At 38.3% G+C, this 1,153,433-nt stretch overlaps 1 protein-coding gene across 1 annotated transcript; it reads left to right on the top strand.

Moving 5' to 3' along the window:
* The first annotated feature begins 564,655 nt into the window (after positions 1 to 564,655).
* PTPRT (protein tyrosine phosphatase receptor type T) lies at positions 564,656 to 1,106,570 on the top strand. The gene is made up of 29 exons (XM_058177805.1): positions 564,656 to 564,770; positions 646,457 to 646,728; positions 651,571 to 651,652; positions 659,483 to 659,598; positions 661,614 to 661,788; positions 760,945 to 761,238; positions 903,435 to 903,544; positions 940,414 to 940,615; positions 942,036 to 942,138; positions 967,039 to 967,312; positions 971,959 to 971,995; positions 997,362 to 997,497; positions 1,027,291 to 1,027,436; positions 1,028,166 to 1,028,168; positions 1,037,766 to 1,037,953; positions 1,048,869 to 1,048,956; positions 1,060,605 to 1,060,681; positions 1,063,437 to 1,063,473; positions 1,066,120 to 1,066,217; positions 1,069,994 to 1,070,110; positions 1,078,498 to 1,078,652; positions 1,081,617 to 1,081,752; positions 1,083,180 to 1,083,329; positions 1,091,781 to 1,091,954; positions 1,096,237 to 1,096,368; positions 1,097,129 to 1,097,254; positions 1,100,640 to 1,100,803; positions 1,103,571 to 1,103,706; positions 1,106,442 to 1,106,570. The coding sequence occupies exons 1-29, from the start codon at positions 564,749 to 564,751 to the stop codon at positions 1,106,493 to 1,106,495; spliced, it is 3,804 nt and encodes a 1,267-aa protein (XP_058033788.1). The 5' UTR covers positions 564,656 to 564,748; the 3' UTR covers positions 1,106,496 to 1,106,570.
* Positions 1,106,571 to 1,153,433: the final 46,863 nt, after the last annotated feature.

Here is a 1,153,433-nt window from a genome sequence, read left to right as displayed (position 1 = left end):
TCCACAAAGCATCTCCCGTCCGACCGGCCGGCGAAGAAACTGGACCACCGGTTCATCGGTCCGTTCCCCGTCGAGGCGGTCATCAATCCAGTGGCCTACCGGCTGACCCTGCCACGTTCCATGCGGATCCATCCCGTCTTCCATCGGTCCTTGCTGGTCCCTGAGGCCCCGCCGTCTCCCCTCCGGCGCCAACGAGGACGGGGTGGAGGAGTACGAGGTGCACAGCATACGCGACTCCCGCTGGCTGAAGGGGCGCTTCCAATACCTGGTTGCGTGGCAAGGGTACGGGACCGAGTTCACCTGGGTCAACGCCTCTGACGTCCACGCCCCGGACCTGGTGCGGGCCTTCCACGAGCAGAACCCGGCCCGACCGCATCCCGATCGTCAGCCCCGGGGGAAGGGCCCTGCGGTGAGGGATAGTGTTGTGTCTTGCCTGCCCTCAGAGCAGCCGGGGCCTTCTTATCTGCTCCCGAACACGGAGGAATGTATGCCTCCCGGCCCCAGTCCTGGCTCCATGCCCAGACAAACTGCAGAAGAAGGAGCACCTCCCGGCCCCAGCCCTGACTCCATGCCCAGGCAAACGGAGCAACTAGACCCCTCCCCCTCCCCCACAGCATGTGAGCCTGAGGAAGGTCAATTGCCAACAGCTGCAGACTGGAGTGACCCTCGCTTCAGAAGAATTGATAGGTGGCGGCGACAGAAGGAAGGGAGGGGCAGGCCTGGATAAGTGCTGAGTCATGGAGCCACACCTCATGGCCTATATAAAGGATCTGCTTTCTGGCATTCTCTGAGTCAGGCAAAGTCTAACATATCTTGCTGAAGTCACTTTCTGGTCTCCTGCCTGCTCTGAGGACTTTGCTAGGACTTTGGGCAGAGCTGCAGAGGCAAGCCTGATTCGGATTTCCCTGACCCGGCCGTCAGCGGAGGAGTGGGACACGACAATCCCTGTCCTAATATTCCCTTTTTACTTACTTTTTTCATGTATCCAAATTATGTTTATACTTTTATCTGTTATCTTATATATGATTGACAAATAAATAAATAAATAAATAAATAGTGAAGTGGTTAAGTTAGGAAGAGGCAGACTAAACCTTTCTGTTTTCAAAATACGATGTGTTTTATGCTATGTTATCTAGTCTGCAAAAATTCGGACAACCAATAGATGACAAAGGAATACAGAAAAGACATTGTTGCTCTCCAATGGCCCTCTGTATTTGTGCAGCCCAGATCTTATAACCTTAGTACAATGTTTGTCACACTTTTTCTACTGTAGATCAGCAAATAAAAGACTGGAATATATGAGGATATACTGCATTTGTATGCAGTGGTGGGATTCAAATTTTTCTACCACTGGTTCTGTAGGTGTGGCTTGGTGGGCGTGGCTTGATGGGGCGGCACCTTGCTGTGATTGACATCAAGTTGGTAATACCCACTCAGTCACATGACCTCCATCAAGCCAAAGCCACCAAGCCATGCCCACAGAACTGGCAGAAAAAGCAGCTCCTGGGGCCTGTCCCTTTACGGTCCCCCCTCCCCCTGCGTCGAAGTACCTTAAAGGGACACCTCAGTCCAGCTGCCTTCCGAGCAGCTCTGCTGTGATGCCATCCCTCCAGTGCAGTGGGCAGAGGCTCCAACTGGGGCCTCGGGGAATGGCATCTCCCTGGGCCCCGACCCAAGATGAAAGGCAAGCAGGCGGCATGCTGACTTTTGGTGAGCAGGGTGGGCAAGGTGCGGAGGCAAGGCAACAGGAGGAGCAAATTAAGGATAAATTACAAATTGCAAAAGCTAGGTTGGGCCGCATGGTGAAGGCAACATATGTAGGGAGGGGTGGGGCGGGGGTGGGCAGGGCGAGCAGGTGGGCGGGTGGGTGGGGGTGGGGCCAGCCAGAGATGGTATTTGCTGGTTTGGTGAACCAGTTAAAATTTCTGCTACTAGTTTTCCCAACCAAATTGGCTGAATACCACTTCTGTGTGTATGCCTTCCCATCTGTTATTTTAAATGTCTTTTTAAATTAAATTAAATTTTCTACCCCAAAATATTATCCCATATTAAGTGCTTATTTACCATCTGGTGCAAGCAGAGGCAGTCAATAGTTTTCATTTGGCCAGCTGAGTATTGGTGAATGTGAGGAGGCAGGAGACTGACACAAGGAACAAATTCTGGCGAATAAATATAGGGTGGTTGCAGAAGACTCCCTGATGAACTTCAATGGACCACTAATGGTTCATGAATTCTGGAGAATCACCACTCTAGTATTTTTTCCTCTTGATTAGAACTCTTCTGCATAATTCCAAAATTAGAAATAAGACACCCTATATTGAATAGAGTGAACTTCTAGCTATGTGTCTATGCAGTTGTTACAAGCATAGAATGAAGGTATTCAGTCTAACTGAAAGCGGCTTAAACATGTATCCTGTCATAATGCCTATATAGGTAGTCTTTGACTTACAACAGTTCATTTAGTCACTGTTCAAAGTTACAACGGTACTGAAAAAAAGTGACTTATGACCATTTTTCAACACTTACAACCTTTGTAGCATCCCCACGATCATGTGATCAAAATTCAGATGCTTGGCAATTGGTTCATACTTGTGACAGTTGCTGTGTCCCAAGGTCATGTGATCACGTCTGGCAACCTGTTGACAAGCAAAATCAATGGGGAAGCCAGATTCATTTAACAACCATGTTACTAAATTGTCAACTGCAATGGTTCCTTAACAACTGTGGTAAGAAATGTCATAAAATGAGGCAAAACTCACTTTTTTTTAATTCGCATTTATATCCCGCCCTTCTCCGAAGACTCAGGGCGGCTTACACTATGTTAGCAATAGTCTTCATCCTATTTGTATATTTATATACAAAGTCAACTTATTGCCCACAACAATCTGGGTCCTCATTTTACCTACCTTATTAAGGATGGAAGGCTGAGTCAACCTTGGGCCTGGTGGGACTAGAACCTGCAGTAATTGCAGGCAGCTGTGTTAATAACAGACTGCATTAGTCTGTTGAGCCACAAGAGGCCCAATAACAATAACTTAACAATGTCTCACTTAACAGAAATTTTGGGCTCAATTGTCATAAGTCGAGGCCTACCTATTGAACATTATAATTGTTGCTGATGTGCATTGATAGTTGTAATCTTTTATTTTTCTAATATTTTGTTTGATTTTCTGCAATATTTAAGGCATCAAGCTAGAAATCAGGAGACTGTGAGTTCTAGTCCCACCTTAAGCACAAAGCCAGCTGCAGGTTCTTGGGCCAGTCACTTCCTCTCAGTCCTAGGAAGAAGGCAATGGCGAACCACTTCTGTGAAAAACCTGGCTAAGAAAACTGCAAGGACTTGTCCAGGCAGACTCCAAGAAACAGACATGTTTGAACAGCAACAACAAAAACATTTAGCTTATCTATATTTCTTTCTTATTTGTTTCTCTACCTATGATGATAGAATTGCTACTATTGTATATGGTTATTATAAATGTTTGTAAAATGCTATTCTTTGGCATTTTTATCAAACTTATTCAAGAAAGAAGACCTGTGAAATAATATAATTGTTTTCATGCCAGGTAGGAGATGTTAACAACAACAACAACAACAACAACATCTTAGTAATGGTAAGTAAAGGTCATAGTGATTAGACAGCAATCAGAGCACAGGTGTATGTCTATATCCTAAACCAGTGATGGCAAACCTTTTAGGCACAGAGTGCCCAAACTGGAATGCACGTGTGTGCACATTCCAGAGTGCCAGAAACACAACAACCAGCTGGCTGGTGCACATGCACACCCCGGAAACCCAACAACCAGCTGGCTGAGCGGGGGCAATGGCGCATGTGCCCAAGGAGAGGGCTCTGCGTGCCATCTCTGGCATGCCTGCCATAAATTCACCATCACAGTCCTAAGCATATACTTTAATTTTCCCAATGGGTTTATCAGTAGAATGTACAAATGATCAATAAAATATTATTATATCATAATAATTTCAACAAGATGGAGAAGTATTGTCCTAGAATAGAATAGAATATCAGAGTTGGAAGGGACCTTGGAGGTCTTCCAGTCCAACCCCCCTCCTAGGCAGGAAACCCTACACCACTTCAGACAAATGGTTATCCAACATCTTCTTAAAAACTTCCAGTGTTGGAGCATTCAACAACTTCTGGAGGCAAATTGTTCCACTGATTAATTGTTCTAACTGTCAGGAAATTTCTCCTTAGTTCTAAGTTGCTTCTTTCCTTGATTAGTTTCCACTAATGCTTCTTGTCCTAATATAGGGTTAGAATTATATGTCAGCAATAATAAATTTATTACTCATTATATTTTTAAAATATCGAACTCCTGATCTGGATGCACGGCAGGTGAAGGATAATGATTAGAACATTCATGGTTGATAGTCTGAATATAAATTTAGATCAGAGCCTTTTCCTATTCATATGATTATCCATGACCTCTGCAGTTGGGGAAGAAATGCCTATTTCTAAATGAACAGGCATGAGGTCTTTGCATGGAAATGAAGAAATCCTGCTTCAGGCTTCAGATTTATTCATAGATGAACATCCATAGAATCAGATAGACTATTGGTCAGCCAATTTAGCTTGAACCCCGAGGCACATAATTTTAGGTGATTATTGGGAATTGTAAAAAGGGAATTTTCTGTATTTCTGGAGAGTCTTTGAGTATTAGGGATCAAATCATAATCAGAAGAAGTTTCTGAAGAGTTACAGGACTAAAAAGAGATCAGTGCTGCAGACCCAAAGACAATGCTTTAATAACAGACCATGGCAACCTTCATTAAAATGCAAAAGGTACCTATAGTCTCCCCCACCCCCCAAATAGGATTTGTCTAGTATGATACTTAGCATTGCCTAATGGTATTCATCACTAGGACTTAAGAAAGAAAATAGGATAATGATTATGACCATGCTGGGACAAGCAGGTAATCCCACTGTAGGAAGGTCAACGGGGAATGTTGGTAAAAGCAGCATTTCCTGATAGCAATTCCAGGCCTTTGGAATGGCCTCTCACTTGAGGTTAGAATTGCTTCTACTTTGACCACCATCTTCCAGAAGATGTTGAAGACTGAGCTAACCTTCTTTGATTGATGTTTTGCATTTTTACTTCTTTTTCATGCTTGTGTTTTTTCTTTATTGTAATTGTAAGCTAATGAGAATCAGTTGGATTATAGCAAGGTAAAAATTTAACTAACAGACAAATATATAAGTTTTGATTGGTTCTTTCTAAATATTTTTTAAAAATAGATTAAAACAAAACAAAACAGCAAATTCATTGAAAAGGAAGCATTTCACTATTTTCCTTTATGGGATCAATACCTTCTAGTGAAGATTTTCGGTAGTCTGTTACCATTTTTTATACTAATATTTATGTTCACACAAATGACACAGTATTTATAAAGTACAGACAATCTTTTAGACATTTTTTTTCTCAAATTGTTTTTAGCATTTGGTTGTTGAATACCTACAATATTTCCTCTAACCTCCATTTCCAGACCAAAAAACAGAATATTTCTTATTTTAATTAGGTTACAACTGAATGGGAAAACAAATATGTTGAGCAAGACATAAAATCATAAACAAGATTACAAGAAATTCTGGGTAATTTATAGCCTGGTATGCATGGCAGTCTAGTTAGTATCTACCCTGTTTTCCCCCAAATAAGACATCCTCTAATAATAAGCCCAGTCGGGCTTTTGAGCAAATGGCGATAAGACCAAACGCTTATTTCAGGGTTCAAAAAAATATAAGACAGTGTTTTATTTTTGGGGAAACACGGTGCCAATTGGTAAATAATATTGCATTAAAACCAAATAATCAGTGTCAAAAGGTTATTTGAATAATGTCTTTAATAAAGCACTGAGGTAATGTAAGGTTAAATTCACAACAGGTTTTGCTGTGCATTTTGCATCAGTTACTATATTATGGAACACTTTTATTTGAGTTTCTCATCACATGGCCCAAGCAAGGGAAAAATGAAATCCTACAAGGATAATGAGATAAATATTTATAATCAACATATTTTACTTATTTGCAAATGTGAAACTTTTGAATACCAGTAGAGGGTGCCCTAAACCAAAAGTAAGGACGACATCTGAAAAAATACATACGAATCACCATATATAATCACAGTGAGTCAGTCCTTTTTTAAAACCATATACAATGTATGTTCTGTTCTGCCTCTTATTAAGAGGTGAATTTATAAATAATATGTATTTTGATTTTCACAGTGCAGTTATAAAACCCTTCCCTTTCAAACTCAATGGAACAAATCTCAAGGTAAGTGGAGATTGAATTGCAAGCTTTACATTGAGAAAAAAAAGCTAGAAATAATTGTGATGGAGAAATAATCCAAATCAGGGGTCTCCAACCTTGGCAACTTTAAGCCAGCTTTGCTGAGGGATTCTGGGAGCTGAAGTCCACAAGTCTTAAAGTTGCCAAGATTAGAGACCCCTGATCTAAATCAAGGCAAGAAGCAGAAGACTCTTGGTTAAATGCAGCCAAAATCAGTACCATGGACAGCACCAATTCATTTTCCTGGCTGAGAGTTTCTTTTACCGAAAAAACATGAAAAATTAAATCCAGTGCAAACTTTATGTGCACAATTAGTTGACTAACATGGTCACCTCTGTCCTTTTGAATATTTTGCCGGGCTATTAAAACACTTTGATCTGAATTACTAGCTCCAATTTCTTTAGAGGTTAGCAATGCAGGAAAAAAGGGCCAGCAGTGAGAGAATGGAAGTTCTGTTAGGAATGTGAGTGAAAAATAGAATTTGGTGGTCTTGCACTGGAACTTCTATCCACAATTTATAAAATTAATGGGAGAGCTTCCAGCTAATTTGTGGCAAAAATTACTTGAAAACTACAGCCCAAACCTAAAATAAAATAATCCCATTTACTTTGGTTTAATTTATGAAGGTTACTTTCAAATTTAAAAAGCAAATTTTAAATTGCCTTTCATAAGAATCATTTTTTTAAAAATCAATTTTTTAAAAATCAATTTTTAAAAAAAACAAAATTTTGGCTCTGATTGAAAATGGATTTGCTGCCGGTCAACATATTTTGCATGGTAGGGTGGAGAGTTGTATGAAAACAATGGGCAAGGGCACCCAAATAAAGCTTGCAACTCAGATTTTCTTTTTTGAAAAAGCATGTAATTCTATTCACATATACCCCTTTCACACATCAAATTCACCCCCATGTCTTCCCGTCATCTTCACCTTATTCTCATTCACATTTCGCATCTCATTTTTACATTCATATTTCCCCATGCAAACATTTCATTCACCTGGGAAAAGTCACCTGCATTCAATTAAGCCTAGGAAAGCAACTATTAGTCTACCAACAAGACAGCCATTTGAAGCCTGTCTGAAGAAGAGAGTGAATATTTAAGCTGATGGTAATCATAAAGATTATATTTGCCTGAGACACTGAATCACACATTAACCGAGTGCATTTTAATAAAGGTGTTAGTAAATCTGCCTGAGCGGTTATTTTATTTTCCATATTCCAGGAGTACCCCAAATTGGATTTATTTTAAAAAAAGATTAACCATGGGTGAACACATCATATGAGCACATGTTCCTAAACATGATGAGAAAACCTGAATTCTGATGTCACTTTGCAAGCTTCAATTCACTTCCTTCCTTCGTACCTGAGTCACAATATTTCATATATATGTAAAGGGCAGAGTTTGTATCACAATGTCAGCTAAAGAAAGGGAGTTAGGGAAGAAGATTATGAGCAATGGTATGTGCAGAAAACAACAGTGATGACAAAATGACATATGCATGATGATACCATGATACAAATGCCACCACTTTCTATTTGTGATGTCTGAGGCAAGTAAACCATGGCATTTGTGTGATGAAGTTGACACACGTGTCATCATTTATCCTTCATGCTAATTAGTCAAATGGGAAGTTGTGAGGGTTGCATTTGACACACAAGCTAAGAAAAAAATGTCACAAACAAGTATTCTTAGAAGATCCTGGCTAAGTAATAGTCTCTTTTAAACAAACCAGAGTCTGCAACCATTATTTCCTTAATAGTAATTACATTGTGGCAATGTAAACCCAGCATAACTACACATTACATCATATCTAATATTTTTTCATGAAGTTCAGAAGTCTCATTGCAACTTCACAATAAACCTTGTAAGTAAAATAACATTATAAAGTTATCTTGACTCTGAAGAATGACTGGATTGAATCCAAAATGTATAAATTAGAGTAGATTAGTATTAGAGTACATGCTTGAATAAGAAGATCATGCTATGTTGATGTAATAGCAAGTCCAGCTAAAAGGCTGATGTGGATCCTTTCTTCTCCGTTGCATTTTGTGATTTTCCCAGCCCAGCTCTTATTGAAGTGAGAGTAATCTTTCTATTCCTGAAAGCTGCAAGATTTTTTCTGTGATTTTAAACTCCAATACATGTCAACGTATAACTGGGCATTTAACTTTGAACAGATTCAAATTTACGAAGACCTTGGAAAACATGCTTTATGGCTTATAAATCACCTTGGGCTATTGTAAAACATCATGCCAGCCCCTCCACAACCACATGACTGCATTCTGGGTACTTGACAAGCTGTTTGCGCTTATAACTGGTTGCCAAGAACTCACAGTTGCCCATGATTATCTGATAGCTATTTGCAATCTTTTTTGCCAGCTTTCCCAGAAAGTCAGTGAGGAAGCCGGCAGGGAAGGTTGCAATTTGCTGCTGCCTACTAAGAAGTTCCCCTTTTGCCTCTGGGGGCTGGCTGAAAGAGCTGTCTGCTAAGTGGAGCTCATGCCCTCTGCCAGGGTGCAGAAATGGTGCTCAGATCCCAAGGACTTTTAGCCTTCAGAACAATAGTTGTAGGGAGACTGGAAAGCTAGTTAATACCTCTGTTTTGAAGATTTCTAGCCTTCACAGTGATCATATTTGCTAGCTTTCTGGCCTTCATAAACTGATTGCTAGCATAGAATAGAATAGCAGAGTTGGAAGGGACCTTGGAGGTCTTCTTGTCCAATCCCTTGCTTAGGCAGGAAACTCTACACCACTTCAGACAAATGGTTATCCAACATCATCTTAAAAACTTCGAGTGTTGGAGCATTCACAACTTCTGCAGGCAAGTTGTTCCACTGATTAATTGCTCTGACTGTCAGGAAATTTCTCCTTAGTTCTAAGTTGCTTCTCTCCTTGATCCTCATGACAGTTTGGAAAATCCCTTCTTTGAATCATGCAATTTGGAGAAGGAGCTTTTCCATGATTTAAGAATTGCACCTGCCTGCAGGATGGTGCAAGGCAGCCTCAGTAAGAAGGCCACACTTTCCATTGGGTGGATGTGTGCCCACAGCTACAGAAAAAGGCAAAGGTAAGTGGCCTTCTGGGAATGGTGGGTCTAGGAGAGGGCCCTCTTTCCAGTGCTCTGCTTAATGACCCTTTTGATCACTTTAGTGACTGCAGCTAGGAAAGCTGGGATTGCAGTCACTGAGCAAAGTGGTCACATGGGTGTCTCCATAGCTTTGTTAAATGACTTAAATTCTGGTCTCAGTTGTGGTCATAAGTTGAGGACTATCTGTATGATTGAAAAAGAAACTGTGTAAGATTAGAATGTTATTCTTCAGGCAAGTTCAGCTGTTGGTGATGCCTATATATTTTTCATGCCTTCTGGAATGCTTCCTTTGTTACGGTATTGCCTAGACTATACTTCTGCTTTTCTCTGGTGGTTTCCAGGTAGGTACTTACCAGGGGTGAAATGCTACCGGTTCGGGTTGGTTTGTCCAAACTGGTAGTAAAAAATGCTACAGGTTCCCTCGAACCAGTAGTAAAAAAATGCTTAAAAAAAAGTAAAAAAAAGTTCCGACAATCAGCTGTGCGACAATCAGTTGTGTTGCGTGCATTTGGCGCGCATACGCGTGAAGTGAACTGGTAATAGACTTCAGAGCATTTCACCCCGGTACTTACCAGCCCAACTTAAGTTCCAAACCTAGACAAAACTTGCTCTGATAAATTACAGGTAGTCCTTGACTTACAACAGTTCATTTAGTGACCATTTGCTCTTATAACAGCACTGGAAAAGGTGACTTATGATCATTTTTCACACTTATGACCCTTGCAGCACCCCCATGGTCATGTGATCAAAATGACTATGCTTGGCAACTGACTCATATTTATGATGGTTACAGTGTCCAGGGGTCATGTGATCCCCTTTTGTGATCTTCTGATAAGTAAAGTCAATGGGAAAGCCAGATTCACTTAACAACCATGTTGTTACTATGTTACTAACCTGACAACTGCAGTGAATCACTTAAAAGATTGTGAAAAGAAAGGCTGTAAAAATGGGGAAAACTCACTTAACAAATGTCTCACTTAGCAACAGAAATTTTGGGTTCAATTCAAGGGTGATATGCTCCTGGTTCGGACCTGATTGCCCGATCCGGTAGTGATGGCGGCAGGTGGTTCGGAGAACCGATAGCAAAAATCCCTGCCCCCCACAATGCCCAGCTGAGCCGTGCGATCATCAGGGTTTTTTGTTTTTTTTAACTTTTAAAAGCATTTTTTCTTTGGCTGAAAAAATGCTTTTAAAAGTAAAAAAAAAACAACCCTCTGATGATTGCGTGGCTCAGCTGGGATTGTCAGAACTCTTTTTTTCCTCTGGCGATCCCAGCTGAGTTGCCTGACCCTTTAAAAGCATGTTTTCTACAAGCTCTTTGGCTGAAGAGGTTGTAGAAAAAATGTTTTTAAAAGATTCTGGTGATCAGGCAACTCAGCTGGGATCGTCAGAACCCTTTAAAAGCTTTTTTTCCTCTGGTGATCCCAGCTGAGTTGCCTGATTATCAGAACCCTTTACAAGCATGTTTTTGTCGTGTCCCACTCCTCCTCTGACGGCCGGGTCAGGGAAGTCTGTGTCAAGCGTGGCCACAAGCTTCTGCAGCTTTGCCAAAGTTCTGTCAGAGTTCTCAGGGCAGGCAGGAGTCCAAGATGTGACTTCAGCAATCCAAATTAGACTTTGCATGACTCAAAGAATGCCAGAAACCAGATCCTTTATATAGACCATGGGGTGTGGCTCCATGACTCAGCACTTATCCAGGCCTGCCCCTCCCTTCCTTTTGCTGACGTCACCTCTCCATTCTCCAGAAGCGTGGATCCGTCCACCCTCCAGCTGCCGGCAATTCCAGCTCGTGACTGGCTTCATGCTCCTCATGTTCACATGCTGTGGGGGAGGGGTTTATTTGCTCGGTCTGTCCGGGCATGGTGCCAGGACTGGGGGCTGGAGGCATGCCAGGCCGTTCGTCTGCGCTATCAGTCCCTGGCTGAGATAACAGGAGATGAGAGGGGCCCAGCTGCGGAGAGGGGGCGGGTGAGGCACAACAGTTTTCTACAAGCTCTTCAACCAAAGAGGTTGTAGAAAAAATGCTTTTAAAAGTAAAAAACAAAAAAGTTGGCCACGCCCACACAGTCACATTACACCCCCTACCAAGCCATGCCCACAAAACTGGTAGTAACAAATTTTACATTTCAGCCCTGGTTCAATTGTAGTCCTAAGCCAAGGACTGCCTGTAGTTATTTGTTTAGTCTAGTCAAAATAAAACTTTCTCTTTCTCTCTCTTTCTGTGGGTGTATAAAATAACTAATGTAAAATAAAAGAGAACTTAGAAAAAAACCAGAAAAGGAACCCCCATAACACAGGGGGATGTTTCTATTTTTCTATAATATAGGAATAACTAATATTGGTATAGATAACTACAGTTCAGTCTTAAAACATCAAATTAATCTTAGACCACATGGAATTATAAATTCTGATCTTACCTTTCCACAAATAAAAAAACCAGATCAAAGGCTGGGAGTTGTCAAATTTCATTGAGCCAACTTTCAGAATCTGATCTGCATGTATCCTTTCATGAATGTCTAATCACTTTTCTTTCAACATTCCAGGCAAAAGTAAGTAGACATATTCCGATTTTGGAGGTGGTAATTTAACAATGTAGTGACATCTTTAACCTTAGCTTTCTTTGAAGTATCTGACCCACCATAAAACATAACAAAAAGGAACTATGCATAACCACAACATATCTACTACAGTGCTTTCCAATTTATTATGTCTCCCCTAAAAGTAAGGAAGATAGTCAACTTTTTATTGTCATTCACTGGAATGTCCAACCAACCTAAATAAGCTTTTTTTGTTGTAGAATTTATCTGGCTTTCAAACTGTAAGGAATATATTTAGTGCTCTAACTAATCATCTAGTACTTACAGAATCACAGAATTTCAGGGCTGGAAAGGACCTTGGAGGTCTTCTAGTTCAATCTCCTGCCCATGGCAGAGACCTTATTCCATCCTGATTGTCCAGTCTTTGTAACCTGTCCAGCAATGTACCCACTACTCCTGGAGGCAACTGTTTCATTGATTAATTACTCTTACAGTCAGGAAATTTCTCCATAGTTCTAGTTTGGATCTCTATTTATTGAGCTTCCACCCATTGCTTCCTGTCCCGCCCTCAGGTGCTTTGGGGAACAAGTCTACTCCCTCTTCTTTGTGGCAGGACCCTCAAGTACTGTAAGACAGTTATTAGAATAGAATAACAGAGTTGGAAGGGACCTTGGAGGCCTTCTAGTCCAACCCCCTGCTTAGGCAGGAAATCCTACACCACTTCAGACAAATGGTTATCCAACATCTTGAAAACTTCCAGTGTTGGAGCATTCACAACTTCTGGAGGCAAATTGTTTCACTAATTGATTGCTCTAACTGTCAGGAAATTTCTCCTTAGTTCTAAGTTGCTTCTCTCCTTGATTAGTTTCCACTCATTGCTTCTTGTCCTTCCCTCAGGTGCTTTAGAGAATACTCTGACTCCCTCTTCTTTGTGGCACCACAATCCTTCTCTTTGTTATTATGTTACCACAGTCCTTCTCTTTGTTAGGCTAGATATACCTAATTCTCTTAGCTGTCCCTCACATGGTTTATCCTTCAGATCTCTTATCTTTATTGCTCTTCTCTGCACTCTTTCCAGGGTCTCAACAAAGACTAGTGATCCAACATCAAGGGCTGTAATTGTAATCAAAACAGAAAGAAACAACAAACTAAGAAGACCTACTCCTGCTGTGTTATGACTTTAAAACCATAAATATGGCTTTTTAAAAATTTATTTTGTAAAGAAAGCAGTTTCTTGGCTTCTGTTTTCCATGTAAAGCTCCTAATAAATGTAGGAATAAATCTTCACAATCCTGCTGGGTGTTGGCACTGCAGATGGTGAGAGCTATTGCCAGTGTTACAATTGCAAGATGAATGGTAATTAGGCATTTAAAGCAACAAAAAAGTTCACAAAACAGGGAATACTTGTATCATTCATCACACTCATGTGATCTCATTCCATATGATAATGAATAATAAGAGTAATAAATGCCTAATGTGTTGAAAAATAGATTTTACTGAATAATTAGAGTTTCAGTATCATGAGAAGTTCAAAGCTGGGATGGGAAGGAAGAGATATGTGGCTATTTATGAAATGTATCATGTAATAAACAACAGGCATGTGATATTTTATACCCCCTATAGGTAAATAGTGGTTTTTATAGGGCCATATTAATTGAAAGCAAAATGAAGGAAAAATTAACTCCTTGAATGTACAGTTTTGAATTGAAATTAGAACCCTATTGCTACTGTTTACATTTGAAATCTCCCATTCTTCTGCATCATATCTAGTAAGGTTATAGTCAGACTTGACAATTGCTAAAAGAGGTTATGCCAACAAATTGTGGCTGAGCAAAATTTGTCCTGTGAAAAAAGGTGATGTAAGATAGTGTACAAATATTGTGGCTTTGAGTATTTCAAACTTCAAAGGCTATGTCAGAAAAGATTATCATGATCCAGAAGATAAAGTGTTCCCAATAAGGTTTCACCAATTTATAATAGGGAGAAAGAATTGCAACCCACCCCCAAAGTATTGATTTGTTCAATTTGTATCTTATCTTTCCCCAGGAACACTTGTACTAGTACATAGAGCATTCCTCTTGTTCCTATCAGCACAAAAGCTCCATGGATAGGTTAGCTGATAGGTACAAAGCTCTACAATTAGATATCATTGACCAGGCTTGCTAAAATTGTTGGGAGTTTTTGTTCAGCAGTATCTGGAACTGATAGATACCATATCCTTGATATATCTCAGCATTCAAATGAGATCTTGGAATTTCTTATGAGCTATCATACTTCTTATGACATTTAGAGCTTCTTATAACATTTAGAACATTAAAACTAATATCTCATAGTGTCCAAAACTGAAGTTATAAAGTGAGTTGCTTTGAACCTAGGTCACTCCAGTCCATATTCTTCTTTTAGACAATGACACTCTAAGCAAACCTCAAAAGGTAGTCTCAGTAATCCTATTTTCCAGTAGGCTTCTAAGCGTCCAGATATTCTTGTGATAAGTGAAGAAATGTGTTTGGTAAAAAAAAACATTTAATATCATACAGTAGATGTTCTGGTGCCCTTCAGTTGTGACCCAGCTTGTTAAAGGAATACAATGCTATCCTGCTGGAGAGCTATTTCCCCACCTAGCTAAACCACAGAGTAACTTCTTCTTGACATAGTACACTTCCATTTTATTATTCAGTATCCCAGATACAAGTAGTCCTTGCTGAACAACCAGGCAGTGAGCATTCAAATTTATGATGGAGCCCCACCCCCCAATGACTTATGTCCCAGTTTTAGAGTTCTGACTGGTGCATATCACCTCATAGTCACATGACCACATTTTGAGTGCTTGGGAATCACTTCATCTTTATGGCTGGTCACAGCATTCCAAGGTCACATAACCATGATTCATGATGTTTTTGGCTGGTTTCCAGCCTTTTCGGACAATTTCCAGCAAAAAATGTCCACAGGAATATATTGATTTGCTCATCAATCATTTGCTTAATGATTACTGTGTTCATTTAATAACCATGGCATTCCCTTAATGACTGCTGCAAAGGAAGTCATAACATCAGGTTAATCATGTGAGTGCCTAGACTTACAGCTGCCATGCCTTTGAGGAAAAATCCTGGCGCCATTACAATCATAGTTTGAGGTCTAACTTTAGTTGTTCAACCATCAGCACATTTGGATCACATAAAAAGGAGGGATAGAGGTAATCATTATCTGCACACCAGTGGTGGGTTTCAATTTTTTTTACTGCCGGTTCTGTGGGTGTGGGTTGGTAGGTGTGGCATGGCTTGGTGGGTGTGGCTTGATGGACGTGCAGGATACTGCAAAATCTCCATTCCCATCCCACTCCAGGGGAAGGATACTGCAAAATCTCCATTTCCTCCCAATCAGCTGGGATTTGGGAGGCAGAGAATAGATAGGGGCGGGGCCAGTCAAAATTTTTACTACCGGTTCTCCGAACTACTCAAAATTTCTACTACTAGTTCTCCAGAGCTGGTCAGAACCTGCTGAAACCCACCTCTGGGAAGGTTACTGCAAAATCCCTATTTCCTCCTGATCAGCTGGGACTTGGGAGGCAGAGAACAGATGGGGGCAGGGCCAGTCAGAATTTTTACTAGTGGTTCTCTGAACTACTCAAAATTTATGCTACCACCAATGAAATAGTTAAATTGTTTTCCAGAATTTAACTATCTCCGGTAAGTTCATCCAAGTGACCTTACTGAGTTTACATATGGGCAGCTCTTAATCCATGGTCCCTGAAAGTGATTGTTCTCTTCCCTGTTTCTTCTCATTAATGGAGGAGATGAAGGATTTTAGTCTCTATCCTGACCATCGAGGTTCAAAAATCACTGATTTCCCCCATTGCTAGTTTTACATTAGAAACAGTAATTACTTCTGCATCGAGTCCTCTGATAATTACCATAGGGGAGCAAACTTGATGAACGTTACTGGTGAGCTTTTAACCCTCCCTATAGTATCCCTTGGAATAAAAAATTCTTTCCTTTGCAGCAACTGTATCCTTGTGTCTGTATGTGTGTGCCGATCTGTGCCGTTGAATAGATGCTGTGTTATAGCTTCATCCATCAGCTTCACCTACTTGTGAACTCCCACAAAGAGTCTTCTATTTATATGGTCGCATGGCGTGAAATTCAGCAGTAAGAAGATTACATTATGAGCTTATCTATTCTTTCCTAATTAACCATACTTAAAAAAAACAACCCACCTCTGGAGAAACAGGATAAAGACAGAGCACACCATTATATATTTCAACCACTCTGGCCAGTTGGGAGGAAGACTTCTTCATAGGAACTCAATTAAAGCTTTTCCCTCTAATTATTATCTAATTGAAAATGAGAAACATTAAGCCTTCTTCCCTTTTAGTGCTATTGATATATTCCATGTTGTGCTTTTTAAAGATATAGTTCTCTGTTCTCAGATACAGCAGATGGCAGCATCTAACTATTTTGGCTAATCCCAGAAGGTGAGGCAGGTTGGGCCTGGTTATTACTCAAGGACTTTTGTTGCTGTTTACCTTTCCCAAATTTACGATTAGATTCAGGGACCCGGATCTGGATCCTTTGCATATAAATCAAATGCTCTTTCACTGAACTACAGGCCTTTTTTAAAGATACGCAATGTAGGGCAAGATCTTATTAAGATCTTATTATCTTATTATCTTCCAAGGGATTATGGATCGATTTTTCTAAATCATTTTCTAATATGTCAACTACTGCAATATATATATATGTATGTGCACATCATGAAGATTGAAATAATATAACTTTCTGTGTGGTTACAATCACTTTTGAGACTGCTCACAAGATGGCGATGTTGCATTAGATTATCTGTATCTTTGTTGCAGCAGTAAGAAAATAAAACCTAATAGATTAAATAGTCTATTGAACTACGTTTCTGTTTGGTTCAAAAAAGAAGAGTGAATCTAAGGCTCTGATGAGCTCTCTAATTGCAGGAATGTGTGCACTAATAATTTAATAAGTAGACATGTGCAAAGTGCCTCTCTTTCATGCAGTGAATCCCAATATGGTTGCAGTCTAAATTAGACAGTGTCTACTATTGAACAGAAGGAGTGACTAGACAGGCCCAGTCCCTGGTGAAACCACATCTTGAACTGTCTCAAGTGTTAATCTATCGCTATTCCAAGAACATTCCAGAGTTCTGGTTAATGTTAATACATCTCCCTTATCCATTGTCTCCCTTTCTTATACTTTATTCAGTCTTGTCAAAGTATGTAATAGTTATCTCAAAGGAGAATGTGCTTGCTGATTATGAGCTCAAAAGAGCTGTCAACTCCTGTTTGGTTCAAGATAGATTGGAAATATGCAGGTACATTCCAATCTTTAACTATCTCAATGAATCTGGGAATTATACTAGCGCAGCCAAAGTTTTGAGTTTAAAATTCTTGTCCCAGGCTGTGCAGAGGAGGCACTGCTGCCAAGGAGAAGGAAATCTGTTAGAATATAGCAATAGCATCTAGACTTGTATACCGCTTTACAGTGCTTTACAGCCCTCTCTAAGCCGTTTTACAGAGTCAGCTTATTGCCCCCAACAATTTGGTCCTCATTTTACCCACCTCGGAAGAATGGAAGGCTGAGTCAACCTTGAACCTGGTGGGATTTGAAATGCCAAATTGCAGGAGGCCAGCAGTCAGCAGAAGTAGCCTACAGTACTGCACTCTAACCACGGCTCTTCATGAAGTACATATCTACATATCATGAAATAATAGGAATAGAATAGAATCATAGGGCTGGATGGGATCTTGGAAATCTTCTAGCCTAACCTCCTGCCTAAGCCATGAGTTCTTAAACCATCCTGAACAAATAAACATCCAATCTTTTCAATCTTGCACCCAGCAAGAAATTCCCAACAGCTCTGATAATTTCACAAAATAAACCCAATATTATGCAGCGAAAATCACTATTTCCTACACTGCGATTTTTCTCTCTACTCTTTTTTGTATGCAAGGAAAAACAACAGCATTGTTTCCACAAAGGACTCTTTTATGCCTGAACCTATTGCAGATGAATGTCTCCCAGGGGTGAAATCCAGCAGGTTTTGACAGGTTCAGGAGAACCGGTAGCGGAAATTTCGAGTAGTTCGGAGAACCAGCAAATACCACCTCTGGTTGGCTCCAGAATAGGGTGGGAATGGAGATTTTGCAAAATCCTTCCCCCAGGAGTGGGGAGGGAATGGAGATTTTGTACTATCCTTTCCCTGCTACACCCACTAAACCATGCCCACCAAGCCCCACCAGGTCCACCAAGCCACGCCCACAGAACCGGTAGTAAAAGAAATTGGATTTCACCAATGATGTCTCCCTATTGACTATAGCAAGCAAGTCATTATATTGGCAGCTTCCTCTGCAAAAGGAAAATGTCTCTCCTGCAACCAAAGCCAAAATGGTCATGAAGGAGTCTGGAGAGCCTTCAGTTCCCCATGGAAGTTGGGCAGATCCTAAAATCATTAGGATAACAATTGATAATTATCACAGCCCATATCCTTCTTAAGGCTTTCACCAGGAAAAAAAGAAAACAGTTATTTTAAAACTAGAGCAACTAAGCTGCCTCTGAGGTGAGTAGGGAGTGGAACAAAGGCAGTGCCATGAGGGATGTGCTCTTTAACAAAAGTTAAAGGCATCTTCAGGCTTCAGCGAGAGGCTGAACATGAGCCCAGAGTCAGCACCTCTGCTAAGCCATTTTTCTGTAAGTAAGACACGATTATGTTCTGTAGAATGGCTTGTCTGGTGTATAATTAATTTCCCCTCCAAATGTGAACTTTCTGAAAAGTCCTAAATTAATATTTGGCCTTAATCAGTACTGGTGAGATTACAGATATATATTACAATGCTACCATATTTTAAAATACTTTTTGAAACCTTTGGAAGTGGTGTGTTAAATATTCTAATGTAGAACTGTCCAGGGAAAAGGAGATGGAAAAGAAATGATATTCTTTCTAGAATGATATTCTTTCTAGTCGGTTATCTGTGTCAGGGGTCTCCAACCTTTGCAACTTTAAGACTTGTGGACTTCAACTCCCAGAGTTCCTCAGCCAGCAAAGCTCCAGCTCTGGGAGTTGAAGTCCACAAGTCTTAAAGTTGCTAAGGTTGGAGATCCCTGATCTGTGTGAGAAGGAAGCTGAGGAATGCATTTGGAGAAAGCTGCTGTAGCTGGGCAGGAAAACTTCCCACCCTCACTTCCCCAAGGCTCAGCTCATGCTTTTTCTCAAAGAGTCATTACAAGTTTACAGTCATAGACTTGCAGAGGAGATGGGTCCTTGTCGTGTCCCACTCCTCCGCTGACGACCAGGTCAGGGAAATCGAATCAGGCGTGCCTCTGCAGCTCTGCCAAAGTCCTAGCAAAGTTCTCAAGGCAGGCAGGAGACCAGAAAGTGACTTCAGCAAGATATGTTAGACTTTGCCTGACTCAGAGAATGCCAGAAAGCAGATCCTTTATATAGGCCATGGGGTGTGGCTCCATGACTCAGCACTTATCCAGGCCTGCCCCTCCCTTCCTTCTGTCGCCGCCACCTATCAATTCTTCTGAAGCGAGGGTCACTCCAGTCTGCAGCTGTTGGTAATTGACCTTCCTCAGGCTCACATGCTGTGGGGGAGGGGGAGGGGTCTAGTTGCTCCGTTTGCCTGGGCATGGAGCCAGAGCTGGGGGCTGGAGGTACTTCTTCCTCCTCAGCCTGTCTGGGCATGGAGCCAGGGCTGGGGCCGGGAGGCATACTAGGACGTTCCTCAGCGTTCGGAAGCAGATAAGAAGGCCCTGGCTGCGGTGAAAGCAGACGAGACACAACAGTCCTTTACAATTTACTCATGAGCATCCATGCTGGCATTCCAGTTGTCTGGCTAATCGAGTCACAAAATAAGGAACATGCCAGCAACTCCAGGCATCCTCATCTCACCCAGGCCTTTAATCTACAAAAAGTGTGGGTTTGTAAGAGAAAAGCTGCGGCACAACTGAAGAACTAATCGTGGCCTGGGAACAGGCCGCGGCTGGAGCTTTGGACTGTGTCGTGCTTTTGCGGCCTCTGACCCGGCGCAGGTCTCAACCAGCTCCTTGGTTCTCCAAGGAGCTGAGAGAGATGAAATGCTGGAGAAGATGCCTAGAGAGTGCCTGGAGATCCAGTCGTTCTGAGGCTGACCGGACACTAGTTAGGTCCTATAGTAGGATATACCTAGTGGCATTGAGGGATGTGAAGCGTTCTTACATTTCCTCCCTCATTGCATCGGCAGATAACCACCCGGCCGCCTGTTTCAGATGACCCGCTCTCTTCTTCAACAGGAGGGGCGGGAGGACCCATTACAAGGGCGTGCCGAGGAGTTTAACGGTTATCTATACGATAAAATCGTTCAGCTTCGGGATGGATTGGATCAAAATTGGGTAGATCCAGGCGAGAGTTTCGAGACCCGTCTTGTTGAGACTGTTTGGGATAGTTTTGACCCTGTGACTCCTGAGGACATGGACAGGTTGCTGGGGAGGTTGAATGCCACCACATGTTTACTGGACCCGTGCCCCTCTGGTTGGTGCTGGCCACGCAGGAGGTGACACGAGGCTGGCTCCGGGGAATTACAAATGCTTCTTTGTGGGAGGGGGTCTTTCCCGCTGCCTTGAAAGAGGCGGTGGTGAGACCTCTTCTCAAGAAGCCTTCCCTGGACCCAGCTGTTTTAGGAAATTACTGTCCAGTCTCCAACCTTCGTTTTACGGCGAAGGTTGTAGAGAGTGCGGTGGCACGTCAATTACCCCAGTACCTGGATGAAACTGTCTATCTAGACCCATTCCAGTCCGGCTTCCAGCCCGGATACAGTACTGAGACGGCTTTGGTTGCGTTGGTGGATGATCTCTGGAGGGCCAGGGATAAGGGTTACTCCTCTGCCCTGGTCCTATTAGACCTCTCAGTGGCTTTCGATACCATCGACCATGGTATCCTGCTGCGCCGGTTGGAGGGTTTGGGAGTGGGAGGCACCATTTATTGGTGGTTCTCCTCCTACCTCTCTGACCGGACGCAGACGGTGTTGACAGGGGGGCAGAGATCGACTCCGAGGTGCCTCATGTGTGGGGTGCCGCAGGGATCAATTCTCTCGCCCCTCCTGTTCAACATCTATATGAAGCCGCTGGGCGAGATCATCAGTGGTTTTGGGGTGAGGTACCAACTGTACACTGATGATACGCAGCTGTACTTTTCCACCCCAGGCCACCCCAACGAAGCTATCGAAGTGCTGTCCCGGTGTTTGGAAGCCGTACGGGTCTGGATGGGGAGGAACAGGCTCAAGCTTAATCCCTCCAAGACGGAGTGGCTGTGGATGCCGGCACCCCGGTACAGTCAGCTGCAGATGCGGCTGTCTGTTGGGGGCGAGTCATTGGCCCCGATGGAAAGGGTGCGCAACTTGGGCGTGCTCCTGGATGGGCGGTTGTCCTTTGAAGACCATTTGACGACCATCTCCAGGAGAGCTTTTTATCAGGTTTGCCTGATCCGCCAGTTGCGTCCCTTCCTGGGCCGGGATGCCCTATGCACGGTCACTCATGCTCTTGTTACCTCTCGCTTGGACTATTGCAATGCTCTCTACATGGGGCTCCCCTTGAAGAGCACCTGGAGACTTCAGTTAGTCCAGAATGCGGCTGCGCAGGTTATTGAGGGAGCAGTTTGGAGCTCCCATGTAACACCTATCCTGCGCAGACTGCACTGGCTACTGTTGTCTTCCGGGTGTGCTTCAAGGTATTGGTTACTACCTTTAAAGTGCTCCATGGCTTAGGACCGGGATACTTACGGGACCGTCTACTGCTGTCCTCTATCTCCCAACGACCAGTGCGTTCTCACAGAGAGGGACTCCTTAGGGTGCCGGCAGCCAAACAATGTCGACTGGCGGCCCCCAGGGGGAGGGCCTTCTCTGTGGGGGCTCCTACCCTGTGGAACGAACTTCCCCTGGGACTTCGACAACTATCTGACCTTAGGACCTTTCGCCGCGAACTTAAAACCTATTTATTCCGCCTTCCTGGACTGGCTTGATTTTTAAAAATTTTAATTTGATTTTATGGGTTTTAAATTTTTGTCAATTTTATAGGGTGTTATTGTATTTTAAATTTGGCCATTTGAATAAGTTTTTTAAGGGTTGTTTTTAGTATTGTATGTATTGTTCCTTTTGTATTTTATTCTGGCTGTTCACCACCCTGAGTCCTTCGGGAGAAGGGCGGTATACAAATTAAAATATTATTATTATTTATTATTATTAAAGATTAAGAACATAGAATGTAGAATAATAGAGTCTGAAAGGACCTTGAGGGTCTTCTGGTCTAAACCCCTGCTTGAGCAGGAGACCCTATACCACTGATGGCCGTCATGTGCCAAAAGCGGGGGGAGTGTGGGAGGTTGCGTGCGCATGTGCCCACACTATAATTCAATGTGCCCCCCCATGCATGCATGACACCCCCGCTTTTGGCATGCAATGGCCTTGTAGGCCTGTTTTTACCCTCCCCAGGCTCCAGAGGCTTTCTAGGAGCTTGGGGAGGGCAAAAATGGCCTTCCCCACCCCTCAGAGGCCCTCCGGAGGCGGGAAACAGCCCAATTGCCAACTTCTGGTGGGACTGGAAGGCCTGTTTTTCATTCTCCCCAGGCTCCAGAGGCTTTCTAGAAACCTGGGGAGCTTGAAAATGGCCTTCTCCACCCCCCTGGAGGCCCTAGAAAGGCCCTGGAGCTGAGCTAGGGCAGTGCTTGCATGCCCACCGATATGGCTCTGTGTGCCACCTGTGGCATGCAAGCCATAGGTTCGCTATCACGACCCTATACCATTTCAGTTAAATGATTGTCCAGTCTCTTTTTGAAAGCCGCCAGTGAAGGAGCATCTTCTGAAAGTAAGTTGTTCCATTGGTTGACCGAAGGGTAAGAGGACATCAACCAGATGAAAAGGGTAGTAACTTGTGGATTTACAACCTATTATAGACAAGCAAGAGAGATATTAATCAATTACCAGGGTCACAAGTTATGTTAAAGGGTAGTATGATTCTTGCTTGGAGCCTGACTTACATCTTGAAGCAATCAGAAGAAAACGCCATACTGAGGTAGCACCTAATCCCAACAAGAACTTTCAGAAGGAGACAAAGGTTGAATGCTTTATAAATTTTAAGGCTTCTTTTATAAGGACACCAACCTGCAAAGCTTAGGAAGATGGATAACAGGAATGGGGTGTGCTACAATAAAGTAGTTTATATGATTATTGTCTTATGTTGTGCTGTGTCCAGTTGAAAAACAAAGACCCTCATATGACCCTAGACTTTTCCATTTGCATCTAGTTATGACAAACCTTAACAATATTTTCTGCCATAGCTTCATGATTTTCTCCATCTCATTCCCAGCTTAAAAGCAATACAAGCATAAGTATTTCCTATCTGCATAAGTATTAAAATATTTTTTTCTTATTCCAGTATCATCTAAGGACAGCTTCATGATATCTAAAGTTAGTTAAGATATGTTCACACTTTAGCTTAGATGGAAATCAGGTTTCTGCATTGATTTTTAAAAAAAAAAATAAGCAGCAAGGTCAGGATGGGATTGGTAATGGGGACAGCAAATGTCATACCAGCATAATTTTCTGTGGATTAAGGAAGGATGGAGTGCTTTTCAACTTAATATTGGGAAAGCTCTTAACTTCCTTACACCTAATCTTCTTACTAAAGGCAATACTTGAATATTCAAGTCAAAAAGCATAATTCATGATCCTCATTAGTTTTCCAGTTTGACAAATACCATTCTTAGACTTGAATAACATCTGAGATTTCAATCCCGATGCATAACGAATGCCATATATGTCAATAGTAACAAAGATATCCTAGAACTAGGTGAGTCAATAGAGCTTGACTCAAGCTGGTCTTTATAACTATGACATGTAAACCTCTTTTGTATATTGCTCCAGTGGTGTTCTAGAACCACTGCTTCAGTGGCTCATTTGTTATCTATTTTCTTGCGCTGCTTTGATAAATGATTATTAGTTCTTAGGTTAGCAATGTGGGATTCAATACTGCTGACATCCATTTTGAAAGGAGTAACTTTTCTCTATTTAACAAGCTTTAATTTTTCTCCAGTCTAAAACTTCTGACAATGACTGTCACCTTCACGCTGATATAAAATAAAGCATTTGGAAAATCAGTTTCAAGTGCTATGCAAGGACAAATGTTTCTTTAGATAAAAAATATAGTTTAACATTAAAGACTTACTTATTTTAAATGGACAATATCTGCAAGTCTTTCAAGACACAAAACACAAGCGTTTTGGGGAAAAAAATCTTTCCTTGTATCAACAATTACTGCCAAATTCATACCATTTCAGAAAAAGATCAGGTATCCCTGCTAACTTCTGGTTTGCAGTATCTAGAAATATCTAATTGATCCATTTTTATTTAAATAGTAATTAAAAATACCACAGCAAGATATGTAATATACTGATAACTTGGAAATATGGCATCTCTAAAACAAAGAGCCCCATTGGATTTAACCAAAGGAAGGCAGGCAGGCAGGCAGGCAGGCAGGCTAGTTTGATGTCTTTGAGACAGTCACTTTCTCTCAGCTCTAGGAAGAAGACAATGGCAAATCAGTTGACCTGGATGCATGAAAGAAAGGGAAAGAAAGGAAAGGAAAGGAAAAGAAAGGAAAGGAAAGGAAAGGAAAAGAGCCAGTTGGTCTAATGCAGTGATGGCAAACCTTTTTGGCACCGAGTGCCAAAAATGTTGCGCAGAAACATGTCAGGGCTGTACTCCAGAAAAGCCGAATTTCCAGGTTCTAGCATGCATGTGCGCCCGATGATCAGCTAGCCAATGTGCATGTGCAGGCCGGTTTTCTGCACTGTCGTGCACATGAAGGAATTGCGCTCTGGAAAAGCTGAACTTCTGGGTTCTGGTGCACATGCGCACCCGAAAATCAGCTGAATGGCATACATGCGCACATCAGTTTTCGCCACTGCCACATGCACAAGGGACAGCTGATCGTCACATGAGCATGTGTGCCAGAAACCCGGAAGACAAACAAGCAAGGCTGCGCGTGCCTGGTGACATGGCTTTGTGTGCCACTTTGGGCATGTGTGCCGTAGGTTCACCATCACGGGTCTAATGGTTAAGGCACTAGGCTAGAATTCTAGTCCCATCTTAGCTATGAAAGCCGGCTGGGTGACTTTGGACCAGTCACTCTCTCTCAGTCTAACTCATCTCACAATTTTGTTGTGGGGAAAACAGGAGGAGGAAGGCATGTTAGATATGTTAATCACCTTGAGTTATTTATAAAAATAATAAAGGTGGGATAGCAGTAGCAGTAGCACTTAAACTTATATACTGCTTTACAGTGCTTTAAAGCCCTCTCTAAGCGTTTTACAGAGTCAGCATATTGCCCCCAACAAACTGGGTGCTCATTTTACCCACCTCGGAAGGATGGAAGGCTGAGTCAACCTTGAGCCTGGTGAGAGTTGAACTGCCAAATTGCAGGCAACTGGCACTCAGCAGAAGTAGCCAGCAGTACTGCACTCAGCGCCACTTTGGGATGAAAGAAAATTAGGAATAAAAATAGGAAATAGGACATGGTGTCAGATAGAGAAAGCAAGCAATCAGAATAAAGTGATATTACAAAAAGAAAGAATGGCTGGACGGAGGCAAATTTTAATCTACCTCCATTTATTCCCCCCCCTCCCCCTTAAAAATCAGTGAGGCTGTAAATAGAGAAGACTTTTTACAGAAAACAAATTATCCATCTTTGGGATAGGTTTACATTTTTGGTAAGAGACCAGCCTTAAATTATTCCCTTTTCATAAATAAAAGCAAATTTCCATAGAATCTCTTTAAAGGTCTGTTAGCTCAACATTTTGATTCTGATTAAGCTGCCTTTTGAAAACTTACAAGGCAGTAGGGATTGATTACTATCAGACTGTATTACAGAATCTAAATTAAAATTATAGTATAAGTCTTAAATTATGATTCTTTCATTTTATTTATATTCTGCTTATTCTGTAATTCTCTCTCTCTCTAGAGCCTGGAGTCTTCCTTTCAGAAACCTGTTCATCCATATGGATTTTATTTGCATTTTGGGTAAAAAAGTTAAAAAATTATTAGTCCATGCAGTTTTTTGTAGCTGTGAAATAATGAAATCTTGTAGAACCTTTTAATTCTACAAAACTATGATTGGTTCAGTGACTAAGACGCTGAGCTTGTCGATCGAAAGGTCGGCAATTCAGCGGCTCAAATCCCTAATGCCGCATAACAGAGTGAGCTCCTGTTACTTGTCCCAGCTTCTGCCAACCTAGCAGTTTGAAAGCATGTAAAAAATGCAAGTAGAAAAATAGGGACCACCTTTGGTTGGAAGGTAACAGCGTTCTGTGCGCCTTTGGAGTTCAGTCATGCCGGCCACGTGACCATCTTTGGAGAGCATTGGCTCTTCGGCTTTGAAACGGAGATGAGCACTGCCCCATTAGAGTCGGGAATGACTAGCACATATGTGCGAGGGGAACCTTTACCTTTACCTTATGATTTGATATTACACTTTGATGGATGTAAAAATCAATTCATTGGATAGCAGTTAATTTTATGCCAACTTTGTTCTGACTTGTTCTTGGGAAAATATATCTAGCATCTTTGTTCTATTTTTTAAGGGTCACATTCCATGGAATTACTTGCACTTGCTAAGGGTAGTTCTATGATGAAAACTTTGCTAAGCTTGCAATCCTGCTAAAAGATAATCTGACTACCTTTCTAATAGTTCCCCTTTCATTTTCAGCTTTCATACAAAGAAATGAAAAAAGAAAAGAGCCAGTTTGCTATAGTGGTTAAGGTGCTGGCCTAGAACCCAGGAGATAGTGAGTTCTAGTCCCATTTTAGTCTTGAAAGCCAGCTGGGTGATCCTGGCCTAGTCATTCTCTCTCAGCCCAACTCATCTCACAGAGTTATTGTTGTGAGGGAAATAAGAGGAGAAAGAATATTAAGTTTGTTTTCTGCCTTGAGTTACTTATAAAAGTAATAAAGGTAGGAAAAACCTAATAAAATAATAAATGAATGCCCTCTTTATGAAAACACTACTTCTGCAAGTGCTTCTGCATAATTATTTTAAAAAGAAAATTCACCTGAAATATGTTTTAAATGTCTTCACCTTTTCCAAGCTGATTGATATAACTGAACAATAAAAGAAACACTGCAGACTTTCTTATATTAATTTGGAAGAAGTCACCCATGGAAATATAACTGATGCTTGTAGGGCAACTTGATTGTTTGCTCCGTAACTTTATGAATCTCTTGTGCTAATAAGTGCTTTCCTAAATTTACATAAAATATATATTGCAAAGCTCCTAAAATTTTATAAAATTTTAGATCTATATTGTTGCTTTAAAATGAAGTAAATTTAATTAATGTGGCATTGTGTGAAATTATGTCCCCCCCACCCCTAGTCTATACTACTTTGAATTTTTGGACTTCGGGTGAGCTGCTTAAGACTTGGTTGTTCTCTTAGGCCAGGGGTCTCCAACCTTGGTCCCTTTAAGACTTGTGGACTTCAACTCCCAGAGTTCCTCAGCCAGGGACCAAGGTTGGAGACCCTGACCTAGGCCTTTGTGGATGATGATGGTTGAGCCTCTTTGGTTTTTTAAAAAAAATATTCTGTTTTCTTCTCAATTGTATTCTTTTCCCCCTGGCATATGTTGATTTGTTTTATAGATACATGTTTTATAGATACCTTGATATATATTGATTTGTTTTATAGATTTTAATTTAAATCTGGGCTGCTGAAAGTTGCTATACTGTCAGGTAACCTTGAAACCGAAATAATCTATCAATCAGCCTTGTGGCATCACCAAATCTAACACATTAATTGTGGCATATGTTGCATATGTGCATATATGTTGCATAGGTGGCAAATCTCCTTTCATCTGCTGGCTGACTTACATATGTTTTGTTATGAATATTTATTTCAGTTTTTTTTTAAACGAATAAGGTGTTAAACAAACACATCTGAAGCCCTTAAGAATGATGTATAGCTTGAAAATTAAATAGCAAACACCAAAAGCATAACACCAAAAGTAGCTCTTGCTTCATTGAGCCATCTCTTGAGGCCTCCTCCACATATCATTTCCATGTCTTTGACCATTCCATATATTTTGCCATTGCAGGGGCCATGTACTAATATAGCTGTATGAACAACTCTACATTAGCAAAAAGTTAGGAAAAGAAAGTTTTAGAAATTCACACAAATGCCATCATAAATGGCTAAATATAAGGTTGATGCATTGATATAATTTTGATCTCTTGGTTTCATAGATTTTTATTTTTATTTTTCCTCCAAAACTTTAGGGTGGCTTACATGGGGATTACTTAAAAAAAATCCTGTAAATTAAGCTTGGCTGAGAGACAGGGATTGCCTGAAGTTACCCATTCTATTTCCACATCTGAGAGTAAACCTGAACCTGGATCTGCCCAACCTAGTTAAAGAATATTATGCCATACTGGCTCCAAAAGAGCCATGGTGATGCAGTGGTTAGAATGCAGTATTGCAGGTTAATTCTGTTGACTGCCAGCAGTTCGATTCTCACTGGATCAAGGTTGATCCATCCTTCTATCTTTCTGAGTTTGGTCAAATGAGGACCCAGATTGTTGTGGGCAATATGATGACTCTGTAAACTGCTTGCTTAAAAGTCTTGCTTAAAAGTCTGTGCTGACCAATTGGCCCCCATCTTCACCCATATTTTCAATAAATCACTAGAGATGTGTTATGTTCCTTCTTGCTTCAAACGCTCTACCATCATCCCAGTGCCGAAGAAGCCCACCATCAAGGAACTGAATGACTACAGACCAGTTGCTTTAACATCTGTAGTCATGAAAACCTTTGAAAGGCTAGTGCTTTCCTACCTGAAAATCATCACGGATCCGCTGTTAGACCCCTTGCAATTTGCATACCGAGCAAATAGATCAACAGATGATGCTGTTAATATGGCTCTGCACTACATCCTACAACATCTTGAGTCTCCAAAGACCTATGCAAGGGTCCTTTTTGTAGACTTTAGTTCAGCATTCAATACCATCATTCCAGACATTCTTCTAACTAAGCTAAACCAGCTACAGGTACCGGAACAGACTTGTAAGTTGATCACAAGCTTCCTAACAAACAGGAAGCAGCAGGTGAAGCTAAGCAAGATCACATCAAATACCTGTACAATTAGCACAGGGGCCCCCCAAGGCTGTGTACTCTCCCCACTTCTCTTCTCTCTGTATACCAATGACTGCATCTCCAATGATCCATCTGTTAAGCTACTGAAGTTCACAGATGACACATTGGTCTCATTCGAGACAATGACGAATCCGCATATAGACGAGAGGTCGAACGACTAGCCTTGTGGTGCAACCAAAACAATCTGGAACTGAACACACTCAAAACCGTATAAATGGTGGTAGACTTTAGGAGAAACCCTTCCATACTTCCACCTCTCACAATACTTGACAGCACAGTATCAACAGTAGAAACCTTCAAATTTCTAGGTTCTATCATATCGCAAGATCTCAAATGGACAGCTAACATCAAAAACATCATTAAAAAAGGACAACAAAGAATGTTCTTTCTGCGCCAACTCAGTAAGCTCAAACTGCCCAAGGAGCTGCTGATCCAATTCTACAGAGGAATTATTGAGTCTGTCATTTGCACCTCTATAACTGTCTGGTTCGGTTCTGCAACCCAACAAGAAAAACACAGACTTCAGAGGATAATTAGAACTGCAGAAAAAATAATTGCTACCAACCTGCCTTCCATTGAGGACCTGTATACTGCACGAATCAAGAAGAGGGCCGTGAAAATATTTGCAGATCCCTCGCATCCTGGACATAAACTGTTTCAACTCCTACCCTCAAAACGACGCTATAGAGCACTGCACACCAGAACAACTAGACACAAGAACAGTTTTTTCCCGAAGGCCATCACTCTGCTAAACAAATAATTCCATCAACACTGTCAGACTATTAACTGAATCTGCACTACTATTAATCGTCTCATAGTTCCCATCACCAATCTCTTTCCACTTATGACTGTATGACTATAACTTGTTGCTGGCAATCCTTATGATTTATATTGATATATTGACCATCAATTGTGTTGTAAATGTTGTACCTTGATGAACGTATCTTTTCTTTTATGTACACTGAGAGCATATGCACCAAGACAAATTCCTTGTGTGTCCAATCACACTTGGCCAATAAAATTCTATTCTATTCTATTCTATTCTAAAATTCTTCTTAGAGAGGGCTGTAAAGCACTGTGAAGTGGTATATAAGTGCTATTGCTATTGCTAAACCCAGCGATCTTAACCATTTGCCAGATTCTTATGGCCAATGCCATAGTGCAGGACTAGCATTACCAGCAAAAGAGAACATATGTAGCTCAGAGTTGAACTGTGGAGTCCTTGGTGCTCTATGAACTTGGTTGTTTTCATGGACACATTTTTTAACCAAGTGCTAGCATCATTTACGATATGTACCAGTAGAACTCATCGGGGCTGATCTTCTCGTTTCTTTCCCAATGCCTGCTGCTGCTTTTATACAATGGAACCAACACCACTGTATTATCTGTCTATTCATTTCTCTCCTGCAGCCCCATCGGATAAGCTCACTTACAATAAAATCTGATAGTTGCTTAGCCTGAAGCTCTATTTCTGATCCACTGCCATGAAAGCTTACATATATGTGAGAGTATAAGTCTAGTGACTATAGGTTCAGTAGGACTTTAGTTTCAGTTCATGTGAAGTGTTAATACTGCTTTATAATGCCTTGGTAAGACCACGCTTGGAATACTGCATCCAATTTTGGTCACCACAATGTAAAAAAGATGTTGAGGCTCTAGAAAGAGTTCAGAGATAATTCCATCAACACTGTCAGACTATTTACTGAATCTGCACTACTATTAATCGTCTCATAGTTCCCATCACCAATCTCTTTCCACTTATGACTGTATGAAGATGATTAGGATGATCAAATTTCCTGAGAGTTAGAACCATTAATCAGTGGAACAACTTGCCTCCAGAAGTTGTGAATGCTCCAACACTGGAAGTTTTTAAGAAGACATTGGATTACTATTTGTCTGAAATGGTGCAGTGTTTCCTGCCTAAGCAGGGGGTTGGACTACAAGACCTCCAAGGTCCCTTCCAACTCTGTTATTCTATTCTATTCCTTAACTCAAAACTGATTCTGAGTGAAATTTGCATATATATATACCATAGATAATTGTAAAGAATGAATTTTTTTCTAGATATTTTCAAAGATTTCATGACTCATGAATATAGTGTGGATTCAAAATAATATAAGGAACTAAGTTACATAGCAGGGAATCTATGCATCTGAAGAATTGTTTCAGACCTTCAGCAATATGTGAAAGAAGACAAAAGTGAGTCTAGAAGATGGAAAGTAGAAAGTACACCAGAAATTATAGGTTTGTCCTTTCCTTCCTGCAATTCTGAAGCAAGCTTTGGTTAAATGCAAATTACAAACATGTGTACAGTTAAGTGATGGATTATAGACACATTGAATAAAAGGGTCAGAACCGCAGCACCCTCAAAAAGCATGAGGTAGCTCATTCTGGGAATTAGATAAAATATTTTGTAATCTGATTCCTTACCATGTGGAACTCCTGAACAGTATGGAAAGAGTTAAATTCTAACAAAATTCTTCAGAAGAAAAGTTTAGGCTGTATTTTATTACAATTACATACTTTTAGGAAGCGAATCCAAACTGCTAACCATTCTGAGATTCAAACATCACTGCTAGCAGAAAATTACTTTCCACTTCAAAGACGTATTAGTAATGATGGGTTTGTGTTCAAAGTCATTTTTGGTTCAAGTTAACATATAACTCTTAAAATGTCTGAGCATTGCTGCAGGTATATGAGGTCCTTTGATCACTCTGGGAACATTAAATTCTGTGTTCATTTCAAAAATTTCTTCCCTCTTTTTTTCCTCTATGACCATTTTCTGCATTTTCCCGAGAAAGAGGATAAGATTCTTGATCGATGCTGAAATTGTCACAAATTGGAGTAATAAACAATAGGTCTGTTGGTCTTAGAGTGAATAGTTTGCCACCTTTTTTCCTCTTCAGTATTAAATTACATGATCACAATTTATCCCTCTGGAAATGAAACACATACTTCTTGTGAGGACTAACAGGGGTTGAGGAATCTAGAACAATTTTTTTGCAGAAGGAAGCTGTTCAATATTGTAAAGCCATAGCTTTATTAGATTATCTGGAACTTCACGTGAAAGTTTATTGAACTTTTACCCAATCTTTATGGTGTAAAGCTATTCATTTTCACATTGTTTGGACATTGTTTGGCAGAATTTCATGTTTAGAGATCGTTCATGTCTGAAAGTAAAAACGAGAACATACACGAGCACATAATAGATTTAAACTTAAAGTGAACCGCTCCAATTTTGATTGTAGAAAATATGACTTCAGTAACAGAGTTGTTAATGCCTGGAATGCACTACCTGACTCTGTGATCTCATCCCAAAATCCTCAAAACTTTAACCAAAGACTGTCTACTGTTGACCTCACCCTGTTCCTAAAAGGTCTGTAAGGGGCGTGCATAAGAGCACCAGCGTGCCTACCATTCCTGTCCTAATGTTCCCTTTGGCTGTATTCAATTTGTGTGGTTATTTCATGCTTATACTTACATATATTGTTGTGTTTAACAAAATAAATAAATAAATAAAAATAAAATCCGAAGGCAACCTAGTATATTTAAAGTATAATGACCTATAAAGATGTGAAGTGATTGTAAAGGTTGCATTTGGAGTATAATTCAATGAGATTTAAGTCAGATTTGTATTTTTAGGAAAGAAAATGGTTTAGAATATGGAGAAACTTTGAAAAGAAGTATCAAATAACTTAAACTCCAATTGAATTTTTGATATAAGTAGGAAAAACATTGAAAATATATATTTACTCACGCTTAAAACTTCTTGGCTTTTCTTGAAGGCTGGAGCTGCATTTGTTTTCTGCTGTGTGAAATGCACCTGACATAGGTATATATTTTTAGAAGGGATACTTAATCCTCAGGAGGTATGATCCGAGATTTACATCAGCAATCCTGTGGCAAACAAACGTCACTTCACCAACTGAGCATCTTCTGCTAATTCTGGGATCTGTGTAATATACTCCTCCTAAAACTGTAGCTCTTGGCATTTTAACACTAATATCTTCACACTTACTTGCATAGTGGTAAGAAATATCAATGCCTTTAAAAATGCATCTCTCAAAATTCGAATGCTCAAATCTTGAAAAAGTAGCAGGTCTTTGAAAAAGTGGAAGAAACCAAAGCTTGTCAGGAAAATAGAAACTACACAGTTTGGAAACATAGCTATGAAGGCACTGTTTAGAGAAAGAAAGCAGCTGATAACTGATGCTGGGATAAGCATTTGTTAGTTGCAAAGTTGTGTCCAACCCATCGCGACCCCATGAACAATGTTCCTCTAGGTCTTCCTGTCCTCTACCATCCTCTGGAGTCCATTTAAACTCACACTTACTGCTTCAGTGACTCCATCCAGCCATCTCATTCTCTGTCGTCCCCTTCTTCTTTTGCCCTCAATCTTTCCCAGCATTAAGCTCTTCTCCAGGGAGTCCTTCCTTCTTATTAGGTGGCCAAAGTATTTCAGTTTCATCTTCAGGACCTGGCCTTCTAAAGAGCAGTCAGGGTTGATCTCCTCTAGGACTAACGCCTTGCAGTCCAAGGGACTCGGAGGAGTCTTCTCCAGCACCAGAGTTCAAAGGCCTCAATTCTTTGGCGCTCAGCCTTTCTTATGATCCAACTTTCAGAGCCTGAACTTCCACATATTTCACAGGGATAAACATAGTGGAGTCATATTAAACAGGTGCTTTTTACAGTCCTATAAACTATTCATTCATAGGTACTTTGCACGTGACAGATTTTAATTGTGCTTCTCGACCCATTTCTGAGTGAGACAAATGTGTCTTTTCAAATATATTCATTAAAAAAACACACCAGTATTGGCTGCAGCTTCTTGCTGATGGTATATTTTAAGGGCTTGTGTTCTTTTTCTGAACAGATTCCAAATGAAACCATAACCTAAATCTCTTTTATGACATAACAGTTTTAAATACAATTTAAATTAAATCATAGTTTTCCTTTTTCTTCTTCTCTCCCCCTATTATGTCCTCCCTTTTCCTATCAGGCTTTAAGGTCTCATGGAATCTGTACTACTACAGAATGATTGAAAGCCTGAAAAACCTTGTCAGTCAACAGGAGAGCTGATTTGCCATGACCAGCTTATCAAGTACTTAGGAGGCAAGGGCTTGGCAGCACAAAGAAACAAAGGCCAATGACTTAATAGCCAGCTATGAAACCCCCCCTCCCAATCAACTACTAAAAAGCCTCACAGAACCAGGCATTATATAAATATCACACACAGAATAATCCAAAGCACACAGTCTGCTAGAGAGAAATACCCTGAAGATGGGCTCCACCATGAGTCCAAAAGCTTGGAAGACTAAACATTTGGTCCTGGTGACCGACCCAGATTGGATCCTGAAACATTATCCTGGGACACCTATATTTGCCTTCATTCGTATAGTATTACATGTTTCATTATAAATCTAGATTTGCCCTTTCTGCAATGGGAAAAATACCTTTGAGATAATGTAAACAAGTAAGAATATATATTATGAGAAAAGGTTACTTTGAATTCAAAATAAGCTCAGATATTCATAATTTTATGGATGTTATGATATCATTTGAATCTGAAGACCAGATAGACCAGGGGTGTCAAACTTGCAGCCCATAGGCTGAATGCATCACACACTGGCCACACCCACCCCCGGTTTAGCAAAGGGGGAAAAAAGTCATGATACATCATGTGACAATGACGTGACATCGCGAGTTTGACTCCCGTGAGATTGACTAGTGATCTGGAACATAGCAGACAATCAAACAGCTAAGGTAAACATGAAGCTGTTCAGCTTCAGTTTCTTTCAGTTTCTGAGTGACCTAGATCTAGGCCACAAGAGGCAGAAGTGGCCAGTTCAACTGGAGAGAGATGGCACTAGTATCTCCCTTACGGAAGCCAAGCAACAATTGGGGCTATGTAAGAACAATCTCTGGGGTTCTTTTGTTGGAAACAATTTTCTTGTTTCAGGCCTGCAATCCTGCTCTAAACACCCTCTTGTTCTTCGACCTGCATTTTGGAGGAATTCTTTGGATCCCAGAATTCTGGATTGCTTGGACTACTTTCAAGTACCTACGAAGCACTCTGCTGGCAGCTGACAAACTGTTCAAGTAAAAGATAGATAAAATCTCTTTGAACTCCCAAGTCTGAATCACTCTTTGTCTAAACACTTGCATTAGTACATAGCAGTAAAGGCTCATGGGCTTGTCATTACCTTGCTTTGAGTTTGCACCGACTTCCATAATACTACAAAGTAAAAAAGGCTTTAGCCATCTTATTGGAACCAAAATAGATGGAACTGATCAGAAGGGCATTCTGACTTGTGTGACAATTGGTATGAATATTTTTGTAATCAGAATATAGAACTTAGAGGATAGCACTTGAATTCAAAATAAATAGGAGAAAAAGAAAGGCTTCACTTACTTAGCAATGTCAACGACATTTATTTTTATCTAGGTGAAAATAAGAAACATAAAAGCAGTATTGTTGTTGATGTCTACTATTGACAAAACCAGGAATATACATATATATGTTTTCTAAAACATGATCAATCTTTCAAAAGGGCACAAAATACTCACATTTCATGAGTATAACATTATTTACATTTAAATTACTAGGACTGTGTGAAGTTTCAGAAGTGGCTTCACCATACAAATTATTTCTTCAAGTCATCTTTACAAAACAACACATTCTTTGCTTTTTAAGGTGAAAAATAGCCAGTGCCTTGCTTCACTGCATGTTTTTCCAAACCCCTCAGTGAGTTGTTTTGGTAGTTGGAAGAGCTATTGGAAGAAAAGGAGAAATTTTGCACATGTTCATTACATTTGTAGATGCCTTTTTAGGCTTCAAAACTGCCAGATGAGCAACTCAAAGCAGGCCCAAAGTACCTTGCTGAGAGAGCTACATTAGCCCCTGATACAAATGGAAGCAGCGGGAACTTTGGTGCTGGAATTTTTGCTATTGAAGGGGAGGAAAACTGAATGTACTTGAACCTCTGTCTCAGATATTAAAAAAGTGAATGGTCATAAACTCAGAGGTGTGACAGAGTTCCTTGGTAGAGGAGCTAATGGGAAAAGGAAAGTAAGTAAGTATTTTGGGAATTTCTAAACAAGAAGATTCTAAAATCAGAATTGCAAACAAGTAAATAAATAAAAGAGAGCAGAAGAAACCAATGTAATTGTTTAAAAACAAAACAAAACATTAGAAAGGATATTAATAAAAGTTGAAGAAAGGGTCAGGTCACCATGAAAGTATATAACTCTTTAATCTCAGCTTTCTGTACTTTTGTCTCTCAACATGATTCTGCTAGTGAGATCATCCACTTGTTTGGAATCAGGTATCACCAATACGCAGATGATACCCAGTTATACATCTTGGACTCACAGCTACTGCTTGAGAATCAGGTGGCAGCAGTGGCTAAGAAGATACTTGCATGGATCTGACTTTTATACCAATTATACCACTTACCTGGAATGGGAGCAGAGGTGGTGTTTAGCTGGTTCAGACCAGTTCAAGTGAACCGGTAGCATTGATCTATGGTAAGAATATATGAAACTCGCTGCTGAGTGGGAATCTTAAGCCCAACAACAACAGTTTATTTTGATTGGGATTTTTTCCATTATTTTCTTTTGAAAGCTATCCCCGCAAATCGTAATGAGGTAAAATTTGACAAGAAAAGGGAGACATAGTTAGCTTCTGTTTTGATTCTGTATTTTCTCGAAGTATATGCATCTCAGAGGGCTATATCTGTCCATCCCTCCTCTTTTTTTCTTTCTGCTCTGATTAGCACTCAAGGCAACTACCAAATATCTCAAACAAAAATAGTATATAAAAAGTTTAAAATATAAATTAGCAGGAAAATAAATACAGCCCACCTCCCAACTTTAAAAGCCCAGTTGAATGAAATGATTGAGACTACCATCTTAAGTTACTGAAGAGATTTGTAGATGGCCTGGCCTGTATACTTTCTTTCAAACATTTTGGAGAATGAGTGAAGGATCAGATGATTATTAAAACAAGGCAAAAATTGATCCATTTATGGTACTCAAATGGGCAGCAGAACTTAAAGGTTAAAATATTAATGGTTTCATTCATTAAAATGACTACTATGGTAGCTTTATTTATTCACCTTGACAAACTCACTATAGCAGTGTTTCTTAATGTTGGCCACTTGAAGATGTATGGAACTTCAATTGAAGAGGTTGACACAACTTCAGGAGAACAAGGTAGAGAAACACTACTGTACAACATTAGAGTATGAGCAGGTCAAGACACTATATTCAACCAAACAATGGTTTAAAAAACTGGTTGGCATTAAATTTAAATATAGGCAGTGACTTGCTTTGTAGATATGCAGCTGTCAAATCACACAAATGAGGTGCTTTGCTTCATGGAGGCTGCACAATTCATCTTGTTGAGATACTTCACAACACTCTAATAGCTGCCTGTAACATTTTCACCAACTGGAAGACACTTCTTTTTATGCAGAGCCGTTATAAACATTCATTTAATTCATAGATTAGGTTAGGAACTCTTGAAGGGCTAATGTGTTTGTTTTTGTAAAATGATGTCAGGTGAGAATATTAGAACTGACCCCCACCACTTACTTCATCTTCCTTGCTGATTGTTTATTAGCAGCAATTATTTCCTGAGTTGTTTTTGATATCACCACTGCTGATACAGTACACGTTTCATCTAAAAAAAGACCAGCTCTGAAATTTAGATAAAGCCATTGGCCTATTTTGGTAGCATTTCAATATTTGGGTGCATATGATCTGAAAGGAATGGGAGTTTAAGGAAATACTAATCAGAGAGTGATTATTTTGTCAACTTAGCTAATGGCCTAGTTACATACCGCTTGTTTGGAAATTGTAAAATGAAGGTTTGAAAGGAAAGCTTTAAGAAATTCTGCCAGTTATTTGGAATCTGTAATCCTGAGCTGTGAAGGGATCTGGTTTTATAAGACAAGAAACAAATCCTCATCAGAGCCAAGTGTTTGTTGTATCCAAGTGTGAGGGAGGACAAGATAAGTAAATCATAAATGTTGCATGGGACTGGAAAGTTAATGCTTTAGTTGCAAAAAAATAAGGGCCAGCAGTGAATTTTTATTTACAATCAACATGTTTCGTATGTGATAATTTAATATATTTACACTCAAACACTTTGGAATTTATTCACATAGAACTAATCTGATATATGCATAATGTATTAAAATGAATACGCATTCCTGAGGGGTTTAATTCTATTTTTAGAGACTTCTAATAGTTATAAGACAAAGGTAACATGAACTATAATATGAATAATGGTATGTAACTATAATATTTTATCTCATTAGGATCTGTGTAGTAATGTCATATTGAGTTGTTTACGTATGTGGATCATCCCTATATAGAAAGTGGTTCCTCATTCCCAATGGAACATTTACCAATATTAATGTTTTCAGATATTTGGACAATATAAAAATATAAAATTTAATTACATTAAAAATTACAAAGACTATGTAGAACCAGTTTGGTATAATAGATAGGGCATCAGGCTAGAAACTGGGAGACTGTGAGTTCTAGTCCTGCCTTTGGCATGAAGTCAGCTGGTTCAATCACCCCTAAAAAGGGGGCAGTGGCAAAAAAATAATAATACATAAGACTAAATCATTCTTTTCAAGAAGAAAAGTAATTGCTTCCAACACATTGCTTTTTATGCTTGTAGACATAAATAACTCAACATAACTTTCTATGCATTTTAATAGAAATGGAAAAGTAGAACCAGGATGAATATCTTCCAAGGTATAAAGTTTGTCATAAACATAAAAAACTTCCTATAAAATTACTACCTTGTAATGTACTATCAATATTCGTGCCACTGAAAGGTAAATGCTGAGGTCAAGGAGAAAGGCTTTCTAAAGTTGATATAAGGTATATTACTATGTTGTTATTGTGGAGTACAAAATACTTCATCCAGACAAATCTTGTGTCTTTCCGCTCCAACTGTACTGAGGGGGTACAAAGTTTCCATTTACAGTTTAGGACAAATTATGATTGGTTCTTGACTTAAACTCAGAAAATGTTTAATAAAACATTTGTTTATAACATATTTTATGTGACCACCCAACTCAAACAATGTGAGTGGTGTACAAAAATTATCAATAATGAACACAAATCACAAAGAAAAACAAGCCATAGAATTAAAAACCAACAAAAAGAATAAACTGGTAATCAGAAGTAATGTACACCATACTTCATCTGATTGGGACACATAATAACATAGAGCAGGGGTCCCCAACCTTTTTTGTTCCACATACTGGTGGCTTTGGCTTTGGCTGTTTCTTTGGGGGGCGGGGATGGTTTCACACATGCAATCGAAATCCCAAGCATGTGCAAATGAAGCTTCATGCACTCGCCTGCTGTTTCAGTGGCCTGGTTCCCAATGGGCCACGGACTGGTAGCTGGAGGTGTGGCTGGGGCTGGGGACCCCTGACACGTAGAGCATTATGACCCCAGCTGCCAAACAATAATATTTTCTTTGTTTTAAACTAGGAACCAAAATTTTAAGTCTTCTTTAAAGGACGGGAAATATAAGAAAGACTCTGTTAGTTTCTGTTCATAATATAAGCTGCATTTGGTTGATGTGATAACAGCTATGAATTGTGCATGTGTTTTTCCCCCAAGTATTGTTTGAAAATAGATAGCCTGTATTTAAACAATAGCCTGAATATTTCTGCAATCCACAGGGTTAATTTATTACCTCTTAGAGTTGAAAGGCTTTCTAGTCCAACTCTTACCCAGGGCAGAAATCCTCATATCACTCCAGACAAACTGTTGTTTGACTTGTGTTTGCAGGAAATGTGATATCCTAAAGGTGAAAAGAAAAACAACAATAGTAAAAATCAAAAGGGATAAGCTTTTGTGTATCATAGTCCCACTGCATCAGATGTTTGGAATATAGCACTGCATATATCCCATGTGGTTGACCATGACTAATGAAACATTTTGCAGTAATAAATTATAATCCAGAGCTAAATTTCAATGATTCTTACTTCAAGTAAAGAATGCTATTGACAAATTGCATGGCACTTATATTAGAAGTATCAAGGTCTGAGGTACTTCCAGACTGAAAGGATTAGCTGGTGGCATCACAATTGCCTAGAGGGAAACCAGTAGTGGGTTTAAAATCCTGTCGCTACCTGTTCACTCATGGGTATGTGCGTGCTTGCACATGTGACACTTCTGTGCATGTGCAGAGAGGTCCGGATAGGTGGGCGGAGCCTCTCACCACTGCTTCTGCTGGTTTACCCTAACCGGGGCAAACTGGTAGCACCCTACCACTGGGGGACACCTAGTTGTGGCCTCCTTTCATCTTCCCATCAGGAGCTCACTTTCCCAAAGGAAAGGAGCTCACTCTGCCCCATGGCCTCACTCAGGTCTCAAACGTGGGCTTGCTAACCTTCACCCAGTATCTTAACCATGCAAGCCACTATACCCCTTGATTGACAAATTAAAGGCATACTTTCCTCAGGTTATATTAGGATTTTCTGGATAATGCTCTAGCTGTAGTTTGCTTAGACTTCATTTAATAAACGGGACCATGCTTTCCTCTGTGAGCAAAAGGATCAATGTGGAATGGAGGTCCCACTTCCAGATGGATTTGTAGTTGGCTAAAAGTATAGTACTTAATGGATCTATCAGAGGTGGTATTCAGCAGGTTCTTACCAGTTCTGGAGAACCGATAGCAGAAATTTTGAGTAGTTCAGAGAACCGGTAAATACCACGTCTCACTGGCCCCACCCCCATCTATTCTCTGCCTCCCGAGTCCCAGCTGATCAGGAGGAAATGGGGATTTTGCAGTAACCTTCCCCTGGAGTGGGCTGGGAATGGAGATTTTATAGTATCCTTCCCCTGCCACATCCACTAAGCCATTCCCACCAAGCCAAGCCATGCCCACCAAACCACGCCCACAGAACCGGTAGTAAAAAAAAAAATGACTCCCACCACTGGGATCTATGTTTATACAGGCAGAGCTATGAAATGGTATTCATAGCTCAGATGCTGTCCTGAGATCAATTCTCTTTAACCTTTTCATGAATGACTTAGATAAGGGGATAGAAGGAATGGCCATTACATTTGTAGATGACACAAAATGATGGAATTGCCAACACCTGAGAAAACAAATGTTCAAAAAGATCTCAATCATCTTGATTATTGGTCTCTATCCAACAATTGTTAAAATTAGCAATTGCTATTGGTTGATTAATAAATGATTAATAAAATTTTGCCTATATATGTTGTCATCTTTGCAGACTCAATGGAATTTGAGTTTTTGGAACTTTTATTCAAGCAAGTAAAAAGCCCACTTTTAACTCTAGTGTCTTTTGTTCAATCAATGGGAAATATACAACAGCTGTGGCCTCAAATGGCAACAATAAAAAGAGGATAAAAGATAACCATGGAGGAATGAGTATTGGGGATAGTTTTAAAATGTTGCTATTTTTGTCCCCAATTCAATATTTAAAAACTTTAGTTATTCTGACATATTCCAACAATATATTTTGCTTTTGCTTCGATATCCATGTATTTTAGCAATAATAAATAGAACATTAAGTATTCATTTGTGTGCCATTCTTCATTATAAAGCACACCAGTATATCTTATGTGATTATCTAATGACTAGCTTTCTGTCTTTTTCTTACTCTGCTTAGCATATGGCACATCACCAAAATTGCTTTGGGTCTTCTGCCTAAAAATACTACTAAAATATAGCTTGACTCATAAACCCACATTAAAAGCTGAATATTAGTGTCTTTTCAAAAATGAACAGTACTTTGTTTAGTATAGTTCATATTCTAAACTAAAAATAGATAAATCCATAAGGTGAAAAATGGAACTATGATTGTGCTGTGATGTATAATAAATGGACAATAAATTTTAATTATTATTCTCAGAATCATAAATTCATAAAGTTAGAAGGAGCCAGTTAGGCATCTGAGTCCAACACTCTGTTCAGTTCAATAATACAAATTAAAGGATTTCTGACAGATGGCTACCTAGCCTCTGCTTGAAATCATCCAATAACTGTATGAACACGTCCAACATATCCACCACTGCTCCAAGTAATTGATTCTCCTGTCAAATTGATCATATTTGTTTTTAACTGAAATTTATAAGGTTGCCCAACTCTTAGTAGCCGAACAGGATGCAAAAACAGAAGAAGATTTGACCATAAGTAAAGGAAAATAAATCTGCTGCAGGTATACTAAAAATTGTATAAATACATTATCAGATGCTGTAGGTCAAGGGTGTCAAACTTGCATCATCATGGTGTCATCACGTGACTGATCACAACTTTTTCCCCCTTCGCGAAACCGGGCATGGTGTTGCCAATGCGTGATGCATCCAGCCCGCAGGCTGTGAGTTTGACATTCCTGCTGTAGGAGAACGCAAGAAACAGGAAAAGGAGGAGAAAGCTCATATGGCTATTGCCATCTCATAGTAGGATACTTTATATCAAATTACCTTGCTGATCAATATAGTTGGCTATACTGATCATTAGCAGTTCTCAAGCGATTCAGAGACAGGTTTTTAGAATATAAGCCCTGTGTCTTAGCTTTATACCTTTCCTTACACCTAGCTTCATGTTAAATCTTGCTCAGTATTGTAGATTGTCTGTGGTTGGCTGTAGGGGTAGGTTTCAAACATTTTAGCAAGGGGTTCTCTGCCCAGTTGCTGGGTGGGTGTGGCCATGATGAGTGCAGCCTAGTCATCCTCCTGCACCACAGCATGGAGTGGGTGTTTTTGCCCCCCTGGGCTTGGAGGCTTTCCTTGAACCTCTGGGAGGGCAAAAACGGCTTCTCCAGACTCTGGAGGCCCTCTGGAGGCTGGAAACGGCCTTCCTGAACTTCCGGAAGGCCCATTTTTTGCCCTCCCTGAGCCTCCACGCATGCCCTGCACTTACCTGCATCCAAAACGGGTCGCGTGGGGACTCCTGGGAAGGGCAGGGCAGGTGGGCGGGGCCAGCCAGTTTGGGGGTTCTCCGCACAGAATCTTAGCTAGAGGTTCTCCTAAACCCCTGCGAATCCCCAGCAGCCCACCCCTGGTTGGCTGGCATTTCATAAGCATCTACCACACACTAGCAAATTCTACCCAACATTTATCTGAAGTTTGACAGCCCTGCTGTATGATTAATGTATGGGACTCAGAGCACACTGATTCTGTGAGCACTTTCGGGATGGGCAGAAAAACATTGTTGCTTATATAGACGTATACCATGAGGGACTTTATACAATAGGAGATAACCAGCACCTTGAATTACACCAGCACCTTGCTAGTACCCAATATAGCTTTCATAGCAAGAGTTTACATGAGCATACCAAGGCACACCCTGCTTGGCTTATCCTATTTTGGACCAACTATAGCTTTTGAGTGGTATTCAAGGGCAGCCCATATATAGAGTGTGCAATGCATGTTGGGAAGATTTTTCTAACATTTGGTCAGAATTTGCCACAAGCCAATGTGGTATAATGATTACACTGTTAGAAATACCCAAGTTTTACTCCATGGAAACTCACTGAGTGACTATGGGCTGGTCATTGTCTTTTGGCCAATGTCACTCAGGTTGTATTCTTGTGGGATACATAGAAGGAAGAAATACAGTATACTGTATTATCCATTTTATATAAATTTTATGTCATTAAGTCTTCCCTCTATCAAGTCATAAAACTATTGAAGATTGAAGGATCCAGAACTGAACTTTATGATTTTTGTCCACAATTAAACAACCATAAATATTATATGCATTGGAAGGAGAATAGTATTTACATATTTTTATCATTTATGCAAATAGCACAAATATTTGATCTATTGCACAATCTTTCTACTTTTCAAATGTTTGGATCAGCCTCTTTCTATATAATTCTCTGGCAACCAATAGTTTCATGCCATTGCAGAATTATTTAGCTGAAGTGCAATAACCGATATGATATAATTAGTGAAATATCTGTCATCATAAATGAGGTTTATGGGTGGAGTGTTATTTGGATATGAAAAACTCTGGGTCATATTGTATCTTTTGGTTATAAATGTCATTAAGCTATTTAATTTAATCAGAAGATCATTACCTTCCTCTTGTCTTTCAAAAGTCTCACCAGATAATTGAGATGAGATACTATTTGAACTAGTCTGACTTCCCAGCTAAGGAAGAACTATAATTTCAGGAAGGAAAAGTATATGTTGAATATTATTTAAAATATTAATACCCTATGGGACGCGGTGGCTCAGTGGCTAAGACGCTAAGCTTGTTAATCAAAAGGTCAGCAGTTTAGTGGTTCGAATCCCTAGTGCCATGTGACGGGGTGAGCTCCCGTTACTTGTCCCAGCTTTGAAAGCATGTAAAAATGCAAGTAGAAAAATAGGGACCACCTTTGGTGGGAAGGTAACAGTGTTCTGTGAGCCTTTGGCATTTAGTCATGCTGGCCATATGACCACTGAGACATCTTTGGACAGCGCTGGCTCTTCAGCTTTGAAACGGAGATGAACATCGCCCCCTAGAGTTGGGAACGACAAGCAGATATGTGCGAGGGAAGCCTTTACCTTATTAATACCCTGTTAATTTTCTTCCTCTTTGTCTATGAACTTCTGGACCTGTTGTGACCCAGGTTCCTGGACCCAGACTCCTGGACTCGGATGATTCAGAAAGTGAGGGAGAAGACCTGGCAAGCCCTGCTTCTCTTGGGCCCTCTCCCTCCCTGGCACCCACTCAAAGGGAGGAGGAGGGGCCGGCAAGGCCTGATTCTCTCGAGCCTTCTTCTGATTTGGCAATGCCCCAAGAACAGTTTTGGAGTGATGCAAGACTGTGCAGACGTGACCGGCGTGCGCAGCAGAGGAAGCGTTGGGATAAAGGCAAGGAATGATGGTCATGCAGTGACATCTGCAGAGACTATAAATAGGAGGCGGGACTTCCTGGTTTTTTGTCTTGGACAAAGCAATGAATTTGCATGGGCAAACTGTATTAATGGAGGGAAGAATATATTCGTGAGTAATTCTGGCCTTATCTATAATTTCCTCGTTATCTCCAGAAACTTGGCAGGCCCGTGGGTAGACGTGGCCAGGACATTTATCTATGTAAATAAAGTAGAAAAGAAGGCCTTTGACTGACTCTTTGTTGGGAGTATTGGGGGAGGGAAACAGAACAGGACCCTTTGACTACAATTAATCCTTATGATACAGGAAAAGGTACATCATTCCACCTCCCTGTCCATTGTTTTATATACAGGATATCTTCACTGCCCCCTTTCTCTTATTTTCTTTCTTTTTTGACCTTTGCCTCTCCACTACTCCAATCGTGATCTAACTATCTAATACAGGTTGGCACTTCTGTCATTTTCTTTTTCATACTTCTTCTACTGAACTTCTGTTTCCCAAAGTCAAGCCAAGGTCTCCAAATGTCCATTGGTTGGGTTTTTCTTCTTTGCCTTTCCCATTGGCATATTTTCATTGCATTGTTCTGCCATAACATCCAACTTTTTTTTTCTGAAGTACTTGTTGTTGCCACTTTTGGGGTTGTCTTTGGGATGCATAGTTTTAAATGGTCCAGATATAAGTTCTTCTTTTCACATTGATCCTGCTATTTTAATTCCTACATAACAAAAGTTTCTGTATAACTTTCAGACAACAATATAAATGTCAGCTGGAGGCCATCTTTTTCTTTGGATCTTCAGGGCTGCCACATTTAGTGCTGTGGGAAATTGGGCGGGGGGATTGCATGGAGTTGCAGAGATATCTAGCATAATATGCTTTTCTCTGGGAGTCAAGGACATCATGCTCTGCACCTGGAGTGGCATGACTGGGAGGCATCTCCAGTTGGGACATTGTATTGATTGGACCATATGATGGACATGTGGGTGCAGGGGAAGGGGCTTGGACTTTCTTTTGAGTGGGGAAAACCTGGAAGCTTTCAGATTTGGGTTTTCCCAGATGTGCTAATATGACATCTCTAATAAAATGGAACTTTGAGAAACTTCAAGCCTTGGAGTCTTCTTTAGTTGAGGGTGTTACTTGGAACTCTGACATTAAATGTAGGTATCCTTCTTGTCAGATTAGCTGCTGTAGTGGAGTGTTGTTGGTTATTTTGGCTTCTTTTAATTTTTAATTCATTATTATATGTATATCAACAACTGTTTAATGTAGAAAAAATGAAAACTTTTAAAAATAAAAACTGATATAAAATGAATTATAGAGCAGTATATACGTATCATTCAATATAGAGTCATGGTGGCACAGTAGTTAGAATGTTGTATTGCAAGCTAACTCACTGCTCACTGTAGGATAGTGATGGCTAACCCTTTTGTCGTCCTGTCCCGAAAACGTGCATGCCGGCACCCATAATGCAATGTGTGCATGATGCCCCCCCATGTGCCACAGCCCCTGCGCATGAGCACATGAACCCCCTGCGCTCCCCCGTGCCACATTTTAGGCCTAGCAGGCCTCCCTACAGCCTCCTGGGACCAAAAATAGGCTGTGCAGGGGGTGATGTGCCACACACCCACACGCTCCCCCACCCCTTGCACCTGCGCGCACGATTACACACATAGGTGCACATCTCCTGCATGAGCCCCGCCCCTGCTCATGTGCAGCAGATACTTGAAAATCAGCTGGCCAATGGGAAGCGTGTGCGTATGCACGGTGGAGCTAAGCTGGGGCAACGGCTCGCGTGCCCACAGAGAAGGCTCTGCATGCCACCTCTGGAACGCATGCCATAGGTTCACCATTTTATTTATTTATTTATTTTGTCACAACAATATATGTAACATTATATGTAACATATGTAACATATGTCTTTTAAACATCATTGGTTGATTAGACTGGCTCAGAGGAGTAACATATGTTATATATGAGGAGTAACATATGTTATATATGTAACATATGTAACATATGTCTTTTAAACATCATTGGTTGATTAGACTGGCTCAGAGGAGAGTGACTGATTCGACTGGGTGTCATCTGGGTGTCATCTGGGTGTCATCTGGGTGTCATCTGGACCTAGGACGAGTGGTGGCCGCTGGGTTTGGAGATGGAGTAGCGGCCCCATGGAGCCCTAGATGTCCGCGGTCCGTCCTGCCAGCCTGAGAGCCCGTTCTGCTGTGGTTGACATCTTGACCGGCTTCGATGGGCTGCTTACCGTACTTTTTGATATGCGAAGATTTTCAACTGCGGACCTTCTTGCCCTGCGAGATTCCCCTCTCTCGCAGGTTTGGCCCTCCACACTACCGAGGCCCACCTTGAGGACGGGTTTTGGAACCCCGAGTTGGCATGCTAAATCCAGGAGACTTAGGGATTTTAACTAATTGTTTTAATAGATTTTTAAGGGAGTTTTAATGGGGATTTTAAGGGGAGGGATTTTAAGGGGTGGGAGGGTAGGGGCGGGTGTTGGGGAAACCCGCGGGTGGGAGTTTTAATGGAAATTTTAAGGGGAGGAAACCGGCGGGTTTGGGTTGGGGTGGGTGGGAGGGTTAGGGTGGGTGATGGGGTAGCCCGTCGGGAGGAAACCAGTTCCAGCGCATGCTCGTGGCGACTATCAAATGGGTTCGGAGGTTATGAAGTGTGTTCCTTTGTGTGAGGTGAGTCCATCTGCACGGTAAGTGGGAGGGGCAGATATGGCGGAAGGGGATCGCATCGGTTTAGGGGTCAGCGTTCGATGTATACAGGCGATCGCGTGCCCGATCCCCTGACTTCTCCGTTCCCGGATGGTCAAGACCCTCAGAGCCTGGGCCTTCGTCTGATGTTATGCAACGCACGGTCCGTGGCCAATAAGGCCCCCCTAATACATGATCTGATTCAGGGGGGTGCCGCGGATATTATAGGCGTTACGGAGACCTGGTTGGGCACTGGAGGCGTGCCCTGGTTGAGATGTGCCCACGGGTTTCCGTGCATTCCATCAGCCGAGGCCCAGGGTAGGGGTGGGGGTGGCAGTTGGTATTAAAGAGAGTCTAGAGCCGAGGGAGACCACTGTACCTCAGATCGCCGGGTGTGAATCCCTCTTTGTGAGGTGGGGTCATAGATGTCAGATGGGCTTGCTGATCGCGTACCTGGCTCCTTGCTGCGTGACAGCCGCCCTGCCCGAGCTCCTGGAGGTGCTTGCCGGGGTGGCAGTGGAGACCCCCAGACTTTTAGTCATGGGGGACTTTAACTTGCCATCTGCTGGCTCGTCATCGACAGTAGCTCGGGAGTTCATGGCCTCCATGACGGCCCTGGACCTGACTCAAGTAGTGGATGGCCCTACTCACATTGGGGGAGGCACACTGGACCTGATTTTTATCTCTGGTCAGTGGTTGAAGGATCTGGACTTGGGAGATATAGTCACAGAGCCTTTGTCATGGTCAGATCACTCTCTCCTTCGCCTGGACTTTCTGACCGCTACCCAACACCGCAGGGAGACGGAACCATTACGTTGGTACCGTCCCAGGCGCCTGATGGACCCAGAGAGGTTCCGGACGGAGCTTGGGCCATTCCCTGAGGGTCTGGCTCACGGCACGGCAGAGGAACTAGCTGCAGCCTGGGAACGGGCTGCGGCTGGGGCTTTAGACCGTGTCGTGCCTCTGCGGCCTCTGACCCGGCGCAGATCCCAACCGGCTCCCTGGTTCTCCGAGGAGCTGAGGGGGATGAAACGCCGGAGAAGACGCCTAGAGAGTTCTTGGAGGTCCAGCCGTTCAGAGGCTGATCGGACACTAGTTAGATCCTATACTAGGACCTACCTAGTGGCACTGAGGGAAGCGAGGCGTTGCTACGCCTCCTCCCTCATTGCGTCGGCAGATAACCGCCCAGCTGCCCTGTTTCGGGTGGCCCGCTCCCTCCTTCACCAGGGGGAGCGGGATGACCCGTTGCAGGGACGTGCTGAGGAGTTTAACGGTTATCTATACGATAAAATCGTTCAGCTTCGGGACGGTCTGGACCAAAATTGCGACGATTCAGATGAAGCGTCTGAGGGTGGTCTTGGTGACATTTTCTGGGATGAGTTTGACCCTGTGGCTCCCGAGGACATGGACAGGTTGTTGGGTAGGCTGAATGCCACCACGTGTTTACTGGACCCGTGCCCCTCCTGGCTGGTGCTGGCCACTCAGGAGGTGACACGAGGCTGGCTCCAGGGGATTACGAGCGCTTCCTTGTTGGAGGGAGTCTTTCCGGCCGCCTTGAAAGAGGCGGTGGTGAGGCCCCTCCTCAAGAAGCCTTCCCTGGACCCGGCTGTTTTGGGTAATTATCGTCCGGTCTCCAACCTTCGCTTCGCGGCGAAGGTTGTAGAGAGTATGGTGGCATATCAGTTTCCCCTGCACCTGGAGGAAACTGTCTATCTAGACCCGTTCCAGTCCGGCTTCCGGCACGGTTACAGCACTGAGACGGCTTTGGTCGCGTTGGTGGATGATCTCTGGAGGGTCAGGGATAGGGGTTGTTCCTCTGCCCTGGTCCTATTAGACCTCTCAGCAGCTTTCGATACCATCGACCATGGTATCCTGCTGCGCCGGTTGGAGGGATTGGGAGTGAGAGGCACCGTTTATCGGTGGTTCTCCTCCTATCTCTCCGACCGGTCGCAGACGGTGTTGGCGGGGGGGCAGAGGTCGACCCCGCGGCGCCTCACTTGGGTGCCGCAGGGGTCGATTCTCTCGCCCCTTCTGTTCAACATCTACATGAAGCCGCTGGGTGAGATCATCAGTGGCTTCGGTGTGAGGTACCAGCTCACCAGCTGATGACACCCAGCTGTACTTCTCCACACCGGGCCACCCCAATGAAGCTATCGAAGTGCTGTCCCGGTGTCTGGAAGCCGTACGGGTCTGGATGGGGAGAAACAGGCTCAAGCTCAATCCCTCCAAGACGGAGTGGCTGTGGATGCCGGCATCCCGGTACAGTCAGCTGAGTCCACGGCTGACTGTTGGGAGCGAGTCATTGGCCCCGATGGAGAGGGTGCGCAACTTGGGCGTTCTCCTGGATGAACGGCTGTCTTTTGAAGACCACCTGGCGGCCGTCTCCAGGAGAGCTTTCCACCAGGTTCGCCTGGTGCGCCAGCTGCGCCCCTTTCTAGACCGGGATGCCTTATGCACAGTCACTCACGCCCTTGTGACGTCTCGTCTGGATTACTGCAATGCTCTCTACATGGGGCTCCCCTTGAGGGGCATCCGGAGGCTTCAGTTAGTCCAGAATGCAGCTGCGCGGGTGATAGAGGGAGCCCCTCGTGGCTCCCACGTGACACCTATCCTGCGCAGGCTGCACTGGCTACCTGTGGCCTTCCGGGTGCGCTTCAAGGTGTTGGTGAACGTCTTCAAAGCGCTCCATGGCATAGGGCCGGGCTATCTACGGGACCGCCTGCTGCTACCGAATACCTCTCACCGACCCGTGCGCTCTCACAGAGAGGGACTCCTCAGGGTGCCGTCGGCGCGACAGTGTCGTCTGGCGACGCCCAGGGGAAGGGCCTTCTCTGTGGGGGCTCCCGCCCTCTGGAACGAACTCCCCCCAGGACTCCGTCAACTTCCGGACCTCCGAACCTTTCGTCGCGAGCTTAAAACTCACCTATTCATCTGCGCTGGACTGGGTTAGTTTTTAAACTTATGGGTTTTTAATGGGTTTTATTCTAAATTTTAATCATGGCCAATTCAATAAGTTTTTTAATTATATTTTAATCGTATGTATATTGTATTATTTTGTATTTTTACCAGGCTGTGAACCGCCCTGAGTCCTTCGGGAGAAGGGCGGTATAAAAATTTAAATAATAATAATAAATAAATAATAAATAAATAACTATCATACAGAAAGGTTATATAGTATATAAAGGTATAAGCATATATATATATTTGTTTTCTGAGGTTTTCACGGGTGTTTGTATATAGGTCTTTGGTTGTTCGGGTTTTCTCCCGTGTAAAATTGGAAGTGTCTTGGCGACGTTTGATAAGTCTCATTCGTCATCTTCAGGCTTCAGCTTCGTGCTTCTGGGAGCAATGTGTGATCGCAGCTGTTTCTTCCTTTTAACTGCTAGTGTGGGTTTGAACTGATTGGGTGGGAGCTTGGCTGTGCTCTGATTGGATGGGGGTTTTTCTGTGCTCTGATTGGCTGGGGGTGTGTCCTGTGTTGGTGGGGGCTTGGTTGTGCTCAGTCTAATCTGTGCTGCAGGGGGATTTGAGCTGGTGAGCTGCACTGCTGCTGTTTGGCTTCGTGTTCGTGGTCGTGCTACATCTTCGTAGTTATATATATATATATATATATATATAAAAGAAAAACAATAGGACAGGAACGATAGGCATGTTTGTGCGCTTATGCATGCCCCTTATGGTCCTCTTAGGAATGGGGTGAGGTCAATAGTAGAAAGTTTTTGGTTAAAGCTTTTAGGATTATGAGAAGAGACCACAGAGTCAGGTAAAGTATTCCAAGCACTGATGATTCTGTTACAGAAGTCATATTTTCTGCAATCTAGATTAAAGCGGTTGACATTAAGTTTAAATCTATTGGTTGCTCTTGTATTATTGCAATTAAAGCTGAAGTACCATCATGGCTCTAGGAGTTCGATTCTGAGTGTCTCAAGGTTAACTCAGCCTTCCATCCTTCCAAAGTTGGTAAATGAGGACCCAGATTGTTGGGGGCAATATGTTGAATCTGTAAACCATTTAGAGAGGACTGTAAAGCACCGTGAAGTGGTATTCATTCTAAATGCTATTGCTATTGCTATTCTGCTGGCCTTTGGCAAGTGGTTGCCTCTCCATCTAGTTTCTCCTGACTGAATTTTTTAAACCTCTTAAACCTCCTAAAGTTTTTACAAGCATATCCTAAATAGATTTGATGAGATCCTATCTTAAAGTTTCTGTCAGGCTTGGGCCTTTGTGTTCTTATTTGATTTCTATGTCTTTAAATATTGAAAATTCTCCCATGAAATCATCTCAAATTACAAATCTTTTGGAGGAGGCACTCCTTGATACTATTATCTTTGAGTTTAGGCCAGGTAGTTTGCACAAAGGGTTAACAGTTCCACTCATGGGAGACATCTAATATTTCATTGATCCCTTCTTAGCTCAATAACTAGGCTCACAAAAAAATTATAGGACATGAAACAGAAGGAAAGATGTAAGTATTGTAGAGCAACCTGCTAGTTTAGGATTGATAGTTTATGAGCTGTGGCGGCACAGTTTTTAGAGTGCAGTACTGCAGGCTACTTCTGCTGAGTGCCAGTTGCCTGCAATTTGGCAGTTCAACTCTCACCAGGCTCAAGGTTGATTCAGCCTTCCATCCTTCCGAGGTGGGTAAAATGAAGACCCGAATTGTTGGGGGCAATATGCTGACTCTGTAGACCACTTAGAGAGATCTTTCAAGTACTATAAAGTGATATATAAGTAAGTGTTATTGCAATTATACATTATCCTATTTCTATTACTTTCCCTTTTCTCGAAAATGTTTTTAGCTCTGAAGCTGGAAAGGTTATTTGGCAGCAGTGGGATTCAGCCGGTTTGGACTGGTTTGGGTGAGCCAGCAGTGGTGATCTGTGGGTGGGCCTGCTCATCTGCCCCCCCGCCCCCCTGCCCTGGTGCTATGCCGTCCTATTTAGCCACATTTTCAAAGCCTTGCATATGCAAGCAAGCCGCATGCATTAGCAAAGTGCATGCACGGAAGGCCAAATTTTTGGTGCTGGGCAAACCGGTTGTTAAATTATGTGAAGCCCACCTCTGGTAGTTGGGCAGGGGTGGTGGTTACCTTATAAAACCAACAAGAAAAATAGAGGAATCCTGAAACTTCTGGGAGATAAGGTAGATGGTATTTCTAAGCACATAATTCATTACTGTAAATAATTATGACCCATTTGTAGTTCTGTAGCCTTCAAACCAAGCTTAACATTCCTCGATCGATGCCTTGTTGCTAGCTATGAATTAAAAATTCTATCAAGGATAATGTTCATGCAGTGTGAAATCTCACTCCAAAATAGATCCTTGGGTGATACATCTGTGATGAGCTGTTTTAAAGAGGGAACGGTACGTCTCAAAGATTTTTCAAGCAATGGGGAGGCAGAAATACTTTGAGATAATACCCTGCTAAATCAATAGCCAGACATCACAACCTTAATCTCATATAACAATTTTGCTATGCAAGCAGAACACTCTGAATAAAGATTTTATAACAAGCAAACATTTGGAGAGAAGTGAAAAAAAGATCTCACTGAAAGGTGTTATAACTGAGCTGAGCTGATATGAGAGGAATGGGAAAGTTTTGTAAGCAATCAATATAAAATCTAAATTCCTGCAAACATTTTTTTAAACTTTGTCGGGTCTTTTGTCATTAATTTTGGTGATTGCTTTCATACATGCTTTAGGTTGCATGCATCTGTATTTCTGGTGTATTTTATAATTTTTAACTAAGAAGAATCACCTGTACTGGGATTAGCTAATTGCAAGTAATAAAATTCTGAAACTGATATATGTTAAGAAACACACATACACTTCACTTTAAAAAATGATTTGGAATGTTGCCTAAAATTCTAATTCGAGGCTGTTATGATTATGAGAGTTATTTATCTCATTCCCATTTTCTCAATAAAATGAACTCCTTACACGAAGTTTGATGTATGTAGAAAGGTTCACTACTAAACTTTTATTAGATGCTAAGTGTGGGGGCTAAATCACCTTCCCCTGATAGATTGGTTTCCCGCTTTGAAGCTGCAGTTGCAATTCACTAATGCAACTTGCCACTGAAACGTGATGGAATGTAATATCTCCCCAGTTTGGTGATATTTTGTTTGTTCATTGTTGAAATGTTTATTTTAAAATTCTTTGAAAGCTTTGAGTTTGGAATTATGTCAGTGTTTTCCATTTTGTTACATTTTGTTGCCGAATTACTAATTCTAATCCTTCCAGCTGTTTGATCAGAATTGTCCTCAGTGTATTGTACTAAGATAAACATCATCCTTGACTTGAAAACAACTGGTCTACCTGCCTAGCATATCTCATCATAGAGAATTTTCAGAGAAAAGATTCTTGGAACTTCTAATTATTGAGATGATTAGGGGAAAAACTGAAAAGGAACTTTTAAGACAATAAATGATATAGCTACCTGTGGTCACATGGTTCCTGTTTATCTTGTGGTTATGGGGATTTTCCTTTGTCTGAAAGCAGAACAAGCAATGCCTCTATTACTAATTTATCTTTCTCTACTAATTCTAGTAAAGGGGACACATTTTTGAACAGGGTTATGGCAGCTATCCATATGATTGCTGCTATACTATAGTCACTGAATCTTCTAACCATGTTGACATCTTAATCATAGACTCCTGCTTGAATCCAGCCCACTGATAGGACATTCCCACTGTGTTAATTCCAAAAGAATATTTTCAATGGAGCTTATTCATATGGAGAGATATTATCCAAGCTGGCAATCATCTTGTAAAGCTGAATAAACCACTCTAAAATGCTGACTCACTTGGAAGGACTTATTTTTCTCATAGTTCCAAATAAAATAGGGGCATTATTTTATGACATATAGTATTTTATACAAGTGGAATTTGTTTCTAGTTGACTGGGTTTTGAGTTAGACAATGATTTTTCCAGGTTCCCAGCTAATCAAAATGTTGCATTCTTGTAATCTGGTTGTCATAGCGTAGAGATAAATAATAAATATCTTCACACATTCTGAGCAAGCAGAATATACATAGAAAGCAGAAAACAACCATAGTTTTCCAGGTTTTTGATCACATAAAGGACTTGGATATATTGTTACAATCTGGTGAAAGTCAAGTTGGAGATGGTTTTAGTTGATAAGCTATTACTCTTCTCATAACCCAACAAGAAAGACACAGACTTCAGAGGATAATTAGAACTGCAGAAAAAATAATTGCTACCAACCTGCCTTCCATTGAGGACCTGTATACTGCACGAATCAAGAAGAGGGCTGTGAAAATATTTACAGATCCCTCACATCCAGGACATAAACTGTTTCAACTCCTACCCTCAAAACGATGCTATAGAGCACTGCACACCAGAACAACTAGACACAAGAACAGTTTTTTCCCGAAGGCCATCACTCTGCTAAACAAATAATTCCATCAACACTGTCAAACTATTTACTGAATCTGCACTACTATTAATCTTCTCATCGTTCCCATCACCAATCTCCTTCCATTTATGACTGTATGACTGTAACTTTGTTGCTGGCAATCCTTATGATTTATATTGATATATTGACCATCAATTGTGTTGTAAATGTTGTACCTTGATGAACGTATCTTTTCTTTTATGCACACTGAGAGCATATGCATCAAGACAAATTCCTTGTGTGTCCAATCACACTTGGCCAATAAAAAATTCTATTCTATTCTATTCTATTCTATTCTATTCTATTCTATTCTATTCTATTCTATTCTATTCTATTCTATTCTATTCTATTCTAATCTAATCTAATCTAATCTAATCTAATCTAATCTATTCTATATATTTTATTTTATTTTGTTTATGTCTTGTCATTGATATCCACCATCAATGAAACATAAAAAGCCACTAAATGCATAAATATTAACATCTTAAAACAAGACCAAAATTCTGATTTCAATGCATACTTTTTAATCTCTTTATAAAAGTGACGTGGACAGGAATATGTCTGTAATGTGGATGCAGTTTAGGAGATTGTCTCCTTCTCCATGTTTGAAAAATAGATCTCAAAAAGTAAGAATTTTCTAAAGAGGGCTTCTCCTGAAGATTTTAGTATCTAGAGAGTTTAGGAAGAAGATATCTTAAATAGGCGAAGATGTTTAAAACACTGCAAGCAGTGTTCAGTTAGTGACCACTCATTTAGTGACCATTCAAAGTGACGGCAGTATTGAGTGAGTGGTACTTAGGACTAAATGAGTGGTACTTAGGTACTTGTCATTAAAGTTTTGGCTGTCCCAGCACCACTGTGGTCATGTGATTGCAATATGAGTGTCTGGCAACTGATGTGTAGTTATGACAATTGTAGCATCATTGTCAAGGGCTGGGGAAATCAGGAGATTCAGGCAGTTCAAAGATGTATAAAGAGTATAAAGATGTATTGCGAGCTTAAGCTCTCTACAAGAATATGAGCAACCAGCAATCACAGGAGATAAGAGAAGCATACAAGGTGGGCTAGACTTAGATCACTTGCGGGCATGAAGGGACTCATGACTTATGATGCATTTGACCCCTCCCTCAGGCTCATCCTACAATTGTCCTGTGATTGCCATTTGCTTCCCTGCTGGCTTCCCACAAATAAAATCAATGGGGAAGCTGGTAGGGAAGATGGCAAGTCAATCTTGTAAATTGTTCCTCCTGCCATTTTTTTCCATAGCACGTGTCTATCCCCAGAAAACGCCTCACCTGTCTGCCTGCTCACACTTATGCCTTCTCATTGGCTGCACCAAAGCAGCCACCTGCATGCCCTCCCACATTCTATAGCAAACTCCCTGCACAGTTATACTTGTGCCATGAGAGCCACCTGTGTGTCCTCCTGCACTCCCCAGTCGCTACCCACCAATTGTCTGAGCTTATGCTGCACTAAGGCAGCCATCTGCTTGCCCTCCAGCATTCTGCAGCACTCTCTGCCCAGCTGTTCTCATACCTCAATAGTAACCCCTCCGCCGGCCACACTCATTTGCTTAGTGATGGAAATTTCGATCCCAATTACCATTGTTAAGCAAGACTACCTGTAAAGAAATAAATCTTGAACTAATACCACCTGGAAAATAATGATCACAATCACTGGGGGGGGGGGGGTTCAGGCATGACTATAACATGGTCCGAATATCATGAACTAGATATTTTGGACATATGATGCAAAGACAGATATCCCTTGAGAAGTCCATAATGTAGGACAAAGTAGAATAAAAGGAAAGGAAAGGAAAGGGGGGAAAAAGGAAAAGAAAAGAAAATGATGACCAGCAGCAAGGTGGAAGTACTCAGTTACAATAGAGATGAATAAACCTGAGGGGCCAGGTTGGGGATGGATAGCTCTGGGGAAGGTCTATCAATATGGTCACTAAGAGTTGATACCACCTTGATGGCACACAATCAAATCATATGCTAGATAGCACTACTAGCATATGCTACTTATCACATTTTGCACCAAAGAGCTTTCCAGACACTCTTAGCTCTATGCAAACCACATTGTACCAACCATACCTGCCACTTGGCATGTCTTCAAATCAAAAAGCAGAAGGGAGAACATTTACAATATGTTAAAATTCTCACTTTCACCCAAGCTACCTAGTATATCTTTGATTAGATGTTCAACTTTTGCCACTTACAACTGTTAGCAGAGGATCTCCTTGCTTAGTCTCTCATTTGCAATCATTCATACAAAGATCTATTCATTTTATATTCCTTTAAAATTAATCAAAACATGAAACCTGCACTGTTTTTTTGTTTACCTATTCCTTTGAATGGGACAATTATTTTTATAATAACTGATATTGTTAAGCTTTCCATGAGTAGAGCATGATAAGGGGACGATGATGTTATTATCGTATTATTTGTTGCTTTTCCTGGTAGCTCTTTCTTCAGAACAAATACAAAGAGAAATGATTACTTTAAAAAAAATCAATTGAGTTTCAGCTGAATGGAGCCATCTTGGCTTATTTTTTAAATGAACATTTATTCTCAAACAGCAAAAAGTACCATCTTTCATAGTTATATTTTAAGGATAGAGTAGGGATACATTTATGAGTCAAAATGAAAATACATGAACCATGTATGAGGGAAACCCAAATAATTCTGCCTCCTGTCATTACTTAAAAATGGCAGTTTTGAGAACAAAGCCTTTTGAAATGCACAAAGGAGCAGAACTAGGCAAATAAAGAAAGCAATTTCTCCACTTCATACTTAGCAGTCAATTATAGAAAAAGCTAAATAAATAATAGTAGTATGATGTTATCTTTGTCTTTATTGAAAGAATCCAAAGTTCTTTTAATTTAGTAGCAACAGCTGATGTTCTGGCTATAGGAACCTGTCACAAAAGTATGGCATATTTTAGGCTGTCAACCTATCCATCCAGGGAAGTAAGGCCATTTGAAGCCCTTCCTTCAGAGAAGCAAACAAAGAATTGCACTGTAATTCTGCAAAATTACTGTATGCTCATAGTGAAGCAAGGCCAATCTGTTTGCTAGGCTGGCTAACACAAAGCTTTGTTGAGAACAAAGCTGGCATAAATAGAGTTTCTGGAATGCTGCTCTCACATATCTTCTTGAAGCATTGCTTTGAAAAAAATATGAACCAGTAAGGTCCAGTTAGATGAACAGTGAAAAAAGTACAAAGCAAAATTTCACCCCAATGGCCAAACTGGTTATTGTAGAACAAGCATTTACCAGACCTAGTTCTTCTCAAACATAATGTGCATGATATGTTATAAATATGAAGGATCTTCCTTTTTAAAATAAAATAAAATAATAAAGGAATTAGGATCCTTCTAGTTCACATTAAGATCCTGATGCTCTATCTGTCTATCAGGAACATATCAGATTTTCTATGCTGGCTACCATTCTTTTGCCAGTTGTCTTCTTTTGATATATTTTTCTTCATAAAAGTGAGGATTTTATGCAGCAATGGCACAGAGTGGATTTGAGCTGCATCTTCGCGACATCCCACATTTACCACTGAATGGTGATCCAATTCAATCAAAATCGAGCTGGATGGGACCTTGGAGGTCAGCTAGTCCAACCCCCTGCTCAAGCAGAAGAACCTATTTCAGATAGGTGGCTAGCCAGTCTTTTCTTAAAAACCTCCAATGACAAAGCACCTACAACTTCTGAAGGCAAGCTATTCCACTGGTTAATTGTCCTCGCTTTTAGGAAGGTTCTCCTTAATTTCAGGTTGCTTCTCTCCTTGATTAGTTTCCATCCATTGTTTCTGGTCTTGCATTCTGGTACTTTGGAAAATGAGTTGACTACCACTGGCAGCCCCTCAAGTACTGGAACACTGCTATTATTCACCCCAGTCCTTCTTTTCTCTAGACTGGCCATACCCAATTCTTGCAATCATTCTTCATATGTTTTTGTCTCTGGACCCTTAATCATCTTAGTTACTCTTTGTACTTTTTCCAAAGTTTCAGCATCTTTTTTGTAATGTAGTGACCAAAATGGCGCCGACGAAGGCTGCCTCAGTGAAATGCTCTCTAATTGTTTCTTTATTTCTAATTGTTCTCTGTGACTCACTACGGATTTTCTACTCACGAGACCATCTGCTAAAAATTAAGGAACATTTCTTTAAGGAGCAGCTTTCTTTAATCTCACCCCCGCCTGTCTTTACAAACACGGAGGAGATTCTAACACAGGAGGAGGCAATTCCCACGGAGCCATGGATGCAAAAACATGCAAAAAACCAAATGACGGAAACGAAGGAAAAGCGGTAAGCGATCTGGGATCTTAAACAGATTAAGAAGTCGCATTAAAACTCCTCTGCCTTCAATTTTCCTAACAAATATATGCTCACTTGCAAATAAGATGAATGAAATACTCCTCTTAAACAAATACTATTCTAAAACTGGATGCAGTATTCCAGGTATGGTCTTACTACAGCTTTATAAAGCGGTGCCAATACTTCATGTTATTTTGATTCTATGCCTCTGTTTATACAACCAAGTATTGCATTAGCTTTTTTGGCTTCTTCTGCACTGCTGGCTCATGTTTAAGTGATCATCCACTAGGATTCTAATATCCCTCTCACAGTGTTTTTGAGCCAGGTTTTGCCTAATCTGTGCTTTTGGTTTTTCCTGCCTAGGTGTAAAACCTTGCTTTTCTCCACATTAAATTTCATGTAGTTGGTTAGGGCCTATTGTTCAAGTCTGTTAAGATCTTTTTGGATCCTGAGCTTGTCTTCTGGGGTGTTGGCTATTCTTGCTAGCTAAGTGTCATCTGCAAATTTGATGAGTTCTCCTTCTAATCCCTCATCTAAGTCATTTATGACTATATTGAAGCGTACTGGGCCTAAGACATAACCTTGTGGTACCCCACTGCTTACTTTCTTACATGATACAAAAGGAGAATTAATATTCCAAAATGTTTTAACTTGCCCTGTGTTCATGAGGAGAGAAGAAGTAAAATTCCGATAAGAAATAATGCTGTAAGGGTTTTGCCAGTGTGAGCAGTTCTAGAGCTGAAGAGAATGGTGAGAAGCGAAGAGTTCAGCAATGAGATGAGTGCTAGGGTTAGAATTAGCTCTTTCCAACTATTCGTCCACCACTAGATGGTGCTGTCATTTTGTGTTTCTCTTTACATGTTGCTGTAGCAAGATAAACAGTTCTGAATGTTTATAACACTGAAATTGGGATTGATATATATGCCAAAGGTTCATAATTTGCAAGACTAGCAATTTTGGAGAGGTATCAGTGGGTGCGTAGCTTATGCTACATAACCAGAAGGGCTTAGAATAGAGCAAATGTGGTTTTCTCATAACGATCTAATGTTATTGGCTGAAATTATTTATAAACACACAATGGGCGGGTGGGGGGGAGCCTGAAATTTTTGCTTAAACATTCTGTTACCTGCTAAACATTGTTTTCTCATTTTTGCAGATGCTGATTCTTGAGGAAAACTCCCTTACAACTTCCTCTCAAAATATATTTTGATAATATTTAATGACATACCTTAAGTTTGCCATCAATGCCTCCAAAATGTTTCTTCAGCTACACACACATTCCAGTCATAATATGCTGCATATTTCTTACTGTGATCTATATGGCTCTTTTTTTGAAGAACTTCTTGAATTGGTCATACAGATTTGCAATATATCTCACAGAACAGAACAGAACAGAACAGAACAGAACAGAACAGAATAGAATAGAATTCTTTATTGGCCAAGTGTGATTGGACACACAAGGAATTTATCTTGGTGCATATGCTCTCAGTGTACATAAAAGAAAAGAGAACATTCGTCAAGAATCATAAGGTACAACACTTAATGATAGTCATAGGGTACAAATAAGCAATCAAATCGTATTAGGAAACAGTCAATATAAATCTTAAGGATACCAGCAACAAGGTTACAGTCATACAGTCATAAGTGGAAGGAGATGGGTGATAGGAATGATGAGAAGATTAATAGTAATGCAGACTTAGTAACTAGTTTGACAGTGTTGAGGGAATTATTTGTTTAGCAGAGTGATGGCCTTCGGGAAAAAACTGTTCTTGTGTCTGGTTGTTCTGGTGGGCAGTGCTCTATCGTGTGGTTTTGAGGGTAGGAGTTGAAACAATTTATGTCCAGGATGCGAGAGGTCTGTAAATATTTTCACAGCCCTTTTTTTGACTCGTGCAGTATACATGTCCTCAATGGAAGGTAGGTTGGTAGTAACTGTTTTTTGGATTTTCTCAAATTTTGTACAACTTTGTAATTGAATATTATCAAAGATCCTAATGATATGGCTTGATTGGTGGAATCCAGAGTTTTGGAAATGATTTTATAATCTAATAAAGGAGAATATTTGTTGCTCAGGGTTGATAGGAGGGGTCCTTGGTGCTCTCTGAGCTTGCTTCTGTTCTTGAAGACGTTTCATTATCCAAACTAGGTAACATCATCGGTGCTTAGCAAGAACACTGCAAGAAAACAAGCAAAATCTGTCTGATTTTTATAGGGAAGGGCCAGTTCTCTCACAGCTGATCTTAGATAATCCTTTAATTGAATTAATTGCTTTATGAAGATAATAGCTTTTTCAAATTAGCACATTACAAGTTGGATGACAAGCACCAAATCCTTTCCCAAAAGCTGTGAATTCAGGTATGTTAGCTAGATAAATTTTCTTGCTGACTGATTTCCAATCAGGATTCTTGATATTTGGACTAGACTAGCTCTGTTTGGGTAACATCCTCTAATTTATTTATTTATTTGATTTGCTGTATCTCTAATTTTCTACAGTAGTATGTAGTCAAAATTTAACCTTCTACAGTTTTCTTCCCAGAGAAAATCTGTTAAGAAAAAAATTTCTTACTAATTTTCTTACCAGTTTTACCTGAAAAAATTCATCCCCCTCCTCCATACTAACTGAAGAATGTCTTCTGGATTAGCCACAAGTTTACAAGTTCGTTGATATTTGCAAAGAACTCTTACAGTTAGCGAAACGGGACTTTTGCAGTGTTGAGTCTCTTCTATTCAAAAGGTTGCTGTTATCAGCAAAGAAACTCATATTGTTTCTACACATTCAATCAATTATTTATCAGATGACTTTGTCTGTGTAGGTGGGGGTGGGATGGACAGGTTTCCTGGACACTCTGTAACAGTGATAGTAAACCTATGGCTCCTTGCCCAAGGAGAAAAATCACTAGATGATCACATAATATAGTTGGTTCTGTACTGTGCCAATTTTTATATGTGAGGGCAAATTATTGAATATCTTTCTAAAACTTCTAGACACCTTTTCTAAAGTTTAAATAATCTCTTTAGGTTGCAGGCCTTTAAGTTACAGGACAGGGGCCATATGTCCATTATCTTGTTCTAAAGAACAAAGTAATGTATAAAGTATCCTTATTTGGGAATTTCTTTCTGTCCTTTAATCTCCTGCTTAAAAGAGCCTTTTCTTCGCAACTAATGCTCAAATGACCCAGGTTTGAATGACCTTTATTAAATCATGGTTTGGAACCAAATCCTGTATGTGTTGTAATGATAATATGAAAACCTTTGTAGACTAAAAGTACATTATACCAAGAGTGTCATATATAAGCAACCCCTGTGCCTTTGTAATGTGCCTGGCTCCCTAGGCATTTCAAGAATATATGAAATGAAACTTCTGCACTTTTCCTTGCACTAATTGAATTTCAGTCCATAACATTTACAGACATTAAGAGACAGACAATATAATTATCTTTTTTTTCCTACTCTCAGTTATTTTTTCACTCTCTATTTTAAAATTCATTGTATTGTGTCTTTTTATAGATGTTTGAATAAATCTTTTGTTAACTTATGAAATATTATTCCAAGTACAGAAAGAACACAGGAATAAAAGCCTTTAAGAGATACTCGATGAAGTTTTCTGAGTTTCTCTTTATTCAGTTAAAATAATATGGACTTCTCTAAGTTTGCTAGCATTTCTCCCTTCAAAAAGAATTGACTTTGCTATCAAGAGCTGACAAATATTTTCAATAGGAGATGATGCCTTAGCTCATCTTTCTTTCTTTTGTCCCTTTCTACACTGACTTATAATGCAAAATTCAGCAAATGCTCAACACATTTATTTTTTAAATCTTCCCCCCCCCCAAAGTATGAATATGTACAGGATAAATAGGCAATCCTTGCTTAGCAAACACAATTGGGACCAGCAACGGATCGCTAAAACCCTGTGACTGTGAATCCTAACCCTCACTTCCCTTTTGGTCATTATGCAAATCCTTTAAACCAGGGGTCTCCAACCTTGTCAACTTTAAGACTTGTGGACTTCAACTGGCTGAGGGACACTGGGAGTTGAAGTCCACAAGTCTTAAAGTTGACAAGGTTGGAGACTCCTGCTTTAAGCAACATTACAAGACTGCGACTTGCGATTTTACTTCCATGTTCTCCATTAATTTTTGAAAATTGGTTGCGAAGCATTCAAATGGTGATCATGTGACCACAGGGCACTGTGATGGGTTGTAAAGTTGTGCCAGTTGAAAAGTGCTTAAATTGTGATCATATCATAAACAATTTGGTTTCAGAAAAAAATTATCATATAATTTACAACTTCTTCACTGCAAAAATATATGGACTACAAATCTTGATCAAGGCAAAGCAATAGATGCAATTTATATAGACTTCTGTAAAACTTTTGACTCAGTGGTACATAATAAACTTCTCCTAAAACTAAAATCCTACGGCATCTCAGGACCCCTCCACAATTGGATAACAGATTTCCTGTCAAACAGACAACAAGTGGTCAAAATTGGCAGTGCTCTACAAATCCTGTTCCTGTCAATAGCGGCGTTCCCCAAGGCAGCGTTCTTGGACCAACACTCTTCATATTATACATTAATGATCTCTGTGACCATATTAAAAGTAATTGTGTTCTCTTTGCTGATGATGTCAAACTATTTAACACCACCAATACAGATACCCTTCAAAAGAATTGACTTTGCTATCAAGAGCTGACAAATATTTTCAATAGGAGATGATGCCTTAGCTCATCTTTCTTTCTTTTGTCCCTTTCTACACTGACTTATAATGCAAAATTCAGCAAATGCTCAACACATTTATTTTTTAAATCTTCCCCCCCCAAAGTATGAATATGTACAGGATAAATAGGCAATCCTTGCTTAGCAAACACAATTGGGACCAGCAACGGATTGCTAAAACCCTGTGACTGTGAATCCTAACCCTCACTTCCCTTTTGGTCATTATGCAAATCCTTTAAGCAGGGGTCTCCAACCTTGTCAACTTTAAGACTTGTGGACTTCAACTGGCTGAGGGACACTGGGAGTTGAAGTCCACAAGTCTTAAAGTTGACAAGGTTGGAGACTCCTGCTTTAAGCAACATTACAAGACTGCGACTTGCGATTTTACTTCCATGTTCTCCATTAATTCTTGAAAATTGGTTGCGAAGCATTCAAATGGTGATCATGTGACCACAGGGCACTGTGATGGGTTGTAAAGTTGTGCCAGTTGAAAAGTGCTTAAATTGTGATCGTATCATAAACAATTTGGTTTCAGAAAAAAATTATCATATAATTTACAACTTCTTCACTGCAAAAATATATGGACTACAAATCTTGATCAAGGCAAAGCAATAGATGCAATTTATATAGACTTCTGTAAAACTTTTGACTCAGTGGTACATAATAAACTTCTCCTAAAACTAAAATCCTACGGCATCTCAGGACCCCTCCACAATTGGATAACAGATTTCCTGTCAAACAGACAACAAGTGGTCAAAATTGGCAGTGCTCTACAAATCCTGTTCCTGTCAATAGCGGCGTTCCCCAAGGCAGCGTTCTTGGACCAACACTCTTCATATTATACATTAATGATCTCTGTGACCATATTAAAAGTAATTGTGTTCTCTTTGCTGATGATGTCAAACTATTTAACACCACCAATACAGATACCCTTCAAAAAGACCTTGACTTTGTGTCAGAATGGTCAAAAACTTGGCAACTCCAAATCTCAACCAGCAAATGCTCTGTCTTACACATTGGAAAAAAGAATCTGAACACTAAATACAAGCTCGATGGACATTACCTTAAAGATGACCCGCACCCTGTTAAAGACCTTGGAGTTTTCATATCAAATGATCTAAGTGCCAAAGCCCACTGCAACTACATCGCAAAAAAGGCTTTAAGAATTGTAAACCTAATTTTGCATAGCTTCTTATCCAGAAACACTACACTACTAACCAGAGCATATAAAACATTTGCTAGACCAATTCTTGAATACAGCTCGTCTGTCTGGAACCCATACCTCATTTCAGACATTAATACAATTGAATGTGTCCAGAAATATTTTACAAGAAGAGTTCTCCGCTCCTCTGATTACAACAAAATACCTTATGCCACCAGACTTGAAATCCTGGGTTTAGAAAACTTAGAACTCCGCTGCCTTCGACATGACCTGAGTTTAACTCATAGAATCATCTATTACAATGTCCTTCCTGTTGAAGACTACTTCAGCTTCAATTGCAACAATACACGAGCACACAATAGATTTAAGCTTAATGTTAACCGCTCCAATCTTGATTGCAGAAAATATGATTTCAATAACAGAGTTGTTAATACTTGGATTACACTACCAGACTCTGTGGTCTCTTTCCAAAATCCCCAAAGCTTTAACCAAAAACTGTCTACTATTGACCTCACCCCATTCCTAAGAGGTCTGTAAGGGGTGTGCATAAGAACACAAGCATGCCTACCGTTCCTGTCCTAATGTTCCCTTTCATTATATCCAATTAATATAGTTATTACATACTTATGATTATATATATGCTTATATATCGTATAGTTATTTCATGCTTATGCTTATATATACTGCTGTGACAAATAAATAAATAAATAAATAAATAAATAAATAAATAAATAACTGCAGGGTGCTGCAATGGTCCTGAATGGGAAGATTGGTCACAAAGCTTTTTTTAAATGGTGTTATAAATTCGAATGTCATTAAATACTATGGTATGTGGGACATGGTGGCTCAGTGGCTAAGATGCTGAGTTTGTCGATCGAAAGGTTGGCAGTTCAGCGGTTCGAATCCCTAGTGTCTCATAACGGGGTGAGCTCCCATTACTTGTCCCAGCTTCTGCCAACCTAGCAGTTCGAAAGCATGTAAAAAATGCAAGAAGACAAATAGAGACCACCTTTGGTGGGAAGGTAACAGCATTCCGTGCGAATTTGGCATTTGGTCATGCTGGCCACATAACCTTGGAGATGTCCTTGGACAGCGCTGGCTCTTCGGCTTTGAAACAGAGATGAGCACCACCCCCTAGAGTCAGGAACGACTAGCTCATATGTCCGAAGGGAACCTTTACCTTTACCTATATGGCAATGCTCTTGGGAAATTGGGTCCAGAGATGCTGCATAGGGAATGGTCATAGAGATGCTGCATAGAAAAGAGACAGCATAGTTCTCAGCTGGATAGTGGGAGGGGCAAGAGGCTCAGAAGAGACCTTCCCTATTTTCTCATGGTATAAAGAAAAAAGGTACTTTCAGACTTGCAACATTCTACTAATGCAGTCTTACTATAAAGTAGAATAAGGTACTGGTAAGGTTGACATTAAACAAGTAAGCAAGGACTAACTGTATCTACATATAATACTAAATTTCGGTTTCTTAACTAAAGCTTGTGATTTCTTAGATTATACATACTGCTAAGTCTTAATCGGTATGTAGCAATGCCACAAGCAAATTAATAATCTGCATTGTGGTCTGAATGTGGATAAAGTAGTTTATAATGCGGAGTTGTGCTTGGTGAATTCCTGTTACCCACCCCAGCTCCTAGCAACCTAGCAGTTGAAAAGCATACAAATGCAAGTAGATAAATAGGTACTACTTTGGCAGGAAGGTTATTGCATTCCATATTTTCATGCTGGCCATATGATGATGGAAATATCTCTCAAATAAGACAAGCTCCTTTGACTGAGAATTAGAGATGAGCACCACCCCTTGAGTCAGTCACACCTGGGCAGGGGAAACCTTTAAACCTCTTTTTTTTCTGTTGATGAACAGTACGGCTGTAAAGGTGTCCATGGATGTGGTTTAAGGGAATAATTCTTGAATGTAGCGAGTAATTCTCATATGTAGATTTCTAATAAATACAGCTGAAAGTGTGATGACCTGGGGCATGGCACAGAGGCAACACAGTCATCTGACAGTTCAAACCGCCCCTTTATTGCCCCAAATGTTTCCAAACACTCCCACATTTCTGACAAGTCCCAGAACAAAGTGATGATCCCCCCCCACACCTCCAGCAGCCTCTGGCTTGCAAGTAGTCCAGCACAATGCTGTGAGCACAATGGCTACAAAACAAGAAATCCAGCAGGGCAAGGGAATAAGTCAATTAGTCCAGGAAGCAAAGGAATAAGGCAATTAATCTAGGAGGCAAGAAATAAAGCAAGAAATCCAGGAAATGTCCAACATCAGCAATGGCACACAACACTTCATGAATTCAGTATTTGTTCCTGACAAATGCCCCTCCCCACAGTGTCTTTTTAGGTCTCAGTCCCTAGGTGTGCCTTGTGAAGAGGGGAAGGGTTCTCTCCTTCCGAGTAGTCGGGTCAGACTATGCTGTTTCCACTTTCTCTTCACTCTCTGTGCTTGAGAATTAGGAGGGGGTGGTCCTTGCTCATCACCTGAGCTCTGTCTCTCACGCTTAGCTTCTCTTGGTCATCCTGCTCCCATTCCTCCCTGCCTACAAGCCGTCCCAATCCTGAAAGGCCCTGCTCCTCCCCATATTCCTCCAAAGCCAACGAAGTGGCCCCCTCGATTTTCATCAGTTTCAGTTCCAGCTCGTCTTCCTCCACAGATTCAGGCTCTGAGGGGGGCATGACGGAAAGAGTTAAAAGTTGAATTCTTATCTCTTTAACGAATGCAACCTCAACATGTCTGGCTAAGGAAGAGTGCCCTACATCATTGGACTACTTCAATCTTATAGGATGACATTGCTTCAAGAGTATTGTTTAATAAAAAATGGAACCATTGATAAATTATGTATTTCAATTAATTTTTATGGGGGTAATCAAGGAAGATCTAGGATCAATATTGTGTAGGTGAATGTTAAATTGTGTGGCCACTTGATGGTCATCTGGGAGAGAATAAGTTCTCTAGTAGCAATTGACTCAAAGTAGAGTAAAATGCAAACAGAAATTCACTGAATAAATATTAAGGGACTTAAAGAAGAAGATATATATCAATCAACATCATTTCATGAGTCTTTGGGTCTGAACCAAGGTTCCATGTGCCTGAGATTTTTTCCATCTTTTTATACTTTTCTTAATGGACAGGAAATCTAAACAAAACCTGGAGATGATTTGGTAATATATCTCATCACTAATTTGATCACAACATCAAAGTTATTTTAAGGAAGATAACACCTTGCAGTGATCTGATGATACCTTGTCTATAAGTTGGGAACTGACCTTCTGTCAAAATATATTTTTATCAGAAACATTGTACAAGACAGCCATTCACTGTCATCACTGCAAATGTTAGATTGGAGAACATATGTTCTCTTCTTATGTTTTAATTGCTATAAGTAGGAATATAGCTACAAGGTTCAAAAGCGAGAGTGATTTGCAACACAATGATGCAATCCACAAAGCTTGTTAAGTAATTCTAAGGACTCATGTGGAGGACTTCACAATACAAAATTGCTAAATTATGTACAAGTTGCTAAGTTACCCTTTTTGAATAGTTATAATCATAGGTGTGGAGAGAGAAAACAATGGCCCATGTCACTCTTTCCTCATCAATGTTCTACAATGCTACTACATAAATCTAGCTTCTTTTATATACTAGATTCAATCTATTGATTGTTTACATCTCTGGTGCACAATTTGAGACTCCAAGACTGCATGTGGTCCCATAGAGCACTTTTGGAACATCTCCAAAATTTATAATTTTCATCTTATAGAAGGAGAAAATTATGCAGGATAGAAGGATGAGTCACATCAATAGCACTATTTTAAATTAATTCCAGTCTACTTGTACATAGAATTAAATTTAGATAATTGTCCTATCTCAATCTATACTTTTGTTTGTGGTCCAGCTTAGAACTCAAAGGTCAAAGGATGTTATCAGTATAAAAAACCTGCACTGCTCTGCGCCACACGATGATATTAATTTAAGCCAGCTGAAGAATTCTGGGAGTTGAACTCCCCATGTCTCAACCTTGCCAAGTTCATGAAGCCCTGCTGTAGGCTCTTGCAGTAGTCAATATACACATGACATATCTTGAACAATTACAGTAGCTTGGAAATACACATTAAAAATGCTACATATCTAGATGTATTTATTTGCATTTGATTCTTGATACTATCACACTCTGAACTTAGGGTCCCTTTTTTTTTTAAAGCAAAGCCAAGGAAAAGTTTTTGGCACGAAGTGAAAATGCATTTCCGTATGTATGATGAATATTTGCTGCCAACAGAGGCTTGTTAACATTGTCAGACTGAAACATCACCGTGCCAATTCAGTGGCAAAATAAAATTAAGACACTATTAGACTGTGCAGAGCACACAAAAATGTTGATGTGAAAGTGAGGCTACTTGGCATTCCTTCTACAATATTAAAATAGATAGCTGGTGAAGGGTAGCATTTGAAGTATACATGGAATGTATTTTTCTTTGCCAAGCATTACAATCAGTCATGCAATTTGTGAGTGTATAAGCTGTCATGATGCAATGTAGTTTTACAAATCTGTTAAATTTTTCTACATTTCAAATAACCATTTTCTACTGCATTGTCTCAGTCCTTCTCCCTGTTTTAGCATACCAAATGGAGACCTGTATAACAACCAGTCCCCACTGCCAATGGACTGGTTTACCTTGTTAGATTACTTCCTAAACAAATAAAATGTCAATGACCCTCCCCTCAAGCTTGCTCCTTTTGCCACCTATACCCACAAAGTACTATCTTTATGTAATTTATTGTTATGTATTTTCTTCAAAGTACTAGACCTCCATAGATCTTTGCCATGTTAAATCTGGTTCTATCATCCTACTGCCAGTGGTGGGTTGCTACTGGTTTGCACCAGATTAGGTGAACCGGTAGCGGCGGATGCTTCTATGCATGCGCAGAAGTGCCATGCACGCGCTCATGCAAAGAAGTGCCACACATGAGTGTGAACGCAGGCATGAGCAAACCAGTAGCAACGGGATTTGGAACCCGCCCCTGCCTACTGCCCATATCTCCATGTTACTGGTGGTCAGCTGGCAGCTATATCTATCATGTTAACTCAGAGACTTGATGTGCACTGCCTTATGCAGCTTCTGCAACTTTTACAGAATTGTTTTGCTAGGAGCCATGGTGGCACAGTGGTTAGAGTGCAGTACTGTAGGCTACTTCTGCTGACTGGCCGCTGCCAGGAGTTCGTCAGTTCGCGGTTCAAGGATGACTTAGCTTTCCATCCTTCCAAGGTTGATAAAATGAGGACCCAGTTTGTTGAGGGCAATATGCTGACTCTGTAAAACCACTTAGAGAGGGGTGGAAAGGACTGTGAAGCGGTATATAAATCTAAGTGCTATTGTTATTGCTATCTGCACAGATGCTCCAAAGATGCTCACCAACTAAAGAAAGGCTCTACTAGCTATTGACTGCTTTCTATATTCTTTCTCTCAGGCAAATAATCATTCATTCATTCAGTCATTCATTCAGGTAGGTACTACCTGACTCCAGACTAACTCTGAGTCAGAATGTAGCAAACAGGAAAAAATTACAAGGTTTATAATGTTCTTGTTCACCTCCAATTCTCATCATTTTTATTTTATTTTATTTAAATCCAACTGTTTAATCAACCACAAACATCTAGCAAAATCAGCAACATTCAGGGTCTTACAATTCAACTGTTAGCTTGTAGTATACTTTGATTTAACCCACATTCCAAGAAACCACCAGCAGCCAAAAACATTCATGTTGTATTCCTAATGAGGATCAACTCACTGCTTCACGCCATCTGAATTAGATTAATTTTAACCAAGGTAGGAATAAATAAATTTTCCTGCTCTTTTTGTTTATTCTAAAATGGGATTATTCTATCCTGCATGCCGCTCTTCTTGAATTACTGTATAGTGTAGGGCTGTGATATCATTTGAATACAATAAGAGGCTTAGTCTGTCTAGATACACTTTCTTCCTTATATGCCCATCAATTTAAAATATTTTACAAGAAAAAATATGGATAAAGTGAAAAAGGATTTGCTATGCTACTTCTGACTACAAAATAAGGGGGGGGGGGTCATCCATGAAGGGATGCAAAACAGTTGATGAGTCCTGAAGCTGAAAGAGTGAAGAGCTTGTCTGCTTGTTTGATACCCAAACTTCTTTCTCTTTTAACTGACTAAATAGGAAAACAAAGAAATAAACAAACAAAACTGGTATCCATGTGTCCCTCACCATTAAAATCAGATCTCTTTCTCTATCTTACCCCCCCACCTCTCTGAATCCACGAATTTTGGTGGCTTCCAGTGATTTTAACCTACCCTGGAGAAGAAGGAAAGGTCCAGCTTCATACCTAAACTAGAAGACTGGCTGGAACACTGAAGGGAGCACGGAGCATGAGATAAAGTCTTTCCCTTGGAATAGAAAGTCTAGGAACTTAACTAAAAAAAATGTTGGAGGAAGTAATCCTTGAACAATGTTTGCAAGTCCATCAAAGTTAATTCAGGTTTTGGTTCAGGAAAATCAGTCTGACTTAAAACAATAGATGAAATCTAGCACTGCTTGGAAGATGAAGAGTTTTGCAGGCAGGTTTCTGAACCTGGCATGTTTCCTAGAGCCAGGAATGGAACTTCTACAAAGGAAACCCAACAAAGCCGCATTATGTAGCAGTTCCAGAAAAGGGGGAAATTAAAAGAACCCCAAAGGGGAGTAGCAAGGAAAGGAAGAAAAGAACCTTATATTGTAGTTTTGGTTAGCCAAATTACTTTGCTATCTCCAAGTCCTCTACATTAGCTCTTCATCAAAATTCCCAAAAGAAAAAGGGAATGATACCCACAGAAGCCAGTGAAGAAAACACAAAAGTTTTTTGGATATTGGCGGTTGAAAGAATATTAAGTCACATCTAGCAAAAAAGAACTTTTAATATGAATTCAGAGGTCATCAGTAGTGTTGGGAGAGAAGTTCCAAGACTGAATGCTGGGTTCAAATCTCAGGGAAAAAGCAGAAAATGACTGTGGGTATTGTAGAAGAAGTGCCTTTTCAGTAATTATTGAAGCTAATATCCCAATTTGTGAGCAAATGATTCCTGGAAATCCTATACTGCAAGACAAGCAGGGAGAAGAACTAACTTAGTTAACCAGAAGGAAATAAGGCAGCTTAAAAATAAGGTGAAACAAGAGAGGAAGGAGGAACATGCACAAACAAATGCAGAAGCCAAAGTCTGCGTTGACATCCAGGGTCTAGGTGTGTTTCTTTGTTTTACCTCTGTGTGTTTGACAAAGAATTGTACACTTGCTAATTCTTCTGATTTGTGTGCAAACAGTTGGCTCTTTTTTCTACAGTGTTGTATGTTCTTCCCTCGGTAACAACTTTTCTTTGAAAGATACAAGACTGGATGCATATTACCATCAAACTTTTGCATTAACACTGCTTTCAACATCATATCAGAGGCATCAATCTGTAAAGCAAATGGAAGGTTAAAGTACAGTGTCAAGATTGAGAGAAATCATTATGCTTTTATATTCTATTTTGGCCAGATTCCACCAATTTTACATTTCTGTTGCAAAGCCAAGGACACTGGAAAACTGGAACATGTCCAGAGGACAACAAGTAAAATGGTAAGGGCCCTGGAAGGAAAAACTTAGAGCATGTTTCATCTGGAAAGGAGACAATTACAGGGAGGCTTGATAAATGTTACCTTTCAGTATTGGAAGGGGTGCCTTGTAGAAGACAGGAAAGAATTGTTTATAGTTGTTTTAGACAGAAAAATAATTAGTGGGTTTAGAAGATAAGCAAAGAGATTTTGATTTAATAGCTGGAAAAAAATAATCCTAACTTTAAGAGTTATTCAATAATGAAGAGACTCTTTTGAGAGGTGGTTGTCTTTTCTTTGCTGAATGTATTTAAGTAGAAGTTGGATGACCATCTGTTGGAGGGGAAGTTGTTCCAGAGTTGGGAGTAATGGCAGAGAAGGTCTCTTCCTTCTCTGATTCTGCCAGTCAGAGTTCTTTAATTAATGGGATCTGCAAAATATCTTGCTGCCTGCTGGGTGGGGAAGGTTGATATCATTGAGAAGAGATGGTTTCTCAAGAAACCTGGTCCCAAGGACTTTAAAGGTGATAACCAGCAGTTTGAATTGGACTTGGAAGCAGTTCACAGAGCAGAGGAGTCACTTGCATGACTCTAGGGATACGAAAAACTGCTCATGCCAATGCATTCGGCACTAGATGTAGCTTCTGGAAACTCTTCAATAATAGCCTCATGTTTCCCACCTAAGATGGCGCCGACGAAGGCTGCCTCGGTGAAATGCTCTCTAATTGTTTCTTTATTTCTAATTGTTCACTGTGACTCACTACGGATTTCCTACTCACGAGACCATCTGCTAAAAATTAAGGAACATTTCTTTAAGGAGCAGCTTTCTTTAATCTCACCCCCGCCTGTCTTTACAAACACGGAGGAGATTCTAACACAGGAGGAGGCAATTCCCACGGAGCCATGGATTACTAAAAAAACCAAACGACGGAAACGAAGGAAACGAGGTAAAAGATCTGGGATCTTAATCAAGCTAAGAACTCGCACTAAAACTCCTCTGCCTTCAATTTTCCTAACAAATATACGCTCACTTGCAAAAAAGATGGATGAAATACTCCTCTTAAACAAATACTATTCTGATTTTCGCAATTCAGCAGTCCTATGCTTCTCTGAAACCTGGTTAAATGAATCCATTGAAAATAGCAGCCTGAACATTCCAGGATTTCAAATTGAACGATCAGACAGGGTTCCAGAAACATCTGGTAAAAGAAAGGAGGAGGCTTATGCATATATATTAATTCAACCTGGTGTCAAGATTTTAACATAATTTACAAATTCTGTGACAACAATTTAGAGACTCTAATTATCAACTGCAAACCTTACTATTCGCCTCGTGAATTTTCCTCATTTCTTCTAATTGCTGTTTATGTCCCACCACAAGCCTGTGTAAACGAGGCATTACGAACTCTAGCTGACCAAATCATGGAGGCTGAAGCCAAACACCCTGATTCACTGGCCATTGTTTTGGGAGATCTAAACAAGGCAAACTTAAGGAAAGAACTACCAAAATACTTTCAGCATGTCAATTGTCCCACCAGAGGCAAGAATACTCTAGACCACTGCTACACAACACTAAAAGATGCCTATCGGTCTTTACCACGTGCAGCTGTAGGACACTCTGATCATTGCATGATTCACCTTGTACCTGCTTACAGGCAAAGACTTAAAGCCATAAAACCAATAATTAAATCAGTGAAAACCTGGACGGAGGAATCAGAATTAAAGCTACAGGCATGTTTTGACTGCACTGATTGGAATATTTTAAAGATACCTCTGCAGACCTGGATGAACTCACAGATACTGTAACATCATATGTCAGCTTCTGTGAAGACCTATGTGTACCTACAAGGAACTTGCGAATACACAGTAATAACAAACCTTGGTTTACACCTAAACTTAAGCAGCTACGACATTCCAAAGAGGAAGCCTACAGAAAAGGTGATAAAATGCTGTACAATCAGGCCAGAAATGCACTAACAAGGAGATAAGAGCAGCAAAAGAAGCTACTCTGAAAAGCTAAAGAATCAATTTTCAGCAAATGAACCAGCAAACATGTGGAAAACTCTTAAAAATATCACCGCTATGGCAAACCTCCTTCCCAGGCTGAAGGTAATCAACAACTGGCAGATGACCTGAATGAGTTTTACTGCAGGTTTGAAAGGAAACTACAGCCACCTATCTCCACAACCCCATCTCAGACACACCAACAACAGCCAAGCCTCCTACAACTGACCCCATTTCATTGGGTTCACAACCCCTAGTGATCACAGAAAAGGAAGTGCAGGACCTATTTCACAGACAAAAGCCAGGAAAAGCTCCAGGCCCAGACAAGATAACTCCTTCTTGCTTAAAAGTCTGTGCTGACCAATTGGCCCCATCTTCACCCATATTTTCAATAAATCACTAGAGATGTGCTATGTTCCTTCTTGCTTCAAACGCCTACCATCATCCCAGTGCCAAGAAGCCCACCATCAAGGAACTGAATGACTACAGACCAGTTGCTCTAACACCTGTAGTCATGAAAACCTTTGAAAGGCTAGTGCTTTCCTACCTGAAAACCATCACGAATCCGCTTTTAGACCCCTTGCAATTTGCATACCGAGCAAATAGATCAACAGATGATGCTGTTAATATGGCTCTGCACTACATCCTACAACATCTTGGGTCTCCAAAGACCTATGCAAGGGTCCTTTTTGTTGACTTTAGTTCAGCATTCAATACCATCATTCCAGACATTCTTCTAACTAAGCTAAACCAGCTACAGGTACCGGAACAGACTTGTAAGTGGATCACAAGCTTCCTAACAAACAGGAAGCAGCAGGTGAAGCTAAGCAAGATCACATCAAATACCTGTACAATTAGCACAGGGCCCCCCCAAGGCTGTGTGCTCTCCCCAGTTCTCTTCTCTCTGTATACCAATGACTGCATCTCCAATGATCCATTTGTTAAGCTACTGAAGTTCGCAGATGACACAACAGTGATTGGTCTCATTCGAGACAATGACGAATCCGCATATAGACGAGAGGTCGAACGACTAGCCTTGTGGTGCAACCAAAACAATCTGGAACTGAACACACTCAAAACCGTAGAAATGGTGGTAGATTTTAGGAAAAACCCTTCCATACTTCCACCTCTCACAATACTTGACAACACAGTATCAACAGTAGAAACCTTCAAATTTCTGGGTTCTATCATATCGCAAGATCTCAAATGGACAGCTAACATCAAAACATCATTAAAAAAGGACAACAAAGAATGTTCTTTCTGCGCCAACTCAGTAAGCTCAAACTGCCCAAGGAGCTGCTGATCCAATTCTACAGAGGAATTATTGAGTCTGTCATTTGCACCTCTATAACTGTCTGGTTCGGTTCTGCAACCCAACAAGAAAAACACAGACTTCAGAGGATAATTAGAACTGCAGAAGCAATAATTGCTACCAACTTGCCTTCCATTGAGGACCTGTATACTGCACGAATCAAGAAGAGGGCCGTGAAAATATTTGCAGATCCCTCGCATCCTGGACATAAACTGTTTCAACTCCTACCCTCAAAACGACGCTATAGAGCACTGCACACCAGAACAACTAGACACAAGAACAGTTTTTTCCCGAAGGCCATCACTCTGCTAAACAAATAATTCCCTCAACACTGTCAGACTATTTACTGAATCTGCACTACTGTTGATCGTTTCATGGTTCCCATCACCAATCTCTTTCCACTTGTGACTGTATGACTGTAACTTGTTGCTGGCAATCCTTATGATTTATGTTGATATATTGATCATCAATTGTGTTGTAAATGTTGTGCCTTGATGAACGTATCTTTTCTTTTATGTACACTGAGAGCATATGCACCAAGACAAATTCCTTGTGTGTCCAATCACACTTGGCCAATAAAAATTCTATTCTATTCTATTCTATTCTATTCTACAGTGCATTGTAATAATCCATACAGGGGATGAGCACAGCATGAGTGACTGAAAGAGAACTTCACAATCCAGGAAAGGGTATAACTGATGCACAACACAAAGCTGAGTAAAGCGCTTCCTAGTTAGAAGCAGGAGTTGTGAGTCTAGGAGGACCTTTAGATTATCAGGAGGATCTCTAGATTACCAAGTCTAGCTGGGATAGTGCAACCCAATGCAAGACCAAAGATAGTAATCCCCAGATACAGAGGAGCCTCCTACATACAGCCACTCCATCTTACTTCAGTTTGTTTCCCATATTAGTTCCTATAGTAACTGCCTTAAAGTACATTCATTTGAAAAGTTTTATCAGGAATTCAGATTAAGATAAGGATCAAGGATGAAGCCCGCAACTAAGGATAATAAAAGAAGAAGACTGTCAGAAAAATGAAAAATATTTATATCCTGCCTTTATTATTTTTTATAAACAACTTAAGGTGGTAAACATATTCAATACTCCTTCCTCGTCTGATTTTTTCCACAATAACAATTCTGTGAGGTAGGATGGGCTGAGACAAAGTAACTGGCTCAAAGTTACCCAACCACCTTCATTTCTAAGTTGTTCCTGTTTCTAGCCTGGTGCCTTAACCACTAGACCAAACTGGCTGTAAAACCAGTTTGATAAATCAACTTTAAAACATCAGAATCACAGGACTGATGATGTACCAGATCTAGAACATCTTATTCTACATGTTATATTTGGAATTATAGACCCAATAAAATATGTTATAATACTCAATGTGAGAAAGAATGATAAATATATCTGTCTTTCGTTCTGCTTTATAGACAAAATTTTCAGAAAATAATTTTGTTCCTACCTAATTTTAAGTGAAAAGTTTTCCTCTTACTATATTTTGGATTGTCACTGGTAATAATACAAGAACCTTACTATAAAATGGCTTTTTGTTTGTACCTTTCAGTATAAACACATCAGTTTAAGCAGGAAGAGCTCCAGGATCAGGTGGAAATTTAACATCTATTTTTGCAATGGAAAATTGTTTGCTTAGTCTGAGGTAATTCTTATAGTGAGATAGCACATGGCTGTATTTCCCCTTTCCTCTCTTCAAAACTTGTTAACAGATACAGTATGTTTAATATGCAGTATATAGTCAAAAACTGACTTCACTAGCAAGAATGAGATTCAGCCAATGTTTGGGTGGACTTGGCAAAGATCCACAGATAGCAGCTGTTATGAGAATGATTCAGTCTGTCTGATGATGATTATGGATTTGAGTAGGAAGATGCAGCTATGACTGAGTTTTCTTTATCATTGCCTAATTCTTTACCATTGGTTTTGGGGCTTGGGAACAACAGAGACCAAGCCAGGACCCTCAAAACCTCCCCCAAATCTAATGACAATACCTTTGAGGCATTCATTGAATCTGTAATCCCTTCTAATTTATTTATTTTCATTTCTATATTAAAATATAATTCTTACAAGCTTCTACACAAGACAGCTTGCCTACTTTACCCAGTTCCTGGAGGGAGTAACATGAGATAGCTCTGAACTCTGAATTTATATTGTAGCAAGAAAACAAAAGGGCCAAAATATGGTCATCTACAAGAAACAAGTAAGAGCTAAAATGGCTGCAGGATAAATATATGGAATATGACTAGGGACTTCCAGTCATTACTGGTTGCCATCTGAGTGGTAATATTTTTTACTCTGGCAATATTAAAAAATCATGCTCTCTTCATGTAAAATCTGTACATTCATACCTTTTCCTAATTTTGGAGATAACCCAAGTGATTGCCTGATGATTTTGAAGATAAAATAAAGGGATGGAGTGTGTATTGCTATATTGAACACAGGCTTTTCTAAAGTTGTTATAAAAAATGAGTTGATGGTGTTTTAGTCTGGGAGATGGATGCAATTTTTGCTTAAAAAAATCTCCTTTGATCTCCCACCTTCCCATAAATTTCTGTTCCAACTTCGTAAATTGAATTCCAGCTTTCACGACAGCTACATCACACAATCTTGAAGTCTGCCTCTTATGAACTTTGGATTTTACTCTGATTGCAGTGAATAAACCTTGCAGATTTTTTTCGTTGCAAATACAATTTAAAGTGGATCAATCTCAGTGGAAAAATGTGGGTGCCAATTTTAACTGTTCCTATAGCAGGCCCGTTGTGGAAGAGTGTCAGAGACTGGTTTCATTCTTAAATAAACATTACTCCCCATTCCCAGATGCACAATGCTACAATATCAAATCTAGAGGAAGGATTTGCCTCTTATCTAGGAATATGCCAATTATTTAGAAATGCTGATTAAAACTGTAAAGGACACACAGATATCAATTCATTCCTAAACATGGCTGAAATCACTCCAAAGAGTCAGATATTCCTTGTCTATTTCAGTGATGCTGAGGCAGACAGGTAGGAAACAAGCAACTATCACCCCAATTCTCTAATGTTTATGTTTTGGGCATTTATATTTGTGGGCAGAGGTCCTTACTTTAGGCATCCTGGCCCTTTCCTAATCAGCCACTGCTTTACAACTGATAGATCTACTATCTTTACATCAATCTGACCTTCAAACTATGCTGTCGTATTAACTTTTTGGAATCTACACACTCCTGTTAAGTGAAGTTGTTTCCACAATGCCTTTCTGTTAAATGTGCAGCAGTAATTACATTTGGTACACTTGAAAGGTATTTCATTACTGAATAGTTTCTTGTAGGGGACTTTGTCTCTATGTATGACTCACAATATTTCAAACTGCTCTGTTCATTGCTTTTGGTACATGAAGTGATATGTGAGAAAGACCTTGAAAGATGGGACCAAGAAATGCTGCATAGGGAACACAGATAAGTGAGGGCATTGCCTGCAGCTGCATAATGGATACAGAAAAAGTCTCAGAAGGATCCTCCCAAGTTTCTCAGGCTGCAAAGGAGATGGATGGCAGGAGTTTTGTACTTTCAGACTTGCAACATTTTGTTAATGTAGCTATACGATAAAATTGAATTAGCTCATGTTTTCTGTCTGGTCTACCTGGGAAGGCTAACATCAATTTTGTAAGTCTAAAAGTATGAAACAGAGTTGGCTTGCTGTCAGGGTTCTGACAGAAGCCCTAATTAAATCATGAGCCTCGAGCCAAGCTTCAAAAGAAATCTAGTTATTTATTAGGAGCTCCATGTTGGCACGTTCCCAAATGAAGCCAACTCTGACCCCATGCAATTTATGGCCCTAATCATGAACCTGTTCCCCCCTCCCCCACAGAGTGTGTCATCAATCACATTCACCAATGGAGCAATTGCATGGGTTGTAGAGATCACTCCCCTCTGGCTGTTGTGGGTAACCCTGGGAGACAGCCTTAAGAAAGATATGTCTGGAATGTGTTCCTGTCTTTGGCTGCCGTACTGCTTCGTCGGTCTCCCATCCCCCTTGCTTATGGCAACTCGAGAGCAGGCCAGGGATGCTTTGTGAGTTGACACTCTTGCTATCCCCTATATAGCATGAGAAGCTAGGGAAGGTTTCTTCTGTTTCTCTGCTCATTATACAGTGGTAGACCATGCCCTCTCTTATGTGACTGTTCCCTAGGCAGCATTTCTTTGCTCATTTTTCAAGATATTCCTCGCCTACTATTGCGTTACATGTACTTTTTTTATATAGCATGTTTGTTTTTACAAAACTTTGGACATTAAAAATGGTGGGGCATGCTAGATACCTTATTACTTGGCATTAACATTTGTTCAATCCTAGCATAGCCATATTGCAATTTAAAGCTTTGGTTTACAAATAACTAATTTTCATGATCAGGAAGTAGGATTCAGGTAATAGAGATACTAAATCAAATTTGTGGCTTTAATGAGAGGAAGATACATTATGAGAACATGATCATTACAGCACCATGCACCCAACATGTTCCCACTTGCATCGTATTTAAAATTTGGCATAAGATCAACTTAATGAAAAGCAACACGAACAAAGACAGTAAGAGGCTGTTTAATCCTACTTAAGCAAAAGTCATTTATCTTCTAGGATGTGATGGTGTTACAAAATAGTTCTTCAAGAACTGATGAAACTGTAGAGATAAGTCACTGGGGAGGTCTTTTTGATCTTTTTCATGCAAATTGTTGGACTTTGCATCTTCACATACTGAATTTCTCTGGAATAGGAATGAGTATGTTAGTTAGCCCTGCCTATTTCTTTACAATTGATTCTCATTGCTAGATGTTCACTCAATGAAACTGACAATTGGCGGTTTTTTAAATTTCAGAGGAAAGGAGGAAGCAGAGATCAAAATTCTATTTTAGTTTAATCTTCTGCCTGTACCTGCATTAAAGGTATATTCATTATCATTCTTTATATCCCACCCCCAAATTGAGTTCTTGCAATTTACTGCATGAGTCAATAGAATGAAAAAAACACTCATTGTATTTATGGGCAGAAAAGCCATAGGCTTTCACAATAGTTCAAAGTGCCGCTGTTTCCATGCCAATAATATTTTTTGAAAAAAAAAATCACACAAAATATTTAGTAGAAAAATATTTTAGAGATATTTGATATTTTTCAGCATTCCCCCCCCAAAATATTAATGTATTTCAATCTTACAAAAGAAAATGAAGTGAAAGATCTGAAGGAGAATTGCTTTCTGATTTGCTCTATAAACTATTTAAAATATGTAATCCAGGTCAAGTTTGCAAGAATCCACAAAGAATGGATCTATCTATCTCTATTATGTGCTTGAAAGTGCATCTCATTTATCTTCTGTTAATTTAGAGTAATATCCTTACTGAATTGCACATGAGAGATTTCTTTTTGGGATTCATGAATAAGAATTGATAGATAAAATACATGACGTTGACATCATAGTCTGAAGGCTTCTCTGAAACCTGGTTAAATGAATCAATTGAAAATAGCAGCCTGAACATTCCAGGATTTCAAATTGAACGATCAGACAGGATTCCAGAAACATCTGGTAAAAAGAAAGGAAGAGGCTTATGCCTATATATTAGCAGAAACTGGTGTCAAGATTTTAAAATAATTTACAAATTCTGTGACAACAATTTAGAGACTCTAATTATCAACTGCAAACCTTACTATTCGCCTCGTGAATTTTCCTCATTTCTTCTAATTGCTGTTTATGTCCCACCACAAGCCTGTGTAAACAAGGCATTACGAACTCTAGCTGACCAAATCATGGAGGCTGAAGCCAAACACCCTGATTCACTGGCCATTGTTTTGGGAGATCTAAACAAGGCAAACTTAAGGAAAGAGCTACCAAAATACTTTCAGCATGTCAATTGTCCCACCAGAGGCAAGAATACTCTAGACCATTGCTACACAACACTAAAAGATGCCTATCGGTCTTTACCACGTGCAGCTGTAGGACACTCTGATCATTGCATGATGCACCTTGTACCTGCTTACAGGCAAAGTCTTAAAGCCACAAAACCAATAATTAAATCAGTGAAAACCTGGACGGAGGAATCAGAATTAAAGCTACAGGCATGTTTTGACTGCACTGATTGGAATATTTTTAAAGATACCTCTGCAGACCTGGATGAACTCACAGATACTGTAACATCATATGTCAGCTTCTGTGAAGACCTATGTGTACCTACAAGGAACTTGCAAATACACAGTAACAACAAACCTTGGTTTACACCTAAACTTAAGCAGCTACGACATTCCAAAGAGGAAGCCTACAGAAAAGGTGATAAAATGCTGTACAATCAGGCCAGAAATGCACTAACAAGGGAGATAAGAGCAGCAAAAAGAAGCTACTCTGAAAAGCTAAAGAATCAGTTTTCAGCAAATGAACCAGCAAACATGTGGAAAACTCTTAAAAATATCACCGGCTATGGCAAACCTCCTTCCCAGGCTGAAGGTAATCAACAACTGGCAGATGACCTGAATGAGTTTTACTGCAGGTTTGAAAGGAAACTACAGCCACCTATCTCCACAACCCCCATCTCAGACACACCAACAACAGCCTCTTACAACTGACCCCATTTCATTGGGTTCACAACCCCTAGTGATCACAGAAAAGGAAGTGCAGGACCTATTTCACAGACAAAAGCCAGGAAAAGCTCCAGGCCCAGACAAGATAACTCCTTCTTGCTTAAAAGTCTGTGCTGACCAATTGGCCCCCATCTTCACCCATATTTTCAATAAATCACTAGAGATTGGTTATGTTCCTTCTTGCTTCAAACGCTCTACCATCATCCCAGTGCCGAAGAAGCCCACCATCAAGGAACTGAATGACTACAGACCAGTTGCTTTAACATCTGTAGTCATGAAAACCTTTGAAAGGCTAGTGCTTTCCTACCTGAAAACCATCACGGATCCGCTGTTAGACCCCTTGCAATTTGCATACCGAGCAAATAGATCAACAGATGATGCTGTTAATATGGCTCTGCACTACATCCTACAACATCTTGAGTCTCCAAAGACCTATGCAAGGGTCCTTTTTGTAGACTTTAGTTCAGCATTCAATACCATCATTCCAGACATTCTTCTAACTAAGCTAAACCAGCTACAGGTACCGGAACAGACTTGTAAGTGGATCACAAGCTTCCTAACAAACAGGAAGCAGCAGGTGAAGCTAAGCAAGATCACATCAAATACCTGTACAATTAGCACAGGGGCCCCCAAGGCTGTGTGCTCTCCCCACTTCTCTTCTCTCTGTATACCAATGACTGCATCTCCAATGATCCATCTGTTAAGCTACTGAAGTTCGCAGATGACACAACAGTGATTGGTCTCATTCGAGACAATGACGAATCCGCATATAGACGAGAGGTCGAACGACTAGCCTTGTGGTGCAACCAAAACAATCTGGAACTGAACACACTCAAAACCGTAGAAATGGTGGTAGACTTTAGGAGAAACCCTTCCATACTTCCACCTCTCACAATACTTGACAACACAGTATCAACAGTAGAAACCTTCAAATTTCTGGGTTCTATCATATCGCAAGATCTCAAATGGACAGCTAAAACATCATTAAAAAAGGACAACAAAGAATGTTCTTTCTGCGCCAACTCAGTAAGCTCAAACTGCCCAAGGAGCTGCTGATCCAGTTCTACAGAGGAATTATTGAGTCTGTCATTTGCACCTCTATAACTGTCTGGTTCGGTTCTGCAACCCAACAAGAAAAACACAGACTTCAGAGGATAATTAGAACTGCAGAAAAAATAATTGCTACCAACCTGCCTTCCATTGAGGACCTGTATACTGCACGAATCAAGAAGAGGGCCGTGAAAATATTTGCAGATCCCTCGCATCCTGGACATAAACTGTTTCAACTCCTACCCTCAAAACGACGCTATAGAGCACTGCACACCAGAACAACTAGACACAAGAACAGTTTTTTCCCGAAGGCCATCACTCTGCTAAACAAATAATTCCCTCAACACTGTCAGACTATTTACTGAATCTGCACTACTATTAATCGTTTCATAGTTCCCATCACCAATCTCTTTCCACTTATGACTGTATGACTATAACTTGTTGCTGGCAATCCTTATGATTTATATTGATATATTGACCATCAATTGTGTTGTAAATGTTGTACCTTGATGAACGTATCTTTTCTTTTATGTACACTGAGAGCATATGCACCAAGACAAGTTCCTTGTGTGTCCAATCACACTTGGCCAATAAAATTCTATTCTAATGAAAAGCAAGGTAGAGAAAAAAGAGGGAAGTAGGTTTAAAGTGCCAATCAAAAAACAAAAACAAAAACAAACCATCCCTAGGAGGGAGATGTCCTAGGCCCCCAAGGTATAGGGCATAATTTTCATCAGATAATTACACCAGTTGTCTATGAGAGGTGTGTCCAAACTTGGCAACTTTAAGACTTGTGGACTTCAACTCCCAGAATTCCTCAACCAGCTTTGCTCCCAATTCTGGGAGTTGAAGTCCACAAGTCTTAAAGTTGACAAGTTTGGACACTCCTGCTCTATGATGTTCACAAATCTACCCGGAGTGCCCAATTTTCTATGCATGATTTTTTTCTACATATCAATCATATCACCATGAAGCCATCTGCCTCTAGCTTTAGAAAGTCTTATCCTTGTGCTTTAACATAAATATTTAGCAAAATCCTGCCCTTTTTAGAGTTACAGAATCCCTAGATCATTGATATTATTCTGCTCAAATAAGTAAGAGACAATGATAGAATTCTTGTCTGATCTTGAAAGTTTATATGTTTTAGTTGGCCAATTTATAAAGGGCATTTCATATGAGATGATAGTTGTGAATTACAAAACATCATCTGGGAATGGGAACAAAACAACAATATCAGATTCCTGCTCCTGGCAAGATAAGTTTTTTTTAAAAAAAAAACCATATTCTGCAACTTCTTTAAGATTTATCATGAAGCAGTGCCTATAAATTGTGCCCAAACTGAAGCATTGCTTTTCTTAAGAAAAAAACATTAGGCATTACATATCTTACATTCATTTTACATCTATGATTTAAAAAAACGAATGTATTACATTTTTCTTTTTACAAGAACCCTTGTTCTTATAGTTCAGCTTTCATATCCTTTGCTAAGTTATCAATAATAAATTGCACATAATAAATGGGCTGTGTTATTTGTTCAGCATAACAGGTGAACAAATTGTATTGCTATTGAATTAAACCAATGGTCTGCTTGAAGAAAGAAAGAATAGGGAACTGAAAGAGAGAAAGCGGTGCAGAGAAATTGATGCAAACAGGCAACTTTTTTTAAATTCACATTTATATCCTGCCCTTCTCCGAAGACTCAGGGCAGCTTACAGTGTGTAAGGCAATAGTCTCATTCTATTTGTATATTTACAAAGTCAACTTACTGCCCCCCCAACAATCTGGGTCCTCATTTTACCTACCTTATAAAGGATGGAAGGCTGAGTCAACCTTGGATCTGGTGGGACTAGAACCTGCAGTAATTGCAGGCAGCTTTGTTTTAATAACAGGCTTCTTACAGCCTGAGCCACACCACGGCAATACCGATAATACACATTTTTTGTTATGAGTTTTTCCAAGTGGGCTGATTTGGGATTTCCAAGGCAGCTTTCCAAGGTGGTGGAAAGTTATTCTCTGCAGAAAAAAAAAATACTAAGCTCGTTATCCTGATAAAGCCATATATTCTGTGATAAGTATTAGTTTTCAGTTGATAGATAACTTTATAACCTCATAACTTTAAGTAATACATTAAAATGCATAATTTTAAGAAATATTGCTCAGCTACTGTATAGAAAGATGGAGCAACACCACATTTTACTAGCACTGATATTACCTAGTTGGAAAATGAAACATTTGCAAGCAATAAGCCATGCACAGAGAACACCAAGGACTAAATGTAAAGCTCATAATAACTATGAGTAAATATGAATTCTCATGCATACCACCACAAATGGTTTGGTGGTTATGGATTTTTATAAAAAGACAGACATAAATATTATCCTCACCCCTGTTCAGCCTAACATGTTTTGTTTTTACAAAAAGACTTGGAAACCTGAAGGGATTGGAATTGGTTGAGAACCCTGCTGAATTGCTAATAACCACTGCCATCTGTAAGATGTAGGAATGCTCTGAAAACTCATTAGTTTTAAGAAATTTCCTCTGTGTCAACTTGCATCCTTGAAGAGGAACACTGTTTTTTTTCCCTTTTCAAATTAAACTGAACCCAATGAGGGCTGCCTCTTTAGTGTGTTAGAAACTTCTAATATACTTCTATTTCTTCTGTAATTTCCACTCTGATTTTCCTAATAGTTTTGAAGCCTCCTGATAGGACATCAGAGACCACTGGTGATTCCTGGACCATGCTTTAAAAACTTCTGTCCTCTTTTGTCCTCTAGGGTTCCCAATAGCTGTGTAACAGAAAAGCCTGGGCAACACACATACTTTATGAAAACTGGATTCTTTTATGCCTTGTATTGTGGACGGCTTCAGCCAAGCTGATGTAGGGTGACCAAGTCTGCTCAAAAAGAGCTGTGACTAAAAAAACAAGATAAAATTATAAGAATGCTTGTAAGAATTCAGATTAGTATAGTGAAGGCATAATATGTAGTGTAGTGATTAATGTTCTAGGCTTAGATCATGGAAATTAAGTTTAAAACCTGATAGAACTATAGGGATAGTTTGTGCCCACATTCTATTTCACTAGGCCATTTTACCTCACTGCCTTATTATTGGGAGGATAAAGGAAGAGGTACTGACGAACATCACGCTGGCTCTCAAGAGATAAGTGGAACATAAGTGCAAAAATCAATACAGAAATACAATGCAGCAATTCTTACGTTTAAAGCACAGTACACAAAGCAGTTGCATTGCATTTATAGGAATGTTGATTGATTTTGTTCATTATTTGTAGGGAGTCTTATGGTGTTTATTATAGGTAGTCTATTATTTATTATTATGTTATACTACAGAAAGCTTAAATGTCACTTTATGCTAGTCTGACTGGATTTGGGAGCAGGTAGATAATTAGAAACTAATCAAATTATATTCAGGTACAAATCTCTCTGTGTATTTAAGCTTTAAGAAAAAGAAAGTCACACCACTTCAGCGGAAAACTCAAATTTTCTTAGGAGGCTTTCAGATTCAAATGAAAGTTCCAACCAGAGAAAAAAAAGTTAAACAAAGAAATGGATTTCTGGAAGAGAGAATTATTTTTTCAGCTAAGAAATAATAATAAAAAAATAGAATTGTCTGGCTGTCCATTTAGGGAGAGAAAGACTAAAAGTCTAGTAGTAGAAGAAATTCATCAGCGAGCCCACTATCATCTTTTACTTCTTGGTGACATAAGCATGGTCTCCTATTATTTAGCTGTATTTTACTGCAGTTCTTCTGAATTAATTTCTAAACACCATTGATCACTAGCTTTTAAAAATTCTCATTGGCAACTGATTATGCCTTAAGGCTTATCCATTAAAACTATTGCTATATTGATGAATTGTTAAGCCATAAATTCATTAATTTCTTTGATCCTCTGCTCTTCAACTTGTTTTCTTGTATCAAGATTTTCTTATAAATAACTAAAACTTAAATATATCTGCTTTCATTGTCTTTTTTTGGGGGGAAGCCATAGTTATACCCTTATTTAATTCCTGAGGTTGGACTGCACATTTCACTGGAACCTCGCAAACTTTTTTTAAGTTAGAAATTGAAGAAAGGCATGCTATAATTAAAAGCATATGGCAATTATCACCCAGCTGTTGTCATTGAAATGTAGCTAAGTAATGTCAACTTTTAAAGCTACTGAGGTCAAATCAAGTCACATGTATTTCTATATATTAAAATAAACTTTGTTTTTGTGGGGTAAGCTACTTTATAAGAATTAAATACAAAAATTATACAATTCAGAATGTACAGTTCTTACCTAAAAGGCAAGAACACATCATTAAAAATATTGAACAATTGCAATGTAAATTCTTCTTACAATTGCTTTTATGTATGGTTTTATAAATTTAAACTGGGGAAAAAAGACAACTACCTCCTATCTTGATTCACCTGTATGACCTTGTCTGGTTCTTGACTTTAAAGCAGCATCTCACTTATAGTCTGTCTTTAAGATTTATTGTCCATTAAACCTTTATATAAATTTATTCCCATATTAGCTTTTATTCTTACAACATTGCACATTTTAGTCAGATACAGAGAAAAGAATTGTATGGAATTGTAGAGTATCTTGGGCTCAATGGTGTGTTAGAGCTGTCTTGCACTAGATCACAAGACTCTATTGTTTCTGGAATTTTGTGACCCAGTTGACATTAGAAGAGAGCCTCCATGGCTAGTACACCAAACACTACATTTGGAATACTAGCCATGATATGTTCTTGCCTTTTAGGTAAGAATCATACATTTTGAATATGTATGTATTTATGTATGTATGTATGTATGTATGTCTTGGCATATTCGGGTCTTCTCCCGTGTAAGGTTGAGAGTATCTTGGTGACGTTTCGACGAGGTCTCACTCATCATCTTCAGACTGGTGCTTTCTGCTTCGTGCTTCTTCTTCTTCTTTTTTTGCTCACAGAAGCACGAAACCGAAAGCACCAGCCTGAAGATGATGAGTGAGACCTCGTCGAAACGTCGCCAAGATACCCTCAACCTTACACGAGAGAAGACCCAAATATGCCAAGACCTACATACCTATACCTGTGAAAACCTACAAAAACAAATATATATATATATATATATATGTATGTATGTATGTATGTATGTATGTATATGTATATGTATTTGTTTTCTTTTTACGCGGGAGAAAACCCGAATAACCAAAGACCTACTATGTATGTATATGTATATATATATATATATATATATATATATATATATATATATATATATATATATATATATATATATGTCTTTAGTTATTTGGGTTTTCTCACAGAAATTGGAAGTATCTTGGCAAGACACTTCCAATTTTACGCGGGAGAAAACCTGAATAATCAAAGACCTACATAAAAACACCCGCGAAAACCTCAGAAAACATATATATATATATGTAGGTTTTTGGTTATTCGGTTTTCTCAGCGTAAATTGGAAGTGTCTTGGTGACGTTTGATGAAGTCTCATTCGTCATCTTCAGGCTTCAGCTTCGTGCTTCTGGGAGCAATGTTTCTCGTGCCTCTGGGAGCAATGTTTTTCGTGCTTCTGGGAGCATTGCTCCCAGAAGCACGAAGCTGAAGCCTGAAGATGACGAATGAGACTTCGTCGAAACGTCGCCAAGACACTTCCAATTTTACGCGGGAGAAAATCCAAATAACCAAAGACCTACATACAATATATATAGTTTAGCTATTATAAAGTGGTATAGTGCAGCAATGGCAATGGAACTGGCAGAGCTGATTCTGAAGTATTTCATAGCACATTGTGACCCATTTTTAAATTAACACTAGGAAGAGCGGCTGCCTAGACAAGTTACTCTTCCTTTTTCCTGTTGCAAATTGTGAGATAATAAACTTTCTGCTCTAACCGCAGTTAGAGAATTAGTTCCCACTTTTGTCATTCATGATATACAGTACCTACATTCAAAGTTGTGAAGGATTCTCCTCTCTGTTTGCTTAGATAAAATATTGGGATAAAATATTGGCTATTTGGTTGAAAGTGGAGGAAGGTAAGGGTTTGCATGGCTTTCTTTAGAGAATAGACAGGTCATCTCTTCACCACAGGATTCTTTAAAACAATAGTTGGTTCAAACATTAGTCCGATTAATTGGTCTTTTGTCCAGAGCCAGCTAATGCATTCACTTTGATTTCCAGGAGTAGTAATTGTTTTTTTTAAATCCCATAGGATCCATAAAGCAACATATTGATTCAGGCGAAACATCACTAGCCCTTGTCTCTGTCCCATATCTTTTCTTACACTAATAAAATTAATCTTTAAAGAGGCACTTAACTTTGAAAGAAGCCCTTCTTTTTGAAGAGTCTTCAAAATGCAGCATAGCTCTCTTGCTAAGAAACAACCCTCCTCTGAGGACTCATTTCTAATGTCAGTCTTAATGGTTTGAATGTACCTTCTATACATGGACAAAGTCTCTTCTGATCAGTTACAAGAAGTGCCTGGACAGTTTTCTGCATGCGCACAATGCCTCTTCTGGCTATTGGAATCTCCATTAGGGCTTTGAGTTAAATGTTATTCCTCACTGAGGAGAAATATGTTGTTTCTTTACCTTAAACAGGCAGGATCAAATTACTTTTGTGGCCTGAAGTGCCTCACTGAGGTAAAGCCAAGATGACTTGCACAGCCCCAGAGACTAACTCTTTGAAGCAAAGTTTCAAAAGTACTGAGATAATTGGATTCATGGTCTGCTTGATCTAAGCCAGATTCTTATACCTCCATAGGTTCTTCTAAAAAACAAATCAAATGAAATGGATTCAATGTTTTCTATAGTTAGCTTATTTCACACTGAAACCAACCTTCCTTTAGTTTTGGACTGGGTGTTAATCTAGACTTAATCACTCTGGTTCATAAGATAGATAATTATATGGAGTGTAATGTATCTTTAAGAGTTGGGAGGGAAAACTGAGCGGGAAAAAAGCACGTTGCTGATTGGTTGAAGCCACCGGCTAAACTGTATTTAAAGAGAGGTTTTTCCGAGCACTGGTGCTGGGTTCACCATATAGTAAAGAGCTGTTGTCACTATCCTGGTCTCCTGCCTCGTTATTGCCCGAATCTAACACTGGCGACGAAGGTGGGATCTCGAGGCTAGGAGCGCCAGGAAAAAGCTGAATTCACCAGGAAGACGCGAACCCAGCAAACAAGGGGCGGAAAGCAGCGATGTCCAGCTACACACCACCAGCGCCATTCGACCCAGCTAAGGAAAAATGGGGGTCATACATGGCTCGTTTCGAGTGTTTCCTCGAGGCGAACGAACTTCAGGGAGTCTCAGACAACAGGAAGTGAGCGTATTTCCTGAGCCACTGCGGTCCAGAGGTTTTCGACACCGCAGAATCGTTGGCGGAGCCAACGCCGGTACAATCGGTGCCGTGGCAGACTCTACAGACCGTATTGAAAGCCCATTATGCACCAACGCCGTCCAAGTATGTGCAACGGTACGAATTCAGGGAGCGTAGGCAGCAAGAGGGCGAGTCCATCAGCGTATACATGGCAGCCCTGAGGAAAGCCACAAACCATTGCGAGTACCGAGACTTGGAAGAGGCATTGCTGGAGCAACTCATTCGTGGGGTCAGGGACATCCGTTTGCGACGGCGGCTGCTGTCCAAAAGCAACTTGACGCTGGCAAACGCTTTGGATGAAGCCAGGGCTCATGAGATGTCTACCCAAGCGGCGGAAACCCTACAAAAGCAGGTCGCACCAACGGCTGGTGCGAAATCAACCCCGGTCCACAATGAAGAGGTCCAGGCCGAGTCGGACGGTGAGGAGGAGGAAGGAGTCTTCCACACCGGGAGGCCGGAGAAAGAAGACCGGGGTGACTGCACGAGTTGTGGAGGGCAACACCAACGACAACAATGCAAATTTAAGGATGCGACTTGTCGGCGGTGCGAAAGGAAGGGGCACATAGCACAGGTCTGTCGAGCACCCCAACCTTCCGCCAAAATTCAAACCGACCAATCAGAGCGCTGGAACGCGGCGGCCCGTGATTGGTCAATTCAAAAAGGCGCGGTTGAATCAGACTGCCGTGAGAGTGGGTCACGCAGCAACACGCCTAGAGAAAAAAATCTTTACGAAAACAAAGATTGAGGGGGTGCCGTGCCGATTGGAGGTGGACACCGGCTCAGCGATCACGATCATGTCCTGGGACACTCTCGTGAAAGCCTTACCCGCCATCGCAAAGCGCAAGCTGAAAACACAGAAATTAAAGGTACAAGACTACCAAGGGAATCGCATCCCTGTTCGAGGGTAACGTCCGTCCACGTCAGTATGGACAATACAAGAAAACTCTGCCCATCACCATAGTCGATGGGACCCTGCCAAGCTTGTTGGGACTGGACTGGTTCCGAGCATTGGGCATGGGAGTGACTGGAATCTTCAGAAACGAAGTCAACCTCAAAGACGCACTCATGAAGGAATTTGGGGACGTTTTCAGAGACTGCCTGGGCAAGTACACGGGGACCCCTATTTCTTTTAACTTAGACCCACAAGTTGCCCTATTCGCTTAAAGGCTAGGAGGGTCCCGTTAGCCCTAAAGCCCAGGATTGACCGGGAACTGGACAAGCTAGTAAACCAGGGAATTCTAGTGCCAGTTGACCATGCTAAGTGGGAGACCCTATAGTCACCCCAGTCAAACCGGACGGGTCGGTCCGGATTTGCGCTGACTACAAGGCAACGCTTAACAAAGCGTTGCAAAGAGTGCTTACCCGTCCGGTGGTACAGCACTTACTGCACTCAATGGGGCAAGGGCAGGTTTTGCCAAGCTAGACTTGGCCCAAGCCTATCAACAGCTGCCTGTAGATAGCAGCACAGCCGAGCGCAGACAATTGTGACTCACAGAGGGCTTTTAAGTGTACCCGGTTACAGTTTGGGGTTAGTGTGGCTCCAGGGTTATTTCAGAACCTAATGGAGCGGCTATTGCAGGGACTACCAGGGTGGTACCATACTTTGACGATGTACTGGTATCCGCTGAGAATCTAGAGGAATTAGGGTAAGGCTGCGAAAAGTTTTGGGCATTTTCCGGTCTGCGGTCTCAAAGTTAAACTGAACAAATGCCAGATCGGGGTTGAATCTGTGGAATTCCTGGGCTACGGATAGACAGGGAAGGATTCACCCCACTGAAAGCAAGGTACGGGCCATCAGGAAGGCCCCGGTTCCAAAGAACAAAACAGAGTTACAGGCATTCTTAGGTCTGGTCAACTTCTACGTATTTTTAAAAATAAGGCAACAGTAGCCGAGCCGCTGCATAAATTACTAGCAAAGACAGCTGCATGGTCTTGGGGAAAGGCGGAAGCTAGGGCATTGAAGGGGTAAAGAATCTCCTATCTAGCGATAGCCTCCTTATTCAATACAATGGCACGCTGCCATTAGTGTTAAGCTGCGATGCATCTCCCTATGGGGTGGGGCTGTGCTCAGCCACAGGTTGCCAAATGGCACAGAAGCCCCTATTGCATATTACTCCCGAACCATGTCATCAGCTGAAAGGAATTATAGCCAGCTTGATAAGGAAGCCTTGGCTATAGTCTCCGGAGTAAAGAAATTCCATGAATATGTATTTGGTCGTGATTTGAAATCATCACGGACCATAGACCTTGCTAGGCCTGTTGGCAGGCGACCGCCCAACGCCCGTGGCACTCGCCCAGACTGACCCGATGGACTATCTTCCTGGCAGCGTATTCTTACAAATTACTACACCGGCCAGGAAAGGAATTAGGGCATGCAGACGCCTGAGCAGATGCCCGTTACCAGAGACTATCAAGACCCCACTCCGGGGACACCAGTTCTGCTAATTGACTCTTTGGACTCTGGCCCAGTCACATCCAAAGAGGTGGCTCGGGCTTCGTACAAGGACATTACAATAAGGACTGTAATTGGTTGGGTACAAGAGGTTGGCCCGCTGCGCGGGCGGCGTTTTAAAGAGTTTGTAAAAAACGGGGAACTCTCAGCTCAAGGGGTGCCTGCTATGGGGGATCGAGTGGTGATCCCGGAGAAATTGAGGAAAAGGTATTGGAGCTCCTTCATGAGGCCACCCAGGGATCGTGAGAATGAAGGGTCTAGCGAGAAGCTATGTGTGGTGGCCCTTAATGGACATGGAAATTGCTGAAAGGGTAGGCAAATGCCAGGCCTGCCAGGAGTCCAGACCACTACCCCCAACGGCCCCGATTCGGGAGTGGGAGAAACCCCAGGGTCCCTGGTCTAGGATCCATATCGACTTTGCCGGCCCGTTCCACGGCCAAACCTTCTTGGTAATAGTCGATGCCTACTCCAAATGGCTGGAAATCATTCTCATGAGATCCATGACAGCCGAGGCCGTGATTTCAGTCCTATGGCACCTATTCGTAACCCACAGGTTGCCCGACATTTTAGTCTCCGATAACGGCCCACAATTCACGGCAACCCAGTTTGAGGGGTACTTGGCAGAGGAGGGCATCCGGCATGTCCTCTCGGCGCCGTTCCACCCTGCGACGAACGGCCTTGCAGAACGTTTCGTTCGGAGCGCAAAGTAAGCGTTGTCCAGAATCAGGCCAGGCGACTGGCAAACAAAAATCGATACCTTCCTAGCCGTCCAACACAGAACCCCCTGTGTAACAACTGGCCGAAGCCCGGCAGAGCTATTGATGGGTCGAAAGCTTAGGTGCCCACTAGACCGCTTAAACCCAAACTACACACCAGACGGTTACAAAGGGACACATGGTAAAACAAGAGGGATGGCAGTAGGCGACCTAGTATGGGCACACAACTACAGCGAGGGTCCGACCTGGGTAACAGGAAAAATCCTAGAGGTAACAGGACCCAAATCATACCTAGTAGAGATAGAGGATGGCCGGGTATGGAAGCGACACATAGACCAAATAAGGAAACGAATAACCGGTAAATCAGAAACAGACGAAACAGGCCCTGACTACCCAATGTTTGAATCCACAGCTGACTCAAACCCGGGGACAACGCGGAACTTATCTGAGTTCCAAGAGGTCCAGCGACACCAACCGGTTCCTCCCGAAGACAGCAGGGACGACTCTGCAAATAATCCAGGGCCGGATGGCCTGGAGGAGGAGCTGAGAGAAACAGGCAGTCCCGCCGGTCAGCTCGACTCACTCCCAGAAAATGAATTGCGCAGGTCCGAAAGAGTCAGGAGACGGCCAGTCTACTTGCGGGATTACGTTGGAAAATAAGATGCTAATATTGGTAAAGTGTTTTCTGGGAGGGAAGGAGTGTAATGTATCTTTAAGAGTTGGGAGGGAAAACTGAGCGGGAAAAAAGCACGTTGCTGATTGGTTGAAGCCACCGGCTAAACTGTATTTAAAGAGAGGTTTTTCCGAGCACTGGTGCTGGGTTCACCATATAGTAAAGAGCTGTTGTCACTATCCTGGTCTCCTGCCTCGTTATTGCCCGAATCTAACATGTATCATGACTGGACACTGTAAATTAATAAGACAGAAATGTTTCTGAAAAAAAACAACACCAAGCAAATTAGATTGGTAAGATCCCTTTAGGAAGAACTATTGCAATGCAATAAACCAAGCCCTCCAGTCATCAGTATATAGCTGTGATGGTGAATTTATGGCATGCCAGCCATCACCCACTGCTCTTCCATGTTCTGGCACACTCATGCATGCTGGCCATCTGGTCTTCACACACTCATGCTTGCCAAAAACTGGAAGACCAGGTGACCAGCGTGCATGTGCATGCTAGAAACTGAAAAGTTGGCTTCCTGGCACACACGCTCTTCCGGTTTCCGGCACTCCTGTGCGTGTGCGCCAGGAGCTGCTCTTCCAGTTTCTGGCGCTCCTGTGCGGATGCACCAGGGAGCTGCTCTTCCGGTTTCTGGTGGTTCCCCCCGTGTGTGCTCTCCCATTTCGGCACTGGTGCCGAAAAGGTTCGCCAACACTGGTATATAGTATTGTAAAAATATTTTTTTAAGGATACTGGCATATAAAAGTGAACAGCCATTTAAGAAAATTATTTAATAATTACTTTACAAATCTTTTTTTTTGCTAAATTTCCAAAAATAGGATTCAACCATTTTAATTTATAACCATTGCATCTGTGTTTAGATAATTAGTAAAGTAAAGGAAGTAAAGGAAGTAAAGATAATTCCACTTTCTGTTCATTCTTGCAAAATCATTAAATGCAAGATTTTTCTTACCTGCAATTATTGCAAGTACACTTACTTCAATAATCTAGGAATAGATGGAGGGCTTCCTGCATCATTTGATTGCTCCATTTCTCAGACCTTGGAAAAATGAGCTACATAGACCAATCAATGTTTCCCCCCCACTCCTCATCACACCACTGGTGCCAAGAATCAGGATTTACAAGGAAGGAAGATGCATGGGGAAACACCAGCCCAGAAGTCTGTTATCCCTCTTTTTTTTCAATATGAAGAGAAACTAGAGTATATAATCCTGTTTTGTAATCATTTCACCAGGTCAAGGGTTCATTCTATTGGATTTCATAACCTTGGTGCTTCCTCCAATTCTTGACATTGTACAATCTGAATGGAAACTTTGTCCTGTTCCAAATGTCTGCATCATAAACCACCACTTAGTAGATAGAGAATTTCCTGCTTCGGCAGTCTTTATTATGTTCTCTCATTGTGGTGTCTTGTTCTGGGTTTTTTAAATTGCTTAAAATCCCTCATTGCTCGTTAGCATTGTGAGGAATAGCTTTTATATGGCCGCATATTAAACAAATAAAAGACATTTGGGGGATTTAAAATCACCTCCAGCTGCTTGAAATTTACACTTTAAACTTTTTTCTCCCTTCTTCTTCTTCTTTTAAAGCAAAGTTTATTTATTTATTTGTTTGTTTGTTTGGATTCATATACCTACTATAGTGGGAAATGAGGTTATTAAAATATACTGGCTAAATGAGACCAGCAGAAAGTTTATTAGCCATGTCCTGCTCACAGTGTGAAGCACTTCGAATGTTTTTTGACATGTCTTAGAAGGAGCTTGCTTCCAGATTCTCTCTAGGCCAAAGTTTATGAGGCAAAGAACATTTTCTTTTGATACACCATGGGGAATTTAAGTCTTTATTTTGATTTAGAACAATCTCCTTTAAAGGAGACTAATTGTTAAAGAATCTGGGGCTAGGGCTTTAGATTTGTTAGGTGCAAGTTGTCTGGATCATATATTGCCTTGGGTATGTACTGTATAAATATATGCATGGATTTATTGTTTTGCTGAATTGATTTTGCTATCATTTTCCTTGTCAAATGACATTTCTGTGCTGTGCTGTGCTATGCTACAAATTCTGTTCATGCTTGAAAGCCATTTATTTGGAGAAAGTTGTACTACTACATTAATATGAAGCCATCATTAGCAGCACAAATAGACATCATAAAATACATTCTGTCACAAAATTGTGTTCTATCAAGGAGCAGGTTGTTTCTGCCATAATATTGCTTTGGCTTTAGTTGTTCCAATAAGAAGTATATCAAATTGGATCTCTGTCCTCCCACAAAGTGGGCCTATTGGTCCTTCCCCATGACAAATAAACTGCCAATTTGCTATAGTAGTTAAAGTGCTACTCTAAAAACCAAGAGACTGTGAGTTCTAGTCTTCCCTTAAGCATGAAGCCAGTTGGGTGACATTGGGCCAGTCATTATGTCTCAGTCCTAGGAAAAAGGCAAAGGCAATCTACTTCTGAAATCTTGCCAAGAAAATGCAGACACTACTCCCAGCAATTTCTAAGAATCAACACTGACTCAAAGGTGCGTGCATGCTCACACACATATATACACTATACATATGTATATTATATCACAAGATCAAGTTATTTTACATTATTACAGTAATTGTTATTTATCTCCCAATACACCTGGATAGAATCATTTGATGTTTACATTATTTCCTAGGAATTGTGTTTTTTGGCAGAAGTATTTTATATTCAGGTTGGTTGAATTCCATTTTAATACAGATCAATAAGTATAGTTTATATTATTTGAATCAGACATGGCTATTAATTATTACTAATGGTTATAATTCCATTCTATATTTTCTTAGCAATTTTAGCATAAAAAATTGCAGCAGCTTCAGGTTTGGTTTAAGAGCAGAACTATAGAAATGATATTGTATCGTGGTCTGAATAATTCAGATATATTGTACATTTTAACTAGTTAAAAAAATCCAGTGTTTTCTAACTTTCCAGAACTCCTAGAATTCTGAGACGAGTCAATCCCTATATCATTATCTATCTCCTTTACTGTTGGCATTCTTTGGTTCATGTCTTGACTGTGCAATGATTCCAAAGTAGAGTTTGTTACTCAACTCACTCACTGTTATCCTCTAAGTGGATATTAGCTGCACCGAATTGTTCATTTCCACTTTGCACTTTTTTTCCGCTCGCATTTCCATACAAACACCTTGGAAACTTCTCAGGTGACCTATTTTCTCTCCAGTTACTCCTCCTTTATCAACTTGTTTCTCTTTTCTTCATCCCAAAGGGATCATTCTCTTTAAAAAATAGATATATTGGTTCATTCTTTCTCCCCTGCCTATCTATATGTTGATTTTCTGCACTGTTTCCTTCTTCTCTTAGAGATTCAATAAAAATGAGTCTATTTGAATCATCCATTCAGTTAGACTTTTATAAACTTGTGGATTCTGTTAGAAAGATCTTCAAAGAGCTCGGATTGGATTCTTACATCCAGTACTCCCCTCCCCGCGTGCGCGTGCGCGCACACACACACACACACACACACCAGCTTTTCCTCCTGAGACAACACATTATAAATTAGAATCAGTTTGTGCATAGTAATAGAGCTACTGATTTAGTCTCAAACTAAATTTTTGCAGTAAGCAGAAATATTTGACAGAAAATGACAAGGAGACTGCAGCAGGTATACATGTTGGGTAACAATTAAGTAGTCCTTTCTGCCTGCTCCTAGTCCCTGATCTAGATTTTATGATTATTAGGTTCTGACTTTTTGGAAACACAATTTAATATTTATTTGAAACTGCTGGCTGAAGTGATCAGGTGGCTTGGGATGAGCTATCATTAATATGCAGATTATACTCAGTTATATTGTATATCTCCATCCTAGGCCTGTTGAGTAATGCAATGGATGTCCTGTCCCAGTGTCTGAAGGGTGTAGAGCAGGGGTGTCCAAACTTGGCAACTTTAAGACTTGAGGACTTCAACTCCCAGAATTCCTCAGTCAGCAAAGCAAAGCTGGTTGAGGAATTCTAGGAGTTGAAGTCTACAAGTCTTAAAGTTGCCAAGTTTGGACACCTCTGTCATAGAGCAACTGGTGTAATTATATGATGAAAATTATGCCCTATACCTTGGGGCAGTGGTGGGATTCAGCCAGTTCACACCAATTCTGGGAGTTGAAATCCACAAGTCTTAAAGTTGCCAAGTTTGGACATCCCTGGTGTAGAGGCTTGGATGGGGCACAGGCAAGATGGAGTGACATTAGGTATTTAGTCTTCCTGGTAATATGATTCTTCCAGCTTTGGTCCTGGATGGAGTATCACTTCCCTAGACAGGCCCATTACATAATCTAGGGGTCCTCTTGGACTTGTGGTTCCTCCTTGAAGAGCAAATGGCAGCTGTAACTACAAGGAGCTTTGCATACCTTCAAGTTATGCATTAGTTATACCCATTCCTGGAATTAGCAGCTTTGCTCAGAGTCACTTATGCCCTTGTTACTGTAAGAAAAGTAATGGTAGAACCTCAGAGCACAATTAAAAGAGGGATCAACCTAGAATCTCTATATAGCCACAGGTGAACTAAGTCCACTCCCCACTTGAATTCCACTGACCCGTATCTAACTCCAAGCAGGTGTTAACTGTTAATTAAGAAGATTCCTATGCATGATTAGCAATACATCAGTTTAATTTGACTTTTAGTTGTGGATTTGGTCTTTGCACCTGACAATTATCTCTTGTTTGAACTACTGTAATATGTACCACATGGGATTGTCCTTGAAGAGCATTTGGAAACTGGGGCAAAATGTGGCTGCACTGGTAGTTAATGGTGCCATTTATATGACAAAAGTAATACCACTATTACAGGAACTGCACTGGTTGTTGATGTGTTTCCGTGTACAACATTGATTATTACCTTTAAAGTCCTACATAATTTGGAACCAGGTTTACCTAAGGATTATTTCATTCCACTTGTTTCAACCTGTCCAATTTGGTCTAATAGGCCGGGGATGCTGCAGGCCCCAAAGGGTCCCATTATTATGTATATAGAAAGAAAGCAAAGCTAACTGAGGAACTCTGGGAGTTGAAGTCCACTAGATTTAAAAGAGCCAAGTTTGCAGACCCCTGGTCTAGTTCACAGGTGTCAAACTTGTGATGTCATGTTGTCATCATGTGATATATCACAACTTCCCCGGGGGTGGGCATGGCCAGTGCATGGCCTGTGGGCTGCGAGTTTGACACCCCTGGTCTAGTTGGTTAGATCAGGCACCAGGATGATCTTTGGGTCAATCACTCTTTCAGCTGAACCCACCTCACAGAGTGGTTATTGTGGGGAAAATAAGAGGAGGTATTAGGTATATTCACAGCCTTGAGTCTATAGAAAATAATACAAGAGAAGAAAAAGGAATAAAATTAAAAATACTATCCAATAGGAAGTGTAAAATGTTCAATTATTATACACAAAGCTAGTCTGGTATACTCTGAGGCAGTGGTGAAATCCAATGTTTTTTACTACTGGTTCTGTGGGCTTGGTTTGGTGGACATGGTGTGGCTTGGTGGCCGTGGCTTGGTGAGAGTGGCAGGGGAAGGATACTGCAAGATTTCCATTCCCTTCACACTCTAGGGGAAGGATATTGCAAAATCCCAATTCCCTCCACACTCCTGGGGGGAAGGATATTGTAAAATCTCCATTCCCACCCCACTCTGGGGTCAGCCAGAGGTTGTATTTTCCAGTTCTCCGAACTACTCAAATTTTCCACTATCGGTTCTCCAGAATCTGTCAGAACCTGCTGGATTTCACCCCTCCTTTGTGGGAATGTAAGGGCTAGTTATATTTAATTTACAAAATAGCAGAAAGGAAAAGAAAGAAAATTTAACTTTTAGAATTTGTTTCATTCTATTATAAATGATTTTCCAAAAAAATAAATAAATACTGAACTTTACAAATTACCCATAATTTTAAAAAATATAATCCAACCTGATGATGACATTTTTAGAGAACAAACTGTCCACATTTGCAGTAAAACATACCAACTTTCTCTGTTTATAAGATTTAGTGTGATTTTAGTTTTGTCTTCAGCTGAAATCTCTTTGCGCATCAATTATTATACTAAATTCTGCCTTAATTATAAAATCTTTTTAAATTTGTTTGGTTCCTACATCATGTTTTAACTTATAAATAAGACCTAGCAAATGGACTATTCCTGCTTTTTGATATGAAAACAAACACTTGCTCTGCTAAAATCCCAAACTACAACAGAAGAAAACACATATGCTGTTAACCATTCACAGTTAATTAAAACATAGGAACCCTAGGAAATAAAAAAGAGAAGATAGTCACACATATGGTCAGTGAGCATATATCACCCTCACTTCCCACCAATGAGATCTGCAATGACATTTTCTTATCCTGTGTAGGAAACAAATGCTCATGAACACTATGGAAAATAAAAAATAATTGTTGGAAATTTTCAGGATGAGTGATTGGTGCAGTATGTACCAAGAAAAGATGCTACCCTAGGGAAAAAACAACTTAATCTATAATAGTTTTTGTTTTTGCACTTGTTTTATAGGAAAAAAGTCTTAGAAAAATTTAGTCAGCATACACACACACACACACACACACACACACACACACACAATTATTGTCATCACCATCATCATCCACCACCATCATCATATTAAACTGTCTAATATGGGAATGTAGAATGGGAACAAAATCTTGTAGAGATGATCCCAATGCAATAATGAGCACCTAAGAATTCAGTGAAATATATGTAGTAGTAGAAGAATAGCTGAAGTCACCCTTATTGAATTTAATTTCATTTTAACATATTGTTACGTTACTGAGCTATTATCTCCAGTGTGCTTGGAGAATAAATTACATGGAAGCCTTTCTTTTTGACCTTTGACATCAATACATGGCATGGATTGATTCCAAATCTTTGGCATGGCTATTAAATTATAGCAGTGAACAAACCTTTTTAGAAATGAAAAATAGTTTTGGAGCTTTGACCTTTTACATTTCAATTCACAGAGCACCTTTTATAAATGGAAAACGTTGATCAAAATCCAGTTACTTTAATTTGCTACACTGTCCTTTTTAAACTTAACCAATACATTATATATTCTTGCCTACAAATGCTTGGGATCTCCATACTAAATTTTGCCTGAAAGTGAAAATGAATGTGTATGACAAATATATTCTTCCTGCTAGAGATAAACATATCTAATTATTTCATGAAATTATACAAGTTCATGCTGTTCCCTTTTCATATCAGTTTGTGACATTTATAAACTCCATATGCATTTGATACACATTTCTATGTATATAGAGATTCATATTTATATCTGCATACTTTCCCCCAATATACTCATTTATGCACGTACTGTATTTTGATAAGATAACAGCATCACAAAATCAGAAGAAATTTAAAAATAAGAAGAATTTGCAAATGAAATCAGTTGTATTTATTTGTGAACCAAATTTTTTTCTTTATTCCTATTTATTATGTACGATGATGGCATGTGCCACTTAAATAAAATTCATAAGGATACTAAGATAATATTAAGACAATGAATAGTAAATGTTTTTCTGATAGATATAATACTGTTAAAAAAAAGATTTCAACTCATAAAAGTGATTCATTGAGTCTAAATAAATACCTTTGATGATTATTCAGTAATTATGGATTCTCATGATTATGCTGCTAATATAATAAGTTTTATGATAACTAAATAGGATGTAGTTTTTTGTAGCTAGAGATGTTCAAAATGTTTTGCAATCCGTTTATTCATAGGTCTATTGATTCATGAAACTATTCCATCCAATTTCCACAATAACCTATTAACTAAAAACTATGCATGCAAATTTGCTTTATTTTTTATGTTAATACTGTGCTTGAGAATGTTGGTACAAAATTTGGATAAATTTGAAAATAGAAACTCTGTTCTATTTCTCATATTTATCCAGGAAATATGAATATGTCAGTTTACTTTAAAATAATGATGAATTTCTTCTGCATTACAGCTGTAACTCTAATCAGACTTAACTGGAAGTAAGCCCAGCTGAATTCAGTCAGTTGTCAGCTTTGGAAGCCATACTAGGCTGAAGGCTTCCACACGCTGCCACTTTCTCCGGTGTGGGAAAGTAGGAGATGGGGGGTGAGGGTACAAGGGGCTATTAGACCGACTTTGACATGCCGGTCAAAGTCAGGCTGGCTAACATCTGGAGGAGGAGTGGCCGGAGTGATGCTTCAACATGGGACAGTTAAAGATTGGAACATGTGACCGGCAGAGGGGTCATGAGGGTGGAGATTTTGGAGGGAGGAACCCGAATCCCCAGTTTCGGTTTTCATCCAACTGTGCCAGTTTCTCATGCTAGTAAAAGAACTTTGAAAGATGTTGGCTTCGGAGTCTTTTCTGCAGGAGGGGTTTTCCGGAATGCTGACACTTTATTTCTTTGTAAATATATTGCAGCATGTATATTTAATGAAAGTAGTTTCATGGAATCATAAAATGTAAGAATTGGAAGGGATCTTGGGAATAAACTTGTCCAACTCCTTGCCCATTTCAGGAATCCATTACTAGATTATGTCCATAGATGGTCACCTATTTTTCTTTTAAATATTTCTAAAGAAAGAACTTCTGTTCTATTGCTGAACAGCTCTTACCATTATGACATTCTTCTTCATGTCAGTCAAAATCTGCTTCATCTTAATTTAACCCATTGTGCTTGCTTTGTTTTCTCAAACAACACTGCAGAAATTCACCTCATTTTTTACTTGACAGTCTTCCCCAAGTCTTCTCTTCTTCCATCTTAAACATAGGCAGTACTGCTAATTGTTTCTTGCATATTTTTTTCTTTCCAGCTGTTTTCCAGCTCTGGATATGCTTTGATTGCCTAGTGGTTAAGGACCAGTCTAGAAGGCAAGAGACTGCGAGTTCCAGTTCTAATTCCTCAGACATGAAAGCTGGCTTGGTAACCTTGGATGACCAGTCACACACTCTCAGCCCAACCTACCTCACAAAATATTTGTTGTGGGGAAAATAGGAGGAGGAAGGAGGATTTTATTTGCCATCTTGAATTATTTGTGAAAATAATAAAGGGGGAAAGTAACTAAGTAAGTAGGTAGATAGGTAGATTGAGGACCTGTATACTGCACGAATCAAGAAGAGGGCCGTGAAAATATTTGCAGATCCCTCGCATCCTGGACAGAAACTGTTTCAACTCCTACCCTCAAAACGACGCTATAGAGCACTGCACACCAGAACAACTAGACACAAGAACAGTTTTTCCCCGAAGGCCATCATTCTGCTAAACAAATAATTCCCTCAACACTGTCAGACTATTTACTGAATCTGCACTACTATTAATCGTTTCATAGTTCCCATCACCAATCTCTTTCCACTTATGACTGTATGACTATAACTTGTTGCTGGCAATCCTTATGATTTATATTGATATATCGACCATCAATTGTGTTGTAAATGTTGTACCTTGATGAACGTATCTTTTCTTTTATGTACACTGAGAACATATGCACCAAGACAAATTCCTTGTGTGTCCAATCACACTTGGCCAATAAAAATTCTATTCTATTCTATTCTATTCTATTCTATTCTATTCTATTCTATTCTATTCTATTCTATTCTATTCTATTCTATTCTATTCTAGATAGGTGGATGGATGAATGGATGGACGAATGGACTGATGGATGGATTAGGGGTTCCTGGTGTTCTCTGAGCTTGCTTGCTTTCTTACAGACATTTCATTACCCAAAATCTGTAACATTATCAGTACTAGTCACTAACACTGGTGATGTTACCTAGTTTGGGTAATGAAATGTCTGCAAGAAAACAAGCAAGATCAGATAACACCAAGGACCCTTCATTTTAACCCTGAGCTACAAATATTCTCCTTTGCTAGATGATAGATACCCTTCTTAAAATGCAATGTCCAGAATAGAAAACAGTGCCCCAGTATGATTTGATCAAACAGAAGAAAGAAGAAAAAACGATTTCACTTTACCTTGACATATATGTTTATGGATGCAGCCTACAATTGTGTTTGCCTTTTTCAGCTGGCTCACCCTGTTGGCTTTTGTTCAACTGTGTGAACCGTCAAGACGGTCCACCAAGATGCTAAGATGCAAGGTTGCTGCCCAGTATGTTCTTGCCCATTCTATATTCAGGCTTTTGATTTTTCTTACTCAATACTGGACTTTGCTTTTGTCCTCTTGCAATTCATCTTGCTAGTTTCTGTCCATTATTCCAGCTCATCAAGATTTGTAGAGAATATGGATGGTAACCTTGAAGGACAGACAAAAGATCCATTAATGATCAAATAAATGAAGCTTGAGCGTACAGCAAGAAAGAGATTTATGAAAATGCCTCAGACAGTCTCTTCTGCCCAATTCACATGGATATAAATGAGGGACAAGGGAAAGCTCATTCAGATTTGCAAGATTCTGTTACTATAGCTCTTTTAATAAAAGTAACTTGAGGCTTTTGTGGTGTCTGTTATTTAGTCTGCCCTGCCTTATGGATTATGCTTGACAAGATTGCCCTGAATTTACCCCTTATAGACTTTTTGCATGAAATAGAAAAATGCACTTTTTATTTATTATTAAAAAGGGAGAAATAGAAAAAGCTAGATTATTATGTAATCATAAAGTAAGAGATAACTTTCTAGCTTCAGTTATAACTTTCTATAGTTATGTTTGCTGCAAAGGAAATTTCTTTTTATCTCTTTTTCCTTTTTTCCCTGCACTTTTGTCTTTTTCTGTTTTTTTATTCAGCATTAGTATTTGTTAGTGTTTGTTTTCTTTTTAAAACTTTTAATAAAATTTATAAATGAGCCTCTGGTGGTTCAGCAGACTAAGTCTGTCTGTTATTAACACAGCTGCTTGCAATTACTGCAAGTTCAAGTCCCACCAGGCCCAAGGTTGACTCAGCCTTCCATCCTTTATAAGGTAGGTAAAATGAGGACCCAGATTGTTGGGGGGCAATAAAAGTTGACTTTGTATATAAATATACAAATGGATGAAGACTATTGCTTAACACAGTGTAAGCAGCCCTGAGTCTTCGGAGAAGGGCGGGATATAAATTCAAATAAAAAAAAATAAAATAAATAAAATAAAAAAGAGAGACTGTCCTGAATTTAATACTGTCATCCCCCTCTTTATTTTTTGAAGTCTGCATATTTTTCTATGTTGTGTTAGCCATCAAGAATAATTTGTGGTGGGATGTAAATGAAATAAATAAATATATAGAATGGGCATAATAAATAGCACTAAAATGTTGGAGAGATAATTTTGATATTTGTCGGTAATTTTATTATTTCATATGGAGTTTATCATTTATTGCTTATCTAGCTGGTTTGTGTATATATTTGGATATTTTTTGTTGATTATAATAAGGCAGTTATACTTACGTGGTCTAATAAGGTGCTTGCGGAAATGTTTGTATTTGGAAATATTGCTCAGGATTTGAGAAACAGATACCCAGTTTGGTGTAGTGCTTAAGGTATTAGTACTTAAGGGATTATGGTAGAAACCAGGGGACCATGGGTTCTAGTCCCTCCTTAGACTCAAAGCCAGCTGGGTGACCTTGGGCCAGTCACTGTCTCTCAGACCTAGGAAGGAGGCAATAGCAAACCATTTCTGAAAAACCTTGGCAAGAAAACTGCAGCGATTTGTCCAGTCTGTGAAAATTGTGACAATCAGATATGATTAAGAGGGAAAAAAGGGAAATAAATAAGTTGTCAGCACAACTCCTGAGCCTGAGGTGCCCTGGGAATTAAGCCTCAATTTCTTTTACTCAGTTTGCCATCAGAAAAGCTGAATTTGTGTTAGGTGTGTCAGGAAATTGTTATTTGCCTAACTAGTTGGCCAGGCAATATATAAACTAACTATGTATGTTTGTAGAAAGGCATGATATTGTTTTAAGGCTGTGCTGCATCATGGAAGCATCCTGATTGGTTGAGCTCTGTAGCCATTGTATAAAAGGACTACTAAATTATGGCTTGTGGGGAATCTACAGGGACGCTACCTGATGACATGCTGCAACTGTATATTTGAGCTTTATGATCGTTGCTTGATCATGGCTAGTTACTGATTCCTCAAGATACTGACTGTTGTGAATTGAACTGTGTTTTGCTGAACTGAAAGAAGACCTTGTTTGTTGTGCAAGTCTACGTTGGTAAGAAGACTTGATATTTGTAACATCCCTGACTGGCTTTATATGTGTATGACCTGGACATTTTTGTACTATGTCTTTGCCTTTTCCCTAAAAGTAAAGGAATATCAAACCCCAGTTTGTCTGCAAGTGACTGTTATTGTATACAACCAGTCTCAGTCGTTTTCATGCATAGGGTACTCTGCTCAACAGTCCATAACCTTGGTTGTGAACCCAGATTACCTTAACATGGTGATGGAGAGTTGGACCTTTTTTCTAGCAAAGAGATCCCTCTAAACTGAATTTAGAGATAAATTTATAGAGGAGATTTAATTTATACTAGTGAATGTATAACTTCACAAACATATTGTTGTGACCCAGGCCCAAATAGGGAGTAGTAAACTCAGTCAGTTTAAAAACAAATAAACTTTATTAGAACAGTTGAGAATTAACTCATTCTCAGCATAGTCCAAACTAAATCAAAGCAAATTCTTCCCAACACAATTCCTCAGTCTTATTACCAACCTTGGTCTTAATTAGGCAAACTGCCAAAGGCCTTTCTTGCCAAAAGTTCAAAAGCAGAAGATGCCTATAAGAAACAAATGCAGCAAGACAAAGCTATCAACATTGTTTTCCGGCAAAGAGCCCAAACGCTGTTGCTGGTCTTTTAAGCCTTATGGGAGGGGCCAATCATCTCTTAGCCCTACTCCCGAGTCGTCCTCTTTGCTTTAGCTACTCTTGCCTTCTGGCAGCTCTTCTCATGCATGCATTAGGAACAGGCTCCTCCTGTTCCTCTGCCTCACTAGTGTCAGCCTCTGGAATCTCTGGAGTCTCCACATAACTCCCTGATGGCCCTGGCCTCCCTTCTGCCTCCGACGCAGAGCCCTCATCCAGGCCTTCCCCAGCCTCCAGGACAGACCCATGTTTTTCCTCAGCCTCTTCACTGTCTGACTCTGTTGCCAGGTCTGCAGGCTGCTGGCATACCACAACACATATGAGGTTTGGATAAGAAGATGTAACTGGAGACCCTGCCCTGCCCATAATTTTCTTGTATAGTACTGCTCTCTTCTCAACCTTCTCCAGAAGCTTCCATATATATGTGCTTGAATGCAAGAATAATATTTCATGTGGTTTCAGACCTATTTTATTTGTGATTGTATGAAGCTTTCTTGCTTTCTAGGGAATGCACGTTACATGTTCAGATGTCTTTGCTCAGTATAAAATACCTGAAAAAAAAGGAAGCATTGAAGCATACGGATGTAAAACATGGAACCAACATGCATTGCTTTATAAATTCATACAATTTAGCCTTCATATTTTCACAAAAAATAATGTGTAGAGTAGAGATATGGAATCGGGTAAACAGGAATAGCTAACTTCCTTCACATTTCTCCTACAAAAAAAATAAAAAATCTTAGAAACTTCTAATGCCTTTCAATGTGAAAAAAAATTCTCAATCATACCGAACTCCTCTATCTAGAACAAGTCCATTAAAAAGCAACATAGAAAATGTTCTCATTTCAAAGCAAGCCAATTTTCCCCTCCATTTATTCAGCTCAAAAGAAGCTAAAATGCAGCGATCAGTTTCAATACATTTTGAATTCTACAAGAGCACAAGATAATATCAATATGCTGGGTTGACTAAGATATATTTCCTAAAGAAAAAACAACAACAACTAAAAAACAGTCTTAGCAGCTGGTGCCACCAATCCAAAATTTATTTTACAAATTAAGACCTTATAATCATATATGCCTTCTAAAATGGAGAGTTTCTAGAAAATATATGTTTATTCATAATTATGTTTACACTTGTATCTGTTATCAAATACGTGCTTGACGAAATAAATAAAATTATATATATATATATATATATATGTATGTATGTCTTTGGTTATTCGGGTTTTCTCCCACGTAAAATTGGAAGTGTCTTGGTGACGCTTCAACAAAGTCAAGGAAATTTGTCAAGGAATTTGTCAATTCCTTTGTCAAGGAAATTTCTCCTAGAAGCACGAAGCTGTAAACGAAGCGGGTTACTTACGGGATCACCTACTGCCACCAACAGCCTCCCATCGGCCTGTGCGCTCCCATAGAGAGGGCCTCCTTAGGGTGCCATCAGTTAAACAATGTTGACTGGCGACCCCCAGGAGGCGGGCCTTCTCTGTGGGGGCCCCTGCCCTTTGGAATTAGTTGCCTCCGGGGTTGCGCGAACTCCCCGACCTCCGAACGTTCAAACGCGAGCTCAAGACTTTGTTATTTCATCGGGCAGGGCTAGCCTAACGAAACTTTTAAATTGGGGTTTTAGAATGGTTTTATGTTAGTTTTTAATTTGATTTGGCCAAATTTTTAGAATCGTTTTTTTAATAAGCTTTTAATGTTTGTTTATGTTTATGTTTTTATCTTTGGCTGTAAACCACCCTGAGTCCTTCGGGAGAAGGGCGGTATAAAAATCCAATAAATAAATAAATAAATAAAATAAATAAATAAACACCCGGCCTGAAGATGACGAATGGGACTTCGTCGAAACGTCGCCAAGACACTTCCAATTTTACGCGGGAGAAAACCCGAATAACCAAAGACCTACATACAAACACCCGCAAAAACCTCAGAATATATATAAATATATAAATATACAAATATATATATATATATATATATATATATATATATATATACTCTCACAAAATCCAAGTTTAGTTCTAAATTATATAGCACAGTAAACCTCAGATTAATTGATTATTTGTGTTGTGATCCGCTCTCTTGTGCAGAGGGAACACAGATCACTTCTCATCTCCAAAATATAACCTGGGCTTATTTCAGTGGTGGAATTCAATTTATTTTTACTCCCGGTTCTGTGGATGTGGCTTAGTGGGCATGGCAGGGGAAGAATATTGCAAAATCTCCATTCCCACCCCATTCCAGGGGAAGGATACTGCAAAATCCCAATTCCCTCCCCACTCCTGGGGGAAGGATATTGCAAAATCTCCATTCCTACCCCACTCTGGGGCCAGCCAGCGGTGGTATTTGTTGGTTCTCTGAATTACTGAAAAATTCCACTACCGGTTCTCCAGAACCTGTCAGAACCTGCTGAATAGCACCCCTGGCTTGTTTTTAGGTATAATAACTCTAATAGAAACAAAAGGAGATATCTAATGACTGGAGCATACACTTGGGGCAGGAAATGGTTAGCATTGTTTTAAAATTGCCCTGCTGCTCTCTTCATCAGAAATAATGGGGGTGTTGTTCTAAAAATACCTTAATTGGATAAATGTATTCACTGAGATTTCACTTCTGGGTTGTAAGTAATGAATCTATTACATACTTGTTAAATCTCATTTGTTAAATAATTGCCATTTAGTATTTTAATATGCAGTATGTATCCAATGAAATCCCAATGAAATCTTTTATTTCCTCAGTCAGAACATTTCACACTCTCCAGATGATTCATTGAGGAAATGAAGTTATCATCAAAAAGAATCCCAAGCATGACTTTTCTTGTAGCAGTTAAGGAGAGAACAGTACCATTCTGCTAATACCATTAAATGTACTTGTATAATTAGACAGCATAATCTGTACTATTCTGCTGCCCTCATATTTTACTTACACCATCAACCCTTTACTTCAAGAATTCCTTTGTCAAGGAAACATTCTTAGGTCATCCATGTAGAATAATAGAGTTGGAAGGGACCTTGAAGGTCTTCTAATCCAACCCCCTGCTTAGGCAGAAACCCCCATACCATTTCAGACAAATGGTTATCCAATATCTTCTTAAAAACTTCCAGTATTGGAACATTCACAACTTCTGGCGGCAAGTTGTTCCACTAACTAATTGTTCTAAATGTCAGAAAATTTCTCCTTAGTTCTAGGTTGCTTCTCTCCTTGATTGGTTTCCATCCATTGCTTCTTGTCCTGCCTTCAGGTGCTTTAGAGAATAGGTTGACTCCCTCTTCTTTGTGGCAGCCCCTGAGATATTGGAACACTGCTTATCATGCCACCCTTAGTTCCTCTTTTCATTAAACTAGACATACCCAATTCCAGCAATTGTTCTTTTTATGTTTTAGCTTCCAGTCCCCTAATCATCTTTGTTGCTTTTCTCTGCACTTTTTCTAGAGTCTCAACATCTCGTTTTTACACTGTGGTGATCAAAACTGGATGCAGTATTTCAAGTGTGGCCTTACCAAGGCATTATAAAGCGGTATTAACACTTCATGTTATCTTGATCCTGTCCCTCTGTTAATGCAGTCTAGAACTGTGTTATCTTTTTTGGCAGCTGCAGCACACTGCTGGCTCATATTTAAGTGATTGTCCATTAGGACTCCAAGATCTGTCTCACAGTTACTACTATTGAGCAAGGTGCCACATATACTGTACCTATGGATGTTAGTATCTATGTCTAGGAATCTGCACAATGTTTGGAATAGGAGCTTTTCTGTTCCTTCAACATTTAGAGATCTTTCAGATGCATAATATAAAAAGTGAGATAATACCTTGGGCATATTAGTAAAATATTCCTAAACTGAACTCTAATCCTCATTTCAGGTTCACTAATATGTTTAGAAATTAATGCACTTCAAAATATTAAAAGAAGTAGCAGGAATATACTTCTCACAAAGTAGAAAAAGAAGGAGTTGATATACTCAAATATATAGCAAAGCTAGACAACCTAGTGCAAAGCTGGCTGAGGAACTCTGGGAGTTGAAGTCCACAAGTCTTAAAGGGACCAAGGTTGGAGATCCCTGATCTAGTGCTCTCCAGATCTGTGTGACTACAGGACTCAATATGCTTCGCCAGAAACTTAATTCTTCGGGACGGTCTGGACCAAAACTGGGTAGTTTCGGGCGAGGTGACGGAGGCTAGTCTTGTTGAGACCATCTGGGAGGAGTTTGACCCTGTGGCTCCCGAGGACATGGACAGGTTGCTGGGGCGGCTGAATGCCACCACATGTTTATTGGACCCGTGTCCCTCCTGGTTGGTGCTGGCCACCCGGGAGGTTACACGAGGCTGGCTCCAGGGGATTGTTAACGCTTCTCTGAGGGAGGGTGTTGTTCCCACCGCCTTGAAAGAGGCAGTGGTGAGACCCCTCCTCAAGAAGCCTTCCCTGGACCCAGCTGTTTTGAGTAACTATCGTCCAGTCTCCAACCTTCGCTTTGTGGCGAAGGTTGTTGAGAGTGTGGTGGCACACCAGTTACCCCAGTACCTGGATGAATCTGTCTATCTAGACCCGTTCCAGTCCGGTTTCCGACCGGGTACAGCACTGAGACAGCTTTGGTCGCATTGGTGGATGACCTCTGGAGGGCCCGGGATAGAGGTTATTCCTCTGCCCTGGTTCTCCTTGATCTCTCAGCGGCTTTTGATACCATCGACCATGGTATCCTGCTGCGACGGTTGGGGGGATTGGGTGTGTACTTTGGTGGTTCTCATCCTATCTCTCCGACCGATCGCAGACGGTGTTGGCAGGGGGGCAGAGGTCGACCTCGAGGCGCCTCCTTTGTGGGGTGCCACAGGGGTCGGTTCTCTCGCCTCTCCTGTTCAACATCTATATGAAGCCGCTGGGCGAGGTCATCAGTGGTTTTGGGGTGAGTTATCAACTGTACGCGGATGACACCCAGCTGTACATTTCCACCCCTGACCACCCCAATGAAGCTGTTGAAGTGTTGTCTCGGTGTGTGGAGGCCGTACGGGTCTGGATGGGGAGAAACAGGCTCAAGCTCAACCCCTCCAAGACTGAGTGGCTGTGGATGCCGGCATCCCGGTACAGTCAGCTGACTGTTGGAGGCGAATCATTGGCCCCAATGGAGAGGGTGCGCAATTTGGGGGTTCTCCTGGATGGACGGTTGTCCTTTGAAGATCATTTGGCGACCGTCTCCAGGAGAGCTTTTTACCAGGTTCGCCTGGTCCACCAGTTGCGCCCCTTTCTAGACCGGGATGCCTTATGCACGGTCACTCATGCCCTCGTCACTTCTCGCCTGGACTACTGTAACGCTCTCTACATGGGGCTCCCCTTGAGGTGCACCCGGAGACTTCAGTTAGTTCAGAATGCAGCCGCGCGGGTGATAGAGGGAGCCACTCGTGGCTCCCATATAACACCGATCCTGCGCAGGCTGCACTGGCTACCTGTGGTTTTCCGAGTGCACTTCAAGGTGTTGGTTACCACCTTTAAAGCGCTCCATGGCATAGGACCGGGATATCTTCGGGACCGCCTTCTGTTACCACATGCCTCCCACCGACCGGTACGCTCTCATAGAGAGGGCCTCCTCAGGGTGCCGTCAGCCAGACAATGCAGGCTGGCGACCCCCAGGGGGAGAGCCTTCTCTGTGGGGGCACCTACCCTCTGGAATGAGCTTCCCCCAGGACTTCGACAACTTCCAGACCTCCGGACTTTTCGCCGCGAGCTTAAAACATATCTATTCTTTCGAGCAGGACTGGCTTAATAGGGTTTTAAATATGGATTTTATTGGGGTTTATTTTATATTTTGTATTGTATTTTAAATTTAGGCTATTGGAATAAGTTTTTTATAATATTGTTTTTATTGAATGTATTGTCTTTATTTTATCTGCCTGTTCACCGCCCTGAGTCCTCCGGGAGAAGGGCGGTATACAAATTAAATTATTATTATTATTATTATTATTATATTATTAATTGGAATTCAAGTAATATTGTAGAATTAATTTTATGGTTGAGAGAAAAAATGAAATGAACTTTTTTTTATCACAACATTAATAAAAGCTGACCACCATTACTCTAAGTCTAACATTGTTTTGTTGTTGTTATTATTATGAGCTACTCAGAGTTTGGTACAAGATGGGTAGCTATATAAATGTTTTAAACGAACCAATAAACAAAAAACAAATTAGTGCAAAATAGCTGGGTAACAAGATAGGACAAACAATTTCTTGGAGAATTAGGTCCACTGGAATAGTTAATCATTCTATAGATCAGTATAGGTTCAGTTTACCTGCTTTGTATCATTGTTCAATAGCTATTAACCTTCTTTTTTGTGTGATTCTTAATGATGATATTTGGGGTCTTTCAGTGGGAGGAATGGAACATATTAGGTTAGTAATAAAAACACAGAATTTACATATACTGAAGACAGCTGGATGTGGATAAATAGCTACATGATAATTATACTGGAAAGAAAAAGAACCCTAATGGAAGAAGATTTAGAAAAAGGTTTGTTTATGAATAGAGATTGAAGCGTCTAGAAGAATGTGCTGTAGTGCCCACAGGTGGAAACACTCCCTCCCTCCCTCTTTCTCTCTTTTGTATTTCTGAATAATTAATCAACATTTACAATGACTTCAGTGAAGCTCTCAAAAGTATTTTACAGAATCTAATTAATAACTCTCGGAGCTCTACCTGGAAGCCCACTTTATTTAATCTATTGGGTTTACTGAAGTAGGTTTTAAGTAAACTCTTAAAAAAAAAAAGAAAACAACCAAAGCACTGGGATTTCAAAGTCTTAAGGAAAGGAAGTGAAATATTCCAAATAAGCAAACTGATCCAGGCCAGGTATATGCAAGAGCAAAACCAAAAATGCCAGCATAGGCAAATGCAGCAGACATTAGAAAAGATATCCTTAATGAGTCTAGTTTCTGAAATTCCAACTGGCTACATTATTTGTTTCCCAATTTACTGATTTTATAATATTTTACAATCTACTTGCAAATATACTTTGTTTGCATCTTATTTTTTCCCTTTGCTTTCATCTTAATCTCAGTGGATCAGCAGGTTCTACTTAATTCAGTTTTGTTAAGGCGCTCAAGGAATGTTTGAAAAGGAAGGGATGTCGAACTTGTTATCTTGATTACATAAGTTGTATGTTATTTAATTCACATGATTTGTTCAGTAATAACTTTCCTTTGGTCTATGAGAATATAATTGGGGGAATTGGGGGAAGAAATATTTCAGCATTTGAGGTTGAGTCATAGTCCTTAAATATGGAATTTGCCATCTTAAGAAGAGTTTTGCAATTTTGGCTTGGAATATAACAAAGAAGATAATCCTATTCAACTGGCTATAACGTCATCCTTCTGATTTTGAGGAATGGATCCAGGAAATTATGCTCTAAAATGAGAAAATTGCTATAAACCTCAACAACTGAATTAATTTTATATAGACATTTGCATTTATTTTATGGATTTTTGTTCATTTGTTTATTTCATTTAACTTCCTTTACTTTTTCTTTCCTTCAGTGATTTATTTGTATCCCATTTTTATTATTTTTACAAATAATTTAAGGCAGTGGTGAAATCCAATTTTTTTTACTACCGGTTCTGGGGGTGTGGCTTGGTGGGCGTGGCTTGGTGGGTGTAGCAGGGGAAGGATACTGCAAAATCTCCATTCCCTCCCCACTCCTGGGGGAAAGATATTGTAAAATCTCCATTCCCACCCCACTCTGGGGCCAGCCAGTTCTCTGCTGGTTCTCTGAGGCCAGCCAGTTCTCTGCTGGTTCTCTGAACTACTCAAAATTTTTGCTACCAGTTCTCCTGAACCTGTCAGAATCTATTGCATTTCACCCCTGATTTAAGGAAACAAATGCACCTTCCACCTCCTATTGTTCCCACAACAATGACCCTGTAAGGTGAGAGAGTGACAGGCCCAAGGTCACCCAGCTGGCTTTCATGGCTAAAGTGGGACTTGAACTCCTGGCCTCTCGCTTGCTAGCCTAGACCACTAGATCACCATCACCACCATCATCAGCTCCTTTAACAAACCCATAATCCTTGCTGGGTGGAGTCTGGGCAACTGAAGGGTGCTGAGTTTTTACTGTCCGGATGCCCTTCCTGTCGCCAATGCGGAGTTATATTCAGCAGATATATTCTCAACATGCTAGATATATTCCCAGAGAGATAAATCTCTCTCTCTATCTAGGATCGAACTCATAGCCACCTGATTGTGAGGCGAGAGCTCCACCTCTAGACCACTGCACCACTTGTCTTAACTACTAGGGTGTAATAATGTATTTTCTTTTTGTTTGTTTGTTGCAAAAAAAGTAAAAAAGCAAAAAAAGTAATAATAATAATAAAAAAAAAACCTACTAGACCCATGATGGCGAACCTATGGCACGCATGCCACAGGTGGCACGTGTAGCCATATCGGTGGGCAAGTGAACTCACCTCCAGCACACATGTGCGCACTGGCCAGCTGATTTTTGGGCCTTCTGGGCCCACTAGAAGTAGGAAACAGGGTGTTTCCTGCCTTCAGAGGGCCTCCGGGGAGGGGGGAGGCCGTTTTTGGCTTCCCTGGGCTCCTAGAAAGGCTCTGGAACCTGGGGAGAGGAAAAATTGGGCCTACTGGGCCCATCGGGCCCGGAGCACCATGCCTGGAGCATGGGGGAGCATAGGGGAGGTCATGCGTACATGTGCGGGGGCGGGGTGCATAAAATTATAGGTGTGGGCACTTGCGCACCCAACCTCCATGCTCCCCCAAAGTTAGCCATCAATGCACTAGACCAAACCGGCTAATTTAATAAGTGTAGGGTTGTTGTTTTTTAACTTTTGTATTTCACTATTTCTTTAAAAAACCAGAGAGATTCTTTATGCACATGAAAGCCCACTGGAGTGTAATGAATATTTATAATTTTAGATCTTAAAAAGATAATAAACCTTATTTTTATTTTGAATATGATTTATTCAGTATAATATATGCTTCCTATTCAGAAAAGTCAACTCCAGCTTGTTGATCATTCTATTCAAGATGCCCATAGATGTTATTACTCAGTTTCACTCTCTTGCTAAGAAGAATACGGGAGAGAAGAGGAAAAGAAAGAGGGATAAATCTCAAGGGGAAAGGGTATATTAAAATTCAAAACGGAGCTGGAAGGAAATGTACCATAAAAATTTTACTTAAAAGAAGCTGAAAAAAAGAAAGCGGTAAAGAAAAAAAAAAGCAAGATGGTCTTAAACAAAATCATTGCTCTTTCCTTCTAACACTTGAAAGATTAATATAACATACGATTGCTAATTATTTCATACTTCCAGTGGGGTTTATATTAAAGAAAAAACATGTCAGATTAAGGTCTAACAATACATGTCTTCTCAGAATCCCTTTATCTTTGTGCAGATAAAGTGGCCAATATATTTCCCAGTAGAAACCTATTCTGAACATGATAGTCTTTTGGAGTCTATGGAGTAGGTTAAGTCCATACAAAGAAAAAGTCAGGAGACAAAGTTCATTATAGAACAGAAAAAGTGTACTTACTAACAAAAAAAATACTCCAAGTAAATGAAGGAAACAATGCACAATACAACAATTACTAGCAATTATGCCATGGAGATGCTGTGGGTCATTACGCCTCTCCATGTCAACTACGATACAGTCTTAGAATAGAATGAATGAGCTGGAAGGGACCTTGGAGGTTTTCTAGTCCAGCCCCCGGCTCAAGCAGGAGAACCTATACCATTTTAGATAAGTGAGTATCTAGACTCTTCTTTAAAGCATCCAGTGGTGGAGCTTCTTGAAGAAGATGGTGTTGCAGCAATAATAGAGAAAACGCAGGAAAAATGCCCACAATGGTATGGGCATGTCAAACAATCAGCACCCTATATTGTCGCCTGCATTGCTTACCACTTTAACACCAATGGCAAACATGTGCCATTGCAAAGCAAAGATGGCAGGACACAACTGATGTGCACAGGAAGATCACCCAGTTGCACCTGTTTGCTGCTTTTGATTGCATGAAATGCCGTTGGTTAATCTGAAAAGTGGACTCTTTCCTTTGGGAAAATGCAAAGAAGAAGAAAATAATGTTTAGTGAGTTTTGATATCCCAAACCAATTTATGCATGCTAAGTTTTAAATTTCAGTAATATAATATAATCCAATACTCTAGCTGACCAGATTATGGAGGCTGAAGCCAAATACCTCAATTCATTGGCCATTATTATGGGAGATTTAAACAAAGCAAACTTAAGGAAAGAGCTACCAAAATACTTTCAGCAAGACAATTTTCCCACTAGAGGCAAGAATACTTTAGACCATTGCTGCACAACACTAAAAAATGCTTATCGGTCCTTACCACGAGCAGCTGTGGAACATTCTGATCATTGCATGATTCACCTTGTATTTGCTTACAGGCAGACTTAAAACCACAAAACCAACAATTAAATCAGTGAAGACTTGGACTGAGGAGGCAAAGTTAAAACTATAGGCCTGCTTGACTGCATTGATTGGAATATTTTTGAAAGTATCTCTGCAGACTTAGATGAACTCACAGATACTGTAATACTGTATGTCAGCTTCTGTGAAGACCTATGTGTACCGACCAGGAACTTGCAAATATACAGTAACAACAAACCTTGGTTCACAGCTAACTTAAGCAGCTATGTCGTTCTGAAGAGGAAGCCTGTAGAAAAGGTGATAAAATTCTCTACAATCAGGCCAGAAATGAGATCAGAGCAGCAAAAAGAAGCTACTCTGAAAAGCTAAAGAATCAGTTTTCAACAAATGAAACAGCAAACGTGGAAAACTTAAAAATATCACCGGTTACGGCAAACCTCCTTCCCAGGCTGAAGGAAATCGACAACTGGCAGATGACCTGAACTGTTTTACTGCAGGTTTGAAAGGAAACTACAGCCACCTATCTCCACAACCCCCATCTCAGACACACTAACAACAGCCAAGCCTCCTACAACTGACCCCATCTCAGACACATCAACAACAGGTTTACGCCAAATACCTGACCTTCGGACTTTTCGCCGCGAACTGAAGACACACCTTTTTATCCGCGCGGGGCTGGCTTAAATTGAATTTTAAATGTCAAATTTTATTAATTTTAAATGGGGTTTTTTAGTGTATGGTAAATTTTTAAATTGTCAGGCTAATTTAAATAAGTTTTTTAAATTGCATTTTAATTGTATTTTGTATTGTTTGTTTTATTCTGCCTGAGTCCTTTGGGAGAAGGGCGGTATAAAAATCAAATAAATAAAATAAATAAATAAATAATAAATAAACAGCCAAACCTCCTACAATTGACCCCATCCCATTGGCTTCACAACCCCTAGTGAACACAGAAAAGAAAGTGCAAGACCTATTTCACAGACAAAAGCCAGGAAAAGCTCCAGGCTCAGACAAGATAACTCCTTCTTGCTTAAAAGTCTGTGCTGATCAATTGGCCCCCATCTTCACCCATATCTTCAATAAATTGCTAGAGATGTGCTATGTTCTTTCTTGCTTCAAACGCTTTTTCATCCCAGTGCCGAAGAAGCCCACCATCAAGGAACTGAATGACTACAGACTACTTGCTCTAACATCTGTAGTTATGAAAACCTTTGAAAGGCTAGTGCTGTCTCACTTGAAAACCATCACGGATCCGCTGTTAGACCCCATGCAATTTGCATACCGAGCAAATAGATCAACAGATGATGTTGTTAATATGGCTCTGCACTATATTCTACAACACCTTGAATCTCCAAAGACCTATGCAAGGGTCCTCTTTGTAGACTTTAGTTCAGCATACAACACCATCATTCCAGACATTCTTCAAACTAAGCTAAATCAGCTAGCGGTACCTGAACTCACTTGTAAATGGATCATAAGCTTCCTAACAGACAGGAAGCAGCAGGTGAAGCTAAGCAGAATCACATCAGATACCTGTACAATTAGCACAGGGACCTCATGAGGCTTTGTGCTCTCTCCACTTCTCTTCCCTCTATATACCAATGACTGCATCTCAAATGATCCATCTGCTAACTACTTAAGTTTTCAGATGACACAACAGTGATCGGTCAATGATGAATCCGCATACAGATGAGAGGTTGAACAACTAGCCTCGTGGTGCGACCAGAACAATCTGGAACTTAACACACTCAAAACCATAGAAATGGTGGACTTTAGGAGAAACTCTCTCATACTACCACCTCTTTCAATACTAGACAACACAGTATCAGCAGTAAAGACCTTCAAATTTCTAGGTTCTAGCGTATTTCATGACCTAAAATGGACAGCTAACATCAAAAATGTCATCAAAAAAGCACAATAAAGAAATGTTCTTTCAACGCCAACTTAGAAAGCTCAAACTGCCCAAGGAGCTGCTGATACAATTCTACAGAAGAATTATTGAGTCTGTCATCTGCAGCTCTGTAACTGTCTGGTTTGGTTCTGAAACCCAACAAGACACGGACTTCAGAGGATAATTAGAACTGCAGAAAAAACAGTTATTACCAACCTGCCTTCCATTGAGGACCTGTATACTGCACGAATCAAAAAGAAGGCTGTGAAAATATTTATAGACCCCTCACATCCTGGACGTAAACAGTTTCAACTCCTACTCTCAAAATGACACTATAGAGCACTGCACACCTGAACAACTAGATACAAGAACAGTTTTTTCCCGAACGCCATCACTCCGCTAAACAAATAATTCCCTCAACACTGTCAAACTATGTACTAAGTCTGCACTACTATTAATCTTCTCGTCATTCTGATCACCCATCTCCTCCCACTTATGACTGAATGACTATAAACTTGTTGCTGGTATCCTTAAGATTTATATTGACTGTTTCCCTATGACTATCATTATGTGTTGTACCTTATGATTCTTGATGAATGTATCTTTTCTTTTATGTACACCAAGAGCGTATGCACCAAGATAAATTCCTTTTGTGTCCAATCACACTTGGCCAATAAAGAATTCTATTCTATTCTATTCTATTCTATTCTATTCTATTCTATTCTATTCTATTCTATTCTATTCTATTCTATTCTATTCTATTCTATTCTATTCTACCAGTTTATGTGTAATTTTACCCACACTAAAGAGAACAGCTGAGAGGAGTCGAAAAAGGGGTAAGGAAGATAAAGCATTCTGTCTATTGTCACTTCTTTCTGGTATTGAATTGATAATTTTCATGTGTGAATTCATAGCGTGTATGTGCTACCATAGGACTACTGTGTGGTATGCCTGCATTCATGACATAACTGTGAAAGACATTTGGAAAACTGCCCCAAATACTTTTTATCTGTTGAACTCTTGACCTGAGCCAAATGAGTTTGTTGTGTATTGTGTCTAAATTAGGATTTTGCCTACAAACATTTTGTTATCAGAAATCTATATGGGAGTTGTGAATAATTAGTAAAATTAGCCTGCTTCCATCTTCCAATTTTTGGAAAGGTAGAATATCTGACTGGCTGGCTGATGCAATACCAAAATAGTGAAGGTTTTAAATATATGAAAGATATTTGTCTGTATAGTATGGTCAATTGTAGCTTGTGATAAAAAGTCTTAAATCAGGTGAAAAGTTTTCTAAAAAGAAATGGAGATTTTATGTGCTAATGTTTTGTGCTAATATTGGCCACTAATATATTTAGAGGGATGAACATTCTGATGATTATTATTGATGAATCGAAACCAAATAAAATGTAGAACTAGATTGTACAGATCATTATGATGGGACAATGATGGGACAATGATTGAGACTCCCATTAGATTAATTTGTCATATTAAATTCAAGGGTCATTACTAACAGGATGTAGTTTGGATTCAGTTCAGTGTGATTCAGGCTCACAAAACAGCACACTTTCCCTGGATAAATCTGAAGAAAAAAATAACTGTAGGAGTAGCTTTTCCCTCTAGTTCAGATCAAAAGCTCATACATATTTTGCATTTCAGAATGAAACCATTATGGCTTGCCCTTTAGAAATAATATCCACAGGCAAATGAATCTCAAAGTGTTCAGTTGAAATCAATTTCAATGCATCTTTTTAAATACTCTTCCCCAATATAAATTGGATTTGAACTTGTTAATTTTTTAAAGCCGTTTTGCTCTATGGTATTACCTCAAGCTTGAAATACCCATTTCTTTATCTCTCTCTTCAAAAACCCTTACTAAAACTAAGGTGTTGCTATCATGTGAATATATGTATTTTTAAGCAACGAAAAGCCATATATTTATTCGACCGAAAATCTTATGCATTAATGGTTGAATATCTGGAAAGATATTTATTTGGCTGAAGTTATTCTTCATATTATTAACCATGCATGTTTATACTGATTTAACCAGCAGCATATCTATTTACTGTCATTATGCATAACAGAAACATTTTTCTATAATCGCTTGGCATTAAAGCATCTCATCCTGGTCATGGGTTTGAACAAAATCATCCCTTCTGAAGATGGCAGGGGTATCTTTATTTGCACAGCATTTTCAAAATAGAATGCTGAAGTTTATTTTCCAGAGAAAAAGGAAAGAGTCCTACCTCTTACTTCATTAATGCATTGGATGCTTCTGGGCAGCATCTGTGTTGAAACATTGTCATTTGAAAAGATTTACTGAAAGAGGAGTAGATGTGAAATAAAGGAATTGTCTAACTGTTTCTCAACCTTTAGTTATGTAGAAAAACAATGGTCTAATCATTGTGATGGGTCTTACAAGTTGGTCACTGCCATTTCTGCTCATTGGACTAAACCAGGGATCAGCAACCTGTGGCTCTGGAACCACAGCTGGCTCTTTGGGCCCTCTGCTGTGGCTCACTGTCAGGTGATCCCACCACTGGCTGGGCCCTCACCGTCCCCTCCCAGTCATTTCTTGCCTGGCCTGAGAAGGTAAGGGTGACAATGGGGGATGGAGAAGCGGCCATGGCAGAGACAGAGAGATATAGAGAGAGGGCAGGGGGGGGGAAGAGTGAGGGAGGGGAGAGAGAGAGATATGTCAAAAGAATTTTGTGGTTCCCAGTGTTTTTTAATAACTGGTTCTCTGCCCTAATAACCAGCTGGGGGTGTGTCATGTGACTAGTGGAAGTGAGTGACATTGAGTTGGCCATGCCCACCCAGGTTTTGTTGCTCCCAGTGTTTTCTTTTCTGTGGGAAACAGGTCCGAATGGCTCTTTGAGTATTTAAGGTTGCAGACCCCTGTACTAAACCTATATCCAAACTCCAAGATGAGTAGGGAACAGAATTTCATTTATTCTGGGTAGAATGAATGTTTGCTCTGTTCTAGTCCTCCACAAAACTCCTATCTCCACCTTTGACTTTGAGACCTCAGTGTGTTGCAAGTGTCGGTGGTTAGCAGACCTACCATAAAAGCGGGGGGGGGGGAAATCACAGCTTTTATGTAAAACAACAAATTTGGGAGGGCCCCAGATTGGACCATTTTCAGTTACTCAAACAACGGTATCTTAGGAGAGGTGGTGAGACCTTGGGACAGAGAATTTTTGGTGTGTTATATGATCCGTCATAACTTTCTACTTTCTTAAGAGAATAAATTGCAACTCTCTAAGGAAGTGGCAAGATTATTCTCAACCACCACCTTTTACTGTAACTCATATATCTGAAATTTGCTATTAACATGCCTTACAATAAAAACCATTTTCACTGCACAGTTCATGACATTCTATCTTGAATTAGGTACTTAAAAAAAGTAGCCGAAAAACCTTGTGCAATTTTGATGATATTTAGAATTCAACATCTCCCTATCTACTAATCTACTTATGAAAAAAAAAAGCTCTTCAAATCAATTGTGAAGGAATGCAATTCAAAAATCTTTAGAATAAATACACATGCTGTCATAATCCTTTTTGCAAATGTTGTCCTGTACCAATAAACTTTTCTAAAAAATTTCAATGTCATGTGTTGTGATGCTAAAATACCACAGAATAAGGGTTGGGGTTTTTTTGGGGGGGGGAATATTGAAAAAAGAGCTTTATTCTTATCACTCTCATCTGTTTGGGGAATAAGCTAAACAAACAACCATAAATAAATTACTTGCAAGATGTTTATCTCATGGTAAAATAGTTTCCATAGAGGATAAAATTTTTCTTTCTCTGTATGAATCCTACTCCTTTTAACATTCATCACACATATCACATGTATACACATAAAAGGGGTAGAATGTCAGTCCATCAACTGCACCCATGCTTTCACATGGTTTACTTTCCCTGCAGAAGCCCCTCTGGGGACTTAAATGAAGTTGAAGTGCGCAACATCTGAATATTGCTTAGCAATAGCACATAGATTTATATACCGCTTTACAGCCCTCTCTAAGCTGTTTACAGAGTCAGCATATTCAGAGGTAGGATTCACTTACCTTCCCTACCGGTTTGCAAATGTGAGCACATGTGTCACCTCTGCGCATGCGCATGGCCTTCTGTTCATGCGCAGTAGTTGTGCATTACATCTGGGCAGGTGGGCGGAGCCCCTACTGGTTCACATGATCTGGAGAGAGCCGGCTGAATCCCACCACCGACATATTGCCCCCAGCAACTTGGAAGGATGGAAGGCTGAGTCAGCCTTGAGCCTGGTGAGATTTGAACTGCCAAATTGCAGTCAAACCAGCAGTCAGCAGAAGTAGCCTGCAGTACTGCATTCTAACCACTGCACCACCATGGCTCATATGGTATAAAATAGAGGAAAACTTCTCCAGTTTTTCCCCAAGCATACTTACATTAACAATCATTGGTGGGTGTTTTTATTTTTTGGGAAAAGTTGTTCAATTGGGTCAGGCAACAACTTGAAACTATAGGACTGGACTCATATTGCTATTGCTATATTGTTGCGCTAATCACAATGGCTGAAAATTAATTCCAAACAACCTCTTCAAAGGAAAAGAATTAAACTCCCTGACCCAATCCTGCCTTGTATGGCACTGAGCCTCAAGCTATTTTGCATGACCACCTCACTCTGAATGCAGTACCAATAAAAGGTTAACACCTCCTCCCACCCAGGTCTTTTGAAATATGTACTCTAACTCCATTTTGAACTTTCCATGGGGAAAAATAAAAAAGAAGAAAGTGTCTTTCAATTAAAACATCAATATGTTATACCACTATGGAGAAATTATATGAAAAACCACCACCAGGAAAATACTGGTAGTATCTCCGATGACCTAAGTGTTCAGATATAGACAATGAGCATAGCACAAATAATCAGCTCTGCAGCCGTGGCTGACCTTATCAAATGCCAATATAAAAATAGTATTGCATCTTGTTTCAATTATGCACTATACTAGAATGTACAAGAATGCTCCTGCTTCCTCTTGTTATTTATAAATTTCTATTTCATTGCAAGCTGTAATGCACTCCAGACTGAACATTTCTAAGGAATGATTGTAATTCACTGATGGTTAATCACTTGGCCTTTGGCCTTGTGTCTTATAATTCCATTTGACATGTCCTATAATTACTACTTGGAGAGTTTTATTACTTAATTATCCTATCAGCGACTGCAATTTAACATGCCATCAATCTCCTCCAACCACCTCTTTCAGCCCACAAACAAATCCTTACTCTCCATTAAGGCTTCTCCACAACTTTACCGCATCAAAATGCACCATAAAGCTTTGTTTTGATTTGGAGATTTCCCTTAAGAAGTAATTTTATTTAAATTCTTTTCCCCCTTATTTCTCTTGCAGTTCTTCGATTTGTTTCTAGAGCAGAGTTACAAGTGCTTCAAAGTTGTATGAAACGGCGGCCACTCTTCCTCCTTTTAAATATGTTTCCTTCAAAACAAGTTAGGAACCCATCAGACAAGATGTTGGCTTGTTTGAACACCTGCTTGATAGTTCATGGACTGCTTACAGAAGATGAACTAACCCATTGAATCAATTGCTAATCCTGGAGAACCAATAAACATTTGCAGGCATGATATCAAAACAGGAATAGTATGCTTATTGTTTTCTTAAAAGACAGTGGTCAAGATGCTATTTGCTGCTTTGTTTTGCATTAATATGTAGTATGTCTCTCTCTCTCTCTGTGTATGGGAGAGTCAGTGAATACAGGTAGTCCTTGATTTATGACCAAAATTGAGCCCAACATTTTTGTTGCTAAGTGAAACATTAAATGAGTTATGCCTCATTTTACGTTCTTTCTTACCACAGTTGTTAAGTGAATCACTGTGGCTCTTAAGTTAACAGGGATATTAAATGAATCTGGTTTCCCCATTGATTTCGCTGGTCAGAAGGCAGGGGGGGTATTCGCTTACCTTCACTACCAGTTTGCAAATGTGAGCGCCCCCGCTTGCTCGCTTGGCTTGCACGCACCACTTCCATGCATGCGCAGGAACCTCCGTGCATGCATAGATCATCAAAAACGGGACGTGATGACATCTGGGCAGGTGGGTGGAGTCTCTTGCTGCCGCCGCTGCCGATTTACCTGAACTGGATAGAACTGTCTGAATACCACCACTGTCAAAAGGTCTCAGAAGCTGATCACATGACCCCCATGAGGCAGTTGCCAAGCATCTGAATTTTGATCACCTGACCATGGGGATGCTGCCACAAGTCATAAATGTGAAAAAAAACCTCATAAGTCACATTTTCAGTGCCATTGTAACTTTGAATGGTCACAAAATGAACTGTCGGGGACTACCTGTAGTAATTCACCGATTTTACTATTGTATTTGTTAAGTATTTAGCCTGGCCATTTTGTCTTTAACATACGACTGAGCGTTGTACAATTAGCAATCTGAAGAAATATTTTTTTTTTAATTCCAGGACCTTACATTTCCCAAAATGTAAAAATATCAACATCTACAGTGGATTGTTTTTCGATGAAAGTAATGTGATCCCCAAAAATGGGACTATTCTACAGCAATGGCGCCTACTTAGTGGAGTTCAGTAAGTTTATTTATTTATTAAGCACATGGTCCCTCATCTCACAAAAAGTGACTCTGGGGAGATAATATAACTGCAATATATAAAAATAATCATTATAAAAATATAAAGGTTATTACAGATAGTCCTTGACTTGCAACTGTTGCAACGTTTAATGGCGTTCAAAGTTACAACGGAACTGAAAAATGTGGCGTATGGCCATTTTTAAGTTACAATCTTTGCAGCATCCCCATGATCATGTGATCAAAATTCAGTCGCTTGGCAGTTGGGTCATATTTATGACCATTGCGGTGTCCCAAGGTCATGTGATCACCTTTTGCAACCTTCTCAAAAGCAAAGTCCATGGGGAAGCCAGATTCACTTAACAACCGTGTTACTAACTTATAAACTGCAATGATTCACTTAACAATTGAGGCAAGAGAGGTCGTAAAATGGGGCAAATGTTTCACTAAACAGCAGAAATTTTGGGCTCAATTGTGGTCGTAAATCAAGGACTACTTGTATTATTAAAAAGAAAACAGAAACACCTGTAGAAAATCTAAAAATACACAAACACTTTGAGAGAGTAAAGCAATCAACCACCGTGGAGCCATTTAATGGTCTTTTTGGTTTCTGGAGTGCCATGGTTATATTTCCCGCATTTTCTAGATATATTTTTAAACATTTTAACTAACCTAGCAGGTGGTAGATGCCATCTAAGAAACATTTTATTGCTTTATACGAAGTTGCCATTGTTAATTTATACTTCCTTTCCCATAATTTTTGTCATTTCTCTAGTTCTATGTTGTAGCCAAAGTTTCCCCTCCCCCCGTTGTACTGTTGTGTCTTTTATTTGTTCATGTTCCATTTTCAAATTTAGTAAGAAATTATATACCTTCTTAATTAATTTTTCATCAGAATTCAACAATTCCTGAATTTTGATCATGTGACCATGGGGATGCTGCAGTGATCATTTAAGTGTGAAAAACGGTTATAAGTCACTTTTTTTTGCTGCCATTATAACTCTGAACAAACTTTGTAAGTCTAGGACTACCTATACCTGTACTTATGCTACAACATGTGTGGCTTCTGGGGTTTATGGTTGAATTTATATGGTTCCTAAGATTTGTCACCATAACCTAACCAAAACAAGTACTTAATTTTCTGTTAAAAAAACTCAATATTCACTATCACCACTAAAATGTTTTCTTTTTTTAACATAACATAATGGGTAAGTAGACACACGATAAAGATACAAAATTAAGAACAGAATTGAAAACATTGTCAACCCTGGTTCCCCCCCTCCCTTTTCACATGATTTGGGATAAAAAAAACCTTTCTGGGATAAAAATATTAATCCTATAAATACCAAATTGAACTGCAATCACCATAAAAACATTTCAGTAAACATCTTCAATGCAATTACTTTATATACATGTAATTTTCGAAGGAGAAATTGATTAAGTTTTGATTAAGAAACTGGCAGTTATGTGCGCTCCTAGAAAAAGACATTACGCATTTACTTCACGAGCTGCATGGGATGTCAGTTTGGTTCTGGGTCTAATTCAAGGTGCTGGTTTTAAGGCCCTTCATGCCATGGAACCAGGCTAATTCAAAGTGCTGGTTTTAAGGCTCTTTGTGCCATAGGACCAGGCTAATTCAAGGTGCTGGTTTTAAGGCCCTTCTAGGGATCATCTTTCCTCAATTACATCAGCCCATCCCATTAAATTTGGACAGAGAAGTCAGAAGTCATGCTGCAGGTATCATCTTCTAGGGACTTAGATTCAGTGGGTTCCAGGAGGTGGATCTTCTCTGCCGCAGCTGACTGTTGGGGGCGAGTTATTGGCCCCAAAGGAGGGAGTGCGCAACTTGGGTGTTCTCCTGGATGCACGGCTGTCGTTTGAAGATCATTTGGCGGCCGTCTCCAGGAGACCCTTTCACCAGGTTCGCCTGGTTCGCCAGTTGCGCCCCTTCCTTGATCGGGATGCCCTATGCACAGTCACTCATGCTCTTGTTACCTCCTGCCTGGATTATTGCAATGCTCTCTACATGGGGCTCCCCTTGAGATGCACTCGGAGGCTTCAGTTGGTCCAGAATGCAGCTGCGCGGGTGATAGAGGGAGTCTCACATAGCTCCCATGTGACACCTCTCCTGCGCAGACTGCACTGGCTTCCTGTTGCCTTTCTGGTGCATTTCAAGGTTTTGGTTACCACCTTTAAAGCGCTCCATGGCTTGGGACTTGGGTACTTATGGGACCGCCTGCTGTTACCTCATGCCTCCCACCGACCCATACGCTCACACAGAGAGGGCCTTCTCAGGGTGCCGTCCGCCAGACAATGTCGGCTGGCGGCCCCCAGGGGAAGATCCTTCTCTGTGGGGGCCCCTACTCTTTGGAATGAACTTCCCCCTGGTTTACGTCAAATACCTGACCTTCAGACTTTTCGCCGCGAACTGAAAACATATCTGTTTGTTTGTGCGGGGCTTTCTTAAATTGTCTAGTTTTAAATTTTAAATTTCTTTTTAGTTTTAACTTGGGGTCTTTTAGATTTTTAACTATTTTAATTTCGGCCACACTGTATAATAAGTTTTTTAATTTATTTTAACTGTACATTGTTTCTTTTTTACTTTGGCTGTACACCGCCCTGAGTCCTTCGGGAGAAGGGCAGTTTATAAATCTAATAAAATAAATAAATAAATATATAATAAATGGCACTATCCATAAGGGCTGGTCCTCTGTCATAATTGGGACATAGAAAAGACCTCTCTAGCAGACAAATAGGAGAGGAGATTGTTTCTAAGCTAACATGGGCCTACAGTAAGTAGAGCTTTAAAAGCCATTATCAACACTTTGAATTGAACCTGGGCACAAATTCTAAACCAGTTGTAGTTTCCAATGTCCCTTCAAAGTTGGGCCAAAAAAACTAATTACAACAACATTGCAATTAGGTAGTTTGACTGTAGCTAAGGCATGTGCTAGATCTGAATATATCAATAACGAGTGCAGTTGCTATGCACTAGATAAAGACCTTTCTGGCTTGAGCTATCACATAAACTCCTGGTGCAAAAGAGGATTCAAAAATATTCGTAAACATTCTACATCAATTCTACAACATTACCTGAACCTTCAAGAGATTGGAAGCAAGGCAGAATAAAAGGCAAGGAGAGCACCATTCAACTCCCTGCAGCAGCCACTCACCAAGATTCCTTCCACTGTTCACTACCGTTGTTATGGCTGAACCCTGTTCTCTCTATCAGACATAATCCACTTCTGTTTATTTGTTTATTTACTGAAGAGTCTATAATACTTCTATCCAGAAAGAATTTTAAGTGGTTTCTTACTAAAATAAAAAAGCAATTTAATGAAAACATTATAACAGTAAGAAATTGTACAATCATAAACAAAAGTTACTAAGAAATACATTAAAGCCACCAGGCACCAAAACATCCAAATAAAAACCAAGGTGAGTGCTTTAGTTTATATTAGATTCCCTCCAGGGCTTCCTTTAAAAGCCAATTTTAAAAAGGGTGAGTCCTTGGTATTTCCTGAGCTTGGTTATTTGTTTGCAGAATTTTCATTACCCAAGAAGGTAAAATCATCAGCAAAAATGATTTTGGAATTTGTTACTTGTTTATATATAGTAGCTTGCCCTGCCAGTTTTGTTCCTTTCCAAGAAATTATCCTAAAATGCATCAGGGTGAGGTCTAGTTTGATGTCAGGCAATAAATTATTTCAAAAATAAGGAGCTGCAGCAGATGACACTTGATTCCTTGGGTACTATAGATGAGAATTCTTAACTGAACGGATCTGAAATAAGTCTGTTTTGCTTGATCTTATTGGACAGGCAAAAACTACTGGAAGTGCACCATCCCATAGATGTACAGGCCCTAAGAAACCAGCACTTTAAATTGAACTTGGAAACTGTTACTTGGGAGAAATTTAGGATTCCCATAATCCTAAAGATACATTCATCTTTTCTTTTATGTACACTGAGAGCATATGCACCAAGACAAATTCCTTGTGTGTCCAATAACACTTGGCCAATAAAGAAATCTATTCTATTCTATTCTTCTATTCTATTATTCTAGCAGCTGCATCTTGGACCAGTTGAAGCTCCCACAATGACAGGTAATTAAGATATGAGTGACAGTGGAAATTCCTACCAATTTAGGTTGTAACTGGTTGCAACTGGCACTCCAGATGTAACTGTGCAAAAGAAATCTTATCATAGTTGCCATATGATTTTCAAGGAGGAGCTGTGAATCCCAATAGGACTCTCAAGTTACATATGACCTCAGCACTTCCTTCCTTAAATCCATTCAGAATGTCTTTAATTTGTAAAACTTTGGGGTTGAATTATGCAAAGCATGCCCAAATTACTTCTCAGTTATTCACATTAAAAGGTGGCCTTAGAAAGCCTCCAGTAAGCATTATTTTTGTTCTTTTCTTCAAGCACCAGGTGGTCCAAAGGGAACAAAGTCAATTTGAGAAGAAGTCCACTCAAAATAATAGACCCTTTGTTAAAGATTTATAAAAGAAAAAGCTTTGGCTAATCCCTAGGTGATTTTCAGCTGCAATCTCAAATAATCATCTGAGTGATGAAAGATTTATCTGAACAGAGGTAGACCAATACCTTTTACTCTGACATCCTGTGCGCGTTTACTTGGAAACAATGTCCAGCAATATTCATCTAAATCTATGCAAGATTGAAATGTGTGTGAATTTCAGAAGCAGAATGCCTTTTCTCCCAAACTTTTGAGATTTTTATAGTAGTGACTTGAGATGCATGTTGTTTTTATCTAAGCTGATTCCATTCTACTTTATAATTTTGCTTTTGCCTTTTTTGAACTTATTCTACTCAAAGATGAACAAGAACAATACCAATAGTTTATTAATTGATAAGATAACAAGAATGATACCATACAGCATTCTTAGCAATAACTATTAGTTTATGGATATTACAGAAGGTACCTAGCCAAATTATGGTGCATAAGGCAAACTAGTGGAAACAATATTTGTCACTGTCTTCTGTTTTTCACATTCTTAAAAAATAAATGAACACGAATGAAAAACTTTCTTTCTGCTTTTCTCAGATAAATTTAATTGGGAGGATGCTGAACTGGTTAGACCCTTAGATCAATCCTATTTTGCAGTTTTTATTTAAAAAGCAATTTGTGAAGAATTTTTAAAAATTCAATTTTTGGGAATAATGATTGAATAAAAGCTACCCTCTGGCTTACAATGTAAGAAAGTTAGACTATGAGAAAATGGAAGAAGGAATAGCAAAGCAAAAGAAAAAAAGCAAAATAAAGCAATAAGCGAAAAGCAGGGAGATTCTTAAGAAAGTATATGTGTTTTCAGATACTGCTAAAGAAGCACTAAGAAAAAAGGAGTGAAATTAGTTTTATAGAAGAGCAGAAAGGAGAAAGAAAAAACAGGAGGACCCAAAGTAACTCCCAGTGAAGCATTCATTTTCCAAATTAGAGTTAAAAGAATGAATAAGAACATTTAGAAGTGAAAAAAAAATCTGCGTCTGCATTTAGAGCACACAAAAGAGAAATCCATAACAATGTGTTGTCAATGACCTCTTGAGGAGGAAGTGCACCATTACTTCCTTAAGAGCTAGTGGGACTGTCCCATTTCCCAAGGTAAACTTGGTCACTACCCAGACCCAATCACATGTCCGCTCAGATGCTTCTGCACATGCGCAGAAGTGTCCCCTGTGCACGCACGAGTGAACCAGTAGCGACGGAATTTGGAACCCCCCTGCACTGGTTCTACCTTAATGCTGTCATTCGATGCAGAGTGAATCTGAACAGCTTTATCTATAAGATGCACTGCAGATTCCTGTAATAGAATGTGTGGATGACATTGGAAAATGAAGGAAAAAAGATGCTGCCTAGGGAAAAATTACATAGAAAATAGAGTTGGACTGGACCTCAGAAGTCTTCTAATCCAACCCTTTGTTCAGCCAGGTGATCCTATATTATTTCAGACAAATCTTTCTGTTTGAAAGCCTCCAGAGATGTAGCACCCACAACGTCTAAAGGCAAGATACTCCATTGGTTGATTGCTCTCACCATTAGGAAATTTCATCTTCTAGGTTCTAGGTTGCTTCTCTCCTTGGTTAGTTTCCATCTATTGTTTTTTGTTTGCCTTTTGGTGCCTTCGAAAATAGTTTGACCCCCCTCATCTTTGTAGGAGCCCCATAAATATTGGAACAGTGCCATCATGTCACCCCTAGTCCTTCTTTTCATTAGACTAGACATACCCAATTCATATAACTGTTCTTTGTATGTTTTAGCCCCTAATAATCACTTTGTCCTCTTCAACACCCTTAGTTCCTCAATAAACCACAGAGAGTTCTGGGATCTATGGCTGCAGAGAAGTTGTTTAGGCATGATCCAATCCAAAGGGACAGCTTCTCTTCCAATCCAGGAGGCCACTAAGGCTTTCTGGATCATACAGTAACATATAATCCAGGTAGCCTGAATTAACCCCAAGCCACCTTTGGAACCCAATTAAGTCCATCAACCATTGGGAGATGGGCAGAACTAATAGGCCAGCTTCACTGGGGGAGGAGAGGTTTGTGTCAGATAAATAGAAGCTCACCTGGGACTGAAGTGACCATGATAGGAGAGAAATCAATATTTTCCCCAAATGCAGAACACCTTGTCACTGCTCTGACAGAAAAAATCCTACTATTGCAGGATCCTATCTGGGTCAGTCACATTATCCTGGGACACATATATTCGCCTTCATTTGTGATCACTACAAACTTGCGCTTTCCACCACAAACCTCTGTCCATCCAACAACAGAGCCTGTGAATATGGGGAGTCTCTCGTTTCTCCAGCCCAAAAAGGAGGCAAAATGGTAAATGAGAATACAGAGAGACGCAGCCACCAGACCCAAGTTGAAAGTGGTGCCTTGCAGTAGTGGGTTGTCCCCAGTTCGGACTGATTCTATAGAACCGGTAGTAACACCGGGAGGCTTTGCCCAGTGACCCAAACGTCATCAAAACTCTTCTGCTCATGTGCAGAAGAGCGCATGCGGGCACAATGCGAACCGGTAGTAAATGTAAGTAGAACCCACCCCTGGTGCCTTGGCCCATCTTTGAATCTATTGCAGTCCACTCACTAGTTCCCAAATGCCCTCTGATGTTAGTTCCCATATCGCCTCTGCCGCCTTTGTTGTCACTATTCTGCAGCTCACCATCTCTGCGTCAGTCAGCTTGGGGTTTAATTTAAAATTCCCCCACTGAATGAATAAAGATTGCAGTTTAATCAACTTCTCTTTAATTTTCTATGTGCAAATTACTAATCATTCCCTTTAGGGCCACAATTTGTTCATGGTAAAAGCTAAGATGAGACACTGCTTTGTATGCCTTAATGTATTTGGCATATTTAATTAAGTATGTGCAATGCATGATACATCTAATTGTGTTTGGTGAACATGGCACATGTATTTATTAATGCTGATTTACCTCCTTTTTCTTGAAATTTCAGTGGAGAGAAAAGAATATTGAATCGAAGATTCTTAATAGATACCTAGAACAAATAAATAAACGATAATTGCCATTGGAAGGCTCCATTTTATAGCCTTCAATTTACATACACATTCTTAAGAGTATATTTAAGATAATTTGCATTCATAAGATCAGGTTGTATCAGAAAATAACCACCTGTTTTGACAAAATCATCTGATTCTCATCAAACTGATTTGCAATAGAAAATGAGTTTTTCAAAAACATGGGGGTGGGGGGGAAGGGGAGAAGAGAGAAATACAAATGTTATGGGGGAAAGTAAAACCACAGTTTATTTTTTGATTAATATCTGCTCAAGGTCATTCACGCAATTCTGTTAGTCAATAATAATCAGATTAGTGTGATGTATTATTCAGTATTTATAGTGGCAAATTTATCATAACAGCTGTAAAGTAAATTGGAATTGCCTTTCCTATTCTCTGGCTGCTGCTTGGTGTTGACATACAAATGAGATGTGTCTCTAAAAGGTGTAGGTGAAACATGCTTAAGCCAGGAAAAGGGATTTTAATTCCTTAGGGGATGCTGTGTTAACAGAATCTAATTCTTTTTTTAACTAATTAATAGTCACCTGCATAAGTTCCAAAGAACTTTAAAGTTAAGACCAAATTAAGGAAATAATTATTAAAAATTGAATATCTAAAGAGGTTGAACATAAAACTATTTAGGATTTACCACAATGTAGCAAATATAAAATATTCTTGTTTGTCAAAAACTTTTTTGCAGATTTGTGCAGTCATGAAATATTACCCATGGCTTCTATTAAAATAGAATTTTAATAGGGATAGATTCAAGAGCATGTGAAGTGTTAATACCACTTTGTAATGTCTTGGATGCATGTGGATTATGCATCCAGCTTTGGTTGCCACAATACAAAAAAGATGTTGAGACTCTAGAAAGAGTGCAGAGAAGAGCAACAAATATGATTAGGGGACTGTAGGCTAAAACATATAAAGAACGGTTGCTGGAATTGTGTATGTCTAGGTTAATGAAAAGAAGGAATAGGGTAACGTGATAGCAGTGTTCCAATAGCTACGGAAAGGGTACACAAAGAAGAGGGAGTCAACCTATTCTCCAAAACACCTGAAGGCAGGACAAGAAGCAATGGATGGAAACTAATCAAGGAGGGAAGCAACCTAGAACTAAGGAGAAATTTCCTGACAGAACAATTAATCAGTGGAATGACTTGCCTCTAGAAGTTGTGAATGCTCCAACACTGGAAGTTTTTAAAAAGAGATTGGACAACCATTACCTGAATAGTATATAGGGTTTCTTGCTTGAGCAGCGGGCTGGACTAGAAGTTTCCCAAAGTCCCTTCCCATTCTGTTATTCTGTTAATATCCTGTTATATATTGCATTTATATATTTAAAAGATTTGTATCACCACCTATCTAAAAACACAACTTTGGGTAGCTCACAACAATACCAAAACTCGTATCTATAAAAATATTAAAATATAAAACTATAAAACTGGTATATTAATGGATGTCTTTGATTTATTAATTTTATCATGTTTTTCATGCCAAGTCTAGGAAAAATAAAGTTTGAATTTGAGACATAATGTTTAAGGTTATACACAACCTTGCAGAATTGCTTGTAGAAAATAATACAGGGATGAATAGGCAGTTGCTACCTATATATCTCAACTTCCAGGCAGTTATTACTTAGAATGTGTTTCACCATCACAAATTCTACATAAAGATCTCCTAACATGCATCAACCTCTTTGCCCTATTTAGTTATTCATTCAGTATAGCAAACACAATGATTCTTGATAGAAGGAGGAATCATGGAACGGGGGTTGGGAGTGGGTGGGGTTGAAAATTGGGATGGGAGGCTAACTGCCTTTCTGTAGTAATGATACCAATTTTTTAAAAAATGCAATCACTTACCATTGGATTGGATTAGTGCTCATTACAGTAGTGCAAAAGTGCAAAGCTATATCTTATGATTAAAGATCAATGGGTTAGATTTTTACATTTAAAGTAACCATTAAAAGATAAAATTATTTTCTCTACTTTCCCTTCATACTATATCCCAAAAAAATAAAATAAAAATAAAATTAGGTCATTTCTGAGGATTTTTTTTTCCCAATGCGAGGAGTGATAGTAACATTGAGAGTAGAAATGCCAAAGATTGCCCTTGTCTGAGTCTCTTATTTAGTCTGCTTTGGAAATAACTTGTAAGGAATAAAGAAAATGCACAAACCACTGCATAAGAATAAAGAATTAGTAGCCACTTTGTTTCCCCCAAATGCTTAAAGTTACATTGATAGAGTCAAGATCATAACATCTGTGAATAGATTTAAAGGATACGGCTTATCTCCTATTTTAATCCTGCTAATTTGATTATTGGATCTAAGTGCTATTGCCACTAAGTGCTATTGCTTAGCTTCCATAGTTAAATGGCATAGCAAAGGTGATAAAGAAAAATCCTACTTGATATCTCATAAAATCTGAATCATACCTCTTCAATCACATCTGTGACTTAGTTGATCCTTAAATATGTTCAACCATCTTACAGAAACTAACCCCAAATTTATATATAATCAAGATTGGTTTTTAAAATTATATTTCCACAGAATTAAAGGCTTTAGGTATATCTAAAGGTGGCACAGTGATTAGGGTGCAGCACTTCTGTGACTGCTGGCCGCCTGCAATTTGGCAGTTCAAATCCCACCAGGCTCCAGGTTGACTCAGACTTTCATCCTTCCAAGGTCGGTAAAATGAGGACCCAGATTGTTGGGGGCAATATGCTGATTCTGTAAACCACTTAGAGAGGGCTGTAAAACATTTTAAAGCAGTATACATATAAGTCTAAGTGCTATTGCTATTGCTTTCTAAAGAACATGGGGCAATTAATTTTACTAATTTGTATAATAGATAATCGTTTCTTGATAAGGGTAGATATATTATGGTTTGGAAGCCAGATTGATCCATATGAATGTTTTTTACTATCACCATTTTTAATTGGTTTCTGTGCATTAATACCTTCCTTTCCTTCTCCCTCTCTCTTTAAAAAGCACCCTATTCCCTTATTCCTGTTCCACACCTTCATATACAACCTCTCTATCCTTCAATCCCATTAGACTTATGGGAGATTGCAGAGGAACCCTTTCATATCCTAAGGGGGAGGAAGTTGAGATTTTTTCATGCCCTCATTGGTGAATAAACTTCCAAATTTAATTACAATAGTTACCTACATTATTATTTTATTTAATTCTTTACTCTTTTTATTTAACTTCCTCTTTTCTCCCTTCCCCTACCCCAGGGGTGTCAAATTCTATTTCATTGAGGGCCGCATTAGGGTTGTGTTTGACTTCAGGGGGTCGTGGTGGGCATAACAGCTCAACAGGGGTGAAATCTAAAAATTTTCCCGACCGGTTCTGTGGGCGTGGCTTAATTGGTGGGCGTGGCTTGGTGGTCAGATGACTGGGTGGGCATGGCCAATAACAATAAGTAATAAAAATAATAAACAGAGTATACAAAACAATAAGAGGTACCAAAAACCAACTTTCACACTTTATACACATACAACACAACACAACTGACTCACACACAATGTAAAAGCAGCTGCACTTCACCCAAAAAGGCCCCTGCAAGAAGCAGGAACCTCACGCTTTCACACTTTACACACACACAATACAACACAATTCACACACACACACACACACACAAAATGCCACATACAGCTTTGTGAGATTTTGTGTTTGTGTAGTTAGAGTGAAACACTATAAAAACACACCAAATCTCAGAAAGCTGCACAAATATTTTATTTTATTATTTTATTTATTTATTTATTTAGATCAGAGGTCTCCAACCTTAGTAACTTTAAGGTTTGTGGACTTCAACTCCCAGAGTTCCTCAGCCAGCAAAGCAGGCAGATTCAGTTGCTCACGAGGAGATGGATTTTAGGCAGGCATAGTCAGTCGCAAGCTGATGCAACTGATTACAGTAGCTGAAGTAACACATGGCTTTGTCAGCCCAAAAGGAGCAATAATTATAGGTAAGTGAGGAGGGGGCATTGGGTGAGCATGGGTGAGCATGGGTGAGCATGGGTGGGGGATCTTGTAAGTGGGTGCTGTTAAAAATGATTTTAAAAGCCTGCGAGGATCAGGAAACTGATCTGGGATCGGCTGAAGAGCTTGTAGAAAACATATTTTTTAAGGTTCTGGTGATAAGGAACTCAGCTAGGATTGCCAGAGGAGCCTTTTAAAACTTTTTTTTTACAACCTCTTCGGCCGAAGAGGTTGTTAAAAATTTTTTTTTAAAGGGTTCTGCCAATCTCAGCTGAGCCGCGGGATCCTCAAAGGCTTTTTTTTTTTACTTTTAAAGGCATGTTTTTGGCTGAAGAAAAACTGCTTTTAAAAGTAAAAAAAACCCAAAAACCTCTGCTGATGGTGCAGCTCAGCAGAGGCAGGGGGCAGGGCCAGGGATTTTTGCTACCGGTCTTCCGAACCACCAGCCGCCATTGCTACCGGATCAGGTGAGCCGATCCGTACCGGGAGCATTTCACCCTTGCAGCTCAATATTAATCCTGTTGGGAGCGTTCTGCCAATGAAAAAGGACTCCTGAGCTCCATTTTTGGCTGCCATGGCCTCCTGCAACCTTCTGCCAGTAAAAACAGAGCTCGGGAGGGCTATGTGTGGTCCACCCAAGCTCCAGTTTTACTGGCAGAGGGTTGCAGGAGGCCGTGGCAGCCAAAAACGGAGCTCAGGAGCCCATTTTCTCTGGCAGAAGCACCACGGGCTGGTCCTTTACTGTTTCCAGGGTGGCCCCGTGGGCCAGATCTAAGTACTCTTGGGCCAGATTCAGCCCATGGGCCTTGAGTTTGACACCTTTGCCCTACACTTAAAAATTCACAAAGATTAATACCATCCATTTCTTTGACTCCACAGCTCAGTGTTGCATTCTTATACAATTTTCAGCTTGTGTTTGAGCCTTCTTTCTACACGTACAGAAGTGACAAGTCACAGATTTCTTCCTTCATCCCTAGTTAAAGAGGTCTATCAACAAGTTGCGCATCTAGAAAGAACTTTTTATTCTTGTGGCATAAAAACAATTAATTTGAAAGGGAATCCTTACTTGTATTGAATCGCCTTTGGTGTAAGTTTTTCTTTCCATTGTTTGAATTTCTTTCTTCCCTGCAATACAATATAGCTACACTGATATCTTGGAAAAAGAACATTTTCTCATGTTCTCATTTAATCGCTTCCAATTCACATGACTTCCTCACAATTTTATCTTTTATGTTGAATTAAAAATCTGACCCAGTCTCTGCACGTTTTTAGGAGGGCAAACTCAGTGTAGCCAGCACTTTCAGTTTCTTTATCTGTTAAGTTCAAATCGAAGCTCAGGTCATTAATTTTAGAAATGAGATAAGTAGTTAGATTGGCTATTCCAGTTTTCCTTGACACTCCTTTGATCCTTAAGTTAATTCTCCTGCTACTGTCTTGTAAATCTGCCTACTCAATCTTTATTTCAGAAATACTCTTTTAAGCCTTGCCTATCTCTAAAATATTGTTTGCAACCATATCATATACTTTGCTGGCAACCTGAGTTATATCTGCTATTTGCAGTGACACTTTCTTAATTTTTTTTATTCATTTGCTCATACATACCTGCCAAGTCTTTAGTTACTCCCACAGCATGTTTAAAACTATGTTGATAAGGTAAGTATAGACCTGATATATTTCTTTTATTTTTGGGAGGAAAACTTACAGAGCTGCCTATAGAGCGTGTGCTCATGGCGACTCTAGGTGACTTACAGAAAATAAACACACAATGTAGAAAAAATAAAAATAATAAAAAATAAAATAACAAGATAATAATAAAATAATAACCAACCACTCAAATAACCAACATACACTCAAATCAGCCATTTAATGGGCTCCATCCCACTCAACATTAAGAAAACGAAGATCATGACATTCGGCCCTCTCAATTCCTGGCAAATAGATGGGGAAGAAATGAGGTAGTGACAGATTTATTTTCCTGGGCTCCAAGATCTCCCCACTGCAGATGGGGACTGCAGCCAAGAAATTAAAAGATGCTTGCTCCTGGGGAGGAAAGCTATGGCAAATCTAGACAGAATACTAAAAAGCAGAGACATCACACTGCCAACAAAAGTACTATGGTTTTCCCAGTTGCAATGTATGGCTGTGAAAGTTGGACCATAAGGAAGGCTGAGCACCAAAGAATTGAGGCCTTTGAACTCTGGTGCTGGAGAAGACTCCTGTGAGTCCCTTGGACTGCAAGGCGAACAAACTGGTCAGTCCTAGAGGAGATCAAACCTGACTGCTCTTTAGAAGGCCAGGTCCTGAAGATGAAAGTCAAATACTTTGGCCACCTAATGAGAAGGAAGGACTCATTGGAGAAGAGCTTAATGCTGGGAATGATTGAGGGCAAAAGAAGAAAGGGACGACAGAGAACGAGGTGGCTGGATGGAGTCACTGTAGCAGTTGGCATGAGATTAAATGGATGGGTTGAACATGACAACAACAATCCCACTCTGGGTTCCCAGGCCTGCTGGCAAAACCACATCTTCAGAGCTTTCCAGAAGAGTGTCTAATTTCTGGAGGGATGATGTCCCAGAAGGAGGGAGTGACCATGGAGAAGGCCCTTGTTAAGTAGTATCAATAGTAATTTATTCTGGCCAATAAAGTTTTTTGATTTTAGTATACCCTATTGTTGTGTTTCCATAGGGCTTCAAGTGGATAAATTTTAATTCAGTATGAAAAAACTCATGCGAGTTGAGATAAACTGGTCTAAAACTTGCAATTGGCTAAGACTTCATACTTATGCGTCAATAAACAGATTTTGGAATTTATGAAATTGTATAATGAATACTTTAATGGGGTAGATAAAGGTTTGGAATAAAAGTGATTTTAAAGCAAAGTCACTGCCCTTTAACAGCGTAATTAATTTCAAACAGATTCGATGAACTCTTATAGCATCTTATCAGAAGTTATGCAAGTTTTATAAAATGTGATATGGAAGAAAGAAGCTAATTCTTTTTTACTTGCATTAGGATATAAGCAACTCTCTGATGGACTGAAAAGTATTTTAAATACCATAAATACAGGCTTGCGGATTAACTTCTAACAGATCCAGGCAAGTGAAGCTGCTCATTAGAGTATCTAATTTCTTGGTCCTGCTCTATTTAATAATGACATTAATATTCTGGAAAAAGAAAGTCAATGGTATATTAATCAAACTCACAAATCATTTTAAAAATGGAGTAGAGTTACAAACACCTGTGGGGACAGATATATGAGAGAAGGATCTATAATGAATGGACATATTATAGAACATCACATAGAGTTATTTGTCCTGGAAAGGTGATTCTGACTTACATTTCTGAATTTGTAATTCAGCAAAGAATAAGGGCTTATCCTTAGTTTGTTTGGGAAGCAATGAACTATACTTAATTTTTTTTAAAGACAGCAGGTAAAAAAGAGTAGCTGGATGAATTTTATGGTATCACTGGTGTTTACAGAATTCAGTTACTGATATCAAAATCCTACTTGGAAGGATATGTTTGCTTTTTACTTTATTTTTTGAGGGCATCTGTTCAAAGAGAGAGCCAGTTTAATGTAGTAGTTAAGCTATCAGGGTAGAAATAGGAAGAAATCATTCCAGTTCTATCTTAGGCATGAAGCCAACTTAGATGACCCTGGGCTAGTCACTCTGTTTCAATTCTAGAAAGGCAATAGTAAAGGCAACACCCTCCTCTAAAAAACAAAACAAAAACACCCAATAGACCTTTAAGGACTTGTCCAGACAATCGGGAGTAAACACTGCTTGAAGGTCTCTCACCTCATTTCAAATGTTCAAGGAGCAATCTTTTCTTTCTTCTGCATCCTGATTATGGGTTGTCAGAAAAGAGGAAGAACGTGGGTCCACCACTGGGGGAGATGAGGTCCTGCCAGCTTCTGTTCATTGGTATTGGCTCAGCACTAGATTATTCTTGAAGACAACGTGGCCCTCAGCTGAAAAAAAATTGATGCAAGGGGGAAAAAATCTATTCTATGGCAACTTGGAGTTGTTAGAGGTTGAACCAGGGGTGGGCTGCTGGGGGTTCTAAGGGGTTCACATGAACCTCTAGCTAAGTTTCTGTGCAGTTTGGAGAACCCCCAAATCCAACTCCTGGCTGCCCTGCCCACCCCACCCTGTCCCTCCTAGGAGTCCCCACACGGCCTGTTTTGGATGCAGGTAAGTGCAGGGCGCACACGGAGGCTCAGGGAGGGTGAAAAATGGGCCTATCGGAAGTTTGGGAAGTCCGGAAATGGGCCCATTTCTTACCTCCAGAGGGCCTCTGGAGCCTGGGGAGGCCGTTTTCTCCCTCCCAGAGGCTTGAGGAAAGCCTCTGGAGCCTGGGGAGGGCAAAAAGCCCCCCCCCCTGTGGTGCAGGAGGCAACTAGGCCATGCTCATCATGGCCATGCCCATGGAACTCTGTTCTCTGGACAGAGAATCCCTTGCTAAAATTTTTAAAGCCCACCCCTGGGTTGAACCCTAAGTCCTTTGGTATGCAAAGGGTCTGTTCTACCTTTATCACTGGACTATGGCTTTTCCCATTGTTCTTGGTTTATGAATATAAGTACCTCCTTTAAATCAGAAGTTTATTACTATACATAGATAATACGGTACTATTCTTTGTGTATCCTATGAATCCTATGACATTTTAATAGTAAATTATTAAAACAAAAGGATATTCGATTTGCTAAGTAATTTGTTTTACCAGGAAGAAAATTGGAAGCTGCAGAAAAATGATTATGAAAGATTAAAATGCTGTAGTGGAGCTGAGTGATAGAATATGAATTATTATTTTTTCTCCTGCACAACTATATGTGCTATTATAAGTTTTTAAATTATAAAGCTAACAACTTAGAAAATTAAATCTTTGGGGCTCAAAAACATATAAGCCACATTAAATATGGTTCAAGGAGAACTAAAATTTAGCTGCAAATATATTATACAGAATTAAAGAACAGGCAGCTAGTGAAATTGTTTGTAAATGTTATTGACTTTAAATTTTATTTGAATTAGCTTTGTCTATTTTAGCAATCTCTCCACTGGAGACAATGATTTCTTTCAAATTTATTATATGCTAATCAAATTTGGTGTCCTGATCTTCACTCAGATCCAACAGAAAAATGCAGCTCAAAGTATCTTTCAATATGGTTGTGTATATCTTTGTGTGCAGACTTTTTAAACATTAGATATTAGCTTGTACCAAGTGCTATTGCCTATACAGCATGATTCATCTTACTTGTTTTCCATCTATCTACATGTGATGTGATGTGTGTGTGTGTGTGTGTGTGTATGTATGCAGGTATATATATGTATGTGTGTGTGTGTGTTTATGTACATATATATATATAACCAGGTTCGAATCCCAGAAGGGTATGAGAAGTTGATGAGAGCTAAATAGCTTAAAATAGATTTATATTAGTCTCCTTTATTTCTTTGTCATTTTGACACAAAATGGTTTGTCATGAAAGTGACTGCCCTGGAGGGCTCCTGGATGGGGGCTGAAAGGTGAAAGGGAAGCAGTATACTCTCTCCCATATTTGGGTAGACTAGGTTGCTTCGATAGGAAAAAAACAAACCCATTTGAGATATATCCAGTAGTGGGATTCAAGTAATTTAACAACCAGTTCTCTGCCCTAATGATTTCTTCCAACAACCAGTTTGCCAAACTGCTCAGATAGTTAACAACCGGTTCTCCCGAAGTGGTGCGAACTGGCTGAATCCCACCACTGGATATCTCTCTCTCTCTCTCTCTCTCCCCCCCTCTATATATGTATATATATATATATTGAGAAGTTGTTGAATTGTGAATTGCAAACAAAGTTGTGAATAATTTTAGCTATTTTAACTTACTTCAGGAATATCTGCAAAATAGCACATGTACAAGAAACTTGATGCATGTTCAAAACAAAAACATGGTTAGGAATTAAAATTTTGGTACTGAATCTAGTTCTTTGAAACCTGCAAGCAAGACAAATGTTCATCAATAAATATTCTAGCAAGGTAATTATCTGTTTCTAAAATTCTTGACTGAATTGTAAATATGCATTATCTTTGATACTGAAATTTCACACATCTTAAAATTGTCAAGTTTGAAAAACCCTGATCTAAAGACAGATTTTGAACGTCCTTCATGGAAAATCTGCATCTTTCTATCCCTAGTATGGAGGGAGGGGATGAAGAAATAGAAGAAAGTATTCTATTCTTCCCATAGAAAGCAGACTAGAGAGTGGAAGTAAACCTTGGGTCATCTAGTTTTCACACAAAAGCAGAGTGCAGTTGAAGAGAGGAACTAAAAGGGAATCCCTGAATTGCTCTCACTAGTTCTAGGGTTCTTAATGATCAACAGAATAGAATACACCAAGAATGAATGCTCCCCAAACTGTAGCTCAAGCAAACAATGCATTGAGCCCACAAGGGATGTTATTCCCTTATTACTTGCTAACTATGCATAATCCAATAATTTCTGATGAAATTAGATAGTGAGCATTCTAAAATAGCTAATCGGAATGATAGCTCAACTTTTCATAATATTAATTGAAACTAAATTTATGTGCAATTTTCTAACATCATCCTTCATGTGCTATTTTTATTAAATATATATATTAATTTATAGTGGAATAGTAGTCTAACAAAAGTAGGGGTGGGGGGTGGGGGGGACCAGCCAGTTTCTTTTCTAACTAGATTAGACTATGTACTTAGATCTGACTGTGAAATGACTAGAAATTGGATGCTCTCATATGACATTGATAAGATTTACTGCCTATAAATCTGTTCAGAATTAGATTAGGTGTAATCTTCTTATTTTCTGATGCAGCACTCATTTAAAAAATAACTAGTTTTTTTAATTGAAGATGCACTGATAAACCTATTAAAATGGACTCCTGTTAAAATGACTCTGAAATGCTTGCTTTTGAGCAAGTTGGCAGAAAAGTCTGCATGATTACTATGAGACATGGAAAAATGGAAAGGACAAATTGAAAATGTCATATTAACCTCACTGGAAATGGTAAAACCAGGTGTTACAGGCACCAAAACCATATAGTTATTCAAACTAAGATATTATTCTTAGGCTGAGTTTATCCAGAATGGATAATGAAGCTGGCTTATTCTTAAATACCCCATCATGAATCATGAACTTATAATTGTGAAGCTACTACAAACTTTATCTTTAGGAGTGCATATTCTCAGAAGAGACACACATGTGACTGAAAGAGGATTCAGTTTAAATATTGAGAAAGAAATAGCATCCCATTGTATTCTGCTAAGAGAACCAAATAGACGTTCACAAGCTGGACTATGTCAACATGAAAGGTAAACTCTTTAGGTCAGACGGTAGCCAATGAGCTACTGGGGAGTAGCGGGGAGCAAGAATGAGGAGCATAGATAATTATGATATGCCTGGATTGAAACCAGAAAGTTATCTAGTTGCTGATGTAGCTGAAAGAATGTTGGAACATGCAAAGAACTACAGAGATGATCCAGAGACAATCCTGGAGAAGATATGTGACAGGAGTTATGTCAAAGCATGAATCAAACATAGCAAAGGGAAATTGTGGCAACAGAGAAATGTATTTACTAAATACATGCATACATGCATAATACAAGCTTATCAGTGACTGCATGGGTATTGACTCTTCAGAATTAGATAAATGGCATGCTTTATGGTAGAGGATGAATGACTAAATAGTAAGCCTGCCAACTTTAGGAGCACAGCTCCATAAAGAGCCAAAGATGGTAGTATCCTTGGAAGTGTAAGATTTTGAATTAACAGCCATTTCCATCTTGCTTGAATTGAGGCTGAGCCCCTCTTTCCTCATCTGAACCTGGCAACCAGCAAACATCACATGTTGGTATATGGAGCGACATCATCTGATTTATTTATTTATTTTTAAAATTGCTGCTAGTATGTAGACTAGTGGTTCCCAACCTTTTTTGGCCACGCCCCACCTAAGCATCTCTAAAATCCTGATGCCTCCCCATGCAGGGGTGAAATCCAGCAGGTTGTGACAGGTTCTGGAGAACTGATAGTGGAAATGTTGAGCAGTTCAGAGAACAGGCAGCAAAAATTATGAGTAGTTCGGAGAACCGGCAAATACCACCTCTACTGGTCCCAGAGTGGGGTGGGAATGGAGATTTTGCAATATCCTTCCCCTGCCATGCCTACCAAGCCACACCATGCCCAGCAAGCCCCGCCCACAGAACTGGTAGTAAAAAAAATGGATTTCACTACTGCCCCCTTGACATATAATTCTTATTTTACTCAAAAAGTGAACTCTACTCATGCAGAGGAAGCCTAAAAGGCCATTCACTTTGTTTAAACAAGGTTCAAATTGCCCCCATTAAAAATCAAATTGTCCCCCTGTGGGATGTGGACCCCATGTTGGGAACCACTGATGTAGATTTATGTAGCTGGATGTCCTACAGAATAGGCAACTGGATGCTATTCTGAATAGCATCCAGTTGAAATACTATCCAGTTGAAATACTATTCCCAAATGGTGGCTGGGGCTGTATATAGGAGGTCCCAATAAAAAAGAATATCTGTAGCTCAGGATTGGACTGTGGAATCCTTGGTGCTGTCTAAGCTTATTTGTTTGCTTATAGATGTTTTATTACTTGACATGGAAACATCAGTGCTGGTAAATGTGGGTTTGCTTCTTGTTTATATGCAGCAACGTGTCTGCCAATGTTGTGGGAGTGTGGTTGAAGTCCAAAATATCTGGAGGACATCTGGTTGCCTTCTGTTGTCCCACATACAGCATAAGTTGTCAAACAAATTTTGTTATGGAATAGAAAAGAAAGATCTCAATAAAGTCTGAACCACAAGTTTTCTATTTATAACGGTCTGTGACACATACTGTGAAAACCTAACAGCAATTACCCCATTAACACATTTACTATCTCCTATTATATCCTATCTCCCTATTAACACTACAGTTCCTAAGATTTTTTTTTCTTTTTGTCTCCTATGGCAGTGCTAGAAAATAGTCTCATTTCTTTACACGTAGCATTTCATGTGCATTGATGTTGTTCCATGCAGAAGTGATAATATGATAATAGTTTCCTGAGTACAAATATCTTTTCAGAATTCTGTGTACAAGATCTTATACCCTTCAGTTTAAATTTTGCCAGTACATCTGTCTTCTTTAATATAACCCATGTATTTGAAAAGAATAATTCATGATCTATTCTATAATCTTCACTTGGGAGTGGTTGGCTGACTAGATTTGCCTTTGCCATCTTCAATTAAATGTTATACAGTCTATCTGATTCTCATATTATCCGATGCCCTGATGTATAGTCTGCATTTAAGTTACTTTAAGCAATTACTGGTAATAGAATTCTCTTTGCAAACCTTTGCTAAAATATCTTCTAATTTTTGCACTGATTTGAATATACCATCAAGTCGCTGTCAACTCCTAGTGACCACATAGGCAGATTTTGTCCATGATAATCTGTCCTTAACTGGTCTTTCAGAATTTCTAATGTCCTCTTAACCACTGTAATTGAGTCTATCTACTTTCCCCTGTGGGACACGGTGGCTCAGTGGCTAAGATGGTGAGTTTGTCAATTGAAAGGTTGGCAGTTCAGCGGTTCGAATCCCTTGTGCTGCATAATGGGGTGAGCTTCCGTTACTTGTCCCAGCTTCTGCCAACCTAGCAGTTCGAAAGCATGTAAAAAATGCAAGTAGAAAAATAGGGACCCCCTTTGGTGGGAAGGTAACAGCGTTCCATGCACCTTTGGCGTTGAGTAATGCGGGCCAGATGACCATGGAGACGTCTTCGGACAGCGCTGGCTCTTCAGCTTTGAAACCGAGATGAGCATCACCCCCTAGAATCAGGACCGACTAGCACATATGTGTGAGGGGAACCTTTACCTTTACCTTTACTTTCCCCTGCATTAGAGCCTTCTCCAGAGCGGTGGATCTTCATATGCGTCTGAAGTAGAATAATTTAAACCTAGCCTTTTGTGCCTCAAGTGAAAACTGTGGGTTGATCAAGTGAAAACTTAGGGTGTCAACGCTTAAGCTGGCCTGACTGAAGCTATCTTGGAGCTTCAGTGTTGCCACACTGGAGCTGAGAGATAGGGAGGGGGGATTAGAGATAGTTGGGGCTGTGTAGTCAAAACAAAATACTTTCTCTTGGGAACCAAGGACGTTCTCACACCTGGCCAGAGGATGGAGAATTGATGTCACCTAACCAGTGGATGCTGCCTTGATTGGGCCATGTGACTGATTGTTTGGAACTGGGGGGAAAACTTTCACTTTTAACTAGGTGAAAACCATGGGACCCTCCAGAGTTGGTTTTCATCAGATATGTTCCAATATGATATTTCCAATAAAGCTATTCTTTGAGGAATCTACCTGCCTGGAGTCTCTGCTTGCAAAGGATCTATTACTTGGAACCCTGACACTGGGTTGAGTGAAGAAGCTTCTTGGATGAGAAGTGAAATGTTTTTAAAAGAAAAACCAGAAAGGCTTGAAAAAGCACCTTTGGGACCACCATGACCTGGATGACTGCGAATCTCCAGACTCATCTGGGTTGATCTGTTTGATGAACCATTTGTTTGTTTTCTTGATTGTTCAATCAATGAACATCATCAAGTCCCGGGTACTTACGGGACCTCATGCCTCCCACCGACCCGTACGCTCACACAGAGAGGGTCTTCTCAGGGTGCCGTTCGCCAAACAATGTCAGCTGGCGGCCCCCAGGGGTAGGGCCTTCTCTGCTGGAGCTCCTACGCTTTGGAACGAACTTCCCCCTGGTTTACGCCAAGTGCCTGATCTTCGGACTTTTCGCCGTGAGCTGAAAACGCATTTATTTATCCAAGCGGGACTGGATTAAAAGTTTTACTTAATTTTAACTGGGGTTAGTTATTAATTTTTAGGTAATGGGGTTTTATCATTTTAATTGTAATTTTAAATTTTGGCCTATTTAAAAAAGTTTTTTAATTAATGTTTTACCTTGTATGATATTTGTATTTTATCGGGCTGTAAACCGCCCTGAGTCCTTCGGGAGATAGGGCGATATAAAAATTTGATTAAATAAATAAATAAATAAATAAATAAATAAATAAATAAATAAATAAATAAATGAATGATATTCTCAGGAATTTTTTCTAGCTCCAAAGTTCAAAAATGACCATGATAGGTGAAAAAGACATGGGAACAGAAGTGACATCCAACTTTCTTCTAAGAGTACTCACTTGTCAATCTCCAATGTGCCTCAGCCACCTCACCAAGGTCACGTTCTCATCCTACCCTCACTACCCACTGCCATTAAGAGATGTCAGATTTCAGCTTCTGTTCCAAAGCAGCTAATTGCTATTCACCCATTGAGTCTTGCCATCAACTGTTTGGGTAGAGGGACCAGAGGGCTGCAGAAAAGAAGGTGGGAATAAGGCTCTCCAATCTTCCCCTGCACCACACAACTTATGGAAGTATCTATTGTAATGTCCTTCCTGTTAAAGACTACTTCAGCTTTAATTGCAATAATACAAGAGCAACCAATAGATTTAAACTTAATGTTAACCGCTTTAATCTAGATTGCAGAAAATATGACTTCTGTAACAGAACCATCAGTGCTTGGAACACATTACCTGACTCTGTGGTCTCTTCCCATAATCCCAAAAGCTTTAATCAAAAACTTTCTACTATTGACCTCACCTCATTCCTAAGAGGACCATAAGGGACATGCATAAGAGCACAAACATGCCTACCGTTCCTGTCCTATTGTTTTTCTTTTTTTTCTTCATATATATATATATGCTTATACCACCTCATATATATGTTTATATACTATATAATCTTTTTGTGTGATGCCTACTGTATATATATTGTTGTGACAAATAAATAAATATATAAATATAATATATAAGTTGAAGTAAAGCTGAACAGCTTCTTCAAATTTCATTCCCATGGGAATAACTGATACTGGCATTCTGTAACTTAGTCCACCTTTTTTTTTTAATTTACATTTATATCCTGCCCTTCTCCAAAGACTCAGGGCAGCTTACATTGTGTAAGGCAATAGTCTCATTCTATTTGTATATTTATATATAAAGTCAACTTATTGCCCCCCCAACAATCTGGGTCCTCATTTTACCTACCTTATAAAGGATGGAAGGCTGAGTCAACCTTGGGCCTGGTGGGACTCGAGCCTGCAGTAAATGCAAGCAGCTGTGTTTAATAACAGGCTTCTTACAGCTGAGCCACACCGCGTTATCTTGAGTTATCTTGGTTCAGTAATTGTTGCCCTATACCAGTGATGGCTACCCTTTTTTGGACCAAGAGCCCAAAGTGCACCTGAACCCCAAAATGCAATGCGCTTGCAGGCCCCTGCACATGCGTGCACTCCCCCCACACATGAGACGTGAAGACCATCTGGCTGGCAGGAGGTGTGCATGCATGTGCAGCAGAGCTGAATTGGGGCGATGGCTAGCGTGCCATCAGAGAGAGTGCTGCATGCCACCTCTGACACGTGTGCCATAGGTTTGCCATCATGGCCCTATACCTTCCAATTTCACCCAAATGAAGACTACAAAAACAAAAAAACCAGACATGAGAATTTTAACAGTACATAAAATTTTGCAAATCTTGAATTCATCTCGAATTCTTTGAGAACTGTCACTAATCTTCATCTATGCCACAACGAAGTTTTATGATGAGAGGCTTCTAGTTCCCCTATATTGGAGTTGCCATTTCCCCCCTGAAAATATGTGGGTTTGTTTGAAACTGGTGACATTAAAAAAAAAAGACTTAAAGGGAATGAGGAAGCCATTCAAACCTCTGAGAAAATTGCACTACTAATCATATTTCCATAAGCAGCTCTCTGTAGCATTACAGTCACACAGAATATTTATAATTTGGTTTATGTGAGCTACAGTTTAAGTTGGAGAAAATTGGTTTCCTTTTCAAAATGTCATGTTTCTCATTTCCCTTTCTAAATTTCAGGCTGATTCAAGCTCTTATCAGACTTTAAATCACTTGAAAACACAGTCCGTAATTAAAATGCAGCAAATCTGCATGAATCAATGTAAGTTTTTTATTTGTTCTAAAACACTTTTAAGTGAAGCTGAAAGCCTGTTCAAATGTGATATAATGAACATGAATACAAATGAAGTATGTGGTGTGTGAGTCTAGGAAGGAGAAAGCAAATGAGTGGGTGGCAGAAATTTGTGTGTGTGTGCTTGTGTGCCTCTGCTTGTTTGTGTAAGTAGCAAATAAATTGCAGATAGAGAGAATGGTTTTGTGCATTGGGAGCTAACTCTGTTACCTACAGTAGGAAGTATAAGAAGTAATTAAGTCTTTAAACACTTATCTAAGAAATGTGTGAAATAAGGAAATAAGATTATGATAGGGCGAATGTGTGACATCTTGAAAGTAAACCCATTGACTTGATTGGGATTTATTCTCAAATAAACGTCTTTGTCCACAGGTTTAAGTAGGTATATTTAATACCACTAAAATGCCTTCTAGTTTTGCCTTCTGGTATCTATTCTCCAAAGCATAAAAATACAAGATAAGAACCAATGAATGGAAACTAATCAAGGAGAGAAGCAACCTAGAACTGAGAAGAAATTTCGTAACGGTGAGAACAATTAACCAGTGGAATTTCAGGAGTTGTGGGTGCTCCATCACTGGAAGTTTTCAAAAAGAGACTGGACAACCACTCACCTGGAATGGTGTAGGGTCTCTTGCTTGAGCAGGGAGTTGGACTAGAAGACTTCCAATATTCCTTGGAATCTTATTATTCTGTTAAATAGATGCAATTAAATTTCTGTAGAAGGTGCCTCCTCCCAGAACAGCATAGCTTACCATCTATATTTCCATTCAGCAACTTCTGGATACTTTCATATAAAGAAAATGTTTTGCCTAGTTCTGCTGCTTTTAAGCTGAAGGGTGTTAATGTTTGTGTTAGATTTCCATTGTTATTGGCTGTTCCTTAAAATTGTTTTAACACTTGCCATTTGCTTTAGCTCTGCATTCTGAATAGCACAGTGGCATTTTTTTAAACAAAAGAATGAGTCAAGAATCATTTTGGGAATTAAATTGGCAGAAATTACTCATTGTCTCATTTTCAGGTGTTCTGGTATTTAATTTTCTGTTGGTTTTTTTTTGATAGCAATGATGGAACTCCTCATTTAATGGAGGAAAAATCACTCAACTATCTGGGATATTGTACTCATAATATGATAGATATGATGGCAGTTCCATTTGTGTAACTAGTAGCTATGAGACATTTGTACATCCTAGGATGTAGAAAATGAAAGTTAGCTCCTTATATTTAGCCATGACCTCAAAAGAAATAACCTCTTAGGCCTAATACACATATTGTACTGTTTTTCAGGCTTCTTGTCACTGTTGTAAATGGCATTCATTTATTAGTACCTATACTCGTTTGAAATACTATGCAAGGTATATGTGTCTAAGGACTGATTAAATGTTCTGTAGAAAGTTACACCCACCCCTCTCCTAGAAGAATGAAATAGTCTAGGAAATATTAAAAAGACAGAATATTATACCTCCTTGGATGAGAAAAGGAAAAACATGCTCTTGGAAAGCAGCCCCCCACCTTTGTTAATAGCTCCAGAAAGGCTGGGCCAGTTTATCTGCAACAGGAAAGACCTTCAATCTCAGGACATAATAGGATTAGCCCTCTACCCATTTCACCACATGACACCTGAGAAGATTACATCACCCAGCAAGACTCAACCAAGCCTGGGACTCAAGACAACCTACAAAGTTACCCCGCATAAATCCATGGAAGTCTGACAACCAATCAGGGTACATTTCTTGCCACAGGAACAGGAAGGAAGTTCAAAACCCAACAGAGGGTATAAATCTCTCTCACTCTCTCACCCATGTGCTCATTTTTGCCCAGGACCCAAAAAATCCATGTGGTCCTATCCACCATTAAACCATATTTCCAAACAGCTTCCATATTTCCAGTGTCTTTCTCCCCACTTGGAACTGAACCCAGATGGACATTTTTTCCAACTGTTCCAAAATACAAATAAAAATGCATGTTCAACTAAGAAAGCAGTGGTTTAGTTTGCTTTTTTTTTAAAAAAAAAATCTGAATTAGCCTATGTGGGGAAGGATGTTATTTATGAATAACAGTATAAATATAAATCAATTGTATAATAAAATCTAGAATTGTTAATACTTATATTAAAAGAAAAATCTACTGGGAAGAAAGGTAAAATGAGAAAAAGTAGGATATAAAAATATTGAAGTTGCAAAGCAAGAGAAAAAGTTTGCCTAGAAAAAAAATTACCAGGAACCTTGTAACTTTTCTTTTAGGCCATTTTTTAAGCGCAGGGTTTAACTGTGGAGTCCTTGGTGGCCTCTGAACCTTTATGATGTTGATGATGTTACCTGATCAGGTAATGAAATGTCTGCAAGCACACAACCAAAGTCAGAGACCACCAAGGACTCCCCAGTTAATTGATTTATAGCAAGCTAGATCATACAGAAAAGAGGACTGCACAGAGTGCTGGTTTTTGTGCCGTGTTCATGGGAAATGTTCACATATCTGATAAAAATGACTATCAACTGATATCATCTGGTTTGATACTCACTTTGCAAGCTGTTGGGCTCTTTCTCAGGGGTCTCCAACCTTGGCAACTTTAAGACTTGTGGACTTCAACTCCCAGAGTTCCTTAGCCAGCGTGGCTGGCTGAGGAACTCTGGGAGTTGAAGTCCACAAGTCTTAAAGTTGCCAAGGTTGGAGACTCCTACTCTATCTTATTCTGCCATATGCATGATTTCTGATCTCCTTGTGGCTGCTCTGTGTTATAGGACCAAATGAATTTGCATATATGCAGCCCAACCAAAAGATTTGTGTACTCCTTGAAAAATTAACTTGCATATACAGTATAGGCAATTTTTAATCATTTTTCTAGCCTGATATATTCTTCTTTTAAATGCTTTGGAATTCAAATATTACACATTCATCATAATAGGTACCAAAACAATTCAATGTTTATAGCAATTTTGAAAAAGCCTTTTATTGCCCTCTTAGGAGTTCTGGTGTTTATAGCAGGTGTGTAGCTGACAGTATTAAAGATTCACATACTTCTATTTAAATAGGAAAAATACACCTTTGTTTCAGTGTAGAACAAAATAAAGGGAACTTCTACCAGCAACTTTCAATGTTAATGTATTTTTAAAAAACTTTTCCGTGCAAGCAGAATACTTCTTGCATGGAGAGGTATAGGATTTTTTAGGTTGATAGTTCTCTTTTTTTAAAAAAATTTATAGCCAAAAGATCTCAAAACAAGTTACAAATATAATATAAATTTGACATTAGATAAAACAGTTTAACAAATACACATTTAATATATATTACATAATTCTGTGGTTCTGGATGTTTTAAATTAGCCCTAATAATTTAACATTGGTAACCAAGTTTTCTTATTTATCTACCAAACATTGGTTGATAGTTCCATCCATTATGTTGGAAAGGAATGCTTTTCCAAAAAATTAATTTTCCTTTTCTCCTAGAAATAATCAGAGTTATCTTTGGCAGTCCCATGCTTTAAAGTGAACCAGCATTTTTAACAATGGTTTATTTGGAGAGTTACTCTGATTCATATTCAGTTTGGGCTTCATGCATTAGCTGAACTTGGAAACTATTTCACATTAGTTGAGGTGGAAAATTTTAATTCCAGTTAAATAGTTCCTTCATTTAAATATGTTTCAAACACTGGAAATGACTATTATGCATCCCATGGACTGCAAAAATAACAAAGAAGCCCTAGAACAAACTTCACTAAAAATATCACTTGAAGCCAAGTTCACCAAACAGAGGGTGTCATGCTTTGGCTACGTCATGAGAGATGACTCCCTCAAAAAGTCAATCATGCTGGGAGTGATCAGCAGAAAAAGAAGGGGCCACCTTAGTACCTATTGGCTGGACACTATAAAAGATAACTATGCGATGACCATGGCGGATCTGAAGGACACAGTGCAAGACAGAGGGGCATGAAAAGCGCTGATCCAGTGGTGGGATTCAGCCAGTTCACACCAGTTCAGGTGAACCAGTTGTTAAAATCCCCAGCCCTACTATCAAAGTGGATCCTGGGCACTGCGCTGCAATGGAGAAATGGGCAATGGAGCAACCAGCATGGAGGAAGGAGAAGGCCACTTTCTCTGTTTCTTCTCCTGCTTCTCCTTCCTGCTCCATTGCCCATTTCTCTAATGCAGTGCAGTGCAGCATCCAGGATCCACTTTGATAGAGGGAAGGGGTGGGGGAGATCAGTATGGGTATATTATGCATCTTTGATAAAAAGTAGGATTAAAACAAATAATTTCAATTTTATCAAAAAAGAAATCAATGAAAACAAAGCCATTAACTTGAGGTGGACGGGTAGTTAAGAGATATGAAATATAATATAATAAAATAAAATAACTAATTTTGTTTATTTTTATTTATTTTATTTATTTATAATTACATTTCTATACCGCACCATCTCCTGAAGGACTCAGGGTGGTGTACAGCCAATATTAAAATACACACACCAATATAATATAAATATAATAAATAAACACTATTTAAAAACAATTAAAAACAAATATTTAGTGGCAGAATCACTAAAATGGTCAAAGACCGATTAAAACCCATTAAAATTTCGTTAAAATACGTACTTAGGCTAGTCCCGCTCGGTGAAATAATAAAGTCTTCAGTTCACGTTTGAAGGCCCGGAGGTCGGGAGTTGGCGTAACCCCGGAGGTAGCTCGTTCCATAGGGCTGGTGCTGCCACAGAGAAGGCCCTCCCCCTGGGGGCCGCCAACCTACATTGCTTGGTTGACGGCACCCTGAGGAGGCCCGCTCTGTGGGAGCGCACAGGTCGTTGGGAGGCAATCAGTGGCAGAAGGCGGTCTCGCAAATACCCCGGTCCTAAGCCATGGAGCGCTTTGAAGGTGGTAACCAGCACCTTGAATTGCACCCGGAAGGCTACCGGCAGCCAGTGCAGGCCACGCAGGATGGGTGTTATATGGGAGCAACGCGGTGCCCCCTCTATCACATCAACATGAAAAGATGTTGATAAAATGCTTATATTCTTTCTAAGATGAGGAAATAGATGGAGAAGTTTTCAGATGCATAAGCCCAGTTGTGCACAGTATATAGTATGTTATGAAGAATTAATGTTGTGTTATATAAAAAAAAACTTAAAATAGTTCTTTCTGTGCCACCTTTGTTATATGAAAATGAGAAGTGAATATGCCGCGGAGAATATAAAAATATATTGAGTACAATGGAAATGGGTTACTTCAGAAGCATGTGAAGGACAAGAAAAAAGAGGGTCAAGAATGACTATGTGTTGAATAAATATGGACTGAATATAAAAGTGAATAACCAGTACAGAAGAATGTTGATGCTGTTGTTCACGCAGAGAGAATAAATAAGGAACAAAACAAAAACATAATGAAACAATGAAAGGGTCGAGAAGGAGAATTCTGAAAAAGTTATGATAAGATGGATTTGATGAGATCTTCAAAGGTAAAAGGTTTAAAGAAAAAAATACCACGTATGAAACATGATGGAAGAAACTAGGATGATAAACAACATTTGTGAGGATAGAAAAATATAGGGAGATATAATGAATGGTGTTGATGAAAACTAGGATAAATTATCTTTCCTTTTTATGCATTTTTCAAACATTTACTTTCTTTGACTTATTAATTTGTACTTTTTGTTCTCTGCAACAATGTTGTTTACCCTGAAAGAGATGAGTGATAGGTACTTAGATATAATTTTAATTCAAGAGAGGAAAGCAATAACACAAACTTAGTCAGGTTCATGAAGAATGACATCTTAATGACTATAACGATCAGAAATAGTTAAAGCAATGGTTTTTCCAGTGATAACATATAGATGTGAAAGCTGGACACAGAGAAAGATTAGATGCCTTCAAATAGTGTTTTTGGAGATAGTTTCTAATACTGTCAGGAACTGCAAGAAGAACCAATCAATCAGGCTAGCACCATGGTGGATTAACCTCCTGTGATGACAATCAGCAAATGGAAATTCACACACTTTTACACATGATATAAAAATTATGACAAACTAAATATTATTTATGCTTGGCAAGGCTGAGGGAAGTTAATAAAGGAGAATGTAACCAATAAGATGGGTAAGCAGGATCTAAAGGTTTACCCAAATGTGCTTTGAAAACCTACAAGCTATGACTAGAGATGGGTAGTAACAGCAAGTATTTGCCATCCACATAGCTGTTAGAAGTTGAACTTGATTCAGTGATAGTTAACTGTTACAGGTAATCCTTAATTTATGACCATTAATTTTAATAATGGTTTGAAATTATGATGGTGCTGAAAAAGTAACATATAACCTATCCTTGAAGTTACAATTACCACATAGAATAGAAGAGAAGAGAAGAGAAGAGAAGAGAATAGAATAGAATTTTTTATTGGCCAAGTGCGATTGGACACACAAGGAATTTGTCTTGGTGCATATGCTCTCAGTGTACATAAAAGAAAAGATACCTTCCTCAAGGTACAACATTTACAACACAAATGATGGTCAATATATCAATATAAATCATAAGGATTACCAGCAGCAAAGTTACAGTCATACAGTCATAAGTGGAAAAAGATTGGTGATGGGAACGATGAGAAGATTAATAGTAGTGCAGATTTAGTAAATAGTTTGACAGTGTTGAGGGAATTATTTGTTTGCAGAGTGATGGCCTTTGGGAAAAAACTGTTCTTGTATCTAGTTGTTCAGGTGTGCAGTGCTCTATAGTGTCATTTTGAGGGTAGGAGTTGAAACTGTTTATGTCTAGGATGTGAGGGGTCTATAAATATTTTCACAGCCTTCTTTTTGATTCGTGCAGTATACAGGTCCTCAATGGAAGGCAGGTTGGTAATAACTGTTTTTTTCTGCAGTTCTAATTATCCTCTGAAGTCTGTGTTTTTCTTGTTTGGTTGCAGAACTGAACCAGACAGTTATAGAGGTGCAAATGACAGACTCAATAATTCCTCTGTAGAATTGGATCAGCAGCTCCTTGGGCAGTTTGAGCTTACTGAGTTGGCGTAGAAAGAACATTCTTTGTTGTCCTTTTTTAATGATGTTTTTGATGTTAGCTGTCCATTTGAGATCTTGCGATATGATAGAACCTAGAAATTTAAAGGTTTCTACTGTTGATACTGTGTTGTCTAGTATTGTGAGAGGTGGAAGTATGGAAGGTTTCTCCTAAAGTCTACCACCATTTCTACGGTTTTGAGTGTGTTCAGTTCCAGATTGTTTTGGTCGCATCACAAGGCTAGTCGTTCGACCTCTATTCTATTCTATTCTAAAAAACAAACAAACAAACAACCACATCATAGTCACATGATAGCAATTTGGGTGCTTGGCAACTGGCTTGCATTTACAATGGTTGCAAATACGATTTCAACAACAGAGTGGTCAACACCTGGAATGCACTACCTGACTCTGTGGTTTCTTCCCCTAACCCCCAAAACTTTAACTTTAGACTGTCCACTGTAGACCTCACCCCATTTCTAAGAGGTCTGTAAGGGACGTGCTTAAGCGTACCAGTGTGCCTACCATCCCTGTCCTAATGTTCCCTTTTATTCATATCCATTTCATGTATTCGTAATTATGTTTACACTTGTATCTGTTATCAAATACATGCTTGACAAAATACATAAATAAATAAAAATAAATAAATAAAACTTCTTGCAGTCATGTGATTGCAATTTGTGAAAAGCCAATGGAGGAAGCTGAATTTGCTTAATGACCATGTGATTCCCTACACAACTGCATTATCCATTTAACAACCCCAGCGATTCATTTAATGGCTATAGTAAAAGTGGTTGTAAAATTGGGTCTGGTCTGGTACATGATGACTTGCTTAATGACTGAAATTCTGATCTCAATTGTGGTTTTACTTCAAAGGCTACCCGATAGATAGATAGATAGATAGATAGATGATAGATAGATAGATAGATAGATAGATAGATAGATAGATAGAGAGATAGATAGATAGATGATAGATAGAATTTTATTGGCAAAATGTAATTGGACCCTCAAGGGATTTGTCTTTGGTGCATATGCTCTCAGGGTACAGAAAAAAACAAGATACACTCATCAAGAATCATAGGGCACAACACCCAATGACAGTCATAGGGTACAATAAGCAATCAAATCATATTAGGAAACAATCAATATCAATATAAATCTCAAGGATATAAACAACAAAGTTACAGTCATGCAGTCTTAAGTGGGAGGAGATGGGCAACAGGAACGATGAGAATACCAATAGCAATAGTAATGCAGCCTAATGTGAATTGTTTGAAAGTGTTGAGGGAATTATTTGTTTAGCAGAGTGATGGCATTCGGGAAAAAATTGTTCTTGTACCTAGTTGTCTTGGTATGCAGTGCTCTATAGCGTCGTTTTGAGGGTAGGAGTTGAATATATCAGATCAACCAATGTTCAGAGGGGATAGCAATAAGATTAGACTTCAGGTGCCTGCCTATTTATTGGAATTCAAATCCTGCTATGAGTAAAAAGTATAAGAGATTTCTGATTTATCCTGATGGAGTGTCAAACCATTTCATCACTCTTATCTTTGAGTGGAAAGGCATAAATGGCAAGGTATAGAGGAGTGGAAATTATTGCTTTACTAGCTAGTGCTTCACTTTAACCTGAATTCTGGAGATTCAAGCATCTCTTTGGTACCAAAAGATCTGTAAAAATTTCCAGAATACATAAACTTTATGATAATAAAATTCTATCATCATAGTAGTTGAATACCCGTGCTCTGCTATGAAACTATGCGATCGGGCTTGATAAATTGACACTTAGAGTTTGAAAATTAATGAGTAGTTATTATCGGCCTATCCTCCCCCTTCTCTCCCTCAGGCTGCCCCGTAGATCCTCTCCACTCCCCTTCTCTCCCTCAGGCTGGCCCCATAGATCTTCTCCTCTCTCCTTCTCTCCCTCAGGCTTGGCCCATAGATCCTCTCCTATCCCTTTCTCTTCCTCAGGCTAGCCCCATAAATCCTCTCCACTCTCCTTCTTTCCCTCAGGCTGGCCCCATAGATCTTCTCCTCTCTCCTTCTCTCCCTCAGGCTTGGCCCATAGATCCTCTCCTATCCCTTTCTCTTCCTCAGGCTAGCCCCATAGATCCTCTCCACTCCCCTCCTCTCCCTCAGGCTGGCCCCATAAATCCTCTCCACTCTCCTTCTTTCCCTCAGGCTGGCCCCATAGATCCTCTCCTATCCCCTTCTCTCCCTCAGGTTTTCTAACCCCTTGTCTCCATGAGGCTGGCCCCACAGAAGCCTGTCCTATGCTATGCCATTCTCTCCAGAATTATTTTCAAGTTGGGAGGGGAGTAGAGGGTCTACTATTTAGCATCAGAGTGTGTTATAATAATATAGGAAATACTAATGCTCTGATGGTCATTTTGAAAAATCCTTTCTTAGTGAGCACCTAGAAGCCAAGAGGAACATATCTGGCAAATTTCAAGTTTGTAGGCTTTACGGTTCTGGAGATTTCATGATTAATGCATGAGTGGTTTTCACTTTTATATATATATATATATATATATATATATATATATATATATATATATATATATATTATATATATATATATATATATATGAAATCCCATGCACCGCCTGCCCCACCACATACATTGGACAAACCAACAGAAGAATAAGTGCACGCATTGAAGAACACAAGAACTCAGTCAAAAAAGAGGAACCAACTTCTTCCCTGGTCCAACACCTTAAAGCCACAGGACACGATATTGACTTTAAAAAGACCAGAACTATCGCCAAAACTGAACACTTTAACAACAGAATAATCAGAGAAGCCATCGAGATAGAAAAACACCCACACAGCATGAACAAACGAGATGATACCTCCCGCCTACCAGCCATTTGGAAACCCGCCCTTATTGACAAACGAGTCCCTAACACGAGGAATGACACCAGACCCACACTCACGAGGTCCACACAGGATGTCACCACCGCACATCCACCCAGAAAGCAGACCCAAACCCACACTGATCAGGAAGCACGACCAAGGACCAGAAGCCAGACCGCAGCTGCAACATTAGCCATTTCAAACCCCTCCAATCCATACATGCAGCAGACAGACACCCACTACGAAGATGTAGCACGACCACAAACACGAAGCCAAACAAAGCAATGCAACTCACCAGCTCAAATCCCCCTGCAACTCAGATTAATCTGAGCACAACCAAGCCCCCACCCAAACAGGACACACGCCCATCCAATCAGAGCACAAAAAAACCCATCCAATCAGAGCACAGCCAAGCTCCCACCCAATCAGCTCAAACCCCCACTAGCAGTTAAAAAGGAAGAAACAGCTGCAATCACACATTGCTCCCAGAAGCACGAAGCTGAAGTCTGAAGATGACGAATGAGACTTCGTCGAAACGTCGCCAAGACACTTCCAATTTTACGCGGGAGAAAACCCGAATAACCAAAGACCTACATATATATATATATATATATATTTATATAATAAATATAATAATAATAATAATAATAAATTATATATATATATATTAAATCAGATTAATTATCAATGTTTACTAGGCATTATTTTCTGACAACAGTTTTAGTTTAGAAATCCCTAGCTTTGCAGAAATTCAGTTGAGATGCAAGGGTTAATTGCTCTGATATTTTTAAATTAAAAATAATCATGAGATAACTATGCTTCATTCTACTTTCTTATGCTCCTGCATTCTAAAGAAGATAGTAGTGCTGATATAATCAGGACTGAGCTTTGTTTTCTCTATGCCCAGATACATTCATATTTATTTATTTATTTATTTATTTATTTGTTTGTTTGTTTGTTTGTTTGTTTGTTTGTTTGTTTGTTTGTCAAGCATGTACAAGATAGCAGATATGAATATGAACATGGACATGAAAGAAGGAAATGAATACAAATAAATGGCGACAGTAGGACAGGGATGGTGGGCACGCTGGTACACTTATGCATGCCCCTTTTAAGGACCTCCTAGGAATGGAGTCCATGGTAGACAGTTGAAGGTTGAACTTTGAGAGTTTGAGGATGTAACAATAACCCCAAGATTATGCTAATTTAAGTACAATATATTTCTATCAATCTATTTTATAGTTGAGTAAACTGCTAGAATTTCATTTATATTTTGGTTTATTTTCCCTTTTCAAAAGTCAGTTTTACAGCTCCTTAAATTGTTGAGTACCTTAGATGCTGCAGATCATTCCTGGAAATGTAGCAATGGTGGGAACTAATTCCTCAATATATGTAGGGGATGGAGATTATAGTGCCCATTCTTATTATAAACACAACATCTGCCTTATTCTGAATCACATCATTGGTCTGCCTAAACTGGAATATCGTACAATTGGAAGCAGTCCCCCAGGATCTAAAAGATTTTTTTCAATTTTCCTTGGAGGTTCCAGAACCCAGAACTAAGGAGAAATTTCCTGACAGTTAGAACAATTAATCAGTGGAACAACTTGCCTTCAGAAGTTGTGAATGCTCCAACACTGGAAGTTTTAAAGAAGATATTGGATAACCATTCATCTGAAGTGGTGTAGGGTTTTCTGCCTAAGCAAGGGGTTTGACTAGAAGACCTCCAAGATCTTTTCCAACTCTGTTATTCTGTTTTCTGTTTTCTAAGATTGAACTAAGTTTCTTCACTCCTTTAAAGGAAGCACTTCTCTAGTAGTCTACACTTCCTCTATGTATCATGGGTATTGTCAGGACTGAAAGATTCATTTTTCAAGTAAATAATTTTGTGCTGTGCTGTGGGGTTTTCTTGATCATGAACATTGTAATACGATTCATAGATTCGTAAAAGCAAAGAAGTGCTTTGACCTCACGCAACAGTGGCACCCTCTCTGCTATTCATTAAAGCTTGAAGGCCCTTTTTCAGGTTTCTGGATGAACCCACAGCAAAAAAGATGTGTCTACTTTAATGAATTGAACTGTTAAAGCAAGGCAACTTTAAATCAACTTTTGAAGCAACCACATCTTTTCTCAGGCTTGCACAAAAGACTGAAAAAAGACATTGATGCTCTAACAAATAAACAGCAGAGGGGTGGGTAGACTTGTACTTGTGTGAGGACCAAGCATTTCTCTTAAATTATTTTCAAGGCATTCACAGTGTTAATGTTCACTACGAGCCACAGTGGCTCACATAGTAAGACACTGGGCCCTGCACACTGCTGAGGTCAGCAGCTTGGCGGTTAGATTCCGGTGAGCGAATAAACTGCTGAAGGGACAAGAAAGGAGCCTCCCCCAATTGCCTACCAGCATTCAGGCATCCCGTGGGTAAAGATAACACCATCCAAAAAAATTCCTTTCACAGAGGCAGCCAACCACCTCGGTGATCCCTGGCTACTATGTGCCATAAGCTAAATAAATAAATAACCAAAGAAGAGAAGAGAAAATGGTCATTTGCAAGTCAGAAACTGGTTGTCCTCCTTAGGTGTCAGATATTATTCAGAACGCAATTTTTCTCAATAGACTAGTTTTTCAACAGTAGGAAGAATGGTTGAAAGAGAATTGAGGGAGGGGACAAGCTAAAACTCCCTAACCCAAATTACATCTTCCTAGGGAAAACAAAGCAACGTCTTAGCTTCCCGATGTCAGATCAGGCAACTGCCCTCTCTACAAAGCACTAAAACTAAAACTGACAGCTCAGTCATAAAAACATTTAGAGGGCCAAAAATGTTATTTAAGGTGGTAAAAGATAATGGTTCTGGGAAAGCAAAGCAACTTCCAGTAGGAAAAAAAAAACATGTTCACATAATACTGACTCTTTATCCTTTCAACACTACTACTGCCTTTCCAGTCCAGCCTCATTACCTCATAGGTGCACATTAATAGCTACACTGATCTCTCTAGGCACAAGATGCACTATATCAAATTAAATAGCTGGTGCTATATCTAATCACATGCATATTCTAATTTTTCTAAAAAAAGGACTATAACCCCATTTTTTAAAAAGCCTTTAGAAGAACTTGGGCTTCAATGCAATGTGTCGTGGTCTTCGGTTCCAATATATAGTACCTCTGAAATAATTCTACTGCAAGACACATAAAGAGCTAATGAGATCAGAGGTATCCACAGAATCAAAGACTTTCATTAAAATGATGAAAGCAATGTTACAACATTGCAATGCAAGCACTGGCTCTTTCATGTACGTATGTGATGCAACTGCTACTTTGTAATTTGCCCCCCACTTCTCTTGTGAATACTGCTAGATTAAATAATAATAGACTTGCATGGATGAATTGACTATAAAACTATACTATAACACTTATAACCCATTTAATTTTATATATTAAAATGAAATTATTCTCTCCCTCTACCCAAGCATTTACCTATAGAATCAGAACTGCAAACATAAAATAAATAGGCCTTTCAGTTCAGGTTTACCTGTGGCTGAATGCTGGCTCATTGGGCAAAGTAATTAAATAGCACTGCTGAAATAATTATAATGATTAAGGAACATTGGTATTTCTTATTTGATTATTCTCTTTTTTTTAAGGATTTATATAAGCTGATTTCTTTTGTGAGGCTCATTCTTAATAGCAAGCACAATATACAGAGTGAAGTTCTTTAGTTAGTTAGCTTAGCAGAACTAAATATCTTGACTTACTTGACATTAAAAAGCACCAATTACCAGCCCTTATCACAGAATACAATGTCCAAAGTGGAAATGATTACAAGGTTATTATTCAGAGATTTTTTCTGAGAAATCATTTAAAATAGGATATTGGTGTTAACTGCCAGAAAAGGAAAGTAGTGATACTTTAGACAAAATTTTATTTCCTGGATGCTTCCTTTATTACACTGGCTACATGTGAATAGCAGGAAAATGGTTCCTTTTCTGTTCCAGAACTTGGAACAAAGCTAGGTGCAAATGGCCTTTTGAGAGTTTCATCAAACTTGGGTGCAAATATTTGCATAGATGCTTCTCCAAAGGGATGGAGAAATTCCCCACCAACTTTCTCAGGGGCAGAAGTCCTTTTCTAATGGAAACAATAGCACACCTATGGCGAAACCAATGGAAGAAGTTGCTGGGTGACTTTGGGTCAGTCATTCTCATTCCAAATCACTTCAAAGGGTTGTTATTTTAGTAAAAACAGCAGGAAGGAGTAAGAGATGTATGATTTTACCATTTCATTTAGGGGTGGGTACTACTTACCTTTACTATTGATTTGCAATGGGATTGCACATGCACCCTCGCTTTGCTCGCTCACAGGGTAAGCTTCTGTGCATGCTCAGAAGCTTCTGCACATGTGCAGATCACCTATGATTATATCTAGGACAGTGGATGGAGCCTCCCGCTGGTTTTACTACCGGTTCTTGTGAATCGGTCTGAACCAGGGGCAAGCCACCACTGATTTCAATGTTGTATCATTATGGCAGTGTTAATTTAGTACAATGGTGTCAAAGTCGCATCGTCATAGTTGCATCATGTGACGTATTGTGACTTTCCCCCCCTTTGCTAAAATGGGCATGGGCGTGGCCAGTGTGTGACGCATCCCGACCACAAGCCATGAGTTTGACAGCCCTTATTTAGTATGTTGATTACTCTATTTCAGTTTCTTTTGTGTTTTTAATGATGTGGTATTTTCCCCACCTATGGTGAGGAATTCTAGGAGTTGAAGTCCTTAACCTTAGAAAACTTGGAATTCCGTCGCCTTCGACAAGACCTAAGTTTAACTCACAGAATCATTTATTGTAATGTCCTTCCTGTTAAAGACTACTTTAGCTTTAATTGCGATAATACTAGAGCAACGAATAGATTTAAACTTAATGTCAACCGCTTTAATCTAGATTGCAGAAAATATGACTTCTGTAACAGAATCATCAGTGCTTGGAATACTTTACCTGACTCTGTGGTCTCTTCCCATAATCCTAAAAGCTTTAACCAAAAACTTTCTATTATTGATCTCACCTCATTCCTAAGAGGACAATAAGGGGCGTGCATAAGCGCACAAACGTGCCTACCGTTCCTGTCCTATTGTTTTTCTTTTCTTCTTCCTATATATATATATATATATATATATGCTTATACCTCCTTATATTTACTCATATATGTGTTTATATATTATATAATCTTTTTATATGATACCTACATATATTGTTGTGACAAAATAAATAAAATAAAAAAATAAAAATAAAAACCTTAAAGTGGTTGAAATTGAGACTGCTCTATATTAAGTCACCATGAAAAATCAGAGCATAAAATAAACTGAAACAAATGCTGGGCAGGGATTCAACAATTTCTTGCCTTATGAATGTGGTATTAGGGCTTATAAAAGAAGAGAACGTATTTAGCTATTGCAATGAATTTTGTTGTAGTTATTGCTATTTTAGATGGTAGAGAGGAACCCGTAAAGTTTTGCATCCTGGGACAATTAGTCTTGACTTGATTGAAATGATTGGAGACAAAATATAAGCTATATAAATTTGACAAATAAATAAAATAAGATATCCCTGGGGATTCTGATTTTGGCTTCTTCACTGATTTAAGAATGCATTTAAAGAAACAGATGGTGATTTCCCCCTCATAGTTCTTATATGTTTTGGGGGCATTCTTTTTATTTACTTATCTGTCTCAGACCGTTCTTCTCATGCTTCTGTTTGTTTGTCTTTTTAAAGAGTGAAGCCATGCATGCTATTATTTTTGTGAAGGTTTGAATTACCAAATAGTGGCGGTAAAGATAACAAAGAGATTTGACTTCTGCAGGTATAAAAATAGGTGCATTAAAAATGACTTTAGCATTTCCACACATACAATCTAAAACCACATTAACTCTGCTGGAATTTATCTCTGCTCCAAAACTAATGAAAAAGGAATTAGAAAGCCTCTATGGGAAAGAAAGGGGAGGGCTATGTGGACCTCAACTGAAATTAAAGCAACAAGTTCCAGTTAATATATGAGCTCAGCTACACCATTGTAAAAGCATTTTTCATTCCATTTTCAATGTATGTAATTAATTATTACATTTTATCTTCCTTGGCTTCACTCTCGCTATACTGCACAGACCAATAGCTCGCATTCAAAGACTCAAGCTGGCAAAATGAATATATAAGTCTCCATAATAGAAAATTTCTATCCACTTGATGTTACCAGACTAATAATTAAGAACTAATTGGAAGATATTAATAGTTATAAGCACAACGTTAGCACTAGCATTGACTAAATGCAGCTGAAGCTTCTCTCTGAATTTGGGAAATTTATTGCCTTTCTTTCCTTCCATCTTTCTTTGGGGGATGTAATTGGAATTATAATTTTTATTGCTTGTGGGCTATCAGATCATTTATTGCTATGCATCCCTTGATAAAAACAGAAGATTAAAATGTCACCTATACTTTTTAAAAGCCAAAACTAAATAAAAAGAACTTTTCCTTTGCATCCATTTACAGATGATTTTTTTATACTACTGAGTTTTCAGAAAAGTAGGGTTTAACAATAATGTACTACCCTACATTTTTCTATCATGTGCTTTATACTATGATAGTTTACATTATTTTAAAAGTAAATTTGTGTAAAAAGAACTTTTCATGGGAATCTTTTTTTTTTAAATAGTTGTTTTTCCAGGAAGTTCCCCATTCAGATCCACAATTTAAATTTCTTGATGTGACTTTTTCTCCTTTGTAATATTGTATGTATTCCATAAAGATTTTTTTATATTATTACTGTTGTACAAGAATTTTTATATACCAGGTAAAACAAGATAAAGATCTTAAGCAGTAGAATTAAAAAAAAAAGATCAATTTGTAAGACTTAGAAAGGTTGACAATATAGGCTGAGTTGTATTGATAATATTGGATCGGACATATTACTTTTCTGGCCTAATATAAAAGAATTTATTATTTCAAAAGAACTTTTTCAAGATTCTTTGAAGAAAGATAACTTGTGTCCTTTCCCCACCATTCCCTCCTTCAATTCAGTGTAGTGATTCAGATGCTGGACTAGACCAGGCTCCAGACCATAGAAAACCATAGAAAGTCACTCAGTGGTTCTCTGTTTTCCCATGAACTTACTGTATAGGGTAGTTGTAGAGTACAACTGGAAAAGGGAAGGTTATATTCATTATCTTGAGCTTTGGGAGAAAAAGTGGGATATAAATCTAACAAACATATTAATATAAATTACTTAAAGGGAGTAATAAATTCTTTCATGCCAATATGGCAGTAAGTATATCAAATGTAATTGCACTGATCTTATATAACAAGCTGTACACCCAAAGGAAACAACTTTCAGACAATATGCAAAATTGCTTACATGAGAATTGCTGATTTGGAATAATTGCTCCAGGTTTAGACTGGTTCACATAATTGGTCCTGTCAATTCGCAATGCATCCCTGGCCTGCCATAGGCAAGGGAGATGGGAAAACAAAGTTTGCAGCTGCAACGAGGGAGCACTCCAGTCAAAACTAAAAGCACATTCCAGCCATCTCTCTGTCAAGGCAGGGGTGAAATGCTCCCGGTTCGGACCGGCTCTGCTGATCCGGTAGCGATGGTGGCTGCTGGTTTGGAGGACCGGTAGCAAAAATCCCTGGCCCCGCCCCCTGCCCCTGCTGAGCCGCACCATCAGCAGAGGTTTTTTTTTTTTTTTTTACTTTTAAAAGCAGTTTTTCTTCAGCCAAAACATGCCTTTAAAAGTAAAAAAAAAACAACCTCTGATGATTGCGGGGCTGAGCAGAGATCATCAAAACCCTTTAAAAGTTTTTTTAAAAAAACACGCTTTAGCTGAAGGGAAAAGAAAAAAGAAAAAAAAGAGGTTTTAAAAGCCTCCTCTGGCAATCCCAGAGGAGTTTCCTGATCCTCACAGGCTTTTAAACTCACTTTTTAACAGCCCCCACTTACAAGAGCCCCCATCCATGCCCAGCCAATTCTCCCTCCTCACTTACCTATAATTACTGCTCCTTTCGGGCTGGCAACGGCATGCTTTTCTTCAGCTACTGATTACAGCTTGCTTTGACTTCCTGCTTTGCTGAATGAGGAGCTCTGGGAGTTGAAGTCCACAAACTAAATTACTAAGGTTGGGGACCCCTTATCTAAAAAAATAAATAAAAATAATAAAATAAAATATTTGTGCAGCTTTCTGAGATTTGGTGTGTTTCTGTAGTGTTTCACTCTAACTACACAAACACACAAAATCTCACAAAGCTGTATGTGGCATTGTGTGTGTGTGTGTGTGTGTGTGAGTCAGTTGTGTTGTGTGTGTGTAAAGTGTGAAAGTGTGAGGTTCCTGCTTGTTGCAGGGGCCATTTTGGGTGAAGTGCAGCTGCTTTTACATTGTGTGTGAATCAGTTGTGTTGTATTGTGTGTGTGTAAAGTGCGAAAGTTGGTTTTTGGTACCTCTTATTGTTTTGTATACCTTATTTATTATTTTTATTATTTATTGTTATTGGCCACGCCCACCAGTCATCTGACCACCAAGCCACGCCCACCAATTAAGCCACACCCACAGAACTGGTAGGGAAAATTTTTAGATTTCACCCCTGTGTCAAGGCCATATCTGCAGTTACCCAGAGTGGCTGGTGGGAGTGATTTCTACAACCCACGAAATTGCTTGGCTGGAGAATGTGACTGATGACACACCTTGGGGAGAGGGGGAAACAGGGTCAGAGCCTGATGTAAATTAAGTGGGGTCAGAGTTGGCTTCACTTGGAACATGCCGACATGATGCTTTTAATAAATAACTGGATTTCTTTTGAAGCTTGGCTCGAGGCTCATAATTTAATTAGGGCATTGGTTGGAACCCTGACAGGTTTATTAAAAGTAGTACACCAGAACCTTCCTAGAGTGACAATTTTATACTTCTAGAATAGCATTAAAAAAGATAATTACTTTTACTACTATAATTACATTACTACTAGATAAAGTAGAAAAATGTGGGTTAGACAGCACCACCACCAGATGGATTCGTAACTGGTTGACCAACCGCACTCAACGTGTAGTCCTCAACGGAACTACATCCACATGGAGGGAAGTATGCAGTGGAGTACCCCAAGGCTCTGTTTTAGGCCCAGTACTCTTCAACATCTTCATCAATGACTTGGACGAGGGGATAGATGGAGAACTCATCAAATTTGCAGATGACACCAAGCTGGCAGGAATAGCCAACACTCCAGAAGATAGGCTCAAGTTACAGAAAGATCTTGACAGACTTGAACATTGGGCGCTATCTAACAAAATGAAATTCAACAGTGAAAAAAGTAAGGTTCTACATTTAGGCCAAAAAAACAAAATGCACCAGTACCGTATATGTGGTACCTTGCTCAATAGTAGTACCTGTGAGAGGGATCTTGGAGTCCTAGTGGATAACCATTTAGATATGAGCCAGCAGTGTGCAGCAGCTGTTAAAAAAGCCAACACAGTTCTGGGCTGCATAAACAGAGGGATAGAATCAAGATCATGTGAAGTGTTAGTACCACTTTATAATGCCTTGGTAAGGCCACACTTGGAATATTGCATCCAGTTTTGGTGCCACGATGTAAAAAGATGTTGAGACTCTAGAAAGAGTGCAGAGAAGAGCAACAAAGATGATTAGGGACTGGAGGATAAAACATATGAAGAACGGTTGCAGGAACTGGGTATGTCTAGTTTAACAAAAGAAGGACTAGGGAGACATGATAGCAGTGTTCCAATATCTCAGGGGCTGCCACAGAGAAGTGGGAGTTGGGCTGTTCTCCAGAGCACCTGAGGGTAGAACAAGAAGCAATGGGTGGAAACTGATCAAGGAAAGAAGCAACTTAGAACTAAGGAGAAATTTCCTGACAGTTAGAACAATTAATCAGTGGAACGACTTGCCTGCAGAAGTTGTGAATGCTCCAACACTGGAAATTTTAAAGAAAATGTTGGATAACCATCTGACTGAGATGGTGTAGGGTTTCCTGCCTGGGCAGGGGGTTGCACTAGAAGGCCTCCAAGGTCCCTTCCAACTCTGATGTTATGTTATGTTATGTTATGTTATGTTATGTTATGTTATGTTATGTTATGTTATGTTATGTTATGTTATGTTATGTTATGTTATGTTATGTTATGTTATGTTATGTTAAGAACTGATTTTGATATCCATCAGGGTAATATGTCTTGAAAACTGAATATGCATCAAAGGTTCTGCTGCTAGGCAGGGTAATATAGATACCGATGGTTCTTAGTGAACAACTTACTTGTAAGTCTGCAGATAACATCGAGTATTCTTAATGCATTTGTTTGTTCAGCAAGATCTTGGTTTTCTAATAATCATACTCAAATGTTTGAGAACTAAGGTGAATTTTTCAAAGTACACGGAGGGACTTTGTGAAGAAATTCAGATATAAAAGCCTATTCTTTGGCATACTTGAGATTCTAATGAAGGAAAGCAACAAATCTCCAAACATTTTGTTGAGAAAAGTAAGTGCTCTTGAGAGATGAAGGTGTACAATTATAAACTCTTGCATGGATAACTGAATATAAGAGCAACAATTACTGCAATTTGTTAGGCACGTTTTGCAGATATATTGATGTAATACATTATGCCACATTTTATCTTGTCTTTATCTAAAAATTCCTGAAAATCTCTGCATTTCCCCCAAAAAGTTAATTGTTCACACAATGGTAAGAGAGAGAAAAAAACATTCAAAACATTACTATTGCCCAAGAGGAAAAGGCAGACTTGCACCTCAATGCAGTGTGCTTTAAATTTTCTAAAGTTGTCAAACATTGTTACGGCTCTGTATTGTCACATTAAACTCACATTCTACAAAATGCAATAAAAATGCTAATATTTATATAACAACAACAACAACAACAACAACAGAGTTAGAAGGGACCTTGGAGGTCTTCTAGTCCAACCCCCTGCCCAGGCAGGAAACCCTACACCATTTCAGACAAATGGTTATCCAACATTTTCTTAAAAATTTCCAGTGTTGGAGCATTTACAGCTTCTGCACGCAAGTTGTTCCACTGATTAATTGTTCTAACTGTCAGGAAATTTCTCCTTAGTTCTAAGTTGCATCTCTCCTTGATTAGTTTCCACCCATTGCTTCTTGTTCTACCCTCAGGTGCTTTGGAGAATAGTTTGACTCCCTCTTCTTTGTGGCAACCCCTGAGATATTGGAACACTGCTATCATGCCTCCCCTAGTCCTTCTTTTCATTAAACTAGGCATACCGAGTTCTTGCAACCGTTCTTCATATGTTTTAGCCTCCAGTCCCCTAATCATCTTTGTTGCTCTTCTCTGCACTCTTTCTAGAGTCTCAACATCTTTTTTACATCGTGGCAACCAAAACTGAATGCAATATTTCAAGTGTGGCCTCACCAAGGCATTATAAAGTGGATTTAACACTTCACGTGATCTTGATTCTATCCCTCTGTTTATGCAGCCCAGAACTGTGTTGGCTTTTTTGGCAGCTGCTGCACACTGCTGACTCATATCTAAATGATTGTCCACTAGGACTCCAAGATCTGTCTCACAGTTACTACTATTGAGCAAGGTACCACATATCCAGTACCTGTGCATTTTGTTTTTTTGGCCTAAATGTAGAACCTTACTTTTTTCACTGTTGGATTTCATTTTGTTAGATAGCGCCCAATGTTCTAGTCTGTCAAGATCTTTCTGTATCTTGAGCCTATCTTTTGGAATGTTGGCTATTCCTGCCAGCTTGGTGTCATCTGCAAATTTGGTGAGTTCCCCATTTATCCCCTCGTCCAAGTCATTGATGAAGATGTTGAAGAGTATTGGGGCTAAAACAGAGCCTTTCAAATAACATTCACAATTATGTTCTCCCTCCTTGAAAATGTGAATTATTTCATAGACCATGCTGATAGTTTCGAGGGAACCATTATACAACAATTTAGTTAGGGAATCCTTTATAGTAGTGGTGCACAGCCTGTAGTCCTTAGTCTATTGTCAAAGGAACAAGTCAGAACATTGGTGAAGACTTTTTGTTCCTTCCCAGCAGCCACTTGATTGGGAGAATAAAATTTGTACTGGAGGAAGAAGAATGTCCTATAGAGAGAATGGATGTCCTACTGTGATTTGACTCTGCCTCTTCCTAACTTCAACCTTGTCTACCATAGAAGCTCCATTGTGATTGTTGCTGAGATCAGTCATGCAGCCCTTGGAAGAAAATAAAATTTGCTATTTCTGTTTTAGCATTATGGTGATTAAATGACCTGGGTTACATTAGTCAAAGAAAGAGGTTTTTGTTGTTGTTACTACTGTTGCAGCAGTCTGTACAAAGGCTAATTTGCAGCTGAGAAGAATTTCCAACACTCTATTAGCAAATTAAATTCCCACATAAAAATAAGTATCCACTTATTTCAACTGTATAATATGCCTTTGCGTTAAAGTAGAATTGGGGGTTGGTACATGGATTTGTTCTCATTTGTTCTCTGTTATGGTGACATACTTATTGGTCCCTGTTCTGGACAAACATCCAAATGCAAATTAAGAAAGAAGCATTTCTTAAATGAGCGTTACCTAAGCTGTTTCTTCACCCTTGAAAGTAAATTTAGAACATAAATGAATGCATTTGGCTCTGTGGGTTGCCATGGCTGCAACAAAGATTTTCTAAATGTGGGAGATTGTATAATCAGCAAGGAAGATTATTGTCATATTATAAACAGTGTCGGCCATATACAGAATTTTACTTTTACTTCCTAAAGACCAGATTACACTAGGAATCTGATGCTAGGATGCAGCATGGAAACACCTGCTTTTATACTTGGATTTTGTAACACAAGCTGACAATCTATCATACTGCCCAGAAATAGTCTAACTGTTCACACTTCAGTGATATCCCATGAGTAAACTCCTTTCATGAGTCTTTTCAGATTGGAATATATAGTTTGCCAGGAATATTTAAAACTTACACACCTTCTATATCTGTTAGTGTATCTCCTGTGTCCATATCTTCTATTTTATGTTCTATCTCGGGGTGTCAAACTCAAGGCCTGCGGTGGGCCAGATTCGGCCCATGGAGTGCTTAGATATGACTTGTGGGCCAGCCTGGAAATATCAAAGGTCCCTGTGTGGCCCATTTTTAGCCTCAATGGCCTCCTGCAGCCCGCTACTGGCTGAAAACAGGCTGCACGGATGCCCCATGTGGCCCTTGTGTGGCCCATTTGAGGCCGGCAGACGGCTGCAGGAGGTTTGGATTAGACTGGATTACAATTATGTGGCCTCAGGTAAGTGCCTGATCTGGATAGAAAACAAGCAACATCTTAAAATAATACTACAGATTAATGCTGGATTTTACATACTGTAGGTCCATTTAATCTACAATAAGCAATCTATAATTGACATCCATTTCTATTTGCTATACTGGAAATTTACCTCTGATGTTAGATCTTGTTGTATCATGTTATTTATGCTATTGCATTTTTAATATTAGTTAAATAATAAAAATACAATAGTATAAATAGCTTTTCTGCCTGGAAAAGCAATTTACTATTAAACAATGGGGTATAAATTTAGAAATAAAAAGTTTAGTGGAGTAAACTAATAAGTAATAAATGTTTGCCTTTTCTGGTAGAAAAGATAGGAAAATGGTTAAAGAACTGTGGAAAGAAAGAAGATAAGGGGAAAAATGCATCTTTTTTAAAAATATTTTTTTTATTTTTTAACAACAAACAAACAAACATAAAAATCTCGTCAAACCAATTACAGTGCATTGGTGGGGTGCTTACATATCTTCTTGTGCAGTTTCAAAATAAACATCTCTTTCATACATCTGTCTTACATTGTCCAGGTCTCTTACTCAATCAATTTTTAATTAAACAGTAGTATTTTTTCTGATAACATTATTCATTCCATTCTCCTAAATTAGTTTAATTCAAATTACTTCTCTTAATCTTGACCTCTTTTTAAAAAAAAAATATTTTCTAACATGTCTTTCCTTCTAACCAGTGATAAAATAGATCCCATATTTTATAATATAAATTATCTTCTTGTTCTCTAATTTCAAATGTCAATTTGCTCATCTCTGCACATTCCATCATCTTTCTAATAATTTCATCTTGCGAAGGTAATTTCTCATTTTTCCCAATTTTTAGCAAATACAATCTTGGTTGCTGTAATAATATTCACAATCAAATATTTTAAATCTCTAGTATATATTTCAGGTATAATTCCCAACAAGAAAACTTCTAGCTTAAAGTCTATATGTTTTTTGATCATTTTCTCCAACCATGTGTGTATTTTAGTCCAATATCTTTTCATTTCAACACATGTCCACCACATATGGTAATATGATCCAGGTATCTGATGACACTTCCAACATTGGAAAAATGCATCTTGAGCCTGTGTCAAACACCCACCATGGCCTCACCCACTATGACCACACTCACCCCGCCACACACACACACACACACGGCCCTCCAAGGTCAAACACAACCTTGATGTGTCCCTCAATGAAATCGAGTTTGACACCCCTGTTCCAGTGGCGGGTTGCTCCTAGTTCTGTTTGGTTCTATAGAACTGGTAGTAAAAGCGGTGGGAGGCTCTGCCCACCCGCCCAGATGTGATAACTGACGATCTGCACATGCGTGTGCTCCTGTTGTGAACTGGTAGCAAAGGTAAGTAGAACCCACACTTGCCCCATTCTATATCTTCCAGATTTATTTTTAAATCTGTATCTTCTATGCTGATATCATCCTTATCTATCAGCAGTATGCATCTCTGCCATCTCCAACAATAACATAATCTCAAAAACCATTTAAAAACACAAAAAAGGTGAGAGTTTCAGATTGAAAAATTGGGAAATAAACTTTTGAAGTTATTTTTTAACTGTGTTGGACAAGTTTTAAAATAAGGTGTGTATTTGTAGACAAGATGTTGGGTCATTTCAAACTAGGGGGTGGTGTTGCATTTGAGATTAGAGCTGGCAATGTAATTTGAGGGTTTGAGCCTTTGAGGGCCCAATCTGGATATAATCCTCTGTAATATGTGTAAATTGTTATGTGTCCTCACCAGCTCTTGGGCATTGATAAATGGCTTTGCTCAATTTATGTTCTTTAAAGGTGATACTATTGTCTGAACATTTTGATGCCAATAGGTTGGATGGCAGGGATGGTTATCTTTCTCTAGGCATTGCTGCACAACTGTAGGGATTTCACACATCAGCCTCACAAAGCTGATCCTGGTATCGATCAATAGACCCATTAATCGGAGCCACTTGTGTTTTTTTCACCTCCAACAGTTTCTGGTACAATAAACTTACAGCAAAGATACAGTTCAGCACTAAGTGACAAAGAGAAATGGACTGTGTAACTATGGGTATCAAGCACAGAAGAAAATGTCTGTTGCTAGCACAACAATTATATTAAAAACATTAAGGTTGTGCAAGGAAATTTAGTTAGGAGAGAATGATATGCAGCTCAGTGCAATATCTGATAGGCAATGGAGGGAACTGCTTCAAACTTTTATTGAATTTCCAGGTTTTATTGCCACCCACCTCTTTCCAAATACAATTTAATGTACATCTGAGTGAGAATCTAGCAGTTTTTGTAGAGGAAGACGGAAATAAAAATGTACTAGCTTAAGTTGGAAATCAACACTGCTCTGCAGTACAAAAGTTCAGGATCAAATTCTCCAGACTTTGAATTATTCTGAGATGTAATCAAGAAGACCACCCTGATACCATCTGCATTGCACAAAATAGTAGCAATCATCAGGCATACATCAAAATAAATAAATAAATAAATCTTTGATTGTTGAATTAATTCCACAGGATTAGTAGTAGTAACATGGCTCCATAGAAGATAGATCTGATCAACTTTGGGAATTATTTGAGTCTGTAATTGTGGAAAACAAGCACACAAAAAAGTTTCTTATTACTGACATTGAGCTCTGTAGTAGCAGGAATAAAAATTCTGCATTTACAGTATGCTTTCTATGCATTATTTTTTTACCTTAATCTTTCTTCTGCCAGCTGTTATGAATATTAGAAATTGTCTTTTATCTGGTGGTAGAAACAAGAAAGTCTTGTTCCATTTGTTTCTTCTTAGCTGTATTTAAGATTCTTTTGACACTTTTTGTATGAACTATTTCAATCTGCTAAATCAGTATAAAACAAAACTTCCTTGCTTTGGAAGTGATTCAGAGGAATGCTTTAGACCTTCCACGAACATTCTCCACTATTTATTAAAGCATAGACATTTTTTAAAATTTGCACATAAGCTTATAAAAATATTTTCCTGCTTTAATGAACTGAATAATTAAAGTAATGTATCTTTGATGCATTTTTAAAGCAACCACACTTTTTTCACTGTTATAGAATAGAATAGAATTTTTTATTGGCCAAGTGTGATTGGACAAACAAGGAATTTGTCTTGGTGCATATGCTCTCAGTGTACATAAAAGAAAAGATACGTTCATCAAGGTACAACATTTACAACACAATTGATGATCAATATATCAATATAAATCATAAGGATTGCCAGCAACAAGTTATAGTCATACAGTCATAAGTGGAAAGAGATTGGTGATGGGAACTATGAAACGATTAATAGTAGTGCAGATTCAGTAAATAGTCTGACAGTGTTGAGGGGATTATTTGTTTAGCAGAGTGATGGCCTTTGGGAAAAAACTGTTCTTGTGTCTAGTTGTTCTGGTGTGCAGTGCTCTATAGCGTCGTTTTGAGGGTAGGAGTTGAAACAGTTTATGTCCAGGATGCGAGGGATCTGCAAATATTTTCACGGCCCTCTTCTTGATTCGTGCAGTATACAGGTCCTCAATGGAAGGCAAGTTGGTAGCAATTATTTTTCTGCAGTTCTAATTATCCTCTGAAGTCTGTGTTTTCTTGTTGGGTTGCAGAACCGAACCAGACAGTTATAGAGGTGCAAATGACAGACTCAATAATTCCTCTGTAGAATTGGATCAGCAGCTCCTTGGGCAGTTTGAGCTTACTGAGTTGGCGCAGAAAGAACATTTTTTGTTGTCCTTTTTTAATGATGTTTTTGATGTTGGCTGTCCATTTGAGATCTTGCGATATGATAGAACCCAGAAATTTGAAGGTTTCTACTGTTGATACTGTGTTGTCAAGTATTGTGAGAGGTGGAAGTATGGAAGGGTTTTTCCTAAAGTCTACCACCATTTCTACGGTTTTGAGTATGTTCAGTTCCAGATTGTTTTGGTTGCACCACAAGGCTAGTCGTTCGACCTCTCGTCTATATGCGGATTCGTCATTGTCTCGAATGAGACCAATCACTGTTGTGTCATCTGCGAACTTCAGTAGCTTAACAAATGGATCATTGGAGATGCAGTCATTGGTATACAGAGAGAAGGGAAGTGGGGAGAGCACACAGCCTTGGGGGCCCCTGTGCTAATTGTACAGGTATTTGATGTGATCTTGCTTAGCTTCACCTGCTGCTTCCTGTTTGTTAGGAAGCTTGTGATCCACTTACAAGTCTGTTCCGGTACCTGTAGCTGGTTTAGCTTAGTTAGAAGAATGTCTGGAATGATGGTATTGAATGCTGAACTAAAGTCTACAAAAGGACCCTTGCATAGGTCTTTGGAGACTCAAGATGTTGTAGGATGTAGTGCAGAGCCATATTAACAGCATCATCTGTTGATCTATTTGCTCGGTATGCAAATTGCAAGGGTCTAACAGCGGATCCGTGATGGTTTTCAGGTAGGAAAGCACTAGCCTTTCAAAGGTTTTCATGACTACAGATGTTAGAGCAACTGGTCTGTAGTCATTCAGTTCCTTGATGGTGGGCTTCTTGGCACTGGGATGATGGTAGGCGTTTGAAGCAAGAAGGAACATAGCACATCTTTAGTGATTTATTGAAGATATGGGTGAAGATGGGGCCAATTGGTCAGCACAGACTTTTAAGCAAGAAGGAGTTATCTTGTCTGGGTCTGGAGCTTTTCCTGGCTTTTGTCTGTGAAATAGGTCCTGCACTTCCTTTTCTGTGATCACTAGGGGTTGTGAACCCAATGAAATGGGGTCAGTTGTAGGAGGCTTGGCTGTTGTTGGTGTGTCTGAGACGGGGGTTGTGGAGATAGGTGGCTGTAGTTTCCTTTCAAACCTGCAGTAAAACTCATTCAGGTCATCTGCCAGTTGTTGATTACCTTCAGCCTGGGAAGGAGGTTTGCCATAGCCGGTGATATTTTTAAGAGTTTTCCACATGTTTGCTGGTTCATTTGCTGAAAATTGATTCTTTAGCTTTTCAGAGTAGCTTCTTTTTGCTGCTCTTATCTCCCTTGTTAGTGCATTTCTGGCCTGATTGTACAGCATTTTATCACCTTTTCTGTAGGCTTCCTCTTTGGAATGTCGTAGCTGCTTAAGTTTAGGTGTAAACCAAGGTTTGTTATTACTGTGTATTCGCAAGTTCCTTGTAGGTACACATAGGTCTTCACAGAAGCTGACATATGATGTTACAGTATCTGTGAGTTCATCCAGGTCTGCAGAGGTATCTTTAAAAATATTCCAATCAGTGCAGTCAAAACATGCCTGTAGCTTTAATTCTGATTCCTCCGTCCAGGTTTTCACTGATTTAATTATTGGTTTTATGGCTTTAAGTCTTTGCCTGTAAGCAGGTACAAGGTGAATCATGCAATGATCAGAGTGTCCTACAGCTGCACGTGGTAAAGACCGATAGGCATCTTTTAGTGTTGTGTAGCAGTGGTCTAGAGTATTCTTGCCTCTGGTGGGACAATTGACATGCTGAAAGTATTTTGGTAGTTCTTTCCTTAAGTTTGCCTTGTTTAGATCTCCCAAAACAATGGCCAGTGAATCAGGGTGTTTGGCTTCAGCCTCCATGATTTGGTCAGCTAGAGTTCGTAATGCCTCGTTTACACAGGCTTGTGGTGGGACATAAACAGCAATTAGAAGAAATGAGGAAAATTCACGAGGCGAATAGTAAGGTTTGCAGTTGATAATTAGAGTCTCTAAATTGTTGTCACAGAATTTGTAAATTATGTTAATTATGTAAATTATGTTATGCTTTAACAGGCAGCATAATGTTGTGTTGTTTGCACGTGCCCAAGTCCAAAGCACTTCTGAATCATTTTTAAGTGTGTATAGACTTAACAAGCATGCAAAGAATATAAAAAAAGACTACACAACAGCACATGTCAAAAGGATAAAAAAATAATGTAAGTCAGTTTTCTCCAATATGGCACTCTCCAGATAAGTTTGAAAACAACAACCCACCCCCCAAAAGTGTTAATATATTACCTTGCATTCCTGGAAGAAAGTCAGGGTATACATCAAATAAGTAAACAAACATATAAACTATGATTCAGTTTAAAGCGTTGTCCTGGGTGGTTTATGGTGTGGAGGTAAATAAGTTCTGCATCATGACATTGCCACATAAACTCCACCCTTTTCACACTTACATCACAATATTGGACACACGTACACAAACGATGAAGATGGCATCAAAATGCACTTTTCATCATTTTGATGAAATCTTGGAGCTGCAGATACTTCTGCATTCTTCTTTTACTGCTGTTACTTCGATTGATATACTGCTTTTCATAGGGAAATGAAAATGGGGAGTGGGGGAGTTTTATAAAAGATTAAAAACACAAAAACAAAAAATCTAAATCTAGCAGTACAGCAATAAAGAAGAGAGATTACTGTAGCATCACATTTGAGGCCATATTGGAATCCGACAAGACAAATGTTGTCTATCTTTTATTATGCATGTGAAGGCCATCCCTGGTAGCTTTCCCCACAATATTACAATGTCTCTCAAACCTTGCCCTTGTATCCATGAGTCTGATGAATATGGGATCTATGCAAGGGTGCAATTCAGCAGGTTCTGACAGGTTCTGGAGAGCCACTAGCGAAAATTTTGAGTAGTTTGGAGAACCGGCAAATACCACCTCTGGCTGTCCCCAGAGTGGGGAGGGAATGGGGATTTTATAGTATCCTTCCCCTGGAGTGGCGTGGGAATGGAGATTTTACAGTATCCGTCCACTGCCATGCCCACCAAGGCACACCATTCGCACCAAGCCATGCCAACAGAACCGTTAGTAAAAAAAAAATGAATTCCACCACTGGATCTATGCTCAAATACTTGCAGTCACATCCAACTCTCTGTGTGTCTGTATCTGTCTTTGTCTCCATGTGTGGTCAAAAAAGGATTTCTGAAAGGATGAATTTGATACTTAGGCAGTGAATCCTACTTTTAAAATCTTATATCCAGGCCATGTTTCTAATGGAAAATGAGCACCAGGAGTAGGGCAAACAGATGTAGGGCCATTCTTCTTCCTTATGTACTGATTTGTCACTAGTTGTTCTATCCGTGAATACAGAACAATTGTTGATACCATCTTGCTTCATATGGAGGTGTGTGCTTGATAATCAATTTCCAGTTTTCAACCCAATAATCAAGGCTAGACCTACCATTAACCACAGCAAGGCTACTTCAAGTGATATAGATAGATGGATGATATAAAGGAAGCTATAGAGATATGAGCGAGGGAGAAAGGAATGATGGCAATAAGGTATTGGAGAGCAATGTGGGCTACACAGTGTGGGCAGTAGTGGGTTCCACTTACCTTCGCTACTGGCTCGGAATTGGGAGTGTACATGCATGTCTGTGATGACATCCAGGCGAAGCCTTCTTCTGCCACGACTGCCGGTTCGCCTCAGTCTAAGAGGTTGAGTAAGGGGCATTCATAAGAGCACAAATGTGCCTACCATTCCTATCCTATTGTTTCCTTTCGTTATATCCAGTTAATATAGTTATTCAAATATATGCTTATATATTGTATAATTATTTCATGCGTATGCTTATATATACTGTGTGACAAAATAAATAAATAAATAAAATAAATAAAACCCACCACTAAGTGTGGCCCTGCAGCTCTTAAAATTGTCTAAAACCCTTTCCTGCAATTCACATTGCAGTTCTATTACCAGTGTAGCTGTAAAACTCAGTTCCCAATCTGGTCAAACTTTAGTCTATAGAATGAGAAATCATAATTTTGCCTTTCATCTCAGATAGTAAAATATCTTCCAAACGTTCATCGGTTACCAAAGGATCTATTTATTGTAGGTTTAAGAGACAAGACAGATGAAATTTCTTTTGCACATTTCTCTGTTTCAAGAACAGAGTTGCTGCTTGAGTGAGGAGGAGATAGAATACATGTCAGGGGTGGGAAACCATTATTTCAATGTGCAGAAGAAATTTTACCTGGCAATTTTACTTGGCTGTTGAACTGAGATGCATCATTCAAGTGAGATTGTTTATTCTAAGTAATATTCTACAGTCTATTATAGATAACAGAGTTTTAGAGCACGTAGATGACAAAACATATTTCACACCTCAGGGACATATTTAGTAGTTTGTTTCCTAGTAAAAAAGCAAGCTTGCAATGGATTTTTGCAGTTACAGTAGTAAATTTGTAGCTAATCATCTTTTTGCTTTCAGGAGAAAAGGTGTTTGGGATCTGGTTCAAATATAAATAACCATCCACATCTAATTCATAAAAATTCTAAAGAAAAATCCATGGTTCTTGGACTATCAGATCCAAGCTATAAAAATCCGGGTAACTAATACATGGCAGGAATGGTATGAATTATAGAGCAGCAATTTTGTGGAAAGCTCCAAATGAGGAAGATTACTTTGACAGAGATAGATTAAATTGTTATAAAAGTGAAGTGGAGAAAAACAAGCTCAAGTTCAAAACCAACAGAAAGCTATTCAGACAAATATCTCCCTAATTCACATGGATATAAAAAGCAGCAGCAGCAGCAGCAGCACAACACAATCAAGAATTTGTTATAATAACCACTCTCAGTAAAGGTAGTAATGGTAACAGAGTTGGAAGGGACCTTGGAGGTCATCTAGTCCAACCCCCTGCTCTCGCAGGAGACCTGTACTAGGGGTTTGAACCGCCAAACTGCTGACCTTTCTGATCGACAAGCTCAGTGTCTTAGCCACTGAGCCACCTAGTCAGGCAGTCTTAGCCTTCCTTTTGTAGTTCATTTGTGGTTTGATCTACCTGGTAAGACTGGTACCAGGTTTTCCACCCATTTCTCATATGTGAATCTTACGTATTTTGTTGAAGCAGTTGATAATATATTTCTGATGCTGAAGTGATCTTATTCATTCCAGTCCCTTCATTATTTTAATGTAACTATTTCATCTAATGGGATTGCCCTTGACTGATTAAATATCTTACAATATATGGTCGGAAAGCAGGATTAAATTCTTTAAACTCAGATTGCAGGGTCCATCATCTTGGTCTCTTGGTCAACAAGAGAACATGCACATATAAAGCCTATAATGAACATATGTTTATATTATGGGGAAAAAAGCATCCTTTTTTAAGAATGAAGAGATTTTTGGGTCCCTGTGATTTTAAAGTATCAATGAACATGTACAATTAATGATTGTAACTCAAGAATAAAGAAGATAATTCGTTACCTATTATTGCAAAATTCAGAGAATAAATTATTCTAGAATTAGTGTAGAAATCCACAGGATTATGTGTAAGCTTTTAAATCATCTAGAACTCCTCATCAAGTATTAGTAGGATACTAATAAAGTATCCCTATTAATAAAGGGAGAAGGAAAAAGATGTAGTTGAGTTGTATCTAGGGGTGTTTTGCAGTGGAGGTGGGTACAGACTTGAATTTTAATCTAGTTCCTCTCTACTTCTGTTTTTAATCTAGCAAGGAAGGAATTTATTTTTATGATTTATAGCAATGGATTTTTTTTTTAAAAAAATTTCAGTCAAGATTATTTAAAAAAAAAATCAAACTGCAATAGTTAGGTGATGTCTGAAAACTTCTATCTTGATAAAGGGTTCTAGCATGCTATTTTGTATCTTTCGGTGGGCCCTAATAAAAGTTTCGCCTAATATGGATTGTAATTTATTTACTATTGTTGCTTAATATTTAAAGCGATAAAGGATAATCAGCTGTACATATCTCTGAGATGTTATTGGTACCGTATTTTTTGGAGTATAAGATGCACCTTTTTCTCCCAAAAAAAAGGGTGAAAATCTGGGTGCATCTTATACTCTGAATTTAGCCCCACCAAGCTTCTCAAACGGAGATTTCAGAGGCTGAAAAAAACATCAGAAATGAAGCTTCAGCAAAAAAGCCCCCAAACAGAGCTCCAGAGGCTTTTTTTATGAAGCTGTTTCGGAGGCTTTCAGAGGCAGAATTTTTTTTTTCTGAAACGGAATTTCAGAAGTTTCAGAGGCAGAAAAAAAAAGCAAAAAAAAGAAAAAGAAAAAGCAAGGCACAGAACTCACAACCAAGGAACCTGTTGCTAAAATTCATCTCTGGGAACAGCTAATTAGGGATATTCCGGGAGGCTGATCTACCTGCCAATCAGCTTTTTTCTTATTTTCATCCCCAAAAACTAAGGTGCGTCTTATACTCCGAAAAATACGGTAACTTATTATTTATTTATTCTCATGTTGAGCAGAGCATATCAAGAAGTGCTATGCAAAGCCTTTGGATGAACAGTTAAGACAAGGGGTGTTTTTACAACTATGCCTCTGCAAAGCTTGCGTGATGGCTTCCAAGCTGTCTATGGCTTATTTATTTATTTATTTATTTATTTATTATATTTGTATACCGCCCTTCTCCTGAAGGACTCAGGGCGGTTCACAGCCAATAAAAAACACAATACATAGAATACAAATTAAAAACTATATAAAAAACTGATTCCAGAGGATTCCAGAGGACAGGCAACTTTTCTGCTGGGATCATCATTAGGATGTGCAAGTCTTGAGCAGTCTGTGGAGTGATTCAATGTAGTGATTAAATATTCCCTGTAGACCTTCCCCATCAACGGAATAGTGTCAGAGGGTGAAGGAGTGCAGTTATGGTGTGTGTCCTCATTATTTTTCCTTATGAGTACTTGTAAAGGACAAGGGAGCTAGGCCTTTGTCAGCTGTAGCACTGAGTCTAAGGATAGCCTCCCAAGAAAGGTTTGTCAGGACCCATCTTTGCCCATTGTTAAAATGGTTTATAAAACTATTTTATTCTGGCAACCATTTGAGTCAACGACAGATCTGTATTTATTTTTATGCTGCTGCTACTATAATTTTTTAATGAGGAGGTTTTTTAAGGTATTTTATGGTCATTTGCTTCTGCTGGGTTGTTAGGCTTGTTTTTAATGATACACTGTGATTTATATTTTTATTCGTAAATGGCCCTAATTTAGAAAAAGCTGCCTTGAATCAGAGAAAGGTGGAATATAAATACCCAAGCAAGCCACCAAATCATATGCATTATGAAGAAAGTGACATAAGAGGGCTCTAATTTGCCTGAAATTTACATAGACACTTAGACATTTAGAAATGACTGTTATAAATATATCTGATCACAGTGGAAAAACAAATGACCAAGGGTATGGTCGGCTCCCTGCCCAGCCTATTGTCCAGCTGTGAAATGGTGAAAGTCACCCTTGAAGATTCATGTGTGCTAATTTCATGCTTCTTCATTTGTAAACCAGGCTTGGAGTACACAGTGGAAACTTGCTAACAGAAGACTTTTCTGAAAATCTTTCCAAGGACAACTACCTGGCTGCCCTATTCTTCAGAAACAGCAGGAGGAAAACATCTGTAGGCTCCCGTGCACAACTAGGGGCTGTTGTGAAGGAAGTTCAACTAGCTCTGTGATGGTGCCCTCTCTGTGGGCATGTGAGCTGTCACCCCAGTTCAGCTCTGCCGCACGTGCGCACGTGCCTCCCGCCGGCCAGTCGGTCATCGGGACTTTGTCATACATGTGCAGGAAGTATGCAGGGGGCATGCATGCACGTGTGGGGCATGTACGAGGGCTCGCACATGCATGTGCAGGGGGCAGGTGCAGGGGGGCACATGTGCATTACATTTTGGGTGTGTGTGCACGCGGTTTGGGCACTCGGTCCAGAAAAGGTTAGCCATCACTGAACTATCTCATTCCAACTGCATCCTCACCATTGCAAATTTGCATGTCATTTTATATTACCAATGTAATTGACCCTGAGTATTGTTTCTCACTATTCAAAGAGAGAAAGGCAAAGAGAAAGATGAAATTTAGCAGTTCTGTAGGGAAAAAAAACATAATTAGTTTTATAAACCATCATTCTTTCATGAATAAAGGATGGCACAGAATTGATGGAGCTTCCTAGAAGAACAACCCTAAAAGGACGATAGCACACACAGCCACACACATACTGGTGCATAATATATTATAAAGGTGTATTTTAAAACTCAATTCAGAGGATTTTAGGAGAGGAATTAAAGTCAGAAAAAGTCAAAATTCATTTGTTGGGGGCAGGTCCCACTATTGTGTTTTACACCTTGTAACGCATAGAATTTGGGATTGTGTGATGCACACTTCTGTATAAAAGATTGAGATAATATCAAGATAAAGTTAATAGTGAAATAAACTAATAAGTTTAATCCATGCCTGCCTACAAAGAAGAAGAAATGAGGCATCATCAAGTACATGAATCGTAAGAAGACATGTGATCTGGATTCTCTAAAATCAAAATAAGGCAAGGGAAGGCAAGGAAAGCAAAGGCAAGGGAAGAGAGAAGGAAGGAGCAAAGAAGAAGGAAAAGGAAGGAGGAAGGAAGGAAATAAGGGGGAGGGAGGGAAGGAAGGAAGATTTCTAATGCTTACTGCCAGCTTCATCAAGGAAATTCAAGGGAAAGCCATCAGAAAGTCAGAAATCACTCCTATTCCCACTTAGTTTGGGCTGCATGTGATCATTCTGTTTCTCTGTTTAGATAAGGAAGGAAAGATGAGAGGGAATGAAAGAATGGAAGAAGGAAAGCTTATATATCCATCTTAACTATTGCTCCCCAGTGCATGCCTTTTCCAGTCTTCCAGACCTGCACTGCAACTCCAGGCTCTTCCTGATCCATATACCAGTAACACCTCTCCTGTGCCCTTAAACAACTTCCCAATCTGCATCCCCCTATGCTCCCTTATTCTGTGCCCCACCTGTCAGAGCAACATACCTACCTGCTTGCCTTGGTCTTGCAACTTCCTGCTGGCTTCCCCAATGGCTTTTTCTCAGTAAGATTCCCATAAATAAAATAAAAGGGAAATCTAGCAGGAATTCTAGGGAGGCAGGAAGGAGATTTCCTATGCTCCCTGCTAGCTTCTTATAGGAAGATGGTTGTAACTGACCTTCCAATGTCTTTTTTTCTCTCATCATGAATCACTGTATTACTTCAATGTTATTGTTGTGACTCTGGCCCCCGAGCCTGTCCTCATGGAGGAGGATGACTCTGAGAGTGATGGGGAGGAGCCGACAAGGCCTCCCTCCCCAGGACCCTCCTCTCTGGCACTGCCCCAGGTTCCAGCTGCAGGCCAGGAGGAGGAGCTAACAAGGCCTCCTTCTCCCGGACCGTCCTCCTCCCTGGCAATGCCTCAGGTTCCAGCTGCTGAAGATAAATCTTGGATTGACCTGAGGCAGCGACGAAAAGATAAGCATGCACAGCAAAGGAAGAGGTGTGGCAGGCCCAGAGATTGCTGAGTCACTGGGCCACACCCCACAGGGGATAGAAGTGGGTGGAGTTGCCATCTGGCCCTTGTGACGGACAAAAAGCTACCAAGTGTGAACTGCAGATCGGTCGTTTGGGTGTTAAAAGGCCTGGACTGTGCAAAGGATTTTTCTGTGAGCTCTTGGCAACAGATTTTGGACATGTGGACTTCTGTCTCCGTAAGAGATAAGGAACTCAGAACTTGGCAGGCCTTTGCACTGTCGCTGCCAAGTCTGTCACCCACTACAGAAAGTCAGGTCTGTTGTAAATATAAAGGACTGTGAGACATGCATCTCTGCATCTTCTCTGTGAGGTGGGGAGGGGGACAGAACAGTTTTGATCAATATTAAAATTTCACATATATCCATACTTTTCCAAAGATAAGACTGGGTCTTATTTTCTTTTGGGCCCCAAAGTAAGCACTAGGACTTATTTTTGGGAGGTGTCTAATGTTTTCCATGTATGGGACCCCCACTTCTTCTGCTTGCTTGTGGTAGGGCAGGAAGCTGAATGGTGTGTTAGTGCCACCACCATGAAGCGGCTTACCTCGGGCCCCCGCAGCCAGGCCATCCACACCCCGATACCTGCCTCTACTCATGGCCACTACTCTACTCATGGCCACGAGTAAGCAGAAGAAGTGGGCTGGTGGCCACGTGGGCTCCTGCTGCACATGGCTGGTGTGGGGACAATAGGGCAGCTCCATTAGCCTGAGCTTAATGGCAGCAGCATCTCAAGCAACCAGACAGAATGGGCAGCCGACTGGGCTGCATAGGTGCTCACATAGGGCTTGTTTTCAGAGTAGGAGTTATATTAGGTGCATAAGCTAGGTCTTATTTTTGGTATAAGTTTTATTTTTGGGGAAATGGATATTAATATTACAGCATGTAGTGTCAAGTACAACTATGACGGGGTTGAACTGCAGAGTCTTTAATGCTCTCTGAGTTTGGTTGTTTACTTGTAATAACCACATACCAAATTCATTATCTAATTAGGTAAGTGTAGACTCCGCTTAAGCACGGCTGTTGTTAAAAAGTTAAATGTTGCTGTATTTTAATTGGGTAAGAGGAAGCAGTGCTCTACACATTGGTCAAGACCATAATTGCAGATGTACCATGCATTGATGCAGAATTGTTGGCCCACAATTGATTTGGATCAGTTGTTAGATTGCATGATGCAATAAGGAACATGGATTGGGAAATGATCAAGGTTGTTGTGTTTTCCTATATTTAGTTAAGATAGAAAAAGAGATGGAGAAATTTTACGATAGGCGGTAATTTCCATAGCATAAGAAATTACTGTTGGAAAATGCTGTCAAAATATGTATGAACCCAATGGTAAGAAAATGTGATACACTCAGCAAACAGGTGTTAAGCTCTGTTCAGATATTTATTTATGACTAATCTGAAACCCAAGGAACTATTATAATTTTAGAGCTTTAGAAAACAAGTTAGTTTAATCAAAGAACATTCTGTTCAGAGGCCGCTATGTGTATATAAAACTCCAGCAATTCTGCTTGACGAGTCATCATTGCTTAAGAACATGTCTCTTTTATAACCCTGTATATTTGAGGTGTGAGGCATGCTGATTTCTCACTTGACACTCCCAGAACTTTGAACATACATTCGTCAGAGAAAAAGTGATCTGTGCAATTTGTGGTTTTATAACTTCCAGAGAGAATAGATAGAAAACTTTATAGATTTCAAAATACAAAATTACCAGTCTTCTTTCATACCTGGCATCCTAAACAGATAGCATCCCAGCTGATGAAAGCTGATGAAAGCTGCACATCTAATTTTCTTTGTCCTCTAAGTACTCCATAGAGTGACAGATAAACTAATAGTAAAGTAAATATCCCAGAGCACTTTCAATTTAATGGCTATTGAGCATGATCATGATATTACAAGTTAGAGAAGAATGGGGTAGGCACAAATGTTACCAAGTAAAGGCAAGTAAATATGATAAACTGGAGAAGTCCATATACAGAACCAACAAAATGCATACTTTGACAGCATCAGTAACTGAAGAAAATTCCATGCAAGATGTTTAAAAGGCACAGAAAATAAATAGCTCATTATATATGTGTGTGTGTTTGTGTGTGTGTATATATATTTATATATATAAATATAAAATTGCTATTATATATATAAAGTAAAGTGAAAAATTATCCGAGAAAAATTATCTTAAGTCTTAGCATTAGCATATTTTGTAATTTGTGCCAGAATTAAGATTAAGATAGGATTTCAAGTACAATTTTGTAAGTTGCGAGCCCATTTGTTTAAATGCACGTAACAGTCTTTGAATGATGTCAGGTTCTATCCTGATATGGGTAAACTGAACTTCACTTTCTTACAGCACATCTTTCTAGAAGCTTTGGTACTATAAATAAGAAAGGTTAGCATGCTCCACTTCCTTTATAGCTTTTGCATGGTTTAAAAGATGCATTTTGAAATTTACACAGGGCTAAAACCCCAAAACAAAAGAAACCTAAACCTCAAATCCTTATAGATTGCTTGAGTTTGATTGCTCTAGATTCTTCATGATATGATACGTGCAGAAATTTGTATTGACCAGATCTTTTACTCCATAGCTAATTACTGGCATTATGATGAGCAAGTTATTGGGACCGGGATGTGGATCATATTGCTGAATTTAATCTGCTATTTGAATGACTACTGGCATATACAAGCTTTCCAGCCTGTTAGAAATCAAACAAATACTTTCTTACATGAAAATTGTAGTTTGTTTCCTCCACAGTTCGTCATTTATACTTCTACCTGTCTTTGCCTTTTTATGATACATTCACAAATAGTAAGATAAAAGGATGCCAATATGTTAAAATTCTCCAAGAATCTACTTAGGAAGAAAAAAACATGTGATATGATCCAGGAGCGGGTTTCAAAACCAGTCACTACTGGTTTGCTCGTGGGTGCACGCACACTCATGTGCTTGTGCCATGCTTCTGAGCATGCACAGAAGCATGCGGGCAGGTGGGTGGAGCATAGCTCCTCCGCCGCTACCGGTTCACCTGATCTGGGATGAACTGGTAACAACTGATATGATCTGAGGTCTGAAATTCCACAGGTTTAGCTTCATTGTGAGAGCAATATTCCCTAATATTTTAGAGAATTTATTTAAAAAAAACAAGGAGAAGAATACATGGGTAAAAGGTTTCTAATAGAAAGTTGAAAGACTAAAAGACAGGAGGCTGAATTCTTTAATATCCTACAAAGTTGAATGAAAAGTATCGCCTTTATAATAAGTTTAAACAGAAGATTTTAATAAATTAAACAGAAAATTAATCCTTCAGATAAGCTCTGTTGTCTCATTTACCTTTCCAAGTAATTAACACCATTCACTGAAACATAACAATAAACAATCTTTTTAAAGTTGTAAAACAAAAAAACTTCACAAATTTTGTCTTTTCAACCATATCCTGACAGTTCTTTCCACTTTTTCATTTAAATCATAGAGATCCTCAGGAAGCCATTCTTTCAGCTTGGCGATAAAGGCAGTCACATGGTGCCAAGTCTGAACTGAACATTGGAGTGTGTAGTCCAGTGAATTATGGAGGCGTTTTTCTGAGCTGCTTTCAAATGCTACCTTGTGGTGTTGATCTTAAAAAAATGCTTTAGCTACTTTTGCCTAGGTAACAGTTCCTTCATATCTCTGTTGAAGTTATCTTTCTTAGAGGGCTAGATTGTTATATTGCTTCTGTGCTTTCTGCTGCTTAGCTATTGTTCAAATTTTGAGTTTCTGCAATGTAATCTCTGAGTTGATAGTGGTACCAAGTTCAAGAATATCTATGTTTTGTTGTTCCTGGTCATCCACTTTGTTCTTGGTCACATAAATCAGCTCTTCCTGGTTCACCACCTTTATAATTTTTTGTTCGTGGCTCAGCACAGTATTCATATTAGCATAGCCATCATCGTAACTGAGATACATCCAGCAGTGAATTTCAGTTGGAGGGATTCCTTTGATACCCAAAAGTTCAATTATAAGACACCGCTTTAAACACACTGATGAATTCTTACTGCAAGCTTCCATTGCACAAACAATAGCAACACAATCTTTTCTCACAGCAACCTCCTGCCAATGTAAGTTGCTGAACAGTTGCAAAGAACAGTTGCTGAAGAATATGTAAAAGCTTCTAGGGTGTCAATAAAGCCATGTGTTGGTGACTTATAATGTTGGAGGCATTATTTTCTTTCAGCCATTGATGTCTTTATCAACATCATTTTAAAATTAAAAGGAAAATGAATGTCACTGAAATAAATCAAGATAAAGAGCATATAGTCACATCTCATATAATGTTGTGCCAGTTTTCATCTTTTGTGGATAAGTCATTTTCAGTGCTGCATTTTAACTTCTAGAAGTCTGGATAATGCTTTATATGCCCGATTAAAAATTAATCCTCAAAAAATAGTGCTACAATAATTTGTGAAGAATACTTTTGTTACAATTGTAGTTGAGTCAATGTATTGATCACCAGGAATTTAGGAATTTCATTTGCCTTAGGACCAATGAGCCCCATCATATATCCAGGGCTTGGATAGGACATCATAAAATACTAATCCATTTGAATATAATAGCTTATATGATTTATTGAACAAATGTGGTTAATAGCAACTTAGATTTTCATAAATCCATTCGAAAAGATTCTAACCGCTTGGTCTAAAACTTGGCAACTCCAAATCTCAACCAGCAAATGCTCAGTCTTACATATTGGAAAAAAGAACCCAAACACTAAGTACATGCTTGATGGACATTACCTTACAGATGACCCCCACCCTGTTAAAGACCTTGGAGTTTTCATATCAAATGATCTGAGTGCCAAAGCCCACTGCAACTACATAGCAAAAAAGGGTCTAAGAGTTGTAAACCTAATCTTGCGTAGCTTCTTTTCCAACAACACTACACTACTAATCAGAGCATATAAAACATTTGCTAGGCCAATCCTTGAATACAGCTTGCCTGTCGGGAACCCACACCACATCTCACCACAATACAATTGAAGGTGTCCAGAAATATTTTACAAGAAGAGTTCTCCACTCCTCTGAAAACCTAAGTTTAACTCATAGAATCATCTATTATAATGTCCTTCCTGTTAGAGACTACTTCAGCTTCAATTACAATAATACAAGAGCAACCAATAGATTTAAACTTAATGTTAACCGCTTCAATCTAGATTGCAGAAAATATAACTTCTGTAACAGAGTTATCAGTGCTTGGAACACATTACCTGACTTTGTGGTCTCTTCTCATAATCCCAAAAGCTTTAACCAAAAACTTTTTACTATTGACCTCACCTCATTCCTAAAAGGGATGACTATAAGGGGCGCGAGTAAGAGCACAAACGTGCCTACCGTTCCTGTCCTATTGTTTTTTTATTCTTATACATATATGCTTATACTTCCTCATATTTCCTCATATATATATGTTTATATATATATATAACCATTTTGTGTGATGTTTATGTATATTGTTGTGACAAAAATAAATAAATAAAATAAATAAATCCACTTCTAACTAGGGAATGCATGTTAGTCATGTTAGACTTTTACATATATAACTGTTTTACGACAAAGAGTTAAAGAAGAGTTTCACTTGTATCTCAGTTTTGCACTATTGAAAAATTTGCACAAATATTCACATAGAAATTGGTACATGTTTTCTTGCATATCAATACATACTTCCATATGTAATTTTTCTAAATATACATATTTTTACATACCTTTTCCCAGTACAGTGTGATTTGGTTGGCGCTTTTCCTAAATATGCATATTTCTGAATATAAAATATATATGTGTTAATTATTCCATATTTTTAAAGTTATATATTCTACTAAATGCTTCTGATCTTTCAAATAGAGCTGTTACTTCCAAAAATTCAATCAATCTCACAGTTACGTGACCATAGTTCAAAGTTACCTGGATCCAGATGCTTCAAGAGTGCTGATAGTTCATTATCATTAAATCAGATTTGGATTGGCAACTCTTCAAATAGGAGAAATAATATTTCAAACAGAAAATGATCTTCAGCAAATTATCATACACCATCCTGTTAATTGATTTATTATTACTGTAGTATCTTTGAAGATTCATATTTGAGTGCTTTGTAAAGGTCTATAATCCACAATCCCACCATTCATATCTCTCAGCTACGATGCATAAATCCACACTTTTCCCAAATGCAAAGTACACGATGTTCAATTCAAGAATGTCTGGGCTTTGCTAGCAGTGTTTACTTTTAACCAGTAGATGGCGCTAGTTGATATCAACCAATTCTTCCTGCTTTTTTTTTTATTAAGATATTTTTAATGCAAAGAAATACCAAAAAAGCTATTAGGACATTCAGTCATCCTGTTTCAGAGCAAACAAAGAGTAACCAATGAAAAGACTGTATAATATATAAAAAAATGAACGATAGGAAGTTTAAAATTTGGAAGTTGCTTTAAAAAAACTTTTTGTCTAACTGCTTCCTGTCCTTACTCTTAGGTTTAGGACAGTGGTTATCAATCTTTTTTTCACCATTTAAATACCTTTTGTGGCCATGGACCTTGGCCATGGACCACCAAGACTTAACTGAAGATTTCAATCATACCATTTCTTTAAGCCTTCGTGGATCACCAGAGGACTGTGGACCAGAGGTGGGTTTCATCAGGTTCTGACCAGTTCTGGAGAACTGGTAGTGGAAATTTTGAGTAGTTCGGAGAACCTGTAGTAAAAGTTCTGACTGGCCCCGGCCCCATCTATTCTCTGCCTCCCAAGTCCCAGCTGATTGGAAGGAAATGGGGATTTTGCAGTATCCTTCTCCCAGAGAGTGGTGGGAATGGAGATTTTACAGTATCCTTCCCCTGCCACGCCCACTAAGCCACGCCTACCAAGCCATGCCACACCCACCAAGCCACATCCACAGAACAGGTAATAAAAAAATTTGAAACCCACCACTGCTACGGACCACAAGTTGAGTTGAGTTGAGTTGAGTTTATTGTCATTGCACATAGTACAATGAAATTAAATACTGTCTTCAGTGTACATGATAACTATAAAAATAAAAACACAAACATACATCCTTTACATTCTATATAATTGAAATTGAAAACCCGATATTGCACTATACCATAGAATTCATTATGGTTATTGCCCTGGGATAGAAGCTGTTTTTCAGCCTATTTGTCCTTGTTTTTATTATCCTGTACCGTCTGCCAGATGGTAATAGTTAAAAAAGAGGGTGCCCAGGATGAGATGGACTAGAGCATTGATGCAAAATCTTTTGCTCCTCCTAAACATTCTTGAACTAGAATACTGGACATTGCAGCCTTATGTGACTTTTGCTATTAGCAAAGAGAATTAGTTACAAAAGGAAAGTGGGTGATTTTGAGTTCTAGTCACCATAGGCATAAAAGCCAGCTGGGTGACTTTGGTCCACTTACTATCTCTCAGCCCAGCTCACCTCACAAGGTTTTTGTTGTGGGGAAATGGGGAGGAGGAAGAACTATTAGATATGTTCACCACCTTGAATTACTTATAAAAATAATAAAGGTGGGATAAAAAATACATAGAATTTTTTAAAAAACTGTTACTATTCAAATACCCATTTTTCACTTTCTTATGCAATCACATTTAAATCTAGGAAATTCCCCCTTAAGTTTTTTTCAGGGGACAGAATGGTGAACAACAGTAGAAATAAACAAAAAAGAAGCAAAATGCAATTTAGAACTTTATTTAAGAATATATTTGATAAAAATTCAACAGTAAATGAAAACCAATTTAGGGACTAAATTTATTAGTTTTAATATTTATTTTGTTGTGATTACTCTTAAGAGTCAAACTAAAGTTAATGAAGCTGCAGATTTCAACTGAATGGGCAACTCAATGGATGGTTTGATGACAGATAGAAGGTTAAGGATAAGGCAGGGAAGTAGGAACGGAGAGTCCCGGATAGATACCATTAAAGTAGCACCTGATTAAAGTCCTCTAGCTCAGCCCCCCAAACCCAGTTTTCTTATACTTTCTTGAAATTCAGGTTGTACATCTTGTGTCTTGAATCAGGAGATTTGAATTTGTGGTCAGCATCAGCAGCAAACTCTGTCATCTCAGAATTCATTCAAATATATTGCACAACTAGCTACAGTGCTATCTTGTATGTGAGTTTCAGATATATGTTTATCAGCTTCTTCTTATCTGTCCATCTCAGACTATTGTCTATGCCTCACCTTACAAAATTATTTTGCTTATGTCTGATCTTCAGCTGCTTAGCAGGATGTTCTATACTGAAATGCCCCATATTTTACTCCCTATACTTTACAGCAAACTGATAAACAAGTTAGCAGCAGGCTTTTATTAAGTGTATACTTACTCTTTTAATTCATTGCCATTACATTTAATACAATTGAATAATTGTGGAGTCCTTGGTGCTCATTGAGCTGGGTTGTTTGCTTGTGGATGTTTCATTACTTGATTAGGTAACATCAACATGAAGAAAACAACATGAAGAACATCAACACAAATAAAACAAGAACATACTATTTCCCCTGGATAGCCTCATCCACAGAAGACACAACAGCAATTAGAAATGTAAGTCTATCAAAATATGATCCACATTAACTAAGTGCTCCAGGACTAAAGTAAAACCTAATGTCCTACAAGAGGAACTTCATAAAAACATTATTCAGATTAGTACAAACACACTGCAGCAGTCCAGAATACTGTCTTTACAACATCTTCCAGCAAGATAGATACCTATACAAGTTTATTAAAAAGTGCCTGACAATTCAACCACTACAGCATAACCATCACAGACTGTGAAAAGGATAACACTACCATATATCAAAAAAATCTAAAAAAACAACCAACTATTGCAATCACATGGCATCATCATAGTATACAAACCAACTAAAGCACTCCAAATGATGTCAAGCAAACAAAAAGACAGAGTAGCCCATGAAGTTCAAAAAAAGGAATCATCTACATACAGCATACAGTGTCACAGTATGTTATAGTAAGGACTGTAACAGCTGGTTCGGACCAGTTCAGGTGAACTGGATGCTAATTTTACATCTTTACAAGTTGCAAGGACTGGCTGGCCCCTTTCACCCTGCCCCTTGCAGCCCATTTTGGATGTCAGGTAAGTGCAGAGCCTGCATGGAGGCTCTGGGAGAGCAAAAAACGGGCCTCCGGAAAGTTCTGGAAGTCTGGAAAAGAGCCTGTTTCTGGCCTCTGGAGGGCCTCCGGAGCTCGGGGGAGACCGTTTTCACCCTCCCGAAGGCTCGAGCAAAGCTTCTGGAGCCTGGGATGGGCAAAAATGCCTCCCAACCATGGTGCAGGAGGCTGAGTAGGCCACACCCACCATGGCCATGCCTACCCAGCAATCAGGCAGAGAACCAGTTGCTAAAATTTTTGAATCCCACCCCTGGTAACAACCACTATATAGGATAGACAGGCAAAAGACTAGCAGAGTGCATTCATGAACACAAACTAGCAGTCAGAAAACATGATTAAAACTCCTTAATCGCACATGGACAACCTCAACTACAATTTCAAATGGGGAACTGTGAGCGTCCTAGGCCAACCTAATCAAAAAATGCTAGGGAATTCCCGGAAGCATAACAATGCTAGGGAATGCTAGGGAATGCTAGGGAATTCCGGGAATTCCCCTACAAACCAATCATCAATAGACACATAGAGATAAACCACATTTACATACCATTTAAAAGAGTGAAAGAAAAAAGCTAATAAAACAGAAAGAAAGGACACATCTTCTTTAGCAGCCTATATGCCAATAAGCAAGGATTAATAGCAAAAATCAAGCAGAAATCAAGAAACTACCAAGGAGAAGTCTGCACCCACCCAACCCCGCAACACTTGTAGGACAAGCTACTGGATATAAACATAAATCCCACACACTCTCTAGCACTGATGATGTTATGTAGTTGGGTAATGAAACATCTATAAGCAAACAACCAAGCACAGAGAGCACCAAGGACTCCACAGTTCAACAATGAGCTACATATAATGCAAAATTCACATATTAACCCACATAATGCACATATTAGGTCAAGATAGAATACAGCTTATGAAGTTGTATTTAGATTGCATCAAGACACAGAACGTCAATAAAAACCGATAACATGCAGTGTGCATGCATCTTGCATTTTTTCCCCAAAAACATAGTGACATCTAATTCACAGGTCACCCAATGAGCTTCATAGCTGAACACAGATTTGAACCCAACTCTCCTGAATCCAATTCAACTTCTTTAGCCTTTATCACATACTTTCTCACCTCCAGGCAGAGTTTTTACAATAGTGGAGTAATGGGATAATGGTGTTAAGTTACAGCAAGGAAAGGAAATCAATATACCAATTTACAGCAACTGAACCAAAATTGCAAACTACGTTATCACCCAATGCCAGCAAATGTGATTAGGCTGTATAACTATATGACCTACTGACCACTTTGGAAGGGGGCTTATCTTGATGGAACATGAAAAGTGAAGTCTGGTTAAGGGACCATGGGGCTAGCCCCATTCCTTGATTGTAGAACACCACCATTTCCAAGCTGCTTAAGTGAGATGTACAGTGTAGAAATGTGATAACAAACAAACAAAAAGTACCCCACAGTTGTTTGAGAAGAAAGTCTGAAGGGGCTTAGATCTTTGCTTATAACACAGGGTCAGGAATTCTTGATTGGCTATTGGAGCTAAAACTAAAAAACTAAAATGAGATGCATTCAGTTGTTTGGGTTACGAATTATCCTCAGTGCCACTCAGAGGTGGGTTTCACATAATTTTACCACCGGTTTGGCCTGCAGCAAAAATGTGAGTGCGCGCTTGCGCATGCTTACTTTGCTCACACACACACACACGCGCATCCATGCATGTCCATGCACCTTCCGTGCATGTGCGCAGTCTTCCCCCCATGAATGCAGTCTTCCGTGCATGCATGCGCTTTGCTTGTGTGCACAGCTTGCACGCATGCACATGGCTTAGAAAATGTGTCTAAATAGGACAGCATAGCACCAAGTCGGGTGGGGGGGCACCCTATCCACAGGTCGCCACTACCAGTTCGCCTGAACCGCTCCGAACCAGCTGAATATCACCACTGGTGCCACTCAGTACTACGGTAGCAGCCTAATTTTAATCATGGTTTGATACAAGAGATCTGTGCCTCCCCAGGCTGCCTGTTCTATAGCAAAAGGAAGAAGGGTTGGGTGGGGGAGAAGGAAGAAAGTAATAAAAAGAAAAAGAAGGGGTATGGGAAAGAATCTAGTGTTTCTTTATTTCTAGCTCTGATGCTACCCACTGTTTATCTCAGCCCCAATCATCCTGTGCACGTTCTCCTCCCAAGCTATTTCCTTGCATCCTACATCTTGAAGAAATGTGTGCACTTCTGCAGAAAGAGAATGAAAAAAACCCATGAACAGTCATCCTTATTCTGTTCAACCTGATTTAACACAACTCAATTTGCTTTGTTGAACTATAAGAGTCCTTAACTGGCAAGGCTCTGCTGATTGTTTATCTTGATTCAGTGCCAATTGAAATAGCTACTCTATTTGTCTCCCCTGTCTAGTCTTTAATATAACACAAATACACCCTGCTTCAGTCAGACTCACGTTGGTCAACACTGAGTGCTAATTGGTGGAACCACTTAGTTGCCAAGCTCAAAATTATGCAGTGCAATCAAGATGCATAGATCTCTGTGCTTCAGTTTAATAAATTGTGGAAAAGCTTAGGGAGTGGTAAGGTTATGAAAAGAAATGGTGATGATCATAAGCTATGTTTACATGATAATTTTTCAGAGTTCTGAAGGCAGCATATTGATGAGTACAGTCCATATATTCAATTTCTCACTCCTGCTGCTATTTCTGATCAAACAGATATGGTAGTTTTTCAAAGCACAACAAAATTTTGAAAAAAACAAATAAACCCTTTTTGGACAAATAACTGGAATGGAAAGAAAAAAAAACATGGCTACCCCCCGGACTTCGTCAGCTTTCGGACCTTCGGACCTTCCGCCGCGGGCTTAAAACATACCTATTTAATTGTGCAGGACTGGGCTAGATTTTAAATTTATGGGTTTTAATTGGGTTTTTGTTTTATATTTTAATAACGGGCTTATAGAATAAGTTTTTTAATTGTTTTTATATTGTATTTATGTGTTTATGTGTTTTTTAAGTGCCTGTAAACCGCCCTGAGTCCTTCGGGAGATAGGGCGGTATATAAATATGATTAATAAATAAATAAAATAAATATGAGATTTGATACTGTGCTAAATCAAAAATTTAAAGGAACACGCCTCCCCCCATTTAAAAGTTGTCTAATTTTTCCGTGTTACCAATCTCACACTGTCTTATGGTACGTCATCTGTGGTCGCTACCGGTTCACCCTGGATCACGTGATCCGGTAGTGGCGGTGATGGGAGGCTCTGCCCACCCGCCCAGATGCTTCTGCACATGCGCATAAGCTTCTGTGCATGTGTAGAAGTGTTGTGCATGCGCAAGCGCACACGTGTGAACTGGTAGCAAACTAAATTGAAACCCACAGCTGCATGACATGTCAGAATGCTAAAATCTTGTGAGATTTTGTAAACTTGGAAAAGGTAGAAAATAGATAGATGATAGATAGATAGATAGATAGATAGATAAATGATAGATGAAGATAGATAGATAGATAGATAGATAGATGATAGATAGATAGATAGATAGATAGATAGATAGATAGATAGATAGATAGATAGATAGATAGATAGACAGACAGACAGAAAGACAGAAAGACACCAGTAGATAGATGATGACCAGGATGTTATATTTCTTTTAATACTATATTTGATCCCCTCTGAAATTCTTCCAACTCTGATTATTCATTCTGTCAAGTCTAAATTGACTAACCTCCTATATATTCTTTAGCCCTCTAAAGGGCTGGAATGAAAAAACCTGGAATTGAATATTAGGTATATAAAATTAATATGTTTTATTAAAAGGCCAAAGTAGTCTCTTTGTTATCATGAAATGGGCATAGTTACGCTTATGTCCATAATTCTTCTGGATTACACTGCTCACTGCATTTTAGGAAAAGTTACATAAAACCTGCACATTGTAGGGTAAGTTTTATTAATCATGCTATGCGTTAGAGATTAGTTGCTGCAAGGGGAAAAATCCCTAGTGGAAAGTTATGTGGAAAAGAATATTGATTAGAGAAAAGTTCTCTAGAAAAAAATGGATAAGGTGATTCTCATGTAAAAAAAAATGACATTAGTTTGGGATTTATGTTAAAACATATGCATACATTCAACACCAATTGAGTATCCAATATCCGAATTGGATACCTTCCAGTTTGTAATTTGCCAAGCTAGAATATTGTCAGAGCATATGTTAGAGCTTCTCATGGAATGGATTTAGGTAGCAGTGAAATCTGAACTGGTTTGCCAAGGGTTCGCTGGCTGCACATGCGTGCCGTGCGCCAAGTGCGCATTGTGTGCGTGTATGTGCAGTGCGCACCAAATGCCCTCTGCACACACACACACACACACACACTACACAACAAAAGGAGGCTTGGGAAGGTAAATAGAACGGGGGGGGGGAATCAGCTGTGGTGTGCGAGCTTAGGAACCTTTTAAAAACTTTTTAAAAACATATTTACTACCGGTTTTCTGGAACTGGTTGTTAAAAATGCTTTAAAAAGTAAAAAAAAAAGTTCCAACAATCGTGCGTCACTCAACTGATCTTCAGAACTTTTTTTAAAAAAAATTGTACTACCGGTTCAGCGAACCAGTAGCATTTTTTACTACCGGTTTTGGGCAAAGCGACCTAAACCGGTAACATTTCACCCCTGGATTTAGGATATCCAAACAATTCTTTGCAACTTATTAAAAGAAATGTTAAATTGGAATGTAAATTGGAATGAGTTGTCCTAAAGTTATGCCTCTTAAAACAATACAAAAGGTCATTCATAGTGCTTAGTTAAAATAGAATAGAACAGAATTTTTTATTGGCCAAGTGATTGGACACACAAAGAATTTGTCTTGGTGCATGTGCTCTCAGTGTACATAAAAGAAAAGATACTTTCATCAAGGTACAACACTTACACTTAATGATAGTCATAGGCTACAAATAAGTTCTGGATAATATAGCAATAGCAATAGCACCAGTGGTGGGATTCAGCCAGTTCACACCACTTCGGGAGAACCGGTTGTTAATTTTCTAAGCAGTTTGACAAACTGGTTGTTGAAAAAAATCATTAGGGCAGAGAACCGGTTGTTAAATTACTTGAATCCCACCACTGAATAGCACTTAGACTTATATACCATTTTACAGTGCTTTACATACCTCTTTAAGCAGTTTTCAGAGTCAGCATATTGCCCCCAACAATCTTGGTCCTCATTTTACCCACCTTGGAAAAAGGGAAGGCTGAGTCAACCCTGAGCCTGGTGAGATTTGAACTTCCTTCCTTCCTTCCTTCCTTCCTTCCTTCCTTCCTTCCTTCCTTCCTTCCTTCCTTCCTTCCTTCCTTCCTTCCCTCCCTCCCTCCTTCCCTCCCTCCCTCCCTCCCTCCTTGGATTAAATAAGTAGAAAAAGGAGAACAGAAGCCAAAATGTATGGTTGTTTTTCACTAATACCTCAGTTGCCCTTGATCTCAAGTATAACAAAAAAGAACAACATCCATGGTTATCCGATGGAACAATGCTAAGAATATACTGGTAACAATAGGCTAAAATGAACCATAAATGAACCATATATGAATATGGCTCAGTGACAGTATCATGGAACACATAATGTTCATTTCTTCATTTTAACTGGGTTCCTATCTTTTTTTTCCTCTCTTCTTGCCTTGCACAATCTTTTCTTTCTTCCTTTATTTAGCAGAGCATTGTGGTTTGTTTCCTTTCCTAATTCTTATGCAATAGAAAGACTCTTGCAGTAGGCCAGCAAAAGTCAGTCTTTCTTTCTGACCACTACCTCCCAGTCCATCTTTTCTGGTCAAGCCTTGCTCCCTGTTGCTCCTGCTCATAGAAATTATGCCTCTTTGATAGTAGCACCCACTTCAGAGTATCAGCAGGAAATCCGCAAGAATAGCACTAAATAGAGTATGAGACTTTATGGCCCAGTTGACTTTCTGATTCCAAGAGAACTGCCAAAATGGGCTGAGAGCCACTGTGTCACTGCACTTCTTGGAGCACTTCCTACCAGTGGTGAAATGCAGCCGGTTCTATCCAGCTCAGGCAAACCGGTAGTGTCAGAGGCGGGAAGCTCCGCCCACCTGCTCAGACATCACGTCCCGTTTTTGATTCTTTGTTCTGCACATGCACAGAGATGTCGTGTGAATCGGTAGCGAAGGTAAGTGGATTACAACCCTGCTTTCTATGTCCTAGTTTGCATATCATCAAGATAGACCAGCACTTGGCATAACTTCTTAATCCATGAGCAGTGGAATAATGGATCATCATCCCCAGAGGAAACAGCTTTAGAGAAAATGATAATAAGAAAATCTGCAAAGGGATCAAAATTTACATTATTCACAAATTGCTGAGTTGGGCAAAATCAAAAAAGTGTCTTGGGAAATCTGAAAGGCTAACATATTTGAGGTTTTTATGGAGTGCATTCACTTTTGCACAGTTGAGATCTGCAAAAGCTCATATATAAAGTATTTGTTTGTTTGTAAGGTGCCACAAGACTTTCTGATTTGTAATTTTACATTAAAAAAATGGCAGTCTAAAATGGATTGAGAATTCTGGACTTTTGTACCAGAACTATTGAAACTAATCTATGGCTTTCACATAGAAATGTGATTGTAGATGGCTTTTTGAATAAACGCAAGTGTTTAAAAAATAATTCACATTTATTTTAAATGATAATAATAGAAATAATTGGAGGTTATTGGGAGCTTACTTAAACTTTTTTAAATGAACAAATTCTCACTGTTTTAAACCTATTGATTGGTGCTGGAAGGATGTCTTAGCATGTCTTTCTTTCATTCCCTATTGTATTTCATTACCATATTCTATTTGCTTTTGCAGTCTTACTAATAATATTACTCTAATATAATAGTAATAACAATTGCCAATGTGTGGAGTGAGACCACAGTTCAAATTTCCAGAGAAACACCTTCAAAAGGCTCTTTCTTCACAACTTAGTATTTCCAACTCTTCGTATTGGTCACCTGCTTCTTAAACAGAATCTGATTTTTGCAGCTGGCTTCTTTTACCACTATTAGTAGACAAATGACAAAGGTCTTTGTGGTGGCTGGGTGACAAATGTTCTTCTCAGCCAGTTTCTTATCCTTAGAAAATTGAAGAGGAGAATTCATTTATCAAGAACTGAAGGTAACTTTTTGCCTCTATCTTAGCTCTTGAGTGCTTCTAATTCACAGCTATTTCCTTTCATCATCAGCTCTTTCTAAAATGATCCAGACCCTGCCGAGTGAGCCAATAGGTGCTTATTTCCTGCAATATTTCGATAATCACACAGAGGAGTTCTGTTCCGAAGAATGTTGATTGAAAGCCTGCTTGTATGATTGTTGACTTCAAAATGTCTAATTAGTGAAGCACTTTGTGGACAATTTGCGGCACAAAGCCAGTGCTTTCTGTTGTTGCTGTTGTTGCTGTTGACCTTATCGATTATATAAATTAACTCTCTCGCCAGCATGTATTTTGTTGTTTTGCTTTGTTTTGATTTACTTATGAAAATGGACAAGATGCAATTTGTGCAGCCTCCTCTACAAGTATTTTACATTTAGTTCCAGGGCCATAATGAAAAACAACTGCAAACTTATATTTGCATATCACTTCCTAGGCCAAAGCACCTGAAGTCATTTATATTAACGGGAAAAATAGAAATAGAAGTATTTCTCATTTGTTTATTTATTATATAAGAAATTGGAGTAGAAATAGAAAGAACCGAGAATGAGTTTGGGGTAGTGGTTAAGATAGCAGACCGTGAGTGAGTGCTAGTCCCACATTAAGGACAAAGCCGGATGACCTTGGGATAATCACTTTTAGTAAGCCCTAGGTAGAAGGAACTTGCAAACCATTTCTGAAAAACTTTGCCAAGAAAACTACAGAGATTTGTCCAGGCAATCTCTGAGAACTGTACACAATTAAATTGAAGGGGGGAAAAAATCCTTAAAGTAGTATAAAATAACCAGTAATTTAAAATGTCCTCTCAGGCCAAGCAACGCACACATCAACTATGCTTTAGGTTCACTGGCTGCCTACGGCCAGTATAAGGCAGGAGTCCTCAAACTTTTTAAACAGGGGGCCAACTCACGGTCCCTCAGACTGTTGGGGGGCCTGGACTAGCCAGGTGGATGTGGCTAGGTGGTCATGTGACTGGGTGGTCATGGCCAATTTTATAATATATAATATAATATAACAACAGAGTTGGAAGGGACCTTGGAGGCCTTCTAGTCCAACCCCCTGCCCAGGCAGGAAACCCTACACCATCTCAGTCAGATGGCTATCCAACATTTTCTTAAAAATTTCCAGTGTTGGAGCATTCACAACTTCTGCAGGCAAGTCGTTCCACTTATTAATTGTTCTAACTGTCAGGAAATTTCTCCTTAGTTCTAAGTTGCTTCTCTCCTTGATTAGTTTCCACCCATTGCTTCTTGTTCTACCCTCAGGTGCTTTGGAGAACAGCCCGACTCCCTCTTCTTTGTGGCAACCCCTGAGATATTGGAACACTGCTATCATGTCTCCCCTAGTCCTTCTTTTTATTAAACTAGACATACCCAGTTCCTGCAACCGTTCTTCATATGTTTTAGCCTCCAGTCCCCTAATCATCTTTGTTGCTCTTCTCTGCACTCTTTCTAGAGTCTCAACATCTTTTTTACATCGTGGCGACCAAAACTGGATGCAATATTCCAAGTGTGGCCTTACCAAGGCATTATAAAATGGCACTAACACTTCACGTGATCTTGATTCTATCCCTCTGTTTATGCAGCCCAGAACTGTGTTGGCTTTTTTAGCAGCTGCTGCACACTGCTGGCTCATATCTAAATGGTTATCCACTATATACTACTATTGAGCAAGGTACCACATATACGGTACCTGTGCGTTTTGGTTTTTTTGCTTAAATGTAGAACCTTACTTTTTTCACTGTTGAATTTCATTGAAATTCAACAGTGAATTCATTCACTGTTCAATTTCATTCAACAATTTAGCCATCCATTAAACAATACACACAAATTAAACTTTAATTTGTTTTGCTCCTGGGGGTGTTTTATTTGCTTTTGTCTGTATGTTGCTCTTTTGGTTGACTTTTCTTTTTACTAGATCATTTTTAAGTTGTTTAGGAATCTAGTGTTCCATTTTCAGGAAACCCAGTTTTGCAGCAATTCTTCTCAGCCCCAAGGATCTTACAATCAACAAGTCTCTCTCTCTCTCCCCCCACCCCTGCCTTCCCATTTCTCTGTCTCTCTCTGTGTCTTTTTGGCCTCCCCAACCTTCAAAAGCATTCTGCCTGCCTCTAGTAGGATTCTGCCTTACCTTCCAGTTCCAGCTCACAGGTCTCGTGAAGATAAGTCCTACGCCCAGTTGAAGGGTGGGGGCGAGTGGGTGGGTGGGGTGATGTGGGTGGTGCAGCCTCGTGATCCCATGCAGGCCAGATTAATGGCTTCAGCGGGCCATATCTGGCCGTGGGCCGTAGTTTGAGGACCCCTGGTATAAGGTATATTTGCACTCTTCAAAGACTCAAGAATTGAGTATGATGATTGGTGTTGAGGGTAGGATGTTTGTGTATGAGCAAAATCAGGTCAGAATGTGTGTGAGAGGCATAGGACTAGCCATATACCGGGAATCAGCAACCTTTTCTATCACATGAAATTACACAATGACCTGTCCGTTTACCCAAGCCAAAATCTGGTGAGATTGTAAAGTCTCACAAGATTGTAGAAGTGTACTGCAAGATTGTAAAAAAATTCACAAAAATTCTCCCTCACCCTTTCCATCTCCCTCTCCTTCTCCCCCCTCCCTCCCTCTCTTTCCCTATTCCAATTATTAACCAAGTTGAAACATATATGTTGGCACTGTGGTTTCATTAAAGCATAAATTATTCTGATTCAAGTTACAGCACTATAACACAATGTCTTACATTTTGGAGAGTTTGATGTCCTATATTGTGGCAATCCAATGTCTTCTTCCATCAATAAAGACATCACTGAAAATTAGTGCTTTGCTATTTTCCTTTCTGAAACTCTAGATGCCAGAATGAAGAATACAAAAACACATATCTTTGATCTCCAAGACTTGCTGAATCAGCCAACTCATGCAAGTTGTCTCATGATCTCTGAAAGTTTGCATAAACAACAACTAGGGATTATATTGTGCAAACAAAGATGTTTGAATGTGATAAAGCACTCTGAAACCTGAAATTATTTAAACAAACCTTGGTCCCATTCACACCATGAACTAGGGAAACAATATTTATCAAGTGGCAAAGACAAGAATTGGCAGGTTAAAAAAGGGTCTATGTGTGTGAAGAGATTTCTGCTTTGAAGTGAAATGATAAATGGCAGGTATGATTCCGACATTTTATCAGGCAACACACATTATAGTAATGACTGCAAGGCTTAAAGGGTTTGAATTATGAGAAAGTATTAGAAGAATTATATATGCTTGAGAAAATTCAAATAAAATCTAAACTAGAACATGCCATAACAATTCTATTTCGCCTGCTGAATCCCAATGTTTGTCTCAGAGTCCTGAAAATACCAGCATTTGTTTTAAATGTGCAAGTTTCTAGCTGTTATCATCATGAAGAATATATCAAGGATATTCAGAGAATAAGTTTAATATGAGTATACTGTATTCCATAGTGTAAGAAAGGGTCAGCCAGGTTCCTGAAGAAACCAGTTTGTGTCCAGGAAGTTATAAAAGTTAAGAAAAAATTTTAGGAGAAAAAAAATTAGTCTCTGTCGCAAAATGTATATAATGATAATAAGACATATAAGGAAGAAAAGAGAAATTTATGCTTCTGCCCCCCCCCCAAAAAAAAACTAGAAGGAGAAGAATAAGGAAATATAAAACATTGTCAACAAGGAGTAAGGGGATATTCAGGAAAGCGTTAGAGTTTGCAGAGAAAATGAATGGATTATGTGCATCTTTTTTCGTTTCAGAGAATGTAAGAAAGGTGTTGCATGATTGCATGATTTTTGCAAATAGGATAGACAACTAAGGAAAATTGAAACAATAAAGGAAGATATTCCTAAACATTTTGAAAGACCACAGTAACAAATCACTGGAGCCTAATGTCCTTCTAGCAAATATATATATATATTTTTCTCAAATTGGACTCTCTGCCAAGGGATTGGAAGACAGACAATGTGGCAGCATTTTTTTTTTAAAAAAAATACCCAGATGAAAATATATGCCAGTCTGTTCAATTTTGGGGCAAATTGGTAGAAATGGTAATCAAATAAATCATATGGTTTGGGTCCTGTCATCTGAGGGATCATCTGCCTGGTCTACATGTTTCAGCTGACATAATATGCTGCATGTTCCTATCGCTTGGAATTTAAAGGAAAATAGGATGGAAATGTCCTTTTTGATTGCTGTCCCAATCATTGGGAATAGATATCCCTCAAAGAAAGGATAGGTTCTTCCTTTTGACATTCAGGAGGAAACTCAAAACAATATTTTTCACCAGGCCTCTAGATTTTTACCTATTTGGGAAATAAATTTTATTTAGTTATTTATTTATTTCGCTGCAATTGCACCTTTTATGGTTTTATTTGTTGTTATTTATTGTGAACTATCCAGAGCCAAATGACTGTAACAGGAAAACGAAAGGGAAATGGAGAGAGAGAAAAGAGAAGGAGAGGGAGAGAGAGAGGGAGAAAGAAGGAGAGAGAGAGACAGGGCAACAGGGCAACAGGGCAACAGGGCAACAGGGAGGGAGAGGGAGAGGGAGAGGGAGATATTTAGAATAATATACTTCTGATACCAGGGTTTCTCAACCTTGGCAACTTTAGATGTATGGACTTCAACTCCCAGAATTTTTCTAGCTGCATTGCCTCTGGGAGTTCAGGTCCACACATCTTAAAGTTTCCAAGGTTGGAAACACTGTCTGACATAATCTGTAATTCAGTGTTGGGTTTCAATTTTTTTTACTACCGGTTCTGTGGGTGTGGCTTGGTGGGTGTGGCATGGCTTGGTGGGCATGGTTTAGTGGGTGTGGCAGGAGAAGGATACTGTAAATTATCCATTCCCACCCCACTCCAGGGAAAGGATACTGTAAAATATTCATTCTGTCCCCAATCTAGAGGAAGGTTACTACAAAATCCCGATTTCTTCCCAACCAGCTGGGACTTGGGAAGCAGAGAATAGATGGGGTTGGGACCAGTCAGAATTTTTACTACCGGTTCTCTGAACTACTCAAAATTTCTGCTACCAGTTCTCCAGAATTGGTCAGAACCTGTTGAAACCCACTTCTGCTGTAATTAACCTGTAGGATTCATTCCAATAATTTGGATAGGTTTTTAAAAGTGGATTGGACAAATTGATGGAGGAATGAGTTAATTGTGATGCTCAGTGTCACCTCTGGATTGGAAGCTGCATGCAGTGGATACCCAGGAAGAACGAAGGGAGAAAGGAATGTTTCTATCTCATCCCTGGGGGCATCCCAGGGACATCCTTCTGTCTGCTATGAGAAACAAAATGCTGAACTAAGATGGGCTTTGGCACAATTCAGTAGAGTTATTCTGACATCCTTATGCAAATTATTAAAAGTAATAAAAATCTTGAGCTAAGTGGCTAGATATGGGAATGTTTCCAGATATAATGTATATACTATTAAGTGTATTATAATGTCTATACAATTAAGTGTATAATTTCCCACTTGGAAATCTTTATCACTAGGAGTTTATTGTGAATAATTTGGAACTGTTTTATAATATGGGTATCTAACTGATATCTGGAGATTCAGTGTTTAATACATTTGCTTTTAATTGTCTAAGTTGGTCCTTAGTTGATTAGGCAGCAGATTTTTCTAAAACAATTTAAAATAAGTAGTTATAAAATGCAAGGGGCCATCAAGATGCCATCATTAAAAAATTTAAAAACTATTTCTTCTCATCTAGGAGGGAATACTAATTAGTCCGTTATATATAACCAAAACAAGCATTGCTTCTTGATTTAGAAATATAGACAAATTTATTTCAGGGCAAATAGTTACTTACACATTATTTATCACATTTCTAAAATGCTTAGTAATTAATGTTCTTTGTATTTCAACAGACAATTTCAAATAGAAAAGAAAAGCTGTGTCAGAATAGAAAATATAGATATGGATGGAATCTACTTTTCCACTGTAGAACAGATGTTTCAAATTAAAGTGAAACACATACAGTATGATTAAAGCTACAGTGATACCATGGTACTTGTTAATTGCTTCTGGAAGATACTACAAGTACTAAAAATGATGATTGTCAAACAAACCATGTGACTTACCACCTTACCCTTTGTTTCGGCCGAGAAGGTCTTCCTGTTTGTCCTTTTCTTATGTCAGTGACCTTCTCATCATGGCTGACTTACTATTTCCCCTCTGCAGCCATCCCCCTTTTCCAGGGGTGCTATTCAGCAGGTTCTGACAGATTCTGGAGAACCGGTAGTGGAAATTTTGAGTAGTTCGGAGAACCGGCAAATACCACCTCTGGCTGGCCCTAGAATGGGGTGGGAATAGAGATTTTGCAATATCCTTCCCCCAGAAGTGGTGAAGGAATTGGGATTTTGCAGTATCCTTCCCATAGAGTGGGGTAAAAACAGAGATTTTGCAGTACCCTTCCCCTGCCATGCCCACCAAGCCACACCCACCAAGCCACACCCACAGAACCAGTAGTAAAAAATTCGAATTCCACCACTGCCCTCTTTCTTTTATGCAAATATCCTTGGCAGATCAGTTCCCTGTCATCTTCATGGCCATCCCCCTTTTTCTATTGCGGTGCATCTAGTACCAAATAAACAACAAGTACTAGGACAACATTTTCACGTCAAAATGCATCAATATCAAATTCGATGAATTTTGAAGCAGTTTAAAACCACAGTGTGAGGTTTGACCATATCCCTATTGCGTCTTCGTCTTAGTTTTGGCTGAGGGGAAGGGAGAGATGTGGCCCTTTTCTGTCCTAGTTTTTCTAGATATACTGTATAAAGTACTAAAACTTTTGACCGAGCAAAATAGTCCATCATAGGGAAACATTTTCTGAACCAAGGTACCTGAGATGGATGAACATATAGAATGTACACAAAATCCAAGACTCATCATTCCCAAGAGAATGGGGCTCTTCATGTTGCTGGCTACTGCTGGGCTGTTGAGCTGCTGCTGCAGCCAGATGATCTTCATTTTCAACATTCTATGACAGTTTCCCAGCCAGTCTCATAATCCCTTTCTCCCTCTGCCACCCAGCAGCTGCCACTTACCTGTCTGCTAAAAAGGGGAAAGGAAGGAGGGAGAAATAGGTAGAGAGGGATAAAAAGGGAGGAAGGAATCCCATAATTCCTGTTCTGGCCCATGCCCTCCCCACAGAGTCCAGTTTTGTGCTATCCTCCTAACTTGCATAGTACCTCTTGCTTATCCCCATGTACCCTCTTGACTTGCACCACCACCCATAAGACTTCCCAGAGCATGCAGGACCTCCTGGGCATCTCCATGTACTCTTCCTGTTCCATCCCCCTACAACATCCCTGACCTGCATGGCACCTCTTACATACCATGAGAGAGCTGAGGTGGTGCAGTGGTAGAAAGCAGTATTACAGGCTAACTCTGCCCACTGCCAGGAGTTTGATCTTGACTGGCGCAAGGTTGACTCAGTCTTCCAACTTTCAGTAAAATGAGGACCCAGATAGTTGGGGGTATTATGCTGACTATGGGGACACTTAGAGAGGGATGTAAAGCACCATGAAGCAGTGTATAAATCTAAGTGCTGTTGCTATACGCCTAAGCACCCTAGGCACCCTTCCCTACCTGCACCCTCCACACACCCTCTCTGCCGCACACAGCCCCAGTACCACTATATACCCTTCTTGACCAATGCCCACTCCATGGACCATACTTTACCCACACAGCTCCTCTCAATCTGTGACCCCCCCACACTTCCTGATTCACATATTGTCCCCTGCACATCTCTACACTGCATCTTTTACTCACACTGACATACTCTTTCTGACCATGTAACACCTCTCATGCACCCCAGGTACAATTCCTGACCTGCACCTTATGCACCCCTTCAGTTCCTTCCTACCCAACCACTTATCTACCTGTTGGTCTTGGACCTGCAACTTTCCTCACTGACATTCTGCATGCAAACTTTCCACAAGCAATGAAAATGGTGTGAGGGGGAGATGGATGGATGGATGGATGGATGGATGGAAGGAAGGAAGGAAGGAAGGAAGGAAGGAAGGAAGGAAGGAAGAATTCTGATGTTCCATGACAGTTTTCACAATGGGGAAACTGAGAGACAATCAGAAGTCACTTCTGCTTATACTGAATTTTTTTGCCCATCTATGGCCATTCTAGGGGACACAGTGGCTCAGGGGCTAGGAAGTTGAGCTTGTCAATCGAAAGGTCGGCAGCTCGGAGATTCGAATCCCTAGTGCTGCCATGTAACGGGGTGAGCTCCCGTTACTTGTCCCAGCTTCTGCCCACCTAGCAGTTTCAAAAGCACGTAAAAATGCAAGTAGAAAAAATAGGGACCACCTCTGGTGGGAAGGTAACAGCGTTCTGTGCGCCTTTGGTGTTGAGTCATGCCAGCCACATGACCACGGAGACGTCTTCGGACAGCGCTGGCTCTTCGGCTTTGAAACAGAGATGAGCACCGCCCCCTAGAGTCGGCAACGACTAGCACGTATGTGCGAGGCGAACCTTTACCTTTACCTTTATGGCCATTCTATTTCTCAGCTTAGGAAAGAAAATATCTCTGAAATATCTCTGAACTCAACAGGGCATGAGTTCTTCTTACAGTGTGATATGCAGACATGGGACAGTACCTGAAGTGGACAGAACAGTTACATTTTGTAATTGCAGCCTATAATGGCATTCCTTGTTTTAAAATCCACATTACATTGCTGATGTTTATTCAGTTTGCAATCAACTGCTATTCTAAATTCTTATTCACAGGTTTCCATGGCAGTTACTTGTCACTGTTATGTGCCATTCTGTTACTTTCAGTTCATTTCCCTAAAACTATCAAGATCACTCTGAAATTTATTTCTGTGTTCTAGGAGGTGATCCCATCCATTTTTGTGTCATTGGCAAATTTAATAAAATTCCCTCCATCTGTTAATCAAAGCCATGACTAAAAATATTGAAGGCTCCGTGACTATTCCTTTTGATGTACTCTTGATATTGCTTTCCAACTTGATGGGAAACTATTAATGAGCCCCTTTGATTACAATTTTCAAACTAACTATGTATCCATTAAATTGTCATGACATGCAGCTCAAACTTAGCAAGTTTGCTTATTAACAAGCTATGGGGTAGAGTTTTAAATTACTGCAGTTGCAATGGAGTCAGTACAGCCAGTTCTTACATATTTACCAGCACACTACTGAAGCTATCTATCAAGTATTAATTTTACTCTAGTAAGATCAGTTCTTGGCAAATCGATGCTGAATTCTGATAATTACAATGTTTTCAAGCTGTTCAAGGTTCAATATTCTATTATTTGTTCTAGAACTTTCCTAGGTATTGATTGATATCCAATTGGTTGCCTGCAGGTTGTTGGCTTTCCTCCATTATGAACATAGGAACAACATTTTCCATTCTCCAATATATCTGGCATCTCTCATGTTCGTCAGGATTTCTCAGAGATAATATATAAAGTTTCAACAAGAACATTGATTAGTTCTTTCAGTAACTTACAATGCTCTCCATATAGTCCTAGAAATATAAACTCAGTCAACATAAAGAAGTATTCCCTGACTCTATTTCTACCACCACAAATTTTAGTCAAGCTTTTCATAATGTTTTAGTGAACACCTTTGTTTATTAGAAAAAAATGCAACCCAATAAAGGTATGTAGCTCTCTTTTTTTATACCTATTAATATTTTGCCATACTAATTGAACACTAATTTGTTTGTTTGTTTTCATTTTATTGCAGTATACCTAGAGAAATATATCTTTTTCATATTATCAGCATCTTTTGCTTGTCTTTACTCACTTTGAGCATTTGCTTTCTTGATGCCAGGCCTACAGTTCCAGAATATTTACCTGCACTCTTTATTTTTGATCTCTTTTTTCTATTCCAATATGGGTTTCTGTTGTTCTTGTTGTTACAATCCTCACTAAACTGAAGTAAAGGTCTAGCAGCCAGTACAAAAGTTCTGGAAAGAAATTTACAGTATCCAATTTTCCTGTGCCAATTCTTTTTAGATGTTTGACGTCACTTTCTGTGAGCTTTCAGTCACGTTTGAAGCAAGCACATGCCCCAAAATTCTTCACAGCCATGATCGTGCCTTAGTAGATAATCAAAGGCTGCCCATTTCCAAGGGTTGCTTCCTGAACCTGCCTAGGTCTTAACATAACATAACATAACATAACATAACATAACATAACATAACATAACATAACATAACATAACATAACATAACATAACATAACATAACATAACATAACATAACATAACATAACATAACATAACATAACATAACATAACATCAGAGTTGGAAGGGACCTTGGAGGCCTTCTAGTCCAACCCCCTGCTCAGTCAGATGGTTATCCAACATTTTCTTAAAAATTTCCAGTGTTGGAGCATTCACAACTTCTGAAGGCAAGTCGTTCCACTTATTAATTGTTCTAACTGTCAGGAAATTTCTCCTTAGTTCTAAGTTGCTTCTTTCTTTGATCAGTTTCCACCCATTGCTTCTTGTTCTACCCTCAGGTGCTTTGGAAAACAGCCCGACTCCCTCTTCTTTGTGGCAGCCCCTGAGATATTGGAACACAGCTATCATGTCTTCCAATCATGTCTTCCAGGTCTTAGTATAGTGCATCCAGGGTTTCTGAGGCCAACTTGAGGTTAGCCAGTCTGCAGTCCAGGCTATTTAGTATTTTTGAAATTGCGCACAATGAGCCCTGGGACTCCTACTAATAAGACCATCAGTGCAACATATTCAGCCTCACTGGGCAACTGGGGAACATCATTTGTGAGGCACAATCAGGGTTTGGGGTGTTTTTTTTGGGGGGGGGCTTCCCACAATATGTTGGCAACTGGTTTATATTTGTAATGGCTGCAATGTCCTGAGGTCCTGAGGTCACCTTTTGTGACCCTCTGTCAAACGAAGTCAGTGGGGAAGCCAGATTCACTTAACAATTGTGTTATTAACAACTGCAGTGATTTACTTAATAACTGACACAAGAAAAGTCATAAAATGAGGCAAAACTCACTTAACAACTTTTTCACTTAGCAACAGAAATTTTGGGCTTAGTTGTGATCATAACTACCTGCATTTTCTTCATTGTATTTTACTTATCTCCTTCTTCAGGAACTTCCATACTTTCCAATATATAAAGTATACAGTGACAACCAAAGGTGATAATTAGACAATGAAAAGGATCCAAAAGCCATGTCTTTATGATTTTTCTAAAGATAAGCAGAGTTGGGGCCCGTCATATATAGAGGGAGGGGAAGAAAGAGATAATTTCAGAGAACTGGGCAGATGCTGAAAAGGGATTCAGAATTATCCTGAGTTTATAAAAAAATCTGCTTTTTTAAAAATCTAAAGTTGACTATTGATTTATTTATTATTTAAACTTTTATACCGCCCTTCTCCGAGGACTCAGGGTGGTGTACAATACAAATAAAATACAGATACCAGAGCAGTTAAAATACAATATACCGTATATACTCGAGTATAAGCCGAGTTTTTCAGCACGTTTTTTGTGCTGAAAAACGTCCCCTCGGCTTATACTCGGGTCTATATGGCTTATACTCGAGTTTTTTTTTTTTTAAGCCCCTCGGCTTATACTCGAGTATATACGGCTTATACTCGAGTTTTGTTTTTTTTTCCTTTTTTTCACATTTTACCGGACGGGGCAGGGAAGCCCTGCCGGTGCAGTGAGAGGGCGGGGCGGGGGAGCCGCCAGCCTTCTCAGCTGAGGGAGGGAGGGTTTCCCCAACCGGTAGGTGCCTCATTTCCCACCCTCGGCTTATACTCGAGTCCCCAGTTTACCCCAGTTTTTGGGGTAAAATTGGGGACCTCGGCTTATACTCGGATCGGCTTATATTCGAGTATATACGGTAGTTAAAAAACTGATTCAATAAGCAATAATTAAAAATGGAAGTATAAAAGTCTAAAAATTTTAAAACCCCACTAAAAACCTCAATTAAAATCATTAGGCCAGCCCTGCTTGATGAAACAAGAAAGTTTTGAGCTCTCGTTTAAAGGTCCGAAGATCGGGGAGAAGACGTAGCCCCACAGGCAATTCATTCCAGAAGGTCGGAGCCCCCACAGAGAATGCCCGTCCCCTGGGGGCCGCCAGCCGACACTGTTTGGCCGACGGCACCCCAAGGAGGCCCTCCCTGTGAGCGCGCACTGGACAATGGGAGGCTGTTGCCGGCAGTAGGCGGTCCCGTAAGTACCCCGGTCCCATGCCATGGAGCGCTTTAAAGGTGATAACCAGGACCTTGAATCGCACCCGGAAGACCACTGGCAACCAATGCAGTCTGCGCAGCAGAGGTGTTATGTGGGAGCTATGTGACACTCCCTCTATCCCCCGTGCAGCCACATTCTGCACCAGCTGGAGCCTCCTGGTGCTCTTCAAGGGGAGCCCCATGTAGAGAGCATTGCAGTAATCCAGGCGGGAGGTAACGAGGGCATGAGTGACTGTGCACAGAGAGTCCCGGTCAAGGAAGGGGCGCAACTGGTGGATCAGGCGAACCTAATAAAAAGCTCCCCTGGCGACGGCTGTCAAATTATCTTCTAGAGACAGCCGGACATCCAGGAGAACGCCTAAGTTGCGCACCGATTCCCTGGGGGCCAACGATTCGCCCCCCCGAGTCAGAGATGGAATTAGCTGACTGTGCCGGGATGCTGGTATCCACAGCCACTCCGTCTTGGATGGGTTGAGTCAAAGTCTGTTCATCCCCATGACTATGTTCAGTTTTAGTTCTAATTCCTCACAGTAAATCGCCAATTATATTTTCTTGATTTATATAGCTTACTTGCATTTTCTTTGCAGTTAGGGATCTGCCTTCATGTCTATTTTGCAGTGTTTTCTTCCCAGGATCTATTTTATCTGCAAAAGCTTGAAAAGTTATGTCTTAGTTGCAGTGACGCAGAGTATCTTCTATATGTCTTACTTCTAGTTGATGCTCTTATCCACTGGGTATTACACTCACTTTCTTATATAGAAAGTGGCTTCCACTGACATTTCCTCTTGTAGACTGAATCTTTGAAAAGATAACTCCTTATCCTTTCTCATCAGTTGAAGTGTGTCTGTTGTTGCTTCAGTTTTTGATCTTTTTTTTCTTCAAGGACTACTATGAGCTTGCATTTGCCGCAAATATATTCCAACTTGTTTTGGGGCAGGAAGATAAACATTGTGCATGTACTGGAGATTACAGTTGCATACTCCTCTCTATTCATCTTATTTTTGCTTCTTAGGGCATAGACACCATCACTATTTCTTCTTGTTTGCTCCTCATCTCTCAGCTGAGCCAATATAAATTCTTGAATGGCAGATAAAAATGGTATGGTTTCTGCCTTAAATTCTCCCCTATAATTCCCCTGGAAAATTCTTATTAGCTACACCTGTTTACTCAGTTAGTATGTGAATAGTGAGTATTCCCACAATTCCTCCCAAATAAATTTTGAAGCACTAAGAGAACAAGAAAAATACCCCTCTTCCCCCAAAAGAGCAAAAGTATATTTTTAGAAACCAGAAGAAACACATCAGTACCATATTAATCAGGATACAAACAATGTGCATTTAATGTACTTATGCTCTGAAAAGTCTATGAATAAGAGTTTTACAAATAAGAAATTTGTAAAAAGATAACAAAGCAGTATGTAATATAAGCCACTGTCCAGTCCAATAACTTGTATCATTCTACTGATGTAGGTTGAAAAAAGATGCATTTGAGATAGCTGTTGTGAACAAATAATTCATTTCAGAATTTAAAGCAAGCCCAGATGGCATTTTACTCCTTTAATCACTTTTGATTCATCAAATCTGTTTAACAACTCACATTGCTGAGGTCCAAATTCCTGCCGCTTCTTCCAGTGACTATTCCTTGTGCTTCAAGTATTCTCATTTAGTCATCTGAAACAATTCACATTTATAATGCTGTGAGCCCAAATAATATGAAGAATAGTTTATTAGACACTTTGACATTTACGTATTGCTTTTTACACCCAGGAGACTGCCAGGAAAAATCAAATTTGTATGTCTCTTCTCATTTGTAGTGCAGCTAAGTAGAGATTATCAAAATTATGATCAGTGATAGAACTCCAAAAATACTTCCTCTTGAGCAAACGGGTGATATTAGTCTGTCAGATGTCATTCAAAAAACATCATTTCCAGAAGCTACTTGACACATCTTCAACTCTTAAACCCATTTGGAATATTTTCCCTGTAATGTATGTTTCTAACCTACTGTAAAAGTAGAATTGCCAGTTGATTAAAATAAACTATTAAACTAAGAATGAATTGTTCTTCTGATTTTAACCACCACCCATAATTTAAAGAACAATGTGATCTACAGAAATTAACAGCAGAAAGCTTTTTAAGCTTTTTGAAAATAAGTTGAACCACTAATTCTACAAATTAAGGTACTGTAAAATTACAGGTACAAAATTGGCAATCCAAACTACAAACAAATATAACAAAGAAATATATCAAAAATGTCATAATTATTTAACTCAGTTATTAGTTAACTTCCCCAATCCATTGTATATATATAATTTTCTGGTGTTCTGTTCAATGTTGGCCACAGTTTTGAATGAGCAAAGAATTCAGCTCTATGGGAATGAAAAGAAAAGCTTCGCTGCTGCTTGCATTAGTTCATGGAGTTTGAATCTTCTAAAACTCATAGCTACAGTAGGTGGTCTCTGCTAAGCTTCATGCTTTATAAGATATGCAACAAGCAGAATGAATAAAAGTCTGAATATGTGGAGGAAATTAGGTCTGGCCTTGAGAAAGAAGGGAGAGAGGTAAAAGAATGTTCAGCCCCGAGATGGTAAAAAGTATGAGAAATAGACTGGAACATTCCTGCCTTGACCTTGTTGTGCTTGGACAGAGTTTCAAACTTCTTTTAACATACCCTGCAGCAATAAAGTAACACCAGTCACTCAGGGTCACCTTGAATCACAGGATGAGTGGCAAATAAATTTGATAAACAAGCAAACATTCCTGGAATCCTAGTAATGTCTGTTTCTGGACCTGGTCTCCTTTGAAAGACTGATATAAGCAAATTAGATTGTCTTTTCTAGGAGTTGAAGAAAAAAGACGTGACAAACAACAAGAATGGCATTGAAGATGAAGGACTGTTAGTGTTTGCTGACAGGAGTTTTTTTTCAATGGTGGAAGTATTTCTGCCCGGTATAGTTCAGAATATCTCAACTGATGAAAACAGCTTTGTCTTTTTGTCTTTCTCAGAAACTTGAGGAAAAAAAAGATATAGGTGCTTTAAAGAGGTGTTGCATTTATGCACTCTTGTTTCAAAGCACCACTTCTGAATCCCTTTTTCAAAGTTGCACACAAAATCATAAGTAAATTTTCTGCCAGATATTTATTTTATTAAAATCCTTGTTTCATGTTAATTTCTCTAATCCTTTGAGATGATCTTCTAGTATTCCCCAAGCTTTTATTTCATAAGTGATCAAAATTAAATAAATTGTAATAATTGTTTCTTGATTATCTCTTATAATTACCACCAAGAGAGTGAATATGAAGCTGTTAGATCCTGAATACATACTTTTACTAAATCTGTTTAGGTCAACAAGCCATGGTTTATATGGTGGTCTTCTGATATACTCCATAATGAGCTGAGAAACTAATTCAGAAAGATACTTGTTTTTAGGTACAGAAATTCACTGAAGGCATCAAAGCAGTGTCATAGATACAAAAGTCCATCCATCATGCATGTTTAAGAACTATCAATAGATTGTGGACAAGGCAAGGAAGAAGGAACCTGCAGCCATAGAGACTGATGAGCATAGAATATGAATGTGTAAATTTGTATGAGACCCAGACCCCAGTGTGTCTCTCTCTCTCTCTCTCTCTCTCTCTCTGTGTGTGTGTGTGTGTGAGAGAGAGAGAGACAGAGACAGAGACAGAGACACAGACAGAGACAGAGAGATAGAGAGATAGAGAGAGGAGGAGAGGGAGGGAGGGAGGAAGAGATTATGATATATATGTATACACACACAGTGTTTGTATACACACACACACACAGATGTATGTATGTGTATCTCTCTCTCCCTCTCTCTCTCTCTCTCTCTCTCTCTCTCTCTCTCTCTCTCTCTCTCTCTAGATATAGATATAGATATAGATATGAAGATGTCTAATGGCTTCTGCCTTTCTCATGTTCTACCATATATTGCAAATCCTATTCCTTTTTTGCCTCCTTGTTTTTGTATCAACCTTCTCTGGCCCCTTATATTTTGGCCATAGGTCTTAGAATCCTTAAAACTGTCTACTTACTTTGTGAATTACTTTGAATTTATAGTGGGGGATTATCTTCCTCGTTTGATTTGTGTTAAGTTTGGGTATTGACGAGGCAGGAGACCAGGTTAGTGACAACAGCTCTTTAATATAGTGTGACCCAGCAAAACTCTGGAGAAAAACCTCTCCTTATATACACTTCAGCCAGAGGCTGCATCCAATCAGAAACGAGATACTTCCTGCCTAAAACTCCCGCCAAAACTTACAGTAATACATTACACTCCTTCCCTCCCAGAAGGCACTTTGCCAATATTTACATATTACTTCTCTACGTAGTCCCGCAGGTACGTGGGGCGTCTCCTGACTCTCCCGGACCTGCGCAATTCACTTTCTGGAGTTGAGTCGAGCTTGCCGGAGGGGCTTTTCGTTCCTCTGAGCTCCTCCTCCCGGCCATCCGGCCCTGGATTATTTGCCGGCTCGGACCTGCTGTCCTCTAGAGGGACCGGAGGGTGTCGCTGGACTTCGCCTGACTCAGATAAGTCTCTGTTTGGTTCTACGCTTTCTGTTTGTTCTCGGCTCCAGTCAGCTGTGGGGTTAATTAAATCATAGTCAGGGCTGGTCTCGCCTAATTCTGCCTTATCGCTCAATCTGTTTCTTAATTGATCTATGTGGCGCCTCAAACTCTGCCATCGCCTATTTCCACTAGGTAAGATTTGGGGCCCGTTTGTCTATGACTATCCCCTCTTCCAGCTTGGGCCGTCGCTGTAATTATGTGCCCACACTGAGTCTCCTATGTTTAATTCCCGGATTCTATCTGGTTTTGTTTTGAACCCGTCCTGTCGTAGTTCGGTGTAGCCGGTCTAGTGGGCACCGTAGCTTCCGCCCCATTAATAGCTCGGCTGGGCTGCGGCGGTGGCCACACAGGGGTCCTGTGTTGACGGTTAGGAATGCGTCGATGTGTGCCTGCCAATCGCCGGGCCGCTTCGTGATAGCGCTTCTTCGCACTCCGAACAAAGCGTTCAGCAAGGCCGTTCGACGCAGGGTGGAACGGCGCTGAGAGGGCATGTCGGATGCCCTCTTCAGCCAGGTACCCTTCAAATAATGCTGCGGTGAACTGTGGGCGTTATCGGACACGAGGGTGTCCGGTAGCCCGTGCGTGGCGAAAAGGTGTTTTAGTGCTGCAATGACAGCTCCGCGGTTGTGGATTTCATTAAGATGATCTCCAGCCATTTGGAGAATGCATCCACCACAATTAGAAATGTTTGGCCGTGGAAGGGCCGCAAAATCAATGTGTATGCGGGACCAAGGGCCTTGGGGTTTCTCCCACTCCAACACTGGGGCCGTGGGTGGTAGTGGTCTGGATTCCTGACATACCTGGCATCGCCAACCCTGTCACCGATTTCCTGTCCATTAGGGGCCACCAAACATAGCTCCTGGCTAGCCCCTTCATCCTTACAATTCCTGGGTGACCCTCATGCAGTAGTTCCAGGACTTTTTTTCTCAGCTTCTCTGGAACTACCACCCTATCCCCCCAGAGCAGGCACCCCCCTTGCACAGACAAATCCCCTCTTTTCTTTGCAAACTCTCTAAAACGGTCGGCCCGCGCAGCGGCCATCCCTTGAACCCACCCGATTACAGTTCTTAAAACAATGTCCCGGTAGGAGGCCCGAGCCACTTCCTGCGATGTGACTGGGCCAGAGTCCCAAGAGTCAATTAGTAGAACGGGGGTGCCCGGAGTAGGGTCCTCGATTTCCCCGGGCAATGGGCATCTGCTCAATGCGTCCGCATGCCCCAGCTCTTTCCAGGTCGATGCTGCAGTTTGTAAGAGTAGGCAGCCAGAAAATAGTCCATCTGGTCAGCCGGGTGATAGTGCCACTGGCGTTGGCGGTCGCCAGCCAGTAATCCCAATAGCGGTCTGTGGTCAGTGATAATTTCAAAGTCTCCCAAAACGTATTCGTGAAATTTTTCACCCTGACACTATTGCGAGAGCCTCCCTATCTAGCTGGCTGTAATTCCTCTCAGCCGGGACATCGCTCGTGAATAGAACGCTATAGGGGCTTCAGTGCCGCTTTGGGAGTCTGTGGCTAAGTACAGCTCCTACTCCATAGGGGACGATCACAAACCAATACTAACGGCAGTCTGTTGTTGTATTGTATTAACAGGCTATCGCTTGATAGCAAACTTTTACTGCCTCAAATGCCCTATTCTCTGACTTCCCCACGACCAAGCAGTGTTTTTCCAAGCAACTTATGCAGCGGTTCAGCAACGGTTGCCTTGTCTTTTAAAAACACGGCGTAAAGTTTACCAGACCCAGGAAAGCCTGGAGTTCTGTCTTGTTTTTGGGTGCTGGGGCTCTCTTTATCGCCTTGACTTTGCTCTCAGTGGGGTGAATCCTTTTTGTCTATTCTATAGCCCAAAATTCAACAGATTCGACCCTATCTGACACTTGCTTGCTTTGACTTTTAATCCTGCCGCCCTAAAAATTGCCAAAACTTTCCTTAACCGCTTCCCCAGTTCTCTTAAATCTTCCCCTGATACCAACACATCATCGAAATAGGGTACGACTCCCGGTAACCCTTGTAGGAGCCGCTCCATCAAATTTTGGAATAGCCCCGGGGCCACACTCACCCGAACTGAACCGGGGTGCACTTAAAGGCACCCCGGTGCGTTACAATGGTCTGGGCTTCAGCTGTGCTAGCATCTACGGGTAGCTGTTGGTACGCTTGTGCCAAGTCTAATTTGGCGAAAACTTGTCCGTGCCCTAGTGAGTGCAATAAGTGTTGCACTACTGGAACTGGGTAGGCGCTCTTTTGCAATGCTTTGTTCAAGGTAGCCTTGTAATCAGCGCAAATTCTTATGGACCCGTCTGGTTTTATAGGGGTGACGATTGGCGTCTCCCATTTGGCATGGTCAACTGGCACTAGTATCCCCTGGCTGACTAATTTATCTAACTCTTTGTCGATCTTAGGTTTGAGTGCAAAGGAACCCTCCTTGCCTTTAACCTAATGGGAGCTATTTGGGGTCTAAATTGAAGGAGATAGGGGTCCCTTGTACTTGCCTAAACGGTCCTCGAATACGTCTGCGAATTCCTCCATTAGGGCGTTTTGCAGGTTGCATCCGCTCGGTGGGCGCCAGTCACCCCATTCCCAACGCCTGAACCAGTCTAGCCCCAGCAAGCTTGGCAAGGTTCCTCGACTAACGTGATGGGCAGGGTCTTTTCGTATGTCCCGTACTTGACCTCGACGGTCGTTGTCCTCGAACAGGGATGCGGTTGCCCTGGTAATCCTGCACCCGGGCCGTTGTTTCTGTAGCTTGCGCTTTGCGATGTGCGGCAAGGCTTTCACAAAAGTGTCCCAGGACATGATTGTGATAGCTGATCCTGTGTCTACTTCCAGTCGGCACGGTACGCCTTCAATTGTCGGGTTTGTGAAGATCTTTTCTTCGATGCGGTAGCTGCGTGGTCTATGGTAACAGTCATTCGGTTTGACTTCGCGCTCTTTCTTTCCTGGCCAATCGCGGTCGCCTCGCCGATCTCGCGCTCTGATTGGCTGGTTTGAAATTTCGGCGGAATGTGGGGTTTGCATCTCTGACTCAGAGCCGCTCTGATTGGCCGGTTTGAATTTTCGCGGAAGGTTGGGGTGCTCGGCAGACTTGAGCCAGGTGCCCTTCCTTTCACACCGCCGCAAATGGCGCCCTGAACTTACATCTTTGGCGCTGATGTCGCCCGCAACTTCCGCATTCCTCCGGTCTTCCTTGTCGATTTTCCGTGTAGTGGACTTCTTCCTCCTCTTCGCTGGTTGACTCACGATAGGTTTCTTCGTGGTGGACTGTGCTCGGCTTTGCGCCCGCCATCGGCGTGAGTCGCTTTTGTAAGGTGTCTGCTGCATGGTTGGACATCTCATGGGCTCTGGCTTCGTCCAGAGCGTTTGCCAATGTCAGGTTGCTCTTGGCTAGCAACCGTCTCCTCAAACGGATGTCTCTGACCCCCCGTATAAGTTGTTCCAGCAGCTCTTCGTCCAGATCGCGGTACTCGCAATGCTTGGAGGCTTGTCTCAGGGCTGCCATGTAGTCGCTGATAGACTCGCCTTCTTGTTGCCTCGCTCCCCAAACTCGCATCCGAACGATTTGGACGGGCTGGTGCGAGTGATTCTTCAGGAGGGTCTGAAGGGTCTGCCACGACACGGAGTGTGGCGGTGTTGGCTCCGCTAGGGCTTCTGCGACGGGGATGACTGCGGACCCACAGTGGCTTATGAAGTAAGCCCGTTTGCGGTTGTCGGAGACTCCCTGTAGCTCGTTTGCCTCCAGGAAACTTTCGAAACGGGTCAAATATATTCCCCATGTCTCCTGGGCAGGGTCAAACGGAGTGGGTGGCGTGTAGCCGGTCATCGCTGCATTCGCTATCACCTTGCTGGGTTTGATTCTCGTAGTGAGTTCAGCTCTGTTCTGGTGCTCTGCCTCAAGATCCCACCTTCGTCGCCAATGTTAAGTTTGGGTATTGACGAGGCAGGAGACCAGGTTAGTGACAACAGCTCTTTAATATAGTGTGACCCAGCAAAACTCTGGAGAAAAACCTCTCCTTATATACACTTCAGCCAGAGGCTGCATCCAATCAGAAACGAGATACTTCCCGCCTAAAACTCCCGCCAAAACTTACAGTAATACATTACAATTTGTCTCTAATGCACCAATCATTACTGTGCCTTTTAACATGTCCTCATTGGAGATTATATTTCTGTTTGCTTGTGGAGGTTTTGGCGTTTTGCTGTCAGCTTCTTTTGCGGCAGAAGAAGGCTCAGAAATTTTTCCAGGGGCTTTAGAGACTTGGATAAGGAGTAACTGGTGTTTCTTTTTTTCTGGAAAGAAGCTAAAGGAAAAAGCTGAAGAGAAAGAAACACTACCAGAATCATATTTTTTTATCACAAAAGACTCTGACAAAAAGCTAACATGTACTTTCCTTGTATAGAATCTTTGCTGGTCTAGAAATAAATAAGAAAGTATAAACTCAGTAAATTGATATCTTGGCACTCAACTTCTCTGAAACTCATCAATTTGATATTCAACACATTTTGACTTGAAAATTTTATCCCAGTACTCATTGTTTGTTTGGTGCTCAATGCCCAAGTTAGATCTTGGTGTTGACTGCCTTGTTACATTATTCCTTATGGAAAAAAAATATTTAGTATCATTATTTTTGGCACTCATCACGTTTCCTGAAACCAATTAATGATGAGGATACTATACTGTATAGCTGTGATGGTGTACCAATGGCAAGCATGCCACAGGTGGCACGTAGCACTTTCTCTGTGGGCACGCGAGCAATCGCCCCAGTTCAGCTCTGTCACACCACGTGCCAGCTGGTAGTTGAGTCTCTGCTGCACATGTGTGGTGGGGGCGGAGGCACATGTATGGGGCGTGCATGCGTGGGGGGCAGGAAGCATGCAGGGAGTGCCCATGTGGAGGGCGGGGAGCGCAGGCAGGGGGGTGGGGAGCATACAGGGGACCACGCATGCATGCACAGAGATGGGGCACAGGCATGGGGACCATGTACACATTGCATTTTGGGGGTTCGGCGGCATGAATGCGTATTTGCACTCGCATGCATGCGCTTTGTGCACTCAATCCGGAAAAGGTTAGCCATCACTGCTGTATAGTATAGACTTATTTGAGATCTTGGCTATGCTTGGCTATATTTGCAATTATTATTTTTACTTAAAAAGGCAAGGAAGATAATTCTAAATGTTTCTTTATTCAATCAGGCTAATAGAAAGCCAATTCACACCAGAAAGAGTGCAATATAGAATAGAACTAAATAAAATGAAATAGGGCTGGGGAGATGTCAGATTAATAGGCTTGTAAAATGAGCTAAATAGAAAATTGAAGAGTTGAAAAGACCAGCATTCACTCAGTGTTTGGCAATCAACTATCACTTATATTGACTAGTAAATATTTACTGTATATTCATTTGCATGGTTAATACATGCATACAATTAACCTATTTGAAGAAAAGTTGTTATGTTATAGATAATTTATCTATAAAATAAAATATGACGTGATGGGCTCCATAAACTTAATATTTATGCATATTAATGTACTACTATGTAAGGAATCACTGATTAACAAATGTGTATCAAGACTCCTTGTTAATTAAATGACATTTAACAGTAAAAGATAATCAGACTCAGAGAAATGATACAGGTTTGATATTCTGCTGCCATTAGTAAAGTCAGATGTAACACCACAGATTCCCCAGCCTCCAGGAGTCAGAACTAGAAGGAATCTCATCGACAAAGCATCAGTGGCATTCAAAATTTGACAAAGAACAGAAATAAAAATTAATCTATTCCATATCCAGATAGATTTGTGATGAGCTTGTTTACCCTCAGGCTACTGTCAAACTCAGACAAATGGTACATGATGGAGGATGTATATATCCTGTCGGAAGAAAAAAATATAATAATTTGTAAGAATTTGTGAAGTGTTATATATTTGGGCAAGAAGAATCTGTGAGTGCAAATCATCCTTGCTTCTAAGCTCTGGTGAGATCTTTCGTGGGCCATTTTTTCATAGCCCAACTTGCGACCTAAGATTCAAGCTGCTTTCAAAACACGCTTAACTTGTAGTGATATCTGAACATGTCCATGCATGTTTCTTGGCAAATCTGTGTGAATGATTTGTCACAGCATTTTATGGGATTTTTATTTTTTTTACTTTCCTATCTAGCCCTTTCTAACCCTAGGGCCATGATGGTGAACCTATGGCATGCATGTCACATCAGTGGGCACATGAGCTCAGCTCCGCACCAGCCAGCTGATTTTTGGGCCTTCTGGACCCACCAGAAGTAGGGAAACAGGCTGTTTCTTGCCTCCGGAGGGCCTGGGGTGGTGGTGGGAAAGGTGAAAGCCTCTCTAGGAGTCTCTGGAGGCTGGGAACAGCAAAAAACTTCACTTCCTGTCCAGCCAGAAATTGGGAAACGGGCCATTTTTGGGCTCCGGAGGGCTCCGGGGGGGAAAGGAAGGCCGTTTTTGCCCTTCCCAGACTCATAGATAGGCTCTGGAGCCTGGTGAGAGAAAAAACGGGCCTAACGGGCCATCAGCTGCTAGAAGCGGGGGGGGGGAGGGGTCGCACATGCATGCATGGAGCACAAAGAATTATGGATGTGGGCACGCGTGTGTGCAACCTCTCCATCCCCCCTCCTGGCACGCAATGGCAAAAAGGTTAGCCTTCAGTGCCCTAGGGTCTCCCATTCAAGAATTAACCACACTGTGCTTAACTTTCATCTGAGAGAAAAAGTGATTGTGATGGTAAAATAAAATAATTATATATGCTAGCATAAAAGCCTTGGAAGAATAATGGAACAAACTTTTATAAATAAAATGCTTGTATTTTTAGTAGTTGGAAATTAAATATTTGGTAGCTTAATTTTAGTAAGTTGTTGAAAGATGGGAGGCAGGAACATTCCTATCAGGCTTAGGAATCTGGTCTGTTGTCTCAAAACCGTTCCAAAATATTATTCATCTTTGAAGACCTCAATAAATTGTTCTGAACATATATTTCTTTTCATATATGTTGTCTTCATTCATGAGGACTACAAACATGTAAAGATGGTGTCTCTAAGAAGTCTTAGGCTTAATTGTAAAATGTATGGAAAGGTGGTTAGTTTGTTAGTGGTTAGTTAGATTAGGCTTTAAGGGTATTGAAAAAAAGTTGTGATACTGACATTAATGGAAACAAACAGAAACGGAATGTACAATGTTTCTAGGCTGAGAATATTGTTTTAGTCAGTTTTATAAATAGTTTTAATTAAAATATTAGGTGCCTGAAGGGCAGACCTGTAAACAAAACTCAGCCTCTGAGTATATATCTCTGATTATTGGGAACATGGACAATCCACTACTGTACTTCTACGACAGTGTTTCTTAACCTTGTAAACTTGAAGATATGTGGACTTCAAATTCCAAAAATCCAGAAATCCGCAGCCAACCTTGGGGAATTCCCTCCCACACATTTTCAAGCTGCCAAGGTTGAGAAACACTGCTCTGGGGGTTCTTCTAAATATGACTCAGATTGGAGTCAACATAGTATAAGCCAATGTATCAATTTTGGTGATCTTTCAAGAATTATTTTCAAAACATTATAGTACAGAAGCAAAACCCCCAATGTCGATTTCTATTATTTTTCATCACTTAAAGCAGGCCCTTTTTCAACTACTCTCTGATTGTACTGAATTATAATTCCCATCAGTCCAAGAAAAACTGTGACAAGTGAAACACCCACAGAAAATGATACATGGTTTATCAATGTATCTCAGTAACAATGGCAAAAACAAAAGCAATCCCACATTGTTGTCTTAATTTATTGCAGCTCATCCTCATCATCCCCCTTTCACCTGTCACTTCATTTATCACAATGATCTTTGCATCATTTTAGGCTTTTTCAGGATAGATAGCAATATAGGACTCAGGTGTCAGTTGCTAGTGAACAATTAATTGGTCATATTCTTGGACTTAGTAGAAATCTTCAGATAAGAAACCTCTTGGATGTTATTTGAGAACATATGCCAGTCAAAGGGGTGAATCAATTTCTTTGGGAAATGTATCTTTTGTATACTTGGAGATATAGCAAAGGAGGCTAAAACACATGAAGAACACACGAAGAACACTTGCAGGAAATGAATATGTCTAGTTTGATGAAAAGAAGGACTATGGGTCATGATACTGTGTTCCAATATCTAAGGAGCTGCCACAAAAAAGAGGGGGTCAACTTATTTTCCAAAGCACTTGAAGGCAAGACAATAAGCAATGGATGGAAATTAATCAAGAAGAGAAGCAACCTAGAATGAAGGAGAAATTTCCTGACAGTTAAAACAATTAACCAGTTGAACAACTTGCCTCTAGAAGTTGTGAATGCTTCAACACTGGACCTTGTTAAAAAGTGATTAAACAACCATTTGTCTGAAATGGTATAGGGTTGAGCAGGGGGTTGGACTGGAAGATAAATAAATAAATAACAAATTTAAATGACAAAATAAATAAATAAAATAAAATAAATAAATCTCCAAGGTCCTTTCCAACTCTTGTTATTCTGTTAAAAGTAGGCAGATACGATTAGATCAGTAAAGCTCTGTTTTCCCATTCCATGGATTTCTGTACCATCTTTTACCCAATATCTATTTGCTGAAAGGAATAAAGAGAAATATTTATGCTTCAGATTATATGTGGTGAATATATCAAGAGGGATATATTTCCTGCTGGGCATATTTGTAACTGTCAGACATGAAGGAAAGGTAGAGGAGAGAGAAGAAAAACAGAAGAGAGATGTTTTGTTTTGATCATTTTAGGTTTGTGATTGAGTAATGCTGTGTCTTTTCAGGTAGATGAATACAACCTCCTTGAGCATCCTTCCATCTGGACAAAGTAAGCTGTAAACTATCTCTGATAACTGATACTTTTGTTTGTGGAAAAGGAAAACCATAGTATAAAGAAAATGGGGGGAAAAGGCATTTTGGTGGCAGCAACAGCCCCCTTTACTATGTCAGGATGATCTCTTTAGCATGCCCACGACTGACAGCTATAAAGTGCTGTTTCTTGGCTCTTTTTGTTTTTTTGGGAAAAGAGGCATACATTTTATGTCCTGCAAAATTGCACAACCAGCAACTTGGCAAAAATTATTGAATTCAAAATAATGATCATCACCGCTCTTGTGATTAATGTGCCCTCTGAACAGTTCCCTCTTTTTTTTTTATCTCTTTCTGCTTTGTACTGATGTTCCTCATTTGAAGGAAATCTCTCTAGGCCTGAAGGATATTTGGAAACAGCTGATGAGGCCTATAATGAGGATTTCAATCTTTAAGTCTCTGATCTGAAATTAGACATATGTCCTGGTGTGTTGACATTAATTCGCCCTGTTGTAGCTGCTAAAGGTTTTTTCCTGGAGTCTTTTAATAGAATTTGCAGGGCAGATAGCTGGTCTGTTGAAACAGGAACTGGCAAGAGGGAGAAGAAGAGTTTGCTGAGAAAGCATTATTCCAAAGGTTAATTTAAAACTGCTTCACTTGTCAAAGCTTTTCTATTTTGATGCTTCCAGCCTTGATATTGCAAATATATTACTATACAGTCAGAAAATGGATTAGGCCATGGTTCTTTTTTCTCCTGGTAATAAGACATGTTCCAATATTCTGTTACTTACAAAAGAAATATAATTTGATAGTGAGGTATGACTATACTCATCAAGAGGACTCCACATTCTTTCCTTCTAATCTTAAGATTCAAGGTGACCTCCTTTAAAAACATTTTGTTTTGACTCTTAAAAGTATAATCAGACAAATAAAATGGACTCTTTAGGCCAGAAATATTTTTAAAAGCACCAGTTCATCATCTGAAAACAAGCAGGTGAGAGGAGCATCATCTTTCACTCCCTCAGCAACTTTAAGATATGTGAACATCAACTCCCAGAATTCCCCAGTCAGCTAAAGTTCACTTATCTTAAAGTTGCTGAGGTTGTGAAGCACTGATCTAAGCCCTGCCTGAATTTAAAATACCTAGGATTTTTGAAAGACCGCAGAAGTGGCATGCAATAAGGTTTAACTGGATGGGTAGAAGGAAATCAAATGAAGTGTGAGGTTTAGGCACTTAAGTTATTATTATTCTTTATCATTAAAATAAAAGCAATAACATTTAACTCAAGATTGCTTTTCAGTGGGTTTATGGCCATTCTAGAATTAAATGAGCAGATTTGTGCAGGGCTGGATTAAACTATGCTGAGTGCTTAAACTATATGATGCTTGAAGCTCTATAACATTAAAAAAATATGACAAATGAATAGTAAGAATAGAAAAAATAAAGGCTGATTTTAATACACATACTGTATACTGTATATACTTGGTAAGGTACAATGAAAAATTAAGAATCTAAAATGAAATATCGTGAGATAGTCTGGCAGGTTGCAAGCTACAAAGACAGACAAAGACTACAAGCTACAAAGACAGGGCTCCTCCACACAGTCTACTACACATGGTAGAAAAATTCCTGCTCATTATTTATGGAGAATGTGTCCTCACAATGGAACCCCCAGCTCATGAGAAGCTGAGGCATTGAAGGCATACCAAGATGTTCAGGCTGAAAATGAAGCCTTCCCATCATCTGAATAATCTGCGGTTTATGGAGCAGGAGGAAGCTTAAGATGATCCAGTAAGAGACAACTATGTGATTAATCATATGTGGCCAGGTAGATCTGCTGTGGGTATCTCATTCCATATAGTCTCTCGGCTCATTGCCTGCTTTGGACTACCGTTTTGGATGCAAGGAAGGGGTATTAGAGCTGTGAAGCCACTTACTTCTTCTTCTCTTTTAAAATAGGTTAGCTAATTATTTAAATTAAGAAGCACAGAAACTAGTAAATCCATTCTTGGCGGAAGAAAATAGTTCAATCAGAATAGAGCTGGAAGCGACCTTGGAGGTTTTCTAGTCCAGGGGTCTCCAACCTTGGTCCCTTTAAGACTTGTGGACTTCAACTCTCAGAGTTCCTCAGCCAGCTTTGCTGGCTGAGGGACTCTGGGAGTTGAAGTCCACAAGTCTTAAAGGGACTAAGGTTGGAGACCCCTGTTCTAGTCCAACCCCGTGCTCAAGCAGGAGACCATATTCAATTTCAGACAGATGGCTGTCCAGTATTTTCTTAAAAATGTCCAGTGATGAAGCACCTATGACTTCTAAAGGCAAGCTGTTCCACTGGTTAGTTATTCTCACTGTTAGGAAATTTCTCCTTAATTCCAGGTTGCTTCTCTCCTTGATTAGTTTCCAATCATTGTTTTTTGTTTTGCCTTCTGTTGCTTTGGAAAATAAGTTGATCCCCATTTCTTTGTGGTGGCCCCTCAAATTCTAGAACACTGCTATCATGTCACCCCTAGTCCTTCTTTTCACTAGACTAAGGTAAAGGTAAGGGTTCCCCTGGCACATACGTGCTAGTTGTTGCTGACTCTAGGGGGCGGTGCTCATCTCTGTTTCAAAGCCGAAGAGCCAGCGCTGTCCGAAGACGTCTCCGTGGTCATGTGGCCGGCATGACTCAACGCCAAAGGTGCACGGAACACTGTTACCTTCCCACCAAAGGTGGCCCCTATTTTTTCTACTTGCATTTTTATGTGCTTTCGAAACTGCTAGGTTGGCAGAAGCTGGGACAAGTAACGGGACCTCACTCCATTACACGGCAGCACTAGGGATTCGAACCGCCGAGCTGCCGACCTTTCGATTGATAAGCTCAACGTCCTAGCCCCTGAGCCACCGCGTCCCTCTTTTCACTAGACTAGCCATACCCAATTCCTGCAACCATTCTTCATATGTTTTTGTCTCCAGTTTTGGCATACAGTTTTGTGTTTCAGTAGACCTGTGGCAGGGATTTTCAACAGTGCCTGGGATTTTCAACAGTGCCTGTTGCTCAGGAGAACACTGTTATATATGTATATGGGAATGCATGCTAGTTATTACTTATTTGGGTTTTGGGATTTCTTTTATTTATTGAGTTATTGAGATGTATTCTGTGTTTTCGGGGGAGCTGCACCAAGGGAGGCTCATTCAATTTCATTGTACACATGTTGTACTTTGACAATAAAGGTTTGATTTGATTTGATTTTGATTTGATTCCCTTTTCAATGTCAGTTCCTTCACAAGGAAGAAACCAGGTATCAAGCATGGTTCAATATACAGGTGGATTCTCTTTTTCTCCTACTCTTTGGAATTATAAGAGTTATATGTGTGTTGTGACTTGATACAAGAATCAGCAAAGTGATTTCTGAAACTGCAGTTCTTCAACAATACTTATGCAACAACTTGATCTTACACACTCAAATCTGGATGATCACAAGATGGTAGCAAGGAGATAGAAAGAATGTTAACTCTGTTGCCACCTAGTGGTTTTCTAGTTGATAGATCAATATCATTTTATAGAAATTAGTGGAGGTATCTGACAACACACCACCACAAATATGTCTTTCATACACAGCTTTAAAACCTTTCCTGAACTTTGGCTCTAAGAATGCAGCAGTTTCATCTGAGCTGCATAGATCTAAATGACCACCACCTTGCAATTAAAAGAGACCAAGCCTTTGCTGCCATCTGCTGGTTATTAGGTTGATGCTGAAAGTCTTTAGAACTTAGAATAATAGAAAAGATACTGATGGTATGGAGCATACAAACACCACATTGGCACATATTTGGTATGGCATTGTCAGTGGCTTTGTCTTGCACTTGGCGATGTCTTGGTAATGGTATAAGCCACATCGCTGGCTTATAAATGCCATGAAGAGAAGGAGTTTTTGAATGGACAACATCAGAGCCTGGTTCCCCCTTCCAGTTATGAATTAAGGGCAAGCTGTGTGTCAGTGTGATTTATGCTGACACGACTTCTTCTTGTCTGTAGGATGTGGAACACCTTGCAAAGCAAAAGCATGGATGCCCCCCCCCCAATGAGCAATCAATGTAGCCAAAGGGATGAATATTGCTCAGACCTCCTAGCCCCTCATTCTCATAGAGGAAAAAAAAAAGCTTTGTTATTTTGAAACTAGAAGCAGAACTTTGGGGAATGAAAATAAGACATTGTTCTGCCTGACCTGGGGATGGGGGGAGGGGGTACCATCTCCCTAATAACTCTGAGAAAATTCAGATTTATCCCTGGAGGCCAGAGAAGACTGAGGGGAAGAATAATATTTCATTATTTACTTAGATTTAAGGGAAAGCTGACTCCAGACAACTCTGAGTGGCTTATAATTAAAATAAGAAAATGCACATACAAACACTAAGGAAAAAAAAAAGAACTGTGCACATCCAGGAAACCCGTGCTAAACAAAAACAACCAGCAGGCTTGATGCTCAGGACTTTCCTTTGGGATTCAGCTTACTTTAAAAACAACAACAACAACAGTCAAATGCTTTAGGCAGAAGCTGTGTTACATTTTACTTTGTTGTTTGTGTTAAGTCCAATATTTGTTACATCTTTTTTATACTTAGTATAAAAAAGTAGTGGTTATGTGTTTTACAACAGCCTTGAGTCATGTATCAAGCACATTCCAGAAGATCAAGTATTTTCCTCTTTAAAAATCTTCTGATAACAGTAACAACAACATAATCAGAGACAGAGAAATATGATTAATGCAATATTGTATTTGTAGCAATACATTATCAGTTGAGGTTTTTTTTTAGAAAAACACAATTTAAAATATTTTCTTTTGGGGTTTTGAGAAAGCCACATCTGTGAGGGTATTGTAAAAAAAGAGGCTTTGAAGTTTAAAACTTTCTATGTGCTTAGTGAAAAAAAAAACTTTTTGGGTTGTATTGTCTAAAGTTCATATCTGATCTATTTCAGCAATGAAAATCAGCTGAACTGAACTGATCATTAAAGGTAGGCACAAAAGTACCACAATACCACTTCTACTTTTGGAAGAGTTAGCTTAATTTTACTTTTGATGACAACTTCTGATGGAATAAATGCCCTTATTTTGATCATATTGTATGTTATAAGCATAGAAATGGGCATATCCTCAGGAAGATTAGTACTAACTTCCTCAGAATGTTATTATTTTGTTAAAGTTTTATACTTCCATCCCATCAGTTGATTTTCTATGGCATCTGAATCATTCCAAACTAAAAAGGAAGGAAGGAAGGAAGGAAGGAAGGAAGGAAGGAAGGAAGGAAGGAAGGAAGGAAGGAGAAACTCTGTTCTTCAAATTGATTTTAGGTACACCAAGGTAAAGATAAAGGTTCCCCTCACACATATATGCTAGTCATTCCCGACTCTAGGGGGTGATGCTCATCTCTGTTTCAAAGCTGAAGAGCCAGCGCTGTCCGAAGACATCTCCGTGATCCTGTGGTCGGCATGATTCAATGCCAAAGGCACACAGAACGCTGTTACCTTCCCACAAAAGTGGGAAAATTCCCACAATTTTTCTACTTGCATTTTTTACGTGCTTTTGAACTGCTAGCTTTGCAGAAGCTGGGACAAGTAACGGGAGCATTATGCAGCACTAGGGATTCGAACCGCTGAACTGCCGACCTTTCAATTGACAAGCTCAGCGTCTTATCCACTGAGCCACTGAGTCCCTAACAGCTGCACCAAACACACAGATACAAAAGGACTTCATTCAAAAGTTGTCCTTTGTAGAAAGCCTTCCATCAGCAACAGCATCCTTGGCTTACTTTTTAATTTTTAAAAAAAAAATTAATTACTCTCTTCTTTTTATTCCTACATTTGTACTCTTCATGAGGTAGATTTACTTTCAACTGAATGACATCAAAACACTATTGAGTTTCTTTCAGGAAATGAGAGAATGATGTTCACATATCTCAGGCCACATAGGGATCCTGTAAAGTCTTGCTGATCTTCTGGAATAGACCTAACAAATGACTTTAGCACAAACACAAACTCTTAATTCCTGCATTTAGTCCTCAAGAATGTCAGCTTATCTTCTTGTGTCACATTTTTCACTCCCAGTAGTCTAAATATGAGTAAGAATTTTAATAATCAAATTCTTCTCAGCTATCATTTAAGTCAGGGGTCCTCAAACTTGGCAACTTTAAGACTTGTGGACTTCAACTCCCAGAATTCTCCAGCCAGCATAGCTGGAAAATTCTGGGAGTTGACATAGCTGGCTGGAGAATTCTGGGAATTGAAGTCCACAAGTCTTAAAGCTGCCAAGTTTGAAGACCTCTGATTTAAGGGGTCTTTGCTTTTTGTTCTCCTTAGTATAGGATGTTTTGGTACTATGCAATACAGGTCCCAAAAATATTTGAATACTACTTAGCATTTTTGTAGAGACAAATAAAAATGTGTATATTTGTTGTATAACAGCAAAATAAATTACTGCATCTAGGAAGTCATCAACCTAAGCATGCCGGGCAAGATATAGTAAATGTCTAACACATGAAAAATGAATGAATGTGTGTGTTTTCCCCAATTTTTTGCTGCATGCCTTTATAGCTTAGTATGCTAGTAGCATTATCATATAACCATACTGCACTTACTGGAGTCAATTTTATGTTCCTTATATAGATAAATCATATTGGTCATATTTTCCCTACTAGGCTTTTCTAATTCAAGGAGAGTATTCAAAGAAAGTATTCAAAGGCAAAATTGTCTTTAAGAGATATTCTTACAAGAGTAGTCAGCTGATCTATATGAGAAACGTCTGGTACAGAGTCAACAAACGGAAGTATCCTATTTTTCTCAAATTCTGCAAAACTGATTATATCGCTTTTTAAACATAACTGGGACGAGTTCTTTACAGTTTCTTTTGGGGCTGCAATGCAGCTATACATTAATTTATTTTTCTAGATCAAGGGTGTCAAAATGGCGGTCCATGGGCCAGATGTGTCACGTGCAGGCCACGCCCACCACAGGTCTGTGAATGGGGAAAATGTCATGAAATGTCATGTGATGGCAATGTGATGCCGCAAGTTTCACACCAGTATCCTAGATCATTTGGAAATGAAACCATATTCAGAAACCCCTTTCCAATTTTTTTAGATCTTCTGCTTTGGCCCCAGTGCTGGCCTGATGTTCTGCCTTGATCATGTATAGAGTGGGCCATGATTGGTGGAGCTCCCTGCTTATTTTGGTTATGGGGGACGATTGCGTTCCTTCTGGTGAGGGTGGTCCTATTTGTACGGTAAGTGGGAGGGGCAGATATGGCGGAAGTGAGGACTCGCATCGTTTTTTGGGGGGGCGCGCTCGATGTTTGAAGGCGATCGCACGCCCCGATCCCTCAGACTTCTCCCGATCCCCGGATGGTCAAGACCCTCAGAGCCTGGGCCTCTGACTGATGTTGTGCAACGCACGGTCTGTGGTTAACAAGGCCCCCCTAATATATGATCTTATCCAGGGGGGTTCCGCGGACCTTATGGGCGTTACAGAAACCTGGTTGGGCACAGAAGGGGGCGTGCCCCTTGTTGAAATGTGCCCACCGGGTTTCTGAGCATTCCATCAGCCGAGGGCCCAGGGTAGGGGTTGGGGGGTGGCGGTTGTTATTAAGGAGAGTCTAGAGCTGAGGGAGACCACTGTACCTCAGATTGCTGGCTGCGAATCCCTCTTTGTGAGGTGGGGTCATAGGTGTCAGATGGGCTTGTTTGTAACGTACCTGGCTCCTTGCTGCGTGACAGCAGCCTTGCCCGAGCTCCTGGAGGTGCTTGCTGGAGTGGCAGTTAAGACCCCCAGACTTATGGTCATGGGGGACTTTAACTTGCCATCGACCAGCATGTCATTGACAGCAACTCGGGAGTTCATGGCTTCCATGACGGCCTTGGACCTGACTCAAGTAGTTAATGGCCTTACTCACATTGGGGGAGGCACGCTGGACCTGATTTTTATCTCTGGTCAGTGGTTGAAGGATCTGGACTTGAGGGATTTAGTCACTGAACCTTTGTCATGGTCAGATCACTCCCTCCTTCACCTGGACTTTCTGACCACCACTCAACACCGCAGGGAGACGGAACCAATACGTTGGTTCCGTCCCAGGCGCCAGATGGACCCGGAGAGGTTCCGGACGGAGCTTGGGCCGTTTCCTGAGGGTCTGGCTCACGGCACGGCTGAGGAACTAGTTGCGGCTTGGGAATTGGCCGCGACTGGGGCTTTAGACTGTGTTGTGCCTTTGCGGCCTCTGACCCGGCGTAGGTCTCAACCAGCTCCTTGGTTTTCCGAGGAGCTGAGGGAGATGAAACGCCGGAGAAGACGCCTAGAGAGTTCTTGGAGGTCCAGTCGTTCGGAGGCTGATCGGACACTAGTTAGGTCATATAATAGGACCTACCTAGTGGCATTGAGGGAAGTGAGACGTTGTTACGTCTCCTCCCTCATTGCATCGGCAGATAACCGCCCAGCCGCCCTGTTTCGGGTGACTCGTTCTCTCCTTCAACAGGGGGAGCGGGATGACCCGTTACAGGGACATGCCGAGGAGTTTAGTGGTTATCTATACGATAAAATCGTTCAGATTCGGGATGGTCTGGATCAAAATTGGGTGGATCCAGGTGAGATGTCGGAGAGCTGTCTTGTTGAGACTGTTTGGGATGAGTTTGACCCTGTGGCTCCCGAGGACATGGACAGGTTACTGGGGAGGTTGAATGCCACCACATGTTTACTGGACCCGTGCCCCTCCTGGTTGGTACTGGCCACGCAGAAGGTGACACGAGGCTGGCTCCAGGGGATAACGAATGCTTCTTTGTTGGAGGGGATCTTTCCGGCCGCCTTGAAAGAGGTGGTGGTGAGACCTCTCCTCAATAAGCCTTCCCTGGACCCAGCTGTATTAGGTAATTATCGTCCGGTCTCCAACCTTCGCTTTGTGGCGAAGGTTGTAGAGAGTGTGGTGGCATGTCAATTACCCCATACCTGGATGAAACTGTCTATCTAGACCCGTTCCAGTCCGGCTTTCGGCCCGGATACAGCACTGAGACGGCTTTGGTCGCGTTGGTTGATAATCTCTGGAGGGCCAGGGATAGGGGTTATTCCTCTGCCTTGGTCCTATTAGACCTCTCAGCGGCTTTTGATACCATCGACCATGGTATCTTGCTGCACCGATTGGAGGGATTGGGAGTGGGAGGCACTGGTTATCGGTGGTTCTCCTCCTATCTCTCTGATCGGTCGCAGACGGTGTTGACGGGAGGGCAGAGGTCGACCCCGAGGCGCCTTACTTGTGGGGTACCGCAGGGGTCAATTCTCTCGCCCCTCTGTTCAACATCTATATGAAGCCGCTGGGTGAGATCATCAGTGGTTTCGGTGTGAGGTACCAACTGTACGCTGATGATACTCAGCTGTACTTTTCCACACCGGGCCACCCCAACGAAGCTATCAAAGTGCTGTCCCGGTGTCTGGAGGCCGTACGGGTCTGGATGGGGAGAAACAGGCTCAAACTCAATCCCTCCAAGACAGAGTGGTTGTGGATGCCGGCACCCCGGTACAGTCAGCTGCAGCCGCGGCTGACAGTTGGGGGTGAGTCATTGGCCCCAATGGAGAGGGTGCGCAACCTGGGCGTTCTCCTGGATGGACAGCTGTCTTTTGAAGACCATTTGACGGCCGTCTCCAGGAGAGCTTTTTACCAGGTTCGCCTGGTTTGCCAGTTGCGCCCGGGATGCCCTATGTATGGGATGCCCTATGCACGGTAGACCAGGATGCCCTATGCATGGTCACTCATGCTCTTGTGACATCTCGTCTGGATTACTGCAATGCTCTCTACATGGGGTTCCCCTTGAAGAGCACCCGGAGGCTCCAGTTGGTCCAGAATGCGGCTGCGTGGGTGATAGAGGGAGCCCCACGTGGCTCCCATGTGACACCTCTCCTGCGCAGACTGCACTGGCTACCTGTGGCCTTTCGGGTGCGCTTCAAGGTTTTGGTAACTATCTTCAAAGCGCTCCATGGCATAGGGCCGGGTTACCTATGGGACCGTCTGCTGCCACCGATTGCCTCCCACTGACCCGTGCGCTCTCACAGGGAGGGACTCCTCAGGGTGCCGTCAGCCAGGCAGTGCCGACTGGCGACACCCAGGGGAAGGGCTTTTTCTGTGGGGGCTCCCACCTTCTGGAACGAACTTCCCCCAGGACTTCGTCAACTTCCTGACCTTCGAACCTTTCGCCGCAAGCTTAAGACACATCTATTTATTTGCGCAGGACTGGACTAGAATTTTAAATTTTAAATTTGGTTTTAACGGGGTTTTATTATTTTTATCGCAATTTTTTAATATTCGGCCTTATTTAATGTTTTTTAATTGGTGTTTTATTTTGTATTTATATGTATGTTTTTATTAGGCTGTAAACCGCCCTGAATCCCTCGGGAGATAGGGCGGTATAAAAATGTGATTAAATAAATAAATAAATAAAATAAATATTTATCCCTCCCATTTATGAGTAAAACAAGAATCAGGCACTTTTCTTTCTGGAGTGGATCTTTCAGGACTTGTGTGAGGGTTGACTGAAGTTATCTTGAAGGTTGAATCATTGCAAGTGGATTAATTTTAAATTAATCCAGTTGCAATGACAACTTCCAGACAATTCTACCTGGATGACTGAGGATCTTCACTGACAACAAGGACCTGTGGTTTTCACTACAAGACCTTTGTCTGAACCTACTTTTGTTGATTTGTCCTTGCATTTGATACTTTCCTGTTTTCTTACCTGTGGACAGGTAAAAAAAAAAAGACACCACAGTTTTGCATTTTTTCAGTCATTTGGGCAAGAAGCAGAAAGTAGCAGAATTCTTGTCAATTTCATTTATGTGTGTGTGTGTGTGTGTGTGTGTGTGTGTGTGTGTGTGTGTGTGTGTGTGGGCATATTTGGGTCTTTTCCTGTGTAAGGTTGAGAGTATCTTGGCGACATTTCAACGAGGTCTCACTCATCATCTTCAGGCTGGTGCTTTCGGCTTCGTGCTTTTGCACGAATATACACATACATACATACACACACACACAACACACAAACATACATACGTATTGTTATAGCTCCAGCCCCCCCTCGGGCCTGGCCCCCTGCCAGAAAGTGACTCAGAAAGTGAGAGGGAAGGGCCGTCAGGGCTCCCCTCTGCAGGGCCGGCCTCTCTGGCTCAGCTCCAGGAGCCAGAGGCAGGCCAGGTGGAGGAGGTGACGAGGCCTCTGTCTCCTGTATCTCCCCCCGCCCAAGCAACGCTTCCAGACCCAGCTGTGGACAATCAGTCCTGGTTAGATCCCAGGTTTCATAGACAAGAGAGGCAGGAACAACAAAAGAAGGGGTGGGGCAGGCCTAGAGAGTGCCGAGTCACGGAGCCACAACCCACAGAGTATAAAAGCAGAAGGGGCTGCTCTACTACTTCATGACAGACAAAACAAACTGACTGGAGAAAACTTAACATAACATAACATAACATAACATCAGAGTTGGAAGGGACCTTGGAGGCCTTCTAGTCCAACCCCCTGCCCAGGCAGGAAACCCTACACCATCTCAGTCAGATGGTTATCCAACATTTTCTTAAAAATTTCCAGTGTTGGAGCATTCACAACTTCTGCAGGCAAGTCGTTCCACTTATTAATTGTTCTAACTGTCAGGAAATTTCTCCTTAGTTCTAAGTTGCTTCTTTCTTTGATCAGTTTCCACCCATTGCTTCTTGTTCTACCCTCAGGTGCTTTGGAGAACAGCCCGACTCCCTCTTCTTTGTGGCAGCCCCTGAGATATTGGAACACTGCTATCATGTCTCCCATAGTCCTTCTTTTTGTTAAACTAGACATACCCAGTTCCTGCAACCGTTCTTCATATGTTTTATCCTCCAGTCCCCTAATCATCTTTGTTGCTCTTCTCTGCACTTGAGCTGAACTATTGAACTTGAGCTGAACTATTTGACTGAGCATTTGGCCTGGATTGCCATTTGTTCCTGACTTCCTGGTTGCTCCAGTAACGAGCTTCTGTGACGCCGGCATCAGGGAAGATAAAGAAAACCTTGGCAGACGATCACTGGTTTGCTGCCAGAGCTGATAGCTGCTGTGGACTAAATTGCTGGCTAATTAATAATAATAATAATAATAATAATAATAATAATAATAATAATAATAATAATAATAATAATAATAATAATAATAATAATATTTTAATTTGTATACCGCCCTTCTCCCGAAGGACTCAGGGCGGTGAACAGGCAGATAAAATATAAATACACACAATAATTAAAAACATCCCTTAAAAAACTAATTTAAATGCCCAAAATGTTAAAAAACGTACTCCCCGTAAAATCACAAAATTAAAAAAACCCATCCAATAAAAATAAAAATCAGGCTAGTCCAGCCATACGAAATAAATAAGTTTTAAGTTCGCGGCAAAAGGTCCTAAGGTCAGGTAATTGTCGAAGTCCGAGGGGAAGTTCGTTCCACAATTGAGTCAGTTCATGTGTTTCCTGGACTGAGGTGGGGGGGACAGAACATGTATACACGAATATACACATACATACACACACACACACACACACACACACACACATACACACAGAGAGAGAGAGAGAGAGAGAGAGAGCTTGAGAAGGATTCCATGGATGAGAATCCTCAAGGGGAAAACAACTCAAGAAGCTTGGGAAATTTTGAAAAGTGAGATTATAGAGCCCAGTCTAGCACAATACCAATGAGGAAGTAAAATAATAGATCTCAAAAGAAACCAGCATGGATGCATAAAGAACTATCTGACAAATTGAAAGGCAAAAAGGACAAGTATAAAAAGTGGAAAGAGGGGCAAATAACTAAAGCAGAATATCAGCAAATAGCCCGAGCCTGTAAAGATGAAGTGAGGAAAGCTAAGGCTCACAATGAACAAAGGCTAGCGGCAAAAGTAAAAAATAACAAAAAAAGCTTCTTCCAACATGTTAAAAACAAGAAAAAAGTCAAGGAAACAATTGGCCCATTGCTGGGAGAAAGTGGCAAGAAGGTGACAAGCAACAGGGAGAAAGCGGATCTACTTAACTCATTTTTTGCATCTGTCTTTACACAAAAGGAAAAAACAATCCAACCTATCAAAAACGGCACCACAAAAAACAGATTAGGAATACAAGTTAAAATAGGGGGGGAAATGGTAAGTGAACATCTGTCTACCCTAGACGAGTTCAAATCACCAGGACCAGATGGATTACACCCCAAGGTTCTGAAGGAACTGGCAGATGAAATTCAGAACCACTGAACTATATCTTTCAAAGATCCTGGAGCACAGGGGAACTGCCAGAGGACTGATGTAGTTCCCATCTTCAAAAAAGGAAAAAAAAAAACAGATCCAGAAAACTACAGACCTCTCAGCCTAACCTCAATACCAGGGAAGATTCTGGAAAAGATAATCAAGCAACGAATCACCAAACACCTAGAAGCAAACAAAGTAATAACCAAAAGCCAACATGGGTTTGTCAAAAATAGATCATGTCAGACTAATCTCATTGCATTTTTTGACAAAGTGACAAAATTAGTGGACCAGAGGAATGCTGTCGATACAATTTACTTGGACTTCAGTAAAGCATTTGATAAAGTAGACCATAACCTACTACTAGATAAAGTAGAAAAATGTTGGTTAGAAAGCACCACCACCAGATGGATTTGTAACTGGCTGACCAACCGCACTTAATGTGTAGTCCTCAACAGAACTACATCCACATGGAGGGAAGTATGCAGTGGAGTACCCCAAGGCTCTGTTTTAGGCCCGGTACTCTTCAACATCTTCATCAATGACTTGGACGAGAGGATAGATGGGGAACTCATCAAATTTGCAGATGACACCAAGCTGGCAGGAATAGCCAACACTCCAGAAGATAGGCTCAAGATACAGAAAGATCTTGACAGACTAGAACATTGGGCGCTATCTAACAAAATGAAATTCAACAGTGAAAAAAGTAAGGTTCTAATTTAGGCCAAAAAACAAAAAAACAAAATGCACAGGTACCGTATATGTGGTACCTTGCTCAATAGTAGTAACTGTGAGAGGGATCTTGGACTCCTAGTGGACAACCATTTAGATATGAACTAGCAGTATGCAGTAGCTACCAAAAAAGCCAACACAGTTCTGGGCTGCATAAACAGAGGGATAGAATCAAGATCACGTGAAGTGTTAATACCACTTTATAATGCCTTGGTAAGGCCACCCTTGGAATATTGCATTCAGTTTTGGTCGCCACGATGTAAAAAAGATGTTGAGACTCTAGAAAGAGTGCAGAGAAGAGCAACAAAGATGATAGGGGACTGGAGGCTAAAACATATGAAGAACGGTTGCAGGAACTCGGTATGTCTAGTTTAATGAAAAGAAGGACTAGGGGAGACATGATAGCAGTGTTCCAATATCTCAGGGGTTGCCACAAAGAAGAGGGAGTCACACTATTCTCCAAAGCACCTGAGGGTAGAACAAGAAGCAATGGGTGGAAACTAATCAAGGAGAGAAGCAACTTAGAAGTAAGGAGAAATTTCCTGACAGTGGTCTTTGGTTGTTCGGGTTTTCTCCCGTGTAAAATTGGAAGTGTCTTGGCGATGTTTCGATGAAGTCTCATTCGTCATCTTCAGGCTTCAGCTTCGTGCTTCTGGGAGCATATGTATATGTAGCCTATATATATGTAGGTCTTTGGTTATTCAGGTTTTCTCCCGCATAAAACGTCGCCAAGACACTTCCAATTTTACGTGGGAGAAAACCCGAATAACCAAAGACCTACACACACACACACACACACACACACACACACACACACACACACACACATATATATGCAGGTTTAGCTATTGTATACTTCCATCTCTGAGCAGAGTAGTGTATTTCAACCTTTCAGTGGTGGATTCTGTAAAAAAAAAAAGCTTTGAAGGACAGTGGCCAATGACTTGAAGGAAAGACATGCTGCTGTTAAAGTTCAGAATGGTCAGTTGAAATACAGGTGTTTGTTTACAATGAAATGTAGCACAGCAGGTGAATTTGTCAGCATTGCTTGTGTTGGCACAAAGAAATAAACACTATTTGATGCACAGCAAGAAAAATTGGAGGAAGTTTTCTTCCCAGTGTCCTGGAAACAAGAAAAGGAGGATGTTGCACATGATCAGTGGCCTTCTGGGATAAGCGGACCAGCCCGTAGATGAATATGAATAATTTCTACTTTCTAAGAGTCATTTAACTGTTTTTAAAAAGTCAGCCAAGATTACCTTTAATATTATATAATACCATGTTTCCCCAAAAATAAGACCTTGTCTTATATTTTTTTGAACCCTGAAATAAGCGCTTGGCCTTATTGCCATGCGCTCAAAAGCCCGATTGGGCTTATTATCAGCGGATGTCTTATTTTGGGGGAAAACAGGGTAGCAATTCATTCCCGATTGCTCCAGATGAACTGGCTGGCACTCTGCACTTCTGCCAATCTATAGTGTCTTTCAAGCCATCTAAACTTACTTGCCAGAGTTGCTTAATACAAATCCTGGTTTGGCCTTATGGCTAGATCAGAGTATTGGGAGCAAACACTGAGCCAAATGATTTACCTTACACATATCACAAAATGAAGGGATTTCCCTAACCAACATTCCTAATTAAAGGCTCATGTGAGTTAAAACCCTGACAAGCAATTGGTGCTTGAGTTTTGAAGACTAGAAAGTTCATTGATTTGCCTAGATACAAAACATCTCTCTATTTACAGTGAGGATGCTTTTCTTAATGTTCCACTTGAGTTTCTTTCTTGCCATACATTGATACAAACAAGGAAATCAATAGATTAGTTACTGAATAGCTAATGTTCCACCTTAGAAACAGGAATGGAAAGCATTGATGAAATCTCCGAATCTGATCATACGAAATGTGCCCAAGAGGTATTCATTCATGTGACCAAGAGGTAATTATGCTGAAATCTCCTCTTTTAAGACATAAAAACAGGCAAGATCTCATTTTTGCTCTTTTTATTACTCTGAGTTTAATACAGACTGAAGGATTTTCCCAAAGCAAAAATCATGCAATTTCAACAGATTTGAACATTAGGTATGATGTAAAGGCAAAGTCAGAAGTTGCCGTGTAAAATAGTTATTAATAAATAGCCCTTCGGCTTGAAGTTAACTTCACTAAATATTGTCATTTAATTTTTTTATCTCTTAGCAACAAGATACCAAAGTGTTCCTGCTTGAAACAGATATAGAAAAAGGGAAATAACTTCCTTTCAATATAGGTGGAATAAAATGGTAACAATTATAAGGGAATCATTTTGATACAGCAGTGTTCAGCCCTTGAGATTGTCCTGAATCAGACACAGGTAGCATTCAGGAATGTTCTGAAATCCAGTTTGGTGTAGTAGTGAAATCCAGTTTGGTGTAGCGCGGGTGATAGAGGGAGCCCCTCGTGGCTCCCGAGTGACACCTATCCTGCGCAGGCTGCACTGGCTACCTGTGGCCTTCCGGGTGCGCTTCAAGGTGTTGGTGAACGTCTTTAAAGCGCTCCATGGCATAGGGCCGGGTTACTTACGGGACCGCCTGCTGCTACCGAATACCTCTCACCGACCCGTGCGCTCTCACAGAGAGGGACTCCTCAGGGTGCCGTCGGCGCGACAGTGTCGTCTGGCGACACCCAGGGGAAGGGCCTTCTCTGTGGGGGCTCCCGCCCTCTGGAACGAACTCCCCCCAGGACTTCGTCAACTTCCGGACCTCCGAACCTTTCGCCGCGAGCTCAAAACTTACTTATTTATCTGCGCTGGACTGGGTTAGTTTTTTAAGTTATGGGTTTTTAATGGGTTTTATCTCCAAATTTTAATTGTGGCCAATTTAAATAAGTTTTTTACTAGTATTTTAATTGTATTTATAATGTATTGTGCATTTTTTACCTGGCTGTGAACCGCCCTGAGTCCTTCGGGAGAAGGGCGGTATACAAATTTAAATAATAAATAAATAAATAAATAAGGTGCTGGCCTTGGCACCAGGCGACTGTAAGTTCTAGCTCTGATTTAGGCCTGAAAGCTGGCTGGGTGACTTTGAGTAAGTTACTCTTTCTCAACCCAACCAACCTCACAGGCTTGTTGTTATGGTGAAAATAAAAAGAGGAAGGAGTATTTTTTTTAATTTGCATTTATATCCTGCCCTTCTCCGAAGACTCAGGGCAGCTTACACTATGTCAAGCAATAGTCTTCATCCATTTGTATATTATATACAAAGTCAACTTATTGCCCCCAACAAACTGGGTCCTCATTTTACCTACCTTATAAAGGATGGAAGGCTGAGTCAACCTTGGGCCCGGTGGGACCTGAACCTGCAGTAATTGCAAGCAGCTGCTGTTAATAACAGACTGCATTAGTCTGTTGAGCCACCAGAGGCCCTATTATGTATGTTCACTACCTTGAGTTATTTTTAAACCTGTGCTCCATTGGGTCATTGTTAGAGAAATATTTCCTTATCTAAACAGAGAAACAGAATCACCCAGAATGACCATGGGTGGGCAAAAAAGCAGTGGGAGCAGGAGTGACTTCCTGCTGGCTTTCCAATTGAGTTTCCTTGTGGAAAACTAGCAGAAGCCATGAGAAATCTCCTTTCCTTTCCTTTCCTTTCCTTTCCTTTCCTTTCCTTTCCTTTCCTTTCCTTTCCTTTCCTTTCCTTCCCTTCCCTTCCCTTCTCTTCCCTTCTCTTCCCTTCCCTTCCCTTCCCTTCCCTTCTCTTCCCTTCCTTCTCCCTCTTCCTTCTCACAGACAGATACAGTAGGTGACTGCTGGTGGGTGGTAGAGAGAGTGAGGGATGGCAAATGCTTATGGACCGTTGAAAAGAAAAATTACATGACCATAGCAGATGCCCAGCAATGCAGCAGCAGCCAGTAGCATAAAGCAAACCCCAACCTCTCCAAATTTCATTCCTGCCACATGTTGAACACGTTCTCTATATTAGTCTATCTGAGGTACCTTTGTTCAAAAATTGTTGCCCGATGACGCACCATTTCACCCATTTAAAGGTCATGGCAATGAAAGCTTTAGTTGGGAAATAAATAAATAAATAAATATTGGCATGGCTGCTTTATTGTGGAAAAATAGACTGATGTTTCAAATCAAGGTTAATAAGCTTTTTTCTTCTTCTATTACTGCTGTATTTTTCTTTTTTCTATATCGCTGATTTCTTGTAAAAAGTCAAATTTTGCATTCAGATGCCATAACTTCACCCCTGGGGCTTTTCATAATGTTATGAATGCTTCCTGAATAATTATTAGCATACATACTTGCTTTTGATTTTTACAGCACCTTTTCATTTTCTATTTGAGGGAGGTTAAAGTGCAGATTTTATATTTTCACTAGAACACGTCAGGAAACCTGGACTTGTATGCAATGTGTGTGTGTGTGTGTGTTTGTGTGTAGGAAAAGTTGTATTACCTGCATGACACATATTCACACATTTTTTTCTCACAATAAAATGATCATCAAATAGGTGTTGACATTAAAATACATTATTCCTACATGGTGTGAATACTTTGTACTATTATTTGATGATAATTAATTGCTACTAGGACAGACAACCTAAAAACAGTGTGAAAGCTTTTAGTTCTATTAACTTCTCGTTCAAAAGGGGACTTTAAAAAAAAGGATATAAATAACTGTAAGACTAACCTGTTAAATTTTCCATAGAGTACGGGCAACATTTCAAATTAGAGGCAAAAGAAGGGACTGTTTTCCATTTCCCAGTGACACAGTAGATGTTCAGAACCCATAAATGCTGGGGTGATCTATAAAGTTAAATGGAGCTTTATGCTTGAAGAAAGATGGAATTAAACATGATGTGTTGTAAAATTCCCAGTGATGATCAAAGCTCATGCCTTGCTATTTTCTTCTTGAAACTGTGGGAAGCCAGAAGGAATCTTTGGCTTTCTATGTCAACACATTATCCTTTCTCTTCTCCTTAGCACTCTAACCTTTCTTGATCAGATGGAGAGAAGGAAATTATCATAAGGAAAACCAGACATGCAGATAGAATCTGATGAAAAATTACCCTGGAAGTGGGATTTTTAGTAGCTTAAAACTGAATTGGATGAGCTAAGGAACAAATCTCACCTCTTCTATCAGATATGTATTATGGAATCAATACTTCATGGAAAGTGGGCAATATTTAGCCAATTTTTTTTTCTGATGCTGGATGGACTTTGTTCTCTTTCCCCCTCTCCCAGTAAATTTAATAGGACACAAAATATCTACACCTTTCTGAAGCTGATTCACCATAAATCCTAACCATAAGATATTGTTGGGATTGAAGGTGCTCTGAATCTAGCAGAAATGAAACTTTTCTGGCCAAATTTTCAGAATACAAAAGACCTTGATGGCACAGTGGTTAAAATGCAGTATTGCAGGCAAACTCTGATCACAGCCTGGAGTTTGATCCTGACTGACTCAAGGTTGATTCAGCCTTCCATCCTTTCAAGGTCAGTACAATGAGGAGCCAGATTGTGAGGAGCAATATGCAATCCATCCAGCGAATGCTATAAAGTGCAATGGAGCCGTATATAAGCTTACATGCTAAATGCTATACTCAGTTTTGAGGTCTTCCTAAAGCACTGGGAATTCAGGGCAGCTGGCCCCTATTCTGAGTGAATTCCTTTCTGCTTCTATAGATCACACTTGGCCAATAAAAATTCTATTCTATTCTATTCTAGATGAAAGACTGTGGATCCCACCAATCTCTGAAAAACAGACTAGGGGGTATTTCTATATTGTTTATATCATATTGTTTATGTCTTCGCTGGGGTCTGATGAACACTGAGTAATGGGATGCAATCAGCATAGTGAATCTTTTCAGGGTACACTTTAAATTTACTTCTAAAAGACATATCTTAATTAGACTTTGGAAATCATTCTTGTAAGAAAATGAGAAAGGATAAACCTCTTCTCTTCAGTATGGCAATCAACTTAGAGGGAACTGTAGGACAATGTAACCTGCAAATTGAGAAATTGACATTGCTTGCAAAAGTCTTATACCATGGACTTCTGATTGATCATCTGTTAAATAACTTTGTTCTTTTAATTTTACTGTTTTAGAACAGCGTCTGGTTACAAATATCATTTAAGAAAAGTAAAGATGAAAATTACAATTTCTGGGTTCCATATAGAGGGTGGGTCTTTCCTTTTGTAGCTGAATATGCCTGCAAAGAATGCACAGTTTAGTGGATTTTGTGGACTGTCCACCAACTAAGACCCACTTTTACTCAATTCCTTCCATAACAATCTGGGTCCTCATTTTACGCACCTCGGAAGGATGGAAGGCTGAGTCAACCTTGAGCCAGTGAGATTTGAACTGCTGAACTGCAACTAGCAGTTGAAGTAATCTGCAGTACTGTACTCTAACTACCTTGGCTCTTATATATATAGAAGGGGATGTCTTTCTTACATATACTGCATAGTTCATTCATTCTTGATAGATACACATTCAAATATGTACATGAATACATATATCTGCTTTCAAAGAAGTATACATATGAATACATATGTATACCTCTTTGAAAGCAAATATACTGCTAAAGCACTTAAACTCTATAACAATGTCATATGTCTGCTACTTTAGCAGATAAAGGCAAATGAAACCCCTTATATGTTTTCTGAGATAGAACTCTAGGAGATAATTATGGGTTTTGCCCCATGCAATGCCAAAGCTATCCAAATTAAAAGAGCAATTGCTGGGCTTGGTACTGTATATATTTATGAACCAATTATATTGCTCTTTCCAAATAACGCAATTATGAGCACAGAGCAAGTCTGCTGAGGACTCATTTACCATCTTATTTCCTTCCTCACAAATCCCTCAAAGAAGGTAAAGCTACCTCTTTTTATTGGCTGTGATTTGGATTTAATGACTCTTATCTCCTCCTCCTCTCTTTCCTTTAGGTCACCATGCGCATGTCCTTGCTATCAATTTTTCTCTTTTATTATCCACATCTGTGAAATTCTTAGGTGCTGTATTTTTTTTAACAGTGTAGAAACTAATCCAATATAATCAGGAAGTAAGCAGTAGTATTTTTTATACGAAGCACTGACATTTCAGAACACCTGTCTCTGTTTCTAACTCAGCCAGGGGCTAAAATGTGCAGGTCATTTTGAGTGAATCTTAGCATATTCTAAGGGTCACAAACCAGAAGTGAGTCCAAAAGACCCACTTAGCTTTGATTTCATGACCCCTCCACATGTGCCGTTTGCACCACTCTCAGACGGGCTTTGTGTCCATGTGCCCATATTAAGATAACCCAATTAACATAAAAAACCAAGGAACTTTGGCTTCTGTTGTGGTACAAATGAAATTGCTGGGAATCCAGCTGCCAACATGAAAGCTAGAAATTACCTGTCAGAGGTAATTTCCAATCGATGTGATTTTCTGATGTACCCCAATTCCTGACTTTTTCCTCCCTATATATGATAAACCACAGTAATGCCACAATGTCTTTGCATCATTCCTATAAATTTGAGCAAAGGACAGCATTGCTATTACCTTCTCAACAATCAGATTGTTCTCCCACCCATCTCTAAACCTCTGTGAAAAATGCAGCAGAAAGGATGAACTTCCCTATTTAGACAAACGGAGGGACCTCAGGTCAGCTTATGCAAAGTTTCCCGTATGAGAAGAATTGCAAGCTTCTCTAGAAATTATTCCAAAAGTTTAAGAAGTGAACATAGCTCCTGTGTACAAATGCCATCTTTCATTTATGAAAGGCAATGCCCTTTATTTTTAATAAATTTCTACATAAAATTTCTTCAAGATTTTTTCTTAATTCCAGTTGAGGAGTCCCAGACTATCAACAATTGTCTTCCTGTCAATATATTTTTGGAGAGTCTTATTTTTATCTTCCTTTTCTATAAATTATTCAGATGAAAGGAACATCGTTGAAGCGATGGAAAATCACTGCAGTTTATTTTCCCAGGAAAATCACCGATGGCTGAAACACATACAATGACATTAAAGTTTGAAATGTGATCTTATTTCAGATGTCAAGGAATGTTTGTTGGAATGTGTGATATATCTGTTTTGGAAAAAGTGATAGAGAGCCAGTTTGGTGTAGTGGTAAATGCCAGGGTTCCAAGTAACACCCCCAACGAAAGAAAACTCCAAGGCTTGAGTTTCCTCAAAGTTCTATTTTATTAGAGATGTCATATTGGTACATAGAATAGAATAGAATAAGATTTTTTTATTGGCAAGTGTGATTGGACACATAAGGACACATAAGTTTCCTCAAAGTTCTATTTTATTAGAGATGTCATATTGGTACATAGAATAGAATAGAATAAGATTTTTTTATTGGCAAGTGTGATTGGACACATAAGGAATTTGTCTTGGTGCATGTGCTCTTGTGTACATAAAAAAAAAGATACGTTCATCAAGAATTCTAAAGTACCACACTTAATGATAGTCATAGGGTACAAATAAGCAATCACATCTGGGAAAACCCGAATCTGAAAGTTTCCAGGTTTTCCCCACCCAAAGGAAAGTTCAAGTCCCTCCCAACACCCACTCCATCACATTGTCCAATCAAAGCACAGTCCCAACTGGAGATGCCTCCCAGTTCCAGCTGTCCAGGTGCAGGGCAAGATGTCCTTGACTCTGAGAAAGGAATATTATTATGACTGTATATCACCCCTGCTCCATACAATCCCCCCTCCCAGTTTCCCACCGTAGTAAATGTTGCAGGCTAAAGATCGAATGAAAAAGATGGCTTACAGGTCTGACAGTAAAGGCAACAGCCTAGAAACCAGGAGACTGTGAGTTCTAGCCCTGCCTTTGGCATGATGGCAGCTAGATGACCTTGGGCCACTCTTTCTCTCTTAGCCTGAGAAGGAGGCAATAGTAAACCACTTCTGTAATCTTGACAAGAAAACTGCAGTTGCCTGGAGTCAACAATGACTATTCATATTGTACAAGTGTCTTCATCAGTATATTTGTATACTTTTATAATAAGCATAAGATGTAAGGGAGATTATTTTTTCTTCTTTCTTTCTTTTTTTAACTTTTTTAATTTAAACATTATTTTATTAAAATATATAAATAAAACCAGTGTTCACCGATTTGGTGGAAATATAAATAAAACAAAGGATTTGGGGCGAGGTGTGACCTTGAGGGTGCCAGCAATTCGGTTTCAAACACAGGAAAAGAGGCATCAGCCATCTTTGTGACCAGTTCAAAAAATAAACACAGCAGCAATTTTCTTTCTTCCAGATCAAGGGCCCTCTTCCCCCATTCCAGGGTGGTTAAGGCTCAAGGCTACAGGGAACAATAACAGTAGGACAACATAAGCCGCACTTCTGATTCATGAAATGACTTTATGAGACCCTGTTGAGCTGGATTGCAGGTGAGAGAGACTTTCTTGTTCTGGTTGCCCTGGAAACCTTGGCTTAACTGACCTTAACAAAAATGTCTCTCTCTCTCTCCCCTCCTCTCTACTTCTCTCTGTGTGAGTTGGGAATGGGGAGAGACTGAATAGGAATATAAAGGAGCAGTCCATAAGTGCATGATATAGTGTGTGTGTGTGCGCGCGTTGGAGCACTTAAACTTTCTTGAGGATGCAAAGGGGAGAAATTTGGCTTGATAGGGAAAGAAAACATTCTAGCTTGTCTATAAAACATGCTATTGCATAACCCAAATTAATTCAATGCAGTACCACAATTGCAGGGTCTTGGTGGCTACTTAAAATCAATAAGAATTGTATTTGGTTATAAATAAGTTGGTCTTTTTAAAAAAAATATCCCTGAAGGATATGCACTTTTTAACTAGGGCTAAAAGATATATATCCTGAAAGAATACGAGTGACCATTAGAAGGTAGCAAAGAGCTAGTTTTTCTGAGGTTTTGCAGTGCAGACCACATAACTGTGGTTGTTTCCTCCCCTCCCAAACTTGGCAACCTTTAAGATGTGTGGACTTCAACTTACTGAATCCTGGCCTAGCTTCATCTTTTGGGCCCTGCTAGCCAATAATACCAGAAAAAGCAAAAGGACACTGTGAAACCTATTTCTAGGCTGGAAAAATCCAAGAACCATCTGAATATGGATAAAGAAATACCTTTACCTAGATTTCTCCCATCTTCCGCCGTGTCATGCATTTGCAATCTAGAAATTCACGTAGAAATTGATGTAAGCATGCAATGAGTGTGGCTTGGGACATTACTATTTTAACACTTTAAGATTATAAAAAACTGCATTAGCCATTTTCAGCCATACTATACAGCTGGAAACAAAGTGGTATAATTTGGCACATTTCTAACTTTCAAGCTTTCCAAGATCCTCTAGCATTTTCCCCCTTCAATATTAATATATACTTTGCAAACATTTTACCAATCGCTTTTATGATCTGATAATTATTCTATAAATAGTACAACTTTGCCATTAGAATTGTATTTCATGAAGTACAAATGAATTGTCATTTTTGTGTCTGAACGTTTCAATTCTGAAGCTGTATGTTCACATTTGAGTGACAATTGTTTACGATTGTAGGTTGTAGATTTATTTCTTAGCACATATTGTTACAGGTTTTTTTTACTCTACTAGTTTTTGGTTGTGTTACAATTTCTCTGAGATTTATTTCATATATTATATACAGCTCACATTCATAATGGAACTTTCCTGATATATATTATATAGTAGAGATTAATCAAAATATTTATTTGCAATTGTATGAAAATATAAAATGTAGAATGCTCTAAGGAAAAAAACACACACATGTACTACAAAATAGCTGTATTAATGGTATTTGAACTACCATTGCTCAGATATATCCTAATTTCTTCTCTTCTGTCTGGAAACAGACTTTTAACTCAAACAATGTTTTTCCCAAGAGAAGGATACAGAATCACTGCTTTCTTTTTACTGTATTCACAAAGTGCTTCTTCTGCCTAGTGGATTTACAAAGAAATCATTCCTGTGTCTGCTCCCTCAGGATTAAACTGTATACCATGGCATTTCAGAAAATAATGCAAATCTCTTCTTTATAGCAATTGCTAGAGTTGTTGACTAGACTGGGACACACACATGTACCTCTTGTTCAAGGACTTATGTTCTAATTTGGAAAACTCTTTGAATGAAGAGTTGGAGAAGATTGTATGACCAAGACTCAACTTGCATCTAAGCAATCCTTAATTCAAATATTGTATTCATTTGAAAGATAATATCTACAGCTCAGGTTGATCTGTCCATAGTGCTCTCTGAGTTTGGCTGGTTTCTTGTGGACATTTCATTACCCAACTAGGTAACATCTTCAGTGTTGATATTTCAAGATCTCCACTCAGTTCTCTTTGCTACATCAGGACTTGAATGTATATGTTTCTTGCATTTTCTGTGCATCAGAAAAGTATAACGGAAGGGATCAGAGGCAGGAAAAAAAAGAGGATGGCTGTTTGCAAAACTACAGATGAAATGCACACAAAGCCTTTTGCAGTTGATTAGAAGAGAAACTAAGTATAGACAAAGGGATTGCATTCTCACTGCTCCAATCCTCCCAGATCAGAACATGTGCATAGAGGCACACAGGCATACTGTATACAGTGGTACCTTGGTACTCAAGTGCTTTGAAACTCATCGAATTTGGTATTGCATTAATACATCAATGCATTTTGACATGAAAATTTTGTCCCAGTACTCATTGTTTGTTTGGTATTCAACGCACAAACTAGAACTTGTTGGTGTTGGCTACTGTGTAGCTCACTACATCATTCCTTATGGGAAAAATTTGTTTGGTATTCATTGCACCTCCTGGAACCAATTAATGATGAGTACCAAGGTACAACTGAATTTTAGTGTTCACATGCATTAACAGTATACCATGGTTTCTGTAAAATAAAGAGTACATACCATAGATTCTTATCCCATAGTGAGAATCATTGGGGGCAGTTCTGGTAGGTGAGAAGTATCATAATTTGAATAATTAATTGCTTTTAATTTATCACCATGTTAGGATTAAGTATTTATCTACCCTTTATTTTCCTCTGTAGAATAATGGGTACAGTCTATTAGAGAATGAATCTATTTGGACACATTTTATACATTGTGAACATATTGAGCCCAGGATCGTTCAGTTTCCTGGGGCCTCAAGGAACAAATGCAAAAGAGAAATGAGTTAACATAATTATTATGCAGTTGGAACAACTGTTATAACTCCCGTTTTGCCACTGCCTTAACAGAAGAAGAAACATCTTACTCAGTTTGTTTGTTGTATATCTGTTTAGGGACTTGTCCGAATGGTTAAGACCTTCAAATATGTGGCTTCAGAAGACAAGGATGCCCTTGGATGTATCCAGCCTTTCTTTCTCAGATGTCCATTCTCGCCTTAGGGAATAATAGGATCTGTACACACTCTAGAAAAAATAAATATCTTGCAATCAGAAGCTCTGATTAACTCTCTGCTTCCATGAAGAGAGTTATTTGAGTTATTTGAATTCATATTCAAATGAACCTTTCTCTTTGCAATTTGCTATTCAGGGATCAGGGATTTGATTGGATGGAGTCAGAATCTTTGCCCCTTTGTATCTTGATAGAAGTGCCTTTTGAACAGTTTTTATAATTGTACACATATCCATAACTGTTTCTGGCTCCCACTGGAAAATATCTACAAAATAGATTCTTAGGTCTGTGAACTGGCAAACAAGATGCCTAGCAGCCAAGCAATAATTTGTAATTCTGGTTCTAAAAACAGCTTTTAGCTCTCTTAACAGACCTGCCATATCTCTATGGAACTGGGATTGGTTAGGAGAGCTGAGCTGCATATATGAGGAGTAAGTACAGAGTGCATACTTTTTACACACATATTGAATTGATACTAGTTTTCCCTATGGTGCTGTTTCCGTACATTGTTGTTTGAGAAGGGATGAAGCTACAACATTTGATTTCTTTCCAGCAAACTGTGAAATATCTGTACAAACTTACAAAGTTGCAGCTGTAGTGGAAAATACGGAACCCATCCATCTGTAATAGAATTTAGGTGCCATCAGAATGCCATCTGTTAATAATTTATGTTCAAAAGGAAGCCCTACTCATGTTCCTTAATCTTCTGACAAATCACATTTGATTATTTACTGCACTGGCTTAGCATTAAAAGGATTGTGCTACACTGAGATATGAATGGAGAGGATAGAGTGGTTATCATTAATGGCATAAACATAATATTCATATTATCTCTCAAACCTTAATTAGTTCCATTAGAAAAAGGAATATGGAGATGCTTCTTTGCGTTGAGTTCTGTCAACAGCAATTTTATTTTATTTTTCTTTGTTGGTTTTAAGAGCCCAGATTAAATTTTTTGAAATAGATGGATGAAGGAAGATCTAAATTCCAGTCATCTAATAATTTAATCCAATCAATCACTCTAACCTTCTTCAGGTATTAAGCATCATCTTGTAAAGCTGTAGCTGGAAGCAGGCCTGGAAGCACTTGGAAAAACTCATAACAAAATCCAAGAACTGAAAAGAAGTAATTATTTGGGGAAAGATAATGAAAGCATTGCTGAAAAAAATTAAATTGACTAAGTATTTTCATAAATTAAAAAAAAAACACCACTAACCCAATTTCTAGAAATATGGTTCAAATCCCCCTCTGTTTACTTTTCATTCCAACTTAAGTAATGGATACTTGGCCCTCAGTTTTATCAAGCAGGTTTACTGCCATCTATCCTTCGTTTTTACAAAGATCAATTTATTCTTAACATTTTTTAAAACTGACAAATTAAGAACTTTCAGCCATCTCATCTGATGGATTTTTGTGTCCAACTCAGGTACTCTTGCCAAGCTTTTACACAATGAGAAGTACCCCATTTGATTTAAAAAAACTCATTTTCCATTATTAATGTCCTTGTTACAGATGTTTGATTTGTTAAACACATAGAAGGAAATGAAACTGGTAATAACAAACAGTACTGTTTTTCCAGCAAATCAGACAAAAGTGTTAGGTCATTGTTTGAGCTCATTAATGGCCCACATAAGAGTATTTTAAAGAAGTTTAATCCTGATGAAATGGATTTACTAGAGGCAGAAGGTTCTAAGCCAAGGAATCCATTTAAACGGGATAATACTTTGTTGGAAAGCTCATATTTACACCCTGGGAATTTTCCTTGATCCAATTTTTCTATTGGGAGTTTTCAGCCAACTCAGACTAATATGGCCACCTTGATCATCCTGGAGAACACAAGCAGTGACCCATGCTGCGATGATTTAGGTGACAATAATATACCATTTTATACTTTATTTAGATGATAAAAATATGCTACTTCAAACCATTAAGTAATTTGTTGCAAAAATAGTGTATATATATTTTTTTGAATAGATAAAATAAGTTATGTTTTGTCCACAGGGCTGTCCCCAAACATGGTTTAGAAACTTAAAATCTAAATATGGCAGCTGGTACATATCTTGGTCATCAGTTTACTTCCAAGCTCATTATTGATGTGAATAATTAGGAGACAAGAGGGCTCCTTTCTAATAGAGGCTAAAGATAACTGATCAGACAGTCAGATGGATATCCATCTGGAACTTTATGAAGGCAAAAGGATCAAGCTCCCTTTAAACGTGCCCTCTTATTTCTTATAAATGTCTGAAAGGAGCCCGTGATAAAATTAGCTATTATTGCTATTGCTCGAGATCTTGTGATGAGGGTATGCAGTCCTAAATGAGACAGGAAATGCACTTTGTTCTCACCGTTAGAATTTTTATCAGTTTGATAGCTGCATGCAAAGAGTTATATAGGTATCTCTTGTCACACTGGTAAGACATTTGGTGAAAATATATAAAGGGCAGATATCTTAGGAAACCGGTGTGGCTATTGGGATGTTCTTGGTGCTGTACCTACCTGAATATTCTTATTCTAAGTTTCAATCAAACCCAACTGTGGCTAGAAAGGTTGTAAAATTAAGTGAAAAACTCACTTAACAAGTGTCTCACTTAACAACAGAAATTTTGGGCTCCGTTGTGATCGTAAGTCGAAAACTACCTGTATTATATTTATATTTTCACTACCACAGCTGAAAAATGAATTTGATTAGAGATATATAATTAGGGACACGGTGCCTTAGAGGGACATGGTGGCTTAGTTGGTAAGACGTTGAGCTGGTCGATCGAAAGGTTGGCAGTTCAGTGGTTCGAATCCCTAGTGCCGCGTAATGGGGTGAGCTTCCATTACTTGTCCCAGCTTCTGCCAACCTAGCAGTTCGAAAGCATGTAAAAAATGCAAGTAGAAAAATAGGGACCACCTTTGGTGGGAAGGTAACAGCGTTCTGTGCTCCTTTGGCATTGAGTCATGCCAGCCACAACCACGGAGATGTCTTCTGACAGCGCTGGCTCTTTGGCTTTGAAACGGAGATGAGCACCGCCCCTTTGAGTCAGGAACGACTAGCACGTATGTGCAAGGGGAACCTTTACCTTTACCTATATAATTAGGTCAAAAGAGATATTATCACTCCTTTCCCCAAGTATCAGTTTTAAGTTACAAAACTAAAATAGATCCTCCTAGTTTACTTGACTCAATTAACTTTAATGCATTATGGGATAAAATTCATAACAGTTGACTCTAAAAAGTCTAATCTTTGAAGACTCTGTCTATCATATCTTATGGTTCATTTTTAAATAAATGTCATTCCATTTTGTTGGAGAACAGCATGTTGCAAAGATATTGCTTTCACTGTTTTTGTCTGAATTTTTAATTTTATGTAAATGCCTTTAGGGTTTTCTTTTATTTTTTGGGCTAGAAACCTGCCTCAGAAGCAACTTTAGCTGATTATTCAGTTATATGCATCTTTTTCAGACTTTACAGCTTCCCCTGATTTGTTCCTTTGTTTTCTATTTTTGAAACAGAGAAGAATCACACCTTTTTGTAAATGACTTCCTTTAGTTAGATTCTCACTCACATGCTTTGGAAAAAGAAAAAAACTCGGCTGCTTTAAAATCTGCTAAAATTATCTAAAAATGGTTGCCTCAAGAAAATCATTGCATTTCACACCATATGTGGCAGCATAAGAAACATGTCACCTTCAGTTAATCAACCTTGTTCGTCCTCTGTTAAGGGCTAGGTTTGAACCTGTGTGTGGTTCCCATAAGAATCTATTTTTAGTTTTAGTGCCGAACCTAAGACAAATACAATTAAGTGAGAAATTCCAGGAACAGAGGCAATGGTGCTAGGGATTTGCAAGTCTGCTTATGGCTATTTATAGTAATACATTCCTCCAAGGCTTTCCATTTCTAAAATATTTATCATTTACTAGAAAATGATCTCTAAAAAAAATGGCCCTGGCTGCATCTTTAGAGAAGATTAACTAACTAGTATGAGTCTGTAGTGTGTCCAATTTGATCAGAAGCTGAATATCCTGCCATCATTCCTCCCCCTTATACGGAATTAAAAATATGGTTTTCCTTTCCACCCACAAAAAGGAACTAAATAACTTGCTGGTGTCCCCACTCCCCCACAAATCCACATATGGCCTATATGTATTTATATATTGTCTAATGGTTTGCCAAAACACTTTTTCCCTGCGAAAGGTGGGAGGGAGGAAGTAATTGGATAGTTAACATAGCAGCAAGTCTGCATTCAAATATCCCTGAGCTGGGTGGTTGAGTCCCATATCTGCATTCCAAAATGTTCCCACGGCTATGACTCTCTGGTGTGCTGTTAAACTTCTGAGAAGGAGGGTGAAAAAGAACATACCTTAGCAATGTATGTGGGACACAAGAAGATCATTGCAAAAGATTAAATGAAGCCAGATATTTGCAGGATGGTGCTATGCTTTGGAAATAATTTAGAAAATGAAGCTTAGAAGCACTCAGGAGCAGTCACTCTTTTACCAGGATTAAAGGTAAAGATAAAGTTCCCCTCACACATATGTGCTAGTTGTTCCTGACTCTAGTGGGCAGTGCTCATCCCTTTTTCAAAGCCAAAGAGCTAGTGCTGTCCGCAGATGTCTCTGTGGTCATGTGGCCGGATGACTAAATGCCAAAGGGGCACAGAATGCTGTTACCTTCCCACCAAAGGTGGTCCCTATTTTTTTATGTGCTTTTGAACTGTTAGGTTGGCAGAAGCTGGGACAAGTAACAGGAGCTCACCCCATTACATGGCACTAGGGATTCGAACCGCTGAACTGCCGACCTTTTGATCAACAAGCTCAACAAGATTGACAAGCCTACCAGGATTACACAACTATTTTTTACAATTGCCAAATAATTCTGGAAAAAGACACAGCTGCTTTAAAAAGCTACACACAGGTGTTGCATTCATATTCCCATAGGCTTGGAAGGAGGTTTTGGGAACTGAATCTAAAGCATTTTGCAGTCTTAATTTGTAGTTCCAAAGTACAAACACATCAACTTGATCTTGATATATCCATCTGAAATTTAACAACTGCAAATAATAATAAACATTCATCACAATTAATGTTAAAGTTATCTGTACCAAATACAGGTAGTTCTTGCCTTACAACTGTTCATTTAGTGACTGTTTGAAGTTACAACAGCACTGAAAAAAGTGATTTAGATTTAGTGACTTACGACTATTGCAACATCTCCGTGGTCATGTGATTTACATTTGGATGCTTGACAACTGGTTCATATTTATCACAGTTGTAGTGTCCCAGGTCATGTGATCCCCTTTTGCAACCTTCCAACAAGCAAAGTCAATGGGGAAGCCAGATTCACTTAACAATCGTATTACTATCTTAACAACTATGGTGATTCACTTAACAAATGTGGCAAGAAAAGTCGTAAAAATGAGGCAAAACTCACTTAACAATTTCTCACTGAGCAACATACATTTTGGGCTCAGTTGTGGTTGTAGGTTTAGGATTACCTGTATATTAATAAAGGGCACTTTCATATTTCAGAATAAAGGATAGGTTTACCAGTGGAATAGAATATAAAGGTAAAGGTAAAGGTTCCCCTTGCACATACGTGCTAGTCGTTGCCGACTCTAGGCGGTGGTGCTCATCTCCGTTTCAAAGCCGAAGAGCCAGCGCTGTCCAAAGACGTCTCCGTGGTCATGTGGCCGGCATGACTCAATGCCAAAGGCGCATGGAACGCTGTTACCTTCCCACCAAAGGTGGTCCCTATTTTTTCTACTTGCATTTTTACGTACTTTCGAAACGAGAGCTCACCCCATTACATGGCAGCACTAGGGATTCGAACCACTGAGCTGCCGACCTTTCGATCGACAAGCTCAACATCCTCGCCCCTGAGCCACTGGCCCTGGAATAGAATATACATTGATATTAAAATAAATGGAAAATTGCAGTTTTAAGGAACACATTTCCAAGCCATTTTTCAACCCAACCTAATTAGATGATTAGGAAGTGTACAATGACAAAATGGTTTTCAGTACCTATCTGGTTTAATATACATACCTGGTCATTATTTGTCTCTCATAAAATTTTATAATAAGGTAGCAATAGCAATAGCAATTAGACTCATATACTACTTCACAGTGCTTTACAGTCTTCTCTAAGCAATTTACAGAGTCATATTGTCCCCGGCAATCTGGGACCTCATTGTACTGACCTTGGAAGGATGGAAGGCTGAGTTAACGCTGAGCTTGGTGAGATTCAATCTGCCAAATTACAGGCAGTTGGCAGCCAGCAGAAGTAGCTTGCAGTACTGCATTCTAACCACTGCACCACTGTGGCACTTCATAAGAAAAAAGACATTTTCACAAACTCACCTGTGATTTCTATTATGTGCGGTGTGAGATAATCATGGGAAACTGATAAGATTAGAGAGTAGCAGAAAAAGTATTTACGTGTATTGGCAATTGTTGTTCTGAGATTACACAAAGGTAAAAGGTAGTCCCTATGGATTTTACTCTGCCAGTGCTCATCTCTTTTTCAAGGCCATTGAGCCAGTGCTTCAGAAGACATTTCCATGGTCACATGGATGGCATGACATCACAGAGCGCTGTTTCTTTCCCACTGAAGTGGTACCTATTTATCTACTTGCATTTGCATGCATTTATACTGCTAAATTGGCAGGAACTGGTGTGAGGATTGAAGTTCATCCCATCGTGTAATTGCTGAGCCATTGCCCTTGAGATTATAGAATTAGATCTTTAGGAAATCCCTGTTCTAATTTTTTCAAATTCCCATCCATAAATGTGTATAGTCCAATATTTTGTATAATAAAGCTCAGGAGTGCTATTCCTTCCAAATATTACTTAGTGGCCTCAGATGCAGAGGTTTTGTAGAAATTGATGACTATTTAATACAACTCAACAGGTCTGTAAATTTAATCCAGAATAGATATCAGAATTATTTAAAGAAGAATAGGGCAATGGTTATTCTGTAGGAAATACTTCAGCAGTAAAGTCACGATAAAAAGATTTCTTGATAGACAATATCAACATAATTTTTGTCTAGTCAAGTCAATGTATTCCAGTAATAAATGTTAAAGCTCTTTTTTTATCGGCTTACTGTAATCATAAAGTATGCTGGTTAAGTGGTTAAAGCCCATAGATGATTAGCAATAATTGGACTGAATTGCTTGCCCATTCCTATTGGAACAACTTTTATCTGATGATGGTAGCTGAAAGTCAGCCATATTAAACTGCTTTTACAGTCCTAAAACATTGCAGCATTGAGGTACAAAGGAACATACTAAATGTAACTTAGAGTGCTACAATTGGTTATCCTTTGGCGTATGACAACCCTTGCTTGTTGTAAATGCCATTCCATTAAATTATGGTCCTATACTCCTTTCTCTACACTGATTATTGTTTGTTTGTGTTATTAAAGAAATCCTATTATAGTGGCAAGGGATGTTTAAGCCATTTGTTAGCTAAATAGATCACGTATGTGGCAGCCCTTCTTGTAAAATGATAGGATTTCAGTTCGTAGATATCTGTTATTAACCATGGTAGAGCAAAAATATTGAAATGTGTATTGTCTCATACATGATGAGAAAAACTCCATAGTTTTGTCATATTGTGACATCACATGCACACAAGTATCCAAAGATGGAAATCTCAACACATCTTCTATTTCTTGTTCATCTTTACCCTCTTCCTGCAGATGCCTGTGAGTGAGCAGTTTTGCAGCAAAGAAAAAAAACCAGACTCAAACAAATGGAAATAGTTCCAACAAGAAGTTTTAAAAAGTGCTTGGCAGAAGAATCTATAGCACATATTAATGTTTTCTTTCTGTAATGAGCTTATGTCAAAAAACGGTGTAAACAACTGCTATGAATTAACTCCCCTTTTTCCAAATCTGTAAAACTACAATTCAAGTTGAAGTTTTTATGTGTTACAACAGTATATTTAATGAAAACAGCTATGCTTAAGAATTATCATGTTATGGGAGAGAAAACAAAGACTGAAATGGTGTACAATCTGTGAAGAGAAATGTTAACCATATTTCAGCAAAAATGATACTCAACTTTTTTAATATATGAAAACTGTCAATATCCATAGTAAGAATGAATAACAATGGAACTGTTCTTTCAATTTCATGCGAAGTAAAGAGGAGAAAAACCAAAATTAGAATGAAAGAGTGCTGTTCCCCTTTATTTGAAGAATCTCTTCAAATTGCATTTGATTATAATTTAAAGCATAGCAAGAATTATTCTTCCTAGTGGATAAAACGCATGCTTTAATTTGAGTACCATTGATGCATAAATTTAGGTGACCTTGTTCCAGTTATGTAGTTACATAACTGAAAATATCTTGGCAAAAATTAAATATATCAGGAAATAAATATAAATAATGTTGTGAGCAAAGAAAAATAAATGTAAACTCTTCCTGATTTAGCTTAAATTTGCCTAAGCTGATAGGATTGGATTATCTGACAGATAATCGATCAAAATCAATGAGACTTACATAATTGGCTCTACCATTAGAAAGGATGAGGCAGTCACTTCATGATAATTTAAGTCCCATTGATTTCAGTTGTCCAGTCTAAATATGACTGAGTCTTGATTCAATACATAGCCTCGGGCAGAATGATAGCAGAGACAGATGACTCAGGTTTTAACTACTAATTTTCCATTACAAATCCTTCTTGACATTATGGTTGTTTCAAATTATTAAAAAGTGTTAAGCGTTCTCAGGAGACAATGAGAAAAATTAAAAATTCTTATAATATGTTGATTCTCTTCTCTATGTAGGTGTTAGATCATATAATAAGATAAAAAATAAAATATGGGTTTGGGAGCCCATATGTTCCTTTACCGTCTCTAGTCAAATGACACACAGTCATGTGAATTCTATTTCTTCTGAACTCATGGATTCACTTCCATATGGTAGCTATTTCTTGATTTTTCTTTTCTTACCGCTTTTATTCTGGAGAAGCACTTGGCGCAATTACTGTTCATATAATCTCACTTCTGTTCCAATTCATAGAATATTTGTGGAATTAAGCGCATCAGTATTCGCAAGCGCAAATACTGAGTGCAAGATCAGCTCAGATGCCACTTTTTTCTTTTCAACAATAATGGCTGGGGAGATGTTTCTAGATACACATCGGCAAGATATGAACACAATGGCTTTGCAGTATTGTGTTTCATCCCAAGTCCTCCCCTAAAGCAGGGTTCTCCAACCTTGACAACTTTAAGACTTGTGGACTTCAACTCCCAGAGTTCCTCAGCCAGCCAAAGGGAATGTTGTAAATGGCATAAAAAATTGTTCAAAAACATTAGGTCCAACAGCTCCTTGAAGAGGGGTTGCATCACAAACTGGAACAATCTCTTGAGACAATGAATTTACTACTGCATAAATCCAAACACACATCACCTATTAATATTTATGATTGGTTTCTGTCTGGTCTACCCTGAAAAGCATGATGAAGGACTAGTGGTGGTATTACTATCATATCACAAATGTCAAAATAAAAAGCCAGATAAAGTCTGTGACCTCCAGTGTGTTTGGATCCTTAATACTTGGTTGCCATTTATTTATTTATTTATTAATCATATTTATATACCGCCCTATCTCCCGAAGGACTCAGGGCGGTTCACAGGCAAATAAAAACACATAAATACAGATTAAAATAACAATTAAAAAAACTTATTCTAAAAGGCTGAATGTTTAAAAACAATAAAAAATTAAAAACCCATTTAAAACCAATAAATTTAAAATCTAATCCAGTCCTGCGCAGATGAATAAGTGTGTTTTAAGCTCGCGACGGAAGGTTCGGAGGTCCGGAAGTTGACGAAGTCCTGGGGGTAGTTCGTTCCAGAGGGTGGGAGCCCCCACAGAGAAGGCCCTTCCCCTGGGCGTCGCCAGACGACACTGCCTCGCTGACGGCACCCTGAGGAGTCCCTCTCTGTGAGAGCGCACGGGTCGGTGAGAGGTATTCGGTAGCAGTAGGCGGTCCCGTAAATAACCCGGCCCTATGCCATGGAGCGCTTTGAAGGTGGTTACCAAGACCTTGAAGCGCACCCGGAAGGCCACAGGTAGCCAGTGCAGTCTGCGCAGGATAGGTGTCATACGGGAGCCACGAAGGGCTCCCTCTATCACCCGTGCAGCCGCATTCTGGACTAACTGCAGCCTCTGGATGCCCTTCAAGGGGAGCCCCATGTAGAGAGCATTGCAGTAATCCAGGCGAGACGTCACGAGGGCGTGAGTGACCGTGCATAGGGCATCCCGGTCTAGAAAGGGGCGCAACTGGCGCACCAGGCGAACCTGGTAGAACGCTCTCCTGGAGACGGCCGTCAAATGATCTTCCAGAGACAGCCGTTCATCCAGGAGGACGCCCAAGTTGCGCACCCTCTCCATCGGGGCCAATGACTCGCCTCCAACAGTCAGCCGTGGACTCAGCTGACTGTACCGGGATGCCGGCATCCACAGCCACTCTGTCTTGGAGGGATTGAGCTTGAGCCTGTTTCTCCCCATCCAGACCCGTACGGCTTCCAGACACCGGGACAGCACTTCGTTGGGGTGGCCCGGTGTGGAAAAGTACAGCTGGGTGTCATCCGCTTACAGCTGGTACCTCACACCGAAGCCACTGATGATCTCACCCAGCGGCTTCATATAGATGTTGAACAGAAGGGGCGAGAGAATCGACCCCTGCGGCACCCCACAAGTGAGGCACCTCGGAGCCGACCTCTGCCCCCCTGTCAACACCGTCTGCGACCGATCGGAGAGATAGGAGGAGAACCACCGATAAACGGTGCCTCCCACTCCCAATCCCTCCAACCGGCGCAGCAGGATACCATGGTCGATGGTATCGAAAGCCGCTGAGAGGTCTAATAGGACCAGGGCAGAGGAACAACCCCTATCCCTGGCCCTCCAGAGATCATCCACCAACGCGACCAAAGCCGTCTCCGTGCTGTAACCGGGCCGGAAACCGGACTGGAACGGGTCTAGATAGACAGTTTCATCCAGGTGTAAGGGAAACTGATATGCCACCATACTCTCTACAACCTTCGCCGCGAAGCGAAGGTTGGAGACCGGACGATAATTACCTAAAACAGCCGGGTCCAGGGAAGGCTTCTTGAGAGGGGCCTCACCACCGCCTCTTTCAAGGCGGTCGGAAAGACACCCTCCACCAAAGAAGCACTCGTAATCGCCTGGAGCCAGCCTCGTGTCACCTCCTGAGTGGCCAGCACCAGCCAGGAGGGGCACGGGTCCAGTAAACACGTGGTGGCATTCAACCTACCCAACAACCTGTCCATGTCCTCGGGAGCCACAGGGTCAAACTCATCCCAAACAATATCACCAAGACCACCCTCAGACGTCTCACCTGAGTCACCGCAATTTTGGTCCAAACCGTCCCGAAGCTGAACGATTTTATCGTATAGATAACCGTTAAACTCCTCAGCACGTCCCTGCAACGGGTCATCCGTTGACCCTGAAAGAGGGCTCAAAGATCTCAAAATTGAACAGCCCTCTCTCAGCAGAGAGAGAGGGATACAACATCATTTGGGACTAAGAACTAGGCAAAATTAGGACCTGGTTAACTCCAGCACCTTACCATAGAACAAGGGTCTCCAACCTTGACAACTTTAAGACTTGTGGACTTCAACTCTAGAGCGATTACTAGTGATTACTAGTGATTACTAGTTTTTTTTAAGCTGCAACAGACTCCAGGCTGCATGAGGGCAAGTTAAAATCCCTGAGAATCATTGTTGCTCTTTTCTGCATTCTTCCAGAGTCTTTTTTATAATATGGTGACCAAAACTGGATGCAATATTCTAAGTGTGGTCTTCCTAAGGCTATATAAAGCTGTACTAATACTTCATGTGATATTCATTCTATCCCTCTGTTAATGCAAGCTAGGATTAAATTGGCTTTTTTTCCAGTTGCTGCCACATAGTTGGCTCATATTTAAGTGATTGTCCACTAGGACTCCCTCTTACAGTTACGGTACTGCTATTGAGCTAGGTTTCACCTAATATGTAGTTGTATATTTGATTTTTTTTTTGCTAAATGTAAAACCTTACTTTTCCCTACATTGAATTTTATTTTGTTAGACAAGGTCCATCTCAAGTCTGTTGAGAGAATAATATGGATCTTGAGCCTATCTTCTGGAGTGTCCTGAGAACCATCTAAACCCCATGTTCAGCCAACCAGCCAACTGCCTTCTGCCCACCAATGGTTCATAGATTCATCCCTACCTTATTTATGCTCTAGCACCATCAACAGATTTGAGGGGCCTCTTGTGGCTCAACAGGCTAATGCAGTCTGTTATTAACACAGCTGCCTGCAATTATAATTACTGCAGGTTCGAGTCCCACCAGGCCCAAGGTTGACTCAGCCTTCCATCCTTTATAAGGTAGGTAAAATGAGGACCCAGATTGTTGTGGGGGCAATACAAGTTGACTTTGTATATAATATACAAATGGATGAGACTATTGCCTTACACAATGTAAGCCGCCCTGAGTCTTCGGAGAAGGGTGGGATATAAATTCAAAAAAGAAAAAAGAAGAAAAGAAAGAAAGGGAGCCAGGTTGATGTGAAGGGTGTCCAAACATATCATATTTTCACTCCACATGTTTGTTATATCCCTTGCTAGTCACAATCCCAGTGGATTTAGAAACTAGTGTACTCCTGATTCAATCCAATAATACTGAACCAGGGCAAGATTCTTCCAAAGACTAGTTATGTAAAAAGCCCTTAAAGCAGTTCAGCAAGTCAATTCTATAACTAGTTAAAGGAAAAGTATCTTTCAGAATGGCATCATCAGGCAAGAACCACATTCCATCTATACAAGGCCAACAGTTAGGTCTCTATGGAGATTCTTGCATCCAGGTCATGGTTGTCCCAAAGATGCTTTTTTTCAAGAGGCAACTGGACTTCCTTGTTTTTCTTTGAAAACATTTCACTTCTCATCCAACAAGCTCCTTTAGCTCTGACTGGATGGTAAGGAATGGAAGGATTTATATTCCTTGCAGATAGTTGGCCATTTACTTTCTTTTAGAGAGTCATTGAGGCCACATGGAGGTTCATCTGTTTCCCCAGGGTCACCTGAATAGTGCAAGAAGGTGCAGCCTTCTTGAAACTGCTGAAAGTACTGTGTTGTACACTGGAGATAGATGAGTGTACAGTGAACATCTGTTGAGAGAGGGCTGTCCATATATTGGACAGAAAGGACCTCTGGTCTGAAAGAGGGGTCAAAGATCTCAAAATTGAATAGCCCTCTCTCAGCAGAGAGAGAGGGATACAACATCATTTGGGACTAAGAACTAGGCAAAATTAGGACCTGGTTAACTCCAGCACCTTACCATAGAACAAGGGTCTCCAACCTTGACAACTTTAAGACTTGTGGACTTCAACTCTCAGAGCTCCTCGGCCAGCTTTGCTGGCCGAGGAGCTCTGGGAGTTGAAGTCCACAAATCTTAAAGTTGTCAAGGTTGGAGACCTCTGCCATAGAACCACCAATAATGTCTTGTTTCCATAGAAGAAGTTCGCTACGAACACAAGCCTTTATGCCACCACAGCTCCTCCCATTTGTCCATGGGGCTTGGAGAGGTAAGATTTACAACACTCTCCCCTCCGTCACTTCTACTTATAATTATGGTTTTTCAAAATTAATGTGGATTTAAGTAATATTTAAATATAGCTTTAGAAACCAATAGAGGCTGCTTTTGAGGAAATGCAGAAAGCAAGGAAGCAAGTGAACAAATCATATTAACGATGGCATTTAAAAAGCAGTCATTTTTAAAGATTATTTTCTCTACACACAAAAGAAAAAAAACTAGCAAGTTTAAGAGATTATTAGAAACCTACAGAAAAAGTTGGCTTTTTGTGTAGATGCCAATGTCACTGCCATTTTTTTTAAAAAAAAATTAAAATGTGACTCCTATGAAATCTTTTATCAAATTATTTTTGTAATATTCATTTCTAGTAGCAATTAAAGCAAGCTCTTCTCGTACATTTCTTGACACTGATTTCCCAATGAAGTGCTTCTTCTGACTGATGTCTCATAATTTTCCAGAATGTAAAATGTATTGTTTTGCAGACCATCTGTTATAAAATAAGGAAAGAGGATGTAAATTCTCTTGCGCTAATAAATATTTGCATTTAATTAAGGAATTTGGGTGATGACATACTATTTATTATGTGGCTCCTAACTGTGAAATATTAAAGATGAAGAATAATTATCAGCAAATATAAAAAACCAAAGAGAAGAATGTATTTTCTCCCAGGTGAATCATCACATCTTGAACTAGCTTTTGCAAGACTAAAATATCAAAGGAAAACATCTACACTGCAGGCATATCTTTAGGATGACATAGGAAGACTATTTTTAAGAGTTATTTTTTCATTGACATTTTTGGCTAACAATACATATTCATAAAAGTTGGTTCTATACAGCAAAGTATTTCAGTTATGTAGGAAGAATCCATAGTAGTGCTTGTTTAACAACCGGCCACCTAAAAGCAGTTCAAAGTTTATGACAGATGCCTTCCCCAAAGTTGCTTATGACCCATTCTCAAAATTATAACTGCCACACACTGGTTACTTGATCACATTTTTGGCACTTGGCAACTGGCACACATTTACAACCAGTTGCAGCATCCTGCAGTGACATTACCCTGATTTGCAACATTTTATGCTGTTTTCTGGTTATTTGTTACCAAATGTCATGTTTATAGGAGTAGAACTGGGATGTCAAACTTGAATTGTCATGGTGGTGTCACATGACGTACCATGACTTTTTTCCCCTTTGCTAAACTGGGTGTGGGTGTGGCCAGCGTGTGACATCTCTGGGCTGCGGGCTGCGAGTTTGACAGTCCTGGAGTAGAAGGTTGACTCTTGTAATATAAAGTTACTGTTATAGTTTAGTTAAAGTTAAAGTTATAGTAATTAGTATTAATTCATGTTGAATTCATCAATTCAAGAGTAATTCTACCACTATTACTATCACACTATTTTATAGTTTGTTTCAAATTTTGCCTTGGCATGTCCTAGGACAGTGTTGGCAAACCTTTTCAGCACCAAGTACCGAAATGGGAACACATCTGCGCATGGCCAAAACTGAAAATAGCAGCTGCCCGGTGTGCACCTGCTTCTGGTGCTCCCACACATGTGAAGACCAGTTGGCCGGTGTGCCAGAACCTGGAAGAGCAACTGGCAACCACTTGCGTGCCATAGGTTTGCCATCACAGTCCTAGGATATGCTACTTTTCGTCTTTGCTATTTGTCTCTCACATTTCTCTGATCTTTCTGCCTATTCATGATCAGGCAAGATGCTCAGGTCCCTGTCGAAGAGTCTCTAGAGCACCACAAAGGGCCCAGAGGGTATAATAAGAATCTTATGATAGTGAGAGGATGAGAAGTAGATTTGGAAACCCAAGGGATAAACTTTGAAGATAAAGACAGACAATACTGGCTTTGGACATCCTACCTTAAGATGAACTTTTTGAGTATAGTTCAGTTGTGGGTCTAGGTTTAAGATTTAAATGTAGTGCATTCCTTGGCTTCTAATGTTCAAATGGGAGAGGAATGTTATTCTTTATTTCACTCTCCTCTCTGTTCAGCCCAAATGGTTTGAAAAAGCAGCCTGCATTGATTGATGCTTCTATTCTGCAATATCGATCCGATGTGCTGAAAGCAGTCAAATAAAATAAGATAGTATTTGGTTTGCTTCAGATTGAAAAATTCATCTCTGGTAACCTTTTACTGATCAGCTCTTCCTGCATTATATTTAGCTCCTTTGGTCTGGTCTGACATTAAAATGTCAAGAGCCTATTCTAAAAGTGTACGGTTATGTTAATTAAAATCCATTTAATATTTTGGCCAACCTATCTGTCTAAAAAAATCTTATTGCTATGATTTTCAATTATATTTCAATTTAATAACATCAGAAGCAATATAAATAAAAAAATGTAAAACTTCATTGTTTGTAATATTCCAGTGATGGCTAATCTTTTCCGGACCGAATGCCCATAGCGCGCCCACACGTGCCAGCAACCCCAAAATGCAATGCGTGTACCCCTGTGCATTCATCCTGTTGCTGTCCGTGCATGCAAGCAAGCACCCCTGAATGTGCCCCTCCCCTCATCCATGCATGCGTGGCCCCCCATGTATGCACATACGCCCCCCGCATGTGCCCCAGTGCATGCACCCCACCCCTGCATGCACCCCGCCCTGCCCCATGCACATGCATGCATAGCATCCCTGCACACACTGCCCCCTACACATGGGCAGCAGAGACCTGAAGACCAGTGGGCTGGTGGGAGGCACACATGTATACATGGCAGAGCTGAACTGGAGCGACAACTCGCGTGCCCAAAGAGAGGGCACTGCATGCCACCTCTGGCACATGTGCCATAGGTTTGCCATCACGGTAATATACCAACCCCCATTATTCATAATTTATTTTCCTGCATTTTATACAAAATTGCTGTCCCCAATGCTTATTCTAGTGACAGATAGTGACAGTATAATTGCAGTGAAATCCCTGGCACAATTTAACTGATTGAACTTACTTCTTATTAGTTGTAATGGAAAAGTGTCACTGTGCACGATGCATTCATTAAATGCACAGAGAACAGAATACCATGGCCTGGCTGTGTGTTACACTGACCATGCTTATGTACAGTGATAAGTACAATTAACACTTTCATTAGCAATCCTGACAGTGTGAACAAATAAACGTATTATTATATTTCTTTAAAATTCAGGAAGAAGGAGGCTTAGTCTACAAAGGTGTAGCCATTGAGGATTAGGCCAGTGTAAATTTATCCTTCCCAATACATTTTATAAATACTGGTTTATACAATATATCTTATGTGGTACAGAAATAAAAGGATAAAAATGGATAAATCAACATACAAGGAAATAGGCTCATTGGATTAAGGAAAGAAAAGTGTTGCTGCATCGAAATGCATATGAGCTGTGAGAACTCAGAACTGTGCTTTGCAAGATTTACTCATATTTCATTCCACATTTTCCATGAATCTAAAATGAAACTCTTTTTGAAACAACCAGAAAGGGGCTATTAAAAAATGGACATCTGCATTCTGAGTGAATCAGAGCTGAGCTGTTTACATTAGGTACCTACAGGAAAAACTCTCCTCCATTACAAATTATTATTTTATTATATTGATATTACGTATATAATAAATAATAAATATGGTATGATGCAAAGAATACTTCATGAAATAAAGTAAATAAAAAGATACTAGCTGGATACAGTAGAATTTTATGCTGTATAAATAAGAAATTGTTAAAACTCTGAAGGTTTCAATAAGCGAAAAATTTAAAGATAAGAAAAAAAATGTTGATATCAATATTAAATAAGTAGTAACTTACAGCTGATGCCAGGCAATTATTTCTGAGGAACTGTCATATTGTTTGAAATGTAGGACAAAACAGTAAAATGGTTTTGCTTTGGATATGATACCCAAAATGTCTCCATGCTAACCTTGCCAAAGATTGTATATAGCAGGGGTGTCAAACTCGATTTAATTGAGGGCCACATCAGGGTTGTATTTGACCTAGTGGGGTGCGTGAGGGTGGCCAGGGGAACATGGCCAGCTTGTTGTCACTTATGTTAGGAGGTACCTGTGCTGGCCTGAGCGCTCTGCCAGCGAAAACGGGCTCCCAAGTGCCATTTTCAGCTGGACAGCCTTCTGTAACCCTCTGCCAGAGAAAATGGCCCTGCACGCGGCCCTCCTGAACTCTGTTTTTACTGGCAGAGGAACCATGGGCTGGTCATTCACTGTTTCCAGGGTGGCCCTGTGGGCCAGATCTAAGCACCCCGAGGGCTGAATTTGCTCGCTGGCCTTGAGTTTGATACCCCAGGTATATAGAAACTATTAGCTATGATGACCATTTAGAACTTCTAGATCAAGCATGTCTCTGAATATCAAGATATGGAATGGGATAATAGGGAGCCCTTCTCCTTTCAAACACTGCTATGTAAACTTCCTGGGTGCATTTGGACGGTTGGTGTAAGAAACAGAACAGTGGCCTAGATAAGTATATAATCTGATCCAGCTGATTTTTTTTAAAATTTTCTAATACGTAATATGAAAATTACTCTTTGAGATGGCATATTATTGTGCATTTTCTACTAGTCACAGTCAAAAATGGTAAGTTCACGCTCATTATATAATTGCACACTTACCCTGGTGAGAAATAAACAGGGTGTTGCTGCAGTGAACTATTTCCATATCTCAAAGCCAATTCAGACTTCTGGCAATGCTTGTTACCCATATTCTGAGCAGGCAAACATTTTTGCTTATAATAATGGTCTAGTTTAGCAGCTTAAGAAAAGCTTTTGAAAAAGTATTCCTATTCCTTCTCTTCACTAAATGCACACAGGCCATTATCTTGCTTACTTCTGTTATGTTTATTGCTGAAAGGTAATTGTTTTGCCTGCTTTAATTGGTTTTCTTCTTTTACAATAGGAGCTTAAAACATTTGATGTCCCTGAAAAGCTTTTAACATTTTTTTTACAGCATTCTACAGAAATTTTAAATCTAAATTAATCCTTAATAAATCTGGGTGGGAAACACTGATAAATTTGGATAGAGAAATCCCAGCAACTACTTTGGCATACTGATTGCATCTTATTTTCTCTGTCAATGTGGTAAGATGTATTTTATTGACTTCAAAGTATAGCCTTCCTCTGTGATTTGCTCACAATTCTCACATTAGTTCATACATACGACTCTCTCGCTCTGTATCTCTCTATCATTCTCTCTCTCTCTCTGTCCCTCTCTCTCTCTCATCTGTCTGTTTATCTCTCTCTCTCTCTCTCTCTCTCTCTCTCTCTCTCTCTCTCTCTCTCCCACCATCTATATCTATTCATCTATCAATACAGTATTGTATACATGTTTTGGGGATAGACAGGGATTATCAAACAAAGAGTTTTCTTTTTAAATACATTATTTCCACTGTGACGTTAGCAGACAAAACCAGTAAATGCCAGTATTTTCAGTGCCTATATTACACTTTTGTTTTAAGATATTGTTGAAAATGGCTGGGAATTATTGCAGGAGGTATAAGTGAACATCAGATAAGTACTGCTATAGCAGATTGGGTTATGTGATTTCACATGAAAGAAGAAATGTGATGCCTTCCTCATTAAACAATGCAAGAGATAAAATTGCTTTACTTCTGTTTTACTTCTTATCAGCTAGATCAATGTTCTTTATCTCTTGTAACAGAAAAATAAATGTCTACAAGCCTTAACTGATCCTCTCATCCATGATACACTAAAATTAACATTGCTGATTTCCTATGTCCATCAATTTCTGTAACTAAAGTGTGGGATTATCTATAATCCATGTTACAGAAATATGGCTAAGGCTTTAGGAGGATTGATGAAGTGGCGATGGAAAATGGTATGTAACACTGTTATGCAAACTAATTTTTGCTTCTCTATTCTGGAGAAGTAAACTATACCTGCTCTTATTCTGATCAAAGAAATGATAAGGAGGATGAAAGGAAGAGAGTAGGAACCATAACAGCTGTCAGCTTTGGAAGCCATATTAGGCCGGAAGCTTCTGAGCTGCCACTTTCTCATGTGTGGGAAAGTAGGTGGGTGGATTTAGACATAATAGCATTCTTTCTGTTGGTCAAGATCAGGGCGATCCTGAATCTGGAGAAGAACTGGTCGGAATGCTGTCTGGAGATGGGATGGAAGGTGATTGGAGCATGTGATCGACTGAGGAGTGAGAGGATGGTTTGGGAGGTTTTGATTGACTGAGGGAAAACCCAGACCTCTCAGATTTGGGTTTTCCCAGATGTGCCAGTTTACCTATGCTACTAAATGGAACTTTGAAAAATGCTTGCTTCAGAGTTTTTACTTGGAGTTGGGGAGTTTTCTGGAATGCTGACAATAGCTGCTTTTCTATTTCATTATAATGTCCTTCTTATCAGAATTTCTATATATTCTTTCCTCATCATTTCCATATATTTTAGGACCACTGCTCTTTGATATTTTAGAATGCATATGGAAAACTATACAGCAGGCTATCCTTTTCAAGAACCTGTGCTTAATGAATTGAAGTTAAGAGTTCTTGGAAGTATCACTTTCAACAGTGTGTTGTTGCACTGTTGAAGCCCAGTTTTGCCAAAACATAAGATGAGATAAAAATGGATGGGAATGTCAATTTTTTTTAGAAATTATATCTATAAGATGTTAAAATCTACTGAATAGGTAGCTGTTGAAACTCACATAGATAATATATCAAATATATTCCATTTGTAGATTTGAGAATGAAGCCTTTGTAGCTCTATTCTAAATGATAGATCATATTTTGTGGTGGGCAATACTGGGGGAAAAAAACAGCTGGCAGAAATCCAGCCTTAATTCTCAATATTAATCCAATAGATAAATTTCAATAAAATCCTATCCCAAACTAGAGTTTAGAAATAGAATTTATATAACTTTCATACTTTAAAAATTTGTCACTGTGTCAGTGACAGGAATATGTGGATATATTTAAGTGATCCTTGGAATCTGAGTCTTGGAATCCAGTGCAAAAATGAATTGGTTATCATATTACATTTGATCTTCCTGAACAGGTGGCCTTGTGAGAGTTAGAAGAGAGTTATCTAATTGGATTCTGAAAAATTGTTTTTAGAACACTATAGTATTCAGGGTATTATCTCCAGAATGAGTACAAAATACATATCCTTATATGGCCAGGTATGACAAATTGCTACATGATATATGTAGTCAAAAGATGCGAAAGGTCAAGAGCCAGTTTGGTGTAATGGTTAAGGTAATAGGATAGAAACCTTGAAGAGTGTGAGTCCTGCCTTATATAAAGCCAGATGAGTGATTTAGCCAAATCACACTTCCTCTACTCTAGGAAGAAGGAAATGACAAACCATTCCCAAAAAACCTTGTCAAGAAAACTGCAGGGATTAATCTAGGCAATCACCAGGATTCATAAACTGATTCAAAAGCATCATCATCATCAAAGAGATGGAATGGAATCTGAATCTTGAAATGGAGTGGGTCATTCAGAACAGATTTAGGTTAGCATAAATCAAAAGAAAATTCATTCAGTATTAGGTACAATAAAATCAGATTGCTTACTGAAAGCACTAATAATGAAGCTAATGCTTAAATATTTTGAAGCTGTTTAGATATTATACAAAGGTGAGACTAATTGTGAAAATTCCTGTTGCCTTGGAAAATTGAAGATAATTAAAAAGATGTCAAAATATGACATGGTAGCTAGGCACTGTCGTTGGTTGCATAAGCGTAAGCTTACAAGAATTCAGAGAAGCAGATGCTAATAGTTCTGGAATAATATCCATTTGGTCATGAAGAATAAGAAGAAAGAAAATAGCTGTTCTTTGCTTTTTATTTTTCACACACAAATAAAATTGGACAGCAACAAAACGCTTATTGCTCTGCTAGTCACATACAGGGCCAAATATATCTCTTTTTGCAAATTCTCATAGCTCCATATATAGATCTGCATGATATATCATGCAGATATTTTGAGAATACAACTCCTGAAAAGAACATTACTGTACATGCCATGTCTATGGAGATTCTTAGTCATCGAGGTCATGGTTGTCCCAAAAGTGCTTTTTCAAGAGGCAACTGGACTTTTTGGTTTTTCTTTGAAGATATTTCACTTCTCATTCAAGAAGCTTTTTTAGTTTCTACAGTTTCCTCTTGAAAAAGCATCTTTGAGATTACATGCATGGAATATAATGATTCAATTTGATCCTCAACTTGTTCCTTCAAGTCTTGCAACAATGCCTCAATTACCACTACAATTAAACCCTGCTGCTAATTCGCCACCTTTTCTTCTTTCCTTCTACCTTTCAGAATTATAAATCTCTCAGGAGAACTGGATCTTTGTATAAAGTGTCCCAAATGTGATGATTTGAATCTTGCCAATTGTACCTCAGGTGAAAACTGGATTTGTTTCTATGATCCATTTGTTTCTTCTTGGCTATCTCAGGAGTCTTCTTCAATACAAAGTGTTTTATACTATCCTTATATCTTGCTTCTTCAAAACTCAGTGGTTCAGTTCTAGAGAGAGTCAAAAAGAAAACCAGGCCTGAACAAAATCATTGGCTGTCTTTACCCTTGTTGGTAAAGACATATCATGGCATCTAAATCTTTTTCCCTGGATTTCATAGCTACTCTGCTAACTACTAGTCTTCACTGCTGCTCCATTACTGTTGATAGATAATTAAAGAGCAGCAGCTAATCATCACTTCAATATACACCTTGTCAGTTTTAAGATCAATTGCTGCACTTGTTTTAATTTGTTTGCTCATTTATATGTACTGTAATTTTAGTCCCTTTTTTCACCCTGCTAGCAAAATAAACCTGGCAGCACACCAAAGTCCTATATTTTTTTCATTAATGTTTCAATTTCCTCTAACAGGTTCTCCAAAACTATCATTAGTTCATCTAATTTATAGGTTTCTTTTTAAATCTTAACTCCTATAATTTTCTCACCTAGTCTTATGTCTCTATTCAACAGCTTAGAACTAAACCCAACAAGAGTGTAAACAGTGGACATCCTTGTCCTGTCAGTTTTTGAATCTCATTAGGTTTTGTTAGTTCTCCATTAACAATTATTTGTGCTTTCTGTGAGATATAAATTGATCTTATCCATTTAATAAAATTATCTCCAAGATTCATATTTCAGAATTCCAAAGAAGAAAAACGAATTCAATTTGTCAAAGGCTTTCTCTGCATCTAAGAATATCAGTGCAACTTACTTTTAAATTTACATTAATTTTTATGAATTTTCATGTAATTTATTGTTGTTCTGTCAAGTATACTATCACTAGACAAGTCTAGGCGTATCCATGAGAATTTCTCTTGGAGAAAAAGAATACGAAGGATTTATAAACTATATTTAAATTTACAATACAATGTAGAAAAAAAATAAATTCAGAAATTATATTGTAACTTGAATATAACAGTTATTAAGGCACCTAAATATTAATACATCAATGAATATATTTCTTGTCATGGTGTAGAGTGAAACAATAATTAGGGCAGCATGATTAATTTTTCAGAATTATATAAACTTTATCAGCAGCCCCAAGATGTGAGCAAAAGCTCTAAGTTTACTGGAATAATGGAAACAATAAATTATAGTTCAGTAGAAACTCTTAATGTTAAAGAATTAAGACTACTGGAAGCCACTGAAGAAAATAGATATATCTCAACAACTTCTATTGTGCCCATAGAAACTAGAAAGCCCTACTGGTCAGTAAATGGAATATCACAGTTCTTGTAAATTGTAAATTGATATTTTGAGAGTTGAGTATACTATTCTTGTTGTCTTTTGCAAGATGAACTAGAAGAAATGGGCCAGGATCATCTGAAAACTCATAAGTGAATTGGTTTTAATGTACCAATTCAAAAAGGCTAAGATAGAGTTATCTATAAATAAAGGGGCCATTCAGAACATTTGAAACATGACTGCTTTTTATTCATCTACTACGGTTAGATGAAAATAAATTTTATCATCAACTTTTCTTTCTGCTGTGCTTGAGGCAAAGAATGAATGAAAGCAAACAGTTTTTTTTCTTTTAGAAACGTCATCTGCTTCAACAGGCATTTATAAACGTCTGGATAATGTTTAAAACTAAAAATAAGATCTATTCTTTAACTGTGTTTTTATTATATTTTATATTCTTATTGTGAAGCTATATTTTAAGGACACACATTTTTCATCTTATTATTTAGTCCATCATTACTGCTTTTGCCTGGGATATACTGCTGAAAATGTGTCTGTTCCCTGAGATGTTCTCTGTGCATGAATGATATTGATGAAACAAAATAATCCTAGAACAATGTAAAGGGAGAAGAGTATAAAAAGAATCAAAATATAATTTTTAATGCTATGCCAACCATTTAGATGGGCACTTAGTAGTGGTAGTTTAGTGTTAGTAACACTTCAGTGTTCAGAACACTGAAGTAGCCACAAAGGATTTGAAGACTGGTAACACTAAGATTTTGATGTGGCTGTCACTTGAATGTAGAATTAGCAGAAATGCTTATCCAAATTGCACATGTTTACAGTTATAGCACCAGCCAAAATACATAGGCCTCATTGGCCATAATTTCCACCTATTGTTCCTTGACTTCAGAAGGATGACCAAGTCATGAACCTTATAAGCACTATGTGCTTAGAGCTCAAAATATTGTTAGAGACCTCACATGCCCACTTCACGGTTTGTTTCTGGTGCTCACCTCTGGGAGGAGGTTTCAAAGTATCTAAAGCAGGACTACTAGATTCTGTAACAGCTTTGTTCCTTATGCCATCTGTCTTGTAAACTCGCAGGATTCTTTTTTTTCACCATGTATATGTATACATTTGAACTAAACTGTGATGTTTCTCTGTGTCATATATGGTTATGTGGTTATCTTTTGAGAGCTGAATGAAATGAAATTTCATTTTAATGTATGCTGATTCGTCTATATTTAAACTGACAATAAAAATTCTATTCTATTCTATTCTATTCTATTCTATTCTATTCTATTCTATTCTATTCTATTCTTTCTATTCTATTCCATTCCATTCTCTAATGGGTAATACTTGCTTGTCTAACAGTCATATAATTTACTGACTGTAATCAGCTGTCCATAACTGGGCATTTTAGCACTCGATTTTTATCATTTGTTGTGAAATGTTTTGGAGTAACATTTCACAACAAAACAGGATGACTTGACTGTTTATATTTGACTATCAGGATTCTTTGAGATACCTAGTTTGGATCTTTCTAGCGCTTTGTGAATTATTTAAATAAGCCTAATGGCAAACCTCCAACCCAGGGGTGAAATGCTACCAGTTCGGTCCGGTTCGCCTGAACCGGTAGTAAAAAATGTAAAAAAAAAAAGTTCTGATGATCAACTGAGTGATGCGCGATCATCAGAATTTTTTTAAAAAAAACTTTTTAGGCATTTCTGGTTTCTCTGGAGCCAGTAGTAAAAATGCTTTAAAAAAAATCGCGTGCCACAGCTGATCACCCCCCCCACCCCGTGCACTGTTCTATTTACTCCATGCCTCCTTTTGGCATGCACTGCATGCATGTACCTTACATTTGGTGCATGGTGGGCACTGCGCATGCATGTGCACAGCACGCATGCACAGCCAGCGAACCGGTAGTAAACTGGTTCAGATTTCACCACTGCTCCAACTAATGAGTCTCCCATTCTTGCAACAAGAAATCACATCTCGTTTTATTAGTTGTAGCAACTGTGCATAAATGCAGACAGCATATAGAGTTACAAGAATATTTTTAAACCACACTTAGCTACTGAATTCAATGGTATTAAACCACATTTTGTCCCAGTAGAGAGGTTTGCTGAAAGCTAACAATCTATCCTTCTCCCTCTCTGTCATACTCAATTGACTGATCACCATTTAAACAAGCCAACATTCCCTTCCCTTACTACATATCCAAAGGCAACAGCATTTTCTCATTCTGCTGTTGAATCCCTTCAGTCTGATCGAGTCCACCTCTGTTTTCCTCGCGTCTCTTTCTGGACTCATGCAAGCTTTAATTCTTCCCAGTTGATTTACTGGGTGATTTGGTTTGCCTGCTGTTTAAAACCTTCTGTTTCTCTCTTTCCATTGCTGAGCGTTAGAAACCAGTTCTTGCTAATCCTATGAATCACCAAACTGCTTTTTTCTTCCCTGCTGGCTTCGAAGAATGGAACCCCGCTGGGTTGGATACTGCAGAGGGAAAAGTTTCCATCCTTTATTTTGTGCATATTCATGAGTGGTTTTTCTTTTTCTCTTGGGTCAGATGAAGAAAAGACTACCCAGCACTGACTTTTAGCACCTATCTTTTTTTAGATTATCCTTTTATTTTCATTGTCTAGCTTTGACATCAGGCTAAGTTTCTGCTCTCATGTCATCATCCCTCCTCCCCCAAAACCCACCTAGTCTTTTCTTACATCTAGTGCCATAGATCATTTTTACACCTTTCTTAAATCCTGAGCTTTATTTCTTCCTTGGGGAAAGGTCTTCTCGTGCATTTGAGGTCTTTGAGCTCTTCACTGGATCTGCTATTTCTAACAGCAGACACTTTATCACCTCCTTTAATCTGTATCACCCTTTACACCTGTGAAGATTTTATGATCTCCGATCCTTTAAACAGCAGCTGTGTACTCATTTTGCAACCAGGATTTATTTTTTCACATATCCTCCTACTAACTTGCATCCAACTTTAATCCTTTAATTATTCCTCCATTCTAATGAAGCCAGTTGGATTGTAGGTGCATGCCAAAATTGTGTTGTGCATCATTTTGTTTCATCCAAATACTAACCAGATTGGACCCTACTTAGTTTTTGTGACTAGTCAAATTAATACATTCTCTCTGTGTGTTTGCATAAGGAGAAAAACCCATAGGCATCTTTTCTAAAGCACCTTCTATGTGCTTTTGAGAGTTGAGGTACATAGTTACACGCCCAAAGGATTCTGTCAGATTTTCATTTTAAGAAAATCATCTGCAAAGAGAAATATGTGAGGTACTTTAATTACTGCTGTTTAAAAATAAAGGTAAACAGATCCAGGCAAATCTTTAATATCTTCAGCCTGTATTCATCAACCCCTTTGGAATAGCTCTCTGGAATGTGCAGTACTTCCCTTCAAAGAGCTTTGGAATGCTGCACCATTTTGATCCAAATGTTAAAAAGCACAACAGTGCATGCACAGAGTCCCATTTGTTTTGGAACCAGAGCACAAGGCCCCAATGTAGATTGTGGCCTCCTGGACAGGCCTAATATTTGCCAGAATATTTAAATGTCTGGCTTGTTGTTTCTTTGCTGATTTACTGACTCTGTTCTTGGTTGACTCCTTAATGACTTGTTTTTGTTAAATGATGAATGTTTTTAGCATTTTAATTTTTTGTCCACATTGAATTAATGTGCATTTCTTTGACTTATGTTGACACTTTTTTGGGGGATAGGTCTGCAGAAAAGTAGCTTGTAAAATATTCAAATGACTGAGGGGTTTATTTATTTTTTGTGTTGCAGTGGAATTTTCAGGGTTGATACAATATAGGAAGCTAACACAGCCTAATGCCATCCAATCATATAGCTCAGTCTAACTCATAGCAACACTCCAGGGGTTTGGAGAATAATCCTTCTCAGTCCTGCCTGGAGGTGCCAGGAATAATGCAAAAGCTGCGTTTCATGAATCAGTTACAGTCATGTCCCTTTTGCTACTCTGCTTTTCAATCATCCCATCTGCGGGAAACTTCCAGCTTCAGTTCATCTCCATAATAAACGCTATGCATCTAGTATGGAATTCTTGAATGTTGAATTAGATTCACAGGGCAAGGAGATTAGGAGAGGTCATTTGAACATAAGTTTATGGGATACTTTGGAAACTGTATTTCAATGAAGGATGAAATAAATCATCCTTTAATGAAATGACTTTCATTTATACAAATGGCATAGCGGAATGGAATAGGGAATCTTGCTCACCCTTATTTCTATTTTCTTTTCTGAATATTAGACATCATTCTCATCCATTCCCATTTTCTTTTAATTGGGAATTCTGGGGATTGAAGCAGGCATCTCTGTGTGAAAAATGTGTGCTCAGTCACATCAATACCACTCCTTATGTAACAATTGATTGCTCATCCTTCCTAATTTCAAAGGATATATATGAATTTATTTCTGTTTTGTATTAGGTTGGTAGTACTACAACATAGTAGCATAAAATGTGGCTGGTTAAGTTGGAAGTTCAGTACATTATACAAGTTTGGACAACTTGCTAATATATCTTTTAACCAATGATAAATTAAGGCATAGGCTAATGCAGGGCTGGTGTTCACTTACCTTTGCTACCGGTTCGCAAATGTGAGCGCACGTGCCACCTCCGCAAATGCGCAGGGCCTTCTGTGCATGCGCAGAGCATCAAAAATAGGACATGATGACAGCCAGGGGGGTGGATGGAGCCTTCTACAGCCGCAATTACCAGTTTGCCCGAACTGGATAGAACCAGATGAATACCACTACTGGGCTAATGTGATATATAAGCCACGGTTTGAATTTTACCTTCAATTTTACCTTCTTTACCCATGTGTAAAGGTTGGTGTTATGTATTAAGGTTGTACCTTTAAATATTTGAGCGGGAAATCAGCACGTTGCTGATTGGTCAAAACCCCCAACAGAACTGTATAAAGGAGAGGGTTTTCGCCCAGCCTGTTGCTGGGTTCACCCTATATTAAAGAGCTGTTGTCACTACCCTGGTCTCCAGCCTCGTTACTTCCCGAACTTAACATTGGCGACGAAGGTGGGATCTCGAGGCTAAGGAGAACCAGAACCGAGCTGAAGCACGATAGTTCCGAACCCAGCAAACTCAGGGCAGAAACGCGGAAATGGCAAACACGCCACCCGCACCGTACAACCCGGTCAAGGAGAAATGGGGAACGTATATGACCCGTTTCGAAAGCTTTCTAGAAGCCAACGAACTACAGGGGATCCCTGATAACCGCAAACGGGCTTACTTCCTAAGCCATTGTGGGCCGGAGGTCATCGAGATTGCGGAAGCCCTGGCAGAGCCAACGCCGATACAATCGGTATCGTGGCCGACTCTGCAGACTTTGCTGAAGAACCATTTCGCGCCGGCCCAAATACGTGCAGCGGTTTGAATTGGAGAACGAGACAGATGGAGGGCGAGTCCATCGGTGACTACATGGCCGCTTTAAGAAGAGCGCCCAAGGACTGCGGATACGAGACCCAGACGAGGTGCTACTCGAGCAACTCATCCGAGGGGTCAAGGACATCCGTCACGGCGACGGCTGCTAGCAAGAGCAACCTGACATTAGCCAACGCCTGGACGAAGCCAGAGCACATGAAATGTCTATTAAAGCAGCAGAGACCCTGCAAAAGCCTCTTCAATCCAAGGCGGCGCAAAGCCAACGCCAGTACACCAGGAGGAGATTCAGTCCGAATCCGACGGTGAGGCGAGGATGAGGAAGGGGTCTGCCGGACCGAGAAACGCGACACTGAGGACCGTGACGGCGCGGAAGCTGCGGAGGGCAGCACCAGCGCCAACGCTGCAGGTTTAAAGACGCAACATGCCGGCGGTGTGGGAAGAAAGGGCACTTAGCTCAGGTTTGCAGAGCGCCCAACCTTCCCGCCGAAAATTCAAATCGCCAATCAAAACGCTGAACCGGAAAGGCGGCCCGCGATTGGTTCAAACAAGAAAGGCGAAGTCTAACCAAACGACTGTCATTATAGGTCATACCAACCAAAGTGGAAAGAAGATCTTCACAAAGCCCAAGATAGAGGGAGTACGGTGCAGGCTTGAAGTAGACACGGATCAGCGATCACCATCATGTCCTGGGACACTCTGGCGAAGTCGCTGCCGTCCGTCGCAAGCGCCACCTGCAAGCACAACGGCTACGAGTGCACGACTACCAGGGAATCGATCCCTGTTCGAGGGACCACCTCCGTCCGAGTCGAGTACGGTCCATAAAAAGACCCTGCCCATCACGATCGTCAAGGAACTCTGCCCAGTCTGTTGGGACTAGACTGGTTTCGTGCCCTGGGCATGGGAGTGACTGGCATCTACAGAAGTGACTGTAACCTGAAAGACATTCTCTTTAACGAGTTCAAGATGTCTTCAAGGACTGCCTGGGCAAGTACAAGGGACCCCTATTTCCTTCAACTTAGACCCCAGGTAGCCCCCATTAGGCTTAAGGCGAGGAGAGTCCTTTGCCCTAAAACCAAAATTGATAAGGAGCTGGACAAGCTCATAAATCAGGGATTTTGGTGCCAGTCGATCACGCAGTGGAGACGCCAATCGTCACCCCATAAAACCGGACGGGTCAATTAGAATTTGCGCTGACTACAAGGCGACGCTTAACAAAGCCTTACAGAAAAGCGCTTACCCGGTTCCCGTGGTGCAACACTTATTGCACTCTTGGGGCAAGGGCAAGTCTTTGCGAAGTTAGACTTGGCCCAAGCCTACCAGCAACTGCCCGTAGACGCCCGCACAGCCAAGCCCAAACGATTGTAACGCACAGGGGGCCTTCAAGTGCACCCGATTGCAATTTGGGGTCAGTGTGGCACCAGGGCTGTTCCAAAACCTGATGGAACGACTACTGCAGGGCTCCCAGGGTAGTTCCTACTGATGATGTCCTAATTTCAGGGAAAACATGGAGGAATTGGGGAGCGTTAAGAAAGGTCTTGAGCATTTTCCGACAGCCGGATTAAAAGTCAAGACAAACAAATGCCAGATAGGGTCGAATCCGTCGATTTCTTGGGCTACCGGATAGACAAGAAAGGAATTCACCCTACTGAGAGCAAGGTTAAGGCAATTAGGAAGGCTCCAGCGCCCAAAAACAAAGCAGAGCTGCAGGCATTCCTGGATTGGTTAATTTTTACGCGTCTTTTTAAAGAACAAAGCAACCGCTATGGAACCGCTGCATAGGCTCTTAGGAAAAATACTGTTTGGTCTTGGGGAAAGTCAGAAAATAGGGCTTTTGAAGCAGTAAAGAACCTGCTCTCAAGTGATAGCCTGCTCATCCAATATCACGACTCATTACCCCTAGTGTTGGTTTCATGGCGCCTCCTTATGGGGTGGGGCTGTACTCAGCCATAGACTTCAAACGGCACAGAAGCCCCTATAGCTTCTATTCGAGAACGATGTCCTCCCAGAGAGGAACTACAGCCAATTAGACAAAGAAGCACTAGCCATTGTGTCAGGGGTCAAGAAATTCCACGAGTATGTATTTGGGCGGAATTTCAAATCGTGACTGACCACAGACCGCTACTAGGATACTGGCTGGCGACGCCCAACGCCTGTGGCACTTTCGCCACGATTGACCCGATGGACTATATTCTTAGCCGCTTATTCATACAAGCTGCAACATCGACCAGGAAAAGAAGTGGGCATGCAGACGCGGCCGATGCCCACTACCTGGGGGCGATCAAGACCCCACCCGGGACACCCATCCTACTTATTGACTCTTGACTCTGGCCCAGTCACATCTAAGGAAGTGGCTCGGCATCATACCGACATTGTGTTAAGGACTGTACTTGGGTACAGAGAGGGTGTCATGCGCCGGGCGAAAGGTTCAAAGAATTTGTTAAAAACGAGATGAGCTCTCGCTCAAGGGGTGTCTGTTATGCGGTGATCGTGTAATAATTCCTGAAAAGTTAAGGGGAAAGGTATTGGACCTCCTCCACGAGGGTCACCCAGGGATCGTCAGGATGAAGGGGTTAGCCAGAAGCTATGTATGGTGGCCACTCATGGACGCAGAGATTGCTGAGAGGGTAGGGAAATGCCAGGCTTGCCAAGAGTCCAGACCTCTACCCCCAACGGCCCCAGTCAGGGAATGGGAAAAGCCCCAAGGGCCCTGGTCAAGAATCCACATTGATTTTGCTGGCCCTTTTCACGGCCAAACATTCCTAATAGTTGTGGATGCATTTTCTAAATGGTTGGAGATCATACTCATGAAATCCACCACGTCAAGCAGTAATCGCAACCCTGCGCCACCTATTCGCAACTCACGGGTTGCCGGACACTCTGGTGTCCGACAATGGGCCCCACCACGGCAGCCCAGTTTGAAGAATACCTGGCAGAGGAAGGCATCCGACATGCCCTCTCTGCGCCTTTCCACCCCGCGCCGAATGGTTTTGCAGAGCGCCCGTCCGAGCGCTAAGGAGGCATTGTCCAGGCTCAAGCCAGGTGACTGGCAAACAAAAATAGACTTTTCCTAGCCATCCAGCACAGAACCCCAAGCACGGCCACTGGGAAAAGCCCAGCCGAATTGCTAATGGGACGGAAACTCCGTGCCCACTTGACCGCTTGAATCCCCATTACACACCAGAGGGTTACAAGGAAACTAGAAAAGACAAGGAAATGAGCATAGGCGACCGGGTGTGGGCTCGAAACTATGGGGACGGCCCTAGTTGGCTCACAGGACAAATAATTAAAGTAACTGGCCCAAAATCATACGTGGTAGAGCTACCAGACAACCGAGTGTGGAGGCGCCACATAGATCAGTTAAGGAAACGAATAACTGACCAAACTGAACCAAATGAAACATATCATGACCAATACCAATTTGAATCCACAGCTGACAATGACCCGGGAGGCGCAAGACTTAGCTGAGGTCCCAGAGTTCCAGCGACGCCATCAGGTTCCCGAGGGAAGCAGCAGGAAAATTCAAAAGTAATCCAAGGCCGGATGGCCAAGAAAAGAGTCGGCCAATAATCCGGAGCCCGTTGGCCCAGAGAAAGAGCTGGGAGGAGAAAACAGCCTCCGACCAGCTCAAAACACCACCCAGAACTGAACCGCGAGGTCAGAAAGGACTAGGAGACGCCCAGGTTATTTGCGTGACTACGTCGAAAAATAACATGTAAATATTTATGTAAATAGAGGCAAAGTGTTTTCTGGGAGGGGAGGAGTGTTATGTATTAAGGTTGTACCTTTAAATATTTGAGCGGGAAATCAGCACGTTGCTGATTGGTCAAAACCCCCAACAGAACTGTATAAAAGGAGAGGGTTTTCGCCCAGCCTGTTGCTGGGTTCACCCTATATTAAAGAGCTGTTGTCACTACCCTGGTCTCCAGCCTCGTTACTTCCCGAACTTAACAGTTGGCATTTGTTAATACTGATTATTGCCATGCTTTTATGAGGGTGATTCAAATACTATATAAGTATAAAAAAATATGACAAAACCTTTTGATCCATGCCTGCTTGGCTTTTGTGATTTGTATTAGCATTCATTTTAACTCTGTGAATGCACAGAGTTTAAGAAATTCCAATGTGGTTTCCTATTGGTATGGAGGAATTAATTAAAAGAAATTTACTTTCTCAGCTGCAAAAGCTTTACCAGGATTTAATCTGGATCTCATAGGCAATCATTTTGTCTACTTGAACAAATGCCAATCTGGTTTTTAGCTGTATCTCTCAGAGCCATCTTTCCTTCAAACACCCCTTTATGCAGTACTTAGTCAACTCTTGGACATTACCCAAAGAAGGTTCTTTTTATGCTCTTTTTCTTTGTTTAACTAGCTTTAATTTTAGAGGGACAGTGATACTATTCCTATAACTTTGCAGGCATAGCTGAACATATGAAATGGCTATGAGATAAGAAACATCTTTCAGACCATTTATTTCTACCTAAGGGTATATTTCTTTCAGAAACAGCTAATAAGCTTTCTCTTAGCCACATGTTCTTTATTTGGCTTCAGAAGCTCAGCTTTCTGAGTTTAATTGGCAAAAGCAAGTTCACACGAAGATAATTTAAGAAGGATTGTGCATGACTATAACTATTCTGGACTACAGTAAAGCAGTATGTGCTTTCACGGACAATAGAAAATAGCAGAACACAGCATTATCACATAAGCAATGCAGAATAGATCCAGAGGTTTGGATAGCTCACATTTGTGGATAGTGTGATAATCTACAGTAACCAGGCAACATCAGGAATTGGCAGGCAAAGTAAGGGTTAGGGTAGGTTTTTTCTCTCTTAAAAACTTGTTAAATGTATTTAAGGGCTTATGAAACCATTGGCATACATTGTTCTTAAAAATGGCAAAAAATGCCTTTAGTCCCAGACCTAGTGTTATTTTTTGGGGCGAGGGGTGAGGGCAGTGTTTGTGTGATTTAATGGCTGCTTTTAGTCTAGACTACCTTGCTTTGTTTTATCTAATTGTGTCTAATTTTAATTTAACATTATATTTTGTAAGCCATCCAGAATCCTGGGAGCGGGTGGCTATAATAAATTTTAGTGGAATGAATGAATGAATGAATGAATGAATGAATGAATAAATAAATAAATAAATAAATAAATAAATAAATAAATAAGTTTTAGTAAAATAAATACACCATCAGTTTTATACAGGACTGACTTCTGCAACCTGGTCATGTCAAGATGAGTGGACTTCAATTCTCTACTCACACATGTGGATATTATCCAACTTGGAGAACTCTGATGTTAAGCATTTTATGGTGCAAAGAGGTACTATGTGTTAAGTTTTTATATTCATGTCTAATTCTTTAAAGGAATGTTCTTTCTTCTGCTTGGCCTCTTGATTGACTAATGTGGAATCAATCTTGATGGACAGATAAAAATGTGAGTCCTCCAAGAGCCATTTGGAAATTGTGGCGTTCCCATCCATGACACATTTGACTTTGCTTCAGTGATTATATTATGGCACTGTTTCTCAATCTTAACAACTTTAAGATGTGTGGACTTCAACTTCCAGAATTCCCCAGCCAATCATCTTAAAGTTGTTAAGATGAGAAACACTGTAGTAGATTTTGTTCTTGGGGGGGTCAAAGTATGTGAAACACAGTAATGTACATAAGAATAGGCTAAGCAGACAGAGTTATGGTACAATTTAAATGGAAAATAAATTATTTTAAGAAATACAATACAACAAAATACCTTATGCCACCAGACTTGAAATCCTGGGCTTAGAAAATTTAGAACTACGCCGCCTTCGACATGACCTGAGTTTAACTCATAGAATAATCTATTACAATGTCCTTCCTGTTGAAGACTACTTCAGCTTCAATTGCAACAATACATGAGCACACAATAGATTTAAGCTTAATGTTAACCGCTCCAATCTTGACTACAGAAAATATGACTTCAGTAACAGAGCTGTTAATGCTTGGAATAAACTACCTGACTCTGCGGTCTCTTCCCAAAATCCCCAAAGCTTCAACCAAAAACTGTCTACTATTGACCTCACCCCATTTGTAAGAGATCTGTAAGGGGCGTTCATAAGAGCACAAGCGTGCCTACCGTTCCTGTCCTATTGTTTCCTTTTGTTATATCCAATTAATATAGTTATTACATACTCATACTTATATATATGCTTATATATTGTATAGTTATTACATGCTTATGCTTATATATACTGTGTGACAAAATAAATAAATAAATAAATAAATACATAAATAAATAAATAGAAAAGGTTAGTATTTCTGACTTCTCATATTTATCTAGAGATTGGTAGCATCAGTGAGAGTACTTCTCATGTTTTCAACATATCACTTCTGATTCTGTTATTCATCACCCTTGAGTGACATTTGCTGTAAATCGCATGAGTCACATGGACCATATGTTCATATTTTCTGCACTCATGTGTGTTTAGCAGGTAGTCATGAATTCTCAATACTTCAAGGGATAACAGAGAGGAAATAATCTACTAACTAGCATTTGGTTTATTCACAAAGTCAAGATTCACAAAGTCAAAGTCAAAAAAACTTACAACTCCGTCGACTTCTACATGACCTGTGTTTAACACACAAAATCATCTATTGCAATATCCTTCCTATAAAAGACTACTTCAGCTTCAATCGCAATATTACAAGAGCAAAAAATAGATTCAAGCTAAATGTCAACCGCTTCAAACTTGATTGCAGAAAATATGACTTCTGTAATAGAGTTGTTAATGCTTGGAACTCATTACCTGACTCCATAGTGTCCACTCAAAATCCTAAAATCTTCAACCAAAAACTGTCTACTATTGACCTCACCCCATTTCTAAGAGGACTATAAGGGGCGTGCATAAGAGCACAAAAGTGCCTACCATTCCTGTCCTATTGTTCCCTTCATTATATAAAATTAATATAGTTGATGCATATTTTTTTTACTTATATATATATATATATTTTCTTCAAGATATGTTGTTTTATCTATGACAATTGTTTGTGTATACTGTTGTGACAAAAAGAAATTTTAAAAAAAAGATAAACGGTATCTGGTTCTTTAGGTGAATCTTACAACTGAAGGAAAAACTTGATCAACAAAAGCAGAATCCCCTCAGAAACATAATTTTACCTACCCCAAATTGCTTCTTGTTATGATGCTGATTGTTTTCAGTCCTGCTTTGAACAGAGCAAGGCATTAGGGAATATAGGAATGCGCATGGACACCACTGACATAATCCAGTGAGAAATTAATTAGTCACTGTTTGCAGTGTTGCTTTGATAAAAGGTACCAAAAACTGTAAAATATTATTATACAAACAGCCCACATGGAAATATTGTGTATATAGTTGAGTGATTTTTACTGATTTACATATTTCTCATATATTTAGCTATAAAGGCTGGGTAAACTAAGATTTAAAACACTTAACATAATTTTAGCCAGATAAATTATGCACCTAGAATATTTTACCAGTAAATTTTCATCCCTTTTGTGTTTATGAGTTGCCTCTGAAAAGGCTTTTCAATTTTTATGAGTTTATCCATTATTCATGGAGATTTGATAATATTTTGGACAAACTTCTTATAGAATAGAATAGAATAGAATTTTATTGGCCAAGTGTGATTGGACACACAAGGAATTTGTCTTGGTGCATATGCTCTCAGTGTTACATAAAAGAAAAGATACGTTCATCAAGGTACAACATTTACAACACAATTGATGATCAATATATCAATATAAATCATAAGGATTGCCAGCAACAAGTTATAGTCATACAGTCATAAGTGGAAAGAGATTGGTGATGGGAGCTATGAAACGATTAATAGTAGTGCAGATTCAGTAAATAGTCTGACAGTGTTGAGGGAATTATTTGTTTAGCAGAGTGATGGCCTTCGGGAAAAAACTGTTCTTGTGTCTAGTTGTTCTGGTGTGCAGTGCTCTATAGCGTCGTTTTGAGGGTAGGAGTTGAAACAGTTTATGTCCAGGATGCGAGGGATCTGCAAATATTTTCACGGCCCTCTTCTTGATTCGTGCAGTATACAGGTCCTCAATGGAAGGCAAGTTGGTAGCAATTATTTTTCTGCAGTTCTAATTATCCTCTGAAGTCTGTGTTTTTCTTGTTGGGTTGCAGAACCGAACCAGACAGTTATAGAGGTGCAAATGACAGACTCAATAATTCCTCTGTAGAATTGGATCAGCAGCTCCTTGGGCAGTTTGAGCTTACTGAGTTGGCGCAGAAAGAACATTCTTTATTGTCCTTTTTAATGATGTTTTTGATGTTAGCTGTCCATTTGAGATCTTGCGATATGATAGAACCCAGAAATTTGAAGGTTTCTACTGTTGATACTGTGTTGTCAAGTATTGTGAGAGGTGGAAGTATGGAAGGGTTTTTCCTAAAGTCTACCACCATTTCTACGGTTTTGAGTGTGTTCAGTTCCAGATTGTTTTGGTTGCACCACAAGGCTAGTCGTATGACCTCTCGTCTATATGCGGATTCGTCATTGTCTCGAATGAGACCAATCACTGTTGTGTCATCTGCGAACTTCAGTAGCTTAACAAATGGATCATTGGAGATGCAGTCATTGGTATAGAGAAAAGAGAAGTGGGGAGAGCACACAGCCTTGGGGGGCCCCTGTGCTAATTGTACAGGTATTTGATGTGATCTTGCTTAGCTTCACCTGCTGCTTCCTGTTTGTTAGGAAGCTTGTGATCCACTTACAAGTCTGTTCCGGTACCTGTAGCTGGTTTAGCTTAGTTAGAAGAATGTCTGGAATGATGGTATTGAATGCTGAACTAAAGTCTACAAAAAGGACCCTTGCATAGGTCTTTGGAGACTCAAGATGTTGTAGGATGTAGTGCAGAGCCATATTAACAGCATCATCTGTTGATCTATTTGCTCGGTATGCAAATTGCAAGGGGTCTAAGAGCGGATTCGTGATGGTTTTCAGGTAGGAAAGCACTAGCCTTTCAAAGGTTTTCATGACTACAGATGTTAGAGCAACTGGTCTGTAGTCATTCAGTTCCTTGATGGTGGGCTTCTTGGCACTGGGATGATGGTAGAGCGTTTGAAGCAAGAAGGAACATAGCACATCTCTAGTGATTTATTGAAAATATGGGTGAAGATGGGGGCCAATTGGTCAGCACAGACTTTTAAGCAAGAAGGAGTTATCTTGTCTGGGCCTGGAGCTTTTCCTGGCTTTTGTCTGTGAAATAGGTCCTGCACTTCCTTTTCTGTGATCACTAGGGGTTGTGAACCCAATGAAATGGGGTCAGTTGTAGGAGGCTTGGCTGTTGTTGGTGTGTCTGAGATGGGGGTTGTGGAGATAGGTGGCTGTAGTTTCCTTTCAAACCTGCAGTAAAACTCATTCAGGTCATCTGCCAGTTGTTGATTACCTTCAGCCTGGGAAGGAGGTTTGCCATAGCCGGTGATATTTTTAAGAGTTTTCCACATGTTTGCTGGTTCATTTGCTGAAAATTGATTCTTTATGTGTCCACGTTTAAGTCCATTTATAGCCAAAGAATTGTAGCAACCTATTTCTATCAGGTATTATTAGCTTCATTGTGGGAATGTTTCTGGTCTGTTTTCTGGCTTCTCATCAGATATACTAACTGAATCTGGTGAGTGTGTGTGTGTGTGTGTGTGTGTGTGTGTGTGTGTGAGACATAATTGGTATTCTATTTTGCTCTTCAGCAAAAAGGAGAATCTTAAAAACTACTTATTGAAGATGACTTTATACACAATAATATCCCCTGAAATTATTTTAAATTATCCATTTGTTGACTATTCAGGCAGCTAGACCAAAGGACAAACCTTGCCAATGTTACTCAGAGCAACACAATTTTCAGTGCTTAAACTTTCTGGACTACCAAGGAGGGAAAAAAGTTTGTCAGTAGAAATCCTTCTGGACTACAAAATAAGTTGTACAGAAGCTGCAGTAAGATTCCCAGATTTTAGTCATCTCTTTTCATTATTTGAATCAAGTTAAAATGTATACAGCACTCATTATAAGTCTTTTTTTTTTTTGCTGCTGTTTTTCTCTGATGGAAGCCATTGCCCCCATGATCTCTCTGATTATTTAAAGGTATACAGTTCTGCAAAAATTAAATTTCATATTCTAATAGTACAAATTAGCCCAATTTATCCATAAAAACAGCCATTTCCTTTTATAATATTTTCAGGTCATTTCTTTGCTTGGGTGTTACAAAACTTTGCATTCCATAAAACTAAAACTGGCGAAAATATATGAATGTTGGATGATCAAAATAGTGAAATATTTCATTTGTAGTTGAATGAGAGTTTTTAGAATGGGCATAACCATTTAATAATGATTCTGTCCTTATTTGCTAAAACTAATTGTTAATGTAAAATACATTGTAGAACATAATGTTAATAATATAAACATAATAAAAATATGAAAAATAAAATAAAAATAAATAATGTGCAAGGACCATTGTGTAATGATCATGGCCTTAGAAAACCATATCTTTTTTTAAAGCTTGTCATAATTTTAATTACAGCCTATCAGGCTAAACAAAATCAGAGACAAATGCCTCTTACCTGGTTCTGTTCAAATTCTAGATGATAAAATTCAAACAATAAGCATGCTGTAGTCTAAGACAGATCTTGCTAGCTAGGTCCTTGAAGATACAGTCTTCAGTCTGTCTAGTGGTTCCTGAGAACTGTGGGAGTTCACATATCTGGAGAATATCCAGGATATAGACAGATGGTGAAACAAAACCACAGGTAAATCTAAAAAGGTCTTTACATGTGTGTAGCACAACCTCTATTCTGGCCTATTGATTTCTCTAGATTGCGGCTGCTATAGACTCTGTTCCTGCGGCGATCAAGGAATCACAACAGATCAGTTACTCTCTGTGTAAAATTGAAAGGATAGTGGGGAATGGAAGATCCTGTCAGAGCTGAAGAAGCTTCTTGGATGAGAAGCAAAATGTCTTCAAAAACAATAACAGCAAGAAAGTCCAGTTGCCTCCTGCAAAAAAACACCTTTAGGACAACCATGACTGAGAATCTCTACAGAAACTTGACTACCATTACAGAGGATGAGATAGAGAGTCTTACTGAAAGGGTTTCTTTTACCATTGGTAATCTTTGGCTTTTATTTCAAATATTTGGTCATTTGTTCTGGGCCTTTCTCCTTTTTTAAAAATTAAATTTGATGGCAACAGCCATTTTTTCTCAAACTGCTAGCATTGAATGTAAAAACCTGGCATAGGTCACTCTGTGGTGGATCATCTATACACTTGAGAACTGTCACCAAAAGACTTATATTGATATAAGCATGATTTCACAGTAAACTATCACACAAAGTAGTTCTGAAATAGCAACTTGGAAAATCTGTCCATGCTGCAATTCACTACCTGGTATAGTATAATAATTTTGCATAAAATATGCTCAATTTTTAAAATTTAGGTTCATTCATGATCTTTAGATGACAAGCAAATATGCTTAGTATACTCCACCTAAATGTAACTATTTTAATCTTTATTATAATGATAACTGGGAATAATACAAATAATGACCATTTTGAACAGCTTCTTTGAGAATTCTAAATCTTGGTGGTTATTTTTTTAAGAAATAGGGAATTTATGTCGTGGGTTAGATAATATTAGGCTTTATTTATTTATTTTTATTTATTATTTACATTTCTATACCGCCCTTCTCCCGAAGGACTCAGGGCGGTTCACAGCCAAATAAAATACACAATAATGTTACAATATAAACACAATTAAAATACAATTAAAAAACTTATTCAATTGGGCCGAAATTAAAAATTTAGAATAAATAATAAAAACCCAATTAAAACCCAAAAATTAAAAAAACTAACCCAGTCCTGCGCAGATGAATAAATGCGTTTTAAGCTCGCGACGAAAGGTTTGGAGGTCCGGAAGTTGACGGAGTCCCGGGGGGAGTTCGTTCCAGAGGGCGGGAGCCCCCACAGAGAAGGCCCTTCCCCTGGGCGTCGCCAGACGACACTGACGCGCCGACGGCACCCTGAGGAGTCCCTCTCTGTGAGAGCGCACGGGTCGGTGGGAGGTATTCGGTAGCAGTAGGCGGTCCCGTAAATAGCCCGGCCCTATGCCATGGGCGCTTTGAAGGCGTTCACCAAAACCTTGAAGCGCACCGGAAGGCCACAGGTAGCCAGTGCAGTCTGCGCAGGATAGGTGTCACGGGAGCCACAAGGCTCCTCTATCACCCGCGCAGCCGCGTTCTGGACTAACTGAAGCCTCCGGATGCCCCTCAAGGGGAGCCCCATGTAGAGAGCATTGCAGTAATCCAGACAAGACGTCACGAGGGCGTGAGTGACTGTGCACAAGGCATCCCGGTCTAGAAAGGGGCGCAGCTGGCGCACCAGGCGAACCTGGTGGAAAGCTCTCCTGGAGACGGCCGTCAGGTGGTCTTCAAAAGACAGCTGTTCATCCAGGAGAATGCCCAAGTTGCGCACCCTCTCCATCGGGGCCAATGACTCGCTCCCAACAGTCAGCCGTGGACTCAGCTGACTGTACTGGGATGCCGGCATCCACAGCCACTCCGTCTTGGAGGGATTGAGCTTGAGCCTGTTTCTCCCCACCCAGACCCGTACGGCCTCCAAGCACCGGGACAACACTTCGATAGCTTCGTTGGGGTGGCCCGGTGTGGAAAAGTACAGCTGGGTGTCATCAGCGTACAGCTGGTACCTCACACCGAAGCCACTGATGATCTCACCCAGCGGCTTCATATAGATGTTGAACAGAAGGGGCGAGAGAATCGACCCCTGCGGCACCCCACAAGTGAGGCGCCACGGAGTCGACCTCTGCCCCCCCCGTCAACACCGTCTGCGACTGGTCGGAGAGATAGGAGGAGAACCACCGATAAACGGTGCCTCTCACTCCCAGTCCCTCCAACCGGTGCAGCAGGATACCATGGCTTCTTATTAGGGTGGTGACTGCTAGTCTTTCTGCCCATCAAATTTTAATTTTTATAAAGAATTTTCCTTTAATTCTTAGAAAAGGGAAAGCTAGCAAGCTGTAGATACAAGTATTTAACATTATATTTATTTGTAGGAAGCCTGGTGGGACTTACAGAACTTCCATAAGCCTTCTCAGAAAATAAACATAGCTAGCAGTGTGGTCCATCAGCCCATAAAATTGGAAATTTGTCCATCAGCCCATAAAAAGACAACATTAAATGGAGGTGGTACATAGTCTCTCTGAGGGCTAGAATGGCTGTAAAGGCATTTCAATCACTTTGTCTTTTTATTTGTTTTTGTTTTACTTTTTGCAGAGGAGGGAGCTATTAAATAGTCACGCTATCCTCGCACCCACTTTACAAACAGAACTCTCCCTAGACCAGATTTTTGAAATACGGATTCCCAGTATTTTAAAAGTATACCTTAAAAAAACCCTAACTATCTCCATTCTAGTTCTTGTGGAAAAAAATAACAACACAGAGCTGAAAACGTTTGATGGACTGGTTAGGTATATAATTATTTGATATACCATCTGTTTGAATGGGAATTCATTTTGAATATACCTCTGTATAAACTTGCAACTTAAAAAAAAGTTTTCTGGACAAGTTTTCCATAGCAGGTGCAAGGAAAGAGGAGAAGCAATACCAATGTCTCACCAATCTTCTTTGGAATGGCATCAAGTGTTGCATTATTTTACACAGAAATATTCTCCTTGAGAATCTGTACTTCACAGATCCTTGCGGTATATGGTTTCTGGCTTAAAGACTTCTTAGTGCACAGTCAAGCTGAGTGAATGAAACAGCTGTGCCCATATGGAAGATGGTGTACACATGATTGTTCTCATTGATTTTCTTGACTACCTACCTCTTAAAAATGTATTAGGCCTAATTGCTGTAAATGATTTTAGAACTCTCTAAGAAAAATGAGCCTGGAGTTTGCCCTGAGAAGAACTGCATGTAGAGATCAGGTCTCTGTTGGCTGAAGGCTTAAGAAAGCAGATCAGACCTTTTTGCCTGAAGATATTGCACATAAATTCCCCTTCATGTCATTTAGCTATTGATATGAGAGCTGAAGATTTTCCTTCAGAATAAAGAAGGAATACATTTCTAATTTATCCCAACACAGCAAGAGAAATGGAAACAACAAAGAGGAGAAGATATGCATAGCTACTTGAAATGAATCCTGTCTTTAAATCCTGCTACTTTCATGATACTTACTATTGTCATTAAAAGAAAACGAAATAACAATCAGCATTGTGAAAAAGAAATTCAGAAATTATCATATATTTCCTGCTGATAACTATTCAAGTATTTTGCTCAATGTAGTTAATAGGATTTAATGATGAGGCCTTTGAAACCTGCAGATAATTCAATATTCATGGTAAATATATCAGTAAGCTTCATAAGACAGATCAAACCAGACTAGTCTGCTTAATAATTTACTGATACAGGTAACAAGGAGAATGTGAAATTAAGTTTAAAATATTTTGTTAACAAATCAAAGAAAAAAACCTTTTTTTAAAAAAATAAATAACCTTAAACATTATTATAGTTTCCAGTATAGCTTCGTGGCATTACTGGCTTGTCTTTTAACACTTGGGGCAGCAGAAGTCAAGGAACAAAACTTTCAAAGCCCTGTTCATATAAATTCCAGAGCATTTCTGATTTCAAACAGCCTTGCATAATCATTGCCTTTGCCAAGCATCTTTATTTACATCTCTCCCTTTGCAAGTGTAAAAATTCATAAACTTGATAGGATTGAATTAATATGCAATTGTAGTTAAAAGAAAAAGCAACTCAAAGACAAAAAAGGACTAATATCCTATCCCCTAACCTGTGTCTGTTATTTTAGCAGTTGCCTTCCTCCTTACTATTTTCTCCAGGCTTCTCCAGATAAGCACTGCTATCCTGAAAATAAAAGATGGTAATGTTGCTACCTTCTAGCATCTTTTACTATATTTTATCGATAATCATCTCATCATCTGTGGTAACATGGGCAGCCAATAAATTTAATAAATAAATTTTCAGACATAAACTAATTGAATATTAAAGTGGGACTCTGGAATCATGGGGCCTCAAGAATGTAAATACTTAAAAAAAAGTTTGGAATATGCAGTAATATATATAAGGCACAACAACTTTTCAGATTGTTAAAGCAGCCAGGTTCTTGTGGCTGATTCAGACCCTATTCTGGCTTCTTTGAAGGGAATGTGCATGAATACAGTAGCTGTCACTATAACGTTATTGGTGTTGCTATGTAATTATCATATTATTGAGGCTATCGAATTTTGTTTGGGGTATTTCTGTGAATGAGAATGTATTAAATACTGGGTATGTAAGTTTCACTCAAGGTGTCCACAGAGGTAAGAAAGTTTGTTTCTGTCTGCAAAATTTTTCGTTTCTGTCGGAGTTATGCAGCATGTGGAAAAGAATCAGAATGAAGAAGAAAAAAGAAGGATCTGAATAAAGGGTTTTTAAAACAGCAGCTAATTCCTGGGTGAAGGTGGCAATGGATGTGACCCATAGCATTCCAGTAGAAAAAACAATATTAGGAGGTGGTAGCACTAGTCATGTCATGAGGAACTGCTTAAACCTTTGGAAGGCCTTCAAGCACATAGGAATGGTACATTCAGAATTTAGACATGGTGAACATCCTGCTTGGTCTCTTTTAGAACTCTCTAAGAAAATGAGCCTGGAGTTTGCCCTGAGAAGAACTGCATGTAGAGATCAGGTCTCTGTTGGCTGAAGGCTTAAGAAAGCAGATCAGACCTTTTTGCCTGAAGATATTGCACATAAATTCCCCTTCATGTCATTTAGCTATTGATATGAGAGCTGAAGATTTTCCTTCAGAATAAAGAAGGAATACATTTCTAATTTATCCCAACACAGCAAGAGAAATGGAAACAACAAAGAGGAGAAGATATGCATAGCTACTTGAAATGAATCCTGTCTTTAAATCCTGCTACTTTCATGATACTTACTATTGTCATTAAAAGAAAACGAAATAACAATCAGCATTGTGAAAAAGAAATTCAGAAATTATCATATATTTCCTGCTGATAACTATTCAAGTATTTTGCTCAATGTAGTTAATAGGATTTAATGATGAGGCCTTTGAAACCTGCAGATAATTCAATATTCATGGTAAATATATCAGTAAGCTTCATAAGACAGATCAAACCAGACTAGTCTGCTTAATAATTTACTGATACAGGTAACAAGGAGAATGTGAAATTAAGTTTAAAATATTTTGTTAACAAATCAAAGAAAAAACCTTTTTAAAAAATAAATAAATTTTCAGACATAAACTAATTGAATATTAAAGTGGGACTCTGGAATCATGGGGCCTCAAGAATGTAAATACTTAAAAAAGTTTTCTGGACAAGTTTTCCATAGCAGGTGCAAGGAAAGAGGAGAAGATATGCATAGCTACTTGAAATGAATCCTGTCTTTAAATCCTGCTACTTTCATGATACTTACTATTGTCATTAAAAGAAAACGAAATAACAATCAGCATTGTGAAAAAGAAATTCAGAAATTATCATATATTTCCTGCTGATAACTATTCAAGTATTTTGCTCAATGTAGTTAATAGGATTTAATGATGAGGCCTTTGAAACCTGCAGATAATTCAATATTCATGGTAAATATATCAGTAAGCTTCATAAGACAGATCAAACCAGACTAGTCTGCTTAATAATTTACTGATACAGGTAACAAGGAGAATGTGAAATTAAGTTTAAAATATTTTGTTAACAAATCAAAGAAAAAAACCTTTTTTTAAAAAAATAAATAACCTTAAACATTATTATAGTTTCCAGTATAGCTTCGTGGCATTACTGGCTTGTCTTTTAACACTTGGGGCAGCAGAAGTCAAGGAACAAAACTTTCAAAGCCCTGTTCATATAAATTCCAGAGCATTTCTGATTTCAAACAGCCTTGCATAATCATTGCCTTTGCCAAGCATCTTTATTTACATCTCTCCCTTTGCAAGTGTAAAAATTCATAAACTTGATAGGATTGAATTAATATGCAATTGTAGTTAAAAGAAAAAGCAACTCCAAAGACAAAAAAAAAGGACTAATATCCTATCCCCTAACCTGTGTCTGTTATTTTAGCAGTTGCCTTCCTCCTTACTATTTTCTCCAGGCTTCTCCAGATAAGCACTGCTATCCTGAAAATAAAAGATGGTAATGTTGCTACCTTCTAGCATCTTTTACTATATTTTATCGATAATCATCTCATCATCTGTGGTAACATGGGCAGCCAATAAATTTAATAAATAAATTTTCAGACATAAACTAATTGAATATTAAAGTGGGACTCTGGAATCATGGGGCCTCAAGAATGTAAATACTTAAAAAAAAGTTTGGAATATGCAGTAATATATATAAGGCACAACAACTTTTCAGATTGTTAAAGCAGCCAGGTTCTTGTGGCTGATTCAGACCCTATTCTGGCTTCTTTGAAGGGAATGTGCATGAATACAGTAGCTGTCACTATAACGTTATTGGTGTTGCTATGTAATTATCATATTATTGAGGCTATCGAATTTTGTTTGGGGTATTTCTGTGAATGAGAATGTATTAAATACTGGGTATGTAAGTTTCACTCAAGGTGTCCACAGAGGTAAGAAAGTTTGTTTCTGTCTGCAAAATTTTTCGTTTCTGTCGGAGTTATGCAGCATGTGGAAAAGAATCAGAATGAAGAAGAAAAAAGAAGGATCTGAATAAAGGGTTTTTAAAACAGCAGCTAATTCCTGGGTGAAGGTGGCAATGGATGTGACCCATAGCATTCCAGTAGAAAAAACAATATTAGGAGGTGGTAGCACTAGTCATGTCATGAGGAACTGCTTAAACCTTTTGGAAGGCCTTCAAGCACATAGGAATGGTACATTCAGAATTTAGACATGGTGAACATCCTGCTTGGTCTCTTTTAGAACTCTTGAATCCTGGACATCTTGAGTCTTCATTGTTTTTATTTAAGAGGTAAGCTATGGGGAGAAGAGTGATTATGTTTTGTGGTGATAAACTTTTAAAATTTTCTTTACATAATAGGATGAAAGGAAAAATGACATTTTTCCCCTTTTCCTTTTCCTCTTTTACACTTTTTTCCTTTATAGTTTTTGCTTGCATTTTTGTAGTTTGTGTTGGCTTTTATTCTCTCATTTATAATTCTTAATAAAAAATAATTTAAAAAGGAAAAAGAGAGAATTCAGGGAGCCTGGGGAGGAAGAAATAATGAGAAACAGAAGAGAAAGGCTCATCAAAAGTGAATCAAGCATTTTACAATGACTAGGCAGTGAGGTTTTAACTGCCAAGGCTGCCAAAAGATGGAACAGGCCAACAACTGATACAAGCAAAGCCATTTGAGGCCAACCTGATTGGTATGAAAAAATAAAGCTTTTGCAATTATGTTTCCTCCCTGCCTTTCATGAAGTCTCCACAGCAAGATGAGCCTTAACAATGATGGATATTTCTTATCATGCTAGTAACCATTATAGCTACACTCACTGAGATAATAAGGGTAATCAAAACTCATGCTTCAGGGCATAAACTGATTGCTTCAGGGGATCAAGAAAAAAAACTATTTCCTCTTCACTTAGAGCATTGCATATTAATATTATAGAACTATCTTGCTTATTCCCTCTGAAGCATTACTGAATGCTAGAAATGAGTATTTCACTGAACCAGATAAAAAAATAATAATAATCCTATATTGGTGACAAACATGCAAATCCTCCCGTTTTTTTTAAAGAGACTAGAAATTCTCCATATTTAAAATACAAAATACCTTAGAAGTTTTTGCTAAAGGAAGATGGTGTAGTGTTTTATGATATTGTTGACATATTATTGTTTTGTACTACATTTTATTTAGTAGTCATATGTATAGGCTTGCCCATCTCACAGACAACTGGACCGCCAAACCCCAAACCCTCCAAAATAATTGAACAAGTTCAAATCCAACATCAGTCCAGATATATGCAATTAAAAACATTGTATGATATTGTAATAGGAAGAGAACTATATCAACTCCACAATAACCAAATTGAATTTTAGATTTTTCTCAAGAACTGACTTTGCAGCAAAGACCTTTTGATTTTTAGGGACAAGTAAGAAAAGAGAACAATTTTTGGTGAGTATCTGCCAAAAAGCAATGGACTGTTTTAAATTTTGCTCATGTTTTATAAGAGCTATTATGTTTATAGTTTTTCATTATTAGATTTGTGGACTGTCTAGTGTTGTGTAATTATGGTGATATACAAACCCTGGAAAGAAAGAAAAAAATTTAAGAATATACGGTTATTTATACCTAATGCACAAAAGAATTTATCAACGACAATGCATGGTTTTTTATTCTGTAGTTTCATGTTTTCTATTGATATAAAAATATATTAACTGACATAATCAGGGAAAATTTAATTGAATACAACATGCAACATCCTATCTAATTACCAGGATCAATACTGAATTAAAGCTCTTGTAGTTCAAAATATTGACAGTTGAATGCCAATTGAAGATTACAAGAAAATAATAGTAATATTGAGTCTACCAAACTGTATTGTCCAATATAGAAGCTCAAGTTCAGATTCATCTATGATATTCCTATATTTTAGATTTTATTTATTTATATCCTACCTTTATTATTTTTACAAATAACTCAAGGCAGCGAACATATCCACCACACCCTTGACCAGGGGTGAAATCCAGCAGGTTCTGACAGGTTCTGGAGAACTGGTGGCAGAAATTTTGAGCAGTTCAGAGAACCAGAAAATACCATCTCTGGTTGGCCCCAGAGTGGGGTTGGAATGGAGATTTTGCAATATCTTTCTTCTGGAGTGAGATGGGAATGGAGATTTTGCAGTATCCTTCCACTGCCACACCCACCAAGCCATGCCCACAGAGCTGGTAATAAAAAAAATTTGGATTTCACCACTGGCCTTGACCTCTTATTTTCCCCACAACAATCTTATGAGACAAGCTGGGCTGACAGACAGTGGATACTCCAGCTGTATTCCATGGCTAATGCGAGACTAGAACTCATGGTCTCCGGATTTCTACTCTGGTGCCTTAATTACTGCACCAAACTGGCTCTCCTCTGGCTTCATCTGTCATGATCAATGTATTTGCATATAAGAATTAAAACAATAACAATGTTAATAACAATAATATCAACATTGGTCGTGGGTTTTTATAAAAATATATTGGAAACACAGCTAAGTATACTTAATACTTAAAGCAAAAGTAGCAGCAAATAATGCTGCTACCTTTGCTGAGCTGCTAAGCTTCAGTGAAAAATGGATGAACCTGAAAAATTCTTTGTCAATTTATATTTTTAATTTTTTTTTAAAAAAAGATACAGTTACTTTTTAAAAACAACAATCATACATTCCGGAAATGTATATTAAATTGCTGTAATGACTCCTCCAGTGGTGGGATTCAAATTTTTTTTACTACGGATTCTGTGGGCATGACTTGGTGGGCATGGCATGGCTTAGTGGGTGTGGCTTAGTGGGCGTGGCAGGGGAAGGATACTGCAAAATTTCCATTCCCTCCCCACTCCAGGGGAAGGATACTGCAAAATCCTCATTTCCTTCCAATCAGCTGGGACTCGAGAGGCAGAGAATAGATGGGGGCAGGGCCAGTCAGAGGTGGTATTTACCGGTTCTCCAAATTACTCAAAAGTTCCACTACCACCTCTGGACTCCCCTAGACGATTCCACGGATACCTGTTTAGATGTCAGCTTGGAAGAGGATGAATGAACCAGTTCTTGGCATGTCAGGAGCTGAGTTAATTGATGGGTCTGAGCAGCCATCTGGAAGTGATTTGGCTGAGGCTCCTGCTGGGGAAAGCATGCAGTTACAGACTGTCAGTGAGGAGGAGGAGGACCTGCCTTCTTCACCTGATCCAAGATCACATAGGGCAGAGAAAAGGCAGGAGCAGAGAAGGTCAGCCAGACTACTTGAGAGGATTGCCCTTCTTGATGGGTTGCACCGATACTGGCTATTTAGCACAGCAGACAGATGGAGGCGTTGCTGAGAACAGCATGTTTATTTCCTAGCTGTGTGTTTTCTGACATTGTGATTCCTGCCTTGCTTTGGATTTATACTGTGCCTTCACTTGAATCTTGCTATGGAAACGAGACTTTTCTTGACACATGAGCTCTCTTGTGTTGTGGCTTTAAGTTTGCCTGGTGGATTTATTTTGTTTGAGAAACTTTCAAGTGCTTTGTGAACTCTTTGACCATTGGTCTGTGGACTAACATTGGGCTGTTCATGATTGGACTTAATTGGGACAGTTCTGGGGTTTTTTTGGTGAGGGGAATTGCTGGGGAATATTAATAAACTCACTAAACCACAGTTAAGTTTGTGTGTGAGTAAGTGGGGCAGCACAATTGCCCTTTTGTAATAAAAAAAAACACATTATCTGCTATCAAATCATGTGAACTCTTATCAATCACATAGATTTTTTCTATGATGATCTATTGCTAATTGGTTTTTTTAAAGTCTTCCAAGGGTGCATTTATTGCAACTGTATCTGAGTCCATCATCTGACTGTTGATTCTCCTCTTTTTCTCTTTCCTTCAGGAGTGGGCTGTTCAGGCTTCCCAGGGGTTTGGGAGAACCTCTAGTTAAGATTCTGTGCAGTTTGGAGAATCCCCAAATCCCACTCCTGGCTGGCCCCACCCCGCCCACCCTGCCCCTCCAGGAGTGCCCACGCAGCCTGTTTTGGATGCAGGTAAGTGCTGGGCATGTGTGGAGACTCAGGGAGTGTGAAAAACTACTGGAAGTTTGGGAAGGCCAGAAATGGGCCCGTTTCTGGCCTCCAGAGGGCCTCCGGAGCCTGGGGAAGCCATTTTTGCCCCCCCCCAGAGCCTTGAGGAAAGCCTCTGGAGCCCGGGGAGGGGGAAAACGCCCTCCCCTGCTGTGGTGCAGAAGGCCAACTAGGCCACACCCACCATGGCCACACCCACCCAGCAACCGGGCAAAGAACCCCCTTGCTAAAATTTTTGAAGCCTGCCCACCCCTGGTTTCCTTCCACCTTTCCCAATCCATGACTTCTCCAAAAAGCCGGATCTTTGCCTAATGAGTCCAAAGTAGGATAATTTGAGCCTGGTTATTTGTACCTTAATTAAGTTGCACTTGTGAATTTATATAAGAAAAATATGTATCGGAAAAAACACATAAAAGGAGGTGAAGCAAGGGAAGTTTGTAAAATAAAGACATAGCGAGAGAGTTTATATTTCAAATACCACTTATGGGAAAATTGTGCACAAAAACCTCACGTGGGATGGAAAGCTGTACACAACAGATGTGGAGTTTTTAAAAGTTCATTAAAAATCCTGATAGGTTAGAATATCATTCACTAATGCTGACAGTAAAACCAGCAGAATTTTTACTGATCCATATGTTCCCAAGTAATTGCAGTTCAAACCAACAAAATAAAAACAGATTAAATCCCCCTAACATGAAGTTTCATCACAGTTAAATAATCAGTTCCTGACTCAAATACCAATAGAGTATGAAGATTTTGAGTGAATGGTAATTACTAATCTATATCTTTTTTATTATTGTTAAATAGACTGCCTACTGATTTGGCATATCAATAAGGTTCACATGAAAGGTATTTTATATTCTTAAAATCTTGATTTTTTTTCTTCTGTTTAAGCTCATAAATTTCCACAAAATGAGGCTCAACAGGTTCCGTCAATCAACAAAGGTATTATAATAAAACCCTTAGATATCATCCCTTAGATACACAAAGTACAGATCACTGACAATCCATGTCTTCTTAACCATCCCATTCAGAGGTGGTATTCAGCAGGTTCTGGCCAGTTCTGGAGAACTGGTAGTAGAAATTTTGAGTAGTTCAGTGAACTGGTAAATACCACCTCTGACTGGCCCCACCCCCATCTATTGTCTGCCTCCCGAGTCTCAGCTGATCGGGAGGAAATGGAGATTTTACATTAACCTTCCCCTGCCACGCCCACCAAGCCATCCCCACAAAACCAGTAGTAAAATTTTTTGAATTCCACCACTGATCCCATTCTGTTAACTTTTGTTCTTCAACTATGTCCAAAAGGATTGACTTAGCTCTGAATGTTCTGACTTTCACATAAAGCAGTTGAATCTATTTCCCCCTTTGTTGTTATAAAGATGAATTTAAAATTGCCCTTCTTGAATTACGCATGCATAGGGTCTTAATTTCTCCCTGGACAAGAAAATTAAGGAAAATCTTATGTAGAAGACCAGTGCCAAAATGTCAGCATCTCTTAGCAATTTTATATTGCAGCTTGATTTTTAAAAAGCAGCTGGTATCTATATATTTGCTGGCTGTTAGCTCCAAATTTGCTGACAAATCAAAAAGAAAAGACTGAAAGGAGACATACCATCATTTGGAAGAGAGGTTGGGAAAAAAGCAGATGTCATTTTGCTACTTTATTGGCAACTGGATGCTATTTAGGCTACCACATATTTCTGAGCTATTTATCCATGGCTAATGATACCAGTTAGGGAGTCTAGGCATTGACACTGAACAAATCTGAAAAATATCAGGTCAGGGAACATTACAGTAACTTGATACAATATAAAAGTAGGTGGAATCTCTGTCTATTTACAGACCCCTCACATCCTGGACATAAACTGTTTCAACTCCTACTCTCAAAACGACGTTATAGAGCACTGCACACCAGAACAACTAGACACAAGAACAGTTTTTTTCCCCAAATGCAATCACTCTGCTAAACAAATAATTCCCACAACACTGTCAAACTATTTACTAGATCTGCACTACTATAAATCTTCTCATCGTTCCCATCACCCATCTCCTTCCACTTATGACTGTATGACTGTAACTTTGTTGCTTGTATCCTTATGATTTAATTATTGATATTGATTGTTTCCTGATTTCTTATTTGTACCCTATGACTATCATTGTGTTGTACCTTGTGATTCTTGATGAGCGTATCTTTTCTGTTATGTACACCGAGAGCATTCCTTGTGTGTCCAATCACATCTGGCCAATAAAAAAAATTCAATTCAATTCAATTCAATTCAATTCAATTCAATTCAATTCAATTCTATTCTATTCTATTCTATTCTATTCTATTCTACATGGGGGTTTGATTTCATATTGAGGGATTTGTGTGTTTGTGTGTGTGTGTTTGTTTATTTGCCCAAAAGAACTGTAGAGAAGACAGGACTCATTTAAAATTGTATTATTTGAAGAACATAATTCTCCTTAATTACTATCATCAATGGTTGAGCTTTTCAATCTGCATCTGGTTTCTTCTTTGTTGGTCATCAGAAGAACAGCAATTTGGTGCAAGGAATGTGACTTAATCTTCACTGTTAATAGGATCCAGAAAATTGAGGATGCATGACTCTTATAAATATCTATTATCTATCTATTATATATATATATAAATGGCTGTGTGTGCATGCGTGTGGGTGTGTATGTTCCAACATAACTCTGGAATGCCTTGAGCAGTTTCAACTGAACTCTGTACACACTTACTCTCTGGGGAAAAAAAACTGTGGGAGTAAGGGCCGGGATAGCTCAGGCAATAGAGAAGCCTGTTATTAGAACACAAAAGCCTGCAATTACTGCAGGTTCGAGCCCGGCCCAAGGTTGACTCAGCCTTCCACCCTTTATAAGGTAGGTAAAATGAGGACCCAGATTGTTGGGGGGGCAATAAGTTGACTTTGTAAAAAAAATATACAAATAGAATGAGACTATTGCCTTATACATTGTAAGCCGCCCTGAGTCTTCGGAGAAGGGCGGGGTATAAATGTAAACAAAAAAAAAAAAAGACACCCCTAACACCTCTCGGGGTATGTGTTCTGTTAAGATACAGTTTGTTGTGCCTTAAAATGGCTGCTACTGTACTGCCTTAAAATGGCTGCTACTGTACAGCACAGTTGAATTGCCATGGTAATGGCGTCACAGTACTCCACTAAAGGGCTCCCTCTGGTAAGGGGGAAAATCCAACATTAGAAATTAGGTTTAGTCCTGACATTTTCAACAAGGCTTTGATTATTCTTGAGGACAAATGTATGGCCATGATCAGTAAAACATTACAGTAATTCAGGCTGATTGCACCACTATGAGACTGACACATATCTGTACCTCACACAATTACATATGAGAAAAGAACTACAATATCGAACAGCTTAGTGCATATATCATGGATAAGAAGCCACTTATAAATCAAGATCAGAAAAAAGCATACCAAATGATCATGGATCAGCTAGCAAAACAACAAGGTGGTATCATATTACTTCATGCTTCTGGGGCCACAGGGAAAGCATTTTTTAACTAATTTAATTCTCGCCAAAATCAGGGCTCAGGGTAAAGTTGCTCTTCTGTCTAATGCAGGATTGGGATAAATAAATACCTGGGCAACGCCGGGTTATCAGCTAGTAATATAATAAAATACTCCAAATGTACATAGCAGAACATTGCATAGCAATGAAAGGAAACTGTAAAAATATAAACAGAAACATCCTAACAAATCTGCAATTGAAGGAGTGGGCAGATTGCTAATAAACAATTGTGGTCTTTGTAACTCTTCTACAATAACAAATCTTAATAGAACTATATTCTATACTAATAGAAAGAATTGCAGTTATAATAATGAACTGACTTGACTTTTTTAACTGTTCTCTGTTTTGCAATTGGATGAGATTTGATCATATAGAAAATAGGATAAAATGTGCAAATCATGGCTTGAGACAAGATAAGACCTGTCTCAGGGATATGGAGAAGGAGGGGAAACAGGGGGTATTAGGTTTCTTTGAGAGCATAAATAACTAATGAACAAACACTCTTCATCTTCCCACATGTCAAAATATAATCATCACAGGGTACATTCAACAGAATATAAATGGATTTCCAATTTCCCCAATGATTTCCTCTCTCTCTCAGGCACATATTTATTCTCTAGAGCAGAGTTTCTCAGTCTTGGCAACTTTAAGATGTGTGGACAAGAGAATTCTGGGACTTGAAGTCCACACATCTTAAAGTTACTAAGGTTGAGAAATCCTGCTTTAGGGAATTGCCCAAAGTTATGGAAGACAGTACAGGGGAAAGAGATGAACACTATGAGCACCCTTGATGCTAATATTGGGATAATGTAATAAGGAGCTATCCTATACTTGACAGCAGGTTTATGGGAGTAAACTCCCAGGTAGATGGAATGCAGAAGTAGTATACAGATGCAGTTGTTATTACCAGCCACGAAACAGTTGTTGTTAGACAATCACAGATGTTTTTTATTAAAGTCTTTTAAAATAAAACTTTCATCCCCACTATAGAGGAAGTTTCCTCCTGCCTATTCATTTATTGAAGAAGCAATCCTTGTTTTCACATTACTAAGAATATTAAGGAGAAAATACATTAACCAGCTGCAATATGCAATTGTGTTGTTGTTTTTTCAAATAATGGGTACAAGCAAAATTAGTCCCTTTGTAGAAAATCCACATAGTATAAGCCACTTATCTTCTTCCTGAATTTTTTTTTTTTAATAGTTTGGCTTTGTTACTGTGTGGAATTTTTACCTGGTGTATATATCTATATACTCATCATAGGAGATACATTGGGAGGGCTGGAAAAAGTTGGTGACGTACTCCAGTACTATCACTAAAAGTTTATGAAAGCTTCTCAAAGAATAGTTCCAAAATGATCCTGAAAAGTGAGATGTCTTAATCCAGAAGTTTCTAAGAATGCTGCTGGGAAAAACTTGCAATGTGCTATGAATAATCTAGGAAAAATAGATGGAAAAGGAAAAACCATTGGGCAACCTGAATGTTGATGAAGCTTATGACACCCCCCCCCCATCTATGCTGATAGAAAAAGAACAAGATTTGCACATGGAACATATGAAGGATGAACCGTGAGAAACTATATAACAACCCCCACCCCACCCCACCCAAAATGGCAAGAATTGAATTAGTCATTTTTGGTGTCAGAGAGCACCCAATTACAAGATCCAATCTGGATTGGTCCCTGGGACTAGAGATTCAGTCTTCTGAGCTTTCAGACTCGTGCTGAAGCTATTCTGGTAGAGAGATGTTCCCTGAGGATGGGCTTCAACACAAAAGCTCAGAAATATCAGAAATCCTGAACCTCTGGTCCTGATGACAGACCCAGATCGGATCCTGCAGCATTAACCTGAGATTCATATATTTGCCTACATTCACCCAGAAATGTGTTTCAAGAAAGAAAGAAGGAAGGAATAAAAATATTTTTTCAAAAGAAAACACTCAAATTGCTGAACCGAGAACCAAGGCTTAAGCTATCAGTAACACAGATAAGTCAGATGGCTTAGCAGGGAATATGAGGAAAATGACTAAAATGAGGATTGCAAAGAAATGGAGGAGAGAACTGAAAAGGACACATTTGAGATATTTTGTTCTAATAACAAAAATTCAGACATCATTCACTGCAGGCAATAAGGGGTGAAGACAGAAAAGTACTCTGTGATAAGGAGAAAATCAAAAATAGATGGAAAAAAATACACTAAGGAATTCAATGCAATTACTAATATACTTCAACCATGAAACAAACAGAAATCTGAAGCAGAGCTAGGTGTATTAGAAGATAAGGTAATCCGGACATAAAAACAGCTGCCGAAAAGAAAATTCCTGGAACCCATGGCACATCATCAGAATTGACTAAATCCAAATCAAAAGTAACAATTGCAACTTTATATAAAAGATGGGACTCCAATGAGTATCTGAAAGTTTACAAAGAATCCATGTTCACCTCAATCTCAAAGAAAAGCAACACAAAAGATTCCTCCATACACCGCAAAGTATCTGTGGTATAACGTATTAGCAAAATTTTGTTGAAAATCATACAGGGAAAAGACTTTACTGACATACAGATCAAGAAAAAAAACAAGGCCCTTGAGACCACATTGCAAATATTGGTTGGTTGTGGAACAAACATATGAATGTAAAAAGATGTATATTTATGCTTCGTTCACTATATCAAAGCCTTTGTGCTCAACATAAAAAAATGTGGATGTACCTGAAAGAAATGGGCAGCACTTAACTCATTTAATAAAATCACTCTATAACAATTAAGAGGGCATTTACAGAGACACAGCCTGGTTTAAGATTAGAAAAAGTGTATGGTAAGGCTTGTATCACCATGTCTATTCAGTTTACAGTATGTACAGAGGCCGTTTTGATGAATCATAACTGAAAGCCAAAAGTCCAATAAAACTTAGAGGCAGAAACATTAACAGTTTGAGATAGACAGATGACACCTGCATGGCAAAAAATGAAGAATATATAAAACTTATCCTAAAAGTCAAATGGGAAAATGAAAAGTCTAGATTCCAGCTATTATTCCAGCTGTAATAGTGGAATACTTTATCTTATTCCTGAGATTAATCTTTTCTGGTTCTGAATTAGTCTGTTTACTTGAGAGGTAAATGTGCTTGTTCTTGATTGGTTGGTCAACATTTAATTTTTTTTCCAGGGTCTGACTCTCTCTTCTCACTAGTTAGACTGACAAGTTAGTTGATTGTCAGATCAGGTTCAGTTTTATCTCTTTTGTGTCTGAATTTCTTGGGATTAGGTTTTTTTGTCACTAAAGCTTGAACAGCTAAGACTCAAGTTATGTCGAATATTGTTTAGATATTTTTGAATAAGTAGACTTGAACAGGTTCATTTGTTGTAACAATGCAGGAAGGACCCTGCTTAGGTTGCACAGAAGTTTCAGAACACCTTCTTAATATCTGTTTTAATTCTTTTCCAATTTGCTATATTGTTAATTGCCATACATGTCATTTTTCTTTGGTTGAAAGATAGGTCTGAAATCCACTTTTGCAGCACCCATTTTCCTCCTACCCAGATCTTAAATGTATAACGATTGGATGGACTACATGTAGAGTCACAGAGTAGATTCTCCTAGAAAATGCTCCTTCCTTCCTAGAAGTATGTTCTATAGGCATCCTTCAGTCTCGAAAGACTATGGTATCGTGCTCTGGAAACAGCATCTAGTGTGGCTAAAAAGGGCAATTCAAGAGTGACAATCCCTTCCACACTGAGGGCAGATACATTCTGTCCCCTGCCCAGCCACCAGATTTCGCTGGTTCCGGGACTGCCTCTTTGCCTCAGCCTGCTGAACAAATGTCTCTTTGAGTTGGAGAAGGCCATACTTCTCCTAGAAGCATAAGCAGCATACAATTACACCAATTAAATGCATGTATTGGTCCAGTAAGGACAATGGAACAATTCCTAGTCACTTCAATAGTTTCATCAGTTGCCTACTTCCAAAGGCTGTATTAATTGGTTCAATGGCTTGCCATCCTTATGATTTATATTGATATATTGATCATCAATTGTGTTGTAAATGTTGTACCTTGACGAACGTATCTTTTCTTTTATGTACACTGAGAGCATATGCACCAAGACAAATTCCTTGTGTGTCCAATCACACTTGGCCAATAAAATTCTATTCTATTCTATTCTATTTGTATTTCCATTTTTTCCCCTTTCAGGTTCTTGAATGGGAAGATTTGGTAAAAATAATGGTTGTGGCCACTGCCACCAGATTAAAGTAAGGAATATATAAGGCAATATATAAGGGAAAGGAGCAGCTGATGCATACACTACAAATAATTAAGTTTTAATTGTTTGCTGCCCAGAGTAACTGGTTTGAGAGGTGGGCCTATATAAATTGAATAAAATAAATTAAATTAAACACAAATATGTTGCCTGCCCTTCAAGTCTGGATGCATTGGAGTCCATATTCTCCCAACAGAGGAGTAATCTCTTTACTCCATAATCGGTGGGAAAAAATTCTAGTAGCAGCTGTGTAAATCTTACAAGCTGATGACAATGTTTTTAATAGTTTCCTCAGCTTTAGCCAACAATCAGAACTGGGCCGGGAATTCTGACACTGTGCCAGAAACAAGATTATCACTTGAGCACCAAGTGAGAAATTGGCATTATTCAAACAACAAGTTTACTCATGGTTAATTGGACCACAGTTATTTCATTGACTATATTTATATAACATAATGGCTGTATTTGCACAATACAACTACTTATGGTTAATCAAACCATATTTTATTCAGTCTTATTTTCTGGGTTTTCATGGAACCACTGAAGCACAAAATAACCATATGAACACCAGGCTAAGGTAAATACTGTATGGCTAGTTTGTGGTTCAGCATATCATGTGAACACACCCCCTGCGTCTGATTAAGATGTAGCCTATTATGTATCCAAGTCCTCAGTAGTCTCTTCCCCTACCTGCTCTGGCCTTACACCTAACAGCAGACATTAATTTTTGTGTCCACAGCGTCTTTTTTCAGTGTGATCCACCTGTATTAATTTCTGTCTATTGTTTCAGGCACTTCTTTTCCATTGTTATTATCTTAATAACAAAGAATGTTCTTTCTGCGCCAACTCAGTAAGCTCAAACTGCCCAAGGAGCTGCTGATCCAATTCTACAGAGGAATTATTGAGTCTGTCATTTGCACCTCTATAACTGTCTGGTTCGGTTCTGCAACCCAACAAGAAAAACACAGACTTCAGAGGATAATTAGAACTGCAGAAAAAATAATTGCTACCAACTTGCCTTCCATTGAGGACCTATATACTGCACGAATCAAGAAGAGGGCCATGAAAATATTTGCAGATCCCTCGCATCCTGGACATAAACTGTTTCAACTCCTACCCTCAAAACGACGCTATAGAGCACTGTACACCAGAACAACTAGACACAAGAACAGTTTTTTCCCGAAGGCCATCACTCTGCTAAACAAATAATTCCCTCAACACTGTCAGACTATTTACTGAATCTGCACTACTATTAATCGTTTCATAGTTCCCATCACCAATCTCTTTCCACTTATGACTGTATGACTATAACTTGTTGCTGGCAATCCTTATGATTTATATTGATATATTGATCATCAATTGTGTTGTAAATGTTGTACCTTGATGAACGTATCTTTTCTTTTATGTACACTGAGAGCATATGCACCAAGACAAATTCCTTGTGTGTCCAATCACACTTGGCCAATAAAATAAAAAAAAATTCTATTATTTTCTGAGCTTTGCTTTCTACAGTCAAGAGTAAAGTTTATTTCTCTTTCTCCAAGCCTTTCTTAATTGGAATTCATGCTGGCATGCTGAAGTTTCCAATTTGGAATCCAATGCACTCACTTTTACTGTGCCATAACAAATGTTCATTTGGAAATATTGCCCTGTTATACTACACAGGAATCTAGATATATGATCCTCCGGTGACTGCTTCAGCGCACCTACGTTCATGCCCAGCCTAAGAGTGGGGAAAAACGAAACAATATATTAAAAATTATAACTGACCTGAGTACTAATAGCAGAAATATTTCTTTAGGTGCATGCATTTCCTTTTTTGCTTTGCTTTTCCTGTAAACATTTGTTTACAGTAAACAAAGCAACAGATTGCTTTCACATATCCTCACTATCAGTTTCTACTCTCCTGATTGGAACAAACTGCAGTGCTGTAGTTCAAAATCGAGACAAAAGAAAAAGTCAGATTCCACTGGCTGCAAGGGGTCATGACATCATTCTGCTCACTGAATAGAAAAACAACAACAACATGTGATTTTTGGGGGAACATGAAACAACATGCTGGGGAAGAGAAAATACCAACAGCCGAGAAAACAGTTGCATTTTTTTCAGGATATTACCTCTAACTAAACAAATAATGTTTAGTTATTTGGGATAAATTTTTACCTCAATAAAATGGCTAATATTTATTTTATTTTATTTTATTTTATTTTATTTTATTTTATTTTATTTTATTAGATTTTTATACCGCCCTTCTCCCGAGGGACTCAGGGCGGTGATTCATGAATATACATTGGGTTGTCAAACTCAAGGCCTGCAGGCCAGATGCTTAGATCTGGCCCATGGGGCTGCCCTGGAAATGAAAGACCATCCCGCAGTGCCTCTGCCAGCGACAATGGAGCTCAGGACTGCAGGAGGCCGTCGCAGCCAAAAATGGAGCCCAGGTGGGCCATGCACGGCCTCCCTGAATTCCGATTTTGCTGGCAGAGGCTGCAGGAGGCTGTCACTGCTGAAAAGAAGAGCCTCGATGCCCCCTGGCCATGCCCACACCCCTGCCTCCCCCCCGAGGTCAAACACAATCCTGATGCGGCGCTCAATGAAATTGAGTTTGACACCCCTGGTATACATGGTATGCAGTGGACTGGACCCACTGAATTCCACTGAATTCAGTAAGTACTTTAAGTACTTCATCCTCCTGCACCTTCCCTACAACTCCTGAGAAGATAAAAATGCTGCCACTGCTTTTCTCTAGAGAAATCTATTTCTGTCCTGGTTTATTTAGGAAGTTAGTAGCAATCTTGCCCTTTTCACTAGTTGATCTGACAGAGAGCCTACCCAAATGCTTTCCCAAGCAGAAGTATAGCCAATTCATTATGAATTCAAGTATTTATTACACCCAAAAAGGTTAAACAATTAGAAGTACAAAATGTACCAAAAGAAAAAAGACATCCCCCCCACAAATAATAACCTCTGGAAAATTTATTTTCAGCCCACTGTTCCTTTATCCTGAATTCACCTTATAATTCAAATCACAACCGATAAAATAAAATCAAAATTCTAATCCACAAGTAGTTTTACTACTCTACACTTTGCTGTATAATTCCTGATCTTCATCATGGACATATGTGAGTTCTGGCTTGTTTTGGTTTTGGGGGCACGCCCTCGCTATTTAAGAGCGATCACGTGCTCTGGCCCCCCTGCTTCTTCCCGTTCCCCGGGTGGCCAGAGTACTCAGGACTTGGGCCTCCGGCTGATGTTATGTAATGCAAGATCCGTGGTTAATAAAGCTCCCCTGATTTTAGATCTAATTCAGGAAGGGACCACGGACGTTATGGGCATTACGGAAACCTGGTTGGGCACAGAAGGGGGGGTTCCCCTAGTAGAGATGTGCCCACCAGGTTTCCGAGCATTCCATCAGCCGAGGGCCCAAGGTAGGGGTGGCGGGGTGGCGGTTATTATTAGGGAGAGTCTGGAACCGAGGGAGACCACTGTGCCTCAGATAGCTGGGTGTGAAACCCTCTATGTGAAGTGGGGTCGTAGGACTCAGGTGGGCCTGTTGATCACGTACCTGGCTCCTTGCTGTGTGACAACAGCCCTGCCCGAGCTGTTGGAGTTGCTAGCTGGGTTGGCAGTTGAGACCCCTAGACTGTTGGTCATGGGGGATTTCAACTTGCCATCAACTGGCACGGCATCCTCGACCGCTCGGGAGTTCATGGCTTCCATGACGGCCATGGACCTGACTCAATTAATTGATGGCCCTACTCACATTGGGGGAGGCACCCTGGACTTGGTTTTTATCTCTGGCCAGTGGTTGAATGATCTGATTTTAAAAGATTTAGTTATCGATCCTTTGTCATGGTCAGATCATTTTCTCCTTCGTCTGGACTTTCAGACCGCTACCCATCGCCGCAGGGAGACGGAACCCACGCGTTGGTTCCGTCCCAGGTGCCTGATGGACCCTGAGAGGTTCCTGATGGAGCTTGGGCAGCTTCCCGAGAATCTGGCCCACGGCCCGACTGAAGAGCTGGTCATGGCCTGGGAACAGGCCGCGGCTGGAGCTTTGGACCGTGTTGTGCCTTTGCGGCCTCTGACCCGGCGTCGGTCTCAACCAGCTCCTTGGTTCTCTGAGGAACTGAGGGAGATGAAACGCCGGAGAAGACGCCTAGAGAGTGTCTGGAGATCCAGCCATTCTGAGGCTGAGTGGACACTAGTTAGGTCCTATAGCAGGACCTACCTAGTGGCACTGAGGGATGCGAAACGTTCCTACGTTTCCTCCCTCATTGCGTCAGCAGATAACTGCCTGGCCGCCCTGTTTCGGGTGACCCGTTCTCTCCTTCAACAGGAGGGGCAGGAGGACCCCCTACAAGGGCGTGCCAATTAGTTTAACGGTTATCTATATGATAAAATCATTCAGCTTCGGGACGGGTTGGATCAAAATTGGGTAGATCCAGACGAGAGTTCCGAGACCCGTCTTGTTGAGGTGGTTTGGGATAACTTTGACCCTGTGACTCCCGAGGACATGGACAGGTTGCTGGGTAGGCTGAATGCCACCACATGTTTACTGGATCCGTGCCCCTCCTGGTTAGTACTGGCTACACAGGAGGTGACACGAGGCTGGCTCCAGGGGATTGCAAATGCTTCCTTCCGGGAGGGGGTCTTTCCCGCTGCCTTGAAAGAGGCGGTGGTGAGACCCCTCCTCAAGAAGCCTTCCCTGGACCCAGCTGTTTTAGGGAATTACCGGCCAGTCTCCAATCTTCGCTTTACGGCGAAGGTTGTAGAGAGTGTGGTGGCATGTCAGCTACCCCAGTACCTGGAGGAATCTGTCTATCTAGACCCGTTCCAGTCCGGCTTTCGGCCTGGATACAGTACGGAGACAGCTTTGGTCGCGCTGGTGGATGATCTCTGGAGGGCCAGGGATAGGGGTTATTCCTCTGCCCTGGTCCTATTAGATCTCTCAGCGGTTTTCGATACCATTGACCATGGTATCCTGCTGCGCCGGTTGGAGGGGTTGGGGGTGGGAGGCACCGTTTATCGGTGGTTCTCCTCCTACCTCGCTGACCGGACGCAGACGGTGTTGACAGGGGGGCAGAGATCGACTCCGAGGCGCCTCATGTGTGGGGTACCGCAGGGGTCGATTCTCTCACCCCTCCTGTTCAACATCTATATGAAGCCGCTGGGTGAGATCATCAGTGGCTTTGGGGTGAGATACCAACTGTACGCTGATGATACTCAGCTGTACTTTCCCACCCCGGGCTACCCCAGCGAAGCTGTCGAAGTGCTGTCCCGGTGTTTGGAAGCCGTATGGGTCTGGATGGGGAGAAACAGGCTCAAACTTAATCCCTCCAAGACGGAGTGGCTGTGGATGCCGGCACCTCGGTACAGTCAGCTGCAGATGCGGCTGTCCATCGGGGGCGAGTTGTTGGCCCCGATGGAGAAGGTTCGCAACTTGGGCGTGCTCCTGGATGGTCGGTTGTCCTTTGAAGATCATTTGGCGACCATCTCCAGGAGAGCTTTTTATCAGGTTCGCCTGATCCGCCAGTTACGTCCCTTCCTGGACCGGGATGCCCTATGCACGGTCACTCATGCTCTCGTTACCTCTCGTCTGGACTACTGCAATGCTCTCTACATGGGGCTCCCCTTGAAGAGCACCCGGAGACTTCAGCTAGTCCAGAATGCGGCTGCGTGGATTATTGAGGGAGCGGTTCGGAGCTCCCACGTAACACCTATCCTGCGCAGACTGCACTGGCTACCTGTTGTTTTCCGGTATTCAAGGTATTGGTTACCACCTTTAAAGCGCTCCATGGCTTAGGACCGGGTTACTTATGGGACCGCCTACTGCCGGCCTCTATCTCCCAGCGTCCGGTGTGTTCCCACAGAGAGGGACTCCTCAGGGTGCCGTCAGCCAAACAATGTCGACTGGCGGCCCCCAGGGGGAGGGCCTTCTCTGTGGGGGCTCCTACCCTGTGGAACGAGCTTCCCCTCGGGCTCCGACAACTACCTGACCTTAGGACCTTTCGCCGCGAACTTAAAACCTATTTATTTCATATGGCTGGACTGGCCTGATTTTAAATTTTAAATTTTAATTGTGGGTTTTAACTTTTGTGATTTGTATGGGGTGTAATGTTATTTTAAATTTTTGGCATATTTGAATCAGTTTTTTAAGGGTTATTTTAATTATGGTGTATGTTTCTGTCTGTATTTTATTTGCCTGTTCACTGCCCTGAGTCCTTCGGGAGAAGGGCGGTATACAAATTAAAACATTATTATTATTATTATTATTATTATTATTATTATTATTATTATTATTATTATTATTATTATTATTATTATTATTATTATTATTATTATTTGTTTTCTTACCAGGATATTATTCAGTCTCTGGGGAAAAGCTCCATAGGACAGACAACAAGCAAAAACAAAATGGAGCTTTCCCCTTCCTCTTTTTAAAAACTTAATCAAGGGACAAAACTGCCATTTCAGATTGGCTCATTTGCATATGATTTTCCCAGACGATGACTGTTTCTGCCCACTTGGATTGACCATTCAATTCATTAACTCTATCAGTGTCTGAACCTCTTGGAATGGCACTGCTCCCACTCTTTGGCTCTGATAATCTGAACGTTAAAACAATGATTCTGCATAGCTGTGACTGAAATAGTAAGCAGCAGTTCTGTGACAGGAGTGTTTAAAACAGCAGTGTCAATTTCATTTTAAGCTGGAATAAAGGTGACAAGAGTAGAGAGGCTGAGATTCAAGGTAAGGCAGAGCAAGTCTTTAAAAACGATTATTTAATTACATAATACCCTAATGTGGCTATTTATAATTAATGGGAGCGGTGAGCAGGAAACTTTTATTCCACAGTTAATAGAGAAGCAGCTTCTGCCATTACTGTAGTAGCATTTTTTGTATGACCTTTAGCTTGCACAAGAAAACAGCCGATATTATAGAGGATCAGCAACTCTGCCAAAAAGCAGGAAACTCACATTTCAGGCAAGGGAAAACCCAAAAGATATAAGCAACATGACATAACATAGCTACAGTGGAGATCAAAATAAAGACTCTGTCAAAATTAGAAAGAAAGAAAGAATGCATTTAGGGTCATCTCCCCCCGCCCCCCGTAGTTTATCACTTCTTGCAAGTATGAAACTCGGGGTCAAAATGAAGCTCTCATTATAACATATGGATGCCTTCATGTTTTCATAGAGTTGCAAGAGAATTCTTCTAATCCAAGCCCCTGAACAGTACTAGAATCTTCACAGCATCCTGGAAAAATGGCTGTCCAATTTTCTTGAAAATTTCCAATGATGGAATGTGCATGGCTTCAGTCAGTGGCCTTTCCACTGTTTAATTGTCAGCCCTCCTAAGGAGAGTAGACCATGAAATCAGGATGTCTGGAATTACTTTTGCTGAGATTGACTATTCTGGAGTTTCTTAAAGATTTCAGTCAATGGTTTTGTGATAACAATAGCAGTTCTTTTGGTGGCACAGTATTGCAGGCTGACTCTGCCCACAGCCAGGAGCTCTACCCTGACTGGCTCAAGGTTAACTCAGCCTTCAATCTTTCCAAGGCTGGAAAATGAGAACCCAGATTGTTGGGGGCAATTTACTGACATTGTAAACCATTTATAGAGAGTGCTCTAAAGTATATAGTGTAAGTCTAATTAGCTATTAGCTATTGCTAATACCCTGAGATGTAATCATTGGGTATATAACACTTACTGTAAGATTCGTTCAGAGGAACCTGAATCCATTTTCATTTGGAATTTAACAATGATAAATCTAAGAAGCTTAAGCATATAAATCTAGCAATAGATCCCACTGAATTTTCATTCCCCTATCTTCATGGCTGTGCATTTATGTGAAAGAAAAAAAAATGTGGGTTATTGTTGCCCTTGCTTTTTGTTTCTTGCTCCCTGATGGTTAAAGTCATTTGAAATAATAATTCAATACCCAAAATGGGTGTAATTCTTTTCAGTTTTGCACCATCCAATTACTTCTGCTCCAGCAGCTTGAGGTTCATCTGTGACATGGATAAACAGACAGATGTTGCTGGCAGAAGTCTTTTCCTAAAGTTCATTACTTGCTTAGGTATCGTAATTCCAAGTTCAAAAGTTTTACCTAGCACACAAAGCAAAAGGATTTAGCATGTAGATGACATGTAACCAATGCAACAGTGTTTTATAATCAAGGATAAACAATTAGTCCTTAGTGCTCTCTGAGCTTGGTTGTTTGTTGGCAGATGTTTCATTACCTGATTAGATAATAGCTTCAGTACTAGAAGAAAGCAGGGTTTGCTCTTTGTTTATGTGCAATAGCTTGCCCTGTCAATGTTGGATGGAGTCTACCAGGGAGAATACACTCCCACCAGCACTCATGGGACAACTACTGTATATAAAAAAGAAGCAAACCCCACATTCACTAGCACTAATGTTACCAAGTCAGGCAATGAAACATCTGCAAGCAAGCAATCAAGCCCAGAGAGTACCAAGAACTCCACAGTTCAACCCTGAGTTGCATATAGTCTTTTTTAAATTGATAAACAACTAAATCTGCACATGTCTAGTTTTAGACTTTTCAATTTTTACTTTCCTAAAAAAAATTAGCCTGATCTCTCTCTCTCTCTGTTTTAATTGGCATACTTTATCTTTACTAATCTATGTGTGTGACTCTATAGAATAGAATAGACTAGACTAGACTAGACTAGACTAGACTAGACTAGACTAGACTAGACTAGAACAGAACAGAACAGAACAGAACAGAACAGAATTTTTTATTGGCCAAGAAAGATTGGACACACAAGGAATTTGTCTTGGTGCATATGCTCTCAGTGTACATAAAAGAAAAGATACATTCATCAAGTATCACTTAATGATAGTCATAGGGTACAAATAAGCAATCAAATCATATTAGGAAACAGTCAATATAAATCATAAGGATACCAGCAACAAGGTTACAGTCATACAGTCATAAGTGGAAGGAGATGGGTGATAGGAATGATGAGAAGATTAATAGTGCAGACTTAGTAAATAGTTTATCAGTGTTAAGGGAATTAATTGCTTCGCAGAGTGATGGTGTTTTGGAAAAAACTGTTCTTTTGCCTAGTTGTTCTGGTGTGCAGTGCTCTATAGCGTCATTTTGAGGGTAGGAATTGAAACAGTTTATGTCCAGGATGTGAGGGGTCTGTAAATATTTTCACAGCCCTCTTTTTGACCCGTGCAGTATACAGGTCCTCAATGGAAGGCAGGTTACTTCTGTGTCTTCTACTTCTGTGTAATGGCAAAACACTAACTTCCTTCTAAAGTGGTACTGGTTTAGCTTTTTAATAATTAATTACTTTCTAGCATGCATTATAATTCATATGGCTGATGTGTTTCTCTTCAGTTATCCCCCTTTTCTCCCCCCTGTTCATGCCTTGTCGATCCTCTCTCGCTGCATCTCAAAAACTGAACTGTGAAAAAGCTTTGTTTCACCGATATCAGTGAATCCACAATACACAAGGAGGGTGATAAGGTAATGAACTACTCTTAATGCAACAGCGGTCCCTACTGTTGCGAATATGTAGCGAATAACGTTGCTTCTCTCTACTGAGAGGTTTGTCGGCTCGGGAGTAGAGCCTGGAAATACGAAAGAGTAGGGGGCGGGGGTGGCGGGTAGCGCGATCCAAGCACCTCAAGCTAAAGTAGTTAAAATAGCGCTTCGTGAACTGCACACACTTTTTATTCGTGAGTAGGCAAAGGTTTTTTTGGGGAACCTCAGAAAAGCGCCCTCAAAGTTACAAGAGGCCATTAGAAGTCCCAACTTCTAATGCTTTTTCAAGGGGCAACTGGACTTTCTAGTTTTTCTCTGAAGACATTTAGCTTGGATGAGAAGCGAAAGAAAAAGAAAAACTAGAAAGTCCAGTTGCCTCTTGAAAAAGCACCTTTGGGACAATCGTGACCTGAATGACTGAATCTCCAGAGGCCATGAGAAGTACAGCTCCCACCTCAGCCGGATCGGTAGTTTATAACATTCATTGGAATTTATATATAAACCCAAGACTTGAGGACAATTCCCAGCAATCGAGATGCAGCGAGCGGCCGGAGAAGTGGGTGGCGGCGGGTGTGTGCGCGCCCGTCAGTTAACAAACTTACAATTCCTTCTTTCCAACGCTTGTGACCGTCACCAATAAAGTGGGACTGTCCAGTTTGCTGAGACGTTTAGGGGCCACCATCCAGGCGCTTTCTAAACTCGCCGTCGCTCGCGCACCCTTCTGTCCCCTTCTTTCAAACCCGGGAGCGTGTTATGTCTCGATCTCCGAGCGCGCGTGCTGAGCGTAGGTATTTAAGCAGCTAGCTCGATCCGAAGTTAAGTGAATAATGACGAAAATTACTATTTTCAGCTGGAAACGTCTGTTAGCGCTTTTAGAATATTTGATCTAATAATGGCCCCCCTGGAAACTTCGCATGTTTGAGACTTTCAGGCTCATAGCAAGGGGTGGTGGGGGTTTCATTGCTCTCCGTTGCGCAGTTTAATTGCAATCCTAATCCGGTTGAGGAAAAGTGAAAATTGTTTTTTTCCCCCATCCTTTCTCTCTCTCTCTCTTTTAAAAAAATTATCTCCTGCCCTGCCTCCCGATCACACGTAACCAGCAGCGCCTTATCACACGAGAAACGGTTTGCCAATTTTTATTTATTTATTTATTTTGCGTTGTCTCTTCCTGGGCTCCTGCTGGAGCGGAGCACAGTGAATACCCATCCTCAGGCGGCTGAATACCCACAGCGGCAAGCGCGCGCGCGCGCGGGTTGGCGGGCGGGCGCGGGCAGAAAACCAAAACAGTCTTTCCATTGATTTTGCTTTGAGAACCTTCCAATTCCCAATTTCTCCGCGGGCTGGGTGTCCGGTAGAGAAACGTCTTGTTAATGACTCGCATTTCCCCGCCCTCCAGTTCGCCTAGTGCCAAAACAAAAAGGAAGGCAGGATGGGGCTTTTTTTCGATAGTGAAGCAGACAGCAAGTGGCGACTGATGCGCGGTGCTTTCTCTTGTTTATTGCCCTCCGCTCGCCTTCCCTCTCTCCTTCCCTCCGTATGAGTGAGTGGGAGAGGGAGAAAAGACGAGCGTTAGGACTCGGGGGAAATCTCCCCCACACACACCTCTTTCGCTTCTTCAATCAGCTTGTCCTATTCCTCAGAGCAGGGATAGCGGAGGCTTCAGCCGCGTTCGAGAGAATCCGCTCCAGTCCCAACTCTCGGGGTTTATCAATGCAAGGGATGTTTGCCGGACACACGGAGAACCGGCTCTTCTGCTGCTATTGCCGCGGGAAGGGCATATGAACTCCCTCAAAGAATGACTAGGATTGCTACGTTTGCCATTCTCTTGCAGCTGTTGCAAAGAAGTCGGGGACAAGTCTTTGCAGGTAAGCGGCTCCTGGATTTGACGGGAGCGTGGCTAGAGCTTTTGTGTGTAAGTGTGTGTGTGAGAGAGACACAGAGCAGTGCTTTGCTTTGAAGTAAACCAGCGCTTCTAAGGCGACCGGGATTGCCTTGCGAGATTTCCTGGACCTTCTGCCTTCCTTCTCTCTTTCTCTCCCTCTCCCTCTCTCTCTCTCCCGGATCATGTCGCCATTCTCTCCGTGGTTAAGTTTCTGGAGGTTTTTGGATTATGTTCCCTGATTGTGGTGTCTTAGGTGTTAGAGAGTTTAATTGCTAAGATCAAGATAAAAATCTTGCCGGGAAGGAAATACTTTCCTTTTTTCCTTTCGCTTTTCCTTAAAGACAGCAAAAGCATCAGTTCAGTGCGATTCTTTGCTCCCTTTACCTGGGTTAGGAATGATTTCCATGAAGCCCACCTGGAAACAAAGGTAGCTGAAAGTCTTTTGTTCCACATTAGAATTGGAATGTCCAAATAAGGGTGCTCTCTTTCCATGTGGCTTAGTCTTTCCTTCTTAGGAACCTTATAGATGTGCCATTATTTTTAACCAAGAGAAGCTTAAATGTTGCTTCTTATATGATACTGAAGGCATCTTCTCTTTAGAGTCAAGACACTCAAGTTCTTTTTATAGCAAACAGTTGGTCTCCATCAAACGAAAAGGAGAAGCATCAAGCATTTAAAAAATGTACAACAGGAGACTTTAACTCAAAACTTGCCCAACAGAGTTACACTTTATTGGGTGATTTGCCTCTACAGTGCAACTCTCTCCACGAATCATCTAACCCCTTGGGATCTAGAGACTTGGAAAAACTTGCAGTTTCCAGTTTCAGTTGCCAAAAGCTGCCACCTTAATCTAGAAAGAGTTTGTGTTTCTAAAGGCATGAAGATAAAGGGGGAAAAAAGAGTCAGAAAATCTTTCTGAATCCGTTTTCCTTTGTTCAATTGGATCCTCTGATAATTTTTGCTCTAATGAACAGCCCATGTAGGCCAACTATATATGGCTCTTACTGTACTTTATCCTATCAAGGAATGTGTCAATTTGTGTATTTTAATTATTGTCATTTTTATTTGGTGGGATTGCCACACTTGTAACTCAGGAAATCTATATTTATGTCTACATGTCTGTGTGTCTGAAATTTTTTTATGCAGATATAACTGTTGCCTATTGTTGGAACTTTCAAGTTTGAACAGTTAAAGAACAGGTTGCTTTTATTTCCAGCTAAATAAAAGAGTCCAGAATTCAAATGCCTGAAACAACACTTTGTGTTTTAATAGAAGCTTTTTCAATAAAAACACAGGAAAATAATATATACATATATATTATATGTAATATACAGTATGTCTATATCTCTATCATCTATCTATCTATCTATCTATCTATCTATCTATCTATCTATCTATCTATCTATCTATCTATCTATCTATCATCTATCTATAATGTATGTATAAAACAGAATGGTATGGATAATATTTCCTTTAATGCAGTTGCAACTAGTTAATGCCATTTAGATTAATAGGGAGTGGAGTCTTAGATTTCATTTTAAAAATAGGGGAGGGGGAAAGATCAATTAGTAATTTCTTATGAAGGGGGAGGTCATTTATAGAGTCATACTGGTCTGCTAAGTAAGACTATTCCGGAAAAAGTGTGTGAGACTACAGATTAAATATCTTCTTCATTGTTAGCAAATAGTTATTCAGGACTAGAGCATTTTATGAATGTGTGAATTTGAAGCAAATTGAGTTCCATACCAACTTGCAAGTTTAAAAGTTCCTCATTAATGTGAGGTTTGTTCAGCACGCTAAGCAGTAGGTTATTTAACCATGGTTTGTTGAATAAATCAAAATTGGCTAGTCCATACAATTGGAAAAGTCATAAGCAGTGGTTTACCAATTACCAGTTGCTGGGTTTACAGAACATAGCAATCCCAAACTAAAAAAATGTGGCTTAGTGTAATACGTGAGAACTCAAAGTAACATTTAGGATGGCTGTATGATACCTAAACATGCATGAAAACATGGACCATGGTGGATTTTACAGTCTTTGATTCTCAATTTAAATTCTTGATAGAGGTTTTGTCTGATGGCGAACATGGCAGATCTTTACTTCTTACTGTTGCAGTAGAATCAACAGTAAAGTAACTTCTTTAACACTTATGCATTGCATCCATGGGTCTCCAGTAGATGTTCTAAAGAAAGTCCAAGGGACAAATGATCTAGTTTGAATAAATTACATGAAAGAAAGAAAAAAGCAAAGCTTTCAGGCTGGAAAAAAATGCCATTCAGGTTTTATTTTTAAACAATAGCATTGTGATTTGATGCTCAAAATAAATTTCCAGACAATATATGGGCACACAGGAGAAGACACACAGTATTGCATTTTTTAAATTATAAACTAAAAGTAGATTAGGCAGCAACAATTAGCAAGCAGATTAGGAACTTTTCACTGTCTCTGTCTGTTAATCACCATGTGATTCAGAATGCTAACTGTCATCCTTTTGATACTCACTTTGCTGCTAAAGAGATAAAGAATATAGAAATAAACAGGACTTTGTGTCCAGTTTTGTAAAGGAGGCTACAGAGAACGTTGCTTCTTTTACCTTGAAGATTACACTTAACTGCTGAAGATTAAATGCCTTGCAACCAACCTGCATGGTTAATGCTCAGATAATTAAAAGGAAAAAAAGCTCTGTATGTCTGATGGATTTTAATATTAAAAATACACAAAAGCTCCTTTTGTAACCTGTGCACTTCAACTCTTGTCCATCAGATGGTGCTGCTTTCATAGCTGTTATAATGTCATTATAGCCTGGACTTTGCCATTCATGAGTTTTCAAGACCTTATGTACTGTATACAGTCAGTTTCCATAAATTTTGCGTAGTATTCACTTGGGAAAAAAAGGGGGAAAAAAAAAGAGATCCAGAGTATTGGAAAGAAGTAACACAAACACATAGAAGCTGTTCTCTTTGCACCTAGATTATTTTTTGACAAAACTAATTATAACCCACATATACAAACAATGGATAGGCTTTACATAAAGTTATTTGGTTTGGATTTAGTTCAGCACGTGCACTCAATCACTGCAATTTGTACACCAGCTTGTCTAGTGGTAAAGGCATTTTGCTAGAAACCAGGAATCTACGAGTTCTAGTCCCATCTTAGCTACGAAAGTCAGCTGGTTAAACAGTCTCCTTTCTCCTGACTAGGTGGCTCAGTGGCTAAGACACTGAATTTGTTGATCAGAAAGCTCGGCAGTTCGGGCGGTTCGAATCCCTAGTACAGGTCTCCTGCGTGAGCAGGGGGTTGGACTAGATGACCTCCAAGGTCCCTTCCAACTCTGTTACTGTTACTGTTCTCTCTCTCTCCCTCACTCCCTCTCAGTACAACTCATCATACAGGGTTGTTGTTGTGGGAAGATTGGAGAAGGAAGGTGGGATGGTTATGTTTGCTGCCTTGAGTTATTGGTAAAAATAATGAAGGCAGAATACAATGAATAAATAAATTTTACACTGTAGTGCCTTCATGGAAAACGAAAGCAGAATACATCACATTTGCCATCATCCAAAGAATGTGATGGTGACATTACTGTAGCTTGGATTCCTATAGTATTGCTTTGACAGAAGTAATGGTTAAAACAACCATGACTTTCCATGAGGTAGGTGTGAACCAGTGAAGCATATGTTGTTTCACAGAGGCTTTCAAATATTCTTTCTGCTAACAACTTTTTCCAAACTATTTTGGCTTCTAAAAGACTTATCTGTAGCACTGATCGTTTCATGGCATCAGTTTCCTCTGATACAAGGATAAAGTTTTTTGAACCACATGTTTGATGAGAAAGATTAGTAAAGTGCTGTTGAGCTAATTGCCTTTTGCATCATAACTGGTCTTCTGCCATTGAGAAAACTTGCAGAAGATCATATGCTCTGTACCAGACTAAACCAGACCCATCTAACCAATATCCTTTTTTCCATACTGATTCATTTCACAAACTATGTAATACTATGTTTTACTATACTATGTAAATAAAAATTGGCTAGGTTCATTCAGTGCCCTAAGCTGTAAAATGTTTTACAAACCATTGTGTCTGACTTCCCATACCATGCTGTTACACATAGGATGTAATTGTGTGTTCCTCCAAAGCTTAGAGTTACTAGCAATGAGTGTATAATACATACCCATAAACATGCATTCTCTCTCTGTCTCTCTCTCTCTCACACACACACATACACACATATATGCGCACACACATACTTATGCACAAAGAATTTCAATTTGTGTTTTTCAGTGGCTATTTGCAATGTTATCTATTCTTCATTTGTCTTTTAAAACCTCCTAAGCCAGGCATCATTAAACTAGTTCCTGATGGTACTTTGGTTTGCAAAAAATATTTTTGTTTCTCCTAAATTTATATCCAGTGCCGATTATAATCCTTAGCTCTAATTAACATTAACAATTCCCTGAAATATAGTTTGATTTTTTTTTACTTGACTGCTTACATAAGGGGTGAAAATAGCTGTTTGTTCAACAATTAGCACATACTTGCATAATAAGCAGACACACATTTTTAATTGATTGTTATGGTTTACTTGATATATTTCTGAATTGTTTGTGTTTTCTGTGTTATGATTTGTTTATGAACAAAGATCTTGAGGTTTTATGTATGAGCTTTCATTGCAGTAAAAGTAACAAAATGAAATGGAGCAATTCATCTGCTGCTTACACTGATGCAGCCTATCCAGTGGGAAGTCCTGAGCAAAAATGTTTGAACTGAATTTTCTGCGACAGAAGCAGCTAAAGATGGGGATCTTTATACTTTCTCTGTATACTTTCAGGATTTTGAATCAACAAAGCATTTTTGTTGCTGGGATGCATGGAAGTAGAAGTTTAGTCATTCTTTTCCATGACAGCTTCCACCCCCCCCCCCCAAAGATCTATTTTAATATCTGGGGAGATCCTTGGAACAGTAATACCAAGGGCAAGGATTGGTACCTTCTTCTCCTTTTTTCCCCACTAAGGGAGCAATTGCTGAAGAAATGTTGCTCGTGGCAAAATGAATTGCTAAATGCTTTGCAACTCAACAAGACAGACACAGACTTCATAGGATAATTAGAACCTCAGAAAAAACAATTGCTAACAACCTGTCTTCCATTGAAGACCTGTATACTGCACAAGTCAAAAAGAGAGCTGTGAAAATATCTACGGACCCCTCACATCCTGGACATAAATTGTTTCAACTTCTACCCTCAAAAAGATGCTATAGGGCACTGCACACCAGAACAATTAGACACAAGAACAGTTTTTTCCCGAATGCCATCACTCTGCTAAACAAATAATTCCCTCAACACTATCAAACTATTTACTAAGACTGTATTACTATTATTCTTCTCATCCTTGCTATTACCTCTCTCCTCCCACTTATGACTATAACCATGTTGCTTGTATTTTTTCAATTTATATTGTTGTTTGTTTCCTAGTATGATTTGATTGTTTTTTAGTAACCTATGACTATCACTAAGTGTTGTATCTTATGATTCTTGATGAATGTATTTTGTTTTTCTTTATGTACACTGAAAGCATATGCACCAAAGACAATTCCTTGTGTGCCCAATCATACTTGGCTAATAAAGAATTCTATTCTATTCTGTCCTGTCCTGTCCTGTCCTGTCCTGTCCTGTCCTGTCCTATCCTATCCTATCCTATCCTATCCTATCCTATCCTATCCTATCCTATCCTATCCTACCCTACCCTACCCTACCCTACCCTACCCTACCCTATCCTCTGTGTGAGCAAAGAACAGCATTAGGGTCCACTTAATCATGTTGTCAAATAGCTTTTTTTACAATAATGCTGCTGTCCTCATTATCACATGTAATTTTCATTGATAAATGAAGTGCTAATGATAACAGTCAAATTCAGGCAGAATGGTTTTGTCATTCACCATCAAGTCATCTGCTGGTCATTCAATGGGGCTATATTTTGAAATACTGTGGAATCGAACCAATAGGGTTAGATAATTCAATGGCTGAATTTATATGCTATGCTAAATCATCATTTACTTTTGCTTTGGTTTAAATAACCACAGTGGCGGGGTTCAGATATGGCATGGGTGCAAGTATGCAAATGTCTCTGTTATTTTGTAGAAAGCTAAAATAGGACTTGCTCTGCCTGACTCCAGCCAATCAAATTCCATATTGTTACATTAAACTGTAAACAATGATTTATAAATAATGTTGGGTTTACAAAGTACATTAATATTTGAGATTGTTCTATGTGTAATGAAATGTATATGGCAGGTTTGATAAATAAATAAAAATAACCCTTAGTGGTTAATGTCAACTATTAATTCAATGCCTTGTTATCAGTTATCATGGACATTTATCTAGGGAGAAACTTGTGTGCTTTGAGATTCATTTTATTTATTTATTTTATTTATTATTTAGATTTTTATACCGCCCTTCTCCCGAAGGACTCAGGGCGGTGTACAGCCAGATTAAAACAATACAATATACAATTTTAAAACAACAAATTAAAATAACATATTCTATAATGGCCGAGAAATTTAAAAACCATCAAATTTGACCCAATAAAACAGAATACCCAATTTAAAATTATTAAAATTCAAAACATTCAAAATTTAAAAATTAAGAATTACGCCAGTCCCGCTTGGATGAACAAGTACGTTTTCAATTCACGGCGAAAGGTCCGAAGGTCAGGTAATTGACACAAACCAGGGGGAAGTTCGTCCCATAGGTGCTCCTACAGAGAAGGCCCTTCCCCTGGGGGCCGCCAGCCGGCATTGCTTGGCGGACGGTACCCTGAGAAGACCCTCTCTGTGTGAGCGTATGGGTCGGTGGGAGGCATAGGGTAACAGCAGGCGGTCCTGTAAGTACCCGGGTCCTAAGCCATGGAGCGCTTTAAAGGTGGTAACCAACACCTTGAAGCGCACCCGAAAGACCACAGGTAGCCAGTGCAAACTGCGCAGGAGCGGTGTTACCCGGGAGCAACGTGTGGCTCCCTCAATCACCCGCGCAGCTGCATTCTGGACTAACTGAAGCCTCCGAGTGCACTTCAGGGGTAGCCCCATGTAGAGAGCATTGCAATAATCCAGATGATTCATTTGGCTTTTCCTCTTTTTCTGAGTCCTGCATTTCAGGAAATGAAAAGAATTTGAATGCATAGAATTCCGTTATGTCAAAGTAGAGAATAAGTACAAAATAGAGTAAGATGGCAAATCATTTATGAGGATATTAAGCATTACCTCAGGAAAAAAAACCGAAAGTTGAAGGAGATGAGGAGAAATCTAGAATATATTTAATTCCTTTTGCTTGGTAACTAGTTTTAGCATACGGATAGTATATAAAATAAATATCTATAGGCCCTTTGTAAAAGGCAATCCACAACAGCTGTCATAGTATGACGAGTTAACTCTATAACTACTTTTTCTTTCGTATATTTCATTGTATTTGAAATTGAAATGTATATTTTCTTTCTTAGCTCATTTGACTTTTCTTCTTTTATGAATACTATAAATGTGCTTGGAAAAATTACTCCTTTCCTTCAACTATAGGCAATTTGTCTGTTTGGATGAAGGAAATTATTTTTCATGAACGAAGGCAAATATATGTGTCCCAGGAAGAAGTTGCAGAATCTAATCTGGGTCATTCACCGGGACCAGAGATTTAATTTTCTGAACTTTCTGACTTGTGCTGCAGCCCATCCTCAGGGAACTTCTCTCTCACCAGAATGTTTGACAGATACCATATTTTTCAAAGTATAAAATGCTCCAGATTATAAGACACACATTAGTTTTTGGAGAGGAAAACCAGAAAAAAAAATCTGCCTCTGCGTACCAGCATCCGTCAGTATTCATCTGGCTAGCGTCCTTGCAGCAAATAGCAACAAGCCTGGTCACCTTCAGCACATTATTGCAGCCTGATTCAGCCTGAGCAGCTGATTGGTGGGTGGATTGGCCTCCTGGCATTCCCCCAATCAGCTGTTCCAGGCTACAGGGGTTGCCACAGACCATCGCTGCCTCTGTGCCTCATGTTTTTGGCCTTTGTGCCTCATGTTTTTGGCCTCCGTACCTTGCGTTTTTGACCTCTGAATGCTCCATTTTAGACCCATTCCAGGCTGTGGGGATTGCTGCCGATCACTGCCTTCGCGCATTGGATTTTCGGTCTCTGCACACCCTGTTTTTGGCCTCTATGAGTCTCATTTTTGGGCCGTTCCAGGCAGCAGAACTGCCTGAAAACACAATGCACAGAGGCAAAAAATGGGGCAAGCGGAGGCCAAAAATGTGATGCACAGAAGCTGAAAATGCAACACGCGGAGGCAGCGATTGGCAGCAATATGCTGTGGCGATCCCCGCAGCCTGGAATCTGGGTCCCACTTTCTCCAAGAGAATGATGGTGTTTATGATCATTCATTCTCTTAGTATGTGAATTATTTATAGGAAGGGTTTTTTTTAAAGTTTCAGTGATTTATCCCATACCCCACATAAAAGGTTATAGAGCACTACCTGTGTTTTGTGTACAGTTGAGAACCACTGTAATAAGCCATTACAGAATTCCGAAGTAGCCTTCCTTTAAAATAAGAGATCTCTTTTGGTTACCATGGAAACTACTGTGCTACTAAAAAGGTAGGTACTGTAAGAGTTTTGTGGCACTCATGGAACAAGAATTGGGGCAAAGGTTTTTTTTTCTAACAACTGCTATTTGTGACGTTATTTAGACCTTTTCCTGTTAATGGACTAAATAAGATAAATTGATTTTGCCATTACAGCTTGTAGCTCTTTCTGAACACAGGGATAGAACAGGGAGGGTATTTTTTACTTTTAGAATTTTTTTGTTGCCTGAGATAACTTTTCATAGCAAAGTTGCACTGAAGTAAATAATTTACACCGGGGGAAAAATGGCTTCTGAGTTGTGTAAAAGGATGCAACCTCCCTCTCTTCTATACTTTTGTTTCTGAGAGGTCCAAATAGCTAATGAAGATAGCAAGGGGGTGGGTGTAGGTTTGGATGGAGAAAAGATTACCTCTGATGTACATTTCAGACTGAAAATTGAAGTACTTTTCTTGTAGATATTTGGCTAAAGCTGTAATTTGAGTCAAGATTTTTGTTTCTGCAACTGTGCTTCCATTTGAAAATTTGCTTTAGTGTCTTCAAACACAAATGAAATGCTGAACAGAAATCATGCAGTCTTCTTTAAATCCTGCCAAAAGAAATACTTAATGGAATGATAAAGGATGAATCATATCCTAATTCTTAGATATAATACCAGATGCGTTTATGGTTATATTGTACTTCTATTTAGCAATTGTTTGAGTTGTAAGACTAATATACCAATGTTTTTCCCCCTTTGAGACATTCGAAGTAAGATTAAATGCTTGTGGATTGCTGATAGGTTATTATATGTATTTGCTAAGAACCTATTCCAGAATTTCCATCTAGTTTATGAACAGGCTGTCAGCAATATGGGAACAGACCAGGGGTGAAATCCAGCAGGTTCTGACAGGTTCTGGAGAACCGGTAGCAGAAATTTTGAGCTGTTCGGAGAACCGGAAGCGGAAATTTTGAGTAGTTTGGAGAACCGGTAAATGCCACCCTTGGCTAGCTCCAGAGTGGGGGTGGGAATGGCGATTTTGCAAGCTCCTTTCCCCAGGAGTGGTGAAGGAATGGGGATTTTGCAGTATCCTTCCCCTGGAGTGGGGTGGGAATGGAGATTTTGCAGTATCCTTCCTATGCCACGCCCACCAAGCCACATCAAGCCAAGTCACACCCACAGAACCGGTAGTAAAAAAATTTGGATTTCACCACTGGAACAAACATAGCTCAATGACAGAACTATTCAGAGGAACCAAGACCTATTAATTTGTATAGGCCAGGGGTCTCCAACCTTGGTCCCTTTAAGACTTGTGGACTTCAACTCCCAGAGTTCCTCAGCCAGCTTTGAGGGACTCTGGGAGTTGAAGTCCACAAGTCTTAAAGGGACCAAGGTTGGAGATCCTTGGTATAGGCCAGGGGTGTCCAAACTTGGCCCCTTGAAGAGTGGGTGGACTTCAACTCCCAGAATTCCCCAGCCAGCATGAGCTATAAATTTGAGCAAGTTGCTGGCTGGGGAATTCTGGAAGTTGAAGTCCACCACTCTTCAAGGGGCCAAGTTTGGACATCCCTGGTATAGGCAAAAGCTTAGTCTATCAAACTGCAAGAAGAGGTAGATTGGGTAACCACACTATATCAAGTAGATGTTTTGCATTACAAAGTCTCCATATAAAGTTATGGTACTTCAGACATCAAAATTGGGCAGCATTTCAATTGTTGAAATTTGTTTTTCAAATTGCTTTTTTTAAACAACAACAACAACAACAATATTTATTCATTAAATTTATTGACTGCCCATTTTACCACAAGGTAATTCTGGGGCAGTTTATGATATAATGCAATGATGTATTCTGGGAGGTGGGGAACACCCACCCCACTTTGTTTAAAGTACCCCTTACGTAAGTGCCACTTACTTTTTGTGAAATAGCTGAAATCTCCTGCCACCAATTTGCAGCATGATACAACATAGAACATCATCAGAGTTGGAAGGGACCCTGGAGATCTTCTAGTCCAACCTCCTGCTTTATCAGGAGACCCTATACCAGAGGTGGGTTTCAGCAGGTTCTGACCAGGTCTGGAGAACCAGTAGCGGAAATTTTAAGTAGTTCGGAGAACCGGTAATAAAAATTCTGACTGGCCTTGCCCCCATCTATTCTCTGTCTCCCAAGTCCCAGCTGATTGGGAGGAAATGGGGATTTTGCAGTAACCTTCCCCTGGATTGGGGACGGAATGGAGATTTTATAGTATTCTTCCCCTGCCATGCCCACAAAGTCATGCCCACAAAGCCATGCCTCACCCACCAAGCCACACTTGTAGTGAAAAATTTTGAAATCCACCACCGTCCTATACCATGTCAGATAAATGTCCGTCTCGTCTCTTCTTAAAAGCTGATTCTTAAACTGAAGGTTGTGGAAGGCTTTAGGAACCACCCAGAACTCCTTAAGGATCACATGCAGCTACAAATCATTCATCGTGTTTTAGGTGAAAAAATACATGTTGTTGTTGTTAGTTGCAAAGTCATGTCCGACCCATCGCGACCCCATGGACAACATTCCTTCAGGCCTTCCTGTCCTCTACCATCCTCTGGAGTCCATTTAAACTCATGCCTACTGCTTCAATGACTCCATCAGTCACCTCATTCTCTGTCGTCCCCTTCTTCTTTTGCCCTCAATCTTTCCCAGCATTAGGCTCTTCTCCAGTGAGTCTTTCTTTCTCATTAGGTGGCCAAAGTATTTCAGTTTCATCTTCAGGATTTGACCTTCTAAAGAGCATATATATATAGACTACATATATATAGTCTAGCATATATATATATATATATATATATATATATATATATATATATATGTATGTATGTATGTATGTATGTATGTATGTATGTATGTATGTATGTATGTGTGTTTTCTGAGGTTTTCACGGGTGTTTGTATATAGGTCTTTGGTTGTTCGGGTTTTCTCCCGTGTAAAATTGGAAGTGTCTTGGCGACGTTTCGACGAAGTCTCATTCGTCATCTTCAGGCTTCAGCTTCGTGCTTCTGGGAGCAATGTGTGATCGCAGCTGTTTCTTCATATATATATGTATGTTTAGGATAATTGTTTTCCAGCTTCCCTGCCAAATGTTTTAGCAGTATGGCAGCTAAAGTTAGTATTTTTCTATCTCATATTCTTATACAGGTGACAGTTGAAAGATTTGAAGATTGAAAGATACACATATTGATAAAAGTTCAAACTGAGTTGAGTGTTCAATGTTTCCTAACGTCTCTAGATGCTAGGAGGATTTGTCAAGGAAGACTAGGGTAAAGGAAGAGTATTAAAATTGCTTCCCCTGCTATTTCCCTTTCAGTGCTGTCATCCAGCCTCTTTGGCCATTAGTAGGTCCGACTACTAGTCCTACTATTAGTATTAGGCCACTAGTATGCTCTACTACTACTACTAAATAGTCCTACTATTTCAGGAAGGTGTAAAGAATAGGTAAATTCCCATTAAAGAGGGAATTTTGAGGGAAACCATGCCCTATCCGTAGTCTGGTGTTACATTTAAACACACAGGTATTTTTTTTTTTTTACTTTAGAATACCACATTTGGTATGTATCTACATGCCAACTACTGAAGGAAAAATCTGTGGTTTTCTAGTATCTAGTTCAACTGAATTAGGAATCGAGTATTATGTCACTATGTTATATTCAACTTCATAAAAGGGCCTCAGTGCTACTCTGATAATTGGATATTAATGTAGAGCACTTGCCTCTTGCTTTCTGTACTGTGTGATCTTCCATGCATCTCTCTATGTTTTTTGGAATGTTCTCAAAACAACGTCTGCTTCTCATTATGGGGCATCATTTAGAGTGCCACATTGCTTCCTACTCCACTGCCTATTTCAATAATGGCTCTCCCTTTTTTCTTTCGAAAATTGTCTTTCTTGTATATGGACTCTGTTTTGCCATTATAGGAAGGTCATCACCATTAATGGTGGCACTCTCATACAAATGAGTAATACTCTCCATCTAAACAATTACTTTTTCATGAGTCAGAGCTCAGTAGTCTGGCCCCATTTCTGCAGAAGCTCCTGCTGCTACTAACAGGAAAAACAACAACAACAACACAAGATCATATTTCCTTGATGGGAGAAAGAAAATTGTTATATCTAATCTGAACTAAGCATATCACATGTACCTTTTAATCAGGGCTTCTGTTTTCTTTTTTTTTCTTTTCTAATAGCAGATAAGTGCATATAATCTTATTATGCAGTAATTTTGAAATGCCAAAAACGCTGAGAACCAGATCCTAGTGCATTAAATAATACCAGATGAGAGATTGTGATGATTTAATTGTTATGTAATGTAGCCTTTTGCTATAAAGTATGCAATTACTTATTTATTATGTATCATTACACCAGGAAAGTGTGGAGATTAGTTAGATTTTAGTTTTCTGCAGAAAGGGCTTTTTATATGGGGAAGCAGATATTTGGAGAGAGGCATCTCTTTGCTCTTTTTTTGCTTTTACTGAATAATGGGGTCAGAAATAAGAAAAACCAAGCATGTAAACAGGTGGTAGGAACCAGTGGTGAAATCCTGGTGGTTCTGTCCGGCTTCCACGAGCTGGTAGCGCTGGTGGCACATGGTTTGGCGAACCAGTAGCGGCAGTGTGAGGCTCTGCCCACCCACCCGAATGTCATTACTTCCTGGTTTTAACCAGGTTTTAACCAGGAAGTAACCCAGTTTTTATCCTCTGCACATGCATGGTGCACTTCTGAACCAGTAAAGAAGGTAAGTAGATTTAACCCCTGGTAGAAACTGGTAATTTTGGGTTAATATCCTTGCCCAAGCGTATGCAGTATGGAAAACAAAGAATTACTTGCTTGTTAAATAAGCCAATATAGAATAGAATAGAATAGAATAGAATTTTTATTGGCCAAGTGTGATTGGACACACAAGGAATTTGTCTTGGTGCATATGCTCTCAGTGTACATAAAAGAAAAGATACGTTCATCAAGGTACAACATTTACAACACAATTGATGATCAATATATCAATATAAATCATAAGGATTGCCAGCAACAAGTTATAGTCATACAGTCATAAGTGGAAAGAGATTGGCGGTGGGAACTATGAAACGATTAATAGTAGTGCAGATTCAGTAAATAGTCTGACAGTGTTGAGGGAATTATTTGTTTAGCAGAGTGATGGCCTTCGGGAAAAAACTGTTCTTGTGTCTAGTTGTTCTGGTGTGCAGTGCTCTATAGCGTCGTTTTGAGGGTAGGAGTTGAAACAGTTTATGTCCAGGATGCGAGGGATCTGCAAATATTTCTTTATAAGTCCTAAACAGGATACAGTAGAGGAAATTGTCTCATTCTGACTCAGATTTTTGATGTAACTGATTCCATACATTGAGACAGGCTGGTTTCTTCAAAAGCAAAAGGAAGGGAGGGGCAGGCCTGGATAAGTGCTGAGTCATGAAGCCACACCCCATGGCCTATATAAAGGATCTGCTTTCTGGCATTCTCTGAGTCAGGCAAAGTCTAATCTGGATTGCTGAAGTCACACCTTGGATTCCTGCCTGCCCTGAGGACTCTGATAGGACTTTGGCAGAGCTGCAGAGGCACGCTTGATACGGACTTCCCCGACTCGGCCGTCAGAGGAGGAGTGGGACACGACACCAGGTCAGATCTCTGTGGCATTTCTTTTGTGAGCTTCTGTTTCCTTGCAAACGACAAAACAGAAGCTCATGAAAGAAAAAGATCTTACCTCTTGCCACGCTGCCAGTGTTGGGATACCCCACCTCCCGCAGGCCACCTGGTCTTCGGATCTTTGCTGCTTATGCATGTGCATGTCCACGCATAAGCACACACATGTCTGCGCATATGCATGAGCATTCCCATGCGTGCCTGTGCATGCACACATTTGTGCACACCTTTCAGTTTGGCCATGCATGCACGCAGTTTGGGCCCTTGGTGTCTAAAAGGTTCACCATCACTGCTCTACTCTATAGAGATAAGTGAAAGGCTACCTTGTAAATTGTGCTATTTTTTTCTTGGTCTTTAAATGTAAATTAAGTTAATAATAATGTTCTTATTTCTCTGTAAAATTGAGATATTGAGTGTTCTTATTTCTCTGTAAAATTGAGATATTGAGTATCTACCTCAGTATTGCTTTCCTTCCTTCAGGATTGGGCAGGAAAAAATATGAGTTTTGGGCAGTTGTACTATCAACTTGGAGTCTTGGACCATGTCTGGTCTCAATGGAAGAAAAGAAAATATTGGTACCAGGTTGTGATTAGCTAGAACTATTGCGTGCACTTTTGCAAATTACTTTTGAAGAAAAATAGATTTCATTTACTCTTCTGGTCTGTCCTCGCCGTCCTCTTCTTATAACAAAGCTTGATTTTGTTTAGCTCTTGTGAAATTGCTCTGTCTCCCAAGGACTGGCTGAAACAGGTAGTCCCATGACTCTAAACTTCAAAGGCAATTTTTTTTGCATTACAGCACTCTCTCTTTTTTAAAGTCCCCACTCCCATTTTTAATCTTTAAGCATCAGAAAATCAGTAAAGAGAATGATGGCGTCCGTCTCATACATACTGGAATTACGGACGATGTTGGTTGAGGAACGATCCAGAAAATAGGAAAGCGATACATAAAGATAGTCCACAGTAAGAAGACACAGTATGAAGACTCAGAGAACCTCTATAACAGAAGATATGAGATTTTTTAGTTTTTCACACTTAGCTAATCCTGATACATTTGCTATGCTAATCTGCATGGCTCTAAGTTATCTTGCCACTGCAGAAGCAGGACATCTTGCATTTATTAGCTTTGCATATATTTGGAATACTAAAAATATTGAGGAACTTAGTTATGTAGAATATAATTTCTTTTGAAAAAGGAGATACTATAGAAAGAAGCAGAATTGGAGTTCTGCATATTTTATCCCTGGTCACATGAATCATTCTTATTCGTCAGATGCTCAGATGTTCATCCGGAAAACACAGGCCAGTCTTCCACTGCCTACATGCAGTCTGGATGAGTAAAATTAAATTCCTTGAATTTGTCAGCTTGCATGGCCAATTTTGACAATTTTATTGACAATTTTAGGAGTTGAAGCAACATATTTCCATGCTCAGGGAAAGCTAAAATAGAGTTTGTCAGGTAAAGCTATACAAATGCATAGTTCTCTATATATAACTGAGAAATTTATTTTTCCATAATTGGTTCGTGGAAAATGCAATCAAATCATATTAGGAAACAGTCAATATAAATTGTAAGGATACCAGCAACAAGGTTACAGTCATGCAGTCATAAGTGGGAAGAAACGGGTGATAGGAACTATAAAAAGACTAATAGTAATAGTAATGCAGACTTAGTAAATAGTTTGACAGTGTTGAGGGAATTATTTGTTTAGCAGAGTGATGGCGTTTGGGAAAAAACTGTTCTTGTGTCTAGTTGTTTTGGTGTGCAGTGCTCTATAGTGTCATTTTGAAGGTAGGAGTATAAAAAATAGAAAGTGTATATAAAACGTAGCTGTGCATTTTTATAAAATGAAATGCAGGGGTGAAATCTAGTTACCTTCCCTACTGGTTCGGAAATGCCTGCACCGCATCACATGTGCGTGCAGACCTCTGCGCATGCACCAACATTTTTGTGCATGTGCAGAGGGTAAAAAACACGTAATGATGACTGGGCAGTGGGTGGAGCCTAGTGCTCCCATCGCTACCAGTTCAGCCGAACCAGTCTGAACCAGTAGCATTTCCCCCTGATGAAATGTATTTTCAGCTACCCTTGGTCACAAGGGCAGAATCTTAGAGGGCAAGAGGTTTTCTTCAACTTTTCTGAAGACAACCATTCAAGATGTATTACAACATGATTCTATGCCATGGTTAGTGCTTGAACATGGGATGGATATTTGGTTTAAATATTTTGCTGCTCTGCAAAAGGGACACTGGCTATTAAAAGTATCTCTAGGAAGGGTCAAGAAACCCAATTGCCTTTCTACATTGTTTAAGACCTGATACTGGTTGCTAATAGATTAACATCAGCAATACCTCCTGTGCAGGGGTGAAATTCACATACCTTCCCTACTGGTTCGCTAATGTGCTCGCACATGCATTCGTCTGCGCAAAGCCCTCCGTGCATGCACAGAAGCTTAAATGTTGCAAAAAAGCAAAATCATGACGTCTGTGTGGGTGAGTGAAGTCTCCCACAGCCGCTGCTACCAGTTTGCCTGAGCCAGATAGAACTGGCTGGATTTCACCCCTGCTCCTGTGAAAAATCATAACACTGCAGTTGCTGATAACTTTGAATTGACTGGGACAATATTAATTTATCAGCCAGGATCAAGGGATCTAGGCCTCAATTAAAAAAAATAACAGTAGTTGCAAGCAGAATGAAATCATACACAGCAGTTTCAAGCAGTTTGAAAATAGCCTTTAGAAATTTAGTTTCTATTCTCTCTAAAAGGATAAAATCTGTGGGGCTTAAATAGGCAGCAAATAAGAGACGTGCACGAACTTTTCTGTGAATTCTTAAAGAACAGAAAGTATAAACAATGTCCCACAAGAATAATAAAAAGAAAGACACTAATGCTGCTGGCAGAACTTCTGCTGTTACTTAATCCAGAAATTGATATGCAAGTCCACTTTTATTTTTTTTTAAAAAAACGTTTTGTAAATAGAACACACTGACAGATTAAATGATTTCCACATAACTAGAATGACTGAAATTCTAATAATACAGGTTTATGTTAATACATAATACTTCAGAAACAGTCCTGTTCTGGGGATCTGCCATCTACTTGAGAATTATACTGGTTATATAGTTGGCTTTGAGTTCCAGCACTGGCTTCGTATTTTAATAATCTTTGATGTATTTACTTTAATTTGCATGTCATCTGCTTATTATTAAAGTAATATTTCAGTATTGTACAAGACAGAAATGGCATTCTTAAATTGTTTTAATAAAACAATTGCCAAAAATATCTATTATGTTAAATACTGATAGAATCAACGGAAGGTTCCATAGAAAAAAAAATGTTGAGCAAAGTGAGAAGGCTTCCCAGCTCTGCTTTTTTGCATAGTGAGGAAATGCATTCTAGAGATCGGGGACAATGGCTACAAAGATTTATTTTTGGTGGGCTGGGTCACCAATACATGGAAGTGGGTAGCATCTAATGTTTCTTTGGGGAAAAAAAAACCCTTAATGAGAGAATGATCTTAAAGGTTGAAAAAAAGGAGACATTTCCTTAAAACCATATTCTGAGATGCTTAAGGCTTTGTAAGGTATATAAAATCAAGTTTCTTTTTGAGTCAAATCAATGTTCATGAATGCATCTGCCCCCGTTTTCTTGATCATCTTCACTATACCCCCAGCTAAATACTAATCCCATTCCATCCTGTTTAACCTCTAAGCCTAGGCAAGCTTGCAGAAATGCTGATCCCTGTTAAATTTCATATGGGCCCATCTTTTTTTAAAAAAAATCTCATTGTTCTGAGGTAACATGCATTGTAAATTATGTTCTAATGCTCTACTGAAAATGAATTTGTATAGTACAGGATTGTTCAAAAACTTAATGAAATCTGCGGAGCCTTCACCAAAGAAGATTAGTCTAAAAACTTAAGCTACCTCTATTGGCATATTAACAATGAATCTAAGATGATCTTCTCTTTTTAAATAGAAGCCTAGCTGCCTTGCTGCATTAAAATTAGTAAGACCCACCCTATGCGGCAGTGGTTTTTGAATTGAATGTACAGTTTATACATGCCCTTGTGCATAGTGAGCCTCGTGCACAAATAATCAAATACTGTATTTGTAACCCAGAATCTTTAATTACTTTGTACACGATCTTTGGAATAGCTCATTCCCTAACTATTCTAATACCAGATGAAAACCTTGCTTATTTCTCCTGATTTACTAGATGTTATTAAGTTTCTGTCAATGTATTTTATGTTAGAATGTTTCTAACATTGTTTTTACTGAGCTACTTGGGATTTTATCTATATGCTGGATTTTTGAACTGTTTTCCAAGGGCATGTTTCCTATTTGTATTTTATTTCCCAAAATAAAATTGGAACACGGGTGAACATTAGAAGAAATTGGAACGTGGCAGATACTACCCAAAAAGAGGTGACAAGCTCAGAAATGAGTTTTTTCCTTTTCTGGCGTAGAATTAACCCCAGAGGCTGCCAGTTACCAGACTTGGAGGAATTAGAAGTCAGCAAACAGCTTCTGAATAATTAGTTGTCCTTATATGAACTTGCTAAGAAAACAGATCTTCATATAAGAATGTTTCTATGATAGAAACATATGTATGGTTGGTTTTCCCCCCCTTTATTTTCAGCATAGCAATGAAGTACATATTTTTTAAGAACGGAGCGTTGCGTGAATACTAGAAGATAAATGTTTCAAATAAAATGTAAATAGAAACACACAACTTTCCTTTATTGATTAAGCTTGGTATTTGCAGCCAAATGAACACCATCAGTTTAACACCACCAAATTTTATTTCTATAAAGACATAGTTTACCAAAGGGAAGCATTTATCCTGAAGGTTTTCAGAATGGTAAACACATTTCTATTCCTGTGGTTTTTCAGTTGGACAGCGGACAGTGAACAAAGGTGCTCTTCCGTTAAAATGAGATCAGAGTAGTTTTAATTTAAATTTAGAACATATGAAGTATGGTTGCATGAATGGAGTATGTCTAGTTTAATGCAAAGAAGGAATAGGGGTGACATGATGGCAGTGTTCCAATATCTAAGGGGCTGTCACAAAAAAAAGGGGAGGGTCAACTATTCTTGAAAGCACCTGAAGGCAGAACAAGAAGCAATGGATGGAAGCCAATCAACCTAAAACTAAGGAGAAATTTCTTGATATTTAAAGCAATTAATTAGTGAATGACTTGCCTGAAGACATTGTGGGGGCTCCAACACTGGAGGTTTTTAAGTACAGATTGGACAACCATTTGTCTAAAATGGTATAATGTTTCCTGCTTTGAGTAGCGGGTTGGACTAGAAAGCCTCCAACTCTGTTATTTTGTTATTTATGTTAAATAACGTTTGCCTTCTGTCCATAGCTATATCCTATGATTTTCTCAGGCAAAAGTAAAAGCTGATAGGGTAGATTTGAAGGGAAAAAAGCTCCTTTGGAATGTTTACAGGTGCTCACATAGCACCTGTCAGCAATTCCATAAATAAAATGCATATTTCCCCAGGATTGTTTCTGTAGCTGTGAATGGCAGCCATATATGATCCTGGGGAGAGAAAACTCAACTATTTGGAATATTAAGTATTTCCAAATATTTAGGCATCCTGGAAGATGGAACTCAAAATGATTGCTCAGAACAAAAATTTCTTATGACATCGGAGACTTAATTCTCTGCTGCTACTTTTGGTTTGTGTAGCCAGGAGTCACATTATTCCAAAATGTAATTCTCTTGAAAATACTTACTGTTCTATTTTTTTTCTGTTGTCTATTAACATTATTTATAATTAAAAAAACTGCTTTGAGAAACAGTATTATTGAGAAGCAGAGTGCAAATATTGAGTTGGATAAAGAGCAAAGTTTTATTGAAATCAGTGGAAATAATTATTTGATTATGTGAAATCTGAGCACTCTCAAAATCTGGAACTTAGAGACACTGAATTCAGTAGTATTTATTCCAATTAATTAGTATAAGAAACTATTGGGATAAGCACCATATTATTTTCTAAGAAAGTTAGAATTGTTTTGATGAAGGTCCAAAATTTAAATGTTTATGGAGATTCTAAATCATCCAGATTAGGGTTGTTTTCAAAAGACAACTGGAATTTCTTTGTTTTCCTTGAAGACATTTCGCTTCTCATCAGAGAAGTTTCTTCAGTTCTGATTCAAATCTTCAGCTGATCCAATGGGCTTTTGTTTGTCTCCAGCTGTAATCTCGTGGGCCTTTTGCAAACAAATTTCAGATGGTGTAAATGGCAGTATGTTTCAATAGCTAAAAATTAGATGCTTACAATTTTTACAAACACAGTAAATAAGAGTTAAGATTTGTACATTGTGTTATGAAAAAATGTTTTCTCAAATGTGGCAATTTACTTTGCATATTTTTGGAAATCATCTGATTTTTCAAAATTATGGATGATGTTTGCATAACAATGAAGTATTGGAATTATGATTCAGTGCACATGTTCTATCTGTAAATGTATAAATAACTGTAAATAGCTTTAAATAAGAAGACATTTAAAAGGAAATACATGGTAAAATTAATATATGAATGGAAAATATGGGCCTTTGCTTTTCTTGGCAGAACTGCATAATATTTATCATTAAATAGTCTCAAGAAAGTTGACAAGTTTTTTAATTGCTCAAGGAATCATCATATTTCTTTAGCAAAGTAGTTTAATACTGTCATAAAGAAGTGAAACTGAATTCATTTTTCTTTCAGTTTGATTTTTTTTGGGGGGGAATACATATCTTAAAAAATATATACTATTCATTTAGGAAACTAGCTTACAAATAGTTCCTCATGGTTGTCTTTCATTGTTGTACAAATACAAAATTTCCAAGTTTCATATCTCTGTCTTTTTGCACAGGATTAGTTTGACAAAGTTAAGCATCAAATGTGGCTATAGATCAGCGGTGTCAAACTCGTGTCATCACAGCAGCATCATGTGATGTATTGGGACTTTCCCTCCCGCTAAATTGGACGTGGGCATGGCCAGCGCTTGATGCATATGGCCCATGGGCAGTGAGTTTGACACAGGGGTGAAATCTACTTAGCTATCTTAATGGCTCGAAAGTACAAGTTAAAACCAGGAAGTAATGACACCAGGGTGGGTGGGCGGAGCTTTGCTACCAGATCACCGAACTACTGACCACGATCACTACCGGATCACATGATCCAGTCCGATCCAGTAGCATTTCACCCCTGGTTTGACAGCCCTGATATAGATGATGCCTACCTGATGTGAAATGTTCAATACCTGGAATAATCATGATGCCAGTTGAGGGGTGGGGTGGTAATCAAAAAATCCAAAATGGGGACCAAAGTAGTATGAGCAAGGCCCAATTCTTTTCTATGTATGTGAACATGCAAACAAAAAGGGCAGGATGTCAGAGAACCATCTTGACTTTTTGGACTCCCAGTCCATTTCCACCTGAATACCATTGTGGAGTAAGGTGTCTAGAAAATTCCAGGCAATTCAGGCATCTGAGGGTATTTTAAAATTTTGAGTCTTGAGATATTTTCTTTTAAGAAGCACATAAATGAATTGGCTTGGTCTTGCATTTTTCCTGCATGATGAATTTGTCAGACCACAGTCGAGAGACAACACCGCAAAATCCAGTCAAGTTTGAACCTATATATTCTTACATTTAATGGACAGAACTTTGCCAAAATAAAACTATAACCTTCTAATCTACTAGATGTATCCTGAGAGATTCTAGGGTGTGGCATTGCCACAGACCTGGCAATGGAGTCAGACAGTGAGGAGGCTGGGGAGGACAATGGGCCAGTCCTAGAGTCAGGAGAAGGCCCGGACAAGGTTCTGCATCGGAGGCAGAGATTGGGGCCAGGGCCATCTGGGAACAATGCGCGGACTCCGGAACCTCCAGAGGCAGACAGCAGAGAGGCAGAGGAACAGTAGGAGCCTGTTCCTAGCGCATGCATGCAAAAGAACTGCCAGAAGGCAAGAGCAGCTGAAGAAAAAAGGACAACTCAGGAGTAAGGCCAGAGGCCAAAAGGGTCTCTGGTGGCTCAACAGACTAATGCAGTCTGTTATTAACACAGCTGCTTGCAATTACTGCAAGTTCAAGTCCCACCAGGCCCAAGGTTGACTCAGCCTTCCATCCTTTATAAGGTAGGTAAAATGAGGTCCCAGATTGTTGGGGGCCATAAAAGTTGACTTTGTATATAATATACAAATGGATGAGACTATTGCTTAACACAGGGGTGTCCAAACTTGGTCCCTTTAAGACTTGTGGACTTCAACTCCCAGAGTTCCTCAGCCAGCTTTGCTGGCTGAGGGACTCTGGGAGTTGAAGTCCACAAGTCTTAAAGGGACCAAGTTTGGACACCCCTGGCTTAACATAATGTAAGCTGCCCTGAGTCTTCAGAGAAGGGCGGGATATAAATTCAAATTAAAAAAAAAAAGATGATTGGCCACTCCCATAAGGCTTAAAACAGCAGCAGCGAGCCATTGAGCTCCTTGTAGAAAAGCAACGTTGATTTCCGTGCTTCTTGTCAGAGTCTCTTGAACTTTGTGGGGTTTTTGCCAAGAAAAGCCTTTGGCAGGTTGCCAAAGACCTCAAAGGTTGGTGAGAAGGCCAACAGACTGGTTATTAAGAATTTTGTTTTGGAAGAAGTTGAGAATGAATTAATTCTCAGCTGTTTTAATAAAATAAGTTTGTTGAGGACTGAATTGTGTTTAGTAATCACTACTTGGGCCTTGGTCACAACAATGGCTACCCTGAGCCTTTTCTCCCTTTTCCCATCCAGCTCGGGACTGCACAGTCTCTAAATGTGGCTTCGCTCTGGAAAGCTCTGTGTTCCCACCGCTCCTGCAAGTGCACATTCCATCACATTTATTCAGTGGGATGTCTAAAATGCAATGCAGCGATATGATCCATATTTTATAACTACCTTGTTAAATAGTTTTGTTTGCCTAACAGCTCAGTCTCGATTAGTGGATAATAAATGCCATGCACAGTAATTGTAATATTCAAATTCCCACAATTCAGAGTTAAAATTAGATGTAAAATATGTTATAATTGGTTCTAGTTCCATGCAAATAGACAATGAAAAATGTAGAAATGAACCTCATCTTTTTTGAACTTGCAGCGTTTCTTTGCTTTTGACCATTTGGTTAAGGGCACTTCTTAAAATGATGAAAACAGTTCATGAAAATGGCAGGCAGCAGCACATGCCCATGTGAAGATAAGTGCAGACTGAAGTAGCAGCATCTGAAATCCTAACCCAGTACCTCAATTGCACATGTGCTAGACTCAGATTAACTAAATTGTGAGATTGCATTATTCCATTATGCCAATTTACCTTAATTGCAACCTATTTATACTGTCGTGATAGGTTAAAAAAACCCTTCTTGTATTTAAGAAATGGAGTCACAAACAAGCAAGTAAGCATTAAATAAATATACAGTATATGTTTCTTATGAGATGGTTCTTTTGAAGAGGTTAGCTCAGAAAAGCTGGATGTCTTTAACCTAAATGAACATGAGTGCCCCATGAGGCTAGTTCAGTATGTGGCTCTCAAAGACGTTTTCTACATTACTTCAAGAAGTCTCTGGTAAGTCAAAAATAAAGAGCATTATACTATTGAATGTAAACATTAAATTAAAAACCTTATTACAAAACAGCTATTTCTTTGGCCACTTAGTTGGCACTGTTTTTCATTAATTAATATTTGGTTTTATTACTAGCTTTGTACGTAATAGTTTTTCAAGATAGTTTCAAGGATAATACAAGCTAAGAAACTCATTCCAGAGCTGTTCAAACCCTGCAAAGAGACCTTATATTTATTTTCTTTCATGTTTGTGTTTCCTCCCTGTCTCCTTCCCTCCCTAACAGGGAAATCTTTCATGTTGTATTTCCATTCCTTGCCAAGTAGAGAGATCCTTATGAGTAGCGCAGCCAGACCTGCCTTTCTCCTTGGCTGCCTAATCGTTCCCTTGGGAGCTCTCAGATTCCTGGCATACTTCACACGGCCTTCTCAATGCCCATATCTAAAGAGCTCATTTCTGTCTCAGAAGGAGTGCCTGCCATAAAGTATGAAAATGGGTGGATGTTCCCAGTGGCTGGTACTGCTTTGGTGTGAGAGGTCTTGATTCAGCTAGCCTAACCTGCCAGAACTACTGCTCTCTGGTGAGTCACTTTGTTGTGCTGAGATGAGGCTATCTATCCTTGGCATGTTTTCTGAACCCCAGCCTGTATGCCTCTGGTGCTAAGCATCCAGGTTTGCTAGATAGCATCGTCAGGATATTGTGATCTATAGAAAATGACTTGGAGAGCTATAGGCTTTGAGACCCCTGCCTTATGATGAAGTGGCAAAAAAACCCACCCCACCCATTCAAATGAATGAGTTCACTTAATGGCCATGAAAATGCTAAATGCTCAGTCTTGCATATTGGAAGGAAGAACCCAATCACAAAGTACATGCTTGATGGACATTGCCTCGCAGATGACCCCCACCCTATCAAAGACCTTGGAGTTTTTACATCTAACGATTTAAGTGCCAAAGCCCACTGCAACTATATAGCTAAGAAGGCTCTAAGAGTTGTTAACTTAATTTTACGTAGCTTCTTTTCAAAAAACACCACGCTACTGACCAGAGCATATAAAACATTTGTTAGGCCAATTCTTGATTACTGCTCTCCTGTCTGGAACCCATACCATATATCTGACATCAACACAGTTGAGCGTGTCCAAAGGTATTTTACGAGAAGAATTCTCCACTCCTCCGAAACCAATAAAATACCTTATTCCACCAGACTTGATATCCTGGGTCTTGAAAACTTGGAACTTCGTCACCTTCGACAGGATCTGGGTTTAGCATATAAAATCATCCGTTGTAATGTCCTTCCTGTCAATGACTTTTTTAGTTTCAATAACAATATCACAAGAGCTACCAACAGATTTAAACTCAATATCAACCGCTCCAGTTTAGATTGCAGAAAACACGATTTCTGTAACAGAATTGTATATGCTTGGAATGCATTACCTGACTCTGTGGTTTCTTCTCATAACCCCAAAGGCTTTACTCAAAAACTGTCCACGGTTGACCTCACCACTTTCCTAAGTGGACTCTAAGGGGCGTGCATAAGAGCACAAACGTGCCTACCGTTCCTGTCCTATTGTTTCTTCCCCTATGTATATGTATGTTTATAGTACCTCGTTTCTCCTAATATATACGTTCATATATTATATAACCCTTTATGCAATGCTTGTATATATTGTTACGACAAATAAATAAATAAATTAAATAAATAAATAAAGAAAAGGTTGGAACATCAGTTCCAGCCATGTGAGTATCCTAATTTACAATTGCAATGCTTGCAACCGTAATACTGGGCTCAATTACATTTTAAGTAGAAGTCTACCTGAATGGATATTTGATGACATCACCTGTACAGACCTGTCCAGGAAAATAAATGTCTAAAGCAATGACATTTGCTTAAAGACTTAAAGACTATTCTCTCGTCTTTCTTTCTTTCTCTTTCTTTCTTTCTTTCTTTCTTTCTTTCTTTCTTTCTTTCTTTCTTTCTTTCTTTCTTTCTTCTTTATCACGTATTATTTATTTATTTATTTATTCTTTATCACTTATGTGTGAAGAAGGGCATTGTTTCTAATACTTTCCCATCAAACAATCTTCCATGCAAGCGCATGATTCTAGGAAAATCTGAAAAAATTGCTCATGGGTTTACATCGCCTATTATAACAAGTTAAGAAAAGTCAGCTATATTACCTGTTTGTTCAATTAGTTTTTAATTTCTTTCTAGCACCCAAATAGTTCCTTCAGGAGTTGTTCCAGGCTAGTAAATAAGTACAGTTCTTTTGAGCTGTTAGTAGCTGCTATTTTCATCAGATGGTTCCAGTGATTCATTGAGAAATATCCTCACTAGATGTTCCAGGTGATCTCTTGGATGTATCCTTGGAGTTTCCTTGAGAACAGTACCACAGTGATTTGTCATTGACATATTCTGGGATTTCTTGGTTTCTCAGTCTAGTTTACAATTTCTTGGTTTCTCAGTCTAGTTTACAATCCTGTTATTCTCTGGTAGCAGGAGTGAAATCCAGCAAGTTCTGACAGGTTCTGGAGAACCGGTAGCAGACATTTTGAGTAGTTTAGAGAACCAGCAAATACCACCTCTGGCTGGTCCCAGAGTGGGATGGGAATGGAGATTTTGCTGTATCTTTCCCCGCCATGCCCACCAAGCCATGCCCACAGAACAGGTAGTAAAAAAAATTTGAATTTCACCACTGTCTGGTAGTCTCCAATCCAATTGCTAACAAGGCTCTACCTTGCTTGGCTACTAAGTCCATTCATGTTGGCTATGTGCTGCTATTAAGTGAGGAATTTTCATTAGTAGAAAACACTTTAAAAATCCTAGCATGCGTCATTCTCTGAGGACTATCAAGTTTTTCTTGATTTGCCATGCCAGCTATTTATGTTGATTAAAAGTCTACTTAGAGATTGTAGACATCAGAACTTGGAATTATTTCAGTGATAATAATGTTCACAAGATCCCTCTAAAGGCCAGTAAGCTTGGAAGAATTTTTTTAAAAAAACTCTTCTATTAAGTCAGGTAATAACCAGCTGCTGTTATCTCAGCCATTTATTTTAGGAGATGCTATTCAGGTCATAACCATATAATCAACTAATGGCTGGTAAGGCTCTTCTTTATTAAGGTACTTATAGAAACTTTGCCCCCCAGCTTCACAGTGCCAACCATAAAACAATTTTTTAAAAATGCTCCGATTACGTTGGGCCTACTTAGGTTTGTCGGGCAGATTGCTTGTTAATGGCAGATGTGGATGTGGCTATTTCTACATTGAAGATTGATCAGAGATCTGGAGGTCTCTCTTGTTGGTCATCAAAGCTGGCAAAAAGCATGGGGCTTGCTAAAAAGAGGGATTATGTAAAAGCTCTATGTTAGTTAAAGAATATGGCAAATGTTTGTTTATAATTAATCTTTGACAGATGAACATAATTAAGCCTAGAATTACAGCTTTAAAATGTTGCAGTTGTTAAGCCGACCACCATGTAACCAGACTCAAGTTTACAACCATTTTTATGCTGTTTGTTAAGCAAATGCTACAATAGTTAAGTGAATCAATTTTACACAATGGGTATTTTTGCCAGAAACTGATAAAAATTGTAGAAAAAACACAATTGTGTAATTGTTGGATGCTCCAATTGGTTGTAAAAGTGAACAGGTTGCCAAGCACCCAAAATGCAATCATGTTATCATGGTGAGGTGCTGCTGTCATTATTTGAAATTGGGTTATAAGTATAAGTAGCTTTTGGAGGGTGTCAGTTATAACTTTGAACAATCACCAACTGGCCAATCAAGGATCACTTATATAACTTGTATCTCTGAGTGGATCTGTTCTATAGTTGAAAACTGTACAGCAAATATTTAAGCCAGGGATGTCAAACTCGCTTCGTCATGTTGTTGTCATGTGATGTATCACAACACTTTCCCCTTCGCTAAAATGGGGGTGGGGTGGCCAGTGTGTGACACATCTGATCCATGGTCAGTGAGTTTGACACCCCTGATCTAAGCTTTGTATGTCCCTATATCATCTTTTCCAACCTTTCAGGGAATCAGAGAACCTGTATCAATGCCATGTGCAAAAGTCAAAAGAGCAGAATGCTTAAAATGTTAAGCAGCAAAAAGAATAAAACAGACTAACTACCAAATCAGTTAAAAAGCCAAATGGAATGGAAACTTCTCCGATCTGACTCTTTATGGCACCTCAATAGGGATGCTACTGCCGTGACTTCTTCAAGCAGGACATCCTGGTGCCTGTAACAGGAATATGGGCTTATGTATCCAGATGCCATTATCCCAATCTGATCAATACCCAGCAGGGCCAATTGGAAAAACCAGACTGTAAGATGAGGAAGAGAAGTAGAAAGGGAGTCATAAATACAAGCACTGCATGCCTGGGTAGTAGAATATATGCAATCCTGTGGTTTTTCAGAATGCAGTGAGCATAACTATAAAATAAGATATAAATGAAAAATGCACAGACACTTGTTGCTTTTTCCTATATAAGTAAAGTTATAAAAATAATATTTTACCAGATGTTGGTTGAAATAAAGCTGCTTTGGAAATTTAGTGTTAATGGTTATCTCTGCTGGGGAGGGAGTCATTCCTATGTACAATGCTTTCTGAGTGACTCTCTAAGATTGTGGTTGAAGCCCTCCAAAATTCTTTGCAGGGACACTAGTTTCATTCATCCAGGAATGGCTTTTTCTCTCATGAAGGGTAATCCAATTTGGGATATATTATGGCTGCTAAATGCAATATGCTGATATTTTAGCGATATGTGGTATGGTAATGCTGAAGTGCAATTATTGCATAATGTTTAGCCCTTAATCATGTTAAACTGCAGCTGCATTTTACTCCCAATAATGTCTTCTCATGTGCTGATCCATTCAGTTTTAAGAACAAAGAATCCTTTGATTAAAAAGCCATAAAGATCAAACATATACTTGACAGAAGCTTTCATGGACAGGAATTAGGGTTTTTGTGTGTGTGTGTGTGTAAAAGCTCATGTCATAATGCAGTGGTTCCCAACCTTTTCTTGTTTGAGGCACAACCTTTTCTTGTTTGAGGCACCCTTGGAAAGCCTTTCAAAAGTTCCCGGCACCCTTATAAGGAAATAGATATTTAAAATCTCTGTAGCTCAAAAGTTCCCGGCACCCTCAAAAGATCTCACGGCACCCCTTAGTGCCGCGGCACACTGGTTGGGAACCACTGTCATAATGTATTTCTTAGCTTTTAAGATGGCATGCCACAACATTATGAAGTAATAGATGAATATGACAATCCATTTGGAAATCCAGATTTTTAAAATTATTTAATTAGAGTACATGGTGACTTTAAAAATATTACGACTTGCACACTATTTCATTTTCCTAATAAAAATGTGGAATATTCTTATGAATGGAGAGGAAGAACAGCCGTTTATAAAATTCATTGGCTGTAAGTAGAAAAACCTTCCATTTTAATTTCTTTATTCCAGTATAAACAGGAAGAGGAAATTTAAAACATTGAGATTATCTGTGAGGGAGTAGCAATTTCCCAGGAGATGATGGAAAATATTCATTCCATGATTAGGAAGGAGGTAGGAACCCCCCCCCTTGTTTAAGGTTTTTTGTGTTCTTTCTTCTGGTGAGAGAAAGCTTGTAAAACATGCAATCTTTTAAGAATAGTGGGTCATTTGTCTCTCATGAGACAATGATAAATGATATCTACCTTTGTTTTATTTTTGGCAAAGGACCCAGAAATCTGTATAGAGATGGAATATAACTAGAACTTACTGACATCAGGTTTCTGCTCCATCTTCAGCAAGGATAGCAATAGCAATAGCACTTAGACTTACATACTGCTTCATGGTGCTTTTACAGCCCTCTCTAAGCGGTTTTACAGAGTCAGCATATTGCCCCCAACAATCTGGGCCCTCATTTTACCGACTTCGGGAAGATGGAAGGCTGAGTCAACCGTGAGCCAGTGGGACTTGAACTGCCGAACTGCTGGCAATCAGCAGTCAACAGAAATAGCCTGCAGCGCCACCATGGTTCAGATAAAACTGACTCTCTGAACAGACCTCCATTGCAGAGTAGTCACGTTTAAGTTGCCTGGTCCAAGTCCATCCTCATATAAAAGAAAAACTATGGAAAGTAGCTACTCTTCATGTTTACATTGAATCACACAGTTTTTCTGTTGTTTTGCTACCTTTTCCATTGCAATTATCAGCAAAAGTCCAACTCTTCTTTCCCAGGACCTATAAAAATACTGGCTCTGGGAATGAAAAGGAAACAGCATTCAACCAAAGCTAACTTCTTAGTCACAATGTTTCAATCTTGCTAATTGTAAATAAAGATAGCCACTGCACCTTGGTGTCTGCAATTAGAAGGGACTAACTTCCAACTCATCCCTTTTTATATGTGATTTAGATTTTTACAGTTTTCCATTGACTTATTATAAATACCTGCCTCTTTTCTGAGAAATGTGGGCAGTAGAACATGAAATATGTCATCTCTTTCCATTATCCTGGAACTAGAAATTTACTGTTATATATTTACAGATTGTGGCATTCTTATAAATGTTAAGTTTTAAAAACTGTATATAAATGTTATTTCTGACACTAAGTACAAAAGTTAAACAAAACTGATTAACTGCTGGGCTAATCTATAGTTTCTGCAAGCCAGCTTTTGACTGACTCTACAAGTCAGGTTTTCCCAAGTTGGCACCTTTCAGATATGTTGGCACTACTACTCCTAGCACAATGCAAGGATAATTCTTTGTGTTGAGCACATAGTAGTACCACCCATTGCCTTTCTACTCCTATTTGCATACCTTAAAATAGGTCTGATCTTTCCTAATTTTTCTGTCAAGTGACATAGATTCATGTACTTGCTCTAGTTTGCTGTCTTTGTGTAGGGTTTGCAATTGTTCATTCTGTTTTCTCTATCAGAGATAAACACCTTTGTCTTTGATAAGATTACTTTTTAGATCCATGATCCTTGTCACATCATATAATTTAACATTTGCTGCAAAGTATTCAGATTCAAACCAGGGGTAAAATGCACTTACCTTCGCTACTGGATTGGAAATGTGAGCATGCACCTCTTCTGCACATGCACAGAGGGTCAAAAATTGGACATCATGACGTCCCGGTGGATGGGCCAAGCCTCCCACACTGGCCCTACCAGTTCACACGAGCTGGATAGATCCAGCCAGATTTCACTGCTGGTTCAAACTGGCAACCAGTGCAGCTCACAAATCAGAAGTGTAACATGCACTGTTCTAAGGGCACACATAATTGCCCATGCCACTGCATTCTCTGCCATCTAAAGATTCTGGATATTTTTCAAGGGCAGTCCCATGCTTTGCAATAGGACAATCTGAGGTGACTAGAACAAGAAAAATTGTAAGCATGAGCTGCCAATCCAGGAATGGGTACAATTGGATGCACAAGAAAAAGCTGTGCAAAGACTCTTCTAGCCACAATTGGTCACCTGTTCATTGAGCAGAAGTCATGAATCTCGGAGGACTGCCAGATTCATTAGGTCTAAATCTGGGACAATGCAACCCCATCTAGCAAAGCTGGCCTAGTTCTGAACCAGTGGGCTGCCAAACCTCAAACCAGGGAGATTGAGAACTGGTAGCGGAAATTTTGAGTAGTTCGGAGAACTGGCAAATAACACCTCTGGCTGGCCCCAGGAGTGGGGTGGGAATGGAGATTTTGCAGTATCCTCCCCCTGTCACCCCCACCAAGCCACCCCCACCAAGCCACCCCCACCAAGCCATGCCCACCACCATGCCCATCAAACCACACCCACAGAACCGTTAGTAAAAAAATTTGGATTTCACCACTGCCCCAAATCACTCAATCGTGTTGGGACTTGGCTGAAATCTGTTGTTCTCTATTCACCTCTCACAACCTCCAGACACTGAGACAAGACATAACATCAGTGATAAAATAACCTTTATTGTCACTTTTTTCTGTGAACACACTAACACACATTAAAAAACGAAAAGCAAAACAAATACTGATGCCTGCTCTCAAAAGAATATATATACTTCAGATACTGCAAGGCCTCCTCCCAGTAGATAACAAAGGAAACCGGTCATGGAGATGATGTGCAATGTAGTACCAAGAATTCTCCATTCCCTCTTCAGGAATTTTGCTGGTCCAAGCAATGGATGGAAACTAATCAAGGAGAGAACCAATCTAGAACTAAGGAGACATTTCCTGACAGTGAGAATAATTAATCAGGGGAATGGCTTGTCTCTAGAAGTTGTGAGTACTCCAACATTGGAAGTTTTTAAGAAGAGATTGAACAACAATTTGTCTGAAATGGTATAGGGTCTCCTGCTTGAGCAGGTGGCTGGACTAGAAGATCTCCAAGGTTCCTTCTAACTTTGTCATTCTGATATTCTTTTTCTTTTGGGGGCGGGGAAAGGTGAGTGAAATAACCAGATCAGTTTCTTTTCCAACAAATTGCCTGAGGGTGATTGTAAAGCAGAGAGGGCAAAAAAAAAAAAAATCAACATAAAACTAATATTTAATAGCATAGCCTCAAAATTTCAAAGCAAGAAGACTATTTTCAAGCAACTTAACATGACAATCAAGCAACCATTTTAAAAAAGACCGGACTAAAAAGAGAAGTACATGAAAAGGAAAGTACAGGATAAAGCAAGTCAAAATAAAAATCCATAAACAAGTATTCACTGTCGTTCAAGATAGAGGGTTATTATCACTAGAAAGAAAGTGGATCAGTAAAAATTAGTTTAAAAAAAATAATAGAAATCCAATCTGTCTGGATTGCATGCGCTACAGATTGTAACACAAACATCAAACTTGTATTTCAATACTAGTAAAAATAGAGACACCCAAATCGCTAACCCTAACCCAGGGGTCTGCAAACTTGGCTCTTTTAAGACCTGTGAACTTCAACTCCCAGAGTTCCTCAGCCACCCCTGCCCTAACCCATATTTGTACAATATAATTTAGAAACATTAGATTAATAATAACTATCTGCAGTTAACAGACAGTAGATTTGGTACATCATTTAGATGCCCATTTAAGCAACTTAAAAGTAGGGGAAATTATTTATTAATAAGCTAATAAACTATCAGATCCTCAAACTAGAGGAGTATTATAGTTATAAGTAAAAACCAGGCAAATTTTACTTGTCCTATAACTGTTCTGACATTTTCTCCAATTAGTTAGGGAGTTATTTTTAAAATGTTTCTGACATTTTCTAGTGCTTAACCTGTTAGAGAAATGGACTGTCCTTCCCACTCTGGACAGTTTTAAGGGAAGTGGAGGGAATCATATTGGCGTCTAGATTTGCTTCTTGTTTTTAAAAAAAATTCTCTTCCCTCTTCATTAGAAGAAAGTAGTTGAAAGTAGTATGTCATAACTATAAACAAATGTGGTGTAAGTGGATTTATTATTATTCTTAATCTGTAAATGCATTTCATTTAAGAGATGTGAGCCATTAAGTGATGGTTCCAATTTGATTTCTTCTTAAAGCTCTTTTTTTATTGTTAGGCTCTGCTAGCAGGGAAATAATTTGCTACATATACATGGGGGAGTTTCCTTTTTTAAAACTTAGCCTTTCATTTATTTATAACCTAGAAACAGTGCTTCAAGCATGTCCTAATGGTGTAAAGAATAGCACACTTTTGAGTTGTGAGATTTGGCATGAAGAGCAGTCCACATGGAATTTCAGGTGTATGATCCCTACAGTGTCTCCAGATTATATTGCCAATCACATTAGGCCCATGTTAAAAGTTTTTCTTCTTCTTCTTCTAGACATATCATATCACACTTTCAAGAAGTATGTAAGAAATATTAATATTTATATAACTATTATATAAATATAAATATTGAAAATAAATAAATATTAATATTTATATAACTGCAGAAGAAAATTGATGAATGATTAGTTAAGATCAAAGAAAAAAAAAAGAACATTGATTTCTAATAATCCAAGAATGGATGCAGAGATTTCTAGATTTAATGTCTTGTTATATGAATAAAAGGATTTCTGACAGTAAAGATGAGGCAAAAGGCAGGTACTTTTTTTTAAAATTTACATTTATATCCCGCCCTTCTCCGAAGACTCAGGGTGGCTTACAGTGTGTAAGGCAATAGTCTCATCCTATTTGTATATTTACAAAGTCAACTTATTACCCCCCCAACAATCTGGGTCCTCATTTTACCTACCTTATAAAGGATGGAAGGCTGAGTCAACCTTGGGCCTGGTGGGATTCGAGCCTGCAGTAATTGCAGGCTGCTGTGTTTTAATAACAGGCTATCTTACAGCCTGAGCCACCACGGCCCTCAAGGTACTTGAGCTTCTAGCAAGTAGAACAGATGGTATTTGTTTAGATAGACAAATTATTGCATATAGAATGGATTTATACTATCAGTGGCATCTGTCAGATTTGTATTGTATGTTTGCCTTTATTGCTTTACCTCCAGTAAACCACTTTTGATTGCTATTTGTTAGTAGAAGTCTTAGTTGGCTTGATAGAATTCTGACTGCAAACATGAAGTGTGTCATTTAAATTAGAAGTATGTGAACTTCATTCAGTTTAGAGATTTTGAGTGAAGGCCATTTGATGAAACCTCTCTTCCAAAGTGTCAGATCAAACTTATTGCCTTTTTCCCCAAATAATTTTATTAATAATTATACATATTAAAAATAAAAGTCAATGCAAATCACAAAAAATACAAAAAAAAAAACAACCAACAAAAATGGGAAGGTTAAAAAAGGAAAAGAAAAAAAAGTAATTTTGCCCTCCAACCTAGCAATTCAAAATAATTTTAATAATAATTTCTCTAAATAAGACATAATCTCTTTTCTTTCTATAGTTCAACATTTAGGTAAGGAAAACAAAATCAAAATGCTAAGCCAATCAATTTTTATTAGAAAATTTCAGAAAGGGCAACCAGATATAACTATTTTCTTCTTTTAACCCTGATCAAACAAGCCAATCTTATAAATCTTCCCTGATTTTTAAAGATATCCTTTGACTCTTTCAAAAAAAAAATGTACCAGGAGTAATTTGCTGCTCATATGTGTTTCAAAGTGAAACTCCTTTAGGACTTTAACAGATTTCTCTTGTATCCATAAGTAAAATTTATTCTTTTGTTTGCCGCTTCTAAAAAAGGTCCTTCTAAGCGTAAGTAGTCCTCTTTTGGTTATCCAGAATGAAGCAAAATATCTAAATCAATTCCCTGATTTAATGTCCACTCATCTCAATAAGGCAATAAGTCATCTATCAGATCTATTTATATTACATTTAAGTTTCCTTACAAATTAGTTTAATAAAGATCCATTACAATTCTTTCTTGTTTTGCAACTTCATAAGAACATATTCTGTCAATTTCATCAAGTATCTGATCCATTCTGTCCAAAAGCTTAACTGAAAAGTACTCTAACTTTGTGCTAAGGATTTCTGCTCCATTTTCTTTATCCCTGGCTCTAATGTATGGCCTTTAAGGTCTCCTTATAAAAAAATCAACCAAAAGAATCTCAATTTCCCATGAGAAAGTATTTTTTAAATAATTCAAAGCTATAATTCCAAATCCCTCTGGCACCTTAATCCATTATTAACTTTCCAAAATCCTTATACTAAGCTGATAGTCTAAAAATCATATATTTTTGGAAGCTCCAAAATCAAATTTAAACTGTTATCTTTTACGAAGAATGAAATTCACCCAACAAATGCAGTAGAACTTGCCAATCTAAAGGGTTTTAATCTTGCCAATATGCAAATTAATAAAATAATCAGAAACAGCAATTAAGGTATAAGGCATTAAGATATTGAGATATATAGTTAGTCCTTGGTTTACTACCATAACTGAACTTGGAGTTATAAGTCATGATGGTTGTTAAGTGGGCCACCATAAGATCATGCATGATTTTATGACCTTTTTTTGCAATGGTCATTAAACAGCATAGTGGGAGGTAAGCAAATGCTGCAGACATTAAGCAAATAACATGATCATTAAGCAAACCCATTTTCTTCAATGGACATTTTTTTTATTGGAAACTGGAAGAAAATACTGGAAACTAGCAAAAAAGCTGAAAATTGTCATTTTTCTATATTGTGTTTTTATTGCTGTGAGCGAGCAGGTGGCCATATAATTTTTTAAAATAAATAAATGAATAAGTTTGTAATATGCTACAAACAACTAAGTGTAAGTCATTCATAAACTGACCATAAACTGACCATAGTTTTTATGAGGCTATCCAGAATGATGTAATAACCTTAATGATTTCTCCTTTGTTCCAGAGAAGTTACTCTAGCTTGGATCCAGCATACAGTGATAGTTCCCCTTGCAGTGCTGTCTTGCTAGCTAACAAAAGCCAGCAAGGAGCTAACTCACCATGGCTCATACAAGGAATCAAATTGAACTTGTTGCCTTGAGTTCATATGGACAGTCAGGACATTTTTGTCATATGTGTAACTTTTTTTTTCCTGAATTGATTTTAGGACACTAAATTTATTTGTTAAAATCCATTTGGATGCTCAAAATGGAAGGCATCAGAAAACATTATTTGAGATCTACGTCATGAGAATTTGGGCCAATTACCCCTTCTGAAGAGCATCTAAAAATTTTCATCTTTTAGAACACTATAGAGTAATGAGAGGAGTGAAGAAGAAAGTATTGGTGAGATATTGTTAGTAGGTGATGCTCCTACAAATCAGAACCTAATCAAGTGTACAGAGCAAACTGAATCCCAGCAACTTGTTGAATGCAGTTCTTTTAATGCGTGGCTGTGGTCATTTTTACTCCACAACCCTTGTCATTTATTTTCAGAAACCCTTGCCAATTTCATTGCCAGTCTAATCCTGCCTCTGTAATCATGGCCTGAACTTTTATGTAAAAGACAAAGAATTCCTTAAGCTCAGCTCAATTTCTTGTCATATTCAATATGGTTATATTAAAACATTATAGGGTTTCCTGATCAAGCAGGGGGTTAGCATCCTATTTACCCTGTAACAGTAACAGTAACAGAGTTGGAAGGGACCTTGGCGGTCATCTAGTCCAACCCCCTGCTCACGCAGGAGACTTGTACTAAGGATTCGAACCGCAGAACAGCCGACCTTTCTGATTGACAAGTTCAGTTCTTAGCAACTGAGCTGCCTAGGTTGAACAAGAAGACCTCCAAGGTCCCTTCCAACTCTGCCATTCTGTTTTCTGTTATTCTAATTGTCTTAGCAGAAATATGGAAACAACTTGCCACTATTTTCTTAAGGAATATTGTTTAAAAAAAATTCCAGTCTAATTGATAGCCCTCTCCCATTGAGTAGATTTATACATCTCCTCAATGATGTGTAAATTAGAACTGGCCTTGCTTAGATCTTTGGAGCTGAACCAAGGTAGCTAAGTGCTGCCACACATTGTATGTCCCAGCATCTCCGTTCCCAATTCACTCAGTAATATTTACCCATTTAATATCTATTCACTATGTACTTTATCATTGGGCCACTTTCCTGTACAGTACTGATCTACCATAATTCACTTGGTAGAATTTGTTTGCTTATTGCCCCAAAGAAATTGTCTGATCATTTGTTTATACATGTTCAACCATGGATAACTGCTGCACTGAGGAAGAGCATCAACATTTCATATGAGCTTTAAGACTAGTAGGCAATATGTGACTTGTGGGCCATCCTTTGAGAGAAAGGTAGTGCAATCTGATGTGACCAGAATGAACATTAAATTTTAGGGGATCATTTTTTAAAAAATCCAATGCTGGATGGTCCCATGATTGACTAAGAATCATAAATAGAAGAATAAGTAGAGTGGCAAACAAATTCTATCAATATTTATTTATGTAAACAGGCAAACAGAATGTCCATGGGTGAGCAAAAAATAGAGGGGGCAGGAGCAACTTCAAACTTCCTTTTGGCTTCCCCACTTATTTTACTTATGGGAAGTTGACAGGGTGTATTAGAAAACATGATCATGTGAATGCAGGAACACTGCAACAGCTACAATTTTCAGAATAAATCGGTCTCAACAGCATAGAAATTTCAATTCCACAGGAAGAGTGGGTCCTGTTTTTTTTTTAAGATTTTTTTTTAAATTAGAGGATTTTAGGTATCTTGATTCAAAAATTGTATTGTTACAAAACACTTTTGGATTAACTTGAGTGTATAAAGAGAGAAATAAACACAATGAGTGCTTTAGTAGTATACAGATAGACGCAAATCCTTTGAAGAAGGTACTTCAGATTGAGTGGGCAATGCATCCAGAAAATTTATTTTCAAAGCTTTAAAGCAGCCATGTCTTTTTCCATCCTTGCACAATTGTTTCAGAAGCTGCTTCCTGTCTATATACTGTGTTTCCCCGAAAATAAGATCCTGTCTTATCTTATTTTGAACGCTGAAATAAGCACTTGGCCTTATTTTCGGGGATGTCTTATTATTTTGGGGTGCGTGGAGCAAGACGGGGCTCCTCTTGCTGTCTTACCTAATTTCCAGCTCTGTCTCCCTAACCCTAACCAGAGAAAATGGCGGGGACCGGTTGCGCATGCAATTAAATATTTTTGGGGAGGGCTTATTTTCAGAGCAGGTCTTATTTTTGGGGAAACATGGTATGTATGTGAATGCATAGCCATTTTAGTTCTCTGAAGATGGCCTTCAGCATGACTCCAAAAGCTTAGAGGACTAAACCTCTGGTTCCAGTGACCAATCCAGATTGGATCCTGCATAGCCATTTTACTCCACGGTTTTACAACAGAATGTATATATGTTTGCTCTAAAAATAAAAGGAAAATTTTCTTCTTCCAATTTCCCAAGTTGATGGTTTCTATCTAATTTAGCCTAAAGGAAAGTTTTTCTCCTGGACAATCTAGTTACTGCTGCAGTGGGATAAGAGCCAGTTTGAGACATTTCTTTAGAAACCATGCAGTTTTGTCCCTAAAGACATAGCTGTTTACTGTAAAGCTGACAGCAGGAAACAACTTGTGTACTCAGTATTCCTGTAGCAAGCAGCTGCGCACAAAGCTTAGAATTGCTTTTCTTTCCTGTATGATATTTGGATCAGCTGTGTTGACATCCATATTTTGCTCTCCTTTTTATTAGGATATTTTTCTATAAATTTCTGTGTTATTAACCAGAGAAAAAAAAATTAGAAATCAGCTAAATAAGTAATGCTGGGCTCTTAGTGTAGTGAAATGTAAACAAGTAGTTAGGTAGGTATAGCAGGGATATAGCAATTTTGCCTTTGATAAATTGAAAAGATATTCTTATCTTGACTGTGGTTTACCTAGTAGAAATAAAGAGAGGCTCATTATTGGGTTATCATTATTATCATTATGGGGGGGGGACGTTGGATTAGATGACCTATAAGGCCCCTTCCAACTCTGTTAATCTGTTATCTGTTATTGTTTTTAAAGCAAATCTGTTGGGTTGTAGTGATTTTAATTATTGTATTCTAGCTGAGTATCATTTTCCTTTTACAATTTGGTAGCAGACCAAAAGGCATTTTTAATAATATACATTCCTACAGTTGAAGAAATTTAGAGTGCCCAAAATTTTGAGCTGCAAATCTGCATAATCCATAGATGGCAGCAGAGAGTTTTCAGTTTCTGCTTGACACCATATAGAAGTAGTATTGCTGGCACTTGCTAATGACATCTGATGGAGCTGGGGTGTGTGGAGATGATGTGTCAGTCCTTGTTTTTTTAAAAAAATCTCTTCCTGTTTTTGTTACTGTTGATTGTGATATTTTTCTGAACCAGTTGCAAGGCTTGGGAGATGCTTGCATCTTGCTATGATGGTTCTCCTTTCTTGGTGGTTCGTTACTGTTGTTGGCAAGGGGACATTGGGCCTTTTGCACCATATTTGTGTGATACTTCAGAGGATAAGATTGCCTCTTGTTTAATATTTACATTAAACCACGAAGTGGGGTAATCCATCAATGTGGATGATACCTAGTTGTATATAGTGACCCCATGATGCCCAAGTGATATTTCAATGTGGCGTCCTTGATGCTGTCTGAGCTTGATTGTTTCCTTGCAAACATTTTGTTATCCAACTAGGTTCATCCTTAGTATAGTACAAATGAATGTGGGCTTTGATACCTGTTTATATGCAGATTGCTTAAGAAGGCTTAAATTGCTAAACAGTGATGCTGTTTCCACACATTGGTTGGTTATGTCTGAGAAGTTTTTGATGTCTGGGAGGGGTTGATATAGATTATTCTAGTTGTGCTGTAGCAAGTTAAACTGATATGTACTTTCTGATAAAGTTGTATGAATATTCATTGTTGTTGGAAGATCAAACAATGCCATTTGTTGGGACCCAAGAAACATGCCTTCTCTGTCCTGTAGATGATTGAGGTCTCAGCACCTGCTCTCTGGAATGTCAGAGTTTCTTGCAAAATCAAATCTAGAAAGCACACACAGGCAAACTAATCAGCAGGATTTGTTAACTTCTTTATATACATAATAATACATGAAGATACAATACCAATACAGATTCTTCTTCAATGTAGTAGCAGTTACAAGCAAAACACAAGGCAGCAGTACAGGAGAGATGCAAGTCCAGATTGGTTTCAGTTTCATTTCTCAACACAGCACAGAGCTGAGCCATGCCCAGCCTCCAAACTGTTTCAGCTCCCATTGGTTGACTTATTTGCTATGCCTATTTATTGGCTGACCTTGTTACCATGTACCATGAATAATCTGACACTCCTCCCTTCATGACTGGAAGAGACATAAATCCATGGCATGACATGGAATTATATCCTTCCCACCCAGAAAGATTCTGTGTAATCCCTTTACCTGATAACATTCTGAAAGTCTTTAAGAACTTGGTAGTAAGTTGTTTTCTCAGATCTTGGAGTAAGTTGTTTGTGAAGCCTTATTGCTGGTTTTCTGACTGAAGTAGTGTGTTGACCAAACATCAAAATGATGTTTTCTTTCTTTCTTTTTACTGTTTCCTGTTGCCAGATTCACAATAATTTCTTCTATGGTTCCTAGAAGAAGAATGCAAAGATAAATTTCATATCTTAAAACTAATCAGCAACAGGAAGGCTGAAGGCTTCACTGAAAGAAATAGATGGAGGTAAAAGGCAGGGGTGAAATCCAGCAGGTTTCTGACAGGTTCTGTAGAGGTTCTGACAGATTCTGGAGAACCGATAGTTAAAATTTTGAGCAGTTCGGAGAACTGGCAAGTACTGCTTCCGGCTGGCCCTGGAGTGGGGTGGGAATGGAGATTTTGCAATATCCTTCCCCCAGGAGTGGGGAGGGAATGGGGATTTTGCAGTATCCTTCCCCTGCCACGCCCGCCAAGCCACAGCCACCAAGCCACACCACAGCCACAGAACTGGTAGTAAAAAAATTGGATTTCACCACTGGTAAAAGGCCTCATATGAATCAAATGTGACTACAGCTTCTGTACTTTGAATAATTCTACTTGCTTGAACTCTCTCTCTCCCCTGTTTTTTAAGATGTTGGACGCACATGATCATCTTTAAGTTGCCTCAAACTTGGCTTTTTTTTTTTCTTTGAGTATTTTAAATACACTTCCCCTTCTCAAAGCAATGGGAAAAGTAAAAGGCAGATGGGTGGATGGCCCTGGGGAATGAAAGAAAAAGAGGCTGCCTAGGAAAGGGCCTCTGGTGGCTCAACAGACTAACGCAGTCTGTTATTAACAGCAGCTGCTTGCAATTACTGCAAGTTCAAGTCCCACCAGGCCCAAGGTTGACTCAGCCTTCCATCCTTTATAAGGTAGGTAAAATGAGGACCCAGATTGTTGGGGGCAATAAGTTGACTTTGTATATAATATACAAATGGATGAAAACTATTGCTTGACATAGTGTAAGCCGCCCTGAGTCTTCGGAGAAGGGCAGGATATAAATGCAAATAATAATTAAAAAAAACTAAAAAGGAATTTGTCTATGGGATGGAGAGAAGTTCAAGTATACCAAGAGAGTAGGATAAGACGATTCAACTCTTTCCACATCAGACATACAAGACATGAGAGGGGTAGATCAGTAAATTCCTGAGGGAGGGGCAGCTGCCACCTTAACTGGAGAGTTGTGCAGGGAGTTACCAGGAAATGTCCTCATACACACAACCTATTTTCTCTGGGAACTCAGGAGAGAGGATGAGTCTGAAGAAGAGGGTGATGGAATGGAATGTATGAATCACTTTGGGTCAAGATTGGAAGAGATGCTACCTAGGAAACAGAGAGGCAAGAGACACAGGAGCCCCCATTGGTTTACTGGCAGAGAAAGAATATTAGGAAGGACCTGCTTTAATAACAGTTTAAAATTAAGATGGGAAGTTTGTGCCTTCAGATTCACAAGGTTCTGTAGCCTTACAATAAATTAGAATTAAGGCATCTAGTTGTGCTTTCTATCTGGTTCACCTGCAAGGGCTGACATATAGTCAATGAGTTTGAAGTTTAAAAACTTAAAACTCCTGAACTTTGCTTTCCAGAATTTGGACAAGTGGACAATTCTGCTTTGGATTCTTGACGCTGCTTTACAGTCTACATTTATGGAAGTGTTGAATATAAATTAGGCTTTATGTTGGGTTCCCGCCCCCCCCCCCCGGTAAAATTGTTACGGAAGCCTGGAATCAGTTCTTGATGTACTACATAAGAGATTCCAAAGCTTCTTCTCAAGAGATTTATTGCTTTAAGCAGGACTTTTATAGGCATTTTTTTTAAAAAACCTTTGATTGTGAAGGAAAGAAATGCAATTCCTGAAACTTATCCTGATTCTGTTTCCTGTTTGCAGTCCTTATGTGGGTAAAAGAATGGATGTTTTCCAGGCTGATAAAGTAAATGGCTCATCAAATGCATTTATAAATCAGGAAATACTAAACATTTCATCATTGATGTCACAAATTACAGGTGCAGACAAGTATCAAGATACATAAAATAAAGTGGAAAAACAGGCATAGTGCATGAGGGTTGGTTATTGGGCAACTTAATTATTAATTTACACCTTTATTAAACATTCCTTCTAATTATTGTATCAAGTACCGTAAGTAGTCTTGATGTAATTATATGCATATAATATATATAAATGCTAGTGGCTAGCAAAATCCTTCCTTAGACATAACACATCTAGGAGGAAGAGATGAGTAGCCAGTTATGGTAGTGGTTATTATCAAATTTATTTGCCCTCCATCTCACTGTTCAAGGTGATTGAGTGGTTTGTCTTAGAGCTATGACCAAGAGAGCTTTTCTGTAGCTTCATCTGGTGTACCAGTGGCACCCTTTCCTGGACTAGCCCAGTTCTTCAGGCAATCATTCATGGGAATGGTACAACTTGCCACAGCCAACTTGCTGTGGCCAATATGCCATGGACAACTTACCACAGCCAATTCATTACAATCAACTTGCCACAGGACAAGTCGCCATGGCCAACTTGCTGCAAAACAACCCACTGTGGGACAATTTAACAATTCCATTTAATTATTTAATATAAATAAAAATATTTTAATTTTTGCTAGTCACATTTCATTCTATCCCTCCTTTTGCCTCCTTTCTTTAATGATTCTATTCCACCATTTCATTGATATTAGTGTAACTCTTGTTCTGCAGTGAATTGTCCCGTGGTGAGATGGCTGTAGTGAGTTGTCCTGAAGTGAGTTGGCCGTGGCAAATTGGCTATGGTGAGTTACCCATGGTGAGTTAGCCATGGCAAGTTGGCCACAGAGAATTGTCATAGACCCTGCATTCACATCCTTCTCATCTCACAGTTCTTTTACTAATATACTCTAAATGGAGCTGCACTTGAAGGTAACTTGGATGCTTCAATTGGAGAAGAACGCAGTGGTGTGTGCAGTAGTGGATTTACCTCAGTATGCCCACTTCATATCCCTGGTTTCTGAACTGCACTGGTTGACATTGTGCTTCTATGTAAGTGCAATTCAAAGTATTGGTTATTAGTTATAAAGCATAGGACTAGATTATTTGAGGGACTGCCTAACTTCCATGCTTTCTGCTGGGTGAAAGCCAACAGAATTTATATACTCCAGGTCCCTTTGATTAAGCAATTGATTAAACAAAACATCTAAAAGTCCACCCTTTAGATGGTGGGATGCATATGATTCCTATCTCAATGATGTTGAGATATCTTAAAGACCTAGCTTTTCTGTAACCTTTGAATTAGGGTGGGTGGTCTCTTTTGTTAGTTGTGTTTTATATATAATTTCTGGTTTGTTCAGCTGAATTTCCCATCTTCCTTATTTATTATGTATAATGTGTTTTATATTTCATGTACAAATGGAAGCCTAGAAGGAATTTCCAGTTACCTTAGAGGCACACAATCTGCTATCCTGAAGATTCTATATAAACTACTACTTGCAGCTGTGATATTGAACATGACTATATGGGGAAAATTGTCAAAGGCATCGAAATATTAATTAAATTAAATTAATACCATTTAAAATTTGTTGAAATTGAAATTATCTTGGCCACACTTAATTTGAATTATGGCCTAGCCTACTGTCTGAAGTAGGGTGCCTGGTAAATCATTGGAAATCCCAAATGTAGTGTGCAGGTTGAAAAAAAAATCAACATCTCCTCTTATTATATGGATGAAGGGTTTCTTTCATATCCAATGGGGATGCTAATTTAAGAAAATTAGATACAAATTAGATTCAGTAAAATCAAACTTCTCTTAAAAGATATTTTATCCTGATCTTGTGCATGTTAAGAAAATGTACACATTTGTTTATAAAATTAAAAAAGAATCTTGATCTATCTAGTTGTCTAACTGTAGTCAAAGTGCTGGATATGAGAGAGGTTTCATCAATACACAGTTGTACATTGTTCTTCTCCTACCATGTCTCTGCAGATGATGGAACTTTCATGTCCTGCTTTTTTTTTTAATTTGAATTTATATCCCGCCCTTCTCCGAAGACTCAGGGCGGCTTACACAGTGTTAAGCAATAGTCTTCAGCCATTTGTATATTATATACAAAGTCAACTTTTATTGCCCCCAACAATCTGGGTCCTCATTTTACCTACCTTATAAAGGATGGAAGGCTGAGTCAACCTTGGGCCTGGTGGGACTTGAACTTGCAGTAATTGCAAGCAGCTGTGTTAATAACAGACAGACTTAGTCTGCTGAGCAACCAGAGGCCCTATATTTATTCCTCAATATATTTATGCTTTATTCCTCAAAGCTGGCAATAAAACACAAACTGTTTTATTGTATTAAATTCAGGGTCTTAACAAATCAAAGAGACATTTTCAAAGTTGGAGACTCACAATCCTGAAGAAAAAAAAATAGAACGATCCCACATCTAAGATAGTCTGATATCAGGGTGTCATGACAAAGCCCTGGGGATGAAAAACAGGGTCATCATATTGGTAATCCGCAGCCCCACATATTGGGAAAGTCAAGTCTTTGAAAACAATCCTATTGTAGCTCATAACAGCAACAGTGTATGACCACAGTGAACCTGCACAACTTCTGTTATAAACAGACACTGTATTTGAGAATCTGCACTCTTATCAGCCTCCTCTCTTTAAGATCTTGGTAGAGGGATTTCACCTTGTCCATCAAGATCAACTGTTATATTCTCCACAGAACTGCTTAAGCATAGATCCTGTTAAAATGGAAGCTGCAATTGTGTGGATACCTTTAGAGTTTAAATCCTCTACTTGCTTTCCTATATTTATCAGTTTCCACCTGGAACAATGTGTCCATTAATTCTGTGATAGGAGATGGAATCCTTTTGGAAATGGATAGCCTGAATATTATTTAGATAATCCAAATTTCTCTGGAAAATACCCAGCATGGTTAACCTAGATATGCCAGGTGTTGTCATTTTACTTTCCTGATCTCTAGCTTCATAATTAATGGCTGGATTGGAATATGGTATGGTTCAGAATGTATAGCCTGCCAATATTCCCTATTAAGTTTTTAAAAATTTCCTCCCTCCCTCCCTCCCTCCCTCCCTCCCTCCCTTCCTTCCTTCCTTCCTTCACAACTGCAAAGTGTAGTATATATGAAGAAAATTAGTCCCAAGATCATGGTAGTTTATGATGTATTTTTTTTTATGCCTGTTGTATTGCCTTCCCCCACCTCAAAAAAGCAAAAAAAGTGTGTGTTTTCATATATCAGTATGGGTCAGCTACAGTTTTATTTTTTGCTTTTTATTTTTATTTCAGGGGGATTAATATGTCATCATCATCTTTGTACACAGCTGTTCCTTAAAGTGTATTCCTTCCAGATTTTTTTATAAATAATCTTTTCTATTATCTCATAAACTAATAAACAGATTGTATTGTAAAAGAACCTAAAGTAGATTTTAAAAAAAACAAGTGAGGAGGAGGAAAAAAACTATTTGTATGAACATAACTGAAAAAAACAAACCCTGAACTCAGATTGATTCATTCATGCATTGTAAATAAGTGAAGCCAAAGCAAACTGTATATGCAGAATAGCTTGTATAAAATGTGTAAATAACTATGTATACATTTATAATTCCTTAATGTAGATTGGACAAAGGAACCAGTTAACTTTTAAAATGTTCTTAAAAGAATCCCCAGCTAATTTTTTGTTAAGCCTTTAAAGCCTTTAATTTAGCTAAATTCAGTGACTAGATCTTTCAGCAACTAGATTTTTCACTGTATTTTTCATTATTAAAACTGAATTAAGATGTGTCAGAGAAACAGAGCAAATAGGTTTCAGTCTGACATACAAGCTATTTAAAGTTAATGAGAGGTAATAACTTAATGATATTGTAGGATTATAGTCATTGGTGTCAGGATGCCATGTGGATAACTGGTCTCACCTATCAAGATTTTACTAATAATAAAAAACAAGAATGTAGTCAGCTTCTAATTTAAAAGAAAGAATAGTATTTATTTTATTTTATTTATTTATTTTGTCACACAGTATATATAAGCGTAAGCATGAAATAACTATACAATATATAAGCATATATATATATATAAGTATGAGTGTGCAATAACTATATTAATTGGATATAACGAAAGGAAACAATAGGACAAGAACGGTAGGCACTCTTATGCTCTTATGCACGCCCCTTACAGACCTCTTAGTAATGGGGTGAGGTCAATAGTAGACAGTTTTTGGTTGAGGCTTTTGGGATTTTGGGAAGAGACCACAGAGTCCTGAGTCCTTCGGGAGAAGGGCGGTATACAAATTAAAAATTAAAACATTAAAGTCAGGTAGTGTATTCCAAGCATTAACAACTCTGTTACTGAAGTCATATTTTCTGCAACCAAGATTGGAGCGGTTAACATTAAGCTTAAATCTATTGTGTGCTCATGTATTGTTGCAATTGAAGCTGAAGTAGTCTTTGAGACAACCCAGGGATTTTACGGAGTTCAGGATTCATTATTGAATAGGATATGTATTCTACTTATGAAGCACATCAGTAGAAAATTCTTGAGTGATGCTGGAATTCAGTTTGATTGTGGAGCGTAGAATGACTTCACCAAAAATGCTGAAATTAACATATCAGGATAGGAATGTCTGAGGACTTTACCATCTGCATGGCAGTCATAGATGCCTCCCAATTTCTATTTGATCACACTCATTTAGTAGACCATACTTGTTTGTTGAATTGATTTGGCTGTTTGAAGTGGGATGGAGGTAACCTGCATGTGGCTTCTCTCATTCTAGTCAGGTCACTGCAGTGTCTGATGTCAGGAATAATGCTAATGGAGCCAAATGGTTTCCTGACAGTGTTCGGAAATTCTCTTGTCACCTTGTCAGGTATTACTATTGAAGCCTGGATTCCTAGAAATCTCATCTCACAATTTCTAATAGTGTTATTATTTTCTGCCCCACCCCACTTTAAAAGTGTTTAAAATCAGCTATCCTGTCAGATTTATATTATCATACATAATTGTGTGCCACAGTGGGCCCTAGACTTAAATCTTCAACTTGTAAACACTCATGGAGACTATACTTTGTTTTCCTCTCATTTTCAAATATGATTATTTATTTTGATTTGCGGGGGGGATATTGAATCTGAGTAAAGAATAATGCATGATGCATCTCTTTTTCCTTTTCAATACCATACGCTCCATACTATTTCCAATTACCCAAATTCTTAATAGCATTTGGTCAGAAAAGTAAGCTTTCAGCATAGATGGTCCAGTAATTGCTCTTCGGTTAATATTTCTAGTTTGTATTTTACAATTTGTATTGATATCATCACTTAGAATAGAATAGAATAACAGAGTTGGAAGGGGCCTTGGAGGTCTTCTAGTCCAACCCCTGCAGGATAGCCTACACTACTTCAGACAAATGGTTATCCAATCTCTTCTTAAAAACTGTTGGAGCATTTGCAATTTCTGGAGGCAAATTGTTTCACTGATTAATTGTCCTAACTGTCAGGAAATTTCTCCTTAGTTCTAGGTTGCTTCTCCCTTTGATTAGTTTCCACCCATTGCTTCTTGTCCTGCCTTCAGGTGCTTTGGAGAATAGCTTGACTCCCTCTTCTTTGTGGCAGCCCCTGAGATATTGGAACACTGCTATCATGTCACCCCTAGTCCTTCTTTTCATAAGACTAGACATACCCAGTTCCAGCAACCATTCTTTATATGTTTTAGCCTCCAGTCCCTTAATCATCTTTGTTGCACTTGACAGGCAGTGTGATATTATTTTATATTTGGAATGCAAGTTTTCATGTTCTGCACATTCATATCATAAGTTTGTTCCAAGTAGTACATTCTATGGGTAGGTTTAATATTTTTCAATAGGTGGTTTGATTTATAAATGATGGTTGAATGTTGTGCTCCAAAGCTTAATTTACTGATTTTATGTTCTGAAGCAAGTGTAAACACAGCCTGTAGATTATATAGAGATAGGATCTTTGCTTGCTTGCATCTAATTGCTGACAAAGCAAAAGTAAGTGGTAGGCTAATTGAATAATAAGTTTTCAAATGGACCTAACAAAATGGTTAATCCAAAAAGTAAGTTATGTAATGAGATATATAAGAAATACTTATTTGTACAGTAGTATGAGGAATACATTATGTCCAGGAACAAATTAGAATTTTCAGAAGCAGATTAATTACACATGAGAAATCTGTGTATATTTATTTATTTATTTATTTATTTATTTATTTATTTATTTATTTATTTATTTATTTATTTATTTATTTATTTATTTATTTATTTGATTTTTATACCGCCCTTCTCCCGAAGGACTCAGGGCGGTGTACAGGCAGAATAAAACAAACAATACAAAATACAATTAAAATGCAATTTAAAAAACTTATTTAAATTAGCCTGACAATTTAAAAATTTACCATACACTAAAAAAACCCATTTAAAATTAATAAAATTTGACATTTAAAATTCAATTTAAGCCAGCCCCGCACGGATAAAAAGATGTGTCTTCAGTTCGCGGCGAAAAGTCCGAAGGTCAGGTATTTGGCGTAAACCTGGGGGAAGCTCGTTCCAGAGTGTGGGAGCCCCCACAGAGAAGGTCCTTCCCCTGGGGGCCGCCAGCCGACATTGTTTGGCGGACGGCACCCTGAGAAGTCCCTCTCTGTGAGAGCGTACGGGTCGGTGGGAGGCATGTGGTAACAGCAGGCGGTCCCGTAGGTACCCAGGCCCTAAGCCATGGAATAGAATCCCTGCATTCTATTATTCTGTTCTCTGCATCCTTTTATTTTCCTATTAAGTCTTCAAAGGTTCTTCAGCTCATATCTGATGGAGTCTTAATATCTCATTGCACCTGTGTTAAAGTAGTATCTTCCATCCTCATCCACATGTTGCCATGGATATTTTTTGATGTGCTCCATTGAAGATTTTGTCAGTAGCAGTTAGGTGACTTCAAGCAGTCGGTATCAGGCCAGTGAGGTGGCTGTGGAATGGCTTTACAGTGAGGTAAGAGATACCCAGCTCATGTTTTGTTAGTTCATTGTACCAGTCTCCTTGTACTTGCCAGCTCTTATTTGGACCAGCTCTTTTTAGGACCATCTGAACACAGCTTTAGTGTTCTTCTTGAAACCCATATCCCAGAGAAGCCTGCTTTTTAGCTGAAGAAATGCATACAAAACACGTCCATAAAACCCAAGTTAGTTTTGATAGATGACCAATCCATAACTCTAGTTAAAAGTGTGAACAATAAAGTGTGAACAATAAAACTGTGCAAGCTCACCTCCCAGCCAGATCCATCCTACATTAATGAGAATGATTCCTGCTGCCTAGTAATGCTTAATGGAAGGAAAATAGGGAGAAATTCTCAATCTTTGTCCTTAACATATATTTATGCTTAGTTTTCTTTTGGATAGCACTTTACCTCAGCCATGTGGAATCTAATATAAAATAAGTGCCAAATATAGGAATTGTATATAGGTTCTGTTCTGAAAACTCAAAAGGCATAAATAGTCCTTGAATGTATTATAGACGTGTTTTGTCTGAATATCATTTCATTTGCCTCTTTTTGTTTTGACCCAGTTTTTTGCACTTTCATTTTGACAACTTTGAAAGTTTTGTAACTGAAAACCCTCAAAGCTGCTATAATAATTTATTTGTCAGGCCTGGAAGCCATCTTTTTCTTTGGCTCTTCAGGCCTGCCACATTTACTACTGTGGGAAACTGGGAGGGGGGGATTGTATGGAGCCAAAGTAATATACAATCATAATGACATTCCTTTCTCAGAAAGTCAAGGACAACTTGTCCTGCACCTGGACGGCTGGAACTGGGAGGCATCTCCAGTTGGGATGGTGCTTTGATTGGACCATGTGATGGACATGTGGATGTTGAGCAGGTGCTTGGACTTTCCTTTGGGTGGGGAAAACCTGGAAGCTTTCAGATTTGGGTTTTCTCAGATGTGCCAATATAACATCTCTAATAAAATGGAACTTTGAGGAAACTCAACTCTTGGAGTTTTCTTTCATTGGGGATGTTGGAACCCTTACACCATTTTGCTAGATAGTACACTAGGGTTCAGCTTCCTAAGTGCCTATTGCCTTGATAATAATAAACACTATCATATTAATTCTGTTCCCTCTCTTTTTATGGTGACTTGGTGAAATGAGCCAAATTTTTATTTCTAGCATTCAAATCAATATGAGGAGGCAGTGACTATAAAAGTGGATTCATTAGATAGAAAACTATCTAAGATTTCATTATCTTTTTGATATTCCATGAATATAAAAATTACAACGGATCAACAATTTTAACCATATAGTTTCATTGGACTCATAGAACCTTATTTTTTAAACTGGTGATTAGAACTGTTCTGCAAAGGAATTCAGTGGTTTTCTGAGGAAATCCAACAAATTTATCTATATATTGTATGAACATGGGAATCATTTATTTATTTATTTATTTATTTATTTATTTATTTATTTATTTATTTATTTATTTTGTCACAACATTATATACAGGAACATACATTGAAAGGAAACAATAGGACAGGAACGGTAGACACTTTTGTGCACTTATGCACGCCCTTATAATCCTCTTAGGAATGGGGTGAGGTCAATGGTAGACAGTTTTTGGTTAAAGCTTTTAGGAGTTGGAGAGGAGACCACAGAGCCAGGTAGTGTATTCCAAGCATTAACAACTCTGTTACTGAAGTCATATTTTCTGCAATCAAGATTGAAGTGGTTGACATTAAGTTTGAATCTATTGTTTGCTCTTGTATTATTGCTATTGAAGCTGAAGAAGTCTTTAACAGGAAGGACATTGCAATAGATTTTAATTAATTAAACTAATTAATTAAAATGATAGCAATATTCCAGTATATTGCAATATTTGAGGGGCTGCCACAACGATGAAGAAGTTAATTTATTTTCCAAAGCACCAGAAGGCAAGACAAGAATCAATGGATGGGAATTAATCAAGGAGAGAAGCAACCTGGAATTAAGGAAAAACTTCCTGACTGTGAAGATACTTAACTAGCGGAACAGCTTGCCTTCAGAAATTGTGGGTGCTTCATCACTGGAGGTTTTTAAGAAGAGACTGGATAACCACTTGTCTGAATTTGTATAGGGTCTCCTGCTTGAGCAGGGGGTTGAACTAGAAGACCTCCAAGGTCCCTTCCAGTTGTATTCTGATTGATGGATTAAATTAACAAGTCATACAATAAACTCATTACCCTGGAGTAGAGTTCATTAATTACCACTCTAAGCAATTTATTACAGTAACTGAAAATACAATCCTGCATGTAGTTTTTGCAGAAAAGATCTGAATGGTGGACACTAGATTAGAGCCAATTTTTTTCTCCAGAACAGAGAGCTTGCATCCCTTAAAGCAGAAATGGCCAAACATAAAGAATTAATATAATTATCCAAGCACTGTTTACAAAGGAAACTCTGCTGAATCAGAGACTATGTATAACAACAATATGAGCAGTTTAGTAATAGCAAGTTTCATCTATGATCCAAGCAACTGCATAACCAGTACAGCAGCAAAAATAATATTCAGTATACACGTTCCAGATAATAGAATAATGCGATAAGTCCTACATGTTCTCAGAGAAACATTCCATCAGGAAAAAAAGAAGATTTATGCATGCTCTGAGGAAAGGAAATTCTAAAGCATAAAAATTGGAATTGGATCTGGACAAAATGCACAGACAACAAAGCAACTGTTTAAATGCAGAATGCTCATCAGTCCAAATATGATTATATTTTTGGATATATTTTGGTAAGAGCTTAGAATAATAGGATGAATAGTTTTCCTTCTTTCCAGATTAGATGTCACGTTCATACTCTGCTGTTAACTAGGCTCTCTAAACATTAAGCAGTTTTGAAAGTCTACTGTGACAAACTAGAAAATCTATCTTAGAGGTGACCTCTCTTTCAGTGCAGCCTGGTATGTATTGTTGTTTTGATATAGATGTAACACAGTGGGAATATATTCAGTGCAAGTTTCACAGACATAAAAGGAACTTTTATAAAAGGAGCCCTTGAAAGAAAACGTAGCTAGTGCATTGTTTCTCGTCCCTTTTGTTGAGAAAGTATCTACAATTTCAATTCAAGGCTGATTTTTTTTTTACTTCCTAATATAGGAAACATCATTGGCCATTAAACAATTTCTTAATCTGTGTCAGAACATCTGATTGTTGTATATTTCAAAGCAAATATTAGAATCATTATCCCTGCTCAAATTTAATAATGGTGTCTGTGAAAAAACCATTTGATTTGATTACTGAAATATGAATTTTGTGCACCATCTATTTGGAGTTGGTGATGCATATTATCAAGTTGAGAATGTATTTATTGTTGGATTTCATGGAAGAACAGAAATGTACACATCAAAGTTGATACATCAGTTCTGACATTTTGGTAGAATGTCACCCATTAATGCTGTTTTTCAGTGAACAGTACAATTTAGCACAAACAAGCCACTGCACTGTATATAATAATGATGTTTCCTTTTTAGTAAGTCACATTATAAACAAATGACTATTTGTTAGAATTAAGAATTAAGACTATTTGTTAGAATTGCCTTACACAATGTAAGCCACCCTGAGTCTTCGGAGAAGGGCGGGATATAAATTCATTTTTTTTTAAAAAAGAAGAAGCAAAAGAAGTCTTACTTTATGTAAGTATTTTATTTATTTATTTTATTTATTTATTTATTTTTGTCACAACAATATATGTAGGTATCATACAAAAAGATTATATAGTAAATAAACATATATATATATATATATTAAAAAAAAAAAGACAATAGGACAGGAACGGTAGGCACGTTTGTGCGCTTATGCACACCCCTTATGGTCCTCTTAGGAATGGATTGGAGATTTAATAATATCCAGCAGTGTGCTACTTTAAAGGCTGCAACTGTATCTTTTCCTTTAACATTGATGGTCCAAGTTTGATTTAATATCTTCGGTATATGAAAGAGAGATTTAATCTGTCCATGTCCTGTTGCAATTTTATCAACTGTTCCACATGGCTAGATTAGTCCCACTGGCTTTTAGCTATATTAATTGGTGCCACATTAACTACTGCATGCACATTAAATGTTCATCAAAATAGTTGTGGATAGGGAAGATTAAACTGCCTCTCCTAATTAGAGGAGGGATTCCCAACTTTATCTATTCCTTTTTGTATGATAATATTTGTTTGCATATAAAACAGATTAATAGCCTTCTTTTCAGGTTAGAATAGCATCACAATCAAATTAAAAATGCAAAACATAGAATCCAACCCTTAACCCAATATTTAGTGCATAAATAATTAAAGTAACAAGAGATATATAATTAATAATAGCATATAAATCATTGATTCAAATTACATGGTTATAAAACTAAGTGAAGGTAGACTAGACCAAAATAAATCTTCAAAACACTGGCCCTGGTGTGTCAGTTTCACAGTTTTTGTCGGATGATCAAAAGTAAGGCTACAAATTCTGATATTAAAACTTGTGCAGAACTAATCTAAGTTTAAGGCCTTAAAGGTTAATAACAGCAGTTTAAATTGAACCTGGAAATGAATGTTTTGCTAGTGTACCTGGTACAGAAAAAATATAAATCAAAGGTCTTACTCCTGTGACTCCCACTGTTGCTGGTTGATTTTTGTACCAGTTTTATGGTATGGTATTTAAAGGCAGCCTTTAAATATAGTATAGTATTATAGTAATCAAATCAATGTTATAGGAAAGGAACTCATATCCAAAATTGTCCCCTGGCTAGTAATAATAGCTATTTCCTTTCTGGTTGTATAATTGTGTGGCTTCTGAAGTCACCTGTTTCCTTTTCTCTTCTTAAGAAGAAAGGTTCCAAGTTCTGAAATATTATATTACATAACATGTCATCAAACTTAGTTCTAAGCAAAGCATAAATATAATTTAAAATAATTGGATTTCAAGAACAATACTTGGTACCCAAACTTGCTCAATATGCTGTTGGAGACTTGCTCCTTTACCCATTAATAAATGCACCCTAATTACATATTTGTATGACCCTATTCTTATTTTATACACCTCCACCATAATGCCTGCACACCTTCACAAACCTCTTGCTAACTTGTTTTTAAGAAGGCAAAACATAAGGTTTCTCTCAGTTTAACTAGAAGGTTCTGGTAAATAGGGGCTGGTGGCAGCACAAATACCCTGAAAGATTCTTGTATTTAGTGCAGTAACTGTCAACAATTAGTTCATAGGAAAGCGGTCAAATGTGCCACATTGCTCATTTTTCTTATGTTTTTTTATGAGCCTGTAAAAATGGACTTTTTAAAATCTGAACAGATGTGCAAGGCTTTAGGCTATTGATATAACAGCTGTTGTGTCTCGCCCGCTCCCCCTGCCGCAGCCGGGCCCCTCTTATCTCCTGCCAGACGCTGATAGTGCTGAAGAATGTCCTGGCATGCCTCCAGCCCCCAGCCCTGGCACCATGCCCGGACAGGCCGAACAAACAAACCTCCCTCCGATAGCATGTGCGCCTGAAGCCAGCCACGAGCTGAGATTACCAACAGCTGGAGACGAACCGATGCAATGGATAGACCCACGCTTCCGGAGAATGGAGAGGCGACGTCACCAAAAGGAAGGGAGGGGCAGGCCTGGATAAGTGCTGAGTCATGGAACCACACCCCATGGCCTATATAAAGGATCTGCTTTCTGGCATTCTCTGAGTCAGGCAAAGTCTAACTTGGATTGCTGAAGTCACTTCCTCGTCTCCTGCCTGCCTTGAGAACTCTGATAGGACTTTGGCAGAGCTGCAGAGGCATGCTTGATACGGACTTCCCCGACCCGGCCGTCAGCGGAGGAGTGGGACACGACAACAGCAAACCACATTCCTTTGTCTACTCTCAAAATAAAGTAATGCTGCTTGCAGCGGCAAGCTTCTGTACCTGTTCTGTTTCCCTTCCCCCAATACTCCCAGCAAAGAGTCCGTCAGAGGCCTTCCTTCTTTTTTTCCTTTTATTTACATAGATACATGTCCTGGCCACGTCTACCCACGGGCCTGCCAAGTTTCTGGAGATAACGAGGAAATTATAGATAAGGCCAGAATTACTCACGAATACATTCTTCCCTCCATGAATTAGCTCGCGCCAAATTCATTGCTTTGTCCGAGACAAAAAACCAGGAAGTCCCGCCTCCTATTTATAGTCTCTGCAGATGTCACTGCATGACAATTATGACTTGGCTTTGTCCCAACTCTTCCGCTGCTGCGCACGCCGATCAAGCCTTCGTAATCTTGCGTCCCTCCAAAACTGTTCTTGGGGCGTTGCCAAATCAGAAGAAGGCCCGGGAGAATCAGGCCTTGCCGGCCCCTCCCTTTGAGTGGGTGCCAGGGAGGGAGAGGGCTCAAGAGAAACAGGGCTTGCCAGGTCTTCTCCCTCATTTTCTGAATCATCCGAGTCCAGGAGTCTGGGTCCAGGAACCTGGGTCACAACACTATCCCTCACCGCAGGGCCCTTCCCCCGGGGCTGACGATCGGGATGCGGTCGGGCTGGGTTCTGCTCATGGAAGGCCTGCACCAGGTCAGGGGCATGAACGTCGGAGGCATCTACCCAGGAGAAATCAGTCCCGTATCCCTTCCACGCGATCAAATATTGGAAACGACCCTTTAGCCAGCGAGAGTCTCGTACGCTGTGGACTTCGTATTCCTCCGACCCGTCCTCGGCGACAGTGACAGGTGCTGTTGGGCACCAAAGGGGACTCGGTGTGGCCTCAGGAACCAAAAGGGACCGGGAAAACGGGTGGATCCGCATGGATCGTGGCAGGGTCAGTCGGTAGGCTACCGGGTTGATGACTGCCTCGACAGGGAACGGGCCGATGAATCGGTGGTCCAACTTCTTTACCGGCCGGTCGGACGGGAGGTGTTTGGTGGAGAGCCACACCGGTCTCCAACTGCCAGCGGGGGCGTTGGCCGTCGGGAGCGGGCAGCGGACCGGTTGTAGTCCCCCTTTGCACGATTCAGGTCCTGACGTACCAACTAGAGGACCGCATGCAATTCCATCAGGAAGGTCTGGGTTTCGGGAACAGGAGAGTCCGGTAGTGCCAGATGGAAGAGCCGCGGATGGTACCCCACATTGGCAAAGAACGGGTTCATCTGAGTAGAGCTGTGCTGACAGTTGTTATAAGCAAACTCCGCCAGAGACAGGTAGTCGGGCCAGTTGACCTGTTGCTCGTTGATGCACCAACGGAGATACTGCTCCAGTATACCAATGACCTTCTCTGTACACCCGTCGGTCTCCGGATGGTGCGATGACGACAGACATACCTGCACTTGCAACGCGCGCATCAGGCTCTTCCAGAAGCGGGCTGTGAACTGAACTCCGGTCCGAAACCACCCTGTCCGGTAGACCATGGAGGCGGAAGATGTGCTGCAGAAAGAGGCGGGCGTTTTGCGGCTGTGGGCAGTCCGCGGCATGGGATGAAGTGTGCCATCTTGGTGAGCATGTCCACCACCACCAGCACCGTGGTGAACCCAGAGGACGGCGGCAGGTCTGTCAGGAAATCCATAGAGATCGCCCCCCAGGGTCTGTCGGGTGTCGGCAAGGGCTGGAGGAGCCCGGGAGGGGCCCCCGTGGCGGTCTTGGCTTGCCGGCACGGTACGCAGGATGTCACGTAGGCATGTATATCATGCCGCACTCGGGGCCACCAAAAGGTCCGTGTCACCAGGTGGAGGGTCTTGAAGAACCCAAAATGTCCTGCTGCAGGGTTGTCGTGGCACTGGGTCATGACGAGGGCTCGGAGTGGTCCTGTGGGCACATATAATCGCCCCCGAAACTTGAGTAAGTCCTCCTCCAAGGTCCAAGGAGGCGTGGGGCCCACCTCCGCTCTCCTTTGCTGCGACCAGGCGTCCTGGCGCTGCGCCTCGCACCTGGGCCCGCAAGTCCACTGGCTCCGTGCTGCGGCCAAGGCTTCTGCCGCAGCACTGTCCGTGGAGGAAGGGGTCCTTGGCGCAGAGGTACTCTGGCTTGGGACAGGGCATCCGCCCTCCGGTTGTGACCGCTGGGAATGTAGGTCACGCGGAAGTTGAACCGGCAAAACAACGACCACCGGATCTGCCGCTGGTTTAACTTCCGAGCTGTGGTGAGGTGCTCGAGATTCCGATGGTCCGTTCGGACCTCCACCTGATGTCGGGCCCCCTCCAGATGGTGTCGCCAAGCCTCGAATGCAGCCTTGATAGCCAGCAACTCTTTTTCCCAGATAGTGTAGTTGCGCTCAGAAGGGTTGAGTTTCCGGGAGTAGTAAGCGCAGGGAAAAAGTGTGCCCCCATTCGCCGAAGCCTGTAGCAGCACCGCCCCCAGAGCCACATTGGACGCGTCCGTTTCCACCACAAAAGGCCGGAGCGGGTCGGGATGCCTCAGGACGGGTTCCGTGACGAAGGCTTTCTTGAGGGCTGTGAATGCTTCTTGCTGCGGGGGAATGCAACCTTCTTCCTGAGGAGCTGGGTAAGTGGAGCTGTCAGTGTGGCGAAGCCCGGGATGAAGGTCCGGTAGTAGTTGGCGAAGCCCAGTAGGCGCTGAACATCCTTCACCCGACGAGGGGCTTCCCAGCTACACAAAGCTTCTACTTTACATGGGTCCATGGCTATGCCCTCGGGCGAGATGATATGCCCGAGGAATTCTATGGAAGTCCGGAAGAAGACGCATTTCTCCAGCTTCGCATTGAGTTGTTGCTCCCGCAAGCGTTGCAGAACCAGACTGACGTGTCGAAGGTGGCTTTCCCTGGACCGGGAGTAAATCAGGATGTCGTCGAGGTAGATAACCACGAACCGATCCAACATGTCTCGGAACACGTCGTTCATGAAGTGCTGAAAAACGGCGGGAGCATTGGTCAACCCAAATGGCATGACAGTGTATTCGTAGTGTCCGTATCGGGTGCCGAATGCCGTCTTCCATTCGTCTCCTTCTCGTATCCGCACCAGGTTGTAGGCCCCCCGGAGATCGAGCTTGGTGAAGATCGTGGCCTCCCGCAACCTTTCCAGTAGCTCCGGGATGGCGGCGGGGGTAGCGATTCCGCACCGTAATGGCGCGGGCGGTAATCACAGCATAGGCGCAAGTCCCTGTCTTCTTCTTCACAAAGAGGACCGGGGCCGAGAGAGGGGACTTTGAAGGACGGATGAACCCTCGGGCCAGGTTTTTGTCCAGGAAGTCCCTGAGGGCGGCCAACTCGGGCTCCGACATGGAATACAGGCGTCCCACAGGCAGTGGTGCGTTGGGCAGAAGGTCCACGGGCAATCGTAGGGCCGATGCGGGTAGTCGGTCCGCCTCCTTCTCGCTGAACACGCCGGGCGAAGTCCGTCAGCTCAGGAGGCAAGGTGATGGCAGCGGTGGGGCGTTCTGGCCGGCACAGGTGTGGCGGATGTGATCGACGCACTGCAGACTCGGGAAAGAGATGGCGTTCGCGACCAGGCCACCTGAGGATCGTGGGTCCGCCAGCCCAACCCAAGGACCAAGGGAAAATGAAGGTCCGCCGTGACATAAAACTGGATCGCCTCCTCATGGTCCCCAATAGCCAGGCGCAAAGGCTGGGTGGCGAATTTAATGGGGCCGGACACCAGTTCTCGTCCATCAATTGTCTCTACCCGCATCGGAGGGTCCACGGAACCACGGGACCGCAAACTGGGTCACAAAGGCCTGGTCCATAAAGTTTGTTGTGGCCCTGAGTCCACCAGCGCATGGCCCTGGAGCCCGTCCGACTGGTTCCCCACCCATATCCGTGTGTCCAGAATCAGATGCCAAGGGGTCCCAGAGTCTACTTCCGCAACGTCCAGTGGCGGCTTAGTACGTGCCCGACCTAGGGTTTCCCCGAGGTCGGGCCTGCCCGCTTCCGATTGGTCACGCTGTGATTCGGGGACGGCGTCGTGCCCCACCGCTTTCTGGGGCAAGAAGCGGCGAAGTGGCGGGCTCCCCACAGTACAGGCACAATCCCCTTGGCGCCTCGGTTCCGCTCCTGGGCTGTTAGGCGAGGTCTGGCGCTCCCAACTCCATGGGCTCTTCCGCAGCGGTTACAAAACGTGGGCGACCCTGGGTGCTGGTGGTGCAGGAAGTGGGGTGCAGATGTCGACGGAGGGTCCCGGGGTGCGACGGGACGGTCGCCGCTGCAGACGGGCATCGAGGCGGAGACAAAGGGCACCAAGTTGTCGAGGGTCCGCGCGCCCACGGGCCAGCTCGTCTTGCAATTCCTCTGAGAGTCCCTCCTGAACGCTGCCCACCAGCGCTGCATCATTCCAGTCAGAGTCCTGGCACAAAAGACGAAATTCGCGATGTACTCCTGCAGGGGCGTTTCCCTTGACGGAGTTCCTTAAGGCGCCTGGTTGCCGTCAGCATTCGAACGGGTCCTCATACATGGTGCGAGGTGCTGCCAAAACGCTGTTGGTCCGCCAGCAGGGGCTGTCCTGGAGCAAGAGGGCGTGGCCCATCGAGCAGCCGAGCCGGAAAGAAGGTTAATCACGAAGGCCACTTTAGCCCGGTCGTCTGGGAAATCCTCTGGCCTCATAGCCATGTAGAGCCGGCACTGTCCCAAGAAGGTCGGGGACATCTCAGGGTGGCCAGGAAACTTATCCGCACGGTTATCGGGCACTGCGGCGAGGAGGAGGTGGGAGGATGGGGGCTGCAGGCACATTCCTGGCAGCAAGTTGGCCTGCCAAGTGAGCCACTTGCTGCTGGAGCTGTTGATTAGCCGCGTAGCTGCTCTATCTGCTGCTGTACCTGCTGCTGGTCCATCTTTGGTGGAAGATGTTTTAGTCAGGTCTTGGACAAAATGTTCTGTTTCCCTTCCCCCAATACTCCCAGCAAAGAGTCCGTCAGAGGCCTTCCTTTTTTCCTTTTATTTACATAGATACATGTCCTGGCCACGTCTACCCACGGGCCTGCCAAGTTTCTGGAGATAACGAGGAAATTATAGATAAGGCCAGAATTACTCACGAATATATTCTTCCCTCCATGAATTAGCTCGCGCCAAATTCATTGCTTTGTCCGAGACAAAAAACCAGGAAGTCCCGCCTCCTATTTATAGTCTCTGCAGATGTCACTGCATGACAATTATGACTTGGCTTTGTCCCAACTCTTCCGCTGCTGCGCACGCCGATCAAGCCTTCGTAATCTTGCGTCCCTCCAAAACTGTTCTTGGGGCGTTGCCAAATCAGAAGAAGGCCCGGGAGAATCAGGCCTTGCCGGCCCCTCCCTTTGAGTGGGTGCCAGGGAGGGAGAGGGCTCAAGAGAAGCAGGGCTTGCCAGGTCTTCTCCCTCATTTTCTGAATCATCCGAGTCCAGGAGTCTGGGTCCAGGAACCTGGGTCACAACAGTACCTTATTTATTTGATTTGCATCCTGCTTTTATTTTGTACAACACCATTGTACAAAACTTCTCCTATTTTCCCCACAATAGCAAGCCTGTGTGGTGCGTTTCACTGAGAAAAAGTAACTGGCCCTTCAAGAATATACTTCTGTTATATGGGAAATATTTTCTAAATGCTGGCTTCATACCCAGATCAAACCGAAAAAGGAAATGGTTTGCTAGCAAGTGATACTGTATGCATAACTGTAAATCATAATGTTGATCTGATTGAGATGATGCCAGAAGAGCATAAGTGTTTTTGCAATATGTATGTGGCCAAATTAAAATTCAGGCAGGTTGCATCATTAGCCATTATATAAATAGCTTATTAAAAAAGACACAGATATGTTTCTCTTAGCAAATTTAAAATAATCATTAGACTCTTTCAGCAGATTGCTGTTAATTGGGTTGGGAATTAAACAGCTTTGTATGAGTGCAGTTAATTAATAGCTCATTACTTTTTTAATAAGGCAAATTCACTTGTAAGTAAGAAAGATGCCATAGAATTTATCACAGTCTTGAAATTAGACTGGGATTTACATCATTTTATCTACGGAGAGAGTTAATCTTATATCTTGAAAGATGAGGATTATATCTAGAAAGGCTTGCATTAGCTTTTCTCAACTCTCTGGGCATTCAAGCTTCAAGAGTTTTCCGTGTTATCAAGTGAATCTATCCAAGATAAGACATTATTTTTCTTTCGGCTTATACATTCAATCTATATTAGGAAAGAAGGAAGAAATAGGGTATGAATCGTGAAGCAGTCCTTTAGAGTCAAGAGTTGCCTTAATGAAAGGAAAAGTGCACAAGTCAATATAGGGGAATATATGTATTGTTAAAAATCTAATTAAATGGGGGAAAGGAGTTGTTAAGTATTTATTTACTTTCCTATTTGCTAAAATCTCTCCATTGCCTCTCCAGTCAAGGACACTGTGTGACTTTTATTCCCCTCAACGGTATGGAGATTGAAACAAGAAGTTATATGAGCAATATAACAATTACAATAGCTGCTTGAAGTAACTATACGTACATATTCGATTTGATTCTTTTTGGTGCTTTTATACTAAGAACATTATTTACCCATCAATTTATATGAGTGTATGGATGTAACGCCGACAGTTTCATAAGAATCTATTACATAGATTTAAAATCAGCGTTTGTCAAATAATGAAGTGATATTCAAATAAAATGTAGCACGCTATTGAAAGCATTTAATGAAAGAGTTAAAAATATAATTGTATCCAAGCATAAATGTAAACGAGAAGTGGAAATATTGGACTGTTCTATGTAGCTTGACACAGATGAAATCAAATTGGAATTGGGATATTCTTTATTGGCTAAATATGATTGGACACACAAGGAATTTGTCTCTGGTACATAAGCTCTCAATGTACATACAAACAACAAAGAGATAAATCATAGATCATAAATCATAAGATAAAAAACAACAATCGATGAATCATAAGATACCAATAGAAGGAGATAGTAGGAAAGATGAAAAGATGAGAAAGGTGATAATGACAACTGTATAGAAAAAATGTTCCAAACCTTTAGAGATACTGCTACATAGAATATCTTAAATTCCCCTGGGACAATTTGGATGATTAAGAATAAATAGAGCTTTCCTATTCTCTTCCTTATTTCTTGGTTTCACTCTGCTGTCTGAACTCATTCCCACCAAATTTCAGAATGAACTTACTTTCTGAAGTAAAACATGCAAGTTTTTTTAATTGATACAACGATGCCTAAATAGTTATTAGGAGAATGTTTATGATTGCCCTTCAGTACCTTCTTTGCAATTTTTAATCAGTCCATACTAAAGTTGTGTTTAAATATTGGTTCCTGTAGTAAGAATTTGAGAAGGGAAAAAAAAATCAAATGCAAGTAAATTCTAAGAAACAGCCTTTCCGATGATACTGTCAGAATGAATTGTGGGTGTTTTCAGGAACAAGGAAAAAAGCAGCATCACACTATTGTCCACAAGATTTGCCTCTATGGACATAACAGTATGTGCCTAATCAAAACCCACAAAGGAAGAGCTTGCCTCATGACAACATCACACTGTTTCAGTCATGGTCCCCATTGTTGCCCCATCCCCCCACCCCCATGAACACTTCTGGAATAAATATATTGCTATTTAGTTGTTTTTGTTTTTAACAGGTTTTTAAAGCTGATGCATAATGTGCTAAATCATGGGTGTCAAATTCATGGTATCACATTGCTGTCATATGACGTTTTGTGACTTTTTCCCATTTGATGATTGAGTGGGCGTGGCTTATGCATGATGCATCCGACTGCGGGCCGTCAGTTTGACACCCCAGTGCTAAATGGTCTCCTTCAGTATACTATAGAATGTATCCATTTTTATTAAGCAAGTAGTGTCCATATTTCTTGATTTAAGAGATCATTGAAAGCTAATAAATTCTACATAAATAAATAAATAAATAAATAAATAAGTAAATAAATAGCATCTATTATTCTTTCTTCTTTAGTAACCCCAATGACCATATTTTAATAGAACAAAACCTACAGAATTAATATTTCTGTAGATTTCAAAGAGTGGCTGTGGATGCCGGCATCCCGGTACAGTCAGCTAAATCCGCGGCTGACCATCGGTGGCGAGTCATTGGCCCCGATGGAGGGGGTGCGCAACTTAGGCGTCCTCCTGGACGAACGGCTGTCTCTAGAAGATCATTTGACGGCCGTCTCCAGGAGAGCGTTCTACCAGGTTCGCCTGGTGCGCCAGTTGCGCCCCTTTCTGGACCGGGATGCCCTATGCACGGTCACTCACGCACTCGTGATGTCTCGCCTGGATTACTGCAATGCTCTCTACATGGGGCTCCCCTTGAAGGGCATCCGGAGGCTACAGTTAGTCCAGAATGCGGCTGCGCGGGTGATAGAGGGAGCCCCTCGTGGCTCCCGCATAACACCCATCCTGCGCAGACTGCACTGGCTACCTGTGGCCTTCCGGGTGCGCTTCAAGGTTTTGGTGACCATCTTTAAAGCGCTCCATGGCATAGGGCCGGGTTATCTACGGGACCGCCTACTGCTACCGAATACCTCTCACTGACCCGTGCGCTCTCATAGAGAGGGACTCCTCAGGGTGCCGTCAGCGAGGCAATGTCGTCTGGCGACGCCCAGGGGAAGGGCCTTCTCTGTGGGGGCTCCCACCCTCTGGAACGAACTGCCCCCAGGAGTTCGTCAGCTTCCGGACCTTCGGACCTTCCGCCGCGAGCTTAAAACATACTTATTTAATTGCGCAGGACTGAGCTAGATTTTAATTTACGGGTTTTAAATTGGGTTTTATTCTTATATTTTTAATTATTAGTCTTTTAGAATAAGTTTTTTAATTGTTTTTAGACTGTATTTATCTGTTTTTTAAATGCCTGTAAACCGCCCTGAGTCCTTTGGGAGATAGGGTGGTATATAAATATGAATAATAAAATAAATAAATAAATAAATAAATTTCCTTTTTGTGACATTTGGTAATCAGTTTGTTAGTTCTTAAGGTGTTGCAAAAGGCCTGTGTTTTAGAAGAATTTGTATTTGTTTCATTTCAAAATTGAGAACTGTTTATAGAATAAGTCTTAAAAAGTGGAAGTCTGTATTTTGACATCTGTTTACATTGCTATTGATATTATATTTATATTGATTATTATTTAAATTAAATTTCTATTTGTTAATATATATTTATTTGTATAATTAATAGAAGCAATTGCATCTTTTTCTGGGATTGTCCAGTTGCTTTTAAATGTAGCTACAGAGACTCCTTGACTTACATTAGTTTAGTGGCTGTTTGAAGTTACAATGGCATTAAAAGAAGTAACCTATGATCTATCTCAGCATTTACAACCCTCATGATCACATGTTCAAAATATGGGCACTTGGCAACCAGCATGTACTTATGACAGTTGCAACATTGTGAATTGATGTAATCACCATTTATAACCTTCCCAGCTGGCTTCTGACAAGCAAAGTCAATGGAGGAACCAGATTTGTTTAATGGCTGTGTGATTTGCTTAATAAGTACAGTGATTTGTTTAACATCCATGGCAAAAAGGTCATAAAATTGAACATGATTCACTTAACAAGTACCTTGTTTAGCAACAGGAATTCTAGTCCCAATTGACTTAAGGAATAATTGTATATGTTTCGGTTCCCTCAAGCCTCCTTTGGATACTGAAGCTGAAATGTTTTTCTCAAAAACTGGGTTTTGGATTAAATAAGTATTCACTTTTCTGTCTTCCTTCCCACCCTTTTCCCTGTTGTACTTCAATAAGTTGTAGAAGAGTATGAAAGCTGACAAAGTAAAATATTTAATATGAACACCATAATTGAAATTCTATTTGTTGCCTGAGAACTTGAGCTTGAGAAAATGTTCTTAGTTCCTTGACAAAAAGGAAATTACCCTTGTGACATCCTATCACTGAATATTTTAGCATTTTGACTTGGAGGATCTTAATTCACAAGGTCAAATCATCTGTTTGACTATAAGAGTGCCATTCATAATTATGTGCAGGAAATCAAGAATGTGAACAACTGGGAGTCATGTTTCAGGGTTGCTAATTATATATGAGGTTTTAGTCACTGTGTGTTGAGAAACCCAATAGAGTCTATATCAGCACAGTCCACATTTTCTTATATGTTTATTTCTGTAGATAAGATTCTTGGATGAGAAAAGAAACATCTTTAAGGAAAAACAGAGTCCAGTTGCCTTTTGAAAAAACGCCTTTGGGACTGTAGATAAGACAATTTTTTTGTATCAGAGATATAGTCAGAACTGTTGCATAGAATCATAGACTTGCAAATTTTATTTATTTATTTAATATATAGGATGCCCAATACCAAAATAACTTTGGATGGCTTATAGCCAAATGCATTTTCCTGATTAGGTAACTCTGGGCAGCTTATACTGGAATGCATAACACCAAACATGTCTCTGAAAAGTAAAAGATCACAAAATTGCACTTATTTTGGCCATGTCATGCAGGGGAATTCACTGCAAAAACCAATTACATTTGTAAGAGTTAGTGGTAATAGGAAACCAGGCCAACAAAAACTACCCTCTGGCTGGTGCAAGATTGGAAGATGTGGAGACACCTGGCCCATAGAATCACCAAGAATCAGACACGACTGAAGGGATAACATCATCATCACCACTGGGCAGCTTACAGATCATAAAAAAATAAATAGAAAGTAATTAAAATATTTAAATTATGCACATTAAAAATTTAAAACTATACAGTAAAAAAGGACCAAGTAATGGGCTGCACAGGGATGATATCATACTCCATAAACCAGGGGTAAGTGCCTCTTGGGATGCCAAGTCAATGGGCAACACCAAGTTTTGGGGTGAGATGGCTTCTCATATACCTTGGACCCATGCCATATTGGTAATAAGCAAATCTTGAATTGGAACCAGAAGCAAACCCTAATAACTCCCAGAATAGTACACACCAAATCATTCTACACCAGTGGCAGTTTACAAATATTCTTCAAGGGTAAGATGATGTCCAGACACAGCTTGGAGAATGACTCTACAAGATTCTGTGAGGGTGACAGAAATTTCTTGATGGTAAACATGCCGTCTCCAGTCTAAATCCATTTATGTCTTCTTCAGGACAGCTCTCAAAATGTTTCTTCACTGAATAAAAGCACCATAGCCGGCTGTTCTCTCTCAAATGGTGGGGAGACAGTTCTAGATGAAACAAGCTCAAGGAGGCCATTGTGAGTAGTCTGCCAGCCTCACCAGTAGTAAGAGACTGTGCCCAATCATTCCAACCAAATTCCAACCATCAGGGATGGCCACCAGAACAATTGAACTGCTTCTAGATCCCGCACCTTTCTGACAGTCTGATAGCATGCCATGCTCTAGATGGCCTCCATTGTGTTTACATGATCCCATTCAGATCCAAGCTAGCCATGGACTACTGGTGACAGAGCAGCTCTTTGGCTCCTCCTTCACTGAAGTCATCATTTCCAGAGCTGCAGCTTTTCAGCTTGCCTGTTCCTTTATCACTCCTCTGCCTCCAAGCCAGCCCCCAACAATAGCACTACTCTGTGAGGCTTCCAGGTGACCAGTGGTTGCAGAGCTCCAAAGATGCTCAGACACTTCCTTGTGTATTTATTTTAATGCAAAAATTATATTTTTCAAAGGAGTTGGTTTGAAAAATGCAGAATCTTTCTTTCTATTCAGAGCAAAGATATTTTTAAGGTGATGAACAACTGAATTGATGGCATTTTCAATTTTTGCACATGCAATGCTGGTCTACGTACATCGACAGCTACATAGAAACCTAGGATATGTTTCTTTTCTAAGCACTGCTTTAAGGTAGCCCCCTTTCTTACGGGAACTTCATTATATTTAGAAATGGAAGACATACCATAAAAGTTTAATACTAAATGAACTACTTAAAACATATTGGAAAGTTCCTTCAAACTGTTCTATTTTGTTTTCAGTTTTAAGAAGAACCTTCTTGAAAGAAAAAAATTGTGTGTTGTACATCATAGAAATAAAGAAATTGTACAATTAAACTATATGTGTTGTTCTAACCTTAGGATAAAATTTGTGGGGTCCTCTAGATGCCTCTTAACCTAAATTGCAATTATAGTAACTTGCAATTATTACATGGATATCTTGTAATTATTATTTTTAATAATTATGTTTATTATATTCCTATTTACTTATTGCGTGTTTATGTTGTTCTTTGGGTGTCTGTTGGGTGGCATCAATAGCTAGAACACCTATAGTTCCTCCTTCCCTCTGCTTTAATCCCTCTCCCTCAGTTTTGCTAGATTGGGTTTTAAAATGAAGAGCAAATGGGGAAAATGAATCTAATTTAGAACAGAAAGGACTTTTCACTGTTAAGTCCTCAGGGCTACGACACCACCTACAGTCTTGCTGGCTGCCAGGCAATCCTGATTGGCTAAGATACGAGCAGCCAAAGGAGCGGGAAAAATGCAACCTTGTCATTGGTTCTCCCATCTGACAGCTCTCGTATTTAAGCAGCTGTCAGATGGCAATTGTTGCTGTTGCCTTCACAGGAGTTTTAGCCTGTTACCTGTTACTTTTGTTAGCAATAAAGGTTGCTGTTGTTTATCACAACCTGTCTTGTCTCAGTTCCTACCCACCAATTGCCAAAAAGAGCACTGGTGATGAGGATCAGATAGGACTGAGGTAGGCCTGCGAAGTCACTAACAGAGCTGAGGCACAGTCACTGTCAGGCTATCTCCCAGCCTCACATCTTTCTAAGGATGGCAGGGCAGCCCCCTTTCACACTGTTCGAACCGGCTAAAAGAAACATGGGACACACACCTTGAATGTTTTGAGTGCTTCCTTCAGGCAGATGAACTTACTGAGCAAATAAGGCTATTTCCTCAGCTTGTGTGGCCATGAGATGTTCAAAATGGCTACGGCTCTCTCTGCCCCTTAGCCGGTATATATCATGCCATGGGAAACCCTGCTGGAAAAGCTGAAGAACCACTATTCTCCAACTCCCTCAGGCATCACCAGAAGGCATGTGTTTCGCCAATGAATCCAGAGAGAAGGGGAGTCCATTAATGAATACATGGTCACCCTGTGGTCAGCCACCTTGTATTGCGACTTCTGGGACTAGATGACATTCTGTTAGACCAGCTTGTTTGTGGGGTCAAAGAGCTGAGGCTTCAGTGGCGCTTGCTGGCACGTACCAATCTGAATCTCCAGACAGCACTGGACGAAGCCAGGGCATCCAAAATAGATAGATCAGCTGCAGAAATCCAGCGTTACCAAGCATCTACCACCTCTGCTGGTAAAAGTCAAGCTGTCCAACATGAAGAATCGGACCAAGATGACTCTGATGATGACAAAGAGAGAGTAAGCTGCCTCAAAACAGGGCAGAGGAAGAAATGGACCCCATTGGGCATGTCCCCTCAGGCCAGTTGCTTAGGCTGTGGTGGGAACCATAACAGAGCCGATTGCAGGTTCAAAACTGCCATCTGCTTTCACTGTGGCAAGAGGGGCCACCTGTCCAGGGTCTGCAGAGCCGTTTTGCCAACTACTGATGCTGCTGAGCCCACCAGCTACAAAAAACCGTTTAAAAACTTTCAAGATGTCGCGAAGACTGCTTCGCATTCAGACATGCCACTGCAACCTCACCTAACAACAAAATTTACCTCACAGTAAAACTGGAAGGTGTTCCCTGCAAGATGGAGGTGGACATGGGCTCCTCTAAGTCCCTGATCTCTTGGGCCCTCTCCAGTGGCTTCTGCCCAGCATCTCCAAACAATGCCTCAAACCATGCCAGACAAGACTGAAAGACTACCAAGTCTATTCCAATAGTGGGGTGTGACACCTTTCACATCAATCACAGAAAATTTTCCGGCCGCCTTCCTCCAGATCATCATGAAGGGGAATCTGCCCAGCCTCCTAAGGTTAGACTGGTTTGCAGCTTTCGGCCACAACGTGTTGGATGTCCATGCCACAACTCCAGACATCTACAGCAGCCTTTCCAGCGAGTTTGCAGACATTTTTGACAACAACCTGGGTAAATATATGAGGAGCCCCATATCATTCAATTTGGACCCCCAGGTAGCACCAATCCTCTTGAAACCTAGAAGGGTGTCTTTTGCGCTCCACCCCAAGGTAGATCAAAACCTAGAAAAGCTTATAGCTCAGGGGTTTTTTGAGCCCATGGATTATTCAAATTGGGAGACCCTCATAGTGATCCCCATAAAGCAGGATGGCTCTATTAGGATATGCGCTGATTATAAGAGCACAATCAATAGGGCTTTGCAAGCCAACCCCTACCCTGTGTCAGTGGTGCAACATCTGCTCCACTCCTTAGGCCAAGGCACCATAATTGCCAAGCTCAATCTGGCACAGGCTTACCAGCAATTCCCTGTTGATGAGGCCACTGCCATGGCTCAAACTATCATCATACATAGGGGAGCCTTTAAATGTAAATGCCTCCAATTTGGAGTCAGCTTAGCCCCCGGTTTGTTTCAATGCCTAATGGAGTGGCTGCTCCAAGGGCTGACAGGGATCATTCCCTATTTTGATGATTTCCTGATCTCTGCCTCGAATCAAATGGACCTAATCAATAAGTTGAGAGCCCTGTTGACCTGATTCAGAAGTGTGAGTCTCAAGTTAAAAAGGGAGAAATGTAAGTTGGGAGTCCCGCAGGTGGAATTCCTGGAATTCCTTATTGACTCCCAGGGAATCCACCTACCTCTTCTAAGGTAGAAGAAATAAAGAAGGCACCGGCCCCTTCTAATAAGGCAGAGTTACAAGGCTTCCTGGGCTAGCTTAACTTCTACACTATTTTCCTACCCCACAAAGCTCCCCTAGCAGAGCCCTTACATAGATTATTAGATTCCAAAACTCCCTGGTGTTGGGATTGTAAGGCAGCTGCAGCCTTCAAAGCTATTAAGGACGTGCTGACTTCCAATGCAGTCCTCGTCCAATATAATGACAGTCAGCCATTGTCTTTAGTGTGTGATGCCTCCCTCTATGGCATTGGGGTAGTCCTAAGCCACATACTTTCCAACAGAACAGAGGCCTCAATTGCCTATTACTCTCGGACCCTATCAGCGCCAGAGAGGAATTATAGCCAAATAGATAGAGAGGCATTAGCGGCTGTAGCTGGAATCAAAAGATTCCATGACTATGTGCATGGCTGATTCTGTCACTTAGTGATGGACCATAAGCCACTTCTGGGCTTGTTGGTGGAAGATCGCCAACCCCTCCCCCCAGATTTTGTCACTGCGAATGTCACAGTGGACAGAGTTCCTGGCTACCTATAATTACCAGCTGCATTATAGACTGGGAAAGACACTGGGGCACTCTGATGCCCTCAGTCACTGCCCCCTGCCAACATCCATCCTAGACCCTAGGCCCCAGCAGCAACCAAGCTCTTGATAGAGGAACTGCAGAACCCAATATCCACAACGAATATTGCCAGTCTGTCCGCAACAGATCCTACCCTTTCCCAAGTTCTGGATTGGGTGCGCAGAGGCTGGCCACAGGACCTGGTACCAGCTGAGTTCCAACCCTACCAGCGCAGACAGCATGAGCTGTCAGTACTGAAAGGGTGCCTCCTGCAGGGAAACTGCCCAATTTAAGAGTGCCCCACCCAAGTTAAGGGCACCAATTTTAAATTGCCTGCACGATGCCCACCCTGGCATCATTCACATGAAGTCCCTTAGGTGCAGTTATGTGTGGTGGCCCAAGATGGATCAGTATATTGAGGATTGGGTGGCCAAATGCCAGCTTTGTCAACGATCTAGGCCAGCTCCCCCAGCAGCCACAGCCAGGGAGAGAGGCTTTGGTCTCTTTTGAGCCCACGGCTGCTGAGAACGGGTCGGGTAAGCAGTCGGCGGTTACGCGGCCATGTTTTTTCGGGCCTGAGGGCGGGGACGTTGATTCGGCGTTTCCTCGGCCGTTTTTTTTCCGGCCGATTTTTTAATTTTTCAGCTGGCTCCTGCGGTTGGCGTCGGTCTTGGCTGGCTTGGCCTGGCTTTTCATAGCTAGTCTGCCTCCCGTTTTCCACATCTGACCTCTACATTTACATCTGACTTTTACATCTCATCGGCTTGGTGGCGCTGTGCCGTTCGGGTTCGGACCTTTGTTCCGACCTGGACGATGGCAACAGCGACTGAGAAGTTCCATCTGTTTCCGCCCAAGTCGTCTGTGCCTTTTCCCTGCCGCCAGATTGTGACCATGGCGTCTCTCCTATCCTCCAGCCTCTCGGAGAGGCTCAACCTGTGGGAGAGGTTGGGCCCCTCGGTAGGAGAGGTTTGGAGCGTCCGGGCCTCTGCACCGGGTGAGGATGCACTAGGGGGTGCTGGATTTGAAGGGACCCCTGGATTGTGTGTTCTATCCTGGATTGGAGGTGGTGGTGGTTGGAGGATAGCGGGAAGGCGATGGAGGTGCGATGGATTTGCCTGCCTGGAGACCCCCGTTGGACGGTTAACATCTGCTACGCCTTTTCTGGCCTTATTGGTATCCTTGGCCGGTCGCTGGCCCTTTAGGCCTATTGGAAGATGCAGGAGACTTAACAGCAGCCGATATTGCCTATGACTGGAGTAACCCCCTCTCCACCTTTTCTATCCCAGGATGTTTGGTCTCAGACCTTCGACAGACTACCATCTGGACTGTTTGTGGTTTTACTCTGGGTCTGCCCTTATTGGGATTACCAGCATGCTGGTTTAGTATTATCATCATTTATCATCATTTTAGGCCTATTTCAATCTCTATTTGGATAACATTTTTAATCTTTGCCATCTTTTTATCCCTCGAGTTTGGACCCCTTTCGCCGATCTTATCTTCTATTACGACGCGCTATTCTTCTGATGAACTCTTGCAGCTGCGAGGTGCCCCCGCCTCGCAGAAATGGCCCTCCACATTATCGAGGGCCGGCCTCTATGACGGGTTTTGGGACCCACAGAGGTGGCATAAAAAAAGAACCTGTGGGGTTTTGTAGATAGGTTTTTAATAAGGGTTTTTAAAGGGGAGGGTAGTGTCAGGTAGGGAAGAACCTGTCGGGGTTTTAAGGGGGTGTTAAAGGGTTTTAAGGGGAGGAAATCGATAGGTTTGGGTTGGGGGTGGGTGGGAGGGATTTAAGGCGGGTGTTGGGGAAACCCGCCGGGTGGGAGTCCAGTTCCTGCGCATGCTCGTGGCGGGGTTGGTGGGTCCGAGGTCATGGGGGTTGGTGCTCCATTGGTTGAGGGTGGTGACATTTCCACGGTTAGGGGGAGGGGCAGATATGGCGGAAGTGGGGGCTCACATCGTGTTAGGGGGGCGCGCGCTCGATGTCTGCAGGCGATCGCGCGCCCCGAGCCCTCAAACTTCTCCCGTTTCCCGGATGGTCAGGACCCTCAGGGCCCTGGCCTTCGGCTGATGTTGTGCAACGCACGGTCCGTGGCCAATAAGGCCCCCCTAATTCACGATCTTATTCAGGGGGGTGCCGCGGACCTTATGGGCGTTACGGAGACCTGGCTGGGCCCAGAAGGGGGCGTGCCCCTTGTTCAAATGTGCCCGCCGGGTTTCCGAGCATTCCATCAGCCGAGGGGCCAGGGTAGGGGTGGTGGGGTGGCGGTTGTGATTAGAGAGCCTAGAGCCGAGGGAGACCACTGTGCCTCAGATTGCCGGGTGTGAATCCCTTTTTGTGAGATGGGGTCATAGATGTCAGATGGGCTTGCTGGTCGTGTACCTGGCTCCTTGCTGCGTGACAGCTGCCCTGCCTGAGCTCCTGGAGGTGCTTGCTGGGGTGGCAGTTGAGACCCCCAGACTTTTAGTCATGGGGGACTTTAACTTGCCATCTTCCGCTCGTCATCGACAGCTGCTCGGGAGTTCACGGCTTCCATGACGGCCTTGGACCTGACTCAAGTAGTTGATGGCCCTACTCACATTGGGGGTGGCACTCTGGATCTGATTTTTATCTCTGGTCAGTGGCTGAGAGATCTGGATTTGAAGGAAATAGTTATTGAACCTCTGTCATGGTCAGATCACTCTTCTTCGCCTGGACTTTCTGACCGCCACTCAACACCGCAGGGGAGGCGGAGCCAATCGTTGGTTCCGTCCCAGGTGCCTGATGGACCCTGAGAGGTTCCGGACGGAGCTTGGGCCATTTCCTGAGGGTCTGGCTCACGACACGGCTGAGGAACTGGTTGCGGCCTGGGAGCGGGCGCGGCGGGGCCTTAGATCGTGTCGTGCCTTTGCGGCCTCTGACCCGGCGCAGGTCCCAAGCGGCTCCTTGGTTCTCCGAGGAGCTGAGGGGATGAGCGCGGAGAAGACGCCTGGAGAGTTCTTGGAGGTCCAGCCGCTCCGAGGCTGATCGGACACTAGTGAAGTCCTATACTAGGACTTACCTAGTGGCACTGAGGAAGCGAGGCGTTGCTACGCCTCCTCCTCATTGCGCCGGCAGATAACCGCCCAGCCGCCCTGTTTGGGTGACTCGTTCCCTCCTTCATCAGGGGAGCGGGATGACCCGTTGCAGGGGCGTGCTGAGGAGTTTAACGTTATCTATACGATAAAATCGTTCAGCTTGGGACGGTTTGGACCAAAATTGCAGTGGCCCAGGGGAGGCGTCCAAGGGTGGTCTTGGTGATATTTTATGGGATGAGTTTGACCTTGTGGCTCCCGAGGACATGGACAGGTTGTTGGGTAGGTTGAATGCCACCACATGTTTATTGGACCCGTGCCCCTCCTGGCTGGTGCTGGCCACCCAGGAGGTGACACGAGGCTGGCTCCAGGCAATTCTGGCGCTTCCTTGGTGGAGGAGTCTTCCGGCCGCCTTGAAAGAGGCGGTGGTGAGACCCTCCTCAAGAAGCCTGCCTTGGACCCAGCTGTTTTAGGTAATTATCGTCGGTCTCCAACCTTCGCTTGGCGAAGGTTGTAGAAAAATGCTTATGGTGTTTAAAAAATAAACTCTTGAATTCCCCCATGTTTCTTACAGGCTTCATCAACAATAAAGTATTCTTCTTGGTAGGAAATATAACAGTCTTACCAAAAGAAAAGGAACAATACTCATATATATCTGTTGTTATGTTGGCATTTCTGTAGTGATAAAAATATTTTTGTGTTCAACAATGCTTCCTTGATGTAAAATAATAACACTATACCTTTCCATTCCATTATCCTGCAAACAATCCTGACTTTTTTGAAATGTTATTCTTCTTTTGCTCTTTTATAAACTTTTGTTTATATTTTGTTTTCTTGATTATGTTCCATCACTCCTAGTGATCACATAAATAGATTTTCTTCCTGATGATCTGTCCCTAACTGAGTCTTTCAAGTATTCCAACAGTAAACTTATTATCACTGTAGTCGAATCCATCCACCATGCCACTGGTTGTCCTCTTCTTCTCTTTCCTTTCATCTTTCCCTTGGACCCTTCCTCAGAGAACTGTGTTGTCATGCAATATGTCCAAAGTACAGTAATTTGAACCTAGTTATTTGTCCTCAAATGAGAAATCTGGGTTGATTTGTTCAACATTCGATTTAGTTTGTTTTATTGGCTGTCCACAGCCAATATTAATATTAATAATAATAATAATAACAACAACAATAACAATAATAAGTTTGAAAATGTAACATACTTTACATCCACGAAGTGACATTGACAGGTTGTATCTGCCAAGAAAAATAGGAGGCAGAGGGCTATTACAAAGCCATTAAACTGTAGAAGAAGAAAAACAAAATTTCAATGATTATGTGAATCAAAATACAGAAAAATTGCTGCAGGCTGTGAAAACTGACAACATTATAAAAACAACAGAAACAAAGGCAGAATATAAGGGAAAAAAACTGGATGACAGATTAAATAGATGGAAAACCAAAGCTTTGCATGGGCAACACTTGAAAGACATTGAAGGAAAATGTGATGACAACCTTACATAGGCATGTCTTAATATGGGAACCATCAAGAAAGAAACAGAAGGCTTAATACTCACTGCTCAAGAACAAGCACTACAAACTAATGTCATGAAAGCAAAGATACAAAAATCCACTGACAATCCAAACTGCCAACTTTGCAACAACAAATGTGTTGATATGCGAATGCAGCAAAATTGCAGCAAACTGATTACAAAGCTAGATATGACCGAGTTGCTAAATTAATCCACTGTTCATTGTGTAAAAAATATGACTTACCTGTATCCAAAAAGTCATGGGAACATAAAGTGGAAAAAGTTATAGAAAATGAGAAGGTGAAGATCTTGTGGGACTTTTGAATACAGATGGATCGTCACTTGGAACACAACACACCAGATATCACAGTTGTTGAAAACCGAAATGTACAATTTATTGACATCGCGGTATCAGGAGATGCCAGAGTCAAAGAAAAAGAACTGGAAAAAATTATGAAATATTGCGACCTGGCCATTGAAACTGCACGGCTATGGATGAAACATGTAACAGTGATACCCATTGTCATCGAGGCACTTGGTACCATGTCCAAGAATTTTATAAGATACACCAACAAATTGCAGCTTCCTGCAAAAACACCAGTGGATCTGCAAAAAACTGTGCTACTTTGAACATCGTACATCTTAAGAAGGTACTTGGTTGATACCTAGGACTCTGGCAGCAACCTGTAACAACCATTAGCACCAGTCAATGGTATTTGTGATGCCTTTTTGAATGTTCAGTTGACTGAGTTTCATGTTTAATGAATAAAAGAAATGATGATGATGATGATCTCAGTTTTCTTAGTCATCAATATCTTTCTTACCCTGCTTTTTTAAATCCAACTTCTGCTTCCATAGATTGTTACCAAGGAATACCATGACCTGCACAACACTAATCTTTGTAGGCATAGACACATCACAACATTTGTAACTTTGGAAACAATACCTATAAAGATTAGAATTGTTTAAGTCTACCATGTGATAGCCTACAGCTTATTTCTTGACTGCTTATTCTTTTATTGTTGATGGTTGACCTTAAAAGAGAGAAGATATCTATCACTCTGATATCTTCACTGTCTATTTTAAGGCTTCTTCTATCTGTTGTCAGTAGTTTGGTCTTCTTTAGATCTAATTTTACTCCTGTTTTTTCACTGTGTGCTTTAACTCTTTTAAAGAACCCTAATGGCTTCTTTAAGTTCATTCCATAATTCCTCTGTTTGTTTTTTTAATCAATGATGTTTAAAAACAATTCCTAGTATTCTTCTTGGTAGGAAATATAACAGTCTTACCAAAAGAAAAGGAACAATACTCATATATATCTGTTGTTATGTTGGCATTTCTGTAGTGATAAAAATATTTTGTGTTCAACAATGCTTCCTTGATGTAAAATAATAACAACAACAAATGTGTTGATATGCGAATGCAGCAAAATTGCAGCAAACTGATTACAAAGCTAGATATGACCGAGTTGCTAAATTAATCCACTGTTCATTGTGTAAAAAATATGACTTACCTGTATCCAAAAAGTCATGGGAACATAAAGTGGAAAAAGTTATAGAAAATGAGAAGGTGAAGATCTTGTGGGACTTTTGAATACAGATGGATCGTCACTTGGAACACAACACACCAGATATCACAGTTGTTGAAAACCGAAATGTACAATTTATTGACATCGCGGTATCAGGAGATGCCAGAGTCAAAGAAAAAGAACTGGAAAAAATTATGAAATATTGCGACCTGGCCATTGAAACTGCACGGCTATGGATGAAACATGTAACAGTGATACCCATTGTCATCGAGGCACTTGGTACCATGTCCAAGAATTTTATAAGATACACCAACAAATGGGGCTCCCTTGAAGGGCATCCGGAGACTGCAGTTAGTCCAGAATGCGGCTGCGCTGGTGATAGAAGGAGCCCTCGTGGCTCCCGGGTGACACCTATCCTGCGCAGACTGCACTGGCTACCTGTGGCCTTCGGGTGCGCTTCAAGGTGTTGGTGACCACCTTTAAAGCGCTCCATGGCATAGGGCCGGGCTATTTACGGGACCGCCTTCTGCTACCGAATACCTCTCACCGACCCGTGCGCTCTCACAGAGAGGGACTCCTCAGGGTGCCACAAAGAAGAGGGAGTTGGGCTGTTCTCCAAAGCACCTGAGGGTAGAACAAGAAGCAATTGGTGGAAACTAATCAAGGAGAGAAGCAACTTAAAACTAAGTAGAAATTTCCTGACAGTTAGAACAATCAATAAGTGGAACAACTTGCCTGCAGAAGTTGTGAATGCTCCAACACTGGAAATTTTTAAGAAAATGTTGGATAGCCATTTGTCTGAAATGGTGTAGGGTTTCCTGCCTGGGCAGGGGGTTGGACTAGAAGACCTCCAAGGTCCCTTCCAACTCTGTTATTATGTTATGAATTTATTGATGTGATAGAAATTGATGTCACTCTCCTAATTCATGTTGGTTTTTTAAATCATACGATCCAACTACATTTTCCTCTTTTATGTTTTTAACATTGGCAATCAAGTCTCCACTCACAGGTAGCACATATTGCTTGCATGTTCCCTTGATTTCAAATTAAACTTGATCATAAAAGTAATCAATCTTATCTTCTTCTGCATCAGTGATTGGAACATAAACCTGAATGCCTATCACATTAACTGATGGTCCATAAAGTTTAATTGATATTATTTGGTCATTTATTACACTGTAATCAAATACTGTTCTTGCTATTCCCTCCCTAAATATAAAAACAGTGCTATTTCTTCATTGTTTTCCATATCCTAAGTAATAAACAGTGTGATCCTCTGTGTGAAAGAACCCTAATGGCTTCTTTAAGTTCATTCCATAATTCCTCTGTTTGTTTTTTTAATCAATGATGTTTAAAAACAATTCCTAGTATTCTTCTTGAAAATTGTGGGTAAATAATCAAGATCATATTGAAGAAACTAACTGGCTTTCTTTTTCTGCTTTATCTTAATTTGGAACTTGCACTTGAACAGTTCATGATCTGTTCCACAGACAGCACCTGGCTATGTATTTGACAGCTCCTCTACCCCTTTTAGCAATAATGTGGTCAATTTGATTTCTATGTTCTCCATTTGGTGATATCCATGCTTAGAGACATTGCCTTGGTTAAATGAAAACAATATTAACTATGAAGAATTTCATAGTTTCACGTGAAGTGTTAATACCACTTTATAATGCCTTGGTAAGGCCACACTTGGAATATTGCATTCAGTTTTGGTCGCCATGATGTAAAAAAGATGTTGAGACTCTAGAAAGAGTGCAGAGAAGAGCAACAAAGATGATTAGGGGACTGGAGGCTAAAACATATGAAGAACGGTTGCAGGAACTCAGTATGTCTAGTTTAATGAAAAGAAGGACTAGGGGAGACATGATAGCTGTGTTCCAATATCTCAGGGGTTGCCACAAAGAAGAGGGAGTTGGGCTGTTCTCCAAAGCACCTGAGGGTAGAACAAGAAGCAATTGGTGGAAACTAATCAAGGAGAGAAGCAACTTAAAACTAAGTAGAAATTTCCTGACAGTTAGAACAATCAATAAGTGGAACAACTTGCCTGCAGAAGTTGTGAATGCTCCAACACTGGAAATTTTTAAGAAAATGTTGGATAGCCATTTGTCTGAAATGGTGTAGGGTTTCCTGCCTGGGCAGGGGGTTGGACTAGAAGACCTCCAAGGTCCCTTCCAACTCTGTTATTATGTTATGAATTTATTGATGTGATAGAAATTGATGTCACTCTCCTAATTCATGTTGGTTTTTTAAATCATACGATCCAACTACATTTTCCTCTTTTATGTTTTTAACATTGGCAATCAAGTCTCCACTCACAGGTAGCACATATTGCTTGCATGTTCCCTTGATTTCAAATTAAACTTGATCATAAAAGTAATCAATCTTATCTTCTTCTGCATTAGTGATTGGAACATAAACCTGAATGCCTATCACATTAACTGATGGTCCATAAAGTTTAATTGATATTATTTGGTCATTTATTACACTGTAATCAAATACTGTTCTTGCTATTCCCTCCCTAAATATAAAAACAGTGCTATTTCTTCATTGTTTTCCATATCCTAAGTAATAAACAGTGTGATCCTCTGTGTGAAAGTATCCAATTCCAATCCACCTCAATTCATTGATGCCTGAGATATAAATTTGTACTAGTTTCATGTACAGTAGTTTTTACAGCAGAGGTCTCCAATCTTTTCAGCTTGGTGGACCAGTGGAGGTGTTGGTGGGGGGGGGACAGGGGATGGTTTTGCATACATCACTTTCACAAATGCACCATGTGCTCACCCACCACTTCTGCGGTCCAGTACCAAACGGGATGCAGACTGGCACTGGGTCATGGCCCAGGAGTTGGGGACCCCTCTTTTACAGTACTCCCATCTTTGTAAAGTTGGGTTTTTTTTTCCTATATGGCAATATCACCAACTAGATGTCCCAAATTATCTATCAGATGTGAGGGATGCATCATCCAGCTCTGTATCATCAGTCATTTTATGTTTTCTATCAATGTCGGCTGGCGGCCCCCAGGGGAAGAGCGTTCTCTGTTGGGGCTCCTGCCCTGTGGAATGAACTACCTGTGGGGCTACGCTTACTCCCCGATCTCCGGACCTTTAAGAGTGAGCTCAAGACTTTTTTCTTTCATGAAGCAGGGCTGGCCTAATTATAATTTTAATTGAGGGTTTTTAGTGGGGTTTTAGTGGGGCTATTTTATAATTTTATCTTCCTATTTTAAATTCTTGGCTTATGGAATTAGATTTTTAAATATATATTGTATTTTAATTTTTTTTGTACATTTGTTTTATTTATGCTGTACACCGCCCTGAGTCTTCGGAGAAGGGTGGTATATAAATTTAAATAATAAATAAATAAATAAATAAATAAATGTGGTTTTCTTAGTACAAATTCAGGAATGGTTTACCATTTTTTCCCCACACAGTATCAATTGATGCCTTTGCCCTTGCCATTAAAGTGTAGGTGCGTGCTTGCTTTAGTTGGGCTGCTAGGCAACCCTTTTTGGAATATATATTTTTGATGTACACTCCCAATGCTCTTTGCTCATCCCTTCCAGGATCTCCCACCAACATGATGAGGCAGCACAGCAGGACACTGGGAGGTTATTTTCTATACCTGCACGACAATGCACATTTATAGTCAGACTTTGCAATTAAGGATATGTGTATTGATGCGACAAAATGCTCAGCTGGAAAAGCAGTGGGGAAATTTTAGCAATACTAAGTTTACCAGAGAAAGACTTGGATTAAGAGACTGCACAATACCAAACTGAATAGGGGAGGAGAAGAGGATGTATCTAGAAGATTAGAAAACCATAGCTTTGTTGGGAAGATACTGTTTATTAGGTGTAAGCAAATAAAGGATTGAACTTGATTGGATTTCATTGTGTTGTCTCTAGGCTTAGGCTTGTCTCATTCATATATATATAATATTATTCCGGTCCAAATCATATGTTTTCTTATTGATTTTTGAAAGCATTGAAATTCTATGTGTATTGCAGAGGTTTGTGCCTAAATTATTTTTATGTTCAAGAGCGTAAATTCTATCAGATTTTTAGGCTTGTGGTTTCTTTGGAATCCTGTTAAAGAATTCCAATGGGAAAAGCCTTTTCTGCTGTGGCCCCATCCCTGCGGAATAGTTTAATACTAGAGATGAGCTCTATTCCCACCCTTTTTCGCCTTGTGGAAGGGTATTAAAACTTTGCTTTGTTGAGTTGGCTTGGGCCCCTGAGTGTGCACTTAGCATTGGAGGCTATTGACAGGGTAAGAAGGATTCATCCCCATTCTGTCCGTCTCTTAATCTTGTTTTTTTGTATAGTTTTAAATTTTTTAATTTGCACAGTTTTAATAACAGTTGTAACAGTAACATAGTTGGACCTTGGAGGTCATCTAGTCCAACCCCCCAGCTTACGTAGGAGACATGTACTAGGGATTCAAACCGCCGAACTGCCAACCTTTCTGATTGACAAGCTCAGTGTCTTCGCCACCAAGCCACCTAGTCAGCTAATATTATGTAATATAATATTAAAATAATTAATATTTTAATAACTTTCTATTTTTCTTTTTATAATCTGTAAGCCATCCAGACACACCTTATAAGGAAGATAGGTAATATAAAAAAATCAATCCCTAAATAATAAAATAAATTTATTGTTTTCTTATGTTGCTCTCATATCTGCTGTTTTCAATTGTGTTGTTCTTTCCTTCTGGATTTACATAGATAAAATAATGATGTGCTTAGATTTTTAAAAATAATAAAGTGAATCAGATTGATTTGAACAAATTTCTGAAATATCTTCGGTGAAGTGAGGTTCTTTTGAAGCTAACCATAGTTTGCTGATTTTTTTTTTCTTCAGCTCTTCCATATTGTAAGAACTCCATGGTGAAGAGTTAAGGAAAAGTTGTATGACAGAATGATTAACAGATCAAGCTGTTCTCACTCTAGTGCCGTTTCATTGACACATACAACTGGCTAAGTGGAGTGGGTAATAGATTTAGTCCTAAATTGAATTGGTCTTACAGAGAATTAAATTAACTTTCCCAGTCAGCCTTCTCATGGGAATGGATGGCAGGGTTTTCTAATCTTTCCTAAGATCGAGCTCAAAATTACATAGAGACTGCAAAAACATGCTTCTCTGGGCATACCATTTCTGTGGTGTGGCAGTCCATATTCTTGTTGACAGTGTTCTTATATTTGTTACTGGCCCTAAAGACACTACTGGAACTTAAAATATTGCAAAATATTATAGAAAAAGGTAATGATCACAGTTCGGTACAGTGAAGGTATTTCAATCTTCACTGATTCTTAGATCAATTCAAGTCCCAGCTCAGGATGTTAGTCCACAAAAGTCTTTAATGATTTGGGACCATCTTATCTGAAGGAATGCTCCTTTCTATTATGTATCATTTTGTAAGATTATTTTTTTGCTTCAGGAGTTAAGTTACGGTTCGTGAAATGGAAAAGAATAGGTTTTTTATGGCAATCCCTGTTTCTAACAATCTGTTTCTGATGAGATTTGTCTGCTTCTAAATTTATTGCCTTTTCAGCGCCATGCAAAGATATTTTTATTTTTCCAAATGCTTTTATTCTCTTAGATGTTTTCTCTAGAGTCAGCATTTTTATTTATTTCATTCAATTTATATTGCTGCTTAGAAACCCTTAGCTTCTTGTGTTGTGCATATGAGAAAATTTGTATGCATACAAATTTTAAAAATAAAATGAGCTGTATAAAAAAATCATTTCCTTTCTGTCATCACTCAGTATTTATGTATCTGAAAGAGAGAGAGGGAGAGAAAGGGAAAATTAAAGAGACAGGTGGGACCAACCCCTGTCCTCTTTATCTGTTCATGGTTTCACTCATCCTGCTATTCCATCACAGAATTTCCTTTTATTTTCTCTTGCAACTTGAAAAAGAAGAAAGAAATAAGCACCTGAATAATAATAATATAGTAATAAGAAAATAAGGGTGTGCATAAGAGCACCAGCATGCCTACCGTCCCTGTCCTAATGTTCCCTTTAATTGTATTCACTTTATATATTCAATTCATGTTTATACTTATATATATTATCTAATATGTACTCGACAAAATAAATAAATAAAAATAAAAGAAATTGAGCAGGAAATGAGAACTTCTAAGCCTTATATTATCATTGCAAACATCATCCAGTGATCTATAATTCTATGTCAGGCCTGGAAGCGATCTTTCCATCCTTTTACGGGATTTTCGGCCTTGCATGGTCGAGTTGGGAAGTTTCGCCTCTGGTGTGGAACTGCAGGAGAGTTTTTTCTGGTTGCTCCTCAGCATCATGTGGAGGCTGTGACTGCTCCTCTGTGGCGGGCCATTGGCCGAGTGGGCATCACTTCCGTTGGCTCTCCACATGTTCCTGTGCAGGCAGAGGGACTGGTGTGGGAGGCAAGGACCCAGTTGAGATGGGGGCCCCTCCCATCTGGATTCAACCTCTGCTGGGGTGGAGTTTCCACTGGCGTCGGCTTGGATCAGGAGCCTCCTCCCAGGTCCAGCCTCCCAGGTGCAGGGCAAGATGGCCGTGACTTTCTGAGAAAGGAATGTTATTATGACTTGGAACCCTGACATTCTATTTGTTATCATTATAGATAGTCCTTGCTTAAGGACCATTCAGTGACATTTTGAAGTTCCAGTAGTGTTGAACAAATGGTACTTATGGTTGCTACTTGAAATTCCAGTGCTTGGCAACCAGTTTGCACTTATAACAGCTGCAGCATCTCATAGTTACATAATCGTTATTTCTGACCTTTCCTGTTGCCTTCCTAAAAGCAAACTCAGAGGTGAACCTGACAGGGAAGGTTGCATGTTGTTCTGTTAACTACCCCTGCCTTCTTCATATTTTTTTTTTTGGTCACAACAATATACACAAGCATCAGCATAAAATAACTATATATCATATAAGCATATATATGAGCAAAAGTATGCAATAACTATATTAATTTGATATAATGAAAAGAAACAATAGGACAGGAACGATAGGCACTTTTGTGCTCTTATGCACGCCCCTTATAGTCCTATGAGGAATGGGGTGAGGTCAATAATAGACAGTTTTTGATTAAAGCTTTTGGGATTTTGAGAAGAGACCACAGAGTCAGGTAGTGTGTTCCAAGTGTTAATAACTCTGTTGCAGAAGTTATTATTATTTATATATGTATATTATATATATAATACTACTCTGTGCTCCTTACTTAGGATTCCTGATGCTTCCCACTTAAAAACTTGGGTGTCTTAGGGTCTATGGAGATTCTCAGTCATCCAAGTCATGATATTCCAAAGGTTCTTTTTAAAGAGGCAATTGGACTTCCTGATTTTCCTTTGAAGATGTTTCGCTTCCCATCCAAGGTCTTCTTCAGTTCTTGTGTGTCTTAGGGTTACAGTAGCAACTAAAATTGCTGAGATTTTCATTACTATGCAATGCAGTCACATGATATCATGTTTTATGACTATAATGTTGGCCATAAGTCGAGGACCACTCTGTGACTTAACAAATTGAAGATGCTTATCCTTTTTAAAATTTGGATGTTTAGCATGAGGGAGTGCAGAGCAGGCATTTTCTGTTATATTCTGATGGAATAACTTGGCTCCTTCTCTCATAATCTTCCAGACGTTTTTAAAAATTGGGTGATTTTGAAGTTAGATATATATGTGTGAGATATAATATCATGAATGATGTTGGTTGAAGTCATTGTAACTTATTGTTTAATTATTACTGTACTGACTGTTACTATGTCTGTTGTTAACTATAAACCACACAAGTCAATTATGATTGACTTACACAAGTCAATTATGATTGACAACATCAAAAAAACAAAGAAAACAGGAAACTGAAATATAATGGTTTGTGTAAAATGATATACTTTTTAGCACCCTACTTATATTCTTTGCAGAAAACTTCATTTTCAGTTTTGAATCTAGTGACTTAGTCTTTGAACTTATTTTTTTAAAATAAGTGATAACCCAATCATAAAACAGCCTGAAAGAATCAGTTGTAACTGAAAAGGGACCACTTGCTTTGTAAAATAAAAGTATTTGGAGATATAAAGATTTGAACTAGGCAAACTACTCTAGAAGCAGATTTAATATAAATCAGGTGCCTCTACAATGAAAATAATTTTACCTGTTGCAATCTACCCATCCTCAGGAGGCAAGGAAGAAAAAACTTGAAAATAAACCGATCTGGTAATTAAGGATTGTGGGAATAGAAAGCTTTTACAAAACATTAAAAAAACAACAACCACCAGTGCTTTTATTTGAATAGTGTTCCACAGCACAATCTGTTTGAACATGTAAACATACCTAATGCAACCACTTTGAAGTATTATCCCAGGAGTTTAGCATAGTGACACTAACTTTTGAATAAATAATTTATTTAATAACAGATGTTCTCAACATTTTTGCAGTAAGCTCACTTTATCTAATAATTGCTATTTCTTTTTCCTTGTACAATATCTGAAACAAGTAACAGAAGCCCATTTGTATATATTTCATGAGTAGAGCTAGAATGAATTTTGACTGATGTCTTCTTCAACAGCTAAAACAAAAGATTGCAATCTACAAATTTGAAAATTGCATCTTCTGGCAATATTCAGAGTGAAATGCATAAAAAGGCTATTACACCTCAGCATGTGCCTTCAGATAATGGCAGTGAAAGCACATCCCTTAGTAATATGCTATATATTTTTGATAACCTTCTCTATGTGTTTCTAATACTCATCTATTAGAATATAAAACTGGGTTTGCATTACATGTTCTTGTTCTAGACGATTTTGCTGGAGAACCAAATTCATATACTTTGGGCCACCAAAATCAAGCCAACAGATGGGATGCAAAACTGTTTGGAATCCTGACAGAAACAAATAAATTCTTCTTTAAGGCAAAGGATAGATGTGAATCAGAATTAATTCTGGCTACCTTCTTTCCCCCAAAAGTATCCATGGTGGAGATAGTTGGGTCTTCACTAATTCTGGAAGTTTTGTAGGAAGTTTCTTCTTTTGTTTTCTTTCACTAACACTAAAAAAAACTGGCATGCTTATGCTAGTGAAAAATTTGGATTGCACCTTAACATCAAGAAAACAAAATAATGACAACTGCAGAGAACACACAGGTCAGAGTGCAGATCAAAATGAGACCATCAAAACAATAAATAAATTAGTCTTCCTGGGCTGTAAATTCAACCAAACTGGTGAATGCAGCCCTGAGATCAGAAGGTATATAAGCATTTAAAAGAATTGCAATGTCTGGCATGAATAATATCTGGAAGACTAAAGATGTCAGCCTCACAACCAAATGCAGATTACTTAACACAATCATTTTTCCAATTGCTGTTTATAGCTATGATACTTGGACTCTGAAAAGGACAGTTAAGAGAAGAGTGGTTGCCTTTGAACTGTGATGCTGCAGGTGACTATTATGCATCCCACAAACTGCAAAAATAACAAACAAAAAGTCCTAGACCGCAACTCACAAAAAATGTCACTGGATCATCAAACAGAGCCTGTCATATTCCAAAAGTGCTTCCCCCCCCCAAAAGGCAGCTAACTGACCTTTATTTCTTGAAGACATTCTGGAAGAAGCTGAAGAAGCTTCTTGGATGAGAAGTGAAATGTCTTCAAGGAAAAAAGAAAGTCCAGTTGCCTTTTGGAAAAAAAACAAGAACACTTTTGAGGCAACCATTACCTGGATCACTGAGAATCTCCATAGACAGAGGCTGTCATACTTTGGTCATGTCATGAGAGCTGACTCACTCTAAAGGTCAATCATGCTGGGAGTGATCAGTGGAAAAAGGTGAATGGACCACCCTAATACCCTCTGGCTGGACACTATAAAAGATGACACTGAATGACCATGGCAGATCTGAAGGAGGTGGTGTGAGACAGAGAGGCCTGGAGAGTGCTGATCCATGGAGTGGCCGAGAGTCAGACATGACTGAATGGCTGACGATGATCGCTAAAGTTGTGCTAGGCTGTTTGAAGAATGCAATTTCTTCCCCAGTGCTTCCTGTACTTTCTATATGTCCAAGAGATTTTTAAGTGTTGAAAGAAGAAACTTGTATCAGCTGCAGATTCTGGATTATTTTCATAAACAGCCCTGTGCAAAGTATGTTGCAGTAGTTTAAGCATGTAATTATGAAGACCTTTGTAATCTAGGTAGAGATTCATTTGGTATGTAGTCTAAGCTAAGCAAAGAACCCAAACACACATATCTTTTCCATGGGTTCAAATGTTATTCCAACAAGAGTTGTGACTCCCAAGATTCCCAAATTTTGGATCTGTTTCTTTAGAACTTTTATCATGTTCTCCATACAGCCAGAATGTTTTTCTTAGTATGCTGAACTACAGAATGGTTCAAGTTGCAGAATGCTGTAGAGTTCTAATGGAATGAAATAGTTTAATACATGTCATACTAAATATAAAATAGATAGGTGGCTAGATGGAGACTATATTATATATATTATATTATATATATATATATTATATATGTTATATATTATATATATATATTATATTATATATATATATATTATATATGTTCCTTATTTAGAGGGACAATGTTGAAAGAATTCAGACCAAAAGCTGATCAGAGAGAATTCATTTTCAAGTGGTGAATGTATCTACTGCATTTTGATAGGTGCCAGTGCACATAGTAATATGGGAAAAATTTGCAGATGATTTTCTCATACCATCTGATATGTATATTGGGACAGTAAAGAAATACTATTTTATTCTTAACATGAAGTGTGATTATCACAGATCACATCAAAAACGGCTGTAAAATTCTGTGCAAAAATGAAATAAATGTTTGAAATAAATACCACTTATCTTTTTCTCCATTTATTAAAGTCAGGGTAAATTAATAGTCTGATGTTTATTGGCTGGCACTTGGAAAACATAAATAGTATTTCTTTTGACAAGAAAAATAGTGGCAGAACTCCATGCACCTGTGTGCATTTGTATTATGGATTTCAAAATAGCTCTTACATCCCCTGGTCTATAAAACTCCACTTTTCTTCAGGACTAAAGCAATACCTAAGCCCCCAAGGAGTCGTATTGCTAGGAAATATATGAATAAGGTAGAAAACCAGGCCTTCATAGTGGTTGGGTTTGTTTGTTTTTTTGAAATTAATAAACAACAGAGAAATGTAATTGTATCTTGACAATTCTACGATTTTGAGTTTCATTTGAGGCATCTTCCCCGCATTTAGGCAAACACAGAGTTGTTAATTCTTCCCTGCCACATTCCTGACATTGATCTCAAGAAACATCTGAGCAATGCCAATTCCTTTGTTTTTCTTCAGCTGCAGAGCTGAGTAAATTGGAGGCACCTGTATTGCTCTCTTGTATTCTGACAGAGCTGCTGCTACAGCTGGACAAAAGTGTAACTGTAGAAATTCTTACAAGGAAATGTCAGGGCAAAAGGCAGCAGGAGGGCGGGGGATGGGGACAACAACAACCCTGTCTTCCCTTCTTTGCTTTTCTGTTTCTGCCATCACCAACCTAAAACATAGCTTTGTTGTTGTTGTCCTTGACATATGATTGAAAAAGTTATGAGAAGCCTCCAAAAGATACAGTGCCTTGTTTCCTGTCAAATTCTGTGAATGACATTTGTTTTGATGCAGCTGATACACTTCTTCAGAGCTTTAGCAGCCTTACTTTTCACAAAGGAGGTCAGTCCATGGTTATGCCCACCTGCTCAGATTACTAAACTTATTTCTTGTTTCCTCCTAGAGTAATCTTTTTTCATGGGGGTAGATATGTAGGTAGATATCCTACGGCATCTCAGGACCCCTCCACAATTGGATAACAGCTTTCCTATCAAACAGACAACAAGTGGTCAAAATTGGCAATGCTCTATCAAATCCAGTTCCTGTCAAAAGTGGCATTCCCCAAGGCAGCGTTCTTGGACCAACACTCTTCATATTCTACATTAATGATCTCTGTAACCATATTACAAGTAATTATGTTCTCTTTGCTGACGATGTCAAACTATTTAACACCACCAACAATACAGCTATCCTCCAAAAAGACCTTGACTTTGTATCTGAATGGTCTAAAACTTGGCAACTCCAAATCTCAACCAGCAAATGCTCAGTCTTACATATTGGAAAAAAGAACCTAAACACTAACTACAAGCTTGATGGACATAACCTCACTGATGACCCCCACCCTGTTAAAGATCTTGGAGTTTTCATATCAAATAATCTAAGTGCCAAAGCCCACTGTAACTACATCGCAAAAAAGGCCTTAAGAGTTGTAAACCTAATCTTGTGTAGCTTCTTCTCCAAAAACACTACACTACTAACCAGAGCATATAAAACATTTGCTAGACCAATTCTTGAATGCATACCACATTTCTGACATACCACATTTCTGACATCAATACAATTGAACGTGTACAGAAATATTTTACAAGAAGAGTTCTCCATTCATCTGAATACAACAAAATACCTTATGCCACCAGACTTGAAATTCTGGGTTTAGAAAATTTAGAACTACGCCGCCTTCGACATGACCTGAGTTTAACTCATAGAATCATCTATTACAATGTCCTTCCTGTCAAAGAATAGAATAGAATAGAATAGAATTTGTATTGGCCAAGTGTGATTGGACACACAAGGAATTTGTCTTGGTGCATATGCTCTCAGTGTACATAAAAGAAAAGATACGTTCATCAAGGTACAACATTTACAACACAATTGATGATCAATATATCAATGTAAATCATAAGGATTGCATAAAGACTACTTCAGCTTCAATTACAACAATACACGAGCACACAATAGATTTAAGCTTAATGTTAACCGCTCCAATCTTGATTGCAGAAAATATGACTTCAGTAACAGAGTTGATAATGCTTGGAATACACTGCCTGACTCTGTGGTCTCTTCCCAAAATCCCAAAAGCTTCAACCAAAAACTGTCTACTATTGACCTCATCCCATTCCTAAGAGGTCTGTAAGGGGCGTGCATAAGAGCACAAATGTGCCTACCGTTCCTGTCCTATTGTTTCCCTTCATTATATCCAATTAATATAGTTATTACATACTCATACTTATATATATGCTTATATATTGTATAGTTATTTCATGCTTATGCTTATATATACTGTGTGAAAAAAAATAAATGAGATTTGTCTTGTACTTAGATGGATGAGAAGAGAATACCATTCCTTCCTTCCACATTATAATACTGATAGATCTAATCCTGAATAGGATTCGAATCTCAAATAGCATCTGCCAGGACTCTCTGTATAAATGGGGCATAATTTTCTCCCCTCAGTGTGCTGCACAGGGTCCCACATCAAACTATAGATCAGGGGTCTCCAACCGTGATAACTTTAAGACTTGTAGACTTTAACTCCCAGCTGGCTGAGGAACTCTGGGAGTTCCTGCTGTAGATCACATAGTGATCAGCTTTAAGCTGAGGGCATAATATCTTCATTTTTAAAAAAATAAATGATGCTGTGCTTCAATGATTAGATGGCCTAGACACTGGTATTTGAACATAGATTTTTTAAACATTTATATTTTATTGTGTATTATTAATTCAGGTGAAATGTTAATATATATTTCTAGTCCATGTATATGATATGCCATATGCTAAATAAATAAATAACGTCCATCAGTCCTGTTTCCCTTTTTAAAATAATGAAATCTTATAAAAGTAAGCACCTGAAGCACTCCTACTTGGCTTGTTACACATTTACACAATCCTATCAGCACTTATTTATTAATCACGTTCTGTTCCACTTGATATGTAGCACACATGCACAACTCTGATTCACTGTTTCCCAGGATGTTTCACTCCCCAAAGATGGTTCCCCTTTAACTCCAAGGTTAATCCATCAAGACATTTTAAAATATATTGAAAACAATCTGAAATCATCCCTTAGTTTTCCCTTAGTTATCCATGGTGAAACTTTAGCTATAATTTTGATATATTTTGTTTTGATGGTAAATCTGAAAAGAATAAAGGATAACCCATGAATACAAATATGTCTGAAGATTGGATATCTTTTATCATCTGAATTTCCTTCTCTGTAGTCTGCTTTAAATAAGTTGTCTTTCTTGCTAAATTAAAAGAATCTTTCCTATTTCTTTCCAATTCTATGCTTTAATTTATAGTCTAGATCAGGGGTGTCAAACTCACATCATCATGGCAGCATCATGTGATGTATCAGGACTTTTTCCCCCTTCGCTAAACCGGGTGTGGGCATGGTCAGCATGTGACGCATCTGGCTTGCAGGCCAGGAGTTTGACAGGTCTAGCCCTGGTCCTGATTGTGTGGCCTCCATTTAATATATAAACTTAGGTTAGAGGGCCTCAAGTTCCAGAACCAGGGACTAATTATATTCCTGAATTTGAATTGTTTCACAAACTCCACTTAGAAGATTTGTCTAATTGACTGAGGAAAGAGTTGGAAGTGGAAGAACATTTCTTTTCATTAGTACTCAAATGAAGTGCAAATTACAAAACATCAAAGTCTCCATATTTCCTAATGATAAAACTTGTAAGTAAAATTAAGAAACTGTAAGGTCTGGCCGCTCCTTCTCATTCAAGAAAGTAAAGACTCTTGAAACTTTGGCATTTCAAAAGGAACCTTTTATTGAACTGGAGTGATAGCAACATGAAAAAAAAGCAGACTCTGAATTCCTTCAGGCGATACAGTTAAGATAAAGGAATTAGAAACCCCTCCCTTCAGTCCAATATTGATTCAGCCAATGCACAGGTGTGGAGATGTTATTGTAACGGCCATCCTGAGAACTTGATAGGGGAACTTTCTCAAGGTCATTCTCTGCAGGCTTTTGAAGCTATACAATCCACATGGTCCTTTACATCCCCAAAAGGTGAGAAAATCTTAGGGCACCTAGGCACCACAATAAAAGTTATAAATCAATTGGGTACAGGCTGTGAAGGATATAAGGAAGAAATTAATAAACTAAATAATATATTCAGCCCCCCCCCCACTTTCCCTGAAGAATGGCAGCATCACAATAGGGAACTGACAGAAACAGATTTTTGTTTTCAGATTTGGAAAAAAATATATTTTGAGGATGTAATAACACCTTTTTTGGCAGGGATTATGATTTTAGTAAATATAGGCATTGTTTGATTTGTGATTATTCATCTAAGTATAGATTTCACATTAAAATTTAGACTTTTATTGTGTGAAAAGCTTCACCAGAGACCATTTAGCAAATGTGAAAAGATGGATTACTCCTTTCAGTTAGAATCTTCACTCATCTCATGACTAGGACTGTATATTTGGATTCCTGTAGGACACAATCTTAATAGATATTCGTACTTGGTGAGCAGCTGCATAAAATTATGAACAATTAATTTGGTTGGAACAATTTCATAAGAATGCTGCTGTCGAAAATGAAGGTTTAGGCAAAATTACTTGGGCAATCTAAAATATTGGAAAGATGAATTGATAGAATTTGAAGAGTAAATCCACCTTGAACAGTTCCTCTTGGGATGTCAGAATTCAAAATTATTTTGAAAGATCAAATGCAATGGACAGAAATCATTATGATTTTCTGGAATGCAAGTTGAAAGGACAGGATCTTGATAGCTTCTTATGCAAAGTTTTACAGAATGGAGAAGTTCAGGCCGAGAGCACAATTCAGTGTTCATTGAGATTCTCTGAATGGTTAAGTCTATTATATTTTAAATACTGGTATATATATATTTAATTAGCCAGTACTATATTACAATGAGTGTAATAAAGTAGTACTAATGTGACTTGTGGTAATACAATTTATGTTAGTGTTCAAAAAATTGTTTTTGAATAGTAATATAAATAAGCAGCACATAATGCAACTGTAATAGTGGTGGAATTTGAAATAAGTGCTGCTTTGGGGAAATGGTTGGTCTGTATGTTGGCTCTTTATTTTTTGCTGTGTAGCAAACATCAGCTTTGAATTTCAGTTTATATTGAAAATAATAATAATGTGTGTCTTGAAACTTTTCCAAATCTAACCTTGATCTGAGTTGGATCCTACCTCTCAATAATTTTTTAAAAACTAACTCCAGAAACAAACTAACATTTTTTCCCACTATTTGTGTCTTATGTCTTAAAAGTTATATCACAGAGAGGTTAAAAAAAAGCTTTACCTCTCAAATATTTACCCTGTAGTGCTGGCTTTCTGATTTATTGTGGCAGCTTTCCTAGATGTTTTTGTCAACTGTTCATTTTTCAACAAAGGTACTCAGCAGTTTTGTTTTTCTTTGCATTTGTTGTAAAGAGTGAAGATGGGCTGTAAGATTTTACAAGATTTTAAAGGAGTTCAAATAAAATGCTTGCCCAGACTTGATTATCTATCTGCCACATATTTTTTTCTGTTAAAGAGGGGCATGAGTTATATATGAATGTCTGATCTCGTTATATATCTAGGCAGTTCAGTCATAGAAGAGATTACATTAAAACATCCTCCCACTTTCAGCCATCTGTTGATTTATAGAAACTTGTTATTGGAAACTTGCTTATGGAAAAACTTGTTATTGCCACCTGCAGTTTGAAATCATATAGTCCTGTGGGGTCTGTAACATAATTTATATAATGTGGGAAGCAGTCGTTAAATATTTTTGGTTGTCATCAAGTGGGGTATTTTTGCTATTAAAATGATACACTTTCATTTGCATAAATCGCCAAGGTATTTATTTTAGATACTATACTTAACATTATTTAGTCTAGATGCTATAGTTAAGAGCAGAAACACTATTTTTAGAATTACTATATTTTCTGTAGGTGTTTCTGAGTTTCCCTGCATAAATAGACATCAAATACAACTGTGACCATTTGAAGTTATGATGGCGCTGAAAAAATAACTTTGTGACCAAGATATGCATTTACGACCTTTGTCGTCAGTGTATCCTTTTCAGTCACATGTTTACCATTACTGTCAGTTTGTATGCATTGACCTGACTAACTTTTCTACCACCACACCCCTTTGCAGAGTGGAGACTTTGCCTCCTTAGGTGCAATTTCTCTGTGCTTAACCCGCTTTTTTTCCTCCAACCCTCTCCCCTCTCCCTTACAGAGCAGAGAAATTAGAGAGGAAGGGATTACAAGAGAATAGTCAGGCACACAATAAGAAATAACCATCAAAAGGAATACACTACTATGTTAGGCAGTCAGTCAGTGCTGGAGTATTTCTTTTGATGTGTATTCCCCATTATGTGCCTGCTTCATCTCTTGTAATCCCTTTCTCTTTAGTGAATTAAATCTAAACATAATTTCCCTTCTTGCTAATTATCTGGGCACTAGGGTGAGCATTCCAAAAGGGTAGAGGAGTGGGGAAAAGGAAAGCTCATTATGTTTGGCCTTCCAGAAATTTCTTAAGATGTGGTTTTTCCCAGCAAACCTAGGAATCTCTTAGAAACTGGTGCACTGGCCAGCTGATTTTTGGGCCTTCTGGGCCCACCAGAAGTAGGGAAACAGGCTGTTGCCTCCAAAGGGCCTGGGTGGTGGTGGGGAAGGCCCATTTTTCTCTCTTACCTGGCTCCAGAGCCTCTTTAGGAGTCTGGAGGCTGGGGACAGCAAAAAAGTCACTTCTTGTTCAACCAGAAGTTGGTAAACAGGCCATTTCTGGCCTCCAGAGGGCCTCCAGGGAAATGGGGAAGGCCATTTTCCACCTTCCCAGACTCATAGAGAGGCTCTGGAGACAGGTAAGAGAGAAAAATGGGCCTAACGGGCCTTCACGTGTTGGGGGGGAAGCATGCATGTGACCCTTCCCCTCCTGGCACGCGATGACAAAAAGGTTAGCCATCACTGCACTAGATTGAGGAAGATGGTATCTGAATGTAGGGTTATTGCTTGGATGGATAAACACTGGCAGTTTTTATTTTGTGAATATACAGATTTGCTACATACTGTAAAAACTTAACCAAGGTCTGTGAAAAGGAGGTCAAAGCATGTCAAGAACTTTTGTCATTTCTGAATGTCAAATGTTATGATTAAATGGATGGGCATAATAGTATATGTTCTTTTTGCAGCAGAGATTCAAATCTTGCAGAACCCATTTTCTTTCTGTGCCTGTACAAAATTAGCTTTTTATTTCATTAAATATATAAATATCCTATCCCAGAATAGTATTCCATAAACAACATTAAACAGCTTGTGTTATGAAACCTACATGCAGTGGGATGGGTCAAGAAATATATCTTCTATCCTCTGCCTTACTATTTATTTTATTGAAATTTACATGTTGCATGAAGAAACCATCTGTTGTCCATATTCTTGGATGGAATTTCATTTGCATCTTTCCCCCAGAAATTAAAATGCATGGTATTTTAATACATGCTAAAATAAAAATTTGGAGAAAGCTAAATTGGCTATGGCAGTTAGGGGAAGATTTTTATAAATATATGTTCTTCATGGAGTCTGAAAATTTTAAGATGATATAGAAATAAGATTTTAGGGATTTAGGCATTTAGGATTCTGATTATTACTGTACGCTAATATTTTAAAAGAGCTAACACATTATTCTTGTTTTTATCAAATGCTCATATGTTTACATTGTAATTTTTCTGTTTCTCAACAGTATGACAGAGGTGGCCAAATAATTCTAGCATGGGAGCTCATTACAGGGTAGATTAATGGACTGTTATTATACAAATATATTCTAATTAATATATAATATGTACTAATACTGTGTGTCCCTTAAAATAAAACCCTGTTTTATATTTTTTTGAATCCCAAAATAAGCGCTTGGCCTAATTTTTGAGATGTTATTATTTTGGGGCAAGATGGGGCTCCTCTTGCCATCTTACCTGATTTCTAGCTCTGTCTCCCTAACCCTAACCAGAGAAAATGGCGGGGACTGCCTGCGCATGCATTTAAATATTTTCAGGGAGGACTTATTTTAAAAAGGAGGGCTTATTTTAGCGCATGCACTCAAAAGCCTGATTGGGATAATCGGGGGAGGTCTTATTTTCGGGGAAATGGTATGTTCCATTGATTGTAATCATAGATTAGAATCTATGAGATAATAATATTGAGAATGTTCCAAATTATGAGTAACATGATATAGCTTAGTAAAACCTGAAGTTGCTCCTAAGGCATATTAGTTTTTATTTTTGTACAATTCTCTAAGATTCTTGGTACGTCAAGAGTCAAGCAGAATTAAAGTCACATAATTTTATGGATGAATGTTGAGCAGCCATCCCACCAGAACCATGCAAGATGCTTCCTAAATAGATAAGGTTTAGCTTCACATTGCTACAAATCAACTTCAACACAATTGTGAGCCTTCATAATCAACCAGGAAAGTGACTCCATCAACCTGTGGCAGAGACAGTGGTTTATCTTAATGACAAGTTGTTTGTTTAATAAGGCCATTTTATTGTGTTGGATTGAGGTACAATGTATCCTACATACAGTATTTCATGATGGCATTGATAGCACTACATTAATAGGTTTGCAGTAACATGTGATAATAAGGACATTGGAGACAGCTGTAAGGCACTTAGATTTATTTCTATGTGTGTGAGTGGTGAGAAGAAGAGAACCATTTCTCTCAGCTCAATTAATCTTGCTAGTCAGTGTTGACAGATCTGTTTTTCTGAAGTGGTTAGACATGTCTCCTGGATTGTTTCTTCTCCTCATACATATTGAACTGGTAAAGCTTAAAGAGACTTTAACTATACAAATCCTACAAAGTGAAAATCAATACTAGAAAGGTAGACATTCCCCAAAGTTTTGGTTTCTTGATGAAGCTTTAATGGACATCGTCTTTTCACATCAATAGCAGATGGCTTTAAATAACTGAACCAGCATTCCTTTATATTCTCCAGAGCTGTGATAATCTACATTCTTTCAGTATAAAAATGGATGAATGGAAACTCTGGACCCCCAAGAGTTGTAAAAGTATCTTTCAAAAGATTGTTAATTTTTAATCTTAGTATTTTGACACACCAACTTGTTATAAAGATTTGATTTGTATCAGTATCATTAATTGAGGTATTTCTTTTAAATACAGTATAAATATTTAAATGCTTTACCTACATTTTAGAACTCATTTGAAATAACCAGATTTCCTTCCTTTCTTTAAATATTAGGCATGAGACAGAATTTTGTGTGTTAAACATTGGGATGCCAATTGTTTAGCACAGGTGGACTTGGCTTACTGACTACTTACTGATACATCATTGCCATTTGCAACCTTCCCAGCTGGTTTCTGATGAAATCAACGAGGATGCTGGCAGAAGTCACAAGTCATGATCACATGATATCACACTAAATGATTCATAATAGTACACTAAATGATTCACAGAGATTCACTTAATAACTATAGTTGGAATTGAAAAACTGATATATGTTGAATGTGGTCATGTGACATTTCACTTTATGATCACATTGGTTAACGAAGGAATTGCCAGTCCCAAATGTGGTAAGTGAGGACTTCGTGTAGTATTAGATAGGTGAGATGTGCTACTTTTGAATTACTTTTGATGGGTACCTTCAATCCCCTTGATTGCTGAAATGCTATTGGATATTTCCTAATGGGGCACTTAATCAGAATTTGGGAGCTAATTGCTCACAGTCAACTATTCACCTTCATTAAATACTATAGTTTCAGATTCTGTGACATAAGCTATATGCCAAACTAAAATTTTTGTGTCATTCACTGCAATCATAACTACATGAATTTTTCCGTATGAACTGTTCCTTTATTTGCTGCAGTAGAATAATATGTTATAGTTGATCAACCATTTTTCTTTTGATTTTTCTTCAGCCATAGTGTATTACAACTGTTCTAGTACTGTTAAATAAGTAATGAACACTTATATCTATTAAAAATGTTAATGAAAATGCCCATCCTCAACATTTCTAAAATAGAATTCATCCAACACAAAAAAATTCAATGTTATTTGTGCCTATAAAACATAAAATATGCATTTTAAAAAATATAACTATCTAAAAAAATGACACATATTATTTCAGTTTCAGATTAGCATTCAAATTAAATTGTTATGATGGTAATAAAAATTTAAAAATCTATACATTCAGCAGCTCTTTTAAGTTAAAATAGTCCACATGTCTGTATTTTGAATGGAATTCCTTCCTTTTCAGTGGAGTAGAACTAAATATATTTAGTTATTATTTGGTCTTTTGAAAATAATTTGCATATATCCCCTTGTTTCTTTCTCTCTCGTTCCCATTGTTATGGGACATTGTATTGTCTTATATGAGAACTATACTTAACAAATCTCCCTTTCCTTTTGTCCTCATGTCTCATTTAAAATCTACAACCTTTTGACCACTTTTACATTTTCACACCAGTCAAGACGTATTTCAAAATAACATGTTTGAATTTAATAAAATTATTACCCTCCCTTTTCTCTGCTGCTGACACAGGAGGATAAAATGGAGGTCATGCATTGCATTCCAGAATTTTAGATCCCTTTCATCTGTTCCTGTATATTTCTCCTTGCCCATAACAGCTCTAAAAATATTTCTCTCATAGTTATATGCTCTCATCTACGTGTACACACACATATTGTTGATTCAGCACTTAGTCAATTCAATTGTTGAGTTCAGCACTCAACAATTTCAAGAGCTCCACATAATACATCAGGTAATTCAGTTTATCTGAATTCTTTGGTGGTCTTTGTGTGTTTTTTTTATACAGTTGACCCATTTTTTTTTCTGAGAAAAAAATCAGGGTATATTTTGTTTCAGCTCTAAGGATCTCATCCAGTGCTACTCACAGTAGCCCTCACAATAGTCATGATTTACTGTCAGTAATATTGTCGACTGCCCAAGGGAAACCAAGCCAGGAAATCAACTTCACAGAAACACTAGAACTACTTTTACTGAATTTGGCTATAATAACAATATCTTGCAAGTCTGATTATGCTATAACTCCTTTTCCTTTTATTCTCCAGTGAATTAGGAGAGCACCTGCTGAACTGTTTCCAAATGTTATATTGTTTCTATTAAAAAAAAAATTTCAGCCTCTTTTGCCTAGGTTCTTGCATACAATATTTCACAATATGAGTCCTGGTGACACAGTAGTTAGAATGCAGTATTGCAGGCTAACTCTGCCCACAGCCTGAAGTTTGATCCTTACAGAGCTCAAGGTTGACTCAGCCTTCCATCTTTCCATTGTGGGTAAAATGAGGACCCAGATTGTTGGGGGCAAATGTTGACATTGTAACTGCTGAGAGAGTGCTGTAAAACACTATGGGGTGATGTATAAGTCTAAGTACTATTGCTATTTCAATCAAGGTCATCTTCTTTACTTTCTGCAAGTATATTGAGATATATGTTTTATTAATGAATTTGATTACATAGGTTAACATAGTCTAATAGGACCTCCTTTTATTTAAAGTTAGAGGCAGATTTATTATTGTTGTAAAGAGGAAGTAGAAAAAGATCAACTAGAAAAACACTGAGGCAATAATAAATTACAAATAATAGACAAGGACCTTTGCTTAGGTGTAATAACATATACATTTATGGCCTGTTGGGAAGAATTTTAAACTTGTGAAAAGTACTCAGTCTAATAGAACAGAACAGGAAAATTTGAACTGTGAATAATTTATAAGATACAATGAAATATTCCCAATGCATATTTAGCAAACTTGGCATCAATGTTATTTTGCATTAATACTGTTGGACTTGATGATTTGAGATTTCACATTTATTTCCAGTCAAAATATTATAAAAATCTTTTGCAAACATCAGAAGTGTTTTATGTAGGTACTTAGATTGTGTGTTGGGGAGGGGGAAAGGCATACTTTTATTTTTATACAGGATGGGTGCTGCTTATTTAGCTGATTGGGTTTACTGTAGGTTAATATTGTTTGCCTCATTCAATCAGTATCAGAGATTCCAGCGTCATAATCTAGTACTTTGTGAAATAGCTACCCACTGAGATGACATTTTCATGCTGCAATTCTATATTCAGTTATTGAAAAATAAGTGCTATTAAAGTCAGTAGTATTTGCATCTGAGCAGATGTGTATAAAATTAAATCTGTTAGTTATGTGTCCCATGAAGACTTTTTGGATTGTTTTTATAACGTAACTGCCAATACATGTTCCATCAGAAAGTATGTGAAATAAGAATTCATCAGCAGAATTGGTGACTGGGCTGAATTTCATGTTATATTTATGTACATAATTTGAATAGCACTGGTTACATCACTGAGTTACCATATCAAATCCTTTATTACTTTATGAAAGCTATGCATTTATCCTTCCCTGTATGTTCTTTTTTTAAACCAATTCCATACTCATAAAAGTACACTTTTCTCTTGAATGCTAAATATTCTTTGAGTCATTGGGCACTGGGACTTAGGAAATAACTACATTTCACAAAATCCAACCTTACATGTCTCTTGAGAAGCCTTAGCTAGCCTGGGTAGATATGGTTTTAATACACAAGTGGTTGCATTCACAGCTCTGAGAGACTGTCTATTCCCTCAGGACTAAAAGGATCAAGTTCATCCCAAATAACTAAGTAAGACTGAGAGTCAGTTATTTCCTTGGAGCCTGCCTCATGACCTGAGTCCAGTTTGGAGCAAATCTGAGTGAGTTTGTTCTAAATGCCAACATTTCCCTCACAGTGGCTTTATATGTAAATTTCTGGCTATGACAAGATCTACACATAAGCATATATAGCTTAATAATTTTATACCTTTATGATTATTAATGAAGTCAATAAAATATTGTTCTCTGGACCCATAATCATATTTGAAGATTATTCTTTTCATATAAAATAAATAGTATCTAATGCCATAAATTTGCCTTGGCATTAATTCATCATGTTCTATTTGTGAAAATTCTGATACCTTTAGCCTGCTTCATTCTGTACTCATGGCTGATGTTTGCACAATTTATTTGAGGCTAGTATATTGTATACCCCTATGATATTTTTCTGGATATTTTATATTATTTAGCACTTTAGTTGTTTCTTGAATGAAAGACGATTCCTTCTGGCCCAGTAAGAGTCTTAGAAACATTCCTATGTGAGTATAAATAAAGCAGAAAATGCAGCTGGTGAGCATGCCAGTGATAAAGGGAGCTTTGAGAAACCTGTTTTTAGTTTGCACTGAATCCCTACAGTCTCTCAGCACCTAACACTGGCTCTATTGTAAGGTTTGATCCCCCCGCCACTTTCTTAGAAGCAGGGCAGCTTCTTGCTCAGCCAAAGCTTCGTAATGGCAGATGTGATCTAAGTATGACTCAAAAGTTGAAATGTTTGAAAATCTCTTTTTGATTATTGTCTTTTGTTTAGATGAAAGTGAACACTGCTAGTGTATTCTAATTTAGCTATTACAGCATACCCGAAGGTGCTTGGGTTACGATGACATCTCACGCAGCTTAAAATACTGAAACAAAACACCTTGTTTCAAAAGTTATGGAATACTGGTGCACGTACCAATAGCGTTAGTTATGACTTGTAATATTTTGTATATTTTGCTAGTTCATTCATGGAATACAGTTTATTTTGTACTCTAGCTGAAACCTAAAAGAATTCAATAAATGGGGGGAGGGAGGGAGATTTAGAATATATAGTAACAGATGGACATTTTTAAAATTGTGTTTTAGGAAGGTAGAAAGGCCACTGGTGCAATTTATTTTATTTGAAGGACTGTCTTTCCCCAATCACATCTACCTATCCCATTAGATCTGGAAAGAAGGGCATGAAAGAAAAGCGAAAACTGACCTCATCTCTGCTTTTATTCACCCTTTTTATGTTTTAGAAGATCAGTTTGCTTCTCTTGTTTTCCAGCAACAAGGTTTACCTTATTTGGGAATGCAAATTTTATGGTATGATAAAATAAACAAGGATTTATTTATCAAGGATTATTAGTGCTTAAACTCCAGTTGTTAAATAACATAGTGGCCTGGGATTGAATTGGCTCTCTCCAACCTGTAAGTAGATCCTGATAGAAAGGAGGTGAAACAACGTGTAGCTCTTGGCAGAATCCTCATGTCTGCATGGAAATTATTTTGTTTCCACTTTTTCAACTTCTTTATTGAGGCAGTGAGATCATCAAGCATCATTAGTTGGACTTTGGGTCCAGGATCCTGTGATCATACCTTGCTGCATCAAATCAAATATGTGTGTCTTTATTATATTAAATATTTGTGGGCCATCTGGAGGGACCTTCTAGATATATTTATGATATCAGTCTGAAATTGGCAGTGCCATTGCATGTTTCCATAACTTTATAGCACTTCCAGCATTCTTCACATGCTGGGCTGATTCATTTAAGAAGATAATCATCTGAGCAATTTCAGCTACAGGAGAAAGGCAGTGAAACAGATTAGTAGGGGTAAGTTTGGTGACAGTTTCCTCACTCTGGCTCCTAATACTCTTGTTGCCATTTGCTCGTGAAACCAAGAATGCTGAGGACCACAAAATAAATAAATAAATAATGGTTTTCATTGGATGGCACTCAAAGTGAAGAACTGAGATTAAAACTGTGCAAGAGAATTATATTACTTGGATGCAGGGGCACATGTCTCAAATTGATGAATCTAAGTTAATTTGGTATAGAAACTTTTGGAAGAATCATAGGTAGTTTTTTCTAACACCATTAATCATTTAACATCAGTAGCTGAATTTCATTATGGAAGCACTGGGACAAGTATTGGTTTTATACTGTATCTGTCTATAAAAAAAGAGGGTGGGCTTTTTTTACTGCACCTGTATAATGTGAATGTTATGATAGAATGACCAGGGCTTACTGGCACTTTTTCTAACCTCATTCTCCCTATCATACTATCTCCCTAGAATATTTCACAATATTGTTAAGCCTTTTTCTCAGGTGTGACAAAAGTGTAAAGAGAAGTATTATGAGCCAAGGAAAAAATATTTCCTTGGCTCAAGGAGTATTTATTTCTCAACTAAAAATCCATATTAAGTTCCAGCTTGAACCTATGCAATATTACAGTGTCCAGTTCAGAACGGATTCTGTTAAGCATTATAAATAGTCTTATGTATAAATCATTACATGGACTAAGGTAAAAATTGGATAGGAGGCATACAGATGAGATGATTAAAGTCACTGGCCTGCCCTTGAAGGGAGTACCTTGGCTGCACTATTGTAGCTGAACTTCATCATCTATTATTGAAAAGGCATCTCATACTTGCTGGGCAATGTTCTCTGAATATTCCATTGAGCAGACAGAACTGTAGGGTCAACAAAAAGAAACTTGACATTTGCTAGTCTGCTTTCTCACACCCAAAACTTTTCAGGGAAGGAAGAGGTGTAAGTATTGCCAGTGTTCTACTTCAACAACAGCATGATCTTTCCAGAATCTTGTGGAAGTGGCTGATTGGTCCATTCTCCTCTGACTGACCTGTCAAAACAGCCAGTTTGTTTTGTGCGCATTAGAACTGGGAGGAAGCAATATTGCATAACCACATAGTGTGTGGTTATGTTTATGTAAAATAAAGAAAGGCAAGTTAATTACTTTAGAGCGAATGAAAACATATCAGGATGTGTAAGGTATCTTAGTGATATATGGAAACGTTGGGGACTAGTGAGGCAAATAAAAAGGCCAGATAGACTTAGACATAGAATAACTTTATTGTCACATTAAATGTACACTAATCAGCATACATTAAAATGAAATTTCATTGCATGACTTGATATCTAGAGAACTTCAACTGAGGGAGTTCTGTTAAAACCCTTTTTTTAATGTGAAAAAGAGAAGGAGTGAATTAGAAATTCATTGATAGTACTTTGCTGGTTTTTATGGCTTCTACTAGTTGAAAAGGATTAGCTACTGATGGGTACAGTAGAAAGTTGAGAGGATTCAATGAAATCAACAGTCTTGAGCTCATCTTATCTCACTTTAGAGAGGTTTTAATGGAAATTTCTATGTACCCTTATAATTTGAATATTGAATTATTGAGGTAATATTGAAGGTGTGTTCCTTTAAAACAGGGCCTTGCAAAGTGTTGTTGGTTGACCAGGGCTAGTCAAACTCCCGGCTAGCAGGCCGGATGCATCACACACTGGCCATGCCTGATTTAACAAAGGGGGAAAATGTCCCAATATGTCATGCGATGCCACGCGATGCCACCGTGATGATGCGAGTTTCACACCCCTGGTTCAGAGTAATCTGAGCCAATGTTTTTACTTGTAAGTAAAGACGGATGCCTCCTAAGCGCTCCCCCCTCTCTCTGTGTGTGCATGTTTCTCTTAGCACACTAAAATACATAAGTAGCCCAGAAAGAGGGAAGGAATCTCTGTTGAAGCTTGTTCAAAATTCACTGCAAAATTAAGAAAAAGTAAATATGAATTATAAAGAGGAAGTCATTTTTAAATGTATTTGTATTTTTCTAGAAACATTGCAAATTCTGCCAATATGCTAAGGGGAATACAATATGTCATAACCACTGTCAACATACAACTTTTAAAAAAATAAGATATGAGCTAAGTTGAAGAATTCATATATATATATATATGTCTTTGGTTATTCGGGTTTTCTCCGCTTAAAATTGGAAGTGTCTTGGCGACGTTTCGACGAAATCCCATTCGTCATCTTCAGGCTAGGTGTTTACAGCTTCGTGCTTCTAGGAGAAATGTGTGATCACAGCTGTTTCTTCCTTTTAACTGCTAGTGGGGGTTTGAACTGATTGGTTAGGAGCTTGGCTGTGTTCTGATTGGTTGGGGGTTGGCTGTGCTCTGATTGGATGGTGGTATATATATATACCACCATCCAATCAGAGCACACCCAACCCCCAACCAATCAGAACACAGCCAAGCTCCTATATATATTCTATATATATATATATATATATATAGAATGGAATCAGGACAGAATCCTGTTGAATTTGATGACCTCTAGATGTGATGGAATTATAAACTAATGGTGACTTAGAAAGATCCAGGCTTTATATATTTGTAGATTGATAGGTGAAAAAAAACAGGCCTGATTCTCACGGCCAACCCAAAATCTTCTCTCTGGACATGATGTCCCATTCATTAATTTTGGGTCTCAGAAATTCTCATTAAAAGGAATATATTTTCTGATTGAAAAAGAGAGAGCTTGTCAACCAGAAGATGGCTCTGGTTTCCTGTTTTGTGGAACAGGAAACATGTTTGGTGACTTTGAAAAGCTATTGCAGCTATTCTTAAATTTTCTTCTTTTTAGGAGACCTAGAATGTTAGCGCTTCAGTGTTTGTGGGGGTATGTACATTTGTATAATCTGCAGATTAGAATATTTTTGGCTCAGATAAGTGTTTAAAACATGATCCTTTTTTACATTCTGAGGAGACAAATGTTTTGGGCACTAAGCCTGTTTTGGCCCTTAGATATCATCCTGCTATGCATTAGTTCAAGTTCACAAATTCATTCATTATTGCTTAGTCTTCAATTTGCATAGGAACTCCAGGAAATAAGTGAGCCATTGGAATGCTTGAAAAGTTTTCATAGCAGATTCCCCTCCACCCATCTAAGCAATAAATGAATTAGTTATAAGCCATAGCGATGGAGAAAAAAATAGATAGATAGATAGATAGATAGATAGCAAGTATAAATCCTGTGGTGGAGGAAAGTTTCAGGCAAATGTGGAGTTATGTAGATATAGAGACCTGCATTATCAAGCTGGCCTTGTATAAAATATCAGGTTGGGGATTTTATTGCTTGGCTGGATTTATGATAATCCTACTTTATTTAGAAAACATTTGTACTTTTAGTTCACATAGGGACAGCCTAAGGATAATTATAACAAAGCAGATGCTGTGTCCTGGTAATCATAGCCTCATAGAGTTGGAAGGGATTTCAGATTTTGTTTAACCCAACTTTCTGCTTGCTGTAAAATGTACTACAGCATTTTCAACAGACAGTTGTCTAACCTCTGTTTGAAGGGGAACATGTCTCTTAATAAGGCAACCTGTTACAGTGGTTTGGGAAGTTTGTCTTAAAATCTGGTTTGACTTTACTTCCTCCTGGCTCCAATCCATGGACTCTGACACTGCTCTTCTGGCAAAGAGAATAAGTCCATTTTATGTGAAGTCTTTTACAGACTAAATTTAGCCACATCCTTCAAAGATTCCTTTTATGAGTTGGTTTTTAGAATCTTCACCATCTTTACTACCTTTTTTTCAACTCACTCTGCTTAATTGATGCTCTTTTTAGATTGTGGTTGCCAGAACCACAGTATTCCAAGTAGATCTTAAAACAGATTAACAATGAACAATTATCCATGAACTTGGCTAGATCCATGCTTGTCCTGCTTCCTCCGGATACCTGAATAGACTGAATGTGGCTGTATTGGGAGGTAGTTAATGCTTTTCTGGGGAAGCATGTGATACCTCAGATCCTCAAAAAAGACAGTGATGTGCCCCCTCCTGAAGAAACCATCTCTTCATCAACCTGAATTTGACAATTTTTGCCCAGTTTCCTTTTTTAAAGGAGATGGTGGGACTTCTCTTTTAGATAATACTAGACAAAACTTCTAAATCTCTAGATATGGAGGGTTAACCTCTCAGAAAGTCCATGTGATTTGAATCCATCTGATTTATCTGCAGGATGTGGGAGTAGGAGGCAATGATTTATATTTCCTCTCCTGAGTAGGCAATTTGAGTCAATAGTCATGGTTGTATATGATGTTTTTTGGAGAATAATCAATTGCACAATTCTATACACCAAGCCCAGAAACAAGCTAGAACAAGCTACAAGAAAAGAATGGAAACCAAGTCCTACAAGGAAATGTTAAAAGATCTAGGTATGTTTAGCTTGCAGAAGAGAAGGCTGAGAAGGGGTATGATAGCAGTCTTCATATATTTGAAGGGCAGTTTCATTGTAGTGGGTTCAGATTTATTCTCACTTGTTCCAGAGATAAGACCAAAACTATAATGGAATGACATTTCAAGGGTGTAGATACATCAGGAATAACTTCTTGATAAGTGAGATTTTTTTTTGTAGTGATAGAATTTGATATTGTATTTGCTATAAAGGAAGTGAAAAAGCTTCCCCTTCCTTCCTTCCTTCCTTTTTCTTTCCCCCCTGTCTTTTCTGCTTTTTCTTACTAATTTGTGTTAGTTTTTATGTTCTTTGTAAGACTTGCTAATTAGTGGAACAGGTTACTGAATAAGTAGTTTCTTTTCCTGCACTGGAGATTTTCAAACAAAGTCTGATAATCATCTATCAGGGATAATGGAGTGCAAACTGGCTGGAGAAGGGTTGAAAGTCCACACATCTTAAAATGATTAAGGTTAAGAAACACTGAAGGTTAAGAAATCCTGCAGTATGCAGAAAGTTAGAATTGATAACTACCTAGATCCCCTCTAAATAAAAAATACTATGATTCTTCTGTCTCCAGTATTATTGCTACTGCTTGGTCTGGGTATCTGATGCGATTATAGTAGTTTGGTATATGATGTATGTTTGGTGTATTTCTTTGCTTATTCCTCCCACAAACACCTCTTACCACAATAAGGCAGCACAACAGGACTTGTGGGATGGAGGCTATTTTTTTTTTATTTGCATTTATATCTCGCCCTTCTCTGAAGACTCAGGGCGGCTTATACTATGTCAAGCAATAGTCTTCATCCATTTGTATATTATGTACAAAGTCAACTTATTGCCCCCAACAATCTGGGTCCTCATTTTACCTACCTTATAAAGGATGGAAGGCTGAGTCAACCTTGGGCCTAGTAGGGCTTGAACCTGCAGTAATTGCAAGCAGCTGCAAGCAGACTGTCTTACCAGTCTGAGCCACTGACCCATATGGTGATATACTGGGACTTATCAGGGACCACTTAAAAGAAGCTTGATTTTGCCAGTTTGGTCTAAATATGATCAAAAGACAGAGGCAGGTTTCCAGGAAATGGTATCACAGAAAGCAATGCTTGGCTCTGACCTGCCATACAGTTTTAAAAACCTTAAAATGATTTTCTTTCAGTAACCTTTGACTCATAAGGAAATTGTGTACAGCAATCTGATATTAATCACTATATTATCAATTAATATACCCTGCCTGAGATCTTCTTTGGGTACTTTATAAATATTGTTAAAATAATACATAGATTGATTAATATCCTGCTGTGTCACTATAGATCCAGATGCTAAGTCAATTTTTTAAAAAAAACCAAAAACATTACTGCCAGAGGGATATGTAGCTCATTCAAAATCAGCTTCATTTTTCAAAAGACTCATTCCTCTTTATAGCAGCCAGGTCTTTTATTTTTTTTATTTTATTTTGCCTGTGAATTGTTCCTTCTGCAGCACATGGTCACATATGTAACTCAGGAAACTGGAAAATATGTGCAGAACATTTTAAAAAGTGAGGGGGGACATGAAGAGAATTGTTAACTACTTTGTACAGTTATCTTAGAGACTGCTATCTTGTCTCTGTTCTCTAGAGAAGGTTTTTGTTTATTTTAAGAATGATAAATACTAGCCAGACTATTTTTTTTTTTTTGCTAGTGAGTGTCCTACTTTGGATATTTCTGGAGCAAAATATTCAGATTAATAAGGTATGAGAAAGTGATGCTGAATATGAAAAAAGAAGATTATATAAATATAGTTACTTTAAATGTGAACACAAGATATGGATTATTATAGATATAATTAGTATTCAAGTGATGGCTAATCTTTCACGTCACCATGTGCTGACCTGCGCACCAGAAATGGCGTGCAAAACCATCCCGCCAGGACTCCGCGGACTCGCTGGCCTTTGCATGCGCAAGGGTGCCGAAACCCAGAAGAGCAGTGTTCTGTCGCGCATGAACGATCCGGCACTTGAACTTCTGGTTTCTGGTGCAGAGGTGTACCTGATGAACAGCTGGCCGTCGCACATGTGCATGACAGAAACCCGGAAGTTCGGGTGCTGGAGTGCGCATGCATGACAGAATGCTGCTCTTCCGGGTTTTGGTGCCCCTGCGCATGCGAAGTCCAGCTGACCAGCACATGTGTGTGCACAGAAATGGGGAGCCAGTGAGGCTGTGCATCCTGTATGGGATGGTTCTGTGTGCTGTTTGACAACACGGAACTCTTCATTCCATGATGGTGTATATACCACCTGCCTTTCTATCTTAGGAAACTAAACACCACAAAAGAGATGGCAATTGAGAGGATTCATGTGCTAACAGACAGAACCCCTTTTAGCCTGTAACTAGGGGAAAAAACTATGTTGCCTCTGTTGGAAAGGAATATCCTTCTCTGATTTTATTCATTTTTATTTATGAGTGGTTCCCTCTTTCCATATTGAAACAGAGAAGGACTGTTTCTACATGTATACTTATGTGGGAGCATATTTTGCTCTATCCATTGTTGCTATGTAAACATAAGTTCATTTTTCCTCAGAAAATATAAATCTTTGTGGGAAAGAGTTTCTTATTCAATGTTAAAAGCAAGATGACCCAGCCTTTTGAGTCTTATTCCTTTACTTGTAACCATACTTGCCAGGTATTTTTCCCCCCTGATTTACTTCATTTCACTGTTTTTCAGTGATTCCATGACTCTGGGTGGATAATCCTAGATTTCATCCTAGATTTCCTAACAGTGAGAAAAATCAAGTGGAATGGCTTGCCTTCAGGTGTTGTGGGTGCCCCATCATATGGGGCTTTCAAGAAGACACTGGAAAGCCATTTGTCTGAAATGATATAGGGGCTCCTGCTCGTGCAGGGGGTTGGACTAGAAGATCTCCAAGGTTTCTCCCAACTCTGTTATTCTATTAAGAAGTGAATGAAAATAGAGTCTCTTCTTCACCTTGATTTTCCCTGATTCATTCTGTGTTTTTTTCTTACAACTAAATGGTAGATAGGAGTAACTTCTTAGGCTCTTTATATCAGGGAATAAGGAAGCTTTGATATTAATTAATATCATTAATATTGTATTAGCTCATTATTTTTAATATTAAGCCTAAAGTAATAGTTAATGATGCTGCAAAGTACACTAATAAAATTGCTTGTACTGAAGTAATTAAGGGAAAAGTAAGGAGAGTCTCATGAGTATGCAGTCATGTACAATTACAAATGAATCCAGCTTTGTTCACAACTTTGGACTGCATTTATTACCTTCCTGCAATCTCCCATTTATTTTTATCATGTGTCTTGAGATTTTACATTACCTCGGGAAAAATAACAGAGACACATGTGTTCTGACTGAAAACAATCTGACATACATTTGCAACAAAAGAATCCTTGGAGAAAAAAGTCAAAGGATCAGAGCGATAAATGCTAAACCATAAGGACTTAATGGTTTAAAGAAAAAACATGGAAAGTAATGGTGGAAGAAACTATGTAAGAAACTATATAAGGAGACACTCAAACAGAAGAGAACATTGAATAGATAAAAGCAACAACTGGAAACAAGAGATGTAGAATATATTCTGCACTGCTGAAAGGAGGAATGTTGCTGAAATGGGGCCTCTTAAACTACTCAATGAAAAATCAGAATATTGCCTTGCAGTGTTCACTGCAGTGTTCATAAAAAAACCAAAAAACAAAGAAAGAAAAGCGAAGGAGAGGAAGGATGAAGAAAGTAGAAGAAAGTAGAGAAGGGAGGAGGAAAGGTTTGTTAAGGAAGGAAGTGGTAGCTGGGCAGGTCCGAATAAGTAACAAATGAAAGTTAATGACTAATGTTGAATAAGAGACTGTATATTGAATAGGTTGTTGGAAAATGGAAATAAAACTTTTTTATTAAAAAAACAAAACAAAACAAACAACAACAACAACTAAAATTGGGTATACTTAAATGCTCATTCTGTATTTTAAAAGGATCAGATTTTAATGAACTTAGAACAATGATAAGTAGGTTTTATGCAGAAAAAGTTAATAGGAAAAGAGCTCAAAATGGATAGGAGTTCCTTAATAAGGAAATACTTATAACATAGCCACTAAGAGGTCCAGTCAAGGGAAAAATACATAAAGGACAGTTGAAAAAACCAGTATACACTAACAATACAAAATATTAGTGAGGGAACCTTCGGGCTTTCTGAGTTCAGTTGGGTTTGTTTGTTTTTTTACAGACATTTCGTTACTCAAACTAGGTAATATGAGTGCTAGTAGGGAATGAGGTTTGCTCACATTTTATATTCTAGTGGGTTGTCCTGCCAGTGTTGCTGAGAATGGACTTGGTGGTTCTTTGGTTGGGCTGTTTACTGTTAGCTTGTTTGGTAGTTCCTTGATTGGGGTATTGTTTGCTGCTTGATTGTTGGTCTAATGTTAGTCTTGGTTTTTGCTCATGTGAGTGTTGATTATTGTCAAGATTTTGTGGTCTTTTTATGTCGTTTTGGGGGTTGTTTCTTTTGCTTAGTATATACAGTAGATGTTGTTTATGTCTATTTACCTGTTGATGGCTGGTTTATTAGAGTGCCAACTAGCACTGATGCAACCTAGTTTGAGTAAGGAAACATTTGCAAGAAAACAACCAAGCTCAGAGAGCATTAAGGACCCCTCATTTCAACCATGAGCTACAAATACTCTCTTCTATGAGTAAAAATATTAGTGGACAACAGGAAGTAGCCTCAAACTACAAAGCTTGTATCAGGAAAGTGAAAGCTCGGAATCTGATGAGCTTAAGAAGGATTGCTAAAATAGTGAAAAGAACTAAAAAATATTAAAAAGAAAAAAAGCAATATATTAATTTATCAGTATATTGGCAAACTGTTAACAAGTAACACTGCAAAGAAACTACTGAATTTTCCCTCTGATTTAAACTTCTGTATCATAAAAATATGTGTATTAATCAGGAAACTGTGAACAGTAAGATAAAGGGGCAGGATTAAAATCTGAAACTGATAAAAGTATGGTCATTCAGTTTGAATGAAAGTAAACCTTCAGGACAAGACTAATTACTTTCTAGAATTCAGAAAGGACCACTTAATGGTGTGGCTGAATGTTTGTACTGTATATAACTTTGGGAAATGTTGATGAAGTGCCAGATGACTGAAAGAAAATAAAACTTTTTTTATGAAAAAGAAGAAGATCCACCAATGACAGGCTGATCAGTCTAACACCAAGGAAGATTCTACAAGTGGCTCTACAGGCAACAAAAAAATAACATCTGATTATCAGAAGACCACATTGTTTTATCAAAATCAAATATTCCTAGATTAACTTTGCACCATTTTTAATTTGGTAAGTTTCTTAATAGTACAGACGGTAGATAATTTAAGTGTCATAATGCACTGAACAGATTCCTCCGTTACATGCTGTCTAGCAAGCTAGTTAAGAATGGGCCTGATAACATGGCAATTAAGGGTGTACACTGCAGTGTGGCATATTATCAGGGGTGAAATCCAGTAGGTACTGACAGGTTCTGGAGAACTAGTAGCGGAAAATTTGAGTAGTTCGGAGAACCGGCAAATACCATCTCTGGCTGGCCCGAGTGTGGGAGTGAATAGGAATTTTGCAGTATCCTTCCCCTGCCACGCCCACCAAGTCACGCCCACCAAGCCACACCATACCTACCAAGCCATGCCCACAGAACCGGTAATAAAAATATTTGGATTTCACCACTGCATATTATCCCTGTAGAGAGATCCCTTGCAGCTGCAGGAAGGTCAAGTATTTAGGGAGAAAAATGACTGTTTTATACTTTAACTCTGTCATTTGATTATTATTTGAATTTCCACCAATTATAATCTCCTTTTTTTTCATAGTTTCCTATCTCAAACTATAATTTTAGTAAACAATAAAATTACACTTTTTATCTCCTGCTCTTTGACAAGCAAATCCATGTAAATATAGATGGCCCTTCTCTCTTCTTGTAGACAATCCTTAGAGCAGGGGTGTCAAAGCCACGTGATCATGGTAGCATCATGTGACGTATCGGGATTTTGTTTCCTCTTCACTAAATCAGGCATGGGCGTGGCCTGTGCATGACACATCTGATCTGTGGGCTGGGAGTTTGACAGCCCTGCCTTAGAGTGCCCCTAGGAAAGAGAAATCAAATGCATAGGTATACAAAAGAGAATATCTCGCTTAGTTACAGAATTTGTGATACAGGTCTTAGAACAATGGTTTATCGTAAACTAAATTATAGGGCAATATTATGATGGGGCTGCAAAAAAGGCAAGTGCAATTTTGTATGTTTTCTGAATCATACTATGTTTAGTTTGCTTTGATCAGACTTAATGTCAAGAATGGAATCCAATTCTGAGCACCACACTTCTGAAGGATTTGGAGCTATTGGAACAAGTATAGAGGCAAGTGATAAGGATGAACAGGGGACTAGAAATTTAGTTCTTTGATGAAAAATTGAAGGAGCTGGGGAAGTTTAACACTGAGAAAAAGATCCTTGGAAGGAGAAGAGGCAATACAAGATAAGACATGATAGTTCCCTTCAAACACTCTTCTCCTTCCAAGGATGACACTAAGAAGGTCAGGACCTGTTCTCATACCAGAGTTCTGAATACAGAATAATGGATTTATGTTACAGGAAAGTAATTCTGATTGACTGTTAGGAAAAAAATGTAGCCTAGCAGTAAAAACCAATTCAACTATGGTACACATTACTCAGTGAAGTGGTCTCATATTGCCAATTGTGATAGAGGAATTAAGTGAATGCAACTCTTGTTAACTGAATTAGTGGTTTGTTATGGGCAGATTTTGCCAAAATCCTGAAATGCCAATATTCAGCAAAACTGTAATAAAATGATGTGACTATGGGATGCTTTAAAATAGTATTGCAGAAGGGAATCAGTAGTCTTGATCATGACACTATATTTCTGCTTTTTTTTTTTTGCAGTTTGGGATAGCATTTGTTTTGTTTTATTTTCGTTGCTATTGGCTCACATTTATTTTATAATTTGATAATCAGATATTTTCCACCTACATTATAGCAGAATATGGTTTCTTTATCTTATACCTAGGCATTTAATTATTCTATTCTGTTGAAGGCCTTTGCATTCGTCTCGGTTGAAATTAATTTTATTGGTTTCTGCCAATTGTTCTAGCTCAGTGATGGCTAACCTTTTTGCCAACACATGCCAAAAGTGGGGGGTGGGGGAGGTTGCATGGATGCATGCCCACACCCATAATTCTATGCGCCCTGCCCCCGCACATGCGCTTGTGACCCCCCCATGCTCCCTCTGCTCCTGGCACGCGACGGCATGATAGGCCTGTTTTTCTCTCTCCCCAGCCTTCAGAGCTTTTCTAAGAGTCTGGTGAGGGTGAAAATGGCCTTCCCTACCTCCCAGAGGCCCTCTGGAGGCCGAAAATGGCCCACCGGAAGTTGACAAATGGGTTGTTTCTGGCTTCTGGAGGGCCTCCAGAAGGGGTGGGAAAGGCCATTTTCACCCTCCCCAGACTCCTAGAAAGGCTCTGGAGGCTGGGGAGAGAAAAAAATGGGCCTCCCCCCCCCAAGGTCCTCCAGAGGTAGGAAACAGCCTGTTTTCCTACTTCTGGTGGGCCCAGAAGGCCCGAAAATCAGCTGGCCGGCACACGCATGTGCACCAGAGCTGAGCTCACTTGCCCACCGATATGGCTACCCATGCCACCTATGGCATGCATGCCATAGGTTCACCATCACGGTTCTAGCTTGTCAATATGCTTCTGAATTTTATTACTGTCCCATGAGGTACATACTACTCTGTTCTTTGTGTTACCTACAAATCTGATAAAGATATTTAACCTATCACTTTGTATTAAATATATCCATATATCACGTCCTTATTTCATGCCTTTTAATATTGGAGGATGCTGTATCTTCCATTGTCTTCCTGGAGCTTGATATTTATTTTCCATTTTAAAGTGCTACATGTGTTGAATTCTTCATAGGTTTGTTAATAAAAATCTAATGGAGATTACTTTCTGAATCTGCAATTTGTATGTGGCATATATTAACATAGCTTTCAGCATAATGCAACGACTCTGAATGTATGACTGGTATTGCTCTGTACCTGGCTTATGCTTATTAGCAGTAATATCACAAAATCAGTTCCTGCATAGATGGCTGTTTCTGACTTGAGTTGTGATAAAGTCTCTGTTCCACAGCAGTGGAGAAAAATAAAAATAAAATAAAATAAAGGCAGCCAAATTTTTTATGGAAGAATATAAGGCAATTGAATTCACTTTCAATGACTTGAAAGCCATCTTAGTCACAAATGTAGCCAGTGTAACAATCTGAAATGAAAATGAAGACTTATGGAATGAACAGGATATAGAGGAAAGGAAAATGGGAGGTGGAGGAGGAAATATGATAATATGACAAACACACTTTGATCTCGGGGATAATTCACAGCAGTCTGGTCCCTCTGCTAGTGGCATTAGATAAAAGTGTTGTATTCCCTGGGTGGATTTTACTGGCACTGCAAAGTAATTAGCTTTTGCCTGTTTGTAAAGTGAACATAAACAGGTACTGGGAAAAAGAATGAAATTTCTCTTCTGAATTGATTAAAGGCATGTTTCTCAAAGGAAGCACCGATATTTTAATCATCTTCTTCTTCTTCTTCTTCTTCTTCTTCTTCTTCTTCTTCTTCTTCTTCTTCTTCTTCTTCTTCTTCTTCTTCCTCCTCCTCCTCCTCCTCCTCCTCCTCCTCCTCCTCCTCCTCCTCCTCCTATTCAAGCAACCCTTAGATATAGCAAAATCAATGGGATTCAGCCTCAGCAAAACATGCACTTAAATTTTAAAATTATACCAAATTTTACAGGACAATCTGTAGTGGTGATAGGAAAATCTACTGGGAAGAAACTGCTACTTCCTATACTTCTAAATATTGAATAACATTTTTTCATAGATATTGGATTTGGAATTGACCGCTGTCTATATTTCAGTTTTTTATTGCCATTACCCTTCTGTATAAGAAGCCGTCTTGCTAGCTGTTAATTCAAAAAGTGAGCTTCATGAAGATCCAATTCCCAGATAAATATCCAGGTCTATCTGTCAAGATAACACTGCAGTTGAAGCACTGGTAGCTTTTGCTGTCATTGTGATTTATGGATTAGGAGATTTGCTGCACCAGGAGAAATTAGTGAATACTGCATATCACAATACCTGTGCTTCTAACATTCATGAGTTGAGGAATATTTCAGCTGCAAAGATAAATAACTAAATCTGCTTAAATCTACAGGTAGTCCTCACTTCATTACTATTCATTCAGCAACCATTCACAGTTATTACAGTGCCAAATGAATGGTAGTTACAACAGGTCCTCAAAGTTATAACTGTTGCAGTACTCTCATGAGCCAGTTCAGGTGCTTATCAGGCCACCTGAATTTATGAATGAAGGGTGTGCTTCAACAGTTTCCACCTGCCTCTAGCAATAGCACCAGTGGTGGGTTTCAAATTTTTTTGCTACTGGTTCTGTGGGTGTTGCTTGGTGGGCGTGGCATGGCATGGTTTGGTGGGTGTGGCTTAGTAGGCATGGCAGGGGAAGGATACTGTAAAATCCCCATTTCCACCCAATCAGCTGGGAGTCGGGAGGCAGAAAATAGATGGGGGTGGGCCCAGTCAGAATTTTTACTACTGATTCTCCGAACTACTCAAAATTTCTTCTACCAGTTCTCCAGAACTGGTCAGAACTTGCTGAAACCCACCTCTGAATAGCACTTAGACTTATATACCACTTCAAAGTGCTTTACAGCCATCTCTAAGCAGTTTACAGAGTCAGCATATTGGCCCCAGCAAGTTGGGTCCTCATTTCCCCAACATTGGAAGGATGGAAGGCTGAGTCAACCTTGAACCGATGAGAATCAAACTGCCAAACAGCTGGGAGCCGGCAGTCAGCAGAAGTAGCAGAACTGTATTCTAACCACTCCGCCACCATGGCTCTATCACCAAATTCTGTTATTCTGTTATTCTATTATTCTTTTATCCCATCTCTCCCTTTTTTGGCTCCCATCTACCTCAGCTACCCCCACTGACCTTTTCTGCATTTTCCCTCCTGTTGCTGATCAGGTATGCCAAAAACTATTTATTTCCCAAACTTAAGAAAATGATAATTTTCTAATATTTTCAGAAGAAAGGATGTATGTTTAACTGACCTAGCAAATTGTATCTCTTAATCTCTTCCCGCCCCCACTAATAATCATTTAAAATTGAGGAATTGAAAAGCACCTCATGAGAAACTTAAGGCACTTACCCACATTGCCTGTTACCTGTTAATATTGCTGATGTCCAATTTTTGTTGCTCATTGACCTGTTTCAAATACAATAACATTCTCCGAAAACACATTTAATACATTATGTTAAGGCATTTTATTAGTTTCAAATCAAAATTCAGAAGAATGAACAGACTGAACAATGAATAACATTGTTAAGTTAGCGTATAAGTTTGCAAAGTGTCAATTATGTAATTTTAAATTTAAATATTCCAAATGTTGTACATTACCTTTCATCCTTAAGAGTCACATAAATCTATTAAACTTTTATGTAAAACATGATGACAATAACACTGTGTCATAGTTGTAATTATATTCAGTAATACATTTATTTCAAAATACTGGTGTCCCATATAGCCATTATGCTACTAATGGAAACAGACCTATGATAACTAGAGCCGTGGTGATGCAATGGTTAGAATGCAATATTGTAGGCTAATTCTGCTGCTGCCGATTGCCAGCAGTTCAGCAGTTCAAATGTTACTACCTCAAGGTTGACTCAACCTTCCATCATTCCAAGATTGGGGAAATGAGGACCCAGATTTTTGGGGACAATAAGCTGACTCTGTAAACTGCTTAGAGAGGGCTGTAAAGACCTGTGAAGTAGGGTATAAGTCTAAAGGCTATTGCTATGCAGAATGCAAAATTATGCACAACAGCTTAGATAATAGCAGAGAGTTAACGTAGTCTATGTCACTTTGCTACCATTTAGTGGTAATTTGGAGTATGGTAACTTGTATATGTTGGAAGGTTTATTGTTCATAAGTGTGCTGAATATCCTTTTAAAGCAATCTCAGCAAGCAGTTACTATATATCAGTAAGTCTGCTGCCAATTCATTTGATAGTTGGTTCCTTGAGAAAGTAGAAAAAAAACGTATTGATCAGAGGTAATCAGTGCAAAGAGCAGTGTTATTTTGCAGTCTATTAAGACAACCTCATCCACATAACTTTAACAAGCTATTTTGCCATAATTTACAATAGCATGTACATGGTTCCATATTTTTGTTGTTTGGCTTGCAGCATTTCATTTTGTTTCCCTCCTTGTCATAAACAAACATAGTCCTAGCATGGTGATTGCCATCATGGTATGAAAAGTAGTAGCCGTTTTACATCAACTGGCATTCTGTGCTACAAGAAAAGAAAGAAAAAAAACTTGTCAGCTTTTGCAAGATTGTTGGCTGTTTGCGGCTTCATAGTGTAATTGTGCATGACTCTCATTAGACAACAGTATTTACCTCTGGGAAATGAGGCTCTGCAGAACAAGATGAATTAAACTGAAACTTTGGCAAATGGTTGCTGCATTTGGCAGCTCTGAAACAAATGAGTGCCTTCTTACAATATGCGGGGTTGGAGAGAGGGAGCAACACCTGAGCTTTCTCTCATAGGCTCAAGAATATGTGTTACTGGGTTCAACAGGGAAGTTCACAGGCAGAAATAAATGAAAATAAAGGATTTGATTAAAAGAGGATTAGGACATTTAACTTGCCTCAGGCGCAGAATACTGGAGAAATATTCATCAGACTTCTGCTTATGTCACTTTGCCTACAGAGGAAGAATAGTGATTTTTATTTTTTTATTTTATTTGTCACAACAGTATATATAAGCATAAGCATGAAAATAATTATATAATATATAAGCATATATATGAGCATAAGTATGTGATAACTATATTAATTGGATATAATGAAAGATAACAATAGGACAGGAACGGTAGGCATGTTTGTGCTCTTACGCATGCCCCTTATAGACCTCTTAGGAATGGGATGAGGTCAATAGTAGACAGTTTTTGGTTAAAGCTTTGGGGATTTTGAGAAGAGACCACAGAGTCAGGTAGTGTGTTCCAAGCACTAATAACTCTGTTACAGAAGTCATATTTTTTGCAATCAAGATTGAAACGGTTAACATTGAGTTTAAATCTATTGTTTGCTCTTGTATTGTTATGATTGAAGCTGAAGTAGTCTTCAACAGGAAGGACATTGCAATAGATGATTTATTTATTTTATTTATTTATTTATTCATATTTTTATACCATCCTATCTCCCTAGGGACTCAGGGCGGTGTACAGCCATCTAAAAACAACATAAATATACAAAGTAAAACATTAGTCTAAAAAACTTATTAAATAGGCCGAATATTTAAAATAGACATATAAATAATAAAACCCCAATTTAAAACCAAATCTAAAATTTAAACAATTAAAATTTAAAAAATCTAGTCCAGTCCTGCGCAAATAAATAGATGTGTCTTAAGTTCGAGGCGGAAGGTCCGAAGGTCGGGAAGTTGACGAAGTCCTGGGGGAAGCTCGTTCCAGAGGGTGGGAGCCCCCACAGAAAAGGCCCTTCCCCTGGGCGTCGCCAGTTGGCGCTGCCTAGCTGACGGCACCCTGAGGAGTCCCTCCATGTGGGAGCGCACGGGTCGGTGGGAGGCATTCGGTGGCATCAGACAGTCCCGTAAGTAACCCGGCCCTATACCATGGAGCGCTTTAAAGATCATTACCAAAACCTTGAAGCGCACCCGGAAAACCACAGGCAGCCAGTGCAGTCTGCGCAGGAGAGGTGTTACATGGGAGCCACGAGGGGCTCCCTCTATCACCCGCGCAGCCGCATTCTGAACTACCTGGAGTCTCCGGGTGCTCCTCAAGTGGAGCCCCATGTAGAGAGTATTGCAGTAGTCCAGACGAGATGTCACGAGAGCATGAGTGACCGTGCATAAGGCATCCCGGTCTAGAAAGGGGCGCAACTGGCAGACCAGGCGAACCTGGTAAAAAACTCTCCTGGAGACGGCCGTCAAATGGTCTTCGAAAGACAGCCATCCATCCAGGAGAACGCCCAAGTTGCGTACCCTCTCCATTGGGGCCAATGACTCGCCCCCAACAGTCAGCCGAGGCTGCAGCTGACTGTACCGGGATGCCGGCATCCACAGCCACTCCGTCTTGGAGGGATTGAACTTGAGCCTGTTTCTCCCCATCCAGACCCGTACGGCTTCCAGACACCGGGACAACACCTCGATAGCTTCGCTGGGGTGGTCTGGTGTGGAAAAGTACAGCTGGGTGTCATCAGCGTACAGCTGGTATCTCACACCGAAACCACTGATGATCTCATCCAGCGGCTTCATATAGATGTTGAACAAGAGGGGCGAGAGGATCGACCCCTGAGGCACCCCACAAGTCAGGCGCCTCGGGGCCGACCTCTGCCCCCCCGTCAACACCGTCTGCGACCGATCGGAGAGATAGGAGGAGAACCACCGATAAACGGTGCCTCCCACTCCCAATCCCTCCAACCGGTGCAGCAGGATACCATGGTCGATGGTATCAAAAGCCGCTGAGAGGTCTAATAGGACCAAGGCAGAGGAACAACCCCTATCCCTGGCCCTCCAGAGATCATCCACCAACGCAACCAAAGCCGTCTCAGTGCTGTAACCGGGTCGGAAACCGGACTGGAACGGGTCTAGATAGACGGTTTCCTCCAGGTACCGGGATAGCTGACATGCCACCACACTCTCTACAACCTTCGCCGCGAAGCGAAGGTTGGAGACCGGACGATAGTTACCTAACACAGCTGGGTCCAGGGAAGGCTTCTTGAGGAGAGGCCTCACCACCGCCTCTTTCAAGGCGGCGGAAGACCCCTCCTCCAAAGAAGCATTTGTACGCCCCTGGAGCCAGCCTCGTGTCACATCCTGTGTGGCCAGCACCAACCAGGAGGGACACGGGTCCAGTAAACATGTGGTGGCATTCAACCTACCCAGTAACCTGTCCATGTCCTCGGGAGCCACAGGGTCAAACTCATCCCAAACAGTCTCAACAAGACAGCTCTCAGACATCCCACCCGGATCTACCCAATTTTGGTCCAGACCGTCCCGAAGCTGAATGATTTTGTCGTATAGATAACCACCAAACTCCTCAGCACGTCCCTGCAACGGGTCATCCCGTTCTCCCTGTTGAAGGAGAGAGCGAGTTACCCGAAACAGGGCGGCCGGGCGGTTATCTGCCGACGCAATGAGGGAGGAGACGTAGCAACGTCTCGCTTCCCTCATTGCCACTAGGTAGGTCCTAGTATAGGACCTAACTAGTGTCCGATCAGCCTCTGAACGACTAGACCTCCAGGAACTCTCTAGGCGTCTTCTCCGGCGTTTCATCTCCCTCAGCTCCCCGGAGTACCAGGGAGCTGGTTGAGACCTACGCCGGGTCAGAGGCTGCAAAGGCACGGCACGATCCAAGGCCCCCGCCGCGGCTCGTTCCCAAGCCGCGACAAGTTCCTCGGCCGTGCCGTGAGCCAGACCCTCAGGAAACGGCCCAAGCTCCGTCTGGAACCTCTCCGGGTCCATCAGGCGCCTGGGACGGAACCAACGTATTGGTTCCGTCTCCCTGCGGTGTTGAGTGGCGGTCAGAAAGTCTAGGCGAAGGAGGAAGTGATCTGACCATGACAAAGGCTCAATGACTAATGATTCTATGAGTTAGACACAGATCCTGTTGAAGGTGGCGGAGTTCTAAGTTTTCTAAATTCAAGATTTCAAGTCTGGTGGCATAAGGTATTTTGTTGTATTCAGAGGAGTGGAGAACTCTTCTTGTAAAATATTTCTGGATATGTTCAATTGTATTGATGTCTGAAATGTGGTATGGGTTCCAGACAGGCGAGCTGTATTCAAGAATTGGTCTAGCAAATGTTTTATAAGCTCTGGTTAGCAGTGTAGTGTTTCTGGAGAAGAAGCTACATAAGATTAGGTTTACAACTCTTAAAGCCTTTTTTGTGATGTAGTTGCAGTGGGTTTTGGCAGTTAGATCATTTGATATGAAAACTCCCCAGGGTTGGGGTCATCTTAAGGTAATGTCCATCGAGTTTGTATTTAGTGTTTAGATTCTTTTTTCCAATGTGTAAGACAGAGCATTTGCTGGTTGAGATTTGGAGTTGCCAAGTTTTTGACCATTCTGACAGAAAGTCAAGGTCTTTTTGAAGGGTAGCTGTATTGTTGGTAGTGTTAAATATTTTGACATTGTCAGTGAAGAGAACACAATTACTTTGAATATGGTCACAGAGATCATTAATGTATAATATAAAGAGTGTTGGTCCAAGAACACTGCCTTGGGGAACGCCGCTATTGATAGGAACAGGATTTGATAGGGCACTGCCTATTTTGACTATTTGTTGTCTGTTTGACAGGAATGCTGTTATCCAGTTGTGGAGGGGTCTGGAGATGCTCTAGGATTTTAGTTTTAGGAGAGGTTTGTCATGTACCACTGAGTCAAAAGCTTTACAGAAGTCTATGTAAATTGCATCTATTGTTTTGCTTTGATCAAGATTTGTAGTCCATATGTTTTTGCAGTGAAGAAGTTGTAAGTTACATGATAGTTTTTTTCTGAATCCAAATTGTTTATTAGAGAGTAGATTGTTTGTTTCTAGGTGGAGGGTAATGGATTGGTTGATATATTCCGTAACTTTACAGGTGACACAGCACAGAGAGATAGGTCTGTAATTTTCAACTAAGCTGGGGTCTTCTTTTTTGAAGACAGGGATGACCGTGGCTAGTGACCAAAGTTTGGGAAGGGAACCGGTCATGAAGGCTTTTCCAAAGATTATGCTTAGGGGTTCTGCTATATTAGAGGAAAGCTTTTTTAAGAAGTATGCACATAGTCCATCAGGTCCTATAGATAGGAATGGTTTCAATTTGTGGAGAGCTTTTTCAACATTTTCTTCAGTGAAATCTATATGTGTTAGGATGTTGTTGGTGCAGTTAGGGAATGTTGGGTATGAGCCATTACTGTTAACAAATATGTGTCATCACTGTTAACAAAAACTGAGCCGAAGAATGTGTTACACAAAATTATAAAAAGCATGATCGGAATTTGTGCGCAGAAGGTCTTCTTCTTGCTTGGTGTGGTAATTGGTGCATTCAATTTTTATTTGGTTGCATATATCTCTGTAGTGGTTTTTGAAATTAGCTACATGTCCCTTTTTATTTTTTTCTCCAAAGGGATTTTTTTTTTTGGATTGAAGATTTTTTATTGATATGGGTAATTTGTTTTTCCTGATTTTGGTGGTGGTTTGTGGTACGTAGAATTTAATGACTCTATTGATTTCGAGTAGGAAAACTCTGTAGTGGTCTTCATCAGTGATACAGCTTGAGAATAGATTTTGCCAGTCAAGAAATGAGAAGTAGCTGTTTATAAGGTCATAGTTGGCTTTTTTGAAATTGTAGTTTGGAATACTATCATTATGACAATTTTTGTAAGGGCGTATATTGAGACAAAAGTCTATCATGCTGTGGTCACTGTTGGAAAAGGGTTCTTTTATTTGTAGTCCATAAATTGAGTTTGAGTTGTTGCAGAAGATGAGGTCAAGGCAGTTGTTGAGTCTTGTATTGTTAGGTACTAGTTGTTCAAGACCTAGATTTGTAACAGCATCGTATAGGGTAGTATGGATGGGTTAAGTTGTACATTCATTAGTTATCCAGTTAATAAGAGATATATTGAGGTCACCCAGGAAGATGAGAGGATATGGGCAAGTGGTAGCCCAAGTTAGTAGTGAGATTAACATGTTCGCATGTGCGATGTCGTAGTCAGGGGCTCTGTAGCATAGTAGGAATCGAAGTGTGCTGTTAAGAGACAGGTCGCATACAATAGTTTCCGGGATAGCAAGTTTATGTACAACTTTAACAATTTTTAGATTCAGTGACTTTTTATGAAAGATAGCTACTCCACCTCCTCTGCGGGTTTCATGATCTGATCTAAAAACATGCTACTCTTTGTTTGAAATAATGGAGTCAGGGATGGATGAGTTCAGCCATGTTTCGCATACAAATATAATATCAAATGTACCATTGTTTAACATGAGGATAAATTCAGGCAATTTGTTTACAATGCTTCTTGTGTTTATCAATTTGCATTTAAGATCTGCTACATTTGGTGAAGAGGAAATAAGGGGCGTGCATACCTATTTGTTGATGATAGTTGGTTGAAGGTTCTGATCCACGAATGTTTTGAGGTTCTGTTCTAAGGGCATTTGAAGGTTGGTTGGTTGAGCTTCGAATGGTTGGAGGTTTTGTTCAATGGGCAGTTGGAGGTTTGTTGGTTGAGCTACAGTTGGTTGAACAATGGATGGATGAACAATGGGTGGTTGGGGGTTCTGTGTGACGGGTGGATGGAGGTTGTTTGGTTGAGCGACGGTTGGTTGAGATTTTTGTACGACAGATGATTGGCAGTTCAGTGAAATGGTTGGTTGGTTGCTTTGATTGTTGGGGGGTTGGATGTTGGCCAGTTGGTTTTAGGTTTTTCTTTTTATGCAGTCAGCACGGTAGTCAATGTAAAGGTTGGTTTCTCCTGCTTCTAGCCTTCGTTTGAGTTCTGTGCGAAGTTCATGAGAGTGAATCCATTGAAGAAAAGATAGATCAGGTCTAACTCTAAGTTTGTTGAAGCTGAAGTTGGTTCTGGCAATTTTGTTTATGTCTTGAATGAACTTTTTTTTTGCTGATCTCATTTATGCAGATGACTCTACAGAATTTTGGTGCCACTGAGCCATCGCTGTTTTTGTATTCAGGTCCTGTTGCTGATTCTTGGAGAATCACATCTGTGACTTAGACACACACTAATGGTTTCAAATCTGAAGCTGTCTTTTTAATTTGAATACACACCAGCTGTATCTGCCCTTCTCCCATAAAATCTATTATTGTCACCTAATAAAACCGGAGTTCTGTTTTGTATCCAGAATATTAAATATTTGAATGCAAGGAAGACACTGACCTAGGGTAGAATAAATCCCATACTGAGATTGGTTTTGGTTTCTTTCTTTGCAGAAGATGCTTCTGTTTTTCTTCCTGAATAACAGGGTACTTTTGAATTTTGCTTGAGGATATAACTGAGCTTATCATAATACTGAAAGATGGTGGATTTCAGTTACAGATCCCTCTATCCCTCTTCAGCTTCTTTGACTGTTCATTCTGTCTAACTTCCTGATTTTCTTTGTGATTTATCTGTAGCATGGAAAACCATTGGCATTAAAGAATTGGTTGTACTAGGAAAGTCAGGATACTCTCATAAACTTTAAAAGTATAATGCAGAAGAGCCCATATGTTTCCTCTTGACTAGTATTACGAACTTTAAGAACAGGTAGTCCTTGACTTACAATAGTTGCTTGGTGACCATTTGAAGTACAACAGCACAGAAAAAAGTGACTTATGATCATTTTTCACACTTATGACCATTGCAGCATCCTATGGTCACATGATTTATATTTAGATGCTTGAAAACTGACTCACATTTATGACGGTTGCAGTATCTAGGGGTCATGTGATTCTCTTTTGTGACCTTCTAGCAAGCAAAGTCAATGGGAAACCAGATTGACGTAACAACCATGTTACTAATTTAACAACTGCAGTGATTCACTTAACAAGTGTGGCAAGAAAAGTCACAAAGTGGGACAAAACTCACTTTACAAATTTATCACTTAGCAACATAAATTTTGGGCTCAGTTGCGAACATAAGTTGAGGACTCCCTGTATTAAAATTGTTTCAGGTTTTTTTTCCTCTGTTGGAAACAATGAAAATGATTCATATGCCATCAGGTTGAATGAAAATAGTGAAAAAAGTGCAAAAAATTTTTTTGATTTAACATTAGGTGAAAAATATATGATGTTATTAAAATCTGTTGTTGTTGTTAGTTGAGAAGTTGGGTCCAACCTATCGTGACCCCATGGACAACGTTCCTCCAGGCCTTCCTGTCCTCTACTATCCTCTGGAGTCCATTTAAACTCATGCCTACTGCTTCAGTGACTCCATCCAGTCACCTCGTTCTCTGTCGTCCCGTTCTTCTTTTGCCCTCAATCTTTCCCAGCATTAGGCTCTTCTCCAGTGAGTCCTTCTTTCTCATTAGGTGGCCAAAGTATTTCAGTTTCATCTTCAGGATCTGACCTTCTAAAGAGGGTCAGTTTCATCTTCAGGATCTGACCTTCAAAAGTCAGGGTTGATCTCCTCTAGAACTGACTTGTTTGTTCGCCTTGCAGTCCAAGAGACTCGCAGGAGTCTTCTCCAGAACCAGAGTTCAAAGGCCTCAATTCTTTGGCGCTCAGTCTTTCTTATGGTCCAACCTTCACAGCCATACATTGCAACTGGGAAAACCATAGCCTTGACTATATGCAGTTTTGTTGGCAGGGTGATATCTCTGCTTTTTAGAATGCTATCTAGATTTGCCATAGCTTTCCTCCCCAGGAGCAAGCGTCTTTTAATTTCTTGACTGCAGTCCCCATCTGCAGTGATCTTGGAGCCCAGGAAAATTAAATCTGTCATTACCTCCACTTCTTCCCCATCTATTTGCCAGGAATTGAGAGGACCGGATGCCATGATTTTAGTTTTCTTAATATTGAGTTTCAAGCCAACTTTTGCATTCTCCTTCTTCACCAGCATCAAGAGGCTCTTTAATTCCTCTTCACTTTCTGCCATTAGAGTGGTATCATCTGCATATCTGAGGTTATTGATATTTCTTCTGGCAATCTTAATTCCAATTTTTGATTCATCTAGCCCCGCCTTTCCCATGATGTGCTCTGCATATAAGTTAAAGAGGCAGTATACAGCCTTGTCGGACTCCTTTCCCAATTTTGAACCAATCAGTGGTTCTGTGTCCAGTTCTCACTGTTTCTTCTTGACCCACATATAATTAAATTGTACATTGTAGATTAAAATCTACAATCCCATATTTAGTTTCTGCCTCTTCAATGCTATCAACATTTAAATGTATGTATGAGCCATTATTCTCATCCTGGCAATTTAATACTTCATGCTATATCATATTTCATTAAATAATTCACCTGCAGTTTATTCATTTGTGCAAAATAGACTTCAACTGCCTGGGTTCCTACAACATGCTAAGCCAAAAATTATGGTTTATAATAGAGCTTGCTAGACAGAGCCAAATATATGATAGTGACACAAAGAAAGTGTATTTTCCAAACCTTATTTTATGTTACTGATTTGTGTCAATAAAAGTCAGCCAAACTTATTACTCTGGATCATATGCTGCTATATCTATTACAGAGGAAAATTAAAAATTCAGCAAAACACAGGCTGGTCATTTTAATGATAATCCATTTTTATTTTCAAACATTTCTTATGCCAGCATATATTTCTGACAGATCTGGCAAGTATATAACAACAACAGGCTTATATGACACTAAAATCATTGCATAATTAAAATACATAGCAAGATACAGTAATTAAACTGTATACCTTTAAAATGCTAGAAGTATAAAAGCAAGAGCTTAAGTAATTACCAATTTTCTAACCTTTTTATATTTAAAATAGCACATTCACTATTAAAATGCCTGGGAGAATAAGAAAACATTTGCTTACTCTTAAAGAAAAATTATAATTGGCACTATTCCAGAAATCAGGAGCTGCTACAAGGCCCACTCTGGAATGTGACCTTGATATCTTGGGTATGAGGAACCATCCATGGGAAAACTTAATCCTTCAGATACTATGGTCTCACACCATGAAAGGATAATTTAATGCCAGCACTTTGAAACTGGGATTGGAAATGAATTTGGAGCCATGTTAATAATATGTTGCAGTATCTTTTTGAAAACTCATTCTAATAAAGTTACTTTGCTTCAAATAGGGTTTATTTATTTACTTATAAAGTGCAATGTAATAATAAAACAATAATTGCATACAAGAGACAAGCTGGCTTTCAAAGTTAGCATTCTGAAAAATATAATTTGAACTTCTCTTCACATATGCATCATATACCATGTTTTTCAGTTTTATTTGATAAAAATATATATTATTTTCAAAATATACTTCACTAACTGAAGCCAGCTTAATAAATTTCTTTGGCTTTTCTTTTCTTTTCTTTTTTAACAATCAAAGGAAACTAATGTGGTTTAAATTGCTAGGAGTAAAGACACAATTTTTACAAATGCATTGAAACAAATTTAAATTCATTTTCCAATTGGGCAGATATCTGGAGTGGCAATTTGTCCCTGCTGATTATCACCAAATCATTTTTTTAAATTTACTTTTTTTTAAAAAGGGTTTCCAAGTCCTCTGAGAAAAAGAAATCAACAACATTTTTCTCTTTGGTTTTTGACATTAATTTTATAAAATGTGAGATTTTGTGTCTGAAATTGTTTCAGGCAAATAAAATGTTACCAATAAAAAAGACTATCTGTAGCTCAGGGTTGAACTGTGGGGCCCTTGATGCTCACTGAACTTGGTTTCTTGAAGATATTTTATTGTTTTCTTGAAGATACTTTATTACTCAAATAGGTAACGTCATCAGTGCTAGAGGGAAATGGGATCACCCTGTTTTTATATTTCACCTAGATATATAAAAAGTTGCAATGTTGACAGGCCAGGTCTCACATCTGGGACATACCTGAGTATATACATAAACACCTCAAGTAGAGGGAATGGAAACATTTTGGACAAGAGCCAAAAACATTCTTGAATTTTTAGAACTGTTGTGAGTCAGGATGCAAATGTAGCCTTGTATATCTATCTAGAAGCCAAACTTTTAGGAAAGTCTATATTTTGCTTATTGGTAGACTGCTTATAGCTATGTACTTTTATATTCTTTTTTCCCTTGCCTCCTACATGCTTTGGGTCTCAGCCACAGAATTTAGGGAAGACAAGTTAATGAACCATTTGAGCTGCAGTAAATGACCATCTTCATTTACACTGAATAATGTTGGGTGCAGCTGCCTATGTTTCTGCTGTCAGCCCTGACAGAGACAAGAAAATAAGGGAGGAGAATCTAGTTTTAACAGAAAGAAAAAACCAGAAGGGCTTATTGTGAGAAGCTTTTTAAGTCTGATTGATTTATATACAAGAGAGTGTGACTGATGGTTCTTATGCTTCTAGCTACTTATTCTAAGCTGCTACTTGTAACCATCATGAGAAGCACAAACACCGTGTGCTAGAAGGAGAGGAAGAGTGAGATAGGAAGCAGAATGAAATCTGTTCTGCAGATTTGCTCCAAGTCATTATTTTTGCATTGTTCTTTGTAACCATTAATGGTTTATTTACTAATACAATATGGAAAATATTTGAAGAAGCAAATGAATAAATTAAGAGTACTGTTGACATATTTTAGACTTGGGGCTATGTCTAAGATATGAAATTCATTGAGGTAAGCAGGAGCTCTAGATAATTGAAAAGGCTGTAAGTAGATTTTCCTCTTGTTTGAACTGAATTTGCTATGTTACTGGAAATGTCATAAACAGATGCCTCAACTTTCCTCTTACCTCCTTATATTGACTAAGCACTGTATCACTTGTATATGGGAAATGAGAGCTTATTCAGTCTCAATAGGATTGACACCAATGTTGAAATTATAATATATACTAAGGAATTCTTAATTGCATTAAGCCATAGCCTTGTTTAATCATTATTCATTGAATAAAATATACTGAAATAGATTTCCATAATGTGTCAAGAGATGCAAATGATATTCGACAAGTTTCTTTTTACTTGGGTGGATGATCTTTTCCAACTGATTTTTGGTTGGGTGTTATTGAGGAAGATTTCCCTTTAAATAGTTTGGATACATAGGTTTGGATACAGGAAAGGGTACGGCTTCTCCTTAGGAAAATATAGCCTTACATCCTAAAAGAAGAGTCTGTTAGCACCAGCAATGAAATCCACTTACTTTCGCTACCGATTCGGGAACAGGAGCATGCAGGAGCATGTGTGCGCCTATTCTGCACATGTGCAGAGCCTTCTGAGCATGCACAGAGGTAAAAAATGGGATGTAATGACATCCCAGTGGGTGGGAGGAACCTTCCACCGCTGGCGCTACTGGTTCGTGCAAACCGGATAGATCTGGCCAGATTTCACCGCTGGTTAGCACCTTTAAGACTAATGAAACATATTATAAAAAAATCACAGGCCTTAGAATAAAATATGTTAGTTTTAAAAGGTACTACTATATACTTCCTGTATCAGTTTTGGAAGGCAATTTTCTTTTTGCTTCTTAACTGCCACATATTTTAGCTGGGGAAGTTGGGAGGGGGTTGTTGTTGGAGCAGTAGAAAGTTAGTCATAACAACATTCCGTTTTCAAGGACATCCAGCGTCTGATGGAGATTGCCTGAAGATTGTATCCAATTGAGTGTGAAGAGTTGATTGGACAATGTGATGAACTTGTGGGTGTGGGGCAGGGCTGTGAACTGTCAACTGGGTGTGGAAAACCTGGAAGCTTTCAGTTTCGTGTTTTCCAGCTGTGCCAACATGACATCTCTAATAAATTGGAACTTTGAGCAACCTCAAGCCTCAGAGCTTTATTTCATTGGGGGTGTTCCTTGGAACCCTGACATTCTGCTTTTTGACTACCATAGACTAACATGGTCCCCCTTCTAAGGATGAAAGCATGGTAAAATTATCATAAAACTACTCTGAAGACAAACCAGAAAACAAAGGAACCATTAAAGAACAAATATTAGAGCAATGTTTCTCAACCTCAGCAACTTTAAGATGTTTGGATTTCAGCTACCAGAATTCCCTAACCAGTATGAACTGCTATTGTAAAAATAGTTAAGAATAAACATTCACTGTTTTATTTTAATGCTATGCCTGTTGGATTAAGGGCCTGAGGACAAAAAAAAGAACATCTTGTCCTTTTGCAGGACATCTGGTAATTCTATCCTATGCCAAATCTGTCAGATCCTTTCTTGAAATGGCTGTCTAATATAACTAATAAGGGGAAATTGTTAAATACAGAGGAAATATGCATATTCCCTTAAAATTGAATTAAATCAAAATACATGTTTATCTTGTACCCATTATCTTTGGAGGTTGACGTTCCACTAAAGGTTAAGGACCATCCCTGACGTGATGAAAATTGGGTTCTCTGAGATTGTGACCAAACATATATTTTGCATGTAAAAACTATTTTCACCAGCAGGATTTGAATGAATTCAAATCTTTTTGAATGCCTGGAGAACTTATCTCAATAGTTTAAAACACCATCCTTGGTGGACCAAAGATTTTGTTCAGAGCAAAGCTGCTTGGTACACACACATAATGTTGTTTTGAGGTTGAATATTAACCTAGTAATTTAAATACAATTTGATACTTTGTTTTTAAAATGAGGTTTAGTCCTGCTTTATTACAATGTGCAGTGTTCCGATAATTTCACATTCAAAAAGATCTGTAATATAAATTACTTTGAAAACTATTTTCTTTTGACTTTTTTTTTTAAAAAATGGGTTTGGGATATAGATTTATTAATATTCACAAGCACTGCTTAGTTAAGCCTGCTTTAGTTTCACTGGGCGTTTTGTAAACAGGGATTAGGAGATTTTTGAATTTTGCATGCAAGATTTTTCTGTATACTCTATTTACGTTCATACAAAAATAAGTGTGATATATTGAGAACCTGTCTACTTTACTCTGAAATGAACGATACTCTTAGTTTTCTTTCCCTACTTTACTAATACTGGCATACTTAATTCAGTATTAGTAGCTCAGCTTCCAAAATGTTCTGCCTGATTTTGAATCCCAAAGGCTGTAGAGGTTTTTGATCTGTGAAGTAAGCATGTTTTGGCAGACAGAGTGTAGCATTAACGCTAAGAGAAAGAAGCTTTCACAGTTTGGAAAGAGAAGCTAGTCTTGGAGGAAAACACTACTGTTGTTGGAAGTTGTCATTCAATAGTCACAGTTGTATGCCTTAGTTTGAGATCCCAGTAACACTGGCCAAAAGAGCTGGAAAGCATAACAGCCTTTTTAATTATGTTCCACTGTTGGAGTTTGTCTTGTGATAAAACATCTGTAATGTTAGCCAGTAGCTGGGTACAGATGAAATAAGTCAGATAAAAAAATGCTTTTAAAACATTTTTTTAATTAAAGAATGATGTTTATGAATGTATATATACTGTAAATAACAAGTTTTAATTTGAAGCATGCCTCCTTCTCATTAATGTTTGATGTATTTTGAATGTCTTCGTTCTTTCTTAAATATTTGAGTGAATTTGGCCTACTACTAGGACATTGTGGCTGCTTATCCTATTTGAGTTAGCTGGTCAAAAGTTGGCAGATTTGAGCCTAAATATGCAATTTATCTTAAAGGTAAGTTCTTTTGTACCCCTTGGCAAAGCAATATAAAAGAGATATCAATCATGAAGTCTTTATAAAACTGTAATAGAGAGACAGCTATTAATTATGTTTCAGATGTTGGAAAAGTGTAGAAGGTAGGAGGAGGATGGTTTTGTAAAGCACGAAACACACAGCTCTAATACATAATAAAATACATGCACAGTGACTTTTTACTATGGTAAATTCATTCTCAATATTGGTCCTTTGATAACTAAAATGGTTTTTGTCTTTCATATGCAGCAGCACACTCTCAACAGACTTGATGTGATCACAAGATTTACAGAAACTAAACTAAAATTTAGGAAAAAAGTTTCCTGGAAGAAGACTAAGCACAGTAAAGAGAATATTATGAACATTATTCTGGCATACTTGAATAGACATATTGATGAGAAGTTGAATATCCTGGGAATGGCTGAATAGAATTTAGGAGCACCATGCTTGTCAGGCCCAAGCCCAGAGACAAGATTGTGAAATCCAATTGAGTCCAATCCTTTATTTGCTTACACCTAATAGACAGAATCTTGCCAGACTAAAGCTATAACTTTCTAAGGCACTCGATCTATCCTATGAGATTTTAGGCTTACCCTCAACCTTCCCCAGCCCCCGCCCTGATCCATGGGACCATAGAGTCTCTTCCTGGGAAAGCTCTGAGTTAGCAAAATACTCCCCTTCTGTTGCTGCAGGTGCACAATTCTATTTTGTTTTTGTTTTGCAGTTCTCACATGTTCTTAAGAAAAAGATTGGGGCAAGGGAAAATCATTTGAGCCCCAGATTATTGTAATTTGGATGATTATTATTGAAGCAATGAGAACCACTGATATAAAATTTAACTTTCCTGTGATCTGCAGGTTTACTTTCTCATCTCTCTAATCTTGCAGCATAATCCACTCTCAATCCTACAGATATACTCTATCTCTACTTAAGGGTGCATGTACAAATCTATTGAAGAACGAGTGGTGGGAATATGTGGGAGTAAAGTACCTCTTTTCAAATCAATAAAGTGTCTGCATTATTTTCCAGGCTCACTTAGCTGCTTTGGAAACTGCCCACTTATCTCTGCATGTGTGAGAGAAGTGACTTTGAAGTGAACTGGCTAGCACTATGTGCCTTTCTGAAATTTTATTGGAGTGTTTTATGCCAGGCTTAGAATTTTTCCTTTTAGGTCTAATAGATAAACAGCTAGGGGAAAAAACCCCATGGAAGATAATGTCAATATATGATTACTGCAGCAAGATTATGTATGCACTGATGGAAAGATTCAACACTACAGGTAATATGTAGAGATTCTCAATCATTGAGGTCATGGTTGTCCCAAAAATGTTTTTTTTTTTCCTGGAGGCAACTGGACTTTCTTGTTTTTTCTTTGAAGACGTTTTGCTTCTCATCCAAGAAGCTTCTTCAGCTCTAACTGGATTGCAAGGAGTATTAAATCCTTCCATTCCCCACTATCTGGTCAGAGCTGAAGAAGCTTCTTGGATGGGAAAACGAAACATCTTCAAAGAAAACATAAGAAAGTCCAGTTGTCTCCTGAAAAAAAGTACCTTTAGGACTACAGTTACTCCTCAACTTATGACCACAATTGAGCCTAATATTTCTGTTGCTAAGAGAGATAGTTGTTAAGTGAGTTTTGTCCCATTTCACAATCTTTCTTCTTACAACTGTTAAATGAATCACTGTAGTTGTTAAGTTAGTAATATAGTTGTTAAGTGAACCTGGTTTCCCAAGGTTGCCTGTGCATATCAGAAGGTCACAAAAGCTGACCATATGACTGCAGGACATGGCAACCATCATAAATACGTGCCAATTGCCAAGCATCAAAATTTTGATCACATGACAATGTGAAATAAGTGTAAAAGACCACCATAAGTCACTTTTTGCAGTAACTTTGAACGGTCACTAAATGAATGGTTGTAAGTTGAGAGCTAACTATATCCACTATGGGTGAATGGTTGCTAAAATTGATAGATCTTGCTGAGATGGATAAACTGACTTTTTTTTTTTTTATTGAAAGAGTTTTAAAAAACAAAAACATTTTTCCCCCTTTTTCCCCCCTCCCTCCCCAAAAACCCCCTCCCCCCCTCCCCCGGCTTCCCGGTCAATCACAAGGTATTGTTATACATAAACCAAACATAGAATAAAATTTTCCTTCCAATCCAAATAACCACATCCAAAGCTTTTCATCTCCCAACCCCTCCCATTACATAAAATAACTTTCTAATTATTCAAAGGCAATCTGATATTTCTTAATCTGATATCTGTTTTGTAGATAATCAATCCATTTTTCCATTCAATTAAATATCTTTCCTGTATTGTCTTTTAAAAAGCTGAGATTTTAGCCATCTCAGCCAAATTAATAACTTTCAATATCCATTCTTCTATTGTAGGTATCTCTTCTTTCTTCCAGTATTGTCCAATCAACAGTCTTGCTGCTGTTATTAAATTCAGAATCAATTTAGTCTCAATCCCTGTACAATCCGTTATAATTCCCAAAAGGAAAAATTGTGGCAGGAACTTTATCTTCTTCTTCAGTACATTTTGAATAATCCACCAAATTCTTATCCAAAAGACCTTAATTTTCTTGCAAGTCCACCAAATATGAAAATATGTAGCATCATCACAATCACACCTCCAACATTTCGCTTGGATATTAGGATACATACATGATAATTTTTTGGGATCTAAGTGCCATCTATAAAACATCTTATAAAAATTTTCCTTAAATTCTGTGCTTGTGTAAACTTAACATTTCTAACCCAAATTTTCTCCCATGTTTCCAACATTATTGGTTCCTGAATATTCTGTGCCCATTTTATCATACAATCCTTTACCAAATCCTTTTCCGAATCTATTTCAAGCAACACATTATACAATCTCTTTATATGCTCCTGGGTCTGATTTCTAATTTGCTTTATTAAATTTTCCTCCCTTTGCATTATACCAATTTTTTGATCTTCTTTCCATCTAGCACTTATTTGCCCATATTGAAACCAAGTATAATTCCTCCCTTCTTCATTTAATACCTGTAATGATTTTAATTGCAATCTACCTCCTTCAGCATACAAAAGTTCTTTATAAGTAATCATTTCCTGTTTCTGTTCTATATTTATATTCTCTATTGCATGTCTAGGGCTCGCCCATATAGGAATCTTGTAATCTAATTTATAGGAATATTTTTTCCAGACCCGCAAGAAAGCACTTCTCAACACATGGATAAACTGACTTTTTTGATTAGAGAAAAGACACATTTATTGGTGACTGGAAATTTCTTACAGAGTAAGAAATAAAAAAAAAAGAACTTGCGATTTATGGTTTTGATGAATAAATAGACTAGATCAGGTATGAAATCTAAAAATTTTCCCTACCGGTTCTATGGGTGTGGCTTAATTGGTGGGTGTGGCTTGGTGGTCAGGTGACTGGATGGGCACGGCCAATAAAAATAAATAATAAAAATAATAAACAAAGTACACAAAACAATAAGAGGTACCAAAATCCAACTTTCACACTTTACACACACACAACACAACACAACTGACTCAAACACAAAGTAAAAGCAGCTGCACCTCACCCAAAATGGTCCCTGCAACAAGTAGGAACCTCACACAGCCACAAAAAGCTCAAAAACCAACTTTCACACTTTACACACACACAACACAACACAACTGACTCAAACACAAAGTAAAAGCAGCTGCACCTCACCCAAAATGGTCCCTTCAACAAGCAGGAACCTCACACAGCCACAAAAAGCTCAAAAACCAACTTTCACACTTTACACACACACAACACAACACAACTGACTCATACACAGACAAAATGCCACATTCAGCTTTGTGAGATTTTGTGTGTTTGTGTAGTTAGAGTGAAACACTACAGAAACACACCAAATCTCAGAAAGCTGCACAAATATTTTATTTTATTATTTTATTTTATTTATATTTTTAGATAAAAACAGCTAAGTTTAAAACTTCCTTAACTTAAATTGCTGTCTAAAAATAATAATAAAACTCCTTAAAAAAACCCCAATTAACTATTTTTTTAAAGCTTCCCCCCACCCTGTTACTTACCCAATTGAAGGCAGGCAGATTGAGTTGCTCACCAATGAGATGGATTGCATGCAGGCAGATTCAGTTGCTAGCTGATGCAACTGATTGCAGCAGCCGAAGCAAGGCTTAGAGAGCCTGAAACCAGCAGCAAGTAGGCAAGTGGGGACCGGACAATTGGGTGGGCAGGAGGGGGCAGGGATTTTTGCTACCGGTTCTCTGAACTACCCACCCCCATCGCTATCGGATCACCTGATCCGGTCCGAACCGGGAGAATTTCATCCCTGGACTAGATTATATAGAAAAAAGAGTACTATGATGTAACTGTAGAGAGAGTGCTTAAGATATAATTTATACTTATATCTGCTGTGAATAAAACTAGAAGCTACTTTTTAATAGTTTTTTCTATTTTTTCTAGATTTTTTTTCCTTTCCTTGCACTTTTTCCTTTCTCTTTTTTCTTTTCCTTTGTTCTCCCATCCTTTATATTAATTTGTATTAGTTTTTAATCTTCTATTTGAAGAGTTTTAATTATTTGTGTTCGTATGTATGTGTCTCTCTGTGTGTGTTTGATATGCTAGAATTAGGCAAGGATTCATAAAAGGTAAAGGTTTTCCCTGTCCAGTCACATCCAACTCTGGGGACGGTGTTCATCTCTGTTTCTTAGATGAGAAACAGCATTGTCTGAAGACACTTCCGTGGTCATGTGTCCAGCAAGACTATATGCTGAGGGACAAGGAATGCTCTTATCTTCTCACCAAATTGGTACCTCTTTACTCACATAGGTTGGCAGGAAATAGGCAAAGTAACGTGAGCTCAACCTATTGCGTGGCACTTGGATCTTGAACCTGGACAAGCTCAGCATCCTTAATCACTCATAGAGCAGTAATGACAGAACTTTGAGATTTCAAACAGAGATGAATGTCGGAATACAGCAGTAGGTGAAATAAAATGGCTGTTTCTCAGAAATGCAACAAACTAGGGAGGAAGTGGAGACATCATGTATGGGTTTTAGTAAACAAGGATGTGCATTCATTGTAGTTTTGGTGGTTAACAGCAGTTTCTTCCGCTTCTTTAAGACAAACCTGCAAACTTTAGAGCATACATACCAGGGTTTTTTTAAAAAATAAACAAACATGTATATCAATTACATAAATGAAAATCAGTTAAAACTGTGAGGAAAGTACCAGCTAATTCTTAAGCTCAAATTACAGGTAAAAAAAAGTGATACTGCCCTTGATACATTTACAAACCGGTTATTTAAAAGGAAAGCAGTGATTAACTTCTCATGAGGGAAATTAAACTTTCTTATGGCCAGGGTTATTGATTTGGATTAGAATTCTGCATACAGAGTAGACGCTTGTTTAATACAACATGGGATATGGAGTCAGTCTCAGTATTTGAACATATATAAATATGATTTTCTTATCAGAGATTGAAATATCCTTCCATGTTTTGCAAGGCATGCATTGCAAAGCTTATTGCTTTGTTTGTTGGAATATAAAATTGTACTGTGTCATCTCTTTCTGGTTATGCATGCATGTATGGTACATGTATTTCTGTGTGTAAAGACATTAGAGAGAGAAACAGAAAAGGACCTATATGGGCATCTTCAACTGATCCTGGCATGAAAGCATACTTTTTAGGTCTCTTGAGTTGTTGGTTTTTCTTTGGTATTCTTGCTATTCTAGTTTGCTTTCTTTCCTATTAATTCTAGTGGAATACTGGGTTAATTAATTCCTCTCTGCTGTTATATAATTTGTGTTAATTTCAGAAATACATTTCAAATGATAGATTTTTGTAGATAGTGCCCAATGACTGTTAAACAATTTTCTCCTAGGAATTCAGTCAGATGTGGATCCAAAAAATACTAACCTACTTTCTCAACATTTCAATTTTTGCAATTGCATTTTGATTGTTTTTGGAAGGAGATGAAAACAAAAGGTGTAAAATTTGCTGAGTTCAATTTTCACTATCAGTCTTAAATAGACTTAGTTACTTATGTAAATTAGTCCATTCAAGTTAAAATGAATGAATTTTGCTTCCTGTAATTTTCCAGTTCTAATACTCTGATTAATGTACTGTTGTGTTGCTTGATTCAAAAAAAGATTCTGTTTACACATTCTTAGGAAGAAAAGAATATTTGTTTTGCCTTTTGCTGGCAATGTTTTATTTATTTTTTATTCAGAAACATGGGCAACATATTTGAGAATATCGAAAATAAAGTTTATGTGCTCGAAGTATTTGTAAATCTTGCTAGCTTTGATGTAAATTTACACATCAACCTAAGCTGCTATTGATTAACCATGCTCTATTGAATAACATCAATTGTAGAATATTAAGTTGATAATAAAAAGAATAGAGCTTCAAACCACCAAAAAAAAAAAAAAAAGGCAAAAAGGCCATGATAAACTTGTAAATCCTATCATTTGTAGGAATATAAACGTTTTGCAAGAATTCTGAGTTTTATATTTTCTCTTTTGACAATCTGAATATCTTCAGAACAATTGTGTTCTGGGCAGTTGTTCTATCAAGAAGTGGTTCAGGGTGTTTAGACAAAGACATTGGCAATATGGGAAAGTTGTAAAGAGGGGGTGGGGGAAGGATGCTAGGAAGATTGGGAGGCAAGTAAGATGCTAGATTTCTTATCCTGTGAGCAGCAACAACTTCATAAAACCCTTATAAGATCACTCAAATTTTGATTCAGCTAAAAGTGGAAAGAACCAACGAGTTCTTAGGGTTTTTTTTTCTCTTCCTTTACTAACATTCAACATATCTAGAATGGTTCAGGAAGGCATCTAACCCATTGCTTTTTCTATTTGAAATAAATCACATTTTCTACTTTGTGCACACTTCATATGTATTTGGATTTGTGATTTGTGATTTAAAATTAAAATAATTTATTCCAATAGATCAGTATATCTAAATTTTTCATAGCATATTATACAATCATAACTTTGGTATACATATGGTAAATAAATAAGCATATACATGCTTATTTAATTAAATAATTTTCCAAAGATTCAATTCTTAACAGCATCTGTACAGATTCTTTTCTGTACAAGTGTGTTATTTCAAGATTTATTTATTCTACATCTGTGCCACTTTATAAACATTTGCATTAATTTGACACAGCAGATTTGGTAAATAAGCCACTTTTAGGCTTAGCATGAGATTTACCCAAAGCTTATTGGAATCCATGGATGGTCTCCTGCTCTCAAAATTCATCCAAAACTCTGTAGTAGTGAGCTTTGTGCCAAATTCATCACTGAATTCCAGGGAGTAGCAGATGTGAAGTTGACATAACAATGTTTCATGAACTTTCCCTGAAGTGGTCTAATACCTTTTAACATCTGTGGTCCTTCCACATTGCCAAGATGTTTAGAAGTTCACAATGAGAGCATGTGTATATGACAGACGGCCCAGTTTTACACTATGTTGCAAAAAATGTGTAGTGAAGCGCTGATGACAGGTATTTTGTTTAAAATAAATGTGTAAGATTTTTCCTCCCCCTTCCTGTAAGTGTTCAGTCCTCTTCTCATTGGTCCTATTTTATGTTATATATATATTGAAATTTTGCTGAATGAAACTGCATGAGTCTGCACAGGATTTTATAAATGGAATTTGTGGTGCTCAAAAACAAAATGAAGCCATTGTATAAAGGTGATATACTGTATTTCTGAGACAATTTTCTTTTCCCCCTATTCCCCAATTGGGTGGGAAGTGACAAAGTAAAAGATCAAAATGTGTTCACATCTTTGTCCTTATGTATCTGATCTTTCATGATCCCACTTTTTCCATAAGAAGAAAGCAGATAGATTGATTCCCACTTTAAGACCATTTCTTTTCCTGAGATGTTAAAGCATAATTTTCCCTTCTGAACCAGCTAACAGCTTTTCCAAGAGAAAAGGCAGGTATATGTACAAAGATCACCCAACTGTGTCTAGAGTGCTGATTTGTCTGCAGATAAGTGAAGATATTTTCTTTACTGGAGAAAGGAAAACCACTCTTGGGAAAATAAACGGAATTGCCATTGTCTTTTTTCTCTAGAGTACTGTTTGAAAAGTGACTAAGAAGTGTATTTGTGTGTGTCTATGTGTGTGTATTTTTTTTAAAAAATAATCTTTATTCAACTTTTTTAGTTTTACAATCACATTTCCATCTTTACAGCATTCAGTTATCGGTATCAACGCTGATTACGTATTTTCCATTAATGGCCTTTTGTATTATACATTTATGCAGTTTCTGTATTTATACATCTAAATACATAAAACCTTTTACTATATTATACAATTGTTCACCTTAAATATACATTTTATAACTTCTACATGTGCTAACTATACTTTGTTAACATCTTTTATCATATTCATAAATTTATACAGTTTTCACTTTAACATAATTTCTATATATATTCTATGTATTGATTTTACTTCTAGTTTCTAGCCATTTGTACTACACGCTCCAGATTTTATAATACTGTGCTCTTTTCTTTCTTTTAACTCCATGGTTAATTTATCCCTTATGGTGCAGTCGAGTACCTTTCTTTATCATTGCATTTGATGGTATGTCTTTCTTTTTCCAAATCTGGGCAAATGTAATTCTGGCTGCTGTTATGATGTGAAATATGATGTATTGGTTCTCTTTACTTAAATTTCCTTTTATTATACCTAATAAAAACAGTTCTGGTTTCATCTCAATTTTTTGTTCTATAATTTCTTCTAACCATTTTTTAATTTTCATCCAATACTTCTTGGCTTTTGGGCATGTCCACCACATTTGATTAAAAGTCCCTTGTTCGTAATTACACCTTGAACAGTTTGCCAGTCTATTGGGGAACATTTTTGTGAGCCTTGCTGGGGGTAGATGCCATTGATAAAACATTTTATATATATTTTCCTTATATGCTGAAGACATCGTTAATTTATAGTTTTTTCCCCACAATTTTTCCCAATGTTCCAACTCAATGTTGTATCTGAAATTTTTGGCCCAAATTATCATTGTCTCTTTCATTGTTTCCTCCTCCAATTTAAATTTTAACAGACAATTCTAAGTTTTAGTTATCATTTTTTCCTCTGTCCCTAATAATAGTTTATCCATTTATTGTTGTTCTCTTTGGAAGCCATAATTTTCTAAATCTTTTTTATACCTTGTCTGAATTTATGTGTGTGTATTTAATCCACATAAGGCTTCTGTCAGGCCTGGAAACCATACTAGACTTTAAGGTTCCAGACGCTGCCACATTTTTCCCCTGAGGGGAAGAAGGGGGGTTGAGGGATATGGTAACATTCTTCAAGCGGTCAAGGTTGGATGGTGTTCACATCTGCAGGAGGAGTGGAGAGAAGATATTCGAATGAACTGGGAGAACGTGGGACCATGTGACCAGCAAAGGGGTTAGGGGGGTGAGACTCTTGGGGTTTGTATAACTGGGAAAAGAATCCGGAAGTTCAGTTTTGGAATTTCACTCATCGTGTGCCAGTTTCCTCATGCTAGTAAAGAACTCTGAAAGACAATGGCTTCTGAGTTTTTTTTTATGCAGAAGAGGTTTTTCTGGAACCTTGACAGCTTCTTTCTGCAGAGTCATGAGACTCATTTCTAAGATCTCCTATTACAGGTAGTCCTTGACTTACGACCACAATTGAGCCCAAAATGTATGTTGCTAAGTAAGAAATTTGTTGAGTTTTGCCCCATTTTACAACTCTTCCTGCCACATTTGTGAAGTGAATCACTACAGTTGTTAAATTAGTAACACCGTTGTTAAGTGAATCCGACTTCCCCATTTACTTTGCTTTTCAGAAGGTCACAGAAGGTGATCACATGACCCCAGGACATTGAGCGGTCATAAATATGAACCAGTTGCCAATCATTTGAATGTAAATCACGTGACCATGGGGATGCTGCAAATATCATAAGTGTGAAAAATGGCCCTAGTCACTTTTTCATTGCCGTTGTAACTTTGAATGGTCACTAATCAACTGTTGTAAGTTGAGGACGTACAAGTATACATGTCTAAGATTTGTTTATTCATGGCATAACAAATGCCAGCTGTTGAAGGAAAAATGATGGAAATGATAGTTGTAGTGATTAGTTAACGAGTATATCATCCTTACAAAATGATTAAAACTAAACTAATTTCATTACAATGTATTGCAGTTCATCAAAACATAATGTCAAAGTTCTTTAAGTGGTATAATTGGGAACCAAGAATTAAACACTGAAGTCAGAGTTGGTAATTCTGAATCATTGAGAAACAGAGATAATAGAGCATTTTCATCTCAGCCACTTTAAGGTATATGGCTGTCAACTCCCAGAATTCCACAGCTAGAATTCTGGGAGTTGAAGTTTGCATATCTTAAAGTGGTCAAGGTTGAGAAACACTGTAATAGAGATTGTTTCCAGAGTGATCAGGAAAATCTTACAGAACATTTTAGTGAGGACATTCAATACTTAGAGTCATTCCAAAATTCAATTGAGGAAATGCTGTAAGCTGGATTCTCTGAAAGTTTACCAGATCCTCACAGAGTTGTAGATTTCTGATTCAAACCTCATCTTCTCTTAATTTTGTGCTCAGAAAGCTGGATGGCATTGCTTGTATTGGAAGACATTTCAAAATACAATTTTTGTAGTAGAACAAGAAAATATAGGTGGGACTGCCTTCATGGTGAAGTACAGTTAGGGGGGGCATTTTCATACAATGTTATCCATGACATGCTGGTAAGCACTTAGCTATTCACAGATTTATTCCTGATACTTTCATGTAAAAAGACATTTTGGGGAAGATTAGAAAAAGACATCCATTTAGTAACTTTTTCTAAATGAAGTTGAAACCTGAAAGTCCTTTCTACTTTTCCATTATATGAGATTTCTTTAAAATGTAGCCCGATTTTAAAAACATTTCTAGTCGCTAGATAGCAGCCCATAACATGTTTTAGTTGATGCTTCATTGTTCAATGAGTCTATCCTTTGTTTATATTTCACCTGCCAGTCAAATTAGCATTTTTACTTTACGTGCCCGTAAAGGAAATTGAATTGTGAATGTGTGGGTAGCATACACTTGATTGGCACATAAAATAGGAACCAACAGAAACAGACAGAACAGACAATGTTTTCAATGAGGGCATTTTGCCAAGTTGATTCTAGGTAAATCATAAAACAGGGTAATTCCTTCTTTCAAATAAAATGGTAGTTCATTGTTATTTCAGTCAGAAAAAATAGGAGAAGTCAACAAAGGTATTGCTCTTTTAAAATAAACTGTTATTTTTCTGCATCTTTTCTGACTTTTCCAAATTCTGAATCAAATTCATTGGGGGCCCCTTTTCAAGTAAAGGAAAACTACCACATGTTTTCCCATGGTGGTATTCTAGTTAAGGTGCATTTTAAAAAAAAGCAGTTACAAAATTGTACAACGTTTCTTTCCAAGAATATTGTGTGTGTGTGTGTGTGTGTGTGTGTGTGTGTGTGTGCGCGTGTGCGTGTGCGCGCATGCATGCATGTGTGCGCGCATCTGGTGTGTATATTAATACATGTCAGTTTCTCTTTCATTTTTATCATGCCAGCCCTTCAAGGCTACCTAGACCAGGAAACAGACTCCACTGGAAGACTAGAACCAAGTTTGAACTAGACTCTATTAGTAGAACGTTGCAGCATCTTTCTGTGTTTTTTGCTCCTGTCCTTCTTATACACCAATAGCTAGCAGCTAGCCTGAACCTTTTTCTAATATTATGTCTTTCCTTTGTGCTCATGGAAAGTTTGTATATTTTTTGGTTTTGTAATGGCTTCTGAATATTTTCTTCAAGGGCATATACATGGCTTCCTACAAAACCTTATATGAGTTATTTTGAGTAGCTTATTTGAGATGCAGTTGAAATGAGAGAATCTAAAAAATGTATTTTAGAAACATGTAAAGGAATTATAGTATACTGATATATTGAAAAGTGGAGTTGGTGTGACTATAATAAATGGTAATATACAAGAAAAATGGTAAACATGAAAATGGTAAACATTTACATTGTTTTTGGAAGGAGTGCATTTATATGTATTTATAACTAGAGAAATCCTAAAATATGAATGTGATTATGATATAGCTATGCATCTTGTTTAAGATGTTTCTGAAGACTGCATGTCTGTCTGAAATCATGACCTTCTCGGTCTCCTATAACAAGGGAAAATAGAAAGTGTGAATATAAAAATCAGAATTATAAAAATTTCTGATTAAAAATAAATAAATTGGGGGAGTTAAGTGATGTGTCTTTATGTTAAACACAGAATGAGTAGTTATTTTTTTTATTTTTTAGTTGATCATTAAGAAATATATGAATGTAGGAAAAGTGTTCTTAATTTAGAGAATTTAGATAAAGGTACACAAATATATCAGGCAGCCTTGTGATGATAGCAGAGAGGATTGGTTGGTGTACTTATCTGCTGAGAAACCGAACCATTTGAAGCAAATCTCAGACTGTACGATGCAATAAGTATTGATCTGAAAATTAATATACCAAAGACCAGGAAGCTGTGTTGATAGAATAATGAACTGAGCAATTTCATCATGTATAAATGATTAAAACTAAAGCAAGTGAATTAATTTGTGTCTCTTGATAGAATGATTACTAAACAAAAAAAATTAGACATACAAATGCTAGTAGAAAGATGTGAGTTAATATATGAGGTGTTGTGAGGCATGATTGTCAACATAAACAAATTGTGAATTAAGGTTGACTTCTGCCCACGCCCATTATGCTGAAATGAGCATTAGATGTTTCAGGAGAAACACAGATGTAAATTGTGTATGTTATGTATGGAATCCTTACCTCTGTATGATAAAAGAAATAGAATTAATGAATTAATGCTGAATTAATGTGGATTCAACAGAAAAGTGAGCGACCAGTATGAGTAATATTTGTTGTAAATGAGAATCAAATTGCAAAACAAGTAATAAAGGCAAGAGGAATGAACTGAAAGAAAGGAGAAGACAAACTGTTATTGGACAGAGTCAGAGAAGTCAGAAGTTTGAAGAACCAAAAAAAAAATGGCTAACAGGATGTATGGATGTGGCAGAAGTAAGCATAGTTTACAAAGATTTGATGGTATGGAGAAGTATTGTGAATGATATTAGTGCAAACTGATTTTTAGGTAGGCTTTCTTTTTCTTATCTGTTGCCTTCTTTTTTGCTTTTCTATTTCTTATTCTTTTTATGTGTTCTGCATATTGCTGCTTGCTCCAAAATGCAATAGTGTGATGTGGGGAGGCAAATTTTAAACCACTGTCATGGGAATTTGCACATAATAAAAGGGAAAGGCTTTGAATGCAAGGTTATGTTTGCCATTGTGACTTCTTTTTTAACAATCTTTCATCCAGCCTTAAAATAAACTGTTGTTTTTAATTGGAATGGCTAAATCAATAGATTGTGTTAATTTGACTTGAATTACGAAGCAATGTAACTCTTTCATATGAAAGGTTTGAAAATCATTTTGATAGGTTTAAAACAAATTTCAATCTGATATCTTTCTGAGGTGCCCCACTTTCCTGGATTTATTAATTGATTCTCCCCCACTTTTTAAAGGTAGTCTTTTCAAAGCTTTCAAGGAATACACCTCTGGCTGTCCTTTTTTGTTGCCTTGATAATTATCCTTAAAAGTATCTTCCATCAAGTGCATTTCTTGACATTTGGCATTCAGGTTGTTACCATTAATGACAATAATCTGTTTTATAAGTCCATTGTGAGTATAGCAGTCTTAAATTGCTCCACTGTGCTTATAGCTTTAGAAGTAGCTGCTTCAAGCAACTAGGTAAAAGTTTAAAAGTACAGCAAAGGGGTATAGAAGATAAATGATAATCACTCAAATCCAGGGAAACTTGTGACATAAATATCTCAGGATTTTTTGTAGCTATGAATATTTATCAAAATAAAATTCCAATTTACCCTAAATGCAATGATGGGATCCTGCTGGTTTAACAAGTGGTTCGATGATCACGTGCTTCACACGTGTGCACAGTTTTATGAAAACTTACCTTCTGTGTTACTGCTGGGGAGTTACTCCCCAGCAGTAACACAGCTGAGGCACAGCAATCCGCTGTGCCGTGTGAATCAGCTGAGAAGATATAGATTAGTAAAGTGCAGGGGCAGCTGGGAAGGACCACCTGATCATTGGAGTGAACCAGTTCATTCCCAGTTGATCGTAGGAACTACCGGTTTGCCCGAATCGGTAGGAACCAATAAAGCCCACCCCTGCCTAAAAGTCTAACTGCTCACGGTATTATGTGTTATATGCCTTCTGGATAGTACCATAGCAAAGTAATAGGTATTGTAGTATTGTTGATTTAAAAAGGATATCTAACACAGATTGCAGCTACAGCATCCATGAGAGATTATTTCCATCACTTGGATACGTATTTCTAGTGAAGTTGAGCCCATTATCTCCAAAGGAAGCATTTCTTAATGTGTAGCTGATATCTGCTTTCCTGCCGTTCCTATCTGATAGTTCTAATACTAAAACAACAGAGAATAAATGCCATCTTTTCTGTGAAAGTCCACTAGTTAAAAACAGCTATCAAGTCTCCCCTTGATTGTTTTCTGTTCCAGGCTAAAATTACCCAACTCTTTCAGCTTGTTCTTTTCAAAGCCCTTAACTACTTCAATTGCCTTTCCCTAGATTCATTCTAGTTTGTCAATGTAATGTCAAAAGTCTGCATTTTTAACATTGGAATTCAGTTCTAGAAAAAGAGGTAATTAGACAGCTTTTGTTTTCCAGAATTTTCATTCTGTTTTCTCTCACTGATCCTTTTGCTATCTTGTAGCAATACATTATAAAAGCAGAACAAAGAATGTTCGTAAAGTGATACTGAATAATAACAGTCCACCAATCCTGTTAGCAGGATAATAGTATTTGGATAGAATAAAGACTATATTGGCTAAACCAGCCAAGCAGATTTTTGTCCCCTTCTTATTTGATATTTTCTTCATTTAGTCTTAGGGAAGTATCATTCTTCACTCAAGTTGCCAGAAAGATAGTGTTATTTCTCTGCAATTTCCACAACATTGAAGCAAACACACATTTCAAACATAGTGGAGCGCAGTGTTTTGATTTATTTTTAAAGTAGTCATTTAGCACAAACCAGCCATGAGGAAGGAAGCATTGCTACTATTTCATTTCTTTCCTAGGGGGAAAAATCCTATTGACATGCACAGAGAACACACACAGCCAGCTAACCTAGAGACATAGGAGCTCTCAGTCGCAGCAATCTATAAAAGTCCCAATGACTGTATCACATAGCTATCAAAAATATTTTATGTCTTCTGGCTACATTTTTGTCACTTTGTCTTTGAATAAAGGGACCAGGTAATGTAGTTCCAAGGTTGAATCTGAAATTCTTTCTTTTCTTTGGATTTAACCTGATGGATTCTTCTTCCAGTATGCTTGGGATAAAGCTAAGGTAGCCTCCAGAACTGCTCTAACACAATACAATAAGATTGCTAAGATTGCAATCTAGATTGCTAAGAAATCTTTTATGTTAATTACAAATGAATTACATCATGTGGTAAATATAAGACTTTTGATAGACAGCTTGAGCCATGTTTTTATCCTTCTGTGGGTTTTAATCTAATTATTCATCACTATTGAGGACTGAATGACCTTTTAGGGGAGTATCTATGGAAATTTTCAATCATCCAGGTCATGGTTGTCCCAAAGATGCTTTTTCAAGAGGCAACTGGACTTGTTATTCTTTGAACATATTTTGCTTCTCATCCAAAAAAAGCTGAAGAAGCTTCTTGGGTGGGAAGTGAAACATCTTCAAAGAATAGTAAGAAGGTCTAGTTGCCTCTTGAAAAAACACCTTTTAGGGAAATAACTTTGAAATGCCAGACATAGAAAGAGATTGTATAACACAGTCATAGAAAATCAATAATATATAAAATATATGATTAGTAATAATAATTCAAATGGAAAATGCAATGATTGTGAATTGAGAGTTTTACAGTAAAGATTAATATTTGGTATTTACTCTTTGACATATTTTTTAAAAAACCTTCTGGATGAATTAAAGTCACTATTCAGAGAAACAGAAATTACTGATTTTCTCATGAGAAGAACTGTTCTCTCTATAAACAAAATGCCTATTTTTATTTTAGCTTAAATGAATCTTTAATCAAAAACCTGTAAATCTTATGCCTATAGTTTCTACCTAAACTAATGGTGTCGTCTGAATTTTTATGGATCCTTTATGCATCAATTTTCCTTAGCTGTCATCACTTCAGCTTCTTGGGAGATGTTTCTGGACTTCTTTCCCAACAGACAGCTATACTGTACATTAATTTTCACCTCTGCTCTTTAATCAATTAAACTAGTGTATAGCTGTGAATTTGGTAAATTTTCCTCTAGCTTGTGCATATTAGATGCTTATTTCCTGATTCTAAATGATTCTAATTGATTTTACTTCAATTCAACTCTGATTGCCCAGCTACCTAGCTCACTGGAACTTTTGAAGACCCATTTTTCCCTCATAAAGTGATTTATGAGTTTGGGAAAAAACATTGAACAACAAATCAATCTTACCATAGATACATTTTGAATTCTCTGTTCATTATGGGTGACAGTAGAGTTATATCTCTTACCCCAAAAGAAGTCAGTTTTTGACAGTACTCATTTGATGTGCTTGCAAAACATTAAGCCTTTCCATTTTTGTAGAACTCTCACAGATATGTAAGCGTTCACTTCTGTTTCTCCTTTTTTTTAATCTGAACATTTCTCTTTTTGAAAGCAGCAGCAGATGCAACAAAGATGCTAGTTCATTTTCTGTTCCCTCTCCCCCACCCCCTTAAACTGTGAAAAGTAGAAAAGAAAAATGGAGGAGTTATTGTCCTAGCAAAGCAAGGCTAAGAGATCTGTGCTTGTTTTCTGACCCTCCAATATTCACACTTTTTCATATATCCTTTCAGCTTATCTATTGGTTCCATTTAGATGCAGTTAAATATAAATGAGATCCACATGACTAGGTGTCTTAATTTACCAGCTTTAATATATTATTGTCCTTCGTATAATTCTCTTGAAAACAAAGTAGTATGCCAGATGATCTGTTCTGATTTTTACCCATTCTAGGGAAACAAAACACCACTTTCTGAGAATGAAGACTTAGTTTGATAAATTTGTTATTGTGTATTTCTATCCTGTGTTATTGGAAAAGAGAAATAAGGAAACTGAAGCAAATTAGAAAAATTCTTGGAACTGTCCAGAGTGCTGAAAGATCCACTTACAATGTAACTCTAGAAAGGAAATCAGTGACATCTGATCTCTTGATGTTTCATTAAGAATTGTTTTGATAGTACATTAACGATGATTCTGCAGTATCAGAAGTTAAAATTGTAAAGTTACATGAATGAATATTGCTTGAATAACCTCCATCTGGCTTCTAAACTTATGAGACGTCTCTGTGTAAGTGTACAACACACACAATCCACTGTACAGTAATGTAGCAATCCAAGCATGCGATTAATTTCCCCTCTGAAATCAGTGGAACATAAAAGTGCTTAATTGTGGATGAATCATGTCCCATATTTTCACAGTGTGACTGAGAGTTCTTTTATAGCTGTGCCTTTAAGGAGAACAATTACTTCACAGACAGTATTGTCTTTTCTTTGGTTTTTTTATTATGTTCAGGTATATTTTCAGGAACTAAGGGGAAAATCAGAACTTTTTACAGCAGAGTGAACTTATCAGTCTCTAACTCTCTCTGCCACTCTCACAAAGCCTTGCTAGCAACCACCCCCTCCGTTGCTTAGCTACCAAATCACCCCACTCTTTCCTCCTCCCTTCCACTCAGCCTTTCACTAAGAGAGATAAGGAAAGGAGAACAGGAAGGCAATTGGATGAGTTGCTTTAGTGTTTGATTAAAGCCTTTCTTTATGCTTTTCTTCTCCACAACTGTCCCTCTGTGTAGATGTTGTGGAATGCACCTCCTGTAGCCTTTTTGCTCTATGTTTCCCTAGGGCTTCCCTGAAGGCTCCAGGTGTCTGTCTGCAGGCCAGCTATCTCCTTCTGTTCCCTGTCATCTTTGGGCCTGTCTGGGTCTTCTTTTATTTTCTCTCAAGGAAGCTCCAACCAACATCATTTTCATTTTTTTTCTTCCCCCTGGAGCCAAAAACTGGCAACTGCAAACTCCTATAGCTCAGCAACTGAAGAGAGTTTCCTTCCCTGGCTTTAGTCTTCAACAAGGGGACTCTGTGGCTCAGACTGGTAAGACAGTCTGTTATTAACAGCAGCTGCTTGCAATTACTGCAGGTTCAAGCCCCACTAGGCCCAAGGTTGACTCAGCTTTCCATCCTTTATAAGGTAGCTAAAATGAGGACCCAGATTGTTGGGGGCAATAAGTTGACTTTGTATATAATATACAAATGGATGAAGACTATTGCTTGACATAGTGTAAGCCGCCCTGAGTCTTTGGAGAAGGGCGGGATATAAATGCAAATTAAAAAAAACCCAATTGTATATAGTAGGCTTGACCAATCAGAATGCTGCCTCCATCTGCCCACAGCAGTCCTGGCCAGGGCAGCTCATCTGCCATTATGATAACATAGCTGCACTCCAAGATCACCCCTGAGCCCTCTGTTCCCCATTTCTTTTCTTTTCTTTTTGCTGACCCATAGCACATATGTTACAAAACAGCATACGCTACTCATTGATGTATGCTTAGAAAGTGTAAATGTGTAGGGTTTTCTTTCTTTCTTAGCACTCCTAAGAGGTACATCTATTAATTTTCTGTTAAAAATTAGATATTTCAGTAATAATATCAGCTTAAATTTATTTAAATTATGCTACTTTGGGTTACATGGGTGAATGGGGAAGGGTTTGTATGTATATTCAAACACATGTCCTATACTTTGACAATGATTAACTTATTGTACTTGCAATAGAAATCTTTTCAAAATTTTCATTATATTTATAAAGCAGCCTAATTATATTGTGACTGAAGCCAGTGTGTAATGAGGATTAAAAAGAGGTTTACAAATTGCCCAGTGTGTCCAGAAGGTTTTCTTAAAGGTCAGAAGAATTGGGGACATATAAATTGGGTGGGAGTAATAGGCTAGTCCAGAGGACAGGAGCTAGTAATACAGGAATCTCATTTTAATTGCTGAATATACTCTAGACCAGGGTTGTCAAACTGATGGTCCACAGGCCGGATGCATCACATGGAGGCCACAGCCACCCCAATTCCACCAAGGCAAAAAATGTCATGATATGTCATGATACAATACGTGATGCGATCAAGTTTGATACCTGTGCTCTAGACAATTGACAATAAGCCTGAATAACACTATCTTGAATTTAGGAACTTCTGGAAAGAAATGATTAACTGAAGACAACTCCAATAAAAGTGGAGCTAACAACCATGGTAAAATGAAGAACTGGCTACTAGACTAGTTCTTTGTAATTCTGCTCCAGACAAGGGGAAGATCTGAGATCATCCATGAGTGTTCCATACAATTGTTCCTCAGAGTCTTTGGTAGATTTAGAGCTCTGGGAGAAAAAGAAATAACCATCTTTTTGCTCTGCAGTCAATGCATTCAACAAAACACTAGGTTTGCATATCTTTAACAACTTTTTTAAATTTCAACTTACAACTTATTAAGGAGCCAGATAATTTTGAAATAAGATTTTGGGATTAATGGGAAAATATTTTTTGTTTTGAATTTCTGTTTTGAAAAAACATAATAAGATAGAACTTTTGAGGTTGGACATCAGCAGGATCTAGAAGGAACTAAAGATACAATTAAAGAAGAACATTTAAATTTGATTTCCTGATACAGAATGGAGAAAAACATTTTAATATTTGACATATTGAAATAATGGATGTAGAAGTCAATTTTAAGAATGTCTGCCTCTATAAATAGATTGTATTTAAAACATGTTATAGAAGAGGAATAAGTTTTAAAATATAGAGTGATATAAAAGTGGCTTTAAAAAGTAGAAGCTGTAAGTATTTTATGGAACAAGATGCTAGTGGACATACTTCTGGACATATAACAGATCACCTGATGTATTAATAATTCGAAGGGATATACAAATAAGAAACCGAGAGAATAACTCGGATAATTTTCCTTATTGGAGCTACAAGAGATTCAAAGTTTTGAAGAATTTTTTGTAATGGGATGATAAAAAAACCACGAAAAGAAATGTTGAGTTTTAGGACATTATTTGAATGAATAAGATCAAGATTATTAAAAGTAAAAGCCAGAAATATGAAGCTGGTTTATTTATATTTAATTTAAAAGTTATATTAGATGTTTTCTTTCTGGTAACACTAAATGGACTCCAGGGTTATAGGTTAAGTGGGAAAGTCAAAAATAAAAATCTGGAAGAAAATATCACATCACTTCCATACTAGTGCTAAGAAAACTGCATGAACATGAGCTTGATTTAAGTTGACTTGACTTGGACTTTATCTTTAAATAGCATTGTGTTTGTTTCCTGACGAATTTGAACAGCTTTCTTAAGTCACGTCTTAATAAAGTCAAGTGATAAATGCACTTACATTAATTGACTGGTGTGTTTCAGCCAACCACTGATATAATAACCTCTGCAAGCTTGAAGACTTCATTTGACCTACTTTTTGTTAGCTGCAATTAGGATAATAGTGGGGTATCTCTTTCACTTTCAGTGGCCTGATGATACCAAGTAGTCAAAGCTTGAAATATAAATGCAATGATCTCTCCTACATAAGTAAATACTCTTCCTAAAAAAAGAACAGGGAGTAGGCATGTGGAGACCAACAGCTTGATAGGCCAGCTCAGTGTAGTAATTGCTACTAAAAGCAATGAGCCATGTGAAAATCATTCATTGCTGAAGAATATTTTTAGCAAGCTAGACTAATAGTCAGTCACATGCATTTGTACAAATTAAAAGCAAGGCAGGATTTGAGGCATTTTTCCTAGTGGTGTGATAGAACATCTCTTAAAAAAGCTAGCAGTCTTCAGTTACTATTACTCTTTCAATTCTCACTGTCCCTTTGGAATTGGTTCCTTTTTTTCTTGCTTCATTCTGAAATACATGTTAAAATTTCTTTGATGTGCTGACTTTCCTAATTGCTTTCTTATTGATGATCAGGATGATGATGATGATGATGATGATGATACATCCCAGGGGTTACATGAAAGCTGGAAAGGTTAAAGTTGTTATGCTTCGTATGTAAATTGCAAAATTCAGGAATCAGGATTTGCAGAGATGGAAAGCAAATGGAGAACATTTTGGGATGAGATGGAAATCTCTTCTTGCTGTGAGAACTACTGGTTTGGGGTTTTTTGTTTAATTAGAAGCAGCCTAATGATGGGAAGGAGGATAAAACTGGGGCAAGGAAGTTAATGGGTGGTGGTGGTAGAAAAAGAAAGAATTAGCTAGTTCAGAAATTTATATAACACACTCCCCTATGATTAGAAAAAGTACAAATCAGCAAAGGGTAATGAAGATAAATCATGAAGCTACATGCAAAGATGTTCAGAACACCCCTTGACAAAAATAAACAAAACGAAAAACCAGAATCAGTTGTACACACACACACACACAAACAAACAAACAAAAAGCTTTGTAAATACATTGTATTCTTTTCAATTTCTTTTCCTAGGAATATTATCCTAGGTACACGCACTGTAGTTCCAAAGTGGGAACATGCCTTTTTGCCACATTTTCACTTTGCTATAAGGTGCACATTTTTGTGTATAATTTCTTAAACTAGTATGTATTTATGGAGCAAATTTTAGTATTGTGTACTCAGTGCATTGATATATGATGGTAATAGCAATACCACTTAAACTTATATACTACTTCATAGTGCTTTACAGACCTCACTAAGCGGTTTACAGAGTCAGCATATTGCCTCCCACAAACTGGCTCCTCATTTTACTGACCTCAGAAGGATGGCAGACTGAGTCAACCTTGAGATGGTGAGAATCGCACTCCTGGCAGTCGGCAGAGTTAGCCTGCAACACTGCATTCTAACCACTACACCACCATGGCTCTTGTACTACAATGATCAACATTGTATTAAACATTCCGATTAAATGTAAATATAGTCCTGCCAAAATTACCATCAAATTTTGAATATGTTTTTAAAATTACCTTTTTTTAACTAAATGTGGAAGAGTGCCTAGTAGATTAAGCTGTTGCTAGTGTGTGAAAGCAAACTAAAACTGAATTTGGATAGGACACAATGAATGTTAGTTTCCTGTGCTGATTTCTGGAATACGGTGATACCTCTATTCTTCATGGTGTTGTGCTCCTCCTTAAAGAATATGTTTGTTCTTTATAACAAAGGTCCATCTGGAATTGGCATTGATGGTATATAGAGTACACACATGTGGTACACACATACACATGGCAATTAAAGTCTGATAAGCAAACTTCCTAGAGGAGAAAATAGCATTAGGTGATGGTAAATTATACTCTGGATTTTGCAATGTGCTATTTGTAAAGTGGACTTCAAGACTTTGAAAATGGTAGATTCCCAAAACAAGCCATGATACTGCTATGTTGAAACAGCTGAACTTCTTGCTAGCTGCCTTCTGAGACCAGTTCAAGAGCCTTAACTTGTTTGCACAACTGCCTATGCTTGTGCAATTGGCAATATACACTGTTAATTTCAGTGGGAACACTTTGCTGATCTTGTCTCAAATAACATCAACATCAAGTGTAGCTTCTGCTTTTTCCATGATGAAGCCTTTATATGCATTGAGGCAAGTCCTCAATATATGTGTTTATGTATATATGTTTTCGTAGGTTTTCACGGGCATAGGTATGTAGGTCTTGGCATATTTGGGTCTTCTCCTGTGCAAGGTTGAGAGTATTTTGGTGACGTTTTGACAAGGTCTCACTCATCATCTTCAGACTGGTGCTTTCGGCTTCATGCTTCTGTGAGCAAAGCGTGGTCAGGGCTGCCATCTCTCTATAAATACTGGTGGGGAGGTGGGGAGTGTTGCTGTGTGCAGGTTGGTTGGCTGTGTGGTTGCATTTTGATTGGTAGATGGAGTGGGTGTTTGCAGATTGTTCGAGGTGGGGAGTGTTGCTATGAGCGGGTTGGTTGGCTGTGTGGTTGCATCTTGATTGGTAGATGGAGTGGGTGTTTGCAGATTGGTCGGCTGTTTCATAGCATCCTGTGTGGGTGTGGTCCTAATCTTTTGTTCCTGAGCTTTGGTGTTGTGGCCTCTGGAGTTCTGTGATGTGATGTCTTGAGCAGATGGCTGTGATGCAGCATCGCAGAACACAAGAACGCAGTCAGAAAAGAAGAAAAAAACTCCTCCCTTTTCCAGCACCTTAAAACCATAGGACGTGAAATTGATTTTGAAGGAACCAAATTAATCTCCAAAACTGAACACTATAACGAGAGAATAATTATGGAAGCCATCGACATAGAGAAACACCCCCAGAACATGAACAAATGGGATGACACCTCCCGCCTACTAGACATCTGGAAACTAGCCTTAGTCAACAAACGAGTCCCAGCCACAAAAATTGACACCAGACCCAGGATAACACATGACGCCACCACCAATGATCCTCACCAGATTCAAACCAAACTGTAGGATTTTGTCCTACAGACAAAACACAACCACCATCCAGAAGCCAGACCATGCTGGCACTAGTGGCTGCTGCACCCCCATCCAATCCCCACACAAAGCAAGCTGACACACTCCAGGAACACATGACAAGACCTTGGACTCAGAGCCAAACCAAAACCCAGGATGCTGCATCACAGCCATCTGCTCAAGACATCACATCACAGAACTCCAGAGGCCCAACACTAAAGCTAAGGAACAAAAGATTAGGACCACACCCACACAGGATGCTACGAAACAGCTGACCAATCTGCAAATACCCACTCCATCTACCAATCAGGAGGCAACCACAGAGCCAACCAACCCGCTCACAGCAACACTCCCCATCTTGACCAATCTGCAAACACCCACTCCATCTACCAATCAAGATGCAACCATACAGCCAACCAACCCACTGACAGCAACACTCCCCACCTTCCCACCAGTATTTATAGTGAGATGGCAGCTCCGACCACTCTTTGCTCAAGAAGCACGAAGCCGAAGGCACCAGCCTGAAGATGATGAGTGAGACATCGTCGAAATGTCACCAAGATACTCTCAACCTTACACGGGAAAATGCCAAGACCTACACATATATATATATATATATGTCTATATTATATATATATATAATAAATTGCCCAGAACCATTCAGGGAGTAGACAGCATTAGTAACATTTACCCCCTTTTAGTTGTTGCTTTAACAGAGTGGGTTACTTCCTCATTATTGCATCTTATTCTCTATCAGTCAAGTAGGCTATTTCAATCAATTGGGGATCACTTTGTGAACAGGATTATGCAAGGAAATCATGCCACTTACATGACTGAAGATAAGTAAAACCAATTCACAGTAAGGGAAATGTTTCATGCATAGTAACACCTTTAAATCAATCACAAATCTATTACTGAAAAAGGAGAAATTTTTACCATTGCTAAAAAAATGTTTAGCCATATCTACATTTGGCTGAAAAAGTGTATGATTTCCAATGGGAAGCAAGAATTGAAGTTTTGAAGAATTGATATGTGCAGCACGTTGCTTCTCAGCTAAAATGCTTAAATAGTACTTGTTCAATTGCTTGGGAAAAGTTTGGATAAAATGATTTATAACTGAATCTACAAATATCAAAATGATACTTTGGGGCCATGTCAATCCAGGCAACATTTCATATGATTTCAGAAATCTATTGGATTTCCTGACATTTGTTGATTTTTTAATGCAACTGCTTCATATTTTATCAGAGTAGCCATCAGTAGTCATCAAAGGCCCCACTAAGCCTTTTTATATCTGCACCATTTTCTCAATTCATTTTCACTTTCCTCATCCTTCTATTAATCCATTAGTATCAGTTGCAGAAATGTTCAACTTCAGCAGAAATTCATATATGATTTTTGCATTCATTTAAATTTAACAGAAATCTTTGTTTGCTCTAAAAAAACATTACTCAGTTGAGATCAAACATCAAATTCCCTGCTGCTTGCTTTAGAATATGAAAAATGCAAATAAAAATGTTATTTGGCTTAGAAAATATGATAGCAGAGCTCTCAAAATTATATAATTTGATGTTAGTTATCTCTCTTTTTGTTTTAATTATCTTAAACATAGATATTTATGTCATGATTTCTTATTATTATTGTTGTTGTTGTTGTTGTTGTTGTTCATAGTATCTATATAATCTCCTAATTAATATTTAGTACTTTTCTGGAGAAAACTCTATTTTATAACACACAAAATAGTCTAGGTAAAGGGCTATGTGAAATAGCAGGTCATCTGCCTCATCTTTTTTTTACTTCCAGATGTTTTTAATTCTTCTCACTGGGAGGACAATATGCTTTGCAACAAGACCCAAGACTTACAAGCCTTGTGAGATGGGCAGCAAATAAATTTAATAAATAAAATAAAATAATAATATCAAACTACTAATGATGAAAAATGCTTAGTGGTAGATCTTTAATTGTAGAACTTTCCCAGGGAATCTTTGTTTGCTAGAGGGATGCGCAAACTCCTGGTAGACCTGCTTTTATCCATAATTAAAAGGAGTGTGGTGGCTCATGAGATTAGGATTCTGGGCTGATGATTGGCAGTCCTGTGTTCAAGATTCAGTTGCTAACATGGAATGTTTGAGTTCCTGTCAAATGCTTCAGCTCCTGCCGATCCAGCAGTTTGAAAGTGAGTAACTGCAAGCAGATAAATGGGTACCACTTTAGTTGGCAACTTAATGGGGACATACAGTACAAGGAGCGCCCAACTCTGTGTCCCCTGGGCAATGGCAATGTCACAGTTCAATATCTTAACAATCATAACTGATAATTTTCATGCCACTTGCCTGTGGTGAGAAAACTCTGCTTAGATTTCAGATTATCAGAGACTGTATAATTATCAACAGTACTAGCCTGTATCTCCCTTTCTGACTCCAATGTGCTACACCATTCAGAATTTAAAAATGTGTCCTTTTAGAAAACTGAGCCAATTGCTGTCTACCAAAGTACTTTTTAAATCAATATAACTGATGCCAGCTTTGCACTCAATTTTGAGATGCGAAAATAGTGATGCTTCATCATTTATTCTAGCACTGAAATTCACCCAAACCGGCAACATTTATTCCAGTATTCCAACTTAAGCTCTGTTGTATTCTCTTTAGATTTCTCTCAGCTATTATCTACTCAGTATAGCTTCTCTTGTAGGTGGAGATAAGCATCGACACATTTTGACAGATTTCTAAATACATAATCACTATTGCATGGATTAACCAAAATATTTAAAATCTGATGCTTATGAGCAAAGACTTCAACACACTCAGCCTTATACGAAACTTAAATGTAGCTTTAAGTGAAAGCATTGTATTTCCAGAGCTTTGGCTCTGATGTCTTCCGTAAAAAAATAAGATCATTTTTACCAATTAAATTTTTTTAAAATTGCTCATCACATGGCAATGTTACTGAGTATCAGTGACATCTTACACTTAGGGTCTCCTTGAAATTATTTAAGAGCAGGGGTGAAATCTACTTACCTTCCTTACTGGCTCGGAAGTGCACATGCATGCTCAGAAGGTAAAAAACACATTACTTCCTGGTTAAAACCAGGAAGTAATGACACCCAGGTGGGTGGGCAGAGCTTTCCTCTGCCATCCTTACCGGATCGCGAACTACCAGCCACTATCGCTACCAGATCACGCAATCCGGTCAGACCCGGTAGCATTTCACCCCTGTTTAAGAGTCAACATAGAAACAGTGCCAGGAATTAATTATTGGTGGAGGATATGTTTTATCTAGTAACCATCCTCTTGCTTTGTAGGTAACGACTGACCAAAAAGATTCTAGACTCAATATATATTTCACTACAAATACACACACTACAAAAAATTCAAGCTTCACTATATATCATCTTGCCCATCTTGAAGCTGTAGCTAGTACAGAATGCCCTGGTGTGGGCACTTAGGCGTCCAGAGATAATGAAGGTGGCTTTATATCACCTTTAAAGCCCTTCATGATAAGGGGCTAAGATACAAATTAAAGATTGCCTATCTTTAATTGAATTGACCTCTTCCATAGGATTCACAAAATATATGCTCTAATCTCTGAGTGTCCTATATACATTTGATGAGACCCAAGAAGACTTCTAGTCTGTCATGGTATCTACCATTAGCCCCTTGAGATTAGAATGGCTCAATCTTGCTGGCCATTTGTAAGTATCTGAAAATGGGTCTGTTTCTCAGGGAGCCGGGGCAGCATGATGGATGAGTGTGACTGAAATGTTAAATGATTATGGGTTGGCCTCAACTGTGTTGTATCTTTCTTTGTATTTTGTTTCTGCATTCCCTTTTTTATCATATCTTCCTATCCAAATTTGCAGCTTGGATGGCTATATACATTTATTAAATAAATAATACATAGTACAACAAGCTGTGTTCTGAGATAGTTTGTACAGGAAAGGCTCATCTCAATTATCATTCTGCATATTCGGTAGGGCAATGCATGGAGCAGGAGAGTTTGCTTTGCATTATATTTAACACCACCAACAATACAACTACCCTTCAAAAAGACCTTGACTTTGTATCTGAATGGTCTAAAACTTGGCAACTCCAAATCTCAATCAGCAAATGCTCAGTCTTACATATTGGAAAAAAGAACCTAAACACTAAGTACAAGCTTGATGGACACTACCTTACAGATGACCCCCACCCTGTTAAAGACCTTGGAGTTTTCATATCAAATGATCTAGGTACCAAAGCCCACTGCAACTACATCGCAAAAAAGGCTCTAAGAGTTGTAAACCTAATCTTGTGTAGCGGGTACTTACGGGACCGCCTGCTGTTACCTTATGCCTCCCACCGACCCGTACGCTCACACAGAGAAGGTCTTCTCAGGGTGCCGTCCGCCAAACAATGTCGGCTGGCGGCCCCCAGGGGCAGGGCCTTCTCGGTGGGAGCTCCTACGCTCTGGAACGAACTTCCCCCTGGATTACGTCAAGTGCCTGATCTTCGGACCTTTCGCCGTGAGCTGAAAACACACTTATTTATTCAAGCGGGACTGGCCTAATATTTTTAAATTTTAACTGGGGTTTTATCATCATTTTAGGGTTTGGAATTTTAAATTTTAAATTTTTAATACTGGCCATTTTTTTCTAATTTGCTCGGTTTTAAATTGTTGTTTTAATTGTATATTTTTTATATTTTTTATCCTTTGGCTGTGCACCGCCCTGAGTCCCTCGGGAGAAGGGCGGTATAAAAATTTAATAAAACTAAAACTAAACTAAACTAAAAAACACTACACTACTAACCAGAGCATATAAAACATTTGCTAGACCAATTCTTGAATACAGCTCGACTGTCTGGAACCCATACCACATTTCTGACATCAATACAATTGAACGTGTCCAGAAATATTTTACAAGAAGAGTTCTCCACTCCTCTGAATACAACAAAATACCTTATGCCACCAGACTTGAAATCCTGGGTTTAGAAAATTTAGAACTATGCCGCCTTCGACATGATCTGAGTTTAACTCATAGAATGATCTATTACAATGTCCTTCCTGTCGAAGACTACTTCAGCTTCAATTGCAACAATACATGAGCACACAACAGATTTAAGCTTAATGTTAACCGCTCCAATCTTGATTGCAGAAAATATGACTTCAGTAACAGACTTGTTAATGCTTGGAATAAACTACCTGACTCTGTGGTCTCTTCCCAAAATCCCAAAAGCTTCAATCAAAAACTGTCTACTATTTACCTCGCCCCATTCCTAAGAGGTCTGTAAGGGGCGTGCATAAGAGCACAAGCGTGCCTACCGTTCCTGTCCTATTGTTTCCTTTTGTTATATCCAATTAATATAGTTATTACATACTCATATATATGCTTATATATTGTATAATTATTTCATGCTTATGCTTATATATACTGTGTGACAAAATAAAATAAATAAAAAAATAAAATAAATAATATAAGTATAAGCATGAAATAATCATACAAATTGGATACAATCAAAGGGAACATTAGGATATGAGCGGTAGGCACATTCTTTTGCTTTGAAATGATATCCTTTCTTTTTTATTAAACGTTTATCATAATGTAGTTTGTGAAATACATTTTATAATTCTAAAGTTCAGGTGCCTTAATTACCAAGTAGTTAAAACAACAGAGTATACAAATAAGATCTGACCATGTTTCAACCAGAATGATGTCTGGCCCAAGCTAAATTGATTTCAGTTTTTAAGGCCCATAGGAACATAGATTAGACCTTCTCCCTAAGCTTCCTGTATGAATTAAAGAAAAGTATATTAAATGCTAACAGAAAAAGAGGGAAACATAATTATATGGCTGGCAAGGATTAATTCAGATAATTAAAATTAAATTCAGTGGCTTTTTGGCAATTCATTGCCAAGTCCTCCTGGGGAAGGCTTCTTTGTGTAGAAGAATCAATCCAATCAATTATATGGGAGAAGTATAATTGAACTTTTTTAAAGTAAAAACTCTCTTTAATTGAATCAAGAATCCATCTCTGCCTGGTCATTGGAATCTGAAAGCTGTAAGCAGATTAATCCCCATCAAACTACTGACAAACTAAAACTGATGGCTAAGCCTTGACTTTTGTGACACTAGATATTGCCAAAAGGTCTTCCATTTAAAAGAGCTGAAAACAGCCTATTACTGTAGTTTTTTTTAAAGGAGACATTAAAAAACCCCAAAATATGTAAACAATAGATAATGGAAATTATTAGGTGGTTAGCACAGGATAATATTCTGATTGAAGTGCAAGTGATGTTAAAAGAGGGAGGTTTTATATTAGCATTCCCCAGGGAACTGAGCTTGTCTTTGTCATCTTTGATTCCTGAGTCAGCATCATTGGGACAGGCAACTGTTAAGTTAAAACATTCCTCCACAGACTTTACTCCTAATTAAAATTCTGTATGATGCTATCTGGCACCAGTTCTGGGAATATGACAGTCGCAATGATTTGTTTGTTCAAAACCCTATTCCTAAAGGGTTTCAAAACAGTCAAGAAACAGTCAATTTTGTCTCCTTTTGTTCAACATATTTGCGATTTTGATGATCCATTATGTGTGTAAAGTATATTTTCATCCCCCAAAGTTAACAGACTTCTCTTTGTGCTTCTATATTTTGACAATATGACCATTCTCTGCAGTAAGTCAAACAGGCTTTTAGAAAAACTTCAAGTCCTTTGTCAGGTATCATGAAAAATTATGATCCTCTCAAGAAGGCTTAATTAGATACTTTAAACTTTAAATGTTTGATCAATTTATGGCTTGCATTTATCTTGGATATATTTTCAAGTGCTCTCAGACTGAAAGGAAGCAAACAAACTTCTTTGTAGTAGTATCCAAATACATTCCAGGACTATCCTAAGCTTCCTTCTTACCGAAATCATAATTATATTGTGGTTATCCTTGAAGTTTTCAAAGGCAAGAGAGTTGTATGGTCCTACTCTGTATTCAGTGAAAATGTTTAAGAGCTGAAGTCTAAATCTGCTGATATGTTCCCTATGGGTTTTAAGTTTGGAATTAGGTACATTTCTTGAAGTATGGGTGTCTGCCATCTTAAGTTTTTCAACTAATTCTCTGGCCTGCTGGTACTCCAAAGTGATTATACTTTAGTTGGAAAAATGAAAATAGAAATGGTCATCTATATCAGGGGTCTCCAACCTTGGCAACTTTAAGATTTGTGGACTTCAACTCCCAGAGTCCCTCAGCCAGCAAAGCTGGCTGAGGAACTCTGGGAGTTGAAGTCCACAAGTCTTAAAGTTGCCAAGGTTGGAGACCCCTGATCTATATCATAGAATCTTGATGTAATTTTTGATTACACTAAGACTGAAGCTAGGAAATAGAGGTTGAATATAGACCAGCAAAAACTCTTGACTATAACCCAACCCATTTAAATGAAAGAGCTGAGGATATTTACATCTGCAAACTATTGTTTAATGTTGCCTGTGTAGTTTCAAATTTAGCCATATTGAATGCTGAAAGAGAGAAACCACCTTTCTTTTTGGAGTACAGCAGTACAGTCAAAAGAAATTTGTTCATATGATATTTAAGAAATAGAGACACTTTCTATTTGCTGTGAGAAATTCCCTATTCTCCCAGCTATTATTTTGAACTATTAATACCACTTCTAACCACATATAATGATAGGATGATTATATGTATAATTCAATTACTTGTAGATGAATAATCAGTTATTACAATAAAGTGAAGTAAATTGTATTCTGTTCCTTTCTGTTTGATATATCAGACTCTAAACCTTATTGTTATGTAGGTTGAAGTATAAATATAAATAAAGACTGTTGTTTTGATTAAATTATCAGTTGTGAAATATTGCAGCAGTTCTTGTAAGGATGTATAATGCATTTTTGGTTTATTTAAAATTCAAGTGAATTCAGTTATAAATCTGTTGTGTTCTGTTTAAACAACATGCACATACACACATAATATTTGAAAATAAAATAGAAATATTTCCTAAAGCACGATGTATTTTATTCGCTATATAACAGTACTTTTGTATGCAGTTTACCATGAAATAGGATTTTGTGTGTTTGTTTATGTTCACATTGAACTAAGTACCTCATTATAAAATGTGAGGATGTGTACAAGTTGAGGAATAATTGTGTTCTGATCTTCATAATAGTCTGAAAAATTCATGTTAGCTCTGCTTGCTGATAAAAACAAATTGAATCAAACACCATCCTGTTCTTGACCTGGAGCCCTACTCCTTTTAAAACTCAAACTTCTATGACCAGTCTAGAATAAGACATGCTTATTAGTACCTGCTTTGAAAGAGGTGTTTCGTTTACATGAGAGGGAAGCGGTTGAACATGCCTACCAGAAAAAGTTGAGTCTGCTTTAACAAACAAGAGACAATTCATATACTTCATGAAACCTGAAGTGGCTCTTTGGATGGATGGATGGACGGACGGATGGATGGGTGGATGGATGGATGGAGATCTATATCTATATCTATATCTATATCTATATCTATATCTATATCTATATCTATATCTATATCTATATCTATATCTATATCTATATCTATCTATATCTGTTTTCTGAGGTTTTCGTGGGTGTTTGTATGTCGGTCTTTGGTTATTTGGGTTTTCTCCTGCGTAAAATTGGAAGTGTCTTGGCGACATTTCGATGAAGTCTCATTCGTCATCTTCAGGCTGGTGTTTATAGCTTCGTGCTTGTGCGAGCAAAGCATAGTCGGGGAGTGTTGCTGTGAGCAAGTTGGTTGGCTGTGTGGTTGCATCTTGATTGGTAGATGGAGTGGGTGTTTGCAGATTGGTCGGCACAAAGCCGAAAGCACCACCCTGAAGATGATGAGTGAGACCTCGTCGAAATGTTGCCAAGATACTCTTAACCTTACACAGGAAAAGACGCCAATATGCCAAGACCTACATTCCTATACCCATGGAAACCTCAGAAAACACAGACACACAGACACAGACACACACAGACACACACAGACACACACAGACACACACAGACACACACAGACACACACACACAGACACACACACACACACACACATATATACATTTTATATATATATATACATATATACATATATTTGTTTTCTGAGGTTTTCACGGGTGTTTGTATATAGGTCTTTGGTTGTTCGGGTTTTCTCCCGTGTAAAATTGGAAGTGTCTTGGCGACATTTCAACGAAGTCTCATTCGTCATCTTCAGGCTTCAACCGTGCTTCTGGGAGCAATGTGTGATCGCAGCTGTTTCTTCCTTTTAACTGCTAGTGGGGTTTGAACTGATTGGGTGGGAGCTTGGCTGTGCTCTGATTGGATGGGGTTTTCTGTGCTCTGATTGGCTGGGGTGTGTCCTGTGTTGGTGGGGGCTTGGTTGTGCTCAGTCTAATCTGTGCTGCAGGGGATTTGAGCTGGTGAGCTGCACTGCTGCTGTTTGGCTTCGTGTTCGTGGTCGTGCTACATCTTCGTAGTGCGTGTCTGTCTGCTGCATGTATGGATTGGAGGGTTTGAAGTGGCTAATGTTGCAGCTGCGGTCTGGCTTCTGGTCCTTGGTCGTGCTTCCTGATCAGTCTGGGTTTGGGTGTGCTTCTGGGTGGATGTGTGGTGGTGACATCCTGTGTGGACCTCGTGAGTGTGGGTCTGGTGTCATTCCTCGTGTTAGGGACACGTTTGTCAATAAGGGCAGGTTTCCAAATGGCTGGTAGGCGGGAGGTATCATCTCGTTTGTTCATGCTGTGTGGGCGTTTTTCTATCTCGATGGCTTCTCTGATTATTCTGTTGTTAAAGTGTTCAGTTTTGGCGATAGTTCTGGTCTTTTTAAAGTCAATATCGTGTCCTGTGACTTTAAAGTGTTGGACCAGGGAAGAAGTTGGTTCCTCTTTTTGAATGAGTTCTTGTGTTCTTCAATGCGTGCACTTATTCTTCTGTTGGTTTGTCCAATGTATGTGGTGGGGCAGGCGGTGCATGGGATTTCATATACTCCTTGATTTTCTAACTCAATTTTGTCTTTGGGGTTTCTTAGGATGGTGGATATTTTTTGGTTTGTGCAGAATGCTGTCTTGATGTTATGTTTGTGGAGGATCTTGCTGATTCTGTCTGTGGTGCCTTTTATATATGGGAGGAGGGCTGTGCCATTTTCTTGCTCTCTGTCTTGGGTTTTAGTGGGGGGTTCTTTTTGGATTAGTTTGGTAATCTTATTTCTCTGGAATCCATTGGATGTTAGTACGTTTGTGAGAGTGTGTAGTTCGGTTTTTAGGTGTTGTTCGTCAGCTAAGCATTTTGTTCTAGAGATGAGTGTCTTGGCTCTGAGTTGATCTGTGCTGGGTGGTGGTGTGAGAGTGCATGCAGATAGCGGTTTGTGTGTGTTTTCTTCTGGTAGATGGTGTGTCCTAGGGAGCCATTGGGTTTCTTGTAGACTAAGACATCTAGGAAGGGAAGTTGGTTGTTAACTTCTGTTTCCATGGTGAACTGTATTTTGGGGTGTAGGCTATTGAGGTGTGTGAGGAAGTTTTCAAGTTTTCTTTCCCGTGTGGCCAGATTATGAAGGTGTCGTCTACGTCTCTGAGCCAGAGTTTGGGTTTGTGATCAGATTTTTCTAGTGCTTGGGTTTCAAAGTGTTCCATGTAGAGGTTGGCAATGACAGGTGAGATGGTGATCCCATGGGTGCGCCTTCTATTTGTTTGTATTTTTGTCCGTTATAGATGAAGTATGTGTTGGATAGGCAGTGGTTGGTCAGATCTAGTATGTGCTTGGGGGTTATATTTGTTTTGGATAGCTGTCAAGGCTTCTTTGATTGGCACTTGGGTGAAGAGGATATGACATCAAAGCTCACGAGTAGGTCGCTGGGCTGTAAGTTTTGTTTCTTTATGATCTCTATGAACTGGAATGAGTTTTTCAGGCTCATCTACAAATGGATCTGAAACAACTACAGCCCCATGTGAATCCATCGGGCATGTAAAAAACTCATTCCAGTTCATAGAGATCATAAAGAACAAAACTTACAGCCCAGCGAATCACCTGTGAGCTTTGATGTCATATCCTCTTCACCCAAGTGCCAATCAAAGAAGCCTTGACAGCTATCCAAAACAAATATAACCCCCAAGCACATACTAGATCTGACCAACCACTGCCTATCCAACACATACTTCATCTATAACGGACAAAATACAAACAAATAGAAGGCGCACCCATGGGATCACCCCTCTCACCTGTCATTGCCAACCTCTACATGGAACACTTTGAAACCCAAGCACTAGAAAATCTGATCACAAACCCAAACTCTGGCTCAGATACGAGACGACACCTTCATAATCTGGCCACACGGGAAAGAAAACTTGAAAACTTCCTCACACACCTCAATAGCCTACACCCCAAAATACAGTTCACCATGGAAACAGAAGTTAACAACCAACTTCCTTCCTAGATGTCTTAGTCTACAAGAAACCCAATGGCTCCCTAGGACACACCATCTACCAGAAGAAACACACACAAACCGCTATCTGCATGCACTCTCACACCACCACCCAGCACAGATCAACTCGAGCCAAGACACTCATCTCTAGAACAAAATGCTTAGCTGACTAACAACACCTAAAACCGAACTACACACTCTCACAAACGTACTAACATCCAATGGATTCCAGAGAAATAAGATTACCAAACTAATCCAAAAAGAACCCCCACTAAAACCCAAGACAGAGAGCAAGAAATGGCACAGCCTCCCATATATAAAAGGCACCACAGACAGAATCAGCAAGATCCTCCACAAACATAACATCAAGACAGCATTCTGCACAAACCAAAAATATCCACCATCCTAAGAAACCCCAAAGACAAAATTGAGTTAGAAAATCAAGGAGTATATGAAATCCCATGCACCGCCTGCCCCACCACATACATTGGACAAACCAACAGAAGAATAAGTGCACGATTGAAGAACACAAGAACTCATTCAAAAAGAGGAACTAACTTCTTCCCTGGTCCAACACTTTAAAGTCACAGGACACGATATTGACTTTAAAAAGACCAGAACTATCGCCAAAACTGAACACTTTAACAACAGAATAATCAGAGAAGCCATCGAGATAGAAAAACGCCCACACAGCATGAACAAACGAGATGATACCTCCCGCCTACCAGCCATTTGGAAACCTGCCCTTATTGACAAACGTGTCCCTAACACGAGGAATGACACCAGACCCACACTCACGAGGTCCACACAGGATGTCACCACCACACATCCACCCAGAAAGCACACCCAAACCCACACTGATCAGGAAGCACGACCAAGGACCAGAAGCCAGACCGCAGCTGCAACATTAGCCACTTCAAACCCCTCCAATCCATACATGCAGCAGACTGACACCCACTACGAAGATGTAGCACGACCACGAACACGAAGCCAAACAGCAGCAGTGCAGCTCACCAGCTCAAATCCCCCTGCAGCACAGATTAGACTGAGCACAACCAAGCCCCCACCAACACAGGACACACCCCCAGCCAATCAGAGCACAGAAAAACCCCATCCAATCAGAGCACAGCCAAGCTCCCACCCAATCAGTTCAAACCCCCACTAGCAGTTAAAAGGAAGAAACAGCTGCGATCACACATTGCTCCCAGAAGCACGAAGCTGAAGCCTGAAGATGACGAATGAGACTTCGTCGAAACGTCGCCAAGACACTTCCAATTTTACACGGGAGAAAACCCGAACAACCAAAGACCTATATATATATATATATATATATAAAATGTATGTATATATGTATATATGTAGTTCTTTGGTTTTCTTCGGGTTTTATCCTGCGTAAAATTGGAAGTGTCTTGGCATATATATATATATATGTTCATTATTGTCTTTTAGTATAAAAAGTGACCAACATTTTCTCAAAACAAATTTTAAAGTTAATTTTATTGAATTTTTGTAAGCATGTAATAATAAAAAATAATATAAACTAAACTCAGAAAGAAAAAGAAAAAGAGAGAATTGAACGTGCAAGACAAATATCTAAAATCAACCATATATGGAAATTTATTTTTGAAAGACAATTCAATTTCCATATTTTTCATATGAATAGGAAAGACTTGGTACCATTTATAAAGTAAATGACCAAAATGAAGAGCAAGTTAGTTTTTAAAAAAAAGTAAAGGACATCTTTCTGATATAAAAGACTACCCTTTATAATAATGGACACATGGTCACTATATTTATAGTGCAATTTACAATAGGAAACTATATGGTTACTCAGTGATATCATCAAAATAAACTCCATGTGATGATGTCATGAGGTCATGTGGCCTAACCAATATGACTATTACATAATCCTGTTAAGAAAAGGCTTAATTTAACCTTCAATTGGCTTGCAATGATTTGTAGTAACTCTAGAACTTGAATGTAATAAAACCCTGTGTTTTCCAACTAACCCTATTTTCTGTACTTTTGCAAGAAGGAAAGTTTTATTTTAGCCGAGTTCTTAAAATTAGTGCTCTGAATGCAGAAAAAAGGCCATTTTAAGCTACAGTTTGATATAAAAAAACCAAATCCTGAACCCTATCCTAATCAAAGCTGCTTGCCTCTCCTAAAGTTAATTATTAATATAAACTCTCTTTGAATACAGCATGCAGAGGTAACCCGAACCTTGAATGCTTTTGAAGTAAATAAAACTCTAATAAATTTATAATTTTGGTTATCTTTTAAAATCAGCACCTTAAATGCAGGAAAAAATAACTTTTTAACTTTTCTGAATATTAAAGACACATTTTTTTGCAAAGCCGCCGGAAATCTGCACCAATTAAAATACAGGAAAAAATAACTTTTAAAGTTATAACTTCTTCTTCTGATTTTTTCCCCCTGAAAGACACATAACAACACATACGTTGTTGGAATCACATCCCACCCACAAACACACATATACACACACACACAACCTAAAATATAAAGGGAAAAAAATCAGCCTATTTGATTAAATAATTTCTTGCAGTAGCAGCCTGTAAAAGAAAGACATAGAATGCTATTAAACTGAATATCCAAGTTTTTCTGTTACAGAAATTCTGGTCTAAAATTTTTTATTGTGTGACAATCATATACATCTTTGTGCTCATTGATCTCTCAGTGCCTTTTTATACCATCAACTACAGCATGCTTAGTACCAGGTTTAGGGATTACAAATGGGAAGGAATATTTTTCAGTGGTTTTCTTTCTTTTTTTGACTAGGCTGGCTGGTTCTAGTCAGTATTCATTGGGTGGAGATATCTAAACAGGAATGTGGGGTGCCACTCTCTCTTCTCTCCTAATCAACAACTACACACAACCTTTGTAAAGTCATCTTGTAGTTCAGTATCATCAGTATGCTGATGACATCTTTTGACGCAAGGCCACCCAAGTGAGTCTGTTAAAGTCCCATCTCTACTTCGATCAAGACTGAGTGACTGAGAATTTTATGATCTTCTGGTTCTAGTGATACTATCTTCAATATTGGATAGGGTTGTGTTACCTCTTCAAGGTGGTATGCAATCTGTGAGTCTTCATGGACTTACAGATCTTCTCAATGAGCAAGTAGGAGCTGTGGCCCCAAAGGGCTTTGCATAGTTTCACCTGGTGCACCAATTGCATATTTTCTTGGATCTGGAGGCCCATCAGTCACTAACTCCCTAGTCTCCTCTGGCCTAAATTATTCCAACATGCTCTATAGGGGCCTGCCTTTGAAGACTACTTGCAGCTTCATCTGGTCCAGAGTCTTAACGGTTCAGTTAGCTATGAGATTGCATAGGTATGTACCTGTGATATGCTCCCCTACAACAACCAAACTTGTTTACAGAGATTCCAACAGAATAAAACTTATCAACATTTATTGAAATTTTAAAACATTAATCTCCTAGCAGAAGACAACATTTTCCTAGTCAGGTAACTGGTTATTTCTATGAGAAATATGATGCTCTACTAAATGGCTATTTGATTTTATTGAGTTGGAATCTCTTTATGTTCTTCAATATTATTTGCTGAGATAATTAGCTCTTTGCATGGTGAGAAGCATCATTGTCACCTTAGTATAGCACCTTAGCTGTTTAATTCTTCCTCCTTTGAAAAACTAACAGCATTTGTTCATAACAACAGGATGTGAGGGCCTATGTATGGCAGGGCTGATGATGAAGACTTTAAAGTCAACATAAAGAAGTATGTGTCTCTCAGAACAGGAAGTTTTGATATTGCAAAACTGCAACTAAATTTATATTTTCTGTTAATAAATGGTAATCAAAAGTATTTCATACCGTACTTGAATAAACCATTCAGACTGTATTTCTGGCAATTTGGAAAATGATAGCCTTGATTTCTCGCTCTCTTCCTCCCACCCACCCTCCCTCCCCTCCCCCTCTCCCTCCCCTCCCCTTCCCTCTCTCTCATCTCTCTCTCCCTCCCTCCCTTCACCTCCACTTCCACCTCCACCTCTATTTCCATCTGCATCTCTCTGTCTCTCTCTCCCTCCCTCCCTCCATCTCACCATCTCTCTCTCCCCTTCCTCCCTCCACCTCCACCGCCACCTCTTTCATCTCTATCTCTCTCTCCCTCCATCTCCATTTCTTATTGCTTTCTCTCTCCCCTCCCCTCTCTTGACCTCCCACTCTACCTCTATCATCTATCTATCCATCCATCATCTATCTATCTATCTATCTATCTATCTATCTATCTATCTATCTATCTATCTTTCTTTCTTTCCACTTTTTCATTTTCTTTTTCATTTCTGATATGCCTTTCCTGCTGCTGGTATTTTATATAAATGTCAAGAAATAATATGATACCGTTCGCTTAAAAGATTTATCTGATTTATCCCAAAAGCTTGTCACAAGATAAATAAAAGGGATCCCAATTTAAGAAAGAAATGACTATATCAATTTTTGTCCAATAATGCCTTAGCCCAAAAAAAAGTCAGAAGAATGTTGCTGTTTTGTTTTGCTTTTTTAAAAATCTTCAGTCAGTATTGATGAGTGAAAGATGCATAAATGGCATCTTTAACATGCATTTACTGCAACAGCTGCTTTGTTTCTTATCTGAAACTATGAATAAATAAATACATCTAGAATGAAAGCAATGCTCTCCCTCACCTCATGAATATGGTAATCTGTCATATTTCCATGTCGTATAAGATAAAGAGAACATGACAGAAATAATTTAGCATCATCATCATCTTCTCATTTTTGAACTGTACCTAGCAATTCATATAAAAAGAACAAAATAATAATAATAATAATAATAATAATAATAATAATAATAATAATAATAATAATAATAATAATAATGAATTATGAACAAATGTCCACAATTAATTGGAAAAGAAGCCTTTCATTCTCTGTGGGCTTCAGATTCCTCAGCAGATTATCTTCTATTTTCCGTTTGGCTGCCCAAACTATTTGGCTAAATTGTGACAAATGTCATTTACATATCAAATCAAGTGAGTATCACAGATCAGTAGAGAGGCAACCAAAAAAAAAAGTTAGTATTAGAATTTCTCTCCCCCCCCCCGTTCCCCCAACTTTTTGCATATGGGCAAATTTCAAGGCAAAGTGCTTATGAAAGAGGAAGGGGCTTAAGCCCCTTCTCCAGTAAGGGGCTATATGGCTGAGAACACTGGGTACTATTCAAAGTGCTGGTTATCACCTTTCAAGCCGTTCATGGCATAGGCCTCCTATCTACCTGTCTTCAACTATTTCTGCTCATCTGATACATCAAGCAAAATGGTTGCACTTTGGGGTCCTATCAAATCAATAGTGCAGTTCAGGAGCCAGGAATCACAAGTTCTCTAATGCAGTGCATGCTCTCTGAAATGATGTCTCCTTCTCCACTCCTGAGATTTGTGCGGTTTCCATCTTTATGATGCTTACAAAACAGTTCAAAGCTTGTTTGTTCTTCCAGGTCTTGGGTGGTTAGGGATGGCTGTGGTATCATTCTTTTATGTTTGTTATGTCTGGTGAATATATTGGTGTGCCAGTACTGTACATTAGTAAATTGTTTTATGTGTTTCTGCCCAGAATTGTTAAGGAATTGTGTGGCCTCTAAATTTGGAAATGAATGAATGAATAAGTGAATAAATCAGTAAATAAAGAAACATGCTATCTTACTTTAGAAAATAGTGAAAATTGAAATGGTAGACGTGAGCAAAACAGGATGAGGGTTTAGCTCCATATCATTCCAAGTGGACTCCTTCATTCTGTCTGCAAAAGTGAATTGACAGTATTATTCCATTCATAATAAATTTGAAGTTTGTTTTAGATAATCAAACTGAAATTAGTCATACTGAAGTTTATTGCTTTCTCTTGTAGTAGAAATGTTTTGTAATTTAGTCCTGGCTGCTTCAATTGTGACTTTCAGATATTCTGGCATGAAGAACCTAGTTTATTGCACAACTCAAAAACAATTAAATTACATACTCAATTTATGCAATTTCTATGATATAAACATAATGGCATCTCCAGTTGAGCTGAAGTTGAATGACACATGTTCCTGGTGCTGCCTATATGAGGATTAGGATATGTCAATATATTTTGTTTGTTACCGTATTGCTTTAACCCAACATGAAATATAAGCCACTGAGAACTGGTTTGCAATTTTCGTGCCTCTATGTGCCAATAAATAAATAAGGTTTGCTTGCCAGTGATACAGAAATTGTTTGCCATTACTTTATTTTGAGTTGCCTGATCCATAAATTAATGGCACAGACTTGCTTCCCATCACACCCTAAACCAAGAAGGGATTAAATTGTTAGCATTACAGTGTGTCAACTAGACATAGACTTTTGATTGTTTAGACAGCAGGTTAAGAACATTTTATTTTCCAAGGCTTTTAATAAAAACGGAGCCTGGGGAAAACAGCATGTTAAACGGCTCTGAAATAGGAAAAGCCTTAGGGAAATGGCATTCATATAGATAAGTAATTCCAAGTTTATTATGCTTTATTCTGCTTTAACTCTCTGCATTTGATTAATATAACTTATTCTAACTCTAATGGGACTTTGAACTGAAATAACCTCAAAATCCCTTCCCTGGTTGCTGCAGCATTTGTTGCCACATTGTGTTTCTAGGTTCCATCTTTTTCCTCTGCTTTTCAACTTCTGCCGTATTTCTTCAATCCAGATATCAGATGCCCATGTACTCCTGCTCCACTCAAGCTGCTACATTCCATTCCCCAGGCTTCATCTCAAACATTCCTTCATTCTCTAACTTCAATTTCCCTTTAATTCAGCCCTTCTAGTTTCCACTTCTCCCAGAATACAGTTCAGATTCCCAGGAGAGAGGGAGTGTATTCCAGAGGAAGAGACTGTGAAGTTTTCATAGTTTGGCTGGAAGGAAGAGAATTAAGGCAGCTCCGTCACAGGACTTCTCAGAGTATATATTTAATGATACAAACAATTTTCTTTAGTTTGACAAAATTCTGCCTATGTTGTGACTCCGGCTCCTGTGCCTGTCCTCATGGAGGAAGATGACTCTGAAAGTGAAGGGGAGGAGCTGACAAGGCCTCCCTCTCCAGGGCCCTCCTTTCTGGAAATGCCTCAGGTTCCAGCTGAAGGCCAGGAGGAAGGCATGTCGGAGCACCCACTAATACAGAGTGATGAAGATCAATCTTGGATTGATCCCAGGCAGTGTCGGAGGGAGAGGTGTGCACAGCAAAAGAAGAGGTGTGGAAGGGCCAGAGATTGCTGAGTCACTGAGCCACCCCCACAGGGGATAAAAGTGGGTGGGGTTGCTCTGCAGGCTCTGTGACGGACAAAAAATGCATATTGTGAGCTTCGGATGCGATATTTTTCAAAATTAAGGCTTGGACTTTGTGAATGACTTCTGACTACTCTTTGAACTCTTGGTTGCCCCAGCAATGGACTACAGATACACTGATTCCTGTTTCTAGAGGTGATAAGAAACTTGGCAGGCATTTGGAGGATAGCTGCCAGAACTTCTATCTGCTAAAGGGACTCAGGTCGGCTTGTAAAAATAAATTACTGGTAGACGTCGTTTGCTCGTGTGTCTAGGTGAAGTGGGGGGACAGAATAGCCTATGGGTGATGCATAATAAAGAAAACTATTCAGTTGAACCTCAACATGTGTGTTGTGGCCTGTTGGCCACTGGCCCCTCTAGCAGCCGAATCAGAGGAGGAGGTGGCAGCATGGGAGTCAGGGTCAGCACCAGGGCAACCTGGGAGCTCTGAAGGGGAAGAGGGAATGGAGTTAGTAGAGGGAGAGACAGAAGTGGCGCCTGGGCCATCTGTCAGCCCTCAGATGGAGAGTCAACAGCCCCCAGGTCTGGAGATGGTTGATGAAGAAGAGGAACAGCTGGGTCCAGTGCCTGACATGTGGCTGCACAGAAGGCAGAGAAGGGGAGAGGAGTGGAAAGCCATGGACTGATCCTAGGGAAGGAAGAGCCACCACAGCTAATTTATCCCCTAGGTCTGGGGATAAAAGGCAGGGGGCAGAAATGAATAGACATGGCAGACAACTATTCATCTTCTGCCGGGACAAACTTGTTAGCCTGAGACAGACACTTTTTTCTGGGACTGCTGGCATTCCTAATAAAGGAATATTTTGAGTTCACATCAGAGAGTTTGTCATGTTTGGGTAGCTGGGTCAGAACAATGTCTTTCACAAACCCATTTCTTTAAATAGCTTTTTGCTTCTGTGCTCACTCACCAGAGTTGCATATGGTTTGCTTCAGCGTCTTCTGTTTAATACAGGGTTGCTTTTGAACTTTTAATGCTGCTTGCTCAGTTGCCAGTTTTTCACAGAATGTTTAGTTATTACTTTGTGGGTAGTTCAAACAAAGATCTCAACCGTGGACATTTCTCTACCTGAGCATATTCTAGAACAGAGCATATACTAGAAAGTATTTTTTTCAAACTTTTTTCAAACTTGGAAACAGGCTGGTTTGTGAATTCTGGGAATGAAGTTTACACACCTTAAAGTTGCCAATTTTGATAGATCCTATTCTAGACTCTTGGCTGACCAATTGAAATTGACGATCTAGAATCATCCAGCCACTCTTGTGTCAAAATACAGCCAATGAGGACAAGCTTCCTATCACTTCAATTGGGTGATATACTCAAGGTATTGTAAACCTATATTTGTACTTTCATGGAATTAAAATATATATCTGAGTTAGGAAAAAGAACACTTTAAAATACAGTGGCAATGCAATTTATTACTTACGTAATATTTTAAATTTCCATTTGCTGCCGCCAAAAGATTAAAAGGTAAGACAAACCTTAGTAGTGGGCTGAAAGGCTGAAAGTCCTCATTCTAAGAGTCCTTTGGCTACATGTTCCCAGTGCAATTGTATACATAGAAGAAGTATGAAAATATAAATAAGATATGATAATATACTTTAGTTTGTTTCTCATAATATTTTGTCAGCTTGTCTTTGCTGAAAGGGACTGTGAAAATCTGGAGCCCTAAGAAATAGAATATGCCAGCAATTGTAGAGTTTGCTAAGTTATTGCCCTTTATAGGAGTAAATTCCCTATACTTTTTGATTAGCATATTCACTGAATATAAGATGGAAAGAACAGGTTCACCTTTACATCACAGGCACAACAAAAGAAGTTAACAAGAAGACAGAGGGGAAAGTTGTGGAATTGCAATGTTCATGAATAGTAGATGAAGCTGACAGAGCAGGAACCGACTGAGTAAGTAATATGGAACCCAGCGTGTGAGCCCCAGGCTAGCAACCACCTGCTTTAACCAAAACAATCTGCATTGAGGCCTCCCTCTCCAGGGCCCTCCTTTCTGGAAATGCCTCAGGTTCCAGCTGAAGGCCAGGAGGAAGGCATGTCGGAGCACCCACTAATACAGAGTGATGAAGATCAATCTTGGATTGATCCCAGGCAGTGTCGGAGGGAGAGGTGTGCACAGCAAAGGAAGAGGTGTGGAAGGGCCAGAGATTGCTGAGTCACTGAGCCACCCCCACAGGGGATAAAAGTGGGTGGGGTTGCTCTGCAGGCTCTGTGACGGACAAAAAATGCATATTGTGAGCTTCGGATGCGATATTTTTCAAAATTAAGGCTTGGACTTTGTGAATGACTTCTGACTACTCTTTGAACTCTTGGTTGCCCCAGCAATGGACTACAGATACACTGATTCCTGTTTCTAGAGGTGATAAGAAACTTGGCAGGCATTTGGAGGATAGCTGCCAGAACTTCTATCTGCTAAAGGGACTCAGGTCGGCTTGTAAAAATAAATTACTGGTAGACGTCGTTTGCTCGTGTGTCTAGGTGAAGTGGGGGGACAGAATAGCCTATGGGCATTGCATAATAAAGAAAACTATTCAGTTGAACCTCAACATGTGTGTTGTGGCCTGTTGGCCACTGGCCCCTCTAGCAGCCGAATCAGAGGAGGAGGTGGCAGCATGGGAGTCAGGGTCAGCACCAGGGCAACCTGGGAGCTCTGAAGGGGAAGAGGGAATGGAGCTAGTAGAGGGAGAGACAGAAGTGGCGCCTGGGCCATCTGTCAGCCCTCAGATGGAGAGTCAACAGCCCCCAGGTCTGGAGATGGTTGATGAAGAAGAAGAGGAACAGCTGGGTCCAGTGCCTGACATGTGGCTGCACAGAAGGCAGAGAAGGGGAGAGGAGTGGAAAGCCATGGACTGATCCTAGGGAAGGAAGAGCCACCACAGCTAATTTATCCCCTAGGTCTAGGAATAAAAGGCAGGGGGCAGAAATGAATAGACATGGCAGACAACTATTCATCTTCTACCGGGACAAACTTGTTAGCCTGAGACAGAAACTTTTTTCTGGGACTGCTGGCATTCCTAATAAAGGAATATTTTGAGTTCACATCAGAGAGTTTGTCATGTTTGGGTAGCTGGGTCAGAACAATGTCTTTCACAAACCCATTTCTTTAAATAGCTTTTTGCTTCTGTGCTCACTCACCAGAGTTGCATATGGTTTGCTTCAGCGTCTTCTGTTTAATACAGGGTTGCTTTTGAACTTTTAATGCTGCTTGCTCAGTTGCCAGTTTTTCACAGAATGTTTAGTTATTACTTTGTGGGTAGTTCAAACAAAGATCTCAACCGTGGACATTTCCCTACCTGAGCATATTCTAGAACAGAGCATATACTAGAAAGTATTTTTTTCAAACTTTTTTCAAACTTGGAAACAGGCTGGTTTGTGAATTCTGGGAATGAAGTTTACACACCTTAAAGTTGCCAATTTTGATAGATCCTATTCTAGACTCTTGGCTGACCAATTGAAATTGACGATCTAGAATCATCCAGCCACTCTTGTGTCAAAATACAGCCAATGAGGACAAGCTTCCTATCACTTCAATTGGGTGATATACTCAAGGTATTGTAAACCTATATTTGTACTTTCATGGAATTAAAATATATATCTGAGTTAGGAAAAAGAACACTTTAAAATACAGTGGCAATGCAATTTATTACTTACATAATATTTTAAATTTCCATTTGCTGCCGCCAAAAGATTAAAAGGTAAGACAAACCTTAGTAGTGGGCTGAAAGGCTGAAAGTCCTCATTCTAAGAGTCCTTTGGCTACATGTTCCCAGTGCAATTGTATACATAGAAGAAGTATGAAAATATAAATAAGATATGATAATATACTTTAGTTTGTTTCTCATAATATTTTGTCAGCTTGTCTTTGCTGAAAGGGACTGTGAAAATCTGGAGCCCTAAGAAATAGAATATGCCAGCAATTGTAGAGTTTGCTAAGCTATTGCCCTTTATAGGAGTAAATTCCCTATACTTTTTGATTAGCATATTCACTGAATATAAGATGGAAAGAACAGGTTCACCTTTACATCACAGGGACAACAAAAGAAGTTAACAAGAAGACAGAGGGGAAAGTTGTGGAATTGCAATGTTCATGAATAGTAGATGAAGCTGACAGAGCAGGAACCGACTGAGTAAGTAATATGGAACCCAGCGTGTGAGCCCCCAGGCTAGCAACCACCTGCTTTAACCAAAGCAATCTGCATTGACTGAATACAATATTTTTGTCCTTATGTTATTGCAACACTTTTGTTTCTATGGAAACAAAAAAAATTACAGACAGATAAAGTCTCCTCAAGAGAGATAGAGAGGTCAAAAACAGAGATTCAGTGCACAACATAAACATTTTGCATCCAACATTGGATCTATGTAAGCCTAAGGAAAGCTCTGTTGTATCATTTAAAATTCAGTATAGATTGGCCAACCCTTTACTATGAAATTCAAAAACATGACATGAAGATATAACCCTTGTCACTATTGCCTCCCCCCGCCCCCCATCTCCAGCAACAAGATATTTTGGCAGCATGCTGCCTCTTAGCACATAGCTTCTACATTGCCCCGAATATCAAAAGTTCACAGAACTGTCTTCTATGAATTAATGGAATCTAAGCAAAAGTGTTCCCTTTTGCCCTCGTTATATTCAAGGACAAACAGATTGAGAGAATCACAAGCCCAGTTGCATTTTGTTTTGCTAAATTTTATCCATTGACTGCCTTCTGTGAGAATAGCATATTTATTTTGACCCTTCTTCACACTGTTCAAAGGGAAAGTTTGCTGTACTGCATATTGGATCTGTACACATTTTCAGCTAGATGCTCCATGAGAATGTCATAAGAAGGACTATGAGGTAAATACCAAAGCTATATTTTATAACAGTTTGAGTTAGCCAGAGTTTTAGCCTTTGCTCTCTTATTTTGAATAGAAAATGGCATTAGTTCTTCAAATATTTGTTGAATGATTATTTGGCAAAGAAAATATTTCATAGAATTATACAAGAGTAATACAATTTGTATCTGAAGATGTTGCAGTTTATATAGCATGGCTGTTGTTATACAGGCAGACCTTATTTGGCTACTGCCATTTACACTTATGATGCTGATGAAAAAGTAACAGCGAGCAATCTTCACATCGAGCAATCTTCATAGGTCTGTAAAAGCAAAGGAACAAATTATAAGTAGAGTCATGGTTTCACTCAGTCATTACTTGCTTAATGATGGAGTTGACAGTCCCTATTACAGTCACTGAACGAGGACTACCTGTACATATAATACTAGGGAACTGCTTATAGGAACTAAATTAAACAGGTGTTTTTCAGAAAAGAGACATCATTGCAGATATCATGGGATTAGTAATATTTCATCAGATTTCTAATATCCTCTTGGCTTACCTTATCCTATTTGAGATATGGGACTAATTATATCACAAGATCTTATCAAGCCTTTATTTAACTTAGGCCACTGTTATGCCAGTATTGCATGAGATTTTTCACTGTGCTTCTCATCAAAGTGATGAAGAAAACTGTGAAACCTGGCATATAATATTAAATATAATGAAAATTTTAATAAAATAAATAGCACAACACTATAAAGATAATGAAATAGTATACTTTCACTATTTACTTCAGGAACTAGATCCTTTAAATTGGTAAGCAAGTGAGGTAAAAAGTAAAAAAAGTAAAAGTAAGCCAAATATTACTGAAACAAGCTTCCAAGATTCTTTGCACTGCAGTTTGTGGCAATGGATGTGGTGGATAAGGTGCAAAGAATATAGCTGAATAGATTTCGCTTATCTTCCTTTCACATACAATGTAGATGTAGACACCTAAATGCAGACAAATCCTCATAGCATTTGGACATCACTAGCTATTAAAGGTGGATCAAAAGAAATGTTGAATGAATAAAAATAGATTCTTTTCAACTGGGATGCGGGAGAAATTTGTTGAGAACAACTTGGATTGTAAGAATGCCCAATTCAGTCCTAGATGAAGTAAAACCGGATTGCTTATTGGAAGCCCTAATTATGGAAGCAAAACTAAGAATAATTGGAGAATATCCTGATGTTAGGCAAAATTGAAGGCAATACAAAAGAGCCTCCCTCAACCCCAAAATATAAAATGGCTAGATACCACAACTAATAATACACAAAGGAACTTTCAAGAATGTGAAGAAACAGTTGAGGGCAATGGTTCTGAAAAAAAATGATGCCCATTGTGTCACAAAGAGTTCAGAGTGATTTGAACAAATGAATAAGCTTTAGCTTGGCTGTGCAATTGGAATGAAAAAATTAAAAGATGTTAGAGTAGTTAAAGTTTCTTCAGGCTTAATTAAACAATTATAAACTATCTCTTTAATTTAGAATGCCTGGAAATTGGCAAGAAAGCAAGTTGATTTTTTTAAAAAAATCCATGGCTTACAGAGTAAGAAAGAAAATCTGAAAGATTTTGATGTGATAAATGATGCCTAAGGAATCAGTCTTGATAAATGTGGCAAGAGAAAAATGGCTATGATATGAGTTGAAAATGAAGAAAATGATTTTCCTGTTGTAAAAAGAGTAAGCAATGCACACTGACTATATATGAGAAGCAGTGGTGGGTTTCAAAATGTTTTACTATTGGTTCTGTGGGTGTGGCTTGGTGGGCATGGCATGTCTTGGCGGGTGTGGCTTGGTGGACATGGCATGTCTTGGCGGGTGTGGCTTGGTGGGCATGGCATGTCTTGGCGGGTGTGGCTTGGTGGACATGGCAGGGGAAGGATACTGTAGCAATTATTTTTCTGCAGTTCTAATTATCCTCTGAAGTCTGTGTTTTTCTTGTTGGGTTGCAGAACCGAACCAGACAGTTATAGAGGTGCAAATGACAGACTCAGTAATTCCTCTGTAGAATTGGATCAGCAGCTCCTTGGGCAGTTTGAGCTTACTGAGTTGGCGCAGAAAGAACATTCTTTGTTGTCCTTTTTAATGATGTTTTGATGTTAGCTGTCCATTTGAGATCTTGCGATATGATAGAACCCAGAAATTTGAAGGTTTCTACTGTTGATACTGTGTTGTCAAGTATTGTGAGAGGTGGAAGTATGGAAGGGTTTTCCTAAAGTCTACCACCATTTCTACGGTTTTGAGTGTGTTCAGTTCCAGATTGTTTTGGTTGCACCACAAGGCTAGTCGTTCAACCTCTCGTCTATATGCGGATTCGTCATTGTCTCGAATGAGACCAATCACTGTTGTGTCATCTGCGAACTTCAGTAGCTTAACAAATGGATCATTGGAGATGCAGTCATTGGTATACAGAGAGAAGAGAAGTGGGGAGAGCACACAGCCTTGGGGGGGCCCTGTGCTAATTGTACAGGTATTTGATGTGATCTTGCTTAGCTTCACCTGCTGCTTCCTGTTTGTTAGGAAGCTTGTGATCCACTTACAAGTCTGTTCCGGTACCTGTAGCTGGTTTAGCTTAGTTAGAAGAATGTCTGGAATGATGGTATTGAATGCTGAACTAAAGTCTACAAAAGGACCCTTGCATAGGTCTTTGGAGACTCAAGATGTTGTAGGATGTAGTGCAGAGCCATATTAACAGCATCATCTGTTGATCTATTTGCTCGGTATGCAAATTGCAAGGTAAGACAAACCTTAGTAGTGGGCTGAAAGGCTGAAAGTCCTCATTCTAAGAGTCCTTTGGCTACATGTTCCCAGTGCAATTGTATACATAGAAGAAGTATGAAAATATAAATAAGATATGATAATATACTTTAGTTTGTTTCTCATAATATTTTGTCAGCTTGTCTTTGCTGAAAGGGACTGTGAAAATCTGGAGCCCTAAGAAATAGAATATGCCAGCAATTGTAGAGTTTGCTAAGTTATTGCCCTTTATAGGAGTAAATTCCCTATACTTTTTGATTAGCATATTCACTGAATATAAGATGGAAAGAACAGGTTCACCTTTACATCACAGGGACAACAAAAGAAGTTAACAACAAGACAGAGGGGAAAGTTGTGGAATTGCAATGCTCATGAATAGTAGATGAAGCTGACAGAGCAGGAACCGACTGAGTAAGTAATATGGAACCCAGCGTGTGAGCCCCCAGGCTAGCAACCACCTGCTTTAACCAAAGCAATCTGCATTGACTGAATACAATATTTTTGTCCTTATGTTATTGCAACACTTTTGTTTCTATGGAAACAAAAAAAATTACAGACAGATAAAGTCTCCTCAAGAGAGATAGAGAGGTCAAAAACAGAGATTCAGTGCAGAACATAAACATTTTGCATCCAACATTGGATCTATGTAAGCCTAAGGAAAGCTCTGTTGTATCATTTAAAATTCAGTATAGATTGGCCAACCCTTTACTATGAAATTCAAAAACATGACATGAAGATATAACCCTTGTCACTATTGCCTCCTTCCACCCCCCATCTCCAGCAACAAGATATTTTGGCAGCATGCTGCCTCTTAGCACATAGCTTCTACATTGCCCCGAATATCAAAAGTTCACAGAACTGTCTTCCATGAATTAATGGAATCTAAGCAAAAGTGTTCCCTTTTGCCCTCGTTATATTCAAGGACAAACAGATTGAGAGAATCACAAGCCCAGTTGCATTTTGTTTTGCTAAATTTTATCCATTGACTGCCTTCTGTGAGAATAGCATATTTATTTTGACCCCTTCTTTACACTGTTCAAAGGGAAAGTTTGGTGTACTGCATATTGGATCTGTACACATTTTCAGCTAGATGCTCCAGGAGAATGTCATAAGAAGGACTATGAGGTAAATACCAAAGCTATATTTTATAACAGTTTGAGTTGGCCAGAGTTTTAGCCTTTGCTCTCTTATTTTGAATAGAAAATGGCATTAGTTCTTCAAATATTTGTTGAATGATTATTTGGCAAAGAAAATATTTCATAGAATTATACAAGAGTAATACAATTTGTATCTGAAGATGTTGCAGTTTATATAGCATGGCTGTTATTATACAGGCAGACCTTGTTTGGCTAATGCCATTTACACTTATGATGCTGATGAAAAAGTAAGAGCGAGCAATCTTCACATCAAGCAATCTTCATAGGTCTGTAAAAGCAAAGGAACAAATTATAAGTAGAGTCATGGTTTCACTCAATCATTACTTGCTTAATGATGGAGTTGACAGTCCCTATTACAGTCACTGAACAAGGACTACCTATAATACTAGGGAACTGCTTATAGGAACTAAATTAAACAGGTGTTTTTCAGAAAGGAGACATCATTGCAGATATCATGGGATTAGTAATATTTCATCAGATTTCTAATACCCTCTTGGCTTACCTTATCCTATTTGAGATATGGGACTAATTATATCACAAGATCTTATCAAGCCTTTATTTAACTTAGGCCACTGTTATGCCAGTATTGCATGAGATTTTTCACTGTGCTTCTCATCAAAGTGATGAAGAAAACTGTGAAACCTGGCATATAATATTAAATATAATGAAAATTTTAATAAAATAAATAGCACAACACTATAAAGATAATGAAATAGTATACTTTCACTATTTATTCAGGAACTAGATCCTTTAAATTGATAAGCAAGTGAGGTAAAAAGTAAAAAAAGTAAAAGTAAGCCAAATATTACTGAAACAAGCTTCCAAGATTCTTTGCACTGCAGTTTGTGGCAATGGATGTGGTGGATAAGGTGCAAAGAATATAGCTGAATAGATTTCGCTTATCTTCCTTTCACATACAATGTAGATGTAGACACCTAAATGCAGACAAACCCTCATAGCATTTGGACATCACTAGCTATTAAAGGTGGATCAAAAGAAATGTTGAATGAATAAAAATAGATTCTTTTCAACTGGGATGCGGGAGAAATTTGTTGAGAACAACTTGGATTGTAAGAATGCCCAATTCAGTCCTAGATGAAGTAAAACCAGATTGCTTATTGGAAGCCCTAATTATGGAAGCAAAACTAAGAATAATTGGATAATATCCTGATGTTAGGCAAAATTGAAGGCAATACAAAAGAGCCTCCCTCAACCCCGAAATATAAAATGGCTAGATACCACAACTAATAATACACAAGGGAACTTTCAAGAATGTGAAGAAACAGTTGAGGGCAATGGTTCTGAAAAAAAATGATGCCCATTGTGTCACAAAGAGTTCAGAGTGATTTGAACAAATGAATAAGCTTTAGCTTGGCTGTGCAATTGGAATGAAAAAATTAAAAGATGTTAGAGTAGTTAAAGTTTCTTTAGGCTTAATTAAACAATTATAAACTATCTCTTTAATTTAGAATGCCTGGAAATTGGCAAGAAAGCAAGTTGATTTTAAAAAAAAAATCCATGGCTTACAGAGTAAGAAAGAAAATCTGAAAGATTTTGATGTGATAAATGATGCCTAAGGAATCAGTCTTGATAAATGTGGCAAGAGAAAAATGGCTATGATATGAGTTGAAAATGAAGAAAATGATTTTCCTGTTGTAAAAAGAGTAAGCAATGCACACTGACTATATATGAGAAGCAGTGGTGGGTTTCAAAATGTTTTACTATTGGTTCTGTGGGTGTGGCTTGGTGGGCATGGCATGTCTTGGCGGGTGTGGCTTGGTGGACATGGCAGGGGAAGGATACTGTAAAATCTCCACTCCCTCCCGATCAGCTGGGACTTAGGAGGCAGAGAATAGATGGGAGCGGGGCCAATCAGAGGTGGTATTTACCAGTTCTCCGAACTACTCAAAATTTCCACTACCGGTTCTCCAGAACTGGTCAGAAATCCACCTCTGATGTGAAGCAATATGAAAATATTTCAGGATAAATTTGTTTCAAACAAATATCCCCAAGAGATCATTTGAAATGGGAACCACTCCACAATTCCATGGAACATAAATTGTTTGACCTCTAACCAGTAGTTTAGTGACTATGCAAAGCTACAACAGCACCAAAAACATGACTAATGATTGGTCCTCGCATTTATGACCATGGCAACATCCCCAGAGTCTCATGTTTGCAACCAACCAATTTGCAACCAACTCGCATCTATGATGGTTGCAATGTCCTGTGGCATGTGATCATCATTTGCAATTTACTCATCTGGCTTCCAACATTCAAAATCAATGGAGTGGCCAGCCTGGAAGATCACAAGTCAGGATCATGTAATTAACAACAACTCTTCTGGCCCAGATTGAGGTCATAAGTCATGTATCATCACTGGATACAGCAGAAGTAAAGAAGGTAGGGATCCTTTTTTTCAGATGTTAAATGTATTCTATGAAGCAATGGGCTGGACTACAAAAACAACTGTTTGTTAGCAACAGTATTCTATAAATACAGTTACTTTCTAAGAAGTTACCTTTATGAATATATCTTACATATACCTTGATTCACTACGTTTATAGTCATCTCTCAATATCTTCTCCCAGCTTTATCAACATTTCCAAAATTTTCTAAATGTTTTATACTTGCTGATCGGATCCATTGTTTTCCAAGTTCCTTGTAGATAATTGAAAAATGACAAGTTTGCTTATTTCATCCAATACCACATTTCTCTTACAATAGTATATCTCCTGCAATATTTGTTTGATATAATTTTGTAGATTTTGCGAAATTAATTGAACCTTACACACAGTATAGCTTTACTCAACTCATTGTGGCCTCTGTAAGCAATTATCTAAGGATACACGTGCACAAACAAGCACACACATTTTAATACCTTGTCTACTAAAACCTATTCTAAACTTAAATTGTAAGAAAATCTCTTTTTTAGTTCAGAAAATAATACGTTGATATTTATTTGAATTGTAAATGGCAGGAGCTTTTAATTATTCAGGTTCCTGTGATTGAAATAATGGGTCAAGGTGGATATTTTAAGAGTTGAAATTGAAAAGATACTCTTAGGATGCTTATGTTTATCTAGCTGGCCTTTCTTTCATTATATCAGGTCCGCCTGATTCGCCAGTTGCGCCCCTTCCTTGACCGGGATGCCCTATGCACGGTCACTCATGCTCTTGTTACCTTTCGCTTGGATTACTGCAATGCTCTCTACATGGGGCTCCCCTTGAAGAGCACCCGGAGGCTCCAGTTAGTCCAGAATGCAGCTGTGCGGGTGATAGAGGGAGCGGTTCAGAGCTCCCATGTAACACCCATCCTGCGCAGACTGCACTGGCTGCCTGTTGTCTTCAGGGTGCGCTTCAGGTATTGGGGACCACCTTTAAAGCGCTCCATGGCTTAGGACCGGGATACTTACGGGACCGTCTACTGCCATCTTGTACCTCCCACCGACCTGTGCATTCTCACAGAGAGGGACTCCTTAGGGTGCCGTCAGCCAAGCAATGTTGACTGGCGGCCCCCAGAGGAAGGGCCTTCTCTGTGGGAGCTCCTACCCTATGGAACGAACTTCCCCCTGGACTTTGACAACTACCTGACCTTCGGACCTTTCGCCGCGAACTTAAGACTTATCTATTCCGTCTCGCTGGACTGGCTTGAATTTTAACTTTTTAGTTGATTTTATGGGTTTTAATTTTTATTAATTTTATAGGGTTTGATTGTATTTTAAAAAATTGGGCCAAATTTAATAAGTTTTTTAATGTATGTTTTTAGTATTGTATGTGTTTTCACTGTATTTTATCTTGGCTGTAAACCGCCCTGAGTCCTTCGGGAGAAGGGCGGTATACAAATTAAAATATTATTATTATTATTATTATTATTATTATTATTATTATTATTATTATTATTATTATTATTATTATTATTATTATTATTATTATTATTATATAGCAATATACAAAGAAAAAAAGAAAATGTTAATTTAATACCAGAACCTATATGTGTTATCCTTCTGTAATTTATTAAAAGCCTGCATTCTTAAACATTTGTTCATTAAAGACAGAGAATGTGTTCAAGATTCTTTTCAACGTTTCCTTCTAGTGTTTGTTGATTAATATTTATGTGTTAGTATTTAACATTAGATGAAGTTGCCTTCCAAAATAGACTATATAACTGATAAAACTTATAAAAAATATAATAGAAATATATACTGTAGGGAAAAAAACAGCCTCTAGATAGCAAAATTTACTTCTTCAGCAGTATTCATATTGAGGGATAATCTGGAATAAATATTTTCAATCTGTAATGTTCAACTAAGTGCAGATACAGAATTTGTTTCTTTCAAGGAAGACATATATAGACAATTTATCCAGAAGGTCTCTTTCACTCTTTTCCTCTGTAATTGATGCTTTCAACCTTTTCTTCCCTGAACACCCAAGGATGACCAAAAGTGCTTTGACACTGCCATTTATTTTCCCTCTTTAATTTCTGCAATTCAAGCAGTTTGCAGCTGATGCCTTTCATAGTGAGAAGGGGAAACTAACCAATTGTCAGTTTCACTTCTATTGGTTCTCTATAGGTTACAGAGGGATCATTTCCAAACCATTAAGTCAGTAACATTTCTCTTACAAGATCTAAAGCTCAGGAATTGAGGGGGAAAATAAGAAAAAAAAACCCTTCTAATGTGAAAATGGACCCAGAGAATCTTAAAATAAACACATATACACAAATCTTATTTCAGATGGATTAGCTGAGCCAATAATAACTCTGCTCAGTACATCAATCCATAGTACACAGAAGTGCAAAGATGTTTTTAGATTAGTTCAAAATCCTTCCATGGAAGGGCACCCAGCATTAATCCTTTAAAACCTTGACTTGTTTTGTAATGTGCAAAGTATCTTGCCTCCACAATTTAAAGACCAGGTGAAAACTATTGTTTTGTTTTCTGTTTGGCCTTTGGAGGGTTGTTTAGCAGTGTTTATAGCTGCTGTCTAGTGCCTCCAGCAGTTTTGTTGTATGATATTTCTATAAATTCATCATGGTTTTTTTTAACATTTTATGGTTTGGTTTGTGAGTTTTTACTGATATGAGCCATCCAATGTCTCCATTGGGATGGCATTTAGTAAAATAAATTAAAAATATACATTCTCTATATTGTCAACATTATATGGGAAATGATTAAAATTAAAAAAATAATGATTAGTATATATTATGATATTGATAACTTCTACATAGGTAGCTGTATTAAAAGTAAATTAGAAATACTAACACGAAAGCTCTTTCAGCAAGTCCAATTTGATATTTTTTTTTATTTACATTTATATCCCGCCCTTCTCCGAAGATTCAGGGCGGCTTACAGTGTGTAAGGCAATAGTCTCATTCTATTTGTATATTTACAAAGTCAACTTATTGTCCCCCGAATAATCTGGGTCCTCATTTTACCTACCTTATAAAGGATGGAAGGCTGAGTCAACCTTGGGCCTGGTGGGACTAGAACCTGCAGTAATTGCAGGCAGCTGTGTTTTAATAACAGGCTATCTTACAGCCTGAGCCACTCAAGGACCCTGATTAACCTCTAGGTATAATTATTTTTGGGATGTACATAAATTTGTGAATGAATGAATGAATGGATAAGTTGGATAAAGGAGGCTAAAACATTGGAAGAATGGTTGCAGGAATTGGGTATGTCTAGTTTAATGAAAAAGAGGACTAGGGGTGACATGATAGCAGTCTTCCAACATTTGAGGTGGTGCCATAAAGAATAGGGGGTCAACTATTCTCCAAAGCATCGGAAGGCAGGACAAGAAGCAATGAACGGAAACTCATCAAGGAGAAAACAAGAATCTAGAACAAAGGAGAAATTTTTTTGATAGTGAGAACAATTACTCAGTGGAACGGCTTGCCTTCAGAAGTTATGGGTGCTCAATCACTGGAGGTTTTTAAGAAGAAACTGTACAGTCATTTGTCTGAAGTGATGTAAGGTCTCCTGCTTGAGCAGGGGGATGGACTAAAAGACCTCCAAGGTCCCTTCCAACTCTTTATACTGTTATTCTGAAAAGTTAAATAGGTAATGTCTGTAAACACTAACTAGAGAATTAGAGCTTCAGCTAAATTAGGATTCCCAACGTTGTGCTGGATTTGTCAAGATAGCTCCCAAATTGACAGCTAGAATAGCTAATGATCTATCTAGGGTATGGTAGTCCCATTACATTTGAATAAAACTAGTAAACCTAGAATAGATACATTTTGTAATGCAAGAGATACTATTTAATTTATTGCTTCCAAATAAAATAGCAATACCATCTGTGTTTTAAGCATGACTTTAACTTCTGCAGAAAACAAGTAAATATTCCGAAGTATGTCTGTCTTTTCCATACAAGCCCCCTCAATTCCTTCTTGTATTCTTTCCGATTTTTTTTGATCAGTATTTGGAGCTGTAAATGTTGGCTGTTCAGTGTACTTGCATAGGAACTACTATGGTACTAATCAAATTTTTAATGTTCTGTTACTTTTCAACCTTTTAGTATGTGGAAGAAGTCCTTGGAGCCACCATGACAAGAACTATGCTTAGTTTAAATTTTTTATCAAGTCTTTAGCAATTGAAAGTCAAGCAACTATTAAGTTCTCCACAAATGAAATAGAAACTGTTTTGATCTATGGTGACTTCAAAGTTCTGCCAACCTAGCAATTGGAAAGCATGCAAATGCAAATAGATAAATGGAGAGGTAACATATACAGTAGTGGCCAAGGTTGACTCAGCCTTCCATCCTTTATAAGTTAGGTAAAATGAGGACCCAGATTGTTGGGGGCAATAAGTTGACTTTGTATATAATATACAAATGGATGAAGACTATTGCTAACATAGTGTAAGCCGCCCTGAGTCTTCGGAGAAGGGTGGGATATAAATGCAAAAAAATAAAATAAAATTGTGGAAACCTTTTGGGAAAAGTGTATTTTTGAGGTTTGATGGCTAATAATGCCATTTTTGTTTGGAGTAGTACCATAAAATTATATATCAATGGAAAGATAATTTAATCAAGAATTTAATGCAACAAAGTTTGTTCAATTATCTCTATTCTATGAAAAGCTGTAGCCAAATAAGCAGAAAAAGGAAGCACAGTTTGATTAGGTTGATATCAGTTAGCTTCCTTCATCTGAATCTAGCCAATGAGCATGCATGTTTAGTGAGCTAATCAGGTGTCATCTTGTGAGCCAATCAGATCACAGTGGGATTGAGTTACTGATGTCATCTATTGAAACTGAGAGGAGGACATTTGTCATTGTGTCATATGATCGCTATCAAGTTGGTTGGGTTTTTTGTGTTCTTTCATTTAGTGAGCTTGGAAAATGTAATAAAATTAAAGTAATGGTGCAAAGTGTTTACTGGTCACCCAGAAAGTGTTACAAAGTAGTATTATTAAGTGAACAGGACTACAGTTATAAAGAAATTAGAAGAAAAATTGGTGGAAACTTAACCAAAGGTGGCATTTGTAAGTTTTTGAAGTGGTATAAGGAGATTCAGTCACTACAAAACCACATTGGTAAAGGCAGGAAAAGGTGCACAACAGCAACTGATGATAGAAGAATTAAGACACTGTGCCTTCATGACAGAAGAAAATCATCTGGGTGTATACAGGATGAAATGGTACAATGCAATGTGAAGTTGTTCGGCATAGACTGCAGGAATTTGGCCTAAAATCTAGAATCCCACAAAAAAAGCCACTTTTATCTAGCAAACAAAAGTTTAAAAGCATTACATTCTTGATTAAATTATCTTTCCATTGATATATAATTTTATGGTACTACTCCCCAAAAAAGTGGTGTTATTAGCCATCAGACCTCAAAAATACACTTTTCCCAAAAGGTTTCAATAATTTAGGCCACTACTGTACTTACGCTGATTATATGACAATGGAAGTGCCTTTGGTCCAAGGTTTTAATAAGTTCCACCATCAGGTAGAGCTGGTAAGGATTCCTACTGAAATGCTACTCACCAAAGACACTGGTAAGCTATATGATCTGATTTAGTATAAGACTTCTTCCTAGGTTCACTTTTTGCCTTGCAGGCATTTCAAAAACAGTATTGAGGTTTATTGTATATGTACAGAATAGCTGTGCTGGTATCTTTAATGTGTACCAATCTAGAATACAGTTAAGTAGAAACTTTTTATGAAAGACATGTGATGGAAAAAGATGCCCACAAGACAATCTCAGGAATTACAATATGGCTAAAATGGCCAATATAATTGTCACTGATGTTTCCTACAAAGTGTATTTACAAGATCCTCCTCAAATAAAATGTCTGTAGAAACCTTAAGAAAAGCTGAAATAAGTAGTGATATTTCTCAGGAGCTTCTGCTTATCCCTGAAAAAAAATGTGATAAGAAGCTCAGGTGAAGGACAAGACACATTATTTATATTTGTTTAAATGTTTAGTAGCTACTATATATTTAGCTTGGAAGGGACAAACAAGCATATCTACTCACATTTCCTGTTTCTACAACATTTACTAATTTGCCACTGTAACCCCACTTTAACCCCAAGGTAAAATAATTATTTAAAGATTTAATAATTCTTGCTCAGTGATATCTGTTATAAAGAGCAACACTAAGTATTATATTATGCCATTATTATATGGACCAATTCTCTTGATTATATTGTAATTATGACCTATGGTTATGATATGACTTTAATTAAAAGAAACCTTTATGTTAAAAAAGAGTCTGGTCACTACACAAAGAACAATAGCTAAGAATAAGTGTGACAAATACTGTGTATAGAATGTGATAATAGCAAGCCATAATGTAATTATAAACTCTAATAACTGGATTCCAACATTATGTGAAACCAATTTTCTTGGCAAGATGTATGCACCCAGTGGGCATAAAGCAACTGTCAGCTTTACAGGTAGATCAGATGCCATATAAGTCTAAACCAATGCCATATAAATTATGTATTTATTTGTCAAGCATGTATTTTATGACAGATACAAGTGCAAATATAATTATAAATACATGAAAAGGATACAAATAAAAGAATAGAATTTTTATTGGCCAAGTGTGATTGGACACACAAGGAATTTGTCTTGGTGCATGTGCTCTCAGTGTACATAAAAGAAAGATACGTTCATCAAGGTACAACATTTACAACACAATTGATGATCAATATATCAATATAAATCATAAGGATTGCCAGCAACAAGTTATAGTCATACAGTCATAAGTGGAAAGAGATTGGTGATGGGAACTATGAAACGATTAATAGTAGTGCAGATTCAGTAAATAGTCTGACAGTGTTGAGGGAATTATTAATTTAGCAGAGTGATGGCCTTCGGGAAAAAACTGTTCTTGTGTCTAGTTGTTCTGGTGAGCAGTGCTCTATAGCGTCGTTTTGAGGGTAGGAGTTGAAACAGGATGCGAGGGATCTGCAAATATTTTCACAGCCCTCTTCTTGATTCGTGCAGTATACAGGTCCTCAATGGAAGGCAAGTTGGTAGCAATTATTTTTTCTGCAGTTCTAATTATCCTCTGAAGTCTGTGTTTTTCTTGTTGGGTTGCAGAAAACATTAGGATAGGGATGGTAGGCACCCTGATGCGCTTATGTGTGCCTCTTACATACCTCTTAGGAATGGGGTGAGGTCTACAGTAGACAGTCTAAGATTAAAGTTTTCGGGATTTGGGGAAGAAACCACAGAGTCAGGTAGTGCATTCCAGGCATTGACAACTCTGTTACTGAAGTCGTATTTTCTGCAGTCTAGTTTGGATCGGTTTACCATGAGTTTGTATCTATTGTGTGCTCTTGTATTGTTTTGGTTGAAGCTGAAGTATTCATTGTCTGGTAGGACATTGTATTGTAATATTTATTGTAATATTTATTGTAATATAAAACTATTCTTATTAGAACATGCACAGTAACAAAATCTTGTACATCTAATGTACTTTCCTCCTTCCTCTCTTTATCTGGGTGTGTACTCAAAGTACATTGAAACATTTGAGAAATATTTTCACACTTGGAAGGTAACTCCACTCTGATTTATCATTTAATTTGGGATCTACCACTGAGGAAACTGCTCTCAAGAGACCACCATATCTTCATATTTACCTAAGTTGAGCAGATCATCTTTTTTTCACAACTCTTTATTAGATGACAGAAGATCATAGAAATAGTGAGCCTATATTTTTCATTGTGAGCCTTATTAAGTCTGACAGCACATTATGGTAGATTGATGAGTTCCAAACAGATTATAAATTTTACAAATTGTTTCAGGCTTTACTTGAAATTCATCAGTTAACTCTAAAATATGAACAAGCAAAGGTGTGTGAACAAACAGATAAAAATAAGAAAGCAATGCAGAACAAAGAAATGAAAGCACAGCCTGAAGTACTTTGAAGACTGGTAGCATTATACCAATTTTTAAGATTTCTGGTTCAAAGAAAGACGTTTAACCTTTTATTAATGTATATATTGCAGGAACATTGCTGATGACCTTTGAAACATTATAGATTTAGATACAGGCTAATTTAGGCATTATATTTTTCCATATGAGCCTAACTGCACTTTGAGACATAATGGAAAGTCCCTTTTATATGGTGCAGATATTATTGATGTGAAGAAGAAAGGATCTTCTTAATTGTCCCAAAGGTGCTTTTTCAAAAGGCAACTCAATTTTGTTTTTCTCTGAAGAATTGAAGAAGCTTCTTGGATGAGAAGCAAAATGTCTTCAAGGAAAACAAAGTCTAGTTGCTTTTTAAAAAATACCTTTAGGACAAACATGACCTGGATGACTAAGAATCTCCATAGACATATAGACTTCATAATTATTACACATAATTGTGGCATTCCCAGCCTCATTTATTGTAGTTGCTTAATGTTATGAAATGTGTGTTTGTGTGTGTGTGTGTGTGTGTGTGTGTGTGTGTGTGTGTGTGTGTGTGTCTGAGAGAGAGAGAGAGAGAGAGAGAGAGAGAGAGAGAGAGAATGATGTAGTTTATGTGTTGAGAATTCTGATCATTGTTAGTTGTCTTGAATGTTACATCAATAACATAAACATATATTTATGACAGAAATAAATATATAAACAATATGTGCACATAATATAAGCTTCCCAGTAATTCAGCTCCTAATTCAGTGCAATACTGTCCAATTAACATTGTGTGGCATTTTTAAAAGAGCCATCCCATAGATTTTTAATACAGTTTGACTGTTACTTGTGGCTCACATGAAGTCCCAGTCAAGCTGGATTTTCCCTTGACACCCCACCAAAACTAAGAGAAAAACAACAACCAATTGCTATTGAGGTTATATGTGTTTTTTATTCTTTCGCTTGAAAGCTGAGATTAAGTGACTGACACAGTTGACTTTGTATATAAATATACAAATAGGATGAAGACTATTGCTAACATAATGTAAGCCGCCGTGAGTCTTCGGAGAAGGGCGGGATATAAATGCAAATAAAAAAAAGTTGTCATTTAATTGAATTAAAACAAGTTGGGTTACAGACTATTTCAGCAACAGTCATTTTAATTTTATTTCCTTTTGTTTTTATATTCCCTGCCGTCTTGTTCAAATGGTTGGAATTTCCCATGAGTCACTGCTAGGAGAAATGGATACACTATACCAGGGGTCTGCAACCTTAAACACTCAAAAAGCCATTTGGTCCCATTTCTCACAGAAAAGAAAACACCGGGAGCCACAAAACCCTTCCTGTGCCCGATTATTTCTTGAGCAGCCACAAAACTAGCATATGTAGTTGAATTAAATATTCTGTTTTCTTCTGAAACTTTTCTTTTCTTGGATTTATCCCTGATTGGCCTATCGGGGGTTGAAAAGCTCAATAATCACGTGCCGATGGGTGTTGTATTTTGAGTGACAGGGAGCCACAGCAGAGGGGTGAAAGAGCCACATCCAGAGCCGCAGTTTGCTGACCCCTGCACTATACTCTACAAGTGTATTGGACAATTTCATTTTTAAACAGCAATAAGAATTAGGTTAATTTCAGATAGTTGCCAACATTCAATTAAAATTTACTTATTAGCTTTGGTTTCTTCTTGTCTTTACTTTAAAAGTTTGATGTAACAGTTTTTTGGCATTCTAATTATGTAATTAACATTTGGATATGTCTTTATTGTTTTTATTAATAACTCGGTAGCAAACACACTTAATACTCTTTTCAACAACCCTATATAGTTGTTTTGCTTAGGATAGTCTTAAACTGGGAAGTTTAGCAGACATCCTGTGTAAATATGGGCCATGGAAGTAAAATAATTCATACTCCTATTTTTAAAACAAGACTTAAACAAATGAGATAATTCATCCTTAACATTTCATTCTTGCATTGTTTTAAATGGACTGATTAGAAGAACACGTAATAAATTACTAGCTGAAGATGTTCAGTGATGGTTATGACACAACAGATCAGATATTAATATAATATATTAATATATATTAATATATAGGACTGAGGTAATTATGCTAATATACTGTATAAATCTTACGGATGGCCTAGTGGTGAAGACGCTTGCCTTCCACTTGGAACATTGAGAGTTGAACCCTAGATAGTAGTAGATGTTTCTCTCTTGGGATATGAGGAACAAATATCTGCTGTGAACTCCACATGGTGTCAGGAAGGGCATCTGATCAGTAAAGTGTGGACTTAAGAAGGCTCTGCGCATGCGCGAGAATGGCAGCTGTTTAGAGGAGCCCGAATCGGCGGTGGCGGCTTTTCCCTGAAATGGAGACTTCGGGCTGACTCACCAGGCTTCTCCGGTCCCTCGGCATGTGGTATGATCTGTCTGGCTGCCGCTGGAGAGGTTTGTGGCCTCTCGGACATGCGACAGCCGAGAACGGGCCGAGGGACGGAGTGGCGGTCCGGAAGGGGGCGGCCATCTTTGAGCAAGCGAGGACGCGATGGAGGCGAGGGAGGCGAGGGAGGCGAGGGAGGCCTGCTGTTTGCTGCGGGCTCCAGCCTCGGCTCTGGCCCTGCCCCAGCGGCGATCTCGGCGATCCTGGCGATCCTGGCCCTGCCCCAGCGGCGATCCCGGCGATCCTGGCCAAGTTCCAGCGGCGTGAGATCGTCGGCAGTCTCGGCCTAGCTCCGACGGCTTCGGGGTGTGGATTCGGCCTGGTTTCAGCTGGCGCGAATCCCGGCCCGCTTTTTCGCCTGTCAGTGGGCCTGCCAGCTCCATCGGCGCCAGCTCCATCGGCGCCAGTTCCATCGGCGCTGGTTGCGCCCGGCGAGGCCTTGTGGACTGCAAGGCGCCTGTCCAACGGCGTCCTGTATTTGGCAGCCCCACCGAGGATGGGCGTGGTGAGGCCTCGGTGGGAGAGGAGGCCGGAACCGTGGCTGAGGTTTGTCCCCTCTTTTGGCCTGTTATGTCGCATTTTTCATCGCGTGTCATCAAATGGCCCCTTGTGGCCTGGCTTGTTCCATCGTATTTCTGCCTCCCCCCCCCATACCGGACTTTGGATCATCTAAACTGGGCGGTCATGCATGTCCATCTGCGGGTTATGGAGTGGATTGGACTGGATTGGACTAGCTTGGACTGGTCTATGGACTCGGGCAGACCGATAGCCACTTCTACCTGATTAAGACCTATTGTAGAACTGTTCCCCATAGGCACACTATGGAGACTGCCGGCCTGTCTGTTCCTGTTTTGTCATCGTTATCCGGTCCCTGCTCTATTTGTCCTTTACCAACTGGACTCCGCTGGAAGATTCACCATTTTATTACTCTGGGATTTTACCATCTTAGCATCCCTCGCGATTCGCACTTTCCTATGCGCTACACTGTACATGAACTCTTGCGCCTGCGAGGTGCCCCCGCCCCGCAGGAATGGCCCATATCGCTACCAAGGGCCGGCCTCAATGACGGGTCTTGGGACCCACAGAGGTGGCATGCGAGAAGAAAGAGCCTTTGGGGGTTTTTAGACAGGGTATTTTTAAGGGGTGGGAGGGGTAAGGCGGGTGATGGGGTAGCCCGTCGGGAGGAAACCAGTTCAGCGCATGCTCGTGGCGACTATCAAATGGGTTCGGAGGTTATGGGGGAGTGTGTTCCTTTGTGTGAGGTGAGTCTATTTGCACGGTAAGTGGGAGGGGCAGATATGGCGGAAGGGGATCGTGTCGACATAGGGGTCACGTTCGATGTATGCAGGCGATCGCGTGCCCGATCCCCTGACTTTACCGTTCCCGGATGGTCAAGACCCTCAGAGCCTGGGCCTTCGTCTGATGTTATGCAACGCACGGTCCGTGGCCAATAAGGCCCCCTAATACATGATCTGATTCAGGGGTGCAGCGGATATTATAGGCGTTACGGAGACCTGGTTGGGCACTGAAGGTGTGCCCTGGTTGAGATGTGCCCACGGGTTTCCGTGCATTCCATCAGCCGAGGCCCAGGGTAGGGGTGGAGGGTGGCGGTTGCTATTAAAGAGAGTCTAGAGCCGAGGAGACCACTGTACCTCAGATTGCGGTGTGAATCCCTCTTTGTGAGGTGGGGTCATAGATGTCAGATGGGCTTGCTGGTGGCGTACCTGGCTCCTTGCTGCGTGACAGCTGCCCTGCCCGAGCTCCTAGAGGTGCTTGCGGGGTGGCAGTGGAGACCCCAGACTTTTAGTCATGGGGACTTTAACCTGCCATCTGCCGGCTCGTCATCGACAGTAGCTCGGGAGTTCTTGGCTTCCATGACGGCCTTGGACCTGACTCAAGTAGTGGATGGCCCCACTCACATCGGGGTGGCACACTGGACCTGATTTTGTCTCTGGTCAGTGGTTGAGAGATCTGGACTTAAAAGGAAATAGTCATTGAACCTTTGTCATGGTCAGATCACTCTCTCCTTCGCCTGGACTTTCTGACCGCTACCCAACACCGCAGGGAGGCGGAACCATTACGTTGGTACCGTCCCAGGCGCCTGATGGACCCAGAGAGGTTCGGACGGAGCTTGGGCCACTTCCTGAGGTCTGGCTCACGGCACGGCAGAGGAACTAGCTGCAGCCTGGGAGCGGGCTGCGGCTGGGGCTTTAGACCGTGTCGTGCCTTTGCGACCTCTGACCGGCGCAGATCCCAACCGGCTCCTTGGTTCTCCGAGGAGCTGAGGGGATGAAAGCGCCGGAGAAGGCGCCTAGAGAGTTCCTGGAGGTCCAGCCGTTCAGAGGCTGATCGGACACTAGTTAGATCCTATACTAGGACCTACCTAGTGGCACTGAGGAAGCGAGGCGTTGCTCGCCTCCTCCCTCATTGCGTCGGCAGATAACCGCCCAGCTGCCCTGTTTGGTGACCCGCTCCCTCCTTCACCAGGGACTTGAGTAAATATTCAGTTAAAACTTAGTACAATGTTGGGCCACATTAACAGAACTGCTAAATTTGTATATCAATGATTGTATCACCTCTGTAGATGCCATACGCTAAATAAAAATAAATAAACATACTGTATGAGGCCCTCCAGAAAGATCAACACAAGAGTTGTGCAAAGAAGGCAAGCTCTTTCTGATTGACTTAAAGGCTGATGTTCAAAAGAATATTACCAGGTTTGCAGATGACACAAGGCTAGGGGGATCAGAATAATCCAACAAGCCGGTAGGATGTTGTTCAATTGTGACAAGCATAAAACCCAACATATCAGAAAGAAAAATTGAAGAAACAGGTACAGAAATAGAGATATCAGGTTAAAAGTAATGCATATGAGAACAAACCTGAGTACTAGCACATGAGCAATTAACTTGAGTAAATATTCAGTTAAAAACTTAGTACAATGTTGGGCCACATTAACAGAACTGCTAAATTTGTATATCAATGATTGTATCACCTCTGTAGATGCCATACGCTAAATAAAAATAAATAAATAAACCTGTTTCCAGAGTGTGGAAAATAATATATATTGCTAACTGGTGGCCAGTTGAGACCAAATACTTCTCTAGGATTCTCATACAATAGTCTCAAACTGCAATGAAATGCCAAAAAGGCTTGTACTGAATACTTGTTAAAAGAGTTAACAGAGAAAGAAAGATATACCAATTCATATCCATTCAACTTTCCAAGAATGGCAGTAGAGGAATTCCCTAGATCCAGTAGTTGCATAGCACTGACTTTGGATCTACACTAAAGTCCAATTTGTTGCTTTTACTACCTTCTAATAGTAGGATGAGCCAGGGAGTAGAAAAAAAATAGCAACTGGAGATGGCTTGGCAGTATATCTTATCAAGAACTTGATCATCACTTTAGGCAGTGTAATCTGTCTAGCACATTTATAGGGAAGGCAGGTCTCTGGCAGATAGTACTGAGGATAATCTAATGATATATCTGGTCAATAATTTGGGAATCCTGATAAGTAATCCTTCTGGTGGTCTATGACCATATAAAAATTGATTGATTGATAAGTTATCCTCGTCCAGCTTAAACTTGCAATAAATCATTTAAATATGAGCCAGCAGTATGATGCAGTTATCAAAAAAGCCAATACATTTCTAGGCTGCATTAACAGGATCATGTGAAGTGTTAATACCACTTTATAATGCCTTGGTAAGACCACAATTGGTATACTGTATGCAGTTTTGGTCACCACAATGTAAAAAAGATGTTGAGACTGTAGAGAGAGTGCAGAGAAAATCAACAAAGATGATTAGGGGACTGGAAACTAAAACATATAAAGGACATTTGCTGGAGTTGGGTATGTCTAGTTTAATGAAAAGAAGGACTAGGAGTGACATGATAGCAGTGTTCCAATATCTCAGGGGTTGCCACAAAGAAGAGGGAGTCCAACTATTCTCCAAAGCACCTGAAGGCAGGACAAGAAGAAATTGATGAAAACTAATCCAAGAGAGAAATCACCTAGAATTAAGGAGAAATTTCCTGACAATTAGAACAATTAACCAGTAGAACAACTTGCCTCCAAAAGTGAATATTCCAACACTGGAAGTTTTTAAGAAGAGATTGTACAACCATTTGTCTGAAGTGGCGTAGGGTTTCCTGCCTGAGCAAGGGGTTGGACTAACAGATGTCCAGGGTCCTTTCCAACTCTGTTATTCTGTTCTTATCTTTATATTCATTTGAACTGCCTGAATCTCCTTTTTTCCCTGGCCCTTGACATTAATCTGGCCAATTGGCCATTAATGGAAAAGTGGGAAAAGAAGCATTCAATGCGGGTTGGACTTAGATCTCTTCCAGGCATGAAGGGACTCATTACTTATGACATGTTTGACCCCTCCCTCCGGCTCAACCTGGTCATCTCCTACATCCTTTGCTAAGAATATTTGTGAGGCAGTTATTGTCCTGCCCACCCCCCACTTCGCTAATTTCAGATTAGGGATTTGGTATTGTCCCCTTTATCTTGATTATTTCAAAGGGGAATGCAGATAAGCAAAAAAGAGCAATTAACACTACAATGATAGAATCTGCAAAATTTGTCAGGTGGAGGAATTTGCAATCCAAAACTTGCTAATTTATGCTGTCAAAATAATCCTTTCTAAACAGATGTTATATGTGCACAAGGAAAAAAAATGGGGGGAGCGTTTCCATATCATCACTTCCTCCCCAATCTTCTGTGCTAATACATCTTGTTTAATATACACTAGTCAAATTACTTTTGAAGTACAGGTAACTGAGCACCAGACTTAAAAGGGAGGCAGAAAATCTGAAATGGTTCAGATGAATTACCCCAATTGGTAAAGAACTGAAAACCAGCCCTTTTGAAAAGCAGTTTAGAAGTTTAACTGTTAAGCAGTTAAAAAGTTTAACTTGTAAAAAGAGAAAACTAACAGGAGTTGTGAAGCCACTCTACTAATGCTTGAAAGCTGTTATTGACTGGGGGATGTAATTTCCCAGCTGAAGCTTGATAACAGAACAAGGAGTAGTGGTCTGAAGTTACCTTCCAAATCATCATCATACATTCTATTATTCTGTAAACAGAAAATTAGTCTTTAAATTCAGATGCCCTTTACAACAGTATTATTTCTTAAATGATTAATGTGATTAATCATTTACAAGTACCTGAACAGACTTGTAAGTGGATCACAAGCTTCCTAACAAACAGGTAAAGCTAAGCAGGATCAGTTCAGATACCTATACAATTAGCACAGGGCCCCCCCAAGGCTGTGTGCTCTCTCCACTTCTCCCCACTTCTCTTCTCTGCATCTCAATGACTGCATCTCCAACGATCCATCTGTTAAACTATTGAAGTTCGCAGATGACACAACAGTGATTGGTCTCATTCGAGACAATGACAAATCCGCATATAGATGTGAGGTCAAACAACTAGCCTTGTGGTGCGACTGTAACAATCTGGAACTGAACACACTCAAAACTGTAGAAATGGTGGTAGACTTTAGAGAAACCCTTCCATACTTCCACCTCTCACAATACTTGACAACACAGTATCAACAGTAGAAACCTTCAAATTTCTAGGTTCTATCATATCACAAGATCCCTCACATCCTGGAGATAAACTGTTTCAACTCCTACCCTCAAAACGACGCTATAGAGCACTGCACACCAGAACAACTAGACACAAGAACAGTTTTTTCCCCGAAGGCCATCACTCTGTTAAACAAATAATTCCCTCAACACTGTCAAACTATTTACTAAATCTACACTACTATTAATCTTCTCATTTTCATCACCAATCTCTTTCCACTTATGACTGTAACTTTTTGTTGCTATCATTAAGGGTTAAATTGCAACCTATGACTATCATTTGTATTGTAAATGTTGTACCTTTGATGAAGGTATTTTTTTTCTTTTATGTACACTGAGAGCATATGCACCAAAACAAATTCCTGGTGTGTCCAATCACACTTGGCCAATAAATTCAATTCTATTCTATTAAAACTGCCATTAAATGTTCATGCATATAAAGCATATAAAGCATATAAAGCATATATATATATAAGCCACTAAAAACAGACCCCACCACCTACCTAGAAAAAACCACTAGATCCAAAATAAAAGCCTCCCCCATCAGCGAAGAAATCCAACAAAGAATCATTCCCAGAGAGAAATCATCCAGATGCCCTAAGCTCTATGGTCTCCCCAAGATACACAAAGAAGGAACCCCACTCAGACCCATAGTCAGCTCCATAGACTCACCTCTACAAAACCTAGCCAAATTTCTCGCCAAACAGCCCTATGCAGAATCCATCGCCTCACACGTAAAAAACTCATTTCAGTTCATAGAGATCATAAAGAAACAAAACTTACAGCCCAGCGACCTACTCGTGAGCTTTGATGTCATATCCCTCTTCACCCAAGTACCAATCAAAGAAGCCTTGACAGCTATCCAAAACAAATATAACCCCCCCAAGCACATCCTAAATCTGACCAACCACTGCCTATCCAACACATACTTCATCTATAATGGACAAAAATACAAACAAATAGAAGGAGCACCCATGGGATCACCCCTCTCACCTGTCATTGCCAACCTCTACATGGAACACTTTGAAACTCAAGCTCTAGAAAAATCCCAAACTATGGCTCAGATACGTAGACGACACCTTCATAATCTGGCCACATGGGAAAGAAAACCTTGACAACTTCCTCACACACCTCAGTAGCCTACACCCCAAAATACAGTTCACCATGGAAACAGAAGTTAACAACCAACTTCCCTTCCTAGATGTCTTAGTCTACAGGAAACCCAATGGCTCCCTAGGACACACCATCTATCAGAAGAAAACACACACAAACCACTATCTGCATGTACTCTCACACCACCACCCAGCACAGATCAACTCCATAGCCAAGACACTCATCTCCAGAACAAAACACTTAGCTGATGAACAACACCTAAAAACCAAACTACACACTCTCACTAACGTACTAACATCCAATGGATTCCAGAGAAATAAGATTATCAAACTAATCCAAAAAGAACCCCCCACTAAAATCCAAGACAGAGAACAAGAAAACGGCACAGCCCTCCTCCCATATATAAAATGCACCACAGACAGAATCAGCAAGATCCTCCACAAACACAACATCAAGACCGCATTCTGCACAAACCGAAAAATATCCACCATCCTAAGAAACCCCAAAGACAAAATTGAGCTAGAAAATCAAGGAGTATATGAAATCCCATGCACCGCCTGCCCCACCACATACATTGGACAAACCAACAGAAGAATAAGTGCACGCATTGAAGAACACAAGAACTCAGTCAAAAAAGAGGAACAAACTTCTTCCCTGGTCCAACACCTTAAAGCTACAGGACACGATATTGACTTTAAAAAGACCAGAACTATTGCCAAAACTGAATACTTTAACAATAGAATAATCAGAGAAGCCATTGAGATAGAAAAATGCCCACACAGCATGAACAAACGAGATGATACCTCCCGCCTACCAGCCATTTGGAAACCCGCCCTTATTGACAAATGAGTCCCTAACACGAGGAATGACATCAGACCCACACTCACGAGGTCCACATAGGATGTCACCACCACACATCCACCCAGAAAGCAGACCCAAACCCACACTGATCATGAAGCACGACCAAGGACCAGAAGCCGGACCGCAGCTGCAACATTAGCCATTTCAAACCCTTCCAATCCATACATGCAGCAGACTGACACCCACTATGAAGATGTAGCACGACCATGAAGCCAAACAACAGCAATGCAGCTCACCAGTTCAAATCCCCTTGCAACACAGACTAAATTGAACACAACCAAGCCCCCACCCACACAGGACACACCCCCAGCCAATCAGAGCACAAAAAAACCTCCATCCAATCAGAGCACAGCCAAGCTCCCACCCAATCAGTTCAAGCCCCCACTAGCAGTTAAAAGGAAGAAACAGCTGCGATCACACATTGCTCCCAGAAGCACGAAGCTGAAGCCTGAAGATGACGAATGAGACTTGGTCGAAACATTGCCAAGACATTTCCAATTTTAGCCGGGAGAAAACCTGAACAACCAAAGACCTATATATATATATATATATATATATATATATATATATATATATATATATATATATATATATATATATATATATGCGCAGAGTTTTGAAGTACATAAATAAAAGTTTCCTAATCTCACTCTTCAACATAATAATTTATTTCTTCTCACAAAAGACTTTAATTTTATATAACAGGGAAAAATTGAATTGCTGTAAAAATTACAGAGAAGCATTGTGTTTGTCTCTCCACATGTTCTGAATCACTTTTGGATTTGAAACCTTCACAATCCTAATTCATTGAGTTACCACTTTTATTCTTTCTCACCCAACAAAATCTTGGAAAGAAATTTGGTAAAGGGGCTTGGGACTCTTTCCATCTGCTTGTCTGTCACCAGAATAAATTCTTTAAAAAATGAACAGAAGGAGAATGAAGTTGATGTGGCAGTTAAGAAGCAGACAGTAAAACTAAATGGGAGCAGAATAGAACTATTATTAAGGGTTTGTGGGGGGGGGAGAGGAATCCCTAAATCATGATCTGCATACTTTCCCTGCATTTTTTTAATCTGGGCAACCCTGCTCAGTTGAGTTGCTATTTAAATGTAGATTCCACTAGAATCTGTGAATTAATTTTTCTTGATGAGTCCAATAAATTGCACTGCAGTTTTCGTTTCATCTGCCATCTCACTTAAATAACATGTACATGTATGGAAAATACACACAGCTTTAGAATATAGCCCAGAAAATTGCTTTCAGTACATAACTCAGTACATAACATTGTTAATATTTTTTTAATCTGTGTAAGCACAAATTATAAAATTGATTCAAAACCCAACCTGGATATTAAATTTTTTTAAAAAAGGAATGTGGTATAGCGATAATCCCGTTTCCCTGAAAATAAAACATCCTTTGATAATAAGCCCAATCGGGCTTTTGAGCACATGTCCTAAAATAAGCCCCCCCTGAAAATATTTAAACACATGCACAGACAGTCCCTGCCATTTCCTCTGGTTGCCTCCATGCGCCCCAAAATAATAAGACTTCCCCAAAAATAAGGCCAAGCACTTATTTTGGGGTTCAAAAAAAATAAGACAGGGTCTTATTTTCAGGAAAACACGGTATATGGTAAGAAGAGTCTGTTTCACTCTAAATGTTTTAATAAATTTGCATATTCTTCATGGTAAAGGTAAATTAAGAATTGTTAAGCTAATTAAAATATGGCATAACTGTTCCTGTCACCAATTTAAACCTACAAGACTAGAAGTGGCCATTAAGTGTTCAGTTACATTTAACTTAATCTAGTATTCTTAAGGGGAACCTTAACATGAGATAGCTATGCTTATGTGTGTTATTCTGTTGTTCTATTTTTAGAAGCTTAAAGTCCAATGGTGATAGATCACACTTCAGGTTATATGCATTTGCAAAAAAAATCTCTTGCAGTTTGACATTTCCAACATAACTAAATTGGAAGGAAAAGGTATGTGAACTTCTCATCTTTTGTAATTCCTAATGATCCACCAACTTGTATTTGAAACTGCAGTGTTACATCATGCATTTCTGTACTGGAAAGAAGCAGTTATAATTGGATTCTCACTACTTATTCTTGTTATTAAACTTTTGCCATTAAATCACACTTTTGAAAAGGTGTTTCGTTTTTTGCCAGCTTAACATGGACTTGTATATGAAGTTACAGTACATGTGGAAGAAAATTATTTGCTGTGACATGGAAGAGATGCGTCCTTTTATTGCTGAATTCAATTTCTCAATTAAATAAGGACTGCGGGCAAGGCTTTATGGTACAAACTACTTGGTAATATACATAGTTTTCCCTTATTACTGTAGATGGTTCCACTTTGTTAAAAAATCTTATTGAATGTTTAGTATCAAGATTTTCAGAAGCAAATATACAATTTTTTTGCTCAAAGATTTCATTTTTGAAATCCAAAACCAATTGTTGATTTGGATGTTATATTAAATTATTTGGGTTTTTTTTTTCTGCAAGTCTGGAGGCTGTAGAGATCTGATCTAATTGCCCATGTTTCCTCCTTTGAAGGCGACTGAGGATCATAGTTTTGATTTTAGTGGGTTGCTATTATATTTAGTGTTGATTCTGTTAGAGATGTTTTTTTATTGAATTGTCTTGTTACTTACTGAGCCACCATTGTATTGTTTTGTAAGACTGAACTATTAGCAAGAGTTTCACCATACCTCTAGAAGGCACAGTTGTTTACTATGCACAGGCCAGAGGTGGGTTTCAGCAGGTTCTGACCAGTTCTGGAGAACTGGTAGGGGAAATTTTGAGTAGCTTGAAGAACTGGTAGTAAAAATTCTGATTGGCCCCACTCCCATCTATTCTCTGCCTCCTGAGTCCCAGCTGATTGGGAGGAAATGGGAATTTTGCAGTAACCTTCCCCTGGAGTGGGGAGGGAATGGTGATTTTACAGTATTCTTTCCCTCGAGTGGGGTGGGAATGGAGATTTTAGAGTATCCTTCCCATGCCACGCCCACCAAGCCATGCTCATCAAGCCATGCCATACCTACCAAGCCACACCCACAGAACTGGTAGTAAAACATTTTGAAACCCACCACTGGCACAGGCTGTTGAACTTCTGATCAACAGGATATCTTCAGACATCTTCTTTGCTGAATTTTCATTAAGGATGTGCATTTTATTTTTCTGACTCCAAATTCTATGGAAGAGTCTGGATAACTTAGAAGAGTTTTTCAGTTGCTCAGTCCAGTGTGGAAGAGATTGAGAACATATTTGTACTATCCAGTTTCTCTATCACAAGAATGGAGCAATAATCATTCAGTTCAGGGATGTATATTATTCTGTACATGTATCTCTCCTTGAGCAAATGCAACCTCTGGATGCACCGTCCTGCCCAGTTTAGATTACTCTTTCCCCTCTTATTTCATCTTGAGTACTCCTCCGTGTTTCATCTGGTGAGTTCATTAAAGGCTAACCGAGTAGTTCATTGGTGATTTTGCAGAGGAAGGAAATCCTCTCATCTTACTCAGTGTTGATCCTGGTACCAATGGTAATACTAATGGTCAAAACACTTGCTTTCAGAATAGATATTGTACATAATTTTATGAATGAAGATAAATATATGGGTCCTGAGATAAGATTGCAGGATACAATCTGGGTTAGTCACGGGGACCAGAGATTTTGCCTTCCGATCTTTGGATTCCAGCACGAGTCTAAAGTTCCATGAAGTGTTTAAACATTTTATTAGATTGTAGAATAAAATACAAAATAGAAAAGCAAATAGGAAGACACCATGGGGGGGGTAGGGGAAAGAGAAGTGAGGGGGGACGGGGGAAAAGAAAAAAGAAGCATTGACTTCCAACTTCCTCTGTTGCAATAAAATATTTATTTATTTATTTATTTTATTTATTTTTTAGATTTTTATACCGCCCTTCTCCCGAAGGACTCAGGGTGGTTCACAGCCAAAATAAAACAGTAATAATATACATAATAAAAACAATTATTAAAAATCTTATTCAATATTAGGCCAAATTAAAAACTATATAAAACCATAAAAACCCCAAATAATTTACATCAGAATATTAAAAACTGCTAAAAATTTCTATGCCAGTCCTGCGCGAATAAATAGGTAAGTCTTCAACTCGCGGCGAAAGGTCCGGAGGTCAGGTAGTTGATGGAGTCCTGGGGGAAGTTCATTTCAGAGGGTGGGAGCCCCCACAGAGAAGGCCCTTCCCCTGGGGGCCGCCAGCCGACATTGTTTGGCGGATGGCACCCTGAGGAGTCCCTCTCTGTGAGAGCGCACGGGTCGGTGGGAGGCAATCGGTAGCAGTAGGCAGTCCCATAAGTAACCCGGTCCTAAGCCATGGAGCGCTTTGAAGGTAGTAACCAAAACCTTGAAGTGCACCCGAAAGACCACAGGTAGCCAGTGCAGTCTGCGCAGGAGTGGTGTTACATGGGAGCCACGAACGGCTCCCATGTAACACCAAATCAAATCAAATTTATTTATTTATTTATTTATTTATATTTATATACCACCCTATCTCCCTAAGGACTCAGGGCGGTTCACAGCCAAAATAAAACAGTAATAATATACATAATAAAAACAATTATTAAAAATCTTATTCAATATTAGGCCAAATTAAAACTATATAAAACCATAAAACCCTTAAAACCAATTTTTAAATCTAATCCAGTCCCGCAGATGAATAGGTGTGTTTTAAGCTCATGACGAAAGGTTCGGAGGTCCGGAAGTTGAAGTCCTGGAGGAGTTCGTTCCAGAGGTGGGAGCCCCACAGAAGGCCCTTCCCTGGGTGTCGCCAGGCAGCACTGCCTAGCTGGCGGCACCCTGAGGTCCCTCCTGTGAGAGCGCACGGGTCGGTGAGAGGTATTTGGTAGCAGTAGGCGGTCCCGTAAATAGCCCGGCCCTATGCCATGGGCGCTTTAAAGATTGTCACCAGCACCTTGAGCGCACCGGAAGGCCACAGGTAGCCAGTGCAGTCTGCGCAGGATAGGTGTCACAGGAGCCACGAGGGCTCCCTCTATCACCAGCGCAGCTGCATTCTGGACTAACTGAAGCCTCCGGATGCCCCTCAAGGGAGCCCCATGTAGAGCATTGCAGTAATCCAGGCGAGGCGTCACGAGGCGTGGTGACCGTGCATAAGGCATCCCGGTCTAGAAAGGCGCAACTGGGACACCAGGCGAACCTGGTGGAAAGCTCTCCTGGAGGCGGCCGTCAAATGGTCTTCAAAAGACAGCCGTTCATCCAGGAGAATGCCCAAGTTGCGCACCCTCTCCGCCGGGGCCAGTGACTCGCCCCAACAGTCAGCCGAGGACTCAGCTGACTGTGCGGGATGCCGGCATCCACAGCCACTCTGTCTTGGAGGATTGAGCTTGAGCCTGTTTCTCCCCATCCAGACCCGTCGGCTTCCAAACACCGGGACAGCACTTGATAGCTTCATTGGGGTGGCCGGTGTGGAAAATACAGCTGGGTGTCATCAGCGTACAGCTGGCACCCCACACCGAAGCCCCTGATGATCTCACCCAGTGGCCTCATTTAGATGTTGAACAGAAGGGGCAAGAGGATCGCCCCCTGCGGCACCCCACAAGTGAGGCGCTGGGGGGCCGACCTCTGCCCCCCCGTCAACACCGTCTGCGACCGGTCGGAGAGATGGGAGGAGAACCACCGATAAGCGGTGCCTCCACTCCCAATCCTCAACCGGCGCAGCAGGATACCATAGTCGATGGTATCGAAAGCCGCTGAGAGGTCTAATAGGACCAGGACAGAGGAGCAACCCCTATCCCTGGCCTCAGAGATCATCCACCAATGCGACCAAAGCCGTCTCCGTGCTGTAACCGGGCGGAAACCGGACTGGAGCAGGTCTAGATAGACAGTTTCATCCAGGTGTAGGGGAAACTGATATGCCACCATACTCTCAACAACCTTCGCCGCGAAGCGAAGGTTGGAGACCGGACGATAATTACCTAAAACGGCCGGGTCCAGGGAGGGCTTCTTGAGGAGGGGCCTCACCACTGCCTCTTTCAAGGCGGCCGGAAAGACTCCCTCCAACAAGGAGGCACTCATAATCGCCTGGAGCCAGCCTCGTGTCACCTCCTGAGTGGCCAGCACCAGCCAGGAGGGGCACGGGTCCAGTAAACACGTGGTGGCATTCAGCCTACCCAACAACCTGTCCATGTCCTCGGGAGCGACAGGGTCAAACTCATCCCAGAAAATATCACCAAGACCACCCTCAGACGCCTCATCTGAATCGCCGCAAGTTTGGTCTAAACCGTCTCGAAGCTGAACGATTTTATCGTATAGATAACCGTTAAACTCCTCAGCAATTAACATCAAATCACAACTTTTTACTGTTTCATAATAATATAAACTAGCTATTTCTATAAAAACAAATCAATGAATTGGTAAAACCCAAAATCAAAGTTTCATTTTTTTCTACTTCAAGTACAAATTTCAGAAGGGGGTATCCATATGGCAACAAAGGTACTTATATTCTTTTCTTTAATCAAAATGGTCAATTTAGCCATTTCTGCCAACTCAATCAGCTTCTATAGCCATTGGTCCATGGCAGGAATCAAAATGTCCTTCCATTTTTGTGTATATAGTAGTCTTGCTGCTGTCAATAGAGCTGCTTTTCCTAATTCATTTTTCCATTTCAATGTGAAAAGGAGAAAGACAATAAAACATTAGAATACATATTTTTTTAAAAACCTGAAAAAGTAGAAAAATAAATTTAAAACATTCTGTTAAGTATTAAACCTACAACCTTCTATTTGCAAGACAAGTACAATAATCATTCTGCTATTATAGTATAAAAGTAGTTCTATTAGACTTTAGAAACCAAAGCTATTAGATATCTATATCTGTATAAAAAGTATGTATGTATGTATGTATGTATATATGTATGTATGTATGTATGCATTATGTTCCAGCATAATTCTGGAACACCTTAAACAATTTCAACCAAACTTGGTACACAGATGACTTACTCTCTGGAAAAAATACTATGGGGGTAAGACACCCCTAATACTCTTTAGGTTGTGTGTGTGTGTGTGTCCTGGCACACAGGTGGCACACACAGCCTAGCTCAAGTCCACTGTACATGTGCTCATGCCACATGCTGACCAGCTGATATTCATGTCTCTGCTGCGCATGTGCGCAAGCCCCCCTGCGGCCCATTTTGGCTGCAGGGATTAGATTTAAAAAATACCCGGGCAGCACCGGGACATCAGCTAGTCAAAAATAAAAGTTAAAAATGTTTATATTAAAGCTGGTTACTGCATTTGTATCTGTGTTTATTTTGATGCCTTAGCTTTGCATATATAAGCTCGCCTTAATTTATATATGCAGTATGTGTGCATAAGTCTTACATATCAGTAAGATCTACCTTCAAGAAAACAACAATAACAAGATGACTTACTCTCAATTGCTTTCCTAGAAGAGGAAAGTGGGAGTTCTTAGCAGCAGGAGAATTTTCTAGAAGGAGGCTGTAGTAACTTGCTGTCCAGATTGAGTACCTTGCAAAGTTGTCAAAATAGCTGTCTGGTCAGGATGTTCTTGAGGTTGCAGAGGACATTTGAACAGTGGTTTCTTGATTTGGATTGTGGCTCGCTATGAAGAGGTTTCTCATGAACATAATCATCATCCTGCAAAGTGTGTCACCAAAGTAATGGCAGCAAATGGAAGAAGGGGAAACATACAGTATTAGTCCTCTACATGAAAGTCATTTTGCAGTGGGAAAACCCTATTAAGTTCAATGACCTTTGGAAGTTGACTAGCATTAGTCACCCTAATCATAGCATGTTGATGGGCAGAAAGATTATTGGAATGAAAAAGATAATGAGAGGGTCTTAGTTTTACCATTTTATCCATAATGTTGCTTCTTCCTCATTGACACTTCCATTCCAAGCATTTTCTGAGCTGAGTTCACTAGCTCATCTTGTGATTGAGTCACAATATGAGACCTTTATAGACACCCTTTTCATTCCTCTTATATTTCTACTTCCATTTCTATCCATTCCAGTGCGGCATCCTTATGCCTACTTTCCTCTTAGCATAAAAACCCTCTACACATTTGCCTAAAATTGGGGTGGAATTTCTCCACAGAAGAATTGCTACTTTTTCTATTTTATATATCATTGCAATACAATAAAGCAGTAGTTGTTAAAAAATACTCAAGGAACAATAGCTTAAAAATTCTGATATGCTCCACATTTATGTGCTTATCTGCAGGTTTTATCCATTTTTCCATATATTTTTCATTTTAACATATTAGTTTCTTCTTTGTTATATTGAAAAAATAAACGTAAATTGTCCCACAAATCATACTAGATAAAATCAGATTATTTTTAGAATCCAGACTCAGAATTAGACTGTGTCGTGTCTGCACACCACTGTTGTATTGCTCTCATTAAGATTTTGTTTTTTCCTCAACAAGCATTTGGAAACGGAGAAATGAATCTTTCCAATCTATATTCCATATGTCTTCAGTAAGAAGTTTGGCTCAGTCCTGTTTTCCTATGTATGAAAATGAGACTTAAGTAGCATACATTTTCTCAAAATAGATATTTTGAATGCATTTTCCCCAAAATATACATTTTCATCTGCAAGTGTGCAGATTGTATTTTTTTTTTGTTTAGCTAAGAATTCATATAATTAAGACAAGCTGTTATTTTGGAATTAAATTTATTTGGATTCAGATTTTTGTCACACGAAGCAGAAGTTAGATTGGTTCACATAAAAATGGAAATTGAATGATACTTTGTTTTGTTTTGTAATTGTTTCTGCCCACTTGTTGTTATTTATTTGTTTTCAGATATCATTTTGACCCAGTTTCCATTTATTTTCTGGTTTATAATTGGCTAGCCGTGGGGGAGAAAAGTGGAAGAGAAATGTCAATAAAAAATAATTCTTTTTAGGCATACATTGATGCTTATGTTTTTAGTTTCATATTGGCTTTATTTTGCAAGTAAATCAATATGCATCGCTCTTACCTGCAATCCCAATTGTTTTTCCACAAAGCTGAATTGGTGCTTGTCTGTTTTTCTTCTGTTTTATTTCCTTTTTTTCTCTGGGTTTATATAGATTGGAATATTTCAGCTACTCAGTTTTATACTTTATGGGTCCTGCTAACAGAAAATCTGAATGTGATGCTGGGTTCATTGTGAATATTGAGGCCTTTTTATTCTATATGGTTAAGAGCAAAAATTACTTAATTGCCTGAACAAGGTACTTGTGTAACACTGAAATATGACCAGGTTTAATCTGATGATCCTGACTTTATATTTGCAATTTGTCAGCAGCTGCTTTTGGCTAGGGCAATTTTGAAGAAAAGGCTCAGTACAACAATCTCTTGTGATGGATGAGGTGCAAGTAGCCATTTTAAATCTTTTTCCTTGTAAGGTTAAAAGATTTTGTTGTAGAGAAAATTAGAATCATGTATTGGAAAAAGATGCGGGGTGGGTGGTGGATGGCAAACTGCTGAAGTGATGGAAAGGAGCATGTTTTAGCCATAAGAAACTATGAGCAATTGCTTCTTCCTCTGGCTGTCAACAGATGTGCTTCCCAAAAAGTTATTGGCTTGTTTATTGTTCTTATTTTTGCTTCCACTGAGAGACTCTGTTGTTCCTGTTATTAATAAGGTTTCTTTTCCAAGCTTTATTAATTTTTTTTAAAAGCAAAAAATATAAAAGAACAACAGAAAGAAAGGAAGAAGGGAATTAACAGGGAAAAAAGTGAAAAGTTAAAAGAAAAAAAAGGGGGCAGAAGAGTAATAAAGAATTTTTTTTAAAAAAAAGAAAGACTTCTGACTTTCCTCAAAACAGATACAAATCAGGTACTCTTTTACACTAAGTCAAACAGAACATAACTGATATCTAGACCCAAGTTTAACAACATATACAATATTTCTACAATATTAATCAAATTAATTAATCAACCTTAATTAACAAATATTTATTCATTATTATCAAGCAAGATTATGAAAACAGCTAAGCAAGATCACATCAAATACCTGTACAATTAGCACAGGGGCTCCCCAAGGCTGTGTGCTCTCCCCACTTCTCTTCTCTCTGTATACCAATGACTGCATCTCCAATGATCCATCAGTTAAGCTACTGAAGTTCGCAGATGACACAACAGTGATTGGTCTCATTCGAGACAATGACGAATCCGCATATAGACGAGAGGTCGAACGACTAGCCTTGTGGTGCAACCAAAACAATCTGGAACTGAACACACTCAAAACCGTAGAAATGGTGGTAGACTTTAGGAAAAACCCTTCCATACTTCCACCTCTCACAATACTTGACAACACAGTATCAACAGTAGAAACCTTCAAATTTCTGGGTTCTATCATATCGCAAGATCTCAAATGGACAGCTAACATCAAAAACATCATTAAAAAAGGACAACAAAGAATGTTCTTTCTGCGCCAACTCAGTAAGCTCAAACTGCCCAAGGAGCTGCTGATCCAATTCTACAGAGGAATTATTGAGTCTGTCATTTGCACCTCTATAACTGTCTGGTTCGGTTCTGCAACCCAACAAGAAAAACACAGACTTCAGAGGATAATTAGAACTGCAGAAAAAATAATTGCTACCAACCTGCCTTCCATTGAGGACCTGTATACTGCACGAATCAAGAAGAGGGCCGTGAAAATATTTGCAGATCCCTCGCATCCTGGACATAAACTGTTTCAACTCCTACCCTCAAAACGACGCTATAGAGCACTGCACACCAGAACAACTAGACACAAGAACAGTTTTTTCCCGAAGGCCATCACTCTGCTAAACAAATAATTCCCTCAACACTGTCAAACTATTTACTGAATCTGCACTACTATTAATCGTTTCATAGTTCCCATCACCAATCTCTTTCCACTTATGACTGTATGACTATAACTTGTTGCTGGCAATCCTTATGATTTATATTGATATATTGATCATCAATTGTGTTGTAAATGTTGTACCTTGATGAACGCATCTTTTCTTTTATGTACACTGAGAGCATATGCACCAAGACAAATTCCTTGTGTGTCCAATCACACTTGGCCAATAAAATTTTTTTTTCTTCTTCTTATGAAAACAGCTGTTGTTAATATTATAGAGCAGGGGTCTCCAACCTTGGTTACTATAAGACTTGTGGACTTCAACTCCCAGAGTTCCTCAGCCAGCTTTGCTGGCTGAGGGACTCTGGGAGTTGAAGTCCACAAGTCTTACAGGGACCAAGATTGGAGACCCCTGTTATAGAGTACCAATTTCTTTTTGTTTGCTTGTTTTGTTTTCCCTCCCCTGTTTCCCTTAATTTTAACAAGTTTGGAGAATAGAAAAGTTGGGACTTGATATGTATGCCATGGATCAGATATTTGAAATGTAAGATATCTTTCTTATATGTGTAAATAGAAAAGTTGACTACCCAAGAGCAGCTCTGTGGATCTGGAAAAGGCCTCATCCAAATCATAATGGTTTCAGTTGACTGTAGTCACTTGTATAGGAAATGCAGTATAGATTTAAAAATATAGACAAGTCCAATAATGTGTTATGAACAAAAGTTTTTGTGATATCAGTAAAGAAAGAGATGAATTGAGATTTTAGAAAGTGAGATCTAAGAAACTTTATAATTTGGTCTTCTCTTTGTATTATATTAAGCAACAAATCCACATGACATGCTTTGGCATGCTTTGTGTAGTTATAGTGAATTGTCTGGAGGGAACATGATGGCTCAGTGCTTAAAGATGCTGAGCTTGTTAGCTGGAAAGCTGACAGTCCAGGTTTGAGACCTGAGCCCCATGTAACAAGGTGAACTCTTGTAATTTGGCCACCTCCTGCCCACTTAGCAGTTCAAAAGTATGCAAATGTGAGTAGATAAATAGGAACCAATTGGGTGGGAAGTTAACAGTGTTCCATGCGCTTTGGCTGTAGTCATGCTGACCAAATGACCACACAAATTTCTTTGGACAACACTGACTACCTCAGTTAAGAAACTGAGATGACCACTGCCCCCTAGAATGGGACATGACCAGACAGGGGAAACCTTCACCATCACTTTTAGTGAATCGTGCAGATAATTTGCTGTTTTTTAATTATATCAGGAACCCTAGCACTTTAAACTCTTTCTAAACCATAAACAAAGCAAATGAAGATTTGGCCATTTGGCAAAGGGGCATATTTTAGGTCTTAATTCAAAACACCATATTAAAGGGAAAATGTTGGGAAGGGAAAACTGTAGGTCAGAATTCAAAATCTAAAATTCCTTTCAAAAGAGTCATGCTTAATAAACCTTGAAAATGCACAATTAAAACAGTATTGCAAGGCTTTAAACATGCTGCATAATTTTAATTGCAAACCATTAAATGAAAATGTAACAGCATTGCTTCCATAGTTTGTTTGGTTTTTTGTTTTGGCAAAGATTGAGCTGCCTTAAAATGATTTCTCTGTATCTTATGAAGTAGGCTTGTGCTCGTGTTCATCTCATACAAGCTTCATGGCTTTTCTAATGACAGAAATATTTATCTGAATTTATTTATTCACCTTTGTTGAAAAGGAATTTTAGGAGAAAATACCTCAGTTTCCTTCTAGAAAAAATGTAGTAAATTTAAACTTTAAAATTCAGGATTATGAAAAGAGCAGCTGAAACAAGAAAAATGTTTCAGTTTGAAAACTCAGCATAGATCTGGAAGGGAATTTGATCTTTCAGTCCAAATTCAAGCAGGAGAGTCATACCATTTTAGACAGGTAGTTCTCAAGTCTTCTTAAAAACCTCCATGATGAAGCAGCTAGAACTTCTGAATGGAAGCTGTTCCATTAGGTCCTCATTGTTAAGACGTTTCTCTTTAATTCCAGGTTGCTTCTCTCCTTGATTCTCTCCTATCCATTATTTCTTGTCTTGCCTTCTGGTGCTTTGGAAAATAAGTTGACTCCATTTTCTTTGTGGCGGCCCCTCAAATACTAGAATAATGCTATGATGTCATCCGTACTCCTTCTTTTCTCTAGACTGGCCATATCCAATTCCTGCAACCGTTCTTCATATGTTTTTGACTCCAGGCCCTCAATCATCTTAGTTGCTGTTCTTTGCACTTTTTTTTTCAAAGTCTCAACATCTTTTTTGGTCACACATGGTGACCAAAACTCCAACACCAATTTAAGGATAAACAACCAAAACAAGGCAGAATTTGGCAGCAGACCTAAGTTGACAATTAAGTCCTCTATTCATTAGATCCCAAGTCCTCATAAGACTTTAACTACAACAGAACAGTGCATTCTATGTCTATGGAAAGTAAACCTATGATGAGGTTTAAATTTCGAAAATCCACCCAATCATCCCTCACAAATAGAGAAGAATCTATTATTAACAGCTTGTTTAACAACTTTTTGTTTCTTTGGGAAATAACATTAAACTCAAAATACACTGTATTCAGATTTGGTAATTTCTCTTAGTTTGTATTGTCATGGCTCTATTGTCATAGACTATAGCTAGCTGTGAATAGCTAATCTTAATTCCTATCAATACTTCTTAATAAAAGTATTAAAACAGTTTCCAAAACTGCAAGTATGATGCTCCCCAAGGCCATTTCTTGGAATTCCATACCAATAAATTTTTCTCAGGTTGTAACAAGTATTCAGGCCGATCCAATAAATCCAATTTTTTTTACTACCAGTTCTGTAGGCATGGCTTGGTAGGCGTGGAATGGCTTGGTGGGCATGGCTTGGTAGGTGTGGCAGGGGAAGGATACTGCAAAATCTCCATTCCCACTTCACTCCTGGGGGAAGGCTATTGCAAAATCTCCATTCTCTTCCCACTCCTGAGGAAAGGATATTGCAAAATCTCCATTCCCTCCCCACTCTGGGGCCATCCAGAGGTGGTATTTGCCGGTTCTCCAAACTACTTAAAATTTCCACTACCGGTTCTTTAGAATCTGTCAGAACCTGCTGGATTTCACTCCTGGACTGATCTATCTATACATAAACATAGACATAGATGTAGACATAGACATAGACATAAGCATAGGCATAGGCATAGACACCCACACCCACCCACCCACCATTTAGAAAGCAATTTCATACACTATTTATAAAGTAAATTCACAGACCAATGTGACCACTCAAACATATGTATTGCATTTTCAGGTTCTACTCTGCTATATATCTATGACCTACTTTTCTAGGTATACCTAGTAACATTTACTGCTATCAATGCCCAGTCAGCAGTCTTCCAACACAACATAATTGATGTCCATATGAAGAGATAAAAATTGGCCAGATCCAAAAGCATTTATAGGCTATTAGTTTTATGAACAGAGGAAGACAGTAGTACAATGTTCAAATTCCCTCATTTTCCTTTTAATTCTGATGACACAAACAATTCTGAAAATACAACAGCTGGCAAAACATAATGAGTTTCTCCATTCAGTGAAATGAAATCATAATATTCTTCAAGCCATAATAAAAGGGTGCTTTTCGGTTATAAGTCAGCCTTGCCTAAGTTTGGTAGCTTCCATATGTTCTCTGCCTTAAGTGCCAGTGTTCTCAATGATATAAATGCTGGGCAGGGAATTCCTTGATGTGAAGTCTATGCATTTCTAGGGCATCAGGTTGAGATAAACTAATGCAGTCTTTAGTAAATACAGATTTAATTGGATGCATTTGATAAAACACAAATAAGGATTCATAAATCTCTATAGACCATTAATGGTTTGGTAAGAAATATATAAACCAACTTGCAGTTATAACAGAAGTTCAGTATCATTAAATATATCGCATGTCACCTCCCACTGGGGTTATTGCTAGATAACTTCCATATGTAAAAAAAAAGTATGCCTTAATTTTGCATTTAATGGTATGCCATTAAAAAAGAATTGTCTGCAATCAGTATTTTTGTTGAACTTTAACAATGTACAGAGATATAGTTGACATTTATGGAGATTAGTGCTAGCTGGCTCTAAAGTATAGTGCATGTTAGAGCTAATTAATCAGAGATTCTAGAAACTATTAGCAGAAGAGGTCATTAGAACTTATCTTAAAGGGTGAAAATATGTGCATGTGTATGGATATTAGTCCCACTAATAAAGATGCAGTACAGATCTTTTCTTTGCCTAATCCATATCATTTCCCCTGTAAAAATGCAGTTTGTAATCAAAACAACCACCTTTTTCATGCAGTTACTATACAGAGAGTAAGGAAAGCTGTTGGATATTGATGTTTGTGTTCATTCTATCAAAGAACATAAGGTAAAGTGGAGAGCCAGCTATCTACATTCCTTGCTATGTATCATAGCTAAGAAACAAAACAATGACTGACTTTTCCTAATTGACAGGATTGATACTCCTATGTCAAACTGCACATATGGGTCTATTTCATTGGTCTTAAAGAGTAAGTTGCATGGAGGATAGAACTGATCTTAGCACTCTAGTTGCCTATGAATCTAACTTCACACGACTGAACTGCTATACATACAGTGGCTTAATTATTCTACATTTGCGCCTTTTATATTTTTCAATGCAAGTCACGGATTATTTTAAAACTGTATCAAATTGTATAAGGGCAACTTGTATAATGATGAATGATTTCACCAAATATATGTTCAGAAATGCATAATAATAGCAAATGAATTATTTATTATTGAAAAAAAAAATCTGTATGCAAGGTAACATGGGAAAAATGGGAACCAAAATACACACATATTAAAAGAAATCACAAATTTGACAAACCTAACTTGATGAATTTGTCTGAAAAAGTACGGGAAAGAAATTAAAATTGGTATACCTAGAGGTATACCTACCTCTGATTTTGTGTCTTTACTCTTTCACAATGTCTGGTAGGAACCATCTCAGATCAAGAGCAGAATAAACTTATATGCATGATAAACATGATATCGTCCGGTAGTAACTTTATTCCTTAGCCAATATGTGCATTTCTGCTCAACACACCTGGACAGTGTCTGGTTGAGCTCCAAATCAAAAAGTACTCACCCATATGGCTGTGTACTTCCCTTTACAATTATTATAATTTGTACATGCTTGAAAAAGCAAATGCAATAAATATATAAAAATATAAAAAGGTTTCTTTTTTAAAAAAGTCACAACACCTCCTGACCAGCAAGCAACACCCATGCAACCAGAGATTAATACCAAGAAGTAAACAATACCTCAATCCAGGAACTATTAACTCAGTAAACAACAAACTAATCAAGGAACCATCAAGAATACTCCCACTAAGGAGACTGGACTTCCGGTGTCCAGGGGCAACGGTCGTCTGGAGGCCTCTCTTGCCCCCAGTGCCCGAATCCGGCCGCCGCCGAGGCCCCCAGGGGCCAGGTGTTCCGAAAAGGACACCTGCCGCACGGACGGCTCGCCAGGGGTCTCCCAGCCGACATACAGGACTGGGGGGACCGATGCTGGCGCGTCCTAGGCTCGGCGGGGTTTGGAGGCCACGGGCCACGGCCATTACTTTGGTCGTCGCCTGGGCCGCTGTGCCCGGTGACACCGGGGCTTTGGATTTATAACTGCAGCAGCCTGGTGGTGAACAGGGAACGGAGAAGAATTGAGGAATGGAGAAGGAAGGGATATCGGTAACGCGAGTGGAGTGCTCCGGAGTGCGGGGGTTTTCTCCCCTGCGGCTGGAAGGAGCACGAGTCATTCTGGAGAGAGGAGAACTTAAAATAAGAAGATTACTGGTTTTGTGGAGCTCTGGAGAGAAGAGGTGATGGAGAAATTTAGGAGGGAGGTTTGAGGCCCCCTCCTCTGGGGAACAGTGGTGGCGTCAGCTTCCGCCTTCACTATGAGAATCTTGATGACATCACTTCCCTTGACTTCCTGGTTGACTAACTGTACTCTGGACTCGTTGCTCCTGTGAGTGCCCCTGGTGGATCCGGAGGAAATTACAAGGATACTGTGCTTGCCTGAGGATTTTGAATTTTTTTTCCAAATGGCAAAGGTCAGAGACCAACTGCTGGAGAGATGGAGAGAATTCTGGAAAAGTTATCCAATATGGATAAGAAACTGGATGATTTGCAAAGAGGCCAAACGGAAATAAGAGCAGAAATTGTGACTATCCAAAAGGATTTAAAGGATACTCAACAAGTCTCAGCAGAAAACAAGCAGAAAGTGGAAGGTCTGAGGGTGAGATGCGGGCAGTGCAGAAAAGAGAGGAGACGACAGGCAATGCTGTGCTTGGACTACAGATGGATAAAATGTCTTATTTCCTTAGGTTTCAAAATTTGGAAGAAGTGGACCAAGAAGATTTGAGAGATGTTGTGACTAAATTGTTGGGAGAATTTCTTGGGAGAGGTGTTGATTTCATGAATTGGGATCTGGATCGAGTTTATAGAGTTAATTCACAATATGCACGCACGCATGCAGTTCCCAGAGAGGTTCATGTCAAATTTGTGAGAAGAGAGACGAGAGATGAAATTCTTAGAAAACATAGGAGTGGGGCACTGACTTACAGGGGCAGGGAGATAGCCATTCTGAGGCAGATTCCCAGACAGGTACGTGAAATGAGAAAGAAATATTACTTTTTGTCAAGCAAATTGTACCAGAAGGGAGTGGGCTTCAGATGGCTGATGCCAGAGGGATTGATGATTTTCCGGGAGGGCATTACGAAAAAAATTAGTACAATTGCGGAGGCTACGGCCTACGTGGAGGAACACAAAGCCCTCCTGGAATCAGATGATCCAGGAATTGAAGAAGGGGAGGTTATAGACCATGGGGCGGTGGCGGCTGCCGCTGTTGCGGCCCTGGAGTTGGGTCAGGCTGAACCCAGAGTTCTGAGATACAAATACATATCAGGTATGTAAACTAGGAAGTGATAAAGATATTTGGTATTGTGTTGGTTTTCCTTATTCTCTTTTGTATGATATTCTGTTTATTCTTGACCCTTCTTTATTGCGTATGTAAGATTTGTAAACTTAGCTACTTCGTGTCACCTGCTTGCCATATGGCTGTTGTATGTGTTAAAAAATTTGAGCAAAATTCTTATCTTGGATAAGAAAAATGAAAATTTGCCATACCTGATATGTATTTGTATATACCTTTTTTGACCAATAAAAACTTTTTGAACAAAAAAAAAAAAAAAAAAAAAAAAAAAAAGAATACTCCCACTAACACTGTCAGGGAAAGCCATTTGTATATAAGCAGAGAGTAAACCCCACTGCCTTCTAGTACTGATGATGTTACCTAGTTGGGTAATGAAACATCTGCAAGAAAGAAACCAAAAGGATGCCAAGAACTCCACAACTATAGTGTATTTTATTATATAATAAAATATAATTTATTAAATATATATATCCATTTTCCCAGGAATATTATGCTCAGAGCATCTAATCATAGTACAGTGAAATGCAGTTAGAATTAAAAATAAATGAAAGAATTAGAAAGAGAATAGAAAAAGAGTAAGTACATAAGTAAGAAATTAATTAATACTTAACTTAGAAGATAAATCAGGTTAATTGTGAAATGCCTGTCTGAAAAATATTTTATTTGGTTGAGGAACAAAGTCATCATCATCATCACCATCATCATCATCAACAACAACATCACCACCACCACCACCACCATCCACTGGCAGTGAGTTCCAAAATTGGGAGCTGCTATTAATGTTTTATCTCTTTTTCCATCAAATGAGTATTTCATTATGATGGTATTGAAATAGAAACTTTTTGCAAGATCTTAAAGTCTGGGCAAATTAGCAGAGGAGAATGTGATGGTTCATATCTTCTTGCTCCAAATCATATACAGCTTAATAGATCATAATCTGAACTTTAATTATTCATATTCTGTCTGGAAGTAGAACAGATGGCAGTAAAGGTACTGTACTGCAATAATATAATCACATGCTCTTATAGTTCCTTTTGATAATAGAGTGGCGTGAAATTAAGTTTCTGGCTAGTCCACACAGAATCTGTCATCCATTACATTAGTAATGTTTGCCTGGCATAATACTAACCATTAATATATATAATATGAAATATTGGACACGAATAATACAAATTGTTGGCTACGGTTTTTGGTGATCACAAGAATAGAATATTCCCAGGCAATCTGGATTTTTTAAATGGAATATGGAAAAGCATCACTGAATGGATGGGTATATTTGTATTACAAATGAATTTTACAAAACACTCAGAAAAAAATGGAAAAGTTACAACTTCATAATATTAGTTTTTTGAGTTGTTTCTTTTCCTTAAATTTCTAATTTTAATTATATTTCATTATTCCTAATTGTTTTCCAGTCAGAACTGGAAAGTTCTGAGTTGCTGAGTTCAATTTGATCAAACTCCTAAGTATTTTTTTACAATTAAAAAAAAAGAGAAAATGCTTTCAAACAACATATCCTTGATTTCAGTCTCAGAATATATAAATGGCCAATCCTGAGGTCAATCATAACAGCCATTTTGGCCACAGTTCAAATTTTGTTTTATGATTAGAGTGCTCAGGATAACACTGCTTGAAATGACCAGGTTTTAATCTAAACTCAGAACAAAATTCTTGCATGGTCTTTCCTCCTTGAAATCCAGAGCACTTGAAACTATAGTTCTAAAGTTTGCAATTGCTTCTTGGAAATCTATATATCAATGTGATTAATACGTGGCATATCAATCTGTGTTACGAAATAAGAACTTGATTGAGGTAGGGGAAAAAGAGAATCTACTAGGTCCTAGTAGTAACTAGCAAGTAGTTGAGTTGTTTATGGAGAAAATGAACAGCAAAAGAGATCAAGAATGGTAGCCCTTCTTTCTTAATTATATCAATTTGCATTGCAGTTCTAGATCAGAGGTCTCCAACCTTGGCAACTTTAAGACTTGTGGATGAGTTGAATTCTCTGGGAGTTGAAGTCCACAAGTCTTAATATTGTCAAGGTTGGAGACCTCTGATCTAAAAGACAGAATTCTGCCGATGCTGTGAGTGAAGAACTTCTCTCCATCATTTTCTGAATCTTATTAGTAATAGGCATCTTAACATGGAATACTTTGAGATACTTTGGAGGTGGAAAGAGAAACTATACTATACATACAGTAAGCCTCACTTAACAAAGACAAAAGTTGGAAATTGTTGAGAATATTCATAGCTCAGGTTGTAGGTTTTGGCAGGGGTCTGTTCTCTGAGCTGTTTAGATCCTGGACATTTCATTAACAAACTAGATAATATCTTTAGTAGGGTTTTTTGGGGTGAAATATCTTGTTCATTTATGTAAGCTCTTGTAATCACAGAAAACTGATTGAATTTCAAAGCTGATTCAATCACAAGGCTGGTTTGATGAACCCATTGGGAGAATGCCAGGCTTCAATAAACTTGTGTGCCTGATGGGTTTTGGCATGGCCGATATGACTGTACTACTTAAGGACAGAAATTCCTGCACTTTTAATTTCTGTTATTAAGGAATCGTTACGCATCGTTATGTGAGGAGGTTTATGTGGTTGCCATTTGTGGTCTTCTGCAGTACCCCAGTAACTTTACTTGATCATAGGATGCTGTAAATGAGCATGGTGGCTCAAGTGGTTGAAACACTTGGCAGGAAGTTAGTGAGCCTACGTTTGAGACTCAAGAGCAGGGCGGGATTAAGCTTTTGTCCTTCACTCCAGCTTCTGTCAGAGGTATGAAAGGAGCTCCCCACTGGGTGTCCTCAGTTACTGGCTAATACTTTCAAACCAGAAGTGCCTCAGTGTTTTTGACTCAAGTGCAAAAATAGGATACTGTGATGTAATTGTGAGCCAGGCATTGAACACCTGGTTAGTGAACATATGATTGCAGGTACGCTGTGGCTGCAATAAGTATGAGGATTTTTCATAAGCAATGTTCACTCAACATTGTGAATTGGTCTCTGAACAAGTCATCTTTAAATGAGGACTACTGTATGAAATGTTTTGAAACTAAGAATGAAAAAAGATCCCCATGAAATAGTAGACTGGGGCTGACAATCCTTAAACCAACTTGTGTTTCCTCCTGCTTTCCAGCTGTTGCCTTCTCCCCCAAATATATATTCCAGATCTGTTGTCTATATCAGGTACATGGCAGAGCGTGGACAATGATATGAAAACAGGAGATACGGAGTTTATAATGTGGTAATTGTGTCACATAGTCTCGGTGAAAGGCAATTTCATTTTGGTCTACCACATTTTACAATTTAAGGCTTAATATATATATGTATGGCTTAACATATATTATAATTGATGTGTCATTTCTTCAAAATGAGAAAAAGCACAGCAATGGTTTTTAGCAGCTGTAGCTGAAGGGAGCTTGGAGGCCACAAAAGAAAGAGTTATTAATTGCTTACGTCTCTAAAGCAACAGAAACCAAGATGTCAAATCTTGGTTTAATATATGCTTTTTACTCGTTTCTACGTTGTCAAACTTTAATTCACCATGAGTTTTGGATATTCAGGAAGAAGGATTCATAGTTGAGAGAAGCTATGTTGCAAAAATGGAATGTGGCAGAGGTATTTTTTTCAAAGAATATGAGTGATGTCTGAATGTATCTGCTCCTTGATTTATAGGTCTGTCCATCTTTAAGATACTATAAAACCTGTTTCTTTTTCCTGCAACAAGCTAATATGAATAAAGACCCCTTTCCATTTTATATGACATTCTCCAAATGTTTTGCAATACATAGCTGTGTTTTGTGATGATAAGCATTTGATCATTAGACTGAAGCAAGATGAATTTCCACTGTACTTTGGAAAAATATGATTTCAATAAAAGAGAATATTTGTAGTCAGGATTGAAATGAGGGATCCTTGGTGCTCTCTGAGCTTGATTGTTTTCTTACAGACATTAGACATTACAGTGCTAATCCTGATGATGTTACCTAGTTTGGGTAAATAAAAACATCTGCAAGAAAACAACCAAGCTGAGAGAGCATCTGTTCTGACCTAAGCTTCCCAAGAGCATGAAGCAGACTCCTTTTCCCGACAAAAAATCCTTTTTATTAAGTTACTGTGAATTCCTCTCATTCAAATCCAGCAAAGTCTTTCAAGGTAGAATTTACAGTCACAGACCTTATCTGGCTTGGAGACCTGCCAGACAGATATCTTCATACTTGGCAAGATGCATCTAAGAGTCACGAACCAATTAAGGAAACTAATTGTCTCCTGCAAACTCCACTCCCCTTTCGCTCCTCTTTATTTACTATGGGAGGGGCCATTCACTATCCACCTGTGGCTTTACTCCTGAGTTGACCCTTGTTCCTAAGCTGTTCCCTTCTCCTGGCAGCTCTGCGCATGCGCACACTGGGAACAGACTCCAACTTTTCTTTTGCCCCACTGATGTCTGACTCTGAAGGAAGCTGACAACTGTCAGACTTCCCTGGCTCTATCTGTGCCTCCAATGCAGAGCACCCATCAGAGCCTTCCCCAGACTCCAGGACTGGCTCATGTTCCTCCCAATCTCCTCACTGTCTGAGTCTGCCACTATTTTCGCTGGCTGTAGGCGGGCCACAACAGCACCAAGGACTCCTCAAAATATGATTTTTGAAGCCCACCTGATCAATTAAAATAAGCTACAGCAATCATCACCATCCATCATAGGTTCCGGATATTGCCGCACAAAGGTTCCAGAATTGTAATATTAGCTTCCAACAGAATAGCTTCAGGAATGCATTTGGAAGTAGATCCCAACGAACAAGGTGAGCCATTAATGTTCCAATATTATGTACAGTATGAAAAACAGGAATGCAAACATCATTGCCTAATTTCTATTGGAGCAGCAGAAACTCTTCGTTGTAATAATTGCTGTTACATTTGTTTTGTAGATGCACATTTTTCAATCAGTCCACCTTTCCAAATTTAATTTCTCCTTCAGTTTAGAATTCTTTTAGTCTATGAGTTTTTGAGATTGGATGACTTTACAAAAAATTCCAGTAATTGAATTTGTTAAAATAAATAAATCAAAAGCTAATTGGCATGTGCACTTCCATTATTTTACTTATTGAATTAAATGTAGTGGTGTGAGGTTGTTTTTATCATATCTGTGTACCCCCAGCACACAGTTCTGCAAATTCAATTATATATTCAAAGGAAACATTCAATTTATGCCAGACCAGTTTACATTTAATGCAGGGGCAAGCCTCAATAACTGATAATAGGTCTGCTCAAAATTAATTTTGACCCGGCGCAGGTCCCAACCAGCTCCTTGGTTCTCCGAGGAGCTGCGAGGGATGAAGCGCCGGAGAAGACGCCTAGAGAGTTCTTGGAGGTCTAGCCGTTCGGAGGCTGATCGGACACTAGTGAAGTCCTATACTAGGACTTACCTAGTGGCATTGAGGGAAGCGAGGCGTAGCTACGCCTCCTCCCTCATTGCATCGGCAGATAACTGCCCAGCCGCCCTGTTTCGGGTGACTCGCTCCCTTTACATCAGGGGAGCGGATGACCCGTTGCAGGGGCGTGCTGAGGAGTTTAACGGTTATCTATATGATAAAATCGCTCAGCTTCGGGATGGTCTGGACCAGAATTGTAGTGACGCGGTGAGACGGCTGAGGCGGTCTTGGTGACATTTTATGGGATGAGTTTGACCCTGTGGCTCCGAGGACATGGACAGGTTGTTGGGTAGGTTGAATGCCACCACGTGTTTACTGGACCCGTGCCCCTCCTGGTTGGTGCTGGCCACCAGGAGGTGACACGAGGCTGGCTCCAGGCAATTACAAGCGCTTCCTTGGTGGAGGAGTCTTCCGGCCGCCTTGAAAGAGGCGGTGGTGAGACCCTCCTCAAGAAGCCTTCCTGGACCCGGCTGTTTTAGGTAATTATCGTCCGGTCTCCAACCCGCCGCGAAGGTTGTAGAGAGTATGGTGGCATATCAGTTTCCCCTACACCTGGATGAAACTGTCTATCTTGACCCGTTCCAGTCCCGCTTCCGGCCGGTTACAGCACTGAGACGGCTTTGGTCGCGTTGGTGGATGATCTCTGAGGGCCAGGGATAGGGATGTTCCTCTGCCCTGGTCCTGTTAGACCTCTCAGCGGCTTTTGATACCATCGACCATGGTATCCTGCTGCGCCGATTGGGGGATTGGGAGTGGAGGCACCGCTTATCGGTGGTTCTCCTCCTATCTCTCCGATCGGTCGCAGACGGTGTTGACGGGGGCAGAGGTCGGCTCCGGCGCCTCACTTGTGGGGTGCCGCGGGGTCAATCCTCTCGCCTTTTGTTCAACATCTATATGAAGCCGCTGGGTGAGATCATCAGTGGCTTCGTGTGAGGTACCAGCTGTACGCTGATGACACCCAGCTGTACTTTTCCACACGGGCCACCCCAACGGTTATCAAGTGTTGTCCCGGTGCTTGGAGGCCGTCGGGTCTGGATGGGGAGAAACAGGCTCAAGCTCAATCCTCCAAGACAGAGTGGCTGTGGATGCCGGCATCCCGGTACAGTCAGCTGAGTCCTCGGCTGACTGTTGGGGCGAGTCATTGGCCCCGATGGAAGGGTGCGCAACTTGGGCGTCCTCCTGGATGAACGGCTGTCTTTGAAGATCATTTGACGGCCGTCTCCAGGAGAGCTTTTACCAGGTTCGCCTGGTGCGCCAGTTGCGCCTTTCTAGACCGGGATGCCCTATGCACGGTCACTCACGCCCTCGTGACGTCTCGCCTGGATTACTGCAATGCTCTCTACATGGGGCTCCCTTGAAGGGCATCCGGAGGCTGCAGTTAGTTCAGAATGCGGCTGCGCGGGTTATAGAGGAGCCCTCGTGGCTCCCGTATGACACCTATCCTGCGCAGACTGCACTGGCTACCTGTGGCCTTCGGGTGCGCTTCAAGGTGTTAGTAACCACCTTTAAAGCGCCCATGGCATAGGGCCGGGTTATCACGGGACCGCCTACTGCTACCTAATACCTCTCACCGACCTGTGCGCTCTCACAGAGAGGGACTCCTCAGGGTGCCGTCAGCTAGACAGTGTCGTCTGGCGACGCCCAGGGGAAGGGCCTTCTCTGTGGGGGCTCCCACCCTCTGGAACGAACTCCCCCCAGGACTCCGTCAACTTCCGGACCTCCGAACCTTCCGTCGCGAGCTTAAGACGCATTTATTCATCTGCGCAGGACTGGCTTAGATTTTTAAATTTAGATTTTAAATTTATAGATTTTTAAATTTGGTTTTAAGATTTATATTTATATTTTTAATATTTGGCATTAGAATAAGTCTTTTAATAGTTATTTTAATTGTATATAAATGTTTTATATGCCTGTGAACCGCCCTGAGTCCTTCGGGAGATAGGGCGGTATACAAATTTGAATAAATAAATAAATAAATAAATAAATAATTAAGATATTTCAAAGAAGCGGTAACATTGATACTCACCTGCAATGTAAAACCAGGGTTATTTCAGTTTTTGTCATGATAAGTGATTATTGTGAAACTTGCAGTGGGTCTGTGAGCTTTTGAATTTTTCTTTTAATTCTGAGAGATAAGTTGTTCATTTTCCTTGCCTCTTGGGAGACCAGATGTCTTGTTTCTTTTCTTGGTTAAAATTATTAGAGCAGTGGAGTTCTTGGTATAAAATAAAAGGCACAGCTGATATCAAAATAAATCAAGAAACTGTATCAGGATATGCTGTAATCGGTAATAACAATGACCTATTATTAATAGAACACTTCCCCAAAGTTGAATTCTTTGAGGAATTATAAGTAGACAGATGGTGTGCTAGGAGCTGTGAGTGCTCCACTATTGGAGATTTTCAAAATTAGACTGAGAACCATTTGACCAAGATGGTATCTCTTTCCTGGAGCAGAGGGTTGTATTAGAAGAATTCCAAAGTCTCTTCCCGCACTACTACTACTACTACTACTAATACTACTACTACTACTACTACCACCACTACCACTACTACTACTACATTATTGTTATTATTATTATTGTTGTTGTTATTATTATTATTTAGATTTATATTGCTGCCTATTCACCCATGGCGACTCAATACAGAATACAGAATATAAAAATCACATTTAAAAAAACAACAACAGTAAAATAAATAAAAAAATCAAATAAATTAATGTAATAAAATCACCCCCCCACCTCCCGCTACAGCAGATCACATGAGACATTTAATGGGCTCCATTCCACTCTGGGTTCCCCAAGCCCGCTGGCAGAACCAGGGCTTCAGTGCCTTCCGGAAGAGAATTAGAGTGGGGACCATTCTAATCTCTGGGGGAATGATGTTCCAGAGAGAGGGAGCCACCACAGAGAAGGCTCTTCTTTTGGGTCCCACCAGGTATATCTCCCTCGGTGATGGGACCTGCAGCATTCTCTGCAGTGGTGGGATTCAAATAATTCAACAACCGGTTCTCTGTCCTAATGATTTCTTCCAACAACCAGTTTGCCAAACTGCTCAGAAAGTTAACAACCGGTTCTCCCGAAGTGGTGCGAACTGGCTGAATCCCACTACTGATTCTCTGCCTCCCCGCTCTGATGGGTCGGGTAGATGTGACTGGCAAGAGACGGTCTCTCAAATAACCTGGTCCCAAGCCGTGAAGGGCTTTAAAGATGACAACCAGCACCTTGAATTGCACCTGGATGCAAATTGGCAGCCAATGCAGAGAGGTGATACATGTGCCCACTATGATTTTATGAAAGCTATACCCCCTCCCCAACCAATGCTGCTGAAGTACTTTCCCAGTCTGTCTCATCACTTGGCCATGGTGGCTAGACCTGGGTTGGTGATTTATATCAGCACAGAATAAAATGTAACAGACAACTAGGGCAGTAACACTGGAGCTGAAGTAGAGGCTCAAGAGAGGGAGGTGACTGTTGCAGATTGCTTAAGGCACGGGGACTTCTGCATTAATGCTGCTGCCAAGGAGTGCTGTTCTGCAGTCTGTTCAAAATGACAGAGATGGGGACACAGGCAGGTCTACTGAGGCTTGGGACTGAGAGAGACTAAGCTGGGAATGGCTTGAATCAGGGAGAATTCTTGCCACTGGAATTTAATTAATATTGGCAATGGGAGCTGCCGGGATTGCTAATGCTATTGTACTTTATGACTGTATTGCTTAAGGACAGACATTCTGCTTTCAATTGCCATCATAATCCAAGGACTATTTCTATAAAGACTGCATCTCTATTGGACATCTGGAAGAACAGCATTATTTTTTCCCTATGTAAAGGGAGGAAAACAGAGTAGGCCACTTGCAAACCAAAGAAACATGAACTACACAGATTTCAGAATTTGACGCTGGTTTGAGATTAAAACAATCTTGAAAATTGTACATTTCTAGTCCCATTTATAGTAGGTTAATTAATATGGAGTCTTCTTTAAGTACTCCCTTTCAACAGCTGTCGCACCTGAACTGGCTTGGCTCTTCTCACTTAAACTGCAATCCAACAATGCTTCCTCTCCAAAGTTTCTTACAAAGAGCGAATAGAAATTTAAAATCTGTTAAACATGTCTGGAATGATGTCTTGCTATAATTTGATCAAAAGTGTAAAAGAGGTGACAATGAATGCAATTATAGGAAATGGGATGTGTTTTTATATTAGGATGGAGTGTGCAGATGATTTTTTTTCTGTTCACCTTTTTTGATGTACAAAGATGAGAAATAAAGTTTATTAAAAATATGTTGATTTAAAGAGAATGTATAATGAAATGAATGATATAATGTTTTGCATGAGTACTGAGTTGAAGATTGGTTGTTTGATGTGATTAAAATATATGATGAAATTAAAGCATGAGTAAGGGTAAATAGAATGTGTAACAAATAATAAATAAATGTGTAACAAACAATATTCAGAAGGAAGTAACATGGACAAGGATATACAATATCTCTGGTTGCTTATGGATAAATTTTATGGATAAATGTGTAAGGAATAATTTTGGAGGTGATAGATGTATGTTGTTTTAAACATGAATAGACAAGTAGTCCTTGGCTTGCAACAGTTCATTTAGTGACTATTTGAAGTTAAAACATTACTGAAAAAAGTGACATATGAATGTTTTCACACTTACAATTGTTGCAGTATCCCCATGGTCACTTGATCAAAATTTGGATGCTTGGCAACTGATTCATATTCATGATGGTTGCAGAATCTCGTGATCATGGGGTCCCATTTTGTGATCTCCTGAGAAGCAAAATCAAGCTAGATTCACTTAACAATGTGATACTAACTTGACAACTGCAGTGATTCACTTGATTGTGGCAAGATAGGTCATAAAGTAGGAAAAATTCATTTAACAACTGTCTCATTTAGCAACTGAAATTTTGGGCTCAGTTGTGATCATAATTTGAGAACTACCTGTATTATTTACTTGAATGCAGATGGTGCAGATGATGGCAGAGACTTCAAATAATATGCATTATGCAGTCAAATACATAGAGAAAGTTTAATGCTATTGGGAGGTGAGAGTTATATATGTCAGGAGAAACAAAAGTTGAAAACAATGGCTATACATTATTTCAGAAGTGTATGTGGTAAACCAGAAGAGTTAGATTAAGAATGTGGATTCAATATAATAGCAACTGACAGTTTAAAAGAAGTATATTGTAGTTATGAAAAGATATGGAGAGATATGATAAATGGTATTGGTATGAACTACAATTAATTATATTATCTTGTCTAGCTCATGCTTTTAATTTCTTCAAAATGGTAATTTTGTCTTACCATTTCTTACTGTCTTTTGCCCCTTATATAGCATTTTTTTAATTTGCATTTATATCCCGCCCTTCTCCGAAGACTCAGGGAGGCTTAACTATGTTAGCAATAGTCTTCATTCTATTTGTATATTTATATACAAAGTCAACTTATTGCCCCCAACAATCTGGGTCCTCATTTTACCTACCTTATAAAGGATGGAAGGCTGAGTCAACCTTGGGCCTGGTGGGACTAGAACCTGCAGTAATTGCAAGCAGCTGTGTTAATAACAGACTGTCTTAGCAGTCTGAGCCACAGAGGCTGTAAGAGCATTACTTGTCCTGAGAGTGAAAAATATGATGGACATGTATACATATATTGTTTCTGTTCAACTAAAATATGGAACCGGCTTCCATACTAAGTAACTACGAGTAAATATCAGGTGAAATATTTGAACCTATAAGCATCCCTGCTGAAAGGTTTAGGATTTTAAATTGCACACTGCATGGTTGTTTTCTAAAAAAATATTTCATCTGCTACACATTGACAAAAGTTATGTTCTGCCCAAAGTCAGTATTGTGCAGTGATTAAAATATTTAGTGAATACAGACATATTGAGCATGGGAATTCACTGAGTATAGATCAGTTACTATCTTTCAGCTAAGCCTATTTCACAGAGATGACATGGGGATAAAATTGGAGGAAAAAGTACTGTATATGTGGTAGTATTACATTTGCTACTATATGGATTTGGAGGAAAGACGAAAGATGAATCTTAACGAAATCTATCTGGCCAGTATGGGATGGTAGACATGTGAATATTTCTTGTACAAGCCTTTACTTATGTTTAGTAAACTACATATATATCTTGGTATTACCAAACAACAAATTCTTCTTTTCTAAGAGGGAAGCTCATAAAATCATTTGCTCTCTTCTCCTTCCCTGCAAATAACTTTCTGTTTATATTTCATATTTCATTTAAGGCATATACCCCCATAGGAAAAAAAAAACATGCCAGACTTCTTAGTGGTGTAGTGAATGGGACTGTCTGTGATTGCCAAAAAAACAATATAAAAATTGGTAATACGAATCCGTCGAGGTGATGGGCCGGTGTCTTGAGGCCGTGCGAGTCTGGATGGGGAGGAACAGGCTCCAGCTCAACCCTTCCAAGACTGAGTGGCTGTGGGTTCCGGTGTCCTGGTACAGTCAGCTTACGCCATCGTTGACTGTGGGTGGGGGGGGAATACTGACCCCCAGGGGAAGGGTGTGCAACTTAGGCGTTCTCCTGGATGATCCGCTGTCCTTAGAAGAACACTTGATGACCGTCGCCAGGGGAGCATTTTATCAGGTTCACCTGATTCGCCAGTTGCACCCCTTCCTTGATTGAGACTCCTTACGCACGGTCACTCATGCCCTCATCACTTCCTGCCTGGACTATTGCAATGCTCTCTACATGGGGCTCCCCTTGAAGAGTACCGGGAGGCTCCAGCTAGTCCAGAATGCGGCCGCGCGGGTGATAGAGGGGGCACCACGTTGCTCCCGTATAACACTCATCCTGCGCGGCCTGCACTGGCTGCCGGTAGCTTTCCGGGTGCAATTCAAGGTGCTGGTTATCACCTTTAAAGCGCGCCATGGCTTAGGACCGGGGTATTTGCGAGACCGCCTTTTGCCACCGATTGCCTCCCAATGACCTGTGCGCTCCCACAGAGCGGGCCTCCTCAGGGTGCCGTCGACCAAACAATGTAGGTTGGTGGCCCCCAGGGGGAGGGCCTTCTCTGTGGCGGCACCAGTCCTATGGAACGAGTTACCTTCGGGGTTACGCCAACTCCCCGACCTCCGAGCCTTCAAGCGTGAACTAAAGACTTTATTATTTCACTGAGCAGGACTAGCCTAAGAATGTATTTTAGCGAAATTTTAATGGGTTTTTAATCGGTCTTCGACCGTTTTAGTGATTCGGCTACTAAATATTTGTTTTTAAATTGTTTTTTAAATAGTGTTTATTTATTATATTTATATCATAGTGTTATATGTATTTTAATATTGGCTGTACACCACCCTGAGTCCTTCAGGAGATGGTGCGGTATAAAAATGTAATTATAAATAAATAAATAAATAAATAATTTTCTGAACAAAGAATGTTCAGTTTTTGACTAAAAGGAAAAAGTCTTTTCTAAAAGTGACCATTTTTCTATAATGTTCTTAGCGTCTATAGGGTAAGGAAAGTTTTCCTATATACTTACATACCCTATGCTATAGAATAGATCTTTATTTAATGTTTTTAAAATCAGTTAATACTTAGCTTGCCTATAATTGAGATACTGTATCAATGTTATTTCTCATTAGCTAATGTTAAAACGTGTTCTGTTATTAAACTGTTCTTCATATCCTGAGCAGTTATCTGCTTCATGAAAAGATTATGCCATTGTATTCTTTTTTATTTTCTTGGCTCACGTTATAATATTGACAAGCAATTAAATGCTGACCTGATATAGATACATTTAATTACATTGTTAAAACAATCTACTGGGAATTTAGCAAGAGACATTGGTTGCAGTGAGTACTTGGAATTCAAACAAGAAATATTATTATTATCATAGTAGATCTCAAGCAACTGAGCAATGGCGCTGAATATTCGTAGAGAATATATGCTGATATGATAACTTCCAGAATGAAAGTTGGAGTCATTGTTTAGAGATCATTTTCATTTTGGGATCTGACTATCTTGACCATCATGATAACAATCTACTAATTTCAATATTCTAATGGCATCTTCTTTTTATATATATCAGCTTTGTTGATTGCTCTGCCATGACTGCTACTGATTTGGTAAAATTTCATTATGCATTTATTTCCTATTAATAGTTAGGCAGGGCACGATGGCTCAGCAGCTAAAGAAACTGAGCTTGTCAGCTGGAAAGCTGACAGCCTGGGTTCAAGATTGAAGGACAGTGCCACAGGGTGAGCTCTCTTTCCTTGACCCAGTTCCTGCCCACCTAGCAGTTTGAAAGCATGCAAACGTGAGTAGATTAATAGGTACCACTTCGGTGGGAAGGTACCAGCATTCCATGTGCCTTTGGTGTATAGCTATGTTGGCCACATGGAAAATGGCTTTGGACAACACTGACTCAGTTGGCCAAGAAACGGAGAAGTGCACCATGCCTTAGAGTCACACACAACTGAACAGTTACCTTTTATAGTCCAGCCATTTGTTTGAATGCTTTGTCCAGAATGCTAGAAACAAGAATATTCTTATCAAATAGGGATTTGCGTCCAATATCACATGGAAAACAAGTAGGGACAAATGTACCTGCAGTATACAGTATTTACTGATTTGTTTTTCTTCCCACCTTCAGCTAAGACTTCTCTTTTAAAATATTCCTTATGTTACTGTAATCTGTAGGTTTGAGAGTGTTTATGTTACTTGATGACAATTTCAGAAATATAGTTTAATGTTCACTAATGAGATGTGCAGTTGTCGGAAAAATAGCAAAAATTTAGACATTGGTCTAAACAACGAACACCCTCTATTTGGATATGTCCTTAGCATATCATGGTCCCCTCCATTTGGAATATTGTAATGCACTCTACATGGGGCATTGCTTAAAGAGCACCTGGAAGCTTCCATTTGTTCCAAATGCGGTGGCTCGCATGGTTTTGTGCAAGTACAAATTTGCACATGTATCACTTATTTTGTGGGAGCTGTACTGGTTGCTAATTTGGCTCCAGATACAATACAAAGTCCTGGTTATCAACTTTAGAGCCTTACAGGGCTTGAGTTATTTGACAAAGTGCCTCTCCCCAATTACATTTACCCAGTGCACCAGAGCACTAAGGCAGGGCACGTTGTGGGTCCCTAGTAAGTATATCTGATGGGACCTAGGAAAAGGGCCTTCTCTGTGGTGGCCCCTCCCTTTGGAGTGTCATTCCCTCAGAGAAAAGATTGGCCCCTACTTTGTTGCTTTTTGCAAAGCCTTGAAGGCATGGTATTGTCAGTGAACTTGGGAACCCCATCTGGAATCGAGTGATTCCAAGTGATCAATTCTGTTGTTGCCACTGTGGTGTGTGTGTGTGTGTGTGTGTGTAGAATTAAATTGTGCATTTTAACTGTGAATTTTTAATGTTTAATGTTGTACGAGTCATTGTATATGAGCTGGGAACATATAATTTTAAAAAAATAAATAAATACATAAATTTAAATTGCACATTTATTTTATTTATTAAAATGTTTTCATTGTTAAAAATATTTCAACCTAGCATATGCAAGATAAACAAAGCTGGAACTTAATTGCCAGTCTTATCTTTTTCTGAGAGTGTTCCTTCCTCTGTTTCTAGTACAGAGTTTCTGATTAATTCATCTGTTCAAAATTTCGCTAGATGTGTGAAAAAATACATAATTATGTTCCCTCAAAAGCCACAAAAAAATGCTTGAGGAAAGTAGCCATGAGCAATTTGGCTTTTTTTTTTCCTTTTTAATTCCTGGAAATGTCAGCCAGAAATAGTTTTAGTCCACCAGATAGAGAAAGAAATGGATTGTGCATCAAGGAATCACAGTGAGAATATATCATAGGTATGAGGGTATGGTTTTATTTTCTTATAGAAAATAAAGCAGATGGTGAATTCTAAACAGAGAGACCTTGAAGGGCCCTTCTGTTGACACACTTTTGTTGCCCAATAACAATGGACTGCCACTCTAGGCTACTTACATTGTGTATGATCATACATGTGGCTCTCAGCAAGGAGTAAGAGGTCAAATCACATCTCTATTCAGCTCCGTTTCTTGGCATTGAGCATAGCAGAATAAAATCAATGGTTTCTTTCAGCAATACTAATTTGCCCTATATATTTTCTGAAATATACAGAGTGAAAAGAGTTTCATATTGAGTGTCTTTTGGGAAGAGGAAGCAAATTATATTATAATTACCATGTCAGATGATTAAACCCATTTCTTAGGGGGGAGAAAGGAATTGGGATAGTGGCTTGGATGCATTCTGTTATGATTTTTTTTTCTTATACACATTAGGCAGGCTTACACAACAAAGGCAAAGGCTCCAGTGATTTCCCTAAGGTAGCTTGCAGAAGTAATTGGTTGTATCCAAGCCTTTCCCCTATTTATTAAGAAAGGAGGACTTATATTTTCGGCAATGCAGTGCATTTTTTTTAAACTGTTCAGGGAGATCTGCAATAGAGTGTCCTGGGAGGTTGAAATGCTCTGATATTACTTGATCCTGATTCTGAGTTTTGATGACAAACCTGTGTCCATTAATTATTTTGTGCAAACTTTGTCCTGCAAAGAATTGTGGATCTCAAAGTGTTCATTTTTTGAAAAATTAGATTTTAACCATACCAATGAATGGAAGTTTATTAAACTGAACATATATCTTAAAGTTTCAGGCTGTCTCAAAATATATTGGGGGGGGGAAAGGTTTCTTACACCTAATTATTGATAAACGAATCTGTTTATTGATTTAAAGAGAGTGTATAATGAAATGAATGATACAATGTTTTGCATGAGTACTGAGTTGAAGATTGGTTGTTTAATGTGACTAAAATATATGATGAAGTTAAAGCATGAATAAGGGTAAATAGAATGTGTAACAAATAGCCCAACATTCAGAACGGAGTAATGTGGACAAGGATATACAATATCTCTTTGGTTGCTTAATGCACAACTTGCACCTACATAACCAACCTGTCTTCCCCACTTCCCCTTTTCTCAGCCCAATGTAAATCCCTCATCACATGGTATTCCATGCATCTTAGGAAGTGGCCTGTAGCTTATGCTGCAAACTTGCTTATTTATTTATCTACTAAATGTATAGGCTGCCTGACTCCCAACAACTCTGATTATGTCTTCTAATAAAAAATTATTAGTCTGAAAAGGTGCTATCAGAGTGCTTCAGCTGCTACTCTAGACAACGATGGCTCGCCTCCCACTGTCATGATAATTGATTATGGAGGAACACAATTGCATTCAGATCTTCTTACAGGTTTACTCCATAAATTTGTTAGATCACTGTGCAAAATAGGATTGGACCAAAAAATCCTATCTGGTCGTATATCTAGTAATGGCCAACTAGATGCCAATCAGAAGCCAGCAAAGGAATGAGAATTAATCATAGAAAGATACATTTGGAACATTCATAATTGTTAACATTCTTTACATTTACTAACTAAAATGAAAGTGGTGGAAGAATGTCAAACTTTAATGTGCTGCTTATCCAAAGATGAAGCTGTCTTCTTCCACTGTGCAGGATCTTTTATGAACATTAGGTTTTACAGCACAATGCCTGGAGGATAGTTAACTGAGATATGAACACAAATCTTCAGTTTAATGCTTGGCATATGGCACCACTCTCTGGACTGTAAAGATTTAACATGGTGGCTTAAAAAGTAATCTAAGGAACAAAAATATTAAATTTAAAAAAAGGCAATTCTGTATGTTTCAGATATAAAAATCCATTAAAAATCTAAGAAAACTTTGCTACATTCTCTTAAGGCAACTACACAAATTTAATGCACTAGAAATTCTTTTTTTTTTTTTACCTTGTAGGGTTTTTATAACAGGCAGTGATTTAAATGGAGTACCATGAAGATAGAGAAGTAATTATGACAGAAGTATTTATTCATTTCTTTTCTCCTTAGGTGGTTGTTCGTTTGATGAACATTACAGTAACTGTGGTTATAGCGTGGCACTAGGGACCAATGGATTTACTTGGGAGCAGATTAATACCTGGGAGAAACCAACAATGGACCCAGCTGTCCCAACTGGTAAGTACAGAGCATAGTGGGGGGGAAAAATCTTTTAAATTTTTTTGAAATCCTAATGTCATAAAATGAGATAAGCTTGATAAGAATTTAATGATAATGTACCCAAGAATTGACCCTTTTCTTTGAGAGGTATGTTATTATTCTGTTCAGGATTCCCCCCCCACTTGAAAATAAGCTTTTGTGAAGTCAAATTGAATACCCCACTTTTTTTTGTTTGCTTTAACCAGGTTTTAATTGTTTTAATATTTCTTTGGATTTTATTCATTCTTTATATGATTGATTAGATTAATAATATCTAGATTTAATTTAATTTTAGCATTTATCATCTTGACTTTTCATTACCAGTAAGCCAGAGCTCTTCCAGAAATTGTCCTATAATTTCTTTGACCTTATCTTTCTGCTGAATCCATTTTCTAATGCCTGCTTATTGCCCATCAAATCTCACTTTCTACTGGAGTTGATTCTGGAATAACATTATTTCAAATATTATCGTATCATTATATTTGTAAATACATAATTTCACTGAAATTATATTTAGTAAAGTTTTTTTTGGGTATTGTTGATGTTCCAGTCCATCATGTAGCCTCATGCCCAAATATATGAAGTCATTATCAGAATTAAAGTAACCAATCTACTTTTCCCAAAAACATCCTGCTTGATATGCATTCTTTTCATTTAATAATTTAAAACTTTACTTGATCCATGCTGCTTACATTCCAGGTTTTAACTGAATGCATCCTCATGAAATTTTTCTGACCCAGCCTTCATGAGCCCCACTCAACAACCTACTCATGAGGAGATACCCCTTTTTATTTAGAAAGGCAGCAATTCATGGCATTCACTGATAAAGCTCCAGGTCACACATCCGTAGGTGATTCACAAGCCATAACAATTTCTGAGTTCCACGCCAGAAACCTCAATTAGAACTTCAATCCCAGCACAAAGAGTCCTGATCAACCTGGTTAGTGGCAAGGAAATCCTGGCAAGGAATCCGCCGGAGGGAACTCTTTTGGAGCATGAATGGATGTCTCCAACAGCCACACCTCCTTATATCCCAACCAGGCAGGGGCTTGTTAACAACTCCTTCTTTTCCTGGATAGCTGGCCCCTCAGTCCTGCATTGTTTTCCTCTCTGCACTTCTCTGCACATACAAGCATCTGGGACAGGACCCAGCTGTTCCTTCCCCTTGCTCAGTTCAGGTCCCGAAAACAGCTGTCTCTCCACCTGAGCTGCTCTGCATCTGGCTCCGAAACCTCCTGCTCCTCAGAGCCTTCTGCAGGCCCCGATGGTAACCCAGGCACCTCCTTCCATCTCCCCTGAGGCATCTGACTCAACTGCCATCTCCGCTGGCAGTCGACAAACCCCAACAAAAATAAAGAATTGCTGCTGGTATCATTGGTGATCAAACTTTTCTGTGACTTTGGTCTAACTATGTCAAAATCTTCAGAAGTGCAATAGTGATGAATATGTGTAGCTCAGATATAAGATGAGGGTGAAGGTTCATTCCTGAATATTTCATCATCAAGCTAGGTAACATCTTCAGCAGGTACCTAACCTAGTAACGAAACATTTGGAAACCAACCCACAAATTCAGAGAATGAACCTTCATCCTCATCTCCAGAAGTGCTTATGAAAGTTAGATATTCTTCTTTAATATACATGAGTGCCCTTTGACTGGGATGGTTGTAATAGTGTATTGCATAAAATTTGGAATATTTCAGTAATGTGCATACTGTATTATTTTTACAGGAGTGATTAGCCATTGCTTTTCCTTTAGTTTCATTTCAGAATTTCTTCTCTTGCTTTTATGTGTATAGAGCCTTTCCTGAACTTTGGATCTATCTCTTTTACAACTGCTTTTTTGATGTTACTAGAATGAGTGACCCTTAGCAATTGTTCCCATGCCAAGATTGTAATTTTCTGGAATGGCTAATTCCTCTTTTGTTTGCTTATTTTGTTTGTTTTCTTTGTTTAATTGCTTAAATGGTAGACGTAAGCTGCTTTTACAGTATGTATTGAATAAAAACATTTTATTATTTGACTTTAATCATTTAGGATATTATAAAGTTCAGTTCAAATATTTGTGCAATAACTGAATTGTACTGGTTATGATTGCAACTGCATTATGCAAACCTGACAGAATAAAACAAGATTAATGATGAATGTAATTATCTGCATAGTTTCTAGAAAACAGTATTGTCATTTCCAAATTCCCAAAGCAAATTTTATTCTTAGGGAACTAATAACCTTGGAAAACAAGAAAGTTACTTTAGAAACATCAACAGTATTATTTAATTATTTTTTAATAATGAAAGGCAAACTATAGCACCACCAGGGGAAAAAATAGCTATATAGCCAAGGAAAAAAACTAGATCCTATGGTGAATAAAACACACTAAGTGTGAAAAAAGAAAGAAAATAAAATTAATTAACAAAAGAAAAACATCCGTATAGTAACTATCAATACCTATATAAAGTGTATTCAATCTTTATTAAATGTAGAAACAATGCTTTATTTTCTCATTATTAGAACAACGATTTTTCCAAGATAGATAACAGGCCTATATCCTTATTGCATCTCTTAGAATCAGAAGAGTAAGTGACTTTTTATTTACACAAAATTAATTCTTTGCCATGCTCCACACTCAATAGCTATAGTTCTTCGTGAGATGGCAAATTAAGAGATCTCTTCAGTACTAACCAAATCAGAGAAGCATTTTCCAGAATGTAACATAATGGAAAATATTTTCAAGTGTGTGAGAATCCAAAATAGTTGTTATGAAAATCAATGGTAATGACTGTTCTTGATATCAAGAAAATAAATTCCAACATACATACGTTTGTATATCCAAGCATTTTGCATATGTTTGCATAAAATGAAAGCAGGGAACAACTGTAGTGCAAGCAGATAATGCATATTGACCAGTCCAATGAAAATTAGAATTAATATTTTTGGGGAGAAACAACATATTTGAATACATATTCACAAAGATGTAAGGTTAAGGTTAGAGTAGGTACAGTATCTATGTTTGTTTTTATTTGTCCAAGAGTTTTGCTGACTTTTGAATGCTGGCTGTTGGGGAATGTATTTATTTAATTTGTGTGACTGCCCATCTCAAGCAAATGACTCTGAATGGAAAACAATCATAGACTCAATTAAAGAGTTATAAACACAATTTTAAAAAAAGAATTAAATACATAAGGTAGCCAAGAATTACTATAATCCATAGATATTAGCATGACCAGGAAACAAGACCCTTCACACACTCAAGACCTTAGTCTAAGACACATAACCAGCCTTCAGATTTTTCTAAAAAACCAAACTGATTGGTGCCCTCCAAACTTCTGTAGGAAGAATGTTCCCAAGGGGAGGCTCAACTACTGCATGACAAGGTGAGCTCCTATTGTTGCCCCATCTCCCGCCAAACTAGCAGATTGAAAGCATGTAAATGCAAGTAGATAAATAAGTACAACTTTTGTGGGAAAGTAACAATGTTCCGTGAGCCTCTAATACTTCCATGGTCATGTGCATGGAAGTATTGCTGGCTCCCTCAGCTAGGAAATGGAGGTGAGCACCATCATTTAGAGTTGGTTATGAATCTTTACCCTTTACCTTTTTTTTTTTACCTTAACACAATTGCAAGGTATACATTTTTACAATTCCACTTTCAGTATCATTAAAAAATACAATTTAATAGAACCTTTTGGAGAGACTCAAGAGGATTCAGGCAATATTTTAGAAAGCTGTTGGTATCTCCGGGACATCAGATTGTACACGTCTGCTTTAATATGATTTGTTCTAAAAATCCCAACCTCTTTGAAGCAGAGCCCAAAGCATCAGGAGCAGAAATCTTCCAAATCAATTATTTGTCTGGCTTCCACTTTGATGACAGAGTCATAAAAATATATCGTAAATGCTAAAATAGGTTTATTACAAGTTTAATAAATGAAAACTAAATGAAAAAAATCCCCAACCCTAAAAATAATATGAAAATTCTGTTCCTGCCAATAAATGTGACATGAAACATCCAACACTCACTTTGTATCATCACCTCATCCATCGCAGACTTGGCTTCTCCTCAAAAAAAATTAAATGTGGCCCTCAGCCATGAACAGTTTCCCCATTGTGTTTCAACTCTGTAAACCAGAATGCGTGCTATTTTATCTTCCAGCACAAATAAACTCTTGTTGTCTTCAGTTTGATTCTTATTGTTAATCCTTAGAAATTCTGCATTTGCCAAGAATCTTTTTTCTTCTTTCCTTTAATTGTCAATTTAGAAATGTATCTGTCTGCCTTCTAGTCAATATGACATGGCTTGTGTGTCTTTTTAGATATTCTGCTGGGCAGCTTGTGGGATTCACTTATCTATAAGCAGCTGCTGCATGGCTGGGGAAACATCGAAATGACTTAGCCACTTGGATGGAGGATCAATTGCTAGACCTTTGTAGTGGAATGAATTCTTGCTGATAAGAGGATCCTCATTCCTGAAAGAAGGTTGAAAGAGCACCTTGGCAACTAAAGTTCTAGTATTTAATGCAACACTGAAAAGTAATACCATTCTTTTCTTAGCTTCAGAGGAATAATGTATTTACTTAACTGTGAATAATATCCCACTAAATGTTGATAAATCATAATTATTTAAAGCACAACATTTGAAACAAATTGAGATCAGATCCATCCTTGTATTTTTAACTTTTTGCTCATGGAAAATTAAAAGCAAAGAAGCAGGCTATGCTGAAGTACTGAATGTCATGCTACTTTCCATGGTACAGCTTTGCCTCTTGTTATTCATTCTGTGTATTCAATAATAATAGAAATAATTGGCCTCCAATGAAGTTCTGGGGTAGGATAGATGTTGAACATCCATAACTTTTCAAATAAATTTGTGGATGGAAAGAATATCCAGACAGATATTTAACAGTTATAGCTTCTCAGATCATTTGATGCCTTGGAGAATGGTGTATCTCTATAATGCTTCTCCAAACTACACAATACTATTATATCTTATCAGATAGATAGATTCACAATCCATCCTCAAAGTTTGCTTCAGTGATGCATTTACTTTGACTTGTAAAGCCATCATGAGATACAAGTTTATTTTAGTTACAAAGCAGATGATTGTAAATATTGACCTTCTCAATGTCTACAGAGATTCTCAGTCATCCAGGTCATGGTTGCGCCAAAGGTGCTTTTGTAAGTGGCAACTGGACTATCTGGTTTTTCTCTGAAGATGTTTCATTTCTCATCCAAAGAATCCTGAAGCTTCTTGAAGCTTGAAAAAACACTTTTGGGGTTGACCTCCTCACTTTAGCTTCCTAGTTAGGAAAAAAAATATTTTTTTTTGCATTTTTGATGGTTTATAAACAATTGAACTCTTTTATACTACATGATGGAAAGTTCTTGTAAATACAGCAGAGAGAGGAGACTTGCATGGTATCCATGTAGTAGGATGTATCAACAGCAGCATAATTTTAAATTAAATAATTTCAAAGGGTAAGAAGCTGGACTGTAGAGAATTAAGCAACACAAGGAATAGGATACATTCTTATCTTACTTCTGTCTGAGGAAGGAATTGTTTCTGACAGATGAGTGTCAAGATTATACGTAATTGTCAGAAAGGTGTTAAAGTGTTCAAAATTCAGCATTTAATATCTGTTTATTTATTTATTCATATTTTTTATTGTTGAACTACAAGCACCCACACTATCTATAAAGGACTGTTTAATTCTGATTATTTAGGTAACACTTACAATTGTTCACTCAAAGTTTCATGACCAATATAACTAATGATCTTTGATACATTAATAATGCAGATCCATACTCCACACAGCGTACAATACTATTGTACATTCACTGAAAATCATTTGGGTTCTCAGTTGTCAACATAGCACTGTCTGCATACTAAAGTACTTGTACATTCATATTCCCAAACAATTCACTTATTCTGTCACCATAATAGTTCTTTACACTTTTACCTATAAATAAATTCTTTACACTTATAATAGTTCTTTACAATTTTACCTATAAATTGAATTAATAATTCAATGTTTTAGTTTTTCTACATTAACCAGTTGTTTTTCTTGCTTTATGGAAATATTGCATGTCAAGTTTAAGATCTGGTTATCTGAGGGACCACATTTCTACAATAGTTTCTGTCCATCCAGTAATATTGGACACAGAAAACATGCTCCAAGTACATTTGATGGGTTTCAACATCCCTTCTGTATTGTGGGACTTATCTCCTGAAATTGTATCCCCATGGATATTTGAGTTTCCCCAAACCTGTCATCCTCTAAATTGGATCTCCAACTTTGTCAACTTTAAAACCTATGGACTTCGACTCCCAGAGTTGAATTCAATTCTGGGAGTTGAAGTCCACAGGTCTTAAAGTTGACAAGGTTGGAGACCCCTGCTTTAAATGGGCCTTGAAGATCTGACTTTTCCCCCATGCATTATGTTAGGAAATATATGTTGTTGCAAGGAATGTTCATTAATATGTTTGGGATTGTAATCCCCCTTATCATTTTCTTCTTGCAATTGTTTTGCATCGTTTCTAATTCTAGCTCAGAATTTCTGTGGGTGAGCAGACTCTACATTTGATTTACCAATAAATATATCAGTATAATATCGATAAGATATTAACTTTTCAGTAGAAAGACAAACCTCTAGATCTTTTTTGGCTTTTGTGGCTTTCAGCTTTGTCACTGAATATATATTTTTTCTTCAAGTTCACTTAGGCAGGGTTTATTTCCATGCTTTGCTTTCACTGAGCACTAAGTATGAATTGGGCCCTGAAAGGAGAGGATAAGTCAATAAGGTAGAAGTGCAGATGAGGAAGTAGATTCTGTCAGGAAGAGGCCTTCTGAAACATCTGGCCCCAAGGACTTACAAAGACCTGGATCTGGCATTGAAATGCACACCGTGTGTTTTGTTCAATTCATGACTTTCCAAATTTAGAAGGGAACATTTAGACTGAGAGGGAAATATTATTTTGGAAGATGTTGGCGATGATTTTTTAAAATTGTTCTGGGTAAACAGTAATCCTTAGGTGGGAAACTTTCCTCTGTTGAGAGAGAAAGAGAGAGAGAGAATGCCACAATTACAGTAATTTTCGTCCTGCAAATTATTGTTCCCATCTTACCTCACAACATTCTGTCCAAATTACAATAATGTAACAAAAATGGCATTTTTATAACACTTTTGTATTGAAAAAGACAAAATCAAGGAGAATGCTGCCAAATCCATCATTTTAAGTGCCACCAATTCTATTAAAGAGCTCAGAACACTTCTAGCATATTTTGTTATTGTTGTTGTTGAAGTGACTATTAATTCACATCTCAGTAGCAAATGTTGAAAGCAATTTCAGTTCTCTTCACTTCAGCCATTGCAGACAAATGGAATCTACAGGAGCATGTTTGGGTGATTATGTATGCTTTTCTGTAAATAAAACTTTCAGTGTTGGACTAACAGCACTTAATAGCACAAGCTCTAAGTCCAGTGGATTTAGGACTAAAGTTGCAATGGAACAACAAAGCCTATATATTTATCTGTACAAGAGGTGAAACCAATGTTGAAGTTTTACATAGGTTGGGAAAGTACATATAATGAAAAGTTTTGCTTCAGCCAGTCATCACAATCCCATGTTTATTCAAACGTTTGGAGAGATATTGTACTGAGATGTAAGATCTTTCAGTCTTCAAATGAATTTATGCTGCGGGATAGCAAAGGCAATATGCATTCACTGGATATGTAGCAGATCTAAAGAGAATCTTGGAAACAACGAAAGTGAATGAATTCAGCTAAAATATTAAAAATGTAGAAAAACAGTACAAAGAAAGGCAGGGAAATGGATAAGGATTACGAAGGGCTGAAATAGATATAAAGTAGCAGATATAAAGAAAGTGGGGATAGCCAGAGAACAACCAAACAGCCCAGATTTAGCTCAATCTGTATTCTCAATCTAAAAGAAATCATGATATGATTTCAAGTCAGATCAGGGTCATGTTGTAACTTGGAGTAATAGTACACTGTCTTCTTCCTCTATTCCAGTTTCCATCAAACTTGGCAACTTTAAGATGTGTGGACTTGAATTCCTAGAATTCTTGGACTTTAACCAAAAGCTGAAATCCATATCACCCATCTTAAAATTGCCAAGCTTGAAAAATGTTGTCTCACTCTGCAGTCTTCAGTGATTCAATACAAGATAAAAAAAAATCCATAAAATTCCCTGAGTCCTGGCTGACCTAGTCATGTTAGGATCACTCTGATAGATATATTTATATATATATATATATATATATATATATATATATATATATATATATATATATATATATATATATATATATATATATATATATATATATATATGTAGGTCTTTGGTTATTTGGGTTTTCTCCCACGTAAATTGGAAGTGTCTTGGCGACGTTAGGTTACAAGCTCCCACCCAATCAGTTCAAACCCCCACTAGCAGTTAAAAAGGAAGAAACAGCTGCAATCACACATTGCTCCCAGAAGCACGAAGCTGAAGCCTGAAGATGACGAATGAGACTTCGTCGAAACGTCGCCAAGACACTTCCAATTTTACGCGGAAGAAAACCCGAATAACCAAAGACCTACATACAAACACCCGCGAAAACCTCAGAAAACAAATATATATATAAATAAATATAACAAATAAATATATATATAGGACAAACCAACAGAAGAATAAGTGCACGCATTGAAGAACACAAGAACTCATTCAAAAAAGAGGAACCAACTTCTTCCCTGGTCCAACACTTTAAAGTCACAGGACACGATATTGACTTTAAAAAGACCAGAACTATCGCCAAAACTGAACACTTTAACAACAGAATAATCAGAGAAGCCATCAAGATAGAAAAACGCCCACACAGCATGAACAAACGAGATGATACCTCCCGCCTACCAGCCATTTGGAAACCTGCCCTTATTGACAAACGTGTCCCTAACACGAGGAATGACACCAGACCCACACTCACGAGGTCCACACAGGATGTCACCACCACATCCACCCAGAAAGCAGACCCAAACCCACACTGATCAGGAAGCACGACCAAGGACCAGAAGCCAGACCGCAGCTGCAACATTAGCCATTTCAAACCCCTCCAATCCATACATGCAGCAGACTGACACCCACTATGAAGATGTAGCACGACCACGAACACGAAGCCAAACAGCAGCAGTGCAGCTCACCACCCCAATACCCCCTCCAGCACACACTAGACTGAGCACAACCAAGCCCCCACCAACACAGGACACACCCCAGCCAATCAGAGCACAGAAAAACCCCATCCAATCAGAGCACAGCCAAGCTCCCACCCAATCAGTTCAAACCCCACTAGCAGTTAAAAGGAAGAAACAGCTGCAATCACACATTGCTCCCAGAAGCACGGTTGAAGCCTGAAGATGACGAATGAGACTTCGAAACGTCGCCAAGACACTTCCAATTTTACGTGGAAGAAAACCCGAATAACCAAAGACCTACATACAAACACCAAAACCTCAGAAAACAAATATATATATAAATAAATATAACAAAATAAATATATATATAGGTCTTTGGTTATTCGGGTTTTCTCCCACGTAAAATTGGAAGTGTCTTGGCGACGCTCAAAGTCTCATTCGTCATCTTCAGGCTTCAGCTTCGTGCTTCTGGGAGCAATGTGTGACTGCAGCTGTTTCTTCCTTTTTAACTGCTAGTGGGGGTTTGAACTGATTGGGTGGGAGCTTGGCTTTGCTCTGATTGGATGGGGGGTTTTTTGTGCTCTGATTGGCTGGGGGTGTGTCCTGTTTGGGTGGGGGCTTGTGCTCAGATTAGTCTGAGTTGCAGGGGGATTTGAAATGCTCTTGTTGATCGAAAGGTCGGCAGTTCAACGGTTCGAATCCCGAGTGCCATGTGATGGGGTGAGCTCCCAGCTTCTGCCAACCTAGCAGTTTGAAAGCATGTAAAAAATGCAAGTAGAAAAATAGGAACCACCTTTGGTGGGAAGGTAACAGCGTTCTGTGCGCCTTTGGCATTTAGACATGCTGGCCACATGACCACAAAGACATCTTCGGACAGTGCTGGCTCTTTGGCTTTGAAACGGAGATGAGCACCGCCCCCTAGAGTCGGCAATGACTAGCACGTATGTGCGAGAGGAGCCTTTACCTTCACACACACACACACACACACACACACTTATCATATAGGATGAAAAATATGATTAACTTTGTATATTAAAGAATAACAAAATAAAATCCAAGTGCATTACTATTTGTCTCTGACAAGCTGGTTATTAATACTATAAAACAATTGCATCTCTTACTAATGAAGAAGAAACTGAAATTTCTTTTTTCCTGGCAATTCAGATCTTTCTCCACACGTGCTGCATTTCTCTACAGTGGGGAGAGGGGGGGACCCAAACAACAACAAGGACATTTCATATCTACTGTGCATGCCAGAAGCACTTTTCTTCTGAAATCATACATCACCCACAGAGCTTCAGAGACAGTTCATCAACTGCCTGCAGATACCATCACCCTACGAACATAGAAGGAGGAGCGAGAACTATGTTATGAAAGCGAGATTCTCAGGGAGTCTTTTAATGGCCCAGAATGAATGGTTCTCCTTAGGATCCATAAAATCACTATACCCTGGCTGTGTTAAATGGTAGACCTGGACTATTTTGAGTCTGTTTTCTCCCTCCTCCTCAGCAAAAGCAATCAAGAAGTGAACACTTCTTGCTGTGAATATTAGCACCTTCCTATTATCTGGGTAGTATCTGCATCAAAACTCAAGGATGTATCCTAGCAAAGAAGGGGACATATAAAGTGAATAATATACCCAGGCTTGTATTTTGAGAATCTTGTGCCATCTTTTAAAAAATCATTTTTGGCATGTTTGAAAGCACCATATTGAGTTAATATACTCTACCTTCCTGTCATTCAGCAGATCTTCGCAAACTAAAACCATCCCTATCTATTGGACCTGATGGACTATTTGCATACTTCTTAAAAAATATTTCCACTAATATAGCAGAACCCCTAAGCATAATTTTTGAAAAAGCTTTCACGACCAGTTCCCTTCCCAAACTTTGGTCACTTGCCACGGTCATCCCTATCTTCGAAAAAGGAGATCCCAGCCTAGTTGAAAATTACAGACCTATTTCTCTTTGCTGTGTCAGCTGCAAAGTAATGGAATCTATCATCAACCAATCCATTACCCTCCATCTAGAAACAAACAACCTACTCTCTAATAAACAATTTGGTTTCAGAAAAAAATTATCATGTAATTTACAACTTCTTCACTGCAAAAACATATGGACTATAAATCTTGATCAGGGCAAAGCAATAGATGCAATCTACATAGACTTCTGTAAAGCTTTTGACTCAGTAGTACATGATAAACTTCTCCTAAAACAAATCCTACGGCATCTCAGGACCCCTCCACAATTGGATAACAGCTTTTCTATCAAACAGACAACAAGTGGTCAAAATTGGCAATACTCTATCAAATCCTGTTCCTGTTAAAAGTGGAGTTCCCCAAGGCAGCATTCTTGGACCAACACTCTTCATATTATACATTAATGATCTCTGTGACCATATTACAAGTGATTGTGTTCTCTTTGCTGACAATGTCAAACTATTTAACACCACCAACAATACAGCTATCCTCCAAAAAGACCTTGATTTTTTATCTGAATGGTCAAAAACTTGACAACTCCAAATCTCAACCAGCAAATGCTCAGTCTTACATATTGGAAAAAATAACCTAAACACTAAGTACAAGCTTGACGGACATTACCTTACTGATGACCCCCACCCTGTTAAAGACCTTGAAGTTTTCATATCAAATGATTTAAGTGCCAAAGCTCACTGTAACTACATCGCAAAAAGGGCCTTAAAAGTTGTAAACCTAATCTTGCGCAGCTTCTTCCCCAAAAGCACTATACTACTAATCAGAGCTTATAAAACATTTGCTAGACCAATTCTTGAATACAGCTCGACTGTCTGGAACCCATACCACATTTCTGATGTCAATACAATTGAACGTGTCCAGAAATATTTTATAAGAAGAGTTATCCACTCCTCTGAATACAACAGAATACCTTATGCTACCAGACTTGAAATCCTGGATTTAGAAAATTTAGAACTCCGACGCTTTCAACATGACCTGAGTTTAACTCATAGAATCATCTATTACAATGACAAAATAAAAAAAATAAAAAATAAAAAAAATCTTTTCAACTGTTAGACATGGATTATATGGCAGAAAACTCCTTGGGAAGGCAGGCATTGATTAACATCAGATTTTTAAAAACATGTCTTCCTTCAAGAACAATTTCTATGTTGTTTCCAATGGACAAAATCTTTGCTGTTGTAAAAGCTCTACCCTTATCCATAATATTAGAAACTGGTCTCTTCTATTTCCTAAATTATGCAAAATTTTATGCAGCCCAAATAATTAAATTCCCTTTCTGCATTCAAAAGATCTCATATTACTGTGTTGGCGAACCTATGGCACATGTGCCAGAGGTGGCAGGCAGAGCCTTCTCTGGGCACGCACTCCATCATCAGCTGCTCTTCTGGTTTTCAATACGCACATTCACACTGGCCAGCTGGTCTTTGGGTTTCCGCCTCTCCGGTGCATGTGCATGTGCATTCCAGTTTGGGCACTCAGTACCGAAAAGGTTTGCCATCACTGACATATTAGCTTCACAAATAGACAAAATAGTAGGGAATGGTTTTAGAATATCTGAGAGATGAAAAGTTATGATTTCCTGATGGTGGAGTGGGGATGGAAAAGGTGCAAGTGGGGGAGACAAACGATTGCTAATATTAAACATCAGTGAGCTCTTGTAGCATTTTCTTGATTTTTTTAAAAAATATTTTGACTAAAGAAGTGGAGACTCTAGAAAGAGTGCAGAGAAGAGCAACAAAGATGATTAGGGGACTGGAGGCTAAAACATATGAAGAACGGTTGCAGGAACTGGGTATGTCTAGTTTAATGAAAAGAAGGACTAGGGGAGACATGATAGCTGTGTTCCAATATCTCAGGGGCTGCCACAAAGAAGAGGGAGTCAAGCTGTTCTCCATAGCACCTGAGGGTAGAACAAGAAGCAATAGATGGAAACTAATCAAGGAGAGATGCAACTTAGAACTAAGGAGAAATTTCCTGACAGTTAGGACAATTAATCAGTGGAACAACTTGCCCCCAGAAGTTGTGAATGATCCAACACTGAAAGTTTTTAAGAAGATGTTGGATAACTATTTGTATGAAGTGGTGTAAAGTTTCCTGCCTAAGCAGGGGGTTGGACTAGAAGACCTTCAAAGTCCCTTCCAACTCTGTTGTTATTATTATTACTTATCTTATAATAATACTGTCCTGTTGTTAGAAAATGTTAGAAATGAAGGACTGAAAATTTATGTCTGTATTCCTATAAGGGCTAAATTATAATATTATAAATTACTTCTTGTTTTGCCTGGTGGGAAAAATAAATGCATTTTTGTGTCAGGGTTCCAAAGATGGCTTCCAGGCCTGACATTTTGTTTGTCAGAAAATGTTGTAAATGGTGTACTTTTCTGCATTTTGAGAACTTTTGGAAGAAACAACATTGCTCAGTGAATTTACAATGAGTTTGACCCCAACCTACCAACACTCTCAAGGTCCCATTCTTTTCAGTTAATGTAAATAGGAGAAACTGAGTATTTTCATTATTTTCCTATCTTTGATCTTATTAAAGACATATTAGAAATTCCCAATTCCACCTCCAAAATCTTCCTCTTCCCCTCTTCCTGAACCTGCCATGAAAATGTCACAGTTTCTTTTATTGAACTGGTTTCTTACTAAAAACATTCCTAAACTTTTATATCTTAATTTAATAATGCATGGTCCTTAAACAGCTTCCTTCTACAATATAGTTTGAATTCTGTTGTGATGGAATGTCTAACATATCTTGAAAATGCAAAATGCAAATAAAAATACACTTCCAAAAGTAGAGACTATTAATAATAACAAGTCAATATTATACAATCCACCAGATTCAAGTAAACATAATTCAAGCAACATTTTATTACCTTTCTAGAATAATGATAAATAAACAAGACTGGTATATCTCCATGGGGTTTCAGTAATTTTTAAGAGGCAGCAAGATAAATAAACAGATTGGAACACATTGTGTTCTTTAACAGATTGAAAGGGACCTTACAGGTCATCTAGTCCAAACCCCCACCCTATCTCTTCCTCTACCTAGGATCAAACTCACAACCTCCTGATTTTGAGGCAAGAGCTCCACCTCTAGGCCACCGGATATAGGAATAAACAGAATCATTCCAGAAGTGATTTCAAGTTTAGAGGAGAAAGGAAGTGTGAGAAAGAAATTCAGATTAGTTCTGTTTTACATACACTAGGTATAACTTTTGTGAGAACTTCCTTGCCAAGTGTTAAAAATTCTATTACATTATCCTACTACTGTTAGCAATGAAGATCTTTCCAGAAATCTAAGTGGTTCTTGTTTCCAGAATTTACCAGTCTTGAGAAGCTTGACATCTATAACGGAAAACATGGTTTTAATAAAATTAAATTTTCCTCTTTGCAAAAAGAAAAAGAAAAAAAAAAGCAAAGCAAAGCAAAATGAAAAAAATGAAAAAGAAGAAAGAATGAGAGACAGGACATATGTCTATTTGATCAGCTGCTGTTGTGAGCCCACATGGAGCGTGAAGACCAAGCTTTGTAGTTTGTAGTTGACCACCTTGTGATAATTGTTAGTGAGTGCTGTCGGAAGACCTTTGAAACCTTTTGCTTCCAATTTTATTAATTAATGTCCTGTTTCTAAGCTGGCAGAAGATTTGTGGATTGAGCTGTAACTCCAAGCTAATTAGTACAATGTACACAGTGCTTTGGTTGGTCCCGCTGCTGTGTTGCACATCAGGTGAACTGTAGACAATTTTGGCATCAGTAGTATGACTATTGGGGCTTAATTTGTTTCATGGGAAACCAGAAATGCCACAAACTTATTTCATTGCTAGGTCTTACTTTTTGGAACTCGAAAGAGCAATAAACAAGTATGCCTCCCTTTGCTTATAGATTGGCTTTTTTTCATTTTTGAGAAACAAGCATATGCTTTTCCAAAGTACATAAAATGATAGGGAAAGTCTTCCAGGGCTGAGAATTAGGCAGGCAGGAAATATGAGCTTCCATTTTTCTCAGTGTTTTTAGTTTCAATCCTATAATTATTAAACTAATCAAGTGTAATAATTATTTGTTTTACGGCATATGGATCTCTGTTCAATGAGTCAGAATTTCCATCTACCCATATTTTTCGGAGTATAAGACGCATCTTAGTTTTTGGGGAGGAAAATAAGAAAAAAGCTGATTGGCAGGTGGATTGGCCTCCCGGAATACCCCCAATGAGCTGTTCCCAGAGGTGAATTTTAGCATTCCTTGGTTGTGAGCTCTGTGCCTTGCTTTTTTTGGCTTTTTTTTCCTGCCTCTGAAACTCCATTTCAGAAAAAAACTTTTTTCTACCTCTGAAAGCCTCCAAAACAGAACTTCAGAAAAAAATCCTCTGAAGCTCTTTTTGGGAGCTTCTTTTCTGAAGCTCCGTTTGTGGCTTTTTTTCTAAGCTCCATGAAACGCCGTTTGGGGCTTTTTTTCTGAAGCTCTGTTTCTGATGCTTTTTTCAGCCTCTGAAACCTCTGTTTGAGAAGCTGGGCAGAACTACATTTGGAGTATAAGATGCACCCAGATTTTCACCCTCTTTTTTGGGGGAAAAAGGTGCATCTTATCTCATGATCTTTGTTGTTGTGCAGTCATTAAGCAAGCCAATTGTTTGCTATGGTGCAATTTTGCTTTAGAACAAAAGTAAATTTTATTTATTAATTTTATTTATTTAGTTTGTCAAACATGTACAAGATAACAGGTATAAGTATAAACATGGACATGAACACAGGAAATGAGTACAAATAAATGGGGACAGTAGGACAGGGACTGTAGGCACGCTGGTGTGCCTATGCATGCCACCTTTACAGACTTCTTAGGAATGGGGTGAGGTCCACGGTAGACAGTTTAAAGTTGAAGCTGTGAAAGTTTGAGGCTGTAACAACAGAGTCAGGTAGAGCATTCCAGGTGTTGACCACTCTGTTGCTGAAGTCGTATTTTCTGCAATCAAGTTTGGAGCGGTTTACCTTGAGTTGGTATCTATTGTTTGCCTGTGTATTATTGAGGTTAAAGCTGAAGTAGTCATTGACAGGTAGGATGTTGTAGCAGACAATTTTGTGTACTATGCTTAGGTCAGACCGAAGGCGGTGTAGTTCCAGGTTGTCCAAACCCAAAATTTTGATCCTGGGATAAGGGATTCTATTGTGATCAGAGGACTGGAAAACTGGAGAATGCCAGTTTTTAGCAAAAATGTCATAAAATGTGGTCACATGACTGCAGGAGAGCCCCCAACCCCCGATCATTGGAACCAGGGTGTAAGTACCCTGGGGAAGTCTGTCATGAATTTGAACATTCACTAAGTGAGAGTTGAAGACTATCTGGATCTTGAGATATGACCTGATCTACAATTGTTTGTAAGGCCTGGGGAATCAATAAATCTGAAGATGTTTATTTTCAAGTCTCACAATTCCTCTTCATTCACCATGCTGTCTTTACTGACACATCTCGGCTGCCTTTCCAAATAACATTTTCCGCCTTTAACTTTAGCTAATAGATCTTGGATTTTTCTTTGGGAATGATAAAAATACATCAAATGTTTATGGTTCATCTTATTCTTTCCATTTAAAATGGATATAAAACCTGTTTGTTTCATGTTGTGATCTATACAAAAATATTACAATAGTGACAGCCAATCAGAATTATAGTATGAATCATAATTTTTTCAGGAAGTATAATTTAGAGGGAAACACCTTAAAAGCTTATTTTAATTGGATTTTTCTCCCAGGTGGTGTCATGTTCATTTAGCAAAAATAAGCCGTCAAAGGGGGAGGAAAGGAAAGAGGCTTAAGATTTCATGCGCAGCTGCAAAAAATATACTAGTTTATTAATTGCCTTTTTGTCAATTTCTGACAGTTTGTGTCACTTATCACTGAACACAATCTGTCTCAAGGTAATAACAGTCAAGTAAAGGGAAAATACTACAGCAGTTTCTTCAGATAAAACCCAGGATTTTCTAATGCTGACAAGAAAGAAGAAAAAAAGGAAGGAACAAATGAACAAAGGAAGAAAGAGAGAAAGACAATGTTACAGCAGTGATGGTGAACCTTTTCCGCACCGAGTGCCAAAAAGGGAGCACTTCACATGTGCTCGCTTCGAGCCACAACCAGGAAGAGGAGCTGCCGAAGGGGCATGCACACACCAGATAAGGTACTTCTGGTTTCCAACACGCGCATGCACGCCAGCCTGCAAGTCTTCTGGTTACTGCCACGTATGCTCACGCGCTGATCAGTTGGCAGGTGCACGTGCTCACGCAGGAAAACAGAAGACCAGCTCTTCTGGTTTCCTGGAATGCCCACATACACAAAAGCCAGCTAATTGGTGTGTGTGCATGTGCACCAGAAACCCAGAAGAGGAATGGGCAATGCTGCGAGTGCCAGGTGACATGGATCGGCACCTATGCCATAGGTTCACCATCACAGGCTTATAGCATTTGTTTGGAATACAATGAAATCTTTTATTCTTACTGCTCTGAAAATTAAAAAAAAAAAAAGACTAAAGGCGTTGAAAAAAAGAAACAAAAATCCATTCTAGGGTTTTATTTACATTGAAAATGGTACTGCAGCCACATAGGAAAACAGTACAAACTGAGAAACAGACAACTTCTATTGCCAAATCTTGACTTACTTGTCCCATGATATTGCCACTTCATTCCAACAGATTTAAGCGATTGAGAAATCTACTAGAGTTTGTACTTTTCTAATAAAGTGATCTATCATCTGCCTGCTTGCCTGTCTGCTGCCATTTCTCTCTCTCTCTCTCTCTCTCTCTCCCTCCCTCCCTCCGTTCCTCTCTCCCTTCGTCTCTCTTTTATGCCAAAGGTGCACAGAACACTATTACCTTCCCACCCAAGTGATACCTATTAACCTACTCACATTTGCAGGTTTCTAACTGCTAGGGCAGGACAGCGCTTGGGTCTCAAACCCAGGCTGTCAGCTTTCCAGCTACCAAGCTCAGCGTCTTTAACCACTGCTAAATATATATCACATTTTTTTCCCAGGTTTAAAAATAGGCATGAATATCTAGTTTTATTTTAACTTGAAATAAATTTCTTGGGTATATCTGGTGAATATAATTCTAATAGCTCAATAGTCAGCTGAGCTATTATTTTCAAAGCAATTTGATGTTCATTACATTGAATTTTGCATGCTTTCTTTCTCCATGGTAAAAATGAGTGCATATTCTGGTCTGCTGAAATATTGTAAATATGCATTTGATGTTTTATCATTATGTCTCCAATTGTCACATTACAAATAATTTAATAAAAAGAATGCGAAAAAAGATGTTCTAATCTTGCTGCTTAATAATAATCATGTATTGTTTAAGTCAGTTTTGGACTTAGCCAAGTATTTTGTCAGTTCCTCTTCTCTGGACCTAGTTGTTAAATAATTCCTTTCAAATTATTATGGAAGCTATAGAATTATTATTAGCTTAGGTTTCTTGCTTTATATAGTCTTTAATTCATTTAATTAACATTGAACAAGCTGCAAGCATATGTAAACTGATGTTCTCCAAAGAATTCTGATATCACATATGATCCTAATATTTAGCCTTTATATAGGTGTTTTGGTCACAATGGCCCATAAGTTAAGCACTATCATTATGCCCTATACAAAGCTGATTCTAAGTTACTGTAAGGGTATTTAGTGACATGTGAACATGGAGGTGCCAATTATGTAGCAGAGTCACCTTCTGAGGTCTAAAAAGCTACTTTTTAATCATTGAGGCATGGAATTATTCAGACCCGAAACAGGATTGAGTAAATAAGGGAAAAAGATTCCAAGGACAGCTATTTCACAAGAAATCTGAGTTTACTATTCAGAGGACTAATCTCATTTGTACTTTCATTTGGTAACTCAGAGAGCGACACCAATGCCAGTGCTGTTCAGGGGTGAAATGCTCCCAGTTCAGACCGGATTGGCCGATCCAGTAGCAATGGCAGCAGGTGGTTCGGAGAACGGGTAGCAAAAATCCCTGCCCCCCCCACCAGCTGAGCCATGCGATCATCAGAGCTTTTTTTTAATTTTTAAAAGCATTTTTAAAGAACCTCTTCAGCTGAAGAGTTCTTTAAAAAATGCTTCTAAAGGGTTAAAACAAGGCTCTGATGATCCCAGCTGAGGTGCCTGATGTCAGAAGCTTTTTTTTTACTTTTAAAAGCATTTTTTTAAAGAACCTCTTCAGCTGAAGAGTTCTTTAAAAAATGCTTCTAAAGGGTTAAAACAAGGCTCTGATGATCCCAGCTGAGGTGCCTGATGTCAGAAGCTTTTTTTTTACTTTTAAAAGCATTTTTAAAGAACCTCTTCAGCTGAAGAGTTCTTTAAAAATGCTTCTAAAGGGTTAAAACAAGGCTCTGATGATCCCAGCTGAGGTGCCTGATGTCAGAAGCTTTTTTTACTTTTAAAAGCATTTTTAAAGAACCTCTTCAGCTGAAGAGTTCTTTAAAAATGCTTCTAAAGGGTTAAAACAAGGCTCTGATGATCCCAGCTGAGGTGCCTGATGTCAGAAGCTTTTTTTACTTTTAAAAGCATTTTTAAAGAACCTCTTCAGCTGAAGAGTTCTTTAAAAATGCTTCTAAAGGGTTAAAACAAGGCTCTGATGATCCCAGCTGAGGTGCCTGATGTCAGAAGCTTTTTTTACTTTTAAAAGCATTTTTAAAGAACCTCTTCAGCTGAAGAGTTCTTTAAAAATGCTTCTAAAGGGTTAAAACAAGGCTCTGATGATCCCAGCTGAGGTGCCTGATGTCAGAAGCTTTTTTTACTTTTAAAAGCATTTTTAAAGAACCTCTTCAGCTGAAGAGTTCTTTAAAAATGCTTCTAAAGGGTTAAAACAAGGCTCTGATGATCCCAGCTGAGGTGCCTGATGTCAGAAGCTTTTTTTACTTTTAAAAGCATTTTTAAAGAACCTCTTCAGCTGAAGAGTTCTTTAAAAATGCTTCTAAAGGGTTAAAACAAGGCTCTGATGATCCCAGCTGAGGTGCCTGATGTCAGAAGCTTTTTTTACTTTTAAAAGCATTTTTAAAGAACCTCTTCAGCTGAAGAGTTCTTTAAAAATGCTTCTAAAGGGTTAAAACAAGGCTCTGATGATCCCAGCTGAGGTGCCTGATGTCAGAAGCTTTTTTTACTTTTAAAAGCATTTTTAAAGAACCTCTTCAGCTGAAGAGTTCTTTAAAAATGCTTCTAAAGGGTTAAAACAAGGCTCTGATGATCCCAGCTGAGGTGCCTGATGTCAGAAGCTTTTTTTACTTTTAAAAGCATTTTTAAAGAACCTCTTCAGCTGAAGAGTTCTTTAAAAATGCTTCTAAAGGGTTAAAACAAGGCTCTGATGATCCCAGCTGAGGTGCCTGATGTCAGAAGCTTTTTTTACTTTTAAAAGCATTTTTAAAGGTCCAGAATGCAGCGGGAATGCACCCGTAGCTCCCACCCGTAGCTCCCACGTAACACCACTCCTGCGCAGACTGCACTGGCTACCTGTGGCCTTTCGAGTGCACTTTAAGGTTTTGGTTACGACCTTTAAAGCGCTCCATGGCTTAGGGCCTGGGTACTTACGGGACCGCCTGCTGTTACTTCATGCCTCCCACCGACCCGTATGCTCTCACAGAGAGGGACTTCTCAGGGTGCCGTCCGCCAAGCAATGCCGGCTGGCGGCCCCAGGGAAGGTCCTTCTGTGGGGCTCCCACACCTGGAACGAGCTTCCCGGTTTACGCCAAATACCTGACCTTCGGACCTTCCGCCGCGAACTGAAGACACATCTTTTCATTCGCGCGGGGCTGGCTTGAATTTTATTGGTCTTTTAAATTTCTTAAATTTTTAATATCAATTTTAAATGGAATTTTAGTTTTTTATATATTTTAAAGTTTCGGGCTAATTATAATAAGTTTTTTAATTTACATTTTAAATTGTACATTGTATTGTCTTTTTTACGTCTGCCTGTACACCGCCCTGAGTCCTTCGGGAGAAGGGCGGTATAAAAATCAAATAAAATAAATAATAAATAAATAAGTTCCTCTTCTCTGGACCTAGTTGTTAAATAATTCCTTTCAAATTATTATGGAAGCTATAGAATTATTATTAGCTTAGGTTTCTTGCTTTATATAGTCTTTAATTCATTTAAATATATTAATTAAATTCATTTAATTAACATTGAACAAGCTGCAAGCATATGTAAACTGATGTTCTCCAAAGAATTCCCTCTCTGATATATGCCATTACGAATGTCAGATGATTTAAAGAGTTTTTCTTATCTTTTAGAATCCTAAAACATTTTAAACTGGTTTGCTGTACTGAATATATGAATTGTCCACAGTTTGTACAAACCTTGAACAGCATGTAAGCTATTGTTCACGGCTATTTCTCAAAGAATTCTGATATCACATATGATCCTAATATTTAGCCTTTATATAGGTGTTTTGGTCACAATGGCCCATAAGTTAAGCACTATCATTATGCCCTATACAAAGCTGATTCTAAGTTACTGTAAGGGTATTTAGTGACATGTGAACATGGAGGTGCCAATTATGTAGCAGAGTCACCTTCTGAGGTCTAAAAAGCTACTTTTTAATCATTGAGGCATGGAATTATTCAGACCCGAAACAGGATTGAGTAAATAAGGGAAAAAGATTCCAAGGACAGCTATTTCACAAGAAATCTGAGTTTACTATTCAGAGGACTAATCTCATTTGTACTTTCATTTGGTAACTCAGAGAGCGACACCAATGCCAGTGCTGTTCAGGGGTGAAATGCTCCCAGTTCAGACCGGATTGGCCGATCCAGTAGCAATGGCAGCAGGTGGTTCGGAGAACGGGTAGCAAAATCCCTGCCCCCCACCAGCTGAGTTATGCGATCATCAGAGCTTTTTAATTTTAAAAGCATTTTTAAAGAACCTCTTCAGCTGAAGAGTTCTTTAAAATATGCTTCTAAAGGGTTAAAACAAGGCTCTGATGATCCCAGCTGAGGTGCCTGATGTCAGAAGCTTTTTTTTTACTTTTAAAAGCATTTTTAAAGAACCTCTTCAGCTGAAGAGTTCTTTAAAAATGCTTCTAAAGGGTTAAAACAAGGCTCTGATGATCCCAGCTGAGGTGCCTGATGTCAGAAGCTTTTTTTACTTTTAAAATAAATAAATAAATAAATAAGTTAAGCACTATCATTATGCCCTATACAAAGCTGATTCTAAGTTACTGTAAGGGTATTTAGTGACATGTGAACATGGAGGTGCCAATTATGTAGCAGAGTCACCTTCTGAGGTCTGAAAAGCTACTTTTTAATCATTGAGGCATGGAATTATTCAGACCCGAAACAGGATTGAGTAAGTAAGGGAAAAAGATTCCAAGGAAGCTATTTCACAAGAAATCTGAGTTTACTATTCAGAGGACTAATCTCATTTGTACTTTCATTTGGTAACTCAGAGAGCGACACCAATGCCAGTGCTGTTCAGGGGTGAAATGCTCCCAGTTCAGACCGGATTGGCCGATCCGGTAGCAATGGCAGCAGGTGGTTCGGAGAACGGGTAGCAAAAATCCCTGCCCCCCCCACCAGCTGAGCCATGCGATCATCAGAGCTTTTTTTTAATTTTTAAAAGCATTTTTAAAGAACCTCTTCAGCTGAAGAGTTCTTTAAAAAATGCTTCTAAAGGGTTAAAACAAGGCTCTGATGATCCCAGCTGAGGTGCCTGATGTCAGAAGCTTTTTTTTTACTTTTAAAAGCATTTTTTTAAAGGTAAAAAAGCTGAAGCCTGCTAGGCAAAAAATGGCGTGGGAGGTTCATTTAAGAGAGAGAGAGAGAGAGAGGGAGGGAGGGAGGGAGGGAGGGAGGGAGGAAAAAGGACAGCAAGTAAGGACTACGAACTTGGCACTAGACGCAGCTTCAGAGGAAAATCCAGGGCTGGAAGGGACCTGGAGGTCATCTAGTCCAACTCTGCTCCAGCAGGACATTGTTAGTGAGTTTCTGTCTTTTGATCCCCCAGTCACATATCCATACCCACCCAGTCACATGACACTCCCCACCAAGCCACGCCCACAGAACCGGTAGGAAAGAAATTTAGATTTCACCACTGGTGCCGTTGAATAGATGTATTTTCCCCCATAAAGATTTGATTTGTGCCTGAAGAATAGTGGAGGTCAGTTTTTGAGAACAATATGATCCATGTTTTTCTCTGTGGACAACAATGCCGCAATACCATTTTTCTCTGGATTTCTTCCTTGCTAATGCAAATGTTTGAGTTAGGAAGGTCTTCACTTATAGAATCCTTTATGGTTCTCTTCAGACATTCTTAAAATGTGCAAGCCTCTGCAGTTGAGATGTAAAACAAAAATCAGCACCGTAGCTCTGCTTCCTCTAAAGTAGAGTTGAAACATTTCCTTTTTAGGAAGTTGATGCAATTTAGGATTCACATTAAAGGCCCATTCTGGGCTAAATATTTGGTTTAGAACAGTGATGGGTTTCTACCAGTTTGCCCCGGTTCAGGTGAGCCGGTAGTGGCGAAGGTGAGCTGAGACCGAACTGGTTCACTCCATCAATTGGGCCCTCCCACCTGCCCCTCTACTATACCTACCTATATTTGTTCGTTTTTAGCCCAGCTGATAGATGCTGCACAGCGGATTGCCACGCTTCAGCTGGTCTGAAATGCAATGTGCTTGTGCGGAGCGAACCAGTTGTAACACCGGTTGAAATCCACCACTGGTTTACAGTCAGTGGTGAATAAAGTACTGCTCTTGTTAGAATTGATTATTGTACTTAAAGTCAAGTGAATGTTTCCTGTCAAGACCCCTTCTGAATATGTGGAAGCTGGAAGAAGTGTTAGTGAGGCTGCATGTGCATCTTCATTTTATCCCCATATTATATTCACTATATATTAAATGAACAGCCCTGGCTCTCTAAATGTTTGTTTTATTAAGAAATTCTGCTGGGAGAGGTTCAGGTTGTTTACATAGGAGAAACCCTGGTTTGATCTAAATATGTCCACATTTTTTCAAATGAATCTGATTTGCTTCTGGATTTAAGATTTTCTTGAATCCAGGAAATACCTCTATCTTAAATCCTAATTAGCACCATACTGTATATAATGTATGTGTATGTGTAGGTGTGGGTGAGTATTCTTGATGAATATGTGCCATCAGTTCATTTTCAGCTCTTAGAAAAACCACATAGATATTTTCTTGATGATCATCTGTTCCAACTCTGATCTTTCAACATTTCAACAATGCACTCATCAGTGTTGTAACTGAGTTTATTTATCTTACTGCTACTCATCCTCATTTCTTATCAGGAAAAATAACAAAGAGTAACAAAATTAATTAATACTGAATAGGTTTGAATGGACAAGTGACTTCAACTATTTGCTTCATTCCAGTTTGGATTGGACTTGCTGTTTACATCATCAGTAGAATTGGACATTAAAAGAAAAGAGAGAAAAGAAGCTTCTCACTTCTACATATAATACTGATAAATATAGAGGATAATAATTAGATATGGAGAAAAATGAAACATCTGTATGGGGTCTTTGAGTTATATTCAGTGATACATGTGTGGCATTGTATCTGCTGTGATTCAAGTTCCCACTTTCCTCCAAAAACATGTAGTGAACTTGAGTAAGAATACAAACTACAATGTATTTTCTCTATATACAATCTAATATCTATTACAAACTTTGAGGAAATTCTTGTAGCAAAATCTGAAATGTATTTTTCTGCTCTTATGCCACATCAAGGAAGAATATAGATTCAAAAACAAATAAATCCATAACACATTCTCTACCTCCACATATTCTATATACTTATTATTGAACCCTGCTGCGCAAATGGTAGTGGACTAAAGAATTGAATGCTGTTTCTTTTGTGATTACTGCAATGAATTCTCGGCCCCACCAATGGACTGTCTTTACTAAAATACTTTAAGTAGGACAGTATTTGCATCATTTTAACTACCAGCCAGAGCTTTTGACTGCCAAACGCAGCATGTGGTATAGCCATTTACATGTGTAGCTTCTCTTTTCACATCTCTCTCTCTTCCTCTGTTTCTGTCTCCCTCTCTCTCTCTCTCTCTCTCTCACACACACACACACACAGATGTGGAGAATCCCTCCTAACTGAGCAGACAGGAATCTTTTATGCTAGGATGTGGAAAATGCTTTCTTAGAACTTTAAATTTAAAATTAACTTGGCTTAGAAATATAATATATGTGAAGGCTGTAAATTCTAACTGTCAATGGCTTTGATCTCTCTTTCCGTCCAACAGGAGAACATTTTCTCCATCCACATCTAAAGATACTGGGTACTTTTTCATTTCTACAGTTCCCAGAGTTTAAATGAATTTAATTTCAAGATACTGGAAAAGGAAAACAGGTTACCCTTTACAGCAATTTAAATATTATAAGCCAGCTGTTTGGGAAACAAATTTTGTATTTCAGTAAGAGAAAAAATTATTGCTGTGTTCTGATGAAGATAGTAACGCCCAGGTGCCCCAGAACGTTCACAATCTTGCAACTGTTCTACAATTTTGAGATGCTCTTAATACCATCAGTAAGCAGACTTAAAGGTAAAGGTTCCCCTCGCACATATGTGCTAATCATTCCAGACTCTAGGGGGCGGTGCCCATTTCCATTTCAAAGTCAAAGAGCCAATGCTGTCCAAAGACGTCTCTTATGGGCTGTGGCTCAGACTGGTAAGACAGTCTGTTATTAACACAGCTGCTTGCAATTACTGCAAGTTCAAGTCCCACCAGGCCCAAGGTTGACTCAGCCTTCCATCCTTTATAAGGTAGGTAAAATGAGGACCCAGATTGTTGGGAGCAATAAGTTGACTTTGTATATAATATACAAATGGATGAAGACTATTGCTTGATATAGTGTAAGCTGCCCTGAGTCTTCGGAGAAGGGTGGGATATAAATGCAAAAAAAACCAAAAAAAACCTAATGATCATGTGGCTGGCATGACTAAATGCCAAAGGTGCACAGAACACTGTTACCTTCCCACCAAAGGTGCTCCCTATTTTTCTACTTGCATTTTTTACGTGCTTTCTAACTGCTAGGTTGGCAGAAGCTGGGACAAGTAACGGGAGCTTACCCCATTACACAGCACTAGGGATTCAAACCGCTGAACTGTCGACCTCAGAGCTTTGGCCAACTGAGCCACTGTGTCCCAGTGTAAGCAGACTTAGGTATAAATTTAGTATTGGCCACAACTGAACACTCTAGTAGATGGCTCTATTGTCCTCTCATTGGGCAACTCCACAGATACTTGGCTTTTAAAGCCCTTTGCATCTGGACCTCACTGTTCATGCACCTCTACTTTTAACTTTCCTGAAGCATGATTGTAGATGTCACACATACATATATAGTGAATATATATATTATATATAAATATAGCACTTTGAGAAACCACATTCATGAAATTCAGCAGATACATTTTCCAAAGCAGTAGCAGATTAAAAAGAAGACTGCAAGAAGGCGATAATCCAAATGACTATGGTTGTTTAATTCAGGCTAAGAAAAATAAAACAGAAATGAATCACAATGTGTTTGCCTGGACCTTTAAGGGAAGGAGCAAAAACTAGGCCATTCTTGGTGAAGGCATGTAATGGAATAAGTTGATAGCATCAAACAAAGTCCCAGAACAAACAGGGAGTTCTATTCTCAATACTTGTACAGTAAGAAAGATTAATAGGGGGCGGAGGGTGAAACTGCTGCCTTGCAGCACAATGCTGAAAGGCATTACAAAAACCCATTACAAAAAGCAAATACTTCTGGAATTAATGAAACTGGCAACACTAAATTGGAGATACCATTCTAGCTCCATATTAAAGGGCTAGGGAGGTCATGTTTCTTAGGAAACAATTTTCCTGTAATAGGAAGTATATAATAAAAGTAGAGTTGTTGCAAAAATATGAACAGATTTGTCTCTAGTTTTCTACAAATAAACTTTGAGCCAATCTACAACTTGTTTTGAACTGCCATTAGTTCCTAAGGATCATTCAGAACTATTGTTTATAATAGTATGCACAGTACAAGCCCCACCTTTTTATGTAAAATGGATGTTGCCCAAGTAACTTTTCTATTTAGCATAGTTTTTACTGCCTCATTTCTTAGAATTTCCAACTACTGATATTATACTGGTTCATATATAAAAAAAGTATTGCCTGAGGCAGTTGCATGTTGACAGTGAACTATAGATAATGAACTGCAAGAGTTGTCATACAGTCAGTGAAGAACAATAAGCCACTAAGGAAACAAAAGACAGAGCAGAGCAGGAGAACTTGCTGAAAAGGTAGGGCCAAGCACCCTGTCATGTAGTGATGAAATAAGAAAGATGATGCGAGAGGGTTTGAATAGTTTCTCTGTTAGCAGGCTTGTTCTTGAAAAGTGTCCACATTTTCCTGAGGGACCACTTTTTTTTCCAAGAGTCTTTACCTGTCCAATTCGATCTAGCAGATTGGGCATGCTGGAAGATCCTGTCAGCAAAGAGTGTTGGCTGGCGGGGAGTGTAAGAAAGGGCTTTTTCTGCAGTAGCCCCCTATTCTGTGATATCTTCTGCCCTTGAAGATTAGTGCCTGTCATAAGACTTTAAAAAGCTGGCTGTCAATCCAAGCCTGGAGCTTTGAAATGCTGGGCTCCCCCTCGGTTCTTGGTTTTACTGTTAACTGGTTAATTATCTCGCCTATTGTATATAGTCCTTTTGGATGTTTTTATTGTTTTAAATGTTTTTTTAATTGTTTTAATTGGTTTTATAGCTGTAAGAACTGTAAGCTTCCCAGAGTCACTGGTTGAGATAGGCAGCTGTAGAAAGTGAAAGAAAGAAAGAAAGAAAGAAAGAAAGAAAGAAAGAAAGAAAGAAAGAAAGAAAGAAAGAAAGAAAGAAAGAAAGAAAGAAAGAGGCAGCACTGGATTCAACTTGGTTTGGAATTTCTGGTGAGCTTGCTTGATGATTCCAATGCTATCTGTTGAGCGATGACTCTGATGAACTAGTTCAGTTTGCCTTTAAAAATGTCTCATCTATAGCCTATCATGTTTTTAAAAATAAAGTTTCATTAGACATAAAGTCATATAGAATATATTGAGTTGCATCCGCTCTTCACCCTTCACAGTTCTGATGATAGCCCAAAGACAGATGGCATATTTTATTTTATTCTGAGTCAATTTAATATGTTTATGCATGGTCTGAAAATTAACATGTCCACATTGCTCATAATACAGATTTCTACCTACCTTATGCTTGAGGATTCTGCCCAGTCTAGCTAGGATTAATTCAAGTTCACAAATTCCATATGTGCCCTTGGAATCATTGAACAAGGGGCATTGCCTACAGATAATTTTGCTATAGTAAAATAAATAGTATCTTGCTCAGGTTCATTGTTTTCCTGTTCATTATATCTAATTAGAACTATTTGTTTGTTATATGCAAAAAGTATATACTTAAAATTCTTATAAATGTTTGGGATATCTTGATTGTATTTTGTTTTCTTCTAATGTGCATAAAATATGGATTTGGAAAACATATACAATACAGTATTTTGTTACCAGGTTTTTGCATTCCTATCATCCAGATGGTATAAGCAACACCTTATTTATTTGGAGCAGCAATTGCTATAAAATGTTCTATTTGTATCAGACAGAGAGCTGAGCCCTAATGGAAATTGTAGCCATTTTAGCTCTCATTTCTGTTTAAATGCAAGATGAAATACAAGTGTCACTCAAATTGCTTACAATACGTTTTAAAGGTTAATTTGCTTAAAAGGTTTTCTCCATTTAATATACCGATTCTGCCAGTATGCTTGAAAAAGATAATGTTTTAGTGAGTACCTGTGGATGACTTAAAGCCAGGTAGAGGATGCTTCAGTTTATTTGTGTACAGAGGAAGGATAGCAGTTCAATTCTACATCATAGGAACAGACAATATTTTTAGTTTGGAGCTGCCCTTTTAGATTATTTACCTCAGAGAGTTGCAGGGCATGTGGCAATAACATATGACATCCAAAGAAAGCACAGGACAAACTTTTTTGACCTGATGATATGTTTGCTTTTAACAGGGAAAAATGTGGTAAATATGAAAGAAACTTTCTAAACTTTCTGAAGTCTTATTGAAATTGGCAATATGAAAATAATTATGATAAAACAAAGAAAATTCCTTCCTTCCTTCCTTCCTTCCTTCCTTCCTTCCTTCCTTCCTTCCTTCCTTCCTTCCTTCCTTCCTTCCTTCCTTCCTTTTGCTAAAAGAAGAAGAATGCTTGGTCATTATAAACAATCAGACGCAGAAGCAGGCCAGTGGTGGGATTAAATTTTTTTTCACTATTGGTTCTGTGGGCATGGTTTAGTGGGCATGGCAGGGGAAGGATACTGTAAAATCTTCATTCCCACCCCACTCCAGGGGAAGGTTACTGCAAAATCCCCATTTCCTCCTCATCAGATGGGATTTAGGAGGCAGAGAATAGATGGGGTTGGGGCCAGTGACTGAGATGGTGTAGGGTTCCTGCCTAGGCAGGGGGTTGGACTAGAAGGCCTCCAAGGTCCCTTCCAACTCTGTTGTTATGTTATGTTATGTTATGTTATGTTATGTTATGTTATGTTATGTTATGTTATGTTATGTTATGTTATGTTATGTTATGTTATGTTATGTTATGTTATGTTATGTTATGTTATGTTATGTTATGTTAGTGGTTCTCAGAAGAACTCAAAATTTTTGCTATCAGTTCTTCAGAACTGGTCAGAACCTGCTGAATACCACCTCTGAAGCAGGCCCTTCCTTCTGCCATTGTTTCTTCCTAGAAATTGATGGCAAAAAGCACCATGAATTATATCTTTTGTAGTTATGGCAAAGGTTAATTCTCAGGAATATCTTCAAAGTGGTCTGTGTCCTTTTCTATATACTTAATGTAGTTTATATGGGACTGCTCTTAAAAACCATTAAGAAGATTGAGTTTGAGCAGACTACTGAAATAGTACTGTGGTTGCTTGAGATCATCACCTTATCAGCTACATGTGTTGCTGGCTCATTTCCAAGTCTAATTTAATATGTTGGTTAATACTTTAATTGCCGACATTGTTGTCTAGCCCAAGTCCAGAGCTGACACAGTAAGATTCAATCAAGTTCAATCCGTTGTTTGCTTGCACTTAATGGACAGAATCTTGCCAAACTAAAGCTATAATTGCCTGAACTACTAGTTTTATCCTAAGAAATTCTAGGGTTTGGTTACTCTAAACCGCTTCTCTGAGCTATTCTAATAAGAATTCAATGTTTCATGGTCAAAAACATTACTGGAAAAAGACGTAAACTATCATGCATGTAACACATTAAGTGATGCTTCTCAAACATAGCATTCTATCACGTCGTAGGCAAAGTGAAATGAGATTTAACAGCTAATCCTTGAAAAAATGGATGGTTTTTTTTATTCAGTTTGTCTTTTTAAATTTGGATTGACTGCAGAAGCAATAATTATGTATGTGTGCATGAGTTTTTCTTTTCTTTGTGTTGTTTTTATAGGCTTTTGCATACTTCTTAAAAAAACTTTCCATTAATATAGCAGAACCCCTAAGTATTATCTTTGATAAAATTTTCACTACCAGTTCTCTTCCCAAACTTTGGTCACTAGCCACAGTCATCCCTATCTTCAGCTTAGTCGAAAACTACAGACCGATCTCCCTTTGCTGCGTCTCCTGCAAAGTAATGGAATCTATCATCAACCAATCCATTACCTCACACTTAGAAATTAACAACCTACTCTCCAACAAACAATTTGGTTTCAGAAAAAAATTATCATGTAACTTACAACTTCTCCACTGCAAAAACATATGGACTTCAAATCTCGATCAAGGCAAATCAATAGATACAATCTACATAGACTTCTGCAAAGCTTTTGGCTCAGTAGTACACGATAAACTTTTCCTAAAACTAATATCCTATGGCATCTTAGGACCCCTCCACAAATGGATATCTGCTTTTCTGTCTAACAGACAACAAGTGGTCAAAATTGGCAATGCTTTATCAAATCCTGTTCCTGTCAAGAGTGGCGTTCCTCAAGGCAGCGTCCTTGGACCAACACTCTTTATACTATACATTAATGATCTCTGTGACCATATCTTTGCTGATGATGTCAAACTATTTAACACCACAGACAATACTTCTATCATTCAAAACGACCTTGATCATCTAACCGCTTGGTCTAAAAATTGGCAGCTCCAAATTTCAACCAGCAAATGCTCAGTCTTACATATAGGAAAAAAGAACCCAAAAACTAAGTACATACTAGATGGACATTACCTTACAGACGACCCCCATCTCGTTAAAGACCTTGGAGTTTTCATGTCAAATGATCTAAGTGCCAAAGCCCACTGCAACTACATAGCAAAAAGAGCTCTAAGAGTTGTAAACCTAATTTTGCGTAGCTTCTTTTCCAAAAACACCACACTACTAACCAAAGCATATAAAACATTTGCTAGACCAATTCTAGAATACAGCTCACCTGTTTGGAACCCTCACCACATCTCTGACATCAATACAATTGAACATGTCCAGAAATGTTTTACAAGAAGAGTTCTCCATTTCTCTGAAAACAATAAAATACCTTATCCCACCAGACTTGAAATCCTAGGCTTAGAAAACTTGGAACTCCGTCGCCTTCGACAAGACCTAAGTTTAATTCACAGAATCATCTATTGTAATGTCCTTCCTGTCAAAGACTACTTCAGCTTTAATTGCAATAATACTAGAGCAACTAATAGATTTAAACTTAATGTCAACCGCTTTAATCTAGATTGCAGAAAATATGACTTCTGTAACAGAATCATCAGTGCTTGGAATACTTTACCTGACTCTGTGGTCTCTTCCCATAATCCTAAAAGTTTTATCCAAAAACTTTCTACTATTGACCTCACCCCATTCCTAAGAGGATCATAAGGGGCGTGCATAAGCGCACAAACATGCCTACCGTTCCTGTCCTATTGTTGTTCTTTTCTTCTTCCTATATATATGCTTATACCTCATATTTACTCATATAAGTGTTTATATACTATATAATCTTTTTGTATGATACCTACATATATTGTTATGACAAAATAAATAAATAAATAAAATAAATAAATATCACAACTAATCAATAAGCTAATTGATTGGATTATTCAGTTTGTCTTTTGAATTTATTGTCCCTAATTGTTTCAATATTCTTTATTCTTTCTATAGAGAATTTACATAAGATTTTGTAAATTTACCCAAATTTCATATATGAATATGTGCATGTTTACTAAAGGAGGAGAGAGACGTTTTATCAGATCCATATTTTAAAATGAACTGTTTTAAAATTAACTATACAACCTTGGCTAGTAGATGCCCTTTGGATTGTGATTTTCACCCAAAATCATAATGTATTATATATTGTATTTTCCATGTCCCATGATCTATAAATGGTAATTCTTGAACGTATCTTTTCTTTTATGTACACTGAGAGCATATGCACCAAGACAAATTCCTTGTGTGTCCAATCACACTTGGCCAATAAAAAATTCTATTCTATTCTATTCTATTCTATTCTATTCTATTCTATTCTATTCTATTCTATTCTATTCTATTCTATTCTATTCTATTCTAAACTAAATGGAGGAAAATCATGAATAAATATATGTGAAACTGAAACAAAGTAGAAATGATTTGATCTATCTAGGAACATCAAGGTTTATATTTGTTTATGATTTGTTTATTTTTTTATCCTCAGTGTCTAGTTTAAATAACTTATCCAAAGACATTTTATCTGTCACTAAAGGAAGACTTGTTATTATTTGGAGTTCAGATCTGTCTGTTGCATGAGAAAGTAAGAGTTCAAGAACATAAGTGAGTTTCATATTGAATATTTCAGACGACTACTGTCTCAGTATAAATAGTTTTTGCTGCTTTCAGGCTCAAAACTGTGGCAGATCACTATTCTTTACTTCTTTGGATTCAGTCCACAACACCCATTCAACCTACTGAAGCAAAACTGACAGAAGCTGAATTTTAATTCCAGTGACAGAGCAAAGACTCTTTAGGGGATTTTGGTTTATTGCACATGAGTACAATAAATTTTGTTTTGCTTGTACTGGACTTAGATAGATCTAATTTAACTGCATTGCCGTTGGGGCTTTCTTATGCTGGGCTGTGTGTATCATATATTTATTAGTAAAAATAAAGGAATTAAATAGAGGATTGGCAGCTAGGTAAACAATTGTCTACCATATCTCAGTTATATTCCATTATTTTTTAAAGTAATAAATATATGTTGCACAATTAAAGTTTTTATCCTTTTCATCATTCTGTGTTGCATCCCAGAATTATGTATTTAGTACTTTGGAGAAAGAAAGCCATGTTAGCCTATGCTATGGTAACACAAAATAAGAACAAATCTGGTTGTTCTTCAGTTGCTAAATTATGTCCAACTCTTCATGACTCCATGGACCATTTATTTATTTATTTTATTTTTGTCAAGCATGCATTTTATGACAGATACAAGTGTAAACATAATTATAAATGCATGTAAAGGATATGAATAAAAGAAAACATTAGGACAGGGATGGTAGGAACGCTGGTGTGCTTATGCAGGCCCCTTACAGACCTCTTAGGAATGGGGTGAGGTCTACGGTAGACAGTCTAAGGTTAAAGTTTTGGGGATTTGAGGAAGAAACCACAGAGTCAGGTAGTGCATTCCAGGCACTGACAACTCTGTTACTGAAGTCGTATTTTCTGCAGTCTAGTTTGGATCAGTTTACCATGAGTTTGTATCTATTGTGTGCTCTTGTATTGTTTTGGTTGAAGCTGAAGTATTTATTGGCTGGTTGGACATTGTAGCAGATGATTTTATGTACTATGCTTAGGTCAGACCGAAGTGCTAACTTGTCAAACTCAAAATTTCAAGTCTGCTGGCATAAGGTATTTTGTTGTCATAGAATGACACTTCTCCACTCTCTCCTGGAGTTTGTCCAAATTCATGTTTATTGCATCTATGATACTAACAATCTCATCCTCTGCTATTGCCTTCTCTTTTCGCCACAAATCTGGTTGACCAGCAAATTTTATTAAAAGTCATTCACTTTCAACAGCTTACTTAATCAGATGCATGGAATGGTTAAATGATATGGTATATAAATTGAGTTATGCAGAAGGAAAAGGGAGAGGAAGACAGATGGTTATACAGACCCAGATTGCATCAGATATAAAGTATCTTATCGATTAGCAGTTGTAATGTATTAAAGACTACTGTTTTTATTAAGACCAAGATGGTCTAAAACATCTGATAGATATGAATACAGTTTTTTCTCACTCAGGTGTGCTGGTGAAGTTTCTTCTTTCTAAAATGGCTACTTTGAGATTGGTAATGGAGTGTTCTGGCAGACTGAAATTCTTTTTTGCCTCCATTTACTACAAAATTAACAAATGAAAACTTATAGTGTGATTGCCTATAGTCATTCAAACACATTATTAATAAGATACAGTCCATATTGGATCATCTCAGGCCCTGGAAGACAGATCCACTACTTGCATAGATACAACTATCCAACCTAAAAGAGATTTTCATAAGAAACAGGAAATAATGGAACAGTAATTGGAATCAAAGCTTGCAACACACCCCAACGTCTGTTTGCCCTGACAATTATACCAACAATACCAACATTGGTCTGAACAAGGTTACACACAAGATTAAAGGCATCTTCACTTGGCAGTGAGATAGATGCCATCATCTGCAAACACTCCCTTCTTGAATTTTTGAACAAACAGACCAAATTTGTGCAAAAGAAATAATAAACATAAATTGACATAAGGAATCAAAACAAGGGGGAAATGATAACAATTCCAGTTTCTCCAGATACGCCATTGCAAAGCTTGTCATATAGCCTCTTGGGGAAAAAGATTTTTTTGCACAGTTGAACAAAAGAATCCTGAACTTAAAAAGATAAAAAAAAAATCTCAGAAGGTTTCAACAAACACAATGGGTTATAACACATTTTAATGCCTTTGAGTCTGTGCTGTCTCTTGATGACTTCCTGGAGTTTTCTTGGCAAGATTTCAGAATCTTGGATTGCCATTGCCTGCTTCCTAGAGCTGAGAGAGAATGACTGGCCCAGAGTGACCAGCTGGTTTTGTTCCTAACATAGAACTAGAACTCATAGTCTTCTGGTTTCTAGTCCAGTGCCTTACTCACTATACCAAATTTGCTCTCCTTAACATATTGCAACTGGTAATTGATAATATATTTGTGATTTATCTCACATGTAACCTAACTAGTCTATCTTCCCCTCCTTCTCCTTCTTGCTGCATCCCAGTTTATAACTTACATTAATTTTGTCATGCCATGTAGCCAATGAATGAGCTTACAAAAGATTGTGCCATTTAATAAAATGTCTTAATCTGAAAAGGTGTTCTTATTTTTGGATACATATTAAATATTGTTTCTAGGAATTGCCAAGCTAAGTTTTAAAAAAAAATAAAGACAAGTTGTAGATATATGATGATTCATATGATAAACGATGGGAAAGCTATTGATTTTATTTGGCAGGCAGCTTGATTTGAATTTTTTGTCTTACTATAGTCACAACAGTGAGTCACATTTTATCTTCCTGTGTTTGCTTATTTTAATGATATATTTTGTTTAATCCATCAGCTCAGGACATACTTCAACTGAATTGAGCATTTCTCTCCCAGCTTTATTTTAAGCAGTGGCATTTCATGACATTTGTCTGATCAATGGTGTTAGAAATGGGCAAAAGGATTGAGGGAAACCTGAAATCAATGCATTTGTTAGCAAACACTACTTTTGCAGAGGCAAATAAAAATGAAATGTGAACTGATTTGTAATGAGAAGATACTCACATACCTCGATATTCTCTTTTAGGATAAGCAACATTAGCCAAAGTGCAAAGAAAGGAATAAAAGAAAACAATAAGCCAAAGATATTTAAGAAACGAGGAAAGAAAAACAGAAATTAGATAATAGAATAGAATAGAATAGAATAGAATAGAATAGAATAGAATAGAATAGAACAGAATAGAATTTTTTATTGGCCAAGGGTGATTGGACACACAAGGAATTTGTCTTGGTGCATATGCTCTCAGTGTACATAAAAGAACACTGCATGGAGTGTTTTTTGGAAAAAAACCAGAACTAACAAAAATAAATCGAGGAGGAATTAAATGTTATACCAATGTGAGAAATTGTTAGAGACATATAGAAAATGGGGAAGACACTGGTGTTAGATAACCAAAGTTTCAAAAAATACAAGGGACATTTGAAAAAAAAATTGAACTAAAAGAGTTCTAGTTCTAAAGAGATCATGTGGCTATGCAGAAAGCTGTCTAAAATGATGGAAAGGAAATTTGTCTGAAATGCCAAGTACCGGATCTGGAAGGAAGCGTCTGAGGTGAATACAAAACAGTTACAGTTGCTTTTTACTTCAAATTCTGACAATTGGGTCACTTGAAGGAACTTTTGTATTGATTGTGAGGTTAATGTCCATGTTTCACCTGCATATTTATTATTTATTTATTTATTTATTATTTAGATTTTTATACCGCCCTTCTCCCAAAGGACTCAGAACAGGTAATACACACTGATCGAAAACTTTTCAGGCCTAGGGGGAGGTTGTTCTTGAAAATTATGCTTCACTTGCCAAATACCGCAAACCACATTTAACACACTGTTAACTTTTCTTTATTGTATCATCTTCCATTGAGATCCACTGGCCAAGGTATATGTAGTAGTCTACTTTGTCTAGTTCTTCTCCAGCTATATATATATATATTTCCTTTGGTGAATTTGTTAAACATAATCTGGCTCTTTCCCAGGTTTATTTTTAAGCCAGATGGCTGTCCTGCTTTGTGCAGCTCTTGTATGTGTCTTTGTAGCTTTTCTGTGTCTTGTGAGAAGAAAACAACATCATCTGCAAATCTTTAGTGATTTAAATAGGCACCATTGATTTTTATTCCATTTTTTGCCCAGTCTAGTTTGGAAAATACTTCTTCAAGGCAGCCTGAGAAAAGAATAGGTGATATTGCCTTGTCAATCACATTGTTCTATGTTGATTTTCACTTTAAGGTCATTAAAGAAAATTGTCCCCATTGTTTTTTTCATATATCGATAATAGTAAGTTTATGTAAGCAGTGTCTATGTCTTGGTTGAGCAATGCATTAATTATTGCTTGTTGGACTACTGAGTCAAATGCCTTTTTGTAGTCAACGAAAGCAACTCACAGAGGCATGGTGTACTCATTGTGCCTTTCAATGACTTGCTGAACAACCTGAATGTAATCCATTGTGCTGTAGCCACTTCTGAATTCTGCCTGCTCCTTTGGCTGTGCATCATTTAATGTTCTCAATATTTTGTTGCTATTGTCTTGGTGAAAACCTTGTAGATGACTGAAAGCAGGCTTATTGGGCAATAGTTCTTTAAATCATCTTGGGCCCCCTTTATGTTTTTAATAATAAAAGCTTTTCCAAGGCCATGGCAATGCTGTCATCTCCATTTATTTTAGCCACTATTTTGTTAAAGGGAAAAAAAGTAAAAAAAAAAATAATGGAAATCAGCAAAAGTAAAAACAACAGTGATGCTTTTTCATGCGGAATATGCATTTTACTGTATGGGTACACCTAAAACAAATGCTAATTAAATAATCTGAAAATATATTTAGATGGTGCTTTTGCCTTTTAGTAGTTTCTAAATACTTTTTTCTTTAATTGTCAAAAACTCAGTTTAAGAACCCAAATAGATAATGAAGCAGGAAACATGTGACAATCTTTTGTTAGACTTTTTGAAGTGCCCAATTTTTGCTTGTTCCTATATAAACAATCCCAATCCACATCTTTAAATTGTGTAGATCAGCACATAGCTGCCCAGTAGATTTGGTACCTCTTTAAATGCTGCAGTGCAGTTATTTGCAGTTCAAGGTGAATTTTGGCAGTTCTCTCTCGGGATTTAACATAGATATGCAAGAGGAAAAAATATGGGGAAAAATATCAGAAAAACGTGACCCAGACTGAACACTGAGAATATTATACATTCTGAGAGATTTATGAAAGCTCTGGAGAAGGGACAAAATTGAGTTTATGGTACTTGGTGAAATCAGACTTACTTTTTCTCTCTGCCTTTTCTTAAGTATAACTCAGATGGTTTATTTCTTGTATTTTTCATCTCATCTGCCTCAATTGACTTTTTATTTGATTCTTTTTTAAAAAAAAGGTCTGGGTTTTGTTTTTTCACATCAGTGTATGATGTAATTTGTTTAAGGAACTGAAAGGCTCTATTAAAAAGTAGCAAGTCCACTTGTGTCTATTAATACATTCCTTGGACTTAATTAACACAAATGATATAATTCTTAGCAATATAAGTTTATACTCACTGCAACATTAAATAAAGAGCTTGCATATTTTATGCTTAAGCAATTCTGTTGGATCAATTTTTCTCTCTGCCTTTTCTTAAGTATAACTCAGATGGTTTATTTCTTGTATTTTTCATCTCATCTGCCTCAATTGACTTTTTATTTGATTCTTTTTTTAAAAAAAGGTCTGGGTTTTGTTTTTTCACATCAGTGTATGATGTAATTTGTTTAAGGAACTGAAAGGCTCTATTAAAAAGTAGCAAGTCCACTTGTGTCTATTAATACATTCCTTGGACTTAATTAACACAAATGATATAATTCTTAGCAATATAAGTTTATACTCACTGCAATATTAAATAAAGAGCTTGCATATTTTATGCTTAAGCAATTCTGTTGGATCAATTTTTCTCTCTGGAGATTCCCCCCCCCCAATTAAGTGATTCTGCATGGCAGTAATCATTATAGAAAATTTTGATTACAATGTCATAAAATAAAGCTGATGTTGGGGACTTGTAAACGTTTAAAGCCTCTGTATAGCTTCTGAGACGTTGGTCTCTTTTGGAACATATCGTGAGGAGTTACATTTGCTTTTCAAAGAGGCAATAAATTTCCTTATGCAAAATTGTCTTCTCTGAGGAGTTCACTTTGAAAATACTCTGAAATTTATCACGAGGGAAAACACCTTCTCCTTTTCCTTTGATGTACAAATAAAACAGTCCATTAGCAGAACCAGCATTTAGAACAGGGTTCATTCAGTCTTATTTAACTAAGCACTAAAACTGTCCTTCCAGTTCTGGGTTTTGGTTTAGCTCTTTTCCGTAACATTTTTACTGAAGGTATTTAAGACTGGCTCCAGGTCAAATTGTGGAAGTCTATAACAAGATTTTATATTCTTACAACCTGATTATGTCTATGAATTTGGAACATTGTTAAATGCTGTCAGATTGCAAATGCCCTCTATAAAATGGACCAATTAAGGCATTACTAATTACAGCTTCAAATGTTTACAGAAAAAGAAAGAGTTATGTCTGAAGCTTTAAAGCATTTTAATTCTATTCTAGTTTCATTTCTGAAGCCTTTTGAGGATTTTCAGTTTGTAACTTGTTGCTGACAAAGCAAATAAAGTTTAACACAATCATTATAGTAAATAGTAATATATATTATACTTGTATACAATTATAAAAAATATATAATATTATATTAATAATGCAACAGTCATCCAGATATTTAGACTGGATTTGGTACTTTGTTGACTCTAGAAAGAGTGCAGAGAAGATCAACAAAGATGATTATGATTAATGAAAAGAAGGACTAGGGGAGACATGATAGCAGTGTTCCACTATCTCAGGGGTTGTCACAAAGAAGAGGGAGTCCAGTTATTCTCCAAAGCACCTGAAGCCAGGACAAAAAGCAATGAATGGAAACTAATCAAGGACAGAAGCAACCCAGAACTAAGAAGAAGTTTTCTGACAGGTAGAACAATTAATCAGTGGAACAATTTGCTTCCAGAAGCTGTGAATATTCAATCCTGGAAGTTTTTAAGAAGAGATTGGACAACCATTTGTCCAAAATGGTATAGGATTTCCTGCCTAACCAGGGATTGGATTAGAAAATCTCCAAGGTCGTTTCCAACTCTGTTATTTTATTCTATACTATCAAGTCCTTTCCAAGAACCTGGGATAGACAGCTGTTATTTTTTAAAAATAATATTTAGAAGCTTCTATACATCCTGAGTTCCTTTTTCCCTTAGTTTCTTGTCTCAGTTTACCCATTTATTTTTGTGCTCCTTTAACTTTATTCTGTTCTGCTTGTCTACATTCAGTTTTAGTTTTCCATAACTCCAAACATTACATGGTCAATTCCCCTCAATATCCCTTCTGCAAAAAATTGCCAAGTATTCTTTTTAAATCTCTGTGGGTAAACTTCTGTTAGTTCCACCTTTCACTTCACTATTTTATTACTGTATATACTCGAATATAAGCCGATCCGAGTATAAGCCGAGGTCCCCAATTTTACCCCAAAAAACTGGGGTAAACTGGGGACTCGAGTATAAGCCGAGGGTGGGAAATGAGGCAGCTACCGGTCGGGGAAATCCTCCCTCCCTCAGCCGAGAAGGCTGGTGGCTCCCCCGCCCCGCCCTCTCACTGCACCGGCAGGGCTTCCCCGCGCTAATGCAAAAGCCCGCCAAGTTTGCGCCATCCGGTATAATGTGAAAAAAAGAAGAAAAAAAAAACTCGAGTATAAGCCGAGGTCCCAATTTTACCCCAAAAACTGGGGTAAACTGGGACTCGAGTATAAGCCGAGGGGACGTTTTTCAGCACAAAAAACGTGCTGAAAAACTCGGCTTATACTCGAGTATATATGGTATTATTTATTTATTTTATTGAATACATATTAAATAATATGTATAAGTATAAGCATAAATTGAATACATAAAATGAATATAATTAACATTATGATAGGGATGGTAGGCACGCTGGTGCTCTTATGCACGCCCCTTACAGACCTCTTAGGAATGGGGTGAGGTCAACAGTAGACAGTCTTAAGTGAAAGTTTTGGGGATTTTGGGATGAGACCACAGAGACTGGTAGTGCATTCCAGGCATTAACAACTCTGTTATTGAAGTCTTATTTTCTGCAGAGCAGTTCACTTTAAGTTTGTATTTATTGTGTGCTCGTGTATTGTTGTAGTTGAAGCTGAAGTAGTCATTGACAGGAAGGACATTGTAGCAGATGATTTTATGAGCTATGCTCAGGTCATGCCAAAGGTGGTGTAGTTCTAAATTTTCTAAACCCAGAATTTCAAGTCTGGTGGCATAAGGTATTTTGTTGCGGAGTGGAGGATTCTTCTAATGAAATATTTCTGGATGCGCTCAATTGTATTAATGTCCGATATGCAGTGTCAGTTTGTAATTTCTCTTCCAAATTTTTAACCATTTTTCTAATTCTATGTTGATCCAAAATTCTTTGCCAAGGCAATCATCTTTTCTTTAACTATCTCTTCCTCCATTTTATAATTCAGTAAATAATTATATTTTTTTAATCAATTCTTCATCTGTCCCCATTAAAATTTTGTCCAATGCTGTTTGTTCTTTATTTACACCCCATAATTTAACATCTTTTTCGTGCCTTGATTGGATCTGCAAATACGGCCACCAAGATAAGTCCAACCCCTGATTCTGCAATTGTTGTCTAGATTTAAGATCACCCCTTTCATCTAAAATATCCTTGTAGCACACAATTTTTCCCCAATTTATAAGATTTGGATATATTATTACCTCCATTGGAGAGAGCTAGACTGGTACTTCCCTGTAGTGTTGTAGTTTAATTTTTTCCCAAATGTTAAGCAACATGTTCCTCACATAATGCCTCTGGAAATATTTGTGTGCCATATTTAAATAACTAGATTCTCTAAGGGGCTACATTTACCTATTGGTAGGTATGAGCACATTAACACTGTAAAAACAATCTATCTAAACCATTGAAAACCATCTACTCCTAGAGTGAATGTATAGAAACTCTCATATAACTAACTATCTCTAGGCATAATAAAAATTCTGTCATAGCCAGTAAAAATCCCAGGTGAAAAGTAGAACCTATTCTTTGGGTGATCAGGGCTATCTAGCTATGAAGAAGGTAGAGAATGAGGAACTGAATGACACGATAAAAATGTTTACAGTTCCTATTTCACCACCATTTGGCATGCATAAAGAGACAAATGTGGTCAGATGATAAAATGACGAATTACAGCATGATATACATCTACCTTCCCAACTTAATGATTGGCCTAAATTACATAATTATTCTGGGCCCATATAGACTAGATTTTCTTTTTCAATACAATGAACCAAAGTTAGAACATAACTTTGAAAATAGTACCTGAATGGTAAAAATCTAGCACATCCAAACTTACCCATTGAAGAGCAACCAGAATCCTACATCAATATAAAGGATGGCATTCAATGCAGACATGACGTAAAACTATCAGTCCTGGTTTGGAACACTACTAGATGGACAGAACAGATGTAGATGCAGATTTCTCTAAGCTACTGTGTGCCCTTGACAGTATGTGTCTACAAAAATAAATTTAAAAACCATCTAAACGTTGAAGTAAGAGAATTATTAATATATTTTTCCTTTCAAATGCAAGCATGATAAGACTAATCCATCCAATTTGCTATATAAATAAAAATGTTACATTTTGAATTGTTCCTATCCTAGATATAATCTGGGAAATTGCACCTCTTTTTCACTAAATGGGCTAAGCATAATCAACTATGTGTGATCATCTCAAGAGGCAGTAGTAATCAGCAACCTCTGACATTCCAGTACTTAGCCTTAAACATAGTGATTTGCTAAGAGAGCACAATGGACATTTAGAAGATATTGAATTAACTAATAATATGATAATTATGTCAGTTAAAATCAAAAGGAATCCATTCCACTTTGCACTTAAGTACACTAATAACATTCCATGAAAAATTGTACAGGCAGATCCTGTTTCCTCTGACAACTTTGGATAGCAGAATTCTTTTAACCAAGTCTGACTCAAAATTGCAATAAATTGATCCGTTCTCCAGTCAGCAACTGCTGATTTGATGCAGAGTGTAGAATTGCCTGCTAATTGAAGATGATGTGCATGAAAGGCCAAAGGAAATTATTCACTATAAATGATATCAGAGCTAATAAAAATCAAGAAAGACTAGAAAGTCTTAATGAAAAAAAAATAATTCCACCAAAGGCTGTTCTGGCATAACTTGGTCTGTTATAAGTTCAAAGAATTTTGTAGAATAATAAATAGTGCTCTATATGCAGCTAAATCCCATCTGGACACAAAGGGTCACACCAAGAACTGTATTTCCATTCCTTGTATACTTCCTTTCATGATTGTATTAATACCAAGTCAACCCTAGAGCTTAATGACATAGAATCATGACCACCTGTTGCAAGAAAAGAAGTTGAGTCACTGAATAAGGCAATGCCTTCTAACAAAGCTTGAGGAGGGGATTTCATATATGTGACTTCCAATATACAACAGTGGAAAACTATCTTAGACAGGATTATTAACTATATCAGTTCCATAGTCCATCTCGCAGAAGGCTGAAATTTAATCTTTAAGAAGGGCATTCAAAACTGCCCAGTGAATTATAGATGAATTAGTCTTATTGACACGCTTTGTGCTAAGCATCTGCTGCAAAATTGGAAGATAAGGTAGTTAACAGAAATAGTTTTTCACTCTCCCCAGGCTCCAGAGGGTTTCTAGGAGCCTGGAAAGGGCAAAAACGGTCTTTCCCACCCCCTGGAGGCCCTCCGGAGGCCGGAAACAGCCCATTTTCTAACTTCTGGTGGGCCCGGAATGCCCAAAAATCAGATGGCTGGCACATGCATGTGCACTGGAGCTGAGCTAGGGCAACACTTGTGTGCCCACAGATATGGCTCCATGTTCTACCTCTGGCACGTATGCCATAGGTTCACCATCACGGCTCTAGCCTTTGATATCAGATTGTTGATTTTTAATAATGAACTCTAGATGAACATCCATATATTGGTTAAGTTTTCCCCAAAAGGCCATCTGGCAGATACCTTCAGTAGATACAGTAGGGGCAAGATAGGGCTGTGTCCTAGTCCCACTTTTTAATATTTTTTAAATAAATAATCTTGCGTTGATCTTGGAAGGAGAAAACATATTTCTAATTCTAATTAAAAGTGGTGATAAGACACTGTCTCTTTCTGTACACTGATGACCTGATCTTAATTTCCAGCACAGAATTTGATTTTCACAGACCGTTGTCCTCTTTAGATCAATATTACTGTCTTTGACCGTTAATCATTAAAAAAGGATATGCAGTTTGAGCAGAATTATCCTAGACATAAACAAAGTGAGCAAATCTGTCCATTTACCCAAGTAACTTCTTATTGCGACCTTGGCCTCCTATTTACAACATTAAGAAGCTGATTGCCCATCCTCTGCTCTCCCCAAGGAAGATTGAACAGCTAAATGGGCCATTCAAATGGTCATGATAGTCATCAAATTCTCCTCGCATTAAATCTCCTTAAAATGAAGCTTTCAGGTTATTTTATCTTTATGGATCTTCATCGTATAACCTTGATTTGTTTTTAGAATTAAATTCTTTAAAAACTTTTTTGGGGGGAATCCCAAAGGTACCCAATAATGTATTTCAGTACAGAGACTGGCATCCAGCCTATTAAAATAAGTGTAGCTAGAGCCTTTATTCCGTATGACCCAAACATTAAATATTACAACAATAATCAAAACCTTATAATAATAATAATAACAGAGTTGGAAGGGACCTTGGAGGTCTTCTAGTCCAACCCCCTGCCCAGGCAGGAAACCCTACACCATTTCAGACAAATGGTTATCCAACACTTTCTTAAAAATTTCCAGTGTTGGAGCATTTACAACTTCTGCAGGCAAGTTGTTCCACTGATTAATTGTTCTAACTGTCAAGAAATTTCTCCTTAGTTCTAAGTTGCTTCTCTCCTTGATTAGTTTCCACCCATTGCTTCTTGTTCTACCCTCAGGTGCTTTGGAGAACAGCCCGACTCCCTCTTCTTTGTGGCAACCCCTTTGGAACACTGCTATCATGTCACCTCTAGTCCTTCTTTTTGTTAAACTAGACATACCGAGTTCCTGCAACCGTTCTTCATATGTTTTAGCCTCCAGTCCCCTAATCATCTTTATTGCTGTTCTCTGCACTCTTTCTAAAGTCTCAACATCTTTTTTACATTGTGGCGACCAAAACTGAATGCAATATTCCAAGTGTGACCTTACCAAGGCATTATAAAGTGGTATTAACACTTCACGTGATCTTGATTCTATCCCTCTGTTTATGCAGCCAAGAACTGTGTTGGCATTTTTGGCAGCTGCTGCACACTGCTGGCTCATATCTAAATGATTCCAAGATCCCTCTCACAATTACTACTATTGAGCAAGGTACCACATATCCAATACCTGTGCATTTTGTTTTTTTGGCCTAAATGTAGAACCTTACTTTTTTCACTATTGAATTTCATTTTGTTAGATAGTGCCCAATGTTCAAGTCTGTCAAGATCTTTCTGTATCCTGAGCCTATCTTCTGGAGTGTTGGCTATTCCTGCCAGCTTGGGGTCATCTGAAAATTTGATGAGTTCCCCATTTATCCCCTCGTCCAAGTCATTGATGAAGATGTTGAAGAGTACTGGGCCTAAAACAGAGCCTTGGGGTACTCCACTGCATACTTCCCTTCATGTGGATGTAGTTCCGTTGAGGACTACACGTTGAGTGCGGTTGGTCAGCCAGTTACGAATCCATCTGGTGGTTGTGCTGTCTAACCCACATTTTTCTACTTTATCTAGTAGTAGGTTATAGTCTACTTTATCAAATGCTTTACTGAAGTCCAAGTAAATTATATCGACAGCATTCCTCTGGTCCACTAATTTTGTCACTTTGTCAAAGAATACAATAAGATTAGTCTGGCATGATCTGTTTTTGACAAACCCATGTTGTTTTTTGGCCTAAATGTAGAACCTTACTTTTTCACTGTTGAATTTCATTTTGTTAGATAGTGCCCAATGTTCAAGTCTGTCAAGATCTTTCTGTAACTTGAGCCTATCTTCTGGAGTGTTGGCTATTCCTGCCAGCTTGGTGTCATCTGCAAATTTGATGAGTATCTATCCCCTCGTCCAAGTCATTGATGAAGATGTTGAAGAGTACTGGGCCTAAAACAGAGCCTTGGGGTACTCCACTGCATACTTCCCTTCATGTGGATGTAGTTCCGTTGAGGACTACACGTTGAGTGCGGTTGGTCAGCCAGTTACGAATCCATCTGGTGGTGGTGCTGTCTAACCCACATTTTTCTACTTTATCTAGTAGTAGGTTATGGTCTACTTTATCAAATGCTTTACTGAAGTCCAAGTAAATTATATCGACAGCATTCCTCTGGTCCACTAATTTCGTCACTTTGTCAAAGAATGCAATAAGATTAGTCTGGCATGATCTGTTTTTGACAAACCCATGTTGTTTTTTGGTTATTACTTTGTTTGCTTCTAGGTGTTCAGTGATTTGTTGCTTGATTATCTTTTCCAGAATCTTCCCTGGTACCTTACCATTCATGACACTGAATGGCATCACTTGTGCATGTGGATATTCACCAATTATTTTTATTAAGGCTAGAATCTGGGAGATCATGAGTTCTAATACCAATTTAAGTACAAAGCCAGTTGAGATTACTTGGGTCAGTCACTTTTTCTCAGTCCTAGGAATGGTGCAATTGCAAATCACTTCTGAAAACCCTTGTCAAAAATACTGTAGAGACTTGTCCAAGAAGTATCCAAGAACTGGATATGATTGAATGAAAATAAATAAATGAATAACTTGGACCAGATTTTCAAACAGTGACCTGCAGAAGTGAGGTAAAATTACTTGAATTATTTTAGAGTCTTCCCAATTACATTTGGTAGAACTTTTCAGCTGAAGAAGTTATTTTTGAGACTGGATGTTAGCAGATTGAAATCGATTTTTTCCATCATGTATTTACTAAACACTATATTAAAAAACAAACAAGCACACATATACCATCTTTTATTTATTATTTATTTACTGAATCTTATATACTTTTTCAATCAAAAAATAACTGAGCAATGTACAACTCAAGGTGCAATTTAAAAACCTTAAAAAAGAAATTTCCAGCTTAGTAATAAAAAGCAAAACATGTCAGGCGTACAATTGGCAGTAGCAATATATGACCTTTTCTTGAATGAAACAGAAACAGAGACTCCAGTGATCCTTAAGGGCCCTCTTCCAAAACCAAGTCTTGCTATCCTTCAGAAAGAATAGCAGATAAAGAATACTAATTCAACAATCAAGATTGATCATATACGGACTTCCGGTTTGGCACCGTAGATGATGGCGGTGATCTTTACGATCACCAACCTCTGGATTATGTGGAATCGCTAGGACAGCTTAAATCTGCTGTCCAGCGGTTCGGAAAACCCCTTCTTCGGGAGAAGGAGAAGGTGGTGAGCTGAGGGCAGAGGTTGAATTTCCCTAAAGCCCCTGAGAAAAAAGGGGTTTGAAGGGTTAAGTTCCCTCCAGTAACCCGAAGTGCTCCAGATCCGAGGATTCTTCTGCTTTGGCGGAACCAATCACCACGACCAAACGCCGAGATTTATTTTGGACAATAAAGGATTATACCGGACAGAACGAAAGTGGGAGAACTTTAAGCAAGTAGCCAAGCCGATTCCCCGATACTTTGTAACAAGCTTGAAAACAGTAAAATGGAGGCGAATTGTTAACAAGTTAACGAGTGGAAAGCGAAAGTGATACTTTCAGCGTTGCCGTCTGCAGTTGGTAATTTGCATGTTACTTGCTGCTTTACTCTTTAACTCTTTGCTGCCTGCTGATAGAATCTAGGGAGATTTTAAATACTGCTTTAAAAGACTGTGTTTTTTAGAGGTTAAGAAGATTTAAAGTGAATATTAAGTTGGAAATAAATAAATATATAATTTTATAGAAGATGGCAGCCAAACAATTAAAGTCTACTGTAACAAAGAGCTCTGGAACTTTATCAGCTGGTGCCTCTCCAGCTCATACAGCAGAGACTAGAACATTGAATTTAGAGGCGTTACAAGAGAACTTAAAAGGCTTTATAGAAGAAAAATTTAAAGTAATAACTGATGAGATGTCTGAAATGAAAGAGCAGATATCAGAAATTCAAGTGGGAAATAAAGAAGTTAAAGAAGGATTTGTAATGGCAGTACAAAGTTTGGCAACGAATGTGATTTTATTGGAGGAGGAGGTTGAAGAAATTAAGCAACATAATTTAAAATTAGAAAATAAAATGGATGAATTTCAAAGTAAAATGGAAAAACAGAGGATGAAATAGTTTTGATACAATATAGAAATATGGAATTTGCTCTTAGAATTCGAGGTTTGAAAGAAAATAAGGAAGAGAATTTAAGGAAATTTTTCTGAAGTATTTGCTGAGATATTAGCAGCTCGTCCAGCAGATGTGGCTTATCAAATTGATAAAATATATCGTGTGAATTCTTGGATAGCAAGGCAAAAAAGGTTGCCAAGGGATGTTGTTATTTATTTTACAAACAGAACAGTGAGAAATCAGATTTTGCAAGCTTCATATAAGGGAGAAGATTCAGATTGCTAGTCAAGATATTTTGATATTAAAGGAAATTCCACCAAAAATGTTAAGGGCTAGGAAGGAATTTGCCTTCCTGGTGAATGAACTTAAAAAACATCAGATTGAATATAGATGGGATATTCCAACTGGTATAATAGTATATTATGCAGGGAAAGTATATCGTTTCAATACGGTTGGAAAAGCAAGAGAATTTTATGTTGAGGTATTAAGTTGGAAGTCTTCCCCATTGGAAGCTAGAGGAAGGGAGGCTGAAGTGAAGGAAAGAGAAGTGAAGCAGGTACAAGAACAGATTGTGATGGAAGAAGATTTATTACAAGTGTTGGAAATACCTACGACGGGTTTAGATTCAAAAGAACAAAGGTTGACAAGAGCTGCTGCTAAACGCAAGGAAAAAGAGATGAAGGCACAACAACAACTACTACAACAGAAACAGTGGGAGGAGCAAGGCCTAAAGTAAAATGTGATCTGCGGCTGGTGTTCCAAAAGTTTCCTATCTTGGAATGTTAATGGCCTGAACTCACCGTAGAAGAGAAGGAAAGTATTTCATTATTTGAAACAATTTAAAAACTTTTTTTGGGGGAATCCCAAAGGTACCCAATAATGTATTTCAGTACAGAGACTGGCATCCAGCCTATTAAAATAAGTGTAGCTAGAGCCTTTATTCCGTATGACCCAAACATTAAATATTACAACAATAATCAAAACCTTATAATAATAATAATAACAGAGTTGGAAGGGACCTTGGAGGTCTTCTAGTCCAACCCCCTGCCCAGGCAGGAAACCCTACACCATTTCAGACAAATGGTTATCCAACACTTTCTTAAAAATTTCCAGTGTTGGAGCATTTACAACTTCTGCAGGCAAGTTGTTCCACTTATTAATTGTTCTAACTGTCAGGAAATTTCTCCTTAGTTCTAAGTTGCTTCTCTCCTTGATTAGTTTCCACCCATTGCTTCTTGTTCTACCCTCAGGTGCTTTGGAGAACAGCCCGACTCCCTCTTCTTTGTGGCAACCCCTGAGATATTGGAACACTGCTATCATGTCTCCTCTAGTCCTTCTTTTCATTAAACTAGACATACCCAGTTCCTGCAACCGTTCTTCATATGTTTTAGCCTCCAGTCCCCTAATCATCTTTGTTGCTCTTCTCTGCACTCTTTCTAGAGTCTCAACATCTTTTTTACATCGTGGCGACCAAAACTGAATGCAATATTCCAAGTGTGGCCTTACCAAGGCATTATAAAGTGGTATTAACACTTCACGTGATCTTGATTCTATCCCTCTGTTTATGCAGCCCAGAACTGTGTTGGCTTTTTTGGCAGCTGCTGCACACTGCTGGCTCATATCTAAATGGTTGTCCACTAGGACTCCAAGATCCCTCTCACAATTACTACTATTGAGCAAGGTACCACATATCCAATACCTGTGCATTTTGTTTTTTTGGCCTAAATGTAGAACCTTACTTTTTTCACTGTTGAATTTCATTTTGTTAGATAGTGCCCAATGTTCAAGTCTGTCAAGATCTTTCTGTATCCTGAGCCTATCTTCTGGAGTGTTGGCTATTCCTGCCAGCTTGGTGTCATCTGAAAATTTGATGAGTTCCCCATTTATGCCCTCGTCCAAGTCATTGATGAAGATGTTGAACAGTACTGGGCCTAAAACAGAGCCTTGGGGTACTCCACTGCATACTTCCCTTCATGTGGATGTAGTTCCGTTGAGGACTACACGTTGAGTGCGGTTGGTCAGCCAGTTACGAATCCATCTGGTGGTGGTGCTGTCTAACCCACATTTTTCTACTTTATCTAGTAGTAGGTTATGGTCTACTTTATCAAATGCTTTACTGAAGTCCAAGTAAATTATATCGACAGCATTCCTCTGGTCCACTAATTTTGTCACTTTGTCAAAGAATGCAATAAGATTAGTCTGGCATGATCTGTTTTTGACAAACCCATGTTGTTTTTTGGTTATTACTTTGTTTGCTTCTAGGTGTTCAGTGATTTGTTGCTTGATTATCTTTTCCAGAATCTTCCCTGGTACCTTACCATTCATGACACTGAATGGCATCACTTGTGCATGTGGATATTCACCAATTATTTTTATTAAGGCTAGAATCTGGGAGATCATGAGTTCTAATACCAATTTAAGTACAAAGCCAGTTGAGATTACTTGGGTCGGTCACTTTTTCTCAGTCCTAGGAATGGTGCAATTGCAAATCACTTCTGAAAACCCTTGTCAAAAATACTGTAGAGACTTGTCCAAGAAGTATCCAAGAATTGGATATGATTGAATGAAAATAAATAAATGAATAACTTGGACCAAGATTTTCAAACAGTGACCTGCAGAAGTGAGGTAAAATTACTTGAATTATTTTAGAGTCTTCCCAATTACATTTGGTAGAACTTTTCAGCTGAAGAAGTTATTTTTGAGACTGGATGTTAGCAGATTGAAATCGATTTTTTCCATCATGTATTTACTAAACACTATATTAAAAAACAAACAAGCACACATATACCATCTTTTATTTATTATTTATTTACTGAATCTTATATACTTTTCCAATCAAAAAATAACTGAGCAATGTGCAATTTAAAAACTTTAAAAAAGTTTTTAAGGTGCAATTTAAAAGGTGCAATTTAAAAACTTTAAAAAAGAAATTTCCAGCTTAGTAATAAAAAGCAAAACATGTCAGGCGTACAATTGGCAGTAGCAATATAAGACCTTTTCTTGAATGAAACAGAAACAGAGACTCCAGTGATCCTTAAGGGCCCTCTTCCAAAACCAAGTCTTGCTATCCTTCAGAAAGAATAGCAGATAAAGAATACTAATTCAACAATCAAGATTGATCATATACACTATATATAATATGCTATATATTTATAGGGTATATAGAATGTTAAAATAATTTTGCAATTAATACTAAAGCATAAGTGACATAGTTTCTGCATTCACTTTCAAAAGTTGTATAGTTAGAAGTCCTTTTTGGGGTGGGCAAGTACCTCTCTTTTTTTCTGTTTTTCCCTGAGGTTATCTTTCCCCATAATCCATTTACCCAACACAGATTTCTGGAAAAGTCAGGTCTTGAGGCTACAAAAAGTATAGTTTTTTATGGTTAGATTTTAAATCCAGGAGGAAGGTTTGCAACGTTGCATTGATGCATTGAACTATCAACCACTTCTGCTGATTGTCTGATCCTGAAATTTTATTTGTTACCCACTTTGTTTTTAGGAATTTTTATTTATTTATTTATTTGCATTTATATCCCGCCCTTCTCCAAAAACTCAGGGCAGCTTACACTATGTTAAGCAATAGTCTTCATACATTTGTATATTATATACAAAGTCAACTTATTGCCCCCAACAATCTGGGTCCTCATTTTACCTACCTTATAAGGATGGAAGGCTGAGTCAACCTTGGGCCTGGTGGGACTTGAACCTGCAGTAATTGCAAGCAGCTGTATTAATAACAGACTGTCTTAGCAGTCTGAGCCACCAGAGGAATGGAGGGATTACTATGACAATGAGATTATAATTGTAAAATGTTATAAATAGAACAACATTGGCAATGGTGTGCATAAGTTAGAAATCCCTCTATCTAAGAAACTTAAAAGAATAAGGAAGGAAATATAAGCACTGAAGAAACAAACAACTTGCTCAAGATGTTTAATTACAGATTGATTAGGATAAAACATGAGAGCTAAGAAATAGGATTGTTGCCCACAGGGATTGTAGAGATGAAGAGTAGGGTCACTATCACATAGCCAGGAACTCCTCCCCAGCAATATTCTTGGGAACCTTAAAATGCTAATGGTTTGTAGTTACCATAATCATCTTCCATCTTGCTAACAATTTTTTTCATGTTCTCAATCAACTGATGGGCCAAAACTGAGTTTATATCTGAAATGGCACTATAGGAGTTTGTCCTGGTGAAATAGTACACAGAAATATTACCCCTCTAGTTTATTCTTCTTCTTCTTTCAAGAGGAAAATGATAATGGGTTGAAGGTGATGACATGCATGAAGCCTATTGGGTTTAGAACTGGATTTAGAAAGAAGTGGGGCTTGGACATCTTTGTGAATAATGTGTACCAGGAAAGAGATAGGAGATTGCACTTTTCTTATTAATCCTGGATTGCTTGGCAGATTTTGATACTATTTAAACTTAGGGTTCAAAATGTACTATATGTGATTCTCTTGGAGCTCAATCAGAAAGTAATATGAGAGATATTTACCCAACTTCTTGGCAGTTATCCTGTTCTGGAGTCAGGGAAAAGGTTCTTTTGTACAAACCCATTTGTTCTTTCCTGTTATATAATGTTCATATGGAACAGCGGCAGTGAATCATTCACAGTGATGAAAAATCACTGTCATTGTTATAGTGATTATGCTCAACTTGTTTCCTTTCAACATGGGATTGGACATCAGGAGCTTTTACAACCTAGAGAACATATTCAGCAGAGAATGGAGAATGGTGTCTACATTGCCCTTATGTTGATATAGTTGCTAGTTGCCATCTGAGTCCAACTGGCAACTAGCTTGGGCAGCAGGACTGTCCATTTATATTCAGTCTGCTTCGTAGTCTTTGATAATAAATTATAAAAAAATGACCATCAAAATATGAATTAATGGTCTTTTGATAGCACTGTATATCACTGAGCGCTGGTCAGAGTGCTGAGTGTTGGCCAGAGTGCTGAATACCCTTTACATGCCATGGAAATGCATATCCTTAGTGTTTCCCTTCTTAGCCATGTCAGCAAAGATCTGGAAGCAGATGTATGTTTCTCAATACAATGAAAATGCAAGAAAAATTGCTACATTCTACAAGCAGTATCCCACACCATCACCTGCATTGTCTATCATTTTAACATCCATGGCAAATGTCTGCATGGAACCAAAATAAAGGTGGCAGGACACAATTAACATTGACATGAAAATCATCCAGCTGGACCTAATTGTTTCATTTGATTGTATGAGTTGATCCAAAAAGCTTAAAAATGCAAGGATGAAGAAGAAAAAAGTTTCTTTGATCATAAATAGGGCGTTACTCTTTGACATCCAGAACAATTCAGCATCTCCAGGTGAGGACCTGGATTGTGGAATAAACTGACAATTTTGTTTCCACAGGGGCTTTAGGAGAGACTGAAATTGATTTCCCCACATTTTTAAACATCATTGTTTTTACTTTCATGATTTTTCCCCTTCCTCCTCTTTCACTAGATTCATATTTTAATAGAGATTGATAGTATTCTTGCTATAGTTTCTAACCCATTCAGATTTGCCAAAGGAGTGGATGACATATATAGATTTTTCTAAATAATAAATGAATATGATTTCTGATACCTATATAACAAAAGAATAATATAAAAGTATATAAAAAATATAAAAACCTGTAAAACTATAAAAACTTTCTCTCCCTTATACCAGGGGTGAAATGTAGAATTTGTTACTACCGGTTCTGTGGGTGTGGCTTGGTGGGGGGTTAATGTGACTGGGTGGGTGTGGCCAACTTTTTTTTTTAACTTTTAAAAGCATTTTTTCTACAACCTCTTCAGCCGAACAGGTTATTAAAAAATGCTTTTAAAAGCCTCTGATGATCAGGCAACTCAGCTGGGATCACCAGAGGAGCCTTTTAAAAGCATTTTTACAGCCTCTTCGGCCAAAGAGGTTATAGAAAAAATGCTTTTAAAGGGATCTGACGATCCCAGCTGAGTTGCAGAGGCTTTTTTTTTTACTTTTAAAAGCATTTTTTTTTTTTGGCTGAAGAAAAATGCTTTTAAAAGTAAAAAAAACCACCTCTGATGATTGCACAGCTCAACTGGGGATGGGGGGCAGGGATTTTCGCTACCAGTTCTCTGAACCACACACCGCCATCGCTACCAGATCGAGTGATCCGATCCGAACTGGGAGCATTTCACCCCTCCCTTATACCTAATCTCTGTGAGATGGTATAATCTTAAAGCTTCAAATCATGTTGGCAGTGAAAATATGTCAACAATGGGATCTTTTTAATGAGTAAAAAGTTTAGGTTTAGGTTTTAGTGAGGTCCAATTATGGTTCCTTTGATCCTTAATCCCACAACCTATTTTGGGACCTAACAGTTGCTAAAGTTATTTCATTGACGATGGTTTTACAACTAATCAAATATCAGGAGGCATTCAATGCTCTAAGGTGAGCAATTCTGATGGAATATAAATTTGAACAAGTATTTGAATTATTTTTTTTCTGAGATCTGTGCTAGATAGCTGGGATATGAATTCTCGATGAATAAATGCTACTATATTATGTTTTTGACAACATTATCCATCAACAGGCTGTTGTTTTTTTTAAAAAAAAGATACAGTGCCAATATATTATGTAATAATATGAATGTTAGTCCAACATTATATATCTTAAAGTAAATTGTATAAATAGATGAATGTTAATGTAAAGCGAAAACAAAAAATTGCAGAAAGGAGATTTTGGGAAACTTTACATTAGAACACAGGAATGGAACACTCTAATAAATGGTGAACTTTTTAGGATTTTTTTCAGCTCCTTTTTCAGCTGTTTGATCACCTTGTGCACCTTGTGTAGCTTGTCTGACATTCCTTAGTAAGAAAAGATGCTTCATATATTTGATGTTTCAGTCCCCCACTATGTGTGTATGTGTGGGAGGTTTGTGTGTTTCTCTGTTATAAATTGTCCCTCTAAATTAGTACTGTAATGTGGATTGATGCTTAAATTCAAGGTAACTTCTGAATCACCTCTTATTTTTGGAATCTGAGAGTAATGAGTAAGCAAGAACAAAGCAGGCAATTGCTTAATTAATTCACATTTGCTGAGTTATGTAGTTTGTTGTGTTCAAAGCAGAATATTTGTAGAACATATTCTTTTGTATCATAACTCTTTGAAAGCATTTTCTTTAATGAAGATCTGTTCCTCGGGTGTTTTTTGTGCTTTGCTTTGTTTGGTTTTGTAATCATTAGAACATGATCGATTGGTAAAACAGAACAGAATAACAGAGTTGGAAGGGACCTTGGAGGTCTTCTAGTCCAACCTCTTGCACAAGCAGGAGACCCTATACCATTCCAAACAAGTGGCTGTCCAGTTTCTTCTTAAAAACCTCATGTGATGGAGCACCTACAACTTCTGAAGGCAAGCTGTTCCGTTGGTTTATTGTTCTCAATGTCAGGAAATTTCTCCTTAGTTCTAGGATGGTTCTCTTCTTGATTAGTTTCCATCTATTATTTCTTGTCTTGCCTTCTGGTGCTTTGGAAAAAAGGTTGACCCCTCTTCTTTGTGGCAGCCCCTCAAATATTGGAACATTGCAATTATGTCATCCCTAGTCCTTCTTTCTCTAGACCAGACTAGCCCAATTCTTGCAACAGTTCTTCATGTTTTAGCCTCCAGCCCACGAATCATCTTTGTTGCTTTTTCTACACTCATTCCAGAGTCCCTAGATCTTTTTTAAAATGTGGTGCCCAAAACTGGATTGAGTATTATAAGTGTGGTCTTACTAAGGCTTTATAAAGCAATACTAAAACTTTACTTGATCTTGATTCTATCCCTCTGTTAATGCATTTTAGGATTGTGTGAATGAGCTTCCATTCACATCTTAGAAAACATAATCATAGAGAATATTCACACACACTAGTTCATTTTTCTTGAACTGGAAAGTATAGAATGCATAGGTAAAGGTAAAGGTTCCCCTTGCACATATGTGCTAGTTGTTCCCGACTCTGGGGGGCGATGCTCATCTCCGTTTCTAAGCCAAAGAGCCAGTGCTGTCCGAAGACGTCTCTGTGGTCATGTGGCCAACATGACTAAACACCAGAGACACCAGGAACGCTGTTACCTTCCCACCAAAGGTGGACCCTATTTTTCTACTTGCATTTTTATGTGCTTTTGAACTGCTAGGTTGGGGAAGCTGGGACAAATAATGGGAGCTCACCCCATTTCACGGCACTAGGGATTTGAACCGCTGAACTGCTGACCTTTTGATCAACAAGCTCAGCGTCTTAGCCATTGAGCCGCTGTGTCCCTTATAGAATGTATACTATGTTATTAACATTACTTTAAGTATTTAAAATATCTCTTTATTTTTGCATTCCAGCAAAAAATGGAAAATGATATGACAGAGGTTTATATCTCTAATAAGGCCACTGATTTCTGAACAGTTTTTGTAGAAGTATAGTACAAAGGGGAAAAAGATGTCTGCAGAAAAAATATATTTCATAGGGTGGGGAAAAACATGTAATAGGTTAGATTGCACTTTTGAATTGGAATCAATATGCAATTAAGTCATGACCTTCAACCTTATCCTCAGATAAAGGACACAGTACATATAGAAGCAAGGGTAACTTTCTCTGTCTCTCTCTATCTCCCGCCCCCTCTCTCTCTGTTTGGGTGTGTCTGTAGTCTGATATGTAGTGTGAGGTTACTTTCAAAGTATGAATGATCCATCAGTTCTCCATATTTTTAGCTAATTGCAATTGCATTTTAGGCTAATGACACCTTCAGGGTCTTTATTTCTAATGGAGAAACCTTTCACAAGCCTCTAGACTTTGACTGAAGCTTGTTAATATCCTTTTCCCCATAATTTACATACTTTAGACTATATTAATGTTAAGAGGGAGAAACATAAAAAGCTGGCATGATGAAAGAAAGCCGTAAAAAAGAAGAAGAATATTTTCGGTTTCTTCCACTGAAGAAATGATGATATTCGGTGGAAGAGTTCATGCAGAAGTCTGTCTGATCAGATACTTGTAGGTTTGGCAATAAAGCAGAATAGGAGATTTTTCGTAATCAAGAACCCAGAAAAAGCAAAAAAGTAATATGCAGAATGCCTTATTTGGTGCCAGTAACTTTGGGCAGGAGAAGACCCATAGATGGGATAGGAGAACTGGCATTAAAAGAGCCTTGTCTGCTTTTGTCTTGCCTGCTATTTTCCCTTGCCTGCTGTACTAACATGGTGTGGTAGGTAGTCTGCAAAGCTGATCAGAAAAAGATGTGACAAGAGAGATGGTGGGGAAGTTGTGTTCTCATCCCTCCGTTGCAGACCCACTACCCACAGCTTCTTTTCCCTAGTGTGATGCTGCTACAATACCAAATTTTTTTTGGGGGGGGAGAGGAGGGTCATAGATAGGTGTCCCTAAAAGACCCTTACAACTTTGGTACACTGTTCTAAAATTGCAGTTAGCAATCTTGATACTTTTCTGAAAATTCACTTTGGATGTTGTAGTCCGCCAGCAGCCTGCGGAGCTGACAATGGAGTCGAACAGCAGTGAGGCTGAGGAAGAGCATGGGCCAGCCCGGGAGGCTGGGGAAGGCCCAAATGAGGGCTCTGAGTCAGAGGCTGAGGTGGGGCCAGGGCCATCGGAGAGTGAGGCGCGGATTCCTGAGCCTCCAGAGACTGACAATAGTGAGGCATAGGAACAGGAGGAGCCTGTTCCTAATGCATGCATGAGAAGATCTGCCAGAAGGCAAGAGCAGCTCAAGCAAAGAGGATGACTCAGGAGCAGGGCCAAGAGATGACTGGTTCTCCCATAAGGCTTAAAAAAGACCAGCAACGGCATTAGGGCTTTGCTGGAAAACAACATTGATAGCTTCGTCTTCTTACATTTATTTTTGTATCGGTGTCTTCTGAATGTTTGCCAAGAAAGGCATTTGGCAGTTTGCCTAATTGGACCAAGGTTGGTGATAGGACTGAGGAATTTGTGTTGGGAGGAATTTGCTTTAATTTAGTTGAACTACACTGAGAATGAAGTAACTCTCAGCTGTTCGAATAAAGTTTGTTTTTTCACTGACTGAGTTTCCTACTACCTACTTGGGCCTGCATCACAACAGTGGATAAAATGTAGCCTTAGAATTTGGGCAAATCTCCCCAGGGGGAAGTGCTTCTGTGGCTGGCTGGGAAGTAAAATGGACTTTCCATGGCAGAATCATTTATTTTCAGGGGTGCTGGAAAAAGTGGCATCAAAAAAACCCCTTCTCTATCTTCTTTCTTTCCCACTAGCCTTGTGCCTAGGAAAAAGGAAGAGGAGAGCGGTTTCTTTATTACTGGTTCTCTGACACCACAGATATCAGAATATCCAGTTTGCTCACCTTATTTTTGCTCCTCAGGGTTATTGGCACAGTGCCCAGCTCTGATTCTTATGCTGCAAAAAGGCAAGTACATTTTAAAGGCAGTAGTAAGAAACCGTAGGGGAGGATGTATCCATAATGGCCAGTTCCCACTTCTCAACTCAGAAAGAATCATGAAAGATTGACCACTTGGGGTAGTCTATAGCAGCAAGACATGAAGCACAAAAAGATGAGATGAGACTGTCTTCAGAGTGCGCTATGTTTAAGAGATTGTGCTCCCTTTGGGGTTAATGGGTTGTTTTTCTGTCAAAAAAGCAGTCTTTAGGGCATGTAATCTTTCAATGCTATCATGTGAAATGCATTTGAACCCAATCTTGGATTGTTTTCTGGCAGATATTCTTCCCTCTAAAGGTCTGTGTTCTTTTTTTGAGAAACAGGAGAACTTGTGTCTTTATTGCTACTCTAACAATGGTTCAGCAGAATTATTTTAAATGTAGTTCCACTTTCAATTTGCTGCTTTGTCTGTCCAAATAATTTTAATTAATTTATGTCATGATGAAACAATATTAAAGAACTCCTTTTTTTGCATTTTAATTGAATTCAGATTTTTCTCCAAATGCAGCTTGAGAAAAAGCATTAGTGAAAGTTAATTATCTAGTAAATAACAGAGATTTTCTAACATAATGAGGAATGTAGAAATTAATTATTGATTAAGCATTTGGTGTGTAAGGATATGTTTTCTATAAGTGTGCATGAAGGCATGGGAAGGGGAGGACAAGCAAATTGCAGGATATATGTCCATGTGGAATAAATAAACACATTTGTCAAATTATTTTTCATTTACAGAGTTTATACATTACAACTTTAATATGTTGATTCCTGAGTGTGCAAATCCCTTGAGAGAGAGAACTGTAGAAGCAAGCAGCTGTTCAAGGATTTTTCTCTACATTACACAGTTGAATATGTACCTTTAATGGCTTAGTATTCTACTATACTAAATGATTACACTTTTGTATATAGGTTTACACAGGGACGCGGTGGCTCAGGGCCTAGGACATTGAGCTTGTCGATCGAAAGGTCGGCACCTCGGTGGTTCGAATCCCTAGTGCTGCCGTGTAATGGGATAAACTCCCGTTACTTGTCCCAGCTTCTGCCAACCTAGCAGTTTTGAAAGCACGTAAAAATACAAGTAGAAAAAATAGGGACCACCTTTGGTGGGAAGGTAACAGCGTTCTGTGCGCCTTTGGTGTTGAGTCATGCCGGCCACATGACCACGGAGATGTCTTCGGACAGCGCTGACTCTTCGGCTTTGAAACGGAGATGAGCACCACCCCCTAGAGTCGGCAATGACTAGCATGTATGTGTGAATGGAACCTTTATCTTTATTTTATATAGGTTTACAAATTTTGAATACGTGTAATTGACAGAGATTGAACGATTAACTTCAACCTGTGGGGAGAGGAGAGCCCTTCAAGTCTTTAGCGGATCAAACAAAGAAAAAATATATATAATCCAAGCATGTTCTCTCCTCCAATTCCAGGAACATTCTAGAATTATGGAAATGTAACAGGAAGAAGTTTGTTTAGGGTTATACAATCTGCATTGTATTATGGTTGCTGATAGATTTTAAATTAAAATGTCAGTAATCCACAAAATAGTCTCCCATCAAAATACTTAGTTGAGTTCTTAAATTTGAAACAACTGTATACTTATTGACTAGTCAACAGCCTTCTAGTATACTTTTGTGTATTTTAGATATTACGCATTTTTTCCTTTCAGATGAAAATTTTAATTGCCTTTGCAAGAAAGTGAGGGAGACTTTTAAGCATTTCAAAATCAATAAATCCATATCTGACAGTAAATATTTGATATTTGATAATCATGATAGACTGTATATGGCTGGACTGTTTTTTATGTGTGTGTGTATGTGTGTGTGTGTGTGTGTGTGTCTTTTTGTACATTTCTCATTATAACTTTTTTATTTCTGTTTCAGCCATACTTAAAAGGACTCAAATGGAATATTATTCTTATTCCCCTTTTTAGTATTTCTTATAATATTTAGTCTCATTTGATTGTGACCAAATCCATCTGCTAATGAAGCAATCATCACATAGTATTTATAAACAGTTTCTGGCAAGTAGTTACTAAAGAGAAAACTTTTGAAAGCTATATGGAAACTTTCTTCTGCCAGTACCCGTCCTAACTAGGTCTCACATGGAAAACTGTTTCAAAGGGAATCCATAGTAATCAACTGTGGATTATTATTATTATTATTATTTTGTAAAACAAGGAATCAAATATTTATCATCAGATATGGAGGATTATGACATTTTATTTCATTTTATTTATTTATTTGTCGAGTACGTTTTAGATTATATATATATATATATATATATATGTGTGTGTGTGTGTGTGTGTGTGTGTGTGTGTGTGTGTGTGTGTATAAGCATGAATTGAATACATAAAATGAATACAATTAAAGGGAACATTAAAGGGAACAGGGATGGTAGGCAAACTGGTGCTCTTATACATGCCCCTTACAGACCTCTTAGGAATAGAGTGAGGTCAACAGTAGCCAGTCTAAGGTTAAAATTTTGGGGGTTTGGGGATGAAACCACAGAGTCAGGTAGTGCATTCCAGGGACTGACCATTCTGTTGCTGAAGTCATATTTTCTGCAATTGAGTTTAGAGCAGTTCACTTTAAGTTTGTATTTATTGTGTGCTCGTGTATTGTTGTGGTTGAAGCTGAAGTAGTCATTGACAGGTAGGACATTGTAGCAGATGATTTTATGAGCTATGCTTAGATCATACCGAAGGCGGCGTAGTTCTAAATTTTCTAAGCCCAAAATTTCAAGTCTGGTGGCATAAGGTATTTTGTTGTGAGCAGAGGAGTGGAGGACTCTTGTGAAATATTTCTAGATGCGCTCAATTGTATTAATGTCTGATATGCAGAGCGGGTTCCAGACAGACAAGTGTATTCAAGAATTGGTCAAGCAAATGTTTTGTATGCTCTGGTTAGTAGTGTAATATTACCAGATTATTATTAATATTATCATCTTCTTCTTTTAATGACCCAATAACCCCTTGTGGGATGGAGTCTGGGCAACTGAATGGAGCTGAGTGTTTACTGGCTGGATGCCCTTCCTGTCACCAATGCAGAATTTTATTCAGCAGATATATTCTTAGTGTGCCCAAAGAGAGAAATATCTGCCTGTTGTGGCCCACTAGCTGCCAGAGGAGCTGGCGGCAGACTAGCACAATGAGGAGTTTGGGGAGGAACCTGGGCCAGTTCTGGAGTCTCAGGAAGGCTCTGATGGATGCTCTGTGTCAAAAGGATAGATAGAGCCAGGGCCATCTGACATTTCCCATCCACCAGAGAGGCAGCTGCCTTCGGAAGCTGAGATAAGTGGGGAGGAAGAAGAGCTGGGGCCTGTTCCAGATGCATATTGGCACAGAGCTGTTACGAGAGGACAACAACTGAGAGCAAGGAGTTGACTTGGGAAACAAGGCACATGTGGACACTGAATGGCCCCTCCCTGGCTGGGGAATAAATAGAAGGAAAGGGGAGTGGTGGTTGTAGGAGACAACCGTTCAGATTTTGGAAGATTTGGTTAATCGTGTTTTGTGACTCAGAGACTGCTTGCCAGAACTTAATTTACAGCTTTGTGGCTGGAAACTCCAGACCTGGCAATTATCACAAGGAACTGAGAAGGTCTGTTACTAGAGTTAATGCTTTGAAGGATTATTGCCTGGACTTTTTGGTGTGTGAATGCCATTAATTCACAGGAAATAAATAAAGAAGGGTTTTTTGGGACAAGGAGTCTGTTTCTTATTTCCCATAAGGCTGGGTCAAAACTCTGCCTCTATCTAGGATCAAACTTACAGCTTCCTGATTGTGAGGCGAGAGATCCACTTCTAGGCCACCGAACCACTCAATGGAGGACAATGAGATATACCAAAGTATTTTACAAAATATATGGGTCAATGCCCTTTTGGGGATTTCCTCATGCTCTTGCCATTGGTCATGCTGACTGGCCTTCAAGAACATAAAACTGTGAAGCAACACACTTTTAAGAAAGCAGACAAAAGAGGAGGAAAAGAAATAGGGACGGTTCTCCACCCTTATACAATATTGTGCTGAACTTTTTGCTCTGCAGGTAGTCCTTGACTTATGGCCAAATTCAGCCCAAAGTTTATGTTGCTACGTGAAAAATTTGTTAAATGAGTTTTGCCCCATTTTACGACTTTTCTTGCCACATTTGTTAAGTGAATCGCTGCAGATGCTAAATTAGTAAGTTGTTAACTTTGCTTGTCAGAAGGTTGTAAAAGGGAATCACATGACCCAGGGACACTGCAACCATCATAAATGTGAGTCAGTTGCCAAGCATCTGAATTTGGACCACATGACCATGCCGATACTGCAACTGTCATAAGTGTGAAAAATGGCCATAAGTCACTTTGTTCAGTGCTGTTGTAACTTCAAATGGTCAAGAAATGAGCTGTCATAATTCAAGGACTACCTGTATAGGCAACATTCTAATATCTAACTTTTTGCTGTTCTCTTCTTCTAACATACTGTTTTGGCAATGTGATGTCCTGAAATGAAACACAGGTGGGAAAAATGGGAATTAATTGATGCCAGATTTCAGTGGTAAAGCTACTTTTCATATACCATCTCCATTCTCTAGATAGAGATTGTGGGTGGGTGTTTTTGTGTGAATGTTCTGCTTATTCAGTGTGCTTGCTTACTTCTGCTTTGCTTTCCCCCTTGTGCAAGCAGCCCTCCCCTTTATGAGAAATCATCCATTCTATAATCCCATCTTAAATTATCAGTTGGTTAGTAGAAGCTAGTGAAAGATGCCATTAATTATGCCATTATTTAGCTGCTGGAAGCTTTTAAAACCAGCATCTAGCTTGATAATACCTATAATTGACTGGTGACCAGGTATGGGAAGCCATTAAAAAATGTCTGAAATCATCTGTTGCTCAAATTTGGGCCTCTCCAGAGAATGTCAATGGCAATTATGAAGCTCTGGGAAAGTTCAAATTTTGTATTTCAGGTATCTTGTAAGATCCAGATTCTCTAGAACCGTGATGGCAAATCTACAGCACGTGTGCCATAGGTGGCACACAGAGTCCTCTCTGCGGGCACACCAGCCCCCAGCCCAGATCCATTGCACATGCGCGGGGCCTCCAACTGGCCAGCTGGTCTTTGGGTGTCTGCCACGCATGAGTGGGGGGTGCTCACATTGCATATTGGGGTTTTCACATATGCCCGGCACCCCATTTTGAATCTGGAAGGCCTCCTGCACCAACCTAGAAGCCAAATCGGGACAGGGGGATGCTGTGCAAGCCCCCCCGTCCCCTGTTTTGGGTGTGGAAAGCCTCCTGAACCAACCTGTAAACCAAAACGGCATGGGGGATGAGTGCCCATGTGCAGGGGGTGGGGCACATGCACAGGGGACATTTGCATTTGGGGGTTTGTGCACGCACCTGTGTATTTCCGCACATGTGTGCGCGCTTTGGGCACTCAACACAAAAAAGTTTAACCATCACTGCTTTAGAACAATAGTCTACAAACATATAAAGCAAAGATATTACTGCACATGCAAACCTTTGCAAAGTTAATTTTGCTATTTCTTTATGGTGTAATCACAGTTTTCTATTTTTTAAAAGATGAGACCCAGCTGGTCTTATCAGTTGTCCTTCCCATCTCTTTGACCCTAAAGAGTCAGAAGGATTTTTGTACACAAGATGCCATAGCATTGGTCCTATAATGTCTAATATATAGAATCCTATGATTTTCTTTCATTAGGGAATGAAAAAAATACTATTGATTTATTTTGCATGCTTTATTGTCTCTGCCTTCAGTGAAGTCTACAGGATTAGCTTCACTTTGCACATTTTCACTCCACTTCCTCCCATGAAACTTGTAGCTGTAGTGGCACTGATGACTGGCTGGTAACAAGATTCACACATTGTTGAAAACCATGCTGTGCTTTTAGTTTTGATTTAATGCAGTTTGCAATGTCAAATCATTTATAAACAATGGCTTCTTACCTATTATAATGGTTGACTCCAGACAATTGTATCTTGTTCAACAATTCATAGTTTTAAAAATATGCTATGTTTTAGCTGAATCCTACTGCATACCAGGAAGAAACCTGCTATTAGAAAGGAGTCGAATGTTGATTAGTCATTATTATTTTGTTTTGTGTTTGTGTTTCTTAATCAGAGACACAAGTTGCTTTCTTCAATTTTTTAAAGTAACATATTTTGTTTAATTAACTTTTGAGTTATTTAACTTATTATTCAACAAAATTATAGTGAATTTGAAAACCTGCAGATCTACAAAAGTGCCTTGTTGAAAATATGAAGGAGTATACTTACAAAAAACAATTTTAAAATGGAGCTTTCTTTTCTGGTGCCTAATTTATAGTAGAACTATATTTATAGTCTAGGGCAGGGGTCTCCAACCTTGGCAACTTTAAGACTTGTGGACTTCAACTCCCAGAGTTCCTCAGCCAGCAAAGCCCTGGTCTAGGGCTCTTCAGTGCCTTGGATATAGTTTAGAATAGGTGCTTCAGATACTTGTGGGAACATAAATGGAACCTTTGGCTACAGCTCATTAAAATAGCCCGTGTGGTTTTTTCTAGAAGCACCAGTTGACTGCGATCATAGAAAAATGCTACATTCATGCTTCTATGTGCCCCAAAGCAACTCTCTCAAATCAATTCTGAAGACTTATGGATTAAACTTCTTTATCAATAAACATTAATAGGCGTTCCATGGCATACATACTATGTATTTATGTATTCACTTTCTAGCGCAGGTTTTTTTTCCCATTAAAAGAAATGTCTTAGTAAAGACAGGTATTGGAGTGTTTTTCAAATCTAGGAAATATTCTTCTTCTTACAAAGTATATATTGTGAGGTTCTTAATCAGAGGTGGGATTCACTTACCTTCCCTACTGGTTTGCAAATGTGAGCACACTCCTTCTGCGCATGCGTAGTAGTCGCATACTATGCATGGGTGGGTGGGTGGAGAATCCCGTAGTCACCGCTACTGGTTCACGTGATCCAGAGAGAACTGGCTGAATCCCACCACTGTTCTTAACGCTCGGTGAACTTAATGGTTTTCTTGCAGATAGTGCTGATGATGTTACCTAGTTGGATAATAAAACCTCTTGAAGAAAACCACCAAACTCAAAGAGCATCAAGGACACCAAAGTTCAACCCTGAGCTATAAATATTCTTTTCTATCAGTACAGTATATACGCCACAGCAGGGGTGGGTTCTACTACCAGTTCTACTCATGCCCACATGCACAGAAGAGTTTTGATGACATTTGGGTCAGTGGGCAGAGCCTCCCACCAGTTTTACTACTGGTTCTATAGAACCGGTCCTAACTGGGGGCAACTCACCACTGTGTAGTCCACAGTATACAGAGGTGGGATCCTGGCATTCAGTAGTTTGGGAAGATTGGAAAATACCAGGACTAAAACTAGACAGGAAGAATGGGAGTAAGGGGAAATCCCAGGAAAGATAGCAACAAAGCATTCTATACTATTGTCAAGAAAACTACAGGAGCTGAGCTCAATTCAAAGGAGGCTTTATTTTTTAATGTTCTTTTTCTTCTGGTTTTATTGATTTGTTAGCCACAGCAGTTGCTCTGCATGAGTGGAAGGATGTAAGATACATCAAATGCCAATCTATTATCTTGTTACTGATAGCCATCTATCCTTGCATTATTTTTTTAAAAAATCATCATTTTGTATTCAGCTATTTAGTGCTTCAGATTTAGTCCCCCACCCTTCAAAAAAGTAGAAGAGCTTACAGACTCTTCCTAGCACTAGTGGAATTGAATCCAAAGTGTTACAAATCCGTACTGTCTGCATGAATACTTACATAATAAATGAACAAATTGATTGATTCATTGATTCATTTGTGTTCCTTTTGTTCTTTAACTAGTATAAGGTATAATCTAGATAATGAAGAATTAATCACACAATTTCTGGCTGTTTCTATTATTTAAAGACAATCTATAGTGTTAAATGTTAATAGAATATATTCACTATAAAATGCTCACATGAGTAAAATTTCTAAAGCTAAGAATTTCAGTTAAATGAGACAATGGTCTATTGATGTCAAAAGGGGTTAAGTATTTATAGAATCATTTTATATATTTGTTCAAACTATTCATAATTGCCTACATTATGTTGACCAACTTCATCTATGAGTGCAGATGGATAAACTTTGTCAGAACTGTTATCATTCCTCTTTGAATTATTATACTATTTTCCAGTGCTTGTAATGCCATTAAATATACTGTGTGGCCTATCATTACCTCAGAAAGTTTGGGATTTCAGTTTTACAATATTCCCTTTTTCTTAAATGCTAGGTTTCTGGATAATTTGCAGTACAAACCTATGTTTATTTATTGGGTTAGGGATTTTCTGTCTTCAATGTGAGTTTTATTGTGTTGGGAGGGGGTGCACTGAGGGAGCACAACCAATCTCATTGTACATACAAGATTTGAATTTGATCCAGGAAATCAACTTGATCTCACTGAAGTCTGCACAACTATTTTACATTTGCAGTCACGTTCCCCTTCCCTTTAAAAAAGTATCTTAGCAAAGATAGACTTTGGAGTAGTTCTTTTCATAGCTGCTGGAAATGTTCCTGTTCTTATAAATGTCCATTATACTACATAGAACTAGGATCCTGGCATGCAGCAATTTAGGGAATAGACAGTGCAAATAGCGGGACTTTTTATCTCATTGTAACAGAATATTGTGCTACAGCTGTGTTCCTTTCCTGTTGTTCCTTTAGTTTCTCTTTCTAGATAAAATCTGTTCTTCAGCCTTCACTGTAATGGTGCCTGTTCTAAAGACAAATCAAAAGGAAATTTAAGTGAGAAACATTGCTCTATGCCTTCACCTCGGGGTCTTCTGGACAATACATCCATCAACCCAAATCATTAGAGGTCTAATTGTGTGACCTCAGAAACAGTTCTCCTCTATTCAATCCTCTTACACTCAGCCATTAGACATCTCCTAATGGAACCTGCTATTAAGAATCTTTAGAGTAGGCTTTTTCACATTGCCATCACTCCAAATTAACTATTGCTAAAGGGACATATAGTATTTCCTAATGTAATTTATTACTTTCATTTTCCATTGTCCGTTAATATATTACAGGTGTATGCATTGGATTTCGGAAAATTTTGAAACAAAACAGGCTAATATAGATCTTTTTGAGTTTAAATAAGCTTTATTTCAAGTGGCCAGTCCATATCTGAACAATCCTGAACCTTTGCTCCTGGAATGACAAAGAATAGCTGAATTTACACAATTTGGCAAAGGCAAAAGAAATGGTCAACAATAAAGTGCACATGGCTAATTTACTTCTTACTTCATAAACTTAATTAACTAATGACTGAGGATTTGGTTAATAAGTCATATAAAATTGGAATTCGAATTATCAATTAATTCGAATTCAAATTATCAATTAACCCTCCGCTTTACTGGTATAAATCCAGTCAAAAGGCTTGAAAAATTAAAAATATTTCTAAATATTAAAATATATTAGTTTGAGAAGAACAGTGAGGGACAGGATGTAATTTTGTTTTGGAACTCTGTGCTCTGACACTTGTCAAGTGTGAATAGTATTGCCAAGGGATATTGAAATGATAATAAATTTTACAAATAATAAATTTTACAAATAAAATTTTACAAATAAAAAGATAATAATATACAAGTAATAATAATATTCCAGTAACCAGAACCATTTTTCCAGTATTTATTTATTTATTTATTTATTTATTTATTTATTTATTTATTTATAATTGAATTTTTATACCGCCCTTCTCCCGAAGGACTCAGGGCGGTGTACAGCCATATTAAAACACATAAAATACACAATATAAATCACAGATTAAAATGCATTTAAAACGAAATATTTAACAGGCCTAATAAACTAAAATGGTCATAGACTGATATAAAACCCTTAAAATTTAAAATGATAAATAAATTAATACATTAATAAATTAAATTAAAAACACTTAGGCTAGTCCCGCCCGATTGAATAATAGGGTCTTCAGTTCCCGCTTGAAGGTTTGGAGGTCGGGGAGTTGGTGTAACCCTGGAGGTAACTCATTCCATAGGGTCGGTGCTGCCACAGAGAAGGCTCTCTCCCCTGGGGGCCACCAACCGACACTGTTTGGCTGATGGCACCCAGAGCAGGCCCACTCTGTGGGAGCGCACAGGTCGTTGGGAGGCTATCGGTGGCAGAAGGCGGTCTCATAGATAGCCCGGTGTTAGATAGCCATGGAGTGCTTTGAAGGTGAGCACTAACACCTTGAATTGCATCCGGAAGGCTACCGGCAGCCAGCGCAGGCCACGCAGGATAGGTGTTATATGGGAGCAAGGTGGTGCTCCCACTATTACCCACGCAGCCGCATTCTGGACTAGCTGGAGCCTCCCGGTGCTCTTCAAGGGGAGCCCCATGTAGAGAGCATTGCAATAGTCCAAGCGAGAGGTAACGAGGGCCTGAGTGACTGTGCGTAAGGAGTCCCGTAAGGAGTCCCGTTCTTTCAGACCAGGAGTATTACATGAATTCTGATGTACAGTGTACCATCTTGCAAGGGATAACTTTGAGTGCTAATTTACAAAATGTTAGCTGATAGAAACTGCTCAACTTTGTTGCTATATTTATATGTAGAAACCTATTGCTAAGTTCAGAAATCCAAATTAAAAAGACTATCTGGCCTCCAACTAAATATATCAAATCTATGAGCCTGTGAAGGTTCTTTGTTCTTTGTTTTCCAAGGACTAGATATACCAAAGTGTAGAAGAAAAACTGTACACAATGCCTTCATTATTTAAAGCATGTCCAGAGCATAAAATAGAGTGTATAAGAATATTAGATTAAGCTTTCTTTCTTTCTTTCTTTCTTTCTTTCTTTCTTTCTTTCTTTCTTTCTTTCTTTTTTGAAAAAAAAAACCCACATATAAATCTTTGTTGAAGAAGATATCAGTCAGGTATATAATTAAACATATTTCAAATTTCACTCCATCATTGTATTGTTTATCCAATATTTTCCCTTCCCCTCTTCAAATTTTATTATTGCCCATTTCTATCAAATTCTCTATTCCACCCCTTTATCCTGAATAGCATTTAATCAAATCTAGTTCCCACATTTTTGTCCCCTTTCTTGCCCCTCCCTTCTTTGTTAAACAAAATGCACCATATTTATCCCTAATATTGTCAAAGACCAGTAACAAAAAGAAATAAAAACAAGGTAATAGCTATAAAAATCTCTCCTTGATTAAAAGGTCTCCCATCACTTATTTATTTCAAAATCCCATTCCAAGTAAAAAATATTAAAATAATAAACTAAATAAAAAGAGCAAAATAAAAAGGAACAAACATTATCCCATTTCTCACATAGTTCCATGTTCATATTCAAATATACTATTGGAAGTTTTATCTCAAAGTATTTCAATTTCACTGGATGTGCTTAAAATCTGCATGTTTTCTTAACTTATTAAATTCCTTGTTTGCCCCGTTCCTCCTGTCTTCAACATTTTTATAATCCTCTAATCTTTAATACAAATTTTAATTTTACATTATTATAACATGCTTTTTATATTCTTCTCTATCATTGCTGCAAGCAGTTCTTGCTTCAGCTTTATTCTTTGATATTATGAGTCTTAAAGTTCACCCATCTAATTGCAAAAGTGTTCCTTTGGAGTGTCCTGAAATCACAAAGACATTCCCCTCCTGTATTTCTTCTTCTGCCTTTAGGTGTCAGTTTTTAGTACTGTTTTCTATTTTGTTCTTTGGTGTTATCAGTCTTAAAGGTCATCTTTCTAGTTCCTCCTTTGAAATTGTCCTGAAATCACAAATATATTTCCCTCCTGCATTTCTTCTTTGCCTTTAGGTGTCAGTCTTTAGTCTGCAATTACAATCCACAATTCACAAAGTATCCATTTTGGAACATTTCCTTGTTTCAATTTGTTGCCTCTTTTAAATCCTGTAAATAGTTACATTATAATTCTTTAAATCCAAATTTATGAAGAGTAGAGGAGCTGGGAAAAACTCAATTAAAGTCAATTTTTAAAGTCCTAGTTAGTTCCACTCTTTTTCCTTCTTGGTTATACATTTTTAAATAATCGATAAAAGCTTCCAAAATTCTCCAGAGTCAATTTTAAATGGAAATGATATTTTCTCTGTTTTTTCTATTCAGTTAGGACTCTAGAAATAGCTTCCAAGCCACCTTTTGTCAGGTTTTAGGTATCTTTATTTATTTTCTTCCATTTTCATTTCCTGTTTAAATTAGCTGCTATTTCTCAGTTTTTCTTTAAATGCTTATTGGTAAAATTGCCTTAAGTGCCTCTTCGTGAGCTGGTATTGACTCACCCAGCTTCAATATATTATTCAATATTTGTGTTTTATCCTCCTGCCCATTCTTGTGGCCATTCCGACTTCAAACAGCTGGTGATGCCTGTGGTCCTCCTAGCTGGGTCGAGGGGAAAAAGCCGGAGCTACAGGGAATTTGCAAGCAGCTCCCTCATTCTTCGCTGCCACTGCAGGGCAGCTATAGTCCGAAGCGGACCCCCATTTCGAGGGGATTATCAGCACTCACCCCGGAGCTCTCAGGGTTCATGTCCGTTTTGTTGCAATTCTGGCCACGCCTCCTCGGATTAAGCTTTCTTGAGATACTTATATTAATAATATTCTCCAAGTCCATTTTTATTTCTCTGCTTGTGAGTAAACAATGATTTACAATGGTTATTTTGCCTCCGTTAATATTTTCCCACAATGGCAAGTTGATGTAAATCATGTATTTAATTCCAGAGGAACTTAATGTAAAATATTATGAGTTTACTTCTGTTCATCTGGTGTCCGCAATAATTTCGCTTTAAACTTGAGTAGCATCTGAAAGGTAATGTTGAGGAAGTCTCAACTGAGCATATATTGAACTGGTCACAAGGGTTTCTTCTTGGTGGCTCATTTCTTCAGCTGTCAACTGCAAGAACATCATCATGTAAGCTTAATGAACAGCGTGCAAAGCCATTAAAAACTCAATTATGGCTTTCTCTCTTTTTTCCACTGTAGATGTGAGAAAATGCAATCATAAAGTGATGATGTGTAAACACAATAGATGCCATCTGTTATCAAGTATAATTTCAGTTCTGAAAAGAGGATATATGTTGCAGATGCATCAATAATAGGAGGCTTATCAAGGCATCATTGTGCACCAAGGAGGAGGGGAAATGAAATTTATGTGTATCTTGAGAGCACTTCATGGTTTAATTCTCTAGTTTTATTTGTATGTTCAGTGTAAGTGACATTTTATGCTCCCTGTCATTTTCAACTTTTTTTTTTTAAAAAAAATAATCTTTTCTCTTTATTTAATGTGGATTGATTTGAGCATATATAAATTTATTTTTTAATCATTGGGAAACTGGTAGCAACAGCAAGATATTAATTTTGTTAACTTGTTGATCAAAGCACATTTAATACAGTTGACCTGACATCCCATCTGTTTGCAAAACCATATGTCCCAGTGTCTGTGTGAATAAGTACTGAACCCTTAGCATTTCACAGCATGCAAAATACAGTATATCTATTTTCCTCTAAGATCACATTGCCTGTGGTTTGTTTTCAGATGAAAATAGCAAATGGCGGTACGGATGGATGAATGCTTAATTTAGAGGGAATAATGATAAGATAAAATTGTCTTATTATAAGCTTGCCAGTGTTTTATAAAATTACTAGCACTGGAAATACTGAGGAGAAATCATTTCAAAGCTATTCTTTCATTCTTCTTCTCAGTTGGATAAAACAGTGATTTGATTCATAACAGAAATAAAACACAGAAATGTTCATAAATGTCTCAGATTGTTTTAGATCTGCCATTCCTGACTTCTCACTGAGAATAGGATGGTACTCACAAGGCCAATTATTTCCGTTTAGCTTAATTAGTGGCTAAATTTGCCTACTGGTCTCCAGTATCACTATTCTTAATACCTTTGTTACATGTTAGCATCTGAAGAAACATTATTTTCCTGTCTTTCTACAAGTCCCAAAACTTATAGGGTGGTGACTATATTTGACAGATGTGATTGGGGGTGTACACCAGGGTGAAATGTAAAATTTGTTACTACTGGTTCTGTGGGCATGATTGGTGGGGGAGGGTAATGTGACTGGGTGGGCGTGGCCAACTTTTTTTTTTAACTTTTAAAAGCATTTTTTCTACAACCTGTTCGGCCGAAAAGGTTGTAGAAAAAGTGCTTTTAAAAGCTTCTGATGATCAGGCAATTCAGCTGCGATTGCCAGACGAGCCTTTTAAAAGCATTTTTTTACAGTCTCTTTGGCCGAAGAGGTTGTAAAAAAATGCTTTTAAAGTGTTCTGACGATCCCAGCTGAGTTGCCTGATTGCTAGAACTCTTTAAAAGCATTTTTACAGGCTCTTCGGCCAAAGAGGTTGAGAAAAAATGCTTTTAAAAGTTTCAGACAATCCCAACTGAGCTACGCAATCGTCAGAGGCTTTTTTTTACTTTTAAAAGCATTTTTTCAGCCGAAGAAAAAATGCTTTTAAAAGTTAAAAAAAAAAAACCTCTGCTGATCGCGCGGCTCAGCTGGGCATGCGGGGGTGGGGTAGGGATTTTTGCTACCAGTTTGTCAAACCACCCACTGCCATCGCTACTGGATTGGGTGATCCGGTCCGAACCGGGAGCATTTTACCCCTGATGTACACATACATGGATACACACACACACAAATTTTATAAGGCAGTGGTCCCTATCCTTTCTGTCTCTGCAGACCAATGGCAGTGGTGGGGCGAGAGGGGATGATTTTGTGCATGCACCTGTTGATGGTTCAAATGGAGCATCATGTGCTTGTGAGCTCTCCCACCACTTGCATTGCCTGCTTCCCAATGGGCTGCGGCCCAGTACTGGGCTGCAGCCTGGGGGGTGGGAATCCCTGTTATAAAGTACATTTATGTGCATGTGTGTGTGTGTGTGTGTGTGTCTATAGATGTGTTACCCAGTGGTGGGATCCAAGTAATTTAACAACCGGTTCTCTACCCTAATGATTTCTTCCAACAACCAGCTCACTAAACTGCTCAGAAAGTTAAAAACCGGTTCTCCCGAAGTGGTGCGAACTGGCTGAATCCCACCACTGGTGTTACCCATTAGATATGCCAAATACATATACATATATATGTATAGTTCAGTAACATAAAAGTTATTTACAAAAATGCTGCCAGAGTCTCTCCCTCTAATACAGCGGTCACCAACTGGTGATCCGTGGACCACTGGTGGTCCATGAGAAAATTTTGGTGGTCCACAGAAAAATGATTTGCATTTTTTATATTGCACTAAACCAGGGGTCCTCAAACTATGGTCGGATACATGCAATGAATGTTTGTATTGCTGCAGAGAGTCTCCCCCTTAGGGGTATTTTTGTGTGGGTCAGAGGGTGGCAGAAATTGTGACTTAGGGTCTGCTTCAGCTTCCTGGTATGGGGCTTTGGGTGATGGCTAGAGGGAAGTGCCACTGATGGCAAAGAGCTGGAGGGCCTCATTCCAGTGGGACTGCTGGGCTGGAACTGGCTGACCATCTCAGCCTGCTGAGCCTTCAGGTGCCAGTATCTGGCCTTGCACTCCCACAGGTCTTCCTTCTGCTTGGAAAGCCTATGCTCCTAGTCCTGAGTGAGGTGCTTCTGCTGAGCCTCCTTCTTGGTCAGATCCAATTTGAACTGAGCTGTTTCACCAACTCTTTCTCATGGTGGCTGCTTAGCTCCAGCAACTGCTTCCTTTTGGGGCCCTAAGGAGCCTGGGTGGGCAGGCAAGGAGTGGCTGGAAGGGGAGGGGCAAGTAGAGGCTGTAAAGGCAACCCTCAACGTAGGTGACATTGAGTTGGCCACTCCAGGTCACAGGACCACCTAGCCACACCCACCCACCTGGTCATTAGACAGATCAAATTAGTGGTCTGCGGGATTTAAAATTATGAATTTAGTGGTCCCTGAGGTCCGAAATGTTGGGGGGCCCTGTTCTAATACAATGCATATGGCTGCACATTGGGCAGAAATGATCAGAATGTTTCTGTGGCTTGTCTGTTGCACTGTAACAACATAACACCTAAAATAAAATAAAAAAGGGGGGGGAGAATCAGTAACTTAAAAATAAGGGAAGGCTTTCCAAACTCAATCTTCTGTGAATTGTAAGGCCAGCAGAGAAATGTATCTATAAAATAACTTGGCAGCAATCTCAGAATGAGAATGTCAAGAGGGATTGCATTTGATTAAAAATTACTATGCGTGACTGCTGAAATGGATATTTCCTTTTTTCTCCTTCTTTCATTCCCCTACCTGCAATCTGTGATTACTTGTTGCTTGTTTTCCTGAAGGCATGTTTGCAGACATCCCCAAAGTAGATTCTTTAAATAGAATAAAATGAATAATTCTCATTATTTTTAATGCGTAATCATTTATAATGTTAGTAACAAAGGGCAAATGATGGACAACTAGAAAGGATTCTCTGCAAATAATCTGCCATGGGTTACAAAGGTTTAATTATTTTATTATTACATTGTGTGGCATAAAGGTATTACAATCTATTCCACTGGGGAAAATATGTATGAATATTTTTTGCAGGAATGCCAATGGGCCTAATTTTCTTCCTGACCTCAATGATACTTCTCTAAATTCATGCAACTAATATTTTTTATTACCTCTAGGTCAAATATTCCCTTGGACCTTTCTCCCCTAGAAAAGTACTTTCTGAATAGATAAACAGCAATTGTGTTTCTCCAGATATGTACTATATGTGTCTGAATTGTTTTAAAAAATAATAGTTGAGAATAGTAACTTTATTTTCCTACATAGATCCATGCATTTCATATATGTATTGAAGAAGAAAAACAGTGAAGAAGGATACAATGATTTACATTGGTTATTTGCCTCTATTAATATTTTCCCACAATGGCAAGTTGATGTAAATCAAGTATTTAATTCCAGAGTAATTTAGAACATCACCAACTGGTGGTCCATGAGAAAATGTTGGTGGTCCACAGAAAAATTATTTGCATTTGTTTATGAAAATTGATGAAGGTATCTTTTCTTTTATGTTCACTGAGAGCATATGCACCAAGACAAATTCCTTGTGCGTCCAATCACACTTGGCCAATAAAAAATTCTATTCTATTCTATTCTATTGCACTAAATCAGGGGTTCTCAAACTACGGCCCCTGGGACAGATACATGCAATGAATGTTTGTGTTGCTACAGAGAGTCTCCCTCCTTTGGGGTCTTTTTGTGCAGGTCGGAGGGGGGCAGAAATTGCAACTTGGGGTCTGCTTCAGCCTCCTGGTGCAGGGCTTTGGGCAAAGGCTAGAGGGAAGTGCCGCTGGTGGTGAAGAACCAGAGGGCCTTGTTCTAGTGAAACTGCATCATGGTCTGGAACTGGCTGACCATCTCAGCCCGCTGAGCCTCCAGGTGCCAGTACCTGGTCTTGTATTCCCACAGGTCTTCCCTCTGCTTGGAAAGCCTAGGCTCATAATCCTCAGTGAGGTGCTTCTGCTGAGCCTCCTTCTCAGTCAGATCCAATTTGAACTGAGCCAGCTATTTTGCCAACTCTTTCTTGAGGCAGTTGCTTAGCTCAAACAGCTGCTTCCTGTTGGGGCCCTAAGGAGCCTGGGTGGGCAGCTGAGGAGTGGCTGGCAGGGGAGGGGTGAGTAGAGGCCGGCGAGGTGCCCCTCAATGTGAGTGACATTGAGTTGGCTAAGTCCAGCCAGTCACATGACCACCTAGTCACCCATCCAGCCGGTCATTAGGCAGATCATATTGGTAGTCCACGGGATTTAAAATCATGAATTTAGTGGTCCCTGAGGTCTGAAAGGTTGGTGACCCCTGATTTAGCATGTAACATCAAGAGTTTATCTCTGCTCATCTGGTGTCCATAATAATTTAACTTTGCCTGAACAGTTTGTGTTTGAGGATTAAACTCCTTGTGAACCCTGGATTTCTTAATGAACTTCATGTGGCCATTGATCTAATTTCAGAAACTTTATTAGTGGTCAGTTCAGATCCTAGGCAGGCAGAATCTGTTTCTTCCTCTGTAGCTCCCAAGATGTGGAGGGTGATAAAAGAAAAAAAGGAATCAGAAAATAAAAGGGAAAAGATGACATAAAAAGGAAAGGAAAAAGAATTGTATCTGTAGTACCCACCCAATGTTTGTTTCAACTTGGCACTTCAATAACATATAATGTGACACCTATCATGACCCAGACCATTCAGTTTCACCTGAACATTCCTTGAAAAGAAAGAAGAAAGAAGAAAGAAAGTCAGGATTTGGGGAATCATAGCTCAAATAGTATTTTTTTTATTAAAAAATGATGAAAGAAAAAAAAAGGTGTTATTTTATTTAACAATTCTCCAGAAGGAAAAGAGGAAGAATGGGAAAGCAGCAGAAGAAAAGAGAGAAAGAAAACTGGAGGCAGTTTGAGAAAGAAAAGAAGACACAAAAAGAAAAAGAAGAAGCTACTTCAAAGATCAGTTAGATAGGAAAAGGATAATTAGAGGAAAACAAGAAAAGATGCCTTGATAATCAAAGCACAATGTCAAATCAAAAAACAATTTTTATATGTTACCTTTGCTTCAACGTCAGTTTATAAGCAACATATAGGAGTCTTTCCTCCTCTCTTTTCCTATGTATTTTGCTATAGAAATGATATTTATCTTCTTCAACCATGCTGTTGGTGATGTAGTGAGGTTCTGTGATTTATTCAAATTCTTGGCTACATGAAACTGCTGCAGGCATGCTGCTCCCTCAGGACTATAACTATTTTGGTTTTGACTGCCAGAGAGACTGGACACCTGACTTCCACAGAGGCAGATCCGAGGAGAGCAAGAAGGATTTCATTTTCATAAATGAAGAAGCTTCACTGAACTCAGTTTGCAGTATGCATGCATAGAATTGTATCTTTCATACAAGAAGGACAGTTTGCCTGCTTGTGTTGTGTTCCCACAACCCAGGACACTTTCTATTATTGAATCCTATCTTATAGAGAAAATTTGAAGAGTCTTGCCCAGGGGTGAAATCTAAAAATTTTCCCTACCGGTTCTGTGGATGTGGCTTAATTGGTGGGTGTGGCTTGGTGGTCAGATAACTGGGTAGGCGTGGCCAATAACAATAAATAATAAAAATAATAAACAAAGTATAAAAAATAATAAGAGGTATCAAAAACCAACTTTCACACTTTACACACACACACCTCACACACACACACACACACACACACAAAATGCCACATACAGCTATCTGAGATTTTGTGTATTTGTGTAGTTAGAGTGAAACACTACAGAAACACACCAAATCTCAGAAAGCTGCACAAATATTTTATTTTATTTTATTTTATTTTATTTTATTTTATTTTATTTTATTTTATTTTATTTTATTTTATTTCGATTGTGGACTTCAATTCCCAGAGTTCCTCAGCCAGCAAAGCCAGCCAGCATTAGTTGATCACTGAGGAAATAGATTAGCTAAGCAATTGATTCTGTCTGGCTGAAAGTGAAACTGGGGCTTTCGCGCTGGAAAAAAAGCCATGCGTTCATCAGTAATCAGGTAAGTGCCTTAGAATCTCTACTCTTACTTGTAGAAAACATGTTTTCTATAAGTAAGAGTACAGAGGAGACTTTAATTATTTTTTTTAAGTTTAAAGGCTCTGCCGATCTCAGCTGAGGGGCAGGATCCTCAAAGGCTTTTTTTCTACTTTTAAAGGCATGTTTCGGATGAAGAAAAACTGGCTTTTAAAAGTAAAAAAAACCCTCTGCTGATGGTACGGCTCAGCAGAGGCAAGGGGGGCAGGGCCAGGGATTTTTGCTACCGGTCCTCCAAACCAGCAGCCGCCATCGCTATCAGATCGTGCGAGCCAGTACGAACCGGGAGCATTTGACCCCTGGTCTTGCCCTAAGCAACTAATTAAAAGGCTGGCAGTGTTGCAATAGTTTGTACATGCTTTATCTGCAAATCAGGGCATTTTACTACTGCTGAATCATATCTTCCATTAATTTCAAAGGGCCTTACTCCCAACTTTGGCAAAACATTGGCAAAAGGAATCAGAACACAAAATAAAAATTAAGTGGACATGATTTTGTAGATAACCCTCACTCTGTCAAGGACCTTGGAGTACTCATATCAAATGATCTACAGTAAGTGCCAAAGTCCACTGGAACTTTTGGAAAAGTCCACTGGAACTTTGCCAAAAAAGGCATTAAGGGTTGTAAACCTAATCTTGTGTAGCTTCTTCTCTGGTAATATTACATTACTAACGAGAGCATACAAAACATTTGCTAGACCAATTCTCAAATACAGCTTGTCTGTCTGGAACCCACACTGCATATTGGACATTAATACAGTTGAACATGTCCAGAAATATTTCACAAGAAGAGTCCTCCACTCCTCCACTCACATGCCACCAAAATTGAAATTTTGGGCTTAGAAAATTTAGAATTACACCACCTTCAGTATGACCTAAGCATCATTCATAAAATCATCTGCTACAATGTCCTACCTGTCAATGACTACTTCAGCTTCAACCACAACAATACACGAGCACACAATAGATACAAACTTAAAGTGAACCACTCTAAACTTGATTGCAGAAAATATGACTTCAGCAACCAAGTGGTCATTGCCTGGAATGCACTACCTGACTCTGTGGTTTCATTCCAAAACCCCCAAAATTTTAACCTTAGACTGGCTACTGTTGACCTCACTCCATTCTTAAGAGGTCTGTAAGGGGCGTGCATAAGAGCACCAGTGTGCCTACCCTCCCTGTTCTAATGTTCCCTTTAATTGTATTCATTTTATGTATTCAATTCATGCTTATACTTATATATATATATTATCTAAAACGTACTCGACAAATAAATAAAAATAAAATAAAATAAAAACCTCAGTATTTATTTAAATGATAGCCGTGGTAAGGACAACGTCAACAACAAAGGAGAAGTGCTTTTTTACTTGCACAAAAATACAGTTAGGGTTGACATGTTTTGTGAAGATTTCTTCAAAGACACCTTTGTCCAACGTCAGCCCAACTATCATTTGATAGTTAGGCTTCCTTTGAATGCACCCTGATTCAAAGTGCTGGGCATGTGGGGCACAAGGTCCAATTATTTAAGGAACTGCCTCTCCACAAAGATATCTGCCTAGGTTAAATAGAGTAGACATATTCCAGGTTCCATCCCTTAAGTGTTGTCATCTGGTGATACATAGGAATCTATTGAATGGGTTGGTTGGTTGGTTGGTTGGTTGGTTGGTTGACTGGCAATGGTAGGTCAGGTTCCTAATTATTTTGTGTGTGGTTGGTTTTTTGTGTGTGTGTGGTTTTTATTATTGTTGTGAGGCACACAGAGTTGTATTTTACAAGGTGGGTAGACATATAAATCAAATAAACAAATGAGTAAAGTATACTATTTGGATTAACACTGAATAGTTTGAAGTTTCTGGATTTATCAAGTTTTAGGAAGAACTTCTACTATCAAACTGAAACCCTTTTCCCCCCACCAAAGATAATTTAGAAGCAAGGATCCAGGCAATTGCTTAGATTGCTAATCTCAGGGTTAGTTGGTTATTTATTGAACTATGAAGTCTGCAACTACAACAAATAAGACAAAAAGTCCATGATGTCTTCCATGCAGGTGATTTATAGAATCACCCAGCCATTGCTTTAGGAATACCAACCTTGCTCATGTTAGTGTTTTATCACCATAGCAATGTTACCAGATGGCAGTTTATATCACTGGTGGAGAATAATTCCATGTGTGAAGTAGATATGCGATAGATATAAGTTGATTGTAGAACTCATGCATCAAGCTTGTAAAATAACTTATAATATAAAAATTAGTTTTTCTGAAGTTGAACAAAATGTGGGTAAATATGTATGTGGTTGTGGGTGGTTTGTTAGCTTATTTATTTTGACATACTTTTTTCTTTGCTAAGACTGTATGCAAATATGAGTGAAACTGTTTTAATGTATTCTCAGTTTTAAAAGTTAACAGTTTTATTGAGTTTAACCCAGTTCTGCTAACTAGCTGAATATATCTGTGGACTTTTTTGGGGTAAAAAGTATAAAGGTGATTTACTGTGCATTTAATTATTTTTTTGCAGGAACAAATGTATGAATTTGGAGTTGAACCACTCTGACTCATAATCTCCAAATCTTATCAGTTTCTCTCTCAAAAGCTGTTGAAGCAGAAAAATGATGATTCCAAAGAGTAGTTTTAAATTCTGAACTTTATTTCTCACCCTATAGTTAGGCTCCTTAGTAACTACGGTTCTTCTACCATTACCAGTTTTCCATCTTGTAGATGAGAACTGTGTCAATAGTCATGCCACTGAAACAATCATTTTGAAAACTCTGCCTAATACAATTCAGTGGTTTTCCCAAAAATTTAACTGACCTCCCAAATTGTAGGATTCTTGATATATTGTAATCTATAAATATGGACCTGTTACAAAAACAGACAGCTTAATAGTGTTTGTGTATGCAATCAAAAGAGTCTGGTAGTGTAACTTCAGTAAAGCGAAAAGGGAATGTGATACGCTTTTCATATCTGAAGTCAATATTTTCCTGTCAAACAGTTTGAAATCCAAGTTGGAAAAATCTGAAAATAATAATGAATGGCCTCTTTAGCTGATAATGCAAGCAGTGGATACAAATGTATTTGTCATTCCTGGTGTTTTTCCTTTCTTCAGAAAAGTGCTGAATTATAATAATAGTAATAGATCTCAGAAAATTAACAGCTGTTTGGGGTTCTGACTGTAGGCCCGATTATTTAGAATTATTGACTCTTTAATTAATTTAGTTGTAATATCAGGAAAAATAACTAATGATCTTTTCTTTTTTTCCCCCTTTCTTTTTAGGTTCCTTCATGATGGTGAATAGTTCTGGGAGGGCATCTGGGCAAAAAGCCCACTTGCTTTTACCAACACTGAAGGAAAACGACACTCACTGCATTGATTTCCATTACTACCTGTCCAGCCGTGACCGTTCTAGCCCTGGATCCTTGAATGTTTATGTGAAAGTGAATGGTGGACCTCAAGGCAACCCTATCTGGAATGTCTCTGGGCTTGTTACAGAAGGTTGGGTGAAAGCAGAGCTTGCAATCAGTACTTTCTGGCCACACTTTTATCAGGTATACTTGAGATTTCTTTTCTTCTACCATAGCAGTGGGGAACCTACAGCCTATGGGCCACTGTTGCTTTTAAAGAGCAAGTTGCTCATTTTCTATTGGTTTTTATTTATTTATTATTTATTTATTTTCAGTTTTGCAATTGGAAGTGGGAACGGGCTAAAATATTTTCTGTTAAATGAACTGCATCCACCATTTAGCCCAATCTTCTTTAGAACAGAACAGAACAGAACAGAACAGAACAGAACAGAACAGAATAGAATTTTTTATTGGCCAAGTGTGATTGGACACACAAGGAATTTGTCTTGGTGCATAGGCTCTCAGTGTACATAAAAGAAAAGATAGGTTCATCAAGAAACATAAAGTAATGACATTTATGCATCACAACCTGATCCTTGAGGAACTTGGACGAGGAGGAAAAGGTAGTAACAATGCAGGATCCAATCTGGGTCAGTCACCAAGGTCAGAGGTTTAATCTTCTGAGCTTTCATCCTCATGCTGGAGCCCAAAGCTCAGAGGACTAAACCTTTGGACCTAGTGCCTGATTCAGATTGGATCCTGCAACAATTATCCTGCAACACTATATTTGCCTTCATTTTTGTAGGAATAGTAGTAAGAAAATTAACTAAAATGGCCACAATTCTCAAATCAAATATATGAATGTATCCTAACAGCATGAGAGCTAAAATCTACTGATCTGTACAGTCTGGTTTTCCTTGCCATGCAGAGAATCAGACTAACCTCAGATACTATATACACTACATTAAATTGAAATGGAATATTTTCTTTAAATCCGTCTTTAAATTGGGAACCGAAGCAGTAAATCTGACAGGTAGTCCTAAATTCTTGTAAACTTAGATAGCCAAGCATAATCAATCACTTAAAATAAATATTTTTCTCTTATGTTCAGCTTCTTGAATATTACTTAGCATTCTTTTTAATCAATAATCATAGTCATATGACTGAGTGAGAAGGAAAAGGGAAATTTCCTTCTCTAGGGAAATTGAGGAGCAGAAAGGAGTAGACAGAGAGTACCCAAAGTTTTGTTTTGGCTATACCTATTTTTAAATGACTTTTGAAGATTACCCCTAAAGGAATGAAACATCTTAATTTTTTTAAAAAATCCCCAAATTGCTCTCTTTCTGAATCATAATGTTGACAACAAATTAGATAATCATGTCATGATTGAACTACTTGTTTGGGAAATGCCAAAATCACAATGACTAATATTTTCTTTCGTAAAAACCATTTGGAACAATCTGAAAAGTCTCTCTCTCTCTCCATATATATACACATATGTGTATTAATCATTCACTGTGCATGATAATTTTTTCAGGGTGTTGCTAGGATCCCAAAAAAGAAGAAATACTATGCCCCAAAGTGTAAAAGCATGAAATAAAAATAATAATAATAATAATAATAATAATAATAATAATAATAATAATAATAATAATAATAATAATAATAATAATAATAATATTATTTTAATTTGTATACCGCCCTTCTCCCGAAGGACTCAGGGCGGTGAACAGGCAGATAAAATATAAATACACACAATAATTTAAAAACAACCCTTAAAAAACTAATTTAAATGCCCAAAACGTTAAAAAAAACATACTCCCCTATAAAATAACACAATTTTAAAACCCATCCAATAAAAATAAAAATCAGGCTAGTCCAGCTATATGAAATAAATAAGTTTTAAGTTCGAAAGGTCCTAAGGTCAGGTAATTGTCAAGTCCGAGGGAAGTTCGTTCCACAGGGTCGGAGCTCCCACAGAGAAGGCCCTCCCCTGGGGCCGCCAGTCGACACTGTTTGGCTGACGGCACCCTGAGGAGTCCCTCTCTGTGGGAGCGCATCGACGATGGGAGATAGAAGCCGGCAGTAGGCGGTCCCGTAGATAGCCGGTCCTAAGCCATGGAGCGCTTTAAAGGTGGTAACCAATACCTTGAAGCGCACCCGAAAACAACAGGTAGCCAGTGCAGTCTGCGAGGATAGGTGTTATGTGGGAGCCCGAGACGCCCTCAATAACCAGCGCAGCCGCGTTCTGAACTAGCTGAAGTCTCCGGTGCTCTTCAAGGGGAGCCCCATGTAGAGAGCATTGCAGTAGTCCAGGCGAGAGGTAACAAGGGCATGAGTGACTGTGCATAAGGCATCCCGGTCCAGGAAGGGCGCAACTGGCGGATCAGGCGAACCTGATAAAATGCTCTCCTGGAGACGGTCGCCAAATGGTCTTCAAAGGACAACCGGCCATCCAGGAGCACGCCCAAGTTGCGTACCTTCTCCATCGGGGCCAATGATTCACCCCCGACAGACAGCCGCATCTGCAGCTGACTGTACCGAGGTGCCGGCATCCACAGCCACTCCGTCTTGGAGGGATTAAGTTTGGGCCTGTTCCTCCCCATCCAGACCCGTACGGCTTCCAGACACCGGGACAACACTTCGACAGCTTCACTGGGGTGGCCCGGGGTGGAAAAGTACAGCTGAGTGTCATCAGCGTACAGTTGGTATCTCACCCCAAAGCCACTGATGATCTCACCCAGCGGCTTCATATAGATGTTGAACAGGAGGGGTGAGAGAATCGACCCCTGCGGCACCCCACACATGAGGCACCTTGGAGTCGATCTCTGCCCCCCTGTCAACACCGTCTGCGTCCGATCAGAGAGGTAGGAGGAGAACCACCGATAAACGGTGCCTCCCACTCCCAACCCCTCCAACCGGCGCAGCAGGATACCATGGTCGATGGTATCAAAAGCCGCTGAGAGGTCTAATAGGACCAGGGCAGAGGAATAACCCCTATCCCTGGCCCTCCAGAGATCATCCACCAGCGCGACCAAAGCTGTCTCCGTACTGTATCCGGGCCGGAAGCCGGACTGGAACGGGTCTAGATAGACAGCTTCATCCAGGTACTGGGGTAGCTGACATGCCACCACACTCTCTACAACCTTTGCCGTAAAGCGAAGATTGGAGACTGGCCGGTAGTTCCCTAAAACAGCTGGGTCCAGGGAAGGCTTCTTGAGGAGGGGTCTCACCACAGCCTCTGAAATAAATTCAGATAAAATTAGTTGATGCTAACATTAATTGATTTAGCACTGGTGATGTTACCTACATTGGGATGATGAAATGTCTGCAAGAAAACAACTAGAAAACATAGAGAAAACAAGAATAGAAAACTCAAGAGAACTTCATGACACTAAAATGGTTCAGGGACCATTTATTTTTACTAAGTCTATACATTGCTTCTCACTTTTCTCTTTTTGTGGATCTCAGCACCTCTGTCCAACCATGATTTCCTTAATATTTCCCTTACTCTCAAACAATTCAGTATTTAGAAAGAGGTTTGTCCTCTGTTACAGATTTAGGACCATACAACAATATCATCCAACAATCCCTAAGGAGCTTCTGGTAGATTTTAAAAGCTGTATTCTAACAACATATGAACATCCATCATTTAGATCTTACATATCAAAGATCCTGCTTGTTGCCAGGCAATGAAACAGCATGGGAAATCACCTTGGAGTGTCCTTCAGGATGAATCTTGATGGAATAAAAAAATGCACTTCAGATTTCTCTTCCCTCCAGCTCTTTTTTTTTAATAAACAACACTGGATTACATCATCTTAATTGCTTGGTTACCTTAGCCTCCCATGTTTTTTCCTTATCATTCATTAAATTCTGATAGTTAACCACCTCATCAAGATGTTGTTTTCTATGACCTTTCCATAACTATAGGGAGTTGAAGAATCTTATCAGAAAAAAATATTTTCAAGGACTTTATATCCCTTCATAACTTGTCTTGAAGCATCTTGATAAAATCTTGTACATGCTTTATAGGTTTCTTCTGTAGCACATTCTTTTTAACCATTTATTGTCTGGCCATTAACCCATTCTATAATATATAATTCTTTCTGCCATCATAGTTCTGGGACTTAATTAAGATTTAGCTGGCTTCATGATTATATTTATTTCTAGTACCGATTTTTAATGTACGGTGTTTTACATACATGCATATTTGCACACTTTTGGGAGGAGGGTCTTTGAAAGGGATTATGTATATCTACATATGTAAATTCGGGAACTGAGAGGGTTGCTCTGTGGAATACAGGTAGTTCTTGTTTAGTGAATGCCTTGTTTAGTGACTATTCAGTTACAGTGGTTATGGCCAGGGGTGGGCTTCAAAAATTTTAGCAAGGAATTCTCTGTCTGGTTGCTAGGTGGGCATGGCCATGCTGGGTGTGGCCTAGTTGGCCTCCTGCACCATGGCAGGGGGGCATTTTTGCCCTCCACAGGCTCCAGAGGCTTTCCTTGAGCCTCTGGGAAGGCGAAAACAGCCTCCCCAGCCTCCAGAGGCCCTCTTCCTGAACTTCTGGTAGGCCCGTTTTTCACCCTCCCCAAGCCTCTGTGTGAGCCCTGCACTTACCTGCATCCAAAATGGGCCACGTGGGGACTCCTGGGAGGGGGGGCAGGGAAGGCAGGCTCAGCCAGGAGTGGGATTTGGGGGTTCTCTGAACTGCACAGAATCTTAGCTAGAGGTTCTTCTGAACTTCTACGACCCCCAGCAGCCCACCCCTAGTTATGGCCAATCCTTGCATTTATGACCTTCACAGGTCAGTAAAGCAAAGGGAAGCTGTAGTAAGATCATAAACGTAGTTGTGGTTTCACTTAGCAATTACTTTGTTTAACAACCAAGTTACTGTTCCCAGTTGTGTTTGCTAAACAAGGACTATCTGTAAAGCATCTATTACAGAATCTGAATCTTTTGTACTTAAGGGATGTTAAAGGGATGTCTTGTATATAATTTTCAATTGTTTACTTAATCAGCTTGTTGTCTCCTATGAATTTCAGGTCATATTTGAATCGGTTTCCTTGAAGGGTCACCCTGGGTACATAGCTGTGGATGAAGTCAGAGTCCTTGCTCATCCATGCAGTAAGCATCTCTTTTCCCACCCCCATTCCCTCCTAACCATAGCAATGCATTTCATGTTCAAATGAGTAATTTACCCAATTTAGTCAGTTCTGAAACATTTCCTTTTATCTATTCCAAATGCTTGCGGAGTGGAAGTAATCAACCCTGAATAAATACATAATTTCTCAAGTTGTACAACAAGCAAAGCTGCTTCAAATGTGCAGCAAGTGCCAAGATTTTAAACCATTATTAAAAGGAAATAAAGCCCCTGATTGTTAGGACCATTGAAGGGAGAGAATTACAGGGTTTTAGTGATTCCCTATAGAATTAACTTAAAGAGAGAAAGTTGGGGTAGGAAGGAGAATGTTCGTGAACACAACTAAGCAAATTAGTGCAACATTCACACTGGGAAAAAAGGCTTGGAGTGTTTTTCTTTAAAGAAATGTAAATCTTTGCAGTGCCTCTTTGAAAGAATATATATATATATATATATATATATATATATATATATATATATATATATATATATATATATATATATATATATATATGTATATATATATATATATACACACACACACACACACACACACACACATTCTTTCAAAGAGGCACTGCAAAGATTTACATTTCAAAGCATGTGATTCACACTGTGAAATAGAGAAATAAGTCAGATTGTTTTGCTACATTTCCTAGGCTACTGTATTTCTTTCAGCTGTTCTATTCAGATTTATTTTAAAAGCATTCAATTAGGAATCTGTATCAAATTGACATGAAAGATACTCAGTTTATAACAGTAAAGAACAAACTGACACAGTATGAATTTTAATTTTAATTTAGGCTATTTTGTATGATCATGGGAATTATCTGACTTTTTTTTTTATTTCTATGGAGAGCTTAATAATTAGGACAAAGTAAGCAGACGAAAGCATTTTTAGTCCCACCAACAGGGAGAAGCTAAGTATAGATTTTTAGATAAATTCCAGAAAATTTAACAGAGTTAATTTCTCGAATCACTTTGGGCCATGCAATCTTCCTCCAACTTACTTTGCCAGTGTAGGTACCTCTAAAATGATAAATGATGAAAATGTGTGACAAAGTCATCATGCAAATGCATTGACTTATGCGTCTGATGTCGAAACATCAGTACATAATATAGATAGTCCTTGACTTATGACCACAAAAGAGCCCAAAATTTATTTTGCTAAGTGAGATAGTTCTTAAGTGAATTTTACCTCATCCCTGCAGCTGTTATTAAGTTATTAAGTGAATCTGGTTTCTCCATTGACTTTATTTGTCAGAAGGTTGCAAAAAGTGATCACATCATCCCAGGTTACTGCAACCATCATAAATATGAGTCAGTTGCCAAGCCTCCAGATTTTGATTGCATGACCTTGGGGATGCTCCAATGGTTGTATGTGTGAAAAAGAGTCATAAGTCATATTTTTCAGTAATGTAACTTTGAATGGTCACTAAATGAACTGTTGTAAGTCGAGGACTACCCATAGTGGCATTTGTATGATGATGTTATCATCTGAATGTAGCCATGTTGGCATCACCACAGTTTGCTGCATATCTTTCTGTGTTTATTATTTATTCATTAAAGAAAATTTTATGACTTCTCAACTCATTTATGGTGATTCTGTGTTATAAGGGTTGTTACTGAAAGGACAAAATATTAAAGAGTTCTCATCTATAATATCATGTAAATAATGCAAATCAACCATGGATACATTTTTCACTCTTGCAAAATGGGGCTGGAACTCTTGAATCAAACTGCTTTAACCACTTCATAAATGCGTGACATAGGAGAACAAACCCAACAGGACTAGACTCAGCAGTCCATCTGCACTTAAAAAAACAAAGGCCACTCTTTTGAAGGCAGCAAAGTCCACAGCAAAGACAGAGAGGACCTCTGGTTTGAAAGAGGGGTCAAAGAGGCCATCTATGTCAAAATTGAACAGCTCTCTCTCTCAAAAGAGGGGGAGGGATATGACATCATCTATTTCCAGTCTACAACACAGTCCTTTCAGAAATTCCAAGAAGGCTCCACATCCATTTGCATCACTCAGATGACACAGATAAACTTCCAGGTGGCCTTAACAACTTGCTAAAAAAATGCAAATAACCAGTGTTCTGCAAGGAGATAAATCTTTCCATTCCCCACCATCCAGTCAGAGCTCTCTTCGTCCTTTTATTTTCATTATACTTCAAACCCCCTACCTATCCCCCCAAAAAAAAAACTCCCTTTGTGCAGAAAGTTAGACACTGTGAACTAAGTCACAGTAACTGGTTTAGTCATCCAGTAAGAATTTCATAAATAACTGGTTGATTTTGAAAAACTAAACAGGATCTGTTCTTTTTACCTCTTGAATAGGAGACAACTAAAAAAAAATACTAGGCCTATCAATAAGAGTGAAAAATTTAAAAGACTATTTCACAGGTACTAAGTGGCAAATATATTTTTTTCTTTTGTCACCAAGTAAACTACATGAATTGGTCCATTAGATTATGAAAGGTATCTTGAAAGAGAAGTTACTAACTTTCCTAGCCTAACATAACTTAATATAATTTATCTACTGTAAGAAACATGATTTCAATCAGCAGGAAGAGAAAATATACATACAACTGAGGATCTAACTAGCATCATTGAGCAGTGATTTTTCATGAGATTTTGCCTAACTGTTCTTGTCTATTTGTGATTAAGGAATTGTATCAAAATGTTCAAATAATTAAAACCAGCAAACCTCCCTCCCCCAAAAAAGTAATTATATGCTGCTTTACATATCAGTTTGGGAAATGTAGATTAGTGTGGTTTGCATGCAAACAAGCAGATTTTGCCTGTTCTTATTATTAAATGCTTTCTTTTGTTCTAATTCAGAAGTGCCAGAGGACTTAAAATAGCAGAATTATTGCCAATTAAACAGGTCCATACACTGAAGTTGGAGGGACCGGAAGACATTAACTGTCAAAATTGTTTGCTGTAAATATATTAAAGCAGTAGTGCTTTGTATCAAGGGCTCTCCATTTCACATGACAGATCTATGACCCTGCCTCAGCCAGGAGCTAGTACATCGATACATTTTGACATGGATAAATTAGTGACCAGTTAAAAGGGATGGCATAGCACTATTTAACTTGATTGACTGGATGTGGTTCTTCAGAAATACAATATATGTTGTGGACAGTTACTAACTAGTTTTCCCTTACTATGGATGTTTATTTTGCTATCTGAAGCAAACAGCCAAGTTTGGAAAATAATTTTAATTTAAATGTAAAAATGGGTGTCAAAAATTAGAAATATGTCTGCTCCATCACTATGGTCATGATTGGATTCTATGATTGATAAATTCTGAGGTAAATCTTGATCAGAGATCTCCCATTTCACTTTTAGTACATTCTAAAATAATCAGTTGCAGTTGCAATTCTGTGGCTTAGCATACTATTTACTACTGGATAAATTGATAAATTTTTTGAATGGAACCTTTGTAGAGCTAAATTTGGTGAACATCTTGAATTATTTGCCTATGGAATGCAGCTGTAGCACAGAACCAAACATAATCAAAAAGTTGGCAAACATCAGTTAATAGCATCCATGCATTGTATTTATACAATGAATGGAAAGAAAATGGATTTTGATATACAAAAATCATTTGCTTTGGTTATATATTTGAAATGCCAGAGACATTATGAAAAAAAAAAACAAGCAACCCAATATTGCAAGTATTCTGGAAGCAAAACTCCAGGATGAAAGGTGGCCAGGGTGCTCACTTTTATCTGGGACATGATGTAAACCTGTGAATGGGCCAATTGGAACTTTCCCCTGAAAGTAACTGTGCCATCCAAGATCCAGATGGCCTCAATTTAGAAAAGCTATGAAGTCCTGGATCTTTTCCCAGATCTTCAATGAGGGAGAATGAGGCTCCTTGCTGCATTGTACTTGCCATCTTTTATAGCATTTATGTTATTGGATTTATTGCAATTTCTTTGTTGTGAGCCACCCAGAGTCATTGAGAGTTGGGTGGCATAAAATTTTAATAAATTGCTGCTGTTATTACTAATTTGCTAGTGAGATACAGCTTCAAGCTGTATGGCACTGAAACATAATGATGTAATTCTTTATCTCTGGATTGTCTCTAAGATAACTGGAAGAATAAACCTTTTACTTCTATTTTCTGTGTAGTGCATCAATCCATCCATCCATCCATCCATCCATCCATCCATCCATTATTTATTTATTTATTTATTTATTTATTTATTTATTTATTTATTTATTTATTTATTTATTTATTTATTTATTTATTTCATCAGCCATGTATTTTATGACAAATACAAGTATAAACATAATTATAAATACATGAAAAGATATGAATGAAAGAAACTATTAGGATAGGGATGGTAGGCATGCTAGTGTGCTTATGCACACCCCTTACAGACCTCTTAGGAATGGTCTAAGGTTAAAGTTTTGGGGATTTGGGGAAGAAACCACAGAGTCAGATAGTGCATTCCAGGTGTTGACAACTCTGTTACTGAAGTCGTATTTTCTGCAGTCTAGTTTGGTTTGGTTTACAATGAGTTTGTATCTGTTGTGTGCTCTTGTATTGTTATGGTTGAAGCTGAAGTATTCATTGGCTGGTAGGACATTGTAGCAGATGATTTTATGTACTATGCTTAGGTCAGACCGAAGACGGCAAAGTTCTAAGTTGTCTAAGGCTAAAATTTTGAGTCTGGTGGTGTAAGGTATTTTGTTGCAAGCAGAGGAGTGGAGGACTCTTCCTGTGAAATATCTCTGAACTCGTTTGATTGTATTAATGTCCGATATGCAATGCAGGTTCCAGACAGATGAGCTGTATTCAAGAATTGGTCTGGCAAAAGTTTTGTTTGTCCTAGTTTGCAGTTCAATATTACCAGAGAAGAAGCTACACAAGATTAGGTTAACAACTCTTAATGCTTTTTTAGCAATGCTGTTACAGTGAGCTCTGGCACTTAGATCATTTAAGATGAGTACTCCAAGGTCTTTGACAGAGTGAGGTTCGTCTGTTAGGTCATATCCATCGGGCTTGTATTTTGTGTTCTGATTTCTTTTGCCAATGTGTAAGATAGAGCATTTGTTGGTTGAGATTTGGAGTTGCCAATTGTTTGGCCATTCTGACACATAGTCAAGGTCTTTTTGTAGAGTAGCAGCATTCTCAATGATGCTGAATAGTTTTACATCATCTGCAAAGAGAACGCAGTTGCTTATAATATGATCGCAAAGGTCATTTATATAAAGTATGAACAGTGTGGGTTCAAAAAAGTTGTCTTGGGGGACACCGCAGTTAACAGGTGCAGGGTTAGATAAGGCGTTTCCTATTTTGACTACTTGCTGCCTGTTTGATAGGAACGCAGCTATCCACTTATGCAGGAATCCAGAAATGCCATAAGATTTTAGTTTTAGAAGTAGCTTGTCGTGTACCACTGAATCGAAGGCTTTACAGAAGTCTATATAAATTGCATCTATTGATTTACTCTGGTTGAGTTTTGAAGTCCATATGTTTTTGCAGTGTAATAGTTGCAGATTGCAGGACAATTTTGTGTCTAAAAAATTGCTTGTTAGAGTGTAGGTTGTTAGTCTCTAAATAGTGGGTAACGGATTGGTTTATGATTGATTCCATGACCTTGCAGGTAAGATAACATAATGAGATTGGTCTGTAATTATTAACTAGGCTGGGCTTACCTTTTCTGAAGATAGGAATGACCATGGCTAGTGACCATAAGTTAGGTAAGGAGCTGGTTCTGAAAGATATTTTGTAGATTATGATAAGTGATTCTGCTATGGTACCTACCGTTCCTGTCCTATTGTTTCCTTTCAATATATGTTCTTGTATATAATGTAATGACAAATAAAAAATAAAATAAAATAAAATAAATCCATCAGAGCCAATCAATAGAGATGGTTTTAGGTTGCATTGTTCCTTTTCAATGGCAACTTCTGTGAAATCGACATGTAGTAGATCATTGGGAGTAGTATGATTGGGAAATGAGGGGTATGAGCCATTGCTGTTTACAAAGACTGAACCGAAGAATGCATCGAAGAGATTGGCCTTAATGGTTTCATCATTACAGTCTTTCCCGTTTGGTCCTTTTTGTGATGGGATGGATCTTGAGTCTTTAAGTTCATTATTTACAAAATTGTAGAAGGCCCGGGTGGATTTAGTGCATATTAGGTTTTCCTCTTGTTTGCTGTGATAATTGATGCATTCTTTCTTTATCTGTTGGCATACAGTTTTTTAGCGACTTTAGCCAGTTTTGTTTTTGTGTCAAAGAGGCTTTTTTGGGGGTCTGAAGCTTCTTTATTGTTATGGGTAATTTATTTTTCCTGGTTTTGAGTTGTATGTATAGTTTGATGATTCTTTTGACTTCTTGCAAAAAAATGTTATAATGGTCTTCGGCAGTGATGCAGCCAGTGAAAAGAGTTTACTAATCAAGAGATGAAAGGTCATCAGTTATGAGATCATAGTTGGCTTTTCTAAAGTTATAGTTTGGGATTCCGTCATTATGATTGTTTATGTGAGGATGTAAATTGAGATAAAAGTCTATCATGCTATGGTCACTGTTGGAAAGGGTTCTTTTATTTGTAGTCCATAAATTGAATTTAAACTGTTGCGGAAGATGAGATCAAGGCAGTTGTTGAGTCTAGTGCTATTAGTTACTAGTTGATCTAGATCCAGTTTAGTTACAGCAGTGTACAGGGTTGCATGTATGGGTTCAGTTGTACATTCATTTATGGTCCAATTAATAAGAGGTAGATTTAGGTCACCAAGAAAAATAAGAGGGTGTGGGCAGGAGGCTGCCCATGTTAGTAGTGATGTTAATTTGTTTGCATGTACAAGGTCGTAATCAGGGGTTCTGTAACAGAGAACCTCCTTGACCATGGTATCCTTTAGGGTTGGTTGCAGGGTTTGAGGCTGAACAGTGCAGTTTGCTCTATTTTGGCTCCTTTGTCTCAGGCAGGTCCCAATTGGTGCTGATGGGGAGTGAGAGGTCCAGTCCACAGGTGGAGTGGAGAGACTACTGAACCTTTTATGGTGTGCTGCAGGGCTCAGTACTCTCTCCACTCTTTTTAAACATCTACATGAAGCTGCTGGGTGAGATTATCCATCACCGGAAGAATCCCAAGGGGCAACAAATTCTGCAAGGGTTGCTGCCCTTTGGATTATTGTGACTCCTGAGGTGAGATCTACACCCATGTTTTTAGCTTTCTGAAAGGGCCTGAAGACCTGGCTCTGCCAACTAGCCTGGGATCCCAATTGCAGTAAACCATTATATAGATGGCTAATAGACTATATAAGACTCCCCCATAGGTGCATCTTGCTCTCTTCCTTCTCACCTTGTTAATTTTAAACTAATCTAATGTTATTATTTATTGTTACTAATTATTAGTTGTAGCTGTAAATTTTTACTTCTATCTTTTTTTAAACAAACATTATTTACTCATCTTTCTACAGAGGACATTTGCTTTTTGCTTCCACTAAATATTAATTGAATATCTTGGGAAATATTGGATTCTTTCGTTATAGAAAATGTATTTATAGCACACTGTTTATGGCAAGGTGGTCATTGTGTTCCTTTTCAGCTTCTTCGCTAGAACAGCAAAGATAGTCTGCATTTAAAAAAGAAAGCCGAAAGATAGGCTTAGCATTGCTTTGCTAGGTCATTTATTCTATGAGAAACTTGGTGAAAGAAAGAAAGAAAGAAAGAAAGAAAGAAAGAAAGAAAGAAAGAAAGAAAGAAAGATTGATTCTCATTCTAATTCTGCTATAATTATGCATTGTGATGCTCTATCCTGGTAATATTTTGTCTTTTTGCTAGGAAAAGCTCCTCACTTCCTGCGGCTGCAAAACGTGGAGGTTAATGTTGGGCAGAATGCAACATTCCAGTGCATTGCAGGAGGAAAGTGGTCTCAGCATGACAAATTGTGGCTACAGGTAAAAGCATAATGGCTTCTTTATGTTCTTTATGTAAGCGTTCTGGAAAAAACTGCAATTCCAAGTAAAAACTCTGAAGCAAGCATCTTTCAAAGTTCTATTTACTAGGATAGGTAAACTGGCACATCTGGGAAAACCTGAATCTGAGAGGTCTGGGTTTTTCCCTCAGTAAATAAAAAAAACCCAAACCATCCCCTCACTCCTCAGTCGATCACATGCTCCAATCACCATCTGTCCCATCTCGAGACAGCACTCCAACCATTTCTTCTCCAGATACAGGATCGGCCTGACCTTGACCGAGAGGAAGAATGCTATTATGTCTAAAGACAATCCCTCTACTAAATCCCCCCCTCCTACTTTCCCACACATGAGAAAGTGGCAGCATGGAAGCTTCCGGCCTAATATGGCTTCCAAAGCTGACACTTTAAAAGTTTCAAACCATATTTTTCATCTATGAACAAATAGATATTCTGAATCCAGTGGAAAATTTCTGTGCAATACTTTCATCATTTCCCTTTGGGTAAGAGAAGATTCTGAAACAGATAAAATGGGGTTTAAATTTATGGCCTGAAAAATTATTTAGCTGGATATGCTTAATGTGTTGAGCAGCTAAATGTTTAACTTTATATGGAATATTATATAGCATTTATTTACTATATTTTTTCTCTACTTACTTATATATTTTTATTGCATAAATGCACCAAATGTTTCTTATGTTCCCATTGGAAAAAATCAGAATTAGCAGAATTAAAGATCTGATTTTGAGGTAAAGAAAAAGAAACAAGCAAGGCATTCTTTCAAAAGAATGGGATGAGATCAATGTGAGGAAATTTCAGAATGCCTTGCTTTATTTCTACTTGAAGTCTTTTTAATTGCTTCTACATTTTATTTCCATACTTAATTTATTTCAGTCATACTACTTTATTAATCTACATTCTGATCCTAATCATTCTCAATCATACCTTTTGTTAAAAATTATAAAGTAGCTCAAATCTCAGCTACTCTTAAGGATGGTTGTGCTTGTTACTACTACCACTACAGTTTAGAACTACCACATTTACTCCAAAGAACTGACTGTACTATTGTTTCAGCTGAATAAATTGCCTCTGATAAGCAGTCTCTAAGCCCAGCACAAATATACCCTGCCAATCATCTGTGTTATCATTTTGTCCTTGAGAGCAAAAACATATATATCAGGTTTTTTTAAATTCACAGCTAGGATTTATGTTGAAAAAGAAAACAAAATAAATAAGAGGCTTTTTAAAAAAAAAACAACGAAGGCGGTTGTTACCATTCTTTCATCTGCCATGAGGCAATGCAAGGCCACTGTACATATTGAAGCAAAATTCAGTGGAGTATATAGCTGGATTGTGCAGCCTGCATATTTTTATTATATCCAATGATTTTTTGATCTTGGCCTAATATCTACAAAAGGAAAGCATGAGTCACTTTATACTGTTAGGAAGAAAATGAAATCATATATCTTACCCACTAGGTGACCTTTGAATCCCCATAAATGACACACATTTCAGAATCTTACATTTCTACAAATCCAACCTTTTCTTATTGATAGCTTTTATAATGGAGCAATGTTGTGCTGCAATCTATTATCAGCCTGACTCAATCCAGGCTGATAATAGATGAAGGCCTTTTCATTGAAAGTTATAAACCATAATCTACCAGGCTAATCCAGTGTAGGTTAGTGGTTTTTTTCTTCTTCTCTAAAATGGAGCGCGGAAGTGGCTGACTCAAAATCACCCAACTGGGTTCTGTTCCTAAGAAAGAACTACTCGTGTAGTTGATAGGTAGTAAAATATATAGTGGTAACTACTGCTCTTGAGCTAAACTGAAATTGAATTTTAGTAATACACACCAAGTTTAAGTAATTCATCTGGGAGAAAAGATGTCATGTTTTTGTAAGAATTTCAGAAAAAGAAATTGACATGAGTTAGGAATACTCTTTTCATGAACATGTTATACTTACATAGATCTTTCTTCCTCTCTTTGTGTGACAGCAGTGGAATGGAAGAGACACAGCATTAATGGTTACCAGAGTTGTCAACCATAGACGTTTTTCTGCTACTGTTAGTGTAGCTGATACATCCCAACGCAGTATCAGTAAATACCGATGTGTAATCCGTTCTGATGGTGGATCAGGAGTTTCAAACTATGCAGAATTAATAGTAAAAGGTAAGTGATGAATAATTAAAAATGTGAATTTGTAGGGGTTTGTACCTGTCTCAAATAGAATATCATCTGAGGTACAAAACAATGTCTACAATGAACCAGAGTCTAAATCTGCCTATTTGAACATGTTAGTTCTATTTTTGTCCATGAATTCTACTCACTTGACATGAAGAGGAATAAAGCAGTAAAGATTATTAATGCAATTACAATTACTTACAACAATTATTAATATATCTATTAATAATATATCATTAACTTTACTACCTTACTAAATGAAAAACTTCAACTGGAGTAAAAACAATTAAACTCAAACTTGAAAATGCTGTTTGTATTTTTAAAAACTCTGTGGTTTTAATGATATAAATTGAAGTTGCATTTTTGTGATATTGTTCATAACAAAGCTAAAAAAAATCCTCAAACAATTTTGAGAATTCCTAACACATGTTGCATTCATAAAGCTTTCATGGGTCATGTTTTATGAAATATATTCCTGTGACAGATGTATTATATATCACACAACTTTTCTATTCACATACAGTACCTACTCTTCTGCTAACTAAAAATTGGTAAATCTATTGCAAAGTTAATTCCTGTTTTCAGAATTTCTGTCAGAATTGTACTGTCTGAGACAGCCACAAAGGAACGTGGAGATTGTATTAAATGGTATTCTGGAATTTGAAGAGAATTCAGTGCAATAACAGTTCAGGATTAAAATATACAAAATTCTTAAGAATTACCAGATTCTATTTATGTCATAAAAAATTGGAATGCCCTACTCAGCTTGGATTAGAAATCTCATTCTTACTCTTGAGTTTTGGGGTGGGGGGAGAGAATTCTAATACTGTAACTTCCTTTATCTTGCCTGAAAGAACAAAACAGCACTGAATTTATCCTTAAATTCTAATACTTCATTCCTAAAATTAAGATCTTTATTCTAATATCATTGTTATTCCCATAATATTTGTGAACAAAGAATTATTCATGAAGTATCCTTGGTTTTTAATTCTCTCCTCTTCCCAATTTATCAATTGCAAATTTTTAACCTTTTTTCTATGATTTACCTCACTCCTCAAAAGGCTGGTGCAAATAATTCATTGCATTTTCATGTGCATTTCTAGTGTTTATGTATTCATTACTACAAGTTCCTTTTCTAAGTTATTTTCCAGAATAAATCCTATTTTTGCTGGTTCCATTCTCTAATAAAGATATTTTAGTTGCACACTGTCAAATCATTATAAAATATTTTTTTGGTATAGTTATGCATTCCAAATATTCAGATAATTTAGAACATTATAAATATATAAGGATAATAGCCATTTATACACACTCTTAGACACATAAAGAAGACTGAAATGACTCTACAGCTAAGCATATCATGTGATCATGTGATCCATGGTGGCGCAGTGGTTAGAATGCAGTATTGCAGACTTATTCTGCTGATTGCTAGAAGTTCGGTTCTGACCGGCTCAAGGTTGACTCAGCATTCTATCCTTCCAAGGTCAGTAAAATGAGGACTCAGATTGTTGGGAGCAATATGCTGACTCTGTAAACTGCTTAGAGAGTGCTGTATGAAGTGGTATATAAATCTAAGTGCTATTGGTATTGCTATCACTTTTAAATTCACATACTGTGAATTTAAAATTACTCAAAACCACTCACGGAGCATATGTGAAAGAAGAAAAGCCAACTTTTACTAAGAGCAAGAGGAAACCATAGCTGGATAAATAAAACAGTGGCTGTTATATTGTAAATAAAGGTGTAAACCAGGAATGGGCTTCAAAAATTTTAGCAAGGGGTTCTCTGCCCAGTTGCTGGGTGGGCGTGGCCATTGTGGGGGTGGCCTAGTTGGCCTTCTGCACCACAGCGGGGGGTATTTTAGCCCTCCCTGGGCTCCAGAGGATTTTCTCAAGTTCCGGGGAGGCCATTTTTGGCCTTCCATTTTTGGCCTTCCTAAACTTCCAGTACACCTGTTTTTTGCCTTCCCTGATCCTCCACGCATGCCCTGCACTTACCTGAATCCAAAATAGGCTCTGTGGGGACTCCTGGGAGGGGGTGGGGTGGGGTGGGTGGGGCCAGCCAGGAGTGGGATTTGGGAGCACAGAATCTTAGCTAGAGGTTCTCCCAAACCCCTGGGAACCCACAGCAGCCCACTCCTGGTGTAAACACTGATAAATGACATAAGCAAGATACTGATGGATTCAGTGTTGAACATAAGAGATGGTGAGATAATGAAGGTAAACTTTGGTTGTCAACTCCTATTTTCTTTTTTTTCCTTTTTTTTTCTTTTTTCTTTGCTTCTCTTCAACTAATAAGATAATAAGACTGCTTCTTAGGAGGTTAACTGAATGTGTGTTGATGTCCTTTTGAAGTAATATGGATCAGTGTTCTGCATAGTTTGGCCAGAATGCTATCAAATTTGTAGCATTTTCCAGTAGCTAAAAGAAATCAGTTTGGAAAGCTTCAGTCCTAGAATGATTTTTAGTGAATTATTGACAGTGAGAACAATTAATCAGTGGAATGGCTTCCTTCAGAAGTTGTGGATAATTCATTAGAGGGGGCTTTTAAAAAGAGATTGGACAGCCATTTGCCTGAAATGGTGTAGGACTTCTGCTTGATCAGGGGATTGGACAAAAAGACATCCAAGGTCTCATCCAACTCTGTTATTCTATTCTTTTCTGGATTGGTTATGCAATTCAGTACCTGAATACTAGCTCAGCTAACTAACTAATTGCTAAGTCTAGATGAAGACAAGCCTAGAGCCTGGGACTGAATTCAGAAATGTATGTGGGATTCCCTTCTCTTCTGCAGTCAGAGACAAAAATTCCATTTCAAATAGCAACAAAGAACAACAAAGATGATTAGGGGACTGGAGGCTAAAACATATGAAGGATCTCGGTATGTCTAGTTTAATGAAAAGAAGGACTAGGGGAGACATGACAGCACTCTTCCAATATCTCAGGGGCTGCCACAAAAATGAGGGAGTCAAGCTGTTCTCCAAAGCACCTGAGGATAGAACAAGAAACAATGGGTGGAAACTAATCAAGGAGAGAAGCAACTTAGAACAAAGGAGAAGTTTCCTGACTTGCCTGCAGAAGTTGTGAATGTTCCAACATGGAAATTTTTTAAAAAGATGTTGGATAACCATTTGTCTGAAGTGGTGTAAGGTTTCCTGCCTGGGCAGAGCGTTGGACTAGAAGACCTCCAAGGTCCCTTCCAACTCTTTTATTATTATTATAGCATCTCAGAGGATGACTCTTATCTGACTGAGGGAGAAAAATGTTATGCACGATGAATATAGATGTGAAAATACTGATAATTACTCCAAATGTAAAGAATTGAAGCCATCATATATTTTTTTAAAAAGAGTTACAAATCCATTAAACACATGTTAGTGGCTTAATTGATTTAATTTGTTTACTTCATTTGTGTCATGTGGTAAAAACAAAATTTCTGAAAGGAGAAGAATATACTGCCGGATGAGGAACCAATAATAAAGGCAAAACAATTTCCCAAAAGGTTGCTATATGATTTTGTAATGGTAAAAACTATCCATGTTTGTGCACTAATGTCTACTGCCTCAGATTAATGGAACACACATTTTTCATTGTGTAACTTTTACATATGAAACTCCGAAATGTCCCATTCTGAATGGAAGCCTGCTATTTTGGCAAAAGATAGCCTGCCGTGAGCATTTTGCTACAAACAGAGCTGTGTTATGATGCTCCCAGAACACACAAAGCAACAATAATTCCATGCTTAAATGGGCCAATTTTTAAGGTTTCCAACTGTTTTGATAGGAAACTTTTCCATACCTCTAATTAGAGAGAAACAGAGTCAAAGAATGTAAAAAAAGTCAAAGGACATATGTTTTTCACACTAGAATGAATTCATTCAAATCTTTGATAAATGCATGCATTTCATTGATTGGCTAATTGCATTTCAATTAACTATACACACATGCCTGTTTCATACATACCTGCCTATCTATAGTTTAGGAAAATTATATCACAGAATTAAAGAAGTAAAGTAGCACAATGAGTATTTTCATCTGTAAGGACATACAATACTCTTCTATTTTTATTATTCATTTAAATTTAAATTTGTGTAATGTTCCCATTGTTTTAATAGTTGTGAACTACCCAGAGTTATGTAAGGGGGTGGCTGTAGAAATTGAGTAAGTAAATAAAAATAATATACAAATAAATGCAAGATCCAGACTATTACTGGGAAGTCAAATGAAGGATTCTATAATTGTGAAATACTTTATTGTGTAATGTCTCTCAGTTAATCTGTACTTAGTAGCTGTAAAATAGCAAAGATAAAGATCAGAGTTTTTATTTCAATTGAATTGTTTTTGGAATAGACACTTTCAAACGTTCACATTGTTACCCACAGAAGTTGCTCCAATAAAAATCTCTCCTCTGCCTTCATTGGCCATATAAAGTACATGGTTCAAAACATTGTTATAAACTTTGAGAAACTTCCTTGACCTAGCATTGATTTTGCAATAAAACCACGTCTACTTCTCACTGCAAACTTGTTTTGTTTTGAGTCCATTTTCTTTGTTCTTTCTCTGTATGGTTCTGCACAGGAATACTAAAATGAAGTTTAACTTTGCTTCTGTCATGTTTAATGTTACATAAATATGAAGTAAAATTGATAATATATAGATATTTGAATTCTGATAAATTGTGACGACGTTAAAAGGAATGGTTGAGATAAAAAAATATTCAGGTTTGCTAATCCCAGCAGTTCTAATAATTATTGTATGTTTAATACCACTTCTTAAAATATATTCCTGTCAGGAATGTTATTCAAATTTTGTTTTATTTAAATACATTTTATTCAAACTTGGGGTTACCTGAATGTTTCAAATTTTATTCAAACCTGTTGTTTCGTTAGCTGAATTTTAAATAGTGCAAATGTGCCCAAAATGAAAAATTGATGCTGAATTACCTGATTCTCCATATTATCAACTGGGGTGGATTAAAATTTAGTATGTTAAATCCCATCTAAATAATAAGATTTTTTTCCCCCTTGGGATAGACAGTTACTTCACTGAACTGAGAAACATTCAGTAAATGGAAAATAAAACATATAAACACCTTTCAATCTTTTTTTCTCATTTTCCTAGTATCAGGGTTAGGGTTAACCTCTCTTTCCTGCTTCTTTTTTTTTTTTTTTTGAATTATTGCTTTCAAATGTTGCTTATTCTCCAGCTTATTGCTAGGACTACATGTTACTATGCAGAGTTTTGAACTGATTTCTTTATTGCCAGTCCTACCTGGAGATTGACAGTAATTCAGAGGTGGGTTTCAGCAGGTTCTGACCAGTTCTGGAGAACTGGTAGTAAAAATTCTGACTGGTCCCACCCTAATCTATTCTCTGCCTCCTGAATTCCAGCTGATCAGGAGGAAATGGGGATTTTGCAATATCCTTCCCCTGGAGTGGGATGGGAATGGAGATTTTACAATATCCTTCCCATGCCACACCCACCAAGCTATGCCACATCCACCAAGTCACGCCAACCAAGCCATGCCAAGCCCACCAAGTCACATCCACAGAACCAGTAGTAAAAAATTTTTGAAACCCACCACTGCAGTAATTGCATCTAGAAGCTTTGTCATAGAAAAGAACAGGCTTTTTACTGAGTTATGGCCCAGTACAATAGAAAAGTCTAACTGGGGAAAAAAATGAAAATTAAACCTGGAACCTGCTGTATGCAAAGATTATTGCTCAGCCACTAAAGTGTCATGGTCTCCAAAGAAAGAAATTCTAAACAGACAATTTCTGGGATATGTGTCATTGTTCCTTTTAGGCTTTCACAATAAAAACTTGACTGATTTAATGGGTAAGACCCGAATGATGAGTAAAGTTCAGCATTTGAAAATGAGGCTTGACTATTGATCCAAAAAAAGATGTGATTCAATTGGACACATATTTCAGACAAAACTAATTGCTCAGAGTTAAAACATCTACCAGTTTTATCCATGCTGAAAATATTCAACAGTGCAAGTAGAATGGAGCTTGATTATATTCAATTGTAATTTTTATTCCAACTGTGCTAGTCACCCCAAGCCAATTTTCTCTTCCCCATGCCTTTAATTCTGCAAATGAGGTTATAAAAGCTTGTTAAATGTGTAAAGCTATTTTTGTGGACTCCTTTTTTTGGGGAAAGTTAATATATTAGTTATAGCTGCTATTCGTTACTGTCATTATCACTTTATTTTCTGTTAAAGATTTTATTGTTGCTTTCATGATTTTTAACACATTCAGGAATCAAAGTACTTCTCACACAACTTTTAAAAGGCACAACTATATTCTCTTAATTTACACTTAGAAGTATACATGCACACACACACACAGAGACAGGGAGGGAGGGAGGGAGAGAGGAGGGAGGTGAGATTCCCTCCTCCATGAAGGTCTTATAATTGGCATGGAACCTACTGGCAAAGTAAAGTCCTGATTTTTGTAGTATCTGGAACCATACAAGATTTTATGTGAAAATGAAAATTGCTACCTTTTTGTGGTGATTGAAAAATGTTAATGAAATAATAGCCAAGTAATCCACATCTATTTATTTTTATTCCCATAAAACTATTTCTTCTTTTAAGTGTTTGCATATTTTTATTTTTCCTATGGAGATTTGTGTTGGTCTAAATATATGTACAGTATCTGTTTCTGTATGCATATGTACATTTACATTTACAGAGCTACAGTACATGTAATGCACAAACATACACTAATTTAGCCAAATATGTTGATTGGTCAAAAATAAATCGTATGTAAATATTTAAACAACAGCAAAATGCTTGCAGGAAATATTTATATGTTTTGGTTTGACTGAAAGGTTCTTTTTCAAGAGGCAACTGGACTTTCTTTGTTTTCCCTTGAAGTCGTTTTGCTTCTCATCCAGTGCTTTGGTTTGAGTTAATTCAAGATAGGCTGCTGATGTATTGAAGTATTAATGGAATCACTGTAGCTCAGTGGTTAAGAACAGGATTGTTTGGGATAATAAATTGTTTAAAATCACTGGGATTCTGTTCCAGTTAATATGTTTTGGAATTAAGGTATGGATGATTCCCCTCTTTGCTCTACTTTATTTTAAAAGTGTTTTTAAAATAGTTCCTCCTAGCAAGCTTTAAAGAGTTGCTAGGTAGAGCTGAAAAAGCTCCTGCCTGAATCTACCAAAAGCTATTAACTATCATTCAATGGATCATTAAACTGGATGGACCAGTGATGTAAATCAGCAAAGGCAGCTTCTTATGTTCCCTCTCTTGCCACATCTAAAATGTAACCAAGGAAAGACAGCTACTAACCAATTTTCTTTTCTTTTCTTTCCCCCACAACTACATTTTCTATAGTTCATTTCCAGCACTTTTCAATTGCTTTTCTGCAAATAAATGGATGAGCACCTATCTCAATGACAATTATAGGGGAGATATAACAGAAGGAGAGAATTGCATGGTGCAAAAACAGAGTTTTAAGCCAGATAGGTAGAATTTCCACAAAATTATCAAAAATTGCTAATAGCAAAGTGTTCTCAGTTTTTATGGTCTCTGAATTTTTCAGATGTGTTAATTTCTCTTGCATCTCTCTTTCTCTCTCCTCCAAATCTAAATTTAGTTATGACATAAGTATAAGTATCAAGAATTCAAACGGAAGATATAAGATTCAGAGTGAGTAAATTACTTACTCAAATTTCCAAACTTCAAAAGCAAACCAACATGTCTTCTAACATATAGATAGCAATGATGGGGAAACACAATGCAACAGGGTCCAAAATCTCTATCTTGCAGAGCACTTTTGATTTTACAATACAAACATTTACTTTTAGTAATGTCTTTCTTTTCCACTTGCTTTTCTGGGCTTCCAGGCTTGGAATGACACTGAAGAATGACTATATACCTGATCTTATGGGATAAGATAGCTTTGCTACCTTTGGATCATTGGTATTTTTGGAATGCTAAGAGAATTTTTGTTAGTTTTTGACAAGCATGATCCTTCCTGGAAAGGATAGCTACTATTGCAAAGGTTGTGACAGTGTTGCATTTTGCTGGCAGTACTCTAACTTAGTTAAAAGAGCTAGCAGAAGCAGGGTGACAATAAAGTTTAATGTCATAAAATAAACCACAAAAGATGCAACTTTTATACCATTGTCATTCTTATCCTTGTATTTGAAGCTGGCAAAGTTCAGGCTGTCTTTTGCAAATGTAAGTCTAGCAGACATTCACTCATGTGTCAAGAGATTTATATTTGCCCCAATCATACAGAATTTAAAAGCATGATCAGTACTGAGCTCATATTCAGAGGGCTGAGAGCTGAGGTGAGCTCCCAGTTCTGTTAGCAGAACCAGCTCAGATGTATAACTTTCTATCAACAAAGGCGAGAAACCATCATTAAAGTGTAGGGCTAGCAACATTAAAGAAGCTGAAAGCTGAGAAAATGAATGAAGAAAGTAATCAGTTTTGCCACCTATGAAAAACAAAGAGTGTCAGAGTATGAATATTCATAGACTGGAATAAATCAGCCAGTGGGGACTGAATGGAGACATGGTAGCAGGCTCAGCCAATGAAGGCTGTTTAGAAACAGAAGCTAGAAGTCTCAGAATGGCTTAGGCAACTGAGTCTGTGCAGAAGCTTAACTGCCCTGTATAGAAGAGACTCTCTTTGTATTAAAGCTCTCTGTGCTCAGATCTAAAATGAAACTAGCTTGTCTGCTGATCTGAACAGAAGTGAAATTGTTCTCTGCTGTTGGTATTGTAAATATACTTTACGTGTTATTATTATATAAAGAAGTTAATGAATCCTGCTGAATCAGTTTGCCTCTGTGCGCTTCTGGATTTGATTTTTACAAGAAACTCTGATAAAGAGCTAATGGAGTACTAAACATGTTCATCTCAATGACAGAGACAATGCTATTATTTTCCCCAAAATTTACAACAATGATAATCATTTATGACAATTCTAAAAGCAGCTGAAAAAGGATCACATCAGTAAAATAATTTGAAAGGCTGCAAAATCGTTAAAAAGCTGAAGAATATCTTAAAGCCTCCAAATCTGAGCTCCTATTTTCAAGTAGCCCCCAAGTATCAGTCTGCAGATTTTCTTTAACTTGAAATTACTTTGAGTTATTTGGTTGAAGCATCATCAAATCAAACAGTTCTTCAGATTTCTACACAGCCCTAGGATATGCTACCAGTGGGTGTGCATACGCCATCAGACACATAAAATAAAAATGCTGTGGGGAGGATTTAGCAATTCATGAACCATTTAAAAAACCTTGTCAAATAATTTTTAGAGACCATGGCAAAGAAATGGCAAATCATTAAAGTGTAGGGCTAGCAACATTAAAAAAGCTGAAAGCTGAGAAAATGAATGAAGAAAGTAATCAGTTTTGCCACCTATGAAAAACAAAGAGTGTCAGAGTATGAATATTCATAGACTGGAATAAATCAGCCAGTGGGGACTGAACGGAGACATGGTAACAGGCTCAGCCAATGAAGGCTGTTTAGAAACAGAAGCTAGAAGTCTCAGAATGGCTTAGGCAACTGAGTCTGTGCAGAAGCTTAACTGCCCTGTATAGAAGAGACTCTCTTTGTATTAAAGCTCTCTGTGCTCAGATCTAAAATGAAACTAGCTTGTCTGCTGATCTGAACAGAAGTGAAATTGTTCTCTGCTGTTGGTATTGTAAATTTACTTTACGTGTTATTATGTATATAAAGAAGTTAATGAATCCTGCTGAATCAGTTTGCCTCTGTGCGCTTCTGGATTTGATTTTTACAAGAAACTCTGATAAAGAGCTAATGGAGTACTAAACATGTTCATCTCAATGACAGAGACAATGCTATTATTTTCCCCAAAATTTACAACAATGATAATCATTTATGACAATTCTAAAAGCAGCTGAAAAAGGATCACATCAGTAAAATAATTTGAAAGGCTGCAAAATCTTTAAAAAGCTGAAGAATATCTTAAAGCCTCCAAATCTGAGCTCCTATTTTCAAGTAGCCCCCAAGTATCAGTCTGCAGATTTTCTTTAACTTGAAATTACTTTGAGTTATTTGGTTGAAGCATCATCAAATCAAACAGTTCTTCAGATTTCTACACAGCCCTAGGATATGCTACCAGTGGGTGTGCATACGCCATCAGACACATAAAATAAAAATGCTGTAGGGAGGATTTAGCAATTCATGAACCATTTAAAAAACCTTGTCAAATAATTTTTAGAGACCATGGCAAAGAAATGGCAAATCATTAAAAATACATACAACTGTTTAGTTCAGCAATCACCAACCGGTGACCTCTGATGGTCTGTGATAAAATGCTCCATTATGACCAATGGGCCAGTTCTGAAACTAGAGCTCTGAAATATGGGACCGGTCAGGCAGCTTGTGGTGGGGCTGAAAATCTCCACCATAGAGGGAGGTACGTGTAACTTGCAACTTTGCAGGTGGTGCAACATACAAGGAGTAGCGCAACCTTCACCAGCCGGAACAAGGTAATTGTGCTGTTGCAGCAAGCGGGGGTGGGACAGTGGCACAGGTGGGCCAAAGCAACCCGTGGCAACTCGTGATGGCAACCCATGGCTGTTTCATTCCCCTGCTGTGGCTTCCTGTCAGATGAACGCACCAATGGCTGGTCCCACCCGTTGCCCTCCCCTCCCAGTCAGTCCTCACCTGGCCTGAGAAGGGAAGGGAGGGGGATGCAGGCTTCCTCCATGTTTCAGAGCAGGAGCAAAGTGCCCCTGTACTTGCTTCATCTCTTGCTGGGTCTCGCAGGCGTTTCTTTCAGTCCTTGTTGGTGCTGCACGTACCTCGGTCACATGGGGAGATGCGGGACTTCCTCTCAGTCCTGAGACACTAGCCTGGCCATTTCTCTTCACTGCTGCTGGCACCTACATGGCCTACCCGCTGCTCTTGCAGCAAAGTTAAATTAAGTGTGGTTCACAGTGAAGGAAATGGTGTTCCCCTCCTCCTCCTAGAGCCTATTACAACGCGGAGCATAGGCTGATCAGGCCAGTGTCTTGGGGCAGAGAGCAGGTCGTGTATCTCCCTGAGTGACTGAGGTGCATCCAGCACCAACAAAGGCTGAAGAAGCACCCATGAGACTCAGAGAACACCAAGGAATCAGAATGAGAGAGAGAGAAAGAGAGACAGACAGAGTGAGAGAGAGAGGGAGAGAAAGAGAGAGAGTGTGTGTTGTGTTTGAGAGAGAGAGAGATCCGAATGTTTTGTTTTCTGTGGGAAACAGGTCCAAATTGAGTGTTTAAGGTTACAGAAACAGGTGGCCAAGCTAAGTGCCTGGGACTCCCATCACTGGGAGTCCAGGCGCTTAAGCAAGCAGTGTGTTGAATTCATATTAGTGGTCTTCAGGATTTAAAATTATGAATTTACTGGTCCCTGAGGTCCAAAAGGTTGGTGACCCCTGGTTTAGTTCAGTAGGCCACAGTGTCAGACCAAATTTGGAATTTTTACAATATATTAAGACTGAAGGCCAATAGTCCTTATCCATTGCTGTTTCCTTGCAATACTGATGATTTTAGCAAAAGACTGATTAAGAAATGCATAGAGATTTGCATCTCGGATTTGTTTCTTAGAACTGTCTATACTGGTTCAGTATACAATACAGATTTAAGTACATAATTAACCTAATCACCAAAAGGTTGTACACTAAATAAATGTATAAAGGAGTGTAGACAAATATATTTAACCTGTAGGGTCTAATGTTTGGCAGAACTAGATAAAATTTTCAAAGCATAAGATAAGATGAACTTATCCTTGGCAAACTCCAATGAGAGGAAACTATTGAAAAGAGGTGTGAGTAATAGTCAGATTACTATATAAACTGTCAAAACATCCTACGAATTTTAATGAAGACCTATCTAGAAGCGTGCTGTATATTTGCTGATATTGGCCATTCACCATCATATCTTTGGGATTCCCGAAATGATAGAAGTGACATAAAATCTTTTTTGGTGTGTTGCTGTGTTCTTAAAAATCCTTTTTATTACACATGTATGTATGTATGTATTATATGTATGCATACATACATACATGTTTGTTTGTTTGTTTGTTCGTTTAGCCACCCATCTCAGCACAATGTTTCATGTTATTTTAGGATATTATTGCCTTATTTTGCTTTGGAATAAAGTCTTAAATACTAATACTGGTGTAGTCATTGTTTCTGAATCCTGATTAGCTGAAGACAGAGCAATGTAAACTTTTTCCCAGTTTGTTTTTAAGTTATGCTACCTGTCATCTAGAAAATTCTATGCCACCATGCGCTTGTTGAATTGGCAGCTATCCTAACTCTGACATGACAGTGAATCCCATTATTGAAAATAAACATTTAATAAAGAAATCCTTCCTTCTATTGTTTCTGAATCTCCCTGTGTTGAATGTCAGTTTGTTTTGATCCTGACTTCTAAGTTTGTGTGAAAGAGGGAGAATAGTTTCTCTTAGGCCATATATTTCATTTGATGCATACTTTTATGGATTTCGGTCATGTCTTTCCTTACTTGCCTTCATTATAAGCTAAGAAGAACCAGTGATATAACTTCCTTTGTTCCTCTCTCCCTGAAATCATTCCAGTAATGAAGTTCTGCATGCTCGACAATACGATACATTTTATTTACTTGCCAGAAAAATGCAATGGAACTATCTCTCTCTCTCTCTCTCTCTCTCTCTCTCTCTTGCTCTCTCACTCTCTCTCTCTCTCTCTCTCTCTCTCTCTGTCTGTCTCTCTCTCTCTCTCTCTGTGTGTGTGTATGCAGTTCCATTGCATATATATATTTAAATCTTGCCCACACAAACTATAATAGTGCTAAATATTTTAGGGCTGAAGTCTGAAATTTTTGCTGCAAGGCAAAAGTATTATTTGTCAGGAAAATAGAAGCAAGTCACTACTTCTGAACAAAGCTTTAGTCTGTCTCTCTCTGTATATGTGTGTTGTGTGTGTGTGTGTATCATCCACGACCATTCCAATTTTCTGGCTCATCTGTGAATCTTTAAATAGGTATTGTTTAGTTCCACTAAATTTGGCTGAATGTGTTATGTATCTCCTCACAGCTGAGAACCTGAGGAATTTATATTAAGTGAGTTGCTTCACATAAATGTGAAATCTGTAACGGGCACAGTTGACTTGTAACGAGCTTTTCACCTGGGTTGTTTTTGTTTGTTAGTTTGTTTATTTATTTATGTATTTATTTATATCCCACCTTTATTATTTTTACAAATAATTCAATGCAATGAACATACCTAATATTCCTTCCTCCTATTTTGTCTACAACAACAATCCTATGAGGTAAGTTGGCTGAGAGAGAGTGACTGGCCCAAAGCCACCCCAATGGCTTTTATGCTTAAGGAGGGGCTAAAACTCTCGGTCACCCAGTTCCTAGCTTGGTGCCTTAACCACTAGACCTATCTGGGTCTTTCAGGAGATCTGGGTGATCAAATTCTTAAGCATGCACTATTCCCCCTTTTTGGTTAAATAGCTTAGGAGAATGTGGCTTGAGCTTTATATATATTTTTAATTGAAATGCTGTTGTCATGGTGGATGAAAATGAAAGCAAAAGCCCACCCCAGGATTGCAAAGAATAATTTTTTCAAGATATAGAATAGAATGAATTGTTTGATTTAGGTTAAGTAGATAAACCCAGTTGAGTTTGTATTTTATTTTAGATATGCTCAAAGCTTTCCTAAATTTATTTCAGAGCTGCTTTCCCACAGGCTAAAGTTTCTATTTTTGATGATTTTTCTCATACTTCTTTAGTTTACACTTACTCTTTGAATCTAATTCTTTTTCACTAAACCCAGCATCACTCCACACTTCTCTTTGCTGCTGTATGTCTTAATAAACTAAATATAATTTTGAACATATGTTGTTGGTGACAGTTTGTGCCAGGATTGTAATCTGGTAACAGGATCCCAAAGGCATAGAACTCTGCAGATTATTAGTATTCCAAGTCCATGCTGCAATATTTTTTAAAGAAAAAGATTAATAGGTTTAAATATAAAATTCTATCCAATATAAATTATCTATATCAGCACTCTACTTGTAAAGGTAAGGGTTTCCCCTGTCCAGTTGTGTCTGATTCTAGGGGGTGGTGCTGGGGTGATATTCACTTATCTTGCTACCAGTTTGCAAATGTGAGCGCTTGCTTCGCTCGCATGCACCACCTCCATGCCTGTGCAGGACCTTCTGCTACCGGTTCACCCGAACCAGATAGAACCGGATAGAACCGGCTGAATATCACCACTGGATGGTGCTCATCTCCATTTCTTAGCCGAGGGAGCCACTGTTGTCTGAAGATGCTTCCATGGTCATGTGGCCAGCATGACTATGTGCTGAAGCACATGGAATGCTGCTACCTTCCCACTGAAGTAGTACCTATTTATCTACTCACTTTTGCATGCTTTTGAACTGCTAGATGGGCAAGAATGGTAGTTCACCTTCTCACAGGGCTTGGGCCTCAAGCTGACAACCTTCTGGTCAACAAGCCCATCATCTTAACTGCTAGGTGACTGTGCCCACTACTCTTCTTGTACCTCCCCTCATTTTCCCTCCTTACTATATTTTTCACCAGGGCCCTTCTGCAGCATTTCCTCAACCCTCAACATCACATCTACATCTTGCCTGCAAGTTTGCATCAGCATTTCTTCCTTTCCCTGAAGCCAGGACATGAAAGCCTATCACTGAATCATTGAAAAGCTATCTCCAGTCTTTGACTAACAAAACAAATGGCCCAGGAAACATTCATGGCTTTGTCATTGTTTTACTGAAACCCAGCAATCAGCAGTTTTATTGTATACCGCCCAGAGTCATGTATGTGAGATGGACGGTTACAAAAATTTAATGAATGAATGAATGATGCAAATCAGAAGACTTGAGTGGTTGTTTGCTTCTCTTAGTTACCAAACTGTTTAACATCAGCCTTATATCCTTTTATTATCATTTCTCTTCTCTATTGTTAGTAGAATTACCATACACAGAACATAGAATATCAGAGATGGAAGAGACCTTGGAGGTCTTCTAGTACAACCCTCTGCTCAACCAAGAGACCCTTTACCATTTCAAATGGCTGTGCAGTCTCTTCTTAAAAGTTTCCACTGATTCTTTCTTTTTCTTTTCTCCCCTTCACAATAGAGTTCTTTATTGAAGTTGTTTTGATACATAAAAATACTAATATTCATTTCAAAAGGCACTACACAGTCAGTATTTTTGACCTATATATATTACTTTATTGGTAATAGTATACAAACATGAATCCAAATTGATTGCATCATTTAAATTGGGGGGAGAAACTGTGAGACAAATCAAGTAAGACTTCGGTTTGACCACTTTGTGAAAAGTTAAGAGTTGTTCAAAACTGTTCCCTCAACTCACTGATTTCCTCTTTATTATTTTATAGTCAGCCATACGATCCCAGTAGAGACTGTGAAGATGAACCAGGATTTCCTAATAAAGCCTGAGCTATTTTTGCCACACGCAACTCCCAGAAGTGTTACCTTTGCTCATAAAACACTGTATTGTTGTTGTTGTTTTAAAGCAAGATCAGAAGGGAGGGAGATGTAGGAAAGCAAAAATAAGTAGGTTAATACAGAGATGTATGTAAGCTACCCAGATATGCTACTGGAAGCTATCTGAAATTACAAACTTACATTATTTTTGGATTTGGATATTTGAAAAAGAGAATTCTTCTTGTGACTTATACAGCAAAGTATTAGGCACTCTGAATAAAAAGATGCAAACTTTTTTCTAAACAGGTGGATTATTCCTGTTATATAAACTACCCCGATCTTGCTTTTCTCAATGAGGTTAGAAAAGCTATCACATTCAAGGTCTTGTTTTCATTGAATGGGAAACTTCTGAATATATAGGTGTGCGTGCCATATGGACGGACTGTCCATCTTATTGGCAAGCAAGAAGTGTTTTATTTTTACATCACAGTGGAGATATATTGAATAGTTGACTTAGTTGTGTGTTCTCACCGCATGACCAAATGTGTTAGATTAATGCAGGTTGAGTCTAATAAAAATATACAAGATCAGATGAAGAAATTAATTTCAGGTAGGAATTTCATTAAGAACTATAGTCCTTTTGAGAAAGAAAATGTCTGTGTACATCATGTGGAGAAATGTCAGCCAGTCTGGGTTAAATTAATTTAATTGAAAGTATTTTTTTCCTGTGATTCATCAGTTTTCTCTTCTTTTTGTCTCTCCTAGTCAAAAGCAAGATTCTTAAACTGCTTCCAAACAGAGTATATTTCGTTTGACCAATTAGTATTTCACTCTAAATTTTCAGACGTGACTGCAACTTTACTTAATCAACAAATGCTTCCCCAGTTTGTTATAGGAAGCCTTAGGGGAAATTGTTTCATTTAGGTAAAAATTAGATTCCATATTTTAATAAAGTCAACTTGAATATTATAATACTTTATTTTAATACACTTTCCTATAAACTGATAAATGAAAGCACTAAACACCTCATTAAAATTATATTAACTTCATGAAACATTTTGGTGGCAGTAGTGTGGAGAAGAGAGAGATACTTAATATATACATTTAATAATATGTCCTTTGTTTTCTATCCTTCATGTGTGAAATAAGAATATAAGAACCTAAACAGTAATAAAATATGTTGTGGTCTTTTGAACTTTTTTAGTTACTTGATTGCATATTGATTGTATAATTTGTTTCAAGATTTTGTGGTATATACTGTATTTTTCGGACTGTAAGACGCACCTAGCTTTTGGAGAGGAAAACAAGAAAAAAAATCTGCCTCTGCCTCCCAGCAATTTGCCTCCTTGCAGCAAACAGCCAACAGCCTGGTCAGTGTCAGCACAGCCTGATTTAGCACGAGCAGCTGATTGGTGGTTGGATCAGCCTCCTGGAATACCGCTATCAGCTGTTCCAGGCTGTGGGGATTGCCGCCACCATTGCTGCCACCACGTATTGCTGCCTCCGCACACCCCATTTTTGGCCTCTGCATGTCCCATTTTTGGCCTCTGCATGCCCAACTTTCGGCCTCCATGTGCCACATTTTTGGCCTCTGTGTGCCGCATTTTTGGCCCCCATGCACCCCCTTTTTGGCCAGTTCCAGGCAGTGGGGATAGGTGGTGGTGGCAATCCCTGCCACCTGGAACAGGCTGAAAATGGGACGTGCAGAGGTCAAAAATGGGGCATATGGAGGCAGCGATAAGCAGCTGTGGCTATGGGCGGCGATAGAAGTGGCAATCCCCACAGCCTGGAAAAACTGATAGCTGGTATTCTGGGAGGCAGGTCCAACTGCCAATCAGCTGCTCCTGCTAAATCAGGCTGTGCTGAAAAGGAGGCAAATTGCAGGGAGGCAGAGGCTAAAGGGTGGGAGCTGGCAGTTGGGTGGGGATTTGGCATCATTTGCTCTATAAAACACACAAACATTTCCACCCACTTTTTTGGGGTCAAAAAATACAGTATTTATAATTTTATAGTAAAGAAATTATTTGGAAAGCAGTTGCTTTATGTAAGAGTATCAAATACTCAAAATGTTTACAGTAATACTTGTAATTTATTTCCTAAAATAAGTTTGTTTGTTAGCAGACAATATTTAAGTGGAAATTCATCAACACTTTATGTACTTATGAGGTCTCTTTCATAGGTCTGTGAATTCCATGCCACACAAATTATACACAACTAGCTAAAGTAATTATACTTTAACTAGTTGAAACATGGAGACATGTTTTATGATCATGATAGCCTTATATGTTTTTTTACTTGTGTATGTCACTCTAAATATAATATAAAATTTATACATTACAAAAATAAATGTGGATGCTCTGCAGGTGTCTTCCATGAGAAATTTAATATTTTTTTCTACCTGCCATTAAAAGCAAACCAGTGGGAAGGCACTTTCTGTATCAGAATAATTTTTAAAGAAGTAAATATTTAAATACACTTTGTGTTGCCTGACTGATGGAATTTTATAGATGCATAGAAAAACCCATGATTTGTGCCTTTAATTTCATTTTTCATAAGTGACATGGCATTTATACATTTACACAGATTTTATTTATTTATCAAATTTATGCATCACTCAACTCACTCTCAGATATTATAAAGATGTGGACAATAAAACTTAAAACTAAAGAGTGTTCTCTATGATGTTTCATTATTTTTCTGCCTCCTTCCAGGTTTAACACAGAAACTTATTCCAGCCTTAATATATTCAGGGTATATTATATGTAGGTTTTGGTTCAGCTGTTTTGATTTAGTGTTGGTGAACAATTATTCATACAAAAAGTACATGTATTGCATCTCTATTCTTTTCTGCATCATGTTTTATTAAAGTTTCTGCACACTCCTAACAAGGGAAAAACCGGGAAATGGATGCAAATACATGGCAAAGTGATTCTCAGACTGTGTCTCTGGACCATTACAGTCTTTTCACTTGCATTCTTGTTCAGTGCAAAGCTTTTTTACCTCTTCGTTTGCCTTCCCATTGTTTATCACAAGTCAACTGGCCATATTGTTAATCTACAATTGCTCAGTGGTGAGTTTCAAATTTTTTTACTACCGGTTCTGTGAGTGTGGTTTCATGGGTGTGGCATGGCTTGGTGGGTGTGGCTTGGTGGGTGTGGCATGGCTTGGTGGGCGTGGTTTGGTGGGTGACAGGGGAAGGTTACTGCAAAATCCCCATTTCCTCCCAAACAGCTGGGACTTGGGAGGCAGAGAATAAATGTGGGTGGAATCAGTCAGAATTTTTACTACCGGTTCTCCGAACTACTCAAAATTTCCGCTACCGGTTCTCCAGAACTGGTCAGAACCTGCTGAAACCCACCTTTGCAAATGTTGTGGTATGGTTAAGACAAATAAAGAATGCAACAATGAATATCCTAAGATGAAATTCCATTGGATCCATACATCCCTTGCTCCTTAGCACACAAAGATTTTAACTGAAAATAAGAGTTGTTATTAAGATATGAGGGATATAAGATAATTCAAGTGATAGATGTTAATTCTGGATTACTTCTGGATTAATTCTGGGCCACATCGAATAAGTTTTTTAAATTGGTTTTATTGTATGTCATATTGTATTTTAGATGGCTGTTAACTGCTCTGAGTCCTTCGGGAGAAGGGCAGTATAAAAATTAAATTATTATTATTATTATTATTATTATTATTATTATTATTATTATTATTATTATTATTATTATTATTATTATTAAGGGTTAACTGATTTTATATTTTGCTGAAAAAATTAACTACAATTTGACTACAAAGTTTAGTTTAAAGAGGTCTTGGAAAATTTAGGAAAGAACAGACAAATTCTATAATAAGTCTTATTTGAAGAAAAACTGTACTGTTTAAGAAATAAACATTGGGAGAAATGTTTGTTTAAATGTTTGTATTCTTTATTTTTCTGAATATGCACTTAGTAGCCTCAGCTGCAGGTTTTAGAAACATTAGAATATAATGTCTATTCATAATGTTCTATATTAGGGGTCTCCAACCTTGGTCCCTTTAAGACTTGTGGACTTCAACTCCCAGAGTTCCTTTGCTGGCTTTGCTGGCTTTGCTGGCTTTGCTGGCTTTGCTGGCTTTGCTGGCTTTGCTGGCTTTGCTGGCTGAGGGACTCTGGGAGTTGAAGTCCACAAGTCTTAAAGGGACCAAGGTTGGAGACCCCTGTTCTATATAATGTTCAATAGCTAGGAAGGAAGAGGAGGATAGCAGATAGCTAACATATTAGTACTATTCTGGGAAAAAAGTGAATTTGGAATCCCCAAGTCTCTACAGAAACTTGGAGGTTTAGAAATGTATTAGTGTGTCTTCTTCCACATGGCTTCTTGTAAAGCATTGGCATGAACATTACCAGTAATGCTTCAGCAAATAAAAAGATAAATTGTGAGATTCTGTGTGCTTTTCTGTAACACAAGAATAAGTTTCATTATATTTAATTTTCTGCGCTGTTGCATCATTTCTGAGAAAGTCATCTATATGTGATAACAAATGGCAAAATATTACATTTATAAACAAAGAAAAAAGTTTAACTTCTAATATACTGTTGCTTTTGAATTACTGTCCCTTGCTCATATACGTTTTAGCTTCTTGATCTGACCTACAGACATATAATACAGTATCTTTCTTTCCAACCTCCCTCCCTCCTTCCCTCCTTCCCTCCTTCCTTCCTTCTGTCCGTCCTGTCTTCCTCCCTCCCTCCCTCCCTCCCTCCCTCTTTCCTTCCTTCCTTCCTTCCTTCCTTCCTTCCTTCCTTCCTTCCTTCCTTCCTTCCTTCCTTCCTTCCTTCCTTCTGCTTGTTATTTAGCAGTTGTTACATCAAAATATGTATTTGAAGTCAGTTAAGAACTTAGGAAAGAGCCTCAGTTGATGATAATGATGGTTACGATGATGAAATACATATATTACAACAGTATTCTAGATCACTGAAAATAATTTACTTTTTTCAAAAACAGAATAAAGTTATATATAGTTCTGATAGGATTTTATTCTATTATTAAAAATAGATGTTGCCTTAAGAAAGCTTTTAGGCATGACATTGTTTCTGGATTTCTAGTAGCAGCACTGCCAAAAGTATCTATTTTTGATATTCCAACATTTAGAAGAGAAGAAACTGCATAATAATAACTGATACTCTTTATTGTAAAGCTGTAGTCTATTGGTAGAGACCTGGGACCCACTCCGAAAACTGGTGCAAAATGCTCACTCATTAATAGGTTTGAGTTAGCATCAGTGGTGAAATCCATTTTTTTTATTACCTGTTCTGTGGGCGTGGCTTGGTGGGCATGGTGTGGCTTAGTAGGTGTGACTTGGTGGACGTGGCACGGGAAAGATACTACAAAATCTCCATTCCCACCCCACTTTAGGACCAGACAGAGGTGGTATTTGCTGGTTCTCCAAACTACTCAAAATTTCTGCTACTGGTTCTCCAGTACCTGTCAGAACCTGCTGGATTTCACCCCTGGTTAGCATGCATATATTTTGAAAGCTCTCTAGTGGCCACCAGTAAACCTAATTCAAAGTACTATACTATTTTTAGCCTTTAAAATGCTATTTATGACTTTACTGTTGCAGTAAATTTTTCCTCCCATTTTAAAGCCTAAAGGAAGGTTCAGATTGTAGCTGATGCTGGCCTTTTCCACTGTGAGCTGAAGCTTCAGAATGCCATCTCACAGAAAGGTTACGTGGCATTTTTCAGAGGAACGTCAAATCCTTCCTTCCCTGAAAACATTTGAGTAGATCAGTTGCCACCACTAGATTTTGTATGATTTTTATTTGCTTGAATTGGCATTACATATGGTTGCAAAATATTTTTTAGTAAAGAAATAACATGGGCAAGAATGCATTTGAATCTGATTCAGTATAATATAACTTCTTTTGTGCATGATGTCTCAGGTAGCAAAGCCAGAACATGAAGAATGGGAGAAGAAGGATTTCACACATTTTATGCTGTCAGCTTACTATTTATGGTATACCAAACTGGATGGTTGCCCTCAATAATGTTTACACCACAAGCAGACATATTAATACATCACTGAATCCCTGATTTAAATCAAATTGGAGACTGAATATTAATCTGAATATGATGAGAATTTCAAAATGTTTAGATTCTGTTTTGAAAAGCTTAAACCACTCACTGCAAAGTACTGAAAGACCTCAAACCATTGTGAAATCATTTGAATGTAGTCAGCAAAGCCAGTGACACTATTGTGCAGAGTAGTCAAAGCATAGAAAGTTTAGGAAGCCAATTAAAGGTGTTACCTTAATAATATTGCATAGTGTGTTCAGGATGTTGTATCAAATGCAGTCTAAGGAGTGTTAGGCTTTAAGGAGCTAGCTGTTGGATTTTTAATTGTCAAAAACAGCTTCTGCTGCAAAGCATTGCTTTGCATTATTTTTTTTTCCTCAAAAAAAATTTCCTTTTGTACAGTTTCACTTGTGACCTACAAATTGGGTTCAACACAACATACATATCTAAGTTAGAGAAAAGTCTAGCAACTGCATTTATGCAGCATGCTAGGATATATTAGTTTAACTCTTGGTTTGCTCTGTTGTTATTAAGTATGTTGTGGAGACCAAGCTTTGGTTAATTGATGTTCAATATATTGTGCAAATCCTGAAATGGATTAATTAGGTAAGCAGATGATTGGCGTGCTATGAGCCTTCCAGGGCAAAATTGAGATCAATGAATCAATGATAACTGGATATGGTTACTGTAATCTTTTGAATATAAAATTATTAAGAACTTAAACTGTAATAGTAAAAATTAAAGAAAATGGAAAGGAAGAATAAGAAGTGCAAGAAAAAGGAAACAGTAAATTTCTAAGCTTGCAATTAATTTTTCTTTTGTTCAGAGTGGAAGATAAACTTACCCAATGAAGACTTTTCAAACAAAATCAAAATAACTTTAGAATAGCTAATAAGCAATTTCCTAAAATGATTAGGAAAGCTCAACCAATCTGATTGTACACATGCTGTGCACTGACAATTTATTTATTTATTTATTTATTTATTTATTAAATTTTTATACCGCCCTTCTCACGAAGGACTCAGAGCGTGTACAGCCAAAGATAAAACACATACATATACAATTAAAACCCACAATTAAAACCTAGCAAATTACAAAAGGCTGATAATTAAAAGTTTAAATTTAAAATTATAAAAAAATTTTAAAAACCCAATAAAAACCCCAGTTTCAAATTAAAACTATTAAAACCATTATGCCAGTCCCGCCTGAATAAATAAATATGTTTTTAGCTCACGACGGAAGGTCCGAAGATCAGGCACTTGACGTAGGCCAGGGGGAAGTTCATTCCAGAGCATCGATGCTCCAACAGAGAAGGCCCTACTCCTGGGGGCCGCCAGCCGACACTGTTTGGCGGACGGCACCCTGAGGAGACCTTCTCTGTGAGAGCGTACGGGTCGGTGGGAGGCATAGGGTAACAGCAGGCGATCTTGTAAGTACCCGGGTCCTAAGCCATGGAGCGCTTTAAAGGTGGTAACCAGAATCTTGAAGCGCACCCGAAAGACCACAGGAAGCCAGTGCAGACTACGCAGCAGTGATGTTACATGGGAGCCGCGAGCGGCTCCCGTTACTACTCGCACAGCCGCATTCTGGACTAACTGTAGCCTCCGGGTGCACCTCAAGGGCAGCCCCATGTAGAGAGCATTGCAGTAATCCAACTGAGACGTGACCAGAGCGTGAGTGACTGTGCATAAGGCATCCCGGTCAAGGAAGGGACGCAACTGGCGGACCAAGTGAACTTGGTAAAAAGCCCTCCTGGAGACGGCCGCCAGATGTTCATCAAAGGACAGCCGTCCATCCAGGAGGACACCCAAGTTGCGAACCACCTCCTTTGGGGCCTCTAACTCGCCCCCAACAGTCAGCTGCGGCTGCAGCTGACTGTACCGGGGTGCCGGCATCCACAGCCACTCCGTCTTGGAGATTTGAGTTTGAATTTGAAATGAAGTTCACAAATTTACTATCCTTTAAAAGGCTCCCCTGCCTTTACATGTAGATGACTATTCCTGTTTCCTGTTCCAAACCAATGGAAAATCACTGCCTGCAGTCTTGTCATGAGGAACATCAATCAGGAGCACATGCGAATAATCTCCTGTCCTCTCCTTATCCAGAGATATTCCCAGAAATTGGTCTACTGGCTAGTTCTTTGGTCTTTGCATGGCTATTGGCTTCATTCTCACAGAGCTGCCTTCAAGTTTATCATAATTCTCTTGGAAGTCTTGGTAGGGTATTATAATCTTAAAATGTTTTGAGTATAAACTTCTGTTATACATTTATGTATGTATTTAGAATGAGTCATCTTACTTGTAAAGGCAGTGGAACCTTTTAAAAGATAGTAAATAAGTGAACCTCATTTCCTAATTTCTTTTGGAAATTACCTATTAATCTATTACACATTTTGACATCTTATTTTCTAATTGCAAAGAGGGAATCAGAGCTGCCAACAAAGTGAAATGAAAACTAGTCATAATAATGAGAACTAGTCATCATAATAATGATGAATGATGAAATATTAAAAGATATGTTTAAATCCAAGAAACATTAATAAAACAAAGTATCTTAACTGAAAAGTTGTATATGGAAATGCTTTCCAACTGTCGTATATTTAGTCACTTCCAATTTTATTTCCACTGACAAAACAATATGGAAAATAGTTTGAGACTAGCTTTCAAAACTCCTGGAAGGTTAGAGGTAATATTAGAGATGGTAAGAATGAAAGAAATAAAAGTGAAATAAATGGTCAAATAGCAAGAAAAGGTAATGCAATAATGGGACTGTATAATGAGTGTTGTTTCAGGAATGAGTGGTTTGACATTAAGGGCAAATGTTATGCAAGCTGTCATTGTAACTGAAGGTCATATAGCAATATTTAAAGAGAGAGAGAAAAAGCATAAATTCTGAATGAGCTTAATAGATTTCAAGTAATGTGGGAATAATTCCCATGTGGAGTTTTGGTACTTGAAAATTAATGTGTGATTTTGGCTTATTGTTATTACCTGGCTTACAGTATACTCACAGGGGAGATGGATTTATTATAATGTCTTTAACTAAATAAGTTCTTGGGTATTGGGCAGAGATGCACTGAAAATTATTTTGGGTTTCTGATGCTTTTGAGTACAGCAGGAAAAGGAAGAATAGCCTCAGTTCTGAGGGAAAATAGAGAAATGGGATACTTTAATATCAGATGAAGAATTCTTAGGTAGGTAGCATCTGAATGCCATAGAGCTTTTTTGTTAATTGTAAAGTTTTAAACTGTAATATATATTTCACTTTCCTTACTGTATACTATTGTACTTTAGTTTCTTTGCTGTCTAGCTGGTTGCAGCTGCTGCTTTTCTTACTCTTGGTCACTTTGACTGATGTAGTTTATAAATCCAGTAAATAAACACAATGTTTCTATAATAATAATGTCCTAATCCTTGGAATACATTAGATGTACCCAAACATTTGGATTACAACAGGCTGACAGGCATGCCAACCTCCCTACCAGGCCTACAAGCTAACAATAAGAAATAGATCTGCTCAAAAAATGTTTCCATAACAAAAAGAATATGTAGAAAATGATTTTATACAGATTGAAAATTCACTCAAGAAATAACAGCCTCCAACCAATTGAGTGTCTATTTATGAGTTTCCCCTAGTATATTTCTGTATTGTGATACAGAATTTCACATTAGAGTAATTTGAATTTGCATCTGTGGGTATCCAGAATTTGTAGCAGAAGATCACTTTAGTTTCCTCAGAATAATAGAGACCCCATATGTGTTCATTGGAAAATATGCCAAATTGGGATTAGTTTTGGATAGTCCGTGCTGGCATGTAGTCTTAATTAGTCCTTAATTAGCCCTAATACACCTGCAAAGTGCCTAAATTAATAGCTGGTAATTGGCAATCATTGCTATATATGTAGCTAAATTATGCAAACATGAAAACTCTTGTCAATGTATAAGTAGAGGGAAATTCTAGCATTTAATATTTGTAACTCTGGAGTTTAAGTGATATCATTTCACAATGCAATTTGTTCTTATAACAAGAACAGAACCAAAACCTATATAACCAATTTATATTCTACAGCTAGAACATATTTTTTCCACCACTGATTAAAGTTTGTTGCAAGTGAGACTTTCACTTTAAAATGGCAATGAGAATTATACTTTCAATCATGGACACTTGTTTTACTGGTGCTCCATTCCATTTAATTTTATACAAATGAAATAGAAATGAAGGATAAAACTGTTTAGTGAAAACCAGGAGGAAATTATGTTCTAGCTAAAAAAATCCATATCTGCTGCCAATGGACCATGTTTCATGTCTCCAAGGCTTCAAAGCAACACCTGAACCTCCCTCAAGCATTGCTCATTAAAACTATGACATCATCAAAAAGACAGTATTGTGAGAACTAGGTTCAGCAGAGTGATGGCATTACTACAATATGTAATTAGAGTTAAAAACACGACAATTAATACAATATTTCTGGCACCATGAACTCTGTGCACTCAGATGCTATTTACTTGAAAGTTCTTCTGATATTAAAGCATCCCATTCAGGGGTGAAATCTACTTACCTTCCTTACTGGTTCGGAAGTGAGCGCACGCGTCACATGCATATGCAAACCCTCTGCGCATGCGCAAAACCTTCTGCACATGAGCAGAAGATAAAAAACACATTACTTCCTGGTTAAAACCAGGAAGTAATGATGCCCCGGGAGGGTGTGCAGAGCTTTGTTCTGCCATTGCTACCGGATCACCGAACTACTAGTCACAATCGCTACCGGATTGCACAATCCAGGCTGATCCGGGAGCATTTCATCTCTGATCCCATTTCTCCATTTTCCCCCTGAGCTTTTCCTGCTGTACTCAAGGCAATAATAGAATCGTTTTATCTAGAACAGAACAATCTACTGTCTTCAGCTTATAGCAAATTTCCAATTAGCATTTCCCAACTTCATGAGTTTAATTTCAACTTTATGTTCAAATAGCTTTATAAAGTAATATTGAATTATTAAACTAAATATCTTGTTTGCTTATCCAGAATTTCTGATTATAGATCCTCTTTTTATTTTACCTAAATGGTAATGAACTGCTACCCAGAAAGTTACCTGAGATTATAGAGTTGTATGTTATGTGAGGTAATGTATTTATAATATAGGAAAGACTTCTGGATGATAATTCAAAAGATAATGAAAATGATTTTTAAAAAAGGTTCATAGAATGAAAGACTTGGAAAGGAACTAGCCCAATCCTCTTATGGTTTAATAGCTTGCCCAATTCAAAACCCCATCATTACACCCATATTTATATAGAGCTCAACTAGGCTCTGTTTAAATATTGCCAGTGAAGAGGAGTTCCTCCTCCTAGGGCAATCAAGTCAACCATTGAAAAACTCTTATTGTCTTTTGTTTTTCTTTTCTTCTTCTTCTGATGCCCAACTGAAGCTTACTGCCTTCTAAAACAGGGATCCCCAGAAATGGGCTGCGTAAGTGATGAGAGAGCGTGCAAGTGCACAAAGCTCCATTTGTGCAAATGGTGGGCTTGCATACAAAACCATTCTCTTCCCCCCTTGGCTGTTGCCACTACCACCACTGCCGGTCCACAAAGCCAGAAAGGTTGGGGATCACTGTTCTAGAAGAATTCTGTTTTAGAATATTGTGTCCTGTCCGAAGAGATAAAGGACGGGTTGCCAAACCGGGGTATCACCTCTTTTAACAACAGGCGGGCCACCTCCTGTGCTTGTTTTGATTTTGTCGGGAACGCTTCTGGCCAACCAGTATACATATCCACCATTACTAACATAGCTTTGTATAGGCCACATCTAGGCATATCGGTGAAGTCTATCATGATGGAATCCATGGGGAAGTACGATTGCGGAATTGTTCCCGGAGGGATTATGGGACCTTGTCTAGGATTTACTTTAGCACATACTTCACATTGGGTTGTCACCCTTGCTACAATACCAGCCAACCCATCGATATAATAGTCTCTGCCTAGCGCAGTCTCAAGAGCGGTCTTTCCCATATGGGTAGTTTCATGAGACATTTGTACTAGAGGCCAGGCCGCTGAGGCTGGCACGTATATTCTTCCATCACCTAAGGTATACCAGCCGTCCTTGAGGTCAGCTTTCAGGTCGTTTACTGCCTTTGCACATTCCGCCTGGGAGTATGAGGGCTTAATAGTGGGAGGGATAACACTTAAATCCTGGGCTATAAGAATGGACAGGTCTGGGGTGACATCATCCCTAAGGGCCGCAGCCCGCGCCTCCAAATCAGCTGCCCTATTTCCAAGGGCTACCCTATCATCACCACGTTGGTGTCCCTTGCAATGCATCACTGACACTTTCTTAGGTTTCTTCACTGCATCAATGAGATACTGAATCAGGTGTCCATGTTGAATGAATTTGCCTGCCGAATCTCTAAACCCTCTTTCCTTATACACTGCCCCATGGGCGTGCAACGTTAAAAAGGCATACTTGCTATCTGTCCACACGTTCAACGTTTCGTCCTCCGCCCTGTTCAGAGCTCGTATCAGAGCCCATAGTTCAGCAACCTGTGCACTCCTCTTACTTCCCAGCGGTCCACTTTCTATTACTCTACTGTCATCAACTATTGCATATCCTGCTACTCTTTTGCCCTCATGCATGTAGCTGGACCCGTCAGTGTACCAGTTATACTTTGCGTTTGGTAAGGGGATGTCTGATAGGTCTGGTCTGGTGGAATATACATTATCCAACACATGCAGACAGTCATGTTCCAGGGTTGTCTCAATTGGTAACAGAGTTGCGGGGTTGCCCTTTGGCTTTAGGCGGGATCAGGCTTAGTAATATGTATGGGTTCGGAACAGCCGGATGGATCGTCACTGTGACGTCATTAATAATCCTAAGATCCTGTACAGGCCTAAAGGAGACCCCATCCGGTTTCCTTATGGGTAAGATCGGGGTGTTCCAGGGTGACTGGATAGGGACCAAGATACCTGCCTTCAGGAACTTCTGGATAATTTCGTAAATGGCGGTGATTGCTTCGCGCGAACACGGCCTTTGCCTAATGTGTACCGGTGTGGCGTATGGTTTCACTTCCACGATCACTGGCGGATGGTGAGCGGCAAACCCAGGAGGGTTATCTTCAGCCCACAGGTCTGGCACGTCAAACTCCTCCCATTTCCTGTCCTCTACAACCTGTGCCACCATCAACCTCCATACGGAGTCAGGATCATGGCTGACAGTGATACTTTGTTTTCCCTCGTTGAAAGATATGGTGGCTCCCAATTTGTTAAGCATATCCCTGCCCAGTAACGGGATAGGGCATTCAGGTATGTAGAGGAACTCATGTTGGAGTTTTGATCCTTTATATGTGCATGTTACTGGCTGAAGGATCTGTCTTTCCACTACTTGGCCCGACACTCCTTGTACCCTTATTTGGTGTATCCCTGGTGCAGTGATCAGATTATTTACTACAGATCTCCCCGCACCGGTGTCTACTAGGAAAGTTGTCTGTTGGCCCCCAATATTCATAGTAACCAATGGCTCAGGCGGGGCCTGCTCCAAGCCTGGTCCCCGTCAGTCCGACCATCCTGTTCCAACTAGACCAATCTCTTCCACAGCCTCCGTACTACCATACGCTCTACCTCTTGAGCCCCTGACTCCTCGGCTACCAAACCCTCTTCCCCTCGGAGGGGATCGGGGTGGTGGTACTGGGACATAACCTCCTCTTCCCATCTCACCTCTACCTCTTCCGGTTTGCCTAAACCCAGGCCTGTATCCTCTCATTCTGCGACTTGGCAATAACCGTCGTGGGCATTCTCTTTGCCAATGCCCTTCTGCTCCACAATGCGCACATTGGTTCGGACCCAGGGTCCGTCCTCCTTGCAGCGCCACTGCTAACAATTCCGTTTTCTTATGCATCCGAGCGTCCCTTTCTTTCTTCTCCACCTTGTCCCTATTCACATACACTTTCCTAGCCACTTCCAACAATTCAGTAGTATTCTTCCCTAGAGCTCCCTCTAGCTTTTGCAACTTCTTCCTGATGTCATCATAACTTTGCGCTATAAACCTTTCGTTAAGCATGCGCACATTCTCCGGTTGCCTTGGGTCAACCTGTGTATACAGCTCATAAGCCTCGATCAGCCTTTGCAGAAAGCCTTCTGGGCTCTCATCTGCCTTCTGCATGATTAAGGACGGCTTAGACATGTTGACCGGAGGCTTCCCTGCCCTTCTCAACGCTTCCACAGTCAGGTTTTGGTACTCTCTCAACTGCGTCATTTGATTTGCCTCTTTCGGATCCCATCCCGGATCCCGATCAGGGGCCCGAACCGCCAGTTCTGGTCCCACGTCCGCCATATTAGGGAACCGTTCCCTCATACACGTCCTAACCGCTGCTTTCCACTTTTCCCTTTCCTCAGGTGTCAACAGTGCATTCAACAACTGCTGCACATCCTGCCAATTGGGATTATGAGTTTGCATAATGGTTTGAAACAGGTCAGCCATTTCCGTCGGCTTACTGGACAATGGCCCATAATGCTGTTTCCAATTCAGGAGGTCAGTTGTCGAAAAAGGAACGTACTGAAAGCACGGTCGGTACTCAACTACTCCCTGGGGATTCACTACTTGCTGATCCATTTGCCTTAACGGTGCCACAAACTCATCCTGGGCTGCAGCGGCTGCCGCCTCTGCCTTGGCGGCTGCTGCCCTGGTTGTTACCCCTACTGCTGTAGCCGCGGCTCCTTCTTCCTCGTTTTCCACTTCCGGGTCCTCTTCCACCCTCTCTGACTTTGGTGGTCTTCCCCTCTTTGACTGCTTTTTCGCTTTTGGGCGAACCACTGGCTCACCCCCATCGGCTCCCTCGGCCTGGTCATCTCCATCCCCTGCCTGTGGCTGAGGTGGGGGTGGCGCTCCCGGGTGCGGCGGGGGTGCATACGGCGGGGGTCTCAAGATAGTTTCTTCTTCCTGAATCAATACCTGCTTTTTCGTATCTGATACCTTTGTTTCAGATACTTTCACATCCTTCACTCGCTTAGTGACTACATCCAACCTTTTTCCTTTCCCTTTTCCCCGCGGGTGGGCTACACATAAACGAACCATCTCAGCCTGACACTGCAATAAGTCATCGGCCTGTTCGTCCACTGCGTTAGACCATTGGTCAATGTAAGGGAACTGGTTCGGATATTTTTCCTCATTTGCCGCTATCAGGTTCCATAGGTCACCGATAGTCTGACACTTGAAAGAGCCCTCTGATGGCCACCCCGTTCCTAGGTGTGGCCACTGTTTTTGGCACAGATATCTCAGACGTTCTCTGGTCACCGGGGGGTAGGGGACCTTGTACTGTGTTTTGTTGAAATATTTCTCGAACCCTTTCAGCATGCAAGCCAAGGGGGTGCTTGGCGTGCTACTACCTCCACCCATCCTAACAACACTGCCAATGACCCGTAGCGCCGGACGTTCCAACGGTCACTAAACGGGAACTGCACTGGCTTAACCTCCCACACAGCCTAACCGGACTTCTTTAGGACAGCCGTCCCGAGTCCAGGGGGGTGATCGGGCCCCCTCTTCTGTCTTCAACTGAGACAGGTACACAAACAGTTTACATATACTCGCCTGCGGCGTCTTCACACACACGTCCTGGCCAGGATTCGGTTCAGACCACCGTTCCTTCCCGCAAGAGTTCTTGGACTAGCCGTCAGCACCGTCGATCCCGCCGAGGTGTCACTGCCGTCTCCCGGAGGAAGGACCCCCGTGGCGCCTGGAGAATGTTCAGGAGTGACCCCTGGGTGGGCCCGAGGGGTCGGGCTGCCCTCAACGAGATGTCGTCTCGCTTAGTGTCCTGCCGCGGTCGCCATGAAGCTGTTGTAGAAATGACAAGACACAAGCCAGCTCCTCTGGGAAGGAAGGGTTTATTATATATGCGCAGGTTCAAGTACAGAACAAGGCTGTAAGTCTGAACAAATTAGGGGATTTCCAGCCAGGCTTTATATACCTTATAGCTACGTGCAAGCAGCAAATATGTTATCTCAGCATGTTACATTCCATATATGGGTATAGTTCCAAGAATAACAGAAATGGGGAACTGATATTATATCAGGGGGTCACACAGACAAGTTTACAGTTATGGCAAAGCATAATATCTGCAACGGCAGCAGGATGTGGTTATCTGAGCTCAGCATATTTCTGGGTGGTAGGGGGTATATGGTCCACCGGAGGCAACTGCTTATCTGTTTCAGCTGACAAGGCTTTTTATTGTGCTTGACCAAAGATGTCTCTAAGGCCTACTGCTTGATACCTGTCTGTTTGTTTCTCATATTCCTTTACCAACCCACCTTATCCACATGTCAACCCTTTAGTTAGGTGAAGACATTTTTAAAAAAATTGTTTTCTTGTCCAGCAGCATCAATAGACACTTCTAAAGCTTACCCTACTTCCAGGCCCCTTTTAATTTTGGTTTCTCTTCTTTGTGTATGCTCTACTCTGCCAATGTCTTTCTTAAAATATAATGTTGAATTTAGTTCAATGGTGTCTTTTCTGTTTTATTTATTTATTTATTTATTATTTATTTATTTTGTCACAACATCATATAAAAAGGATTATATAGTATATAAACATATATATGAGTAAATATTAGGAGGTATAAGCATATATATATATATATATAGGAAGAAGAAAAGAAAAACAATAGGACAGGAACGGTAGGCACGCGTTTGTTATATGCACGCCTATATGGTCCTCTTAGGAATGGGGTGAGGTCAATAGTAGAAAGTTTTTGGTTGAAGCTTTTAGGATTATGGGAAGAGACCACAGAGTCAGGTAAAGTATTCCAAGCACTGATGATTCTGTTACAGAAGTCATATTTTCTGCAATCTAGATTAAAGCGGTTAACATTAAGTTTAAATCTATTGGTTGCTCTTGTATTATTGCAATTAAAGCTGAAGTAGTCTTTAACAGGAAGGACATTACAATAGATGATTCTATGAGTTAAACTTAGGTCTTGTCGAAGGCAACGGAGTTCCAAGTTTTCTAGGCCTAGGATTTCAAGTCTGGTGGGATAAGGTGATGTCGTGTCCCACTCCTCCGCTGACAGCTGGGTCAGGGAAATCCAAATCAGGCTTGCCTCTGCAGCTCTGCCCAAAGTCCTAGCAAAGTCCTCAGAGCAGGCAGGAGACCAGTAAGTGACTTCAGCAAGATAAGTTCGACTTTTGCCTGACTCAGAGACTGCCAGAAAGTAGATCCTTTATATAGGCCATGGGGTGTGGCTCCATGACTCAGCACTCAGGCCTGTTTCCCTCTGTTGCCTCCGCCTATCCAATCTTCTGATGAGGTCACACCAATCAGCTGTTAGTAAACCTCCTCAGGCTCACATGCTGTGGAGGAGGGGAGGTCTAGCTGCTTGCCTGGGCATGGAGTCAGGGCTAGCAGGAGATTCTCCTTCTTCTGCAGTTTGTGTGGGCATGGAGCCAGGACTGGGACCGGGAGGCATACATTCCTCAGTGTGAGGTAAGAAGGCCCCGCTGAGGAGTCTGAGAGACACAACAGGTATTTTGTTGTTTTCAGAGGAATTCTTGTAAAATATTTCTGGACTCACTCAATTGTATTGATGTCAGAGATGTGGTGAGGGTTCCAAACAGGCGAGCTGTATTCTAGAATTGGTCTAGCAAATGTTTTATATGCTCTGGTTAGTAGTGTAGTGTTTTTGGAAAAGAAGCTACGCAAGATTAGGTTTACAACTCTTAGAGCCTTTTTTGCTATATAGTTACAGTGGGCTTTGGCATTTAGATCATTTGACATGAAAACTCCAAGGTCTTTAACGGGGTGGGGGTCATCTGTAAGGTAATGTCCATCAAGTATGTACTTAGTGTTTGGGTTCTTTTTTCCAATATGTAAGCCTGAGCATTTGCTGGTTGAGATCTGGAGTTGTCAAGTTTTAGACCAAGTGGTTAGATGATCAAGGTCTTTTTGGATGATAGATGCATTGTCTGTGGTGTTAAATAGTTTGACATCGTCAGCAAAGAGAACACAATTACTTGCGATATGGTCACAAAGATCATTAATTTATAGTATGAAGAGTGTTGGTCCAAGGATGCTGCCTTGAGGAACGCCACTCTTGACAGGAACAGGATTTGATAGAGCATTGCCAATTTTGACCACTTGTTGTCTGTTGGACAGAAATGCAGATATCCATTTGTGAAGGGGTCCTGAAATGCCATAGGATTTTAGTTTTAGGAGAAGTTTATCGTGTACTACTGAGTCAAAAGCTTTGCAGAAGTCTATTTGCATCTATTGTTTTGCCTTGATCAAGATTTGTAGTCCATATGTTTTACAGTGAGAAGTTGTAAGTTGCATGATAATTTTTTCCTGAAACCAAATTGTTTATTGGAGAGTAGGTTGTTAGTTTCTAAGTGTGAGGTAATGGATTGGTTGATGATTGATTCCATGACTTTGCAGGTGACGCAGCACAGAGAGATCGGTCTGTAATTTTCAACTAAGCTGGGGTCTCCTTTTTTGGAGATAGGGATGACTGTGGCTAGTGACCAAAGTTTGGGAAGGAACTGGTTGAAAGCTTTGTCAAAGATTATGCTTAGGGTTCTGCTATATTAGTGGAAAGTTTTTTAAGAAGTATGCACATAGTCCATCAGGTCCAATAGATAGCGATGGTTTCAAGTTATGAAGAGCTTTTTAATGTTTTCTTCTGTGAAATCTATATAGTTAAGTCATCATATTCATTGCTAGTGCGTTTATGGAATGTCGGATATGTGTTATTGCTGTTAACAAAAACTGAGCCAAAGAAAATGTTTAAGAGGTTTGCTTCAACTGTTTCGTCATTGCATTCTTTGTTGTTAGAATCTTTTAGTGGTGGGATGGATCTTGAGTCTTTAAGTTTATTGAGTAATGTATATAATTTAGTTATATTAATGTAATGTAATGTATATTATTTAGTTACACAGATGTATTTTAAATTAAGGAGAAGCAGAATTAATACCCATTTTGCCCCAGGTATCACACGCATTGTGCAATTATTCCATTTTCCCTGGATGACTTCCTCCCTCTAAAGTGAAAGTTTCTATTGTAAGGTAAATCAGGCAACTTTTCATATTCTTGTTACTACCAAAATTCTTAAGAAGACTAGATAGCTTTTGTGATTTGTTTCATCTCTCAAAACCTGCAGGAAAATGATTACTGAAAAGCAATAGTTAATTGCACTCTGTCCTTTGTAGAATAAACTAAATTCATATTGACCTAATTGTGGTCCTCTATAGAATGTCACTACATCTTTATTTATTGTCTCCAGATGATCTAGCAACTCTTTTCACTTTCCACCCAGTACTGTGGTGTTAGATACTTACAGCCTGTGTCAGTATCTAACATCGGTGTTTGAGCGGGAAGAATACTCAAACATGATTGGTTGAAACCCCTGACAGTTCCTTATAAAAGGGCAAGATGTCAGAGAGGCAACCTGCTGGATTGTAGACAGTTGTCAAATAAAAAGCTGTTGTCTGAAGCCTGTTTCCAGTCTCTTCACTCCCCCAACTTAATATGTGATGTTATAGAAGTTGAATATTGCAGTACAGCAAGGGGGATCAATACGCACTGTATAATAAAAGAAAAATCAATGAAACATTAAAATATATTTTATTAAAGTTAAAGTAATATGTAAATATTTATTGTTGCTCAGTTTTTTTCATTTATATGACTGTGGGTTCTATTTAATCAGGCTTTCTCTGCCTCTGAATGTAGCAAAAAAGATATAGACATTTTCAGGCCCAGTTAGCATCCAATTTTTTTTTCCCAAACAATTTTATGCATGTTTTCCCCAAATTACTCTGTAATTTTTCTTTGTATACACTTTTACACAGTCAGTTTTGAACCTATATTTTTGACTGGACAAGTGTAAGTTCTGGAAAGTGTGTATTTTAACAAAAAAGGTATCACAGTGGTACAAATTAGATAAGTTAATACAAAAGTTCAAACAAAATTAATTTCTCTTTCATTCCTATGCCTTTTCAACAAACTGCTTTTCCACTTAACTGGATCTATATTGTCTAGTCTGACAGTGGAAATTCTCCAAAGACTCGGGTATTTTAAGTGGAAATAGCTGGAATTAATCCTGGAGCTTTGTGTACATCAATCATAGAGTCTCTTAGTATACTACAATCATATTAATACCTTGGGTGACACTCTTTTGATTTGTTATATAAAAAGAGCTGAAGTGAAATGAAATATGGTTCACTAGTACATACTTCCGAAACAAGAGTAAAAGAGTTAGAACAAGAAAGGTTCTATTCATTCATGAGAATGGTATGTACTCATGTTTTGCTTTCTGATTGCATTGAGCACTGAGAAGGAGAAACACAAGGTGCTACAAACCCCTTGGTGCAGTGATCAAATAGGACAATTGGAGATAACGTCTAAAGACGTAATCATTCATATCTCCTTAATATGGCTTCCAGCTTCATTTTAATGATGACTGCATCATCCTGCTTATATTTTTTTCTTCTTCAGTCCTATTCTGTTCTTAAATTGTGAGGAGTTCTTCCATTTGCCTTCTGAAAACCCTGTTCCAAGAATACAGATTATTTCAACTGATTGATAATGAAGCTATTATTGAAAAAGAGAATCCAGATTTGTTATTTGTGTGCATTAAAGTTTTCATTTAAATATTACATTTGTTTTATAATATAAGTATTTCTAGAGCATGTTGATCAAATTAAGAAAGTATCAAAATGTAACTATTTCAGTACTTTACTATTTATGTTGATTGATTGGTATATCTGATTATGCCAATGTTTTGTTAAAATCCAAAATAAACGTATTGCTTGTTTTTTGAAAGTTGCTAGCCAAATTCAAGGTTGAATAAATTAATTTTGGAGACAAATATTTCTTTCTGAAATGCAGTGAAATTCGGTTAGTCTCATGTCCCTTTTAACCCAATTATCCTAAAAGGTAAATCCACAGAGCATGACCTAAAATAATTAGTACAATATAAACTATGAATAAGCAGTACTCCATTGGTAAAATTGAGAATAAGCAATATTGGGAAGCAAAAGCTCAAATATTTAAAAATACCAAGATTTTAAAAAATCATGATCATCATGAATAATATATTAACAGAAACTGGGTGCCACCACGAAGAAGTTTTGTCCTTCATATACCAGTATGATTTGATGATGTTTGACTTCATTTAATATGTTCAGTTATGGTTCTGATTTAATTTTGAGGTAGGGCTTTGAAGAGTCAGTCCATCTCTCTTTCTCTCTCCCCCTCTCTCTTTTCATGGAATCCCAAACTCTGAAGCTATTCTTCCTTTTCTTGCATTTGGGTGAGAAAAGGGTCAACGTTTGTTCGTCCACTGCATTAGACCATTGGTCAATGTAAGGGAACTGGTTCGGGTATTTTTCCTCATTTGCCACTATCAGGTTCCAGAGGTCACTGATAGTCTGGCACTTGAAAGAGCCCTCGGTTGGCCATCCCGTTCCCAGGTGTGGCCACTGTTTTTGGCACAAGTATTTTAGGCGTTCTCTGGTCACCGAGGGGTAGGGAACTTTGTACTGTGTTTTGTTGAAATACTTCTCAAACCCTTTCAGCATGCAAGCCAAGGGGGTGCTTGGCATGCTACTACCTCCACCCATCCTAACAACACTGCCAATGGCCCGTAGCGCCAGACGTTCCAACGGTCACTAAACGGAACTGCTGGCTTAACCACCCACACAGCTTAACCGGACTTCTTTAGGACAGCTCCCCAGTCCAGGGGTGATCGGGCCCCTCTTCTGTCTTCAACTGAGACAGGTACACAAACAGTTTACATATACTCGCCTGCGGCGTCTTCACACACACGCCCTGGCCAGGATTCGGTTCAGACCACCGTTCCTTCCGCAAGAGTTCTTGGACTAGCCAGCACCGTCGATCCCGCCGAGGTGTCACTGCTGCCTCCCGGAGGAAGGACCCCGTGGCGCCTGGAGAATGTTCAGGAGTGACCCCTGGGTGGGCCCGAGGGTCGGGCTGCCCTCAACGAGATGTCGCCTCGCTTAGTGTCCTGCCGTCGCCATGAAGCTGTTGTAGAAATGACAAGACACAAGCCAGCTCCTCTGGGAAGGAAGGGTTTATTATATATGCGCAGGTTCAAGTACAGAACAAGGCTGTAAGTCTGAACAAACTAGGGGAATTCCAGCCAGGCTTTATATACCTTATAGCTACGTGCAAGCAGCGAATATGTTATCTCAGCATGTTACATACCATATATGGGTATAGTTCAAGAATAACAGAAATGGGGAACTGATATTATATCAGGGGGTCACACAGACAAGTTTACAGTTATGGCAAAGCATAATAACTGCAACGGCAGCAGGATGTGGTTATCTGAGCTCAGCATATTTTCTGGGTGGTAGGGGTATATGGTCCACGGAGGCAGCTGCTTATCTGTTTCAGCTGACAAGGCTTATTTGCTTGACCAAAGATGTCTCTAAGGCCTACTGCTTGATACCTGTCTGTTTGTTTCTCATATTCCTTTACCAACCCACCTTATCCACATGTCAACCCTTTAGTTAGGTGAAGACATTTTTTAAAAAATTGTTTTCTTGTCCAGCAGCATCAATAGACACTTCTAAAGCTTACCCTACTTCCAGGCCCCTTTTAATTTTGGTTTCTCTTCTTTGTGTATGCTCTACTCTGCCAATGTCTTTCTTAAAATATAATGTTGAATTTAGTTCAATGGTGTCTTTTCTGTTTTATTTATTTATTTATTTATTATTTATTTATTTTTGTCACAACATCATATAAAAAGGATTATATAGTATATAAACATATATATGAGTAAATATTAGGAGGTATAAGCATCAATATATATATAGGAAGAAGAAAAGAAAAGAAAACAATAGGACAGGAACGGTAGGCACGTTTGTGCGCTTATGCACGCCCCTTATGGTCCTCTTAGGAATGGGGTGAGGTCAATAGTAGAAAGTTTTTGGTTGAAGCTTTTAGGATTATGGGAAGAGACCACAGAGTCAGGTAAAGTATTCCAAGCACTGATGATTCTGTTACAGAAGTCATATTTTCTGCAATCTAGATTAAAGCGGTTAACATTAAGTTTAAATCTATTGGTTGCTCTTGTATTATTGCAATTAAAGCTGAAGTAGTCTTTAACAGGAAGGACATTACAATAGATGATTCTATGAGTTAAACTTAGGTCTTGTCGAAGGCGACGGAGTTCCAAGTTTTCTAGGCCTAGGATTTCAAGTCTGGTGGGATAAGGTATGTTGTTTTGTCACTCCTCCGCTGACAGCTGGGTCAGGGAAATCCAAATCAGGCTTGCCTCTGCAGCTCTGCCCAAAGTCCTAGCAAAGTCCTCAGAGCAGGCAGGAGACCAGTAAGTGACTTCAGCAAGATAAGTTCGACTTTTGCCTGACTCAGAGACTGCCAGAAAGTAGATCCTTTATATAGGCCATGGGGTGTGGCTCCATGACTCAGCACTCATTAAGGCCTGCCCTCCTTCCCTCTGTTGCCTCCGCCTATCCAATCTTCTGATGCGAGGTCACACCAATCAGCTGTTGGTAATAAACCTCCTCAGGCTCACATGCTGTGGAGGAGGGGTCTAGCTGCTCCGTTTGCCTGGGCATGGAGTCAGGGCTGGGGCAGGGAGATTCTCCTTCTTCTGCAGTTTGTGTGGGCATGGAGCCAGGACTGGGACCGGGAGGCATACATTCCTCAGTGTTCGGGAGCAGGTAAGAAGGCCCCGGCTGCTCTGAGGGCGGGCAAGACACAACAGGTATTTTGTTGTTTTCAGAGGAATTCTTGTAAAATATTTCTGGACTCACTCAATTGTATTGATGTCAGAGATGTGGTGAGGGTTCCAAACAGGCGAGCTGTATTCTAGAATTGGTCTAGCAAATGTTTTATATGCTCTGGTTAGTAGTGTAGTGTTTTTGGAAAAGAAGCTACGCAAGATTAGGTTTACAACTCTTAGAGCCTTTTTTGCTATATAGTTACAGTGGGCTTTGGCATTTAGATCATTTGACATGAAAACTCCAAGGTCTTTAACGGGGTGGGGGTCATCTGTAAGGTAATGTCCATCAAGTATGTACTTAGTGTTTGGGTTCTTTTTTCCAATATGTAAGACTGAGCATTTGCTGGTTGAGATCTGGAGTTGCCAAGTTTTAGACCAAGTGGTTAGATGATCAAGGTCTTTTTGGATGATAGATGCATTGTCTGTGGTGTTAAATAGTTTGACATCGTCAGCAAAGAGAACACAATTACTTGCGATATGGTCACAAAGATCATTAATGTATAGTATGAAGAGTGTTGGTCCAAGGATGCTGCCTTGAGGAACGCCACTCTTGACAGGAACAGGATTTGATAGAGCATTGCCAATTTTGACCACTTGTTGTCTGTTGGACAGAAATGCAGATATCCATTTGTGAAGGGGTCCTGAAATGCCATAGGATTTTAGTTTTAGGAGAAGTTTATCGTGTACTACTGAGTCAAAAGCTTTGCAGAAGTCTATGTAGATTGCATCTATTGTTTTGCCTTGATCGAGATTTGTAGTCCATATGTTTTTACAGTGAAGAAGTTGTAAGTTGCATGATAATCTTTTCCTGAAACCAAATTGTTTGTTGGAGAGTAGGTTGTTAGTTTCTAAGTGTGAGGTAATGGATTGGTTGATGATTGATTCCATGACTTTGCAGTTGACGCAGCACAGAGAGATCGGTCTGTAATTTTCTACTAAGCTGGGCTTTCCTTTTTTGAAGATAGGGATGACTGTGGCTAGTGACCAAAGTTTGGGAAGGGAACTGGTTGTGAAAGCTTTGTCAAAGATTATGCTTAGGGGTTCTGCTACATTAGTGGAAAGTTTTTTTAAGAAGTATGCACATAGTCCATCAGGTCCAATTGAAAGCGATGGTTTCAAGTTATGAGAGCTTTTTTAATGTTTTCTTCTGTGAAATCTATATAGATTAAGTCATCATATTCAATGCTAGTGCGTTTATGGAATGTCGGATATGTGTTATTGCTGTTAACAAAAATTGAGCCAAAGAAACTGTTGAAGAGGTTAGCATTAACTGTTTCGTCATTGCATTCTTTGTTGTTAGAATCTTTTAGTGGTGGGATGGATCTTGAGTCTTTAAGTTTATTGAGTAATGTATATAATTTAGTTATATTAATGTAATGTAATGTATATTATTTAGTTACACAGATGTATTTTAAATTAAGGAGAAGCAGAATTAATACCCATTTTGCCCCAGGTATCACACGCATTGTGCAATTATTCCATTTTCCCTGGATGACTTTCTCCCTCTAAAGTGAAAGTTTCTATTGTAAGGTAAATCAGGCAACTTTTCATATTCTTGTTACTACCAAAATTCTTAAGAAGACTAGATAGCTTTTGTGATTTGTTTCATCTCTCAAAACCTGCAGGAAAATGATTACTGAAAAGCAATAGTTAATTGCACTCTGTCCTTTGTAGAATAAACTAAATTCATATTGACCTAATTGTGGTCCTCTATAGAATGTCACTACATCTTTATTTATTGTCTCCAGATGATCTAGCAACTCTTTTCACTTTCCACCCAGTACTGTGGTGTTAGATACTTACAGCCTGTGTCAGTATCTAACATCGGTGTTTGAGCGGGAAGAATACTCAAACATGATTGGTTGAAACCCCTGACAGTTCCTTATAAAAGGGCAAGATGTCAGAGAGGCAACCTGCTGGATTGTAGATAGTTGTCAAATAAAAAGCTGTTGTCTGAAGCCTGTTTCCAGTCTCTTCACTCCCCCAACTTAATATGTGATGTTATAGAAGTTGAATATTGCAGTACAGCAAGGGGGATCAATACGCACTGTATAATAAAAGAAAAATCAATGAAACATTAAAATATATTTTATTAAAGTTAAAGTAATATGTAAATATTTATTGTTGCTCAGTTTTTTTCATTTATATGACTGTGGGTTCTATTTAATCAGGCTTTCTCTGCCTCTGAATGTAGCAAAAAAGATATAGACATTTTCAGGCCCAGTTAGCATCCAATTTTTTTTTCCCAAACAATTTTATGCATGTTTTCCCCAAATTACTCTGTAATTTTTCTTTGTATACACTTTTACACAGTCAGTTTTGAACCTATATTTTTGACTGGACAAGTGTAAGTTCTGGAAAGTGTGTATTTTAACAAAAAAGGTATCACAGTGGTACAAATTAGATAAGTTAATACAAAAGTTCAAACAAAATTAATTTCTCTTTCATTCCTATGCCTTTTCAACAAACTGCTTTTCCACTTAACTGGATCTATATTGTCTAGTCTGACAGTGGAAATTCTCCAAAGACTCGGGTATTTTAAGTGGAAATAGCTGGAATTAATCCTGGAGCTTTGTGTACATCAATCATAGAGTCTCTTAGTATACTACAATCATATTAATACCTTGGGTGACACTCTTTTGATTTGTTATATAAAAAGAGCTGAAGTGAAATGAAATATGGTTCACTAGTACATACTTCCGAAACAAGAGTAAAAGAGTTAGAACAAGAAAGGTTCTATTCATTCATGAGAATGGTATGTACTCATGTTTTGCTTTCTGATTGCATTGAGCACTGAGAAGGAGAAACACAAGGTGCTACAAACCCCTTGGTGCAGTGATCAAATAGGACAATTGGAGATAACGTCTAAAGACGTAATCATTCATATCTCCTTAATATGGCTTCCAGCTTCATTCTTAATGATGACTGCGTGCATCATCCTGCTTATATTTTTTTCTTCTTCAGTCCTATTCTGTTCTTAAATTGTGAGGAGTTCTTCCATTTGCCTTCTGAAAACCCTGTTCCAAGAATACAGATTATTTCAACTGATTGATAATGAAGCTATTATTGAAAAAGAGAATCCAGATTTGTTATTTGTGTGCATTAAAGTTTTCATTTAAATATTACATTTGTTTTATAATATAAGTATTTCTAGAGCATGTTGATCAAATTAAGAAAGTATCAAAATGTAACTATTTCAGTACTTTACTATTTATGTTGATTGATTGGTATATCTGATTATGCCAATGTTTTGTTAAAATCCAAAATAAACGTATTGCTTGTTTTTTGAAAGTTGCTAGCCAAATTCAAGGTTGAATAAATTAATTTTGGAGACAAATATTTCTTTCTGAAATGCAGTGAAATTCGGTTAGTCTCATGTCCCTTTTAACCCAATTATCCCAAAAGGTAAATCCACAGAGCATGACCTAAAATAATTAGTACAATATAAACTATGAATAAGCAGTACTCCATTGGTAAAATTGAGAATAAACAATATTGGGAAGCAAAAGCTCAAATATTTAAAAATACCAAGATTTAAAAAAATCATGATCATCATGATGTATATTATGTATTCTGTATAATATATTCTGTATATTAACAGAAACTGGGTGCCACCACGAAGAAGTTTTGTCCTTCATATACCAGTATGATTTGATGATGTTTGACTTCATTTAATATGTTCAGTTATGGTTCTGATTTAATTTTGAGGTAGGGCTTTGAAGAGTCAGACCATCTCTCTTTTTCTCTCCCCCTCTCTCTTTTCATGGAATCCCAAACTCTGAAGCTATTCTTCCTTTTCTTGCATTTGGGTGAGAAAAGGGTCAACGTTTGTTCATCTCTGATTCCAGAACATGAACTGGGATTGTTAGCATATTTCTTTTTCTTTTTTTAAAGGATTGTCCCCAACACATTAAGCAGCATGTGATTCTTTCTTTCTTTCATCTGTTGTTTAGCTGGAAAGAATAAAATACAGAAGCACATAGTGCGGTGGCTAAGATGCTCAGCTTGTCGATTGAAAAGTCAACAGTTCAGTGGTTCAAAACCCTACTGCCGCATAACGGGGTGAGCTCCCATTACTTGTCCCAGATTCTGCCAACCTAGCAGTTCAAAAGCACATAAAAAATGTGACCACCTTTGGTGGGAAGGTAACAGCGTTCCATGTGCCTTTGGCGTTTAGTCATGCTGGCCACATGACCATGGAGACATCTTCGGACAGCGCTGGCTCTTCGGCTTTGAAACGGAGATTAGCACCACCCCCTAGAGTCGCCATATGTGTGAGGAGAACATTTATCTTTACAGAGGGGTACATTAATTGCAGAGTAAAAGAAAAAACAATAGACTAATTTCAGAAGGAATGAATGAAAGGGGGAGGTTTATAATAATACATGATGTGAAAGAAATAAAGAAAGAAAAAGGGTTGAAAAGGAGAAGAAACATGGACAAAACAAACATGGAATTAAGAATGATAAAAAATAAATAAATCAATTGATCGCAATCTCGATATATTCACAGGAAAGAACACTTATCCCAGAGGCCTGAATCTGTCAACTATCACATGTGATTGTAAGCAAGAGGAAATATACATTTCTCTATGTAATCACTTCTCCAAAGAGCCACATTTTAATCATTGAGCTCACTCTGCTTGGAAAACAGAATGATTAATTACTGAAGTCATGGTCTTCTTCCTTGTCTGTCTTATCAAGGCACCTTAAATAAACAAGAATGTTTAAAATATATATCTTTTTATATTCCACTTTTTGGTATGGCATTGATAATACCTTCAGTTGCAAGATAGTAGAGCACCAAGTTATGTATCAAGAGGGAGAAGTTCACTGAAGGTTTTGAATCAGAAAATACTAGATTAAATATGTCCACTCTGCCTGAAGTGCACCAAAAGCTGTCCCCACCTTTTTGCACGCTACACTAGGCCTCTTCCCAAGTTGAGGTACTGGCCTGATTAAAAAAAAAAAAAAAACAGGAGAAAAATTCTGGATCCAGTCTATCTAGCTCATCATTTTTTGATACATAGTCAAGCAGTGACAGGAAGATGATATGCTCTTTCTACAATTGCTCATTTCCACCAGCGCTTGTTAGTTGCTAATGTTCAAGATGTGGACCTTGAGATTTAGAAGATACTAGACAACCCATTGTGTTATTGTTTCAGAAATATTTCTTTTCCTAAACAAAGAAACAAGTGGGCAAAAAAGCTGTAGGAGCACAAGCTGTAGGACCACTTCCCCATTGAGTTTCCTTGTGAGAAGCTGGTAGGAAGCATCAGAATTCCTTCCTTCCTTCCTTCCTTCCTTCCTTCCTTCCTTCCTTCCTTCCTCCCTCCCTCCCTCCCTCCCTCCCTCCCTCCCTCGCTCCTTGTCCTTGCTTATGGGAAGATTGCAGGGAGAAAGTCAGTGGGGAAACCAGCAGGAAGTTGCACATCAAAGGCCAGCAGGCATATAAGTGATTGCTGTCAAGTCAGGGAGGGACAGAGTGTAGGCCTGTGGGTCAGTAACAGTATGAGAGGGTTCACGAGAGGTGTTATATGGTTTGGGAAAAATATATGCTAGAGATGCCGCACAGGCCAGGGAGTACACACAGATGAGTGATGTAGGTTGGGAAGGATGCTTGCGGGTGTGCAAGAAGTACTGTGCAGGTTGGGTGGTGTGAAGAGGGATGGCATGGGTCAAGAATGCATGGGGATGTGTGAAAGGTGCCTTGCCATTTGTGGGTATGGGTGACATGAGTTGGAAAGAGTGCAAAAAGTGCCATGTAGGTCAGGATGAGTTCTTAAAATTATGTGGAGATTCCCAAGAGATGTTATATGGGTCAGGGAAGGTCTGGGGGAGGGCTGTAGTTGGAGAAGGTGCACAGTGGTGGACAAGAGTTGCAGTCCAGTTCAGGAAAGGTGTGCAGGGATGGCACAGTTCAGGGAGGATGTGGGAGTGCACAAGTGATATTGTGCGGGTCAGGGGTCCAGGCTGTTGGAATAGGTTGGGAAGTCATGAGGGGACAGCAAATGCATGTTGTGGCAAGGGCCAGGAAGAATATGCAGTGTTTCCTTCCTCTCCCTCCCTCCCTTCTTTTCTTCTTCCCTTCAGGCAGGTAAGTGTCTGCTGCTAGGTAGGGAAGGGATTGTGAAACTGGATGGGAAACTGTTATGGAATGTTGAAAATAAAAATGTAACAGCTAGTAACACTGAAGCAGTCACAACTGTCCTATAAATTTCATTCTCTTGGGAGTCATGGATACTGGATTTTGGATGCATTCTGTAGGTTAGTTCATTTGATGTAGCTTGGTTCAAAAATTGTTGCTCTAAAATTCACTTCTTTGCCCAGTTAAAAGGTCATGACAATGAGAGTTTTAGTAGTATATTGATTAGGCAGATACTCATTTATAGCTCCATTATTATTTTAGGGAGAATGTTTTTAAAATCATTTGAATTATTGACTGTCAGATGTCAAAACAATGAGGAGTTGTATAAGAGAATTGACATATTTTATCAAAATATTTAATTTCAGTGTATGGTTGCAAATTCTACTGCTATAAGAAAGGGATATAAATTGTCAGTTGCTGTGAAAGTGCTCTTAGGGCTGTTTTGCTGTCTTTTAAAAGCTATTGCGACAAGACCACAATAAATGAGCTAGATGACATAAACTTGTTTTCAGTTTTGACTCTTCATATTATTTCTTGTATGTACTTTTTAAAAGAGCTAATAAATAGAATGAATTATCTCCTTCCTGCTTGGTCTAGGGGAAGCCAATTAAGTTTAATATGCACGGTGGCTGAAAAATATAGGATTTAGCTAAGTGTTCTCTATAACGTAGAGTAACAAACTGAACTGAAAGCTTACTAATTTAAACTAATGTTGTTTTGAATCTTGTTTTTTTACATAACTGATGAATTTATTTTGATGGAATACGTCAGCAGCTAAATAACATTTTATATGCTGGGTTGCTTATCTTGCTGCTGATGTACAATGTCAAATATGTTTAAAGCTTCTCTCATTTAACTATAGCAATAGCACTTAGACTTATATACCACTTCATAGTGCTTTACAGCCCTCTCTAAGCAGTTTACAGAATATTTTCACCAACAATCTGGGTCCAATCTGGGTCCAATTTTACCCATCTCGGAAGGATGGAAGTCTGAGTCAATCTTGAGCCTGGTGAGATTCGATCTCCCAAACTGCTGGAAGCTGGTGATCAGCAGAAGTAGCCTAGAGTACTGCATTCTAACCACTGCGCCACTGCAGCTCATAATATATTTGATATATTATAGAATACAAAATCTACTGATTTAGTCATTTGACCATATAAAAATATAAAACTAATACAAGTAAACAAATAGATACAAAGATAACAACAGGAATTGTTCATACTATGATTCTCCAAAAAGAAGGCTGGGTCTTATTTTTTTTTTGACACCTGAAAAAATGGCTAGGCCTTCTTTTTGGAGGGTTCTAATTATTGACTCACCTTGTGGCAGTGGCACCAACAGCCCCGGCCAGCAGGAGCCCGCTGCTGGCCCACTTCTTCTGCGGCTACTTGCCATCATTTCCACGCATTGCCCCAGCCTCTGTTTCACCTTCAGATGCCTTCTGGCAGGTTAAACGGAGGCCAGGGCAATGCATGCAAGTGGCGGCAAGTGGTTGCTGTTAAGTTCGGGCAATGAAGAGGCAGGAGACGATACAAGTGACAACAGCTCTTTGGTTTATTGTGGTCCCAGCAAAAGCCAACAGGCAAAAACCCCTCTTTAAATAGTATTTTGGCTGAGGCATCAGCCAATCAGCAACGTGCATTTTCCCGCCCAAATTTCCCTCTTAAAATTCAAATACATTACACTCCTCCCCTCCCAGAACGCTTTTTACCATATTTACATAGTTTTTTGCATAACATTTGCATGTTATTTTTCCACGTAGTCACGCAGGTAGACAGGGCGTCTCCTAACTCTTTCTGACCTGCGCAATTCATTCCCTGGGAGTGAGTCGAGCTGGTCGGAGGGACTGTTTGTTCCTCCCAGCTCCTCCTCTGAGCCATCCGGCCCTGGATTATTGGCAGAGTCGTCTCTGCTGTCCTCCAGAGGAGCCGGTTGGTGTCGCTGGACTTCTTCAGACTCAGCTAAGTCCTCCGATCGCCTCGGGGTTGAGTTAGCTGTTGGTTCAAATATTGTGTAGTCAGGGTCTGGCTGTTTGGTTTCTGGATTGTTTTGTATTCTTTTTCGTAATTGATCTATGTGGCGTCTCCACACTCGGCCATCCCCCATGTCCACTATGTATGACTTTGGGCCCGTCACTCCTACAATTGTTCCCTTTAGCCACGCTGGGCCCTCACTATAGTTATGTGCCCATACCGGGTCACCTGTTGTCATTGTTCTGGTTCTTCCCTTTATGCTTTGGTACCCATTAGGGGAGTATGTTGGGCTGAACCGATCTAGGGGGCACCGGAGTCTTCTACCCATTAATAACTCCGCTGGGCTGTGGCCGGTGGTCACACAGGGGGTTCTATGTTGGACTGCCAGGAAGGTATGAATTTTGGATTGCCAATCTACTGGGCTAATTCTAGATAGCGCTTCCTTGGCACTGCGTACAAAACGTTCTGCAAGTCCGTTCGTCGCCGGGTGGAAAGGTGCCGAGAGGACATGTCGGATGCCCTCTTCTGCCAAGTACCCCTCAAACTGGGTGGCTGTGAACTGTGGGCCATTATCGGACACTAGAGTGTCGGGCAACCCGTGTGTCACAAATAGATGCCTCAAGACTGTGATTACAGCTTCCGCTGTTGTGGTTTTCATGAGTAAAATTTCTAACCACTTCGAATAGGCATCTACCACAATTAAGAATGTTTGCCCATGGAACGGCCCGGCAAAATCTATGTGGATCCTGGACCAAGGACCCTGGGGTTTCTCCCAATCCCTTATGGGGGCTGTTGGGGGTAGTGGCCTTGATTCTTGACATGCTTGGCATTTCCCTACCCAGTCGCTAATGTCTTTATCCATTTGTGGCCACCACACGCAACTTCTCGCAGGCTTTTCATCCTTACAATCCCCGGGTGGCCCACATGCAATAGTTCCAACACATGCCCTCATAATTTGTCCGGAATAACCACTCTATCCCCCCATAACAGACAACCCCCTTGTACCGACAGTTCCGAACGCTTTTTTGTAAACTCTTTGAAACGATCCCCCGGTGCAGCGGGCCATCCCCTCTGCTCCCAACCGATCACAGTTCTTACGACAATGTCTTTGTAAGATGCCCTAGTCACTTCCATAGATGTGACTGAGCCAGAGTCCAAAAAGTCAATTAACAAGATTGGCGTCCCTGGGGTCGGGTCTTCAATAGTCTCTGGCAACGGGCATCTACTTAAAGCGTCCGCATGTCCCAAGTCCTTGCCCGGTCGGTGAGACAGTTTGTACGAATATGCTGCCAGGAAAATAGTCCAACAGGTAAGCCTGGATGATAATGCAACCGGTGTTGGACGGTCCCCCGCCAAGCGTCCCAATAAAAGTCTGTGGTCTGTGACTATTTCAAATTGCCGCCCAAACAGGTACTCGTGGAATTTTTTAACCCCAGAAACTATAGCCAGGGCTTCCCGGTCCAGTTGGCTATAGTTGGCTGTGGACATCGTGTGGGAAAAATATGCGATAGGGGCTTCTGAACCATTTGGTAACCTGTGGCTGAGGACAGCCCCTACCCCGTAGGGTGATGCATCACAAACTAGTACTAGTGGCAACGTCCCATTGTACTGAACTAGAAGGCTATCGCTGGACAAGAGATTCTTAACGCCTTCAAATGCCTTAGCCTCAACCCTGCCCCAAGTCCAAAAAGCTTTTTTCGCTAGCAGTTTATGTAGTGGTTCGGCTACCGTTGCCTTATTTTTTAAAAATACCGCATAGAAGTTTACAAGCCCCCAAAATGCTTGTAATTCTGTTTTGTTTTTTGGGGTTGGAGCCTTTCTAATGGCTCGCACTTTGCTCTCAGTTGGGTAGATTCTTATCTATCCGGTAACCCAAGAATTCTACAGATTCAACTCCTATCTGGCATTTGTTGAGTTTAACCTTAAGCCCCGCAGACCTGAAAATACCCAAAACCTTCTGCAATTTGACCCCTAATTCTTCCAAGTTTTCTGCTGATACCAGTACATCGTCGAAATATGGAACTACTCCTGGTAGACCCTGTAGGAGTCGTTCCATTAGGTTTTGGAATAACCCGGGGGCTACACTAACTCCGAACTGAAGTCGAGTGCATTTAAAAGCGCTCCGATGTGTGACAATCGTCTGCGCTTCGGCCGTTCCGTTGTCAACCGGTAATTGTTGGTAGGCTTGAGCCAGATCGAGTTTGGCAAAGACCTGTCCCTGCCCTAACGAGTGCAACAAATGTTTCACTACGGGAATGGGGTAAGCACTCTTTTGCAATGCTTTGTTAAGCGTTGCCTTATAGTCAGCGCAAATCCGGACTGATCCATCCGGTTTGACTGGGGTCACTATTGGTGTATCCCATTTTGCATGGTCGACAGGGACTAGTATTCCCTGGCTTACTAATTTATCTAGTTCCCTGTCAATCTTGGGTTTGAGGGCGAACGGGACCCTCCTAGCTTTTAATCTAATGGGAGCACCTGGGGGTCCAAATTGAATGAAATGGGGGTCCCCACATACTTGCCCAGGCTGTCTTGAAAAACGTCCTCGAATTCCTTCAACAATTCGTCCTTCAGGTTGACTCCATTGCTGTGGATCCCGATTATGCCCATTCCTAGGGCTCGAAACCAGTCCAGTCCCAGTAAACTGGGCAGGTTTCTGTCAATGATGGTGATCGGCAGGGTTTTCTTGAATTGTCCATATCTTACTCTGACCGTTGTGGCTCCTTTAACGGGGATCTGGTTTCCCTGGTAGTCTTGCACTCTCAGCTTTTGGGGTTGCAGCTGTCGTTTCGCGATTTCTGGCAGGTCCCGTGCGACCGTGTCCCCGGACATAATCGTGATTGATGAGCCAGTATCCACCTCCATTTTACACTGCACTCCTTCAATGTAGGTCTTAGTGAATATTTTCTTTTCTAGTCGTGTCGATGCGTGGCCCACTCGCACAGTGGTGTGATTTGACTTTGCGCCTTTTTTGAACTGGCCAATCCCTGGCCGCTTCGCTGAACCGGCGCCCTGTTGATTTGCCGGTTTGAATCTTTGGTGGGAAGGTTGGGAGGCTCGACAGGCCTGAGCTATATGTCCTTTCTTTTCACACTGCCGACAAATCACGTCTTTGAACCTGCAATTCTGTCATTGGTTTTGGCCTCCGCGACTCACGCACTCGTCCCGGTTGCCTCTCTCCAGCCTCCCGGTGTGGAAAACCTCTTCCTCTTCCTCACTGTCCGATTCGGCCTGGATTTCTTCGCTGTGGACTTGCGTTGCTTTCGCCATGGCATTCGACGTGTTCGGCTATTGTAAGGTTTCCGCCGTTTTGGTGGACATCTCATGTGCCCTGGCCTCATCCAGGGCTATCTCCAGGGTTAGGTTGCTTTTCGACAGCAGCCGCCTTTGTAGTCGGATGTCCCTGACCCCACAAATGAGTTGTTCTAATAAAGAGTCCTCCAAGTCTCTATACTCACAGTGGTTTGTGGCTTTCCTTAATGCAGCCATGTACACGCTTATCGATTCGCCCTCTCGCTGAACTCTTTGCCTCAACTCGAACCGTTGTACAAACTTCAATGGCACCGGCGCGTAGTGTGCTCGTAGCGTCATCTGTAGCGTTTCCCATGGCACCGACTGTACCGGCATTGGTTCCGACAGCGATTCGGCGGTATCGAAGACTTCTGGCCCACAGTGGCTCAGGAAGTAAGCGCGCTTCCGATTATCCGATACTCCTTGCAGTTTGTTAGCTTCGAGGAAACACTCGAAACGAGCCATGTACGACCCCCATTTCTCCTTGGCTGGGTCGAATGGCACTGGCAGCGTATAGCTCGACATCGCTATGTTTCCGCTCTTGATACTGTCTGGGTTTGAAATTACGTTGCTCCTTCAGCTCTTTTCCTAGTCTCACTGCCTTCAATATCCCACCTTCATCGCCAATGTTAAGTTCGGGCAATGAAGAGGCAGGAGACAATACAAGTGACAACAGCTCTTTGGTTTATTGTGGTCCCAGCAAAAGCCAACAGGCAAAACCCCCTCTTTAAATAGTATTTTGGCTGAGGCATCAGCCAATCAGCAACGTGCATGTTCCCGCCCAAATTTCCCTCCTAAAGTTCAAATACATTACAGTTGCAGAAGAAGTAGCCACAGAAGAAGGCAATGCAGTTGTTGGGATGTGCGAGGCCTGGTAAGTAGGGCAGCTCCACCACCCCTATCCCCACCCTAGCTTATTTTTTATCTGTGTGCCTTGCCCTACCGCCCTGCACCCTGGGGTGAGTGGGGTCTTAATTAGGACTAATTTTGTGATTGGGGCTTAATTTGATCGCATGCGCTCAAAAACGTGATAGGGCTTCTTTTCAAGGTGGGTCATCTTTTTTGGAGAAACACGGTAGTAAGCAGTTCCTATTATCATTAACCCCAATCTGATCTAAATATTCTGTCCTCTTGAAATAAAGAATGCAGTCTTACTAGTAATAAGCAGGTATGTTCCTTGCCAAAAATAATACATTTCTCCCAGGTGCCCCAGTATTTTTCAGTTTTTAAGTAAGAATGTAAGTAAGCAGCCCTTTCTGCAAAGTACAATTTGCAATGAAAAAGAATATGCCCAATGTCTTCAAAGTCTGGTGCTCTACAAATGCACAGTCTTTCTTTAGATGGAATCTCCTAAAACCTCCCATGTCTCTTACCATTGAGTCCAATTGTTCAAAACAAGCTCTAGAAAAAGCTGTTCTGAGATGTTGAGGCATATATGCTGTTAAATAGTTTTCTCACTGGAAGGCTGACATTTGTTGAGACAACCACTTCAAAGTCTTAACATATTTAAATGGTGCTATATACTCTTGGGCAGCCACATCAATGACTCTTCGTTTGAAAATTTCTTTGGCTTTCAGATCTGATTGGACTGGGAATTGGATAGAGAATCCATATTGTGAGATGGCATTTGAAACTGTGAGGCAGCATGTTATGCAGCTCTTCTTCAAAATATGATTTAGGTAATCTATCTGGTTCCATAGATAGGATCTTCATGCAGTATTTGAAAAATTTTAAAGACTAAATAGCTTTGTATAGGGTATATATCCAACTCTACCCTTACTCCTGAAACTGGAGTAGACTTATACATCCCAAAGATACATGTCAGAAAAGTACATTGTATCTGTTCTAGCAAGGGAGCATTTATATACAGTATCCCCACATTTTCCCACCATATGTGATCATTGGGACTATTTTGCTGTTGTAAACCTTTAGGGGAAGCTATGGTTGGTGAGCTGCCTTACAATATTGGCACAGATTTATAACACAAAGTTCTTTCCCTTTCCCTTTTCCTCCTAATTTGATTTTCAAGGTTTATCATCATATATTTCCCTAAAAGCTTTCAGAATAAGAGACAACATTCTAATTCAGTGATAAATCTAAAATAAAATAATATATTCTATCAGGTAGAATTTCATACAACAGCCCTTATCTTTGTGTAACTATTTATTTTCATTTAATTATGTATGATTCTTGAGATATATTAATCTGAAGGGCTCCTTAACAATAATTACAGTAAGCATGGAGATGACCCATTAAATAAAAAAGAAGATTGATTCATAACATGCATTTGACATGAGAGCCATTTTCAATACATTTTCAGAAGTCATCAAAGTCAAATTCATCAATTACAGCTTTAGTTTATGGAGTGCATTTTGACCAAAGAACAGTACTACTATCTGGTATTTTAGCTGAAAATCAGGTACTGTAATCAAAGTTAATATCAGTTAGTCAATGAACATATTTTTATGCATTTCTTTTGAAACAGATCCTAGCCCAAGATGAATAGAGATCTTAGTGGTTCATAGATATTTATTTGGTAAATTATTCCTCAGCCAAGCCTAAACTGTATCTTAAAGTTGAAATTGAGAAACATTGCCACAGTGCATATGATATCTCAGCCCACATTCCCCTATCCCAATCCGTGCATCCCTCCCAAACAAGCAAATTACATACCATAGTAAAATAGTTAATATAATCGCTAGCATTAGGAAAGTGATGGCGAACCATTTAGACACTGAGTGCCCAAACTGCATGCATGATGTCCAAACAGCTGTGCTGCGTGATCTATATTCGCTACAAATATAAACTGCGCAGCACAATTGATCTTCGGAAATGCAATTTTGGATGAATTGGTAGTTTTTATCACTACCGGTTTGCCCAAACCAGTAGTTTTTGTCACTACTGGTTTTCCCGAACTGGTGCAAACCGGTAGCATTTCAACCCTGGCCTGCCAGCAGAGAAGGCTCTGCGTGCCACCTTTGGCACATGCACCATAGGTTCACCATCACAGCACTAGGACATTAAGGCATTCATTTCAGTACACAGTTGAACACAGGAGCCAGGAGAACCACAGCATTGCTTTAGCGTCAATGGCCCTGGTAAACCAAACCAAGAAGTCAACTCTATGGGAAAGCTAAAAGTATTTTTATTTGAATTGGCTATAATGCGAAGATCTTGCAATTCTGATTGAACTGTATCACACTACCCCACCCCCAATACTACAGTGAGCCTATCTAAGCTGCTTCTGCAGATTTTCTGCTTCTTGTGGACTTAAAATATGTTCTTCCTCTTGTTGCTTTGGTAACAAATCTCACCTATCCCTATTATCTTCATTCTCTGCAGTTGTAGACTTAAAATATTTTTCACTTCTTATCGCTCTAGCTATAGATCTTGCATATCTCTGTCAAGGTCATCTTCCTGACTCTCCACACCTTGGAAGTGGTATTTTCAGTTTCAAAAGAAAACTACCTAAAAATAATCGGGATGGTCAGAGTGTGAATGCAAATAAAATGGTACCACGAATCCTAATTTATTTTAAGGTATGGATCAGAATATAATATAAAGAGGTGATCTAAAAAGTGAATGCATGGTAATCAGGCAAAAATAATTTTTTGCAATGTAGAAAAATGTGTGCTTGGTAGAAGAGAAAAAGCACCACTTGCTACAATTCAGAACTGTAATGCTTCTCCCACAGTATATAAAAATATCTATTATTTGTATCAGAATTGTTGGAAGGTTTGTTAATTTATTTCAAATTTAATATATGACAGTGACCTCTTTTTTTACTGCTGAGACTGGTGATGAATAGTGGGAATTACTGAGCCTAGTGATGCATTATCTGGGACACTATTTTGGAAGATAATGTTTAGCTAATATCTAACACACAGTATTCGGTCTGCATGAATTACCTTGAATTTGACATGATTTTTGTTCTACCCAAAATGACTATATTATGAAAGTATTATGGAAATGCAAAAACATTTATTGCAGTATACAGGTTCACCCCTATATGTGCCATTTAAGTCCCTAACACATTTTTCCAGGCTGAGAGTTGTACTTAATCTTTGGCTACATTCCAAAAATTAATGAGTAAGACCAGAACAAAAATTAAATTTGACTTAATTTCATTTACATTTAACATTAAAATAAAATGAAGCATAATAGGATTATTTGCCAATCATGTAGTCACTCATTTTTCCATTCTGTCATATTACTATTTGCAATTTTGTATCAACTTTTGTAGGTTTATAAGGGCTGCCTCCAGTGCTTTTTGTAAGCCATATATAGCTTTTGCCATCTCAGGTTATTAAATAATCAAAATCTGTACTGAGAAAAAGCAGAATATAAACTGATGAAGATGAAAATAATAATAACAAAATTATAACTTAACTTTTAAAGCCTATTTTAAAATTTTGATTTATAAAATTCTACATGAAAAATCCTTGGGAAACAGCTGTTTATTTTAACATTTTGTACACACTTAGTATTTTTTCATATAAGCATCTTTATGTACCAACAAGGGAGAATATTTGTAGCTCAGGATGACATGAGCTTGCATGTTTTCTTGCTGTTTGCTGTCCTTGCTAGTAAGGACAGCAATCACAATTGTTAATAACACTGATAATATACCTAGTTTGGGTAATGAGATGTCTGCAAGAAAACAAGCAAACTTAGCACCAAGGATCCCTCCTCTTTATGTACTTTAAACCCAAACTTTAGCACTGAAGTATGTTCTCCTTCTCATTTGTACTTGAGAAATATTTATAACAACAACAACAACAACAACAACAACAGAGTTGGAAGGGACCTTGGAGACCTTCTAGTCCTATCCTCTCCCCAGGGGTGAAATCTAAAAATTTTCCCTACCGGTTCTGTGGGCATGGCTTAATTGGTGGGTGTGGCTTGGTGGTCAGATGACTGGGTGGGCGTGGCCAATAACAATAAATAATAAAAATAATAAACAAAGTATAAAAAACAATAAGAGGTACCAAAAACCAACTCTCACACTTTACACACACACAACACAACACAACTGACTCACACACAATGTAAAAACAGTTGCACTTCACACTTCACACAGCCATAAAAAGCTCAAAAACCAACTTTCACACTTTACACACACACAACACAACACAACACAAATGACACACACACACACACACACACACAGACACAAAATGTCACATACAGCTTTCTGAGATTTTGTGTGTTTGTGTAGTTAGAGTGAAACATTACAGAAACACACCAAATCTCAGAAAGCTACACAAATATTTTATTTTATTTTATTATTTTATTTTATTTATATTTTTTAGATCAGGGGTCTCCAACCTTAGTAACTTTAAGGTTTGTGGACTTCAATTCCCAGAGTTCCTCAGCCAGCAAAGCCAGCCAGCATTAGTTGCTCAGTGATGAAATAGATTAGCTAAGCAACTGATTCTGTCTGGTGCTGAAAGTGAAACTAGGGCTTTCGGGCTGGGAAAAAAGCCATGCATTCGATCAGTAATCAGGTAAGTGCCTTAGAATCTCTTAAAAGGAGGTTTTCTACATGTTTTCTACAGAAAACATGGTTTTTAAGGTTCTGCTGATGAGGAACTCAGGTGAGATCGCCAGAGGAGCCTTTAAATTTTTTTTTTAAAGTTTAAAGGCTCTGCCGATCTCAGCTGAGGGGCGGGATCCTCAAAGGCTTTTTTTAAAAAAAACTTTTAAAGGCATGTTTCGGCTGAAGAAAACCGAAACTTCTTCCAAAATGTTAAAAACAAGAAAAAAGTCAAGGAAACAATTGGGCCATTGCTGGGAGAAAGTGGCAAGAAGATGACAAGCAACAGGGAGAAAGCAGATCTACTTAACTCATATTTTGCATCTGTCTTTACACAAAAGGAAAAAAAAAACAATCCAACCTATCAAAAACAGCACCACAAAAAACAGATTATGACCACAAGTTAAAATAGAGAAGAAAATGGTAAGTGAACACCTTGAGTAGCTCAGACTGCTAGGACAGTCTGTTATTAACAGCAGCTGCTTGCAATTATTGCAGGTTCAAGTCCCACCAGGCCCAAGGTGGACTCAGCCTTCCATCCTTTATAAGGTAGGTAAAATGAGGACCCAGATTGTTGGGGGCAATAAGTTGAATTTGTATATAATATACAAATGGATGAAGACTATTGCTTGACATAGTGTAAGCTGCCCTGAGTCTTTGGAGAAGGGCGGGATATAAATGCAAATAAAAAAAAACCCAAAAAACACACCCCTGTCTACCCTAGACGAGTTCAAATCACCAGGACTGGATGGATTACACTCCAAGGTTCTGAAGGAACTGGCAGACGAGATCTCAGAACCACTGAACTATATCTTTCAAAGATCCTGGAGCACAGGGGAGCTGCCAGAGGACTGGAAAAGAGCTGATGTAGTTCCCAACTTTAAAAAAGGAAGAAAAAAAAACAGATCCAGGAAATTACAGACCTATCAGGCTGACCTCAATATCGGAAAAGATTCTGGAAAAGATAATCAAGTAACGAATCACCGAAAACCTAGAAGCAAACAAAATAATAACCAAAAGCCAATATGGGTTTGTCAAAAACAGATCATGCCAGACTAATCTCATTGCATTCTTTGACAAAATGACAAAACTAGTGGACCAGAGGAATGCTATCAATATAATTTACTTGGACTTCAGCAAAGCATTTGATAAAGTAGACCATAACCTACTACTAGATAAAGTAGAAATATGTGGGTTAGACAGCAACACCACCAGATGGATTCGTAACTGGCTGACCACCCGCACTCAATGTGTAGTCCTTAATGGAATTACATTCGCATGGAGGGAAGTATGCAGTGGAGTACCCCAAGGCTCTGTTTTAGGCCCAGTACTCTTCAACATCTTCATCAATGACTTGGACGAGGGGATAGATGGGAAACTCATCAAATTTGCAGCTGACACCAAGCTGGCAAGAATAGCCAACACTCCAAAAGATAGGCTCAAGTTACAGAAGGAGCTTGACAGACTTGAACATTGGGAGCTATCTAACAAAATGAAATTCAACAGTGAAAAAGGTAAGGTTCTACATTTAGGCAAAAAAACCAAAATGCACAGGTACCGTATTTTTTTTTTTTTACATTTATATCCCGCCTTTCTCCGAAGACTCAGGGCGGCTTACAGTGTATAAGGCAATAGTCTCATTCTATTTGTATATTTACAAAGTCAACTTATTGCCCCCCCAACAATCTGGGTCCTCATTTTACCTACCTTATAAAGGATGGAAGGCTGAGTCAACCTTGGGCCGGGCTTGAACCTGCAGTAATTGCAGGCTATTGTGTTCTTATAACAGGCTCCTTACAGCCTGAGCTATTCCGGCCCCTATATGTGGTACCTTGCTCAATAGTAGTACCTGTGAGAGGATCTTGGAGTCCTAGTGGACAACTATTTAGATATGAGCCAGCAGTGTGCAGCAGCTGCTAAAAAAGCCAACACAGTTCTGGGCTGCATAAACAGAGGGATAGAATCAAGATCACGTGAAGTGTTAAATCCACTTTATAATGCCTTGGTAAGGCCACACTTGGAATACTGCATTCAGTTTTGGTCGCCACGATGTACAAAAGATGCTGAGACTCTAGAAAGAGTGCAGAGAAGAGCAACAAAGATGATTAGGGGACTGGAGGCTAAAACATATGAAGAACGGTTGCAGGAACTGGGTATGTCTAGTTTAATAAAAAGAAGGACTAGAGGAGACATGATAGCAATCTTCCAATATCTCAGGGGCTGCCATAAAGAAGAGGGAGTCAAGCTATTCTCCAAAGCACCTGAGGCTAGAACAAGAAGCAATGGGTGGAAACTGATCAAGGAAAGAAGCAACTTAGAACTAAGGAGAAATTTCCTGACAGTTTGAACAATTAATAAGTGGAACAAATTGCCTGCAGAAGTTGTGAATGCTCCAACACTGGAATTTTTTAAGAAAATGTTGGATAACCATCTGTCTGAGATGGTGTAGGGTTTCCTGCCTGGGCAGGGGGTTGGACTAGAAGGCCTACAAGGTCCCTTCCAACTCTGTTGTTATTATAATTATTATTATTAAAAACCTGCTTCTAAAAGAAAAAAAAAACCCTCTGCTAATGGTGCGGCTCAGCAGAGGAAGGGGGGGCGGGGCCAGGGATTTTTGCTACTGGTCCTCTGAACCAGCAGCCGCCATCGCTACCGGATCTCGTGAGCCGGTCTGAACCGAGAGCATTTCACCCCTGCCCCTGCCCAGGCAGGAAATCCTACACCATTTCAGACAAATGGTTATCCAACATTTTCTTAAATTTTTCCAGTTTTGGAGCATTTCACTCAATTATTTCTCAATCCAATTTATATGACCACTTAAAAAGCAGTGAGGAGCCATAAAAAACTCCAGGACTAACAGGGAGTGATCTGCTTATGATGAAGGATTGATGACAACATTCCCTAACTCCAGATCGCACAACCACTATCCTGAGATTAAACATTCAAAACATCTAACATGTGACCCTAGGGGGCACTTTCATGTTGCCAGTGGTCACAACTCTTAAGCCATCTCTGACCCCAGGTCAAGTGAAGGCTGCTTGAAGTCCTCTAAACCATAAGGGAACTTCAATTTAGCCACAGAGTTAAGCAGAGACGCTGCCATGTAACAGAAGAGTTGCTACATACAGTAACTATCAGGACGCATCTCTTGCCTACAAATAGGGTTTCACATCTGGTTATCTATGGAACAGCACCTCCAAAAACTTCCAGAGTCTTTCAATTGATAATGGCCACAGCCCATCTCTACCCTGGAGTCTCAGTTGATCCCACACTTGAAACCCAGGTGGGCATATTTCTGAGAGGAGAAATCTCCACCCCAGCTCCCAAACCCAGTAGGGTCCTAATAATGCATGTCATGTTGGTTCTCTCATCCACTGTTACATCATGGTGAGAGAGGCCTTAGTGCCAATCAACCTGGTATTCAGAAGCATCAGGCAAAAGGGAGGCCTACTGAAGTTCTGATTATCTGGCCTTGAGGCGAAGCACAAGGGGCTGGAATATGCCACTATCACCAAACACCAAGGTTACTTTCCTCAAAAGCAGACCACTGTAACTCCCCATGCCCTTGTAAGCTTCTGTTAGTGTCATTAGTGATTGCATCCAGTCTCCTTGTCTTCCATCAGCTTATTTTTTCAACTGCCTTTCATTTTCCAAGCTTTAGTATATTCTCTAATGATTCTAGTTTTTATATAATATGTCCAACATATTTAAGCTTTGGCTTTATTATTAGTACTTCAGTGATGCACCCATATTTTCAAGGGCTACTCACAATTTATTATGTTCTACACAGTCACAAAACAACATTTAATGTCACTTTGGGAGTCGCTTTTTCCTTTATCCATCAGATGTTGGCAACTTGGTCAAATTAAATGAGTCTATATTTAAAGCTGAATAAATCCCTGCATTGACTCTAATTTTATTCTTATAGCTTTTGCCAAATGGATTTCACTTTTTATAAATAAGCCAAATAGAGATGCATGTTTTAAAGTGTTTAATTGTTTTGCTCTTATTAAGTATAAATAGATGAACATTTGTTACTTTTTTCATTTTGCCCAAATAGGAAATGCTAGTTCTGAAAACAGTTACTGGGTGACATGCCAGGATTGTGATTCTTAATTCTTATCTTGACTCGTTTGATAAGTTTAGCATCAGTATAGATGTTCAGAGTAATATTAATCTTTTTGCAAAATGTGATGCTGAAGATCAGTGAGCAACTTGGTCCTTGCAATGTGGCAGCCAACCTGAAATTTTGGGCAATCTTTTCTGTGGCTTGCAAACAGTTCAGTGGTGGGTTTCACTTACCTTTGCTACTGGTTCGCACATGCTCCACTTCTGCGCATGCGTAGATCATATTTGATGATGTCCGGGTGGGTGAGCGGAGCCTCCCGTCGCTGTTGCTACTGGTTCGCCTGAACTGGGGCGAACCGATAGCAACCCACCACTGGAACAGATGCAAAGATCTGCCATCACATCTAAAATCTGGAAGTGAAACTGACTAATAGATTGTCCCAAACACTTAGAGCAAGTATCGAATAGTTTGATCACCTTGCATGTTACTCTAATTTCAGTTTTATGTACAGGTACATTAGGAGTATATCTTAGTTAACATAGCAGAAATAAGGGTATTAATTTCAATAGGAATTTGATGTTAAATAATGTTTCATTTGTACTTTATGGCTGGAATAAAACCTATGAATTATTTTCCAAGTCCTCAGTGGAATTTTGCTGTGATTTACTAAGCCAATTTCACCTCTGAGTATTTCTGATTACCAATGGTAAAAGAAAAGGCAATTCTTCTCAATGAATAATAATTGGGTGGTCTCCATATTCCTTACTTTTTGAAGGAATGAAAGTGCTTCTTGAAAATGTTGAATAACTACCAAAATACGTCTTAAAGAGAAGAGGCGTGGTGGTGCAGTAGTTAGAATGCAATACTTCAGGCTAACTCACTGCTCACTCCAGGAGTTTGATTCTGAACAGCTCAAGGTCCTTCCATCCTTCTATGGTTGGTAAAATGAGGACCCAGATTGTTGTGGGCAATATGCTGATTCTGAGGACTCCTAGAGAAGGCTGTAAAGCACTATGAAGTGGTGTATAAGTCTAAGTGCTATTGCTATTAAGAGAAGTTTGGGGGAAATAGAAAATAACATATACCTGAGTTTTATCCCTAAAGTCTGAAAATAATTGTAAATTAATGTAATTTAAATAATTGAAAATAATTTAAATTAATGTAATTCAGCTGATCTTCATTTTAAAAATTGATTTATATTTGGCAAGGGAACACTCATAGCAAAGGGTAAGGATTTACTTTAGTTGTTTCATAATTCTAAAATGTTTTAGCAGCGCAAAACCTGATTTTTTATTGTTAACTGATATGGTTCTCTCTTTCATAAATTGGACTTCAGATATGACTCTGGGTTTGACCATAGCTAAAAAGTCATTTTGGTTAAGACACCAGGCTAGAGTCTGGGAAATTGTGAGTTCTAGTCTGATCTTAAGCACCAAGATAGCTGGGTGCCCTTGGACCAGTCACTCTCTCTCAGCCCTAGGAAGCAGGCAAGAGCAAATCACTTCTGAAAACTTACCAAAAAACCCTGCAAAGACTTATTCAGGAGTGACTTGAAGGCACAAATAAATAAAATAAATTGACTCTAACCAAGTATTGAATAAAATGATATTAAAAGGGTAATAAGATTCCTTCTAAACTAAGGTTAATCATCCTTTCAGCCTTATCATTTGCATGGCTGATTGTAATATTTGTAACAAGACAATGATAGATTTAGCAGAAGAATTTTTGCATTAGTTATGTCTGACAATTCTTTTGATGGTTAAATAAACAAATACCATATTCTCCGACTCTCTTTTGATCATGCCTTGAGGAAACATGATTCACCAACCAGACACTGAAATCTGTTACTTATTATGTATAATATGTATATTCCCACATCTTTTTAATGAATGGTTTTCTTCATTAATCACTGTGTGATTTCACACTAAAATCTACTTCTAAATTCAGCCTATATTTATCCTTCCTATATTTCCTATCTGATTCATTTGGGGTTACATCCTATCTACCCTTAAAAAATCATCCTTTTTATCCTTCTTTACAGCAAGAAAACTTAAAAGGATTAGGACCTGAGGCAATATTAGACTGACTCATATTTCAGCTCAAATAGGAAAAGCTTTTGATCTTGGTGAAATAAACTTCCTGGCTGCAGCCTGACTTTCTCCATTGCAATTTACCTCACTGTCGTAATATTTGACCATAAAACTGATTATAGGAGAAGGTAGGAGACCTTTGATCTGCTGGATCTACAGCAAAGGAAATTTCTAGAAAAGTTTCTCATGTTAGGGCTCCATTCCAGTGTTGACAGAACCATTGGATAAGTTATTCCATTATTAAAACTCTAGCAATATCCTCTTAAAGACATGCATGAACTTCTGCAAATATTTTCAACTCCTATGAATGCTTTGGATGTTACCCATCCTCCGAGTAAACTTACAAAACTATAGATATTGCTTTAGTCACAGGAGCCATAGAAGTAATTATTATGTAAAATCCTTGGAGATTTGAAGCAGACAAGATTGTACATAAAACTATACATAGAGACAACTCAGTGAAGAATAGAATAGAATAGAATAGAATAGAATAGAATAGAATAGAATAGAATAGAATAGAATAGAATTATTTATTGGCCAAGTGTGATTGGACACACAAGGATTCATCATGAATCACAAGGTACAACACTTAATGATAGTCATAGAGTACAAATAAGCAGTTGAATCATACTAGGAAACAATCAATATAAATATAAATCATAAGGATACGGCAACAAGTTACAGTCATACAGTCATAAGTGGGAGGAGATGGGTGATATGAGAATGAGAAGATTAATACTAATAGTAATGCAGATTTAGTGAATAGTTTGAGATTGTTGAGGGAATTATTTGTTTAGCAGAGTGATGGCATTCAGGAAAAAACTGTTCTTGTGTCTAGTTGTTCTCGTGTGCAGTGCTCTATAGCGTCGTTCTGAGGGTAGGAGTTGAATCAATTTATGTCCAGGATGCGAGGGGTCTGTAAATATTTTCACAGCCCTCTTTTTTACTCATGAAGGAGACAAACTGAATCCTGGGACACTGTATAATTGTTAATACCAGTGTTTAAATTTGTCATGTCCTGCTGATGATGATCACCTCAGCAAGGCCCTTTGTTATCATTTATACTATTCATTATCATTCATAATATTTTATCCTTTCAGGACCAAGGGCACTTGAGGGAGGATAACCATATGAAGCAATCACAGTCCATTTCCAAGACTTGGTTATGATGATAGGATAGTAACTAATCTCGAAGTGAGGCAGAAAAGAAACTGGACCAAGTATTATACCAAGGCATTATCTGTCTCTGAATTCAGAACAAGCCCATACTTGAAGAATCTCAATTCTCTACTTTACCCAAAGTTCCATAAAACCATAAAACCATGCTAATCTCTGTCATTCACTGAGAAAACTTTTAGTAAACAAACTTCCTACAAGAAAAAGCAAATAAGTTCAAATTTGAATTGATTCTGACTATTTACATAGTAAAAAATTATTGACGGCAGCTTTTTAATCTCTATGTCAGTGATATACCAGAATTCCTGTGTGTTGCAGACACTTGTGTTCCAAAGATCTAGGATAAATCAATTTCCCTCCATTTTCCTGTACTTTCAGTTCAGGAAACAAAAGGTTTTTCTTTTTTTTCAGATACTTTAGATTCCCCATTTTGTTTTGTTTTTAAATCAAATGACTTTCCCATTATCTCTGCAAAACTGTGGTTAATCAATACACTGTTACCTAGCATCTTCATAAAAAACATACATAAATAAAAACTTTAGAATGTTTGCTCAGATCTTCTATTTTCCTTTTGGAAATTGTAAAGCTTGATGGGAAGAAATAAAGTACATATCTGGATTTGCAGCTTTTGTGAGCTTATTCTTTGGGTCTTTAGATTTGTTTTGAAAGAAATGTGCAAACTGGCATTATGCATCTACAGAAATTGTCTCATCAGCTATGTTTACATTTGCTATACAAAATATTAATTATGTACAGCTTGCTGTTGTATGTAGAGCTGATGACCTAATTCAGAAAATAGATGCATATCATCTGGTTTGTGTTCAACTGCTCTGCCCTGATGACATGCATCAAATTTAGCAGGCTGTTAGAGTTGGGTTATCATCCACCACCAATTGCTAGTAACCTCCTTCTTTATGAAACCTTAGCCTCCTCTCCTCCTTCTATGAGTTAAACACAGGTCATGATGAAGGCGGCGTAGTTCTAAATTTTCTAAGCCCAGGATTTCAAGTCTGGTACGGTAAAGGTAAAGGCTCTCCTCGCACATACGTGCTAGTCGTTGCCGACTCTAGGGGGCGGTGCTCATCTCCGTTTCAAAGCCAAAGAGCCAGCACTGTCCAAAGACTTCTCCATGGTCATGTGGCCAGCATGACTAGACACCAAAGGCGCACGGAATGCTGTTACCTTCCCACCAAAGATGGTCTCTATTTTTTCTACTTGCATTTTTACATGCTTTCGAAACTGCTAGGTTGGCAGAAGCTGGGACAAATAACAGGAGCTCACCCCGTTACACAGCAGTACTAGGGATTCGAACCGCTGAGCTGCCGACCTTTCGATCAACAAGCTCAACGTCCTAGCCCCTGAGCACCGTGTCCCTATTCAAGTCTGGTAGCATAAGGTATTTTGTTATATTCAGAGGAGTGGAGAACTCTTCTTGTAAAATATTTCTGGACACGTTCAATTGTATTGATGTCAGAAATGTGGTATGGGTTCCAGACAGTCGAGATGTATTTAAGAATTGGTCTAGCAAATGTTTTATATGCTCTGGTTAGTAGTGTAGTGTTTTTGGAGAAGAAGCTACGCAAGATTAGGTTTACAACTCTTAAAGCCTTTTTTGCGATGTAGTTGCAGTGGGCTTTGGCACTTAGATCATTTGATATGAAAACTCCAAGGTCTTTAACAGGGTGGGGGTCATCTGTAAGATAATGTCCATCAAGCTTGTACTTAGTGATTAGGTTCTTTTTTCCAATATGTAAGACTGAGCATTTGCTGGTTGAGATTTGGAGTTGCCAAGTTTCAGACCATTCAGATACAAAGTCAAGGTCTTTTTGAAAGGTAGCTGTATTGTTGGTGGTGTTAAATAGTTTGACATCATCAGCAAAGAGAACACAATTACTTGTAATATGGTCACAGAGATCATTAATGTATAATATGAAGAATGTTGGTCCAAGAACACTGCCTTGGGGAACACCACTTTTGACAGGAACAGGATTTGATAGAGCATTGCCAATTTTGACCACATGTCTGCTCCCTCTTCCTGCAAAATTGTTTCTACTAAATTCTCCTCTTCCAGTTTATCTCCTTTCCCTCTTACATCTCTGCCCACTAATTATTTTGCCAAATAATTTTCTGGAGACTATATTACCTAATGGACACAGGACTGATGCTTAGACTCTTACTACTCCTGTCATTCTAAATTATCCAAGCTCTGATACTAAACGATTAATATTGGGTAATTCAGAATGCCTTGCATCTGGAAAAAAGTAGAACAGTGACTCACCTTCAGTGCAGAAGCCTAATTGCCCTATCTGTGAAACAGATATCATTAAAAATGAGCTATGGCAAGGGTATTCGGCAGTCTCTCAGCCCTGGGTAGCTGTAGAGCCATAGCCAATACATACCATACATTTGTATACATTAAATTTCTTTTCTATAGAATAGTAAATATCATTAAACTGGTGTTTATTCTGTGCCTAAATGGATGTTAACTACCAATAGAAGGGAATATTTGTAGATCTGGGGAAGTCTACAAATAATTAGGGTATTGTTTGCTACTTGATCGTTCTGGTATTATTATTCACGATGTTAATCTCTATTTATCTGAATGTTGATTTCTGGAAAGGAAGTAGGGTTTTTTTTTGGTTTAGCTTTTGTATTCTCTCTTTTGAACAGTATGTAAATGTTGTTTATGTACTGTAGATGGCTGAGTTGTCTGAATGCCAGGCTTTCAGAAATTCTCTGGGACTTAGTTTGCTTAGGATGCTTTCCTAATTGAAATTATTGTTAAGTCTGTCCATGCCTAGTGTAATTAGGGAGTTTTCATCATAACTCCTGACAGCTAGTTGGTGTTCATGTGTGAGCTCTGCTAATCTTCTGCCAGCCTGTCCTACATAGTCATTGTTCAGTTCTTACACTGTATGTTATAGATGATTCCTGTTCCCTTTCCCTACCCCCTGGGATTATTGTGTGTCTTGATTTACTTAACATGTTTTGGGGATATTTAGTTGGTTTGTGCACTATGGTGCTTTCTGTTGCATTGAATTGTTTAAGAAGAAAAGTAAACAAGAGACCAGAATCATCACATTCAAAACAATGAAAAGAGTGGCTTTAGAAATCCATCTGTCCAGAATCTTAATCTGAGTTGCTCTGTTGAGCATTAAGTAGAGACATGCATTGCTTTCCACATCTAAATACATGTTAAAAATAGGTTAATCATACCTCAGAATGGAAAAGGAAATGTTACATTTTAGTTAGATTGTCTAATCTGATTTAAGATGACTCAGATGAAGAAACCGATGCCAGCGGAAGAGGCCTGCTATGGATCCTGTCTTCTAAGATATTGAAACAAGTGTGATTAAAGAAAAAAACCCTTTTCTGCTGAGGTTCCAACCTGTGGAACATTCTACCATCTGCCTTTTGGCTTTCCAGAATAGAATAGAATAGAATACAATTTTTTATTGCCCAAGGGTGATTGGACACACAAGGAATTTGTCTTGGTGCATATGCTCTCAGTGTACATAAAAGAAAAGATACCTTCATCAAGGTACAACATTTACAACACAAATGATGGTCAATATATCAATATAAATCATAAGGATTGCCAGCAACAAAGTTACAGTCATACAGTCATAAATGGAAAGAGATTGGTGATGGGAACGATGAGAAGATTAATAGCAGTGCAGATTTGGTAAATAGTTTGACAGTGTTGAGGGAATTATTTGTTTAGCAGAGTGATGGCCTTCGGGAAACAACTGTTCTTGTGTCTAGTTGTTCTGGTGTGCAGTGCTCTATAGCATCGTTTTGAGGGTAGGAGCTGAAACAGTTTATGTCCAGGATGTCCTGATGTTGTTGGTTGGCCTGGGGCCCTGAGGAGGGTGCTCACTGCTGGAGGTGGCTGACCTGGGTAAGATCTCATCCCCATCCCATCCATCTCTTGGCTCTTGAAGCATAGTTTTAAGCACAGTTTTTAATAATATTTTCATATTTATTCATTTTAATATTTTAACTATGTTTCGCTTATTTCTATAATTTGTAAGTCTCCCAGAGTTATCTTGTAGGGGAGATGGGCAGAATAAAAGGTAAAGGTTCCCCTCGCTAGTCGTTCCCAACTCTAGGAGGCAGTGCTCATTTCTGTTTCAAAGCTGAAGAGCCAGCGCTGTCCAAAGACGTCCAAAGATGTGGCTGGCATGACTAAATGCCAAAGGTGCATGGAATGCTGTTACCTTCCCATCAAAGGTGGTCCCTATTTTTCTATTTGCATTTTTTACATGCTTTCGAACTGCTAGGTTGGCAGAAGCTGGGACAAGTAACAGAAGCTCACCCCGTTATGCGGCACTAGGGATTTGAACTGCTGAGCTGCTGACCTTTTGCTCGAGAAGCTCAGCATCTTAGTCACTAAGCCATCACACTCCATACAGGGGCAGAATAAATAAATAAATAAAAGTATGTTTACATTTTCATATGAATGATATAGTTTTCACCTCTCAGAGTAGCAATTGTCTTTTAATTTCTGGCACTTCTCCAAAGTTTTGAGATGCAATTCTCTGATCAAAATAAATACAAAAATATAGATAATGAACTTCTGCATTAAACATGTATATTATGGAATATTGTGCATAATAGTAATCATATATGATTAATATATATGTCAAATATATTGAGGAGAAATTTTAAAGGAAAATAAAACCTGTTTTTTTAAATGAAAACAGGATGAATGAACATGTGCTTGTAAAAGTTATTCAAAGTTTATAAGGGAATTAAATAGAAAAAAAATTGTCCAGCACTATAATTAACACATGTTGCATGCAATTGTTTTCATAAACAAATTAAATGCTTGAAAACTGCATTTGGATGTTTTTCAATTGAGCAGACTGGATATTTCATTTAAATATCCATTTCCAAAATTGGCCGAGAGATTTTCTCACTGTTGAGCACTTGGTCCCAATATAACCAATGGGATTGACAAGAAATTAATCTTCTGTTTATATATATTGTAGGTCTCTACTTATAGAGAAACTATAACAGTCAACCAGTTGATGTTTGGCTCAGCTGTATTATTTTGGAAGCCAAGGCAGGGTTTTCACAGCCACTGCAGGTCTGTGAAGCAGTTTTAAATTGTTGCACTTCAGAGGTTGCAGCAGGTTTGTTCAAAGTACAGTTAGACAACTTGCAATTGTCACAGAAAATTATTTGTAAAATGTGTGTATATACACACAAATGATAGACATAGGTGACATAGATATATTTCATTTCAGTTTTCTAAACTGCACATCTGCCTGAAAGAGAAGCTCTGGGACATTTTTATTTATTTATTTATTTTTATTTGTCACAACAGTATATATAAGCATAAGCATGAAAATAACTATATAATATATAAGCATATATATAAGTATAAGCATGAAATAACCATACAAATTGGATACAATCAAAGGGAACATTAGGACAGGAACGGTAGGCACGCTGGTGCTCTTATGCACGCCCCTTATAGACCTCTTAGGAATGGGGTGAGGTCAATAGTAGAGAGTTTTTGGTTAAAGCTTTGGGGATTTTGAGAAGAGACTACAGAGTCAGGTAGTGTGTTCCAAGGACTAATAACTCTGCAACATAACATAACATAACATAACATAACATAACATAACATAACATAACATAACATAACATAACATAACATAACATAACATAACATAACATAACATAACATAACATAACATGTGCAATATAATCAACATGTAAACATATAAACCAACATATAAAATTAACATTAAATATTAAAATTAATTTAAGGTTAAAAATTTTAAATCATAAAGATTATAAGATTATAAAATTTTAGAAAAATTACAAATCAAAGATAACCATTTAATATACATGTATGAGAAGGAAAGCTGTCATGGAGCCAGCCAGGCCCATGGTTACATAGTGCTCTGTGCTCCCCATGCAAGGCAACAGAGTGAAGTTTTGACCCCTTAATGGATGGCCAGCATAGGCTTTTAGACTGGCACAAGGTCAAAACTAAAAAGGTTCACTCACAAGTATTTGGTAAATCAGACCAAGCAATAGACATAATAGAAAGTTTTCCCCCACTTCCGCCCCTTCTCTTCCTTTGGAGAATTATTAAATGGTGTTTAACAGGACACTCCCTGTCAGTTTCAACTGGCCTACTGTGTATTCTTTTCTATTTGGTGCACAGAATTAATTAGTTTGTTCTTCAAAAAAAAAAAAAAAAGTAGATGTTTGACAATATGCATTTTAACATGATTATTCCTGTGAGTGCATTTTAGGAAAAGCTGATTTTTCCCCCCACAGTTATTCTACATCAGATCATGGAGCCACCTAGCCCTAATACTGAAGTGGCAGCAGGATTCAAATATTTTAAATCCCTGCATGTAACAAAGAAGTATATAACTCTAGGCCCAGGTTTATAGGTCCCCAGAGCTTTACAGATGTTGCCATCAACACATACTTTAGAATCTGTCACTAAGGGAAAATTCTTACATCTAAGACAATTTTGGGGGTTGGGGAGGTGTTTTGAAGTCAATGCTCATTCCTGGCAACTGTCTGGACAAGTCCTTGCAAGATCATAGAAACTGTTTGTCATCGCCCAATTCCTAGGGCTGAAAGAGAGGGACTGGCCCAAAGTCACCCAACTGACCTGTATCTAAGGGAGGATTAAAACCTGAGTTTCCCTGTCTTTAGTCCAGTATCTTAACCACTACACTGTATTTGCATTCTAAATCCCCCTTTCTCATAATTTTGACATATATGGTAGAAAAGGTACAGTAACTGTAAGTCTACATCGCTCTTTGCCTGAAATTAAATGAAGTGCTGTGCCAGATTTATGCTTCCCAATAAATTAAACTGCTTAATCAGTCTGGACAAACTCTTTATGCAGCTTTTAATACAATATCTCCAATGACTTGCTGTTTCAGAAGTTATAGAACAAGCATCCTTTCCTGTTTGCACAAGGATATGAACATCTAAATTGGTATTATTGGTAGACCTTTCAAAACCTCATTGTCTTTAATAATATTTCTTTTAGGATATTATTATAGGAGAAAGTTCATAGTAACTAATGAAGCTGCTTGAACTCAGATTAACCCAAAATCATATGTTTCATAGTCTGTATGGTTCAGTGTTCTCAATGCCAACATTTATCTACCCTCTGTTTTCTACATGGCATAGATTGCTAGTGCCAATGGGAGATTAGCCACTTATCCATACAGTAAGTTGAAATGGATTTAATAACATATGATAGATCAACCAGAACAGCACACGAAGTTAAGAATATGAGTTACAAATAAAGCCATGCCAAAGCATTTACTAGTGCAAGGAGCATTCTTTTGAAAAGATTATATTAATCCACTCCAGAAGAAGCTTGGCAGATTTGCCAAGGGTCACTTCTATATCCTTGGTCAGTCAGCTATCATGATTCGAAAATCCTTAGTGAGCAAACAGCTGAACACAGTGTAACTGCCTTATTTTCCACAGGGTAAGTGCAAATACAGATACAGCCATAGTTACGGCAGGAGAAATTGAAAACCACCTACTCCAACCCACTCTAAAGCAGGAGATCGCTTTCCATGTTATCATTGAGAGGTACAAGAATCAGATTAAAAATAGGAATGATTCGCAGCTGCCACTGAAGCCAAGAAATACCGAATTTATCATCAACCTTATTCTTTTTACTGCTATTATTAAATGAAAATTGTCCTAGTTTGTTGAAGTTTAAGGTGGATCTTTCCTTTTTTAAAATTTGAGAAATAAATTATCTGATGGTCTTTCAAAAATAAAGGAACCAGATAGATAGTTCAGATGATATTTTCTTAGTTCCAATTATCAAATTTTCCTCATTTCTTCTAATTACTGTTTATGTCCCACCACAAGCCTGTGTAAACAAGGCATTACGAACTCTAGCTGACCAAATCATGGAGGCTGAAGGCAAACACCCTGATTCACTTGGCATTATTTTGGAAGATCTAAACAAGGCAAACTTAAGGAAAGAGCTACCAAAATACTTTCAGCATGTCAATTGTCCCACCAGAGGCAAGAATACTCTAGACCATTGCTACACAACACTAAAAGATGCTTATCGGTCTTTACCACGAGCAGCTGTAGGACACTCTGATCACTGCACGATTCACCTTGTACCTGCTTACAGGCAAAGACTTAAAACCACAAAACCAACAATTAAATCAGTGAAGACCTGGACAGATGAGGCAAAATTAAAGCTACAGGCATGCTTTGACTTCACTGATTGGAATATTTTTGAAGATACCTCTGCAGACCTGGATGAACTCACAGATACTGTAACATCATATGTCAGCTTCTGTGAAGACCTATGTGTACCTACAAGGAACTTGCGAATATACAGTAACAACAAACCTTGGTTTACACCTAAACTTAAGCAGCTACGACATTCCAAAGAGGAAGCCTACAGAAAAGGTGATAAAATGCTGTACAATCAGGCCAGAAATGCACTAACAAGGGAGATCAGAGCAGCAAAAAGAAGCTACTCTGAAAAGCTAAAGAATCAGTTTTCAGCAAATGAACCAGCAAACATGTGGAAAACTCTTAAAAATATCACCGGCTATGGCAAACCTCCTTCCCAGGCTGAAGGTAATCAACAACTGGCAGATGACCTGAATGAGTTTTACTGCAGGTTTGAAAGGAAACTACAGCCACCTATCTCCACAACCCCCATCTCAGACACACCAACAACAGCCAAGCCTCCTACAACTGACCCCATTTCATTGGGTTCACAACCCCTAGTGATCACAGAAAAGGAAGTGCAGGACCTATTTCACAGACAAAAGCCAGGAAAAGCTCCAGGCCCAGACAAGATAACTCCTTCTTGCTTAAAAGTCTGTGCTGACCAATTGGCCCCCATCTTCACCCATATTTTCAATAAATCACTAGAGATGTGCTATGTTCCTTCTTGCTTCAAACGCTCTACCATCATCCCAGTGCCGAAGAAGCCCACCATCAAGGAACTGAATGACTACAGACCAGTTGCTTTAACATCTGTAGTCATGAAAACCTTTGAAAGGCTAGTGCTTTCCTACTTGAAAACCATCACAGATCCGCTGTTAGACCCCTTGCAATTTGCATACCGAGCAAATAGATCAACAGATGATGCTGTTAATATGGCTCTGCACTACATCCTACAACATCTTGAGTCTCCAAAGACCTATGCAAGGGTCCTTTTTGTAGACTTTAGTTCAGCATTCAATACCATCATTCCAGACATTCTTCTAACTAAGCTAAACCAGCTACAGGTACCAGAACAGACTTGTAAGTGGATCACAAGCTTCCTAACAAACAGGAAGCAGCAGGTGAAGCTAAGCAAGATCACATCAAGTACCTGTACAATTAGCACAAGGGGCCCCCAAGGCTGTGTGCTCTCCCCACTTCTCTTCTCTCTGTATACCAATGACTGCATCTCCAACGATCCATCTGTTAAACTACTGAAGTTCGCAGATGACACAACAGTGATTGGACTCATTCGAGACAATGACGAATCCACATATAGACGAGAGGTCAAATGACTAGCCTTGTGGTGCAACCAAAACAATCTGGAACTGAACACACTCAAAACCGTAGAAATGGTGGTAGACTTTAGGAGAAACCCTTCCATACTTCCACCTTTCACAATACTAGACAACACAGTATCAACCTTTAAATTTCTAGGTTTTATCATATCGCAAGATCTAAAATGGACAGGTAATATCAAAAACATCAACAAAAAAGGACAATAAAGAATGTTCTTTCTGCGCCAACTGAGTAAGCTCAAACTGCCCAAGGAGCTGCTGATTCAGTTCTACAGAGGAATTATTGAGTCTGTCATTTGCACCTCTAGAACTGTCTGGTTCAGTTCTGCAACCCAACAAGAAAGATACAGACTTCAGAGGATAATTAGAACTGCAGAAAAAACAATTGCTACCAACCTGCCTTCCATTGAGGACCTGTATACTGCACGAATCAAGAAGAGGGCCGTGAAAATATTTGCAGATCCCTCGCATCCTGGACATAAACTGTTTCAACTCCTACCCTCAAAACGATGCTATAGAGCACTGCACACCAGAACAACTAGACACAAGAACAGTTTTTTCCCGAAGGCCATCACTCTGCTAAACAAATAATTCCATCAACACTGTCAAACTATTTACTGAATCTGCACTACTATTAATCGTTTCATAGTTCCCATCACCAATCTCTTTCCACTGTATGACTATATGACTAACTTTGTTGCTGGTAATCCTTATGATTTATATTGATATATTGACCATCACTTGTGTTGTAAATGTTGTACCTTGATGAAGGTATCTTTTCTTTTATGTACACTGAGAGCATATGCACCAAGACAAATTCCTTGTGTGTCCAATCACACTTGGCCAATAAAAAATTCTATTCTATTCTATTCTATTATCAAATTTTCTGTCTAGTAGATGAACTATTGTAGAAACCTATAATGCTTATAGTACTGCTTCTTCTATCTTATATTTTCATCAAGGAATTCTCAGTTGATAGTCCATAATTAGATTCATGCACTGTACACAGTCCCTTTAATTTTCTTCCTAGTGTTTTTCCTGCAAGTGCAGGGTCCACCTTTTATTTTTAAGCCAATTATTGCCCAAGCCTGATTTGTGATCTCAGAGAGAGTGATTAGCCCAAAGTCTCCCAGTCAGCTTTCATGCCTAAGGCTTGAACTTGCTGCCTCTCAGTTTCTAGCCTGGTGCCTTAAGCACTAGATTAAACTGGTCATCTACACACTCTTTAACTTTCGTTTTCAAATGTTCTATTTTGGTTTCACCCAATTTACTGCTGTCCAGATACTTTTAATACTAAACATCTGTAATAAACATATTGTGAGACTATGTTCAGCAGGAATCCAAATTCTTGGACAGTACAAACTCAATAAACATTTTTTAAAGTTATTTTATTCTGACTATATGACTAGACAGCTCATTGGGTAATATTTTCAGAAATATTTCCTTATCTAAACAGAGAAACAGAATGACCAAGAGTAAAAAGGCAGTAAGGAGTGGGAGCAACATCCATCTTCTGCCCAGCTTGACTGCAGCTGGCTGCGCTCCAGCAGCCTCTGGTGGAGCCAGTCTACTCAGTTTCTGAAGGATCAGGGCAAAACCAATCTATTGAATCATTGGCTGGCAGTGTGGCAGCATTAAAGTGACCACAAATTGGTCAAATTTCAATTACACGGGACCCACATTTTGGATACATTCTGCAAGTTAGCCCATTTGAATTTCACAAATTGTTGCCTGTGATGCACTGTTTCACCCAACAGTCTTTAGTTGTTACACCTAACAGTTATGTCTTGTTACAAACACAAGAGTTTTAATTGCATGTGTGATGTATATACATGTACATACATGCATGCATATATCACACATGCATATATACATAAATGCATCCTTTAGTACTTTGGTCCAGCCAGGGTGCGCAACTTGGATGTTCTCCTGGATGGACGGCTGTCATTTGAAGATCATTTGACGGCCATCTCCAGGAGAGCTTTTCACCAGGTTCGCCTGGTTCGCCAGTTGCGCCCCTTCCTTGATCGGGATGCTTTATGCACGGTCACTCGTGCTCTTGTGACCTCTCGCTTGGATTATTGCAATGCTCTCTACATGGGGCTCCCCTTGAAGTGCACTCGGAGGCTTCAGTTAGTTCAGAATGCAGCTGCGTGGGTGATAGAGGGAGCCTCACGCGGCTCCCATGTAACACCACTCCTGCGCAGGCTGCACTGGCTGCCTGTGGTCTTTCGGGTGCACTTTAAGGTTTTGGTTACTACCTTTAAAGCACTCCATGGCTTGGGGCCTGGGTACTTACGGGACCACCTACTGTTACCTCATGCCTCCCACCAACCCGTACGCTCTCACAGAGAGGGACTTCTCAGGGTGCCGTCCGCCAAGCAATGTCGGCTGGCAGCCCCCAGGGGAAGATCCTTCTCTGTGGGGGCTCCTACCCTCTGGAACGAACTTTCCCCTGGCTTGCGCCAAGTGCCTGATCTTCGGACCTTTCGCCACGAGTTGAAAACGTATTTATTTACTCGCGCGGGGCTGGCTTAAATTTTAAATTGTTAAATTGTTAAATTTAAATTTCTAGTTGAATTTTAAGGTTTTTTAAATTTTAAATGTTTTTAAATCTCGGCCAATTATTTAATAAGTTTTTTAATTTTGTTTTAATTGTACATTGCTTGTGTTCTTATTTTTTGGCTGTAAACCGCCCTGAGTCCTTCGGGAGAAGGGCGGTATAAAAATCTAAATAATAATAATAATAATAATAATAATAATAATAATAATAATAATAATAATAATAATAATAATAATAATAATAATAAGAAGAAGAAGAAGAAGAAGAAGAAGAAGAAGAAGAAGAAGAAGAAGTTTTATCCCATTATATTTCAATAATGCCTTAATAAGTTAGATTTGTTATCTTATTTTAAAATATCAAGTTTGGCTTATTTCTCATACTGTGCCCTATCTCAATTTCTCTTTTGCCGTTTCTGGTACTTAGTATTATGCATCTCTTATGCCTTCTTTAAAATTGTTCAACCTGTACTTCTTTATAAGGTTTTTGAAAAAAATTGCCAAATGTACTTCCCCAGTGTTTATGAAATAAAACTAATTTCTTTCCTGAAGACTTTAATCACAGAATCAAAACTTTTTCTCTCAACATCTGTCTGCATTGCTAATCATTCACTTACAGTATTCTTATACTTCTTCCTAGGCTTTAAATAGGAAGTGTGATGAAAGCACCATCTGTTATCCATCTTCCCATCCAGAGCCTCATAGTCAAGTTGTAATAAATTGAAAGCTGTGTCTGGCAATATTGTTTGTGTCTGTATGAATCAGCAGGATAGGATAATAGTCTATGTCCATGATGTTTCCTGAATAGATTTTTGCCACATCTTTGATACGCACATCAGGATAGTAAAACATTTCCTGCAATTATTTGTCATGGCAGCCTCCATGCCTCTCAGTAGGGAGTAAAAATGAGCAACATGGTTTCCCCCTCATAGCTGCAGTAAAAAAATTTTTTCAATCTGTAGAAGCTTTTAATTATTACTGTATCATCTGTGGAATCAAATACAGCTATTCTCTTCTTCTGAGTGAAGTTCATTTGCCGTGCTCCAAACCTAACTATGCAGCTACCAAGACACAGCATGACTTGTGATTCTCGTTCTCTGGAAAATGGCATCCATGTGTTTGCCTCAATATTTGCTCCTTGTTATTCCTTTTATGCCTCATGTGCTGAATCCAGAAGTTGGTTGTCTTCTGTCATAACTGATACATCCATATATCTTTATACTTCATGCTATTGTGTTCCAGTGTAGGAAATATATATATTTTTTGCAGAATGAAAAACTCTTTTTTTCCTATGAGGTCCATATTTTCCAATGATTATTTTCCAATAATTCCAACAGCACTATCTTATGCCTAAAGATATTTTCCCATGTAGTAGAGCTGTATTGCTATTATCCTTCTCATCTTCCCTTTTTATTTTATTTTGTCACAACGGTATACGAACACATCACATAAACATATATATAAGCAAAAGTATGCAACAACTATATTAATTTGATATAATGAAAGGGAACAATAGGACAGGAACGGTAGACACTTTTGTGCTCTTATGCACGCCCCTTATGGTCCTCTTAGGAATGGGGTCAGGTCAATAGTAGACAGTTTTTGGTTGAAGTTTTTGGGATTTTGAGAAGAGTCCACAGAGTCAGGTAGTGAGTTCCAAGTGTTAACAACTCCGTTACAGAAGTCATATTTTCTGCAATCAAGATTGAAGCGGTTAACATTAAGTTTGAATCTATTGTTTGCTCTTGTATTATTGCGATTGAAGCTGAAGAAGTCTTTTACAGGAAGGACATTGCAATAGATGATTATCTGTGTTAAACACAGGTCTTGTCAGAGTCGGCAGAGTTCTAAGTTTTCTAATCCCAGGATTTCAAGTCTGGTGGTATAAGGTATTTTGTTGTTTTCAGAGAAGCGGAGAACTCTTCTTGTAAAATATTTCTGGATTTCAATTGTATTAATGTCAGAGATGTGGTATGGGTTCCAGACAGGTGAGCTGTATTCAAGAATTGGTCTAGCAAATGTTTTGTATGCTCTGGTTAGTAGTGTAGAGTTTTTGGAAAAGAAGCTGTGTAAAATTAGGTTTACAACTCTTAGAGTCTTTTTTGCTATGTAGTTGCAGTGGGCTTTGGCACTTAGGTCATTTGGTATGAAAACTCCAAGGTCTTTAAAAGAGTTGGAGTCATCTATAAGGTAATGTCCATCAAGCTTGTACTTATTGTTAGGGTTCTTTTTCCCAATATGTAAGACTGAGCATTTGCTGGTTGAGATTTGGAGTTGCCAAGTTTTAGACCAATCGGGTACAAAGTCAAGGTCTTTTTGAAGGGTAGAAGTATTGTTGGTGGTGTTAAAGAGTTTGACATCATCAGCAAAGAGAACACAATAACTTGAGATAAGGTCACAGAGATCATTTATGTATAGTATGAAGAGCGTTGGTCCAAGAACGCTGCCTTGGGGAACGCCACTTTTAACAGGAACAGGATTTGATAGAGCGTTGCCAATTTTGACCAGTTCTTGTCTGTTTGACAGGAAGGCATTTATCCAATTGTGAAGAGGTCCTGAAATGCCGTAGGATTTTAGTTTTAGGAGAAGTTTATCATGTACTACTGAGTCAAAAGCTTTGCAGAAGTCTATGTAGATTGCATCTATTGCTTTGCCTTGATCAAGGTTAGTAGTCCATATGTTTTTGCAGTGGAGAAGTTGTAAGTTACATGATAAAATTTTTTCTGAAACCAAATTGTTTATTAGAGAGTAGGTTGTTTGTTTCTAGGTGGAGGGTAATGGATTGGTTGATGATAGATTCCATTACTTTGCAGGTGACGCAACATAGAGGGATTGGTCTGTAATTTTCAACTAGGCTGGGATCTCCTTTTTTGAAGATAGGGATGACTGTGGCTAGAAACCAAAGTTTGGGAACGAAACTAGTAGTGAAAGCTTTATCAAAGATTATGCTTAGGGGTTCTGCTATATTAATTGAAAGTTTTTTTAAGAAGTATGCACATAGTCCATCAGGCCCAATAGATAATGATGGTTTCAGGTTGCGAAGAGCTTTTTCAACATTATCTTCTGTGAAGTCTATATGTGTTAAGTCGTTGTACTCATTGTTAGTACGATTGGGGAATGTCAGATATGAGCCATCACTGTTTACAAAGACTGAGCCAAAGAATGTGTTAAAGAGGTTTGCTTTAACTGTTTCATCAGTACATTCTTTGCCGTTAGATTTTTTTAGTGGTGGGATGGATCTTGTTTCTTTAAGTTTATTGTTCACAAAATTATAAACAGCACGGTTGGAATTTGTGCGTAGAAGGTCTTCTTCTTGCTTGGTGTGGTAAATGGTGCATTCAGTTTTTATTTGGTTACAAATATTTCTGTAGCGATTTTTGAAGTTTGCTACATAGCCCTTTTTGTTTCTTCTCCAGAGGGATTTTTATTTTTGGATTGAAGCTTTTTTATTGATATGGGTAATTTGTTTTTTTTTTATTTTGATGGTGATTTGTGGTATGTATAGTTTGATGATTCTATTGATTTCAAGTAGGAATACTTTATAGTGGTCTTCTGCAGTGATACAGGTTGAGAATAGATTTTGCCAGTCAAGAAATGAGAAATAGAGAGACGACTTCCGGTATCCGGTGGCAACGGACGTCTGGAAGGCTTCTCCTGCCTCCAGTGTCCGAATTTCGAAAAGGACACCTGCCGCGCAGACTGACTGCCAGGGTCTCCCAGCCGATATACAGGACTGGGGGACCCGATGCTGGCGCGTCTCGGCGGGGTTCGGAGGCCTCAGGCGCGGCCATTACTTTGGTCGTCGCCTGGGCGCTGTGTGACACCGGGCTTTGGATTTATAATTGCAGCAGCCTGGTGGTGAACAGGAGCGGAGAAGAATTGAGGAAGGGAGAAGGGAAGGGATATCGGCAAAGCGTGGTGGAGTGCTCCGGTGCGGGGGTTTTCTCCCTGCGACTGGAAGAACCTGAATCACTTTGGAGAGGAGAACTTAAAATAACAAGATTACGGTTTTGTGGAGCTCTGGAGAAGAGGTGATGGAGAAATTTAGGAGGGAGGTTTGAGGCCCCCTCCTCTGAGAACAATGGTGGCGTCCAGCTTCCGCCTTCACTATGAGAATCTTGATGACATCACTTCCCTTCGGTTTCCTGGTTGACTAACTGTACTCTGGACTCGTTGCTCCTGTGAGTGCCCCCTGGTGGATCCGGAGGAATTTATAAGGATACTGTGCTTGCCTGAGGACTTTAAAAAATTTTTTTTAAATGGCAAAAGGTCAGAGACCAACTGCTGGAGAAATGGAGAGAATTTTGGAAAAGTTATCTAATATGGACAAGAAACTGGATGAAATAAGGCAGAAATTGTGACTATCCAAAAGGATTTAAAGGATACTCAACAAGTCTCAGCAGAAAATAAGCAGAAAGTGGAAGGTTTGAGGGTGAGATGCGGGCAGTGCAGAAAGAGGAGGCGACAAGCAATGCTGTGCTTGGACTACAGATGGATAAAATGTCTTATTTCCTTAGGTTTCAAAATTTGGAAGAAGTGGACCAAGAAGATTTGAGAGATGTTGTGACTAAACTGTTGGGAGAATTTCTTGGGAGAGGTGTTGATTTTATGAATTGGGATGTGGATCGAGTTTATAGAGTTAATTCACAATATGCACGCACGCAGTTCCTAGAGAGGTTCATGTCAAATTTGTGAAAAGAGGCGAGATGAAATTCTTAGAAAACATAGGAGTGGGGCACTGACTTATAGGGGCAGGAGATAGCCATTCTGAGGCAGATTCCCAGACAGGTACGTGAAATGAGAAAGAAATATTACTTTTGTCAAGCAAATTGTACCAGAAGGGTAGGCTTCAGATGGCTGATGCCAGAGGATTGATGATTTTCCGGGAGGGCATTACGAAAAAATTAGTACAATTGCGGAGGCTACGGCCTACGTGGAGGAACACAAAGCCCTCCTGGAATCAGATGACCCAGGAATTGAAGAAGGGAGGTTATAGACCATGGGCGGAGGCGGCTGCCGCTGTTATGCCCTGGAGTTGGGTCAGGCTGAACCCAGAGTTCTGAGATCCAAAACTAGGAAGTGACAAAGATATTTGGTATTGTGTTGGTTTTCCTTATTCTCTTTGTATGATATTCTGATTATTCTTGACCCTTCTTTATTGCGTATGTAAGATTGGTAAACTTAGCTACTGTGTCACCTGCTTGCCATATGGCTGTTGTATGTGTTTAAAATTTTGAGTAAAATTCTTATCACGTATAAGAAAAATGAAAATTTACCATACCTGATATGTATTTGTATAAACTTTTTTTTGACCAATAAAAACTTTTTTTGAAAAAAAAAAAAAAAAAAAAAAAAAAAAGAAATGAGAAATAGTTGTTTATAAGATCATAGTTGGCTTTTTTAAAATTGTAGTTAGGAATACTATTATTATGACGATTTATGTGAGGGCGTATATTGAGACAAAAGTCTATCATGCAGTGGTCACTGTTGGAAAAGGGTTCTTTTATTTGTAGTCCATAAATTGAGTTCGTGTTATTGCAAAAGATGAGGTTGAGGCAGTTGTTGAGTCTTGTATTGTTAGTTACTAGTTGTTCAAGACCTAGGTTTGTAACGGCGTTGTATAGTGTAGTATGGATTGGTTCAGTTGTCATTCATTTGTTATCCAGTTTATAGAAGGTAGATTTAGGTCACCCAGGAAGATGAGAGGATATGCACAAGAGGTAGCCCATGTTAGCAGTGGGGTTAACATATTTGCATGAGTGATGTCGTAGTCAGGGGCTCTGTAGCATAGTAAGAATCTAAGTGTGGTGTTAGTGGACAGGTCACATACAATAGTTTCAGAAGACAAAGTTTATGTGCAACTTGAATATTTTTTAAGTTCAGTGATTTTTTGTAAAAGATAGCTAGTCTACCACCTCTGCGGTGTTCACAATCTGATCGAAAGACTTGATACTCTTTGTTTGAAATAATGGAGTCCGGGAGGGATTAGTTCAGCCATGTTTCACAAACAAATATAATATCAAATGTACCATTGTTTAATATGAGGATAAATATTGTAAAAATTTGTTTACAATACTTCTTTCTTCTTTTTTCTTCTTTTTCTTCTTTCTCTTCTTGCTTACTTTCTTCTCCTATAGGTATCTTATGATTTATCACTTGTTGCTTTTACCTTATGATTCATGATTGTACCTTATGATTTATGATCTATGATTTACCACTTTGTGGTTTGTATGTACACTTGAGAGCATATGCACGGAGACAAATTTCTTGTGTGTCAAAACACTCAGCCAATAAAGAAAATTCTCTTCTCTTCTATTTATGTCAGTTGTTAACATCTTTCAAAACAGTGTATTTTATCAATTGTGCAGATAAAAAAGAGCTATCCAATTCTGTAAGGATAGAGGCTTTTTTGGCTTGGGTTTTATATCATTTAAAAAAAAAATCTGAACCATCATCTGGAAGTGCATATGAAAATCACCATTAATAGTGGTATGGGGTGTCTTTTTTTCATCATCAAACATGACATAGCTATAGAAAAATGACTTCACCACAATCCTTTATATCTGACTTCCTCCAGATTAGACTGCAGTGGTATGTCTGGCATAGATTTTTTTTTAAAGAATCTGGAAACTGCAACTAGACAAAAATGTTATCAGAGTAAGATAAGGAAAATAGGAAGAGCTAAGCAAACAGAATATTTATTTGATATACTGTACATTCAGTTTTCTGCAAAGGGCAGGAATTGAAATATATTTGTATCTTAATAACTTTTCAATGTTCTACATATTTTCCGTTTATTGCTTCACTGCCCTATATAAGCTGTTCATTTTTATAAGCCATTATCTTACTTTCTAAATCTATTCTTTTTCACTTCAGGCAAAAAATATTTTCCAAATTATTTTAATTGTCCAGAAAATTACACAAATTGCTACTACTCTAATAACCATGGTATCTTCTCTTGTGTTGAATTATTATTATAAATGTCTTTCTTCCCTAATAAAAGAAAGAGTAAAATTTTATTTTGTATCCATTGGGTATATGTTTTATTTATTTATTTATTATCCATTAGTTCTACATTTTCATTAAAAAATCAATTGATAGTTATTTAATTAAATGTAATTCCTAAATTCAAAAACTCATTTATTTGCTTCAGTTCAGAACAAGTTTATCAGCAATTACCTTCATTACATTTTTAAAAAATAAAGCTTATTAAATCATTATAATTTTTGTATCAATTCATTCAAATTATTCTATTATACTAATTAATGCATAGTATTTGCTTATACTGCTTTTATAATGTATTAATTTTGTTAATAGAATAATGATCATACAATAATTTATATTCATCATATCTGCCATTATGGCAACAGCCAATTCTGTCAAAACAAAGAAATGAATAGTGATTGTTGAAGTATTAATTTTCCAACACATTGATTAGTTAATTGAATTAATCATTCAAAATATTCTTTATTGCCATAAATAAATTGTATGGCTTAAAACAATTAGTTGATTAACCATCATCTTATAATAGATACATTGACAGATTAATTAATATTAAATAAAAAATACCATTTTAGAACTGAACTGATATGAACAATTTTGCATGTAATCAACCTAATGTCTTTAAGATATTCAAAGTACAATTCAATATTTCTAATGTATTTATTAAGTTTAATGATTCATAGAGTTTCCCATCTCATAGCAGTGATTCTGGGCAGCATTCACAAGTTAAAATAATGAAAGCAACATAAACTCATGATTTAGCAATAACCCTTAAAGCAAATTCACATCAACATAGAGCTTATTGAACCACTTTTTCCAAAAGCCTGTGTGTAATATTTAATTCTTCAAACGGTTGAATTAGTCTTACTTAAAGTGTTTAAAATCTTAGTCTTATGAACATTGCCTAGAAGGCTTGAATATATCTTAAAGACCAAACTTCAGATTCATAGCCCCATGTAAATTTCTGACATTCTCCGATTATTTATTTCCTCGTACTTGTAAATATAACAGTTACTTGTAAATATAACTGTTGATGAGATATCTTTGTAATCATCATATGTATGGTTCATTGTGCAGCAGTTAGGATAAAGAAGAGACTTGTATTTTATGTGTTTGTGTGTAGGAAAGAGCAGTCAGAAATGTGAAACAAAATATAGCAAATGCTATTGTTTCATAATTTTCTAGAAATACTACATGTTTGTATCTGTGTGTCTATATGTGTTTGCATGTGTTTGTTTGTGTGTGTGTTTCTCTCTATGTGTGACATCTTTCACTTGTTAGATTCCTTATCTTCCCCCCCCCCAATTCTTTTTCTTTGTCATCTTTGCTATAAAATAGCTATACTGATTGAGTAGGCATACCATTTGTCAAAATGACAGGCAAAGACAGCTCTTTGTGAAACACTGCCACTCTTTCTAAGACAGACCCAAAAATGTTGAAGTGTTTTAATAAAGAAGCTATAGAAAACTTTTGTTAAAACAAAACACACCCTCCTTTAACAACCACCTCTACTTTTCACCATTCTTCCCCTTATCTCAATAATTTTCTAAAGCTGGTCCTTCAATATTAAATATTGAAACTAGATGAAATGACTGAGAAGGTAAGGTAGCATTTTCCTTCAGGATTGTTGAAAATACAAAAGCTCCATAAAAACTTCTGGGAAGTGTTGCTTTTTTTTTTTTTTTTAATCCTAAAATATTAGAGCTGTTTTTTTTTCTTTAAAAAGTTTGCCTTCCATGTAGAACAAACCAAAACTAAATATTGTTTCTACTCACAAGGAGACACACAAGTTTATATCTAATCATAGCGCTTTCAGTGTGGTTCAGAAAAAGACCATTTTACAAAAACTTTCCTCCCTCAATTTAATGAATCAAGTTCATATTAGAGAAGTGGATGGAATCATTGTTCTTTTTTACTCCTATCTCTTGATAAGAATAATGTTGTAAATATTGGTGTTATCAACACTTACAAGATAGCTTTTTCTACTCCTTAAGATGTGCCTTAAAAAGGAGCATTTTATTTCAGCTTTTGCAATATCCCTGATGACTTCTACAACTTTCATTTAATTCACTGAATTTACGCTAGGAATGAGAAACAATTCCACTTAATCCTGTTTTTTTTTAAAAAAAAAATCAATTAATGAGAGTATTTCACAGAGATTTGGATATAATATGCTGTAAAATGCCAAAAGGGGGAAAAAAGCAAGAGAGAACATTATGAAATTATCTTGAAATAGTTTGATAATTCACCTTCTCATTGATTTCTGTTTTCTACTTTTAACCTTCTTACTCTATTGTTAGGGCAGCAATAAGCAGAGGTACAGAATAGGACATCCTAATGAATGTTTTTCCTTGAATTTTATGTATCAAAAGAAGATTGTCAAAAGGACATCTGAGTGGGAGATAGGAAAAGTTTAAATGATGTTGGAGTCTTCTGAATTATGAGCAATAGTCCATTTGATAATAATCCTTAAAAATATTTATGCTTCCAGGCACCTGTGATTTAAGAAGTTCCAATTTTCCCATTTGAAGACAGTGCCTTAAAATTATTGTGTAAGCAATGATATGGGATTGTTTTTTCAAGACTATTACATACAGTAAGTAAACTGTCTCACATCACATAAGAGCAAATCAAATGAAGAATGAGCAGCAGAATAGAGTTGAATATCTTTTCCGCTGCTTTCTCTCTAAACAAACCTGGCTAAACATTAATTCTAGATGAAGGGATAGCAAACAGACAGGCAGTAGCATACTCCCAGGCCTTCTGCTTAAGCAAGTTTGCAGAAGTAATCTCTTCAAAGTGGTGGGAAGTCAACTGGTTTGACTCAATGACTTGAACTAGGAAGATTTAATCACAATTTAAAGTTTCATATAGTCTTAATCACATAACTATTGGACTCTTAAATACAGAAAGGCTTTTGATTTACCAATCCTGGTGAATCCAATGGCTGGACTCATACAATAACGGAAGCCAAAACTAAACAAGCTACATCACAGTTTAGTTTGTAATACAATCTATAGCACTGTTGACTCTTTCAAAAGTATATATGCTTCTCGTATGTTGAGCAAAACAAGCTAGGCAGGATCAATAGATTCATTTCCTCTTTATACACATTTTTATTAAGATTGTCATTAACTCTTATCCTTGTTTGAAAGGAATGTCAGTCTGATACTTGTTTAAATAGTTAAGCTGTATTTGCTATGTTCAGTTTTTGTATAGGCAATGTGTGACTTCCAAGTACACACCACTGTGAATCTTGAACTTGAAATAAGAGATTTTCCAGCCCCTTTCTGGTTTTTATATTGAATTAATCCCCCCCCCGACACTTGTAATAAAACTTTCTGAGCCTTTTAATGTCTAAAATAAAATAAAAGAACTGGAAGCTCAAGGAGATAGCTTGCAACATCGTGTTTACCGTGCATACCCACAGAAATGTCTTGTTGGAATGGGGAACATAAATACCATAATTCAGTGAATTCAGGCTACTGATTATTAAAGTGTTTCAAGAAAAGCCAATAACCGATAAAGTCTAGGGACAATAAATTAAATTGAATGCTCAGATGAGAATGTGAAACATTAATGGCAGGTAATAGTCATAAAACCAAAGCTGATAAAGCAGCAAGTGAAAGAGTGGTGACATTTCCTTCCCTCTGATACAAATAACTAGGAGGCTCCAATGTTCCCATTTCCCCCAGAAAAAGCTCTTTGACATTTCAAACCTAAATGGAAGAAGTCCATCTTGTGTTATTGCTGCTTTTATCTTGTTATTCACCCTAAAGTTATTGAGAAGCCTCTGGCAGAAACTGTTCGGATAATATTTACCATTACTTCTTTAGGGCTTATTCACACAATAAATGGCCAGAGAAATAGAATCACTTTGTCTCAATGCAAAAAGAACAAAATCCTCCCTGATTACTTTTATTAAATACAAACTATATAATGGGGACAGGAATTGGGGTAATTTTTCAAGCTGGGGTTTTCTTTTATTTTTTTGGTATGATACTTCAAAAAATACAATGTGACATTAGAAATATTTTTCTATAAGAATAAACAATTCAAAGAATATGTTAATTATCATTTCCTATTATAGGCAGTTATGTCATGCAGTATTTATGTGTCCAAGATGATATAAAGTTATATTCATGTTCTTTTGCAACAGATGTTCTCAGTCAGTGGTGGGTTTCACATTTTTTTACTACTAGTTCTGCGGGTGTGGCATGGTGGGCGTGACATGGCATGGTGGGCATGGCAAGGGAAAGATAGTGTAAAATCTCCATTCCCACCCCAGTCCAGGGGAAGGTTACTGCAAAATCCCAATTTCCTCCCGATCAGCTGGGACTTGGGAGGCAGAGAAAAGATGGGGGTGGGGCCAGTCAGAATTTTTACTACCGGTTCTCCGAACTACTCAAAATTTCCGCTACCGGTTCTCCAGAACTGGTCAAAACCTGCTGAAACCCACCTCTGTTCTCAGTGCAACTCTCCCCTGCCATCCAACCCCATTTGCCTTTTTTTCATATATCCACACATTTTTATGAAACTGAATGTTAAATGAATAAACTTTTTTTTTATTTTTAGCAATAAAACATACAGTAGCCATTTTCAGTTTTGAGGAATGTGGATATTACAATTGTCAGCAGTAAAGCACAGTTCAAAGTAAGAAGAAGCTAATCTTTTCCTTGAGGCCATCTGTATGCAAGAATGTTTTCAACTTCCAGTGACATTGTAGAACTGTACTTTACAATTTTTTGCAACAGTGGGAACAAATGTGTGCATATGCACTCATGCAATGTTTTACACACACACACACACACACACACACACACACACACACACACACACACACAGAAAGAGAGAGAGACAGAGGGAGGGAGAAATTTGTAAGTGCTATAAAATTGTTCCTTCATTCCAGTTTCAGTTCTGGTCATGGTAGAAATAGCTGAGGCAAACAACTAGGCATCTCTAGTTGTAGATGATGGACTGAACTATGCATTTCACTGTTCTGGGATATTAGTAAATATTTATTAGGGATGGAGCAAATCTATATACTTGCCATGGTGTGATGACATCATAGTAGCCATGTTTTGAGGACATGAATGAATAGCACGTTATCAAAATCTGTTCTGAATGTTTCCTTGTACATTTTTTCCATTCCAGACCAAAGTTATCAGGGCTGGATAACTTTGGAATTGGAATTGGAAACAAGTTTTAGCTTACAAAAGAGTACAATATATGATTTATTTCATATATAATTCATGCATTCATTACAGTATGAGAGCAAAAAGCCAGTCTTCCTCAGGTTTCCACACCAGATATGTTGGGACCATATAGAGTACATTTCAATTTCTAATTCAGAATAGAATAGAATAGAATAGAATAGAATTTTTATTGGCCAAGTGTGATTGGACACACAAGGAATTTGTCTTGGTGCATATGCTCTCAGTGTACATAAAAGAAAAGATACGTTCATCAAGGTACAACATTTACAACACAATTGATGATCAATATATCAATATAAATCATAAGGATTGCCAGCAACAAGTTATAGTCATACAGTCATAAGTGGAAAGAGATTGGTGATGGGAACTATGAAACGATTAATAGTAGTGCAGATTCAGTAAATAGTCTGACAGTGTTGAGGGAATTATTTGTTTAGCAGAGTGATGACCTTCGGGAAAAAACTGTTCTTGTGTCTAGTTGTTCTGGTGTGCAGTGCTCTATAGCGTCGTTTTGAGGGTAGGAGTTGAAACAGTTTATGTCCAGGATGCGAAGGATCTGCAAATATTTTCACGGCCCTCTTCTTGATTCGTGCAGTATACAGGTCCTCAATGGAAGGCAAGTTGGTAGCAATTATTTTTTCTGCAGTTTTAATTATCCTCTGAAGTCTGTGTTTTTCTTGTTGGGTTGCAGAACCGAACCAGACAGTTATAGAGGTGCAAATGACAGACTCAATAATTCCTCTGTAGAATTGGATCAGCAGCTCCTTGGGCAGTTTGAGCTTACTGAGTTGGCGCAGAAAGAACATTCTTTGTTGTCCTTTTTTAATGATGTTTTTGATGTTAGCTGTCCATTTGAGATCTTGCGATATGATAGAACCCAGAAATTTGAAGGTTTCTACTGTTGATACTGTGTTGTCAAGTATTGTGAAAAGTGGAAGTATGGAAGGGTTTTTCCTAAAGTCTACCACCATTTCTACGGTTTTGAGTGTGTTCAGTTCCAGATTGTTTTGGTTGCACCACAAGGTTAGTCGTTCGACCTCTCGTCTATATGCAGATTCATCATTGTCTCGAATGGGACCAATCACTGTTGTGTCATCTCCGAACTTCAGTAGCTTAACAGATGGATCATTGGAGATGCAGTCATTGGTATACAGAGAGAAGAGAAGTGGGGAGAGCACACAGCCTTGGGGGGCCCCTGTGCTAATTGTACAGGTATTTGATGTGATCTTGCTTAGCTTCACCTGCTGCTTCCTGTTTGTTAGGAAGGTTGTGATCCACTTACAAGCCTGTTCCGGTACCTGTAGCTGGTTTAGCTTAGGTAGGAGAATGTCTGGAATGATGGTATTGAATGCTGAACTAAAGTCTATAAAAAGGACCCTTGCATAGGTCTTTGGAGACTCAAGATGTTGTAGGATGTAGTGCAGAGCCATATTAACAGCATCATCTGTTGATCTATTTGCTCGGTATGCAAATTGCAAGGGGTCTAACAGCGGATCCGTGATGGTTTTCAGGTAGGAAAGCAAGTAACAATCATCAGAATTATTAATTCAGCTGCCTCAGGCTAAATTAATTATGTGTAACATGATCTAGAATAGGGGATATTACTTCAGTTCCTTGTCACTCCCTGATGACCCTAGACCAAGGGTGAAATGCTCCCAGTTAGGACTGGATCAGTCGATCCGGTAGCGATGGCAGCGGGTGGTTCGGAGAACTGGTAGCAAAAATCCCTAGGCCCCCAGTCCATGCCCACCCAATGCTCGGTTGCCCGCTTCCCTGCTTGCCGCTTCTTTTAAAAAATGCTTTTAAAAGGTAAAATAAAGAGGCTCTGACAATCACAGTTGAGCCGTGTGATCGTCAGAGTCTTTTTTTTAAACTTTTAAGAGCATTTTTTTACAACCTATTTGGCCAAATAGATTGTAAAAAAATGTTTTTAAAAGTAAAAAAAAAAAGATTGCACACCACAACTGATCACACAGACATCCCGTGTGCTTTTCTACTTACCCCATGCCTTCTTTTGGTGTGCACTGCATGTGTGCGCACACCTTGCATTTGGTGCGTGGTGCACACTGCACATGCGGGCGCACAAGATGCATGCGCAGCCAGCGAACCAGTAGTAAACCAGTTCAGATTTCACCACTGCTCTAGAGTGTACCATAGCACCTTATCCCTCCATACTGATGATGAACCTTTGATTGGTCCATCCAGGATTCAACTGGATTTCAAAGGAACCTTGTGGTAGTCTTTGAGGCCTTGGTTGCTCCTTGGAATGAGGCAACAATCATTTTAGATTGGATCATAACTATGCAGTCTCTCACTGTGCACATCCTGGTTGCATCCCTTGTTTATAGAAGACCTCCAGAAGATAATCTGTTAGAAGAAATGCCTAGATTGTCACTAGGAAAAAACTAAAAAGCATCAGCTGTGCACAGGTAAAAGTTTTCATTAGGACTTACCTTATAATGATAAGAGTAGGGAAACCTGCTTGTTTCTGAGCTCTTATTGTGTCTTCTGGGTGTTGACCAATGGCCCTAATCAACAGGACCCAATCCTTCCTGTAGCTGCCCTTGAAGTCTATTTGGAAGCTTGGAAGCTCAGTTGGTCCAAATGCATGTGTGTATCTCATTATTCACATATAACATGTGTGAGCTTAGCATACATTTCTGGGTACAAATCAAAATTCTTGTTATTCTTTTGAAACCCTGCATGACATAGGATTGGGTTGTGGAACTACCTTCTCCCAAGGGTATGTACTTCTACTTCACAATCCAATAGGAAGGCTCTTTCCTCAGGTGCTTGGTTCAGGATTAGTAGAATTTCCAGTTGGTGAGATATAGTATTTTAGTCCCAATGAGTGTTTACTTGTTTTAGTTTGTTTTTGCACTATGTATTATTATTATTTTATATTTTTGCTTAATGGTTATGAATGCCACCAAAGACATTGTCTAAATTGGGCAACCCATATAAATGTTTTTTTTTTAAAAAAATACACACATGTAGGTTTTTAAAGTTAAAGTTAAAGGCAAAAATTTAGAGCCCAGGATGATAATAATGGCAACCTTCCCACCAGCAGTATACACAAGAAGGGATCAAGAATAGGTAAAGTACAAAAGCATTATTTCTGTGATGCAAATTTCACACGTTTTGTGCAGTCATCTTGACATAACATGCATAAATGAAAGGGATGGAATTGTGATGCTGTTTTTATCCTTTTGACAAAAGTGCTAGATCCTTGGTCATTTTGGATTACTAGTAATCATGAAGCAAGATAGCTTTTACAGTCTAACATTAAACTTAAAAAAAAAAGCTTTGTGAAAAGAGTTTAAACACAGGAAGTTCTCAGTTTCTGTCTAAGCACAGCTGGCTGTGACTGCCAGCACTAGTAATCTCTAATTTGTCACATGAGGAGGCAGCATTTCTAGTTAAGCATTCATTTTTAAGTCAGAGTTACACAGCCTAGGGTTAGGAGTGGTGGATTCTTCTTTCTTATAACTTCTTAGAAATGGAATTTCCTGTGTTGATTACCTTGTCTTGATGGTCCTCCTTATCTGAGGATGAATTTGTGATCAGGGAAATGTTGTAATTTCGTTTCTTCACAGCAACACTCACAAAACTTTCTGGACAGCAGTGCAGTAAAACAGATTTATGAAGGCGAAACCTAAGGAAAGAAAATTATACACATCCATTGTCTGGGATAGTGAAAGTTTCGTCACTAGAAAAGAGGAGTTGGATTAAATAGAGAACAATATGGTCTGCACATTTGAGATTTCTTCCTGGGATTTTTTTAAAGTCACATCTTTTGTTGACTAGGTACTAGGATATTCAATATCTTAGAACACGGGTGTCAAACTTGTATTTTGCCTTTGCGGGCTGGGTTTGGCCTGTGCGTGATTCACCCAGCCCTCAGGCCGCCAGTTTGACACTCCTGTCTTAGAAGATTTTTCTACCTTTTTAGAAACTGAATGCAGTGTTCTAAATAATCAGTAACGTTTATATATTTTATATAATATAAAATATATCTGCTTGCTATTTTACCAGTTCAGTTTATCTTAGTAAATTGTTTATTCCAGCTAGCTTTCAAGGACATAAGAAATATCCCTTGAGACTATATCAGTAACCCATATTTTAATCTGTAAATTCTTTTCAAGGAAAATTAATGTTCATATCAAGTTATTAATTTCTATACAATGATGTTATAAGGTAATATTTCAAATTTTTAAAATAGCTTCCTTCAGGGTAGTTTGTGTCTTCTATTAATACATTTTATTACAATGAGGACTGAAGCTGATTTTCTGGATAACATTAGTATTTGAGTTCTTTGCTTTATTACAGTCTGTTGTGATATCACAACTCTTGGAGCAGGAGCCTAGAATCCAGGATTATTCCCCAGTTTGTGCAGTTTGGGTCTGTTAGAAGCAACCTTTGCCTATCCAGAAACCAAGGTGGAAAATCCCTGGCACCAGAAGGTCCAAACACCTAAACTATTCAGTTGACTTTGACTTGAACCAAAGCCTGTTGCATCCCATCCTGGCCTCCAGTGGGGCAGAATATTTATGGCATAGTCAGGCAGTTTGGGGTGGAGATATAAAGCTGGGTATTTTCAACATTCTGATGAATACAGCATACTCAATCCAAACCACCAGATAACCTAACTCAGGAATGTCATGTAATCCTAACCTTAACCCTAACCCTAACCTCACAGAGGGGCCATAGGCTGGACTTCTCTCCCTCATCATTGCTGATTGGAACCAGAGTAAGGAGGAGAATCAAAACAACACTGTATCATCTACCCTCAATCCCCAGAGCTGGTCCAGAAAGTTACCATGATCAATGGTATTGAAAGGCACTAAAAGGTCTAGAAGAGGAACGATGGGTGCCATATCCCCATCCTGTTCCTGCCAGAGGATATCCAAGAATGTGATCAATGCCAATGTCCTATATCCTGGCTGAATTCCAGTTGAATGGGTTCTAGATAATCTGTTTCATCCATTGTGTTTTAAAGCTGCAATGAGGCTACTTTCTCCACAACTTTCCCTATCAAGCATATTTCTGTTTCATTATTATATTTCCATTGAAAATTGAAATTAATTTCAGTTGTCTGGAAATACAATAAAATAGTGTTATAGATATTCTGTCATAATACTCTGATGAAATATTGTTGAAATCATGAACAATTTAATGGTAAAATTAATATCATATTAAGTAGCTTTATTATTTGTTTATGTATTTTACTTTCTTAACACGTGACTTTAAAATTTGATATCCGATTATTTTGGTTGAAGATTTGTGTGTACTGTATTGTTGTTGTTGTTAGCTGCAAAGTCATGTCCAAGCCATTGCGACCCCATGGATAACATTCCTCTCGGCCTTCCTATCCTCTATCATCCTCTGGAGTCCATTTAAGCTCACGCCTATTGCTTCAGCGACTCCATACAGCCACCTCATTCTCTGTCGTCCCATTATTCTTTTGCCCTCAATCTTTCTCAGCATTACACTCTTCTCCAGTGTATTACAGTATACCAAATAAAGACTGACTGCACCCTTGAAGTGACTGGCAGAAGCTCACAGAAGTTGGACATGTGAGGTTAGCAAATGATGAATTAGGAAAAATAATATTTATCAGTGATGAGAAAAGTGGAGGAGTAGACATTAAATAAACTGTATGGATGGGATCAAAGAGGATACTGAAATGTCTTTGAAAAACTTCCTGGACAGGTTGAGATAATGAACATTTGTCCATGTCATCACAGAGCTGAATCTGACTTAAATTAATCAAATTAATTATTGTATGTGTTGCTGTGAAATAGTAGATGGCATTCTTCCTGTCACAGGGAGTCCTTTTTTAGCAACCACAATTGTGACAGGAAACTTAGTCATTAAGTGAAGGGGTTATTAAATGAAACTCAATTGGCTGCAATTGTGCTTACAATTTTACTCCATCCTTACTGTCTTTCAATTGAACTGGGCTTCTTTCTCTTTGGGAATAATTTGTTATGAGGTAAACAAGCAAGTGAAAATAAGAGCAGAGTTGCTGTAAAAGTCATGAATTTGAAGAATGGTTTCTAAGTTGGTTTTTTTATAGCACTGCCATAATTCAAATTAGGAAATTATATTTCATTTTGAATTTGAACCGCCTGAAGCAGTCACTATCTAAAGAAGGCGGTCACCTATATTCTCCTCAATGTGCTTTTGCATAATTCCCAGCTTTTTCTACCTGGAAAACTTCCACTGGACAAATTTGCTTAGAACTCAGTACAAGAAAAGAAAAAAGCTTTCAAACTTCTTTGTCGATTTATGAGCAGCAAAAAATGAATAAAGGTTTTCTCCAATGGAGGGAGTGGTACTCCAACAATTTCTGAAATCCCCCCTCCCCCACCTTTTAATTTCTTGCCGTGAGACTTAACTCAGCTATAGGACTCCAGTTATTCTACAAACTGCTGTAGGGGTTGAATGTACAATGAATCATATCGCTTGGCCATTTTGCATGTGGAAGACTGCAGACCTGAGAGTTTGTGAGTTTACTTTTCATTAGCCTTATGAGAATTGGTATGGGAGAAATGCAGAATAATTTCCTAAATGACAGAATGAATAAAATATATTAATGGAAATTGGAAAACAAACTTGTTGGAGTAAAAATCTTTCTTCTGAAAAAGAAATGTGATGAGAAGAATTAGTATTCTTCACCCTAATATGGAATAGACTACATTGACTGATTTCTTTTTGAAATGCAAAGTGGAGTTTTACAAGATGTATGGTATCTATTAAGCAGTTTTATCTTCACTTGCACACTGTTCAGTGCATCCCTGTAAATTTCACTATTTTTCTTTTTAAAGTTTAATACAAACCTCCTAAAATCTATTTCTTTTCCATCAAATAAAAATGAAGGTAAGAAAAAAAAAACAGAAGCGATCAGCATTGGCTAAAATACATGAGCTAGGCTGATTGCTGAATATTACTTTTCTAAATGGCTTCCCAATTTTGAAATTACTGATACTAGACTTGGAACTGCAGTGCTCTTTCTTGTGCCAATATATATTACTTTGCCTTTTGTTGTACCTATTCATTTCTGATGATAGCACTTGTAGATGTTTCCAATGAAAGGAATAAGCAAAACACACACTTTTGCAAGTTTTCTATTATGTTGTCCAGAATCCCTTTTTTGGGTAGCTACTTGGATAGCTGAATAGACAAAGAGACAGTGAGACAGCGAAACAGAGACATAGCAATAGAGATAGAGATAGATAGATAGATCTAATGATTACACCAAGTGCACCTGAATGCTCATAATAATTCAAATACCAATTTAGCAAATTTACAATGGATTTCTAAAGTAAGGGATTTTATTAGGAATTATTTTATTTTGGTAGCCTAAAATAAGAATAGAATAGAATAGAATAGAATAGAATAGAATAGAATAGAATAGAATTTTTATTGGCCAAGTGTGATTGGACACAGAGAATTTGTCTTGGTGCATATACTCTCAGTGTACATAAAAGAAAAGATACCTTCATCAAGGTACAACACTTACAACACTTAATGATAGTCATAGGCTACAAATAAGCAATCAGGAAACAATATCAGTATAAATTGTAAGGATACAAGCAACAAAGTTACAGTCATAAGTGGAAGGAGATGGGTGATGGGAACGATGAGAAGATTAATAGTGCAGATTTAAATAAATAAATAAATAAAGATTTAAATAAACCTCTTTCTTTCTACTTACTGTGGCTTTGGTAAAGCAGGCATAAATAATTCAGCAAAATGGTCTGATCAGATCTTTTTAAAATGCTAATTCCACCAAGTGATGCAGTTATTTTAATTGGAAGGATCACGTTTAAAACAAAAGAGGCCGATGTCCTCTCTACCATAGGAGACATAGTCACCTTACTAAGTGCCTTTATAGAGTCATTAGTAAAGGTAAAGGTTCCTCTCGCACATACGTGCTAGTCGTTGCTAGCCGAAGAGCCAGCGCTGTCCGAAGACGTCTCCATGGTCATGTGGCCGACATGACTCAATGGCCAAAGGCGCACGGAACGCTGTTACCTTCCCACCAAAGGTGGTCCCTATTTTTTCTACTTGCATTTTTTATGTGCTTTCAAAACTGCTAGGTTGGCAGAAGCTGGGACAAGTAACGGGAGCTCACCCCATTACACGGCAGCACTAGGGATTCAAACCGCTGAGCTGCCAACCATTCGATCGACAAGCTCAATGTCCTAGCCCCTGAGCCACTGCATCCCTAGAGTCATCTTATATGTATATATTTCCTCAAAATTATCTAATGGCCACAAATAACCCTGGCTTTCCAAATACTAAAAAGTTTCCCCAAAAAACTTTTTAAAAACTTTTTAAAAAATCTTAAAATCTACATTCTTCCTTATATCACAGCAGTTTCTCTTAAAAATAATTTCCCTTTACTTCAAGGGAAATAGCAGTAGCAGTAGTTTTCACCAATATGCTGAATAAATAATGGCAGATGTACAGTGATGCAGTTTTGATAGGATAAATGTGATTTAGAGCCCTAGGTAGGTATGTTCGTCATAGCTGTCAGTTGCTCCTGAAGGAAGCTACAACTTTTCTTCAGCTTGTAATCACAGAAAGGCTTGTTTGATTTAAGAATGTCCTGACAAGTGTGATAAGCACCTCCACAAACACTGAAAATAACACCCCTTTGTATCCAGATTGCCCCACAGATTGCTTCAGTTTGAACTCTCACTGTGATCCATAAGAGATTTAATCTGTGAGTTAAGGATAAATTCTTAGTCATTAAAATGATCTCAAAGTTAACAGAATAAAACCTATAAGATATGTACATCTTTTCTAATGGACATAGACATGGATTATTGTGTACCTATTGCTGTTTCATGTACAGCGTTCTTCTGCTAATTTCATTTTATTGAGAACTTTTGTTTCAGGGACCAGATTTAGACTAGGATATGGGAATATGAGGGGAATGTAAGAAGTCTTTAATATTTATTACATGCTGTGGTCCCGCTTCATATTAAGCTCTACACAATTATAGTTTACATTGCTAGAAGGAGACTCATTTATTAATATTCATGGATCTGGATTGGGACAATGCAAGTTTCAGGCATGTTGATGATGATTCAGTTGGGACAAAGGATAAAAGACCCCTATGTTTGTGCAGGAACCCAGGCTGAATGTAATAGAATAGAATAGAATTTTTTATTGGCCAAGTGTGATTGGACACACAAGGAATTTGTCTTGGTGCATATGCTCTCAGTGTACATAAAAGAAAAGATACGTTCATCAAGGTACAACATTTATAACACAATTGATGTTTTGTGTGTCTACTCTTAGAACATTATGTCTACCCCTAGTTTTCCTATGCCCATCCATTTTTATCAGCATTCTCATTTATCTTCTAAAAATAATTCCATCTTCCAGGAATGGGGAAATTGCCAGAAAAGTTGCTAAGCGTGATAGTTATATATTTACATGGACAATATGTTTCCTTGGCATTAGGTGACTTAGTAATTGTGACATGCTTAAAGGTTTAATACCAATATGATTGTAAAAAGAGTAAAGTTAAAAGAGAAGAGTTAAATTGTAAATGTACTCATAAAGTATATCTGTAAGAGGAACGGAAACAATTTAGGCCCATACAAATTCGTCCTCAGTTTACATTCATTAATAATTATTTATAAGCAGGGATTACTTATTAGTGAAATTATGGATTTGTAGGGTTCTTTTAGAATAGAATTAGAATAGAATTTTTTTTATTGGCCAAGTGTGATTGGACACACAAGGAATTTGTCTTGGTGCATATGCTCTCAGTGTACATAAAAGAAAAGATACGTTCATCAAGGTACAACATTTACAACACAATTGATGATCAATATATCAATATAAATCATAAGGATTGCCAGCAACAAGTTATAGTCATACAGTCATAAGTGGAAAGAGATTGGTGATGGGAACTATGAAACGATTAATAGTAGTGCAGATTCAGTAAATAGTCTGACAGTGTTGAGGGAATTATTTGTTTAGCAGAGTGATGGCCTTCGGGAAAAAACTGTTCTTGTGTCTAGTTGTTCTGGTGTGCAGTGCTCTATAGCGTCGTTTTGAGGGTAGGAGTTGAAACAGTTTATGTCCAGGATGCGAGGGATCTGCAAATATTTTCACGGCCCTCTTCTTGATTCGTGCAGTATACAGGTCCTCAATGGAAGGCAAGTTGGTAGCAATTATTTTTTCTGCAGTTCTAATTATCCTCTGAAGTCTGTGTTTTTCTTGTTGGGTTGCAGAACCGAACCAGACAGTTATAGAGGTGCAAATGACAGACTCAATAATTCCTCTGTAGAATTGGATCAGCAGCTCCTTGGGCAGTTTGAGCTTACTGAGTTGGCGCAGAAAGAACATTCTTTGTTGTCCTTTTTTAATGATGTTTTTGATGTTAGCTGTCCATTTGAGATCTTGCAATATGATAGAACCCAGAAATTTGAAGGTTTCTACTGTTGATACTGTGTTGTCAAGTATTGTGAAAGGTGGAAGTATGGAAGGGTTTTTCCTAAAGTCTACCACCATTTCTACGGTTTTGAGTGTGTTCAGTTCCAGATTGTTTTGGTTGCACCACAAGGCTAGTCGTTTGACCTCTCGTCTATATGCAGATTCGTCATTGTCTCGAATGAGACCAATCACTGTTGTGTCATCTGCGAACTTCACTAGCTTAACTGATGGATCATTGGAGATGACTATTTTGACTATTTTGGCAGAGCCGGTTGAAAACAGCAGCTTTTCCCAACTTGTTTTTTCAGATTTGTTAGGACTGCAACTCCCAGAATATACAGTATAATCAGCATGAGCACCACTAGAGGTTTCAAAAATTAAAGTCGCAATACATCTGAAGATTGCCAGATGGAAAATACTGGCAGAGAATTTGTGTGCATGCAAGTTCAGTTCAGAATTTACCCTGAAAGTTAATGAAGCCTTTGCAATTTTATTCTTTGTACTGGGTAGGTCACCTGAACACGACTACAAAATTATTTCAAATGTGATTATTTGAGAGGCATGATTTACCAAAGGAGTTGCTTCTTCTACATAACCAATTTCGTGAAAATAAAACAATTTGTTCCAGTGTAAAGTCTAGATGAGTAGTTTAATAAATAAATTATTTCTATTTCTCCTTTTCTTTCCTCTAGGTAATGCTTGAAAATAAGCTATTGTTTCTTTTACATTGCACAATACCTTTTCAAACAGAGTGAGCAATCAAACAAACAAAAAAACCCATCTCAGAGTGTTTATAGATCTCTTTTTGTTGTTGCTTCTTTCAGAACCTCCCACTCCTATTGCTCCTCCAGAACTTCTAGCAGTTGGAGCCACGTACCTATGGATCAAACCAAATGCCAACTCTATCATCGGTGATGGGCCTATCATCCTGAAAGAGGTAGAATACCGTACAACCAATGGGAATTGGGCCGAAACCCACATTGTGGATTCTCCCAATTACAAGTTATGGCATCTAGACCCTGATGTGGAATATGAGATCAGAGTCCTTCTTACCCGTCCCGGAGAAGGGGGAACTGGACCCCCTGGGCCTCCTCTCACAACAAGGACAAAATGTGCTGGTAAGCCACCATCCTTTACAAATTCTGTACAATACCTAGAAGTTATTTTGTAACAAGGGAGGAAAAGAGATTGATGTCCCGTCTTTCTACTTTTTTTCTTTAATTGTCCAGTTAATATCCAGCATAATTTTCCAGTTATTTGGGGAATAAGGATTTCATTTTGTCTATTACGCCATTGGCTGTATTGTACTCTTTAAGTTCTCTTTAATACTTAGTACAAAAGCAAAGCAATAATCTAGATGAATTTTTTTTAATTCAGTTCTGTTTATTTTATCTTCCTAAAGCATGTTTTGACAAGTGTGAATTTGTTACTCAAAACAGCCTGGACTTTCTGCTTTGTACATAATAAATTAAGTCTTAAGCATTAAGCAATTGCATTTCTAAAAGATTTAATTTTCTCAGTGCAAAATTAATATTAATAAATCCACTTTAATAATATCAGAGTGGAAACATGCATCTTTTACTCTGTTTAAGTATGCTGACTATTTAACTAAGTAGTGTTTCATAATTCCTGATTAAAATCCCTGCTCTCAGTGAGTTGTTTTAGACAACAAAGTGTGCCTTAAACTCTTTATGATATATTAAAAAGATCAGAGCTTCTATCAGCCACCTAAAGTAGCACATGTGGTTAAAAAATTAGAAATTTCTTTCCTTCAGGAAAGATATAATAGTTATATAGAGTCCTGGTAACCACCCTGCATCTGAAATGGGTGAAGCGGATTTTTTAAAAAATATTTCTACTTAGTAAAATGTTTGAGAAGTTGAGCATGCCCTAAGAGTGAGAGCCATTACTTGCACTTTGCACATTGATTTTTAAATTATATGAATGGAGAAAGAATTTGTCATTGGCAGCATCTACCATTTTTTTCTCCTCCTGACAAAAATGTCCATTCATTCAGGGTTTAAGTTTTTTAAATTACTGTTATATAAAGCACTAAATATCCTTGGACTAGAATACTGCATAAATCACCTTCCTGCTACAAGGCTGTAGGTAGCCACATTTTGGACCTCACATTACTTTTGGGTAGTGATATGGATATGGAAAGAATTCCCACTTGCTTAGTGTTCAGGCCAAATGAGATTGGCAATAGCACAAAATCCTGTAGGATGAACAGGCTGATTAAGGTAGCCCACTCAGGTTCTTTATGGATGAAGATTATTTTTCCCTGGTGGGTACTTAAAAGAGATTGTTTAGGCTCTTTTTGGCTTTGGAGCTCAGGAAGTGGATAGTTTAACTGGAAACTTTATTTATTTTATTTATTATACATTGTAAGCTGCCCTGAGTCTTCGGAGAAGGGCGGGGTATAAATGTAAACAACAACAACAACAACATTTTTATTTATTTATTTTTATTTGTCAAGCATGTATCTTTTGACAAATGTATCTTTTCTTCTATGTACACTGAGAGTGTATGCACCAAGACAAATTCCTGGTGTGTCCAATCACTCTTCGCCAATAAAGAATTCTATTCTGTTCTGTTCTACAAGCTAACAGATATAAGTATAAACATGATTATGAATGCAGGAAATGGATACAAATAAATGGGGATTGCAGGACAGGGATGGTAGGCACGTTGGCGCTCTTGATCCATACCTGGCTTCCTAAACAGTTTTATAGGGCTTTAACAAAGCCAGGAATCCTTACAAGGGCTCCCGGAAAGGTTTCCCCCTTGCCTTGCCCTGTAAGGGAATCAGATCCCTTGGGCCGCGCTCCTAGCTCTCGAGCAGTTTCTGCAGCCTTGAGGCCCCGCACCTCGAGGCGGCAGAAACTGCATCCTCTTCTGACGGGGAGAATCTGGTATCGATAAGTTCCCGAGCCTCTGTGTCCACTGCCCACTCCAGGACTTCTTCTTCTTTCCTTTCCATTTTTGCTGGGTCTTTGCACCACCTAAGGGTTTTGGTGATGCTGGGGTCCAGCACCCCTGGCGGCTCCACTGGGGGGGAGTGCCACTATGCTCAAAAAGAGTTTTGGTTTAATGTCAGCGTTCCAGAAAACCCCTCCTGCAGAAAAGACTCCGAAGCCAACATCTTTCCAAGTTCTTTTACTAGCATAGGTAAACTGGCACAGTTGGATGAAAACTGAAACTGGGGATTTGGGTTCCTCCCTCAGTAATACAAACTCCAAAATCTCTACCCTCATGACCCCTCTGCTGGTCACATGCTCCAATCCTCAACCATCCCATGTCGAAGCATCACTCCGGCCACTCCTTCTCCAGATGTGAGCCCAGCCTGACCTTGACCAGCAGGAAGAATGTTGTTATGTCTAATAGCCCCTTGTACCTTCACCCCCCTCTCTTACTTTCCCACACTGGAGAAAGTGGCAGCATGTGGAAGCTTTAAGTCTAGTATGGCTTCCAAAGCTGACATTGGATCTGGTAAGTGTTTAATGCATCATTTTGGAAGTAGTGAGGTCAACTGCCTGCCTTCCCTGGCTCCATTTTTGATATCTATCATCTGGTCTCTAAACTTTTATTCCATGAGAAGCCTATTGAAACTGAGCTTACTATATAGCTACAGAGCATTCAAGAGGAAACAGTCTGCCTATTCTCTTTCAAGTTAATGTTCAGACTTGGCATGAGATGGAGATGTCCTTGATTGTTTTTGTGGGTGACCTCCATCACAATTTAGAGAAGGATAGTGCACTCCTCATAGTCCTCTCTACATCCTTTGAAATAACTAACCATGGTATCCTTCCAGGCTATCAGTAGGAACTGGGATTAGAAGGATTGTTCCTTCCTCAGTAGATGATTCTTATTTGAGTAGCAGGGGTAGTGGATAGGGAGAGACTGACCAAGTAGGTGCTTTCTTGTGGAGTGACATAAGTTTAGATCATTTCCCCCTGCTTTCTAACATCTATGCAAAGTTATTGAAAGATGTCATACATTAGTTGGATTACACTATTAGCAACATGCTGATAATAATTTGATTGTACACTGCTATCCCAGTCTATTCAAGAGAGACTGTCAATGTCTTATTCCAGTATCTAGAAGCTGTGAGAGTGTTGACAGGACAAAACAGGCTGAAGTTGAACCCAAGTGAGACAGGTTTTTTTATAGATTCTCTGCTACACAGTATGCCAAATCCTGTTTCTTGGGGTGACATTGCATCTGAAAAAGCAAGTCCATGATTTGGGAGTTCTCCTGGAAATATAGCTATTATTAAATAGGCAGACATATACCATAGTTAACTTGTGTTTACCAGTTTCATCTGATACTTCAGTTGTGACCCTCTCAAAATCCAATGCTCTCTCCACACCTATTTGTTCTATTGCTTTTGTTGCTTTTGAGGATCATCCAAAAGTTTCCATTAGGATTTAAGGAATGTAATATAATGTCCAGAATGTCACTGCCCAAGTGCTGGCTGGTAGACACCAGCATAAGCACATAACATCTGTGATCCAGGCTCTGTACCAATTCTTTATTTATTATTCTTTATTTTTATTTATTCTTTATTTTGTCCTAAATGCAAGTCAAATTGTTGTGTTTACAGGATGTGGCACTTGAAAGATCACCTCCTCCAATTTGTGCTTAACCCCACCAAAGGAGAATCTATTTGGTATGCCGTGAATGTTGATTGTCTTCTTATGGTCATTCATGAACAGGCCAGTTGTTTGGGGCTTCTTTGGAAAGCTCTCTCCCCAATAACTGAGGAACAGCTATGATACATTTTCAATTACATCTTTCCTGTCTGAGTAGTAGAGACAGATTTTTATTTCCTATCCATTTTTAATGTAACACTTTTACAATACCTTTTTATTTGATGTTGCTTTATTCTTTTTTGAATTTGATTGCAAGGTCCTTTGAGATATTTTATGGGAGGCAGTAGGTAAAGCTTTTAATATTTATAAATAAAAATCAGATGATGAAAGCTTCTCCTGGTATCATGGGAAGCTTTTTCTTCTTTGAAACTTTATTACTGCATGGGAAAGGGCAGAGTAAGAATGCTTTGTAGATAAATAAATATAAGTTTGCTCCATTTAGAGACATGGCTATTTTAAGAAACCTACACCACCACCACAACTCCTGCTCCAAAGGTTTTAGTATAGATAAGAGAATGGACTTGGGCTAGGTTGGCTGGGGCAGGTAGATAGGTGGGTAACTTGAAAGAAAATGAAGGAATAATGCAGCCAGCAATAGCTATTGTAACACTGAAGTGAAAAGCAAGGCAAAGGGGGGAAAGCTAATTGTTTAAGCATTTCCCCTTGCTACTACTTTTGCAAGCTCTGTCTCTATTTTAAAGGCTGAAAAATATCCCTCAAAATGGCACTAAAATGGCTGCCTTTCATACATTCAATTGCGTCTTGTTGGTGGCCTTCAAATGATGTTCTGAGCATCCTTTGTTCTCTTCCCATCTTGGTGAATAGACTTTTTTCCCCAAAAGAAACTGTACCAGCCTTAGCAATCATAAGATAGCTTTTGAGAGAGGAAAGAGTTGCTCTAGATGCAGGTGGCATAAATAGTGAGAAATGTGGATAATAACATCTCACCCAGCTCATTATTGGTGATCATCATGCATGTTTCATTTCCTGTTTAACTTTTAAAGGCCTATGCTTCTGATATATACCACAGCCTGCAATCAAAATTGGTTTTGTAAAGAATTGTTTTAAGTAACTCCAGTCACAATTTCTGAGAATTATAGATTGTTTTTTGTTTTTTGTTTGTTACAATACTTGAGGCTCAGTCTTGGTTTTCAGCTACAGAGTTTTAATACAGATGTCAGTACTCCTGAGAGATTGTCATGTAACCAAAGAACCCTTTAATACGATGTTCTACATCTGCTGTGCTTCATGCAACTTCCAATATTAGTGTCTGCCCCTTTTCTTTGTAGATGTTAATGTAGCCTTGGAGCTATAAAAGAAAGATTTTCCAGCATTTAAATTGTGCCTAGTTCCAACTAAGAAGAAAATCCATGATTGAACATCTGTTTTACTGTGAAGGGAAGTATTTATGAGAACATTAACCACAGAGAAATTACACGGATTTCAAGTTGCATGCTGACGTTTCACTAAATAAAAAGTGAAGTTGCACATTTATACTTGCTGTGTTTTCTGATTACTATGACATCCATTTAGATTTTAGCTTTTTGGGGTAATCTTTTATCCCTACCACACACTCTTTCTGGTCAAAAAGATATGAGAAAGATTTCAGGAAATTGTTTGTATAGGACTACTTCTATTATTTGGCACCTTAAAGCAGCAGAGTTTGAATATCACACAAGAGTAATAAATTGTCAACTGCGTAATATCTTGGCATGAATACATAGACAGTATCACTTTCTATTCTGCTTCAGGTGCCAAAATATTTTGACTTGATTTTGAACTTTTAACAATTTTCTGTCAGAAAATAGCATGTTTTATTCATGTTCCTTTATATGGTGGGAAAGATAATAAATTATAAACATTATAATTTAGAAATTCCAATTTTCTTCATATCAAAGTAATTGTATGATCAGGAATAGTTCAATGTGAGTTAAAGCGTTTGTGACATAACAATTTTTGATGACTGGAATACTTGATCATAAAATGGATGTGTTCTTTCAGTAACAGCAGAACAGATCTGCTATTACTTCATGCAAAATTAGATATGTATTCCCTTTAGATACTGTTCTGGTAGTATATCCCAGCAGGAATATTTCTGGTTTCAAATCTATGTGTTGTTTTATCATTTTTTTTCTAACCAAGCATGTATTTTAGTCCAATATTTTTTTGCCTTTGGGCATGTCTACCACATATGATAATATGAACCTGGTATCTGATTATACTTCCAACATTTAGATGATAAGTTTTCTAACATCTTTGCTAGCCTCACTGGTGGTAAATGCCAGCTATAAAACATTTTGTATAGATTGTCCTTATAGGCCGTTGACATTGTTAATTTACAGTTTCTGTCCCACAATTTCTGCCATTTGTCCATTTTCTGTTGGGTAACCAAAGTTCTTAGCCCATCTTATTGTTTCTTTCACTTGCTCTTCCTCCATTTTAATACTCAGTAAGTAGCTATACATTTATTAAATTAATTTTTCAACTGTCCCTAGTAATATCTGATCTAGTTCTGTTGGTTCTTTTTAAAAACCATACATTCTTGCATCTTTCTCGTATCTTGATTGTATTTGTACATATGGCCACTATGCTAGATCAATCCTTTGATTAATCAGTTCTTGTTTGGATTTAAGTTCCTCTGTTCAGGATTGAACTGCTGAATTGCTGGCAGTCGGTAGTCAGCAGAATTAGCCTGATATAAAAAACAATATATATATATATATTTATTGTCTAAAAAAAGTTTTGGCAGCTAATACAATTTGTGCCTTGGTGTACAATCTACTACATTGCAATCATTTCATTGTTTTTGCTTGTTTGGCAGTCTCTTGGAATTGGAGAGCAAAATAAAATCTCATAAAGTTACATTCGTTACCTTAGTTATCCATTTATTTAACAAATTTATATAGCTGTCCATCTACCAATGAAACTCTTGATGGCAAACAAATGTAAAACATAATACCCAATCATTGACCATTGAAGCAAACAGAAATCAGGTTCTTTAAGGATTTGCACAATTGCAGAAGGGGAAAGAGAACATTTAATATGGAAGTGACTCACTTGAGAAAGGTGATTTTTCTAAATGGCTACAAGTTCTGGAACAAATCTTCACAGGCATCTTCAGAATTGTGCTATGTGTCCTAATACACATTTCTTCATTTTACTATTTTCTTTGACATTGCTCAGTCCATTAAATTCACATAAACTAACATATCAAAGAAAAACAGAAACGCTCCTGACATTTATTGCCTGTGAAATACTAAGCTATGGGCAGAATTTGTCTGATTTTTTTCTATATAAAAATGAAATACAAACAACATTTTACAAAGAAACAGATTTTATTCCCTACCCCAGTTAATACCTATTTTTATGGTTGTTCTTCATTTTGATATATTTAAAAATTGCATTCTAATTTTTTGCTTGTTTGTTTTTCATCTTCCTACTAAGTAAACAGAATTCAATGATGAGTGCCATTATCCATGCCAGCAGCTCAAGAAAGTTTATCAGACATAATGCTATAAATCATCACTGAGATGAACTTCATTACCAAGCATTCATTTATGCCATCAGCAAAGAGCAGATGGAGGAGAAAGAACAGGAAAAGCAACATATCAAGTTGGCTTGAAAAGAAGCATCATATTATTCCTTCTGGTTTCAAATATTTCCTTCAAGTAGGCAGGGAACACACTAACATTCCTGATAGCCCAACCTCTCTCAAAGTAAACTAGCCAAATGACTCCCATGGCAGAATTTTGAAGAGTTTGCAACCACCAGTTTGATGGTATGGTTGGTAGATACTGTAAAATGTTACTCTAAGTCAGGAGTGTCAAACTCACAGTCTGCGAACCAAATGCGTCACACTCTGGCCACACCCATCCGCATTTTAGCGAAGGGGGGAAAGTTGTAATAGGTCACCTGACAACAACATGCTGCAGCGAGTTTGACACCCCTGCTCTAAGACATTGAATATTCTTTCATTGAATGTTCCTTTCCCTTTTCAGATATCCACCTACTAGTTTTGTTAATATAAATAGCCAAACTACATAATCAGTTCTATTAACAAATCAATATACAAAGAGGTGAATCATTTCATTAAAACCAATGGGAGGCAAATATCCAAACTGTCATTTGTCATTTTTTTGAATTGGGGAAAAAATATTTCGAGACAGATAGACATTCCAGTTTATAGTTATATGGGAATATGTGTGTGTGTGTGTGTGTGTGTGTGTGTGGAAGTAGACCTTGGTCAATGTCCACAATTGGGGATCAGAATTTCCATTGTTAAGTAAGGCAGTTGTTAAATGAGTCATACCCTCTTTTATGAACTTTTTGACACCGTTCACATAATAACTACAGTTGTTAAGTGAATCATGTGTTTGTTAAGCGAATCTGGCTTGCCCTTTGACTTTGCTTGTCAGAAGCCAGCTGGGAAGGTCACAAATTGTAATCACATGCCCTTGGGAGTTGTAACTTTTGTAAATACATGCTGGTTGCTAAGGCCTGAATTTTGATGACATAACTCTTGGGATGTTGTGGCTATCAAAAGAACAAGAACCAGTTGTAAGTCATTTTTTTCATTGCTATTGTAACTGTTGGAGTGGTCATTAAATGAATGGTTGTAAGTTGAGGACTATATATGTTTGTGCATGTGCATGTGTGGATGTATATGTCTAATGTAGCTGCTGCTTTTCTTCATGTCCTCCCCCCCCCCCACCAGTCTAGTGTTCAGCCTTTGTATTCCCAGAGACTTCCCACACAAATACTAACTGGCTTTAAAGGGCAAGCATCTTCCTCAACAGTGCAGGCTTGGATCCTTCTTCAAGCTGGGAGTTAAAATTCTGTATTTCACCAGCCAATGCTGGCCATGCCATTCTCTAATACTCTTCTCGTACCATTTTATATGTAAGAGATACTGCAAGAAGAGATATACAATAAACAAAAAAGCAAAACATGTACAGACAGGGTGGCTGGATAGCATAGAGTAGGGGTGTCAAACTCCGCAACAACCTGTTGTCATCGGGTGACGTATTACAACTTTTCCCCCGTTCAATAAAATGGGAGAGGGCATGGCCAGCGTGTGATGCATCTGGCCTGTGGGCTGTGAGTTTGATACTCCTGGCATAGAGGTTAGAGTGCCAGCTTTTGACATGGGAAATTGGAGTTCAAATATGCACTGCTCTGATTCTTTCTCCATAGGGTCCTGAAGAGTACTCAAAAGTTAAGGTATAAATATTATATAAATATTATATATTTGTTTTGCATTGTTGTTATAAGTTGCAAATTCGTGTCCGACCCATTGCGACCCCATGGACAACGTTCCTCTAGGCCTTCCTATCCCCTACCATCCTCTGGAGTCCATTTAAGCTCATGCCTACTGCTTCAGTGACTCCATCCTTTGCCTATCTTAAACACAAATAAAAAAATTGATTCCCAAGATTGCTATTGGCACTATTCCTATACAAGACCATAACACGCAAGTTGCAGTCACAATTCATATTATGTCTTAAAAAGGAAATAGTGTCAAAATAACAGAGTTGGATAGGACCTCGGAGGTCTTCTCCAACCTTTTACTCATATAATATTCCAAGATTGGAATTTTTTTCATCATTCCCCACCCTCACCCCACCCCAGATAATTAGAGATTGAGTTCAGACCTTCAGCATGCAAAGCTAATGCTCTGCCACTGTGTTATAGTTGATTCCACATGAATGAAGAATTGTTTGGCATGGCTTCATAATGCAAAAATAGCAATGACATAACAGGAAATCGGGCCTTGGAAGACAAGCAAGAATGAAATAAAAGTTAGAAACCCAATCAATCAAACTCAGCGTCTTTACTTGAAAGGTAGTTATTCTGATTTCAGAAATTGAAACTAATTAGCTCTTACTTTCTAAAATGGTTTCTTCTTAGTAGTCATTGGGCAGTATATTAGTTATTACATTTGTCAGAGGCAGACATCCACGTGGCAGAAATGGCACAGGTTGATAATAAACATAACATAATAACAGAGTTGGAACCCGACACCATTTCAGACAAATGGCTATCCAACATTTTCTTAAAAATTTCCAGTGTTGGAGCATTCACAACTTCTGCAGGCAATTTGTTCCACTTATTGATTGTTCTGTCAGGAAATTTCTCCTTAGTTCTAAGTTGCTTCTCTCCTTGATTAGTTTCCACCCATTGTTTCTTGTTCTACCCTCAGGTGCTTTGGAGAATAGTTTGACTCCCTCTTCTTTGTGGCAACCTCTGAGATATTGGAACGTTGCTATCATGTCTCCCCTAGTCCTTCTTTTTATTAAACAAGACATACCCAGTTCCTGCAACCGTTCTTCATATGTTTTAGCCTCCAGTCCCCTAATCATCTTTGTTGCTCTTCTCTGCACTCTTTCTAAAGTCTCAACATCTTTTTTACATCGTGGTGACCAAAACTGAATGCAATATTCCAAGTGTGGCCTTACCAAGGCATTATAAAGTGGTATTAACACTTCACATGATCTTGATTCTATCCCTCTGTTTATGCAGCCCAGAACTGTGTTCAGTGGTAAATGGAAAAGGAATGAAGCCTAACCAATTTGTTAGTGTAATGTGAAAAGAAACCATATAAATTTATTGAGGCATACAGTATTGGTCATCAACAGAATTTAGGAACACAGAAAAACAGAGAATTGAAACATAAGCTCTGGACTTTAGGGATGCTTAATAAGATTTGATCAAATCTTGGAATATGGTGTTTATTTTTTTTAATGCATCTGTGGAGAAAATTATAGTGTTGTATGCTTAATTATACATTGTTTTGTCCTGTGAAGCTTATTAGCATTGATCCCTTGGAGATGATTCTTAAACGCTTACTTGAAGACTAAATCATTGAATGGAAAAGGTCTGAAAGCCATTCTTGTGATGACAACAAAGGGAGTCAGAAGAAGAAATGCTTCCCAATGGCAGTTCCAAAACTACCAATCAAAAATGTCTATGCAAATATATTGAGTTAAATGACTATCTATTTATGTTAAAAATAATCACCATTATTGCTACAAAATGTGGATTCTCATTTAGCACCTATCCATGGACCTTGTATATTCAGTGTGTATTTTTAGGATCTAAAGATACATTTCACCAAGCATAATCTGCTCCCCTACCCAGGGAATTTGTATTCAGTTTATTTCTACTAGTGTAGCATAGGAAGCAATTCTTTCAATAAAGTGTCTATGGAGATTCTCAGTCATCCAGGTCATGGTTGTCCCAAAGGAGCTTTTTTTCAAGAGACAACAGGACTTTCTGTTTTTTCTTTGAAGATGTTTCACTTCTCATCTAAGAAGCTTTTTCAGCTCTGAGTTGAACTACCAATCAAAAGGTTTAGGCAACTATTCAGTACTTTTTCTTTCCTAAAATAGCAATAGCAATAGCATTTAGACTTATATACTGCTTCGTAGTGGTTTTACAGCCCTCTCTAAGCAGTTTACGGATTCAGCATATTGCCCCCAACAATCTGGGTCCTCATTTTACCCACCTGGGAAGGATGGAAGACTGAGTCAACCTTGAGCCTGGTGAGATTCAATCTTCTGAACTGCAGCTAGCAGTAAGCTGAAGTAGCCTGCAGTAGTGCACTCTAACCACTGTGCCACCTCAAGTCAAAAAATTATTTTTGATCAAAGGCAGGGAGCAGTCAAAGAAGGAATGCAACAAATGGAAGATGACATCATTTGAAATCACTGTGAAGGAAGTTGTAAAGGCAGGTACTAGTACAAATAACAGTTAAGTTTAGACATCATGGTTAAGTTAAGACATATGGTTTACTTAGTATTTGTTTTAGCTAACTGAGCTAACCTGCACATTACAGTTCACAAATCATGTAGTTTCGTCAACTAAGTATGAATAGAAATGATGGGATGCTGTACTGTATTAAGGAAGCAAAGCACTGTTCTGCTTGTTAAAATGAGAGCAGACATGGTTGCAGGTGTTAGCAATATTTGCTGGATAAACAGCTAAACACTTCAAAAAGAGTTTAGTCAATGCATTCCTAATCCAGCATTCTGTTTTCAAAAGTGATTAGAGAAGAAGCTTCTGGGAACCTAATAAGCAAAGCCAGAAGGCAATAGCTTTTGTCCCCTTGTCTGTGTGTAGCATTTAGCATTCACGAATATAAACTGGTTTCATTTACTTGACACCTTCCTGACAGCACAATCCACAGGTTAATTATACATTATCTCTGCATATAAGTGAATAACATTAACCTAAATGTTGACAGTACCTTAGTCTGAAATGGCTTCTTAGTTCATCAAAATCTATAACATCCAAATCAACATTTTTTTAAAATAAAAAAAATAGGTGCCCTTTGTACAAAACAGAAATAAAATCTATTATCTGCAAAATCCTCTCCTATGCATGTATAAGCTGATAGGATGACAGGAAAGTTATACAAGTGTTGTCTGATATTTTCTTGGATCTAGTTATGTTTTTTAGTACAAACTGCACTGCCATTGCTTTTTTTTTTAAAGAGGATCCCATGTGGCTTGTTTAGTAATACTAAATAACTCTGAATGTCTGGAGAACCCACCTTCCTATTGTTTCATTGATTTTACAATGAAAATTAAGCAGAGCTTGAATGGGCTTAATTTTGATTGTTTGTAGTTACTGGGATGCTACTGGGAGCTAGCTTGGTGCAGTGGTTAAGATTCCTGTCTGGAAACTAGAGACTGTGAGTTCAAATCTCACTGTAGACATGAAGCCAACTAGGTGACTTTGGACTACCTATCTGCCAGTCTGGAATATTGGAAGTTGGCAAGATGCAGGGAGCCAGTCATCCTTTCTAATGATTTTCAAGACAATGCAATCAATACTGTTACTTCTGAAGCTACACCATTGCCTAAAAACAGACATAGTTCAGCAAGAAGAAGGGTTTTCTTTTATCTACTTTTACCTAAGTATATATGAGTTGTGAACTCTTTATTTTTATAGGTTTGTATAGTAAAAAAACCCAACATACAGTAAAGGGGTGTGATGACTCAGCAGTTAAAAATGCTGAACTTGTCATCTGAAAAACTGACAGCCCAGATTAGAGACGCGAGAATCCCATGACAGCATGAGCTCCCATTCCTGCCCCAGCTCCTACCCATCTAGCATTTCAAAAGCATGCAATTGTCAGTCGATTAATAGGTACTACTTTGGTGGGGAGTTACAGCATTCCTTACACCTTTGGCATATAGCCATGCTGGCCATATGGCCACAGAAAATGTCTTCAGAGAACCCTGACTTCTTGGACAAAAAACAGAGATGAGCACCATGCCCTAGAGTCTGACTCAACCTTTACCTTTTTTTTAAAAAAAAAAAGAGCAAACAGTTCTGTTTTTAACTGTTGTTAGCTGCCCAGAGTTACAAATTTGAGATAGACAGCCATATTAAATAAATAGATAAAGTAATTCAATAACAGAGTGAGGTGATTAATGGGCTCAATTTGCATTCATATTGAAATTCAACCTCTGTTGAAAAAGCCACATGTCATACGTAACAACTATTTTATAAATAGCCATTATCTGTTGGTAGTTTCAATATTTTTATCTTCTTTTACTTTTCTTTCATTCTCCCCCAATATTTCTCTCTCTCTCTCTCTCCCTTTCTTCACAAAGTGGAGTATATTTCACAGAACCTCCTTTTTTTCCATAATATGTTCATCAATTTTTAAAGTGCCACAAGTAGTTTGTTACTTTTGCTACAACAATGTAATTGACATACCTCAATAGAAACTATATACGGTAGTTGGGCACTGTCTTCTAAAATGGAATTGAGGCGCACACATCTTAAGAACACTTCGGCCTGCTTCCTATATTCCCAAGATGCATTTTATCAAAAGTGGGTTACAATCACTTTAGACATTTTTTCCTCTTACGTCTATCATGGAGTGTGCATGTGTATAAAATACAGAAATAAGCATTCTTTTCCCACATTTTGGTATGTGTTTAGCTATTTATTTTCATATCAAGATGTGCTCCTACAAATTATTCTGGTGTTTCAGTTTCTGATTTGTTTTTAGCTATAGATGAACTTCACGTTCTTTTCTATGCAGTTAGAAGGGTGACAATTAAAAGATAACTTTAAGGAAAGTACAGGGTCCTGCAAGAACCTTATGCATTTGTGAAAATAGACAAATGTTCCAGGATAAATTATCTCTTGCTAGCTAGCTATTAAAGTTGGCCATAAGCATCTCTTTCCTTTTTCATTTCTATCTGGGATTTATTAATTTATTTAGTTGTAAGCAACACTACAAAGCTTTGTTTTCTCTTAATCTTAATGAACTAACAATTACAGTGTTGTAAGTGTTGTACCTTGATGAAGGTATCTTTTCTTTTATGTACACTGAGAGCATATGCACCAAGACAAATTCCTTGTGTGTCCAATCACACTTGGCCAATAAAAAAATCTATTCTATTCTATTCTATTCATGAACTAATAAAAAAATGAGTTTTAATGTAGCATATTTTAGTCTGAATATTAGTTTGATTGACAGTGTGTGAAATTGTAACAAAATATGACTGAATGTGTTATTTAACTTTGCTTTATATCTAAATAAACTTAAAGGTTTGAAATTAAAGAAAGGGATTTCACTATTTGAGAGGGAATGATCCAGAGGTGGGATTCAACAGGTTCTGGCTAGTTCTGGAGAGCTGGTAGCGGAAATTTTGAGTAGTTCGGAGAACCGGTAGTAAAAATTCTGACTGGCCCCACCCCTATCTATTCTCTGTCTCCCAAGTCCCAGCTGACTGGGAGGGAATGTAGATTTTGCAGTATCCTTCCCCTGGATTGAGGAGGGAATGGATATTTTACAGTATCCTTCCCCTGGAATGGAATGGAATGGAGATTTTATAATATCCTTCCCCTACCATGCCTACCAAGCCATGCCCATCAAGCCGTGCCATGCTCACCAAGCCATGCCCACAGAACCAGTAGTAAAATTTTTTGAAACCCACCACTGGAATGATCACAATATAGCCTTAAGGAGTATAGGCAGGTGGCCTAATATTTGGCTAAGGTAATGATCCAAATAACTAGAGGTTAATGATGATCTGTACTAAACAAAACTTAAGCAATGGCTTTTCTACTCCATAGCTCAGCTAAATGACTATTTTGGGACAAATCATATAAAATCAATAATTCAAGTGCATCTCACCCCCGCCGTCAAGACCCTCCACAAACTCATCACTGTAAAACTGAGTTGAGTATCAACTGAGGCTGCCAAAATTATTTATATTATTTATTTATACGCACAAACACAGACACACATACACATATATGAATTATTCTATTTTGGGATAAAGCACATAAAAGAAGTGTATAATAATCACCAAACTAATACAATACATAAATAAGGAAAAAGAAAAAAAAGTAGATATTGCTAAATTCCATTTAAATCAAACTATTCACTACACCTTTCTATAACATTCTATCTTGCACTTCAGCCATACATTAATTCTATATTGCTTTTTGTTCTTGAAACTTCTCACCTCTTTCTTTCTGATGAGTTCATTAGATCCATTCAATAACAACTTTCTCAGAGTTCCCCTTCTCAATTCATTCCTTCCTCCTCCTCTCAAACTTTTTTTGAGGTGGATGGGTGGGATACTGGTTACTCATTAATTAGATTCAGACCACATTCATTCAGCATCATTTATTCTTTATTCCACTTCTTATTATATCATAAATATTTTTGTTATATCTTAAATATTTTTTAATACCTTATTTCCATTGCATTAATCTTATTTTTATGCTTCTCCTGACATATTCCACTCTTACTTTCATATAACAAAGTGAGATGTAGCACATTTTCTTTCATATGCATACATTTTCACTTCTTTTGAAAAACATTCATTTCTTACAATAGATCATGAACTGCCCACCATTTTTCTTTCAGCATTTGCATATCTTCATCCATTTTGCCATATTTAGTAAACACAGTAGCAAGGCAGACATTTATTTTTAGTCACAATATGTAATGTAACTTGCTAGTTCTGCGCTCCATTATCTTTGTCAGACATACTGCCTTAGGCTTTGATACATTAATTTTCAGATCCATATTTCTCCTTGCATCATACCATCTATCCAATGTTTTCTGCTAATTATTCAGCCAGCAAAACAGCACTGTCTGCATACACATTCAGACATACTCAGTGGTAGACTGGAGATGGCTCATACTGCCTCAGAAGAGCCAAATTGTTAAATTTTCTGGAATTTTGCAAGCTGGTTGAGATTAGAGCTGATAGTTAACCGTTTATCAGCTACAGTGTTTAGCAGTTTTGGCATAATAATAGCAGCAGCAATGGAGCCAGCAGTGTGAGTGAGGCCTGGAAATGTTTCTGGCTTTGGGTAGTATCAGTATATACTGTGGTGTCTGGTTAAAAAAAAAGCATACCTATAACATCATCACAATTGTTCTTTGATATTTATCAATAAATACATTCAACAATGAAGGAGACATAAAATATTGTTTATTACTATTTGTTAAATATTTTTTTTATTTTCATGTATGCATTATTGCATACTAATTGCATTCAGCAACCAACCTTTCAATTCTACATTCAGGCAAAATGTTTTATAGTTCAAGCCTATTTGCTTAGTGTATATATTTTCCCACTCGATTCATACAGTATTTACTGACCTTCTGAAGATCAAAAATCTGCCTGCATAGAGCTACATTGAACTTAACTGTTAACTACATAACTGTTGCTCATGGTTGCTTTTCAAACTCTTTCTGTCAGAGTTCTGCCAAATATCTTCACAAGAATTCTTAGAAACTCAATTCCCTTATCATTTTTACATTTGGGTTTCCTACTTTTCGTCTTCTATAGATAACAACATTGTTCCAATTTTTCAGGCACAGATGCAGTCTTCGCACATATATTTAAAGATTTGGATAGCCACTCTGTCAGCAATTTTGCCAATTACACCATATACCCTTGCAGCCTTTCTATTTCTGAATATTCTTTCAGAAATTATTCTTTGCATTTTATCAGCTCTTTCTTGCAAATTAATTTTTATGACAGATTTGAATCATCTCCATGTTTTAGTGTATTATTATCATTCCCACACAGTATCACAAACTTCCCTTCTAGCATTCCTTGAATCAGTTTAATCTCAAATCAAATGAGTTGGAAGCCCTCCCTAGCCCCTTCACCCATTCTCAAATATTTTTTAAAAGTTCCATCCAAATTGTTCTGCGTTCACTTGCTTTTTAAAATTTTATCTGTTCCTTGTTATCTTAGACTACCATTTGGCAGCTATCTTTTTCTTTCTGTATAAATACCTTTGTCTCACCATCATTTTTAATTATTTTTTTGTAGTAACAGTCATTCTTCAATGTTATTTTTTTTCTTCATCCATTGTCTCTTTTATTTTTCATTCCACCAGATGAGCACCCTTCAGTTTGGTGGCATTCTATAACATAATTCTCCTTACTTGGCCTCATCAGTTTCTGTACTCTATTTATGTCCTTTTTCCATTTTTTAATTCAGAGATTAATTTCTTTTCTATTGCTTGCTAAAACGGGATCCATATTTTCTCTTTCTACTTTCGTTCACTTGTTTCCTTCCATGTTCACATTGCTAATATCCACTCTTAACACTACTGAAAATGTATTGGTATTATATTCAGAACCTTTCACCAATATTGTATCCTCCACTAACTCTCTCAATTCGTCATCAAAACTGATCAGTTTAATTGTGCTTTAGATTTATGGTCAATTTTTTGCCATGAGAATGTAGGAATTCTTTTAGGCTTAAACTATGTATATGAAATAAAGTTCTTTCCCCCCCCCCAAAAAAAAACATAAACTGACTAAGCAGTGACCATTCTCATTCATTCATTGTTATCTGAGTGGCCCAATTATGTTTTCTGTACTCTGTCTCATCGCTACTGTTTCATTCACAATACCTAACAGAATAATTATTTCTCCTGAATTATAGTCATTCAGAATGAGGCACAATTTTCCCCAACGTTTATATCTATGCTTTCATTATCATCAATTATTGGAGCATAACATGCAGTTTCAGCTGGCTTATGAATTCCTATTTTCATACACATTATAGTTTAGATGAGACCACTTCTCAGTTTCTGGCATACATTTTAATACTTTCATGCATAAATTAATCATACATTTTCATTTATCAATTTCACACCACAAGATCAGACCACTAGATTTATTACATCTCTCTGCTTTCTCTTACATTTATCGACAGCATATTCCTTTTCCTTTATTAATTCCTGTTCTTTAACTTTTCATGAGATTTCAAAGTTCTTAAAAGATTTCACAGGATTTGTAAATTTTGCAACAGATTTAATGGAATTTCAGTAATTTTTAATTTGGTCAGGAAGATTGGGGTTTCTGTTAAAACCAATCTAGTGCTATCGTTGGCTATTACAGGGAATGATTGTATACAGCAGAAATCAGAATAGAAATTTCTTGCATTTGAAAATTTACCTCAGTAGTTCCAGTGCATTGCATATTATTGTTTCTGCTTTAGAAATATAGCATAGTTCTTGAATTAGTAATGACTAATTGTACCACATATTTTGTATAAGATATATATATAAGAATGCTATAAAGAACATGTGAAGGTTTTCAACATATTGAATACCACAATGTGGCATATTTTATTTATCAAATTTATTTGGCAGCCATCTCACAAAAAGTTACTTTGGGTGGCATACAATAATAAATTAAAACAAGAAACATGTAAAAAAACAATCATATTAAAATTTTAAACAAGTATTATTAAAAAAATTAAATATCATACAGCACAGATGAGAGTAATTATCAGCCATAGTAATGAAGCTATCATAAATTTTCTTTAAACTCCCAGGCCTGGTGACAAAGCCAGGTCTTGAGGGACTTCCTGAACATCAGGGATCAAACTAGTCCCACTTCAGAGATAAATGAATGGGTGGGAAAGAGTGTCCCATAAGCTGAGTGCCAAAGCAGAAAAGACCCACCTCTTAGGACCCATCAAACATAGGTCCCTTAAAGATGGAACCTATAGCATGCCCTTTCTGCAGGATCTAATGGGACAGGCTAATGTAATCAGGAAGAGCCGATCCCTGAAATAATCCAGTTCCAGGCAGGAAGGACTTCAAAGGTTAAATCAAACCCAAAACAGGTAACCAGTGCAGTCCATTGAGCAGATTTTAACATGTCCTGTTCTAGCAATGAATCAATTCACTATTACATTCTTTACCAGCTAAAGTTTCCAGCTACTTTTGAAGGGTAGCCCTCTGTAGAACACATTACAGTAGTCCAATCAGGAGGTGACTCCCTAGTAACTATGATCTAGGAATGGGTACAACTGGTATACAACATGAAGTTGTGCAAAGACCTTCCTAGCCATCATTAACATCTCTTTTTTTAAAATTTGAATTTATATCCCGCCCTTCTCCGAAGACTCAGGGCAGCTTACATTGTGTAAGGCAATAGTCTCATCCTATTTGTATATTTATATACAAAGTCAACTTATTGCCCCCCAACAATCTGGGTCCTCATTTTACCTACCTTATAAAGGATGGAAGACTGAGTCAACCTTGGGCCTGCAGTAATTGTAATTGCAGGCAGCTGTGTGTTAATAACAGACTGCATTAGCAGCCTGAGCCACTTCCCAGCCCTTCTTTGAGCAGGAGTCATGACTTTAGGAGGACCCTCCAACTGCAAAATGGGCATGTCTGGGTTAATGTAACCAATCAACCACTAAACATGGCATAGTTCTAGAACCATCAATCCCCCAAACCCAAAGCTTCTCAGTCTTGCCACGCTTCAGTTGAAGCCTCTTGTTTCCCCATCCAGACTATCACCACCTCCTGGCACCAGGATAAGATATTCATATAAGCAGGAAAGCTTGCAAATTACTGTTTTGCTCATTCTTATTAGATTGATTTTTTAAAAATAAAATAATAGAAGGGGTTGCATTGCTCTACATGGATTATTTACAAACATAATATATTAAATATACTATATTTGTAAATAATTGTGCAGACTGCAGAGTAATAAAAAAAATTCTCTATATTTTTATTTTTTTAAAAAACTAGCAAGAAATAGTAAAACAGAAATCAGCAAATCTTCCTCTGCTTCAGCATGTATAACAGGAAGAATATTTGTAAACCAGAAAGAGTAAGCTTATTAACATTTGGGAGTTCTTGTGAACTGCTATATTTACTAGCCAGTGAATGTTTTGTATGTAAATAATAAATGACATTAATCATTTCTAAAAAACAAAACAAAACCTCAACCTTTTCCAGTTGTCTTTTAATATCATATAACCTATGGTAAAATGTTGTGCCATTACAGGCCAAATGCCAAATAAATGAAAACAAACTTATATATTTATATGCTTATACCTCTTTATATTTCTTCATATATATGTTTATATACTATATAATCTTTTTGTGTGATGCTTATGTATATTGTTGTGACAAAATAAATAAATAAATAAAAATAAATAAAGACATTACAATGTAATTACATTACAGGTTTAAAGTTTCATCAGCTGAAAAAACTTAAGAAAAATGAAAGCCAAATCTCCCTTCAGTTATCACACAATCTGCTGCTAAGAGCATTTTGCATTTACATGGTGCCTTCTACTGCTCGTTTAAGTGGCATCTTTCATAAACAGATGGTCTTTTCTTGCCGTTGTGTTTTTATACAGTGACAGATGAATTAGGATTCTTGATGCCTGATATCTTATACTAGTAATCCGGAAAGCAGATAATATTAGCTGAATTACATTTACCCTAGATGCTCTTTTAATGCATCATCAAATCTGTTATTTGATATTTCCCATCTTGTGGCTTGTTGGCACAGATCCACGGCTTTCTGCTATGCTACCATTCATACATCCTGTTTTACATCCTTTAAGAGTTTAGTGAGGAGGTCACAAAACTGAGCGTCAATAAAGAGGTTAAATTGGATAGATAGGAGATAAATTAGTATTGTCCAGGGGTGAAATCTGAACCGGTTTACTACCAGTTCGCTGGCTGTGTATGCGTGCTGCGCGCATGCATGTGCAGTGGCACCAAGCACCAAATGCAAGGTGCGCATGGACACGCAGTGCACACCAAAAGGAGGCATAGGGTAAGTATTTATTTATTTAAATTTAAATTTAAGTAGAACAGCATGCGGGTGTGTGTGTGTGATCAGCTGTGGCCCGTGATCTTTTTTTTTTTTTAGTTTTAAAGGCATTTTTTTTACAACCTATTGGGCCAAATAGGTTGTAAAAAAATGCTTTTAAAAGTAAAAAAAAGGCTGTGATGATCATGCAGATCAGCTGTGATCATCAGAGCCTTTTTTACCTTTTAAAAGCATTTTTTAAAAGAAGCAGCAAGCGGGGAAGTGGGTGACCGGGCATTGGGTGGGCATGGGTGGGAGTGCCAGGGATTTTTGCTACTGGTTCTCTGAACCACCCTCCACCATTGCTATTGGATCAGCCAATCCAGTCCGAACCGGGAGCATTTCACTGGTATTGTTGTACTATTCGTATTGTTTGAATGTGTCTGGGCTCAATAGCTAAGCAGGGCTTAGCTTGGAGAGTTTTTGAATGGGAAAGCTCCAGGGCTTTAGGCTAAAAGGGAAAGTCAAAACTCCTGCATAGAAGAAGGCAGTGGTAGACCCTTTGTAAATTGTTGCCAAGATAACTATATTGACAACTCCCCAGGATCAACACAAAGATGGTTTTATTCTTATGGAACCACATTTCGGAAAATAATTTTTGTAATCTAGTTTAACTCCCCCCACCATATGTATGTATGTATGGGTATGTGTGTGTGTGTGTATACATATGTATGTATGTATGTATGTATGTATGTATGTATATGTATGTATGTATATAAATTATCAGGGAGACCTTAATTATCTATGCAAAAATGGTATGATTCTAAAAATAATTTTATATCTTATGACTTCAAATCAGGAAGACACTTTTGTTACTACTTGGGTCAAGGAAATATTGTGAGTTTTGATTTAGAGGGCATTCTGAAAAAAGGTGGCTTTTTAAGATTGCAGTGGTGCAGCAGAAAACTGGAGCTTTGATACCGACTAGGTTATACGAACACTTCAGGTGAAAAAGACTCAAATAAGACTTCAATCCCAATTACAAAGATGAAATATGAAAATAAATTGTCTCCCTGGAAACTCTGACAGCCTTTGATGAAGGATCTGTTTCAAAAAAATAAAATACTGGGAGAACAGATGAGCAGAAATCAAACTCAAGAAAAACGTGGATGTGCAGCAAAGGGTGAAAAGCAAGGAAGCAACTACAGTACCAGGGTAAGATCTGCCATAAAACTGATCATGGGGAAGCAACCATCAAAAGCAGACAAAGCCCAGAATAATAACTGCTGAAGATGAGAACTTCAGGGAGCACGTTGTATAATAGTCAATGAAAGACTGAGGTGATATGTGCTGATACTACATAGCATGATGGTCAACCTTTTCCCGACCAAGTGCCCAAAGTGTGTGTGCGCACACACCTGCATGTACACGCACCCCCCCCACACACACGCTCCCTGCGCATGCGCGACAGAGACCCGAAGACCAACTGGCCAGTGGGAAGTGCGCAAGCATACATAGTTGAGCAGAACTGGTGCGATGGCTTGTATGCCATCAGAGAGCGTGCTGCATAGGTTCATCATCACAGCTATATGATCTTCTTTCCAAGGCAATGTGGTTATTAAGCCTTCACCACTCCTATCTAACTTTGATGAATTAACTTTAAGGAAGATTTATTCATTTGCTTAAAACATTTATATAACCACCCATTTTTCAGCCAGACCTGGTGACTCCCACTCAAAAAGTCTTAAAAGACATATAAAATCATTTTAAAAAATATAAAATTTAACCAATTAAAACATTAAAAACAATAATAGCAGCAACAACAACAAAGTGGCACCACTTAGTTCTAATGTGCAATCATCTAATTTTCTCCCAGCACTTGGGGAGAAAAGCCAGGTCTTTAAAGCCTTACAGAAAGATAAAAAGGTGGAGGCCTGCCAAACTTCAAAGAACAAGGTGTTCTACAGGGAAGGGGCCGCTATGGAAAAGGCACACTTCCCAGCTCCCATCAGATGACCTGCATGTGTATGTCAGCAGGGAATTGGAAGTGGACAAAACATGAAGAAAGAACTACAAACAGAAGAATTTTGTAGTATTTTGGTGGAAAATCTTGGGTACAATAATTGGAATACTTTTGAATTACATAGCAAGTGGAAACATAAAGGGCATCTGGTGGCTCAGCAGACTAAATCTGTCTGTTATTAACACAGCTGCTTGCAATTACTGCAAGTTCAAGCCCCACCAGGCCCAAGGTTGACTCAGCCTTCCATCCTTTATAAGGTAGGTAAAATGAGGACCCAGATTGTTGGGGGCAATAAAGTTGACTTGTATATAATATACAAATGGATGAAGACTATTGCTTAACACAGTGTAAGCCACCCTGAGTCTTCAGAGAAGGGCGGGATATAAATGCAAATAAAATAATAATAATAATAATGAACCTTTAGAGGGAATTATGTGGGGATGACCAAGATTATGAAAATTCTGAGGAGATACTGTAAAAGTCTCTCAAGGATGAGACTTTGGATTGATCTTAGACCACAGGACTTGATTTTCAACAAAACTGGTTCTGAACATCTAGGTTTCTTTTGTTTCAGTATTTATGAAGAAGATCATGGAATGAATAGGAATCAGGTAGGAAATGCTGTCGCCATGGTTGAAGAATGGTGTTAAGAATTCCTGATTAGGCATGAATAAAGATTGGGGATAACTGAACTTCTGCCAACTTGAAACAGAGGAATAGAAGTAGTTAGGAGCCAGGACTAACCTGAATTTTACCTAAGACATCTACATGTGTATGTTAAACAAGGTGACAATGAATCAGCTAACTTATTCATTTATTTAATTAGTGTGGGTTGTCTTGTTTGCTTCTGTTAGCATGGAGAAACAAGCAGGAAGCTCGTAAAAGCATACCCTCATAAAGTCAGCAATCATTTCAACTTCCAAAGCAGGAGGGATTTTATAACAGAAAGAACAGCAGGATGAATTTTTAAAAGAGGAAGAAAGGCAGGAGAGAAAGAAATACTAGCAAAAGTTGTTTACAAGGGTCTTGTCAATTCCTTTGTATTGTCTTTGATGTAATTTTGGTGATGAAAGAAAATAATGCAGCTTTTTGAAGGAAAATTATATTTGTTTGAATGAAATTTATTTAAAAATTATCCTTGCAGTACGGTATGCAAAAGATCAATTGTCTCTCTATGGGAACTCTATTACTCTGGGGAGATGACTTGATCAACCTGTAAAGATTCATTAGTTTCTGGCCTTTAAGATTTTAATTAGTTTATTACTGTGGTGAAATCCAAATTTTTTTACTACCGGTTCTGTGAGTGTGGCTTGGTGGGCATGTTGTGGCTTGGTGGGTGTGGCTTGGTGAATGTGGCAGGGGAAGGATACTGCAAAATCCCATTCCTTCCCCACTGGGGGAAAGATATTGCTAAATTTCCATTCCCACCCCACTCTGGGGCCAGCCAGAAGTGGTATTTGCGAGTTCTCTGAACTACTCAAAAATTCTGTACCGGTTCTCCAGAACCTGTCAGAACCTGCTGGATTTCACCCCTGGTTTATTACATGTATAATGCCATACAAAAATAAAATAATTTAAAAAATATCCCTCATACACACTGTATCAAAAAGAAGCACAAATGAAATATTTGAATTTAAAATATGTATTACCATTTTCAGAGACAAAGAGTATTGCTATGTTTGTCTCCCTACCCCCACACCTGAACTCCAGGAACCTTAAGTAATTGGACAAGGGGAAGGGGAGGTTCTTACTTTATATATCATTGCAGCCCTTACAAAATCTGGAGACTGATGGCTTGTGGTTGATTTGCCTCCACCTCCAAGGGTAGTGTTGTTGGGTCTCCTGAGCTTCTCAGTATCACACAACATCATGTTCTATGGAGTCATTGTTGTCAATGAACACATAGATGCTTGGTCCGTCTAATTTTCCCATTGACATGGAAAGACCAAATACTGTTCTAGCAATTGGAAAACATTTGTGTTCATTGGAGACTCATTCTTTGAAATAAGTATGGTTGACTTCATTTTTCTGTCTTCAATTTCCTCACCTTCTTTTGGCCTATTTCTGCATCAGTTTCTAAATGAGTGTGTCAAAGATCTGCACAAAATAATTATGCACCTTCCTGTGCATAATATATTCTAATATACATGTCTTACTGCATACTTTGCCAATCATATATACATGTAATTTATCCTACTATAATGTCCTTTGTGTGCACTTTTGCTCAATGTTTATTTTTCTTTAATATAAAGTATTTTTGTACTTAAGTTGCAAACTATATTAGATAATTTTGAAAAGTGCACAGCTTGTCATGCAAGCATACTCCAATTTTCTTGTATGTTTATGGGCTGCAAAGTGAATGTCAATTTGCATTAAAATGCAATATGAACAAAACGTTCAATTGCCTCTTTAGTATGAACTACTTTGTACTTCTGGTATGACTTGCTAATGCTGTGAATGCTTTAGATTCCAAAGCAAAAAGTTGCTTTGTACATAGGGGACATGCATACTGTATATCATGTGCCCCCTTGTCTGCAAATTGGAGGCATCTTTACTGGAATTTAAATGCTGTGGGAAACCATATGGTCCAGGACAAGAGGTAATTCTTCTAAGGAGTTGCCATCAAGTGCTACATAACTGTTCTGTAGCAGTTTGAAGCACCAAATGGTTTGAAGCACCATATTTGTCTTCTACTCTGAAGCACTGCACATCGCTCTGACCATATCAGTCCATGATGGTGAACCTATGGCACGCGTGCCAGAAGTGGCACGCAGTACCCTCTCTGTGGGCACATGAGTCATCGCCCCAGTTCAGCTCTACCATGCATGTGCACATGCTTCCCACCATTCAGCTGGTCTTCGGGTCTATGCCGTGCATGCACGGGGGCGGGGGGCTTACGTGGGGGCTGTACACACATTGCATTTTGGTGGTTTGGGCGTGCGCGCGCTTTGGACACTCGGTTCAGAAAAAGTTAGCCATCACTGATATAAGTGATTCTCAGAAAATTAAGGGTCAGGGTGAACATTACAACAATCTAATGATTTAGACTTGGTTATACTTAGAAATCTGTGATGGAAATAAATTGATTGTTGGAACACATGCTTCCTGCTTTATTTTTATTACATCAGCTGATCCACTCAATGAGCCATCCCTGTCAATGAGAAACCAAGTGGTATGCACACAACAAGAAATCAAATAAATATTAACCCCAGGGCATTTTTCACTGTACACAAATTATATATATATCTTGATTGAATCTGGCCAATGTGACATAATGTTCTTTTTCTTTCAGTTATTTTTCTGAACTTCCAACATGTTGGATTCCAATATGTATAGCATGCTTTCTTTCTTAGAAAGTCACAATTTAAAACTCCTCCTCACCCTTCAAAATGTAACTGTGCAGGGAACATCATATAAATTCATCCCTCTTTTCCGTGTGAAAAATAATAAAAGTTTACTCAAAGCTCTACTCTAAAGATCATCTACTTACAGGATAAAATTTATTTATTTGTTTATTTTTATCTCACCTCACCCAAGACAACAAATATATCTAAATATATCTAACGCTTCTTCTTCACTCTATTTTTCCCACAACAATAACACCACCAACAATACATCTACCATTCAAAAAGACCTTGATCGCTTGGTCTAAAAACTTGGCAACTCCAAATCTCAACCAGCAAATGCTCAGTCTTACATATTGGAAAAAAGAACCTAATCACTAAGTACAAGCTTGATGGACATTATCTTACAGATGACCCCCACCCTGTTAAAGACCTTGGAGTTTTCATATCAAATGATCTAAGTGCCAAAGCCCATTGCAACTACATCGCAAAAAAGGCTTTAAGAGTTGTAAACCTAATCTTGCATAGCTTCTTCTCCCAAAACACTACACTACTAACCAGAGCATATAAAACATTTGCTAGACCAATTCTTAAATACATCTCGACTGTCTGGAACCCATACCGCAATGAAGCTCCCAGAAGCACGAAGCTGAAGCCTGAAGATGACGAATGAGACTTCGTCGAAACGTCGCCAAGACACTTCCAATTTTACACGGGAGAAAACCCGAACAACCAAAGACCTATATACAAACACCCGTGAAAACCTCAGAAAACAAATATATATCTATATATATATATCTATATATCTATATATATCTATATCTATATCTATATCTATCTATCTATCTATATATATATGCTTATACCTCCTTATATTTCTTCATATATATGTTTATATACTATATAATCTTTTTGTGTGATGCTTATGTATATTGTTGTGACAAAATAAATAAATAAATAAATAAAATAAACAATACATGTGAAACCTCTAGACTGTCCAAATCTTAAAGCAGTGTTTTTTTTACTAAAAAATACAAAAGTCTTAAAAGTGCTTTTCAATTTCCAATTCCCTGCTCATCTGTATCTATTGCTTTGTATGAGACAGCATGAAGGCTAAATGATGCTGTTATTTTTTCTTCTCTAAATGTATTTTTAATGTGCACAACCCTATATTAAAAAGCACTCAAGTAATAAGCAGCATTTTGGTTTACACACTTAAAGTGCTCATTTTTTGACATCACTGAGACTGAAGTGCACTTTTATTGGCTTTTTGGAAGCTTAAATGTATAATAAGAAGGTGAAGAAAGGGCCAGATTTAAAAGGAACCTGTTCAATATATTTCATAGAATTATGCCTTTAACCTAGATGGGTAAGTCATTAAAGTATTTTTGTCTTTGAATGTTGAATTGATTTTCATTGTACCGGAGATTAATATTGCATTATTCCCCTAGCTCCTATCTCAGGAATGATGTTTTGGCATAGACACATTGCTCTCTAATAATCTCCCATATGTAAATTATTACCATAGTCTCAGTAGCATCAAAGTTTCTGGCCTTTTCTTTTTCTTGTTTAATACTGAATATAGCCAGCAGGGAAATGCAAAGAGAATGAAACAGGCAATCATCCATGTAGGCCTGAGATAAAACTCTGTGTCTTATATTTTTCTCCCAGCACTGATTTGATATCCCATTTTCTTTGTGACATTGCTATATTTCAAAAACACACTGGATTTCATTTTTTTTTGGAAGTTATTAGAAATCTGTGACATGGTGTCCCAATTGCAAAAGTTTTTTTTTTCACATTTTACCACTACAACCTTCCGTCGCGAGCTTAAAACACATCTATTTATCTGTGCAGGACTGGATTAGATTTTAAATTTTATATTGGTTTTAATGGGTTTTATTATTTATATTGTTTTTAAAAAATTGGGCCATGTAGAATAAGCTTTTTAACTGTTATTTTACTTTGTATTTATATGTACCTTTTTATTTGCCTGTGAACCGCCCTGAGTCCCTAGGGAGATAGAGCGGTATACAAATACGATAAATAAATAAAATAAATAAATAAATTATACTACAGAAGACACTGTTTTACATTTCATCCAGCAAGGTTAGATCAGAATATTCATGGCCAATGTTATGAAATTTAAATGTTTGTGACAGTCTGCTGTGTAAATATATTTATTTGTCACTCTCCTAGTTCTTCATGATACTTTTTCTTGAAAATGTTCACTGTGATATATTAGTTTTCCTTAAAGGCTTAATGTTCCTTAATTTTATATTGCTACTCTGTGTGTGTTTGTGTGTGTCTGTATGTCTGTGTGTTTCTTCCAAATAAACCAAATGACTCCACAATACTATACAGCTCCATATTATTTGCCACTTACTGTCTTCAGTTTAATGGTAACATTAACAAGTATCAATGTTTACACTGGAGGCAAGGCTATAATTTAAAAGAAAACAACAGAAAAAAAAAAGAATATTCCTAAATTTTACTAACCATTACAGGCCAGAAACCAATGATCTTATAATTGTCTATTTCACGATTATCCCAAAAGAACAGAGCTTTGTTGTGAACTACTCAATGCAATGGAAAAATCCAAATTTCCACCAGCTCCAAACATTTCTCTGCTAGCCTTTAATCAACTTTTAATACCATGTTTGTCTTTGAAATTCAATATTATTCTTCATCAGATATACTGCTAATAATTAGGGGATTGCTTCTGTTCAAAGCTTAGGTCATAAAATGGATGATATTTTTAGGAACAGACTTTTATTTGATCAAAGTAGAGTGAATACATTTAAATCTGTTCTGCCCAGATTATCTGTTTTCATGAAACTCCATTTTCATAGACCAGGCTACTATTGGTCATGAAACAGTATTCTGGATATAGTAGTAGATTGATTTTTTAAAAAGGTCTTTGTGCGTGCAGGTGGGTGGCTGGGTGTGGGTGTGCACGTCAGTGGTGGGATTCAGCCAGTTCGCACCACTTCGGGAGAACCGGTTGTTAAATTTCTGAGCAGTTTAGTGAACTAGTTGTTGGAAGAAATCATTAGGGCAGAGAACCGGTTGTTAAATTACTTGAATCCCACCACTGGTGCACGTGTATTAATTTTGTGATTGTTTAATTGTAACTATTATTTTTCTCAAACTTATTCAGAATGCTTCTTTGATGGTCATTTCTGAAGTGAATTTTTATTTATTTATTTATTTATTTTATTTTATTAAATTTTTATACCGCCCTTCTCCCGAAGGACTCAGGGCAGTGTACAGCCAAGGTAAAACACGAAATATATACAATTAAAACATTTAAAACCTAGCAAATTACAAAAAGGCTGATAATTAAAATGTAGTTTTAAAATTTTAGAAATATTAATAAAACCCCGAATTAAAATTTAACACTATTATGCCAGTCCCGCTTGAATAAATAGGTGTGTTTTTAGCTCACGACAGAAGGTCCGAAGATCAGGCACTTGACGTAAGCCATGGGGAAGTTCGTTCCAGAGTGTCGGTGCCCCCACAGAGAAGGCCCTACTCCTGGGGGCTGCCAGCCAACACTGTTTGGCGGACGGCACCCTGAGGAGACCCTCTCTGTGAGAGCGTACGGGTCAGTGGGAGGCATAAGGTAACAGCAAGCGGTCTCGTAAGTACCCGGGTGCTAAGCCATGGAGCGCTTTAAAGGTGGTAACCAAAATCTTGAAGCGCACCCGAAAAACCACAGGAAGCCAGTGCAGGCTACGGAGTAGTGGTGTTATGTGGGAGCCACGAGCGGCTCCCGTTACCACTCGCGCAGCTGCATTCTGGACTAACTGTAGCCTCCGGGTGCACCTCAAGGGCAGCCCCATGTAGAGAGCATTGCAGTAATCCAACCTAGATGTAACCAGAGCGTGAGTGACCATGCATAAGGCATCCCGGTCAAGGAAGGGACGCAACTGGCAGACCAAGCGAACTTGGTAAAAGACCCTCCTGGAGACGGCCGCCAGATGTTCATCAAAGGACAGCCGTCCATCCAGGAGGACGCCCAAGTTGCGAACCACCTTTCTTTGGGGCCACTAACTCGCCCCCAACAGTCAGCCGCGGATCCACAGCCACTCCGTCTTGGAGGGATTGAGCTTGAGTCTGTTTCTCCCCATCCAGACCCGTACAGCTTCCAGGCACCGGGACAGCACCGGGACAGCACTTCGACCGCTTCGTTGGGGTGGTCCGGGGTGGAAAAGTACAGCTGAGTATCATCAGCGTACAGAAGATAACTCACCCCAAAACCACTGATGACCTCACCCAGCGGCTTCATATAGATGTTGAACAGGGTAGGCGAGAGAATCGACCTCTGAGGCACCCCACAAGTGAGGCGCCTCGAGGACGACCTCTGCCCTCCCGTCAACATCGTCTGTGACCAGTCAGAGAGATAGGAGGAGAACCACCAATAAACGGTGCCCCCCACTCCCAATCCCTCCAACCGGCGCAACAGGATACCATGGTCGATGGTATCAAAAGCCGCTGAGAGGTCTAATAGGACCAAGGCAGAAGAGCAACCCCTGTCCCTGTCCCTCCAGAGGTCATCCACCAACGCGACCAAAGCTGTCTCCGTGCTATAACCGGGTCGGAAGCCAGACTGGAATGGGGCTACATAGACAGTTTCCTCCAGGTGCTGGGGGAGCTGCCATGCAACCACACTCTCTACAACCTTCGCCACAAAGCAAAGGTTGGAGACTGGACGATAATTTCCCAAAATAGCTGGGTCCAGGGAAGGCTTCTTGAGGAGGGGTCTCACCACCGCCTCTTTCAAGGTGGCGGGGAAAACCCCTTCCACCAAAGAAGCATTTATAATCCCCTGGAGCCAGCCTCGTGTCACTTCCTGAGCAGCCAGCACTAACCAGGAAGGACACGGGTCCAGTAAACATGTAGTTGCATGCAACCTCCCCAGCAACCTGTCCACATCCTCGAGAGCCACAGAATCAAACTCATCCCAAATAACATCAAAAAGACGTGTCTCTGTCATCTCGGTTGGATCACCGCAATCTTGGTCCAAACTATCTCGAAGCTGAACGATTTTATCGTATAGATAACCATTAAACTCCTCAGCTCGTCCCTGTAAGGGGTCATCCCGTCCCTCTTGATGAAGGAGGGAACGGGTCACCCGAAACAAGGCGGCCGGGCGGTTATCTGCCGATGCAATGAGGGTGGAAACGTAAGAACGTTTCGCCTCCTTCATTGCCACTAGGTAGGTCTTAGTAAAAGACCTCACTAGTGTCCGATCAGCCTCGGAACGGCTGGACCTCCAGGTGCTCTCTAGGTGTCTTCTCCGGCGTTTCATCTCTCTCAGCTCCTCGGAAAACCAGGGAGCCAATTGAGATCTACGCCAGGTCAGAGGCCGCAAAGGCACGACACGGTCCAAAGCCCCAGCCGCGGCCCGTTCCCAGGCCGCAACCAGTTCTTCAGTCATGCCGTGGGTAAGATCCTCAGGAAACGGCCCAAGCTCCATCAGGAACCTCTCCGGGTCCATCAGGTGCCTGGGACGGAACCAACGCATTGGTTCCATCTCCCTGTGATGGTGGGCGGCGGTCTGAAAGTCTAGGCGAAGAAGAAAATGATCTGACCATGACACCGGTTCCTTCACTATATCTCCTAAAACCAGATCATTAATCCACCGACCAGAGATAAAAATCAAGTCTAGCGTGCCTCCCCCGATGTGTGTAGGGCCATCAGTTACTTGAATCAGGTCCAAGGCCGTCATGGAAGCCTGGAACTCCTGAACTACCGTTGATGACAAGCCGGCCGATGGCAAGTTGAAATCACCCAAGACCAGAAGTCTGGGAATCTCAACCGCCACGCCAGCAAGCACCTCTAGTAGCTCAGGTAGGGCTGTAGTCATGCAGCAAGGAGCCAGGTACGTGATCAACAGTCCCATCTGATTCCGATGGCCCCACTTCACAAGGAGGGATTCACAACCAGCTATCTGGACCCGTGCCCCTCCTGGTTGGTACTGGCCACTCAGGAGGTGACACGAGGCTGGCTCCAGGCGATTACGAATGCTTCTTTGCTGGAGGGAGTCTTTCCGACCGCCTTGAAAGAGGCGGTGGTGAGGCCCCTCCTCAAGAAGCCTTCCCTGGACCCGGCTGTTTTAGGTAATTATCGTCCAGTCTCCAACCTTCGCTTCGCGGCGAAGGTTGTAGAGAGTATGGTGGCATGTCAGTTTCCCCGGCACCTGGAGGAAACTGTCTATCTAGACCCGTTCCAGTCCGGTTTCCGGCCCGGATACAGCACGGAGACGGCTTTGGTCGCGTTGGTGGATGATCTCTGGAGGGCCAGGGATAGGGGTTGCTCCTCTGCCCTGGTCCTATTAGACCTCTCAGCGGCTTTTGATACCATCGACCATGGTATCCTGCTGCGCCGGTTGGAGGGATTGGGAGTGGGAGGCACCGTTTATCGGTGGTTCTCCTCCTATCTCTCCGATCGGTCGCAGACGGTGTTGACAGGGGGGCAGAGGTCGGCCCCGAGGCGCCTCACTTGTGGGGTGCCGCAGGGGTCGATTCTCTCGCCCCTTCTGTTCAACATCTATATGAAGCCGTTGGGTGAGATCATCAGTGGCTTCGGTGTGAGGTACCAGCTGTACGCTGATGACACTCAGCTGTACTTTTCCACACCGGGCCACCCCAACGAAGCCATCGAAGTGCTGTCCCGGTGTCTGGAAGCCGTACGGGTCTGGATGGGGAGAAACAGGCTCAAGCTCAATCCCTCCAAGACAGAGTGGCTGTGGATGCCGGCATCCCGGTACAGTCAGCTGAGTCCGCGGCTGACTGTTGGGGGCGAGTCATTGGCCCCGATGGAGAGGGTGCGCAACTTGGGCGTCCTCCTGGATGAACGGCTGTCTTTTGAAGATCATTTGACGGCCGTCTCCAGGAGAGCTTTTTACCAGGTTCGCCTGGTCCGCCAGTTGTGCCCCTTTCTAGACCGGGATGCCCTGTGCACGGTCACTCACGCCCTCGTGACGTCTCGTCTGGATTACTGCAATGCTCTCTACATGGGGCTCCCCTTGAAGGGCATCCGGAGGCTTCAGTTAGTTCAGAATGCGGCTGCGCGGGTGATAGAGGGAGCCCCTCGTGGCTCCCATGTGACACCTCTCCTGCGCAGACTGCACTGGCTACCTGTGGCCTTCCGGGTGCGCTTCAAGGTTTTGGTAACTATCTTTAAAGCGCTCCATGGCATAGGGCCGGGCTATTTACGGGACCGCCTGCTGCTACCGAATACCTCTCACCGACCCGTGCGCTCTCACAGAGAGGGACTCCTCAGGATGCCGTCTGCTAGACAGTGTCGTTTGGCGACACCCAGGGGAAGGGCCTTCTCTGTGGGGGCTCCCACCCTCTGGAACGAACTCCCCCCAGGACTTCGCCAACTTCCAGATCTCCGAACCTTCCGCTGCGAGCTTAAAACATATTTATTCATCTGTGCAGGACTGGACTAGATTTTAAATTTATATTGGTTTTAATGGGTTTTATTATTTATATTGCTTTTTTAATTATTCGGCTGTGTAGAATAAGTTTTTTAATTGTTATTTTATTCTGTATTTATTTGTACTTTTTTATCTGCCTGTGAACCGCCCTGAGTCCCTAGGGAGATAGGGCGGTATATAAATACGATAAATAAATAAATAAATAAATAAATAAATAAATCTGAGGAACAGTGGACTCCCTCGGCTCCAGACTTTCTTTCTTTCTTTCTTTCTTTCTTTCTTTCTTTCTTTCTTTCTTTCTTTCTTTCTTTCTTTCTTTATTTTTCATATTTATATACCGCCCTATCTCCCTAAGGACTCAGGGCGGTTCACAGGCAGTTAAAATACATATAAATACAGATTAAAACGACAATTAAAAAACTTATTCTATAGCCCAATCATTAAAACCAGTATAAATAGTAAAAACCCCTTAAAACCAGTTACTTTAAAATCTAATCCAGTCCCGCGCAGATGAATAAGTGTGTTTTAAGCTCGCGACGAAAGGTTCGGAGGTCCGGAAGTTGACGAAGTCCTGGAGGGAGTTCGTTCCAGAGGGTGGGAGCCCCCACAGAGAAGGCCCTTCCCCTGGGTGTCGCCAGATGGCACTGCCTAGCTGACGGCACCCTGAGGAGTCCCTCTCTGAGAGCGCACGGGTCGGTGAGAGGTATTTGCTAGCAGTAGGCGGTCCCGTAAATAGCCCGGCCCTATGCCATGGAGCGCTTTAAAGATTGTCACCAGCACCTTGAAGCGCACCCGGAAGGCCACAGGTAGCCAGTGCAGTCTGCGCAGGATAGGTGCCACACGGGAGCCACGAGGGGCCCCCTCTATCACCCGCGCAGCCGCATTCTGGACTAACTGAAGCCTCCGGATGCCCCTCAAGGGGAGCCCCATGTAGAGAGCATTGCAGTAATCCAGGCGAGACGTCACGAGGGCGTGAGTGACCGTGCATAAGGCATCCCGGTCTAGAAAGGGGCGCAACTGGCGCACCAGGCGAACCTGGTGGAAAGCTCTCCTGGAGACGGCCGTCAAATGGTCTTCAAAAGACAGCCATTCATCCAGGAGAACGCCCAGATTGCGCACCCTCTCCATCGGGGCCAGTGACTCGCCCCCAACAGTCAGCCGAGGACTCAGCTGACTGTACCGGAATGCCGGCATCCACAGCCACTCTGTTTTGGAAGGATTGAGCTTGAGCCTGTTTCTCCCCATCCAGACCCTTTAATCACAACCGCCACCCCCCCACCCCTACCTTGGGTCCTCGGCTGATTAAATGCCAGGAAACCCGGAGGGCACAGTTCAACCAGGGGTACACCCCCTTCTGTGCCCAACCAGGTCTCCGTAATGCCCATAAAGTCTGTGGATTCCCTCTGAATAAGATCACAAATCAGGGGAGCCTTATTGACCACGGACCGGGCATTGCAAAGCATCAGCCGAAGACCCAAACTCTGAGGGTCTTGACCATCCGGGGAACGAGTAAGGACTGGGGGCCCGGAGCACGTGATCGCTTTTAAACATCGAACACATGCTCCCAAAGAACGATACGGCCCCCTGCCTCCGCCATATCTCCTCTCCCACTTACTGTACAGATGGAAAAACACTCTCTGCTCTGCACAATCCCCTCCCCCCTGTCTTCGGACCAACTGAAATAAAGTCGTGAGTGCGCGCTGGGACTGGACATACCCTCCCCAATGGGTTCCCCCCCCACTCCCCCTCCCCCCCAACCCAAACCCGTCAGTTCCCACCCTCCCCTTAAAATTCCCATTAAAACTCCCCTTAAAAAGCCGATTAAAACAGTTAGTTAAAAATCCCCTGAGTCTCCTATTTTTGGCATGCCATCTCTCGGGGTTCCAAAACCCGTCCTCAAGATAGGCCCTCGATAATGTGGGGGGCCAAACCCGCGAGAGAGGGGAATCTCGCAGGGCAAGAAGGTCAGCCGCTGTAAATGTCCGCATGATATTTCGATACACCAATATGTTTATTTTTATGGAAAAGATCATCAAACTTTCCCTCAAACTGCACTGCACTGTTGTTGTTAGTTACAAAGTCATATCTGACCCATCATGAACCCATGGACAATGTTCCTCCAGACCTTCCTGTCTTCTACCATCCTCTGGAGTCCATTTAAGCTCACGCCTACTGCTTCAGTGACTCCATCCAGCCACCTCGTTCTCTGTCGTCCCATTCTTCTTTTGTCCTCTATCTTTCACAGCATAGGTTCTTCTCCAGTGAGTCCTTCCTTCTCATTAGGTGGCCACAGTATTTGAGTTTCATCTTCAGGATCTGGCCTTCTAAAGAGCAGTCAGTTCTGCTCTAGGACTGACTGGTTTGATTACCTTACAATCCAAGGGACTTGCAGGAGTCTTTCTAGCATCATAGTTCAAAGGCGTTAATTCTTTGGCACTCAGCCTTCCTTATGGTCCAACTTTCACAGCTGTACATTGAAACCATACCGGGAAAACCAGTTGGGAAAATGTGACTATACACATTTTTGTTGGCAGGGTGATGTCTCTGCTTTTTAGTAAACTATCTAAATTTGCCATAGCTTTCCTCCCCAGGAGTAAGCATCTTTTAATTTCTTAGCTGCAGTCCCCATCTGCCGTGATCTTGGAGCCCAGGAAAATAAAATCTGTCACAACCTCCATTTTTTCCCCATCTATTTGCCAAGAATTGAGAGGGCTGGATGCCATGTTCTTACTTTTCTTAATATTGAGTTTCAAGACAAATTTTGCACTCTCCTTCTTCACCAGAATCAAGAGGCTCTTTAGTTCATCTTCACTTTCTGCCATTAAAGTTCTGAGGTTGATATTTCTCCCAGCAATCTTAATTCCAACTTTTGATTCATCTAGCCCCACCTTTCTCATGATGCGCTCTGCATATAAGTTAAATAGGCAGGGCGACAATATACAGCCTTGCCAAGCTCCTTTCCCAATTTTGAACCAATCAGTGGTTCCATGTCCAGTTCTCACTGTTGCTTCTTGACCTGCATATAGGTTTCTCAAGAGACAAATAAGATGGTCTGGTACTCCCATCTCTTTAAGAACTTTCCACAATTTGTTGTGATCCACACAATCAAAGGCTTTAGCATAGTCAATGAAGCAAAAATAGATGTTTTTCTGGAACTTCCTAGTTTTCTCCATGATCCAGCATAAGTTGGCAATTTGATCTCTAGTTCCTCTGCACTGAAGATGCTATATACTAATTTATAAACTAAATAAGATTTAAAAGAAATATCATTTTAAAACTTCAAATCTATGAAATTTGATACATTTTTAACCTTAATTGTTTACTTTGTCTGAAAACTTCATCCCATTTTTGTTTTGTTTTTTAAAGATGTCACAGTTACTTATGAGTTTGCAATTGTAGTGATTATGTCTAGGTCAGGGTTGTCATATTGCATTCTTGAAATCTTAGCAACTCAAAAACCAATTCAGAAGTCTCCAAAAAATGAAATATTCATATTTTCCCCATAACAGATTTTGTATTCTTTTTCTGAATACATTCTGAATCTGAGTAGCACTTTGGAGTTTCAGACTCTACTAGTTTCTGCCCATTCCTGCTAGGAATAACATGAAAGTTTGAGTGGCAACAATTCCAACAGAAACCAGCAAGCATGACCTACCTTTCAGATGTACAAAGACATGTTAATTTAGCTGTATCTTTTGATGATTGCTAAACAGTATTTTATATCAACTGATAAAACTTTTCTTTGAGCCATTTTTTGGCTGCATATATTATGAAATATTGGGCATTTTTAATCTCAATAAAAGACTACAAAGAAGCATTCAGGTTTGTTTTTTTTGTTTATTACATGGCATAACAGGAGAAATATTTACCTAATTTCATATTGAAATAAATTCTACACTAAGAAAGGATCTGGGAAGTAATTAGGTGCTTCTTATCTTCTCGATAAAATACAGAAATTGATTAGCACCTTAATCCAAGAGGATTTTATTTGGTTCTTGTTTATTTACTTTGGCTCATCAGATGTAAGACTTTGGTGCATCTGGACCCAGGCAGTTTCCTAATGCTAACCTCCCTTAGCTGATTAAGGGAGGTTCATTAGTATAAATGATTGTTTCCCTATCTTTACTTGAACAAACCTAAAGCCAGAAAGATATTCTCAGTTGTACTGAGGGATAATCTCCAAATCAGATCACGAAGACCCAGGCTGAAAAGTGTATTGTTTTAGTAAATTATACTTTTTCTTCAGGAAATGCACCTGCACCCAGAATCTAATTATTTTTATTTCATTATTTCTGTGTTGATTTGCCAAATGGCAGGAGGCTCCAGGTTGGAAAGCAGCAGTGGTTAATTTCTAAACAAAGAGAGGGGGATTTGAAAGCTCCCATTTTTGCTCTAGAGACTGTTAAATCAAATCCAGCATGTTGGGACTGTTTGCAATTATTTAGTTTTGTACTGAAGGCAGTTTGCAGTTTTTGGATGCCTTATTTCTTTTGAGTGCCGCTGTTGTGAGGTGGGTGAAGTAAAACTATCCTGACATGCCCCACACCAGTTTACATCAGGGCCCCTGCAGCCACTCAAACTTATTACAAGCCCTGATGGATGTAAGCTCATATATTAGAGAATAATCACCTTGTATTAATTAGCAGGGTTAATAAATGGAGAGGAAATTCAGAAGATTGTTAATTTTCTCTTTATTGTTTCTTTTAAATATGTAGAAAACCGGAAAAGGGTAAATTGAAATGTCACCATCAAGGTGTCCCTTCCTCCATACTGAACAGAATTTGCCCCACCTTTCATTCTGTTTCACTGTGATGTTACACTCTTTTTATAAGTTGGGACAAAATTGAAATGGGAGAGCAATACTTTACATATCTACAGATTCCTCCTTATTCAAAGAAAAAGCTATTGTGGAAAATGAAAGGTGGAAAATCTTTTCACACTTAGCTCTATTTGGGCAGAAACCTGAAAGCAGCTGGTTATCGAATGGATTTTTTCATTAGATTAAAGTTTAAATAATATTGGCTTGAAGATTGAATTCTGGAATTCTATTTTATGGTAATTGGAGATCAGCAATAAGAAGATTAAAACTTTTGTAGTATAGAGTGGTCTTAAAATAACGATTTCTAAGTGCATAAAAAAAGATAATATTTACTTGCATAATAAAGGGATTCCAGGTTTTAGGGTGGAGCTTAATGGGATTTCTTGCAAAAAGCTCTACAATGTCAGAACTAATATAAAAATTATTGGCGTTACTTAAATTATTTAAGCATTTATTTTAAAACAGTGATTTTCCACTCTTATTTCTCTAACCCATCTTAATAGTTATGTCGCTTTACATTTTCTATAACAATAACTACCTTTATGAAAAGCATTATATTTCAAACAATTTTATTTATTTATTGAAATGTATTGGCTGTTCAACTCCATTAGACACTGGACCACCTACAAAACTAGAAAAAAACAACCTCATAAAAACAGCTAAAGCATTAAATCAGTCAGACAACCTAGAGTAAAATGATCTATTAAACAACAGAATCAACAAAACAAAACAAATGTTTGTGATGATATTATTGAAACAATTTGTAGGTGGAATGCTGCAACTGAACTAACGTAGGAAATTCCTTTGTAAAAATGTAGAAAACATGTAAGAAATCAATAGATAAATATATATTTAAAGGCATTTCAGACCTGCTTTCAAGTTGCCAGGGTCCTTAGTGCGCTCTGAGCTTGCATGTTTTCTTGCAGATGTTTCATTACTCTAACTACCTGTTTCCCCAAAAATAAGATCCTGTCTTATATTTTTTGAACCCTGAAATAAGTGCTTGGCCTTATTGCCATGTGCTCAAAAGCCCGATTGGGCTAACTATCAGGGGATGTCTTATTTTGGGGGGAATGGGGTAGGTAACATCATCAGAGCTATTGTGTTTCCCCGAAAATAAGACCTGGTCTTATTTTCTTCTGTGCTTCGAAATAAGCACTAGGGCTTATTTTTTTGGATGCCTTATTTCTTTTGAGTGCCGCTGTTGTGAGGTGGGTGAAGTAAAACTATCCTGACATGCCCCACACCAGTTTACATCAGGGCCCCTGCAGCCAGACCATCCATGTCCTGACATCTGTCACATCTCACAGCGGCACTCATCCAGCAAGACCCCACATGGTCGCTGGCCCACTTCTTCTTCCAGCATCAGCATGGCACTGGAGCAGAGGCTGAGCAATGTGCCAATGCTGTGACCAGAAGGTCAGGTGGGGGGGTGCTGCCCCATGTACCCTGCACCAGCTAACTTCAGGGCTCCCACAGTCAGGCCATCCATGCCCCAAAATAGCTGCAGCAACAGTGTGTCACTCAATCCCCTGCTCTATTGAAGCTGTGAGCAAGCAGAAGAAATGGGCTGGCAACCATGCAGGGTCTTGCTGGATGGAATTGTTGAAGCTGCCACCATGAGGTGAGGCAGTTGTCATGGCATGGGGGGCCTGAAGTAAACCAGTGTGTATGTGGAGCAGTTCCACCGCATGGTGTCAGCACCATGAGCAACCAGACAGAATGGGTGGGCAGCCAGCTGCACAGGCATTAAGTAGGGCTTATATTGGGTGTACATGTAGAAAACATGCTATGGCTTATTTTTGGGATAAGTCTTATTTTTAGGGAAATATGGCAGTAACGAGTGCTATTTGCTGTCAGTTTATATTCTGGTGTCTTGTCTTTCTGTGTGGGTGGGGATAGTCTTAGAGATTCTTTGGTTGGGTTCTTTACTGATGGCTCTTTGGCAGTTTCTTAACTGGGATATGCTTACTTGATTGTTGGTCTGAAGTGAACCTTGGAGTTAATCTATGCTGATCTGAGTGCTGATTACTGGTGGAAAGGTGCTGGAATCTTTTTCTCTTTTGGGCTGCTTGATTGCCTCTTTTGCAATTTATATAGATGTTAATGTCTATGTGTCTGTTGATGGCTGATTTGTCAGAATGCCAGAATTCTAGAAATTCCCTGGCATTTTTGGACTTGGCCCTGTCTAGGATTGCCACATTTTCCCAATTGAAACTATGGTTAAATCTGTCTATGTGTTGTGAAATTAAAGAATTTTGTCATGTCTTCTGACTGCCAGTTGGTGTCATGGATGTGTTCTGCCAGTCTTCTGCCAGTTTGTCCTACATAGTGGTTGTTGCAGTTCTCATTGTTTCTTCTGTGGTTGTTGGGTCTTTTGGTTTGCTTAAGATGTTTTCAAGGGCTTTAGTTGGCTTTTGTGCTATCCTGATTCCATGTGATTGTATTAGTCTATTTGTGGTTTCTGAGATATTCTTGATGCATGGTAGTGTGATTCTTTTTAAGGTTTGTGTCGGTTGTGCTGTATTGGGTTGAGTGGTGAGGGACTTTTTGATAAACTTGCATGGATATCCATTTTATTGGAATATGTTGTACAGATGCTCCATTTCCTTTTTCTGCCATTCTGGCTTGATGCATTCTCTGTGTTGGGGCTCATTTAAATAAAGTCCTTACACAGCTTCTCTTGTAGGACGTTGGGTTGTTGCTTTAGTAGTGGAGCACCTGGTTAGTATGGGTGGTTTTTCTGTAAACTTCTAGTTTGTATTTAATCTCAAAGTTTATTCTTCTGTGAGGTATACATCGGTGATGGGTTGCCCCCAGTTCAAACCAGTTCTATAGAACCGGTAGTAAAACCGGTGGGAGGCTCTGCCCATTGACCTGAATGTCATCAAAAGCAATCTGCACATGTGCAGAAGAGCACATGCATGTGTGAGCGGAGTGAGAGAGAGCGCACGGGCACAATGCAAACTGGTAGTAAAGTTAAGTAGAACCCACCCCTGGTACACATACATTAGGCTTGGAGAAGAAGAAAGAAAGCAACAATTAAGAAATATTAAGTAATTTGAAACTTAATTATGCATTTCCATAGAAACACACTAAGATGATATGTAAATCTGTCTGTCTGTAGATGTGTGGACATGGATATAGGCACACCATTGAGTCAGAGAGAGTTAGGTGACATACAAGTTTAATAAATTATAATTATTATATGGAACCATTCCTGTCTGTTGGACGTATAACAATAAGTTGATAATACTAGCAGGTATATTTCTTCAAGTTGCAACTGATTTTCTAAATCTGAAATAATACTCAGATTGTTTTGAAGCAGTTAAAGTTAGGATTAGGTTAGAACATAACATAAAGGAATTATGTTATCTCATACTATTCTGTTATAAAGTAGAAGTCTTAAATGTGTTCTCACCATAGAAAGCTTTACTGTCAAAAGATACTTAAGAAATCATCATTATTATTTTTTAAAAGTATTTCTGTCATAATGACATATATCTTGATTCAGGTGCAGACATATAACTGTTGTTATGTGTTTTAGGTACCAGACTAGAAACCAGGAAATTATGAGTTCTAGTCCCTCCTTTAGCATGAAAAAAAGTCACTTTCACTCAGCCCAATCTACCTCACAAGATTGTTTTGTGGGAAAAATTAGAGGAGGAAAGAATATGAAATAATTTCACTGCCTTGAGTTATTTATAAAAATAATAAAGGTGGGATTTTAAAAAGTCTAAAGAAAATTCATATTATTGTATTTGTTTCTAAACAAAGAGGTAAAATGTTTTTTTTAATTCTATTATTTGATTTGCTATATTTATACTGTGGCAGATAGATGGCTAAAGTAAATCCAATTATTCTAGTAGTATATTTATTAGACATATATATTCAGTCAAGTGATATAATATTAAATGTTCTGGGTGAATAATTTAATGCACAATGAGTTTATCAGCAGCTGTTTAGCTGGCAGACAGTTTCTTCAGATTTTTGAACTAACATGTTATTTTAGATTTTTATGGCTTAGCCACATCTCAGTAGTCAATCTGTATGTCCCATTTGCCTTCACCATGAAATGAAACCCACAATTTTCAACAGTTTTAAAGTTATTTATTTAACAAAACAAGAATAATAATATATAACATAACACTATTGAAAATAAGGGAATACAAATCATATTCCAATTCATCTTCAAGCTAATGCATTGTCAAGATTTCACACAAAATCACTGTCTGTATACAAAATGCCAAACAAGGGATCTGGAACATAAGGAGAAGGAAGGAAGGGAGGGAGGGAGGGAGGGACTGAGGGGCATATATTCTTTTGTAAGCAAGTTTGAATATTCTGCTCCCTTCAACATCAAAGGTCATTAGCATAATTCTTAATTACTCTGAAAATTGCCTGCAAACCTATGTAATTACATATAAGAGAGTTTATATTTTGGGAATGTATCTTTAACAAGCCATTATCAGCGAAACCTTATCAAAGAGATTTGATGCATTATATTAAGAATGGTCCTTGTTGCAATGACAGTTAAATAAATTAGGAAAAGATGCATGGAAAGATTTTGTCTGGTACATGACACTGCAAACATGATTCCCAAATTTTCTAAGTTATATATAAAAAAATTAAAATATATAAATAAGTACATTTAAAAAAAAAACAAATGAACACTCACAGCCATAAAGAATATGAAAGGGGCCTATGGTAATAGCATTTGCTATTTTATGCCTCATCATAAAATGTTGAGGCAGTGGTTGTTCTGGACAGTAGATAGGGCAATTAGCTCTTCTCCCTGCTGCTTTCCAAATTATTATTAATAATAGTTGTGGGAATAAAACAGAAGCAGAAGTAATATTACCAGATCTTTTTTTCCCTACTAACATACCTAACTTCTGTATATTTACAAGGACAGCAGGGTGGTAGTGGGAATTCTATACAATGTAGAGGCCAGAAAAGAATATAGTGTGCTCTCATGCGCACCTGAATACTATGTAAGTCAAGCACAGTTGGAAACCCAGTTTTCCTTGAAAATAACTAACTTGGAACAGGCAGCTTTCTGCCTGGAAACTAACAGCCATTTGGTAGCAGTCATTTTGATCCTCGCTCTCCAGATCAACAAGGCCTCTTACTTTTGATTGAAAAGAGACTGATGAATATAACATGGATATTTTCTTGAGAGGTTTTTTCTCCTCTCTGTGTGTATATGCAAGGTATTTTTTTCTTTTGAATTATACTGAGTTATTTTAAATATGCAAACCACCATGGCCTGGACATGAAGCAAAATGAAGCAAATGCCTTCAGTGATACAGTGAATTTGGAAAATCTTGCCTACTCCTCTGCCCAAAGAAACTGTTCTATAGTATCTGACCCCTGTGGTTCTTCATATCTTCAGTAGGCCAGCTACTGTATTCTACAGCTATTGTTCTTTGGAAGTCCAAATCACAACTATAAGGTGGCCACTGATTGCCAGCTAGGATATAAGTGATGGTGTTGGTATTATTTAAGAAATGAAGAAGGAAGCGAAATCATGGATAGAAAGAGGTCTTTCTTTCACATCATGTCTTTCTACAGCCCCAAGTGGAAGTTTGCTCTTATGTGATCACTGGTATAGTTGATCATAATTTTTCTGCCTGTAATCTCTGCCTTACAACAAAGTAGATTTTGGTTAATAACTTCACAACATCATTTGGCTCTTTTACTTAAAAAAAAACTTATCCTTACTAGGTTCTCTTAAAAAATAAGAGCCCTTTGGATAAACAATGGAGAATACTCGTTACAAATAGCGCAACAGGTTTAATGCCAATAAATTGTTTTCAGCCTTAAATATTCTGTGTCTATTTGGATGTTTCATAATACAAGCATATGTGGTACTCCTTTATTCCTTTCATTACATGTGTGGGCTTTGTAAACTTCAAGTAAATGCGAAATATTCTTTTGTCTCATCGGGTTGTTTGTTTTTTTTAGGTTCTTTTGTTATCATTGTTCCTCATGCCTGTTGGACCAGTCTTCCTCTTGTTTCTGTAAAGGAAATATATATATTCAAAATCCACATGGAGCCTTGGTTGTATGCTGCTCACTTTTGAAAATAATGCCAAGCATCATTCCCAGGCTCATTCTGAAGGAGGAAAAAATGACTCCTTTCCTCCCAAAGAGCCTTCTGGGAATGGCATTACCTGATTATCAAATTGTGGCATTCCCAGAGGTATTTTGACTAGATTTTACACTAGGCAGCAGCTGGCTGATCTGTACAACTTTCTGAATAACAACTTCTTTTTCAAACAACATACTAAGAGCAGTGTCTTGTGGTTATTTTGTGGTCTGAGCCAAGTGATGTTAGATAGACCTAGTAATAATTAATTGATTATTGCCATTTAGGGTCAGGATAATATTTTGGAGGTAGAAAAAAAATTATACTACTCAGAAAGTAGGTAGAGTTTAGGCATTGGTTGACACCTATAAAGCTTTCCATGATATTGGACCAGGTTATTTGTAGAACTTTCCTGTTGCTTCTTCCCATCCCTCCAGGTCATGGAAGGCTCCAGGGATAAATTCTAGGTCCCTACAATTAAAGAATGTCATCTTATGGATACTTGGAAGCATGTATTTTGTGTCACAGTGTCTTTCCTCTAGAACATCATGCCTTTCCTCACATGCACACAAAGACCAGAGATCAGTTTGACCAAAACACTACTGCCCTTCCTTCAGACACATAAGGTTGTGCTCTTGGGCCTAGAGTTGTGGAATTAGGTGACCTTTTCAGCGGTCTATGCAACATATTGCATTTGGATTTATTCTTGGGGACCATTGTAGGTTTTTATTTTTTGCTAATATTAGTCATGTTTGGAAACAAACAAATCCTTTTGTCATTATTATTATTATCTATTTATAAATATATTCTCCCCTTGTTTCTTTCTTTTTTGTCCAAAATATGTGCTTTTGGGTTGTGATTTCTATGTCTTCCATATTTTATCTCATGATCGAATAGGTACCATCCCAATGAGTTCCAAAGGGAGTTTTGGCTTGTTCCTGAATTTCATTCCAGCACTTCAGCTGAGGCCAGGAATTAGGCAAGTGAATTTCATTCCAGCACTTCAGCTGAGGCCAGGAATTAGGCAAGTGATTGAGGCACTGGATCAGATTGCTCCTTTGCAGTCTCTCTATGTATGTGATTTCCATGCTATTCCTTATTTCTTCAAAGAACTTTAAGAGAAGAAGTCCCAGAAGCGACAGTTGAACTATCATTGGAGAAAGGCAAAGAATAAATTCAACTAAACAGAAGTGAGAGCCCATATTTGGGTCCATTTCATGGAGATAAGGACAGCAAAATATTATTTCTCTATGTTGTTATTGCATCCATCAATAGCCACTTAGTGGCCCTATTTAGAGTGACACATTCCCTGTTGGAAGAGTTCAGAAGTATGTTTATTTACAAGGCTAGTAATATGAGTAATATTCTTGTTATCGGGTGGATAAAGTCACCAAGATTCACTTGGAGTTGGATTCAGACTAGGCAGGTAGAAGAGAGTTAGTCAGGCACAGCCTTGTGAGATTATCTGGATTGATAATCCAGATTATTTGATGATTCTGTGATGCCCCAGGAAATGAACAAAGTCTGTCTGTCTCCTTTGATAACCACACTGGCCTATCTCTATCAAGATCACCTTCCTTATTGTCTATATCTATGGAGCAATTTCCCCTCCTCTCATGGTCTTCTGGAAGTTTGTGAAGACTAGGCTTTTTCTCAATGTCTATTGATGAAGATGTCTATCTAGACCCGTTCCAGTCCGGCTTCCGACCCGGATACAGCACGGAGACATTGGTCGCATTGGTTGATGATCTCTGGAGGGCCAGGGACAGGGGATATTCTTCTGCCCTGGTCCTATTAGATCTCTCAGCGGCGTTCGATACCATCGATCATGGTATCCTGCTGCGCCGGTTGGGGGGATTGGGAGTGGGAGCCACCGTATATCGGTGGTTCTCCTCCTATCTCTCCGACCGGCCGCAGACGGTGTTGACAGGGGGGCAGAGGTCGACCGCGAGGGGCCTCACTTGTGGGGTCCCACAGGGGTCGATTCTCTCGCCCCTGCTGTTCAACATCTACATGAAGCCGTTGGGTGAGATCATCAGTGGTTTCGGGGTGAGATACCAGCAGTACGCTGACAACACCCAGCTGTACTTTTCCACCCCGGACCACCCCAATGAAGTTGTTCAAGTGCTGTCCCGGTGTTTGGAAGCTGTACGGGTCTGGATGGGGAGAAACAGGCTCAAGCTTAATCCCTCCAAGACGGAGTGGCTGTGGATGCCGGCACCCCGATTCAGTCAGCTGCAGCCGCGGCTGGCTGTTGGTGGCGAGTTACTGGCCCCAAAGGATAGGGTGCGCAACTTGGGTGTCCTCCTGGATGATCGGCTGTCGTTTGAAGACCATTTGACGGCCGTCTCCAGGAGGGCCTTCCACCAGGTTCGCCTGGTTCGGCAGTTGCGCCCCTTCCTTGATCGGGATGCCTTATGCACAGTCACTCATGTGCTCGTTACCTCTCGCTTGGATTACTGTAATGCTCTCTACATGGGGCTCCCCTTGAAGTGCGCTCGGTGGCTTCAGTTAGTCCAGAATGCAGCTGCGCGGGTTATAGAGGGAGCTACGCGTAACTCCCATGTAACACCGCTCCTGCGCAGACTGCACTGGCTGCCTGTGGCCATCCGGGTGCACTTTAAGGTGTTGGTTATGACCTTTAAAGCGCTCCATGGCTTAGGACCTGGGTACTTACGGGACCGCCTGCTGTTACCACACGCCTCCCACCGACCCGTACGCTCCCACAGAGAGGGACTTCTCAGGGTGCCGTCCGCCAAACAATGTCGGCTGGCGGCCCCCAGGGGAAGGGCCTTCTCTGGGGGCTCCCACACTCTGGAACGAGCTTCTCCCGCGTTTACGCCAAATACCTGACCTTCGGACATTTCGTCGCGAACTCAAGACTCATCTTTTTATCCGCGCGGGGCTGGCTTAAATTGGGATTTTAATGTTATATTTATTAATTTTAAACGGGGTTTTAGTATGGTAAATTTTAATCACTGGGCTAATTTAAATAAGTTTTTTAAATCGTATTTTAAACTTGTATATTGTATTGTCAGTTTTATTATGCCTGTACACCGCCCTGAGTCCTTCGGGAGAAGGGCGGTATAAAAATCAAATAAAATAAATAATAAATAAATAAATAAATGTCTTTGGAGATTAAATTATTGTCTTCAAAGAGATGAAGAACTATGAATTTTGTATGTTGTATCATGATACATTTATTGTTAATTGGTTTATTATATCACTGTTTTACTATATACAATATATATGCTCATTGTACGTAGCTTACTATATACTGTTTAGAGTTGAATAAGACTGAAGCAAATATAAAATTTGCTATACATGTGCTGTAAATGTTAAGATTTAGGGACAACATTAATACCCTCTTCTGAATTGTTTGCTTCAGATGTTCTGGTACATCCATTGACCTTTTATGCCTTTCACATTCTTACATGATCAAGATACTCAGAAGTAAACCTCCTTGCTTTCTCACTTTTCAATCTGATTTTGTATTTCTGCCTTTTCCAAAACCTCCCTGTTCATTTATTTCTCTATTTGGCTCTATTCCTTTTTGTAAGAACTTAAGTAAACATTTGCTTACATTTTGTCATTTATTTGATGCCTTGTTATTTGATTACTGCTATATTGCCTGTCATATCTCACTTTCTAATGGAATCATTTCATAAATATATTCTTTCTCTACAAATATATCTGTCATTCTCTAATCCTGTTTGTAAAGAATTTAAATATGCACTTTCAATCGTCTTTTAACTTCATTTGTCTTTATTAGATCTCTTCCATGATTATTTTTGAGTTATTCCTACATTCTCTTGCCATTTTTCTGATCTTCTTGAAAACATTTCCAATTTACTGGTGATTTCCCTTTATTTGTTAACCTTCTTGATTGAGATATCTCTTCTTGACCTTTTTGCTTAACATTGAAAGTTTTGATTCAGTCAGTTTGTGGTTCTTGTTACGCAAGGTTTTTATTCTCCATTTTTCTTTGACTCTTATGATAGCTGGTTTTTAATGTCACTGGAATCATAACAGTGAATTAGCTCTCCCTCCCCCTGAAGTTATGTCTCAACTGGAGTTAAAAAGCCCCAAGACTTTTATGAATTTGGGATAGCAAATTTTCTTCCAATGGAGAAGTTTTAGAATATATTATCTATCACCTTTTAAAAATGACAATTATCCCTTTGAGCTTTATGTCACTATAGTGATTGTGTATTTAATCACATTTAATACTGGATTATTATCTAGCATGAAATGGTGTGGTAAGAGAGTGTTTAATAACTCTAAAGAAGTCAGTTATCCCTTTGAGCTTTATGTCACTATAGTGATTGTGTATTTAATCACATTTAATACTGGATTATTATCTAGCATGAAATGGTGTGGTAAGAGAGTGTTTAATAACTCTAAAGAAGTCAGTTACCCTGTTTGGTTGATGGATTATGCATATCTGAAATGTAAAACTTTCTGATGAAACCACTCAGTTCCTGATGTAGCTAATTTTTGGTATTATTCTTCCATCATCACAAGGAGAAAAACTATTTTTCCATTACTTTTAATACATGTGACATCTATTTCCTTGAATGAAACATTGGCACAATCATATTTTTCCCTTTTTCACCTTTTGAAAAAGGCATGATATTTTTCAGGTGGTGGATGGAAGGACTTTTGCTAGGAGCATGAAGCTCTGTCTTGTTCCCTTTGCAAGTTTTTATTGAGTTTTGTGCAATATGAAAGGCACGAGCTAAAGAACTTTTGACCTTTGGCAAGTTAAATCTGATGTGGTGCTATTTATAGCCGAGGATTGTTGTGAATTTTCTATGCAGCTGAATAGAGATTATCCACTCAGGACATCTTACATGTCCAGGCTTTCATTAGTTTCAGTTTATTAGCTAGAATATTTGTGAACAATTTATAGGCATTATTCAGTAATGCTATTAACCTATATTTTCCTGTTAAAGTCAAATACATATTTAGTGCGATTTTAAGATATTATAAACCACCCCAGAAAAACCCAGATTTGAAGAGCAACATACTAATTCTAAAATATATTTTTTTTCATTTAACTTTTAGTATTCAAAACTGTGATGGCTGAGTGGTTAAGATGCTGAACTTGTCAGCTGGAAAGCTGACAACCCAGGTTCAAGATCTGAGCTCCATGTAATGGGGTAACTTCTCATTATTTGCTCCAGCTCCTGCCCACCTAGCAGTTCGAAAGCATGTAAATATAAACAGATTAACAGAAGAGCTGTGATGGCACAGTGGATCAGAATGCAGTACTGCAGACTAATTCATTGTTCATGCCAGGAGTTCAATTCTGAATGGCTAAAGGTTGACTTAGCCTGCCATCTTTCCGGGGGGGCGGGGGGCATATGTTGACTCTGTAAACTGCTTAGAGGGCGGTTAAAACACTATGAAGCAGTATATAAGTCTAAGTGCTATTGCTATTGCTACCTCTTCGATGGGAAGATAACAATGTTCTATGTGACTTTGGCATATAGCCATGCTGGCCTCATGACCATGGAAATTGTTTTCGGAGAATGCTGGCTGTCTTGGTCAAAAAATGGAGATGAACACTAGAATCGGCCACAATTGGCAGGGAAACTACCTTTTTTTGTTCTAAAAATATAAGATGAAACTATGCATATCCAGGCATATCCACACTTCAATTATTTATCATTGGATAGTTGGTGGAGATAAGCTCCTTTCTGCATGTTACATTATCTTTTCTGCACTAAGGAAGGTTGTGCACTTAATTTAACTAGTTTACTGCAGCCTCCATGTTAACAGCTTCATTTAATTAGTTCATCTCTTCTCTGCCTTTATTTTGAGGTGATAGAAAAACTATATGAAAATAGGTAGTCTGCCAATTAAAGTTAAATAATGTTACGAACCTCTTTCTTATTCTTCTATAATAATAACTGCAATAATAACTTGCCAGTAATAACTACTATCAAGTTAAGTGTGCCTTAAAATTGATCTATTAAAGTTTTGTTTATTAGAATTGGAAATCTTTGAGATAAACTTCAGTCATGATGACTTCTTGTAGAAGCACACTCTTTCTATAATGAAACCTACTCTCTGGAATGATATCTCACCAGATATCTAAATGGATCCTACCCCACTGATGTTTAGAAAGCTGTGGAAGTTCTGGCTACTCTCACGTGTCTTAGGTGAATACCCTGTTGGATGGGTTTAGGTCTATATAATAATATTAATAATATCAGAGTTGGAAGGGACCTTGGAGGTCTTCTAGTCCAACCCCCTGCCCAGGCAGGAAACCTACACCATTTCAGACAAATGGCTATCCAACATTTTCTTAAAAATTTCCAGTGTTGGAGCATTTACAACTTCTGCAGGCAAGTTGTTCCACGGATTAATTGTTCTAACTGTCAGGAAATTTCTCCTTAGTTCTAGGTTGCTTCTCTCCTTGATTAGTTTCCACCCATTGCTTCTTGTTCTACCCTCAGGTGCTTTGGAGAATAGTTTGACTCCTTCTTCTTTGTGGAAGCCCCTGAGATATTGGAACACAGCTATCATGTCTCCCCTAGTCCTTCTTTTCATTAAACTAGACATACACAGTTTCTGCAACCGTTCTTCATATGTTTTAGCCTCCAGTCCCCTAATCATCTTCATCGCTCTTCTCTGTACTCTTTCTAGAATTTCAACATCCTTTTTACAATGTGGTGACCAAAACTGAATGCAATATTCCAAGTGTGGCCTTACCAAGATATTATAAAGTGGTATTAACACTTTAAACATAACATATGTTTATCTCTTGGCTTCTTTTGAATATTTGTATGTAATGTGGTTTTTGCTTTTCTAACAATAATATGCTTAGAGTCATTAGAGTTGGTGGGTGGCTATATAGATGTTTTTAAATAAATAAATAAATAAATAAATAAATAAGGAGCCAGGCAGCTGTCTATATCTACCTGATTTTCTTGGTAATAACATTGAAGTGGTTTATCATCACCTTCTTATTGTTCCCAGTATGACCACTGACTTTTAATATCCAACTTGCCTATAAGCCTGGGATTTTATTATTATCTCCCCTGCAAATACTAATCAGGTTTGACCTGCTTAGATTTCAGAAATCAGCCATTAAGGTCAGATTAGTGTTGCCTATTGTTCTGATGGAGAATTAACCATGTGTTTAAACTATCTTCTAATCTGTCAGAGATGTAAACGTCCTTGAATTTGGATCTGTGGTATTATGTATATGATTTTGCTGAACACAATGTTGTTAAGTTTCTAGCATTATGACTTATTGGCATGTCAAATTTCAATTCAAAGTTTCTCAAATGTGTTCCTTTGCATTCCTCCTATTTTTAAAAACAACAGTCAGAAGAAGATAAAGTGCCAGCAAGGTGTGACCTTGGGGTCTTTAAGTGAAACTTTCAAATGTGCACACTTTAAAGAAAAATGCCAAGAGTGGATGCTGACCTGAAACTAAAATTCCCTGCGTACTTAAATTTGGAAAAGAAATCTGAAATGCACATATGAGCTTTCCCACCTAGGGCTCTGGAGTGTGCTCTGAGTAGAAAAGGCTGTCAGCAAACAGTACAGCATTCTCCAAGAGAACAGTAAAAGCAATTATCTTCCCTGGCACCCTTGCTTTGAAAAACCACAGTGTTGTAGGGCAGGGAACTAATTGTTCCATCTGTTGCTTGTGGTGTCTGTGATGAAAAAGAGTGGTGTTGTGCTTCATTGTCTCATGCTTGCAATAGATGGTATGAAATTACATCTCGGACTGGAGTGATGGATGAGATAAAAGAAAATTTAAAATTATAGAAAACATCTGAGCGAGGTTCTTTCTAGTTCCTTTGTAATAGTTCCATTTTGGTTCACATGATCAGGAAGAAGCAGGAGGAGATTTAGAATAAAGGAGTCAGTAAAATTTCCTGGCCATTGCCAAATTGCCTTTATCATAAGGATGAATTGGAGGAATTATTCTGATTTTTTTTTTAGTAACCTCTGTCCATATTTGGGTCTTTTTAAAATTTTCAAATTTGCCAGCTTTTCCAATATGTTAAATTGAGTCCTGTGCTTTTCAGATATTGGTAAATGCTGGACAAACACTTTTTAAAATAATTTCTTCCCAGTCTTCTATGGAAAAATGGCTTCTGAAATTCTTTCTAATCTGTTTGTCAGCAATGGCCATATTTTCTCGTCTCTGTGTTATTCTCTTTGTGCACTGGGAAGTAAGGGTAGGGAAGGGTACATGCACTCCTTTCTGGATCTTGGAGGACAAAGGCAAGGTACAGACTTTAAAAAGAAGTGTTGGCAACTGTCTGAGCTACTGTTCAAATACTTTTCCCATAAAGCAGGTGTGTCCAAACCTGGCAACTTTAAGACTTGTGGACTTCAACTCCCAGAATTCCTCAGCCAGCTTTTTCTGGGAGTTGAAGTCCACAAGTCCTAAAGTTGCCAAGTTTGGACACCCCTGCCATAAAGAATACATCTGAGGAAAGAGGCGAGATATTTTTCTGGGTTCTTTTTTTCCTCTGCAGTCTCTAAATCAGATCCACAGCACTTTCAAACTCTTTTTTTATTTTTTTTGCTTTACTATCTTCTCTTCCTGTGGTCCTGTGGAGACAATTTTGTTAAAATTAAAATCAGGTAGGGAAGAGAATAGAGCACGTATCAGGGTTAAGAATGTGAGCCTCCCAGAGTTATCCTGAGGTAAGATGGATGACCAATACATTTTACAAACAAGCAAGCAAGCAAACAAACAAATAAATGGAGTGGAGCATTATTGCTTACAAACTGGTGCCTGCAACTATTTGGAGTGATTGATAGTATATACTTGTTATTTTTTTTAAAAAAATATGCATATTAAAATGATTAAAGTATAAGATTGATTTTACGACCTTTTTGCCACAGTTATTAAAACAAATCTCTGCAGCTATTAAGTGAACCATGCAGTTGTTAAGTAAATCCAGCTTCCTGCATTGACTTGGCTTGCCAAAAGCTGGCTGGGAAGGTTGCAAATGGAAATCACATGACTCAAAGTTGCTGCAAGCATTGTAAATACAGGCTGGTTGCCAAGCACCCAAATTTTGACCACGTGACTGTGAGGATGCTTCAATGATTTTAAGTGTAGGGACTGGATGAGAGTCACTTTTTACAGTACCACTGTGACTTCAGTTGTTAAAAGTTGCTAAAAGAATGGCTGTAACTTGAAGACTACCTGTATATATGTCATGTGTATCAATGAAATAATTTCTTATGCTTAATTTTGTTTTGTCAGTATCAGAACTAAGTGCCTGGATATATAATCAGTATTCTATATTCATCATCATCTGAAGTTTTGCAGTTTCAGTGAACATTTGATGTTATCTGCTAGTTCATTTGCAGACGCAGCTGGAAGTTGGCATTAACTATCTGACAAAATTTTAGAAGAATGTAATAAATCATCTTAAAAATGTATTCTTTTAAGAAAACTCAATCAAATTTTCAAGTACTGATTAGATTGGAAATTTGAATAACTTTTTTAAAAAAACCAGCTCTATGAATTAAAGTGATTTTTATATTAGTTAGCTTGTTTTGAAACTTTAATTTAGATTTTTAGAGGTTGGAGTTTGTGGGGTGGAGAACTTGAAGTGAGAATCTGTTGCCTAGCCAACTTCTAGTTAACATTTTGGAAGTTTTTAAAAACACAGTTGTTCCTTCTGATTATATCAAGACATCTGAATTTTCTGTGGTTATAGTTTCTAATTTTATATTTGTGGGGTTTTTTTACTTTATAATTCTATGGATTATACTATATACTATGGATAACTCATATTGTTTAGTTACTTTATGTAAGCCACCAACAATCTCTAGGTTGCAACATGGTAGAAATGTGAAAAATAGAGACAGAAAAAAGGAACCCTTTTTATTACAGATTCTTCAGAAATTTAAGACATATATAATCCTAAATTTGTCAACCCATAGAAACTCAACCCAAATTTCCTTGGATGTTTTATTCAAGCTGATCTAACAGTTATTCTGTTGATTCTTTGTGTGAAGAATCAACAGATCCTTATACAACAATAAGCTATATGCATGGAAAATAAATATTTGAAATGTGAATTTGTTAAGTCAAATAGCAATATAAAAATACTCAAATGTTGTTTGCCAACTGTTCTCTTGTGGTGTTATATCTTATATTGAATAACAGGCTAGCAAAATAAATATGACAACTGTCTTAATAGAGAACGTGCACCAATAATATATATCTTCTAACAATAATTCAGGCAAGCATCCAATTCATCTCATTTTCTCTAACCAATGTATATAATGAATAGCATTAATATATAGCATTAATATTAATTAATATATCTAGCATTAATAGTTCAGTAATATGCTTAAATGTAAACAAGCAAAAGCTGTGCTGATTAACTATATTTAGTATCTTAGACTAAGAATCTGGTGTGTATCAGATCTGAAACTGAAAAGGTACTTCAGTATAAAGCAAAGCTACTTCCTTCATTTCATCTTTTCTTGGATTTGCACCAAAGTTGTGAGATCTAAAAAATACTTATTTGTGTTAAGCATGTGCTAACATGTTGCAACAAGGTTCCTCACTGTCAGTATCTCCTTAACTTATATATTTTGCTGGGAGACATCAGCTACCATGCAAGCCAAGAAAAAGACACAACTTCTTTAAGAGTTAATGAAAGGAAAGGAAAAAATAGGACAGGAACGGTAGGCACGTTTGTGCTCTTATGCACGCCCCTTACAGACCTCTTAGGAATGGGGTGAGGCCAATAGTAGACAGTTTTTGGTTAAAGCTTTGGGGATTTTGAGAAGAGACCACAGAGTCAGGTAGTGTGTTCCAAGCATTAACAACTCTGTTACAGAAATCATATTTTCTGCAATCAAGATTGAAGCAGTTAACATTAAGTTTAAATCTATTGTTTGCATTTGTATTGTTGTGATTGAAGCTGAAGTCATCTTCAGCAGGAAGGACATTACAATAGATGATTCTATGAGTTAAACACAGGTCCTGTCGAAGGCAGCAGAGTTCTAAGTTTTCTAAACCCAAGATTTCAAGTCTGGTGGCATAAGGAATTTTCTCGTATTCAGAGGAGTGGAGAACTCTTCTTGTAAAATATTTCTGAACACGTTCAATTGTATTGATGTCTGATGTGGTATGGGTTCCAGACAGGCAAGCTGTATTCAAGAATTGGTCTAGCAAATGTTTTATATGCTCTGGTTAGTAGTGTAGTGTTTCTGGAGAAGAAGCTACGTAAGATTAGGTTTACAACTCTTAAAGCCTTTTTTGTGATGTAGTTGCAATGGGCTTTGGCACTTAGATCATTGGATATGAAAACTCCAAGGTCTTTAACAGGGTGGGGGTCATCTGTAAGGTAATGTCCATCAAGTTTGTATTTAGTGTTTACATTCTTTTTTCCAATGTGTAAGACAGAGCATTTGCTGGTTGAGATTTGGAATTGCCAAGTTTTTGACCATTCTGACACAAAGTCAAGGTCTTTTTGAAGGGTAGCTGTATTGTTGGTAGTGTTAAATAGTTTGACATCGTCAGCGAAAAGAACACAATTACTTTTAATATGGTCACAGAGATCATTAATGTATAATATGAAGAGTGTTGGTCCAAGAACACTGTATGCATATGAATATTTCCTCTTATGTAGCTTTTTGGCTCTGGATTTGAACAACAACCATCTTCCAAAGACAAATATTTTACCCAGTTTCTACTCAGATCATCATTTTGGAATGGTTGTGCCACAGTTCCAAACACTGGTCCCTACCGTAAAGTTAGCCTGGAAGATCTCAATTTTCTAATAACACTGAAGAAACAATTGATCAGTAGAGGTAAAGGGGTTTGGATGTAGGTTTCTGGAGAAGAAATGAAGAGGTAATTGTTTGTTTTCTTTTTTAACGTCCTTTCTTTGCAAATAATATCTCTCATTCCTGCTGTGGAAAAGAGCCTCAAAATTAGGAACAGAAGGAAATTAAAATAGAAATATTTCCCCGTAGCTATACAGTTGTTGGGTTTTTTTAAATTTCATGATGACATTCTGGTCTCCCTGCCAATATTAGGAAGAAAGACAGCATGCCTTTTAATATCAGTTCTCAGATATCACAGTAGGAGAAAACTATTTGCCCAATTTTCTGCTTCTGGTCTTTTAGTGCAAGGTAGCTGCTTGGCTTCTCTGAAAATAAAATATTAGTCTAGATAACTAGCCAACCTTGACTGATATTGGAAAAAACTAATCAGTGTCATATGTGGTTAGTTTTAGAATGGGAGGATATAGGAAAACCAGGCTAGACTAGAAATTTCCCCTCCACCCAAAAAATTCCCAAGAAAGGTTGGTGAGAAGCCACTTCACTATTCTTGCCAATATTATGGAAATTTCTGTGAAACCACCAAAAATTGAGCTTCACTTGAAGAAGACTTTACTTTCCTCTAGATACCTTTTTTTGCTCTTATCTGGAAAAAAGACCTTCCTACCCTTACCCCTGCCACTACCCTAACCCCGTTGATGAGCTGGTTACAATATTCAGTAGTTCATCTTCATAATTTCTGGCAAGGTTTTATATATAGGTGAAATGACAGTGATTAGCATGACATACCTAGGTGATTTCATACTTACTAAATGATCAAAAGCATATATGTAGCATATATGTAAAATAAAAATAAAAATGTGAATGTGTGAAACGGAGTGGATAAACAATGTTCCAGAAATTTCTTGACATTTTTGCAATACAGTTCTCAATAAGTCTTTATGGGACTGACAATTTGACATTCCTCAAATTTATGTTATTACAGTTGGCTAGACAAATACATATATGCATGAAAAACATTACATTGATAGGAGGATAATAATAATGAAATCATTCTCGTTTGTTGTGAAATTTTGGCAAAGGACTCTTATTTGAGCAGAAGTTGTCATAGCTAAGGGGATGGAACTACAACATCTTATGCTGTCCTATTGGTTAGCTGGAACAGAATGTTGACTGGCTACTGATAAACCAAGCATGTTGGCTATGTTTTGAGGCCAACAACAGCGAAGTTAATTGCAGTCAGGTTTCAAACTGTTTGGAGGAATTGGAGTGTGGAAATGATGTAGGAACAGTGCCATCTGGATATGTCTCAAGTGGCACAGTGCAGAAGCAACACCAAGATGAAGAAATAACAATCTCACTGGAATTGACTTACCAATAAGAAGTATATTTCAAGATACCAAGCAGAGTGGGGTTATTATTCTCACTCACTCACTCACTTCTAGGCCAAATATTTCTAATTCTAATTTTTTTTTTAGATCTTGCCAGAATTGTTCCAGTGCCATTCCAACCATTCCAAAAGTATTCTAAGCTCTAAACAGGCCCTAAACCCTTTCTGGATGATTAGAACAGCTTTTTTAAACTAAAAACAACAACAACAACAACAACAACTCAAAAACATTTGGGTGTGTGTGTTATATTGCCGCCTACTCACCACGGTGACTCAAGATGGCTTACAGGAAATAAAAACACAATTTAAAAGAAATAAAATAAAAATAATAAAATAATAACACACCCGTATTCCAGCCATTTAATGGGCTTCATCCCACTCTGGGTTCCCCAGGCCTGCTGGCAGAAACATATCTTCAGGGCCTTCCAAAAGAATGTCAGAGTGGAGGCCAGTCTAATTTCTGGAGGGGTGATGTTCCAAAGGGATGGAGCCACCATGGAGAAGGCCCTTCTTCTGGGTCCAGCCAGATGTGTCTCCTTAGGGGATAGCAGCCATGAAATTCTTTATCCCCTCACTCTAGTGGGTCAGGTGGATGTGACTGGCAAGAGATGTTCCTCAGATAGCCATGAAGAGCTTTTCAGGTGACAAGCAGCACCTTGAATTGCACTCGGAAGCAAAATGGCAACCAATGCAGCTCCTGCAGGAGAGGTGAGAGTTGACACATGTGCACACCAAAATCTGCACAAAACCATTTTCCAAATGCATCAAGTGATTTTATAAGTTTACAATTAAAAAACCCTAAATGAATTTAATATTTGTTTTTCTTTGCAACCCTCAAAATTTAATAAAAGACAATTACTATGCCAAATTATCATTTTATATTTGCATCCTCTCTATAGGCAGAATTCCACAGAACACAAGTAGAATATAAGCTGTATAAACATTATTCTATGTAACATTTGTCTAAATATATGTAAAGTGAATTACTTTAAAGTGGTCACTTGGGCCTTTATATTACTGTTGAGACAATTGCATAAGACTGGAATGGCTCATCATTAGAAAATGAATAGGTTTCCTTTTTCCTCATTTTTGAAGTGGAAAAAAGGCAGAACTGCTGCTTTAGTTCTGTTCGTATTATGCACAATTCTTCAAAATATCACTGATCCCCAAAGTGTATTTATTTAATGGGTTTTGTGCTAGCTTTTATCTTCATTTTTTTCATGCAAAATAAAGTTGTAAATGTATATTTAATATTGGCAGCCTCTGGGAAATTGTCTGCCAAACAGTTTCACTGAACATAATAGCAAACAAACTTATTTTTTTCTGCTTTCTTTCCACCTGCTTTTGCAGCTGCTGGGAGCCACACATCTCATTAAATTTGCATATGTCCAGGAGAACCACACAATCCTTATATTTGGCATCCCATATATTTTTAGCAACCAGATAACTATTGTAAGACTAAGTGAAGTCATTTTCATCAATTCTATCCTTCCCCATGAAAAGTGTATTGGTGTACATGTCTTGCCCACAGGCTAAATCAAATCAGTGTTCCTCATTTCAAATTTGCAAACTAGAGAAAAAATGCTATCATGACTTATACTACAATCAAGTTCCTTAAAGCTGTATTCTCTGTGTGAATGATATTGGGAATAGGATGAAACAGTCCTCTGTCACCTTAATTCTGAGGTTGTTAGGGTTCTATTAATGGCAGCTGAAAGGAATTGTCTTAAAAGGAAAATGGGAATACAGAATGTAAACATTCAATCATCTCCAAAGACTTGGCACCATAATTTCCTTTCCAAAGCATGTTTTAGATTTTTGTAGAATTATGGGAATATTGCCTTTGAGTCTAATCAGTTTTCTGAGGGATGGTGGTGAAGTAATATTTTCTTTTCTCTTTACCAAGTTTAAGAGACCATTTTAAAATCCAAACAATGCCTCAGTTGCAAAGAACAGTTCATTAATAGCCATCTGTGAACCTTGGATAATTAGAATCACCTATTTTGTGAAATGAGCATTTTAGTGAAAACCTTCAGTAAGACTGCCCTATGGTACTATTTTGATGCACAGTGTATTTAGTTACTACTCAAGGAGTAGGTTTGAGGCAACAAGGGTCTTTGCACAATATAATCTTGTATGCCAGATGTAACCCCCCTCTCTCTCATCTCTCTCATCATCCATCCATCCATCCATCCACTCACCCACCCACCTTCCCTAGGACATATGATTGTGTATAAGGTACTGTATTTTAATACAAGGCATCATGTATCTATGAGCTTAGCATGATAATTAATACGTAAATATGTGGTGGGAGGGCAGGACTACAAAGATTATATTTCCTAAACATAATTTCTGTCTAGGGAAGTATTTTCCTTTACTTGTATCCTGGTATCGGCTTTCCTTGGCCTTTTAAATGTTTTATGGCTGAGGTGTCAGCTTAGTGTTCCTAGGAAAATGAATTTGGGGCAGGAGTGATTTTGTTTGCCTAATTTGTTTCTTGTGTATTCACTATGGTACATATTTTTTTTTTCATTTAGAGCTGAGTTAGGGCTTTGTTTTTTCTGGAAAAAGGTATTTGGGTTGGGGGCTTTTGAGCGGGGCCTCCAAACATCTCCTTCAACTAAAATCTGCCTAGCAATTTTTCCACTATGAAAAAGGCTTCTGTTTTTGCGCATTTTTGTGGTGCTTGAAACCTTCCCTCACTTGATTTGTGACGTTTGGGATGTAATGTTATTTTTGGAAATGGCAGAGGCAATTAATGGTGCTTCTGTTTTCTGTTACAATTTTTCTATGCACTCTGAAGGCTTCTTGACTACCCATCACTGTTGAAAGTAAAATTATTTTTCATCAAACTGAACAGGTAGGAGAAATATAAGAGGGGGAAAAATCTGGGCAGCATGACTTTATACAAGAAAACTACTGAGAGATGGAGAGATAAACAGATGAAAAGATAGAGTCTCTGTTCTACACAAAACTTAAACTGATCATACTTTGTGCTTGCAAATAAATTCAGAAAACACTACAAGCATTTTTGTATGATAATGTTTAACTTGATGTAGAGACCCAAATGATTTACAACGTTGACATCAGGCATAATAAAGACATTTTTAAAATTCTATTATTCATCATAAAGAAAATACAGATTTACAGTTTCAAGATCATCATCCTTATTGCTAGCTAATCATAATTGTTTGAAATAATATCTGGTAAAGAAATTGGGGACAGATATAAATTCATATTGAAAGCAAATATGTCTTAAATTAGACTCTAATAAGGTCAAGTTGCCACTGCCTTTTTAAAAAATGCGCATTTGCGCTTTCTTTTTAGTGATAGCCTCAGCACAGCCTATGGGCGAACTTTGGATGATTACAAAATTTAGAGTTGAGAGAAAATAATTTTAAAAACATTTGGGGTATATTTTGTGGTAGTTTTCTTCCCTACACATTACTTCTGGCTTCTAGAAGCCCTACCAAGTGGAATATTTTTATGGCTGTTATTTCCCTCCCTGATGTAATGCTCCAGGCAATAACCTGACACAGAGGTCATTGCAGAGGATGCAAAAATAGTGTCTGGGTTATTAAAACAGTTGCTGCCATTTTCAGCAACAGCAACCATAAAATAAATAAAATAAATTCTGGGGGATAAAACTGACTTGTTGCCACTGCTAATAGTGAGGTCCCATTCTGTGACAAAGATGGGTAGTTTATCTCTCCTTCAATTATTTGGTAAAAATAATTACCTCAGTTTCTCAGCTTATCCACAGGATGGACAATTTTGAGCTGCCATTTTCAGTCCTGCAAAAAAAATAATGTTTGTAGATATGTCAGAAAAAAACAGCTTGAGAACAGCTGAATGCTCTCATTCTCAAGTCTGTTTGTAGATGCCTTCTGATAACTCAAATATCTCATTTAATTTCTCTGGTTTGGCCTAGTGATGTTTAGCCAAATTTAGGCATAGGTTCACATTATACTGAGGCAGGATGAAGTTTGATTGGTTTTTGCTTAGTGGTCTGTTGTGGTTATTTTTCAAACTCCAGGTTAAAAATCATATATTAGTTTAATGTGTAAGCTCCACTAAGTTTTTATGGTTTATTTGTTTTCATCTGCAGATGACAGATACATTCTTTCAATTCAGATTTTAACTAGGGAACATTTTAGATTTATTTCAAATTTTGGGATAATGACCATTGAAGATTCCTGAAATAATGGATTTTATTCTCACAAATGTTCAGTTTAGTGGATTGGCTGTCTATGTTCCATTACTGACATTGTGATCTTGTGCTCAATAGGTAAACATCTCATAGAACAATAAAATGGAGGAACTTAAAATGCTAATGTTCTGCCATCCTAATTTTAAAAATCCCGAATACCCCAAATTTCATTCTTAGCTGCAGTACATGCTATCTCAGTAATGACTTAGTTTTGCGGGAGCTCATTCAATTATAATGGATAAAGAATTGGAAGATATTGTGGGTGTTTTTCATTCTCCCCCCCTCTTGTTTTTTTTTAAAGCAAACAAGCCATTTTGAAGGAAAATACAGTGGGGAAAAATTTTTATTTATAGCTAAGGCTCTTGGCAAGCAGAGCATTGTCTGCTATAAATTCTCCTTGTAATTGTGGGATCTTCCATGTGGTAGCAGTGTGAAATAAGAAAGGATATATATTATGCTGTAAAACCCAAGTATAAACAAAGCACAGTGGGGTTTTTTTTTTTACTCCTAAACTAGTAAGGAAACATAAAAGGAAAACAGAGATCCAGAGAGCAAAATATTGTTAAGGGAAACCTGGCAAGATTAATGTTTTGGACAGTAGTATTTGGCTGTTCTAGTTCCTAACCTTAACCTCAACTTTCATTTCCAGGAGAGTTTACATTTCCCCCCCTCTTGTTTTTTGTTATCTATCTTTCTCAGGTATTGTGCAGGGTATTTTGAAGTGCTGCATAAAGCTATTTAAAAAATACAATAAAGCTTTTATTTTTTTAAATCAGAATATATTCAAAAGAGGATGAAAACTGGCAATAACATAATACAATATGCTTAAAACATACAATAAAGAATATCCTTCTTATTTATGTCATCCTTATGATACATAAAAATATATCAGACTATCCATTCTTTCCGCCTCCTCCCCTCAATGCCCTTCATGACATTGTTGATTTTCCCTCATTACCTGGATTGCAATAAATCTCAGGTATGTCATCAGAGCCTGGACTTTGGTTCAAATTCATTTTTGTTTTCACTGCTTCAGTTTCATTTTCTTTGCCCCTTTTATATAGCACCTCTTTCTAATTTTGAGTAACTTTTACTTGCTTTCTCCGTTTAGAATAGAATAGAATAGAATTCTTTATTGGCCAAGTGTGATTGGACACACAAGGAATTTGTCTTGGTGCATATGCTCTCAGTGTACATAAAAGAAAAGATACATTCATCAAGAGTCATAAGGTACAACACTTAATGATAGTCATAGGGAACAAATAAGCAATCAAATCATATTAGGAAAAAGTCAATATAAATCTGAACGATATCAGCAACAAGGTTACAGTCATACAGTTATAAGTGGGAGGAGATGGGTGATAGAATAATAAGATTAATAGTAATAGTAATAAATTTCATTTATTTATTTTTATTTTACTTATTAATAAAATTTCACTACAATATCTATACGTTATCTATACAGGAATTTTGTTGTTATTGTCAGTTGCAAAGTCATGTCCGACCCTATGGACAACATTCCTCCAGACCATACAGGAATGGCTGTACTCAAACATTCCACTTTCTGAGATCAGATGAGATCAGATACTTTGAATAAAATTGGATAGAATATAAAACCAAAATATTATCAATCACTGAAACTTAAGGCAGATAAAATTAGTTAAAGATGCACAGACCAGTCTTTGGATATTACTCACAGATTTTCCTTAAATGTTGCCCTTACAATGTCACATTAATTTTATTATTCTTGAAGTTTGTCCTGAATATGATATATATAAATTTATTTTCATTCCTATCTGTTTTATATAATACTTGTGGAATAAATGATTCACTGTCAGTTGAAATGTCCCAAATATACTAACTACTTCATTATTAAGTTTCTGAGTTGAACACTAAATTCTATTGTTTGATGCTAGAAATCTTTCCATGCATCCTGAAAACATACTTACGATGATCTAAAAATTATACTGTGAATTTAGTAACCCTTCTGTACAATTCATCTGTAATCTCCTGGTCTTGATATTCTCTGTGACATTGGTAATTCTAATTTTAGTCTTCAAGCCTACAATGAACTATTCAGAACCTTTTCTATTATTTTTTGCACAATTTATTTCTGTTTGGGTGATTTTTTTTTCTTAAGATGTACTCAGGCAACATATATTTCAAATTAATTGTTCCTCTTCTGTTGTTTTTAAACAGCTATATTGCTATCTCTTTTATTCGTCCTTTTATTAAGTAATCCACTCTTTCATTAAGTAAAATGGGATAGTTGATTCTTTTCTTTTGTATGTGGTTTATTTATTTTATTTATTTGATTTTTATTTATTTGATTTATTTAGCCTATTCTTTTCCATTCTTCTCTTTCTTGTTGTATAATATCCTAATATATCAATAATTTGCCTTGGTTATAATTATCTATTTGAGTCCAAGTTTGCATGTGCTGATTTATTCCATTTAGCACCTACTATTTTTTTTACAATGTATATTTTTTATTCCATAAATCCTCTTTTCTGTAAATGAACTTGTTACCAAGAAATGCCCTCCCTTGCCATTCCTTTACTTTTCACTATCAGTATAATAACCCCATGTCATATGTTGTTTCTCTTTTTCATTGTTTTGCCTACTATATTGTCTCTATTCATAATTGTGAGTGCCACCTGTTCTGTCAAGGCTACACTTAACAAATCTCATCCCTGCCCCTATGTTTCTACCTAATTTCCACTTTAATTTTAAGTCCCCTTCAGATAATATTATATTGCTTATATGTGACATTTTCATTCTAGCCAATAGATATTTAAAAAGAAAACTATTAGTTTGGAAAATATTTCCTGCCCCAATAGAGGTAATCCTCAACTTACAACTAATATCTAGTAACCATTTGACGTTCTGACAGACCCCTCAGAAGTACTTACAAGCAAATTCTCCATGTCATGTGACCCCATTCTGGGTGTTCAACAACCAGACTGCATTTACATGCCATATGCAGCACTCTGTGGTCATGTGACCACAAGTTATGATATTTTGATCAAAAAACACGGTGTTTACTTCTGGTTTTGAGCAAAAATGCCTCGTAGTGAACAATAGATTCACTTAACAACCACAGATTCACTTAATGATTGCCACAAAAAATGTTGTAAAATCAGTACCTGCTTTATGACCATACTGACTTAATAATTGTAATGGGCAGGTTAAGTCAATGATTATCCTATAAAGCACAAATGTTTCTAGCCCCTTTATTGCAGCTGGGCACTGTATCTTTTTCAAGTTCAATTTCCTTTCACTATCATAAACTTGAGTATTATTTTTTTTTAGTAATTACAAGTACCTGTGTTTTAGATGCATGCCCCTCCTGGCTTGTGAAAACTTACCAGGAGGTGACATGCAGTTGGGTTCTGGTGGTGATTAATGCTTCCTGTAGTATAGGAAGGAGGCTGTGGCCATGGTCATCTTAAGAAACCATCAATAGACTCCTCCCTATTGGATAATTTTCATCCTGTCTCCATCTTCCCTTTCTTGGGAAAGGTTGTTGAGAAGGAGATTTTATGACTGGGGTACCTGCCATATAATCTCCTGGATGAAGTGGATTATATAAACCCTTTCCAGTCAAGTTCAAGCCTGAATTAGGAATAAAAATGGCATTTGGTTGTGGTTCCCATCTGAACCATCTTTAAAATATTTGATGTATTGGCTATAAACAGTACCACCAATAGAGTAACCCTTTTGATTTATGGATAATAAATTTTCAACTTTTTCATTTGCTTTTACCACTGACCAAATCAGGTTATTGAAGGGGTTATTTGTCTTCCTTATTACTCCTTGTTTCTCCAGATCTTTTATTATCTCACAAATGCCCTACTCTACAACCTTATGCTGCTTTTAAGTGGCATACACACCCTCTCTCTTTCACATACATATACACACAGCGAGACATAAAAAAACACAATATTCCATTGGAGCTGTCTTTCATTTATTATATTCATCAGGGAATTGCTGCTATATTTTTGGAACTTTTTATTCCCCAAATTGCTCATTATTTTCTACTTGTTCTGATTACTATGTAGTTATGATGTCTATCTAAAACCTCCAGTCTTTCCTATTTTTTCTTCTAAATAGTTTAAAAATTAGTCCAAATGAAAATCTGGCTAATTTGCCTGATTTCAGTATCAGTTGTAGTCTTAGCATATCATCTCAGTCATGCATTATTTTTCTGCAAAAACATTACCTCTCTATTCAAAAAATCCATTATATGTTGCCACATGCATGGGTTTTGTCATTCCGCATTAGATATTTATTAAAATTTTCTTTACATCAATGTATCTGTTAAAACCTTTTCAGTTTTCCCTTCATGTATGCATATTTGTGTTGTATGTACACAAACTATGCATCGTGCCATCCTGTGAGAGCCACTGGCCATTCCAAGGTCATGCTAGGGAATTCAGAACCATCCAGTCTGCGAAGACAAGGGATCCAGTTTTGCTTCTTCTTTAAGCACTTGGCTTTAGTAAAGTGTACTTTTGGCTAACCATGGCCCTGAGAATCTTTCCTTTTTAACTGACCAAGTTGGTATGATTGAAACTCACATGTTTTCATATGTGTGCAATGTGTTTATGCAATATTTCCATTACCTTTCCCATTACCCTTCAACTCTTTATTTTCTTATTCTGTTATTATTTTCCTTGGATTTTTCTTTGAGAACCTTGGTTCAATAATGGGACTACCTTATGAGTTCTACCTTTTTCCCTTTGTGCAGTAATTCTTGAGTTTGTACAAACTATCTTTTCCTCATTCTTCTCCATTAGTAGAATAGTACTGATATCTACCACAAATAGTTTCAACAATTTCCAATTCAACTTTCTCCTTAGTTTTCTGTCTCCTCTATATTTGTGATTCTCCCAAAATCTTTCCTCTTTTGAATTTTTCTCCTTCTTTGTTAGTCCTTTTAACTTTCTAGGCAGAGTTTTTCTCCTTTGATATTTTATATCTACCTAGCCCTAATTGAAGATTTACAAGATATATCCACTTAAAAAACATCCCAACAATCTGTCCCAGTCTATAATGTTTTCAATATGCTGAAGCAAATACTGTGGCCAATAGTCTCAGGGATTCCATGTCTCATCCTACCCCTTCAATACATGGGACTGATGAGCATAAAGGCATTCTTAAATCTGCTTATCCGTCAAAGCTGCCATAGTCTTATGAGGTTGCATGCCTATAGTCATATCAGATGACCCCTTTTTCTTTGCTGGTATTTAATGAAAAGCAATTTTACATCACATCTCTAACACAAACTAAATTCTCCATCCTTGACGTGGTATAAGGAATTGCTGTTCTTACTTCCTGAAAGGCCAAGATGACACTTCGGCCTATTTTCTTTATTTTTCAAATCTATTCTAGGTAATTTATCAGGTTCACTGTTTTAGCAATTAGCTGAGGTTCATATGGAGAAACTGTTTTACAACAGCAGTTATGAATTGCCTCCAAGGATGCTCATCTGGTGTTTTCTCTATTGATAATCAAATACTTTACAGAACTTAAAGTTGGCGGTGTACTCAATTCCTTTACCAATTCTTTTTAAAGCATTTTTTCCTCCATCATCCCATTTGACTACTTTTATCAACAGTTCCTGATTTTGTCTTTACAGATATTTAATTGCTGTTTATTTGTTTTCTAAGGAATCTAATGCCCAGTGTGGTTTCTGATATAACTGTTCAGCTTCCTACACTGGCTTCTGCATGTCTGCTTCAGCAAATTCCTACTTGTTTTTTTCTTGCTCATATTTCATATCTCTCCCTCCTGAGCAGCTTGCAAACAAAAAAAATGTAACATAACTACCTGTTTCTCCTTCAAGGCTGGTTTATCTACTTCTCAGTATTTCCCCCCCCAGACAATTGTTCTACTTCTTTTAGATTGGCTCTCTCTGGCTCTTCAGTAGCTACATAGACCAAAAGTGATTATTTTCTTGCACATATTTCACAGGCTTCTCTTTAGCAAGATTTACTAAGACAAATAGAATGGCATTACAAGAATTTTAGAAATTAATCTATTTTCAATTCATCCCAATTATTTAACGTGAAGATTTTCTGATGCTTCTTCTTACTGCCTTCTGATGAACCAGCAAGGAGGTGGGTCTCTTCACTGTTAATATGGAAGGTTGCAGCATAGCTTTTTGCATAATAATCTCTACCAGTCTACCACACAGTGTGCACACTGATGCTATTCATTGTAATGATCTAATTTTCCATATAAAAATCAGTAACACATATGTTTTCTTTGCTTGCTGTAATGTTTTCATCTTCACAATGCCCTTTAAAGTATTTGTTTGATCTGTCCCAAAATCTCTTGTTTGCAGGAATGTTGATTGATTATGTGCTATTAAGTCATTTTCAACTTTTAACAACCACATAGGTATCATCAATCACTTTCTTGTTTTTTTGTTTTAAATACAGGAATGGTTTACATTGTGTCTCCTACATAGAATGAATGGATGGATAATGCCTTTGCATTATCACTAAAGTGATTATCTGCCTCCAACACCTTCCTAGTTCACTTCTGCCAAATATAGGTGCCTGCCTCCTCTAGATGGGCAGCTGGAATGGCCTTCATGCCTTGGGTGATGCTGGGAATACATATTCTTGGTATACACTCTTGGTGTTCTTCCTTCCAGAAACAACCTCCACCATAATGAGGCAGCATAGCAGGCCTGGGTTGGGGGATGCTGCAGGGATATGCCACGTTCTTTTTACCTTCTGAAAAATAAACATTCTTATTTCTTCTAATAGATGCTGCCAACTGTGCCAATTATATCTCACTGACAGCCAGAAAACATCTTTAAAATTATGTGAAACATTACATGGAAACAAATTCAGGTTTAGAACTTTTATTATTCACTTCCCGGACTGAAAGCTTTACACACGCACGAACACACACAAATATAAATACATGTATAAAACTTTGGTTATTGTTATATACCATATAAGGAGTGTGCTATAGTTTTCACTCAGGTCCTCCAAAAAGGCGTGAAAATACTTGAATCTCATTGGATAAGCTATCTGGCAGCCCTCTATATAAACAGGACACTGCCAGACTAGCACTCTGTTGGGTTGTACTGGTCTACTAATAAAGAGTTATTGTTACTGAAAGAGCTGTGTCTGTCTCTTCCATCATCGGATCTAACAGTTAGTATTATTTGGCCTAGTACTTAAGGTGCTGTGCTAGAAACCAGGAGACAGTGAATTTTAATCCAACCACGAAAGCTGTCTGAGTGACTTTATATATGTGTGTGGTTTTTTTTGTGTGTGTCCAGGTTAGTGATTTCTGCAGTTTTATTGACTAGATTTTCAGAAGTGGTTTGCCATTGTTTGCTTCCTAGAGCTGAGAGAAAGTGACCACTACAATGTCTCCCAGCTGGTTTTGTCCCTAAGGCAGAAGTAGAACTCACAGTCTCCTGGTTTCTAGTTTGGTACTTTAATTGCTAGGCCAAACTGGCTGTAATTCATTCATATATTTACATAATCCATACATTTATTCTCATGTATACTCCACTCAGTGATCAGTTGGCTAGGCTAAGATTGAGCTCCAAAATAATTGATGAGGGCCACATATCATGTAGGTTACCATATTCCATGTGATAGTTCCAGAGACAGTGATCATGGCCTCTGCTGGTATAATTATGATTGGGACAGGCTTAAAAATTATTCTCCCCTTGGAATTCTGGCTGGAAAACAAGACAAACCTCACACCTAATTCCCCTGCCTGATTTTGCAATATCAAGCTCATTTTACCACATGCTCTAATATTAATCCGTTATCTGTAATAATCTATGAAAATAGTTCAAGGATATAAAACTTAAATGGAAATAAGATGGAATGTTTTTGGAGGAAGTTATATATGCAATAGTCTGCAATGGTGTAGCTGTAGAATAAAATGCTCAATTAAAAAATACAGCAGCTACCACCACTTTTTTATATAAAATAGACATTTCCATTTATTTTCCTGTCGTCTTACCCTAGAGCTGTTCTGTTCATTTAACACCTTTAATGGAATTCAAAAAAATGTGCTAAATGGAAAACAGAATTTGTTTCTTCGCTGTTCTTGAAATGTAGGAAAATAGACCTATTATTCTGATTTCTCTCTCTCTTTTTTGGCCATTTAATTGTAGGCATGTACATTTTGAAGAAACATTTATTTGATCACCTCCACATCTCCCCTCAAACTTTTCTTTTTTTATTCCTTAAAGCTGACTTTGTTACCCTTCTGGAATAAAACTCCTTTTGTTACAAGGGAAAATGGATGGCAGAGAATGTCTGTTTAAATAATTTGAAGATATAACTGTAATTATATATAAGATGTCTCACAACTGGTATCCGGCCACATAGTTTTTTGAGTTTTGCTTCATTTCATAATACTTCCTCTTCTCTGCTTATTCTTAGCCTTATTTGTATATTTTCCAGCTTGCTTCTCAATGAGTAAGTTGATAAACTACCTGATTACCAATTGGTGACATGACAGGTGTATCATTAAAATCTAGTGCCTTCCTCCAAGCACTGTGGTCCATTCTGTACTTACTCTTAATTACTAGTGTTTTAATAACTCACAGAGCTGTGTGAGATCTGTTCAAAATAGACTAATTCCTAAATGGCTGTTTTGGATTTACCAATCTGTTAGTGTTTTTAGTGGTTTGCAAAGATGCCATTAGTGTTATTAGTTGAACTTGTTGAGAAGTTAATAGCATTCCTACTATTTATTTCTACTGGGGAACATTGACAAATACTAACATATTCTCACCTGACAAAGTTGTGCCTACAGATGCTGGTAGAAGTTTGTTTGTTTTGGTACATATAGTATAATGTAAAAACTGTGATCATTTGGTATACATAGCAGAATTTGTAAAAACAGACATAGCAGAATCTGTTCAGGTAGACACTGTAATTTGGCAGACAATTCTAGTACAATCCAACAATGGCTTTTCTGAATACTAGTATCAGCAGTGCTATCACATAGAAAATCAGAAATATTAGGTTTGGAATACAGATATAAAGGACCTAATTAAAGCTTTTCCTCTTCCATCAGCCAAGGAATAACTTAGGGATATTCTGCTCACAGAGATAGGGAAATGATTTCTACCAACTGTTCCTTTTCTCTAGCCCTTTCCAAAATCTAGTCTTCAACTTTTCAGGTAAATGTTTCAGAGTGATCAGTATTTACTAATTATTCAATGTTTCCCCACTTATCTTACTTTTGTTGTTGTTTGTTTCCTTAATACTTAAGGTCAGAAGTATATTTACAGGTCATCTAGCCAAATCCTTCCTACTTCAGGAATCCATCACTAACATTTTAAGTTTCTGTTCCATTCTGAATTTATTATATTAACTTCTACACTAATAGGACAAATCTATCATTAGTCCATATATATTGCTTTGAACCTCTGACATTCCATAATATCCTGCATTTCTCTTCCTCTCATTGTCCATGTGATTTGTTGCTGTATTTTGCACTAGTTGCAATTTCTAATCATAACATAACATAACATAACATCAGAGTTGGAAGGGACCTTGGAGGCCTTCTAGTCCAACCCCCTGCCCAGGCAGGAAACCCTATACCATCTCAGTCAGATGGTTATCCAACATTTTCTTAAAAATTTCCAGTGTTGGAGCATTCACAACTTCTGAAGGCAAGTCGTTCCACTTATTAATTGTTCTAACTGTCAGGAAATTTCTCCTTAGTTCTAAGTTGCTTCTTGTTCAAGAATAGCCCCATACAGAATGTACTTCAGCAGTTCGAAACCAAAGTATGGATAATAATCACCAAGTAGTGCCAATTCAAAAAGAGTTGTGCACTAGCTGTAGGTGTGCAGTCAGTATTTGTAAATTTATTGAAAACTGCTGGGGGGGTAGGAGGTGGGAGGGTCAAAGAGCACTCCTAAAACTGAACTTGCTCTTTCAGGTGAAGTGCAGTCTCATCCAGTCAGCACTTTGAACTTAATCCCCCAGAAATGTTTTTCCCCTTACCAAAAAACCTCCACCCTGTCTGGATTTAATTTCAGATTGCTCTCCTTATCCAGCCCATTAGTGAAATTAGGCAATGTTCAAAGGTACTGATTGCTTCTTGAGCTTGATGAATACAGAACAGCAATTCTGAGAGACATCAGCATACTAATAGTACCTCACTGGACTGACCTCCACCCCCCCACCCCCACAATTTCATGTAGACATGAAGTAATGTGTAGAACTCTGGGCTCAAGAATAGTTCAGTAGTTCTTATTGAAAGACATGGCTTCTCAATAAGAACTATTGTAAAAGAGTGCACCCGAAATCCAGGCATGTCTTGGCCATTGATATCAAAAGGCACTGGGAGGTCTGTAAAAGCAGATTCATAGTTCCCCTAACATGTTCCCAATGTAGTTCATCCACCAAAGCAATTAAAGCAGTCAAAGTACAGTATCTGAAGTACCTGAAGTAACTAGCATTCCAACCAGTGTTGCCCATCTTTTAAGATATTCAGAGAGAATCTACTTACAGTACACTCCCCCATTTCTGAGAGATTTGGGAGACAAAAGAAAGCAGATATGCTATGGACAGCAACCTCCTTATTTAGTAACAGAGATTGTGCTGGGAGTTAGGCAGCATGTTTACATAAATTTATATAAATGTATGCACACACACACTCACACACACACACACACACACACACACATTGGTATGAAGGCTCTCCTATCATACCTGCCATATCCCTATAGAGCAAGAGCTAGCAGGCCAGGAACTTTTAGTTTGTGCATCAAGTGGGATAGTGTTTAGAGTTAGTGATGGAAAATATAGGGACATCCAAAACTCTCAATCACTCAGTCTTGACTGACTTTACAAATAGGGTTTCACATCTGCTTATCTGTGGAACAGTGCCTTGGTAGTCTCCAGAGTTTCCTGGATAATAAAGGCCATCCTGTTTTTTTGCCTTATCGGATGCCATACCTGAAATGCAGCTGGGCATATTTTACTTATGGGGGCATAGTGGCCTAGTAGAGAAGGCACTGGGCTTGTTGACCAAAAGGTACCATGTGACAGGGTGAACCTTGTTTCTGCCCCCAATCTTGCCAACCTAGCGGTTTGAAAGCATACAAATGCAAGTAGATAAATAGGTACCACTTCAGCGGGAAGGTAACAACATTCTCTGCACCTCGGCATATAGTATTGCCAGCCACATGACTTTAAAAGGGTCTTCAGACAATGCTTCCCCTCTTAGGTAAAAAACAGAGATGAGCACTGTCCACTAGAATCAGACACAATTGGACAATTTTTTAACCTCTCCCAGTTACCAAGCAGGTATTGGTAATCATGCTAGGTACTGTCTTTCTCTTCCACTGATTATAGACCAACCTAGCATTCAGTAGCTGTAGGTGAAACCCAGGGACACTGAAACCCCCCATGTCCAGGCCATGGGGCAAATCACCCTTATTTCCTGCCTGCCTTACCTTTTGATTGTTTTTAGTGGTATGTGTTCAGAGTTTTTATGCTGTGATTCCCATGGCTTTTTAATCTCGCTGGATGTTTCAATTTTTATTTTATGTTAGGCCCCAAGAGCCCCAAGATTGTGGCAGGGTCAAAGATGATGACAGAATGAGAATCTCAGAGGGAACTGCAACTGAAGCTGCCTCCGGTTAAACCTAATTGAAACGTATCTGGAGCTTTCTCAATTCCCTCACTTAAGAATGGAATATTGGAAACTGATCTAAAACTGTGAAGACCAAAATACATACTGCAAACAAAATGATCATCTATCCCTATTTTTTGGAAACAAGAAGACACCCACGTGCTTAAATCATGGAGCTGATATATAATATATAGAGCTGACAGTGTAGTATAAAATAACAGCATTTTTTCTTCTTCATACTGAATCTTCTTAGAGTCTTATGAGCAACCCTACAGCAATAGGGAGGTCACAGCTTATCTCTTAGGGCTGGGCAGAGCTTTGAAGGAGGACTTCAGTTTGACAAGGCTTCAATCAAATCACCTGTTCAAAGTAGATTTTGCCAGTTGAAGCAGGAATCTCGTTCAAAGCTGCAAATCAGATTAGGCGATTGAAGCACTTTGTAGTCTTTCAAAGCACATTTGTGATTTAATGCCTTTTCTGTTGTTCCTGGAGTTAATATACAATATGTGTCTATTGTGTTGCAACTTCAAATAACAATATTTGTTTGGTATGTGGTAGAAAATTGCATCATGAAAGTTCATTTCTGATTTTTTTTTGTGTCATGTAAAGCAAATATAGAACAAATGAAATTGTCGTTCTTGATAAAGGAGAATATTTGCAGCCCAGGGTTAAAATATAGGGGGTCCTTGGTGTTCTCTTGGTTGGTTAGCTTGGTTGTTTTATTGCTGATGTTTCATTACCCAAGCTAGATAACATTATCAGTGCTAGTAGGGAGTGGTATTTGTTCTCAATTTATATTCTAGTGGTTTGTCCTGTCACTGTTGGTGGGGGTGATCTTGATGGTTCTTTGGTTGAGCTATTTACTGTTAGCTTGTTTGGCAATTTCTTTTTTTTTTTTATTCAAAAAGTTTTACAAAAAAATTTTTCCCCCCCTTTCCCCCCAACCCCTCTCCCTTCACAAACCCCCTCCCCCCTCCCCCCTGGCTTCCCGGAACAAACACAAGGTATAGTTAAAAATAAAACAAACATATGCTAAAAAAATTTTTTCCCAAAACTATTATACCAATTCTCCCTCTCTAGCTCTGACTTCCTCCTTACATAACCAAATCCTTCAAAAAATTAACAATAAACAGTAATAAAATATATAAATCAGTAGAACAAATTAATCCTAAATTTAAAATTTAGATTTTAAATTTATAGATTTTTAAATTTACAGGGGTTTAAATTTGGTTTTAAGATTTATATTTATATTTTTAATATTTGGCAATAGAATAAGTTTTTTAATAGTTATTTTAATTGTATATAAATGTTTTATGTGCCTGTGAACCGCCCTGAGTCCTTCGGGAGATAGGGCGGTATACAAATTTGAATAAATAAATAAATAAAATAAATAAATAAATAAATCCTAAAATATTTAAAACCAGCTAAAGCATAAAAATCCAATCCAGTTCAGAGAATATCTCCCTTATAGCTTCTATAACCATATAACCATATAATTTCCCCCCCAAGTCCTTCTTACATAAGATCTTTCAAGAATATTCTATTTAAAATTCAATACAACAGATTATAAAATTTATAAAATTTCAATAGAGAAAATTACAATATTATTTAATTAATTACAATATCTATTCAACTTTAGTCCTTCCTCATCAAAATCCAGTATATCCAAATATCTAGTCTCTTATAATCACAAATTGCCTTTCGGGGACACTAATATTTTTGTCTATTAATATTTTTTAAAAACCTTGTTTCAAAAATAATACTTTTGTCTCTTGCCATTTTTTTTGGTGCATTAATCTCTGTCTTTCCTTCGTTGCTCCTTTTAAAAAGTCAATCACAATATTTCCTAGTAATTCCTTATGTCCAGAAATCCAAAAATTACTGCCGATATTCCATCAGTCCAAAAGAGAACTCTTGGGAAACATTAAGCTTGTGAGTCTTTTCCATTTGAGGACAATCTCCTGTAGCACAAATTCAGGCAGCTCATCCAAACTATTTAAAGAAAACTTCTTTAGATCACCTTGTTTCTTCACGATCAAATCTTCATATTTATCCACTTTTATTTGTATGTCCTCCATTCCATTTTCCGAATAATTGCACTGGTTAATTTGCTCCAAACTCTCATCCAAAACGTCCCCATTTTTTATCAATTCGTATTTTTGAATAATTAAATACATACTTTCTGTGTAGTCCTGTATAAAGTCACGAATCCATTCTTCTGAAAGAACCTCCATAACAAAATTCCTGCTGAGAATCCCCTTGTAAAGTACTTAAACAGCGTAATATAATCCAACAGTCCACAGTCAAACACAATAAGATAAAATCTCCATTCAGTTTCGATTCAACAGCAAAGCTCCCTTTGATGTATCGCTCTGCTTTCAGTTTCTCTAAAACGAAACTGAAGGGGGGGCGGAAGTCAGAAAATCAAAAATACTTGCAAACCAATAATTGTTCCTCACACTCGTTCCGCCTGCTTTTCGTATCCACAAAAAGAAATCAATTGCTAGCAGAAGTGGACACCTTCCTCTTTTCCTGCTTTTTCAGGAGCGCAGAGAATACTGGAGGTGGGGGAGGGGTAAATAAGGGGATTCGACCGTTCAGGACTTTGTATTACAAAAACAAAGCCCCTAGGGGAATCTACCCAATTCCTCCCCCTTGCTCTGTCTCTCTCTTTCAACCAGAGAGAGAAATGAAGCCGGGATCAGTTGTTAAATCCGGCTTTTACCATATTCAATGCGGAGTGCCATAAATTAGCACCCAGCGAGAAAGGTGGCGCCACCCAGAAGCCTTGTTTGGCAATTTCTTGATTGGGGTATGGTTTATTTCCTGATTATTGGTCTGATGTTAATCATAATGTTAAACTCTACTCATCTGAGTATTGACTGCTTGTGTTGAGGTGTCTTTGAAAGCTTTTGTCCGCTAATATGGTAGTGTGGTCCTTGTTTAGGTTTCTGAGGCTGCTCTGTCCTCTGCTATGAACCGATTTCATTTTTTTCCTCTTCATAATTCACTGGGAGATTTTGTCCCTTACACATACACACACTCACGTCAAACCTGTAAATATAATTCATATGACAAACATTGTGGGCAGGTAGCTCTAGTATGAATTTGTGTAAGATCACCTGAGAAATCCAAAACTATAGATGTAAAGAATAAATTTTAAAAAAGAAGCAGCAAAAGCAAAAAAAAAAATGTGCAAGGACACATTAGTAAGCATATAAAGAAGTTGGAAGTTAACTATACATGTTAAGTTACCAAAAATTAAACTTGATTTGAAGGTGACTTTAATTGATCTTAGCTTGATTCATGATTAGCTGGATTAGCAGATGACCTAGAATAATGAGAAGGTTGATCAGCTATATGGCTCCCTGAAGATACGTTTATCACAACAAGATATTCAGCAACACATTAAGTATTCAGTTAAGTTTGATTCACTCTTTCCTTTTTCCTACACACACACACACATATATATATATATATATATATATATATATATATATATATATATATATATATATATATATATATATATATATATATATATATATATATTTATTTAAAAAAAATAAGATTAGACGTTGAAGCTTTATGCAGATCACTTTCTTGAGGTGCTAAGATTCAATCAGTGTTCATCTTTCGACTCCTTTTTCCAGGATCAGGATGAAAATTATTACTGTTTAAATGCAGACATAGTATGTCCATAATATAAATTTCAGAAAAGGGCATTTTGCAACAAAGCAGAGGAAGACTAGGAGTTCCCATTACTTCCTCAACAAATATTTTAATTATCCTTGAATAGGTGTTTTAGTAAGATAAGAAAAATTAAATGTTAATGCTATGAAGCATATTTCAGTAATAGAAAAAAAACTCAATTAAGAAAACAGTATCACAAATATGGGAACACTGTAATGTTGAAATATCTATGCTTCTGACTAAATATGAGCATTTTGATAATTAAAAAATAAAACTTTTCATACAATGCTGATACTGTAGAAGATTATAGTCTTTTTTTGAGTGATGCTATAATTTATGGGGTTGAAGATTAATGTGTTTTATCCAACTGATAAATTAGTTTCCTTGATATTTTCTCTTTGAAATGTTTTTGTTGTTATTGCATTTGCAAAATGGGCTGTATATAATCAGCCATCTGCCTTGTTAATGAGTATTTTCCTCAATTTGTCCAGAATACCTCAGAAAGTTGCAATAAACATTTAGTGCATAGATATATCTACATTCATGAAGTTTTTGTTCTGATACTCATTTCTCTTTCCTGCATAGCCTTTTTTTCACAGATCAGTCTAAATGGATAAACCATAAATTTGTACCTGTCTTGACAACTAGTAAAACTAGGATATACGGGATTCAGTTCAGCTTTTTTTGAAAATCCCTTCTAAATCCATAATATCCTTTTGACACATTGCTCAGTTACTCACCATTTCAGATAAAAAGACTCCATGCTAGGATTCAAGCACCTAGAAAAAAATTGGAAATTCAAATTATCAAGAGAAATAACTAGGGAAAATAGCTTTTCCCTGCATGTCTGCAGAGCTAATGGTGCCAGAGTGCAAGACAAAAAATATTTAAAAATATTTAAAGTGGAACCCAGATGATACACGTATTGATCAATAATGTACAGGAATGATAGAAGAGATGTAATTATAAAGCAAAAAATAATTTGAAATGAAGATGTATGTAAATAGAAATCAGGGCTGCTTGAATACCATCCTAGATTGAATTGAAAAAGGAAACAAGGGAGTGGAAAAGGAGAAAGGACTAGAGAGAGAAAAGGAGGGGAGTAAGGAGGTATGGGGAGAGAAGGAAAGAAGAGAAAGAAAGGGAGAGGAAGAAGGAAGGAAGGGGAAAAAAGAGTAGGAGATAGGGTTAGAAAGGGAGGAAGAAAAGAGGAGTGGGGAAAGAGGAGAAGAAGTGGAGGAGAAAAGGGAAGGAGAGGAGGAATGAGGAAAGTAGAAAGAGATTGAAGAAGAAAGAGAAGGGAAGAGGAAAAGGAAAAGTTGTGCTAAAACAAAGGAGAAGAAATGGTAAAAGAGCAGGCCCGAACAATTAACAAATGAAAGTTAAAAGATAAGATGAATGAATAATGATTAATGATGGATAAGAGACTGTACATTTAAATATGCTGATGAAAAATAAAAATAAAAAACTTTTAAAAAATTTAAATTCTGAGCTGAGAAAAAATAAATGCTGTTTTATTTGTAATGCACTGAAAACTTAATTCTATCATATCACTGTTTGCTCCATGTCTAAATCATCCCAAAACCACTGATATCACTCAGTCTTACTTTGCCTTGCTTAGTCATCATCAACATCATTATACAGCATTACACAGAGGCTGTTTACTTTGACATTATTTTCCTCATTACTAGCTCTGATATCCAAGTGCCATCGGCATGATGTGATTCTCACCAAGAGATCAGCTTTCCATCCATTCCTTTGGAATGAGAAATGGGAACTGGGGGAAGAAGGCTGTGCTTCTCTACTGTATCTGAACATGCTCTCAGAAGCATCCTGAGACAAAGCCAGGCCAAAGCTCCAATTTCCCCCCCCCCTGCTTCTGGATTATAGGAAGGAGCATGAGAATACTCCTCTCTAGATGCAGCGCTAGGACTCATCATAAAACAATTAAGTTTTACTAACTTAATTTACTAACACCCAAAACTAGGTATGCACGCCCCTTACCTCTTCAACACCAATCATATCAGATCTCAAATGCAAATTGATAAATGCAAGAAGCATAGTCAACAAATTACCTGAATTTATCCTCTTATTAAACAGTGGCACATTTGATATCATTTTTGTTTGTGAAACATGGCTGAATTCATCCCTTCCTGACTCCATTATCTCAAACAAAGAATATCAAGTCTATCGATCAGATTGGGAAAACCGAAGAGGTGGTGGAGTGGCTATCTTTTACAAAAAGACACTGAATCTAAAAAATATCCAAGTAGCACATAAACTCTCTCTTCCTGAAACTATAGTATGCGACCTATCCCTTGACACTACTCTTCGATTCTTACTATGCTACAGAGCCCCCGACTATGACATTACCCACGCAAATATGCTAACTTCAATGCTAACATGGGCTACCTCTTGCCCATACCCTCTCATCTTCCTGGGTGACTTAAATCTACCTCTCATTAACTGGACAACTAATGAATGTTCAACTGACCCAATCCATACTACACTATACAACGCTGTTACAAACCTAGGTCTTGAACAACTTGTAACTAACAATACAAGACTCAACAACTGCCTTGACCTCATCTTCTGCAACAATCCAAACTCAATTTACGGACTACAAATTAAAGAACCTTTTTCAAACAGTGACCACTGCATGATTGATTTTCGTCTCAATATACGTCCATACTTAAATCGTCATAACAACAGAACCCCCAACTACAACTTCAAGAAAGCCAATTACGACCTTATAAACAACGATCTTTCATTGCTGAACTGGCAAAATCTGTTTGCAACCTGCATAACCGCTGATGACCTCTATAGAGTCTTCCTACTTGAAATCAATAGAGTCATTAAATTATATGTACCACGAACGACTACCATGTCCAAGAAAAACAAACTACCCATATCAATAAAAAAGCTTCAATCAAAAAAAAAATCCCTCTGGAAAAGAAACAAAAAAGGCTATGTTACAAACTTCAGAAACCGCTACTTAAACATATGCAACCAAATAAAAACTGAATGCACAAGTTACCACACCAAGCAAGAAGAGAACCTTCTACGCACAAATTCTAATCGTGCCTTTTATAATTTTGTCAACAATAAACTTAAAGACTCAAGATCCATCCCACCACTAAAAGATTCTAACAACAAAGAATGCAATGACGAAACAGTCAAAGCAAATCTCTTCAACATTTTTTTTGGCTCAGTTTTTGTTAACTCCGATAACACATATCCAACATTCCACAAATGAACCAGCAATGACTGTGATGATTTAACTCATATAGATTTCACAGAAGACAATGTTGGTAAAGCTCTTCACAACTTAAAACCATTGCTTTCTATTGGACCTGATGGACTATGTGCATACTTCTTAAAAAAACTTTCCATTAATATAGCTGAACCCCTAAGTATTATCTTTGATAAAGCTTTCACTACCAGTTCTCTTCCCAAACTATGGTCACTAGCCACAGTCATCCCCATCTTCAAAAAAGGAGACCCCAGCTTAGTCGAAAACTACAGACCGATCTCCCTTTGCTGCGTCACCTGCAAAGTCATGGAATCTATCATCAACCAATCCATTACCTCACACTTAGAAACTAACAACCTACTCTCCAACAAACAATTTGGTTTGTTATCATGTAACTTACAACTTCTCCACTGCAAAAACATATGGACTTCAAATCTAGATCAAGGCAAATCAATAGATGCAATCTACATAGACTTCTGCAAAGCTTTTGACTCAGTAGTACACGATAAACTTCTCCTTAAACTAACATCCTATGGCATCTCAGGACCCCTCCACAAATGGATATCTGCTTTTCTGTCTAACAGACAACAAGTGGTCAAAATCGGCAATGCTTTATCAAATCCTGTTCCTGTCAAGAGTGGCGTTCCTCAAGGCAGCGTCCTTGGACCAACACTCTTTATTCTATACATTAATGATCTTTGTGACCATATCTCAAGTAATTGTGTTCTCTTTGCTGACGATGTCAAACTATTTAACACCACAGATAACACTTCTATAATTCAAAACGACCTTGACCATCTAACCGCTTGGTCTAAAAATTGGCAGCTCCAAATTTCAACCAGCAAATGCTCAGTCTTACATATAGGAAAAAAGAACCCTAAAACTAAGTACATACTACCTTACAGACGACCCCCATCCCGTTAAAGACCTTGGAGTCTTCATGTCAAATGATCTAAGTGCCAAAGCCCACTGCAACTACATAGCAAAAAAAGCTCTAAGAGTTGTAAACCTAATTTTGCGTAGCTTCTTTTCCAGAAACACCACACTACTAACCAGAGCATATAAAACATTTGCTAGACCAATTCTAGAATACAGCTCACCTGTTTGGAACCCTCACCACATCTATGACATCAATACAATTGAACGTGTCCAGAAATATTTTACAAGAAGAGTTCTCCATTCCTCTGAAAACAACAAAATACCTTATCCCACTAGACTTGAAATCCTAGGCTTAGAAAACTTGGAACTCCGTCGCCTTCGACAAGACCTAAGTTTAACTCACAGAATCATCTATTGTAATGTCCTTCCTGTCAAAGACTACTTCAACTTTAATTGCAATAATACAAGGGCAACCAATAGATTTAAACTTAATGTAAACCGCTTTAATCTAGATTGCAGAAAATATGACTTCTGCAACAGAATCATCAGTGCTTGGAATACTTTACCTGACTCTGTGGTCTCTTCCCATAATCCTAAAAGCTTTAACCAAAAACTTTCTACTATTGACCTCACCCCATTCCTAAGAGGACCATAAGGGGCGTGCATAAGCGCACAAACGTGCCTACCGTTCCTGTCCTATTGTTTTTCTTTTCTTCTTTCTATATATGTTTATATGTGTATATACTATATAATCTTTTTGTATGATGTTGTGACAAAATAAATAAAATAAAATAAAAAATAAATAAATAAAGTTTTAAATTCAACCTTACGATACAATCTTTGGTGGCATCGTTACTGTAAAACTGCAGTGGCAATTTGTTGCCGTTTGAATCATTTGTTTGGATGAAAAGAGCTGTCTTTTTTGATATTTTGGATTGGGAAGTAATTTTTTTAAATTCATTATTATCCCTTTAATTATTATATAAGTTCTCCCTCTAGTAAAGGACATCACTGTTGCTACTCCTGGCAAAAGCTGTCTCGTGTTCAGAAGGTGCCTTGGATGTTCTGCTTGAGCCCAATATTTTCTGTAAAATTTTGTCTCAAGATAAATTTTATTAATTATTTCTTTTTAGGTGAAACCTATGTCCTCATCCAAACAGAAAGTTAAGTTGTCACAATCTTTATAGGAAAAACTCAGAGCAGTCAAGTTTTATCTAGGACTAAGTGATTAATCTACTTTGCAGTTTAGGCTTTATCAATCTATTTATTGGTTTATTTAATATGATAAGTCTTTCCATAAATTTAGTCTCCTTTTTACCTATTCAACACATTGTTTATCTTTAGCTATTCTTGCAGACAAGGGGGAAAATCTACCAGTTCCATTTCTTTTTCACCCACATTTGAGGTCTTTAAGCATGTTTATTGAATTTTTTTTTTATTTTGTCACAACAGCATACACAAACAAATGTCATAGATAAAACAGCATATCTTGAAGAAAATATATATATATATATAATTAAAATATGCATCAACTATATTAATTGGATATAATGAAGGGAACAATAGGACAGGAACGGTAGGCACTTTTGTGCTCTTATGCACGCCCCTTATAGTCCTTTTAGGAATGGGGTGAGGTCAATATGAATCATCATGGCGGTTTGTTCATCTACCGCCCAAGACCTATATCCCGTCTGTCCTCTACTCGGAACCACTGGTGCGTCAATTTCCATCTTGACAGGTCCAGGATGGGTCCGTTTGCCGGACTTTTATCATGCGGACATTTACAGCGGCTGACCTTCTTGCCCTGCGAGATTCCCCTCTCTCGCGGGTCTGGCCCCCCACATTATCGAGGGCCCATCTTGAGGACGGGTTTTGGAACCCCGAGAGATGGCATGCCAAAAATAGGAGACTCAGGGGATTTTTAATTAATTATTTTAATAGGGTTTTTAAAGGGAATTTTAATGGGAATTTTAAGGGGAGGGTGGGAACTGACGGGTCTGGGTTGGAGGGGGGGGAGGGTAGTGTCGGGTGGGGGTGGAGGGTTAGGGTGGGTGAGGGGATAGCTGTCGAGGAGGAAACCAGTTCCAGCGCATGCTCGTGGCGACTATCAAATGGGTTCGGAGGTTATGGGGAGTGTGTTCCTTTGTGTGAGGGTGAGTCTATTTGCACGGTAAGTGGGAGGGGCAGATATGGCGGAAGGGAGGATCGATCGACATAGGGGTCACGCTCGATGTCTGCAGGCGATCGCGTGCCCGATCCCCTGACTTCTCCTGCCTCGGATGGTCAAGACTCAGAGCCTGGGCCTCGCCTGATGTTATGCAACGCACGGTCCGTGGTTACAAGGCCCCTAATACATGATCTGATTCAGGGGTGCCGCGGATATTATAGGCGTTACGGAGACCTGGTTGGGCACTGAAGGGGTGTGCCCTGGTCGAGATGTGCCCACCGGGTTTCCGTGCATTTCATCAGCCGAGGCCCAGGGTAGGGGTGGAGGGTGGCGGTTGCTATTAAAGAGAGTCTAGAGCCGAGGAGACCACTGTACCTCAGATTGCCGGGTGTGAATCCTCTTGTGAGGTGGGGTCATAGATGTCAGATGGGCTTGCTGGTCGCGTACCTGGCTCCTTGCTGCGTGACAGCTGCCCTGCCCGAGCTCCTGGAGGTGCTTGCCGGGTGGCAGTGGAGACCCCAGACTGTTAGTCATGGGGACTTTAACTGCCATCTGCCGGCTCGTCATCGACGGTAGCTCGGGAGTTCTTGGCCTCCATGACGGCCTTGGACCTGACTCAAGTAGTGGATGGCCCCACTCACATCGGGGGAGGCACACTGGACCTGATTTTTGTCTCTGGTCAGTGGTTGAGAGATCTGGACTTAAAGGAAATAGTCATTGAACCTTTGTCATGGTCAGATCACTCTCCTTCGCCTGGACTTCCTGACCGCTACCCACCCCCGCAGGGAGACGGAACCATTACGTTGGTACCGTCCCAGGCGCCTGATGGACCCAGAGAGGTTTCGGACGGAGCTTGGGCCACTTCCTGAGGGTCTGGCTCACGGCACGGCAGAGGAACTAGCTGCAGCCTGGGAACGGGCTGCGGCTGGGGCTTTAGACCGTGTCGTGCCTTTGCGGCCTCTGACCCGCGCAGATCCCAACCGGCTCCTTGGTTCTCCGAGGAGCTGAGGGGATGAAACGCCGGAGAAGACGCCTAGAGAGTTCCTGGAGGTCCAGCCGCTCAGAGGTTGATCGGACACTAGTTAGATCCTATACTAGGACCTACCTAGTGGCACTGAGGGAAGCGAGGCGTTCCTCGCCTCCTCCCTCATTGCGCCGGCAGATAACCGCCCAGCTGCCCTGTTTGGGTGACCCGCTCCTCCTTCACCAGGGGAGCGGGATGACCCGCTGCAGGGACGCATGAGGAGTTTAACGGTTATCTATACGATAAAATCGTTCAGCTTAGGGACGGTCTGGACCAAAATTGTGGCGATTCAGACGGGGTATCTGAGGGCGGTCTTGGTGATGTTGTTTGGGATGAGTTTGACCCTGTGACTCCGAGGACATGGACAGGTTGCTGGGTAGATTGAATGCCACCACTTGTTTACTGGACCCGTGCCCTCCTGGCTGGTGCTGGCCACTCAGGAGGTGACACGAGGCTGGCTCCAGGGATTACAGTGCTTCCTTGTTGGAGGAGTCTTCCGCCGCCTTGAAAGAGGCGGTGGTGAGGCCCTCCTCAAGAAGCCTTCCTGACCCGCTGTTTTAGGTAATTATCGTCCAGTCTCCAACCCGCTCATGGGTGAAGGTTGTAGAGAGTATGGTGGCATATCAGTTTCCCCTGCACCTGGAGGAAACTGTCTATCTGGACCCGTTCCAGTCCGGCTTCCGACCCGGTTACAGCACTGAGACGGCTTTGGTCGCGTTGGTGGATGATCTCTGGAGGGCCAGGGATAGGGGTTATTCCTCTGCCCTGGTCCTATTAGACCTCTCAGCGGCTTTTGATACCATCGACCATGGTATCCTGCTGCGCCGGTTGGAGGGATTGGGAGTGGGAGGCACCGTTTATCGGTGGTCCTCCTCCTATCTCCCCGACCGGCCGCAGACGGTGTTGACGGGGGGGCAGAGGTCGACCCCGCGGCGCCTCTCTTGCCCCTTCTGTTCAACATCTATATGAAGCCGCTGGGTGAGATCATCAGTGGCTTCGGTGTGAGGTACCAGCTGTACGCTGATGACACCCAGCTGTACTTTTCCACACCGGGCCACCCCAATGAAGCTATCGAAGTGCTGTCCCGGTGTTTGGAAGCCGTACGGGTCTGGATGGGGAGAAACAGGCTCAAGCTCAATCCCCCCAAGACGGAGTGGCTGTGGATGCCGGCATCCCGGTACAGTCAGCTGAGTCCACGGCTGACTGTCGGGAGCGAGTCATTGGCCCCGATGGAGAGGGTGCGCAATTTGGGCGTTCTCCTGGATGCACGGCTGTCTTTTGAAGATCATTTGACGGCCGCTCCAGGAGAGCTTTCCACCAGGTTCGCCTGGTGCGCCAGTTGCGCCTTTCTAGACCGGGATGCCTTGTGCACAGTCACTCACGCCTTGTGACGCCTCGCCTGACTACTGCAATGCTCTCTACATGGGGCTCCCTTGAAGGGCATCCGGAGGCTGCAGTTGGTCCAGAATGCAGCTGCGCTGGTGATAGAGGGAGCCCTCGTGGCTCCCGAGTGACACCTATCCTGCGCAGGCTGCACTGGCTACCTGTGGCCTTCCGGGTGCACTTCAAGGTGTTGGTGAACGTCTTTAAAGCGCTCCATGGCATAGGGCCGGGTTACTTACGGGACCGCCTGCTGCTACCGAATACCTCTCACCGACCCGTGCGCTCTCACAGAGAGGGACTCCTCAGGGTGCCGTCGGTGCGACAGTGTCGTCTGGCGACACCCAGGGGAAGGGCCTTCTCTGTGGGGGCTCCCGCCCTCTGGAACGAACTCCCCCCAGGACTTCGTCAACTTCCGGACCTCCGAACCTTTCGCCGCGAGCTCAAAACTTACTTATTTATCTGCGCTGGACTGGGTTAGTTTTCTTAAGTTATGGGTTTTTTAATGGGTTTTATTTCTAAATTTTAATTGTGGCCAATTCAAATAAGTTTTTTATTAGTATTTTAATTGTACAATGTATTTTCATTTTTACTTGGCTGTGAACCGCCCTGAGTCCTTCGGGAGAAGGGCGGTATACAAATTTAAATAATAAATAATAAATAAAAATAAAATAGTAGACAGCTTTTGGTTGAAGATTTTGGGATTTTGGGTAGAGACTATGGAGTCAGGTAATGAGTTCCAAGCATTAACAACTGTTACAGAAGTCATATTTTCTGCAATCAAGTTTGAAACGGTTGACATTTAGCTTGAATCTATTTTTTGCTCTTGTAATATTGTGATTGAAGTTGAAGTAGTCTTTTATAGGAAGGATATTGCAATAGATGATTTTGTGTGTTAAACACAGGTCATGTCGAAGTCAACGGAGTTGTAAGTTTTCTAATCCCAGGATTTCAAGTCTGTTGGTATAAGGTATTTTGTTGTTTTTGGAAGAGTGAAGAACTCTTCTAGTGAAATATTTCTGGACTCATTCTATTGTGTTTATGTTAGAGATGTGGTATGGGTTCCAGACGGATGAGCTGTATTCAAGAATAGGTCTGCCAAATGTTTTGTATGCTCTAGTTAGTAGTGTAGAGTTTTTTGAAAAGAAGCTGCGTAAAATTAGGTTTACAACTCTTAGGGCCTTTTTTGCTATGTAGTTGCAGTGGCTTTGGCATTAAGGTCATTTGATATGAGAACTCCAAGATCTTTGACAGGGTGAGGGTCGTCAGTTAGGTAGTGTCCATTAAGTCTTAATATTTTCAATTAAATCTGAGATCAGATCTTTCGCTTTCCATTTTACTTTATAATGGTTTCTTGTAAGTCTTCCTTAATTAAAGTTAACCAAGTGGTATTTTCTGCATATATCAAATTATTCACATTTTGATCTCTGATTTTTATTTCATAAGGTAAAGGTAAAGGTTCCCCTCACACATACAACTGTATATGTATGTATATACATACATACAACTGTATGTATGTATGTATGTATGCGTGTGTATGTGTATATCTATCTATCTATCTATCTATATCTATATTTATATATGTATATAGATATGTATATGTATATATGTATGTATATACATACATACATACATACCATATATCTGGTCTATTGAGCCAGATATACTGTATGCATATATCAACTGTATGTATATATCTGATGAATAGTTTTATTCATTTTCCTAAGGGAAGTTTGGTCCTAGAAAAAGATGCCCCAACATTATTCAATAGTTCTTTTTATAGTAATAAAATAGTAATTTAGAGAGTTGATTTCAAGAGTATTATTTTGATTAGTTTCAGGATGTGCCATTTTATTGTTGTTGTCCACTACTCTGACTTTATTCTTTAAAATAGATTTATTATATTGAAAAGTTGACATTTGTGCTTTCATGATAAAGAAATATAAGAATTGTTATTGCAAATAATAAATTAATTTTCCACAGCTGCTCATTCACCGTTTGAGTAGTATATATCATATGTTCCCCATCCTAGGTCTGAGATATTCTAATACCAAATTCTTCTTGACACATTGTGTAGTTGATGAAGATTCATAAGCTCCTCATTGAAACCAGATTTTGTTTGGGATGAACAGTTCTTGCTATAATATCTCCTCTCTGTTCAGTTGTTGCTTTCCATAAACAAACTTGCCCCAGTTACAGAAGATGGTTCAGCTTGTCATTTCATATATGATGTCTGTCATCTGTATATTCTTGGTGGATGAAATATAATTGCTCCCGTGGTTGACACTGATGAATGGTGTTGACTGGAATGCATTTCTCTGATTGCTTCAATGAATGATGCATGCACCATGCTGATTTCTGATTGACATTATGTGTACACGCATAGACAAAAAAGGCTTCTTGGAAAAGCACAATGCTTAACCTCTAAACAATGAAGATGCTAGTGAAATACAAACAGCCTACAAAACATCAGCTTATATTCATATCAGAATTATTGTTAATATTTGTATAAAAGTCAGACCTGCAGTTTCATGTCCACTTAATGGGCAGAAAATTCAAATGAATTCAGGAGTACAGTGGGTTTAAAAAGTCTACCCACTCCTATTAAAATGACAGGGTTTTTTTTGAGATGTAAAAAAATAGACCAAATAAATAATTTCAGAATTCTTTCTACCTTTAACATATAACATATAAGCTGTGCAATTCAATTACAAAACAAACTGAAATCTTTTAGGGCAGGGTGTCAAACTCGCGTCATCATGGTGGCATCATGTGATGTGTCAGGACTCCCCCCACTTCACTTAATCAGGCATGGGCGTGCCCAGCGCGTGATGCATCGGGCTCACAGGCCGGGAATTTGATAGCCCTGTTTTAGGGAGAAAAATAACAATAGAAAGCTAGAATAACATGGGTGTATAAATGTTCACACCCTCTTAAGGATGTGGCTAGGTTCAGAATTAACCAATCGCATTCAAACTGATGTTAAATAGTGCTCAATACTCACCTGCCATCAGTTAAAGTGACTCTAATCAAGCTCATCTAAAGTTCAGTTGTTATAATAGGATTTTTCTGACATATATACAGTTGTCTCTTATAGCAGAAGCCATGGTCTGCAAAGAGCTTACAAAGCATCAAAGGTGTCTCATTGTTGGAAGTTATCAGTCAGGAGAGGGTACAAAAAAAAAAAATCCAAGGCATTGGATATATCATGGAATACAGTGAAGACAGTCATCAACAACTGGGGAAAATATGCCATAACAGTGACATTACCAAGAACTGGATGTCCTTCCAAATTGACCCCTCCCCCCCAAAAAAAGAAAGAAAACCTGGTCCAACATGCTGCCAACAGACCTACAGACCTACAACAGCATAAAGGACCTATAAAAATTTCTGATAAGTATTGGGTGTGTACTACATGTGACAAATCATTTATTTATTTATTTATTTATTCAAATTTTTATACCGCTCTTCTCCCGAAGGACTCAGGGCGGTGTACAGCCAAAGATAAAAACAGTAAGTATACAAAGTTAAAATATCAATTTAAAATACATATTCAATAGTGGCCGAATTAAAACCGTCAGATTGACCTAACCTAAAATACCCCATATAAAATTACAAAAGATTAAAAATTAAAAATTTAAAAATTTAAAAAATCAGTCCATCATCAAAAGATCATCAAGATTAATCCACCTCACCCCATCACAATTTTCCAGTGATACCACCATCCAGGCAATCATATGAAGCCCTGGCTTCTTTCAACACAATGTTGAAGCTGAATGGGAAAATGTTCTTGAAACTAAGCAACAGAAACAAGAGGAATTTGTCTACACCCACCAAGCCATGGTATTGTGGCCTTTATATAAAACAATATCCTGAGGCTGAGAAAGAACTAGCTGAGAAATACAATCAATCAACTGAGGGAGATCTTGTTACAGCTTTATCAGATATATTTAGTCCAACATGGAAACATTTTAGAAAAAAATGAGTTAAAATTAAGGTGTCAAGGTGCCACCTTCTAAACTTATAGGAGAGGTGAAATCTTCCTATATCAGTTCTGAAGATTTTGTACTCTAGCCCCTTAAATTTTGGCTTTAAAGGTCATTAAAAAGCCTGGTCATAGTGGTCATAGTTCCTTGACTGTGCTGTATAACTAAGGAGTTTGATAGGCTGCTGGTTAAAGACATAAACCTATTCTATATAAAGATATCTCTAAGAAAATGGCATATCACAAAAGTTCAGAGCATTTTTTAAAAGTTCAATATTAATATTAAGTTCACAATTAGTTCTAGTCTAAAAGTACAAAATTACAAATATCTTCATTACTTTGACTTGTGTTCAAATCATTGGCTTGCAAGGTGGCAACCAAGATGCAACTAGGAGTAATAAAGGGATATAGATTTGTTGTCAACAAACTATTTCAAAGTGAATCTGCTTCAGCATAAATGGGCAAATAATTCACTTAAGTCAATGAGTTTCCGTCTAAAAATCTTTTTGGCTCAAAACCTGCATAATGAAAATGCTATGTAACACAGAGCAGGAGATAAATATGTAGGACACACATGCCCACACAGAGAGAAAAAGCATTTTGAGAAAGATGCTTGCAAAATGCATATGTTGAGATTATTTACATGCCAGTATAACAAATGTTTATTTGTCCTCGATTTACAACAGTTTGTTTAGTGACCATTCCAAGCTACAGTGGCACTGACAAGTGACATGACCATTTTTCACAGTTACATTTCCAGCATCCCCATGATCATGTGATCAAAATTCAGATGCTTGGCAACTAGTTCATATTTATGACCATTGCTGTGTCCCAAGATCATGTAATCACTTTTTGCAAAGCAAAATCAATGGGGAAGCCAGATTCATTTAACAACCTAGTTACTAACTTATCAACTGTAGTGATTCACTTAACAACTATGGCAAGAAAGGTTGTAAAATGGGGCACAAGTCACTTAACAAATGTCTCACTTAACAACAGAAATCTTGGGCTCAATTGCAGTTGTAAATTGAGGACTACCTTTTGTTGTGTCTGCGGGGCCCAAGCTGGGCTTCCTGGCAGAGAGTGATTCGGAGAGTGAGGGGGAAGAGCCGCCAGGGCTTCCCTCTGCAGAATCTTCCTCTCTGGTTCCGTTCCAGATTCCAGAAGCAGGCCAGGTGGAGGAGAAGGAACTGATACGGCCTATTTCCCCTGACCCTCCTTCCCCCTGGCAACCTCCCAAGAGCCAGCTGAGGAGGACCAATCATGGCTAGATGCAAAGCAGCGATGCTGAGTGAAGCGTGCACAGCAAAAGAAAGAAAGGGGCTGGCCCAGGGAGTGCTGAGTCACGGAGCCACACCCCACAGGGTATAAAAGTGGGTAGAGCTGCCTTTGGGTTCCGTGATGGACAAAAACTGACTTTTGGAAACTTTGGCTGCTTTATTGCGAGACCCAGGTATTGGCTTTTCGGATTTCTGTTTACTTCTGAGCTCTGGGTCGCTCCAGCAACAGACCGCAGTAGCATTGAAGAGATAAGGAGGACTTGGCAGACAATCGCAGGTTCGTTGCCAGAGCTGATATCTGTAGCAAGAATAAATTGCTGGCAAATACAGTCAGCTCGTGTGTCTTCTGGGGGGTGGGGCAAAACACCTCGATTGTCTTTTGATCATCAAATACATTAAAAATCAATGATTATTTGAGTATGATGGAATTCAGCTTTTCATGCACTGACTTTTTGTGTCTATAAACCACTAAGGCACAGTTAGAAGAGATAGTTAGCAGAACCTGTATTCTTGTTTATCTAGCTTGTACCCTAGCTCAGCCATAGTTGTGCCAGACGCCGTGAGAAGAAACAAGTCAACTTGGTTTTCTTTTCCCCCCGTGACTTTGTTTATTGAGTCTGCTACAAACCGGGTCTCAGTAATAGTCAAGGTCTCTCTGTACAAAGTTGGTGCTGAGAGCTTCTGCCTCTCAGCCTCTTTTAAGCACGGCTGAACTGCTCAGTTGATTGGATTCCCAGCCGCTCTCTCCCTCCTCGTGACAGCCTCAGCTGCCACGTCATCTGCCAGATCCTGGAACTAAGGCAGCTCTTCATGACACCCAAGCCTCATCTCCCGCTATCCCAGCCGCCAGTGTAATGATCCCCTCCCCATGCTTCCCAAACGCAGAACCCTGCACCATTCAAACAAGTCCTCAATAATTTGTCTTTTCGGATCTTTGATCACGTCATCTGCCAGATCCTGGAACTAAGGCAGCTCTTCATGACACCCAAGCCTCATCTCCCGCTATCCCGGCCGCCAGTGTAATGATCCCCTCCCCATGCTTCCCAAACGCAGAACCCTGCACCATTCAAACAAGTCCTCAATAATTTGTCTTTTCGGATCTTTGATTAGGGGCTTCATTTCAACAGGGTTTTCAACACTTCTTTCTTTACTTCAGTTACTTCTTCTGACTCTGACCTTTGTAATGGAGTTACTTTCTTGACTTTCCATAATGGAGGAAAGCATATTATAGATTCTTAGCTGTTGATAAACCTAAGTTCTACTACTACCCATGTTATTTTCTAAATAAAATTATATTTGTATTTCTTTCACAAACCATTAGCTTTAGGAATACTTTGTTATCAATGCTGTAGTCTGAACGTTAGTATTTCTTTTTGTACATTTTCCTTTATATAGAGCAACAGTGGAAAATATCTGAAGCTGAAAATTTAATTGTTGGGTTCTTGTTTTTCTCTGAGGTTGCTTTTCTTCTAGCAGATGTTTCATTACTAGACTAGGTAACATCTTCAGTGCATCAGAGATTGAAGCTTGATGGCAACTTTATTCATCCATGCACTGATGATGTTACTTTGCTTAAGTAATGAAATATCTGCAAGGGGGAAAAAAATAAGTTCATAGAACATCCGAAATCCCACAATTGGGCACAAAGCTAGCTGGCTGACTTTGAACCAATCACTCTCAGCCTTAGGATGAAGGAAATTGCAAAACACTTCTGAACAACCTTGCCAAGAAAACTGCAAGGATTAATCCAGGCAATCACCAGAAATAAAAAAAAATGAGTTGAGGGTAGCAAAAACATTATTATAACTTATTATTTAGCAATCACAAATAAATAAATGCAATACGTTATTTAACTGAGTATCTTTATAACTAGTCTTGCAGGGCGAGATTGGTGATTCAGCCTCAATCTTTTTATCTTATGTATTCTGCAATATTATATTAAAACACTTTAGAGTCCTACATTAATAATGTTAGTAAGGTTGTAAGTTATATTTATTTCCACATTAAATTAATTATTTCCCTGTGTACTCTACTTCTTTGTAATATACTGCATATACAGGATTCTATTATTTGAAAGCAATAATAATAAGAAAACCTCTGAGAAGTACATGCGAATTGTTTCCAATTTACATTAACATACAAAAGGAAGGTTATCGAAATACAAAATAAGTACTATATATACCAATATGTATGCAAATAAACTTAATTGTATTCATGCTTAGCAAGGAAAATTTCATAGATTGTTTTATGATATCTACCTGCCAGGACAATTACATAATAGCTAATAGCTCACCAACACATATTCATTCTGTGATCTTATGTATGGAATTGAAAAGTTAGCTAGTTTTTCTTCAGTTATACAAAGATGTGTTTAAATTACTACTACAAATCATAAAAGCACCTATTGTGATGTTTGTAAATTCAAAAAAGCAGATTATATCTAAGATCAACTCCTCAAAAAAAAGAAATTAATTAAAATAGTGTGTGCATTTTAGCATCATGTAGTAAATCTGCTATCCCCATAGTGATTAAAAGTTTTCCTACCATTTTGTACCTGTTCTAATTTCCTTTCCCATATCCAGTTAACTTAAACCAGCTATTATTGTTGTTAATGGTTATTTTTGATTATGCTAATTATACTTTAGTATAATTAATCATATTTTAGGTTATTACATTATGAAGAAATCACAGATCTGCTTAAGTGCACCCTATATTTATTTTTATTATGAAGGAGAAAATGTTAGACCAAAGGATATAGCAATTCATTCATTTCATATCATCTGATATCGGAATACACTTTTACACTGATGCATGCTTTTCGAAATGTTATGATGTTATAGTCATTTTCGAATCGTAGAAGTGGAAGTGCATATTTAGGTCATGAAGTCCAATACCCTGTTAGTGCAGAGATTAAATGAAAGCTTTGCAGGCAGATGGCCGTCTAGGCTCTACTTGAACATACCCGTGATGTTACCATTTCTCTGCTTAATTTTTTCCTCTGTAGAAAGTCTCTCAAATGATCCAGAACTGTTTGATCCATGACTATAGTTTCATGCCTGAAAAGGAAAGCTACTGTATATAGAACCCTATATTATTCTGAGTAAATAGATATTTTCATTATGAAGAAAGACTTAGCTATCGTGTAAATACTTAGCTATCGTGTAAATTTCAGAAATGATTTTTTTTAATTCACCGCCCTCATCCACATTCCATTGAAGAATGAACACTAAGCCAGAATTGTTCATTCCAAATTTTATTCCTACGCCCTCTCCTTTGACCTAGGATCAAAAAATAAAAATTCCAGATGCGTTTGCAGCTGAACCCAGGGCAGAATTATTTATTTTCTCTGCTTCAAACTTTCTTCTTCCCTTTGCATCCATTTTATACTCTTTTAATAATGATATAGGAGCTCCATAATTAGAGCTATTATATCTTTATACTATACTATAACTATATAATGAAGGACATGGTGACTCAGTGGCTAAGACACTGAGCTTGTTGATTGGAAGTTCAGTGGTTCAAATCCCTAGTGCGGTGTAATGGGGTGAGCTCCCGTTCTTGTTCCAGCTTCTTCCAACCTAGCAGTTCAAAAGCACTTAAAAAATGCAAGTAGAAAAATAGGGACCACCTTTGGTGGGAAGTTAACAGCATTCTGTGCACCTTTGGCATTTAGTCATGCTGGCCACATGACCACGGAGATGTCTTCGGACAGTGCTGACTCTTTGGCTTTGAAATGGAGATGAATACCATCCCCTAGAGTCGGGAATGACTAGCACATATATGCGAGGGGAACCTTTATCTTTACCTTTACTTAGAGTTACTATAGACAATCATATAGACAATCATAATTAGACAAGCATAATTTCTGTGTTCAAATTAAAAGTTAACATTATTTTGGCAATATGTTTTCGGTAGAAAGCTAAGAAAGAGGGGTTTGTTGTTGTTGAGGTGTCAGGAATAGCATCATCTGGTTCATTTGTCTGAATGAATGGAAATTCTCATCAGTTTATGTTGTAGATTCCAAGTATTTAATTGTTCATCCTATTTCACCTTCTGTCAAGTTTTTCTGACAGCCATGAAGATGTGAAGTAACCAAAAATGCCTTCCTTATGCTTAATATATTCATGGTATAATGTGTCAAATGTAATGCTGTCGTGTATATTCCTATCATGTTGAGTTTAAGAATGGTTGTGCTGCAATTTTCTACTTACTTTCTCTCCTTTCTTTTCTTCTATCTTTATAAAAATCATAAAAATTTGACTATATAAAAATGTGAATAAAGCTAATGGAGAAACCCTTCACAGAAGCTAATACATGCAACCCTGTTTCAAATTTTATCTCACTATGTTCATATTTAAAACAGTCTTGTAATTTAAAGCCCCGAATTCAAAGTTTCTATACTCTCTTTTCATTGGATCAAGCCTGGCTGCCTTTCTAGCAAGCATCCATGAATTACTTGCTTACAAATCATGTTCCTTGCCCTCCCACTAGGTTGATTAAGGGGACAAATGCAGAATGCATTTATTTATTTATTAATACAGATTGCAGGTTACACCAGTTTGGCTCTTTCTTCTCTTCATAAGTAATTAGCAGATTTGGATTTACTTACTAAATAGCCTTCACTCCCTCACTGCCTTCGAAATATCACTTTGAAAATGCCAAAATGGATTCTTATCAGCTGGTATTTCAGCTGATGGGCTCAGTAAAGTTGATTTATAGTTAATTCAACGCAATATGAATCTTCTTTAGAAAGAAGGCAGATACATACATTTGTTGACATTTGCTCCCATGCACAGCGTTCACTTTGCAGAACTGTATCTTCAGAAGCATACAAAACATTTGCTAGACCTATTCTTGAATACAGCTCACCTGTCTGGAACCCATACCACATCTCTGACATTAATACAATTGAACGCATCCAGAAATATTTTACAAGAAGAGTTCTCCGCTTCTCTGAAAGCAACAAAATACCTTATACCACCAGACTTGAAATCCTGGGATTAGAAAATTTAGAACTCCGCCGACTCCGACAAGACCTGTGTTTAACACACAAAATCATCTAATGCAATGTCCTTCCTGTTAAAGACTACTTCAGCTTCAATCGCAATAATACAAGAGCAAACAATAGATTCAAACTTAATGTTAACCGCTTCAATCTTGATTGCAGAAAATATGACTTCTATAACAGAGTTGTTAACACTTGGAACTCACTACCTGACTCTGTGGTCTCTTCTCAAAACCCCAAAATCTTCAACCAAAAGCTGTCTACTATTGACCTCACCCCATTCCTAAGAGGACTATAAGGGGCGTGCATAAGAGCACAAAAGTGCCTACCGTTCCTGTCCTATTGTTCCCTTTCATTATATCAAATTAATACTTTTGCTTATATATATACATATTTTAGCCTATATTTTATATTTTATATATATTTTAGCCTATATATATGTTTATATATTTATATGATATGTTGTTGTTTTTATGTCAATGTTTGAGTATACTGTTGTGACAAAATAAAATTTAAAAAAAAGCATAGTTTGTCACAACTCTGTTAAGGGAATTGCCTTCAGCAAGATATCTGCCCTGTAATTAATGATGTAATGAATTCTACTAGCTCGTCTCCGATTTTTTCCAACTCTGAGGCTGCAGGCAATATAAAACATTCATTGTTTGATTTCTACACAACAAACCTATGTCCCTTTAGAAGCAAGAGGAAAAGCTCATTTATCTTTATTATTAGGTTAGCAGATTTACATGTTTTGTTACCATTGTCAATGCTGACAACATAACCAATATTTTTGCAGGAAGCCTCTCCTATTTTGTAGGCTGTTCACAGGTACTGACAGCAAATTGTTGCTCTGAGTCAATATCTGTCTTTCTTAACACATGTAGTTGGGTATGCATTGATTAATCTATAACTACAATTGAAATGTTTAATGCAAACCTCAGCAGGGTTTCCTTTTCTGTTTTGGCAATAAGAGCATTTAGCATCATTATTTCTCATCTAATCAAAGTCAGAAACTTCCAGATGCCTATCACTGGCTGCTTTGGTATCACTATTTAGTTATTCCAAGAAACATACATGATTCGTTCAAGAGCATATTATCTGCATTGAGATAGATGAACTTTAAAGATAAACACTTTCCCAAGGGAATCTAGTCAGCTTTCTAGGTAAGTAGGCATTGAATATTGGTCTCTCCAGCCTTCATCTAATAACTTTATTGCCATTCTATAGTGTGTCTCGGTATTATTTTCTTATTGGATTTATTCAGCAGTTGGCCAAACTTGACTGATCTTGAATGATCTTGAAAAGGCTAAGCTGGGACAGATCAAGTTAATACTTTGAGAGTATATGAACAGGAAGTTAGTCTGGAGTCAGGTGGCGTTGCAATTGAATAAATCATTTAATCATTCAAGCAATCCTAAAGTTGTAGACTAGATTGGGAATGAAAACATAATTTCTGAATGTCAAAACACTTCCATATTGTTAGCAGGAAAACTACATGAACATGTCCATAGGTCACCAGTAGATAACGTAAGCCCACATTGGTAAAAGACTTGGACCAGTTTACAGTTTATGCCTAATTTATCAATACAATATGACTAGCCTTCATTAGATAAGGACTTCAAAGAAATGGATCTCAGAATTCTTTTGTGCCTAAAAATCATATTAAGGTATATAGGAGACATGCTGATGATATGGTGAGGTCACAATTGGAGGTAAATTAGAATTTTTTTCAGTATGTTGCATTTTTAAGGAAATTGATGATTTAAGCATATTGGAAGATAAGTATACTTATTTTGCCTTAAAATAATAAGGCAAAACTTGAACCACAAATTGGTGCCTCCAAATTTACAATGTGATTCTGAAAGTCTTCCCAGGTTGCAGAACGGATCACACAAAGAAAAAGGGGCATAGGCATCACACATGATATGAATTGTCTGATTCCAATCATGTGATTTAATTCTATGCAGATAGGTGCAGAAATATTCAAACACACACACACACACACACACACATACACACAGAGTACAATAATGAAAAAATATTATTTTTATGGCAAAGTAACTAGGTTTTATTATATTTTTAAGAATATTTTACCTTGTAGATTTAAAAAAAAAACACGTACATCTGCTATAAAAGAAATCTCAGTGTTGATAAATGTGGGACAATTTTTTACATTAGTCTGAAATGTGGAAGAACAAGCAACTTGTTTTATCACAGCACCTAATGGACTTCACTGCATTATCTTTCCAACACATTAGCTTCCATCCTCAGTGGCATAAGACTGCTTAAAAAGCTGTCAGTGTTGCCTCTGGCTCCGAACACTGATAGTATCAAATTAGACTTCTTTCGCAGTAGAAATTCCAGAGGGAAGCATTGTGAAATATTGATGGGGCTAGAGATGGAGGTGTAGTTGTGGGATTGGTACAATAAGAAAGCTCTTCTTTAAAGTTGGAGTTTATATGAACCCAGTCCTATCAACAGTTTAATCTGATGGCTAAGTGAGAATTTAGTAGTGCTCTATTATGTTTGCATTACCAATCAGTGAGGTTGTGCAAATCCTTCAAACATGTTGCCTGACCATCTGCACAAGCTTGAAGAAAATTGTGACACTTAATACTTAAAACACAGGTCTTTAATATGTATTCTGTTGTATGCTGAAGCACGCTATTTAACAATTTGCACAACCCTGCTATTCAGACTTCAATCCAGCATGGTTGTCACTGTATTTAAAGTTTTCTCTCAACGACCTATATGAATTCTCTTGAATATTGAAACTACAATTTAATTGACTTCTATTTATCAACTGGGTTGAAGGAAATAGAAGATGACCACAGCAAGATGAATAGACTCAGTTACATAGGTGATGAAAGACCTGAAAAACCAAGTTAGGGACAGCTCATCATGGAGAAAATCTATATGTATGGTCACCAAGAGTCATCAACAATTTGATAGCACATAACCAATCAATTTGTTTAGCAACAGGAAACATTTCTAGCCAGATATCTCCCTCTAAAATATTCATAGCATCTAGAGAAAAGACTTAAATATTAAATTTACTTTATTTGCAGAAATGTTTATAGAATAGAATAGAGTGACAGAGTTGGAAGGGACTTGGAGGTCTTCTACTCCAACCTCTGCTCAGATGGGAAACCCTATAGTATTTCAGACAAATTGTTGTTCAGTCTCTTCTTAAAATCTTCCAGCAAGTTAGAGCACTCACTACTTCTGGAAGCAAGTTGTTCCAGTGATTAATTGTTCTGTCAGGAAATTTCTCCTTAGTTCTAGGTTGGTTCTCCCCTTGATTAGTTTCCATCCATTTTTGTCCTGCCTTCAGGTGCTTTGGCAAATAGCTTGACTCCCTCTTCTTTGTGGCAACCTCTGAGATATTGGAACACTGCTATCATGTCACCCCAGTTCTTTTCATTAAACTATATCCAATTCCAGCAACTCTTTCTAGAGTCTCAACATTTTTTTTTACATCATAGCGACCAAAACTATATCATTCATTTTGATTTATGTATATCATTCATGTTCATTTATGGCATTTATATAATGTTATTATGCAAATGACATTTATATCATTTACATACTGATACTATTATACAAATGAAGTAAATTAAAGTCAGTTAAACTTCAATTTTATTTTGCTTCCTTTGTTTTTGTTTGTTTTGTTTTTTTTGAATTTATATCCCGCCCTTCTCCAAAGACTCAGGGCGGCTTACATTGTGTAAGGCAATAGTCTCATCCATTTGTATATTATATACAAAGTCAACTTGTATTGCCCCCCCAACAATCTGGGTCCTCATTTTACCTACCTTATAAAGGATGGAAGGCTGAGTCAACCTTGGGCCTGGTGGGACTCGAACCTGCAGTAATTGTAATTGCAGGCAGCTGTGTTAATAACAGACTGCATTAGCCTGTTGAGCCACAAGAGGCCTTTCTGATTAAATAAATATAAATCTGTATTTTCTATCTTCTTTTAGTTGGTTGGAAGTATCTAAACACAAACAAACAAACAAAGTCATAGCACATGATCTTAGTTGAAAAGCCAAGAAGTCTAATATAATCTTTACTAAAGACATATCATTTTCATTGAGAATAACATTGGAATTCAATCATATACCGAATACAATTTCAATATTACAATATATAAAAGCTGTATTGGTTCCTAACGGAGAACATCCTTGAAAACTCATGACACTTATTTTTTAACCAAATTCAAGGTATCATAAGTGCATATTAATAGATAACCTCCAAATTGGCAGGGAGTGGGCAACAGTAAAATGGTTTGCAAAATAGTATCTATGTCAGAGAATTTAGCTTGCATAGAATTGCTTGTCCATGCCCTGGGCTATAATTGCACTTATGACTTATGCTGAATCTCATTGGTATTCATCTTATGATTACTAGAAAAGGCAGAATAAGTATGACTAAGACTTGTAACTTAATCTACAATTTTTCTCATGTTGCAAAGCAATATCTGAAAATCTGATCAAAGCCAGGATGGGTAACCAACATCAATATTTCTCTGGTCAAGACCACGAAACAGGGAAGATTGGAACAAATAGTAAGAGGAGTAATTCAAGGCATTATTTTTAAAAAGGAAACAAAGAAATATAAGTATGTTTGTGTCTGTGGAATCTATTTTTCCCCTTCTGCAAATCACTTAGAAACATATGAATATGCAAAAGTTTGCTATATGTTTCTGTTGGTGTAAAGAAAGTGGATGATGAATTAAACAGTCTTAAATTATGGATTATTTTGCAAAACTATGAAATTGAGAATTGGTTGCTGAATGTAAAAGAGAAAATATATGAGAATAAAAGGAATGCTAAGCAAGCGGTTCAACATTGAGCAGGGAGTAAGTCAAGGATGTATGATGTTGCTTTTAATAAATAAAGTATTTATGGCTATGCTTGACTTGATTTTAGATCTGTGTTGACTGGAGATACAAATACATATATATTGTTGTTTGCAGGGGATGTGCTGTTAGCAGAAAACCAGTAAATTTTGTAACAAATGTCAGTCAAATAGTATGCATCTGCAAGTGAATGATTGCAAACTATACATAAATGGTTAAAAAAAGCATGTAGTAAATTTGTACATCTTGGTACAATGCTAACTAAAGATGGAGAAATGGATGGAGAAAATGTTAAGAAATGGAAATGCTAGTAGAAAGATAGTGGTTATTATGTCACCTGATGCAAGAAGTGAATGTTTTTCAAAAGAAGCAAAAATTGCTGTGTATAAGTGTGTGTTTCTGCATATTTGGTAATAGAGAAGTTAAAGTTGTCTATATCAGGAGGTAAGTTAAAGATAAATTGAATGCATTGGGAATTGGATAAAAACATTAATAAATATATATAGTAAATAAGAAAGCAGTCCTGAATAAATATGGGTTATATTTTAAAGTGAGTAACCAGTATTGAGGTGGCTTGGACATGTAGAAGGAATAAATGAGGATCAAACCAAATACAAGTATGTGAAGAAAAAGTAATTGTACCAAGAGGAAGAGGAAGAATAACAAAGTTGGTTAGTGGATAACATGGAGGAGTATACTTAGAAAGAATGGGAAGTTTAAATAACAAAATGCATTATATTAATTGGTGGAGGAACCAAAAAATGGTTTGCAAGGATAGAAATATATTTTCTATATTTCTCATTTCTTTTGTTTTCATAATGTTCCTTACTCCAAAAGGCAATAGTGGGTGAAGGCTAAATTTCAACTCAGGTGAATTTCATTAAGAATTTGATGTTTCCTATATAGGCAAAGCATCCAAATAACTTCAAGCAAAGCAAATATAATTTTAACAATGCTAGTGACATTTTTAGTTATCCATATGACCAGCTTTCACATATCTTGAAGACGACTCTTAAGGAAAAAGAAGAAAACCAGCACTCAATGTGTAGTCCGCAATGGAACTACATCCACATGGAGGGAAGTATGCAGTGGAGTACCCCAAGGTCTGTTTTAGGCCCAGTACTCTTCAACATCTTCATCAATGACTTGGACAAGGGGATAGATGGGGAACTCATCAAATTTGCAGATGACACCAAGCTGAATAGCCAACACTCCAGAACATAGGCTCACGTTACAGAAGGATCTTGACAGACTTGAACATTGGGCGCTATCTAACAAAATGAAATTCAACAGTGAAAAAAGTAAGGTTCTACATTTAGGGGGGGAAAAAACCAAATTGCACAGGTACCATATATGTGGTACCTTGCTCAATAGTAGTACCTGTGAGAGGGATCTTGGACTCCTAGTGGACAACCATTTAGATATCAGCCAGCAGTGTGCAGCAGCTGCTAAAAAAGCCAACACAGTTCTGGGCTGCATAAACAAAGGGATAGAATCAAGATCACGTGAAGTGTTAGTACCACTTTATAATGCCTTGGTAAGGCCACACTTGGAATACTGCATTCAGTTTTGGTCGCCACGATGTAAAAAAGATGCTGAGATTCTAGAAAGAGTGCAGAGAAGAGCAACAAAGATGATTAGGGGACTGGAGGCTAAAACATATGAAGAACGGTTGCAGGAACTGGGTATGTCTAGTTTAATAAAAAGAAGGAATAGGGGAGACATGATAGCAGTGTTCCAATATCTCAGGGGTTGCCACAAAGAAGAGGGAGTCGGGCTGTTCTCCAAAGCGCCTGAAGGTAGAACAAGAAGCAATGGGTGGAAACTGATCAAGGAAAGAAGCAACTTAGAACTAAGGAGAAATTTCCTGACAGTTAGAACAATTAATAAGTGGAATGACTTGCCTGCAGAAGTTGTAAATGCTCCAACACTGGAAATTTTTAAGAAAATGTTGGATAACCATCTGTCTGAGATGGTGTAGGGTTTCCTGCCTGGGCAGGGGGTTGGACTAGAAGGCCTCCAAGGTCCCTTCCAACTCTGTTGTTGTTGCTGTTGTTGTTGTTGTTGCTGTTGTTGTTGTTGTTGTTGTTGTTGTTATTATTATTATTATTATTATTATTATTATTATTATTATTAAACTATTAAGTAGTTCCATAGAACTCAATTTACCTACGTGTCATCCCAGTGATAAACAAACAACCCAGAATTATATGTCTCTGTATAAAATACACAGCCGCTGTACAATTTTTGAAAATACTAAATGAACACATTTGTTTATTCATTTCAATATCATCCTACATTTAATAGCATCTAATACATGTAATACTGTGTATTTAAAAACAGAAAATAATTCTGAAGCATTAATCATCCAAAGCAGGGGTGAAACGCTCCCAGTTTGGACCGGATAGGCTGATCTGGTAGCAATGACGGCACATGGTTTGGAGAACCAGTAGCAAAAATCCCTGCCCCCTCCCATGCCCACCTAATGCCCGGTCATCCGCTTGCCCACTTGCCGCTTCTTTTGAAAAATGCTTTTAAAAGGTAAAAAAAGGCTCTGACGATCACACATTTTTTACAACCTAATTGGCCAAATAGGTTGTAAAAAAATGCTTTTAAAAGTAAAAAAAAAAGACCGCGTGCCACAGCTGATCACCCCCCCTTGTGCTGTTCTACATACCCCTTGCCTTTTTTTGGTGTGCATTGCATGCACATGCACATATACCTCGCATTTGGTGCATGGTAGGCACTGCGCACGCACTCATGCAACATGCATGCACAGCCAGAGAACCAGTAGTAAACGGGTTCTGATTTCACCACTGATTCAAAGCAAAATAGTACATGATGCAGCAGATACTGTACTTTACATTAGTCATTGCTCATATTAGAAAAATGGTTTATCATAATAGTAAACATCAAGTAGGTACTTAAATCATTATATATGCCGTGTAAACTCTTTGGCAACTGTCAATGTTGAAATGTAAACAAGCTGAAATATTAGAGTAGTCCAGCATATTAAAGTTTGTGCAGCTTTTCCTAACCTTGTTCTTTGCTTTTCAGGAAAAAAACCCCAGCATTTATAGTGCAGCTTTGTGGGAAATGAGAACTGTGGGTTTGATCTCTGCCCATTTTACAATTTAGTTAGCAGACTCAATTTCATTCCATGGGCAAAGGCTTCTTTTTATATTAACACTTCTGAGATCTGTTCAGCTAAGCATAGCATGAAAAGCATTCAGCATGAAGTGTGCGCTTATATCCAAATGCAGCTTCTTCAAAAGGTGTGGGAAATGAAGGGAATGTGAGATGTGAGGTTTGCAAGGCATGGAATTCTGAATTTGCTTTATGAACCCGAGACAATAAAAATATACTTCATCTCTAAGGAAAGCAGTAGGTGTATAATGGACCATGAAAATATGTTCAAATAACAACATACTGCATATTTCCACATCTGCATTCATGATCAACACAGTATTGTGTCACGGCTTAGAGACAGTTTATACAATATTGTCTTGGCAGAACTGAAAGTTTATTTATACTTTTATATTTCTTTCCATGCTAATTTTTTTTAAAAAAATCTCATGTTCAATATTGCATAGATTTGGATTTCGTTAAGAATATTTATGTTACCAGCTTTCTGCTGTCTTCTGAGACTGGTGACATACACTGTGAAAGAAAAGCAGTGTATCTCCTATTTATATTAAGGATGTGCAGAGATTACTTGTCCCAATACTGGATCAGTCTCTGAATAATCTAGTCCAGTTTGGTACCCAGTTCAAAAGGGTTGAGCAAGCCCACCCTAGGCCCTTTGAATGTTTCAGGGCAAGATTCTGAAAGAACTATCAATCATGATCCCACAGAGTTTTTGGAATCCAACATTTCATTCAAGTTCTCGCATTCTAAAGGGCCTCCATAATCTACTGTATCTCAGATTGATTCCTTTCTATTAAATACGCTTGCTTTCAATATCCTGTCTCTTGATGTGGTTGGTGACTGTGCTTCAAATATTGACTCATAAACCAGTATTTTCTCTAACAGAGTATTACATATATAAAATTGAGCAGATGCTGTCTGATCCCCTATTTTTCATTTGTGTTTTCTTCTCTCATTTATGTCAGATAAAACATTTTAGTTAATTTATTACAGAAATGTGGCTGTCAGTTATAAACACAGCATTTATGAATGGATTGCTGATGGTATTTAAATGGCCCATTTTTCTTGTATAGAGGTTTCCACCCCGCCTTCTTTTGAAACTAAGAAGCAGCATTGTTCGTGTGAAAAAGAGAACTCTTTGTCTTTATATTGGTTGTTATTTTCCTATGGAATTGCTCTTTGGATTGTTTTTAATCTTTTCCAAATGTTTAAAATGATAAACATACGGTCATAGAGTGTGAGAATTGAAAGGGGTCTTGGGAACCACATAGTTCAATTTCCTGCCTGATGCAGGAATGTCTACAGAGATTCTCAGTCATCCAGGTCATGATTGTCCCAAAGGTGCTTTTTCAAGAGGCAACTGGATTTTCTGGTATTTTGCCATGTTGTAGGTGACAGAGTTGATGCTGCTGACAGTTGGTCTCAGTGGAAAACAAACAAATAATGACTTGCATTCATCTTAAAGCTACACTTTTGTTCATGTAGTCCACTATAGCATTTATTTATTTATTTATTTATTGTTCTTGTTGTTTTTCAGCTATATCACAGTTTGGCTTCATTTTCCTTTTGTGGTGTAATATGACTTCCAGATCATTTTCATATATAATACCCAGAATGGTTTTTCAATTGATACCATGACTTTGATTTAGTTTCCAATCCAGATAAAAAAAATTGAATTTCACCATGTTGAAAGTTAATAACTCCACTTGAAAAAAAAAATCCACTTCCTTAACATGGTATTTCTGTGCCTTTTCCTGGCATGCTCGTTTGCAACTGGAACTCAGTTTTGAACCAAAGGAGTTTAGGTGGAGAAAGCCAATAGGATTACACGTCTTGTCTCCATGATGTATTCATTAACAACCAGTTTGCAATAAATAAAATAAAGCAAAGCAAAGCAATTTGGCCAGTTATCTGAAGAAGATCACTGCTTTGAAACCCAGAAATGTTTTAGTCTTGTTTTATATTGACATTCTCCCCACAGCAGTATTGCTAAACAATGGTGCCCCTATGATGCAGGTGCAATAGAAACTGCAGCCCATGTTTTGTTATACCTCTAGTTATTCAAGGACACTTGTTTGCACCTGAGCTCTCTTTTCTTTTCTAAGATGCTCTCATATTTTCCGCTTACATTTCACATTATGTAACAAACATGATTTTGTTTAAATGATGAAAATTGTTAATGCTATGTGTAAATCTTGGCCTTCTATGAGCTGTAGCTCATAATGGCTATGCAATGTTTTATAGTAGTAGTCTTTTCTTACTTTCTTTTACTCTATCGCCATAAGATAATAAATCAAAATATAATATGATGTCTCCTGCCTTTTTCAGGTTACCAGCTGATATTTCTGTGGCAAAACTAAATGTTCTTCTAATATCTAAGGGCACGTGTATATTTAATGTTTTCTTTAAAAAAAAACAACCCAAAATTACAATGTTATTTAAAGTAACAGAGAGACAAATGGAGAGATGGAAAGATGGAGATAGAGGTGGAGAGATGGATGAAGAAATAGAAAAATAGAGTGATTTGTGCTGGCTAAAGTATAAAGATTTTGCTGGCTCTGATGGCCTTACAGATCAGTGTCCATATCTTTACTGTTTATTTGAGGTCATTGTTGGCCTAACTTCATGGATGAAAAGGGCAAAAGTAGAAGAATGTTTGAGCACCAATCTGCTGGGATTATAATTTTTAAGGCCCACTTCAGGAATACTGTAGTCAAGAGCAGTGCAGAAGACTGCCATGAAGGAAAGCCTTTTGGTTCAGAGCCTAAGACTGTGGTGTCAAACTCGTGTAGTCACAGCAGCATCAAGTGACCTTCGCTAAGCTGGGCATGGCCAACACCTGACACATCCGCCCCCAGGCCAGAAGTTTGATAGCCCTGGCCTAAGAGGAAAATCATTAATTGAATGCAGAAATAAAACTATCCCTAGTCCTTCCTTGACACTCGACTAGGACTATCCCTAGTCCTTCCAATCAATCATCTGTTCTTCATTTTTTTTCCTTTTAAATAACAAGGGGAGAAAATAAAACTTCTTAAATTGTCAGCTGGACAGTATCTGAAAAGTCAAGGGAACTGGAACTTTGTAAGCCAAACCTGTGTAATTTCTCTTTTAAAAAGAGTTTCAAATAAATGCTTTCCTTCTGCACAGCGAGACATCAGAATTAAATTGCTGGGCAACAGCAGATTACCCTGGAAATGTTTCTGCAATAGGAATTTACAGGCAATAGCTGTTTCTACTCTCTCACCGGGCTTTGTGGTTTCCCCTGGACAGCTTTAGTTTTTGTATCTGGGGCTCAGAGCTTCACTTAAAGCAGTGAGGAGGAAAACTAATCTTTTCTGCTTGCTTTTCTTTAGTAGCCCTGCTTATAGAACTGATCCTAATGGTGTGGAAATTGGCTCAGGTGCCTAATTCCATCGGAAATTCAGACTGTTATGGGCAGTGGATGGTCCTGTGCTTGCCTGCAGTCTTCTTGCTATAATGCCACAGCAAAACCGAAGGCTGTCCTTCAATATCTTTTGAAGCAATCAGTGACAGAAGTGGTTTAAAAACTGCCTTAAAGGCCCAGTATTCAATTTCTTAAACACTGAATATTTGTCAGATGGAAATGATGGAGGTCATTTTTAGTTCTTGCCTCCTCTCTTCCCCACACCTCCTGAATTTTTCATTTTCTTTTCCATATGTTTCTTTTAGTTTATTTTGCCATCAGTTTTCAGTTGTGACAATAAGGGGTATGGTTTTTTTTAGAATCCAACTACTCTTTGCAGGTGACTTTTCTTAATGTAAGTTTTTTTGAGCGTATTTTCTTTTGAACATAATATACCACCTTTAAACATTTTCCCTTAATATATATGCATTTTCTGTATTGAATACAAAGATGTGTGAATTCCTATGCACCAGGTCCTTGATATTACTGTTTTCTAGTTTTTATTATTATTGTAAGCCTATCAAAGTTGAGTTTCATAGAATTTGCTGTTAGTTTTTATTCTTGTAGGAAGTTCACCAATTCTTTTCCTTTTCCAGAATGTATAAGGCTTGCAGTTCTTTGTATAGAGGGGATACAAATCTGAACTTCCTGCAAGGTGACTGTTGTACTGTAAACTAGTGAAGATTATCCACTAGTAATAGGAACATTCATTAATGCATTTCTTGTCACATGACTATTGAAAGATTTACAGGCATTAAAGGCACTTAGAATCAAATACAATGAAACTCTGGGGAGGCTTAAAAGTTGTTATCTTAAAAATGCCAAATATTTTTTTGTTTGTTATATTTGTTTTAAACTATAGTATGTTTTAAGATTGAGGACAAATTGATTTTGCCAGGATGATAATAATCTTTACATGAGGATCCTCAGAGGGCTTTTTGTAAGATCATGTTAAGGATATAGACTGGAAATTAATTCTTCAAATGATAATTTGTTAAAAAGAGGGGGGGACCCTTTGGTTTACAATTGTCCTTTTTATTGGATTAAAGGAAGCGACCTCGCTATGTATATTGTATAAAAGTATCTTGCCTTATAATAATTAGCTATCCTGGTTTTGAAAGTTTGTTCTGGAACAATACAAGTAAATGAATTAACTCTGAATCCTATCACAATATTGTTGGTTGGTTGGTTGGTTGGTTGGTTGGTTGGCTTATTCATTCGTCATGTGCAATCAAATAACAGTTGACTTTTAGCAACAATTGCTACTATAACTGAATTTACCCTTCATAAGAACTCTGCTTTTCTTTTCTTTCCTTTCCTTCCATATTTCCCAGCATTAGAGATTTCCTAAATGGAACCTGGACTTCACATAATGTGTCCAAAATATGATAATTTGAATCTGGCTATTTGCATCTCAAATGTGATTTCTGGTTAATTTGTTCTTTTATCTATTTGTTTTCTTGGCTACTTGTGGTGTTCTCAGGAGTCTTCTCCAACACAGAATTCAAAAGTATTGACAATATATCTTACTTCTTTAAAGTCCATCTTTTGTTTCCATAGAGTATCACTGGCAAAACCATTGCTTACATAATTCTGATATAAGCATTTCAGAGCGTCTGAATATATTTTCCAAGGCGTTCAGTGCTACTCTATCAAGGGTTAATTTACAACACATATCTTAATTTCTGCTTCCTTATTGTTAGTTGATGCTAAAAGGCAGAAACTAACCACAATTTCTTTTGGGAATAAAAGACAATCATTATCTGCCACTATGCAACTGGCAAACCATATACAGGTACAGTAAATTAAAATACTCTCTATGGTGTAGTGGTAGAAGGTCACCAGCAGTTTTTCATTCAGTTGTTGTTTCCTGAGAAGTCTCAGGTAGTATAATCTCTGTTGGGCCCTTTTGACCAGTGCTGCAATGTGAGTGCCGCAGGTCAGGTCCTCTTTTATGATAACACCCAGAAACTTAAAACTGGCCACTTGTTCCACTCAGTCTCCATTGATAATCACGGGTGGATGTTAAAATGTTAAAGATGTTAAAAGGGTTATGTAGCAAACTTCAAAAACCGCTACAGAAATATTTGCAACCAAATTAAAACTGAATGTAACATTTACCACACCAAGCAAGAAGAAGACCTTCTACGTACAAATTCCAATTGTGCTTTCTATAATTTTGTGAACAATAAACTTAAAGAAACAAGATCCATCCCACCACTAAAAGAACCTAACGGCAAAGAATGTACGGACGAAACAGTTAAAGCAAACCTCTTTAACACATTCTTCGGTTCAGTCTTTGTAAACAGCAATGGCTCATATCCGACATTCCTCAATCGTACCAAAAAGGATAACAACGACTTAACTCTTATAGACTTCACAGAAGATAATGTTGAAAAAGCTCTTCACAACCTGAAACCATCATTATCAATTGGTCCTGATGGGCTATGTGCATACTTCTTAAAAAAACTTTCAATAAATATAGCAGAACCCCTAAGCATAATCTTTAATAAAGCTTTCACGACTAGTTCCCTTCCAAAACTCTGGTCTTTAGCCACAGTCATCCCTATCTTCAAAAAAGGAGACCCCAGCCTAGTTGAAAATTACAGATCTATCTCCCTATGTTGCGTCTCATGTAAAGTAATGGAATCTATCATAAACCAATCCATTACACTCCACCTTGAAACTAATAACCTACTCTCTAATAAACAATTTGGTTTCAGAAAAAAATTGTCTTGTAACTTACAACTTTTCCACTGCAAAAACATATTGTTCTGTTTCCCTTCCCCCAATACTCCCAGCAAAGAGTCAGTCAGAGGCCTCCTTTTCTGATTTATTTACATATATATAAATGTCCTGACCACGTCTACCCACGGGCCTGCCAAGTTTCTGGAGATAACAAGGAAATTACAGATAAGGCCAGAATTACTCACGAATATATTCTTCCCTCCATTGATACAGTTTGCCCACGCAAATTCATTGCTTTGTCCAAGACAAAAAACCAGGAAGTCCCGCCTCCTATTTATAGTCTCTGCAGATGTCACTGCATGACAATTATGACTTGACTTTGTCCCAACGCTTCCTCTGCTGCGCGCGCCGGTCACACCTGCGCAGTCTTGCATCACTCCAAAACTGTTCTTGGGGCGTTGCCAAATCAGAAGAAGGCTCCAGGGAATCAGGCTTTGCCGGCCCCTCCTCCTTCCTTTGAGTGGGTGCCAGGGAGGCAAAGGGCTCAAGAGAAGCAGGGCTTGCCAGGTCTTCTCCCTCACTTTCTGAATCATCCGAGTCCAGGAGTCCGGGTCCAGGAACCTGGGTCACAACACATATGGACTACCAACCTTGATCAAGGAAAAGCAATAGATGCAATCTACATAGACTTCTGCTTTTGAGTCAGTAGTACATGACAAACTTCTCTTAAAACTAAAATCCTACGGCATTTCAGGACCTCTCCACAATTGGATAAATGCCTTCCTATCAAACAGACAACAAGTGGTCAAAATTGGCAACGCTCTATCAAATCCTGTTCCTGTCAAAAGTGGCGTTCCGCAAGGTAGTGTTCTTGGACCAAAGCTCTTCATACTATACATAAATGATCTCTGTGACCTTATCTCAAGTTATTGTGTTCTCTTCGCTGACGATGTCAAACTATTCAATACCACTAACAATACTTCTACCCTTCAAAATGACCTTGACTTTGTTTCCGATTGGTCTAAAACTTGGCAACTTCAAATATCAACCAGCAAATGCTCAGTCTTACATATTGGTAAAAAGAACCCTAATATCAAGTACAAGCTTGATGGACATTACCTTACTGACGATCCCCACCCTGTCAAAGACCTTGGAGTTTTCATATCAAATGACCTAAATGCCAAAGCCCAGTGCAACTACATAGCAAAAAAAGCTCTAAGAGTTGTAAACTTAATTTTACGTAGCTTCTTTTCCAAAAACTCTACACTACTAACCAGAGCATACAAAACATTTTCCAGACCTATTCTTGAATACAGCTCATCCATCTGGAACCCATACCACATCTCTGACATTAATACTATTGAACGCGTCCAGAAATATTTTACTAGAAGAGTTCTTCACTCCTCCGAAAACAACAAAATACCTTATACCACTAGGCTTGAAATCCTGGATTTAGAAAACTTAGAACTCCGCCGACTCCGACATGATCTGTGTTTAACACACAGAATCATCTATTGTAATATCCTTCCTGTAAAAGACTACTTCAGCTTCAATCGCAACAATACAAGAGCAAACAATAGATTCAAACTTAATGTCAACCGCTTCAAACTTGATTGCAGAAAATATGACTTTTGTAACAGAGTTGTTAACGCTTGGAACTCACTACCTGACTCTATAGTCTCTACTCAAACCCCCAAAATCTTCAACCAAAAACTGTCTACTATTGACCTCACCCCATTCCTAAGAGGACTATAAGGGACATGCATAAGAGCACAAAAGTGCCTACCGTTCCTGTCCTATTGTTCTCTTCATTATAGTATTATGTGTCTGATCTATTCCTTCTATAGTCCACTATAAGCTCCTTGGTCTTATTGGTGTTAAGGACCAAGTTATTGTTTCCAAAACAAGCAAATGGATAATAAAAAAAAAATCATTCCAGAGTTTTTATTTAAGGCACTCAGGCTGCAAAGGCGCTAATGTTATGAAAGGTGGAAGGGAAAAAGGAGAGGATGACCAACAGCAAGAAAGAGAAGAAAATAAAATAATGAATTACAGTGGCAATGAATAGCACATAATCAGTCAATCAGGTTGAAGCCCCTTAAAGTAGCTGATTGCCCTCTGAAAATATGAAAGTACAATCTCTTCTTATACCCATTATGATGTAAATTGAATACTTTCTGCCTTTTCCACAGTTTAGCAAACAGCTTACCCTTGCTCTTCTCAGGCTAGATGTCAGTTGGATGTTGGCTACAATTGGAATTCCTACTTTTAAAAATTCTGGCTTCCAATGTAACTTCTGCTTCACTTATGATGTTCAGGTTTATGAAAGAGAGCATGTGCATTTTTTTCTGTCTTCTGTACTATACTTTGGAAGTATCCAAGTGAGAGACAAAATAAATGAAAGAGTAAATCAATATGATAAAATTATGAGGCAGTACTCAAAGGATGGATGGATGGATGGATATCAATAGATAGACAGATAAACAGACAGGCAGATAGACAGACAGAGATAGATAAATAGAAACGTAGACAGAGAAGAGAAATACTCCCCAACGATTCAGGAAAACGTCTTTCCAACTTAAATTTTTTGGGGAAAATGAGGCACGGAATATTAAACTTGATATTTTATTCATTTTTATTAGCCTCACTACTTCTTTCACATTTTTGTGCAATATAGGGATAATAAAATAATTTGACAATAACAAAGTTTTATAAAGCACTTTTCCTTTGTCCAGTGCTCTCCAGATATGTTTACTTCAATAATTCCCAACTATTGTGATCAGCAGTCAAACTGTTATGAGACTTCAAGTCCAGCACGTGTGGAAGTAACTTGTTTTGAAAAAATTGTTATAAATTATTACAGTGATAAAGCTTGTGACATACTTTGAAGAATCAAGAAAAAATGCTATAGAAACGCAAAATAGAAAAAGCAATGTAGAAAAGCATTAGCACAAATGTTTCATAATAAAATATAAGTTACTGTGGAAAATACATTCCACAGAGGAATAATCTTTTTAGTAAGTTGTTCAATAAAATCATGACCTATTTGTTTATTAAGTAACAGCATAATAATTGACTTTGTTCTTTCAATGGAAGTGTTTATATTTGTGATTACAGGCTCCCATAAGTAACATATATAAGCAGGTTTTATTTTATTAATATTAGCTATTTTACATAAACAAACATTTTCGAGAGGACTGTGATATTTTTGATCCTTGCAAGCTATCACAGTGTCAGTATTTATCTGTGCAAAACCACTGATGTAATAATTACAAACTTTTCTTCAGCTTCCGTAATTGGAAATTAAAAATAATATGCATACACACTCCTTGCTTAATTGTTACTAGTCATGACATATTATTCTTTTCAATTTGTTGATAAACATTAAAGTTTAGAATGCAGAATTGTGTTTTGGATCACTGCGTTCTTGTAAATATAGACTCTTACATCACAATTTCTGCACATTTGTTTTAAGTGAATAGGTAGTAATATGTTTTATGAAAATTAAGAAAACTATCTGCTCTACTTAAATTAGATTTAATAGGATGAATGATGACTGAAGAACCAGAAGTGAGGACATAGTAAATATTCTCTTTCTGATCTTTAGTGTAGAATAGTAGCTTGTATACTCTTGGTGGCCATAAGGTAGATATTTTATATGCCTCCATTTGTTTTTTCAGGGGCCAATTCACTGCTACTGTACCCATACATTTTAAAAATACACTATAAACAGAAATCTGGGGATGCAATCAGTACCAGATTCCAAACCACGGATATGCATATTTTAGGCACCTAGTGTTGCTGTTGTTGTTGAATATACATTTCATAGCTAAGCCAGATTCCCATCACATCATATGTGAAAAATGCAAAATAAAATATTTCAGGGACTAACAAAGGGCCCATTCCATAAAATTACTCTAGCAGTACACCTTTGATCATTGATTCATTGTGGGTTGAATTTGGGAATGAAGCAGAAACAGTCTTTTCAGCCTTGAAAAGACTGATCAAGCTACATCTGCAGCACTATCCTGGCAGGAACTGGAGGGGAAAATACTTTATTTTAATTTGTGTTTACTGACAGAACAGCCAGTATTTTGTCCATGCAGACTGCACAACAGAGAACAAAAATAAAATAAAATTAAAATAATATGCATACACACTCCTTGCTTAATTGTTACTAGTCATGACATATTATTCTTTTCAATTTGTTGATAAACATTAAAGTTTAGAATGCAGAATTGTGTTTTGGATCACTGCGTTCTTGTAAATATAGACTCTTAAATCACAATTTCTGCACATTTGTTTTAAGTGAATAGGTAGTAATATGTTTTATGAAAATTAAGAAAACTATCTGCTCTACTTAAATTAGATTTAATAGGATGAATGATGACTGAAGAACCAGAAGTGAGGACATAGTAAATATTCTCTTTCTGATCTTTAGTGTAGAATAGTAGCTTGTATACTCTTGGTGGCCATAAGGTAGATATTTTATATGCCTCCATTTGTTTTTTCAGGGGCCAATTCACTGCTACTGTACCCATACATTTTAAAAATACACTATAAACAGAAATCTGGGGATGCAATCAGTACCAGATTCCAAAGCCACGGATATGCATATTTTAGGCACCTAGTGTTGCTGTTGTTGTTGAATATACATTTCATAGCTAAGCCAGATTCCCATCATATCATATGTGAAAAATGCAAAATAAAATATTTCAGGGACTAACAAAGGGCCCATTCCATAAAATTACTCTAGCAGTACACCTTTGATCATTGATTCATTGTGGGTTGAATTTGGGAATGAAGCAGAAACAGTCTTTTCAGCCTTGAAAAGACTGATCAAGCTACATCTGCAGCACTATCCTGGCAGGAACTGGAGGGGAAAATACTTTATTTTAATTTGTGTTTACTGACAGAACAGCCAGTATTTTGTCCATGCAGACTGCACAACAGAGAACAAAAATAAAATAAAATAAAATAATGATGTAATTGTGAAAGAGAAATGCTTATCAACTGAAGCAATCCTTTTCCTTTTTGTTGTTTTTCCCCCTGTATAATTTAAGACAATAGCAATTATGAAAAAGCGTCTCTACTTAAGCAAATGTTTCCACAGCATTTGTTCCAAGGCCTAATTACGTACTCTCATGGCAGAGGGAGGGATTTCATTTTTTTTTCACGGCTTAGAGGTTAGATTTGGATCATATCAAATCTACTGACTGCACCCATCTGAGTTTTCAAAATAATGTTTTAAAAAGGCAACGGCTTTTTTTTTCTTTTGTAAATATCGAGTTTGGTCGTAGCTCCATTTCCTGTAACTTATTTTTCACTCCTTTATAATTAATTCTTACAATAATTAATAATGCATTCTTCATTCTCACTGTTGACATAATTTTGCAAATGCTTGATGAACACTTTTAATAATTGTCTTTTATTGCTGTTGCTTTATTTTTAATGATGCTTTTCATTTAGTGTTGCATATCATAAAGATGGACTATTGACTATTTTTAAACTTTTACACAATAAGATAATAGTTTGTCAAAACATATTTACAGAGATTGCACCCATAAAAGATGTGTGGGTTTGTGTTTGTGTGTACATGTGTGTATGTGTGTGTGTGTGTATCCTATGTAGAGAAAATACAACTACAGAACCAGAATTGCTAAAAGCAGATTTGGCATTATTTGACAGCATCATTAGTGCTGGATTCCAGACTTTTAAGGGACATCAGAAAAACAGTTGGATAGGATACACGAGCTATACTTTGTCAAACTAAGACGCGGAGAATTTTTGATAGAATCAGATGATGAAAGAGAAGACATGTCCTGCATAAATTTCCAGTTCTGGTTTATGAAAAAACACTAGGTAGGGAAAGGGTTGCATTTCTACATTTTATGCAAAAGGATGGATACCTCCTAAAATAGGCATTTTGTATAGTATTCATTCATCCAAGATACTAAAAGGGATTCTTTTATGTTGTGGTCCGCCAGCAACCTGAGGATCTGGCAGTGGAGTCAGACAGTGAGGAGGCTGGGGAGTACAATGTGTCAGTCCTGGAGTTAGGGGAAGGCCTGGATGAGGGCTCTGCATTGGAGGCAGAAATGGAGCCAGGGCCATCTGGGAGCGATGCGTGGACTCTGGAGCCTCCAGAGGTAGACAGCAGAGAGGCAGAGGAACAGGAGGAATTAGTGCACACATGCAAAGAGCTGCCAGAAGGCAAGAGCAGCTAAAGCAAAAAGGACGACTCGGGAGTAAGGCTGAGAGATGATTGGCCCCTCCCATAAAGCTTAAAAGAGCAGCAATGGCTCTTGGGTTCTTTGTAGGAAAGCAACATTGCTACAATTGTTTCTTGTTGGCATCTCCTGTTTCTGAACTTCGTCAGATTCTTACCAAGAAAAGCCTTTGGCAGGGTGTCAAAGAAGACAAAGGTTTGTGATAAGGATTTTTTCTGAAGGACTTTGTTTTGAAATTAATTTGGACTAAGCTGAGAATGAAGTAATTCTCAGCTGTTCTAATAAAATATGTTTGTTTAGCACTGATTGTGTCTGGTAATAACTACTTGGGCCTAGGTCACAACACTTTACAGGTAGCCCTCGACTTATAACAGTGACTGCTCAAAATTACAATGGCACTGGACAAAGTGACTTATTTCAGATTTACAACCTTTGCAGTATCCCCATGATCACGTGATCAACATTCAGATGCTTAGCAACTGGTTCATGCTTATGACCATTGCAGCATCCTGGGGTCAGGTGGATCACCTTTTGCAAAGCAAAGTCAATGGGGAAGCCAGTTTTACTTAACAACCAGGTTGTTACCAACAACTTACCAACTGCAGTGATTCACTTAAACAACTATGGCAAGAAATGTCATAAAATGGGGCAAATTCCCACTTTTAGCCTCAATTGTGGTTATAAGTTGACAACTACCTGTGTTTAGATGCCATTCCTTTGACAACTGTAACTTATGCTCCAGCCTTAAACTAGCATGCAATAAACAGAGGACAGAAAAATCAAAGAAAAAATGTGAGAGGCCTTTTAGGCTGCAAAGTCTAAACCCCTGATCAGTGCAGGAATCTGAGTCTTCACATATGGCATTCTTACATGGTATGGGAGCAGCTCTGTAGTGGACAAAAAAGTTCTACAAAGAATCATTAAAATTGCCCAGACTATCATCAGGCTCCAGCTACAAGCCCTGGATGACATCTTTGTATCTCACTGTTTGAGGAAGTTGCATAACATTCTCAGAGACTCTTCCCATCCTGCTTACAATCTTTTCGGTCTGCTGCCTTGTGGCAGAAGATACAGAACAAATAAAACTCGGACCACACATTTTCTGAATAGTTTTTATCCCAGAGCTATAATTACACTCAATAATGAACTAAAGGGCCACCATCAGTAAGCTGTTGGACAGCATTACTTGGCCTGTTGTGAGGATGTTTGGGTGGTTCAGGGGTGGGGAATTTGTGGTGGGTGTGTTTGGGGATTGTTATGTGTATTGGGCCTGGTATTTGGGTGTTAAGTGAATTTTGTTGTATGGGTATACTGTGTATATACTACAATGACAATAAAGTAATAATAACAACAACAACAACAACTGGGAAATGGAAACATAGTAAAAACATTAGCAAAGGATGATGGCTACAAATGCCTAGGCATATTGGAAGCAGATAACATCTTGAATGAAAAAGTCAAAGGGTCAACACGAAAGGAATGCATCAGGAGGGTCCGCAAATATTAAAATCAAAGCTGAATGCTGAAAACATAACTAAAGGCATTAATACATGGGCAGTTCCAATGATACGCTACTTAGCTGGAATCATCAACTGGACTTGGCTGAACTGGAAAACTTGGATCGGAAAACACACAAACTTTTGAATATGTACCATGCTTTACATCCACAAAGTGACATCGACAGGTTATACCTGCCAAGAAAAATAGGGGGCAGAGGACTATTGCAAATCCATCAAACTGTAGAAGAAGAAAAACAAAGTTTGAATGATTATGTGAACCAAAGTAGAGAAAAATGGCTGCAGGCTGTGAAAACAGAGAACATTATAAAAACAACAGAAACAAAGGCAGAATATAAGGAAAAACAGCTGGATGACAGATTAAATAGATGGAAAACCAAAGATTTGCATGGACAGCACTTGAAAAACATAGCAAGAAAATGTGATGACAACTTTGGCATGGCTTAAGATGGGAGCCATCAAGAAAAAACTGGAAGATTTAATACTCACTGCTCAAGAACAAGCACTACAAACTAATGCCATGAAAGCAAAAATACAAAAATCCACCGACAACCCAAACTGCTGACTTTGCAAGAACCAAGTCAAAACTGTTTCACATTTAATATGTGAATGCAGCAAAATTGCATAAACTGATTACAAAGCTAGACACGACCGAGTTGCTAAATTAATCCTCTGGTCATTATGTAAAAAAAAATAAAAAACCCTCGTGGCTCCCATGTGGCACCTCTCCTGCGCAGACTGCACTGGCTACCTGTGGCCTTTCGGGTCCGCTTCAAGGTTTTGGTAACTATCTTCAAAGCGCTCCATGGCATTGGGCCGGGATACTTACGGGACCGTCTACTGCCACCAATTGCCTCCCACCGACCCATACGCTCTCACAGGGAGGGACTCCTCAGGGTGCCGTCAGCCAGGCAGTGCGGCTGGCAACGCCCAGGGGAAGGGCCTTTTCTGTGGGGGCTCCCACCCTCTGGAACGAACTTCCCCCAGGACTTCGCCAACTTCCTGACCTTCGAACCTTTCGCCGCGAGCTTAAGACACATCTTTTTATCTGCACAGGACTGGACTAGAATTTTAAATTTTAAATTTGGTTTTAATGGGGTTTTACTATTTTATTGTGGTTTTAATATTCGGCCGTATTTAATAAGTTTTTTAAATTGGGGTTTTAACTTGTATTTATATTTATGTTTTACTTGGCTGTAAACCGCCCTGAGTCCCTTGGGAGATAGGGCGGTATAAAAATATGATTAAATAAATAAATAAATAAATAAATATCCAAAAAGTCATGGGAACATAAAGTGGAAAAGTTATAGAAAATGAGAAGGTGAAGATCTTGTGGGACTTTTGAATACAGACGGATCATCATTGGAACACAACAGGCCAGATATCACAGTTGTTGAAAACCGAAATGTACAATTTATTGACATCACGGTACCAGGAGATGCCAGAGTCGAAGAAAACGAACTGGAAAAAAATCATGAAATATCGTGACCTGGCCATTGAAATTGCACGGCTATGGATGAAACATGTAACAGTGCTACCCACTGTCATTGGGGCACTTGGTACCATGACCAAGAATTTTATAAGATACATCAACAAATTGCAGCTTCCTGCAATAACATCAGTGGAACTGCAAAAAAACTGTGCTATTTGGAACATCATACATCTTAAGAAGGTACTTAGTTGATGCCTAGGACGCTGGCAGCAACCATATCAACCATTAGCACCAGTCAATGGTATTTGTGATGTATTTTTGAATGTTCAGTTGACTGAGTTTCATGTTTAATGAATAAAGTAAATAATAATGAATGAATGAAAAGATTTCCAAGAATCTGTTTATGGCAAATAGAGTGTTCTGCTTGAATATTTACTAAAGATAAGCCCACAATTATCACTATTAATTACATCAGCATTGCCCAACCCATCAGTTGTGTTGTAATATAATACCCAGAATTCATAGGTAATACCAGTTCTGCACTGGACAAAAATTCTGGAACCTATGTACACATAGGACATCGGAATGGGGAAAACAGGTTTAAATAATGCTTCAAAAATTGACTTCATCCATATATATTATATAGTCAGCTCTCTGGGAGATAGGTGGCATATAAATTTTATAATAATATAATTTATATAATACAATACAACACAATACAACACAACACAATAATAAAAGGAAATTGCCAACATTTCTAGTCAAGAAAATAAGTTTCTCATCTCAAATGTAGCAACTATATACAGTAGTATAGGGAAGGTATTATTCCAGAGATTAGGTATGTAAAATCCTTTCAGGTGAATAAAAAAAAATTAGAACTGAAAAGTTTATGAAAAGGGGTCTGAATACATGTAAGTTTTGAGTAGCTATAGTTCACAGTGGAAAATTTTCCTGCCTGCCTGAATTATGTGTTAACTCTAAATCCACATAACTGCAGTAATAAAAGATATTTCTGTATATATTTTGTGTTATTATATTGCTACATGGAAACAAATGTCTTATGAAAAAAAAATCAAAATTATATTGTGATCAAAAAGAATTTCAGATCAATTTTGGTCCACTCATTAAATTCAAAAAAGAAGGACTGAAAATCATGTAATAAACTATTATGAATAGTGAAAGTGTTAAAATGCCTGTCTTTCACTGGGATTTCTTTCTGTTCAAAAGTTCCGTTTCTGAATGACCACTTTTCTAGATAATTTTTGTTCCTTTTAGCTCACATTGATTCCTTTTAATCATAAACCATTCAAATATCTTTATAGTGTTACTTTGAAATAACAGCTGTAGTCTTAATCTCTTCCCTGTTCAATTCTTTCACCAATTTTTGAGAACCTTTAAAATCAGTTCTGTTCTGCTTTATATAATTTTCCTTTGTCTAGCATTAAAAAGTGCAATTTGTTACAAATTTTGGAAGGGTTTCAGGCCAAGGTTTTGAGAGATGCATGAGGCTCTAGAGCAGAGGTCTTCAAACTTGGCAGTTTTAAGACTTGTGGACTTCAACTCCCAGAATTCTCCAGCCAGCATTCTGGAAGTTGAAGTCCACAAGTCTTAAAGTTGCCAAGGTTGGAGACCCCTGCTATGCTGTTCAGCTCTAAAACTGTGGAAAGAATTGATCAGCATGGGGAAATGTTAGAAAAGTAAATCTCAAGTGTCATCCTTCTTCTTCCTTGGATTTTTCAGTTAGCTTCAAAAAATGTGATAGATTATAATCACCATCATTTTGCTGAAGAATATAGGAAGCTGTCATACCAAGGGATTATATACCTAAATAATATGCTATAATTAAGTAAATGGTTGCCAAGCATTCAAAGTTATTGTTCAAAAATCAAAATGTCAGATATTTGAGAAGAATGGCATTGTAGCCACAAGTGAGAAAACCAGCATTTTTTCATTTAAAATTGTCTTCATTTATTTAAAGATTAATTATAATGCAGTTAGGAGGCACAATTAGAAACTACATTATGGAAGAAAAGTCTGTTAATCCTACGGATAATGTGCTGCTACAAAACCATGCTGAGTGTTAGCATGCAAATTAGCGCAGCATTATTTTATGCAGTGTGATACCACCACTGTGATATTTAAATTTCAGGGTCTTTGTTTATTTCAGCTGTCATTTGAGCATTTGACATCATGTATAAATAATTCATTGACATCCAAAATGTTTATCCTGTCTATGATGCTAAATAACCCTGACCTACTTGAGCATTTTATATGGAAACAATGATGTAATTGATTGCATTAACAATCCTACTATTTGCCCTGAATTATAAAAAGGGTGATAAGAGGTTAATTTTTCTAGTCCAGATAGAGTAGCCTTCAGTTCTCACCTCTCTTCCTTAGCTAATCATAGTGATAATATTCCATAACTGCTTGAGTCCCAAAGCATTCTGAGTACAAAATTCTCACCTACAATTATGTATTCTCATCCCAAAAGTGAGATTTATTTAAGTGATCAATATTTCATTTTTCTGACAGCAACATAGCATGTAATCATTTCTAATTGGTTTAGTTTTCGTCTATAAGTCTGGGAAATCAGCATTATTTGGTTTGAGAGCTAGAAATTTTATTCCTTAGTTTAGGCTGGCTAGATCTTACTTTGAGTTTGTTAAGTTGGGTGAGTGAAGAGACTGGAAACAGGCTTCAGAGAACAGCTCTTTATTGAACAACTATCTAAAATCCAGCAGCTTGCCTCTCTGACAGCTTGCCCTTATATAGTCACAAGTCCAGAATCAAGGCAGTCAATGAGAAGGACGGGTTCTCCTGGGGTAGAATCATCTAACAGTTCGGACAGTGGGCAGCGGCTGTGGGCATCAGCATGTCCCAAAGATTTCCCGGGTCTGTGGAGGAGTTTGTAGTTGTAGACCGAAAGGAAAATGGCCCATTGTGTGAATCAAGGGGACAGAGCCACTGGCATGTGGTGGTCCCCTGCCAAAAACCCTAACAGCAGCAAGTGGTCAATCACCAATTCAAAATCCCTCCCAAACAAATAGTCATGAAACTGTTTGACCCCGGCCACCACAGCCAGTGCTTCTGTGTTCAGCTGGCTATAGTTCCTCTCTGCACTTGACAGAGTTCTGGAAAAATAGGTGACCAGGGCCTCATTTCCATTTGGGAGTCAGTGGCTGAGGACTGCCCGCACGCCAAAAGAGGAAGCATCGCAAACCAAGAGAAGGGGCAGCAAGTCATTGTATTGGATCAGGAAACTGTCAGCTGAGAGCAGCTGTTTGACTGCCTGAAAAATGGTGGCTTCCTTGCGCCCCCAGACCCAGGGACACCACTTAGCCAGTAGTCTAGGATCTGCAATTGTGGCTTTGATTTTTAGAAATATGCTGTAAAAGCTCAGTAAGCCCAGAAACGCCTTCAGTTGGGTCTGGTTCTTTGGAGTTGGGGCCTCTTGGATCGCTCGGATTTTGCTTTTCATTGGGTGTATGCCCTGTCCGGTGATCCTGTACCCCAGGATTTTGACCTTGAAGACTCCAATTTGGAATTTGCTGCTTTTTGCAGGGAGTTCTGCAGCGTGAAATTTGGTTAATACTTTCTGTAGCCTAGAGTACAGCTGGTTTTTGTTGCTGGCAGTTATTAGCACATCGTTGAAGTATGGCACCACCCCAGGAATTTTATGTAACAGCCTTTCCATAATACTTTGAAAAATTCCCGGGACAATGCTAACCCGAAACTATAAACGGTAACATCTGAACACCCTGTGTGTCAATATGGTTTGAGCCTCAGCAGTAGCGCCATCTACTAGCAGTTGCTGGTACACCTGCATGAGGTTGAGTTTAGCGAAAATATTTCCGGGTGTAAATAAAGACTGGACGATTGGCACCAGATAGGCCAACTGTTGAAGTGCTTTGTTAATTGTGCACTTATAGTCAGCATAGATATGCACAGATCCATCCCCTTTAACGGGAGTCACAGTGGGGGTCTCCCACTTGGCATGGTCAACTGGTTTGAGAATGCCTTGCTGGATCAATTTATCTAACTCTATTTTGGGTTTTAAAGTGAATGGGATGCTTCTTGGCTTCATTCATATTGGTGCAACTCTAGGGTCCAGGCTAAAAGAAATAGGGGTACCCACATATTTGCCAAGTTCAGGGTTGAACACATCCTGGAATTCCCAGATCAGGTTGTTTGCAGCAGCGCTGGCGATGGTGTTGATGCCAGTTGCCCCCAACCTGAGGAAACTGAACCAATCTAGGCCAAACAGACTCGGGAGGTTTCTACCGACCACCATCAATGACAGCTGTCCCTGGAACTTGTTGAATTTCATATTGAACGTTCCTCAGTCCTGTACAGGAATTTGATTCCCTTGACAGTTGCTTATCTTTAGCTGTTCGTGGTTCAATTGTCACTTCTGGAGTCTCAAAACCGCTTGCCAGGTTTGCTCTTTAGTGCTTGCCAGGATATTATTGTCACCGAAGACCCAGTGTTTATCTCCATCTCTCAAGGGGACCCCTTGATTTATATGGACACATTTATTTTCTTTTGGAATGGGGTGCTTGCTTGGCCAATTCTCATCTGGTTGTTTTCCGGACCCCTTGCATTGTTATTAGTACACCTTGCTTTCCATGTGTTGCACCTTGGTTGCTTTGGTGTCTCTGGCAGGGTGTGGCCTCAGGGGTAGTTTTGTGGTTGCGGGACAGGTTTTCCCAGCACACTCTCACCAAGTGCCCCTTCTGTTCACATCTTCGGCAGATTGCATCAGGATGGCGGCATGACACTCTTGGGTGCTGGCCCTCACATTTGGCACATGGTTGCCATTTACTTTCTCGTCCCACAGGCCTCCTTCTGTCTCTGTGATAGACTTCATCCTCACTATCTTTGGACTCTTCGTCCTGATGGTGCCCTTTGTGCATGGTGGCTGTAGGTTTTTGCTGCCGGGGCTGCCGGAGCTGTAGCTTCTGGAGTGATTAAGCAGCTCTGTTAGATGACTTGGTAGCCCTTGCTTCATCTAAGGCAGCCTGCAGAGTCAGGTTGGTTTTGGCAAAGACCCTTCTTTGTAAGTGGAGGTCTTGTACCCCGCAGATGAGTTGATCCAAAAGGATATCATTCAAGTCTCAAATTCACAGTAGGCAGTGGACTTTCAAAGTACTGCAATATATTTGTTGATGGACTCACCATTCTTCTGTATTTGGTGTCAGAATTTGTAGCGTTTCACTATTTTAGACGGGCCGGAGTGTAGTGAGATTTCAACGCATTCTGAAGTACTTGCCATGGAACTGATTGCACCAGAGTTGGTTCGGACAGGGATTCTGCCGTGTCGAACACGTCATGGCTGCAATAGCTGAGAAATAGTGCCCTTTTTCAGTTATCAGATAACCCGAGATCATTTACTTCCATGAAGCATTTGAATTGGGTCATGTGTCCCATTCATGTATGCGTCCCATTTTTCTTTTGTTGGATTGAAGGTTGCAGGCGGCTGGAACGCAGACATTCTTGCCACTTTTTCACTCTTTGAATTTGGCATACAAAATGGACACCACTCCTTTTTGTCCACCTGAATGGATGTTCGTTGTCAGCTCTTTTTGCCTCAGTTCTCCTTCATGTATCCCACCTTCGTTGCCAGTGTTAAGTTGGATGAGTGAAGAGATTGGAAACAGGCTTCAGACAACAGCTCTTTATTGAACAACTATCTACAATCCAGCAGCTTGCCTCTTTGACAGCTTGCCCTTATATAGGGAGTTGTGAGGGGGTTCAACCAATCAGGTTTGGGTATTTTCCCGCTCAAACACTGGACCTGATAGAAACTTTCAGGCTGTCAGTTTCTAATAGTGTTGTTTTTCTTCTACTTTTCAAACCATTTCTTTACCTTAAAATTGTCTGTAAGAAGTGTGCTACTTATTTGGAAACAACCTAAGGTAATTCTCCTGTTGACACTTTAGTTATGCTATACTTATCAGCTATGTATATTGCCTTGAGGAGAAAAGTATGGAAAGGAATTGATTTTCTCAGCAGTAACAGGAAGCATAGGCTGGCTTTTTACCTTTCCCAATTAAAATTTCCAGAAACTTTAAGCATAGGAAAAAATCACATCATGGAGACAGAGTCATTTAAAGAAGACTCTGATAGAGTTAAAGCAGCTTTTTTAGCTCCATGTATAGGAAATGTTTATCAGAAACTATGGGTCCAAAAAAGAATAGCAAAGAGAGCAAAAAGTAGATCCAAAAAGGAGATGCTTCACTCAGCTGCTGAGTGAGAAGGTCAGCAGTGAGTGGTGCCTCAGGGTGGAGGGGGACACCCAGCACAGGCTAGAAGCTGTAGTCCAACAACATTTGAGGGTCAAATACTCTGTCTATCTGCCATAAAGATAATGTCAGGGTTCCAAGTAATAGATTTATAGCAAGCGAAACTCCAAGGCAGAATACCTCAAAGAATACCTTTATTGGATATATCATATTGGCACAGATCTGGTAAAAACCGACTCTGAAAGTTCCCACGGTTTTCATCTAATTAAAAGTAAAAGTTTTCCCTCAACCCCAAACAATCAGTCACATCGTCCAATCAATGTGCTATCTGGTTGCCCAGTGATATCACTCCTCCTTCCTCGGGCCAGGCATGAGAATTGTCCTTGGTTCCCAAGAGAAAGTATTTTATTTTGGCTACAAAACCCCAGCTATCTCTAACCCTCCAATGTGGCAACACTGAAGCTCCAAGACGGCTTCAGTCAGGTCAGCTTCAGGGTTTACAAATAAAGCTGAGAAACTGATTCTTAACAGAAATCATGGAGTGTTAAATTCCTTAGATTTATAATCCTTGGAGATTTCTTCATATACATACATAGAGTTGCATTACAAGGCCACAATTTCTTTTTGTATCCAGAACTTTTCTTTCTCCCAGAAACATACTGTGTCAGTCTCCTACAGTGATAGCATCTCATTTTGTATTATTCTGCTTTTTTCTGCCATTCCTTTTTTGAATGGTGATTTTCTTTATACTTCTGTGATTGCTGGCTTATAGGAAGCTATGTGACTGAGAATTCTGATTTAGATTCTTCTTAGTAAAAGTTATCTGCCTCCCACTGTCAGGAAAGCAGATAGGGAGGGAAGAGACAATTTCTGTCAAACTGTTGAGTTTGAAATGGAAGGCTTCAGCTGAGCATGAAAGCTAAGTAGAAACAATCAGGTATGACCCTTTAGGTTAACTACTTGTTGCAAGCGCCTAATTGCAAGAAACTGTTCCTGTCACTAATGAAATATCACTGGCTAAAAGATGGACAGATTGGTTTGAATCTGCCAAAGCCCATTTTTGTGACCCAATTGATGGCACAGAGGCACACACAAATTCAGTTTCCCACTAGTCAATTACATAATTATTGTTATAAAAGAAAGAAAGAAGGAAAGAAAACAGCTTTTAAGATCATTTTTCAGTCCTTCCTTTCTTGGATCAATGTACAATATTGTTAGAAGAAATGATATTTTTCTTATCATTTCTATGTTAGGTTGAAACAGACAGATATTTTGCTAGTTATATGAACTCAGAATGTTAACCAAAACTTCCATGGCCTCACTGGATATGTTAGGGTTTTAAAGTTTAAGGTGATATGCTTACATCTGCACACACAACATTAGTGCAGCTAACCTTAGCTTTGGAATTTGCATTATATTATATTAACAATATAATATAATATATTGTTAATATATTATATCAACAATTATATTATATAGTACCAGTATTGTATTAATTAATTCAGTCTATTCATCATCATGAAACCTCAAGAAGTTTTTTCCCCTCCACATCCCATTTCACCACAATAAAGTGGAATTAAACAAAAATAGTCATTGATAAATGCCTTATAAAATTGATTAAAAGACCCTGCATCATGTGGAGAAATTGATTCATATAATCTGTATTCATATACAGAATTGTTAATTTTTAATTAAGCTTCAATTCATTATTTTAATTAAGGACCACATTCTCTTAATGCAATTTACCTGGCCAGTTCAATATCCCAAGGAAAAACTTTTAGCAGTGTCCCACTTTTAAGAAACTGAGAGGTCTTTGAAAAGAATTCTTAGTGGACATATGCTTGTTTCTACCCATCTTCCAAAAACTGGTCAAAACTGGTCAAATCCTCTTCCAAAGGATTTGGGCCTTGATCCCATCTTGATTTAATTATAGTTTGGTTAATTTGTAGTAAGTTGTCTTTGTTAGTTTCTTCTTTCTCAATTTTGAGAAATTTTATTATGGATGTTGTTATATATTTTTAACTTTACTGCAGATTCTTAGTAAAAGATTCAGAAACCTATTGTTACAGTTACAAATCAAATATCAGACTAAGATATATATATATATATATATATATATATATATATATATATATATATATATATATATTTATATATATATATATATATATATGTAGGTCTTTGGTTATTTGGGTTTTCTCCCGCGTAAAATTGGAAGTGTCTTAGCGACGTTTCGACGAAGTCTCATTCGTCATCTTCAGGCTTCAGCTTCATGCTTCTGGGAGCAATGTGTGATTGCAGCTGTTTCTTCCTTTTTAACTGCTAGTGGGGGTTTGAACTGATTGGGTGGGAGCTTGGCTGTGATCTGATTGGATGGGGGTTTTTTTGTGCTCTGATTGGCTGGGGGTGTGTTGACAAATGAGTCCCTAACATGAGGAATGACACCAGACCCACACTCACGAGGTCCACACAGGATGTCACCACCACACATCCACCCAGAAAGCAGACCCAAACCCACACTGATCATGAAGCATGACCAAGGACCAGAAGCCAGACTGCAGCTGCAACATTAGCCACTTCAAACCCCTCCAATCCATACATGCAGCAGACTGACACCCACTATGAAGATGTAGCACGACCACGACCACGAAGCCAAACAACAGCAGTGCAGCTCACCAGCTCAAATCCCCCTGCAACTCAGACTAATCTGAGCACAACCAAGCCCCCACCCAAACAGGACACACCCCCAGCCAATCAGAGCACAAAAAAACCCCCATCCAATCAGATCACAGCCAAGCTCCCACCCAATCAGTTCAAACCCCCACTAGCAGTTAAATAGGAAGAAACAGCTGCAATCACACATTGCTCCCAGAAGCACAAAGCTGAAGCCTGAAGATGACGAATGAGACTTCGTCGAAACGTCGCCAAGACACTTCCAATTTTACGCCACAGGACCTTAAAGCCACAGGACACAATATTGACTTTATTTTTTTTTTTTCATAAAAAGTTTTATTTTTACAATCATATCAAATAATTCATCCAATGTACAGTTATATACAATTAGTCGGGCTTGCCCAGTCACCACCCCCCTTTTTAACACTCTTCCCTCTTCTACCTTCTTTTACTTTCCAAACCTTCCTCTCCTTCTCTTATCTGCATCCTCTCCTCCCTCCACCCTACACCTTCCGTCTCCCTCTTCTACCCCTCTTCCTTCCTCTTCTCCTCTTTCCTACCTCCTACTCTCTCCTCTTTTCTCCCTCCCCACCGTTCTAAAATGGTAACTATGCAGACCCGATCCTACATTAATTATATTTCTTCAATAATCCTTGTACATTAACCATCACTCCATCTCTACCAAACCCCCCACCCTCCCCTTACCCCCACCCCCATCCCGACTTCCCAGAACAAAATGCAGGGTATCAAAACTAACAATCATAATCCAAAATAATTCCTAAATTATAATCTCTAGTCACACCACACTTAGTCACACTCTCAATTCCCTCTCCTTCAAAATATATCTAATACAAAATATTTCCTAAATTTACTCATATGCTATTCAATATTTTTTTATCTGATACTTATTTTAAATATAATCAATCCACATTTTCCATTCTAGAATATATTTTTTAGTGTATAGTCTTTCAAGTAAGCGGAGATTTTGTCATCTCTGCCAGATTTGATACTTTGAGTGTCCATTCTTGATTGTAGGTAATTCTTCTTTCTTCCAATACTGAGCAATCAAAAGTCTTGCGACTGTTATTAAGTTCAAAATCAATTTAGTCTCTATAGCTGTGTAGTCCATAATTATTCCTAGTAGAAAGAACTGCGGAGTAAACTTAATCTTCTTTTTCAAAATATTCTGCATGATCCACCATACTTTAATCCAAAATACTTTAACTTTTTTACAAGTCCACCATATATGGTAATAAGTAGCATCTTCACAATCGCATCTCCAACATTTAGCAAGATCTAATATGTGTTTCTTGTAAACAGGTAATGTCATTTTTAAATTGTTTCAAATAATGAAATACTTTCCTTCTCTTCTACGGTGAGTTCAGGCCATTAACATTCCAAGATAGGAAACTTTTGGAACACCAGCCGCAGATCACATTTTACTTTAGGCCTTGCTCCTCCCACTGTTTCCGTTGTAGTAGTTGCCAGTTGTTGTTGTGCCTTCATCTCTTGTTCCTTGCGTTTAGCAGCAGCTCTTGTCAACCTTTGTTCTTTTGAATCTAAACCCGTCGTAGGTATTTCCAACACTTGTAATAAATCTTCTTCCATCACAATCTGTTCTTGTACCTGCTTCACTTCTCTTTCCTTCACTTCAGCCTCTCTTCCTCTAGCTTCCAATGGGGGAAGACTTCCAACTTTAATACCTCAACATAAAATTCTCTTGCTTTTCCAACCGTATTGAAACGATATACTTTCCCTGCATAATATACTATTATACCAGTTGGAATATCCCATCTATATTCAATCTGATGTTTTTTAAGTTCATTCACCAGGAAGGCAAATTCCTTCCTAGCCCTTAACATTTTTGGTGGAATTTCCTTTAATATCAAAATATCTTGACCAGCAATCTGAATCTTCTCCCCCTTATATGAAGCTTGCAAAATCTGATTTCTCACTGTTCTGTTTGTAAAATAAATAACAACATCCCTTGGCAACCTTTTTTGCCTTGCTATCCAAGAATTCACACGATATATTTTATCAATTTGATAAGCCACATCTGCTGGACGAGCTGCTAATATCTCAGCAAATACTTCAGAAAAATTTCCTTAAATTCTCTTCCTTATTTTCTTTCAAACCTCGAATTCTAAGAGCAAATTCCATATTTCTATATTGTATCAAAACTATTTCATCCTCTGTTTTTCCATTTTACTTTGAAAATCTTCCATTTTATTTTCTAATTTTAAATTATGTTGCTTAATTTCTTCAACCTCCTCCTCCAATAAAATCACATTCGTTGCCAAACTTTGTACTGCCATTACAAATCCTTCTTTAACTTCTTTATTTCCCACTTGAATTTCTGATATCTGCTCTTTCATTTCAGACATCTCATCAGTTATTACTTTAAATTTTTCTTCTATAAAGCCTTTTAAGTTCTCTTGTAACGCCTCTAAATTCAATGTTCTAGTCTCTGCTGTATGAGCTGGAGAGGCACCAGCTGATAAAGTTCCAGAGCTCTTTGTTACAGTAGACTTTAATTGTTTGGCTGCCATCTTCTATAAAATTATATATTTATTTATTTCCAACTTAATATTCACTTTAAATCTTCTTAACCTCTAAAAAACACAGTCTTTTAAAGCAGTATTTAAAAATCTCCCCTAGATTCTATCAGCAGGCAGCAAAGAGTTAAAGAGTAAAAGCAGCAAGTAACATGCAAATTACCAACTGCAGACGGCAACGCTGACACGATATTGACTTTAAAAAGACCAGAACTATCGCCAAAACTGAACACTTTAACAACAGAATAATCAGAGAAGCCATCGAGATAGAAAAACGCCCACACAGCATGAACAAACGAGATGATACCTCCCGCCTAGCAGCCATTTGGAAACCCGCCCTTATTGACAAACGAGTCCCTAACACGAGGAATGACACCAGACCCACACTCACGAAGTCCGCACAGGATGTCACCACCACACATCCACCCAGAAAGCAGACCCAAACCCACACTGATCAGGAAGCACGACCAAGGACTAGAAGCCAGACCGCAGCTGCAACATTAGCCATTTCAAACCCCTCCAATCCATACATACAGCAGACAGACACCCACTATGAAGATGTAGCATGACCACAAACACGAAGCCACACAACAGCAATGCAACTCACCAGCTCAAATCCCCCTGCAACTCACATTAATCTGAGCACAACCAAGCCCCCACCCAAACAGGACACACCCCCAGCCAATCAGAGCACAAAAAAACCCCCCATCCAATCAGAGCACAGCCAAGCTCCCACCCAATCAGTTCAAACCCCCACTAGCAGTTAAAAAGGAAGAAACAGCTGCAATCACACATTGCTCCCAGAAGACGAAGCTGAAGCCTGAAGATGACGAATGAGACTTCGTCGAAATGTCGCCAAGACACTTCCAATTTTACGTGGGAGAAAACCCGAATAACCAAAGACCTACATACAAACACCCGCGAAAACCTCAGAAAACAAATATATATATATATATATATATATATATGTATGTATGTATATATGTATGTATGTATATATGTATGTATGTATGTATGTATGTATGTATGTATGTATGTATATATATATTAACATACTGTTTTATATTTTGGTCCTTAATTGTACATGGCCAAGAGTACCTCTCTGAAGGAGATGTGCAGTTCTAAAATGTGAAATATAAATAAGTTAAAAAAAAAAGTTCAGAAGAAGGCAAAGGCAAATGTCTGCATTATTGCCCCAAAATTATATATAGCCATATAGTCACGAAGAGTTAAGTGTGAGCTGAGGGAATTAGAACTTTTTTTAACCTTTATCCCAAAGGTGGTTTTTCAAGAGGCAACTGAACTTTCTGTTTTTTCTTTGAAGATGCTTTGCTTCTCATCCAAAAAGCTTCTTCAGCTATGACTTTTCACCTTTATGATGTAACTTAGATTTGTACAACAAATATATTATTGTATCTGTGGTAAAGGGAAAACATGAGCTTCCTTGTGAGAAAATCTTAGCTCTCTAAGGACACAACACAACACAGCATAGCAAATATGTACATACTGTTTTATTGTACCACACTCCTTCTCCAACAACAGGTTATTACGCTGGGTTAATTCTGCCCTTCTAGGACTTTGCAAGATGACATTGTTCTATTAATATGTCTAATACTCAATCCTTTGTACTGTGTCTTAATGCTCAGTTTAAACAATAGTCTCAAAGTTTATAAAGTAGCATACACTGCCTTTTTTCCAAAGTTCTTACACTATTTTGAAAGAAGTGCTGTTTCAGTGTGGCTTACTCCTCTTCTGGTTCATGTTGAGCTCCAGGCAAAGCTCCAAGCTCTAGGCAGGATTCCCACCAAGATATGCTGTTCATTGTAGCTTGTGATCCTGGCAGTTGAATGAAAGTTTCCTTGCCTGCCAATCTTCAGTTGCTTCTGCTTCCCCATCTGTGTGCTGTTTGCTTATCACCTTTACTGCTACACTCTCCCTTTCCCCATTCTTAGTGTTTGTTTTTGTAAGCTCAGAAGACAGGATGGGTTGAGGCTGCCTCTGGACCAGCACAACCTGGGAAACATGTGGATGTGGCTAAATTATCACAGGCAGATGCAACACCAACTTAGATGCCTGTTAGTATAGTTGTGAGGGAATGGGTGAATGCTTGAAGGGTGGGGGTGGACCTTGTCTGGATGACTACAGCTACTTTTGAAAAGAGCAGCGAGAAACCCCAACTTGACTCTCTCACACACAGCAACAGAATAACTATGTTTACTGACTTTCTGCCTGCTGTGCATAAAGGCTGCTCTGATGAAGGAGCAGTATGAGGTTGGAGAAGACAGTTGAGGAAGACGGCAAATGCAAAGGACAACAAAAAGAATCCTGCAGAGAAAGCACCTGCTGGATTACTCTTATCAGGCATGTATAAACTGGCCCCCCACCTTTCTACACTGCCTGGCCTTGGTATAACTCATTGTCCAAGCAAAGAAAGGAGATGGGTTCCTCAGACTGGAAACCCTTTTTCCTTAGGGGGAAAGAACAGAAGCAGAGACTTCATCAATAAGGAATTGCTTGTATGCTCACAGCTGAAGTTGGAAGGCTTATTGAGACTGATGATGCGAGAACAGGAGAACGATGCTCAAAATGCCACTTCCAGAAGAGTTGCTTGGTGAGACATTCTATTTTGAATGTTACTTTGAATCCTTGACTGCTGAGGCTCCAAAGAGTTTCTTTTTGTTTTCAATCTCTGCCCCTGAAAGCTGTGAAGAAGAAACTTCAGTAGGCTCTTTACATCTTTAAAGAGTCCAGCTTTGCTTTCATTGGTCAGCTCTCCATCTACAAGTATATGAAAGAAAAAGGTCATTAGCACACATTGATGGAGTTCCTAGTGGGCCTACCCACATAGACTACATTGGTTTCAGATTATACAATTATATATTAGAAATGCCATAGTACCATGCATACTTTATCCAAATAGCCTAGGCATAGTGGTTGAATCTTGATCTGGAACATTGAGGGAACGTGGGCACATTAAGGGGTGACAGGTTTTCTGTACATGTTTTTTTAAGATGTTATTCTTATACAGAATAAATATACTTTTAATTTTCTGTTACTTGCCCAAATAATCATTTTTTTTTTTTACTCTGTAAAGAAAAGATCAGAAAGAAATAAAAATTGCTTGACATAGTGTAAGCCGCACTGAGTCTTCGGAGAAGGGCAGGATATAAATGCAAATAAAAAAAAAAGGTGATGCAGGAAGCAACTTATTTCAGGTGGGGAAAAAAGATTGATTTTTGCACTTACTGTACATGTTTTTTTATTTCTAAAAACTTCATGCTAAGAATCCCTCTTTGATTACGTTGCTTTATATGCATATGCATTTGTGCTTTCTTCAGTATCATGAGAATTATGGGATTGGAAAGGCTATCCATCTCTGCATGAGAAAACTCTACTAGTTTAACTGAAGCATGTGGATTTAGTATTATTTAGTTACACTTGAACAGATATGCAGAATGAAACTGAAAACGTTGAACCTTATTTCAAACCAATCAGGATTTGGATTCCTAAAGCTTAGGTGCATGGATAAATCAGTCTCATTGATTAAAGGATGATTCATTGCAGGTGACAGATTTTCAAAACATGCTACACTGGTTGAAGGCCATGTAACAATTGGAAAACAAACAATTGGATAACAAAAAATATGTTAAACAATTTGGTTAATGCAACGCTATTTTGTCTTCTGTCTGATGTGACTATAAATTTAAGGTTATCTATAGCATACATGGCAAGCAAATCTGAAATAGTCACTATTTCTGGTTAGCACAGAATGCAAAACCAATTATTAATCCCATTTTACATTCTGATTACTAACTCATATTTGGGAATTTGTTACTACAGTAGTATTGCACTTTGTTTAATTTAGGCACAATGCATTTTGCAAAGCCGGTGTAACAGAATGTAAACTAGTGTTTTTGACATACTCTGTGTAATAAAACAATTGTGGTTTATTCATCAAACCATGGTCTGACAAAATACAGATTAATGCAAGTGTAAATCTAATTAGAATGAAACTTTAAGGTCCTTGCTGAATTATCTTAAAATAAAGGATAACTTCCATATTTCTTTAAATGGTCTCACCTCCATGTGACAAATACTGATTTTAACAGTTTAGACTGTTGAATCATTTTTGTTAAAAAAAATAACACATTTAAAGTAAATGTGACAATATAGTTTTTATTAAAAGAGAAGGCATCAATAGATAGAAACAGTGCAGTAATTGTTCAAAGGATCTATTCCTTATTTATGAGCAAATCAGCAGAATAGTTTTTGTTTTGTTTCCTGAAGGTAGGTCAGTTTACTGCATCTACCTATTGCTTGGTGAGGTGCCAACATTACATTGGCTTTTAAAATGGTTGCTGAATTTGAAATGCGTGGGGTAAAATTTATGTTTTCATTTCTGATATACCAGACAAGCTGTGTCAAAACTGACTCGAACTGCTTTTATTGTATGGGTGGGATTTAGGTTACCAACCTAGGCCATTTTTTTCTGTCTTGCTAAAAAGTGTATGAACACTTTGTTTGACCGTGATGGCAATAGTGGTAAATATCTATGAGTTTATCAGTTTACTGCACACTTTGCAACAGTGACATATGGAATGCAAATGGTAAAGATATGAATTAAAGCAGGGGTCTCCAACCTTGGCAACTTTAAGACTTGTGGACTTCAACACCCAGAGTTCCTTAGCCAGCAAAGCTGGGACTTGAAGTAATAACAACAACAACAACAACAACAACAGAGTTGGAAGGGACCTTGGAGGCCTTCTAGTCCAACCCCCTGCCCAGGCAGGAAACCCTACACCATCTCAGACAGATGGTTATCCAACATTTTCTTAAAAATTTCTTAAATGTTGGAGCATTTAAGTCCATAAGTCTTAAAGTTGCCAAGGTTGGAGACCCCTGAATTAAAGGATGAAATAAAAGATATGAAAACTAGTTTATGTGAAATGAGGACAAAGGGAAGATGTAATAGATTAGAATGAGGGAGATCTAATTTGTAGAATAGAATGTAGTTAAATATTTCTATGGAAATAAAAGTGCTGGTTTAATTATGAATGAAAAAAGGTAAAATGCATGTCAGAAAATATGAACTTGTATTATCATAGGTTGTTGTGGATGGACATTAATCTATAGTGATAGTGCTGATTTTCAATAATTAATATTATCTGGAGCATGGAAGGATGGCTAAAAAAGAGACCTTTTAAAAAAAACATCATTAGGTCATTAGAAGCGCTAGGTATGAATGGGAATAGTGAATACTGAGCATTTGAATAGAACGTTTATTTATTTGAATATCTGGTTTAAGCAAAGCTATATTTCTTTTTAAAAAAAGAAGTGGGGTGAATGAAGAAGCATGATGTTTTTAGTGAAGAATGCAAAGATAGCAAAAGATTATGAAAGTAGGACAGGGTGCTTTTTGATAATATTAAGGGATGTGGGGGGATGAGAAATAGCAACAAACAACATAAAACCAACGTCCACCAATTAATGAATTTATTTTCCTAATACAGAAGTTCATTCCATAAACAGCTTTGTATATGGGAAGATCTGTAGATGTTGGCTTTGTTTTCACATTTGAGATGTAGCTCAATAATTTTCAGGTTAGATTAGATTAGATTTATTTGATTTCTATACCGCCCTTCTCTCGAAGGACTCAGGGCGGTTTACAGCCAACATAAAAACAATTTTATCAATAAAATTAAAAACAATTTTAAAAATCTGATTCAATTTGGCTAACCCCATTAAAACTAGTAATAAAACAATAATAAAACCCCAATTAAAAATCATCTCGCATTAGGCCAGACCTGTGCGGTAAAACAAAAAGGTCTTGAGCTCGCGTTGGAAGGTCGGGAGGTCGGGGAGTAAGCGTAACCCCAGAGGCAGCTCATTCCAGAGGGCAGGTGCCCCCACAGAGAAGGCTCTCCCCCTGGGGGTCGCCAGCCGACATTGTTTGGCTGACGGCACCCTGAGGAGACCCTCTCTGTGGGAGTGCACAGGTCGGTGGGAGGCTATCGGTGGCAGCAGGCGGTCCCGTAAGTAGCCCAGTCCTATGCCATGGAGCGCTTTAAAGGTGGTAACCAAAGGTGGTTACTCTGAGCGTGATCATAGCTTTCCCTTGGTTCCCTTCTGAAGGGACATAAAGATCAAGACATGAAATTATTGAGTTGAATTTTGCAAAACAATTGCATCTAACCAATTCAATCAGTTTTTATTTTTTTTAAAAATGTTATATTCAAGACATGACCACTAGTGCTTTACGTATAAGAAATGCACTGTTTTAATCTTGTAACCCTCCCAGTATTTATTGTGTAGGATGAGTAGCTATATAAATCATATAAAGAAATGTATGAATTTGTAAACCAAAGTAGCTAATTTATAAAGCAATCACAAACATAAATACTATATTTAGTAATCTCCACTGACACCCAATCTAATGGGAACAAATCAAATATCGAATACCAAACAATATTTTTTTCATGGTCTTTCAAAAACTCATCAAAATGGGCACCAGCCAAACTCTGGGGGTTGGGAAAGCTATTCATAAGAACAGGAACTATACTGAAGAAATTTTCCTTTGTCCTCCTGAGCTTCTAAAATGGAGTTACCTTAATTATCCTTTTGCACAATGAAAACATAATAAAGTTCTGTTTGAAGTAGAAAATACTTAAGATCCAAAGCATAAAAAGCTGAAAAACCAGCATTTTGAATTGTTCTCAGAAATCTATCAGCAGCCAATGCAATGCTTGCTAATGTGTTGTTATAAGGTGACAATAGCTCTTAAAAATGAGCAAAGGGACTCTCACATTCTGTATCAAATGCAGCGTCTTGGCAATCTTCAAAGCAGCCCTGTGCAAAATACTTTGCAAGTTATAGCTTTGAGGTGTTAAGGGTATCAGGGTATCAGTTGCTATTATCAAAAAGACATTTGTTCCAGATAAGATATACCAGCTGAAACTGGCCAGTTTCTCTATCCAGTGTTCACATGCAAATCCACCAGATGCTTTCATTTTTCATCAACTAAAGCATTACTTTTTTTCCTTCACAGATCCAGTCCATGGTCCTCAGAATGTAGAGGTTGTAGACATCCGATCACGTCAGTTGACTTTGCAGTGGGAACCTTTTGGTTATGTCGTGACTCGTTGCCACAGCTATAACTTGACAGTCCATTACCAGTATATATTCAACCAGCAGAAATATGAAGCAGAGGAACTAATTCAGACATCATCACATTACACGTTGCGAGGATTACGACCCTTCATGACCATCCGATTGAGGTTGGCTCTTTCAAATCCAGAGGGCAAGATGGAGAGTGAAGAATTGGTGGTGCAAACAGAAGAAGACGGTAAGAAATAAAGTTCTTACTATTTAAATTGTTTGGCGGGAGGAAAGGGAATTTAAAAAATGCTTAAAGTAAGATTTTACTGGTAGATAAAAAAATTCAACCAATATGTTTCACAGCTCATTCCAAAAATAGACTATAATTTAATATTGGAAAAATAAACCTCTGAAAATTGTTGCAGGCTAAAATGATAGTGAATACTAAACATAATGATGCTTCCCATTTTGCTTTTTGGAGGATTAGTTTTGATTACATCTTAACAAAATCAATAACTATATGTGTTGGGAGATTTTGGTTAACTTCTCTAAATATATGTCAAAATGTTTCAGGTGAGTTTGCTTAAAGGGTGCTTAAGAATTAATTTATGTTCAAGGGCCTGTCAAAGTTGATAATTACTGCATTTTTAAAAAAGAGATTTCAGTTTAATAGACAATGTGCTAAACAGGAATCTGAATGGCAGTAGTTATTCCTAACTGCTATTAATGGTTATTCATTTAATAGGTCATTCTTCTAGGGAAGTAAGGGTTCAAGAGAAGGAAAGGAATTAAAGATCTATATGTTGATTAAACATATTTATTTACATTTCATATTTCTAAACTGCCTATCTCCCTCAGAGGGGAGCTATCTCTTATCACTGAAGTGAGTAACCTAGTTCAGGGGACCTCCATGGCTCTGGGCTGTGTATGTGAGTGGTGGGCACGCATGTGAGTGTGCAAAGCTTCATTTGTGCAAGTGACAGACATGCGTGTCCCCTGCATGCACAAATTCTGTGCATGCAAGTGCGCTTGCTCTCTGCTTGTGCAAAACCATCCCCTCTCTGCCCCACCGCCGCACCACCGATCCACAAAACTGGAAACGTTGGGGATCACTGACCTAGTTAATAGAACGCAAACAAAATCAAGTACCTCAGTTTTATTTTAACATGTCACTATTCAACATCCTTGCTTAATGACTTTTCACTCACTAACCGTTAAACTTGCAATGGTGTTGAATGAATAATAATTATGACCAATTCCCACACTTATCTTAATTTCAGTGTCCCTGTGGTTACATGATTGCCATTTGCAATCTTGTTTTCTGCTTTATTACAAGCAGTCAATGGAGAAACTGGCAGAAGGTTACAAATTAATGGTCATGTGATGCAGTGTATGTCACGGTTCCAGAAAAACCTCTTCTGCATAAAAAAATCTCAGAAGCCATTGTTTTCCAGAGTTCTTTACTAGCATGAGGAAACTGGCACATGATGAGTGAAATTCCAAAACTGAATTTCCGGATTCTTTTCTCCAGTTATACAAACCCCAAGAGTCCCACCCCCCTGACCCCTTTGATGGTCACATGGTCCCACGTTCTCCCAGTTCATTCGAATATCTTCTTGCCACTCTTCCTGCAGATGTGAACACCATCCGACCTTGACCACTTGAAGAATGTTACCATACCCCTCAGCCCCCCTTCCTCCCCTCAGGGGAAAAATGTGGCAGCGTCTGGAACCCTAAAGTCTAATATGGTTTCCAGGCCTGACAGGCGTCCCCCCTTGGAAAAGAAGCTATATCCTAGGAAAGAAAACAAAGAGTCGATAAAGAAGAGTGTCAGTGGTCCACACTTCCCTTCTACCCCCCCCCCTCTCCAAGAGGTTTTTTAGGTTTGTCAGGGAAAGTGTCATGAAATTGTTTAATCAAATTGTCCGCATTTACTTTCCAACTTTTGACCCAAGTAGATTCAGATAATGGATATCCCTTCCAGTGGACTAAATATTGTAATTGACCTCTATATAGTCTAGAGTCAAGGATTTTCTTGATTTCATAGTGGGTTTCACCTTGGATTATCAAGGGTGGTGGGGGAGCGGCAGGTTGAGGTCTCAGACCAGACTGTCTAGCAGGTTTTAATAAGCTGGTATGGAATACCGGGTGTATTTTCCCCAACATTCGAGGGAGGTTGAGTTCTCTGTCCAGAGCGATGGACACATTGTACCAGTCATTTAGTTGTTCTGGGATTCCTCTGGTGGAGCAGGCTTTTCTGATGTTTTGATCAATTGCCTCTTTGAAGTAATGGAGGAGAAGCCGATCTGGCCAATGTCTAAGATTGCCAGCAACCCTTCTGAAATCCCATACAAATTGTTTTAGGGGCTTGTTACCTTGCTTCATTGTTTTTAAGGTGGTTTCACATTCTGCAATTAGGTCATCATCTTGAAACCGGTTGCGAAGCAGTGCCATGAATGCGTGAACATCATTTAGTTCTGATGCACGTTCATTGTGTAGTTGAGCTATCCATTCTGAGGCTAGCCCCACGTTCATACCATCCGAGATGGCGTTGATTAGGCTTTTTTCTGATGGATATTGATGTCTATATTGTTCAACGTAAGCCTCAATTCTGCTGAGAAAGTAAGCCAGGTGGTGTGGATTCCCATCAAAGGTTGGTTTGAAAGGGGGAGGGGCTGGGTGAGGGGGTGCAGGTGGGTTTAGCTGGCCTGCTTGCGGTTGAAGAGGGATTTGGGGGACGGCCGTTGCTGTTGTGGGTGGTTCCTGAGTTGTGAAGGGGGGTGGAATTCCCCCTGGCTGCTGAGAAGGAAGTCATTGAAATGCTTCAGCTTGCGAGGCAAAGCTCGGCCTGGGGCCCCCAGGAAAGAAAGGTGCTGAACTGGCTGGTTGCCATTTGTATTGGATCCATCCTTGTCCAGGATAAAATGCCCAGCCAGGAAGAATAGAAGCAGCTGGAGGCAGCGTAGCCCTCTGTTGGCGGGAAAAGTCAATTGGAGGGGGGAGTTGCGATTCCCCCCAAGTCCCTGGTGCTGCCTGAACTCCCTGCCGTCTGAAGGAGGGAAGGGAGGTCCTCCTGCGTTCATCGGAATGGCTTTGAGCTTCAGTAATTTCTCCCTCTCTGGTGGGAGGGAAGGTGAATTTAGGCTGAGCTAAAGGCTCTCGAGTTGGGTGAGCTGAGCTTATATTAGGCCTCACTTCCAAACGCTCAAAAGTTTCAGGGAGGTCTAATAGGGACTGGGATTTCAGGGGGTTCCTCAGGTCCCAATCCAGTGACTCTCCCGATTCTCCAGGTTTTACTGTCCTCCAGTGAGGTTGAGAAGAGGGAGGGGGCTCTCCATTCCGCCCTGGGGAAATATTTTCTCCCGAACGACAGCTTACCCATGAATCAGAGTCTTTGGGCCGTGCTCCAAGCTGACAAGCAGGCTCTACCACTTCGGGTTTTTGAGTCATATCTTCCGATGGGAAGTAGATGATTTCAACTAAATTGTTAGATTCAAGCTTCTGTGCTGCATCCATGCTTTCAGCTGGCTGCTCTTCCATCTTCACTGGGTCTTTGCACCTCTGTGGAGGTTGTGGAGGCTGGGGCCCAGCACCCCCCTAACGGGCCCCCTCTGAGCGGAGGAGAGGGTACCGTTAGCAAAAGAAAGTTAGGAGTTTTGGAATAATGTCACGGTTCCAGAAAAACCTCTTCTGCATAAAAAAATCTCAGAAGCCATTGTTTTCCAGAGTTCTTTACTAGCATGAGGAAACTGGCACATGATGAGTGAAATTCCAAAACTGAATTTCCGGATTCTTTTCTCCAGTTATACAAACCCCAAGAGTCCCACCCCCCTGACCCCTTTGATGGTCACATGGTCCCACGTTCTCCCAGTTCATTCGAATATCTTCTTGCCACTCTTCCTGCAGATGTGAACACCATCCGACCTTGACCACTTGAAGAATGTTACCATACCCCTCAGCCCCCCTTCCTCCCCTCAGGGGAAAAATGTGGCAGCGTCTGGAACCCTAAAGTCTAATATGGTTTCCAGGCCTGACAGGGTACAAATTACATGACATTGTACTTTATGATTGTGTCACTTAGCAATAGAAATTGGGTCTCAATTATTATTATTAAGGGAGGACTATCTGTTATTTACAATTCACTTGTATTATTGTGGCATAGAAATTTGTACATGGTTTGGGAAAAATTGCACAATATTTTGACAGAAATTAGAGTGAACATTGATTATGATGTTAGGTTATAGAGAAAAAAATGAAATATTATAATTATGAAGTTTTCATTTTATTTTTAGTTCCTGGAACTGTTCCCCTTGAATCTATTCAGGGAGGACCCTTTGAAGAGAAGATCTATGTTCAGTGGAAGCCACCAAATGAAACCAATGGAATAATTACCCTCTATGAGGTAAGATAGAATGGATGCCTCAAGCTGTACTTCTTCTATCCCTTCTATTCTTATGATGGATTTTATAGTTACTTTTTGAGTTACTATACTTATTATGGCATGTTGTCACTTGGCTAAAAGGATTAGAGTGTTTGAGTGAACAGTTCTGCATTGGTTTCACCTGTGAGGAACATTGCAGTGTAGGGATTTGAATTACTAGTGTCTTACAACTCCTTAACTCAAATATTTGGTACAAATGCTCGTACCAAATGAAATTCATGCTCTTTACTTTTGCTTGTAATTGATGGCATAGTAGTAGATATATAAAGAAATTAGTTATGAAATGAGAATGATTTATAATGGTATGGCAATGCAAACATACCTATAGCAGAGCTGAGATAAAATTAATGTCACAAATCTTAAGAGCAAATATTGTCTCAAACTGGTATGTCTTCCCATATTTGAGATTTGAATGCAATTACTGCATACATAATGAAGTCCACTGCAAATCTGGTTTGCGCTGGATATAGTCTTCACTTTGCATGAATTACCAGATGTGATTCAGTCCCATTGATCAGATATAGCAGGGTTGTTGTTTTTTTCATTGTAGTAGGAATTCTGGAGAATGGAGGATAGACATTACATATCCTTCGTATGTTGGGATGCATTCTTTCAGGAAATCTAGAGTTCCAAGTTCTTAAAATGCTATGATTTAGCATTATGAGAATAAAATTGTATTTATCTGGATTTATGTCATCTCCCTTTGTCTTTCTCTGTGAAATGTAGCCATGTGAAAATTAAAAACTTCCATATTCGTTTGATTGCTACAATTAATTGCAAGTAGTGATTTTAATCAGGAAGCCAAAATGAAGACTAGAATCTCTTGCATGTTACTCATGGTTTAATTCCAATATTCTGGCAAGAAGAGATGAAATGTGAATAGTAAAATTCCATCTTATTTCCTACCTGCAGTTTTCTTTAAAGGTTCAGTTGATACACCACGTGAAAGACTTTTGAAAATGTATTATGATCTTGTGTATTGTGTCAAATTTTAGTCTCTCATATGACTACAGTAGTTCCATTGAAATGCCTCTGCTATAAAAGCAGATGGCAGAAGGTTGAGGGTTTGCAGCAAGGTTAATGTGCTGAGCCTTTCACATCTGGAAACATGATTTTCCAAAGTGGTTTGGGTCAAAGGAAGAAATTGAGTTGAATGCTTTCAGCTGAGTCTCGGTAGATCTTTGTGCATGTCACTGAAAAGCTTCCACTGTTTGCTGCAACTAGCAATCTGTCCAGAAGACATTCTCCAATGTGTGTTTTACACTGCAGAGCAGAGTATTTTAGGTTACAAGATGAGGGATGCAGTATATCTAACTTGAAATTAAATTCAAATAGCATTATTGCCACTAGGATAACAGTCTTTAAATAGCAAGTTACGTCTCTACAAAAGATATTCAATTAAAACAAAACCTAAAAGCCTATGAACTAAGTATTTTAATGTAATTAAAATATTTACAATGGGAATTTGGATAATCTGGTGTTATAAAAATTACCAGGAGAAATTATAAAACAGGTACTCCCCGACTTATGACCACAATTGGACCCAAAATTTATGTTGTTAAATGTTAACATTTGTTAAGTGAATTTTGCCCCATTTTTCGACCTTTCTTGCCACCGTTGTTAATGAATCGCTGCAGTTGTTAAATTAGTTACATGGTTGTTAAGTGAATCTGGCTTCTCCATTGACTTTGCTTGCCAAAAGGTCACATGGCTCCAGGGCTCTGCAACTTTCATAAATAAGAGTCAGTTACAAGAGTCTGAATTTTGATCACGTGACCATGGGGATGTTGCAATGGTCATAAGTGTGAAAAATGGTCATAAGTCACTTTTTTCAGTTCCATTATAACTTTGAATGGACACTAAATAAGACAAGGTCTACCTGTACAGGCTTTTTTACTTTTTGAAAAAAAATCCTGTTTGCCAAGAAAACTAATGATCATGTTTAGAAAGTTAAGCTAGAAAAAAAATGAGACTTGACTTTTTTTCATTAGATATTTATGTATGGCAACAAAATAAACTCAGTTGTCTATAACAGCATTTACAAAATGGATGAGAGCCCCATGGAGAATGCCAAGGGAGCACTTCTAGAGCTTGGAGTACTGCTGGAGGTGTTAGGTAGTGATGGAAAAATATCCTCTTTTTTGTCAGCAAAGGAATTTATGTTGGATGTAATCTATTGGGTGGCAAGCAGGGAAGGCTTAGATAAAGTGCTATGTTTTGCAGAGAATCCTGGCACAGACATATTTCTAAAAAGATACTAGTTCTTGTCTACTTAAGGGAATACTTGAAGGGCTGTCACAGGGAAGTAAGGAACAATTTATTCTCCATAGTACTTGAAGGCAGGATAAGAAGCAATGGGTAGAAGCTTGTCAGAGAAGATCCAACTTGGAAAGAAGGAGGAATTTCCTGATCTGAGAATGATTAATCAGTGGAACAGCTTGCCTCTCAGAGTTGTGTGTGCTCCATTGCTGGAGGTTTTCAAGAAAAGATTGGACAACCGTTTGTCTGGGATGATATAAGGAGGGCAGGAGATTGGACAAGAAGACCTCCAAGACCTCCTTCCAGCCCTATGATTCTAAGTGAAAACACTTCTGATGAAATATTGATCTTCATTGCACATCTTTGTAATAGCAGATCACACAGTGTCTGATACTGCAGAATCTAAGAAAGAACCTACAACTGTATACTTTGATTGTTTATTATGCATTAGACTCTAAAAACAGCAAGATTCCCAGCATATGAAGGAAGCCCTGCTATGCATTTATAAATGTTCTTTTCATGGTAAACTAGATTGAATTCACAATCCCAACTTCATTTCCTTGTTATATATGTTATACTGTATGTTCTATGACAAATGCTAGGGAGAATTTAGATTACCCATTTTTAATAAATATGTGCAAAAATGCTAAATCCTCATCAGAGTTAGTTGTAGATGTATTGTATATATGGAAACTGAAAGGAATTGCCTCAGGGTCAAAAAGTCAAGATGACAGCCATAATAATGCAATAGATAGCCTTCTTCTTTTTGCAACAAAGCACAAACACACAAAATGATCACACTGTTGTAGCTTCCACTGACTTTTTTTGACTAGGTGACCTCCAACACTGTTACTGTTAAATCTCGGATCCAAGTTCTCCATATCAGTATTGGAACTAATAGGATCTATATTTGGTCTTTCCGTAATGGAAGCATCTCAGCTTCTCCACCTGTGAAATGCCAGATTCCCCATGTTGTTCCCCTTTTAAGAAAGATAACACATCCTAGAAAAACACAACATAGAAACCTCAGTAGAAGCTAAGACAGAAAGCATACTGAATGAAAATTAATGTTTGACTCTTTTAGACCAGTGTGTATAATTGTTTATTTTCTATCTTAATATAAATTATTGGTATTAGTTTTTAAATTCTTTACATGGGTTAATATTTCAATCTCTGTTGAAACACTTATTCTCATAAATTCCTAGCCATATCCTCAAACCAATATTTAAAGTGCTTCCATTCTGACGTGTGGGCCTCTCACTGATGGCCCCATGGCTCAGGATTTACTCCCCAGTGACCTGTGCCTTTTCCGATTGCCCTTCAGGGGCCAGGCAAACATGTTGTTATTTTCTGAGGTCTTTTAATGAATTATTCCTTTGTTATGGATTTTCAAAATCTAATATATTTCTGTTATCTTTGTTTGTTCTGTTTGCTTTGCTTGAGAGATTTTTAAATTGAAATTTGAGAATGTTATATGCCAGCCTACGAAAGCCTGTCTTGAAGGGCAGCATACATATTTTTTAAAATTAAAAATAAATAATTCACATCATCTCAAGGTTATATTCAGTCCCAGATAGAGTCTAATTATAATGTCCATCCTTACAGTCACTAGTAAATTCAACTTTCATGACCAATAAATCCAATTCACAAAAATTGAAGTACAAGTGTTTGTCTAGCCAGCTGACCCCTCAGAGAATCATACAATGTGCTTTTATACCTCTGAGGGGGAATAAAATGGATGAATTGTTCACATAATTTAATATATATAACATAATTCACATATAACATAATTTTTAGAAGGGACATTAGAATATCTAAAATTATATTGACTACATGAAAGTTTAAAAAGATTTTTGGAAAGGATGTGGATGTCCTAAAGAACCTTAATATTTTTCTCTGGGCTCTGTGATTGAAATTTATCTTATAGAGTAGATGGGAGCATTGTCAGGGTTCCAAGTAACAGACAAAAAAACCACTCAGCATTCCCAGCACCACTTTTAGAGTGTGGATATTTATTTATGGGACTGAAATCCCCCTCCCGAATTCCAAACAATCAGTCACATGGCCAAGTGGGCTAGCATCTCCTTCATGAAGAGCAGAGGGTAGGTGTTTTTCCATGAGCATTGCATTAATACCTCTAAAATCAACGCATAATCTCATTGACTCATCTTTCTTCTCTTTGGTATTTGACTTCAACCCCAACTATCTCTAATTCCCCCTCCCTATCCCTCAGCTCCAGTGTGGCAGCACTGAAGCTCCACGATGGCTTCAGCTAGGCCAGCTTCAGGGTTGACAGGCATTTTATGGCCCACAGGCCACATCTAATCCCTTTAACTGTCCCTGTCTGGCTGTGGCGGTGGCTGTCCATAGCAGTGCCAGCAGTACCAGTTTCTCATGTGTCCCTTGAGAAAATTAATTACCCCTGTTATATATAATTCCTGAAAAGTAATAATACATCCAAAGCACAGCTTCATTTTAAAAGTTTGATATTCCTCCCCCGCTTCTTCCTCTCTCATAATTCATTCAATTCAGAAAGAAGGGGATGGCAAAATATCATGTCCATTAGTTCATGAAGTCATTCATACATCCACACACCACAGGTTGCAAAATATATACGTAGGCATAATCATTTCCAAACCAGTAGACAAGTATTAGTCAGGTGGTAGATGATGTGACAGAAAGGGATGTTGATAAGATAAAGATATAAGTTACCAATAACAAAAGAAGCCAGCATAAAACATTTTAAAAGTAGAGAGCTTGTTAGAGAAACAAGCTGACAAGTGACAGATATAAAATAAAGATACTTGATTTAATTATATGCTTTTATCATGAAGAGGCCCATTCAAATGTTAACATTGTTGGAACAAAACCCGGTGTAAGATTTAAAATGAAAATAACTGAACAGGTGAGATAGGAATGGATCCTCAGTCTGATCTTTAAATTATTTCCAATATTAAACCCTGGATGGATTTGGATTAGTTTGTTTTGAACCATGCCAACATTACACAACAAACGCAAGAACTTATTAGTAGTGTACTTGAACAGATATTTATATGTTTATATTGAGGCTGCTTTTGTTGCACAAGTCAGGATAAATTTCGTACTCATGCCCATTCTGCATTTTGCAAACACAATCCATTTGTGTGTGAATCCTTAGCAAAAGGAAGGAGAACCTTTTTCTCTTAAACAGAGAAAGTCTCATAATGCAGAATCTTACAGAGTTTATTTAAATAACTGTAGGGAAGTTGAGAAGTAGACAGAACAGCTGTGAGGATCTCTCATCATTTGTACCAGTGGTAAAAACAGCTCATAAGATAAAGGGATGATACAGCCTCCAGTTTTGGGTTTCTTCACTTTTTCATCATTAAAAATCTCTTTATTTGTTGTAATTGCACAGATCCAGTACAGTGAAATATCACCGCCACTAAGAGAATTAGTTTGTTGTGGTGGTTAAAATATCAGCCTGGAAATGAATATTTTGTTAGTTCTAGTCCTGTTTGGGCACAAAGCCAGCTGGGTGAGATTGGGCCAGGCCCTCTGTCAGCTCTAGGAAATAGGCAATAGCAAACCATTTCCAAGTCTCACTTCAGGAATGGGTCAACATTGGAGTTAACATTGATTCAAAGGGACAAAAAAAGTTCTAATGATGTTTGTAATTTAGCATTTAAATACCTCGTCTGGAACTCTTGGGGTAATATCTGATCCATATTAGTTAGAAAGAATCTCCATTTTCTAGGTGCTGAATTATTCTTTGGGCTAGATGGTTTGTGCTTAATTTCTTTTTCATATGCATTAGTGACTTTTCTTCTTTATGCAGAAGAATGGATTCTTGAGGGTTTATAATCTTCCTAAGGGATGCTTTGAACACAAACATTGGACAGTCTAAGCATTACTATTCTAAAATGAATAAAATAATTCTGTTTTAAAATCAGACATTTATAATCATGATACTGTTTCCTCAGTTCTTCCCTCATTTTTCCTTCAGATTTGAACGAAGCATTGCATTTAAAAGAAAATGACAATTCACTTCAGGCATTCAGCAATTAATATAATTAATTGCGCTTGAGAAAAGAATGACAGTACTATTAAGATTATATTTTTAATAGCTATTTGAAATAATGTATTTTTATAATGAAAATTGAAGAGTTCACTATGTCAGGAACACATTCTCTTGGAATGGGATTACACGCTATATGAGGTTTATTGTAGCAAGTAAAAACATAGCAAAGCAATAACCAAATTATTTTCTTCTTTTGCTAAGATGGTTAGTCAGGATGCAATGGGGCTTGGAATTGGAAGACAATGCTGTAATTTGTTACTATCTTGACAGTACTTTGGCAGTTTTGCAAGATATAAAGTAGTCACTATATATATGTTTGGATGGAAAACTCAGACTGGTTAGAGAATGAGATGTCTAATGTTGGAAGGGATAATTAAGGCCACTGAGTCCAGCCAGCTGTTCTGTACAGAAATCCAAGTACCAGAATCCATGTCAGATAACTCTCTAGCCACTACTTAAATAAAAACAGTTATGGAAAGTACACAGCCTTTTCAGGTAGATAGTAGTTTATTACATCAATATTATGTGTGAGAACAAGGCTTCAGTATCTATAAGCAGATTCATCACTAGTACTGCTTCTGATTAATTAGAACAACAGAAATCCAGACTGACATATGTAGCAGCAAAATTAACATAATCCCTAAGCCACCATAACAAATGAATGTTTTCAACTTTCATGGTCCAGATCTGATGTTGTTGTATGCAGAATGTTTACCAGAGCATGCAGAATACAAATGTACACCAAGCCAATGAAATGAATATATTCTTTTAGGGTGTGGGAAGCTCAATTTTCACAATGACTATAATTTAATGGAACTGAATTCCATTTCAGTTGCTTCAAACTGAACTTTTGTTTGACTCTTGATAGCATTACAGTGTTTTTAGGATATATTATGAAATGTCATAAACGAACTAAAGGCTTTGTTATGTAGCTGGTAGACACTGGAATGAGATCAGAGGAAATGATAGTAATACTCACTCAAACATTCTTTCTTTCCTCCTTCTGCTTTTCTGGCAATGATCCTAAGAAGATTTGAACACTGTAATGTTATTCTTTAAGCCATGAAATTAGATATACCATGCTGTGGTATCTCCTCAGCAGCTTTCCATCATCCTTATCTTTTATTTAGGACACTGATCCAGATTGAGAAAAAGTTTAGAAATAGGCAGTATCAGAGGTATCTACCTAGTTCACAAAGAGTAGAATGTGTGAGTCCCAACTTGCATATGTAGTTATCTTGTGAGCAAGTGTGTGACCTGTTCTATTTTAAATCTTTTATCATTTTGGAATTATGGTGGAGGCCCTGAATATTTGCCTAAGAAGGAAGAAGCCTAAAAGCCTGAAACAAAGACATGTGCCAGGTTCTAGTCAGGAAATAGGGACGAGTATTGGTACACATATAGACTTAATATCAGGAGAGGAAAACTGAAAATAAAAATTTAGGACAATGCCCCAGTATTTCACTTTCTAAAAATGAATCACTTTTTCCCAAATTTAAAATCCTGTGAAATTCTCTAGAATCAAACACATTAGTGCTCCAGAACTAAAATTCCAGGAGAAGATCTGGCTTCAGTCTAATTCAGCCCTAGGATTTCAATTCTTTAAAAACTAGTCCCTGGCTATGTTCCCTCACTCACAATCTGCCCTTTCATCTTCCTCTTTATAATTTGTGTGTGTGTTTGTGAATGTATATACTATATGTCTGTATGTGTAGAGAAGCCTATTCCAAAATAATACTTCTTAAAGTTACACATTTAATTAACATTAGTTTTCCTTAAAAGCAATTATTTTCAGCATTACACAATAACTTTCTTTCAATATTCCTTTCTACTTCCACTTCCTTAACTAAGGCCATTTCTCATGTGGTGACACCTTAGTGCTTTCAAGTGTTGTTCAGCCATATCTGAAGCAATGAAATATCTGTCCTCAATAATGTTATTTTAACATAGAATTTGTTATAGGTTGTAAAAGGCTATCAATCAATAGTGAGAAATTTCTTATTCAAATTGTCCATGCTCTTTTGGTATCGCCTTTAAAAAGTATCTCCGACAAAATTCTGCCAAATGGAAGAACTGCCTCAATAAAGGAGAATATTTGTAGCTCAGGATTGAAATGAAGGATCCTTGGTTCTCTCTGAACTTTGAACTTTGAACTCTGAACTCTGAACTCTACACTACTAACTACACTACTAACTACTAACTACTAACGAGAGCATACAAAACATTTGCCAGACCTATTCTTGAATACAGCTCATCCATCTGGAACCCATACCACTTCTCTGACATAAACACAATAGACCGAGTCCAGAAATATTTTACTAGAAGAGTTCTTCACTCCTCCGAAAACAACAAAATACCTTGTACCGACAGACTTGAAATCCTGGGATTAGAAAACTTACAACTCCGTCGACTTTGACATGACCTGTGTTTAACACACAAAATCATCTATTGCAATATCCTTCCTATAAAAGACTACTTCAGCTTCATTCGCAATATTACAAGAGCAAAAAATAGATTCAAGCTAAATGTCAACCACTTCAAACTTGATTGCAGAAAATATGACTTCTGTAACAGAGTTGTTAATGCTTGGAACTCATTACCTGACTCCATAGTCTCTACTCAAAATCCCCAAATCTTCAATCAAAAGCTGTCTACTATTGACCTCACCCCATTCCTGAGAGGACTATAAGGGGTGTGCATAAGAGCACAAAAGTGTCTACCGTTCCTGTTGTATTGTTCCCTTCATTATATCCAATTAATATAGTTGATGCATAATTTTAACTATATATATATATATATATATATATATATATATATATATATGTTTTCTGAGGTTTTCACGGGTGTTTGTATATAGGTCTTTGGTTGTTTTCTTGCAGACAAATTGGAAGTGTCTTGGCGACGTTTCGACAAAGTCTCATTCGTCATCTTCAGGCTTCAGCTTCGTGCTTCTCGCCAAGACACTTCCAATTTTACACGGAGAAAACCCGAATAACCAAAGATCTACATATATATATATATATATATATATATATATATATATATATATATATATATATATATATATATATATATATATATATATTCTTCAAGATATGCTGTTTTATCTATGACATTTGTTTGTGTTTACTGTTGTGACAAAAAGAAATAAAATAAATAAACAAACTTGGTTGTTTTCTTGCAGACAAAATAGGTAGCGTCATAATTGCTAGTAAATAACTGAAAACAAACCCCATTCCTTACTAGCACTGATGATGTTATCTCGTTTGAGTAATGAAACATCTGCAAGAAAACAACCAAGCTCGAAAGAAGCTGTTTTTCATACAGGAATGAACTTAGCATTAGAAACAGCAACATGTAGCTTCAATAGTTGACTCCAATATTTATCTATGTATCTATAACAGGCACCAAGATAACCGTTTGCTAGATTTGGAGGCTGAGTACTCCATCCCTTTTTTTAAATTTTATTTTATTTTATTTTATTTTGTCACAACAGTATACACAAGCATCAACATAAATCAGCAAAATATCATATAAGCATATATATGAGCAAAAGTATGTAATATTTGTATTAATTTGATATAGTGAAAGGAAACATTAGGACAGGAACTGTAGGCACTTTTGTGCTCTTATGCACGCCCCTTATAGTCCTCTTAGGAATGGGGTGAGGTCAATGGTAAACAGGTTTTGGTTAAAGCTTTTGGGAGTTTGAGAAGAGACCACAGAGTCAGGCAGTGTGTTCCAAGCGTTAACAACTCTGTTACAAAAATCATGTTTTCTGCAATCAAGAGTGAAGCGGTTAACATTAAGTTTGAATCTATTGTTTGTTCTTGTATTATTGTGATTGAAGCTGAAGTAGTCTTTAACAGGAAGGACATTGCTATATATGATTCTGTGTGTTAAACACAGGTCTTGTCGGAGTCGGCAGAGTTCTAAATTTTCTAATCCCAGATCCCAGATTATTAATCCCAGATTATTAGATTATTAGATCCCTTGCTCTAATGGATCAATCAATAAAGTTTTGAATATCTAATTTGTCATATACATTGCTGGACTCTCACTGAAAAGGCTTTACGTTTATTAATTGATTTTTGTTAGCATTCATTTTCTTTCTTCCCCTTGTTTGCCTTAAATTTTAGTTGTAAGATTTTTAATTTGTGTTTGTATATATAATAGGATGCAAGTAAGAAATTACTGATTCTGTCATATTTGAAAAAGTAAAGGTTTTGGGAGAGTAGAAGATGCAACTGGTTAATCACTTGTACATATCATCATAACCTTAACATAAAAACAAATAATACATTAATGTTATTGTTGATTCAATTTGCAGGGTAACATGGATGGCATAGAAGTTTAATATATAAATAAACGTACAGATATCAAAGTTGTGCCACTGAAATAAAAATGTAGGCAGTTAATTACACCATTTAGTTCCATTCCATTTGCTAGTATTATGTAATATACACATTCTACATTATATTACATACTGTACATAGTGTATTTTCAATGGTAGATTAGGTTTAGCATGTAGAATTGTTGGTGTTCTCTGAAATTCGATTATCCTACTAGGTAATATCAGTACAGGAGTATTGGAGAAGTCTTATGTTGTTATGATAGTAAATATGTTAGGAAGCAGGAGTTAAATATAGGTTCTCCTCAACTTACCACTGTAATGAAAACTTGCCCTTTCTGGTCACAGGTCATAAAGGTTGTTAAACTGAGGTGCTCATATGATCACCTTGTTTAATAACCCTCAACCCTGATGCAATAGTTAAGCAGAGTGTGGAGTACCTCAGAGTCCGGGGGAGGTCTGGGAAGACTTAGCACTAGCCCAGAGCCTCAATACAGCACCTACACATAGCCTGTTCTAGCCCTACCTATACCTCTCTTACCCCTTGAGACATCTCTAGCAGGGACATCTCTGTGGTCCCCTGCTAGAGATGGGCAAGCAAATTGCCAAGTTCCGAAATTTTGTTCATGTATCTGGAGAAGTTTGAAAACCATTTTTGTCTATTTAAAGTAATCATAAAAGACTAATCAAGAATAGATGGATATTAATAGATGGAAAAAGCTAAAGGTTCTGTGTGCCATTTTCCTGTGGTGGGTGAAATTGTTACATACTCATACATCAATTTGGTGTTCTCTCACTATTTGTGTCTGTGTCGGTTGGTCGGTGTATCTATGCATCTGTGTATATATTCATTCTAATGGGATTGTTTTTGTCATTTGTGTTTTCGGTACTGAAGGTTAGAGTGGCAAAAGAGCAAGATGGCTCAAGAAAGAGTTAAATTTTCCCCTTACATTTATTGGAGCCTTGTTTATATTTCCCCAAAATATCTTCAGTTTTAAGTAAAACCAAACAGAAAAATGCATTGAATTGCATGTTGCACATTTAATGTAATAAGTAGTTTGACCCTGCAATTAAATTAAATGTTAATTATATTAAGTTGTTTATGTCCTGGTGTAGATGGCAGAGGCTGATCCCTAAAAATATTAAAATCTGATTAAGTTTGCATGTTTAAATGTCCTATTCTATATGTATTGATACACTGTTACAAAACACTTTCTAATATGAGTTATTTGCTGTGCTATTATAAGGAAGCTTTGAAAAAATTAATACATCTTGAACAGATCCTATGAAGAACTGGCACAGCAAATTATATGTACAATAAAATATTGAAGCCTGAAGCATTGAGAAAGTACAATACAGAAGACTGAACAACTCCTCAATGTTTAATCTTACCAAAGCAATTTCTATATGTTTCATTTTATGTGCTATTAAACTGAACAATACTGTTCACCAATAAAGTCATTTAAAAAACCCAGCTCATTAAAACTGTTCCTGTAATATATAGCTTTCTAATTAATGTCAGTGGGTTGCAGAGCTTGGAAAATAGAATAACAGAATTGCCTACAATGTTGAAGAAATATTGTCTGTGTATGTATGTGTTGTGTGTGTGTTTGTAATGACATTTTAATGAAATCCCTAATGTTCTATATTCATCACAATGAGGCTAACAGTTGTTTGTTGTTTATTTTTTCCATTTCTATGCCACTTCATTTAATTTTACTTATTGCCAACAAAAAGCATATTATTTTAGGAAAGTGTGTATAAGATAGTAATAATAGCACAGAAAATGCAGCGGCTTATATGTAATTGAGTATTTTATAGGTCTAGTTTTGGAAGAAAGCAAATATCAACTATTGTTAAGAAATAAACATCAGTGGTCTTAATTAGTACTTGTCTACATTATTTTCAATAAGAAACCAATCATGTGAATGTGATTCTACCAATCTCTTTTGCAGCAGATATTGGTTGCCTACTCAGGATGACATACTACTGATATGCAAGAAATATTCATATTAATCACAGTTGAAAGTAGGTGAAAGTAGTTTAAAGCAACTCCTCTCATTGTCCATTTTGTTTTGTTTGCAAAATGACTCTCCCAAGTTTTAATTATTTGTCATTTGATTATTTTAGCTTGTAATATATCTCAATCCTTGCTCTTTGGTAGGATAGCCTTCCAAGTTTGCTAAAAGGGCTTTGTGGCCTCAGGAATTTTCATGAAAAACCACCAGCAAAACAATGGGTGATGAACATCAAATATTAATTTTTTAAACACTCATGCAGTGTTGTTATATTATGGGAAGTGCATGAACTTGTATTAAGACACAATATTATACCAAAATAGAGTTTTGATAAAGCAAAACTATGAAAATCATAAACGTAAGTAAGGTATGCTTAATATTGAAATTATTTATTAGTTGATCAGAAAGGTTTATAACATTTTCAGGAAATTTGACCTCTCAGCCAAGTCAGTCCTCCATAGAATGAAGTCCTCTTTATTGAACCTTATTCTCAACAAGCTACCATGCTGTCCTGGGCAAACTGACAGAACGATATTTTTCAACTTTCCAAGCTGAGAGAAAAAATGATATCTGACTTCTGTGCCTAAAGGAGAATTAGAACTTTGGTTTCCAAATACCCAGTCCAGCACTTTAATCATTATACCACAATAATTCTCTGAGATACACAGGTTTTATAATACTGTATAAAAATTACTTTAGATCTTATTCAGTTGGGGTTTTGTATAACTGTACTCTGAAGCTTGGGTATATTTTGACAGGTTTATTGACAGAGGACTTGGATTCCAAGGAAGTTAAATGTAGCTTTTAAAACAGTGATCAAAACAGCATCTTTTCTTAACAGCAATACTGTAGACAGCTCTTTGCCCAGTTCCATTTATTTCAAGAGAAGAATGAAAATTTAATTAGGCTGGTGAAGACATCATGTAAAACTTTCCATATGGTTATAGAAAGCTTCATCCTAAGATACCTTTCTACATTATAGTTTTGTCCTATCATGTGTTATAAGGAAGAAACACTATGATTGGATGATGAGAATTTGTAGTTATAAATTAAATCAAGGTAATCTGACATACAATAAATTCAGGATGTGTTGATTGGCTGAGCCATTCTACTCTTCAACTTGGATAATAGCATCTTAATTCTACATAGTATATCTCTCTATATATAAAAGTGAAAACCACTCATGCATTAATCATGAAATCTCCAGAACCGTAAAGCCTACAAAATTGAAATTTGCCATGAATGTTCCTCTTGGCTTCTAGATGCTCAATAAGAAAGTATTTTTTGAAATGACCATTAGAACATTAGTATTTCCTATATTATGATAACACACTCTGATGCTAATTAGTTAGATGTTCTACTCCCCCTCCCAACTTGAAAATAACTGGAGAGAATGGGATAGCATAGAACAGGCTTCTGTGGGACAAGCCTCGTGGAGAGAAGGGGCTAGAAAGCCTGAAGGAGAGAAGGGGATAGGATAAGAGACATTTCTGTGGGGCAAGGCTGAGGGAGAGAGGGGGAGAGGAGAGGCTTCTGTGGCTCAGACTGGTAAGACAGTCTGTTATTAACAGCAGCTGCTTGCAATTACTGCAGGTTCAAGCCCCACCAGGCCCAAGGTTGACTCAGCCTTCCATCCTTTATAAGGTAGGTAAAATGAGGACCCAGATGGTTGGGGGGGCAATACAAGTTGACTTTGTATATAATATACAAATGGATGGAGACTATTGCTTGACATAGTGTAAGCCGCCCTGAGTCTTTGGAGAAGGGCGGGATATAAATGCAAAAAAAAAAAAAAAAAAAAAGCCTGAGGGAGAGAAGGGGAGAGGAGAGGATCAATGGGGCTAACCCTGAGAGAGAGAAGAGAATAGGAAAGGCTCTATGCGGCCAGCCTGAGGGAGAGAAGAGGATAGGAGAGGATCAGAGGTGGGTTTCAGCAGGTTCTGACCAGTTCTGGAGAATCGGTAGCGGAAATTTTGAGTAATTCAGAGAACCAGTAGTAAAAATTTTGACTGGTCCCGCCCCTATCTATTCTCTGCCTCCCAAGTCCCAGCTGATTGGGAGGAAATGGAGATTTTTGCAGCAACCTTCCCCTGGAGTGGGGTGGGAATGGAGATTTTATAGTATCCTTCCCCTGCCATGCCTACCAAGCCACACCCACCAAGCCATGACATAACCACCAAGCCACAACTACAGAATTGGTAGTAAAAATTTTTGAAACCCACCATTGGAGAGGATCTATGGGGCCAGTCTGAGGGAGAGAAGAGGAGAGGCTTCTGTGGCTCAGACTGGTAAGACAGTCTGTTATTAACAGCAGCTGCTTGCAATTACTGCAGGTTCAAGCCCCACCAGGCCCAAGGTTGACTCAGCCTTCCATCCTTTATAAGGTAGGTAAAATGAGGACCCAGATTGTTGGGGGGGCAATACAAGTTGACTTTGTATATAATATACAAATGGATGAAGACTATTGCTTGACATAGTGTAAGCCGCCCTGAGTCTTTGGAGAAGGGCGGGATATAAACGCAAAAAAAAAAAAAAGCCTGAGGGAGAGAAGGGGAGAGGAGAGGATCAATGGGGCTAACCCTGACAGAGAGAAGAGAATAGGAAAGGCTTCTATGGGGCCAGCCTGAGGGAGAGAAGAGGATAGGAGAGGATCAGAGGTGGGTTTCAGCAGGTTCTGACCACTTCTGGAGAATCAGTAGCGGAAATTTTGAGTAATTCAGAGAACTGGTAGTAAAAATTTTGACTGGTCCCGCCCCTATCTATTCTCTGCCTCCCAAGTCCCAGCTGATTGGGAGGAAATGGAGATTTTTTCAGTAACCTTCCCCTGGAGTGGGGTGGGAATGGAGATTTTATAGTATCCTTCCCCTGCCATGCCTACCAAGCCACACCCACCAAGCCATGACATAACCACCAAGTCACAACTACAGAATTGGTAGTAAAATTTTTTGAAACCCACCATTGGAGAGGATCTATGGGGCCAGCCTGAGGGAGAGAAGGAGAGAGGAGAGGCTGATCATAACTACTTATTAATTTTCAAACTCTAAGTATTGATTTATCCAGCCGGAGCACATAGTTTCATAGTGAAGCACGGGCATCCAGCTAGTATGGTCATAATGTAACCCTCCTGAAATATCTCTGAAAATATAATTAAATGTCTTAAATATCTATGTAAAGTCTCAGTCATTCCTGTCATAGTTTTCCCAAGGTGGTTTTTCAGGAGGCAACTGGCAAAATGTCTTTACAAAAAACTGAGAAAATCCAGTTGCCTCCTGAAAAAGCACCTTGGGACATAATTAATCTTACTACATACAATACAGTCAGTCCATTTGAAGGCACTTAGATGGTACAAGTGCTCAGTTGGCTGCCAAGATAAGAAGCCACAAACTTTATTTGTGCATTACAAAATACTTTATTTCGTATAATACAAACTTTGTGCGTTTTAAGTTTACACATAAAACAGTCTCTCTAAACATTGCTTTTTGAAATCTTTTGTCTATCATCCGTCTACCTGAATTTCTTCTCAACTTCAATTTGACCAAACGCTTGGTGTTAATCTATTTCCCATCTATTAAAATTTTGTGTACAAATGTCCTCACTGAAGAGATATTTGTTTCCTTAATCCCCATGACAATAGCTCCCTTGACTACTGCAAAATCAACTGTTGGGAAGGGAATCAGGGACCCCATTGCACAACTAATATATAATGTTCTAAAGACCTTGACTAGGTAGTAATAATGAGACAAAGCCTTAGGCTATAAATCACATTGATTTGGGAATGGTAGGAACTCGTTCTGTTTTGCCTGCGGCAAAGGTCTTCTCTGCTGTCAGCAGTGTTTCCTAAAGACTCCTGGATTCCTCTGTCATGATAATCAAGTGCCAACAAGGCTGGTTGTAAAACTGCATTTCTTCTTACTAAATCCCCAATTATTCACTACTGTTTTAGCTCATGTAATCTCAATAGTAAAATAGTAAAGTGTAACACCGATGAAGATTCTATTGAGGAAATTAAATGAATATGATACAAGCAAATATAATAGATGCACACACACACACACACACACACACACACACACGACATTCCCTTGGTACATTGAAAATACAGAATATTCTTCTATAACCAGTTATACAGCGTTATTTTGTAATTCTCAAATGAAGTCATTTTACCAATAAAGTGCTATTTTTCATCAGAAGCAAAAAGTTAGATCTTCATTTGCTTTCTGGATTCCGTTCTTTCAAATACACAAACAAGCCAACAAAATATTTTTGTTAACAATGCAGTACCAACATTACATGGAAAGGCTGAAGATGCATTGGAAATGGTATGCTAATTTTGCAAGTATTTCTTATGTCTCCAGAGGAAACTGGAAGCTGCAGGAAGACTAAGAAGGCAGCAGCTTTATTAAATATCAATTTCTAGCAATTTGAAGCATTCATGTGCATCAGGCAGAGCCCCAGGAGTATTTGCCTCAGCAACCCCTTGGCGTGAAGTCCAGGAGTGTAAAATGGAAGATGAATAGCTGTTAGGCGACATGTGGCTTTTACCCTTTCAGCATATAAGACTTCTGCAGAAAACAACATACCCAAAAGATGCTATAAAAAATATTGAGTTGAGTGAAATAATCCTCATGTTAGAACCAAAGTGGATGTCAAATAGCAGTTGGCATTCATTTCTTTTCTTTTAAAATGAAAAATAATGAAGGGGACCTTGGATTAACCGTAAAAATGATCAATATTGAAGCTGCTTAAACTTTTTGCTCAGTCTGTTGCCATTGTTCTTGTTACTCTCTGAGCAATTAGTCTCAAATCTGTTTTCTCTTTCTTTCTTTCTTTCTTTCTTTCTTTCTTTCTTTCTTTCTTTTCTTTTTTTCTTTTCTTTTCTTTTCTCTTCTTTCCCTCCCTCTCTCTCTCCCTTCCTTCCTTCCTTCCTTCCTCCCTCCCTCCCTCCCTCCCTCCCTCTATTCTCCCCCTCTCCAGAGTTGCATTATAGCCAGCACAGTGGAGTCATGTTCAATATTGCATTTCACAACATACCACTTTTTGCAATAATCATTGATAACTCTTTCAAGTTATAAAATTTATCACTTACAAATATAGCCAGAAGCATATCACATTTCAAATCTAATCTGCTTTTCCAGTATTCCAGTGTTTTTAATTATAAGAACTTTTGTATTTACTGTATCTATCAAATTTATATGACTGTCCATTTCACAAAAAAATATTCTGGGTGGCATGCAACAAATAAGTTTGTGTATGTGTGTTAACAACATAAGCTAGTTATTATTAAAAATACAAACCACCAGGGCAGGAAAGAATAAATATTAACCACAATGATGCAGCCAATTTATTATGTCACTGGTCTGCTGGGAGTCTCAGATTTGATAACAAAGCCAAGTCTTGAGGAAATAATAGGATCCTTGAGAGGGGAAAGATTGCAATGGGCAAGATTTTATCCAATGACTTAGCTGCTCTCTTATTCTAAGTAGCAACCAAGGCTTCAGAGGAACCATGCAGGAGATCAGCAGGAATAGTCCCCAGCTCTCTCTGAAACTCATACAGATACACCCATCATCAGGGACAGACCAGTCTAATGGATCCAGCCTTTTTGCAGTGGATAGGGAATCCCATGGAAATCAGGATGTGACCTGAGCAAGAGGGATAATGAAAGCTTCTCCATTGTCATAGTCAGATCACATAGCAATTGCTTTGCCAGGAATATTAGATCGAGTGTGTGGTTGCTGTCCATTGTTGCATGAATGTGTATGTGTGTGTGTACACACACACACACACACACACACACACATACACACACACACACATACATACAAAAAATAATTATTTAAGAAAATCAGATTGAGAACATACCTTAAAAGGCCATTATATATATTGAAAGAAACAGTGGCATTGATTTATCTCCATTTATCTATAAAGTATCACAGAAGACAGGAAATCTATTTCTGTTTTTCTAACATCAGGCTAAAAACAGACGTTTCTGGTTTGCCTATAAAATATAATACATCATTTATAGCATAGTCTTATATTCTGCCTTCCCTGCTATGATGCCTTTTATTTTCTGAAATTCTGATAACTAGTCAAAAAGTTCTAACACCAGATTAAAAAAAAATAGACAGGGAGCCTCTTTGCTTCGTACCACAACAAAATCTAATTAAGAGGAAGACACACCACCTAATAATCTATTATTTTCAGAGCTGTCATGGCTCAGTAGAAATCCAGCCAGTATTGAATGAAGAACAATCCAGATGGTATCAGAAGAACAACATAAAGTGCAAGATGACAGCTAACATTTTGACACCCACATTTCTCAGACAAATAGATAAGTAATTGGAAAACATAGAACAATTCTTGCTTGTTGTGGGAAGAACTATCATGGCCCTCACCCCTTGAAAATGAGGGCTAGAAGTCTATTTTTTTTTTTTAAACCTGAGCATATAACTCCAATAAAATAGGAGGTATTATTTGTAGCATTCAGGTGGAAAACTACCAGGCTTCCTTCTTCAAAAGCCTTCCATTGCTTCTTATATTTATTGTAGAGAAAGGGTGAAGTGAGGGTAATAATCTTGTTGTATGACAGCTGTGGAAGTCCCAATTTCAGAAGAAAATAAACTGCTCTGTTAGTGAAAATCCAAACTGTACATTTTGTTGTTGTGTTTTAAAGTTGATTAATAGACCTAGAAAGTTGTATCATACAATGTGTGATCGCAGCTGTTTCTTCCTTTTAACTGCTAGTGGGGGTTTGAACTGATTGATTGGGAGCTTGGTTGTGTTCTGATTGGGTGGAGGTGTGTTCTGATTGGTTGGGGGTTTGGCTGTGCTCTGATTGGATGGTGGGGTTGGCTGTGCTCTGATTGGATGGGGGTGTGTTCCATTTGGGTGGGGCTTGGTTGTGCTCAGGTTAGTCTGAGTTGCAGGGGGATTTGAGTTGGTGAGCTGCATTGCTGTTGTTTGGCTTCACGTTTGTGGTCGTGCTACATCTTCATGTCAGTCTCCTGCATGTATGGATTGGAGGGGTTTGAAATGGCTAATGATGTTGCGGTTTGGCTTCTGGTCTGGAAACCCGCCCTTATCGACAAACGAGTCCCTAACCTGAAGAATGATGCTAGACCCACACTCACGAGTGCCACACGGCATGTCACCACCGCACATCCACGTGGAAAGCAGACTCAAACCCACACCAATGATGAAGCACGACCACAGAAAAGAAGCCAAACCGCAACATCATTAGCCATTTCAAATCCCTCCAATCCATACATGCAGCAGACTGACACCCATCATGAAGATGTAGCACGATCAGGAACGCGAAGCCAAACAACAGCAATGCAGCTCACCAACTCAAATCCCCCTGCAACTCAGACTAACCTGACCACAACCAAGCCCCCCCACCCAAACAGAACACACCCCCATCCAATCAGAGCACAGCCAACCCCACCATCCAATCAGAGCACAGCCAAACCCCCAACCAATTAGAACACACCTCCACAGCCAAGCTCCCAACCAATCAGTTCAAACCCCCACTAGCAGTTAAAAGGAAGAAACAGCTGCAATCACACATTGCTCCTAGAAGCATGAAGTTGTAAACACCAGCCTAATGATGACGAATGAGACTTTGTCGAAACTTCGCCAAGACACTTCCAATTTTATGCAGGAGAAAAACCCGAATAACCAAAGACCTACATACAAACACCCGCGAAAACCTCAGAATATATATATATATATGTATATGTATATGTATATGTATATGTATGTATGTATGTATGTATGTATGTATGTATGTATGTATGTATATCCATAGTTCTGGAGGTTTGTTCTTATCTATCACATTATAGCTTATCTTACTTTATTTGGGTGTATTCTTTCACATAGATGTGTAAAGAAACTTAACAATGTAGCTTCTTCCCTAATTCAGAATTTTATTATACATCATTTATTTTTATATATATTCATAAAGCTATGCACCATTTATAAATGTCTATGCTTTATTCTGTTTTCTCTATTATAATAACTTTAGTCAGCTTCAAATTGTTAATTTTTCTCAAGTCTCTTGTTCCCCTGAACATATGTATCTGTCAGAGGGACCTTTCTCTTCTTATTATCACTTCTCTTCCCCTAACCTTTGAGGTAATTTATTCTCAAACTTTATTTATGGTCTCTTCTCATTCTTCCTCCTCCCTTGTTACACCCACAAACTTCTAATTGTTTGGATACCTGGATCTGTAGTCATTGATACCTCTCAGTTTCTTTTTGAGGTTTATTGTGACTCTCTCTTCTTCCAGGGCAGGTTTCATCTATCTTCTCTGCTTGAAGTAATACTATTTCTTCCTCATAGCCTTTCAACCTCTCCTGAAAGCTTCTGTGAGTATTCTCCTCTGTCTCTGATGCATGCTATCTGCCAGAACCTTCAGAATATTCCAAGCATGAGTGTGAGATCCTCCTGGTGGCTCGTACCTCCTTTCCCAGCCCTCATAGATTTTGCTTATCTGCTTTCTGGTCTCCTCTATGACCCACAAGCAATTGTCCCCACTCTTTGACTCACCTCATTTCTTTCATGGTGAGTAAGCCATGCACTAGGACAGTGTTGGCGAACCTGTGGCACACATGCTAGAAGCAGCATGCAAAACCATCCCAGGAAGAATGCGTGGTGTCGTCAGCGCCTCTTCCATGTTCCTGTGATCAAATGTGTGCCAGTCAGCTGGCTGTTGCATGCACGGGAGTGGCAGAACCTGGAAGAATGGCGTCCTGGCACACATTTGCAAGCCGGCACCCGACCTTCTGGGTTGACATCGCACGCATACGCGATGGCCAGCTGTTCGTCGGACACACTTCCATGCCAGAATCTGGGTGTTTGGGTGCCAGCTCGCACATGCACAATAGACCGCTGCTCTTCCAGGTATCGCTGCTCCTGTGGCGATACCCGGAAGAGGCCAGCAGGGCTGAGCATACCTCACAGGATAGTTTTGCACGCCACTTCCAGCACACAGGCCGGCACACGGGAATGCCAAAGGTTCACCATCATGGCACTAGGACATACATACATACATACATACATACATACATACATACATTTATTAAATTTATTTGCTTCCTATCTCATATTGAAATGACTCTGGGCAGCTCAGAACATTAAAACATTAAAATATCAGATAGATATTTCTGAAATGATAAAAATGGAAATCAAAATCATAATCACAATCAAAATAAAATTATAGTTAAAAGTTGGGGAGGAAGGGAACAGAATGTGAGGAGTGGAGATGGGATTGCCCCTTAAATAATCAACCACCTGCAATATGATGCTCCCCATCATTCAACTTTTGAGCTTAATGTTCTTGACTTGGGGGAAGTACAGTATAAGCTACTACTACAGAAACTTCCAAATACTTCTGCTCTCTCCATCTCCTCTGTCCTGGAGGTTCTTTGCATCAGCTCTTATAAACATGTAACATCATCCGTTTCCATCAGATCTTTCTTATCTATGGATACCTTCATGTCTCACTTCTCTCTCGAATACATCATACACACTTAGAATTTTCTTCCTCAAGAGCATCACTAGCAAGCCATTCTGATTCTTGACTGTACTCGAATGTACATATAGCTAGTCTTTTCTAACCATACCATGTCCCTTCTAAAATGTCTTTAACTTTGAAAAAGTTAATGGTGTGTGTGCATCTGGACATGCTCTTCTAGTTAGTTATAGGTGGAAAAATTCTTTGTGAAAGACAAACTGAAACAATGTCAACTACTTTAAAGTACTTGCAAGAAATCAAAGAATGAAATCACTCAGGGAATAGATAAAATATTAAGAATTATTCATTTCTAGCGATTTAACAATCTAAGTAATTGTGTTTTATTTATTTGTTTGTTTTTAAGAAGCTTTGCAGTAACTTCATGAATAAAAGGTAGCTCCATCAATGCTTTAATTTAATCAAATCCCTAATAATGATAATGACATTTTCTACAATCTCTTGCTCCACCAGTATAGTAAAATATCTTTCAATAACAATATAAACCATTCAACATACATATTTAAACTATTGTCAGATCATGATTAACTACACAGTAACATGATCTGAAATAATGAATATGCTTTAACTTCAGATATCAAAGAATGAGATAGCAAGAAATAATCTAAATGTATAAGGAAGAAATAACAGAAGGCCAAATATCCACTAAATTAAATTCACCCATAGTTTCCAAGGATTATGAAAACTGTATTAGTGTGTATTATGTTACTAGAAAAGTTCTAGGGTCTCTAAGTATTATATGTTCTATTGAATTAGTATTTGTCCTGGACAATCTGTGGCCAAATTATTAAAAACAGTTAAATATTGACCTCCACATGTACATAGGAAGTGTGATAAATGTAAAATTTGGAAAGTCAAATATTGTTGAATGATTATAATGTGAAAACAATACAGAATTATGGGAACAATTTAATCCGAATAAATGTAACCAACACAAGATTTAGGTAAACAGAGTTTTTCAATGACAACATTTTTTTCCGTTACCAGCACTGTTTTCAAACAACAACAGTGCAAACTGTTCAGCTGAAATCATCAGATAAACAACATCAGAATCAAATAGGCTCAACTTGCAACCATAATTAAGCCCCAAATTTCTGTTGCTTCTGTTGTTAACTGAGGCAGTTGTTAAGTGAGTTGCATTTCATTTTACGACCTTTTTTGCCACAGTTGTTAACCAAATTACTGCAGTTGTGACCTGAATCACATCATCATTAAGTAAATCTGGCTTTCCCCATTGACTTTGCTTCTCAGAAGCTGGCTGAGATGGTTATAAATAGTGCTCACATAACCCCAGGACACTACAAGTGTCATAAATGCATCCCAGTTGCCAAATGCCTGAATTTTGATCACATGACCATGGGCATGCTGCAATAGCCATGAGTGTGAAAATCGGTCATAAGTCACTTTTTTCAGTGCTGTTGTAACTTAGAATGATCACTAAATAAATGGTTGTAAATCCAGGGCTAACTGCACGAACAGATTAATAAAAATAATTCAAAATCAGACAGAATATTGAAAAAATATATTAGCAGTTCACATATGAAGGTTACCTTTGGAAAATTCAAAACAATAACATGATTTAATTTGGTTGATATGGAGTAAAAATATAAAATCAGAGTTAATTTGGCTTAATTTATGCAAAAGGAAACTTGAGAACTTATGGGAAAAGTTAAATGTTGAAAAATAAAGCAGAAAAAAAAAAGAAAAACTAACCCTAACTCAAAACTGTAAACATAACTAGAATGTCCTTAGGGGTAGTAATTCAAATTGTCATATACTTGAGTTTGCAAAAAAGCATTCAGTGTCCTACCTCTGAGTAGCTCCTACGGAGTAAAACAATTATCATCACTCCCACTCCACACAACAGAAAAAGATAATAAATTCCAGCTGCCTCACTCCCTCACATTTTCAGTATTATGTTATATGCACTTCTCAACCATTTATTGCTCACTTACTTATTATTGCAGCAGTAAACCACCCTTCCGTGAAGAGATTAATTCTCAGAACCTCAGAAAGAGCCAAGCTCAGGTCCACCTCAGCCATGGAAGCTCACTTGGTAACCATGATATAGTATCCTCTCTGTCGCTCTCCCTCTTCCTCCCCCCTCTCTCTGTCTGTCTCTCCCCTCACCATCCACCCCCACAATGAAATCCACCCCCCAATGAAATGATCACCAGCTGTTGTTTTTGGGCCATTCACTTCTTCTCAGCTCAATTCACCTGACAGAGTTATTGTTGGAAAAATAGAAAGAAGGATTAGATATATATTAGATCTATTTCTCACCTTGACTTGTTTATGAAATAATAACAATAATAATGGCAGGATATAAATAAATGTTGAGTTTGTTTTATTTACAATATTTATTTACAATATTTATATAGCCACACATCTTATAACCAACACTGAGTAGATTGATTCATGGAATTTCTACCATATATACATATACATATTTACTATATAAACACTCCCCAAAAATAAAGCCCTGTCTTATATATATTTTTGGCCACCAAAAAAGTCACCAGTCTTATGAGGGCCTCTGGTGGCTCAACGGACTAATGCAGTCTGTTATTAACACAGCTGCTTGCAATTACTGCAAGTTCAAGTCCCACCAGACCCAAGGTTGACTCAGCCTTCCATCCTTTATAAGGTAGGTAAAATGAGGACCCAGATTGTTGGGGGCAATTAAGTTGACTTTGTATATAATATACAATGGATGAAGACTATTGCTTAACACATTGTAAGCTGCCCTGAGTCTTCGGAGAAGGGCGGGATATAAATTCAAATTAAAAAAAAATTTTTTGGGAGGGATGTCATTCACTGACTCACTTCACTTCTGCCTCCAGACTCCTTTTCACTGCCAGAGGCCTTCAGGAACTTCTTTGTTGGCAAAACCAGGAAAGCTTTCCTGAAGGCCTCTTCAGCTGATAACGGAGCTCCGGATCAATCTGGAGCTCTGTTATCAGCTACAGAGGCCTTTAGGAAAGCCTTGCCAGCTGCAGCAAAAGAAAATGGCAGAGGTGTGCGAGGCTTGGCTGCAACTATCCAAAGGTAAGTAGTAGGGCAGCTCCACCCCACCCCCATCCCCACCCTAGCTTAATTTTTACCTGTGCACCCTGGAGGGGCAGGACCTGAATTAGGGCTTATTTTGGGGGTAGAGCTTTTCTTGGACACACACATGTAAAAATCAAGCTAGGACTTACTTTCTGAGTAGGTCATATTTTCAGGGAAACACGGTAGTTTCTTAAACATGTATTAATGCTGTATTGTATTTTTAAAAAATTCTGTGAGTAGTTCTTGGATTATAAAGGAACACATTTTGTTCACTAGTATTAATTATAGAAGAAAATGTAACACAATCCTGTTGCGATACCACAGTCAGTGTCTAATCATTCCATTATGAAGTTCTTACTACTAAAACTTTAACAGTTTAAGCTTCCTTAATTTAGCTTTAAACCAAACATTGAAGTTTGCTTCAATATCTTTAAAACACATAAGAAGAAACAGGAGAAGGGCGGTATAAAAATCTAATAAAATAAAATAAAATAAAAAGGGCGGTATAAAAATCTAATAAAATAAAATAAAAAAATAAAATAAAATAAAAACCCTATTTTCTCAAAGTGACTTGTGTCCATATCTGAACTAAAAAGGTATTATGTTTGTTTTATGAGTTGTTTGTTCAAGAAGGGTAATTCTATATTTGCAAAATTGTCTTGACCATATTAATATCAGTTAAGATTGTGGCAACTTTACTACCTAATCAGATATGTCTGCATCTATAAATAAACATTAAAAAGTTGACTGCTAGTCTTATCCAAATTTTAGAGTGATCACTGCAATGTCGTGCTGCTGAGTATAAAGAAGTAGTCTTATATTTCTACTAAGATTAAAAAGTCTGTCTTATTTTATTTCAAAGATTAATAATGCTTCCGTATTTGCCATTTTAGAAAGGGTTCATGCACATTAAAGAAGTAATTCCTGCAAAACATTGTGACATATAAATACATTGTTCAGATTGATGGGCCAAATTGTACAACAGGTTATTTTAATGGCAAGTATGGGCAACTAATCATTTCTCAAGGGTAAGAACAAACAATATTAGCCTCTACTCACTTCCAACGAGGAAGGAAACTTTTGTCTTTTCCTGCTGCTCATTAAACTTCGTGTTCTCCAGCTTTTACTGGCAAAACATGTTTATTTATGTATAACTCTTGTGTGACTACTCAGAACCACAACTCTGGATAGCTCACAACTATTATATAAAAACAGACATCATACCTAAAAAAATAATAAAAACACAATGGAAACAGAAACAGAAAAACCTTGCGTCTCAACCCTGGATACAACTAATATTCTTCCTTCCATTTTATGCTCCAGGAAGACGGGTAGGAGTGTGGAGAGTAGTCTCATCTCAGTCTCTCTCCAATCTTTATAATACTCATCCACACATCCACCACTCTAGACTTAACACATTTCCTTTGTACCAGGTATTTCCTTTTTGGTTTATTATTTTTGTACTTTAGCTTTCAATTTGAAGATCACAGGAGTCAAAATAAGGAAGATTTCTATCTGTTTCTGATGAATTTTGATCAGGTTAGATTGCTATAATTCTCAAACCCTGCATGATCAGACTAGGAAATTATTCTAGGTGAACAGTGTATAGGTATTAATTTTTAAAAAAATAGAAAATTAATGTTAGGGAATTGTACAGATGATTAGTTCCTTTTGTCCCTTGCATTAAAACAGCTTCCTTTCAACCTTTCTTAGTGAGCTGTAAAGTCATCAGAGGCAACTTGACAGGAAAGCTTGAAAACCCACTTACACAAATAGCAATCAGAGTCATTGTTTCAGACAGACAATGACAGGAAATGATCCTGCTTTCTACTTGCATGCGCTTTTGTCACTTCACTATCTTGGGGCAAAGCCAGCAGTAAACTATTGTAGTAAATGAAATCATTCTTTTCAACTAGCAAAGCATTTTGAATTTGGTTTTATCCTGGTTTTTTTGATAGCAGATTTCAGTCAAGGATCCCTCCTATGTAAAAAAACTAACATTTTTCAGTCTCGGGGCATTTAAAAAAGGACTGTTTTGTGAATTTCAGTGCTTTCAGCCTGGTATATGAAGAAGTGTGAGGCAAAAAAATCTTGCTAAGGTACTACACTTGATTTTAGCCAAAAGACCAAGAAGAGTTAGAGTTAATTTGCACTGTCTGACGATTGGTCAAGATTGAACAAAAGAAAAAAAAAAGCTGTTACTCAGCAACAAAGTGAAATTAATCTGTTCTCCCATATTCTTATCCCCAATCCCAACCTTGAAATCTAGATTGTTAAATCCTTCTTGATGTTATTACTTGGTTAAGAGTTAAGAGTTAAGATTACGGTTTTAATTGGGGTTTTTATTATTCTTATTATAGTTTTTAAATGGGGTTAGCCTAATGGAATAAGATTTTTAAATTGCTTTTAATTCTATTTATAATTTGTTTTATGTTGGCTGTAAACCGCCCTGAGTCCTTCAGGAGACGGGCGGTATAAAAATCAAATAAATAAATAAATAAATAAATAAAAATTAGATTGGCAAAGTTTCTACAAGCTGCCTGTTACTAGTGACCTTCCATAGCAGTGATGGTGAATCTTTTAGGCACCAGGTGCCAAACTGCGTGCGAGTGATCAAACTCCAAGGCATAGGCGCATGTGTGCATGCTCGCGCATGTGTAACCATGCCCCATGCATGCATGGCAAAGACCTGAAGACCAGCTGGCCACCAGGAAGTGCACGTGAATGCGTGGCAGAGACCCGAAACAGCTGGGGTGACAGTGCACGTGCCCACAGAGAGGACTCTGCATGCCATCTTTGGCACGTGTGCCATAGGTTCGCCACCACTGTTCTTTAGTGCCCTTACCTGGTTGCAATGTATATTATTTTAAACATTTTATCCTGCTTCAGTAAAAGTAGAATTTTGTGTCATTTTTGTACAACTTTGGGATATCTACTTTTTTGTGAGTTCACTTGCTGGAGGAACCATAGTACTCCTATAGAAAGGGTTTCATAAAGGCTGTCCTCTAATAGCCTCTCAAAAGATTTTGCCTGATCTTCAGAGTTATTGAAACAAAACAACTTACACTGATGTTTTTCCTGAAAGAATACTGGGAAATTTCAATATTTTGAAAAATGAAAAACAAATTTGATTTAGGAAGCCTGCATTTAAAAATATATAGGAGGGTTTTTTTCTCTGCTAAGTGGAATGAAATAATGAAGATTTCAGATAAAGTTGTTTTAGGTCAGAAAGTTTACAGAATTGCATTGCTCTCTTTTTTTTAAATCCATTCAAGTCAGTGTTGTTCCAGTGTTGGAAACTGCATTTTTCTTGGAAAGATAGTTTGAAAGTGATTTGCAATTGTCTCTTACCTGGGCTGAAAGGGAGTCACTGGCCAAGGCTTATCCAGCTGGATTTTCTGAACTTAACTAGAAAAGTGTAATACTTGGGAGAACATATAACAGAAACAATAATTGGGAAAGAATAAATATTTAAGTCTATTTATGTATTTTATGTACAATAAATATATACATTTTATGTGTTGGAGCCAGTGTCAGAAACTCACCAGTTTCTTCTGAGGTGGATAGCTATACCCAGCTATCTCAGAATCTCTAGTCCTAAGATTCTCAGAATGGGGCCTTTAATAATGAAGACCAGGGAACTGCACAAAATTGATTTCATTGTAATTTTTATTTTTCTATCTTTAGTTCTGTTTTATTACTTAGGTCTATATACCTATCTAATAATTAACTACATAGATTAACTACAAAGTAGTAGTAATTAACTACATAAATCATCCTATTTCATGAAGAGATATGGTGAGAAATTAATACATGATAAATCCATTTTACTGGTTTTAATTTTTTCCCAAAATATGTATATCTAAATACAAATGCTCAAAATGCATTTTAAACATATTTTGATATAACCTTTCAATGGAAAATTTGTTGGCATTTAATATAAATATGAAAAACAATGGATCCATATGACATTTTTGGATTTAAGTAATGAAGAAAGACATGGAGGGCCAGGGCTATTCTGCCCCTTCATTTCCAGTACTTTTAAAGATTATTAAAGCCATCCCTTTAAAAATGGTCTTGGTTAGGAAGACTTGTGATGTGAGGAAAATTAAGAGTTTGAGTGAAAGAATAGAGAAAGGAGACTCAGAAGAAAAGAGCTAAGATCCCAAAGATGCTGCAGAAGAGAACCTGCAGTTAGTGCCCAATTCTGAAAGTGGTGATGAGTGGTAATTGGTGGGCTGGAATAGTAGTCTTGGAAGGGCCGCGGTGTGGCTCAGGCTGTAAGAAGCCTGTTATTAAAACACAACTGCCTGCAATTACTGCAGGTTCTAGTCCCACCAGGTCCAAGGTTGACTCAGCCTTCCATCCTTTATAAGGTAGGTAAAATGAGGACCCAGATTGTTGGGGGGGCAATAAGTTGACTTTGTAAATATACAAATAGAATGAGACTATTGCCTTACATACTGTAAGCCACCCTGAGTCTTCGGAGAAGGGTGGGATATAAATGTAAACAAAAAAAAAAAAAGATTATGTGAGGTCAGGATAGAGTTAAGATAATACACTAAGGAGAAATTTCCTGACAGTTAGAACAATTAGTAAGTGGAACAACTTGCCTGCAGAAGTTGTAAATGCTCCAACAGTGGAAGTTTTTAAGAAAATGTTGGATAACCATCTGTCTGAGATGGTGTAGGGTTTCCTGCCTGGGCAGGGAGTTGGACTAGAAGGCCTCCAAGGTCCCTTCCAACTCTGTTGTTGTTGTTTTTGTTGTTGTTATTATTATTACTATTATTATTATTACTTTTAGATTTATTTCAGTGAGAGACATGTAGCATCTTGATTGATACCAGTATTCTTTCTTCTAAAAGCTTAACTCTGGCTGTATCATTCTGCTTGCTTTATTCTTTTCAATGTTATCAGCAAAATTCTGTACTTTAGAAACAAATATTGTTCTACACTAATTATTTGTAGAATTGTTTTTGATGAAACAATGTAATTTCTGGGCAACACAATATACTATTTGTGATTTCCACCCCCATGCTTATGCTTCTCAATCATATTCAGACAAATTGGACAGTGGCTATTTTACTTTTTTCCTGGTTCAGTTTAGCTGAATGTTTGACAACCATTTTTTTTGTTCTAGTATAAAAACAGTTTTCATTTCTTCCCTACCCCAAAGGCTTTCCTCATACACCTGTGAATTTGAGTTTTGTGAAGCATTTCATAAAAAATGAAGGTATATGCATACACACATTGATTTATTCACGTTACCCTGTACATAAGTGAGGATCCTTGTAATATCAGGAAAGGTTAAGGCAGCAGCCAAACACAATATATTTTATTGACAACTCTGATGAAATTGAGTCATCTCTAGATTGAATTTAGAACACAGTAAAGAAATTGGTTGGTAAATAAGTCATGAGTTTTACCTCTGAATATGGCTGTATAATTTGCACAATTGCCATTAATAAGCATAATAATGGGAGTCAGACAGAATTTCAGATGTATATATTTAATATATAATGCACTAAAAGTATGCCAGTAGTTGCAGCAATGTATGAAGTGATGGATATTTGTAGAAAATAAGGTATAAACTGAACAGAAATTTTCACGACTGAGGATAATGTTGAATGACAAAATGTAGAGAAATTAAGGAGTAGGCAACCTCTGGCTTCATACTACATATTTACATACTCTTCATGCTCCTTTTTGAGAAAAGCAGACTTCATATAAAGTATAGAAAAGGAAAAGTTCTCAGCTGTTTCCTCTTTAAAATATCAACTCCACCCATTCACTCATTTCTCAGGCTTTTCTCTTGACTCATGCTTTTTATGTTATATAATATAAACCAGACCAGACCAGACCAGACCAGACCAGACCAGAATAGAATAGAATAGAATAGAATAGAATAGAATAGAATAGAATAGAATAGAATAGAATAGAATAGAATAGAATAACAGAGTTGAAAGGACCTTGGAAATCTTCTTGTCCAACCTCCTGCTCAGGTAGGAAACTCTATACCATTTCAGACAAATGGCTGTCCAGTCTCTTCTTAAAAACTCCCAGAGTTGGATAATTCACAACTTCTGGAGGCAAGTTGTTCCATCGGTTAATTGTTCTAACTGTCAGGAAATTTCTTCTTCTGCTGTTCAGTGTACTCTTTTCTTGTCTGCATCTTAAACCCTGCCACTATCTGTTGGACTTTCTCTGAGGCCTCTCTGCATTGTTTGCATCTTGGTCCTGTCTAGACTGGTAAGACTGTTGCTTGTATGGATCTGGTCCAGTTCTTGTGATGCTGTGATCAGTACCACAGTGTGGCCTTTTATTCCACTATGACTCAGTGCTTTCTAAATATATTCCATTTAAATGTATATTCTTTGCCTTCCCAATGGAAAGAGAGAGTTCACCTCACCTAGAGCACCAAAAGCACCGTACCATATATTGTTGTGCACGAGGTGAGGACAACTCTTTCTTTCCATTAGGATGGCTAAGAAAATAGCACAAAGTATTAGAATAGTATAAATAACAAATACAAACAAAATAACCAAAATAATACCTTATTATAAAGTTTAAGTTTCAGTCCTTTCTCCCTGAAATACTTTGATTGCAAACATGGTCAGATCTCCTCCACTGTTGCCAAATAGGTTTTAGAGAGAAAAAATTAGGATTTCATTCAATAGTATATAAAGCTGAAATAGGCTGCCTTTTATTTTAGTTTAATGTAGAAATTTACCAGTGTAGGCTGATATTTACATCCTGCCCTGGTTTTATTTTTTATACATTCTCTCTTTTCTTTCAAAAATTAACAAAAATTAACAAACCCTTAGTGCTTAAGAGGTAAAAAAGAAAAAAGAACTATGCAAGAATATTTTCCCCAAAATAATTTCCCTGCCAATTTTGGTGGTATGAATTTAGGGCTCTCCGAGGGCCACAAAAAACAAGAGCAAGAGTTTTGAGGGAGGGGAGGGAACGAAATATTTATGTTTACTAAATCTGCTGATGCCTAACATTCGTGGAATTTTCTTAAGAATGGCCAAGTTTATTTCTCATTTATGAAATTTTTGTAATTCCAAAGGATTGAGACTTTTCCTAAATTGTGCCATCATCAGTAGTTAAAAGTTAAATGTGGAGTTTAGAGTTGTTTATAATTCAAGACTCATTAAAAATAAAAAAAAGAAAGAAGAGAGAAAGAACATTTTGAACAGTAACAAAGGCAGTGGGACTCTTATTGTACTGGTACATAATCTTCTTTTATAATCCTGGTCTGATTTAACTATCTAAGGCAAAATCACCTTGCTATATCATTATGAACTTAATAATTTTAACAAGATTGCAAATCAGTAGAAAACTATCTATGATATATACATCTATGATGTATATTAGATCCTGACCTTTTATCAATTTATCATGATAATGAAGATGCAGTTTAACTAAAGGCTTTTGAAGAATCTTAAAATATAATAAATAACAGCTTTTTTGACATTTTCCATTTTGACATTTTACTGGAATTATAAAATTCCAGTAAATATCAATGGTGTCCTGACATTTACACTAACAGTGATCCCTGACTGTTTCTTTTACTCAGATACTACATTTTTATTTAAAGTTTTTAGGACTGTTCATAAATGAAAGCATACCAATATAATGACTATAGGCACTGTCTCACATGGAAACCCTGGTGGCATCTATGGATCTTAAACTTATAATTACATAATTATTACAAATTATCTGGATCCATTTCAGCCTGGCCTTTGGCCAGATTACAGTACAAATTCAGCGTTCATCACATTTGCTGATGATCTTTGGTGGAGCCAGGAGGCAAGTGGTACATCTATCCTAGTGCTCCTTGATCTCTTGGTGGCCCTTTATACTTTTATCTAAAATACCCTTCTGGACCAGCTTCAGGGGCTAGGAGACAAGGCACTGTCCTCAGTGATTGGTTTCAGTCAATAGTAACAGGGGAGGAGAAATATTATCCATGGCGCCTCTTATGTGTATCAAAGCTCAACACTCTGTTCAGCATCTCCCAAACACTGGGAGGATCATCTGCTACTTTGGGGTGCATTATCTTCATTATGTAGATGATATCCAACTTTACATTTCCATCCCAAGTTGCAGAGATGAAGCTGCCAATGTATTGACCCAGTGCCTGGATACTGTGATTGTTTGCACTACTACTGTAGTAACTAGATCTGTTAATCCATGGCTTTTGGGTTCTGACTGAGTTATTGAGATTGATACTGAACTATATGGAGAAGTTCTGACTACTTACAGCATCCTGTTGCATCCTATTAGTGGTCTTTCCTAAACTTCTCCACTGTGGAACTGGTAGTATAGATTCCCCAAAGTCATACTGCTGATGGTAATAGCGATAAACTTGTATACCATTTCAGACAAATGGCTGTCCAGTCTCTTCTTAAAAACTCCCAGAGTTGGATAATTCACAACTTCTGGAGGCAAGTTGTCCCATCGGTTAATTGTTCTAACTGTCAGGAAATTTCTTCTTCTGCTGTTCAGTGTACTCTTTTCTTGTCTGCATCTTAAACCCTGCCACTATCTGTTGGACTTTCTCTGAGGCCTCTCTGCATTGTTTGCATCTTGGTCCTGTCTAGACTGGTAAGACTGTTGCTTGTATGGATCTGGTCCAGTTCTTGTGATGCTGTGATCAGTACCACAGTGTGGCCTTTTATTCCACTATGACTCAGTGCTTTCTAAATATATTCCATTTAAATGTATATTCTTTGCCTTCCCAATGGAAAGAGAGAGTTCACCTCACCTAGAGCACCAAAAGCACCGTACCATATATTGTTGTGCACGAGGTGAGGACAACTCTTTTCTTTCAAAAATTAACAAACCCTTAGTGCTTAAGAGGTAAAAAAGAAAAAAGAACTATGCAAGAATATTTTCCCCAAAATAATTTCCCTGCCAATTTTGGTGGTATGAATTTAGGGCTCTCCGAGGGCCACAAAAAACAAGAGCAAGAGTTTTGAGGGAGGGGAGGGAACGAAATATTTATGTTTACTAAATCTGCTGATGCCTAACATTCGTGGAATTTTCTTAAGAATGGCCAAGTTTATTTCTCATTTATGAAATTTTTGTAATTCCAAAGGATTGAGACTTTTCCTAAATTGTGCCATCATCAGTAGTTAAAAGTTAAATGTGGAGTTTAGAGTTGTTTATAATTCAAGACTCATTAAAAATAAAAAAAAGAAAGAAGAGAGAAAGAACATTTTGAACAGTAACAAAGGCAGTGGGACTCTTATTGTACTGGTACATAATCTTCTTTTATAATCCTGGTCTGATTTAACTATCTAAGGCAAAATCACCTTGCTATATCATTATGAACTTAATAATTTTAACAAGATTGCAAATCAGTAGAAAACTATCTATGATATATACATCTATGATGTATATTAGATCCTGACCTTTTATCAATTTATCATGATAATGAAGATTTCAGATAAAGTTGTTTTAGGTCAGAAAGTTTACAGAGTCAGCATATTGCCCCCAACAATCTGGGTACTAATTTTACTGACCTCGGAAGGATGGAAGGCTGAGTCAACCTTGAGCCAGGAACTCCTGGCTGTGGACAGAGTTAGCTTGCAATACTGTATTCTAGCCACTGATCCATCATGGATCTTCAAGGTAAGATTCAGAGGTGTTTTGGATTTCATGGCCATCATTGTCAAGAAAAACATAAGCTTGTCACGTACTCATATGGGCAAACACATGTTAGATTTAAAACATGTGTGACATTATATTGCATCCTTCTCCATTGTCCACTTCCTTTTAAGCTGCACAATATCACCACGCAACAGCAACTGTGGAAAGGGCAAGAGGCTCGGCATGACATAAACAGTGGTGTTCTGATGCAAACCCATATCTTTTCTATTTGTAATGTAATGCCAAATGCATATCCCAAAGAAATAGCTTGACACATTTTATTTTCCAGCACTGTGACATGAACAGTGAGAACTTGTTGGCCTTCTGACATTGGTAAGGATAGAAGGATAGAAGACCTGTAAAAATGGTTTATTCCAGCTGCATGATCGAGGTCATTTCTTGAGTGCTCTTGGAGATTTCCCCAATAATGTGATGGGTAGTTCTTCCACAAATCTGATTTGAGACACCAAGGTTGTTTGGATAAAATTGTTACAGAACAGCCTCCATCAAACCATCAATCTCTTTATAAAGAGCTCTAGAAAATAAACAAGCTAAGAGTTATCTTGAGCAATGGTAGCAGAAAACAAAGAGCAGATTAGATCAATCACAAGTATATTTCCTTGCTTGGCCTAAATTATAGTGAAGCATGCTTATTTTTCTACTTTTATTATATTATCAGGATAATCCATTCATTGTTGAAAGTTTCTTTGCAGAGAAAATAGTTTATATTTGTTCAGAGATCGATATCAAAGTTTAACATAATGACTGATTGTTTGACTATTTGGTTTTGCTGATCTTGTGGAAGCTGAGGAAATGGATTATCTGTTGTAAGGGGCCTCTTACATGTGATCTAGATTCATATCCTTTCTGGCTTCTTAGCTATCTGACAGAGGCATTATGTGGCTGGAATTGGGATGTGCTACTTAGCCTTGAATGAGACAGATATGGATCTTCTCCTGGAAAAAAAAAATCTGGCCATTCACTTTGTTACAAATCCTTCCTTTCTGGGAAAATACAGATAATATGAGATGGAATCAGTTACAGGGGATCCTAGATGAAGTAGATTATCTAAATTCCTTCCTTTGTAGATTAAGTCCCAAAGGTGCTTTTTCAAGAGGCAACTGGACTTTCTGCTTTTTCTTTGAGAGCTTTTTTTCTTTTTCTTCAGCTGAGAGCTGAAGAAGCTTCTTGGGTGAGAAGCAAAATGTTTTCAAGAAAAACCAGAAAGTCCATTTGCCTCTTGCACCTTAGAGACAACCATGACCTGGATGACTGAGAATCTCCATAAATGCTTCTAGATTAAGATCTAAGCATGAGACAGAAACAGTTCTGATTCTTGTAGTTGCTATCCTAACTCAAGTTCTGAAGTATGGGAATCCATCTTTTAGGCATTTGACCTGCATTTGATCCAATATTGATGAATCACCTATCAGAGTTGGCAATCAAGTAATATTTACAGTAGTCATGCTCTTACCTTAGTGGATAATTTCAGACTGTAGAATGCTGAAAAGAACAATCAAGCACACAACTTCTCCAATATGGGATACCATACCATTTGGCTGTCTCGTTTGCTATAAAAAGAGGCCATGCAAAAAGAGGCCATCCATCAATCTGAGATGAGCATCAATTTGTTTGATTTTAATCCTATATTATAAACCATCCCGAGTTTCAGGAAATGGGCAGTATATAGAGATGTATGTGAATGTACACATACACACATATGTGCATACATTGGGTAACTCTCATTTATCCTAGTTAAAGTCAGTTAAAGTTAGCTGAAATATATTTTTTCAGTTATTCTAAATAAATTTAGATCTTTGTAGTTGAAATATATACGGAATTAGTTATACATTCGGATCATAAAATAAATTTGATTTTCCCCCCCTCATTTATTTCAGATTACCTACAAGGCTGTTGGATCTCTAGATCCTACTGCTGACTTGTTGAACCAGAGAGGAAAAGTCTTCAAACTAAGGAATGAAACTCACCATCTCTTTGTAGGGTTATACCCAGGAACTACTTATTCATTCACCATTAAAGCCAGCACAGTAAAGGGTTTTGGACCTCCCATCACCACACGGATTGCAACTAAAATTTCAGGTATTACTGTTAAGGGGGAAACGGCATGCTGAGAAAATTCAGTTTTGACTTTGAATTTGGTAGATAGAGGGAAAATAATTAGCATTCTGTCAAAGTTAAAGCAATTAGCATCTTGGGCTGCATTTTTAAAAAATGTTCCTATGGGAAAATAATTTGTCAGATTTCTCATAAAACAGTGAGAGACAACCCTGTCATTTAACACTGTGCACTTTAATAAATAATAAGACATAGTGGGTGGGGCTTTTTGTTTTGTTTCTAGTTAAGCATTGCTTTTCTTGAATCCATTTAATTTTGAGCAAAAATTGATCTAGAATCATTCAAAACATTCCCTTCATCACTAAACTTTGTGCAATCTGCAGATGAAACTAGCAATAAAAAAATGTCTATAACTGTGTTACTCTCTGCTGTGCATTTATGTAAAACATTTTCATATTCACATATAAAGAAATTATAGAACTGGCAAGATATGACACATTTCTTTTGCTTTAATATAAATAAGGGTCAACATTTATTCATTTAGATTTTGAAATCATTAACACACAAACTTAAGATTTCAAGAAATGAGCTTGATTTCTTTTGTTGGCTTTACAGTTTGTGCTAAAATATAATATAATTTGTTTATTTTGGGCTTAAGAGTGAATGCTCGAAAAGGGTCTGCTCACGCAAACTGTTGCATTGCTTTAGAAACAGCCTCTTGCAGAAGACAGCTGTAAATTAAGATGTGAAATTGGAAAGAGAGCAAGAAATATTTAATCAAACAAAAAGGAACATGGAGAGAAAATAGTTTATATTTGTTCAGAGATCGATATCAAAGTTTAACATAATGACTGATTGTTTGACTATTTGGTTTTGCTGATCTTGTGGAAGCTGAGGAAATGGATTATCTGTTGTAAGGGGCCTCTTACATGTGATCTAGATTCATATCCTTTCTGGCTTCTTAGCTATCTGACAGAGGCATTATGTGGCTGGAATTGGGATGTGCTACTTAGCCTTGAATGAGACAGATATGGATCTTCTCCTGGAAAAAAAAATCTGACCATTCACTTTGTTACAAATCCTTCCTTTCTGGGAAAATACAGATAATATGAGATGGAATCAGTTACAGGGGATCCTAGATGAAGTAGATTATCTAAATTCCTTCCTTTGTAGATTAAGTCCCAAAGGTGCTTTTTCAAGAGGCAACTGGACTTTCTGCTTTTTCTTTGAGAGCTTTTTTTCTTTTTCTCCAGCTGAGAGCTGAAGAAGCTTCTGGGTGAGAAGCAAAATGTTTTCAAGAAAACCAGTTCTTCCTAATTGGGTTGAAAATTCAAACAAAATGTTCACTGCTACAAAAGAACAAACAGCATCAAAAAGCATTTTGTATTTGATTCCCTTCTACTGGTTGATTTACAGAAACATAAATATTTCTGTTGTTCCACAGCCCCATCAATGCCAGAATACGATAGTGACACCCCACTGAATGAAACAGAAACCACCATTACAGTCATGCTGAAACCTGCACAGTCTCGTGGTGCACCAGTCAGGTAATTTCTCTCTCTCCTTGTTTAGTCTCCTTTTTCAAAAATGCCATGACATGTGTCATTCCATATTTCCAGATTATGAAAAGGAAGAATTATAACAAAACCAAGAAAGCTACAATAATTCCACTACCTCAGGGAACCATAGTAGTAGAGAAAGATTCAGAGGTGTTTTGGATTTCATGGCCATCATTGTCAAGAAAAACATAAGCTTGTCACGTACTCATATGGGCAAACACATGTTAGATTTAAAACATGTGTGACATTATATTGCATCCTTCTCCATTGTCCACTTCCTTTTAAGCTGCACAATATCACCACGCAACAGCAACTGTGGAAGGGGCAAGGGGCTTGGCATGACATAAACAGTGGTGTTCTGATGCAAACCCATATCTTTTCTATTTGTAATGTAATGCCAAATGCATATCCCAAAGAAATAGCTTGACACATTTTATTTTCCAGCACTGTGACATGAACAGTGAGAACTTGTTGGCCTTCTGACATTGGTAAGGATAGAAGGATAGAAGACCTGTAAAAATGGTTTATTCCAGCTGCATGATCGAGGTCATTTCTTGAGTGCTCTTGGAGATTTCCCCAATAATGTGATGGGTAGTTCTTCCACAAATCTGATTTGAGACACCAAGGTTGTTTGGATAAAATTGTTACAGAACAGCCTCCATCAAACCATCAATCTCTTTATAAAGAGCTCTAGAAAATAAACAAGCTAAGAGTTATCTTGAGCAATGGTAGCAGAAAACAAAGAGCAGATTAGATCAATCACAAGTATATTTCCTTGCTTGGCCTAAATTATAGTGAAGCATGCTTATTTTTCTACTTTTATTATATTATCAGGATAATCCATTCATTGTTGAAAGTTTCTTTGCAGAGAAAATAGTTTATATTTGTTCAGAGATCGATATCAAAGTTTAACATAATGACTGATTGTTTGACTATTTGGTTTTGCTGATCTTGTGGAAGCTGAGGAAATGGATTATCTGTTGTAAGGGGCCTCTTACATGTGATCTAGATTCATATCCTTTCTGGCTTCTTAGCTATCTGACAGAGGCATTATGTGGCTGGAATTGGGATGTGCTACTTAGCCTTGAATGAGACAGATATGGATCTTCTCCTGGAAAAAAAAAATCTGGCCATTCACTTTGTTACAAATCCTTCCTTTCTGGGAAAATACAGATAATATGAGATGGAATCAGTTACAGGGGATCCTAGATGAAGTAGATTATCTAAATTCCTTCCTTTGTAGATTAAGTCCCAAAGGTGCTTTTTCAAGAGGCAACTGGACTTTCTGCTTTTTCTTTGAGAGCTTTTTTTCTTTTTCTTCAGCTGAGAGCTGAAGAAGCTTCTTGGGTGAGAAGCAAAATGTTTTCAAGAAAAACCAGAAAGTCCATTTGCCTCTTGCACCTTAGGGACAACCATGACCTGGATGACTGAGAATCTCCATAAATGCTTCTAGATTAAGGTCTAAGCATGAGACAGAAACAGTTCTGATTCTTGTAGTTGCTATCCTAACTCAAGTTCTGAAGTATGGGAATCTATCTTTTAGGCATTTGACCTGCATTTGATCCAATATTGATGAATCACCTATCAGAGTTGGCAATCAAGTAATATTTACAGTAGTCATGCTCTTACCTTAGTGGATAATTTCAGACTGTAGAATGCTGAAAAGAGCAATCAAGCACACAACTTCTCCAATATGGGATACCATACCATTTGGCTGTCTCGTTTGCTATAAAAAGAGGCCATGAAAACAGAAAAGAATTCCCCAAAGGTTCCTCTAAGAGCTAATTTAGGCATTCCACTCTCTCTGGATTTCATAGCATCAAGCCATGTCTGCTAGTATTCATTTTCCCCTATCAAAAATTCCACACACAATATATGCACATAAAAAAGTGCTATTGAAAGTTGTGGGCAAAAAGCTGTGGATCAACTTTGAAGGAACATTCAACTTTTTTTCAAGTTTTGTAGAACTAGTCCTTCAAAGCATAGCTGCGTAGTTGTACCCTGTTTTTGAAAGTGAAAATTGAGAAACTACCCTTTTTAATTTTGAGCAATAAAACTATGCCCAGGTAGTTGGTCTTTGACTTGGTCCCTATATGGCGGGGGGGAGGGAGTCAAAGGAGCAGGTGAACTTACACAGTGCCACATTGAAAACTGTTTAAGGCAGCCCCAAGATACAGCCAGTCAGATCTGCTCTGAGTTGTATTTCAGTAATATGGGTCTTTTAGATGTGATGCAGACACAATCTGTCTTGGTTATCAAGGAACACTGTTAGTCACTTTTAGGCAAGATTATTGATAAGGTGATAAGTTTGCAGCTTCAGAAGACCCAGGAATAAATAAATTATCGGCATTATTTTGTTTTTCTGACTGGGATATAGTACTAAGATAATATTGATCACCCTTGTAGAGTACCTTTAGTAGGTTTATTGGCATGAGGTTGTGTATGTAATCTGCCCTCTTATTTTCTGAGTGGGCTTCAAAACACAGCATCCTTCTGAAGTTGCTTTGAAGTGAGGTGCATGATGTTATAATGATAATTAGAAGTTAGTATCACCAGAATCAGAGGTGATTCTGGGTGATGCACAACAATCAAATAAAATTAAAACACCATTATAAAAAGAATCATTATAAAATGCACACAATCAATATTAAAATAATTAAAGATGAAAATATACAAACCACAAATGGGAAAAACCCATATTAACCACAACAAAAATGTTGCCAGTTACCTGGGACCCACAAGCCTGATCATTTAACCAGGTCTTGAGGGACTTCCTGAACATTAAAAGGGATGGAAGTCCTTCATGGTACAGAGTCTGGAAATGTGCTTTCTTGGTTAGAGTTTCTGAATTTTGGAACATCATATCCCACAAGATTTGCATGGCCTCCAAAGCCATTCCTCTAGGTGTCTATAACACTTTGAAAACTTGGTTTTTCACCCACTATTGAGACAAAACATTGAATAAGCCTGCCCTGAAATTATTTGGGAAATGCTGACTTGAAGATTGCAGTTTGGCCTCAGTTGTGTTTTATGTAGTTTTTATGTTTATCAATTATTTTTTGTGTGCTTTTAAACCTATGTAAACCACTTAGGCTCAAAATTTGGAGTTAGAGAACCTTATAAGTTGGAATTGGATGGATGGATGGATGGATGGATGGATGGATGATAATTTTTTTTATCAGCTGGTGACAATCTGAAGAAGAAAAGCAGCAACATTAGAGGACTCAGTCTTTTCCATAACACATGTTGCATATACATAATCAAAACATTACCATTCACTGATGATAGAACAGATGCACCAGAAGCAAATGGAAAGCAACAAGGGATAGCAACTATCATGCCACTGTAGTTTTTTGCAGCCTAAAAGATGGTGAAAGCCACTCTAAATGAGCACTGCAGTCTTTATCTGTTCTAACATCAGGTTATAAAATTAATGGTGTAACTGCTACAACAAGTATTTTAATTTTCTAATTGACTTAATACAAATATGCACTCATCAGTAATAAAGCTCTTATCTTGCTTAACTAACGAAAGACACACTAATACTTCAATTGCTAGCTATAATGGACTTAACATAGTATATGTTTTATATCTAAGGTGCTGGTTCCAAGATACATCTAATAACCTATCCTTCAAATTTTATCTCACCTCAATATATGCATGTTTAGGATTGGTAAATATTTGGACACTTCTTCTATGACAATAGCCCAAATATTTACAGAATTTTTATACATAGTGTACCTCCACCCCCAAAAAAATCATTATATATTTTCAGCTAATAAGTAATATTATGCATTGGTTGAAATCAATGTTTCACTTTCAAAGTAAAAATAGCAACAGCACTTAGACTTATAGAGTGCAGAGAAGAGCAACAAAAATGAATAGGGGCCTGGAGGCTAAAAAATAGGAAGAATGGTTGCAGGAATTGGATATGTCTTGTTTAATGAAAGAAGGACTAAGAGTGACATGATAGCAGCATTCCAATATTTGAGGGGCTGCCGCAAGGAAGAGGTTCCAAAGTACCTGAAGTTAGGACAAGAAGCACTGGATGGAAACCAACCTATAACTAAGGAGAAATTTCCTGACAGATAGAACAATGAGTTGTGGATACTCCAGCAATGGAGATTTTTAAGAGATTGGACAAATTTGTTTGAAATGGTATAGGGTTTTCTGCTTGAGAAGGGTTTTGGACTAGAAGACCTCCAAGGTCCCTTCCAACTCTGTTATTCTGATCCCAAGTGATTTGCTGTATATAAATCTGCAGGAATTCATATCTATCACCAGAATATGCATTCTTATTAAGATAACAGTAGCTGTAGATCAGCTTAGCATATTTGAGAAGATACTCAGTAACATTTAAACATTTCAGGTTCTTAATATAAAGGAAGATATTTAATCAAACAAAAAGGAACATGGAGAGAAAAATAGCAAGAAAACCAGTTCTTCCTAATTGGGTTGAAAATTCAAACAAATGTTCACTGCTACAAAAGAACAAACAGCATCAAAAAGCATTTTGTATTTGATTCCCTTCTACTGGTTGATTTACAGAAACATAAATATTTCTGTTGTTCCACAGCCCCATCAATGCCAGAATACGATAGTGACACCCCACTGAATGAAACAGAAACCACCATTACAGTCATGCTGAAACCTGCACAGTCTCGTGGTGCACCAGTCAGGTAATTTCTCTCTCTCCTTGTTTAGTCTCCTTTTTCAAAAATGCCATGACATGTGTCATTCCATATTTCCAGATTATGAAAAGGAAGAATTATAACAAAACCAAGAAAGCTACAATAATTCCACTACCTCAGGGAACCATAGTAGTAGAGAAAGATTCAGAGCAAGTATCTCTAAAAAATAAATTCTGAAATTGATGGTGATTGCACTGTGGTCCAAAAGACTCAAAAATCTATATTCTCTGGGCCATGAAAACAGAAAAGAATTCCTCAAAGGTTCCTCTAAGAGCTAATTTAGGCATTCCACTCTCTCTGGATTTCATAGCATCAAGCCATGTCTGCTAGTATTCATTTTCCCCTATCAAAAATTCCACACACAATATATGCACATAAAAAAGTGCTATTGAAAGTTGTGGGCAAAAAGCTGTGGATCAACTTTGAAGGAACATTCAACTTTTTTTCAAGTTTTGTAGAACTAGTCCTTCAAAGCATAGCTGCGTAGTTGTACCCTGTTTTTGAAAGTGAAAATTGAGAAACTACCCTTTTTAATTTTGAGCAATAAAACTATGCCCAGGTAGTTGGTCTTTGACTTGGTCCCTATATGGCGGGGGGGAGGGAGTCAAAGGAGCAGGTGAACTTACACAGTGCCACATTGAAAACTGTTTAAGGCAGCCCCAAGATACAGCCAGTCAGATCTGCTCTGAGTTGTATTTCAGTAATACAGGTCTTTTAGATGTGATGCAGACACAATCTGTCTTGGTTATCAAGGAACACTGTTAGTCACTTTTAGGCAAGATTATTGATAAGGTGATAAATTTGCAGCTTCAGAAGACCCAGGAATAAATAAATTATCTGCATTATTTTGTTTTTCTGACTGGGATATAGTACTAAGATAATATTGATCACCCTTGTAGAGTACCTTTAGTAGGTTTATTGGCATGAGGTTGTGTATGTAATCTGCCCTCTTATTTTCTGAGTGGGCTTCAAAACACAGCATCCTTCTGAAGTTGCTTTGAAGTGAGGTGCATGATGTTATAATGATGTTCTGTGTTGTGCATCACCCAGAATCAAAGGTGATTCTGGGTGATGCACAACAATCAAATAAAATTAAAACACCATTATAAAAAGAATCATTATAAAATGCACACAATCAATATTAAAATAATTAAAGATGAAAATATACAAACCACAAATGGGAAAAACCCACATTAACCACAACAAAAATGTTGCCAGTTACCTGGGACCCACAAGCCTGATCATTTAACCAGGTCTTAAGGGACTTCCTGAACATTAAAAGGGATGGAAGTCCTTCATGGTACAGAGTCTGGAAATGTGCTTTCTTGGTTAGAGTTTCTGAATTTTGGAACATCATATCCCACAAGATTCAAACCTCTAAAGTAAAGTGTTTATATTAGAAATATTGTTAGATATTTCACATCAGAAATATGTGTGAGCTCCAAAACTAACTTCCTCTCATAATTGTTTTTAAAAAACAAACACTTTTTCTACTTCTGGAGAATACTTAAAAACAAAATGTATTTCCCTACTCCTTTTTTATTGAATAAATGACAAAGTACTGGATGAAATGATGGAAAGTAAATAATTATTCAGTTCTTATTTTGGAATATGAATGAAGAAAGCTTAATTTATCACTGAATTCATTTTATTAAAAGTAACATGATTGTATGTGTTTGTCTATTGGCAAACTATATACAGTGATTACTATATGTTGTTGGAGACCAAACTATTCTTTTATAATTCTGTTCTATCTTCTGATTTAATTTTTGCTATTTTCTTTTTTATTGGACAGTCTTAAAAACAAAAAACAAAATTAAGCTCCCTCCTGTAAATCAGTAAGCATCCATCAAAAACCGTGTGAAAATCTTTCTGAAAACCTTGTTCCTTTATACAATCACCTGTAAAAATAATTGAAATGTCAATGCAGATGTCTTCATACAAATACATACAAACATCCAATATGTGAGAAGTCTATTATAATGAATGTTTTTCCCTCACACAAGTAGATTGAGTTGTAACATTGAGTTGTAACAGGGAGGAAAATCCCCTGATTTTCCCCCAATTTGGATTTCACATGCTTTTTCTTTAAATCCACTTTCTATTCATTCTATTAGTTGATCTGCAAATATTGAAACTGCTAATTGTACCCTTCCTCCCTCCCTTTTTTCCTCCCTCCCTCCTTACACGAAATACAGAAACCTCCCAGTTTCTCATCATAAAAGCTCAAAGCTCAGTCATGTTTTGTATTCATTGCTTTCCCTTGTATACATATGAAGTGCCTACAACAAATTTTCCAAACATTTTTTCTATGTGGATTGTGACCATTCATTTTTAGGTCTCAAAATAGCTCTTATACCCTTTCAACTTATTCATTCGCTTTACATAATAGATTAATATTTTTCCCTGGGATTGCATTATTCAAAATAAATTACAGAATAACAGACTTGGAAGATCCTTGGAGATCTTCTAGTCCAACCCCCTGCTTAGCAGGAGACCCTATATCATTTCAAATGGTTGTCCATTTTTCTTAAAAACCTCCAGTGATGGACAACTCACAACTTCTGGAGGCAATTCGTTCCACTGATCAGTTGTTTTAACTATCAGGAAATTTCTTCTTAGTTCTAGGTTGGTTCTTTCCTTGATTAATTTCCATCCATTGCTCTAATTTTTCCCCCAAAAAACATGCTCTATTATTTGATTTTTCAATTATCATTATTCACTGGAATGTAACATGCAACTATCATGCCACTGTAGTTTTTTGCAGCCTAAAAGATGGTGAAAGCCACTCTAAATGAGCACTGCAGTCTTTATCTGTTCTAACATCAGGTTATAAAATTAATGGTGTAACTGCTACAACAAGTATTTTAATTTTCTAATTGACTTAATACAAATATGCACTCATCAGTAATAAAGCTCTTATCTTGCTTAACTAACGAAAGACACACTAATACTTCAATTGCTAGCTATAATGGACTTAACATAGTATATGTTTTATATCTAAGGTGCTGGTTCCAAGATACATCTAATAACCTATCCTTCAAATTTTATCTCACCTCAATATATGCATGTTTAGGATTGGTAAATATTTGGACACTTCTTCTATGACAATAGCCCAAATATTTACAGAATTTTTATACATAGTGTACCTCCACCCCCAAAAAAATCATTATATATTTTCAGCTAATAAGTAATATTATGCATTGGTTGAAATCAATGTTTCACTTTCAAAGTAAAAATAGCAACAGCACTTAGACTTATAGAGTGCAGAGAAGAGCAACAAAATGAATAGGGGCCTGAGGCTAAAAATAGGAAGAATGGTTGCAGGAATTGGATATGTCTTGTTTAATGAAAGAAGGACTAAGAGTGACATGATAGCAGCATTCCAATATTTGAGGGGCTGCCGCAAGGAAGAGGTTCCAAAGTACCTGAAGTTAGGACAAGAAGCACTGGATGGAAACCAACCTATAACTAAGGAGAAATTTCCTGACAGATCGAACAATGAGTTGTGGATACTCCAGCAATGGAGATTTTTAAGAGATTGGACAAATTTGTTTGAAATGGTATAGGGTTTTCTGCTTGAGAAGGGTTTTGGACTAGAAGACCTCCAAGGTCCCTTCCAACTCTGTTATTCTGATCCCAAGTGATTTGCTGTATATAAATCTGCAGGAATTCATATCTATCACCAGAATATGCATTCTTATTAAGATAACAGTAGCTGTAGATCAGCTTAGCATATTTGAGAAGATACTCAGTAACATTTAAACATTCCAAGTCAAAATCTTCCCAATACTGAAAATCTGCTGAAAGATTTTTATCTTAGCTGCCAATCATTTTTCCTATGTACAATATATACATAGCGATGGCGAACCTTTTAGACACCAAGTGCCCAAACTGTGTGCATGTGCATGCCAGAACTGAAAAGTTGCATGTACATGAATGGACATGTATGAATGTGCGCATGCATGGACATGTGCAGATATGCATGGACATGCACGGATGCATGCACGGACCTGAAGACCAGTTGGCCAGCAAGAGGTAGGGCATCCCAGCACTGGCAGCGCAGCAAGAGGTAAGAAATTTTTATTTCATGAGCTTCTGTTTCATCGTTTGCAGGGAAACAGAAGCTCATGAAAGAAATGCCACAGAGATCTGACCTGCGGCAATGGTTCATATGCTAGCAGAGAGGGCTCTGCATGCCACCCCTGGCACATGTGCCTTAGGTTCGCCATCACGGATATATACAGTATAGTATAAGAAAGATAATATAAGAAATAAAGTTTAGCCTACCATATACTCACAGATAAGCTGAGAATTTCAGTTTCCAGATTCACCCCAAAATTGAATGGGTTTATCCGAGAGTATACACATGCACATGGCTTTCGCACAGCTCTTTCACTGGGCACTGCACATGCAATTGCACCATCTGAGCATGCATGCAAGTTTCACACAGCTCCCCCATGTGCTGCATGCACAATCATACTATCTGCACTTGTGCACAGTTTTCACATGCACAATGCACGTGTGCGAGCACATTTATGCATGAAGGCACTGCGTGCCAATACTCTCATACACATGGGCAAATGCACATGCATGGGCAAATGCACGCGCCTGCGCAGAAACACCCCGAAGACCAGCTGGGTCCTCTGAATTGCACGAATGCGCACCAGAGGCACGAACACTAGCTGAAGCACATGCGCATGCCGTGCTTCAAGTGAGTTGGGTGACAGCTTGAGTGCCTGGAAAGATGGCTCTGCGTGCCACCTCAGGCGTGATGGCGCCATAGGTTCGCCATCACGGATCTAAGGCATAGTCCACTTAGCACTATGTACAATAATACATTCAAACTATGACTGAAAAGTGTTTCAGCTAAATCCTATCTATTGTTTGGGCCAATATTTTGTAGCAAGGATTTCATTAATAGAAAGCTATGGATCAAGTTTGCCCTATAAAAGCAACTTGCAAATTGCTGTTCTACACACCATAATATATGGTAGTAACATCAATATCTTCAAAGTCTTCTGAATATATAATAAAGAAGAAGATGGGGATAACTAGTGAAAATATTTTGGGAACAATCATCCTACTTCCATTGTAATAATATCTGTATTATCTGTTCACTTTGTGAACATACCTGGATAGCAAGTTCAGAAACTGCTATTGAGATTTTTATATAAACTCTTATTGACATTAACCATTACTGAAGCATACAGGAAAATACTTAATGCAGAAACTATTTATTTTGTAACTTTCCCTTAATATTGAATACTTGCTTCAGTTGGTCTTTGTCTTCAGTAGGGGAAAATACGTATTAACTCTGCAAGCATTAAACAAACATAGTAAATATACATTAATAGGTATACTGAAGTGGGAACATAAATGAACACATACACTTAAATTTACTGTTTGCTTTGCTAAAGAGATTTCTGGTTTGGAAAATTTATATCCAGATTTATATATTATATATATACAAATATATATATATATATTTGTTTTCTGAGGTTTTCACGGGTGTTTGTATATAGGTCTTTGGTTGTTCGGGTTTTCTCCCGTGTAAAATTGGAAGTGTCTTGGCGACGTTTCAACGAAGTCTCATTCGTCATCTTCAGGCTTCAGCTTCGTGCTTCTGGGAGCAATGTGTGATCGCAGCTGTTTCTTCCTTTTAACTGCTAGTGGGGGTTTGAACTGATTGGGTGGGAGCTTGGCTGTGCTCTGATTGGATGGGGTTTTCTGTGCTCTTACAAGCTGCTCCAGATTTTTATTTTGTGAGCTTCTGTTTCATCGTTTGCAGGAAACAGAAGCTCATGAAAGAAATGCCACAGAGATCTGACCTGCGGCAATGGTTCATATGCCAGCAGAGAGGGCTCTGCATGCCACCCTGGCACATGTGCCTTAGGTTCGCCATCACGGATCTAAGGCATAGTCCACTTAGCACTATGTACAATACATAGCGATGGCGAACCTTTTAGACACCAAGTGCCCAAACTGTGTGCATGTGCTATCTGTGCTAATGTATGGCTCCTCCCCCGTGCTGTATGCGTGGAACTGCACCATCTGAGCATGCATGCAAGTTTCACAGCTCTTTCACTGGGCACTGCACATGCATGGGCAAATGCATGCATGGACATGCACGGATGCATGCATGGACATGTGCAGATATGCATGGACATGTGCAGATATGCATGGACATGCACGGATGCATGCATGGACATGTGCAGATATGCATGGACATGTGCAGATATGCATGGACATGCACGGATGCATGCATGGACATGCACGGATGCATGCATGGACATGTGCAGATATGCATGGACATGTGCAGATATGCATGGACATGTGCAGATATGCATGGACATGTGCAGATATGCATGGACATGTGCAGATATGCATGGACATGTGCAGATATGCATGGACATGCACGGATGCATGCATGGACCCAAGACCAGTTGGCCAGCAAGAGGTAAGAATTTTATTTCATGAGCTTCTGTTTCATCGTTTGCAGGGAAACAGAAGCTCATGAAAGAAATGCCACAGAGATCTGACCTGCGGCAATGGTTCATATGCCAGCAGAGAGGGCTCTGCATGCCACCCCTGGCACACGTGCCTTAGGTTCGCCATCACGGATATATACAGATGTATATTCTGTATACATATGAAGTGCCTACAACAAATTTTCCAAACATTTTTCTATGTGGATTCTGACCATTCATTTTAGGTCTCAAAATAGCTCTTATACTTTTCAACTTATTCATTCGCTTTACATAATAGATTAATATTTTTCCTATGTACAATACATAGCGATGGCGAACCTTTTAGACACCGAGTGCCCAAACTGTGTGCATGTGCTATCTGTGCTAATGTATGGCTCCTCCCCCGTGCTGTATGCGTGGAACTGCACCATCTGAGCATGCATGCAAGTTTCACAGCTCTTTCACTGGGCACTGCACATGCAATTGCACCATCTGAGCATGCATGCAAGTTTCACAGCTCTTTCACTGGGCACTGCACATGCAATTGCACCATCTGAGCATGCATGCAAGTTTCACAGCTCCCCATGTGCTGCATGCGCAACCACACCATCTGCACATGCAATTGCACCATCTGAGCATGCATGCAAGTTTCACAGCTCCCCATGTGCTGCATGCACAATCATACTATCTGCACTTGTGCACAGTTTTCACATGCACAATGCACGTGTGCGAGCACATTTATGCATGAAGGCACTGCGTGCCAATACTCTCATACACATGGACAAATGCGCATGCATGGACATGCACGGATGCATGCATGGACATGTGCAGATATGCACAGACATGCATGGATGCATGCATGGACATGTGCAGATATGCACAGACATGCATGGATGCATGCATGGACATGTGCAGATATGCACAGACATGCATGGATGCATGCATGGACATGTGCAGATATGCATGGACATGCACGGATGCATGCATGGACATGCACGGATGCATGCATGGACATGTGCAGATATGCATGGACATGTGCAGATATGCATGGACATGTGCAGATATGCATGGACATGTGCAGATATGCATGGACATGCACGGATGCATGCATGGACATGTGCAGATATGCATGGACATGCACGGATGCATGCATGGGCAAATGCACATGCATGGGCAAATGCACATGCATGGGCAAATGCACATGCATGGCTTTCGCACAGCTCTTTCACTGGGCACTGCACATGCAATTGCACCATCTGAGCATGCATGCAAGTTTCACACAGCTCCCCCATGTGCTGCATGCACAATCATACTATCTGCACTTGTGCACAGTTTTCACATGCACAATGCACGTGTGCGAGCACATTTATGCATGAAGGCACTGCGTGCCAATACTCTCATACACATGGACAAATGCGCATGCATGGGCAAATGCACGCGCCTGCGCAGAAACACCCCGAAGACCAGCTGGGTCCTCTGAATTGCACGAATGCTCACCAGAGGCACAAACACTAGCTGAAGCACATGCGCATGCCGTGCTTCAAGTGAGTTGGGTGACAGCTTGAGTGCCTGGAAAGATGGCTCTGCGTGCCACCTCAGGCGTGATGGCGCCATAGGTTCGCCATCACGGATCTAAGGCATAGTCCACTTAGCACTATGTACAATAATATATTCAAACTATGACTGAAAAGTGTTTCAGCTAAATCCTATCTATTGTTTGGGCCAATATTTTGTAGCAAGGATTTCATTAATAGAAAGCTATGGATCAAGTTTGCCCTATAAAAGCAACTTGCAAATTGCTGTTCTACACACCATAATATATGGTAGTAATATCAATATCTTCAAAGTCTTCTGAATATATAATAAAGAAGAAGATGGGGATAACTAGTGAAAATATTTTGGGAACAATCATCCTACTTCCATTGTAATAATATCTGTATTATCTGTTCACTTTGTGAACATACCTGGATAGCAAGTTCAGAAACTGCTATTGAGATTTTTATATAAACTCTTATTGACATTAACCATTACTGAAGCATACAGGAAAATACTTAATGCAGAAACTATTTATTTTGTAACTTTCCCTTAATATTGAATACTTGCTTCAATTGGTCTTTGTCTTCAGTAGGGGAAAATACGTATTAACTCTGCAAGCATTAAACGAACATAGTAAATATACATTAATAGGTATACTGAAGTGGGAACATAAATGAACACATACACTTAAATTTACTGTTTGCTTTGCTAAAGAGATTTCTGGTTTGGAAAATTTATATCCAGATTTTTAATTAATTAATTTTTTATATATATAAATATATATATATATACATATATATATATATATATATATTCTGAGGTTTTCACGGGTGTTTGTATGTAGGTCTTTGGTTATTCGGGTTTTCTCCCGTGTAAAATTGGAAGTGTCTTGGCGACGTTTCAACGAAGTCTCATTCGTCATCTTCAGGCTTCAGCTTCGTGCTTCTGGGAGCAATGTGTGATCGCAGCTGTTTCTTCCTTTTAACTGCTAGTGGGGGTTTGAACTGATTGGGTGGGAGCTTGGCTGTGCTCTGATTGGATGGGGGTTTTTCTGTGCTCTGATTGGATGGGGGTGTGTCATGTGTTGGTGGGGGCTTGGTTGTGCTCAGGTTAGTCTGAGTTGCAGGGGGATTTGAGTTGGTGAGCTGCATTGCTGTTGTTTGGCTTTGTGATCGTGGTCGTTCTACATCATCATGGTGGGTGTCAGTTGAAATGGCTAATGATGCAACTGCGGTCTGGCTTCTGGTCCGTGGTCGTGCTTCATCATTGGTGTGGGTTTGAGTCTGCTTTCCGCGTGGATGTGTGGTGGTGACATGCCGTGTGGCACTTGTGAGTGTGGGTCTAGCATCATTCTTCATGTTAGGAACTCATTTGTTGATAAGGGCGGTTTTCCAAAATGGCTGGTAGGTGGGAGGTATCATCTCGTTTATTCATTCTGTGTGGGCGTTTTTCTATCTCGATGGCTTCTCTGATTATTCTGTTGTTAAAGTGTTCAGTTTTGGCAATAGTTCTGGTATTTTTAAAGTCAATTTTATGTCCTGTAGCTTTAAGGTGTTGGACCAGGGAAGAAGTTGGTTCCTCTTTTCTGACTGAGTTCTTATGTTCTTCAATGCGTGCACTTATTCTTCTGTTGGTTTGTCTGATGTATGTGGTGCTGCAGACGGTGCATGGGATTTCATATACTCCTTGATTTTCCAACTCAATTTTGTCTTTGGGATTTCTTAGGATGGTGGATATTTTTCGATTTGTGCAGAATTCTGTCTTGATGTTGTGTTTGTGGAGGATCTTGCTGATTCTGTCAGTGTTGCCTTTTATATATGGGAGGAGGGCTTTGCCATTTGCTTGTTCTCTGTCTTGGATTTTAGTGGGGGTTTCTTTATGGATTAGTTTGGTAATCTTATTTCTTTGGAAATCCATTTGATGTTAGTACGTTAGTGAGAGTGTGTAGTTCGGTTTTTAGGTATTGTTTGTCAGCTAAGCATTTTGTTCTGGAGATGAGTGTCTTGGCTACGGAGTTGATCTGTGCTGGGTGGTGGTGTGAGAGTGGGTGCAGATAGCGGTTTGTGTGTGTGTTCTTCTGGTAGATAGTGTGTCCTAGGGAGCCATTGGATTTCCTGTAGACTAAGACATCCAGGAAGGGAAGTTGGTTGTTAGCTTCTGTTTCCATGGTGAATTTTATTTTGGGGTGTAGGCTGTTGAAGTGTATGAGGAAGTTATCCAGTTTTTCTTTCCCATGTGGCCAGATTATGAAGGTGTCGTCTACATATCTGAGCCAGAGTTTGGGTTTGTGGTCAGATTTTTCTAGAGCTTGGGTTTCAAAGTGTTCCATGTAGAGGTTTGCAATGACAGGTGAGAGGGGTGATCCCATGGGTGCTCCTTCTGTTTGTTTGTATTTGTGTCCATTATAGATGAAGTATGTGTTGGATAGGCAGTGATTGGTCAGATCTAGGATGTGCTTGGGGGGTTCTTGGGGGACACTTCCAATTTTATGTGGAAGAAAACCCGAATAACCAAAGACCTACATACATACATACATACATACATACATACATACATACATACATACATATGTAGGTCTTTGGTTATATATATATATTCGTAGGTTTTCACGGGTATAGATATGTAGGTCTTGGCATATTCGGGTATTTTCCTGTGTAAGGTTGAGAGTATCTTGGCAACGTTTCGATGAGGTCTCACTCATCATCTTCAGGCTGGTGCTTTCGGCTTTGAGCTTCTGTGGGCAAAGAGTGGTCAGAGCTGCCATCTCTCTATAAATACTGGTGGGGAGGTGGGGAGTGTTGCTGTGAGCGGGTTGGTTGGCTATGTGGTTGCGTCTTGATTGGTAGATGGAGTGGATGTTTGGAGATTGGTCGGCTGTTTCATAGCATCCTGTGTGAGTGTGATCCTAGTCTTTTGTGCTGTATCATCTCTGATATGGTTGGTGGCAAAACTTTCTTCTCATTCTTTTGCATTCACTGCCCATTTACTAGTCTACACAAACAATTGTCCCAAACTGTCCTCTGTAGGGACTTCCTAATGTTCCTAGTCCTAACAGTTTAAAACATCAGTTGCTCAAATCCCATTCATATATGGAGAGTTGGAAGGTTTGTCTCATGTATCTTACATAAATTTCATTTCTATTCTCTAAAATATTTGGAGCTCATGTAATGTAATTTTGTTAGATTTTTTTCATCATTTTACAGGTTACTTGAGCTCACTATTCTGAATAGTATGATGTTATTTGTAAATTTCTTTTTCTTACTGATACTTCCTGGCTAAAAAAGTAATTAATAAATGAATATGAATATCCCCTGTGGAAATTCAATATAGATTACTCAGATATAGCAAATAGCCACAACTCAGAGTAGATAAAAATATGGCACTCTGTATCTTTTTATGCCTTATATCAAGCTACCTGGAACAAATTCCTTCTATGCTTTGGACCTAAACACAAAGAAGGAGATGACTAAGTTCCCCATTTTTCTGTATATTACTGAGACATTTCAAGACTTAATTATATCACAGGTATATAAATTATGGAAACATGTTAATGCTCCCATGATTAAAATTATAGAGAGCCTAATTGAAAAAGCATAAACTGAAATGAGGAATTCCTAATTATAGTTTGCTTTGAGATATTAATTTTCCTCCATAATGAATGCATAATTCTTCAGACCAGAAAAAGAGACTATTGCATTAATGTGTTAACTGAAGATAGAATCGGGAATTGTCATAAATGCATAGTGAAGATACAAAAGAAACTAATTAGAGTATAAGTGCAGTACACCCAGAGTTCTTTTGTCTATAGGAACTAGTTAACTAAAAAAAATGGTTTAAAGAAAGTTTATGTGGATTCTTGTGAACTTTGGAAATGACAAAATTTATAGAATACATGCATCTCATGGGCTTATGATCATTCATGCTTTGGTGACTTCTCAATTGGACCACTACAATGCATTCTACTTGGGGCTTGAAGGCCAAAAATGTTACAATTTGTTCAAAATGTGTGAATGTGCCTTGGTTTGCCTATATCATACAGCTGTTGGGCAAGCTGTACTGGCTTCTAGTTTTTTACTAGCTTTTAGTGCTAATTATTTAAAGCCCTACCTTTATCAGGGCCAAGCTATTTGTGGGACCATCTCTTCCATCAGGTTCGATAGGGTGAGCATGCTCCAGACCTCTTCCCTTAAATGCCATTTTCTAGAAAAACCTAGGAAGCTCATTTTTCCATAGTAACTCTTCCCCTGGGATCCAGATTTCTAGCAAAACATAAAGAGTTCCCTATTCTTTCAGGTACTAAAATAAGTTAAGGTTGGAGTCTAAAGAGTGTATTGCTTAATGGATTGGATGTTTTTGATTAAAACTTTATTATGATTTTGCATATTATTGTCTTTTTATTATTCTCATAAACTATAAATAGAAATACCAAAATTGTATTTCATAAAATGGATGTCCATATAAGTCCAAATAAATGTGATTGTTTTTAGGTCAGTATTTAAAATAAGATGATAACCATTATTTAATCCGTTTAATACAACATGATCTTTTGCAATAAGTATGTGAAATAGTGGCTTTATTTCCAATAAGTCTTCATGTAGAGGATCACTGCTAGGTTTACTGCAAAGGTTTAAGTTCAATGATTCCCAGAGTTTTAGTAAGCTGAATCTGTCTCTGTGCTTGTGTTTCAATGTTTCTTTGTATTGTTCACAGTAAACAAGAAATTTCCTGTTTTTTAAATGTCCTTAGCAAAATGTGATGGTTCCGCTTCCAAGTTAATGATAGAATCTTTGGTAGAAACCAGTTTTCAATTACTTTGTTATTTTTGTCATCCAAAGTATCCTTTTCCAGGAGTAAAATTGAAAGACAACAAAGTTTTGTCGCTCAGCATTACTGATGGCAGTTTTCAAAGCTATATGTTACAATTGTTGTCACCGGAATATCTCTGCTATTTAACATTTGTCTAGATTTATCATCTTTCTCTCAAATTGAAGCCATCTTTTTATTTTATGGTCACAGGTCAACATTCCTATGAATTTTTGTGCTTAAGGAAGTCTTTAAAATAATCTTGTTGAAGATTAAAGCCAGTATGCTATTAAGTATTAAAAAATATTATTTATTTAGTTACCCAATTTATATGGCCAGCTACTTGCTAAACAATTATATCAATGTGCAATGCCAACCCAATGCAAAAAGCTGAAGAGGTAACAGACTTTATTTTCTTAAGCACAAAAAATCACCATTCCCCAAAAAGTCTGAGACTGTTAATATTTCTCTTAGCAATTTTAAGTCCAATGTCTATTTCTTTTAGTCCAAAAGTTTAGCTTTTGATACAAGGGATTAAAGCAGTGGTAGTCAACCTGGTCCCTACCGCCCACTAGTGGGCGTTTCAGCTTTCATGGTGGGCGGTAGGGGTTTTGTCCAATACTGAAGCACTTTCCTTTTTTTTTTAATTTAATTAACTTTTTTTAAAAAGTTCATAGCATTATTTAAAAACATTTTCATTAGGTTTTCATAAAATTCCCCGTGACAATTTAAATTTCTGAAAATATACTATTTGTATCGCCCACGCATAAGTTTAGTTCACATTATGTAAGTGAAACTACATGACGCTATAGTGCGACTGCAAACAAAAGACCCTCGTCCCAGAATAGCTTGCGCATCTCCCTCCATACCACCCAGCTGTAACAGACAAGCAGAGCTGGTAGCCAGCGCCCCCCCCAAACCCAATCCACGATGCGCGAGAGGCATGCACAGATGACGATACACGGCGCATTACTGTGGAACCGGTGGGTGGTTAGAAAATTTTACTACTAACAGTGATACAAAATGGGCAGTAGATATAAAAAGGTTGACTACCCCTGGATTAAAGGATCATAAAAACACAAGATGTTGGTAACAAACATGGCATACTCAGCTGTTCCATATTCTATAAAAACCATACAGAACAGTTTAAACAGAATTTTCATTACCTTGAGCCCAATCTCTAACAGAATCTGGTTCATTGAAATGGTTACATTTAATATTCATTAGATTATAGTTGGAGATTTTCTTACTTTATCTTAAATTTGGAATATACACCTCTAATTTGTGCGTGCAGAATATTTTAAATTTCTTGGGATAATTACAGTTAGGGCTTTGATCCTGAATTCAATTCAGAGTGAGGTATTGTTTTAACTTATCAAGGCAGAACAGAACTAAGTGGTCTTGATTTTCCATCTCAGATAACATTGTTTGGGATCTTAGCACACAGGAAAAGGTAATGTGTATGGGGTCTTAAGACAAAAAGAGGGTTTTAAAATATAAAGTATATTGGTGTCTTCTAATATAAAAATGCCTTGGTGGAATCAAGGAATATTGAATTAAGACACTGATGCATTTTCAAATCAGAATAATCAATAAAATACTGAAGAGAAATGTAGGACTCTTGCTACCCTTGTATGTTCTGATGAATTCATGTGAAAAATAGGAATGAACTCTATTAGGATAGATGCAGGCTTTGTGATCATAATTTAGACAGCTATTTTTTTTCAGAATTCTAGATGCTACTTAATACATTATTTATGATGTTAAAGTAATTGGGAGAAATAATGTTTATTGAAGAGTTGCCAAACTCTGCTGAAAAGATATCAAATCCCGTTCAACAAGTTTTCCTAAAGTGCATTTCTTAGATAAATTGATTAAAGATAATGTAAGAGGTAGAAAATTGTCTGCCTTCCCAGACAGATCACATGGCAAACAGAACAAATGAGCAAATTCTATTTTATTGTAGGGCTACATTGACAGAAATTTGCAAATCCAAGAGTACAAATCCCCCTCTGTCTCTTTTTACAGACTGAGAATTTTCTTCCTCTGCTTGTTATGCAGCTGCAGGAACCTCTCTCCACCCTCACATCTGATTGTTATCTAGGTAGTATCTCATCACTACCATCACCAGCACCTCCAGTCTCCCAAGGTTATTTTCACATACTATTGCAGAAGTCATAGGGATGGAATTGTTCCATATATCTTGATATCATTGCATATTTATTTATTTAGCCTATAGCATTCAATGTCAGGGACATCTGCAAATGCTAGGCACAATGCAGTCCTGACAACCTAGATTGCTCTCTGCGTTCTGTTTGGCACTTGCATTCCCATCCTTGGTGCACCAAGGGTGGCAGCAAATTAGCTTTATACAGCTAACTAACGGCACTTGGGTTGCTGGCTCTTCTGGGCTCTTCGACCACTCTTTCCTCATCTCGTCTTGTGTCATGTTGCCTTATATCCAGCCAGGTCCAGTACTGGCTTCTGCTCTCTTGTACATGCAAATGCAGCTAGGTTTTTGCCACCAAGGGAAAAACTCATTTATCTATTTGCAATATGTTTTTAAACTGCTGGGTGGGCAGGAGCCAGGGAATAAACAATGGGAGACACTGGGTTTTCTGGAGCCAGGAATGAACCTGGCTGGCCAGAGTGCAGACCATTTCTGGCCAGCAGTTCCAGCATCATTAAGACTCTGTGTCACTGTATCCCTTTCATATTGTTAAAAGAGTTGTACAATTTATTAGAAAAATTCTGATGTAACCCACACTTTGAAATATAGTCAACTCTTTATTATTACATGTATTACAATCTCTTTATCTTGTCTATATTTGATGAAGATTAACTTTATTCTTGAGTAAAATCAGGATTATTTTTTTTATTAAAGAGCATGCAGATAGGAAAGTGGGGGGTATATGTGTATCTTCTTTAGTAAAATAACAAAGAATATGTATTGCTATTATTTCTAAACAATTCTATAACTTAGAATGAAAAATGTGGTTATTTTCCCTGTGGTCAAAGTGTTTCCAGTGTGTACTTTATTTCAAAGTTTTTCAACAATGCTGTATGACTAATTAAAGTTACTTCTTGGAAATCCAAGACATCCACTAAAGGTTAAACATTTACAAAATGTGTAGATGATGCCTTGAAAGGGACATGAGTTAATCCTTCAGTCTGTATAAATTTCACATATAAATTGGTTGAATTTAAAGGTTATTATGCTGGAGCATTTGTCAGACTAGTAAGCCAAGACATATTTAATACCAATTTAAGGGAAATTGGAAGATACTTGTTATGAAGGAGAGATATTCTAGGAAAATGTGTTATTATATTTGAATTTCATGATAATTTTGACAAACAAGAAGCAAAACATGGTTGACCTTGTCCGAAATTAGAAACTAAGTAAATCGGTCCTGTTAGTAGTTGGATGGAAGACTAATGGAATTTTAGAGTTGTAAGCTAAGTTTGTAAGTAAAAAAAAAAGTCAAGAAGAAAGCAGTAGCAAACTACTTTATGTAGCATTGCCAAACAGGTACATAAATATGTTTGTGAAGTCACTAGGATTCAAACATAAGTACTGAGGTAGAATTAATTGCTTCCTTTACATCTGCTCTGCATATCCTCCAAATTCTCAACAATGGTCACATTGTCTGGTGAATTCTGGGAGATGAAATCCACACATCCATCTGGGTTAGAGTAGACTAACCTAACACCTAGAAGGATTAGTGTTCTAATGCAATGGTTTTGTCTTGAATTCTGTGATTAGAATCTCCGGATTAGCTCTCTTGTCTATATCCAGTTTCACTGTACATTCTGGTGGGTGCTCTGTGGACTGCAAAATGAATCTTTGTGATAAACTGCATAAGCCACAGATGGTAGCCTATTCATTCTAAATTCAGACAACATAAAAAAAATACCCCTTAACAATTAATACAAACATGATATGGGCTTAACCACACAGCTGTGCTATAGGCTACTTAACAAAAGTCTTCAAGATTTTATGAGAGATGGGATTGAATCTAATCTCTAGTGAAATGATTTTCCAGAGGTAGGGCACAGGGAAAAATTCTTTTCCTGAGCCCCACCAGATGAAACTGCCTAATACTTCTCCTGTCAGATCTGACAGTACCTTGACTCGAAGCTATGAAGGCCTTTAAAGATAACCACTAGTACTTTGATTATGACCTGGGAGCATACCAGCAACCAATGCAATTCATGCCAACCAAGGAACATACAGTACATAACTGCTCGCACTGCTGCATTTTTCATCAGCTGAAACTTCTGAATGTTTTTCAAGAGCAATTGACTCAGAATATTTGGAATTGTGAACTATCAATGGATTTGTGCAGGGTTTCAAGCTATTTGTATTTATTTATATACAAATAAATACAGAGAAAGCAACTTTGGGCTGCATACAGAAATTGAATTATTTTCCCTGAGGGTGAGGAAAATTATGACCCACACTGATTAGAAATGTGTTGCTGATAAAACTGATGACTTTTTTTTTTACTTAGAAAGGAAGGAGCCTCTATGTTCTTGTTTCTGTGATGCAACTGTAATGATAATTTGACTGGCATACTGTAAATACTTATACACACACACGCACACACACACACACATATATGTAGGTCTTGGCATATTCAGATCTTTTCCCATGTAAGGTTGAGAGTATCTTGAAGACATTTCAACGAAGTCTCACTCATCATCTTCAGGCTGGTGGTTTCGGCTTCGTGCTTGTGTGAGCAAAGAGTGGTCAGAGCTGCCGTCTCTCTATAAATAGTGGGGAGGTGGGGAGTGTTGCTGTGAGCGGGTTGGTTGGCTGTGTGGTTGCATCTTGATTGGTAGATGGAGTGGGTGTTTTTTTATTATTATTTATTTATTTATTTATTTTTATTTGAATTTATATCCCGCCCTTCTCCGAAGACTCAGGGCGGCTTACATTGTGTAAGGCAACAGTCTCATCCATTTGTATATTATATACAAAGTCAACTTGTATTGCCCCCCCAACAATCTGGGTCCTCATTTTACCTACCTTATAAAGGATGGAAGGCTGAGTCAACCTTGGGCCTGGTGGGACTCGAACCCGCAGTAATTGTAATTGCAGGTAGCTGTGTTAATAACAGACTGCATTAGCCTGTTGAGCCACAAGAGGCCATTTGCAGATTGGTCGGCTGTTTCGTAGCATCCTGTGTGGGTGTGGTCCTAGTCTTTTGTGTTGTAACAATCTGATCAATGGGCTGTGTGGAAACATCCTGAGTTCTGGGAATGTGACCTCCCGTAGTGGTGATGGGCTTCCTGGAAATGTCCTGAGTTCTTTAAATATGGCTCTTGCTGCAAAATAGAAGCTGGCCCTGAATTCAAGGAGCCAATTCTCCATGAGATTTCCCAACAAGATCCTATTGATCTCATTTAGAATTGTAAACAAGCCTGCTGCCAAATGTTTTAGCTGGGAGGCTCTGATGAATATTCTCTCCTTCCAGGGCATTCAATCAGAAAAAACAACAAAACAACACCTTTTTTATGAGTTTTCTACACCTCTTACATACATCATTAAGAAAGGATATATTAAAACACTTGGACATTAAAGCACACATACAATCATTTTAAGCAACACCGTGCTATTGAATCAATGGGATTAATCTTCCAGTTATCCTGGCTCACTCAGAATTAATAAGCTGTTTTCTCACACACACAATAGATGAAAGAGTTCCCTCAAAGGTAAAGTACATTTCAAAAGCGCAGTATTTAAAGAAATGTTGTTCTTCTGTCTCTTGGCAAAAATTCTCATTGCACAAGAAAACCAAACCAAACCTTATAGAGCTACTGTTCTCTACTTTCTCTTCTTAGCTGTTTGATTCCTCCTCTTAGATCAGGTTTTCAATCTGCTTCTCTTCTTAGTTTCTTGTTGGCAGTTCAAAATTTGATTCTCCCCCAGGCAATTCCCTGTGCATTTTTTGTTACTGATGAAACCACCTTATCTTCCTCTCTGCATGTTGGTTTACCTGCCAGGTGATGCTCCTGAGTCCATTGTATCATCAAACTCTCCCTCTCCTTGTTAGCAGCAGGGAATAGAATCCCAGACAGGCAAAGCAAGGGAAGGGAAAATATATCTCTCCCTCCTCCCGCCCTCTCCCTCCCTCTCCCTCTCTCCTTGTCTCTCCCAATCTCCCTTCCCTCCCCCTCCCTCCTCCCCTCTTTCTTATAAGGTTACTTTTTCAACGTGGTCATAAATTCAAGTAATCATTAAACAGAACATCAATCAACAAGAACTACTTGTGTTTTTCCAACTCTTACATTCAATTTCCTGCCATTTTACTTTTGAGGACAAACTCACTCCCCAGACTCTAGGGCTTGCTGAGCTTTAGCCCTTGGGACTAGAATGTGTAATAATAAGGTACTGTGATTATAGTTCATATAATCTCGTACCTTGTTTAACTCTTTAACCTTTTTCTGACTTGGCTTCTCAACCATGTCAATCATTCAATTTATTGCAATCATAGTAGTTCTGTTAAAGGTTTCAATGTAATTACACAAATTATAAATTTATGCAGGGATGTAGATTTTGCTGCAGCTCCAAAATGTTTAATCGTGCTTCAGTGGCCCTTACACAAGTGATGTTTGTTCAACAACTGAAAGAGGCTTCAGTTGAATGTGCTTATAGGCCTTTCAGAATTCAACAAAACTTTGTTGTTCCTTTTCTTTCTGTTCTTCATTCCAATTCATGTGGGTCATCATTTAGACTTAAACTATGGAAACCAGTTGGCAGGAGCATCTGAAAATGGAATTAAAAATATCATCACAGCCCCAATTCACCCTGTGGAGCCACACATTTGGTCTGGTTTTTACCTCACAGCAAGTAGTGTGCAAGTTAAAGATAAGAGACATCAACTTCAGTCAGTTGTCATGGTCAGATCTCTATCTAGTCACTTTGGGACTCACAGCCACTACTGTCCTTCTTAGATGGTGTGAGGCTATTAAAATAATTCATCCCAGGCACTTTATGGATCCAATTAGTTTCCTCATACACTTGGGAAATTTCTCAGTGATCTAGGAGACAGCTGTGTGAGTTGCTTAGCTGAGTTCTCTAGCAGAGAGATAGCAGAAGTGTTCAATAGGAGTACTGCCAAGTGCCAATCCAATTCAGGCCGACATCATTGTAGTAAAATTCTAATAGTTTTCTGCACTTATTTACATTTGTAGAGTGCTGGTCAGCAGTGCTATTTACTGCAACTCTTGGGGTTTTTTACAATAAATGCAGATACCTGAACTCTCTACTGATGTCCATTCTTTAAAATTTTATTTTAACCAATACTCTCCTGAATTAGATTGTTTTTATTATACCCAAAAAATTGTTTGTTCCTATCTCATTAAATTTTCCTGGTCTTTTTCAGTGTCTACCAGCTTGTTGTAAAAGAAGAACGGCCACAGAAATCACGAAGAGCTGCTGACATCATTGAATGTTTCTCTGTTCCAGTGAGCTATAAAAATGCTTCAAATCTTGACTCCCCCCATTACTTTGCAGCTGAGTTGAAACCAGTTAATCTTCCAGTTACACAGCCTTTCACAGTGGGAGACAACAAAACCTATAATGGCTATTGGAATGCTCCACTTTCACCATTGAAAAGCTACAGCATTTACTTTCAGGCTCTTAGTAAAGCAAATGGGGTAAGTGCATCATGAGCAAAATTCACTCAATTTAACAATAAATCCCCCGGATCTTTTTTAAAAAACAAACATGTCAAGCCATGTGATTGCCTTAATATTTGAAAGTAAGCATCTTGCATCATCACAAGGATATCTGAAGTATATAACACCTTTGCTTGAAGTGGGTGGAATTAAAGTGATTGTCAATGTCCATTGCAACATATCTATGAGCTTGTTTGCAGTAGGAAACCAAGTAGGAAACTTGATAAAGATCCCTTTGATAAGAGAAAAAAAGACTCCTCCTACCCCATCTCTATTATCCTGCTCAAAATCTCTGTGAGGGAGAGGGACTATATTTTCTGTCTCTCAATAAACTACAGGGTAAACCAGCAAGGCACAAGAGAAATTGCCCAGGCATAGAATTGTTGGGAGAAGGTGAAAATCTCCACTTAGGTTTTCTGTAAAGGTTAGGGAGAGGAAGGATAAACATATGTGTGCAGTTGTGGTTTATATTCCTGTTTGAAGCACCCTCCAACTCATAAATAATGACAACCCAAGAGCTAATATAATTCCAAATCATTCAGATATGAAACAAACAAACAAACAAACAAACAAACAACCACCCAAGTTTACACTTCATTCTATACTTATTTAATAAGAGGTGCCAGTCCCAACTGCTTCCAGCTATCCCTTTTCCTCCTATCAACTTCACTTTATAAACATTGCTTGGCATAGAAATGGAGCATTAAAAAAAACCCTCTTTATTTGATTGCACTGTTAATCTAAGATTCTTTCTAGTAAATAATATCTCCTATTTTCAGCACAATTTCAGATTAGCCTCTTTTAATGAGATTTGTATCTATCTGTTTATCAATGCTTGGCTCTTCCTCTTCCCATGATATTTTAATTAAATATGAATTGGTCACAGTAAAAAAAATGAAATTTCAATGTTGATTTTGTCTTCAGCAGAAACATTTACATCTGGTAATATAAACAGAATGGTTTAATTGGATAAAAATTGTAATCTCACTTCTCACTACACTTCTAATTATTGCTTCCTGTCCTTGATAAAGTTCTTGGATTTTCTTCTGAGGTTAGAGTGCAGAATCCAGAATACTAAGGCACCCTCAACAACCATAGATAGGATTCTCAGGAGAAAAAAAAAATAGAACTGTATGAAGAAAGGCAAAATATAAAGGCTTAATACTTTAAACAAGTCAATCAGAATTAAATTAATACATTAATAATTGCTGAAACTTTGTAAGATTATCAAATCTTGTGAGATTTTTATGTTTACATTTAAAATTTTGGTAATAAAAGCTGAGCTTTTGAGAAATGCTAATGGTGAGATTGTCAAAAACTTTAAAACTAAAAAATAATAATTTGGTGCTTCCAAAAAACACACAAGTTGTTTTTGACTTTCTACTTCAGTTGTGTGTCCTGTCCAAATAGAGACCATTGCCTGTAATATGGTGATGTCACTGGCTGAAATTTGTGAACATGTTTCTGTTTGAGTGTACAAAGGGCAATACTGATATCTTAAACATTACAGGGTTAAGATATTTTGCTCTTCCCTCTCCATCAGAAAAATCATCTTGATGGTTTGGAAGGGTTCTTTTGGAGGGATGCTTTGATATGAATCTAATATTTAAAGCATTAATTGCACTGCTTAAATCCCCTACTTTGTCCAAAAAATGTTTATAAGGGGATTTGGCAGAGTTTCCAGAATTTTAAATTTCTACTCTGTCAACATTCCTGTGCATTGTTGCAAATCTCATTGAATCAGGAACCAGTTGTATTTTCTCTATACAATTTTTTGCTTTTTGCCCCTTTATACCCAAATCTGACACATTTCATTTAAACATCTGGCTTTTGACAAGTCCATCCAGTGGAAAAAAATCACACATTCCATATTATAAAAATGAAAGAATATTCAGTTTCACACATGTTCTATTTAGACTATCTTTGGGTGGAGATCCAGAAAATTCAACTCCCCTGTGACAGCCCCAAGACTAGAACACAACATTTTGGCACATTACACCAAAAAGGGCACATTGTGCAACAAAATCAAAGAAATGGCTGCTCTAAGTTGGTCGCTATTTAACAGACATAATATATAAATATCTATTATGTCATTTTCAATGTAACAGTCTTAGCTAATGAGAGAAGAGACTGAATGGCTACAGTACAGCTTAACTTGGCCACAGACTGAAGCTCTAACATGCAAAAAACATTACTTTTTTTTTAAAGGGGGGGTGACAACTTTTTCACATTGTTTAAAATTTAAATTTATTCCAAAGGGAATGTTACTGAAGTTTTAGAACGTAGTATAAATTAACATCTAGGAGAAAACACCCATGTATTTTTAGAAGGAATAGGACTTCATAGTAAACACCTCATTATTATCTGAGCCTAATTTATAGTAGAAGGATATCAGATGACAAGAAGGCATACCTCTTATTATCATAATACAGAATTTAAGCAGACTTGCCACAGCATGGGAATAATGCTAGGAAGAAGACAGAATTTAATTCCAACTGAAACTAATAAGTAAACTGATTTGGCAGCACACAGTCTTCAGATGCCCACATAACATACCAATACTAGCAATATTATAGGTCTCATGTATCAGTACTAAAACACAAAGCTGAGCTATTTTTTATTTCTAAGAAGCAAGAGAAACAATATGGAATAAAGTAATTTTCCCCACCCACAATCTGCTGCACAACTGATTGTTAAGTATAGCAATGTGGATTGTCCTCCTTCTGCAAACATTTAAAAATAAACAAGTAAATAAAGGATGAGGGGACTCTCTCTGCAAGGTGATATATCCAGTGTGTGAGGGGTGAACAGCAACTCTTCTCAATTGCCAAATCTTCCAAGAAACCAATTTCAGTTCAGTGACAATTGTGTTTGGGACTTACCAGAGCACTTTCTGTCGTGAACTTTGGAAGTCTGATACCTGAATGAGGCTTATGTTAAAATTTAGTGTAATTTGAAGCACAATAAAGTAAATAGAAAAATAACGCCTCGATAAAGGCATTTCATCACTGGAAACTAGATCTGTCAATCACAAAACTCTGCCTCTGTCCATGCATCTGACTGAACTTTTATTTTTTGATGGAGATTTGGATGAGTTTGTGGGACAAACTCAAATTATGAGGTTAAAATATGTTTTTAGACTTTTCTACTCTGAATCAGATTGTTTCCTCTTAGACTTGAATGAAGTTTTGAATATGTCTAAAGTGGCAAATAATACCTTCTTAAAAATTAATCTGGTAGAGTTGTGTTGATCAGCTAGTAGAAAGGATAGCATTAGGGCAGTCTGCTTAAAGAAGTATTCTGGGAGCTAGAAATTATACAAAACGATATACAATAATACTGGTATCACTGGATGTAGAATCATGCTTTTAGTTTATTATTTGCTATAATAAAGTGTTCTATTTTTTAAGGAATACTATTAAAATGTAAGATGAAAATTGTAAATATATAATGTGATATTAAATGCTTGCAAAATGTGCACAAAATAACCATATTAATAGAACCTGATTATACTTTTATATGCAATAATTTATACAAGCAGAACATGCACAAAATAGCCACATTAATAAAGTTCTGTTATATACAATCATTTATTCAAAGTCTGGTACTTGGAGAAACATGTTTTACATTGTAAAAGAGAAGAAAAAAGTGGCATTTGTAGTATATTACCACACAACAAATATTTCTTTGTCAGAACCATAAAGACAAATTGCAAAGTACAGCCTGATTGTATGTCATTTCGGTATGAAATGTGTGTTCTTAAATTATGCATAAACAATTTTTCAAACAAAAGGTATGTAGATGAGTCTAAATCTGTATGGTTTGCAAAATTTTCCTATATTTTTATATTCTCACAATTCTCTTCAAAAGAAAAAAGAAAGAAAGAAAAAAGAAAAGAAAAGATTTGTAACTGTCCTTAACTGTCTTCTGTAGAGTTTAAACATTTTTTTCAAATTATATTTTCTTATGCTAGGCATATCTTTTTCAAATATGCATTTCCTTGTATATATTTGTGAAGGTGTCCGAGTAGATCATGATGGACAGTAGAGGACTATATTTATGCCCATGTGTTTTTGTCCTTTTTGCAGACTGCACCATTTCCCTTTCACCAATGTGCATATTGAATTTAATTTATATCCCCATTCTATTCCCTGACAATGGCACTCAGGCTTTATGCACAGTGGTATCAATTTGCATTTAGTAGGGCTGAATAGTCTTCAAAAGTGATTTGAAGTGTTTCAGGTCTCATGCAGAAATAGCATTTCTTTGCTGTTCATTAAAGCAACCTGATCTTGTTTCAGGTTTCCATATAAGTATGAAAAAAGAAGTGATATCCTTTAAGGAATTCATCATCAAAGTTAGGGTGACTCTTGAAGCAATAGAAATCTGAAAAATATCATGTTCCTTTAAATGAATAGTAGGTGAGAAGTGTATGCTTGCATTCAGGTCAGGTCCAAGGCACTTCTAAACCATTTTCATTGTGTGCACAGCCCTATATTTATTATGCTAGGCATAGATATTCCAGAAATATTCTTTATGTATGACTCTAGCTGAAATATATTGTTCCTTCTTAAATGCTTCATAAAGAAACAATCTGATGTCCTTTCATGTTCTGTCATTTGCAGGAAACCAAAATAAATTGTGTTCGGCTAGCCACCAAAGGTATGTTCAAGATCTCTTTTTCCTATCTTTAAATTATGGAAACAAATGCCTGCAGTGATTTAAAGTACAAGTACCAAATGATCTTTAAGATACCCCTGAATGTTTTTTTTCTTTTGTTACCATAGAATAATAAGGCTGTTTTTTTTCTAAATATATATATAGTCATTGTCATTTACACAAAGCCATAAAGTGGAATTATCCATAAGTTGATTTAAACCAGAAAAGCCAAAAGAAAAGTTTGCTTTTTTCCTTTACTTTCTTTCAAATAATTCTTATGCTTTTAAGAATATCATGCTCCAGGCAGAGCTTTCAGTTTTGATAATGATATAGCAGTGATAATCAAGCTGGTAAACATAATTCAAAAGAGAGCACATGCCTTGATTTCCAATGAGAGTGTTTTCACAATATCTAAAAGTTCAGCCTTGATTTGTACAAGTTCTGCTGATGTGCCTCCAGGGACCTTGACAAGAATGACTTAAAATTAATGGTAATTTAAGCTGAGAAATCAAACCATTGACCACATACTAGTGTCTAGTTTAATCTAAACAGAATAGCGGTGCTTTGTTAAAATAAATTTGACATCCCTCAATCTAAATGACAGAGATGTGATTCCTTTGGAAAGGCATGAATCAAGCAGGTAGCTTTGCCAGCAAAGGTGTCAATAGAACAATTTATGTGTAACAAAAACTAAAAGCAGAGGAATTCCTGTCTGCCAAATCATTTTCCTCCATAAAAATGTCCTTGAACACAGTTGCAGAAATGGGAAAATGTGCATATTTTAAAACTGTATTACAATCAGTTTAATACAGACATTTTCCCCCAAATTTCACTTTAGTACCAAGCTAAATAATAGAATTATTATTGTTCAATTTATGTCAATGCTATTTTCTCACATTATGGTTTTATTTTTCCTGTAGCTTCTATTCTTGTAATTTTATGTGAAATCTAATGATCACTGTCAAGGTATAAAGTTCACAGAGTATGAACACAGTATTTAAATATTTGCAGAAATTTTTCTTACTCTACAAGAATTAAGGAGTAAGAATAAGACAAGTAGCTACCATTTTAAATCATTTCATGATTTAAAACAATGTTCCTGAAATAATGAAACTATTATCAGTGGAGTCATGAATATCTTCATTGGTCTCTTATTTTAGAGGGAATAACGAGAGCATTTTAAGCTAATAAATGAGTTTGTCATAACACTTAAACTTCATTTATAGGTTATCCTTTTGCTCCACAATATATTTTTCACATTGTCAATAAAGTTTATTGACTTTTCTTCATTAGCTATAATTACAACATCAAAGGGTTGGTTTGGCAACCCCAATTACATTCTCTGTTTCCATGATCCTGACTTTGTCCTGTCTTTACACTATGATTTACACAGACTTATCCTTCTGTTTTCCATATCAAAGAATACTAACTAGCCACAAAATGAAAAAAAGGCAGAACAATTCATCATTATACTGACAACTGTTTCCCTCAGCAAAAGTTATCTTCTACTAAAATTCACCACTATGAAGTGCCGCCACGATACAAAATAAAGCATAATACATTTGTTTAATTCCAGCTTTAAATAGTGGGATTTGTAAAATCAGGTTTGTGGTTTAGCATTATGTGTGAAATCAGCCCCTATCACCCATTCAGCATTCTTCTTCTTCTTCTTGTGCCATATCCGTCATTGGACCTTGGCGACCATGTTGACGATCCTATGATCATTCAGCATACCTTGGTTAAATCAAAGCATTGATAAGGCCTAGGATGATCTTAGAGTTTAGTCACTGGATCACATCTGAATGTAATATTCCTTTGTATTATATCTCCTGCTTAAAAAGGTAAAAAGTCTTGAAACATTAATGCGGAAATATCTGTCTGAAAGCTATGCTGTGGTAACAGCAATGCAAGGAAGTTTTTCTGCAACTGTCATGAAATTAAAGAATCACATTAAACTGATATAAAAAAATCCTTTTAAAAAGTCAGTAATATTAAATTGGAGTCAGAGGAAAAAATCTTTAATTATTTAGACTTGTCATGCAAAGGCCTTCCCTACTAATTTACCTGAAAATTAATGGAAGTAAAAGAAGGAAAATATTTTTGGAGTGATAGAATTTTTAGCATTTTTCACAGCTTCTCTCCTGAGCTTTGAAAAAAAAATTCTACATCTGTATTTAGAAAAGAAAAAGAAAACCAAAACAATGGGATCTCAGAGCAAACAACATTGCATTTGTAATTGATAAGGCTTGTACCAGCTTGTACAATGGGAATAATTTATTAAAACTTGCTTCCATTTTGCTAAGGAGCAAAAAAATACAAAGCAGGTTTTGAGATATGGCTAAACCAATTGTAATTGGCAAATAGTTTCCTACTAGCAGGTGACTTCCAGTATGATGCAGTCATGTATCTATGTATCCATAGTCTTTGGGGTATTTGTAGAAGTATATGCAGTGGTGAAATTCAGTATTTTTATCCTGTCTATCAATTTAATTTTATTTATAGGTTTTCAAATATAAAAAGTATTTTAATTTAATATTATTTATTGCACAGAAAAAAAATATGCTAAGGAAAACGGAAAGACAAAAAAGAAAAAGAAAAGAGAAAAGATTTGTAACTGTCCTTAACTGTCTTCTGTAGAGTTTAAACATTTTTTTCAAATTATATTTTCTTATGCTAGGCATATCTTTTTCAAATATGCATTTCCTTGTATATATTTGTGAAGGTGTCCGAGTAGATCATGATGGACAGTAGAGGACTATATTTATGCCCATGTGTTTTTGTCCTTTTTGCAGACTGCACCATTTCCCTTTCACCAATGTGCATATTGAATTTAATTTATATCCCCATTCTATTCCCTGACAATGGCACTCAGGCTTTATGCACAGTGGTATCAATTTGCATTTAGTAGGGCTGAATAGTCTTCAAAAGTGATTTGAAGTGTTTCAGGTCTCATGCAGAAATAGCATTTCTTTGCTGTTCATTAAAGCAACCTGATCTTGTTTCAGGTTTCCATATAAGTATGAAAAAAGAAGTGATATCCTTTAAGGAATTCATCATCAAAGTTAGGGTGACTCTTGAAGCAATAGAAATCTGAAAAATATCATGTTCCTTTAAATGAATAGTAGGTGAGAAGTGTATGCTTGCATTCAGGTCAGGTCCAAGGCACTTCTAAACCATTTTCATTGTGTGCACAGCCCTATATTTATTATGCTAGGCATAGATATTCCAGAAATATTCTTTATGTATGACTCTAGCTGAAATATATTGTTCCTTCTTAAATGCTTCATAAAGAAACAATCTGATGTCCTTTCATGTTCTGTCATTTGCAGGAAACCAAAATAAATTGTGTTCGGCTAGCCACCAAAGGTATGTTCAAGATCTCTTTTTCCTATCTTTAAATTATGGAAACAAATGCCTGCAGTGATTTAAAGTACAAGTACCAAATGATCTTTAAGATACCCCTGAATGTTTTTTTTCTTTTGTTACCATAGAATAATAAGGCTGTTTTTTTTCTAAATATATATATAGTCATTGTCATTTACACAAAGCCATAAAGTGGAATTATCCATAAATTGATTTAAACCAGAAAAGCCAAAAGAAAAGTTTCAGAAGAAAAAAGAATATTTAATTCAACTACATTCTAGTTTTGTGGCCGCCTGGAAATAGTCAGGCATGGGAAAGGGTTTTGTGGCTCCCAGTATTTTCTTTTCTTCGGGAAATGGGTCCAAATGGCTCTTTGAGTGTTTAAAGTTGCCAACCCCTGACCTAGGCAAAAAGAATTGCTAAACCCAACTCATGTTGTTGTTGTTGTTAGTTGTGAAGTCATGTCCGACCCATCGTGACCCCATGGACAGCGTTCCTCCAGACATTCCTGTCCTCTACCATCCCCTGGAGTCCATTTAATCTTATGCCGACTGCTTCAGTGACTCCATCCAGCCACCTCATTCTCTGTCGTCACCTTCTTCTTTTGCCCTCAATCTTTCCCAGCATTAGGCTCTTCTCCAGCGAGTCCTTCCTTCTCATTAGGTGGTCAAAGTATTTGAGTTTCATCTTCAGGATCTGGCCTTCTAAAGAGCAGTCAGGGTTGATTTTGTCTAGGACTGACCGGTTTGATCACCTTGCAGTCCAAGGGACTCGCAGGAGTCTTCTCCAGCACCAGAGTTCAAAGGTGCTCAGCCTTCCTTTGGTCCAATTTCCACAGCCATATATTGCAACTGGTAAAACCATAGCCTTGACTATACACACGTTTGTTGGCAGGATGATGTCTCTGCATTTTAGTATGCTGTCTAGGTTTGCCTAGGAGCAAGCGTCTTTTAATTTCTCAGCTATAGTCCCCATCTGCGGTGATCATGGAGCCCCGGAAAATAAAATCTGTCACTACTTCCATTTCTTCCCCATTTATTTTCCAGGAATTCAGAGGGCAGGATGCCATGATCTTAGTTTTCTTAATATTGAGTTTCAAGCCAACTTTTGCACTCTCCTCCTTCACCTGCATCAAGAGACTTTTTAGTTCCTCTTCACTTTCTGCCATTAGAGTGGTATCATCTACATATCCAAGGTTGTTGATATTCCTTCTGGCAACCTTAATTCCAACTTGTGATTCATCTAGCCCAGTCTTTCTCATGATATGCTCTGCATATAAGTTAAATAGGCAGGGTGACAGTACACTGTATATGATAGTATGTGATAAAGACAGTATATGATAAAGCTGCATATACATTTATCATTCATATATTATTTTAGGTGGTTATAGTTGGTGAAGTTTGAGAACCTTAAAACTTCAGTTAATTTCTCAATTGTTTAATGATTCATGCGAAGAAATTTGGATTCTCTACTTTCTCTTTAATACTTCGAAGATAATTAATCTTTTTTTCCAGAACAGCATAGAAAGATTACTTTCCCTTTGGTTTCCCTTTTGTAGAAAAAAAATCTTCTTTTAAAAAGAAATTGTTTTTAGCAATGGGATGTGAAAGATGTAATGTAGGTATAACAAGGAAAACTCTGTACTGTTAGGCATCTATCAAAAGAGTTTGAAAGGATATTTCATTTATTCATTTTATCTTCAAATAGCTTTATAGTAGAAACATGTAAGCATTTGAAGTATGTGGCAAATTAATATATATGCTTGTGATCTATTAATTGTGATCTAAATAAAGAAGGAATCCTAGAAATAACACTAGTGTGTAATAAGAAAAAAAAGTAAGAGTGAGCAATTTGCTAAAGACAAAATTGAGCAGTGGATATACCATCAAAGTCATCAATACCTGGTCCATACGTATGAAACAAAATAGTGCTGGAATTATTAACTGAACAAAAGTTGAACTGGGCAGCTTGGACCAAAAGATAGAAAACTGGTGACTATTTACTATGTATTATATCCCTTTAATAATATTGATATATTGTACCTGCCCTACAAAAATGGAGGCAGAAGTTTAATTCAAACCAACTGTTGAAGAAGAAAAGCATGTATTAATTGGTGAATGACAGTCAAGAACACATACTGATTCAAGATAAAAACTGAAACTTACTGAAGATACATAATACAAAACAAGAATATTTTGGTAAGTAAAAATACATCATAGTCAATTTCTGCAAAAGATCAAGGGGAAACTGGATAAAGATAAAATTGGCAACAGTTTACAACTGAAATATTTACAAAAAAATGTTAACAAAAAATGAAGGCTTGATTTTGGCTACTCAAGAGCAAGCCATTTGAACTAATGCAATCAAGACCATAATTGAAATATCATCAAAAGATTCAAAGTGCATATTTGGAAAGAAGCAGAAGAAATATTACATCAAATGCTGAAATTTTTCAAGAAGATAACATAAACTGATTATAAAGAACAACATAACAAAGACACTGAAAGTATTCATTGGAACAGTGAATAGACAATTATCATGTGTCAGTAAGGAAAAATTGGTGAGAACATAGAGTTAAAAAAAGTAGTTGCCAATATTGTGTGATTTCTCAATAAGCATTGATGAAGTCTTGGTTTATAACCCACCAATTTAGTATGGTGGAAAAGAAGAAAATATGGATAAAAATTTGGTGATACCAGGAGATAGTAGTATAGAAGACAAAGAATTGGAAAAGATTAAAAAGTATCAAGACCTGAGAATCAAAGTTGAAAGGTTTCAAGGTGCTTGCTACCATCTATAATAACCATGTCATAGGGTCAGACTATTTAAAGGACCATCTTTGCCCCATCATTTCTGCGTGTCCTACAAAACTTGACTGAGTGGATACATTTTGTGTCCCATCCTTTAATCACTGTTATCTAATAGGACCTAGGAAGTATGCTTTCTTTGTTGTAGAACCTGCCCTTTGAAGTAGCATCACACTAGAGATTTGGACTGCCCCAATCATTCAAGGTTTCAGATTATTTCTAAAAAGTTTATTTATTTATTTTATTATTTAAATTTTTATACCGCCCTTCTCCCGAAGGACTCAGGGCGGTTCACAGCCTGATAAAAAATACAAAATAATACAATATAAATACGATTAAAATATAATTAAAAAACTTATTAAATTGGCCATGATTAAAATTTAGAATAAAACCCATTAAAAACCCATAAGTTTAAAAACTAACCCAGTCCAGCGCAGATGAATAGGTGAGTTTTAAGCTCGCGACGAAAGGTTCGGAGGTCCGGAAGTTGACGGAGTCCTGGGGGGAGTTCGTTCCAGAGGCGGAGCCCCACAGAGAAGGCCCTTCCTGGGCGCCGCCAGACGACACTGTCGCTACCGACGGCACCCTGAGAGTCCCTCTCTGTGAGAGCGCACGGGTCGGTGAGAGGTATTCGGTAGCAGCAGGCGGTCCCGTAATAACCCGGCCCTATGCCATGGGCGCTTTGAAGACGTCACCAACACCTTGAAGCGCACCGGAAGGCCACAGGTAGCCAGTGCAGCCTCGCAGGATAGGTGTCACGGGAGCCACGAGGGCTCCCTCTATCACCCGCAGCTGCATTCTGGACTAACTGAAGCCTCCGGATGCCCTCAAGGGAGCCCCATGTAGAGAGCATTGCAGTAATCCAGGCGAGGCGTCACAAGGGCGTGGTGACTGTGCATAAGGCATCCCGGTCTAGAAAGGGCGCAACTGGCGCACCAAGCGAACCTGGTGGAAAGCTCTCCTGGAGACGGCCGTCAGGTGGTCTTCAAAGACAGCCGTTCATCCAGGAGAACGCCCAAGTTGCGCACCTCTCCATCGGGGCCAATGACTCGCTCCCAACAGTCAGCCGTGGACTCAGCTGACTGTACCGGGATGCCGGCATCCACAGCCACTCCGTCTTGGAGGATTGAGCTTGAGCCTGTTTCTCCCCATCCAGACCCGCACGGCTTCCAGACACCGGGACAGCACTTGATAGCTTCATTGGGGTGGCCGGTGTGGAAAAGTACAGCTGGGTGTCATCAGCGTACAGCTGGTACCTCACGAAGCCACTGATGATCTCACCCAGCGGCTTCATGTAGATGTTGAACAGAAGGCGAGAGAATCGACCCTGCGGCACCCACAAGTGAGGCGCTGGGGTCGACCTCTGCCCCGTCAACACCGTCTGCGACGGTCGGAGAGATAGGAGGAGAACCACCGATAAGCGGTGCCTCTCACTCCCAATCCCTCCAACCGCGCAGCAGGATACCATGGTCGATGGTATCGAAAGCCGCTGAGAGGTCTAATAGGACCTAGGAAGTATGATTTCTTTGTTGTAGTACCTGCCCTTTGAAGTAGCATCACACTAGAGATTTGGACTGCCCCAATCATTCAAGGTTTCAGATTATTTCTAAAAAGTTGACCTCCATATAAACTGCAACCATTTTTATGCAGGTTCCTAGTTTATATGGAAATCAGTGAACTGTACATGTGAAGACTTTCAGCCTATCTTTAATGATGTTAAGGAATCTCTTGAGTTATATCAATAGAGATGGAGTAAAACACTTTGGAGTAAAAGTTTGCTTGGAGTAAAACACTTTAACAGAAATTATGACAAAAGTGCCTGAGGTACAGTCATATGACCACAGGAGAGGGACAAATGTTGGAACTTTGACAATGGGTTGCAAGTACTTCCAGGGAGACCATAACTTCAAATTGATGACTACCTTTACCTTGAGACATCACAGCTATCTTAAATACATGCTGGTTGCCAAGCATCCAAATTTTGATCACATGACTATGGGGATGCTGCGATGGTCATGAACAATGAGATAGTCATAATAGTCATAATAACAGAGTTGGAAGGGACCTTGGAGGTCTTCTAGTCCAACTCCTTGCCCAGGCAGGAAACCCTACACCATTTCAGACAAATGGTTATCCAATATTTTTTTAAAAATGTCCAGTGTTGGAGCATTCACAACTTCTTCAGGCAAGTTACTTTCTGAGAGATACTTTCTCTCAGGCCAACCCACATCACAGGATAGTTGTTGTAGGGAAAATAGGAGGAGGAAGGTATGTTGGGCATGTTTGCTGCCTTGAGTTACTTATAAAAATAATAAAGGTGAGATGCAAACAAACAAACAAACAAATAAATAAATAAATAAAGTGTGTGGGCCAGTCCCTTCATCAGTGCCATGGTAACTTTTGGTCACTAAACAAATGGTCATAAGTCAAGGACTTCTTGTGCTTTTTGCACATTCTGCTCTGTAATGAGGTAGTGAAAGACTAGTAACTTGTTCTCATTTACAATAGCAACCGCATTGAGACCTATAAATTGCTTTACAGTGCTTTACATCCATCTCTAAGTTTACAGAGTCAGCATATTGCCCCCAACAATCTGGGTCCTCATTTTACGGACCTCGGAAAGGCTTAGTCAACCTTGAGCCTGGTATGATTCGAACTGCCAAATTTCAGGCAGCCAGTAAATGAAATAAATAAAAGAAGCAGCAGCCTGCAGTACTGCATTCTAACCACTGCACCACCATGGCTCTTAATAATGCACTTAACCAAAAACTGCCTCTCCAAAGGAGGTGTATTATTTATCTGATTTTTTTTTGCCCATCTTCTACCATTCCTGAATAAACTGGGAAAATATCTGGTCTTACTGTGAAGCCTTGTAGTCTTCAGATATGGGATAGCATTTCCAATTTAACCAACATTCATTACCAGTGCCTCCAAAATGAAATATTAGAAGCTGGTGTAAAATGTCAATACACATTATGCTACTCTTAGTGACAAGAGTATCTAACATAAAGCCCCACGATAATTGCTAAAGAATGTAGAAACCAAGTCAAAATTAATTCTTTTTCATTTCAGGAATTTGGGTGAAATAAAATATGAAATTCCCTATCATGAAATTAAATAAGGTGGGCTGGGCTGAAACAATTTCAAGAGGGGGAAAACAAGAAAGGTGATATTTAATATCAGCATATGGAAGGTAGCTTCTAACCGTACCAATTTCCATTATGTCACTGTAGTACTCCTTCCATGGTAATCAAATAATCTTCAGGCAAGATGAATTCATTCTGGGGAAAAAAAGTATGCATGCAAGTTTCCCATTGTATGATGCAATCCCTGTTTAATTTAGGAGGAAACTGGCTTACAGGACTTTCAGTCATCTCTGTGTTTCTGGAACTTTAAAAATAATGAAAAAGAAGAAGACATTGATAAAGAAATTAATTCCTTTTTTCCATAATCATTTGGAAATCAACTCATGGCTGCTTATCCCGAAACCCAACTATTCACCCAATTAAAAAATGAGGATGGACATTTTGATCAGTCCTTGAATAAAGCACGAATTGTCTTCTGAAGCAGTTCAAAGTTTAGTTACCACAACTGGGACTTGCAACTCTGTTGTTAAGGAAAGGAGTTGTCAGTCAAGCCCCAATTGTGTTTACTTCAGCTTTCCTTTGCTTTACAGACCTGTGAAGGTCATGAATGTGAGGATTGATTCTAAAGTTACTTTTTCATTACTGTCATAATTGCGAACAAGCACTACATGAGGCAGTTGACAGACCATGACTATCTAGACCCTTTATGTGTACACGTACACTTACAAATTTTACAAAAATGCAAATAATTTTCTTCTTAGTTAAGTCAACTGAAACAAAAAGTACATGCCTCTGATATTTATAGCAGGGTATCCTGCTTTATTCCAAATAGTGAATTTCCTGAATTTATTATAATGTTCAGGATATTACAAACATACATGCAGACAATATGATTGATCTACTCATCTGCACTACCCTACATATCTCTCAAATGAATATAAAACTGCTATCTAACCTTTTTTTCTTTATTATTAGTACAATCTGTTTTGTGCCTTTAGTCTTTTTCATACTTGAACTTGTATCCATGACAAACTAGTTTAAATGAGAAAGAAGTGGGACTTTATCCAGAATTTTAAAAAAATCAAAAAAGAGTGAACATGTTTATCAACCTTAATGTGCTTCGTTTGTAAAACGAACATTCCTTTCAAATAAGAAAATAATTAAGTCTCAATTTATTTGTTCTCTGCCACAGAATTTTAATTGTAAAAAAATCTGTTGCATCCTTAGTTTCTTTAATGACATACTGTAAATTTTATATTATTTAATCTGGTATGGGTTTCTTTTTTCTTCTTCTTGTAAACTGATTTTTTCTCTTGTCCCCGAACAATATCTGTTAGCACCAACACTTTATTTGTGAAAATTGCATTAGCTTGTGAACAGTATGCAATTGATTCATGTAATGCAGAACATATTTCATTAATTATAACTGAAACCCAGGCAGAGAGCTCATAAATGGCTCTTTATCTCAAACATATATATGCATATTAAAATTTTGAGTGCAAATTTTCGGGATTAAAATGCAATTTCCTGAAGTGGCACATTTTTATTTTTATTTCCTTTTTTCTTTTCTCTCTCTCATGCATGCTGCCTGGAAACTGTTTTTCTTGTTCTTAGCAGTAATAGGTAGGCAACAGGTGACCACCCGAAACCCACCCAGCCTCATGAGCACAGGTGATTATCAGTACAGGAAAGGAACTGTCATAAAAATGCAAACATTTTGACAGTTACTGGATTGTTATGTCATATATTGTCTGCATGTTGAAGCACGTATGCTCTCATTTATCATTCTGATTTGTTTAATAGCATATTTCTTAATATTTTTACACTCTGCCAATATAAGTGCAGTTTGAATATCTGCAGATATCAGTTAAATAATACCTTCATCCAGAATGACACTCCATTACCAAACTAGCCTTAAAGTTTCAGATATACTAATACTGGGAAGTAGTAATCTTCGGATTGTTTATCTCAATATTTTCCTAATAAACAAAACAAGATGGTAGCAATACTTTTTTTTAAAAAAAAATATCAAAAAAAGATATAGGAAAAAATCAAGTCATAAATAAAGAAATAGAATAGTATTAAATATCTTTTGAGATGGGTTGACATGATAGAAAATATTACACTCATCAGAAAACAAGCAATTTAATTTTTAAATTGATATACACAGCATGTTTAATTTGGCTCCTTCATAAATTTTGTCAAAATGTCATCTAATCCATGCCACAAAATGGAAACCAAGGAAATCTAATTTTATATTTATTTATAATTTTATAACAAAGATGAGCTTTGTTCAGTTAAATAAATAGTTAGCTTAAGCTTGCTATCTTTAAAATGGTTCCAAGCATCAATATCATTTTGGTGTCCAGTTAATGAAAGCAAGCAAGAAAGTTATGTTAGCATTGTTTTATTCCAAATAGAAGGATGTAGAAGATCTGTACTACATTCCCATTTCTGACATCTTCAAGAATCAAAACTCAGTTTTGCTTTGTAAGAGGTTCTTTGACTCCTCTCTTAATACAGGAGGATGTTATGTTTTCTATTCATTCCTCTTTCTGAATAAGGAATACATGCAGTTGCATAACACAAATTCAAGACAGGGTTGAAATACATTTGTCATTTATTCATATTAAGGAGAGTATTTTGGCTGGTAGACTTGCAGATCATGAAAAGTTTTTCTATTACATTTTCCCAGTATGTTGAACCTTTGAGGAATTGCATGAACAGTGAACTACAGTAGATCCACTGAATTCCAATATATTCCAATAAAGCCAATATATACTAATCCAATGAAAATATGGGAAATATTTATCTTTCCGTTTTCCCTCGGTATTCAATGTAACATGATTAGGATTGTGGTACTTGTAATAATATCAGAGTATTATTTGTAGTTGTACAAAATAGGAGGGCTAGTTTGGTGTAATAGTTACAGTACCACAATACAAAATTGTAGATTGTGACTTCTAGTCCAGCCTTAAGCACAAAGCATTTGGTTGACTTTGGGTCAATCATGTCTTCTCGGCCCTAGGAAGAAGACAAAAGTAAATCACTTACAAAAAGATTGTCAAGAGAATCACATGGACTTTTCTAGGCAGTTTCTAGAAGTAAACTCTGACACGAAGACAACATAATTGAAATTAGAAAGAAACTTTCAGGTGGGAACATGAAAGGAAAACAGCTATTTTTCTTCTGGAGGAACTTAGCATCTGAGGACAATTACAGAATAGCAGCCCAAATTTGGGTTTGGAAGGCAGTATGCTACTATTTTATTTGTCTTCAGGCAGATTTCTAATGTTTCTTCTTGCTATGCTCCTACAAGCATTTGTTGTAAAATAGAAAGAAAGAAAAAAACGTCAGTAAAATAGGACATCCATGAATCTCTCTGAGTGCACATTTAGGTAAAGCTGCAATAGACATCAGCACAACTTGTAATTTGCTAATGACAATATGTATAGGAAATAATAGCCTTTAGAACAAAAAGAAATGCAGATTTACTCACTACTCAATATATGAATAGCTCTATAACAGGGATGTCAAACTCAAGGCTTGGGGTCTGGATCTGGCCCATGGAATACTTAGATCGGCCCATGGGGCTGCCCTGGAAACAGTGAAGGACTGGCCTGCAGTGCTTCTGCTAGCGAAAATGGGCACCCGAGCTCCATTTTCAGCTGCCATGGCCTCCTGCAATCCTCTGCCAGTGAAAACACACATGACCCTCCCAAGCTCCATTTTTTGCCGGTAGAAGGTTGCAGAAGGCAGCTGAAAATTGAGCTCAGGAGCACGTTTTCATTGGCAAAGCACTTGGGCAATCACAAGAGCCCCCGACACAAGTGACGTTAAGATGGCCACACCCACCCTGGCCCCAGAGGTCAAACAACCCAGATGCAGCCCTCAATGAAATAGAGTTTGACATCCCTGCTCTATAACATCAAAAGTCTGTTCTAGGACTTAATTTACAAGGACTTGTTCTTTTGTATTATTAAAGCAATTATATTGTTTGCAAAATATTCTACTTTCATCTAGGTCAAATCTATTATTTGCTATTTGTCTTTTCATGTACTTGGACACTATTCATTTGACAAGAACTTTCTTTGTTCTATTTTCACACAATTTTGATGCATTTCTTCCTAAATTAGATTAATGAATATTGTCTGTGCATAATCACTCCAAAATATATACCGAAATGTAGGCTTATTTCATACCATGATCAAATTGTGGAAACAACAGTGGTTATATTCAGAATAATAAACACTTAAAATTGACATGCTTGTTCAGTTTATAAGAGAACCTTTTTTAAAAAGAATAATCATGATTTTTTTAAACATGTTCTTGAGGTGCATTTTGATAGTGTGCTTATTAGCTTAATATAATTACAATTGTTAGAAAATTTTACTAGGAAACTAAATGGCATTAAGCCTAATTCTATCTGGACAATTGTTTTTCTGTTCCACTACTATCCTAGACATACATATACACACAAATAAAATGGAAGTAATTCATTCATAATCATTGAACTGAAACTTTTCTTAATATTAAGTTTCATCTGTATGTATTAAAGAAACATTCGAAACGATCACCAGAAATGACAAACATTTATATGAATATATTTGAATATGACCTAGACCAGGGGTTAGCAACCTTTTGGACCTCAGGGACCACTAAATTCATAATTTTAAATCCCACAGACCACTAATATGATCTGCCTAATGACTGGCTGGGTGGCTATGGCTAGGTGGTCATGTAACTGGGTGGGCGTTGCCAACTCGATATCACTCATGTTGAGGGGTGCCTCGCCAGCTCTACTCGCCCCTCCCCTCCCAGCCCCTCCACGGCTACCCATCTGGGCTCCTTAGGGCCCCAACAAGAAGCAGTTGTTGGAGCTAAGCAGCTACTATGAGAAAGAGTTGGCAAAAGAGCTCAGTTCAAATTGGATCTGAGCAAAAAGGAGGCTCAGCAGAAGCACCTCACTGAGGACTACGGGCATAGCTTTCCAAGCAGAGGGAAGACCTATGGGAGTGCAAGGCCAGGTACAGGTGCCTGAAGGCTCAGTGGGGTGAGATGGTTAGCCAGTTCCAGGCCATGATGCAGTCCCACTGGAACGACGCCCTCCAGCTCTTTGCCACCCGCAGCCTTCACCCAAAGCCCCAGCACCAGGAGGCTGAAGCAACCCCAAGTCAGAATTTCTGCCCCCCTCTGACCTGCACAAAAAGACCCTGAAGGGGGAGACTCTGCAGCAACACAAACATTCATTGCATGTATCCAGCCGTAGTTTGAGGACCCCTGATTTAGTGCAATATAAAAAATGCAAATAATTTTTCTGCGGACCACCAACATTTTCTCACGGACCACCAGTTGGTGACGCTGACCTAGATAATATTTCCATTATTATATAACATAGGACAAATTAAAGGGTAGTTTGCAGTAAAATCACTTATCCAAAATGCCTACACATTTCACAGGGCTTTAATCAGTTGATTGCAATCTATATAAAGAAAGGAAGTAGCATTGCACTGAAGGAATTTTACACTTTGATCCTTGAGGAGCAAAAACTATTTCAACAGAACAATATAAAGCGCCATGTTCCAATTATCTCTGGTTATTTCGAAAGGTTATGATTAATATATATTAGCTATCTGGTGTCCTTAAAGCTAAGATTCCAAATTCATAATAAGACCTGTTAATAAACCATCCTCAGCTTTCTTGAGTACTTATCTGATTCTGCTATTATCATCCTTAATACATCACATTTCTTTTTTTCTTTTTCTTTTTGCATACATTTGCTAAAGAATATGTGCAATATAACAAACTTTTAACAATAACATTTGGAAAATACAGTTTTTGGGAGAAGAAAAAATTATTTACACTGGTCATGAGCCTTATGTGAGCACTTTTGGAAAATATGGAATTGGGGATGATGTGATCAGGAAACAGTGCCACAGAATGAAAACCTCCTTGTCTTGTCTATTTGTTTTGCAAGTAAGAAAATAATCCAATTTAAATTTATTAAATATGGTTAAGGGGAACCCCTCAATGATAGATCTGTGTTTGTACCTCACAATAGCAAAGAAATCTATGGAGTAAACTTATTATTAAAGACTAAAGCTTATTCTTTTTACAAATTTCTCTGTTCACTTAACAGGATTTGAGAAGGCTCAGGTAGTATTTCATTTCACTGTACATCTATCAATTCCATCTCTGTTTTGCATATTTATTAGTTTATATATATATAGATATATATATATATATATATATATATATATATATATATATATATATATATATATATATATAGGTCTTTGGTTGTTCGGGTTTTCTCCCGTGTAAAATTGGAAGTGTCTTGGCGACGTTTACGAAGTCTCATTCGTCATCTTCAGGCTTCAACCGTGCTTCTGGGAGCAATGTGTGATCGCAGCTGTTTCTTCCTTTTAACTGCTAGTGGGGTTTGAACTGATTGGGTGGGAGCTTGGCTGTGCTCTGATTGGATGGGGGTTTTTTGTGCTCTGATTGGCTGGGGGTGTGTCCTGTGTTGGTGGGGGCTTGGTTGTGCTCAGTTTAGTCTGTGTTGCAGGGGGATTTGAGCTGGTGAGCTGCATAGCTGTTGTTTGGCTTTGTGGTCGTGCTACATCTTCATAGTGGGTGTCAGTCTGCTGCATGTATGGATTGGAGGGGTTTGAAATGGCTAATGTTGCAGCTGCGGTCTGGCTTCTGGTCCTTGGTCGTGCTTCATGATCAGTGTGGGTTTGGGTCTGCTTTCTGGGTGGATGTGCGGTGGTGACATCCTGTGTGGACCTCGTGAGTGTGGGTCTGGTGTCATTCCTCGTGTTAGGGACTCGTTTGTCAATAAGGGCGGGTTTCCAAATGGCTGGTAGGCGGGAGGTGTCATCTCGTTTGTTCATGCTGTCTGGTCTTTTTAAAGTCATATACTGTATATGAAATCCCATGCACCGCCTGCCCCACCACATACATTGGACAAACCAACAGAAGAATAAGTGCACGCATTGAAGAACACAAGAACTCATTCAAAAAAGAGGAACCAACTTCTTCCCTGGTCCAACACTTTAAAGTCACAGGACATGATATTGACTTTAAAAAGACCAGAACTATCGCCAAAACTGAACACTTTAACAACAGAATAATCAGAGAAGCCATTGAGATAGAAAAACGCCCACACAGCATGAACAAACGAGATGACACCTCCCGCCTACCAGCCATTTGGAAACCCGCCCTTATTGACAAACGAGTCCCTAACACGAGGAATGACACCAGACCCACACTCACGAGGTCCACACAGGATGTCACCACCGCACATCCACCCAGAAAGCAGACCCAAACCCACACTGATCATGAAGCACGACCAAGGACCAGAAGCCAGACCGCAGCTGCAACATTAGCCATTTCAAACCCTCCAATCCATACATGCAGCAGACTGACACCCACTATGGAGTAAACTTATTATTAAAGACTAAAGCTTATTCTTTTTACAAATTTCTCTGTTCACTTAACAGGATTTGAGAAGGCTCAGGTAGTATTTCATTTCACTGTACATCTATCAATTCCATCTCTGTTTTGCATATTTATTATATATATATATATATATATATATATATATATATATATATATATATATATATATATATATATATATATATATATATATATATATATATATATATATATATATATAGGATATGTAAAAAAAACATTTTCCACTTGGATTGGTAGAATGGAATGTGTTTCTATACAAATAAAATGTTATAGAAAGAAGACATTTCCTTTTAACTCCAGGAATTATGATATTTTTTTTATTGAAAAAGTTTTACAAAAACAAATAAATTTTTCCCCCTCCCCCCTCCCTCCCCCCTTCCTCCAAAACCACCCTACCCCCCTGACTTCCCGGAGCAAACATAAGGTAACGTTCAATAAACAAACATACATACATTAAATTTTTAAGATCTAACACCATTATAATCCTTCTCTTTCGCATATTTTTACTTGGCTGTACACCGCCCTGAATCCTTCGGGAGAAGGGCGGTATAAAAATCGAAATAAATAAATTAAATAAATAAATATCCTGACTTCCTCCATTAAAATCAAAAATTACATCCTTCATTCAAAGGCAATCTGATATCTCTTAATCTGGTATCTGTTTTGAATTAGTCAATCCAGTTCTTCCATTCGTTTAAATATTTTTCTTGAGTACTGTCTTTCAAGAAGGCTGAGATTTTAGCCATCTCAGCCAAATTGGAGACTTTCAATATCCATTCTTCTATTGTAGGCAATCCTTTTTTCTTCCAATACTGTCCAATCAGTAGTCTTGCTGCTATTATTATTATTTTTTATAAAAAAAATATTTTTATCCGGATAGACTAGATTATGTCCAATAATTTACCATAACAGATAAGCATGTGTCATTATATCATGAAATCTTAGAGTTAAATTGTTAAATTGTTCTTCATGTTAAACAATTTCCTAATAGTTAAATCAAATTTGACTGGTTGCAATTTAAGTCCATTTTCCCATGATTTGATTTTAGAAATGTTGAAAAATAGGTCAGATCTTGACCAACCTTATAGTCGAGTAATCTCACAATAAAATGTTTCTTAGGGTGGCAAGTCTGATGAATACCAGATGGAGGAAAATAAATATTTCCCAAGACTCAGAAACTATTCTGTTATTATAATTTATTAATAGCAGTAGACTTAGACTTACATACTACTTCACAGTGCTTTACAGCCCTTGCTAAGCAGTTTACAGAGTCAGCATATTGCCCTCAACAACCTGGCTCCTCATTTTGCTGACCTCGACAAGGTCAGTAAAATGGAAGGATGGAGGTTGAGTCAACCTTAGCCAATCAGGCACTCTAACTACTGCATGTTAACCACTGCACCACCACAGCCTTTTGCAGTTAACTATTATTCCAGTATATTTTTCACAAGTATTATTAACAAGCCAAGAATCCTTCATGAATGTATCCCAGGATAATGTTGCAAGATCCAATCTAGCTTGGTCACAAGATCCAATCTAGCTTGGTCACAAGATCCAATCTAGCTTGGTCACCAAGGCCAGAGGTTTGGGTTTGGGTTTGACAGTACAAGGAAACAACAGCCAATCATTGACCATCATCACACCAATCAACCATTAGGAAGGCACCACATAAATATGACTCATAGAATATCCCAACACATATTCCAGTAGAGAGAAGTTCCCTGAGGACAGATTCCAGCACGAGTCCAAAAGCTCAGAAAAGTAAACCTCTTCTACCAGTGATTGACCCAGATTGGATTTTGCAAGACTCCTTCGTTTTATACCTATGAATTTGATCTCGCTCCATAAGGGAAAAATATCACATCTGTATTAATTTGTTATTTTCCACCCATTTCATAAACTTATTGGAATCATTTTAACATAATTTCTGTTTTTAGCATATTAGTTGTCCCTCCCATTGTTTGTCAACTGTAATTTAAGAAGCATTAAGAATTGGTTGCAATTGCTTCTAAATATAGATATTTAGAAAATAAAGATAAGGCTTCAGGTTTGCATTTTTCTTTGAAGCATGCAGTCCATGTAGATACTGTTTAATTAAAAGCATGTTTTTTTAATATGGGAAAACTCATATGGGAAAATGGTAGGCACTAAGGGAATTGGTGATTACAGAAGTAGAAACATGTATGTAAGGAACTCACATTTGATGAAAATCATGCACTGAATTAGGAGCAGAGAAAAGGTGTATAGCCAGATATATAATTTTTTAGAAAATATAACTTGAAACATTAATTGCTTTGGGCTTGAAATCTAAGGAAGTATAAGAAATTGAAAGTATTAGAATCTTGTGCTCAATTTTCTTATCATGTGACTCTGTTCCTGAAGAAATCTGGGATAGTAAATGTTAACAAAAAAACAATATTCTGACACACAGTCCTCTACAATTAAATTTATTGAACATGAAAAGAATTAGATTACCAAAATCTTGACAACTGAAAGCTTTCACTTTAGTTTATCAGTTTTCAGTTTATCTCTAAATTTATTGAACATGAAAAGAATTAGATTACCAAAATCTTGACAACTGAAAGCTTTCACTTTAGTTTATCAGTTTTCAGTTTATCTCTAAATTTATTGAACATGAAAAGAATTAGATTACCAAAATCTTGACAACTGAAAGCTTTCACTTTAGTTTATCAGTTTTCAGTTTATCTCTAAATTTATTGAACATGAAAAGAATTAGATTACCAAAATCTTGACAACTGAAAGCTTTCACTTTAGTTTATCAGTTTTCAGTTTATCTCTAAATTTATTGAACATGAAAAGAATTAGATTACCAAAATCTTGACAACTGAAAGCTTTCACTTTAGTTTATCAGTTTTCAGTTTATCTCTAAATTTATTGAACATGAAAAGAATTAGATTACCAAAATCTTGACAACTGAAAGCTTTCACTTTAGTTTATCAGTTTTCAGTTTATCTCTAAATTTATTGGAGTAGGCATTTCTAATTGTCTTTGTTAAAACAGTCTGATGAACAGAGGAGGGGGCTAACCATTTTTCTGATAACGGAGGAGCTACACATATACCGAGCTAGTAATTTTTTGCAAACTATTATTCATTTTATTGGGTTCTGAGAAGCCTAAATCTTGTTTTCCTCATAAGGGATTTTTGTGGCAAAGTTAGCATTTGTTCACTGCTGAAAAGATTAATTCCCTCAGAATCAATTAACCTCTAATCTTTAAATGATGAAACAGGGCTTCATCATTTGTATTCAATTGAATACACATTCACATTCACATTCACATTCACATTCACATTCACATTCACATTCACATTCACAGACATCACAAACCTACACATATGCACTCACATGCTACACTCTTTGCATTTTATTAACTTGCTTTCTCCATGAAAAAGCTTCATTGTACAAGAAGCAATAGCTACCTTCTCAAAAAGTTCAGGTAAATGAACTAAAGTTCTACGAAATTATGTTCACATTTTTGCGAAATGTGAAACACATGAAACAAATGAAACATATTTTCATATGTTAAATTCTTAACATAATGCTACTGAAGTGCCAGTTGTGTTCTGAAAAGACAAAGGGGGGGGGAGGCTAAAAGTTCTAGAGAGCTAGTAAAATCAGCATGTTGATAACACATGAAGAAAATGTTTTGTATGTTTGATGTGTTTTGACGTTTTATTGATATAAAATAGATTTGTAGCTATCAATCTTGCCCTCCCCACCTCCTCAAGGCACAGCTTTTCTGGAGTGATAGAATTAGTGACATGAGGAAAAGGGCACTTTTTGCTAGATTTCAGAAAAGATTACATGTTATAGCAAAGCATTATGCTATACATCAAGGCTGTGTAATACTTTTGGTTTGTAGGGGGGAAAAGGTACTTTGAAGTTCATATTTTCTCCATATTGTTCTGCAGCTAGATAGCAAAGCTGTTTGAATGTGGAAAAAGATGGAGCTGCTGTAAGCCGTTGCTGACAGTAGTTTCATGATCTGCATGCTCTGAAGCATCTTTTTCTGTTTACCTCTTTACCTCTAGTGGTGCACAGCTAGGGGTGTTCAGAGCCAAAGGCAAAAATAGAAATCAAATGAAATGAACTCACATTTGATGAAAATCATGCACTGAATTAGGAGCAGAGAAAAGGTGTATAGCCAGATATATAATTTTTTAGAAAATATAACTTGAAACATTAATTGCTTTGGGCTTGAAATCTAAGGAAGTATAAGAAATTGAAAGTATTAGAATCTTGTGCTCAATTTTCTTATCATGTGACTCTGTTCCTGAAGAAATCTGGGATAGTAAATGTTAACAAAAAAACAATATTCTGACACACAGTCCTCTACAATTAAATTTATTGAACATGAAAAGAATTAGATTACCAAAATCTTGACAACTGAAAGCTTTCACTTTAGTTTATCAGTTTTCAGTTTATCTCTAAATTTATTGGAGTAGGCATTTCTAATTGTCTTTGTTAAAACGGTCTGATGAACAGAGGAGGGGGCTAACCATTTTTCTGATAACGGAGGAGCTACACATATACCGAGCTAGTAATTTTTTGCAAACTATTATTCATTTTATTAGGTTCTGAGAAGCCTAAATCTTGTTTTCCTCATAAGGGATTTTTGTGGCAAAGTTAGCATTTGTTCACTGCTGAAAAGATTAATTCCCTCAGAATCAATTAACCTCTAATCTTTAAATGATGAAACAGGGCTTCATCATTTGTATTCAATTGAATACACATTCACATTCACATTCACAGACATCACAAACCTACACATATGCACTCACATGCTACACTCTTTGCATTTTATTAACTTGCTTTCTCCATGAAAAAGCTTCATTGTACAAGAAGCAATAGCTACCTTCTCAAAAAGTTCAGGTAAATGAACTAAAGTTCTACGAAATTATGTTCACATTTTTGCGAAATGTGAAACACATGAAACAAATGAAACATATTTTCATATGTTAAATTCTTAACATAATGCTACTGAAGTGCCAGTTGTGTTCTGAAAAGACAAAGGGGGGGGGAGGCTAAAAGTTCTAGAGAGCTAGTAAAATCAGCATGTTGATAACACATGAAGAAAATGTTTTGTATGTTTGATGTGTTTTGACGTTTTATTGATATAAAATAGATTTGTAGCTATCAATCTTGCCCTCCCCACCTCCTCAAGGCACAGCTTTTCTGGAGTGATAGAATTAGTGACATGAGGAAAAGGGCACTTTTTGCTAGATTTCAGAAAAGATTACATGTTATAGCAAAGCATTATGCTATACATCAAGGCTGTGTAATACTTTTGGTTTGTAGGGGGGAAAAGGTACTTTGAAGTTCATATTTTCTCCATATTGTTCTGCAGCTAGATAGCAAAGCTGTTTGAATGTGGAAAAAGATGGAGCTGCTGTAAGCCGTTGCTGACAGTAGTTTCATGATCTGCATGCTCTGAAGCATCTTTTTCTGTTTACCTCTTTACCTCTAGTGGTGCACAGCTAGGGGTGTTCAGAGCCAAAGGCAAAAATAGAAATCAAATGAAATGAATCAGTTATAAATGTTGCTTTTAAAGAATGGAAAACCTATGATTAAATTGTTCCAATGCAAACAGTTTTAAAATTCTACCTTCTATTGACACCATGATGCAGATCTTTGTATGGAATTGATAAATGCTATAGACAAACACAATATTTTGTCAATGTTAAATGTTGTAGCTGTTGATATATTATGACATCTGACATGATATACAGCTTCTCCATATGACAGAAGAATTTGGATAATTTATATGTAACGTCTTAGTTTATTTAATTATGGCAGTGGTTATTGGAGACTTTAGATAATAGAAAATTAATTTTATAAATTATTGCAGACTATTTGTATCATACTATGTAGTCTATTCATTATCTTACTCCTCCCTGATAGTTTGGAAGGTGAGTTATTAGGAAAGTCATACAAAAGCCTATCTAAGTTCCTCAGCCTTACCAATCTACTTTATTTATGTTTTTATTGATTATGTGTCATCGGGTCGGTGTCAACTGTTAGATAGATTTTCTCTATGATTATCTATCCTTAACCTGCTCCTTCAAATATTCTAAGTCTTCCTTTACTAATTGCCACTAAGTCCATGCACCTTGGGGCTGGTTATCCTCTTCTTCTTTTTCTACTTTATAGTAAAATAAAATGTTACCATAAAATATTATAGCAAATTAGTCTTCATATTATTAATTAAATAACTATTGGTGTGGAGGAGATTTGACTGTTGCTCTGAATTTGATTTCCCCATCCAACTCTTTGCAGAATAAATAAATGTTTGTTGTAGATTGGCTAAGATGTTTAAGACAGTAGCATTTGTGCATTGATATTTAATTGCTGAGATTCTAATTTGTTGAGAGTCTCTTGCTTCTGGTGGCTTATAAATAAATAAACAAATACCATAGTTGATCATTTATTTAGATCATGCACATCAAATTATTTTAACAGTCACACACACATACACACCAGTAGTGGTTTTCACTTACCTTTGCTACCAGTTTGGAACTGTGAGTGCGGACGCGCATGTGCTTGCATCACTCACGTACGGTGCTTCTGTGCATGCGCAGAGCATCCATGATGATGTCTGGGCGGGTGGCTGGAGCCTCCTGCCGCCGCTGCTACCGGTTCACCCAAACTGGGGTGAATTGGTAAAAACCTACCAATGATACACACCAACACACATAGACATAAACAGACACACACACACACACACACACTTCCACAAACACAAGCAGTGAAAAACAGGTAGAATTTCACTGTACTCTGAAATGAAATGCACAATTGTTTAGGTAGTAGTCAGGGAGAATCAAGTTCTTATATTTAGTTCCCCAATTTCTTTATGTAGAGACTATGTGTACCTTGCAATAAGGAATGTAGCTTCATGTGCATACTGAATAATGTTTTTCCACTATAACCAGACAGTTGAAAACGCTTCAAAATCTTTTGCTGGTGTTCAGTCTATACTCTTAGCAAACTGTATTCTCTAAATGCAACCTGCTTCACTTGATTTTGTTTGAGTGCCTCCAGAGATTGAAGATCCAATTTTACCAATTTCATTTGAGTGTTTTCTGGTTTATTGGAAGCCCTTAAGGGCATGAGAAATACCACTGCTATTACAATATGTTTCTGGACAATTGCAGCAGTTGAATGACATAGATCCTATTCAGATGCTCCCTTAATTGCTACATGCTGGAGGCAGTAATCCATAAAGTATAAGCTCTTAAAATGCTGTTCTACTAGTCATTGGGGATACTGGACAGAGCACAACTGTTATTGAAATTTCTGGCAGGAAGTCATAACTAGGCGTATTATCCTGGGTTTGCTTCATTTAGTAAATGAAGCAAAAATATTTCTGCTGACTGAAAGTCAGGGATGCATATTTAAAATAGCTATCGATGTTGTAAAATATGAGCAGAGCTATATTTGCACTTTGAGATCTTCCCACTTTTCAGTTATGAAGCTTTGGCAATTAAAATGGTATTATGCTATTGGTGATGCAGCCATCAAAGCTCCAGGAATATGAGACAAAGGGTTTTCTCAATTAATTTTAATACTCCTATGTAAGACATATAATAATCCTGTATAAACAAACCTTCTTATAAAGAACTGGCAAGTTTGCTCTATTGGTTAAGGCACCAGGCTAGAAAGTGGGAGATTGTGAATTCAAGTCTCGTCTTAACCATTAAAGCCAACTGGATAACCTTGGGATAGGCATTCTCTCTCAGCCCAACTCACCTCACAGAGTTTTGTGAGAAAAATAAAAGCTGTGTTCAGCACCTGTAGATATTTGTAAAAGTAATATATTTATAGAATAGAATTCTTTATTGGCCAAGTGTGATTGGACACACAAGGAATTTGTCTTGGTGCATACGCTCTGAGTGTACATAAAAGAAAATATACATTCGTCAAGAATCATAAGGTACAACACTTAATGAAACAAATAATGTATCATTAATAAATAATGATATATTTATACAATACAATAAAATAATAATAATATTAAATACATACTTGATTTAATGGTGATCCATTTTTTTTCACTTGACACACTTACCTGAGGTCTGAGATCTTCATTAGACATAAAAAAGTGGTTGATCGAATAACAACACATCCCACTCTCCCCAATCTCCTTACTTGTAATTGGATTTTAATGGTTGTTTTTATTTATTTTTTAATGTAGATAGATAGATAGATAGATAGATAGATAGATAGATAGATAGATAGATAGATAGATAGATAGATAGATAGATATGATTGTAAGCTTCCCAGAATTACCCTGTGGTAAGATGAGCAGCCAATAAAAATTATAAATAAATTAATAAACATAAAAATATTAAAAAAAGAAAAGAATGGCATACAAAATTACATTATGTGGTAATGCATGATAAATTTACTGAAATGGGGGTTATGTTTGCCATTTAGTCTGTTGGAATGGAGAAATTATTTTTGTCATATTTGGGACAAAGATGCATCTCTCTTTCTATCATGGCCAAATACAGGTTTGGCTTTTTGTTGCATTTGAACAGTTGTTGAAATCTGATTTACCTGGGATTTTTCAACAATGCTTTTATTTTCTCCTTTTCTACAACTTCTGAAGGAGCTTCTACACAGAATTCTAATGTGGTGGAACCAGAAAAACAGGTTGATAATACGGTGAAAATGGCTGGAGTCATAGCTGGTCTTCTGATGTTCGTAATTATCCTTTTGGGAGCGATGCTTACCATCAAAAGGAGGTATGTTTCTAAGATCTCTACATTGCCTTGGTTTGGGAATGTTTATTATTGCTGTTATCTCTTGTTTAAATATTTAGCATTTTATTGGTGCTTATTTTATGCTCATTTGGGGATGCAAAGAGTGAGGCAGTTTAGAGCAGGGGTCTTCAACCTTGGCAACTTTAAGACTTGTGGACTTCAACTCCCAGAGTTTCTCAGCCAGCAAAGCTTAAAGTTGCCAAGGTCAGAGACCCCTGGTTTAGAGATTTTCATTGAATTTTATCTACGTACGTGGCTAAAGGAAAGGTTCTTCTCTGCATGGGGATCTTATTCTGATTATATGTTGTGTGGCTGTGATGTATGTATATTTTTTTCAGCCATTTGATTAAATAATGAATTCTGATTTACTTATTACTAGCTTGGTGAGTGTGGGAAACATGCAGAACTTTTTGATATTTATTTACTATGGGGTTATATATATGGGTGTTTAAATATATAAAAACCAATTTTAAGTCCTGAGTTTTCAATACATGTTGTCATATCCATACTATAGATTTTTGTTGTTTATAAACTCATTCTTTCTCCCAGAAAAGTCTGGGATTTATAACTCTGCCAGTCTGGGAAAGAAAAAGTCATCTATAACAAAATGCACAAATTTTCATTCAATTACTCTTCCCAAGATTCTTTGGTTGAAGATATAATTACTAAAATATTATTCCAATAATAATATAAATTTGTGGTTTATTCAGGCCAGTTTGTATTACCTGAGCAAGTCATTTCACTTAGCTACAAAAAGGAAATTAGTTGATTATACTTCCACTCCCTCAGATGTTCAATGGTGTACAAATATGTATACAATTTTATTAATATTACATGTTTGCATTTTTCAAACTGGAATAATTCATTAGAAGAGTATTATATTCAAATTGTGTATGTGTGTTCTTGAAGACCGATACATATGCAGTTCATGTGTTATGATGTTGCTTGTCTGCTATTGTTATCACAAACTATGACATGTGTGGGTTGCTTCCAAAAACTCCCTTTCTATTCTTTTTTGAAGGAGCGGTGCAGTAGATCCAAGGTGATTATTAATCTGCTAAGTGTGGCTTGACTGTGCATGTTCAATGACAGCCATTTCCTCTGGACCATCCACTCAGATGGACAAACTTATTAAAATTTGCTTGAGAAAGAAAGGCTGTATGAAGGATTTGTTTTGGTTCATATGACCACCACTTTACAAAGTTGGTGCTGTCATGTATTAGAAAAAAATAAATTTTGAAACAGGCCATTTTTTTTATTATTATTTTTTTGCATCTGTACATGCTTTCTATGTGAACCACTGGCTATCACACTTTGAACCAGCATGGCATGCTGAGTTTCCTTGCTCTCATTTTATGATCACCATGCCTACTACATATTGTGATTTAGTCATTCAATTAACTTGGCAGTTTCTAGCATCAAGAAAGCATTTTTGTATTGATTATATACAAAAACTATATTTCAGCATAGTTAAAGAAACCCAGTTAGAATACCAATCTGAGCCTATGATAGTCATGGGAATCTGCTCATACCAGGAGATTTGTTTTTCTTTTTTTAGTTGTCTTTAACTGAACTCCTTTAAGTTTAGAACTACAGTACAGCTTTCTATGTATGTGTTGTAATTATATACAAGTATAATGTATTGTATGTTTCACAATAAATGGTATGGAGGAAAGGAACCTGTTTAACACATTTTTCGTGTTTCTTAAAAATATTTTCTTAGCGTTAAATCTATGTTATAGCAAAGACAAGCAGTCCATGAAAAAGCATGCATAAACTAATTTTTTTTAAATTTGCATTTATATCCCGCCGTTCTCCGAAGACTCAGGGCGGCTTACACTATGTCAAGCAATAGTCTTCATCCATTTGTATATTATATACAAAGTCAACTTATTGCCCCCAACAATCTGGGTCCTCATTTTACCTGCCTTATAAAGGATGGAAGGCTGAGTCAACCTTGGGCCTGGTGGGACTTGAGCCTGCAATAATTGCAAGCAGCTGCTGTTAATAACAGACTGTCTTAGCAGTCTGTGCCACTCAAGGACCCTTAAATTCTACTATACTAAACACCAGTTCCCATTTGTCACTATAAATCATGAGGATGCTTACAAGCAACAATCTACAAATATAGCCTATACACAAGCATTAGAATTCTTTGTAAAAATATATAAATCTTTGTAAAAAAAAAGTTGTGAATGCTCCAACACTGGAAATTTTTAAGAAAATGTTGGATAACCATCTGTTTGATATAGTGTAGGGTTTCCTGCCTGGGAAGGGGGTTGGACTAGAAGGCCTCCAAGGTCCCTTCCAACTTTGTTGTTGTTGTTGTTGTTGTTATTATCCTGCATACATTTTATGCACTTGAATTTAAATTTATTTCAATGAATTAAATACTATACACTTTTCCATCTCTTTTGCAGTTTCTCTTGCTGAAAATGGGGGGGGGGTGGATAGCCTCCTGTAGGGGTGTATAAAATGACTAAATTTGAAACCTTTCAAATTTTGAACCATTTCATTTTTAATTCAGACATTATTTAATGTGTGAGCCATTTGACAACCAAACAGGCTGTCTGATTATTTTGGAAGGGTTTTAAACTTGACATAGAGTGGTTTGCACACAAAGCTCTTCAAAATGAGACATTTGGTCTTGGGCTGACCATTTTGGATTGAAAACAGTTTGCTGTTCATCTGTAGCTTCTTGCATTAAATTGAAGCAAATTAGTGAATTTTACACAACTAAGCTAAATTAGGGGGCATTTGCTCAAAGACTTGCTTTTTTCTCCACTAATTCCAATGAAATATAATTGAAGCAGTAACTGGAGTAAAAATAATACATGTCTTTTATAAATAAATGATTTTGTATGGAACTACATTCTACCTTTATTTATTTATGAGTAACCAATGTTTTTAAATATTAATTACATTTCACTAAGCTACTATTTATCATCTAATTGTTTTAAAGTATATTTATATGAAATTTAATATAATAATTCTGTAATGGAAGGAAAAAAGTAATTTATATGTTTTCTTCCTACAATTATTTATCTTTTCACTAAGTATAACCAGATTAGAACAAAGTTTGTATAACAAAAACATGTGTGTGGTATAAACTACAATTTATACAAATACGGCAAATAAAGCAATAGTAATTACAGGTAATTAATATTAGACATTAAACAGCATTCAACAGAAATACTGAACCCTATGCTTCATATTGATCTATATTCCTCTAGTAAACTTAATATCAAAGTATTAAAGTATTGGGTATGGAAAGATAAATCTGCATATACATTTATTGATATTGGTTCCAATTCTAGATGCCACACTGGGAGAAAGATTAAGAAAAATTGGGAGTGTTTCCAGTAAAACCAATGAGGATAACCAGGGGAATAGGAACTGAATTCTATAAATGAGTTTGAAATACCTATAGCTATGTTTAGCCAGAGGGATATACAGGATATGATAGCATTGTTGTAACATTTGAACATTTGTCATGTGGAAAGAAAGTATAACATTGGTTTTTTTTCATTTCAGAATATAGGACAAAGAATAATGGATTTAAGTTAATAGGAGGCAGATTCACTTTAAATTATTATGGGGAGGGAACCTGCTCCAAAGTAAAGGCAATGATCCTGAGGATAGATCAGCTGAAAGAGCAATTAATGGATCAAAAACCATTGAAAATAATTTGCCTGACTGCTCTTTCTTAACTGATTTCCATCTAGACAGAAAAGAGTCATGTACACTATAAACTTACTCTTGTTTTACTAATTGATTCCTAATGCCTCAGGTTTAAACTATTTTTTTTCTGTGAGGGTTCTGTTTTCCCCACAGTGATTTATGACCAGGATGGTAGTTAGCACATTTCTAAACTACTATAATGAATTAATTTCAGAAAATGAAGGATTGCCAGAAAGGTGTTAAGACTATTAGTATTTCTATATAAATACATTTTGGGGGTTTTATAATCTTGTACACAGTCAATTTTCAAACAATAGGGGCCCACCAACAAAAAGGATTTTGGTTCAATTGTCTTTTGTCACTTACGAAACAGAAGCAGGCTAGAAATAGACATTAAACAGGACTACCTTGTCAACAAAATCTGTTGCTGCCCTGAAGTTACTTTTATGCTTTCATCTAATCAAGTAGGTCAGAAGTTGTACAATAATTGGATCACAGTGGAAAGTATTGTCATATTGAGAGACATATGGTTTGCAAAAAATCTATCATGCTTTGAAATGAGAAGCAAATTAAAAAAAACATTGAAATATCTGAGGAATAAACTGAGTCTTCAAAAACCCAGTACTCACAAATAATTAAATAAACAAATAATAAGATGGATATTATAAAAACAATAATTATGTATCCTAGCTGTTCTGAATTCAGCCTTCAAGAAAATGAGTAATCTTTCAGCCCACCGAGCAACAAGGACAAGATTCTGTTGTTTTTTAAAGCAATGAGGCAGAAAAATAGTAATTTAATTAGACAAACTTGAGGCATTACCTTCAGATATCAGAGTGGCATCTGCTCACAGCCTAAGGCATTATGGCTGATCAGCAACAGACACAATTCATTTAATTTTCCTGATGCATTTTGCTAACCAAAAGGGAGAATGATACAGCAGGGCGGAACTAGGTAAAGAGAAAACATTTTGGAATTAAATAGCAACAAAATTGCCACAAAATAGAATAGAATAGAATTCTTTATTGGCCAAGTGTGATTGGACACACAAGAAATCTGAAGTAATGTTGAATTTTTTAAAAAAAAATGAAATTGAAAAAAAAATTGAAGAAATGTTAAAATTAAAGATGGATAAGTAGTCAAAAGACTTTATTTAACTGTCATAAACATAAAATCAAACTGAGATGCTATTGAGAAGTTTAATTAAAGTGATCCCATGTTGAATATAAGCACTTCAGATTCATTTGACTACAACTCAGGCTTCACAATATTAGCATTTTGCTGTTCTACATGCTTCAGTTAAATAGCCAGTAATAGCCTTAGCACTGAATATAACTTGGACTTGTGACCATTCACTCAATGATGGTACAACTTACAACAGTCTTACTAAAAATGACTTACAACAAATCCTCGAAGCTGTGACCATCACACCACTTGTAGGCACATGATCAAAATTAGAGTGCTTGGCAATTGGCTCACATTTAGAATGACTGTGTCGAGGTTATGTGATCACAATTTGAAACCTTCTCTTCTGGCTTCCAACAAGTTAATGGGGGAAGCTAGATTTGCTTAATAACTTATCATAACTTATCATAAAATTGGGCCTGATCACCTGATGACTCACTTTACAACTACATTGTTTTACAATGGAAATTTGGGTCCCAATTATGGTCATAAGTTGAAGACTACCTAGACAGAAGATCTATCATGTTTAAAAAAGATCCTTCCTTCTTTGTTTATCTATTGGTTTCAGGTTCAAAAGCACGCTATTTCTTACACATTCTTCCATCCCCAAAATATTTTGGAAAAGGAAACTAGTGCTACTTCTAATCAAATTGTGTGTTAATCCTGTTCTATTAGTGGTCTACTTTTTTCAATCAGATAATTATTGGTCTAATTTTTAATGAGCAGCACCTGGAAAAATCAAAATATTGATGCTAGTGATAAATGAAGCAGTGATGAAATCCATTTTTTTTTACTACCAGTTCTGTGGGTCTCTGGGTATGGTGTGGCTTGGTGGGCATGGCTTGGTGGGTGTGACAGGGAAAGGATATTGCAAAATCTCCATTCCCACCCCACTCTGGGGCCAGCCAGAGGTGGTATTTGCCGATTCTTTGAACTGCTCAAAATTTCCGCTACTGGTTCTTCAGAACCTGCTGGATTTCACCCCTGAAATGGGTGGGGTCTCTGGGTCTGAATTTACAATTTACCAACTACCATCCTTTTTAAAAAAATGCCCCTCGTGTTCAGGGGTTTCTTTCTTTCTTTCTTTTTTAATACTTCCAGGAATGCTGGCCTCTGAAAATAGGGTCTTCTCTCCTAGGACTTCTTGGACTGACTATGTCACCACATAGTTTTGTCTGGTCTCACGGCATGTCACACAAGCTGTAGGAACAAAACCTCTTTCTTTTGTCTATTCAAACTTAAGAAGCATTTTTACTTTTTAAATTGAAGATTAGTTGCATAGAAAGGGTAAAAAGTAGAAAGTAGGACAGCAGCTTTTAGCTCGTCTATAAACTCCCTTCTATGGGGATAATCACCCTTTCATTTTAAATACTAATGAATGAATGTGCTATTGAATAAATCCACAAATTGCCTTAATCCATTAAAATAAATGCTGGAACCTTTAAGAATAGATTAGTTTCACACACAGATAGCAGTGAGACAACTTTGGGCAAATAAGAATTTATTACTAGACATGTAGCAGGTAAAAGAAACTTAGAATCTAAAAAAAAACATGTTTTACATTTCAATAGAAATGTAAATTTTCTTCCTTGTAATAGTCAAGATTCCTTGTATTTCTCTTTCTGATGCTCCATTGATCAAATCATATTATATTCATATCTATCTCTTCTATTATAAGAAGATATTAAACTATATCTCTGGGATTGCCAGGAGTCAAAAACAACTTGATGGCACATAATCAATCACTAAAATAGGATCAATGCAGAGTGCTTATTAATTAGGACATCAAGCAAATAGTTGTAGAAATGTGTATTTTCCAATGATTCAGAATCAGTATCAGATTACTTTTTATGTACTTGGAATATTTTCCCGAATTCAATAGTGGCTTTAATGTCTTTCTTTAAGCATATACGTGCATGCAACTGGAGTAATTTAATGTATTCTTTTCCAAACAACTCCCATGAATATCATGGAAGTTCTTCTGATAATTCTATTCTAGTTTGTGAATCTCAGAGTGAAAAAAAGCTTCCATCTGTACATAAATGGTGGAGAAAATTATTTTGATGTTAAAGATTAAATGACCTATGGTTCCATTGGTATTTTAAATCCCCATTGTTTTATATTACGTTTGCTCAATTATATCATGACCATAGGCTAACTTTGTGTCTATTAGTAAGCTGGAGCTAGAAACTACTCTCCAAAATTTTGATTTGTGGAGTCTGTGTTGAGAGTTCCCAGTGAATCTTTAGAAAGTTCACTGTTATTTTTTTTTAACTATGTATAGAATTTGAATTAATCCCTATTCAAACTTACTCACATAACATGAAAAGTGCAATGAGCACATGGACAGAAAGTTGGATGATTTTATATATTTATATTTTATAAAACTTCAAACATTGTGGATATTTGGAGGCAAGGACAGTTTTTCTAATAAAAGCAAGTATCTTAATCACTTTATGTCTTATATGCCTGTTTTGTTCTCTTTAGAGTTCATAACCTAACAAAGCTCAACAAAACTTCTTATCACCTCATTGATTGTCAAAATATCTAAGTGTATTTCATGGAAACCAATCAAAATTTCTAAAAATTTCGAATTCAGGTCCTTGTTTATATCCAGATCAGAAATCTGAAATCTGTATCCAGATCTGAAATCTGACAAACCGTGAACAGCTTTTGCATTTCTGTGGTGAGACTCATGTCCACCAATGATATTTTCCAGAAAACATATAATAGGTCACAAAATCAAAAGAAATAAGAAGCAATCATTTACCACTGTTTATAAAAAATACCAGCATGTGCAGTAATTCAAGTCCATACAAAACATATGAATTATTGAAATGAACATATAGAGAGGAGCCTAAGTACTTTTAAGAGAGGATAGAAGTAGAATGACAAAAAATTGGGTACAAAGCGTAACCAACATCCCAATAAACAATGGGAGTTTAGAAATTAAGGATTTAGAACAAGGGAGAGAAAGAGAAAAAATAATTTCTTCCCCATCAGTGCTTTGCATAACTGGAACAGTTATGAGAACATTTTCATCCTGGTCTATTCTAGGCAAGCCTCCTTTTGTAATAGTAGATGCCACATATCTTTAATCAAAGATAATCATTTCCAGGGCACATATTTAGAGGAACCATTCCTTTAAATAGGTAAAGAAGATTTATATGTAGTTTTGTGTGAAATAGCAAGCACTTCAAATTTGGGAACATGGACAAAGCAATAAAGTTCACAGAATGGAAATTTATTTGAATAATTAATATGAATTCAGCAATATTTTGTTTGATAGAATAGTGGATATTCTGATTTTTAAGTTTATTATGAACAAAATAAATAATGCATATCTCCATGTAAATGTGTTGTACATAACACTTCTACATAATTTTCCAAGACATTTATCCGATTTATCCAGTATTATGTAGTGATCATTTAAAATATTAGAGGTTGGATCATTTTTATAGTAGCCAAGTAAGAAAATGAAATCTTTGTATTATCATAAGTGATTCTACACTTAAAAGCTCCCATTGAATAATAATAATAATAATAATAATAATAATAATAATAATAATAATAATAATAATAATAATAATAATAATAATAATAATAATAATAATAATAATAATATTTTAATTTATAGACCGCCCTTCTCCCGAAGGACTCAGGGCGGTGAACAGCCAGTTAAAATACAAAGCAAACTCATAAAATAATTAAAAACTACCCCTAAAAAACTTATTCAATTGGCAAAGCTAAAATACAATTACACCCTATAAAATCACTAAAATTTAAAAAAACCCAATAAAACCATTTAAAAGTTTTTAAAAGTTAAGCCAGTCCAGCAAGATGAAACAAATAGGTTTTAAGTTCGCGGCGAAAGGTCCTAAGGTCGGGCAGTTGTCGGAGTCCAAGTCGGTCATAACCAATGTCTCATTGATTTAAATGGAACTAATCAGTAGGATGAAATCTGTAATCAATTAGAACGAATGAAACATGGTAGGCAATGAGGTACCAAATGTGCTTGAAATTACATTTCATGCATAAGTAAGTGAAACATAAACATTGCAGCTATTAATTCCATATATTGGTACCATACCATAATGAACATGGAATTGGAGTTTGTAAAGGATTCAGTGGAATGTGAATGGAAAAAGAGGAGTCTTTGAACAACCTAGCAGTATAAAGCTTTAATAAATTTGAATCATGATACACTGAACACTCACTTGTTTGTTTAACTTGTGGAGAAGATGCAGTTGTAGCTTTGCTTGCTAAACCTCATTGCTGTGGGTTGCTAATAAGTTAATGCCCGAAGCTGTAGGGCAGGGTACACACTGTATATATAAAAGCTTTGAAAAGACTTAGTATTTAAGTCATTTATTTTGTCATCTCTGCAGCATAGAATATTTGTTTTCAAAAGTTAAGTATTCCCTCTGTGCTATGTTCTCATTTATATGCTTCTCTTTGTTGGAGTTGGAAAAAATGATAGATATCATTCATTCCAAACATATACTGAAGTTTGAGACATATGTTGTTGTTTTTCTGGACCCTATGTATTCTTAGTAGGAAATTTATTTATTTATTTATTTTTTAATTATTTATTTGTCAACAAATACAAAAAAACAAGTGACAGAGTAGACACAGACATGGACACATGTTGGCACAAAAAAAAAGGATATAAATTGGCAAAACATAGCCATAAACTCATAGAATGATTACATAAAATTGGGAACAGTAGGAGAGGCATGGTAGGCATGCTGGTGCGCTTATGCATGCCCCCTTAGGGACCTCTTAAGAAACATGTAAGGTCCACAGTAGACAGCTTATGGCAAAAGATATGGGGATTAGAGAGACTAACAACAGGATCAGGTAGATTGTTCCAGACATTTACTACTCTATTGCAAAAGTCATATTTCCTGCAATTAAGATTAGAATGAATTACATTGAGTTTAAATCTGTTGATGGCCCTTGTATTATTATGGTTGAAATTAAAGTATTCATTTACAGGTAGAACATTTTGATAAATAATCTTATGAACTAGGCATAGATTGAAACGTAGACGACATAGTTCGAGGCTTTCTAGACTTAAGATTTCAAGCCTGGTGGTATAGGGAATTTTATTTCGAGCAGAAGATTTGAGAACTCTCCTAGTAAAATATTTCTGGACCCTCTCTAATGTAATGAAGTCTGAAACATAGTAAGGGTTCCAGGCAGGTAAACATTAATCAAGTATAGGTCTGCCAAAGGTTTTATATGCCATACTTTGGATTATAGTGTTACCAAAGAGAAAACTTTGTAAAATAAGATTTGCAACTCTTACAGCCTTTTTTGCAATGATGTTACAGTGAGCTCTTGGACTTAGATCTTTAGAAATGAGTACTCCTAGGTCCTTGACAGAGTGTGGATCAATTTTTAGAATGTTACCAGCCAGCAAATATTTGAAGTTCTTATTTCTACTGTCAATGTGCAGGACTGAACATTTGTTGGCAGAGATTTGGAGTTGCCAATTCAGATATATAGTCAAGGTCATTTTGAAGGGTAGCAAAGTTGTCTGTCGTGTTGAATAGTTTAACATCATTGGCAAAGAGGACACAGCTGCTTATAATTAGATCACAAAGGTCATTGATATAAAGCAGAAAGAGTGTTGGACCTAAAACGCTGCCTTGGGGAACACCGCTGTTGACAGATTCAGGATTTGATAGGGCACTGCCTATTTTGACCACTTGTTGCCTGTTTGACAAATTGGCAAACTCTAATAGTTATTTCAAGAGTCCTTTTCTTGTGGCACTTGCAGTAATGAACTGTGTATCTTAAAACTTGGTATTAAGTATATCTTAATTAAGTATATCTTAATTAACTAAGTTAATTAATTAAGTTAATTAAGTATATCTTAATTAACATGGTTATTTCCAGTGTTTGTAACACTGGATATGTGCATCCTGTAGAAAGGATGCAAAGGAACCAAAAACTGTGCCTATATTTTCCTCCTCGTGCCTTAGTTTTACAAATTGTCTTAGTTAAATTGGAATTTAGAAAGATGGAATAGACAGCAGAAATCCCACCCCGTGCTTAACTGAAAAAAAATGTATAAAACTTTGTATTTAGAGCAGTGTTGGTTACAAAGATGTTTTACCTGACAATTTCTGATATTCAAGAACTATCAATGATCATACCTATTGAAACTGTAGTAATATTTTAAATCTATTAAAATATTAAGCGTAACTCACTGTATAGTTTTAGCTTTTGTCTGTTGTCTGTAATTGTATGTGACACATTTGTCAAAAGAGAACAACTTGTTTCTTGTTTTACAAGGTGACTTTGAGGTATAACACATTCCAATATGAATAGATGAACTTCAGGAGGTTAATGACTAAGTGGGGAGAACATGATATATCATCAGCAGGGGAAGAAATTGAATGTTAGGAGTATTTGAAAGTTATTATTTCTAAAGTAGATAATTTAGTATGCACTGTGTGCATTAACTGTGAACATGTGTGTGTTTCCAAAGTGCTTATGCACAACTGCAAGCCTTATTCATATACATCTCAAATAAAATTCAATCCAGAGAGGAAAAGGGATACAAATAATGTCTTCCAGATTATTTCCTGGTATGACACCAATTTACTAATTTAAACTATGCATGTGCTTTCTAGTGGTTTGACAAAACCTATATTGTATAGCTGCTTTGTATGGCTCATAGGTAGTTTGAGAAATATAAAATGGATATTTTAATATTTAAAGGAGCTGATTTACCAGTGGGATATTCTGTGCAATTATACAAGATATGCTTGCATGTGTGTTCATAATGCACAGCAATTCAGGTTTAATCGAGACTCCTAGATTTACAAGCATCCAGCTTAAATATGTATGTGTACATTAGTAGTTACAGATGTATCTGACATTGTTTGAATCTTTGCCAAGACAATACTCTTCCCAGCAAATTATTCTACATCAGCTTGCTTATAAGTGGTGAGGTGGCATTTATATCTAGAATACATAATACATAATTATGAATTATGAAGTGCAGAGTTTATTTATTTTATATTTTCATATGCAAAAGCAATTCCATTATTAGAATATATAGGAAATGAATTATCATCTTGTATTTAATAGAGCTCAGCCAAAGAATACTTCACCTTGCTGTTTTCACATTGCTCCTTCCCTTGATTATTTTTGGGACAGCCTTCCAAATGGTTTATTCGTGTAGTAAGTCTATTCTCACGGTGTGATTATTCTTCTTTCTTCTTTTAGTCACTGTACTGTTCCCCCCTCATTCTTTCTTTATCAAAGACAGGGGTGTCAAACTCGCAGCATCACGTTGTTGTCATGTGACGTATCATGACTTTTTTGCCCTTTGCTAAACAGGGGGTGGGCGTGACCAGCGCATGATGCATCTGCCCCACAGGCTGTGAGTTTGACACTCCTGATCTAAGATAACTTTTCTCTTTCACTTATTTAGCTTCAAATAATGTCATGTGGTTAAATGTGATTGACTTCTCTGTAGTGTGATTTAGCTCTTTTGTGACATTCCGAGAGTGTCAAATTAAAATATTTACTGATTATTCTACAAAGTAGCAACTAGAGGTTAGAGGCAAAAATGGATGCATGGAATGCAACCATTATTGCTGCCAAAATCACAAAATAGCCCCTTCTTCAATCCTATAAAAGTTTGCTTATGAATTTTCAGACTTAAATTTAGACCTCAGTTACCTCTAAAATTGTGTTCTTCATGCCTAAACAGGCTTAAAACAATTGGTAGGTATTGTTATTGTTTGGTTAGGAACTCGAAGCATTGTGAACTGACTTGCCCAGGACTATACAAAACATTAGTGGCAGTTGTACTTGTCACGTGCAAACATTCCTGTTTGAGGAAAGTAGCAACCAGATCTCAGACCAGTATTCAATAACTATAGAAGATTAAAGCAAATTTGGTAGTAGAGTCAGCTCTGCAATACTATGTACAGTTCAAATTTAAAATCCTTGATATGAAGTCTAATTATGCTTTTTTCCTTCTTCCCCACTATTGGACATTTCCTTCATCTGACTGCATATTTAGAAGAAATGCATATTCCTACTCCTATTACTTGTAAGTACCTAGTTGGATATAACAATTTCCTTAAGCATGCACAGCAGAGCAGCAGGATTTTGTTTCTTTGTTTATAAAATATTTTTCTTGATTTTTTTTTTTGTATTACTTCACTATTTTTAAAGAATACTATTAATGCCCACATGAGTAATATCCTCAGCCAGATGTTTAAAGGGGAGAAAAATTGAGGAGCGCAAGAGAGTTGGTTGTGTGTCCAAACCTTTCTCACTTCATTTTTCCTCACTAGTCTTTGATTGTCACCTCTGTCTGAATAGGCTCAAAAGAAATGAATACAGGCAGGACTCTCATTACTGTCCCTCAGATTCCTGTAAATCAATAATGTACATCAGGAGATCTTCACTGGGAAACATTTGATAGCTTTAGTTCCTTTTTTGAAGGGGGGGGGGATAATTTGCTATTTGGGCACCCTTTTATTCAGACTGCAGTTTGTGGTAAAATGTCCAAAGAAGATAATTTGAATATTTGTATATTCACAGTTGTAATCAAGATAGAAGTAGTGAGGAAAGTAAAATCCTTAAAAATAGTGGCAGCCATGTGCTTCTGAAGGGTCAGATTAGAATTGTGGTTCATGCCAGCACATTGATTAAATATTGTTCCATTGGTCTTATTGTTTGGGGTAAAAAGAGCTATTGGTTATCTAATTCCTCAACATCTCAAAGAAACACCTGCATCTATTAATAAGGCCAGCATTGAACATTTTAACAGAAGTCATTAAATCTAAGGAAGGTGCATAATTTAAAACAAAATTAACTAAATGCTTTTTCCACAGTGTTCACACTAGTTTTTAATAGAATTCACATACAGGGTATCATGTGCCATGTATGAATCAGTTTGAGCGCTTATTGCACTATTACTTTGCTAAATTTTGATTGCCACGGTTTTAAAACATATTCTAGCATTTGAGTTCAATTATTTTTGACTCTGCTAATCCTTAAATTATGCAGGGACAATATCTTTGATTTCTTTTTGGCTGGCTTATCAAATGTTTGTTTTTTGTTTTTAAAAAAGAGCCAAATGTGAGCTGAAAATGAATCATACATATGTTTTTTAAGTTCATTTCTTTATTTCCAACTATTTATATCTCTAAGAGCCATAATCCTGTTTTAGAATATCTTTTGCACTTAACAGGGAATTGCTATCATATTGTATATATATTATTTTCCCTCAAAAGAGAATTCATAGAAGTCTTATGATTTTCTCAATTAATAAAATGCAAGACATTTATGTTTCTTTTTCTTGCTCCTTAAATTAATTCTTTTGCTTCCTGAAATGTGATTATCCTTCTGGTTCAGCCTTAGTATGTTTATGATATTAGGTTAATATTACTCTAATGAATGGATTAATATTACCCTATTAATAGGATAATATTAACTTTTGTCTCCTATTCACAGTCTAGGGAGAGAAGGACAGAATATATGAATATCATTTTTTTGTAATATAACCATAGATTCAATCTCCCAGTTCTCTTTAAAGAATTCACAGTGTCCTTCCAGCAAATAGATTCTCTAGCTCAAGGGCGCAAAAAGTGAAGCCCATCATTACCTGTTTTGCAATCCCTACTTTAGATTTGTTTATAAAAATACAGTTGTACTAGGCCTAGCTACAGAAAGCATTAGAATTTCAGAAGCCAATCCAGGGATAGAAGGTATTATTTTCAGTTTAGGTTTCCTGAAATGACTCACTCAACTTGGTAGAAGAGGAAATAGAAAACCTAGGGATGTGTGATGATGATGATACTAAGTTAAATCACTATCTGGTTAGGTTTTAAGTCATCAATTTACAAAATGCTCATAATAGCTAGTATTTTTTTAAATGAAAATGTTTTTTAAAGATAAAACAATTTAAAATATTAAAATATATGCAAATGCTACATTCATTAATGCTTAGTCTATATTGTCCACTGCTTTCCATGGAGCCTAAATGTGATTTAACAGCATCTAGATGGAGTAGTGGTTAAAGCATCAGGCTAGAAACTGGGAGACTGTGACTTCATGTTCCACTTTAGGCATAAGCCAGCTGCGTGACCTTGGACCAGTTAGTTTCTCTCAGATCTAGGAAGGAGGAAGTGGCAAATCACTTATTTTTTTCACTTCTGAAAAAAACTTTCCAAGACACTGCAGGGATTTATCCAAACAGTTTCTGAGAATTGGACCTGATTGAATTTTAAAAAAAAAATAATAATAATCCCACTGCCTTTATTTATTTATTTATTTATTTATTTTGTCATAACAATATATGTAGGTATCATACAAAAAGATTATATAATATATAAACACATATATGGGTAAATATAAGGAGGTATAAGCATATATGTATATAGGAAGAAGAAAAGAAAAACAATAGGAGAGGAACAGTAGGCACGTTTTGTGCGCTTATGCATGCCCTTTATGGTTCCCTTAGGAATGGGGTGAGGTCAATAGTAGACAGTTTTTGGTTAAAGATTTGGGGATTTTGAGTAGAGACCACAGAGTCAGATAGTGTGCTATTCTATAAGTTTCACATTGTTTGCTATTGACTTCCTAAGGGAAAACATCCACTATGCTTTACTGTATGCTAGGTTTTAGGTTTCTGTTCTAGTTTTATCTCTCTGACAGAATGTTGTTGAATATTCTTTTGAAACTTTCACATGTGCAAAATGAGTACCCAGGGATTATATGCAACCTTCTGCATGCTTAATATCATATATCAAAGCATATATTTGATTTCCACTGCAATCTCATACATAAAATAATAGAGTTGTTAAAAGAAGTGATTCAAATAGAATCATTGGATAAATCTGTGTCAACTATTTTGTGAAATGTCATTTACATGTTGAATCTGTCAAATATAGAAAATAAATAAAATATTGATTCTCCTTGCATTTTAAGAATTCCACAAGAATTGCTATTATAGCATTTTTATATGTTTAAAGGTGCAGATAAATTTCTCAAATCAAATCTTTGAAATGAATGGAAAGAACACTGCACAACTGCAATAATTTTAGAAGCTTTACATTTGAAAAATATGATTATGCAGACTCCTTACCATTAAATCACAAGGTTTCCTATTGACAGTCACCTAGACAATTTTAGCATACAGAGTTGGATTTTCTGCCTTTGTGACTTTGTGAACCTGGTATTGCCCAGAGGAATACGGCCGTCTTTGTAACACTCTCTTCAGCTTGTCCTAATCATGTAAATTTAGGATGTTCCGCAGGAATTATTTCACATCTTTTAAAGGATTTAAATATGATCTGGGTTTCTCTGTGAATACTTGTTCTTTTTCATTTATTTATTTATTTTGTGGTTAACCTTCCTTTCATCCAAGGGATTTTACATTTTACCTCAGTACATTCTCTTTAACTAGACTAGAGCCTGTCTTTAAATAGACTCTGATCTAGATGGCTGATCTAGATTTACCTCAATGCTTTAAGATACTCTGTGAGGGATTTCAAATCTTGTCTCCCTGGTCAAACACTGACATGGCACTCACTATCTCAGATGTTACATAATTGTAGTCATTTAATAAGCTAACTAAAAATCCAGTGCTTATTAGGTGCTAAGGAGGTTTCAGAGGGGCTTCTATTCCTTATTGCCTAAAAAACCTTTTAATATACTACATTCTAGTTTTACTGTTGGTCAACAAAACGTAACACATGTATGAAAATAGTTAACACAAGCATTTTTCTATGACATTTATCTCAGCACCCCATGGTTGCATTCTCTTCTGACAGTCATCTGGGAATTCTTTCTTCACCGTTCACCTTATCATTTCTGTAATGACCAAAACATAGTTATATAGACACTGTGTATAACTGGCAGGTGAAATTCTGACGAATTTCACATTTCAAAAGCCTACGATCTGTAAAGGATTGACACTAATGTGATGAAAGTTACTTTTCCTAGATACTTCAGTTGTGTTTATGAGAAGCTGGTCAAGGAAGGAGAAGGAATTATTACTGATACAGCTTGTCATGACTTTAGAAATAGCATTTGAATTGCTTTCTTTGTGGAAGGTAAGCATTACAGATAAATGCTTCTGTCACTCAAAAGACAGCTCAACACAATGACAGGTCAGAACTCACATTCAGTACTTTAAATTTTATCCTTTTTTTTTCTTGACACTTCTCACAATGGAAGAATGTAACTAGTGGAGTCCCCCAGGGTTCTGTCCTAAAATAAGTGCTTTTTAAAGATACTTTATATGTGGCCTGGAATTGGGCATGGCTAATGAAACACCAACTTTACTGAGGATACTAAATGTTTCAGAGTAGTAAAAACAATAAGGACTTTGAAGAGCTCCAAAGGAATCTCTGCACATTAGCAGAGTGTGTGTGTCAAAATCCAGATGTCATTCAGTGTGAGCAAGGGTAAAGTAATACATGTTTGTACCAAAAACCCTAACTCCTCATATAAGTTAATGGGATCAGAGCTAGCTGTGATTAATGAAGAAAGAGAATTTGCCAAGATCGTAATGCCTTTATATCAATCAAGGATGCACCTGAAATACTATGTGCAGTTCTGGTCAGCACACCTAAAAATTAATTTAAGGGAATTTGAGAAGTTTCAAGAGGAGAACAACTAGGATAATCAGTTCTTAGTTTTCCTATAAGATAGTCAGAATAGTTTTCCTGTAAGAAAATATTGAGATATTTGGGACTTTTTAGTTTAGAAAGGAGGGAAATTAGAAGGGGCATGATTAAGGTGTATAAAATTAAGCATGGTGGGCATAAAGTGGACAAAAAAAGATGTTCTGCCCTTCCCAAAATACTAGAATTAGAGATCAATGCAGTGCAATTGAATTCTGGAAAAATGAAGACAAAGGAATGCTTTTTAAAATACCGTGTATAAATAAATTATGGAATTGGTTCCACCAATTCATGGGGGTCACGGGGATCTATGACTGCTAAGCCTTGATGTCAATGTGATTGCCTCTGAAGGTGTAGATGCAGAAGATTTGTAGATTGCTCTGTACAGTTGGTGGTTTGGTTATGAAAACAGATTGCTGATCTAGATGGATCAGGCATCTGATCCAACGAGGCCCTTCTTATTTTCTTCTGCCAACATTTTTAAATAGAAACAAGAAGCAAAATAAGCCTTCAATAGGTTGAACACTTACTTTATTTTAAATCTCTCTTAGCCTGTTAAAATGTTATAAAAAGGTCATTTTTATCTTATCTTCTGTGATGTTGAGCATTAATGTCCCACTCTAATGGTTTAAATTGCTTCATTAGGTTTCTTCAATATATAAGCAAATTATAAACTCCTGCTACTTTGAATCATTATATTGGCATATCAGGTTATTTATGTGATATGTAATCTAGATAAAGGACATGAATTACCCCAAATGTTTTTCTCTTAATTTCTAAGTCCAGACTAGCGTTTCAGGATCTCCTCTGTCATTTAAAAAGCAGCAAGGTAATTTTGAATTATTTTACTGCAGATATACCTTTGAATCTATTTTTCTGGGCCATTCAAATTCAAAACTACATGATATGGTTACTGCAAAGCAAAGAAACAATGGTGTTTTATAATTTAACAGGCCCAGAATAGGTAAAAATATCAATCCTAGCCCTCTTTTATCTCTTGGCAGCTTTTTATATCAGTGATGGTACCTTGTTCGCTAACTGAGGCAGTTGGGTCTGGGATACACAATTATTCAGTGTTTTTCCTCCTTCCTTTGAGGCTGGTTCCAGTCAGTGTTGTTAGGAATGGGAAGATTCAGATCTACACTGCAGAGTACTTCAGAATTTTACTCTTTACCCACTCCTATTTAATATCTATATGAAACTGTTGGGTGAATAATTTGTTGGCATGAAGTTAAGTATCAGTGTATCAGTGGAATATCTCTGCCCCAGGCCATCCAAATGTGGTAATGAACTGAAGGCTGAAAATATTTGGATGGGAAGAAATGGTTTTGGCTCAAGTGATTTTTCCATCATTAACTCTGAATGAGATAATAAATGCAACGTGAATCTTACTTGAGGAAAAAGTGGCAGCTGTGACCATGATATCTTTCACACAAATGCATCTTGTGCACCAGAAGCATCTATTCTTAGATCAACAGGCACTGTTCATGGTTACTCATGCCTTCCCTCCCTATTGCAACACACCCTATGGAGGGCGGGGTTGTCCTTGACAAATATTTGGGAACTTCAGTTTGTCCAGAATACAGTGCACATATGCTTTTTGGGCATACCAGGATACAACCATATATAATTACTGGTATGTAAATGGCATGGCTTCCAAGTGGTGTAGGTTACCATCTATAAGACCTACATGGAATTAAAGTTACTTACAGAATTAAGTACCCCTGATGGTTTCCATATCTACCATCAGATATGGAAGGATGGATTTTCTCTGAGTTATCTCAGTAAAGCAGCGTCACCTGTTGAGTCCTAGGAAGCATGCTTTCTCTGTCATGACACCTATACAATAAGCTCCCCAAAAAGATATGGACAACCCCAGCTTTACTGGCCTTTCAGAAGATTGAAGATCTGGCTCTTCTTCTATGCTTCAGGATGACAATCTTAGTTACTGGAATTCTGGTGTGGCTGCATGGGAATGGAGGGGATTCTGATTGTTTCTTTTTTCAGCTTTAATGGTTTGCTATATTTTCATTTTGCTCACATCCAGAGTTTAACTGCATAGATGGGCAGCCATATAAATTGAATTATAAATAAATAAATCCTTTAAAGAAACTGAATTATTAGCATCTATAGGCATTTATTGCAATGTGTCATTTAAATTTATTTTAATAAGCAATATTCATCTTTGTTTATACCTCTTAATAGTATATCAATATTGGCTAACTTCAGTAACTTAAAATATTCATTATGATAGGCTCATCATTTCAGATTAGATTTTGACTAAGAAATCAAAGGAACTCTAATAATTAAGTGTATATAGCTGCATTCTATTAAAAATCTAGAATACTATTTCTGCATAAATTGCCTAGCTAGTTCCTACAATATATTGCTGCACCTATTATTGGTTATATATTATGATATTTTTCTTTATAATATTTATTATTATTTATTTAGAATTGTATAAAATCAAACAACCCTTTGGAGTACTTAGCATTAGGCACATGGAATTTGCGTAATTATTTACTAATAATATTGATTGTATTTCTGACTTAACCCTTTGTGTTTACTTTGAACTGCGTAAAGTGGAAAATACCATCTTTTTATCACTCAGTGCAAAAGTAGTACTTGCCAGATGAATTAGTACCATAGGTTCCCCTAGGTATAATTTATTGTGCAATGTTTAGTTTACACTAAGTAAGTAAACCAAGAAAATTGGGTTATTTCCAAAAAACGTAGGTAAGTTAACCATGGGGAAATGCGATGTGTATATACAGCCTCATATCTTTTCACAGAAGACATGCTTCTGCACACTAGTTCATTCCTGTGTCAATATTAATGATACCTCCCCAGCAGACTGTGAAACCCATTACTAGTACTTATATGGTGAAAGATTAATTGCAACCCATAGCACATTTACATTGTCATGAAATGGATCATGTTGTGCTTTTCATTAATCATTGCAGAGTAATGAAGCCATAACAAAATGTACACATATTTGTTTTTTAAGAGCCACATCCCACATTAGAACAAATTCCCAAGCAGAAATGCTATATCATATGGTTTGTACTCATATGCACTTGTTTTGAACTTGGCAGATATTATGTTAGGATGTAATGATTATGTATAAGATTTATTAATCTTATGCTAGTGTGTTCCAGAGTTATTTTGGAATTTCTCTCAAAATTTATCCTTGGGAGTTCTGAATTAATTTTTCCTGTTTCTGAAGTGGAGCTGATGTCCTGTCATTTGCATATTCATTTCTAAATCTTACAAATCTATTCAAATGCATAAACTGTGACAGTTTAATGTTCCATAAGTTAATTTTCCTCTGTCCTTACATCATGAATAGTATTACAGTAGGATATATAGATCAACCTACATGAGGGCCACATCAATATTGCAGATGTTCATTCATTCATTCATTCATTCATTCATTCATTCATTCATTAGGCATTTTGTGCATTATCTGCATCATCCTGATATTTTTAAAAAATAAAAATCCTAATATTAATTATGCAATATCTAACTCTTTTTTAAAAGTAACATCTGAAAGAACTTTGCAAGACTTTAAATTTCATAATACCGGCTTCAAAGGATCATTGTCATCATCAGTCCCACTTCCCTTTGCCCAATTGTACCACTATTAAGATGTAATGACAAAGGACACAAAGCCACTCATTTCTTTTTCTTGTCCCTGCTTCCATCTTTGAACACATCAGGCAGAAGCCAATACCAGTATAGAAAAGAAGTACTTGATACCTTTTGGGGCTCAGAGATGTTTCTTTGCTGGGGTATGGGACTCATCAGATTTCTAGTAATACCTTGTCCAAATTCCAGTTTCAACCCTCCTTTAATTTACAAGAGTATGGTGATGCCATTTTTATCTTTATTTTGCATAATCCAAATTATAATTTTTATCGATTGTAAAATAAGCAATTTTGATATACAGGAAGAATTCAAGATGGCAGACAGAAATTTCTTTGGTGGTACAATATTAAGAGATGCAAAGGGAAGTAGAGAGTGTGTTGGTGGATGAAATTATAGGTTGAAATTGTATCTCCCATCTCAATGTTATTGGCACCAATGCTTCACTTTGCCAGCGCTTTATGCAAAGCATCCTTTCCAAGCAGCTTCAATGCAAACCCTGCTTCTTAAAGTGCAGACCCTGCTTCTTAAAAGGGAAAGCAAAGTTGCATCATGTTTCATTTGTCATCACTGACACATTTAGTGCTCAGAATAGCCCTTCAAGACAGAGGAAATGCCAGAGGAATTCATAGGAGCAATGAAAATTGCCCCAGCAAAATAATTACTGCTGCTCTCATTGCATGAAAGTTTCATTAGTAACTTGCCTGCGTGAGGCAGACAGTTTTCATACAGGATCAAAATTAGCTATAATATCTGTTAGATTCGGGCAATAACGAGGCAGGAGACCAGGATAGTGACAACAGCTCTTTACTATATGGTGAACCCAGCAGCCCGGGCTGGGAAAACCCTCTCTTTATATACAGTTTAGCCAGAGGCTTCATCCAATCAGCAACGTGCTTTTTCCCGCTCAGTTTTCCCTCCACAACTCTTAAAGATACATTACACTCCTTCCCTCCCAGAGAACACTTTACCAATATTTACATAGAATTAACATCTTATTTTTCAACGTAATCACGCAAGTAGACTGGGTGTCTCCTGACTCTTTCGGACCTGCGCAATCCATTTTCTGGGAGTGAGTCGAGCTGGCCAGAGGGACTGTTTGTTCCTCTCAGCTCCTCCTCTAGGCCATCCGGCCCTGGATTATTTGCAGAGTCGTCCCTGCTGTTTTCAGGAGGAACCGGTTGGCGTCGCTGGACCTCCAGGAACTCAGATAAGTCCCGCGTTTGCCCCGGGTTTGAGTCAGCTGTGTATTCAAACGTTTGATAGTCAGGGCCTGTTTCATCTGATTCTGATTTACCGGTTATGCGTTTCCTTATTTGGTCTATGTGGCGCTTCCATACCCGGCCATCCTCTATCTCTACTAGATATGATTTTGGTCCTGTTGTCTCTAGGATTTTTCCTGCTAACCAGGTCGGGCCCTCGCTGTAGTTGTGTGCCCACACTAGGTCGCCTACTGCCATCCCTCTTGTTTTACCGTGTGCCCCTTTGTAACCGTCTGGTGTGTAGTTTGGGTTTAAACGGTCTAGTGGGCACCTAAGCTTCCGACCCATTAATAGCTCTGCCGGGCTGCGGCCAGTTGTTACACAGGGGGTTCTGTGTTGGACGGCTAGGAATGTATCGATTTTTGTTTGCCAATCGCCTGGCCTGATTCTGGACAATGCTTCTTTTGCGCTCGAGCAAGCGTTCTGCAAGGCCGTTCGTCGCAGGGTGGAAAGGCGCCGAGAGGACATGTCGGATGCCCTCCTCTGCCAAGTACCCCTCAAACTGGGTTGCCGTGAATTGTGGGCCGTTATCGGAGACTAAAGTGTCGGGCAACCCGTGGGTTACAAATAGGTGCCGTAGGACTGAAATCACGGCCTCGGCTGTCATGGATCTCATGAGAATGATTTCCAGCCATTTGGAGTAGGCATCGACTACTACCAGAAAGGTTTGGCCGTGGAAGGGGCCGGCAAAATCGATATGGATCCTAGACCAAGGGCCCTGGGGTCTCTCCCATTCCCGAATTGGGGCCGTTGGGGGTAGCGGTCTGGACTCCTGGCAGGCTTGGCATTTCCCTACCCTTTCAGCAATTTCCGTGTCCATTAAGGGCCACCACACATAGCTTCTCGCTAGACCCTTCATTCTCACGATCCCTGGGTGGCCTTCGTGAAGGAGCTCCAATACCTTTTCCCTCAATTTCTCCGGGATCACCACTCGATCCCCCCATAGCAGGCACCCCCCTTGAGCTGAGAGTTCCCCACGTTTTTTTACAAATTCTTTAAAACGCTCGCCCGGCGCGGCCAACCTCTTGTACCCAACCAATTACAGTCCTTATTGTAATGTCCTTGTACGAAGCCGAGCCACCTCTTTGGATGTGACTGGGCCAGAGTCCAAAGAGTCAATTAGCAGAACTGGTGTCCCGGAGTGGGGTCTTGATAGTCTCTGGTAACGGGCATCTGCTCAGGCGTCTGCATGCCTAATTCCTTCCCTGGCCGGTGTAGTAGTTTGTAGAATCGCGCTAAAAAGATAGTCCATCTGGTCAGTCTGGGCGAAAGTGCCACGGGCGTTGGGCGGTCGCCTGCCAACAGGCCTAGCAAAGGTCTATGGTCCGTGATGATTTCGAAATCACGACCAAATACATATTCATGGAATTTCTTTACTCCGGAGACTATAGCCAAGGCTTCCTTATCAAGCTGGCTATAATTCCTTTCAGCTGATGACATGGTTCGGGAGTAATATGCAATAGGGGCTTCTGTGCCATTTGGCAACCTGTGGCTGAGCACAGCCCCCACCCCATAGGGAGATGCATCGCAGCTTAACACTAATGGCAGCGTGCCATTGTATTGGATAAGGAGGCTATCACTCGATAGGAGATTTTTTACCCCTTCGAATGCCCTAGCTTCCGCCTTTCCCCAAGACCATGCAGCCGTCTTTGCTAGTAGTTTATGAAGCGGCTCGGCTACTGTTGCCTTATTTCTTAGAAATACCCCGTAGAAATTGACCAGACCTAAGAATGCCTGCAACTCCGTTTTGTTCTTTGGAACCGGGGCCTTCCTGATGGCCCGTACCTTGCTTTCAGTGGGGTGAAATCCTTTCTTGTCTATCCGGTAGCCTAGGAATTCCACAGATTCAACCCCGATCTGGCATTTGTTCAGTTTAACTGTGAGACCGGCAGACCGGAAAATGCCTAAAACTTTTCGCAGCCTTACCCCTAATTCCTCTAGATTCTCAGCGGATACCAGTACATCGTCAAAGTATGGTACCACCCCTGGTAGTCCCTGCAATAGCCACTCCATTAGGTTCTGAAATAACCCTGGAGCCACACTAACCCCAAACTGTAACCGGGTACACTTAAAAGCCCCTCTGTGAGTCACAATTGTCTGCGCTTCGGCTGTGCTGCTATCTACAGGCAGCTGTTGATAGGCTTGGGCCAAGTCTAGCTTGGCAAAAACTTGCCCTTGCCCCATTGAGTGCAGTAAGTGCTGGACCACCGGAACGGGGTAAGTACTCTTTTGCAACGCTTTGTTAAGCGTTGCCTTATAGTCAGCGCAAATCCAGACCGACCCGTCCGGTTTGACTGGGGTGACTATAGGGGTCTCCCACTTAGCATGGTCAACTGGCACTAGAATTCCCTGGTTTACTAGCTTGTCCAGTTCCCGGTCAATCCTGGGCTTTAGGGCGAACGGGACCCTCCTAGCCTTTAGACGAATAGGGGCAACTTGTGGGTCTAAGTTAAAAGAAATAGGGGTCCCCGTGTACTTGCCCGGGCAGTCTCTGAAAACGTCCCCAAATTCCTTTATGAGTGCGTCTTTGAGGTTGACTTCGTTTCTGAAGATTCCAGTCACTCCCATGCCCAATGCTCGGAACCAGTCCAGTCCCAACAAGCTTGGCAGGGTCCCATCGACTATGGTGATGGGCAGAGTTTTCTTGTATGGTCCATACTCGACGTGGACGGACGTTACTCCTCGGACAGGGATGCGATTCCCTTGGTAGTCTTGTACCTTTAAGTTCTGTGGTCTCAGCTTGCGCTTTGCGATAGCGGGTAAGGCTTTCACGAGAGTGTCCCAGGACATGATCGTGATCGCTGAGCCGGTGTCCACCTCCAATCGGCACGGCACCCCCTCAATCTTTGTTTTCGTAAAGATTTTTTTTTCTAGGCGAGTTGTTGCGTGACCCACTCTCACGACAGTCTGATTCAACTTCGCGCCTTTTTTGAATCGACCAATCACGGGCTGCTTCGCCGTTCCCGCGCTCTGGTTGGTCAGTTTGAATTTTTGGCGGGAAGGTTGGGGTGCTCGACAGACCTGTGCGATGTGCCCCTTCCTTTCGCACCGCCGACAAGTCGCATCCTTAAATTTGCATTGTTGTCGTTGGTGTTGCCCTCCACAACTCGCGCAGTCACCCCGGTCTTCTTTCTCCGGCCTCCCGGTGTGGAAGACTCCTTCCTCCTCCTCACCGTCCGACTCGGCCTGGACCTCTTCATTGTGGACCGGGGTTGATTTCGCACCAGCCGTTGGTGCGACCTGCTTTTGTAGGGTTTCCGCCGCTTGGGTAGACATCTCATTAGCCCTGGCTTCATCCAAGGCGTTTGCCAGCGTCAAGTTGCTTTTGGACAGCAGCCGCCGTCGCAAACGGATGTCCCTGACCCCACGAATGAGTTGCTCCAGCAATGCCTCTTCCAAGTCTCGGAACTCGCAATGGTTCGTGGCTTTCCTCAGGGCTGCCATGTATACGCTGATGGACTCGCCCTCTTGCTGCCTACGCTCCCTGAATTCGTACCGTTGCACATACTTGGACGGCGTTAGTGCGTAATGGGCTTTCAATACGGACTGTAGAGTCTGCCACGGCACCGATTGTACCGGCGTTGGCTCCGCCAACGATTCTGCGGTGTCGAAAACCTCTGGACCGCAGTGGCTCAGGAAATACGCTCGCTTCCTGTTGTCTGAGACTCCTTGGAGTTCGTTCGCCTCGAGGAAACACTCGAAACGAGCCATGTATGACCCCCATTTTTCCTTAGCTGGGTCGAATGGCGCTGGCGGTGTGTAGCTGGACATCGCTGCTTTCCGCCCCTTGTTTGCTGGGTTCGCGTCTTCCTGGTGACTTCAGCTTTTTTCCTGGCGCTCTTAGCCTCGAGATCCCACCTTCGTCGCCAGTGTTAGATTCGGGCAATAACGAGGCAGGAGACCAGGATAGTGACAACAGCTCTTTACTATATGGTGAACCCAGCAGCCCGGGCTGGGAAAACCCTCTCTTTATATACAGTTTAGCCAGAGGCTTCATCCAATCAGCAACGTGCTTTTTCCCGCTCAGTTTTCCCTCCACAACTCTTAAAGATACATTACAATATCAACTAACAATCTTCACCTAGAATTCTTATCTCTAAATGCTGCAGTATTAAATGACCATAGCTAATATTGGAAAAGATGGGTTTCCTATGTAAGGATCAATTTAATTTTCACTTAAAGAGAAAGGCATTAATCAACCCTTTTTGTTCCTATGAACAAATCAATTTATCTCACAAAAAGAGGAAAACTGGTAACATATTTTTATTCAGATTTTATTACTGAATAAAATAATCACAAAGAATGATCATAACATCTACCATTACACTCTTTTTTCCCCTCTCTTTCATTTTCTTATCAACGAAGTTCATGTGATGTTGTGATATTCTATATCCATCCACTTTTAAATGTTGTTCCCCTTCCTCATTTTCCCAAATTGGAGATCTTTCACTGGTAGGAATGAAAACAACAACAATTTTTGTTTTGCTACCATTTGTGGTTAACCCATCCCCAAAACAGATTAACTTCTGATGGGTGTATAAATAAAATATGGTCTCATTGTAGGGACAGCATGTTATTACTATACCTGTCTGCTATCTGTTTAAGGAAATATGGGAGGTGAAAAACTCGGGTGGGTAGAGAAATTCTGGATTTTTCCCTACTCATTCTCATTCAGTTTGATGACATAGAACTTACTTCTGAGATTGTTCCAGCAATGAATTTCAGAGACATTCTCAGAAGAAGAGTGTGGTTCTGTTTAACTTATTTAGTCATAACCAGACAAAGGGAATGTATATTATGATTCTGTAACATCCTGTTTACAATGCTCTGAAACATTCCTGGCTTTCCATAATGAAATTCCAATTGAAATTTTTAAGAAAGAAAATATCCCATGAGGTTTTTCCACTAGCAGTTTTATTGTCATTAGAGACAATTATAACCTTGAGAAATTGTAGAAGACCATCTCATTCTGGAGAAATTATCCACTGAGTTTCTTGGCCCCCAAGTACGGTAAAAAATATTTTAAAAGTCATTTGTTTCCAGCTTCAAAAACTAGTATTAAATGCACTTGTGCACTCATGTGAATGTCCCAAGCATGATAGAAAGCATAGAGTATATATGTTAAATATTATTTGTGGTTATAAGAATTTTTTTCATAAATAGATATGCCTGTTTAGTTACTTAATTGTGTAGCAAGTGTTACCATCACCAAAATTTATTTTCTTCATCTGTGTTAAGAAGAAAGCTCTATGAAAGTAGGAAGATCCTGGCCTGACTTATCTTTCTCAAGGTTTAATATTATTGAAAGAAAGCAATCATAAGATAACCCTTCTTGATCATCTGATCTTTGGAATGAACTTGTACAAGCAAACAGTTGATACTTAATAGTTATGAGAAATGAACAATTTTCCTCTGTCCTCAGACTTGCATAAAAAGGGCTCTGATAATAATCAAGGGAAAGGAGATGGTAACTCTTTGACCCTATTCAGCTCTCCTGTCAATTCCAGAGATCTCTTTTCCTTTAAGTCAGACATGTTGTGGACTTGTCTTTTAAATCACCAACACTGGCCACAGTGATCTGGAGATGTAATATATCTGGATATATTAATTAACATATCATTAATTAAATGCAACAACTCTGTATATCTTATGTACTTAATATATTCCCCCTTCTGTCTCATTAAAATTTACAATTTGCTGTCAATTTTTGGAAAGGCTCTGAAAGCTACACCCAAGGGTTGCTTCTTCATTCCCCATTTTGGCAACCTGGAGGCTCAGAGTTATGTTCCAATCTAGCAAACTTCCTTGAAGTCTTCAACATATATTGCTTTCTGCTGTTGGGTTTCTGTATTTTCTCATGATATTAGAAAGTTTGAGAAAGCAATGTTCTACAGCTTTCTGAACCCATCAAACAAGTAGAATGCAGGGAATCCAGTTCAAAAAACATCCTTTGGGATAGAGAAGGAGATAGTAGCATTAGAAGATGAGCGTTCACTATGGTGTTAATTTTCCTAGTTCTGCTTCAAAGTTCGTTTCTAGATCCTTACAACATTTGAGATGAGCAACATTTTGCAAGTGTCTGTGTTTCAGAGTCACAATAGCAGTTTTTCTTATTGTTCACTTGGAAGGCTTGATTCTTTTTAAGCCAACAGCAAGATGTTAATACAAATTTTAATGGCATATCTTTGTAGAAACTTACTACAAAACTGATTTTTGTGTTAAATTAAGGAGACACTTAATTTGTAGTATCTTCCAGTATATCAGAAACAGTTGTGGAAACAGGCTTCTAAGTAGTTAGAAATTGCACACATGTAAAAAAAACATAACTTGATTATCAGCATTTTAAAGGTGGCGTTGGATTATAAAGTGACCTAGACTGAAAGACCAAGGGTGGGGCTTTAGATATTTTTAATTGTATACAATGTATAAATATAGAATATATTTAAATATACTTTATATAAATTTAAATATACTTAAATTCAAAATTAGTCAGGGTAAACTGCCATCCATCTATGGAAAATACAGCTGCTTGTCTCATACCAATGCTTCATTATTACCATTTTTTTTCTTGGAGACTGACAAAATATTAGAGGATCAAGTTCTCACACAAATATATTTTACTCAGCAGACAAATTGATTTTACAGTTGGAATAAAGGTTGACAGCATTTCTAAGGGGGAGTATACTTGACCAGAGACAAAATTATCAAAGGAGCTTTCATGATTAGGTTTATATAATTACTTGATATGATTCCATTGCTGTCCCATTTGATTGTGCTCTTTTTTCCTTGACCCAAATTTGAATGCTGTTAATTTCCATGATACTCCATTGCTACTTTCATATCCATTCTCCATCGTTAATTCTTGCAAATGGAGATGTATCAAAATGCATCCTCATATTTGCAACAACCCTGCATGTTGTCTATGGAGATTCTCAGTTCATCCAGGTCATGGTTATCCTAAAGATGGTTTTTCAAGAGACAACTGGACTTTCTGGGTTTTCTTTGAAGATGTTTTGTTTCTCATCCAAGAAGCTTCTTTAGCTCAGAGCTTCTCCTGGATGGGAAGCAAAACTTTTATTTATTTATTTATTAAATAAATAAATCTTTTTTTTTTATTTGAAGAACTTCTTCAAATAAAAATCAAAAAGTCCAGTTGCCTCTAAAAAAAACACTTCTGGGACAACCCTGCATGTTGTGTCAAATCAGATTTTATATATGTATATATATATATATATATATATATATATATATATAGTTGCCGTAGTTTTATTTCAATTTTTTTTAAATTTATGAAGGAAACTAATTCTGATTTCTTCCCTCTTCAAAACACTTTGAAGGAAACTAGCCAAGAAACAAAAAGAGACCCAAAGCAGCAGTCAACGAGAAATGGGGCCTGTTGCTGCTTCAGACAAGACTGCTACAAAAAGTGCTGCTCAGAATGAAGACACTTTCACTTCAGGCTGCCAAGATGTTAATGGATTTAGTAAGTTTCACATTTTCATGATGGTATGCTCATGCTCAGGAAGATTTTGGTAATTAATTGACTTGCATGCCACTGAAGCAAACAAGCAAAAAGTTAAAGGTATGAAGTTAAGGATTAAGAAAAAAAACCCTTAATATTATTTCTGTCCTTCTGCTCTATCTCTTGGATGTAGGAAGAGGCCTTTCTAACTTTTGTAAACCCAGTTCAAAGTAGGTACAGACAACCTTCAATGTCAGCCAGTTTAGTCTGTGGTTGAGGTACCAGGCTATGAGGCTGAGAGTTCTAGTCCCACCTTAGACATGAAAACTGGCTGGATGAGTTTGAGATAATTATTCTGTCCCTCAATCCAACCTGCTTCACAGGATTTTTGCAGGGAAAATAGGAAGAGGAAGGAGTATTAGGTATGTTCACCCTTTGATTTATAGAAATAAAAATGATGGAATATAAATAAATAAAAATTTCTGAAATCCCCAAATCCTTTTAAAATTCTTCCTGGAACCTTCTTTTTTGACTTTTTGTCAAAAGCCAGTGCATTTCTACATTTTGAAACTAGAAACAAAAACAAACCTATGTGTCCTAATTATGCTTAACACATTTAATAATAGAAGGAAAAAAAACCAAAAGTATAGTCCTGATTCAAGAGTAACCTAAAAAATATTCTGCATTATTATATTTTGCCTAGAAAAGACTGGAATGTCTGAAATGATATAAGATCTCCTGCTTGAGTAGCGGGTTGGACTAGAAGATCTCCAAAGTCCCTTCCAGCTCTATTCTGATTGATCACACTGACAACTATAAAGTCTTCTCTATCACCGTATATGAAATGTGTGAAAATTGTTTAAGTTTAGCTTGAGTATTCTGAACTGGATCCACTTTGTAGTCTGTAGTCTCCATCCTATGACTCCTTCAACAACCATGAATAGTTGTCCATATAGTGAAAAGAGCAACAGCAGTTTCACACTATAGTGCTGTATGGAAAAAGCCAACATTGCCAAATAAACTGTTGCTTCTTAATTCAAAACTGGGAAGAAAACAACATTATAATATAATATAATATAACAACAGAGTTGGAAGGGACCTTGGAGGCCTTCTAGTCCAACCCTACACCATCTCAGTCAGATGGTTATCCAACATTTCCTTAAAAATTTCCAGTGTTGGAGCATTCAACTCATTATTGAATTGAAGAGCTGAGGACTCCACCCACAGATACATTTTTTGTCTGTGGAAAATACTACTATTGTCAGAAAGGGACAGCTAATGAAAAGCACAAAAAACAAAACCATTTAATTGTCTATGCTGCCTCTGTTACTCAGTTTTAGTTTCTGAAATCTCATTCTTTGGGATAACACATGATTCAGTTATTAATCAATACTCTTTAAAACCATGTTGAGCAGTTGAACAGAGAGATGCACTGTAACATGCAAAACTATGAAACCAGAGCTAGTGTAAAATCCCCCCTAAATCACATACACTTTTACATAATGCTGCTTTCTGTTGAGTTGGTCCTTGATTCAGATGTGAAAAATAATGAACAATATTAGGTAGCATTTGTGCATTGAGAATCATAACTACTAATGAAATGCAATGATGCATTTTCCTCCTCTTTTTTATCATCTTCTATTGTGATGATCAGAAACATTCTAAACAAATGAATACCACCGCATTTAAGAAGGGAGGTCTCACTCTTGCTTCTGTGACAAATTCCTCTCCCAAAGAAAATAAAATAATTAATTATATAACTGGTTTGCTAACTTGAAGGAACAGGTTTTGTTAATGACACTTTAGAAACTTTCTTTCTCTTTCTACTCTTTTCAAACCTATGAAAGATAGAAAACAAACAATCAAACAAAGCTAACTCTGGTGAAACTATGTAGGAGCAAGCTACCAGGGACAATATGATTTAGAACTAAGACAGTTATACATGGATTTAAGAGTTCAGTTAAATTTGGAATATTGACTTACTATAAATTAGAATTAACTATAAAAATAAACAGCTTCTCCTGGGAATCAGATTGATTCTGGCTATCTTGGGAACTTCAAATCAAAACAAAAGATAAGTGATGGTTTTAGAAATTGGGCTCTAGAGGGGAGTAAAGTTTTAAAGCAGAAATAAAAATACAAGCATTGTTACAGTTAATACTGGGACTTACAGGGTGTTACAAAACATAACACTGGAAATATTAAAGGAGGGCTTTGAAGAATGGAACCAAAACTTAATAACTACAATATCAACATTATCACTGTTATGCTTGTTTCTATAGATAGATTATGTCTAAAGGTTTTTAATGAAAGAAAAACATACATCAATATTTTATTGAATTAAAAAGTGAGTCTGTTAGATGTAAAAGGAAGGAATATAACTTGGTTTAATTGATTGAGGTTACAAAAAGACTTTTTTTAAAAAAATATTCTGGTAACCCTTTAGGAACTTTTTGCTGACACCAGAATTGAACAGTTTTATGGATGTTTTATGGAATTGTTTATAAATAAGGGTTGGGACATAGGATGAAGAGATACCTGTTTAACCTTACACTATGAAGAGTTATAAAATTTGTGTATGCTTGTTGTGATGAAGGTAGGAAATCACTTCTTTATATATTTCTTTTCTTTTTCTTTCTTTTTCTTTTTTCTGTATTTTTTATTCTTTCCGTTCTATTCCTTTCTGTTTAGTTTGCATTAGTTTTTACTGTTATAATTACATTTTAAATAAAAAATATATTTAAACAGAACATCAGTGGGAAATAGCTTTTCATAGATAGATATAAACTTCCCCATTTTCTCTATTAATGTTGTACTGAGAAGAAATAGGCTTAGACCATTTAATTTTCCTCGATGGCAATGAAGAGAAATTCAAGGTTTAAATTACAATTCATAGAACTCAGTATTTTCAATGCAACATTTTCATCCATTCTGATTTTTTTTTTTTAAATCATTGTACATCTAGATGAGGAATTATCATGTTAAAAGTAAAGCAGAACTACTGAGAAACTACTGAGGGGAAGTTACAAATATTTCTATGCTATATTATCTACAAGTACTAGCTAACATATCTTTAGGCAGTCATACATTTATGGCAAGAAAAATCATATAAGTATATGGAATGTGTTGAATTTAAGTTTGTTACGTAGTATTCCGTGAAGGGACTGTGATTTATCAGATACCTTATAGGACAAATGGATACTAGTATTAGATCCATAAACAGAACTGTAGAGAGAGAGAAAAATCCTTAAATTTCTACTGTGTCTAATTCAGAAGATATTCTGCAGGGTTCTTACAGAACAGGTGCACATCGACTGGCATCCTATGAGCAATGATGCACTAATGACATATTCAGCATGTAGGCATTTCTCTGCTGACACCCTACTGATGAGCTGTCATGCAGGACTAAAGAAAGTGTGACAGAAATAAGCCATAGGACATTGTGGATACACCATATTCGCAGCTGAGAGAACAGTAAAAGAAAAAAATGATTGTCAGAATATTAGAATCTCAAGTTAAGCTATGAAAGTTCCTCAGGAACCTCAGGTTCCTTGTTGAGATATATCCAGTTGAGAAGAAGACAAGTTTTGCTTTGAAAGGAAAGGGCATAAAAAGGCTTCTGAGTCTATTTTAATCTATGGAAAGACATTATGTTAAGATGGAGGAACGTGGATTTTTGATTGAACATTGAAAGTCATGCTGTCAGGAAGCATTTTAAATTTAGCACTGCTTTCTGGCAGCTGTACAAGTAGAACAATCAGGACAAAAATTATCTATCATGAGAGATCAATGCATAAGATGCTGCTGTTGGACAGTGGTTTGCCACATTGCTAGGTGTAGAAGAAGACCTCCAAGCCATAAGTAGTCAGGAGATTTTCTAAAATTCAATTTTCATTACTGATTTGTCAGGGGGGACTTGTTTCCAACAATACATGTATTAAAGCAATATTTACAGTATATGTTAATTAGCACATTTTTGTGGGGAGGAAGAAATTATTTTGAATAACTTCCCTGCTAAATATTATCAGAGTTTCATTATTACACTTTCTGCATAATCAGGCTCCCTTCTATAAATCCACAGGATTCACATATAGCTTTGATTACACTCAGTGGCAAAGATATGCAAAAAAAATAAAATCTGAAAATCTGAAAGAGGGCCAATTCTAGTGAACAAGTCATATTTTGTAGCTCTTCTAATTTATTATAGATCTCAAAGGGAAGACTATTCCACAGCCTCAGGATAATTGAGTAATTCTATGCTCTTTGCTATAATATTCCTGATTTATGGGGATTTGAATCTTGAAGTGGGACTTGAAAAGTGGACCTAAGCTGACTTGGGAGACACCATAAAGACAAACACATTTTATCCCTTCTCAAGCACCATACAAGCACAAAATAATGGATACACGAGGAACAGATTCAGTTACAGGATTCAATTCAGAATGATTCAAGGTTTAATTCTGAATTTGATATAATATGCTACGTACATATTAAAAACGATTTATATTCAAAGTAAGAAATTCTGCTTCTGCCATTCTGTGCTCTCTATCCATCATCCTTCCTTAGCCTTTCTGTTCTTTCTGTGATCTAAACTCCACCTAAGCTGATAATGCAAATAACAATACACAAACACAAAGTAATGGGATGGAGTGGGGTGGGATGGGGTAGAATATTAACTTATTTATAAGGATATTAACTTACCTATAAGGATATTAACGGACATAGTCCATTTGATATAAGGTCTAGAAGGAAAGTCATGAAGGATAATAAAATAAATAGCCTATTTTAAATAAAAATAACATTATACCTGGGAAATACCATAACACATAAAAACACCTCAGAAAATGACAAACTAAATGATAAAACCAGAAAATAAAGATATAGCAGGAAGCCAAATGCAGAATGAAATGATTTTGTGAAGGATGTTACAAAATTCAGATTTTGGCAACATAAAATTATCTCATAGAATCATGTTACTTTCTCGTTTATTTTGACAATTGTGTTCAGGTCCAGATGCCAGAGGCGTAAAAAAAGGGGTGACAAGTAAACTATATTACACTTTCAGTCTAAAGGTGAGCAAATAGCCCATAGTAGATTGGAAGCCAGGAAAGATAAACAGAAGGATGACAAATTGTTCATAAGGGATTGAGCAAAAAATGAAATTCTGCTTTGTTTCCTTTATATGCTTCTTTAATATTAGATTCTCCCTTTATTCATCAACAGCCTCAGAAAGCAAGTTCTCATTAGTTTGAGCTCTTAAATAATTAATTAATTAGCTATCAATGTTTTTGGTAAAAGAAACAAATAAAACCGTGCATTGTATTAAATCAGTAGTATGATAGCTGATCTTCCCTGTCCCATTCGCATGGGAAGAATTATTTTATATTAGCATATTACCATGATCAGGAATTATGACAAATAGTTTACCATGAAGTAAACAATTTGTTATCTAATATCTAAATGAAAAAAAAGACAATTGGGAAACCAATTTTATAAGCATTTTCTTTACCACTAGGATAACAGAAAAAGTAATATGAGATATTCTGGAAGTTTGCTTAGGAAATGTCAAATAAATGACAACCTTTTATTTCAGAAGAGTGAGTTTGGATGGTTGTATAATTAAATCCATTTTAAACATCACTTCAAAAATAATTTATTTTGTGGAAAGGATGTCTTCTCACGTTACACACTTGCCAAGACTAAAAGAATAAAAATATAAATGGATATGATAGGCTTATCATATTAAAATCAGAATGAGCTGTAACAATTAATGGAGAGTTCCAAAATATAACTTGCTTTTTATATTCAACATACACTTTTTTATGGCAGAACTTGAAAATTGTCTGAACAGACCTTAATCTTATTGTTGTCATGCTTCTGCACGGTATACACCCTTCTAATCTCACCAGATTTATATTATCTTGTGAGAAGTTAAGAATTTGGGTTCCTTTTTAAAAGCTGTAAGACTGATTGGAGTCTGTGATTTACATAAAATCAGATTATGGCAATGATTGTTATGCTCATATACTGCCCAGAGTCACAGTGCATGAGTTGAGTGACTATCTGCTTAATAATAATAATAATAATAATAATAATAATAATAATAATAATAATAATAATAATAATAATAATAATAATAATAATATTATTATTATTATTATTATTATTATTATTATTATTATTGTGTGTGTGTGTGTGTGTGTGTGTGTGTGTGTGTTATTATTATTATAATAGACCGTAAAATAGAAGAAAAAGAAATAGAGGAAATTACAAATCAGAAAGACCTGTGACAAAAGAAAGCAAATATAGTACCAATAGTAATAGATGCCTTAGTTGCAATACCAAAACAAGTGGCGTACCATTTGAACACCATCGACATTGACAAAGTCACCATCAGTCAATTGTAAAAGGCAGCTTTACTTGGAACAGCTTACAACCTGTGACAGTTCCTTTGACATCATCAAATAATAACATCTGTGTGTCCCAGGTCCTTGGGAAGAGTTCTATAAGTAAATGAAAAGTCAAATCCAGTCTAAACATCTGGCTGACTGTGTGACATACCATAAAAAAAAAAGCATCTAGATCTTCAGCAATATTGTAAATAGTAAGGCATGAGTGTTTTACCTATAATATAAAGAGCCATGGTGGGGCAGTAGTTAGTATGTAGTACTGAAGGCTACCTCTGCTGACTATTGGCTGCCTGTAATTTGGCAGTTCGAATCTCACCAGGCTCAAGATTGATTCAGCCTTCCAGCCTTCTGAGGCGCGTAAAATGAGGACCCAGATTGTTGGGGGAAATATGCTGATTATGTAAAACGCTTAGAGAGGGTTGTAGAGCTATAAAGAAGTGTTATTGCTATAATACTCACCAACATACATGTTATATATAATTATGTTTTAGCAGCAGCATTCAGTATGAGATAGAAAGGCAGTTTACAGAGAGTAAATAGTGACTGGTAAACATGAAAATCGTCTGTTAGAAGATGGAGTCTGTTAATTTTTCAATTAATTTGTTTTTTTTTAATTCAGTATATAGCAAATATAAATGACTGTAAATAATTTTAATATATATTTTCCTCTGTTTATATAATAAATGGCAGAGAAAATAGGAGAAATTTAAACTTATTTTCAGAAATTGATTTGAAACAATAATTTATTATTGTTCATTTGTCCTGGGTTTGCAAACAATATATCCCAAGAGATGGAAAAAACAATTTTCAGAATATTTCATGAACTTAGACATCTTAGAAACAGTAGATACAGCTCTAGTGTTACTTGCAGAAAATTTGAGTACTTGTCTTGTTTGAATTCAGAGATTATCTGTGAGCAAAAAGCATATGGTTTACTATGTTTTGTTGCTGTTTACTTTACAAAACATAAGTTTTTGCTTATAATACCAGAAAATGATCATTTAAAGTCGGTGTGAAAAATCTGGCTGAGGCTGAAAGATCCATGCTCAGATTTTCTCTGCAAAGGATCCAGACATATTCTCTATTCATTGGGAAAGAATTTAGAATCTTTATTACATTTTAAAATGTTTGAATGTAGCTTGGACAATACTTGGAAATAGTACTTATTTAGAAAATTCCATCATCACTTTTAGTAGCACAAGTTAAAACAGCCAAAATTTGGGAAATGATTTTTTTATGTTTGTCAATACAGTTTAAGCAGTGTAAGATCTATATGCCAGTGTACTGCCATTTATATTGAATATAAGATGTCTTATATTTATATTCTTATAGATATTTATAATAGATTTTTAACAGCTAATTCAGATTGTCATCATCTATTTCTTTTTTCTTTCTTTTGATGTTACTTAAAATACTGCTGCAAGAGTAGCTGGTTGGCCAATGATAAATAGTAAAGCAGTGTTTTCCAAACTTGGTAATTTTAAAATGTGTGGACTTCAATTCCCAGAATGTACCAGCTAGCAATTTTCACCCTCCATAAAACTGAAAAAAATGGCAGAGACCAAAATAACATTTAATCTAGGCATGGGAAATAGTAATTCCATTTGAACATGCTAAATTGAGTAATTTTGAATAATGATGTATCCAGTGGCTTCGAATATGCTTTAGTAAGTCTACATATTATTTTTGATAGTTCCCGCTTGTAATGGTAACTTGCAATGTTTTAAAATGAAATTCATAAAAATGTACAGACTATGAAGAAGGCACTTGTAAAACAGGTGGAATTCAGTGCAATGGTAGAAAATTAAGGATGGTAATTCCAGTGGGCATGGTATACTTATAAAGATATCTCCTTCTCTATTAAAGGGAGTTAATGGGAACTAGGATAAAGAAAGATGAATTGAGAAAATAAATCCTGGAAAACTAATAAGCCTTGAAAATCCCCTCTGTTCAGACTCATTATCATTAGCAATGATGTTAGACTTGTTAATTGAATAAATAAGTGCTTAGTTTCCTACTCCTATGTTAGGTCTTTACCCATAGCCATGGATGTACACAAGTGAAGAAATACTCGATATATATACTTATATATATTTGCATTGCTGATTAAATTCTGAAAAACTGCAGTGACAGACCTTTTATATTTGGGGCCATAACTTCATTTTCAGAAGATGTTTTCTGTCCTTTAAATATCCAGTTTAATTTTAGACAATAATGGCTGAGAAAAATATATTCAGGAGCATAAGTGGCAATTGACCTATCTTTCCCTTCCATGACAGCTATAAAACAATAAAAGAGAAAGACAGGAAACATCAACATTGTTCTACCTATTTATTCCATAATAAATATAGTTTAACTCTCAGGTCTTACTATCCTTTCCTGCCTTTCTTTTTATTCCTTCCATCCTATCATCCTTTACTGATTCAGGACATATAAAATTGTGAGTAAAAATGTTAGAAATTAAAATTAAAATTGTATTGTTTAGCTTTAAGAATAACACATATACATATACATACATGTACATGTATATGTATATATACACATACATAAATATATACATGTGCATGTATACATAAATATATATCAGACACAAGATTGCCTAGAGACTGAAAATCTGAAAATTTACACTCCTGTTCCTCTCCCTAAAAACAGTTTCATCTTCTTTTACTGCTCTAAAACATAAAAAGACAAAAATAGTATTCTACTTTTTATAATCTGTAAATAACCAGTGAGACCTCACCTAAACTGATTCAATTTAAGAAGAAGAAAAAATGAGATTTCAATCCATATGCACATTAAAGAAACAGCTGGTGTTGGATTCCCTAGCATCTCCATTTAGCTAGTTGATCTGAGAAAATAGAAAAAGATATTTTGTATATATTAGTTATCTTATTGAAATATTTAATAATTAACCCTGCCTTAATACTGATTCTTAAAATAGTCTCATTGTACATTGAAGTCCCTCTCTTTCCCCAAGTGCTGTTCACACCACCCTTGAGTCAGGATAAAAATATCCTGGGATGAAATTTACTGTTCCCACTGCCAAGCCCTATTCTGTATTGATTGCCACAATTCCCATTCACTGCTACTCACGTGATTTCCTTCCATGATAATGAGTAAATGAACCAAAAAGATTTACTTAACTTGAGAATGCCCTTGAAGAAGGATCAAAGTAGAAAAATAAATATTGCCAGCCCATACTCTAAGCCTCCAAGTTGGAAAAGATCCTTAAAGTACTTCCAGAATTAAGAACTAACAGAAGGAGAGCAGGGCCCCTGAAGATGATATCAAGAGTTGGTACTAGCAAATGGAATAAACAGCAAATCACAAAGTTCCCACTCCTATGAGATATATTGCCTTATTATTTTCATCATCATAATATTTGAAAAAAATGTAAATCTGTGTCTCTTTTGCTTCGATGTATCTTCAGTTAGACAAAGCATCAACCGGCAATCTATCAAAGCTCTTTATTCATACATATAGTTCCCCTACAGGCTGTAAAATTGCACTGGCACCCTACTTGTTTCTTCTGGCAACAAAAAAAAAGATGAAAAAAATAACTGGGGAAAGTCGATATTGCTTCTGTTATATTTCTCCCCTTTAGCTCAGAAAGCAGCAGGTAGAACAGAACAGGGTGGGTAACTATTTAATGTGACTAAATCACATTAAAAAAAAACACCACTTCTGAATGCATCAAAGTGCATCAAAAAGTGATACTTTTCTTGCTGTTGACAAAACCATTTCATGACTTTGTTGCTTCTCTGTATGTGTGTGTGGCTTTTTTTTTCCTTCAGCGTTACCTGGTGGCATTGGGCATAGGTGGTTTCTCTACAGTCCTTTATTTTATCTATGGGGAGAAATTAATTCCTGTGGGAAAGAAAACAAATGCACAAATAACAGTTAGGTGAAAGTTTGTTTTGCCTCCCTATCTTTAAAACAGACAATAGCCATGGGGAGATGACTCAACCGACCCTGACAATCCAGACCCATCCCTATCGAAGCTGTGACCCAGTGGAAATGTCCTATCCCAGGGGACAGTTCCAGCCAGCAATCCGAGTGGCCGACTTGTTGCAGCACATCACTCAGATGAAACGGGGACAGGGCTATGGATTTAAAGAGGAGTATGAGGTGAGATGAATATTCACTCACTTGAATAATAGAAAAAGATTGAGATTATAGCTACTAGAAAATAATCAGAATAAGTCCTGATTGAAGAAGTATCTCAAAAGTTAAAAGATTTATTTTTATGTGTTACTGATCATGGTTTTCCCTCTCTTTCTTCCTGAGTCCTCGTTGCAGTCCTTTTTCTGTTGCAGAGCTCCTGTCATTTATACATTCGTACATTGGCAAAAAAAAAAAAAGAAGTTTATGAGAAACTGACATTGGGTCTGTTTCAAAGAATGTAACTAGTTCATATGCAACAGCTATTGACTTGATGGTACAGCTATTATATTTGTGCTGGAGAATCTGCCTGTCTGCCGCTGGGCCACCACTTAATAGTAGTATGCAAAGCCTTCAACAGCTCAGGACTGAGTTAACTTAAATTATGTTCCCTCTTATATTAGTCTCCAGTCTATGGAGATTCTCGGTCATCCAGATCATGGTTGTCCAAAAGGTGCTTTTTCAAAAGGCAATTTGGGTTTGTTTTTCCTTGAAGACATTTCGCTTCACAATCCAAGAAATTTCTTCAGTTCTGGTTGAATGGTAAAGAATGGAAGGATTTATATTCCTTGCAGTCAGCTGGTCATTACCACTCTTTCTGAGAGTCATTGAGACCACTTGGAGGTTTATCTTCAAGGAAAAACAAAGTCTAGTTTCCTCTTGAAAAGGCACCTTCAAGACACTAGTCTCCACTATTCTGGTTTTGCTGTTGTTCATGTATGCCTTGTGAAAATGTCATCTAATAAGAATTCTTTGCAGTGGCACTTATTCTATGGATTGGAATAACTTCCCCTCTGCAATGTACCAGGACTAGCCCTGACAAATTCAGACCACTTTATGTTGGTCGTCATCACTCCTGGCTCACCTTATATTTATATTTTTAATTGTTCAATTATACCTTGAAAAATAATATGTTCATTTGTTTTACTAACATAAACTAACCAGAGGCTATATTATTATCATTAGTTATTATTATTATTATTATTATTATTATTATTTGTTTACATTTATACCCCACCCTTCTCCGAAGACTCAGGGCGGCTTACAATGTATAAGGCAATAGTCTCATTCTATTTGTATATTTTTTTTACAAAGTCAACTTATTGCCCCCCCAACAATCTGGGTCCTCATTTTACCTACCTTATAAAGGGTGGAAGGCTGAGTCAACCTTGGGCCGGGCTCGAACCTGCAGTAATTGCAGGCTCTGTGTTCTAATAACAGGCTTCTCTACTGCCTGAGCTATCCTGGCCCTTGGGATTTTTATTTTTGGGTACTAAAGGTATTTAAACAAGTGTTTCCCGAAAATTTTTCCATGCAGCAGAATGCACTGAATTTTCCCTTAAATTGTGATATAAAACATATAAAATTATTTCAATGCTTTAAGAGCTAGTTTAAAGATCAGAGTCATTAAATAAAGTGGGGGGAGCAACAACTTTGATCTCCTTCTGAGTGTCTGTAACAGCTAATAGCTCTTCTGACTGCTAGGTGTCACCTATGAAGACTCAAGCCTTACACACATCTATTATTTTGGCATGAAGCTCTTTTGTGAAAGGATCTTAAACTATTGGAATAATTTTGTTCATTTAAAAATGTATTTCAAATTGCAATGGATTGTAGAGCTGGAAAGTGGAATAACACTTCTAAATTTGAGTGTCAAGCCAAGCAGCTTATCAAGGAGACCTGGTATGCCAGAGATTTTGTAATTATGAAGTTAAAAGAGTGGCATTCTGTTCTAAAGATTATTTTCATCTTTCCTAGCTCAATCCTGTAGTTAAAGTGAAATTTGTGGTAGTATAATTAAGAAGCAATTACCTGTACTGATGATCTTCTGTTTAAATCAGGCACTATTGTTGGGCATCTGCGCCACTTGAGCACCCAAGTGGGATCAAGTTGTTGTACTTTCCTGGCCACATAATTTAATTAGCAGTGATAGACATTTTAATTTTTCACAAAGCCTCCAATCAAATACCTCTCTAGATATTACTATACTATGAGAAAGGCCAATGTTTACTCATTACTGTTACTACCAATAGGACCCACTTCGGTAGAAAGTCATACATCACTTTGCTGAACTTGAAACTGACCTTGGCCACTTGTTACATTCTTTTCCTAATTCTCAGTAGATGAGATTTCATCCTGATGACCCTAAGGTATAAGGAGACTGGGAGGCTAGGTATTTGGTGAATATTATTTTCAAAGTGCTATTAGAGCAATTCAGCAGTATAGGGTAAGTAATGATTCAGTTATCATTGATACCTGGAATTATAACCATTATGACACAGTGTTTGGCATCTTGAAAGCATGTTCTTGTAACTGCCTTTGTCCTTTAGTTAATTGTACCCCTATTTACTTGGTCTTTTTTTCTTTTGCTGAAATGTTACTTATACCTGAGGCCTTTGCAGAAACAGTAGGCAAATAATACTCAAGATCCAGTAACTGAACACAAATACAAAATAATGGCTAATGGAAGAAAAATCTCATGAAAGTAGAGCCAATTGTTCACTGCAGTTGAAATATATGCTAAAATGGCCTATAGTAGAACCTATATCTGAATTACTATAGATAACCATATACCTAAGACTGGATGACTGAACTGCACTTAAAAGAATTAACACTTTTGTTTTACAAGAAAGGAATATGAAGGTTAACTTTAAAAAATGGCTATTTTTTAAAAGAAATTTCTTAATAGAGACAAATCTGCTTTCTCCCCAACTGCATCTGATGGTGGTTTAAATATACCAGGTTTGGAAAAATCTAGTTTTCAAGGCTCATGAAGAGTATCTACTGTTTTATTGAAAGAGAAATTAAAAGCTGACCTTGGGAAAATTTAAGACAGAGTAAACACTTACGGAGGAAAAGAAATCCCATCGTTTTTGCTGTCTTTCAAGCCTCCAGAAACTATCACTGAATTTAAGAACAAATTGCCTAGTAATATGAGATGAGAAAAAGTTATGGTTATACCTGTGGTTAATAGAGATAAAAAGAAACAAAAGTGGGGGGAGGCAGAAAGACATAAAGAATCACTTAGCCCATTTCTGAACAGATCATTAAAGCTTGACACCACAAAGTAATATTGATCAGGCTTTCCAGCATATCAAAGGACAGCTATTTCATACACAAAGTGAACTCAAATCACCTTAGAAATTCCAACCCTATTGATACTAATTCTGGTATCATGCCTCTCAAAGATATAATTTTTAGTCCCTGACTCCTTTCTTCTTCCCCTAACACCATGTTGAAAGATTCACTCTTACTCATAATAGTCCTTATTTCTTTCCAAGTAAAATAAATTCACAGGATTGGGCGTGAAATTAAATTTAAAAATTTAATTAAAATTAAAAGTATATTTCTTAAAATACAGCTCATCACATATCATAATTAAATATGTGTTGTGATGCCTTCATAGTAGCTTAGAAGTTGGATAAATTAACTTTTTTCTCCCCATCCAATGGGTCCCTAAAAGACCATGCTCAGGTACAGAGTCAACTCCTGCAATATGCTTCCCAAATCAAACGCTGTTTGTTGCCTTTTCGCAATGAAAAAAAAAATGTAGCAAACAGCAGCCACAACTCAGTTTCTCCAGCAAATGCTTAGCACACATAGTTCCTCAGCCTGTCCCTGTACAGTGGCACAAATAAGAATGGCAGCCAGTGGGGAAGGCTAGAAGCAGTTTTTCTGCTTGGGGAAAGACTCAGAGATTGGCTTAGAAAGCATTTGCCCTCATAAGCATCTGGCAAGAGTTGCACTCATACCTGAGAATGGCCTTTTAGAGGGATCTATGATAATTAGCCGCAGCCAACTCTCCATGGCCAACTCACCATGGCCAACATGCCACAGCAAAATTACCACAGCCAACTCACTGCAGGACAAGAGTTATACTAATATCAAAGAAATGATGGAATAGAATCATTGAAGAAAGGATACAAAAGGAGGGACAGAATGAAATGTAAATGGCAAAAAATTTAAAAAAATGTTTATTTTAAATAATTAAGTAGAATTGTTAAATTGTATTGCAGCAAATTGTCCCACGGCGAGTTGACCTGTGGTGAGTGATCATCTTGATCATCTAACCGCTTGGTCTAAAACTTGGCAGCTCCAAATTTCAACCAGCAAATGCTCAGTCTTACATATAGGAAAAAAGAACCCAAACACTAAGTACATTCTAGATGGACATTATCTTACAGACAACCCCCATCCCGTGAAAGACCTTGGAGTTTTCATGTCAAATGATCTAAGTGCCAAAGCCCACTGCAACTACATAGCAAAAAAAGCTCTAAGAGTTGTAAACCTAATCTTGCGTAGCTTCTTTTCCAAAAACACCACACTACTAACCAGAGCATATAAAACATTTGCTAGACCAATTCTAGAATACAGCTCACCTGTTTGGAACCCTCACCACATCTCTGACATCAACACAATTGAACGTGTCCAGAAATATTTTACAAGAAGAGTTCTCCATTCCTCTGAAAACAATAAAATACCTTATCCCACCAGACTTGAAATCCTCGGCTTAGAAAACTTGGAACTCCGTCGCCTTCGACAAGACCTAAGTTTAACTCACAGAATCATCTATTGTAATGTCCTTCCTGTCAAAGACTACTTCAGCTTTAATTGCAATAATACTAGAGCAACTAATAGATTTAAACTTAATGTCAACAGCTTTAATCTAGATTGCAGAAAATATGACTTCTGTAACAGAATCATCAGTGCTTGGAATACTTTACCTGACTCTGTGGTCTCTTCTCATAATCCTAAAAGCTTTAACCAAAAACTTTCTACTATTGAGTTAGCCATGGTAAGTTGGCTGTAGTAAATTGTCCAATTCCGCTTTTAAGGACAGGCATTCTCAGCATGGAAGAAAAGATGCAGTAGTCCTTGCAGAAATGGAGCAAAGTCCTAAAGTAAAGGAAAAATCATACAAGGGTAATTCAGAGAATATTCTGGTTACAATGATAACATTGTATGAGATAGAGGAAAGGAAGGTAAATCTATTCTCCACATTTTATAGGAAACATTATATTTGCATTTTTTTTATTTTTTTTATTTTTTTAATTTTATTTTGTCACAACATCATATAAAAAGGATTATATAGTATATAAGCATATATATGAGTAAATATTAGGAGGTATAAGCATCAATATATATATAGGAAGAAGAAAAGAAAAGAAAGAAAAAAAGAAAAAACAATAGGACAGGAATGGTAGGCACATTTGTGCGCTTATGCATGCCCCTTATGGTCCTCTTAGGAATGGGGTGAGGTCAATAGTAGAAAGTTTTTGGTTGAAGCTTTTAGGATTGTGGGAAGAAACCACAGAGTCAGGTAAAGTATTCCAAGCACTGATGATTCTGTTACAGAAATCATATTTTCTGCAATCTAGATTAAAGCGGTTAACATTAAGTTTAAATCTGTTGGTTGCTCTTGTATTGTTGCAATTAAAGCTGAAGTAGTCTTTAACAGGAAGGACATTACAATAGATGATTCTATGAGTTAAACTTAGGTCATGCTTCCAGATGTCATGATTTCATGCTTCCAGATGTCAGTGAAATTCCATCTTCATCACTAGGGTTGTATATTTGGAATGTTGTCCCAAAAGGGTGCCAGAGAGATAATACAACAAACGGTATTAATACCAAAGGACATCAACCCTTTTTACCTTGCATTTCATTCATTCCTACTGCTGGCTCCTCATCTCCTCACTTGAGTTAGTTCCATAACCTGTTCTGCCTCAGGTGGCCTGACAAGGATTAGGAAATGGCTCATAATAGAAGGCACAACTAATCTTTTTCCCTCAACAAACTGAAGAATTAAACAATAGCAATGGAGTACAATGGAATGAATGTATGGTGATTTAGGAGGCAGTGTTGATTAAGGAAGCATTATGGGATGGAAGAAGTTGGGAAGAATGGCCTCAAGGCAGACAGAAGTCAATGCCTGGATCTTTAAGAAGAGATTTGTCTGAAATGGTACAGAGTCTTCTGCTTGAGCAGGGGGTTGTACTAGAAGACTTCCAAGATCCCTTCAAACTCTGTTATATGTCTGCTATATTTAACTTAAACTAATAGGGCCAGAGCATTTCTCAGTGTCAGGTTTTCCATTCCAAGGTAGGACTAAAATGCACATTCTTTGTGAATATAGTGAACACAGTTGTTGAATGGGTACTTAATATTTTGCGCTCTCTCTCTCTCTCTCTGTGTGTGTGTGTGTGTGTGTGAAATATTTTTCAGTGGGAGCACACTATTGCAGGAGCAGACTACCTCTGTGTGACATATTTGAATATGGTTTGAGAAAAGTATACTGCACTGTGTATACTTACAAATAAGCCCATCCATGGATAAAATTCAGGATTCAAATTTTAACCCAAACAGCATAAAAAATGGATAAACCAACCTGAATTTTTCAAGGTTAAAAATTCAAGAGTCTTCTTATTGGTTAAAAATTCAAGGGTCTTCTTATTGGCATATGGGCTTATCCATGAGTATATATAGGATATATAGTTACTTTTAAAAAACTGAGAGAACCCATTCCCATTTTGGCATCAAAAATTCACAAGTATTTATGGTATATATAAAAAAGAGTTTAGCCTTTGTAGTTAATAAATATGGCCTCCTCCAGACATTATAGCCTTTTATGACATGTGCTAAGCAGCTTTGTAAAGTATAGATAAGATGCCTTATGGAGTGTTAATGGGCTGTGAAGAACTGAATTACTCTTACTCTGATAACCTCAAGATAAAGTTGCTGAAATGCTTAATGTAAGTAAGAGCCAGGTTTAATTTTCAATTTCTGGCAGCTGTACCACATTTAAAATTATATCTACACTAATCTTAGCACTTTGATGCTTTTTTACGCAAGGTCGTATTTTGTTTCATGTTATTTTAAAGGCTGCACACCTAAACAAATATCAATGAAAACATTACTCCATATTCAGTTTCTTTGCCATGTTAATAAGTTTGCCACCAAGGACATTTCAATATCCCTTTTTTTCTTTTCCTTTTGAAAGCTAGGAAATTTATGATGGCTATTTTATTACACCCTATATGGATTACGTTTAATTATATTCCTGCTTTCAGGATAAAAATCTTTGAAAGACAAGTAACAATAGGATCATTAGTAAAATTACACTAAACAAAATTTTAAAAGCTTTCTCAGAAGGTTGGTAGCCTTTTCCACCTTGCAACTGTTCTTCATTTTTTGTGGATGGCAAAATAAAATTAAGATTTTCTGATTTGTTTTTGCTTTGTTTTTGTTTTAGGAAGAGTGGAAGGGAAATTTGTTTGGTATAAAAACATATACAGATAGTTCTCAATTTACAACAGTTCGTTTAATGACAATTAAATGGCACTGAAAAAAGTGAGGTAGGGCCATTTCCCCCCCACCCCGACAACTATTGCAGCATCCCCTAGATCAAAATTCAGACACTTGGCAACTGACTCATAGTTATGACTGTTGCAGTGTCCTGTGCAACCTTTTTTTTTTTTTTTGCAACCTTCTGACAAGGTTGTCCCTTCTGTCAATAGGGAAGCCAGATTCATCTAAGAACTATGTTACTAAGTTAACAATTGCAGTGATTCACTTACCAAGTGTCATAAAGTCATAAAATGAGACAAAACTCAGTACTTGTTTTGCTTAGCAACATAAATTTTGGGATCAATTGTGGTCGTAAATCAAGGACTACCTGTATATTGGGTTATACTTTGGAAATTTGTGGGTCTCTTTAATTATAAAAAAATAGTCAAAAAGTAGACTAAACAAAATAAAATACACCAACTGGTTTATTTTCCAATTCTAAATGACAAAACAGAAAAAAAGCCACCATTTTTTTTCTGGCCATGATCAGAGGTGGTTTAATGACTGCAAAGGAAATTTTAAGGGACTCCTGGTCTGAGACCATAGGGCTGCTTAAAGGGAGACATAATCCAGATGGAAAAGGCTCTGGGTTCACTTTTCTTGCATTCCTTCCTCTTCGTTGGGTGAACTGTTGCAAAATACAATTTTCTTCTTTCACCTATCTAGTCCATTAAATTCATCACCTCTATAGCTGTAATCCTCAATACTCTTCCAGTGTGATTAGTGAGGTTTAGGTTGAAAATATCCTTGAAGGCAACAGAATGAAATGATCAAGTCAAGAGGTGGTAGACTGGGTAATTCAGCAACACTTCAAATAAGATGATACTTTCAAAAAAATACTCCTCACTGTAAAAAGCTATCTGTCGAAAGAATACTGACTCCGCTAATATTCTACTTACATAAAAGGGTGTTTTATTGTAGAGATGAATTTTCAAAGCTTTTGGCACCTTCCAAGTCTGTGATTCTTTGAACACTTGTACACTTAGGGGGAAAGAATGTAGTGAAGCACATAAATCACTACTACAATTTTAAATAGCCATGTGTGGCTGTTTAGTGCATAGAATGCTAAAAAATTCCAAGTGGCACTTTTCTGGAGGTGATTTGGAGAAGACTGAAACAAAAAAGATTTGAATACTTATGGTCTGCCTTTTCTTCTTCTTCTGATTGCATTTTCCACCTGTTTTTAGGCTGCTGGTTCATTCATCCCCCCCTTCCTTTTTTTTTTTTTTTTTGAACCTATTAAAAAGCAGTCTTACAGTTCTGGATTTTCATCTTTGGCTCTGCATTTGTATCTTTTAAATACCAATATCAATTTGTTATTCTTGGACCATTTCCCTAACCTATGAAGTCTATTTTTTTATATTATTGCTTTATACAGTAATTTAATATTGAAGAATCAGAAACTAGGACTAACATCAGAAACTTCTGACATTTTTCTTCATGCCTGCATTCAACTTATTTATTTTATTTATTTTTATTTATTAAATTTTTATACCGCCCAAAACTTAAAACTAAGCAAATTTATTATGTTTTTACTTAAATTATTTATATGGTTATCCATCTCACAACGGTGACTCACTGTTTGATGAGGAAACACTAACACCATTTTTCAAGCTATTAATATATCTACATAATTGTCGTCTCATGTAAGCCACTGTTAACTTCCTAATGAGAATGTCAAATGCCTTGCTCAAATCACTATACTATGATACTATGTATACTATGTATACAAAATTCCCACAATGTACTAAAAAGAATGCCTAATGAAAAATGTGATAAACTTAGCATTAGCTTCTAAATTATAGTGGCAAGCAATTTCATGTATCAGAATTATAAATTTGGTTATAAAATCACTTCTTTTAGTGAATTTTATCAGTGCATAGGACATATTGGAAAAAGAAAAACTCTGATTTAGAATAAAAATGTATTTATTCAAAGCTGTGAATATGCTATAATATTATCTTGGAGATTTCAAATTTACCATCCTGTGTACATGTATAAAATGGAAAATTGTGGTTTTTATTTTGTTTTTTGTTTGTTTGTTGCAGCAACTAAATTATTGTGTTTTTCTGAACAATTTATTGAAACAAGATACAAATGTATCTTGCCTTTGATGAAGAAAAATGCCTTATTTCAATTACCTTTTTCCTATATTCTTCCCAACTCAGAACATTAGCTGCTATTAGGTAGCACTTTCTTTGTACAACAAAATGAGATGTGATCAAAGTTCTTCCCATTTGCTGAAACATTATTTCATAAACAAAGAAATTGAGCTACCTCTCATTTATTACCCATTTTACCAAGAAAATCAACCATAGTGCATCCTGGAATTACTGTTTCATATTACTTTTATAAACTACAGTCTCACAAGCTGTCTTTTTTAATAAAACAATTATAATGTCACACCATTACTGTAATATCTGGTATATTAGAATAACTCACATCACAACCAAAGAAGCTATGTTAACAGCTCTGGGTTTCTATGGACTGTATATTAGTTAACAATAGTAAATGATGAATTCTGTAATTATGGGTTTCACATAACATTTTTTGGGTATCATTCATGATTATAGGCTACATTTTTTGTCTGGGAACATTAGACTAATGCCAACTCTGAATCCATTACATATTTAATATTCCAAACTATGCTGAATATATGTTTTGGGGGGGATTTTATCACTGAAAAAAGACATAACTTGGGGTGTGAAGGTATTCCAACAAGAGTTTGTTACAGCTTCTTCTCCATTCATACTGTTGCCATTCCCAACATCAACTCTTGTTCTAAGTTTTCTGAGCCTCTTGATTTATGTGAATTATCCCAAGGGGCGTGCATAAGTGCACAAAAGTGCCTACCGTTCCTGTCCTATTGTTTTTCTTTCATTATATGTGCTTGTATATAATATTGTGACAAAAATAAATAAATAAAAAGTTGCTTTATGAATAGCACCAAAGCTGATGGAATAGACTACTACATGAAAGTTTGCAAAAGAGATTTAAATTTATCCACACGTATATTTGATGTATGTATATTTGTATCCATATGTATGTATGTTTTTAACGAGAGAATTATATGGAAACTCCTATACTACCAAGTGCTTTTTCTCGTTTATTTATAGCACAGCTTTTGGCCTCAGTATAAATGTCATATACGTAGCCTGATACTTCATATGGACATGAAAGAGATAATTCCCATCTCTGTGTTAGAGATGGCATCATAATGACAACATTAACAATACCTGCACAGACTCCCTTTTATCAATAAAAATAATATATATTATTTTTAATCAAAAATATGCAAAACCCTTAATTGTTTTTTGTTCCAATTACATTAGTATAGTCATTTATAAGTTACATAAGCAATAGGATACTAATGGACTCTTCATTATTGTTCATTGTTGTTTTCCTCAGAAAGCAGTTGTCTTGGCAAAGTGCTAAATTATATGATGCCTCTCTCTTGCCTTCTACTTCATTAAGTTAAAAAAAAAAGCCTGAAGGTCTTCCCTATTTTATAAATATTCCATTCTTTAATTTGCAGGCTCTACCTGAAGGGCAGACAGCATCTTGGGACACCGCCAAAGAAGATGAAAACCGCAATAAGAATAGATATGGCAACATCATCTCCTGTAGGTGCAAATTCAAACTGAACTGAACTTCCTGTGTGTATCTGTAAGCATCTTATATGTATAAGAGCATAACTGTAACAAAGAATAACTTCCTAGTCTTTGGAACATTTCAGCTTAATAACAGCTTCTGTGTTAGTGTTTTCCCCTTCCCTCAATTTATTGTTCGTTTTATAGATTTACATTGGTCTCAGTGGGAAAAGAGGTAGGGGAATATCAATTTCATGACATCAAGCCTTTTCCCAGCTTTTTGTTGGTCAGGAACCTATTTTCCCCAGGGCAAAATGCAGGCAAAGCTGTTGATGAATTTTGCTATTTGGGACATAGTGTTATCTCCGCATATTCTACAGAACATAGAGAAGTTGGGTTAGGAAACTCTACCTGTTTCAGTAGTGCAGGCTGAAAGAGATTAAAGAGTGATGAACCTCTGATGTGATTCATATAATAGATAAAAGATAAACAGTGAATCTTTATGTATAAGATTCATTTCAATGTATAAGGTTTGGTGTCACCTGCAGGTAAGCAAATTCCACAGATGGGCTACTATCACAAGAAGACCCTAGATAAATTAACTAGTCCATATACCAAGAAGTAGGTTCTGTGAGAAGGTGGCTCAGTGGCTAAGATGCTGAGCTTGTCGATCTAAAGGTCAGCAGTTCAGCGATTTGAATCCCTAGTGCCGCGTAATGGGGTGAGTTCTCATTACTAGTCCCAGCTTCTGCCAACCTAGCAGTTTGAAAGCACGTAAAAAATGCAAGTAGAAAAATAGGGACCACCTTTGGTGGGAAGGTAACAACGTTCCATGAGCCTTTGGCATTTAATCATGCCAGCCACCTGATCACGGAGACGTCTTTTGACAGCGCTGGCTCTTTGGCTTTGAAACAGAGATGAGCACCACCCCTAGAGTCGGGAATGACTACCACATATGTGGTAGGGGAACCTTTACCTTTACAAAGAAGGAATCATAAACAGGACTCCTCTATTGATCTCAGTGCATAAACTAGCTGGTATATGACAGCTCACTAAAAATTATCCCTGCAATTGAAAAAACAGGTCTACCACATTTGAGAGACTTCTATGTATTTGTTCTCATTGTTTTGGATTGCAGAGTGAAACCAATATTTGTGTTGCAATATTACCAGTAGCATGGCAGCTAGATTTTCACGATTGCTCTGTATTGTTAAGTTGTGACTTTGGACAATTGATAAACTTTAGTTGGCACTTTAGAAAATAAAGAAAGATCATTCATGTACTTGTTCTAAAATGTCACAATGATATCTATAGAAAGCATTGCCCCACCCACATGTCTGAAAAAAAGTTTCAGAATTTTGTCAGAATAGAATGTGTATAAGATTGCACTGTAATTGTATTATGTTCACTAATTTTGTAAGCTATAATGTAAGCTATAACAATATAATGTTAAATAACAGCATAATACATATAATATAACAACATGCAGAATTATTTTAATTCAAAGTGGAAAAGCTTTGGAGTTGATTTGGACACACTTGCTTATAACTGTTGATGGTATAGCAAGGGGACTGGAGGCTAAAACATATAAAGAATGGTTGCTGGAATTGGGTATGTCTAGTTTAATGAAAAGAAGGACTAAGGAAGACATGTTCCAATATCTCAGAAGTTGCCACAGAGAAGAGGGAGTCAGGCTATTCTCCAAAACACCTGAGGGCAGGGCAAGAAGCAATGAATGGAAACTAATCAAGGAGAGAAGCAACCTAGAACTAAGGAGCAATTTCTTGACAGTTAGAACAATTAATCAGTGGAATGACTTGCTCCCAGAAGTTTTAAGAAGAGATTGGACAACTATTGAAATGGTATAGGGTTTCCTGCCCGAGCAGCGGACTAGAAGACCTCCAAGGTCCCTTCCAACTCTGTTATTCTGTTATTGATGTCTCCCTAAAAAGCCGCACTTTTTTTTTTACTGGAGTTTCATGTAATGTTAGGGTATAGTGAGCTTAGTGCTCCTTAATTCAGTATGTATTCTTCTAGAACTATGTGGCTCCAAGGTGAACCAATAAATTGCATTCTCTTTAAGGTAGTGAAAATAGATGTCTCAGATAATCACATTCAAAAACACCTTTTCCACTTCAGTTCAAAATATCTGCACAAATGATAATGCTTTAAAAATGCTTTAAAGGCTCATGTAATGTGTTTGAAGAATACAAATGCAACCTAGGGGGTCTGACTTAAACCACAAAGCAGCTTCTAGTTCACATAAATTAAAATAAATTGAATCTAGGATATATAAGCAAAGATGTATAACAGCACAAAGGAGGAATGCTAATTTATTTATTAAGTGTGTTAATGGGGCATAGAACATTGAGCACAAGGTAGGTAGCTAGAAAGTGCTAAGAAAACAGTATCAAACTGATTTAAAGGATGTTAACCTTTAGGAGAATGTTTACAAAGTTGAATCATTGTTCAAGAAAAGGAGAAGCTTAACCACTGCTAAAATGAATGACAAAATAGACATGTGAGCTTATGAATGAAAAGAGCTAAAAATAGATAACAAGGTAATGACTCTCCTGGAATAATTGTTGATTTGAATTAAGAAAGCAATTAATTGAGTTTCTTAAAAATAGTAGGAATATTTTTTTAAAAAAAACAAATGTGTCACAAGTGACATAAAATAAAGGACTTTGTTTGAAACAATCCTCCATCCAAAGACAGATTAGTACTAAAGCTGTCATGAAGGAAGCCCGTTAACTGTCTGAGAATCCTTTGGAGGACTGGAAGTATAATTGCAACCCTCCTTGTGAGAGGTGATTGAGAATGAGTTTCCTCTGTATAACAATGATTAGGGGGGAAAATTGTTGTTGTGCTTGGTGGTAGTCAGCCACATGGTTAGACTGGATTTGGCATTTTTGTCCACCTATCAAGTCTTTCCCAATGACCTGGAGTAGGCAGATGTTGTTTAATGGTATTAAATGTATGGTCGCAGGAAGTAAGCTTCAACTAGTAAATTTGCACTTTGCAATTGACTTGTAGTGATTTTGTCAGTGCTGGTGGCGTTCAAATGGCACTCCAAATATTTTGGAATTGCAGGTCTTTGTATCTTGTGATTTTCTCCAAATTTTGTCTTTCTATTCTGCTGTCTCCAGGTACTATCATATCCAGACTTTTTTGTTTTTCTTATCAACAATTGCTAAGTCTTTATGTGGCAGGTGCTTGTCTGTTTGAATTCTCAAGTCCCAGAGTACTTTAGCATCTTCATTTTCTATTACTTTATCTATTTTACTATTATTATTTATGACTGGCCACTCCAACAGAGTCTGGGTACAAAAAAACATGACTGCTATTTTCGATGCAGTAAAGAGGGGGAAAAAAGAACCAAAGAATTCTCCAGAGAAGACAAGTGCCTCTTAACAAATTAAACATCTTCAATGGCAATTATGTATGTTAACAGTAAGAGAAATGGAAATAAAAATGAATTATGTAAAACAAAAAATGTCGAGCCTGCAAATAAGCCTGAGAAGAGGGTAGCATATCAATTTCAAAAAAGAAAAGGAAAAGAAAATTATATTGAAATTACAGTAGGGCGATATGGTGTTAATAGCAAAGTGGTCATGCAAAAAGCATCTCATCAATATTATTATAATTTGATAAAAGAAATGACATCTCTCTAGAGAAAATAGATGAATGTCTAAAGAAACAAAACTTACTGAGAACAGATTATGAATAATACAACAAATTTCTGAAGCAATAAAAATATTAAATTAGGAAGGATTCTTGGACCAGATGGATTCTAATTATAAATATTTGAGAATGAATTTTTGCAACCTTTGCAATATACAATGAACTCTATCCTACAAGAGGAAAGCTGCCAGAACATTGGAAAGAGGCCAATATAACACTAGTAACTAGAGAGGGACAAAATCTGACTATTACAGAAGACTATAGGCTGATGTCATTGTTTACTTGTTGCATTGTAAATAACTACAAATTGTTTAAAATGTTTCTGGCTAATAGACAGACAATAATTTTGTGGGTTTTTACTTGGAGTAACATAATTAAAAAAATAAGCTGCACTTAGATACAGAAAAGAGTGACCTTTGACAATTTGAATTAGGCTTTTTTGTTTAAAGTTTTAGAAGTTATGGATTTTGGAGTGAACTGTGAAGGCAGGGAGGCCCACTGCCACTTCTCTTGTTTATTTTTCTTCTGGAAATATTGAAGAGAGATGTAGGATAAGATGAGAGGAATGTAGAAGTAAAAATTTAAAAAAGAAACTTAGAAGTTAACAGTTTTAGCAAATGCCTTGGTTTTGATTTTGGAAGATGCTTTAAAGGGATTTGAAATATTAATGAACAAATTAAAGAATATGGAGCAATAGGTTTTAACATTAATAAACAATAAAAAATAGAAGAGAACTGATAAATAAAACATATTTTAAGACTGAGAAAATGGTAAAATATTTGGGTATCATTATGATAAATATGAACTACGTGTTAATTTCAGAATAATTATGTTAAGATATGGAATTAAGTTTTAAAAGGATATATTAACATGTGGTAAAGTACAACTATCATTGCTGGGGGAAATTTCTGTGATAAAAATGAATGTTTTATCTAGAATGATGTTTTTGTTTCAGACAATACTTTTACTGTAATTGATGCACCAGTAACATAATGATATATGAGTTAATATAAATTGTGGCAAGATGCAAAGGAAAGAGGGGCCCTGGATTTGCCTAATTTGAAATTGTGTTTTACACCTTGCTTTCTGGTTTGGATGAAAGAGTGGATGTTGTTGAGAAATATAAGGCTTTTGGATGTAGAAGAACCAAGTCTGTGATTTGAGTGGCATGGATATTTGTGGTACAATAAAATCAAGGTCAACATGAATTTTAAAAATCTTATATTAAATGCACCCTATTGAGAATATGGAATATAAAAATCCAGATTATGCCTGAAAATATTTCTGCAACTCTCAAAACAAGAATCATATTACAGATGAGAAATAATAAGCAAATACAAATGACTAACCTATTATCAGATGCGAGAATATTGTCAAGAAAAACATAAAACAAAATCAAGACAAGAACTTGGAGGGCAGGAGAATATAATTGTACATGTTTTTCTTATTTACAATTATTAGAAAGATTTAAAGTAGATAAAATACTTCATGGTTTTGAACATTTTAAGACTGAGTTTAAAATGGAACTGTGTACAAATAATGAACCTGTAATTGCTAAAATGTACAAACTTTTATTGAAATTGGAAACTGAAGAACAAGTGAAATATTGCATGATAAAGTGAGCTCAATATTTTGGTTATAATATACAGATGTACCGAGGGGAAATATGTGGTTGAAAGGATTGAAATTTACATTATGTTATAATATTAAAGAGAATTTTTATAAAATTCTGTATGATTGGTATTTGTCACCAGAGAAATTATCTACAATGTAAAAAAAATGTAAAAAAACCCCACTTCAAACTTATGCTGGAATTATGAACAAGAAGGGACATTTTATTGCCTGTGGTGGACATGTAATAACGCTAGAAAATTCTAAATTCAAGAACATGCTCTAATTCAGAGGATCTGAATATACAACTGAAAGCAATGATTTTTCTTTTGGAACTGGTGGACAAACAGTTGGAAAAAAATCATGGAACTTTGTTTTTGTACATGACAACTGCAGTAAGATTCTGGCTTGCACAAAGATGAAAAGTTTCAGCATTATCAACAATGGAGGAATGGCTGGTGAAAATTGACTTCTTTGATCAGAGAAAAGACTGAAACTACATGTATTGTTGACTGGAAACCCCTTATAGATGTTTTGCATGAAACAGAAAAAAAATGAGCTTATGATTTATGCTTTTAATGATTAAACTTAATAGATTATAGAAAGAGGAGAGGTATCTTGCACCCACCAAGTAAGTTATAATTGTAACAATAACAGCTGCACTGAAAATTGGAAGATTACAGATTTTCTTTCTTTCTTTACTTTTTTGGACTTCTTTTTGATTTCTCTTTCTTTTCCTTTTTCTTACCTTATATTAGTTTGGGTTAGTTTTTAAAAACCTTTAACAAAATATATATTAAAATTTTAAAACGTAAAAGAAAATAGAGAACCCAAGCCAAAAAACGAAAACCCAAAACCAGCCACAATAATATCATATACCATAACAGTAAGTGTAAAAATTCAACAATAAGGGCCTCATAACCACATTCACTGCAGTCCTTGGAACAGAGCTAGATTTGTAAACCTTCCAGAATTGTTCCAGTGTGTGGATGCTACTCATGATGTTCCAGAAGTGGGATGGGCATAGATAGAATATTTCTTTGGTCCTGCAAGATGACAAGGTTTAAGAGAGAGGAGCAGGAATTTGAATATCTTAGGTCAGCAGGAACAATTATGATAGGCAACTCCATGAAGGGTTTTATAAGTAATGACCAGCATCTTGAATTGTACCCAGAAAGTGTCTGGTAGCCAATGCAGTTATATAAAGGTGTTGTTGACACATGGGATAATGAAAGGTACCTCTTATTACTAACACTGTGGCATTTATATTGTAATTTTTATTTATTTATTTATTTATTTATTTATTTATTTATTTATTTATTTATTTATTTATTTATTTATTTATTTATTTATTTATTTATTTATTTATTTATTAGATTTTTATACCGCCCTTCTCCCGAAGGACTCAGGGCGGTAAAAATAATTTTTATTTTATTGTTTTATTGTACTTTTTCCAACTATTTGTAAACACTGGTAATTTTGGGTGGGGGGGTAGGTATTGAACATCTTATTGAATTCAGAACATGAATCGGAAGAATGGGGCTATACTCACTGCAATACTGAATCAAAAGTGAACTAGTTCGAATCTGATAACCCAGAATGCCTTTGATATTTTTTTTTGTACTGGAATTTTTGCTATGCTTTGATTTATTATTATTTTATCCATTCACTTATTTAAATTAATTATAGATGCCATTCCCATGTAATCTGGGCAACTATATTGTGTACATTTTATTTTGTATGTAGTTGAAAATCAGTCCATTAGTTTTTGATCCTTTCCGAGAAATTGAAATTATAACTATGTAATAATTTAACACTTCCTAGCATGAGTGTTTCTGATATGTTGTAAACTGATCGGAATCCAGAGAGATATATACAATGTATTGTGTACAAGATGACTTGTAGGCAGAAAGATGAAAAACTTTTGGTCATCCACTTGGTAGACACAAAGTAGCTGCCCTAATTTCTTCTAACAATGAAGTAGTTGGTATTTGGAGGTTTGGAAGTTATTTTGTCAATTTATATCACTTTATAAATGGGTGTTGTTTTTGCATGGTCTATTTGATTGTAATAAAGTTAAATATGGCATTTTCTATAAATGCATTATGCTCAAAGCAATTTACAGAAAAATTCTACAATCTCAATAAAACCACACATTTAGTTCACACAGAGTAATCTATTTTCATAGTAATCAGTTATAATTTCTCCAAAATTATGAACCAGAATTAATTTACCAAAACTAATATTATTAATAGTTAGTATGAAAAAGAAATATAGGTAGTCCTCGACTTAAAACTTTAGTCAGGAACGGAATTTTGATTGTAAGTCATTGGTGTCATATATCAGAGCATCATATGACCAGACACAATTTTACAATGGCAATAGTTAAGCAAACCACATCGTTGTACGTGCAAACCCATTTTAACCAATGGACATTTTTGCCTTTTTTTGCCAAAAAAAAACCCTGAAAAAAAATGTCATCACATATGATCATGTGACCGTGCGATACTGCAACTGATCATAAATGCAAAACAGTTGCAAAGTGCCCAAAATGTGATCGTGTGACCTCATGGGTGGTGCAGCAATCATAACTTCAAGGTCCAGTTATAAGTAACTTTTTCTGTGTCCATTGTGATTTCAAATGACTGTAAGCAATCAGTTGTAAGTCGTGGACTACCTATATAAATATACAAAATGTACATGAACTTAGACCCTCCTGTTATATATATTAATGTTGTCTATGTCAAGGCTTGCAGTTTTGCTGTGATAATGACAAATGTGGGCCTTGTCTTCAGCAGTGTGTCTCCTGTTGAATAACCACTGCTCTGAATTATGCAAGACTGCAATATAGAGTGGGCTTAAAAGTTTGCAAACCCTTTTGTATTTTCAGTATTTCTGCATACATATGACCTAAAATGTGATGTGTTCTCTACACAAGTGCTAAAACTAGATACAAAGAACCCAATTAAATGAGTAAAAAGCATTGCACCTCTTCATTTATTTATTGAGGAAAATGATCCAACACTGCCTACAGATCACATTTTAGGTCATATTTATGCAGAAATGTTGAAAAATAATTTTACCAGCTAGTAAAAAAATGTATTTCTTGTAATATAAACTGATTTACTGTCAATCTTTTGGAATAATTCTGAACAATTCAGAATTCCGCTGCATCTTCAAATAATCCTTCAGATATCTGAAGATAACTACCATAGTTTTTTCTTCTCCGAATAAAACATACCGTAACTAATGCAGTATCTCCAACTGTAATCCTTGTTGGCTTCCTATCATTTTGGTTACACTTTTATGATCATGCTGTAGTTTCTCAGTGTTCTTTCTAACACAATGCCCAGAACTAGATACAATATTCTGAGTGTTGTCTGTGGAATAGAGATAATCTTGACACTATATTTCTATTAATACAGCTAAGATTGTATTTGTTCTTATTTAGCTACATCACTCAGAGGATTTGTGCTCAACTCAAACACAATATCTAGATCCTTTACACATGCACTACTTCCCAGTCTGCTCCCATCATCCTATACTTATGTCTTAGCTTTTTTCCTACCCAAATGTTTGTTTTTGCATTTTTACTTATTAAACTTAATATTACTGGTTTCTGCCCATTGTTCCAGTTTATTAACGTATTTCTGAATCTTGCTGTCTCCTCAAATGATGATTTTTTGAATTTTTACTTGGCTGTACACCGCCCTGAGTCCTCCGGGAGAAGGGCGGTATAAAAATCGAAATAAATAAATAAATAAATAAATAAAAATAGCAATAGTATTTGTACTTATATACTACTCAGTATATAAGTGCTTTACCACCCTCTCTGAGTGGTTTACAATGTCAGCATATTGCCCAGCAATCTGGGTCTTCATTTTACTGACGTCGGAAGGATGGAAAGTTTAACCAACCTTGAGCTGGTCAGGATCGAACTCCCTGACAGTGGGCAGAGTTAGCCTACAATACTGCATTCTAATCACTGCACTTCTGTGGCTTCTGATAATTAGTATTTTACGGGCTTGCTTTATAAACAAAGGATTATTTTATTCTGACTTTTGTGACCAAAGCAAATTCATATAGAAACCAAAATCTCATAATTCTTACAATGCTTAAAATCTTAATAAGAAAACTGAATATTAAAAAGGATAACTGTTGCAGGAATTTATGGTGTAGAAAAAGATTTTTTGCTGCCCTCATTACAATAGATATGTCTTAAAATTGACATTGTAAAATCCTCTCCTTATTCAGTTGAAATTGACTGTCTATCTAAGTGTTGTATTGTCAGCAAATGTACATTAAAACAAAAAGCCTGAGCTCTGTGCAAGAGCAGATGGCACTTAAAACTAATAGCATAAATTGGCTGGGTCTCCTCCTCTGATTAGTTTATTCTCCTGATTCCTTGTCTTTAAACAAAGACTAAAGGTCAGACTAAAACCTGTATGTTGATTCATGGCTGATTCCCACTGTCAGTGAATTTTAACATAAACAGATACTGAAGGTATCATCTAACACAAATCATCCATTATATTTATACTGTATGAATATCTACTATGTGTCTATCTTGGTAATTAACAACAAAAATATAAAATCAAAGTCAAATCTCCAAATATCACTGAAAACCTAAGCCTCTCTCATCTTATTTTTTTAAAAAATGATAATGTTCTGGCACCTGTGTGGTTTGTGTGGTTTATATTAACTTGTGTAATTATTCAAAATACGGTCCAACAAATACCATAGTACAAAACCTGTACCACGTTCAGATTATATTAAGTTCAAGCAGGGCTTTAACAAATCAGGATTTACAGTAAAATACACAATAAACATATTGCTGGATAGTTTAGCCATGGTATTTGGAACCAATGTTATGTACATTTAAATGGAAACATAAACATGAAAACATCTTCCAAGTTTCCTCCATTTGTATACTGTACATTTTTGCATTCCTGTTTGTTTTGGTTTAATGTTATTTTATTTAATATTACTGGTTTCTGCCCATTGTTCCAGTTTATCAACGTATTTCTGAATCTTGCTGTCTCCTCAAATGATGATTTTTTGAATTTTTACTTGGCTGTACACCGCCCTGAGTCCTCCGGGAGAAGGGCGGTATAAAAATCGAAATAAATAAATAAATAAATAAATAAAAATAGCAATAGTATTTGTACTTATATACTACTCAGTATATAAGTGCTTTACCACCCTCTCTGAGTGGTTTACAATGTCAGCATATTGCCCAGCAATCTGGGTCTTCATTTTACTGACGTCGGAAGGATGGAAAGTTTAACCAACCTTGAGCTGGTCAGGATCGAACTCCCTGACTGTGGGCAGAGTTAGCCTACAATACTGCATTCTAATCACTGCACTTCTGTGGCTTCTGATAATTAGTATTTTACGGGCTTGCTTTATAAACAAAGGATTATTTTATTCTGACTTTTGTGACCAAAGCAAATTCATATAGAAACCAAAATCTCATAATTCTTACAATGCTTAAAATCTTAATAAGAAAACTGAATATTAAAAAGGATAACTGTTGCAGGACTTTATGGTGTAGAAAAAGATTTTTTGCTGCCCTCATTACAATAGATATGTCTTAAAATTGACATTGTAAAATCGTCTCCTTATTCAGTTGAAATTGACTGTCTATCTAAGTGTTGTATTGTCAGCAAATGTACATTAAAACAAAAAGCCTGAGCTTTGTGCAAGAGCAGATGGCACTTAAAACTAATAGCATAAATTGGCTGGGTCTCCTCCTCTGATTAGTTTATTCTCCTGATTCCTTGTCTTTAAACAAAGACTAAAGGTCAGACTAAAACCTGTATGTTGATTCATGGCTGATTCCCACTGTCAGTGAATTTTAACATAAACAGATACTGAAGGTATCATCTAACACAAATCATCCATTATATTTATACTGTATGCATATCTACTATGTGTCTATCTTGGTAATTAACAACAAAAATATAAAATCAAAGTCAAATCTCCAAATATCACTGAAAACCTAAGCCTCTCTCATCTTATTTTTTTAAAAAATGATAATGTTCTGGCACCTGTGTGGTTTGTGTGGTTTATATTAACTTGTGTAATTATTCAAAATACGGTCCAACAAATACCATAGTACAAAACCTGTACCACGTTCAGATTATATTAAGTTCAAGCAGGGCTTTAACAAATCAGGATTTACAGTAAAATACACAATAAACATATTGCTGGATAGTTTAGCCATGGTATTTGGAACCAATGTTATGTACATTTAAATGGAAACATAAACATGAAAACATCTTCCAAGTTTCCTCCATTTGTATACTGTACATTTTTGCATTCCTGTTTGTTTTGGTTTAATGTTATTTTATTTAATATTAACACTTTCTACCAATTATTTACAGATGATCACTCCAGGGTGAGACTGCAGTTACTAGATGGAGATCCTCATTCAGATTACATTAATGCAAATTATATTGATGTAAGTGTTGTAAGAAAATATTTTTTGCACAGAGAGGTGTTTTTTTGAAGAATCGCTAAGCAAATTATCTTCCAGTGTGATCCTTACATAGTGAGCTGCATTAGGTTTAAATAACTATATTTTGATAGAAGACAGTAGCAGTACACTAGCAAATACCTTTTATGAACATCTACTCCACTATATTCCCCTCAAAGTAACTAGAGCATCATGGTAAATTAAAATAGAACTAGATCCAATTACTTGATACTTTGCAGGTTTAAATGAGGCCTTTGCCAAACAAGTGGATGGAAATTACTAAATCATACTCATACCATAAGATAGAGTCCAGGGTTTCTTCAAATGGAATTTTGTAAAACAAACAAACGAAGAGGAAGAATGTATAATGTTTGGATCAAAATTTGCATCCCAAAGCCAGTACAAATTAATGATTTACTAATCAATTGATTAATTGAATAAGGCTCATGCTGTGCTAACAATTTTCTGTTTTCGACTATTTTTATTTGAATGGGATGTGGATTAAATGGGATTGAATACTGTATATGTTTTATATTATTTTATGATCAAAGGAATGTGCTTTATTCTGTGTCAGATTATTTGCTCATCTTTCTGAAGTATTGTTCATTACTTGTTTAATATTGTCTATTTTAACTAGCAATCACCCTCCAGAATCTTAGAATATTTTTTTTTAGTTTAATATTGCAGAAGAACATTGTGAGATCAGTGGAATTTACTATTAGGCAAACATACAAAGGAATGAAATGCCTTCAAATGCCAATGTCTAAATAGCCTTCTTTGAATCTTGACAAAATAATATATTGAAGGGGTTAGTTGTAGCTTTTCTTCATGGGAACATGATCTCAACCACCCCATGTTGTTAGAAAATTAGAAAGTGTAACCATGTTGATCAATGTGATGATTGTTGAAAAAAGATCAGGAACTTGAAATGCAATGTTTATTGTAAATCTATATATAAAGTATCCTGAAGAGATTTTGTGAAATTAAAGAACAGAAAGAAAGATAAAGTTAACAAATTAAATATACTCATCTGACTAATAAAAAATTGAATTTTGAAGCAAATTAAATCTGTAACTTCTAACAAAGTACTATACATCCTCTTTTCTCATGCTAGTCTCTATAGTTGTCAATTAAATCACAGTGTTTTTAAAAGATCCTCCAATTAAGAAAAGGGAAAACATGTAAAAATGTATATCCTACATGATTTCCTTAAAAAAAAGCACCCCACATTCAAGCTAATGACCTCTTCCACTTTGACAAGAAACAGATGTGTATGCCACAGATAAGGGGACACAAATTTCTCCAAATTTGTTTTGTTAGCACAGAAGATAAGCTAAATCCTAAAGTGAATATAGTTTAGGCAGGCAATATGAAAGTAAGGTCTAGTTTTTATCCCTAGTCATAAATCTCCTCTCTTTTGATACATAAATGGTTTCAGAATTTTTAGAACTATCAGAAAATCTGAGGCAATTCCTACCATTCATGAATGATACTATGCTTCTTTTTCATTCAGGGTAGTTTTATATAACTAACATTTTTGGGATCAGTGGAATTTACTATTAGGCAAACATACAAAGGAATGAAATGCCTTCAAATGCCAATGTCTAAATAGCCTTCTTTGAATCTTGACAAAATAATATATTGAAGGGGTTAGTTGTAGCTTTTCTTCATGGGAACATGATCTCAACCACCCCATGTTGTTAGAAAATTAGAAAGTGTAACCATGTTGATCAATGTGATGATTGTTGAAAAAAGATCAGGAACTTGAAATGCAATGTTTATTGTAAATCTATATATAAAGTATCCTGAAGAGATTTTGTGAAATTAAAGAACAGAAAGAAAGATAAAGTTAACAAATTAAATATACTCATCTGACTAATAAAAAATTGAATTTTGAAGCAAATTAAATCTGTAACTTCTAACAAAGTACTATACATCCTCTTTTCTCATGCTAGTCTCTATAGTTGTCAATTAAATCACAGTGTTTTTAAAAGATCCTCCAATTAAGAAAAGGGAAAACATGTAAAAATGTATATCCTACATGATTTCCTTAAAAAAAAGCACCCCACATTCAAGCTAATGACCTCTTCCACTTTGACAAGAAACAGATGTGTATGCCACAGATAAGGGGACACAAATTTCTCCAAATTTGTTTTGTTAGCACAGAAGATAAGCTAAATCCTAAAGTGAATATAGTTTAGGCAGGCAATATGAAAGTAAGGTCTAGTTTTTATCCCTAGTCATAAATCTCCTTTCTTTTGATACATAAATGGTTTCAGAATTTTTAGAACTATCAGAAAATCTGAGGCAATTCCTACCATTCATGAATGATACTATGCTTCTTTTTCATTCAGGGTAGTTTTATATAACTAACATTTTTGGGACTCTTTCTATCCCAGATGTGATCTTTAGAGGATTGCAGTGGTCACCTTGAGAAAGCCTCATTAGTTTTCCAACTGTAAAATACAGTCTGGACATTTTACCTGTCTCTTTGTCTGTCCCAAGCATCCAGATACTCAGTCTCCATCACTATCCTTCCTCTAATTCACACTCTAATTCTAATAATTGAATGATTGAGGATTTTCTGCCTCTGTCCAGAGGATACGGGGACATGCAATTTTCATATCCCTTTTCTTACTCCAGATGCATCAAAGACAGCATTGATTTTTGTGATTTTAACAAATCAAATGCATATCTGAAATTGCAATTCATGGGTTTCCCTTCCTTATCTTCTTTTTAGGGATACCATCGGCCTCACCATTACATTGCAACTCAGGGTAAGTACTATAAAACTAGAGTATGGTCCGAATGACAGGATGCAAAGATAAATAAAAGGTATAAAGATGCCTGAAAGCTGGTAGTGCCATTAATTTGGAAGACAAATTATTGTAGGTGTTTTAGGGCAAAGTATCATAGAGATGTATTTACTTTGTTATTCATCCTTGCCATTTTAACATAGGTTCACTCAAAAGTTCTTTTTCAAATTAATTATGATTTCTTTAATAACAGTATGAATTCTTGCTTTTAATTTTTTTCTTTTTGGACATGTTATCTTAGAATATGTTTCTAAAGATAAAAATAAGAGTTTAATTCTGTTTTGAAATAAGCATTGAGTTTAGGATAATTTAATACAGACCTGGATTTTTTTTACACATAATAATTGAAATTTCACATGTGTTGCACTTGGTTTCATAGGAATCATATTGCAATCAGCAAGATTCCTTTGTAATTAATTAAACTTGTGTTCCAGCCTTTAATTTTTTTTTCCAAAATGATATTTTTTCACACGTTTTCAATACAGTTTTTTAAAAGATGAAAAAAACAATCAGAAATATGAAAAGCGGAACTTAGCACCCAATTCTCAAAGGCAATGAAAAGATTTCTGTTAAAAATCACACATTCATTTGGTAATTAAAACGTGACCCAGGAGTATTATCACCTAACATCTCACCTTATAATTAAGGGTGCATTTAGAATTCTTGGTGCCATTTATACTTCGTAAGTATTCTTACCAGACCTAGCACTGTATCCCAGCATAAATTAATATTCTATATTTGTCAATTAAATCACAGTGTTTTTAAAAGATCCTCCAATTAAGAAAAGGGAAAACATGTAAAAATGTATATCCTACATGATTTCCTTAAAAAAAAGCACCCCACATTCAAGCTAATGACCTCTTCCACTTTGACAAGAAACAGATGTGTATGCCACAGATAAGGGGACACAAATTTCTCCAAATTTGTTTTGTTAGCACAGAAGATAAGCTAAATCCTAAAGTGAATATAGTTTAGGCAGGCAATATGAAAGTAAGGTCTAGTTTTTATCCCTAGTCATAAATCTCCTTTCTTTTGATACATAAATGGTTTCAGAATTTTTAGAACTATCAGAAAATCTGAGGCAATTCCTACCATTCATGAATGATACTATGCTTCTTTTTCATTCAGGGTAGTTTTATATAACTAACATTTTTGGGACTCTTTCTATCCCAGATGTGATCTTTAGAGGATTGCAGTGGTCACCTTGAGAAAGCCTCATTAGTTTTCCAACTGTAAAATACAGTCTGGACATTTTACCTGTCTCTTTGTCTGTCCCAAGCATCCAGATACTCAGTCTCCATCACTATCCTTCCTCTAATTCACACTCTAATTCTAATAATTGAATGATTGAGGATTTTCTGCCTCTGTCCAGAGGATACGGGGACATGCAATTTTCATATCCCTTTTCTTACTCCAGATGCATCAAAGACAGCATTGATTTTTGTGATTTTAACAAATCAAATGCATATCTGAAATTGCAATTCATGGGTTTCCCTTCCTTATCTTCTTTTTAGGGATACCATCGGCCTCACCATTACATTGCAACTCAGGGTAAGTACTATAAAACTAGAGTATGGTCCGAATGACAGGATGCAAAGATAAATAAAAGATATAAAGATGCCTGAAAGCTGTTAGTGCCATTAATTTGGAAGACAAATTATTGTAGGTGTTTTAGGGCAAAGTATCATAGAGATGTATTTACTTTGTTATTCATCCTTGCCATTTTAACATAGGTTCACTCAAAAGTTCTTTTTCAAATTAATTATGATTTCTTTAATAACAGTATGAATTCTTGCTTTTAATTTTTTTCTTTTTGGACATGTTATCTTAGAATATGTTTCTAAAGATAAAAATAAGAGTTTAATTCTGTTTTGAAATAAGCATTGAGTTTAGGATAATTTAATACAGACCTGGATTTTTTTTACACATAATAATTGAAATTTCACATGTGTTGCACTTGGTTTCATAGGAATCATATTGCAATCAGCAAGATTCCTTTGTAATTAATTAAACTTGTGTTCCAGCCTTTAATTTTTTTTTCCAAAATGATATTTTTTCACACGTTTTCAATACAGTTTTTTAAAAGATGAAAAAAACAATCAGAAATATGAAAAGCGGAACTTAGCACCCAATTCTCAAAGGCAATGAAAAGATTTCTGTTAAAAATCACACATTCATTTGGTAATTAAAACGTGACCCAGGAGTATTATCACCTAACATCTCACCTTATAATTAAGGGTGCATTTAGAATTCTTGGTGCCATTTATACTTCGTAAGTATTCTTACCAGACCTAGCACTGTATCCCAGCATAAATTAATATTCTATATTTGTCTCATGTGTTACTCCAAAGTGACCTTCAATTATGAGTATTAATATCTGTTTGTGGTACTAACTGAAAGCTTAGCACAGTATTTTAAATCCTAGTTACTCGTATGATTCAACAGATGTATCACTCTTCAGACCTCTCCCAAGAAAATAAGCAGGCACACTTAGGAGATTTTGTTTTGGTAGTAGAAGGGTGGTTGGCAGATAGACAAATAAATTGAAATGTTTGTGCTAAAGTAATCTTTGGAAGATCTCTTTTGTTTTACTTATTCCGCCTTCAGGGCCAATGCAAGAGACAGTGAAGGATTTTTGGAGGATGATCTGGCAGGAGAATTCAGCAAGTGTTGTCATGGTCACCAACCTGGTGGAAGTTGGCAGGGTAAGATATTAATTTCCAAAATTATCAGTCATATATTGTGGTTCATATCATTCTTACATGTGCTCAGTTTGAAGGCTTCTATACCCCACTGACACGTTAAGTGGCAATATAATCAAAATCTACTTCAAATTTGCATTTAAATACAAATTTTAAATACATTTTGGTGTTGTCACAATAATATGGATTTCTGAATAAATTTGCTAACTGCATTTCTAAACTTACAAAACATGTTTTTAAATAAATGTTTGCGCTAAGAACTCAGAATTTAATGAAGTCTGAGCTATAATTACATTTTAATCTGCACATTAGATGAAAATCAGAATAAGTTCATATCACATTGCACATAGATCAGACTTTTCAAGCAATCTTACTATCAGCAATATATGATATCACTACTGGTCTATATTGCTCTGATTTCCCAAATTTTAAAGCATTTGAACGAATACAATATTTGCCCTTTGAGATGGTGTAAAAAACAGATGAAGATTAAATGAGATGAGATAGGATAAGATAAGATAGGAGAGGAGAGGAGAGGAGAGGAGAAGAGAAGAGAAGAGAAGAGAAGAGAAGAGAAGAGAAGAGAAGAGAAGAGAAGATTGTCATTTTTTTTACTGTGGCCACACTGTCCCACATTAAAAATGAAATTCTGTTGCCTGCTCTCAAGAGAAAGTATATATCTGCCCAAACACATACATAACACACATATACAAATGCTATATACATACATAAGTATAAGCCTGCATCGTATACTTATACTGTATATATTAATCACTGTCCATTTTAAATATGTAGCGGAAAGAAGAAACCTGAGAATTCACAAGGTTGATGTTATATGGAACAAAACTGTGATTGAATTTAGATGTTCTATTTTGGATACCATGAAGTCTTCTCCTCAAAGGTAACAAGGAAAACAGGTCACAAAGAGGATGTGTAAGTGACCCAGACAATCCTGTGGACTCTGTTCAAGCATCGCTTATATGCTATATCCTGGATAGAAGGAAGTGAACTACCAATGATCTTTTCTGCCATCCTCACCACTCTCTGCACCATCTTCCTGTCTGAAGCAGTAATGCTTCCAAACCAGACAGTCCTGCAACATGACAGGATGCTTTCGATCATCCCTCTATAGAAAGTGGTAAAGACAGGGGAAGGAAGATTTTTCTCATGAGATGCATAAAATGCAGGTGCTGCAGCCCTGCTTCACCAGTGTCTCACTATTGAGTGGCCAAGCTACCCTACTCATTAGCTACACACCCAGAAACTTGATGCTATTAACCATCTCCACAGGTGAATCATTAATACTTAGATGTGTATGGCTTTGCCTGCCTTTTCTGAAATCAACAATGTTAAAAATTAAACAATTAGCAAAGAAGTGAGTTAAAGCTGTATATTCTTAATTTTTTAAATCTATAGATTGAATATATAATAAGTGAGGCTAATTTTAAAAAGATGAATCTGGCTTTAAAATTGGAGAAAAACCTAAACTATTCTTATAGCGGGGGAAAAAACCAAGTAATCTGCAATTTCTAGTAATAAAACACATAGAATCCAGTAAAAAGGGAGACTACGATTAAATATAAAGATCAAACTAATAACAGTATCACAGCCAGCTTTAGAATTGACAATGAAGACATTGAAGTGATAGACACCTTCTGTTTTTAAAAGATCAATTATTAATAGGAGAAGAAGTCAAGCAACCACAAGTCAAGAAACATGCTGCAGCCTAGCACTTGCTAGTGTAAGAATAAAAGCCATGGAAGAAAGATTCACATTCTATAATGTATCAGCACCTTCTAAAGATCAGCACCATGCAGGCAATGGTTTCCCACTCTATGGATGTCAGAGTTCAACTTTGAAGGATAAAAAGAATATTGTTGTTTTATGAATTATGGCATTGAGAAAGATTCCTAGAATATCATAGGTAGCCAGGAAAACAAAGAAATGGATCACAGAACAAATCAACTGATAGCTTTCACTTGAGGCACAAATGGCCAAGTTCAAATGATCATATTTTGGACATACTATGCAAAGATCCTATGCATAGGTCCGTAACATTGGGAAATGTAGAGGGAAAAAGAAGACAATGACCAGGAACGAAGTGGATGAATTTAATTACTGCAGTGATGGATACACCATTAGGAGACCTGAAGAATCTATCCAGATCATTTTGAAGAAGGGTGGATATATACTAAGAGTTGACACTGATTGGATGGCACATAATGTATCAATACAAAAAGGCTCTTTATCTAGCTGGAGCTTATAATAGCAGCAATTTTGCACAATTACCTAGTGTTAGTTGTACATTTCTTTCCCATCAACTTCTTTCTTTTTTACTCAACTTTCCTGATGTCATCTCCCCCCACATTGATTGAATTTTATTGTGTACAGAATTTAGTTCTGAGAAGTGTAGACTGGATTCCTTCTGTCTTTCCTAATTTTACCTACAGTAAAATCAGAATTAACTCTTCAGTGAATGAACAATATTTTATGTTATCATTTTCCCAACTTTAATGTACAGCATCATTTTATCATGACAAATATTGTTAGGATAGCAAGTTTGGCTATTTGCAAATTGGTTGACAAACACTATAACAGTCATAACAGAATTTGTTCAGGTATCACTATTCATATATGTATAATTATGTTTCCATATAAGTATATTAAGGGACACGGTGGCTCAGGGGCTAGGACGTTGAGCTTGTCGATCGAAAGGTCGGCAGCTCAGCGGTTCAAATCCCTAGTGCTGTCGTGTAATGGAGTGAGCTCCCGTTACTTGTCCCAGCTTCTGGCAACCTAGTAGTTTCGAAAGCACATAAAAATGCAAGTAGAAAAAATAGGGACCACCTTTGGTGGGAAGGTAACAGTGTTCCGTGCGCCTTTGGCATTGAGTCATGCTGGCCACATGACCACGGAGACGTCTTCGGACAGCGCTGGCTCTTCGGCTTTGAAACAGAGATGAGCACCGCCTCCTAGAGTCGGCAACGACTAGCACGTATGTGCGAGGGGAACCTTTACCTTTTATAAGTATATTACTAGTCTAATTCAAAGTGAAGTACTGCAAATATAGGTTGAAAAAGGTTTCCATAAATAAATGGGTTTTATATGTCAAACACTTATACCAAAACAAATAAATTACATTAATACTTATTGTTCTGGGTCCTTTTGGGGTTACTAATAATTAGAATAGAATAACAGAGTTGGAAGGGATCTTGAAGGTCTTCTATTCCAACCCTCCCCTTAGGCAGGAAACCCTACACCACTTCAGACAAATGGTTATCTAATTTCTTCTTAAAAACTTCCAGTTGTGGAGCATTTACAAGTTCTGGAGGCAAGTTGTTCCACTGATTAATTGTTCTGTCAGGAAATTTCTCCTTTCCTTGATTAGTTTCCATCCATTGGTTCTTGTTCTACCCTGAGATGCTTTGGAGAATAGTTTAACTCCCTTTTCTATGTGGCAACGCCTGAGATATTGGAACACTGCCATCATGTCACCCCAGTCCTTCTTTTCTTTAAACTAGACATACCCAGTTTCTGCAATCATTCTTCATATGTTTTAGCCTCCAATCCCCTGATCATCTTTATTGCTCTTCTCTGCACTCTTTCTAGTGCAGAGAAGATGCAGACAGCCATGCATGTGAGAGGTCCTACGCAGTGTCCTTCTGATTTCTTTTTCTACAGGAATGTACATTTTAGGCCCATATCTGGACCTAGAAAACAATGTCTTACAGCTCAATGTCATACATTAATTTTCACTTTTGTGACTTTTCTCTACATAGGTGAAGTGTGTCAGATACTGGCCTGATGACACAGAAGTCTACGGAGATATCAAAGTGACCTTAATTGAGACAGAACCATTGGCAGAATATGTCATACGTACTTTTACAGTCCAAAAAGTAAGAATATGTTGGTCCTACTTTTCCTCATCAACTAATTTGTTTTCCAGTAAATCCATTTCTTTCCATTTTCATTAAGAAATATGATAGTCAATATGAAATCATCAGTATACATTATACACTTAGTATATGACCATGATGGTGAACCTATTGCACATGTGCCAGAGGTGGCATGCAGAGCCTTCTCTGTGGGCATGCATGCCGTCACCAGCTGCTCTTCTGGTTTCTGGCACATGCATGTGCACCGGCCAGCTAGTGTTTGGGTTTCCGGTGCACCGGCCACACATGCATACCGGCTACCTGGTCTTCAAATTTCCAGTGTGAACGTGCGTAAGTGTGGGCACATGCATTCCAGTTTAAGCACTCAATGCCGAAAAGGTTTGCCATCACTGGTATATGAAGTAAATTAGACAGAGGCATGGAGGACAAAAAACATAGCTATGCATTATCTCCAAATTCAGAGAAAATACTTCTATACAGAACAGCAACTTTTATGCATAACTTAATAATTTCCCATAGACTTAGGGAATTCATACCAGTAATAAGTAGAATTGTAAACAGAATCATAGAACTCAGAGAGGCAGCCTAGGCCATCAAATCCAAATTTCTATTCAATATTTTTTTGATCTTATCTAGTAAAGACAAGCCCATCGTCCCTTAATTTTTTTATTTTTTTATATTTATTTATTTGTAGAGTACGAATTAGATAATATATATAAGTATAAACATGAATTGAATACATAAAATGAATACAATTAAAGGGAACATTAGGACAGGGATGGTAAGCATGCTGGTGCTCTTATGCAGAACCCTTAAAGACCTCTTAGGAATGGGGTGAAGTCAACAGTAGCCAGTCTAAGGTTAAAATTTTGGGGATTTTGGGATGAAACCACAGTCAGGTAGTGCATTCCAGGCATTGACCACTCTGTTGCTGAAGTTATATTTTTTGAATCTAGTTTGGTGCGGTTTATCTTACGTTTGTATCTATTGTGTGCTTGTGTATTGTTCTGGTTGAAGTTGAAGTAGTCATTGACAGGTAGGATATTGTAGCAGATGATTTTATGAGCTGTGCTTAGGTTATACCGAAGGCGGTGTAGTTCTAAATTTTCTAAGCCCAAAATTTCAAGTCTGGTGGCATAAGGTATTTTGTTGTGAGTAGAGAAGTGGAGGACTCTTCTTGTGAAATGTTTCTGGACACGTTCAATTGTATTAATGTCTGATATGCAGTGCGGGTTCCAGACAGACGAGCTGTATTTGAGAATTGGTCTAGCAAATGTTTTGTATTCTCTGTTTAGTAGTTTAATATTACTGGAAAAGAAGCTATGCAAAATTAGGTTTACAACCCTTAATGCCTTTTTGGTGATGTTATTACAGTGGGATTTAGCACTTAGATCATTTGATATGAGTACTCCACAGTCCTTGAAAGAATAAAGGTCATCTACAAGGTCATGTCCACTCAGTTTGTATTTTGTGTTCTGATTCTTTTGCCAATGTGTAAGACAGAACATTTGTTGGTTGAGATTTGGAGTTGCCAATTTTTTGACCATTCCCAAACAAGGTCAAGGTCTTTTTGAATGGTGGCAGCATTTTTGGTGATGTCAAATAGTTTTACATCATCAGTGAAGAGTTACTTATAATATGATCACAAAGGTTATTTATGTGTAGTATGAAGAGTATTGGTCCTAGAATGCTTCCCGCTATTAACAGGTGTAGGATTAGATAGGGTGCTCCCTATTTTGATCACTTCTTGTCTGTTTGACAGGAATGCAGTTATCCGATTATGGAGGGGTCCAGAGATGCCATAGGATTTTAGTTTTAGAAGTAGTTTGTCATGTACTACTGAATCAAAGGCTTTACAGAAGTCTATATAAATTGCATATATTGCTTTGCCCTGTCAAGATTTGTAGTCCATATATTTTTCCAGTGTAGAAGTTGTAGATTACAAGATAATTTTTTTCTGAAACCAAATTGTTTATTAGAGAGTCGATTGTTTGTTTCTAGCTGGAGGGTAATAGATTGGTTGATGATTGATTCCATGACTTTGCAGGTGACACAGCATAAAGAGATTGATCTATAATTTTCGACTAGGCTGGAGTCTCCCTTTTTGAAGATAGGTGTTGTGTCTGTGCCCCTTGAGCCGGGCCCCCTGCCAGAAAGTGACTTGGAAAGTGAGGGGGAAGGGCCATCAGGACTTACCTCTGGAGCTCCAGGAGCCAGGTGGAGGAGATAATGAGGCCTCCATCCCCTGACTCTTTCCCCCCCCCCAGGCCACATCTCCAGACCCGGCTGATGGCAATCAGGCCTGGCTGGACCGTAGGTTTCATAGGCAGGAGAGGCGGGAACAGCAGAAGCAGGGGTGGGGCAGGCCTAGGAAGTGCTGAGTCACGGAGCCACACCACACAGGGTATAAAAGCAGCAAGGGTTGCTATACCACTTCGTGGTGAGCAAATCAACTGCTCAGAGGGAGAGAACTAGAGCTGAAGTACTGTTTGTTCCTAGTTTCCTGGCTGACTCACCAGCATCAAGAGAGATAACAGAGACACTTGGCATACGCTCGCTAGTTTGCTACCAGAGCTGATAGTTGCCGTGGACTGATTTGCCAGCTAATTAAGTCATCGCTCATGTCTCCCGGACTGAGGCGAGGGGGACAGAACAATAGGGATGACCATGGCTAGGGACCATAGGTTGGGTAGGGAGCTGGTCTTGAAAGATTTTTCAAAGATTATATTTAGGAGTTCTGTTATAGCGGTGGAAAGATTTTTTAAAAAGTATGCACATAGTCCATCAGGTCCAATAGATAGAGATGGTTTTAGTCTGTCTACATAGTGCCTTTTCAACTTTTATCTTTTGTGAAATCTATTTGTGTTAGATCATTGTAGTTATTAGTGGTACGACTAGGGAATATTCAGCATGAGCCATTGCTGTTTACAAAGACTGAGCTGAAGAATGTGTTAAAGAGGTTTGCTTTAATTGCTTCATCATTCCATTTGTTACAGTTAGGTCCTTTTAGGGGTGGGATGGATCTCGAGTCTTTAAGTTTGTCGTTTACAAAATTATAGAAGGTGCAGATTGGAGCTTTCTTATTGATATGGGTAATTTGTTTTTCTTGGTTTTGATGGTGATTAGTGGTACATTTAGTTTAATAATTCTATTGACGTTGAGCAAGAAAATGTTATAATGGTCTCCAACAGTGTTACAGTCAGAGAATAGAATTTGCCAATCAAGAGGTGAAAAGTTGGTGTCTATGAGATCATAGTTGGCTTTTTTGAAGTTGTAATTGGGTATCCCATTATTATGGTGATTTTTATAAGGGCATATATTGAGACAAAAGTCAATCATGCTGTGGTCTCTGTTGGAAAAGGGTTCTTTTATTTGCAGTCCATAAACTGAGTTTAAGCTGTTGCAGAAGATGAGGTTGAGGCAGTTGTTGAGTCTAGTGTTGCTAGTTACTAGTTTATCTAGACCTAGATTAGTAACAGCATTATATAGGGTTGTATGGATGGGTTCAGTTGTACATTCGTTTATTGTCCAATTAATAAGAGGTAGGTTGAGGTCACCCAGAAAGATGAGATGATAAGGGCAAGAGGCCACCCTTGTTAGTAGTGTGGTTAACTTGTTCGCATGTGCGATGTCGTAGTCGGGGGCTCTGTAACGTAGTATAAAGCGAAGTGTGGTGTTTAAGGACAAGTTCATGTGCAACTTGAATATTTATATATTTATATAGTTATGTTTATATAATATTATATTTATATAATATTTATATAGTTATGTTGATTGCTCTCACTATTTCAGCAAAGTGACACTTATCATAATAGCAATAGCACCTAGATTTAAACTCTTGTCATTACTCTACATTATTATTTTCTTTCTCTTTTTCTTAAGAAAAAGGAGGAAACTTTGGAGGAATACTATATGGAAGATAATCATGGTCTTTCATACCATAAGTGTAGAAATTGGTAGAATATTGCTGTATAGAATAAACAGAATGCTAACTTTCTCTCTCTGCTTTCAGATAAGACGATATTTCTTTGCTACACAGCAGAAAAGAAATACCAAAATCTTATTTGAAAGCATTTTGAATTGTTTCCAGGAAGGTTTTCATTAGATGATTATTTGTATCAAGCATTATATTGCTAATTATTGGATTATGTACGTAAGTGCATTTTTAAATAATTGCTACTTGTTTCTGAATGTCATTCTTTAGCAGAATGGCAGATAAAAAGCATACCTACGTAATACGTATATGTTTTGCATACATAAATGTTTCTTACATTTATTTATTTTTTCAAAAGTAGTAATACCAGAATAACCAGAATAATACATTTTTGAAATACTATAACAAGCTAAAATTATATTACTATAATGTGTATGACCATAGCATTTTCAGAATAGTTATTTGGCATGCTTCCCTAATTTGGATTTCTGAGGTTTTCGCGGGTGTTTGTATGTAGGTCTTTGGTTATTCGGGTTTTCTCCTGCATAAAATTGGAAGTGTCTTGGCGACGTTTCGACGAAGTCTCATTCGTCATCTTCAGGCTTCAGCTTCGTGCTTCTGGGAGCAATGTGTGATTGCAGCTGTTTCTTCCTTTTTAACTGCTAGTGGGGGTTTGAACTGATTGGGTGGGAGCTTGGCTGTGCTCTGATTGGATGGGGGTTTTTTTGTGCTCTGATTGGCTGGGGGTGGAGTTGAAACCAGCCTGACCAAAATCAACCCCGATGATGCTAACAAAATCAGACTCGAAATCACCAACATCCTCTGCAGCAGCAAACCACCCAAAAGCAACTTACCCAAAGAGGAACAGACAGCACTACTTAACCTGAAAAAAGACACCAGCATAATAATCCTACCAGCAGACAAGGGGAACGCCACGGTGGTTATGAACACATCTGACTACCAAACCAAATTAACCAACCTACTCCAAGACCCTGCATACAAGCCCCTAAAAACAGACCCCACCACCTACCTAGAAAAAACCACTAGATCCAAAATAAAAGCCTCCCCCATCAGCGAAGAAATCCAACAAAGAATCATTCCCAGAGAGAAATCATCCAGATGCCCTAAGCTCTATGGCCTCCCCAAGATACACAAAGAAGGAACCCCACTCAGACCCATAGTCAGCTCCATAGGCTCACCTCTACAAAACCTAGCCAAATTTCTCGCCAAACAACTACAGCCCTATGCAGAATCCATCGCCTCACACGTAAAAAACTCATTCCAGTTCATAGATATCATAAAGAAACAAAACTTACAGCCCAGCGACCTACTCATGAGCTTTGATGTTATATCCCTCTTCACCCAAGTGCCAATCAAAGAAGCCTTGACAGCTATCCAAAACAAATATAACCCCCCCAAGCACATCCTAGATCTGACCAACCACTGCCTATCCAACACATACTTCATCTATAACGGACAAAAATACAAACAAATAGAAGGAGCACCCATGGGATCACCCCTCTCACCTGTCATTGCCAACCTCTACATGGAACACTTTGAAACCCAAGCACTAGAAAAATCGGATCACAAACCCAAACTCTGGCTCAGATACGTAGACGACACCTTCATAATCTGGCCACACGGGAAAGAAAAACTTGACAACTTCCTCACACACCTCAATAGCCTACACCCCAAAATACAGTTCACCATGGAAACAGAAGTTAACAACCAACTTCCCTTCCTAGATGTCTTAGTCTACAAGAAACCCAATGGCTCCCTAGGACACACCATCTACCAGAAGAAAACACACACAAACCGCTATCTGCATGCACTCTCACACCACCACCCAGCACAGATCAACTCCGTAGCCAAGACACTCATCTCTAGAACAAAATGCTTAGCTGACGAACAACACCTAAAAACCGAACTACACACTCTCACAAACGTACTAACATCCAATGGATTCCAGAGAAATAAGATTACCAAACTAATCCAAAAGAACCCCCACTAAAACCCAAGACAGAGAACAAGAAAATGGCACAGCCCTCCTCCCATATATAAAAGGCACCACAGACAGAATCAGCAAGATCCTCCACAAACATAACATCAAGACAGCATTCTGCACAAACCAAAAAATATCCACCATCCTAAGAAACCACAAAGACAAAATTGAGTTAGAAAATCAAGGAGTATATGAAATCCCATGCACCGCCTGCCCCACCACATACATTGGACAAACCAACAGAAGAATAAGTGCACGCATTGAAGAACACAAGAACTCATTCAAAAGAGGAACCAACTTCTTCCTGGTCCAACACTTTAAAGTCACAGGACACGATATTGACTTTAAAAAGACCAGAACTATCGCCAAAACTGAACACTTTAACAACAGAATAATCAGAGAAGCCATCGAGATAGAAAAACGCCCACACAGCATGAACAAACGAGATGATACCTCCCGCCTACCAGCCATTTGGAAACCCGCCCTTATTGACAAATGAGTCCCTAACACGAGGAATGACACCAGACCCACACTCACGAGGTCCACACAGGATGTCACCACCACACATCCACCCAGAAAGCAGACCCAAACCCACACTGATCAGGAAGCACGACCAAGGACCAGAAGCCAGACCGCAGCTGCAACATTAGCCATTTCAAACCCCTCCAATCCATTCATACAGCAGACTGACACCCACTACGAAGATGTAGCACGACCACAAAGCCAAACAGCAGCTATGCAGCTCACCAGCTCAAATCCCCCTGCAACTCAGACTAATCTGAGCACAACCAAGCCCCCACCCAAACAGGACACACCCCAGCCAATCAGAGCAAAAAAACCCCCATCCAATCAGAGCACAGCCAAGCTCCCACCCAATCAGTTCAAACCCCCACTAGCAGTTAAAAGGAAGAAACAGCTGCGATCACACATTGCTCCCAGAAACACGGCTGAAGCCTGAAGATGACGAATGAGACTTCGTCGAAGCGTCGCCAAGACACTTCCAGTAGTGTGGTTAACTTGTTCTCACGTGCGATGTCGTAGTCGGGGGCTCTGTAACGTAGTATAAAGCGAAGTGTGGTGTTTAAGGACAAGTTCATGTGCAACTTGAATATTTATATATTTATATAGTTATGTTTATATAATATTATATTTATATAATATTTATATAGTTATGTTGATTGCTCTCACTATTTCAGCAAAGTGACACTTATCATAATAGCAATAGCACCTAGATTTAAACTCTTGTCATTACTCTACATTATTATTTTCTTTCTCTTTTTCTTAAGAAAAAGGAGGAAACTTTGGAGGAATACTATATGGAAGATAATCATGGTCTTTCATACCATAAGTGTAGAAATTGGTAGAATATTGCTGTATAGAATAAACAGAATGCTAACTTTCTCTCTCTGCTTTCAGATAAGACGATATTTCTTTGCTACACAGCAGAAAAGAAATACCAAAATCTTATTTGAAAGCATTTTGAATTGTTTCCAGGAAGGTTTTCATTAGATGATTATTTGTATCAAGCATTATATTGCTAATTATTGGATTATGTACGTAAGTGCATTTTTAAATAATTGCTACTTGTTTCTGAATGTCATTCTTTAGCAGAATGGCAGATAAAAAGCATACCTACGTAATATGTATATGTTTTGCATACATAAATGTTTCTTACATTTATTTATTTTTTCAAAAGTAGTCATAACCAGAATAATACATTTTTGAAATACTATAACAAGCTAAAATTATATTACTATAATGTGTATGACCATAGCATTTTCAGAATAGTTATTTGGCATGCTTCCCTAATTTGGATTGGAATACTTCTACTTTTTTGAAACTAGTTTGCTACTGCTTACTGCCAAGATATTTATCATCATATACTGGATGTGAATTTGCCAGCTTTAACAAAGCAAAGTTATGATTGCTTACTAGTACACAGCTTCTTAAGCAATCTTTGTTCAAGGAATGATAGGGGATAATTGCACAGCATTTTCTTGAATTGAATTCATGAATCTTGAAATTTATTTATTTTTATTAGAATTACCCAAATTGTACATATACAATATGTACACACGGAGAAATACACACATACAAAAACACACCTTTTCACTTTTCACTTTCAGAAAACGTACACATGCACACATACACACACAGGAAATACTTGAAGATGCAAATAGAGTTGAAGGAAAGATCAATTATTTTTCCTCCCACCCCACAGTTTTTCTTCAAAATTCTTTGATTGTTTTAGGTGCCCCATGAATAAGATAATAGAAGCAGGTTTTTTTTCCATTGTAACATTCTAAGTAAAGTGAGATTTTATATTTAGATTGATTTCCTGTTGGGTAAATCTAGTATCAACCTAAATAAGAAACAACTTATAATTAAGTAGTAGTAATTGTTATGAAAGAGAATAGATGATTTTTAAAAATTATTATATATCCTTTTCAGAAAGGCTACCATGAGATTCGAGAAATTCGTCAATTCCACTTCACTAGCTGGCCAGACCATGGGGTTCCTTGTTATGCTACAGGTCTCTTGGGCTTTGTTCGACAAGTGAAGTTTCTCAACCCACCAGATGCAGGGCCTATTGTTGTGCACTGCAGGTACAAACTTTGTTTCCATTTGTCATTTCCTTTCATCCATTTTCTCTGGTGCTGCTTATTCACTAGGTTATTAGTCATTCCACTATCCTAGATAGAATGAATGTTGTATTATCCAAAACCTTATCATACAACAAATCTTCTGTAAATGTCTATGGAAATTCTCAGTCATCCAGGTCATGGTTGTTCCAAAGGTGCTTTTTCAAGAGGCAACTGGACTTTGGTTTTTGTTTTTTTCTTTGAAGACGTTCCACTTCAGAGCTGAAGAAACTTCTTGGATGAGAAGTGGAACGTCTTCAAAGAAAAACCAGAAAGTCCAGTTGCCTCTTAAAAAAGCCCTTTTGGGACAGACCTTCTGTATATCAACTGCATTTATTTCTCACATTAGATCCACTTCTGATCAATCTCTGTTTCAAAAAAAATATAGTTTGCCCCAAGCAAATAGAATAATTGTTTCATGATTCCATAGCAGTGGTGGGTTCCTCCTGGTTCGCCCTGGTTTGGGTGAACCGGTGGCAGTGGCGGCGAGAGGCTCTGCCCACTCACCCAGATGTCATCAAAAACAGTCTGCACATGCACAGAAGCGCCGTGCACTTGTGAAGCAAGCACCCTCACCCGCATGCAACCAATAGTGAACTGTTAGTGCAGGATTTGAAACCCAATACTGTTCCATAGTGATTATAAGTATACACTTTTGGTAGATACATAATCTTTGACTCCTATATAGAAGACTAGATTGGGTATTGCTCAGTATCTTCCTGAGTAGGGTGCTATAACTACTGTATTTCAAGTGAGTTCTAAGCATTATTAACATTCATTTCCCAATGCAATATCATGTTCAAAATGTAAATCTGATATAAGCATTTTGTATTGTAACAAAATTTTAAAACATATTTCATATTATAAATACTGTTCTAAAAGTAGATAGACAACTTGATCCTGATCCTAGTAGATAATGTTCTGAAGATGTTTCTTCTTAATTTTAAATGACCCACATGTACCTAACCTTTTATTTGTCGAGTGTTGAAATAGCAATATCCAATATAGTAGTGATGGCAAAATTTCCCTAAAGTTTTAGAATCACTCAGTAGTGAGATGGACGGCATATAAATTTAATAAATAAATAAGATGTTTCCTGGGGTAGTTAGAGCAACCAGGTTAGGGCTGCAAAAATTCAGAATGTCATCTATTGGTTATCTGATTATTTTCATCTAAAAACTTTATGGCTAGTAAGGGTCAGTACTTAAGTATTTTAATTTTATATTTATTACAATTCTGAATTGCAGGAAAGTGGATTAAAGAGAATGAAATGCCATATATTCATTAAGATGATACCAATTATTCCTTCCTAGCTCTAGTTTAATCTGGTTGATAATAATTCATACTCTATTCACTTCTCCTAGGTTTTGCAGTATTTCGTTTAGCTGCATTTTCATCACACCCGGGAAAGGACATTATATGTTCTTTCCTGTTTGCAGAATAATATTTCACAGTGGGAGAAAGGAGACAGGGAAGATGATTTGCATTTAGAGGAAAATCATTTTTTTTCTGTCCAACCTGAACAACTGTGCATGGCAGAAATAGAATGTGAAATTATTTTCCGGTGAGACTCGCTGGCTGCCATTGTGAGTCAATCAAGGATGAAAGTTTTGGTAGAAGCAGTGGAAATACTTCGTGTTGTGCAATTTTAGAAAATTAATTTTCTGTGGTACTGACTGCTGACCTTAACTTGGAAAACTATCAGCACTCAGCAAGCATTTATATGCACAGCAATGACTAAATTCCCCCTTAACTGGTAAGGACAAGAATTCTCCTGCCATCAATTGTCCCATATCAGCAGCCAATGGCTACCTTTGTATTCTGCTTCATTAAATCTTAAATAGGCCAATTTTTAGAAATGGCCAGAGTTAATTTGGATTTTATTCATGTAATAATTTATTGTCACCCTGAGTTATTTTTAGGAATACAACAATTTAAAGAATAAAATATGCAGAGTTCATATATTTTTCCACTGAGAATCAAACTATGACTTTGCAGTAGTGACCATTTGTATTCCTTTGGATTGTGGGGTTTTAAATTAACCAGCACAATTCTCTGCAGTTTTTTCTGGTACTTAAATTCAAATATGCTTTAAATGAACTCTGGGAAAATGTGATTTTAGTATATTTAAAGTTGATTGTGTGAACAAAATGTATTTGTGGAATATGTGGTACCTAAATAAATAAACTCGGATTACAAAATTAGGACTTCAGCGGAAAAGTTCTAGCTCAGCCTTTTTTTTTACACATTATTTTCATGTGTGCAGAAAAGCCCTTTCTTTTCCCTTCTTTCTTAACTGCTTGCTACTACAACATTCAGTGTGCAGATTGGATTCCAGATAAAGTTGGAACAGTACTTCTGCAAGACACACATTCCTAAAAGATTATGACACTCAGAACTCCAAATAGCCTGGACATTTTTACAGAGATTTTAACATCAAGATTGTCAAACTAATGAAAAATTGGCATTTTGAGATCAGACTTAATTTCCTTCGTGGACGAATAACATGCCTAATCTTCAAGGGCCAAAGTGCCAAAGGAAACACACAGATTTCTATAGACATATCCCTTCTGAAATAAACAATAAATTTGCTTAAAACAAAGAAAGTGAAAAGATGACTGTTTCAAATAATGTAGCTCATCTCTTTTTCATCAGGTTTCATTTAAGACAAAAACGAGAGCCCAGCTTGATTTTTAAAAAAATTACATCTTCTTTTTTTCTCTCAGTACTTTTTTTTTACTTCCCTTTTTTCTTAATTTTGTAGCTTTCCAAAGTTCAGATCTTTGTAGCAAAGATGGACTAAAGAAAAGAAAAATGCAGCTGCATTTGTACCATATATCCTCACTGCAGTCTACAAATATCCTCACTGTTATGTTTTCACATGGTTTGTTGATGAGATCCTTGTTCTGGTTTCCATCTCTCTTTCAGTGCCGGTGCTGGGAGGACAGGGTGCTTCATTGCCATAGACATCATGCTTGACATGGCAGAAAACGAAGGTGTGGTGGATATATTTAATTGTGTGAGAGAGTTGCGATCCCAGAGAGTTAACTTGGTGCAGACAGAGGTACCCTTTTTTGTTCTCTTGTTTTTCAGCCTATTCCTAAGCAAAAGTTAGGATGGATATAAATAATAGAATAGAATAGAATAGAATAGAATAGAATAGAATAGAATAGAATAGAATAGAATAGAATAGAATAGAATAGAATAGAACAGAACAGAACAGAATAGAATAGAATGATATTTCAAAATATTTTCAATACACTAGCTTAATTTTATTAAACTATGTTAGCTTAATTTAGTAACATTGCTTTCCATGATATAAAATACTTCTAAGCTCCATTATTGCTTAAGGATACATGTAGTACATACACACACACACACACACACACACACACACACAATTATTTTTTGCTAAAATTCTTATAGAAACAGAGGTGGCTAATACCATTGTAGAAAAGTCATCTTTTCCAAATACCACTTTTAAAAATATATGATTCATACAAAAATGAAGCCTATATTCACCACCAGATTCAAACAGCATGATTTATAATGGCCAACATTATATTCATAGTCTATTTTCTGTTGAAATAGTTAACTTGTATCAGTTTCCATGAGCTGAAATACAATCACCACTATAAGCACTTTCCTAGATTTCTCTAACTGCCTAAGATTCAAGTAATTCTATAACACAGTACATTTTGAGGTTATTTTATAAGATTCAGTGGTTGAAGTCTTCAGAATCAAGGTTAGAATTTTAAATTATGTTGATTCTTTCTACTTGTGAAGTTGGTGAAAGTCTTTTTGGAGTTGGGCAACTTAGAAATTCAATCAATCAACCAACCACTCAATCAATCAATAAAAGAGTGCTTATGATCTTCTAGTACAAGTTCATTCAGACATATTTATTGATCAGGGAACTGTGATTGTGTTCATTTTCCTTCTGGCAAATGATTGATTATATTAATGAGTAAAATAAGTCAGTTGGCTTAACAAACATTGAAACTAGACAGAGTATTTTATGATCAGAATATTTCATGGAATCAAATTCTATCTTTATTTAAAATATTGAGGACTTAGGCCTAGTAATTTATTCAACAATGTAGGCAGTAAAATGGCATGAAGGTAGATGGCTCTGTAGACTAGGCATAAACAATTATAATGATAAAATAGATTAATATCTAAGCAAAATAAGCTCATTTTCAATAGTTTTTAATCTACTGAAATAATATTTCTTATAATACAGTCATCACCAGTACAGTAATATATGCTCCCTCTGGATTTAATTTGTCCAGAGAGGGGGGGGAAATTCCTTCTTGTACATCCAATGGTAAATTGTAAGGACTTCTCATTCTGTACAGTTTTGTTGGATTAAGAAAGTGTTTTGTTTTCTTGTTGACCTGAAGTTCTTGGAAGTTTCATTAAAGTAAAAGACATTACAATTGCTTCTGAAGACCCAGATGATGATGAACAATTAACTTTTTTGATATCTAGGAGCAGTATGTGTTTGTTCATGATGCCATTCTGGAAGCGTGCCTTTGTGGCAACACTGCCATTCCTGTTTGTGAATTCAGATCTATATACTACAACATCAGCAGATTGGATCCACAGACAAATTCCAGCCAGATAAAAGATGAATTCCAGGTAAGGTAATGGATAAATAATGTTCCTTATATATCCCCAGTCATAGAAAATTATGGGTAAGGTGCCTGTGTTAAAATAGATTTTATAAAGATTACAAGGGATTTTAAGGATTATTCAGGATTTTCTCAGGAAAGAAGTGAACCCTATAAACTTCAAAATCCTTTTAAGGTTAAAGTCCATCTAGCAAAGATCAGTGAAGTCTTTTCCCACTCATATGAAATTCAAAAAGACATCAAGGAGTCCAAATGCTTTTCATAGTCTGCATCAGAAAAAATACATTAATTCAGGATCCTCTTGGCCCCAAGAGTAGTTTTGGACAAGAGCCAACCTTCCTCTAGTAATTTTTCTTGGAATATTCTATTTATCTCTTCATTCGAGAAAGTCTTTCCTCTGTAGACAAAGGTATCATTTACAATAATGTCTGCATGAAAGTGTCCAAGTGTGCTTGAAAAGCACTTGGAAACTACTGTTGGTTAAGAATGCAGTGGCATAGGCAATGATAGATGTGCACTATATGCCCATTTCCTTGATGTTTTGCAAGCTGCACTGACTACAGTAGCCATAGAAGTATTGGCTTCTAAATGCAAATTAAATTATTGGTTGTTACCATTAAACTCTAGGTCCTGCTTACTTGAGGGACTGTCTGCCTCCATATATTTCCACAGCACAGGTTATCTAGACTGGGCACATTTTTATTGCCATCAAATAAGCAGTTTCATTTTATGGAACCTAGGAAGGATAGTGATGATTCTCACTGATGTGCCCTCATCTGTTACTTTTCCAGAGATTCATACTTCTCTCACTTTTCTGACTTTCTACAAATTGCTTAAGACCTGGTTGTCCTTCCAGGTTGATTATTGGGGGATTGGCATTTGGGATCATCAGTCAGCTATCCTTTTTTTTTTTTATCATCTGTAAGTTTCCTGAGGTGCTATAGAGTCAGGCAGCCTCAAAATTAATCATATAAATAATGTAATAAGCAGGGATTAGATAAGTAGAGATTTCATAGACAGTTGCAAATGTACAAGTAAGCCTTTCATTTCATGTCCTATCTCTCCAGAAAACGATTACAAAACGCCTGGCTAGGAAAGCTTATGTCTAGAAGCATGTGATCTTTGTCAAATAATTGACATACACAATTACCCAGTTCACATTGTTTGGAAAAGAGAGAAGCCAAAGGAAATAGGTCAGGTTATTTCCAAGTTAATTTTGGGTGAGCCTTAAGTGTCTCATCCATCTTTAGACATAAGATATATGATTTTAAATACTGAAAAAGAAATGAAAGATAAGAAACTAAATTCAAGATGAAACTTCCTAGTCACAAGACTAAAATTGCAAAACGCAATCATGAAAATATAGGTAGGAAACATGACTGCTTCCAAACATGGATGATAGATTTTTCCATCATTATTACAAAAATTGCAGACCATACTTAGATATCAGAGTTATACTCCTGAAAAGTGTTCCTCCGAGAGTGTTATAGATTAACCATTGAGATTAGTTATTTCTTGATTTTTACTTCTTATTTTGTCTTAAGTGTTTACTTTGATCAATGTTCTGAGTTATGCTCATATTGCTTTACTTTCATATTGCATTACTGAAAAGTTACAATTCTATGACTCAGAGAAAATGTGATTAAAAGCCCCCACTTGCTCCATTTTTATACTTGTCAGACTCCATGGCAAGATCTGATGGTAAATCACAGCTTTTTACCATGCTTAACACAATTGATTGCCTATTGCAATAAAAGAAATGTTAGCGCCAATAGACATCTTACTGTATAATATACATAGCTCTCCGCAGAACTTAGTCTTTTCTCTCATGTAAGTTAAAAGGGTCAGTATTTTATAGCCTTGAGGGACAGCTAAATGATATTCAAATAATGATCATTTCTGGCCTATGTATCACTGATTCCCAGCTTGCATCACCTTTTGGTATGCTTTCCTTCAGCTCCATTAGTCTGCAGGTGTTAGGTGTTTCTCCCTATTCCTCCTCCTAATTATGGACAGGTGGAAGCAATAGTGTTTTACCTTACTTCTTTGATTGAAGCAAATAATATTTCCTGCCTTTCATGCTTCTCTGCTCCTTCGTTCCTCTAACACTAGAAGTAGGAAGAAGTTGCCTGAAAGCAAATTCCCAATAAAGTCATCCTCAAATTTTGTAGCAGATTGTAGAAGCTCCCAGATGTAAATCAAAATAATCAACCAATGCAATTAGATGATGGTGGATCTGTACAAAGGAATATGGGCTACAGTGTGAATATTGTTTGAGTTTAAGAAAGCTTTATTGGACATTGAAATCTCTTGACAAAAAATAAGAACTTTGCCTTTCTGTAAGTTCTCATTATAAATCATTCAGACAAGCTAGCTTTGTATTTGATTGAGTAGTGGTGAGAATTTATATTCAAGGAATAAGATTGAGTATGCAATGGTTCTGTTAATGACTGTATTTGGCCAGTAAGATACAAGGGTGCATGTGCTGAAGGAAAATGAATGTAGATGGTTGAGCCCCTGTAGCTACTAATACAATTGCATTAGTAGGGATTCAAATCCCATCACTACTGGTTTGCTCATAGGTGTGTGCTTGCTTGCGCACTATGCTTCTGGGCAGGTGGGTGGGTGGGTGGGCGGAGCCTCCCACCACCACCCCTACCGGTTTGCCCAATCCGGGGCGAAATGGTAGCAACCCACCACTGAATTGCATACAAGGGAGTGCCTTAGAAGGAGATTTACTGTGTGAAGTAACCAGGTCCTCCACAAAAAAGACATTGGTCTTCTGTGTATGAACCTAATCTGTTTTTGGCAAATAGTGACTTCTTTATTCCCAGATGCATTGGTTCAGCTTCTAAAATCTCACAAGTATGATAAGAAGTCAAGGAAACAGAACAGTGGTGACTTTCTTTCCTGACTATTATGCAGCATTGCATCACATCTTCAACTGATGCCCAAGCAAATTAAATGCTGTCATATTCTCTGCAGTGCATTTACAAATGGGTTTGTCTTGTATTTCTTTTGACAGTCCCTCCCTAAATTGGTCAGTTAAGCATTCCAGCCCACATGCTGAACTAACAACTGAAACTCAGCAGCATATTCTTGCACTGAATGCTTTTTTTTTTCAAGTGATGGATTTCACAGGCAGCAGGCATTTATTTGAGTGAATTGTCAGTTAAAACTTGAGCATGCTATTAAATTAGTATTATAGTTGTCCAAGTCTAGAATCTTCAAAATCAGAAGGGAGGGAATTCTCTCACAGTTATTAGTCTAATCATTATAAAAGGAGAACTTTTATACACCATATATTTGATACACCAAATATCAGCAAGAATCTATTAGCACTTCTTCAGAATAACACATTTTATTAAAAAACACAAGCCTTGATGAATTGTAGCTCCTCTGATTCATAGAACAGTTCAATTGACATAGGATTTAAACTGGGATGAAACAAGGTGGTACAAAAAAGGTGGTTAAGCAGGTTACATGCAAGATTGATTACAATTGGCACTTGTAATGTATTTTTACAAAGTGTTTATTAAGACTTGTAATGTATTTTTAAAAAATGTTTATTAAGACTTTTTGAAATACCTTGAAAATTTTTGATGTATGTGAGTTGTGTGGTCTCTCCCTCTATAGTGCTGATAAAGTTTTGTTGCTCCAAAATAGCTACCTTGAGATCTATAATCAAGTTTCTTGGGAAATTAAAATGCAACAATATTACTTTGTCCTTGTTTTAACTCCTAATATTAAACATGTCTATTAATTGTTTTGCACAAATTCTTGCCTAGTTGTCCAATGTGGAATAAGAGGAGATTGCTGACAGATAACAATATTTATCTAATTAAAGGAAGAGCGTGTGGCATAAATGTGCCACCTTGATTGTCAAGCTGTTGGGATCTGTGATGACACTGTTGATGTAAATGTGGGACATTTGTTTGTTGAAAGGCACAATTCCTCTTGGTTAGCATCATTGTTTGTTGCTGGTGAGAATCTGTTTCAGGCTGTATCAGTATAAGTAAGTATGGATAAACCACCCAGTGTCTAAGAAAGTTGCCATCACAACTAAAATCCCAAAGAACAAATTAATATCAAAAGTCAGATAGCATAAGATAAAGCTTTCTTAATAGAAATAATATTAGTAAAAACAATATACTTAGTAAGGGGAGCTCGAATGCACCAATGGCAGGAGAGGCTACTCATAATCACTTGTGCTGTGCTTAGGGGCCTTTAGTACATGTATTTATAGGCCTGGACCCTCCCCTCTGATCTGGTATTAATAAATGGTGCCAGAATGATTAATTCCCAAGTGGGTATTTCAGCATTCAGCATTCAGTAAAAAAAAGTCTGTGGGAACAAATATTATTTCTTGCTCCCTAAGCTGAATGTGGGAAATTGATCAATGGGAAATGGAAAGCCAGTTATGTGGTAGCAAGACCAGAGGGTTAACTGCCTTGTTAGTTACAGCAGTCAGGTCAATTGCATTGTTAGCACAAGGGCAGTTATGCTGTTAGAGGCTAGAAAGGATAAGAAGGGAAAGCAGCAAGCTCATTGTCCCTGCTTGACAGTGTACAGAATGGCTTTCTTTGGAGAAAAGAAGAAAGTAGCAAGGACAAGCTAGCTTGACCAAGCCACAACTTCTGCATTGATCAACTATGTGGAATAATTTTTATATCAGAAAGAAATATTACTGGGTTATAGCTTATTGCTATATTTTAGTTACTAACATCTGGCTAAATTCTTTGTGAATTTGATTGATAGGAAAACTATCTGGTCTCAGGGACATAGTGTTCACATTGTGTGAGCAAGACCATAAATTGGTTCCCCATTGTATGTGTTATGCAAGAAGGCTGATATTGATGTCAAGATGGCTTCATCAGCTCCAACAATGACTGCAAAGAGTTATGATGTGCAGATATCACCACCAGCCACAAAAGCTTCTGGGACACTCTCTTGCCTAATTGGGACTACATGTGGTCTTTTGTTTTGTTCCAGTTGATTGTGACTGGTTGGGTGTGAGGGTTGGGAGAGATTATTTCTGAGACTGGAGTAAGCATAGATGATCTGGCACCTTGAAGAATAGTTAGTAAGTTTGTTAGAGGATCAGTAATCTCAGTTAAATTCTTAGTTTTATTTTTGGTATGTTGTTTTTTTTAACAAAATTTTTCTTCCTGTAGAGTACAGGCAAACTTAGTGGTTTGGCTTCATACCTGGTCTCAGCACTGCATTACAAACGTTCACATTCTTAATTTCCTATTCAGTCTTGGTAAAATAATCCCAAGGTACTAAGGCAGCATTTGGATTTAGTGTACTTTTACAACCTATTGAAGTTCTGTAACAATACACCAATGTCACTTCTGGCAGTTATGGAAATATACTATCACCATACTGACTTTGCTTATGTTATCATATTAATTGTTTGGATAATTAATAATGAATTTTTAGAAAGAGTTTGACTTGTTAAATAGTTTCAAAATGAGTTCAGCAGAAGTCACCCATCACTAAGCTGAAGCCATCTGAAGATCTGTAAGTCTTCTGAATTACTCAGTCTATCACCATTTTAAACATATTTTTCATTAACAATCTTCACTATGATTCATGTTCTATTTTTGTAATGGATATGCCATATTTGTATTTACACTGTGCTTTTAAACCACATGGTTTGGCACAGATTTGATTGTTTCTATGTAGGAGCTGTCTAAAATATTTAGATGCTGGTTCCTTAAAGAATTCTTGTGCACATTAAGTGAATGACCACAAAGATTAACAGGAAGAGACTTACAGTAGCACTAATAGGCCCAGGTTTGTTTATAGTTTATAGCTAACAGAACAATTTAGGACTGCAGGCATAGTGAATGTTGATTTATCGGATTAGTGAGAAGGAAATATTGCCAAATCATTAAGAGGCCAACAATCTATCCATTTGCATGATGTAGTTTACCATGTGCATCCTGGCAAAGGAAAGATCATTACTAGGGATTTAAGGTTGTGCATTTTGCCAGATTGCTGCCTGATGGGGCTCCTTCAAAAGGATTTAATGGTATGTATTCTAGCATAAAAGCTTTTGAGAGTAGGGGTGGACTTAAATCTAGTTATAACGTGCATCAAATCTTGCTGAGATCATAGATTTAAATATCACATGTTTGCAAGATGAAGTCTCTTTCTGGTTTCAACATTTAGAATCCCCATTTCTCCAGATAAAAGAATAAATGAATGCTACTCAATATAGTGCTAGACTGATAAATTTCATTATATGTGGGGGACATTAATCTATTAATGGCTGTATAATTTCATAGATGAAAGATTATATGACAGGTTAAGAATTATTGAGGGCACCAAATGCACTCATTTTTCAGCTGAAATAGATACAGACTGTCACTTGTATTTAACTATAAAGATGTATAAAGATGTTGTGGCAACGTCTTTTTCTACCATGTTGCCATGAAGTAGCCTTCATCTTCTCTCCAGCCAAAGGTTATACAGACTTAAGTTGTCCTTAACTGTACCCATAATAAAAGTATCCCCCCCCCCACAAAACACAGGTTCAAGAGGTGGAAGTTGCATGATGTAAAAAATCACTTCACTGCTCATTTTGGGTGACCTGTTGAGTTTAGATTTAGCCAGACACATATTAGACATTTCAGGCTGACACAGGCATACCCCTCTTCTTTAATTCCCAGACTCCCACCTCAATTACTATTCTGATTTTTGACATTGCAGAAGTATAGAAATAGATCTCCCCCTTCTGCAAAGTGGTGGAAAGTTCTGATTTTTAATTTGTAGGGTTTTACTCCATGTGCAGAAAGAGCAATGGGAGCTTCTACTGCTTCTGCAAGACAAAAAAAAGGGCCGGAATAGCTCAGGCTGTTAAGAAGCCTGTTATTAGAACACAATAGCCTGCAATTACTGCAGGTTCAAGCCCGGCCCAAGGTTGACTCAGCCTTCCATCCTTTATAAGGTAGGTAAAATGAGGACCCAGATTGTTGGGGGGGGCAATAAGTTGACTTTGTAAAAAATATACAAATAGAATGAGACTATTGCCTTATACACTGTAAGCCGCCCTGAGTCTTCGGAGAAGGGCGGGATATAAATGTAAACAAAAAAAAAAAAGACTGATGTGGGCCTTCTGCCTTGTAAAGCAGACTTGTACAATTGTACAACAGTGACAAAACCATGCTCATTTACCATATTTATATATATTTTCACATAGATTGCATGTGATTGACTTTATGAACCTGTGCTCTTCTCATGTCCTTCTTTATCAAAGAAAAGGCTCAGGAGCTCCTAGTCATCAGACACTATACATCATCAGTGCTAGTGGATATGGGCTTTGTTTCTTGTTTATATACAGTATGTTGCCCTGCCAGTGTTGGTGGGGGTGTGGTTTTTCTCCTTTATAGTTCCTTGTTTAGAGTATTCTTTTTGCTTGGCTGTTTGTTTGGTGCTAATCCCTGCTTATCTGGAAGTAGGATGCTGGAGATGCTGTTCTTTTTATGTCCTTCTTAACTTTTTTTTAGTGCCTCTTTTAAAACCTATTATCTATTTGGCTAAACATCCCTCAGTGTCCACTTGTTATTGAATTTTTGTGCAATCATCAGGACAGGATTTTCCATACAAAAAAAAGCAGGAAGAGAAATTCAGAGTTCAGGAGAAGAGAAAGAATGGTCACCCCAAAACTCTTCCCACTGTCTTAGCTTCCATGCATATGAGATCTTGACTTCAAATCTCTCATATCACATAACATTCATAATTCTTCTAGCCCCTGCCCAGGTTTGGGAGAGTGATTAATGAATGCTTTTTTTTCCTGATAGCTGATGACATTTGTGGGGGGAGTAGAAACAAAGCAAATCACTTTTCTTAACTTGTCATGTAATAAATCTATAAGGTAGTACAACTCCCTGGCCTTGTTCCTGAGGCAGAAAAGGGCATAGTTTCTGCCACTTGAAGATTGGAGGTAAGAATTTTATCATGGCCATAAGAAGGAATCCTTAGATAGTCCAAAGTGATAGTTTGATGTGATATACTAGATGCAATTTTCTTGACCGTATTATTTAAATTTTTAACAACTTGAATTGCCTTTAAACAGATAGTCTGCAAAGAAAATTATTCAAATATCTATATTTTATAATTCCAGTTTTTATTATTGAAATCATCAGCCACTAGAAAAGTTCTAGTGGCTGATGATCCCCCCCCCCGCCTCTTCCTGTATGACTGGTTTTGTAAACTCACATTTTCAAAGGACTTAAGAATTTAGACTACCTACTATTGAAAAGAATACAGTAGTTGTTTTTCATATTTGAACCCATATATTCTCAGAAAAGATGGCCTGATGCAATATACAACTTTAAGTGGTAATAGCAATAGCAATTATCACTTCACAGTGCTTTACAGCCCTCTCTAAGCAGTTCACAGAGGCAGCATATTTAATATTAATTGGTCCCTGTTTTTTCTCCAAATACAGACCCTTAATATTGTTACTCCTCGAGTACGTCCAGAAGATTGCAGCATTGGACTTTTGCCAAGGAATCATGATAAGAATCGCTGCATGGATGTACTTCCTTTGGATCGGTGCCTCCCTTTTCTTATTTCTGTTGATGGAGAATCAAGCAACTATATTAATGCTGCACTCATGGATGTAAGTAAAGCTCTTTTTTTAAAAAAAATGTGAAACAAAATAAAACTGAATAACTTGAAGCATTATTGTCTTTCTATCACATTTGTATCTCCACTTTTTCCAAAAATACTGAAAATGATATAAATACATTGCATCTCACTTTTATCCTGTTTGATCAGTTGGGCTCAGAAAGAGTGATTGCCATGGCTGGAAGGGAATTTGAGATCAAAATTACAAAATCAAATATATGTAAGAATTATCAAGCCTTTTTTTCAAAGTGTAAATTTAGAAATTGGGCAAGGATTGACTTTATGACTGAACATATATATATATAAAATGAATTCAAATGAAAATAATCTGATTCTATCCATTTTAGCTGAAAATGACCTGTTTCAGTGTGATAGTCTTTTCATCCTATAAATGAATCACATTTAAGAACAGGATATGGGAAAGATATCTCCCATTTAATTCCAAAATGACACATCATAATGGATGGGAAATATATATAGTATATATTTACTCTAGTTTCAGCGTCTGTATTCAGCTGTTTTGGTTACAGTTGTTTGAATCTGACTTTAAAAGAAATAAAGCCAAAATGTAATCCCATATTTTTCCTTCTTTCTCTTCTTTGTTATTTAACATACACTCAGCTATGATTACAAGTGGGCACCTTTGCTATAAAACCTAAGGTTTGCGTGTTTCACAATTTAAATAAATAAATACCTTCAGCTGCAGTATATAATCTTGTCAGAGTGACTCACAGGCATTGTGATAGTAAGTATGCATCTGTTATCTAACAGTTGAGTGCACAGGGCCCTTTACTGCTTCACTAAGCAAAAGCTGTTTTTTTTTTTAAACAAACCTTCTGTGTCTAACTTTGAGCAGCTGCCAGCAATAAAACTGTTGGGGGTGTTTTTGTTTTACAAATATTCCATATAGAAACAAATTCCACAGTAAATGCTACATGCCATCTTTCTGACCTACCTACCTTGATTTCAGATGTGACTTGAATTTATAACTGTCTAACTCTTATTCTTATTCTGTGCATTAAATTAAACAAAAATATTACATTATTTTAAAATATAGTGGTTTTTTTTTTTCATTAAAACCATTCTAGACAGGATAAATACCATAAGATATGAAAATTGAAGAACGAATGCTGGTTCTTTGCCTATATGGATGCCTATCTTGGAAGTTGCTTGGGGAATAGAAAAGAGATGTTGGATGTACCTCTTGAAGCACATGCCTGTATTTTGGTATCCCTCTAGTGACTGATGACTTGATCTCTTGCCTCACTAGTATGGTAACAGTGTGCTCTAGAAAGCAGGACTTTCAAAGAGCATTTCAAGGAAGAATCTTCAGCTGATGTACAGTTAAGTCTTGAGTGAGACAAGAAGTTCAGGATCTGCGGAGTATTATTTCTGATACCTCTATCCACTTTTGTTTCTTTGATGTAGATCAGGGGTGTCAAACTCAATTTCATTGAGGGCCATTGACCTCAGGGGTCTGGCTGGGTGTGGCCATCTCAATGTTACTCATGTCAGAGGCACTTGTTGTGGTCTAAGCACTCCGCCAAGAAAAATGGCATTCCGGAAGGCAGTGCATGGCCCTCTCAAGCTCCATTTTCGCTGGCAGAGGCACTACAGGTCAGTCCTTCACTATTTTCAGGGAAGTCCCATGGGCTAGCTCTAAGCACCCCATAGGCTGGATCCGGCCCGCAGGCCTTGAGTTTGACACCCCTGATATAGATGAAAAAGAGTTTCTGGTAAATTTGCAATTTTTTAAAAAATAAACTAATTGATCTCTAGGTGTTTCTTTCTTCATAGCAATTTTTATTTGTTTTTTTAATATGTTTGTTTTACATTTTGTCAAGCTTTGCTATTCAGGCACAGGTTAACAAGGGTTTGGCTTTTCTGTTCCCCACTGTAAGATTCTTTTTATTTATTTATTTTTTGTTTTTTACCAGAATCTGTGGTCTCTTCCCAAAATCCCCAAAGCTTTAACCAAAAACTATCTACTATTGACCTCACCCCATTCCTAAGAGGTTTGTAAGGGGCGTGCATAAGAGCACCAACATGCCTACCGTTCCTGTCCTAATGTTCCCTTTAATTGTATCCAATTTCGTATAGTTATTACATACCGTATATACTCGAGTATAAGCCGAGTTTTTCAGCACGTTTTTTGTGCTGAAAAACGTCCCCTCGGCTTATACTCGAGTATATACGGCTTATACTCGAGTTTTTTTTTTCTTCTTTTTTTCACATTATACCGGATGGTGCAAACTTGGCGGGCTTTTGCATTAGCGCGGGGAAGCCCTGCCGGTGCAGTGAGAGGGCGGGGCGGGGGACCCGCCAGCCTTCTCGGCTGAGGGAGGGAGGCTTTCCCTGACCGGTAGCTGCCTCATTTCCCTCCCTCGGCTTATACTCGAGGGGCCAGTTTACCCCAGTTTTTTTGGGTAAAATTGGGGACCTCGGCTTATATTCGAGTATATACGGTACTTATGCTTATATATATGCTTATATATCGTATAGTTATTTCATGCTTATGCTTATATAAAATGTTGTGAACAAATAAATAAAAATAAATAAATAAATAAATTTATATATATATAATGATAATGATAATTATCATTATCATTTCTCATAAGAAATGACTGGCACTATGTCAGCATGGATCCTGATTTGTTTGGGTCTCAGGACTATTTTTAAGTACCTGTCAGAATGCTAGCTAAACTGCTTTAAGGAGATGGATATCTCCTTTTTAGGCTTATCCCAAATCCTAATCCATGCTTATTCTACAGATGTTCAGAAGGGATCGCTTATTCATTTAAATGATAGGCTGTAGGCAAAACACAACAATACTTTAAATGTGTAAACTCCTTTTTATACCAGCATTTTCTTACACTCTAAAGCACAGGGATAACTTGGAATTTTTAAATTTGAGGGATGCTAATGACAATATAAATAGCAGGATCTGCCCTTCTGGACCAAATTTGTCACTAGATTAATGAAAATCAGTAGTTGACTTCTAGAATTTTACTGTTGTATAAAAGAAGAAATGTTGGCAAATATTTTTTTCAATCATAACATTTTAGAATTAGATAAAGATTTTTAATTTTACTCACAGTATTGATACCCTGTTTTCCCCAAAAAAAGACATCCCCTGATAATAAGCTCAATCAGGCTTTTGAGCGCATGGCAATAAGGCCAAGCACTTATTTCAGGATTCAAAAAAAATATAAGACTGGGTCTTATTTTCGGGGAAACACGGTACTACTTTTGGGCCTATAATTTTGGGAGAATTTTCCTTAACTCCTTTTTATATATGGGGACAATGCAAAGTTCCTATCCTGTTTATATACAGCCACTATTATTCATGTGAAAGAATCCCACAAGCAGTAGGGCCCACCAATTAATGTACTTTTTCTATGATTTTCTGTCTAAGACAGGAGTCTCCAATCGTGGCAACTTTAAGCCTGGCAGACTTCAACTCCCAGAATTCCCCAGCCAGCTTTGCTTAAAGTTGCCAAGGTTGGAGACCCGTGGTCTAAGAGATAAAATTATCTGAAATTGAGACTCATCTTCCTTTGGGATAAATGTGCTGCTTCTATCAATCACTAATACAATTAATTGAATTAAATATAAATATGATCTTGAGTTGACTTTAACTCTTGGTGAGTGCATCCATTCAGTTTTCTTGGCTGTGTTATGGCAGTAGTTTTCTACTGCCTTCTTCTTCTTCTTGTTGTTTTTGTTTTATTCTCCAGTCTAGCCAGCAGCTCTAAAATTCCCAGGTAGATTTCCCATCTAAGCATTAACATCTACCTAAGATAAATACTTAGGGGAAATATGTCTGAAATATAATTGATATGTTCCAACTTTTAGAGTTTTAAAGGCATTTTTTTAAGGCTAAGCTCTTAAAAAGGAAGAAATACTTGTTTAGCAGAAGCTTGTTGTGTCAACTTAATTTATCAGATTCCAGCTTCCCCATTATTGATTTCCTTAGGAAAAGTCTTGCTTCCAGCTGGCACGTTGAGTCATTTATTCTAATTGTTATGCAAAAGGGATAATTCTTGTTCTTGTGCTTCCTCCTAATGAAATAAAACCTTATTATGCAAACTGTTTCTATTCAATGGGGTGGCAAAAACAGAGTATGAGGTGTGATTTATATAATCTGTTTATGTTAATCTGTTTGCCTATCCATAGGCTTCCTGGTGTAATATGCTTCTCAATAAACAATAATGGGTTTTTGTCACTAATGTGAATCCTTTTCCCCCTCATTGTTTTTTTCCCCCTACCTTTAGAGCCACAAGCAACCTGCTGCCTTTATAGTTACTCAGCATCCCTTGCCCAACACTGGAGCTGATTTCTGGAGGCTAGTGTTTGATTACAACTGTTCTTCTGTTGTGATGCTGAATGAAATGGATGCTGCCCAGGTAGGTGAATTGTTTAAGAAATAAACATGTATGGATCAAGCATACTTACTATTGGAACCACGTTAAATACATGTGTCAGGTAATAGATCCATTGCAAGCAAAGTCTCCAAGGTAGGTAGATTCCTCAAAGAATAGCTTTATTGGAAATATCATATTGGCACATATCTGGTGAAAACCAACTCCGAAGGGTCTCTTGGTTTTCACCTAATTAAAAGTGAAAGTTTTGCCCCCAATCCCGAACAATCAGTCACATGGCCCAATCAAGGTAGAGTCCCCTGGTCAGGTGACATCACTCCTCCTTCCTCTAGCCAGGTGTGTGAACAATCTGGGTTCCCAAGTGAAAGTATTTTATTTTGACTACATAACTGCAGCTATCACTAATCTCCCCCTACCTATCCCTCAGCTCTAGCATGGCAGTGCTGAAGCTCTAAGATGACTTCACCCAGCATGGATAAATGTATTAATCTGATTCCTTTAATAAATAGTTTGGCCAGCTCTGATAATAATTCCCATCATTAAACAAGAGTTTAGGCTAGTGAAATATAAAAGTGAGCAACAATTTGCAAAACTGGGACTGTGGATCAAGAAAATGATTTCCTCTGTATTTGTCATTAATATTTTATGTTGTATACAGAGTGTATTCAAGGTCTCTTTTAACAGAAATGAACATTCTAAGATTTTGTGTGAAAATTAGTGTTTTGCATTTCTCCTTTTTTCCCCTCCTTCTGATTTGTGCTTGTTTTCCTTTTGTTATGATCAGCTTTGTATGCAGTACTGGCCAGAGAAGACATCTTGCTGTTATGGGCCAATACAAGTGGAATTTGTTTCTGCTGACATAGATGAGGATATTATCAATCGGATATTTCGGATCTGCAACATGGCAAGGGTAAATAGAAGTCAAAAAATTTTCTATCGATATTCAATCTGCAGATATTAATTAGGATGCCTGAGATAATCCTGGACCAGGATCCCCTATGCACAGTCACTCATGCCCTTATCACTTCCCTCCTGGATTACTGCAATGCTGTCTACATGGGGCTCCCCTTGAAGAGTACCCGGAGGCTCCAGCTGGTCCAGAATGCAGCCGCGCGGGTGATTGAGGGAGCGACTCGAAGCTCCCACATAACACCTATCCTGCGCAGGCTGCACTGGCTGCCGGTTGCCTTCCGGGTGCAATTCAATGTGTTGGTTCTCACCTTTAAAGTGCTCCATGGCTTAGGACCGGGTTACTTACGGGACCGCCTCCTGCTACCGGTGGCCTCCCATCGACCAGTGCGCTCCTCAGGGTGCCATCAGCCAGACAATGTCGACTGGCGACTCCCAGGGGGAGGGCCTTCTCTGTTGGGGCTCCAGCCCTCTGGAATGAGCTACCCCTAGGGATACACCAACTCCCTGACCTCCGGGCCTTCTGGCGTGAGTTGAAAACGCTTTTATTCCATCGTGCAGGACTGGCCTAATAGTTTTAATGGGGATTTTAATAGTTTTAGTATATTCAGCCTATCTAAATTATTCTTTTAAATGTGTTTTTAATTTTTGTATTTATTGTTCTTAGTTGGCTGTAAACCGCCCTGAGTCCTTCGGGAGAAGGGTGGTATAGAAATTGAATAAACATAAAATTACATAATATTTATTTATTTATTTATTTATTATTTACATTTTTATACTGCCCTTCTCTAAAGACTCAGGGCGGTGTACAGCAGATAGAACAATAATCTAAAAATAATCTAAACAATAATCTAAAATTTTTTTTAAAAAAAAATACAGTACCAAATTTAAAAATCTAATTTAAACGCCGTATGTTAAAAATAGTTAAATAAGAAAATTACAGAAAGATAAAAACCCCTGTTAAAAGCCCACTAAAACCCACAATATACAATATACCCACAATAACTTGTTGCTGGCAATCCTTATGATTTATATTGATATATTGATCATCAATTGTGTTGTAAATGTTGTACCTTGATGAACGTATCTTTTCTTTTATGTACACTGAGAGCATATGCACCAAGACAAATTCCTTGTGTGTCCAATCACACTTGGCCAATAAAATTCTATTCTATTCTATTCTATTCTATATTTAAAATAAATCAGGCCAGCCCCGCTTGGTGAAAAAAGAAGGTCTTGAGCTCGCGCTTAAAGGTCCGAAGATCAGGGAGAAGACGGAGTCCCACCGGCAGCTCGTTCCACAGGGCCGGGGCCCTTACAGAGAACGCTCTTCCCCTGGGGGCCACTGGCCAACATTGGTTGGCCGACGGTACCCTAAGGAGGCCCTCCCTGTGGGAGCACACTGGACACACCGGACGATGGGTGGTAACTGGCAGCAGCAGGCGGTCCCATAGATATCCCGGTCCCATGCCATGGAGCGCTTTAAAGGTGATGACCAACACCTTGAAGCGCACCCAGAAGACCACCGGCAACCAGTGCAGCCTGCGCAGGAGAGGTGTTATATGAGATACGCGGTGCTCCCTCAATCCCCCGCGCGACCACATTTTGTACCAGTTGGAGCCTCTGGGTGCTCTTCAAGGGGAGCCCCATGTAGAGAGCATTGCAGTAATCCAGATGGGAAGTGACGAGGGCATAATATTATATCAGGAAGCCTTGGGATAACGTAGGTGGGATGATGATATTGTTACTGTTCTTTAGCCTGCCTGCCTATCTCTTTTGACTATAGAACATCAAACAGGTTAGGCTTATTGAAAGAAGTCAGTTATAGGAAATAGTTAATTTGTTCCATTCTGTTTGTTCAATTTACTCATTTACTTTTTATCATTCTACAAGATGCTAGAATGATCTCCCCTCTTTACTTATTATCTTGCTTGTATAGTTTTAGACCCCCACCAATTGCAGTATTGGCTAATATTTCAATAATGGGGGCTTATTTCCTAATTCCTGCCTTGTTTTTTATAAGCTATATCTCATCTCTCCTAGCTGTTCTCCATTTATCTTTGAACTTGAATTTTTAAAGCATGTAATACACTAGAACAGGATGGCGGATATGTATCTAAGTTTTGCATGAGAAAAGTCAAGGAAATATCCAATCTAGGATTATAGATTTAAGAATATATAATTGTACATTTTAGTATACATTGGCAATTGTCCATAGCTTCCTCTAATATTGGCATTCAGCTAATACAGGTATTCCTCAAGTTATGACCACAATTGAGTCCAAAATTTCTATTGTTAAGTGAGACATTTGTTAAGTGAGTTTTGCCCCATTTTACATTTATTGACACAATTGTTAGTTGAATCACTGCAGTGGTTAAGTTACTAACCCAATTTTTAAGTGAATCTGGCTTTCCTATTGACTTTGCTTGTCAGAAGATCACAAAAAGTGATCACATCACTCTGGGACACTGCAATGGTCATAAATATGAACCAGCATCTAAATCATATGATCATGGGGATGCTGCAAAGGTCATAGCTGTGAAAACAGTCATAAATCATTTTTTTCAGTGCTGTTGTAACTTTGAACTGTCACTAAACGAACTGTTGTAAATTGAGAACTACCTATATAAATAAAAGAGAAAGGCTAATATGGTTTCAACATATCCCATTTGGCAGTTCCTCTTCTATCACCCTATCTATATACTGCTACAAAGCATTGAGGATGAAAAAAATTGCTCTAATAACAGATATGGTATTAAATATCCCCTTTCACCTATCACTTGTAAGTATAATGGTGCCTGCACAGGGAGACAGAAGAGTCAGAGTATTTATCAGCTACAATTTTCTTTATAATGGTTTTAGAAAATAATTGCAGTGCCAATGCTAAATATGCCCTTGATAGTCAATCTTTTGAAGTAAGATCATTAGCTGAATACCATTATTGTCTGTTAATTAAAAATGATTTTTCTTTCCATTTTTAAAAGAAAAAAACTTTTTTATTTTAGAGCTGACATTGTCCCCAAATGTGCTCATCACATTCAAGAGAGAACTTACAGGTTCTGCTAGTTACTAGTAACTGAGTCTATGTGGTATATTTCTAGATGATGCTTACAAAAGGCTTTCTTAACATCACTGGTTTCCACTCTGAAGCAGGAAAAATGTTTCCTTAATTTTTTTGTTATAACTGAAGAATGTTTATGTATGCTCATTAAAAGGCCAGCTGAGATAAACCCTTCGGAAAATATTCCCCAATTCCTGTAACCAAAATGAATGAGAAATCTTATTTCAAAGTTCTTAGAATACAACACATGTTCCTATGGTAGTATATATGGAAGCATCCATACCTTCCTTTTCAAGATTAAACCAATCTGCATCCTTTTCTTTAGCCGCAAGATGGGTACCGTATTGTTCAACACTTGCAGTATATTGGCTGGCCAGCATATAGAGACACTCCTCCTTCTAAGCGCTCTCTCCTGAAAGTGGTCAGGCGGTTGGAAAAGTGGCAGGAGCAATATGATGGACGAGATGGACGGACTGTGGTTCATTGCCTGTAAGCATTTCTGCATCCTTGTTTTCTGTATTAGGTATGAACTGCCTGTCTGAAAAGAAGGAGAAGTATTGCAAACTTAGTCACTTTGATGGAGTACCCTGTATTGTTTGATACAAATAATTTAAAAAAACCCTGAAGAAATAATTTAAAAAAAACCTGAAGATGCAAATGTCTGCTTAATACAGCATTATAGTAGCATATAATACTGTGTGTGTGTGTGTGTGTGTGTGTGTGTGTGTGTGTGTGTGTGTGTGTAGGTTTTTGGTTATTCGAGTTTTCTCGAATTTTTGTAAAATTAGAAGTGTCTTGGCGACATCTCGACAAAGTCTCATCTGTCATCTCCAGGCTTCAGCCTCATGCTTCTGGGAGCAATGTGTGATCGCAGCTGTTTCTTCCTTTTAACTGCTAGTGGGGGTTTGAACTGCTAGTGGGGGTTTGAACAATCAATTCATGACTTCGTCGAGACGTCGCCAAGACACTTCTAATTTTACGCAGGAGAAAACCCGAATAACCAAAAACCTACATACAAACACCCATGAAAACCTCAGAATATATATATATATATATGTAGATCTTTGGTTATTCGGGTTTTCTTCCGCGTAAAATTGGAAGTGTCTTGGCGACGTTTCGACGAAGTCTCATTCGTCATCTTCAGGCTTCAGCTTCGTGCTTCTGGGAGCAATAAAACACCCGCGAAAACCTCAGAAAACAAATATATATATATATAGTATTATAGAGCTAAAAATTAATATGTTGTTTGTTTGTTATCAAGCCTGGTTCTTAATGGCACTGGTTCATTTGTCATTCTAAGCTACTCCCCTTTTCCATTCATAAATTCTAGAATATTTATTTTGTGATGTCAGATGGATGAGTCTAGTGTTTCCCTCATTACTCTAGATCACTGAGAAATGTTGAATTGTTGAATGCTGGCTAAATCACCATGTAGAGTATGAATATGGATTGTACTGCTTAGCCGGCAAAAGAAAGTGAAAGTTCCAGTATCCAAGGATGTCAAATATTGATGATAACCTGTTCTTATTAATTATACGGTCCAGAAGTATCCCACATTAATATTTTATATGAGATATGAGATGATAGAACTTATATAGAACAAGAAAAATTGGAATGCTACTAGGTCTGCTGTTTCTGTTCTAAATTTATTTATTTATTTTTATTTATTTATTTATTTGATTTTTATACCGCCCTTCTCCTGAAGGACTCAGGGCGGTGTACAGGCAAAATAAAACAGATAATACAATATACAATTTAAAAAGCAGATTAAAAAACTTATTTTAAAATTAGCCTGATAGGTTAAAATATACTAGACTAAAAAATCCCATTTAAAATTAATTAATAAAAATTTAAAATTAATAAAATTCAATTCAAGCCAGCCCCGCGCGAATAAAAAGATGTGTCTTCAGTTCACTACGGAAAGTCCGAAGGTCAGGTATTTGGCGTAAATCCGGGGGAAGCTCGTTCCAGAGTGTGGGAGCCCCCACAGAGAAGGCCCTTCCCCTGGGGGCCGCCAGCCAACATTGTTTGGCGGACGGCACCCTGAGAAGTCCCTCTCTGTGAGAGCGTACGGGTCAGTGGGAGGCATGTGGTAACAGCAGGCGGTCCCGTAAGTACCCAGGCCCTAAGCCATGGAGCGCTTTAAAGGTCATAACCAACACTTTAAAGTGCACTCGAAAGGCCACAGGTAGCCAGTGCAGTCTGCGCAGGAGCGGTGTTACGTGGGAGCTACGCGTAGCTCCCTCTATCACCCGCGCAGCTGCATTCTGGACTAGCTGAAGCCTCCGAGTGCACTTCAAGGGGAGCCCCATGTAGAGAGCATTACAATAATCCAAGCGAGAGGTAACGAGCGCATGAGTGACTGTGCACAAGGCATCTCGATCAAGAAAGGGGCGCAACTGCCAAACCAGACGAACCTGGTGGAAGGCCCTCCTGGAGACGGCCGTCAAATGATCTTCAAACGACAGCCGATCATCCAGGAGGACACCTAAGTTGCACACCCTATCCTTTGGGGCCAGTAACTCGCCTCCAACAGTCAGCCGCGGCTGCAGCTGACTGAATCGGGATGCCGGCATCCACAGCCACTCCGTCTTGGAGGGATTAAGCTTGAGCCTGTTTCTCCCCATCCAGACCCGTACGGCTTCCAAACACCAGGACAGCACTTCAACAACTTCATTGGGTGGCCCGGGGTGGAAAAGTACAGCTGAGTGTCATCAGCGTACTGCTGGTATCTCACCCCGAAGCCACTGATGATCTCACCCAATGGCTTCATGTAGATGTTGAACAGCAGGGGCGAGAGAATCGACCCCTGCAGTACCCCACAAGTGAGGCACCTCGCGGTCGACCTCTGCCCCCTTGTCAACACCATCTGCGACCAGTCGGAGAGATAGGAGGAGAACCACCGGTACACGGTGCCTCCCACTCCCAATCCCCCCAACCGGCGCAGCAAGATACCATGGTCGATGGTATCAAAAGCTGCTGAGAGGTCTAATAGGACCAGGGCAGAGGAGTACCCCCGTCCCTGGCCCTCCAGAGATCATCCACCAATGCGACCAAAGCTGTCTCCGTGCTGTATCCATAATTTAATGTCATTGAACTATTTTTATGAAAAACATTCATGCAAGTAAATTGTATATATGGCTGTTACATGTAATTAGTAGCCTTGCATTTGGGTAGATCTCGTAGATCCCCTTGAAGTACTTTTCTGTTATAAACAAATGTAATTTCCTAAACCAGCTCTTATTGGTTATGCTAGGAATGGCGGTGGCCGCAGTGGCACCTTCTGTGCCATATGTAGTGTGTGTGAAATGATCCAGCAGCAAAATATCATTGATGTATTTCACATAGTGAAAACCTTACGGAACAACAAGTCCAACATGGTGGAGACATTGGTAAGTATAATAGTTTGATTGCTTCTTGTTCCTTGAAATAAAATATTCACAGTCTCTTTTTGTTTCTAAGCATCCATTTTGGATTTGATGTATTATTCAGATAATAGCAGAAGCTGCATTATGTACTTAGAAAACTCCTTAGGAACACTTATTTTAAAGTACATTTCAACTGCTTTTGTTTTGAAAGGCGAGCAAACAGCATCTACCCATAGTTAATAAAACCTATTAAAATAAAATCCATTTAATTCAGTATTCAGTAACCCCTAAATCCTGGGGGTTTTGCACGCTTCGACAATAATTCAGAAGATGACTTTTTTTTAACCTTGTATAAGCAGAGCACTTCTCTGTTATTCTATAAAGCTTTTCAAGCTTCCAGGTGAGCCTGAATGAAAGGTGTGGCTGTTTTGAGAATTGCTTTGAAAGATTTCCAATCTATTTACTCAAAGTCTGTGAAACACTGTTTGGAATTGTTTTTAAATTCTGGGTGCAAAATAGAACCCTTCAGTGTTCGACATGTGACCTTTGATGTTATCTCTTCTGTATAGAGAAAATGATGAGATAAGTTGAATCTATGGGCAAGTACACACACAATAGACACACTGCCCCATACTTAATATACATAAAGCATACTTTACATCTTTGAGGGTGGTATTTATGTGTTTGCTTGTTGATTTTTTAAATAATATATTCTACATTCTAAGATTATGCCCAATGGTAATTTATGTGCTGTGTTTATTTACTTAATAACCCTAACACAGTACTCCTTACCTGTCCATTTAAGGGTGAAAAAGAAACAAAATGAGAAACATGAAAAAACTCAGTTATAACCATAGAGAAAGAATAAAATATAAATAATTCAAATAATATCAAATATTAAAATAATATAAAATAGGGAAATATATCCCCTTATTTGAAAGTGATATAAGAAAACATCCTTTATGCCAGAGTAACAGATTTCTGAATAGATTTTTAAAAAGTTATGGGACTTTACATAGAGGGACCATAAGTAAGCCAGAGTTTAAAGTTTAAATATTTCCTTAGAACTAATTCTGTAAAAAAGAATTACATTAGTAAAATGTAATTTTACATTTACATTAGTAGCAAATGTAAGACTTTTCATATTACTCTCATATCATCTAATATCTAATATGAGATATCATCTCATATCATCTGCATTTTGGAACAATGGAAGCTTTGAGATATTTTGCCTGAAATGTGATGTAATTAAGATATATATTAGTTATGGAAAGGTCACTGGAAAGCAGAGTGGGCAGATATTATCATCATCTAAGAATCCAGGGACAACATGTCAGGGAAACTGTATGGGTTCTTTCTGGGGGAATACAACAACTTCCAAACAAAGTTGAATTCAACTGTCAAGCCAGCATCTTCATTTTAATCTTAGCCTCAACCAGCCTTAGTCAGATGATGTGAGCATTTTACCTGCTTGCTTTATATGAGTTGACAAAATGAGAGGTCTGAGAGATGGCAGAATGATAGCTTCAATATATCGGTGAAGCTTAGCTTAAAATACTTAATTTGGAAATGGTCTATAATTTTTAAATCAATAGGTGTCTTAACTACTTTAAATAAAATTGAACAATTGCCTCTCTTCTGGATGGCTGTTCAGAGGATGTATTAATAGAAACATTATGATAGCAATGAATAAAATGGACATATATTTTGGGCACCCTTTATCCTGGCTCTTGAAAGAAAACAGGTCCATTTATTGCCTGTGATTCCCCCTCCCCCCACAACTCTCAAATTACTTAATTGTAGTTGGGTTATATCCATTAATTTCAGTAGGAATAGGTAACTAGCAAATAATATAGAAAGTTTCTTATATGGACACATATACACATATTGCAACTTAATTATTGCTTGTGTGAGGGTACCCTGTAAAAGATCTCAAGCCTCAACTCAGTCAAACTGGGATATCAATATAACATAGTGGATCATATGTTGATAATACTAAAAATCTGCACTAGAGTTGATTGTTTTGTAACCACAATTTAAGATACTAAACTGAATTAATCTTTAAAGATTTAAATAATTTACAGCTTGAAATGTGTCGTTCCCAATTGTTCACTGGCACTTGAATGACACAATGAAATTCCATGAAAAAATTACTGACACACTAAAGTAGTTCACAGTGCTATGAACTGAGGAAGTTTGGAAATTCCTCAGTTAGGGCATTTTTGAGAAACTACCTCTGCAGATACTAAGTTGTCCAGATATGTTGAAGCTTTCCATTTAGTAGGAGCTGCAGGAGAAGCACTTTTGAAGTGCTCTACTTTTACAGAAAGTTATTCATTAGATACATGAATCTCCTAGATCAGTCTCAATTTATTAAAACTTCTTCCTTGGGAATTATATTTAGTTTTCTAACTTTTCATCTTTAGAAGAGCAGGGGAAATGCAGATTCTATGGTAGGCCCATATGTATTTGTCTTTTTAAAAAAAATCTCTTGTTTGCATTTGATTTTTTAAAACAATGCATTTATTTGATGTGAATGTGCCCATATTCTTCTACCTTAGCAATTTGATGAAACGGAACAACAATATTATAAGGGTAACATGGAGTACTGAATGCAAATTTGGAGCTCTGTATCTGTGTATGGAATTTTGGGAAATTTTGGGAATCTAAATGTGATGTTAAAGTAGAGTGGATTGAAAGAATGAGTCACCTGAATATTATCTTGATTTATCACTGTGTTCTTCTTCTCTCTCTTTCAGGAACAATATAAATTTGTATATGAGGTTGCATTGGAATACTTAAGTTCATTTTAGCTCATCAGGGCAGGGAGCTAAAGGATGCCTAAAGCTTTGGTGTTTGAAGGACATTGGTTCCCCACTTTACTTCAGAGGAGTAATGGGCTAAAGCATATATAGCTCTTCATCCTTGAATGAGAAACCAGGTCAGAGCTGAGTGCCGGAGGAGAAATCTGCTGCCATCTGTTTTTAGAACATTCTTGCCTTTTAAGCAACCCACTATGGCAAAGCAAGAGGCAGGGTGGAATATTCTGCTTTCTAATCCCTTCTGACTGCTTCTCCCTATCATTTTGGATGTGTCTTTTTTTCCTCCCTTGATGCAAACAGGAGTGTGTGTGTGTGTTTGTGTGTGTGTGTGTGTGTGTGTGTGTGTAAAATATCAGCTCCACTTTCTGTGTCTCTACAAATCCTCACTTTTTTATTTCCTATATAAGTCAGTTTGCTTTAAAGGGAAGCTTCATTAAACACATGTTTGGCTTTCAGCAGAGCAAGCCTTTGTGTTAAGTTTTTCAGATGAAAAAGCCACCATCATAAATGTGTGATTTTTCTGTCAGCTCTTATTGTCTTAAAGCAGGCTATGGAATGAAGAAGCTGCCAGTTAATTTTCTGCCTTGATTAATACACAATGCTACTAGATTTTGAATGTTCTGCATGGATTGGATAAATCTTAATGGTTCCTATCAACTGCAGTGCTGGTGAAGCAACTCTGTAAAATTGCACCTCCCAGCAAAGTACATTGAAGTCACCCTGAAATTATCTTCATGTTTCAAATTATTGTTACTTTGCTTGGTTATGAAATTAATTTTGTTTTATCATAAGTATTTGGTTGTGTGCAGTGTATATTTACAAAAGGGAAATTGAAGGATGGGCTTAAAATATGTACCTTAGAGATTATTCTACCACCTACACCATGGGTGTCAAACTCGCAGTGTCACGTTGCCATCATGTGATGTTTTGCAATGTTTTTTCCTTTGCGGAGCTGGGATGGGTGTGGCCTGCATGTGACGCATCCGGCTCGCCAGTTTGACACTCCTGACCTACACAGTCAAGATCTGATCTGTTATATGAAATAGTACAGTTGATGGACTTGTTACATACCTCATTAACCAATGCAGTAGAAACCAGTGTTCTAAAATATACTGATCATATAGGAATGGGTGATTACAACTACTCACCTTCTGATGAACTGCATTTATATGTAAGATGTTAACATATATGAGTTTACAAATTAGGCTGGCCAACCACATTACCCAAACAAGGGGCATAATGACAGGCCTTCAAATTTCATTGTCAGATGAAAGAAGAGATATGAATAATTTTCATTTAGCCATGTGTTAGCTGTCTTTTCTGTAAAAGGTACTGTTATTTATGGTATATGATAAACTGACTGTCTTGCCTCATAATAATTACTGCAGCAACAATCATTTTTTAAAATTAATTTTGTAAAAGAAACTAGCCAACAATTTTATGCCCTCATTTTCAAAATCACAACTGTTTTGTCTTTGGGAAGAAAGATTCAGGGTGCATTATGGGAAAAGGGATCACAGCTTTCTGTTAAATCTTAAGAAACATTTTTTTGGAAATGAACACAAGACCATCATGTTCTTTGCCTCAAGTCAACAACTGTACGTTGAAATGGCAGAACTATGTAGAAGCTGAATAATATGAAATCACCAGATTTTGTTTTATTATGAAACTGTCACTTGTTGAAATGATGTAGCGGTTATACTTTGGTATTTTTAAACATTTAGCTATCCTTAATTTAGCCATTCCACTTAAAAGAAAAAAGAGCCTCAAGCATATAATTAATGCAACTATACACTTCTCCCAGATAAGAAATCTGTGAAGAAAGTGAAGGTTTAAACTTGGCATGTGACAAGTAAAATTAGCTCATAATGCTATTTTTAACTGCTACATCTCTCAGTAACTTTCTTAAATGTGTGTTCATACCATCTCCAATTTGGGGAAACAACTACATATTATACTGTATACATAATATATAGTGATTCTTGTGCCTTTAGACTAATGCAAAGAACAAATAGTTAGCTAAACTCTACTCCCAAAAAAGGAATTTAACACTTTGATCCCCACCATAGATGTCTTTCTTTACAAATGCTTACATCATATATTTAGAGCACTTACCTGCAGAAATAGAAATATGATATTTCTCACTGGCTTCTGCATTACATTTATTCATTAAACTGATGTTATTACAAGGCTACTCACACCTATGATTTTTTTTAATGTCATATGGGTGCACATAGCTGATCTTGGGTGATTCTGAAAGATTAGACAAGGTCAGATCTGGCCAGTCTTTAGGTAAATCTATAAAGAAATTTTAGGGCTATAATCTAGAATTTAGGGCTATAATCTTAAAAAAAAGTATCCTGCAAGCACGCAATGACAAACCACTTTAAATATTACTGCCAAGACAACTATGCAGATGTGCCCATGTAGTCGCCAAAAACTAAGGTCAATTGAAAGCAATATTAATCTTTTTTTTTTTACACTAATAGGCAGACTATAATTGATTGGTGTAGGCTGCCTCTTAGTCTCATTTTTCATTTGAAAGTGGAGAAATGTATTTGATTATATGTACCTGGAAGTGGAGAAGTGAGAGAGAGAGGTCCATTTCAAATGGGGCAGATTAAGCATCTCAGATAAAGAAGGCAAAACAATCAGTGGGCTACTTCTTGGTGCAGCATGCAAAACAAGACAAAAGCAAATAGAAGTTAAAATTTGACATAAAAACAGGAAAAAAAGGATTCAGCCATGAAAGAAAACCCCTGGAAGCGACATACACCAAATCTTAGTTGAAAAACAACTAATAATTATGGATGAGAAGAGCATTTTGATTAGTTAGTTGGCTGGCAATGCAAACAGATTGGAAAACATTCTGTTGTGATCCCTATGTGGATATTTCCCCACCTCTTTATATACTTAAAAAAATAAAATAAAATAAAGATAATAAGAAAATTTTAGAGACAATAATGAAGGAGGAAATAGAGGTGTAGAGCAAAGAGGGAAAGGAAAAAAGCATTGACTTTCAACTTTGTTTAGCACAATAAAGTACAAAATAGAATTACAGTCTCAATTTTTTTACTTTATGAACTTATCAAATACTAACCATTTCTATAATAACAAACTAGGTCAATTAGCAAAACTGAAAGTCAAAAGTTCATTTTTTCCTCACTCTCTCAAGAACAAAGTCCAGAAGCAGTTTCCAAAAAAACAAAACTGAATATATTATTTTCTCTAATTAAAACAGTCAATTTTGTCATCTCTGCTACCATCATCACTTTTTCAGGCCTCTGTATGATTTTATAGAATTCTAGTGTACACAAGGATGCACATAAATTGGATTTAATCCTCTTTCTGCCCCACATTATCTATTGAAAATCATTGCCTCAAAGCTATTATTGTTCCCAATGTATGTATATGTGTTTGTGTGCATATATCAGTGGTGGGATTCAGCCAGTTCGCACCACTTCGGGAGAACCGGTTGTTAACTTTCTGAGCAGTTTGCTGAACTGGTTGTTGGAAGAAATTATTAGGGCAGAGAACCAGTTGTTAAATTATTTGAATCCCACCACTGGCATATATTATACATATACTGTACACATAAACAAATGTATAACAAAAATTGTCATCTGGAAATGGACTTTGTCTTGGATTTCCTGTGGCTACTATGTGTAAACATTTAAAGTTCTCATTTTGACCCTAAATCGTGTTATGTTAAAGAAAAAAATCTCTAGCAAAAATGTCCTATTTTATTTGACTTATTTTCTTTGGGTCAATAAGAAGGATGCCTTTCCTTTAAGATATTTCTGCTGATGTGATTCTACCTTCTAGTTGTTTCATTAATAACCAGGCAATCAGGTATTACATGCATTGATTTTTGACATTTGAAATACAATGTTAATTTCCACTTTGAAAAATAAAAGGCCAAAGCAGCAATAGCTACAAAACATTATAATTTAATAGGTACCTTTAATTAATAATCTTTTTTGCTCTCTAGACATATTTTTTGCAAGTTCACCAGCAGGATAAAACTATTAAAACACGATAAAAGGATTTCTGCTCTAAATGTGCAAATAAATAAGCGACAAGTAGCTATAAAAGTGGTGGTATCTGAAGTTCTCAAGGAAATGTGAAATGCTTCAGTGACAAAGGGTGCTTAACTTCAAGCAAGGCTGCTACTTGTGTGTAGCAGTATTTTCATTTCAGATAATCTTGGTTACTGAGGAACCTTCATTGCTACTTTAACAGAATAACAGAGTTGGAAGGGACCTTGGAGGTCTTCTAGTTCAACCCCCTGCTAAAGCAGGAAATCCTACACTATTTTAAACAAATGATTGTCCAATCTGAAAAACCACCAGTGTTGGAGCACCTCACAACTTCTGGAGGCAAGTTGTTCCACAGATTAATTATTCCCCAATTGTCAGGAAATTTCTCTTTAATTCTAGGTTGGTTCTTTCCTTTATTGTTTTTCATCTTGTCTTCAGGGGATAATAGGTTGACCTCCCACTTCAGCCCCTCAAACATTGGAACACTGCTATCATGTCACCCCTGGTCCTTCTTTTGATTAAGCTAGGCATACCCAATTTCTGCAACCAATCTTCATATGTTTTCGCATACAGTCCCCTAATAATCTTCATTGCTCTTCTCTGCACTAATTTTCAGTTAATGCAAACTGTGCATCTAGGTTTTGTGCAATTCAAATATCAGGCTTCCCTGTTTCAGGGCAGCAGAGATGCTCTTGGATTTATGCAGAGGTGCCTTCTACCCACGCATCTTTATAGCAGACTTCCAATATGACAAATGTCCATTTGGGGAAATATCATAATATAGGTTAAATCTTGCTTAAATATAGTGAAACTATTCTTATGAGAAAGGTTAAAGCTTGTTGAACAGCAAAGATGCTGTACCATGACAATGTTGTAATTAGATATAGGGATTAGGGAAAATGTTTGGTAAAATCTCCAGAGGTGACGATTATATTTAAATAAATTTAAAGATGCTAGAAGAAAGGCTGGTGCAAGGAAGATAATGGAAGAAGATGAAAAATGGAACTCTGAGGTGCATGAGTTACCTTTCCCTGTATAATTTAATTCTACTCGTGTACCAATGGTCTCCATGTGTGCAATGCATGCATGTGAAGGGTAAAAGGATCTCCATTGACTTAATCTTTGAGGGGTGGTATAAGCAGGAATCATATGTATTTAATCAGTGCACCTGCCACAAAACAACCTTCTGCATAGAAATATATGTAGATTATGTAAAGGCTGTAAAAGAAAAGGTAGGCAAGTAGAGAGGAAGAGAGCGAAAAATGATTTAAGTGTTGGAAACATACAGGTTTTGAACTCTTTTATTTCCAATACCATGTGAGAGTGAAAAGAAGGATGTGTGGGAGTAAAGTACATTATCATTACAGTTACATTTTGTCATAGATTTTGTTATATTGCACCAGGAAAGGTTTTTGTTTTGTTAATTTTAAAACTGTTCTAGCCCACATCTCATCCAACTAAAGGTGGCTGAAACCTAGTTGAAAGAACTAACAAACTTCCAAAAACATAACCCAATTAATGTCTCATCATAAAAAGAGAAGCTATAATACAGCTTAATTCAGAACCTATTAAAGCGGAATAGTAATCAGCGGTTGATACAAAATCTTACAAAATAGCACCAAAGGCTCCACTCAGCAGGGATGGAGAACAGATAATGGCCTTCAGAACAATTGTAAAAATTTCATGAGAGCAGTAGGAATGGCAGACTGTACCTGTTTCATTTATTTGTCATAGTTAAGCTATTTTTGTGGGTTTATACCTATACTAATGCCCTCTTTACACAAAGAACGTGAGCAAAAAATTTCAGAAGGAAAGTGTTTGTTGTTCAGGAGCAATATTCACATAACAAGGTTATGAGAGAAGCTGTATAATGCAATTCTATGCATGTTTCTTTAGAAATAAACCCTGCTTGTAATTAGATCCGGAGATGGCAGAGCTCTGTTTAAAAATTGATTTATTTTAGTGCGGGCAACAAGAAAAAAAATAGATTTACATTTTCATTGCCATCCATTACACAGTCACTTTTGCATATATGTCCTTATCATCTTTTTCTGTTAATATATACATAATGCTAGAGCTAAAAAGATGATTAAAGTTACACTGTAATATACAGTAAACCCTCAGAAAGCAGACCCCTTGATAGGAAAACTATACTTCCAAAGCCTTTTTGTAGAAGCTAAATTGGAAAAAATGAACTTGTTTTGATGTGGATATTAGGGCAGAATTGTGTTGTAATTTGCTAACGTAATACCAACAGGCTGTCTCTGATGTGAAATTAGATGTGAATGACAAATTATGTTGACCATTAACTGTGCACTAAAAAGCCAAAGTGCTTTTGATGCGTTCTTTGAAATTCGGACATCAGTAGTGGTGTGGAATAATTATTAATGGGCATTGTAGTTTAGTATTTTGTAAACTCAGTAGCTGGGAATCTTAGTTCAACCGTGAACCTTTATTTACTGAAACCAACATTTTTCAGTAAATATTTTTAACATTTTTAAATTTGAACCTTTTACAAAAGGCCATTTCCAGAAAACTGATTTTCTCAGACTTTGTCAATTTAGTGTGCAGAAAACACAACCTATGCATCACGGCACATGTACATAAGCTCAATTATCAGCCTTTTAAGACAGGGGCATATTGTTTCATTCTTATGGGTACACTAAGATTGAATATAGTGATGTAACCATTAACATAACTCTAGAGAAGATGAAAAAATAGGTTTCTTAGAATGGCTTCTAGCAGTGCAGTACTGATTTGCAACAACTAAGTTCCACTTTGTTAGTGGTGGTGATGCAAGCCAAAAAATTAAAAAAATCAATTGTGGGAGAGGGAAGTCATAGGGAACTAGCAATGGTATGATTACAAAAAGGCTATTTCATTGCAATGTCATTCCAAAATTTGCATTTAAGAAAGAGAGAAGAGGAAAGTACCCCAGTTTCAGGGGTGAAATGCTACCAGTTTGCACCGGTTCGGGCGAACTAGTAGTAATAAAAACTACTGGTTCAGGCGAACCGGTAGTAAAAAAAAGCTACTAGTTCGGGAGAACTGGTAGTTTAAAAAGCTACCAGTTCAGGTGAACCAATAGTTAAAAAAAGCTGCCAGTTCGTATGAACTTGTATTTCCAACAATTTTTTTTTGTTTTTTTTGTTTACATTTATACCCCGCCCTTCTCCGAAGACTCAGGGCGGCTTACAGTGTATAGGGCAATAGTCTCATTCTATTTGTATATTTTTACAAAGTCAACTTATTGCCCCCCCAACAATCTGGGTCCTCATTTTACCTACCTTATAAAGGATGGAAGGCTGAGTCAACCTTGGGCCGGGCTTGAACCTGCAGTAATTGCAGGCTTTTGTGTTCTTAATAACAGGCCTTACCAGCCTGAGCTATCCGGCCCTTCACAATCAGCTGTGCCCTGCGATTTATATTCTAAATGGCGCAGCACATCTGTTCTTCCCCTTCACTTTACCTTCTTAAGCCTCCTTTTTCCATGTACAGCGTGCATTTGGCATGCACTATGCATGTGCGCCTGCAGAACATGTTTGGCACAAAGCGTGCATGCGTGGGCAGTGAACCAGTAGCAAACCGCAGAGGATTTCACTACTTGTCAGTTTCCATTTCATTGTGGTAATTAAGGTCTCATGATGTAGATAATATCTTCATGCTCCTAGGTACATAGAAAATACACATAAATTTTCTGTTCTTAGATTCAAGGTAAGGAAGATTTACTACCAGATGTGACTGGAATGTTCAAGGGAAAATAGCTTCTGTAATTTACTTGTACAATTTCTGCAGCTCCCATCAAACCATGTTTATCCTACTTTCTCTGTACAAGGCTCTAAATCTCATTCAACAATGCCTTTGAATAAAGTGATAATTCTGCATTGTTGCACAATATCTTAAGCTGAAGAAGTCTTTATTTCCTCAGACTCTTCTCCACAACTAAACCCCAATGGATGGAATTAAATATTATGCATTGTATGGTGGGACACATTTTAAGCTACACTAGTATTCTATGCTTTCTTTCATTGTTCATAGACTTTGAATGGATCTGAAACATATTAGCTTTCCTGAAATCATATTTCTTGTAGTATTGGAATTTAACATAAAGGAAACAAAAAAAGCCCCCAGATTCTAATCATTTAAAAATGACAGAACACTGGAACATATTAAGTATCTATTTTTTCATTTACTTGTACAGTATGTCAGTAATAAAACTGACAGTACTAAAATATAACATTCTACATTGAGATGGAGCATTTCATACATGCACACACACACCCAAGACACATAGACCCAGATTTTGAACAAAGTCAGTAGGTACATCTCTTTATTGAACAACTGGCAACTTTTTGGGGAGGGCAATGATTAATGTCTAGAAAATATTAAAACAAAAACAACAAAACCAAGGTAATTTGTTTAAGAGAATAAAATGGCAGCTAGACTCAATGTTAGTATAATAACAATAAATCTTTCTCAAATTTCTTTGCACTTCAAGCAAGCAGACTGCCCTTTTCAAAAGAGATCATTTTTCTTCAACTTGTTCAAAAAAAGGTGTTAGTCTAATAAATTTCTTTTTGTGTCTTGGCCACCAGAACAACTATTGCTCTATAATAAAGAAATATCTGACAAAAAAGGTCACTATTTGTAGGTTTCCAGGCAGCAAAGATGTTTGAAAACTTGTCCTTATCTCATTCCTGTTTAAATTTGCTTGCTTATCCAAATATATGATATGTTACTCTGCTATTTATTCTAGTTTTATCTCAATAGCATTATAATTTAAGTGTTCACACTGGTACAAAAAGAAATGAAATACTATTGATGGGTAATGTGATTTGAGGAAATGAATAAAATTACTGGAGTTTGCTGTCATGGAGTTTCTTTTGCTCAATTTGGTGACATGTAGATCTAGATGAAAAAGTGTCATCTCGAAGGAAAAAAGTTAACATTTCACTGTTTTCTAGCAAGATTTGCCAAATAAGTTGCTGTGAAACAAAATTCATATGGCTGATTTGCTGAAATGTCAGCCTTTGTAGAATACATTATTTTTACCAATCCTCCTTTAATATATTCAGGATTTTGACTTCGAATTTTTTTAACTGGGAAATCTCACCACAAGGTGATTCTCAGTCTTGTCATTGCATAATCACCCTGTAAATTTTGCCATGTACTGAAAAAAATATTTTTCTTTTCTATAACTTTATGCTGTCACTTGCATAAATGTGTATATTCAAGATCACTTAATGATGCTAAAGAGGGAGAAAAAAAATAATTTTGATGACTTTTTCCAAAAGTCATTTTTGTTACTTTTCGCAAAAGAGTATTTTTCCAGACTATTTTTTTTCTTTTTTTTTTCTTCTTCTCTACTGAAAACATGTTATAGTAGTCAGCAGTTTGAGCTGGCAGCTTTTGTTATATTAGTTTATTGTATGTCTTATAGTTCACGTACTATAGTGACATGGCTAGCCACAGAATAAATCATTTGGGGTAGGGAGATGGCTGTATGCTGAGGGAAGGACGCACGAGCACATGGTGGGCGAAACACTTATGTGGGGACACAAATATAATGTCATCCCACAAAGGTATAGTGCCTGTAGACCTATAACTTTTTGATGGGTCTTTCATGCTCTCTGAGTTTGATTGTTTTCTTGAAAATGTTTCATTACCCAGTCTAGGTAACATCATCAGTGCTAGTAAGTTAGTAATAACCAAGCTCAGAGAACACAAAACTCCTTCATTTCAACCCTGAGCTACAAATATTCTCCTTTATTGGCTAATTATTTTAGCCAATATTTTATTATTGGCTAATAATTTTATCCCTGTAAACTTGGGGATGAGGTTCTTGTAGCATCCCATGCTAGCAGTAAATTTGTGTTAGTTCCTTTGATCCAAATCTGTGCTAGCTGTCAGGGATTGTTTACCTGAGAGCTGAGTTTATTTTCATTCATAGGGTTAGGGTATTCCCTGAATGCTTAATGTTACCAAATTAAGCTCTCTTGTACATGTTGGCTGTTTGATAAAGCACGTATTTAAAATACATACAAACACACACACAAACACACACACACTATATGAAAATTCAGCACTGTGCTTTCAGAGTTTCTTTCTAGTTTACAAGGAAGGAAGGTAAATAATGTCAAGTCAATGAATATCAGATATATTTTTTGACTGTACATTACAGTGAAGTGTAACCTTTTTTTTACAACTGCAAGTCCATCTTATTTATTCTTGTAAATGTTTCCCAGATAATGTTTGTAATATGAGCTGTGTTGCAAAATCATACAATAAACCTGTGATCCAAAATTAATGTTTTACTACAAAATTCTTGCACGAGTGTTTTTTGTTTTCTTGTTGTGAAATTCATTATGGTCAGAAAAAAAATACAAAGTATAATATAGTGGCCAAGATCACATCTAATAAATTTAAGGGGAATATTGTTAAGACTTTTTGCAAAGAAACACACAAGAAATCATCACTCTAAGCCTCTATTGCTTATAAAAATGGCATAATAATTTTAAGGCATGACTTATTTAATTTGATACTGATTTCAGTTTGGCAAAAGTTGCTAAGATGAGGTAAATTAAAACATTCTGAAATTCAAAATTTATTTTTTATACTCCAATATTATAAAAAGTCATCTGATTGTATTTTAAGCAGTCTGGGAATTGTGTCTGTTAAGACAAATAGCCTTACATTTAAGGAATTAGTGGTCTGTTCTCATCTTTTCAAGTAGGTAAATATAGGAGCCATTCAATATATATTTACTTGTGACTAAAATCTTGAATCAAGGTTTCAAACCCAACAAAGCCATTAAAGTTTTAATAACTTTATGTTCAATATTTGGTTTGTATCTGACTTTTAGGCCAGATCCACATTTTCTGCTTGCTATGTTATCACTACAGGAATTCTCACCATTTTTTAGCATAGGAGTAGATAACAGTAACTTCCAGCACTTTTCCTCCACCACACGTACTGTATACTGGTGCCCATGTTTGAAGCTCTACCTCTAAAATACTATCCCAAGTAATCTTAAGCTCTTCTATGTCATTAGTCTCTGTGCTTTTCTCTAATCTGGAAATATCCCCAGATCCAATTATCTACAGTGCCAGACACACCCTTTTCCTTTCAACAAATGGTCACTACCCCTGTATAGCCATTTCATCTTGGGCTGTGTAGCTGTTATGATCTCTCCTTTTCCTCTGTTTCCTCCTCTAGCCAACCCAGCATCTATAGAGACCATGGAGATCTGTAACAACTTTGGGTCACCATGCATTTTTTTCTGTAACATCATTCAGTTCCACCCTTACTTCTCTCAATGGACGCTCTTTGAGGTTTTGCCCCAGACAAAATACTGACTTTTTATCCTGGCTGTGTGCTGCAATGGGTCCATCTCCCTCCCTCTTTTTTAATAAAAAATGTTTAAAATAGGCCTATAGAAATACAACTACAAAGTTCCAACAAATGCTACCTTTATTATTTTGCTTTTGTGAATCTAAACCATTCGCTTTTTATTGTCACCATAAGGTTTCTTTAGACCTACAGAAAAAGAAAGAAATGAAGGACTAATGTACTACCTTTAATTACTGTAGCATTGGAACAACAATAATACAATTAGGGAAAAAGAAAAATGTCAAAGAAAAGAATGGAGTAAAGAAGTATGAAGCCACCCATGATGCAAACATCTGGAAAAGCAAGAAAATGAATGGGGAGAAAATGATTCCTAAAGGGAGAAGAGAGGCATTTGGGGGCTAGCCAATGAAGCTTGCCTTCCCTGAAAAAAATGGGAAGGTCAAGAAGCCAATCAGCACCTATAATCCAGACTGTGAATCAACTCAGAATCAGACCATTGCAATCCAGAGTGAAATGTTTAAACGTTGGTTCCAAGAATATCCCAGAGTAGCACAGAAGACAAAACAGATTAGGCTCTTCTGCACAATTGGTCTTTGTGACATAAATGCTTCAGGGGAAAATGTACTTAATTGCAATATAGGATGGAGCAACAAATGGCAGCAGTTGTTCTCATTATTTCTCAAAAAAAAAAAAAACATAAGCCAAACAAAATAGCACACAAGAAGCTTGGAAAACATTATCCAAGATCTCGAAATGAAGGGAGGCCATCTCTAAATTACAGTTTGGAGAACAAAAACAAAATGGCTCCCAGTGTAATCCCTGACCTTTTTAATTTACTAAACCAACTCAGTAGGGTTAAGGGCACCCCCCCCCCAGCTAATTCATAGGCTTATTTACAAATGCTTGACATAGTCATACATACATACATACAACTTATGTTTTTTGCAGTATAAGGAGCAACCATTTTATATTTCTTCCTCAGTTGCCCTCAGTTGCAGCCCCAGTAATAATTGTCTCTGTTACAGAACCAAACAGGGTTGGGGAGAGCTGTGGGAGCTTCTGGCTATTGCTATTTCTGTCCTATTGCATTATGATTAGAAAATCCGAGAACAATATACTGTACATATCTGGAGATAAGAAGGCAGGCATAGTACCACAAACAGCAAGAGATATATGTTCATAAGGAAGTTACAAGTACAGGTAGTCCTTGTTTAATAACCACGTGCTGCAATGTTTGAAATTATGATGGTGGTGAATGAAATGATTACAAGATTACAAGTGTTTGCAGTCACATCACAGTCACATTTTTGCCATTTGGGCCTTGTCAGGCAGCTCACAATTATGATTACGCTGTCCTGCAATGACATGATCATCATTGTAGCAACCTTCGCTACTAACTTCCAACAAGCAAAGTCAATGAAGAAGTTAGCAGGAGGTTGCAAATGGCAATCACATGACATCACAGTTAATGATACCATGGGATTCACTTAATAATAGCAATAGCACTTAGACATATACCACTTCACAGCCTTTTCTAAGCAGTTTACAGAGTCAGCGTATTGTCCTCAACAATCTGGGTCCTCATTTTACCTACCTCAGAAGGATGGAAGGCTGAGTCAATCTGGAGCTGGTGAGATTCGAACTGCCAAATTGCAGGCAGCTGGCAGGCAGCAGAAGTAGCCTGCAGTACTGCATTATAACCATTGCATCACCACGGCTCAGCAACCAGAATTGCCATTGTAAGTTGGCACAGTCACATGACATTTACACTGCATCACATGGCAATGACATTGCAGGTTCCAATTACCATTGTTAAGTGAGCATATGAGTGAAAAGTTGGGGCTACTTGTCAGTGATTCCAGCTATACCGAAACTGCCTCATGAAGATTTGCAAATGACACCCAAGATCATCTGCCCCATTAACTCAAATATTCTAAGGGCTTCTAGACTTGTTTTCTTACAGCTTTAATCTTTATAAACAACTATTTTGAGTCAATACACTCTCAATTAAAGTCATTTAAAATCAATTCTATTTTCTTCCGATTAATCAGCTTAAGACTAGGGTACAGGTTTTATTAAGGCTTGACTGAATCCTGGCAGTTTTTATTTCCTTTTATTTTTCTCAATTGCTAATTGACTTGTGGAGTTAGAAATAGGGAAATGCAATAAATGAACAAGCAGATGAACAAATAACTACTCAAAACCATTAATTATAAGTTTTGTGCATCAGATTTGTGTGTGTCTACAAGTACCTAAGTGAGGTTAAGGTAAAAATCAAAATAAGCAAAAACCCCTAGATTTCCTACACTTGCACAAAAAAAGAGGATCAAGAAAACAAAAATCCTATCAAACAGTACCAAAAATGACTTCAAAGAGAAAATAGTGCATGCATATTTCCTTTGTATCACTGAAGAATTTAACAGTTTTGCTAAAGATGTGACATCAAGCTATACCATGACTGAGTCTATACTATCATTCTCTTCTTTTAATTTGATTTTTATCTTTATTTTTAAGAATTAAATTTAACTAAAGTTTAATTTCCTAATTTTCTCTTGTGTGTAAGAAAAAAACTGGACCAGATGGCTGCAACTACTCATCTCTAATAGACCCAATGGGCGTCTATCTCAAATTGAATTCTTCTGCATTACTATTTTGGGCTCTGTAGCATTCTGGGGAAATGAGAATGTTGATTACAGAATTCATATGTCCATTGATAAAAGGAAAAAAACATCTGTGCCTTACATCACTGCTCAGTTGAGGACCATTGTCTTCTTCTCTACAGTACACTAAAAACTTCATTTTTATGACCCTGTAATCCCTTAAATTAGGGTAGAGTTGGGGCAACTGAATAGATATGAGCATTTACTGGCCAGATGCCCTTCCTGACACCATGCAGAGTTCACAGCAAATATTTTTCTAGGAAAAAAAAACATCTGCCATTACTTAGGATCGAAAACTCAACCTTCCTAGTGGGAGGTGACTATCTTCACCACTAGGCCACTACACCTTTCTATGTTTCCCTTCCTACTATCCACTTTTATTGGATGGTATATTTGGCCAGGTGCATGACCTCAGACCAGTGTTAATATAAACCCCATATTTTGGATATAAGGGTAATTATTTTGTCACAATTTCAAATGTTCACACAAGAAAGAACTGTTTGCAATGCATTGTTTTGTAACATTGGGGCCCATTTAATATTCCAACATTATAATGATTATGATTTAAATTTAACTTTATATGCTAACTGACTCCCGCAATTTGGGATGGTTTACAAATGATTTCAAACATGAAAACATGACAATAAAACAACAGGAAACAAAAAAAAGATAAAGATGAGAGAATGGCAAACCAGGTAGAAACAATAGAAAAAGAAGGCTAAATTTAAAGGATGCTTCAGGCATCCCCACCAAAGGCCTTAATAAAGAGCCAGGTCTTCAGATCCCTTTGAAACACCAGTAAGATGGGGGCCATTTAGATTTTTGGGGGAACCTCATTCCAGTGGGGAGGCACTGTGACAGAGAAGATGTGCTTTGCTTAGTTGTGATTCAGACTCTGCCAACCCTGACAGACTGAATCAGCCAGGCAGACACTATGGGAATTGTAAACATTGGGGTTGAAAAAAGAACTTGAAAGAACTTCTCAGAAAATATTTTATTCAGAAGTTGCCTTTAATCACACTTCCTCCCTCTTCAACTGACTGTGTTTCTCACAAAGGAAAGTCATTTTCTGTCTTCTACAGAGTCAATAAAATTGTGAAATTAGAAAAGACCATAGAACATACTAGTTTAAATCTCTGCAGTTTGCAGGAAAGCCAAATTTTACCATCAGTAAATGAAATGTTGTTATATTTAAGGGAAATCTAATAGCTGCAACTTTTACCCATTATTTCTGACTCAGGCTTCTTTGGCATCAACTTCCCTATGAAAGCCTTTTATATACCTGAATACCAGATACTGATATGTTTTCCCTTAGTCTTCTTTAATGCAGATTGAACATCTCAAATTTCTTCAACTTTTGCTTCTAGACTGTGTCCTTAAATTCCTATATTATATTTGTTCTCCCTCCTCTGAACTTAATTCTTTGATATACCTCTAGAAATGTATTGGCCAAAACTGTGTAGAGTATTTCAGGTGTAATCTTACCAAGTCAAATAAGAAGTCCATGCCTTTCCTACAGTGCCTTTTCTAATGCAACCCAGAACTGTGTCAAACTTTTATGAATTGTAGCATGCTGTGTGTCCTGTTCAACTTGCTATTAATAATCCCATCCAACCTATGAATCTCTGTTTGCATGTGTGTACCACATTCTTTCTCCCTAAATATATAGTGAATGAAGGTATTGAAGGACATCTAGTTCCTCTTAGCCCAATTTTCCAATTGGCCCAGATTAGATTGAAAATTTGTTTGAAAACTATGTCAACATGGGTATTGGCCAGATTTCCTGATGTTATATCATCCACAACTTTAAATAGCTTATTATTCTATTATCCAGATCTTTAATAAAAATGCTGAATAATATTGGTCCCCAAAAGAGATCTATTCTGAAGCTCACTAATTATTGTTCAACAGTTCAATACAGAATTATGAGTGCTGACCCTCTGGCTACAACTAGCCAGCCAATTTTAACAATTTTCAACATCTAATAGATGTTCTATTAGATACTTAGATTGGAAAATTGAAAAACATCTCAAAAGAAGGTAATGACAAACCACTTTTATTTATTTATTTATTTATTTATTTATTTATTTTTATTTATTTAGTCAAACACAACAATATTTGTAAGTATAAGCATGAAATAACCACACAAATTGAATACAACCAAAGGAAACATAGGATAGGAACAGTAGGCACGTTGGTGCTCTTATGCACGCCCCTTACAGATCTCTTAGGAATGGGGTAAGGTCAACAGTAGACAGTCTTTGGTTAAAGTTTTGGAGATTTTGGGATGAGAACATGGGGTCAGGTAGTACATTCCAGGCATTAACAACTCTGTTACTGAAGTCACATTTTCTACAATCAAGATTGGAGCAGTTCATTTTAAGTTTAAATCTATTGTGTGCTCATGTATTGTTGTGGTTGAAGCTAAAGTAATCTTCGACAGGAAGGACATTGTAGCAGATGATTTTATGAGTTATGCTCATATCATCCAAAGGCGGCGTAGTTCTAAATTTTTTAAATCCAGAATTTCAAGTCTGGTGGCATAAGGTATTTTGTTGTAATCAGAGGAGTGGAGAACTCTTCTTGTAAAATATTTCTGGACACGCTCAATTGTATTAATGTCTGAAATGAAGTGGGTTCCAGACAGGAGAACTGTAATCGGGAATTGGTCTAGCAAATGTTTTGTATGCTCTGGTTAGTAGTGTGATCTTTCCGGAGAAGAAGCTATGCAAGATTAGGTTTATACCCTTAATCCCTTTTTGGCGATGTAGTTGCAGTGGACTTTGGCACTTAGATCATTTGATATGAGAACTCCAAGGTCTTTGACTGAATGAGGGTCATCTACAAGGTCAAGTCCATCAAGCTTGTATTTAGTGTTCTGATTCTTTTTTCCAATGTGTAAAACAGAGCATTTTTTGGTTGAGATTTGGAGTTGCCAAGTTTTTGACCATTCCGACACAAAGTCAAGGTCTTCTTGAAGGGTAGCAGCATTGTTGGTAATGTTAAATAGTTTAACATTATTGGCGAAGAGAACAAAATTACTTATAATAATAAGAGGTTGTTAACGTATAATATGAAGAGTGTTGGACCTAGAACTCTGCCTTGGGGAACGCCGCTATTAACAGGAGCAGGATTTGATAGGGCACTGCTATTTTGACCACTTGTTGCCTGTTTGACCGGAACACAGTTATCCAATTATGGAGGGGTCCATAGGATTTTAGTTTTAGAAGAAGTTTGTCGTGTACCACTGAGTCAAAGGCTTTACAGAAGTCTATGTAAATTGCATCTATTGCTTTGCCCTGATCAAGATTTGTAGTCCATATGTTTTTGCAGTGAAGAAATTGTAGATTACAGGATATTTTTTTTTCTGAAATCAAATTGTTTATTAGAGAGTAGGTTGCTTGTTTCTAGGTGGAGGGTGATAGATTGGTTGATGATTGATTCCATTACTTTGCAGGTGACACAGCATAAAAAAATTGGTCTGTAATTTTCAACTAGGCTGGGGTCTCCTTTTTTGAAAACAGGGATGACTGTGTGTTCTGTCCCCCCTCGCCTCCGTCCAAGTGATGGCTTAATTAGCCGGCACTATCAGCTCTGGCAGCAAACTAGCGAGCGTCTGCCAAGTGACTCTGTTATCTCCCTTGATGCTGATGAGTCACCCAGGAACAAACAGTACTTCAGCTCTAGTTAAGCAGTTGATTTGCCTGCTACAAAGAGGCATAGCAGCCCTTGCTGGTTTTATATCCTGTGGGGTATGGCTCTGTGACTCAGCACTTCCTAGGCCTGCCCCACCCCTGCTTCTGTTGTTCCTGCCTCTCCTGCCTATGAAACTTAGGGTCCAGCCAGGCCTGATTGCCATCAGCTGGGTCTGGAGGCGTGGCCTGTGGGGGGAAAGAGACAGGGAACGGAGGCCTTGTTATCTCCTCCACCTGGCCTGCCTCTTGCTCCTAGAGCTGAGCCAGGGAAGCCGGTGCTCCCGAGATAAGTCCTGATGGCCCTTCCCCCTCACTTTCCAAGTCACTTTCTGGCAGGGGGGCCGGTTCGGGGGGCGCAGACACAACACTGTGGCTAGTGACCATAGATTGGGAAGGGAGCTGTTCCTGAAAGATTTTTCAAAGATTATGCTTAGGGGTTCTGCTATAACATACTTCTTTTTAAGAAGTATGCACATAGACCATCAGGTCCAATAGATAGAGATGGTTTCAATCTGTGTAACGCCTTTTCAACATTAACTTCTGTGAAATCTATTTGTGTTAGATCGTTGTAATCATTATTGGTACGACTGGGGAATGTTGGGTATGAGCCATTACTGTTAACAAAGACTGAGCCAAAGAATGTGTTAAAGAGATTTGCTTTAACTGTTTCATCATTGCATTCTTTAACGTTAGATCCTTTTAGGGGTGGGATGGATCTCGAGTCTTTAAGTTTGTTGTTTACAAAATTATAGAAAGTGCGATTGGATTTTGTGCCCAGAAGGTCTTCTTCTTGTTTGATGTGGTAATTGGTAACTTCTGAAAATCTAGCCAAGAAAATTGCATGAACTTGTTTATATAGTCACTAAGTGCCCAGATTACCAGCCCCTCTAGATAAATCATAGGAAATCAGTTCCACCTTAAAACCAGGACTACACTTTATTTAGATTGGCTACAATTGGCAAAATCTGGCAAGTTTGATTGTACTCTATCTCATCTCCTTCTTACATATACTTCAGTAAATCAGCCTGAGTCACGTCTGAATAATATCTTGTTCCTCGAGATTTAAGGAATGCTTCCCTTTTTCTAGGTAATATTTCTTTTATATTTTTGTCTGGTCTGCTCCCTGACTCTCTATAAGTTGGATTTGAAGAACCAAAAGAACAATAACAAGATTCCCTTTATTCAGTAATGTTGCCAAAGAAATAATGAGACTTAACTAACATGATCTATTTTTTGACAAAACTAATGCCGAGTCCTAATAATCATGGCATTGTTTCTAAGATGCTTCCAAATGACCTGCTTTATAATCTGCTCAAACATTTTCCCAGGTACTAATGTTATGTTATACTGGGATTCTCTTCTTTCTTGAAGAGAGTTCATTTGCTATTGTTCAATTCTGTGGCTTCTGGGTTTTTAGGATTCCTCGAAAGTAACCTAGAGAAATCTTGAAAACTGTTCAACCAGTTTTGTCAGTATTCCAAATACATGTAACGGGAGCCTAGCAGTTTGATGAAATTCAAATAAACTAGAAGTTCCCTTATCTGATCCTTTTTGCCCCAAAGCCTCCCTTTTGTTCTTAATCTCTGCTACTCAGACCACCATTTCCTTAAATGTAGAGATAAGAGCAAAACAGGAATGGAGTTTCTCTCTTTTCTCTTAGTCATCTGTTAAGACTTTTTTTTCTTAAGCAGTATAAGCACTAAGCTTATCGCTCATCTTTACCTTATTTATGCCATTGATATATTTGAAGAAATCTACCTCCCTCAGTTTTTTCCTCTCTTGATAGCCTTAGCTCATTTTCTGCCTTTGTGTTCCTGGACTCATTCCTTCATTCTGCTGAAGCTTTATAGACTTCCTTAGTATCCTTTCCTTCTGATTCTAGTTAATATTCTTCTTTAGAATAGAATAGAATAGAATTTTTTATTGGCCAAGTGTGATTGGACACACAAGGAATTTGTCTTGGTGCATATGCTCTCAGTGTACATAAAAGAAAAGATACGTTCATCAAGGTACAACATTTACAACACAATTGATGGTCAATATATCAATATAAATCATAAGGATTGCCAGCAACAAAGTTACAGTCATACAGTCATAAGTGGAAAGAGATTGGTGATGGGAACGATGAAAAGATTAATAGTAGTGCAGATTTAGTAAATAGTTTGACAGTGTTGAGAGAATTATTTGTTTAGCAGAGTGATGGCCTTCGGGAAAAAACTGTTCTTGTGTCTAGTTGTTCTGGTGTGCAGTGCTCTATAGCGTCGTTTTGAGGGTAGGAGTTGAAACAGTTTATGTCCTGGATGTGAGGGATCTGTAAATATTTTCATGGCCCTCTTCTTGATTTGTGCAGTATACAGGTCCTCAATGGAAGGCAGGTGGGTAGCAATTATTTTTTCTGCAGTTCTAATTATCCTCTGAAGTCTGTGCCTTTCTTGTTGGGTTGCAGAACTGAACCAGACAGTTATAGAGGTGCAAATGACAGACTCAATAATTCCTCTGTAGAACTGAATCAGCAGCTCCTTGGGCAGTTTGAGCTTACTGAGTTGGCGCAGAAAGAACATTCTTTGTTGTCCTTTTTTGATGATGTTTTGATGTTAGCTGTCCATTTTAGATCTTGCGATATGATAGAACCTAGAAATTTAAAGGTTTCTACTGTCGATACTGTGTTGTCTAGTATTGTGAGAGGTGGAAGGGTTTCTCCTAAAGTCTACCACCATTTCTACGGTTTTGAGTGTGTTCAGTTCCAGATTGTTTTGGTTGCACCACAAGGCTAGTCGTTTGACCTCTCGTCTATATGCGGATTCGTCATTGTCTCAAATGAGACCAATCACTGTTGTGTCATCTGCGAACTTCAGTAGCTTAACAGATGGATCGTTCGAGATGCAGTTATTGGTATACAGAAGAAGAGAAGTGGGGAGAGCACACAGCCTTGGGGGGCCTCAACTTCTTTGCAAGATGCTCTTGCAAAGCCACATTGGCTTTTTTAGATGTAGCTTAGCTTTCTTCCTCACTGTTATTGTTTGAAACTTCAAATAATATTAGTATTAATTATTAATATCGTCTATGTCAACTTTGAAATGGACCTAGGCTGCCACAGCTATCTTTTCGCTTGCCTCACAGTGGGGGCGGGGAGAAGAGTCTTCGAATGTCAGACCAGACAATAACAACAGATTGTCCTGTGGGAACCAAAGTCATCTCAACAGGTGCTGGCCAGAGACTGGAAGAAGTTGCCAGGGATGTGCCAGAACACCTAATTGGACAATGTGACCTGTGACAAGGAGGGAAAGGAATATCAATTCTTTAATTATACTAAAACCGTGGGAAATGGTTAGAGTTGGTTTTGCTTTTGTACTCAATAAAACAGTTCTTTGAAAAATCTGATTGTCTCGGAGTGCTGACTTGGTTGGGTTCGTCAGTCAGAACCTTGAAACACTACCAGAAGACCTACTCAATTTCAATACCTTTTCTTTTAATGTCCTTTTCTCCTGACATCCTTCTTACAAATTTCCTTAGTTTATTGAAATTGGCTTTTTAAAAAATCAATGATTTGTATTTGACTGGAATGGGTGTGAGAATTTGTTTGCTCTTTACCAACCTATTTGTTAAACTCAAGAACTCTATCCATGCATGTTCACTTATATCCTCATTATTTTAATTTTCTATCAACTCCTCCTTTTTAGCGTCTTCACATGCAATTTGCTTTGCATTAGTCCAGATTAGTCTATATGGTGTAGAAGCATTTTAAATAATGTGTTATTTCCCATTTACTATTTTTTTTTTAATTTGAATTTATATCCCGCCCTTCTCTGAAGACTCAGGTCAGCTTACATTGTGTTAAGCAATAGTCTTCATCCATTTGTATATTATATACAAAGTCAACTTTTATTGCCTCCAACAATCTGGGTCCTCATTTTACCTACCTTATAAAGGATGGAAGGCTGAGTCAACCTTGGGCCTGGTGGGACTTGAACTTGCAGTAATTGCAAGCAGCTGTGTTAATAACAGACTGCTTAGTCTGTTGAGCCACCAGAGGCCAAAATTTACCCTTTTATTTTTTGTATTTTCTCTGTTAAGTTAGTAATTTCCAAAAAAATTTGTTTTGCTGTTGTGTTGAATCCATTACCTGCCAATTTATAACTCACCAAAGGTATTACATGTAGAATAGAATAGAATAGAATAGAATAGAATAGAATAGAATAGAATAGAATAGAATAGAATTTTTATTGGCCAAGTGTGATTGGACAAACTAGGAATTTGTCTTGGTGCATATGCTCTCAGTGTACAGAAAAGAAAAGATACTTTCATCAAGAATTCTAAGGGACAACATTTAATGATAGTCATAGGGTACAAATAAGCAATCAGGAAACAATCAATATCAATATAAATCGTACATTCCTATCCCTCCCTCTTGCATTCTGGTTTAAAGCACTCTTGCCAAAGTTAACCAGCCATCATCAATTGTATCTTCTTTCTTTTAGTAAGAACAATTCCATCTCTGTAAAACCGTTCCCTCTTTTTGTTCTTGAAATTTATATTGCTTCTGAAAAACTACTTGCACCACTTTTGCAAACAGGAGTTCACTTGAAAATGTTTGCTGAAATATTCTATTAGATGGGAAGCACACCTGAGCCAAAGCTCCTTTACCTTCCTCCTCAAAGCCGTAAAATCACCCTTGGTATGTTGAAGGTCATACCACATGATATCATTTCTGCTCACAAGGATGGGGAGAAATGGTCTGTGATAAACTCTGTCAATCTTCCTGTCACATCTCAGATTTCAGATCAGCATAAATGTCAAGATGAAAAAAAGCTAGATGACAAAGGGGAGCTTCTGTGCTGTTCAAGAGGGAGTCACCTACAATCATCATCTTTCTTTTCTTATCCTTGATGATTTGGTAATGCATAATTTTGACTGGGAACTAGTGACAGAGCTTCAGTTGTGAGGTCTTCATCTTAAAAGATGATACTCCGGCCTCCAGATCACTAATCTTTGCTTTCATCGCTTTTACTGGATGACACTTTATGTAGTCCACTTCAAATTCTGGTAGAAGGGTAGACATGCCCAACTTCATCTCTCACTGTGATATCTCCTCTAGGAGATATCTAGGAAGGGGGGGAAAAAAGACCAAGTATAATTGTTATATATTGCATGCAATCAGGATGCACAAGAATTTATGGTTCAGAAAGCATCAGAATATGCAGATGTTCCGTTTTGTGTCTGATCCTTGTCCATTCCATCTTTCAGGTTTTCTTAGTATTTGAGTTCTGCCTTTACTCACCTTTGCTCTCTTTCTGAGCTTTGAATAATCTACAGAATGTATATCTGTGATGCATTTATTTTTCTGTCAGGACAAATGAGATATATGAGCATCAAAAAGAGAATATTTCAGGTTCTGATGAATGCCCTAATTAAATATCATTCTCTGTCCCTGTCTCCCTTAGAAGGAAGGTTAAAAACAAAGGCAAACTAATGTAAATTTAGAACAAGAAAAGAAAAATAAATAAATAAAAAAAGTTAAAGTGCAAGAAAGGGAACAAAATAACAAAAAAACTGAAAAGAATAATAAGATACAAAGACATATAATATTCTTTACAGAAGTTATAAGTACAATTATACATTTAACTCATACTCTAAGTTAAGACGACTCTCTTTTTTCTATAGTCTGTCTAGTCAAATCATCAAAACTATAAATCATAAATTCATTTTACTTGTTTTATGCCAAAAATCCATGAGTTTCCACTCAGCAACAAATATAAATACTCTTTTCCACTGATCAAAGAAGTCAATTAAGTCATGTTACCAAGTTCCATTATCTTCACTAATCATTTCTCCATTGTCCGTCTTTGTGTTTTAAATTTCAAACAACATTCTTATTCTCTTCATCCGAATTAGAGATAAAATATCCAATTATTTTTTCAACTTCCTGCCTATAATTTCTGTCTTACTCGCCAGAATGTCCACTTTGTCATTCATTTGTTTTAAATCTCCAGATATTACAGAGCTTTCCATCTCCTTAATACCTTCCTTCCTCTTTCACCTTTACAAATCTTTGATCTATTCTTTTTTCCCCCAAAAGCTATCAATGTAGTATTAAGTGATTTAGGTAACTTATTGTCTCATTCCTCAAACATTTTCTGAAGTAAATCTGTGATAATTCCTCTCTCTGTCGATTGCTCTAGGGAGTCTCTCCTCCCTTCTCCTTTTTTTGCTGCTTTCATCATAGTTGTCATTGTAATATTTCAGCCAAAGGTAAAAGTATCTCAGTTGCATGAGAAGGAATTAAAAGCAAGCTTGTCATTCCCCATATTGTCTGCCAATGCCCTTAATACTTTTGTCTCAAAATGGCACTCTGTAGTAACAATCAGCATCCGAGTTTACCTCATATTACATTTTTTTTGTTTTGTATAATTCATAAATTGCCTGTATTCTTATTAGTAAACAAAAACATTCCCATGAAAGCCTGCTATATTTTTCAGTTTTATTTTCAATTCGTTCAAGAGCATTTTCACAAAAATAATCTTTCAAAATAACTATCCCCTTTATCCATTTTAAACTTTCTTATAGCCACTCATTATTAGGCTTTTTGCCCAAAGTTCTTGAGTCTTTAACCCTTCCACCCCTCTTGTTTTCTTTGTAATTCAGAAAAAATGTCAACTCACCAAAGTGAAATTGTCGTATCTTCCCACTCTCTGTTTACAATCTCTGTTTAACTATAAATTACTTTCATCTGAAAAGTTTAAGAAATGAGCTTATGTGAGCCTTTTAAGCTTGATTGAAATTCATTGCTTTCAGCTATTCAACTCAGAAGTAACAGTAACAGAGTTGGAAGGGAGGACCTTGGATGTCATCTAGTCGTCTACTCAGGAAGAGGAACTGTCCAGAATGCAAGTGGACAATCTCACAATTTTTCCTTTATTTAGAAAGACTCTGCTAATCAGAATTCACCATTTGGATACTGATCTGTGCTGCAATACTGTCCCCACTCACTGAGGGACATCACATCCACCATAAATTCTCACTGGAAGCCACAATTTCTGAAGACCTTTTAGAAACCTGCTCAAATCTCTGTGCTCTGCAGATAAGAAGTGTGGTCATGTGAACTGCTGCTTCTGACATAAACATTTGGCAAAGCTTTGAAGCTATGAATGGTAAAAAAAATATCTTTCCCCAATCCATTTGCAATAGCAGTTGAAAGAATATGTTTCTTTCTATTTATTCCCTTTTCCCCAAACTCTTGCAGACAGAAAATTCAAGATATGATAAAAAGCAACAAGAAAACTAGGCAACTACTGATAACCATGTCTAAAGAAATGGTTATTATCAAATGTCATTATTTCTTGCTTTTCAAATCCCTCAGAGGAGTTTTTTTTTACAGCATTTCTTTGAGGGAATTCCAAGTTACAGTGACCTTTCCATATCAACCCGAGGACAAGAATTTACATGAAAAGGAAAGCTTGTTTTTTTTTTATTATTCAAAGAACATCCCTTCCCTGCTGGATGTGATAAAATGTCAGCCTGGAGCCTGAGGTTCGTACCAAATATTTATATATTCCAGATTTCCAGATGTAATTAACAATGAACCTACCTAGCTATGAAAAGAGAAAGGTAGAGAAAATGGAAAGAAGATGTTCACATTCAATAGAAATCTTTATAACTGATTTATTGTCAAGGGGAAAGCTCCTTAAATCTCATAAAAATCAGCCACAGATATCTAACTTCAAATAGAAAGCCTATAAGTAATGAAAGAATAGATAATAGTTTCAAATGACTTCAAGTAGTTAACACTACTTTAAACAATATTATAAAGCAAAGAAAGAATTCCTATCTTAATTAAATTATATTTGATATATAATGCACACGCACACGCACACACACACACAAAACCTATTGAGCAGTCCTGCACCCCCCCTCCTTTTTTTTTTGTTTAGGATGCTCACAGTTTCCAAATTAAAACTGTCCATGTGTTCTGAAATAAGGCGTTTTCATCATGTCTTCTGACTGCTACTTGATTTTCTTATATGCACTCTGTTAGCCTCCTCCTTCTACATTGTGACTGTTACAGTCCTTACACTACATGTTTTTATTTATTTTTATTTATTTATTTTTGTCATAACAGTGTATATAAGCATTAACGTGAAATAACTGTATAATATATAAGCATATATATGAGCATAAGTATGTAATAACTGTATTAATTAGATATAATGAAGAGGAACAATAGGACAGGGAACGGTAGGCACGTTTGTGCTCTTATGCGCGCCCCTTATAGACCTCTTAGGAATGGGGTGAGGTCAATGGTAGATAGTTTTTGGTTAAAGATTTTGGGATTTTGAAAAGAGACCACAGAGTCAGGTAATTTGTTCCAAGCATTAACAACTCTGTTACAGAAGTCATATTTTCTGCAATGAAGATTGAAGCAGTTAACATTAAGTTTAAATCTATTGTTTGCTCTTGTATTGTTATGATTGAAGCTGAAGAAGTTTTCAACAGGAAGAACATTGCAATAGATGATTGCACTCAAAGGGTCCTTGAGTGGCTCAGACTGCTAAAACAGTCTGTTATTAACAGCAGCTGCTTGCAATTACTGCAGGTTCAAGCCCCACCAGGCCCAAGGTTGACTCAGCCTTCCATCCTTTATAAGGTAGGTAAAATGAGGACCCAGATTGTTGGGGGCAATAAGTTGACTTTGTATATAATATACAAATGGATGAAGACTATTGCTTGACATAGTATAAGCCGCCCTGAGTCTTCGGAGAAGGGCAGAATACAAATGCAAATAAAAAAAAAATTCTATGAGTTAAACACAGGTCCTGTCGAAGGCGTTGTAGATGGCTTTTATTTTTTTTCTTCTGGGAACACTGGGTCTTTTGTTTTAGGCTGTTTTACACCTTTAGTATGTGTGCTGGTGGTACCATGTGGTTGCAAGAGACTGTTGATGGTTTCTGAGATTTTTTGATAACATGGCATGATACCCTTTTCACAGCTTGTGTTGATTGAGTGATTCAGACACTTTTTGATAAAGTTGCATGGGTATATATTGAGATACTCATAATTGGATACCTTTGGAAGAGGAAAAGTGAGCAACTTTGGAAATGGCAAAGTGACTTCATGTCTATTTGAATCAAATGTGTGTAGGGTTGTATGAGAAAGAGAGTGTCAAAACTGCCATCTTGAGCTTCAGCCTCACTTTGCTGGATGCAGAGGTGGGATTCTACCAATTCGGAGCAGTTCGGGCAAACCAGTAGCTCTAACGATCAGCTGGGAGCGATCCGGTTTGATCTGACAATCAGGCAGGGCTGCCCACCTGCCCCTGCACTTTACTGACCTATATTTTCTCAGCTGATTCATGCGGCAGAGCGGATTGCTGCACCTCAACTGTGTTACTTCCCAGCAGTAATGCAGAAAGTAAGTTTTTGTAAAAGAGTGCACGTGCACGCAGCATGCATCAGATGTGTGTGCGCATGGAGTGCACATGAAGCTCACAATCACTGAACCACTTGTTAAACCAGAAGGATCCCACCACTGGCTAGATGCCATCCTGCCATCAACTATGGGGGGGGGAGCTACTGAGAAGAGGAAAACTGAAACTACTCATGATAGTTTTTCCTAGACATTGGCTTATTGTCCCAAGGTCAGAAGTCTGGGAAGGAAAATGCAATTGTCTCACTATTTAGACCCCTGATCCAGAGACTGTTATCAAAACAATTCCTTTGAATATAACTGGACAATAAGGAGATAACAGGGTGGAGAAACAGGAAGGGGAAAGTTAACCAGGGAATCTTTGTGCACAAACTTTTAGTTCTGGCTTGGCTGTACTGTAACCACTTGTTTTTAGTAAAAGTATACTTTTTGCAGAAATGGAGTCGAGGGCAGTGGTGGGATTCAGCCAGTTCGCACCACTTCAGGAGAACCAGTTGTTAACCTTCTGAGCAGTTTGGCAAACTGGTTGTTGGATGAAATCATTAGGGCAGAGAACCGGTTGTTAAATTACTTGAATCCCACCATTGGTCGAGGGTCTTTCTTTCCTAAGAACCCAAGTCAGGGCAGGTGTGACAGAGCGAGGTTCGTGGCTGTCTTTCCCCAACTTTTTTTTCCCTGATCCATAAAACTTCTCTCTAAATGAATATTTCACAGAACAATATTTGTGCAAATAAATTAGAAATTACATTTTCAAACCATGAATAGTTGGATAGGAACAGACTTTCTTCTGATAGTGGGCCAATTTCCACCATGCTTTCATCAGTTTGAGGCTGTCATGCCACATTGGGAACTGGTCCTATGAGTGATTTATACAATACAATCTTCTCTCATGCAACTGCTGAGCCTCTGGCAGATGTGGCCCAGCTGTTATTATAACAGGCATCATCCCCTGGCACTTTTAGAACAAAAAGCGTAAATGGCAGTTAGAACCACTTTGCACAGAAAACAGTTTTTTGCAAATGTTTCCAGAAGACATTTTTAATTTCCCACAGAAAGAAACAAAGCTAGTTCTCTTTTATAGGTTCAAAAGAATGTATGGTGAGTATTTAAAGGGTCTGTTTTCTTACAAGGTGGAAAAACATCATTCTATCTTCCTTGCATAGGACATGAAATGATTGAAAATCTACACTATATCATAAGAAAAGCCTAAGGAGCCAAAGTATGGAATAATCTGTTATTTTTAATCAACAAAGAATAAAGAAAAAATTCTGGAATGCAACTGGGATTCTAATTCAAATCAAAGCAAACTGAACACATGAACTAGTTTAAGAAAACACATGTAAGAATTTACAGAAGATTGGTGTTGACAGGATAGAAGAAGAATAGTGTTTTTTCTAGCTAGGACTATCTAGGACTCATATTTTTGTTTTAAAGAGTGTCTGCTTTTCTATTTTTATTAGTGTTTTGAGGGGTTTTTTTTGTTTTTGTTTTTAAGAAAAGTCCTCTTAACTTTGGATGCATCATGGGATCCTTTAGTTTCTTTTTTCTCCACCTATTGCTTCTAACTCTTCAATTTATGAAAGTTTTAGATGTGTATGTGAGTGCGTGCGTATGTGTGTGCATGTACATGTGCATGTATGTATGTATGTATGTCAGTAAGAAAGATCTAAAGGAAAAATAAAAACAATGGAAATCTTAGGAGGAAGTAACAAAGCCCTTTTGGATATTTTGATATTAGAGATACAGTAATTAGAGCTTAATTGTACTTGCAGATTGGATTTCAGAACCACCAACCGGTTTAGAGACTGGATCCTTTATATGAAAATCCTCATTTCAAAGGGCATAACGTATTCTAATGTTTGTTTGTGTACATACACATGTAGAGAAAGGAAATATAGTAGTTGTGGATGCATAATGATTTTTACTAAGAGTTAGAAGGACTATATAAAGAAAATGAAAGATTATGACACATGCGTATATATAAAGACTCATGTAGTGTGTGCATTTATACATACACACAGGCTTAATTTTAATGTTTTTTATGTTTCCAATCTTAGCATTAGACTACAACCATCTGCCACTCATATTTAAAGAAAGCTAGAAATTGGTATTTACTATCTCCCCTTTTTAAGTAGAACAAAATAGAATACACCATTTTAGACAAATGGTTATCCAACATCTTAAAAATTTTCAGTGTTGGAGCATTCACAATTTCTGGAAGCAAGTTGTTCCATTGATAAATTGTTCTAACTGTCAGGAAATTTCTCCATAGTTCTAAGTTGCTTCTCTCCTTGATCAGTTTCCACCCATTGCTTCTTGTTCTACCCTCAGGTGCTTTGGAGAATAGTTTGACTCCCTCTTCTTTGTGGCAACCCCTGAGATATTGGAACACTGCTATCATGTCTCCCCATGTCCTTTTCATTAAACTAGACCCACCCAGTTCCTGCAACCGTTCTTCATGTTTTAGCCTCCAGTCCCCTAATCATCTTTGTTGCTCTTCTCTGCACTCTTTCTAGAGTCTCCACATCTTTTTTACATCATGGTGACCAAAACTGAATGCAGGATTCCAAGTATGGCCTTACCAAGGCATTATAAAGTGGTATATACCAAGGCATTATAAAGTGGTATATACTGTTTTCAGTAAACAGTAAAAATATGTTTTAAACATTGAGGCCATATGGCAAGTAGTCTGGCAGCTTATAAGTTGGAGCACTGTGGACCCATTGTAATATATATATACACTATGTGACCCACCTTGAATTAGACATTATAAAAGGAGATGTGGTCACTTTCCAATAGGACTGTCAGTTGTTTGTCAGCACCAAGACTACAACAGGAAGAAAACTGAAGGCTGTAGTGAGAATGCTGGGCTATAAACCTTAGTGTTACTGATTGACTTACCCTTTCCCTCTTACTGTGAACATTTTCATGTTCCTCACTGTTAGCTGTGATTAAACATTGTTTTATACAATCTAAATTGCTCTACAAGGCCATAAATTGAGATCTAATATTCATGATGGTGAGATCCATATTTTATAACTTCTGAGTATAATGGCCCAGAACCGTCACTGTGCCCGGGGAAAGACAAGCATAAAACAGAGCTGGAGTGGATGCTTTGTAAATGATAAGGGGCCAATAAATACAGATTCAGCTGGAGGTTTGCATAAATGTTGCTTGGGTACTGTGAAGAATGGCTGTCTCTCATAATGTAAATAATTAAATGGAAAATATATATCAACCAAATATAGAAGAGCAACAAGGCATTTGGCAGTGTGTTTCTTCCACACACACAAAATGTAACTAGAGTTCTTGAAAATGGATGAAAAATGCAAACATACCCAACTGAAGAGCTTGGGACCAATACAGATAACAAAATGAATCAAGAAAACATGAATTGTGACCTGCCAGGTGCTTAATAGTATTGTGTGAATGTTTATTGGCACAGATAGGACTGTAATTGTCAATATTGCCTACCATTTGTCAATATTAGGCATAAGAAAAGCTCTGTGCAGTCAACAGATAGTTGGCATTGCCTATTTTCTTATCCTTCAAAGTCACATAGTTTCTTGTGGCCAACTTCTAACCTTTTTGCATTGAGCTGCTGAGACCGCTTATATCCATTGCCCCTTCTAATATCTATAATATTTGCATAACTAAAGTATAAACATCTGGGATAAAATCACAAGAAAGCTCTTAATGGTAGAAACAAGCCATAATGCCATGAAGCCCTTCCCCAATTAAGAAAAGGCTTAAGATCAAACACTTGAGGGTGAATAACAGATTAACAGAGTTGGAAGGGACCTTGCAGGTCATCTAGTCCAACCCCCTGCCCAAGCAGGAGACCCTACATCTCCCTCTACCTAGGATTGAACTCACAACCTCCTGATTGTGAGGCAAGAGCTTCACCTCTAGGTCACTGGGTCTTGTATATACTAAGTATATATGACATACTGAGGTTTTCATAAACCACACCCTGATAGTGCAGAATATGCCCAAGACTGATTTTCCACAAAGCGACTTTCTCCCCAGCCTTTTTTAGTGTTGACAATTACAATTCCCAGAATCCCTATCCAGCATGAACCAGAAAGGGTTATAATAGTCCCTCTCTGCACTAATATCATGTAGTATTATTATGGTGCGTTACACAGTCAGCTGGATGTTCCGGCTGGATTTGGCATTTTAATCCACATATCAAGTCCTTCCCAAGGACCTGGGATAGGCAAAGGTGGATGTTTGATGGTGTTAAAGTTTTTTTTAATTATCATTTGTCTATTTTTTAATCTACAAATTAGTGTTTCTCTCCTTTTTGTTTGTAAAGATGCAATTAAATTTCCTGTAAACTATCAGGCATATGTAGTAACCCCCCTCTAGAATGGGATGTTTTCATTAGTAATAGATCTCTTACCACTTCTTTATCATCTAAGCTTTTAGCTGCATAACTATATATTAGCAGATTTAAATCTTTGATCACAGGTTGAAAAATTTATTGTATTTGAGAGAAATCCATGTTATAGAAAGGAATTTTGAAACAGCTGCTAAGGTCCCAATCCAGAGTAAAGCAAAACTTCTTTTCAATATTGATGGCATCTTCTTTCTTTTTTTCTAGTTTCTTACTAGCTAGACATATATTAATTCAGTCCAATTCTTAAAGTGCTAGCAGTAGTAGGAATATGCACTGGAGACAGATTGAAATGGACAAAATATATTTTATATCATTTTAGCACTGCACACATACTTTCATTACAAAATACAATGTTTCTTTTTAAAAAATGAAAGAGATAACATTCTTAGCAATTTCAGCTATTATTTTGGAGAATTAATTTAGGTCTATATATTTCTTAAATATAATAAATGTAATTATTGTTTATTCCTGCACATTCCATTGTATGGGAAACTGAAAACTCATTTTAAAAATTCATTTGTAAAAAAAATGCCATCCTGCTAGCCCATTAATGCTTAGACTTTCTTAATGTTTACATAATACGGCCTTCTGTACCACAACAACATAAGTATTCAATCATGCTAATCAATACAAATCTAAAAACTGGAGGAAGTACACGTCCAGTTTTCTGAATGCCTGCAGATATTCTGTTTGAACGTAAGCCAAATATATCCAGCATAGGTCGATGCCAGCCAAGGAGGGAACTTGCTTTATGTTTCAAAAAGAAGATAGGACCGTATTTCAATGGTCAAATACATTTTGTATGTAGAAGGATGCAGAATCAGTTTGTGATCTCTTTATAGGGCTTGGAAAAACTCATCTGAAGTTCTGATCTCTCTCTCTCTCTCCTCTTAGCTGAAAATAAAAATCATCTGCACACTATAGGTACAGTTGAAAGTCAAGAAATAGTGAAAAATGTATCTAAAATTAAATATGAAGATAGGACATTAAGGACATTAGGCACAAGAACCAACTTTAGAACTGACAATGAAGATATCAAATATTTTTGGATAGCCTCTTTCTTTTAGGATTGACCATCAATAATAAAGGAACAAGTAGTCAAGAAATATGGCATTGACTTTCTCTTAGAAGATAGCAATGAATGTAATGAAAAAGATATTCAGAAAAGATCAGAATTTTGAAGGCAGTAGTTTTCTTGTGATAGTCTATGGAAACTATGGAGACTGAAGAAGAAAGATAAAAATGTATTGACACTGGCATTGGAGAGGATTCCTGTGAATACACAGATAGCCAAGAAAATGAACATATGGATTATTGATAAAATGAATCAAGAGTTCTCACTTGAAACACAAATGACCAGGCTCATCTCAAATCATCCTACTTTGGACACATTATGTGAAGACTTGGCTCCTTGAAACCTCTATTATGCTGGGAAAAAGGGAAAGAAAACTCGCAACAAGGTGGATGGTTTTGATTGCAGCAAACTGCAGCAGATTGGAAGATCTGGAGAGCCAGCTTGAAGATAATGTATCCTACAAAGTTTCTATGTGTATGATTGCTGAGAGTCAGCACAAAGTTGATGGTATATAATCAAACAACCAATCAGTCCTGAAGTTAGTGAAGCATGACTTATTTTGGGGAACTTTCCTGTGGCACTTTTGGCCACTGAATTTTGTATCAACTGCAGTTTCCTCCTTTATTTTCAAAGGCATATGCAGTAAATTCATGATTTAGAGCATGTTGGCCATCTACTGCAAGACCCATTATAACTGCCATCACCATAATCAGACCAGGAGATTAAAGCTTCATCATCAACATTATAATAAATCAATAATAATTTTAGAGTAGGTTTAATCTAAAACTATATATATTAAGAGTCTTTTTTAAAACAATCTGGTATATTATTTATCAAATCCTCAGTGCTCTTCCTGATTTAATGTACTTGCTTTTTTTTTTCTTACCCAGGTTTCAGGAACTATATACTACATATGTATACTTTTTGATACTTTCATTCTCTTTTCTAAAACTCTGGATTATTGCACCTTCATTCTAGTGTCAATTTTTGTACTAAAACACCCTATTGTTATGTTAATTCTTCTTTCTTCAGTTTGACACTTGGTTGACTTCCAGAATTCACCCATTGCCTTTTCATTGCCTGAGCTAAATTATGACCAACTAGATTAATCCCAGCACTGTGTGTCAGGCTTTGTGGCACAGGAATCAATGACTAAAATACAATTTTTATTCTTTGTCTGTAATGTGCTGGTGCCTGTTATATGTATGATGTCTGGATGAATCTGAGTCATTTGGCAACTATATCTATTAAAATAGCTGCCCATTTCTGTTTTCACTGCCCTACTATCTTTCCTTATTGGTTTAGGGCTCTTTCTCATGGCCACATTAATGTATTCTTCCAGTGTATAGAAAAGTAAGCTAGCACAAATTGCTTTGCTCTGATGGCCAAACACTATTCTGCCTCGGTGACGAAGCTGACAACTGGTGTTGTCCTTAGAGATTTAATGCTGAACAAGTTAGGGAAAGTTAATGAAAGTATATAATTGGTGGATTTCCTGAAGGTGGGAAAAAACATCCATCATTTTTTTCCTCTAATGGGGGTGGGGCCAGAGCTGAAGAGTAGAAGAGAGTTCTCAGGGAACTTATCAATAAGGTTTCCTTTCTTGCTTTAGAGGTAAAACACAAACTGCTCTCCAGATACTCCTATCACTCTTCCCAGTAAGTTATTAGGTCTGGGAGGGATGACCGGAGAAATAGTCAGTTAGCTTGCTAGCAGCTAGCAGCCGACCTGAAAATCAGTAACTATCAAGTGTTGGGGGGGGGGAGTAGTTTTAAACATATTGCATATTCAGAAGAGCATTACACATTGTAGAAATAGTCCTGCAAACAGTTGATGGTGGATAATTGCAAGAGACACCGTACAAAAGTTGTTTCCTAATTGAATTCCCTCCCAACACTACTGCATGCCTTACCAGTTCCTTTTAGAGATATTCTATTTCAAACACAGCATTCTCTTCTTCCAGAGCATCAGTAAACTCATGTTTAAAAGTAGCCCTTCCAAATATTGAAGGCATTCTGTGGAAAGCAGAATATCTCCTGTTTTACTATATCACCCCAATGGTGTTTTTTTGAATGGGTGGCAAACTTTGGATGAGGGAACTGACCTTTTATCCACTAGTTCTGTGATTGCATAGTTCAGTTCTGTGGAACAGGAGATTTGGAGGAATAAAGTTTTCTCCATTTGCCTTTCTGTCCCTAGGTTGGGATGTGCAGCTGCCTGTTTTCTAATCCCAAAGATCATTTCCATGTGATTAGAAATTTAGAGATGGAAAAAAGCTAGTTTCCTCACTTGTTTCTCTTGCCTTCCTTCATAGCCTTGGCAGCCTGAAAATCACGTGCCGGGTCATGAAAGGGTGGCTGGAAAACCATAAAGGCCTTAGTGTATACAAGAAGAAAGTTTGGCTTCAATGAATCAGTCACTGATGAGATATCAGAAGGGAGGAAGTATGTCTGCCTCAGCTTGAGCTGGTCAATAGGAACTGGGCAGCATTGCTTCTTCCTCAGCACTGTTAAAGAAGCATTGTCAATCCTGTGCAAGGCAAAAATTGCATAGGAGGAAGACGGGGAAATGTTCCTTTAAAACTGGAACCTATCTTAAAGCTGCTTTTACAGCAGGCTCAGGATGAGATGAAGGCAATATTTTGAGGATATGTCTCTTAAGAACAGGGTAAGTTAGCAGGGTAGTAATACAAGGATAAGACTTCATTGTACAAAACTGCTTCATATTTGCTTGACAAATGTATTTATGCCACTAGTAAAATCAGAGAAGTGGTGATTGCTCCTGCAATTTCACAAATGTGGAAATTTTAGACTAAAGTCTTTGATTTTGGCTTATGTGTACCCAATCACCAGTTTATAACCAGAAATATAAATTAATGGGAATTACAGAATCAGTACTAACAGCTATTGTGATTAGATTAAGAACTGTAATATTTGCCTTATTCTGTTACTTGATTGGATTCCTTCAAGTCCAGAGTTTTTGGTTTTGGCTATTTTGTTCAGTTCAAATTATTGGGATGATAGGTCAAAGCTATGCTGGTCAGGGATTGAAATAAAGATATGCTTTATCAATTTTACATACTGCTAATTTTGTTTTATATTTTGTTAGAAGATTATTCATAAATTAAGTCAATTTGTTTTGCAAAAATTGAATAAAATATACTTTTGTTTTATTTATTTGTTAAATTTATATGCTGCCCATCTCACTATCAAGCAACTCTGAGCAGCTTACAATGTTATAAATAGCAATTATAAAACAATTAGAAAGTTAAAAACATTAAAACAGTGAGCATTAAAAGTTGAAACCTTAAAATTATGTTTATACTTAACCCTAATATTTATTTGATAACATTTATTATAATCATGCATTGACTCTGATATTGTTATTTTTAGCTATTAATATTTGTTCTGTAATCCACTTGCATTTTAATTAACACCAGAAAGAGAGGTGGCATAGACAAGTAAGCTCTTTCTATTAGCTTTGCAACCTGGCATGCTGCTTTGCTTTGTGCAAACTGTGAGATAACACACTCCTTATTCTGACCCTTGTTAGATAATTATTTCCTGCTTTTGCTAATACCCAAACTAAGCAACTTAGGGAGAGGAGGGGAAAAGAGATATTGAAGAAACCTGAGCAAAGGAAACAGCTCTTTTCATGAGCATAAATTATGACATTAATTTTTTGCTGCTGCTCATACTCACCATGGCTGATTGGGGATGGGGAAAATCTCTCCAAAGCAGTAAATATCTAGGGTTAATATTTATTAATTGCAAGTGTCCTGGCAGAGAACATGGACTCATAGGACTGAAAGGGACCTCTGAGTCCAATCTTCTGCTCAAGACAGGAGAATTTATATCATCCCAGTCAAATGGTTTTCCAGTTTATTTTTGAAAACCTTCAGTGATGGAGCACCCACAAATCCGATCATCTGCTGTATATTTCTTTTTTTCAGTATCTAACTCACACAGGCTTCAAACTGGGCAATATTTTTATTGATATATTTCTTTTTGCAGAACTTATCATTGTTATCCTTGCAACTGCTGGTTGTACTTTTATCTTGCCTACACCAGTGTTCTTCAAATTTAGCAACTTTAAGAGGTGTAGTCTCCTAGAATTTAGAGCTGACAGTTTAAATCCTATTCACTTCATAGCATTTGGAAAAGAATCTGTGATCCTTTAAAAATGTTTATTATTACTTTATTATTTCAAATATGCAGCTCAAAGGACAAGCTGGTTTAGAGAGAGATTTCTAAACGTGATCTGTATTGCCATAGTGTTTATATTAGAAGCCTGCAACATGTAAGAAGAAGATCCAAAATTACAAGCAAAGTTTCACCTGAACTACTTAGCTGATTAATAATTTCCAAAGCACTTTTTTCTTCAAATGATCTCTTAGAATGGGGAATAAGGGTTTCCCTAAATGATATTGCTTTGACACTTCTACTGTGAAAAAGTTGAACACCAATTAAATTTTTCCCTAATGTTGCCATAGTTATTCTGACTTTTGTTTTATTTATGGGATAAGTAACGAATCTTTTTAATGTTTTTCTTTCTTATGAAATTTCTTTTCATCACGTGGAAGAAGTTGTTTTGAAACCCTTCCCCCAAAAATTTATGAATTTAATTATAAATAGATAAAGGAGTCTATATAAAAAAATATCTTGATATTTCAATAAAAAAGTTCCCCAGAAAAAAATACATATAAAATCATTATGGCACAGTTATGAGAAAGGTCTCTAGAAGCATATGATTCATATGGTTTATTTTGGCTGAGGCATATCTTGTTTTGTCTATTTCAACTTCCATCAGAAATTATGTCTGGCTAATTACAGACTCTTTTTGTTAAACTAATAATTGAAGTTGTTTGTAATGATGAAAAGACGGGACATAAACATAATAAACAAATGAGCATCTGTGATTTCCAGTTTATAAAATTTTTGCACTTTGAAATTCAAATCCTTAGAAATGCCACCGCAAACTATATTTAAATATTGGAAACTCTACTTCAGAATGGAAACAATATAGGTAGACCTCACTTAAAAAAACTAATTGGGATTGGAAACGCCATCATAAAGCAATGTGGTCATTTAGAGCACCAGTTCCCAACTTTTATGGCTTGGTGGCCTGGGGGGGGAACTAATGGGCTGGTGAATGCATGCGCGCATGCCAGCCCTTCACATGTGCAAGTTGAGCCATGCACACAGACGCCAGCCATACACAGCTCATGTGAGTTGCATGCACAGCCCATTTCTGAACCAGCCATAACCTGATAGTAGTGCAGCCCAGGGAGCAAGGACCCCTGACTTAGAATAGTTCTGACAGCCCTGGTTGCTATCATTAAGAAAGAAATGCATGGATCATAGATCATTAAGCAAAGATCTCATGTGTCTGTGACTTGCAACTTCCTGCCAGCTTCCTCACTGACTTTGCTTGTTGGAATCTGGTAGGGAAAGTCATAAATTACAATCATGTGACCATGGATACTCTGCAATAAATACAAGGACCTGCGATAAGTATCACTTATCAGTGTTGTCATAAATTCAAATGATTGCTGAAGGTGTGGTCACTACACACAGACCCACCTACATAAATGAGAAGGTTTAGTTACTTCTGGGACAGAACCTATTTGAGTCTTTCATCCACTGCATTATATTGGGTAATGTCAAGGAATCAGCCTAATGAGTTCTGCTCCCTTAAATCATCCACTTCTCCATTAAGGTATATATAAAAAGAACAATCTTTCCTCTTGTTGCCTGCACTGAGAAAAAAAGGATGAAATCAGAGTAAGATTCACAATCTTGCTTTATATTAAGGACTTTTTCCAATATATAATATCTGATCAACTAAAAGATGCCCCCCAAAAAATTACCACAGCCCACTGAGATAGGTTCTGCCTGCAATCTGCTTTTCGCATCTATGACAAATTGCTGTGGCCAACTCACCATGGCCAATTTGCTGCAGCCAACTAGCCACAGGACAACTCACTGCAGGACAAGAGTTATGCTAATATTAAAGAAAGAGTGGAATAGAATCATTAAAGAAAGGATGCAGAAAGAGGGACAGATTGAAATGTGAATGGCAAAAATTAAAATATTTTTTATTTATTTTAAATAATTGAATAGAATTATTAAATTGTCTCACGCTGAGTTGTCCTGCAATGAGTTGGCTGTGGCATTGTCCCATTCCACTGTCTTTCTCCTCAAAAAGAAGATATATGAGCCAGGTTTTTTCCTACACCATATTTTCCTCAAAAGAGAAGGCACAGCTGTAGCAAAGAGAAAGCAAGCAATGCAGCAAATTTGGGCCAAGTGCAAGATGTAAGGTCTTCAGAGAAGACTATGCTGGAGTAGGTCTGTGAGTTGAGGCTTCCTTTTCTATACTGTAGGGGGGAACTTGTGTTCTTTTTGTCCTCTTCAACAACATACCAATGAGAAAAGTTGAGAAAAGTTTTATTCCATAAAATGTATTGGTTCTAATATTTGTCTGTGATAATCTGACCATAGCAAAGATCTCAGGTTATCATGTTTAGGTATCCAGAGGGCAGATGACAAATGTATCCAGATCATCTGAATTTATCACTGAGTGAATTTGAATAGTTTAGGTCTTAATTTTGCATTGTTAGCATTAGTAGAGTTCCCATAACAATCTATACAACATGGTCTTGAAAAATTGATAGTTTTTTTAAAAAAGAAAAATTAAACAAAATGAAAGAAAATGGGTGGGGGAAAAGTTTTTTTTTAAAAAATACATCTATATAATTTTAAATTGCAAACCTAGCTGAGAGATGTAATTAATTTTGCATTAAGAAACTAGAACAACATGATAAACAAATTTATTCCATAAGAGTGGCAGTACAGATAGTATTCAAATTACAACCACAACTGAGGCTGAAATTATGATCATAATTCATTCTGATCATTAAGCAGGTCACCAAGTGACTAGACCTAATTTTACAACATTTTTTTGCAGCAGTTGTTAAGTGAACGTCATGGTCATTAAACAAATCCATTTCACCCAATGGACAGTTTGTGTCGGAAACAGGAAATATGTTGGAAACAGGCAAAAAAAAGGTCAATAATCATGGTCATGTGACAGCAGGATATCGCAAACAGCCATAAAGGTTGGCTGGTTGTCAAGTGCTCAAGATGCAATCACATAACCACTTGGGATGTGGACATCGCAATTTTAAAATCCAGTCATAAGTAGCTTTTAGGGGATCTGTCATAACTTTGAACAGTTGCTAAGTGACCAGTCATACATCAAAGAGTACCTGCAAGACTACAGCTGCTGCTACTATCAGGTCTGAACTGAATATTCTCTGTGTAAAGTCAGAAGAGTTCTTTGGGGTTTAATGAAGTAAATTTATAGATAGTCAATATGAATTCTAATTACATGCAGAGAATAGATAGATTGATAGTGAGAGAAGAACTAAGGCAGCCTGTTTTTACTGGGTGGCCATAATTAGTTGTCACTTGGCTTTCACTGTAAATCATTTATAAACATATTCCAAATGTTATGGCCTATCAATAGTGCATCCAACAGTTAATGAGATACCTTCTCAGGTCACAAATTGAATGTCATATGCCTCGGTATGTTTTCCACAGACTTTTAGTTCTTGCTTTAATTCTTTGTGAAAATAAGCCTCTATTCATCACAGTAACTTATTGCTGGTTATTCCTTCTAAGAAAGCAGTCTTATTTGAAAACAAAGTTTGATTTCTTCATTTTGACATTTTCCATTGTCTGTTCTTAGAGCACATCTTAAAAATAAATTATGTAAGTGTGGTTAAGTAGCTAAAATATTAGATTGGAATAAGGAACAGCTAATTGTAACTCTCCATTCAGTTATGGAGTTTACTATGTCAGTCTGATTTACCTCATAGATTTATTATTAGGAGGGTTACAAGAGAATCCATGTGTACTAACTTCTGGAAAATATCAACAATAGCCATAACTAAAGTTCTGAGCATTACTTGCTAACAAAATATCCTACTTTTAATATCACACTGGCAAGACTTATGAGCTCTTCTTTCTTTCTGGGACAGAAAAGGACAAGAAGTTGTCTAAGGCAGACAACTCTCCACATACTCCTGAAGCTTCAAATTTTTTATTTATTTATTTATTTTTGTCACACAGTATATATAAGCATAAGCATGTAATAACTATACAATATATAAGCATATATATAAGTATGAGTATGTAATAACTATATTAATTGGATATAACAAAAGGAAACAATAGGACAGGAACGGTAGGCACGCTTATGCTCTTATGCACGCCCCTTACAGACCTCTTAGGAATGGGGTGAGGTCAATAGTAGACAGTTTTTGGTTGAAGCTTTGGGGATTTTGGGAAGAGACCACCGAGTCAGTTATTCCAAGCATTAACAACTCTGTTACTGAAGTCATATTTTCTGCAATCAAGATTGGAGCGGTTCACATTAAGCTTAAATCTATTGTGTGCTCGTGTATTGTTGCAATTGAAGCTGAAGTAGTCTTCGACAGGAAGGATATTGTAATAGATGATTTCTCTCTCACCTCTTCATATTCTTGCTTATAGATATTTTTAATGAATTCATAGGCTGCTTTTCTACACTGATCTGGATCTCAAGAGTCACAGTAAATATCAGTGGATCAAAATATTTAATAATCTTTTTAAATGCGTGTATGTTCCAAAGGTACATTTTCCAAAAGGCAATTGCATTTTCTTGTTTTTTTTCTTTGAAAATGTTTCACTTTTCTTCCAAGAAGGTTCTTCTGTTCAGAACTGAAGAACTGTTCAGAAGTTTTGAAGGAATGAACTGAAGGAGATGAGAAGCAAAATGTTTTCAAAGTAACCCCTCCCCCCAACAAAGGCGCCTTTTGGAAAAAGCGCCTTTGGGACAATCATGACCTCTATGAGTGAGAAATTCCAGAGACATTGGGCTTTTTTTTATGTTTGAGGGTAAAATAATTCAAATTAAAAATTTGTTGGAAAATTTATTGTACTTTAGAAAAATTAGGAGAATAGGTATGTACAGGTAGTCCTCAATCTAGCAACCATTCCAAGTTACAACAGATATCCCCAAAAGATGTTTAGGATCTGGTTCCAAAGTTTTGACAACTGCTTCTTCCCACCCATCCCTCAGTGGTCATTTATGGCTGATTGAAGCATCCTGCAACCACATGACTACAATTTACAACATTTTTTTTTCTGGCAAAAAAACAGCATTTACTTCTGATTTTTGGCAAAAATGTCCCACAGCAAACAATAGTGACCTCAGTGTTTACTTAATAACCATGGGTCCACCTAATGATCATGGTGAATCACAGAAAAAAAGATGTAAAATTGATGAACTCCTTCGCAACTGTCGCAAATTACAACCGTAATGGATACACTCCAGTAGTGGTTTTTACTTGCCTTCACTACCAATTCGAAAGTGGCAGCACGCACATGCGCATGCTTGCTTTGCTTGCACATGGCTTCTGTGCATGCGCAGACTGTCCGTTATGACATCCGGGCAGGTGGGCGGAGCCTCCCGCCACCACCGCTACCGGTTCATCCAAACTGGGGTGAACCAGTAGAAACCCATCAATGATACACTCCATTACAGTTGTAAATAGAAGACTACCTGTACTATTTATAACAAACTTCACCAATTTTGTCAGGCCACTGTGCCTGCCAGAGCTATACAGTTCCTCTCCATCAGATTTTTGCAACACCCTTCAACTATATTGCCACTTGGGCACCACTATCTCATCTGGAAATTGTTAAATTAATTAATTAGTTTAAAAAAGGAAAGCCCCTGGTAGCAATGTAATTTTCCCCAAACTTCTGAAAAGTAAATTTAATTGGTGGCTTTCCCTCTGGCCTCCCTATTTAAATGCATTAATAATGCATTCCAAATACCTAAAGACTAGAATTGCTCTACTACTGCCCTTTTTAAGAAAGGCAACAACACATTCATTTCCAATTATCACCCAATTAGTCTCCTAAGCATTACTAGCTAAGTAGTGTACGTGTTTCTCTGGACTGACTAGAGCAGGATAAATTTAAGTACCGGTAGGTCTTAGGGAGGATTAAATACCAATATTTTACCTTATATTTCTTAGTAGAAAACTTAGTAGAAAAATGCATTGACACAAATATACAACTCGTTATGTGTTACCTCTAAAGTTTTATAATCAACTTTTGATTTCATCTCTAGAGAAAACTATGTATAAAGGTTGTTTCATTCAACCATAGAGATTATTTCAATTAATTAGGATGTTGGGGGGGGGGACCCATACTAAACAAAATATAGCCGTGTTTCTTTATTATGGTAAGGTTGATATTCTTTAACTCAAGTCAGCCATAGAAAAACTTTGTACCCTAGTGGACAACCTGAGAGAAGCTAGGCTCATAATAAATCATAGAAGATAAGATAACAGGTAAAAGTATAAACAGAATTTGAATACATGAAAAGAGTAAGTAAAAAAAGGAATATTAGGACAGGGATGGTAGGCACGCGGGTCACACTTATGCACATCCCTTAAAGACCTCTTAGGAATGGGGTGAGGTCAACAGTAATCAAAGAAACCAAACTTACTTACTCTTTCTTTCTTAGTTTCTTTCTTTCTTTCTTTCTCTCCCTCCCTCCCTCCCTCCCTCCCTCCCTCCCTCTGTCTCTGTGTTTCTGATAAGGCCAATCAAGAAACCATGCTGAGGTTTTCTTCCACACTGAAGGAACTAAGTACCTACCTGCTGCAATAAAATGTTTTAAAGCCAAGCCCATCACTCAGATATTATAGAATTTCTAAGTATGTGCATAAGGCCTATGAGAGGATGACTATAAAGGAAAAAAATGCCTTGACATTTCCTCCCACTTCTGTTCACTCAAAAGCTTAAGAACCATTTACTGTGAAAGAAATGCAGCTGCTTAAAATAAGAGGGTTGCTTGCTGGTCTCAAGGGCTAGATTTCAAAGTTTCAGAAGTCAGGAAAAAGAAAAGTTAAAAAGATAAAAGGAAGGGAACTGATTGAAAGAAGAAGAAAGCAGAAAAGAAAGAAGCCAAAAGTGTTTGTGGCAGAGGGTACCAGCAGTTAGCAATGTGTTAGTACGAGTTTTGTGTACTATGTAGGGCTGTTGAAGAATTTCTGAGTACTCTGGGGAGGGAGGGATAAAAGATCCTGGACCCAGATATGCCTGAGATTAAATGCTTGTGGTGGAGCCTGAGCAAGCTCAATTTGGGAAAACGTTCTGGCAATTACGGAGCAGTACAAAGCCTGGAAGGGAAGGACTGGGCCCCTAGAGAAGTGACAAAATAAGAAGGAAAGGAGAATTGTGGAGTGACAATTAGCTAATATAAGAAAGCTCTAGGTCAGAGGTCTTCAAACTTGGCAGTTTTAAGACTTGTGGTCTTACAGGGACGCGCTGAGGATTTTGTTCAGTATCTGTCTGATAAAATCGCTCAGATTCGGGACGGCTTGGACACTGATTGGGTAGATTCAGGTGGGATGGCGGAGACAGGTCTTGAGAATGTTATCTGGGCTGAGTTCGATCCTGTGACTCCTGAGGACATGGACAGGTTGTTGGGCAGGTTGAACTCCACCACATGTTTATTGGACCCGTGTCCCTCCTGGATGGTGCTGGCCACTCGGGAGGTTACACGAGGCTGGCTCCAGGAAGTTACCAACGCTTCTTTGTTGGAGGGTGTCTTCCCCGCCGCTTTGAAAGAGGCGGTGTTGAGGCTCCTCCTCAAGAAGCCCTCCCTGGACCCGACTGTTTTAGCGAACTATCGTCCAGTCTCCAACCTTCGCTTCTTAGCGAAGGTTGTTGAGAGTGTGGTGGCAAATCAGCTTCCTCAACACCTGGAGGAAACTGTCTATCTGGACCCGTTCCAGTCCGGCTTCAGACCCGGTTACAGCACCGAGACGGCTTTGGTCATGTTGGTGGATGACCTCTGGAGAGCCCGGGACAGGGGTTGTTCCTCTGTCCTGGTTCTATTAGATCTCTCGGCGGCTTTTGATACCATCGACTATGGTATCCTGCTGCGACGGTTGGGGGGATTGGGAGTGGGAGGCACTGTGTATCGGTGGTTCTCCTCCTATCTCTCTGACCGTTCGCAGACGGTGTTGGCAGGGGGGCAGAGGTCGACCCCAAGGCGCCTCACTTGTGGGGTGCCCCAGGGGTCTGTTCTCTCGCCTCTCCTGTTCAACATCTATATGAAGCCGCTGGGTGAGGTTATCCGTGGTTTCGGGGTGGATTATCATCTGTACGCTGATGATACTCAGCTGTACATTTCCACCCCGAACCACCCCAATGAAGCCGTTGAGGTGATGGGCCAGTGTCTTGAGGCCGTACGGGTCTGGATGGGGAGGAACAGGCTCCGACTCAACCCTTCCAAGACAGAGTGGCTGTGGGTGCCGGCGTCCCGGTACAGTCAGCTTACACCATCGCTGACTGTGGGGGAGGAAGTACTGACCCCCAGGGAGGGAGTGCACAACTTACGTGTTCTTCTGGACGATCGGCTGTCCTTACAGGATCATTTGACAGCCGTCGCCAGGGGAGCTTTTTATCAGGTCCACCTGATCCACCAGTTGCGCCCCTTCCTTGACCAGGACGCCTTACGCACGGTCACTCACGCCCTCGTCACTTCCCGCCTGGACTATTGCAATGCTCTCTACATGGGGCTCCCCTTGAAAAGCACCCGGAGGCTCCAGTTAGTCCAGAATGCGGCCGCGCGGGTGATAGAGGGAGCACTGTGCTGCTCCCATATAACACCTATTCTGCGCGGCCTACACTGGCTACCGGTAGTCTTCCGGGTGCAATTCAAGGTTTTGGTTACCATCTTTAAAGCGCTCCATGGCTTAAGACCGGGATACCTTCGAGACCGCCTTCTGCCGCCGATTGCCTCCCAACGACCTGTGTGCTCCCACAGAGTAGGCCTCCTCAGGGTGCCGTCGACCAAACAATGTAGGTTGGCGACCCCAGGAGGAGTGCACAACTTACGTGTTCTTCTGGACGATCGGCTGTCCTTACAGGATCATTTGACAGCCGTCGCCAGGGGAGCTTTTTATCAGGTCCACCTGATCCACCAGTTGCGCCCCTTCCTTGACCAGGACGCCTTACGCACGGTCACTCACGCCCTCGTCACTTCCCGCCTGGACTATTGCAATGCTCTCTACATGGGGCTCCCCTTGAAAAGCACCCGGAGGCTCCAGTTAGTCCAGAATGCGGCCGCGCGGGTGATAGAGGGAGCACTGTGCTGCTCCCATATAACACCTATTCTGCGCGGCCTACACTGGCTACCGGTAGTCTTCCGGGTGCAATTCAAGGTTTTGGTTACCATCTTTAAAGCGCTCCATGGCTTAAGACCGGGATACCTTCGAGACCGCCTTCTGCCGCCGATTGCCTCCCAACGACCTGTGTGCTCCCACAGAGTGGGCCTCCTCAGGGTGCCGTCGACCAAACAATGTAGGTTGGCGACCCCAGGAGGAGTGCACAACTTACGTGTTCTTCTGGACGATCGGCTGTCCTTAGAGGATCATTTGACAGCCGCCGCCAGGGGAGCTTTATCAGGTCCACCTGATCCGCCAGTTGCGCCCTTCCTTGACCGACGCCCACGCACGGTCACCACGCCCTCGTCACTTCCGCCTGGACTATTGCAATGCTCTCTACATGGGGCTCCCTTGAAGAGCACCGGAGGCTCCAGTTAGTCCAGAATGCGGCCGCTGGTGATAGAGGGAGCACTGTGCTGCTCCCATATAACACCTATCCTGCGCCTACACTGGCTACCGGTAGTCTTCCGGGTGCAATTCAAGGTTTTGGTTACCATCTTTAAAGCGCTCCATGGCTTAAGACCGGGATACCTTCGAGACCGCCTTCTGCCGCCGATTGCCTCCCAACGACCTGTGTGCTCCCACAGAGTGGGCCTCCTCAGGGTGCCGTCGACCAAACAATGTAGGTTGGCGACCCCCAGGGGGAGGGCCTTCTCTGTGGCGGCACCAGCCCTGTGGAACGAGCTTCCTCCAGGATTACGACAACTCCCCGACCTCCGGACCTTCAGACGTGAACTGAAGACTCTATTATTTCAGCGTGCGGGACTAGCCTAAGAACAAAATGTTTTAGTTAAATTTTAATGGGGGTTTTACTGGTTTTTACTTTTTTAGTGATCAGGCTATGATAATATTTAGTTTTAACTGGGTTTTAATGTTTATTTATTATATTGTTTTTATATTGTTTTTAATATGCCTGTGAACCGCCCTGAGTCCTACGGAAGATGGTGCGGTATATAAGTTTGATAAATAAATAAATAAATAAATAATAAA

This window comes from Ahaetulla prasina, chromosome 3 (genome assembly GCF_028640845.1).
Source record: "Ahaetulla prasina isolate Xishuangbanna chromosome 3, ASM2864084v1, whole genome shotgun sequence".
NCBI lineage: Eukaryota > Metazoa > Chordata > Lepidosauria > Squamata > Colubridae > Ahaetulla > Ahaetulla prasina.
This window is presented reverse-complemented; position numbering and strand designations above follow the sequence as displayed.

Excerpts from the sequence above, each read along its gene's own strand:
- PTPRT (XM_058177805.1), top strand. The coding sequence starts at position 564,749 with ATGGACCCAGCTGTCCCAACTG. Across the intron at positions 564,771-646,456 it reads GGACCCAGCTGTCCCAACTG|GTTCCTTCATGATGGTGAAT; the intron begins GTAAGTACAGAG and ends CTTTCTTTTTAG. Across the intron at positions 1,060,682-1,063,436 it reads TTAATGCAAATTATATTGAT|GGATACCATCGGCCTCACCA; the intron begins GTAAGTGTTGTA and ends TCTTCTTTTTAG.